Genomic DNA, 1030174 nt, shown 5'->3' on the forward strand with positions numbered 1-1030174 from the left:
GAAGTTTTTCGAAAAATCTTAGGTCCAAAATAGTCTCAAAATGACCAACAGATTTTCCAGTTGAGATCAAACCAGGAAATCTATAAAACCGTCGAAAAATTACGACGACGATCAGGAAAAGAAGACTGGTCTTCTATGGGCACGTTACAAGGATGAATCAAGAGAAGTTAGCCAACAAAATACTCCTCCTACAAGAAAAGTGGAAAAAAAAGCCTGGGTGGCTTACACGGGTCACACAGATCTAGCAGAAGTGGGTGTCAAGAAGGAAGAGATACAGGACAGAACATCATTTAGGGAGGAAAACGGTTGCAGGAGTGAGGGATGCACCCGAAAAGCCATTGGCCAAACCAACATCCATGCGGAAGAAAGAGAAGGGCATTAGTCCGCGTGACAGAAGGGCAGGTAGAATATGTAAACGTGCCCCACAGATGGCCGCATCGATGGATGGATGGATGAATGAATGAATGAATGAATGAATGAATGAATGAATGAATGAATGAATGAATGAATATTTTGTTGCATACTTTTCCTGTCACATTCAAATTTCGATACGAGTACCCAGCTTCTATTGATCGTGAACAAACTTAACTGAGGACGAAATTAAATGCCAACTGGCAACTTGTTATGTACATTAACAGTACGGTTTTAAATAGAACGCTCGGTCACAGACTTGTTAAAAGAACCCTGAACTTTCTGACAATCCTATAATGCATTACAGTAGTAGTAAAATAAAGCCTAAATTAAGTTAACGTGTCTATGGTGCGAGCACAGGTTCCAGATCAGCGTTGACTGGAAAAAGGATGAATGGACCTGAGCTTGGCTCACACACCTGCGCACACTAGTATGTCCCCACCATTACGGAACGTGCTTACAATCCATATTCCCAGCGCGTGTACAGTACCACCCGGCATTCAAAAACTTCAACCTAATAAACTCAGTTCGGAGACATGAGCGAAAACGCTAGAATCTTGCCACTCCCAGTAGGAACAAGGGTGCCATATCACTATGCACACTCAACCTCACAAAAATTGGCCGGCAGAGAAATATTGAATTTTATATATTCTCGAACGCAAGGACATTCGTAAACTGTGGTTAGCTGTAGCCGAAGAGGTGATATTTGGGATTCTACAGTATCACCTGCACAATATGTTCATCCTATTTCAAACAAGAGGATTTTGAAAGAAAATCATTTTGTGCGACGGCCATTTTTTGTGCGGGTGAGTGTACCATTAAGACATAGGAACTGTTGCGGCTACAGCCCCACAGAGAAGCAAGATTTGCTTTTCCATTATAAGCAGAGATGGGAAGTTATTGAGTAGAAGTAATCGAATCACATTCTCAGTCACTTTTACTTGAAATAGTTAATGTTTACAAAATGTAATTTTTACTTGTAGTTTACTTCTTGAAATACGATTGCAATCGTTACTTTCTGGTAATCATTACATTCTAGCATGCACGGAGGCAGAAACTGGTAAAAAAAAGTAAATGATGACAAAGATACATTTTTTCAGTTCTACTACAGCAAAGGCAGTTTTGGACGAGGTATTCTCTACCTCTCCAGTACCCCTTATACCAACGACGTTCTTAAAATTAAACACTGCCTTCACATGCCCCTATAGAGCGTCTTTCCAGTAAGTACAAGCATGTAATTTTCTCCAAAGGAACCCAGGCTTAGCGATGAGAATCTTACGAACCAATTAATTTACACTGACTGACAGAGCAAATGCAACACCAAGAAGGAGTGGTTCGAAAGGGATGAAAATTGGGGAAAAAACAGAGACGGCACGGACGAATAATTGATGTTTATTTCAAACCGATATGCAGGTTACACAATGCGCACGGCATCGACTCAGTAGGATGTAGGACCACCGCGAGCGGCGATGCACGCAGAAACACGTCGAGGTACAGAGTCAATAAGAGTGCGGATGGTGTCCTGAGGGATGGTTCTCCATTCTCTGTCAACCATTTGCCACAGTTGGTCGTCCGTACGAGGCTGGGGCAGAGTTTGCAAACGGCGTCCAATGAGATCCCACACGTGTTCGATTGGTGAGAGATCCGGAGAGTACGCTGGCCACGGAAGCATCTGTATACCTCGTAGAGCCTGTTGGGAGATGCGAGCAGTGTGTGGGCGGGCATTATCCTGCTGAAACAGAGCATTGGGCAGCCCCTGAAGGTACGGGAGTGCCACCGGCCGCAGCACATGCTGCACGTAGCGGTGGGCATTTAACGTGCCTTGAATACGCACTAGAGGTGACGTGGAATCATACGCAATAGCGCCGCAAACCATGATGCCGCGTTGTCTAGCGGTAGGGCGCTCCACAGTTACTGCCGGATTTGACCTTTCTCCACGCCGACGCCACACTCGTCTGCGGTGACTATCACTGACAGAACAGAAGCGTGACTCATCGAAGAACACGACGTTCCGCCATTCCCTCATCCAAGTCGCTCTAGCCCGGCACCATGCCAGGCGTGCACGTCTATGCTGTGGAGTCAATGGTAGTCTTCTGAGCGGGCGCCGGGAGTGCAGGCCTCCTTCAACCAATCGACGGGAAATTGTTCTGGTCGATATTGGAACAGCCAGGGTGTCTTGCACATGCTGAAGAATGGCGGTTGACGTGGCGTGCGGGGCTGCCACCGCTTGGCGGCGGATGCGCCGATCCTCGCGTGCTGACGTCACTCGGGCTGCGCCTGGACCCCTCGCACGTGCCACATGTCCCTGCGCCAACCATCTTCGCCACAGGCGCTGCACCGTGGACACATCCCTATGGGTATCGGCTGCGATTTGACGAAGCGACCAACCTGCCCTTCTCAGCCCGATCACCATACCCCTCGTAAAGTCGTCTGTCTACTGGAAATGCCTCCGTTGACGGCGGCCTGGCATTCTTAGCTATACACGTGTCCTGTGGCACACGACAACACGTTCTACAATGACTGTCGGCTGAGAAATCACGGTACGAAGTGGGCCATTCGCCAACGCCGTGTCCCATTTATCGTTCGCTACGTGCGCAGCACAGCGGCGCATTTCACATCATGAGCATACCTCAGTGACGTCAGTCTACCCTGCAATTGGCATAAAGTTCTGACCACTCCTTCTTGGTGTTGCATTTGCTCTGTCAGTCAGTGTATTTGCAGAGTAAACGGCAAATTATTTGAAATGCTGCCATTTACTAAAATAAAAATTATGAAAACAATCATTTCGAAAGTTCCAAGTTATCAATCATACTTAGTTTCACCTAGTGATGATATCCACTTAATATTTCGATGCTAATAATAAAGTAATACCTTTCCCTTGTAAACTTTGTATTATGCGGAAAAAATTTCAGTGATTTTGTGAAGACTAACATTCTGTAAATTAATTTCAATTTTATTGATTACTTGTTGAAAAAGTAATTTGTAATTTAGTAAAACATTTCTCAGGCAACTGTAATTTAGCCCAGATACGGTACTTTTTTGTATTCTCTTCTCAACACCAATCATAATAAACACCTTAGTTATACGGGGTGCCACTACGTCACTACTCATTAGGGACAAGAAATTGAGAGTTAACCAACAAATACACATTTATTTTAATTTTTGGATATTATTCTTCTGATTTTCTGTAAGTTACCTCAGAAGTGCAAAAGAAGAAATAAATGCCAATTCCCAGCAGTTCAATTTAGTAACAATCATTTAAATGTTGCATATACTGTGTGCTAAATCATGAATAACGAGGTAATCGAAAGTTTTAGTAGATATCTCCCCACAGTTTATATAGTACATTTCATTTTCACTTCTTCACGAATTAGTAGGTAATTATGTAAATCGAACCGTAGATATTACAAACTAAGCTATCTTCTTCAAATCCATCAACAATTGTCACAATAAACCGAAATGTAGCCAAACTCAATGCAACCAATAGTACACGTCAAACATGCATTTGTTCAAGTGCCAAAATATATATTTAGTCCATGTTGCAGATAAGCCACCCCATTCATCTACGAGTTGAAAAGATCCCATTTTATTCATCACAGGTAGTACACTCTGTAGATCACTGGTAGAGTGTCGGCTTGTGGATCACAAGATCGCGGGTTTCAAAACGGTGGAGGTATTCGGATTTTTGGAGGGCTAAAAGAAAAATAATCCATTCGAAACTTCCAGTCATACAATATCGGAATGTAAAAGATCTCAAGTGACACATCTTGTGTTTAACCGAAAAATTTATCCGGCCATAGAGAGCCCAGCAGAAATACGGTTTACTTTGCCATCTGGTAGAGTAAAACAGAACATCCAAATAGACGTGAAGGGCCGATGACCTTAGATGTTAGGCCCCTTTAAACAACAAGCATCATCAAATTGACGCGAAGCCAGGCCCAATGGCGTCAAATTGCAATACCTGCACACGGTAGCCGGGCCCAAACTACTACTACTACTACTAATAATAATAATAATAATAATAATAATAGTAGTAGTAACGACCGGGCGAGTTGGCCGTGCGCGTAGAGGCGCGCGGCTGTGAGCTTGCATCCGGGAGATAGTAGGTTCGAATCCCACTATCGGCAGCCCTGAAGGTGGTTTTCCGTGGTTTCCCATTTTCACACCAGGCAAATGCTGGGGCTGTACCTTAATTAAGGCCACGGCCGCTTCCTTCCAACTCCTAGGCCTTTCCTATCCCATCGTCGCCATAAGACCTATCTGTGTCGGTGCGACGTAAAGCCCCTAGCAAAAAAAAAATTGTAGTAGTAACGCTCTCACTGTACAATTTGACAATCTTCCTGGCCTTTTTTTCAATTATCTGGGGTCGGCACTAACATGGTTTATGCCAGTTTCAAGGCCGAATGCCCTTCCTGACGCCAACCCAATGTGCTTATTTCTGGGGCGGTTGGTAGAGTGATGTGTTGTATGTACAGTCAATGAAGATGTGTGCTAAGACTTCACGAGCACCATCCCACAAAGCTGGGGGAAATTAGCCAGACGCGGGTAAAATTCCCGGCTCGACTGGGAATCGAACACAGGGTCCTATGAAGTGAAAGCCACTACGATGGCCATTTAATCAAGGAGCCGGGCTCAATATGATCTACATCAGGGGGGAACAAATTCCTTCCAAAATATGTAACAGAGAAGAATAGGTAGATGAAGCATTCTAAAAAACAGTGATAAGGGTAAAGAAATGAGGTAAACACACTTACTCTTAACGAAGACATATTACGAACCTTCTCCACACCGCTACATTCCCTAGTTGGCCATTTGTATTTATCATGTTGGTATACACGCAAGTGAAACTCTTGCTTCCTTCAGAAGCAATATATTTTAATATAATGTCATATTCCCTAAACCAAAGTATGCGGTCACTGGGTTAAGCAGTAATCCCACACATTTACACTAAATAAACCAAATAACCCCTTCCTGCGCTTCGACATATTTAACTTTCTTTCCCTAGCTGTTTAATGTCGCTCTAACGTAGGCAAGTTTACGATGACGCCTGAATTGGAAAGGGCTCTAACTTGTAAAGTAAGGGTTATGACCTCCATTAAGGTAGAGCCCAGGTATTTTGCAGGAGTGTAAATGGGAATCCATTTTCGGGGCTGCCGATGGCAAAATTTGAACCCACCAACTCTGGAATATACAGTGACTCCAAGAAGTATTCATCTGTTAACCTAGGTAATGTTATGCGTTTAATTATGACGTCGAAATATATAATGCCTTACTGACGTAAAAATAATCGGTTGAGAATGTGCAGCTTTTATATTCATTAAGAACAAGCCAATGGGCAGCAATAATTATATCAGATATCAGCGATATCTACCCTCCAATATGTATTCGTCCGCATGCACTAATCCGAACATCGCAGGCTAGCTCGCAGTCAATCCAAGGCAGACACCGACGTCATATGGTGCAGTCAGTGTGTTATTGTTTGTGCAAGGCGTAGGGGAGAATTGGATAGAAAAACAAGGAACGCCGGATTGCCCGTACGCGAATTTAAAGCAGGTAAATCTTATAAAGACATTAGCGAACTTCTCTGCAGACCAATTACAACTGTACGAAGCAAAATATGCATGTTTACTAAAACACGAAAATACCAAAATGCTCCCCGAAAAGGCCGTCCACCTATCTTGACAGAGAAGGAAAAGCGGCTAGTGGTCCGTAAAGTTAAAAAGAATCAAAAATTGAGTGCCCCGAAACGAAAAGTTCAGGTCGCAAATGAATTAGGAAAGACTGTTTCAGAGAACACTGTAAGGAATGTCCTCTATGTAGCGGGCTTTCATGGACACAGTGAATCGAAAGAAGAGATGTACATTTGCAGAAACCAACAAAAATAATGACTTAATTCTGGGAAAGGGTCGTCTTCACAGATGAAAGTAAATTTAATATGTTCAATCAGATGGGAGAGTGGTGGTTTGGAGACAAAAGAACAGCCAGATGGAAGAACGGAACTTGACTGCTACTGTCAAACACATACAAGTACGGGGGTGCATGAGTGCGAGTGTTGTTGGGGACCTACATCCAACTGAAGATATCTTGGACCACCATAGATATATTCAGATTCTGAAGGACCATCTTTGTCAAAAGTGTAGAAGATATGGGCCTGCCAGGGGACTACATTTTCAGCTAGGACAACGACCCTAAACACACGGCTCTTAATACCAGGCTGTAGCCGCATTATAACACACTAGGTTATATGCAGACCCCACCTCAGTCACCGGACCTCAATCCTATTGAGCATTTGTGGAATGTTTCTGAACGAAACATGCGAAAAAGACCTATTTCCAACAAGAATGAGTTGCAGGCAGCATTGTTGGTCGAGTGGAAAAATATCACAAGAACCACAACTGAAAAGTTGGTGAAGTCCATGCCCTGAAGAATGGCAGAGGTTATTAAACTAAAAGGTGGCCCAACGAAGTACTGAACTCCAAAAGTAACGTCCAAATTGCCAGACGAAGGCACGGACGAGTACTTCTTGGAGACCACTTGACGAACTCTCCTGTTTTTGTCTGTTTTGTCAATTAACAGGGACTAATCTGCAATGTTTTGGTTTTCCTTGTGGCTATTATATTACATATAAGCAATGTATAGTTCATGGTCTGAATTTACAGTTTTATTTCAATAAATTTTCTTCCTACACGGTCTGTACCACGAAGCCATATCACTCGGTCGACATAGTTTTCGGTTCTTCTAATCATAACTTACAATTTGCTTCAGATCTACAGTAGTGAAAGAAGTTCCATCTATTCCCATGAAAGTGACGATAGGTTTTGCAACTGCTTTATTCTGAACGGCAAATATTAGAAGTCAAATATTATTTCAGAAACTTCACATGAAAAATTCATAGAAAACTTCATCGAAGGTCTGAATTTTTACACTGAAATTATCATTGATCCATTTTTGGAGACTTGGACATAGCTGTGAACAGCTCATATGAAGCCTGTCTGATAAATAATCGGTGTGGTCACATCGCCAGTTCTACTGTATATGATTGTAACTAACCGAGGTTTAGGACTGAAATGAAGCAGGCATCGCATGCATGTTCGGCATCATTCAGGCATTCGCCTGCAACATCAGAGCAAGTAATAAATCCTGAATTCAAATGAGCTACATAAAAAACTATTAATTTATTATTATTATGTCCCACTGATTACTTTTACGGTTTTCGGTGACGCCGACGCGCAGAAAAGTTGTCCTGCAGAAGTTCTTTCTCTATCGAGCCCCTTCAATACCACCGGACTGGACCGGGTCGGAACCGCTAAGCTGGGCTCACAAGGCCAGCGGTATGCCATCTGAACCACTCAGCTTGGCTATGACAATCCCAACCAACGTCTTTAAAATTCAAAGAATGGAAACACATCTCTTTCAGCATTTTTCCTGTCTCTTTACATTCCTCATTAGAATGGCAAAAGAGCATTTAGCAGTGCAAAACATATTTTGTTAAATGGGTCAATACAACATGGATGGAATTTATCACTTGTGACTGCTAAACTCTTGCAGGTTAAAAAATTAACATTTGCAGAAATCCCACAAATGTATTCAAAATTATATTTATAGCTCAAATCTCAATGCTGAAACCCCAAACAACTTAATAAATACAACCTATGAAACCTAACGTAAAGTAAAAAGATCGCAATGTATCACAGCTGGCTGCAGTTGCCACTAATTCCACTCCATTGTTCCACCAATTAGACAAGTGACCACTTCCTGTCTCCAATACCGACCAATTACCTCTCATCATGTGACACCACTGTCTTACACGTCTCGCTCCCTAAGCACTGCCACGATCTAATTCACTGCAGACGATAATATGCAGTGCACTGTTCCCCAGTACGCTATCCTTGGCAGGTCATTACTCTCTATGGCAGAAGGTGACTTTTCCTTTTTCCCATAGTAATCAATCCACTACTAGGCCCACTTAGAATCATCTCCGACAAATACCCTTCCCTGTTGAGCTGTACGTAATGGCATTTTTCCTCTTGCCAATAAACAGAGGGTCAATTTCCAGCACATTAGTACTAGGCACTACTTCGGTATGCCAATCTTAGTTCAGTAACATTCAATGAAATCGTATTGTCCAAGTGAGGTATAAGTCTATGGTAAAATCAAATCTGAAACAACACTGAAATCAAATACAAAGAAATCTTTCACGCCAACAGCTCTTCATTTCCTTCTTTTACTAATTAGTATACGTCAATTAGGAAAGTTTCAGCTATAACGTAGAAATCATATCTATTTACAGTTACTCACACAAATATGCGTACACATGAGATAGTAATCATCGTCCAATGTTAATAACAGTATTATGACCGTCAGATGTTTTATATTGGTAAAATATGAATGCGAAATATACAGTCAATAGCCCGTGTTTGGTACCTCGTGTACAGAAAACAGTTTTGCCCTGCAAAACATGAAGTAATGTAACTGAAACAATAACTTCACCTCACAAAAGTATTCGTACGCACCACACAAGTATTCGTACATACATCAAAAAGTATTGGCACACCTACCATAATATGTACATTCCATACAAATAAAGGTGATGCCCAGACACTATTATATTTATTAAAATGTACAGTAGTAAACATAAGGTTCATCAAGTATAATTGGTTTCTCACACCAAAAATAAGAGTTTACAAAACAAAAATGAGTTGCTCTACACATCAAAAAAGTATTGGCATACCTACACACAAATGAAGTTAAAGTCTCTGTAATTCACGTAACTGAAGTCTAGTAGTCTGTGTGCATACCGTTAGCATTAAAGACATCATGTAGACGTCTTAGCATGGAGTTGACCAAGCTGCGCGTAATCTCTCGTGAAATCTTCGTCTATTCCTCCAACAACACCGTCTGAAACTCCCGCTTCCCGGTAGAACGACGTTTTCGAAGTTTTTCTCCAAGTTAGTCCAAAGGTGCTCTAACTGGTTAAGATCAGGGCTCTGTAATGGAGTGAAAACCCTTCTTGTTGCATTATATAATAACCACTCCCGCGTTCGCAGTGCCGAGTGTTTCGGATCGTTGTCTTGTTGAAAGTAAAAGACGCCATCAAGACTCAGTTTCTGTGCACTGCTACGTAAGTGGCCCCACAACACATCGATATATTTACGACGATCTATCACACCTTCAATAATTACCAAGTCACCAACACCAGAAGCTGCCATGCATCCCCAAACCATTATGCTTCCTCCCCCATGTTTTACTGTAGGCAGGATATGTTGTGATTGGAGCTGTGTATTTGGTTTTCCCCACACTTTTACATTCCCGTCAAATCCAAACAAGTTAAACTTGGATTCGTTAGAAAATATCACAGAATTCCAAAATTCAATCGATTTATTGACAATCTTTGGCGACCTGCAAGCGTTTTCTTCGGTGAAGTTCCGAAATAAATGGTTTCTTTCAGGGATATCTCCTATGAATATCACCTGCTTTCAAAACATTCCTCACAGTTTGAGCACTGACCTGTTTGTTGGACGTTGACTGGATGTCCAATACAATCGATCCCGCACTTTTAAAGGACTCTTTTAGTGCAAGACGAACTATACTTCGATGCTCACTACATGTTAAGAACTCTTTGACGCCCAGATCTGCGTTTATTGTCTATTGTACCAGTCTCCTGAAACTTCTTGATGATTGTCCGCACCGTTGTATATAATTAACACAATGTTCTTTATCAATTTCACGGTAACTTTTACCCTGCAAATGCAAAAAAAAAAGCACCTTGTTGCGGAACGACACGGATTGCTCCTTTCCCTTCGGACTCACCGTGACAACGTTACTTTTTCCTATATAGTTTCCCTGTAGACACCCACTTCCTCTTTGTGCACCTGTGTAAGCTACCCACCCAGGTTGGTTTACATATTTCTTGCAGAAGGAATTTTCAGAGCAACCCTTCTTGGTTCATCCTCTTGATGCGTCCAGAAAAGCCGATGTCCTTTTCCAGTACTGAACAGGAAAAGATTTCGTTTTGATGTAATACGCGAAAGGGACACGTCCATGAGAAAAACATTCTCTATTGAGATCAATTCCAAACCAAGATGAGTGTCTGACTTTATGCCTTGTTTAGTGGCATGCCAAAACAGATTCTTACCGGAAAGTAAACTCGTTTGAAACAAAAAGGCAAATCTGAAAGAATCTTAGAGAATCTCGATATTACGACCGTTTCTCCTGTGCCACAACCAGTTAAAATAGTAGCTTCAATCAAAGAGATTCTCAAAGTTTCCACTACCACTCGCGTCCCATTGCGTAACTTCGGCGGGTGCAGATTACGTAACAATATACAGTAATAAGCTGATTTTGAAAACGGGTGTGCCTGTGTGGTGACAAGTCGGAAGGATGTAAAGAATTTGGAAATTCTGTAGGGTAATGAACATCATATTCATTATCGACTACTGTGTCAACTTAGCAATATACTTGAACCTGGGCAGCGAATTTGGAGAACACAAAGTCATTAACTTTCCCAACTTATTCGTTCGTCGGCGATATTATTGATCTTTCTTTAAACCATAAAAGGGACTTGTTAGATCGGGTGGACTTCAGGAGTGATTGTGAGTATTGTTTTTATAATATGGAGGATGATTGTCTAGTTTTACTTCCTCTGTAACGCTAGAGGGAAAAATGAAGGTATCGACCAAAGAAAGACAAGGGTCACGAAGGGCGTGAAAAAGAAAGAACCCCTCGGCCTCGAGTGCTCTAACACCGTTGGGGTCGGAAAAGAACAAGAGCTGACCTCGGGAGGTCGGATAGGATAGATGCAAGTGAGGAACCTTGCACAAGTAAGTTGAAGCAATGTTAGGACTCAGATAAGGTGCCCGTGGACACCAACCCACGCTCCAAAGTTCGGAGCCCCTGGGTCCCCTTTTAGTCGTCTCTTACGACTGGCAGGGGATACCGCGGGTGTTATTTTACCGCTCCCTTCCTGGAGTTCAGGATAAAGGCTATTAATATGTTGCTTACTAAAACATATACACCGAGCTCGATAGCTGCAGTCGCTTAAGTGCGGCCAGTATCCAGTATTCAGGAGATAGTAGGTTCGAACCCCACAGTCGGCAGCCCTGAAAATGGTTTTCCGTAGTTTCCCATTTTCACACCAGGCAAATGCTGGGGCTGTACCTCAATTAAGGCCACGGCCGTTTCCTTCCCATTCCTAGCCCTTTCCTGTCCCATCGTCGCCATAAGACCTACCTGTGTCGGTGCGACGTAAAGCAACTAGCAAAAAACACCATATACATAATTATTGAGGGTATTTTTTCCTTCAGTGTCCGATAATTCTCCATTTCCGACTCTAATTAGCCTGTCAGCAAACAGACTATTATCTTCAGATGTTAAGAGAACTCTCATGTTAGTTCTGAGTGTCAGTTTTGTTATCTCTGATCACATGTAAGATCTTTTTAATGAAGTGTTCATTTCGTCAGCTCTCGTTCCTCTCGTAAAAGATAAGATATGACAGTAATCTCCGGCGAACAAAACTGTGCAGCCAACGATTTTTATGTATATTCTTTAGATCACGCATGGTCTTGTCTAGAGCTTCAACGGAAGTTCTGTGCGACACTGTAGCCCCACCGCATACCACTAATGACAAATTTTGAATTAGATTTGAAATATTACATACGCTTGCATCATTACCGGTAACTATCAGAGGAAGTTTAAATATTGTATGAACTCTTCTCCCCCCTTCCAAAAGAGTGGCTGCAATTTCACATGATGCGACGGCAAGTGCAATACTACCACCAGACCTCACTTTTGCGATCATCATTAATCAAAAACGTTTTGCCTCTGCCTCCAGGGGCATCGAGGAAAACCACCTTACCTTCCTTGCTTGTGATGCTAGATATGATGGTGTATTAAGCTTTTTTCTTCTGATCGACGTTCTTGATAAATGGCTTGCAGGAGTCGAGAACGATCATATGGCGTCTCCCTGAAGTATTCATTATTGTTCGCCTATAAGTTATTGTTGTGTGGAAAAGGAAAACCACACTAATTCTCTGATAGATTTGCTTGGAAGTGATTGTACTATTCTCAGCCTTCAGTCAGCCCTTGATCGAACATATTTTGGTCATATTTTAAACCTTCCAATGCAAGCTCTCTCCATTTTCGGTTCAATGTGTCTTCTGACAAGCTCTCTCGGTGATTATTCCAAAGATTCAATAGATCAGGAAATTGGCAAATGACGATAATGATGAAAAACAAATATCGAAGAGATCTTGCCATTACGTAGAACAGCTTCTGATGTGTTCTCCCAGTGAGAATCATCTTCCAGCAATTCCTTGACTCCGCATGCTTCTTGAAATGTGTCTTGAATTATTCCTTCCACAGTTCTTATCGAAATGAAATAGGACCTTTAACCACATAAAGTAATATCCGTAGATGAAAACATTCACTGTTGTTGGGATGTACTACATACACTCAGCCAAGCGCATCTGTTATTTTAATGTCATTGTACCCATAAAATGGCTCGCCTTGTTCCAACCGTTAAAATTTTCTGCTAGTTTGATTTCAAGCATAAAAATTTGGAATTTTGTCATAAGGATCTTTGCAAAATCATCTACTGCACATAATTGAAAAAATGATGTTAGCATCGTATCATGATGATTGTTAGCATTATTTTCAGTGAAATAGACTCATTGCCCATTTTCTAAATGGGTCGCAAGGTGAATGATTGTACCTTAGGTGCTCGTCCATGTACACTGAACGATAAAATCCACCCCACTGCCTCGGAGCTGCAAATATATCTTCCAGATTTATATTGTTGATCCTCATTTGTAGATTGAATGCTGAAAGTAGCCTGATCGCTGCATTTATTTGTGTACTTGCAGAGATATTTAACACGTTGAAGACGATGTCACCCCTCGTGGGGTGACGGACGCTCATCCTCTCAACTTTAAGCTGTCGCACAAAACTAGCGCTACCATTCGCTGTTGTATTGCATTGCTTGATCACTTAAGGTGTCCATAGAGTGCAGCGCGGTGCCCATTCCTTTCTCACGACGCTGTGCATTGGGCGACACAGAGCACAGTGTTCCACAACAACAGCCCCGGGGGCTCTGAACTATGAAGCGTGGGTTGGCGACCACGGGGCCCTTAGCTGAGTCCTGGCATTCCTTCCACTTACTTGTGCCAGGCTCCTCACTTTCATCAATCCTATCCGACCTCCCTTGGTCAACTCTTGTTCTTTTCCGACCCCGATGCTATTAGGTTTGCGAGGGCTAGGGAGTCTTTCATTTTCACGCCCTTCGTGGCTTTTGTCTTCCTTTGTCTGATACTTTCATTTTTAGAAGTGTCGGACCCATTCCATTTTTTCTCTCTGATTAGTGTTATATAGAGGATGATTGCCCAGTTGTACTTCCTCTTAAAACAACAATCACCACCACCACCATCACAACAACAACACAGGTAAAACGTTTACGTGTTTTCAACTATTCCCACTAGCTCATCCAGCCGAACGATTCGAACTGAACCAGACTGCGCTATCGTTCTCAACGAGTTTCCAATCACCGATGCTGGAAAAGTAATGGAATTCACTATCAGTGAAGGAGAGGGCCAATCTAAGGACATTGCCGACGAAAATAATTTCAAAAATTAAATACTTAAGGGGCCACAGCAAGAATGCAGTGAACCTTTCAGGTGTTTTTCAAAGTTATACTCGTCTCCTGTAACCTCGGATTCCTCTTTCCGTTCATATTCAAGCAGGAAACGTTTCACATTAATACGGTTTACCCATATTTTGGCACTTCAGAGGGACTAGACAGCCACAAAAAAAAAAAAAAAAAAAAACTCCCTTACCTGCATCATCCAATGGCTGAAAATTCGCTCGAAACGACAGCTTCATCCGGTCCATTACAACGCGACTGGCTGAATAACAGGCGGAAGCAATATTTTATAATAATTCATGCCCTTCTATTGGCTATTAGCCGCTTGTTTTAGGTATTGGCACTTAAGAAGCAACGAGTTCCATATATGCATGTTTTCTCATGAATTACGCTAATTAACCGACTTAATACAATAGGTTGTAAATAGAAGATTAGCAAAATTCCACCACAATATTTTGGCTCCAAATCACAGCCCGTAAAGTACGCAAACTTGCAGTTCTACGTAACTGTTGATATCATGATCACAGCTAGGGGATCTCCAGATTTACGCGGAATCCGAGCTTTAAGGTGCAACTTAGTTCAAAAGTGTACTGGCCGAGATTTAAATGCGGCCGCCTTGGCAAGAAGCCAGTAACAACGCCACTCGGCTATCATGTCCCTTTTGATTCCTTCACATACCCCAGTCAAATTAAACACCACTACTACTACTACTACTACTACTACTACTACTACTACTACTACTACTACTAATAATAATAATAATAATAATAATAATAATAATAATAATTAGTAATAGTAGTAGTAGCAGTACCGGAGGTACACCCGCCCCGTGCATTTTAAACTAGCGCCTTCTAGAAGGCCATCTAGATCAGGAAATCAAACTCATTTTGGAAATAGTTTGAACATTTCTCAACAGATGTCGCTACTCTCAACTTATGTTGCGCCCTCTGGGGTGAAGATTAACTACTAATTTTCAGAGTAATTTTGTATGTGAAGGTTTCCTAAACTGAATTGTTTACTGATTATTTTTAATGTTCAAAACACTTCTATCTCTTCCCGCCAACCTTATTTTTCTACCAAGAAAATTTTGTGTACATTTCTTTATTCACCAATGATAAAATTTAGACATTTATTTGATTGCCCAATGAACATTGGGGGGGGGGGGGAGTGTTAGGGCCTTGGGCCAGAGTTTTCTGGAACCTCCCTCTCCGCTATAAAAGCTGGCCCATTTCAAGCCATGTTGTCCTTGTGTTCCCTCCAGTCTAGAGTGTGTTCGTAACGGAGGCGGGGGCTGCCTCTTCCATCTTCGGGAGGTCCACCAGCTCAATGTAATGGCAGATTCTGCTTAGCATGTGATAGTCTTTCAAAGCTAGCTCGAGGGGAAGGTTTCAAAAATTTAGTAATACAAATTTTTATTTTCTCAAATGTAAATTTCAAACAAGTCGAAATAACTTAACCGAAATCAGGGAATAGAGAGTAAGGTGCCCTCTTGTATTCCCTCTAATCTTGATATCGAGGCGACTATGATTTTGTAACCTTTAATATCTATCTAGTAATTTCTGTAATTTATATATATTTCTCCATCTAATCACCTCCGTAGTATACGCTTATCCTCTGTAACGTCGGACCATAAGCCCAAATAGGGTTTTATGTACATTTCAATGAGTGCAAGAATTCTCCTCCTTACCATTTTGATTTTCGGCCAGTAACTTTAACCTTTTGGTTTTACCAAAAGCCATGTAGAATGGGTACTTGTTACCCCTGTTGAACTCTATTTCATTCATTTCATGTTAAGGATATCAGACTGTTGAGTAGTTAAGACAGTGAGTACTGTTTAATTTTGTTGAATGTAGGTTGTGCCTTTGATAGGCCTGGAAAGGGTAAATTTGTAGAGCAAAGATGCTCTTCCTCTTGGTGTAAAAGAAATTGGGAGATCCGTCTCCGTGACTGTTGGTTGAAATGAGCAGTAGTGCTCATGTAAAATTTGTAATTAGGGAGCTTTAAGCTCATATTGTTAATTTACTGTTATCTGATTACCTCTGACCTCTTTAAATTGTTCCTCAAGTTAACGAGCTAGTTCTGTACCTGAATTGTAATTTGCTTAGCAAAGTGTAACCTTTAAAATTTGAAAAGAAAATAAAGAAGAGAAAGAAATATAGTTCCAATTTTAAATTAATCGTCTGACTCTTTTATATCCACCCATTCATGCCCGCGCCTTCTTTCACCTCAGTGAACCACGGTCTCCCCGGAACAACAATGATAATAATAATAACAATAATAAAAATAATAATTTTTAACGCCACTTCAATAACTACAGAATTTTAAGGAAACATCTTGGTATCAGGAGGTTGTACCGCTGCAGTTCTTTAATGTGACAGAAGCCAACGACACGGAGCTGTCGCATTTACACACCCTCAAAAGCCAATCGAACGCTACTCTTGGGTACAGAATGTAATGACTATCCACCTGGGCCACTGAAGTCGGCCAGGCATAGTGAGCACATTTCAATCTGTAAGTATCCTTTTAAGTCGTACCACGCGCATACTTGGACCAGAAGATTTCCCGATGGCCAATACAGTTAATGAAACGTCAACGTCACACTGACGCGGGTAGGTTTCCTGAGACGCTGGGACAGGGAACTGCTAGGACTGGTCTCAAGTGAAGTAGAGAAACAGCATCTGCCTGGTGTCGAAATGAAAAAGCAAAGGTAACCAACCACTTTCAGAGCATCCAATGTGTGACTCGAACCCAGTACCTCCGGAATACAAGCATCCAGCTACACACATATACTACGTAACCAACCCTCTCGATTGAAAAGAATGTAACTGGGAAAACTTAAACATTCCTCAGTTTATCCCAGTCTCTTCCGGAGTTGCAGGCGCACTCTCATTTTCTTCTTAGGTTGGTGTTTTAAAACCAGATTCCCCAGGAGAAAATTCCATCCTAGGATACACAGGGATTCAAATCTGGTAGTCTGGATGGAAAACTAGCAGCTAACCACAGCGCTTTTCTGGCCCGTAAAAGAGCACTTGATAGGAGAGGAATAACTGTTATGTCGACGACATCGAAGTTCTTCACTGGACACGATTGACATGGAATGTAAAATAAGTCTCAGAAACCCACATTAAGTAATGCTTATCAATACAGTAGCGGCTCGTAACTGTAGATAAGATGTTCTTTGTACATTAGTACGGCAAGGTTATGATATATTTACTGTGAGCATGTACGGCACATTGAACTACATGCGAAGCTACTGCTACCCCACTGAAACGAGCCGCCACTGGCGTTGTGCATGCAGTTTCTGCCGGAGGCTGATAACAGCTACATGAGCGTCTGGAGCGCAAAACCAACACCAAATGAATGACGAAAACCTGAAACAAAGAACATTAATCAGAGGTGAGGTCTGTAGTATTTGCTACGCTCAATTATTGTGCCAAAAACAATACCAAGCATTTCGCAAAGAGCATTGTAACAAATATAACAAAATAATAACCATCGTGGTTCCCTAACAAACAACGTTCAACTTCCGGGAAGTAAAGTATCCTCATCGAATAAAAGCTTGGATTACATTTATACTGTTCGTGAACTGCGCGACAACGTCTTCACAAAGGGTAGAGGTGAAACGAGAAGAGTGGAATCTCTTGCAAACTAACATGCCCAGTTAAATACTTTAAAATACATTTTGAAGAGTATGCAGATTTGCATATTTTAATAAATCCACTTCTCTAATTGTGATTTCAAATGTATGGGACACTATATTACTTCAATATTTTCAGAATTAAATTTCCCAACCCGGGATACCGAGCTATATGAAATCACCCAATTCGAATTATATAAAAAAAAGTTGGCGTAACATTTAGATTATATTGTCAGTATGTGAACTGCTCCATCCTATTTAGAATACAACACAGCCGAGCCGAATGGCTCAGTTGGTTGAGCGTTAGTTTTCCGCGCCCAAAATGGCGGGTTGGATCCCAGGTTAGTCCGGTGGTATTTGACTCAAATACGTCAGCCTCGTGTGTGTAGCTTTACCGACACGTAAAAGAACTCTTGCAGGACAAAATTATAGCACCTTTAAGTTTCCAAAAACTATAAAAATAGTTGATTGGGTTTAATAACTACTTCATTATTACAGAATAGAACAATATATCAAGAGGATCGATATGATTGCACCTGAAAGAAGTATGTAATCTTTAAAATACACTTCCATTTATATTAAATAACTCCGTAGCATACTCAGATTATCTGCAAGTACAAAAATCTCATCTTGTAACAAATGGAATCCTCCCAAAGTTTGTATCTGGCTCAAATTAAACAAACAGTAAAAAAGGTGCAGTAGAATTACTGTCTGTTTCAGTATCACATTAAACCAGCCTTTACGAAACTTGAAATGTAGTTTGAAGAAAAAAAAAGGATTCTAACTCAGACATTAAATTATCTGAGTATTCCAGGGGGGGGGGGGGGTCGATAGCTTAAAGTCTAAAACTGAATTCTCAAAGATTTCTGTGGGGGATGTTTTTTAGAGCAAACCCATCTCCGTATAAGTCTTTAGGCCCATGGAGGAATGGGAGGTTACTATTCGCAACCTCGGGATGCAATTGTTAACTCTATTCCCCCAACCGCTTTTGCTGCAAGGATTTTTTTTCTTTTTTTTTTTTGCTAGTTGCTTTACGTCGCACCGACTCAGATAGGTGTCTTATGGCGACGATGGGACAGGAAATGGCTAGGAGTGGGAAGGAATCGGCCGTGGCCTTACTTAAGGTACAGCCCCAGCATTTGCCTGGTGTGAAAATGGGAAACCACGGAAAACCATCTTCAGAGCTGCCGATAGTGGGGTTCGAACCTACTATCTCCCGAATACTGGACACTGGCCGCAATTAAGCGACGCTGCAAGGAATTAACATTATACTCATTCTGTTGAAGGCTGACAGAAACCCAGATCCACGTGCCACCTCAGAAGTGGAAGTTTTGTTTCTGATTTTTTTTTTTTTAACTTTCTAAAAGGGAAGCATCCCCACTTTCTTTCAGGTGAACCGAGCACGTTTTTACCGCATTGACTCAGCGTATTATGATCATGGTCGTGGATGTTAATATAATTACATTTTGGAGGTTCTTGCACGACAGAACGGTGTCATCCAAAGTATATAAGAAACTCCTAACCGAAGGGACTCCGGGATGTTGAATGGAATATATTCAAAAAGTTCATACACTTACACGATTACGCCAAATATACTGTGATCACAGTCCTGCGGTGACTGGTACTGTATTTGCAATTGATTCCACAATCTTACTTCCCTGACATAAGCCAGGACAAACTACAGTGAAACAACTCGACACGTTAGAAAATATCGAAAAGTGGTAAATAGCTAAATAACTTGATTAGGAAAAAATCCATTATGTCCTTACCGTACATCATTCATTATGAGAAGTCAATCTCAATTACCTTTAAACTTCAATTTCAAATAGCACCAAAATTTTCTACAGTTGTCGTGTATCTTCAAACTTACCAAAGATACCTAAACTTCATTAATTTTCATTGATTCCAGTATTTTGAAATACAGACAATTGGCTGATAATGCATAGTGAACATACTGTTAGGCTATCTGTTTCAGGAGTTATTCTTCCTCCTAGCCCGTCCCCTCGCTTCAAATAACATGGTCGATCACCCCAAGCATATAGGCCTATACCCATCCTCCACCTCCCTAAATACAGCGTAATACGAGAAATTGTGGAGGATACTATTACTCCGACCTGTAATCTGAACATTCAACACGAGGAGAAAGAAAATGAAAACACATACAGAGAAAAATAATTAGAAAGAGAAAGACTGATACCTAATATCGCGAAGGATTTCATTACTCTCCCTTAAAGGAAATGTAACAGAGAACATCAGCAATATCAACAACAGAATGTACAATAATGAAATACAAATTGAAATACTTGTAATATAATATGCTGTTCCTACAACTACTAACCACCTTGAAACGCGCAGAATAATCCCGATATTTCCCTGAAGGAGATCCTAAAACGTACCAGGAATTCTGATACGACCTCTTGCGTTCAACATTTATTCTGAATATTAACGGATTGTACTGAAGCTCTATCCCGAAAACATCCATCTAAAAGACAACCGCCTTAGTACTTGTCCACTGGTCACTTGAACATGATGACGACGAGGATAATTATTGCCTTAAGGGCTTAACAGTGAGGTCATCGCCCCGGTCATTTGAACTGTTCACTATTCTATTTTAACAAATATTCCTGAATAGTCACACTCATAATTATACTGTTGAAATGTTAACTACATGCAATGGAACCTACTACTCCAGTGGTAGTTAAATCAGAAGCCAAAGTCCATTGCTTATCACCAAATCGACCGCGATTCGAAGACCACCCAATGCATGAGAGGTTTTTTCAACTGCAAAGTGGTGGCTATGTAGTTGGGATTCTCAACAAAACTGGCCAGCTACGATCAAGGTATCAACAGTCACGTTGTCACAGTCGACATCCGTTAAAACTGAGTGCCCACAGGGCCTGCTACTTCCCACAATGTTGCGCTGAATTCGATTCCTGGTTTTGCCACGGATTTAAAAGTAGTTTCAGGGAACAGAAGACGAAGCAGCAAAACTAGGGGTCAGAAATCCCAATTTCAGCTATTCTGTAACTTGTTTTAATTAGTTTTCCTTGTTCAATTCAAAGCTAAACCCAGTACGGTACATAACATCTAGGCTTGCGATCGTAGCCCCAATAAAATACATACGCGTCTGTACTGGAACCTCAAGTCAAGACACGCTCTCAGACGAAACTTCACACACACACACACACACACACACACACACACACACACACACACACACACACACACACATTAAGCGCATGAAACTGTTATCCGGTATGTCCAAAGCTCCTTACAAGAAGCAACAACACATAGCTACAAAACAGCGTACAGGCTGTAGCAACATGCACGTTACATTGAAAACTTCTGCGGAATTTTGCGCCCGATTAAACGCACTCCAGTTCATATGTAGAAACATTTGCATGAATGACTCGTGTTCATACCATTGTGAGGAAAAAAAGTAACCTACAACTTACGAGAATATGTATTTCAGGCGACCAAAGTTTCCACCAACCACTTCACTAATTATATAAACATCATCTATCATCCTCTCCTATTACTGATTACAACGCAAGCTGACTTGACTTGCTCAACAAAGCGTATCGCAAGCTCAAGTAATGTCAGTTCTCTAGCAGAATATTAGAGTAACTTGGGTTTCGATATACCTACAAACAGCTTATTATAACTTAACAGACTCGCCTCAAGCATGCAAGGTAAGAAACCAAATTACGCTTTAACACAGTTACCTGATACAAGTGGATTATACGGAATGAGGCACGCGATGGAATAACGTCGGGCTGGATTAATCAAGGGAAGATGAGCCATCTGCAGCTAGAACAACAGGTAGTACAGAAATACGTTTCGCAACACAATAGGAGTTCGTGGATTGTATGTTCCATCTTATAGGTGAGGCTGTCTGTTGTAGAGGGTAATACGACCAACACCTTAGTACTACACGTATAGATTCTATACTCTTTACCTTAGAGGGACTTTGAGGGCCCTGGGACCGCTACGGTACCTCTGAAGGCTCTTCAGAAACTCTGAAACGCGGTGGCAAAAGAGGATCTGGTTAAGACGCAGCAGGTCGTTATGCTTGTTAGGTTCCAAAATGAGTAAAAAATAAAATAAATGCAATGTAAATTTTAATCTTATAGCAGTTGTATGGCGTTATTCGAAGTAATTCCACATACTGATAATCAGTATGTGGAATTACTTACAGACATAATCAACTCATAATGATCATGTCTGTAAGTAAAGAAGATATGAGTAGAATTTTGTAAATAACATAAATTTATAAAGTATGAGATGTATGTTTAATAGAAAAATTGTTAGTGTAAATTGTATAATACTGTTTTTTAGGAAAATATATTTTCTTGCTAATTTAAAATTTAATGCTTGATAATAACGTGTTTTTATGTGCCATGTGCCACCGAGTTAGACACCTCATTTGCAAATAAAGTGCTTTTGATTTGATTTTGATCGAATTTAGATTTATTCTTCTGAAGACGTGCAGTCGATTTCTTATACATATGTTACCAATAACGAAGTCGACATGCACAGAGACCTACATGACATCGAAGTGAGGATGGGAGAGGGGGGGGGGGGGTAACAAACAGTATTAAGTTTTTTCAATTTGCTTTACGTCGCGCCGACACGGAGAGGTCTTATGGCGACGATGGGACAGGAAATGGCTAGGAGTGGAAAGGAAGCGGCCGTGGCCTTAATTAAGGTACAGCCCCAGCAATTGCCTGGTGTGAAAATGGGAAACCACGGAAAACCATCTTCAGGGCTACCGACAGTGGGGTTCGAACCCATCCTGGATGCAAGCTCACGGCTGCGCGCCCCTAACCGCACGGCTAACTCATCAGGTGGCAGTATTAATCCAATTGGATCTAGCAAATCAGCTGATATATCACATCAAATCTGTTGCCACATAAAAGAAAGCTACAGGATTCTTGGAGATGACAATCTACATTACAGAGAAATATCAACATATACTTCAATTAAATTAAACTAACGAAGAAATTTAGATTTCTACTTAGACGACTAAAGTGCAACATTCCGTCAGTCTTACTTCGAGTAGGCCTACTTGAAACAGACTTCAACATAGGATAGTAAGCATGCCGAAGAGATATAAAGGAACAGAACAAAAATGGCCGACTGGACACCGACGGGAACCAAACTCACATAATGAATGGTGTACAGTGAGCTGAAACGTTTAATGTAGACCTTGTCCGTGACTGTGAATTAATTCGTTATGAAATAATTAATACTTCACCAATCACAAGTTGTATTGATTTGTATTCCACAACGCGTTTCAGAGCTTATACTCTATCGTCAAGTGGTGAAATGGTGACAAACTGTTTTCAAATATTTTCAAAGAATGTTATTTCAGTGAAGACTATGTGTTGAGGATCTATTAATTGATGTCCATACAATTCTAGATTTCCAAAAATATTTAATTTTATCTATTTTGTACGTGCGTGTAAAACGGTGAGGGAAGTTTGTATACTTGAGACTTCATGACCTGTGTCATGTAGATGCACGGTAACTGCTGATTTTTCATGCTTATGTAGCCAGTGTGCCGCCAGGTATTCTTGAAATCTGATTGCAAGTCCTCTTCCAGTATGTTCAATGTAAAAACATTAATAGTTTTCATAGGTGATTTTATATACACCGTGCCTTGAGTTCAAACCAGTGTAGCGGCGGGAGGCACCCTTCTGAACTATGAGACATCATCCCTTGGCCTCCTCTTTCCAGTATAGAGAAACATTATCTTAACAGGCATGACAAAATGCCCTGCGAGTGCGAAGTACAGACAAACTTTCTGAAAACGCACCTGAGCAAGAGGCAACCAAAATTGAAACACCTGACGTAACAACCTAACGATTCCTATTTCGTAAATTGCGCTTTATTCAATACGACGGGGTCATTATTTGACTACATTTTCTGGCCCGTCTGTAACTTAGTGCTATAACAGTGAACGCCCTCAGGAAACGCACACATTTAACTGTACTTCTAAAAAAACCTTGGCTTTACAACTTTTGATTCGGGGTACGTTAATTTCTTAATTACAACAGACTGAAGAGTCTACTGGGTGCTGCAATTGACAACCCGGCAGGGGACCAATATTTGCATATCGCGCAGAATACTAATAGCGCAAACCTGAGAGTGCTGCATCCTCATGGAGTATCGCGTTACAACCAGCTCCATAATCAATTTTCACTAGGGCAATAAAGCAGGTATAGTTATCACAACAACGACGACGACGACGACACGAAACTAAATTCTACGCCTGTACAGCGAGTGCATAAGATCTCCCCGCGACGTTATAAAAAGAAAAGTCTTCTATGCGACGATAAATTTATTACACATTTATAACTCTCAACAAGCAGAAACACAGTTTCTCGCCGGAATAATCTTACTACCACCATCCCCTGCTGGAAAATACAGCATAAATTTCTACGTGGAGGTATTCGTATATGTTAACTTAGAGAAATTATAATTTTGACATGCCGATTACTTAATCGGAATGGCACTTTGTATTGAAAATTACCAACTAATATCTTGGAACTTGAAATATGATGATTACGATATGAAATTCATCATTTCCTATACCCTTCTTCTTCGTTACCTTCTTAACGAAGACTGATGAACAAGAAGAGATAATATAGAGGAGGGTCCTAAAGTATTCCTTCCTCCTTGTCTTATTCGTTAACTTCGGTAATTAAAGTTATGACAGGAAAAAACTATGACGACTGAACGATAGGTAGAGATTAAAAATTTGGAGTAAGCGGGTCATTTCAAGTATTAATGTGTGTTTTTCAAAGACGACATTATTATTATTATTATTATTATTATTATTATTATTATTATTATTATTATTATTATTTGCTAGTTGCTTTACGTCGCACCGACACAGATAGGTCTTATGGCGACGATGGGACAGGAAAGGCCTAGGAATGGGAAGGAAGCGGCCGTGGCCTTAAGGTACAGTCCCAGCATTTGCCTGGTGTGAAAATGGGGAAACTACGGAAAACCATCTTCAGGGCTGCCGACAGTAGGATTCGAACCCACTATCTCCCGGATGCAAGCTCACAGCCGCGCGCGCCTAACCGCACGGCCAACTCGCCCGGTATTATATTATATTATATTATATTATATTATATTATATTATATTATATTATATTATATTATATTATATTATATTATATTATATTATATTATATTATATTATATTATATTATATTATTATTCTGCCGTCTTTATCGCACATGTTGGCGACCATCATTGCAATCTACGTTTTTGAAGTTGCTACACTGAACCATATTCATGCCGTACCAGCCGCTGAGGTTCATCAACCGCGAAGTTCTTCAAACAGGTCTACATCACTAGCTGTAAGAAAATATTCCGCATTACGTGTCCGAAATATTCTAGTTTCAGGTTCCTTTAACAGAAAATAATAATTTATCTTTTCTAGTTTATCCACCACCTCGGAAAATTTCTCTCTCCGTCCATGAGATTCGTAAAATTCGTCGGTAGACCTACATTTTGAAAGCGTCCAGTCTTTTCCATGGGGTTGGGGTTAGACCGCATCATTCAGACCAAAGTTTAGATTGAGATTACTTAGGAGTTCCTTCATTTTGAAGAAGGTCCTTCGTGCCTGTTCGGTTCTTATTATCTTTATGGCAGTACAATACAAGCATTAGATGCAGGATCAGAGGTAATATAGAAAGTTTATACTTGCGAATAACGGCATTTTTTTAAAAAGGAAGTGAGTCTGCGTACATCGTTCTGCGTCCTAACCGACTTCGCTGTATGGGAGCGAGAGCCGGGTGAATTTGGGATCTCTTATAATTCGAGGTAACGAACATAAAAGAAGCAAGCATGATTGGCGATTACAAACAGATGGTAACAATGTCAGGAATGTATTCATAATGAAGGTATAAATTCTAAGAATGAACACGCTGGAGAAAGCTCCACGTTCGGAACACATTTCGCTGATATGAGGTGAATGAGGGAGGGTAAATTACCAAGGAGGATAATGGACCGAACGAGATGACTACACAATATGAGCTGTGTATCATTAAGCTAGAAATCTGAGATGGCGGGTTCGAATCACATTGACGAAGGACATGAAGAGAGATCCCGAGGTTTTCCATTTTCATGCCACTCAAATGCTGTGACCATCATTTAGTTAAGACTATGGCTGCAACTTTCTTAGTCCTATCCATCGTCGTCAAAAACATGGTTCGTGCGGTGTTTAACACTTAGAGAAAGACTCTTCTAGCGAAGGTAACGGAAGCAATGTTATTGGTTTCACGTCCTACTAACAACCTCTTTACGGTTTTCGGAGACGCCGAGTTTCCTGAATTCTGTCCTGCAGGAATTACTGATAAACCTTCCGATACGCAGCTGATGAAAATTCGAGTACTGTACCTTTAAACACCAATGGACCAAGCCGGGATCGAACCCCCAATTTCTGCTCAAAAGACCTAGGCTTCTGCCGTCTGAATTAAAGAGAACAAGAAGAGTGACGGTATTATAACCTTCCAATGGATTCCGGATCGAAGATAAAGGAACCATTGAAGTTTATGATAATAAAGAAATTAACGGAAATCATGTGAAGGTATAAGTCCAGTCGTTTTACATCCAGACACATTAATAATTCGAGATAACTCACTCAATTGGGCGGTGGAAATGTATGACCGGAAATCGAAGAGAAAACGTTATTTGACGAACTGAAATTTCTAAATCACCTTCTTGGGCTCTTTTTTAGTATAATATATGTGATTCTAGTTGATTATGTGCGGTGCGTACTTGTTGGAGAAGAGTTTTCATATGTGTAAAAGTGATTTTCCCTATGATGTTACATTTATCGTGTTAAATTACCGCCGGACCGACTCCAATCCTCAGACCATAATATTAAAAAAAAAAAAAAACATGGCGGCCGAAGTAGCCGGATTGCTGGTATTGGCCAACACGAAAATACCACGTACATATTATATAAACGGCGATAATTTAACATGATAAATGTAACATCATAGGGAAAATCACTTTTTCACGTATGAAAACGCTTCGCCAACGAGTACGCACCACATATAATCAACTGGAATCACATGTATTCTACTAGAAAAGAGAGCAACAAGCTGATTATTCAGAAATTTCAATTAGTCAAGTAACGTTTTCTCTTAGATTTCACTTCTCTGGATAGATGAAAATGCATGATAAAACTGTGAAAATGATATTTATAAGATCATTTTGAATGTTTCAAAATAAATTAAGGAGCGAAATTCCTCAATTTATTCTCTCTCATGAGAATTATGAAACATTGCTGCCTTCGTTTTGAAGTGGTGGACATTCTTATATTCAGCACCCAATGAAAGGGAAGTACACCCGAAATAATGTTATTGGCTTTATGTCCCACTAACTAACTTTTTTACTGTTTTCGGAGACGTCGAAGTGCCGGAATTTAGTCCCGCAGTAGTTCTTTTGCGTGCCAGTAAATCTACCGACACGAGGCTGACGTATTTGAGCACCTTCAAATACCACCGGGCTGAGCCACGATAGAACCTGCCAACTTAGGGTCAGAAGGCCAGCGCCTTAACCGTCTGAGCCACTCAGTCCAAGTATACCAGAAACGATTACGTTAACCCAATAAACAGCCCTGGTACTGCTAACATAATGTTGACATATGGCATAGCAGCACTTCACACTATGATGGTAACCTTAGCAATGAAACGTTCCGAGACTAATGATATAATAGGTGTTTACCCAGTAAAGAACATGAGTACAAAAACTCTATTGACTCTAAACATTGATATTTAACCACATGGACGAGCTTCAATTCGGTGTAAACTGGTTGATAACAGATAATCACAGCATGAATCAGAAGGTGTTGGTAGTGTAAAACCTGGCGTTACAAATCGAGCTAATCCCTCCAAGTCACTATTTCTTCTGTGTAACAGTATACAGATTATTCCATCTGTCACACTTATAAGTTTCGTTATACTCCAATATCCAGCCAAACATTTCCGCAGACAAAGCATAGTTTATTGTAAAATACACTTGCATTTCAATCACTCGACACTTTGAAGCACACAGACACTGAGGGAATATCACAATATCCATTATATTATATCTACATTAATATTTTTTCGAGGAACACGAATAGGTTCAGTGTTTGGAATTAGAGAAAAGTCTTCCCTAACCTCAGACATTCTCAAAATGATGTATGCACACTACAGTTTTGTCAAGAACTTCAAAATAATCACGATGTAGCCTATATTCCTAATTCAATTCTCTCTTAAGAATAAGACACACATATATATAAGAATAGTAGTGTGAGAGGCACTGCTATAGTTAGACTAAAATCTGTTTCACAACACGATCAAAACAATCACATTCTCACATTACTGTGTATAATTACAGATCCTAAGTGTCCACTGACTCATATAAATACACTCGCACACTTATATTCTACAAAGAAACTAACATTTACAGTCAACTTTCATGAAATTACACAGACTACATACGATAACAACAAACCAAAACAATCCCACATTTCCAACATTTCCGGCTACTCGATTCGCCATCTTTGAACGATCGAGAGAAGCATTAAGGTCTGAGGATTGGAGTCGGTCTTCATATAGTTGTTACGGATATTTTAGAGTAATCGAAAAATCAGTTATGAAGCAATCGATTGGTACATAGTTGAAGACGACACGGATTGTTAAGCATGTTCCCTTATCTGAACTCCCGATTACGAGAGTGTCGTATGTCAAGGAGACTATTCCTCAATTGCCAAAAACATATGGAAAGGAAGTCATATGCCAATGATTTATTATGAATTAAAAAACGCGAGCCAACATATTATTGATATAATAGAATTGGGTTTTGTCTATTAAAAGAACAATGTAATTAAAAAGGAGATTGAACATCGCATAAGACAAATATACACGACAAGAAGGAAGCTAGTCATACGTTGTAGGAATATGAATAGTTGTCGTATAATAATATGAGAAGTAAATTATAAAATTACGAGATATAGCGTTTAATATAAAGATAATATATTCATCTTTAGCGTTTAATAGCATACTAATCCACTTGTACAAGTTTCAGGTATCATGATGCCTACCTATATGAAGGATTGTTATTCTGAGCCATCAACCAGCATGAATATGCAGGCCTAAGCCAGGTTGGAATCCTGAGATGATTTAAACTATGATGTTACAACAGCCGAAATGATGGAGCTGTGTCTGCAAGAATCCGTCAATGCGATAAGCATCCAACAGATTTCGTTTACTCTATTTTTACTCTATTACGTAGATGCATTATAGTAGTGTAGATTTCCTTTCACGTTATTAGAATGTGAAGTGTTCACAGGATACAACTTGAGTGATATGATATGATCGTCGCTAGGTATTGCAGGACATCCGTGGAGTGTCGTTAATCTTCTAAATAATGGCGTAATTGGAGTCAAAGTTTTCCATGCACTATTCAGCTGATGTCGAGCACGCAACTATAAAGTTTTATACGTATATACGAATATAGGAAGGATCGGTCAATTATGTTTCATGAGGTACCGTCTTCATCATTGATTTTTTTGCATGCCCGATATTGCACAGACAAATTCTCATCGGAGAAATCATAAAGCAATTGGCATGCGTCGAGATTGGAATCTTCCTATAAAGTAATGCTTATGTTATGCAAGTAAATCTTCGTAAGGGAAATATTTGGATTGAACCGCGATGACATAATGGTGGAATTCACACGTATTTGGGAATGAGATAATCTTCTTCGGTGATAATGTGGCTTGTATGTATCGAGTGAATCGTTAAAAGGAAGCATGATGCATATGCGTAATGATAGGAAATATTGAATGATAGGGTCGTCGATATAATAAAATATTATGCGCGATCATTATGGTATAATAGTTCGTTGGGAAATAAGCATTACGAGCAATATAATGTAGTCTTCGAGAATCCCAATGAGGTTAATGTTGAGGGAAATAAAATAGGTGTTCTTCATGCGAATATTCTGATTGATATTGATAAATGGACAAGCATTTAAATATCGACAGTTGTATTTTCTAAATATTTCCCGAATGACACTGGGATACTGAAGGTGTGAATGGACGTCAGAATATTAATCCGTGATACGGTAATGAAACGAATTTCATGCATTTGATAATTGCGGTTGGAAGATCTTCAACACCAAGTAATACCAATGAGAAATGCGAAATATCGTATAACTGGAAATAATATCAGTGTCGTATGATGCAATGCATAACTTAGTACTTCTCGTTGAGTAGTTGTTGATGTAGTACGCATGTCTTGTAGTTATTATTAGAACTTCAAATATTTACAGTAAAATCTACGGACTATTCCAGATGCTGTGGAACCATGATAACTCCAAATAATGATTATCTTTGATGATGTTGTGTAGCTAGATATTTGATTTATTTATGTGCAGCAATGTTAGAATTCCATGAGTATGTTGTCCCTGTTCTGCAATTTGGGTCATTATTTACTGCAGATGAGCTACGAGTTTCATTTTGGTGTCCATGATCATGTCGTTATTAGGTTTCACGACGTTGAATGCAGGTTACTGACGAACACTCAAGTTGTTATTTAGGTTTTCGCTAACTTGTGCGATGAATTTTTACGATATATTAAGAATACCGGAGGACAAGATTTTGGCCAACAAATGATAGAGATAAATAAATAAATAAATGTTTTCCTATCTCATTCTTGTCGGTGGACGGAACGAATAATGTAAATAATTAAATTAATAATCACATATTTTAAGCCTTCAGCAGATTGTCATGTTGGATTTAATGAATTGTTTGAGATACTAATTTAACGTTAAATTGATCAAAACATGTTTCTTTAATTGTACGATATTATAATGCCTTGTGTGCGAAGAACATAGCAGGCAATGAAAGCATACAGATATTTAACTGCGTTGTCATATTCAATTTCCTCCATTATCCGATCATGTTGTTATTTTCAATTATTATTGTTGTTAGTTATATTTCATTAAAAAGATAGTTTAATTAAATCGGAATATCCTTCGATACAAAAAATTCTCGATGTCCTTATTTATAGATTAAGAATTAGGATAGTCTCAAACATTTATAAGATACGTATTCTTGTGATGTCTATAAGAGCCTGATGGTAAGCGTTATAACATGTGACCGGTATTCAACGAACTTGCACACCAGCAAGTTGATCTTCATGGATCTCCGTTGACACCAGCCGTGGCATACCCATAATATTGTTCGAACCTTTTAGTCAGAACCATCCATGAACGGTCATACATTTCCACCGCCCAATGTAAGGTCACAGTATATATTCCTTCCTTTGAATGAGCTCGCAGTTAATTAATGAACAGCATGCATGCTGTCTTCATGTTCGCAGTCCATAACAAGCCGAGTAAAGTCTGAGTGACAAGAATTTCAGTAATGCGGACTTTAGTGAAACGGGCAGAGGTGTATATATCCATCTCAAGGAATACACTCCAGATTTCTACAGCGAATATACAATATTGGCATCACTGCAACGCACAGTACAGTACTTACTAAAGAGTCGATCGTGATCGCCAATGCCAGGAATCACAACAAAGGTCATCAAGGAGTAAGGACAGTTTTTTGAATAATTAACTGCAGGAAATCTACAAACTGCGTAGATCAAGTAAATGTGATAAAGTCCTGAATGCTGGTTCGTTACAAAAACGACAGGCCACCAGACAGACTAGTCTTACATCAATGAAGATCACCGCACGTCAAAATAACAATTAAGGCAACAAACCTCGGAACTGAACTCGAAACGCTGCAGGAGAAGAAACTTCCATTAAACAACGTTAGATGAGAATTGAACGATTTCAAAACTAAAAAACGCTTGAATTCTTCCAAGTGAGAAAATAAACATGACCAGAAAGGATCCCATGCCACAATGATATTAGAATAGAAACTCTGAGACATTTAAAAAATGTGCATACTAACGAATCAACAAAAATGACAACTCCCTTAACGAAATATGAATTATTACTTTATCGTAGTGACGGTTCACGTCTATATTACAGATACCCAATCAACCAGTCATTACAGCCATCAGTATCAGCCAGCCTTCAGTAGTCAACATGCTAATAGCTGATAACCTCCATGTTAGCGCAATAAAACATTATCGCTTAACCAATTCATTATACAGAATTCACACTATATCAACAGGTGTAAGACACAAGTGACTTTAAAAAAAGAATAAGCAAAAGAGGTACCTATGATTAATCATGGTGGCCCCTGTCTGCCGACAATGGTCCTAGGAGTTGAACACTAACAGTGTGCTGGGCAAAATGGACCATCCAAAATATGCAGTAAATGAAGGCATTCGTCTGGAACGAATAAATAAAGGTAACATGAATTTCAGGTTATTTTACGAAATGGAAATAATGTCCATTTGTCAATATGGAAGATACGAGGGGCGTCCCAAAAGAAAATTTACAATGCATTTTGAAATCTGTGTTCAACAGGATGATATTTCGAAGCCGAAAAGGAACTAAAGTCTCTTGGCGCTAGATCAGGACTAAGCTGTGGATTTTCTCAAATATTCCACCGAAATTCGGAACATCATTTTGTCACATACTGACGACTCATCACACTTTCGCCAAAGACTTACACCAACTATAACTCGCACATCTTTCACGATGAAAAGTCAAATAACAGCACAAACTTCTTGCTTTAGCGACTATTCCGGTCGACCCTCTATCTTTAGATGATAATGGTATCGTCTGTACGTACCACTAACTACTTTTTGATGGTTTTCGTTGACGCCGAGTTACCGGAATTTTGTCCCGCTGGGGTTCATATACGTGCCAGTATATCTACCAACACGAAGCTAACATATCTGAGCACCTTCAAATACCACCGAAATGAAATAGGATCGAACCTGCCAAGTTGGGGTCAGAAGACCAGCGCCTCAATCGTCTGAGCCACTCAGCTCGGCATTTTTAGATGAATTTTGTCATCAAGGTGGTAGTGCACAATGCTACTAACTGATACGAAAATACCACCTTAAATATTACAATGTTCCGCTACAACTGCAATCAGTCTAGTACCACGTTTACAGATGATAATAGTCTTGTTAACTTACTTTTGGGACACCCCTCGTAATTTAATGGATTTTTACTACTCTATGAACCAGGAAGGAAAGGGTACCTCAGTAGTTTCACTACGTTTCGCCAAACTGAATGATTGATTCAAGAAAATAAGACAGAGTTAAACTGTAAATGCTGATTTACAGTCCAAAATCATACATCCTGCGAGGTGTGTTGGAACAGATCTAACATTCTTCTCTCTTTAGTTGCAGAATCTACTACGGAAGGATTGGTACCTGTTACCGAATTGCATTTTCAGAGGTTACCTACTGCTGGGTATTGCCTCAATGGACTGGAGTCACTAGCGCGGCATGCATGCGAACAACATGAGGAGCGTGATAGCGTAGTGGCTTAGCTGCTGGCCTGTCACACAGATGGGCCAGGGTCGAATCCCGGCGACCGGTAGACAGGATTTTCACCTAAAAGATCATGTGGCATCCGGCCTTAAACCCCCGCCCAACACCCGAGTGAGCCAGGGTGGCTCCCGACGCCTCAGATAGAGCTGAGATATCTAGTAGAAGAAAACATGTATGGGAGGAACAGCACATCAAGTAAAGCCGTAAAATCTTTAACGAGTCAACATGATTTTGTCTGTAACTTCAGTCTCACTTCGTGTCTACAAAATGCAGCTAGGAACTGATCATTTCAGAGCAGTAAGTTTACATGTAACGTTCATCGAGTCAAGCTAAGTATTACTACTTGTTATCAGTTTTTAGGCAAATATATTTTAACATTATATGGCTCTTCTTTACCGACCTCGATATCTGGCCAATGTGTTTACTCTCAGCTCCCAATATTCCAAACAAGTATATTTTTATGATGTTTTAAAGTATGCACAGAAAAATAATTAATCTTCAATTTAAAATGTTCTTCCACTCGGAAAACATATTTTCGCTCTCGCAGGAGAATGTATTTCTGAAGTCTTTAATTAGCGCCACCTGCTCCTTACTAGTGCGCTCCATAACGGCAATATTCATTAAAATGAGAATTTTATGTGTCACTGAATTAATTGAGCAGGTCACAAGGTGAAATCATTTTAGAAAGCATGGCAGTTAAAATCAAAGGGAAATAATTTTAGAGAATATGTTTCATAATCGTGGCTGAAGTGTAACGGATAAGTCTTCAAATAAAGAATTGTTAATTAGGACCCAATGCAATAACAATGGCTACTATATCCGTATCATAACCTCCGATAAAGTCTAATAATTTATTTTTGGTTAGAGGTTTAAAGTCGCACCATAATTGGGTACAGCCCCAGAATTTTTCTGGTATGAAAATGAGAAAACTACGGAAAACCATCTTCAGGGCTGTCAATGGTGGGATTCGAACCTACAATCTCCCGAAAGCGAGCTGACAACGACTCACTCGGTCCTCGTAACATTTAAGAATGTCTTAGTTATCAACAAACAACAGCAACGACTGTAAGAACAATTATTAGTTTCACACTCTTCTTTGTGAACGTACTACTATGAAATTATCAGTTCCTAGTGGCAGAGTAATCACACTCAGCCCTACGAATCTATGTGCAAATGAAATAAATACTCGGCACCATTACTAACCACGCGAAAATTAAGAAGTGTCCATTAGCTACAGGAATAATATACAGTCACGTAAATAAAACTTCAATCCATGCGTTAAATGCTTAGGTAATGTAACTGGCTTAAGCACTGATTTAACGTAAACCGATGCTTGATGCGGTGGTCAGAGGACATAACATTATCTCGTTTTAACAACATGGCATAACGTGCCATGTCATGAACGCTGTGCATGCATACCAGTCTACTTAAGAATTGAAGTACAGTATGAATGTGCATATATCCACCATGTTAACATGTCAACTTCCGTCAAATTTTCTTTACACATCAACATAGCTGTTTGTATAAATTTACTGAATAACCGATATAGACCAAGCTGAAGTATGAAGCTCAAGTGGTGTTTTCATCGCAAGGAACCTTCCTAGATAATAGTTATGACTTTCGAAGCGCAAAACAGTGAAATTAACAGACCGAAATCTATATAACTTGATATATTAATGCATAATGTAGCCCTCCAATTTCAGAAGAAAATTGATATGTATTATAGTAGGTTCTAACTCGCTAACAGCGACAGTCAGAAGCCAAATATTGAATGGTTCGAATACAGCACAAGACAACTTGCGATAGCCATCTACCCATCTATCTCCTGGTTATTTTCGCTCTATTTATAAGAAATGTAACACATTATCAAATGACTTCAGAAAGAATGCTGTTGCAATAAAAATAATATAGTACTTCATACTGCTTGTACTCAGCAATTCGTATTTTTATGATGCTTAAGATCTAAGAACAACATCTGAAATCAGTCCTATCGACTTATGCGGCAGATAACATGCGTCAGTGTGTCCAAAACAGTAAGGATAACTACTTAATAGGACCTACGGATGAGATAATATACGCTTCCGACACAAAAGGTGATCGGCCGAAAAGTCTCCGAGTACAAGCAAGACAAAAGGACGGAGTACCAAATAGGTATTTCTTGGCTAGTTAATACACGGAGGTTTATCACCATTTTTCCAATAAAATAGTGCACTTCTATATATTTGGAACGAGAGTACATTAAAAAATCCGCCCCAACTGTCTTAAACGCTAACATAAAAGAAGAAAGCAAGTTTAACGACAGTGTATTATTAAAGAGTAAGATAATATTAATAGCATTTGTTTAACAGCCCTCAACAGCTACAGATCTTTCCGGGTTGTCGGATTTTTTCCCCGTGCTAGTTCCTTAACGAGTCAAACGTCAGAGTTGTCGCGTCTAAACACCCTGAAGTGCCACCAACCTCAGCTGGGATCGAACCTGAAGATTCGAGGACACAATATAAACGACTAGTAGACTGTGCCACTCACGTAGGCAAGTGCTCGGGAAAAGACTAATATTAGGACGTTTAGATAAGTTTTGTCATACATTTGCAAACTGCTGTGAATGTCGGAGGTTTGAGCAGAATAGCAAACGAGTAAAGGGAATTAGAATAATTAAGTACAAATCATGGCATCAAATTTGTTACGAGATGACACGGAAAGATAATGAACGCACATTAAAAATTGAATATTCTTTAACAGTACGCACTTAGTGCCAAGTATCCTCGTCTCCGTACACAATGTCTGTCGCTAGATTTCTGGGGATCGATATAGCTTTATGCCGTTCAGAATTTCAATGAACCTAGTTCAATACCGCACTTAGGGGATGCAATGTCGAACAGCTTAATCATGAGTAGAACCTTACCAAACACCTCTGCAATATGCATGATACATAGGATTTTTCTTATGGTTCATTAAGAAACAGTCTAATGGACATTTCAGCTAAAAATATTATTAGTTTTGTGAAGATCTTATGCCTAGGGAAATAATAAAAGAATGGAAGTTTGTTTATACCAATGTATGCTGAAACGAATTAAATCTCTCTCTCTCTCTCCAGATGAATATACAAGGTAAATTTAAGAACTTCGTTTTGAGGAGAATTCTGCCGTCCGCAATTTTAGATTTTAATAATCTTCATCATAAAAAAATGAATTTACAAATCTAGAGAAGAGCGTAACTGAATCTATAATTTTCGTGACTAAGCGTATCCGATACCCGATATTTTAACATTGCTAAACCGGCAAGAATATATTCCAAAATGCGAACCAAGCCGATCTTACTTTCTTCGAAGTAAGAATCAATGTTGTATCTGCACACATTCTGCCTTCTGACAAAACCTGCACTGGCGACCTAGTGTTGTTTTACGTCACACCGACACAGATAGGTCTTATGGTGACGCTGGGATGGGAAAGACCTAGGAGTGGGAAGGAAGCGGCCGTGTCTTAATTAAGGTACAGCCCCAGCATTTGCCAGGTGAAAAAATGGGAAACCACAGAAAACCATCTTCAGGACTGCCGACAGTGGGATTCGAACCCACTATCTCCCGGATGTAAGCTCACAGCTGCGCGCCCCTAACCACACGACCAACTCGCCCGGTGATCTAGTGTTTAACGTACCATCTGATTCTGCTTAAGATCGTGAGTTTTGTCTCGCCTGAAGTAAAGTCGCTTACGTCGGAATCCAAAGGAATCCTAATCAGCATGTTAGGTATCCATTCGGCAAAATTATCTTTATATTTAATCTATATTTTAGAGTGTTATTGGTATCTGTCTCCTTTCGGTTAGCTATCTGCAAGCTGTAAATCGCGCACATTTTCTTATTTTATAAGTAAAAGAAGTCGGATAAATATACGGGGTGTTTCCGTAAGAGCGTGCACAAATTTAACAGGACATGGATGCTCCACTGAACGATTTGAGGTAGGGAACCTGGGGTCGGAGAAGCCAGCTAAAGGAGATAATAGGTATTCAATCACAATACTGTGTACTTTTTTATTTACATCAGTTACAGTTAACTGCAAATACCATCATTGATACAATGAACGTACCTTAAAAAATGTGCTGAAACTGACGGCCACGATCAACCTCAATGCATGCGTGATTCATAGCACGTTCTGTCATGGGACAATGTAAATACGATAGAACATAGCCACCTTATGGACAGGTGAAGTAAGCAAAACCTGCATCATTACGACGTCCTTGTTTCCTTGCAGGAAATAATGAATGTGCATGTAAATAAACAGCACGGTACGTGTAAACTTGTACGCATGTTAGTTGTAAATAAGCTGGGAAACAGTAATGTGTGACAAAGTGGTAGACAAGTTTACTTCCATATCTCCTTAAGCCGAGTTCTCCGACCACCTCATATTGTTCAGTGGAGCATTCTCTATATACTGTTAAAGTTTTGCAAGCTCTTATGGAAACACCCTGCATAGTGATGGGAGTAACTGCTGGACGTACTATTTGGAACAAGTTCCCTACCTGTTCATTTACATACTGTACGTCTATGAAACGTTCTACGTACCTTTAATAAATACTCTGAGTGCAACACACTCACACTAACGTCACCAACCTCAGTTGACAGTTCGGCTCTTCAAAAGTGTTGTTATACAAGACAGCGAAAAGGTCAGGAAAATTAACATTAAGAGGGAAATGTTCAGGAAACGCGCTAACACGTCACTCCATCCAGGGATATGTATCAATTAAATACTGTCCAAGTTGTATTTCCATCAAACCACTCTAAATCGAAGAAATTGTAGGAGGTGCGATATCGGGATGAATAAGGGCATCGGCTGAATAATGGAAACGTTACGGAACGCAGGAAAATGAAGGACCCCTAACCATCGCAAACCTGCTATTTTGGAGTTAGATCAGAAAAGCATAGCCTGTCTCGACTCGGAGTGACCTGCTCGCACCGACCCTACTTCTGGAGCATTAATCCAATAGTTGAAATCCTCCCTGAAATCCCTGAAATGTAATGTTAGGTGTAACCGATAGTCTAACCGCATTTCTAACATTAAATACTAATCTCAAGAAACATATTCCCTCACATTTTGTGCAGACTTGGGAGTACACAAACACGCGATCTTACCCAATCGATCCCCCCGCCAGAGAGTTGGTGGAAAAGTACATTATACAGTATTACTAAGGTGTGTGCAAATTTCCAGCACCTAACAGCAAAAAATTTCAGAGAGGGGAAGAATTTCTTTACTAGTCCGGGTCAAATATGTGAATATTTAACATAATCATGTTAACTAGACAGAGTTTCGTATAAAAATAATAAACGCATAAGCCATATGCAGTTAATCACACTGAAAAGCAAGAAAATAACTGTTCGTAATATAGTTTTACATTTATATATTCACTACTCTACATATATACCACAACATAATTTCGTAAAAAGTGAAATCTACGTTCATATATTTTGGCATGAACACATCAAGGAAGTACTCTACAAGATGGAATTTTTCTTTCTTTTTTTTTTTTTTTTTTTTTTTTCAAATTGCTTTCTGTCGCACCGACACAGGTATTACTCGCACACTCTTTAGTGATATATTTTTGTAAGGAGTAAGGAGGGAGCTCTCCCGGTTCCGGTAATACTGCCAACTGAATGGAAATGAAATCTGAACTGAATCGATAATATGATCGATCGATATGAATTTTCTAAACCTTTATTATCTTAAGCCAACAACTGTCACACACACACACACACACACACACACACACACACACACACACACACACACACATTATATAACATTTCTCGATGCGAATCTTGTTCCTAGCATGAATTCTATAGTTTGGCTTTGCTGTGTAAACAACAACAGTACTAGTACGTAAAGTCTACGCCAGATGTCGCACAACGATGCATAAGCGATTCATAGTTTGTGTTCCAAAGGTTGCCAATACGAATCTCGAAGATAACCGAGGTCGACCGATTCAGCACTAAGGTGTCCATCTATGACTAAAAAGTGTGCGAGTAATAGGTCTTATGGCGACGACGGGAAAGGAAAGGGCTAGGAGTAGGAAGGGCGGCCGTAGCCTTACTAGGGTACAGCCCCAGGATCTGCCTGACGTCAAAATGGGAAACCACGGAAAACCATTTTCAGGGCTGCCAGCAGAGGGGTTCGAACCCACTATCTCCCGAATACTGGATGCTGGTCGCACTTCAGCGACTGTAGATATCGAGCACGGTGATGGAATTTCTTTCATACAACGTTAAGTATCACATTCTGCAAAATGATAATTTCCTGAAGTCACTAAATGATAATTTCCGTTTACAATGTAATAAACCCACAGAACCCTGCACCCCCACCCCCCAGCCCCCACCCCTGACGAAACCAGTCAAAATTTAACGAAACTAACTTCGACAGGTGACGATTCTGGCTGTTTGTTTACATCTGTGAACGGATTGGAGACGAGAAATACAACGCCTTTTAATAAGGTACTATTTCCGCATCACCTTAGAGAGGCAACACAATGAGTTGCTAGAAAACGCAATGGGGATTCGTGGCTCTCAACTTCACTTTGCTTAAGAAACTTGTAGTTTTAAGTGACTGCTGATATAGATATCGTTATCACAGCAAAGGGAACTCCAATTTGATGCGGAATCCTAAGCACAGAAAGCCAGCGATCTACCGCCTGAGCCACTCAGCCCAGCTCTTTCCTATTCCGCTGGTATTACATATCCAGACAGGTAACATCGGTCGAATGTAGCATAATTTAGCATAGGCAATATTTTAGGTCAGTATATTGTTATACCACAATCTGTTACAGTAGGTCCCCGTTCATTCGAGCTAACTGGGGCTGGAGCTGCCTCGAATTAAGAAAAAAACTCTGATTACACGGAAATAAGAGCAAATCGAAGAGTAGTGCGTGAATAAATGTTTAATGAATACAAAGAAGGAAACGACACGGCACATGCCTGTGTTAAATATTGTCTAACATTACCAAGTTTAAAAGGAGTCAAGAGTTTACATTTTAATTAAACTATCCAGTTTTAAAACAGAGCCTCATTTTTAAGCAGCAAGTCGCGCTATCACAGAGTCCGTCGGCGTAGCTTCCGCTGGTTGCTCGGCGTAACTGTCATACTCTCGGTGCGAGTCACATTTGTTTTTACAGTCCCTTCAGGGACTACTTCGTCGGCACTGTCTTCAGAGTCACTTCAACGACTGAAACATCGGTCAAGGTTAGAAGTAACGTACAGGAAAGCGACGACTGTTTGCAATAACAGTCACCCTGCCACCGATTTATTTTCAGTGATAGCCGTAGCTGGTGAGGGTTATTTTTCTTACAGCAAGTCATTAATATGACGAATTAGTAAAGAGATGAACAAAGAAACAACATGTGGACCCCTCAAAATTCATCCTAACGGTACCTGTCATTCTGCAGTATTGGTGTGAGGGCAGGGTCCTTTATAAGTATACATTGTAAACGGAAAACGTACCCGTGAGAAATGTATAAACGGGGTTTTACTATATTTTGTTAACATTTTTCTTAAGACCGGTTCGAATTACACGGAATCTCGAACTACCGGGGCTCATTTGTAGTCGAAATTTCGAAACACAGTGAAATCTCAAGATTGCTTACATAACTATTTGGCAACAACAACAATAAAAACTCTACTTCGGCACCCAGGTCATCTCTTCTTGTGCATCTTGAACACATCCGATAAATGAAGGCATGTCTGTCCCTGGACGTTGTGAGTCTGCGATAATATGTTAAATACACACGCGAAACTAAGATGCCACTTCATCGAGAACATTTACCCAGTAGCGTGCTGAACCTCATTTAGCCTTCAAAGAAACCTGAAATCATCTAAATATAGACTGAATAAAATGATGGAAACGTACGAAGATGGCTTTCCAGACAGACATGAGCATGTCACGCGATTCCGGAGTACAGACCTGCAGTGAACTGCCCTTTCCACCACATCCCTAAGATAGTCAAAATGATTGTAACCTATACACTGTGGAGATTAATGGAGCAGGTTAAAGTTATTGCCATGCCCCTCCCTCAGAAGAAAACTACGCGATTCGGGCGACGTTTCGGTAAGATACGCCAAGTGGATGCGAATCTGTGGATATTTATATCATCTGCCAGTTCTACGATCATAATATCGTAGCGAGCGCTACTGCAAATTTGGATAATAAAAGTAAACTAACAATAATGTTATTTGTTTTACGTCCTACTAACTACATATATTTTAATGGTTTTCGGAAACGCCGAGGTGCAGGAATTTTGTCCCGCATGAGTTCTCTTACGTGCCAGTAAATCTACTGACACGAGGCTGACGTATTTAAACATCTTCAAATACCTCCCGACTGAGCCAGGATCGAACCCGCCAAACTGGATCAGAAGGCCAGCGCCTCAACCGTCTGAGCCACTCAGCCCGGCAGACATTATTTTAAAAGTATCATTTGTCATGTTGTTCTTACAGGCGGTTATTTGTTTTAAAGTAGCGAAGTGGTCCAACGTTAAAATAAAGGAGTAGCAGAGAGAATATGTAACACTACACGTAGTAACAGTAATCCAAACAACGGTGTCTGTGAAACTTAAGTTTCAAGCCTCATATCGTTACAAGAACACGTTAATATCTCCGTGCAGTGGCTCAGAGAAAGGAACCCAAGTCGGGACAACGATGTGTCAAGGCATCCTTCCACGAACAGACAAGTAATCCTGAACTCATATACAGGCTACGAGAATACAAGCGAGCACCCTGTCTTGACAGCCCTGTGTGGGTTATTACATGTTACGAACAGGTGTAGTACTTATTTTATCTTGGCCTCAATCAACTTTCTTTTTCCAACTAAGAGTCCAACTGAGAAGTTAATCAATGACGTAAACATAGGTAAATCTATCTACCTAAGGTTCTATATTGATTATTTCTCTCTTTCCTTAACTGCTTACAGAGCTACAAAGAGTGCTTAACAGGAATTAACTACTTGGAACCGGATTTTGCGAACTGGATTCTAAGGTCGCTCGGCCAACCATCTTCACTCTTAGGACCTTGTCACAAAAACATTACTTTGGCTCAACAGGTTTAGAAATATATAATAAAGAGGAACTGAGCATTACCACAATTTAAATTTCCTTGAAAATTAGCCAGCCACTCTATCCACTGCATTCATTCAGAAGACGCACTGTAATAAATTCTGCTTGTATGATAGATACTGTACCATTACGCTATCCATATAGTGGAAATTTAATGAGATCGAAGGAAAATCCAAGTGCCGGCAGCGAAGTTAAACAGAGTAAATGAACTTATAACGTTACTTAAATCCAGATTGACGCGATAGCCGTGTAAATGACCACGAAATGGGATTTAGATTGTTGAGACAACAAAAGAAGAGAAAAAATAACTTTTTAATCAGCCATTACCAGAGACAGACGTACTTAATCCGAGAGGATAAAATATTGTAATAAAGCATCGCAACATAAGAAGGAAATTTAACCAGAAAAAGATTAATAATTTTTCATCAAATTGTCAATAGACAACGGAAAATAAGTGGAGAAAATTCGAGATTCCATATGAATTGCTTCGCAAGATCGGAAGAAAACCTGACCGCTATACGTACATTCAGTTAACACACCGAGAGAGGATGGAGATTCAAACTACGTATTGACATTCGTAATATCCAATAAAACAAATCCAATCTTCACAAATCTTAATATATACACTACACATACTTGGAAAAATAATTGTATTAAGTCTTAATGACCATCATCAATATGTATTGTTTGACACAAATTGTATGTTATTTCATGAATGAGCTTGTCGCCATGGAGTACTGCTAACAAGATGAGGGAATAAACTGAACAAGATACCTTAATCCAGCCCAAGATGATCGACCGAGACCAGAGATGACATCCGCAGAATCAGCTGCCAACCGCGAAGGTCGCATAGAGTAGCTGAGAAGAAGAAACCATCCCAAAAGGCGAAGGAAACAAGATAAGTTTGTTTTTCAAAATCTTTATAGATGATTTGGTAAAAAATAATTTAGTAGCTTACCTGCAAGTGAAATATAATCGATGTGCCAAACATGATCTTCGAGATTAACCTATTTCATGTGGAAAGTTCTGACGAATAACTTGTGTGCTAATCAATTTATAATAGAATAGGAAGTGACCTAGATATAAATGAATCTTAGTCTTCCCACAGATTTTATGCCATACGGGAGTGTGATACGAGAATGTATAGATCCCCAGATCATTAGTAAGGTTAATGTAGAGGTTATTTCATAGAGTATTGGAGAGGTTATACGCTGTATCGTTAAGCGTGGTTATGGAACATGCGTCATTGCACAGGACGACAACTCTGAACATATGAAAGAAGAAAGAGATCCTATGTTTCTTTTGCTAGTTGTTTCACGTTGCACCGACACAGATACAGACAGGTCTTATGGCGACGATAAGATAGGAAAGGCCTAGGTGTTGGAAGGAACCGGCCGTGGCCTTAATTAAGGTACAGTCCCAGCATTTGCCTGGTGTGAAAATGGGAAACCACGGAAAACCATCTTCAGGGCTGCCAACAGTGGGATTCGAACCCACTATCTCCCGGATGCAAGCTCACAGCTGCGTGCCCCTGACCGCATGGCCAACTCGCTCGGTAGATCGTATGTTGATTATGGATGAGAACTGAAGCTATAACGTCGAGGGAAGTTAATTCTGCGAAGAGTTAGAGGTATTAAGAAGATATGCGGTGTATTACATGATTTATGAAGTGATAGAGTTGTGTAAAGAATATAAGGACATGTGAAATATGTGGAAGTACTGTATATGTATATATCGTCGGTTATAAGAAGATATGGAATATTTTAGATGTTAGCTGATACCAGATGGGATCACGCTTGTCCGAGATGGCATAGTAATATGTTTGCCGTCGAGAAGATGTATACAGCTAAGATTGCATCATATTCAACCTTAAGCAGACCTATGATAATGAACTATAATCATCTGATAACCTCTATAGTAGAAATGAATGTCATGATTCAAGATTATGATCGGATCAATCGGCACACATAGAGCTATATTTTATTCAAGTCAGGATTTATGATGCATAATGATTCATTATTAGTGACTCACTAGAATACAATTAATTTCAGGTGATAGTGTATCATATATGGAAGTACGTTACTTATTGGCACATATCTGATTTCATAATTCCTAGTTAAATAAAATATATGATATGTATGACACCTTCAACATTGCTTACATGTACATATTCAAATGTTAGATGGAATATTATTTCGTACTGAACGGTAGGTTAGTAATAGCGAATGTTGGCTGCATACACAAGAAACTTATTGAGTATTCCGAAACCTGAATAAATAACAGAAGTCATAATAAAATCCAGTTAAAATTAAAATAAAATCAAGCTCAAGTTCATATAAAAATTCAGACGAATTCAAATAATTTCAGATTGATTAGTTTAAGGATGTAATAACTCAATTAGATGATAAAACTTGTGATGTTGAATGACGTAATCCCTTGTAAAATATGATATACGAAACTTCAATCTTCAGTTAATGGTATAGACCAAGAGTGCAGAAATCAGCTTAGAATAATATATATTGTCAATTGTAGATTGTATGTCAAGAACTTTCACTCATAAGAGGGTGTAAAGAGAAAATCTAGCCCATTTCAATTAATGATGAGGAACAAGTGAACAGTAAAGCAGGATCGTACCACATGGACATGACAAATCATCTGTTCAACAGTAACTCATCATTTTGGAACTCAAGTTGTAAATATTCGTGTTCTCGTCAATTCTTTGTATTCTCACTCATGTTTAATAAATAGTTATACGTTAAATGAATAAGTTGAGGTATTCCTCAACGGAATCTACAGCGGAGAAGTTGAACTTCGGAACGGTGGAGATCGCGGAAGAGGCAGACCAGTACTCAGGGAATAGTATGAGTACACTATTTATCAGCAGCGTTTGTCTCCCATGTTAGGGGCGGCTGCAAGGTGCTCGGTCAACGGTCTCGAAAGCGGAAGAGGAATCTTAACTCCCAACGGCAATGAGAGCAGAAGAACCTAGTGGAGTATACCACAAAAAATAATCATTTCGAACTAACAATCCGATCTTACTTTGGAAGCTAATTCCTTCCTTCACAAATCGCAACTTCATTCGCAAGATGGAAATGTCGCTGGAGTAAAGCACTATCCCAAGTGGCAGCTCGGCAGAGAAATCCACCATTGCACTATGCAACGCAGCGGGACCTAGGGTTACGGGGAGTCCCAACATCTGCGAGAAAGACGAATCGGAGCAACTTGTAACACTTCCAAACTCAAATTGAAGAAGAACTATTTCATTGGAACAATAAACGTCAACTAACTTACCAGAGTCGAAAAACAAAAAGAACTAGAAAAAGCTTTTGGACAAAAATCAAATCCAGATCCTAGCTGTACAAGAGACAAGATTCCTGGAAGAAAACATCATAGACATCAACCAATACAGAATATTCAAAGAAAAGCCGGCGATTAGAACCACCAACATGCCTCTGCTCAGAACCTGCGTCTACATAAACAAGAAGGTAGTATACAATGTCACAGACTTCACATCAAAATTTGAAAGATTGTCTCTACTAACTATTAAATGCAAGAATAAGAGATACACTCTCATCAAGTGGCACGCCCCGATCAACGAAGACAACAAGAAGAACCCACCGAAAGTTGATGACTTCTGGCATCTTCTGGAAACTGAAATCACCCGGATACCCAAGAGCAACGTAAAAATCCTGCTGGGAGATTTCAACGCACAGATTGGGAAGGAACGAAAGTACAGAGACGTCGTAGGGAAATATCCAGCACATAAGAGGACAAACAAAAATGGGGAAAGGCTCTTTGGACTCTGCAAAGATTTTCAGTTGAAACTTATATCAACACACTTCAAGAAACTCCCGAGAAAATCAAAGAGATGGGTATCTCCGAATCCCGAACTAGGGGAAATCCAACTGGATCACGTAGCGATAACAAGCAAAAACTCGAAGGAGGTGATGAACGTTAAACTGATTAGGAACGGTGAAATCCGTTTTCTCCCAGGAGGACAAAAGAGAGACCCACTTAAAATGATCCGTGGATCCGTGGTAGAGTGTCGGCCTCCGGATCCCAAGATAGCGGGTTCAAACCCGGCAGAGGTAGTCGGATTTTTGAAGGGCGGAAAAAAGTCCATTCGACACTCCATGTCGTACGATGTCGGCATGTAAAAGATCTCTGGTGATACATTTGGTATTTACCCGACAAAATTAATTAAATCTCAGCCATAGACGCCCAAGAGAGATCCGGTTTACTCTGTCTGCCATCTAGCGGACCTAGAGTAAAACGGAACGTCGAAATTGACGAGCAGACAGCCAGATGGCGTCAAATCGAAATGTCTGCACACGGTAGCTGAGGCCATACGATTATTATTATTATTATTATTATTATTATTATTATTATTATTATTATTATTATTATTATATTATTATTATTAATGATGAGATAAAACACAAACAAAATGAACCTCATTAAAGACATCATTAGAAACTTCAGGGACGAAATCCGGACCAGCAGGAAGGGGAACATGCAAAAACTATGCATGGGAACCAATGAAGCCGCAAAGAAAACACTCGGACAGGCTAAGAGGAAAAGATAAATATGGTGGAATGAAGAGTGAATACTCCAGAGAAAAGGAATACATGGAACAATTCAGGCAACAGAGGAAAGAAACATTCAGGATATTTCCAAGGACTAAACGATCATTTGAAAGAGCTCAACTTGAAGAGATCCAGACCAACTTTGTCAAGAACAATTCCAGAGACTTTTATCAGACCTTCAACAGTAAACTCAAAGGATACCAAGCGCCAAGTTTGAGCTTCAGAAACGAACAGGGTAAAATCGGAATGAACCAAGAAAACTGTGAAATATTAGCCAGATACTTTCACACTCTCTTGAATTGTCCTTCCCCAACCTCCAAACTAGAATTTCCAGACATATCAGAGAACTCAGAAGATGACGAACCACCACCAAAGGAAGAAGTCAAGGAAGCTCTTGAAAACCTCAAAAACAACAGTGCAAGTGGAGAGGACTCAGTAACGGCAGAAATGTTGAAATGGGCAGAACCGGAAATCTTAGATGATCTTCACCAAAACATTAAGGAAATCTGGAAGAAGGAGCACTTATCCATCCGCTGCATAAGAAAGGGGACAAACAGGATGTCAACAACTATAGAGGTGTGTACCTCCTCCCGTTCGTCTATACAATCCTCTCAAAACTGCTTCTTAATAGAATAAAGGCGAATCTCGACCAACAACTAGGGGAATACCAAGCAAGATTTAGGAAAGGCCGCTCCTGTACCGAACAAATATTCAACCTGAAGTCAATACTCCGCCACAGAATTCTGAGTGGTAAGAAAATTTTGGTGTCATTTATAGAATTCAAAAAAGCCTTCGATTCGGTGGACAGAGAGACTTTGGATAAGATCATTAGGAAATTTGGAGTCAAAAGCAAACTGGCAAATTATAATCAAAGAGACTTTAACAGGCACAACCTCCAATGTATACTTCTTCGAGCATCTCTCACAATCATTTTAAATCAAGACAGGCGTGAGGCAAGGAGATGGACTATCCCCACTCCTATTCAACTGTGTCCCAGAAAAGATACTGAGAATATGGAACTCAGAACTTGAACATCAAGGGATAATTCCGATCTGTCTAGAGAGAAAATCAGGAGGGATTAAAGTCAACTGCATGGCTTTTGCTGACGACTTTGCTATACTATCAGAAAGTCTAGAGATCGTAACCATCCAGATTAACCTCTTGGAAAGAATCGCCAGCCAAACAGGACTGAGGATCTCAGCAGAAAAGACCAAATTCATGAAGAACATCAAAGATGGGCCAGAATTCCTGGAAACAGAGATAGGACGGATAGAAAGGGTCAAGAAGTTCAAGTACCTTGGTGAGACGATACAAGAGAATTGACTAGAAAAACCTGCAGTGGAACATCGAGTCTCAAAAATGGAGAGAGCATACGGCTTGACAAAAACATCTACAGTAAGAAGTGCTTATCCTGGAATTCCAAATTAAAACATCACAACACCGTGGTCAAAACAGAATGCCTGTATGCCAGTGGATGCCTTCCATGAACTACAAGCTGGAGAAGCTAGAGGTCATGGAAAGAAGAATCCTCAGAACAATTATGGAAGCTGTCCAAAATGAAAGCGGATGGAAACTTCGGAGCAACAAAGAAGTTTACCAGAAGGTGGAAAGAATCTCAGAGACCATGAAGAAAAGGAGGCTGGTGTTTCTTGGACATCTGTACAGAATGAAAGCAAACAGACTTACCTAACAGATATTTGATTACTTCTGGAGAAAAAAGATCACTACAGCATGGATTAAGTAAACGAAGAAGGATATGGAAAGGTTCTTGGAAGACCAGCTGTTAGGAAATAATACGTTTAGGAACACACCGAAGAATTTGGAAGGTGTTCAAGCCGCAGAAAGAACGAAGAAGACCGGAAGAGCCTGGACAGATGAACAACGGAAGACGGGCCAGCGAACGCATGAAGGAGTATTGGACACAGAGAAAACTCCGCACGAAGAGAAAGAAATGAAATTGTAGCGTGATCCTCGGTAGCCCATTCGCTTGTAAAAGAAAGGTATTATTTATTAAATGGTAGTATAATAAGGAATGTTAGAAGTAAGATATTGCATTTTCGACTGAGTGTATCATTGCCTTGATGTGTCGGATGGAGACGTCCATCAGAAGATCGAAATAGATAAATGCGGTAATCGGCGAATCGTACCTCTTTTGGATCCAACGTAAAACTAATGTAAATTCGAGACACCCTGAGATGCCGGCTGGGAATCTTTTACGTTCACCGACCTGGACGCAGGAAGGGCGTAATACTAATTGTGAAAACATATAGAGTTACCTTTGTGAACACAATTTTCTTGTGGTCTCTTCTTTCATACTTCGTCTAAGGCATTGTCCGTAAACTCATCAAATGGAAGGAATTGCCTTCGTACAGGATTAGAATACGACGTTTGCGTTATGGTCGTTTCTTTCTTCATCCTATTTTAAAACTTCAATCCTTAGTCGCATAATTTACTGGTCTCGGACATTTCCTCCCAGTTTCACTTTTCTAAAGAAACTGATGTTATCAAACGACACTTTAAGATAATTCCTTAGGCGTTATAACATATGATGTAAACAAATATCTTTATAAATCCCTATCTTCTCAATTATTAGAAAATACTACTTTCTGTCCTCTTTCTTTCTTTCTTCTAATTAAAATATCTGCATTATAGCTAATATCAGTAACGGCGCCATATACCGATAAAATGACACCCAGTTCCGTTCGACTATTTCTAAAACGAACACATGCCTTTATAGGTTCTACTAAAATTGCGACAATTTAGATTATATTTAATAACGAGCCAAATTATGACATTATCCACTATAATAATAATAATAATAATAATAATAATAATAATAATAATAATAATAATGTCTCATCTACCATCTGCATACACAATGATATGCCGCCATTTGGGCTGCTTTCATGTCAATTCCGACGTTCCATTTTACTGTACAGGACGGTAATGTAACAGATTTGTTGGGCGATCTAAGACAGATTTTAATTAATTTTGTCATTAAACACCAAATGCTTCATTTTTACGTCTGATGTCGCCGCAAACTCTTTAAAAATCTGACTCTTTCCAGTTTGAAAGAGAGATCTTGGGATCAAGAAGAGGAAACTATAACACTGATCCAAAAAGACGGCTATTATAAGTATAGTGGAAATAAATCTGGAAGTTCCCGACTAAATGTTGACTCAGTGACAAATCGTGACTGTTATGGTTTACAGATAAATTCAAATTTTCGTCGTCAGTGAACTTTAAAACACTCACTGGGATTTATAGTACTGTGCCATTTCACCGTTCTATAGTTGCAGTATTAGGAACAAAAATGGCGCTCCAGCCATTAAAGAATTAAAATAAAAGCAATTAGCAGCGGTACGAGCTGAAGAGACAATAAATTCAACCGGCAATCACGAAAAGAACCACTTTTAGAAGGCGGTGCGAAAGAATGACGAGAGCGGATTATTTAAATCGATTATTGAAAAAAAAATCTTCCATTAGAACAAATCTCAATCCAGCACTGCATCGAAGAAAGGACGGAGTCGAGTAAAGAAACCAGCTACTTATCGGATTCTTTAATCAATTATTGAAGAAAAGATCAAATCTGCGATAACCCGCTTAACATCAGCTGTGGTTGACACATATACGTGAGATTATAGTCCAGCTGTTAGGAAACGTCAAGTTGGATCTGTACTACGTCACGGTTGGGCTCGGAACATTGTATTTGCCCGATACTGCACAACTTCAAGAGAGCTGAATTAAACGGAAAATAAAGTGCAATTCTAAAAGCACGTAAAATTCACACCGTTTCGGCGAGCAAGGCAGTTGAAATAGGACGATATTTAGAGCTGTTATAAGCAAATTAGACGGACCAAAATACATAATACTTTTCGCATTAGCACCACTAAGCAGATTACAGCATGTATAAATCAACTAATGCCTTGTGTTATTCTGTCCTTGACGCAATGAAGACCACTATGATGTTCTAAGAAGCTGAGGCAGAGACTACTCCGGCTATGGTGGCGCTTCACGAGATTGATGACCCAGGAGGGCGGTAATCAGCTGTGAGGACGAGATGGACCCGATTACCTAAGCCGAACCATGGAGCGAGGCCTACCATCCCATGACGATTAACAGCGGGATGGAAATCACTACCCAATAAGCAAAGTTAAGTCCCCATTTGAGTCGTGTCGTAAGTAGAAACCTTTATTTTTTTGGTTAATATATAATGTGCATTATGACATTGTGTGTGCGTAGTTAATATACGAGTGTACTTACAAGGAAATAGGTATTCATCTGAAGTTACCATAAATCCCAGACATAGGTGTAAAATACCAGTGAATGCCGTTCGTAAGTTTGTCAATATGGTATTGGAGAAGTGATTGATATTTTTCTTAAATCGTTGTCAGTGAAGTGTTAGAGTATTAAGAGGAAGCTAATATTTATATGCGTGATGGCTTTAACAAAATAACAAGCGTAAGATCGTATTTAGGGAATGTTTACAATAAAATATAGTGGCACAGTTTTAAAGGTTACGATGTGCTGTTCTTTGATACTATGACAGTAATGATAATGATTTATATATGTGTAGGTTATGCCACATATGTTGCGTATTTTGATGAAACGAGTGCTTTGATTATGAATGCTGCGCGATAATTGAAGTGTTAAATGGTGAATGTAATAAGCATATGAGTTGATAGTATATTTTGATGGTGATAGTTATTGTTATTTAGGAAGTTGGTCATAGTATTCTTCGAGAGATGGTAGTATGTGTAGGTTGCACATGCTAAGATATATGTATTGAAACGTACTGTTTCCGATCGCTATTTTATTCCCTAATATATATATATAGTACAGATTAGGATACGATCTCAATGCCATCAGTATAGAATTAATTGAGTAAGTAGGATCATCAGAAGAGCCGAGAGGACACCTACGTCAATATTTAGGCCTTCACTGACATATCTACGATTGTTTTCATGCATTCTCACATACGGCAACTTAACTTTTGATTTTATGAGAGCAGTTTAACACATCACTGGTAACTTAGTCTTTCATATGTGGATTTTAGATGAAGATAGAGTCTTCCTATGTGTCAATTTTTCCACCTATGGTATTATTCGTTGGAAGGTTAATTAATTACACTTGGTAATGCTATATTGAGTCATATACGCACTTTAATTGAATTTTAACCATGAATTAAAATAATAATTGAATGATTTAGCCACATAAGCCTTACGATGGAATTAATTTGAGATTACTTACGACTTAAAGTGGACTTAGATTTGCTTATATGGAGGTCAGTTAGTATGAAATATGAAACATACAAAAATTTGAAACCTCAACTGGAGAAAATCCCTAATGGACAGATATTATTTTCTCACACGATTTTCCTACTGTGCGTGGACATTGATGTGAAGTGTTCAGCCGAGTGATATGCATTTCTTTAATTGCATGTGAATTTAGGTTCAGACGATTGAATTTTGGTAATTTTAAGGAGCAATCCAGCTTAATATGGAAAGATTCCAGATCTTAATTAATTAATTAATTGATTGATTAATCATTGGCCACCTTATTTGCGTTTTCACATTTTCAATTGAAACCCAATTTGAACATTGTATATAGTAGGGAATATAGCTTGTTTTACTTAAACCATCTGGATGCATCCGATTATTATAATTATGTTGAATAATTTTACCTGATTATATAATTTATTTATTTTTCTTTTCATTTAATTTCCTTGGATACTACTTAATTATGATACAATTCTTTGACAGGCCAGGATTAAGACATAGATAAATGAGGCCTGATTTCATTTCTTTTTATGTTAGAGGTTTTTCTAAACCTGTTTCCTCCAATGCAACATAATTACGTCACTTAGAGATGCTGATTGCGTAGGAAACCAGCCACAGTGTATAAATAATTTTTCAAGATATTCTACCTTTATTTCAAATCATACTTAATTTATTAATAAAAGCTGAGTAGTGAAAACATTAAAATTCTTTCAATGTCTACTTAGAATAAGTATTAGATATAAGCTTTTAATGACTAATTCTGATTGCGATTATGATGATGACATGTATGGAGTGCTTGACAAGCCATGATAATCTGATTTTTACGATAAATTTCGGTATCATACAAGTACGGTATCCGACTGATAGCGTGTTGAAGACGTTCATCTACGTAGGTTGGGATTTACCGTAGGCCATCGGTGTATTTTCTCACGCGGAACTCACAACCCAGCAATATTTGGCAGATGGAATTGTTATTAAGAGCTAGTCTGGAACTCGTGTATCCCCACCTGGACGCGGGAGTGGTGCAGTACCGAGACATCAAAATCTAGTCAGATGAAAGGTCTCTACATCTATTTATCTGCATGTTTCCTAAATTCAAATAAAGCAACACCAACTTTTCACCGGATGATCAGAAAGAAAGCAGTTCAATAAATGACGTCCTATTTCTGAGCAAGAACTAACAACATTTTTCAACGAACTCCAGAAAATAGCGCGTCAAAGAAAAAACCCACTCACACGAGGTGGTGGTGTGGTGCAGTGTGGACAGAGTTCAGATAAATCTGACATTCCTTCCTCTTTTTCTAGATTCCTCGCTTTCATCTCTCCAATTCAATCTTTCTTTCTCTTCAAACTCAGACATTACGTTCGCGAATTCTAGGGAGTCTTATCTTTCCGTCAGAACGCCCTCCCTGTTCTTTAGCCGGTACTCTTACGATTTGAGATTTCAGAGCTATCCCTCATGTGGCCAATAAAACATATCCATTTACAAATTAAGTAAGCAATGCGTAATATGATAATATTGACCGTTTAATACTAAACTACGAGTACAGTATATTAAAATTCTCTCGAGCTGGGTTCCCACTTCACTGTTTAGGTGATTTCATATATTGATACCAACATCCGGTTCAACGTCGCAAAATCACTGACACTGAGATGGAAAGGGGCTAGGAGAGCTGAGGTGGAAAGGGGCTAGAAGAGAGAAGATAACATCCATGACCTTAATTAAGGCACATGCTTGATGTGAAAATGGAAAACCATGGGAAAACATGTTTTTTAAACTATCTTGACGGCTGCCAACCGAAGTCGAATCCACAAATCTCACGAAGGCAAGCTTACAGATGTACGACCTACAGATAACACAAAGCCACAGCGCTCGGTACGCTAGGCGAACAAACGTGGCCAATTCCTTTCTATTCTTCATCCATGGCCTGATCAAGGCTGCTATACGGAGCACCACAAACACTCTCCTGCGATGGAGAAATTACAGCACTATTTTCCCATCTAAATGCCTGTAAAATACTCAGCAGATGTAGCTGGCAAGTACGAAAATTGCTTCCATAGTTTATGCCAAAATCCTATGTTTTGCATTTTAATTCCCTCAAAAATCTCGTACGCATTACACGAGATTCGAACAATGACCGTCTTAGTGAAAAGAAACCGTCCATATCACTAAACTACCATGACTGATATACATGGCAAAGATGTTTAAAGACTTGAAACAAGGTACAGTAAAGAGTAAGTGTATTCTGGAAATTGTCACAACTGGAATCGAAATTAACTATGCTTCCAAGTTTCATACGGTACGTAAGTCGCATGTTTAAGCAGCAATTCAAACAATATATCTGAAGGAAAGTCGCACTAACAAGGCAACTCCGCGACTATTCAGGAAGTAGTTCGTTTGGAGTTCTATTTGGAAGGATTGAAAGGAAAACTGAACTCCTCCCAGTAGGTAAGCAAACTGAAAGCGCCTTTTGATTCAATGCAAGATAAAAATTACGTTTAAACATGATTTCAGATAAATTCCTATAGAAACATGCATCTTATTTGAACGTAATAATGAAAATAATAATTTACTGTACAACGGAAATTCAATGGAATGAGGGCACTTCATGGTAGTGCAGCTGTGGAAAACGATGCTCGATGCCCCAGGAACACATCATGTAAGGATTTTCATCAAAGTTGCTTCCTGATACATGAAAATTAATGACTAGAATACCCGAATATCGAACACAAGAAGAAAATTAAACCACCTGCTTTCGAGGTATAGTGAAGCATTGGTGCATATTTTGATGAACACGGTTGATTATAAATAAAAGTGCATTTTCACGTCGAAAATTCCGGCATGAAGATTTCGTTACGATGAAGTGCCTTCACCACATTAAATTTACGTTTTACAGATTAAGAAGAAGTATGAAACTGAGTAAGAAAAACTTACTGAAGCTTTAGAAAACGGAAAGTAGACAGCGGAGTAAAGAGCAACAGCGACAACAAGAAAAGCACGACTGGATCCGAGAATGTGACTACTTTGGAGAAAAGAATATTTCATCAGAGGTAACAGATAATCATCCGAGATTTAAGATTTCTGTTGTCTTACACGATAGGGAAGATTAGCGGGAGGAAACAAAAGCAATCTAAGAAGAGAAGGGAAAATAATATCATGAGCTTTCACTATTCACAAAATCCGATTGGTATTCATATGAAATTCTATACTGTGCAATGTCGAGGACGTACGGATCTTATCTACTGAGATAGTGGTCGAGTTAAGAGAAGGATAACGTGTAGATCACACAACACAATTTTACAACAAAATTTGGACCTTAACTATTTCACTCTGTATTCCTTTCCATTCTTGATTTTAACGAAAACGCGCTTTGATATAATCGAGCTCTTATTACTATGATCTCAACGTCCTAAAATCCTGAGAGTATGTAGAAAAGCTGCCTGAACTAAAGACTATGTTCAAGGCCCTGAATGAAGCAATATACAGCAGCATCGAGAACGTGCAGAAGAGTAGGGAGCAGCGATTATTGACCGCAATCAACAGTAGGCTATTAAGCATAGGCCTAAGCTATGGATTGACTGAATCGATCTATTACAAGATTAACAAACAACACGTCGTTAGCACCAGAGCGTGCGTCATTAGAGAATTTTGCACGCATGATAGGAGTTAATTCCTCTTTCTATCTGGATACTGAAAGGAAATCTTTGAACTTCCCCCAATAATTAGGACTCTGCTTTAGTGACCGTCTTAATACGCATCTTCGCTTACATACAACACATCATTCTACCAACTACAATGGAAGTATAAAACGGAGACTACTTCCTTCCACATAGGGTTAGCGTCAGGATTGTTACCCAGCCGTTAAAGTCAGTTTAATCCACGTTAGTGACGATCCCATATACTTCAGAAAAAGGACAGAAAAGAAGAAGTAGGAAAAGCCACATTAAAATAAAAGCTTATTGTTTTACACGACTGTAATATCGTGATCATGCATACACATACGACCTCCAGTTTTAAATATAATCCAAACCACAAGGACGTGAGATATAATTTCAAAAGTCCAACACGCACTGGCCAGAATTCGAACCACGCTCGCTGCCTTGGCGAGAAGTAAGATATTTAAATCCAAGCCATTTGTACTACACACACGGAAATAGACCAAAAAAAGCGCGTACAATTCCCATGTTAATACGCCGAACTGATTTGATAGTTGTCTACTGAAGCAGCAATGAATAACATCTATAACAGATCATTAGTCCCTTAAATGAAGACGGAAGTGCTCCATTTACTCGGGCCCGTGACAGAGGAAAGTACCATTAATCGCTTCAGATGTCTTAAAACTGTCGCATTCGGATGAGAACAAGAGTATGTGAATAATAATAATAATAATAATAATAATAATAATAATAATAATAATAATAATAATAATAATAATAATAATAATAATTTACATCCCGCTAACCACTTTTACGGTTTTCGGAGATGATACGAGCCGGAATTTTGTCTCGCAGGTGTTCTATTAGATCCATTAAAACTACCGATATGAAGCAGGCATATTTGAACACCTTCAAATACTACCGTACTGTGGTCTCCGAATCACTGGCCAAATTTATAATTTCGCACAATTATGTTTCACAGCAATACGGGTTGTAAGTTCTACAGTCGCCCGCGAACACAGCTGCCTAAAACTCATAGTATGTAACAACTATACCAACCTATACATGTGGAAGCAAAGAAGGATCAATTCATGAATAAGACACACTCCTGAAATAATGTTTATACGACCGGGGAGATCGGCTTATGACATAATGGGTTGACGGGCGAACGATGCATCCGGTCACGGAGGGGTAGGTAACCTATTCACCTCATTTAAAGATGAGGAGGACGGTCTGTTCAGTGGCCGGTAGTGTGGGAGGAACCCGGGGCGAGGTCAGGTAAGCACGGCTGGCTCGATCGATACGCGCTACGTTCGGCCACGCCGAGCCCGTGCCGGTCGTACTTCTAGGGATCTAGGGGAAGCTTTCTCAACTCCATCACGCATTCTTTTTCACAACAGTTTACTTCAAGGAAGCGGCCTAAAGGAGAACGCCGAGAACTGTCTCGCCGGCGTTTCATTTCCGTAAATGTCGTTAGGATTTACCTCAAAAGTGTACTTCTCAATATATTCGAAGTGCGGTTTCAGTTTTTTTTTTTTAATGGAATATCACTCTCCGTTACATACTAATTTGGCATTGACCATCCAGCTGCGAATGAAAGGCAGGCGAAAAACAAACCTTGTATAGTCGAATCACAGAAGGGTCCTGCATCTTACTTGATAAAAAAGGTAAATGATGAATGGTTATTCTAAATACTAGTTACTGTTCGGTGCCACTATTACTGTAAGGGAGAAAAGAACTGGCCTTCCTAAATTGTTTGGGTTGTTTGTTGCTATTTGTTTTAAGTCATGCCGACTCGAACAGGTCATATGGAGACCGTGACCGTAAATAAGATACAAGCTCCAACATTTGCCTGGTGTGAAAAATGGGAAACAACGGAAAATAATTTTTAGGGCTGTCGACAGTGGGGTTCGAACCCACTATCTCCCGAAAGCAAGCTCACACCTATGTGACCCAAAACACACAGCCACTCGCACGACAAATGGGAAACGTAATAGGAAATGTAATTATGAATGATCGTCCTGATAACACATCCAAAATATTCTAAAACTTAGTTTATGAAGCGTGTTCCACTTCCAATGCTAATAAATTCACAAAAATGGGAGCAGTATATCTGCTTCCATCTCTTACTACAGGCCAGACTAAAATGTAGCTTCCACTGAAATGTCAGTATCATGTATGACTTTGACAGTATCGAAGTTGCTGAGGTACGAATGGTACTTAGTAATAACACTGGAAAGGACTGGTGCTTCTGAATGTTACGAAATGTGCTACTGTACACATAGGGTCAGTCGCGCTGAAACAGTACTTTCTGGCCCAGTAAGGAAAGCACACTACCTCATTCCTCATTTTCCAGGTAAATCAAATGACAACGCCCCCATCGCTTTTTGCGGTTTCCTTATAACCAGTAGTACTCTTTGAGGACCCAACCAGCCATCGGGCTGATAACCGCCAACCAGCCAGCCTAGCCAGAGAGACAGAGAGAGCATACATATTATAAGGGACGACGGTGTTTCCAAATGTGTACAATGCTGTCATTGGAGATAGCTGAATAGGTTCGGCTACTGATTGGAACCTCCCACGGGAATACTTAACTCAAAAAGCAAAATATAGGCTAGGGTACACCGAATCTGCAAAATTTTACCAAACATATGTTAAAAGTTAGGTGACAGAGTGGTAGTGGATAATAATGGCTCCGTCAAAGAACTGACTGCAAGCCTTTAATAAAATGTACATGTATCGCACAATGTTCAAGATCCCTTGGGGTAGATCACGTCACCAAGGAGGAGCAGCAAATCATGTGCGAAGTCTTAGCCCTAGCAAAAGGCAGGAAATCAGCTTCTATCGGTCACACCTTGAGAAATGATACAACTAATCATAGCAGGCAAGAGAAAAGGGAAATGTTGAACCTCTGACAGTCGTTCGACATCCACGATACGGTAGCTCTGATAAGGGAAAAGACATAGGAAATAGAAAAGGTACTCGCCAATCTTCTGTAAGAAAGAGAATTAGAATTGTTTCGTTTGAGACACTTAGAAGAGAGTGCCAAACAACTATTTGGTGCACGTGATGCCTGCATGATACCCTGTCTGTATCAGCACGTGTGGGTTAGTAATTAACTGTCTAGTATTGAAAGGAAAGCGACAATAACATACATGAAATACCCGGGAAAAACCAATTTAATCGCTCTTCTCTTCACCTATTTGTGACAGGGAAGAACAATGCCGTTACCCTTTAAACAGAGGGTTTATAATCGTTACTATCTTACTATCTTTAAAGATGTGCACTACTGGCTGGAATTCCTTCATAGCTTACCAGGCAAGATTCCTTCCACGTTAACAGAGTTAACGGCAGACAGATAAATTTCAACACGGCTTGTATGTTAACGAACGGTAGGTAAGAGATTCAATTTCAGTATCTGACCGGAGAGAAGTCGTACTCATAGATTCAACAGAAAATGATCCACTCTTTCATAATGGAAGAACTGTTAAAGGTCAAGAAGTAAATATTTAATCTAATACCCATTTCTTTCGAGGATGAAAAATAAACAGTGGTTAACAAAATAACCAAATAATACAGAGACGCAGGTGAACAATTTACATGTTTATCTGGCATAAGGTCTAAGCGTAGAAGATGGTAATGTCAGGCAGTCGAATGTGGTAGAGAGAACAATGGGGCGGAACAGTCGAAGTCATCAGGTCACGGCTGAGATACCGTCAATTAAAGTTTCACTCGGCGAAAAACTCTCAAGGAACCAGTGTGTCAAACAGGTGGTTACCGATAACGTGAGAGGTCCACTAGTCACAATGAAAGAGTCAATAATTATTCCTGAGTACACGACAGTCAATGGTTACGATAAATCACAGTGGCAGACATCAAGGTTAAACTAGTATTTCCAGAAAGACGATGATGCCTGTTGGTTAAAGGAACCTAACAACTAGGTCATCGGCCCCTAATGGTACGAGATGAAACTAAACGTATAATAATTACAACTTTAAAATCCACCAACTGACTAGAATTTAAAATATGATGATGAATAAAGTGATTGTGAATTTAAAATAATTAGTGGAACTAATTCGCAATGCCTTATTTTCTTAAAATAATTTCAGAATAGATTAAAATGTATAACAATGGAGTAAGACATTGCCTTCTAAATTAAATGATACTTCCTTCAAATTAAATATTTAAAAACATTAAAAAACACACAGAGTAAAACAGAAAAGGAATAAAAAGAGCATTTAACAACAAGAAACATTAAAAACAATACGGAAAATTGGCTTTTAAATACTATAAAAGAAGTCACAATCCCTCTTAAAACGGATGAAAAGTTCTACGGACTGCTAGTCATCTCGCAGAATTAGAGGGATTGCACTGGGAAGTTTTAGACTACGGCGCAGATCGGCCAGGTCCGCGCTGTACTACAGAAAGATGACCGCCGCAACTACACACTGGGGAGGGGGGATTCTCCCTTCAGGAGTGCGTTGCAATACCATGGCCGATCCGCAATTTTTTTGCAACTGGCTTTACGTCGCACCGACACAGACAGGCCTTATGGCGACGACGGGATAGGAAAGGCCTAGTATTGGGAAAGAAACGGCCGTGGCCTTCATCATTAAGGTACAGCCCCAGCATTTGTCCGGTGTGAATGGCCGAACCGCAGACGCCATAATATCACTGCTTCTCTCCTCCGAGAAACCGGAAGGGAAGCCTTCCGTACCTTCGTAATTCCTTTAATCGTTCCCAGTTTATCTGAAAGAGGTGGCCATGTCGCTATCTCCATGGGGCATCAAACGTCTCAGCTGAGAATGAATATCACTGGCTAGAACCTTGTAAGGCAATGGGGGCAATGTGACAGCTTTTTTGGCAGCCCTATCAGCTAACTCGTTTCCAGTTACACCCATGAGACTTGGGAGCCACAAAAACGCGATTTTGGTTCTAGCCCTCCAACACCCGGCCAGCAGGTTCTGGATCCGCTGCATCAGAGGGTGTCGCAGAAAACATGCATCAATTGATGTAACGAGCTCAAGGAGTCCGTACACAGCAGAAGGTGCCGACGTTCACCGGACAGCGCGTACCGCAGAGCTTCAGAGATAGCATAGACTTCTGCTGTGTACACACTGCAGGTTTCCGGTAGAGAAAAACGAAACCCCTTATTATCAACAACGAACCCGCAGTCTACTTTCGCTTGTGCCCCCAAACCATCCGTGTAAGTAACTACTGAACCTGGATACCGGCTAACAACTGACAGGAAGATCCCCCGATAAATGGATCCCGTGTTCACTTTTAGACCGGTATGCATATCCGGGATAATTTCAGGTCGTCATATTAACCATGGGCGTCACTTACTTGGTCGTCTAACAAGACAAGGAACTGAAGGTACATCAAACAATTTGTAATTACTATTCAAGCGTATACCAACTGGCTGCGTTGCTCGTGGGTAAGCAGCCTTCAATCGATGGTTTTCATTGTGGAATACGCAGAGATAGCTGGGGTGAAGTGGCACCTGTCGCAAATTTGCAGCATAGACAATAGCTTCTGTTAGTGTCTCAGGTGAAGAGGAGGCGCACACCAGATTCAGCGAGCAGGCTAGCAATGGCTTGTACGGAATGCTCCCATTGCCAACCTAACCCGCTGTGGTGGATGCTGTTCAGTTTCAAGAGGATGCTTTACTTTTCTGATCCATACGCTACACTGCCGTAATCTAACTGGATAAAATATGTGCCCTATAAAATCGTAGGAGCACCATGCGGTCTGCTCCCACATAGTGTTGTTAAGAAATATTCGGTTTCTTAGAACATTTGACTTTCAACCAATGCACGTGTAGCTCCCACGATAATTCAGTGGCTTGGTTCTAAAAGGGCCAATGTCAAAAAACCCGTTTTTGAGCTATGAGCACTTGAAGTTTTGCTTATAGTTTTCCAACTATTTTTTTTTCAACAAATAACTTAAATAACTTTATACTTTCTTTGTGGAAGTCACCTGATTAAACGCTATTTTTTTTCTATCGTACTCTTTAAAAATTGCTAGGTCTTTAATCTTTATGGGTAATCTAACATTATTGGCAAGGGCTTATTTAATTAAACGTTAAGTGTTCGTTTAGTACTTATCAGAGACATTGGCCCTTTTAACATGTTGCAAGCCAAGATAAAAAGCGTTTGTATCAGTTAATATCTCAATTTCGATAAAATAAAATGACAATGGCCTTTTAGAACCAAGCCACAGAATTTACTACCGAAAAGGAGCCCCAGAAATCGGTATGTCAACCACCAAATACAGTTCAGGATGGAGGTGAAGAGTGCGCTTCCGGCAGAAGAGAACAACCGAGGTCTTTGCAGTTAAAAACCGATGGCCATGTTCTAAGGTCCAATATTCCATTTCTCCAATAGCTTGCTGTAATCATCGCTCTGCGACTGCGTTAGTTTGTGAACTATAATGCAGAATAAAATCGTCTAAATATACCGACGGTATTACTGCCGAACCAGCAGCAGCGACAATTCCGTTTATGGCAATCGCGAACTGAGTGACAGAGAATCAATCCCTATAGGACTCTATTTTCCTGAATGTGATATTGCGCATATGCTACCCTACTCGGATGTGGAACAGACGGAGTGACAAAACATTTAGCAATAAAAACCGACAAGTTACCTCGGAATTTCCACTGATGCAGGGTTGAAAGGCGGCCGTATCGCCATGTGGTGTCATAGGCCTTTCGAAATCGAAGAAAACACCCACCAAAGGCTGTTTTCAGAGAAACGCGTCCTGGATAGAGCTCTCCATGCGTACCTAGTGGTCAGTGGTGGGGCGGGAAGCTCAAAAACTGCATTGGTACTCGAACAAAAGTACTCTCTTCTCCATACACCAGACTAGTCGCCGATTCACCATCCTCTCGCATAGTTCTCAGACAGTTCGTGAGGCATATAGGTTTGTAACTTCTTGCATACTTCGGATTTTTGTCAGGCTTGGGGAGAGAAATTGCTATTCCCCTCTCGCCATTGAGACGGAAATTCATCCTCTATCCACATTCGGTTGAGCACCCGAAGAAGATATAAGAGGCTACCATCGCTGAGGTGTTTTAACATCTGGTTATAGACACTGTCCGGTCCGGAAGCTGTGTCCTTGCAAGGCGGCACGGCGCTGCAGAGTTCCCAGTCCGCAAAGGACACGTTATAGTGATCTGAAGCGTGAGTGGCAAAACATAGATGATGGCATTCTGTCTCTGCTTCAGAGCAAGGAAATTAGGATGGCAACTCCCCGAACCAGACACATCTGCGAAATGACTTGCTAGATGATCAGCAACCGAGAGTGGATCAGTGATATTGTCTGCAATGGAAATTCCCGGTACTAAGGACGGTCCCTGTATACCCGAAATGCGTCGAAGTTTAGTCCACACTTGAGATGACGGTGTATGTGGCGTCATGGACGACACATATCATTCCCATGAAACTTCCTCACTCTGTCGAATAAGAACTCACGCCTTAGCGCGGAGTTTTGTAAATGTTACCAAGTTGGCCATAATAGGCTGCCTACGATAGAGTTTATGGGCGCGACGACGTTGTTTTATAGCTGCTGCAATGTCTTCGTTCCACCAAGAAACGAGCTTACACCGAGGAGTCCCAGAAAAAGATGGAATGGACTCCCCAGCAGCAGCAAGAAAAACTTGTGCAATATAAGTTACATCATCGTCTACGCTCAGACCATTCGCATCGTTAAAGACAGCGGCCGTGGCCCTAATTAAGGTACGGCCCCATCATTTCCCCAGTGTGAAAATGGGAAACCACGGAAAAACATCTTAAGGGTGCCGACAATGAGATTCGAACCCACTACCTCCCGAATGCAAGCTCACAGCTGCACGACCGAAACCGCACGGTCAACTCACTCGGTTTTCCAGAGAGAACTGTAAATGACCCGGCAACTCATGAGAAAAAGCGTACAAAACAACCTTTTTCACTTTCCATTCGTATTCTACTTACCACCACCACGACCCCATGAAGAAGTCACTAACGTAACGAACTCGGACTCACCATTTTAAAATGTTGAAAAAACGTTTTTAGTTTAAGTCCTGTGATAACACAGACCAGCATCTTCGAACTGGAATCTCCATCACCAAAACTTGTACAGCACGTACAGTAATAACTCTTTACACTTAAGCTACTGATAAGATATACACCTGTTTGATTTGAAGCAAGAAAGGATTTTTTCTACTTCTTTAACGTCTCATTAACAAATCGAAGGTTTTCGACGACGGAGGGATGGGTAAGGTCTATGGTTGGGAAGGTAGCGGCCGTGGCCTGAAGGAAGGAAGGGAGGAAGGAAGGAAGGAAGGAAGGAAGGAAGGAAGGAAGGAAGGAAGATTGTAGCTTCACATGTTTTTTTAACTGTAAACATAGCTATGAAATCTCCAGTTTTCGTGGAATCCGAACGGCACGACATTTCACGACTCCCACACGCATTGGCGAGGGTTCGAAACGCAGCCACCTTGGTGGTGTCACGCTTCTATCACGCCATACATCCTTCGTTATGTGTGATGGAATGTCCAAATCAGCCCCATGAACAATTCTAAACCTGTGTCACTAAGATCATATAATAATAGATTTTAGGTCCCACAAATGACTTATACGATTTTATGAGACTCTAGGGTGACGACATTTTGGCCCATAGAAGTTTATACGATCCTGTAACTCTGCCGGCACGAGACTGACGTACTGGAGCACGTACAAATACCAACGGACTGAACAAGGTTCGAACCTGTTAACTTGGGCTCACAGAGCCAGCGATTCTACTATTAGCCACACGGCCTGACTGTAACTAGAGACCTAGAATCCTCTTCCTTTTCAGAATACTTAAAAATCATTCTAAACTTTAAACATGTTGTTTTAAAGTACAATCGTATCATGTTTAAATTTTCAAAACGATACATAAAAGAATCAGAAAATCGGAAGTAAATCCGAATGTTAGGTAATAAGTTGCTTCCCCCAATATAATACCAAGTACCAAGCCGTAAATTCCATACGGTTAGTGCTACATTCTCCGAGCAAAATCGTTACAGCAATTAGCTAGCCAATTACAGCCGTTAGGGCAGGATGGCGACAAGTTTAGCAACCCGTCTTTCCGGAACGGTAACTGTTTATTTAAAAAATGCATAAAGCATAATTCTAAGTCTCTAGAGCACAGTGGCACTGATCTCGAAACCACACGCTATAATCCATCTAAATAGATTCATGTCTCCACTCATATACTAATCCAATGTACAAGTGTATGTGCAGACACCTGCCACTTCATCACGGTCGTTTTGAATCCGTACAGTGGAAGACTTTTATTGAAGTACCGTAATGCGGAAATCTTACAAGCAGTACTTAGTATCCTTTGCAAACTTTCCTTCGATTTTCGGTTTCGAAGGAGTACCAAGTACCAAGTCTAGAATATGCACTAAAACATAAGACCTATGGACAGACTCACGCCTGATCTAAGCTCGGTCACTGCTTCATCAATGCAATAGTTCCTTAAATACGTATCGCTGCCCATTACCGGAGATGCACAGAAAATCGATGAATGACTGCTATTGACGAACCTCCAGCACCTGCGCGGGGGTGGCGTGCGCACGCGAACCAGTTGCAGTGGGAGGAGGATGCGGTGGTATGAGAAGAAGAGTTCTGTCTCACATCTGCACGAGACTAGGTCGAGGGCCACGTGTGCGACTAACAACCGCAAAGCGCTTCGAGAAACGTGGTCATTTTGCTAGCTGCCCTTTGGGTATCCAAACAGGCACCGTGCTTACTTGCATTTAGAAACTCGCTTCATACCGTCTACAGCGCTTTCTGTATGTCTTGCAGTACTGACCCATCAAGGGGAGGTGGAGTTCAATAAACGGTACATTTTTTGCATCAAGAATAGTTCAGATTACGGAAAAATGTTTAGGTACGAAATATTTACGAAGCAATATTTAAATTCACAATTTACACTGCCATACGTACACATTTCACTCTGCCACTTTTGCTGATTTAGAACCATAAATATTGGAAAATTTCATTTGGAAAGTCGTACACTTCGAAATGATTGCAAATATTTACTATAGAATGAAATATTTTCAATATTATATTGGAAATAAAGTGAACATTTTGACTATTTCCCGACGTCCGGGTTCCCTCAAGCAGCATACGGCTATACTGTAAAAGGCAAACCTTGGTGACATTACGTACTAACGAACTTCTTATACACAGAAGCAAACCAACACTGCGTGAACGTTTGTATGAACATCAATCGGTCTACTTACAGATTCATACGGCAAATCAAATGAGACAAATTTAGAAAATCCTTCGCTTGCTAGGACATGGTGGTGGTGGTAGTTATTGTTTTAAGAGGAAGTACAACTAGACAACCATCCTCTTAACCTGAGGGAGACTTAAAGACTTCGAAAAGAGAAGGTATCGGCCAAACAAAGATATGGGCCACGATGAGCGTAAAAATGAAAGATTCCCTAGGCCTCGAAAACCTAATAATGTCGGCGTCGGAAAAGAAAGAGAGTTGACTAACGAAGGTCGGATAGGATAGCTGAACACGAGGAGCCTGGTACAAGTAGAGCCAGACCAAGAGTCGCGTGGTCGTCAAGCTACGCTCCCAAGTTAAGAGCCCCTGAAGCCCCTCCAGTCGCCACTTACGACACGAAGGGGATGCTGTGGGTGTTATTCTACCACCCCCACCCACAGAGGGATGCTAGGAGGAGAAACGTCCGGAAAAAATCAGTAAGTGGGAAACGTCATCGCGATATATAAGCCATGTTCCATAACCATATCTTTCCGTCAATCTTCACACCACTTCCTATCAGTCACCCTCCTTTGCTGTTCCATTCATTTAAGGATTTTCATTCATAGTCATTTGGGCGTTGATCTTTGCGGTCTGTGTGTGATGAATGTAACACAGAAATCTGGGGAACATGATCATCTGTACGTATACATTATTTTCTTCAGCTTATCTCAGATGTTTAAGACATTTTTCTTATATAACATCTTATTCACAAATTAGAAGTAACAGACATGAAAGCAGCGACAATGATTGTTGATACAAACAGGTGGGGACAATGGCAGGAGAAATCTCTGAATGAAGAGATAAAGGCTAAGTTACGAATGAACTCGATGGATGAAACTGTACGCACCAATCATACCTCTACGCCCTCTCCAGCTGTGGGATGTATCAAGTATATAACTGTATATTTAAAAAAGGATCTACATAACAGTAGACTGTCATCGGAATCAATACATAATAATACACTATGCAACAAGCCTATAATGGCACCAATTAAGACACGAGTGTGTTTATAAAACGAGCGAAGCCGAGTTTTGTAATTTCCATACTAGAGTCTTAAGTACCATTATAGGCAAGTTGCATACGACTGTTCATGCTCGACGATAATTATAACTGTTTCTTAATTATTCATAAATTTCTGTCGAGATGTCGCTTGACAGTTGAGTTTACTGAAGAAAGCGCAGAGCGCATGCGCTCTGAGTTATTGATTTTCCGTGAGTGGGTCACAGACCTTGGCAATGTCATATGTTTTCAAATCTTTGATAGAAGGTTATAATAACCTAGTTTAATTTCAAATACAAATTGTTTATTGTACAGTTGGTGAAGTGAATTTGCGGGAATGTGCCGTGTGGTTGTGGAATATTGGAAGTAGAAGGTGCATTGATGTTAATGTGTGTGTCCGACATGTTTGATTTTGGAAACAAGTGCGAAGCTAGTGCGTTGAGCGCAGGTGCGATGCTATCCTTACCTAATTGGTCAAACAGTTGTATCATAATGAAAATTTGAACTATGATCCTCATTATGATTCAGTTTTCTGGCATATAATATTTATATTCCGGCACCGTCGAGTACCGTACAGTATATCAAAACTCAACAGCAAAACTTCTGGAATGGATTCCTCATACACAGAGAACAAAAAGTGTGCAACATAGATTGAGAAATGCATACCGGTAATTATAGAGTTATTTGACCTTTCAGTAACGTTAGCGCAATCGGACACTCTCAACACTTCTTTGACCACTTTTCACAGACTCCGATGGTGTTGCGGGTGCGAACAGTATCGCATATGTGGATCTGTCCGTAGTTTACGGCAAGATGCTCTTCCTGACGCCAAACGTTCAGGGAGATAGCATTCACCGCGGGTACTCCATACCCAAGTCCTCCCGTCGGATTGTCACAATTTATCATGTGATTCATCGCTCCAAATTACCTGATTCCACTGTTCTAGTGACACGTGGGGTCGCTCTTTACATCCCGCCAGACAGCGCTTTTTATGAAAAGGGGAAATAATTAGCTTATGGACAGCTGCTCGACCATGGAACTATTCTTTATAATTCTGAATGCACGGTCATGGGACTGAATGTACTTTGAATTTTCCCGGTCATTCATTGCACAAACAACCTCTTTAATGTTCGTTGGTCCCTGGGTGTCAGTATATGTGACTGTGCTATGGCTGTACATTCACATTTCCAATTTAAAAATGCATCACTGACAGTCAACTGTAAGGTTAAAAATATCCGAAACAGATTTCTTGCTTATGACAAACCAATGATTACCCCATGTTGAAAGTCACTAAGCTCGCCTGACCTACACATGTTGCTGTTCTATAGTCGCACTGAGTAATACAGACCTCCAGGCCTCTTCCAACACCGGTACGATGAGAGTAAACAAGAAAAAATATGAGCTTTGGTGCTACGGGCGATTTTTTTTTTTCAATAGGACGTATTCAGTTCAACATTTTGTCTGTCTGTCATACAACATTACGGGAGAATGAGTGGTTGGATTTTTATGAAACTTTGTATTTAAATTTACGATAAGGGGGAGTAGGATCTTAGTTATATACTATTCAAAATATTCAGCAGGAGAGGGGTTTCAGCGAGGAGTTTAAGCCATAAAATTCGACGTATATGTCTTACGGTTGGCTTTAAAGAAACATAGCTAGTTAAAAAAAGTTTTGTTCAATACCTTTTTCCGATACAACGAAACTTAAGTAAAATTTAGGTGACGGTCGAGTGAAAGTGTACGTCCAAGAGCCGATAGCTAAATCTATGGAGAGTTGCAAAGAAAATTATCCCGGCAACGTTTCAAACGCTTTATACATCTGTCCGTTTTTTGTTTAATATTATCCTGATATTTGATTTATACATTGGGATGTTGCGTCCCATGCGAAAGGGAATGAAGGCAAAGAAGAACCCCTGGACACAAAGAGAACCAAATGTGCGCCAGCGTCTCAGTTTAAAATATAATCTAAGCGTGAGTACTAATGCGGTAGAAAACGTTACTTTCCTCATTTATATATAAAACATTAATGGGCCTCGAGAGATACTTCCGAGACGGAAAGGAAGGGAGGAGTGGGTTTGGATATGGGTATTTCATTCAGCATACATATCAATAGAAACGTATCCTCGAATATCTGGATATTTCGAAGTCGCAGTTCTGTGTACAATCAATAAATGGTCAATAAAAATGTAATCATGCACACTGTAAGTGAATGTCCCGTCAACAACAGGTACAACAGCCAGTCGCAAAGCAAGCGGGAAGCACTAATAACACACACTCAATAGAAAAAAAAAATGCGCACCGTGAAGGTGTCATCACAGGGACAGGTAGGTAGATACAGGCAGAGGACATGATATTTCTGCCATCATCGAAAGAACCGAAACTGATGTAAACAAAGAACATCATGTATACTTCCGCGGTCTTCACGCTGATTGGAGAATGACCGGGCTACTTCCAAGCACATGGCAAGAGCCACGTGTGGTTGTCAAGGAACTTTCATTACCTCGCCTGATTACCACGATTACCTCAGTCAGACTGCTGCTGGATACTAATGATGTCAACATGTAGATGAAACGCAATGATGATGTGGATTACGAAGGGAATTATATTCACTGTCCGCGAACAACAAGCGAATGACATATCACACCTGGACTTTGAACATCTCAGAAAAGAAGTAAATTACGCAAGGTTGATGGATTTGAGGTCATGCCCAAAATGTGCATACGTAATAAATCCTTCACAGCAGCACACATAAGGAAAAAGTCTGAACTTTTAATATTTAATACTCTTTTGGAGGTTATTTCCTATTTGCTTTACGTCGCATCGACACAGATAGGTCTTATGGCGACGATAGGACAAGAAAGGCCTAGGAATGGGCCTTAATTAAGGTACAGGCCCAGCATTTGCCTGGTGTGAAAATGGGAAACCACGGAAAACCATCTTCAGGGCTGCCGACAGTGGGGTTCGAACCCGGATGCGAGCTCATAGCTGCGCGCCCCTAGCCGCACGGCCAACTCGTTCGGCATTTGATACTACAGTAAAATTAAATTCTAGAAGGAAAATGTAGTTTTGAAAAGACTATTAAAGAAAATTAAAATAAAGTACTTTACCTAATGATCTGATAGACGACAAACTCCTTCCAAGTCGAATTCATCTTACAGCTGTTAAATTTATCAGAGCCTCGTTGTTGTCCTGACTTCTACAAGTTGTATTATTACGCTCAACATATCCATTTACCACGCTCCCCGCCAACTCGATGCAGGCGAATGGAGGTAAAGTTTCCGCCCAGCCTTTGCGAACGATGTCATTGTGGTAAAAGATCCAATACGGCGCGAACGGACGATGTCATAGAGGGTAGAGATTCAACACGGCGGGTCATCCGTGAGGGCATGGGTCCCCGGCATTCTACAGATTGAACTGCATGCTTACACGTATTAATGCAATGAATCGGTTTTTGCATGTTATTCTGACTGCAAGTATTTGATAAATTATATTTTGGACATTGTGCATGTGTGCTCATGTTTACAGCATGGCTGGTTTTCTCGCTGACGGCGGTATAGTATAATATAAAAAATTGTTGTACCACACCAAGTATGTCTTTCAGGGTAACTAACACTTGCAGATGCACTTAGTACGGTTTTGGACCACCCGTAGCACCAAGACGACGGCGATAAAATCGGCATTGGAGTTATACAAACAGCCACAGCTGGCGCAACTGACCCTCCGAATCTGCCAAAGTTGCCGTCCAATCTGGTCCTAAACCTTATTGATGAGCGAGTGGTCAGGAGTGGCCACCGGAGTACGTTGACATCACGAAGGTAGGCCAGGTTGTGTACGGCCAGGCATTTTCGTGCTGGAAAATGAGGTTAGCGAACTGCACCAGGAAGGGAAGAGCACACCTTCGGGGGGAAAAAAAGAATCCTGGACGCAACGCCGTGCCGTGAGGGATCCTTCAGTCACCACCAGTGGGGAGGGAGAATCGTAGGGAATGGCACCCCACACCATGACACCTCTCGTTGGAACGGTATGTCGCTCTACAATGAAGCTTGGATCACTGCACTGACCAGGACGTCTCCGGACTCGAAATCGTCGGCCGTCCGTATCCAGACTGAAGTCATTCGTCACTGACTACCACTTGTCGCTAATCTGCAAGCTGCCACACGTGCTCGACGATGTTCAGATCGTAATGATATACGTCGTAGGGGGACGATGCGATGACAGATCCTGTTCTGCTAGACCTGGATATGGTACAGGTAGACACAAGCGTATTCTCAGCTGCCGTGCCATGTCTCTAAACGGTGAGCAGCGACGCCTGCAGAGTTCTTACAGCTTATCGGAAGATGAAATTGTTCTCCCCGTTGGTGGTCGGACGGGGTGAACCCAAGCCTTCTCAACGAGTATGTATCATCACCTTCCCATTGCGTACAACACAACTGCAGTGTAGTCTGAGCGGAGCTGGCGAGCAATATGTTGAAACGTCAAACCAGCATCTTTTAGTCCGACGATGCGGCCTCTTTCAAACTCATCCAGCTGGGCTAAGGCTTGTCGAATATGTCGGTGGGACATGCTGTAAGTTCATTCAACGTACTCTGTGGCATATACTGCTACTAAGGCTGTATTCGGTGTCTCGCGTATACGAATGAGGGAGGGATATGTACGGCCCCTGGTGGCAACTGCGCGCAAGCAACTAGCATTAAACGCAAATGGGACACGTCAGCCTATGATGATATTGTCTAGTAACCTTCAATGCAGTCACACGATCCGTTCATGATGTGCATTTGTTTTCAAATGAATGTAGACAAAAGAGGAACAATGAAATAAAGGCTTTAAAAAGTAGTTAAAGCATAGTTATGTTTAAGATTTTTTAAATTACTTTTTAGTTTAACGTAACTGTGTCCGGCCCCGCGGTGCAGGGGGCAACGCGTCCGCCTGTCACCTGGCGGCCCCGGGTTCGATTCCGGCTGGGTCAGGGATTTTTAATTGTAATGATTGACATCCCTGGCCTGGGGACCAGGTGTTTGTGACGTCCTTAATCTTCCTTTCCTCACTAACAACATTCCACACTACCACCATTCCAATTACACGCAGGTTCTTTTTGTTAGTTGTTTTACGTCGCACCGACACAGATAGGTCTTATGGCGACGATGGGACAGAGAAGGGCTAGGAGTGGGAAGGAAGCGGCCGTGGCCTTAATTAAGGTACTGGGAAACCACGGAAAACCATTTTCAGGGCTGCCGACAGCGGGGTTCGAACCTACTATCTCCCGAATACTGGACACTGGCCGCACTTAAGCGACTGCAGCTATCGAGCTCGGTTCACGCAGGTTCATACAATATGGTGCCAGTAGGGGCAAAAGATCCATATGGGTCGAAGCCCCGAAGAAATAGCATTTTTTTAAATTACGCTACAGTTGATATTGTGATCCTAGGCATGGGACATCCAGTTATACATGGAATCCGAACCACAATAAGGTTGAAATCGACAAAAAAATAATAATTTTCCCCCGTAACTGAGATAGCACTCGTACTAATGTAATGTGTGCCGCGAGTACACAGAACTAGTCATCTTTGATGTCCTCAGTATGCAAGCATTAAGCCTAAACTAATCCATGAGATGGCATTTCGGCCCCGTTGAAAAACGAGCTCGCATGGAGTAGAAGCGCTACTCTATACGAAGCACTGTACCGCTTAGCAGCGTCATATTGACGCTCATCGTCTTTGTGGCCAGACCCACACATGTGCACCTGTTTGAGGCTTAACTGTTCACCGATCTGTGTGTGTTAAAGCTTCAACCCAGCGTATTAACCGGGGGGCTCGCTGTAGGAAGGGCAGGTGAAATACCTGTAACCAGCCCATACCCAATGTTCTCGTTCACCCCTACTAGTTTGATCCATCAATTCAGAGAGAAGAGTTTTTTGCGTGTTTTTGTATAATCGGCACTATAGTTAGGAAAAGTAAGCTAGTAGTGTTATATGAGGCCTATTCTGCTCTCCGTTTTTTGTTTGTTTGGTTTTTTGTACACCTGACGGATGTGCACCGTGAAAGCTAGTGACAAAAGTCGAACCGATTCTTTCGAGATGTGGTGCGGGCGGGGAATGTTATGTATATCACGGACAGAAATAAGAATAAAATGCTTCTACTATAGACGAACTGAGCATCAAGAGAAACCAATCTTCCCATTCAAGTGAAAGTTGCAAGAGTTACTTAGCCACATTCTAAGGAGAGAAGAACAAAATGTGGAGACCACTTTGCAAGACGAAGTTAAAGGTAGTAAACCACGAGGAATAATAGCAAATAAATATAAGAACACGCGTAGATCACCTCATCAGATTATGTTAAAAAGAGCTTAAGACCGCTCTGGGGGCGACGTCTCGTGGGGGAACCAATATAAAATGATTTTAAATCAACAATAGCTTTGTTCACCAACACTAACTAAAAGGCCACTAGCAACAAGAAAAAACTAACACTCACTCAGACGTACCCCGACTGACTGACATTCGCTAACTTCACCGAAGAAATGAAGACAAAGTTTATGGAACGCACCAGTATAGTACGCGCATGACGTATACATCCTCTTCAGATCCAATGTCCAAATGCAACAGTAAATACACTTAAATCTCTGAATATCAATGTAATTCGTATTTCCTAACAATTTTATGTACGGTATGTTCTCAAACACAAGTTCCACCAACCTCAGCCAGGATCGAACTCGCTATTTTGGTAACAGGAGGACAGCGACTGCGCCACGAGAATACTGACGAATTATGATGAACATACAGTTGTGCGCAAGAACGTTTCCAAGGAACCCAGCAAGTACACTAAGGGAATAAGTTCACTATAATCAGAAATTACAAAGGCGATCGAGACGGCGCGCTCAGCCGGACGTGTGTAAATTCAATTACTGTACATTGGCATAGTGGTGATGGTAGTTCCAAGAGGGTGGGGGTGGGGGTGGGGGAAATGTCGAGATTATTCGGCACCTAGAGACGTAAAATGGTAATGATAGTTTAAAATCTGACTACACCTATTTCTTGATCTTTTTTAAAAAAAACGTGTTAAACGCCACATTAATTACATGTTTTAGTGACGAAACTTTTCCACTGGCTGATATGAAGATGTACAGCACAGAAAGTGTTATGATTTAAAATAAGAGGACAGACACAAGACCGAAGAACAGCTGAAATAGCCATCACCTGTTATACTAAACGAGAAGCCCAGCCATGCGGTCAATGAAAAATGACACTCCGACTGCGGAAATCGAAAATCGATGGAACAATCTTCTTGTCACTCTCTAACAAGACAAACAGTTGCCTCTAGCATGTCAAAGGCGCTTCACGCAACAGCGAACAGTCAAAGTGATGCTCAGCAACCTTTTCATGTCCACAACACATTATCGACATAATTGGAACAGGCGAGGCGAATGAAGTGTGGAAAGGTTCGAGAAAAAGCCGGTCTACTGTCAATGGGAAATTGTCGATTCGGATACCAATTCTCACGCTGCGTGTAATTCTCGGCTGTCACCAGTCTTCGATGAAGAATACGAACAATTCTTTTCTAGCACAGCACAAATAATGTAACAAAATATCAACAAGTGTATTCATATAAACTGTCACAGTCAAAGATGGGATCTGTTTGGACACCTTTGGAAGCCATGGGGCGCTGTTCGATCCCATGGCGCGGCGACATTAGGTGGAAGCATTGACTGTGATCATTCTTTCCCTCTCCCTTAGCATGATTTATATTCACAGGACATAAATGATTAAATATTACACACAAAGCCATCTATTTCTTAGAAAGCGAAGAGCTACCGATTAATCGGCAAATTTATAGGAGAATTCAATAGACAGCAAATCAAGATCCCGATTGTTCATCGTAAGAACAGAACAGAACAGTCCACATATCCAGCAGATTGGAGGGTGTGAAGTTAAAAGGCTCCTTACTCTCTAATTCTGGTGGTTCCAGAGATGAAATAAAGCGAAGGATCCAAATAGCGAAGGTAGCACTGATCCGTCTGCGGAAGATTTGCAAAGATATCAACATCAATATACAGGATGAACCGAAATTCACGCACTCGGGCGTCGCAGCGCGACTCCTCACATGCCAGCAATAAAAAATGTCTCTCACAAAAGTTCATCCTGCGAGAATATCCGGCAGAAAAAGCACGTTGAAGAGTGGCAATCTGGCAACACTGTAACCACACGTAGAGTAATTACCTCTGTCAGCACATAGCTTATTAGTCGTGCTGTACAGTTGGTGCAGTAGATAGAGTTTTGGGTAAGCATGCAGGAGGTCGAGGGGTCGATCCTGGGTTGAGGCGTATGGTTTTTATTTCGTAAATGCAGTCCAGGTGGAATGGTATCTGGCGTCATAACCGTCAACAGCGATTGCAGCGGGTCCTCCAGAAACCATTTGCTATACTACGATCCTAGAAATGGACGAACAATCGTTTTCATTGGTCAGCTTTGAAAGACGCCCTTTCCACGTCGTGGGCGTGAATTTATTCGCTGTTGACGATTAAGATGCCAGATACTATACCACCTGGACAACATTTACGAAATAAAAACATACGCCTCAACCCAGGTTCGACCCCACAACCTCCTGCATGCTAACCCAAAACTCTATCCACTGCACCAACTGTACAGCACGACTAATATGTGCTGACAGAGGTAGTTACCCTACATGTTGTAACGGTTCAAATCCCGTTACAAGATTATATCTGTATTATTATTATATTTAATTCAATTCTGTAATCTGATTTCGCTATGTAGTAATTGATTATCGCTTGCGTGATTGTAGTTAATTACTTATGTATATATATATGTGTGTGTGTGTAGATTAACATTGTTGTTGTTGTTGTTGTTTGAGTCATCAGTCCATAGACTGGTTTGATGCAGCTCTCCATGCCACCCTATCCTGTGCTAACCTTTTCATTTCTACGTAACTATTGCATCCTACATCTGCTCTAATCTGTTTATCATATTCATACCTTGGTCTACCCCTACCGTTCTTGCCACCTACACTTCCTTCAAAAACCAACTGAACAAGTCCTGGGTGTCTTAAGATGTGTCCTATCATTCTATCTCTTCTTCTCGTCAAATTTAGCCAAATCGATCTCCTCTCACCAATTCGATTCAGTATCTCTTCATTCGTGATTCGATCTATCCATCTCACCTTCAGCATTCTTAGAAATGTAAAGTAAGAGTTGCTGCCTAATATCAGATGTGGATATGTATGTTGTAATACTGCTAGCGTAACTGCCGAGTCATCGCTCTATCTTTGTATGCGTTTAGCGATGAGCTCATTTTTTGGGAGTTCCTAGATCGCCTTAGGCTTTTTCACAAGAACCTGCAACACTTTGAGTTGAGTAGGCGTTACGTCATTGCTATTTTTTGAGATTACATGTGGGTGTCAGCTAATGCCTATATAAGCTGACCGTATATTATAGCGTCAGTCATTTGGATGGACACACTTGCCAAGGAGTATGTAGTGAGATGGTAATGAGTGAGTCATTTGGATAGAGAGGCCACATATGGTCAGTAGAGTAGATGAATGGAGATACTTGCCATGAAATCAATTGGAAGGGGACTAACGAGGAGCAGTGATATGGGTACGTAATCGTCAGTGACTAAATGGATTATATGTTCGGAGTGCGTTACGTATATCTGTTCGGTTGATTTCTTGTGTCAGTTCGATGACAGCCGAATACTGACTCGTCGGCATTCAGACTAACAGTTATCAGTGAATTACTTGTAAAGTTGATTGGGAAGTGTAAATATAATTTCAAGCCTTACTATATCTCGTCTGTGAAACAAAAAGGATACATAGCCAAATTCGGCTTGATATACCTATAGCTGATACCAACTCAAAGGAATACGTCGTAATAACATTCGAAGTATTTGAGGTACTGTAAAGTAAACCAGTGAGAGATACATTTCTTGTACAACTTTTAAATGTCCGGTCAAGAGGAATTCAATTTTAATGCCTAGTTTCTTTCAGTTGTAATGTCATAATTTTGTATTCTCATCTGTTTTATCGCAGCAAGTCTTACTACTTTTAGACAAAATTTAAAGAATATATTTTGTTCAATATGAAATTAATTTATCGTTTTATTTCAATGGTAGAATTAGATAACGTCAAATTATTGGGGAAACAAAACGACAATCTCCGTTTCCTACAGCCTATATTTTATGCTGATTAAGTAAGCTTATTACCTCACACCCTAGAGATATTCAAGACTCTCATTCTATTATTGCTGCATTGGGTTGTATCTGGCGCCCATCAAATATTGTATGTGTACGTAATCAGGTAAAAACTTAAGTATGAGTACATAGTCCGACGAATATTTTATTTCATGAATATGTTAATATTTTTCACTTTAATTCAATTACATATTTTTAAATATATGAGTGAGGTGGTAGTCGCAATGTGGTTACAGTGTTGTCAGATTTTCACTCATCAACGTCCTTTTTCTGCCGGATGTACTCGCAGGACGAACTTTCGTGAGAGACAATTTTTTTTTATTGCTGGCATGCGAGGAGTCGCGCTGCGACGCCCGAGTGCGCGAATTTCGGTTCACCCTACACAAAAAAAATTTGAAAAACACTCTTGAATCTCTAGTCTTCTCAGCCTTCTTGCATGGCGCGCAGTCGTGGACCATCCTACAACGTGATCGTGCACAAATAAAAAGTTTCGAAATGTTTTGCTGGAAGGAAATGGTGACGATTCCTTGGACAGCTCATCGCACAAGCATGTCGATTCTGGACCAACTTCATATAAAAGTTGGTCTGTCGTGCAAAGTCTCTCAGAGGATCTTACGCTACTTTGGTCATACAATGAGCCGAGAAGGTAGTCTTCAAAAGTCGATTGTTGATGACGAAGTCCAAGGAACCAGAGGACGAGTACAAACACGATGTACCGACATTATGAATGGGCCCTTACAGAGTTCTCTCCGAGTAACCTCGCCAGAAGCTTTGGATAGAAAAGTACGGCGCCAGATGGCTGAGTTATGATAGTCACAACGCCTTAGATATAAGGCAAAACGAATACGGAAGGGAAGGAATTATAGAATAGTTGATCAAATTGTAATTGTGAACGGATCGTCGTGAGGAACTCTTTCAATTTAATGCACATACAATTTCCAACTGACAGCCTACATTTTTCCACATTTATCAAAGGTTGAAAAGTGAAGCTTCAATGAACCACTTCAAACATGCTCAAGAAAGGAGATTTGAAACTGTCTGTCGCTAGCCAACACTAACATGCAGAGCTATCCCTTGGTTAAGCAATGCCAACTGCGATCCACACACAGCATTAAATGATTACGGTAATCTATATAAATTAATTTGTTTGTCCGCTTCGGTGTCGACCAAGTCTGCCCTGGTGTTTTCCTTCTTATAACAGGAAAACTCAACATATTTGAACTTAACTTCATATTTAGACCCTAACGATTTAGAAATAGGTTAGAGGATAAACTAGGTGAGCACTGTCAACTATCTTAAAGAGGCGGAGATTTTTAATTTATTCATTCATTCAATAACATGTTAAAAAGGAACAAGAATGCATAAAAAACAGTACGGGCTGGAACAATATAACGACTAACATAATATACATACAGTGACTCAAAGAAAGAGAATGCAACGAAAAAAGATATTGACTTGTCTCAAATTCCTCAAATTGAGCATGATTTTATGTCAAGAATTCGAGATTAAATTTCTAGTTGCTCAACGCAAAAACAGGTAGAAAGTTTTCGGCGACAAGGATGGGAAGGGGCTAGGATAGGGAAGGTAGCGACTATCGTCTTGATTACGGTACAGCCACAGCATTTTCCTGGTGTGAAAATGGGGAGACAACAGAAAGCCATCTGCAAGATTTTTAGCGTCAACAATTCCATGCAGACAACGGTGACGATACGACTCTAAAACATTATTTGCATATGCAATTATCCAAGATAATTTCGCAATTACATCCTAGATCCCAAAGAAGTTATGTTAAGTGAAAACAGTTGTATCTGAAAGGGACCAACAACTCCATCGTGCTCTGTCCATGTCTTACCTGCACCACGCTTCTTCCTAGTTCAGCGCAGATAGCGATGACTTGTCTTATGAGACATAATATCTAGGTCATCGGGCCCCCTAGTCCAGCATTCAGTAAGACACATCTACTAATCCCCGTGTGTTCCCATTAAAGAACTAGATCACATTTACAGTTAAAATCTGTAAGAGTCATTCCGTGCCAAATCACTCTGGCCACTACCTTGCTAATTTGATCTCAATGAAATTTGGTACAAGTATAGATTTTATGGAAGTATTAACACCAAATTATATGTTCCTAGCAGTTACTCTTTGGCGGGGGGGGGGGGGGGGGGGGGTCGGCGGCACCCGGTACCGGTGGCCCCCTGGACGAAACCTGAACCCGTGAGTGACGTCACAGCGAGATGCAAGCTCACAGCGCGCTGCTAGCTAAAAGCGCGCCCTTAAACTTACATGATGTTACGCTGGCTAGGCTTGAACTCACAGACCACGGGTTCGACCCTAAGCTTAAGGGCGTTAACCTTACAGACCCAAATTTGATGCCAAAAAAGGCAAGCTGGACCAAATTGTTAACGTCATTATAGTTCCTGTTCGAGTCCAAGCTTAACCTCACAGGTCCTGGATTCGACCCTAGGCTTAAGGGAGTTAGCTTTACAGTCCCAAGTTTAAAACCCAACAATACAGCTTAACCGAACTGCCAACGTGATTATGGACAAGAGTGCCAGCTTAACCTAACAGGCATGTATTTGACGCCAGGCTTAACCTTACAAGGGCATTACAGTCTCAAGTTTCAGATTCGATCGCAGGCTTAACCTAACCGGACAAGATGAGCCGTGTTCCAGGGGCTTTTGGAGCTGAGTACTTCGATGCCGAGGCTAACAGCATAACAGTGTAGGCTTAACCTTACATGATGTTAATAGCTAAAAGTGCAGGCATAGCTTTATGCTGACCAGGCGTTAACGTAACAGGTTGCCCTTCCCTACATCCTGGAAAAGTCCAGGCTTAACGTTACGCTGACAAGGCGTCAGCCTAACAGGTTGCCATTCCCTACACCGTGACAAAAAGTGCAGGCATAGTCTTACGCTGACCAGGCGTTAACCTAACTTAACGTCCCAGAACTTGGAGCTGAACCCGGAGCAAGATGGTGGCTATAAGGCTTAATACGTATGCTTTATTCATAGGGGCTTAATGTCCGAAGGTGACTTTGGGGGCTTAGAGCCGATCTAGGAACAATATGGCGGCTGCATATGGGATTAGGAAAATGGTGCAAGGCTTAATACATGTACTTTATTCATATTTTTAGTGTCTGGAACTTGGACTTTGTCTGAAAACGGAGATCGAGTTTGGAACTCCCTTGAACTAAAAAAGAACTCCCACAGGGGCTAAATTCCAACACTTCGGCCACCTAAACCGTATGTGGTATGACGTAAAGCCAATATTATTAATATTTGACCCAAAACAAAGCTTGAGCCTGGCGGCACCCTCGAACAAAAGTAACATTTAGTCAAAATATCTGACCTACACAGAGATCGAATCTAGGACTCTCTTGAGCAGAAGAACGGATATCGAACTTGGAACTCTCTTAGACTGAAGCTTAACAGAACCAGGAAATCGAACACTAGATTTTTTCTTGAAACGGAAACCAGTGTAACCAAACAGCTCAATCCGCTACAGAAAAAAGGAATGCTGAAAAACTATTATGAAGCCAACAATGTCACGTCTCAGCACAACTGTTTTTGCAAGCAGCAAGGGTTACTAACCTAGCAAAAATTTGCGAATGTAGCTTTTTGTGCAGGTGTTCATACATGTCATTATCCGGTCTGCATGTGAAAAAATATGCATACGTTTGAACTTTGCCTGACTGCCCTTCCCTACACCAGCTTGGACATAACTTCACACCCTAGGCTGAACCACATGCTGAACATGCGTTAACCAAACCGGTGTAAGGTTTGATGCATGTGCTTTATTCATAGGGAGGTGTAACGCTGGAAGCTGAACTCGGAACAAGATGACTACACATGGCCCTAGGGAGATGGTGTGAGACCTTATACATCTGCTTTAATCATAGGGGCGTAAAGCTGAAAGGCGACCTTATGTCTTGGAGCTGAGCGACCGCATAAATGGGAAAAGAGCCAAAAGGGCTAAATGTCGAAAGGGCTAAACGGCTAATAGGTAAAGGGCCAAAGGGCTAAACGGCTAAACGATAAAGGGCAAAAGAGCTAAATGACAAAATGAATAAAGTGTAAAGGGGCAAAAGGGCAGAAAGGCGAAAGGGCAAAGGAGCGAAAGAGCAAAAGGGCAAAAACTATCTCGGGCTTAGAACTGAACTTGGAACAAGATGGTAACACGAGACTGGGAAGGTGATGTAAGATTATTTTTGCTATTTGCTTTACGTCACACCGACACAGATATGTCTTATGGCGACGATGGGATGGGAAAGGCCTAGGAATGGGAAGGAAGCGGCCGTGGCCTTACTTAAGGTACAGCTCCAGCATTTGCCTGGTGTGAAAATTGGAAACCATGGAAAACCACCTTAAGGGATGCCGACAGTGAGATTCGAACCCACTATCTCCCGATTACTGGATACTGGCCGCACTTAAGCGACTACAGCTATCGAGCTCGGTGATGTACGGTTTAATACATGTTCTTTATTCATAGGGACACAACTTTAGAAAGCAAAGCTTCTTCAAGTTCTTGAAGCTGAGCGGCTGCAGAGTCAAAGACGCTGGCAACTGAGCTGATGCGTAACGTGCTGTTGGATTTTAGTGCTTGGAACACAATTTTTTTATTTTAACATTTCGAGCTTGTAGACTTGAACTTTTTTTTTACAAGTTGCTTTACGTCGCACCGACATAGATAGGTCTTACGGCGACGAAGGGACAGAAAAGGGCTAGGAGTGGGAAGGAAGCGACTGTGGCCTTAATTAGGTACAGCCCCAGCATTTGCCTGACGTGAAAATGGGAAACCACGGAAAATCATGTTTAGGGCTGCCGACAGTGGAGTTCGAACCAACTATCTCCCGAATACTGGATACTGGCCGCACTTCAGTGACTACAGCTATCGAGCTCGGTAGACTTGAACTCTAGAGACTTATAGTAGCTTACAATATTGTTTACATTACTTAGGGATTAAAACTTTATGTTCAGAACCGAAAAAAATAGTTCGCGCTACATATGACAGGGAATGGAACCCGGGAATCTTCCCTTTGGACTGCTGAGTATCATGCTAAGTAAATGACTGCACATTGAATGCGTGCGCTTAATTCATGTGAACTTGTGTTCGAATTAGGATGTCTCTCCTCATTTATCCAGGCTTGAGACTGACTCTACAGCTAGAGGCGGAGTTAATACGCTGAAGGGTTGCTAAATAGTTGTAAGATTGTTGTTTACAATATGTTACGAAATGAAGGCTTAATTTTACAGGAAATTTGAGTAATATATAGGGAGATGTTTAGGTGCTGTACTGTAAAGAGAGATACCTTACAGGTGACGTCATCGCTTTGAAGATCTATTACTTAATTTCCGCAGGACGTAATTCTTGCTCTATTTCTGAAATGTGTTTTATACTGTGTGTAATCAGCATCGGGATAGACTCTTAGTAGTTGCAAACGTTTTACGAGTAGGTTGAGATCTTTACAGTATCTTACATCTACATAGTGTAACAGAGACTTATAGTCAACATTGCGTTTACATGCAGAGAGCTGATTTGTAGGAAACGGTAGAACTTGTTTAGAAGTAGTACGTGCTTCTGTGATGGCGTTTGTAGGCAAAAACTGGACATGGTTCGAAGACAAAGATGCGTTGAAATCTTCTTCATTATTATTATTATTATTATTATCATATTATCTTGATTCATTTCTTCTTCGTCTTCTTCTTCTTCTTCTTCTTCTTCGCCGTCTTCTTCTTCTTCTTCTTCTTCTAGATCATCGTCCTTGTGTTCTTCTTGATACGTTTGCACGGCGACAGAATGTGTAGTGGTCTTAGGAAATGAAGTAAAATTAAAATGCTTTGATGGTACAGAAACGTTGCGATCTTTATCATCATCACGGTCATTATCATTATCATCCTGCTTCTCTTTCTCTTCAGATGTGTGCATAGTAACAGAACTTGTAGCAGGCGAAGAGGTTGAATTAAAAATCTCTCGCAGAGGTGTACTTTTTCAAAATAAATCAGTATCTACATGAATACGTTTGAGTTCTTTGAATTTGTTTCTTGATGAAACTACACCACACGCGTTTTCATGACGTTCCCCGTTGTAAGCGTTCTTGAATTGTCTTCTACAGTGTTTGCACTGAATAATAGTCTTACACAACATCTCATGGCGCCTCTTGTGATGGCTCCGGAGAAACGTCTTTCCACATTCTTTGCAACAATAGATAGGAAACATTTGTTTCATGATAGACGAATTTCTACTAATAAAACAACTCTCACATTACTCAGAAGACGAATCTCTGCCTGAGGGCTCCTTCTCTTGGACTGCAGACTATCATGCTAACTAAATGATTGCAAAATAAAAGCTTGCATTTATTTCAAACGCCCGGCCTTCGAACTCGTAACGTCAGTTTTCTGCTGAGATGTGCACATTGTCAGGATACCGTTCCATAACACATGTCGTTTAATCGCGTTATTAGCTGTTCTATCGAAAAATACGACATAACAAATGCTGTAGAAAATTACATTTCTAATAATTTTGTCATGTTCATGTCTTTCCGTAGAAGTTATAATAAGAGAGATAATAATAAATGTAGGCTTTTGTTAAGTTGAGAGAATTATTTGAACAGAATGTAAATTTCACGCTACAGAGACAGATATATCGACTCGATGTGAAAATGAGAAATCACGTAAAACAATCTTCAGAGTGGGGGTTCGCACGCACTGTCTCTTGTGTAAAAGTTCACGGCCAATAGGATTTTTAAACTTAGGCTTCGAACTAGGGTCTTTACGGTTAACGCCTTTAGGCCTGTGGTCCAACCCGAGGTTTGTAACGTTAAGCTTCGACACGTAGCCAGCGTAAGGTTATGTTATGCGAGGTTAGGAGCAGTAAAGATAAGCCTGGACACGTAGCCAGCGTAAGGTTATGCCACGCGCTCTATTGGGCCTGGGGTCGAACCTGAAGTCTATAAGGTTAAGTCTGGACAAAGAGCCATCGTCATATGAGGTTAAGAACGCGCTCTTAATTTAGCCCTTTTGCCATTTATGCGGACGCTCAGCTCCAAGGCCTATGGTCGCCTTTCAGAATTACACCCCTATGAATAAATCATATGTATTAAGGCTTCCACCACCTCCCTAGTCCCATGTGTATCCACCAGCATGTTCCAAGTTCAGCTTCCAGCGTTACGCCCCCTATGAATAAAGCACATGCATCAAACCTTATGCCATCTCCCTAGTTCCCATGTGTAGCCACCATTTTGTTCCAAGCTCAGCTCCAAGCCCCCTGTGGATATCTTCCAACGTTACGCTCCTATGAATAACGCACAAGTATTAAGCCTTAGGCCATCTCCTTAGTCCTATCAGTACAATTTGTACAGCCGCCACCTTGTGTACAGCCATTATCATGTTCAAGATCCCAAGTTCAGCTCCAAGTCCCCCTGAGGCTACCTTCCAGCCGGGCTGAGTGGCTCAGACGGTTAAGGCGCTGGCCTTCTGACCCCAACTTGGCAGGTTCGATCCTGGCTCAGTCCGGTGGTATTTGAAGGTGCTCAAATACGACAGCCTCGTGTCTGTAGATTTATTGGCACGTAAAAAAACTCCTGCGGGACAAAATTCCGGTACCTCGGCGTCTCCAAAGGCCATAAAAGTAGTTAGTGGGACGTAAAGCAAATAACATTATTATTATTATTATTATTATTATTATTATTATTATTATTATTATTATTATTATTATTATTGAGGCGACCTTCCAACGTTACGTCCCTATGAATAAAGCATATGCATTACACATGATATTGTATAGGATTTTTGGGCATATGCCGCGTCAAGGAAATAAGATGAAATTCTTTACGTTACGCAGAGAACTGTGCTCTGCGTCATCAGAGAAAATCTCGACTGTCCACGAGAAAGGCTTCTTAAACAATGACTTTTTGAAATTAGACGTTATAAGAGAAGTGTAAATGGTACGTTTATTCGTCACCAGACGGCTCCCCAGACGTGGAACAGCGCTAGCGTTCGAAGCGGAAGCTGACCGAACCATCAGAACCGACTCCTTGGCTGAATGGTCAGCGATGAAACCTTCGGTTCAGAGGGTACCTGGTTCGATTCCCGGCCGGGACGGGGATTTTAATCACGTCTGATTAATTCTTCTGGCTCGGGAAATGGGTGTTTGTGTTTGTCCCAACACTTCCCTTTCCATATACAGACACATCACACTACCACCCACCACAGAAACATTCCTCATAGGGTTGGCGTCAGGAAGGGTATCCGGCCGTAAATGGGGGGAAATCCACATGTGCAACACAGTTCCCACCCGCGACCTCACAGATGTGGCAAAAGCGGTAGAAGAAGAATAAGAATTTTATATTAATAATGGAGTGTGCAATATAAACTATGTATGACAGTGAACTGCATAAGTAAAAGTAAGTAGGCTACACGGTCTTGGTTCCACCTTGTAAGAAAGAGATGATGATGATGATGATGATGATGATGATGATGATGATGATGATATAATAATTAAAACACTTTTCACATCGACCCATGTCTTAATAATGTAACTGGTGGCTGATACAATATTTATCTAAGAAATGTTACAAATTAATTCTGAGAATCGTATTCAATTAAAAAATATTAAAAGATATAAATATATTCATAATAACGATAAAGAGTGGTGGTAACTTTATATGAATCACGGTAAGGGCATATTTCTTGCTGAATTTTTCGTTAGTTAAACAGCGTGTTAACTAGTTATTAACAGAAGACAAAGAAATTGAGCAAAAAATCTATCGTAAACTCACTGAACCTATGTCTCTTCGAAGAAACATCACTATAGCTGAATGTGGTTTTAAACTTGTTTCAGATCTTTCATAAATTACAGACCGAAGTTTAGTAAAAACTGCAATGCGCTGAAAAAGGAAGATATTTCTATAGGAAATTGTGACGGAAAATAGGTTGGCTATAAATGAAAAGGTCTCGACCTGGTTATATACAGAACTTCCATTGATCGATTCATCCCAAAGTAAGTGAGGCGCTTGAACTGCCAGGACTGCCGTTACAGCTCTTCAAAAAGCTCGACTAGTGAATAAATGACACTATTTAATCAATGTCTCTGTTCTCTGTCAGGCGGGACTGTTTCATTTCTGGAACATCCTCATTCAACATTCAACAAGGAGCAGCAAGAATTAATTAATATCCGTAACACACAAGCCGTGTTTACTAATACACACTAAATATCCATGATCAAAAGTACGAAAATGTAAACGCTACGCCTTTAAGCAGTCTAAGTAACCACGATGATTAATCGGCGTGGCACGCGACTTGAGCATAAATAATGAATGGATTTATTCCTCAGAACTTGTACTCCCGACACTTCTTGCCACAATCTCGTCTCAAAGATCATTTCATGTCCTTTACAGACAAAGTATGGCATTATATGCTCACCTTTCTACGATTTGCCTACACAAGTTCGCTTCGCCATAGCCAGAATGATAAAAATAACAAGCCTGTCAGTTTGACTGTTTTTGTCATGACCAATAGCTAAGGAACCTCCAGTTTTTCTCGGAGTCCAAACCACAGAGAAGTGATTTTTTCTTAAAATCGCGTGGACACTGGCCGAAATTCGAACAGCACTACCTTGGTGAAAAGCCAGTAACGATGCCACTCAGCTATCATTCCCTCCACCAGAATTGTATGTAGTAGTTCAACGAAGGCAATCTCTCATGTCCACAACTCGGATTTTAATCAAACTGATAGCGAATATAACTGACCATAGAAGACAAGACAGAAGGGAAACGTGGATGTGGGAGGAGTATATCATGGATGCAGAACCTCCGACAGTGGTTTGACATTCGCGATGCGGCAAATAGATAGAAATAATTACACTAATCTTCTGTGCGGAAAAAGAGTCAAAAGAACTGATGACGATTTGTGTTAAGTGAATAACTGGTTCGTTTTCATTATGACCAAAAATGTATACGACAGTAGCCATGCTCTAACCTCATTTACGTAGTTTCCAAAATGTTCTACTCTGTGCGAAGTAGTATAAATGAGCGTTTATTATTTATTTTTATTCTCTTGTCAGAAATATCTTGTTCACAGCTGGATAGGAAATATGAAAGTAAGGAGTCGGGCATAGGGTGGCACCGTGGTGCCCTCAAAAGTAATCAATAAGAAAATAGGAAGAGTTTTGATCCCTCAAAGAATGAGGAAAATTACAACAGAAAGAAAGGTAAGAACAGTGAAAGGAAACAAAATGAAGGACGTCCTCGTAAACGTATTACAATTAGGAACGGAAGACAAGAGTTGACCAGAAGAGTTCGAATAGAAAAATACAAGTTTAGAAATAAGCTGAAGTAGACAAAGGCTCGCTATTTCGAGAGATGAGAGATCCGAGAATTCTGCATTCTAAATCAGAGGGCCATAACTTGTTATTTAGGCAATTCAGCAATTTGCCGATAGCTGACCTCCACGCTAACATGATTTCAAGATAATTGTTAATACTTATTCCTTAGATATCTAAATCCATGTTTTTGCCAGTAGGCGTGCTGTAGTTAAAACATCTGCAACCTCGTCCAATTTTATTTGTACAGTGCAAGAATGGTATGAGCGGCGGAGATAGCTCCTTCAACAGAGATTTTATACGCATCAAATTTGTTGAAATCTGCCCTCCTTCATCTTTAGTGTGTACAGCGAGAGTAATAGTTCTTGAAAACTTGATGTCTAAGGTCAGCCTTATATTCTCACGACCCCATCAGTTGCTGTTACTAAGTCATCTCTTGTTAAAGAAAAAAATCTTCATCCGTAAAAAACTTCGTCTTTTAGGTCTAACCTTCTTAGAGTCTGCTTCAGATTTTGCAAGTCCCATGGGAAATCATCGATCACACATTCATAGACTTCGCACCTAAAATTGCAACAGCTAACATTCTAGGCTTCTCCGAAGCAAGGAATAGAAACTCCAAGAAAAAGTAGAAGAAATACATTAAGATTTATATAAATGGTTATTTTCGGCAGACATAATATTTTGAGTTTATACCGGGTAAAAACAATAAACCGCATAGGAACATAGTAGAACAGTCGTGCTCGGTAGTGTTTCGCTTCTGACAAAGTGGCACGCAGTTTCCCTGCAGTCTGTCTCTTTCATACAGTTTAAACCTCCCCGAGGGTGCAGGCGGTAGAATAACATCCACAGTATCCCCTGGTTGTCGTAAGAGGCGACTAAAAGGGGAACTAGGAGCTCTCAACTTGGGAGCGTGGGTTGGCGCCACGGTTCCCCTACCTGAGTCCTGTATTGCTTCCACTTACTTGCACCAGGCTATTCGCTGTTACCTATCCAATCCAACCTCCCATGGTCAACTATTGTTATTTCCCGACCCCGACGGTATAACATTTTCTGGGCCGTTTTCCAGGACGTTTCCACGTCATTCGTGACCCTCCCCTTTCTTTTGCCGATACCTTCATTTATCGAAGTGTAGGATCTCTTCAACTTTCTTTCTGATTAGTGTTAATAGAGGATGGTTGCCCAGTTATACTTCCTCTCAAAACAAGCACCATCACTATCACCACAGGTTAAACTCAAACGAATACTGTCTTATCACTCTTGGCCATGAAAGCACTTACCTAAACATTATAGCATATACTGTAACTCAGGACAGGACAGTTTATAATATTTCTAACACTTTCGAAATTGTGTCCTTTGTGAAATTTGTAAAATAAAAATTCTGTGCTCAAATTCTGCGTAGAATGAAAGTCTTGTCACTTACGATGTAAAACTTCAAATTTCCTTGTTTTCTCCGTTCACGTTATAGGTATTCGTATTTCTTTTCTCCATATACTACGTGCGAACACCAGAACTTCTCCTTACTATGCCTCGTTATACTGTTTGTTCATTTTACAGAAATAATAATAATAATAATAATAATAATAATAATAATAATAATAATAATAATAATAATTTTTCCGACCCACGAACTATTATTTTTTAACAATTTTCGGAGTCGCTGAGGTACTCGTATTTTATCCTGCAGCAGTTCTTTGATTATCCTGTAAATCTACTGACACTGGGCTGACGTACTGTATTTGAGCACCTTCCAATACCACCGGACTGAATTGGGATGGAAGTCGTTAACTTGAGCTCAGAAGGTCAACGCTTTACTGTCTGTGTTACTCAGCTCGGATAAAGAAAATGAGGTAAGTACAATAAGTTGTATAGGAAAGGTAAAAACGAAAACCATGGCACTAGTAAATGGAAGCTATGCTATAAAGCTGCAACCCACCACCGCCAAGCTCAGGCACGTTTACAAGTTATGAGCCTCTATGGAGATAATCCTGTACTGACTACAAAGAAGAATACCGGGAGCGAGGCGGTCTCTCAAACGAAATTCTGTTGGAGTCAGGAAAAACAAGAATTAGCCACTATCGGACAGAATAAATTAAAGAAAGGAGCCTAACATAATTGAAACTAAGTGACTTGTACACGGACCTAATGCCGCAAACCTTTGGGCGGTGCAGGTGACCTCTCTAAATGGACTGACAGGTAACTACTATGAATATCTAACCCTACATGTAGTAAAATTCATTCAGATACAGAACCCAGCATGTGGATTGACATCAACACGCTCATGTACCTACACAATCTCATTACAAACCACTACACTTTTAACCCACCTGGTACAACTCCACCAATAAAGTAAGATTTCAGTTTGGACGCTAAACTCCGCCGTGTTGAACCTGTTGCCCGCTCCTTGCTTCTAAAACTTTCTCCAAAAACTTTACTTAAACGTAAAACGTTCATCAAACTCAACAGGCAGCCAACAGGATGATAGACCGAATAGTTTGCTGATGCAGTAAACGGTAGGCAATCGAGGAAAAGCAGAGAGAAAAGAGGGTTCTTCATAGAAATTCACGGGTGAGTGCTCTCGGCAAGTCTTAATTAAATATCAGGTTGGAGCATATAAATACGTAATTGCAGTCGTGCTGATATTAGATTATACATACTAGAGACTTGCCAGTTTCCACTACAGAGGACAAGGGTGGTATTGATTTACAGAGCGGAAAACTACCAGTAATATAACGAGTTGAACGAGAAGTCCGGAATGTGTCACATATGAAAGAAGAAATAAGGTATATACGGTACTAGCTGATGTACGTTCGTCTTGGAATTCTACGTTGTATACAGAATTTTAGGTGAAGTAGTGTAAACATTGTAAGATTTTATTCAATTGCATAGCTCCCAGCATTACTCACGAAACAGGATGGGAGGTCGTCATACGTCGTTTCTCATATGAAGACCGGGTTAGGGAGTTTTCAGTGTAATGGCATGTCCCTTGCCTACTTCCACTTACAATCGAGTTGGGCAGTTTTCATTATAATGGCAGGCACTCACTGTCCACTTGCCTTTTTAGATCATCAGAAAGACTGAGTAGGCCTATGCAGTTTTCCGAAAGTCTTACAGGATTTGCCAATGGACATAAAAACAACATGACAGCAATAGTAACGCAATACAGCTGTTTGATACGTATCTGCGTAAATACAAATGTCCTTTGAATTATTAATTATTAATATTAATGTTTTGAATAATAATGTTATTTGCTTTACGTTCCACTAACTACTTTCAATGGTTTTCGAAAACGCCGAGTTGCCAGAATTTAGTCCAGCAGGAGCTCTTTTACGTGCCAGTAAATCTACCGACACGAGGCTCACGTATTTGAACACCTTCAAATACCACGGGACAGAGCCAGGATCGAACCTGCCAAGTTAGGGTCAGAAGGCCAGCGCCTCAACCGTCTGAGCCACTGAGCCCGGCTATTACTGTTTTATTACTGAATATACACTCACCGACAACAAACAAACAGACAATCCAACAAAAAGGTGTAAGCACTAGCAAGGAATGGTTCGATGTCGACAAAATTTCGTACATGTGCATACCATCGGTGGGCATGTAAATGATTAGAGTTACAATGATCTGTGACAGCTAGAACGGCCACCAGAGTGCCTTAGTATTGTTACCATGTGACAGTGTTTTGATGGGTATATCAGGGGCGTGTGCAGCGTCAGTGAGCAAGCGATGATGATGATGATGATAATAATAATAATAATAATAATAATAATAATAATAATAATAATAATAATAATAATAATAACAGCACCAACACGCAGGGGCTTCGAGTATTAATATAGAATTGCCAGGGCATCAGGTCCAGGAAATACGAACTCGAAGCCTTCCTAGCCGCGAACTCCATACATGTAGCACTCCGAACAGAAACCTTCCTCCCACCGGGGAAGAAATTCACCATGAGAGGCTACAAAGTACATAGAAGCGACAAGGCTAATCGAGTCGGAGGGGTGGCAGTTCTGGCAAGGAAACACATCAAACATATGAAGCTAGACTTACCAGAGCTGGCCGAACTGGAGGCATGCGGAATTGCTATGTCAGTGCGAGGAACACTCATTAATGTCATATCAGCATACGCCAGACCGAAAAGCCTAAACACACAAAACATAGAAACAGTCCTAAGGCTAAACCTAAGCACAATACTAGGAGGAGACCTAAATTCGTAACATGCCAGCTGGGGATGCCTGAGACCTAATGCAGAAGGCACAAAGCTGTACAACGACATGTTATCCCAGGACTACACGGTAACAGCCCCCAGTGAGCCCATGTTCCTAGCACCAAAGGGACAGGTCTCTAACATATTAGATATAGCCCTACTGCGACATATTCCTCAAGGTCATAGCATAACAGTAATAAACACCTAACGTCGAGACACCAACCTGTGCTATTTACACTGAATGCGAACCCAGAGGAATATGAGAATAACCCCAAAGCGCCGCCTCAACTATAAAGCAGCCAAATGGGGTAAATTCGAAAGAAAACTGGACTCACATCTACAGGGAACTGAGAACACACACACAGAAAGCCCAGCCAAAATCGACGCCGCAGTAAGAACACTAGTAGACGCGATCCAAGCAGCCACAACAACGAGCATCCCGATACACAAACGTAATCGTAACACAGACATCGAGATACCGGCCCACATTAAAGACCCAATATACAAGTGCAATCAGCACAGGCGCAACTGGACCCGATACCACCGCGATGAAGACCGGGAAGTGAAAAACTACCTTAGAGCCGAAATCGAAACTTAACTACTGCAACACAGGTCGCGGGTCTGGAACCACAAACTGAGTACCTTTGATGCAAACACCAGACCGGTGTAGAACCTAGCGAGATATTGCACGCGAGAACCACACGTGATCCCAACAATTAAGGGATCAAACGGACCAGTATACGAGAATAATGGTAGAGCAGAGGTCAAACCAGACACTCTGGAAGCGGCTTTACACCCAACGAGGAACCGTCCGATCCCGCTTTCACTCGGCGAACAGAGGCTAAGGTAGCGGAATTCCTCGCAAACGCACGTAAGCCCGAGGTTAAGAGGCCTAATATACACGAAATTAAGTGGATAATAGATCATCTTAACCCGAAGAAAGCACCCGGCCCCGACGAGATCCAAAAAATAATCAAGAAATTAACTCAAAGAGCCCTCACTCTACTCGCCAAGATATATAATGCAATGTTACAATTGCAATATTATCCAGAGTAGTGGAAAAAGGTGAGGATCCTTGTGTTTGGTAAACCAGGCAAGGACAAATCTGACCCAAATAACTACCTACCGATCAGCCTCCTGCATTCTCTCAGGAAAGTATTCGAGAAAATACTGCTGAAAAGGCAAATAGCACATATCAAGGAAAAAGGAATCATCCGACACGAACAATTCGGTTTTAGAAACGGCCACTCCACCCCGCAACTGCTTACCCGGTTCATCGAACAAGAGACCATCGGACTAAACAAGCAGAGGGACACAGGCACGGTATTCCTTGATATCCATAAGGCATTCAATAAAGCGTGGCACGAAGGCCTGTTAGCGAAACTAACTAACTACACTAGCACTACGAACTCTCGAGCCATGGTTAACTAAATAGCGTATTAAGGTCAATGTTGACAACGGCCAAGCTACGTTGTTTACTAGGAAGAACAGACGCACACACAGGCCAGCCAACATCAAAACGCTTAAGCTATTTAATCAAGATATTGCATGGCACGACAAAGCCAAATACCCGGGAGTAGTCCTAGATAGGAAGCTAACCATGCTACATCACATTAAAACCATCCAGCAATAAACACACATACGACTAATACAACTCTATCGCATACTGAACACGAAATCCAGTATCAACACGAAAGTAGCAACTTACATGCACAAGGCCTTAATTAGGCCAATAATCACGTACAAAGCGCCCGCATGGGGGCCACACTGGTATGACGAACCTGGATAAGCTGGAACTAATACAAAATAAATGCATTCGAACAGCGGCTAGACTCTCAACTGACACACCAATACGCCACCTACGTAAAATTGCGAATGTCAACTCGATAAGACACCATATACGAAACCAAATACTCCGAATGTACATGAAGTCAATCCACTGGTCAGTGGAATAGGACGCTACGACGTCGATCTGTACATAAAATACCCCACTCCGAAACACATTCTGTTCAGCCACAGGGTTAGGAGGCAGGCGGTCCTAAAATACCCCCCTCCTAAGCTGACACCCACTTACTACTCCGCATTACACAATATTTCGCACACATCCCACACTGCAAAGACTTGTATATATGTACATGTCTATTATGTTACAGCTCTTACCACCACACGGATGCAAGCGAGGAAAGATCGAGAGAAGAAAAACAAATGACGAAGGCAACAGCCATATAATAAGAGACGATTCAATCCACCTCCACCCTCGTCAGTTACAAGGGAGTGGACAGAAAGCCCACCTCCAGAAGATACTAACCATTCTATTATGCACTTATTTCATTAATTGCAATGTTTCTCAGTTATACATTTCCAGTTATTGTTTACATTGTTCTACACTGTTTTACAGGACACGAGAGCGGAAGAGCATCCCGCACTCTATTGAAATTGAGAAGGGTATGAATGTATATAGTTACAGACTGCAATGACAAGTGTGTGCCACCAACACCGCAAGAACGGGACGTCATCAGGCGAAAAAGAAGAATCGCCTTACCTTAGTAAGGCTTGGCTCTATTTCCTTTCTCCTTACAGGAGACTTGGCACCAGGGACCGCTGGCTGCTGGACCAAGGAACTAACCTGTGGCCCAAAGCCCAGAAACTAGTGAACCCGAGCCGCACCAGGTAGTGACAAGGACTGATCCCCGTAATAACTGACACACGCAAGGAAAATGGTTATGACTGCATGACACATATTCCTAACACAACCTCTGGACTTTTCCAGCCCACAACGTTGCATGTGCTATCAAAAGATGTCGGGTTTTACATGTAGGCTCTTTATCTTTCTGCCTATGTGTTTTTTCCCTGACCCTTAATACCACGCCTTAACACCACTTTACCAACACAAACCTTGCCTGGTAATGTGTCTGACGTGCAAACAGGCAGGTACTCCTCCCTGCTCTCTCTTCTTAGAAACTAATAGCATGTCGGAGGCAATGTAGATTGAGCTGATTGCCACGCGGGAGGAGCGGGCTTCGCCACCCGCCAAAAAAAGTCGGTGAGCACTGTGAAGGGCACGGCAGTGGAGGAGAAAAGCCCCCGGGCGTTCCGAGGCTGCAACCCAGGCCACCCGGCCTGCGAGTACCTCCTCTAAGCGGACGTCACATTGTGCCCGACAGGACAGGGACCACACCAGGACACCTGCAGACGCCAACCAGGAATGACCACCAACTGCACGCGCTACCCACGGAATTCTCACTACCTGGGCGCAATACAGGACGACGCCGACATCAGTCAGGAGGGAGACGCCGGCAATTCCGCGAGACCACCCGCCAACCCACGGTCCCCAGGCCGGGAGGAGGGCCACCACCATGGAGAGAGACCTCCTCCCATGCCAAGAAAAGATCGCCAGCAAGAAGCAGACGTCGCCCCCGAACCAAGAAGACTACGCCGGCCCACCAGTGGGCCACACATCCACAACCCAGGACTACTCCCAGGAAGATAATCAAACGACGAGCCAATCACAGCTCTTGCAGTGTTTCCGCTGTACGAGATGAGCTGTGGGCTCCAAGTAGGGTGCAACCGCTGTGATGGTGATCATCACATGGCCTGCGCAGCAGTTAGAGGGGTGCCGGTATGCGCGAAATGCCACCCGGCCTCTCATCGCAGTTGCCCAGTTTACAGGACCATGGCCCGGGCAGAGAGGAGGGGGGCCCGGCGTCATGTGCCGGAACCTTCCAGCAAGCCCTCGCCTCGGCAGGCGTGGCCTCATTCTCCACGATCGAAGACTGGGCAACAGGGGCCCCAAGAGGATCTGGCGGCTCGGCAGGCCCTAGGATTTCTCGTCGCAAGGCTCGGCAACTAGAAAGGTCCGCGCTAGTCACAGCAGTGCCCACAAGGACTGATTCTCCGAATAACTGGACTGCCTTGCATCGGGAAAATGACTTCTGCACGATACCTGTTACCAACTAACACCATTCTTTTTTTTAATTTGCTTTATATCACACCGACACAAATAGGTCTTAACGGCGACGATGGGAAGGAAGCGACCGAGGCCTTAAGGCCTGGCGAGAAAGTGAGAAACCACGGAAAACGATCTTCAGGAATGCCGACAGTGGGGTTCGAACCCACTATCTCCCGGATGTAAGCTCACAGCTGTGAGCCCCTAACCGCACGGCGAACTCGTCCGGTGACTAACACTGTTACCTGGATCCTTCCAGAACCACATCCTTGCATGTGCTATTTACAATACATCAGGTTTTACATGTAGGCATTTTTTATTTTTGCCTAGGTGGTTTTGTCCTGGCCCTTATTAACCGAACACCGCTATAATACCTTATCACCACATCTGGCCTGGTAGCATGTTGAGCATGGGGAGAGACAGATACTTCCATAGTACCACATTTCCCAATCCTCCCCCCCCCCCGCCTCTTTCTTCTTAGAACTAACGGCATGTCAGAGGCGATGTAGATTAGCAGTCGATCGCCACGCGGTTTGGTGGGGGGGGGGGGGGGGAGAGGGGAGGAGGTCCGGGTTTCAGAGGCCCCCACGAAAACATGTTAGAGGGGTCAGTGAGCACTGTGAAGGATCACGGAGAATGCTGTATGCTCGTGTGAGACAACATTACCAGCATTTGACAGATTTTGAAAAGGGCCTCATTGTGGGTGCGTGTAGCCTGCTGGTCTAATCGTACTATATCCAGATATGTGAGGCATTCAGATGCGACCGTGACCAAGTCTGACTGCAACAGGAGAGGGTTGTCATATTGTGCGCCAAGCTCATCATAACCCCCTTTACGTCTGCGCCTGCCATCCGGGTGCACATAATGGTCTCGTTACAACAGCGCATGCCACCCCGTACCATTCGTCGAAGACCAGCAGCTGCCGGATTACTGAATCGCCGTCCCATACGAAGGCTGCCGTGAACACCACAACACATTCGACTGCGTCATGCCGTACCCTGGAAATATGGACTGCTGACGAGTGGCGTCCCATCCTTTTCAGCGATGAATCTCAGTTGTCTGTTACTTCAGATGACCATCGTCTGCGAGTATGGCGGCGCCAAGGGGAGATAGCACATTTTGCCAATGTGTCAGAGAGAAACGTCGATGTAACTGGCGTTTTGGTGTGGGGTTTATTGCGACAACATCAGCTCGTCTAAAAGATCATTTAGAGAATTCCCAGCGTACTTCTTCCTGGGTTTCCCATTCTAACAATCTCAAGGATGAGGCTAAAGCAATTCTCACTTTGTGATGTCTTGCGTTCACCATCAATTCACCTTTAGGGCATGAGCCCAGCAGGTGTCCAAGAGTTTCAATCTCACTACAGTCTGTAAAATGGCAGCGGGGTGTGCTGGAACATCGAAACGGTTTTGTGCGAACCGCTGTAATGGTGCATGACATCTTCAGAGAATGTGTCCATTCGGAGCATGAAATCCCCTTTCTACTGCTCACCCATGAATTAGTTTGAGGGACATCTGAGTACAGAACGACTCCCTTGCATATCAAGGTATGTCTTGTCCAGATCTAAAAGGTAACATTTCGAAGATCCTCACGTACGCGTCTACCAGTCCAATCAACGGCTTCGGTTGGCAAGTTGTTTAGGATAGATAATAGGGCTCAAGCATGTTCCACTGTAAGATTTCTCAGGCAGTGTAAATGAGCGTCATTGACGTGTAGCAATACCACGTCCATCGCCAATAACACCTTATACCACGCCGCAAAACACTATTCTTAAAAGAATAATTACAGATGAGAGGAATTGGTGGACTAACTAAGCCGAGCAATGATTCCACTTCTTTATTCTGCTAACTTGGTCAATTAGCACCTTTTCAGTAAGCCTACTATATATATCAAGATTTGGAGTCGCCGTAAATTTTCTTCCTGTTACTCTCGCTGTCCTTTACCCTATACGCTTATTCACTGAACTGCTTCATGGACGTATGGATCACCCCACACAAACAATAGATACGAGTACGTACAGTCGAACACGGAAGTAAATTCTTAATTTTCCGTAAGGGGATGAAACAGTGACCGTGTCATAGTGACTTTTTTTTTTGCTAGGGGCTTTACGTCGCACCGACACAGATAGGTCTTATGGCGACGATGGGATCGGAAAGGCTTAGGAGTTGGAAGGAAGCGGCCGTGGCCTTAATTAAGGTACAGCCCCAGCATTTGCCTGGTGTGAAAATGGGAAACCGCGGAAAACCACTTTCAGGGCTGCCGATGGTGGGATTCGAACCTACTATCTCCCGGATGCAAGCTCACAGCCGCGCGCCTCTACGCGCACGGCCAACTCGCCCGGTAGTGACTTATGTATCTTATCCTTATCTTAGTGTTACGAGGTCTTTCGATTGACGCCTTACAGGTGACCTATGTAAAACACACACACACGCGCGCGCGCGCGCGCGCGACAGAACCCACCAGTCATCAGAATTAACAAATGAAGGTTAAAATCTCTGACCCGGCGTGGAATCGAACCCGGGACCTCTTGGACCAAAGGCCAGCATCCTAACTATTTAGTCATGGAGCGGGACAACGCTGATTATGTTCCTGCTTGTTGTTTTAAGGGGCCTAACATCGAAGTAACTACGGAGTTCAAAACTATGTTAAGCACAACTTCGACTTCGCAGCGCAGAGAAACCCATTCCACATTAAACTGATAACATTCTAAGCAATTATGATATACATATAACTAAGAAAACTGATTAAGAACACTCAGGACTATGGCACATTACGAGTTTATTTTGATTGAAAGGCATCTTTTAATTTTAGTTTCAAATTCGAGGTTTGTTCGTAGAAGCCCAAAAATAGTATCTTTTAATCCGATTAAAATAGCTAAAGTACTGAACATACAAAGAAATATACCAACCTTCAACATAGAAAAAAGGTTAGCTATAATTTGTTGTGGTTAGGTTTGACAGTCCGCTAGTTCGTTTATCGACGTTTCAACTCGAGTATCCGTACTTTTGATTCCCACTGTAGTTTAGAGTGAGAATTGATATCGTGATCATAACCAGGGGATCTCCAGTTTTACGCGGAAACCAAACCACAAAGACATGAATTTTTATTTCAAAAATTCCATATGCACTGGCCGGGACTTCTCCCGACTAAGTATTACGATAATGATTTCTAAAATTATTTTTATTTTGCTAGCTGTTTAACGTCACACTAACACATCAAAGGTTTTCAGCGACGCAGAGATAAGAAAGGGTTGGGAAGGAGGCGGTCGTGACCTTAGTTAAGGTACACCCGGTGTGAAAATGGGAAAAACGGAAAACCATCTTCAGGCCTGCCAACAGTGGGATTCGAACAAAGCACCTTCCGAATGTAAGCTCACAGCTACGCGACCCTAACCACGCGGCCAATATTCAATTATAATGCTTCCCTTTTGAAATTGGGAAGAAATTTGCACACCGTACAAAGAAAGTATAATATGAAGAATTAGCGAATTATAGTGGTAAGCACGAAAGTTTAAGTTCGGTTGTTACAAATATTTACATCACAACATACCAATGAATACTTCATCCCCTGCTGGTATGACGACTATTTCAATTTCGGCGCAATGGTAACAGGCTTGCAGAAGTGTGAGCTTACGAACACTAAATGATTAATGTCTACCACATGTGTTTCTAACAATGAGCAGGCAGATGTGACACGCACTGTTCACAATAACTTCAAAACTGTTCAACCGTACCGCGCAGACGAAGGGGGATAGGATAAGGCAATTAATAATACACTCCCATCACACTTAATCCTCTAGATTCCAACATTAAGACCACGGCGGTAACATGAAATAAGTAATATTACAGAAGCTTTGTTATCATCCGTATTTATGTTATGGGTCTTCGAGAATATCAAAGATTACCTCAGAATCGTTTGTTGCTGGAAGTGATTAAAAAAGTTAGGATTAATAGGAGACTTATGAAACTACCTCGGTTGCTTTCGAACAGAACAAATCTACGTGACGACTATAAAATGACAAAGTAAATAATACATCTGACAAGTAGATCTTGCCAACTTGTTCCCACTAATTTTATTCACTTTCAACGTACATGCAGTCATAGCCATAACTTTCAAATTGTAAGGCGCAACTCCCGCCCACTACCGGGAAAATGGAATCTGAACGATGTATTTCGAGAGTTGCTTCACAAGACCAGCAACACGCGACATATCTCCACAACGAACATACAGCGCAATGAGCAATATTTCCACTCAGCAAGCTCAAGATCCACGGATCGATTCTCACCTCCGTTTAAGATATTCTTGAGAGCAGTAATTGAGAAGAAAAGTGGAGTTTTATTCAACACGTAATCTTGAGATACAAACCCACAGAAGCGATAGTTGAGCATACAATTTAAACCACGATGACGTTATAATTATTTCATTTCGAAAATATCATACGTATTGTACGAGATTTTTTTTTTCTTTTTTTCCTAGTTGCTTAACGTCGCACCGACACAGATAGGTCTTATGGCGACGATGGGACAGGGAAGGGCTAGGAGTGGGAAGGAAGCGGCCGTGGCCTTAATTAAGTTACAGCCCCAGCATTTGCCTGGTGTGAAAATGGGAAACCACGGAAAACCATTTTCAGGGCTGCCGACAGTGGGGTTCGAACCAACTATCTCCCGAATACTGGATACTGAGCGCACTTAAGCGACTGCAGCTATCGAGCTCGGTGTACGAGATTTAAACAATAAACATTGTGAGTTACCAACTCAGCATTTACAATAACGATGCGAGATGCAAAGTTTTGCCGTGCATTCTGAACAAGAGGAAAAACTCAGAAATTGTTCTCTAACTTCAGTATAGAGCAGTGATCAACTATTTGCAATACCAATGCGCGACATTTGTGTCCAGATGGCTAGTTCAGGAATTGTGATAGAGGACTGGAACGTTGTTCACTCAGCCTCGTGAGACGACTTGTACCATATGAGAGGCAGTGCGCCCGGTCACGATAGTCAGGCTACACTACTAAGGATGTCGTCACAGTTCTAGGAGTTTACTTGCTTTGTAGTTAACAAAGGCACTGTCCCAAATAAAACCCAACCGCTCTTGAGTACTTTCTGAGGATGTCCTTACTGTAATTTATTTCTCTCAGACTCACTGCATTGCGAATTACCACTGCCTTCCAGGACATTGTATGGTTAGCCTCTACACCTCGCGCATTGACGGAGAATCTGAATAGACTCACTGCACAACACAGTGCATAACATTTGTATGTAATCCTAGCAGTCACTCGACGTGTATGAGATTATCAGACCGACCTGTCGCACAGGTTACATTTTCATTCCAAACTACCGAGAACATGCTTGTGAGAAGAAAACTGACGGATAATGAAGCTGTCACAAGCACACAAACCAAAGCTGAAGTTTCAAAGTTAAATGTAGTAAGCACATCATCAGCCCCGCATATGTAAGTACGGCGCATATTTTTAGTTCCAAAACCGCTCCATTCGAATCTGCACCCACCTGAATTTGTCTAAACAGTAACGCACCAATCTCGCGCCCAATACCGATTCCAAGGAAGAGAGATCGTCTAATTGACAGATACGAAGTGTCTTTAAAGAGAAGAACTCATAGGGAGCGAAGATCAATAGAATTGCACAAATGTCGTAATGATTCTTTTTGTCTAATTTTTTTCTGTGCTAGTGATTTAACGCAGTACTCAAATAGGTTTTTCGGCGACGACAGACTAGGAAAGGGCTGAAGCTGGGAAAGAAACGAACTTAGCCTTAATTAAGGTACAGTCTCAGAATTTACCATGAATGAAAATCTGAAACTACGGAAAACCATCTTCGGCGCTGTCGACGATGGGTTCGAATCCACCACCTCCGGAATGCAAGTTTACAGCTACGCCGCACGTACCGGGTAGCTAACTCACTCGGACGAAAACAGAGACTGGCAAACATTATATTGCGTCAACAAGCATCGCCTAAATACGGTAATACTTCATATGTCCCACCAGTCCGGTTCCACGGACGGATGGTGAGCGTCTGAATTCGATTCCCAGTCGGATCGGGGATTCTTGCCGCGTCTGGTTAAATCTTGTATAGGGTATATGCGGGTCATTTCAATATATGTATCTGCTTATCCACATTAACACCACACTACCAATCACCACAGAAACACGCAATAAAATTGAGTAACTTACATCTCTCCGCAAAGGGTTAGCGCAAGAAGGGCGCCACAGTCGGACTCGTGAATCCATCAGGATGTAGGAAAAGGGGTGGAAGAAGAAGGTACCAACACTTCGCCGTGCCATTGGTTTAAAAATACCAATAAACATTACAGGTATTGGCCATAACATTTAAATAACTTGAGTGACCACATACCGTGAGGGAATGAATAAGTGAGAAGTGCAAGAATGAAGCGTTTTAAAGAACGCGCATATCGGACAAGGAAAGGAATGGACTTCGGAACAGAAAAATGAAGAACACGCTGGTCTTAGGAATCACTGAGAACAGATCGACAAAATTAAGAGTTGTTCATGGAAAAGTTCGATACAAAATAGGAGCCCGCCACAAACGAAACAATGCAAGCCGCTACGCAGCATCCGATGATCGTTATATAAGTAGTCAATTTCGTGGCCATATTCCAGAGCTTCTGAAACAGGTCTTCCTTAGATAATAATAATAATAATAATAATAATAATAATAATAATAATAATAATAATAGCTTTAAGTGTCATTAACTACTTTTATGGTTTTCGGAGACACCGAGGTGCCGGAATTTTGTCCCGCAGGAGTTCTTTTTCATGCACCGACACGAGGCTGCCGTATCTGAGCTTCAAATACCATCGAACTGAGCCAGGATCGAACCTGCCAAGTTGGGGTCAGAAGGCAGCGCCTCAACCGTCCGAGCCCCTCAGCCGGGAGTCTTCCTTAGCGAAGAGAGAAAGAAGAATTACTGAAAGCGTTGAGGATGGACACCACCACCACCATCACCACCACTACTACTAGGCCTACTACTAATAACAACAACAATAACAATAATAATAATTCGAAAATATCGCTTGTAGTGGGCAGGAATCGAAATTTAACCCCGTTCAAGAGATGTCAGTCTTGATGTCACAGCCCAACTCAAACATCCGTCGATCCAGATACTTATAAAACTTATCGAAGAGCATTTAATAAATCAAAACTACTCTGTAACTCAGGCTGCGAATGAGGTGCTAGGTCATCAGTTAACTATTCCTAAACAACCCTGGACTACCCAGAAAATGCTATCTAACTTTGAAGAAAGAGGGAAATTGAAGAATGTCGGTACAGACGAAGGGCGTTAGAAGCACAGAAAACTCCACAACGAAATTAATCGTAACTGCAGGAAAGTTAAAGAACAATGGCTAACTGATAAATGTGAAGAGATACAAAGTCTCGTAGGACAAGGAAAGACCTCTTTAGCTGTCAACTGTGTTAAAAAAACTGCTGCGTCCCCAAAGGAAATTTAACACCCGCTCTCCGTGATCATAACTTCCTGATTGTTGAAGAAGACATCAAAAATTACTGGGAAATGTATATTACAACCTTGTACAATGGAGATTCCCAGTATTCTCATATCAACATTAAGAACGATGTATTACCTAGGACTAATTCAATGAGGCACTAACTCAATGACCTTAAACAGCTATTCTACTATTTCATCGAAGCAATTTACCAGCATGGTGTCTGGCCCTGTAAATTTCGTAAATCGGTCACAATATCAATTCCGATGAAAGTAAATGCAACTAAATGCGAAATGGTCAAAACTATCAGCCTGGTCCCACATGTATCCAAGATCCCATTGAATATCATACATAAAAGATTGGAAGGGAAATTAAATGACTACCTTAATGAAACTGTTAGGTTTCCGTCGGGATGTGGTCATGAGAGATACTATCGGCTGCTTGAGAACCATAGCAAAACGCATGATTGACAGAAATATAACATAGTACATTTGTTTCATTGATTATGAAAAGGCTTTCGGTAGAGTATCCTGACATAAACCGTTCCCTCTACTCCACAAGATGTCTACGAAATACTACCCCCCCCCTCTCTCTCTCTCTCTCTCCCCCTCTCTCTCTCTCTCTCGCCCCCTCTCTCTCTCTCTCTCTCTCTCTCATTTGGGATTTGTACCACGGTCAAGAAGCTCTAGTATCTTTAAAGAATGGGCATTCGAATCCCGTACCCATCAAGAAGGGTGTAAGGCAGAGATGTCCCCTCTCACCAGTGCTGTTCAATGCTTTTGAAGAACTGATGATGAAAGAAGCACTAGAAGGATCAAATACGGGTATAAATCTAACACTGATCAGGATAATAAACTCTGCAGATGCCCAGGCCTCAGTAGCAGGTGTTCATCTTAAGTATAATCAATTTCTAGAATTGCATTCACAGTGGACAGGTACGGAAATAAGATAAACACAAAGACAAAATTCATGGTCAATCACAATCACCAAAACAACTCCACTTAATGACCCACAACGACAAGACCAAACAAGTCCAAACGTTTAACTATCTCGGCCAGAAAATAACTGAAAATGGAAGGAATGTGGCAGAGATAAAGAGCCGTATTGCTCAAGCTAAGACCACTGCAGAAGAAACTCAGTCTACTCCTTCGTATAAGAATCCTAAATGCATGCTTGGACTGTTAAATCGTACGCCTCAGAAACGTGGACAATAAACAAAAGTTGTATGGAGTATCTTGAGGCTTTCGAAATGTGGCGTTTACGTAGGACATTAAAGTTTGGTGGACAGAAAAGGTGACAAATACCGATGTACTGCAAAGAGTAAATCAGAAGAGATCTTTGACAGAACTGATTCCCAAAAGACGTCTTTCTTGGTGGGGCCACACCTTACGCCATTCTCAGCTGATAATTATTACAGAAGGATTCAACGGAAAGCGATCTCGAGGAAGAACCAGATACACGAATCTCAAGCAAATCAAGGAATAAACCGGAATGAGAAGCTACTTAGCAATGAAAAGGGCTGCAAACAACCGCAAAGCTCGGCATCATTTTGTGACAACGGACCTCTCTATGGATTGAATATTCGATTACTATGATCATCATCATCATCATAGGCCTACGTGGAATTGCAAAACACAAGACTCGTTTAAGAGTGGTCGACTTAAAAAAGCAGAAATTCTATTCAATGGGAAATTAAGCACACGCAGATTACGAATTTTAAAATGAAACTTATATTCGTTTCTGCAAAACTCCTCTGAAATATAAATTGATACAGTGAACTCAAAAACAATACCATTATTGTTTTATAATCTACTCAGTTTAGATCCTAGCCCGAGGAAACAAACTGAAACTTGCTCTTGTTCCAATAAAGTACGAACTTCCAAGGAAAGCTTCGCTACGAGAGGCAGCAAATGAAGCAGAAAAGAGTTAACATTTTCATACTTTTCCCCCCTCTCCAAGGGGTGCTCTGGGAAGGGAAGCAGTCTACCGATAAATTTCACTGATCACTGAACTGATGCATGTATCTCGCGCCCGAGCTGTATCGCTGCCTAACTCCCACACTACGGAGTCCGCCCACCTGCGTCATATGTGGAAAACGCACCAGTGAAAATTCACACCTCCATCGTAGTTAACAGAATCCAACATATCGGTCGAACTAAGGACTGAAAGACAAGCGATCACTGATTTTTAAGGTCCTTCCCAATCGGCATCTCAGAAATCGAAAAGAGCTTTGGTGGACAAGAAGTAGGTCTATAGTTATGCAAAATTTCATCTGCGTATGACGAATGTTTTCGGAGCACCAACCATGTTACGGACATAAAAGTATAATAAAATTTGTTTTATGGCATTTTGACGTACTAAATAATTGACTGGCAAAAGGTAATCTTTCTATTAACAACATAATTAATGTGCCACTTTCACCAAAGTACAATTTTCTAAACATTAAAAATCCGAATTAAATTATTAGGTATGAAGACTCCAATCAATAACATACCCTTCCAGGTAACATTTCATTGAAGTGATACAGATAACTTTAAAAATACTCTACATAGCAGACTTACAACAATGAAATATTAAAATCTAACCTATTAACCCACTGGACTAGTTTGATAATCACGTTCCTTTGCCCCGTTTACACTGAACGTTATCAACAAATGTTTGTAACTTCTTGTTACAAACACCTTTCAATAACAGATGAAATGAAAATCCACAGCCTATTTTCAGTCATTCGACCGGGTCAGGAATGAAGCCCCCATCTAGCGGCCAAGATAGGAAATGTGCCGGCTGCCGAAGCCTGTCACACCCTTCCGGGGCAATGATACATGACTGACAGAAAATGGAATGATAATGGAGTGTGTTGCTGGAATGAAAGATGACAGGGAAAACCGGAGTGCCCGGAGAAAAAACCTGTCCAGCCTCCGCTTTGTCCAGCACAAATCTCACATGGAGTGACCAGGATGTGAAACACGGTATCCAGCGATAAGAGGCAGGCGCGCTGCCGCCTAACCCAGGGAGGTTGCTACCTTTTAATAACAGATGCTGACAACAAAATAATGTTGGTAACAGAATATCAGTGTGACATACCTTCGATGTCAGCAACAGTCCCCCGTCCCCCCTCATAGCGCCAACACTCAACGCGATCACGGCATCGCCCGTCAGCGATATCCAACCAGCGAGTACAACAGAATTGTTTCCTGAAATGTGTGTTCGTAACATGCGGTGGGAAGGCAGCGTAACATATGTTGGTAACAAATGTTGCTAACATTCTTTTATCTTTACCGACTTCTTGTGGATAGCAAAATGCCTGTTGGCAACACGGAAACATGTTGCTAACATGAGATATTGATAAATTTAAAAGCGTTTTTCGAAATGTTGGCAACATTTGTTGGTAACATGAGTTTGCAACTCTGGTGTAAATGCTGTTTATTATGGAAGAGCAGGACGACTACACCCGTACTTCGTGTACATTCGTTGTGAATGGTGTATACAAAGGTTTTGTTTTCATCATTTCCTAAATTCACCGAACCAGAACTTTACTGAATGCAATATCTACATAGCTTGAATATAACGTTACTTGGGTGGGTACCTTATTGATTGAAGTCTTCATACCTAATTCTGTACTTTAATTCGAATTACTGAGCGAGTTGATCATGTGGTTAGGTGCACGCAGCTGTGAGCTTCCATTTCGGAGATAGTGAGTTCGAACCACACTATCGGTAGCCCTGAAGAATGTTTTCCCTGGTTTCCCATCAGGCTGTGCCTTAATTAAGGTCACGGCCGCTTCCTTCCCACTCCTAGCCCTTTCCTACCCCATCGTCGCCGTAAGACCTATCTGTGTCGGTGCGACGTAAAACAACTTGTAAGAAAAACCAAATTTCTGATGTTGCCAAATTTTACTTTGGTGAAAACAGTACTTATTATGGTCTAATATGACACTGAGTGGGTTTTCTTAAACTCATCAGCATTAAACTACGGAAAACCATCTTCACGGCTGCCGACAGTGGGGTTCGAACTACTATCACCCGGATGCAAGCTCACAGCTTCGCGTTCCTAACCGCACGGCCAACTCACCAGGTACACTGTGTTATCAAAATTGTTATGCTTTGCTAATCCAATATTCAATACACAGAAAGGACATAAAAATCATGAATTGCGTTACACTTATGTTTTTTTTATTTATTTCGGTGAAGTTGTTATTCCACTTGATGCTCCCAAATCCTTCCTCACACACAGCTGTAATTCTGTATGAAAATTGCGAATAAACTATTATTCTTGTCAACAAAGACTCATCTCGATATATGGAGAGTCAATTGTGAAGGGATCCTTGTTAAAGATTCTGTCGTTAAATTTGCATTTTAAGGATTTTCTTTAACTATTTAAATTCTTCAACTTATACACCACCTTTAGGATATATTAAATTGCTCTTAATGACGAATATCTAAAAGCTAATAGCTTTAGAACTGCAGTAGACGAGAGAAGCACATCACTTCCTGAAGGTTTGCACTTTGCAGTAGTCGATGTGTCAGTCTGTCCCAGTAAACACTTCCAGTAAGCTGTCAATTGGGATTATTTCTATTTTCTCTCCCATTACCTGAAGTCCGAAGACGAGATTGCGTTAAAATGTTCGCATTGTATCTTTTACAAATTCTATAAGATGGTCGCTGAGAAAATACAGCCATTTTCAATTACAGTAGGCTAGGCTGAATGGTTAAGGTAGTAGTGTGTAGACCTTATGAGCGATCTTATGAGCTGAATACTATTGATATCACGTTGATAGCCACGGGACTTCCAGTGTTAGGTGGTATCCAAACCAAAGAGACGTGAATTTTTATCCCAAAAAATCCACATAAATTGGCCGGGATTCAAACATCGGCGGTCTTAGTGAGAGGCCAGTGAATATGGTACTCGGCTATCACTGCCGCACCACCGGACAAAAATTGAAGTCTCAAATTACGGACATTTACATTTCTGGTGAACTATTTATTTTAACTAGAGATCGAAACACTGCTGAAAGTTTGTTTCCTAAATAACACGTCAACATTAATATTTCATGAATAAATACGCTTAGAACGGGCAATAATAATAATAATAATAATAATAATAATAATAATAATAATAATAATAATAATAATAATAATTGTTACGGAATTTTTCCGTGGTAGGTAGAGGTGAAAGAAGGTGCGGGTGTGAATAGGTCTCCAGCTACGAAAGCAAAATTAATTTAAAATTTAACAAGGTTATATTTTCTTTTTTAAAACAAAGAAATAACAAGCATGGCAGGTACAAAGTAGCAAATCAAAAAGGGTAGTTACAATATTTACAGGATTTGGGCTTCGCGCCCTGATTTTACACTGCTTGGGCAATCAGCTCAATTTTACCCCAAACACGAGTTTTAACAGAGGGGCAGAAAACCCCATTCATACCTAGGAGCCCTTGCTCCAAATTACACAGAAAAGCCTCCACGAGGCATACAACACCTTTTTTTTTAAAAGAGCCACTCGCTCTCAAAATTTAAGCCTCTCCCAGGCCACACCAAACTCCACCTTCAAGTTGTCCTCAACGGACGTAAACACAGGGGTAAAATACCCAATCTACTGAGGTCTATTAAATGAAAAGCCGGTTAATTAAATGACCTCTAAAATAACAATTTGAGAGGAGGCGAACTTGCACTCCTAATACACTTGTTTTTAAAAACCTAATCTGGCTCTAGGCCATTAATGCAAGGGCTAATCCCATACTACCGAGGTGACTTTAGAAAAGAGCAATTTGTTTTACATTAACGAAGAATAGGTTGAGAAAATAAGTTCACCTCAAGACAATGTGAGTGGGAGCTCGAGAGGGTTAGCACTCTCTATCCCAATATGCAGCTTAAAAGAGAATAGAAGAAAAGATCGTTACATTTTAGGAAAAGGTTACATGGAGGAACGCTTCGCACCCGCCCCGAGAGTTAAACTGCTGAGCTAGCAAGGAAAGAATTTATTAATCGGCCATTACCTTATTGATGACCGCTGCCGAGGAAAGAGGCGCTTCCCGCCTCCTGCTATGTACTTTCTACACTGAAAGATGGAACAGAAGTGGCCCGGAGACCCTAAAATCAGCAGTTTATATCCTCTCGCGGAAGGTTCTAGGCGTTAGGGGAATGAAAACACCCTCCCACAAACTTTTTATTGGCTCGGGTACAGAAACATATCCAAGTTGGGGGAAGATACATCGGATTGGTCGGAAATAACTCAAAGAAATTCAGGATTGGTTAAATGCAAAACAAGGGGAAAGAGAGGGGTATACAGCCAACTTAAACAATAACTGAAAAAAATTTAGCAAAGACAAACATTTGAAATAAAAATTTCTCCAACAAAATAGTTCTTTGACTTCGCACTAGGTTGCACTATTGTTGATCTTCAGTAGTGTCCTCTAGAAGAGAAAGTTCACACTTCTTACTTCAAGCGAAACAAAACCACATCAAAAATGACACAGTTCAAAAACTCAAAATTTTCCACGTGGTGACATCTTCTGAGAAAGTAGAGAATTAATAGCGTAGATAAAGTTCAGACTTCCTCCAGCAGAGGAGTTTCAACTGGCGCACATTTTAAATTAGTGGAGTGGAGGAGTACCGCCCGGTACAATAATAATAATAGTAATGCCAAGAACAAAAAACAAAATCACTTAAGGAAATTTATCCCAGTATAGTAGGCTATAAATTTAATGCTGTTACGTGGTCATGCGACTGTCAGCCCTGTTTTATCCCCCTTCGGTATTTCCTGGAAGAGATGAGCGAGTCAGGGCAAAGACCTCCCGGCCGGCCTGAGGACATCTCCTGGTTTTGTGCTTTTCATCTGGTGTTTCCGTGGATTTTCTGGAAGGCGAAACCAGAACGTTCGTACTCTGACCGCACCCCGAAGATACTAGAACTTCATTACTAGATATACAGGGTACATCACATTATGCGGACGATAGTTCACAGTACATGCCTGGTATCCCTTCCGAGGCTGGAATAAATGGCAGGAAACAGCTTGTATGTCAATACGTCCTTGGCCGACCGCACGCTGTCTGATGGGGCACGTAAAAGCCCAAATCCGGTTTTGATTGATATCTCAAAAAGTAACTGTCCGATTTTGAAAATACTTACTTATTTGTACCTGTACGCGGTTGAACTTTTAGGCAAGCTGTATGTATTCGTGCCGTTCCGTTTAAATATCTCGGTTATTAATCACCCCATGGGAATAAGTAGCACATTATTTTACAAGCCCCTGGGTATCATTTACGAATATGAAAACAGAATACCGATATCTTTAATGATTTAGAGGTTATTTCCGTGTAACATCTTAGGTGAATAACCCTGTATATATAAAATCAGACTCGCCGCAAACAGGTAGTTGTCCTTGAGGAGTGTTGACCAGAAGTAAGCAAAGAAAGTGTCTGCTTTCCCGCAGGAGTTCTTTTACGTGACGGTAAATCTACTGTATCTGCAAGAGGCAGGCGTTTTAGCGACCTTCAAATACCATCGGACTAAGCCGGGATCTAATCCGCCAACTTACGCTCATAATGTCTACAGTCTACACACTACCACTTTAACCACTCAGCCCAACCTACTGTAATTTTTAAAAATGGCTGTAATTTCCCAGCGACCATCTTATAGAATTTATAAAAGATTTAATACGAATATTTTAACGCAATCTTCACTTTGGACTTTATTCCATTCATTAAGGTATGTATAAAAACACACACATTCATGAAAATGATGAATCTCGAATTTAAAATGTTTAGAATACGTAAGGAAATTACAACACGAGCCTTGCACCACTGTATTCATTGAAAGGTCTCTTTCAAAAGGAACACCGCAACATTTGTAAAATCTATACGGAAACATACCCTGTTACGGGAGGTAAGTTTGCTAAAGAACATCTTATATCTATACGAACATATCCATGGAAACAAATATGCAACAAACCAAATTGACTGTGAGACGCTAACTTTCGAACAAATGCATCTGATAGATTCTAAATGTGAGTCTGTATGGAACTGAGAAGATGGTGTAGGGTACAACAAAAGAAAAATACCTGGGCGTCTAAGATATTGTAAAGGAAGATAAGGGGAGCCGTGCTTTAATGATATCGCCCCGCATTTGCTTTCAAGGTAAACTAAAACAAAAAGAAAGCAGGCTTAGAGACAAAATCCATTAGAACACGGGGTAAAAGAAGTCGGGCGGGAAGTCTACTTCAGGAATTACCACAGAATGTTCTACATTCAAACGAAAGGATCCCGAGGTTGTCTAGTTCAAACACAACGTAAATTTACTCAGATGATGGGAGAGCTTTCTATTTCCATGGCTGCCTTCTTACAGATAATCGGTTAGAATGGTTATGGTATGGGAGAACGACGCAAAGAATAATGTTCGCGCTGTCTTTAGGATCAGTTACAAACTTTTTACTTTTCCAGATTGCAACAACTCTGTGTACTCGAAAAATTACACCGGGAGATGACAAAAGGACACGTGCCTCATACATCGATGTCCAACGAAACTAGTAAGGTACATCAAAACAATCAAAATAAAAGTATGACAGGTACATCCAAACAATACAGGGGTTCCCTGACTTACAAGACTAAAAGTCTGGTGATCTTACATGGGACAACTACGAGATGGTGACTTTTCATTTCGTATCGATCTCGTAACTGTACAATGACCGCGTCACCCCGGTGAGAAAAGCGTAAAAGTAGGTATCACCGAGATATTACGTCCATTATCCTCCAATTATCTGGAACTCAGACTTATATTACCAGGAGGAACAGGTATTTCACATAAAACAATTTTCGGTACAGAACGAATGTGAATCTTCTTCTTCTTCTTCTTCTTCTTCTTCTTCTTCTTCTTCTTCTTCTTCTTCTTCTTCTTCTTCTTGTGCCTTATCCTCGGTGGACGTTGGCCGTCAATCTGATCTGATGCGGCCTCCCTAGTAACAGCTGCTCTAAATAAGCCAACTGCTGATGAATTGGACCACTGGCGCAGCAAATGCGTCGTCGCCCAGAACCTCTTATTTCTTTTACTTTTCCTTGAAGTATGAATATTGTTGGAGGCGGTATTTCTCGTTAAGCATAACGCGACCAAAGTATGCTATCTCCTTTTCTTTGATGGTCTTCGTTACTTCTAATTGTTCATTCATGCACTGCACAATTACGTCGTTCGTTGCTGACGCAACCAAGCTATTCTGAGCAAACGACGTTAGAACCAGAACTCAAAGGCATTTAACCGTTTAATCGACTGTTATTCATTAATCGGAAAATATAGTCCATTCGAGGGTAGCTGCCCGAAAATAGTAAACACCGAGCTGAACCAAATTCCAACTAAAATTCATGAAATGAACTTTTTTTTTATTGACTTCTTAGATTCGTCAGTAGGCTGAAACTTAGCGGTTTCCCCCCGTATTAGGGCAGCTTTTCATAGTGGAATTTCTCCCTCTTCTATTGAATTGAAATCACAGATATAACAAAATCTAACCAATATATATGTCCTTAATAAATATGGGTCATTCCCCATAAAATCAAACAAATTTAGACATACTCCGTCACACCGTCAGCAATTTTGAAAATATTTTACCTGGATATGAATTTCAGTAAAGTAACAGTAATATCAAATTCGTTGAAAAATATGAACAGATCTTTCAATACGATGCATTTTGAAATTGATTATTTCTTATAATTTGCCACAATTCCCTTACATTTTTCATTTTTTTTTTCTAGTGGTTTAACATCGCTAGTAGCAACATCGAAGATTTTCGGCGACGCATGGATTGGAAAGGGCTAGGATTGGGAAGGTACGGCCTCCACATTTGCCTGGTGTGAAACTGGGAAACCATGGAATTTACCTTTATCAAGACATTAATATACAGATTTTTTAGTATTCAAAAGTAACTTTTCCAAATAAACTTGTCCATCTTGCCATTCATTTTAAAAAATCAGCATGTGGCACTGCTTCTGTGATGTTGAAAATGTGAAATATTACACTTTCAGATGAATATGAAAAATTGAAGTAAACTGATAAAATACATAGATGGGAAAAATGGAACTGTTACCTCAGTTCAGTTTTGAATTACAATATACTTACTATAAAAAAAAAGGACAATGTTTGTACTATGCACCGATACCATTTTCAACTCTTAAAAACGTAATGCCACATGTATCTTTTAATTTTTATATCACCCTGTACAAATTCGCAAATATTTGGCAACATTAATAAATGTAGGAGTAGTTCATATCCAGTATTACTTGTAGTAAACAAAATGTACTTCTGTACTCATTTTCATCTCTCTGATATATTTAATAGGAAAATTGGCTTTCCTTTGCACAATTACTTATTTACTTGCTAGAGGCTTTATGTCGTACCGACACAGGTCTTATGGCGACGATGGGATAGGAAAGGCCTAGGAGTTGGAAGGAAGCGGCCGTGGCCTTAATTAAAGTACAGCCCCAGCATTTAAGTCCAGCCCCATCATTTGCCTGGTGTGAAAATGGGAAACCACGGGAAACATCTTCAGAGCTGCAGACAGTGGGATTCGAACCCACTATCTCCCGGATGCAAGCTCACGGCCGCGGGCCTCTAACCACACGGCCAACTCGCCCAATCTTATTTGAACACCATTCAAATAATAATAATAAGAAGAAGAAGAGTAATAGTAACCGTATGGCCTAAGCTTCAACTCGTATTTTTATGTACATAACATGACCTAACAGGTTTGAAAGTCGATTTCGATTACAATGCGATCGTGAAAATTCAATACTCATTAACAAAAAAAAACTATTTTAATTTACCGAGAATTGAGATAAATCTGTGAGTAAAATCTGAAGTATTCGTCGTTTTCTTCCTGATGTGATGTTTCCGTACTTTTACTGGGCTGCAGGTAAGTTGTACGAATGCCTACTCCCACTTTAAATGCAGTTAAGAACAGCACCTCCCCAATATGTTTCTTGTAATTACAGCTGCAGGGCTTGCATTCAACTGGGGATTAGATCCAGCTATCTCGGAACATCCAATAGAAATGGTAGTTTACACCCGGAAAGGGTATTGCGAGGCTGATAATAGTTTACTGTGAACTAACGTTCTCTCTAACTACTGATATTAAAAGGAGTTTTATACTTTGTGAAAACATATCGAGGAAAACACAGCTGTAGTTCACACTAGTTACAGAGTTGCACATTTATTAGCCACGAAAGAGAACCCATTTTCTGATGGTGGTAGTGGAGGGAGGGGGGGGGGGTTGTTGCGAAGAACTGTGTACTTTCTGTAATACAAGAAATGTGTCCTGAAAAGAAACAATTGATAAATTCAGTCAGCAGATCGCGGAGCACAATGACGAGAAGAACGGAACAACTCGCGGCTAATTTGTGCTCACAACTGCGCCAGAAATTAAAATCAGTCTAATGCTTTTCGTTGACTTTGGAAGAAAGTAATGACGTCCCTGGCAGAGCACAACTTGTAATTTTTATTCGTGGCGTTGAGAAAACGTGTGAAATTATTGAGGTGCATCCATGGAACTACAACAGGCGAGGATGTGTTTCTCCAATTGAGTGAAACACTGGTCTCGATTTAGGATGGGTGGATTGAAATCTACGCCGGCTCCGCGATCTAGGGGTAGAGTGCCTGCCTCTCACCCGGATGCCCCGGGTTCGATTCCCGACCAGGTCAAGGATTTTTACCTGGACCTGAGGGTTGGTTCGATGTCCATTCAGCCTACGTGATTAAAATTGACCATGCGCTACCTCGTAATCTACAGGCCTTCGAGCTGAGCAGCGGTAGCTTTGTAGGCCAAGGCTCGTCAGGGCTGTAGACTCACTGGGGTTTGGTTTTTGGAGTGGAATTCTATAACAAATGATGGAGCAAAGTATATGAGTGGTACAAAAGCCGGATTAACTGGGAGAATGAGAAACGAACTAACAGAAATACTGATATGAATCTACACTGACTGACAGAGCAAATGCAACACCAAGGAGGAGTGGTTCGAAAGGGATGAAAGTTGGGGAAAAAACAGAGACGGCACGGACGAATAATTGATGTTTATTTCAAACCGATATGCAGGTTACACAATGCGCACGGCATCGACTCAGTAGGATGTAGGACCACCGCGAGCGGCGATGCACGCAGAAACACGTCGAGGTACAGAGTCAATAAGAGTGCGGATGGTGTCCTGAGGGATGGTTCTCCATTCTCTGTCAACCATTTGCCACAGTTGGTCGTCCGTACGAGGCTGGGGCAGAGTTTGCAAACGGCGTCCAATGAGATCCCACACGTGTTCGATTGGTGAGAGATCCGGAGAGTACGCTAGCCACGGAAGCATATGCACACCTCGTAGAGCCTGTTGGGAGATGCGAGCAGTGTGTGGGCGGGCATTATCCTGCTGAAACAGAGCATTGGGCAGCCCCTGAAGGTACGGGAGTGCCACCGGCCGCAGCACATGCTGCACGTAGCGGTGGGCATTTAACGTGCCTTGAATACGCACTAGAGGTGACGTGGAGTCATACGCAATAGCGCCCCAAACCATGATGCCGCGTTGTCTAGCGGTAGGGCGCTCCACAGTTACGGCCGGATTTGACCTTTCTCCACGCCGACGCCACACGCGTCTGCGGTGACTATCACTGACAGAACAGAAGCGTGACTCATCGGAGAACACGACGTTCCGCCATTCCCTCATCCAAGTCGCTCTAGCCCGGCACCATGCCAGGCGTGCACGTTTATGCTGTGGAGTCAATGGTAGTCTTCTGAGCGGACGCCGGGAGTGTAGGCCTCCTTCAACCAATCGACGGGAAATTGTTCTGGTCGATATTGGAACAGCCAGGGTGTCTTGCACATGCTGAAGAATGGCGGTTGACGTGGCGTGCGGTTCTGCCACCGCTTGGCGGCGGATGTGCCGATCCTCGCGTGCTGACGTCACTCGGGCTGCGCCTGGACCCCTCGCACGTGCCACATGTCCCTGCGCCAACCATCTTCGCCACAGGCGCTGCACCATGGACACATCCCTATGGGTATCGGCTGCGATTTGACGAAGCGACCAACCTGCCCTTCTCAGCCCGATCACCATACCCCTCGTAAAGTCGTCTGTCTGCTGGAAATGCCTCCGTTGACGGCGGCCTGGCATTCTTAGCTATACACGTGTCCTGTGGCACACGACAACACGTTCTACAATGACTGTCGGCTGAGAAATCACGGTACGAAGTGGGCCATTCGCCAACGCCGTGTCCCATTTATCGTTCGCTACGTGCGCAGCACAGCGGCGCATTTCACATCATGAGCATACCTCAGTGACGTCAGTCTACCCTGCAATTGGCATAAAGTTCTGACCACTCCATCTTGGTGTTGCATTTGCTCTGTCGGTCAGTGTATCTCCAAACATTTCAACACCGTCGCTTCAAGTGAAATTGGTAGAAGAGTATTGTTTAAGTTTTCTCGGTTTTTATACTGTGTGCCAGGTATTGCCGAACAGCCGTGTGAGAGTTAGGTCGTTCGCTCGAATAAGGGGGTAGTGGGAAATACGACTTCACGATCTAAATACCCTGATTTAATAGAAATACCCCAATATCCTCGTCTAGAAAGCCCAGGGTTTCAGTGTGGAAGAATGGATGTGTGAAGAAAGCCGGACACGAAAAACCTCGGGGTGCGGGGTGGTGTGTGTGGATTGGGGGGGGGGGGAGGCGAAGGTCGCATACTCAATAAGGGAAGAACGGCATGTTTAGCTCGGGGATGCATTCTAAGATAAACAACATCTGATCCCCTGGAGTCGGCCGAGTGTGTCCATGTATCTGTGTGTTAGTAAGGAGGGATGGAGGAAGTGAAAGCAGGAATAATGTGTCCCACCATTCGTAAAAAAATCACCCATTCGGCCCGCAAATTAAGTTTATCACCCCTGGTCTGCATTATTCGGTATTGAGCACCGTGGTATAGGAATACCAGATTTGCTTGGCTTTACATCCCACCAACTACTTTTACGGTTTTTGTATTCCAGATTTGGTTCTTACCCGTAAGTTCTCTGGTTCGATTCCCGGTTCGTCTAAGATTTTAACTCTGGAATGAGGGCTGGAATGGGGTTTGTTTGACCTCGTGCGACTAACTGAACAAGTTCCTGTTATAAGAGACAGTGGCTCTGGTGAAGAAAACCAGACAGCTGAGGATGTCATCACGTCCATCAAGTGAAACTACAATATCTGTTGGACATTAGTCGTCTTGGCAAACCAGTGTTCTTTATGAGATGTATGTTGCACAGTGGGGATGAGTATGTAGGAGCATACGTAAAACTAGTCTGATATTCAGAAAGGAACAAACCAATAACATACAGAATTATGTAACTTAAAAACAAGCGTTAGCATCCAATTTGCTGTATATTCATACACTAGTAAAGGGCGTTTGGAATTTAACTAAGATCATAAACGCAAGAACAGGAAGTTCTCAAACTTCATTGTTGTCGAAATTTAGAACAAAATTATTAACCTTCAGGGAGAACAAGCACTTGCTGTATGAAGGACATCTTGTGAGAGGCTTAATTTGGGTGGCACCCACTTTATTACTTTGGACACACAACGGACTCTGCAACAGTGAAGCGGTGGTGGAAGCTTCGCTGCGCAAGGGTGAAAATCGATGGTGAAATGTTTAATTTATAGCTGATAACTTGAGCACATACCGTGAGTGCGGTTGGAGTTACCGTGAAGGTAATGTACCGTGTCAACGTGTAAGAAAAACTGAGCATTGCGGTGGCCCATGCACCAACAGTTGCCTTCCTTTCAGCAGAGCTCATTACAAGATAACCTACGATAAATTCGGTCTACTAAAGCACATGAACAAGGAACAAACTACAAAACAATCAAAATCATCACGGATTTCGGAATAAGTTGAAGTTACACAGATCACAGAAGAGTATAACATTTCAAAACAGAATACGTTCGTCTTCTCCTTGGCGTGTATCCCGTGATAATCCAGGGTTCGCCTGAAACAGAAGACAGTAGCCACTTTAAATACGGTCTGCGGCAAAACAAACCAGACAAATTATTGCTCATATGGTGTTCACGTTTTCTGAGACACATTTATTGCACTGTGAATTGATTTCTGCAAATATAGCAGTCACAATAGAGGAAGTGTTTGTCGTGAAACATTATGATGTCCGGTCATACGGAGTGAGGCGTCAGAATAGGTCCAGTTGTTTCGCGTAAAGAACAGTACGAGAAACGTTTTAATAAGGACTACCAAATAAGAGAACAATGTTAGCTGTCGCTGACAAGTTCTGTCATACGGGATTAGTTTTATGTCAAGGAAGGGGGATAACAGGGCGCTCAAAACTGGCACCACAATACCCCCTGTGGATGGGGACGCAGATGAAGAAAACACATACGGTATCCTCTACCTGTCGTAAGAAGCTACTAAAAAGGGCGACCAAGGGATGAAGGATCTTGAACCATGAGATTACCTGTGATTACTACTATCACGCGAGGAGCAGCATGTGTCGATTTTACTTGCAATTAGCACCTCTACATGAGGAACACCATAGGTCTGTGAGTAGTATCATCGTGGGCGGAACACTATGGGTTTACAGCACTCGTAATTAGTACCACTACATGCGGAACATCATGGGTCTGCGTTACCTATGAGTGGTGCCATTATGTAAGGAACCCCATAGGTCTGCGTTACCTGTGATTAGTACCACTATGTGAGGAACACCGTGAGTCGAAGTTACTTGTTATCGCTAAATGAGGAACACCATGGTTCTACTTTACCAGCGATTAGTACCATTATGAGGCGCCGGTAACCTGGAATTTGGACACTTTTAGACAACAACCATCATCGATTTAGGAGTTTGCTTTGGAAGCATTCTTTGAAGTTATTTTATGGGAAGGTGCGACATGGCGCGTCGGATCCACTGAAAGTTCATAATCATTGTTCATCGTCGTTTTTTAAATCCTAGTATTGGGTGTATTTTCGAATTAACTTTCAATATTGTGAATTGGATCCGCTGATTATTTGAAATTCATATTATTTTATTCATTCATTCTTCATCCTCATGTTTTGAATTCTGGTCAGTGGATGAATTTTGGAATCTTAACTGCCATTACATTCCGCCTCATCTCGTAACCATTAGCGGCCGATGACCTAGATGTTAGGCCCGTTTAAACAACAATCATGATGATGATCATCATCATCACAACAAACGGGAATCATGGACATCTCCAACAGGTGTTACAATTTCCAAAGCGTAGTCCTCGACGAACATTGTTGAAACACGGCTTGAGCGATAGGTCTCTTTGGCGGATGTTTAAAGAGCTGGGTGGATTTGCATACCGCAATCAAGTTGCACAGCGTCTGACAAAAAGAGATAAGGGAGCCCGATTATAGTATGTAGCCGAGTGTTCTCCATAACGTATGCGGATACATATTTTTTCTGCAACATATGGTTTTAAGATCTAAGCCATACTTCACCTTGATGGCTACACCAGCCGACAAAAAACTCGGGTTATTTTAGGATTTGAGAGGCCTGGTGTTATAAACAAACTACTCGGTACACGGGTTGCTATTTGGTGCACGTGTCCGGTCATGGTATACTGGGCCCTTATTTAATCGAGGATGCTGCAAAGAATCCAAAAACAGTGGACTAGGTAGTCTACAGAAAACTCATTCGTGCGGGATTTGCGCCTATTTTTGCCGTTCTAGAAATGTACTACTCCAAAAATGGACGCAGCAAGATGGACCTACAACGTCCACGGCGGGGGAGTCATTTGCCCTTCTGAAACGACGCTTTGGAGATCGCACCATTTTGAGCGCAACTCCATTCTCGTACCCTTCCTCCTCCGGGATCTCACGGCCCCAGAAGCCTGCATAGGAGGCACGTTGAAAGAACCAGTTTCCAAATACACGAGGTGACTTCACTTTTGTGTGTCCTTACAGCAACCTTTCTTCTCAACATATTCAATAATCTTAAGAAACATAATGAACAATGTGTGGTAAGTGATGCTACAAATTTTGAACATATGCTGTACCATCGCAATTAAATAACATTTCAGTGCCGTTTGTTTCACCGCGTACAGTACTGTGGTCATTGCTAATATTCTTCCGAAATATAATCGAAATTATAAAATACTACTCCTCATTTCAGTTTCTTCTACATTTGAACAATACTAAACAATACTAAAAACAAATTGCAATATACCGGTATGGATATAAGAGGGGCTGCCTAGACGAGGCAGTTAAAACGTGCTCGGTTCACCCAGCAGGACGTGGGTTCGGTTCCCTGTCAGGAAGTTGAAATATTTAAGAAACCAAGTTTTCTACTTCTAGAGCGACACACGTTCCTGTGGTTCTACCAACCTACACAAAAAAATAGTACCAGGTTGTAAATATATGTTAAACCATTACCACGAAGGAAAGATCTTAAAATATACAGTTTAGCACTTCATGCTCACATAGCGCCACCTTACAGCAGTCAGATCGAAATCAAGGACATGGGTTAGACTTACAGAAATTGTTAACAGACTGTTTAGTGGCTCGGTCTTAGCGAGTTTCTGTAGTCTGTTTTGACACCTGATGCCTCTTTCAGGTGATGCTGTTCTTAGTGGTAGAGCAGCACAGAAAGTGAGAATGACTAGCAAATTGAAGAATCTCGTTAATAAAGTTTCAGTGTGAATCTTTTCCATTGACACATTGAGGGAAAAGTGATTTTGTAGTGCTGAGAGAACACCCATTTTTCTTTATACTTGCTGGGTTAAAATACAAAATATATATTAAGCATTTACAAATACTGAAAACGGAAACAATATTTATAATGCCAGAACACTGTATAGGAAACGAAAGCCATTAAAAAAAACACAGCCGTCCGCTGTCATCATTCGTTAGCAGCCAATATTTCATAAATATAAAAACTTGGTCGCCTGTTTCAAATTCTTGGTCACCAATGACGACCTGGTGATCGAAAATTTCTCGCCCTTATTTACAGCATTACGGCATAAATGCGGACCTCCACATGAAAATATCCTGTTTAAATCACATAATCGAACGAAATGACCCAGGGACTCGAACTGGTACATGTGTACATTGGAAGAGGAACTACTTGTATTTCACATGAAGCGTTCCGACTAGTACGTTGGAAGCTTGGTCTTTATTTAACTACAACAGGTTCTTATTAAATTCATATGCAGCTAATTCTGTCCCACAGATGCACTCAAATAGTATGCCTACTGTTAACGAAAATGCAAGCAAATATATTTATGTATAATTCTACTCATAAAGCAACCTACAGTGACTCATGCCTTCTCTGTAATAGTAACATCGACGGGTATAATAAGAAGAGAAATCAACTACACCATTTTTCATATTAAATATATAATCCTTTATTTAGGAAACTGATCCTCAACGGGTTCGCCATAAGACACAGTATTCTTTCGAATATAATAAATGATTCCTTAAAAGAAGCACGGACCCACGCACAGCTGCCTCAGCAATAGTGCCTAGGGGAAAATCCTCTTCCACAACTCAGCCATCATCCCGGTATGATACCTCCTAAACCCACTAACAATCGGTAAACGATGACGGAGTTTACATGATATTTTTTCATGATGTAATTGGATACTGGAACGTAGATTGTCTACATCTCAGAGTGCACACACATCGTTCGGCTGTATTTCGCCTGATTCGAGACGTACTGTTGGGTCCAGTATTATAGAACGATCTCTGTTTATCGATGGCTAGCATATCTGCTCTTCTCGTGTTATTTTTAGCTAAGCAATTCATTTCTTCATATACTTCCCAATGTTATCGAGAGAGGCTTTTGCAATAAGGCCGCGAATTGTGTGATGGTGAGTATTCGTAAGCAATGTGCCGTATGGACAGTAGCCGAGAACACGCCCCAGTTTGTCTCACCGCAGGCACGCCTGCAGTGGTTGTTCTGGCTTCTACTCACACCATACAAGCTTCCTAACGGGAGCCACGTCTCTCATAATACATTACTTTATAAAACTTCCCATTAAACTATCGAGACTATACACTGTCGAGACTTTAATAGTAATCTAAATAGTCTATGTTAAACCATGAACTAAAACTTAGTCACATCATATATAATCCATAGGTGGGTGGTATTTAAAAGTGAAATTCAGAAATATTTTTCTCTGTTCACATATTTTTGGCATCAGTCCTGTGTATTTAGACTAGTTACTACGAATTCTAGCTTGTACTCAATGTACATTTTGGTTTATCCAAATTATTCTCTTCCCCCCATTTTTTTTTTTTTTTTTTTTTTTTTGCTAATTGCTTTACGTCGCACCGACACAGATAGGTCTTATGGCGACGATGGGACAGGAAAGGGCTAGGAGTGGGAAGGAAGTGGCCGTGGCCTTAATTAAGGTACAGCCCCAGCATTTGCCTGGTGTGAAAATGGGAAACCACGGAAAACCATCTTCAGGGCTGCCGACAGTGGGGTTCGAACCTACTATCTCCCGAATACTGGATACTGGCCGCAATTAAGCGACTGCAGCTATCGAGCTCGGTTCCCCCCATTTTTCTCTTAAGTCTGGCACATGAAGATAAGGAGAAGAAGAAGTTTTAAGTCCCTTAAAATGCTACCGATTGTAAGAGGGGTAGGAGATTTTTACTGTGCCAGCAACCAACGAAAGGAAATTGTAGCCTTTTAACGCCCTTAAATACCATCGACATCATGTCAGAATAAGCACGAATGTCGTATTTTTTTTTCACTTTGCTTTACGTCGCACCGACACAGGGGAAAGGCCTAGGAGTGGGAAGGAAGTGGCCGTGGCCTTAATTAGGTTACAGCCCCTGCATTTGCCCGGTGTGAAAATAGGGAAACCACGGAAAATCATCTTTAGGGCTGCCGACAGTGGAGTTCGCACCCACTCTTCCGAAAGCAAGATCACAGCTGCGCGCCCTAACCGCATGGCTAACTCGCCCGGTGAATGTCGTAAGGATATTGATAAACTACAGATGATTTGCCCCAATGGACACCTATTTAAAGGCCTCTCTCTGCAAGAAGAGTTATTTCAACCTTTCACTTTCACTTCACGTATGCAGAAACTCTCATTTAAAGGAAAAGCGGGCGTACCGAACAGTCCTTCCTCCTTTATAATTACGTGAATTTTTTACATGTTTAACAACGTCTGATGAAAAGAAACGTTTTACGAAGGTTTATCATTACTGATGTCCTTTTCTGAGATACTGAGAGGTTCATACTCAAAGTGGCCTCTCATCAAGCAAATTATCAGCAGCAAAGCATACAGCATAAACCTAATACCTGTTCATGTTAATACAGCTTAGGCGAAATTGGAAATGCGAACACCATGTCCTGTTGTTTGATGACAATGCCAAGCCGCACATAAGCACAGCAGGGCAGTTGCAATCTCTAAGCTCCAATGTTCTCTACAGCATCCAATAGATTATTCACCTGACCTCTCTCTCTCTCTCTCTCTCTCTCTCTCTCTCTCTCTCTCTCTCTCTCTCTCTCTCTCTCTCTCTCTCTCTCTCTCTCTCTCTCTCTCTCTCACCAGCAAAATGAAGATACTGTAACTCTCCATGGACGAAATGTTCAACATCTGAAGAATTTAAAATTTCTATCCACGCTTGTGCTCAAATTATCTGTAAATAATGATTTGTCGATGGCAATTGCAAACTTCATATCCCAGGCAAAGGTAGGCAGGTAGGTAAACAGGCGAAAGCTAAAGCAAGCACTCAATGTATATTTTGGTTTATCCAAAGTATTCACTTTCTCCCATGTAAGTCTGTCACATGAAGGTAAGGAGAAGAAGAAGTAGTTTCAAGTTCCTTAAAATGTTGTGTCTATGCCATACACCCGCCAATGTCATGTGTTACGCAAACACGTTATGTGAACCGCTTAGAGTTAGACTGATCACGGCCGACTGGATACCTCGCTGCGCTCCTTATACCGGCCTTGACAATCGCTTGTGAAGCCCAGCATAAACCTGTAATTGGAAAGTTTCACCATAATGCCGCTGGAGCGCTGGCCTACTACCCACTGACAGGAAGCGGTATACCGCAAATTGCCGCATTTCCAGTTTTATTTTTTGGTTTTGCTGTCGTAAATGTTGGCACTGTGTTCGCAATGAATTGCTTGTTGGCTTGATAATGAGAGCTGATAGTTAAGCGCTCATCAGTTTTTTTTTATTGTGTAGTGTGGTGATTATATTTTTTAAATTGTGTTTACAAATCTTGGAATTTGTGACATTCTTGTGCACCTTTTCGTACTTCGAGCAGAAATTTTATGGAAACAAGAACAAAGTGATTTCTCGCTCTAACTTCGTCCTGAACAAGGATTTTAATTTATATGCTAATTCGTTTTTTAACGGTGTTTTGATTTGCTTTTCTTTAACTGTGCTAGGAAATATTCGAGTATATATTGCTGTGTGCCTTTTCTGTATTTCGAACAGGAAAAAAAGCAAAGGGACACTATCATTTCACGAATTCTCTGTAGACCAGGACAAAACTACGGAGTGGCTAAAAGCAGGTAACACTCTCGTCTTAGTTTTCCGTTTCTATGTCGGGTATTTACTTTCGTTCTTTCTTTCTCTTTTCTTACTCTGTTTACCCCTCCAGCGTTGGCTTTTCTCTCAGATTCAGTGAGGGATCCCACTTCTACCACCTCAAGGGTAGTATCCTGAAGCGTGAGACTGCGGGTCGGGGGCCTTGTGTCGGGGATGGGAAGATTGGAAGGCATATCCAAGGAAGAGGGAAGGAAGTAGCCGTGGCCTTAAGTTAGTTACCATCCCGGCATTTTCTTGGAGGAGAATTGGGAAACTATAGAAAACCACTTCGAGGATGTCTGAGGTGGGAATCGATACCAGCCTCTACACAGTTGACCTCCCAAGGCTGAGTGGACCCCGTTCCAGCCTTCGTACCATTTTTGAAATTTCGTGGCAGGGCCAGGAATCGAACCCGGGCCTCCGTGAGTGGCCGCTAATCACGCTAATCAGGTATTTTTACCCATGAATTTTCTTTCATAGAATAATACTTTAGGCGGTCTCGTATTTGCCATATGACAGCAACACAACACATTTTTGTTCAAGATAATCTGAACTTTAACATTTAAACATTGACAAGTAAGAATCACTACTGCTATGACGGTAAGGCCAGCGTATGAAGTGTTGATACCTGAGCAATGGGGCCGATGACCTAGATGTATGTTAGGCCCCTTTAGACAACAAGCATCATCATCATCGAGCAGAGAACAGTTTACATTTTATTTACTCAAAATACTTTTCTCTCACTGAATTTTTATTTAAAATTCTTCTTTCGCTATTTGTTTTACGTCGCACCGACACAGATAGGTCTTATAACGCCGGTGCAATAGGAAAGGGCTAGCAGTGGGAAGGAATCGGCCGTGGCCTTAATTGAGGTACAGCCTGATGTGAAAATGGGAAACCACGGAAAACCATCTCCAGAGCTGCCGACAGTGGGGTTCGAACCCACTATCTCCCGGATGCAAGCTCACAGCTCCACAACGCGCGGCCAACTTGTTCCACTCTACTGCATTTCAAGTAAAATTTATTTTCTGAATTTAGCATGGCCAGCTTGCCCGGTATTTAATATTCTAGTGAAAGGTATGAATGAAACGTAGTCTGAAATTATATATATTGAAATTAACATTTAAACATGTTTGAGTCAAAATATGTATGTTCTGCACACAACGAATATGGAAAAAGTAAGACTTATGTTTTGTCCATCCCCCTTCTTCACAGCAGCACTTGAAGAATTTTAAAACTCTAATTGAACAATGACTCTTAATCTCAATATTAACACCAGAAGATAAAAGCATTGTGGTAAGTTCTGCTATGTATCTAAATGCCATGATAATAAAAAACGATTACTATTATTCCTCACAATTAAGGAACGTCAGTTGGACTACTCCATTCTCCGCAGTTTCATTTCACGACGTTATTTTGGCACACATCAATGAAAGTAGCCTTTAGGATTAATCATTTTAACAATATTAGTCAGTGTAACACACTATTTTATTCCACAAATTAAGATACATCGGCAATCAGAGTCAATATCAGAACGATAGCTGGACTAAGTCATCTCCCCGCAGTTTCATTTCACATCATTTTGGCAAATATAAACGAAAGTAACCTTTAAGATTAATCATTTTAACAGTATTAACCCATGCAATATTCTCCATAGCTCTAAATTACGATAAATCGGCAACCAAAGTCAATATATTTTCCATAAGGAAGTATGCATTTCTACCGAAAATAGGTCGGCCGCCAGCGCCACGTGTCGAGTTGTGTAACTACTGCGATTACAGTGCGTGGACCCGATTGTCAAGGCCGGTAAGGAGCTAGCTAGAGCGACGCATCAAGTCGGCCGTGGACTGATTGTGATGGTTCGGCCAGCTTCCGCTTCGAACGCTAGCGTTGCCACGTCCTGGGAGCCACCTGGTGGCGAATGAACGTACCATTTTCCACTTCTGTTATAACGTTCCAAATTTGTTTAAGAAGCCTTTCTCGTGGACAGTCGAGATTTCTTCTGAGGATGCAGGGCAAAGTTCCCTGCGAAACGTTAAGAATTTCACATTATTAAGAAGAAGTAGTTTCAAGTTCCTTAAAATGTTGTGTCTATGCCATACACCCGCCAATGTCATGTGTTACGCAAACACGTTATGTGAACCGCTTAGAGTTAGACTGATTGTGATGGTTCGGCCAGCTTCCGCTTCGAACGCTAGCGTTGCCACGTCCTGGGAGCCACCTGGTGGCGAATGAACGTACCATTTTCCACTTCTGTTATAACGTTCCAAATTTGTTTAAGAAGCCTTTCTCGTGGACAGTCGAGATTCTTCTGAGGATGCAGGGCAAAGTTCCCTGCGAAACGTTAAGAATTTCACGTTATTTTCTTGACACGGCATAAGCTCAAAAGCCTATACAGTATCATGTGTAAGTACGGGCCGTGAAAGCATTAATGACAAGACAGAAAACCATCTTCAGCGCTGCCGACAGTGGGATTCGAACCCACTATCTCCCGGTGAATATATTATTAAGAGTGGTAGATTTAACACGAGTATCAAGAAAACGAAAACCAAAACACTGGTAGTCAGTAGACATGATATGTAGCACAAATTGTGGAGAGTTGGGAAGCAAGATGACAGCAGATTGACGATCGTGTCACTCAGTCTTCAATAAAAATATAAAAAATAAAAACCAGGAACATGGAAGAACACGTCACGACCTAAGATGATCTTACGGAATGTGTAACTGTATGGAGATTAGACAAGAACACCTGGGGAAGCAAACAAGAAAAGGATAATGGCGTTTGAATTGTGGTGCGCCCGCCGGATGTTTGAAATTTCCTGGGTGGACTACGTGTCCGATACAGAAGTACTGCTTAGGACTGAGGAACAGTAGCTATGCCTGAAGGTTATAATAAAGAGAAGGAACGTCTGCACATTATACAACATCACACGCTTAAAGACGATTCTTGAAGGTGCTGAAAGTCCTGAAAAGCCTTGCTGAATATCTGGAAGCCAGGAAAGCTCCTGCCAATCATTCCTAGGACTACAAAACACAAAGGATGACAGCATTATCCTAAAGTTGATGCAAGGGGAGAACACAGTGGAAAATTCCACGTAGCCCAGCAGTCGTAACGAGGCTATGTAAACATCGTTCCAAACCGTATTATACTTGGGAATCAAACATAGGCTAATCGGGCGCAAAGCTAAAATGCTGACTCCTAGATCACGACGTTGTCAACACTACGTAATGAAACTCGAGGCATATCGCTCGGTTCCTTGATCAGCAAGAAATCAGGCTCCTTTACATTCTGTATCGTGAAATCTGTGGTCAGCACTCCAATAGAAACTGCCGTGGCCGTAAGCCAAAGAACGAGTCAGAGCGGGAAAGACCTTGGCAATGAAATGCCAGGCATGCAGTACCGCTCTCTTGCTCCTGGTGACCCCAGGCATAAGTCTGTTTCATTTCCATTTTAATGTGTCCTTTATTGATTATCGAGTCAGCCAGTCGCTGACGGCGCCGAAGCTACATCTGCATTAGTGTGACATTACACACTAGCCACCTTCCCCATCACTAATATACAAATCGTCAATTATAGATCTGTATCGTCCAGTATTTGTAGTTCGGACTAATTCACAATGCATCTCTAACGGTCTTTGACGGCCTTCCAAGAACATGCTACTAAATATGCCGAATAAGAGATTAAACCAACGAAACTCGTTGCTATTGTCATACGGGGAAGTATGACTAGTGGACACAGTTGCAAATCGAATACTATAGCTGGGCTAGCCGGGTGGAAAGCTAAAATGCTGACTCCTAGATCACGACGTTGTCAACACTACGTAATGAAACTCGAGGCATTTCGCTCGGTACGTTGATCAGCAAGAAATCAGGCTCCTTTACATTCTATACCGTGAAATCTGTGGTCAGCACTCCAGTAGAAATTCTCTATTGATTATTATTATTATTATTGTACCGGAGGTACACCCGCCCCGCGCATTTAAATTAAGCCCCTTGGATAATGCCATCTAAAATATAAAACTTGCAATAACTAGTGCAAGAAGTTTGAACATATTTCAACAGATGTCGTTACTACAAACTTAAGTCGTGCCCTCTGGGGTGAAGATGAACTATTAAAATTCTAGAGTAATTTTGTAGGCAAAGGTTTCCTAAACTGAAATGTTTATTCTTTTCGGTGTGCTAACGTTTTCAACACTTCTATCTCTTCCCGCCAACTTAGGATGTTGGCCAATGAAAAATTTTGTACATTTATATTTCTAACCAATCAAAATTTTCTGGTAATTATTTGATTATCCAATGAGAATTGGGGGTGGGGGTTGGTCATGCCCTTAGCCCAGAGTTTTCTGTAACTTTCCCCTCTACTATAAAGGGTGGCACTTTTGGATCCAAGTTGTCTTAGTGATCGCTCCAGTCTAGAGTGTGTTTATAAAGGGGGCGGCGGCGCCTCGTCCATCTTCGGGTGGTCTACCAGCTTAAGGTAATGGCAGATTCAGTATAACCATGTGATAGTCTTTGAAAACTAGCTCGAGGGGAAGGTTTCCTGTCTTAACAATGTAACTTTTCTTTTCTCCAGTGTAAATTTCAAAAAAATTCAAACTAGTCGAAAGGACTTAACCGAAATCGGAGAATAGAGAGTGAGGTACTCTCTAGAATTCCCTTTCAACTGGCTTTCGAGGTGACTATGATTTTCTAACATTTTCTATGTCGTAATTTCTGTTACCTCAGTAGTATAGGCTTAGCCTCTGTAACGTAGAGCCACAAACCTAACTAGGGTTTTATGCATTTAATGTAAATTTTTAGGAGAGCAAGAGATCGCCTCCTTTTTATTTTAACTTTTGGGCCAGTAAGTTAACCTTTCGTTTTTACCAAAGGCCTTGTTCGATGGGTACGTGCTCCCCCTGTTACCATCAATGTCATTCCTTTTCATATTAAAGATACCAGACTGTTGAGCAATTATGACAGTGAAATTTTGTTAAATGTAAGTCGTGCCTTTGATTGGACTGGAAAGTGTGAATTTTCAGAAATAGATTCCTAAGTGTAAAATTTTAGATCGAAGATGCTCTTCCTATTAATGTAAAGGTTGAATGATGCCTTTGGAAGGCTGTAATATCATAATGTTTGGAGATTAGTCTCCTAGATAAATTTGTAGAGTAAAGGCGCTCTTGTAAGAGATGTTACTGAATGGAGCAGTGGTCGCTCTTGTCACATTGACAAGCTCGTATTGTTAATTATTATTGAATTGTTCTATGAATTCATTATATTCCTACTCGAGCTCATTGTGGTATTCGCTTAGCGAATTGTTTTGTTAAAAGTTAACATTTAAAAAAAAAAGGGAAAGAAATAAAACTGCCAATTTTAAAGTTTTAAATCAATCTTTCTATTTTCGTATATCCACCCATTCATGCTTGCACCTTCCTTCACCTCTGCATTCCATACAATCCCTGGAATAATAATAATAATAATAATAATTATTATTATTATTATTATTATTGTACCGGGAGGTACACCTTTACGCCGCACATTTAAATCTTGCGCATAAAATAACTCCTCTACTAGAGGAATTGTGAACTTGAAACTAGACCTACTTAAACCTTTACTCAGAAGATGTCACTACAGAAATCTGATGAAATTTTGTTATTTTGAAGTTTCCTGAACTGACTGTATAGTTCTACTTGTTTTGTTTGCCATTCATCAAGAAGTTTGGACAGTCTGCCATAGATGACACTGCTACAAAAAAAAACTACGATCATGCACCCTGGTGCGAAGTGGAAGAACTTTTGATTTGAAGAAATGTTGTACTCATAAGGGTTTTTTTTTTTTTTTACTAATTGATGTTCATTTAATTTTGGGTTGGCAAGATTTATCTTTTCTTTCCGCCAGTTTTGAATTTAGCCACTTACGAATTTCTGTAATTAATTTTCCAGCTATCACTGGCTTCTTCTCCTATTCTGAGTGTCACTTTTGAACTCAACCAATAAAATTCTGTGGGTGTGTCTTGATTATTCATGAATGATCTCGAACCTTCCCTGAGGGTTTATAAACTGCGGATTTTCACGTCTCTTGGCCAATTCATCGTCAGCTTACTAAGTGTGTGTGTGTCAAGCAGGAGGCCTCTTTCACCAGGCAGCGGTTCTTCGACCAGGTAATGGCCACATAACATCTTTATTTCTTGCTAGCTCCGCAGTTTAACCCGAAGGAAAGGTTCGAATCATGAACTATGTAACCTACTTTTCTAAAAAGGTAATTCTCTGCCGGTTTATGTAATTAATTCATAAAATCTTTAATTGTAAATCGGGGATAGAGAGTGATTGGCCCTCTCGAGCTCCCCTTCATCTTGGTTTGAGGTGCCACGCTTTCGTTTCTGCAATGTGTTAAAGTTATTTCCATGCGTGCAACCTCAGTAGTTTGGGAATAGCCCCTGTTCCATCGACCTGGTGCCCTTTAGGTTTTAAGTATTCATATCTAGGAGTGCAAGTACACGCCTCCATTCAATTTGCGTTTCGGGCCATTTACTTAACCTGTTTCTTTCCGCAACGGCCCAGTAGGTTGGGTACAAGATACCCCTGTTCCAAATTTGTAAATAGTGCCTTGTAAGGCCTGTGATTAGTAGATTTTCATGTAATGTTGCCTTGAGTAAGCTTGGGAGAACTGAGAGCACGTTAGTTCTTTTCAAGTGTTGTAAAAGTGCCTCTTGGAGGCCTGATATTGGAATCGAGGAAGCCAGTGCTCCATGTATTAAGAGATTTCTGTCCTTGTATAAATTTGTGCTCTTTTGTAAATTTGAGCCAGGAGCTCAAGAATTGTAAAAGCGACGGGCTTGAAGCCCAGATTTTTAAAGTCACTAAATTTTGGATTTTCTTGTCTTGTCTAAAATTTGTCATCGTATCTGACGTTTCATTGTTATGAAAAGTTGTTAAATTAGTTGTTTTTTCAAAAATATAACCTTCAGTTACGTTTTTAAATTCTTTTCTTGACATTGTAGTTAGACCCATTCATCCCGGCACCTTCTTTCACCTCTGCGTTCCACGGGTAACCCCGTAACAATTTTATTATTATTATTATTATTATTATTATTATTATTATTATTATTATTATTGATATGGAAATACCGTGGTGCACAGAGGTGTAAGAAGGTACGGGCGTGAATGGGTCATTCCATAGGTTCGAGGCTTTCTTAAAATATTCTGAACGCGCTTTTAGCACTTTTCTTCAAATCAGGTATTATCGATTCAAGATGCTTTTAAATGAAGTATGCAATGAAATATATGTTTCGACACAAAATGCCCGTAATTATGTGCGTAGGCGAATACAACAGAAAAGGTCCCAACTCGATATGTTTAAGAATTAAAGAGTTCGCGGTTTCTCCACTTCTGGTGGATTTTTTTTTTTTTTTTAATTTTGCTTTACGTCGCACCGACACAGATATGTCTTACGGCGACGATGGGATAGGAAAGGCGTAGGAATTGGAAGGAAGCGGCCGTGGCCTTAATTAAGGTACAGCCCCGGCATTTGCCTGGTGTGAAAATAAAAAACCACGGAAAAACACCGTCAGGGTTGCCGACAGTGGGGCTCGAACCCTCTATCTCCCGATTACTAGATACTGGCCGCACTAAAGCGACTGCAGCTATCGAGCTCGGTCTGATGGATTTTTTCCGACAAACCCAACACTTTAAGACTATTTTTCTTAAACTCAAAGAGCTTTTGAATTACAAAAATTTGGCTAAAATCAGACCGCAGAAACCTAGAAACAAGCGCTAACGTATAAAGTGGCAGCCTTTTGTGTATACTGATGATGATGATGATGATGATGATGATGACGACGACGACGACTTATATAATAAGCTAATAACCATCGATTGCCACATGACAATATTTTCGGCACGGGCGCTCGCCAAAATTTGGTGGCGCAACTGAGAGCCGCGCCGCACACTTTGGAAACCTTTGGCTTTCGAGATAAACAATTCTAAAGTTGGGAACTTAAGACGATGATTTCTGCAATAAGGAATGTTAGAATAGGAGAGTAAAGTACAGTCGCCCAAAAAATTAATGAGCGCATGGCATTGTATTAGTTTATCGCAGGCAGGTGTACATTTGTCTCAAAAACAACTTATAAATCGAGTTTGTTATGGGTACCCATAGGGTTTGTATTTACATGGGAGGTGAATTATTATCGTTTATTGCGATATCACTTTTAAGGAAATGGAATGTCGTATGGCTTTTAGTGCTGGGATATCCCAGGACGGGTTCGGCTCGCCAGGTACAGGTCTTTCTATTTGACTCCTGTAGGCGACCTGCGCGTCGTGATGAGGATGAAATGATGATGAAGACAACACATACACCCAGCCCCCGTGCCATTGAAATTAACCAATTAAGGTTAAAATCCCCGACCCGGCCGGGAATCGAACCCGGGGACTTCTGAACCGAAGGCCAGTACGCTGATCGTTCAGCCAACGAGTCGGACATCGCTTTTAATGACTTACTGGATATAACAGCGAAATCTAACGGTCTCGTCTAAATCTTCTCTCCATACAAAAGGCACTGTCCTAACTGTCAATTATCTCCCAGGCAAAACTACTCGACATTAACAAATGAAATATTGGGAATATATTGCTATTACAGTGTAGACACCTACTAAGGAAGGGATTCAAAAAATTCCACCTCGAAGGGGATAAAACGGGGATGAAAACCCAGACAACCAATATATATATATATATATTACTCCGAAACCATTCATCGAACGAAATTGGAACGTCACTCACTGACTGTTCCTTAATGAACTTGATGTTAAATAACACAAGTTTAGAAACGAAAATTCGGCCCTTGTGAGCTGAGTAGGGGTCGATATTCGAAAACAAAAATATTCATTTCTCTCAATCCATTTGGCATACAAATTTGAAATTTCACATGGCGGTTGCTCCTATATGTCTTAGATTTTAAATAAAAAGTGGTCTTAAAACAATACACCGCTAAGGGGTCTGACCGGAAGGGTGAGGTCAAGAACATAAATATTCATGTATCTCCAACTGACTGACATATGAGGTTGAAACTGAGGCAGTTGAGTGAGAGAGTGGGCAATGCCAGAGTTAGATGGAACCAAGATATTTTGAGTTTTGTGTTTTCCCTAACAGAGAGAAAAATACACCTGTTAACATATTCTTTATTGTTTATCGTCTCAAAGTATACATTCCAAACTCTTTAGGAAAATTATTTACAGGACGTAATTCCATCATTTGACCGTCTACTTAAGCCCATTTCACATGTAAACAAAAATAACCTTGCATTACAATAGATTCATTTGCTTTTCTCGAACTAATTACGATATCACATGAAAAAAAAGCATAATTTCATCTTTCCGTCCGTCTATCCACTTTCCTATCAGTATAACTCAGTACTTACCCAAAAATCACATTCATTATCCTGTTACTATACATCTCTTGATATTTCACAAAAGGTATTTAGATCTTCAATTAAATCAAATATTGAACTAACGTCAAGGTAAACAAAATATTTCAGTACCTTCAGATATCGGGGTCTTCCTCGACATCCTCAGCTGTACTCGACTCATCCGGCTGCAGTGCATGGTACAGTACACAGCATCGTGATTCTGCGGTACATACTTTAGAAGAGACATCAACTCTTTACATTTAGCTTTATTAGTATTTCTTCCTCTAGGACGGGAATTTTTCACAGAATATGTTAAAAGATACGTGCCTTTTTCTTGAATTGTCATTAATTCTTTTCTACGAGTAAATACGACTGTATGCTTGCCGACTTATCAGATCAATAATTTATACATGATTTGTTGCTTCTGATGTCCGAATCATTGGCTGAATGGTCAGCGTTGAGGCCTTAGGTTCAGAGGGTCCTGGGTTCGATTACCGGCCGGGTCAGGAATTTTAATCTCGTGTGATTAATTCCTCTGGCTCGGGGACTGGATGTTTTTGTTTGTCCCAACACACTCCTCTCCATATTCAGACAACACATCACACTACCAACCACCACAGAAATACACAATAATGATTACATCCCTACAAATAGAGATGGCGACAGGAACGGCATCAGGTCGTAAAACAGGGCCAAATCCACATGTGCGACATAGTTCGCACCCGCGATCCCACAGAGGTGGAAAAGGCGGTAGAAAAAGATGATGTATTGCTTCTGATACGAATAAATAAATAAAATAAATCAGATAAAATAAAACACATTTTGTGTATTATGGTCACCAGTTCTTTTTTCTTTTACAAGTTGTTTTACGTCGCATCGACACAGATAGGTCTTATGGCGACGATGGGACAGGAGAGGGGTAGAACTGGGAAGGAAGCAGCCGTGGCCTTACTTAAGGTACAACCCCAGCATTTGCCTGGTGTGAAAATGGAAACCACGGAAAACCATCTTCAGGGCTGCTGGCAGTGGGGTTCGAACCCACTATCTCCCGAATACTGGATACTGACCGCACTTAAGCAACTGCAGTTATCGAGCTCGGTCACCAGTTTTCCAGAACACAATTTCAATTTATGTAAGTTCGTGGTATTTACACCAGCTCACATTAGCTGTCACTGATTGCACGTTGCACCTTGCTGCACTGCAGGAACCACCAGGGGTTTGAGTTGAGCGGGGTAGCTGATGACATAAATATTCAATTCTCTCAAAGTGTTTGACATACGAGCTTGACATTTCACATGATTGTACTATATGCCTTCGATTTTAAATAGCAAATTGTCTTAAGATAATACGCCCGTAAGGTGTTTTGAGCGGGAGGGTAAGGACTGAAAACAAATACTCGTATCTCTGAAACTGACTTACGAGGTTGAAATTTCACATGATGATTGCTCCTGTATGTCATACATTTTAAATATGAAGTCTTAAAACAACAAACCCTGAAGGGACTTTAACTAGGGGTGAATTCCGATTACCAATATTCATTTCTCTAAACTCGCTCGACATACGAGGTTAAAATTTCACGAGATGGTTGCTCGAATGGGTTTTAGACTTTACATAATAACATGTCTTACAACAATGCACCACCAAGGGATTTTGGCAGAGGAGTGAAGACATGACAAAATTATTCATTGCTCCAAGCCATTTGACGCAAGAATTTGTCGTTCTTTCGCAGATGTCAAATATGACATAATTCAGAATATTTCACGTATATAAGGATTGGGATCATGTAGCAATTGTTTACGTTCTAAAAATAAGTCTTCACAACAGCCAAGGTACTCGACAGTATTCCCGATTCCTTTTCTTTATTGCCGAAAAATGTATTTGTAGGACTCAGAGTTTAACCGAAATAATAGTAAACTTAGTACACGAATGGAGGAACTTCTTTGAGACTGTATACCGTCAATAGTACCTAAACATTCTTGCACACGTTGAATGCCTAATTTTTAAAGATGTAAACCTCTCAAATTACTAATCAAATTCCACAAGCTTAATACATATAAAAAGCCTGAAAATAACTGGTTTCATCTCGATTTTTATTCAGAGATCGGTGCGGCTCTCTATACACACAAAATTCGATGTCAGATTTTAAATAAAAAGTGGTCTTAAAACAGTACATCCCTAAGGGCTTTTTACTGGGCTGTGAGAAATGATGACAAAAATATTCAATTATATGAAACCGTTTGAATTACGAAGTTAAAAATTCAAATGATATCCTAGTTGTTAAACAATAGAGGGTTTAAAACAAATGCAATCCCTCAGAGAGTTAAATGGGGTGAGAATCCGAAAACAAATATATTCCTTCCTTCCTTCCTTCCTTCCTTCCTTCCTTCCTTCCTTCCTTCCTTCCTTCCTTCCTTCCTTCCTTCCGAAACCGTTTAACATACGAAGACAAAATTCTAAGTAGCGGTACATATTTTAAATCCTAGGTGTGTAATAGGTAATATTTTTAAACATTCCACCCCTAAAGTGTTAAATGGGGTTAGCCCCGGAAACGGTATTATACGAACTTAAAATTTTACATGAAGGGTGGTTCTTCTGTACCCAAATGTTAATGAATGTTTTTAAATATTCATTCACCCGTTACTGTTCGACGAAAAAAATCAACATTTCACAGGTTGGTCGGCTTTTACATTCTAGATGACAAATAATATAGATAGGGTTTTAAACATTCCAGTTCTTCTGTACGGGTTTCAAATGAGTGTAAGATCAGAAAATAATCGTTTCCCCAAAACCGTTTGACATACGAAATCAGGGTGTATTTTACAGGCTCAGCCGACAGTGGACTCTCCAAAATGTAAAACGTTGAATAACAACTTTCATTTTAAAACCGTAGGGAAACACTGATATCTTGCTAGTCCTACAAAAACACCGTTTTTAATAAATCGCTTAACAAGTCATCGCTTATTATGACATATCGTATAAAAAACGGCGTATTTTTGTCACATTTTCGGAGAAATGTATCGACTATAAAGTCCAATGTTGATTTTTGTTTGGGGGCCGATGACCTTAAATGTTAGGTCCCTTTAAACAACAAACAACATCATTTTTGTTTGCTACATAACTGATGATTACTGACAACAACGCAAAGCTTATTTCAAACTTTTGACTTCAGTAGATTGTAGATTTCAAATTAATCTGTCAAATAGTCAAGCCAAGCATCGCAGTGAAAATGTCGCAAAAGAAAGGGGAAGTGTTTAATATTGAATAAAAGTCACATAATACGGCGATTACGAAATGAGAAAACAAACGTCAGCATCACGAAGGAACTAGTTGTATCAAAATCAACGACTCGTACAATTTGGAAGGACGGAGACGGAGAGAATTCTCATTTATTAGCCAAGACCGTGTCCGACATTATTGATCAATTTACATTGTTGGTACTTCTTTGTTTAATTATTTTATATCTTGCTGCCATATTATTCCTGTACGTACTGTGTAAACATTAGAAGAAACATTCCTCTCAGTCCGAGTCCATGTAAGTGGTGGTGGTGGTGGTGGTGGTGGTGATTATTGTTTTAAGAGGAAGTACAATTAGGCAGCCATCCTCTATATAACACAAATCAGAGAGAAAAATGTAAGGGGTCCGACACTTCGAAAAATGAAGATATCGGCCAACGTAAGACAACGTAAGACTCCCTAGCCCTCGGAAACCTAACAGCGTCGGGGTCGGAAAAGAACAAGAGCTGACCAGGGAAGATCGGATAGGATAGATGAAAGTGAGGAGCCTGGCACGAGTAAGCGGAAGCAATACCAGAACTCAGCTAAGGGCCCCGTGGTCGCCAACTCACGCTCTAAAGTTCAGAGCCCCTGGAGCCCCTTTTAGTAGCCTCTTGACAGGGGATATTGTGGGTGTTATTCTACCGCCCCCACCCCCAGTAGGGTATAACCAAGTAAGTGCGTAGCCTAAAACAGATATGACATTTTAGCAACAACAAAAAAGACCGGTTTGTGCGACTATCGCCTATACCGGCCGTTATGTGGCGGTCCCTTCAGAGTCGTTATAACGGGTTCCGATAATAGTCTGATAATTAAAATTAGCTCTGATAAAATATTTTAAATGCGAGGAACATACAATACCACACTCTCCTCCTATTTTTCAACGATTAGACATTCAGAATCAACAATGAACCTCCTGAACAACAGCTCCTTCCTTTAGTTCTCCATCAATAACGATAGATATATCTGAAGAGATTTTGTTCCGTTATGACGTCAACATTCGTATAAACCCAAGAGCCGTAGTTTGCTTCTCTCAACTAATCAACATGAGGGCTGCTCAGGTCGAACAGGGCGTGGCTCTGCCCTCTGCGGCAACTTATCAGATTGTTCCACTCAATTACCTAATAACATAATGGCACTCAGACCAATGCAAAACATACTTAGAAGAGCCCCCAATGTTGCCACTCTTCATGTATCAGTTAGCAGTATCGCGACTTCAGCCCACACAGGAAAGGTCACAATCAGGGCCTGGATTTTTACTGTCTAATAAATGCCGAAAAATGACCAAAATTTCTAAAATATATACATTAAAATGTGCGAGAAAACCCAAAAATAAGGATATATTTGCACTGTCCACATTACCTTTTAAATGATAATGAATACACAAAGTGTCATCAATAATAATAATTTCATTATTACCTATTTCTTACAAAGTATTGTCCAAGGCGCTACTAAACATAGTAGAATAATATATAGGGGTCATCAAATAGGTGAATATCAAGGGGATCTTAGAAAGGGAAGATCCTGGGTGGAACAGATATTTAGTCTGAAAAGTATCCTGAGAATTAGAGCTATACGACAGAAAAGTACAGTGGTTGTGTTTGGAGACTTCAAAAAAGCTTATGATTCCGTCGACCGGCAGACACTCTTCAAGGTTTTGGAAGAATTTCGAATTGATGATAAAACAAGGGCAATTGTAACTCAAACACCAACACAAACAGTCTCCAAAGTTTAATTTCATTAGGATATCTCAGATCCTTGTGAGATTAAGACAGGAGTCAGGCAAGGAGACGCCTTATTACCGATTTTCGATTTTGTTTTACACTGTCTTGGAAAAAGTAAAGAGAACTTGGACAACCACAAATGAAGAAGGGATAAAAGGAATCTATTTAGGTACAAAGAAGCAAAATGGGAAGATGGATTGGTTAGCATTCATTGATGACGTGGCATTGTTAGCAGGAGATAAAAACGAAGCCCAAATAATACTTGAAAAATTACATTAAATCACAGAGAAAGCAAGAGTCCGGACCTCATATGAAAAGTACATAGAATGCAAACATAATAAAGAAAAGCATCTGGAAACAAAGTATGGGAATGTCAAGAGGTCAGATACATTTAAATATCCTGGGAATGGATCCATCCGAATAGGCTTGATAAAGAAGCAAATGAAGGAAGGGCCAGAAAGATGGAGTTAGCCTATAGAATAAATACAATAAAAGGACGTCTTACAGAGCAAGGATGAGGCAATATACCACGGTTATAAAGCCAGAGAGACTATAGAGTTCAGAACGGGGAAATGGATGAGCTAGAAGAAAGAAAGAAAGAAAGAAAGAAAGAAAGAAAGAAAGAAAGAAAGAATAAAACGAATTTAGAAACTACTACGAGAACAATATTTGAGTCCACTTTTATAAAATCTAGATCTTACAAAAATAACGAGCGTCTATACGTCGCGTCATTATTACCTAGGTAGAATTAAGCAATCTCTGCAACGGATATTCTGAACACCGCGTGTTTGTCGCGACCTGCTGTTGCTGAGTGGCAAATATTTTATCTGCTGCCCATTTCATTTCATACATTTCTCAGAAAGATAAAAAATCCTTAGAAAAAATATCCTCGCCAAATTTTTAATTACAGTAATATTCTTTCGATGGACAGCTGTGTATGGCTTGTTCTTTGGTATTCTAACAAATATTTGAAAATAAGCATTGTGTGAAAGGAAACTAACAAGAATGATGTTAGTACTCGGGGACAACAACCTGACTTAATTGTGAAGTTGTACCTATTGTATTACAGTGATAATACCTCCCCCTGTCATTGCAAACCCATCCACATTATATGAAGCAATGTCTCGTCGCTCTATACAGATTTGGATTTCGGATAAGAGTTGTAGAAGGTTAAGTTACGTTATTTCACAGTATCTGAACTGAGTACTGGACCTTCTGATGTTTGAGTACACCCATTCATGTCTGCTGAAAATTTGCTCTAGCGTATCTCAATGTAAGTCCGGTTTCCTCGTAGGCCACTGAATGGCGTCAATAATGTCGTGTGGCAGCTGGAATGCCGATTGATGATCATACTGCCACACTGGAGTGAAACACTGATAATTTCATGATTGAAAAAACGCCTAAAGAGCTTCAATATTTTCAATTTTTTAGATGTAGTAAAACCAATTGCAGATATTAAATTATAGCTACCTGCTGGAAACATTTTTAAAATGTTGAGTATTACTGCGTTGCAAAATGGCACTGGGCATTGTTAAAAGTAACAAAACTTTTTCTAATTTGCCTACGTCGCACCAACACAGGTAAGTATTATGGCGACGATGGGATAGGAAAGGGCTAGGAGTGGGAAGGGATCGACAATGGCCTTAAGATACAGTCCCAACATTAGCGTGGCGTGAAAATGGGAAACCACGGAAAACCATCCTCAGGGCTGCCGACAGCGGGGGTTCGAACCCACTATCTACCGCATGTAAGCTAACAGCTACGTGACCTAAACCGCAGAGCCACTTGCTCGGTAGGTGCCAATGTCCGTTGAAAGATACGAGTGCCACAATTCAAAGTGTGTGCGAAGGTGGTCTGTGTGGACTGTAGCGTTTTCAGGTCATGGTAGATCGTGCAAACCAAAGTAAGCAACAGGAGAAGTAGTTGTCGCCGAATGAAGCCACTCGTGCAGTTACAATATACAGTCATAGGAAAAAGTATTCGTACACTTAATACTGAAACAAAAAATACTTTATTTAGTGCACTTATTGCCATGTACGTTTTATAACATAAATAGGTTAGTTTTCTGTACACTATGTAAAGACATATACACCATAAAACATACAATTGATGGACGTCCCTGCCATTAATACATAAATAAATGAAAATACCTTGATTTCATACTCATAAAAAGTATTCGTACAGTCCGGTTTTACTTTCATTCCCCACTGATTTTAGTGCATATTTAGTATTTGTTGGCAATCCTTTTGATTTTACAATGGCCTCAAGCCGCCTAGGCATTGAATGAACTAGCTTGGGGGTGAAGATGGGGTCAATCTTACCCCATTCTTCCAAGAGAGCTATTTTCAAAGCTGGATTTGATGAAATATTAATTGTGCCCAGTCTCTCTTTACGATAATCCCGCACATCTTCAATCGGATTCGTATTCGGGGATTGGTGGGGGGGGGGGGGGGTGTTCCATATATGTGGGTGTGTTTTATAAAATCCACAGTCGTGTATCCAGGGCCGTATGGTTTGGATCATTATCCTGCATGACTACATAATCATCCATAAGTCCCATTTTTTCGGCACTAGATACTAGACGTTTCTTCAAAACTTCAATACAATGTTTACGGTCCACCTTTCCATCTGTGAATTCTAAGGAACCTACTTCAGCTGAGCTCATGCACCCCAAAACCATTAAACAACCTCCACCATGCTTCACTGAAGGAAGCGATTTTTTTTCTTCGAGTTCTGTGTTCTTTTTCCTCCGCTCCTTTTTGCAATGTTCTTGAAAAATAGTGAATTATTCTTTCATCCGTAAATATAACTGGATACCATAATTCTAGAGAAGCATGTTTGTAGTCTGTAGCATACTGTAGTCTTTTCTTCCCGTTTGCGGGGGTAATTAAAGGTTTTCGCCTGGCACTTCTACAATGATAGTCATTCGTATATAAAACATTTTGAATTATGGAAGCACAGATATGAAGTTTTAAATCATTTCCTAGTTCAGACCTCAATTTTGCAGCACTGATTCTAGGATTTTTCTTAAGTTTCCTGAAGTTTAGTCTTTCAGTTCGTTCGTCTAGTGTGCATGGACGTCCACATCTACGTGCATTTTTGAAAGATTTTCTCTCACCATATCTGTCAATAATTCCCTGAATTGTAGATCTTGGTCTCTTCACAAATTTAGATATTTCCGAGAGAGATTTACAGGAATTATGAGCCCGAATTATAATCATTCTCCATTCTTGTGTTCTTTCTTTCATTTCGCGGCCCATCTTACTGATAGACTGTATCACTTGTTGTTTACAACGATTGAAGCACAACTGACTTGGTAAAAGACGTGACTTTTACTGCTTACCTGCGTTGCAGGTGATGTCATCAAGGTTTTTGATCTGAAGATTTTCCACCTGTACGAATACTTTTTATGCATCTATATTTCGAAATTACTGGATGATATGCTTGTTAAAACAAATATTACCAAAGTACTATTGTTATTTCCGGTACATATTCATAGCCATGTTTCTTGAAATACCGAAATAGAGGAAAGTGGTGAAATTTCTAGCGGCCTATGGACAATGCGTCAATTACAAACGATAATATTGCTTAACGTTTAAGGTGTACGTATACTTTTTCCCATGACTGTACTTCAAGAAGGCTACTCGCCGAGGTACGTCGCCAGAATGCTAGAGATTGCTCAGAATACGATTTGGTATATGTGAAAAAGTTTCCAGGAGAATGGAAGTGTTGCCAGTCAAAGGAAAACAACCTCAGGGAAGGATCGTTCTGTGAGTCTACAAGCTATTCGAAACCGCCAAGTTACAGCACGAGCACTACAGGTGGACCTACGGCACGCTTCTGGAGTAAGAGTTAGTAACCAAACATTCGAAAATAGGTTTTGAAAGGACAATTTTAATATCTCGACGATCCGCTCAAATATCTGCACTGAACAGATGACATCGTGGCAGGAGACATTCGCAGTGGATTCTGAAGTGCACGACGGTACATTGACGAGACCTTAGTGCCACATGTGATTCCTCATGTAAGACACCTACGAGAAAACGCAGTATGCATGCATAATAAAGCTAAAGCACATGAGGCCACCATCGTTCGGAGATTCCTGCAAGGAATGGAGAGCCCATCGAGAAGTCCCAAACTGAATCGAAATGAACAAGTCTGGGACCAAATGGGGCAACGCATCCGAGAGAGAAATTCACCACCCCAATTACTAAAACGCCCTTGAAGTTGCCTTTTTTTTTTTTTTTTTAAGAGAGGGAACGTCTATCTCAACAGAACGTGAGATAATTCGTCAGAAGCATGCGAAGGTGATGTGAAGCTCTTATCCACACAAGGGGTGGCAACCCTCTCTATTAAGACGTTTAATTGCAGTGTAGACATTTTGATGCATGACAGAGACCGCTTTGTTTATGACACGTTACGCAATAACGTCGTGAATTGACTGGCCAAAGAATTCTTTTCTTTTCAACTCTAAACTGTTGCAAAGAAGGTTTGTTTTCATTGCGTGTCTATTTTCATTTCGATATGCGTATTACGGAGATAGGAACATATAAGAAGGTGAAATTACATTTCTGGGTAGTGTAGTAGAGTAGAACGGAATGTAGACATTGGCACGCAGGCGAGTTAAATAGCTTCAAATCAGAGTATCTCCACAGAGTAGTTGAGGTCAAGCGTTTATTATTATTATTATTATTATTATTATTATTATTATTATTATTATTATTATTATTATTACATATAAGCGGAAATGTTATACCAAGTAATATGAATTACCTTTCAGTAAAATACACTTTTGAGTTATTCAAAACAATATGCTCAACACCATTATCTTATCAGAAACGTAACAACTGTTATCCTGTAAAATGGTTGTACAGTTTGTCAACAAACCAGTTCTTTGTCCACGTTCAAATATTTACGATAACGACCCTACTACTAGTTTAAGTATTTGCTTAAACTGATAAAAGGTATATTAACATGGGCTTAGTGTGAATATATCAATGATGCATGTATCTTATCAGAAATCGCATTCTCTCTCCATGTATCTTGCTCGTGGATTAGATTTACAAGGTTATTCTCTATCCATACGACTAACAGGATTCGCGAGGAGCAGCAGCAGTTGCGAAAGGATTCAATACACAGAGCCTGGAGGAGCAATGGTAGGATGAGAGCAGGATGGACATCGAATGGGGACTCCGTGGTCATCAGTTTAATGCACTTCCCTCATGTCACTATGTTAATGTACTTGATCATGTTACATTAATTCATAGTTATCCGAGAGGTACGATTGATAACGCAGCCTTTACATTTGAATTACAATAATTTTTAAGCGTTTAATGTCACTGTAACAGAAAATGTGACGCCCAAATTTTGTCCTGAAAGAGGATCTTTCACGTGCCAGTTTAACGGCCAAAGGTAAATCTGGCGCATATAGAGAGAAGTGGATGTATACGGTTCTAAGCGCCGATTTCCGATTCTCGGGATGACAAAACGTGCAGTTTCCAAACAGTCTTACCACCTGATTTACAATTCTGAACGAATCCCAATTTATATCTGTGGTTGCTCGAGTCACCCTGACTCGTTTTGGGTTTTAGCCAGGTCTTTAAGGACTCTTTCATATGAAAATCTCCACTGCGCTAATAAAACACACGCTCCTCGAGAGGTATTATTTACTGCTTTAGGAAAGTAGCCACTCGATAAGAACTGAGTTATCTAATATTTCACTCATTTCTACGTGTTTCGCGATCGGAATATCAAGATGACGAGGATACTTGTTGTTTAAATGGGCCTAACATCTACGTCATAACCCCTAATGGTATGAGATGTGACGATATGTAATGACAATTAAAATTCCAAAATTCATCCCCTGATCAGAATTCAAAACAGGATATCATATAACACGTTCTTCATTTCATGCCTTTCATTCCTCTGATGATTCTGACATCACGAAGGGCATCCGATAGTAAAATTTCGCTGCAAAGATTCATCTCACCCCCAACCCGTAGAGAAACGGGATAAGGGTTGGACATACATACAAAATACAAAATGTTGGTCCACCTGTTCATGGAAATAGGAAACCCATCTAACAATGCTAGTTGGGTAGATATGATGCTGCTGGCTACCTACAGTCAGCAACGTAAAACGAGCCAATCTTGCACAGGAAAAACAACTATTATGCTATCTCGCGCCAAGATGAGAGAACCATTCCACAAACTTAATGTGTACTGAGTGTTGTTATAACAGAGGGTGAGTTTTCCTAAGCGATACAGCTCCACATGTAATAGCCGATCGGTTCTATCTGGTACCAGCGATGCAAGAGAGTCAGAAAGTTCACAGCTGCGAGTGTCGCTTAAGTTAGACTGCTACTATTACAGGTACTACTACCAACAACAACAACAACAACAATAATAATAATAAATATTTAAAACAAATAAAAGGTAAATTTACTCACCCTTTTCAGTAATTTTGTAGACGATCGAACAGAGGGATAGGAAATTTCAGTGGTATTGTAGGGGAACGCCCCAAAGTGCTGTATGTCGTTGTGTACACGTTTAAAAAAATTAAGAATACTTCCCGTTTCATAAAATATATTTACCAATCTGTAAATGAACTTCGACTTGGAAGCTGAATATCCGGAAACCTCTCTTGAAACCCCCTCCATACAACACGAGCCGATTTTGTACGTATATACGAATATGATTAAGCTATTTGGAACAACAGAGCTCGGGCCAACTGCGCGTGGAGCGGTCCCGAGAAGGATAAATCGCCCGGTACAACTACCGATCAAGTTAGTACGTTGTGCTAAGTGATCTGTTGTGAGAGAACATACATGAACACTATTAAACATGAATCAGAGGTACGACATGGATATTAAATGTTGAAGTGAAAGAGGCACGCATAAATAGCGCACTTCCTGCGAGTAAGGAGTGTCGTCATTGTGGATGATCAGTAAGGTACTATAAAAAAAACAGAGTCAACTCGAGACCTTAGCGGTCCCTTTGATGTTAGACTTCTGGTCGGTGGAAAGGCTTCTGCAGAGCCAAATAGTTCCCTAGGTTTGTTACTTGTTCCTGAAATCAGGAGCTTCCTTCAGTTTGGTTAGATATTCTGGTGAACTGACTTGACGAATTAAATATTTGTGCCCTGTATAAATATGGAAAATATATGTTATTCAGGTTCGTTACCAACTCTTATATTTCATACGTAGATGGCTATGAATACTTATTGTTCTCAGTGGTGTCTGTAGCAAAATAATAATTATTTAATATGATATATCTTATTGCAATGTGTACTTAATAAGCTTTGTTCGAGTTCATTCCATTGCTGATACGTTCGCATAATATGTGCGACGTTGAAGATGGATCCACGAAAACTGTTGGCAATACTGGCTGCAACAGCGTGTTCAGTATTCATAATGGCTGCCAGCTGTGAGCAAGACGTGTGTGATGCTGTGACGCTTGAGTCCCCTGTGAAATACTTTAAAGCCAACAAAAGTGGAGAAAAAATAAGTAGGAAATCTAAACCAAATAGTTTTAAACGTTTACAGTAGCCTACGAGATGAGAATCCGCTGTGGACTCTGGAAGACGTGGTGAAAAACACCGCGCAGCTGACCGGCGTTTCTGTGTACAGTGTTTACGCCGCTCGCGTGGAATTTAAACTCCACGGAAAATCCAAGTCTCCAGCAAAAGTTCGATGTGTCAGCTCAGCACTCGCCGTAAATTAAACAGGAAGGGCCTCAACACAGTATGAGAATAGGATCCTTGGCGTATTCGATAATAATAATAATAATAATAATAATAATAATAATAATAATAATAATATTTTTACTTTGCTTTATATTCGTAACCGCCCTCTACCTGCAGAAATGTTGTCATGAGGGGACCATGAGTTCGTTTTTACCTTCCGAATGACGAGACTATAATGTTTACAATATTCCTGGAAACACTGTATTTTGCAATCCCACTCACAGGTGTTTTTTTGTTTTTTCAGCTTTTTGAACTGTGAGAAACTGCCACTGACAGTCGTTGCACGAGAGCGGAATCGTATACTTATGTTGTAATTCCCTATGTGCCTCACACAAACTGCATTATGAAATAAAATTAAACATTGCTTCTCTTGCCTCTGTATTCGTCAGTAATCTGTAGGTTTTACATGGTCAGTAAAGGAATAAATAGGTATGGTATGTAATCACAGTACAGCTATGTGAAAAGATGTGATTTCGTTTGATGCTTCACTATTTCAGAATGAAGTACTTGTCAGATAGACGCACGGCGTTAATAATAAGCTGGTTGAGGGGGAGATGGAGAACGGAGACGGGAAGAGGGAACAGGGGACGTGCTCACGTGCGGAAGGATACTTTTCCTAAGCTCTGTAGTTGAATTTCAGTATAGTAACGTCTCAGACCCGTATCAAAGTAAACATTTTTACAGTATCCACAGCTTCGTTGCGCCGTGAGCGACGGGGTGCCTTCCTTGAGGCAATAACAAAGTACAGTATTAGGTTAAGCATGTTCGCTGCCTGAATTCCACAGCTACTAAAAAAGGTCACAATACAAAACTTATTCATTCACTCGTATCGTGGGAGCAAACAATTATATTTAATAGTATGTCGATATGTTACTGAACTATGGCGATACATGACAGAAGTCATTCCAGTCACTGCCTGTGTCAAAAGAGATTTTCTGAGAGTAGAACACCGACAGCCAATAACGTCTGGTCATAATGAAGAGCTGTTTTTGACGCTGTTCGGAATGCTCCTCATGTCTGTCTGTAAGGTCATCAGCCCAGAGGCTGGTTGGATCCTCAAATAGCACCACCAAAGGCTATCAGTTATAGGGAAACCGCAAAAACCAATGGCAGAGCCCAAATGAGGCGTACTAGGTAAGATGAGGAGTGAGGTAGTTTGCCATTGCTTTCCTCACTGGGCCAGCCGGTGCTACTGCAGCACGACTGATCCTATGACCAACACCTTCCATAACACTCAGACACTAGTTGTGCATATCGGTACGTAAGTACTTGCACATAAGACCAACATCACCCAGTCATCCGTTATGCGAGTATATTACATAGCAATAAATTTCATCCTCATAATCTGCAATTACATCAAAAGTTCCAGTGCCTGATTTGGATTTGCCACCTTGGTTAGGACAAGGCCTAGCAGACAGTAGAAAGATCACAGTCTAAACGTAGAGCCTTACACGAATGCGGATATCCGCGGATTTATCCGCGAAGTTAGTATCTAGGCGAATGCAAATTGTATAGTAGCGCGGATAATTTTACTGATAATTTCTAAATAATGGAGTGTATTGATTTTCAGTTAGGTACACTCTTATTTTGCTTGTGGTTAGGTGACCCTTGACAATGGTATGGGAGAATGGTGATATATAAAGAGCCTTGAGACCATAAAGCCGTAAATCTGACCTAAGCCTAACTGACCCCTGCCCGCAGTTAATGGAAGGAAGTAAGGTCAGTACGTCGGTAACTGTCGCAAGAGAAAATCCCTCACAAACCTGTGACGCTAGGGGTTCTCGAGCTACGTATCAGGCCTATTGTATTATGTTAACAGATCTGTCCGTTTCAATACCTTGTGTATAATATACTGAATATTTACAATATCCGCGGATATCCATTTGCGAATGAAGGAAGTGCAGATGCGGAGCGAATGCGGACAATATTTTGTATACACGCGCAGGGCTCTATCTATATGGTATCTGTTCACAGGCTCAATGTACGCCTCCTGTTGTAACGTGTTATTCGCAGCAGTGATCATTTCATGACTACCATCAGTCACAATCAACTTGGGGAGTTTTCATTATAATGGCACACACTCACTCTCCACCTGTCTTACATCCTCAGAAAGGCTGTCTTAGTGGTTTTTCCCAACTGAAATCAACACAGATCAGTACAATGACGCCAGTAGGAATGTCGCGATTAGAAGCAGTGCTATCATATGAAATACTCGAAAAAATGAAAAACCACGCATTTTCTCACTTGTAACGAACAGTACTGCACTGTCGATCTAACAGTCCAAATTTCCAGATCTGGAATGACCAGGCCGCACACAGCCGCGAGCCGTGAACACTCTAATTTCGGGGAGGCAGGGGTGGTGGGGTGAAGGCAGGGGAGGGGGGCGAATAGTGTAGAGTCCCAGGGCAAAAAATTATGCCCTCTTACTCACCTGTTTAATAGGAGTACCCGATGAATCGGAAAATTTCAATTCAGTACACTGGCGGCGGAAAAATCTGACTTGGAAGCAAATTTCTCCTCCAAGCCAGAGGAGAAACCTCCATCTTCACTGCTAATTTGGAATAAAATGAATGTAGAATTTAATAAAAGTGAAGAGGAAGAAGATTTTCTTAAGAAACGGCTCTTTTCAGAGTTGAATTTTGAGTTATTTAGTGAACTGTGATGCAATAATTTGGAATAGGCCTAAATTGTAATTCTGGACCAGGCCATACTACTACTATAAGTGAGCCTCTGCCTGAAGTGCGCTCACGCCTTATTCAAAAGAGCGCGTCAGAGTAGGGATCGAATAGCTGGAATACTACGATGAACCAGTGTGTTACGTACCAGCAGTATTAGAAAATGTACGAACCAGAGGAATAGCATGCTAAAGAAGAAAGTGTTCAAACTCCCCAGCAATTTCCCGCCAATATTGTCAGGCTTTCATACTTTGTACGCAGCAGTAATCCCATCTATCGGAGTTGAGTGGCAGCGTAAGAGACAAAGAATATCACAACAAACAATGGTCAATGCAATGTTATTGTTGATCAATCTTATGCGCTTTCGATATTGTAGGCCATCACATTTAGTTTCTTCCGACTCTGAAATACCACTCTTATCATAGTCGGTACGGTAAAACTGAATAAAACATAAATGATCGGAAATTGTATTCTCTATAACTTTTGTTATGTAGTACGTTTCAATAGGACCTATAACATAGGTATTTAAAAATTAAATTTTTGGTATCTTCCCCTAAACTACAATTTCATCTAGGTTGAATAAAAAGGTTTATAGCTTAGACTGTAGTTTCTTATTCCCCGACTCTATATACCGATTTTCATTAAATTCTGTTCACCCATTTTCTATTGGCTAGACGTTAATATGGACTTAGCAACAAAAATCGAAATTCATGAATATCTGTGTTATCATAGCCGGTACGGTAAAAATGTATAAGACATAAATGATCGTAAATTTAATTCTATGTAACTTTAATTATGTAGTATTTATCAATAGGACCACTAATAATGTAAATAATTCTCAAATATTTACTTTTAGGCCTTCCTCTAAACTACCATTTCACTCAGCGTGAATAAAATGATGTATAGCCTAGATCGTAGTGGCTCATCCCCCGACTTTACATACCGGTTCCATTAAATTGTCTTCAGCTGTTTTCCCGTGATCCGTGTACCTACATACATGCAGGCAGACATACATTCCGGAAAAGTAAAAAGTGCATTTCCTTGTTACTGTGGACATGACCGATACAGAAATACCATTCCTTTCAAATTCTGAGCAATGTACAGACAAAACTCTTATTATGTATATAACCCCATAGCACTACAGTCCTTGAAGGGCCTTGGCTTACCTAGCGACCGCTGCTCAGCCCGAAGGCCTGCAGATTGCGAGGCGTCGTGTGGTCAGCACCACGAATCCTCTTGGCCATTATTCTTGGCTGTATAGACCGGGGCCGCTATCTCACAGTCAGATAGTTCCTCAATTCTAATCACGTAGGCTGAGTGGACCTCGAACCAGCCCTCAGATCTAGGTAAAAATCCCTCACCTGGCCGGAAATCGAACCCGGGGCCGGCTCTTATTATGTATATAGATACACAAAAATCACTCTCCCATTAATTCTTGAAACTTACTTTCTCGTCCTCGATTTTTAGACATCACTATGCTACATATCCTGAATCCTGACGTGCAATTCACAATCCTGAAAGCAAGACCGACGGTAAAATTAAAATTATGCAGAAAATAACCATTTACTGTATTGCATAAATGTTTGTTCACTGCGATGTAACATCTGTGTCTGATATCCTTGCAGTAATGCCAATTCATGCAGTGGTACCAAAAACTTATTTTTCACAGAGGATAACGTAACGGAGGGAAACATGGGTACGACGAGCAAGCAATGTACCTGTATATTTTGTGTAAAGTAGTAAGTATGCCTGTAGGGAGGTGGACACTTCATCACAGTTTTAATCCAACCAGCGAGGTGAACGGACGTGTAGTGCTGAGTGAGAGACTAGAGTGCTATAGGGATGTAGCATTGTAGGATGAAAGTAATGTAATAGTTGTAATTTTAAAAAACTCATGGCACAACAGCTCCAAAGGGCCTTGGCCTACCAAGAGACCGCTGCTCAGCCCAAAGGCCTGCAGATTAGGTGGTGGTGTGTGGTCAGCACGACGAATCCTCTTGGCCTATATTCCTGGCTTTCTAGTTCGGGTTAAAAAATATCCACCTCCTGCCTCAGTACAGATCTCATCTCATCTTTCCACTGAGTTCTGAACACGTTCAAATTTGCCTGTTTGACAAGCAGCCACGGTATGCGCACGGAGTGTTGCTGCAACATCCACAGTCGTACCGGTAAGGAATTAATTCCTGAAGTTTTGTGTAGGGGTTTCGTTAGTGGGTATATAGTAATACCTTTCTTTTAATCGGTTTATCGTTGGACTGGCATATAGAGATATTACAGTCGGCGATGTTGCGATGGAAAAGCGGGATATCTGGAAAGTAATTGGCTATGGCCTAAATTAGGGTACAACTTAGCCATTTCCCTTGTATAAAAACACAATGGCACGGTAAACCATCTCCAGGGCTGCCGATCATAGTGTGTGAATCCTCTCTTTCTCCCGATTGCCTATCAAGTTTGGTCCAGCGGTCCCAGGTTCAATTCCCGGCCGGGTCGGGGATTTAAAACTTCACTGGTTAATTACGATGGATCGGGGGCAGGTGTGTGTGTGTGTGTGTGTGTGTGTGTGTGTGTGTGTGTGTGTGTGTGTGTGTGTGTGTGTGTGTGTGTGTGTGTGTGTGTGCGCCGTCTTCATTAAAATTTGTCATAGGTAGAGCCTCACAGACAAGCAGTTCGCCTATACGGTGTCAACTCGAAAGACCTGCACTAGGCAAAATTATTATTGACAAATATAGTCCCCTCATACTTCCCATGCCAACGAAATAACACACACTAACGCCCAAAAGTTTTACAACTCATCTGTTATTGGACTGAATTTCTGATTTCCTATATCTGCAACCGTTCCTGACTGAAATGTGATGCTAACACATTCTTAAGAACTCCACTTTTTACACAACCGCAATGAAACAAAGCAAGAAAATGAAGGGGTTTAAACGTTCGAACCCCGGTCGCTTCTGGGTTAAGATTTTCGTCTCAAAAAGCATGTGGCGTCACGGCAACCGGGCCTGCTACACCCAGCCAAAACCAAAATGAACCTGGATGGCCCCAGCGATCCCAGAAATAACTGGGATAAGCTGAAGTCAGTGTTAACGAATAACTTATGGTTCGACTTTTATTCTCTAATAGTACATCCCCTCGAAAGATGGGAATATATTTCCAATGTACTGGAAGAAGTCACTTCATAATAAAATACTAGATTTAGGAACGAAGTACACTATGTCTCTCGATAATCGACGAGTATACCTGCTTGTTTAATCAACTGCTACAGCAATACTATGACAACAAACCAAATATAAAGAAATGCGTGTACAATCCAAGTACCCAGTGTTGCCAACTAACACAAAAAGTAGCTAAATTGTATTAAAAATATATCTAAAAGTTGCTTAAGTTACACATAGAAATATATATTTTTAAAGGCTTAATGAACTCATTTAATTATAGAAAAATACTAGCAAATGTACCCGTGCTTCGCTACGGTATTCTACATTTTACACGGATATCGAAGTGAATACTGTACGTGCAGTGAATGGAATTGTTTCAAAATTGCATGACCCTTAGCGTTATCCGAGAAATAGCATGGGGAGGTCCCCATACGTTGTTTCCAATGTGGGGTGTGGGTTGCGGGGTTGTAATGATGACGGCAGGCTCACTTGTCTGCTGCCATTCACAATCGAGTTGGGAAAATTACATCGTAATTGAAGGCCCCATTGCCTACTCGCGGTCGCGGTCGATTTGGGAAGTTTTCGTTACAATTGCAGGCCTCCTTTCCTACTTCCAGGCAGAAAACAGTTGAGGAGCTTTTATTATAATGGCAGGCAACTTCCCTACAGCCAGTCAAAATTGAGTCGTGCAGGTATCGTTATAATGACAGGCCCATTTTCCTTCTGCCAGCCAGCTTACTACCAGTCACACAGAGTTGGTGAGTTTCCACTGAAGTAGCAGGCCACTATGCCTAGTGCTAGTCACATTTTGGATGGGTACATTTGTTTATAGTGGCGGGCACCCTGGCCTACAGCTAAGCACAGTCGGGTGGGGTAGTGTTGAACAAGGTTGCATCCTCCCTTGCCTTCTGCAAGTCGAATCGAGTAGTGAATTATTCATTACAACGGTAGGCCCTCCTTACTGGTGCCGGTTGCACCGGAGTTGGAGAGGGACCCCATTCCTACTGCCAGTCGGAGTCGGTGTGGGGAGCACTGATTACAATGGCAGACACACCCTTTCTCGATCGCTGCACATTGACATCAATGAATATATATCGATCGACATTCCGGTACGAAAGTATATGAATATTTACAATATTGCAGACCTTCATTTGCAGATTGACTTCTGCTAAACGGTACGTCATATCGACGAAGGATTGTACCATAAGACGCAGTATTTGGCGGCCTAAATGGCTGGTCTTATATTTTCTAGCATCTCGTCATTCTTTGGATTTCGAAGTTATTTTGTTTCACGTAGTTGAATATGTCAAAGTCGAATGAAGACCTCTCGGATAATTATATTGTGGTTATTAGGCAGTCCAACTCTGTCCAGTTTTGACTGAAGGATATTATTACTCCTAATGATCACGGCTATTGTATACGAACACAAGGAGACAAGAACATACGTCAGTGTATTTTTTTATGTGCTGCACATTCTACATTACATTCACATTTCCGGACATTATTGCTACACATTCTACATTACATTCACACTTCCGGACATATCTTCATGTTTTTATAAGGCTACACATTGTACATTACCTTCATATTTTATGATGCACGTAACACCTCGAGCTCCATCCGCGATGGTTAGCTGGTGTATTTCAGGGGGCCCCAACCACCCACCCTCCCACAGGGGGCCCCAACCACGCCCCCAACTCAGCGTGGCGATCAACCACAAGAAGAGATTCACCAACTAGTCGAGACATGCGACGCGCAATTCTGGCACGAGGCAATGAATTACCTCTCGAAGGAAGAGAGAATTCATGAAGTACAATATTGTACGCCATGATACTCCCCTCAGTCGAAGAGAACATCGCTGGCTCGTGTCAGAACGCGGATCGGTCTTCGGGCGAGAGCTCACCTCAACAGTTGCTAAGCAAAGCTCTGCACCTGAGGTCTCGCCTTGTTGATGAATCTCATTATCGCCTATTGGTTCTGCATCTTATATCTAGAGAGCGCGGACCGCACAGGGAACGAGTCTCCACCTGACAGCATCGTTCATTTAATATTTATATTTCTGGTACATCTTATCGAGTAGCATAACAGTGTCGGTAGGTCAAGGCCGGGGATAATCCTCAAGTTCCCAAAATCTTAGTTTCAATCGCAGATGAGAAGTTTCAATTGTAGATAAATGCTGAAATCGTTACGTTATACGCGTTAACTTGACAAACTCCCTGGTTTGTTTTGGTGTTCACTCGTGGGAAAGAAAACCAGGGTGCGATGTTTGATTATTTAAACCTAAGGCAATTAGTGGAAAGGAAGACCTCTTGCATACTTATATTGTGGTTAGGCAGTCCAAGCCTGTCCAGATTTTATTGAAGGTTATTATTACCTCTAATAATGATCACGATATTGTTGAATTGTTCCTAAGATACAGTTGGAATCTCGATCGCAATACTGTTTGGAAAATATACTCCATTTCAAACATTTTCAACAATAAATTACTTTAAGATTCTGCTTTGAATTCATAGCAGTGTTAACGTAAAGGCTAAAAAGCCTGAAAGTGAAACAGTTTGAATATGATGGTTCATATGACAAAGAGTGATATAATTTGACATATTCGTGGGAATGGGTGCTCATTTGTGCTTCCTAAACTCAGATTTGTCTGGAAGTGAGAGTGACAGGTGGTGCACTGAAGACTATCGTTGGCATTATAAGTGAAGGGATTGGAATAACTTACCAAGGAAGATGTTCAATAAATTTCCAATTTCTTTAAAATCATTTAAGAAAAGGCTAGGAAAACAACAGACAGGGAATCTGCCACATGGGCGACTGCCCTAAATGCAGATCAGTACTGACTGATTGATTGATAGCTATCTCATCGTCAGATAGCTCCCCAGTTGTAATCGCGTAGGTTGACTGTACCTCGATTCAGCCCTCAGATCCGGTAAAAATCCCTAAACCTGGCCGGGAATCGAATCCAGGGCAGGCTAAAAATTAATAATACAATGTTTTCACGTCCCACTAACTACTTTCTGACTGTTTTCGGAGACGCCGAGGAACCGGAATTCTGTCCCGCAGGAGTTATTTTACGTGCCAGTAGATCTACCGACATGGGCTAAAACTATAATGATATTTAGATTAAAGTTACTCAAATTAACAGTCACAAACTCTCACAAATTTTACACGCTTAATTTGGCTCTCAAACTGAGCAAATGTCATGGGATAGCGGAGCACTGATGCGCAGGTGTGTTGTCTGCGCACCACAAGCCCCCTGTGCCAGCGGCAGTTGTATAGGAGACCTTGTGAGCAGTGGTTGTGCATGTGACAGGTGTAACATGGAACGTCGTCGTGAGCTGACACCGTTCGAACGGGGTATGGTGGTCGGTGCCCGACGGATGGGAAATGCGATTTCGGAAGTGGTGCGGGAATTCGGCTTCACACGATCAACCGTGTCCAGGGTGTATCGTGAATGGCTGAACGCGGGTGTCACCGTCCACAACAGACGAACGACCGGCCGTCCAGCCACCCTCGATGACCGTGACCGGCGACATCTGAGACGGATTTTCAATAGTGACAGACGGGCAACCGTGCAACAAATCACGGCTTAATTCAACACAGGCCGTGCTAGACACGTCTCCCAGTGGACAATCCGCAGGAACATGGGTTAAGTAGGGTATGGGAGCCGCCGCCACACACGGGTGCCACTGTTAACCCAACGTCATCGGGCACAACGACCCGCATTTGTCGCCAGTCACCAGGGATGGACACTGGAACAATGGCGTAACGTGATATGGTCGGACGAATCACGATTTCAACTGCACCATGCCGATGGGAGGCACCGTGTATGGCGTAGACCACATGAAGGGATGGATCTCGCCTGCCTCGAAGGTGTGGTCCAGGGCGCTGGTGTCTCTGTTATGGTCTGGGGTGTATTTTCCTGGTATGGAATGGGCCCCCTAGTTGTTCTGGAAAAGACTTTGAATGGTACGCGGTATGTTGAGCTGCTCGGAGACCATCTCCACCCATTTTTGACCTTCCAGCGCCCAGACGGTTCTGCGGTGTTTCAAGATGATAACGCGCCACCACATCGCTCCCACGTCGCCCGGGAATGGTTCCAGGAACATGCAGCGGAGGTCCAACGACTGCCATGGCCACCCAGGAGCCCCGATATGAACCCTATCGAGCATATCTTGGATGTCCTGGAACGCAGGCTCCGTGCCATGGATCCTGCACCCACGAACAGACCAGCATTGGCGGCCGCTCTGCAAACGATTTGGTGTCAGCTGCGTCCAGAGGATTACCAGGGACTTGTCGACTCACTTTCACGGCGTCTCACTACAGTTCGCAGGGCCAGAGGAGGCCCCACACGCTATTAGGTGACTATCCTGTGACATTTGCTACGTGAGTGTACACAAGTTTGGTCACCTCTGGTATAGAATGATTTTGTTTTGCTTCTTATGACGGGCTCATAGGAAATATATATATATTGCTAGCTGAGTGGACCTCGAACCAACCCTCAGGTCCAGGTAAAAATCCTTGACCTGGTCGGGAATCGAACCCGGGGCATACGGGTGAGAGGCAGGCACTCTACCCCTAAATCGCAACCCGTATTTCTGCCGTTGAAGGAAGGTTAGAATACCTGATTTCGACTATCAAGGGAGATGTGCAGAATATAAGAGAAAGAATCCTTCACGCGATAGAAGCTATATTAACTCGAACAGGACCTATCGCCACGCCTCTAATCCCCTCAAACCTAACCGGCAATACAGGACACCTAGACCCGAAGGTGATCATAAAGAGCCTTCTGGAATACCATGGGCGACTGGAGGAGAACCCAACTAGCTTCATCGAGGGATCTTTCAGTCTACTGGGAAGGACTAATCTACCGGAGGTCATCTTCGTTCAACTCATCACACAGCGGCTGAAGGGGCAAGTCGCTACTTGGTGGAATAACTTGAAGGGGCTAAATTTAAACTGTACGGACTTCAAGAGGGAATCCCTTGCTAGATTTAATTCCGAACAACTCTGTTAAAATGAATGTAGTGACTGAGGCACAACCCACCGGGATGAGCGCTAGCGCGTTCGTTCTCCAAAAGTACCTATTGTTTTATGCCTGGGTTTTCACCTCTTCCTTGAGGTTCGAGATGTCCCCTTCCAGCTGGCTTACCGTACTATCGATCTGCTCAACCAGTCCCAGTTTTGACCTGATGTCCGATATCTGCTGTATTAATTGTTTGGTGACATCGCTAATTTGGGCTGAAATGTTATCATCTACGGTTGAAATTATCGATTCTAGGCCCTGTTCTACTTTGTAAACCTGCGTGAACACTTGTGATATTTGTCCGGTTAAAAGTGAATTAGCTTGAGAAATTTCCTCTGAAATTTTGTCTGAAAGTTTGTCATTTACTTTCGAAATTTGGTCTGAAAGTTTGTCATTCTGTTCCGTTAAGGTGGAATTAACTCGTGAATCAACGTCTGAGATTTTGTCACTGAGTGCCTGCATCATGGTCATTAAGTTAGAACACAATTTGGTAATATTTACCTCCTCTTCTGATGACTCCGGATCTTCGTCCACCTCGATAAAAAACTTTTCGGGATCTTCGCCTCTTTCGAAGAGATATTCTCATAACCGCGTCTTCAGTAATTTCTTCTTGTCCTTCGCCGAAAGATTTTTCCTTGCGAGTTCGTCTTAGAGTTGTACGGACATATTTTCTAGTATCACTTGCATTTTGTTCTATTTCGCACTTAAACTCGTATACACTCGAAAATTATTATTCTTACTGTCACGGTCGCCAGTTGATGTATTCATAAAGACGCACACAAAATGCTGTCAGCTGTGTATCCTATTTTATTCACAAATTATATACACACAGACAAATAAGCTGTTATCATAAAACAAAACACTACTACGACGAATAAAGATAAAGAGAGACTGTGACAGTTGCATGTCAACTACCAACCCAACAAAACCAATTCACATACTTGACTTCAAACACTCAGCTACCACGACTTCCACACAAGTCTTATTAGAACAACAACAACAATTCTCTCACTCACAAGACTGCCTCTTTATATGCGTAGCCTGGCCAGGCTTCTAGACGACTATGACAACATATTTTCTCGTAAATTCGAGAGTTTCCTATAGCCTAGTTACAATGTAAGAAATTTCCACACATTTCTGGTCGAACATAGCATTGTTCTGGACTTATTAGAGTGTGTTGCACAATGTTACATTGGATTATACATCGTATATATAGGTAATAATAAATTATATACTATTAATTACATGCTCTTACATTAAATAAATCCATATTGATATATATACAGCAGATGTTTCATGACAACCTAACAAATAATATGATCATGAGTATACCAATTAAGGTCCGTATACAACTACGTAAATAATAATAATAATAATAATAATAATAATAATAATAATAATAATAATAATAATAATAATAATTGCATTATTTACCCACGGATTAAAGAATATTGTTTCCAAGTAATATTAGTCTATTACAATTGCGTCATAATTCCATTCAGTTATGGTACGAGAATTCATAGTATTATGAATATAATTTACTTAGTAGAGGCGCGCGGCTGTGAGCTTGCATCCGGGAGATAGTAGGTTCGAATCCCACTATCGTCAGCCCTGAAGATGGTTTTCCGTGGTTTCCCATTTTCACACCAGGCAAATGCTGGGGCTGTACCTTAATTAAGGCCACGGCCGCTTCCTTCCAACTCCTAGGCCTTTCCCATCCCATCGTCGCCATAAGACCTATCTGAGTCGGTGCGACGTAAAGCCCCTAGCAAAAAAAAAAATTTACTTACGGTTAAATTGACGCGTAACGATAGAGCCAGTACATTTTTTTATGTTAAGTTAAAATTAACACCCAAGCGTGAGGCAGGTATTTAAGTACATTACAACTGTTACCCAACAATGGTACAATGGTTATTGTTTTATTACACGTCGAATCATGTCATTACATAGGTAAACAATATGCACATCCCTACGGAAGTAATGGTACCACTGCCTCGAAATTTTTACCATACCGTGCATAAAATATATTCGTAAATATATGAAAATCTAGACTGTTTAAATGCGATATTCTCTGTCACTGATTAATGAAAGTATACTCATAACATATTTGCAGAAATAGCACAACTCAGAAGTCACCTTAAAAATTGTGGAGTTTTAGGGTTACTGTACGTAGGTGGTTTGAAAAGTTCTCGGAATGTACTAGAATTAAGTATCTTATCTCGGTGGAACTGCTTTTATTTTTCAACATAGTCTCCCTGTCCCTGTCCCTGGTCCAGCGATGTTCCAATGCCTTGATCCCATCTCGAAAATGAGATTCCTCCAGGCCTGCAAAATACCTCTCCAATTCGGCTGTCAGTTCTTCCCTTGTAGAAAATCTCCGTCCACCGAGGAAAATTTTCAGCTTGGGGAATAGATGAAAGTCTGATGGTGCCAAATCAGGTGAATAAGGTGGATGTGGCAACAATTCGTACCCCAGTTCATGAAGTTTTGCCATGGCAATAACACTTGTGTGCGGCGGAGCGTTGTCCTGATGAAAGATGACCTTTTTCATTGCCAAACCAGGCCTTGTTTCACGTATCTTTTCCTGTAGTTGGTCTAGGAGGTTTGCATAGTATTGCCCCGTAATTGTTTGGCCAGTAAAAAGATAATCTATCAGCAGAATGCCTTTTGCATCCCAGAAAACTGAGGCCATGTTTCCGACCGAACGCACTGCCTTTGCTTTCTTTGGTGGTGGTGAATCAGCATGTTTCCACTGCTTTGACTGCTGTTTTGTCTCTGGGTTATAGTAGTGGACCCAAGTTTCATCTGTAGTCACAATCCGGCGCAAAAAATCTTGTTGGTTGCACTGAAAACGGGGCAGACTTTGTTCGGACATTTCCAATCTGGTGCGTTTATTGTCCAATGTCAAGAGCCGCGGCACCCATCTTGCGGATAATTTTTTCATACCCAATTCTTGGGTTAAAATATAATATACCCGTTCAGAAGACATCTCTACAGCTTCACCAATCTCCCACACTTTCAGTCGACGATCCTCCATGACCATTTTATGCATTTTTGCGATAAATTCTGGGGTCATAACACTTTTTGGCCGTCCACTACGCGGATCATCATCCAAGCTCACCCGACCAAATTTAAACTCGCTGGTCCACTTGGCAACAGTTGGAAATGAAGGAGCAGAGTCCCCCAGTGTGTTACGAAAGTCGGCATGAATTTCCTTTGCTTTCATACCTTTCTTTACAAAGTATTTAATCACTGCTCGAATCTCAGTTTTTCCATTGTCACAAATCACTACGCGGGAACAACAACAAAGAGTCGTCACTACCAAACTCCTGCAGCTACGAGCACTGACGCACCACGTGTTCACTCACAAAGGATGTGTGATTATTGCGCGGGAACCTCGTTGCTGTAGCACTGACATCTAGCGGTGATTCCGAGAACTTTTCAAACCGTCCTCGTATAATCATAAGCAGGACCCGGATTCCGATGACATGTCATCTTTTAAATAATAATAATAATAATAATAATAATAATAATAATAATAATAATAATAATAATGCTATTTGCTTTACGTCCCACTAACTTCTTTTACGGTTCACTACAAACATTGGTAACTTATATACAAATCCTGTTCATATTACAGAAATGATATTTATTAAATCATGTTCTCGTCATTTTCTAAGTTTTTATTTTATTTTATTTTAGGTCATTTTCTCGCTTTTCGCGTCATTATTATGTCATTTCATGGAATGTATTAGAATATTTTATAAGTTTTGATTCATTTTCTCACATTCTTGATAGTTTATGATGCATTTTTGCGTATGGTACTGGATATTAACTGAAAGTGAGGATGAATACGAAGACATGAGAATCTTCACAACTTTGTTCAACCCTTATTTCTTGGAATATCCACGTTCCAGGAGACATACACGCGCTTGCAGCTAATCCGGAAGCGATGTTGAAATTCGAGTGGGTAGGTATACTAACAACAGCAACTCCAGTACTGCCAGTCTGATTAAGTACCTCAAGTGCAACCATACGTGTACTAAGTGGATGTGTTATCGGACGCGGTTGTTTTTCAAGTGTATTTAAAATGCCGAAGTTAAAGCCATCTAGGGATGTTCATTTCAAACAAATAATTTCGGAATTCGGCGAGGATATTTTTTCCACTGATGGTGAAATTCTTTTCTGCAAAATATGTGAAGTGAAAGTGGCAGGAAATAGGAGATTTGTCGTTCAACAACATATCGATCGAGAGAAACACATGCGTAAAGTCCAAAATAGTAGCAAACTAAAAGTTTCTCAGCTGTTACTCTCACAGCAGTCATCCTCCGCTGGCGGTGCTTCCTCTCTTTTTTGTAAAGACTTGTGTGAAGCTTTAGTTTCTTCGAACATTCCATTCTGGAAATTGAACAATATTAAACTGAGAGATTTCTTAGAAAGGTATACAACACGCAAGACACGAACGTTCATGTGCATGAAGTGTTCCTACATATATATATTAGTTAGTTTTAACTAGAGATGTGTTTTATAAACTAATTTTAAGACCTAAAGCATATCATTATAGACATACAATTGCATTGTCACACATAGTGACATACACGCCAGTGCTCGTTTCGACATGCCCCATTTGGATGTGACCAAATGTTTATTATCATATGGCATTCCCTAGACAATGTAATCTTAATCATAGCTTCATGATATAGATGTTAATGTATTGTTCAGCTGAAGATGACCCTATGTAGGGGATCGAAACCGGTACTGTAGCACAATAAGTGCAATAAATAAGTATTGATAGGTAGAAATCCTTTCCTATTTCTAACCTCACAATTATCCGCAGGAGAGTTCATTACACTCGCGGTTCCGGTATATTACCTTTGAATTTATTCTTACTACAGTATTAAACTTTCTTATTCTGCCCATGTTCAGGATATATATGGATAAGAATAAAACTATAAACACAGAAAGATTGCTTTCTCAATTCAAGCTTCTACTTCAAATGACTACGAGTAAAACGTAAACAGAACACTGAAATGATCTTCAACTGTTACCTACACTCGTATAGCATCAGAGTAACCAACATGAAGAACATTGGTCAAAGAATAAAAGAGTGCAAAGTGAATGAAAGTCTGCTGCGACCGGGATAAACACACGTGAATGCACTACAGACGACAGAAGGTGGCGTGGCATAAGTATCATTGTTTAGAAAATGTTCCCTCCTTTCTATCAGTATGCAGCAAACATCCAAAAACCATTTGTGTTCAGGAAGGACTGGGGTATAACATAAAACAATATATTTTTTTTATATTTCGACGGATTTTCACTTCCTGGTTCCCTTGAAGTTCCACATAGCATGAAATGTTATTTTCCTTGAAGAAAAGAATACAGAACTTGGAGTGCCAAGCAATAGACTGAAATAATAACCAGTATGTGTGTGCAAATAATTCGCGTATGTCAAATAATAATTCAATTATATTAGGTACCTATTAAAATCATTAGTCTGCATTTTCTTTGTGATGAAATTATGTCAGTTTAATTCAAAATTTAGGTTTTTTAAGTTTTCGGGTCATTTTATGGGACATTTGCAGTCATTTTATAGGTCATTTTTTAAACATTTTAATAATAATAATAATAATAATAATAATAATTTTATTTGCTTTACGTCCCACTAACTACTTTTACGGTCTTCGGAGACGCCGAGGTGCCGGAATTTAGTCCCGCAGGAGTTCTTTTACGTGCCAGTAAATCTACTGACACGAGGCAGTCGTATTTGAGCACCTTCAAATACCACCGGACTGAGCCAGGATCGAACCTGCCAAGTTGAGGTCAGAAAGCCAGCGCCTTACCGTCTGAGTCACTCAGCTTGGCTTAAATGTTTTAGGTCATCAAAATCCCCTCTCTCATAAGTGAGGGTGCAAAATTGTATATCCCTAGATATAACTGTTCACATACTATGTGTACCTAGTAGCGAAAGAAATAAGTTTGCGTAAACTGTAATTAAATTTGTGTTACATTCAACCCTGTTTCAGAACGAGGCTTCATACTGATCTGAACATCTTGATAAATTAGCATGTAAATCACATTACATTTTATTATAGTTCAGGGAAGCGCACTTTTCAAATTAAGAGGGAAAAAAAGAACCAGAAACAAACATGGGTCTTATTCCCGACCACCTGCTCTTACTGGAGCTAAGGTTGGAGGAAAACTGATATTTCGTTGGTTACATTAAAGTCGGTTGCAGCTAAGCGACATTCTCGCGAAACGCCTTCCGACAGGAACGTGATATACGTCGAAAATGCAAGAAAAGGTAGGAAGCCAGCAAGCAAGCTAGCTTTTAGTTTCACGTGTTTCTTGATACCGTAATTGTAGCAACAGGACCTCCTGATTTATAAGAAATTTGACCCTTAACGACATTTGAACAATCCCACATGCAATGGTTGGATTATGAACCACAGCTACCTTGGTCAGATAGCAGGGACGATGCCAGTATTACACCCGTTGTTTAAAATGTCTTGCGCGACTGTCATTTCTACACTTCCAGGCAATGAAGTACAGCACGCCACCAGTATTCAGTTCAGTAAATGAAATTCAACAACAGTGTGTCTATATCACTTGACTGGTTGCTGATTGGCTTTTAAAAGCAGATATTTGTACTTGGCAGGAGGAGGATAAACTTTTCGAGACCAAATCTTAATTATCAATGCTCGGGACAAAAGAAACGCGCTGCAGCTGTTGTTACTTTGTTCTCAGAAGAATGCTAATTAGTAATTACTACATGAATTGTCATCCGCTCACTGGGGTACGGTATTCTGTTGCTTTGTATCGAGTAACACGATTAACGACGGATTTCGAAGAATATCCTGAAAGAATTAGTGTATGGCCCAAAAATGTTACGAGACATCAGCGAACAGAATTTGAAAAATAAATAATGTGTCCCAAATTCTATTTATTTTCCTTTTCCCTACTGATTTTACGTCGCACCGGCTCAGCCATGTCTTCAGAGGTCGATGCCATATGAAGGGGCAAGGACTAGGAAGGAAGCGACCGTGGCTTTAATTAAGGTACAGCCCCAGCATTTGCCTGGAGTAAAAACAGAAAACCACACAAAACCATCTTCAACGCAATGGACAGTGGGTTTTGGGACTCTGAATTCCATCATCAAACTTTTGTATGCGAATGTTCTATGATATGGAAGCTTGGCGATCAATGTCAATCGCGAGATAAAAATGGGGTTTCCTTATCAAAAGAGATACGAGGTATATGCCGTACTTTCTTGCGGCTTAACGCGATATGAGATTCAAGACAGCTGGGGCACGTGCCTCCAGCACATAGTCCGTCGAGAGCGCAGCAGACCGAAGATAGAAAAAGACTATGCATGGCTAGTCAATATTAGATGAGCTCGTGAGAAGTGTACACAATGGTCGGGCAACTTTCAGACACGTTCACACCATTTACAATGCTGATAAAACCTTAAATTATTCTCGGCCTTGGACAAGGCACAATCTGCTGGCTGCTCTATCGGGAACCTCCACAACAAACTTCGCATCTCGTGAGATTATTTGCGGAAACGAGAGTAATGTGTCTCAGAGAATACACAAGAAAAGTCAGTCCTGATTGTACGGCTGATAAGGCATCTTTCGTTATCTGCGAGGACAATATTACTCAAGTAAATCACAAAAATGAATATTATATTTTCTCCATAAGGGATTGATACTGTCATAAGCCACGTGAAAGTTAATTTATTAGGTGCACAACTGTTACTCAGCAAAGCTTCATCGTACAATTATTGTTTCAGTACGCAAATTTGTCTTCCAACACTGCCTTAATTCTCAATTCCCCGACTGATTCTAAGGAGTTGTGCTTAATGCACGTGCGATTATCGAAGAAAACTGCAATCGTACGTTCTTCTTTGAATTACATACTAAACTCGCTGTGCGGCATATTTTCAATGATTTTTTTGTTTTTATTTCATGGTTGTCTACGATCAGGAAAATGATCGGTGAAACGTTCCCTCGTTGCTTAACGGAGCCTACACACATGTATGCCTCAATTATTGCAATTAGTTCTTGCAATGAATACGCCACGTCGGTACTTCTGCTGCACCTGACATCAGCACCACACAACTGAGCATAGGTTTTCAAGGACATATGACAAACAAAGGTGATACGAAGAGTCAATCGACGAAGAAGGCGGCTTTTTCGTGCGCCATTGTATAGGGCCTAAGTACTAGTGGCATGTCGCAGCAATAGCTGAGAACAAAGACTAAAAATTAAACTGACGATAAAGGAAAGAAGCATGAGTAAAGTAACGGAAAATATACTGAACTCCGGAAGTCCATTTGAACAGTCATGAACCACTTTAATAAATTAGGCTAGAGTTCCCTGTAAATTATTGCATTTGACTGTCCTATTCATGGACTTTCATTGGAAACCATTTTTAATACCCTTCCGTTTCGGGGAACTGACCCTGATATGGTGTAGTTATATAAATATATTGGTTTACCATTTGCTTTACGTTGCACCAACACGACGATGGGATAGGAAAGGGATAGGAGTGAAAAGCGACCGTCGCCTTAAATTAGGTACCATCTCGGCATTTATCTGGAGAAGCGGAAAACCACTTCGAGGATGGCTGAGGTGGGAATCGAAGTCCCTCTAGTCAGCTGACCTCTCAATGCTGAATGACCCCATTCCAGCCATCGTACCACTTTCTAAATTTCGTGGCAGAGCCGGGAATCGAACCCGGGTCTCCGAGGGTGGCAGCTAATCACTACACCACTGAGACGGACTGGTGTAGTTATAATTTTGACATCCTTTGCAGCTGTAACTCTACTAAATGCCACATATAACTGACCCTGGCCAAAAAAACGCACCGAGATTCCTATTTTGTAAAAACTGCGACCATGTGCTTTCTTAATGGTCATTGCGAAAGCAAGACGTAACGGGAACTGCCTTCTTTTGAATTTGAAAGGCAGGTCACAGTCAGTAGACACCAAACCAATCATAGGTACATAGATTATCTCATTCTTGAAAGCACTTGTAATGACTTATAATTTTATAATTTCGTCATACGGAACAACAACTTACATTCTGGTGATAACTTTATTTCACATAGAAAGATCAGCGGAGACAACTTTCATAGGGCGATACAGTTAACTGCAGCGACCTAAGCGTCGTATCATTCGAATAAATTACTATTTAACGTAAATAAAGGACTTAATGAAAGAAATATTTCTCTAGTAATCCTGAAATGGAGACATTTCTTTTGACGTATAACATACAGGCGTTAGTATTGCGGTTTTCTCACAATTTTGTTTACACGTTCAAATTTTATATATACAGTATACCAGAAACAGAAAATCAAGACAAGGATAATCGACAGTGCGTTTTGAACTCTTCGAATTCCCGAGTCTATATGTAGCCAATAGCACTGTTTGTCCATTTCTTCCAATATCATAACATGGAATAAGGCAATAATAATAATAATAATAATAATAATAATAATAATAATAATAATAATAATAATAATAATAATAATAATAATAATTTCGTGTGGCTATTTCTAGCCGCATGCAGCCCTTGTAAGACAGACCCTCCGATGAGGGTAGGCGCCATCTGCCATGTGTGTAACTGCGTGTTATTGTGGTGGAGGAGAGTGTTGTGTGGTGTGAGTTGCAGGAATGTTGGGGACAGCACAAACACTCAGCCCCTGAGTCAGTGGAATTAACAAATGAAGATTAAAATCCCCGACCCGGCCGGGAATCGAACCCGAGACCCTCTGAACCGAAGGCCAGTACGCTGACCATTCAGCGAACAAGTCTGACATAATAATAATAATAATAATAATAATAATAATAATAATAATAAAAAAATAGTTTTCATCTGTAATCCGAATTTAGCATAGTTCGGCTGACAACTAATTTATATCATCAAGCGTTAATTAATACAGAATTAACATGTTTTTATTAACTAGTGTCTAGGTTTCCGGCGAAAATGAGAGAGGAAAGAACTAGAATTAAGACGGAAGTGACCGCTGACTTAATTAGACACAGCACCAGAATTTACTTCATGTGAAAATTGGAAATAATGGAAAACCACCTTCAGGGTTGTCGATAGTGGGGTTCAACCCACCATCTCGCGAATACAACAGCTACGTGGCCCGTACCGTGCAGCCAGCTCGCTAGGTGGTATGAATCTGTTAAATGCCCGATAAGTACATTTTTTCACTCATATTAGTACATACTTGGAAATTATTTTTGACAGTGCAGGCTCCAACCAAGCATGAAGAGAAGTGTACCTCAATAACAATCGCCTAGCGAACAGCGGGTATCCCAAATAGGCCTACAGCGCTACAACTCTTCGCTACTCGGCCCTTTGACTCGTGTGTTCTGCAACTGAGTAGTGTGAGCCTATTTGGTTTAACAGCCGTTACGTGAAAGACTGATCTGAATAACTCCATGCGTTTGATCACAGGAACTGTACAGAGCAACCCCTACCCAACCAGCCACCCATAGTGGCTCCCTATCATAACACACCACTGCCATCATCACCAACACATCTTCACAGATGCAGTGCTCTTATTCGAGAATATCATAAGACACTTCACAATAGACAACGGGCCACTTACCAAGATCTCAACGGCATACATGTGGGCAGACTAAGGCCCCCCTTCACTTCGACTGGCTGAAAACCTCACTGCCAGAAAATTCCACCTGAACAAACAATGGTCCCAGGAATGGCACACATTCTCATCTTCGGACTTCCGTGATGTGCTTTGCATTGTAGGAAGTGTTCCAGGGTTTATCAACCTAGGAGAGACCTTTACGGGCATTCGGACTAAACATGGAGAATGTGAGGAACTCCAGTTCAAATAGAAGGAAAAAATCTTCTCCAGCGTGTGAATCTGGGGCTGACTGACAGGCTGTTCAACAAATCACTAAGGAGTGTTCTATATATGATTACGCAGGACATCCGAAAGACTTCCTCTTTTTAACGCTTCCGAACTGAATATGTGCAAGAGTTTGATTTAAATCGTACTTATTTTATTCTACTACGTATGTAACATATTGAAATTCAAACGCTTACTAATAAGCACAAATTATTTATAATTATACAACGCCGTAATGGTAAACACTGCAAAAAAAAAAAAAAAAGTAAGTTAAATTTTCTCCGGACTGCCCTGGTCGTGGTGGTGCAGTAGCTGCCAGAATACACAAGCTAGTCGGTAAATGGGAAGGTGAGCAGAGATTTTAAATAAGAGATCATTCCATTATTTTGCAAAATCGGAGACTGAACAATCCCGCAAAGTACAGTCAGGATGCCTGACGATTGCCGCCGAGACAAGGATTCGAGCTGTGCTACTGAGGCCTTCTTGTGGCACATGGGACATGGGTCACTTGGCACGATTGTAACGATAGGATTATATTTACCCTCGGAATGATAGGGCTTCACAGAATTAGAAAGAAAAGATCGGTGTCATTATGTCCCCAGTATGACAGTACCCCTATTTGAATTTTCTACGCACTGAGCACTAATAGCACTAATTTGTAAAGAAGTGTTAACATACTGTTCTGAAATAAGGAGTGGCATTGAAACATGATTCCGAGAAATATTATTTTTATAATTTGCTTTATGTCGCACAGCCACAGATAGGTCTTATGGCGATGATGGGTTAGGAAAGGTCTAGGAGTGGGAAGGAAGCGACCGTGGCCTTAATTAAGGCGCCACCTCCACCCACAGGGCGGTCCCATGGTTATGAAGACGATATCTACAATCATGTAAAACTATAAGCTTACTTTTGCCATCTGAACTTTGATGATAGCATTACTCAGAAGTATTATTAACAGTAGGCCAATAGCAACTGTTAATACCATCGAGCAATTTGGCTGCACGGGACAGGCCGCATAGCTGTAAGCTTGCATTCGGGAGATTGTGGTTTCGATCCCCACCATCGGCAGCACTGAAGATGGTTTTCCGTAGTTTCCCATGTTTACACCCCACAAATACTGGTGCTGTACCGTCCCTTTCCTATCCCATCGTCGCAGAAAACGTATCGGAGTTTGAGTGGCGTTAAACCACTAGCAATTAATAATAATAATAATAATAATAATAATAATAATAATAATAATAATAATAATAATAATTGTACCGGCGGTACACCACCTCCGTCCCGTTGAACTGCGCGCCTTATAGAAGTCTATCTGTGCTGTGTATCCTGAATTAATGTAACTCAAGATACCTGGACCTTTAACATTTCGATCTTTAATATCGGCCTATGTGCCCCCTTTGGCGGGATTAAGGACAATTACCTTTTAAGTGAATTTTCAATTTTTGTAAACCTTAAGTGTTTGTAGATTTTTTTTTTTGCTTTGCTAAGGTTGTCAGCACTTCTACGGCTTTCGTATTCATTAGTTATTAACCAATCAGGAATTTTGTGTATATTTCTCTAGCTAATTAAAATTGGAGGTGTGTACAGGCATTCTCCCTGGCTCAAAGAGTTCTGGAACTTTCCCCTCTTAGATACTATAAAAGCTGAGCACTTTAGGGCCGTATTGTCGCCTTCATCGCGCCAGTCTAGTGTGTGGTCTAGGAGACAGCGGGGGGGGGGGGGGGGGAGGGTAAGCCCGCATTCGGAAGGCCCATCAACTATGGCCTGAGGTGTAAGGTATGATGTTCTGCTCTTTGTGACTGATGTAGCGCCTTACATAGTTAAAGCTGCCAATGCTATCAAAGAATTTTACTCAAACATGTGATAGATCCAGGCAGAGAACTTGGGGGGAAGGTTTCAAGCTCCTTTTCTTAATGTAAAGTTCTAAAATAACGATTTAAATGTAAATTTTTGGCAAGTCTGAGGACTTTGTTCACATCCCTACGGGGAAACATGTCATTTAAGGGAACAAAGAGTATTCACCCTGTTAATTCCTATTCAACTTGGTATGGGGGTGACTAAGATTTTCTAAACCTGTAAATTCTTAACATTACGTTCGTACTTAATATTTCGCATCTAGTCGCCCCTCTGTAATATAGGCTTAGCCTCTGCAACTTCGGGCCATAAGCCCATATAGGATTTTAAGTGTTTTTCAAAAGGAGTGGAAGTTTCGCCTCCTAGCATTTTGTTCAAGGCCGATCGTCTTAAACCTTTTATTTTGTACACTAAGGCCAGGTAGAATGGGCACTCATTGACCCTGTTTAAACTGTCATCATTTATAGACGAGTAACAGACTGGCGAGCAGAAATGACAGTAAATACAGTTTTTGAAGTTTATAAAGTCTAATGTTTGAACTTGTGCAGCGCAGTATCCTAGAATGAAAATGAGTGGAGCAAACATGCTCTAATAAGTGTACCTGTTTTGAGCTACATTGCTGAACACTTGCAAGTTATTGTGACAATTTTTTCTATTGTACCTGATTTCTGAAAAAGTCATTGTTATTGTGGGAGCTAATAAGCTCATTGTTACCTGTTATTTGTTGTTGCTTACACTCCGATCATTTCACTGACCACCCATTCACCCCAGCACCGTTTTACACCTCTGTGAACCATGGAAATCCCGTAACAATAATAATAATAATAATAATAATAATAATAATAATAATAATAATAATAATAATAATAGTCGGGCTGGGTAGCTCAGGTGGTAGAGCGCTGGCCTTCTGAGCTGAAGTTGAAGGGTTCGATCCCGTCTCAAGCCGGTGGTATATAAAGGTGCTCAAATACGTCAGCCTCGTGTCGGTAGATTTACCTTCACATAAATTAACTCCTGCGGGACCAAATTGCGGCACCTCGGGGTCGCTGAAAACCGTAAAAGTAGTCAGTGGAACGTAAAAACAATAATACTGTCATTTATTATTGTTTCTTTCGAATGCGGATACAAAGGTGATCGTTAAAAGGCGACATCCATCAGTTGTTCAGATTCTACGAAAAACTATAGGTCTTGTAGCCCATATTTAAAGTAGCGTCAACCTCCTTGCTTGTTATTAAAATTGGTGATACTAAGCGAGTTGGCCGTGCGGTTAGTGGCACGCAGCTGTGTGCCTGCATCCGGGAGACAGTGGGTTCGAACCCCACTGTCGGCTGTTTTCCGTACTTTCCCCATTTTCACACCAGGCATATGCTGGGGGGCTTTAACTTAAGGCTACGGGCGCTTCCTTCCCACTCCTATCCCATGGTAGCCATAAGACCTATATGTCGGTGCGACGTAAAGCAAATCGTAAAAAAAAAAAAAAAAAAAAAAAAAAAAGTGAATAGTTTTGTCCCTACCCGAAGGATGAATACATACAGCCTCTCCTGGTGTTATCACGATGACTGTAATTTGATTATAAAATATCACTTCCCATCTCTTGTTATATCTTCTCATTTCTAAATAGGGGTAGCAGTTACAGTAGCCTTCTACTTTTCAGCATCGCCACTTGTGTAACTGAACACCGCACGTAATTTACCCTAATGTTTATGTTGGCACCGATTTCCAATGTACTACGAGATATTGTACCGTAATCAGTGACATGGGCGCCCATATGACAGTTTCTAGAGGGGGGCCCAGACCTGGGGGTACGTAGTAATTTGAATATTTTGGAAGATAAATGGCGATTTGTATTCTGCACTAGAATAACCCACGGTATCCTCTGCCTGTTGGTGGTGGACGGTACTACCGCTTTAACGTAATACTGACTTAAAATCATTTTCTTGAAAGGAAAACACGTGACCACACTAGATTTTTGCCTTTCCCGGAGATCTAGAGGGGGGCCGTGGCCCCACCTTGCCCCCGGGTATGGGCGCCCTTGATCAGTGATCATGGTCGTGTACGTTAAATCTCACTCCACACTTGGACTAGAAGGAAATACTACACAAATTCGAATTCAGACTCTGTGAGCGGTTATGATGACTGATTTGATTAACCCCATGTTTCCTTAATTATCTGCAGACAAGTGTTGGTATTGCATATTAGTTTTAGTCTAGGGTGCCTTTCGCCATCCTCGTTCCAAATATTAATTTCAGTGACAGAGGCTGTCAGGTAATTACGCATTATATAAAATTAATGTTAAGTGCACAGAAAATTCAGATAGGAGTACTGTCATACTGAGAGAAAGCGACACGTAACAGAATTATATAACTCAATTAAAGAAATAAGAATAAACAAATAAGTTGCCGTAAATATAAAATTAATGAAGAAAGAAAGAAAAGTGCTTGTTTTTATCATATACTATTCACTAAGAAGAGTTATCACTATTGACTCGCATTGGCAAACTTGGAAAATCTTCGATTACTGGCCTTGTGAGTGCTCAACTTTACCCTTGATCTTAAAGGAATATATGGTATAGAGAATAGTTGATGGATTGCGAACCGTTTTGTGCATAGCTAAAGCACAGCACTAACAACCGAGTTGGGGTCAGAAGGCCAGCGCCTCAACCGTCTGAGTCACTCAACCCAACTTGAATGAAACTTGTCTGTTGATCCATGTTATTCTCCTCCTGCCGCAGTGGGTATAGGAGTGAAATAGGTGATCTGAGACATACAACAGAGTCCTGTTGTTATTGTTGCTGCTGCTCCTGCTGCTGTTGTATCATCAGTCGACATACTGGTTTGGTGCAGCTGTTCATGCCACCCAATTCGGATCTTTATTTCTAAATACTGCATTTTACATTCGCTCTAATCTCTTTGTCATATTAGTGTCTTGGCTTCCTCACACCGATCTTACTCCCTACACTTTCCTTCAAAACCAGCGAACTAGTACTGAGAGTCCCAAGATATCTCCTCTCTCTCTCTCTCTCTCTCTCTCTCTCTCTCTCTCTCTCTCTCTCTCTCTCTGTCCAATTTTACCAAATCATTCTTATTTCATGAATCTGATTCAGTAATACTTCATCTGTGATTTAACAATGTACTATCCCAGCATATTCTTGGGATAAGTACACGTAAACTCTAGGAAAACTCAAAATTCGTAGCAAATTGAACCACTCAATTTACTGGAGCAAGATCTTAGTAAATCAGTGTAAATCTCACAAACGTATCACGAACAAACCTCCGTGTACTAGTCTATAGAAACTACATATCTGAATTGTAAGTGGTTATGAATCACAACATACAGTTGATTAAGATAATCCAGTTAGGTTCAGTAGGTTCAGACAATAATTGTTCGGCAGAGTTTGTCACCACGTGTCACACTGGAAATAAATTAAATAAAATTAAATAAATAAGAAGAACTGACTGACTGTCAGCAATGCCAAATTACTTGTCCAATACAAAAACAGGAAGATGGTAGCGATGGGTCTTGCTTTACGGGAAAGCACAAATGGATAAGCATCCCCTTTTAACTCTTATTACAAGAATAGAAGAAACAGGACAGGCCCTTTAGAAAATAAATAAATAAATAAATAAATAAATAAAGATATCGACAAGGGGAAAGGAAGAGCGACAAAAAATTCCTCCGCCCTGGCAAACCTAATACCATCGGCCTAGGAAGAGAACATGAGCTGACAAGGGTGGTCAAACAGGAAATATGACGAACTTGGTAGAACTAAGGCTCTATAAGTCTTTAGAGAGCCCTAGGTAGAACTGGAAGCTTAGTCACATCAAACCAGGGACCCACGGCCGCCAGCTCTCGCTCCGAGTCGATAACGCCCGGTTTGGAAAAACTCGGGGTCTTTTACTATAGGGCTACGCCAGCGATCTATTCCTGCATCACATCCCAGTACAGAACCCTGCACCAGCGGGAAAACGCTAAGTTGAAGAAAAAGAAGATCTGAGTACAGAAAATACATTGTAGAGAACAAGGAATTTAAAAACAACACACTAATCTTGCTGCCACTGCACTCTCAAATGAATCCATGTGACTAGCAGTAGGGCCTACTGCATGCGTGAATTGTTAAGTCGTATCTCCGTCAACATTCTGTTCACTGCGCTTCGCCTGTAAACTCTCCTTTCATGGTTGATGGACACACAGAGGTCACATAACTTTTAAGCACTATGACTTATTTTATGTTCCTGTATACCATTCGTATCGTCTATAACGCTATGTCTATTAACTGAATTACTATGCTCTGCGTGTCTCATGAGTACCACTAGACTGGGTCCGAATCGAAAGAGGACATTATTATTATTATTATTATTATTATTATTATTATTATTATTATTATTATTATTATTATTATTATTATTATTATTATCATCATCGCCGAGTGAAGTGGTTGCACGTTTCGCGTGGTGGAGTTGTTAGTTTGTATTCACATTTATACCCATAAAACCTATCTGAGCTGATGTCACGTAAAACCGATAGGAAAATGACATTATTATTATTAGTAGTAGTAGTAGTAGTAGTAGTAGTAGTGGTTTAACGTCACTCAAAATCCAATACGTTTTCGGCGACGATGGGATAGGAAAGGGAAGGGAAGGTACAGCGCAGCATTTGCATGGTGTAAACATGGGAAACTACGGAAAACAATCTTCGGTGCTACCAATAGTGGAGATCGACACCACCATCTCCCGAATGTAAGTTTACAGTTACGCGACCCATTCCGTGCAGCCAAACTGCTCGCTTGTATTGACATTTCCTATACTATAAATACTTCAGAGTAACGTTATCATGGAAGTTCAAAGAGCAAAAGTAAGCTTATAGATTTACATGACTGTAGATACAGTCATCATAACCACGGGACCGCCCTGTGGGTGGTGGCGGTAGAATACATCCATGGTATCCCCTGCCTGTAGTAAGAGGCAACTAAAAGGGGGACCAACGGCTCTTATATTGGGAGCGTTGGTTGGCGACCACGATTCCCCTAGCTGAGTCACACATTGCTTCCACTTGTACCTTACTCCTCATTTTCATCTTCCCCCCCTTGCTCAACTCGTGTTCTCTTCCGACACCAATGGTGTTTAGTTTGCGCGGCCGAAGGAGTCTCTCATTTTCACGCCCTTCGCGGTCCTTGCCTTTCTTTTGCCGATACCTTCATTCTTCGAAGTGCCGGATCTCTTTAATTGCCCTTCTGATTATTGTTAAGAGAGGATGACTACCCAGCTGTACTTCATCTTCAAACAATAACCACCACCATCACCATCCTATAGTTTTTCGTCGAATCCGAAACACAAAGAAGTGATAACCTTCTGCTTCATCTAGTCTATATGAAATAGGGAGAGCTGGCCAAAGTTAATCCTACTGTGTATTTCCTCGTGTCCTTAATAGATTTTCATCCTAGAGTTCGAGTCATAAGCAAAAAACAATGCCGTTCTAGAAGCCGGTGTTAAAAATGCCAAGAAGCGTTTTTATTAGTTCGCTTTTATGGACAGATGAACTCGCCCATTCTCTAGCTCTCAAAACGTGCGGAACGAAAAATGTAGACATAAAAAACTCTCAGCTCGGTTCACTGTTGTTACTACGATGGGATTAGTTCAATACAAGCGTTCACTAACCGTTATCCTTCTTTTATATTCTCATAATTTGGAGAGGTCATGTGTTACAATAACAAACAGTACACTCTGTAGTAAGAGCTTGAATAATCCAAACTTGATAAACGATTGCTGATTATTCAGATTGGACTCATTATGTAAATGTCTTAATAATTAATATAAATAATACTGACACATTAGCTTAATAATTATTTGACCATATCCTGCGTTCAATAAGAAGAGATTAGAAGAAATGAATGACATTTGTTGCATAACTTATGTTCTCTAGCTTCATATTCAGCCAGTCTTATACTGAAGTTCCTGAGGTTTAGGTACAATCACTTTCACATCAGTTCTTGCCCCTACACATGTGCTATATAGCAAAAGTGTGTCTGACCTAACCATTTGTTATGCCATTCTCTGATAACATCTTGAACCTGTCATATTCATAATACACGAAGTAGACCTATGATACGAACCTCCGGAAATTTTCGCCGAATGTAAAAGTCTCTTACAATTCTATTCAGTGTGTCTTCGTTTAATACAAAGATGTTTCAAAACTTTAGTAGTTTAGCGAGACCCACCGTAACAACTCTCCAAGCAACAGTGCTATACCGCAGCATTAAGCTGCCTCTGTGAATCAGTGATCTGACATACTGCATGATCACACGTTCATGGGTTCGATCACGACTGAGGTGGACTGCTGTCGTATTTATATTTTTCTGCTAGTGATTTGATGATGATGCTTGTCGTTTTAAGGGGCCTAACATCTAGGTCATCGGCCCCTCGCTAGTGATTTAACGTCGCACTAACGCATCGAAGATTTACGGCGACGCTGAGCATGGGAAAGGGCTAGACTGTGAAGGCAGCTACCATGACTAAGGTATACCCCCAGCATTCACCTGGTGTGAAAATGGGAAACAACGGATAACCATTTTCAGGGCTACCGGCTGTTGGATTCTAATCCACCACCTCCCGAATGCAAGCTCACAGCTACGCGATCCTAATCGCACGGTCAACTCACTGGTTTGAAGGACGGTCAAAACTCTCGGTGCATCAAGGCATTTTTGTTGGTATGGTAAAAAAAAACTCCTAGAACATTCAGTCACTCGACATAATCTATACTAATATTATAAAGAGGAAAATTTTGTATGTTTGCAACGGATAGACTCAAAAACTACTGAACCGATTTTAAAAATGATTTCGCCTATAGAAAGCTATATTGCCAGTGAGTAACATGGGCTGCATTTTATTTTCAAAACAATTCGAGGTGGGGGGCACGGGGGGGGGGAGATATAAAAATAATAGGCTAATTTAGGCAAAATATATAATTTGTCGTATTAGGACGAGACAAAGCTAAATGTAATCCTCTTGGCGCAAAGAACAAAACTCAGTAAGCCCTACGGGCCCGAAAACTATGTTTTAAGGCCTGAAAACCAACCGTTACGGAGATATTGGCAGCACACTACCCCTGCTCTAGGAATCGGGATAAAAGAAATGAACTGCCGTATCCACGGCAACATCAGCTCCAGGATACTAGAGCAGCGAGATTTTGCATGTACGTTTGGGCATAGCTGCCAACCAAAATTGGTACACATAAGACTTACTATCTGGAAAAAATATACTGTTGTGTAAGGCACTCATAGGACTCCTTTGGTCGGGGATGGGAAGGGGGTAAAGTATAAAAGTCTTACTACTGCATATATAAAAATGGATGTATGTGTGTGTGTAAATGACATCTCCTAAACCACTGGAGCAATTTCAACCAAACTTGGTACACAAATTACTATCGGGACACGAGCACTGTGGGGGTAAACCATCCCTAGCGCCCTTAAGGGAGGGGATCGGGGGGGGGGGCGGTAGATAAAAAAATCAAGAATAGTGTCGAATTCACAGTTTTCGAGGTCGCTGATTTGAAAAGTAATACTCCAGAATTTTTTAAAGTCAAAGTTCACCCCCCCCTTTTCTACGTGGGGAGCGAAGGGGAGGTGGTGAGATATAGAAATATTTAAAAACAGTTTCGAATCCATAGATTTCAGGGTCTCTGAGATGAATAGTACTACTCCGGATTTTTACAAGTCCAAGTGGGGGGGGACGACGGGGGAGAGATATAAAAATAATCGAAAAACTATATATAAAAATCTTATTTTCATCCTCTTACTATATATAAAAATGGACGTATATGTGTGCGTGGGTGTGTGTGGGTGTGTAAATGACATCTCCTAACCCACTGGAGCAATTTCAACAAACTTGGTACACTTATCAGTATCAGGAGACAAACCGCGTGGGGGTAAGACACCCCTAGCACCCTTATGGGCAGGGGGCGGGAGGGGGGGTGGTATAAAAAAAATCCAGAACAGTATCGAATCCATAGTTTTCAAGGTCGCTGAAATGAATAGTGACACTCCGAATTTTTTAAAGTTCATGTTCAGCCCCCTTTGGGGTGAGGGTGAGGGGGGAGTGAGATATAAAAATAATCGAAAACAGTGTCGAATTTACAATTTTCGGGGTCACTGAGATGAATGGTGACAATCCAGATTGTTTAATCTCTTAGGGGTGGGTGGCGAGAGGGGGACAGTCTCATCGACAGTTGAAATCCTGTACATCGTATCTATAGTGCGACGGCTAAATACATATAGTTATCACTTTTTTCTTTTGCTATTTGCTTTACGTCGCACCGGCATAGATAAGTCTTATGGCGACGATGGGACAGGAAAGGGCTAGGAGTGGGAAGGAAGCGGCCGTGGCCTTAATTAAGGTACAGCTCCAGCATTTGCCTAGTGTGAAAATGGGAAACCACGGAAAACCATTTTAGGGCTGCCGACAGTGGGGTTCGAACCTACCATCTCCCGAATACTGGATACTGGCCGCAGTTAAGCGACTGCAGCTATCGAGCTCGGTAGTTATCACTTATTAATTTTTGACAGAAATACTTCCCAGTCGATTCGAGCTTCCATAAGGACGAAGTTTTACTCGAAAATTAAATAACCTGAAACTTGAAATCAAACATCTAAATAATTCTAAAACTACAAAATAGATCGTAACATATCAATTTGCAAGTCAAAGAGGAATTGCATAAAAATTCACTTCACACATAACTAACTGGTAATGCAAATCTTAAAAGGTAAATATTCAAAAACTATCCGGACAACGCCGGGTACCACAGCTAGTAAATTATATTTTGGTAACTGCATTTTATAAAATATACCAAAACTATACTTATTTCATGGAAGAATGATATTTCATGCCCTTAATGCTTATTTTATATAATTATGTTACTGGTTTAACGTCCCACTAACTAGATTTTTAGTTTTGGTAGACGCTGAGATGCCAGAATTTTGTCTTGCGGGAGTTCTTGTGCATGCCGGCGAATCTATCGACACGAGGCTGGTGTATCTTCAAATACTACCGGATTAAGCCGGGATCGAACTCGCCAACTTGGGCTTAGAAGACCAGCGCTCTAGCACCTGAGTCACTCAATCCAGCACTTAGTAGAGAATAGGAGACAATATACTCTGTGAATTTCTGACATTCGAGCCTGAACAGGAGTAGCGAAAAATGTCGAACACAAACCCGCGTGGTATAATTACACGGGATTCTCTGTAACGTACATTTTTCAACAAAAGAATACTCACAGGTATACTTCATCAACAGAAGACTGAAAGAATGGCAAGAACAACTCCTGCAAGTCATTAGCACCTAATCACCAAAAGCCGGTCGTCATTAAATTATTTCCATACCTACAGTTGGAATGATAATTCCATTTGGTAGGTCACGGGAAATAAAATAACAGATGTATGAATAGCAGGTATTGCAAGACACCACCATAACCGGAACGTCAATATACTACTTTCGTTACTAAACGTCATCTCTGAGAGTGTTCCTAACTCCTTTAGTAATTTTAAAGACATACAAATCTGAATTTATATTGAAAAATATGAAAATTAATATTCAATGAATAAAATACACAATCGTCGGACCTTGAACTCACACTTACTTCTTACCTACTTACTTACCCATACGTTATGTGAAGGGCGCCAGCTACAACTCAGTGCAGCAATAATAGAATGAGAATCTTGAATATCTCTAGGGTGTGGGGTAATAAGCCTACTTTTGACAACATACCATATAGGCTCTGGGAAAAGGAGATTGGCGTTCGGTTTCCCCATTAAATTTGAGGTTATCTAATTCTGTCATCAAAATAAAACGATAAATTGCTTTGATAGAACAAAATAGAAAAAATAGTAAGTCTTGCTGCGATAAAACAGATGAGAATATGAAATTATGACATTGCAACTGAAAGAAACTAGGCATGAATTTGAATTCTTCTTGACCGGACATTTAACAATTATACACGAAATTTATCCCTCACTGGTTCACTTGACTGTACCTTCAACACTTTGAGTGTAATTACGACGTATTCCTTTGAATTGGTATTTGCTGTAGATGTATCAAGCCTAATTTGGTGATGTATCCTTTTTGTTTCACTGACGACTAAGTATCCATGTGATGACTTCTTGGAAAGTCTATCCTTCTGTGACTTCGTGGTAAGCCTTCCCCTCCGTATCTTCAACTAAGTGACTGACCAATTGTGACCTCACTCTCTCAATGACCAATGACTAATGACTCACTGAGTCCTCTCCTTCCCGTAGACTCCCGTTGACATAATGACCGACTGAGGCCTCTCCATCTCGTTCACTCAATGACTGTTCACTTATCCATTTGACTTCTTCACTGTACATCTTCCGTTTAACTAAAGACGGACGCTACAATATACAGCCACCTTATATAGACCTTAGTTGACACACCTACGCAATATCTAGGAATAACTATGATCTACTCCCACCTCGCGACAAATGTTACACCCTATGGTGAAACCGCCGGCGGCACCCTGGGTATCTCAAAGAAACTGAGCTCACCGCTAAATGCACACGATGACGTAGCGATGACTCGGCAATAACTCCAGCAGTATTTCGCAATGTTACAATGTCACAAGTTATTGCACACGCTACATCCACATCTGATATACAGCAACTCTTACTGTACATGTTTTCAGTGTTAATCTACACACACGTATATATACATAACAATTTGACTACAATAACGCAAGCGACAAGCATTGCAGAATTGAACTGAACTATAATAATAATAATAATAATAATAATAATAATAATAATACAATAATAGTAATCTTACAGATAAAATAATAATACTGACATAATAATAATAATAATAATAATAATAATAATAATAATAATACAGGTATCACCTTGTAATGGGATTTGAACCGTTACATCTCTACGCGAATTAACCCATTCATATAGCTATAATGTTACATAATTCATTAAGTACCCTAAACGATGACAAACAGAACTCTAAATAAAAGTGGATGGGTTTTTTTTTTTTTGCTAGTGGCTTTACGTCGCACTGAAACAGATAGGTCTTAGCGACGATGGGATAGGAAAGACTTAGGAGTTAGAAGGAAGCGGCCGTGGCCTTAATTAGCATTTGCTTGGCGTGAAAATGGGAAAACACGGAAAACCATCTTCAGGGCTACCGACAGTGGGATTCAAACCAACTATCTCCCGGATGCAAGCTCACAACCGCGTGGCCAACTCGCCCGGTCTAAATAAAAAGCAGAACTGTCCTGAATATAATCACTGTTCGATCGTGGAAGAAAATCGTCACGTGACATTATTTTCAGAACATCCGAGATAACTGTATGGAGGAAATCGAAAGAGTATATACAACTATGTAAGCAAGCCTACTGATATACAACACGTGGATTGGGAAGTAGAATACGGCATCCCCCTACCTGTCGTACCAAGAGGCAACAATTGGGTAGCGTTGTTTGCCGACCACGGGCCCCCTCACCTATCGGCAGTATGGCACTGCTTTCCTTTGTGTCACGTTCCTCGCTTTCATCTTTCCAATCCGATCTTCCGTGGTCAACTGTTGCTCTCTTCCGATCCCGACGGTTTTACGTTTCCGAGATCAAGGGAGTCCTGAATGACTCCCCTCCCTCCGCCTTTCCCTTTCTTTTTCCAATAATTTCTTCCTTTTTCTCTTCTGATTAGCGTTAAGAGGTGTTACGATCTCCGCTACCGCTACGTATACATCCTACCTTCGTATGCTGGTTTTCGCCGATCACGCCACTACCACTTCATTCACTCTTCTGCTATGCTCACCTGTCGCCTGCCTACTCTGTTCATCACGTGATCCTGACGTCATCTTCTTCACCACGCACCGCCTCCTCTACCTGTGTGTGTACTTGCGCTAACCTCTATTGGACACGTGATTATGACGTTTCTGGAATATGCTGGTTTTCAACTTCTCTATTCTTCTCGATGTTTCTGTACGATTATATAATCTCACTCCACCGCTCAAAATATTGAGTCTGGCTTCGTTACGGAGTGGTGGAAGCAGCCATACTACTACTACTACGTTCGATATTCTCATTTACCATCTGGACTGTTATTTTCTTCAGGTTATCCGGTGAGCAAGTTTTATCATAATGTTATTTGGACATTAAATTCTTCATTGGGCCATCTGCCCCACTTGAACTTTACTTTGGCCAGCTTATTACGGCATCAAATATATATGCAAGACTTTATTTCGACTAAAACCTTTCAAACACGAACTGTACTACGGACAACGGAATTTTGAAATCACAATATCTGTTTCCTTGGACCATCGTTACCTTTTGGTATATGTTTATTTAACACATTCTGCAGCGTAACTTCACCCGGCGAAGAGAATCCCTTTCCCAGTTCAATCGCTACTTCATTTTTATCCTTTTTCCTTCCTTTCACTTCTTCTTTCATGTTGCTTCCTCTATATCGACTTATATTATTCTTCATTGTACCCTTTATACTTATACATACGGTTTTTGATGTTTTATATTGTAAATGTGGCACATTTTCCTTGTCTTTCAAGGTTTCCTCTATATATTTCAGTCTAGCAAACTCTTGTCTGCGATTTACTAAACTTGTTGAAAAATGTTTACTATTTTTATTATCTGTTAAATACATATCCTGTTTGCTTTGTTAAATTCGAGATTTTCTTGTTCCTGTCACTTTCTCTTGGTCCTATTCCTTCTCACTGCGCAAATTCTGCAGTAAATTTTTATTATTATTATTATTATTATTATTATTATTATATCGTGCTGCTTCTTCTACCACATCTATGCTTGAGCTATCAACTAATATTGTATACTATTTTTATCTCTGCTTCGTATGTACCTACGAAGATAGCTGAGGGTATCTATATTATTCCTGAACACCCTCACTACCACTATATTGATAATCGGACCCCTCAAAACAGTAAGATAACTGAGCAATCTCACCTCAGTATGATAGCAAACCACTCTCTTATCTCAGAGGAAATGTTCATCTAGCTGAACTTTCCCTTCAAGCAAAAATCACAACCACAATCACTGCTGATATGAATACAACCAAAGGTCATCCAGTTTACGTGCGAACAACAGGGACATTACTTTTTTTAAATCGTACGTGCACTGACCGAATTCGAATCGTGGCAGATTTGGTGAAAAGCTAGTAATAATGTGAGACTCTTATCACGCCATGGAAATTCTGGTACAACTACTGACGCGGATACCTCACTTCAAAGCTGTACTTTCCCTGGACTATGCTCCGAAAAACACAAGTTTGGACGAGTATTCCTCATCCTTTGGAAAACTTTAAAATACAGTAACAGTTTTAGATACACTAAACAGACAGGAAACTACACAGAACGAATCCTGTAAATAATAATTAGAGCCCAGATTTTTAGGCATTAATAGGTAAGAATGCAAACTTAATGAAGCAAGTAAGCCCGGACAACGGTTCTGCTACGACATGCGCATAAACATTAGGGGCCCGGCCTTTTACAACCCCTAAAAGTTATGTTACTCCCCGTTACAGTGCAGAAGAACGGGCTAGACTATACCCCCTACTCGGCAAATAAGTTTTCATTCTAACCTATTACTGCCTAAACATCCGGGCTCTAATAATAATAATAATAATAATAATGCATGGCCTCTGCTACCGTGTGCAGGTATTTTCATTTGACGTCTAAACTGCCTATGAGACGAATTCGACGTTCTGTTTTACCCAATGAGTAAATCAGATCTCAGTTGGGAGACCTATACATGAGTTTTCATTCATTTTGTCGGGTAAACTCCAAATGTGTCACCAGCAATCTTTTACATGCCGAGATCGTACTACATGCAGTGACGAATGGACTATTTTTCGCTTTTCAAAATTCCGATTACCTCTGCCGGGTTTGAACCAGTGATCTTGGATTAAGAGGCCGACATTCCATCGCTGATCCACAGAGGGAGCTGTAAAATGAAATTAATGAAGAAGGGTTAATCTACTAGTGCATTACTGGCCCAGAGTTGTAGAGAATTACGGTACTCCTACCTGCCGGGCTGAGTGGCTCAGACGGTTGAGGCGCTGGCCTTCTAACCCCAACTTGGCAGGTTCGATCCTGGCTCAGTCCGGTGGTATTTGAAGGTGCTCAAATACGACAGCCTCATGTCGGTAGATTTACTGGCACGTAAAAGAACTCCTGCGGGACTAAATTCCGGCACCTCGGCGTCTCCGAAAGCCGTAAAAAGTAGTTAGTGGGACGTAAAGCCAATATTATTATTATTAGTAGTAGTAGTAGTAGTAGTACTCCTACCTACAGGTCAACTGACTGCACCGGCATTCGATACCGAGCGATGCCTATTATGTTACAGAGCGAGCTACTATTAATTCGTTTTAAATAAACTGTGAACTATTATTGTTTCTCATGCACAGTAGGAAGTATCAGTTTGTTACGTTGTAGGATAGTTTAGGAAAGAGTAGGATACGATTCCACCTTACTTCAAGTCCTAACTATACATAAAAAATCTGCTCGTTTAAATTGTCATTGTAGATCACATTCGCCAATTAACTAGTGTTTCAAAAAGCTCTCGCAACAATCTTATCGTTCAACACATCCGGTGCATTTATGTCGAGAGCTAGCCAGGGCTGTAGGTCAAACGGGGATTAATACCGTGATCAGATCTATACTTCAAATTAACTATTCTATTCATTATGTACTCGTACTCTCTCCCGGCAACAATAAGCACATTATTATTATTGTTATTATTATACTGTATTTAAAAATATTCTCACAGTATTTTACGATGACGAACAGAACCTTGACAGTTCCCATGTAAAATGAGATTGTGGTATTCAGAAATCATACTTTTGAAAAGCATTGCAGTACAACGCCCATGGGCATGGTTCCTAAATATGAAAACAGAACCTTAGAGCACTGATAAGGCAGCTATGTTCATGAAGACTTAGTGAATCCAAAACGTTTACAAAAGTCAGAAAAAATGTTGGGGATGGAAGGAGTGAAGGGTATTTGAAGAATAACTATTTTAAGATCTAAGGTATACATTTCCACGTGCAATTTATGCTACCTTCTTGCTGTGAACTCGATAACTAAAGGAAGCAGTGGCGTATGCTGGGATCAAGACGTTGGCTACCACTAGACTTAGGTTACCCCTTTGCAATGATTGGTTTACTGCAGCCGGTAGCCTGCTGTGTTGTCAAGGCTGCTTCACAAGCTACTGCCCTGGCCTCTGCTACTGTCAATAATCCAACACCTGATCAGTGAAGACGGTAGCCTAAGGTTTAGCAAATAAAAGTCTTAAGCAAATTAAAGTCCGGATTTGTGTGTAATGGAGCGAACGTTTGCCCGATGGTCCTGGTTCAATTCTCAGAATCAACCCCCTCGTACTGTTAATTTCCCTGGCTTGGGGACTGGGTGCTTACGACGTCTTTGCCATTCATTTCATCCTCATTAGGTCACCACCAAGCCTACACAGATGCCATGCACCATTATTATTAAATAAAAATCCTATCGTTCACTGATGTATTAGTTATTAGCTTCCTCGGGCGATCAGTGGTGGTGTTCGACCCATGATCACGGGTTTGATTCCAACCAACAAAAGAGAAGACTAACCCTGAAAGGTTGCATTTCATTTTAGCAGATCTACCTATAAAAAGAAAAAAATATATTACTCCTATAACAGCAGCCCTGCAGTGTCTTCCTACAAGGATGTAGAAATAAATGGGAGTGAAATCACAGCACTTTGTTATCTACATAATTAAGCCAGAAGTATGAAGTGAGGAAGTATATACGATGAGTAACGCACGGTTGTTCGTTACCAGTGGCGATCTGACGGAACGAAGCCTAGCATGCCTATCCCCCTGGTCCCCGCACCTATCGTACATACAGCAGCAAGCCACACAAGGGGAGAGGGACTAGAGCCTGGACTGCAAGATCACTTTCCGATGGCTTGCTCTCGGAAATACGTGCGACGTTTTTTCTCATTGCTTTTAACTTTTGTAAATGGAACAATGTGTCAGATGCTTACAATATAATGTGCTTCAGATTTCCGTCGTTCTCATGTGAGGTTTAGGCTTCAAGGATAGCCTAAGTAGCCCTCAGTATACGCCACTGAAAGGGACACCTTTCTTTAATCTGTGGCTTTCCCAGCCCTCTAGGCCTGCCACAATTTCTGCTCGCCAGCCAAATAGCCAGAGTAGACGTGACATGCGATCAACCAAACGCCACTGGTTAAGAGGCACAAATATAACCTCTATGCTGCAGAGTTGGCCATTGTGATATTAATTTTCCCGGGTAGATAGTGGATACGCTTTCGGGCTTCAGTTACATACGGACCTTCCAAAAATGAGAATGTCTGGCGAGTACCGAACCCACTATTTTGGCGTAGCCTGTACTGACTCCTAATCCAACTGCTGATCAAGACTGCTGATTTTTAACAATATGTTTTTATCATTTCTGGAGAAATATTACTACAATCTCAAAGAAAAAACAAGCCCCGTGGAGTAGCGGTAGTGTGCATGTCTCTCATCCGTAAACGAGTTCGATTCCCGGCCAGTCCAGGCATTTTGCCATACCGGCCACATAGCACACCAGAATCTGTAGGCCATCTGCCTGGGTAGCAGTCACCTCCACAGATCCACTAATGAAGTACCATAATCTGTGCAACATAATCGTATTTAATTTGCTTCAAGGACAATTTTCTCTGACTGCGAACATACTGTAGACAGAATACTGAGGATGTTTAGGACACCTTTTATCCTTGTTATATTAATCTCTTATATAACGTATTTACTCGGATCGAATGTTGGATATCTGTGAACCGGGGCAGACACCAACTGTGGCTGATGTACACCCCACGCTTTATATCCTGTATATAAATTACAGCAATTTGTGTAAGTGCTTATCCATGTTTTATGGAAGTTGTGTGTGGATGTAAAAGTAGTGATGGCTGGGATATATTTATGTCATGTCTACTACCTTCATACCTACAGGTAACTGTAGATTTCTCGCAGTTTTAACAATTAACATACAGTTTCGAGTCGAGTCGAGCGAAAGCGTTTTATTACACTTCAAAATACAGTAAAGAGAAATTAAGAATCATTTACCTAAACAACCACCTCTGCGAAAGGCCAAGACCTAGTGGCTTTCATAATATATACACATATTACTATTATTCTTATTATTAATAGTATTATTATTATTATCTTTTCCCAATTTATTGGGGCCGGCATTTGTTGTGGATTTGGTCCAGTTTTAAGGCTGAATACACTTCTTGTCGCCAACCCTATGTGGAGGAATGTATTCTCCACAGTGTGTTTCTGTGGTGGTTGGTAGTGTGGTGAAGAGATGTGTTTTAAGGCTCACAAAAACACCCAGTTCCTGAGCAAGAGGAATACGCAATTAAAATCTTGCCGAAAATCGAACCTAGCGTTCTCTGAACTAAAGGCTTATAAACTAATCATTCCGCCAAGAAGGCGAAAAAAAAATTAACTGTCCTATTACCGTGCATAAATTAATTGCAGGAGCAACCTCTCACATTAATATCTACCTTTGCATACCCAAGATCTACAGCATATAAAGAACGATGTAACTGCATGTCAATCCTATATCCCCTTCTTGCTTTTTTTCTCTTTGTATTCTTTCAACTAGAAAATACAATATAGAACGATTTAGCTTTTCGTTCTCTATTTGCATCTGCTTAAGAAAGGGAATGTAACGTTGGAAATAATATTTCTAACTAGGTTTTTCCATAAAATAAACTGGCACGTCGTGGACAACATCCCCGACTATTTAGTGCCGTAGAAGTCTCTCTGATTACCTCCTGGTTTTGGTGAATGTACTGTTCCTTGTGGAACGTACTTAAATCTGGTTGTTAAGTTTGTGGAAAACATATTCTAGCGGTTCAATATCGCACTAACCTAGGTTCCCGGCGACGATGGTAGAGGAAACGATGAAACAAGGAAGGAAACGGGCGAGGCCGTAGTTATGTACTATCCCCAGCATGTGCCTAGTGTGAAAATGGGAAACCGCGGAAAATCATCTTCAGGGCTGTCGATAGTGTGGTTCGAATCCGTCTCACGAATGCAAGCTTATAGCTACCCGAACTGTAACATGCAGCCAACTCCCTCAGTAGGAAGGAAACTACCGAGCTCGATAGCTGCAGTCGCTTAAGTGCGGCCAGTATCCAGTAATCGGGAGATAGTGGGTTCGAGCCCCACTGTCGGCAGCCCTGAAGATGGTTTTCCGTGGTTTCTCATTTTCACACCAGGCAAATGCCGGGGCTGTACCTTAAGGCAACGGCCGCTTCCTGCCAATTCCTAGGCCTTTCTTCTCCCATCGTCGCCATAAAACATGTCTGTGTCGGTGAGACGTAAAGCAAATAGCAACAAAAAAAAAAAGAGAAGGAATCAGACACAGTCAATGCAATAGCAACCATCCAGTCACTTTATAATCTCGTATCTCTTCCTCGTTATCTCCCCTTACCCGAATATCACTTACTCCTAGCACATTCAGATGCATCCTCTTTGTTGACTCAGCCAGTTCTACGTTCATCCTTCCATAAGCCCCATTAACATTGATAGCTCCCCATCGAATTCCATTTCGTTCGCCAAGTTGTTTCCAAGGAGTCCCTCGCCTGTCAAATGGGAGTGAGACTCCGTTACTCCCATAGGTCCAAGGCTTGCTTAAAATGTTCTGAGCTCGGTAAATTCATGAAGCAGGATGCTACCCTACTTACACATAGTCCAAGTGAGGATCTCTCCTCTAACGTGTTATGGACCACCGGTGAACTGCATAGTCCTAGCTGCCTGAGCACAAGGAGGGCCATGACTCAGAATATGTCCGAGATACCCACTCCCATTCCGTAGCAATCGGTATCCCGACTCTGAGGACCGCTTACTAGGCCACTCAGCTGTTGCCCATGGTTCGCGAACTAGGACTTGACTACAGTAACCCACACCATGAGCCATCTACATATATTTCTAAAATAAATGTATTTCGACCAAGCTGCATAATACTATAGAGAAATAATTAATCAGCAGTATCTGAAATACAAAAGTACAGGCATTTTCAAAATTCAAGACATGCTCACAGGAAGAGGACCCAAGCTGACAAGATATAATCACAGTGATGAATGACAATGATCCACCATAATTCTTGTTTGACCAGGTCCGTCTTGAAAAAGATGTAGTGCTACCAGTGTACTACTGTAATGTCTTCTGGTATGGACTGGATGAAGTTTGTGACTTTCATGTATCAGACTCAATTTCATCCTTGGCTTCGACTATACGAAATTGAAGTATGAGCAATGCTAGTAATGCCATTCCCTCTGCATTCAGTCCCCGTGACGAATGGTATAAAAGTGTCATACATGAGGTTGGTTACTGTGTGAATTTCAGAGGACTTGGCAGACTGATAGTAACAGCCCTATTCGGTTCGGTGAGGAAAGCACGGGAAACTACCTCACTCATTTCCCCAGCACACCCCTTCATCGATGATTAGGTTATCTAGGAAAGCTGACGGTGGATATGCCTTCAGAATGATGACTCAACCTACCACATTATTCTGTGCACTAATCAATGTGTTTATCATTTGTCCACAAACCGTTTTAAACAATTGACAAATAAGAAAATGAAATGGTGTCCGAGGACTTCGGCTCACCAGGTACAGGTCTTTTGATTTGACACCTGTAGGTGACCTGCGCGTCGTGATGAGGATGAAATGATGACGACGATACATACACCTAGCCCCCGTGCCAGGGAAATTAACCAATTATGGTTAAAATTTCCGACCCTGCCGGGAATCGGACCCGGGACCCCCTGTGACCAAAGGCTAGCACGCTAACCATTTAGCCATGGAGCCGGACACAAATAAGAAAATAAGACATCGACCGAATCTATCACGATGCCTGCCCATGTAGGAACTTGAATGATATCATGATCGCAAAATTTGTGATTCAAAATGACACAAGCTCGACAAAAATGTGAACTTAGGCCAAGGCTGAACGCTGACCCAAATCTTCTGGCAGCGAGACATTGCAACAAGTTTGGCCAAATCAATAACAGGGAACAAAACATCACGCAGGCGGGCAGCGGGCTCTCCCTCTCGCACGTACTGTAGTACACTGTGGAGTACCGGCAAAGCTCACTGGCTGCTTGCCCTCAATCAACGGGCCCGAAGCATTCACTGTAGCTTTAATTCACACGGACACGCACCGTGCAAGTGGTGTCCTTACATGACAAGATCACAGAAGAGCCCAAGCGCTAAATTAGATAATTAGAATTGCGACTCGTGGTAGAAATGTCACAGAACATGTAGAACTACCCAAACAAGAGAAGTCACAACGGATCCACAACTGGTGGATAACGTCGTCATAATGTCAGCTTGTCATTCATTGTTTCCCCTTAATCGAGCAATATTATTTAGTTTTCTAATACTTAGGAACATAGATTTACGAATAAGAAAAGTGTTTCTGGGGTGCAACATTTTATGAAAATGAAGAGAGCGAATTGCTAAAAATTTTCCAGACGAGACGGATTAGGAACTCTTGAGATAATGAGTCTTTATTTATTTTTATTTTTTACTTAGATGGTTCAACAATAATGTAATTTTACTTGAAGCTTCTTCGATTGCTACATATTTTAAGACGTCGGGGTCCCATAGGAGTTCCTTAACGTACCGAAAGCTACCAACACGAAAGTTGCTGCATTCAAACACCCTCAAATGCCGTTTTCCTTTTTATATCACTGAAAATTCAGTAAATCAAAATTTGAAATTCCGGATCACGTGGTGTAAAGGCTACCTCTTCCACTTACCTGAAGGCCCCAGGTTTGATTCACAGCTTGTCGAATGATTTTAATCCTATTTCGGCAGACAACTACAAGGTGATACGCATAGAACCAGCCCGACAAAATGGGCTTATATAATATATACTGTATAGATAGTAACGTAATTTTTTCTAGATATACCATCGATTTCGTTAGGTTATTGGAATCAGAGTAGGCGTTGAAAGTGTGCGCCGTTTTCATCAAGGCACGCCGCTAACCGCCATTGCATATTCCTAGTGACTCGCCGCAAAATTTCTCCGATGACATACATTTCGACTACTGTAACATACAGAGTTTGTTTGTCCTTCAGCAAACTACACAAAAAGAAATCCGAGTTGCTGGGGTCGGGGGATCTTGGGGACCACAACCATTAAAAGATGACGTGGTTGGGGAAGAAGCTCCTAATCGACACCACAAGGCCCAATGAATAATATGTCACACTTGTGATCGTTTATGGACATCGAGCCGGTTCAAAATGAATCAAGCATTAGGAAGGGTTCAGTATGCCTCATAAATGCAATTACTAACGCTGTGCGTTTAACGTACCTTCATTTCTATCAATTTTGAGTACTCGTCTTGAAAGGAGGTTCTTTAACGTACCGGTAAATCTACATGATCTAGCACTTAACTACTGACTGCCGATCGAAAGTTGTATTACGTCGCACCGACACAGACACGTCTTATAGCGACGATGGGATATGAGAGAGTTACGAGTGGGAAGGAAGCAACCGTGGCCTTAATTAAGGTACAGCCCCGGCATTTGCCTGGTGTGAAAGTGGGGAAACCACGGAAAGCCACCTTCAGGGCGGGGGTTCGAACCCACTATTTCTCGAAAGAACAACTGCCTGATATGGGGGACAGCGAAGCCGGTCGCGAATAGCAAGCAATACGATGCCTGAGGGATAAGTCACGCTGACAATGTCACCCCAGCATACTCGCAGGGCAACAGTCATCATCACTGAATATAGCAATCACAATCACGAAGAATGTTAGGAAACCGCTAGAGGAAGTAATTGCCAGTAGCAGAACAAAATTTTAAAGGGGATATATTGTCGAATCAAGAATTTAAGAAAACTAATCCAAACGTTAACTTATGTAACCGATTTCGTTATTTATTTTGGTTTAAAATATGTTTCAAAAACATATACAAAAGAGCATGGAAATCACGAATTATTAAGGGATTAAATATTAAGAAGATTGCAGATGATGTTGAAGTACTTTTAAACAAAATATAGTGCATAAATCAATACAGAAGTAAATAACTGGCCAACACTGTTGTCATGTTGAAATACTGGATACCATAAGAGTTCCTCAGTTATTCGACGTTGAACGTACTGATCATTTGGAAAGGTAGCCCATGTAATGTGAATAAAGGAGAGGGAAGTAGATCGGTCACCTAACCGAAAGTAAGGTCTGGCTGACAGCGTCTGGTCAATTGCCCCCTAACCTAGCTAGAGCACTGTCGCCAACGTCTCGATTTTTGGATAAGGCTCTACATAAGGTTCGTCGACTATCTGGAGAACTAAGGCAGAACATGCGGATTACTCAGTTAATTTGGTAAAACGTGGATTCGATTCCGTACCCGGAAATAGTCTTGTAAGGTCTTCAGTCATTAACAGTAAGCAAGCTGTTATATGCGACAAATTTTCAGCCATTATAATGGGCGTTGAATTATTATTATTATTATTATTATTATTATTAGAAATGTGGTTGCATACCAGCATTCACTCGGACTTAACGGGACGGGGAAAAGAAATCCTTCCCCATCTCAGCACAGCAGCTATCTATTCCTGCATTTCAATCTCTGAATAGTTACAAACGCAACGAAGTTGATGTTTTGTGAAGGAAAAGGTGTATTAATTTTGCTACGATTCCATATCAGCTCAAAATTCATTATTTCAACATAAATTATGTTCCACTTCAATATTATTTTCTCAAAGATTTTACGTATTTACTTTTATTAAAATATGAAACTTCATCCATCCTACATGAATAAAGATATAGGGCTACCTGGAGTGAGTGCGTAAAAATACTAGTATCAGGGAGGCCGTTTCCCTAACCGGATTCAAATTTCAGACCTCTCGATCTCAGAACAGTGGTGTATGTCTTGTCATAGATTGAGAGTTCATGTGCTTGGCTACATTGGTAGGGCATTAAGTTCTAGTCTTCTAAAACCTCGCACACCAGTAACCAGAAATAGGTGTAGACTACTAACAACACACCTACTTTGAAAAACCCAACTCTAAGGTAAAAGAAATGCTGCAATGCATACTTGGCAATATAACTTGGAGCTGTTATTGCAGATCCTTGCTGATCTCTTCATTCACGGCCACTCAGCAGTACAACTATTCCACAAGTCTTCATTAAAAGGTGTCTGGTAAGAATGTAGACTGCAGGCAAGCTTAATTGCAGTAATGGCGAAGAGAGCTGGAGGCGAGAGAAAGAAGAAAGAGGAGTGTTTGTTCACGTTATTGTGCCATCCAACGCATGCAACCGACTTCATTAGAACCTGGACAAGTACCGAAAATACAACCAAGACTCCTCAAGTAAGACTGGCGAGCCTAAACAGCTTTTAATTACCATCGCCTAGTCGACAAAGTCGTTGGAGACATGCATCAAAAGCCGTCAAATATCCTTTAGTTGTGAAGTCGGTGCAACACACAACGCAATGGTCTTTAAAAACTCGTTATTGCATAAGATTTTATTATTCTACAATTTATTTGAAAGTAAAAAGCTAGCTGGATTATTTTAGTTCGATCCTAAAACTGAATTTAAATTTTGCACTGTGAAGGGAGATATTTACGCATAGCTATCTGATTCCCAAGGGACTCAACACTAACAGAAATGCAGTGGTGTTCACTATGGGACAGGGAGTAACTGGGTTTAACCCTTAAACATCTGAATTTCTCTTTTTATAGTTGACAAATAAAACAACAGACTATATAACTAAGGATTTATTAAACACGCTGTGTACAAACAACGGTTTCATGAAGATCCTCCCGCCTACGTAATACGCCAGTGAATTAGACGTTGCTAGACAGAACAGTATATGAGACTGTTGACATCGCTGTCCGCAGAGTGTGCAGAAGCACTGATACGATGTCTTGTGAAATCCTCTTTGGCCACAGATCCTGTAATTGAAACAGTGAGTCGCAGTCCTGATGAACACGTGCTGCATTGCAAAGTTACTGTAGGCTTCTTCCATTAGTTTGAATTAAGGTCGGGTGTTAGACGTGCTGATTAATGCTCGCTGCTTTCTTGCCCTTTCTCTGATGTGAGATACATATGCTGCTGTTGATCTGTACTAGCTCCCTGATAAAAAATAAGTCTGTGTCAATCATTCGATACACTAGTAGGATCAATGCTATTCTCGCTAAACAAACTACTCCTAAGTATGCAACTTTAACTGCCTCCAGTCTTTTCAAGTTTGCAGGTGTAAGATAGATCCGGACCTTACCAATTTTATAGCAGACAACTGGTACTAACTTATTACTTTAAAAGGCGTAAAGCTGTTCCTAGCGAGAGTTTCTCAATTTTCACTATACCAAAGATGGCTCTGACCGCAGGAGTGCATCTTTCTTGTATACGTTTGAAAACAGTTTACTCATCAATATAGTTCTGTTCCCAAGTACTTATAGGAGTTCAATTCCAGGTGATCATAGCCGCAAGAGAAGATATCTCCTTCTAATATGTTCCCTTCACGCCTAAATTTCATAATCTTTGTTATGCTGGTATTCATTTCTAATTCAGTATTTTGCGACCATATATACAAGCTGCCTAAACCTCCTTGTAAAACTAGTTCGCTTTTTAAGGCAGTAGGAACATATAATCCGCATATAGTAGCATTTGGATAACGTCGTAAATCAGCAGATGAAACAACACTGGGCTAAGACGATGATCTTGAAGAACGTAATTTGTTTGAGCTGTAACTCCAGGTTGTCCCACCCCATCGCTGACAGCAGGTTGAGCTCAGTATATTCCCTATTAGCTGTAGAAGAGGATTATTCTCTTTTTTTTTTTTTTACACAGTTCTGTTAACTACGTCGAACGCTTTGGCATAATCCACGAGGGCAGCGTCTCTCTTCCTATACGACAAATATTAGACTCATTACTTGAACCTCGTTAGTAGTTTCTCACATTCAAAGTAACAACTATGACTAGAAATAACAATAGCATCTTCTTCCTAGTAGTAGTAGTAGTAGTAGTAGTATCCAATGAACATTTATTCGGAATGGACTAATATGTAAGAAATATTCATTGTGATTTAATCATGTTGTCTTCATCACCCTCAGCGAGTTTCATACCATCAACAATTCAACTATTGTATTTTTAGTATATTCACTGGCGTGTTTCTGCCGTAGTAGTAGTAGTAGTAGTAGTAGTAAATATAATTAAATGCCGGTAAATTGCATTTGAGTAACAGGTCTTAAAAAACGACACACACACACACATACGTTGACGAAATGATGCGTATGCTACTGCAGAAACGCATCACTGTGTCTCCGGTCTCCGGGAATCGGTGTCCAATAGATTTCCTTTATTTATTCTGGACTCTTCTCGTTATGTTTTTCGTCTGAATATTCTAGTTCCGTCTTCCATCAAACCCGAAGCATCTTCGTATTCTGTAAATGTCCACATGGGTCAATTCAAGGAGATCGTGAAAATCAGACATGTGATGCACCCTAGCCTGTTCATTGAAAAGTAGAATTTGCAAAGTACTCAATCTTCTACCTCCTAATTGCCATCTGAAGCGCGCTGGCTGAGTTGGTAACAAGGGGATCAGAGGAGAAAGGCAGTCCTTTCGAAGGAAAGAGCTGTGAAAGCCGTAAAACCTACTCCCCACCACCACCACCGCAGTACCCTCATCGACAAAGAAGAGAATAAAAGTTGACCAAGAGAGTTCTGATAGAAAAGACAGCGAGGAGCCTGGCAAAAGTGGCTCCGTGAACGTCATTACTAGGGCTCGGATTCTTATATTCTAAACTATCTGTTCCTTCCTTCCACCTTAATTATAAAATGTCAACATAATTTTGTGTTTTATGTCCGTAAGATTCTAATGTGAGAATTGTATTGAACCTAAAAAGGTCTGAGACTTTAAAATCTTTAAATAAAGGCTAAAACGGCCCTTTCAAAATCCGATTAGTAAAACCTCGTTTTTAACACCTCGCCTGTTATTTCCATTTTTACACAGACTGAACATGTTATACAAAAGCCGTAGAACTGTTCAGAACACTTTTGGGAGCCGCTGGCAGAATACAAGGGAATCGAATGCAGTATTCTCCAAAAAGTGAAAGAAGTAGGTTAAGCCATTAACGTTGCCTCTACCAACAACATAATGAAAAGTGTATTTCACTCTTGGAGACTGGCTAACGTTTGACTTCCCATCACCAGTCAGAGTACAGTGAAGTTGCTTGGTCAGGATGTGCTCCTATTCAGTTCGTATTTTCTGCTAGTTCGGGTGGACTTTAACATATTCGGCATGCCATCATACAAGTCTTCAAACCCGACTGATATGGCAGTCGATAGAAAAGGCTAACTTCACTACTGATGGAAAAATATTTTGTTAAGCCTTCCAAAAAATGTAATTAAATCCAAATAACTCTGCTGGAGTGTTGCCCCTAGGACTTTATTTGCTAACTAACGGCAGCAGCATTATATATCTATTTGATTCTCTACATACAGCTTATAAAATTCTATAAAAGGTTAGCATAATTATGTTATGATCCTGTCGTCCTAATTCTTTTGTCTATACACGTCTCAGCTGTACATTTGTCAATTTCTATAGAAGGCAAAAACCACCTTTAAGGCTAGTATGAAGAATTAAAAGTTAAAACAGCTTTCATAATAACACTAAAAATCCGGGTCCTACCAGAGCGTGCTTGGTGGTTGGATCGTGTGTGTGTGTGTGTGTGTGTGTGACATTACTGTACCTGCTCCTGAGACAGATTCCAACAGCAACATGAGAGAGAGAAGCGAGTGAGAACTGCCTCACTTGCTATAAAAGCTGGCTATAAAAGCCATCCTGGCGATGGCGTGTTCGAGCCCCTCTGTTTGCAGTCCTGAAGATGATTTTTCCCGTGCTTCCCGTTCTCACAACAGACAAATACTTGGGTTGTACATTACTTGGAGCAATTCTGAAACAGTTATCGCTCAGCAATCGTTAGTTTGCGAATGTGTTGAGTAGGTACGCGTTGAGACCAACAAGTCGTCTGAATCAAATTTAGGAAAAGGTGTACGGAGACATAGCCATGGCGATCAATATCAAGAGTCGTACGCAGGGTTACAAGTAGTCCCAAGTCAGGTCGAAAGTTAAAGTACTTTTGACAATCATGTTTGACATCAACGGTGTTGTGCACCACGAATCCCTACCTGAGGGGCAAACGGTGAACCGAATTCTCGAATTCTTGAGACTTTTGAGAGAAAATATCAGGGATCAGACATTTCTGGAGTCTCCACTATAACAACGCCCGTTCACGCATCGCTCCTGATTCGTGAACTCTCGCTATCCCAACAGACTTTCCTCTATTCCCCAAACTGAAATTCACTCTAAAAGGACGATGATTTCAGTCAGCTGAATATATCAAACTGAAATCTCAGGAATTCTCCAAATCGCCTACTATGGCTACTTCCCAAAGGGCAAACGGCGTTGGAAGTGCTGTCTTTCGAAGTCTAAGGCTGCAGATAAACCCACTAAACAATTACTGTCTTGAACAGGCCTCGAAATTCCGAAATAGAAAGGTATTCTCATCCGTCTAGCAACACATTTAATAACTCTGGTTCGTATTATCACAACGGAAATCCTTTCTTATAAACTCTAAACTAAAATAGTCGTTAGTTGCCTTTGGACCACCAGAGCCTATATACAGTGCTGAAAAAGGTTTTCCAAATTAATGTTTAGTGCTGTTCTTATTTTGCTATGTGTATGTACTATACGCGCACTTTATCTTGAGCCCGGATCTCCATAGTAACGAATGGGAACTAGGGCTCAAGAAAAAGTGCGCGTACTATACATACATTTTACATTACGACGGGTATATACAAAGCAAAACAACATGTAGTCAGCTATGCAAAAGCAACAGAAACGCAATAAAAGCACAAAGTTAGTAACGCGGGATTTTGAAAACGAAATTATCGGTCATTGTACAAAAATCGATACCGTGTATAGCCACCTTGGGCCCTGAGTCACGATTCCACACGACGAGGCATACTCAGCACCAAATAATCTAATCTGTTTTGGGACAGATTATCCCACTCTTGGATAGCAGCTTCAGTTAGTTGCTGAATATTAGCAGGAGAATTAGGATGGCGGGCAGCTGCTCTCTTCAGTTCACCCCATGCATTTACAGCACAGTTAATATTCACAAAATATGCCGACCACGCCATCCGCTGTATGCCATACATCTAAAGGAATTGACTGAACAGTCTGGCTCGATGGACACAGGCATTATCATCCCCTACTAAAGCTCTCGCACCCAGTGACACCAAATTCTGTTACTACAAGTTGCAGAATGCTGTCTCTGTATAGCAGACCAATGGTTTTACCCTCAATAGGAATCAGTACGTCGACAAAACATAACCCCACACCCAAAGCAGGACGGAACCGCCTTGCTGCTGACGGCGCTCGAGGATGAAGGGATCGTTCCATCTGTCACCGGATCATCTCCAAGCTCTAATGCTAATACTCTATGGGTGCAAGGTTATTGTGACCTAATCAGAAAAGGGCATTAGCTTCCGCTTGTTCTTGATGCCATGGTCTGAGTTGTTGTCCACCTCTCCCGAGCTATGACGTATGCAATTCGATACAACTATCATTTACAAGTAAGTTAAATGAGTTTTCTCTTCTTACATTATTATTTAACTTGTTTTTCATCCACTCATAAATCCTTTTCGCATTACAGATGTTACACACGTTTTAATCCATGGTACTGACCGTCTCACTACACTGCTTAGCACAGTGTTTTCATTTTAACAGTCAGCAAGTTTTATTTGACAATCAAGAACGACCCATCAGACGAGAGGACTTTGGACCTCAATATGTTTTTAATTCATTAATCATGATCACTGTCATTTCACTTCATCAAGATTTTTAATTTGTTTGTGTTATGTAATAATTGTTCTGCTACTGAAGATGGCCTTGAGAATAGGCTGAAAGATGTATAGACTTTGTTCCATCTAACAGATGAGTTGATTTGTATTAATGAGGAGTTTATAAATCCTTTTATTTGTAAAGTGACAACCGTCAATACAGAATGAGATTTATAACTTGCAATGCTATGCCACCCATGTATCATATTTAATAGCTCGCTCTTGTTTATATACTATACGTGAATTTCATTAATTTACAACCTTCACTTATAGAAATATTTTTTTAAACACTGCGTAAAAATAATTTGTTTGTAATTTTCACAATGTTTTTATTTTGTAAAGTTACTTATAGCCAAAATATATTGCATTAACTACTATTAAAGTGTATAATTGTTGCATTTGGTTGATGTTGGTGGAATAGGGGGTCTATTCACATATTTGGACTCCTTTATATTATTTCCACTTCATTCTTTAAGTCTATTACAATTTTCTTTTCAAAATGTGTAGATGAGGACATGTTTATAAGCGCCAAATATTGTCTTTTGACAATGTTGTAAGCAAAATTTGTTCATACTAGTTAAGATTTTTAGAATAAATATGATCATTAATATGCACTTTTAAATGGGAAAGATTATACTTCCCGTTCGTATAGAAGAAACGTCGGTAAGAAAAGGTTAATATTTCATCAATCATGTACAGAAATAAATGTAGTACAATTATTAAGCAGCAAACTTAACTATTTCATTACGTCTACTTATATATTTTTATTTTATTTTATTAGCTTCCTAAAAATTACAAAGCATAACAGGAAAAATATGGTTATACAATTTACTGCTGATAAAAGATAGGAAAATAGAAAAGATTAAGGACAATAGCACATTATTATGCAGCATATAAGTTATTTCGTAAAATGGCGACAGATCCCTTAACTGCGGAGACTGCAATGTCTTTTATGGTATTACGCCTAGCATTTTGCAGGTCTTTACAAAAAGGCTCGGTATCGTTCCACGAGCACCCACCATCAATCTGATCACCTCAATAGATACAAGGTTGTACCAGCTGTATGCATAAATTCTTGCCGGTTTCAGTGGTAAAGAAAGCACGTAATTTTCAAGGGAAATGCATTTTTTGTTTATTCAAAATACTGGCCATCGGCTTCTACACACTTTGCCCATCTTTCAGGTAAGTTATGAATACCATGCAAGAAAAAAATGCTTGTCTTTTGCACCAAACCATTCGTCCAGCCATTTTCCAACTTCCTCGATATTGCTGAAGTGCTGCTCTGCGAGCGGGTGTCCCATTGATGCGAAGAGGTGACAGAAGGCGCCAGGTCGGGAGAGTACGGCGGGTGTGGAAGGATGCCCCATCAAAGCGATTTCAAGGTATCTTTCACTGGTTTTGCTGTGTGAGACGGTGCATTGTCGTGTAACAGAATCACTTTGCCATGTCTTCTGGCCCATTCCGGTCGTCTTTCGATCAATACGTGATTTAAATTAATCATTTGTTGGCGATGGCGTTGTACATTGACGGTTTCTCCGTGCTTCAAGAATTCCTAATACATAATACCGCTCTATTCCCACCAGACACAAAGCACCGTGGTCTTGCCGAAGCGATTTGGTCTTGGTGTTGAAGGACCGGTTTCGCTAGGTGACAGCCACGATTTCCTCCGCTTCGGCTTTTCAAAATAAATCCCTTTTTCGTCACCCGTCACAATTCGGTACAGAAATTATTTTCTTTCGTGGTGTTGAAGGGGCATTTCCTAAGTGACTTTGCGATTTTCCATTTGCCGTTCATTCAAATTGTGTAGGACCCATTTACCGAGTTTATTGATCTTTCCCACTGCTCGTAAACGTCTGATGATTGTTTCTTGTGACACGTTTAATGCTTGTGCCAATTGCTGTTGAGTTTGAGTTGTTGCTAGTTGATTACGTCACACCGACGCAGAATAGGTCTTATGGCGACGATGGGACAGGAAAGGGCTAGGAGTGGGAAGGAAGCGGTATGAAAATGGGAAACCACGGAAAACCCTTTTCAGGGTTGCCTACAGTGGGGTTCGAACGTACTATCTCCCGAATACTAGATACTGGCCGAACTTAAGCGATTGCAGCTATCGAGCTCGGTACCTTTATATTTACGATAGGTGTACATCAGTGAGTTAGATTTATCTACAGGCAGCAGAAAACTTCCGTTCTGCGCTCCTTTGATCATCTTGTCTGCGTCGATAAGGAATGCGCGGAGTATTTTTTCCATCTGTGTTGTTTGAAATACATGAATTAAAGAGGGACAAATTGATGAGTTGATTATACTAAACGTCTAGCCAGGATGTAACATAAGTGACGATGTCAACAGCTCTAATATAGTCTTGAGAGCAGGAAGAGCGGACTTTGGATCAAAAATGCAGGCATCAGCAAAGCCCACGATAGCGGACGTATTCATCAAGTGATATAGAATGTATAATGGTGTCATCAAAGATATTTAGATGGTCGTTCTGCAAATTTATTTTGGAGATGTTAATGGCGATGTATTTTTTAAAAAATTCTAGACCGACCTATTTAGAACTTAGGACTGCCGTTCTATTGAGCTCTATACCGGACCGACTGATTATCTTTAGCCACAATAACGGTGTCATCTGCTACGCCAAGAACTGTAATAGGCCTTAAACCTGGAATTAGATCGTAGCCGTATTTATCAGCGACTGGTTCTTCAGACAGTTCGTCCAGTGTATGATCTGTTGCAAGATTGAGAAGAGTGGGTGAAAGCGGAGAACCTAGAACCTTACATCACACCCCGTTTCAATTCAACTGGCTTGGTCGTTTTGTGATTCATCTCAATCTTAGTGAATTTATGTTCCTGAAGGTTTGATATTAGATCGGTTAACTTGCTTAAAATAGGCAGGGTTTGTAGAATCTTTCGACGAAGTGCATGTCCTACATTGTTCAATATTTTTCTTATATCCACGAATACTATCGTAGCGTTGGTCGTCTTCTCCTTCGTGTCACCTAGAATCGAACGAAGAAGTATTGCATAAAATCAGTTTAAAATATTCATCTTTACACTCCAATGACTATAACTTCACGCAAATAAATATAAATTAAAAAAGCGTTTATTGTATCAATTTATATAGTTTATACTATGTTTCCATAAAACTTGAGGGAATGTTGTAATGTTAGAATAAGTAACTCGCGAGATCACGATCAAACTATAACTATTACTTGGAATGATTTACTTCATTCCATTTCTCCACTTATTTACCCCAAAGGTAACTCTCTAGGTGGGGAAAGCAAAATTAACTAACATGCGTATGCCAGGAAAAAAGTATCCCACATCTGCTGGGTCTTCAGGCTACAGATTCCTTTTGCGAGAATTTATTTTGCTGCTTCTAAGTCGGCGATTGGCATTTTGATTCCCTTTACGAGAATTTATTTTTCTGCTTCTAAGTCAGCGATTGGCCTTTTGTTAATCGGGTGACACAAGTAAGAGTTTTAAAGAATGCAATTATTCTAATGAAAATTCAACATACTGAAATTGTTTAGTAACCACCACAAACTGTTTAAAAATAATTTTTATTTAAAAGTGTGAATGTGCGACAAATATTCTAGATGAAATCTACCATGACGCTGGAAATTTCGAGAATAAAAATTAAATATTTTCCTTTAAAAAAATTGGTTCTTTGAATTATTTGCTACAAATTATAGAAAATTCTTTGAAGAATGTTTATTTCAGCCCCTCAAGTAAATCTGAAAGTCAGCTCCCAGGATGAATTGAGAGGCTGAGATCAAAAGCGGGACTACTACATTTTGGCGGTATATGAGTTATTACTGTGGTTCTTGTCTTTATATGATTCCGCATCTGTTGAAACTAAAATGGAACTCGTTCAGCAACTCTTTCCCTGTCTAAACCAGAGTTGAAATTTTGTGTAATGCGAAAGTGAAGTTTGGGACAGTGATCAGGAGTGAAACCTGGCGTCCAAACCAAATATGACCATAGCTGACTAAATAACCTGGGATGTTTAGTAAGAAAATCCTTTTATTATCCTTCTCATATTACAAGTCAAGATACTGATAGGTTATTGACTTGTCTAAGCGTCAATTTTTATATGTAAATGTTTTTTTATATGACCCATGTTTGTAGACTTATTTAGAATGAGTATTAATATGCTTAACTGATTAAAAACACGTTTTGCTATAAAATTGTACGCAGTTTTGAGTGAAACTTCATTTTTGGTAAAATGAGTGTTGTTTAAAAAATCAATTTCCTAGTATGTGTCATTATATGATTACATATTTTAGTATATGATTTTAATCTTCCTAATGAACATGTAGAGTTAAATATAAGGTGTAGGAATATGATTATACAGAATTATATACAAACATTGATATATCTTAAAACTACTATTCAGTGAAATGCCTCGTTTTTTATCTAAACGCCTAAATTGTCAGCAAATTGCCGTAGGGCACAGGGTTCATTCTAAGGACAGGCCGAGGATATTAACCACGACTGGTTAATTCTTCTAGCTCGGAGACTGGGCGTTTTTCATAATCCTAATAGCCTACATTTTCCCCACATGCACAACATATCATATTATTACCACCACAGGAACATGCAATAAATAAATACTCCCCCCAACACACACACACATCGATTTGTCTTCAGGAAGGAATCTGGCATTCGTAAAACAGGGCTGAATCCACATTAGTGCCGATCCCAGATAAATGGGAAAAAGGCTAGGAAAGTAGAATAACCTCTTAACATGATCCACATGAACTGTTGATAAATGTGTCAAAAAGTGAATACCATAAAAAGTTTTAAATATGTAGGTATTTCAACACTTAAGAGTATTCAGACAATATGTTTTATGTTTCCAGTTTGATGTACTTACGCAAGAATAACTTTGTCTGGAACGTCAATAATTGAATGACGGTACAAAATGTATTAAAAGGAAAAAAACAAGCACACCAAAGTTAAAGTTTTCATTTGTTTTTCAGTAAATAATATGTTAACTACATTCATAGAGAAACCTTTAAAGACGGCACAGTTTTATAGGCTGAATTCGATTGTTTTATTTTCCAAAGTTTTGGTTTCAAACTAGCTTTTATTTAATGGGTTAATTTGGACTTGGGGAATAATTTATAAACTTCGCGATTTTTTTAAAACGTGTCACCTTCCCAAAACATTGGTGAATGTAGAAATGCTAAATGCTTTGGAGTAATCCATAAACACATCGAAAAACGACCTACATTTACTGAGGAATCACTGAAGATTGAATGTAACATGAATCCAAATTCTCCCATTTTAAATCAGTTTCAATATTGCAGATAACGTCAATCCATCGTTTAAATCGTTATCTGTTACGGCACTGTAGCCTTTAGGTAGCCCTCAAAACTGGGGAGTGGAAGATCTCCTAGACTTAAGTACAAAATATACAATCATGATGGATATAAGCTATGCCGAAGTTAATAATAATAATAATAATAATAATAATAATAATAATAATAATAATAATAGAAACTTCACTCAGTTGAAGGTCGCCACAATGGACAAAGCATAACGAGACAATTTCTGCTTACAAGGATAATTTTGCTGATCAGATTATTCTTATAACGTCGTTAAAGTTCAAGAGTTATAGCATAATAGCAATGATTTCTAAGCAATGAAACCTGAACCTCGTAAAGCTAAAAAAGATAGTTCTGGAGCGTCTAAGTTAAACTGCTTCAAAACGTCCGGCTCCATGGCTAAATGGTTAGCATGCTGGCCATTGGTCACAGGGGTCCCGGGTTCGATTTCCGGCAGGGCCGGAATTTTAACCATCATTGGTTAATTTCGCTGGCACAGGGGCTGGGTGTATGTGTCGTCTTCATCATCATTTCATCCTCATCACGACGCGCAGGTCGCCTATGGGTGTCAAATTGAAAGACCTGCACCTGGCGAACAGAACATGTTCCCGGACACTCCCGGCACTAAAAGCCACACGCCATTTCATTTCATGCTTCAAAACATTTACTATAAATCGAGGAATAGTCTCTCGAGCTCCTACCATTAACCCTGTCAATTTAATGTCCTGCAATCCAAATCTGTCTGTATAATAAGGTATGGTCGTTAACAGATCAGCTTCTTTTATCAAAGTCTTCTGACTGGTCTGTGACGGTTTTGAAACAAACTGTAGGGTCTATTACGGTATATATCCTTAACCGTCTGATTCCTTGTAGGCTACTGCCGTTATCGGCAAATCCGGATACTACTTCTGCGACCCTATGACATTTCTTTCTGAGGAAATTTGTTATTAAGGACCGAATATTGTTACGCATGGCGTTCCGCAGTACGTATCTCTCCACGAGGACAAGATCTCAAAACAAGAGGAAGGATTTCTCTCTCTCTCTCTCTCTCTTCGGCAATGCTGACAAAGGTTTCTGTTTCGACAAGGAGAGACCAGACCCTGCGTCCAACCGAATTCAGCGAGCTTCAATGTATCTGTTGGGGGACACTCCACAGTAACTTGCGTATAAGGGTTTAGGTCAAAACATTTTCGTTTTCTAAAAAATGAAGGTCAAATGTCACGATCTCCAAAATAAATAAATAAATAAATAAATAAATAAATAAATAAATAAATAAATAAATGCATGAATAACGACAAGATAAGGTTAGACGCGTACCACTAGATTCAGTTCACTTTGTACAAAATACTGCACAGAATGTTAGTGGTTTTCGGAGACGCCGAGGTGCCAGAATGTTACCCTGCAGTTGGTTTACGTGTCAATAAATCTGACACGAGGCTGACGTACTTGAGCATCTTCGAATACCAATGGACTGAACCGGGATCGAACCCGCCAACTTGGACTAAGGTAGCGCTCTATTGTCTGAGTCACTCAGCCTGGCCTTAAACTGTTTAAAGTTATCTCCAGTTGAATTAATTGGTTACCTCATCAACCCGCTCCTCCTTTCCATTTTGGTGGAAACTCTCACAATGTACTCCATTATTGTGTTGACTTTTCTGTAATAAGAACAATAATGTCACTGTGTGGGATTGCCAGGAGATCCTATGGATAGTCTGGCTGCCTGTATCGCTGTTTCTCATTTTGCACTACCCAGGAAGCATGTGTAGCTTAAGGAATGCTACGAACGCGAACAACTGTACCTATGTCTATGCTGGAGACTTATTTCAAAGTCTGGCGACTTCAACTCAGTGTGAACAAAACAGAGGTGTCTCGCTTTCATTTGAATAATAATTTGGCGAATAGAAACTGAACGTCATTTTCAGCGGCAGAGTTCTTAGTCATAATTCGAACCCAAACTATCTTGGTGTCATGTTGGACCGAACACCGTCCTTCCTTCATGTAACACTTTATAAACTTAGCTCAGAAACTGAGGACTGGTAACAACGTTCTCCATATATTATGTGGAACTACCTGGGAATCTTCAACAACCACTCTGCAATCTTCAGCCTTGGTTTTGGTGTACTGAAGTGCTGAGTATTGTCCACCTGCCTGAACCATACAAGACCTGTTGATACCTACCTGAACACCACCATGCGCGTAATCAAACCTACTCCAGTTCACTGGCTTCCACTACTGACGGGTATAATGCCACCTGATTTGCGCAGATCTACTGCCCTTGTCTGAGAACTGCCACAAGGTTTTAGAAATCCTAATCTACCCGTACATACCGGCCAGCCACTTTTATATCTTAAGAGGCTATAATCGCGTCATCCTGCTGATATGATTGCTAGGGGTTTTATACCTCTTGAAGAATAAAAAGGTCCATGGGAAGCAGCAACATAAGTGCACCTGCATAACATCTTCTCGGGTACTAAACTTGCAAGCGGATTTCAGTTAATGCGCAAGACCTGAACTGCCCTAACAGAATCAGTACGGGCCATAGCGGATCCAAAGATGCACTACAAAATGGAATAAGCTGCCTACTACAGACTGTGATTGAGGAGCTCCACGCCAAACCATTCACAATACTCAGCGACCAGCAGAATTCCACTTTCGAAAGAAAGATGCGGACCTATTGTAGCAGTGACGATTTCCTGCTGGCAACTCGAGAGACTGAACTCTGGATTGAGGGACTGGGCATTCAGCTGTGAAGCACATATAACCCTGCTAGTTCATTGTTTCTTAATTGAAAATATGTATATATTTGTATGCATTTATTGTTGCTAAAAGTGTGTATTAGCCATACGCTAAATAAATAAATCATAATAAACGTATGGTCTCAGTTACAGAGTGGTAGACCTTTTTAAGTGGTGTAATTCCAATAAATTGAGCTGCTGCCTAGCAACGACGAGGATGGGCGGCATCTACCGTGTATAGGAAACTGCATGTTACTGAGGTGGGGGATAATGATGTGTGTGGGGTTGAGTTGCATGGATGTTGGGGACAGAACAAATACCCAGCCCCCACGCCAAGGAAATTAATAATTTAAGATTAAAATCCCCGACCCAGCCGGGAATCAAACGCAGGTCCCTATGAACCAAAGGTCACTATGCTAACCATTCAAGCCAAGGAGCTGGACTGTACCATAATGAGAATGAAAAATTAAGTAAAATTTAAAATATAGTATGTTGATCCTTGCTGTTTTTAGAACTGTAAACCAAAGTACCTCAAAGATCACTTAACTAAAACCTTCTCCTTAAATTTATCATCCATAAAAATAGACAATTTTCTTAGAAATTTCATGAAGGAACTTATTTCGGTGATTCCATCAAATTTTCTACCTGAAACCTCAAATATTCCCTACTCTTTACCATAACATTCCATATATGATTTTTTTAAAAAGGAATATTACACTCGGGTCATACAGAGAGGAAAAATTTATATAGCAAGGAAATAAATAGTAATTACACTGTAATTACAAACCATCTGAAGTGGTGACATCTAGGTGCCCACCTACAAATATTGACACTGAGTCTACTGCTATTGAGCACCAAAGCAGAAAACTACTGGACAGATATACAGCTAAGTAATTTAATTTTGCCAGGTGATACTGAGTACACCACCAGAGACCTTGAAAATGTCAGCAAAGACACGGAGAGCCAAGATTTTTTTACTGTTGTTGAAAATTCAACTGTCTCAGCTGTGATCAAACCAATAAACTTGTGATCATGAGTTGAACATATCACCAGTGATCTATTGAGGCAGCTTATATAACAAGGAATTAGGGAGTAATCATCAGAATTACCCCCAAAACCTCAGAAGTAACATATCCTTCGGTTACAAGCAATGCTCTGCTCACACACGTATGTGAGTGGAGTATGAACTGCAGTACTCGCTGAGGTACATCAGAAGCTTGAGTAATAATTTCACTTGCTATAAACGTGTCCCCAACTAAGTACCGAGTCTTTATTATACACCCAAACCACTGAGCAAACAAATCTCCTTACCATGAAATCAGTTGTGATGGTGCTATAATATATGGTGGTTGCTTTTAAACATATAGCTATAAATTTTACTTCCTACCTTAAATAGGTAGTGCCTCGAGACTGACAGTTTCAAGTGAGTACAACTGAGAGAAGATTGTCTATTGTGTTCTATCATGTTTAATTATGAAGTAATAGCAACAACACTACTCAAAACTAACTGCTACAAAGGCTACAGTCAATGATACAGTAGGTGGTTTGCAACAAACTGCCACCAGGATATGCAGCACAATGGCTCTGGCCATGAGGTAGCTACTTGCATACATACAAAATCGAGTGAGAATTCCCACTGTTAACTACAACGTAGATCAACAAACATATCCCACTAGACTGAACCAATACAAAGTTGTATTGCTATCCACAGAGAATGCTCAAAAAGAACTACATGAAACAGAACTGAAGAAGTAACAATTCGATCTTGATTCAATTAAAATTACACAGTTAAGTAACCTTATAATTAGGAGTCTCCCAAGCTGATGTGGTAAAAGTGTGCTTAAGTCACCCTGGAAGGACGTGGGTTTGATTCTCCATTAGGAAGTTGAAAAATTTAGAGAAGAAGCACATGATTCTGGTGTTGACTCAGCCAACACTGAAAATGAATACCAGGTTAATACCTGGAAACAAAGGTGGCCTGGCATAGAGCTATAATCGCTCTATCTCGCTTAGTGTCGAGGTTACAGAGATTCCTCCAACCTGTACACCTGCATGGAGAAGGCTTAGATGATGAAAGTTATTAATGAAGATGCTGGTTTCACATTCCTGTAATCAGGGAAAGAATCACCACTGCATGATACGGGCATCTTCAGAGGCTTCATGTAACTACAGTACTGGTACTTACCCTACAATTTTTTCATTTGTTAATAGTCAGCTCCATTCAATTATCAGAAGTGGCATAAGTTATCTTGTCATTTAAGTTTGTAGATCTATTAAAGTTCTAAATACAATATATAGTATTTGACAAGCAAATAGGTTACTGCAGAGATCACTCAAAACTGTCCTAACTCAACAGCATTTTAAAAAACAATCATTCATGCACTACCGGTAGCGATAATGTTTGTAACAGATAAAAGCCATCCTTAAACAAGAGGTGTTGGTGGTGATGATCCTCTATTAACAATAATCAGACAGACAAAGCTGAAGGGGTCCAACACTTTGAAAAACGATGGTACTGGCCAAAGGAAGACAAGGGTCATGAAGGGCGTGAAAAGGCTCCCTACACCTCAAACCTAATACCATAGGGGGTCACATAAGAACAAAGAGTTGACTAAGGGAGGTTGGATAGGCTAGATGAAAGTGAGGAGCCTGGCACAAGCAAGTGGAAGCAATGCCAGGACTCAGTTACAGGCCCCATGATCGTCAACCCACGTTCCCAAGTTATGAGCCCCTGGAGCCTATATTCGTCACCTCTTATTACAGGCAGGGGATAACATGGATATTATTCTACTGCTGCCACCTACAAGGGGACCTAAACGAGACTCAACCATACAAAATTAGTGGCAGTAATGAGTGTTCACCAATGAAGACGTCTCCAGCGGTAGACGATCTCCATCTTCTGAGAAGAATGCTATTTCATTTCCAGCTAAGAGGATATAGCCTATAAACTTGAAATACTGCATACAACCCCTCCTTGACAGGAAACATGGTAAGGAGTAAAATGGAGCATTCAATAAAAACCCTGCTGAACCACATACAGATGCCACATTATCTAGTGTAATGTGAGAAGAGTTCAATAAAAGAGCTTTCAAGTGTTCGCCTGTGGCCCAGCCTTTCCCTTCAATTTAACAACATGCTATTAATATTCATCAGTACTTTAAAACAACAAAGTATCTTATTCTCATTTTCAGACAAATACAAGAAGTGAAAGATAACTGCAAGTCCTGCTGCCAAGCTTAGATGAGTAAGTAAAATCATACTCTCATTATAATAGAAACACATCATAATATTCACATACTGTTGGTTAGGCAACCCACTGATCAGACTTGTCATGCAGTTTACTCACCTTCCACTAATTTTTTTTTTTCACCCTTCTCACCCCCACCCCCATGCCGAGCTACCCATCAGAGTTCGTTCAAATCACTTCCTAAACCCTCCCAGGAGTAATAAGAACAAATTGTAAAACTTTCAGCCAGATCGCTCCAGTAGTTTTTGAGTCCATTCGAGGCATACACACAAACATTAATTCATTTTTATATATACAGATTCTTGGATAGCACCTATAACCATGTCCAGATGCACCTACCCAAATTCTGGTCCTAATTTTAGGCAAGTTTTGACAAACTTCAGTATACGAGGGCTCTACCTCTATGAAACACCCCTTCCTTTAATCATCAGATGTAATACATTATAACACAGAACCTACAAATAGCATTTGCAAGCACCTCATACTGAATGTATCTCAGGTTCCAACAATCACTTACTATTTTTTGCAATTCTTTGAACAACAACGTTACATGTACACAACATTTTATTTTTAACATAATAAATTATTACAGGTCCAGAAAAATTCAGAATGTACGTATTTTGCCCTAAAAACAGGTATGTTAACAATAGCCTAATGTAAATTTACAGACACAAAGTCTCTCACATTTACGCACTAGTACATGACAGCTGATTGGGCTGATTATGAATATACTGCTTGAGTTCTGTCCAATTAAGGTAAATACATAATTTGTTTTGTAAATCTTTATAGAATGTTTCCTTCACAGTAATTAAAGTGTGTAAAAAGTAAATGCACTTTTAACAAAATTTTGTCTTCCTAAGCCTGTATTTTTATGCATGTTTGTAGATATCAGGTTCCTGACACAACATATGCAACATTCCGAGCAATGGATTCAATCTGCTTAGTCTTTGGCACTGAAAAGCTTTTTTGTTGTACATGGGTCATTTTAGTCTTCAGTGCAGTACATTACTCACACTGACGTAAATATTTTACATAGTTACCATTACTGTACTATAAGTGAACAACTATTGATATTGTAATCATTGACACACTATCTCCAGTTTTAAATAGAATTCAAACCATAGGAATGTGAATTTTCATTGTTTAAATCCTATATGCATCAGCTTAGGATTCAAACTGTGGACACCCTGCTGAGAAATGAGGACAATTTTCCCCACTATCACTACTTTAATAAAAATATAAAGAAAAGGATTTTTAATTTCTTTGTATCTCAGAATGAAATGATCACAAAAGTTGGCTATTCCACCTAAGCATAGTAAACTAGACCAACTTATATCTAGGATTATCTAAATCAGTACAGTCAGTCACAAATATTTTTTCTTTAAACCAGTCATTGAAAACAAAACAAAAAGACAAAACCTGTCATATAAACGGACAGACTACGAGGGACTAAACTTGGTCATTTTGCATTCATTTGTCATAGGACCAATTCTATAAGGATTTTAACCTTAACAATGCTTTTTCATATTATTTAAGGCATTGACAGATATTCTAATTACAGCCACTTTGATGAAAAACTAAGAATGATGATGCTATCATGACCCAACTCGTGCAATAATAAATCCCTATGCCTACGGTGAAATTTCCGAACACCTCAGCTCATAATGTACACAAATGTGGGTCAAATATCTGTAGTTCTTTTTTACACCTCTTACCTACAAAGTACAGTATCACCTTCATATTAAATACAACAAAATATTTCTACCACTCACACCAGGAACTTCTCGGAGCTGAGAAAAATATGATCATTGCCTAAAAAGATGTATCTCAATTTGTTTTTGTCCAGATATTGCAGCATTCAGATGTTCGAGTCAGTATATGGGAGATAATGGTATAATAAATAGAGAAAAATATTCAAAAAAAAAAAAAGCAGCTGCCTCTCTAAGAAATCCCCGGCAGGTTGCAATACACTATTTAAAAATGTTTGACCATATAGCATACAGATACAGATACTTCTTGAGGTAAAATCCCAGTCAATTTATACAGAGAATAAAAAAGAAACATTCGTTAGAATTTTCAAAAGGATTATCAGCATTTATTATTATGAGAGACAAAATGATGCACTCATTCTGAAATCCCAAATCAAAACTGTAGGAAATCAATACAAAGTAGTATTTAACAGTCACCCACGAAGTTCACATTTCTCGAAAATTGTATCTAACATTCAATATACTGCCGTTCTTATACGAATGTTGATCACAAAACACACTAAAAGCAACTAACGAAAGAACTGTCAAAGTATCATTTCGATGTTGCATTCGTATTCAAGCATGCAAATCCTTCAGAGCAATAATACCACATCAGACGTTCCAACAGGTTATGTGAAACAAATTAACAGAATACAATTCAGTCAGTTCTTTCAATAATTTTAATAAAATTGCTCTTATATTCAGAGGGTGAGGCCTGCACTATACAGTCGACTACTGTCAGACCGCAATATTTACTTACATTTTCGCCCCCATAGAAGGTAGCCACACATTTTCTACTTCACAGTGACGGTCCAAATTGTAAATATGTTTATTTACTCACCCCATGATGTCCGTTCCCGTCGTCATTTACACAAGTTAGCACAAAAATTCACAATTTATCCCACTACCATTTTTATAGGGGAGACCACTTTGCCGGAAGTCCCAATACGTCCTTACGTCCCTCAACACAGGAAGTTGGAGAGGGATTTCTGGCATGGCCGTCAGATATCTGTATGCAGGTGTCCAGTAATTCGAATGTTGGTTTCCAACAATAGTAACTTTCTAGCTCTGAAGATAATGTCCATTATCGACTTACATAGTAACTAATTGAACTTCGACTTTATTATTATCATAGCTAACTCGCATGGTGGAGTATTAAAGGTTTTTATTAAGATGTAATTTTTATAAATAACCGGTAGGCCTACAGTACAGAACCCTGTTTCCATTAGATTAATATAGAAATATCAATACGGTAATAATTCTATAGCCCATCGTCCTTATACCACTGTTTTCTTGCAATAGATATTGCTCGTATATACCTTCCATGGAATTCTGATCTTGCGCTTTACAACGTTGGGTACCGTACGCTACATCGGCTGCATAATATGCGTTTACTATATGTTTATAGTGAATGAAATGATGTAACGAGGAGGATTAATATTACGGTTTTAGGAATAACCAGCCGAAGTAGATACCGTATTACAAGTGAGACTGTACCATTTATGGCGAGGGATATCATCGCTGGTTACTACAACAAAGATTAGCTCTCCTTGTCCCGTTTCTTCGTTTCCCAAGGTGAAGTTAGTTGTTGTAGGTAATGGCCAAAAACAATGCGATTTTCAGTCCCTTCCCAAGCTAATACTTGTACTAGCGAAATAGTTTAAAAGTGAGGATATCTGTTCCAGGTGAACATTGATTCTCACTTGGTTGTCATACGAGAGTTGCAAGAAACGCCATAATTTTCGAGAATGCAAGCACGTAATGAATCTAGGTAGCCTACCTGTAACTGTACTAAGTTACTTGATGCGTACCTTACTTACGGGGTATAACAATAAATAGGTTTTCGTTGTGAGACTGCTGGGTAACGCTTCCTACGCTCAAGGTTAGGGATCAAATCCCATCATAATCACATTGACATTATTTTACAGGCGAGAAACCCTGGTAGGCCTATATCTGAAGAAATACTGGTATATTATTACCATAAAACCTCTTTCAATGTAAAAATTGGGTACCCTGCTTTATATGACTGTTAATGATCAAGAGCTGTAGTTACATTATCAATGTCATTACTGATCTGCATTTAGGGCAGTCGCCCAGGTGGCAGATTCCCTATCTGTTGTTTTCCTAGCCTTTTCTTAAATGATTTCAAAGAAATTGGAAATTTATTGGTATCGGTAAGTTATTCCAATCCGTAACTCCCCTTCGTACAAATGAAAATTTGCCCCAATTTGTCCTCTTCAATTCCGAATTTATCTTCATATTGTGAACTTTCCTACTTTTAAAGACACCTCTCAAAATTATTCGTCTACTAATGTCATTTCACGCCATCTCTCCACTGACAGTTCGGAACATACCACTTAGTCAAGCAGCTCGTCATCTTTCTCCCAAGTCTTCCTAGCCCAAATTTTGCAACATTTTTGTAATGGTAGGTAGGTACTCTTTTGTCTGAAATAATCCAGAACAAATCAAGATGCTTTTCTTTGAATTTTGTCCAGTTCTTGAATCAAGTAATCCTGGTGAGCGTCCCATACATTAGAACCATAGTCTAATTGGGGTCTTACCACATACTTATATGCTCTCTCCTTTACATCCTTACTACAACCCCTAAATACCCTCATAACCATGTGCAGAGATCTGTACCTTTTATTTTATTTACAATCCCATTTATGTGATTACCCCAGTGAAGATCTTTCCTTATATTAACACCTAAGTACTTACAGTGACAAAAATGCAGAAAAATCTGCAGTTCTTGGATTGCCCTCTACAGTCACTTAAGATCTCACAAAAACTACGTTTTTCAGGAAGACAATCATACTCGCCAACGACGCATAGCCTATCACTTACAGTGATCCCCATAAGGAACATTCACCCCATCAACACAGTAATTAAAACTGAGAGGACATTTCCTATTTGTGAAACAACCTGAATTTTAACCCCGTTTATCAGGAGATCTCAAATTAGGAGTGGTGGTAAACTTGGGACCCCTTGATCCATTGCTTCCACTTACTCACGTCAGGCTCCTCACTTTCGTTTTCCTATCTGACCTCAGTGGTATTAGGTTTGCAAGGCGAAGGGAATCTTTTATTTTCACATGCTATGGCCTTTCCCTTTCTTTTGTTGATACCTTCATTTTTTTTACTTCTTCCTTTTGCATCGTAGCTCAGAGTTACAGGAAAGTTGCCTAGTTATAGAGGGTCTCTGTTATAAACCCAGACCGAGCGCACAGTGTTTGTACTCTGCGCTACCAGAGCTGCCTCAACCCAACTTAGGTCGCACGCAGCCGCTCTCTTTAAGCATGTATACAATCTTATATGAAATCTTACCTTATAAAGGATGCTGGAAATGTCATCCTTCATAATGAGGGACTTCATAAATACCATTAAGATTTTCTGCACACCAATAGCAAGTCATGACTGTTCACACGACCATTAAGATGAAACCAGACCTCATACAAAAAGAACACAAGCTGTGGGTTGAATAAATGATCATTCAGTGATGCAAGAAACCACTCACAATATCTCATACTTGTGGCTGGATCAGCAGGTTTTAAACAATGGGCCCTTGTAAACCTACACGGCTTGATATGTAACAGCTTTGTAGCTCTTTGTGCAGAAGGAACCGAAACCCCCTACTTGTTGTGCTAATTTTATGAGCGATTTATTCAGTGACTGTTCAAGATTCTCACCAATGTCATCTAGCTTCTTCTCTGTTAAAACTGTTCCTGCTCGTGCATATTTTTTATTCAGCACTGAGCCAATAGTTTCAAACAGTAGCGGCAATTGGGGATTAGAAGTGGGGGGGGCAAAAAAATATGCAGACAACAGAAAGTAGCCAGATTAAGGGATATAGCGTGCTGGGGGAGGTTATACACATCAAAACTGAACAAAAAAAGCTACAAAATGGTAAATTTTTGCTGGTCTTTGAGCGAATTTTGACAGAAAGGTAAAGGTTGTCAGTTTACTAACTAAAGTGCGGCAATAATAGTTCTTTTGAGATTTTCATTCAATACTATATTTTCACCAAAGACACAATATTGCGCACATATTACAATTAAATAGAAGTACGGCGTGATTATAAAATTTAAAAAAATCATTTAGTATTTGACTACACTCTAAGAAACTAACAGACAATATTAAAGAGACTGCCAGACTGACGAATGCACGCAGCAAGCAGGTGAATCAGACCTCAGTGTCCATGACCTTGGCAAAAAATATACCCCTGTTACCCTACCTCATAGCATTTGCGAAGTCTCCACTACTTGCTGTAGCGTTATACAAATCGGTTAGCCACGACAAACGACACGTTGTGCGTATTTTCAATAATAATTTTGTTAATAATTAAAAATTTGCACAAACTGTTTTTAATCATTCCTATAATTCCTAGTTTCAGCAGGCTAAAATGTAATTAAAACGTAATGTTTTCTCTCTCTCGCCCCCTTAGTCGCCACTACTGGTTTCAAATTTATTTACAATTACATGAATCTGTGTTCATGAAGGTGGCACTTCACTAGGAAATTGCTGAAAAAATACATCACGTCACCTTCGAGCCAACTCATACTTAAAATAACTTGTATATATGAAAATACGGTGTTTCAATAATAACTGTCTCACCATGTTAACAGCTGAGATTCAGACTGGCTAGTGATGCTAGGTCGAACACGTGCACGCCCCTTTCAAGGTCAAGAACTATGCGCGCGCCTCCCATACAGCTGCTTAGGTCTCGGAGAGTAGAAATGCTGCTAGACGGTCTGGGTTTATAAGAGAGACCCTGTACTTCCCTAAAACAATAATCACTACTACCTCCTTTAAGATAATTGCCATTTTCCTTCTTAATCTCTGCATTTTGAGGTCTTGCTACACATTCTCTATCCGTCTATCTCAGTCCTGATCTTGCTGCTTTTCTTCTTCCTTCGAGTTTGCTATCCAATACTCCAGTGGCGTATCCTGGAATCTCCATTGAGGCATGCAACTAGTAACCATGCAGTTAACACAATGTATTAAGTAAATTTCAATTCTACTCACCCTAATTACATGTAGGTGAACTCGAGCCAAACAGTTTTACTGTAAGTTTCTGGATTGAACGTGCGTACACAATTCTTGTTTTCTGTTTTTAAATTTACGAGCGTCCGCCTCTGTGGTGTAGTGGTTAGTGTGATTAGCTGCCACCCCCCGAAGGCCCGAGTTCGATTCCCGGCTCTGTCACGAAATTTGAAAAGTGGTACGAGGGCTGGAACGGGGTCCACTCAGCCTCGGGAGGTCAACTGAGTAGAGGTGGGTTCGATTCCCACCTCAGCCATCCTCGAAGGGGTTTCCGTGGTTTCCCACTACTCCTCCAGGCAAATGCCGGGATGGTACCTAACTTCAGGCCACGGCCACTTCCTTCCCTCTTCCTTATCTATCCCTTCCAATCTTTCCATCCCCCGCAAGGCCCCTGTTCAGCATAGCAGGTGAGGCAGCCTGGGTGAGGTACTGGTCATCCTCCCCAGTTGTATCCACCGACCCAGAGTCTGAAGCTCCAGTACACTGCCCTTGAGGCGGTAGAGGAAGGATCCCTCACTGAGTCTGAGGGAAAAGCCAACCCTGGAGGGTAAGCAGATTAAGAAGAAGAAGAAGAAATTTAAGAAATTTACGAGGGAAGGTAGAGGTCTCCCGGCTTTAACTATCTGAAACTTTTCATCAAACGAATGGCCAGTAAATGGCTTTTCAAACTGATTTACAATTATATCCGTTTCAGACTCATCCATCGTTAATACCACATGTGCGCAAAATATAATAAAACACCGAAAACACAATGAATTAACTCACTAGTTAGCCACAACTCAAGCATTGGAGGTAAGTCACCCCAGTGGCATTGGTCAGTTTCGTCACGTTGGATTCTCGCTGGGGGATAATCTGTGGGTCCCGTTCGCTGTAAAGATGCTGACTTTCTCCAAGTTGCTAACAGATGGCAGAGGGTAGCACGGGTATGGGGTGACAAATTCTGACCAAGTTTCAATTGCAGCGACATCGTTCGGAGGGTTTCAGAACTACGTCTGCCACCGAATGCAATTTTAAGATTGAAAGCCTTACATCCTTAACTCCTCCATTTGCTGTCTCTTTCTTCCTAGAGTGGAGTAGACGGCGAGACTACACCAGCACCACACGTAGTCAAGCAACGGAACTAGTACAGTTGCGCGGACCTTTTGAACTTCTGAGAGATGAAATCGTTAATATTTGACTTGAAACAACCTAAAATCGTACATTAGACAGTTCTTTGTGTTATCATAACGCATGCAATGAATGCATTGCATTCAAGGAGAATACGCCCCTACAATACTCCCTTCAGCAGTCTGTAGTCCATTCTTACTATATGGCTGAGCTGTTCTGTTTCCAATATCCACAACTATGACTTAATCTTTCTCTACGATTCACATCTCATTGATTCGTATTCTCTAAATTCCATTGTTCAGTACTGGTCCATAGATTCATCTCAACATCTTCCTTTTCCAGACAAGGCTATATTTAGGATTTGTAGACCCCTAGGCTGTCAGGAATGAGGAATCCAGAAATGCTTTGAATATCAACCTGCAAAAGTTCCATGTTAGAGCAATTTTCTAATAAAAGACCTAAAAAGAAACATTTAAAGTTGATTATGAAATTGTAGAAAATGTTATTAATTCCTCTCCTCGCCTAGGTGGAGGCTTCATTCTTTCCATTCCTAACCCGGTCTAATGACTGCAAACAGGCTGTGGATTTTCATTTTTCAATTAATACGAGAAATGTTCACAGTTGTGCATACAAGATTTACAAAGTTGGCTAATTGAGATTCTTCTCTTTGAGCACTTAATGGCATGGTACCTGAATTCATTGCATATCTCACACACACATTCACGACTTGGTTCATGGAATGTCTTAGTCCTACATAGTTTGTGATGATAGCCATGTACAGCTAAACCTGTGATCATTATATTGTAGTGGTTGGTTAGGTTGAATCCATGTTTGGCCCATCGTTGCACTTGTGGCGTAGAATTCCAGCCATATTTCTCCTCTCTTCTGTTTCCTTTCTTCCAGTAATTTTGACCAGTTTACTGTTGATGAGATTGGGATACAAATGGGAGGATGTACTGGATCAGAAGATGTATGAAGACAGAAGGAGATGGCGAGCGCTTGTACACCACACCCGGGAAACTGGAGTTGGGAAATGACGATGATGATGATGATGATGATGATGATGATGATGATGATGATGATGATGATGATGATGATGATGATGATGATGATGATGATGATGAGTTGTCTGTCCTCCGTTAGGAAGGTTACCCTTGCGAGTTCATATGTGAGCCTCGATGGGGCTGCTCCAAAATAGCGGAGGTATGAAGTGATCTATCTAAATGTGGCAAAAGTAAAGTGAATAAAGAGAGAATGAGAAAATGTTATTATTGGTATACAGTATTCAGAAGTTCATAAATTGATGACATAAAAATGAAAATCATTAAGGTATTCAACACAATTTTGTAACATCAATCAATCAATCAATACCGATCTGCATTTAGAGCAGTTGCCCAGGTGGCAGATTCCCTATCTGTTGTTTTCCTAACCTTTTCCTAAATGATTTCAAAGAAATTGGAAATTTATTGAACATCTCCTTTGGTAAGTTATTCCAATCCCTAACTCCCCTTTCTATAAATGAATATTTGCCCCAGTTTGTCCTCTTGAATTCCAACTTTATCTTCATATTGTGATCTTTCCTACTTTTATGAACGCCATTCAAACTTATTCGTCTACTAATGTCACTCCACGCCATCTCTCTGCTGACGGATCAGAACATACCACTTAGTCGAGCAGTTCTCCTTCTTTCTCTCAGTTCTTCCCAGCCCAAACTTTGCAACATTTTTGTAACACTACTCTTTTGTCGGAAATCACACAGAACAAATCGAGCTGCTTTTCTTTGGATTTTTTCCAGTTCTTGAATCAGGTAATCCTGGTGAGGGTCCCATACACTGGAACCATACTCTAGTTGGGGTCTTACCAGAGACTTACATGCTCTCTCCTTTAGATCCTTACTACAACCCCTAAACACCCTCACAACCATGTGCAGAGATCTGTATCCTATATTTACAATCCCATTTATGTGATTACCCCAATAAAGATCTTTCCTTATATTAACACCTAGATACTTACAATGATCCCCATAAGGAACTTTCACCCCATCAACGCAGTAATTAAAACTGAGAGGACTTTTCCTATTTGTGAAACTCACAACCTGATTTTTAACCCCGTTTATCAACATACCATTGCCTGCTGTCCATCTCACAACATTTTCGAGGTCACGTCGCAGTTGCTCACAATCTTGTAACTTATTTATTACTCTATAGAGAATAACATCAACTGCAAAAAGCCTTACTGATTCCACTCCTTTACTCATATCATCATATATATAAGAAAACATAAAGGTCCGATAATACTGCCTTGAGGAATTACCCTCTTAATTATTACAGGGTCAGATAAAGCTTCGCCTACTCTAATTCTTTGACATCTATTTTCTAGAAATATAGCAACCCATTCAGTCACTCTTTTATCTAGCCCAATTGCACTAATTTTTGCCAGTAGTCTCCCATGGTCCACCCTATCAAATGCTTTAGACAGGTCAATAGCGATACAGTCCATTTGACCTCCTGAATCCAAGATATCTGCTATATCTCGCTGGAACCTACAAGTTGAGCTTCAGTGGAATAACCTTTCCGAAAACCCAACTGCCTTCTATCGAACCAGTTATTTTTTTATTTTTTTTTTTGCTATGGGCTTTACGTCGCACCGACACAGATAGGTCTTATGGCGACGAGAACCAGTTATTAATTTCAAAAACATGTCTAATATAATCAGAAAGAATGCCTTCCCAAAGCTTAAACTGACTGGCCTGTAATTTTCAGCTTTATGTCTATCACCCTTTCCTTTATACGCAGGGGCTACTATAGCAATTCTCCATTCATCTGGTATAGCTCCTCCGACCAAACAATAATCAAATAAGTACTCCAGATATGGTACTATATCCCAACCCATTGTCTTTAGTATATCCCCAGAAATCTTATCAATACCAGCCGCTTTTCTAGTTTTCAACTTTTGCTATAAACAACTATATTTTTAAAAAGAACCACAAATTTGTTTGTGAAATGAATGTATTAGCAATGTGTTAAAGATGATACTATACTACAGTAAGTTAGGTACCGTAGTTTACTACAGTAGTGAATAGAGTACTGTAATATTACAGTACTGTACAATACTATGCCACTAATATGTATGAAAATGCTGTATGTACAATTTATGACTAATTGTAGTACATACATATAACTTGGAAATGGCTTAAATTAGTCGTTAATTGGTTTGTGCCTACACTTCATTGTAATGAAGCTACTTATAATATCTCATAACTTAGTTGTTTTAAAATATCACTTTCAAAGCCAAACAAGTTGAATCTGTCTTCTAAAAAGGAGGTTTGAAGCCTGCTCTTGATCAACTTCAATTTTGAAAATGACCTTTCTTTACTGCTCTTAGTGACCATAAGGTGACAGGTGAATTCTTAGAGCGCCCTCAATATTACAAGAACAATTCTTGATGTTTCATTCCAGGAGGAGTTTATACATCTGCCTAAGGACTTTTTCAGTTTCCTTGTCATCATTTTGAAACTCATGGTAAAATGGCTTGAACTGAATTAGTTCATTAACCAATTGATCATCTAAGTTATTGTTATATGTTTCCACCAAGTTTTGAGCTGCTGCAATTATCTCTTTATTAGCTTAATGAGAAACCCTAAACTGGTATCAGCTAGTGTGTATGCAGCAGGCCTCTGTCACAATGAAGATTCAAACTGATCTATGACAGGAATGAAACACTCTGGATTCAAATTTCTTTTGATAGAGTCAGCTTAACTTCTGGTGGTACTTGGATACAGTCAAGATGTGCCAAATGCATGTATATTTTGCAGTTGCACCATGTCTCTTTTTGCTATTTGCTTTATGTCGCACCGACACAGATAGGTCTTATGGCGACGATGGGATAGGAAAGGCCTAGGAATGGGAAGGAAGCAGCCATGGCCTTCAGTAAGGTACAGCCCCAGCATTTGCCTGATGTGAAAATGGGAAACCACAGAAAACCATCTTCAGGGCTGCCGACAGTGGGGTTCGAACCCACTATCTCCCAGATGCAAGCTCACAGCTGCGCACCCCTAACCGCACGGCCAACTCGCCCAGTGCACCATGTTTCATACCCATGCAGTCAGCTAACTAAGCAGCTTTCACCTCATATTTTTTTAAAGCTATCCCCTTTTGTTCCTATGTAGTTTGTTAGCGATATCAGTGCTGAGGTGGCTGTGTTCATTTCTAACCTAGGATTCTGCAGAGTTTTGATAGTTTTGTACTTATCCCAAGGTATCATCCCAAAATACTGTGTAGAACTCCATGTCCATCTTTGACATTTTGTTATGCATACTTTGAGCAGTAACACATGAATTTACTGAATCTTCTTTGTCATCTGGAATTTCAAAAAGTGTGTTTTTTATTTCTTTATACCCTCACAAGAGAGTCTATTTAGCATCTGTTCGACATGACCAATGTGTTGTTGTTATCATTTTTTGGCAAAAGGATGGGTTTTTCAGTTTCTGCTTTTTCCAAGCAGTTGGTTAGAACCCCATATCTGTCAGATAAGGCTGTAAAACACACATTAAATTCTTCCAAAAATGTAAAAGAAGCTGTCAGCACTATATATATATTTTTTGAACGAATCAACGACTTCCCACAATTACGGGTTGCCACAATGGACAAAGTAAAGCATATCAGGAAAGAGAAAGTTTTTATCACATAGAAATATAGTGATAATACGGATTTCTTAGATAATGGAGGTCCGAAGAGGTGAGATTTCAGGATTTTTGCAGATCCACGTATGGTGGTGGTAACTATTCTTTCAATGCTGTTCATAGGCAGGTCAAACTTTTTCCAGAATTCTACGAACAAGGCAGGTATTGTGCCACGAGCACCAATCATTAGGCCGATAATCTCTACTTCATTCAGCTGGTATTTATTTTTGTAGAACGGAATGGTGGGCGCGTAGATGTTCTGCTTTTCAAGATGAACTTCAGTAGACTGGCCGACATGGTGCTCGAATCGGATGGTCGGATCGATAATGAAGCCTTGCGTGTCGTTATCTTTAAAGGCAATTATGTCAATTCGTCTTGTGCTCCCTGTCGTAGACAAACCGTGGACTTCTTCATATACACGGAAGTTTTTGCTACGGAGTTCTTCTGCAATCAGTGATCTTATCTTGTGGTGATGTGAGTTTCTCAGTACTTCGCCGTACAGGCAAGAATCCAGGATGTGAGCCGGTGTTTCTTTCTCTCGGACGCATCTGCAACAGAGTGTTTCCGTCCTGAGTTCTGCCCGGGATAGTTCGTACTGCAGAAACATTCAATGTCATCTTGATTGCCTCTCACCATTCGCTACAAGAGAGTCCCTGGTGATGCCTAATCCAATTATTGGCCGGTGTGTACTCTTTATACAACTCTACACCGATCCCCTTCTGAGGCAAAGAACACCAAGTTGCCATTTCACGACTTCTTAGTTCTTTACATGTTCTGCTTTTCAAGATGAACTTCAGTAGACTGGCCGACATGGTGCTCGAATCGGATGGTCGGATCGATAATGAAGCCTTTCGTGTTGTTATCTTTAAAGGCAATTACGCCATTTTGTCGGCAGTTTTCAGGAAGCTAAGTGGTACTTGTCTAATTTCAGCGGTCTGAAAAGCATACACGAGAGTGGGACTGACTGCTTTGTTCAAAACAGTGAACTTTTGATCTGCCTTTAACAAAGGTGAGGCTGTAATAACTTAATGTTATTATTTCAATTCTTAGTTCTTGGTGGATTTTTCTTGGATTTGGAAGGTCACTGCCTTTATTGGAGAATCGGTTAATATCTGTGATGTTGAGGACCTGTGGACAATGCGTTGTTTCGGATGTCAGATCACGCATCTTTAAAACGTAGCTATTGCTGGTTCGGCGAAGAGCATTGCATGCGCTTATTTGTTGCAGGTATACTTCCCAGGTTGCTTTGAAAAGTCTGAGGCCTTTGAATCTTAAATCAGAATACAGAGAACTATCGGGTGTATCCGTGGGTAATTGCAAAATTTCCTTTAGGGAGCTCTTTACCATTTTGTCGGCGGTTTTCAGGAAGCTAAGTGGTACTTGTCTAATTTCAGCGGTCTGAAAAGCATACACGAGAGTGGGACTGACTGCTTTGTTCAAAACGGTGAACTTTTGATCTGCCTTTAACAAAGGTGAGGCTGTAAGAGCATCTAACTTCTTGTGCAAGGTTTTTAAAGAAGTGTTCGCATCAAAGGTGAGTGTTTCGTTAAAAGTGACACCAAGATATCTAATTTCTTCTCTTTCTTTAACAGTACTGACCTTAAAATTGTCGTGAATATCGTGCACTCCGTCCACTAGTTTCCCCTTTTCAATACATATGCCCACACATTTGTTGGCATTTATCTGTAGACCGATTTCCTGGAACAACGTGATAGCGATGCTTGTCAACTCAAGAGCCGCTTCCTTATTTTTGCCAACAATAACTGTGTCATCGGCAAAACCTATAATACTAAGAGGGGGCAATTCTGCAGAAACTGATTTGCCATATGCTTGTAGTAGGTTTTCTTCTGTTATCTCATCAAAAATGAAATCTGTGGCCAAGCTATACAATGCTGGCGATAATGGTGATCCCTGCATAAGTCCTCTCAACAAGCGAATTGGCTTCATTTTACCCTTAGTGGTTTCGATCTGTGTTGTATTGTCAGTCTGTAGATTAATGATTAGTTCCTTCAGTTTAGATGGAAGTGGCTCGGCATCTAGTGTTAGATTTAGGTGCTGATGTCTGATGTTGTCAAAGGCTTTTAATATGTCTAAAAAGATCACGGTAACATCTTGCTTATCTGTCTTTGCTGTCTTGAGGAGTCCTCTGAGAATGGAAGTATTTATAAGGCATCCTGGCTGGTCTTTAAAGCTTCTTTGGTGTTCGCTGAAAGTTACAAAGGAGCGCAAATGCTGATCTAATACCCTTTCAATAACACGTCTAATTACCGAACTGATCGTTACCGGTCTCCAGTTTGACAGACATTCGACATCGCCTTTCTTATGTAACAACACGGTTCTAGCACTCTTTAGACACTGGGGTATTTTGCCTGTTGAAAGCATTCTAGTCGCAATGATTGCTATGATTTCGCATACCGTGTCGTCCCTGATGACACGTACTAAGACACGGTCAGGACCAGGAGCGGTATCTACTGCAATTCAACGTGTTGCGGCGGAGATTTCTTCTTTTGTGATTCTGGGGCTGTACATTTCATCTAGCTCTACACGGTCTACGTCGCTGATTTTGGAGCAGTAATCATGCCTTATATTGGAATTTTCAATGGAAAATAAATCAGAGTAAGTGGCAGATATTTTGGAAATATCGACGTTGCAAGATTCCAATTTTGGATTAAGTACCCTCCGCACGGCTTTCCTTCACTGATTGTAGAACTGAAACTGAGTGAGCTGATAGTCATATTTACGTTTTCTTTCTTGGCGTTCTCTCTTGGTCGCACGTTGTGGATTTGAGGACTTGCTATATGTTTTACCTTGATGTCTGAGATGTTGTTTTCTCCTGGCTTTGTAATATTTCGTAGCGGGGTGTTTTGGACCAGGTAAGAGATGGATAGAGTTGCTCAGAAATTCCGACAACTCCCACACGAGTGTGTCGAACTCAGAATCGTTTTCACTGAAGAACTGAATGAATTTGTTCTTCCATTCCTTTAATTCTGACTGGAAAGTAGTCTCCTCTTGAACAGGATATTGATGCTCAATGGGAATAATATCATCTTCTGACTGAGATACGCGTTGACTGAAGTTGGTTAACAAGATAGTTCGATGTATTTGTGGATGAGAGCGACTAATGTGAATGTTTACACCTCTTGCTCCTTGAAAATATCCCCACAGTGAGAGCATTGGGTTCTTCGTGTATCGGAATTATCTTCCGGTCTGTTCACAGTATCCTCGTTTTGTTCATCTTGTACATCTTCACTTTCTGTCTCGGAGTCCGAATATTTATATTGTGGTCTAAAATTTCTTCCTAACGAAGACAATATTCCCGTGGAGCCCGTAGAAGTAGTAGGTCGTTCCGTCGGGGCGTAGTACTGATTCTCATTCTGGCATAACCTATCTTTATGCTTCTTTCCCATGTGGACAAGCAAGCCTTTATGAGAAAAGGTTTTATCACAGTGAAGGCATTTATTTCTTGTTTCTAAATCGATCTCCATTCTGAATGAGGACGGTGGTTAAGCGAAGTGCCAAAGTTTAATGGTATAACAATTCATGGCAGAGTACCAGCTTAACTAAAATCTAGCGCCTAGCTATCGCGGCGGAAGTATTATCAATTAACGGAGAGGTCAGACTGGACTCTTGCAAAGAGAGTTAACTAAGGACCATATTATCGCGGCCCCCTTCACCAGCCTCTATTGGCAGTTATTTGAGTTAAACGTAGTATAATGCGTGCGCTATTTTCAACGGATGGTTTGCTCGATAACATGCAATCTATGATTAACATAAGATCGATTAAAATGTCTACTATCGTTGGTACCAAAATCTATTAAAACCAAGTACAATAACTCACAAAAAGAGCCACAATTCTGCCAGATAATATCAGTGCACTAATAAAACCCACGAATGAACAGCACAAATTAGCGACGATGCCTTAAAAACCGACCAGGCACATATTTCTTACAGCGCAATGACAGAGCACTTTATCCGCACAGCCATCTATTAAGAAGTTAAAAAGATCAGCTGTAGGTAGTGGTGGATGAGAGATTCCTTGTTTCATGTATCCTATAACATTATAACATACTTGTAAAGAAACAACACACTATTACACAAAGAAGAACATGTTTTGTTCTTGAAAGGACATAGTCAGATTCTATTAAATCATACTATTTTAAAATAAATTGATAAAAATTGTTTATAGATTTAGAAACATTTATGTTTAAATTCTGTCTATACCTTTTAATGCTTGAAAATTAGAATTTATCTGATTGAAGTGCTCTGGTAGTGCTCCTCTCTCCTGTTAGTCCAACAATGAGTGTGAGATGGTGTAATGTTCTGTCACTGGCATGAGGCCAGCTGGCTAGTTTGTCCCTGACTTTCCATAACGCAGTGCTCAGGAGATGTCAGTGGCTAGTTTGAATTGTACTTTTAGATTTATTATCATATGAGGATGGTTCAAAAAAGAAACGAGTCAAAAGATCGCAATGCCATTGCCTGCAGAAGAAGGTGCAGTTCCTGTAAGAGCGCTGAGGTCCCAAACTCGCTGCTAGAGGAACACAGGCGCACACCCACATGATGACAAAGCAAACACGCATACGCATTGATCGTCCACTGCAATCAGTCGCAATGAAAACAGTGAAATGGAGGCTTCAAAAGAAGAGAAAAGGGGTGTAGTGCATTTCCTAACAGCGGAAGGAGTGCGGGGAATGGAAATTCATCAAAGAATGGCACTAGTGTACGGAGACCATTTCATGTCTATTCAGGAAAGGATGGATGTCCTTGGTCGATGATGTATGGTCTGAAACGCCACACCACATTACCAATGCCTTCATTATGCAAGACCAGGGAGTTACAGTAGCAGACATTGCCGCAGAAGTCAGAGTGAGCGTCGGAACTTTCACGCCCTCATTAAGGACAGATTAAAATTTCACCAAAAAAAAAAAAAAGGCACTCAATGGGTACCTCACAGTCTTCAACCAGGTCAGGAACCACATCAAATGGCACTCTCTCTTGAACAACTGCTGAGCTATGCCAAGAATGAGTTCCTGTCATGAGTGGTTGCTGAAGATGAGACAATGGTGTCAACACCCAAGTCAAAATGACAAAATCTCTAGTGGAAGCATGCACGGTTGCCGCGACCCAAAAAATCCAAGGGAAACTAAAGAAGGCTGTGAGAGGCAAATGATTCACCTCAGATGACTACATCAAGCAGTACATTCGGAAATGGTTCACAACGCAGCCCCAGGAATTTTTTACAATTCGGCCATTTGCCACCTTGTGCCACAGAGGGACAAGTGCCTCAAGAGTGCTGGTCAATACTTTTGAAATAATGGTACAGGTTTTGAGTTTGTAGCCTCCAGTTCATTTCTTCTAGAATGGCCCTCATATTGTAATTGTTTGGAAATCAAACAGGGGTTATTATGAGCAGGCTAGTTTACTGATAATTTTCCGTTACATCATTTTATGTTGATGCCAATGCCATTTGTGTACTGTGTTTGTACCTTTATTCTTTTCTTTTCAAAATCTTCTTCCACTTGAAGGCTGCCTGGGACAAAGAATACAATGAAACAACTTCATTAAAAAATTAATTAATTAAAAGTAAATTATAAGTCCATGTTCTCAGTCTGGTGAATACAAGTGGTGTCTGAGGATCAGAAGAGAACCCCTGAGTGCTTTAAGCCCCTAGTTAATGAATTCTTTTGTACTGATGTTGAAGGTATTTATCAGCTCTATCATCTTCTTAGGGACTTCCTCGTGCACCGATCATGAGATCCCTCACTTCTACGACATCCAGCTCATGTTTATTCATATAATGTGGCATTGTAAGCATGTAGATGGACTTCATTTTTCTGTCTACTAAGTCTGGTGGGTCTGAGTGCATTTCAAATCTTACTGTGAGGTCTAAATTTACTCCGATGTCATGAATATCCTGATGCACTTGGAATCATTTTCTCATAGAGCGATGGCGCTATGGATGACCTGATGCTGCATCTTCTGCAGTGGTTGCCATCAAGGGTCCTTTCCGGTACAGCTCTTACAAGCGCAATGTTACATGCCATTTTCAGCATGTTGTTCCACTCCGTGCTAGAAAGGCCATTGTGTTTACTAACCCACAAGGGAACTCTTTGTACAAACACACCCTCTGGTGTTTGCCTCTCATCTGACACCATTTATCAAATTCACGTTCTTGTGATTTTTTTCCCGAGCTTCTTGGTGTCATACTCACCATTTCTGTTTTTCATATGCTGAGTTTAATCATTTAAGTTTAGCTCAGTTAATCACCTGTTAATTTCTTCATCTAGATATCTTAGTAGCTTCAATATAATAGTTTGCCCTCCTGTTTAAAAATGTTGCAGCTGTTTATATGCTGAAGCGAGGCTTCCCAGCTTGCCCTTAAAGCACCTAACCCTTTATGTCATTTATTTAATCATATCATACAATCTGGAGTGTCACTAGGAAGGAATAAGATCTTCATAAATGTACTCTGAGTATATCAGCATCTTCCAAGAACCACTGTGGTATTTTTTCCTGCAGGAATGCATGGGAACTGATAAGTCAATGTAGGACAAACTGAATAATTTAGAATTGAACATTTCTGATCCGGATGAAGCCAGGGGCAGGATGATAACACAGGGAGTTTCAGCTCAAAGAGTGCCATTATTTTCTTGGAATCGACGAATATATTGTTACAAATAAAACTCCATCTGTTTCATTACTCTAATTTATTTCAGGATGACCTAATAAATGCACACACACACATTCAAACACAAACAATTCTAACCAGTTATTAATGGCCACACTTACTAATTACCCGTCTATTTTTATGGCACAGCAAGGGTCCAGCCCGTTCCTTTACCTGGGATACTAATCTTTACTTTCACTTTCACTTTCCCCCAAGTCCAGTCACCTCCTACAGCCACTGAGCTATACAACACACGACATCTGTTCGTCGGTTTGACTCCAATGATAGTCAAGTACTTCGCACAGTCCCATGCAGTAAACAACTGAACAGCTCAACAGTATTCAACAGCAGGACGATACAATGGCGAACATTAACACAGGTCCATTTATCCTCGCACTCACGATAGCGTGTTTCCTCGCTGGCACGGTGATTCTCAGTCCACAGATTTACCCGAACACACAGTACAGCCTACCATTCTGTCGCCTCCAGTTACACACTCAATGGTCTCTCCAACTCTACAACAACAACTCCTGGTTCAAACCTCGGTGGGACACTAGCGACAGCCAACACCTCTGTCGCCCTCGGCCCAGCCACCGAACCCCAACTCACTGAGTGTCACACTGGCTCCACCTCAGAGCCCAGCCGTCACTCACTCTAACACTGACTCCCACACGGAGTCCAACTCTGACTAACTGTCCGCTGCTAGCCTCTCTTTTTATAGCTCGTGTGATTTGATCCAGAAATTTCAGAATGTCACTACATGCAGAACATTCCCGTTGAATCTCCAAGGAACTTGCAGGTAAGCCAGCCGCCGAGAACAATACACGGAAAGGCCAGCCCCACCCCACAGGCCGGCTGGGAGATTCTAGGTTGTCTGAGTCACCATCCCCTTCCTAGAAGTACGGAAAGGAGCTACCACGGGTCTGGCATGTAACAATATAATCTACATAACTTACCCTTAATTAACTGATACATTCGTTCCTCAAAGCACATTTAATTTTCATGCCATCTTTGATGGTCATGAGCCCTTTACTTATTACTCATTTATTGATATTAATAATTTTATATTTTTCTGGGTTTACTGTTAGACCAAGTTTGCAAAATGTTAGTAAAGCTAGTTTAGTAAGTTCCACTTCTGAGTCTCGATTTTTCCCTACAATAAATGTGTCATCTGCGAAGTCTATTTGCAGGAGAAGAATAACCGTGCATGTCGCATTGTTCGATTTTTACTGATTTCTCAAAAAAATGTATAGTGTTTTGTGAGATTGTATAAAGCTGGTGAGAATGGAGATCCTTACATTACACCACAAATGAATTTAATGGGCTTAGTTTTCTTAAAATTGTTCTGGATTTGAGATGCATTATTCTCCTGAAGTTTGCAAATTACATTGCTCATCTCACTTGGTACACTTGATGTATCGGTAGAGAACATTTTTCTTAAATATGAATGATCCATAATGAAACAGTACAGTGTCCTGGACAGCTCATTGACAGCATCTGCATCTCACCATCCCATTAAAATCATTTCAGAAATTGTGTTATTTGTAGCAATTTGGGCAAAAGGAACATCCCTGGGACTTGATCGGCGTGTGGTCAGAACCAACCCATGAAAGATAGCCCAGCAAACAATGGAAAGTTGTGGCTGAGAACAAGCCCTTCGGAAAAAAGCTTTCTCAAGTGTAAGGCAGAGTAGGAGAAAAGACGCGATGCAATGACAGTCTATTACGCCCAGAGGTGCAGCCTATTTTACAGGGTTCCACACTAACAGAAGAAACCTCCTGTGTTTTTCTGCACGTTTCATGGGTGCCTATATCGAATATGTGAGGCACATCAATGAATAGAGCTGAATTTTCTGTGTATCCCAGACTGAAAATATGGAATACTTTATTCACAGGGCGAAATGAGGTCACCAGATGTCCAGCTGTAATTTACTGCTAACACATGTCAATGTAACGCATCTCCCCAGTCGAGAATTGTACCCCAAGTTAGCCCCTCCCTGGAAAGGTCACAAGTGATCTAATTAATGGCGGCAGCTTGATCACTTAAGAACTGCCTATCGGATTGCGATCACACTTGGCTCGAGTCAAAGAGGGAATCGAAGCTTACAATACACACCCTTTAAATGTCTTGAACTCCAGTTATTAACAGAGCCGATTTCCTTAATTCAGCATAATGGAGTCTCCCACCCCAAGGACCAGTGAGCTGACAATATAAGGCCTGTCTTGAGACTTGCTGAGCACAGTCTATTGACCACTTACAAAGATGAAGTGAGTGCCTGTCGTGACCGTAAACTTTATAACCTTTTGAACTGTGTGTTAGGAACTTGAACAATAGCCAATCGAGCCTAGGCAAGTGTCTCAGTGCTGTGCATAAATTAAGTAGGCCGCTAGAAACATTTGTATAGCTGAATCGCGGGAGTCGGCTATGAGCAACGCCGGCATAAATTAGTACGCCTTATCAGTAAATTAGTGGTATCCAGTTCATAGCAGTAACATTAGGAGATAGAACAGCGTCGACAGGGACAATCCACTATTCAGAGTCAGGGTTCCTCAAGCCTTATGAGTCACCCTATTCATTGTGTTAATGTGTGCTGCCCTTGATTAGAGTGACCTGCCCACATAAGGGAAACTCCTGTGTAAATTCTGTGTATGTGTCATTGTAGACAAAGGGAATGCGTGACGAGTGCTAGAGCTGATACCAATTGGATTACTTCAAGATTTGTAGCACGACTGAACAAACCGACCAGGATGACGGCTTGTCGCAGACCAGGTTCAAAGGCTGATACTCTTGTCTACAGCACCGAGAAGATGGACGAGTTGAACTCTACCATGAGTTTTCCATGGAAGGAAAAATTACCACCAAACAGATGAGTTGATGTCATTTTATTTCTTAGCATGATAAAGCATAACCGGAGTGATAGAATGTAGAATTTCCCTTTGTTAAATACAGTACATAAATGCTGAAAATAATGCATGTCGTAATATGGAATTTGAGTTTTCTTTTGTCATGTTAACATAAAATTAAGAGATTTAACTCACCAGACAAAACATTTCTTCCTTTTTGATAAATCTTTCGTGAGGAGTAGTTTATTGTTAGTAATTAGTAATATCCTAGCAAGTATGAGAAACAAGGATAGAATAGTATTTTGAGTTACCCTAAGGTGGGTTGGAAACAATAGTGAGTGATGAATGAGGGATACCATGTCCAAGAAGTTGCTACTAATGTTCAACATGGTTGTCGTAGAGAATAGCCGGGGAGCTCATGGGTCATTTAGATTTAGCTTTATTTAATCGTGTCAGAAACATACATTATAACTTACAATAATATCAGGACAATAACAAATTTGGTACTATAATCATTAATCATTTTTTATGATGGCAGGTAACAATGTGATTAAGCTCTACATAAATACAAATTTAATTAAATGTAGTGTGACCAATATGTGGCTTATTCACATGCTTCCTTGGTAGCGTCGATCACATTCTGGGGAGTGCAAGTAGTTGGACACAAGTTACAAACAAGAAGATGGCTAATTGTCTGTTCTGCACCACATTCACATAGAGTGGAGTCGCAGACAAAACCCCACTTTCTCATGTTGGTCTTTGTTCTTCCAATTCCTGAACGCAACCTGTTGAGCGTCTTCTGTGGTGACCAGCTTTCCTCATGGCCTGAAGGAAGTGTTTCAGAAGGCGTCATCCATCCTGTAAGGTGGCTGGATTTGGAATGCTATGAATTCACTCTGAAGTTCAATGGTGGTTCAGTGAGGCTTTCAGTTGTATGGAGAAAGCTTTTCCTTGACTTGAGTCATTGGATTGCTGGTTGGTACCCATATAAAGTATGTGTCATCAGGTTCAGTGCTTCAGATTTCTCCAGTCTGGATGCAAACTCACAGCAAATATCTGGAGGTGGGATTCCTGCTAGACAATAAACTTTATCAAGTGGTGTAGATTCCAACCATCCTGTAATGTGTCTGCAGGTCTCATTTAAGACGACATCCACTTGATTAGCATAACTAGATCTACACCAAAAAAGCAAAACGCAAACCAATGTGGAGATTACCGCACAATAAGCTTGATGAGTCATCTCTTGAAAGTGTTCTTGAGAGTGATACACAGAAGAATATACAGACTGTGTGAAGATCAGATAGCCCCTAATCAATTTGGGTTTATTAAAGCAGTAGGTACGAGAGAAGCCTTGTTCAGTGTGCAGGTCCTCTTTCAGAGATGTAGAGATGTAAATAAGAATGTATTTGCTTGTTTAATAGACTACCAGAAAGCCTTTGACTGTGTAAAACATGAAAAATTGATGGATATTTTGAGAAATATTGGAATGGAGGAAAGAGATCAGCGAATCATCAAGACGCTGTACTGGAATCAAACAGCGGTGTTGCGTGTTGAAGGAGAACACACTGAAGCAGTCAAAATCCTGAGAGGAGTGAGGCAAGGATGTATCTTGTCACCTATACTATTTAATTTGTATTCAGAATACATATTTAGAGAAGCCTTGGAAGATATAGAAGAAGGAATTTTGATAAATGGAGTGAGATTAAACAACATCCGGTATGCTGATGATACAATTGTATTTGCTGATACTATCCAAGTGCTACAATCACTAATGGATAGAATTGTAAGAGTCAGCAGCCAATACGGGCTTGAAATAAACACCGCAAAGACAAAACTCATGGTTATAAGTAAGGAAAATATTTCCGGAATAAATTTGGTTATAAATCAAAAGAGTATAGAAAGGGTAAAACAATATACATACCTTGGAACCATAATAAATGAAGACTGGGATTGCTCACAAGAAGTCAAGGTACGCATTGGAAAAGCAAGAAGTGTGTTCCAGAAAATGAGTAATGTGTTTAAAAGCCACAATCTAACTTTAGGGACTAAAATCAGACTTCTGCACTGTTATGTATTTTCTGTTCTTTTATATGGTGTAGAGACATGGACCTTAAATAAAAACACAGAGAAGAAGCTGGAGGCCTTTGAAACATGGCTTTATAGGCAGATCCTGAGAATATCTTGGACCCAGAGAATTACAAACGTGGAAGTAATGAGAAGGATGAACACAACACCTCAGTTGATCAAGATAGTGAAATGCCGAAAGCTGCAGTATCTGGAACATATAATGCGCAACACAGATAGATACAACCTACTCCAAAAAATACTCCAGGGGAAAATCAACAGCAAAAGAGGTCCTGGAAGAAGAAGAATATCTTGGCTTGACAATCTTAGAGGCTGGTGCAATATGTCATCAGTTGAACTGTTCCGCTCTGCCACAAACAAGACGAAAATAGCCATCATGATCGCCAACATCCGAAAAGGATAGGCACCGAAAGAAGAAGATCTACGCCAGACAGTGCAGGTGTATTCTGCTGCTGAATAACAGAGGGCTATTGCTGGAATTCTTAAAAGGAGAGGATGCATCCCTCAGGTTGAACCCGATAATTTCCAGATAATATTGTTCTTTGCAAATACCTTCCTTTTGGTGTTCAGACAGTGTGTTCTATAGGTTAGTGCCCAGTCAAGAGTTACTCCTAGATATTTGGGAGTGAATCAGTGTTCTAATATTTTACCTTCCTAAATCATTTTTGGGTGGAAAGCACAGACTTGTGTTTTTGATGGGTTTGGCTTTAGTTGGTTCTCTTGGTAATAACCACTTAGAATTTGTAGAGCATGGGAGAGCTTCTCTTCAGCAAGTTCAAACATTTCCCCTTGAGCTGCCAGAGCAACATCATCTGCATAAATAAAGCACTTTGTCCCTTGTGGGTGAGGCTGATCACTGGTGTAGATGTTGAAAAGTATAGGAGCTAGCACACTCCCTTGTCGAAGGCCATTCTTTAAGTTCCTCCATCTACTCCTCTGGCCTTGGAATTCAACAAAAAACCCTTCTGTTCTGTAGAAAGTACTCAATAATTTTGGTGAACTTATAGTCCTTAGTTATACTGTGCACTTTACAAATCAGTATATGGTGATTAACTGTGTCGTAGGCTGATGTAAAGTCAACAAAAACTGTTCCAGTGAATTTGTTGTTTTCATAGCCGTCTTCTATATATTGTGTGAGGTGCAGTACATGGGAAGTACAACTTCTCCCTGGTCGAAAGCTGGCTTGTTCTGGTGTGAGTAATGGGTCTATCATTTCAGATAGTCTGTCCAGAATCATTCTTTCTAAGATTTTGTATAAATGGCACAACAAAGAGATTGGTCGGTAGTTCTTCGGATCACTTGCGTTCTTGCCAGGTTTAAGTACTGCTGTAACTCTTGCTTTTCTCCACAGTTTAGGAATTTTGCAATATTTGATGCAGTTGTTGAATAAGTCGAAGAGCCATTGCTTACGGCCAGGACCAAATCTTTTGAGTTGCTCAATACAAATGTCATCAAGACCTGCCACCTTACCATTTTTGCATTTATTCAGCAATCTATGTAGATCGTCCATAGCAAATCGGTTAGAGAGAAATCTGTTTTCCTTATTGGTCACCTTTTCTTCTTTTTGTTTTGATCCTCTTCCAGCTTTATTTGATTTACCGCTCTCCACGAGCTGATTCATGCTTAGCTGATACATAAGATTAAGGCCTGAACATCAAGAGTGAAGAGTTCTGACTGAGAGAGATACAAAATTGTATTATTTAGGTAAATTATGTAGATTTTGTATAAATGGTACAACAAAAAGATTGGTCGGTAGTTCTTCAGATCATTTGCATTCTTGCCAGGTTTAAGTACTGCTATAACTCTTGCTTTTCTCCCCAGTTTAGGAATTTTGCAATATTAGATGCAGTTTGTTGAATAAGTCCAAGAGCCATAGCTTACTACCAGGCCCAGTTGCTCTATACAAATGTCATCAAGACCTGCCACCTTACCATTTTTGCATTTATTCAGCAATCTATGTAGATCGTCCATAGCAAATCGGTTAGAGAGAAATCTGTTTTCCTGATTGGTCACCTTTTCTTCTTTTTGTTTTGATCCTCTCCCAGCTTTATTTGATTTACCGCTCTCCACGAGCTGATTCATGCTCAGCTGATACCTACGATTAAGGCATGAACATCAAGAGTGAAGAGTTCTGACTGAAAGAGATACAAAATTGTGTTATTTAAGTAAATTAAGTAAGGGACAATGTGCAAATTTCCCTTGATTGTTGATTTTTACCAGAATCTGTCTGGAGTGTTCTTTTCTATTGTTAGACATGTCGGGAAAGTGTGTGGAGCAAAGGGTACCGGCGTAGAGTGTTATCCAGGAATTAAGTTAAGGCAGATGTTGAGGAAAGTAAGAGAAGGAGGAGGGAAAGGAGAAGGTGGTAGTGTTTCACGTTGGTACTAACAACGTAAGACAAGCAGGTATAAGTACCAACATATTTGGGGATGTGTGGGATCTGGTAAATGCAGCACGGGTGAAGTTTAAGGAAGCGGAGATTGTTATCAGTGGAATACTGTGCAGGAGGGATACCGACTGGAAGGTGACTGAGGATTTAAATGAGAATATGGAGTGGGTATGTGGGGAAACTGGGAGTGAAATTTCTAGATCCTAATGGGTGGGTAAGAGATAGGGATCTGCGCTCAGATGGCTTTCACTTAAACTGTAGTGGTATATATATGTTAGGAAATTTGTTTAGAAGGGTTATAGGGAGGTACATTCAGGGAAAAAGGGTGGCTTAGGGAGCGGTGTTAAGGAAACAGGGAACTGTAAATCAAGTAGGGATGACATAAAACTGTTAGTGCTCAACTGTAGAAGTATTGTAAAGAAAGGAATAGAATTAATATAACATATACCGTATATACTCACCAGATATTGTAATAGGAGTTGAATCATGGCTGAGAAATGATATAATGGATGCAGAAATTTTCTCGCAGAACTGGAGGGTGTATCATAGAGATAGGATAGGAATGGTAGGAGGAGGAGTATTCATTCTCGTGAAAGAAGAATTTGTAAGCTACGAAAAAGTTGACACACACGAAATTCTAGGGGTAAGGCTCATCTTTAAAGATAATAGGCAACTTGATGTCTTTGGAGTGTACAGACCAGGAAAGGGTAGCACAGATGCTGATTCAGAATTATTTGATAAGATAATCAGTTATCTGGGAAACGATAAGGAAAGGAACGTGATTGTAGCAGGTGATCTCAATTTACCAAATGTCAATTGGGAAGGTAATGCAAACAACAGGAAGCATGACCAACAAATGGCAAATAAGTTAATATGGGAAGGGCACCTGATTCAGAAAGTGATTGAACCGACTAGAGGGAAGAATATTCTGGATGTGTTGCTGGTAAAACCAGATGAGCTCTATAGAGAAACCGAAGTAATAGATGGTATTAGTGATCACGAAGCTGATTTTGTGGTAATTAAAAATAAATGTGAAAGAAAGGAAGAGATTAAAATTAGGACTGTTAGGCAGTATCATATGGCTGATAAAACAGGCATGAGGCAGTTTCTAAAAAGTAACTATGATCAGTGAAAAACGGTAAATAAAAATGTAAACAGACTATGGGATGAGTTTAAAGCAATTGTTGAGGAATTTGAAAATAGGTTTGTACCTTTAAAGGTGGTAAGGAATGGCAAAGATCCACTATATTATAACAGGGAAGTAAAGAGACTAAGAAGGAGGTGCAGGTTGGAAAGAAATAGAGTTAGAAATGGCTGTGGAAGTAAGGAGAAATTGAAGGAACTTTCTAGGAAATTGAATCTAGCAAAGAAGGCAGCTAAGGATAACATGATGGCAAGCATAATTGGTGGCCAATCTAATTTTCATGAAAAATGGAAGAGTATGTATAGGTGCTTTAAGGCAGCAAACAGGTTCCGAGAAGGACATTCCAGGAATCATTAATGAACAAGGGGAGTGTGTATGCGAGGATCTTCAAAAGGCAGAAGTATTCAGCCAGCAGTATGTAAAGATTGTTGGTTATAAGGATAATGTCCAGATAGAGGAGTTGACTAATACTAAAGAAGTATTAAAATTTACTTATGACAGCAATGACATTTACAGTAAGATACACAAGTTGAAAACTAGAAAAGCAGCTGGAATTGATAAGGTTTTGGGGGATATACTAAAGACAATGGGTTGGGATATAGTACCATATCTGAAATACTTATTTGATTATTGTTTGCATGAAGGAACTTTACCAAATGAATGGAGAGTTACTATAGTAGTCCCTGTATATAATGGAAAGGGGGATAGACATAAAGCTGAAAATTACAGGCCAGTCAGTTTGACATGCATTGTATGTAAGCTTTGGGAAAGCATTCTTTCTGATTATGTTAGACATGTTTGCAAAATTAATAACTGGTTTGATAGAAAGCAGTTTGGGTTTAGGAAAGGTTATTCCACTGAAGCCCAACTTGTAGGATTCCAGCAAGATATAGCAGATATCCTGGATTCAGGAGGTCAATTGGACTGTATCACGATTGACCTGTCTAAGGCATTTGATAGGGTAGATCATGGGAGACTACTGGCATAAATGAGTGCAATTGGACTTGACAAAAGAGTGACTGAATGGGTTGCTCTGTTATTAGAAAATAGAACTCAGAGAATTAAAGTAGGTGAAGTAGGTGAAGCTTTATCTGTCCCTGTAAAAATTAAGAGGGGAATTCCTCAAGGCAGTATTATTGGACCTTTATGTTTTCTTATATATATCAATGATATGTGTAAAGAAGTTGAATCAGAGATAAGGCTTTTCGCAGATGATGTTATTTTTTACAGGGTAATAAATACACTTAAGAAAATGGAAATTGCAACACCATGAAGGCATTGGTCGTTTGTGTTGATTTTCAAGATATGGAACGATGCCATGTAGGTATATAAACGATCAAAGTTTCAGACCCATTGGATTGTTGCTACAGGTCTCCGCACATGATTGGTCGCGGAGGAATCGACTCCAGTATACGGACTCTGGTGTAGCGTAGTTGACTTGCCGTCTGTGCAGTGAAGTGTTCCCCATCAAACATGCCTCGACAACAGAGAAGAGCACGCTATCAACAACTGTTGCTGTTTGAGAGGGCTCTGATAATTGGGCTGTGTGAGGCTGGATTATCGCTAAGGACTGTCGCTGCACGTCTTGGCCGACATGCATCTATGGTACAACGTGTATGGCAGCAGTGGTCAAATGAAGGTACCCACACTCGTAGACCTGGCACAGGCCTAGCGTGACAGTCAACTGTGAGAGAGGATCACCGTATCATTCGGATAGCCCGGATGGATCCCCATGCAACAGCAGCGCAAATTTGAGCAGCTGTGGCACCCCACGTTACACAACAAACAGTTGGTAATCGCCTGTGTGCAGCTGGCTTACGAGCCCGTGTCCCTGCAGAAGGTGTTCCATTGACCCCACAACAGTGACGTGTAAGGCTGGACGGTGTCGAGAAAGATCAAGGTGGGTCAACGAATGGCATAGGGTCGTTTTAATGATGAATCGCGCTTCTGTCTTGCCCGCAGTGATCGCCAGAATCGTGTGCGCTGACATACCGGGGAGAGGGGCCGCCCAGATCTTATTGTCAAGAGGCACACAGGGCCAACACGAAGCATTATGGTCTGGGGAGCTATTGGCTTTAATGTGAAATCACAATTAGTACTTGTTGAGGGCACTATGACTGCTCGACAGTACGTTGATACTGAATCCAGCGGTTGTCCCTATGATGGTGAACATTGCTAATGGGATGTTTCAGCAGGATAATGCCTGGGTTCACACTGCACGCATCTCCAGAGAAGCTGTCCATGACATCACAACCTTAGAATGGCCCGCCAGATCCCCGGACCTCAGTCCTATTGAGTATGTGTGGGACATGATGGGTCGACAACTGGCCAACCGTCCTCAGCCACCTGCAACTCTGGAACAACTGACCTGTGCAGTGCAGCAAGCATGGGCCTCAATTCCTCAGGAAGCGATTCAGGGCCTTATTGACTCCATGCCTTGATGAATTCATCAATGTATTGCAGCTCGTGGTGGGCACATCCTGTATTGATTGTTGTCCAAACTTGCGGTCAGAGGGACATGAAAGTGTAATCATCAAAGCACAACCGAACACTCGTCCTGCATGTTCAATTGCAGCAATGTAGCACCACTCCTTCTGGGTGTTGTAATTTCCATTATCTTCAGTGTAAGTTACAAGATTGTGAGCAACTGCAAAATGACCTCGATAATGTTGTGAGATGGACAGTAAGCAATGGTATGATGATAAACGGGGATAAAAGTCAGGTTGTGAGTTTCACAAATAGGAAAAGTCCTCTAAGTTTTAATTACTGCATTGATGGGGTGAAAGTTCCCTTTGGGGATCATTGTAAATACCTAGGTATTAATATAAGGAAAGATCTTCATTGGGGTAATCACATACTGTAAATGGAATTGTAAATAGAGAGTACAGATCTCTGCACATGGTTATGAGAGTATTTAGGGATTGTAGTAAGGATGTAAAGGAGAGAGCATATTTGTCTCTGGTGAGACCCCAACTAGAGTATGGTTCCAGTGTATGGGACCCTTACCAGGATTCCTTGATTCAGGAACTGGAAAAAATCCAAAGAAAAGCAGCTCGATTTGTTCTGGGTGATTTCCGACAAAAGAGTAGCGTTACAAAAATGTTGCAAAGTTTGGGCTGGGAAGACTTGGGAGAAAGGAGATGAGCTGCTCGACTAAGTGGTATGTTACACGTTATAATTCTCATGTTAGGTCCGTATTGAAATGTATGTAAATACAAAGTATGTTACAAGTGTTCTTTTTTTTTATATCCACCTATTCAATATAAAGAGATCATTTTTAGAAATTAAATATTATTATAAAATGTTAAGGGACATGTTTTGCCCATATTAAGGGCATCATCAGCCTCAAACTCAAACCTGAATGGTGAAAAATCAGGATCTTGATTGCTCTTACAATTCATAAAAAGAGGATATCAATGAAGGTGTCTGTCTAAACATAAAAACATAAATCGAAGGTATATCGACGCTGATAGAGCTCTTTGGTGTGAAGTCCTTTCGTCTGTAAAGATGTAAATCAGTTATGGAAAGGTTAGTTGAAGAAAAACAACTTTCGCTCCTTCAAGCAAGATAAATACGTTTATAGACAACCGAATGCTTTTTCCTTGCTCTCACAACTACTTAAGGAAGACTGTTATCGTATCGTAACGCATTCGACTTTCACTCCTTCAGTCAGTTAAATAGACTATAGGCAATTGAACAGCCACTTAAGAGGGCTGTTGTCTTACCACAACATATGAAATTGGCATCTGTAACAGTCTATCAGCTTTGCTTTTTCTTATCCTCTAACAGGAGTATTCAAGGAGGCATATTTCTGTTTCATTATAAAGATTGAGCTGTTTATTGCTCTACCCCCCCCCCCCCCCTCCCCCAACAAGTTTTTTTTTTTTTTTTTTTTTTTTTGGCCCATTTGACTCAACGCTCCGGAAAGTATAATCGTGTGAACTTTTGACATGCAGCTTGATACTGAGATTTTAGCCAAGGACATTCTAATAATGTTTATGTTTGGACAGACACCTTCATTGATATCCTCTTTTTATGACCTTTAAGAGCAATCAGGATCCTGATTTTTCACCATACAGGTTTGAGTTTGAGGCTGATGATGCCCTTAATATGGGCGAAACATGTCCCTTAACATTTTATAATAATATTTAATTTCTAAAAAAGATCTCTTTGTATTGAATAGGTTAGATATTTAAAAAATTTAAGTTGTATGTTCCGAGCTGTCAGTGGAGAGATGGCGTGGGTGGACATCAGTAAACAAATAAGTTCTGATGGTGTCTTTAAAAGTAGAAAAGTTCACAATATGAAGATATAGTTGGAATTCAAGAGGACAAATTGGGTGAAATATTCGTTTATAGGAAGGGGAGTTAGGGATTGGAATAACTTACCAAGGGAGATGTTCAATAAATTTCCAATTTCTTTGCAATCATTTAAAAAAAGGCTAGGAAAACAACAGATAGGGAATCTGCCACCTGGGCGACTGCCCTAAATGCAGATCAGTAGTGACTGAATTGATTGAAATGGATTGACTTTGTGTGAAACCAGTGTGAAGTTCTCTGATAAAGGGTGCTTGAAAGAGTGGTCAGAATGTTTACTGTGAGCAAAGAGAAATTTGAAGGATTGAGAAAGGATAATGATAGCCCTATGCCCATGGAACCAGGATACATGACATGAGAAAGAAATGAGAAGGCCAAATGCACAAAATAGTCTACAATGAGATGTGAAATGAGGAATTTGAATGTTATATTGCCCCAAGGTAATCGATATGAAGGATGAGAGAATGGTGAAAAAATTTAATACTATTCCTTGGGAATTCTGCGTTGATATGAAATAAATGAATTGCGGTGATAAGTGTATCCTTGGAGGAGAACTAGCCGCTGTAATTATGAAAGGACGTGGCCCATTGCAGCCAGTAAATAAGAGGGACCATCCCACTGACCTATTAGAGTACAATAGAAGAGAAACCCTTTCTATCGTTTTCTCTTCCCTATGTGCAGAGCGGTGTGCCATGTTATTGGTGTTAAAGCATTGGACCCTAGATTTCACACTGTGTTTTTTTTCAATGGTTCTGTTTAAGAACACTTGTGTTAAATGATATCATGATAATTTAGATGGTAGTTAATAGATAATTATATATCCCCCAATGTACCGTAGTATGAGGCAACAGGTAGCTAGGGATTTTTAAATGTGTATCTCTCAGTCCGAAGGAGCCTGGTTCGAACCCAGGCCAGAATGAGCCGGCTTGCGGAAGCTTGCTTTAAGCTTTCGCCGGGGGAAAAATAAAGTGATATCCATGTTTTCCTTACAGGTGATGATGATGATGATGCTTGTTGTTTAAAGGGGCCTAACATCGAAGGTCATCGGCCCCTTTCCTTACAGGAATGGCCCAATTTATACATAAAGTGTACATATGAATTTGTTCAGTGTATTGTTTTATTTCTTTGAGTTCATACAGAACCGATATTCATTGTTGTGTGTCTTGGTGTCAGAGCAACGGATAGTCTGGGGAGATTTTGCTCGTTGTTGAGTGTTTCTTTAATGTAAATATTTTTCGCATGTGTTAATTATGTAGGGTAGGAAGCGGTTAATTACGTGCCAAGAATAGAGTGTATTATGAAGTGACATCTAAAATTTCATGGGGGTGATCGACCAAAAGAAAGTAAATTAACGATGGAAAGATAAACGATGTTTAACTGTCAGACTTCGATTATACTTCATTGCCAAATGAAGCCTGTGCTGAGTGAGATCAGTGAAGCCCTTCAGGCGAGTCAATTTAATCTGTGTACTGATTGTTTCTTCTTTCCTCCGAGAGCAGAGATATTATTGTGATAGTCTCTTTTTTCTCCCTTATGTCACAATTCAGAAATAAATTGATATCTGTGACCCCATTACATTATTCTTGTCATTTCTAGCAGTGTTAAGCACTATGGACCTTAAAATGATATGTTTTAGAAAAATTAAAAGAAATATTAAAACATCCAAGCATATAGATATTAAGAAACTATTGGATCCCAAAGTAAGAACTAATGTTGGAACTGCACTGGAAAAGAAGATGGAATTAATAAGATACACTGAATCATCATAGGTAGAATACACATGGAACGCCATGAAAGATACTGTGATTGAAATCCAGGAAAATGAAATTGGACACTGCAACAACATCAAAAGACAGAGCTGGATGACAGGTGAAATTCTGGAACTTATGGATGAAAGGAGAAAGCACAAAAATACAGATCACATTCAATACAAAATTCTAAACAAAGCTGTACGCAGAAAGTGCAGGGAAGCCCGAGAATTATGGATGACAGACAGATGTAAAGAAATTGAGATCCTTCAAGAGAAGCACGACTATTTTAACTTGCATAAGAAAGTGAAAGAACTTGCTGGTTTGAAATGGAGACGATATGGTCAAATTTTGAGAGATGCCAATAATGAAATCATCTTGGGTGTGGAAGGGAAACTCAAACGATGGAAGGAATATATATAAAATCTCTTCAAAGATGACAGAAATGATCCTCCTTCACCTGACGAGAGAATAAATGAAAATAGCCCTGAAGTAACAAAAAGTGAAGTTGTACATGCTGTAAAACTTCAAAAGAATGGTAAAGCAACTGGACCTGATGGTGTGTACGCTGAAGTTCTCAAAGTAATAACAGAACAGGAATCTACCGGCCTCAATATCTTAACATCATTATTCAATCAAATATAAGTATCAGGAGAAATACCATCAGAATGGCTGAAATCAACCTTCATACCACTACCGAAGAAGCCTAACTCGTCTCAGTGCGATGATTATCGTATGATAAGTTTGACATCTCACGTGTTCAAAATATTCCTGCGAATCATTCACACTAGAATATACAAAAAATGTGAATCCCACATGGACCAGAATCAGTTTGGTTTCCGAAATGGCGTTGGTACACGTGAGGCACTCTTCTCATTAAATGTGTTGTTACAGAGGTGCAGAGATATGAATGTTGATGTCTATGCCTTTTTTATAGACTATAAAAAAGCTTTCGATTGTGTCAGGCACAATAAGCTGATAGAGATTCTGAGATGAACAGGTATTGACTCCGGTGTCTTATGTATAATCAGTAACCTGTACTGGAATCAGTTTGCAAATGTCAAAACTGATCAAGGAACTTCAGAAATTGCTTCGATCAGGAAGGGCGTCCGCCAGGGTTGTGTACTGTCACCTCTGTTGTTTAACATTTACTCAGAGGCAATCTTTAAAGAAACATTGGAAGACTATGGTGGGATCAAAATTAACAGGAAAATCATCAACAACATCAGATATGCAGATGATACTGTTGTCATAGCTGATGACATGCCTGCCCTTCAGTGCATGATAAACTCCTTAGTTCAGCACAGTGAAGAGTTTGGATTATATGTTAACCCCTCAAAAACGAAAATGATGGTGTTCTCTAAGAAGACAATTCAGACAAATCTCACAATAAAAGATAAAATAGTTGAGCAAGTGTCTTCTCTCAAATATCTGGGTACCATCTTGGGTGACCAATGTAACTCCAAACGGGAGATAATATCTAGAATTGAGCAGGACAGGAAACAATTCATTACTATGAAGAAATTCTTTGTGAGGTCAGATCTCAGTCTCCAACTACGAATTCGTATGATCTACTGCTATATATTTTCTGTTCTTCTATATGGATGTGAAAGCTGGACTCTGGATCCAATCATAGAAAAAAACGTCTTCATGCCTTCGAAATGTTCCTGTATCGCCATCTCTTGCGGATATCCTGGGTAATGAAAATCTCAAATGCCGAGGTCCTTCGTCGGATGAAAAAGCAAAAAGAACTACTGCTCACCATAAAACAGAGGAAAACGCAATACCTAGGACATATCATGAGAGGTGAGAGGTATCAGTTATTACAGCTTATTATCGAAGGGAAGATACAGGGGAAGAGATCTGTTGGGAGAAGAAGAAATTCATGGCTGAAGGACCTTCGAAGATGGCACTGCTGTACTTCATAAATGGCATTCCATTCTGCGCTGTCAAGATCAGAGCTAGTTACATGGATCGACAACCTCCGCTTGGAGACGGCGTCTTAAGAAGAAGAAGAAGCAGAAGCAGTATCCAGTAAATAGTTGAACCCAGAAATCCTACTTTTACTTTAGATAAAACTCCATCTTAAGTATTTTTCTTAACTTACTCTTTTTTGAATTTTACCACCCCCAAATTGCTCGAGTATGCCAAGGCTAGCACAGAAAGTAGGAGGAGGGCGGTTCGAAGCCTGCAATGACAATTTGGGCCGCTCTTTGATATAGTCTCATCCGTGGTTGTTCGTCAGGTTACGCTGACACATTATTATGCTTGGGTCTCCCATCAAAGCCCGTAAGGGTGTATATTGGCGCTGGACTTTGGGGCATTTTCAGTGATAGATAGGCCGCCCAATTCCATGTTGGACATTATATATTGACCCAACAATGTGAAGGGCAGTTTGTAATGATGGAGTAAAGCCTCCGTGTTCGTCCCAATTTATGATTATGGTCGGTATCGAACGGGTTAGCAGTTATTCGAATGGGAGTACCCACCATGTAACCAAACGGATGGAGACATTAAGAACATTTCCGAAGTGCTAAGACGTATAAGGATAGCTTGGATACTGCAGTAGTTTGTCAGATTGTGTCATACTTAACATGATTGTCAAAGTTATCGTACGGGTGTGCGGAAGTCACAACTCGAGATGTTAGTTCACACGAGATGAGCCATGAGAAGAAGCGACGTGAATAATTAATTTGATAGGAGATTGAAAAGAATATTAATATCATTTGTCCAGTTTAAGTGGAATGTCACATTAGTGTCGCTCATAAATTAAATTGATACCTGGAAAAGACTATGGAGCTGTCAGATCTTTGGGAGACAATGTTATGATTCTCTCAATGTGAGGTTAAAATGGTTGGTAAAATTCTTTAAATTTCGCCACTTACATGTATCGGCTAAAGATATTCTGCCAAGGTAACAAACTGGGGTAAAAGTAAATATCTCTTTCGAGAGGATTTTAAATACCAATGTAGTTAAGCATCTATATCAGGATTTTAAATACTGCAGACGAGAGAGGGTACCTCAACCCATGCTCTAATTTTTTGCAGTGACAGATGCGAAGTTCCCAGTTTGACATGGGCAATTGTCTGTTAACACCATCTTGCCAATCTCAAGGTGATGACATTCATTTGTGATTTGAGTATGCCATGTTTCTGGCATACGTAGGATCGAGCCCGCGGTACGTCGCGCACGAGACCGGCAAATTTATTACAGGTTGAGGGCTAACATATAGTCATTATTATTATTATTATTATTATTATTATTATTATTATTATTATTATTATTATTATTATTATCGGTTTGATTTGTTGAAATTTCAAGTAAATATAGGTCACGCCGGAATTGAGATCAAGACATGAATGTATCTATGCTTTCTGTCGATCATCGCTGGTCAAATTTCTGCCCACAGGAGACCCGCTTCAAGATAGAACCTACTAGGTAATATTGAACCCTTTTGGTCCATATTGAGGGTTACCTACCTTTCTTACCTATCAGCAAAGTTCATGAGATCTGTCTCTTGGGTCGTATCGGGTTCTTCGTCACTTGCTGAGGTAAAGGTAGGGTTCAGTAATTCTAATCTATCTACTCAAATGAAAGGTCTATTTAAAAGATTCCTATTTATTCATGAAATTCTGAAGCATCCTGATTTGTCAACGGTATCATTGAAATTAATCGTGTCCACTGGACGCCACAATCATTTTTATTACATAGAAGGTCAGAACACTGGTGTGAGCCTTTGACGTGTCTGCCTGACGGGCATTCTGACTAGAAACCATTGTCTCATTTTTTATTAAAGAAAGGAAAGTTTGGAAATCCTTAAATTCGGCCTCCATGTGAGACTGCATGTACCATCATAGTGATTCCTTATGGTCAAGCCCTCGTAACACGAACTTTGGACTCTGGGTAGAATTAAGGCAGTCCAATCGGTGTGTGCCACACAGTGGTGATACGGCATGGACCCTTAATTGAATCGATGTGACCTGCGTCTATGTCATGAGCCGACATCTAAACTTCTAAGTTACTTTAAAGTCATTGTGGATGATGACCGCAAGGAAAATGACGCTACAGTGGCATATGGCCCTAATCTAAGTCACTGAGGTTGATGACCCCAAGACCATCCAAGTTTCTAAGCTGAAGGCTGAACACAATTAAATTACATCGGTTGATGACCAAAGTTTCCATTTTACTATCCCCAGCATATTCACTGTTCAATCAATCAAAGTTACATAATACAACAATAGCAATGCTCACAATACTTTGTGGCAGTAAAATCCATTACCTTCGGATATGTCCCCTTTATCGTTACGTTAACATTTACACATTCCCCAGAAAACAAATCAAGATTTCCAGAATGCATCTCCAAGTTATTCGCTTGATTTAAAGTTATTTCAAAATGCGATTTCACTGAATTTAATAATTAAATAAATTTAAATGATTTAATGAAATCTTAACAACAAATTCTATCTCCGCGGACTAATGGTTCCTTCACAAATTCTACGCAGTTGTGACTACAATTTTTAATCCTGTGAGGTTTATCTGTTGATTCCTATGGCTGAAAAAGAACTATTATATCATTCATGTCCCGCTTATATCTTGTTTCAAGACCTCACACTTTAAATCTAATCTAACCCTAGCCATTATTAACACTTGGATAACCCTAATAATCTACGTACAAACCAAAAGCAACTCGCCATTTAATTACGATGTCATATCTCGTCATAACATTTTATAAAGTTTGCGCACCCCTCACAGACAATCATCACTACCATCGCTCTATATTTTGGACAACCCTGAATTTGGCTAGTCTTGATCATTATACTCTAAGTCTGTCGTATCAAATGCACATTACGTCCCCAATTAAACAAAATTACAGTGTCTAATAACACTCAGGTTATTCCCGGATGAAAATTTCAACTAAATCCAACATTTAACGTCATCCCTTGCCGAGAAATACAATCTCAATTCCACGCGTAACATACTTTGCGTGTCCCGTTATCTTGCGGTGAACCCGTATCAGCTGACGGCCTCTCGCCCAAGCCTGCTTGGCAGTGATATGATACATCTGTTCCGTTCCACCTGACTGGCTTCTCAGAATGCTACCTTTTAAACTCCGAAGACATAATTAAACAAATACGATATTCTAACCAACAAAATGCACATAGATTATACTTCAAAATGCCCACAATAATTATACACGTCGCGAATTAATACCGCCATGGATTCCTTACTTCTACTTTCCATCCCCAAACATTATACAAAACCTTCCACGGGCTTCCACAAATCCCAGCTTCATTGACAGGTCTTCAACCTGATTCACAAATCTCATTTCGACTCACACGGCAAAACTAACCTCTGTTTCCCAACTCACGACTATCACCGACAAAGGAACTTGAATAAAATCCTTACTAGAATCCACGACGTCTAATAACGCTCAGTGCTTTAATAATGAATAACTTCACATAAAATGATATCGTAATTTAATAACTGGATTTTCACGAAAATGACTGAAAAATTCTACTAGATCTTTTTATTGTCAGTCAGACACAGTTTAAATGGGCCTAGAAAAACGTTTCACTCCGTGACCAAATTCATCACTCTGTACTCTCACCGAGAGCGCGCTTCCACTCGATTGAAAGTGAGTAACCATAGATTTCTTATATTATTTACGTCAAAATTTCAGACAGAAAAATTTTACGTCGAATGAACATCTTAATTTTACATCATAAAATATAGGCAATAAACACACGGAAATGACGATCTACATTGGACGTGATATCACTTCGAAACCCTATTTAATAATTTTTTACATCATACGGCACTCGCAAGACTTCAAAAATTTATCCAAGTGGAAAATAAAACAAATGACCCTTTTTAGTCGTATTCTAACATTTACAAAAACCACATAGGGGTGACCAACTGTGTCGTATATACCCCATTCAAATACACATATTTAGAGATCATGAAACAAGATATAATAGGTAGTAAGAAGGTAAGTAACATACCTTATGTGGTCACGCCAGTATTCATCATAGGGCTCACCTGCGACCCTGGCATTTTTATTTAGCCATTTTTACATTTCTGGCTTTACAGATCATTTTATTCTTCCGGTTTCCTGGAAATAAAGCATAAAAAAAGAAAATGCCCTTCACTTGTTCTTGTTGAGCGCACACGATGGACTGTAATTATTTCCGCACACGAATTACTTTATTTATCACTTTTATTCAGTACTTTGACCGTCCTATCTGGTACAATTATTTCCACTCAAGAAAACTATCTCCACATGGCGTCAAGACCACAGCCATAATCACTGAAATATGTTGGTCGGACTTAGTCTACCTTTGTCGTTCGATTTCACAGAGCAGCTCAACCCTCTGTCGTCAGCTTCGTAACACAAAAATGCAGGGGCTTCGTCATGGCGTCAATTCTTATATATAGCAGCTACCCCCTCTCTCCGGGCATCTCCCTTTGCCGCCAAGAAAATTTCTATAACTTTTCTGACTTAACTAAACTGTAATTACAGGAGTTTTGAAGGGGACTACATACTCGCTACATTTCTGGCGGTAGTGTTCATGGACATTTAAAATTTAAACATGTTCAATTAGTTAGATAAATGACCTCATTTGATAGGCACTATATTTTCGACTTGGCTAGGGCACGCCATATACACGCGCTTTGAAATAGTTCACAAAAATGACTTAAGATTCTTCCGCCGTTGCCACATGCGAATGACGTCACGTATCCCAGAGCGTGGGACCGAAGGTAATCACCCCTTCGCCACGTGTCAATTCCTTGCTATCAAGAATCGAACTTCTTATCCCATTGACAATTTAATGCATAATATTCTTAGGGCACAAAGGTCATGGGTTCAATATGGATGTCCAGGCCGTGAGGGAAATGATGGCCCAATTGGTGGCAGAACAGGGGGAACTTTTAAAGCAACAATTCGATCAGCAGGCGGCGTGTTTGACAGACGTTAAGGTGCAGTTAGACAAGCAGGCAACCGACATTAAAGCACAGCTAGACAAGCAGACAACAGACGTTAAAGCACAGCTAGACAAGCAGCAAAGCTTTGCCAGGCTCAGGTAGCTAAGAATAAGTCTTCGTTGGATGAGCTCGCAGGGAACTTAAAATTAGGTCGTGAATGTAGCAACGAAACTGCCGTGAGATTGGAGGCAAAGATGACCGAGGCGCTAGAGCAAGACCAGCTACAATATAACAGACCTTAATGCAGCTATCAATATTAGCTAAAATGGCGTCGCGATCGGTTTGTTCAAATGTAAATATGAGCATGTGCAAAGCATCAGCTTAGTTCTTTGTGTTGGTTTGGTTTGATTAGGAAATGTTAGTGTAGTGATGTATTTCTTGAAATTTGGTTTTAAAACTATTTTGATATATTAGGATGTGTCGATCGTATTGTGTGCCTGGTACAGCGGATGCACTGACATTGAGATCAAGTGTACTTACAGTAATGCATTGTGATGATTTCTTAGTTACAAATCGTTTATTAGGGTGCATTAAACCTGGAATGGTATGATGTCGTGATTTTTACAAAACGTAACACAAATTTGATTGTAAAGAACAAGTTTCTGCGTGGACTGTACCGGCCCACTCACAAGGTCAGGGCACGCGCAACCGTCCTGGTGGTAGCTCTTGCTTTTGAGCTCTTGACGTCAGTTTGTGAATGTTACGATATCATACCAATGGTGTAAATATTTTATGTAGCGTTGTGTTCCAGTTTAATAGTTTTCTCAAATTTTCGTTGTTGTTGTTGTTGTTGTTGTTGACTTAGTGTTTTGAAAATTAGTGGCATAGGCTATATTAAGTATGTCATTTTCTTTCTTTTTTCAAGTTTTATGCTGTTGTTGCTAGACAACTAGTTTTTTTATAAAATGGCTTTGTCACCATAGGAGATTGACAAACTTTTTAATGATGATAGTTTTGATACCGATAAAGATGAAGGAGATTGCAGTAGTGAGTCAGAAAATAACATTTTAGCATACTCTCGGAGTGACAACTATATACCTTCAAACTCAGATGATGAATTTCATAAACAATTGAAGAGAAACGTTATGGTCATTCAACAAATGAAAAGGACTCAATATACACAACAGGAGTGGTTGACCAACACAGCGCTACTGCACAAGTTCTTGACACCCCTGGTTCCTATGGTAGTTGTGGGACAAAATCTGCTGAATCAAGACCTGATAGTAGTAATACTACTGCTACTACTACTGTTACTGGTCGTTCTTCAGTATTTGCAAGCTCGACTCCACAACGAACAACAAAAATAATCAAAGGAAAAAATGGTTATTCCTGGACGGAATATCCTCCAACCATAAGTACAAGAAATACTCCTAGAAATATTGTGAAGATCCGAAAATGGCCTTAAGGTAGAGGTAAAGATGTTCTAACCCCTTTAGATGCATTCAGTTGTTCTTTGCTGACACTATGGTAAACTCAATCGTTACTCATACAAATGGAGAAATAGTGAGAAAACAAGCCAACCACAAAACAATTCCGTTTTCAAACAGTCAAACCTCTTCCACAGAGATAAAAGCACTCTTGGGCATTTTAATATCCTCTGCTCTCCACAAGGACAATAGCCTAAATACAGCAATAATGTTTGATCCTTCTATAAGTGGTAATGTTTACAGAGTTTGCTTTAGTGAAAAGCGATTCCAGTTTTTATTAGATTGTCACAGATTCGATGACAAAACTACCCGAGCTGAGAGTGTAGCAACGGATCGCTTCGCACCTATAAGGGACCATTGGGAAGCTTTCATGAAATCATGCATGGACGACTACGAGGCTGGCCCGTATCTCACGACTGATGAGCAGCTGCTTGCATTTAGAGGCAGATGTCCATTAAAATGTATATGCCAAAAAAGCCACCTAATATGGGTTAAAAATTGTTATGGTTTGTGATGCTGGTTCTAAGTATATATTAGTTGCTGAGCCCTACTTAGGGAAACAAAACACAACTGTCAAAGGCCCTCTTTCCCACTACTATGTGAAAAAGATAACGGCTCCATTTCATGGAACGAACCGCAACATAACAATGGATAATTGATTCACAACCGTTCCGTTGGCTGATGAATTGCTCAAGGCTCCTTATATGCTGACACTTTCAGGAACAATCTGCCCAAACAAACCAGATATACCTTTGAGTATGAGGTCAACAAAGAACTGGGACATTGGTGATGCAAAATACCTTTGCAGCAACACGACAACATTTCTATCGCACAAGGCTAAGAAGAACAAGGTAGTTTGCCTTATTTCCACAATGCACCATGACAAGGGAGTGAATCAAGATGGCAAAGCAGTTATGATTGATCATTACAACCAGACCAAAGGAGGAGTGGATACTCTTGACCAAATGGTTTTAGTCAGATCTAGCACAAGGAAAACAAAAAGTTGGCCACTCTGTATTTTTTATGACTTGATCGACATTGTAGGTTTAACTCACTTATTATTTTGAACAGGGTCTTAAGTTCTAGAAAAGAACAAACCATGAAAGATCATCTTATTTGAATCAGTTATATCAGCAGTTGGTTTTTCCATGGCTAGAATAGCGTTTGACTATTCAGAATCTTCCGATGGAGCTAAGAAGTATGGTATTCAGTGTTCTTGGCCGAAAACAATCAGCAGATCCAGTTCTCGCTAGGATGGATAAAAAGAGAACAATTTGTAAGATATGCCCAGCTGAAAAGCGAAGAATGACAGCTGCGTTCTGCACGGAACACTGCGGAGATGTCTGCAAAAACAGCAGCGCTTGAATCAACTGCAGCATCATCAAGACATCATATCATTGCAAGTATGATTTTTTTAGCAATTATCAAAACGTTTTGATCATTTAGTCCTCTTTAACATACAATTCGTTTAAAAAAATTAGTAATTTCAATTATTTTTCTAATTTTTCAGACGGACCTAACTGCTAGGTGACATCGACGACTAAACAATAATTGACATTGTTCCCGTATGAACTTTTCTTTTATATTAAATGTATTTTCAGCTTTTAAAAGTATGTAAAATTAAAATATGTTCTATAACTTTTGATTTTCATTTCCATTTTACAAAAAAATTCTCGAGATAATGAAAAATATGACGTCATACCAATTATGTAAGTTTTAACTATCATACCATTCCAGGGTTAACATTCAAGCATAAATTTTTGAATAGAGAGGAAGTTTTCCCTGTACTTGATGAGCTATTTTTTCCGGATAAGGTCGAAACATCTCTTCTGGTGCCCATCCTAGTACATTTCTCAATTACTATACCTTTTGAGGTTTTCAAAAGTGAGGTTTAAAAAAGTGATAAAGCTACTTATTTGTGAATGAATATTATATTCTCTTTGTTAAATTAGAGGACAAGGTATCAACTGATATACTGTCATTTACAGTACGTATTAACGTTGCCAACAATTTGGGTGTTATAGTGCTTTATATGAAAATGCATTTGCCACCAGAAAATTTCAAATCGATTCTCCTATTGATTATCTAAAGTGAAAGGAATGTAGTACCGTATAGCAGTTTGGTAAATCATCATCAGAAACACTGCTATCAAAGAATTGAAATTTGTGACAAGGTTATGTTCCTAATAAATTTCTTGAACGAGGAAGGCTATTATATTTAAAACCATGGTAATAGAAAGGTCATTCAAATAAATGTATTTCTAAAACAAGTACGGTATTGATTCATAGGAAGAAGAATCATGGTCTGGAATAATTTACCAAGGGTGCCCCTACCATATCTACACCAGTTCGATACATTTCCAACTCCTTTGAAATCATTTAAGAAAATACTACGTAAACAATTGATATGTAATCTGCCACTTGGACTATACCCGACGATAGCCCTAAATTCAGATCGCTGGTGATTGATTGATTGATTTATTGATTGACAATTGAAACTGACACACTTTGAAACACATCAAATATTCCCCCAGGACTGTTATTTTAGAATGAAATCATATATTACCTGTTTCCTGGACCATACTAGTTTTCATAGGAACAAATTTTTCATATATTGCTTATCGAAATATAGGCTGGTTCTAGACAGTATTGGTCTATTGCCCAAAGTAAAGTATTCTGTTCGTTATTATTGACAATTTAAATTCAATACAATAATTAATCACAAGGTTATGTTTACGTATTACGGGCTTGTTCACATTCAACCGATGCGCCGGCCATATTGATTCTGTATTATGGTCTGATACTATTGTAGATGGTCTTGGCTAGAGGGGAAGTTACATGACATCATCCAGCAACTAAGGCAAGTGGAGATAAGGGTGACAAATTGGATCAACCTGACGAACACTAGGGTGAGTGCCGGGCTGAGTGGCTCAGATGGTTGAGGCATGAGGCACTGGCCTTCTGACCCCAACTTGGCAGGTTAGATCGTGGCTCAGCCCGGTGGTATCTGAAGGTGCTCAAATCTGTCAGCCTCGTGTCGGTAGATTTACTGGCATTTAAAATAACTACTGCGGGACTGAATTCCGTCACCTCAGAGGCTCCCAAAACCGTAAAAGTAGTTAGTGGGACGTACTATTAGGCAGTACCATATGACTGATAAATCAGGCATGAGGGAGTTTTTAAAAAGTAACTATGATCAATGGACAACGGTAAATAAAAATGCAAACAGACTCTGAGATGGGGTTAAAGCAATTGTTAAGGAATGTGAAAACAGGTTTGTACCTTTAAAGGTCCTAAGGAATGGTAAAGACCCACCTTATTATAATAGAGAAATAAAGAGACTAAGAAGGAGGTGCAGATTGGAAAAAAATAGAGTTAGAAATGGCTGTAGAAGTAAGGAGAAATTGAAGGAACTTACTACGAAACTGAATCTACCAAAGAAGTCAGCTAAGGATAACATGATGGCAAGCATAATTGGTGGCCAATCTAATTTTCGTGAAAAATGGAAGAGTATGTATAGGTGCTTTAAGGAAGAAACAGGTTCCAAAAAGGACAATCCAGGAATCATTAATGAACAAGGGGACTGTGTATATGAGGATCTTAAAACGTCAGAAGTACTCAGTCAGCAGTGTGTAAAGATTATTGGTTACAAGGATAATGTCCAGATAGAGGAGGAGACTAATGCTAACGATGTATTAAAATTTTCATATAATAACAATGACATTTACAATAAGATACAAAGGTGAAAACTAGAAAAGCGGCTGGAATTGATAAGATTTCTGGGGATATACAGAAGACAATACGTAGGGATATAGTACCATATCTGAAGTACTTATTTGATTATTATTTGCATGAAGGAGTTATACCGAATGAATGGAGAGCTGCTACAGTAGCCCCTGTGTATAAAGGCAAGGGCGGTAGACATAAAGCTGAAAATTACAGGCCAGTAACTTTGACATGCGTTGCATGTAAGCTTTGGGAAGGCATTCTTTCTGATTATATTAGACATGTTTTTGAAATTAATAACTGGTTCGATAGAAGGCAGTTCGTGTTTAGGAAAGGTTATTCCACTGAAGCTCAACTTGTAGGATTCCAGCAAGATATAGCAGATATCTTGGATTCAGGAGTTCAAATGGACTGTGTCGTGATTGACCTATCTGAAGTATTTGATAGCGTGGTTCATGGGAGACTACTGGCAAATATGAGTGCAATTGGACTAGGCAAAAGGGTGACTGAATAGGTTGCTATATTTCTAGAAAATAGATCTCGGAGAATTAGAGTAGGCGAAGCTTTATCTGACCCTGATATAATTAAGAGGGGAATTCCTCAAGGCAATATTATGGACCTTTATGTTTTCTTATATATATAAATGATATGAGTAAAGAAGTGGAAGCAGAGATAAGGCTTTTCGCTCATGATGTTATTCCGTATAGAGTAATAAATAAGTTACAAGATCGTGAGCAACTGCAAAATGATCTGAATAATGTTGTAAAATGGACAGCAGTCAATGGTATGATAATAAACGGTGTAAATGTCAGTTTGTTTCAGAAATAGGAAAAGTCCTCTCAGTTTTAATTACTGTGTTGATGGGGTGAAAGTTCCCCTCGGGGATCACTGTAAGTATCTAGGTGTTAATATAAGGAAAGATCTTCATTGGGGTAATCACATAAATGGGACTGTAAATAAAGGGTAGAGATCTCTGTACATGGTTATGAGGGTGTTTAGGGGTTGTAATAAAGATGTAAAGGAGAGGGCATATAAGTCCATAGTAAGACCCCAACTAGAGTATAGTTCCAGTGTATGGGACCCTTACCAGGATTACTTGATTCAAGAACTGGAGAACTTCCAAAGAACAGCTTGATTTGTTCTGGGTGATTTACGGCAAAATTGTAGCATTACAAAAATGTTGCAAAGTTTGGACTGGGAAGACTTGGGAGGAAGAAGACGAGCTGCTAATCTAAGTGGTATGTTCCAAGCTGTCAGTGGAGAGATGGCATGGACTGCCATTAGTTCACGAATAAGTTTGAGTGGTGTCTTTAAAAGTAGGAAAGATCGCAATATGAAAATACAGTTTGAATTCAAGAGGACAAATTGGGGAAAATATTCGTTTATAGGAAGGGGAGTTAGGAGTTAGAATAAATTACCAAGGGTGATGTTCAATAAATATAAATTTTCTATGAAATCATTTAAGAAAAGGCTAGGAAAACAACAGACAGGGAATCTGCCACCTGGGCGACTGTCGTAAATACAGATCAGTATTGATGGATTGACTGACTGTAAAGCAACTAACATTACTAGGGTGAGTACGTGCGAGGAAGGGATAGAGGTGAGCAGCCGCATAGCGGACATTGCGAAAGAGGTACTGAATGCCAAGGCGGAAGTTTGGGAACTAAGGACGCAGACCACGGAGGCCTTAGACAAAGGGGCGAAGGAGTTCAGTGACCGCCTAGCGAATCTACAGGAAACTGCGACCACCAAACTCAAGGAAGTCGAGACTCAGGCCCAAGGGGAAGTCATGGAGCTGTGGAACGAGGTGACTGAAGAGATGGAAGTAGGACAAGAAGAACTCCAAGGGAAGATCTAAGTTCTGAACCGGCAAGTAGAAGAATGGATCCACAAGACTCGAAGGCCGCCGTCAAGTAGATGTCCACACCGAGCTTATCAAGGAGATCCAAGAAGAGGTCCAGCTGTTAAAGTTCCAAGAAGCGAGAGGGTAGATCGTGATGCAATCGATCCTCAAGAAGCAGGAGAGTGTTGACCGAGGGAGTCCGCCCAGCAGTATTGGCCACGAGGTGAACGCTGATATTTCGCAGGGAAATGAAAATGGACCACTACCCAACACACCTCGAGGAACGTCGACCTCGCAAGAGAGCGGAGCACTTCCCGTATATAATCTCATCCGGATGATGAATGACGAGTTGAAGAAGTTCGGGTAAATATCCATCTCATCCCAAAAGGTTTCCTGGCTGAGGTAGATCAATACTTCATTGATCACCGAGTGCCAGCGGACAGGAAACTCAGAGTAGTCAAACGGAACCTAACGGACCAGCCTCTGGTGTAGTGCCGGGCGTTTATATACTGTATTGTTTCGATGGTTATAAGGAGTTCCGACGGTGCTTTCTCGAAAAATATTGGGAGATTAAGACGCAGCAGAACTTAAGACAAGAGCTGTGTTCGCGAAGGTACTCTGGGACAGGGCAGACCCGTTTCATTGAGGACTTCATTGGCCAGTTGTTAAAGTTCAAGGAGTTGGATAGTCATCCCTCAGAGCTGGAATATATTTCCGCCATCAGCAAACAGCTCCCACCAGAAGTGCAGAAGGTACTTATAGCAGTGAAGGTCCGAAATTTGGTCAATGCTGAGCAGATATTGAGGCAGCTCGATCAGATGAGCAGAGAACCGTCTCGACAGCGCCATAGAGAAGCGGTCCACACCGTCAACTTAACCCACGATGAAAGTCGTCCAAAGAGAAAGAGTCATGGGACCAATACCAGTGAGGTTAGGGATGTGTATCCAACGAGGCTCAGGAATGAGCGGGGACCTCAGACATGGAACGGACCGAGACGAGAATCCCATGGTGACTGGAACGCCCACGATTCAGGTCCCCAGGAACGAACGTATCAGGGGCCAAGACTCCGGTACCTCCGTATGGACAACGGAGGAGACCATACCAGATTTGGGAGCCAAGCGGACAACGGTCGATAGGGCAGCGACCAGGAAGGTGAGATGAATATATACGGGATCGCAAGAATGAGTCTCGACAGTACGTTGAACAACTGCGGAACGCGCCGCCCGAGATTGACAAGTGGCAGAAACCAATAGAACATATGGCTGCCATGGGATTATGAAAAGGGGCTGAGAGCCTACAACTGCAAGCCCAAAGAAAGGGAGGGCGTGGAAGAGAACTGAACCCCCAAGCTCCGTAGTATGCCAGTAGCTCCTGGGTGCAAAAAAATCCCTTAACCAGTGCATTTCGGTGGGCAACTATTCTCTAGAGTCGCAGTGGATGTCTGTTCTGTTACCATAGCTGCATGGGTGATTCAACCCTAGAATTTGATCAAAGACGCACAACGACAACGTAAGAAGATTATCGGGGTATTACTGGTCGTGTATATCAGAGCTCAGGGAGTGCGCGTGTGCTCACTTGTGGAAACTGGAGCCAGCGTAAGCATCTCCTCTCGAACGTTTATACGGGAAATACAATCAAGAGAGCAAATCACATTACGGTAAAGAAATAAATGTTTAACTGGATTAAAACCAATATATATTTATTTATTTAATGAAGCCTAGCTTTCAGCCAAATTGCATTGACCTTCATCAAGGCATGTGAAGTTCTGCCTCCGACAGTGAGCAAAGAAATTCGAAAGAACGTGGAAGACATGACCGTACTATCCACGGCCCCCCCACTAATTGGACTTAAGGATTGTCGCGCTGTATTGTGGTGGTTGGGAGGGAAGTTACTGATTCACCGCCCTCTATCGACAGTTTCTTGAGTGTGTCCTGCTGTGCCATGGTGGTGTTATGCATGCATTTCTGCAGTACAGGTATCCATGTATTTGATAACTTGAAGCCTTCTTCCCTGTTGATGTTATTTGGGCGCAGCTCTATCTCTGTGACATTCTTTACCGACCTGATGTTTCCTTTCACCCTGGTGCTAACAAGCCTTTTCGTCATGCCAATATATGAGCAAACACAACCACATGGAACTTCAAACACGCCTGGTGTTTCAAGAAGGGGTTTTTCTCTGAAGGGTCGAAGCAAGGATTTGAGCTTTCAATCTGTGGTGAAAACTGGAATTATATTGTACTTCCTAAGTATGCGCCCTATTCTGTCAGTTATAGCTGCCACGCAAGGAAGGAATACTTTCTTCTTTTTACTGTAGTTCTGGTTGGTATTATCCAAGTTAGGCTCCTTGATCTTCACAGCTCGTGCTATGTCTCCTGACGTATAGCAGTTTTGCTTCATGGATGTTGTCAGTTCTCTTAATGCACTTGAGCGGTTATCAGCGTCTGCACCCTAGTAAATAACGTTCGCATGAGAGCTGCTTTTTGGTAGGGGTGGTGATGTGAGGACTTACGAAGGTATCTTTCAGAATGTGTGGGTTTCTTGCACATTGCATGGCCTAGTGTACAAACATTCTTCTTGTACACTAACACATCAAGAAAAAGTAATTTACCCGCATTTTCTACTTCCATTGTGAACTGTTAATGGAATTTAGGTGCTCCAAAAATTACTTTAATGTGTCATCCCCGTAACGACCGAAGCACTTAGGTTTCAATGGCGCTGTAGTTTATGCAGCAGACTGAAAGTGTTCCATAAAAATATTATCAGCCGCTGGCGACAGAAGTGAACCCATTGATGCCCCTTCTGTCTGTTCGTAATAATCCCTTTGTAGTAGAAGTAAGTAGATTTTAAACAAACTGCTGCCAGATTAGTAATGTCCTCAGACAGGTATTGTCTGATGTAAGCAAGCGTTTCTTCTACTGGTATATTTGAAAAAAAGTGATGTAACATCAAAGCTTACCAGGATGTCACCGTCGTCCACCCGTAGCTCACGTAACTTCTGTAAGAAGTGTTTCGAATTTTTAACATGATGTTCTGTCTTTTATGTTTCTGGATGTAACAGTGATGAATATAGCGGGCTAACTCATTGGTCGCAGAACCAATGGCACTCACGACTGGTCTTAGTGGCACGTCATTCTTGTGTATTTTTGGGAGGCCATAAATGACTGGATGTACCAGGTCTGAATTTAGTAAGGTCTTCTGCAAGTGTTCTGGAAGTTTTTAGCTCTTCGCTAGTCGAGTGACTTGTGTATTAATTTTCTTAGTGGGATTCCTTACTTTCTTATACGTTTCTTCTTCTAGTAGGTTGTTCATTTTTGTTTCATAATCAGCTATATTCATGATGAATGAAACATTACGCTTGCCAGCCAGAATTACAATCATACTGTCGTCTTCGCGAAATTCATTAGCTTCTTTAAGTTCACCTTTGGTCAGGTTTTGACGTGCTGGCTTCGCTTTTTTTCAGCACGTAAGATACATCTTGACGAATATTTTCCGCTTTTTAATGGCAAATCTCTAATGGCACACTCTACTTGACTTGTGTATTAATATTGTTGCATCAGGCTTTGCTGTCAATACTGTCAGCCATTTGCTGGCAGTGCCACATGCTGGACAATAACAAATAAAAAAAACAGTGGAAGCGTGTAATGGGCGCTATGTTTTGATAAAGTGATGTGAGCTGTATAAAGAAATGTTTTTTAACATTAAATTCAGTGCAAACCAATTGTAAGACTTCCTTAAATGTGTTCCTGCGTGTAATGGTATTACACAAAATTTAGTGGCGACCGTGACAGGACATTTACGACTTGAAGAAGGAAGATATCACCGATAATGAGGAAAGTTTGGGGCCTATAGAAATACTTATTTGGGCGGGCGTGGCTGGCAAACTTTTAACAGGAAGAAGAGAAGTGCTGTCGTGTGGTTTAGTTGCAGTAGAGACATTGTTAGGCTGGACTTTGATGGGAAAGATTCATAATACCAAGAGAAGTGTAGAAAATGAAGGCTTGCTTGTAACTTCCATGTTTATTAAAGAGGCAAGTATTACTGATTTGTGGAGGTTGGATGTAATAGGCATTTCGGGCCCTGTCGAGAAAGTTACGAAGAAGGAACGAGAAATTGCAGTGAAAGATCATTTCCTCCAAAGTGTTCATCGCACAGAAGAAGGTCGATACCAAGTTCGGCTACCTTGGACTGAGGGGCATCCCGCCTTGCCATCAAACCTGAATCTTGCTGAAAGAAGACTGGGTTCGATGAGGAAGAAATTATCTGAAGAACTTTTTCATGATTACAATGAAGTGTTCGAAGATTGGGTGGCTGAGGGAATTATAGAAGAAGTGCCTGAATCTGAACGTGTTCATTGTTATCACTACTTACCGCATAGACCAGTTGTAAAGGAAAATAGAGCAACTACCAGAATCAGACCTGTTTTTGATGCTTCACAAAAACTAGGCAGTTCTCCATCTTTAAATCAATGTCTTGAAACTGGTCCGAATCTGAATGAACTCATCCCAAATGTTCTGTTAAGATTTAGAGAAAAGAAGATAGGAGTGGTTGCTGATATTAAACGTGCATTTTTACAGATTGGTATCCACCCTGAAGATAGGAACTTTCTATGTTTTTTATGGTGGAACTGTTGTGAAAAACTGGAGGTTAGGGTTTTCCGGCACGCAAGAGTGGTTTTTGGTGTAAAGTGTAGTCCTTTCCTCTTAGGATCTGTAATCGAACACCACTTATTGAGAGAAGAGGATTCAAATCATTCTCTTAAAGAAAAGTTACTGCACAGTTTTTATGTTGATAATGTTGTTTCTAGTGTGGACACTGAAGCTGAGCTCAATGCATTTATGTCAGAATCGGTCAAAGTCATGGCAAAGGCCAAATTCGAGCTTAGGGGTTGGGAATGGACAAGTGACAAGTGTCAGAGTGCTCATGATTACTCTTATTCTGCAGTACTGGGTTTGTTGTGGAATCGAGAAAGTGATGAACTCAAAGTTAACATGAGTTGGATTAGAGAATTTCTTCTTGACACCATTACCAAGAGAACAGTCCTGTCGATCTCTCACAAAGTGTTTGACCCTATAGGTTTTAGTTGCCCTGTTATGTTGTGTCCTAAATTGCTCCTGCAGAAAATGTGGAAGATGGAATTTGATTGGGATACAGAAGTTGACGATGCTATCAAGAAATAATTTCTCTCATGTTATGAAGAACTCCCTCAATTAGAAGAAATTGGCATCCCCCGATGGGTACAGAAACCTGTGTATATAGAGGAATGCACTTTACACGCCTTTTGTGATGCCAGTCAAAAGGCATATGCTGCAGTAGTTTTCCTCAGGGTAGAGACAAGCGACAACGTTCAGCTTCATCTGTTGGCGGCCAAGACACGAGTCTCTCCTATAAAGAAGATTTCTATGCCTCGTTTGGAGCTTATGGCTGCAACTATAGGAGCAAGGCTTGCGAAGTCTGTTCTGGACGGATTGGGATGGAAAAATGTGAAGACTTTGTTTTGGAGTAATTCTACTACAGTAATTGCATGAATTACCAGGGGAGACAAATGGACAGTCTTTGTCAGAAATCGAGTTGATGAAATAAGGAAAATCACTTGCTCTGAATCTTGGAAGTATGTCCCAGGGGTACTTAACCCTGCAGATTTACCTTCCAGGGGCTGCAAAGCTAAACAATTAGTTGCTTCTAGATGGTGGGAGGGACCTGCATGGTTGAAGGAATCACCAGGAAAGTGGTTTGCTTGCAATGATGATCCCAAAGGAGATGAGATCAACATGGAAAAGGTTAGATCCCCAGCTGTTGTGAATGTTAACTGTTTGGTTTCAGAGGACCAAAAGGACTGGTATTTCAAATACTTCTCTAATTTTACAAGAATTGTCCGCATGTTGGGGTGGTTGCTAAGGTTTATACGCAATAGCCGCTTACCTACAGATCTGCGTCAGAGAAGTGAATTAACTGTGGAAGAGTATGCCACTGCAGAAAGAAAAGTTGTTCGGTTTATTCAAGAGGACTCCTTTTCTGGGTTAAGGGACGACAGACTGCGAACGCTCAGAGTGTTTCAAGACCATGAAGGAATAATTAGGCTGAAAACTAAGATCACCTACCGAGATGACCATGAAGACTTTCGGCAGCCTGCAGTACTTCCATCACAACACGAGGTAGTGAAGAGGTTAATCATGACGGAACACAAGATACAAGGACATGTAGGATTGCAAATGCTGCTAAATAACCTCAGGGAACGCTATTGGATTTTAAACGGTCGGAAAGCTATCAGGTCAGTTTTGTCCAAGTGCGTCATATGCAAGAGACACAGTGAAAGACATCTTGAAGTTATTTCACCTCCACTTCCATCCAGTCGAGTACGGGATGCTGCCGTGTTCGAGATTGTTGGACTGGATTTAACCAGGCCCTTATATCTACAAGGTGGGATTAAAATGCGGGTGTACCTCTTTACTTGCGCAGTGTTTAGATCTGTCCATCTGGAATTGGTATCATCAATCTCGACAGAAGCATTCTTGCAAGCACTCCGTCGATTTGTGGCTCGCAGAGGAAGATGTTCTGTTATCTACAGTGACAAAGGGAGGAACTTCACTGGGGCTTCTAATTTGCTTCGAACTCTGAACTGGGAGGATATATCTGAGTACAGAACTGCTAGGTGTATTGAATGGCGTTTTAATCCCCCCAGTGCACCTTGGTGGGGTGCATGGTGGGAGCGCTTGATACGCCTCCTCAAAGATTTATTGAAGAGGATATTGGGTAGGTCATGTCTTACTTACGAGGAGATGATGTCTACATTATGTGATTGTGAGAGTTTGATGAATTCTCGACCTTTGACTTATATCATGGAAGAAGGTTCTGAGCTAGTGCCTCTCTCTCCTTCTTTATTACTGCAAGATATAAGGGAGATTGGTGTTCCTGATCTCGATACGATAGATACTCAGAGCCTCAAAAGGAGGTATAGGTACCGACAAACTTTGAAAAGGGATTTGAGGAAAAGATTCAGAAGTGAATATTTGGAGCAGTTAGTGTTACATCGTGAAAAAGAGGGCACCCGTACTGTAGCAGTGGGGGACGTTGTGTTGATTGGGTGTGACAATCTCAAGCGTATAGATTGGCCATTGCGATACATAGTTGAAGTTATACCAGGTAAGGATGGCGTCATCCGAACAGTGAAGCTCAGAACTGGTCAGAGCGAGTTTTTACGTCCAATACAAAGGATTTATCCCTTGGAAGTGTCTGCTGATGACCCTATTGTGCTCTCTAGAAACGGTGATACTTCAGGTGTACCAAAGGATGACAACAGTGCTGATCCAGTTGTTACTCGAAGTGGTCGAGCGGTGAGAGTTCCTGACAGACTTGATTTGTAAGCAGCAGGTTTGTATTTGTTGGTATTGTTGAGTAGCCTTCTGCTATTCAAGGTGGGAGTATGTTGCATCAGGCTTTGCTGTCAATACTGTCAGCCATTTGCTGGCAGTGCCACATGCTGGACAATAAAAAATTTAAAAAAACTGTGGAAGCGTGTAATGGGCGCTATGTTTTGGTAAAGTGATGTGAGCTGTATAAAGAAATGTTTTTTAACATTAAATTCGGTGCAAACCAATTGTAAGACTTCCTTAAATGTGTTCTTGCGTGTAATGGTATTACACAACAAATATTATACCTGAACTACATCGCGTTCATTAGCCGTACACTTCGGGCACATGAGTGCCAATATACCGTGACAGAGTTTAAAATGTTGGCAATCGTCACAGCTCTCAGCCACTGGAGGAAATACAGATACGGATTCCCAGTCGTGCTGCGAAGAGATCATAAATCTTTGACCTTTGCTTTGAAGTCAACGACGGCATTCGAGAGAGTAAATCGGTGGACGTTATTCATCCAACAATTCGACTTGGAGATCGAACACTGTGCAAGGAAGGACTACACGATTGTTGATGCTTTAAGCCGAAACCACAAACCGGAAGCCCAAGTTATTCACCACATCGAGCTGAGCGAATGTGACCGTGAAACGTTGGACAGGCTGAGACACATCGGCGAAGAACAAAAAATTGGCCCGCAACTAGACGGATGATCGATTTCTTCAAGAACAGGATACCAGCAGGAACACCTGAGTATCAGGAGGTTGAGAGGCAATCGTTAAAATATAATTATTTCAACGGGATACTTCACCAATTCGTAGACGAAGACCATACGAAATACCGCATTTTAGTTCCGCCGGTTTTTCGAGTGGAACTGATCTGGCTCGCGCATCATTCCATCTGTCATGCGGGGATCGATGAGGTACCTCAACACTCCAGGAGACTTTTGTGTGGCCTAAATGAGCATAATGTTTAGGACCATGTTGAAACATGTGACACCTGTCAACGGATTAAACCAAATACTTATCTCCTGCACAACCACTTAAACCACTGGGACCGGAAAAGCCACAATAATTCTTTGCGGTAGACTTTTATGGGCCCCTACCCAAGGCGATTAGAGCGTTACAATTCATGTTGGTCTGCGTGGACGTCTTCTCGGAACATATGATGCTGTGCCCAGTATAGAAGGCGAACACCAGATCGGTATTTACACAGATCCAAAATAAGTAATTTCTATAAACTGGGAAGCCAGACAAAATATTGAGTGGTCATGGGTCCCAATTTACGTCCGCCATGTTTACACGCGAGATCGAGCAACTTCATATCCAGCATATGTTTAGCTCTGTTAGGGATCCCGAGTCAAAACCGTCAGAAAGGATCATGCGTGAAAGTGCAAAATTTGCAAAATGTGCCAGGCAGCATTGGCGATGGGTTGATGTCCTCACAATTATCACTAAGTGCACCAATACCACGATTCATGAATCTACAGGGCAGATCCCTATAGTGGTACACTTTGACCAGAAACCCGAGAGACCGTGCACCGCGTGCTACAATGTCCCGAAGATCCAAGGCCTTCAGATGAACTTCGTGTTAGAATAGCTTTGGACCACCTCAAAACACAAGCAGAGAAGAGGCTGAGATGTCATAGGAACCAGGGATTTCACCGGCCACTCCGTGTGGGAGAACTAGTCCTAGTCAAGCGAAAAGCTATTTCCGACCCTTCGAGGAAGTACTACCACAAATTTGCAGAGAGTCATTGGACAAAAGAATAAAGACCACTAACAATGCTGCGAATCTCACGCTTTACCAGACCCAAGGACAGCACCCTGAAGAAGATCCGGAAGAAGAAGAACCCAGAGAAGCCGAAGGTGATGAGGACAACCCGGATCCGGCGGAAGAGTTGGAAGCTGAGGAAGGAGATGACGCCGTGAACTACGTTGCCATGGAGGATGCAGGCGCGTCCGTTGCATCAGCCTGTGAAGACTGTTCAGAATGCAATGAAAGGACAGAACTTAGGAACACCTTGATAAAACTGTTACCAGGCCGAGCTGGAACACACAGAGTTCAGTGAGAAGGTCAGGAAGTTGTGTGAACGCCACCAGCAACTACTCTCCGAGGCAGTAGAAAACGTAAAGAAAAATCCCTTGTTGGTGATTTTTCTTTGGGGAAGTGAGGGAAGTGATGAAACCGTACAGTGTCATGTACAGCTCATTAACAGCATCTGCATGTTTCCATCCCATTAAAATCCCTTCAGAAGTCGCGTTATTTGAAGCATGTTGGCAAAAGGAACATCCCCGAGAATCGATCGGCGTTCGGACAGAACCGGACCAGCGGTAGGTAGCCCTGCAAACAATGGAAAGGTGTGGCTGAGATTTAACCCCGCGAAAAAAGCGCTCTCAATTGTAAGACAAAGTAGGAGATAAGACGCGTCGCAACGACAGTCTAATACACCCAGAGGTGTGGCCTATTTTACAGGGTTCCACAATAACAGAAGAAACTTCCTGTGTATTTCTGAATGTTTTACGCGTGCCAACCTTGAATTTCGGTACGCAAAATTATGTGATATTTGATGCAGACATAGGAAAAATATGTGAGGGAAATCAATGAATTCAGCTGAATTTTCTCTGTATCCCGGACTGAAAATATGGAATACTTTATTCACGGGGCGAATTTAGATCACGAGACGTCCTGCTGTAATTTATTGCTAACACATGTCAATGCAACGCATCTGCCCACTCGAGAATTGCGCCCCAAGTTACACCCTCCCTGGAAAGGACGCACGTGATCCAATTAATGGCGGCAGCTTGATTACATAAGAACTGCCTATCGGATTGCGATCACACTTCACTCGAGTCAAAGAGGGAATCGAGGCCTACAATACACACCCTTTAATTGTCTTGAACTCCAGTTATTAATGGATCTGATTTCCTTAATTCAGCATGAAGAAGTCTCCCACCGCAAGGACCAGTGAGTTGACAATTTAAGCCGTGCCTTGACACTCGCTGAGCACAGTCTATTGACCACTTACAAAGACGAAGTGAGTGCCCGTCGTGACCGTAAACTGTATAACCTTGTGAACTGTGTGTTAGGAACTCGAACAATAGCTGATCGAGCCCAGGCAAGTGTCTCAGTGCTGCGTATAAATTAAGTAGGCCGCTAGAAACATTTGTATAACTGAATCGCAGCAGTCGGCTATGAACAATGCCGGCATATATTAGTACACGTTATCAGTAAATTAGTGGTATGCAGTTCGTAGCAGCAACATTCGGAGGTAAAATATCATCGACAGAGACAATCCGCTATTCGGAGTCAGGGCTCCTCAAGTCTTACGGGTCACCCTACTCATTGTGTTAATGTGTGCCGCCCTTGAATAGAGTGACTTGCCCACATAAGCGAAACTCCTGTGTAAATTCTGTGTATGTGTCGTTGTAGACAAAGGGTATGTATGACGAGTGTTGGAGCTGATACAATGTTTACTTCAGGATTTGTAGCACGATTGAACGAGCCGACAAGGAGGACGGACTGTCGCAGACCAGGTTCAAAGGCTGGTACTCTTGTCTATAGCGCCGGGAAAATGGACGAGTAGAACTTTGCAATTGGCTTCCCGTGGAAGGAAAAATGACCATTAAACATATGAGTTGATGTCATGTTATTTCTTAGCATGACAAAACATAACCAGAGTGATAGAATGTACGATTTTCCTTTGTTAAATACAGTACGTAAATGCTGAAAATAATGCATGTCCTAATATGGAATTTGAGTTTTCTTTTATCATGTTAACATACAATTAAGAGAGTTAATTCTCCAGACAAACCAGTTCTTTCTATTTGATACATCTTTTGTCAGTAGTTTATTGTTAGTAATTAGTAATATCCTAGCAAGTATGAGAAACAAGGATCGAATAGTATTTTGAGATTCCCTAAGGTGTGTTGGAAACAATAGTGAGTGATGAATGAGGGATACTGTGTCCAAGAAGTTGCTCTTAATGTTCAATAAAGATTGTCATAGAGAACAGTCGAGGAGCTCACGGATCATTTAGGCGATGCATGCTTAGCTGATACAAGGGATTAAGGCATAAACATCAAGAGTGAAGAGTTCTGACTGAGAGAGATACAAAATTGTGTTATTTAGGTAAATTATGTCAGGGACAATGTGCAAATTTCCCTGCATTGTTGATTTTTACCAGAATCTGTCTGGGTTGTTCTTTTTGTGCAAAACCAGTGTGAAGTGCTGTGGTACCGGGTGCTTGAAAGAGTGGTCAGAATGTTTATGGTGAGCAAAGAGAAATATGAAGGGTTGAGAAAAGATAATGATAGCTCTGTGCCCAAGGAACCAGGATACACGGCATGAGAAGTAATGAGAAGGCCGAACGCGCAAAATAGTCTACGATGAGATGTGAAATGAGGAATTCGAATGTTATATTGCCCCAAGGTAATAGACATGAAGGATGAGAGAATGGAGAAAAATGTAATATTATTCCTTGGGAATTCTGCGTTGATATGAAATAAATGAATTGTGGCGATAAGTGTATCTTTGGAGGAGAACTAGCCGCTGTAATTATGAAGGGACGTGGCCCATTGCAGCCAGTAAATAAGAGGGACCATCCCACTGACCTATTAGGGTACAAAAGAAGAGAAACCCTTTCTATCGTTTTCTCTTCCCTATGTGCAGAGCGGTGTGCCATGTTATTGGTGTTAAAGCATTGGATCCTGGATTTCACACTGTGGTCTTTTTCAACGGTTCGGTATAAGAACACTTGTGATAAATGATATCATGATAATTTATATGGTAGTTAATAGATAATTTAATTATATATCCCCCAATGTACCGTAGTATTAGGCAACAGGTAGCTAGGGATTTTCGGATGTGTATCTCTCAGTCGAAAGGAGCCCGGTTCGAAACCAGGCCAGAATGAGTCGGGTTGCGCAAGCTTGCTTTAAGCTTTCGCAAGGGGCAGAAGAAAGTGATATCCATGTTTTTCTTACCGGAATGGCCCCATGTATACATAAAGTGTGCATATGATTTTGCTCAGTGTATTGTTTTATTTCTTTGAGTTCAAACAGAACCGATGTTCATCGTTGTGTGTCTTGGTTTCAGGGCTACGGATTGTCCGGGAAGTCTTTGCTCATTGTTGTGTGTTTCTTTAATGTAATTATTTTTGGCACGTGTTAAGTATGTAGCGCAGGGACCGGTTATTTACGTGATAAGAATTATGTAAGGGGACATCTTCTCAAACTACATGGTGGTGATTGACCGAAAGAAATTAAATTGACAATGGAAAGATAGACAATGTTTAATTGCCAGACTTCGATTATACTTCATTGCCAAATGAAGCCTGTGCTGAGCGAGATCAGCGATCGCCCTTCAGGCAAGTAAATTTAATTTGCTTACTGTTTCGTTTCTTCTTTCCTTCGAGTGCAGAGATATTATTGTGATAGTGTATTATTCCCTTACGCCACAATTCAGAAATAAATTTATATTCGCGGCCCCATTACATGATTCTTGTCATGTAGAAGTGCAAAGCAGTATCCAGTAATTAGTTGAACCCAGGAATCCTACTTTCTTATTAGATAAGACTCCATCTTAAGTATTTTTCTTAACTTACTTTTTTCCGAATGTTATCGACCCTCAATTGCGGGAGTATGACGAGGCTAGCACAGAAAGTAGGAGAACGGTTCGAAGCCCATGTTGGCAATTCGGGCCGCTCTTCGATATGGTCTCATCCGTGGTTGTTCGTCAGATTACGCTGGCGCGTTATTATGCTTGGGCCCTCCATCAAAGCCTGTGTGTAATATTATCGAAAGCCTTGCAGATATCTAGGAAGACAAAGGTAACATCATGTTTGTTGTGTTTTGCTGAGTTTAACACAGATCTGAATAAAGGAGTGTTTAAGATGGTGCCAGGTGTATTGATAAATCCCCTTTTTGTTGATTAAACTGGATATAATGTCCGTCTTGTGTCAAAGACCTTCTCGATAACACAATGATTGGCCTCCAATCTGACAATTCTGTAGGATCTGTAGGATCTCCACTTTTAGGTAATTGTGTATGCCTTTGTTGAACAATGGTGGAACAATGGTGGAAAGTACCCATTCGTTAACATTATTGTAGCAATTTCAGCTATGATATTTGATACCATATCATCTTTGATTCCTCTGAATAGAACTCTGTCGGGTTCAGCTGGTTAGTCCAAGCCTTTTTTAATAGTTAGTATTACCTCATTATATCCTTAGAATCAAATAAACTAATATATTTATATATTATTTATATACTAGCAAGATACCAGTGCATCGCTACGGTATTATACTGAAATTTATAATTCAATGCTTAACATTTTATATATAATCCACCAAATTTCGCGATCTGACGGCAAAGCTTCTCCCATTTTTCAATCTGTCTTTCCAGCAATCGATTTCGTACTTACCGGCCGAGTTGGCCGTGCGGTTAGGGGCCCGCGGCTGTGAGCTTGCATCCGGGAGATAGTGGAGTCGAATCCCGCTGTCAGCAGCCCTGAAGGTGGTTTTCCGTGGTTTCCCATTTTCACACCAAGCAAATGCGGTGTATGTACCTTAATTAAGGCCATGGCCGCTTCCTTCCAACTCCTAAGCCTGTCCTATCCCATCATCGCCATAAGACCTATCTGCGTCGGTGCTACTGTGACTTTCTTATCTTGCTGACTAAATTTTACAAATATTATATCAAACTGCATTTAACTTGAAAATCTGAATATCTGCATTTAAAATGGAAATTATAAAAATTAACATTCATTAAATAAAATACACACACGTCGGACCTTGTACTCACACTTACTTGTTACCTGCTTACTTACACATACGTTATTTGAAGGGCGCCAGCTGCCACTCAGTGCAGCAATAATACAATGAGACTCTTGGCTATCTCTAGGGTGTGGGGTAATAAGCTTACTTTTGACAACATACCATATAAGTTCTGGGAAAAGGAGATTGGCGTTCGGTTTCCCCATTAATTTTGAGGTTAAGATATTTTACTTTCATTGAAATAAAACTATGAATTCGTTTGATAGAACAATATATATTCTTTAAATAATATATCAAAAAATAGTGAGTCTTGTTGCGATAAAACAGATGAGAATGTGAAATTATGACATTGCAACTGAAAGAAACTAGGCATGAATTTGAATTCTTCTTGACCGGACATTTAACAATTTATACGAAATATTTCCCTCACTGATTCACTTGACTGTACCTTCAACACTTTTAGTGTAATTACGACGTATTCCTTTGATCTGGCGTTTACTGTAGATGTGTCACGCCTAACTTGGTGATACATCCTTGTGACTGCTTCTTCTCCATCTCATCTGACTTCTTTGTAAGTCAATATGGTATTACCTCTTGGTAGGTCCTGGGTTGCCCTCTCTGACTTCATGGTAAGCCCTTGCGTCCGCGTCTTCCACTAAGTGACGGACCAACCATTTGGTCTCACTCTCTCAATGACCAATAATTAATGGCTCACTGAGTCTTCACCATATCTCGTTCACACTGGTTGACTGACCAACTAAGGCCTCTTGATCTAGTAGACTTCTTCACTGTACTGCATCCGTATAATCAATGACTGACACTACAATATGCACCCACCTTTTATAGACGTTGGTTGACACAGCTACGTAATCTCCAGAAATAACAATGACATACTCCCACCTACGCGACAGATATTACATACAGTGGTGAAATAGCCCTGGGGCGGCCGACTCTCTGAGCGCATATACTAAATAAATACGATGACGTAGCCAAGACTTGGCGATGACTTGGCAGAATCGCCAACAATATTGCACAATGCACCAACGTCACATCCAATCTCTGATATATACAACAATTCTCACTGTACAGGTATTGAGTGTTATTCTACACATACGTATATATGCATACATCTAAGTACAATCTTCCAAGCAACAGGCATTGCAAAATAGAATTGAATAAGACTGATAATTACAATAATAGTAATAATATCACAGATAAAATAATAATAATACTGATATAATAATAATAATAATAATAATAATAATAATAATAATAATAATAATAATAATAATAATAATAATAATAATAATACAGATAAAATAATAAAATACAGATATCATCTTGTAACGGGATTTGAACCGTTACACTACGTAAAGCTACTAAAGATTCGTACTTCCCGGGCTAGCTCCAGGTATTCCGCCCGGTCATTTGGGTCCCTAAATCTTTGCCATCTAATCAATCAATATCAATCAATCAATCAATCAATCAGTCAGTCAATCAATCAATCAATCAATCAATCAATCCTGATCTGCATTTAGGGCAGTCTCCCAGGGGGCAGATTCCCTATGTGTTCCTTTCCTAAATGATTTCAAAGAAACTGGAAATTTATCGAACATCTCACTTAGTAAGTTATTCCAATCCCTAACTCCCCTTCCTATAAATGAATATTTGCCCCAGTTTGTCCTCTTGAAGTCCAACTTTATCTTCATATTGTGATCTTTCCTACTTTTATAAACGCCACTCAAACTTATTCGTTTACTAATGTCTTTCCACGCCATCTCTCCGCTGACAGCTCGGAACAGACCACTTAGTCGAGCAGCTCTTCTTCCTTCTCCCAATTCTTCCCAGCCCAAACTTTGCAACATTTTTGAAACGCTACCCTTTTGTCGGAAACCACCCAGAACAAATCGAGCTGCTTTTCTTTGTATTTTTCCAGTTCTTGTATCACGTAATTCTGGTGAGGGCCTCATACACTGGAGCCGTACTCTAGTTGGGGGTCTTACCAGAGACTTATATGCCCTCTCCTTTACATCCTTACTACAACCCCTAAACACCCTCATAACCATGTGCAGAGGTATGTACTCTTTATTTACAATCCCATTTATGTGATTACCCCAATGAAGATCATTCCTTATATTAACACCAAGCTTTTTTAATATGAATCAAATCCTTGAGGAAATCCACCTTGGTGTCGTCTAGGGTGCCTTGGCGGTACTGAACCCGCGGCCGGACTGCATTCGTAGTCGTTACCCGGCCAGGACTCGTTTCCAGCGTGGTCCCCACAATTTTAAGACGGTCCAGAACATTATTATTATTATTATTATTATTATTATTATTATTATTATTATTATTATTATTATTATTATTATTGTGATGGATGACATTAGTTGAAGTTCTTCTTAAGACATCTCCAAACGGAGGTAGACGATCCACACGGCCAACTCCGATCTTGACGTTGCAGCCATGCCATGTGGATTTATTGGAATATCTCTCAGGATTTCTAATGCAGTTGTTTACCGTTGCCTTCGGCATCCTAATGCCGTTGACCAAACTGGTTCCTCCGCCTTTGGGAACAATTTCTTGTCCCCAGGACAATAGAATGCCCTTACCCATAACCGCTCATCCACTCTCAAAGAGACTGTTGGCACTTAGTATAGGGGATCACCTTATACCGGGAGATAATCGGTCCCTTCCTTCGTTAGCCGCCTGCCTATATGCAGTCGTTGTCCCCTCTTTACCACGGGGAGGTGAATGTCAGGATTTCACCATCACTGAAACAAGGACCAAATGGCATTTCCTTGTTTCTCTGGTTCTTTAGAGAGGTAGTTGAAGTTTGGTTATTATTATTATTATTATTATTATTATTATTATTATTATTATTATTATTATTATTATTATTATTATTATTATTATTATTATTATTATTATTATTATTATTATTATAGATGTTATGGACACCACAGCAAGATGCAAGACCGCTACTTCGCGGTAAATTACATCTCCTGCCTTTGTCATCGCTGTCAATGTGACCAGCACCATTGTCGCGAGTAGGCAATTGCACGGGATTTCTGGCGATACAAATGATATACTTCCGCACATTATTGACCTTATTATAGAGGTGAACAATTGCATAGTTAATATCATTCCTTTCGTTTATTTCAAATGTGTTTAAATTTTTATTCATATGCCAGGAGAATCTACTGTAATCTAACTTTAAGTTCTCCAAAGGAAAAGATGGCTCTTGAAAACGAAGCCAGGAGAGATTTAAAAAAAAGATCGGTTTTTGATCAGAATCAAGTACATTATGAACAGTAAAATAAATGGACTCAACTCCTTTTTTCACCCCACCGCCGTTAAGTTGATCCCCCCCACTCCCTCACTCCCCAAAGAAAAAAGAGGCTTGTTTATGTTTAAAGGAGATTGCGAATACCAATGTTCACATCTGTTACCTTCAGCTTTGAGATATAAGAATCCTCATAAAAACGAATTCATTTTTCACTTCATTTCACCCCCCCGCCCCCCCCCCCCTTAAGTGAATTTTCTGGAAAAAATACTTTTTTCTTTATTAGTAAAGCTTCCAAATACCAATTATTACGACTGTAATGTCTACGGATTTTGAGATATATGTCCTCATAAAAGGAATTCAACTCCTTTTCACCCCTGTCTCCCAAGATTATTTCCCCCAAAATGCGTTTTTCTTTGTTTTTAAAGGAGATCCAAATACCAGTTTTCACGTCAGTGACAATTTTAGTTTTTATTAGATGTAAGTATCCTCATACAATTAATTCAACTCATTTTTCAATTTTTTCACCCCACCTCACCCCACCCCGCCCCCATATATTGGATTTTCCGAAATCAAAGGAATAGGTGTTTTTTTACTTTTAAAGCAGATTACAAATACCAGTTTTCACGTCTGCAACATCTTCAGTTTTTGAGATATCAGTATCCTAACAAAAATAATTCAACCCCATTTTCAGTCATTTTACCCCCACCCAAGTGTTTTTCCCAAGAACAAAAATATATGCTTCTTTATTTTTAATAGAGATAAAAATACCATTTTCACTTCTGTAACATGTTAAGTTTTTGAGATATACTGTAGACATTCTCATTTTAAAATTTCACCCCCTTTTTAGTTCCCGTTAAGTGGAGTTTCCGAAAAGAAATCACCTATGTTTCTTTACTTTTACAGGAGATTCCAAATACCATTTTTTACGTGTGTAACATTTTACGTTTCTGACATACTGTAGATATAGTCTTTCTAAAAATTCACCCCATTTGTCACTCCTGTTTAACCCCCATTCATTGGATTTTCCAAAAACAAGAAATACATGTTTCTTTCTTTATTTTTAAAGGAGATTCCAAATACCAATTTTCAGATCTGTAATATCTTCACCTTCTGAGATGTAAGTATGCTCATTAAAGGCATTCAACCCATTTTTCACCCATCTTCACGCCTCCTAGTGGGATTTTCCAAAACAAAAAATGTGTTTCTTTATTTTTAAAGGGGATACTAAATATCAATTTTTACATCTGTTTTGAGACACAGATACATTCATTTTAAAAATTCACCCCCTTTTCACCCCCTTAGCAATGGATCAAAAATTCTCCCTTGCCGAGCATCTACATTGTAATATAAATGTATCCTCTAAATTTCATTTCTTTATGTCCAGTAGTTTTGGCTCGTCGATGATGAGTCAGTCAGTCAGTCAGTCAGTCAGTCAGTCAGTCAGTCAGTCAGGCAGTCAGTCAGTCAGGACATGTTCCTAGATTATATATTTATTGATGGTGAACAAAAAAATACAGCTAGATAAATTATTCAAGTTAGTGAACGAGTTAGATACGAATATGAAATTCACAATATGGTCAGAGAAAGGAAAACTCAAAAGTTATTTGGATATTACAATAGTTAGGAATAACAAAAGACTTCAGTACCAAATATTTAGAAAACTAATACAATTATTAGATATGATTATAATCATCCAGGAAAGCATAAAAAGCAACATTTTACAGCCTGATCAATAGACCGCTTAGGGTTCTATTAAAGAAAGTGGTTTACCAGGGGAGTTGGCAGTGCGGTTAAGGTCGCGCCGCTCTGGGCTTGCATCCGGGAGATAGTGGGTTCGGACCCCACTGTCGAAAGCCCTGAAAATGGTTTTCTGTGGTTTCCCATTTTCACACCAGGCAAATACTGGGGCTGAACCTTAATTAAGGCCACGCCAGCTTCCTTCCCATTCCTAGGCCTTTCCTATACCATCGTCGCCATAAGACCTCTCTGTGTCGGTGTGACGTAAAGCAAAAAAGAGGTTTTTAATAAGGAAATGAGAGTAATTTATAAAATTGCAGAGGAGTAATCATAACAAATATTTAATTTGCATTAAATTAATAGTGCCAATAAATAAAATAAATTGGGGGTTTACAGCTTAAAATGTCAGGAATGTGAAACATAGTACAGTAGAGTATTGACTATCCGACCCTAAACGGGATGTGGAATATGTTGGTACACCAAAAATATTGGATAATACAGAACAACTTGGAAAATGAACTAAAACAAATGGGCAGATTATACTGTATTACTAAAACAATAACTTGTTTTACGGTACTTGACCGTATTATTCAACATGGTGATCTGCATTTAGGGCAGTCGCCCAGATGGCAGATTCCCTATCTGTTGTTTCCTAGCCTTTTCTTAAATGATTGCAAAGAAATTGGAAAATTATTGAACATTTCCCTTGGTAAGTTATTCCAATCCCTGACTCCCCTTCCTATAAATGAATATTTGCCCCAATTTGTACTCTTGAATTCCAACTTTATCTTCATATTGTGATCTTTCCTACTTTTAAAGACACCACTCAAACATATAAATTCAATTGTACATGCAGGATTGAACGAAAACGTTCCAAATGTCTTAAGAAAAGAAACTTGTCAACAATGTCTGCGTGCCTGCCGATTCATATTTTCTTGCTGCGAATTCTCGCCAGCGACAGAAAACGAATACCTCCGTTGCCTTTGTCCCCAGCTATTGATCCACGTAGGTTAATGCCGTATCCAATTCACTGTGAGTCATTGTTTTCACCTTTTGTTCTGCAATGCCTCATTCTTCTTCATCATCATCTACATTTTCATTAGCATTCACGAAATCAATAATTTCAGGGCTAATTAGTTCAAACAACTGATCTTGTGAACATCACTTACATCTCGAGTCACAGCATCCTCACAGCCATGAATGTAATTCAATCAGGGAACAATTTCGTCCATGTCTTCTTGTACCACCTCCTCTTAAAGGCCCGGTTTCCTCAACACATGTTAAATATATACTAACAAGTAGTTAGTTAATACGGAGTTAACATTTTACCATCTTGTTAGGTTTCTTGCGTTTCATCAAACTTTTCTTGTGAAACGTTAAATAATCGACTGTTAACACTCCCAATATCGCGAACTGGTGCGAATCAGGGAGGCAGTGGTATGAACATGCTGTTTTACAGCGCACTCCGATGCGCTTTTGTTTGAGTGCAGCTGTAAAATATGGCGCGTGAAGTGAAACGGAATCCTTCGAAAAAATAGCTGTTAATTGAATTAGTTAGTAAATATATATATAAGTTATTGAGTGCAAGCGCACAGATGGCTTGACAATAAAAAAAAAGGACGAGGCGTGGGAGAAAGCCCGCGAGGGTTTCAATGGGGTTAACAGATACTTTTTTAGCGGGTATCCGCTGTCACTTAACAAAATCACTTCGTTAATTGTCCCACTTCAAACTGTGCTCCGATAAGGGAGTTATTAGATATTGTATTGTCGTGTGCAGAACCAGACCTCCTAGCAAGTATATCCCTGATTTGGAGGTTAGGCTCACTAATCACCTGAACATTAACATTAACAGGGAAATATTCCTTCCGATTACGATATATTTCGGTCCAATCTTCTCCAGGTGATTGTATTCTTACCTGTGTGCAAGAACAAACACCAGGAAAACGGCTTATTTCATAGAAGTCGCGGATAATTTGCTGACGCCCTTCTACTGAAGGGAATGTTATATACCTCCTTCTCATGGATGCTATTGCTGCAGACACTCGACAAACAACTCTACTAACAGTGGCTTTAGAAATTCCAGCATTGTCTCCGACCATTATGTGAAAATAACCAGTAGCAAAAAATCGTAATATTATCAGTACCTGCAACATTGGAGAAAGAGGTAAGTTTCCCTTCGTAGGATATTCCAACCTCACTTGAATTTCGTCAACAACCTTAGCAACGACTATTTTCAATAACCTGTATCTATGAAGAAATTCCGCATTCGTCAAATTTTCAAAGTCATTACGTCGCTGAACTCTTCTTCGATCAGGATTCTTCTGAAAAGAACTAAATAGAGCAATTGCGCATCGAAAGCGATATTCACAGCAGCCATTTTGAAACAGGTTGCTAAATGCTAATGTTAGCCATTTAAGGGGGCTCATACACCGCTCATAGCCATCTCTGTATTGTTACGATTCAAAACTCTCTATCTAGGTTGTTTTTCAATGTAACTGCATGAAATTTTGTAAACCAACAAAGGAGACCTTCTAATTGCGTTTACTGTCCATAAACTAAATTTTTGGGTAGTATGATGAAAATATTTACGAAGAAAAATTATCCAATTTTTTATGATAACATCTCACAAAAACACGATTTCAGCAAAACTACTCATGATATTCATTTTCATTTTGTTTTCTGAGTAGCAAACGACATATAGCCAGGGATAAACTAGTAAGAATGGTGTGGGACTATTACTAAAATTTCTGCATATTTTTAAGTTTCAGTTAGGTAAAAATTCTGATTTTTCTTTCATACATCTATCAATATTTCATTGATTTTCGGATTGTTTGTAATTATCTTAGCATGTCCTCTAGAATCTGTATAAGGTAATGTACTTGCAAAGGTTCATGGAATTTGAGCGGTAAATGTGACAGTTATCATGTCTTTTGTAACCAAATTAGCAACTTTCGGGGAATCAGCTTTAAAAGTAAAGCAAAAAAACCTGCTTTCATACTTCATTAAAATGCTCCAGCAGAGTATGTTGCGCCTTCCTTCTCGATGTTTTTGTTGAGCTGTTCGAGTCTCAGCCTTCTCCTTGTCCTGCTTGCCTCCTTAGTGGACTCACAAAGACGCTTTTCTGCTGACCTCACCCTTTCACAGTCAAGCTGACCCCGTGTACTCCTAGCAGATGCACTTTTAGGTGTTTCATAACTGTTGGGAGAATTTTCATCACCCTGACGTTTTGAATACCTATTACCGCGAAAAGTTCTTCTTTTACAACGAGCTACGTCCACTTTCTTAATCACAATTCACCAATATCGCACAGACAGAAAAAATCAAATCAACTTAGCCCTATGTGATGGTAAATCACAGAACACCAGTGGTAAATCAAAACAAATAATACCCAGTTGCCAAGGAGTAATTAACAAAGCAACCTTCTATTCCATGGTTAAAAGAACATCTCCGTGGTTACCAGAACACAGCAGCCATTGTTAGTCCAATAAGATTAAAAGGATGCACTGAAAAAATTACTGAAAAATAAATCTGCTTGTCATGCCACGCCCACTCAGCTGACAGAACAGCACACAGTATTATTAAACTGCGATAACTCAGCGAAATATGAATATTTTTCAATAAAACTTCATATATATGTTCAGAAAGAAAATGTCTTTCAGATGAGACCACAAACAAAAAATCGATAATTTTCTAATTAAGCGGTGTATGAGCCCCCTTAACATTGGAAATGGCTGATGTTGACTTTAATACGCAGTTTAACATTTGTTAATATTAACAGTTGTTGATGAAACGCAAATTTTCTTAAATCGTATGTTAAAATGATTTAACACCTTGTTAAGTACTAACATGTGTTGATGAAACCGGGCCTTTAATGCTCAACCTCACTCAACAATATGTTCCAAGACTTTGCTAATATCGTTGTTTCAACTGCTTCCCAAGCCTGCGCTATCCAGTCTCTCATGCTGATTTGTTTTAACTTTTCTATCAAGTCATTGCCATTGACCATTTTCTCTAACAGCGGTGAAAGGAGTTTCTGCTGATATTTTCTCTTCAATGTTTCCAGCACACCCTGGTCCATTGGGTTGCATAATGATTTCGCGTTAGGGGGGAAGACATGACTTTTATGTCGCCACTTCTAAGTTACTCTTCATTAGGTGTGATGGAGCTTAGTCCAGTAGAGCTTCTCTTGGGAGATCGTTTGAAGCTAGAAATTTTTCTACATCTGGAACAAACTTTGTAAAAAAAATTTTTTTTAAAGATGTCAGCAGACATCTAGACAGCCTTCCGACTCATGTAAAGGACTGGTAGAACATTAACAGAAATATTTTCAAATGCTTTATGCTTCTTTGCTTTAGCTATCAAAGTAATTTTGCTTTAAAGTTCCCAGTTACATTACTAGAGGCAAGAATGGTAATTCTTTCCTTACTAAGCCTACAGCCAGGAGCAAATGTCTCGGCTTGGGCTGTGAGAGTTTTAGACGGCGCATCATCTTGAATTTCAGCCCAGTCTCATTACTATTAAAATTATTCTTGAAATTCCTTTTTTAAATTTCACAGCGTCACAAGATTTAGCTGACAGTTTTTCTCCTCACATATAAAGCTGCCTAATGCCATACCGTTTCTTCCACAGAACAAGCCACCCAGCACTGGCAGTAAAATTAGGGTCCTCTTCATTAAACTCCTTCAGGAAACGCACAGCCTCTTCTTGCAGGATGGGACCAGATATTTACAGGCCCTTTTGCCAGCTTTAAGTGAAGATGCAGTACTTCACTTACCTTCTTGTACTCGCATTTCTTCATTGATTTTATAATCTTTAGGGCATCAAATGTTTTCAGTTTCGCCCCTCCATTTATTTTTTCCAGTTTCCCACTGTAACACGTCCAACACCATAATCTGAAGCCATTTTTTAAGAATTTCCCCCTTTTCCAGTCTCTTTAATGCACTCACCTTGTCTTCCATGGGAACAATAACTTTCTTCCATTAACTCGCCATACTCATACAAGATATGAAAGCGATAACATCCGCACTCAAGCTATGCAAGACTGAAGGCTTGCTGCACCTGTCCTAGAGCAAAAAATCAGTCCTACCACCAGCACTCAGTTCTAGGCTTGTCACATGGCCATACCTCCCGCACCAGGTGTCCCAGAATTTAGCCCCTACCGAAAGTTCAAATTATGTCTACCAGTGTCAGATAACAGAGAATTTTGGATAAGCGAAGGTCGGCTGAGCAAGACTCTACTGTATATTAGGTGATCAGGAAGGAGTTTTGAAACCTCTTACAGAGAACACATGAATGCGATAAAACATAGGAGATACTCGGCAATGTGTAAACATATGCATGAGAGTAATCATAAATTTATAGTTATAGAGAAAGACATGATAGTTCTACACATGGTTCAAAAGGGTATTTATGTATGGATATTTTAGAAAGGTTGATGATTTTTTTCAAAAACAAAATAATGAATTGAATTTAAATGAATTGTTGAATGAAGATAATTTATTGTTTAAATTTGGAACTTCATACTGAAACCATGACCTTTGTGCCCTAAGAACATTATGTATAAATTAACAATTAAACTAAAAGTTGGATTCTTGATAGCATGGATTTGACACGTGACGAGGGGGTGATTACCTTCGGTCCCACGCTCTGGGGTACGTGACGTCAGCAACACGTGTCAACGGCGGAAGAATCTCAAATCATTTTTGTGAACTATTTCAAAGCGCGTGTACATGGCGACCCAAGCCAAGTCAAAAAAATATAGTGCCTATCAAAGGAGGTCAATCATCTCACAAATCGAACCCGTATACATTTTAAATGTCCATGAACACTACCGCCAGAAATGTAGCAAGCATGTAGTCACTTTCAAAACTCTTGAAATTACAATTTAGGTAAGTCAGAAAATTTATAGAAATTTTCTTGGCGGCAAAGGGAGATATCCGAAGAGAGGGGGTAACTGCTATAAATATGAAGGGACGCCATGACGAAGTCTCCTTCTCCGGCATTTGTGATACAAAGCGGACGAAAATTTGTTGAGCTGCTCTGCGAAATCAAACCAACGAAAGTAGACTGAGTTCAACTGCAGATTTTAGCCATTGTGGCTAGGTCTTGTCTCCATGTGGAGATAGTTTTCTTGAGTGAAATAATTGTACCAGATAGGACGGTCAAAGTACTGAATAAATTCTAATGTGATTAAGTAATTCGTGTGCGGAAATAATTATAGTCTATCGTGTGCGCTCAACAGACAAGTGAAGGGTATTTACTTTATTTTTATGCTTTATTCCAGGAAACCTGAAGATATATAAAAATGGTTTGTAAAGCCATGAATGTAAAAATGGCTAAATAAAATGCCAGGATCGCAGGTGAGCCCTATGACTACATGAGGTAGGTGACTTTCCATCTTACTACCTCTTATATCTTGTCTCATGATCTCAAAAGGTGTATTTGAATGGGGATATACGACGCAGTGGTCACCCCTACTAAGTTTTGTAAATGTGAGAATACGACTAAAAGAGTCATTTGTTTTATTTTCCACTTGGATAAATTTTGAAGTCTTGCGAGTGTCGTATAATGTTTTAAAAGGTAATTGAATAGGGTTCCGAAGTGATATGACGTCCAATGTAGATCGTCATCCGTGTGAAGTGTACTTCCTATATTTTGTGATGCCAAATTAAGATTTTCAGTCGACGTAAAAATTTTCTGTCTGCAATTTGACGTCAATAATAATAATCCATGGTTACTCATTTTCAATCGAGTGGAAGCGCGCTGTCGGGTGAGAACCTAGGGTGATGAATTTGGTCTCGGAGAGAAACGTTTTTCTATGCCCATTTTAAACTGTGTCTGACTGACAGTAAAAAGATCTAGTAGAATGTTTCAGTAATTTTGTTCATAAAAATCAAGTTATTAAATACGATCTCATTTATGCGAAGTTATTCATGAGTAATGCATTGTGCCATATTAGACGTCGAGATTTCTAGTAAGGATTTTATTTCAGCTCTTTGTCGATGATAATTGTGGAGCTGGGAAACAGGGGTTAGTTTTGTTGTTATGAGATTTGTGAATCAGGTTGGACCTGTCATTGAAGCCGGGACACAGAAGCCCGAGGAATGTTTTATATGAGGTGAGATGAGATGTGCGAATCAGGTTAGAGTCCTGTCATTGAAGCCGGGACATGATAGCCCGAGGAATATTTTATAATGTTGAGAATGGAAATAAATTCATAGAAATCCATAGCGGTATTAATTGGCGACGCGTATAATTAGTGTGGGCATCTTGAAGCATAATCTGCGCATTTTGTTGGTTAGAATATCGTATTTGTTTAATTATGTCGGCGGAGTTTCAAGGGAGCATTTTGAGAAGTCAGTCAGGTACAACGAACCGGGTGTTTCATGTAACTGCCAAGCGAACTTGAGAGGCCTCAACTGTGATAACGGGACAGGCGTGGAATTGAGATTGTACTGTATTCTCGGCCAGGGAATACGTTAAAATGCTGGATTTAGTTGAAATTCATAGCCGGTAATGATCTGAGTATTGTGAAATACTGTAATTGGGGACATAATGAACATTTGAAATCACGAACTTTGAGTATATGGAACAGAGTAACCAAATTCAGGGTTGTCCAAAATATAGAGCGATGGTTGTGATGATCGGTTTGTCTGTGAGGAGTGTGCAAAATTCATAAATGGTAATGACGAGATATGACGTAGTAATTATATGGCGAGTTGTTTGGTTTGTACGTAGATTATTAGGATATCAAAGTGTTAATAACGGTTAGGACTAGATTAGATTTTAAAGTGCGAGATCACGAGACAAGATATATAACTGGACATGAATTATGTAACAATTCTTTTCCAGCCAGATAAACATCGCAATATTGAATTTACATCACAGCTGCGTAGGAATTTGTGAAGAAACCAGAGTCCGCGGAGATAAAATTTACTGATCTTTAACATTTCGTTAAATCATTTAAATTTATTTAATTATTAAATTCAGTGAAACCGCATTTCGAAATAACTTTAATCAAGCGAATAACTTGGAGATGCATTATGGAAATTTTAGTTTGTTTTTCTGGGGGAATATTAAAATATAAAGTAACGATTAAAGGGACATATCCGAAGGAAATGGATTTTACTGCCACAAAGTTTGTGAGCATTGCTATTGTTGTAATTATTGAACTTTGATTGATTGAGCAGTGAATGTGCTGGGGATAGTAAAGTGGAAACTTTGGTCATCAACCGAAGTAACTTAATTGTGTTTAGCCTTCAGCCTAGAAACTTGGATGGTCAGGGGGTCATCAACCTCAGTGACTTAGATTAGGGCCATATGCCATTGTAGCATCATTTCCTTGCGGTCATCATCCACAATGACTTTAAAGTAACTTAGAAGATTACATGTCGGTCCATGACATAGACGCAGGTCACATCGATTCAATTAAGGGTCCATGCCGTAGAACCACTGTGTGGCACACACCAATTGGACTGCCTTAATTATACCCAGAGTCCAGAGTTCGTGTTACGAGGGCTGGACCATAACGAATCACTATGATGGTACATGTGGTCTCACATGGAAGCCGAATTTAAGGATTTCCAGACTTTCCTTTCTTAATGATTAATAATTGAGACAATGGTTTCTAGTATGAATGCCCGTCAGGCAGTTATGTTATAGACTCACACCAGTGTTCTGACGTTTATGTAAAAATGATTGTGGTGTCCAGTGGACACAATTGACTTCTATGATACTGTTGACATACCAGAATGCTTCAGAATTTTCCTGAATAAATAGGAGTCTTTTAAATAGACCTTTCATTCCAGTAGATAGATTAGAATTACTGAACCCTACCTTTACCTCAGCAAGTGACGAAGAACCCGATACGACCCAAGAGACAGATCTCATGAACTTTGCTGATAGGTAAGAAAGGTAGGTATCCCTCAATATGGACCTAAAGGGTTCAATACATTGGTAAGAAACTAAAAACAATAAAGAAGGAATGTTTCATTCTACCCCCACAAACCCTTTTTTCAAGCCCTTCTCCAACTTATCTCCGCTGCCATGGTCAAGCCCATTTCCTACTCTTCTTTCCCCTTCGCTGCTAATACAGGTAGGTAACGCTGCATTTGTTTTGAATTACGCGTCAGCTGTTGTTTATCTAGTGGTTCAGGTTTGATAAGTAAACAAGTGGCCACACAGTAAGTCTGCCATAATATTTGATTTTAATTTTTTTTGCTAGTTGCTTTACGTCGCACCGACACAGATAGGTCTTATGGCGACGATGGGATAGGAAAAGCCTAGGAGTTGGAAGGAAGCGGCCGTGGCCTTAATTAAGGTACTGCCCCAGCATTTGCCTGGTGTGAAAATGGGAAACCACGGAAAACCATCTTCAGGGCTGCCGATAGTGGAATTCGAACCTACTATCTCCCGGATGCGAGCTCACAGCCGCGCGCCTCTACGCGCACGGCCAACTCGCCCGGTATATTTGATTTTAAAGTCTTAATAATAATGCTATGGGCTTTACATCCTACTAACTACTTTTATGGTTTTCCGAAACGCTGAAGAGCCGAAATTCAGTCCTGCAGGAGTTCTTTTACATGCCAGTAAATGCGCCGATATCAGGCTGAAGTATTCAAGTACCTACCAATACCATCGGACTGAGCCAAGATTGAACTTGCCAAGGTGGGATCAGAAGGCCAGCCCCTCAACCGCCTGAGCCACTCAGCTTTTTAAAGTTTTGTTTTCATTTTTAAAAAATTGTGTTTTTTTGGTTTATAGTGTACAGAGGCAGTTAACTGCAACAAATTGGTTTGCATTCTTTGAGAGAAGATCACATCGGTTCATAACTCACGGTCGGCTGTATGCGTCGATTCCTGATTCGTTTTCAAACAGCCACACAGTAAATTTATTTGTTCATTCAATTATTAATCTTTAATTTTAAGGTCTTATTTTCATTTAATTTTGCAAATCTAACTTGGGTTTTATATTTGGTTACAGTGAACTGGAAGTTTTGATCAAAACCTGACTTGCAAGTTATTTGGCATTTTAAATTTACCACACAAGCAATACAAATGGAGCTGTACTAGAAATTTGAGTTGTACGTTTTTGACACACGTTTATAAATTTTACTTTAAAGACAATATATGGAATATACAGCATATCTGCCAACTTTTAGAAACCAAAAAACGGAAGATTTTTAATTCTTGGATTTCATCATATATTTTCCACCATGTTCTAGGTAAAAAAGGTCAGGATAAAAGGCATACATATCTACAGTTACAATGCAAATTGACCATTAAATTTAAAATCTTAAACTAAGAAAACATAAAAATAAATGGTTACAAGAAAATATACCAAATCATTCTCATTTATGACACTTACATATGAATAATAATATTTATTTCACACCGACTCACGCAACAAAATGTATAATTCTGTATATTCACGCGTAATTTACACACTTTCCTGACGAAAAATACAGGCGAAAACTATTCACGGAATTCAGATATTTTCAAATTATTTACAATTCATTTATATTTAAAAGACAGATCAAATATAATATAAAAACAATTGGTTCAACTCATTTGCGGTTATCGCCATTTGGCGTAAAATTCGGGCGTGAGTTTTTTCTGAGAAGTCAAATAGGGTACATCAGGTAAGTTGGACCAAATACAGTAGAGACAATACGCGACACTCAGCGAGAAATCGAGGGACAGCTATTAGAGCTCTCTCTAGCGGATTGACCTGAGAACTACTGATTCTATCATAAGAGCACGTGTATTTGTGTGTGAAGTTTTTGGTGTTATTTATGCGTTTTAAGTGAGTTGACATAATTAAATAGTAGCGTGTGTCATTCCTTGATATCTCCTCTCAACATGAGAGGAAAGGTATATGCTGTGTTTGGCTGCAGTAACTATGAAGTAGAGAAGAATGCGCGGTCTTTCCTCCGTTCCCCTCGTGACAAGAAAATGTAAGTGATATTGTGTTTGCATATATTTTCTTCCAGTGACAAAGAGATTTTTATACTACTTCATAATCTTCTGACCTGCTCGACCCATATTTTAACTGGCTTAAAATATTGTACGCATATTTTAATGTATAGTGCAGCAGTTAACCTTCATTATCGATGTGGTATTGTAGGTGTGATCTGTGGTTTGATTTCATTCAGGAAAATACATATGCATATGAGTGTGGCTGGTCGTGTTCCAAGTTACCGCATTTGGAATGCCGAAATGCGTTGTCAAGCACCGAAGAAAATATGGGTGATTTAAGAAATGTACATATTTTGTTGAAACAATATGATGATGCAAATTTGCTTTACCCTAATGTAATGGTATTAGGGCAAGTATTGCTTATAGGGAAAGTTTGAATGTTTTTGAGGCTAAATTTATAGATTTTCCTTCTGTTAGTAGGCTTCAAGTTAAAAGGAAAATTGTCCAGCTCTTAAATGTAAATTTATTGAATCATGTGTGTAAGGAATGTGCCGATATTTTTGTTGACAAGTGTTTTAATATGATACAATGCTTTTAAATGAGAAGAAAGAAAAATCTAGCCGTGAACGTCCAGGCAGCAATTCTAAAGCTAAAAAAGTAATACATAAAAGAAAGATCAAGCCCTTTCACAGCAGTCCATTTCACATCTTGATTCATGTCTAATTTCAGTCTTTAAATAATAACCTGTTAAATAATTCTTCATTCATTTATCCAGAATTGCTTTAGCAACTTTGAAAAATATCCTGGATGTGGTGCTGATAAAACCAGATGAACTCTATAGAGAAACTGAAATAATAGATGGTATTAGTGATCATGAAGCTGTTTTTTGTCGTGGTTAAAAATAAATGTGATAGAAAGGAAGGACTTAAAAGTAGGACTTTTAGGCAGTAGCATATGGCTGATAAATCAGGCATGAGGCAGTTTCTAAAAAGTAACTATGATCGGTGGAAAACGGTAAATAATAATGTAAACAGATTCTGGAATGGGTTTAAAGAAATGGTTGAGGAGTGCGAAAACAGGTTTGTCCTTTTAAGGGAGGTCTTTCTGTCTGTCTGTCTGTCTGTCTGTCTGTCTGTCTGTCTGTCTGTCTGTCTGTCTGTCTGTCTGTCTGTCTGTCTGTTAGGTCATCAGCCCAGAGGCTGGTTGGATCCTCAAATAGCATCACCAAATAATATGCCGTTATAGGGAAACCACAAAAACCAATGGCAGTGAAAAAATGAGGCGTACTAGGCAAGATGAGGAGTGAAGTAGTTTGCCATTGCTTTCCTCACTGAGCCAGACAGTGCTATTGTAGCACAACTAACCCTATGAGCAACACCTTTCATGACACTCAGACACACTGGTTGTGCTCTGAATGTCATTAATCAGCACCACCCATACCCCAGCAGCTTCCATACTGTCACAGCCATGGATGAGACTGGGACTTCAGTGGAAGCTACACTTTGCTCTGGCCTGTGCCAAGAGATGGATGCAAAAGTACTGTAACCATCAAGAAATTACAGCAGGCAGCTTAAGGGAGGTAAGGAATGGTAAATACCCACCTTATTATAATAGAGAAATAAAGAGACTAAGAAGGAGGTGCAGACTGGAAAGAAATAGAGTTAGAAATGGCTGTGGAAGTAAGGACAAATTGAAGGAACTTACTAGAAAATTGAATCTAGCAAAGAAGGCAGCTAAGGATAACATGATGGCAAGCATAATTGGCAGTCATACAAATTTTAGTGAAAAATGGAAGGGTATGTATAGGTATTTTAAGGCAGAAACAGGTTCCAAAAAGGACATTCCAATAATAATTAATGAACAAGGGGAGTGTGTCTGTGAGGATCTTCAAAAGGCAGAAGTATTCAGTCGGCAGTATATAAAGTTTGTTGGTTACAAGGATAATATCCAGACAGAGGAGGAGACCAATACTAATGAAGTATTAAAAGTTACATATGATAACGATGACACAATAAGATACAAGAGTTGAAAACTAGAAAAGCGGCTGGAATTGATAAGAATTCTGGGGATATACTAAAGACAATGGGTTGGGATATAGTACCATGTCTGAAGTACTTATTTGATTATTGTTTGGTCGGAGGAGCTATGCCAGATGAACGGAGAGTTGCTGTAGTAGCCCCTGTGTATAAAGGAAAGGGTGATAGACATAAAGCTGAAAATTACAGGCCAGTCAGTTTGACATGCATTGTATGTAAGCTTTGGGAAGGCATTCTTTCTGATTATATTAGACATGTTTGTGAAACTAATAACTGGTTCGATAGAAGACAATTCGGTTTTAGGAAAGGTTATTCCACTGAAGCCCAATTTGTAGGATTCCAGCAAGATATAGCAGATATCTTGGATTCAGGAGATCAAATAGTCTGTGTCGTGATTGACCTGTCTAAAGTATTTGATTGGGTGGTTCATAGGAGACTACTGGCAAATATGAGTGCAATTGGACTAGGCAAAAGGTTGACTGAATAGGTTGCTATATTTCTAGAAAATAGATCTCAGAGAATTAGAGTAGGTGAAGCTTTATCTGACTCTGTAATAATTAAGAGGGGAATTCCTCAAGGCAGTATTATCGGGCCTTTATGTTTTCTTATATATATAAATGATATGAGTAAAGGAGTGGAATCAGAGGTAAGGCTTTTTGCGGTCGATGTTATTCTCTATAGAATAATAAATAAGTTACAAGATTGTGAGCAACTGCAACGTGACCTCGAAAATGTTGTGAGATGGACAGCAGGCAATGGTATGTTGATAAACGGGGTTAAAAGTCAGGTTGTGAGTTTCACAAATAGGAAACGTCCTCTCAGTTTTAATTACTGCGTTGATGGGGTGAAAGTTCCTTTTGGGGATCATTGTAAGTATCTAGGTGTTAATATAAGGAAAGATCTTCATTGGGGTAATCACATAAATGGGATTGTAAATAAAGGGTACAGATCTCTGCACATGATTATGAGAGTGTTTAGGGGTTGTAGTAAGGATGTAAAGGAGAGAGCATATAAGTTTCTGGTAAGACCCCAACTAGAGTATGGTTCCTGTGTATGGGACCCTCACCAGGATTACCCTGATTCAAGAACTGGAAAAAAATGTAAAGAAAAGCAGCTCGATTTGTTCTGGGTGATTTCCGACAAAAGAGTACCGTTACAAAAATGTTGCAAAGTTTGGACTGGGAAGAATTGAGAGAAAGAAGCTGCTCGACTAGTAGTATGTTCCGAGCTGTCAGCGGAGAGATGGCGTGGAATGACATTAGTAGACGAATGTTTGAGTGGCGTTTATAAAAGTAGGAAAGATCACAATATGAAGATAAAGTAGGAATTCAAGAGGACAAACTGGGGCAAATATTAATTTTTTAGGAAGGGGAGTTATGATTGGAATAACTTACCAAGTGAGATGTTCAATAAATTTCCAATTTCTTTGAAATCATTTACGAAAAGGCTAGGAAAACAATAGATAGGGAATCTGCCACCTGGGCGATTGCCCTAAATGCAGATCTGTATTGATTGATTGAAGTTAATATCTTAGTAACACTTTCTTTCTAGATGTAATTTATTTATCCATTTCCGTACGTACATTTTCATTGATATTTGAATTTAGCGCAAATTTTCAGGTCAAGCCACTAGGAGCGCCACTTGCGACTTGTCCCCCATTTTAACAAGGCTAAATCTGGAAGTGTCGCGTATTGTCTCTACTGTATTTAGTTAGACACGTGGGTTTGAAGTACCGACACTGGAAAATATTCTTCCTATTACTAGCTGATAACAAGTCCGGATGTGAAATAAACATGAACTATTGAATGTACAATTCATGTAATGTCATAACAATGACATACCGGCAGAAGAGAAAACTATCCAACACGAGAAGGGCCTGGCATCGAAGGAGGAACCCTGCTATATTACCCCAAACCGTTCGTATTCAATCTCGTAGGAGTGACGTGTCAATCTACCCTTTTTCTTGAATACGAGCGTGGATCACACGCGGAAATTTTGCTTTAGGCATTGTTTTTCGTTTTAGAACAATGTAAGGTGCAAGCTTTATGCCATCAGCTGTTACAGCAAACATTGCAGCACATCGTTGTTTTTTGTTTCCGGTAGCGCGTACGATAACACTGTATGATCCTTTCTTACCGATTGTTCGACTTTGTGTCATATGGAAACTGATTCACGTCTGTCCTGCGGATCCTATAAGGAAGATCAAATATTCTTTCACTTTACGCTTCTCAATCATAAAGCGGTAAAAATGGTTGAAATCATTCGTCATTTTTTTGGCATAATGTTGTTCTTTGTTGTTCCAATTCTCGTCATAAAGTTAATCAATCCTCGGCTAACCTTCAAATCCGAAACACTGATTCCATGTACAGCGGCTATTTCTCATTTTTAAAACACAGCATTTCGTGAGAAACGGCTTATCCAACGTTGCGTAACAAAATCATATATTTAAGCAGATCCTCCTCTACTTGCCGCTTTTTGGTCCGCGAAATGCTTTGCGAGACTTGATGGCCGCTTAAAGTGCACTACTGTTACCGCGGTAGGGCACATTTCATTCGGACACTGAATACTTGCTGCCCGTTGCCCTATTCCCCTATGTTTCGGCGTACCGTAACTGATCACCGCTAGTTCGTATGATGCAGTATTTCTCGAATACTGTGGACTGACAAACTATTTTGAGATCACAGAATGCATCGTACGGTACCCGAAACACCCGTAAAACTAGTGCAGTGGGATATCCTGCCGGCTAATAAAAGCAAATACAGTGCAGTACAGACAATACGGGACACTTTCGGACTTAGCCTTGTTAAAATGGGAGACAAGTCGCAAGTGGCGCTCCTTGTGGCTTGACATGACAATTCGCACTAAATTCAAATATCAATGGAAATGTGTATACGGAAATGGATAAATAAATTACGTCCAGAAAGAATGTGTTACTAAGATATTAACTTCAAAGTTGCTAAAGCAATCCTGTGTAAATTAATGAAGAATTATTTAACAGGTTATTATTTAAAGACTGAAATTAGACATATAATCAAGATGTGAAATAGACTGCTGTGAAAGGGCTTGATCTTTCATTTATGCATTACTTTTTTAGCTTTAGAATTCCTGCCTGAACGTTCACGGCTAGATTTTTCTTTCTTCTCATTTAAAAGCATTGTATCATATTAAAACACTTGTCAACAAAAATATCGGCACATTCCTTACACACATGATTCAATGAATTTACATTTAAGAGCTGGACAATTTTCCTTTTAACATGAAGCCTACTAACAGAAAGAAAATCTATAAATTTAGCCTCAAAAACATTCAAACTTTCCCTATAAGCAATACTTGCCATAATACCATTACATTAGGGTAAAGCAAATTTGCATCATCATATTGTTTCAACAAAATATGTACATTTCTTAAATCACCCATATTTTCTTCAGTGCTTGACAACGCATTACGGCATTTCAAATGCGGTAACTTGGAACACGACCAGCCACACTCATATGCATATGTATTTTCCTGAATGAAATCAAACCCACAGATCACACCTACAACAACACATCGATATTGAAGGTTAACTGCTGCACTATACAATAAAATATACGTATTATATTTTAAGTCAGTTAAAATATGGATCGAGCAGGTCAGAAGATTATGAAGTAGTATAAAAACTCTTTGTCACTGGAAGAACATATATGGTATGCAAACACAATATTACTTACATTTTCTTGTCACGAGGGAAACGGAAGAAAGACGGCGCATTCTTCTCTACGTCATAGTTACTGCAGCCAAACACAGCACATACCTTTCCCCTCATGTTGAGAGAAGATATCAAGGAATGACATACGCTACTATTTAATTATGTCAACTCACTGAAAACGCATAAATAACACCAAAAACTTCACACACAAATACACGTGCTCTTATGACAGGATCAGTAGTTCTCAGGTCTATCCGCTAGAGATCTCTAATAGCTGTCCCTCGATATCTCGCTGAGAGTCGCATATTGTCTCTACTGCATTTGATAAAAGCACGTTGCCCTGTATTTGGAATGCCCGCTTTCGCAATAGGAAGCCTGCTACTTTAGTAGTTGATATTTTTATTTCGAAACGCATCCGGACCTGCGTGATGTTCGAAGTTGTGGGTGCGTCAAATACGCGAACATTTCTTTTTCCCCTCTTTGGACCCAAAAATATTGGGATGCGTAAATTATGCAGGGGCGTTAATTACGAGAGAAAATCCGGTAGTTTCCTTTATCCATCGCCCTCTACTATAGCTGCGCTAATGCGCCTTCCCAATACAGCGATATGGGCCTAGTTCCCATTTTTACCGCCGAGCGCTGCTTCGCTGGCATTGAGACACGATTGTTCATTACAGCACACGTTACGTGTTTTGAACATTTCTGTTTAAATATATAGCCCATCACTCGATAAACATACCTGAATCACACCTTACACCTTAAAAAAGAAATCCAGTGAAGAACGTATCCATCCGAGCGAAAAAACCGTAGAAAATAATGTTAACGGTAGGTAGTAAACAATGTAGAAAATAAATAATTTCGCACACTTTTCTGTTTAAGTGTTTCGCGTTCTCATATTTCGGTCTTTCAAAGATCTCTGTTATTTATGTGGCTGTGTTATTTAAGAATACAGGAATAGCACACTCGCAAATAACTTCACTCAATAACTGAATGTCCGATTTTAGGACAACTCAAGTGAGGAAAATCACGCAGCACGGACATTAGTCAATCATAGACGCAACAGGATTTTTATGCACAAATGGTTGTACTTTCAGTACAAAATCATGAATAACTTTCAAAATCCACAGTGGCAAATCAGATGGGTACTGCAGCCTGCTGTTTTGATCTCTTATATAAATCAAGTCCATTAGCACTGTTGAACACCTTGTCAAAAGAATCGAACATTTTGTCCGGCTGCAGTGTTGCTACATTTGTGCACAAGAGTCTAGCTCCTGAGGGAGCAATAGTTTCATGTTTCGCCACATAGCGCTGTAAGAAAATAATCGGAGAACTTTGGGAAAGTTCGGGGAGTGAGCTTTAGTTTCAAGCTATGGCACGTAATGTTGCGAGCGCGCTGGTGAACCGGGAGCAGCTGAGAGACATGCTTGTACAACGTAAATAAACACAAACAGCTAATATTGATACGGAGTAGAGTTGGGCCAAGGCCAACTACAATTACATCAGACCGAAATCCAGAAAAAAACATGGCGGACATCGGTGGGCGATATGACAGTTTGAGGGGAAGGTTATACATGTTTATTCCGAGTCACCTAAAGAAAAATCACAAGTCGAACGTCATGAAATGCAACTCACTAACAAAAAATTTAAATAATTAAACACCAAAAGTAGCGTTATCGCGTACTGTAAGTCTAAATATAATTTCAGAGGGGAAAATAACAAAGGGAGAATTATTGTATCTACGTCAGGTTGAAACAGACACGGAGTATAAAAATATTTCACATATGAAACTCCGGTCAGCAAATAAGATAAATATAGATGTCAACAAAGAACATTATTAACCTTGCATGAAATACTATGCAACACCATTAACCACAGCCCATTATGTAAAACACGCAAACAAATTTCTCCAACAAAATTTCAACCCTCCAAAATCCACCTGTATTGTTGAGTAGGTGCAAGCGATATTTGTATGATACACTTGACCATCTAAAGAACTCATCACCTTAAAACTCACCAGAATTGATGGCACAATTGTATTATATATAAAAAAATCCTCACGTTCACTCACTGGAATTGGGGTTAGGTTTAGTTTACGCACTATCATTGTAAAACGTTGAAAATTAATTACACCATCCTTGCACCACCGTTTAAGATTAATTTAGTGTCTAAATCATAAATCTTGGTCATTATTTTCCGGATCTTTCCGGGACTGATTTAATTTTCTTTGTAGTGAAGTACGTTGGCTGATAGGGAAGTTTGAGTGGCACTCGAATTAGATCACCACCTTCTATGGGTATATAATATCTCCCCTAACAATACATTTGATTTCAGAAATGATAACATGATTAATGCATACAACATTATTAGGCCTATCATTCGGTTCGAAGTTTTCCTTACGGATGTTCTTAACCCAATTTAGCCTTAATACTAGGTCTTTTGGAAACGGGAACACTGAAGCTTGTGCCCTACCTCTTACTTACATCCAGGCACACAGCACACTATAAGCATATTGCATAGGTAACTAAAAATAAAAAAAAATACTTTCGGAGAAGAACACGAGAATCAACATTAACCTAATCACCACCGATATTGTTGGAATAAATAAGCTGTTTGTCAACAACACGACTTACACAAATCAAAACAAACGCATGCTAGCACTCCAGCTGCCGCCATTATGGACAGTTTCGATAGGTCGGCTAAGGTCTGAGGTATTGTAGTTGGTCTTGGTTGGGCATTACGATTCATTTTCAAGAATCGATTCGAACGATTCATTCATACATTACGAATCGATTCTCACGATTCGTTCACGATTCGTTCACGATTCTTTCCCAGTTCTTTCGCGACTCGTTCAAGCCGGACGGAGAACGATTCCAAAGATCCATAGATGCATGAAAGGTTTCTTCACTAGTCACTACTCTGTGTAAATACAAATATCACGAGCAACATTAAAGTAGACTGAATCTCTAATTGAAATTCAATTATTGTGTTTTGTCAAACAAAGTAATTCGTAATACTAGATTTCACCAAAAATTATAAATGAGTAGTTCATGTATTTTGAAGTTCGTGAGCATACGGATAGTAAATAGGCCTAAAACTGAGATGGAATGAAATCATCGACACGTGCCATAATGTTACATCATCAAAGTATATTCCAGTATTTCTATCATCATCGAGGGAACAGACAATGATGGAAACATACAACATCATGTATCCGCCCGCGGTCTCCACGTTGATTGGAGAATGACTGGGTTACTTCAGAACGTATGGCAAGGGCCTCCACGTGTTGATGTGTGGTTGTCTACCGTAGGGACTGTCATTACTTCGCCTGATTGCAGCCAGACTGTTTCCGGATGCCACTGATATCAACATGTAGATGAAATGCCATGCTGATATGGATTACGAAGCAAATTATATTCACTGTCTGCGAGGAATAAACAACAAGCGAATGACTTATCACATCTGGATTATTTGACATCTCATACATTTAAATAAATTACGGAAGGTTGATTGATTTGAGATTATGCCCAAAAGTTAAATACGTAATAAATCATTCACAGCAGCATTTAAAAGGAAAATTCACACTTTCAATATTTCAGTGAAAATTGAATTCTAGATGGGAAACATCGTTTTGAAAACCCAATATTTAAGAAAATAAAAAACTGATAAAGGAGAACTTCCAAGTAGGATTCCCATCTCTCCTCTTTTTTTGATCTTGTCTCCTTCCCCACTGTGGGTGGGGGCGGTAGAATAACACCCACGGAATTCCCTGCCTGTCGTAAGGGGCGACTGAAAGGGGCCCAAGGACTCTGAACTTTGGAGCGTGGGTTGGCAACCACGAGGCCCTTAGCTGAGTCCTGGCATTGAATCCACTTATTTATGCCCGGCTCCTCACTTTCATCTATCCTGTCCGACCTCTCTTGGTCAACACTTGTTCTTTTCCGACCCCGGCGCTATTAGGTTTGCGAGGGCTAGGGAGTCCTTCATTTTCACGCCCTTCGTGGCCCTTATCTTCCTTTGGCCGATACCTTCATTCTTTGAAGTGTCGGACCCCTTCCATTTTTTCTCTCTGATTAGTGTTATATAGAGGATGGTTGCCTAGTTGTACTTCCTCTTAAAACAATAATCACCACTACCACCATCTCTCCTCTTTTTCACTGCTGCTCGTATCATTGTGATTAATGGCGCGACTGTCGACAGTGATACCGCACATACAGTACCGACCGATCCGCCACCATGTGATGAACAAAGGCATGCATGCTACATTTCAGCTATTACACTTATCAGAGCTTTATTCATGTCCTGACGTCTAGGAGTTTTATTATTACGTCCAACACACCAGGCTCCACACAATCTCTATTGATGTGCAGCTTCCATTGAACCTTCACGAACGAATGGTGTCTTAGAGGTTACAGATACAACATGGCGGGTTAAGCATGAGGGCATGTGTCCCTGGTATTCTTCAATTTGAATTACTTACTTATATTAATTACAATGGATACAAATAGGTTCTTGCATATTTTTGACGTTTTGCATGTAAGATTGCTTATGCTATGAATTGGATAACGAACTACTTTGATGCCTCCGCGTAGGTGTTCTGCGACAGCATCAACCAACAAACGTTAACATGAGCACGTTGCTCATGATTACAACACGACTGGGTTTCTCGAGGTTTTATTGACCTGGATCGACATACTATCTTCTCAATTTTCTAAAGCCTAGAATCTCTAAGTGGTATTTTTTTTCTTGTCGCTAAACGTAGGATTAAAATAAGCTACATTTAGCGAGAAAAAGCTATGTTGGCAACACTGGTCACGTGATATCTTGACCAACTCAGTCCTCGGTGGTTTGCCTAGCTTTTGTGCGTGTTGTGTACGTGAGCAAAATGGATCGGAGTAATAGGAAAACAAGTTTTATTTGGAAATACTTTCTAGAGATAAGTCCCGGTCGTGCTAAGTGTGAAATATATTCCGGTGTTTATTCTTTTAAGGCTGGAACCACCTCAAATTTAACTAGACACTTAAAAACAAAGCATCCTACTGTTGCTATTAGGCCGGAAATGCCTCAGCCCAATACCGAAGAAGAAGGAGTTGTTGAGTATAGGTCATCTGTGCCTTCAACATCTGTTCTGGTGCCCTCAACATCTGCCATTGGACCTATACCCTCAACATCTACCGAAGAATCAAAGCAGCCACCAGCCAAAAGGCAAAAAACTGGACAGAGCAAAATGAGCGACTTTGTTTCCAGACCTCTTCCAGTGTCGAAAAGCAAAATGTTGGACAATATTGTGTTAAAACGTATTGTGAAACAATATCATTCGTTCAGAATAGTTGAACAGCCAGAGTTTAGGGAATTGCTGCATCATTTAAATCCAAATTATGTATTGCCTTCTCGAAAAACTTTATCGAATGTACTTCTCGATTCGACATATAATAATGTTAAAGACAAAATAAAGGCCAGCTCATCCCAGACTACAGCATGCTGCGTGACCACGGACAGTTGAACCTCAGGAGCGTCTGAAAGTTATGTTGCCTTAACTGTTCATTATTTGGATGGAAACTCCAAACTGTGTAGTGCCTTACTGGACTGTTTCGTGTACAACGAAAGCCACAGTGCAGAAAACATTGCCAATGAAATAAAGCGGGTATGCCAGGAATGGGAAATTGACAGTAAAATTGTTGCTGTTGTGTCTGACAGTGCACCAAATATGATTGCAGCAGCAAGAAACCTAGGATATCAACACACTCCGTGTTTTGCGCACACTTTAAATCTTATAGTGCAGAACGCTATAGGGGAAATTAAAGAGCTCAAAACCAAAGTGAAAGATGTGGTAGAATGTTTTAAGCGGAGTCCACGTGCTCTTTCTAAATTAAAAGGGATCCAGAAACAAATGGGACTTCCAGAGCAAACTCTTAAGCAGGAGGTGCCTACCAGATGGAATTCCACCTATGCTATGTTTCAAAGTGTGGTGAAAAATAGAGAAGCTGTTGTGTCAACTTTGGCGCTAGTGAATCCCGGGATCATTCTCTCCAGTGAAGATTTTGATGTTTTAGAAGAAATGTGCAAAATTCTCAAACCGTTTTTACAGATCACCGAGGATGTAAGCTCTGAGAAACAAGTGACTGTTTCCAAACTGATTTTATTTGCTCGGTGCTTAAATAATTATTTTGAGAAAATTGAAAATGTAAATAAGCCAAAAGAAATATCATCAGTGGTTGCAAACATTAAAACCGAACTTGATAAACGGTTCAAAGACATTCAAGACCGAACCATTTTAGCTGAAGCCACCTTGCTCGATCCCAGATTCAAGAAGCAAGCTTTTCTGTCTACTGCAGCGTACAATAAGGGGAAACAATCGCTTATCCAAAAAGCTGCATCTGTGAGAATTTCCTGCGATGAGGTAGTAAGGGAATCAAAGGAGCAACAACATGCAGAGGATTCAGATGAAGATTTATTGTGGGGAGAGTTCGACTCCAGTGTTAAACATTTCACAAACCCCGTTATGCCGCTGGCTGCCACGATAATAGAATATGATAAGTATATTGATGAACCATTGATGGCAAGGTAGGCGGATCCCTTTAGGTGGTGGCAAGAGAAAATAATTTATTACCCGAGGCTGTACCAGCTGATGTTAAGACGACTGTGTGTTGTTGGTAGTTCTGTTCCGTGTGAGCGTGTTTTTTCCAGAGCTGAAAATACTTTAACTGAGTCGAGAAGACGCCTTACGTCCACAAAATTATCGAAGATAGTGTTCCTCAATTATAATTTATAAACTCAAGTGAAATTCCAAGTATATGTTTTCCATCATGTGTCTACTAAATTTTCCAACATAAGGTATGTACTCATTGTTTTCATACATCATTGTTTCGATCTACTGTTATCCCTTCTACCTGTTCTTTGCTGTACCCTCTAACAGGCGATTCGTTCATCTCAGTCAAATATTATGTAGTTACATCAATATTTTATTTCTTTTACAGCGCAGTACGTTGTAGCCGTACAAAATGTTAGGAAATCGTACTTATTACCAGCTGTATTTATTAATGCTCATGTGGAACGATGACGAATAGTCGGCTATGAAACAGAAAATGTAAAACTGATGTTTCATCTCTGTGTTATACATACTGTAGGTGACTTGTACTGTAGGCCGGAAATGCCTTTCTTACAACAGCGTGAAGGCCAGGTCATAGGTGTTATAAACATACGTCCTCACCATTACCCTCATCTCACGCATCGCGAACTTCGGGACGGATCGGTAATAGTCGCTGCCAGCTTCGTGCGGAGTTGGCCACAACGACAGATAATCACCAAATTCAACGATTCACAACAAATCATTTGAACGACGATTCATTCTTACTCGGGCGACTCCAGATTCAACGATTCATTTGAACGACTACTCATTCATACCGCGAATCGATTCACACGATTGTTTATTTTGAGTCGTTCAAATGAACGATTCGTTCACGAATCGACCCAACTCTAATACGGAGTGCGACTCGGTCTTCTTTACTACATATAATACTAGGCCTATAAAATAACTACGTAAACGCATGTACCGAATGAAACTACAGCGAAGTCACCAAGTAAGGACTTTTGTCAACAAAACAAGAAGAAATTATAATAAAATATATATTACTCACCACTGACGACTAGCGTATGGAAGAACGGCGACTTGTCATTTTGTCACTTGTCGAAGCACATTACAAACGCGGGCACACTATAGGCAATCAAACACTTGTCAGCTGTCCGAAAATTAAGTTCGGGTAACTGTCAAATATGCATTACTAGGCTTACTAGATGCCCTAATGCTTCTGTACTACAAAATATTACTTCAGTGTGGTACCATAAAACAGTTTCTTAACCTATAAAATACTTTTTACTGAGGTGTATGTCTCAGTCAGTCTTAACTTAGATGTAGAATGGTTAATAATGCACTTGAATGAATTGATCTAATCATGAGCATTCAGAAACAGTAGGTACTGTTCATAGGGCATTTATTGGTTCCATGCAGAATGTTTGTCAACAGAACTGATGGAGATGGTTTGGTCACTGTACTATTTTTGTCGACCTTTTCTTCTTGGTTGAGATGAGTCCCAGTTGAGGTTCAATTTTTCTTTTCTGAGATGTGTTTGTTTGATTCTGTGGCATGTTAAAACTTTGAACTGCTGCTAATGTAGGCTTAATTGGTAACAATAACTTCTCTAAAGCCTCTGCTTCTTGAATGGTTGTAAAATTTTGCACCAATTCATTGATTTCATTTAAGTGAGATAATAATTTTTGTTTCCTGATATCTGACCACATTACGGGGTTTTGTAGTACTGGTGCTTTGAAAGGCTTCAGTAGAGATTTGTTTTAATAATACTTCTTTTTCAACAAATTGTAACTCTTTTTCAGAACATATTTGAAGGTGTTCTTGGCATTCTTTAGGCTGAACCACTACCTTTGAAATAATCTGGCATACGAGATGAATGTGTTTGCACATGTTGAATCGTATGACAGAATCAATGCACGTGTAAGAGTAGCTGTGAATGCATGACTTACAGTCATTACATACTAACTGGCACTCACAGTTTTGTTTCAGGGGGACAACTGTGTATATATCCGAACTGGATGTTGATGGAGTAGTCCATATGTTGCCTTCCTGTATAACTAAATCTTTTCTTAATGTCAGACTAGTTTTGTGTCTTTGCCTAAGGTCCCTCAGCTACCTTCTCACTTTACCTTTATGCATAGTGATGACCCTGTCAAACATTTTATCTTTGAGGAATCTCATTATTGCACAAATGGATTTGTCCAGGCGCTTTATTTTCTTTCCTTGCAAATATATATGTTTTATGCACTTGTGCAGGTTCTCAATGTGCATATTTGTGTTCAATCCACAGTGCATCCGATAGCTATATGCCCACTGTCTGGCTTTGGGAACATAATTTTCTAAAAACGATTTACCAAAATCATGGGTGTCAGAGTAATCCAATTAATATCTGAACAGCTGGCTCAGAGATAATACTGAATGTATTCACATCTCGCTCTTGAATAAGTGATCTTATAATTTTGTACACTTCTGCTTGTTTGTCTCTAGAATTGATTTTGCCAAGGTTCTTACGCCATGCCCGGTCAATGTGCCAGGAGCAATACAGTCTTTGATTTGGTTCCCCCATACCTTCAATCCAAGCATTAAAACATGAATCTGCCATATCTGACATAAAAATCTTTGGAGACAAATTGCCAAGCTGGTCTTTGATTTTTGAAAATAGAATCTTTAAGACTTCTTTGTCAGTTCTGTTTGTAAATAAAAATGAACATGGGAAACCCTGACTCATATCATCAATAATTATAAGAGTTATCAATTCAAAATCATACGCATTGAGTCCATGGGTACCATCAATGCATACAGCATCACCTCCATATTTCTCCAGCATAGAAGTTTGTGCATCATTCATTAATGCTAACACAAAGTCATTTTTAGCCAAGAAAGGATACTCTTCAGAAACCTTCCCCTGAGGTTTATAAAATAACACACAGTCCCCACTTCCTGCTCTCACCTCATTCACCCAGGCATCAACACTCACTGCATCATTAGAATGCTTCACAACTTCTGAGCTCAAATTATAAGACTTCTCAATGTTATGCAAGTCTTTTCTTGTGAGGAGATGAATTCTTTGCAGTTCTTCTTGGGTTTTCAGACTGCTTCGAATATCATCTAATATGACATCAAAAGGAATGTTTAATGCTATTTTAGCTGCCAAAGAACTCTTTTCATCCTGAGTTAAAAATAAATGCTCTAAATCATTTTCATGCCCCACATGAGTAGGTGAAAACACAGCCTCACACCTTTCCTCTTCAACTAAAGAAACTTTTATTGTCGAAGGGCAGAAACCATCAGTCTTTTTGGTGCCTTGGCTCTTTAAATGACGGGCACCCGACCTCTTTGATTCGAAGTGTCCTGAACGATGACAGTTGTAATCTACTGTCTCACTTTTTGCAATGTCCTCAGAGCCAAACATTAAAACATATTTCACAAGGTTCTTTGCTTCATAATTTCTCTTCCATTCCTTAAACTCTTCAAAACAATTAAACGACTTGCTTTCACTTATCACAACATTGTCATGAATATTGCGGAAATGTAACAATATATCTGACTTTTTAGAATATGTATGTAAACATACACTGCATGTAAATTTAATAAATATTAATAATAAATTTATTTGTTTTACGTCCCGCTAACTACTCTTTTACGGTTTTCGGAGACGCCAAGGTGCCGGAATTTAGTCCCGCAGGAGTTCTTTTACGTGCCAGTAAATCTACCGATACGAGGCTGACGTATATGAGCACCTTCAAATACCACCGGACTGAGCCAGGTTCGAACCTGCCAAGTTGGGGCCAGAAGGCCAGCGCCTTAACCGTCTGAGCCACTCAGCCCGGCACGCATGCAAATTTACTGGCTCTAGTAGCATTAGGGCCACTTGAGTTAATTTCTTTATGTGTACTATTAATGTGTCTATTTAAACATTGTCTATGCCTGTATAATAAACCACAGTCACTACACTTGAACATTGTAAAAATACACCTGAAATTATCCACATAAATGCATACACTTATAAAACAATAACACCCATCTATTTACATGTTACAGTGCTGGCTAACACGAGCACGGACAAACAGATAATCTATCGCCTGATGTATAATCACTTTAAATTAGACGCATTATAGGCACTTTCTAATTGTAACACATATTTACATGGTACTGAATGAAAACCTACAACCTGTTTTCCAGTCATTGACCGGGTCAGGGATGGAATGAATGAAGCAGATATAGGCTATTAGTACGATGGGGTCGCCACTCCCAAAGTGAATTATTAATGACTGATAGATGCTATGAAATGAGAATGGGAAAACCGGAGTACCCGAAGAAAAACCTGTCCCGCCTCCGCTTTGTCCAGCACAAATCTCACATGGAACGACCGGGATTTGAACCACGGTATCCAGCGGTGAGAGGCCGACGCGCTGCCGTCTGAGCCATGGAGGCTGTTACATGGTACTACTCTAGCTAATCCCCATGAGCGCGGACTAATGAAGAATGAAAATACTATTTAATGTGTCACCCGAATTTTCCTCCGGCGCTATGCGGTGTAACACGAAACTATGGCTCTCCCGAAGAATTATATTTATTTTCTTACGGCACTACGTGGGGGCAAATACACAGATTCTTTTCCATTCTGAGAAATTCAATCACCAACGGAACAAATGTATTTCGAAATGAATGAATTTGGGTTTGCAACTGCCCTTGAATGTCTCTTGCTTGTCATATAAACCTAGAGTTCAACTAGCAAATTCGATCGTTCATTTCCTTCAGGAAAGCAAAGGCTATGCCATATATGCAGATTCCAATAACGACCAAGAAGAAAAAGTAATTCGTTATGGGAATAAAGCGGTTAGGGGTGCACAGCTGTCAGCTTGCATTCGGGAGTTCCAATTCCACTGTCGGCAGCCCTGAAGATGGTTTTGCGTGGTTTCTCATTTACACACCAGGCAAATGCTATGGGGGCTTTAGAATAACACTGACGACCACGGGGCCTTGAGCTGAGTACTAGCATTGCTTCCTCTCACTTGTGCCAAGCTCCTCACTTTTATCTATCCTACCTGATCTCCCTTGGTCAACACGTGTTCTTTCCCGACCCCGACGGTATTAGAGCACTCGAGGCCTAGGGAGTCTTTCATTTTCATACCCTTCGTAGCCCTTATTTTCCTTTGGCCGATACCTTCATTTTTCGAAGTGTCGGATCCCTGATAAGTGTTATATAGAGGATGGTTGCCTAGCTGTATTTCCTCTTAAAGCAATTATCACCGCCACAACCTGGGGCTCCACCTTAATTAAGGCCACGGCCGCCCCCTCACTCCTAGCCCTTTCCTATCGCATCGTCACCATACGATCTATCTGTGTTGGTGCGACGTAAAGGCAATTGTAAATATATATATATATATACACTTGACTTTGCTTTCGACGGGTACCCATCCTTTTAACACAATTCCCTGGTTTAGAAATACCAAAGAAGACCTGCAAATGCTACATATCTCAGCTGAAGACGCCTTTAACAGAGATCTCTTCCGCAAGAAAATATTGACGAACGGGCTAAACCGAGACGAGCAACCGAAGAGAAGACACGGTGCCCCTTGGACAGAGGAGCGTAAGCAGGCCCACTCACAAAGAATGAGGGAAATTTGGGCTCTAAAGAAGGCCAAGTTCAGTGTCAAATGCAACAAGACTTAACGTGGTCCTTGATGGCCCCAGCGAATTATATATATACACTATGGAGTATTTTAATTTCTACTAGGACGTGAACTTTGCAGTCGCAACGACCTGACCCGTATGGGCTCTTCTTGAATTATTGTGTGATACATTTACTCTTCTTCATTAATCGTCACAGGAGTACCACTTTTCTATGTGCTTTTATGGGGAGTCCAGGATCTTGGAGGGAACCGAGACTTCGTCTCTACAGCAACACAGGCACTCAGAGTCGCCTGCATCTTCGAAGAATCCATTGAAATGATGGTAACAATGATGATGATGATAGAAAGGTGATGGAAAACATTTGCTTTTGTGTGCAAGTCATTCTCGTAATGACAATTGGAATCGTGCTGAGGAATGGAACGATAGCCGTAAATCAAGCGGCATTATTTTTTAACTGTTGCTCCTCTGTCAATTTAGTAGGCCTACTTGAAAAGTCCGCGCATGCAGAGGCCTTTATGTACGTATCTCGTACACAACGACCCGTTTCACAGCTGGTTCGCAAGATCCACTGCATCAGCGCGCTCCCGACCTAACGTGCCATAGCTTGAAACTAAAGCTCCCTTACGTAAGTTTCCGATGTCTTCCGATTATTTTCTTACAGCGCTATGCGGCAAAACACGAAACAATTGCTCCCTCAGGAGCTAGATTCTTGTCATTTGTGCTACTGACATGTATGTCGAATCATTTTTTGTATTGATAACATGTATTTGACAGTGGTACTTACATTAAAAAGTCGTGTATATCTGTATACGATTGGTCTTTTTAAATATTCTAGGGCTATTATTACTTCAGTCGCGAAAATATATTTCGCGCGCCGCACGTACATTTTCTTAAACTTAGATGGCTCGATGTTTTTGCGTGTAAGAAAAATGAACCGGTTTCACAGTTTCATTTGACTGCATCTGATACAGTTTATTGATAAAATCACCATTTATATCCTGGGAACCATCAAACATATATTTCTTGAGTAAAGAATTTCTTACTTCTTCAGAATGTGCGATTGGTCGAAAGCTAGAAGAGGCATTTCACTATCGACAGAATGACAGATATTCGGTTTAATGTATTTTGAAGAAGACAATCTTCTTATCATGCTAACATTAGTCTTATGACTGCGCAACACGAAAAACCCGCAAGCTTCGACTTCCTTTATTATTGTGAGTGTTAAAGTATGTAGCTCTGTACCTAAAAGCCTCTTGAAGAAGAAAAATGCTGTTGGTAACCTTTATGTTGTAGTCACAGCAGAAATTATAAAACTGAGAAGGTTATTGACCAGTGTAATTCGATTTCTACTTTCGCTTGCATGACAGTAATCTTGAGTAGTTTTTATTCGCTCAACATGGAACGAAGCGTCTTTCTGTTCAAAGGTGTCAAGTTTCTTGTCATATAACATTTGCTATTCGATGGACTACCAACAAACACAATCTCTCGCCTTCATTTAGGCGCTGACTTTCTGCTAAGAGGCGTTCCTTTACTAAAAGTGTTATTCCTGTCTCGCAGATTATATCTCCTACGTAGCGTGAAAGTGTGGATTTATTCGGTGTGGCAAACATATAGTTTCGATGACTTCAAATTGAAATTGAGAGAAATCCCCCCCCTTTTTTTTTTTGCTATTTGCTTTATGTCGCACGAACACAGATAGGTCTTATGGCGACGATGGGATAGGAAAGGCCTAGGAATGGGAAGGAAGCGGCCGTGGCCTTAATTAAGGTACAGTCCCAGCATTTTCCTGGTGTGAAAATGGGAAACCACGGAAAACCATCTTCAGGGCTGCCGACAGTGGGGTTCGAACCCACTATCTCCCGATTACTGGATACTGGCCGCACTTAAGCGACTGCAGCTATCGAGCTCGGTAGAAATTCTTTCTTGAAATAATATTTAGCCATTCATGACGTTGTTACTGATTGAAAGGAAATTCATGAAACGAAATTCCACTCCCCGGTCTGCTTTTCATCTTACATCAAGGCACACAGCAGTAAGCAATATTATGTACATAGACATTAAAACGGTTCACGACCAAGGAAACAAACCAAATAAGGAAAACAGATGCTCAAATTACACCAGCACTCTTAGCAATGATCACTGAGCGTATCTCTTCATGCAGACTAATGCCAGCTTTTCAGCGTTCCAAGCGCCTGAACTGGTAACTATGACGTGTTCGCGCGTTTACATTATGTGACCGGGCGAATGAGAAGGCGTATTAACGCAGTCATAGTAGAGAGCGATGCTTTGTTAGACGGTAAAATGAACGGAAATTTATAGGTCTCTCTGGACACTTGGAGATAACGTTTGTTATATTTTTTGGCCATAACGAGAAAAGAAAACACCAGAAACTGTCACCGACACAACCACCTTAAAAACATTCAACTCATTGAAATTATGCACTTAAATACGCGAAACTATCACATACAAAACAATTCAGTATGTCCCATACATGATTAACATGCGACTTTGACAGGGAGGGAAAGCACAGAAATGCAAGAAAAACACGAGGCCTAAAATTCCGACGAAACTTCCCACAGAAACGATGTTAAGAGCGCGCGAACACAATAACAAACTCATTCCTTCGTCCTGATTGAGTCTCTAGCTCACGCCAGCCTCCTCTCTTGCTTGCAGGACGATTGCCGCCCCCGAATCCCCAGCTACAAAAAGCTTACACGCTGCTGTGATGAGCCGTTGTCTACGAGAAGCACAAGGCCGGGAAATACAGCACACTAGACTCGTCCTCGAGATACTTCCGGCAATTGCCGCTAGAGTTCTCTTTACTGATCTGTCTCGCACGCTCATTGCAACACGTTCGAATATGAAAAACTATAAAAATTCATTAAAACTAGTAATTTCAGAAGGCAGCAAACAGATATGAGATCAAAGATAGACCAAGAGCAATTGTTTGACTTATTTTCTACAACGTATTTCTTACAATATGCTTAAACGAAATAAGTAATTCACGAAAGAAGCAGAGAAATCTGATAGCGAGTTTGTCACTTCTTACCGATTCCTTTAATTGTGCCTCAGAGTATCCGATAAGCGGATCGAGATTGCGGCCATAAATAACTTTGGGTTTAATCGCCCTTTCACCAATTATCAGCGATCCCATCTTTTCCTCCATACATCTGATATTTTGACATTCGTATTGAAGCCGCTGTCTGGTGAGCGATGTTATGCCCGTTACGCAAATATTTAGCGGCGTTTCACCGTATTTCTCTTTTTTCTTCCCGTAAAATTAAATTTGTGTTCGCCTCTGTGGTATAGTGGTTAGTCTGATTAGCTGTCACTCCCGGAGGTCCGGGTTCGATTCCCGGCCCTGCCACGAAATTTGAAAAGTGGTACGATGGTTGGAACGGGGTCCACTCAGCCTCGGGAGGTCAACTGAGTAGAGGTGGGTTCGATTCCCAGCTGGAAGTGTTTTTCCGTGGTTTCCCACTTCTCCTCCACGCAAATGCCGGGATAGTACCTAACTTAAGGCCACGGCCGCTTCCTTCCCTCTTCCCTGCCTGTCCTTTCCAATATTTCCATCCCTCCACAAGGCCCCTGTTCAGTATAGCACGTGAGGCTGCCTGGGCGAGGTACTGGTCATCTTCCCCAGCTGTATACCCCGACCCAAAGTCTGGTGCTCCAGAACACTACCCTTGAGGCGGTAGAGGTGGGATCCCTCGCTGACTCCGAGGGAAAACCGACCGTGGAGGGTAAACGGATGAAGAAAGAAGAAGAAAATTAAATTCGTTCTAACAGGAATAAACCTCCTAAATGACCAATGTTAGCATGCTTTTCAATTTTTTTGGGGGTCAAGTTCAGATACCGTATAACTTTTTTTTTCTGATTTCATTACCCGTATCCTACTTCTCAATTTACAGATTGCTTTTCTGTAATCTGGTATTTAATTTTCTCATTCGTGGATTTCTTTTTTAGATCTAACAGAGATACTCGTAGACTTTCCTTGATATAGAAACAAGACTTGTACTCCTTTTTCGTTTGTGGCTGACGTATGAAGAAATGACATGTTCATCATTATCTGCATCACAACATTTACTAAATTTTGATGAACTGGGCGATTTGGCCGTGCGGTTAGGGGCGCGCGGCTGTGAGCTTGCATCCGGGAGATAGTGGGTTCGAATCCCACTGTCGGCAGCCCTGAAGATAGTTTTCTTTGGTTTCCCATTTTCACACCAGGCAAATGCTGACGCTGTACCTTCATTAAGGCCGCGGCCGCTTCCTTACCACTCCTAGGCTTTTCCTATCCCATCGTTGCCATAAGACGGGGCGGGGCGACGTAAAGCCACTAGCAAAAAAAAAAAAAAAAAAAAAACTTTCCTCCTTTATAGTTCAGCTCTTGCTATGGCTCGTATCTTGCTGTTGTGTTTTAAAACAAGACAACAGAATGAAGTGAAAAAAGTCAGAAGCTTTTAGCTTAAAGAATCTTTGAATGAAAGGCCCGTTCTTGGAATACAGGAACATTTACTAGTTGATTTATTAAACGAGGAAGGAGATGGTTATAGAGACTTCTTAAGGATGGATTTTAGTACATTTGAAATGTTGCACCTTTTGGTAAGTGGACGAAATGACTTTTATAATACCGGTACCGATATGCTAAATACTGGCATATTATTAGTAATAATTCATTTTTTCCAGGTTGCTCCTCATATCTCCAAAGAAAAGTTGTATCAGTTCTCAGCTGCAACTGGCAGTGACTGAGATTTTTAGCTACTGGAGATAGCTCAAATCATTAGAATTCTTGACGCGTATATCAGCCTCAACTATTTCCTTGTTCATTCCAAAAGTTTAAAGCCGGCTTTACATTTACGAGTAACTCTTATACGAGTGGGCTATTCGGACTGACTCGGATAAGGAATCGTAAATGTAAACGATGACTCGTACGAACTCGTAGCCCGTATGCGAATAGCAATCAAAGTAAAGAGGCTTCCGACTTGCATCCGAGTTCGACTGTTTTAAAAATGGCGGAGACTAAATATTGCGTGATGTCTGGTGAAAATCTGGAGGAGTTCATTGATTGATACTACAGTGCGGAGTGCCTGTGGAACGTTAAGTGTTCTCAATATCGGAACATCAGTGCGAGAAATAAGGCCTATGAAGGTATAGCGGAAATGTTAAACATAACTACGGATCTAGTTTAAAAATCAACAACTTTTGGAATAAACAAGGAAATAGTTGAGGCTTATATACGCGTCAAGAATTCTAATGATTTGTAGCTATCTCCGGCAGCTAAAAGTCTCAGAGTCACTGCCAATTGCAGCTGAGAACTAATACAACTTCTTAACTGAGTATTTTCTTTGGAGATATGAGGAGCAATTTGGAAAACATGAATTACTAATAATATGCCAGTCTTTAGCATATCGGTACCGGTATTATAAAAGTCATTTCCTCCATTTACCAAAATTTACTAAAATCCATCCTTAAGAAGTTTCTATAACCATCTCCTCCCTCGTTTAATAAATAAACTGGTAAATGTTTCTGTATTCCAAAAACGGATCTTAAACCCAAACGCTTCTGACGTTTTTCGCTTCTTTCTGTTGTCTTGTTTTAAAACACAACAGCAAGATACCAGCCAGAGCAAGACGTTTTAGTCTGATTGGAGCCATATTGGAAACTGTACTCTTATACGAGTAAGCACCATACATGTAAACGCGTTTCCTACTCGGATACGAGTTACTCGTAAATGTAAAGCCGGTTTAATTGCTATTCGTATACGAGCTACGAGTACGTACGAGTCATCGTGTACATTTACGATTTCTTATCCGAGTCAGTCCGAATAACCTACTCGTAAATGTAAAGCCGGCTTAACACACACGTTCAGTTTTACACTGCGACTTTGGCTTGCGCATGCAAATCGTCAAGCAAAACGTAGCGTGTGTGGCCGCCTTAAGACGGTAAGGGTACAACCTTACTCATTCCCCCTGTTAATACTGAAGGTAGATATTTATAGTTATTTTCTAACTGTTGGGTTTGATTCGATGTCGCTAACCATGCGGTTTAGGGGCCCTACTTGCTGATAGGTTGTCTTACAGCAAATACAGTCTCTACTGTATTTGCTTGACTGTATTTGCTTACAGTTAATCAAGCACATTGGCACTATAGTCATGTTTTTTTTTCATGTCTTGCCACCGCTGTATTGTGAAAATTACGCATTGCATTTGTGGGTACAATTAAAACACATTTTCTTGTTCTTTAGGATTATAAATCTGGGTAATCTCAGGTAAGTAGAACTGTGACATGTTCGAATAATGCATTTAATAACGTAGTTGGTGTTAAACGATAAATACAGCATTTTAATAATACAGTCTTATTTCGTCCAATTCGTATGTCCAGAATGAAATTAGGATGATTAAAGAAGCAAGAAGAATCTGTAAGAACTCCCCCGAAAAGGAAAGCTGATGATGATGATTGTTAAAAGGGGCCTAACATGTAGGTCATCGGCCCCTAAAAAAAAGGAAAGCAACATTACGTCCTCTACAAAGATCATTTCAGTTGAAATGGATGGAAATTTCATTATCAACCTAACCTAAGCTTGTCTTGTCACGACATTATGGTTTGCAGACTTAACCTTTGTGTAGTCTTATCGACTTATGGCATATGTACATGTAACATATTTCCTTGTGTGTATTATTAAAATGTGGTTTCACGTAAGTCCAGCAAGTAATGGCAAAATTTCAAGAAGGGAGCTGAATTATTTACACTAGGCAAATATCAAAGAATACGGTTATAGTAATGCATGTATCAAAACCAACTTATTTTGTAATATTGTAGTTTTTTATTATTGTTATGTATTAAGAAGTGTAAAGAGATATTGTGCAAAATTAATTATGCTCCTGTATTGACCTATGCAGCTATCTGGTAAATGACAAGTAGGGAGGAGAGTAGAATTCAAGTCAGCTAAATGAAATACCTAAGAAGTATGATAGAAGTTCAAGAGAAAGAGAGCAAGAGGGAGACCTAGAACAAGGTGGGTCAATTTGATAAAGAGGAGTGCAAGAAGAAGAAGAAGAAACCTGAACTGGGATAAAATGACGGAAGAGGAATGGTGGAAGGAGAGAGAAAGTTGGAGAAGTGTCATAAATGCCTCGACCTGGCAGGAGCTGGATAAGGGGAAAGGAGGAGGAGGAGGAGGAGGAGGATGAGTGAGTAAATGAAGGTTAATGATTTTGGTGATATTGAATTAAAGTGTATCTTGTAGGCTAATGAAATGTCTAGCTAATACACGGTAATAATAATAATAATAATAATAATAATAATAATAATAATAATAATAATAATACAAATACACTTCCACGAATGGCGATGCCACTGGAAAATGAAGTAACGGTAAATTACCGGTAAACTAGCCAACCCATTAAATGCTCATTGAACAACCCCTATACAATTTCCAAAACAATTAAAATGCGATAATAACAATAATAATATTAACAATAATAAAGCTAAAAGTACAATTCAAAGTAGTCGTTGACATCATTGGAGCATGACGTAACTAGAAGTTACCGACAAACTAGCCAGCTGGCCTTATGCCAGCGACAGAGCATTACAGCACGCTCCACTCCTTGTTGGAAAAGCAAAGAGAGGGGAACCACTAATGAAGCACTTCATTAAGATAGCTTCTAACTTTCAAGTATTAAAGGGTATAAACAGAATTTAAACATAACTATTTCTACATTCCTAAACAATTTTCATTTTAAAAAATAGTGTGTTTCTTTTACAGATATGTTATAGTCTTAAAGGTATAATAATAATTAGTGTTTGACAGACTGATAAGCACTGGGCAAGTTGGCAGTGCGTTTGGGGGCGCACGACTGTGAGCTTGCATCCGGGAGATAGTGGGTTCGAATCCCACTGTCGGCAGCCCTGAAGGTAGCGCCCTACCCTAGGCACTCCAGTATATAACACACAACTTTGCGAAGAAATATATATGACTTGTACCTCAAAATCCTTTTAGAAGAGAGATGTGTTCATTACCACTGCCAGGGACCCACCAACCCTCCCAAAAATGTATGTTTACTTTTATAACAGAACGAAAGTTTTCACGCGCCATGCACCATTAGCCGGCCAGCAACGAGCACGGCCATTGGCCGATATGACGTCATTCCCATAATTCGTAACTGGCTGGTTCCGTTACCAACCCGTGCAGAATAAAAACGCAGCAAGAAACACACCAAGAAAAATATGTAATTTAGTAGCTGTAACCTATCTTTCCAAATCCAGGCCAAGCTCTGTCATGAGAACAGAAGGGGGCCACACTCCCTTCGAGAGGCTCTTAACTATCGCCGCGGCGCATACTGCCCGCTCGGCAGGAAAAGATGTAATTTAGTAGCTGTAACCTATCATTGCCAATCCAGGCCAAGTTCTGTCATGAGAAAAGTGGCCCCCTTCGGGGCCACACTCCCTTCGAGAGGCTCTTAACTATCGCCGCGGCGCATACAGCCCGCACGGCAAGAAAAAAAGTAATTTAGTGGTTGTAGCCTAAACCAAATTTTAGTAATTTAGTAGCTGTAACCTATCATTGCAAATCCAGGCCAAGCTCTGTCATGAGAACAGTGGCCCCCTCCGGGGGCCACACTCCTTTCGAGAGGCTCTTAACTATCGCCGCGGCGCATACTGCCCGCACGGCAAGAAAACAAATAATTTAGTGGTTATAACCTAAAACGAATTTCGCAACAGTCCGCTGGACATTTCCTTAATAGTTGGCAACAATTCGGAGATCGCTGACAGATCGTACAGGACGCTTCTATCGGCAATCCTGTGAACTAAAAATAAAAGAGCATCACCGGCCGCGGAGCTTCCGTGTACAGCAAGGATCATTTAAAAGAAATAGATCCGTTACTCCTGTATAATAAAGTTGGCTGAGAAAACAGGTCATGGAAGCTAGAGTGGCCACTTTCTCTCTGCCAACATAAGGAAATAAATCCCACGATAGTACCGCGTAGTAAACACGATGGTGATAGTTGTTACTTTGTTAAAATTTTAATTGTGATAGAGATAATGATTGTATTTCAGTAGGAAAGTTGTATCTAAAGCTTCACTCGTGTCTTTTACTTGAAAAGTAAATTGCAATTACCGTATTTGTATGTTGGCAATACTGTTATACCGCTAGCTTGTATCGTTGTTTCACCGTTCGCATTTTAATGTAAATTTCCATCTATTAACTGATAAATGCAACATTGATTACTGAAAATGTTAATGCAATTCATATAAAACCCCAAAACGCCCATACTTGCCTAAATCACGCTCTAACATAACCTCATTCTTTCGTTCGTTGAACCCTTCCCACGACTTTTAACTTATGTATGGGAATGGAAAACACGAGAAGGAAAGGATGAAAGTAAAACACAGCATAATGCACACAGTTTATATTTTGAATTTATTTATTCCAAACAGCAGGTAAGAAGCACAATCACACAGACGTTTACTCGCAACAGCTAGGTAGCTCAATGTGAAGTACGTTAATGATCATAATACTATTTCTTCACACTAAGAACGCGCATAATTATAATATCACACCATACTATCAAAAAACTCGTTCAATGCGAAAGAATCTCAACAAATTTTCGTCTAACAAGCACTACGGTATTACATACCGTATGACCAAGGTCCCTTCGCGCGCAACGATAACGGTGTTGTGTTTTGAATTTGTTGTACCACGCAACTGAATGTGTAATGCCAACCTCTGCCTTCTAAATTAACCCTCTAAAAGAGAATTTTAGTTTTCATTAGTTGGCGGAGATCGATTGGCCCATCTCAGAACTGCTTCGGACGCTCCCTATGAAGTGTCACCCCCCCTGGTGTAGCCTACAGCAAGCGGAGTGCCTACACTAGGGCTATGCCGCCACTTCCTTCCAACTCCTAGGCCTTTCCTGTCCTATCTTCGCCATAAGACCTATCTGTGTCGGTGTGACGTAAAGCCACTAGCAAAATTAAAAAAAAAAAAAAGTGAAAAGCTTGAAAGTTACATTACGATCATGAATAGTATAATTAGAAGAAACCTGGAATGGAACACAGTTAAGGAGGAACAGTGGTGGACGGATGGAGGAAGATGGAAAGGTATTTCATCAAGTAGGCCTATACTGCACCACGGTCTCGGTAAAAAGAGGACAAGATAAAAGGCATACATATCTATAGTTACAATGCAAACTGACCATTATATTTAAAATCTTGAACTAAGGAAACATAAAAATGATTACAAGAAAATGTACCTAATAATCATTCTCATTTATGACACATACATACGAATAGTAACATTTAGACGGATAAGTCAAGAACTGACTACAACTTACCAAATGGTGAAAAGTATTCACACGTAGGTGACAGAGACTGCTGTGTTTACTTGTTTAACACTGAACTGGCAGCTAACATTGCCCTCTTCAATAATGCACAGCCGTACTGCTGTTCATAACACTTTCTGCTTAGACTTGATTTGACCACTGATAGTTTACTGAGATTTTCTTCATACAAGGATGATCAGAATTGTGTCCTCGTCTTTTTTATCTAGCTGAACAATCTTTCACATTTGGCATTGCTGTGTGGGATTGTCAAAATTGAGAGCATTACTTTTGCGATTCTATCATATTTGAAACACACATCTCCACTTTGTATATCCCCTATAGCAGACCAAGAAAAATCTACTTTTTCTTCTTGTACAACAGATGGTCTTCACTTGGAGAGCACAAAACTGGCACTGTAATGCATCCATTGCTTCTTGGTCATCTTCACCATCTTTCACTGCAAATATAACAGGAAACTTGGAAACAAAATACTTTATGGCATTGAAGGAAGAAGTCTGCAAATAATTTATCTGAGCTACTTGAGCATTAACAAAAACATCACTATTCAAATTAAATTTATGAATAATATAATCACAAATGGCAATAAAATAGTTCCTGATGTGCAAATAAAAGTTTTTCTTCTCCTCAGGTGCCAGATTTACTACAAGACGAGATGTTGAGCAGCCGATTACTAAATCATCAGCTTTCTGATTCTCTCTCGTGTGATAGACCACTTCTAAAACTGTAGGATATTTTTTTATAACCACTGACTTAACAAACCTACACAGGATGTCCTTCCAACGTATCAGTCAGTTAGTTTTCTCAAAAGTAGGGATGATAAATGCCAAAAATGAGCAAAATGCTTTATTAGAGTTTGAAGACAGGAAAAAAAAAAAGAAGTCTCTCCTCTCGTGAAATACTGGCAGTGCAACTAGGCTCCTTTATTTTCTTCACAGATGAACCATGTTCCATTTCGGTATCTTCATGCGCCCTTAGCTTGGGAATCTGGAAATACTTAGGAGATATGTCTGTGCCATCACACCATTTTACCTTATCCTTAAAAAACTCTTCAGTGGCTCCCACTCTGAAATCAATCTTTCCAAACATTTCCCCAAGGGTAACCAGCATGTACACACATGCTTTAATATTTTTTTAACATCTGTTTACATTTTGAGATGATCTTTTCACTTCAAGCTTTTGTCTAAATAATAATAAATATCAATTAACTTAGCATCTCAAAAATTTTGACAGGGAGTATGCACCCTTCATGGCAGCCAAATTAATTTTATTTATTTATTTATTTTGTATGGCGTATAGAAGGTACAGAGAAACTATATATATATAATATACACTTGAAGTAGATAGAACAACAATTGGACAAAGGATCAATGGATATTAATATAACTTATAATTTAATGTCCCGAGAATTTAGCCAATTCACTGCCTCTTCACTTGCCGCATGAAGTTCGTGGTATCCTCCCTGGAAGCTCCGAAGTGGGCACATCATGACAACATAGGGGTCTGTCTGAGCCACATCACCGCAGTCGCAATGAGGGCTGGTAATTTTTGCCCACTTGTGGAGCCAGAAGTTGCATCTTCCAAGACCGGTATAAGCAAGGCAGTGAGTGATATACTTACAAGAGTGTTGAACGACAGCCAAATTAATCAAATGACATGGGCATCCGATAATAATATTGTTTTTGCACTGCTCTCTTAGTTTAGCAGGAACACCATTTTTTTCTTCCCATCATAACAGGAGCATTATGTGCGCTGAAAGCTCTACAGTTTGCCATTGGAATGTCATATCTTTTCAGAACATTCAGGAGCAAATTAGCAATATTAATACCAGTAGAGTTGCCTTCCAAATTTTCCATGTATAGCAAACGATTTTCAATCTTTTTCAATTCGTTGTTGAAAAACGAGATGATGATAGGATAGAGCTTACTATCTTTATCATTGCTGCCATCAGTTGAAATCACAAAAGGTTCAGTCTTTAAAGTTTGAATCACCTTACTATCTGCATCACGGGCCATTTCATTAATTATGGCAGATGTTTTTGTTCTAGCACACGCATATTTCAGATCATTTATGTCTTATACATTTTACCATACCGGCTATGATAACACAGATATTCATGAATTTGTATTTTTGTTGCCAAGACCATTTCAACGCCGAGCCACAAGAAAATGGGTCAACAGAATTTAATGAAAATCGGTATATAGAGTCGGGGAATAAGAAACTACAGTCTAAGCTATAAACAATTTTATTCACCCTGGATGAAATTGTAGTTTAGGGGAAAGCACCTAACATTAAATTTTTAAATACTGTACCTATGTTATTGGTCCTATCTAAAAGTACTACATAACAAAAATTATAGAGAATCCAATTTCTGATAATTTGTGTTTTATTCAGTTTTACCGTACCGACTATGAAAGGAGTGGTATTTCAGAGTTGGAAGAAAAGTAAACGTGAAGGCTACAAAATCGAAAGCGCATTGTTTGTTGTGATGTTCTTTGTCTCTTATGCTGCCACTCAACTCCGACAGATGGGATTACTGCTGCATACCGAGTAAACTGCTTGACTGAATGTTGGTGGGAAATAGCTGGGGAGTTAGAAAACCTTCTTCTTTAGCATGCCATTCCTCTGATTCATACTTTTTCTGATACTGCTGGTACGTAACACACTGGTTCATCATAGCATTCCAGCTATTTGATCCCTAATCTGATGCAGTTTTTTGAATGAGCAGTGTGCAAACTTAAGGCAGAGGTTCACTTAGTAGTAGTAGTAGTAGTAGTCGTCGTAGTCGTAGTAGTAGTAGTAGTAGTAGTAGTAGTAGTAGCAGTAGTAGTATGACCTGGTCTAGAATTACAATTTAGGCCTATTCCAAATTATAGCACCACAATTCACTAAATAACTCAAAATTCAACCCTGAAAAGAGCTGTTTCATATGAAAACCTTCTTCCTCTTCACTTTCACTAAATTCTACATTCATTTTATTGCAAATTAGCAGTGAAGAGGGGGTTTTTCCTCTGGCTTGGAGGAAAATTTGCTTCCAAGTCAGACAGTTTTTTTCCGCTGCCAGTGTAGTGAATTGAGATTTTCCAACACATCGGGTACTCCTAGGAAACAGATTAGTAAAAGGGCATAGTTTTTGCCCTGGGATTCTCCACTATTCGACCCCTGCTACCCACCCCCTGAAAAATGATGAAGAGTGTTCACAGATCACGGCTGTCTGCGGCTTGGTTATTCCTACTCTGGAACTTTGGCTGTTAGATCGGCAGCGTAGTACTGTATAATGTATATAACAAAATACTTACTTGTAATAGCATATAGTACTGTTCGTTAAAAGTGAGAAAATGTGTGGTTTTTCACTTGAATGAGTATTTCATATGAAAGCATTCCTTTTAATTGCGCTATTCCTACTGACGTCATTGTAATGACCTATGTTCATTTCAGTTGGGAAAACCAAGAAGACAGTCTTTCTGAGGATGTAAAAAGGCAGGTGGAGAGTGAGCGTCTGCCATTATAATGAAAAATCCCCAACCTGATTGTGACTGATGGTAGGCAAGCGGGCTTACCATTACAATGAAAATTCCCCAACCCAGTCTTCATATGAGAAAAGACTTCCCCATCGCGTTTCTAGGGTAACGTTAAGAGCTATGCAATATAATACAATCTTGCTCACAACGTGTACACTGTCTAACCTAGAATTCTGTATTCAATGTAGAATTCCATAACGAAGCACAAGTACATCAGCTAGTGTATAGAATAAACCAAGTTAATTATTATTCTAAAAATACAGTGTTTGGAGTGTAAATATGTAGGCTAAATTTAAAATTGTCAACATATATGTAGGCCTAAATATTCAGTAGAGTTTATGTATATATACAACTGAGGATGGAGGCACTTCCGTGTATGTGGGGCTTTCTCACTAAGTTTACAAAATGTTGTATGTTGGGTATTCAGCCCGAAGGCTGGTTGGATCCTCAACAGGTTCACCATTAGCTGTCATATATGGCCTAGGTGGCACTGAAGTGGTGTACTAGGGTAATGAGTGATGTAGTTTCCCGTTGCTTTCCTCACTGAGCCAGAAGTTGCTATTACACATCAATCTGCCAAGCCCACTGAAATGCGTGCACCAGCTGACCCTATGTGCGACATTTTCACACCATTCATAGCAGGGACTGGCTACATAAGGAATGGCATTACTAGCGTCACTTATACCTCGGCCACTTCCATATTGTCAAAGCCAAGTATAAGACTGAGACAGGTCAATGAAAGTAACAATTTTATTCTAGCCCATACCAGAAGACATAGTGCTCTGTGAACACTACATCTTGCCAGCAAAGGCATAAGTTTACAAAAGGAGTATTTTTATTACCCCACCTATTCAATCAAATTAATTCCACGATTATGTGGTTAAATAAACATAGAAATTACTAGATTTAAAGGGATATGTTTCGCCCTTCTTTTATTGGGCATCATCAGCCTTATTTAATCTTAAAACAAGCATTCGTCAGAGGACATTATCACTTATAACTCATAAAAATTGAACTGTGCATTTCTTGAAAGTAATGATACTGCGGAATAGTTGTTATAAAATAAAGATGTTGAGACATAACATATACAACACATGCTAAAATCACTTTAAACAATTTAAAATGTTTGTCTAAAAAGAAAATAATTTTGTGTCATTTTCTTTTTAGATATTCATGATTGATTTGTGTTTGTGATCAATATCTGGGCAAACTGAATTTCTACTTAATATTTTATACTGAAGTATTCCTTACAAATTATTCATTAAATGCTGTTTTATAATTTATGTCAGTAGAATCCAGATTTATTACACATTTTTTCAAATGGGCTAGTTCTTGTAGGGTTAATTTTTTTTTTACAAATTAGCTTTACGTTGCACCGACACAGATAGGTCTTATGGTGATGATGGGATAGCAAAGGCCTGGGAGTGGGAAGGAAGCGACCGTGGCCTTAATTAAGGTACAGCCCCAGCATTTGAAAATTGCGAACCATGGAAAACCACCTTCAGGGTTGCCGACAGTGGGGTTCGAACCCACTATCTTCCAAATGCAAGCTCACTAGTGCACCCTCCTAACCGCATGGCCAACTTGCTTGGTTTAAAGGGTTGATGAATGAAAATTGGAGAGACAGACACGCACAGAAACTAGCCTACAAGATATCTCACCATGTGATGATTTAATGGCTTTCACTTCTGCTGTGAGGAGATAAGATATTTTTTAACGAAGATGGGCTCGTGGTTGTCACACCGTCTCACAATAAAATGTTAGTAAAGAGCCTTTTTTTTTTTTTTTTTTGCTAGGGGCTTTACGTCGCACCGACACAGATAGGTCTTATGGCGACGATGGGATAGGAAAGGACTAGGAGTTGGAAGGAAGCGGCCGTGGCCTTAATTAAGGTACAGCCCCAGCATTTGCCTGGTGTGAAAATGGGAAACCACGGAAAACCATTTTCAGGGCTGCCGATAGTAGGATTCGAACCTACTATCTCCCGGATGCAAGCTCACAGCCGCGCGCCTCTACGCGCACGGCCAACTCGCCCGGTGAGCCTTTTTTTAAAGCATGTGGTGTGATACTTAAAAAAAAAATTGAAAAATATAGCTTTGTGTACAACAGGACTTCATTATTAGAAAGGTGTCAGTCCAGGCGTGCTTAGGTCAACAGCCTGAGCAGAGTGGTTAGTAGTTTAACATTGCAGTAACTCGCTGAAGGTTATCGGTGATGCTAGGATGGGAAAGGGCTAGAAATGGACAGAAGCAGCCGTGGTCTTAATTAAGGTCTAGCCCCAGCATTTGCCTGGTGTGAAAATGGAAAACCATGCTCAGGGCTGCTGACAGGATTTGAATTCTTACAGCCTTTTTGTATCTTTTCGTATGGATGAGTCTTTTCTTCCAACTATCATATTTCCTTCCATTTATAATTTTGAATTATATAAATACATCATACTATAAACCAAAATTCACATTGTTTCACATCCATGGCAGCATTCATACTGCACAGGGGATGAAAAATCGCCCCAAAACAAACAAAAAATACAAAATAGATTCTGATTTATTTTGTATAACACACATACAGTATGGATTTACCTAGAGTATGTGCCTAACGTATTACCAAATGTAGAAACTTTGCAGATGTTCTATTTTAAACGATACAATACGAAGGCATTCCTGATTTAAATACCATCTGTCAGCTGTACATGGTTGTTCTTGACTCAAAACCTATGAATTATTTTTACAGAATGATAGAAAATCTGAAATGCATGAATAAAGAGAACAGTCTTTCAGGAACAATTAATTTGTTTTTAAACTGCTAGTCACTTCTCTTCCATAAAAGACAGAAAGATAAAACACTGTATTGGTATAAGGTTTTACCAATCATTTTCTCGACCACTTAGCACCACAAATAGCTAGATTATAACGGGAGTGGCATAACTGATTTTGAAATCAGAATGAATTCTTTGTCAACAAATTGTATACAAATCAAAAATAGATCCATAATTTAAATTCATATGCCCTCTGAATATTCATTTATTTGTCTTTCAGTATTCTTTTGTTTTTTAGTGTACCTTCAGTTACCTTCAAAGCTTACTTTGAAAGCAATGAAACAGAGATGGACTGAAGTATAAATTTAATGCATTTGCTTTCTGATATAATACGGTAACTGTACTTAATAATGTCTCAGCATGGCAGTAAAAGTACTCCCTACGGAAAAAAATATATAAAACTTCTAAAGTAGTTGCCTATTCTCTGCAGTACCAATCAAACAAAAAATACAGCAAAACCTAATCACGCTTCGTTCATATTCAGATACAAATCATGTCACTGTACATTATATATTAATATTTTCACATATATATTAAGAACTCATATAAACTTTGCATTCAGTACAAGTCAATGGACACATTTTTACACACGGTCTTGATAAAAGAAAACGCAAATCTCATCCAACACCTTTTTACAACATTGTTCACAAAATGTAAACCAATTCTGGAAAGCACACTTGCACAAAACTGTACATTATTACACTGACAGTATATATACACGGAAGTTTCTCGTTTCATTCGATAAATTTCACGGATTCACTCTCGTATGTACAAACAAGTATGTTCAGGCAGTCAACTAATAACACTTCACTACTACGAGTTGGGAGGTGGAGGTCTTCGGTCATAGTCTCTGCGATAGTCCCTCTCTTTTCCACCACCTCGCCAGTCTGAATATCCTCCACCACTGGGACCTCCACCACCGCCACCACTACCACCCATAGGACCAGGAAACCTTTCCCTTCCAAAATGAGGAGGAATGTCATTTTGCGGGTATCCAGGTCCTGATCCAAATTGTGCAGGAGGTCCATAGTGTCCTCCATATCCAGAAGGTCCTCCTGGATGAAACCTGAAAAGAATTATCCAACATGAGTAACAAAGGAGTCAGAAACTATATAAATGCATTTTTTTACTTTCCTGAGAGTTACAGTAGAATATCTATATCAACATGTTTAAATGCTTTCACAGCCTATGATTATTGACATGATAAATAGCTCTTTTTGGGCTTCAGCCGCATCAGAAAAACCAGAGTTTGTAGAGAACTTTGCTCCACGTCTTCAGAAGAACATCTCGTCTCTTTACGAGGAAGACTTCTCCAATAACAACAGTTTGAATTTAAGTTTTTTTTTTTGGGCATACACTTGGTCTATTGTAAGTGATACTCTCGTGTTCATCACCACATGGCTCACTGTGCGCTAGCCCTCCGAATAGGAAGAGATGATGCAACCTTAGTTTCAATTAAGATGTTTTTTTTTGTTCAATACGAAAGGGCATTGTGAAATAAACAGCAAGGTCATCAGACAAAACAAAGACAAATGCAGTAGAAAAAATAAAATAAATTCATAAATTAAAAAATAAAGTGCAACGAAAAACTGGCAAGGATAGAAGAGAAGGTGGAAAGATAAGTGGTAAAAGTAAGACACAACACAGAGTGAACCATCTATTGATGAGGAAAGTACAAATTTTGAAAACACTGAAATGAAAACTTTGTTTAATAACAATAAAGAAAGGACAGGGAAGAGAACTAACTATGTAAATCCTTACTGGCTGGCAACCACGTATTAACTGATAGCCAGTGTCCCTGTTGAAAGTATTCGGATTCTTACAGATTTCCACTGCTTCCAGTATCATCCTAGAACTGTAGTGCTTGGTGTGGGTAAGAGTTCAAACATCTTAGAACACAACATCATGATACAGCGTGCTCAGCTATTGCCGACGTGTACAGCTGGTTTAAATCAATATTTCGTTGGTGTTCCTTGATGCGAGTATCAATGGATTGGCATGTTTGGTCAAAGTATACCTTGTCGCAAATGCAGGGAATTTTGTACACCCGACGGTGTAATAGTGAGGACAATTCGCCCTTGCTTTCACCTAAACTGCGAGCAAATTTTTTGACGGGGCCAAATACGGATTTTATATTGTGATTGTGGAGGACCATGGCAATTTGGTCTGCGTATTGTGGATAAAAGGAAGGTAGGTGGTTCCCTTCATATCATTCTGTGAGCTTTGCTTAAGTCATCCTTCTGGGATGTAGGGCTCTATAAATTTGTACATCGCTGTAACCATTACACTTGAACGTGAATTTGGGTGTGCCAACTCTTCCTGGATAGCTGATGGCTCACAAATTTGTTTCCCCTTCATGGTGAGCGTCATGAGAATACCCCGTTTTTGTGCTGGATGGCGGTGAGAATCTGCACAGAGATAGCGATTTGTGTGGAAAGGATTACGACAGATGGTGTGTCCTAAGGAGCCGCCCGGTCTCTTTCTGACTAGAACATCCAAGAAAGGAAGGCATCCATCCTATTCCATCTAGATAGTGAATTTAATTGAAGGATCCTGATGATTTAGATGGTTTAGAAACTGGTGAACTTTTTCCGGACCTTGTGTCCAGACCACAAATATACTGTCAACATACCTCCACCAAATCATCGATTTGATGGTCACCAAATAAATAGCCTCTTACTCAAAATGCCCCCATGAAGAAATTAACCTTTACTGTGAAAGTGGACTTTCCATAGCCACACAACATCCGTCTGTCTGTAAAAGTCTGTAAAATTTCCCATCTCACAACAAATAGCTGGAAATTAGGCAGTTGTGATAAAACTTACTAATGTCCTCGGGGAACAGATGCTCAATGAGAGACATGACCGAGCCAATCGGCATTTTAGTGAACAAGGACTCTACATCAAAACACACCACCAAGCAAGTTGGCTGTGCGGCTAGGAGCACGCAGCTGTGAGCTTGCATACAGGAGATAGTGGCAGTGTTCTCCCCAGAAATTTTTGTCAGCCGGGTGGCAGGAATAAGTAGCTGGGTGGGAGAATACTACTTCAAAAATGAATGATAAAATTTCAATCTATTCCCCTGTTATCACGACAAGACAAAATAAGATTTTTCTTTTTCTACCATTACAAAATTGAAATTTATTTTTAGCATGACCGATCAAGCACAACGCTATGTGATAGTCAAGCAAAACACTTAAACTTCAATGTAATTATGCTGACAATAATGAATATTTATTTAAATAAACAGTTTCACAGTATTTATATTTTAATTCGAAACAACCAATAACTCAAATATGTGTTAATATTATGTAACTAGCACACATCTAGGTTATGTTAGCTAGGCGGTCTGTAGAAACAGCCGGGCCCATTAAAAAGGTCCTCGGGAGAACACTGAGTGGGTTCAAACCCCACTGTCGGCAGCCCTGAAGATGGTTTTCTGTGATTTTCCCATTTTCACAGCAAGCCAATGCTGGGACTGTACCTTAATTAAGGCAATGACCGCTTCCTTCCCACTCCTAGCCTTTCCTATCCCATTGTTGCCATAAGACCTAACCGAGTCGGTGCAACGTAAAGAACTTGTAAAGAAAAAAACACCTCACCAAAAGTGCACTGGATTGAAGGGTATGGTTAACAACTTATTAATGAAATACAGCGAGATCCTAATGTATGATTCAGTATGTTCTATACTGGGTAAAAGCAATTTACTTACAGTAGATATCATATACAGTAATCCTGAATACCATCTGCCATTGAATAACACCTGCACACCTGAATTTCTAAGGACATTTGGAAGAAAAAGAAATCGCATAATTACAGTAGAACCTTGATAATTCGAAATCGGTTAATTCAAAATCCCACGTAATTCGAAGAAGCTCTCGTTCCCAGAAACATGAGATACAGTTTTGCATGTTATTTAAATTGTTTAATTCGAAATACGGATAATTTGTAATTCGAAGTACAATGTCAGCCCAATTACCAAAATTCAGACTTTTAATTCAAAACTACATTTACATTTTAAAACAATAGTATGTTAGAGTAATTTCAACTCGAAATGTATCCGCGTCATAATAGAACGCGTGTTCTGGAACGTGGAGGGGTAGCTTTCCGCACTTACACTCACTTCGGTGGGTCTACAGAGCGCTTCATGATTGCCAAGTTGAATGAAATCGGAATTCTTTTGTATTCAAACTTTTAAAGAACGCCGTAATATCACGCAACAGGCAGTGTGGAGGAAAACAGAATGCGCGAACACTGGTGATGCCGACAGTTGACGAAAAAGCGTGGCTCATATAGTAAATTCGTAGGCACCGAACAATACTGTCATTGCCGATGAAACTGCATTGATTTATTTTAATGCGAGCCCAAACGGTCTTATAGTTTTAAAGGAGAAAGTGCCTGCCGGGGAATCGTACAAGGGTGGGGGATGGGAACACTGTAGTTGCAATTGCAATTGCAATGCACATGGAAGCGAGAAACTTTATCTCCTCGTCATAGAAAAGTTCGATAAGCTACAATGTTTTAAGGGCGTCGGGCACTTTCCATGCCAGTACAAAGCAGCTAAAAATGCAAACAGTACAGATATCCAAAAAATAATGCATTTGTACAGGGGAACCAGCATAATTTATCCTCGTCTTTGAATTGCGATTTTTTTCTTTCGTTGGGTGAGGTTATGTTCGTCAGTGATTTATCCAAGTGTATTATTTGAACATTGTAAATGCACCTTGTTGGATACATTTTGGAAATAGTTTTTCCATGGCATTGGAAAGGTTTAAGCTGTGAATCGAGGTGATTGCATGTACTAATGGGTCTTAGAATACTTTGTGACGCGGCAAGTGTTTACATTTCTGGAGTACGAGAGAAGTGCCATGGCGGGAAATCGTACAAGGATAGAGTCATAGGAAAGTTTGATTTTAAGGGCATCGGGTACTTTCTGTGTAAATACAAAGCATCTAAAATGCATACAGTATAGGACTCCAATGAATAAAGCATTTGCACATGGGAGCCAGCATAGATTTCTCCTCGTCTTTGAATCGTGCTTTTTTTTCTTTCTTTCGTTGCGTGAGGTTATATTTGCCAGTGAGATATGCAAGTGCATTATTAGAATACTGTATATGCACCTTTTTGGATACATTTTGGAAATAGTTCTTTTTTCATGGCATTTGAAAGGTATAAACTGGGAATCAAGGTTAACTGCATGCAGTAACGGGCCTTAGAATATTTCGTAACGCGGCAAGGGTTGTTACTTCTGAATTGCGAATTGGCGGTTAATTTGAAATCACGTAATTCGAAGTCCGATTTTTGAGTCCCAACGACTTTGAATTAACGAGGTTTTACTGTACTTATCAACTTTTATTCATTTCTGCAAGTGTGTCACAAAATTATTAATTTCAAACACTTTACAAGTAATAAAAACACTAAAAGTACCACAATGTGAAAATACACTAGTTCAATGTAAAAATCCGTCACGATTCGTCATTAGAACTACCACCATCGGAAGTTTGATCACTATCACCTTTCCATACACAGTCATCCTCACTACCATCCATAGAATTTAAAATTCCACATTTCTTGAAACTTTCTCTCGCCAAGGCATTGGAGATGCGATCCCATGCAATCTTTATCCACTTGCATAGAAGTTCCACTTCAGGTCGTTTTGCTCGTCCAGTTGGAGTCAGTGCGTGATCTCCAGCAGATGCCATCCACTCGGTGTACAGCTGTTTCACTGCAGCTTTGAAAGGCCGGTTCATGCTGTAGCATAGAGGTCAGCCCTCCTGAAATTATTGCCAGGTCAGTTTTTCCTTTACTTATCTATTCTCTTACGGTGCCTATTGTATTCACGCGATAACTGTTGAGCACAAGCAGGCTCTTCTTCTGCAATAAAGCTTCAGGACAACGTTGCCAAACACACTTCAATCAGTTCTCAATCATAATAATATTTATTTATTTACACTGTTTACACCCTTATTGGAGCACAAAAATCAACCTTATACAATAAAATCTTCAAAAAATAAGTACAGAGGATGGCCAAATTACTAGACTCAACGTCAATTTTGCAACTCACCAGTCCTTATTTACATAAAATTACATACCGTATAATCTCGAATACCACCCGCCACCGAATAAGATCCGTACCCTTATTATGAAAGAAAAAATTTTTTAAAAAAAAGTGAAGACAAAATTATTTACAATCTTTACCAACACACATCAAATGATTAGAAAATAAAAATAAAAGTACCTGAACAAATATTTCCAGAATGATATCCAACGAGTTCCAGAGGGAGTTCTGAGATCTGACGTTAACACCAGCAGGTAGATTTTTAGGAAGCGTCTTTCACTTGAGAACAATGTACGGCGGCAATTTGGTTCCGTCGGCGAGAATACATAACATTACCGTACACCATTGTTTTTCATTACCACCTGTTCTAATGGTAATAATTTTCGCACCCTTAACATTTACAGTCCTGTCCACTGGCATTTCAAAGTAGACTGACGTCTGATCTGCATTGCCAATTTGGGAAAGCAAATATGCATTTTCCTTCCGCAACCGAATTATGTGACGCTGAAACGACAATAACTTCTCATTGTAGGCACTAGGAAGATGCTGTGAAACTCGGGTACACCTTCGTACGCTCAACCCATTTCTTTTATAAAAATTACAAACCCATCCTCGGCTTGCCTTAAACCCTTCCGATGAAAGTTCCTTTGAGATCTCTAATGCCTTTAGCTGACACATTTCGGTTGACACACCACGTCCCAATTTCCGCCTTTCTGTCACATATTTATAAAGTTTTCTTCATATTCTGGAAACTGTACACTCAGTTCACGAAAAGCTCTATGATCACTACTATATGTTAATAGCACATTTTTCTTCTTTCTCCAATCGCGAATATACGACTCGTCAATATCGCATTTTCTTACTGGTGGCACAATTTCCAATAATTTTGACTTCCCGAACTACTTTCAGTTTCTCATTCGCAGTAAAAGATCGCAAACGCTTTGTGGAATTCATGTTGGTACTCCGAGAACGTGTGTGAGACTGACGCCAAGCGCAGAAGTAGCGTATACTGAGAGCGGAGAGAGCATTGTTGCCAAGCCGCACCTGCAGTGATGCCAGATTTACGCGCATTCGGAAAGATAAATTTCCGAAAATTTTAAATAAGACTCGCACCCAATTTTCAGCGATATTTTCGAAAAAAACAGTGTGGATGGTATTCGAGATTATACGGTAATTAATTAATCAATCCTACACAATGATCAGTACTTGATAACAGACTGGAGTCTTTGAGGCATACTGTACTATTTACCAAATTTACACAGTTTGTTCTTATTTCTGGGTCGTGATGCCAGATCTCGGTAAGTCGCTCCATTAAGGCTTGCTTGGTAGTGATGTTACTCTTCTTCAGTTTCATCTTAATTATAGCCCAGAGATTTTCAATACGGTTAAGATCTGGTGAGTTCCCTGGGCAGGGGAAAACACTGATCCTTCTCAGCCAAATAATTCAACACTGACTTTGCCGTGTGATAGGGAGCTCCATCCTGCATCATGACGAATTCCCCATTTGGAAACAAACCATTTGCTTTTGGCAGAAGTACTTCTTGCAATACCCTAGGGTACTGATACTATTAGTTCCCTCTACAATATAAATATCTCCAGGACCCCACACTGACATCATTCCCCAAACCATCACACTGATTGGGTGTATAAAACTTTGCTGAACACAATCAATGTTGAAATCCTCGTTCGATCACCTCCTGATGTATTGAGAGGATTCATCGCAAATAGAGAAGATGGATTCATCTGTAAAGATCTCCTGTAAGGAAAACAGACCCCTTTTCAACATTCAGCTTATAAGTGACACTCAAAGAGAGTGGAAAACAGTTCCATACATAACAATAAAATGATCTTCCAAAAATTTACTCTAGCGTGCCTCCTCAAGTAATTAATCCTTCTAAATGAACTTTGATGTCTATTTATTGTAGAAATAAGTAAATAAAAGGATTTAACTTTTGTCAGTCTAATGTCCAGTGCTTGGGGCCTCTGGCCCACTTAAGGCGCTTCACAGCCATTGAAGGAGTGATCTTAGCATTTTTTTCAAGACCGGCAAGTTTGAAATCCTTCCCTACCGAGTGTTCTTTGCACTGTTCTTGGCGACACATCCACTCCATACTCATACATCTTAAGGGAGAGTTCCTTATTAGTTGATTTCCTGTTCTGTACGAGAAGATTTTAAAGTTTTCTCACGCCCCTGTCACTATGTTTTTGTTTACGTCCACATTTCCCACTACGATTCCGTTGGTATTCTTGCCTTTTACCGCACTGTTTTTTTTTTATTCTGCTGACAGATTTTTGCGATATATTCAGTTTTTGTTCTATGACCCTCTACGACTAAGTCTTTTCTTGTAAAAGAACATGTGCAACTGCTATTTTCCGAGGAGATAAATCGCTTGCCTTACCCATAACCTCACTTTTGATTCATGACACAACTTCACACTAAAATCTGAAAATACAATGTCTGTTTAGTGTTTCCTGTATATAAAACACAGAAGAGAATAATTCTCTAAATTCATAGAAGCATTTAACTTCCCAAAACACAATAATTCATTTAATATTTACGAATAAATACTTCACGCTAAAGAGGCTGATTTTTGTAATCCACAAGATGAAGCTGACTGCAGTGTTACAACAACAAACCAAATAACAGAAAAATTATTTCTAAATATACCCAAGATATTGTTAAGTGAATAATATTAGCATTAGATATGTTTAATGAAGAGTATTTTATTGAAGAACTGTACTTATTCACTTTTTTTCACCTTGAGTCTAATAATTTGACCACAGATAATAATAATAATAATAATAATAATAATAATAATAATAATAATAATAATAATAATAATAATAATAATAATAATAATGTTATTTGCTTTACGTCCCACTAACTACTTTCATGGTTTTTGGAGATGCTGAGGTGCTGGAAAGTTGTCCCGCAAGAATTCCTTTATTTGCCAGTAAATGTACTGATACAAGGATGACATTTGAGCACATTCAAATACCACCGGACCAAGCCAGGATCGAACCTGGCAAATTGTGGTCAAAAGGCCAGCGTCTCAACCGTCTGAGACACTCAGACCGACAGCCTTTAATTAGCTCACTGTCCATCCAGCTGGATTCTTGGGTTTGAACAAAACTACCAGACAGCAAATTTCCTTTTGGAAGTGTTTTTGTTTTCAGAACCACACATGGAGGAAATTTGGTTCCGTCAGGTAACATGCATAAAATTACCATGCAGCATTGCTTTTTGTTACCAGCTGCCCTGGCTGTAATGCTTTTAGAGTCCAAAGCGAAACTACTGTTTAGTAGCACTTCGAAATAAATGGGTGTCTGATCAGCATTCTCAATTTGAGAAAGCAAAGAAGAATTTTACTTCCACAAACTAATAACGTGGCAACAGGGGGATGTTGTGAAACAGATATACGTTTTTGCATACACAATCTGTTTCTTCGATAAAAGTTCCTTATCCACGCACGGCTGCAGTAAAACCCTCCTTTTTTAAGTTCCTTTGCAATGACTTTAGTTCATGCATTTCAGTCGATACACCATAACCTACTTCACGTCTTTCAGTCATGTATTTATAAAGCCGTTCTTCAATTTCAAGAACCGTGCAATCTGCCCTCAGAAAGCTCTATGATCACAGTTACTTTTTAATAACATTTCCTTCTTCTTCCTCCAATTGCGAATACATGATTCACCAATATCATAATTTCTGTCGGTGGCACAATTTCCGATACTTTCAGCTTCCGTTACAACTTTATGTTTCTCATTCACAGTAAATGATCACAAACGCTTTTTTGAATTCATCACTTGTTGCCACTGATGCTTCTTCACTCAGAACACAAAGTATTAATCAATTGCAAAACAACGTGGTTCCAGTAACGCGGAAGTGAGCGATGTAGCAAGATTTCAGCCGTTGCCAAGTCGCGTGGCATGAAACCGCTGTTGACATGTTTTCAGATCTTTATGAGACCACAATACAAAAGGCTTAAATATGACCAGCACCCGAATTTAAGGAGCAATGTTTTTGTAAAAAAAAAAAATGTGTATGATTATACGGTATTTTGCCAGAGCATACATAGGAGAACCTATTGCACTAACTAATGGTCTGAAGGGAACATTCTTTTTATGGATTTTTGGTAGTCCATATAATCCTGTCGGCACTGCATCTCCTGAAGTCAGATGTGTAAGCTCCTCTTTCGAAACTGAGGAATGCCTAACAGCTTCGCAGTGGCATTGGACACACGAGTGGTAGGGTTACGTGAGCTCAATCTGTAAACAGGCTCTCAATACCCAATAGCACCTGTGGACCAAAAGCCCTACTCTAGGGGTGTTTATAATGCTGGGACACCCCTCTACCCAAGGAGGGCCCAAGCTCAGGGTAAAGACTTCAAAGGCATCTACAGTAGAGACGATGGACTTTGATACAGCGTAGATGGCAGACGAGGCAACCTAGTATTTGACCTAATGAGAGTAAAAGGTGTCTGTTCTTTGGGGGCAGATATCAGTTTTCAATGGCAGTGTCTGATCTGGAGCAGACGGCCCGTGCCCACCAGCTAAAATCAAGCATGAACTTACATAACGAAAACACAAGTGAACATAACTATCTATGGTCCGAGCTGACTAGAGCAAAGGCAAACCTCGTCATTCAGATTCTGGGGGACAAAGACATCAGGCAGGGAAGAGTTGGACCTTACCAAAACTCCTCAAACCCAAAAAAACTATATTCACTGGCACACTCACAATACAGATGATAATCAGCTAAACTCAAGATACTGACAGATACTTGCAACAGACTTGGAATCCTCATACTTGTACAGGAAACAGGATTTAATGATTTGGATCACTTTGACTCTGATGGTTATTGCATCTACAAGGTGAAGCCTGCAATCAAACTAACAAATAGTAATTTACACGTGTTAGGAACTGCATTCGTAGTACATTTAAACCTAGGAATTTCATTTTTGTCCGTATTGAACTGAGAAAGGATGATAGGAAAAACTTAAAACGGTCCACCTTTTCAATACAAAAATGTTATAGTTTTTTATAACATGTATTTGTACTTGGAACTAGTTTCAACGCTGATTTGCGTCATCATCAGCAACTGTAACATTTTTGTATTGAAAAGGTGGACCGTTTTAAGTTTTTCCTATCATCCTTTCGTAGTACATGACAGTAACCAGAACTCGGCGCAAGAGTTCACATCACCTTGAAATGCCTCTCCCTAACCACTGCACTGCACTGCACTGCTTGACGAGAGGACCATTTAACTGCCACCAGAAGACTACCTTATCGTTGCCGATGATCTGAATGGACACAAGAAAGAAGATCACATAGCCCGTGGTAGACATGGATATGGAGAGAAGAACGATGACGGCCAACATATTCTCGATTATGAACAAACTCATGAGGTGCTGGTGGTGATTAGTTTTAAGAGGAAGTACAACTGGGCAACCATTCTCTATATAACACTAATCAGAGAGAAAAAAATGGAAGGAATCCTATACTTCAAAACATGAAGGTATTGGTCAAAGGAAGACAAGGGCCACGAAGGGCATGAAAATTAAAGACTCCCAAGGCCTTGAGTTGGAGTCAGAAAAGAACAAGAGTTGACCAAGGGAGGCCAGATAGGATAGATGAAAGTGAGGAGCCTGACATAAGCAAGTGGAAGCAATGCCAGAACTCAGCTGAGGGCCCCGTGGTCGCCAACCCACGCTCCTAAGATGAGAGCCCCTGGGGCCCACAAACTTATGATCTTATGAAGATGACCTGAGTAAAAGTTCGAAACCAGTACTGTGATAAAGAAATGTTTTAGACACCTTATATAATAAAAGTATTGATTAGGTGGAAGGTTCCCGTCTTTATATTTGTGTAACGACTTCTGCATCACTGTAGGAATCCACCAAGGCTCTGTCTTATCACCACTGCTGTCCATTGATGTGCTGGACACTGTTACATTAGACCTGCACAAGCCAATACATGGACACTTCTCTACGCTGATGATGTCATGCTGACTGCGCAGAATAAGCTTGATCTCCAGTGCCAAACAGAAGAGTGGAACAACCACCGACTAGCGCAATACGACCTGCGCCTCAACAAAAAAGAAGACAGAATACATGATATTAAATCCTTGAGAAGTTGGAACCATCCACATTGACGGTGAAGATTTGTCATGAGTAGAGAAATTCAAGTATTTTGCCCGACTTACTGACGAGGTCAACATACGGATACATGCAGCCTGGTTGAAGCAGTGAATGACAACAGGCGTGAACTGTGACCATCGGATGAAATCTAAGATCTACCGGGCTGTTATCTGTCCTTGTAGGATGATAAATAAATAAATAAATAAATAAATAAATAAATAAATAAATAAATAAATAAATTAATAAATAAATAAATAAATAAATAAATACATAAATAAATAAATAAATAAATAAATAAATAAATAAATAAATAAATAAATCTATCTGTCCTCCCGCTCTCTACGGCATCAAGTCAGTTACAAATGAGACAGAACACCAACTAAGTGTCATGAAGATGCTTAGGTGAACAGCTGGCATCACTAGACTGGTTCACATTTTTAATGATGTTACTAGGAAACGTTTTGGCATTATGCCAATCCAGAAGAAAATGCAGGAAAGCCGTCTATGCTGGCTTGGGCATGTGTTGCGTGTAGAAGACGATACATTTGTAAAGTCAGTATATACGTTGTAAGTCACTGGAAAGAGGCCCAAGGGACAACCAAGACAGCGATGGTCTGATGCAGTGCACAACGACCTGTAGGCTGTAAATCTCCACCCAGACATGGCCGATGACCAACCTCCAACTAATGTTCCCACATTTTACAAAACCGCCATGGAAAATGACCACCTGGAAATCACCAGAAAGTTATCTCCATAAATCATGAATGTGAGAGGATGCAAGGTTTACATAGAGTCCAACCATCTCTCACAAATTAAAATTCGCTTTAGACCCAATCGAAAATACTATCAAAAACGTTGGCGGTAGACTCACTATTGCAACGGCGGCAGGGTTTTGAGGGTTTCGATAACTTACTTATTAAATTTGCTATTCTAGACAACTGACCACAATGTATTCACGATGACAGCTAACCTCCAACTGAGAGTGCAAATCAACTCAGTTCCATCTTATAACAGAGTATGCGTGTGATGTCACATATTTAGCACAAATTTTGTCTTACTTTGAAGCACTATTTCATGAAAATTACGCTTCAGATTTTAATTTTTCTCTTTTTGCAACAGGTAGCCTTCTCTTTTATCTGTCAAGTGAGACATTAAACATAATCGTAAGTTAATCAACCCAAAGGATTTTACATACAAAAGTTTCTTCAGCCCAAACAGGAATCATCAAGAAAATTCGGCCAACCACCACAGAAAAGTAAACATACAGGGTGGACCTCAGAATACGACAGTGCCCTGGAATCCTGTATTTGAGCCCGAAAAATTTGCCGCAGCCACCAAACATCAGAGAACTGGAGGAACCTTTCAGATATAGAGAAGTGAACATACAAAACAATGAGGTGAATCAAACGCAAATACCACCTTAAAAGATTGGAGGAAATTGATGACTTCAAAAGGAAAAATATGGAAAATTTCTACAGGACCTTTAGGGAAGAAATAACTAATTACAAGCCACCCAGCTTTTGTTTCCAATGCCCCGACAGAACACTTGAGACATAAGTGAACTGTGACATCCTGAAGGAGTTCTTCGAGAAGCTACACAACTGTAAACCACCTACAGAGAAACGCCATTTCTACATATCCACCCTAAATCAGGACTCAGTTCCAAGGGCACATGATGAGAAAGGAAATATATTACTCCTAAAAAACAATAAAGCACCAGAGAAAGGCAGCATAATCGTTGAGAGGTACAAGATAGGAGGTGAAATCCTGGTTGACCGCTTACAAGCCATCAATGTGAATATATGGGAAAGTGGAATCATACTTGCATCTGGGAAAACAGCCACTTAAAAAAAAGGGCCACAAAACGTATCCAAACAATTACCGAGGCATTTCATTTTTTTTTTTTTACAAGTTGCTTTATATCACATCAACACGGATAGTTCTTAAGGCGACGATGGGGTAGGAAAGAACTAGAAGTGAGAAGGAAGGGGCCGTGGCCTTAATTATGGTGCAGCCCCAGCATTTGCCTGGTGTGAAAATCGGAGACCGCAGAAAACCACCTTCAAGGCTGCTGACAGTAGGATTGGGGTTTGAACCTACTATCTCCCGAATGCAAGTTCACAGCTGTGCGTCCCTTACAGCATGGCCAACTCAGTGGTGAGTAATGATGTGGAGTCCTTGTTCACTAAAGTGTGAACTGGCTCGGTCATATCTCTAATTGAGCATCTGTTCCCTGAGGACATTAGTAAGTTATTTCACCACTGCGTGATTTCCAGCTATTTCTTGTGGGATAGGCAATTTTACAAACAGAACTTTTTGAAATATGATGTGTTGTCTCCACTCCTGTTCAAGCTGTCATTATATAAGATCATTAAAACATGGGAGAAATAAATACCAGGAATAAATACGAGAACAAAAGGTACATGTATCAACCTAAAATACCTAGCCTCACTGACGATCTAGCAATAATTACCCTAACTCCTGAGGAAGCAAGACGCCATCGAAAAGCTTCGTGAGATTTCCATTAAAACTAGCCTCCAAATTTCTTAAGAGAAAACTCAGTATTCCAAGAACCCAAACCTGGGATGACCTGCAACCAAACACAGCAACATCATACAAGTTAATCACTTCAGGTACTTGCATGAAATTATTGGAAGACTTGGCACCGAAACAGTAACCAACAAAACCCGTGCAGAAGAATTACATAAAACCTACACAATCACCTGGAGTATCTACAGCAAGAAATCACATTCAACCAAAGCCATACTCTGTTGCTTCCATAGTTGTTTTTCCAGAAGCATCCTACTCGGACAAGACATAATCATTAACCATCAACATCAAAGATATCGAGGAAATCGAAGGCAGATAGTGAGGAAAACATTCAGACCAAAGGTCCAAGATGGTATCTGGATGCGCAAAAGCTCTTCAGTCACATGAAAATGACATATGAAATTCTATTAACATACAGCACAAATGGATGATTCGCAACTGACCACGAAAATTTTCCTAGTCATCAATGGAACCTGACAAACCAAAGTAGTAGAAAACCAAACGGATCTCACAAAAGTCCATATTGATCCAATGGCAACTACATGGACTTCATATACTGTAGAAAGAAAATCAACTCACACAAGTTCACACCTAAGGAAACGACAGCAAGAAATCTGAAAATAAAAAATTCATGGACACAAAAAAAGTGGACAGATAGCGAGAGGATGAGGAAATTTCGGGAAGATAAGTACAAGAAGACTAATGCTAACTAATGGTTCTGTGTGTTCCTGAGAGGGATGAACGCAACAACAACAACAACAACAACAACAACAACAACAACAATAATAATAATAAATAATAATAATAATAATAATAATAATAATAATAATAATAATAATAATAATAATAATAATAATAATGCATGACTCATTTCAACTGCTATAGATTTTACAAGATGCCAATGGTCAGAATTACATGTCATAACCCAATGAATGGAGTTGTCACACGTAAACAGTCTTAAAACCACACACCTCAGCTGGGATTGAACTTGCTATATTGGGAACATAAGGACAATACCTAACCAAATGAGCCATTGAGATATGCAGGAGTGGTAAAATGGTACGGGTTAAATAGGGAGAAATCGGATTTTCCTTGACCTGTATGCATCTGAAAAGGAGATATGATCATGATAACCACCTTAATCTGTACTTTTAAGTATATAATTTCTGTAATTCTCAACGTAATATCTATCTAAGAGGAGACCGAGATGTCATTAGTTTAGAAATGAAGTAGTTACCACAATGCACTAACACATATCAACTCTTAACCATACCTTCGCTTATCCATCATGCGATGATTTCTATCTCTGTCCCTGTGGTAACCCGAGCCACCAGACCCAGGACCTCGTTGGAAGTTGTCAAACCTCTCTCGTTTATGGTCTCCACCAAATCTATAATCAGAAAAACAATACACACATGCAATTAATGTGGCTACTAAGAAGAGAAATGCAGTTATACACAGATAGGAAAAAGATGGAGAACCGTGACTTGCCATCTTAGAATGTTTGGACAAAGAACACACAAAATAAAGACATGGGTTCAAGATTTTCTGCTGCAGCCTTCGTCAATGGAAGATAGAATAAGATACTTTGGGATAGGGGGGGAATGGACAACACAAGAGAAAGGAAAAAAGAAGACCTTATCTAATGTTTCCTTAGACCGGAGCATCAGCTGATGACCAACTTCGGAATCTATAAGGGCAAGAGGGTGAGAAGTTGGGGGTAAATGTTTAATGACTTCAAAACTATCATCAAATGTAGTTTGATAGTACCAGGTGTGAATGGCAAAACCAAGATCCACATTAAGGGTTTTGTAGGTAATGCAGAGGCTGCATGTTTGTTTGGCTGGAGTGTTGGTAATTAAGGCAATCTAGAAAGTAGGGCAGAAACTGCAATGAAACTGGAAGATGATGTTGGATGAAGTAAAGTCATCACAACCATATATGGGATAAGACTTAGTGATGCTAGTCGAGAAAGTGGTGCTGGGTATTTGTAGATGGTAGGTCTTACACTAGTTCTGTTCACATGGGAAAAGAACCACAAGCGGGTGGTGGGCTGTCGTTGTTCATATGGAAAGATAATGTTTGTCAGGTTAAGTGAGTGCCTGGATTTGACTGTGGAGCTGTAAGAAGTATTTCACGGATGCACGGTGAGGATGAGAAAATTAACACTTGTTTTAAAATGTGATTGATTTTGTGGAGACCAGGATGATATATGGTAGTGAAGGGTACTGGAGTTGTTAGGTTAGGGAGTCTGGGGCAGAGTCAGGGATTGGAGAATCTGGCAGTCAACCACCTGGATGGGGTAACCCCAAGCAGTAAAGGTCTTTTGCAGGTTGTCATTATAGGAGGCAGGATTTTAGGAGTTGAACAAATCCATTTGCCCTGAATAGTAGAGACTGCTTCATGCGATGTGAGTGAAAGCTGTAATAGCATACCTAGTAGGTATCGGTGATGGTTGGTAGGTTTGACCTGTAACAGATTAAAGGATGATTGAACATGCACGAAAAGGTTATGGCTCGATCATCGGCACAGACAAAATTTTCTGTTCCATCTGGTAACGGCTGATCGTTGGTGTAAATGTTTTCCACTCCTCAAAGGGCCTTCATGGCCTATACAGAGATAGGTTTTGCTTTTACGAACTGCAAGTGTAAATCGTTTCTGTACTGGGCATCAGAGAGGGGAAGGAGGAAAGTAAGGAGAAGATGGCAGTGTTTCACGTTGGTACCAACATAGTAAGGCAATCAAGAATAGGTATCAACATAGCTGGGGATGTCTGGGATCTGGTTATGGCAGTGTAGGAAAAATTTAAGGGAGCAGAGATTGTTATCAGTGACATAATGTGTCCAAGGGATACTGAATGAAGGATAATTGGAGATTTAAATGAGACTAATGGAATGGGATCCCCCTGTCAGTGGAAGCGATAGAATAAAACCCTCGGTATCCCCTGCCTGCCATAAGAGGTGACTAAAAGGGGGAATCAACTTGGGAGCGTGTGTTGGCGACCATGGGGCCCTTAGCTGAGTCCTGGCATTGCTTCCACTTACTTGTGGCAGGCTCCTCACTTTCATCTATCCTATCCAAACTCCCTTGGTCAACTCTTCTTCTTTTCAACCCCAACGGTATTAGGTTGTGAATCCTAAGAAGTCTTTCATTTTCACACCCTTCATGACCCTTGTCTTCCTCTGGCCGATATCTTCGTTTTTTGAAGTGTTGGATCTCTTCCATTTTTTTTCCTACGATTAATATTATATAGAGGATGGTTGCATAGTTGTACTTCCTCTTAAAACAATAATCACCACCACCACCACCACCACCATGGGATGGCTATGTGAGAAACTGGGAGCGAGATTTGTAGATCCTAATGGGTAATTAGAAAGGAGATAGGGACCTGTGCACAAATGGCCTTCACTTGACCTGCAGTGGTATATATAAGTAAGGGGGTTTGTTTAGAATGTGCATGATAGGTCAGTACACAGAACATGTTCAATATACCCACTTTCTCGGTGTACAACAGCTTTGAGATGCACCTGTATGTTTGTGACCACTCTACGACACGTCCTCACTCAAACCTTGGAAAAAAAAAGTCAGAATGGCCGCTTGCAATTGTGGTACATTTTCTGGTTTGTGTTGGTAGATTATTTCCTTCAAATATCTCCAAAAGAAAAAGCTGTAGGGGTTAAGATCGGGGCTATGTGGTGGCCAGATTGAGCTGCAGGGAAAACTTTTGGGATGGGATATCTATGACACATCACACGGATTCAGAATGTCCACGCTGGAAGTCCAAAACGTCATTTGCTGTGTGCAGACGAGCTACATCTTGCATGAACTGTCTCTATTGGTAATCTTGTTCCAGCTGAGACCTGGACAATGACAACTAAAGGGGAGAGCAGATTTCAAGCCAGTGAAATGCAATTCTAAGAAGTATGATAGGAAAGACAGATTGAGGAACAAGGATGTGAGAAAGGAGGCCAGAAGTGAGAGAATTAATAGGAGTAAACTAAGTTGGTTTGGACATGTAAAGAAGATGGAGGAGAAAAGAATACCAAAACAGATGATGGAGATGAAGTTCGAGAAAAAGAGAAGGAGACCTAGAACAAGATGGATCAATTTGATAAAAGAGAGGTGCAAGAACAAACTTGGACTGGGACAAAATGATGGAAGAAGAACGCTGTAAGGTGAGAGAAAGGTGGAGAAGTGCCATAAATGCCCTGACCCGGCAGGAGCTGGGTAAGGGAAATGGAGGCAGAGGATGACTAAAGGCAATGAGTTGGGTTTATAGTACAGGGTGGTGCACGAAATGTCATACATCAAAAAGGGTTTGTAAAATGTGTAAATCTGGGCTCAGAACCATGTCCTTTTGTAAACAGCACATGTCATGTATGCGTGTTGGCTTCCAATTATAGAGCACGGGAGATGACGGGAGGACGATGCATGAGCAGAAGGTGGAAACAGTGTTTTATGTGGAAACAAAGAGTGTAACTCGGACTCAGGAAAGGTTTTGTGTTCATTTCGGCACCCGTTGGGTTCACTGCGGGGCAAACAGTTTATAGACTGGCCAGCTGAACTGAAACCGAAGGCAATATCATGGAGAGAAATCAGCCCCGTTCCAAGCCGACAACAGAGTACAGTTAGAAAAAAGTTGCAAATTTTGGTCTGGGAAGACTTGAGAAAGAAAGGAGATGAGTTGCTCAACTAAGTGGTATGTTCCGAACTGCCAGTGGAGAGGTGGCATGGAATATAATTTTTATTTGTTGTTGTTTGAGTCATCAGTCCATAGACTGGTTTGATGCAGCCTTCCATGCCACCCTATCCTGTGCTAACCTTTTCATTTCTACGTAACTATTGCATCCTACATCTGCTCTAATCTGCTTGTCATATTCATACCTTGGTCTACCCCTACCGTTCTTACCACCTACACTTTTTTCAAAAACCAAATGAACAAGTCCTGGGTGTCTCAAGATGTGTCCTATCATTCTATCTCTTCTTCTTGTCAAATTTAGCCAAATCGATCTCCTCTCACCAATTTGATTCAGAATCTCTTCATTCGTGATTCGATCTATCCATCTCACCTTCAGCATTCTTCTGTAACACCACATTTCAAAAGCTTCTATTCTCTTTCTTTCTGAGCTAGTTATTGTCCATGTTTCACTTTCATACAATGCCACGCTCCACACCAAAGTCTTCAAAAACATCCTTCTAATTCCGATATCAATGTTTGAAGTGAGCAAATTTCTTTTCTTAAGAAAGCTCTTCCTTGCTTGTGCTAGTCTGCATTTTATGTCCTCCTTACTTCTGCCATCGTTAGTTATTTTACTACCCAAGTAACAATATTCATCTACTTCCTTTAAGACTTCATTTCCTAATCTAATATTTCCTACATCACCTGCCTTCGTTCGACTGCACTCCATTACTTTTATTTTGGACTTATTTATTTTCATCTTGTACTCCTTACCCAACACTTCATCCATACCAGTCAGCAACTTCTCGAGATCTTCTACAGTCTCAGATAAAATAACAATATCATCGGCAAATCTCAAGGTTTTGATTTCCTCTCCTTGGACTGTGATTCCCTTTCTAAATTTCTCTTTGATTTCCTTTACTGCCTGTTCTATGTAAACATTGAAAAGGAGAGGGGACAAACTGCAGCCTTGCCTCACTCCTTTCTGGATTCCTGCTTCTTTTTCAAAGCCCTCGTTTCTTATCACTGCAGACTGATTTTTATACAGATTGTAGATGATTCTTCGTTCTCTGTATCTGATCCCTATCATCTTCAGAATCATAAATAGCTTGGTCTAATCAACATTATCGAATGCCTTTTCTGGATCTACGAATGCCATGTACGTGGGCTTGTCCTTCTTGATTCGATCCTTTAAGATCAGACGTAAAGTCAGGATAAATAAAATAATTTTTCCATTTCTGTAGTTAATACCGTGCCAGTGTTGCTCAAGCTGGCCTGCTAACTAGTCCTTTATTGTACTGATTTAGTGTGGGGCCAAATACATAAAAGAAGTAATACAAATATTTTGGTGAATTCAGTATAACAACGGCTCTTGTAAAGAGACACGGATGATACAAGTAAAAATGTATTTTGAATACAACTAAAATTCACTGAGTTGTTGATGTAACCTTACAAATAAAGTAAATTCCAGTAGCATGGCACTCTTATAAACATTAGCAATTAAACCGATATTAAAAGCACAAGCAATAACTAAGCCTAGATTCTTATGTACCATACTCAGTTAATAATTGAAGGCCAATATAAAAGAAATCAAAATATGCATGGCAGATGTCATAACTCCTCCTTTCTTGGCCTTTTTTCCCCAACTCTCTGGAGTCAGCACTAATATGGATTAAGCGATTTTACGGCTGGATGCTCTTCCTGGTGCCAACCCTATGTCGAGGGATCTATTCACTATTGCATGTTTCTGTAGTGGTTGGTAGTGCAATATGTTGTATGTAAATGAAGATATGTATTAAGACGATCATAAACATCCAGCCCCCAAACTAGAGGAATTAACCAAAAGCGGTTAAAATCCCTGGCCCAATCAGGAATCAAACTTCAGGCTCTATGAAACAAGGGCCACTATGCTGACCATTCAGCCAAGGAGCCAGGCACAGCAACTATTCCATTAAGTATTAAGAAACTTCAACCAATGAACCATATTTAAACAAGCATATTGACTGGTGTACAAAGATACTGGTGCACAAGCAAAGCAAAGTCACCTCCGTACAGGCCATGAAGGCCTTTGGAGAAGTGGAAGGTAAAGGCTTCCACCATTGTTAACCTCGGCATGTGATGGGGTAGAGTGGTTAGCTCTATGCCCGGCCGCCTTTGCCCCCAGGAATTAACCTGGTACTCATTTTTGGTGTAGAATGAGTGAACCTCAGGGCCATATGCACCTCTGGAAGTGGAAATCTTGTTTCTTAAATTTTACGACTTCCTGATGGGGATTTGAACCCACGTCCTTCCGGGCAAACCGAGCACGCCTTTACCGGCTCGGCCAGGCAGCCCCTAGATACTGGTGCAGGCAATTCTAATTTACAACATCAGTGAAATATCAGGCAAATCTCTTTTGTACTTCTAAGACACTAAGAATTGATCTGACTCTCTCATGTTAAAATTTTTTTTACCATAATGGCATGAAATGAAAAGAAAAATATGAAAATGGGTTTAAAAAGGACAAAGCACAATTTTGCAGTCTAACACATATTATGGATGTATGTATTATATATATATATATATTTTTTTTTTCTTCTGGAAATTCTTATTTCTCTTTTAATTGGAAGTCAGCCAGTGACAACAAGATGAGGTCAAGCCAAGAATTAATCTATTAATTACTAACTCTAAATCTCAATATGCATGTAGGCTACAGACACATTTTTGTTGTTGAAATTTTTGTGTTCTTCACAAACTTTACCATTTAAAAAGCTTGTAACAAGAAATTTATTTCCCCAGACATACTTCTGAAGTATAACAAAAAAAGAAATGATGTACAGATATGAAATGAAATGTTTGGAATACTCGGAGGAGAAGTGATGATATCAAATACCAGTACATTTTTCAACTCATAATAATAATAATAATAATAATAATAATAATAATAATAATAATAATAATAATAATAATAATCTATGGTCTCAGCTACCATGCCTTCTGAAACGGTGTCGCCGAAGCAGCCTGCACAATAAATTTGACGTTGTAACTTGCTGTCATCCAATGAAGCAGGATCCTACTGGATGGTTCCTACAGTTGAGTTAATTTTGTAGGATATATGCAGAATGTACAACCTGAGGTCTTTATTATGCCATTTGTTATGACATGGAATGTCAAGGTTTTTGCCTTTGGGATCATACCTGCGAACCACCAAGCCAGCTTGTCAATTAATATACCATACCTATTTGATGGTGGAACAAATGATAATGTGTTCTGACAGCAGAGATAAAATAACTTAATTTTAAAAGTGACATTTGTAATCAAATGCACTTCATAATCATACTTTTGTTTTTATAATTCTGAGCTTTAAGTAATTTTACTTTTACCTATTTTCTTTCAGGTAAAATATAGAATCCTATAATGCTGATTAATATTTGTCCCTGTGTTTGGATAGTTAACCGCTCTTGAAAATGTCAGTTACAGAACAACATAAGAACATAAAATTTTGTGTTTAGTTACATAACTCTCCTTATGAATATTTTTTGTGGTAAACATAAGGGTACCTCTTGTACTGCACAGAAGGAAATTACGGTAAAATTGAATGCGAACAAATATTGAGCAAAGTGACCAACAAAATTAATATTTCAGGATATCAGTGGAAACAGAAATATCAGTTGGAAGGGTGTTCACCTTGATAGTGCAACAGATAGCGCTATTAGCTGCCATCCTTGGGGTCCCAAGTTCAAGTTGTGGGACAACCAGAAATTTTAAAAGGGCTGGTATGTGTTTAAAATGATATATGCAGCTCACCTCCATTGGGGGTGTGCCTGAATAGAGCTGCATGACCTCGGGATGAGGATACGAGTTTATTTTAGCTGGAGGGGTTCACAGTGTTCTTCATGAATTATTTGAACATGCAGTACTTACATCACATTCATATCCAAGGATGATAACTGCTGACCAGAAAGGAACATGAACGAGATTCTTCATGATGATTTAATCAAGATCTTTTAAAAAAAGCATTTATCAATGTACATGAAATTTGGTGCAACCTGAATAAAATCAAAACCCATTTCTTCAGATATGTTCACTGTCTCATCAATTATGTACTTATTCCAGGAGAGTGTAGGCTACTGTAAAACTTGGAAAACATGTGTCACTGTCAATGAGAATTACTTTGAAGCAAATGTGTAAATTATTTCTGTGTGATAAACTCCCACTCCACCTTGTAAAATATGAAGTAATGAATGACATTTTCAATATTTTAACAAGTCAATCACTTGACTGTATTCAAAAGTCTAATAAGATTCTTAATTCCATGTGCAATAAGCAAACTTCTTTCCGAATCATTTTCCTCATAGAAAGGGTGACAATATGGTAAGTTATGTCTAATCAATGTAAACAACTAAACCGAAAGGATGAAGTACTGTGTCCACCCTGAATACTTCAAGAGACTGTTAACTTATTTATGCCATGGAACAACTTAAATATTATGAACAGATGAACCCTCTTTATCTGCATTTCTATGATAATGTAAAAACTACTTTGTATTTAAAAAACCATACCTGTCCCTCCCAGGCGGGCCACCTTGCCATCGGTCACCACCTCCATCTACAGGCATTGAAGCATTATTAGGTCGCCCTCCATGAGGACTAGTTATTGTTCTTCCATCTCCTATTGGAGGAAATTCATGGCGACTTGAATATGGAGAAGGCTGGCCTCCAGTGCGCTGTGGAGAGGGTCCATTAATATCTCTATTTCGTTGATGAGTGGGTGTACCAGGCATGCTACTTCCGGTGCTATCTTTGCGAACACGACCAGCTTCTTTACTACGTTCTCGATCTCTGTCTCGTTCCTGTTCCCGCGAAGAAGTTCGATCTCGCTGTTCGCTACTTGCTTTCTTACTTCGCTCCCTTTCACTCCCTCTATCTTCCTTATCATGGACACGACTGTGAACATCAATTGAAAGGAAATTTAGTTTAGGGCAGAAAACTTTCTCCAATATCCTAAACACTCACATTTTTGCAACTGATAGAGAACTCTTCACATAGTTTGGATACAGTCTTCATTAAAACTCTTTTGATGCTTGTTCTATTCACAACCTAATTTCATATGAAATGTCAAAGTTGGAACCTAAATAAATAACGTATTTTAACATTCCTTAGAAGCTGTGGAAGCATTTGAATAGGAAGGAATTATGTACAGATTCTGAATGAAATAAGGTCCACAATTGAATATAACAGTATTTGATAGTTTGAAGCCCTTGAATTGTATGATAAATCATAGAGAGAACTTATAAATCAAAGTATGAATGACAACCTGCATTTATCTAATTTAGTAATGTACACTAATTTCCTTTCTATCACCAGTAACTTTTTTTTTCACTTTTCAAAATTCTATCATTCATAATGGTAATTTAAAATCCATTTCTATTCTGTGGTGAATAGTTTTACAACCAATTAACAACTAGGAGAGAAGCATTCATTCAAAAGGTTTTCTGTTAGTTAATGGATTAATTAGGTATAATAAACAGCATCTGGAGTCCATCCACTCTCTATATTAGATTTTTATACCCATTGATATTTTAGTGTTATACAGTCAATATACCCTATCGGTAGGGGCCGTATTTTTTGGTAATAACGATATGCACGAGTTTTTTTAAAATCTTCTTTCTTTTCTATATATGACTTCCCAGGTACTAAAAATGCCGTATTTTAGCAAAATGAACTCGCTAAATATGATTTATTGCGCGAATAATCACGAAATATACACCACTTCGTGCGAAAAATGCAAAATGGCACCAGAAAAGCTCTCCAATAAACGTTTAAATGCTTCTGAGAACTTGACTATCATAGTTTCCTGCTCATTTGCTTGATAGTGCTGTATATTCTCCACAAATACACACAAAGCGGTACGCACTGTGTATTGAAAGTATGTGTATTCAGTTCCGCGATCTCTAAGGCAATCGATAAAAATCAATATCTGTTACAGATTATAGCAAATAGTGTTGTGGTCGTAACAAGATACAAGACCAGTCGTAGATACAGCAGTGTGCAATGAAAGTTCGTTACTTACGAACATGTATCAGCAAAAGTACAACATTCAATTATAAAAATGCCGAAAACTGAAGTCACAACAGGTTTTTCGAGGGCCGAGGAATACAACAGTGAGGGGTTCTATGTATTTGATGCTGCAAGAAAGATTCTAATGTATCGATAGTGTACCGGTAATATTCATAAAGTTGAAACTTGCGATATATACTGCAGAGAATCAGAATTAAGCAAATGAAACATAATTCTAAGCAGCAAATAATAATCGGCGATACTTTACAGATTGTAAAGGTGTTGAAAAATTATAGAGAGCAATTTGTAATATACAAAAAAAGCATTCATGAAAGCCAACATTCCTCTAGAAAAATAGGATAATCCTGGCATAAGGAAGAGAATGAATATAAAAGGAAAGATAAGTAATACTGTATTGACTGTAAAATATGACGGTATTGGTAGGCCTATTGTAAATAATCTTGATTTACAAGTTTCATTTCCGTATTGATAGTTCACTAATATATAGATAAGAAAAGGTTCCACCTTATCAATGCAATTTTATTATTAACTACAGGACCGGTTTTGACCCTAAACAGTCATCATCATCAGCTGTACATTGATACCTTTACATATGTCAAATAATAGTTAATGTGCCTTTCTAAATGGTGAAGCCATGGGGAAGCATTATGTCCAAGCATCCAAATTGGGCATGTTTGAGAGTAAAATGGTTAATATAATACAATTCAGGTACTTAGGTGTGGAGTTATCTTTTAGGCCTAAAATTCGTTTGTGGAACTTAACTTAAACTTAATTCTAAATTACAAGTACATTAAACACTTTAAAATACATAGTGCTTGTTAAAATCACATATTAAAATACACAGTACATGTTAAAATCCTTTATAATAATGCCTATAAAACACTTTCGTTGAAATGAATTTATACGTCTTGCGTAAGTCAATGTTCTTGTTTTGAGTCCAATATAGCTGCAGAATAAATCAGTGCTTGCGTTCATAGGCAGTGCTCTGTTAGGATGTCCTATTTTGTGTTAAAATGTCTCCACTTGTTTGGGTGGTAAAATCCCCTATTATTAACAAATCCAGTATATAGACGGAGGTAAATATGTGCAGCTGTGATTGGTATTATCTTTAAGTATTGGAGTAAATTGTGGTCTAAGTTGTGCGTAAGTATTCTGATGCAGAGTGGTGGCTCCTTCCTCGTCTATAACTGTATGCTGATACATGTTGTCTGTAAAAGACGGAAAAGTGGTGTGAGTAGAGTTATAAACTGAAGGAATGCCTATTGTGTGTGTGTGTTATCGTGAATATGTACTTACTATTGCTGTCGTGGTTGGGTTGCGTTGGATTTGACTGCCTGGTGTGTACTGTATCGCGCTCTCTTTGGGCTTGTGCCCACTGCTATGAGGGGGATGGATGGATGGGTAGGGAGACTTGCTGTTGTGGGGGTAGGGGCGGAGCTGGGCATGTCATTCGTCAGCACTATGACGCGTGTTATGTTCTGTTTGTTGATTGTTTTGAGATAGTAATTTTTTAAAGCGGGGATGACTTTATTGAAAATGGTATTGGTTTTTTCTGTAGTTTCATTTATGTTGTAATTGGGATTGGCGTATTGGTCTAACAATATGTATAACTCTTCTGTTATATTGAGCAAGGGGCCTTTAGGGTTTATATTTAATATTTTCATGTCATTTGCGATGTTTGTGAAGCTGTGTTTGTATTCTTCGATCTGCTGGCCTATTGAGGAAAAAAATTATGTTTTACGCCATTTAAATGTTAATTATATTGGATTGTGAAGTTTCTACCAGTACGTCCAACATAGCTGGTCTCACAATTGTTGCATTTGATACGGTATACTCCTGATTTATAGTACTTGTTGTTACTATTGAAAACTATAGAACTATATAAATAATTCAATCCAATTTAAAAATCCACAGCAATTGAAGCAATCTAGAAATTGAAGAATTTATTAAATTACTTGAATTCACCACTAATAACAACTATTTTAGATTTTACAATACAATCTACCAACAACAAGGCCTACCAATGGGGTCTCCTGCTACTGGCATACTGGCCGAAATCTACATAGACTACTTAGAATACACATCCATTAGCAAAATAGACAATATAGGCTATTCTTTTGGTGCAGATTTGTTGACGACATTTTTGTCATCATTGACAATAGATTCACTAACGAAAATACCATACTGGAAATAGACCCCTGCATAAAATTTACAAAAGAAACTGAAAACAATCACACTTTAAACTATCTCGATATAACAATAACTAGACACGAAAACCACTTATCATACAAAATATATCAAAAACCCACACACACATCGAACACGATCAAAATAGACTCCATCCATCCCAATACTGATAAAAAACAGCTTATTACAGCATGATCTATAGAGCTTTCAACATACCGTTATCAGATGACGATTTAAAAGAAAAAATACGTCTAATTCACGAAATAGCTAAAAATAATGGATACAAGAAAGAAATTATCAATACAATTATTCATAAAATCAAATCTCAACCAAAAACCAGATTGACAAAAATAGACAAACCTAAAAAGGACTACATATTATTTACTTTCAAGAACACACACATATATCCCATAACTAACATCTTCATAAAACATAACTTAACAATAGCATTCAAGACCACGCACAATAGCACCAACATCTTACACAATACTAAAACAAACAATAGTAACAACAAGTACTATCAATCAGGAGCATACCGTATCAAATGCAACAATTGTGAGACCAGCTATGTTGGACAAACCGCTGGAAACTTCAAAATCCGATATAATGAACACATAAATGCCGTATTTTTCCGCAATAGGCCAGCACATCGAAGTATACAAACACAGCTTCACAAACATCACAAATGACATGAAAATATTAAATATAAACCCTAAAGGCCCCTTGCTCAATATAACAGAAGAGTTATACACATTGTTAGACCAATACGCCAATCCCAATTACAACATAAATGAAATTACAGAAAAAACCAATACCATTTTCAATAAAGTCATCCCCGCTTTAAAAAATTACTATCTCAAAACAATCAACAAACAGAACATAACACGCGTCATAGTGCTGACGAATGACATGCCCAGCTCCGCCCCTACCCCCACAACAGCAACTCTCCCTACCCATCCATCCATCCCCCTCATAGCAGTGGGCACAAGCCCAAAGAGAGCGCGATACAGTACACACCAGGCAGTCAAATCCAACGCAACCCAACCACGACAGCAATAGTAAGTACATATTCACGATAACACACACACACAATAGGCATTCCTTCAGTTTATAACTCTACTCACACCACTTTTCCGTCTTTTACAGACAACATGTATCAGCATACAGTTATAGACGAGGAAGGAGCCACCACTCTGCATCAGAATACTTACGCACAACTTAGACCACAATTTACTCCAATACTTAAAGATAATACCAATCACAGCTGCACATATTTACCACCGTCTATATACTGGATTTGTTAATAATAGGGGATTTTACCACCCAAACAAGTGGAGACATTTTAACACAAAATAGGACATCCTAACAGAGCACTGCCTATGAACGCAAGCACTGATTTATTCTGCAGCTATATTGGACTCAAAACAAGAACATTGACTTACGCAAGACGTATAAATTCATTTCAACGAAAGTGTTTTATAGGCATTATTATAAAGGATTTTAACATGTACTGTGTATTTTAATATGTGATTTTAACAAGCACTATGTATTTTAAAGTGTTTAATGTACTTGTAATTTAGAATTAAGTTTAAGTTAAGTTCCACAAACGAATTTTAGGCCTAAAAGATAACTCCACACCTAAGTACCTGAATTGTATTATATTAACCATTTTACTCTCAAACATGCCCAATTTGGATGCTTGGACATAATGCTTCCCCATGGCTTCACCATTTAGAAAGGCACATTAACTATTATTTGACATATGTAAAGGTATCAATGTACAGCTGATGATGATGACTGTTTAGGGTCAAAACCGGTCCTTTAGTTAATAATAAAATTGTATTGATAAGGTGGAACCTTTTCTTATCTATATACTATTGTAAATAAATCACCTGTTTGAGTAGTAATAATGTTATTGTTTTTATGACCCACTAACCACTTTTACGTTTTTCGGAGAAGCCGAGATACCGGAATGTTGTCCCGCAGGAGTTCTTTTACGTGCCAGTAAACTAGTGACACGAGGCTGACATATGTGAACTCCTCCAACTACCACTGGACTGAGCCAGGATCGAACTTGCCAAATTGGGGTTAGAAAGCCAGCGCTTTAACCATCTGAGCTACTCATCCCCGACCGGGGAGAAAGAGCATATCCATGAACGTCTTCCAGAACTATAAGACTTTGCAAAATGCAATGAAAGCACATCTGGTTGAGGAAGTGAAAGAAGACAGTGTTAGCATAATTTTCAGTTTTTTTTTATAAAAGACCACAGTGTATTTGAATCCAAGTGTTCGCAAGCATTATGGTTTCTGACGTCTAATGTGGTTAGCGAGAAGAGCTTCTCTGCTTACACAAAGACACTTTCTGACTGTCGCACAACTCTGCATTCTCATAATGTTGAAACCATGCTTAGTTTGTACTTGGGAGACAAGTCATTCAACGTCTAAAAATGTAAGCTATGTATAAATGAATATCACACAGCAGATCACCTAACTTGATTTCGAAGTATCAGTGTTTTATATATTTATTTGTATAACAATTTAAATATTTGGTTTTGCGAAGATTTAAAAACAATGATACATTACAAAAGTTTACTTTAAAACCCCGTAACACAAAGTTAGTTACTTTTACCCCATCGCTACTACAAGGAAGATTTTGCAGGAAACATCGATCAGTATAACAATTATTTCACGAAATACCTACCGAAATAGTGTCAGTTTTAATATCGAAATCAACAGTTTTATTTCACCAAAAATTAAGGCATATCGGGCTATCGCTCATTAATTTCAATACACCTAACAATTTACATCCAATTCCCTGTAGATACGGTATAATACCATGGTTATGCTTGAGTAAGCAAAGGAATAGTACAACACTTGAAAACATGTGAGGTTTATGTGTTAGTTTTCATCTAGATGTAGTATTACCCCAAAAGAATACAGTATTGTGTATATAAACAATAGATACCTGAACTGGTATGTTTGTTTACCTAGTTGATGACTGAAGGCCCATTCGATACAGCTCTGTTGTTCCCTGTAGCATTATGATTTCTGCAGTGTACTTCAAGCATTGCTAATATACATACTACTGGTACCTGGTTCCTGCATTTCAGTTCCTTAGTGACAGTTAACAGTATATTATGGCTCCAAGAGTGGAGATATCCATATAAAACATGCTGCAAATATAGCACTCAGACAAGCAGGTTCATCAATTTGCCAAACTGTGAAACAATGTAGCGTGTGTATAGGGGGAGTGCAATTAACCCTTCACCGCCAGACGAAAACAGGTAACAATAAGGGCAGACCACGATCAGGACAACCTCGCTAAATTAGATGATAAATTTATCAGAATTACTAGCAAGAGAAATAGGTTCGAAATAGCGCCACAAATTCAAACAGAATACGTAGAAATGACCACGAAACAAATATCTGTTGCAACATTAAAAAGGGGACTGAATGAAGCCAACTTGAAAGGATGTGTGGCAGTAAGGAAAACCCTTCTGAAGCTCACAAATAAAAAGAAGAGACTTGAATGGGCTAGAAAACATCGTAATTAGACACATGAAGAAAAGAAGAAAAGTGTTATTCACTAATGAATCGAAATTTGAGATTTTTGGAACCAGAAGAAGGATATTTGTTCACCGATGTGAAGGAGAAAAGGTAGCCCAGCACAGTGTTGTTCTTACAGTTAAACACAGTGGAGGTTCTGTTATATTTCAGGGTTGTTTGGAAGGAGATGGAAGTGGAGACATTGCTAAAATAGAAAGATGTATGGTTCAGAAGCACTACCACTGCATACTTCAGTATCATACAATACCACTCCCTGTGGGTGGGGGCGGTAGAATAACACCAACGTTATCCCCTGCCTGACGTAAGAGGTGAATAAAAGGGGCCCCATGTGCTCTGAACTTGGAGCATGGGTTGTGGACCATAGGGCCCTTAGCTCAGTCCTGGCATTGCTTCCACTTAATTATGCCAGGCTCCTCACTTTCAAATATCCTATCCAACCTCCCTTGATCAACTCGTTCTTTTCCGACCTTGACGGTATTAGAGTACTCGAGGCCTAGGGAGTCTTTCATTTTCACGCCCTTCGTGGCCCTTGTCTTTCTTTGGTTGATATCTTCATTTTTCGAAGCATCGTGTCCCTTCCATTTTTCCCCTCTGATTACTGATATACAGAGGATGGTTGCCTAGTTGTACTTCCCCTTAAAACAATAACCACCACCATCTCATACAATACTATGTGAATTGCGCTTAATAGTTTACGTAATAGTTTGCTCTTGAAAATCAAATCCCCTAAGGGTTACAGACATTGTTTGAAGCATGAGTTACTTCCTCTCCCTACCAAAGCTCATTTGAGATGACTATGCAAAGGGTTCAAATGTAATTATGGTATTAATGGGAATGCCGTAAAAGCAATTAAAGATTTTTATTTAAACGAGCAAGACAAAAACAAGCCGCTAGGTATAGTGATTTTTGATGAAGTGAAATTGAGAGAAGACATTAGATTTAATACAACTACAATGACAGTGGACGGATTTGTTGATTTAGGAGATGAAACTCCCTACGACATAAAGAACGTCCTTGCCAATCACACGCTTGTATTTATGTTTGTCCCTTTGTTGCACAGCTGGATCCAGCCTGCAGCTGCCAACGCTGCTTCCTAACTTGCCTTGCCTCGACTAAAGCAGGTTGACACAACGAAGACATGAAACTTATTCCACTTGCATGCATTGGTAGGACCAATAGTTGAGAAAAGTAGGCACAGTAGAGCTCTATTCAGCATTCTGATTTTGGTCCTTAGCGATACTGGTGCAGTAAATCATCCTCAACTGCAGGGACTATCTTAATTATAAGCTGTTAATATTGTTCTGTTTTGTTGAACACTGCTGACTGTCTTACTACAAGAATTGCTGTTTATCGTCAAAAATCTATTTAAGAAAAGATAAATCAAAACTCCCTTCAAGGGTGAGTTAAAACTTTTTGTATATGTCTTGGATAATGTGAAATGCATAATAGTTTCAACTATATCTCAATACTTTGTAAGTCATTTCAGAATTACTGATGTTCAAATCTTTTCAGAGGATAACATTAAGCCATTAAATTAGGGTGATTACCAGCTTCCTCTATTGAAATATTCCGGGACTGTACACACAGGCACATGAAAGGAAATAATTCAATGCTCATTCTGGCAACTGGAAGTCTTAGAGAATTTATCTCGTGCACGTTTTGTATAGTACAGTACAGTACAGTATAGTACAGTGCTGTTCACCCATAGCAGTCTGCCGCCACCGCCTATTAACTACGAGAGACCACTCACTTCCTCTTTCAATACTCTATGGTGGGGACAAAGGAGAACAAAAACAATGAGTAATAATAATTAATAATTTCGTGTGGCTATTTCTAGCCGAATGCAGCCCTTGTAAGGCAGACCCTCCGATGAGGGTGGGCGGCATCTGCCATTTATAGGTAACTGCGTGTTATTGTGGTGGAGGATAGTGTTGTGTGTGGTGTGAGAGTTGCATGGATGTTGGGGACAGCACAAACACCCAGGCCCCAGGCCATTGGAATTAACCAATTAAGGTTAAAATCCCCGACCCGGCCGGGAATCGAACCCGGGACCCTCTGAACCGAAGGCCAGTACGCTGACCATTCAGCCAACGAGTCGGACAAACTCGTGTCCTCATCCCGAGGTGGTGCAGCTCTTTTCAGGCACACCCCCATTGGAGGTGAGCTGCATGTACCACTTGAACCACATACCAGCCCTCCTGCCAGTTTTAAATTCCTGACAGTACCGGGAATCGAACCCGGGCCCCCGAGGACGGTAGCTAATAACACTAACTGTTACGCTACGAAGGCGGACAACTCGTGTCCTCGTCCCGAGGTGATGCAGCTCTTTTCAGGCACACCCCCATTGAAGGTGAGCTGCATGTATCATTTCAACCACATACCAGCCCTCCTGCCATTCTTAAATTTCTGGCAGTACCGGGAATCGAACCCGGGGCCCCGAGGACGGCAGCTAATAACACTAACCGTTACGCTACAGAGGCGGACAAACAATGAGTGATCTGATTTTAGTTGAGAGAGAGAGAAATGCAGACAACTGGAAGATGTGACAGCTATGCCAAGAGAAGATTTTGAAAGAGACCATAAAACTGGAGTATGGTAGCTAAATTAAGAGTTGGTAAAATAGTGAAATTAAAAGAGAAAACTAAAGGTATGGAAATCAAAGGAAAAGGGAAGAGAAGTTCCAAGAAGAACTGAAAAGAGAGAGAAAAAAAAAATCCTGAAGGAGAGGTTGGCAGTGTTGAAGAGGAATGAGTCAAGTTCAAACAAGGAATGGTGAAATGTGCATATGATACATGTGGTTGAGTATCAGGGTAAAAGAAGGAAAAGGTTGAATAAGAAGGTAAGAAATGCAGTGAACAAAAAACATGGAAGAACTGGATAGGAGACAGAAATATGGAAGTGCTAGAAAAACTTCATAGAAACATTGCAAAAGGATGTTACAGAAAATAAGAAAGTGTTGTATGGATTGGTTAAAAGCAAAGTAAACAGAAGAGAAGATAAAACAATTGTAAGGATAGATACAAGTAAAATTTTGATACAAAGGGAGGATATTCTCCAGCGATGGGGAGGAGTATTTTGCTAAATTACTTAATATCAAATTCAAAGAACTGGAGGAAGAGGAGGAACATGCAGAAGAAATGATGGAAGAAAACCAAAATGAAGATGTAACAATACTGGAAATAGAAGGAGCTAAAAAGAAGATGAAAATTGGCAAAGCAGCAGTGTGGGTGAGGTGACTACAGAGATGATAAAGGCAGCAGGACCAGTAGGGTTACATTGGATATACAGACTATTTTGAGTGATATGGAAGAAAAATGATTGGAGGAAGAGTCTGATAATCCCAATATTCATTTCACATATAGCAAAGATCTTTGAGAGGATATTACAGGGAAGACTGAGAATGAAAGTAGACAAGGAAATGGGGGAAGAACAATATGGATTTTGAAGAGACAGATCAACCTTTTGTAATTTTTGCATTAAGGAACATGATGGAGAAAAGATGGGAGTTCAGGAAGGAGTTAGTGATTGCAGATGTGTATTATTTTGAAATAGTTTCATTCCATTCATATATGATCAATGAGAATGTCCAATTTATGATGATTTTAACCCTTTCTACCCTGAGCCACACGATCGCTCGGATTGGGTTTTTATTTTATTAAAAGAAAACTAACCTGTTTCCCTGCACCACACCGGGCTGCAATGATCGTGTGAGTTCCGCGCTTCGTATTGCAGTTGTTTTTATTTCGATAGTTGGGCACAAGGAGGCAGCATAGTGTTTAAACTTTTGTAAACAAAACATACCATGCGGCCTCAAGTTAAATTGTACCTTTTAACTATCTTTTACATATTGATTTCATTGTGAATCTTTTTAAAACATCCTAGAATCATCATATAAGGTATACATATCCTCAACAATGCTACTTTTTGAACCTAGCGGTTATGATAAACTGTAACTAGCACGATGTTGCGGGTTAGGGTTTAATTTGAGGTAATGGTGTGTTTCTAACCTCAAAAGTGATCATTAGTATTCTGGGAAGATTTCTCTAATTAAGCATTAGTATACTTACGTGAATACAAAATACATGTATTTATATGAATTTTAGGGATATCAGATGAAGAAATAGCGAGGTTAACCTATGCATCTGATTGTGAGGATTTACTCAGTGAAGATGGTGATGATGAGTGGGTACCTGATCCTATATCTTCACATGTAGACAATGATTCTGATGATTCTCATCACGGTGGTGATATTGACGAAGAGGAAGAACACACAGGAGATAATGATTCTACTGATCATTCTCTAATCATTTATCTACACGTCAATCACCAAGTCCCCAAAAGGCATCGAACCAAAGACTACTTTTCAAAGAATATTCTACTTATATAAGTTCTATATTGATGTTTTATAACCTATTTTATTTCAAATATTTGATTCATTGTAAATAAAATCATCCACTTACAGAATTTCATATTCTTAACATGTGTCATTCAGAAAAGAAATGTGTTCAAATAAACCCTAACTAGCACGATCGTGCGGGTGGTTTTCCATGAGAACGGCAAAGAAAATAATTTTTTTCTATTTTTCCTGAAATCTAGGCTCAAAATTATGTACATTGAAGTAAGAAAAATATTCAAATTTCAAAGAAAATATCTCAGAGTGGAAAGGGTTAAACCAATGTGAAATAGATGTGTTCTTTAATACAGATGTTAAAAAAGTTAATTTTTTCACAAGAGGGAAGGAATATTATCATCCAATTTACAAAACTGTCACATTTCACCTCTTATAATGGCGTATCTGTGAGGTGCACTGGAGAAATTTATTTATTTATTTATTTATTTATTTATTTATATCGTGTCAGAAGCAGAGTTACTGGAGAAATAATATACTGGTGGAAAATGAAATCCCAACACCAAGAAGACATTAGTTTAGAGGAATGCAATTTAGGCTAACATTTATTTTATTGAAGTTTCGAGAAGATATGTGACATGGTGGTACATAAATAAACTCTGTAGTCACCACTATTTTGAATTCACGCAAACTTGCATGCACTGTATCGTACAGGTGCTGTATGTCATCTTGTGGCATGGAGTTCCACACCTATTGCACTTGGCCAGTCAGTCCACATACTGTATATCAGTTGACTATATTTGTAAGTAGTACAGGAGATATTATAAGTAGAATTTTGTAAACAATATAAATTTATTAAGGATGAGCTGGGTGTTTAATAGAAAACATTGTTAGCGTAAATTGTATAATACTGTATTATAGGAAAATTTTCTTCTCTTGTTAATTTAATATTAGTGCTTGACAATAATGTATTTTAGTGTACCATTTGCCACCGAGGTAGACACCTCATTTGCAAATAAAGAGATTTTGATTTGATTTGATTTGATTTTGAAATCAGCAATGGTTAATGCTGGTATTGGATGATGCTGGATTTGTTGTCCAATACGTGCTCAATTGGTAAAAAGTCTGGTGATCTTGCAGGCCAAGGCAACTGGTCAACACTCTGTAGAATATGCTCGGCGAAAGCAGCGGTATGAGAACGAATGGTATCCTGTTGGAAAACACTCCCTTGTTTGAATACTGCAAATGAATGGCAACACAACTGGTTCAGTCACCAATCAGACATAATAGAGCACTGTCAAGGTTCTTGGGATAATGTTAGTTCTCCTACTGTAAAAGGAAATCGCTCCCCAGACCAAAACTTCTTGTGCACGTCCAGTGTCGATGCTGCAGACAGCTTGGTTCCAAGCACTCACCTGGCAGCCTCCTTATCAAACTATGGCCACCACTGGCAAAGACAGAAACAGCTCTCATCATACAACACAACAGATCTCCACTCCACCCTCCATTGAGCTCTAGCTTGACACTACTGAAGTCCCAGATGGCAATGACTCGGAGTTAGTGGCATGAACTCTACAGGACGTCTTGTGCAAGCTGTCCCGTAAGTAATCGGTATGTATGGTTCGCTGTGTCATTGCCAACTGAAGGTCTAATGGCTGCTGCAGATGCAGTACGATCCACCACAGCCATGTGGCAAATACGGCAGTCTTCCCTTTCCGTAGAGGCCTGTGTGTGGCCGGATCACCATCTTCTTGAGAAAATGCCTTCCCCTAACCACTGGCGCAAACATCGATGCACTGTGGATACATCCCTGCCAAGTCTTTCAGCAATATCATGGAAAGAACATTACCTTCATGTAGCCCTAATACACGGTCTCATTCAAACTTACGAGGGATGTACCCCAGCTCGAACGGCTAAAACCGACTGGAAGTGCGCTTAACATATGAAGATATATCTGTTCTACTACCCATCAAGGGCATTTATCTGTAAAACCCCGCATTAGTGTACAATCAATGTTAGGAAGTTATGGCGTACGAAGTTTGCAGAAACACAATTCGCAGCAGAAACTACCGTGCAACAGGCAATTCGGACCATTATAGTAACAAAAAACAGATGTGGTGCAATATCATTTGGCAAAAGGTTGAACACGTGCTTGCAACAAGAACTCTTAACACATGCAGTACCGTGTTGACATAGTCATCTTTCCCACAATAGAAGATACTCTGTTGTCCTTTATTCGACGTCGAAGTGTAAATGTGGAGTTTCAATGAAGTGATTAAAACACAGCGGAATGGAAAAATATGCACACTTAACGAGGGCAATATGTAGACATACTACATTATTTACAATGTTCCCGCATTGCAATAGTCCAAACTCAAATGCCACGGTGATCACATTATCAAACGAAGCAACAGGAACATCCACATCATATCCTGTTCTTTGCCATGCGTATGTTAACATAGGTCTGCATCTTGGTGGAGATAGTCGGTTTTAGATGACGGAATGAAGATGGATGATGAAGTATCGATCATGTAAAGTGGCCTGCGTGGTATCTATTTGCAAACGTACACAATCAACAATGCGCCTGACATAGAGCTTTTATTGCCTAAAACATATACATTCAGAGGTTGACAGTATTTGGTTGTCTTTAGTGGCAAAATCTTTAATGTAATATCTTTATTTGGAAAACATTCTTCAATGGCACTGTAGTCTTTGCGTCCTGACCAGGAATCACAAAGTAATAGACATCTCTCACCAACATGTTCAGCGAGGACCGAATTAAAGAAAGCTTTTCATATGTGCTTTAGTCATTTTTCCACTTTTACTCGCTTCAACATGGATGTTCCCTGGACACATTGCTGTCAGACTCTTTGCAATCTGCGGACCAAATGTTCCATCCTTTTCCTGCAGACGAATGTAAAGCTTGTTCGCTAATTTGCCACTCATGGGCACAATTGTGTAACTATGCGTAGAACTATGCATAGACTGTATCAGACCAACCGTTGATTTTTCCCCTCTGTTTGAAAGTGAAAGTGTTGTAGAAGACGTTAGTTCATAAAAAAAATTGGCTCTGATCACTATTCCACACGCATTCCTTCATTATATTCCCGTCTTGAATAAACATGTTCACGTCTGCCACAAATGCCTCTGCTGTTTGTATAATGACATGCTCTTCTTCCATCTCTTTGCGAGACATAAACATAGTGATATGTCTGGACGAAATATTATATTCGTCTTTGAAGGCCCTAACAAAATGCAACGACGCTTCAAAATTGTCCAGAGAAACTGCTCAAGCGGCCTCCAGAGCCCACTCTTGAATGTGCCAGTAGTGGACCACTGATCCATTATCTCTAGCTCTGTCAAATTGTGCTTTTACAGACTCTTTTAAAGCCTTCAATTTTAATGCTTTGTTTCCCTTGAACAGACCTGGGTCTTGCCTTTTGCGCATCACATAATCTAAAATTGCAGTTTGATTTCGACCTAATGTAGCTATAACGCTTCATTAGTTTCTGATAAGAATTGTAACCGCGATTATAATAAACCTCATAAATGTTGTCCAATGTTCGGTCATGAATAGTCTGTATCACACTTGTTCCTACACATTTTGGGGGTGAAGTAGCAAAATCACTGTCACGTGTAGTTCCTTCCGTTGCTGGATTGTCGGTACGTTTGGAATCCTCATACTCATGTGCTGTTTCTTCTACGCCATCGGCCTCACAGTCACCATTACTCTCCAATGTGTCGGTATATAGTTCTGTTACAGATCCATTGTATTTCTGCGTTATGATATCATATAACATGCATGCAAGTGGCCCATCCTTCACTCCACTTACATCTTCACTATCCAGTGTGTAGCGTCGGCGTACCTTTTCGCACAGCAACTTCACAACATTCTCATCGTTTATTGGTTTCCACCTACTCATGTTGGATGTTTGTGTGTGCACTATACTACGGCACACTGCAACTGACTAACAGGCATTGCATGCACAGCTCTAATGCAGCGCGGCCTGTGCGCTGACAGTCAGATGGCGCTGACGACCGAACACGTACTTTTACAGATGAATGGCCTTGATAGCTATTGACATAGGTACAACTGTATACTTTAAGCCCACTTCCTATCGGTTTTAGCCGTTCGAGACGGGGTACTTCCCTTGTTAGTAAACTGCTGATAAAGGCATGTCTGACTCACCCTTAACCTCACAATGTTAACACCGGATAATGACTAACATTCACTACGTGTACAGCACGTATTTAAAGCAAACTTGCTTTGCAAGGTCATCATTGGCTGGCATGAAAATAGGAATCGGCGTCGCCTTTCAGATGTGCAAACATGCCTCCCAAATTTCTTTTATCTAGCACAACTCCTTCTTGGTGCTGGGATTTTGTTTTCCCAAATGTAGTGAGGTCTGAGTTCCTCCTTCCTATCTCTAGCCAGTCAAATTATAATAATCTAAAATTAATTTTGTAGGGTGCTATTCATGGTGATTCATTGGATGGATGGAGACATTAAGCTATGAATGGACCCTTTGATGTTATTCGACAGAAGTAAACTATGTGCCGACACTGGGTTTCACCCCCTCCCTACCTCAATATCATTTCAGATGTACAATGCACATGTTGCCTATGGGCATCAAATATAAAGACCTGCAACAGGCAGGCTGAACATGTCCTCAGACAATCCCTGCAGTAAAAGCCAAAATAAAAAAATAAAAATAAAAATAAAATAAATAAATAAATCAATCAATCAATCAATCAATCAATCAATCAATCAATCAATCAATCAATCAATCAATAAATAAATAAATAAATAAATAAATAAATAAATAATGCATGATCATTTTTTAAATGATATGAATTCAAAATTGAACCAAAAATAATTTATGCACATACTTTAAGGAACAGAGCAGAGTGGCCACACATTTTAATAGCTACAGAACCAAGCTCTGTGTTCGGTAGACTAGTGGGTTCGAACCCCACCATCGGCTGTCCTGAGAATGGTTTTCTGTGGTTTCCCATTTTCACTTTCAGGGAAATGCCAAGACAGCTCTAATTCCCAGGCCACAGCTTATTCCTTCCACCTCCTAACCCAATTTCAATCACTATAATTCATTTCATCTTTATTAGCTCCCCAATTGAGGTTGCGTCAGGAAGGGCATCCAGCTGTAAAAACATGCCATATAAATTCATCTCACCTCGTCCCTGACACCATAACAAGAACTTTAAGGAACTCAATGCGATTCAAGAAAATTATAACAAAGAATTCAACACAGTAAAACGTGCTTAAAGTGGAAACACAAGGGACCAAATTTTTTTTTTTTCCGAATTAGACAAGTTTACAACAATATATTATACTATTTCAGAACACTGGATATATGCTCTTTAAACTTATTACCATCATAAAAATCTATACAGTACTTCATAACACTAAGCTTTCTTCCACAATTAAACAAAGAAACTTGTTTTCTCTTCCTTCTAATTGTGTCTTTCTGAATGCAGTCCTGAGCTAAGTATATTACTTCAAGGAAAGTGGAAGAGTTAGATGTAATGGCAAATAGCTTTACGTCACAAAAGCACAGTGGGCCTGACCGTACGTTCGGATCTTGATTTGATCTTCACCTTCTTGCTCGTCTACTCCTTTTTCAGTCTCCTCCCCTTTCTCACTGCTAGAAGGGCTTTATCTGATTCAAAAATATGGTGTTGTAAGTTGCTCATCACTTCTAAAGAAGTCCTCTGCCTCGCAGAGAATGTTTCTTACTTGACACAAGTTGGATATTGCCAATGTGTTTTCAAGTACTTCATTAGTTCCACAATCCGTATCATCACTCTCTTCAAACACATACGTCAGTTTGTCCAAATAGTGACATTGATCATACCAGCACGAAAAATGCACAAATATGGTATGTAGGACTACAAAAGTTCCTAATATTTTCTTCACTGTTCAAGTAGATTTTAAAGCACTCTTTCATTTATTACTCCACGTTGAGGAGATTCCGCATTATACAAAAGTAAAAACATTATAACGCTATAAGCTTTGCTGGGACCAAGAAATTATTCCATAGTGGACAAGTTTCCACTTTATTCAAGTTCTGCTTTGAGCACGTTCTACTGTACAGTATATAGCAAACTAGTTATGTAGGTGGTTTACGTAAATGGAGAAGCGCAATCTGATTCCCAGGTGGAATGAAAGTATGAATAGGGCTGACTGTCCTTAATCTGAAAGTGAGTCAAAAGAACTGAAGAAAAGACATTTTTTTTAAAAAGAAGGCAAAAGCATGGGTCACATTAAACTCAAAAAGAGAATATGCGACAATGAAGATGTTCAATTCTTTTAGGAAAATTAATGTATCACCCAAGTGTTGAAGAATATAGAATGCCTGGTGAGTTCAACTTGTCTGACGTATCGTATACCTTGAACACCACCTGCCACCGAATAAGACCCGCACCCTTATTTTGAAAGAACAAAATTTTTTAAAAAAAAGAGGAAGTCAGAATTATTTACAATCTTTACTAAAACACATCAAATGATTAGAAAATACAAAAAAAACGAAACAAACATTTCCAGAACGATATCCAAAGAGCTCATTCATCATCATCACCAGTATCAACTTTGGAACTTTCATCACCATCACCTTCCCACAAAATGTCATCGCTGCCATCCTTAGCATTAGAAATGCTACATTTCCTGAAGCTCTTCCGTATGAGGTCTCCAGGGATATGATTCCATGCCGTCAAAATCCACGAACACACCAGCTGAACTTCTGGGCACTGAATGCGACCAGTTGGCGTCAGTGTATGATTATCAGCCGCCATCCACTCTGTACAGAGCTATTTCAAGGCTGCTTTAAATGGACGGTTCACGCACACATCCAGCGGCTGTAGCAGACGTCATCCCGCCTGGAATGACTGCTAGGTCGGTTTTCCCATCCTTGATATGTTTCTTCACAGCGTCTGTTGTGTGGCCGCGGTAACTGTCGAGAACAAGCAAGCTCTTTTGTCCCAATAATGAACCAGGGCGACGATGCCAGACACACTTTACCTAGTCTTCCACAAATGAACTATCCATCAAGCCGGAGTTCTGAGATCTGAAGATAACACCAGCAGGTAGGTTTTTAGGAAGCGTCTTTCGCTTGAGAACAATATACGGCAGCAATTTGGTTCTGTCGGCAAGAATACACAACATTACCGTACACCGTTGTTTTTCATTACCACCTGTTCTAATGGTTAACACTTTTCGCACCCTTAACATTCATAGTTCTGTCCACTGGCATTTCAAAGTAGACTGGCGTCTGATCTGCATTGCCAATTTGGGAAAGCAAATATGCATTTTCCTTCTGCAACCGAATTATGTGACGCTGAAATGACAATAACTTCTCATTGTAGGCACTAGGAAGATGCTGTGAAACTCGGGTACACCTTCGTACGCTCAACCCATTTCTTTTATAAAAATTACAAATCCATCCTCGGCTTGCCTTAAACCCTTCCGATGAAAGTTCCTTTGAGATCTCTAATGCCTTTAGCTGACACATTTTGGTTGACACACCACGTCCCAATTCCCGCCTTTCTGTCACATATTTATAAAGTTTTCTTCATATTCTGGAAACTGTACACCCAGTCCACGAAAAGCTCTATGATCACTACTATATGTTAATAGCACATTTTTCTTCTTTCTCCAATCGCGAATACACGACTCGTCAATATCGCATTTTCTTACTGGTGGTACAATTTCCAATAATTTTGGCTTCCCGAACTACTTTCAGTTTCTCACTCGCAGTAAAAGATCGCAAACGCTTTGTGGAATTCATGTTGGTACTCCGAGAACGTGCGTGAGACTGACACCAAGTGCGGAAGTAGCATACACTGAGAGCGGAGAGAGCAATGTTGCCAAGCCGCGCCGGCGGTGATGCCCGATTTACGCGCATTCAGAAATATAAATTTCCCAAAGTTATAAATAAGACCAGCACCCAATTTTGGAAGCGATATTTTCGAAAAAACAGTGCGGGTGGTACTCGAGTTTATACGGTATACGTGGCACAGTTAATTTATTTATGCCAGATGCTTTATCTATGAAAATTTGACTCTCTGAGAAATCAAGTACGGTAATGTATCTTCCCTGAGGCATACGTCAAAATATTTTCACAGGAAAAATTATGTTTTGGGACTGACTACTTAACATCAATTTCTGTTTGTCTGTATTAGGTTTATTTAGTGATATGTTTATGATACACACAAAACACTCAAGCACTAAAACGCACAATACTTTCATCAAGAAAATTAAATTACACTGCTAACAGAAGTATTGCAGTTCCTCCTGACATGGATAAATACTCCGAACTGAAGGACTGGTACTCTTGTCACTGTAAACAGAAATATCTGATAATTACATTAGAAGATGAGGTAGGATATATAATGAGTAACGATCACCGTTTACTGGGCGAGTTGGCCGTGCGGTTAGGGGCGCACAACTGTGAGCTTGCACCCAGGAGATAGTGGGTTTGAACCCCACTGTCGACAGCCCTGAAGATAGTTTTCCATGGTTTCCCATTTTCACACCAGGCTGTACCTTAATTAAGGCTATGGCCGCTTCCTTTCTGCTCCTAGAACTTTTCTGTCCCGTCGCTGCCATAAGACCTATCTGTGTCGGTGCGACGTAAAGCAAATAATGATAATAATAATAATAATAATAATAATAATAATAATAATAATAAAAAAGAATTAATCACCATTTATTAATAAATCTCTTAACACTGACTGGAGAAACATAACATGGGTGCTTTGTGAATATTTTATTCTTCATATTCAGTTATCTCCTGACTATAAGACTGTAAGTCAAAAACTACAGAAGATAAAAAATATTATTTCACCAGTCCCCTTGTACAACCATTCTCCATAATTGCAGCCATCAGTTCTTCTACTACCATTAATCCATCTGGGCAGGGATGATACTCATAATTACGCTTTACAGTGAGGCTCCGCTTTCCTTCCAACTGAGTAACAAAGCAAACTCCCAATTTGTGAATGCTGGTAGGAGTATCAAGGACAAAATGCTTAAGGTTTAATATCCACTTTAGGTGAGCAAAAGTAAAAGTAAAAGAGTAAAAGTGCACTACAAAATTTACTGACTGGTAACAGAATAGTAAGATGAGGAGGATGGAAGTATAACAAAATGAACTATAAAATATCACAGGAAATAGACCTAAAAGGAGTCTAAGAAGCATGTTAAGAAATGGATACTGTCTGACTTAGTCTTTTTGTATGTTCACGTTTATTCTTATCTCTCCTTCCTGTTACTCCCTCTGCCAACATTAGCCTGCCACTGTGTTTATCTTTTGTGTGAGTTCCTTTTCTGCTTCCTAGTCACTTGTCTTGAATATACATCTATGCAGCACACAATATTTAACAGATCTGTCTGTCTGTTAGGTTATCAGCCCAGAGGCTGGTTGGATCCTCAAATAGCACCATCAAAGGTTATGCAATTATAAGGAAACCACAAAAACCAATGGCAGCATCAAAATGAGGCGTACTAGGCAAGAAGAGGAGTGAGGTAGTTTGCCATTGCTTTCCTCACTGGGTCAGAAAGTACCACTGCAGCATGACTGACCCTATGAACAGCACCTTTCATAACACTTAGATGCACTAGACGTGCTCTGAATGATTTAACAGATATATTATACTATTAAACATTATATCATTGTCTTACTACACAGAAATATTCATCGAAGGGAGTCAACTGGTAGTGAATATTACATTATTTTATTTTTACAATTTGCTTTACATCACACCGACACAGATCTTATAGCGACGATGGTATAGAAAAGGCCTAAGAATGGAAAGGAAGCGGCCGTGGCCTTACCTGAGGTACAGCCCCAGCATTTGCTTGGTGTGAAAATGGGAAACTATGGAAAACCACCATCTTCAGGGTTGCCGACAGTGGCGTTCGAACCCACTATCTCCCGGATGCAAGTCCACAGCTGCGCGGCCCCAACTACATGGTCAACTCGCCTGGTAGCGAATATTACACTCGTGACTGTTGTCCAATAACATATTTTCCTTAATGGTTCCACTCATGTTCGGGAAGATATATATCTGAGGGGGACGGGGGGAAATGCATATGATTTTGAGTGGACTATGAGGATAATGAATTATCGAAAATGACAAGTTTCACAGACTCAAGGAAGGGATATTTGAAACTCATACTACAATATGTCATGTACTGAAAATTAAAAGGAATATTAATTTATTCAAAGTCTTTTAACACTTTCAGAGCTAAATAAATAATACAAATGAACATTAAATCATTTAAAACAACAACAACAACAACAACTTAGAAACTTACTTCTAGATAAATTACAAGAATAATTTTCCATTGCAGTTTCTCAAAATACAGTATTCCCAAAAAGAGCAAACTTGTAGCTTAATGTGGTTATTGAAATTGTGATCATAGCCATGGGAACTACAATTTTATGTGAAAAGTGAACCACATGGATTTGACTTTTCATTTCAACTGGGATTCGAATTGCAGCCCCCTCCCCCTGGTGAGGAGTCTTTCGCTGTGAGTCATCTAACTTTCTCGTTTTTCTTCCAAACAAAATTCGTTAAATCACAGCCATAGACGCCCAAGAGAGTTTCGGTTTACTTGGTCTGCCATCTAGCGGGCCTAGGGTAAAACGGAACGTTGAAATTGATGAGCAGACAACCAGATGGTGTCAAATTGAATGTCTGGACATGGTAGCTGAGGCCATACGATTATTATTATTATTATTATTATTATTATTATTATTATTATTATTATTATTATGCGTGAATAGTCCCTTTCGTTTGCGGAGGATCCAGGATGCTTTCATCTGTTGACTAAAGATCCTCTTCCTTTCTTCCATTCACTTGGTACCTGCTCTTTTTGGTACTTCATTCACTGGAGTAACTTCCCACTTGTCAATTTTCTTTCTATATATATTTTGATTCAAAATTTCTTCAGGTTAAATTTGTGCATTCTTCATGTCCGCTTGTGTTTGTTGTATCCAAGGAAAATTCTTCAGTTTATCAACTCTTTCAAGAACTTGGTGGGTTAGTCTGGTTTCTGGAAGCCTCTTAACATGTCCATAAAATTTTAGCCTTCTTTTCCTGAGGTCTGCCGTAATATTAGATAATTTTTCTGTGGATTTCTGGGTTTGGAGGCGGTACCCTTCTTCTATGTGTCTTGGTCCTAAAATTTTCCTCATGATTTTTCGCTCTTCTTTTAGGGTATTTTCCAGCTCGCCCTTTCTATGAAGCGTTAGAGTTTCCCCTGCATATAAAGCCTCAGGTTTGATTACAGTATTGTAATGTTTAATCTTAACGTGGAGAGACATATATTTTTTTGTTGTAGATTTCTCTTGTTCTCCCATATGCTCTTCTGAGTTTTTGGACACGGTTATTTTGGGCTATTTCCTCTTGTCCGGTTGGTTTGAGAATTTCGCCCAGGTATTTGAAGTGAGGGACTCTGTTGATTTGTCCGTATTTTGTATTGAGACTATGGATGTCTAGTTTTGCACAGAAAAATTCAGTTTTCTGGAAGGAGATATGAAGTCCGACCTTTCTGGCACATTCTTGGAGAATTTCAACTTGCTTTATTGCTGTAACTTCATCGCTGGACGAAAGGGCCAGCTCATCCGCGAAGGCTAAGCATGGAATTTCAAGCTTGTTTTTTTTTTTTTTTGTGTCCCAATGTTTACTGGGTTTCAGCTATTTTGTGCTTTCAGTTCTTTTTCCCATTCCCTCATCACCTTATCTAGGACGAGGTTGAAGAGGAGGGGTGACAGTCCGTCTCCTTGCCAGACACCAGTTTTTATCAGGAATTCGTCTGAGATTTCTCCCATGAATTTCACTCTTGACTTCATGTCAGTGAGGGTCTGCTTGGTCAAGTTTAGCGTTCTGGAGTCTTTCAGGATGCTGAATAGAGAATGATGATGATAACTCCATCCATTTTCTTAGTAACACCATTAGAATCTTTGTCACAGTCTGGAATTTTTTCCTTAAAGTTCACTAGGCTAGAATCTTAAATTTCCTCTTTGCTTCCTAGAAACTCGTTTTCTGGATGGTCAAGCAACTTTCTGTAAGAACAAAAAAGTTCACTGCAAGATCTGGAAAGTCATTCTCTAACGTGTCTTGATCATGCAATGACCTTTTTACATAGATAAAAGCAAAAGTGAAAAGGATGGAAAAAATAAGTTCGGTATGCTTATATCTTTTCTTCAGTGATTCTGAAACACCTGTGTCCACTGGCTGCAAGAACAAAGTAACTTTTGGAGGGTGGGAGGGCTAATAGTTTAACGTAGCACTGATTTAGATAGGTTTCATGGTGAACTATAGGAGAGGAAAGAACTAGGACTGGGAAAGAAGTGGCCATGGCCTAAATTAAGGTACAGCTCCTACATTTACCAGGTGAGAAAATAGGAAACCACGGAAAACTATCTTCAGGGCTACCGATACTGGAGTTCGAACCTACTATCTCTTAAACACAACCTAACAGCTACATGGCCCGAATTGCGCGGCCAACTCGTTTCAGAGAGAAAAAATTTAAAGCTGTTTAGCATGAGGCATGAGCAGACCCCATGCTGTTATTCAGTAGGAGTAGGCTACTTGCCAACACTGGGTTCCATCCTCTCCCTACCCCATTATCATCACCACACACCCAGACACAGAGGTCGCTCATGGCTGTCAACTAGAAAAGACCTGCACCAGAATTCTTCGACTGACACACAACATCACATCACATCAGCATAGGGGTGTGATGGGCAATGTCAAGGTGGTAATGCCTATTGCTCACGGTAACATGTTTCGTAAAATTTGTTGTACAATTCATTTTATAAAAATTTGGTGAAAACAAGTTGTGTTGCTCACGGTAAAATTATTTTATAAAATCCGTGGAAGCATCAGGATGGCCATCTATGAACTCACTTCTGAACTAAGATGTGTATGTGCTGCCATCTATCGATACACTTTTAAATCAAGAATCAGCTGTTCAACTTACATTGCTTTTGAGAGTATGGCTCCAACAAACAAAGCAAAACTTGCTGCTTTAGCTGCAATTATATGATGTACAGTGGGAAAAAGGAAGAAAAGAAATGCCACGAAATGCTGGACTCGGGATTGGATCAAAATAAGAGAAGAAGGTAGAGGATTGCTGTCTTTGGTCGAAATTTACTTGAGGTTAGAAGACCAGCATTCATATAGGAATTAGGCGATTGTGTTTTCTGCCTCTCTTCTTGCATTTCTGTTGTGGTAATGTGGCGTTTTAATTTCATGCAAACAAGGATATTTCTGGTATTCGTCCAGTAAAACGCTAACAGCTTCCTTAGTCCACCCGGATCCTGCCATTTTAGAAAGAAGTGTTTGTTTACCATCGAGCTTCACAATCTTCTCACGACGTAGCGCCAGCATCATCGTGATGTCAGCTTCACTGATTGGTTCGTTTCGTAAAATTAATTTTACGGAATAGAACGTCCTATTTTATGAAAAGTTTTATCAAAGTTTTTTACAAAACTTGAATTTGACCGTGAGCAACAGAAATTATATAAAATTAAATTATTGTACAATAAATTTGATAGAAAATTTTACCGTGAGCAACAGGCATAAGAGTTTTCTGAAAAAGATATTTCAGATTTAAAAATGTTCCCAACAAACAAACAGTTAAGTCATTCCTCAATAACTGTTCCAACTATCTATGTGACTACTGATTGGCTTCTGTAGCAAATAGGTACTTAATTTTTTTAAATATTAAAAGAGCCATTGTCATCTCTGCACTTCCCAACTTTTTAAATGAAGAGAATTTATTTCCTTCCGTGTAGGAAGAAGTTTCAACTAATGATTTACGATTGTGCTGGAGCATATCAGTATTGTAACTATTTCTTTCTTTCCTCTATTACTTAAAGCAAATTTTTCTTCCTTTGATGCAGATGTTCTTGAAGTTGGACCAAAATTTATAAGCAGAATCAAAATATTCTCTTCAATCAATTTGAAAAAAGAGAGAGAGAGAGAGAGGGGGGGAAAAATCCAATCCCACGTTAGCAAGAATTATTTCTCCTCAAATGCTCAGTTGCCTAATGCCAGTGCTTCTCCTACCTCTTGAACCAATCAGTATGAGAAGTAAATAACGTTTTTTTTTCCTTCTTCTTGTTGAATTTAAAGGCTCTGTTTAGCAAAATGGACTCTGTAATAGGTGTACCATTTTCTCTTTGCTCACTTTTTTTAAAAAAATCAACTTTGCTTCACAAATTATAAAGTAACTTGCCCACTTTCTCGTATTCACTTAATCTATCACCTCTTCAGCATCCTGCCTCCTATGGTCATTTATGTAACACCAAAATGTACTGTAATTTTATTCACTCCTACCATTTATCCAGTCTCTATCACACATTCAATTTAAATTCCTATCAACACATTGTGATTACTGTTTCCTTATTTTCTCATTAAACATTTATACTGATGTTTACACACACCACACATCAGTTAACTTAAAAACTAGCATTGCAAGTCGCTTGAACTCGATGTTTAACTAGGATGATATATCCTGAATTAGTTTTGACAGACCGAAGAACCTCACAGTTATAGATTAACTATGTCAAAACTGAAAAGAAATGGCTTCTATTATAACAAACTAAACAAAGAAACATAGGATCTCCCAAAAAAGCCAAGACTGTTAAAAATGGAAAGGAATATTATGACCTAATGACACCAAATACAAGACTTTCAGAAGCTATTACTAAAAATGGGGAATAATCTTCTTCTGTATAGGAGATTTCATTTACAAACAGTAGCACCTAACACTATGAGACCTTCGATGTTAGGCCCCTTAAAACAACCAGCATCATCAGCATCAACACTATGAGTTTTAAATAATTTTGTTCCATCACCTACGATCATTTCATATACTGTAATTTGAACCATGGGTATAGGATGAAAACGGAAAGCTATCAGATCCCTTAAATTTGTAATGTGAAAAACAAATGACAAAGTGGTGACATGTTTCAATAAGTATCGAGTTATCTAGTGTTCAGTTTCAGAATGGTTTACAGGAAACAGACATAAAATATCCATAGTAAGATTAAAAAATTATGATAAACTCTGATGTTACCTAGAATCAGCAGATTGATAGGGCTTCTTGTTGGGTGAACCTGCATGTCCGTCCTTTTCATGATCTCTCTCTTCTTCCAGGCGACGCTTATTTGGCCCTCGAGATCCTTCTTTTGAATCATTTTGACGAATTAACTACAAATAAGTAAAAGTTAATTTAAGAAGGTGCAAGAAAAAAAGAGAAAAAAGAAAAACTCAAAATCAAAGTATTTACCTCCTCCTTTTCCACCTTTTCTGTCTTAATTTTCTTATCTGGTACTTTTTCTTTTTTCTCAGAATCTTTCTTCACAGCATGTTTATACAATTTGAATAGCTTCTTGGCATCAAAAAGTGTAAATTTTGATACAAAATACCAAAGATTGCTGAAACAGAAAGAAAAATTAAAATTCAGAACAATAAAGAGATGCAACACGTTAAGCCTACTAGTTCCAATGACACCATTCTTGGATTCAAAAATTTATACACATTTGTCTCTGTCCTTTCTCAACATTTTTGTACAAAGCTGACAAATACCATACTGAAATTTGCAGTATTAAGACTCATGACTGAGAGGCCAAAGGCATGGTCTAAATAGACTACTGTAAACTATAGCTATCTGTCTTCAATCCTGACCTCCTGTAGGAGGCGCGTTGGTCAATGTGATATCATAGACCATTTTTTCCGTGATTCCCTGACACTTCCTCTTAAAAAACAACAATCACCACCACTACTCAAAGATCAGACAAAGGCAAACAACAGTGTTCCCAGGGAGAAGATAAGAGTAACCATAGTAAAAAAGAAACTGGGTACACAAACTGCAGAAATGGCGCAAGCAATGTACTGATTACTGTAACTGATTACTTTCTGGTGGAAAGGACAAATCACAGACAATTGATGAATGTAACAGCTTTACCAGGAGAAGCATTCGATGGAGATCAAGAGAGTTGTGACAGCAAAAATGAGAGTGGGGAAAATGGAAAAATAACGGAGATAAGAGATAGTAAAATAAAAGTGTGGAAATTAAAAGATAACAATGTACAGGAAGAATTTCTGAAGAGACTGACACAACAAATTCCAGTTACTAAAGTAGGACAGCCTCCCACAAGGCCAACCCCTTGTCCACGTCGTGGGAGGTGGGCAACGGTATGAAGTAGGGGATTGCCTGTAGTGGTGATGTACAGTGGGGACTATGTGTGCCCCATGACCGCTACGGTAGCTGAGGAACCCTGAAAAGTGATCGCTAACGGGGCTCTGGTGAAGACCTCAATGGCAGCAACAGCAGAGAAGGAGGCGAAGCTGGCGGAGGAGGCACCCATTCTTCTTGGGGATAAACAAAGAAGAAACCACTGCCTTGTGGTAAAGAGGGATCTTTAAAGGCTAAGAGAGATAACCCCCTACAGAAAAATCCTCCGGTCTAGCACAGACAGGAGGCAGCCCCTCCACTGGACTTAGGGTGCTGTGGGCTAATAACTCGCACACCTGAATTAAAGTCATTACAGAAACCAGACGAAATTTATGCCGGCCGGATTTTATGGAGACGACTTTTGCAATGAAATACAGGACACGAATTGGATTCTGGAATGTGAAAACTATGTATGAAACTGGCAGACTGAGAGAAGTAATGGCAGAAATGAAAAGGTATAAACTGGAGATACTTGGGTTGAGTGAAACAAGATGCACAGGCTACGGAGAGGTGAGGAGAAAAGAGGGTGGTGTCTTCATTTATTCTGGAAAAGAAGAAAATGAACAGCATTCAAGTGGAGTGGGTGTCTTACTCACAAAGAAAGCGAAAAATAGCATAATGGAATGGACCCCTGTGACCATAGTACAGTGTTATGCGCCAACAGAGGTAGCAGAAGAGGAAGAGAAGGAGGAGTTTTATGATAGGCTGACATCAACAGTGTCAGGGATAAAGAAGAAGGACATTGTGGTATTGATGGGAGATCTAAATGCAAAAATCGGTAGTGAAAATGAAGAAGAGAAATCATCATGGGTAATACGGAATAGAAGAAGGAAACAATAATGGCCAGAGATTCATAGACCTATGCAGTAATTTTGGATTGGTTATAGGTGGATTATTGTTTCCACATAAGAACTGCCACAAGATCTCGTGGGTGTCACCTGATTTCCGGACAAAAAACCAAACTGATCACTTGGCAATAAGTAAAAGATGGAGACATTCACTCCTGGATATGAGGAATAAACGTGGAGCATATGTAGGGAGCGACCATTACCTTATGATTGCTGATATTAGATTGAAGGTGGCAGCACCAGTAAAACAGGCAGCAGTATGAATAAAACGTTTCAACTCCGGGAAATTTGGGAAACTTGAGGTGCAAAATGAATTTAAGATACATTTGAATAACAGGTCTGAAGCCCTCGCCGAACAACCAGATGAAGAGGTAAATACTAAATGGAACACAGTCAAGGAACTCTTTTATGACACGTGTGAAGAGATAGTGGGCTGCAGAGAACCAGGAAGGAAAGAATGGATATCGGATGACACTTTGGAATCAATCCAAAAGCGAAGAGAGTGCAAGGCACTCGTCAACTCCAGTAGAACAAGAAACCAGAAAGCAGTGCCAATGAAAAAATACAGGGAGGCTAACAAGGAGGTTCAGAAGAAAGTGAGAAGAGATAAACAAGTGTTTAAAGACCAACTGGCAACACAAGCAGAAGAAGCAGCAAGAGTTGGCAACAGCAAAGAGGTATATGCCATTACGAGAAAGCTTTCTAGGAGGAACTTTTCAAGGCAGAAACCAGTCAAGAGATGCAAATGGAGTAGCCTTGACATCTGAGACACAACAATTGGAAAGATGGAGACATCACTTCATGGAAGTACCCAATAATCTTGGTGAGGAATCACGAACTGAGGAAGTTGAAACCATTTTGGAGGATCCAGACATCTCAGTAGAACCACCAACACGACAAGAGATTGCACAAGCAGAGAAACAAATGAAGAGTGGCAAAGCACCAGGTGTAGATAGCATTATCCCAGAAGCCCTAAAGATAGATCCAGATTTAACAGCGGAAATCATGGAGCCACTTCTAACACTAATATGGAATGAAAAACACCTCCCTCAGGAGTGGAAGAAGGGTGCCCTCATCAAGATACCGAAGAAGGGTGACCTCTCAGATTGCAATAACTGGAGGGGAATAATGTTGCTCTCATATGGGGGAAAAGTGATGTCAAGAGTCATACTGAACAGAATAAGCATAGCCGTTGACAGGAGACTATGTCAAGAACAGGCAGGTTTCAGAGAGGGTCGGTCTACTGTGGATAAGATTAACACACTAAAGCTGATCATTGAACAATTTCCTGAGTATCATACTTTTCACTGATTTTGAAAAGGCCTCTGACTCTGTTAACCGGAGGAAAATGTGGAAGGCTATGGAAAAGTTCAGAATTCCACGAAAGATAGTCCGTCTTATACAGGCAATGTATGATGGATATACTTGTCAAGTAGAACATAAAGGGAAGCTGTCTGAACCTTTTGCTGTAAAATCTGGAGTAAGACAAGGATGTCTATTGTCGCCAATCTTGTTAATCAAGACTGGATTGTATGCTGAGAGAGGCAACAAATAGAATGCGTTGCATTCAGTGGGGATTAAATAACCGATTGGAAGAACTGGATTATGCGGATGATCTCTGTCATCTTGCAGAATGTTTTTGGGACATGGAAATCAAACTGAATGACTTAAAAATAGAAGCTAAAGAAGTAGGCTTAAAGATTAATAACAAAAAGACTATGAAAATGCGCATAAACCATCATAACAATAGTAACTTGACTCTAGATGGAATGGATATAGAAAGGGTAAAGGAATTTTGTAACTTAGGAAGCATGGTAAGCAAGGATGGAGGTGCTTTTAGAGATGTGGTGAGTCGTATAAATAAAGCCAAAGGAGCTTTTGCACAGTTACGACCAATATGGAGATTTCCTCACATTCGTATAAAAACGAAGCTAAGGATTTTCAACTCAAATGTTAAATCTGTGTTACTGTATGGAAATGAGACCTGGAAAGTGACCAAAGACATTAGCACAAGGTTATGGACTTTTATAAATTGGTGTTTGTGGTACATTATGAGAATATGGTGGCCAAAGACCATCTCAAACAAAGGCCTTTAGGAGGACACAAGTCAATGTCCCATACAGGAACAGATGATGAGAAGAAAATGGAGATGGATTGGGCACACCCTGAGAAGACCACAAGAAAGTATCACAAGGCAGGCATTGAGTTGAAATCCACAAGGCAGTTGCAGGCAAGGCAGACCAAGGATTACCTGGAAGAGAACCATAGACAAGGAGATTGCTGGAGTTAACAAGACATGGAGGGAGGTGAAAGCATTGGCGGCAGATAGAACAAGCAGGAGAAATTTCGTCGAGGTCCTATGTTCCACCTGGAATTAAAGGAAATTAGTCAAGTCAAATAGGAAATGTGGAAAATGAATGGTCCAACTTCAAAAGGTAATTTGTGTGTGGGGCAGAGAGCGCCTGTGGTAGAACATCGGCAAGTGGAAATAAACAACAAAAAAATCATGACAAGAATGGAATAGATATAAAGAAGAAAGCATAAGCAAGCATCTTGATAATAAAAGGACATGTAAGAAATTGGTAAGAGAAGAAAAGTTGGGAAGAATTCAAGCCAGTGAACAGTGAAATTAAACACCTACGAAGGATGATAGGAAAGACAAGGAAAAAAAAGAATGAGAAACGATGTGAGAAAGGAAGTCGGAACGGAAAGCCTAAATGAGACAATTGATAGGAGTAAACTAGGTTTGGACATGTAAAGAGGATGGAGGAGGATAAATACCAATACAGATGATGGAGATGAAGGTCAACGGAAGGAGAGCGAGAGGGAGACCTAGAACAAGGTGGATCGGTTCGATAAAGAGGAGTGCAAGAAGAAGAAACATGGAATGGGACAAAATGATGGAAATGGTGAAAGGAGAGAGGAAGGTAGAGAAGTGCCATAAATGCTCCAACCTGGCAGAAGCTGGATAAGGGGAAAGGAGGAGGAGAATGATGATGATGATGATGATATCCAGTTGTTAATGGCCAGGAAGTCTATAACTCCAGTAACTGTTAGTGGATGTTTCCAGAAGAGTAGATACAATTATCAATGCAGGTCTTGAAATGTTCTTGCCCTTATCAATGTGTTTCTGCAAGTCCTGCTATTTCTTTGTTGTACTTCGCTATTTTCATTTTGACTACAGCCATTTTCCAGTCTGTCTTTGCATACCTTGCATGTTCCATGTACCCACAGTCAATATATATCTCAGCTGTAGGTTCTAAGTGCTTGGACCAGCAGCTTTGTTTCCCTTTGCAGCCTGGTTACAAACTGCCATGTGGTCAGTATCCAATTTCTCACTCCTTGACGTGGAATCAGGATAGTGCTGGATGTCACACGGATTGTGGATGCAGTGGATTCTCCTGCCATTCAGCATTGCAGTATCATAGCTAGTTTAACCATTACATGGTTGCGGCCCATGACTGTTTTCAAGCCTGCCATAACTGCTGCCCTATAACATGTCTATTGGTAGTAGCTCCAATGGAAGTCAAGATGCTACCTGAAGGATTCCAGTGGCATTTCCTCCACTGAGGGACCTTCACTCTCCTAATGGAGCTAATCTGCTCAGAGCTGTTGGCTTCCTTAGGGCGTCAGGTTATACTGCTGGCACCCAACCCTCAGCATTGAGACACTGGCTGTATGGCCTTTACTATAGCAGGGTATCCTGGTCAGACAAAACTGTTGCACCGTAGATAAAATATGCTGAGTTGCCTAAAACTGGGTGCAGGGATAGAAAATTCCAAAAGATCAGCAAATGTTAACTCTTTCTTCATGACCAGAACAAAGCTATCTGCTGCTTGCCTGGCTGCTGCCCCTCATGTTTGTTAATTTTCTATTTTCTATGTTGTGAGGTTCTAATTTGTACATGTTTATGGGTATGGCCTAAAAGTGCAAGTTGCCTATTTAGTTACTACACCCACAACAACTGACCACAAAACTGCTAGATAATTTATTTTGAAAAAAACTATGTAGTTTTATCATCACCTGGTAATCAAAGGCAAAAAACATCAGACACGAAGGTATATAATTTACAGTAAATTGTATTCTATCAATAGATTTTTAGTACACTCAACAATGAGGAAACCATCACTACATGGCTCCCAATCCAGAAAATTTCCAACCAAAATTTGAAATTAAGCTGTAACTTGTAATTCTATTCTAGCATATTAGATGCAATAAATAACATTTATATGTCAAGTTACCACAATGCTAACACTTCTTAATATATTTCATATTACAGCAATGAATGAATGAATGAATGAAGGAATGAATGAATAAAAATGCCTTCCAAAAAGGAGCGAACAACTGATAATGAGACTACAGAGGAATGAACAACCTAATTTCTAATAATGTGAAAATGAACTGTTTTCAAAAAAATAAAGTGAAACTCGACAAAAGCAGATCAATGATGACTGACTGACTGACATTGCCGAAGGGCCAAATGGTATAAAAACATAAACAAAGCTTTATTGCATAAATTACTATTACAAAAATATATAGGGTGTTTCTAAATTAGACTGACAAACAGATAGATAACCTTCGCTGTTTGTTTTAGGTCACACTGACGCAGGTCTTATGGTGATGATGGCTGGGATTGGGAAGGAAGCTTTTTTTTTATTTGCTTTATGTCACACCGACACAGATATGTCTTACAATGACGATGGGATAGGAAAGACCTAGGAATTGGAAGGAAGTGGCCGTGGCCTTAATTAAGGTACAGCCCCGGCATTTGCCTGGTGTGAAAATGGGAAACATGGAAACCATCTTCAGGGCTGCTGACAGTGGGGCTCGAACCCACTATCTCCCGATTACTGGATACTGGCCGCACTTAAGCGACTGTAGCTATCAAGCTCAGTAGGGAAGGAAGCAACCATGGCCTTAGTTAAGGTACAGCCTCAGCACTTGCCTGTTGTGAAAATGAGGAAACAAGGAAAACTATCATCAGGGTTACCGACAGTGGGGTTCGAACCCACCATCTTCTGTATACAAGCTGACAACCATATGACCCAAACCATGTAGCCAAGTTGCTTCTTCAAAAACCCAGAGCTGCAATCTTTCATTTCAGTATAAAAACGGTGTACGTCATTACATACAGTAGTTCAATCTTACGGGAAGGGACTGAAGTAATTATTTATGCAAGAATTGAATAGATTTCATTGTTCTCTAAGCAAGGAAGAATTAAATGGTATTGGAAGAAAGATACTAAGCACAGGAAGTCAACAGACAGGATGGAAGTTAACAAACTTGTGGACAGGTAATAATGAAGCATTGCAGCCCATGAGTTCCTTTACAAAAGAAAGTGCTCAAAAGGGGGTTACCTATTTGATCTCGAAAGTTTGTTGGTCTAATTTAGAAATTCCCAATATAAAACTTTAGGTACGGACTTTTACAGCATTCTTCCTTTTATTTTACTTACCTTCTCCATTCCTTCACTTTATCAGGTTCTTTGTACACTGCGAGACAGCGGTCAATTTGGCCACCAATCTGCAATAAGCACTGTCTCGTATGGTTGACCTGCTCATGCTCCGGGAGAGAAGTATCAGGATTATCAAGAGCAATCAGTGCCTTCTTCACTGGCCTCATTTTCTCCTTGCACTATAAGAGTTTTACAATATTGATCTCAGTATACTATACAGTGGAACCTTTAAAAATACTACTTTTGTAATTAAGTGCCTACGAAATTAACATATCTCTAATACAAAATGTTTATACGATGTCACTTTTGCAACAATCATATAATAATAAATAAAAATTTCAATAAATTCAATTTATTTCTTTGAAGGAAAGTGCTCCTTTTTGACACCTTTTTAGTAATTTATAGTGAAGTACTCCATCACTCATGTTTGAAAGAGCACTTGAAGAGAAGAGGCCAGGGTATTAGGTATGTAAGCATCTACCATAACAATTATTGCCATGTTCTTCCTTAATGAATACTAACCAGCCTCACCAGTCTGCTGGAACACACTAAAAATGGGCAGTGTATATAAATCAACAAGATTCTCCATATACACTTCCATTTTTCTTAGAGCAATAACATCAAATTAAAGCAAATTGTGTAAGGTTGTTTATCAATCCACATCATCAAAAAAGTCTATGTGATAAATAGAGGACTGTGACAGACACACACACACACAAAAAAAAGGCATATTTTGGAACTGTATTCAGTGAGTTAGATGAAGCTCTTGCACACTGTGAGGCCTGCAGAATATGCACAGAACTCATCAAGGGGAAAAACAACCTACCGACTCAGATCAAGTTTGTTTTTGGCGATTAATATGATTATTATCAGAAAGATCCAGGATATCGGATGGTATAGATTTGGCGTAACAGTGGCTATCACACGGATGAACAGAAGTCCTTCTTTTTGTGAGTAGTTTAACATCACACTAACACACAGGTTTTCAGCGATGCTCAGATGGAAAAGGGCTACGATTCGGATGGTGGCGGTCATGGCCATAATTTAGGTGCCTTGTGTGAAAATGGGGAAACCAAGAACAACCATCTTTGAGGCTGCAGACGGTGGAATTTGAACCCACCATCTCCTGAATGCAAGCTCACAGCTGCGCGACCCTAACCGCACAGCCAACTCGCTTGGTATGAACAGGAGTGGTGGTAGCGTCAAGTTCTGATGGATGTCAACTGTTATGTCAAAATTATAGAACACTACTGCAGTAGCTTGGATGAGTTTCTTGGCTCTGCACGAACCAGCCAGACCAAATCAACAAGGTATTTTGGAACACTACTCTTATAACAGAGAACAGGAATGAACTTAGGTTGCCCTCAAACAATGCACAGAGTATGGTAGGAAGACAAAATGGAGGGAAAGGACAGTGAAAAGCTGTGGAACACAGGAGGGCTAATGTTTTAAGGAGAAAGAAATTGAGGGCTAAGGGAACTGATGAGGGGGAGAATTCAGGAGAGATATCGGTGAGAAATTGGTATGAGCCACTGCTGGTACAAAAGCAGAGGGAAGATGGGGAACAGGGAAGTTTTACAATGAAGGAGAAAGGTAAGAGGAATGGGAAATGCAGAGTAGGTGATAAGAAGAGGGAGGTAATAATAATAATCGTATGGCCTCAGCTACCGTGTGCAGACATTTCAATTTGACGCCATCTGGCTGTCTGCTCGTCAATTTCGACGTTCCGTTTTTCTCTAGGCCCCCACTAGGTGGCAGATCGACGAGTAAACCGAAACTCTCTTGGGCGTCTATGGCTGAGATTTAATTAATTTTGTCGGGTAAACACCAAATGTGTCACCAGAGATCTTTTACATGCAGACATCGTACGACATGGAGTGTCGAATGGACTTTTTTCCGCCCTTCAAAACTCCGACTACCTCTGTCGGGTTTGAACCCGCTATCTTGGGATCCGGAGGCCGACACTCTACCGCTGATCCACAGAGGCAGCTGAAGAGGGAGGTGAAACAGGATCAAAAGGAAGAAAAGGGACGGGAATGCAGATTCTGCAGCCATTAGGGAAGATAAAGCAGACCAGGAGGGTAGGGGATCTAATGAGGTGGGTGGTTGAGGCTCTGTCCATGGGGGACTCTCTTTTCTAGGCACACGAGGAAGTGTGTGGAGGAAAGGGAACAGAGATAGAGTGTTATCCAATGTAGGGAAGGAGGAGGGTAAGGAGGTGGTAGTTTTTCATGTCAGTACAAACAACATAAGGCAAGCAAGAATAGGTACCAACGTAGTTGAGGATGCACGAGATCTGGTTACGGCAGCGTGGGAGAAGTTGAAGGGAATAGAGATAATTGTCAGTGAGATACTGTGTAGGAGGGATACTGAATGAATTGTGATCAAGGATTTATAACAGTAAAAGTAAACTCGTGTCCTCATCCCAAGGTGGTGCAGCTCTTTTCAGGCACACCCCCATTGGAGGTGAGCTGCATGTACCATTTCAATCACATACCAGCCCTCCTGCCATTCCTAAATTTCTGGCAGTACCGGGAATAGAACCCGGGCCCCCAAGGGCGGCAGCTAATAACACTAACAGTTATGCTACATAGGCGGACATTTATAACAGTAATATTAATGTTATTGTTTTTACGTCCCACTAACTACTCTTGGCAGTTTTCGGAGATGCTGAGTGGCCTGAATTTTGTCCCACAGGAGTTCTTTTACGTGCCAGTAAATTTATTGACACAAGGCTGATGCACTTGAGAACATTCAAATATTAGTGGACTGAGCCAGGATCGAACCTATCAAGTTGAGGCCAGAAGGCCAGCACCTAAACTGTCTGAGCCACTCAGCACGGCTGATCAGGGATTTAAATGAGACTATGGAGTGGATATGTAAGAAACTAGGAGTGAGATTTTCAAATTCTAATGTGCGGGTAAGAGATATGGATCTGCGCTCAAAGGACCTTCAATTGAACCGCAGTGATGAGTATTAGTTACGGAGGTTTCTTTAGAAGGGTTATACAGAGGAACATTCAGAGAAATAAGGTGGACTATGGAGCAGTGAAGAGTACAGGAAGCTGGAAGTCAAGCAAGGATTGACAAAACTGTAAAAGTAAAGTAAGGAAAGGAGTAGAATTAATGTAATATATACTAGATATTGTAACAGGGGTTGAATCAAGAAATTGAGAAATAACAATGGATTCAGAAATTTTCTCACAGTATTCTTACTGGTGAAAAAAGAATTTGTAAGCTATCAAAAAGTAAAAGATGAGAAACATGAAATTCTAGGTGTAAGGTTCATCTCTAAAGATAATAGGTAAAGTGAGATTTTTGGGATGTCAGGAGAGCGAGCTGGCCATAAACCTGCACTAATATTATTCTGTCCCCTAAAGCACAATGCACTGCATTAATTATATTATGAGTGGGAAGTGTGGGCCCAGTCTTGCTGGAAATATCTGAGCAACATTTCCGGTTCAGCCAGCTGAAGAAAAACTTGTTCAGTATTAATTCTGTTTCCGTCAGAAGTAACAGTATTGTTAAAAATGTTGGCCCTAAAATTCTTTTAAAACGAATAGTGCACCAAACTTCTATTTGAAGATCACGAAGAGGAGTTTCATGAATTATTCTTGGATTCCCAATACCAATACCAGTCATTTTGTAAATTTATACATCTATACAAATAAAACTATGCCTCATCACAAAACAGCATTAATTCAGGATATAATCTGCTACTGTTGATAGACTGAAGAAACAAATTGTAATAGTGTTTTCTTGTGACTTGATCCCTAGGGTTTGTACTTCTGCAACTTTGTAAAGCTTCAGTTCTAGTTTTCTTTCTGCCTACCAAAGAATTTGTTGAGCCAGTTTCCTTAAAGATTTTCAGGGTGATTGCCAAAGTCTTTCACGAATATTCTGATTAATTTTTTTGGTCAGCTAAGAAGGTCGATGGTTTAACTCATTTTTTTGATTAGCACTGAACCCACATTTTTGAATTTATTTACAATTTTCTTAATTCTGTAATGTGTTGGCAATTGTGCTCCAGGAAATTGTTTGCAGAATTCTCTTCTCACTCTCCCAGCAGATTTGTGCTTTAAAAAACTGCAGTAAACAAAATTTATTTATTTATTTTATTCACGATGTATGTTTCTGGTTTATGCCGTGTAATGGACTATATAAAAACACTCTCAACTTGTTTCAAAAGGAACCTTGCCTTTCTTCATCAGGAGAAATCAGAGAAATGAAACATGACGCATCAAAGGTTGCTAAGAGAAAGCAACAAGGAACTTAAAATGGTGCCCTAAGATGTAAAAGGGACGCCATTTTAGCCCCATGCTAGAGACAATGAATGGCAACAGTAAAGCATCATTTTCTAATGGTTCTGATAATAGGTAGCCATGATTCACCGAGGTTGTAGCCTGTATCACGGTTGAAACTATCTCGATGTTTACGTATTTCAACCACCTCCCTGATGATTCTAGGGCGATATTGTTTTATACGGGCAAGAACTTCCACTTCTTGAAACATGAGTGTTAAGGCATGATCAGCAACAGCTGATTTATCATGTTGGTTGAGTCTGATACAGCTGGTATGTTCTTTGATGCGAGAACATATTGTTCTCGAAGTCTGCCCAATATAAACCTTGCCACAAGTACAAGGAACTCTGTAGATGCCAGGTTGTTGCAATTTAGGTAAACTGTCTTAGTTGGTGGCAGGAGTTGCCTAATCTTAATTGATGTTTCAAAAACAGTTCGTACATGGTATCTATGTAAGATTTTAGCAATATAATCCGTCATGTTATGTCTGCAAGGTAAGCAGTTCCTTTTACATCATTTTTCTTAACAGACGTCCGATTATGCATTGATTTCAGAACCGTAGAGATCAAAGCTTTGCTGTAACCGTTGCTGTCAAAGGTGGTTCTCCAGGTATAAATTTCTTCTTGTAGAGCTGACACTTCACAAATCCTCTTGGCCCTGGTAGTCAGAGTTGTAAGTATACCATGTTTCTGAGCAGGGTGATGGTGAGAATCTGTGTGGAGATATCTATTGGTGTGTGTAGGCTTACGATAAATGCTGTGTCCTAAAGATCTGCCCTCTTTTTTGTGTGACAAGAACATCTAAAAATAGTATTTTGCCATCAGATTCGATTTCCATGGTGAAACAAATGGAAGGCAGCTGGCGATTAAGGTGATCCAGGAAATGACCAAGATTGTCTTCATTTCCGTCCAAGATCGACAAGATTGGGAGAATAAGGGAGTGTGTGGAAGAGCCTCCCAACTAAGCTCCTGGATAACAAATTAGTGGCATGTATTATCGTGCAACAGCAACACTTGATGTTGTCCCAGTTGGTTTTCTTGCATTGCGGCTGCAAGGCGTCTCAGCTGTTGACAATAACCATTAACAGGAAGCAACTCCCAGAACACGATATCCTCTGATAGTCTTCCTGAATGTAGTCAAAGAGTCACTCCGTTTTAAAACTATTAAACTATTTTCCTGCTGTGCTATCCCTGACAACATCATTCCCATACACAAAGCAAATAGTATGAGGTGCTTCGATTGCTTTTTGCTCTTCTGATAAACTTGAATAGAAGAATATATCAGAAATATTCCTTTTTTTGCCACTTAGCACTCCAGCTTAGACCTGTTTTTCTTAACACTTCACCTTCCTCAGAGCTGCACAATTCAAATTGTATCAACAAGCATAGCAATGACACTCCAAATGATAAACAAGCTATCTCAGTGGAGTCAAACATAACCAAACAATACGGACCTATGCATCAATCAAATACAATTTGCCAATAAAAGGGTTCATTTCCATACTTTTTGAATTATTGCATTTATTTACATACAGGCTCGCCATTTTTCTTCTTCTCAATTTTAACTTCCATAATTGGGGAAGGGTTCTATATGTATGAACTTCATAAAAATCCATCATTATGGGAGGGGGAGTTCAGAATAAACTATTTTACTTTGATGCTGAATAATATGAGACATTTAAGTAAAATAAACAAAGCTTAGATCTTTTAGCAACAATGTTCACCATCAACATCCTGCTTACTGATAAGTTCCAGGAAGACTGAAATTGTCATTGTAATGTGGTGGATGTGCATGGCCAATCAAACAAGGAGAGTATGCATTCCACAGAAGGTCATCTAATGACTATAATATTCCAGTCTTATTAAAACTCTTTCCAACAATTTTGAAGTGATCAATCCCCAAGCACACATAACCCAGTCTCAAACACACTGAAACAAAGGCCACTTGATTTTTCCAGCTTTTGTTGTATCCTGCATAACTTTTCCACCAAGCCAGAAGAGAAACCCCATCTTCATTGCTAGTTTGGAATAAATTGAATGTAGAATTTAATAAAAGTGAAGAGAAAGAAGCTTTTCTTAAGAAACGACTCTTTTCAGAATTGAATTTTGAGTTTAGTGAATATTGTGTTGCTATAATTTGGAAAAGGCCTAAATTGTTATTCGAGACCAGGCCATACCACCACCACCACCACCACCACCACCACCACCACTAAGTGAGGCTCTGCCTTAAGTATGCACACTGCTCATTCAAAACAGCACGTCAGAGTAGGGATTGAATAGCTCAAATACTATGATGATCCAGTGTGTAACGTACCAGCTGTATCAGAAAATGTATGAAACAGAGGAATGGCATTCTAAAGAAGAAAGTTTTCTAACTCCCCGGCTATTTCCCACCAATATTCAGTCAGGTTGTTATACTCATAATGCAGCAGTAATCCCATCTATCAGAATTGAGAGGCAGCATAAGAGACAAAGAACATCACAATAAACAATGATCAATGTAATGTTATTGTTGATCAATGTTATGCACTTTCGATATTATAGGCCTTCACATTTCGTTTTCTTCCGACTCTGAAATACCACTCTTATCATAGTCGGTATAGTAAAACTGAATAAAAGATAAATGATCGGAAATTGTATTCTCTATAACTTTTTTATATAGTACTTTAGATAGGACCAATAACATTGGTATTTAAAAATTACATTTTAGTCACCTTCCCCTAAACTACAAGTTCATCCAGGATGAATAAAATTGTTTACAGTTTAGACTGTAGTTTCTTATTCCCTGAATCTATAAACCGATTTTCATTAAATTTTGTTAACCCATTTTCTCGTGGCTTGGCGTTGATATGGACTTAACAACAAAAATACAAATTCATGAATATCTGTGTTATCATAGCCGGTATGGTAAAAATGTTTAAGACATAAATGGCCGGAAATTTAATTCTCTATAACTTTGGCTATGCAGTATTTATCGATACGACAACTATTAATATAAATATTTGAGAATTACATTTAGGCCTTCCCCTAAACTACCATTTCACTCAGCGTAAATAAAATTACTTATAGCTTAAGTTGTAGTGGCTCATTCTTCGATTTTGCATACCAATTTTCAGTGAAATAGGACCACTAATAACGTAAATGTTTAAAAATTAAATTTTAGGCCTTCCCTAAACTACCATTTCACTCAGTGTGAACAAAATTATTCATAGGCTCGATTGTAGCAACGTCTTCTTAGACTTTGCATACCAATTCTTATGAAGATAGGACTATTAAAAACATAAATATTTTAAAATTAAATTTTAGGCCTTCCCCTAAAGTACCATTTCCATCAGCGTGAATAAAATTATTTATGGCCTAGATTGTAGCGACTTATTCCCCGACTTTGCATACCGGTTTTCATTAAATTCTCTTTGGCCGTTTTCTAGTGATGCGTGTACATACATACATACATACATATATACATACATACATACATACATACATACATACATACATACATACAGACAGACAGACAGACAGACAGACAGACAGACAGACAGAAATTACGGAAAAGTAAAAAAGTGCATTTCCTGGTTACTGTGGACGTGACCGATACAGAAATACCATTCTTTTCAAATTCTGTGCAATGTACAGATGAAACTCTTATTTTATATATATAGATTTGGACCAATATTTAATAAGGAAAAAAACCTGAATGACGCGGTTGATATGAAAAGTCTGTTAATAGAGCAATTGCTAATATTGATACAAACTTTCAAATCAGATAATAGTCAATTCTTTAAGACATTTAATCTGAAAACTCCCACCACAAAAATAGACACAATTACTACTTCAATAACGCATAAAGATTCCCCTCAACACAACACGCCAAGGTCCAACGCCCCGCCTACCGTTTCCCCCCCTACCCCCACCTCAACAACAGATAAAGACTCCTCACCACATGATACTCCAATGCCTAACGCCCCGCCTAATATTTCTTCCCCTAAGTCCCCTACCCGCCCTTCACAACAGCTTTTCCATACGTATAACACCACGAAAGATAACAGTCACCGTAAGGTAACAAATACCACGAGGTTTTGTAGTAGCAGCCAAAGGGGTAAGTGAAACATACCATTAGATCACTGTAAAAACACAATAACACACAACATTATTCACGTTAATTTTCCTTTGTTACAGACGCACCATCATTCAAATATTGTGAAATAAGAAACAAATCAACACCTCAGGATTTTCGGATTGACGTCCCTTTTGACTAAACCCTCATAAAAACAAACTACTGCCAACGTAAAATTAGATCGTCAAAACAAGACTAGTTCAATGAAACTACCTAATTTAGCATTTTACTGTTCAAACTAATAAATTACAGTAGCATGCCTCAAAATTAATACCTGAAGCAGAATTCCAACGTATCCAAGATTTTAATCTTCAGACACCAATAAGTTTTAACAAAAATTATGACTCAAATTTTAACATAAGAAATCAATTTACAATTGTTTTTAATAAACGAGAACTTCCAAAAAAAAAAAAAAAAAAAAAAAAAAAAAAAAAAAAAAAAAGCCAAATTTTCAACATTATGTGTTTTGGACAAATTAACGGATATTCCAATTTTAGTATAGTCATTCATATTGTTAAACTATCAATGTGTTCACAAATTCCTATAACAATGACAGGTCTTAACCTTGAGATGATTACATAGGCTGAGGATGCTTGAAATCAAGCGAAACATGTCCCTATAAAATAGTGGTGTAGCATTATGAATTTCTAACAACATAAAATCAATTGTATTGAAAAGGTGGAATAAAAAAACCCAATATTGTAAGCATATTATAATGAAGTTCTCCTGAATAGACTGAAGTTGTTTTGACGCATAAATCACAGTCCAGCTTTAGCTCACCTTAAATTGTAAAGCTGTGATCCCCCCGCACAATCTTACGCACTTTGAATTGACCCCTATTTCTTGTTTGAACAATCCACTCTAACACTTTTCCATTGATTTCTGTGTACTTTCCTTCCCCCATTCCACAAAAAGCTTTGAAGTCCTTATTCACGAACTTCAGTTGGTAGTTCTGATTAAGGTAATTATTTTAGGCTGTTTGTCGAATTTGTGAGATGGCGCTCTTACAGAGGTGCCAACCTTTGAAGTGGATTTTCAGTAATCCCGTTTTTAACTCGTGCACCCTTAATCAGAAATACCAACTGAAGTTTTTGCTCCAATTACCAAGTCCTCATTGGCTTTCTGGTATTTCCTCCTCTTGAATTCAACACTCTCAAAAAGGAGGTAGATTCTGACTAAATAAAACGTGGCTGAACAAATCTGACCAATAGGTCAGTTAAAAGACCAGTAAGTTTCCTCCTAAGAAGATGAATGGCTGGAGCATCTTGTTGCAGAAATATATTCATTGAGTTAAAAGCAGGAAGTGTACTCTGAAGAAAGTAGCAAAGCAGTTTTGTGTGTGGGTCTTGTATGAAAGATTTCACAGTTTCAAACTGCTTGGTACTCTCATTTTTATGGTGGGTCTCACTACAAAACATGAGTGTCAAAGCTTCCCACTGCTCAAGAACTCTAGCAATAGACTGAAGAAGTGAGAGCCAACGGGTACTGACATATTTCAAAATTTTGTGACCCTTTGCCACAAACAGCCTGATAAAGTTTCAACGTGTTTAGCCTTTTAGAACTCTTATCAAGATAGTAATATAACTGAACCAGAAAGTTCTCTACATTGACTGGTAATTGGGCTGCTGCTTTTTGTGCACAGATGTGGAGATGACATGAACAACCCGCAACATAAACAGAAGAATGCCTGTCCTTCACAAATTTGGCAACACCTTCATTTGCCCCTATCACTGTGTATGCATTGATAGATGAAAAAGAAATGCAATTTTCCCACGAAATGGCTAAAGAAAACAATTCACTATTAATAACAGAGAAAATTCCCTCACCTGTATTGTCGGTAAAAAATGAAATGGCATATTGCTTTTAGTGCCGGGAGTGTCCGAGGACAAGTTTGGCTCGCCAGATGCAGGTCTTTTGATTTGACTCCCGTAGGCGACCTGCGCGTCGTGAGGATGAAATGATGATGAAGACAACACATACACCCATTATGGTTAAAATTGCCGACCCTGCTGGGAATCGAACCCGGGACCCCTGTGACCAAAGGCCATCACGCTAACCATGCTAGCAATGGAGCCGGACTGTATTGTCGGTATTCTCTAACAATGACAATAGAAGAGTTGACATTTGGCCTCTCTGAGCATTAAAGAAAGAGACAACTATAGGATAAAGTTTTACTGCTTTGAATCCGTACTACCATCAGTAGCCAAAGAAAAAGGCATTATTTGCAAAAGGTCACTATTTCTTTTTTCTTTTTTTGCCTCAGATGCTGTGTATTGAACTAAAGCAGAGGTTTTAGTTCTCGCACAACCACATTTCTGATATTTTGATATTTTAGAGTCGGGGAACATTGATCTAAACAAATTTCCAGCGTGGTCTGAAACTGATAACGTAATATTATGCTCCAAAAGAAATGATGTGAACAGCAATTTGGCATTTGTTACCGCAGTTTCATTACTTTTTACGAAGAACGATGAAACAGACTGGTTTTGTAATTTTGATTCATCGTATGTGTGATGTTTCTTGGATTCTTATGTGTCTTCTGCAATCATCTTGTCCACCGTGAGCCACAGAGAAATCACACAAACACACACTGCAGAACACATGGTTTTCACTAACACGTGAAGCAAGTAGGCATGGCCATTCCTTTGTGTAACCGTCTCGATATTTCTGTAACACTGCTGTCTTCTTAGAAGAAGATGCAATTTGAACTTTGCTCAACTTCATTTTACAAAACCAATCACTTCTTTTCGAATCAACGACTAGGATAATTAGAATTGAAACGCGCTAAATATACCATTCGTTCTACGTACACAAAAGACAGAGAGCCGAATGCGCGCACTGGAGAACAGCAGAGCAAGGAGTAGTAAGGAGTAGAGTCTACCTCACGGCCGACTCGATGAGTCATTTCCAGTGTTGCCAACTTATATTTTCAAGATCCACTAAATACTACAAAAAATCCGCTAAAATTCTGCCAAGAAATCTGATCTCAAATAATTAGCAATAAAAATTAGCAATAATAATAATAATAATAATAATAAATGTCTGCACTCACTTGATCTGTGAGTTTCACTGAGATCAACCCCCTGCCTGCGAGCCGGCGAGCTAAAACTTGTAGGCGTTTTGGTGCTGGGTGCAAACTAGGTGAATCCCCTACCTCAAGGGCACACACAAAAGAGGCCAGTTCATTAAACGGTCTTTCTTCATAGCATAATTATAAATGCTACTCTCTCACAGTTTCATTATATGTCGTCATTCGTCAACTAAGAGAAAATTACCCTTTCTTCACGCATTACAAATTTATGATACTATGATCTCATAACATCAAATCCAAATATTTTTCCCTCATGTGACTGCTAGTTCCTGACAAGAAATACGCAATAGCTTGGAGACAGACTGGAGTATAAATTTGAAAAAACAAACAAAAACAAAAACAAACCATAAAATGGATAAAACACTAAATTCTGCTATAATAAATCTAGAATTCCGCCAAAAAATCCGCTGTCCGCTAAATGATGTATTTCTCCGCTGGCAGGCTTCTAATTCCGCCAAATTTAGCGGAATATCCGCTAAGTTGGCAACACTGGTCATTTCCGTGTCATTCTAGCTAAGAGAGCAGCGTATATCTATGTAGCTGGCCGTGATTTCACAATGCTCACGGGAAACAAACGGATGAATAAATAACTGCCAAATATGTTTAGTTGCCAACTCACAAACATTGAAACGAGGAGGGTTGACCAGTAATGCTCTAAGGGATTGAACATTTTTTACTTCTTTCCTTTTTCTCGTAGAAATTAATTTTTATCGTGACAATGTTGCTGTTCTGTAATAATTTCCCCTTCGACCGTAATGCCATAATCGCAAAGTGAAATCCGTAATCATTACAGACAATCCGTAATAGTTGGCACCTCTGCTCTTATATAATTTTCAGTATCATTTAAAAGAGGCCGTAAAATTAATTCTACGATTATTGGTACTCGTCATCTAAGGTTTCAGAATACACATGTATAATAAAGACTGGACGTGAGAAGAAATGTAACGTCTGAGCCAATCAGCCGAACACGTGGGCAACTGTGGGGGACGGTGATGTGAAGTAAGTCTGGAGCCAAGGCCACAATCTCATAGGATCTCGCTATGTTAGAGCCAGGAAGGGATGGGTTTTATTGCTATCACCGCACCATGTGATTCTAGACAGACAACGTTGTTGGATTTAGCACAACAGTAGTGAGGAATTTGTCAATTTTCAGAAATTTTGTGTTTTGACTCTCAAAACTTAAAGGGCGTATTATAGGCAATGGAGACTTACAGCAGAGTGAATACAGTAGTTAAATGATAACATTATCTATAAATTGCCCTAAATGCTGTTTGTCACTTTCCTAGCATAATAGAACGATGCAAGATTGTTGGTAAAGTGTGTAATGGATAAATCAAATGCATATTAAAGAGCAAGACATGAAATACACTCACCGGCAAAAAAAAAAAAAAAAAAAAAAAGGTGAAACACTACGTATTTCAGACAAATAATGGTTACCGTATTTACTAATGTATTAGACCCCCCTGGCTTTTTGAGACAAAAAAAAAAAAACCTCTCACATACAAGATCCCCCAATGTAATACGTCAGAGAAGAACAACAATTCCGCTTCGAAGCGGGTACAAGCCTTACTGCAGTTCCGATGACATCACACAAACTTGTGTGCGTTAATAAAATATTGGACACAACAAACGTATGAAATTAAACATTATGATAATAAAACGCATTACCACCACACCTGTAGATATCCATAAATGTGGCAAGCTTTCCTGGTGTTTTAATTTTTATTCTTCCAGTTGTAAAACTTCTAGCACTATCCGGGTACTTGATAGCATACTTAACCTAAACAATGCGGTCTCTCTTATCTCAATTACAGCTGTTTAGGTAAATCCTGATGTACGACCCGCGCAATGCAAAGACGCGTCAAAGTCATGCGGGGCATCTGTGTTTCATAGTTAAGAAATGTCTGCCTCTGTAGCGTAGGCCTACTGCAGCTCTGATGATATCGCACAAATAGGTGAATTAGTTTCATGTCCGACCCACGCAATGCAAGCATGCATCAGTCAGGCTATAATGTCTGTTTCTTGTAGTTAACATTGTCCCCCAGCGTTATGGTTAGCAAAATCAGCTGCTGTTCTCGGGGCCTGAGTTCGATACCTGGTAACGAACTGCCAGAGATTTAAGAATGGCAGGAAGGTTGATATGCAGTAAAAATGGTGCATGTGGCTCCCCTCCATTGGGGGCATGCCTAAAAAGAGCTGCTGGTTAAGCAATATTCACAGGTGTTGCTATTAATATAGCAGGTGAGATTATTAACAAAGTAATCATTTAATATGTCATAACTCACGCCAACATATGTAATTTTTGGAGAGAAGTAAGTTTAAAATGTGATAAAAACAATCCATTCATAACAATTGTTTTACTCGGCAATGTACCTAACAAATAATATTGATTTTACGTTCCCACTAACCACTTTCACAATTTTCAGTAATACCAAATAAACATACCATGCGTTAATAAAATACTGGAGACAACAAACGTATGAAATTAAACATTATGATAATAAAACGCATTACCACCCCACCTGTAGATATCCATAAATGTGGCAAGCTTTCCTGGTGTTTTAATTTTTATTCTTCCAGTTGTGGAACTTCTAGCACTATCCGGGTACTTGATAGCATACTTAACCTAAACAATGTGGTCTCTCTTATCTCAATTACAGCTACTGTATTTATGTAAATCCTGATGTGATAAATGTAGAGAACAAGCATGAAATCATCATTATCTTGATTTCCCGTTTCCAGCTTCCCAAGTCGGGTAGTGAATCAAGGACCTCTATTGTTGTCTGTCTCTCCACCACTCTTCTCCTTTTTTAAGTACATCCTTCTCTATGCACTCCCACTTTGAATCTGTCCACCTCTTTCGGAGTCTTCCACGTGATCTTTCCTGTTAACTTCTCTAAAAAACCTTTTTTTGGCACTCTCTTTTCTCCCATTCTCATCATCTGCCCATACCACTTTAGCTTTGTTTCTATCCTGTCTTGAAGGTTCAAGATTCCTGTCCTTTTCCTTATCTCTTCATTTCGAATTCTATAATTTCTGGTCTTGCCCTTGATACCTCTTAGGAATTTCATCTCCGCTGCCTGTATTCTACTCTCCTCTCGTTTTGTTGTAGTCCATGATCAGTATGGGTTCATAATAGGTTGAATACCACAAAATACCCCTCAAACTCTGGTAGAAGATGTTTGCTTGTTGTATTCTTTTCTCAATTTCCTTGGTCATCTTTCTATCTTGTGATCACACTTCCCAAGTACTTGAAACTTTTAAGTACTTCCAGAATTTTACCATTCAGTTTTATCTTTCCTCTTCCTCCCTTCCCCTTGTCATCACTATTGTTTTATTTTTTCTCTGTGCTTACTTTCATCCCAAATTTTTCTATCTCTTGATTCCATATATCTACTTGTTTTTGCACTTCCATTTCATCCTCACCCCATATCACTATATCATCTGCAAACAAAAGTCTGGCTTTTAACAGCCGCAGTTGTCCAAAGAATGCTTCAAGTCAATGTGTATTACATTCGGAAGTACAACTTGCAACATATGCTAGTTATCAGCTGGTGTATCGGCACGCTTTCTACAGCATGACTTTTTTCGGAAGGGGCGGCTTCTGTACACATACACCTAATGGGAATAACAGACGCCGTCTCCAGAAACCATTTGCAAATAGATTCTCACTTTTTGGACTCTATAGTTGGGGAATGAAACTATTTTTAAAAGTTCCAAAAAGACAGGCTCCTGAATGCTCTTGATGGCAGTGCATGGCTGACGAGATGGCAGTGAAGACAAAATCATTTACAATGACAATATGCCGTTAGCAGGGAAGTTGGCGGCACAAGACGATAATTCAAATGAAAGCCATGATCAGGTTTACTGTGTAGTAGGCTTACTGATCAACTGACAGAGACAAATGACTGGCCAAGTTCTTTTAATTAATATTGCAAAATATGATAAGATACCCATATCCCTTTTCTCTTCGCGGTCGAATATGAAGCGAGAGAATCTTCGTAATGAGTTTTTACGACCGAATGTCTTTCCTGACATAAATCTCATCAGAAGAGTTAATGAGATGAAAACGAATGTCGTGATAAAAGAGTAACTAAAACTGACTATATTTACTTCATATGTAAGCCTAAAACTCATGTGTTTACCATTTATTGTCTTTTTAAATTTAGAAATAATGCCTTCCAATGAAAATACCCGGTAAAACACAGAATACATTCATAAGTTTGTTAAAGAAGAGTGTGGAATGATTACATGTATAATTTATAGCTCTTTATAGCCTAGAAGTTGTGTGTTCACTGTATAAAATTTGAGGCTATCGTATACTGAAACTTCCTTTATTTCTTTTGGATGTAAAAGTGGAAAAAAGACACACAAAAAAGGGGGGGGGGGGTCTAATACATGAGTAAATATGGTAGTCCATTTGAAACATGGTAAAAATCAAATATTATGACATTACAACAATATGGCAATATATGATATGTTAATTAGCCCATTTCAGAAGTTTCAGCACAATAATTGATTAAAATATTTGATCTTGACAAACCCAACAGTCCACCAACACGAATTTGGAAATGATGTAACCTGGAGCTCTGCATAGTTTCGCATGTGGTCCATTTGTTCATATGTTTTCAACACTTTTCCACTGCCATAGTAATGGGTATTACCACCTCCAGCCGTAATTACAGCTGTGATTCGATCAGGCATGCTTGGGATGCAATCTCGAATGTTCTCTTATGGTATGAGCTCCCATTCTGCCTGGAGCACAGCTCAAAGTTGACCCAGTGTGTCGTCAGAGGAATGACTCCTAGCACGTCTCCCAAGCACATCACAGACAGGCTCTATCGGGTTTAGGTTGGGACTACGAGCAGACCACACCATGTGCTCAATTCCGACTTCATCCAGGTACTCATGTACACTAACAGCAATGCGTGGGCAAGCGTTTTCATGCATCAAATTAAAGTTCTTGTTGATGGCAGGTGTAAAAGGCACCACGTGATCCACTAAAATCTCCTCGATGTATCAGTGGGCTGTCAGAATTTAATTCTCTCCATGTGCGCATCAGTGGTAATCGCAGCCCAGACCATCACAGAGCCTCGACTGAACAGCATCCTTGCAGAGAAAGTACAGGGTGAACAATGTTCCCCGGACCTTCTCATAGTGTCCACAGAAATGTTTTCTCAAGTTTCCCTGACTTTCCCTGACCTACTAAGAAAAATTTCCCTGACTCACGAAAACTGAGCGTCAAGTTAATTCGCCAGACAGCATGTTTTACAAGGAACAAAATGGAAATTCCAGCCTCCGCCATTCCCACAGCTGGCCTAATTCTCTATCCACTTCCTTTATTTCAATTATTTATGGAAAAACAATTATACTGATGGGCACTGTATATATATTGTTTAAAGGTAACATGTAGGCCTAACATATACCTTTATCATATCATTTCCAAGGAACAAAGTATTAAAGTAGTAATACAAATATGAAAATAAAATTATTTTACCACAGCAATCTAATACTATTTCATGTGGATTTAAAACACTCTTGAGATCAAAAGTAATTACTGTAACTTGTGTTTCTAATGTTGGTGAATATAATGAATTCCAATTACTCTAGGCCTATATTCAAAACAGTTTTCAAATTTGGAGACAAATCAATCATAGGCACCATAGGTTTTTGACTTTGAAATTTTCTGAGGAAAGGTTCAACATTTGGCGAACTACTTCCAAAGCACTTAATTTTGCCTTAAGTAGTGGATTCTTCACAGCTTCTCCAAGGTATTGAAAAGGTATTAAAGGTTTTTTTTCGTTATCAATGTACTCTTTCACAGATTTGTCAGTGTGATCATATATTTTAAGAGCTTGATTAATACAGCATCCATTTTCCAACCATCTTATTGCAATGAACTTGTAAGGAAATGCAGTTCTTGTTGTTATGCCTATATATTTAGCATGTCGAGCAGGGCTGTCTTTAAAAAAAGATTGTGCAGAGATCTGAAAAAATTAAAAAGGTCCCAGTCAATTTTCGAGATCCCAGTTTTCATGGTCAATTCACTGAATGCAAACTGCATATGCCTATATCAAGAAGAGATTTGGCCTCGGGGTTTAGCACTTGCAAATTATTTTCAAGTTTTTAAAATAAAACTGAATTTAACATTCAGCCCATCCAATGAGACTTGCAAAATATTGCCTAAAGCTAGGGACAGTCCATGTATAAACCCATCTAATACACGATCCACAGTTGCCCTGCCATAAAATACACTATTCCAATACCTTGTTGCAACTTTTGAAGATTTACATCCCTAAACCTTATGCACAAGTCCATTTGTCCTCTTTGGACAAATATGTCTAAAGATTCATCAAAACAAACAACATAGTCAGCATTGTTTTAAATCATTTTGCAAACTTTCTTTAAAATATGGGGCTAATCCATTATTTATAACATAGGAAGCCTTAGCCTTGCTCATAGTAAAGTTCTGAGCAATTTTACTGTCTGGGAACATTGTTTTGAATGCTGCGGAGGTTTCATCGCAAGAGTCGAGAAACACCTTTCCAGTGCCAAACTGGAGAGCCCATATGGCTTCAGCCGATATAACATCATCTTTATTCACATTGCAAGTCTTTAAACTCCTTTGACTCGTTCCTGGCACTGCTAATTCCTTTGTAGCTGTGGATATAGTGCTAACTCTTGGCTGTGTATCTTCAAGCGAAGATGGAGTAGAGGTTATCTTTTCAAAGAAAGACATTGTTGGCTGGAACACTTAGCTTTCATTTATTTTATACGATTAGGTCCTTTAGCATGAGAAGTGACTGCTTGTTTGCCCATATTACTAAGTTTGAATGATTTACAACACACTTTATAATGTGCTGAAGTTGCATCATTTACCAATATGTCCAACCCACCACTCAGTTCGGGAAACACTTTACTGTCTAGCCAAAGTTTATTAAATGTACACTGCTTGTAAGCCATTGTCACTAGTTTCAAGAAAGCATCCTAGAACTGAAATAAAAAAGAATAACATACAAATGGATGAAAGAAATGGCACTGGGGCACAACAAAAATTGTAGAATTGTTATGCACTCCTTGTGAAAAGATACCTGAAAAAGAAATGCTACAATAGCCTGGGTTACAACAGATTAGAGCCACAAATTTCCCCTCAAATCCATCACTGGGGAAGATTTCCCTGACTTTCCAGAATTTTTGTCTTTTTTCCTGACCAAATTTTTTCCCCCTGACTTTCCCTGAATTTCCAGAATGTGGACACTATGCTTCTCCATACTCTCTCCCTTCCATCTGGTGACCTCAAACAGAATCTGGATTCATCCATGAATTGGACTGAGCCCCATTGCTCCACAGTCCAGTTTCGATGGGCATTGGCAAATTGCATCAGAGAGGTGCGATGCTGATGTATAAGCAGAGGTCCTGTGGCGGGCCTCTTGGATACAACCTTCTTCTTACTGTCCTTTCGCTGAAGTTCATGCTCCGTACTTGCTGCAAATGATTTCTGGCCCCCACAGCTGTTGTGTGTCAATCACAAAGAACTTGCATTATGAGAAAGTGCTCATCTCCTACAACCAGAACCGGGCCTCTTGGTATATTGTCTTCTCGGTACCTTTTAACAGTTCTGTACATGTTAGAACAATGCTAATGCTACGGCCCTTGCTGCATTTTTAGGTGAAAGAGCCATTATGACCTGACTTAGAAGCAAGACTAACTGTTGCAGATAAGCCGTAATGTCCACAAAAATAAGTGGCATGAGAATTCACAACAATAAACCTTAAGAGAGCTGTTTGAGGTTATTCTTATCAAAAGGCAGGAAACGGCAGTATTGGTGGTGTGATTGTCACGATCAGTACAATGATTCTGCTGAAACTTCTCAAATGGGTTAATTAATTTACGATACATTGCCATATTGTTGTAATGTCATAACATTTAATGCATACAAGGTTTCAAATGGACTAACATTAAATTTTGTCTACAATATGTAGTGTTCCCCTTTTTTTGTTGGTGGGTGTATTTTATTATGAAACATCATAGCACAGGATGAGAAAAAATTTGATGCAGGTTCTTCCTTACAAGAGTTTGCTCAGTTGGGTTAGGAAATTGAAAGTTTAATGCTGATTCTTCCTTACAAGAGTTCACTCAGTAGTGTCAGGAAGTGAAATTGCAGTAAGCTTCATTCAAATTCCACTAAAATGAAATGAATTTATATGTTTTCCAAATACTTAATCATCTGAACACCTTAGTTACACACAACAGGATTTGAGCAAGTCAAACATATATATGAAAATTGAAATACTTCTTACCTCATTGAAAACAGCAGGATCAAGATCACCGATGATTTCCAAAGCACGTGGTTCACTGTTAGCGGTAAAATGCATAGGACCAGTAGTTTGTTTCTTTTTCTTCTTTGTATCCTTCTTTTCTTCCCGTTGTTTCTTTTTCTTCTTCTGTTCCTTTTTATCCTCTTTAGAAGTGTCTTCCTTTTCCTTTTCCTTCTCTTTATTCTCCTCCTCACTCTTTATCTCTTCGCCTTCAGATTTCACTTTAATGATCTTTTCGGGAGGCTTTTTAGGAGGTTTCCTAACTTGAATCAGTGAATTGCTGGCAGATGTATTGGTATTTTCATCATTAGAACTGGGGTCATCATCAATTATTTCTTTTGTTAATGCAGGCTTGCTATCCCGCATTTTCTTAATCCGTTTTTGCTTTGGGACTCCTGCTCGAGCATTGAGCTAAAATAAAGAAGGATTATTAGAGAATTCCTTAATATAAAATTATAACAATATAATTATATTTACTGAAGAGAGCTAAACTACCAATTATAATTCTTCAGTATGCTTTTTTTTAATATTTAGTTGGTTTTTCCACATTTGATAACCAAGGACCAATACATACACTTATATACACTTATACCCATCAAAAACAGTTAAGCATATCTGCAATTTACCCACCAATGTCTAATATTTATGTGGTTTTTTTTTTTTTGCTATTGGCTTTACGTCGTAGACACAGATAGGTCTTATGGCAACGATGGGACAGGAAAGGGCTAGGACTGGGAAGGAAGTGGCCGTTGCCTTAATTAACGTACAGCCCCAGCATTTGCCTGGTGTGAAAATGGGAAACCATCTTCAGGGCTGCCGACAGTGGGGTTCAAACCCACTATCTCCCGAATACTGGATACTGGCCGCACTTAAGCGACTGCAGCTACTGAGCTTGGTCATACTTATGTTTCATTTATGGTTAAATAATAAGTACATAGTTTAAATCATGACAACCCTGCCTTGTTCACAGCTAGGGGCACTCCACTCACGAATGGAAAACAAATCTAGTACTCTAGAGCTGAGGTGATATCCAAGTAAGTTTGTCAGTATGCCTCGTCATATGGTGTCTATGGCATACTGCATCAAAATAACCACTTTGATGCAACAAAAGATGAGATAAGTTGACGTTTCCAGCATTTTCCACGTGAATCAAAGTATTGTCTCAAAGTTGTTGAAAAAGTTCCACCCAGGCACTTGTTCAGTAGCAGATCATCATCACGAGGGCCATCTACACAAAACAGCAGCAGCTCACGACCGGTATATACATATATCCGAATGCAGACACCTTACATGCACAGTTACTACTCTACATCACAACCTTCCAGATGCCAAAAGAATTACAGTAAAATACCAGCATAACAAAATTTTGGGGACCTCAGAAATTAATTTGTTATAGTGAAATTTTTTATACTGAAATAATAATAATAATAATAATAATAATAATAATAATAATAATAATAATAATAATAATAATAATAATAATAATAATAATAATTGCGTATGGCCTCCGAAGAGGCCTGGTGCAGGTCTTTTTCTAGTAGACGGCCTATTAGGCGACCTGCATGTCTATGAAGATGAGGGCCCTACCTAGGATGATTTCTAATGTTGAATACGCCACACACACCCAGCCCCCGAGCCATTGGAATTAACCAATTAAGGTTAAAATCCCTGACCCAGCCGGGAATCAAACCCGGGACCCTCTGAACCGAAGGCCAGTACGCTGACCATTCAGCCAACGAGTCAGACTATAAGTTAATTCTTCAGAATTTACCCATTGCTAAACCTGTTGAAGAGTCTTTGTTATTTCAATATGAATTTACACATAAAAAACCTTAATACTGTATTTATTAGTTGCTAGTTGCTTTATGTTGCACCGACACAGACAGGTCTTATGGGGACGATGGGATAGGAAAGGCCTAGGAGTTGGAAGGAAGTGTCTGTGGCCTTAATTAAGGTACAGCCCCAGCATTTGCCTGGTGTGAAAATGGAAAACCACACAAAACCATCTTCAGGGCTGCCGACAGTGGGATTTGAACCCACTATCTCCCGGATGCAAGCTCACAGCCGCGTGCCCCTGACCGCATGATCAACTCACTAACTCGACTGGTATTTATTTACATATTTTACGCCCACATTGGAGCACTTAAATCAATACATTTGAGTTTCTTCTTTTTCTTCTCCCAGAACTTTCTCATCCTCTCCAACCTGGAAGCCCTTTGTGTATCCGATATAGTATATTGTTTCTGTTCAACTGTTTTTAGTTTGAGACTTATGCTTTTGTTCTTCAAAATCCTCTTCTCTTTTCTGTCTTTGATTTGTTGCCGAGTTATACCCAATTCTTCCAAATCATCCTGAACTTCTATGAACCAATTATTATTGATTTTATTTTTCAAAAAGTAATCAAATAGTTGTTTCAATATCCTGGTGTCTGGTAGTCTTGATATGTGACAGAAAAAGGAAATTATTCTTTTACGCATTGTAGATATTACCGATTCACATTCACGATAGACAATACTGTTAGGCAACAATCTCCACTGTCCATCAACTTGGTGTTGTTTATTAAGAATTGTTCTAAGAATTCTTCTATCAGTTTTCTGTAATTTGTCTGCTGTAGATTTTACATTTAATTTGAATAAAGTTTCACTAGCATATGTTGTCTCTGGTTTAACTATGGAATTATAGTGTTTCAGCTTAGCGTTTATCGAAAGAGATTTTTTTTTTTAATAGGCTGGCCAGGTAAGTCTACGTGCTTGTTTAAATTTAGTTGTTCTGTGTTCTATTGCTTCTTTTTCATTTGTGTTCCATGTTATTATTTCCCCAAGATATTTGAATTTCTGAACAATTTAAATCTCTTTATTACTGTTCAGTTGAATAACTGGTAAATCAACTTTAAAAGTTGGAATCATTTCTGTTTTTTCAAATGAAATTTGTAATCCCAGTTTTTTGCTATAATTTCTAGTTGTTCAATTTGAAATTTAGCCTACTGTATTTGCAAGTAATGCTAAATCGTCCGCAAAAGCAAGGCAGTTGAGGTTAATATTTCTACCGATCTTGATAGTTGGTTGGCATTTCTTGTTCCAATCACGCATAACCTTCTCCAATGCACAATTAAATAACAATGGTGAAAGTCCGTCTGCTTGTCGAAGTCCAGTTCTTATAGTGAATGATTCTGATAATTCACCTCTAAATTTAACTTTTGCCTTCGTATTTTTAAAAGTCATACTAATGAGGTTAACAAGTTTTTGGTGTAAGCCAAATTCTTTAAGGCTTTTTAATAATGATTCACGATGAATACAGTCGTATGCTTTTTTAAAAATCTACAAACGTGATGACTAGACCCTTACTTCAAACTCTTTGGTGCTTCATTATCCATTTTAAACTAATGATTTGATCTGGGCAGCTTCTACCTGGTCGAAATCCTCCCTGATGTTCTCCAAGTTCTTGAATTCTTGTGTATACAATCTTGGATAAAATCTTGCATGTAATATCAAGCAAGGATATCCCCCGATAATTATTTGGTTCAGAGCAATCACCTTTCTTATGCAGCGGGTGTATTATCGCTGTATTCCATTCCTCGGGAAGCTTCTCCGTGTTCCAAATATCAATGATGTATTTATGTAGGTTTTGAATAGACTGGTATTTATTAAATGAGAGGAAAATTAGGATACATATATTTACATGACGTAATGATATAAGTACAGGTACTTGCACAAAGTTTTCAGCATCTCAAATTTTACTCTGTACTCCTCGACTTTTATTTTTTGAAAAATTCGGCGATTTTTTCTGAACACTCCCAGACACAAACAAATATTCAAGGTAGTCAGCAACCACTGCACTTGAATTTAACACAGATTCTGGCACATCACTTTGTGACAGAAGAAAATCCTGAAGACTATGTGCCTGCACAAGAGTCAAACTCTGTCAAACACTTTGAGGCACATCTTCCTCTTCCGCCTCATCATCACATGGATTCCTATCATTCATAATATCTGCCACAATATCTTCTTCAGTGATTTCCTTTTCCACTAACACATCACACTCCACGTTGACATAATCAAAGATTGACACTTGTTAGGACATCCAACTTTTCACACAAAAATGCTTCCAGTTCTCCTCTGTTTCTGCATCCAACTCTTCAATTTCTGTGATGCTGTCTTCTCCATAACCCACTCCAGCTTTTCTACTTTGTAAAGCAGTTCCTGATTACCTCTTCTTTCAGTGATTTCCATGCAGCACTGAACATCTGCATTGCTTCAAATAAGTTGACATTAATGTCTCTCTCTGAGGCAATGTTACATAGCATACGCCCGACCACACGAGCTCGGTAATGCTACTTCACCAGGTGAATTATTCCCTGATCCAGTGGCGGCAGAACTGAGGTAGTATTTGGAGGCAAAATTAAAACTTTCACATTCTCCAAATGGCGAGGTACACAACTGTGAGAGGAGCAATTGTCTAAGATGAGAAGAATTCTCCTCTTTTCGGCCTTCATCTGACGTTCCAGGCACAACAATCACTTTTCGAAGATCACTGATGTCATCCAAAGTTCCCAATTTTGAGAGGCTTCAGTTTATCCATCCCTGTGGAGTTGGTGCACAAAAGAGCCGTTATCCATTCTTTTGAGCTTTTGCCCCCAGAACACTTATTTCCCTTGAATTCAAGGGATTGTTCGGCATTAATTTGTACAATAATGCAGTCTCGTCTGCATTATAAATATCAGCCAATGAATAGTCTTTCAAGGCAGCTGATGTCTTCATCTGCCATGAAGATGAAACTTCCTTTGGCACACTGTTTGCTTCAACATTTACAACCATGTCGGAAATGCCATACCCTTCCCGGAACCTATGAAGCCAACTAGTACTCCCCATAAATTCCAGAAATCCTTGCATAACAGTGGGCCATTGACAGGAATGTTTCTGGTCCACATTTCGACAAATCACGTATTAACAGCTTAGTCAACCTCCTCATAGTCTGCTGTCTTCATTTTCTTTTGTTGTGAGCCAAGGGCATCAATATCAATATTCTGCTCTAACTAACTTTTCTGTTTTAGAAAAGTAGATAGTGTTGAAGGGCTGATGCTATACTTCTTCGCTTTCTCCTTTCTTTCCCCCCTTTCTCTACTTCCCGACGTATTTCACATTGTTCTTTTAAAGAAAACTGCTTTCGCTTTGTGAGCTATCAAATATCCAGGTGGAGATGGACATGCTCAAAGTCGCGTTCAAGGGTAATGGTTACAGCGATTTGCAGATTCATAGAGCCCTGCATCCCAGAGAAACGACCAAGCAAACCTCACAGATGGAAGAAGTGAAGGGAACTGCCTACTTGCCTTACATTCATAACACCACAGATCGAATTGTCAAGGTCTACATGTTACAAATTTCATATTTGGTCCGTATTGAAATGTACATCAATTTAAGATATTACCAAAATTTATTAGGATCAACCTATTCAATACAATAGAAATTTCAAAGTTAGGACTTACATCCTATTAAACTAAAATTTGAAGGGACATGTTTCGCCCTTTAAAAGGGCATCATCAGCCTTTTTACACTCATACTCAAAATTAAAATCAGGATCCTGATTGTCATGGTAAAAATATAAAATGAGAATATAAGATTAGAGTGAAATTATACAATACATATACAGGCTCAAATGCACGCAATGTGAAAAAGCATACATCGGGCAAACAGGCCGGAGCTTCCTTACTAGATATCAGGAGCACTATAATGCCAATAGACATAACAAATTTTCAGCCATGAGCTCTCATATGAAAGATACAGGTCATCATTTCACAAGTATCGAACAGGACTTAACAATCATCAAAATAGTAGGCAAAGGAAAATTAATGAACGAATTAGAAAACATTTACATATATCTGGATCAACATTACAACAAAGACCTAAATCTCAATGATGCCGTCGAAATAAAAAATCCCTTATACGAGACTTTACCCAATTTATTACAATCTTTAAATCCAAATTTAAATAAAATCCTTAAAAATCTTAAACTAACTTCCAATAAAGATCCCAACTTCCCCTTAAAGGTAACTCCCTCCGTCCCCGTTCCTGCTAATCTTCCACAGCCAACAGCCCGTAAGCTCAACCCTCCGTCCACCTCCTCTTCTCCATTACACCCCTCTTCCTCAATTCCACATCTTCAACAGCCAATAGCACACAAGCTCAATGCTCCGCCGATTTCCTTTCCTCCATCACACCCCCCTCCCTCAGTTCCACACAGATACAACACACGACATTAAAATCTTACTCGTTCCAAGACCATACAGACAACCAGTCCATACCGCAAAAATCGAGAATGTAAGTAATTGAATATATATCATTTCGCCTAATTAACCGTTTTTTCCTCTAAACTTCATATCTTTTATTCTCTTTTCATTACAGATTCTTCACCATATATCCTTCAATAGTTAATCTATATTCAAAACTACAGCCAACAACAAGTAAGAATGTTCCCATTTAACTATCAGTATACGAGTTAACAAAGATCTATACGGCAACATTCAATTATGAACTCTTTATAACTCCTTTAACAAAATTACGGAGACCGCGAACCCACTGCGTAAATAACGAGATTAATGGATTAGTTGGATACAACTTTATAATCTACATAGCGCCATACTACAGTTAAATATTATGACTTTTCAACAAGAAAGTTTCAATGTCATCTCAAGTGGCTACTAAGTTCCATTAACCTTCTCTTCAACATGTAAATCAAGTTGCTTCCAGCCGAATTTCACTCGAACTTTGATACGGCAACTTTAGCCATAGACCTTCTTGTTATTATGTGGTTAAGGCCTAGTTTGTCTAATTTATAAAATCATTTCAAAATTACTAATGTAATATCATACCAACTTCAATTTTTTTTCGCAAACATTTTAAATGAAGTTTTAATTGTGAATTATTATTCAAGAACTCAAGAACACAATTTCTCACATTGTATAATTTCACTCTAATCTTATATTCTCATTTTATATTTTTACCATGACAATCAGGATCCTGATTTTTATCTTTGAGTATGAGTGTAAAAAGGGTGATGATGCCCTTTTAAAGGGCAAAACATGTCTGTTGTGTGTGTCCTCCGCATCGCAAGCTCTGCGCCTACAAGCTCCGCAACCCGCCGCAGCACCGAAGTTTCTAGCAGCTACGAGGTGTCTTGACTGTGCCATAGCACGCTCACCAATGATGTCAGCCAGCAATAGATAAGGAGCTTCGTTCCGAGCCTCTCCAGGACTACCCCAATGTTTGACGACCAGACCACACCGCAAGTCAGACACGGAGGCATGCCTCTTAAAAACGTGTTTTGAACAGGTGGACAAATTGCTGGCCGTGAGGTTTCACCTCAGCGACATTGCCTCATTATCCTGATCCCCGTAGCCACGTCGAGCCCCGAGTATAGCATTCTGCTACTCCCTTTAGTCCTCACCAGTGCTCCGACATCCACCTTAGCATTCTGCTATTTGAATTCCCTTCAGTCCTCACCAGTGCTCCGACATCCACCTTAGCATTCTGCTATTTGAATAAATTAATGCAAGTTCCTTGCAAGTATAAACCTAGTACCAGCATTCTGCCTCTCTCTACAAGTTACGCTTGTAATTTCACAGAAGATAGTTTTCGACTATCAGGACAATTTATTAGTAAAACAGACTATCTTTTCAAGATAGAACTAAGTGTATATAGAACTCTTGTATTGTACAATTGTACATATGCAACAGACATTCAATTTAAGATTTAATTTCAACATTAACTACGTGCATTCAAACAAATTTCAAGAAGAATTCAGTTTTATCTCTTATATATATTGTATCAAATCACTGAAACAATAAACTTTATGTTGTGTCACTGAATACCAAGTTCGTTGTATACAACACAACAAAATTGGCGACGAGGTAAAGTTACGTGTCAGTCCCGCCAATTTAACAAAATTGGCGACGAGGAAAACCGCATTATCTACTGCCAATTTTAACAAATTGGCGACGAGGAAAAGTTCTTAGTGCGTGTCGTCAACAAAATTGGCGACGAGGTACAAGTAGATGGCCATATCGCCAATTTAACAAAATTGGCAACAAGGTAAAGTGCAGTGTAAATCTCGACAATTTAACAAAATTAGCAACGAGGAAAAGTTACGTTCAGGTCCCGCCACTTCAACAAACTTGACAACGAGGAACACTTTATTCATGGTTTCGCCATATCACCAGTCTCGCAACGGGAAACAAGTTTGCTACGCCAGCATTTCGCATTTGTGCAGTACAATTCTTCCCAGTGTTCGCCCCGTTCGAACTACGGATAGCAGGCTATCATTTCACGCCTCACATATGAGCACCTGTCCCTACAGTGCATTCTCGCTGCGCCACGCTCTCTCTCACTCACAGGCGAGCGATTGAAGGTCAAGCTCCCAGCTGGTCTACTTACACGCTGTCTCGCAAGTTGTGCTCCCTATCTCATCTGTCATCATGGCTACTACAGAACAGTTAGCGGCCATACTGCAGGCTTTGCCACAACAACAGCAACAATTCATGCAGCAACAGCAGACAACACTGCTTACAGCAATCGAAGCCCTCTCTGCACCTACACAGCCCACCGCCGTTCCTCAATTTTCTACGTTCGACCCGGAAAAAGAAGAATGGTCAGTGTACTTAGCCAGACTTCAACAACACTTCATCTGCCACTCCATCACGGACGACAAGTGCCAACAAGCTCTTTTTCTCCGTTCCGTAGGAAATCCTACCTGCGAACTACTCTAGAAATTAAGCCCAGAAGAGCAGATATCAGAAGTTCCCTTTACACAGCTCCTCGCTCGTATCACTGAGCATTATGCTAAAGATCCTCATATCGTTTTTTCAATGCAGGATGAAACCGCAACAGACTCACACTGAATGGATTGCGGAATTACGAGGTCTCGCCAAGAGTTGTAAATTTACCAGTTCCCAGGATGGCTGTAACACGCCTTACACAGACTCACTCGTTAGGGACAGGGTTATTCTACATACTCCCCATGACAAGGTCCGTTTCGATGCTGTAAGTAGTAACCCTTCTTTGGAAGAAGTACAGCATATTGCCACAATCTATGAGATGACTACCAAGACTGCAGCCTTCTGCTCCTTCGAACCGCAAAGTCAGCCCGCTCCCTTCCAAGCATGCCCGATAGGTTCATTCTCGCTCTTCTATGAAGAAGCACAATTCTCACAACACTCCTCAGCTCCTGCCTTCCTGCAGAGGATGTTTTAAGCATCACGAACGTCGTGACTGCCGTTTCTTCAAAGCCACATGTGATCGATGTCACAAAGTAGGACACATCAAGACTGTCTGTAAAAGTACGTCCCGCCCTGCCAGTACTCTACCGGCAAAGAAACCTAGTACGAAGACATGACAAGACATGGAAGTGGATCAGATTAATCTTATTCTTCCTACTAGAAATTCTAGCAAGATCATTATTCCGATCTCTTTCCCCGATCACACTACTAATTTTCAATTAGATACTGGATCACCTGTCTCAATCATCAACCTTGCTACATACCACACCTTGGGATCGCCGTCTTTCTCTCCTGCTGATGTCCAACTTGTTACGTTTAACAAGAAGAAAATTGACATTAAGGGCCAAATCACTATTCCTGCTAGCTATAAGGATATTCATAAGGTCGTTACCTTACTCGTAGTCAATAACAACACTGTCTCTAATATTCTAGGCATGGATCTATTCAATTTATTCGGTTTCCAAATTCATGACAACGTCAATGTAGTCTCAGCCTTACAGCCTACCTCTGATGTCACCGATCTCCTAGAACAATTTCCAGAAGTCTTCGACTCTACATTACGCACAGCCAACGACTTCACAGCTCATATCCAGCTAAAATCAGGAGCCAAGCCTCACTTTTTCAAAGCGCGTCCAGTCCCACTTACACTTCAGGACCAAGTTACTCAAGAGTTACAGAGATGGATAGCAGACGGTATAGTAGTTCCCGTCAATTCCAGTAAATGGGCTACTCCACTAGTCGCAGTTAAGAAACCTAATGGCAAAATTCGCATTTGTGGTGATTTTCGCTCCACTATCAACGCTCAAGTTGAAACAGACGTTTTTCCAATTCCCCGTCCTGAGGACTTATTTCGCCGTTTAGCCGGTGGACAGTTCTTCTCCAAAGTGGATCTCAAAGAAGCCTATCTGCAGCTACTTTTAGACTAAGAATCCAAGCAGTGTCTCACGCTGAATACCCCTCTTGGACTTCTCCAGCTCTATTTAGCACAGCTTACCGCCTCCATTCCCGGTTGTGCTAACTATCTGGATGACATTCTTGTGACTGGCAAAGATAATAACCTGCATAATCTGCGCCTACTCCTTACCAAATCGAAGGAAAATGGCCTCCGAGCGAATCTCGCTAAATGTACATTCTTTCATCCTCAAGTTCACTACCTAGGTCATGTCCTTGATAAGAATGGCATTCGACCTAGCGAACGGAACGTCTCTGCCATTGTCAACATGCCCTCACCGCAGAACATCAAGCAGCTCCAATCCTTCATAGGCAAAGCGAACTATTATAGCAAGTTCATTCCACGCTTCGCTTCAGTAGCAGCTCCTCTGAACGCCTTACGCAAGAAAAATGCTAAATTTCATTGGTCTCAGCAATGTCAACATGCCTGGCAGACTATCAACAAGGCCCTTGTCCACGCTGTCAAGCTGACTCATTTTCAGCCCGGTAAGCTCCTCACTCTCGCCACGGACGCGTCTGATTATGGACTCGGCGCCGTTCTCTCCCAGAAGGATCGTCACAGACAAGAACGTCCTATAGCCTTCGCTTCGAAGACACTCAACGAGCATCAACGACACTACTCTCAAATCGAGAAAGAAGCTTTAGCTATTATATTTGGTATTCGCCATTTCAACGAGTATCTCTATGGCAACCATTTCCTCATCATTACTGATCACAAGCCTCTTGTTCACTTATTCCATCCTGGTAATAAGATCCCTGAACACTCTCTAAGGAAACTGCAAAGATGGTCCATATATCTGTCTGACTACTCCTATCACATTGTCTATCGTAGCACATCCCAGCATTGTAATGCTGATGCTCTCTCTCGCTTACCTGTAGGTCCTGATACTACATTTGATTCTCAAGAATCTGCATGTCTTCAGTTAGAAATAGAACTTGAAGACACAGTCTCCAGTTTTCCCATTGACGCTACTTGCATCACCAAGGTGACTCATTTTTTTTTTTTGCTGGTTGCTTTACGTCGCACCGACACAGATAGGTCTTATGGCGACGATGGGACAGGGAAGGACTAGGAGTGGAAGGAAACGGCCGTGGCCTTAATTAAGGTACAGCCCCAGCATTTACCTGGTGTGAAAATGGGAAACCACGGAAAACCATTTTCAGGGCTGCCGACAGTGGGGTTCGAACCTACTATCTCCCGAATACTGGACACTAGTCGCACTTAAGCGACTGCAGCTATCGAGCTCGGTCAAGGTGACTCATAAGGATAGTACACTAGCTACAGTACGTACTCATATCCGCAATGGTTGGCCTTTTCAAACCAAGCTTCCTACCAGCCTTGCACCTTATCATCGTCTACAGCATCGTCTCACGACTCGAGCTGGAGTAATACTATCGGAAACAGGAACCCTCTTCCGAGTGGTTATCTCACTTAGTCTACGCAGACAAGTTCTCGACTTATTACATGAAGGTCATTGGGGAATATCACGCACCAAGCAAAACGCCCGTCAACAATGCTATTGGCCCGGTATTGACGCCGACATTGAGCAACTCATCCGCCACTGTGACCCATATCAGATACATCAGAACGCACCGTCATCTGACCTAGCTCCATGGCCTCCTGCTACTTCTCCATGGGAACGAGTATATATAGACTTCGCTGGACCTTTGCTCAACTCTATGTGGCTCATAGTGATAGATTCTCTATCCAACTTTCCTTACGTCGTAGAAATACATTCTACTACTACAGAAGCTACCATTCGTGCACTTCAGAAGATTTTCACTACTGAAGGTTTACCTCAAGTGCTCATCTCCGACAATGGTCCCCAATTTACTGCCATTAACTTCCAGAACTTCTGTAAACATAATGGCATTCGGCATATTCTGGCACCGCCTTTTCACCCACAGTCTAATGGTGAAGCTGAACGTTCTGTACAAACATTCAAGAAAAGCATGAAGAAAGCTGTATCTTCAGGTTTAAGTAAAGATCAAGCATTACTCCAACTCCTAGGATGATATAGGACTATGCCTGGTTCTGACAACCTCACTCCAGCCCACAAGCTTCATAGACGCCCTCATCACACTTTGCTTTCTTTGTTACAGCCTCTTCCCCCCCAGCCGCAGTGCTCACAGCCTAAGTTCAACGCTCACGACAAGGTCTATGTCCGGACTTTCAAGTCCAATCCTCCCTGGATACCTGGTATCATCTGTCGTACCTTGGGCCATCGTCTCTACGACATCCAGACTGCAGAGAAACGCATCTGCCGCCACCAAGACCAGATCCGCCTCCACTATCGTCCATCTCCTTCTGTTGATTCACTTGTCCTGCCTAACAAATCTATTGCAGAACGAGCTCTGAACCATTTAATCACCATGGGTTCTTTTCAGGACAATTCTACGCTCCTTCGCCCAGGCCAGGCTCCGGATAACACAACTGACCCGGCCGACTCTCCAGCCCAGCATCGCTGCCGCCGCCAGCGCCGCTTCGCACCGTACCGGCGTAATTAGGAGGGGAGGGTGTTGTGTGTGTCCTCCGCATAGCAAGCTCTGCGCCTACAAGCTCCGCAACCCGCCGCAGGACCGAAGTTTCTAGCAGCTACGAGGTGTCTTCACTGCGCCATGGCACGCTCACCAATGACGTCAGCCAGCAATAGATAAGGAGCTTCGTTCCGAGCCTCTCCAGGACTACCCCAATGTTCGAAGACCAGGCCACACCGCAAGTCAGACACAGAGGCATGCCTCTTAAAAACGTGTTTTGAACAGGTGGACAAATTGCTGAACGCGAGGTTTCACCTCAGCGACATTGCCTCATTATCCTGATCCCCGTAGCCACGTCGAGCTCCGAGTATAGCATTCTGCTACTCCCTTTAGTCCTCACCAGTGCTCCGATATCCACCTTAGCATTCTGGTATTTGAATAAATTAATGCAAGTTCCTTGCAAGTATAAACCTAGTACCAGCATTCTGCCTCTCTCTACAAGTTACGCTTGTAATTTCACAGAAGATAGTTTTCGACTATCAGGACAATTTATTAGTGAAACAGACTATCTCCTCAAGATAGAACTAAGTGTATATAGAACTCTCGTGTTGTATAATTGTACATATGCAACAGACATTCAATTTAAGATTTAATTTCAACATTAACTACATGCATTCAAACAAGTTTCAAGAAGAATTCAGTTTTATCTCTTATATATATTGTATCAAATCATTGAAACAATAAACTTTATGTTGTGTTACTGCATACCAAGTTCCTTGTATACAACAATGTCCCTTCAAATTTTAGTTTAATAGGATGTAAGTCCTAACTTTGTAAATTCTATTGTATTGAATAGGTTGATCCTAATAAATTTTGGTAATATCTTAAATTGATTGTCAAGGTCTTCCGCAAACACAATATAAAAACTGTGTTTGGCAACACCACTAAAATGGCTCACAGTCTGAGTAAAACCAAGGCCAAATTGTCCCCACTTTTACATCCTGGGGTGTACGAAATTCCCTGTACTTGCGGTAAGGTATACATTGGCCAAACATGCCGGTCCATTGGTACCTGTATCAAAGAACATGAACGTAATATTCGTCTCAACCAACCAGACAAATCGGCAATAGCTGAGCACGCTCTATCGTTGGGTCATGACGTCATGTTCCAAGATGCTCGAGCTCTTACCCACACTAGACACTACAGGTCCAGGATTATACGGGAAGCTGTGGAAATACGTAGAAATCCTAACAATTTCAACAGGGACACCGGCTATCAATTAAGTAATACCTGGTTGCCAGCCATTAAGAATTTACGTAAGTAGTTCCCTTCCCTGTCCCTTCACTATTGTTATTTCCTCTTGGTGTTTTCCAAATTCATATGTTCCTCATCGTCAGATGTTTCATTCCAGGCTTGTGTCAATGTCATACAGCTGTCGATGTCATATGTTGCGTACACATGTTATGTGAACCTCTTAGACTGATTCTGATGGTTCGGTCATCTTTCGCTTCGAACGCTAGCGCTGTACCACGTCCTGGGAGCCATCTGGTGGCGAATGAACGTACCATTTCCACTTCTATTATAACGTCTAAATTTAAAGAGTCATTGTTTAAGAAGCCTTTCTCGTGGACAGTCGAGATTTCTTCTGATGACCCAGAGCACAGTTCTCTGTGAAGCTGTTTTCTTTCTACTGTAATTGGTAATTGTGCTATTATTAATTTTAAAAAATTCTGAATATCTTGTAAATAGTTTTAAAAAGGGTGCTGGTGTCTTATTGGTTCTGTTCTTAATGCTAATACCTCCTTCATAGATGTGTATTTTGTTTCTTGCAAATATCCTATTATTTAATATGTGCTGTTATAATGTCAATATATTTATTTAGTTACAAAGTGATCATCATGTGCATAGGTTATTGTTAATTTTAAAAAACCTCTTGACAATTCCTATAGTTGGCATATTTCATAACATGTAACTGTGCAGTCTATGGAAGCTAAATACATGAATGAATGAATGAATGAATGAATGAATGAATGAATGAATATGGCTAAGATCTAGTATGAGACATTTCTTGATACAGTAAAGGCATATGATAGTGTACTAGGAGGAAGGTATAGGAAACAATGGTAAGACAGAGAGTTGGCAAACAAACAATGGAAATTCTACATTCAATGTATGGCAAATGTTTTAGCTGTGTCCAGACCCCAGTTAGAGGACAGAATGGTTTACAGATGTTACTAGGCTGAGACAGGGAAGAATGCTGTCACCCCTACTATTTATAATGGTAATGTGAACGAATCAAAGTAAGCATTTGATGAAAGTAATGTGCTATTTGCCAATGATAATTGTAGTGTAGGGTACAGAACAACTGGGCATTATTAGTGACAAATTGTGAAATATAGTATGAGGCCAGTGAAATGAAACACCTAAAAAGTGCAATAGGAAAGACAGAGTGAGAAATGAAGATGTCAGGAAGGAAATGGTAAAAGGACTTATATCACCTACTGTCGGATTTTTTATTATGGACATTCGAGTTTAGGCTTTAATTACAAACGAACTAATAGGCCTACTGTAATGTGAGTTATACCAATATTTTCCTTGTTTAATTCTACATTAGTGTATATAAGTCACATTGTTTTCAACATTCATTAAATATTTTTTATTTGTGGTTGTAATAAATATTGCCCGGGTTTTTGGCTTCTTCTTTAGGAAGCGCTCGCTTAGGAGAATATACAAGGAAAACTAATTGTCTGATGGTAACGAAATTTTTATGTGTTATAACCACGTGTATTTGTAGTGTAATACTCAAGTTACAATTTTTTAACCACCCCGAAAAAAGTTCTTATCATTTTTCTAAAGCAGTGTTGCCGCGTTCAGTAGTAATCACGCGCACAACGAACACAGCTTTTTGTTTACTTTCCAGCTTTAATTTTATTTCCTTTTATAAATTTCACTTCCCATCATGTTTTCTCATAAGGGCTTAGGACTTCAATGGCAGGTTTAAAAATGGTTGACTTCTAATTTAGAAATATCACACTGTACAATTTTTACAAGAGTTATTTGCATTATTATTTACATATATTTACAATATTTAATTCTATCTATTTTCTTCATCTGAAAACTCACTGTGGTTCCGATGAATCGGTGCTGCTGTCATTCATGTTGATTATGAATGGCTCGAAATAAGGGACATTTTCAGACAGTCCATCTTTTTCCCGGTAGGGGTCTTCAATTTTCTTAGCGTGTTTAATACATTGTTTCCAGAGTTCAGGGGTCACGGTACGTAAGGCTTCTTGGCATGAAGCGTTAATTGCTTCCATACCTCTACCATTTTCTAATGTGTTAGCCATATTTGTTTTTGCTATTTTCCCTTTTACGGAAGCCCAAATGAGCTAGAGTGGATTAAGCTCGCAATGGGCCACTGGTAACCAAACAAGCTGTACATCTAGTCGAAGTCGTTTAGTCAGTTGTTCCAGCTTCTTTACCGGTGTTTAAAAATAAGGCCTGGCAAAGACAATCAGCTCTGATTTAGTGAATCTGTTATAATCGTCAACTCCAGGTGGTAGTGAAATATTCTTTGATGTAATCCAAGATATTATTTCAGGTTTCAACCATGACATGTTCAGGTTTTTAGATGAAGGATCGACCATCGTATGATATGGAGCTTGATCTATAACGACAGCCGACCTTCGAGGCAATAAACTCAGGACTTTCGTGAACCATTCTTCATAATGAGTCAAGTTCATCTCATTATGGTAATCACCACTTCCTTTCTTGCCAATAAAACAAAAGTTCTGCACCGTCAAGAAATCCTTCTTCACTTCCGATGTGTAAAATTATGATGCGTTTCCCAGCTCCAGGCGGTGTTTTTAACCCTCCACGCCATCCATAAATTTGCTGAATGTACCCTCTGTACAGATTATAGTTGTCAAAGTTGTTTTTTAAAGCTTCAACCACGTATCCTTGCCACCCATATTTCATAGTATGATTCTGTCTGCACCAGATTTTGTCTGCAAAGGTCTTGTAGCCCTGTGTTCTTAAGTCTCTAATTCGTCTAAGTTAGGTATGTCGGGATGCAGCAACTGAGGAAATTTATAAGAGGAAATAAAATTAAAGGTTGAAAGTAAACAAAAAGCTGCGTTTGTTGTGCGCGTGATTAATACTGAACGCGGCAACACTGCGCCCGATTTCACCACCCAGCCTGCTGTTAATCGCACCGTCCGGCGTACACAAAATCGTTCAACAATGATAAAGGTGTTTTAATTTATTCCACCTATTCAATACTTATATTATCACGTATAGTTGTTACATAATTAAATTCTTAGTTACATGGGACATGTTTCGCCCTCAATTAAGGGCATCTTCAGCCTAAATACAATAATCAAAAATACAACTAAATTAAAAGTGGACGTTAAATACAATCATCAAAAATACAACTAAAATAAAAAGTGGAAGTTAAAAGTTTAGTCTGTTCTTAAAATTCAGAACAATAAAATTGTGAAAAATGATAAAATAAAAAGATGCTAATGGAAAACTGTCTTATGATTAAACTATAATCTTGTCAGAGACTAAAACTTCTATTAAAATTCGAATTAAAACAGTTCATATAAAATATTGGAAAATCAAAGTGGTAGTAATAAAAAGCCAACGACATGAGGGCGTGTACACAAGCATAAACTTGATTGTCATGAATACAATCTTTTCAAGGCCGTTGATGAAATTCGTAGTAAGTAAGGCAGAAGCATCTATTGAAAAATTGTAAGAGGCCGTTAGCACCGGTAGGTAATAAAATGGCTGAATCCTTGCCAGAAAATGTCAACAGATGCAGAAATAAGTTTTATGTAAGTGTATGTTTTATGTAAGTTATAACACCAGACTTAGAGCCAACAGACGGGCAGCAACCAACTCAACAGTAGTTAAGAAATAACAACTTCCACTTACATAAAACTTATTTCTGCATCTGTTGACATTTTCTGGCAAGGATTCAGCCATTTTATTACCTACCGGTGCTAACGGCCTCTTACAATTTTTCAATAGATGCTTCTGCCTTACTTACTACGAATTTCATCAACGGCCTTGAAAAGATTGTATTCATGACAATCAAGTTTATGCTTGTGTACACGCCCTCATGTCGTTGGCTTTTTATTACTACCACTTTGATTTTCCAATATTTTATATGAACTGTTTTAATTCGAATTTTAATAGAAGTTTTAGTCTCTGACAAGATTATAGTTTAATCATAAGACAGTTTTCCATTAGCATCTTTTTATTTTATCATTTTTCACAATTTTATTGTTCTGAATTTTAAGAACAGACTAAACTTTTAACTTCCACTTTTTATTTTAGTTGTATTTTTGATGATTGTATTTAACGTCCACTTTTAATTTAGTTGTATTTTTGATTATTGTATTTAGGCTGAAGATGCCCTTAATTGAGGGCGAAACATGTCCCATGTAACTAAGAATTTAATTATGTAACAACTATACGTGATAATATAAGTATTGAATAGGTGGAATAAATTAAAACACCTTTATCATTGTTGAACTGTTAAATTTTCAATACGGACCTAAAATGAGGTTTATAACATGTAATAGTACACAAAATCTCCTTTCAATATTACTCTTCATAAATTTGGTACCACATTGTATGGTTACAATTGTTGTAGTTTCTGATAACCATGACTGAGTGCTTCAAAACAAGCTCAAGTATGCTGCTGTACGTTTGTCCTGGGCTGAGAAAGAGTTGCTTTAGAAAAATGATAAGAACTTTTTTCGGGGTGGTTGAAAAAAAATTGTAACTTAAGTATTACACTACAAATACATGTGGTTATAACACACAAAAGTTTTGTTACAATCAGACAAGCAGTTTTCCTTGTATATACTCCTAAGTGAGCGCTTCCAAGAGAAGAAGCCAAAAACCCGGGCAATATTTATTACAACCACAAATAAAAAATATATAATGAACGTCAAAAACAATGTGTCTTATATATGCTAATGTGGAATTAAACAAGGAAAATATTGGTATAACTCGCATTGCAATAGGCCCATTAGTTCGTTTGTAATTAAAGCCTAAACTCGAGTGTCCATAATAAAAAATCCGACACTAGACAATATTTCCGTCCATGGACTCATGATCGGAGCTCGAGGCACAATCCCTAAATTTCTAGTACAGGTATGGGGTTCTCTCGGTCTCAACCAGACATGACTTCACGACATCGCTATCGCCGCAATACGAGGTTCAGTAACCATACTCCGCAACCATCTATATAACACTTGAAGAACCATACATCATGCCACATTCCCAATTCGTTCCAAACTTATTCCTGAGCCTTGTGATGGGTATTTCTGTCTGGCAAATTAGCAAAATTAGAAGAAAAAATATTGTGTAGTGATGTACTTTATTCTTGTGGCAGCCTCCTCATGGAGGAAGTTGTATTAATAATTAATAATTAATAATCGTTTTTAAAAAACAGACAAAGATGTTCGTGTTAACAAGTGCTGTTGCATTCAAGATGGCGATCAAAGACATTCTCTCGCACACGGCCGAGTTTAACCGCCACATAATTCATTGTTGAAGTATGTGACAAGAAAACAATGTTTAATGCTCCACTGGTCCAAAATATAAGGCTTCAGCTAACATTTGTTTTAGAAATAATATGCTGATACTTTTATGGGCCCCAGTGCCAATGTTTTCATATTTGTGGTCTGGTGTTTCACACATCTTTTAATACACTGTTGTTATTTAATGAGCCCAACTGGAAAATGTTTTCTTATTTGTTCTCTCATTTTTTTCATGCCTTTTAATACTCTCACCTTTAGAAACAGTAGATAGCTTTTTACTTTTACTGTACCTGTACATACACAACATAAAATGCACGTATGCAAAAAAAAACAACATATTGTGTGTGTTTACATATCACTTTTGGATAGATTTTATGTGTGTATTCAATAGTACATTTTCTCGTATAGCATGTTCTCTTTCCTTATCCCCTGCAAAAATGTCTTAACGAGATTTTATTGTATATCAGAAGACATGTGAAGATGGTAAAAGATTTCTTAAGTATGGTTCAAGGTAGACAGGCAGGGTACAGCTCGAAAAATGGATAACTTGAATTCTAAAAAAAAAAAAAAAAAAAAAAAAAAAAAAAAAAAAAAAAAAAAAAAAAAAAAAAATTGCCAAGAGAACTTCTTGCCAATGGCTACAATGTTGCTAATTGTAAAACTTATTACTATATCTAACAAAACCACTACTGCATATGTCAAAATACAAAGTTATTAAAAAATTAATCAAAATTACATTTTTATGGCCTCTCACCACACCAGCGGCCATATCAAGTTGCTTTTGTAGAATTCGCAGCAGGTAGTCTGTGCGTGTTTGTAGGTGCTTGACCTGGGGTTTCTTGCCTTCATTAACCAAAATTTTGTCAGCAATACCCAAAGAAGGATCCATTTTAATAGCCTCCCATGAACCCATGCCATACTGATAGACACCCTGCAGCAACCTGGAGTCATCTTCTATTGTCCATTCAACATCAAAGCCAGATGGTTTCACCCTACAATGAGAAAGAATTTCATTACAATCAGTTTCAAAATTTTCGGATTCCCTTAAATATAAAGGAAAAGAAACATCTCTAAACAAATCATTACCATCAACATAAAGAGCACAAAATAAAGAGAGCATTTCTCATTGATGATAACCCTGATGCTTTACTATACAGTAGAACATCGATAATTCGAAATTGGTTAATTCAAAATCTTGTTTAATTCGAAGAAGCTCTCGTTCCTGGAAACATGAGGTACGGTTTTGCATGTTATTTAAATTGTTTAATTTGAAATAGGATAGTTCATAATTTGAAGAACAATGTCAGACCCATTATTGAAATTCAGACTTCTAATTTAAAACTGCCTTTATATTTAAAAAAAAAAAAGTCTTTTACAGAGTAATTTAAATTCAAAATTTCTCCGCGTCATGAAAGAACGCGCCTTCTGGAACGTGCAGGGGTAGCTTTCCGCACCTTTTTTTTTTGGAAGGGGAGTAAGAAAAGGCTGCTGTCTCTCCCCCATACTTTTTAACATGTATTTGGAAGAGATTATCCAGAAATCCATGAATGGAAAAAGAGGAGAGAAAGTTGGTGGCAGGAGAATAGAATGTATTAGATTTGCTGATGACATAGTCCTACTGGCAGAGAGTGAACGAGCTATGATGACGACGCTAACAGATCTAAATGCTGTCTGTGAAGAATTTGGAATGAGAATTAATAAGAAAAAGACAAAATGTATGGTGATAAGCACAAGGAAAGTGAAAACCACCATAAAGTTAGGCCAGGAAATAATAGAACAGGTGGATGCTTTCAAATACTTGGGAAGTGTAATAACAGAGAATATGAGGTGCAGTTGAGAGGTGAAAACTCGTATTGCGAATGCGAAGGAAGCATTTAATAAGAAGAGTAGACATTTTTGTGGGGGCATGGATAGAGACTTGAGAAAGCGATTTGTTAAGTGCTTTGTATGGAGTGTGGCAATGTATGGAGCTGAGACATGGACATTGAGAAAAGAAGACGAAAGAAGGCTGGACGCATTTGAGATGTGGATTTGGAGGAGAATGGAAAGTATACAATGGATAGAAAAAGTAAAGGATGAAGAAGTCTTGAGAAGAGTTTGGGAAGAGAGAAATATATTAAAAGTAATCAAGAAGAGAAAGCACAATTGGATTGGCCATTGGATGAGGAGAGATTGCTTGCTTATAGATGCTATAGAAGGAACGGTAAATGGGAAAAGACAAAGAGGATGGAGAAGATATCAGATGCTGGACAGTATCAGGATAGAATACAAGTATGAGGTAACAAAGAGGGTAGCAAGAGACAGGAGTGCGATGAAGCTATATTTCAAGGAGAATTAAGTACACATATGAGAGACATCGCTGGTAACACAACAAAGATAGATAGAAAAGTAATATATTGCAATAGGTAGAGTCTAGCATAAATGAACATGAAATACCTAAAGAAAGAGATATAAGGAAGACAAAGAAAGAAAGTCACTTTACAACACCGAAAAGTCACATTGAAATAAATAACTAACAGATAAATATATCGCAAGCAATATATTTAAATCGATGTGGGAGAAATCGATGTACCAATTCAGTGTCATAAAATGATAGTTGGAACTAAGATGGACGCAGTTGCCGTGGGAAGTATAGATACGGCACAGAAATTCAATCATCAATATCACAAAGTTAATAAATATAGTGTAATCGAGCCGAGAAATATCAAGGCGGCGCACAGTGGGTAATTTCTAGCATCCAGCTGGCCGAAAATAATATTTTCCACCCCTGTCTTTGGTGTGCATTTTCTGTGAGACGTGTTTATAAGACTCTTGGGTACAGTAATTAAGTACTGAAAGGTCGCGCCGTCTGGTTATCTTATCTCACCGAAGGCCTAAAGTGGCTCTTCTCCGTTAGGCAATAATATTCTGGCGAGACGAGCGCACAGTTATTTTTATGCGAGGGCTCAGTAAGGACGTCAAAACTAAATATTTCTTTAACGTGCAGTGTGATTATATTAGATGAAGGTATGTATTTTATATATTTTGTATCATATGCTGAAAATTACTATATTATTGTCCGGAATGTGCGCCTAAAATTCAGGTAAGGGTGTCCAAGCACTATCTAATTATAAAAACCTGAGCTGACTTTCAAAAGGGATTGCCTTCGATTTCTGTAATGAAAGTTTTTGGATGAGTTATCTATACTTTAATGAATAGAAAACTGTGATTTTTTGCTGCAACCAGGCGCGACCATGAGAGTAATTAATTTTTTTCAGAAGCCATGTACTCTGCAACCCGGAGGTTGGTTTTCGAGCTGTTGAGGAACAGCACAGAATATAAGCGGAACAATGATATTGTGAATATTGTAATTGTATATTTAGACCTTGAGGATTGTTCCGAGGATATATCCAAGCCAATATCGAAATCGGTCAGTATTTTGTGTGCTGAAATTCGATCACGCTGGACAAAATACAGTAGAAAACGGGACAAATTCTTGAAGTACAACAAAAGTTGGTTGGACCAGAAACTGAGCCTTGCAGGATGACATGCATCACAATGTCAGGATGAGCCTGCCAGTACTAGCACTCGAGGACGTCCACGTAACTGTTTGCAGAATTGAGTGAACGGTCTAAGAGAAGGAAAACTAGATCAGTTCTTGAAGAAAAATCACAAGAAAAGATAGTTTCTACCACTCAGAGATGAGTCTTCGAGCTTCTGGGAAAAAGGATGCCACTGATATTGTTGGTGAACTTTCATTTGCCTCTCCTCAACGTGCGACAAAAATGAAAAGGTCTTGCAATTTATTTTTGCAGGAACAACTGACAATGTCACCCGATCAGACTCTCGCTATAATAATTGATTTGCAATTGGCATCTAATCAGTACAAGGAACTGAGGGAAAATGCTAAAACATATAACTGTAACTTGTACCCTCCATATTATCTAGTGAGAAAAAGTAAATACGAATGTTACCCCAGTGATATTTTAATCACTGATTCATCTGCAGAGGTCCGATTACTGTACAAGCGATTCTTGACCATACAGTACACCGAATTTGCAAAATACACGGGAATATGTTGAATTTGGCAGATCAAGAATTTAAATATCACTATAAACTTGTAACGATGAGGGCTGTGATGGCAATTCAGATCAAAGTCGCTACAAACAGAGATTTTCACAGGGTCGATCATTAAGTGATGAGTCTCTGTTTTGTATTTCACTTGTGCCCCTTCAGCTTTTGTTTAGCCACCCAAACACCAGAAACCAGGATACAATTTGGCATAATCCTAGATCTTCATCATCTCGTTACTGCAGGCCCATTAAATTAGAGTTCCAGAAAGAAACAGCCGACTTAATGCGCGACAAGGTGCAATGTATCAGTGCCCAAGAAGAGAAGTTGTTGCCTACTACGGTAGTCCTGAATGATGAAAAAACAATAGTGGTTGAACATGAGCTACATTTCACTATGGTAGATGGAAAAGTCTGAAGTGCATTGTCTTCCTATCAGTCTTCCCAAAGGTGTTATATATGTGGCACATCCCCTAAAGAGATGAACAATATTCCTGAAGTGACTGAGAGAGTAATTAACCCAATAACACTTAAGTTTGGGTTATCACCACTTCATGCATGGATTCGATGTTTCGAATGCCTTTTATATATAGCGTACAGACTTGATGTAACAAAGTGGCAAATAAGAGATGCTGAGGAGAAGAAACTGATTGAAGTAAGAAAGAAAGAAGAATAATATACAGGTTCAGTTCAGGGAGGAAACGGGTCTATTGGTTGATACACTGAAGCAAAGTGCTGGCAATACTAATGATAGAAACACCGCTAGAAGATTCTTCAGGGAGGCTTCCACTTCTGCGGATATTACTGGAATAGATCTACATTTAATAAACCATCTACATGTCATCTTAGAAACTCATCGTGTGGGAATGCCATTGATGAAGTGGCATTTGGCATATACGCAAAGGAAACTACACAATTGTACTTACAAAAATACAAATGGTACTACATGCCTGTAACTTTGCACAAACTCTTGGTTCATGGAGAAGAAGTCATTGGGCACTGTATTATACCTATTGGACAACTCTCTGAGGAAGCCCAGGAGACCAGGAATAAAGATAATAGGCATTTCAGACAAGTATTCATCATGAAAACCTCCAGAAAGGACACAAATACTGACCTTTTCCATAGCCTGCTTATATCCTCGGACCCTTATATTACCAGCTTAGGGAAATCAAGGAAGAGGAAGTTGATACCTCTTTCACAATAAGTGCTCAACTTACTGTCCAAGCCTCCTGTATCTGGTTCTGCTCAAGGAGGTAATGACAGTGAAGCTAGCGATTCTGATGGAACTGCATCTAACGACTAAATTGTTTGGTAAGTACATGTATTCCTGCATCTGTTTTTAAACATTCTAAACAGCATGTCCCACTATTAACATCTATTTAATTTCTTAAAGCTATAACGAAAAACGATTCAAATGACTAAAATTACTATTTCTATTCTTGGCGTAATCATTTGTTTTTTTTTAAATGATTGACCACACCCTTAATTATCTCCAATTATAGCAGTTACATACTAAGTTTTATGTAAATTGGTCCATTAGTGTCAGAGATATGATTTTTGGCCGGCTAGATTCCTGAAATTACGCACTGTGCAGCAATGAGAAAACGAAAGGAATGATTGAGATTGTTACAGCATTATTATCACAACTTTACATAAAATACTCGAAGCAAAAGGAAGCATCGAATCTTCAAGGATAAAATATGCAAATATTTTGAGCAGATACCATTTATTTGGAGAGAAATAGTGAATCATTTGATTCTAGAAGGTTGATATTTCAAAATATTCCACTGGAACGCGTAAAAGAATCGCCAAGAAATTAAAATATTACATCAAGAAGGAGATAACGTAAGCACTACGTCACAAATCCCGAACGGCAGCAGCAGATAATATTTTAAGCTTGCCTGCAAAAGATATTAAAAATCACGGCAATTAGAGTCGATATATAAGAAAGAAATCAGAACAAATAAGTGAATTACAGGCAGACATATTGGTAATCTAAAGGAGAATATTCAGAATTGAATCTTAGAGATGTTTTACTTAACACAAATTCATATTAGAAGGCAGTGACAACCCAAAGATGACGAAACTGACCATGTATGTTTGTATTTCTGTTACATTTGCGCAAGACATGTCTGTCAACAAAAAGAGAGATGAAGTAAACACTCGATTTGTGAAGGATGAAGGCGGTATAATATTAACAAAGCCAGAAGAAATAAGAAATAATTGGCGAGAGTATTTGAGAAGTTGATGAACATGAGAACTAATGACAGTCATTCAATGGACCACCCGGAAAGGCAATTAGTTGATAAAGAAACGGATAAAGAAATTACAATGAATGAAATTGAAATAGCAGTAAGAAAGACGAAGAATGGAAAAACTGCTGGAATAGATGAAATTTCACTGGAGATGATAAAGGCAGCTGGAGCTGTAGGCCTGCAGTGGACATACCAAGTTCTCAGGATTGTCTGGGAGAATAAGTAGCTCCCTGAGGATTGACAAAAAGGAATAATCATCCTAATTTTCAAGAAAGGCTACAAGAAATTATTGAAGAACTAAAGTGGAATTACTCTGATATCCCATGTTGCTAAGATAATGGAGAGGATACTGGAAAGTAGGATAAGGTTGAGGATTGAAAATCAGATACAGGAAAATCAGTTTGGTTTCAGAAGTGGAATGTCAACAATAGAGCCCATTTTCATTATGAGACAACTAATGGAAAGCAATGGGAGTATGGGAATGATATGGTGATGGCATTCATTGACATTGGAAAGGCATATGACAGTGTCCCCAGGACTAAAGTTTGGGACAGTCTGGTGCAAAAAAGAACTGGGCAGGGATTAATAAAAATGATCATGGCAATGTACACGGAATGTTGTAGTTGCGTGCAAACAAAAGTTGGCAGGACAAGTTGGTTCAAAATCACTAGTGGGCTGAGACAGGTGAGTGTTCTATCACCAATACTGTTTACAACAGTAATGGATGACATAATGAGAACAGCAAAAGCAACATATGGAGGAAGAGAAATGAACATCATGTTACTGTATTTGCAGATGATATTGTGATTCGGGGAGAAGACGACATGAAGGTTCAAGAACAGTTGGATGTGGTGAATGGGAAGATTGAAGAATGTGGACTGAAAATAAGTGTGGAAAAGAGTAAAACTATTGTTATGACTAGAGGGGAGAAGGAAGGAAAAGGTCAGATTAGACTTGCAGACCAGCCCTGGAAGTAGTGGAGACTTTCAAATACCTGCAGAGTGAATTAATGGAGAATGCTCGACTGGATACTGAGATTAGTAAAAGGATTCAAGCTGGAGGTGGTGGTGATTATTGTTTTAAGAGGAACTACAACTAGGCAACCATCCTCTATATAACACTAATCAGAGAGAAAAAATGGAAGGGACCGACCCTTCGAAAAATGAAGATATTGGCCATAGGAAGACATGGGCCACGAAGGGCGTGAAAATGAAAGACTCCCTAGCCCTCGCAAACCTAATAGCGTCGGGGTCAGAAAAGAACAAGAGTTGACCAAGGGAGGTCGGATAGGATAGATGAAAGTGAGGAGCCTGGCACAAGTAAGTGGAAGCAATGCCAGGACTCAGCTAAAAAACCCGTGGTTGCCATCCCACGCTCCAAAGTTCAGAGCCCCTGGGGCCCCTTTTAGTCGCCTCTTACGACAGGCAGGGGATACCGTGGGTTATTCTACCGCCACCACCCACAGGATTCAAGCTGGAAGCTGTTTCTATTATAGTGTAAGAAACAGGTCATGGAACAAAGATGTGCCAATGGAAGCAAAGGGAACTATGTACAAGTTGTATTACGTACCCATAACAACTTACAGAGCAGAAACTTGGGCAATGACAAAGAAGGATGACAGTCGAATACAGGCAGCCGAAATGGTTTGAGGAGTATGATACAGAAGAGTAGAAGAGACAAAGTAAGGAATGAGAAAATCCAGGAAGAAAATGGAGTGGAAAAAATGAATGATAAAACAGGGATGAGCCGACTAAGATGGTTTGGGCACATACGAATGAAGGATGAAAGAATGCCAAAAAAGGTGATGGAAATGCAAATGCAAGGAAGGAGAGGCCGTGGACGACCGTGATTGGGATGTAAGGATAGAATCCAATGCAGTATTATAGAAAAGAAACTTGGACTGGGACACAGTGTTGGAGGAGGAGTGGTGGAACGACTGAAGAAAGTGGAGAGGGACCATATTTGCTCCTACCTGGCTACAGCTGGATAAATGGAAATGATGATGATGATGATGATGATGATTAGGGAAGTTTTACACACATTTACATTACAGAACAAATCTCCATCATCACATGAAATACATAAGAGATAATAATACGGTATATACACATCCACTTGCTATTTTCAAACAAACGCTGTCAGAAGATTTGGTTGAATACTGTGCCAACCCTTAAAACTAAAAACTATAACATTCCCTAAGAGGGGTGAAGTATCGTGCTGCAAAATGAAAGGATTGAATAAGACCTGCACCCAATTTTTGGAAGCAATATTTTTGAAAAAAAAAGTGCAGGTGGTATTCGGGATTACACGGTATTTATCGACTGACCAAAAACAAAACCCAACCCTTAATCTAAATGAAATCTCAGATAAAATCAACACCCTTTTGGAATGTTTTTTTCAATACAACTTCAAACCAAAAATACACAATCCTTAGCCAGTTTCATATCCCCTACCTTTCTAATTTTCTCAACTCCATCACCTGAGTTGGTCAAAGTTTTGTTGAATGCAAAATGGCAGGCAAAGTCAATCCTCGGATCGCACATGACTTGAGTGTAACCTCCAATTCATTGCTTAAGAGAGTGACCAGAAAATGTTGTTTAACAACCCATTGGTCCGAAGTAAGAGTGTGACCTGCAATAATACTTTTTACTGGCCCTGAGTAAATGTTTTCACATTTGTTGTCTAGTGTTTTTCAAACCTTTCAACACATGGTTGTTATTTTATAAGCCTCTGCAGAAAAGGTTTTTATATTTGTTTTCTCGTGTTTTTTACACGTTTCGATACTCTCCTCTCCTCAGAAATGCTAGAGATAGTTTTCACTGTATCCACAGACACGACGTAAAATACCCTTATTTAGGAAAAAATCATATCTAGTACCGTATCTTCTTGCATAATGCCCTTGCATAATTTACGCATTCCAATATTTCTGGGTCCAAAGTGGAGAAAAAGAAATCTTTACGTATTTGACACACCCACTTCTTCGAACATCCATCATGCAGCTCCAGATGCGTTTCGAAATCAAGATCTCAACTATTCAGGTAGCATCAGCCTTCCTATTGCGAAACCGGGCATTCCAAATACTTGGCAACGTGCTATTATCAGCCGGTAGGAAATACCACTGCACTAGTACAGTGAGAGAATCAGCGCATAAGTGAATAGTGACCCTCTATTCCAGTCTGGTACAAACGTATTTTACGAGTGTTTTGGAACGGGAGATGCATTTTGTGTGTTCTCAAAACTGTTTGTTAGTTCAGAGTGAGCAAGAATTCGAGTAATACTACACCATATAAACTCACGGTTTAAAGTCGTGCCGAAACATACGGGAATAGGGCAGCGGGCCGGAAGTATTCATTGTCCGAATGCAACACACGCTGCCGCGGTAACAGAGTAGTGCACTTCAAGTGACCAACAACTCTCGCAAAGCATTTCGCAGACCAAAACACGGCTAGTTTCTGAAAGTAGAGAAGGATCTACTTAAATATGTGATTTTGTTACGAACAACGTTGCTCTAAAACTAAAAATAATGCCCAAAGTAAAATTTCCGCGAGGGTTCTACGTTCGTATCCAAGAAAAAGGGTGGATGGACATGTCAATCTAATTAAGGGCATTTCACTTGAAACATGTATTTTCCAAGAAAACTATGCTAAGCAATTTATTTGGAACGGACAAATTCATGTAATTTCCCAAGACAATATCAACTGCCTCCTTCTACATAAATAAACAATCTACTGTATAATCTTAAATACCACCCGCACTGTTTTTACGAAAATATCACTTCCAGAATTGGGTGCAGGTCTTATTTAAAATTTTCGGAAATTTATCTTTCCGAATACGCGTTCCGAATGTGCGTAAATCGGGCATCACTGCCGGCGTGGCTTGGCAACAATGCTCTCTCCACTCTCAGTATACGCTACTTCCACACTTGGCGCCAGTCTCATGCACATTCTTGGAGTATCAACATGAATTCCACAAAGCGTTTGCGATCTTTTACTGCGAGTGAGAAACTGAAAGTAGTTCGGGAAGCCAAAATTATTAGAAATAGTGCCACCGGTAGGAAATACGATATTGACGAGTCGTATATTTGCAATTGGAGAAAGAAGAAAAATGTGCTATTAACATGTAGGGGTGATCGTAAGGCTTTTTGTAGACTGAGTGTACAGTTTCCAAAAACTGAAAAAAAAAAAAAAAAAAAAAAAAAAAAACACTTTATAAATATGTGACAGAAAGGCAGGAATTGGGATATGGTATGTCAACCGAAATGTGTCAGCTAAAGGCATTAGAGATTGCAAAGGAACTTTCATCGGAAGGGTTCAAGGCAAGCCGAAGATGGTTTAATAATTTTTATAAATGAAATGGGTTGAGCATACAAAGGCGTACTTCAATTTCACAGCGTCTCCTGGTGCCTACGATGAGAAGTTATTGTCGTTTCAGCATCACATAATTCAGTTGCAGAAGGAAAATGCACATTTGCTTTCCCAAATTGGCAATGCAGATCAGACGCCAGTCTACTTTGAAATGCCAGTGGACAGGACTGTGAATGTTAAGGGTGCGAAAAGTGTTACCATTAGAACAGGTGGTAATGAAAAACAACGGTGTACGGTAATATTGTGTATTCTCGCCGACAGGACCAAATTGACGCTGTATATTGTTCTCAAGCGAAAGACGCTTCCTAAAAATCTGCCCGCTGGTGTTATCGTCAGACCTCAGAACTCCAGCTGGATGGACAGTTCACTTGTGGAAGACTGGGTAAAGTGTGTCTGGCAACGTTGCCCTGGTGCATTATTGGGACAAAAGAGCTTGCTTGTTCTCGACAGTTACCGCAGCCACACGACAGACGCTGTGAAGAAACATATCAAGGATGGGAAAACCGAGCTAGCAGTCATTCCGGGCGGGATGACATCTATGCTACAGCCGCTGGATGTCTGCGTGAACCGTCCATTTAAAGCAGCCTTGGAACAGCTCTATACAGAATGGATGGCAGCTGATAATCACACACTGACGCCAACTGGTCACATTCAGCACCCGGAAGTTCAGCTGCTGTGTTCGTGGATTTTGACAGCATGGAATCGTATCCCTGGAGACCTCGTACGGAAGGGCTTCAGGAAATGTAGCATTTCTAATGCTATGGATGGCAGTGATGACGACATTTTGTGGGAAGGTGATGGTGATGAAAGTTCTGAAGTTGGTACTGATGATAATGATGATGACGAATGAACTCGTTGCATATCGTTCTGGAAATGTTTGTTTACTTTTATTTGTATTTTCTAATCATTTGATGTGTGTTAGTAAAGATTGTAAATAATTTTGACTTCACTTAAAAAAAAAAAAAAATTCTTTCAAAATAAGGGTGCGGGTCTTACTCGGTGGCGGGTGGTATTCAAGATTATACAGTATTTTTCAGAGTACCTTTTATTGCATGAAACTTTGTCTCCAGAGTTGTACAATGACCAGGGAACTTCCTGTCAGATTTTTATTATGGATGCTCGAGTATAGTCTTTAAATACAATGAACTGATAGGCCTATTGCAAAGTGAATTATATCAATATTTTCCTTCTTTAATTCTACATTAGGGTATATAAGACAATTTGATTTTGAAGTTCATTAATTACTTTTTTTGCGGTTGTAAAAAATGTTGTCCAGCATTTTGGTTTCTTCTCTAGGAATTGCTCAATTATGAATGTATACATTGAAAACTTCTTGTCTGATGGTAAATAAATTTTTATATGTTATAACCACATGTATTCTTAGTGTAATACTCACGTTACAATTTTATTTTTCAACCACCCAAAAAAAGTTCTCATAATTTTTCTAAAGCAACTATTTTTCAGCCCAGGAATGACGTGCAACAAGAAACTTAGGCTTGTTTTGTAGCACTTAGTTGTCGTTATCAGAAACCATACAGTGTGGTACTGAATTTATGAAGAGTAATATTGATGGGAGTTCATGTGTACGCCAGACTGTGCAACTGACAGAAGGCAGGGTGGTGTAACCGGGTGCTGTGTTGCCGTGTACACTTGCCAGGGGCAATTGTGAAATGGAATGGCCGTTACCTTGGTTTGCCCGCAATCTATTTTCAGTCTGCCTATGTTCTGCATGTTGGCCGCATCTCTTCAAGATGCCTCCAAGCCTGCCGTTGTCAGAGGGTGAACTTGCAATGGTTTTGAGTGCTATTCGTTTCTTTCAAAGTGAGGGGAGAACAGTAGGGGACAAGAAAGTGGTAGATTGTCTTGGATTATTGCTGTCATCAGTGAAGAGAGTAGGAGCCACCTCAAAAGAGAATGATGGAAATAAGTCATCCAGATCAATAAAGTAGTGTATGAGGTCCGGGTGTCGGAATCCTTCTCTATTTTTCTTTGGGGCCAATACGAAGCTATATACAAAAAGCCTCCGCATGAAACTGTTAGAAAATATGGCAAATCTTGAAGTAGCAGCTTTTGAAAGTACAGTAGAAGTCTGTTATATCAGATTTTTTGTAATAGTCAGGAAAACCCCCATACACATTAAAATCGATATAAAACTGCAATCAATTTGTTCAAAATGTGTTTTCGCGCATAATTTCCACACTACGACTTACTTGATTGTAATTTTTTGAAATCCGATAGTACGTGAAAGTGTGTGTTTAATGTCATTCTGAAAAAGTTGTAGTACCTTATTTCTCCTAATCCAAGATGACCTCCACATTTTCCTCCAAAAAAATTAAATCAGGCTTAAAAAGTGCTTTGTAAAATCACATGGAATGTCTTTCTTGTATAGTACGCATTTTAGACTATTTTTAGACGTCGAACATTGGCTTTAATTATGCCATATTTTTTGCAGGTGCACAATTATTCTCTATTTCCGTGGGTTTAATAAGCATTGACTTAAGACATAATATCGAAGAGAACCCGTTGAAAATATGCCGGCAAAACCTATTCCACGCACCTCTACAATTCGACAATCCACCAGGAAAATATTCTTGCTTACTATAAAACAGTTACTTTCACTCAGCGTCAGATATAACTCACCACAGCTGCACGCACATCTCGCTTGCCGGGTTCGGCCAACTTCAGCGGCTAGCTATGTATTGGCCTAATCGTGGCCCTTGAAGGTCAACAATTTTATTGCGCCGCGGTATGGCCATTCCGCCCTTGCGGATTTCGTGCACATACCTCACAATTTCATCTTCGACTTCTTTAAAGCATCCTTGCTGCACAGCACTGAATGCATTTTTTGTACAGTACGCATTTTTAGCTATCTTTGTCTTCATGCTAACGCCAAATATTGGCATTAGTTAGGCTATGCTGTATTTTCTTGCAGCTGCACAATTATTCTACACATTCGAGTGTTTGATAACCATGAACTTAAAATTGGCATCATAATATCGACGAGAACCCGTTAAAAATTTGCCAGCAATACCTGTTCCATGTATCTTTACAGTACGACGATCCATCACGAACACATTCTTGCTGTCTATGAAACTTAATTTTCACTTAGCGCCAGGTGCAGAAGACACATTATAAATCTGCTGTTGAGTAGCCATGGCCTTTCTAAGAATTCGGGGTTCGCATGTTTTGATGCCATTCTGCAGATTTGAGAAACATTTTTGTAGAAGCTAACAGAACGTCATTCTCTCTTCACTATTTCCCAAAATCCAGTGACGTTACACTTAGGCACTGTACAACCAGTTGCCGCGGCTAGCGATGTATAATAAAGCGGCAGTTGTTTATTGTCAATGAGTTTTGTGTGCGCTTGCGCGCGGGGGTGAAAAGAAGCAGCGTGGTTACTGCGGTACTTGACAGTGGTGTTGATTATTGTTAGGCCACAAATGCAAGATAACCCTTGCTTTTTCACATGAGATTCTGAGAATAAAACGTCGTCTTGGATTTGGAGAAATACGGTATCACTCCAGAGGCTTCTGTGGGAAACATTTCAGTATTCTAATCGAAATAGACTTTCAACCTATTAGGTCGTATTAAGGTGCGTCCACACCGAGATATTTTCATTAACTTTGTTAATAAACACTGTTTATGAACAATGTTCATGAACATTTTTGTATGTTAATAAACAAAATAGCGTGTTCATTAACTTTTCGAGCATGTTGATAAACAAAATTTCTTTAACTTTTGTGAATGAAACTTTTCATTAACTTTTTGTGTTTTCGTTAACATTTCGGTTCGCACATGAGCAAGGACGCAATTAGAGCACACAGATTTGCAGCGCAGCATACGATGATTTCTTATTTCTTCTAAAAATTGACTATCAAATCGCAAATGAAAGTTCTACTATACAGTAGCTTTAATTCTGTGTGATATTCTTTTAGCTGTGTTCTAATGTTGTTTCATTTCTAGCTTCGCTCCTTGCTGAATAACCTAACCTCCCATAATCGCTTATACATCATCAAAATAATATTATCGTAACTAGGTAGGTTAAATGAACATTTTCTTTATTTCGTATCTTTACCAATTCCTTGATATTGTTGTATAAAGCTTCAAACACCTCAGACACAATAACTGAAATTGTTTGTTTTGATACTCTAGACAAATAGGTATATAAGTGAAATGTCACCAGTTGCTAGGAATCTTTGAAGTTATAACCCAGGGATGGCGGACCTTTTCCAGGTAGTGTGCCAATTTAACTCTGGTTTATTATTCTTAACTGTTTACTGTGCCACTTGTTATTTTCTTTTAAGGAAAAGCTACAACCCCTTCCCCCCCCCCCCAACCCCACAACGACTTCCTTTCTTAATTCCCAATTATGTTTCATAATATGTTATTTATTCATTTAGTGATTTATTTATGTATTTAATTATTTATTTAATATGTATCTTATAAATACATTTTATTGCATGTTTCGTGGTTGTATTTTGCAAATACATAAAAAATACTTTTAAGTATGTATGTTTGGAGAATACCTAACATTACTTGTAAATATATATATAAAATAAGCTCCCATTGTAACATACTTTGTCATCAAATCTTATTAGATGTCTGTCTGAACAATTAAAAATACTAATATTGCAAATGGACTTTAAGTGAAATATCATTCTCACATTTAGTACCCATGTCCTTTATATTAGGTTCATAACTTCTTGTCTTCAATAACACACAAGAAGCACTTAGGTCTGAACCGAGACGGCTTCTAACTGTTGACTTCACAATGTTCATTATAGAAAATAGCTGTTCGTAGGCATATGATGACCCAAACAAATTGAGTAATGTTATAGCAAGTTTCTTCATCATCAAAAAATTTGTGGGAGGCTGTCCCATTTTTCACATATTAAGTTGTCTGGGTTCTGGAGAGAATATTCACCATTAACAGCACAGTCTATTTTCACCCATATACTGCTTTCTTCACATTCAATCAACTCCATTTCTAAATGGTCAGTAAAAATTGACCTTAATCTCACTCATTTGTGCAATATGAGGTTTTGTAATAAAGTGCAATGTGTTCTCCAAATCTCAAAATTGGGAAAATCGCTTGGAAATGATTTGTTGTGAATATTGTGAGACGTCAACATACTTCTTACAAATACCTTTTAGTGCGGCTGTTAGCTTGCATCCGGGAGATAGTAGGTTCGAATCCCACTATCGGCAGCCTTGAAAATGGTTTTCCGTGGTTTCCCATTTTCACACCAGGCAAATGCTGGGGCTGTACCTTAATTAAGGCCACGGCCGCTTCCTTCCAACTCCTAGGCCTTTCCTATCCCATCGTCGCCATAAGACCTATCTGTGTCGGCGCGACGTAAAGCCCCTAGCAAAAAAAAAAGTTAACTGATTTGCAAAACTTTGACATCAGTTCGAGTTGTACTTTAAGTGAAGGAAATTACTTAAAATTCCTTGTTTCAGCATCCCTGAAGAATACACGTTTTCTCTGGAATGATTTTATGATCTCAAACAATCTATTTGCAGTATGTCCCTTTCCTTGCAGTTCCTTATTCATAATATTGTATACTGCTATAAAATCACAGAGAAACATTCATTCGCAAAGCCAAATAGGGTCCGTGAGTTCTGGGAATTCTTCGTACTTTTCTATCATGAAGAAGTAAATTTCGTCCAAGAGTTCGACAAGCCTCTGGAGTACTAACCCATGACTCAGCCAGTGAATATTATTGTACATTAAAAGTACGCCATTGTGAGATTCCACTTCGTGTAACATTTTCAAGAACTGGCGATTATTTAGAGCATGTGCAGGTATGGAGTTCACAGTTTTAGTTACCACCGAGAGTACTCTTTCAAATGACTGCATACCTTCTTTCCTGGTGTAACATACGATGGAAGTATAAAATAGGGTGTTTAACTTTTTCTTTAAGAAATTTCACAAACCCATTATGAATACCCACCATACTTGAGGAAATATTCTGTAAATCAAACCCCATTTTTAATACAAGTTATTGCTTCACATCCTTCATTATATCTTTACCTATTGTCGTATTTCATAAACTCAAAATTTTAACTAAATCCTCCCCCATCACATTTCCATAAGGGAATCAGACAAAAACAGCAATCCTTTCTTGTAAGGTCACATCCGTGCTTTCATCAAGACATACTGAATACATCTGGGAGTTATCCAAATCAGCTTTCAATTGCTACGAAACATCTTCACACAATCTTATTATTCTAACCTTGACAGTACTTCGGCTGGCTGGCATTTCTTTTAATACTTTTAATTAGGCTCTTTGTTCTTTGTTAGGATAGCCTTCAGTTAATGTATCGGACATCAGTAAGAAAGTCTCTTTCAAAAACTCACCATCAGAAATCCCATGCTCTAATATGCAGTGAGACAGATGGAAAAAACCGCACTGATATTATTCCTTGTCCTGAAAGATAATACAAAACAACTAGCTTGTTTTGTGTATTGTCTTCTTTCTTCATTTGGCATGGAATGAACATTTAAATGATTCGTCTCGAAATGGCGCTTTACATTAAATGTGCAGGACATGACGGTTTTCAAGCACAAGCAACACAAAACCCTACTGTTTCTTTCTATCACTCCGAATTCCATTGTCCACTGTTCTTGAAGAATCCGGTCACTACCTTTGTGAAGTGTAAGTTTTTTACGGCACTGAAAACATGTTTGTGAGGTCTGTATACAAACAACATTCAATAAACAGTAAAACACAACGAATAATTACGCGCTACTGGCTACCACACACACTCACTCACTGACTGATGACCAGGTTTTCGATATTTATTTCTTACACATGAAACACTACGGTTGTTCGATCCACGGGATATGTATATTCTGTAGAACAAGATGTATATAAAATCTTTAATATACAGTAAAACCTCGGTAATTCAAAGTTGTTGGGACTCAAAAATCTTTGAATTACGTGATTTCGAATTAACCGCCAATTCGCAATTCAGAAGTACCAACTCTTGTCGCGTTACAAAATATCCTAAGGCCCATTACTGCATGCAGTTAACCTTGATTCACAATTCATACCTTTCAAATGCCATGAAAAAAGAACTATTTCCAAAATGTATCCAAGAAGGTGCACTTACAGTATTCAAATAATGCACTTGGATATCTCACTGGCAAACATAACCTCACGCATCGAAAAAAAAAAAAGAGCATGATTCAAAGACGAGGAGAAATCTATGCTGGCTCCCATGTGCAAATGCATTATTTTTTGGATTTCTGTACTGTTTGTATTTTTAGATGCTTTGTACTGACATGGAAAGTGCCCGACGCCCTTAAAACATTGTGGGTTATCGAACTTTCCTATGACGAGGCGCTAAAATTTCTCGCTTCCATGTGCATTGCAACGCACTACAATGACCCCCATCCCCCACCCTTGTACGATTCTCTGGATGGCACTTTCTCCTTTAACATCATAAGACCATTTGGGCTCTCATTAAAATAAAGCAATGCAGTTTCATCGGCAATGACAATATTACATGTTATAATTCTAATATTTTGGTCTGTATTGAAATGTCCAATGAAGTCAAATAAATAATAAAGTTTAATTATTCCACCTATTCAATACATAAAAAGAGATGTTAATAAAGAATTAAATCTGTAAATAAAATTATAGGGACATGTTTCGCCCTTTAATTAAGGGCATCTTCAGCCTAATCTCAATCTGAAAGTTAATTAATCAGGTACCTGATTGTAATTAAATTACATATGAATATGAAGATGATGTTGGAAATGTGTTTCAAATGGTGAGCGAAATGGTTGACAATAGTTTTGATATTCTTAAAATGAAACCTTAATAAAGTCTAATATACAAATAGTCGTAAATTTATGAACGCTTGTTTAAAAATTGGTAACAAATTGTATACTGGTAGTTTTTTTAAGAACGTAAATTTTGTAAAGAGACGTTTCCGTTGCTGACTTCAAGTGAGGTTTGAAATAAATTGTTACGTTGAAACAAGTAAAGCGGGGCCTTTTGATCGTTGAGGGTGTTAAGAGAAAATGTATTGGGTATTAAACAGTTCAAACGTCAGCATAAAAATTGTTGGACTGTTGAAACTTTCATGTGAAGAGATGACTATTCAACAGACTATTGAAAATAAATGAAATTACACACAACGTTTTTCTCTCCAACTCTTCTTTACGTCAACCAATTTCAACATTAATAAAGAGACTTCATATTTAACACAGCTACTTACCATCAAGCACTCTTCTTCACTCGTGTTCTAGAAGACTGCAGTTTCATCTCTTCACATGAGAGTTTCAACAGTCTAACAATTTTTATGCTGACGTTTGAACTGTTTAATACCCGATAAATTTTCTCTAACACCCTCAACCATCAAAAGGCCCCACTTTACTTGTTTCAACATAACAATTTTTTTCAAACCTTACTTGAAGTGAGCAACGGAAACGTCTCTTTACAAAATTTACGTTCTTAAAAAACTACCAGTATACAATTTGTTACCAATTTTTAAACAAGGGCATTCATACATTTACGACTATTTGTATATTAGACTTTATTAAGGTTTCATTTTAAGAATATCAAAACTATTGTCAACCATTTCGCTCACCATTTGAAACACATTTCCAACATCATCTTCATATTCATATGTAATTTAATTACAATCAGGTACCTGATTAATTAACTTTCAGATTGAGATTAGGCTGAAGATGCCCTTAATTAAAAGGCGAAACATGTCCCTATAATTTTATTTACAGATTTAATTCTTTATTAACATCTCTTTTTATGTATTGAATAGGTGGAATAATTAAACTTTATTATTTATTTGACTTCAATGACAATATTGTTCGGTGCCTAAATTTATTATATGAGCCACGTTTTTTCGTCAACTGTCGGCATCACCAGTGTTCACGGATTCTGTTTTTCCGCACACTGCCTGTTGCGTGATATTATGGCGTTCCTTGAAAGGTTGAATACAAAATAATTCCGATTTCTTTCAACTTAGCAATCATGAAGCGCAGTGTAGACCCACTGAAGTCAGTGCGGAAAGCTACCCCTCCACGCTCCGGAACATGCATTCTATTATGATGCCGATAAATTTTGAGTTGAAATTATTCCGTAACATACTATTGTTTTAAAATGTAAAGGCAGTTTCGAATTAAAACTCTGAATTTTGGTGATGGGGCCGACATTGTTCTTCGAATTACGAATTATCCGTGTTTCGAATTAAACAATTTAAATCACGTGCAAAACTGTATCTCATGTTTCCGGGAACGAGAGCTTCTTCGAATAGGCGGGATTTTGAATTATCGAGTTTCTACTGTATCCATGTGGCGTGCCATCGAAATCGTGTTCGCGTGTCACCTAATGACACGTGCGGCATAGGTTCGCCATCCCTGTTATAACCTATTTATATCTAAAAAGAAATAGCCTGTCATTAGTGGAGCCGGCTTTCTGATAATCTGTATTATTAACAATTTCAGACCCAATTACTGTCAACAAGAACTGAAAGTCATGTGGGGGCATTCTCAAGAGAATTTTGAAAGCCTGCTGCATCATGAATTAAAAGTTCAGACATAAGTGTTCTTTCCAAACTTAATTCTACTCTCCTTTCCAGTATTTTTCTTTGCCACACTTCGCGTCTGGGCTTTTCTCTAATTGTACTCACCAAAATAATGAAAGCTGCAGCTGTAAGTATTTTCTTCTTCCTGACCCTACAAATTGTAACCTTACAAACAGCTACTTTGGTGTGGAAGTTTGTTAACAAAAGTTTACTAACATGTGGAGAAATGTTTTCATTAACATTGTTTATTAACCTTGTTTCGTTACCATTGTTTATTAACTTTGGTGTGGACTAACCATTATGTACATTTAGTACGTGTTGAAGACATGCTAAGTACAGAACAAAAATGGCCAACCGGACACCAGTGGGATCTGAACCCACAACCTCCCGATTTCGCATCAGTTGCTCTACCAATTGAGCTATGGTGGCCTAGGCCATCTTTGTTCTGTTGGAAAGAATCTAAGCTACAGTTCTGGCACTACTGCCATCACACTGTAGAGTGCGTTTAAGTCACCTGTTGAGGGCTAAGTCAATGAATATTGAATTTTCATGACCGCATTACAATCAAAACAGACTTTCAACCTATTAGGTTGAGTTACGTACATTTAGTACGTGTTGAAGACATGTTAAGTACAGAACAAAGATAGCCAATCGGACACCAGTGGGATCGGAACCCACAATCTCCCGATTTAGCGTTCGTTTCTCTACCAATTGAACTATGGTGGCCTAGGCCATCTTTGTTCTGTTGGAAATGATCTAAGCTACAGGTCTGGCACTCTTGCCATCACACTGTAGAGTGCGTTTAAGTCGCCCACTGAGGGCCAAGTCAATGAATACAGAATTTTATCGACCGTATTGTAATCAAAACCGACTTTCAACCTATTAGGTCATGTTAGGTACATTTAGTACAGGTTGAAGACATGTTAAGTACAGAAGAAAAATGGCCAATCGGATACCAGTGGGATCCGAACCCACAACCTCCCGATTTAGCGTCGGTTGCTCTACCAATTGAGCTATGGTGGCCTAGGCCATCTTTGTTCTGTTAGAAAGGATCTACGCTACAGGTCTGGCACTACTGCCATCACACTGTAGAGTGCGTTTAAGTCACCCGTTGAGGGCAAAGTCAATGAATATTGAATTTTCACGACCGCATTATAATCGAAACTGACTTTCAACCTATTAGGTCGTGTCATGCACATTTAGTACATGTTGAAGACATGTTAAGTACAGAACAAAAATGGCCAACCAGACACCAGTGGGATCCGAACCCACAACCTCCCGATTTCGCAAATATGTATCATGAAAACACATTTCAAACGTCGAATGTAGAGAAAAGATAACCTCCTCACTAAAATTTTACATGGGAATAGCCTTTCCGAAATGTAACTAGACGCAAGAAAATACATTATATACGCATTTATTACAAAAACGTGTTACCCCCTTTCTTTTCGAATTTTTATTAGAGAACAGCAATTGACGGATATTACTAATCGACTCCAACATCGTCTTTGAATGTCGATGAGACAGCTTGCAAATGCACATAGGGAGAAAACTATACCGTACCAAAGATGATCGATCGCATTTTGTGGCAAACGTTTCAGTTTTCTTATTCAAACAGTGCCACCGATCCTAACCTAACTGAACTATACGTATGATGAAAACATACTTCAAGCGCCACTAGCTATAAATTTATATGATAATAGCCTTTCCGTAATTTAACAGACGTGAGAAAATATAAACTAATCTCTGAAATCAATGATGCCCTCTGCCATGTCTTGAGGTGTATACCATCCTTACTTCATTGCAGTATTTAGCATTAAAATTACCGGTAAGCGATCGTTTATTCAGCCTTCATTTTTAACGAGTTAACAACTGTCATCGGACACGTTATATACACATCTATTACAAAAGAAAGTTCTCTTTCATTTCAAATTTTCTTCACGGAACAGCAGTCGATGGGTATTACTAATCGACTCCAACATCACCTTCGAATTACAGACTATCACTATAATTTTTGTTCTGTATTGAAAACAGCGATCTCACTTAGTTTACAATAGAAGTATATTTATTACCCCACCTATTCAATACAATTAATACCACGTTAAATAAACATAGAAATTCTAAATTTTAAGGGGACATGTTTTACCCTTCTTTTATTGGGCATCATCAACCTTATTTGATCTTAAAACAAACATTATTTAGAGGACATCGACATTTATAATTGATAAAAATTGAACCGTGATTTCTTAAGGTTAAAAACACTAAGGAATAGTAGTTATAAAATATTATGTTGAGACATGACATATACAACACATGTTAAAATCATTGTAAACAATTTTAAAATCTTTGTCGAAAAGAAAATTCGACCATATGTTAGCTTGAGGCAATTGTCAATACAAGTCTTCAATAGAGTAGATTGGTTTAAATGTTGAGGTTGGATTTTGTTTATTTTGCGAACAGGAGCTAAAGAATATTAGCCAGGAGAAAAGGCGAATGTTTTAAATTATCTTATTAAGTTGGTTGATCCATAAATTATCGTAATATATCGTAATATAACCAATGCAAAAAATATGTTCATGTGCTGGTTGGTATTTGACAGGTATGTTTGACTGTCTCGTGGAAGTGTAGTCCCTCTAGATGTAGAACATCGTGCAAAAGGATGTGGTTATATCATTCGCCATAACTATGCCTATCTTAGTGTATTAGCAGAGTTGGTTGATTTTATTACAATATATAATGGTTATATTACGATATATTATGATAATTTATGGATCAACCAACTTAATAAGATAATTTAAAACATTCACCTTTTCTCCTGACCAATATTCTTTAGCTCCTGTTCGCAAAATAAACAAAATCCAACCTTAACGTTTCAACCAATCTAGTCAATTGAAGACTTGTATTGACAATTGCCTCAAGCTAACATATGCTCGAATTTTCTTATGAAGAAGATACACTTCAGTGGCAGACAAGAGTTGTTTTTAGAATTTTACATGACACAAATTTTCTTTTGGACAAAGATTTTAAAATTGTTTACAATGATTTTAACATGTGTTGTATATGTCATGTTTCAACATCATATTTTATAACTATTATTCCTTAGTGTTTTTAACCTTAAGAAATCACAGTTCAATTTTAATAAATTATATATGTATGTGTGTATGTTTAGTCCTCAGCCCGAAGGCTGGTTGGATCCTCAACAGCTCCGCCATCAGCTGTCATAAATGGCCTAGGCATCACTGAAGAGGCGTACTAGGGAAATGAGGAGTGAGGTAGTTTCCCGTTGCTTTCCTCACTGAGCCAGCCGTTGCTATTACATATCAGTCTGCCAAGCTCACTGAAATGCATGCACCAACTGACCCTATGAGCAACATTTTCACACCATTCATAGCAGGGACTGGCTGCATAAGGAATGGCATTACTAGCATCACTCATACCTCAGTCACTTTCATCTTGTCAAAGCCAAGGATAAAGCTGAGACAGATCAATGAAAGTAACAATATTGCTCTAGCCCATACCAGAAGACATAGTGCACCGTAAACACAACGTCCTGCCAGCAAAGGCATCAATTATATATATGTCCTCTAAATAAGGTTTGTTTTAAGATTAAATGCTGATGATGCCCAATAAAAGAAGGGTAAAACATGTCCCCTTAAAATTTAGAATTTCTATGTTTATTTAACCACATAACGTGGTATTAATTGTATTGAATAGGTGGGGTAATAAATATACTCCTTTTGTAAACTAAGTGAGATCACCTTTGAATGTTGACGAGAAAACTCGCTAGTGAACATAGCAAGGAAACGATACCAAAGGTGATCGATCACCACATGCAACATAATCGCTGGGAAGATAAATATCTGTAACAGAAGAGAAAAAAAAAAAAAACAGCGCGCGCTTCATCGTTCGTAATAACGGATGCGTCAGTGATAGGGCTCTAGCTGTAACCGAAGGGTAATACAGGGTTTAACATAGGAACTTTGAAAAGGACAGGCAAAAATTGTCATTATAACGGGGTACTCGTTATGTGCCATACTCGCTATAGCGGACTTCTACTCTAGTTAAAAGCTTGGGATTCAGATTCAGGAAACTAAACAGAAAACAAGAGCTAATGGAATTTGTGGCACTACTGCATCCTGGCATACCTACATTAGACGAATGAGATACAGTAAAACCTTGTTAAGACGTTTCTGCAGGGGGCAAGAAAAATGAACGTGTTAAGCGAGAATACGTACTACTGAATATACAAATAAAAACTATCCAACAGGGATATGGAAACACTACATACGTTTCTTTTTTTTTCCAACATGAGGGCATTTTACGTCGTGTATCCTCGAGTACAGTGAAAACTATATCTAGCATGTCTAAAAATGAGAGGAAAGTATTAAAAGGTGTGAAAAACAAGAGAGAACAACTATGAAAACATATGCACGGGGGCCAATAAAAATGTCCAAGTATTATTGCAGATCACACTCTTTCTAAAACAAATGTTAGTAGAAGCCTTTTATTTCAGAGCAGTGGGTTATTAAACATTATTTTTCGGTCACACTCTTAGACAATGACTTGGAAGTTACACTCATCCATGTGCGACCAGGAGGAATCAAGAGGAATGAGTTTGACCGCCATTCTGAAAAACTTCAACCTATAGTCGAATGATTGAGTTGAAACTCGAAGGTACAAGTTCAATATTCGCAACCTCTGCATGCTTAAAGATGCAGATGCCAGTCCACTTTCTGAAATATTTTAATTTTGTCTTCATTAGTAAGGAATTTCACGACTTTTTCCATATCCATAACTAGGCTATCTTAAGACTAATTTGCAGTACGCTAGTCAATTTCACGCGATTATGTTCCTAAACCAGATAAAGGCTACTGTATCATGCAACAAAATTTCACTGTACCATTCAAAACAAAATAAGTTTCTAACTTCTGAATGGAATGCGAAATACAAGCACAAATAGGCTCACTTTTTCCGTAATCACGTAACTATGGCGACAGCTCTTACCCGAGTTGTAAATCATGTTTCTTTCACAAGGGATGACAATAACACTTTCAGGGCTAGGAAAAATGTAATCGTACTCGTAATAAGCAGTAATAGCGAAAATTCATGACGCTATAGGTATGTTTATATGTTCCTAATCCAGACATAGGCTACCGAATTATGCGACAAATATTTGCTACACTTCACTGTAACACTCAACACAAAATAAATTTCTAACTTCTGAATGGAATGCGAAATACAAGACGAATAGACTCACTATGTTATTCACCAATCTTGCTGCTAACTGGCAAGCAAAATTGAACATTTCTGTGGCTAATGGCTTGCTCCCTGAACGTGCAAATTATCCTGTGAAGTTCACGAACGCACTTACGACGTTTCACTGTATTTATGAGCACAGGGCTACAAGATCTTCTTTACAGATGAGACCTGGTGCAGACAGAACCATACAATGAAATAAGGGCAGGAAAAAAATGTAGTTGATGCTTTAGAAAATGACTTTGACATCTATAAGCAATGCAGAGGGTACATCCAGCAAATTTATGGATTACGTGGAGGGTTCAAAACACCATCTGGAGCTGGGAAACACATCATAATTTTACACAACAGAAGTGAAGAAGGATTTCTTGACAGTGAAGAACTGTTTTATTGGCAAGAAAGGGAGTGGCGATGACCATAATAAGATGAACTCAAGTCATTATAAACAATGCTTCACAAAAGTCCCGAGTTTATTGTCTCAAAGGTCGGCTGATGTTATAGATCAACTAATGGTCGATCCTTCACCTAAAAACCTGAACATGTCATGGCTGGAACCCGAAATTTTACCTTCGAAAACATCAAAGAATATTTCACTATCACCTGCTGGATTTGAGGATTACAGTGAAACCTCGATTCTCCGTTTTTCGAGGGACCATGAAAATAAAACGTACAATACGGGAAAACGGAAAATCCGGGAATGAATGAAAACCATCAACAATTTGGCTAAACATCACAAAAATGAAATATGTATAATTATAATCTTACAAAACTCCTAAACCAAACCAAACTACAGCCCCAGTGGGACTTTGCCTGCCAAGCGACCGCTGCTCAGCCCGAAGGACTCCAGATTACGAGATGCGCATGGTCAGTGCGACGAATCCTCTCGGCCGATTTTCCTGGCTCTGTAGATTGGGGTCGCCATCTCACCATTAGATAGCTCCACAATTAAAGGTAATCACGTAGGCTGAGTGGACCTGGAACCAGACTTATATCCAGGTAAAATTGTCTGACCTGGTCACAATCGAACCCGGGCCTCTGGATGAGGCGGGCATGTTAGACCACGAAACCGCATTAATTACCGGTACGCGAGTTCAAAATCTCGATACTTTAAATTCAGTTTTACAGGGGAATCTTCGTCAGTTTCCCGTGAAAACTTCTTTCAGTTCAGCGACTTTGATTAGGCTAGCCAAACTCTTCGAAAAATCTAATAACGCCAAGCCAAATGACAATCGACCACAAGTACGGTAGTTTTTAATTCTCTCATCTAATAAAATAAAGCACATTAGATACGAAAGCACCCAAAATGAATGCGAAATCCGTTCATTTCTTAATCTTTCATTGTAATTTGGTCTCCGGTATACTGTTCGTAGTCAGTTTCTGGAAATCTTGTGCCGCGCAAATTAGGCCTACGTCGACTTTTAAAGGTTATGTTGAACTCGAAAACATGGTTTCGAATGTAAGTATCGATTCTTAAAAGTTCTCGAATGCCTTATATTCAATTCTGCGCGTCACAAATCCAATCAAATTGGAAAGATAAAAGAAATATCAAAACTTCAGAAATTACGGTTATTCGTGACCTTGAGGTCATCTGGAAAGCACCCTCGCTGCACATGTCAGTACGAGTTTGAAATTATACCAACTATTTAAAATGTAACGTGCGCAAATAAAACGACTGCGGTTTTTGGTATTTTAACACGAAAACGTAAAATTTCCTGTCTTACATCAGGACCTAAACAGTAATAGGCAATTCCAAGACCTCCCATGGCTTTCTTTTTTTTTTAAAATTACATTTAGGTGCAACATGTGTTTTGGTCTCGCTAACATAATCATGTACGATATCAAAAATACTGAATTTGGGTTAAGAAGCAGTTTCGATTCCTGCCTGAAAGCCCAGTTACTCTGCAGTGCCCTGAGCAAAGTGCCAAAAACCTCTTCGGCAGTACGATCGAAAAAAGTAAAAATATAAACATCTAACCCTGGACATAATATGGACGTTTTATAAGTGCGAACATTTGACGAAACTCGTTCCGTCTTCAAGCAGAGCTGTCGAAATGCTCCGTGTCTCCTTGCAATTGTTGTCGCCACTCTCTGCTTTATGATTTCCGAGATTCTCTAAACAATACCACCCGAATGCGATGCTAAGATGGTCCCTTATGCAAGTTCACCGCCGATCGCTTTTCCAGTACCGGTACAGTACTTGCTTTAATTAATTAACGCCAAGATCCATAAATATGCCATAGCCGTCCTTTTGTGAGATACAGTTTATTAAAAAACTATTGATCGAGGATTTAGCGTTGATGGGACTGGAATTTCTGGACGGTTGATCCGGGAAATCGTTTCTTCGAGGAACGGATAATGCGGGACTTTTACAACGTGATTTAATTATGATGCTCGTGGGACCACGTAATTTGAACGCATATTCCGGGAAAACGTATTTTCCGGGAACGGATAATCGAGGTTCCACTGTATAACTAACTAAATGAGAGCTGACTGTCCTTGCCAGGCCTTATTTTCAAACACCAATAGTATAGTCCGCACTGGACATGTGAGCGCCATCAGCTGCATGCTCGAATTGCCCCTTTAACGCACAAAAAAGCACAGTTTTCCGGAAAATCACTAGAGTGATGACAACATACACGAAAATTTTTACAGGAAATTTAATTCTAAATCTTGTATATACTGTATGTTCATTTTGTTTGTATGACTAATAGTCTGCCTGTTATGTTGGTTTTAATCGGTTAAAGCATGCACCAGAACACAGAAAAGCTTTTTCCCCCTCGAAAACTGTTTGGAACTAGGAATAAACAGCATATTAACTTTGTGTAGCAAATAGAATTCTTAAGTTCACACGGTAGGTTCCATTTTTAAGTAGGACTAACCGTTTAAGAAGCATATTCCCTTGTAAAGGTCCCAGGTATACAGTTTCCTCTGACCAATAAAGAAGTGGAACAACTAACCAAACAACTTCGAACAGATGTACAGCTTGTTTGGTTACTGTGGCCCAATGCAAGCTTAATCCAGTCGAGCTCATTTGGACTTACGTAAAAGGGAAAATAGCAAAAACAAATATGGCTAAAACAATAGAAAATGGCAGAGGTGTGGGAGCAATTAATGCTTTATGTCAAGAACCCTTACGTACCGTAACCACTGAACTCTGAAAACAATGTATTAAACACACTAAGATAATTGAAGACCACTATTGGGAGAAAGATGACTATCTGAAAATGTCCCTCATTTTGAGCCATTTGTAATCAATATGAATGACAGCAGTACTGATTCATTGGACAATAGCAATTTTTCAGATGAAGACAATTGACAGAGGTAAATATTGTATATGATATTGTAAATAACCCTTGTAAAAATTGTGCAGTGTGACATTTCTAAATTAGGAGGCCAACCATTTTTAAACCTGCCACTGAAGGTCCAAAACCCTTATGAGAAAAGGTGATTGAAATTAGAATTTGTACGAGGAAATAAAATTAAAATTTGAAAGTGAACAAAACACTGTGTTTGCTGGATGCGTAATTACTACTGAACGTGGCAACACTGCACTGGATTTCACCACCCCGCCTGCTGTTCATCACATGGTCCAGCGTACACAATACCTCCCAACATACATTCAAGTACCACACTGTATGGTTACAGTGGTTGTAGTTTCTGATAACCATGACTGAGTGCTTCAAGTTTCTTGTATGTTTATCTTGGGCTGAGAAAGAGTTGCTTTAGAAAATGATAAGAACTTTTCTTGGGGTGGTTAAAAAAATTGTAATTTGAGTATTACACTACGAATACATGTGATTATAACATATAAAAATTTCATTACCATCAGACAAGTAGTTTACCATGTATATATTCCTAAGTGAGCGGTTCCTAGAGAAGAAGCCGAAAACTGGACAATATTTACAACCGAAAATAAAAAATTATTAATGAACTTCAAAAAACCTAATGCAGAATTAAACAAGGAAAATAGTGGTATAACTCACTTTGCAATAGACCATAGGTTTGTTTATAATTAAAGCCTAAACTAGAGTGCCTATAATAAAAAATCCGACAGTAATATTGATCACACAGCCTAACACACAATAATCTATGTATTATCCACTTGACAACCTTTACTCCTTTTGTGTTTGTCCTGTATTCCTAAACTTTTACAACCTCTACTTAGCCTTGTTTACGTTTTATCCCTTTTCCTGCCCTTGTCAGGCTTTCTTGATATCCTGTATTTCCCACATCGAGACTGAAGATCTATGAGTGTTGATGCCTGTCCTCCTGATGAAGCCGGGATGCACAAGCTCATCAGGGTTGAGAAGAGATGGATGTTGTGTTTTCATGTTTGTCCTTGTCTCCTCATTCTCTTGCTCCCTCGTCACACACTGACCCACCTTTATGTTCTTGTTCCTCCTATTTACTTGTCTATGTATATGACTTGCATAATGATCCATTTTAACTTTAAAATATATAAAATCTTAAAATAAGGTAGGCATTTGCCCCGTTAAAATTATCTTTCCTGTTTAAACAAATAAAAGGAATAATCCAAGAGTAAATATAAAGGAAAATGGAAGAGCAATATTACCTTGCTTCCAAAACCCACTTCTTTCTCTCCTCTGGATCAGCAGGTAAAAGTTTGTCCAAAGGCTCCATTTCCTTTTCACAAGCTTGTACAGTCTTAGCATTGACAGACACTCCAGCTACTTTGAATGTTGGTGCTCGAGCTCGTTTCCTTTGAGGTGGACCTACAAACAATATTACAAGCACTGTAATGTAAAATTGTAAATATTTTAATTTCATAGAGAATAGAATGAATGACGAGCATAACAAGAAGAACTTGTATGAATTGATGTTCACCGATATTATCAATACTACTGAAAAAGTAATATGGGGAACCAAGATTGACCACTCTGCAAATTATCTGTAGTTTCTAGAAGTGTATGTACTTAAGATTTGCCAAATATTTCTTCTAGCGCTGTGAGTTTTCCATGATAATAATCCACCAATATGAAAATATGAACACCTGAAAGGCTGCTTTGTTACAGTGGTTCAGACAAGAGATGACAGAAGGCATTTCAATCAGTGGGCCAATGCATTGTGTAAAAGCTAATGAACTGGTGGTCTGGATAGAAGATTTCAGTGATTTTTCAGTCTGGCTAATCTAATTTAATACTAAGCACAAAATAAGGTTAGAAAACAACATGAATTGGTTACAGTATTATATATATATATATCAACAGAAAGGAAACTTAAAACTACTTCTCTGAAGTGTATGGGAAATCAAACAACTCATGCTGTTTTAAGAACAACTCTCCACAAAATACACAAATATAAAAAAAACTAACAATGCCTGAGGCTCCGTCTGTGAGAGATGCGGCCAAATTATAATTCTTATATTTCTTGGAATATTCAACTTACCAGAAAAACATTTTAGAAAATCTTAAGCACAGCTACACATAACCGTATATGCAACAGCTTGTTCATTTCAACCCCTTGATAACCACTGAAGGGCGTACGCCTCTCCAATCTATTTCCAATCCTTCCACAGCTTGATGTGAGGAGTGGTTGACCCTATGACATGTTGATAAATAGCAATAGCAAAACAGAAGTTTGTGGGGAACTGCTAACGCTTTACCCAGAATGTATAGCTATGTGGAATGAGAAGAATACATGGGATGGAATACATTCTCTTCAACTGCAGTCCGTCAATAAGGTCATATCTATCACATTTCTTTGTAGCGACTTCACCAGCAGAAGTGTCCGCTGCATAGCTTGGGAATCATTCAGGTTGCACAACAACTTTCAAAGTGAAAGAGAGACAGAAATTTGGGGGCATCCAAAGTTTTAAAACTCGATTGGGTGATGGGTTGTTTCATGTGATTGACAACTACATTGATGGGTCTCTGGGGTCTTGGACATACCCAAAATGGTGTTATTAATAGCAGCCGCCTGGTCATTCTTAGGCACGAGGATAGCTCGTTCGCAAAGCCAATCAGTTTCCTTTGCTCGACAGATGTGCTATGTCGAGGTACATTTGGATGATTAGTTCACTGACTTAGGGAAAGACATACACAAGCCTTGCGAGCAATAGGAGAGGACGTGGACTTATACGGAAGGATACTCGCTCCTAAGCTACTGCGTGCCTTTCCAGAAGACATCTGTCGCCGTTGGCTCATTCACGCCAAAAGACACAACACGTAAGAAGGGAATCTCTCGAGACTAATGGAATTCCTTAATCAAGAGGTCGAAGGAGCTATTAACGCAAAAAAACTACAGGAAGATCTTTTTCCTGCAGCATCTCACATATCTACAGCCACCGCTTTTCAGGTGAACACAAAAGCAAAATATGCTGCGAGAAGAAGCAAGCGAGAAACGGCACCATTTTGTGTGTATTGTGAATATGAAGGGCACTGGGGCCAAGACTGTCAACAAATACAAGACCCCAAGGTTAGAACTGATGAACTTAAGATGGTAAAATGTTGTTTCCTGTGTCTCAGGAAAGGTCACAATAAGGATAGGTGTTTCAAACGAGGAAAGGCATCCTGCAACCAGTGTAAGGGTCTCCATCACGTACCTATCGGCAGTAAAGCAGACACCCTGCCTTCTTCCGTTGGCAAAATAGAAGTCACTGCTTCTAACTTCACATACCTTCAGACTATTCGCACGTGGATCAAAGGACCGACAGGAAAACTGAAACTTATCCGTTGTGTCCTGGACACTGGTAGTCAGTCTAGCTTTATTCATCATTCTCTGATAGATTCATTGGAACTCAAAGTTAATCATAGCTAGACATTGGAGTTAACCACCTTTGAATCACCTTCTAGGACTTTAACTTCAAGAAGGAACGTCTCATTTGAAATGATGGGATTTTTGACTAATGCTCGTATTACATGTTATAATTCTCATATTTTGGTCCGTATTGAAATGTACAATGGTCAAATAAATAATAAAGTTTAATTATTCCACCTATTCAATACATAAAAAGAGATGTTAATAAAGAATTAAATCTGTAAATAAAACTATAGGGCCATGTTTCGCCCTTTAATTAAGGGCATCTTCAGCCTAATCTCAATCTGAAAGTTACCTGATTGTAATTAAATTACATATGAATATGAAGATGATGTTGGAAATGTGTTTCAAATAGTGAGCGAAATGGTTGACAATAGTTTTGATATTCTTAAAATGAAACCTTAATACCCGATAAATTTTCTCTAACACCCTCAACGATCAAAAGGCCCCGCTTTACTTGTTTCAACGTAACAATTTATTTCAAACCTCACTTGAAGTGAGCAACAGAAACGTCTCTTTACAAAATTTACGTTCTTAAAAAACTACCAGTATACAATTTGTTACCAATTTTTAAACAAGTACATTCATAAATTTACGACTATTTGTATATTAGACTTTATTAAGGTTTCATTTTAAGAATATCAAAACTATTGTCAACCATTTCGCTCACCATTTGAAACACATTTCCAAAATCATCTTCATATTCATATGTAATTTAATTACAATCAGGTACCTGATTAATTAACTTTCAGATTGAGATTAGGCTGAAGATGCCCTTAATTAAAGGGCGAAACATGTCCCTATAGTTTTATTTACAGATTTAATTTTTTATTAACATCTCTTTTTATGTATTGAATAGGTGGAATAATTAAACTTTATTATTTATTTGACTTTAATGCTTGTATTTCAGTTGGTGCTTTCGAAAGTCTCAACACCAATACACCACCGCATGACAACGGTCCTGGCTTCACTCAACAAACTCAAACTAGCAGATCCGCAAGACGAAAGAGAACTTCCGATAGAAGTTCTCATAGGCGCAGACCACTACTGGAAGATTGTGACTATGAAACAACCAATGAGAGTATCCCATTCTCTTGTTCTACTGCCTACTATATCTGGATACGTCGTTGGCAGAAACAGATCCGGCATTACAGTCAACCAGATAATGGTCCATCATATTTCATTTGCTGTAGATGAAATCTCCGATAACAGTGTACGTCAGTTTTGGGAGTTGGAAACCATCGGCTTTAAGGAACATCAAGGGCGAGGACTGTCACCCAAGGATCACGCCATTCTCCAAGATTTCCATAACACCTACCGTAAGGAAGATGGAAGGAGAGTTGTCTCGCTGCTTAGGAAAGAGGGCGTTCTCTTTTTGTCCAACTTCACCAAAGCAGAAAGGCGATTCTCATCATTAAAAAATAGACTACAAAGGAATGATGAGCTGAAGTCCATTTACCATAAACACATGCTAGATTATATATGGAGAGATCAAATAGAGGCTGTTCCTCACAACAACTGTTCTGGGGATGTGTTTGACATTGTGAAGAAATCCAACGTGAGTAGCACAAAATACTAAGTCTTCGATGCATCCTCCCACGAAACAGACTCTCCATTACTGAACGACGTGCTGGAAATGGGCTCTAACCCGTTACCGGAAATTCCTGGTACATTGTTAAGATTCAGAAAACACTCCAAGTCAATTGTATGCGACGGCCAACAAGCATTCCTACAATTAACACTCAATGAGGATGATAGAGATCTTACGAGATTTCTATGGTATCGTGTCGAGCGGAGGGAGGACGGAACCTGTGACACATCAAACGAGCTGATATCCTATCGCTTTAAGTGCTTGTCCTTTGGACTGACGTCTAGTCCATTCCTCCTGTCGGCCACTATAAGGGAAACTACCACACTGAATCGGGACAGATATAGAGTTGCATCAGAGCTAGCTGACAAATCTATGTTTATAGATGACTTCACTGCAAGTGCTAATGATGACTCAAACGTAATCGCTATATATCAGGAACTCACCGCGCTCCTACAACAGATTAAACTCCCACTCTCCAAGTGGGCAACTAACTCAGAACCACTAAAGACGTTATGGCGCAAGGTAAAGCTGGAGGAAAGAAGAGTGATGACCGTTCTGGGAGTAGACTGGAATACTGTTGAAGATTGTCTCTTCACCAACAAGGAGAAGATTACTATTGATCTTATGCACAAACCAGGAACCAAGAGAAACATTCTTCATGCCACCGCTCAGTTCTACGATCCTCTTAGACTTTTCGCACCAGTAGGAATTGTTGCTAAATTAATCTTTCAGGACACCTGGCTTACAGGTTTAACTTGGAAGGAGTTACTACCTGCGGATATAGCAAAGGACTGACATTCATGGATTAGCAAACTTCACTTCCTGTCATCTATAAACATCCCCAGATGGATCGGGATGGGGCAGACAAATCACGAATCACATATGCACGTATTCTGTGATGCCTCTGTGAGGGCATACGGAGCAGTTATTTATGTGACTTCAACACGGGACTATACTACACCCGCTTGCATAGTTTCCAGAAAAAACAGACTAGCACCAGTGAAGAAAGTGATGCTTCGAAGATTAAAGTTGCTTGCCACACTTATAGGCACTCACTTCCTGCGCTATTTTTGTGAGGAAACAGGTTTCGACCTCAACAGGGCCACTCTGTGGAGCGACTCTTCAGTGACGTTGGGATGGATAAAAAAAACGACCCAAATAAATGGAAGACCTTCGTTGCCAATCGTGTAACAGAGATAATTAGCCAATGGCGACACTGTCCTGGAGACCAAAACCCTGTTGATTATCTCATGCGAGGTATAGACGCAGACCAGCTACTATCCTTAGAAATGTGGTGGTGCGGTCCCTGCTGGCTTACTCACAGCGACATATGGCCACCTGACATAACAACGGAACACTTACCACTTCCAGAGATCAGAAAGCTGGCAAATGTGTTTGTAATCACCACTACTGAACCCGTCCTAGATGTAATAAGGTTCAGCGCTTACTGGAAACTACTACATGTCACAGCGTGGGTATTTCGATTCATCCAAGCTCTCAAAGATAAAACAATCCGTTCCAACGTATTGACAGCCGCAGAACTGCAATCCACCCGAACATACTGGATCAAAAACGTCCATCAAGAAAAATTTCCTGCCGAGATAAGCACACTGCAGCGAGGTGTACAGCTACCCAATACACCTAAGCTTGCACGCTTCAACCCCTTCATGGACCAAGGTGTAATTCGACTAGGTGGGAGACTCCAATGTGCAGAGTTGACCAACATGCAGAAACACCCAATTATACTGCATGGTGAACACCACTTCACAAAATTGCTAATTAGACACATCCATATATGACTGCACCACTTAGGAGTTTGCATCATATTAGGAGATCTATGACAAGAATACTGGATTCTCCAAGCTGGACGAACAATTAAGAAAGTACTCCATTCATGCCTACCATGCAAGATAGCTCGAAACACTCGCTTTAGCGAGATAGAGGCCCCCCCTACCACTTGATCGTGTACAACTTACAGAGCCATTTTCTGTAACAGGTGTGGACTTCGCTGGCCCCCTGTATGTTAAATGGGGCAGAGAAGTTAAAGAAATAGTACATAGTTCTGTTCACTGGTGCCTCCAGTTGCGCACTCCAAACTATCTACCGATATGTCAACAGAAAAATTCCTGATGGCTTTGCAAAGATTCATTAGCTGACGGGGTATACCCCACACCATATACTTGGACAACGCATGCACTTTCCCTGTAGCGAATATGGAACTCATGGCCCTCGAAGACGTCTTGGTAGACTCCAGTATGCATCACTACTGTGCTCACCAAGGAGTCCAATGGAAGTTCATCGCGCCATGGGCGGCTTGGTGGGGAGGATTCTGGGAGAGGATGGTCGGTTCTACCAAACGATGCCCGAGGAAGGTTCTAGGACGTTCACAGCAGGACGAGAAAGGCTTGTACACAACACTTGTCAGCGCAGAAGCCGCCCTTAACAGCAGACCGATCACCGAGGACACAAACACTGGCGATGTTCTGACCACATCTCACTTTCTAGTCGGAAAAAGGTTAACAGCCATCCCGTTTGGAGCAGAACCCACCATAGGGAAAAATTTGACATCGAAAATGAGGCAGCGAGTTCTTCAAGATTTTTGGAAACGTTGGAAAGCAGAGTATCTTCTCCAGCTGCGAAGCTACCACGAGGTGAAAATACCACACAATCAACAGGGTTCGCCAAGGATCGGAGACGTTGCCCTCCTCCAGGAGGACTCTAGGCCACGACACATATGGAAACGGGCGAGAATAGAGGAGCTTCTCCCAGGGAGAGATGGAAAGATCCGAACAATCATCCTACGCCAGTCAGACGGCTCAAGAATCAGTCGACCGGTGCAGCTGGTCGTTCCTCTGGAAATCGACCAGGGTGGGGAGGAGATGTGACGGACTCAAGGCGATACCGCACGCTATCTAGCGGTTGTTGTAACGTCTATGTATGTGTTTATGTAGAGTCTGAACCTGGGGGATTGTTAATAAAAGGAGACTAGCTTGTAATAAACACGGTGTTGTTACTCCACAGAAGGAAGGAAGGAAGGAGGGAAGGAAGGAAGGAAGGAAGAAGAAAGATAAAACTGAATGGACCAGGCGAGTTGGCTGTGCGGTCAGAGGCGCATGGCTGTGAGCTTGCATCCAGGAGATAGTGGGTTCGAATCCCAACAACAACAACAACAACAACTGAATGGTAAAATTCTGGAAGTGGTTAAAAGTTTCAAGTACTTCGGAAGTGTGATCATAGAAGACGGAAAGATAACCAAGGAAACTGGGAAAAGAATACAACAAGCAAGCAGCTTCTACCAGAGTGTAAGGGGTATTTTGTGGAACCAAAATGCCCCGAATAAATGTAAGAAAGTATTGTATTCAACCTATTATGAACCCATACTAACCATGGGTGCCCATACCCGGGGGCAAGGTGGGGACCCCCCCCCAGCTCTAAGGGAAAGGAAAATATCTAATATAGTCAGCTGTTTTTATTTCAAGAAAATGGTTTAAAAATTGGTATTACGTAGAAGTGGTAGGGGATAGCGTGTGTGGTATTCTACCATGGAATACAAGTCGACATTTATCTTCCAAAATATTAAAAATACTACATACCCCCAGGTCTAGCCCCTCCCTACAAACTATCCTATGGGCGCCCATGATACTAACCTATGCAGCTGGATCGTGGACTATAACAAAACGAGAGGAGAGTAGAATACAGGCAGCGGAGATGAAATTCCTAAAAGGTATCGAGGGCAAGACGAGAAAGAATAGAATTAGAAATGAAGAGATAAGGAAAAGGACAGGTATCTTGAAACTTCAAGACAGAACAGAAACAACAAAGCTAAAGTGGTATGGGCATATGATGAGAATGGGAGAAGAGAGAGTGCCGAAAAAAGCCTTTTCAGAGAAGTTAACAGGAAAGAGACCACGAGGAAGACCCTGAAAGAGGTAGATAGAATCAGTGTGGGAGTGCATAGAGAAGAGGGGAGGAAAACCAGAAGATGTACTTAAAAAAGGAGAAGAGTGGTGGAGAGCAGGCAGCGATGGAGGTCTTTGATTCACAACCCGACCCGGGAAGCTGGAAACGGGAAATGAAGATGACGATGATGATGAAGATTTTACAACAGGCCTCCTTCTTTCGATTGCCCACCCAATACCTCTTTGCTATCCGTCCCTTGTTAATGATGGTGACTGTTGTTTTTAAGTAGCAAAATAATGTGATCATCAAATATATTGCCTTTGCTCTCTCATCATTTTAACATGTCAACAGCAGCGAGTGTTGAATAGTTTCACTAAATACGTGGCATCCTTTTCCATGTTTCCTTAATTTACAATGTTTTTCTAATTTAACATGAAACATGAAGTTTTCTTTTCTTTAAATCCCTCCCACAGCATTTGCAGGTTAGAACCTTCCAGAAAAAATTATTCATATTAGGAATTTGATTAATCTTACCTGAAGCATTACTATCTTCATTTATAACATCATTCTCTTTGGTAGCTTGCATCTCTGCAAAAGCAGCTGCACATCTTTCTTTGATAAGCTCACCTAGGCGCAACAAATCAGGAAGGGGCTTCTCTTGAAGCTCTGCATCACATGCTATTGCTTCTAACCTCTTAAGAGGAGCTGGAAATTTCTTGAAGCTTCTAACAAATCTTCGAATCTACAGGCAGAGGAAGAAGATGAAAATAAATGAGAATAGAAGTTAATGGAAATACTCCACCAAATAACATTTATTTGGTTAATCACTGAACAGCTAGTCATATTTGCTTTACAAAAAACAAGTGGATTCTGGGATGCATCAGGAAGCACATAAATGAGGACTAGCAGGAGATCCTTTTCCTACCCCCACCAAAAAAAAAGTCTTAACAGTACAGCAGCTTATGGAACTAACGTTCACCTAATCAAATTTAGGTACCCCTGCAATAAAACTTGCACATAATACCATACCATACCTCAGCATCAGTGAATCCCTTGATGACCTCACGAGGAGTTGCTGGGGGCCTTCCCCTCTTTTTAGGACGTTCTTCATCACTTCCAGCTTCACTGGATTCAGAATCTTCGTGTCTCTTACGACGCTTCTTTCCACGCCCACCTTCTTCACCTGAAAAAGAGGAAGCCTCTATTATGGTGATTGCAGGAGCTGAAGTGGCAATATTTAAGTGAGAAGGTGAGTTACAAAGCAACTAATAGATATGTTCTTCACGTATCATAATATATTAACCTGACTACATTAGCCACATAACAAAAATGTACCCGTCCTTCACCAACATAATTCACATATTTCCCTAGCTACTTCTAAATGGTTTATTGAGTTTAAACAACAGATGAATTGTACTGGTTGAGCAGACTGGAAGAGGAGCCATTAAAGATATAATCCCTTATGACAATGGATGCAAGAGGTACAAAGCAACATAATTTCCTAAACACTCCTGAATAGAATAAGGTATGAATTAGAGTAAAATTCTGTCATGAGATTCACCTCTTGTTCTGGTTGACAAATGAAGAAGACTGAAGGGTTGCAGAGTCTGTTACTGAACTAACTAGGGTTGTGAAATACATGGAATGATTGATATATGCTCAAGATGAAAAGCTTAACTAAGAGGAAAATAATGCAAGTTTAATAAACGGACTGTTTTTAGCAGGTAAGCAAATAACTTTTAATACACATATCTACAATCTGCTGAATGCGTAATCAACATTCTACTGTATTATAAGCTGAAATACAACAGGAAAATAATGAAAACGAGATAAATTAAGTGCCATGTTTAAATAAGACAATTCTTCTTCTTTCTTCGATTTTGGCCATCCAAGGACTACGGAAAGTAACCCTATGCATTCATCTTAATACTTCTTTTTTTGACTTCCAATAGTTCTTCATACTTTCACTTTGCTGCTTCCTCCTCTCTTGTGCCCAGATATTATTACCTTTTCTCTTTTCCTTCTCCTGGAAACCCTTGAAATTTTGTATCAATCTTCTGAAAGTTGTTCTGTCTTGTATTATATTGTCAGTTATTCCAATATCTGTCATAATCTGTCTTCTGAAAGTTGTTCTGTCTTGTATTATATTGTCAGTTATTCCAATATCTGTCATAATGAAATTCATTTTATGCAATATCTTTTTTTACTCCTTGGATCCACTGGTTGTCATTCTTGCTCTTGTAAACATGGTTAAATAGTCGTTTTGTCAATCTACTGTTATCCATCCTCATTATGTGATTAAAAAATGTAATTCTCCGCTTTCTGATTGTAAAAATGTAATTCTCCTCTTTCTGATTGTGCCTGACAGCCTTTCATTTTCTTCATCCTTGTATAGATCTTTATTCCTCTTATGTCTAAACTCTCCTTCCTTCGTTTTCAATGGTCCCCAAATTTTCCTAAATATTTTCCTTTCTTCTCCATCTCTTCTACTGCACCAGTTTTCATAGAGACCATGCATCTTTTGGCATACAGACTCTCTGGTTTGATTCCTGTGTTGTAGTGTTTGATTTTAGTTTTCATTGCGAGATTCTTCTTATTGTAGGTATCTTTAGTGAGCTGGTATGCTAGTTCAAGTTTTCTTGCTCTAGATCTGTTTGCTTCCTAACAGAGTTGAACCTGAATTATTTCACCTAGGTATTTAAATTTAGTAACCTTGTTGATTTTCCTGTAATCTGTTTTTAGCACTGTGGGTGAATCCCTAATATTTGACATGAATTTAGTCTTCTCAAAAGATATCTGAAGTCCAACTTTTCCTGCTATTTCTTTCAGAAGGTTGATTTGCTTTACAGCAGTCTCTATACTTCCAGAGAGGATTGCTATGTCATCAGCAAAGGCCAAACAATTTACACCAACCCCTTTGTGGTATGAACCTAATCTTATCTTACGATGGAGTCCCCTTTCTTTAAATCTTTCTTCCCATACTCTTATTACCTTTTCCAGCGTGATATTGAAAAGAATCGGGGAAAGCCCATCTCACTGCCTGACACCAGTTTTAATTTCAAATTCAAGTGAGATCTCTCCCATAAATTTCACTCTGGACTTTGTTTCAGTCAGAGTTTGGCTAATGATACTGATTGATTTTGTGTCAACTCCAAATTCCTCTAAAATGCTTAGTAGCGAAATTCTGTCTACTGAATCGTACGTGTTTTTGAAGTCTACAAAAACTGTTCTTTGTAACCCTGTCTCGTATTATACTTTTCAGGTTTAGAATCTGTTCTGCACATGATCTGCCTTTTCTGAACCCATCTTGGTATTCTCCAATTTGTTTGTCTATTACTGGTTCAATTCTATTATGAAGACCTTTTATATGTAACGGCTACTAGGGAGATTCCTCTGTAATTGTTCACATCCATTTTGTCACCGTTCTTATATAATGGGCGTATCAGTGTGTTCTTCCAATCATCAGGGATTTTCTCTGTTTGCCAGATTTCTTATATTATGTTTGTCAGTTCCTGTCTTGCTTGATTGCCTGCTTCTTTCCACAATTCTGCAACAATCAAATCTTCCCCTGCAGCCTTATTGCTTTTCAGACTTCAGATTATGTAATTTATTTCTTTCTCATCTGGTGGTGTTTGTGGTTGACTGAATTCTGATCTTTCTATAGGTTCTTCGCAGTTCAGTAGTTTTCAAAATAATGTGCCAAAATTTCACAACTGTCCTTGTTGTTTAGTCCAATTTTTCCATTTTCGTCTTTAAAACAGATACTGGGTGGTTGATACTTTGTTGTTTCCTCTTTGAATGTTTTCTAAAAATTTCTTGTATTATGGTTAGTGAAATCTTCTTCAATTTGCAGGTAGCCAACTTCTTTCATATTTTCTCTTCACATTTCTTATAGTTTTAGAAGTTTGTTTCCGCACTGTCTTGAAAGTCTGAAAATTCCCAGCTGTTTTAGAGGAGTGTCACCTTTTCCAGGCTGTCAAGTTTCTCATTTATGGCCTCTTCACATTCTTCATTCCACCACCTATGCTTCTTTTCCCTCTTCCCTCTTCAGTGGGCATAGTTCCTGTGTAGCTTCAGTTATTTTTGTTCTCAGATCCTCCCAGTTCTTCGTACTGTCCTTTTCTAACTTCTCTTTGAATTTTTGGTTTACTTCAAAGATGTTTTACAAGATTTCAACATCAAATTCAGCTGTCCTGTTTGTTCTCTTGTTTTATGAATCTCATTTTTATGATCGTAAGGTAATGGTCACTTTCAATGTTGGCTCCTTTTTTTTTTTACCTTGACATTTTGGATCTCCTTTTTGCTCTTAGCAGAGATAGCTACATGGTCAATTTGGAATTCCGAAGTGTGGGTTTGGAGACTGCCAGGTTTTTTGTTTTCTACTCAGCTTTTTAAAGTAGGTAGACATTAGTTTGAGATTAAAAGCCTTGCATAGCTCTACAAGCCTTATTCCATTTCTATTGTTCTTTTGTGTGCCAGGAACTCTCCTATAATCTTCTTATAAATCCTTTCTCTCCCAACTTGTGCACTGAAGTCTCCAAGTAACACTGATGTGATTTGCTGGAATTTTGTGGATTTCGTTTTCCAAGAGTTCCCAGTACACTTCCACTTTGTCAGGATCTTTCCTGTTATCATCATTTATTGGAACATGAGCGTTATTTAATGTATAATTTTTATTTCCACATCTTATGGTCAAGAGAAACAGCCTTTCAGAGGGTGAATAGAAGTTTTGAACTGATTCAACTATGCTCTTGTGTACTATGAAAGCAGTTCCTAGGTGGGGGACATTCTTCATTATTCTCTTCCCGGTTTTCTTTGTATATTCTGTAATTTTCTGAGTCTAACATGTTACTGTCAGTATATCTGGTTTCCTGAAGAGCAAGTATTAAGATTTTCTGGACATCTAGAATTTTGATTAGTTCTTTTAGTTTTCCAACTTTCAGAAGTGTTATTTAGCGTGCCAAAGAAGTATTTTCGTTTTGGTCTCAGTTTGCTGTTAGTTGATGGGTCACCAGTAGAAGGCTCCAATTACTTCTTGCATGCTGTTCTGGGCTCTCCAGAATCCTTAGGCCCAGTTGCACGGTATACTGCCGGGGTGGATTGACGTTTCCAATTACCACCTGGAGTACTTATTCCGTAAGTTTGCATCATGCATAGGTTACTACACTTTTGTGGGGAACGGCTTGTTGACCATTCCAAGATTAAAACTACAGTTGTGAGCCACTCAGTTTATTTCTCAGCCGCACCTCACATGGTGTACAGACGCTGACCACAACACCGCTCGATGTGAGAACAGATGTGTGTGGATTTGTTTTAAAGGCAGTTCATCCACCTCCTTTGCCGTTAGGATTTGTTGTCCTTCTTCGCCACTGGAGCTGCTGACTCCTTCATTTGATGACACTTGAGGTCGGTCGGTCGGTCAGTACTGATCTGCATTTAGAGCAGTCGCCCAGGTGGCAGACTCCCTATCTGTTGTTTTCCTAGCCTTTTCTTAAATGATTGCAAAGAAATTGGAAATTTATTGAACCATAGCAGGGTATCCTGGCCAGACAGGAATAAGACAATTCATTGAACAGAAAATGAGTGTCCCAACATCTTGCCCTTTTGTCACACAGTTGTGGAGTTCACATTAGCGTAACCGATTCCTATGTTACTTGGAATATTATTTACAATACTCTGAACCGAGAACTAATCTTACATGCAGGAAAGATGAAAAAGTTATATCTCATTGTAAAAGAAACTACTAACTTATTTGGATCAATTTAATTCCTGAATAAGCATTACCTTCACTTTCAGATTCATTGATTTGTTGTAGAGTTTTACGACTGCGTGGTGGTAAATATAAATCATCCATTTCCTTTTGGCGTTCTTCTTCCTCTACTTTCTTGCGTATTGTCTCTGGTATTATTTCATCCTGTCAACAATACACAACAAACTAAAGTGCAAGGTTTTTTGACATTTTAACAAAATTAACATATAGAAAATAAGTTTATAATGTTGCACTGTGACATCTCTGTTCACATTTTAATCTGCCCAACCAAAATGAGTTTCCAACTGCTTAGTACGTACATGTTTATAGCAAGATAAGATACAATACAATCATGAGATCAAGGCTTCAGAAATTTTTGATTTGAATATATCTCTAAATTTGCTACAATACTAGGAGCACTTCAGAAAACCCAATGGTAACAAAATCAGGGAATACAGTTCTGTGCTACAGCTAAAAAACTATCATATTCACATCAAAAATTGAACTATACCACAAGGTAATCAAAGAATTGATTTCACCTAGTGGAGACTGCGATTTTGTACAGTACTGAGTGGGCCATGCTGCCATTTTCACACATATTCATCTATACCTTCGATCTAAGATAAGGGCGGTAATAAAAATGACATGCCACACTTTTTAACATATTGTGTTCAATGCTTATATTTTAGAAATTATACAACCTAAATCTAAGTGACTTACACCATAGTGTAAAGGACATAATTGTGGATATGAAAACATAACAAGCTCATCCAATGATCATATTCACAGCGGGGGAAAACAAAATGACTACCGGTTGTAGAACCATTTCGTTTTACTATCAGCTGTAACTTTGAAATGAGTGGACATATTTTGATGACTGAGGTGTCAGTTGAATGAGAATAAAGAGTTCTTTGAAGCTTAATAGACTGCATTATTATTTGAAAAAAGTGGATAGCGCACATGTAAAGTTAATTCCAAAATGTTGAAGTTTGTCCTTCGAAAAGTCAAAATAAATTGATGAAAGGGCATCAGGATGTAAGATGACATTGAAAAAAAAGAAAATACTGACATCTATATCACCAAAAATACGTTCACTGAGTACAAAGTTACAGCCGATACTAAAACGTACTGTAATGATGCAGCAATCAGCGCTATTTTGTTTTCCCTTGATGCACTGTGATGATGTCATCAGAGAGTGGGAGTGTTATGTTATCTCATGCATTTGTTTCTACATGATGGTATATTATTATTATTATTGTTATGTTTTATTAATTAATTGGACTAGTTTTGACCTCTATACTGTGAGGTCATCCTCAGCCATAACGTAAGACCATGATTAGAACAATATCAAAAGTATTTGAAGCACACACTCAAAGTTGAAACACTTGTATGTCCTGAGTTTATGTTGTCATGAAAGCAATAAACTGTGCATATATACATTGGATGATGATATTGATCAAGTGATTATTGCAAAGTTGAAATGAGGCTTATTGTGACGGGTGAGTCCCTCATTAAGAATTGATGGAGTTGACAATTAATAATACCATACATGAACATTGGAACAATAAAGCAAAAATGATGGAGAATTAAAAACTTGATTGCTGCCCAACATTCTGAAATTAAAATACTGTCCTCGCATGCTTGATTCTGATTCGAGATAATATCATTTAAACATCGCACTTATACAAAACGGCTCGAGTAGAAGCGAGTTCACTGATGAACATCTAACCAGAATTTATGTTTTTTAACATGGCTGAGGGAGACATCTACAACTTGGATCAGTGGACTATTTGATCCAGTGTAAAAATCTTTATAATTTTCAAATGGATCGAGTATGAAAAAGGGGTCTCCTGATAAGTAAGCCACAGTGTGGATATCATCTGCGGAAACGCAAGTTTCGAACAAGCTGATTGCCATTTCATACCAATTTTAATGTGTACTTTTACACAAAAGTCAGATATAATGACAAACCACTATAGCGAGTAAAGTTTTTGCTGTTATGCATTCTCGCTATAACAGACTTCTACTGTATGTGCATACAAAGGACGCTTTAAAGAAGTTGAAGATGAAATTGTGGGGTATATACGGGGGGGAAAGAGGAAGGAATAGACATAACATGATGAGATGCGATATGAATACAGGCTCACAAAGTCGCACAAAAAAAAAAGAGGAATTACCGGGAACTTTCAAAGGCAGCAATGAATGTTGCACAAGAATGAAGAGTCTTAATGCGCTAGTATTGTGGAATCGCACAACCTTCGCACAGCGTCTGCCAGGCACCTATGAAGAAAAACCTGCCGAGTTCCATCAATACATAATAGAGCTGCAAAAGCAACATTCATATTTGACTGGACATGTTGGCAATGCTGATAATACACTACTTTATTTTCACATGCCTTTTTACACAACAGTGGAAGACAACGGAGCAAAACGTGTATTGGTACGTACTACAGGAACTGAAAAATCATGCATCACAGTAATGTTGCATGCGCTTGCTAATGGAAGGAAGATACCACCATATGTCATTCTTATCTGCAAAAATATGCCAACAGAGCAGTTGATGCGTGGAATAATTTTTTGATGCTACGAAAAAGGATAGATGGTAAAAGAAATTTGTTGATTGAGTGTGAACAATGTGCAACAGAAGGCCCCTCTTAAAACAACATGGGATGTTGGTTCTAGGTGCATTTAAGGGCCATCTCAGTCAACATGAAAGAAGAAATCAAAAATCAAATACAGACCTTATTCTTAGCCTAGGAGGCATGACGTCACAACTGCACGTGCTGGATGGGGTGATGATTAAGCCATTCAAGAACCACGTGAAGCAGCAGTACACTGACTGGTTACTTGGTGGTGGTGGTGGTGGTGGTGTGGTGGTGGTGGGGGGGGGTCATCCCTCGATTCCTACAGGGAAGCTAAGGAAGCCATCAGTAGTTTACATGGGGAGTGGTTCCTCACAGCTGGAGGTCAGATCTCCAAAGATTCAACTATGGAGGGTTTTAAGAAGATGGGAGAAAGGATAACATTCTGCAGAAGGACGTTGAGACCAGTGGCAGTAATTCAGATGTCTCAAACGACAACTCCAGTGACAATGATTATAGGCACTAATAGGTTAGAAAGCAAATGTATTTCAGCAAGTTGCAAGCACCTAGCACGCACATGGTTCTGCAGTGGGATTTCAATAAATGTTAGGTATATGGACTATGAGAACCCCTAAAATTCATGCAACTCACTTACATAGTTGTTGAGCAGGCTAGATGATACTTGCAATTTGCTTAAATATGTTTGCTTTCTAACATTAGTGTATAAAAATTCGTACCCTAGTTATTCATTTCGTATAGCTCCTTCATGCAAACAATAATCATATAAGTACTTCAGATATGGTACCATATCCCAACCCATTGCCCTTAGTATATCCCAGAAATATTTTCAATTCCAGCTGCTTTTCTAGTTTTCAACTTTTGTATTTTATAGTAAATGTCAGTTATCATAGGTAAACTTTAATATTTCTTTAGTATTAGTCACCTCCTCTAACTGGACATTGTCCCTGCAACAAACAATCTTTAAATACTGCTGACTGAATACTTCTGCCTTTTGAAGATTCTCGCACACACACTCCCCTTGTTCATTAATGATTCCTGGAATGTCCTTCTTGGAACCTGTTTCTGCCTTAAAGTACCTACATTTGCCTGGTGTGAAAATGGAAACCACAGAAAGCCATCTTCAGGGCTGCCAACAGTAGGGTTCGAATCCACTATATCCCGGATGCAAGCTCACAGCCGCGCTCCCCTAACCGCTCGGCCAACTCGCCTGGTCATGTTATCGCTAGCTGATTTCTTTGACAGATTCAATTTCCTAGTAAGTTCCTTCAATTTCCCTTTACTTCCACAGCCATTTCTAACTCTAATCTGCATCTCCTTCTTAGTCTCTTTAATTCTCTCTTATAATATAGTGGGCCCTTACTATTCCTTACAACCCTTAAAAGTACAAACCTGTTTTCACATTCCTCAACAATTGCTCTAAACCCATCCCAGAGTCTGTTTACATTTTTATTTACCGTCTTCCACCGATCATAGTTACTTTTTAAAAGCTTCCTCATGCCTGTTTTATCAGCCATATGGTACTGCCTAAAAGTCCTACTTTTAAGACCTTACTTTTTATCACATTTATTTTTAACTACGATAAAAACAGCTTCGTGATTACTAATACCATACTGTATTTAGGCAAACTACCCTTACATTAAAAAAAAAAAAAAAAAAAAAAAAAAAAAAAAAAAAAAAAAAAAAAAAATGCACAAAATTGGGGTGAAGGGTTTTATTTGAGTCAATATTTGCATTTCTTTCTTTTTCTTTTCTTTTTTTTTTTCTTTTTCTTTTTCAAAATCAGCCTTCCTAAAGTTAGGGTGCGGCGATTATTCACACATACAGAATGTAAGATCACTGCTGTTATAGGAGTGTTGAAAAAATTACAGGACATAAGACAGCAGCTTTAGAAGCATTTATTTCTCACTTATTCATTTCTCTACTTTATATGAATGTAATATGGGATTTGTGCAGAAGAGAATAAATAAATGAACTTGAAATACTTTTTTTAAGGGGGGCATAAGATTAATTTATACATACAACTTTATATACAAGGACGCGAACATCTTACCTGTCAGAATGCATAACAAATACTCTGAAGCACTACTCATGTACAGATTTTAAAATGGTATGATCTCCTTTAACACAGAAATAATGTGCAGGAAAGACATTCGTAACTATTAAACTAGATCAGTAGATCAGATATACACTGGCCATGTATCTTCTTCAAGGTATGGAATAAAAACTACACCATATTCTGCCTCAGCATCATATAACAAATCACCAATTGAGATAAGGAGTATATTTTTCTTCTCTGTTTAGGAAGTCTGTTTTTAGATATCTATATATATAAAATAAGAGTTTTGTCTGTACATTGCTCAGAATTTGAAAATAATGGTATTTCTGTATCGGTCATGTCCATAGTAACAAGAAAATGCACTTTTTACTTTTCCGTAATTTCTGTCTGTCTGTCTGTCTGTCTGTATGTATGTACAAGCATCACGAGAAAATGGTTGAAGAGAATTTAATGAAAATCGGTATGTGAAGTCGGAGGATGAGTCTCTACAATCTAGGCTATAAATCATTTTACTCAGGCTGAGTGAAATGGTAGTTTAGGGGAAGGCCTAAAATTGAATTCTCAACTATTTATGTTATTAGTGGTCGTATATTAAAGAAAATGGGTATGCAAAGTTGGGGAATAATTTCCTACAATCTAGGCTATCAATAATTATATTCACGCTGAGAAAAATGGTAGTTTAGGGGAAGGCCTAAAATTTAATTCTCAAATATTGTTATTATTAGTAGTCCTATCTTGATGAAAATCGGTATGCAAAGTCAGGAAATAAGTCGCTATAGTCTAGGCTGTAAATTATTTTATTCACGCTGAGTGAAATGGTAGTTTAGGCGAAGGCCTAAAATGTAATTCTCAAATATTTCTTATTAGAGGTGTGATCGATGAATGCTACACAACTAAGGTTATATAGTATTAAATTTCCTATTATTCATGTCTTATACATTGTTACCGTACTGGCTATGATCACAAACATATTCATGAATTTGGATTTTTGTTACTAAGTCCATATCAGCGCCGAGTAACGAGAAAATGGGTAAACAGTATTTAATGAAAATCGCTATATTAGTCAGAGAATAAGAAACTACAGTTTACGGTATAAAATATTTTACAAATCACAGAGTCGAAAGAAAACTAAACGTGAAGGCCTACAATATAGAAAGCTCCTAACATTGAAAAATGAAATGGCGTATGGCTTTTAGTGCCGGGAGTGTCCGAGGACATGTTCGGCTCGCCAGTTGCAGGTCTTTTGATTTGACGCCTGTAGGCGACCTGCGCGTCGTGATGAGGATGAAATGATGATGAAGACGACACATACACCCAGCCCCAGTGCCAGGGAAATTAACCAATGATGGTTAAAATTCCCGACCCTGCCGGGAATCGAACCCGGGACGCCTGTGACCAAAGGCCAGCACGCTAACCATTTAGCCATGGAGCCGGACTCCTAACATTGATCAACAATACCATTACATTGGCCATTGTTTGTCGTGATGTGCTTTGTGTCTTCTGTTGCCCCTCATCTCCGGTAGATAGGACTACTGCTGTGTACAGAGTATTTTTTATTTGATTTACGTCGCACCGACATAGATAGGTTTTATGGCGACGATGGGATAGGAAAGGGCTAGGAGTGCCTTAGGTCTTAATTAAGGTACAGGCCCAGCATTTGATTGGTGTGAAAGTGGGAAACCACGGAATACCATCTTCAGCGCTGCCGACAATGGGGTTCGAATCCACTATCTCTCGGATGCAAGCTCACAGCTGCGCACCGCTAACCACACGGTCAACTTGCCCAGTCGTACAGAGTGTAACAGCCTGCCAGAATATTGATGGGAAGTAGCTGGGGAGTTAGATAACTTTCTTCTTTAGCATGCCATTCCCCTGGTTTATAAATTTTCTGATACTACTGGTATGTAACACACTGGATCATCATAGCATTCGGGCTATTCAATCCCTACTCTGAGGCACTGGTTGGAATGAACAGTGTGCATATTTAGCGGAATAATGGCAGATGAGTGTTCATGGCAATCTGTGGCCTGGTCATCCCAGCTCTGGAACTTTGGGCTATTAGATTGGCACCGCAATCTAACGGCAGCACTGTTCGTTAAAAGTGATAAAACGTGCGGCTTTCCATTTGATCCAGTATTTTATATGATAGCATTGCTTTTAATCGCTACATTCATACTTACGTTTTTGTAATGATGTATGTTGATTTCAGTTAAGAAAACCACAACGTCAGTCTTTCTGAGAAGTATGTTGATTTCAGTTAAGAAAACCACAACGTCAGCCTTTCTGAGAATCCCGTAGCGAAGCACGGGTACATCAGCTAGTTTATTACAAAAATACATACAGGTGTACTATTAATGCCACATTTAAATACAACTGCTAATTATTTCCAGTGTACTGCCACTATTGTAATGATCAACGTATATTATCTAACATTTTTACCATTAATTGTAAAGCCGCAACTGTAAAGGAAAGTCCCTGCCTTGAGCTAACAGCTCACTGGAACAATACACAGAATGAATGAATTAATTAATGTATAAATAAATAAATAAATAAATAAATAAATAAATAAATAAATAAATAAATAAATAAATAAATAAATAAATAAATAAATAAACAATATTATGACTTCACAAAGCAATTTTTAAGCCTCATTTAATATCTTTGAAGGAAAAAGAAGGGATCGTCTTGGGCCTACACCTTAGGAGTTGGAAGGAAGCGACTGTGGCCTTAATTAAGGTACAGCCCCAGCATTTGTCTGGTGTGAAAATGGGAAACCACGGAAAACCATCTTCAGGGCTGCCGACAGTGGAATTCAAACCCACTATTTCTCGGATGCATGCTCACATCTGTGCACCCCTAACTATGCCTCTTTACCCTCCTCATGGGCAGCATAAAAATTATCTTGCTGATTTTAGGAATAACAATCCTTTGCTGTGGTTTTTAATGTTGTTTTGTACAGTAATGAAAAGCTTAAACATTATTCAAGGTGTAAACTTACCCAGTCCTTACTCTCTTCATCCACATGCTGATCAGTGAGAAGTACTTCTTTATCCTCCTCGGGGGCAGCAAAACTTGCAACTTTGAAGGCAGACAATAACTCATCACCCACAGTTGCAGGAGCTTCATCACGAGTTTCTGCTCGCCTTAGTATTTCATCTATGTCGCACTGTTCAAAATAAAATCAGCGATAAGGAGCACAGAATCTTCCAAACATGCCTTGGAGGAACCTTCTTTACTGTAAAGCAAGAACCTCATTCACATGAAATGATTTCCACCGTTATTGATTCTAATGAATGCATTTCAACTGCAACAGAACATTTCCTTCTTATCTTCAGAACAAGAAACCATTCAATACATGTTTCAAAGCCACTACATTGCTCCAATATACTACAGTACGAAGTAACATGATTCCAATATCTATTCAGCTTTCTTTTATTAAGAGAAACTACTCCCATCTTCATCATCATCATCATCACGCATAGTTTCCAGTGTTGGGTATGCTGATTTATTAATACATGTATAATTAGTGCTTAAACAGGTCTAGAAACGTTCAATAATGTTTTTGACAATAAAATACATTGTGTTTACCAAATCTTGAAGTGGAATAGATGCCTTATTAACTCACTGGCATATACAGATGGGTCCAAAACATGTAATAGCACATGAGACACAACATACAGACACGGCTCCCAGTCATGTGGGAGAGGAGTGTGAGCTTGATCAGAATAAGATCTGAGCACCTCAGATCTTTTCAATCAATCAATCAATCAATCAATCAATCAATCAATCAATCAATCAATCAATCAATCAATCAATCAATCAATCACTCAATCAATCAATCAATCAATCAATCAATCAATCAATCACTATTGATTTGCATTTAGGGCAGTCGCCCAAGTGGCGGATTGCCTATTTGTTGTTTTCCTATCCTTTTCTTAAATGATCACAAAGAAATTGGAAATTTATTGAACATCTCCCTTGGTAAGTTATTCCAATCCCTAACTCCCCTACCTATAAACAAATATTTACCCCAATTTGTCCTCTTGAATTCCAGCTTTATCTTCATATTGTGATATTTCCTACTTTTACAGACATCACTCAAACATACTCGTCTAATGATGTTTTTCTGCTTTTCTGTGGACTTTTTCCAGTTCTTGAATCAAGTAATCCTGGTGAGGGTCCCACACACTGGAACCATACTCTAGTTGGGGTCTTACCTGAGACTTATATGCCCTCTTCTTTACATCCTTACTACAACTCCTAAATACCCTCATAAACATGTGCAGTGATCTGTACCCTTTATTAACAATCATATTTATGTGATCACCCCAATGAAGATCTTTTCTTATATATGAACACCTAGGTACTTACAATGATCCTCAAAAGGAACTTTCACCCCATCAACGCCGTAATTAAAACTAAGAGGACTTTTCATATTTGTGAAACTCACAACCTGACTTTTAACCCCGTTTATCATTATACCATTGCCTACTGCCCATCTCACAACATTATCAAGGTCATTTTGCAGTTGCACACTATCTTGTAACTTATTTATTACTATGTAGAGAATAACATCATCTGCAAACAGCCTTATCTCTGATTCCACTTCCTTACACATAACATTGGTATATAATTAAGAAAACATAAAGGTCCAATAATACTGCCCTGACGAATTCCCCTCTTAATTACTAGAGGGTCAGGTAAAGATTCGCCTACTCTAATTCTCCGAGTACTGTTTTCTAGAAATACAGCCTCTTATTTAGTCACTCTTTTATCTAGTCCGATTGCAATTTTTGCCAGTAGTCTCCCATGATCTACCCTATCAAATGCCTTAGATAGGTCAATCACAATACAGTCCATTTGATCTCCTGAATCCAGGGTATATGCTATATCTTGCTGGAATCCTACAAATTGAGCTTCAGTGGAATAACCTTTCCTAAACCCAAACTGCCTTCTGTCAAACCAGTTATTCATTTTGCAAACATCTCTAATATAATCAGAAAGAGTGCTTTCCCAAAGCTTACATGCAATGCATGCATGTCAAACTGACTGGCCTGTAATTTTCAGCTTTATGTCCATCACCCTTTCTTTTATACATAGGGGATACTATAGCAACTTTCCATTCATTTGGTAAAGCTCCTTCATGCAAACAATAATCAAATATGTACTTCAGATGTGGCACTATATGCACCCCCATTGCCTTTAGTATATACCCAGAAATCCTATCAATTCCAGCCGCTTTTCTAGTTTCCAACTTTTGTATCTTACTGTAAATGTCATTGTTATCATAGATAAATTTTAATACTTCTTTAATATTAGTCACCACCTCTATCTGTACATTATCCTTGTAACCAACAATCTTTACACACTGCTGACTGAATACTTCTGCCTTTCGAAGATCCTCGCATACACACTCCCCTTGTTCATTAATGATTCCTTGAATGCCAACATGTTATCCTTAGCTGATTTATTTGCTAGATTCAATTTCCTAGCGAGTTCCTTCAATTTCTCCTTACTTCCACAGCCATTTCTAACTCTTTCCAACCTGCACATCCTTCTTAGTCTCTTTACTTCTCTGTTATAATATGGTAGATCTTCACCATTTCTTACCACCTTTAAAAGTACAAACCTATTTTCACATTTCTCAAGAATTGCTTTAAAACCCATCCCAGAGCCTGTTTACATTTTTATTTCCCGTTTTCCACGGATCATAGTTACATTTTAAAAGCTTCCTCATGACTGTTTTATCAGCCATATGGTACTGCCTAAAAGTCCTAATTTTAATACCTTCCTTTCTTTCACATTTATTTTTAACTAAAACAGCTTCGTGATCACTAATACCGTCTATTACTTCAGTTTCTTCTCTATAGAGCTCCTCTGGTTTTCCCAGCACCAAATCCAAAATATTCTTCCCTCTAGTTGGTTCCATCACTTTCTGAATCAGCTGCCCTTCCCATATTAACTTATATGCCATTTGTTGTTCATGCTTCCCGTCGTTCGCATTACCTTCCCAATTGACATTTGGTAAATTGAGATCACCTGCTACTATCACATTCCTTTCCATATAGTTTCCAACATAGCTGATTATCTTATCAAATAATTCTGAATCAGCGTCAGCGCTACCCTTTCCTGGTCTCTTAACTCCAAAGGCATCTAGTTGCCCATTATCTTTACAGATGAGCCTTACACCTAGAATTTCATGTTTGTCATCTTTAACTTTTTCGTAGCTTACCAATTCTTCTTTCACCAGAATGAATACTCCTCCTCCTACCATTCCTATCCTATCTCTACGATACACACTCCAGTTCCGTGAGAATATTTCTGCATCCATTATATCCTTTCACAGCCATGATTCAACTCCTATTATAATATCTGGTAAGTTTATATCTATTAAATTACTTAATTCGATTGATTTCTTTACAATACTTCTACAGTTGACCACTAACATTTTTATGTCATCCCTACTTGACTTCGGTTTCCCTGTACCGTTATCACCGCTCCCTAGGCCACCCTGTTTCCCTAAATGTACCTGTCTATAACCCTTCTAAACAAATTTCCTAACTTATACGTACCACTGCAGTTTAAGTGAAGGGCACCTGAGCGCAGATCCCTGTCTCCTACCCACCCATTAGGATCTAGAAATCTCACTCCCAATTTCCCACATACCCACTCCATAGTCTCATTTAAATCCACAATCACCTTTGAGTCAGTATTCCTCCTACACATTATTCCACTGATAAGAATCTCCACTTCACCCGTGCTGCATTTACCAGATCCCACACACCTCCAACTATGTTGGTACTTATACCTACTTCTCTTACGTTGTTAGTACCAATGTGAAACAGTAGCACCTTCTCTCCTTTCCTTCTTTCCCTCTTCCTTCTCTTCTACTTTCCTCAACATCTGCTTCAACCTAATTCCTGGATAACACTCTACCCTGGTTCCCTTTCCTCAACACACTTTGCCCATATGTCTAACCATGGAATCCCCCATGACCAGAGCCTCAACCCTACCCACCTCATTTGATCCCCTCCTCTCCTGGTCAGCCCTATCTTCTATCACGGCTGCAGACGCTACTTCCCCCTCCCATGACCCTGTTCCACCTGTCTTTTCCTATCCACTACCGGTACTCTACATTTCCCTTTCCTACCTTTTCCCTTCCTCCTACTTCCACACATCTCAGCAACAGTTCCTGTTCCTCATTTTCCCTTGGATGTTCTACCTGCAGTGACTCGTATCGATTTCTCACAGACACCTGTCCTGAATTCTGATCCTGAATAGAGCCCTTAGCCTTCAATCTCCTTCCCCTTAAAACATTAGACCACCTGTCTTCTATAATTCCCCCCTTTTCTTCCCATCCCTCTTTTACACCTACCGTATCCTATACTTTTTTGAGGGAGGCCTACTTTCCTTCCTGTCCTCTAAGCGAATCCTAATTATCTCCCTCAAACTCTCCAACTCCTCCCTCATACTCTTTAATGCCTGGCCACACTCACAGTTCCTACACTTGCACTCCTTAGCAATTCTTTACGGAATGAGAAGAAAAGGAAAAATAAAATAACTTATCCTGTGCAGCAAAACAAAAATGAAAGGAAAGAAATATTGTCTAGGATATTTCACAAAGATCACACAACATCAAGGTAATTAATTAATATAAGCTACTACTGCACTACAATACTACTTAGTTGTACAAATTTTTTTTCTATAACACCCTAATAGAATGAAAGTTGCTCTTAATTATTGAAAACCAAAAGTAATACACAAGAATTAGGCCTACAAAACTCTAAACTGCAGTTAAGTCTACCCTCATTACTGCAACAGAATTCTAGGAAGAGAGTTAAAATACAGATACCACAGATACTATAGTACACAAATATTTCACAGCAATAGAATAAACACACTAATTTATAATAAGACACCTACTATAATATACTATAATAATTTTAAACTACGTTCAGACGTATCCGAATTACAACAGGTTATTGAAATGAAATGGCGTATGGCTTTTAGTGCTGGGAGTGTCCAAGGACAAGTTCGGCTCCCCAGATGCAGGTCTTTTGCTTTGACGCCTATAGGCGACCTGCACATCGTGATGAGGATGAAATGATGATGAAGACGGCATATACACCCAGCCCCCGTGCCAGCGAATTTAACCAATTAAGGTTAAAATTTCCGACCATGCCGGGGATCGAACCCGGGACCCCTGCAACCAAAGGCCAGCACGCTAACCATTTAGCCATGGAGCCGGACACAACAGGTTATTACTAAGCACAAACAGAAATGGAAATTACAATTAAAGTTTGAAATTTGCAAGACTACTCAAAATAATAGAATAAGCACTCTGATTTCTAATAAGATACTACAATACACTACAAAAGTTTATAAGCTACATCCAGACATATCCTAATTACAATAGGTTATTACTAAACTTAAATAGAAATGAAAATTGCAATTAGGCCTAAAGTTTGAAATTTGCAAGAACTACTGAAGGATTACCAACAAAGTTAAATGCATGGACAGCAGATTATTATTAGTACTACTTTATCCTACTATGCTCTATTAGAAATGAAACCTTGTGTTTGGTTAAATGCTAAGTATCGAAAGGGTTACCGTACACAAAGAAAAACACAAATATAACAGGCAAGACACTATATAATATAGCGTAACTTCACTACAATTCTCAACTGAAATGTGGTTATGTGATTATTACAGCTGATGGGTTACTATTATTTTCCCTACTTCATGGGACGGAGAATAAAGGTGTCCTTAATTACTGAAAAAATAATTTCTCAAAAATATTTCTGTCAAAACTACTCCTACTACTCCAGCGACTTGAATTGCAATTATTGGGATATAGGAACTTTATTATTATTAGCAAACTGCTCATAAATACTGAAAGATCGAGGGAGCGAAATATAAATTACGGATACTTTAACTACCTACTCAGAACTACAAATGATCGGAACCACAAACATTTGTTCACGACCGTAATCAACAATGCAATATTTGAATATGAAGTGCTACATTAATCAATAACAATACGACGACTGTTAACTATTTTGCCAGTGAAATACTGTATATTTCTGTTGAAATCCTTTCTTTAAACAAAATTTAAAACAGTATCGCATTATTTAAAGAAGTCATTACCTTTGTGATAGGTGGGACGGCTGAACTGCTATTTGAAATACCCTGTCAATTACCTGCACTAATATAACCACTGCCAAAGTTACGACTCTTTTTAATATCCCGTCTTTGTAAGTATTTTATCAACAAACATACTGATATTTTAATAATAATAATTTTTTTTTTTTTAAATTTCTTCTTTCATGCAGTCCTAAGTTACAGTTTGTAATCAAGCGAACACCTACAGAACTACCCAGTGTAAAAATTGTAAATAAATACCACTAATCTCAATTACTATTAACAAACACTAAACACCAATATTTGTGGAACTAAATGTATCACACACACACAAAATTTGCTGAATTTCTACAACTATTAACTACTTTATCACTAAGATAATACAGACCTAGTGCATCCAAGAGAGAGCACGATATGTTATATCCATTCAAAAGAGGAAGAACTGCTCGTCCTCATGAGGAAAAGTGCATAATGTCTAGCACAATGTCTATTAGACATCAAATGGAAAATTCTAAATTCCCATGGAGGGAATTAGATATTTTTCACCAACAGAGCATGTCAAAAACATATCAGATGTAAGGCTTTACAGGCGTTTGCTCTATTAACCAGCGTTTCGTCTTAGGTCTGACACTAGACTCGTCAGAGTGGGATGTGTCAGACCCTGACCGGTGTCTGTGTCTAGTGTCAGACCTAAGACGAAACGCTGGTTAATAGAGCAAACGCCTGAAAAGCCTTACATCTGATATATTAGACATCAATCAACAATCAATCAACACTGATCTGCATTTAAGGCAGTCGCCCAGGTGGCAGATTCCCTATCTTATTCAATGAGTGTGAGTATCTGTCACGCTTGCCTCACCCAACCCAATGCCGATTGCAATAATCCTATTGCATACAAGGCTGTTGTTACCAAACAGAGATATTACTGAAATTCTGAACAGAAACAAGAATGAAAGTGAGTCAGAAATGTGATATTGTGAAGAATGTTTAAGTAGTAGTGATGACAGTGACAGATCAAAAAATTCTGAAAGTGATGATGCACAGCCTAGCTCAAGTAATGAAAATCAGAGCAAATGAGGGGAAAAGGAAGCAAAAATGTCATTTTCAGGGACTTTTCCTTTTTTCAATTCTAAATAATGGAAAATGACATATCCTTTGAAACCACTCGTATTTCGTGGAAAATGGAGGTTATCGTTGTAATATCCACTTATAGAATTAATTTGCATTAAGAGAACTGACCTTAAAGTTCTTCAATCATTACAAGATGTAAAGAAAAGTGAAAAGAAATTGTTTGAAAATCATGCATTTTCTTTTCAACCCATTCATCGTGGTTACAATATTCTGTTGCCTCTATATATAGTGTGAGGTTTACATAAAGAAAAAATGCCTAAAATGAAGTGATCCATTGAAACTGTTGTCACATATCACCTAACATCCACAACAATGGCAAACTTGAAATAGTCTCAAAAAATAACTTGGCATGAAAAGAGTAATATGAGGTTAATAGGAAATATTTTATTATTTTGCTATTCCCCCGAATTTTTATGTTACCCGCATTCATTTTTTTCCCACATCAATCCCCCTTTTCCTCCCTCCCCCTCGACAAATAACACATCAAGGTTTTAATGTATTACAGTCAAAACTGATTAAGACGTCCCTCTCGAGCGCATTTCGCTGGTTATTACATAAAATCAGCTTCATGGTCCTTATCGCACTTAAACAGATTCACAACTAAGTATTTTTTTATTTTCCACCTTGACAATACACTAAATTGCTTAAGGCAACTTATTGGTTAAAAGTGGTACATCCTTCGTATATTATCAACATCTTAAGTTAACATATGTTCATTTTAAGGACACTTCCTCTAAAACATTGATACTTTGTCATTATATGAATGTTTCATCTATGTTATGTGGCTGAAGATGTTGATAATATACGAAACATGTACCACCTTTAACCAATAAGTTGCCTTAAGCAATTTAGTGTATCGACAAGGTGGAAAATAAAAAATAGTTGTGAATTTCCCTGGTTATTACATCATTATTCCAAAGTCCCAGTCCATATCCTATTAAATACATGTTAAAGAAACCTGGATAACACATTTACATCACTCGTTAGTACGTTCCTGACCATGTTGCATGCATGATACTCCAGCGGCGACTGGCCTGGATGAGGATTTGGTAGACAACTTAATTTTACAGCCAAAGCATGTCGGCCCCTGCAGCTGCAGGGAGCGTCGTTCTCAAGCCAGTCTTTGATGTGGGCGTGTTTGTTTGGATCGCACAACAGGAGCTCGTGTGACATATTGGTGCTTAATTTTATGATCGTAAGTGCATTGTGTAACAATGTACATACTGTACGTACCTATACAGCTGATGTGTTTGTGCTTAATTTATGTCCTATTAAACACCTGCGAAAGAAACCAGGATAGCACATTTATGTTGCTCTTTAGTAAGTTCGTAATATTCCCACCATAAAAAATTGAAATTAGTGTTATTGGCCACATTGCACACACAATGCACCAGCAACGACTGGCCTGGGTGAGGATTTGGTAGCGAACTCAATTTCACGGCGCTAGCGTGCTGGCATACAGCTGCAGCGAGCGTCAGTCAAGAATGAAGAGGTGGTGTATAACACAAATAAAACGACTGTGGGATCATCTAACAGGCAATATACTTAGACATGCTGGGTTATCGAAGAAAATAATAGACTGTTCCTTAGAGAAAAAAAATAATAGACGATGATCAAGATTAGAATACATGGCGCAAAAATTAGATGACACGAGATGTAATTAATTTTTGTAATTGTATTAATAATATGTATTAATTTGTACCGTCAACTACTAACCAGTTACCTGATTTTTTACCTTGAGGTGATATTTTGACTGATGATGCCCTCAATGAAGGGCGAAACATGTCTCAAGTGGAATCAACAATAAATTCCTAATTTATAAAATTTATATGTATTGAATAGGTGGAAAAAACTAACCTTTTAGCATCCTACATTCAGTATCTTCAATACGGATAGCAATGATTTTTATCACTTGCAAAAAACTATTTCCAAAATGTATCCAACAAGGTGCATTTACAGTATTCAAATTCACGATACAGTATTCACTTGGATAATTCACTGACAAAAGAAAACAAAAGCATGATTCAAAGACAAGGAGAAATCTAATCTGGTTCCCCTGAGCAAGTCCTTTATTCATTGGATTACTGAACTGAATGCATTTTAGATGTCCTGTATTTGCATGGAAAGTACCTGATGCTCGTAAAACATCGTGGTTTATCGAACTTTCCTATGACGAGGGGAGGAGGTCTCTCGCTTCCGTCTGCATTCGAACACAGTAGAGTGACTCACCTATCCTTGTACGATTTCCTGCCAAAGTACTTATCTCATAATTCAGAAATGCAAACCCTTGCGACGCCTCAAAGTATTCTAAGACGCATTCATGCACATAAACACCTTGATTCACAGTTTAAACCTTTCAAATGCCTTGGAAAAATATATTCCCAAAATGTATCCAATAAAGTGCATTTATATTATTCAAATAATGCACTTAAATAAATCACTGGCAAACATAACCTCACGCATCAAAAGAAAAAAAACCTGCACGAATCAAAGACGAGGACAAATTATGCTGGCTCCCTTATGCAAGTCCTTTATTCATTGGATTACTGTACTGAATGCATTTTAGATGTCCTGTACTTGCACGGAAAGTGCCCGACGTCCTTAAAACATTGTGGCCTATTGAACTTCCGTATGACGATGGGAAGAAGTCTCTCGCTTCCATGTGCATTGCAACACAGTGCAATAATCCCCCTTGTACGATTTCCCGGCTGGCACTTCCCTCCTATAAAACAGTAAGTCTGTTTGGGCTTGGCATTAAAAAAAAAAAAAAAAAAAAAAAAAAAAAAAAAAAAAAAAAAAAAAAAAAAAAAGCAGTTTCATCGGCATCGACAATATTCAGTGCGTACGAATTGATTATATGAGCCACGCTTTTTCGCCAACTGTCGGCATCGCCAGTGTTCACGAATTATGCTTCTCCACACACTGCCTCCTAAGTGATATTATGGTGTTCCTCAAAACGCCGAATACAAAAGAATTACGATTTTACTCGAACTTAGCAAATATTAAGCACACTGTAGACACACTGATGCGAGTGAAAATACTGAAATCTAGCCCAGCACTTTCCAGAAAACGCGTTCTATCATGACGCGAATAAATGTCAAATTTAAATTACGCTGAAAAAATAAACTACCTTTTTAATATAAAGGCAGTTTGAATTAAAAATCTGAATTTCGGTAATGGGACCGACATTATTCTTTGAATTACGAATTATCCATATTTCGAATTAAGTAATTTAAATAACATGCAAAACCGTACCTTATGTTTCCAGGAATGAGAGCTTCTTCGAATTAGGCGGGACTTTGAACCAATTTCGAATTATCAAGGTTCTACTGTATTGAACACATCAATTCACAATTCCCTATCATCTACAATGCATCCTGGAATGTGAAAAAGATCAGTCACCTCGATTACAGAATTCAGTTAGTGCAGAAACTCATTGAAATCCATGGAAAGACTGCAGATTCCTGTAAACCTGGTAGACCTTCCAAAACACCTCCCTCACAGAGACTTACTGCTCAACCGAGCTCGATAGCTGCAGTCGCTTACGTGCGGCCAGTATACAGTAATCGGGAGATAGTGGGTTCGAGCCCCACTGGCGGCAGCCCTGAAGATGGTTTTCCATGGTTTCCCATTTTCACACCAGGCAAATGCCAGGGCTGTACCTTAATTAAGGCCACAGCTGCTTCCTGCCACTTCCTAGGCCTTTCCTATCCCATCGTCGCCATAAGACCTATCTATGTCGGTGCGACGTAAAGCAATAGCCAAACTTACTGCTCGACATTTCATTGAAAGACTCCTTCCCACAGTGAAGAAAGCTAAACCTTACAAAAGGTGTGTGGTGTGGGTGCAAAAAACTGGAAAATGGAAGGAAACACAATTCTGATGCAAGGAATGTGGCGTTGGGCTCTGTGTAGATGGGTGTTTCAAAGTTTATCACACCAAAGCCAACTTTTAGGCAAGTTAAAGTTCTTTCTTTACTTTTTTGTAACAAAGTGTTTATTGTGGTGTGTATCTCCTCAAAATTTGAGTTATTTATATCGAAACATTGTCGAGATATAAATGTTTATTTGAAGTACTGTTACATAGCTGCTGCTTGGCCATTTAAATTGCCGCCAGTAGGCTCTGGCGAGAGAATTTTATTCCCGGCTTGAGGAGTTCAAATGTATTATTTCATTATTTACTTTATTAATTATAATTGTAAGCACTTGTTTCTTTGTTTTTATCATAATTATTTTAAAGTTCAAACCTAACCTTAAATTAAACAGCGTAATTTTTCTTACTTTTTAGCACATTCCCTCTTCAAGATGGTATTTTTTCTTTTTCGGTCGCCATGAAAACGTCCTAACCAGTTTTGACTGTATTCCTGGAGTTATACTAGCTAGGCTATGTATTACTACACTATTAAATCATTCTTATTGTTCATTTCCTCCTCCTCTATTCGTTAATCTATTCTGTTTTTGCTTAATGAATACTCACAGTGGGTTCTTCATCTCCATCTTCTTCATCCTTGAACAATTCTTCAGCTCCGAATTTCAGAATAGCAGTAAGTTCTTCTTTATTAAAAGGTGTAGTTGTACTACTAGACTTTTTGTCCAACACAGTACGGCCAGTAGTGTCCATTCTTTGAATTACAAGATGATCAAGAACCATCTTCTGTTTTGCCTTCTCGACTATCTCCTCTTCAACAGAACTACGAGTAACCAAACGGTAAATATTGACCTGGAACACATTAAAAAAAACTGTATCATTAAAAATGAAATGATACATTGAAACTGCTATCACATATAGCCTAACATTCACAAATGACAAACCAAAAATAGTCTGTAAAAAATTATAAATAACTTGGCATGAAAAGAGTAATACAAGATTATCATGCACACAAAATGAAGAGGAAATAACTGCCAAGAGATATACTCAACTCCTTTCTGTTCTCTTTGGTATCTGACAGCAGGTTATAGAGTGAAAGATGCATAACGAATAATCTTGCGGTATGACAAGAAATAAAGAATTTCTTGTGAGATAAAACAGTGAACAGAAGGTGATAAGCAATGCTACAAGGAATCATGCACTAATAAGTCTGTACACAACAGAGGGAAAAAAGTTTCTGTTTGCATACCACTATTTCATTATTTGAAATTTAAAGAGCCTCCCATTCAGAACACTTAAAATTGTGCAGTCAGAACAGTGCTTGTGTATGCCAAAATGCAAAAGATGACATGGTAATGTTTTGCCTCTGGACATTACTTGCTCATTTGCAATCATGGTGACACTGGAAAAGTGCCCAATTGTAATCTATATTTAGCACAACTCACAAAATGGTGAATGAAAAGCAGCAGCTCATGTACTATTAATACAGAGCTGCAGTAGTATTAAAAAAAACCCTCTCTTGTGAATTTTGTATGTTACTACTCAAATATTAAATTTTAGAAGGGAATGAACACAATCAGAAATGTCAAACACATGATAATTTTACAAAAGAGAATTAAAATGAAAACCACTTCTAAGTTCAGTTCATTTTCACAGATCATATGTTAATACACTAGAAACTCTACATGAAATTAAAAAAAGAAAAAAAATATTGCTTGAAGGAAGAAGCCCAAAAATCCTCACAATGTGTACCCTGACCATCTTTAGCAACAGAATACAATACAGTGCATTAAGATAAGAACAGTATACCATTGTCTTATGCGATAAAATCCCGAATACCACCCGCTACCGAATTTTGAATTTCTAATGGCAAAATTTGGAAAAGAATAAATCATGTTTTCTTGCTGTTATTTGAGTCATCAGTCCATAGACTGGTTTGATGCAGCCCTCCATATCACCCTATCCGGTGCTAACCTTTTCATTTCTACGTAACTGCTGAATCCTACATCTGCTCTAATCTGCTTGTCATGTTCATACCTTGGTCTACCCCTACCGTTCTTACTGCCTACTCTTCCCTCAAAACCCAACTGCACAAGTCCTGGGTGTGTTAAGATGTGTCCTATAATTTAATCTCTCCTGCTCAAATTTAACCAAATCGATCCAGTATCTCTTCATTCGTGATTCGATCTATCCATCTCACCTTCAGCATTCTTCTGTAACACCACACTGTGAAAGCTCCTATTCTTTTTCTTTCTGAGCTAGTTATGGTCCATGTTTCACTTCCATACAATGCCACACTCCAAACAAAAGTCTTCAAAAACATCTTTCTAATTCCTATATAAATGTCTGAAGTGAGCAAATTTCTTTTCTTAAGAAAGGCCTTCTATGTTTGTGCTAGTCTGCATTTTATGTCCTCCTTACTTCTGCCATCATTAGTTATTTTACTACCCAAATAACAATATTAACCTACTTCCTTTAAGACTTCATTTCCTAATTTAATATTACCTGCACCACCTGACTTCTTTTGACTGCATCCCATTACTTTTGTTTTGGATTTATTTTCATCTGGTACTCCTTACCCGAGATTCTGCCCATACCATTCAGCAATTTCTTCAGATCTTCTGCAGTCTCAGATAAAATAACAATATCTCAGCAAATCTCAGGGTTTTGATTTCCTCTCCTTGGATTGTGATTCCATTTGCAAATTCCTCTTTGATTTCCTTTAGTGCCTGTTCTATATAAACACTGAAAAGTAGGAAAGGGGGAGGATAAACTACAACCTTGCCTCACTTCTTTCTGGATTGCTGCTTCTTTTTCAAAGCCCTCGATTCTTATCACGGCAGACTGATTTTTATACACATTGTAGATAATTTTTCATTCTCGACATCTGCTCCCGGTCACCTTCAGAATTTCAAATAGCTCGGTCCAATCAACATTATCAAATGCCTTTTCAAGATCTACGAACACCATGTATGTGGGCTTGTCCTTCTTAATTCGATCCTTTAAGACATGACGTAAAGTCAGGATTGCTTCACGTTTTTACATTTCTTCTGAAGCCAAACTGACCTTCTCCCAAATCAGTTTCAACTTGTTTTTCCATTCTTCTGTAAATAATACGTGTTAAAATTTTGCAGGCATGAGATACTAAACTAATGGTGCGGTAGTTTTCACACTTGTCAGCACCGGCTTTCTTGTGAATAGGTATAAGAACATTTTGCCGAAAATCGGATGGCACGTCTCATACATCTTACACACTAAATGGAATAACCTTGCCATGCTGGTTTCTCCTAAGGCAGTCAGTAACCCAGACGGAATGTCATCAATTCCAGATGCCTTGTTCCTATTTAGGTCTCTCAAAGCTCTGTCAAATTCTGACATCAAAATTTGGTCTCCCATTTCATCAACATCAACAGCCTCTTCTTGTCCAGAACCATATCATCTACATCTTTACCTTGATACAACCATTGGATATGTTCCTGCCATCTGCCTGCCTTGTCTTCTTTCCCTAGAAGTGGTTTTTCATCTGGGCTCTTAATATTCATACACCTAGTTTTCCTATTTCCAACGGTTTCCTTGATTTTCCTGTATGCAGCATCTACCTTTCCTAGGGCCATACAACTTTCAACATGCTTGGTTTGCACTTCTCCTTCAGCCATTCTTCCTTAACTGACCTGCACTTTCTACCCACTTCATTCTTTAATTGCCTGTATTCCTTTTCGCCCTCTTCATTTTTTGCATTCTCGTACTTTTGTTGTCCATCAATCAGGTCTAGTATCTCCTGAGTTATCCACTGATTCTTAGGTGATCTTCCCTTTCTTCCTATAATTTCTTCAGCAGCCCTAGAGACCTCATTTTTCACAACTGTCCATTTTTTCTCTATTTTGTTTCCTTCGGCCTATTTAGTCCTTGTGCAACATGTTCCTTGAAACAGTCCCTCACACTCTTTTCTTTCAACTTGTCTAGATCCCATCTCCTTGCATTCCTTCCTTTCATCAATTTTTTCAACTTCAAGTGGCATTTAATGAAATGACCAACCAGTTGTGGTCAGTCCATGTCTGCTCCTGGGAAAGATTTGCAATCCAACACCTGGATTCTGAATCTAAGTCTATTTGATACCTCCCAGTGTCTCCAGGTCTCGTCCAGGTATACAGCCGTCTTTTGTGGTGTTTGAACCAAGTATTAGCAAGGATTAAATCATGATCGGTGCAGAATTCAACCAGCCGATTTCCTCTTTCATTCCTTTGTCCCAATCCAAATTCTTCTACTCTATTACCTTCTCTTCCTTGGCCTACCACTGCACTCCGGTCTCCCATCACAATTAGATTCTTGTCACCTTTTACATATTGTATTAAATCTTCTATCTCTTCATATATTCTTTCGATTTCTTAATCATCTGTTGAACTAGTAGGCATACAGACCTGCACTATTGTGACGGGCATTGCTTTGAGGTCTATCTTGACAACAATAATCCTTTCACCATGCTGGTCATAGTAGCTTACCCGATGCCCTATTTTCTTATTCATTATTAAACCAATTTCTGCATTTCCCCTGTTTGATTTTGAGTTGATAATTCTGTAGTCGTCTGACCAAGAACCCTGCTCTTCCTGCCAACGTACTTCACTTATAGCAACTACATCTAACTTTAGTCTATCCATCTCCCTTTTCAAATTCTCTAACCTCATGTTTTCTTACCAATTTTTGAAATTAGTGCAAATGTCACAAAATTGCTCATTTAAAACATTTTACAATTAATAAAAACACTAAAAACACAACAATGAGAAATAAAACTAGTTCAATGTACAAATCAGTCACAACTACCACAATCAGAACTTTGATCACTGTCACTTTCCCATACATTGTCATCCTCACTACCATCCACAGAATTTGAAATTCCACATTTCTTGAAACTTTTCCCCACCAAGTCGTTGGGGATGCAATCCTGTGGAGTCTTTATCCATTTACATAGAAGTTCTACTTTGGGTTGTTTCACTTGTGCAGTTGATGTCAGTGTGTGATTGCCAGCAGACGCCATCCACTCAGTATAGATTTGTTTCAATGCAGCTTAGAAAGGCTGTAGCATAGAGGTCAGCCCTCCTGGAATTATTACTAGACCAGCTTTTCCTTTACAGCCTCTGCAGTATACCTGCGATAACTGTCGAGCACAAGCCATAAAGCTCCCAGGTGACACTGCCAAACACACTTCACCCAGTCCTTAATTAGCTCATTGTCTATCCAGCCAGATTCTTGGTTTTGAACGAAAATACCAGACGGCAAATTTCCTTTCAGAAGTGTTTTTATTTTTAAGAACCACATACGGAGGAAGTTTGGTTACCCAGCTAATATCCAAACATTACCGTGCAGCACTGCTTTACCACCTGTCCGGATATAAACGCTATAGAGCCCTTAATGTGTACCGTACTGTCTAGTGGCATTCTGAAATGAACGGGCATCTGATCAGCATTCCCAATTTGAGAAAGCAAAGCTGTATTCTGCTTCCGCAAACAAATAATGTGGCGATGAAAGGCCGTCAACTTTTTTCGTGGGCAACAGGAAGGCGTGAAATAGATGTATGCCTGTATTCATTTCTTCGATAAAAGTTCTTTATCCACCCACGGCATGCAGTGAACACTCCTTTTCAAGTTCCTTTGCAATCTCTAATGATTTTAGTTGACATATTTCAGTTGATACACCATAACTCAATTCACATCTTTCAGTTACGTATTTATAAAGCCGTCCTTCAATTTCAGGAAACTGTGCATTCTGCCCTCGGAAAGCTTTGCAATCACCATTAGTTTTTACTAACATTTCCTCCTCCAATCACGAATATATGATTCATAAATATCATATTTTCTGCCGGCAGCATGATTTCCGATAGTTTCAACTTCCATTACAACTTTTAGTTCCTCAGTCAAAGTATATGATCGCAAACACTTTTTTGAATTTACCATTTGTTACTACTGATGCTACTTTACTCAAAATACAAAATATTGATCAACTGCCACACTATGTGGTCCCAGTAACGCTGACACGAGTGACGGAGTGAGATTTCAGCACGCCACGTAATATGTAACCGCGGTTGACGCGTATTCAGAACAATGAATTATGAAATCATGATACGAAAGGGTTAAGTATGACCTGCACCCAAATTTTCATTTGCCCTTGTCCAGCTGTTGCGAGGTCGAGGTGTTGATGTGTTGCCTCTCCTTCCACCACTCCTCTTCAGTAATTGTATTCCAGTCTAGTCTTCTCTTTCTTACACTGTTCTTGACAAAGTCCATCAATCTTGCTCCGGGCCTCCCTCTTGCCTTCTATCTTAGCCTCCAACAACTGTTTTTGTATCCTTCCCTCCTCCATCCTCATAACATCTCCATACCATCTCAATTTATTCTTCTCCATCCTATCACTGTTTTTCTACCCCTATCTCTTTTCTGACCTCCACATTTCTTACTCTGTCTCTCCTTGTCTTCCCTACCATACCCCTCAGAAACTTCATCTCACTGGCCTGAATTTTACTCTCATTTCTTGCTCTCAAAGTCCAAGTCTCTGATGCACACGATAATATAGGGGTATAGTGCATCTTGTACATTATCTCTTTGCATTTCATAGGAACATCTCTGTTCCACACCAGGTTTCTTATATTTTGGTAGAACGTAATTCCCGCTTGTACCCTTCTGCTGATCTCCTCATCCAACCTTGCATCTTGCATTATTTCACTTCCCAAATATTTGAAGTATTCAACAACCTCAAGGTTTTGTCCCCTGATACTAACGATTCCTTCTCCTTCTCCTCTTGTCATCACCACAGTTTTGCTCTTTTCCATACTGATTTTCATACCATATTTCTCTAGTTGGATTTGCACCTTCTGTATTGTTGACTCCCCAGATCGCTATGTCATCTACAAACAATATTTTCATCTCTCCTCCATATCTTGCTTTGTTTCCTTTAGAATTTCATCCATAACCATTGTACACATAAGTGGAAACAATGCACTTCCCTGCCTTACAAACGAGTTAGCATAACTTGCGATCGCAATTGCAAAAACTTGCTGGTTTGTATTTAAGTGTTTTACATGTAGATTACAAAAATGCGCACAATATGTGCCATCAACAATTACACTGCACTTTACAATCATGCGCATCTTCAGGCACCGAGTTCAAAATATGGGTTGCTGGTAGCTCTTGGCAAAAGATTATGAGGACGAGCATGTCCACACAGCATAAAGTGCCGAAAACAGAGTTGATTATCACAGGAGGAACACTTCATGAATGCTTGCAATAAGCAGTCTTCCTAGTCACACGGCTTTTGAACACCAAAAATAAGTTCGGGTGGTGATTGAAACCTCTCTGGCCTTAAGTCATCATTTCCAGCTACAGTTCAAGAGTACCGAACAAAGTCAGCGAAGACTGGAGAACAGAACTGATTGTGTAGAATGCACATCAGCAACGAAATGGAATCCCTCGACGAGGGTGTGAACTGATAGTCGTTAAGGATAATTGTGATCTTCAATCCGCTTCAGCACTGCCTTGAACTGTCGGAAGAATAGCACATCAAGCAGTTGAATGTAAAGTGTGCACCCAGGAAGGATGGTTTTGACTGTATACACCATATTTTAAGGTTGGATAGCATCGATATGCGTTCTGTCACGATAGTCCCAAGGGAATTAACCAGAAGAAGAGACTCCTGTGCTGCATATGGGAAGCAGACATCTTGAAAGAATTGCATCATGATTTGTTTCGTGATTAGGCTGGACTTTGAAGCAACTTGAACCAGATTTTGTGGTTTCAGCCAGTGTTGCGCTACTCGCACTGACCATTAGGTTCCTGGTAAATAACCAGCAACATGGGAAACAGGTATCCGAAGTAACGGGTTGGATGGTGTAAGAATGAGTGGTTGCGTGATTGATTACTCTGCAGAGTTCGCGATGAGTGAAGTTATTTTTGTATACCATTTTGATCGGTATTATAAATCTGTATACGTTCCATGGTATTCAATAAGGACATTACCTCTTTGCGAAACTCGTCACATTGTTCCTTCTCGTCACCATCTGTATTCCAGGTTTTAGTGGTTACACATTTTGTTATTGCCCGTGAACCAAGATGGTGTCTTTGTTAAAACCGTGCAATCCATCCATGGATAGATCCAGTGAATCGAGTCAGTCCTATTTCTCGAGCCTTTTCTAAACCCCAAGCACGAATATCCCTGTCATGAACATTAGCGCCTAGAACAGTTCTCGCCACCCTGAATATTTCAGCTATATAATCGCCAAGCAGGGGAAGTTTTGGGCACTGGCCTAGCTCCCCTTTTTCTACTACGTGACGTAAATATTGTACATAATGTACGTCTTGCACCATACAATATCGTTTCTGTACTGTATTGAAGCTTATCGTCTGGTTTTCCCAGAATCCTGGAATTAAATTATCTCCTTTGCCTTTTCAAAAGATACAGCACGCCACCTCTTCCTCTCCGGTGGGCTTGGCAGATACGCAGACGACTGACTTCCATAACTTTTTATTAGTGACTCCTCCTCACAGTCAGGTTCTGGATCGTCCATAATGTTTTCACACAATCAGATATGTCTTCCTCTGCGTATTCATATTTTTCAATATAGTCTATTGTATTTTCTTGAAGTATATTATTACCATTGTTTGCCACTGTTTCGTCTATCACACTGATTATAAATGCAGCTGCATTTCTCTCACTTACTGTAATTTCTCTGGATCTTCATGTGTGTTTGTAATGGCTAACAATTATACTCACTATATTGGGAGGACTCGCTACGAAATTGGAAACATCACAAACATAAGGAACTTTATGAACGGTTGAAGCAGATACAACACAGACGGAGGTCCCTATTACACTAGCTTCCTTGCTCTTATGCAGAATGTGTCTGGTTCCCAAAGATGTTGCATTGGCAACTTTGTCGGGTGACCTTGGACGCGGCGCAGCATGTGTCGACCATAGCATGCACGTAAAATAACTAAAGTGGCTAGAGGAAATGTTTACGGTGTCTAAAGTTACTGAAGCCACGATATCATGTTAGATATGGTCTACTTTGAGCAGAATAGCGAATCTTCGTAACTTACAGTGTAATTGGCGATGGCACTTAAGCTATACAGTGTTGCAATCAGCACCTCAAACATAGTCATACAAACCACAAATCACCTGCAATTGCGATCCTAAGTTGTGCTGACTCCCTTGTTAGTCCAGTTGGTTTCTAAACCAATCTGTTCTCCCCACTGGAGTCTAGACAAAACTGGAACAATTCTTATACATTGCTTTCACTAGTTCTCTTGATAGCCTTCCACATCCTTTTCTTTCCAAGGTTTCCCCACACTCTTTTTCTATTAACACCATCGTATGCCTTCTGTATATCAAGGAATACCATCACGAGATCTTTTCCATATTCCCACTGTTTTTTCATCAGTAATATCATGGTAAATACAGGGTCTATCATTGACCTGCCCTGCTGAAATCCATACAGCTCTTCTTCTAAAATTCTTTTCACCCTTCCTCATCCTCCTTTGTATTATTCTCTCCAATATTTTGGCTAATTGTGACAACAGTGTAATTCCTTAGTAATTGTAACATTCTTTCCAGTCCCACTCGAGATGACAATAGCTCGCACTTTCAGCGTTTCTATGATGACTGTACTGTGTTCCAGTATTGGAAAGCTATCTAGCAGTCTCAGAGAGAATACCTTTCCCTATTTACTATAGATTGCAGGAATTGTAACGACTTTGTAACTTCTGTTATTCTTGAATAATTATGACAGTTTACTGATGATATAGATTAAATGTAAACATGGCTTCTGCTTCATTTTTGCTCACGGAAATTGATATTTTAGAACAGTTAGGACAGTATTCATGCTCTCAACATCCAGAAACAATTCAACCTCAGTTATTGACAGAAAGAAGCGAAACTGTGTTGAACAATTAGAGAAACTAAATGTAATTGTTGACTACATATCAAAGCTGGAAGATTGAAGGCGCTGACTGCTCGGACCACTACAGATCATAGTATGCTTTTATAGTGAAAAGCTTGAAATGGTGATGGAAAGTGTACTTCTGGCTATTGCAAGTGGCTATAATTGACAGCTTTTAGCTCTATAAAGATTACTGCACTGCAAATCGCATGGACATTCCTTCACACAAAACCTTGCGAAAACAGGTGATCAATGGGTTGGTTGGCGAAGTACGCAACAAAGTTCAAAACCGAGGAAGACCATCTACTTCTGATGTTGAAGAACATTTTTTTTGCTAGGGGCTTTACGTCGCACCGACACAGATAGGTCTTATGGCGACGATGGGATAGGAAAGGCCTAGGAGTTGGAAGGAAGCGGCCATGGCCTTAATTAAGGTACAGCCCCAGCATTTGCCTGGTGTGAAAATGGGAAACCACGGAAAACCATTTTCAGGGCTGCCGATAGTGGGATTCGAACCTACTATCTCCCGGATGCAAGCTCACAGCCACGCGCCTCTACGCGCACGGCCAACTCGCCCAGTGAAGAACATTTGCATGGTAAACTGCATATCAACAACAACCTACCTGGAAAACAACATAAAGACTGCTGTCTGTTCAAATAGGAGCAAGTAACATGGTAGAAAGGAAACAGTTTACTACTGTAAAACGTGTTCAAGAAAACACAGTCTACACCCAGAAAACTATTTTGAAAAGTACCACACAATGAAAAACTACAAGGATTAATGTATTTTGTGTTCTAACTGCAAGTATGTAACATGTAACATAATTATATTTTGTATTAGATAGTTTTGCAGTGTTCACTTCCTGAGATGTTCATAGTGCAGACATTAATTCGGAGTGCAGCAGGAAGCATACGCTAAGGGTAATGGAGTTCAAAAGATTAAACATTGGTATTATTGCACTTCACACCAATCATCAGGTACTTGCTTTTTCCTCCATATACACTTTAGCAGCCAATATATAACCAATGTAGAACAATAGGTACTGCCGCCTTTATCATTTCCACACACATTTCATCCATCCCTACAGTTTTTCCTGTTTTCATTTGTGTAACAGCCATTTCCACCTCTGTCATTTGCTGGATCATCCTCATTTACCACTGCACTTTCTTCTGCATCATTTCTCACATTCACAAGTTTAGCGAAATAATCTTTCCACCTATTCTTTATCTCGTCTGGGTCTGTTGTTATATTTCCATTCCTTCCTTCACTTGTTTGTGTAATTTTTTTTATCAATCCATGTAACATACAACAAGGAGCAACATTTCTGTAAAAAAAAAAATTTTTTTTTTAAATGAGGGGGTGGTATTCAGGATTATACGGTATCTCCTTCATCGAAATACTGTAGCTTAATAACCCAAGGTACAAAGATAAGTTCCAAAATCATTTTAGGAGACCTGCTGTTGCATACTAAGCAACCTGTAACAAGTATTCCATTATAAAGTAATCAACAGATTACCAAATCCAGCTCTACCTCTCGTTCTGTCCCAAGATACTTAAAAATTATACTTCATTGTCAAGCCTCCTGTGGGTAGGAGCAACAGAATACATCCATAGTATTTCCTGCTAAGAGGCATCTAAAAGAGGAACCCAAGGGCACTGAATTTGGGAGAGTGGGTTGGCAACCAAGAGACTTGTACCTGTGTCTGGCATTGCTCTGCCTTACTAGAGCCAGTTCCATCCCACTTTCAACTTTTCTATCCAACCTACCTTGGTCAGCTCTTGTTCTCTTCTGGTCCCGATGGTATGAAGTTTGCGAGGCCTCGAGTCTTTTAACTTCACACTCTTCATGGCTCTTCACTTTCTTTTCCTGATACCTCCATTCTTCAAAGGGCCAGACCTCTTCCCCCATCCCCTATTAGTGTTAAGAGAGAGGATGGCTGTCCAGTTGTACTTTCTCTTAAGACAATAATCATCACCACCGCCTTCCTTTCTAAAGTTCAGAGTAGACCAAGAACAGAGTAATACACAGTTCCTCAGCCTCTCCTTTTATATCTTTCTGTTCATCACTACAACCTCTTCTCTCATTCATAGTGTGTGTCCAACCCTTGTCCCACTTCTTTACGGGGTCGAGTATGAAGTGAGATGAATCTTCATAATGACTTTTTACAACTGGTTGCCTTTCCTGATGTCAACCTCATCAGAGGAGTTAATGAGATGAAATGAATGATGTGACTTATGCTAGTAGGAGGGAGAGGGTGATACCCAGTGCCGACACATAGCCTACTCCTGTTGAACAGCACCAAGGTGATTGATCAGGGCTTAACATCTCCATCTGACCAATGAATCACCATCAAGAGCATTATACGCCCTTACTCCGTTTGAACACTGTTGAGAGGATTGGAATTGAATCCTGACTTATGGCATGCAGTCTAGTGATTATAAATTGTATACTACCATCTTCCCTACCTTGCTGCCCAACATTCTGATGGTGAAATTTTTTTCCACCAACAGGACTCGAACTAGCTAACCACGGTGTCAAACCATATAGACTTGATGCCTTAGCGATCATGGCCACCAGGCTTCTCCCATTTACAGTACATTATGATCAAACAATAATGTAACCATGATCTATTCAATTACTTTAATGATTTAGTTTGTAACATTGAGTTATCATCATAGCAGATACTGAAACTGGAGGGGTGAAGGGAATCATATTTTGATTATGATGGTCTGAATTACTGGGAGAAAAGAATTCTCATGCAACTACAATGAATATTCAATAAAAACACTTCTTATAACTAGGCAAAACCATACTTTTTTATTGTAATTTTAATGACACATTCTAACTAACATTCTGAATCAGAATAGGGACAGAAGCACTTGATTTGAGAAATGGAAAAGATCCATAGGAAAGCAGCATGATTTGTTCAGGGTAATTTCCAACGAACTAGTAGAGGTATGAAATGTTAACAATCTTAGGGTTGGGAAGAACTGGGAAGAAGACGAGCTGCTCAACTAAAAGGTATGTTCCAAGCTGTCAGTGGAGAGATGGTGTAGAATGATGTCAGTCAACAAATAAGCTTGAATTGAGTTTTGAAAGTAGGAAAGATCATAATATGAAGATAAATTTGGAATTAAAGAAGACAAATTAGGGCAAATATGCATTTATTGGAAGAGGAATTATTGATTGCAATAAGCTGCCAAGGAAGATGTTTGATAAATGTCCAACTTCTTTCAAATCTTTTAAGAAAAGATTAGCTGAACAACTGATGGTGAATCAGCAACCTGGGGAACAGCCCTATATGCAGATCAATGGTAAATGATGATATTGTTAATGATATACCTGGTTCTTCTGCCCAATTCTGTGTGCTCTTGCCTGAGCCTGCAGATCATTTTGTGGATTCCAATCAGAGTCGAAGATGATCACTGTGTCAGCAGTAGCTAAATTGATTCCAAGTCCACCTGCACGAGTTGACAGAAGGAAGCAGAAGTCCTGTGACAAAGATAAATATTAATGTTTCACTGTTATATACATCTAGACTTAAGACATGATCCCTGAGAAGATTTACAAATTTTTAATTGTTATTAAGTGAAACTCATTCTGTCTCTTATCTCTAATGAGGATAGCAGCAGGAAATGCTGAAAATGTTGTAACGATTTTCTATTTCTCAAAAAATGTGTCTACGTAATCCTCTTTATTAACCTATTTATCCCCAGCTCTAACTGATAAGTGATAATGCTGCTCACCAGGTCAGTTCTAGGTACCAGAAAATTTTACACCTTAAAGAATGAATATGACTTTAATGTAATTTAATGTATAATTTTAACCTAATGTGATCAAATACCAATTCACTAAAATATAGATATTACCATATTCCAAAGTTTCTAGAATATTTTTATGCTGATTCCTTCAATTTCACATGGAACCTATGAATAACCATTCAGAAAAGTGCTTGAAGATGTTTATGATAATATATACAAGAACAAAAAGACTTGGGAAAGCTTTAGATTTGAATCTTGACTGATGAAGGATATTCTTAGTGAATTTTTATTATGAGAGAGATATTTTGAATTAAAAGTTTCTCATCAAAGAAATATTCAGTAAATTTTGCAAATTCTGATCTTAACAAATCATCGGTTATGTATATTTTAATGTCAATTTAGTTAGCAAATTGACAACACCTTTCCTGTTTGGTGTATGAACTAGCTAGCATTTTAACATTTTTACTCCCAAGTATCTTTCCTGCTTATGCATGTCCCATCCCGGGTTATTTTGGATAATTTCACACTAGCTGAAATAAGCTAATATTTATTTTATATTTACAACTATTTACGAAGTTTTATGATCAAAAATGAAATTAAACATTATCCCTTCACACTTTCATCGAAACTTCACTACTGTGTGGTAAATTTCCATGCAGGGGTGTACACAAAGTGAAGCACTACACTTGACACATTCATATCTAGTTTCCTTCCTCTTATGGCTTGTCTTATTTGTCCTGGAACACACTACACATTCTCTGGTAGGCCCTTTCTTGCTCGCTGTAGCTGGTATAGGAGACAGGACGTGTCTTTCCACAAGTCTCATTGGTGGTGGACAGGATGATGGACGGCCTCCATTCCTGGTAGTTTACTGACGGCTGCCAAACTGCTCCAGCATTTGACGAATGAGGTTCAGTCTGAACTCCTTCAGGGACAAGTTTGATCCTGTTAACATCTTCATTATTATGCAGGTATTCCTAACAATAATGTCCAGAATATGAAAGAAAAGTTTTTTGTACCATTTGATACACTTTCTTCCAGACTTGATGAAGCTGAGCTGCATATCAGCAGAATCCACTGGTTCCATGTTTTCATTATAATCCACTATCAATTCGGGTTTTAAGGTCTGCTTATCACACGTTGTTACGGTCACCATTTCACTGTCATGCATTGCTGAAAGTGTATATTCTCTCTTGTCACACCAGCAAATAAATAACAATTTATCAGTATGATGAACTTCTGTCTCTCCTTTCTTGAGTTTCTTCTCAACTGGTCCTGGCAGGCCTTGTCTATTTCTTCTCACAGTTCCACATACATTTGTACATTTCTCATGGAGTTTCTGACAAAGAAATGGAGAAATATACCAATTATCAATGAAAAGCTTGTGTCCCTTGTCAAAATATGGCCTCATCAGTGTCAAAACAACCCTTCCTGATATTCCAGCCTCTTTCAATTCCTCGAAGTCAATTTCTGTATATTTACCAACATATATGATAAAATCCAGAATGTAACCAGTTTCACAGTCAGCTAACACAAAGAGTTTCAAACCAAACCTCGACCTCGACCTTTTTTGATGGTATGTACTGAAGGAATGACACACGGCCCTTGAAAAGCACTAAAGTTTCATCAATGGCAAGGTTTTCAAATGGCACTATCACTTTATTTGGATGCATCAGAGCTGTTATTACTGGTCTAATTTTATGCAGCCTATCTCCAGGTGTCATCGTACTGTTGTCATTGAAATGTAGCATTCTTAGAATCATCTGATATCTGTTGCGACACATGACGTTTCCAAATATTGGAGTATTTATGAGAGGATCTAGGCTCCAGTACTCTGCAACACTGGGCTTCTTTACATGACCCATCAACATGGTTAGAGAAAAAAAAAACAAAAAAACAATCAATTCAGCCTCATCTACATTGTGCCATGCGCTCATTTGCTGTTGTGAGACATTAGGAGTTGCCTGCACCTCGCAAAAATATTTATTTGTCTCTTTGATATGTGGGAAAACAAATCCTTTGTGAATAATGTAATGAACATTTCGTATTTGGTAGAATGTTTGTTGAGGTTAAGTTCGTCCCTAATGTCAGACTGGGTTGGGTCAAAATCATGTTTTATTGGTGTAAAATTAGCATCATTTATCCAAGTTCTACAAGAAACTGTATTTGGTGGCACTACCCTCGGTCGTTTCTGCACCACGTGATCAGGTTGGATTTCTAATTCCTCCTCCTCCCCACCTTCAGATAAATCACTCCTACTATCACTCTCCACAGAATCATTCACTAATATATCATCTTCACTATCCTCGTAATAGTCAGACTTGTCATCATTAACTAAAACATCTAAAATATCACTTTCCGTCAAACTTTGTTTATTAGTGCTTGTGAATGCAGCTATGTTGGGTGACTCAAGATAGCTGTCAAAGAATAGTATAGGGGTCGAGACTAAGTATACAGTGTTTGCGATGTATCGAGATAGTTGTGTTCTTCTCTGAGCATTGTCAGATGATGCCATCTCACGTTCAGCGACAGAACTGGAACATACAACTAAATTCGGCACCGGGAGAGAGCGGGGCATTTGAAATACGAGTTAACTCGTGGTTGGGACAGCGGAAGACACTCGGATGTCCGAGTTAACTTGGGCGTGGGAGTGAAAAGGTTAATGAGTTTAGACTGTGCAGACATCCATTTTTAACATGTTCATTTTATGGAATTATCTCACAAATTCAGAGTTGTGTCAATCGCTCTTCTTTATAGATGCATGCAATGCACGCAAATACACAGTTCATCGTCTTCTATATAAGGTGCTTCATTTCACTCACACTATTCCATTTTGGTTCTCTATCATATATGGTGAACCATGAAATTACCAGCACTAAATAATTTTATTGTTCATTCCAAGAATTTAGTTACGACATAAAAATACTCATTTATTGAGAGTCAAAATCATGTTTGTTTCTTCTGTATGGAAATGGAGTGTTGGTATGATTCTGAAGAGGCTTTCTAAGGAAAAAAGGGAAAAAGAGAACCTATATATATTTGCAATTTATGTGAGTTAACACAAATCATCAAGATCAAAAATAATTTCAAAAAATAATCCTTGGTATAAAAATTATAAACCTACAACAATCTAAGCATTAGTTGATAAATTTTGGGTAAGAGGATAGTATGCAGAAATAAAATTTGAGAAAAAGAGCATAGAATTTCCACTGAAGAAACTCACCCTGTGTGAAGAGAAGTAACATACTGGTAAGCCATGTTCTTTGGTGAACATCCTAATCAATAAGTATATCGTCGCTGCTGGGACAAAACCTCTTATGTGAAATATTTTAGCTTAGAACTTTTACCGGTAAGGTTCTGTCATCTAAGGTGCAATATTGTGTGAATATTGTCAAGGCATTCTCGCTCTTCATAATGTATGTGTTGCGGGTCAGTATATCTCCAAAAATATTTTCACATAGGAGGTTATGTTTCCTTCTACAATCAAGATGCAAATCTGAGTCCTCCTGCTTACCTAACACAACACTTTCAATATTTTTTAAAGAAAAGGAAGAAAGATATAAAGAGAAAATACCTGTGAATTTTCAGCATTGAAATGATCTAATGCCTGTTTACGAATTTCTCCTTTGATACTTCCATCCAATCTCTGAAATGGAAAGTGGCGTAACTGCAAGTATTCGCTCAGAATATCCAACATGCAGACCATCTGTGAGAAAATAAGAACACGATGCCCAGTCTCTCGCAGACGTATGAGTAATTTGTCCAGCAACACAAGTTTTCCAGAACCACGGATAATTTCCTGGAGGAAGGGGGGAGAAAAAAATGTTAAATGTGCAACAAAAATGAAGGCTGATACCGACAATAAAATGAATGATGTAAGATATTCACAAAATACCCGAATATATTCTTCCTGTGATGTTCTATGATCACTATCACCAGCCCTTATAAGAAAGGCATGATTGCAACACTTCTTCAATTCAATCACAATATTGACAAACGATGAAGCTGAGCCTTTAGCACCTTTTCGCAATGCATTATAATTTTTCGTAAGAATCCATTTATAGTATTGCTTCTGAAGGGATGTCATTTCAACCCGAAGGATTTGTTCCACCTGAAATCAAATTAAAACACATAAACACAGGTACAAATATTTTTTAAAAATTTAGTTAGTTTATAAAACATAAGCATATTTTTATAGTTAGAAATCAATTTACACAATATTCAAAGCACTCCTTAACATGTGGTTGGTCACAAGGTGAGCACTGTGCTTTACCTCCATTTTCAAGTATCCATGGAATCAATAGTTATACGGCTGGCAATCTGAACCCTCACCTACGTTCCTCTTGCAGTTTTACAGAGGAATAAACACACAAAGTGTGAAAAAACTGCCCACAGACTCCAGTCACAACCGTAGAGTGCATGCAATTTGCCTACTGTGGACCAATTCAATTCATATTGAACTTTCATGACCATATTGTACTTAAAGCTTAGATCATTTCCAACAGAACAAATATGACCAGTGCCATCATAGCTCAATAACTAAGAGTATCCAATGCAAAGTTGGTAGGTTGCGGGTTCAGATCCCACTGGAGTTCGCTTGGACATTTGTGTTCTATACTTAACATCCCTTTGGTATGTATTATATTTACTGAATACAATCTAATATGTTGAAAGGTTATTTTATCAAGAACTTTTTCTATTTGACTGAAACATACTCATATTGCAATATGTCTACAAAACAACGTTTCCCCAGTCTGTAAATGTAAATTTTATACAGCACATCTGTGCACTATATAGACATTTTTAAATAACTGCTTAATATTTATAAGATATTGTTATATTTATATACCGTATATATATCCATTTTCAGAAGAAAATGTTAAACAAATTATTATTATATCTTTTAAAAAATAACACAAAATAAAGCTCATTGAAAGCTGTATCTTATCTATTTTTATACAGTAATATTTCCTCACTTTACAGGTTGCCTAAAAGAAAGTACTGGGCAAGTTGGCCGTGCGGTTAGGGGCGCGCAGCTGTCAGCTTGCATCCCGGAGATAGTGGATTCGAGCAACAATGTTGGCAGCCCTGAAGATGGTTTTCTGTGGTTTCCCATTTTCACACCTGGCAAATGCTGGGGCTTAATTAACGCCATGACCACTTCCTTCCCACGCCTAGGCCTTTCCTATCACATCCTTGCCATAAGACCTATCTGTGTCGGTGCAACATAAAACAAAAGAAAAAGTATACTTAATACCACCTAAAATGCTAATGGTTGGGGCCAGGGAATTTCCTACAGGGATTGACTAGACCGGTAATGCAAGAGCAGAGTGCTTCTGCAGTTCAGTTGAGCTCCGATTGTGAATGTGAGTGGTCGGACATTAATTTTCGGTCCCTGTTCTTGTCATAGTTAAACTCCAGCGTTTGCCTGTAGATTAATGCTGCCATTGACATTACGATTATCTATTCAACTGAAAATATATATACATGAAAATGAAGATGTGCTTATTAGAAATGGGCTCTTGTTAATTCGTGTTGTGCATGAAAGATATTCCAGTGCGGATGATCATTTTCAAATGACACATCATTTGAAAACAGCACAATGGCTAAAAAATGTTTTACTAAAAAAAGTGATAAAACAGTGTTTGCTAAAAGTAAACATCCCAAATAAAGCAACTTACTCAACTTCAGGGCCCCCTTAAGAAGGACCTGTGTGAAACTCCGAGTAGTGATGACATTCCGTTACACAAATTAGAACATCCTAAATTATGCTCGATCCTAGAAACCCACATAAAACGGACCATACCACACAAGTCTCTATTCGCAAACATTGTACGTATATTGGGTATTCAGCCCACAGGCCGGCATTCTAGGGAAATGAGGTCATCTCCCGTTGCTTCCCTCACCAAGTCAGCAGTTACTATTACATATCAGTCTCCCAAGCCCATTGAAATGAATGCACCATCTGATCCTATGAGTGATATCTTCACACCATAACTGAGGAATGGATTACTAGCATCACTCATACCTCAGTAATTTTCATATTTTCAAAACCAAGGATGAGACTGAGACAGGTCAATGAAAATAACAAATTTATTCTAGCCCATTCCAGAAGAAAAAGTGCACTGTAAACATTAGGACTCACCAGAAAAGGCACTTTGCAAACATTATATTAATTTATGAAAAACAGTGTAAGAAATTCATGATCCTATTAAGATAATCTCAAATGGGTTCGTTTGGATAAAATTCGAGATGTGTGTAACTGATCTGTATGTAAAATGACTGTAGGTACACTTGGTCAAAATTAAATTTCAAAGGCTTATCTTCCAACAATGGAAGAAATAGCAGCGACAAATCATACAACATCGCAAGTGTTCAATAACGCAATGTTGTTATTGTGGTCAGAGGGAGTTAGGTATGAAAATTAAGTTTCGTTCTTATCTGATGCTATATGATAAGGCAGGAGGAGGGGATAAAAATTGTTTATTATAAAATTATTCATGTAACATGCTTGGTACACCTAAGTGAAACTGTGCGCTTAAATTTTCCTATTGTTAATTGGCTAATGTGTTCACATGTGTGTCTACCCCTTAAGTTTCATTTTTTAATACAGGGCTTGAGATGATGTGAGATGAAGTTATATGGCATGATTTTACAGCTGGATGTCTTTCCTCGTACCAAACTCAATCAAGGGCCTAATTCTTCTTCTTCTTCTTCTTCTTTGAGACCACATTGGATCACTTTAATCAACCCCCTGGTTTGTCAATTTCATGGTAGGAACTGTCTGAGCCTTGCAGTCCTCCCAGTACTTCTTCATGCGTGTTGATATTCTTGTCCTTCCTTATGTAGAGAATATTCTAGTGGGGATTTTCTTCTTTGCGAGTGTAAAGTCATATTTTTAAGTGTTGTGTTTACTTTTTTCTTATCCATAGCGTCATCGGGTGTAAGGCCAATTTCTTTCAAAACCCCCTGATTTCTTTTATCCATCTGCATCCACTTGTAGTATTTTTTTGAATCAAGACTGTACAACACTAGCTGTTTCAGAAGTCGCGAATCTGGCATTCTCAGGATGTGCCCAGAAAATGGTATCAGTAATGGGCTCTAATTTCTGATATACAATGTTGTTAGGTACTATTTGCCATTGCCCATCTTGTTGATAGCTTTTATTGATACAAGTTCTTTCAATTCATCATTCAATCTTCTGTAATCTGTTAGTTTTGGATTGTTCGTTTAGATGGAATAATGTTTCTGCGGCATATGTGGCTTCTGGCTTTATGACTGTATGGTAATGTTCGATTATTGCATTAATGGATAAGCATTATTTTATTTTTCTAAGTTTCCCATGTTATTTTTTAGGCCTTAAATAACGTGTTTGCCCTTATCTGAATTTAATTGTGATACAATTTTAATTTTAGTACCATTAATATGTATTTCTTTTAATGGTGTTGGTTTTTGGAACATAATTTCTATTTTCTCAAATAAAATTTTAAGGCCAATTTTATCTGCAATGGTGTGAAGCTGTGATATTTGAGTTTTTGCTTCATCTAAATCTTTGACCAGTAACGCCATGTTATCTCCAAAACCAAGGCAATTTGTTTGAATTTTCCTACCATTTTAATATTTGGAGGGCATTTCCTAAACCATTCTCGCATTACCATTTCTAGTGCACAATTATATAGTAATGATGATAAGCCATCACCCTGCCGTAACTCAGTAGTTACTTTGAATGGGTCAGATAATTCTTCTCAGAACTTCGTTTTTGATTTGATCTCAGCAAGACTTAATTTTATCATATTTACTAATTTAGGATGTAATCCCATGTGTCATAAAATTGATAATAAAGATTTCCTGTGAACACAATCACGTGCCTTCTTGAAGTCGATAAAAGTTATCACCATATCTCTATTTCTTTTTCTGTTGTAATCTATTATCAGTTTGAGGCTCATAATTTGGTCAGGGCAACTCCTCCAAGGCCTGAAACCTGCTTGATATCCTTCTAGTTCATTGTCAAGTTGTACAGAAAATTTTACAAGTAATGTCCAGGAGTGAAATCCCTCTGTAGTTATTAGGATCTGCTTTGTCCCCTTTTTTAAGTAGTGGATGGATGATGCCTGTTGTCCAATGTTCTGGGAATTTTACTGTAATCCAGATATTGACTAGCTGCTGATGAAGGGCAATTATTGCTGAACATCCAGCATATTTCCAAATTTCTGCAAAGGTCTGATCTTCTCCAGGTGCTCTAAAACTCTACATGTCATTCAATGCTGTGTAAACTTCTATTATTGTAGGAGGGTTTATATTCTCTGTTTGGGGTTATTATCGGTGTATTGACATTTGAGTGAAGGAATAGGGATATAGGCACGGAAAGTTCGTGCCAGATAGCACTCCTGTAGTACCGGGTAAGCGAAGGCGATTGTCTTATGTTTATCCCAGTCAGCTGCGAGTAATGCATAGAATGTTACCGAGTTTTGTGAGCTAAAGCCAACTGTATATTCTCTAATATTACTCCACGACTGTATTAATTAACTGTATAGGTATATCCCCTAGTATATTACGGACCATTTTCAGCATTTAAGCGTTAAACAGTTGCAAAGATATGCTAAAACTAGCAGGAGGAAGGAAGAATTAATACAGCGGTATTAGAAAATTCTAACACGCTTTATTATCCAAATAATGAGTAGGAGTCGGCATGCCTTTTCTAAAGATTACAATTACTTGAGTACTGTACACTGATAAATATATAAATATACCTCCACAAGACTTAAATCATAAATAGAGATTTAAATGCACACTTGCTCCCCTTCTTTATAGACTTCGATTCATGAATTTTTTAAGGTTGATGGCTTACGTGAAACTGCAGATACAGCCTACTCTACCACCAAAGGCATGTGAATTTCTTGAGTTTCCCAGTGCCAGTTCCTTTGAAGATTAGACCATCAGCCATAAGGTGAAGATCACTATCATAAATTTGCATCTGATGGATTACTTCGTATTTAGAAAATCGGAAATAGATGGAGCACTTGTTTCCAACTACAAATCATTGTATTATGCTGGATCCAGACTTTTCCGTGAAAAGTTTGTTTTGTTTATAAAAGGTTAATTTCAATCGGGTGAAATTCTAAAATGCAGTGCTGTGAAATCTGAGTACACAAAACGCAAGACCTATAATGTGAAGCTTATTTTAGGAGTACCTGGTGACATTATAAGAGGGGAATGTGAACGTTTTGCTGGAGCAGGCCCCAAGGCATGTTACAAGCATATCACTGCTGTAAGCTATGCATTAGAGCACTTCCCCAAGACTGGTATTATTCAGTGTTCAGAAACATGCAGCCAAAATTCATAAACTTTTCAACCAAACGGTTGAGGCCAGTTAGCCCTATGAAAGTGGAATGTTTGCCCTTGGAACAAGTTTTGCTATTATAATCTCAGTTGCAGCAATTATAACTCTAGTAGAGGGGTGTTTCTGTCTAAAAGTGAGGGGGCTGTTTTCAAGAACATTTTCTCTATCAGGCCAAATTTTCAACTCTTTAAATCGGCTGTACATGAAATTAATCCGAACATTAAATATTCTCCCAACAGTAGTTTTATGGATTCCGAAGTTAAGGTCTAGTTCCTTGTCAGATTTTTTGGTCCTTAGCTTCATAACTGTCAAGAAGAAACACAGTCTGGGTTCAAGAGGGAATATCTGTAAATTGTATCTGTTTTCTCCCAGAACAGTAAACACCAAATTACAATGTTGGACGTCTACAAATCCTGTTTTATTATTTATAAATTTCATTTTCCGTATTGACAGATTCAAAGTATAGATAAGAAATGTGTTTTTCCACCATTCAATACACAATTTATTTTAATAGATTAAACTAGTACCGGTTTCGGCTCTTTAACGGCCATCATCAGCTAGTACATGATTTGTTTTAGCCATTAGACAATTCACAAGTTGTTATTGTATTAGGCATCCGGATGTCTAATGGGGGATGGAAATGTATACAATAGCATATAATTAAAATATCAGTAGTCAGGGTAAAAAGTTACAAATTAGAACATGAGTATGTAAAACATATTAAAAACACACAGGCCACAATATATAACATTTAAAAAGTTTCAACACATTAAAATGGTACGTATAGGTAGACACTTGTTAAAATTTTCAATTCATGCTACATAGATTCCATTCTTCTGTCCTCTGTGCAACAAGCCTTCAAACACATCGGCACAAGACTTCCACAACAACTATAACTACAACAACAAACGTAGACGAGAGAGGTGTTGCCACCAACTACTTCTAAATACAAGCTCGAGACCTGCTGTGTGCTCCACTGAAACTTGCCATAGTATATCACAAGTTGGGATATATAACACAACAAAATTTCTTCATGACAAAGGCCCATATCAATAAGACGTACACCAGTTTCAGAATGTTCTCAAAGATCACCTTACGCAGCTAAAATCAACATAACTTAGAAGCAAAGGAACTGCACAGAGGACAGAAGAATGGAATCTATGTAGCATGAATTGAAAATTTTAACAAGTGTCTACCTATATGTACCATTTTAATGTGTTGAAACTTTTTAAATGTTATATATTGTGGCCTGTGTGTTTTTAATATGTTTTACATACTCATGTTCTAATTTGTAACTTTTTACCCTGACTACTGATATTTTACTTATATGCTATTGTATACATTTCCATCCCCCATTAGACATCCGGATGCCTAATACAATAACAACTTGTGAATTGTCTAATGGCTAAAACAAATCATGTACTAGCTGATGATGGCCGTTAAAGAGCCGAAACCGGTACTAGTTTAATCTATTAAAATAAATTGTGTATTGAATGGTGGAAAAACACATTTCTTACCTATACTACAAATCCTGTATAAAGCAATATGGCATCAGGATTACGCATTGTTTCCTCAACAACCAAATTACCTGTAGTATTTGTTTGAGTACTGATGTCTTTGAAAATGGGAGTCACAAATGTTACATTCACTTCTTCGGGTATGTTCATGATTCCTTCCCGTACTTCAAACGAGGTGATTTCGGTATATTCCGATATTGTAGGCTTATCGTGGTGCATAAACCTCTTCCTTGTTCGTGGTCCACGGAAAACGCAATGGAACAGCGCCCGGTTTCAATCTTGCTCTCTCACCTTTAAATACAAACGCATAAATTCGGTGGTTGTTATTGAAATGCCTAATCAGTTTATAGGTAGAAACTAGGAACTATTTCCCTTCGTAAATCGCACTTACCCAACAAAGTTTTCGTGAAATCACCGGGTTGAAAATAATGGAAACACAGTTTAATATTTTCTGTCAGATTCTTCTCACCAAAATTTGTCCTTCTAATAACATGTGACCATTTCTTACTCATTTCTTTATTTTGTGGAAACTGGCGAATCGAAAATGGGTTTCCCTGATTTTTGCAAAGAGGAACACTGCAATAGCTCAGCATAGTCATGCAAATAACATTTTAAACAACTTAAATTCATGGATATTTAGCAGCACGAGTACACAGGAGACAAATGAAGAACACATTGTGCTTACCCAGTACAACAGCAGTGCGCTCTATCGGTGCTAGTTCTATACATCCCTATTCTGATGGTTCTTCACAATTTAGGAGCATTTTGAAATATTTAGCCAGGATTTGTGCATTGTCGTGATTGTTGTGGGCTAGTTCACCATTTCCATCTTGTAATAATAAGGTTGGGGCTTCATACTTTGTCAAATGTTTTTTTTTTTTTTTTTTCCTTTCTTAATTTTGTAACAATTCTGTGAATGTGATATTTTGAATTCATCTTCAATTGGGTTCAGAGTTTCTTTAAGATACTGTCTTTTTATTCTTCTTAAGGTTTTAGTTGTACTTTCTGCTCTTTAACTAAATTTTGAAAAATGCTTCAGATTTTGCGGCTTACCTAATATGAAATGAATGATAGTGAAAGAAATTGGGTAAGAACTTGGAAGGAATTGGCGGTGGCCTATGAATAGGAACTGTTCCAGCATTTAGCTGGAAGTGAAAATGGGAAATCACAGAAAATCATTCTCAGAACAGCCGACAGTAGAGTTTGAACCTATTCACCACTTGAATGGAAATGCAGAGCTTGGCTGCATAGTCATAGTACATTAACACGTGCAGCTACTCCGCTCAGTAATTTTTCATCATCATGTGTAAAAAAAAAAAGGTTTTCCTTAAATCTCTGACTAGAATCAATTTGTTTAGACAGTTGGCTTTGGAAATTCTACTTCCTTCTGAACCAATCATTACGAAATGGAGGATCTGGTTAGAGGCTGCTATATATTATTGTAAAAATGTTTGACATTACTGAGAAACATACTAAAAGAATTAAGTGAAAATGAAGCAGAAAACATTGTTGAAGTAAAGGGAGCTATATGAAGGGAAGGAAGAAAGGAGGCTTTAATTTACATTAAGTCACATTTCAACTGCATTTCTACAGCCATCACAGAGCTCGAACAAAATGCCATACGATTTGTCACAAAAATAAATCTAACAGAAAATCTCTTACTAAGAGCTTAAATCTGCACCAGGTGAAACTGCAAAGAAAGTAGAAAAATTTAACTATGTACTACATAAAAGTATGGAGTACCACACATCATTACAGTATAATGGCAATACCTTCTCTAGTAAAACGGAGAAAAAATTGTCGGATATTAAATTGTTGCTGGAAGAAACAGCAAATGCACAATATGCACCTCTAACATCTGTTTTTCTCAATACAAATCAATTCTTGGAAGTAACAGAGAATTGTTTCTGTTTCCAAACATTAAAATGATTACTGTTAAATATTGCAATGGGAAGAATTATTTTCAATTCAACAGTATTTACCTATGTATTACATAAAAGTTATATTATTGAAGTATATTGGCAATATCTTGTCTGGCAAATCAGACAGCAAATTGTCCGATATTGAAGAAATATCTATAAGTTATGATTTTCATTTCCGTGTTGACGTGTAACTATAAAATGAGAATTAATTGAGGGATGTTCCACCATTCAACACAATGTACAAAACATGATATTTATTGAGCAAAAACTGGTTTCAATTCCCTTGGAATCATCATCAGTTCATGATAAATAATTAAAAAATCAAAGCATCCTAATAACAATCAACATGAAAACTGCCTTAAGTACATTTACAATGATTGACATAAAATACATATGACCATAAAACATATTAGTATTTACAGAAAGTTTTTGGAACAAGTCACAGATAACTGCAGATACATATGACAAAAAACACCACACACAACCGCACATTAATATTTACAGAAATTTCTTGGATTTGGGTCAAAGATAATTGCAGTGCGTTTGTGCACTGTTGAACAAAGCTTTAGGAAAATGGGTAAAAACTTGGGAGTTGCAGAATAACTGTGAGGTTCTTATTTATTACAGTGGATATAAAAGACATATGTTAAAACGTTCAGATATTCTTAGCTGAAACGTTGGTGGATGGTAAAAACATATACAGTGAACGCTGTTTAAAGCTCTGTTCAACAGTGTACAAATGCACTGCAATTATCTGTGGCCTAAATCCAAGAAGTTTCTATAAATAAATTTTTTTTTTTTTTTTGGTCATATATGTCTGCAGTTATCTGTGACCTGTTCCAAGAACTTTCTGTAAATACTAATATGTTTTATGGTCATATGTATTTTATATCAACCATTGTAAATGCATTTAAGGCAGTTTTCATGTTGATTGTTATTAGGATCCTTTGATTTTTTTATTTATTTATTGCAAAGTGATGATGATTCCAAGGGAATCAAAACCAGTTTTTGCTCAATAAATGTAATGTTTTATACATTGTGTTGAATGGTGAAACATCCCTCAGTTAATTCTCATTATATTGAAGAAATATTGTCACTGGAAGAAGTAGCAAACTTAAAATATGCGCCTATAACATCTGTTGCAGCTGAACGTTGATTTTTTTCAATACAAATCAATTCCTAGAATGAACAGAGAATCATTTCTGTTTCCAAACATTAAAATTATTACAGTTAAATACTGCAACAGAAAGAATTATTTTCAATTCAGCAGTAGTTCCAGTCCACAAATTTGTTGAGTTTTACAAGAACATTTTTATTGCTTTTATTGCTTTGGTAGATTATATGTTAGATTTTCAATGGATGAAAAGATGAAGTTTTTGATAGTAAATATTTTATGGTTTGTTAATGCATATTTTCCTGTTTTAAATTGCATAATCTGATACGTATTTTGCATTTTTTAAATTGCATAACTATCTGGGCCCTTCTCATAACCACACGAAGATATCTGTAACCTTTAATTACAATACTGTAATGAAGATCTTTCTTTATATTATCACCAAAGTACTTACAGTGGTTCTCATGAGGTACATTCACTCCAGTATGGTAATTATAATCAGCCAATCAAGTGGTAAACTTGAGCACAACCAACAATGGATTAGTAGTGGATAATTTTAAGCAAGTTTCATCCAAAACGATACATTACCAAACAGGCCACAAAAAACATTTATGACTATTACAAAGAGATTATTTCTAAAGATGTCTACTGTGACTTTTCCCTAAGCACTTGGCTGTTATCTAGCTTTTGAACCCAAGATCCTGAGTACTACATGCAGGACCATTAGTACTGGATGAAATTAACATATCTATGGGACAAGCTAAATATTGAACTAGTGATACATTACTGATTGAATTCTGAGTAATGCAGACTTCACATCTACATTATCAGCCCAAGTAATACAACACTGATGAGAACTAGTTTCCAAAATCATATTCCTCCTCCAAACTCAGCTGCTAATACAGCTAAGTTGGTGGGTAACAAGTTGACTTATCTTGTCGACCACAACTGCATTAATTACAAATGGAGTTAAACATTTGTGAACTTGTCTTGATAACTTATGGTGTCTGTGCTGGCATGTGCACTTATAATTAACTGGGGCTGGGATTGAAGAGAAGGTAGGTAGGTGTGACCTACATGCTAGGTACTATCCCTGCACGTCAAATCTCGAAGATAAAAACAAAGCTGAGAATAATGAGCGAGGTTTTAACTCATGCCTCTTTTGTCTTCTCCGAAAACTATAAAAAAAGGTAGTTAGTGGGATGTAAAAAACAAGTAATATTATTTTCTTTTATCTTCACATTGCAAATGCACCTCTTTATAAAATTAATCTTCTTAGTGCCGGCTCCCTTACTGCTGTGGTTGCTAAGATTGCCAGAGAGAAAATGCCTATTATGCAGCACCGAAGATAAAAGCATATCCTATCCTCACTTTTCAAGGTATCTCATTGTAGTTTACATTTTCTTGTAGCTAAGTGATCCCTCTCTAGCTGCCTCTGTGGATCAGTGGTAGTGTCGGCCTCCGGATCCCAAGCTAGAGGGTTCAAACCCGGCAGAGGTATATGGATTTTTGAAGGGCGGAAAAAAGTCCATTCGACACTCCATGTCGTACGATGTTGGCATGTAAAAGATCTCTGGTGACACATTTGGTGTTTACCCAACAAAATTCATTAAATCTCAGCCATAGACGCCCAAGAGAGTTTCGGTTTACTCGGTCTGCCCTCTAGTGGGTCTAGAGTAAAACGGAACGTCAAAATTGACGAGCAGACAGCCAGATGGCGTCAGATTGAAATGTCTGCACACGGTAGCTGAGGCTATACGATGATGATGATGATGATTATTATTATTATTATTATTATTATCCCTCTCTTCACTCATTATATTAACATCACAAAAATAATTCATACTGCCGAGTAAAAAATTTAATTTGTTCCTGCAATTCTTGAAAAAATTTAAAACTCAAATTCGGATCTCAGTACATTCTAGTATTTTGACTGTACTCACCTAAGTTTGGTATTCCTGTGCACATTGATGCATTGTTTACCAGTTTGTAAAATATCAATGTTTTAAGAATAATGGTTCATCTAAAAATATATTAAAATACTGACTTGGTCTAGCATCAGGAGGAGGTGCACGTTTGGGGCCAGGCGTCTCAAGGAATGCACGAGAGGGTTGAAATTGTACGTCGTGATCGGAATGAATTTTACGGAAATCGGGAATCTGGTCATCATCGTCATTACTGTCTCCACCAACTCCATCATTATTCCCGTCACTATCATTACCGTCTGAATCGGAAATTTCATTCATCACTGTCACACGAGTAAGTCGAATAACATCACCACTATCGTCATTGTTTGAAACATTACCGGCATTATTATTACTCTCAGTATCATCTGAATCATTGCGTGACTCGATATAATCACAGTCATCACTCAATTAATTAACATATTGTAGCAAATCGCCCTCAATTTCAAACACAATACGAGAACTAGTCGCCATTACTACGAACACATGGTCTACAGGTACATGCAAAACAGCTGAAATAGAAAAAAATCATAACATCAACACAACATGCCACACAGAGATTCTGGTGGTAGATTTAGAAACTACATAGTTTCTACTACAGAGTGATGCTGACTGGAGCTGCCATCTGTCAGATATGTTCAAACTGTTATTACGACTTACATAGACAGCTGCAACATGGAGCACGATGGCGCTCCTGGCACTTTTCGCTAGCCTACAGAGGAGAGCGATCGCGCTCCCCGGCACTCTAAGAGTTAATATGGCCTCATTTACAGTATTTTGATTTTACACCAGTTTGGCTGTTTGCATATTAATTTCAGTGCTTTATTCTATGCTACCAGATATGATAAACACAGCAGAATGTAACTACTAAGGAATTTATTATCAGCTACATCGACCTACCTTGGCGTCCTGGGAATTGGAGTGGCCAGGTATCTGAAACCTCAACAAGCTGAGAAGAATTAAGAAAAAAAAACTGCTGTGTAGCGGTCCACTTTCGGGCCTTCACAGAGAGAGGCTGAGGATAGGTCATGGAAGCTCTTAAAGGGTAAAGAAGCAGTTCCACACTTCAAGTTTACAGAGTATTATGTGGCTTAGCAAAACTCTTTAAAAAAAATTCATTTCCAAATTCCTTTGTTCAATAAATATTTTAAATTTTATTTTGGATTTTGTTTTCACTTAATTTGTTACCTAGTTCTAATTTTTCTTGAAACAGCAATCACCATCATCAGAACGCGGTTAACCTACCTCTTGCTGATTTTTTGCAGAGTTTTAATTAATGTTATTGGGGAAGTATGAATGTATTACCATAGATCTTTTACATGTCAACATCGTATGATATGGAGTGCCAAATGCAGTTTTTCTCCACCCTACAATCTTGCACTCCCAACTATATCACTAATCCACAGAGGCTATAGGAATAATAATGTTACTAGTTTCATGGCCCATTAACTACTTTTATTGTTTTCAGGGTTATAGGTTTAATGATTAGAACTAGAGGGGGAAAAACCATGAGATTTGTCCTTTCTGGAAAAAGTTTGGCCTGAGATATACAATACTCTGATTTAACGTGTTTTTAAAGGTTCTGAGAGTAGCCCTAGGAACCATTTTTATAGCTAATTTAGAATTCATATTCATTATAGTCTACAAATTCAATATCATTGATTATTTTAAATATTATTCTGGTATCACTGTTTCATCTAAATTAAGCTATTTTAAGCTTGTTAATTTTAGTTGAAAGTAACAGCTTCATAATTTTTACTGTGTTCCTTGTCAAATATTATTTTATATATTATCCAACTAAATTGTAAGCTTTCTCAGCCTGGGCAACCTCAATTAAGGAGAAAAGAGAATACAGTTCATTCAGAATAAAATATATACAGTATATATAAAGAAGAATTCACTGAACTTCATACCTTAGCAGGTAGTGACTTCTCAACATCTTTTTTGACTCTCCGAAGGATGAAGGGTTCTAGTTGTTTGTGTAACTTTGAGTAACCTTTCTGAGCTGAATTTGCATGATCCTTCTCAAAGTCTTCCCAAACATCAAACCTACAGGAAGAAAACAGTTAATGTTGCCAGCTAATGTACATAATGATGGAGAAAAATAACACTTAAGGCAACACTCCCGAGATAAAAATATATTTTTACCTAATGCATGGATTTTCACAAAACTTTGTGGGAATGTCACCTACATAAAAGTAGAGATATCATAAACATTTCATTCATATACAATTAATAATTTTTTCCCCAAAACGGTTTTAGATTTTTAAAAAAAAATTTAATTCCATCTTTTTTATGAAATTTACCGTATAATCCCGAATACCACCCACACTTTTTTCCCTAAAATATTGCTTACAAATCTTGGGTGCGGGACGTATTCAAGCCGTTCATTGTTGTAAATATCTACTATGTTTACATGGAGTATTGAAATAGATTTCAATACGGTTACTAAACTCAATATACTACATGTAAACGGGCATTCAGGTCTTATTGTGTTTTAGTTGCGTTCTGGGGATTTTAGTTTCTGTCATGTCATGATTGTTGGCTATAGGTGCAGGACTTACATGGCTTGAAGTCGATGCGACACTTTCCTGATGATTCGGCAACGATCTAGTGTCCAAAAGATTTAAGAAATGTGGGATTTCAAATTCAGTGGACGGTACTGAGGACGATTACTTGTGGAAAGATGCCAGTGACGAAAGTTCCTTGGGTCAAGTTTAGCAATCTTCGCTTAGCTAAGGCTGATTTACTGTATGTTTATGCATATTGTTTATTCCCTTGGATACAAGCAATCAATTATTACATCCCTCTGTCTTTCAATAATAACAGTATCTTGATATGAAACTACAAGACGTTACTTGCTCGCGTACTTCACAAAAGTAAACAAACTGGCTGCCACAGAACCCACAAAAAAGATTAAACATACAAGAATACCAAAACTTATAGCTGTCGGCACCATTGTAGTACCAGCAGGAATACCAATACAAGCATAAAATGTTGCTCAATGACAGTCGAGTACTGAAATATTAGTCCGTAACAGGCTTTATAAATTCATTCAGAAATATGGTAGATCTTACAGCTTGAGTCTGTATAAATATATCAGGAGGGGGGCTGTTGGCCCATCCCATGGATGCATAATTGTAAAGAACAGGCATATTTGATTGAATGGAAACACGACAATGACATCATTACCTAACAAAACAGTTCAGCAGATGCCACGCCCATTTCTGCTGTGTGCAGACTTGCAAATAAAGCATTATTAAAGTGATAAATTGTTTGATTTCAACACAATAATTTTGTGACAAGAAAGAAGAAACTCAATCCTTTCAATTTCAGTCATAAGAAAGAAAATGCCAAAATTACTAAAATATCGATTTTTATCTCTGGAGTGTTGCCTTAAGACTTACAATTGTGATTAGCAGCAAGACTTCAATACAATGGCCTACTAGAGAACTCCAACGCAGTACCAGCTTTTACCATGAACACATAGGTTACTAATTTATAAAAATGTTTCTAAAATAGTAAACTAACATTACTGATTTGAGTTAACCATTGATGTTATAACAGTTACCATATTGGCTAAAATATGCAATGGCCTCATTTGCAAGGTAATGCTGAAGGTTTGGAAGGTAATCACAAGAAATATTAAATACGAGTATAATTAATGAACGTAACCACAACATATTCAAGCTCTCCTATAACTAAGATAATTTAATAAGCCCTAAAGTAAATCTAAGAAAAAAGTTTTATTTTAATATAAAATATTGTGTACAACAACAAAGAAGATCTCGATCAAAGCAAAACTCAGGCACTACCAGACAGTGATCCACCCAGAGGCTTTATACAGTATGTAGCTGAATCTCTGCATCTGATAAAAACAGGATAAGCCAAGAAGTTGGAACTAGTGCACAGAAAGATTCTGTGGAAAATACTGGGACCTCAAAGAAAAAGAGGGATCATACAGAAAGAAAGGAAACCAAGAGTTATACCTCAAGATGGAAAAGATCTCGGATACCATATGGAAGAGGAGAGCCATGTTCTTTGGATATATCTACAGGATGAATCCAGGAAGACTAACCAATCAGATAATTTTTTTCTGAGACCAGGAAAGCTACGGTGCACTGGCATCAAGGGGTGAAGAAGAAGAATCTGGAAGAAATGGGAATATAAGGAACGGAAGGGAAGTCATAAACAGAGATGCTTATAAGTCAAGGACTTAAGCAGGGATGTAAATTATCACATTATCACCAATATTGTTCATATTTTTCATTAATGATGTATTATATAATCAAGGGAAGGATAGAACATGCCCATTTATGAATAATAAAGAAATTCCTCGCCTAGTTTTCTGCTCTCTCTAAGGCTAGGCAGTATGTGAAACAAGTCCTAATAAAACTGTTGAATGTTGCAGAATATGGAATCTGAAAATAAATATTAAGAAAATACAAGTAATAAAAGAAATTCCTCGCCTAGTTTTCTACTCTCTCTAAAGCTAGGCAGTATGTGAAACAAGTCCTAATAAAACTGTTGAATGTTGCAGAATATGGAATCTGAAAATAAATATTAAGAAAATACAAGTAATAATATGTAAAAAAAATAAGACGTGCTGAAATGAAACGGTTGGTCACTTTATCCAGCACAAGGTGTTTAGAGAGGAAGATGTGTAATAAATAATAAATTTTGCAAAATAATTATGTGGCTTCCAGATTGCATGGCCAACTATGGAGTTAGAAGACTATGTGAGGATATAAGCATTCAAGCAGATATAGCCATGAAAGTATTGGTTAAGATTAAGAAGGGGAGAAGGGAGGGTTATACTGAATTTAGCATGCAAACAACAGATGGAAAACTTAAATGATGATTACTGGCTAACGAAAGTGAAGATAATGTTCGACAGAATAGGAATGGGAAGCTAATGGGGCAAAGAGATTCAGTATAAAGATAAGGAATTCAGAAAGAACGTTTAAGAAGCCTTTCTCGTGGACAGTCGAGATTTTCTTCTGATGACGCAGAGCACAGTTCTCTGTGAAATGTAAAGAATTTCATCTTATTTTCTTGACACGGCATAAGCCCAAAAGCCTATACAGTATCATGTCTATGAGTATGGGCCGTGAAAGCATCAATGGCAAAAAGAACGTAATAGTCAGAGTTGAGAAACAGATGATTCTGGCAGAATGTGGAACTAAAGGGACACTGCTGGAATTTTGTAAAATTATACACAATATGGCAATAAGGAGAGAAAGGCTTCCTAACAGAAAAGTGAGAGGAATGGTGTGGTGGCTAATGAGAATTTATAAAAGTAAGGGTCAGAGAAAGAGAGAGAGAGAGAGAGAGAGAGAGAGAAATAACAAAAATCAATGTCTACTCTGTGGCGAAGAAATGGAAGAAGCACATGTATTAAGAGTCTGTAGGGCAACAGAAGCACTGAGAGTAAAATATCTGGGAAGTGAATATAAAATAAAAATAGAAAGAGAGGGAGAGGGAGAATTCTATACAATTACTAAACTATTAAATAAAGAGTGGATCGCACCAGGAAGAACAGCAATTTTTTTTTTCATTTTAAAAAGTATGTGAAAAAAGGAAATTTTACCTTCTATTCATAATTCAGCCATTAAATAAGGCATGTTGTTAATGGTACGATACTCCAAAAGACTTGTGACACAAAAGTAAGCATTCAATAAGCTAAGGAAAGGGAAGATACACGTTGTACTAGATGATATAGCATTGTTAACGACTAGGACAAAATAAATGATATTTAGTGTAGTAATAGTCAAATAATTATAAGAGGCAAATTTAATGCATGTATCAAACTTTAATGAATTGCAATAAAAGTGTGTCCTTTCCCAAGTTTCAGGCGATCCGGAACTAGGGGATGGGAGTGTTGTAGTATTCTAGTCTTGCAAGTTGAGGAACAAGACCACCAAGAGTTTTCAAAAAAAGTTAGATCTTGTACCCAAGCAGTGTGAACAGAAGAGAGGAGGAATTGCAGAGTGAAAGGATGAAGGAGTTCTGGACGAGGGAAGAACATTGTGGACTTTCCTCAGTTTTATTACATAAAGTTGATAAGCAACTAATTTATCGGCATAATCTGAGTATAGGTATTGTGCAATATTCGTGTGATGTCCTAAACACAACCCCAAACACTGCACCATTCACTTACACCATCCCAGGCTAGCCCTAAATTCAGTTACTGGAACATTTAACTCACAGGACACCTCTTAGTGCATTCATTCTCGTAAGTTTACAACTTACTTGATAATCCTAGTTTTGTTTCCCTAAAACAAATTCAAATAACATGTCATTAAATTTTCTTCTCTTTGATCTTCTTAACGCATTTCAAGATGTGCCAGCAATTTTTAACATTTCTTCCTCTTTCCGCCACAGCACATGACACTCAGGAAAAATAAATATATAAAATTTATCATTTATATGTCTCAGTAACTACTTTTACAGTTTGCGGAGGCACTGAGCTGCTGGAATTTAGTCCTGCAGGAGATTTTTAACGTGGCAGTAATCTACCGACACGAGGCTGGCGTATTTGAGCACCTTCACATACCACCGGACTGAGCCAGGATCGAACCTGCCATGTTTGGGTCAGAAGGCCAGTGGCTCAACCATCTGAGTCACTCAGCCTGGCAGAAAAAAACCACCAAAATTTTTCATAGCTAGTACATTGCTAAACACAGCCCCAAACGTTACACCATTCATTTATACACCATCCCAGGCTAGCCTTAAATTCAGTTACTCAAACATTTAACTCGCAGGCCACCTCTAGCGCCTTCATTCAAATCTTTCGTAAAAACCTGCAATTTGAAGTTCATATCATAACTTCTTTTATCTTATGTGACAAAATCATTCTCCTTTCCACATGATCATTCATGGCTGGAATAGTGACGAAAACAGAATGCACTAATGCAATGACACAAAGCCCAGCAACAATACAATACAAGCTACAGATTGGAAAAATCATCATTCCAGCTCTAAAAGCTCCTGACCTCAGCAGTGATACATGTGGTGACTCCCAATGTGCAAGCCAGTACGGTTGGTGAATGAAATAAACTGACTTTCATGAACGGGAGTCTCCTTAAATATTAGGCTGTGCATGTAAGACTACTACTTTTGTAAGTCCCCTAAATTTTAACAAAAAAAAAAAAAAGTCTTATATTTGGGCCAATAAAGCATTTGAAAAAAGATTGATTCTTGTTCACTTAGACAATTACCATATTTATCAGCTTATAACTCCCCACTACCCGCCCAACTTAATTATAGACTATTATTGGGAAGGGGGAAAATAATTGGAAAAAATGGAAACGGGATCAAAAATAATGGCAAAAAGTCTCTCAAGTGAACTGGCAGTAAGTACAACATTTCAGTTAACGGTAAAATCCATGCTTCCCACCAGATGCCAGATAACATGTTAGCTATTGTTATTGTTACATTTGGCCATTTGTTAACTGCAGTAACTTATCAGTACACTACCACAGTAACCAGACATCCTTCTCTCTGGCGTCTGGTAAGAAATTCCACCTATATATCAGCATTGGTTTTCTCTTGGCTACTCTCTCCCACTAGATTTCCTCAATGCTCTTCCAGTTTCCGATCTCTGCCTCCCACATGGCATCCAGTGATGCAGGAGTGAAAATGAACAAAATAACACATTTTATGGCATCCTTCAAGTTTAATGTGTTAGAATATGCTGCAGAAAATGGAGTGAGAGCAGTAAGTTGTAAATACGAAGTGCAGCCATGTATGATTTGTTATTGGCATAACCAGAGACAAATTATTGTGAGCAAAGAAAACATCTAGCCTTCCAAGGCATGAAGAAAATACGAAAATGTGGACATAAAAGTTCTGGAGTGGATTAGAGAAGCAAGAGACAATGGTAACGGTGTAAATTACAATATAATGCAATTTAAAGCATGTGAAATTGCACACTGGCACTGCAGGGAAAGATTTTGAAGCAAACAGAGGATGATCAAAATGCTTTAATCGCCAGAATGGACCAAGTTTTCAGAGAAGGAAATCTCTGTATCAGTGCCTTTCATCAGATTATATGACAAAGTAATCAAAATTCACAACTTTGTCGCAAGAATTTGGAAAGAGCATAAGTTTTTTTGTCTCAAACTGGCAACGCCATTGTTCTTTGATATGCTATCAAATACCACAATCAACGCAGTCAGTGCATCAAGCACCGGGCGAGCTGGCCGTGCGGTCAGGGGCACGCGGCTGTGAACTTGCATCCTGGAGACAGTGGGTTTGTTCCCACTGTCAGCAAGCCTGAAGATGGCTTTCCGTGGTTTCCCATTATCACACCAGGCAAATGCTGGGACTGTACCTTAATTAAGGGCCGCTTCTTTCCAAATGGCAGAAAGCTTCCACCATATTGCATGCTTAAAAAGGAGAATGCTGCCAAAAGAAGATCTTTTCCAAAGACATATTTGTCCGAGTACATGAGAAACGTTGGATGGAAGCTGAATTAATGAAGAACTGGTTGAAGACTGTGTAGGATCATACATCAGGAGACCTGCTGAACAATAAGTCTATGCTGGTAGTAGACAGCTTCCACAGTCACTAAGTGGATCCTTTGGAAAAAAAAACAGATGAACATGATGCAGACTTACCCACCCATCATCCCAGGAGGCCTTAGTTCAATTTTACAGTTGTTGGACATCTTAAATAAACCATTCAGAGATCATGTAAGGAGGTTCTACGCAAATTCGACAGAAAAGGATAAGCATGTGATGACAAAAGGTGGCAAAAGCAAGCAACCGTAATTTCCTGTAATCAGCGAGTGAGGACTAGTCACTCCAGATGTCATCAAAAAATGTTTTAAGAAAACAAGAATTTCATCTACTCCGGATGGATCTGAAGGCGATCTATTCTGGGAAGGAAAAAGTCCCAAGTGAGGATTCGGACCAGCCATGTGATTACGAAAGCAGTGACGATAGCGATGATCACACCGAGTGATTTGAAGAACACTTGCACAAAAGGCAAGGAGAAATACTTTTTAATATACATACATACTTCATTACAGACTGTTATGCCTTTCAGTACCCTCCTGCCACTGTTCCCACCTGTTTGTACCAGCAATCATTCTCACTATCTTTCATGTCTGTTACTTCTAACTTATGAATAAGATATCCCCAGTCCACTCAATGTTCACTTCCATAAAGAAAAGTTAATCTGACAATAGACCAACGTAAAAATCGTTTTATCCAGGAGCTGACTTCCTTCTTACAAAATACTGTCGATTGCAACGGCGAGCACACTTCCTTAGCTTTGTTGTGCCTTGATTCAATCTCACTTACTATACTACCATCCTAGGAGAAGACATCCTAAATACTTGAAATTATCTACCTGAAAAAGCTTTGTATCCTTAATCTGACACTGAATTCTCTTGGATTTCTTACTTATTGACATCAATTTAGTCTTGGAAAAGATACTTTTCATACCATACTCATTGCACCTATTTTCAAGTTCCAAGATGTTAGACTGCAGACTTTTAGCACTACCTGCCATTAACTCTTTCCGGTCTAACTGCAAGCATAGCTCGCAGCGGGGCTGAAATTACGCTCAGGCCGTGCTGTGAGCTGGTGGTTACATTGTGTTTCTTCATGTTTTAGTTACGAGAGTATTTAATCAGATGGCAGTATTATATGTCTAAGTCAGAGAATTTACGATATTTTCAATCAACATGCATCAGTAGATGTTGTCACTCAGTGAGCTCTAAGACATGGCTTCTTGCTGCAAACATGTGCTTGATGAAAGTGATATTTTCGATATTTTATGATATATTATAAGTGTATGCGCAAATGAACATATTATTGACGTATGAATTTGAAACAACTTCTTACATTTCATTATGATTGGAGTTCGTTTTACGGCCTAGCGGCGTTCCCGCGTATTTCATATTTGCGTGAATACGTAAGATTGTCTACATATTAGTAAAGTTGTCTGTTTAGAAGACTGTATTTTCTCTTTCTCAGGAGTCTTTTGTGGTAAATGGAACAATATTTTTGCATTTGAGTAACTTCTGACAAAATTGTACAAAATAAAATTTTATGAGAGCTCCCATTTTCATCATTGTAATTATTACTATTATTATTGAAAAATTATTTTTATATCGTACTCATTATTGCTGTTGTTTTGTAATTGCAATGCACATTTTATATTAGCAAAATAGGGTAAATATAACAGTATTTCAGAAAACTGTACTTGCTTAGTTATCCGTCAGACATTTTTACCATTTGCGAAAAAGGTATAATATATAAACAATTTTAAAATCTCAAGTGATAGTCGACATAATACAAACAGCGTTTTTCAAAACTAGATGCTCAAACAAGCACAAAGAAAAAATAATCATGCAAATATCTCCTACAGGTACAGAGATACACTGTTTTAAATATCCTTAAAAATGCCCAGTCCAGAACGTTTGTTAAGAGATATTAAGGCCCAGACTGGAATGGGTCTGCATAGACCAAATTGTTTACTACATTTTGACCTAAATGAATCCTTCCCTGCCACTTAATACCTTTCAGCAGATGATCCATGTACACTGTGCACAAGAAATATGAAAGATTACAGCCTTGTCCAACCCCTGTAAGTATCTTGAACCAAGAACTCATTCTAACATCAATTCTCACAGCAACTCAATTGTCAGCATAAATGCCTTTGATGGATTTTAATAATCTACCCTTAATCCCATAGTCCCCCAGTATGGCGAAAATCTTTTCTTTCCCTCAGTACTCTGTCATATGCCTTCTCTAAATGTACAAAACATACCCTTAACCATCTATCCCTCTCATAGCATTTTTTAATTACTTGGTGCATACTGAAAATCTGATCCTGACAGCCACACTGAAACCGCACTAGTTTTCATCCAGCTTACTCTCAACCACTGACTGCACCCTTCCTTCCAAAATGTCAGTGAACACACTGCCAGGTATATTGATTAATGAGACACCGCGATCGTTGTTGCAATCCTTCCTGTTCCTTTGGTTATAGATTGGCATGATTATTGCTTTTGTCCAATCAGACGGAACCTTACTAACACTCAATGTTAATGTTATTACTCTATGAAACCATTTCATCTCTGCCTTCCCACTATATTTCACCAGTTCAGCTCTAATTTCATCCATTCCCCAGCTTTATGACAATGGAATTTATTTACCATCCTTAGCAATTCCTCGAACATCATTGTTGTCCTCCTGATGAACTTAGTTGTTCGAGAAATCCCAAAGAAGATTTCCTTTTACATTGAGATTTTCAAAATTTTCCTCCTCCCGTCCAGTGATTCCCTGGGATTTATTATGAGATACCCTAAACACTATTCATTTCCTTTAACCCTCCCTTTCTAAGATTCTTTATTAGTGTCCAGAAAGGTTTCCCTGCTGCTTGACCTAGCCTTTTTAGGTTATTACCAAAATCTTCCCACAACTACTTCTTTGATTCAACAACTATTTGTTTTACTCCATTTCCTGCATCTAAGTACAAATACTGTCCACATCATTTCTCGTTTGGAGCCATTTCTTGATATACGTTCTTTTTACATTTACAGGCTGCTCTCACTTCATTACTGCACCAAGATGTTTGTGTTTTCCCATCTTTACATACAGTTGTTCCTAGGCATTCCCTTGCTGTTTCTACTACAGCATCCCAGCATTTGTAATAACTGCATTAAAATATTTTATAAAAGTTGGTCAGTAAACAAAATATTTAATACTGCCATTGATGCTTTCACGGCCCGTACTTATAGACATGATATAGGCTTTTGTGCTTATGCCGTGTCAAGACTTTAAGGTGAAATTCTTTACGCTTCGCAGAGAACTGTGCTCTGCGTCATCAGAAGAAACTCATAACTGTCCACGAGAAAGGCTTCTTAAACAATGAGCTTTGAGTTTAGACGTTATAATAGAAGTGGAAATGGTACGTTCATTCATCACCAGATGGCTCCCCGGACGCGGTACATAGTTGAATGATGCCCCCATTACCTCTTCCAATGTTGAACGCAGTTTCAACCAATATAAATCTGTCCTTAGAGATAATAGGAGTCACTTTCCAGCACTTAAAAGAACATTTTGCAATTCATTGTTTTGGTAACAGAGAATAAAAGATTATGTGTTCTTCAAATATATTAAAATGAGAAGTGCAACACTATGTTGCATGTAGATCTACTTTGCTTAGATTCTTTGAACTTTGATATTAAATAGAAATTAAATGTTATATGTGTAATTTATGACCATATAATATAATTCCATATTTCAATAATTATTAGTACATATAAATCTGTTCCCTGATGAGTATGGCTTTTAGTGCCGAGAGTGTCCAAGGACAAGTTCGGCTTGCCAGGTGCAGGTCTTTTGAATCGACATCTGTAGGCGACTTGAGAGTCGTGATGAGGATGAAATTATGATTAAGACAATACACACATCCAGCCCCCATGCCAGCAAAATTAACCAATTATGGTTAAAATTCCTGACCCTGCCGGGAATCAAGCCTGGGACCCCTGTAACCGAAGGCCAGCACACTAACCATTTAGCCATGGACCGGACATGATGATGATGATACAATATACCAAATTAATAACAATGTATAATGCTAAGTTGGACTTCCTATGAATTACTTAGAATTTCTTGATAATAGAAATAATTCAGGTATATATAACACAATTATAAGATCAGCAGAAAATGTATCCCTAGATGTTGTTAAAGTTAGTGTTGGGAATAAATAAAAAATGTTATTACTAAGAATATATCATACTGATAACAGAATAAAGGGCAAATTAAATAGGCAATAAAGTATAATAACTATTATAAAAATATCAGGTAATATAATTGTGGATTATAAAGTCAGATGATTCTCCCCCATTAAAAAAAAAAAAGAAAAAAAAGAAGTATGTGTAAAACATGTCCCAAGTATGCTACATTATTATAATAAATATTACTGGTTTTACATCCCATTAACAACATGCTAAGTGGTTGTTATTATAATTTTTAGAAAGATGTATTTAAAACCTTCTCTGCAACAAACAGGTACTCAATCTGGAAATTCTAAGGCAATATCTGGGAAGAAAAGTACATAAAAATTAAATTAAAGCATAATTTGACAAGTAAAATATATTTGGCGATCTCATCATTTTCATTCACCTCAGGAACAATTTTAATGAATGATCACTAACTTGTTTGGCATAATAAAGTGAAGGAGGCTCCACAATTCCTTCAGACTGTTCTGCAAAGGAGTTCCAGTTATCAGAAGGCGGTGGTTTGTATTGAAGTCCATTAAGGCTTTATACAAGAGAGAGTCATCATTCTTCAAACGATGAGCCTCATCCACTAATAATGCTGCCCAGCTTACGCTGCCTAGGAACACTTTATCCTTCAGAACAATTTCATACGTTGTGAGGATTGCATTAAATTTCAGTCTCTTTGAGCCTGCAAAGCACCATTCATACTGACGTATCTGTAAAAGAAAATTAGTTAACATATGATAGTAAAATCAAATACAATGTAGTCAAATCAAATACAATGAATTATATACTGATTACAAACTAAAAAGTATACTTTAAAATGTAACCTGTTACAGAGAGGACACTACATCATTAAGTCTCTTCTGTTAGTAATGTCTACCAGTTTTAATCAATAAAATGAAGGACACCTTCCGCACATTCCTTGAAAGGGCCTGCAGAGTGCATTTGTTAAAAGCAAGTTGATTATATAGGCAAATTTTAATAACACTGCTACTTGATGCTAGGACAGTGTAATAGTGATTTCTGCAAGATCAAAGTGTACCTATATGAAGATGAGGTTCAGGATCATCAGGCCTTATCACATGTGAAGAATGGCACGCAGGTTTGAAATAGGGATGTACTGAAACACAATCGACAGATGTCTCTAGAGTAGTAGATAATATATGCTTTTAGTTCATCATTTGTTAACCTGTTTTCTTGCTGGAAGTTTCTCTGTTGCTGTATTTATAATGCAAAATAACGACTAACAAAAATAAGGAAAAACTACTGTGTCTAAAGGTGTGTTCCAGTGAGTCAATGCAAACGTCAATTGCAGCCCATTCATACCACCAGTTCCCTAGAAAGAGGAATCCTAATGGAAACAGTGGTTGCATGTGATTCACATGTAGGGAATTCGATCCCGGCCCTTACTTCCAATCCCGGGATTTCGGGATTGAAAATTAAAAAATAAGATATTCTTACAGAAATCAGCTGTTTAATCAGCAAATCAAAATTTGGACAAAATCAACATTTTTTCGGTATACACCTAGCTAATCTAATCACTCTAACTAATCAGACTTAGAGTCAGACTAACCAGATTTAAAATCACTCAGTCTCTATGTTAAAATTATTCTCTTCCAAGAATCAGTGAGATCTCTATAAACTTACACAAATTTTTAAAAACCCTTATGTAACAAACTATGAAAATAAACTTTGAAAATTAACAACAATCTCTCTGAACATAGACTAAATAGACGACTTTCATGTAACAACATAATAAGTAGGTAGAAAGATTTTTTTTTTGCTAGGGGCTTTACGTCGCACCGACACAGATAGGTCTTATGGCGACGAGGTAGAAAGTTTCTTAGCAAAAAGTATTTAAAAAGTAACATTAATTCACATTTCTCGTAAATAAAAAAGAATTGAAATAATAACATTAAGTTATTTATTAGACCACCTAATCAATACAAAATCAATACGATTTTGTATTGATTAGGTGGTCTGATAAATAACTTAATGTTATTATTTCAATCTAATATCATCAATACGGACCAAAAATGATATTTATTACACGTAATAAAATAAAAAAGAAAACTAATTTAATAGGAACACTCTAATTTGATTTGTGAAAATATGATCTGAGAAATAACAACACGTCCAGTGTCTCATCACCAAGTCTGCTTCTTAATTTGTTGCACATATATGCAGCTGCTGAGAAAGCACGTTCAGGTTCGACGGAAGTTCGAGGAATCGTTAGTAAATACTTAAAGTCTGCTCTAGGTTATAGCTCCGAGTAGAATTTGAAGACTCGCATAGGTTCACTTCCTTCTTAACAATTCTAGAAAATTTATTTTCATTTAATGCTTCAGGAGACATAATTTTCCTGCTGTTTTCTATTTCTAGCTGAAGCTTTTCTTTGAGCATCAAATCACTTCTTTCTGTATTTGTAGGCTCAACTTGCATATTTTGTTCTTCCTCTTTGCCATATTTTTTACCATTTAATATCTCAATTAAAAAAACAATCTGGTTTTATTTATCAGGACTTCGCTCGTACTTGAAAATGTACGCTTTATTTCATCATCGAACGCCAATGCCACATTGTCACAGTGAGGAATATGTAGGTGGCATAATACGCCACTCAACTCATTTCTTCGGCGATCTTTCATGCACTTTCGTAAATGTGTCTTGAATTTAAAACGAACTCGGAGCTATTGACATTTAACTGCTTAAGAAGAAACTTAAGGGTAGCATCAGCTGTGCATAAATTCACATCAGTGTGACAGAGTGCTTCTACAGTTAATTTGACTGGAGCCAAAATTTCAATGATTTCATCGATGAGCTCGAAATCGGACTCTTCCAACTGCACTGGATTATTCAAATCTATAAGCGCCTTTTTGACGCTAAATTTCAAGAAGGCATTCACTCATCTCACTCACACGGGAGAGGAAATGTACTAATGCACGCACAGGGGATGAACAATAGTCATGCGCTAAACGAGAACAGGCATTTATACATTGAAAAGACGCATAAATAACGCACTGAGAGTTTCGCTTCACGCAGTCTATTTTGCAAATTTTTAAAAATGATGTCAATCCCGAAAATCCCGGGAACCCAAAAACTTAATCCCGAAAACTACGGAATTGAAAAGTATAGGAAATATTTGTAGTCAAATACCATTAACGGCTGTTTGTTTTAATATTTCTAATCTTGCGCTTTGTGGGATACCTTTTTTAGCTGGATTTATTCCAAGGATTTAATTTTAGAAATTGTTAGATTGTCTTATATTAATATATTTAGGTTTCTTTTTATATTTTTTCTCTACGGGTTTGACTGTATGTTATTCTTTATGATTAGTATATTATTCAATAACAGGTGAATTTAATTCCACATCATTTCATCCATTAAACGATAAAGGGTGAATTATGCTAAAGAGAATATTAGTGTTGGTTATAATAGCAATTTTAGGGGGGTGTATATTAAGTTGAGTTATATTTCCATCACCTTCTATGATTTGTTTACCAACCACTTTAAAATTGTTGGCTTTGATTGTGGTTGGGATCCCGATTTTCAGGATCCCGGGATCGAATCCTCTATTCACACGGTAGAACAGAGGAAAATTATGACCTGCAATATCACGGTCTGTTTGAACCCGATGATTCCTACAAAAATGCTGCATTGGTGTACATTGAACTTTTCTATCTCTCTCTTTTCATTCTCCCTTGTGAGGATACAACGGCATAATGTTGCTGCCTCGACTGTGATTCTTGTTTTGGGCAAGTAATAAGGCTTACTTAATGTAGGCTCAAGATCAGTCAGTGAGACCAGGTGATCCAACCATCGCATAGGTCTCCGTCCCCTCAGTCGTTTCCAATTTACTTCAAGTATCTTCTACTAATTCCGGAGGAAAGTCTATTTATGATTCACAGATGTTCTAAGATCAATGTGCTGGTATAAGGTTCTGTCCAAAATACTGTTACCATCCTCCTGAATACCCACATTTTGAAGGAGTTGACTTTCACCCAGTCACTTAATTTGAGCGGCATAGGTAGCTATTGGAAAAGTTACAGTCTGCATTAGCTTGAGTTTGGAGATGTAAGAGAGCACTGAATCTTTCCACATTTTGTTTAGCTTGATCACCAAGCTTCTGGCCATTGCCACAAGATGCTTTATTTCATCTTCACACCCAGCATTGTTACTAATTAGAAAACCAAAGAGAACAAAATTCACGATGACTTCATAGTCTCTAAGGCTGCAAGGGTACACTTGATTAGTTCTATCAACAATTATTACTTTGGTTTTATTCTTATTGAGATGCAAACCAAACTTTTGAACTGAACATTTTAGCATCTGCATTATTTCCTCAAAGTGTTCTTGAGAAGTAGCTCTGATGACAATATCAGTATACCCGAGACTGTTTATCTTTCAACTATCTTTTCTTTTTTTTTTTTGCTAGTTATTTTACGTTGCACCGACACAGATAGCACTTATGGCGACGATGGGATAGGAAAGGGCTAGGAGTGGGAAGGAAGCGGCCATGGCCTTAATTAAGGTACAGCCCCAGCATTTGCTTGGTGTGAAAATGGAAAACCATCTTCAGGGCTGCCGAAAGTGGGGTTCAAACCCACTATTTCCCAGAAACAAGCTGTGCGCCCCTAACCGCACGGCCAACCTGCCCGGTCTTTCAACTATTAAGGACGTCTCTCATTACATGCTCACTGTAGGTGTTGACGAGCAATGGTGACAGAAGGCAACCCCACCTCGACATGGAAATTACCTGAATACGCACCATAAAATCTTTTTGTTGCTGTTATCGTGCCCATTTCACACAATCAGATGTTTTGGAATAATCTACAATGCATAAATATTGAGTACCGTAACATTAAACTCTCCAGCCTTTTCAATTAGCTGCCATATATTCAATATTTGATCTCTCATATCCTTACTGGTTTTACTGTATGTAGTTGTAAGCTTCAACTAATTCAACTTTTCTTGAAACACGAGTGTTTTTCATCTTCCAACTGGTATTTGTTTGGTTGTGCTGTGAAGCTGTAACTTCACCTCTGTTTTCAGCCACATTATGCTCCTGTTCTGGAGGGTACGTTCTTTCAACATTGCTTTTCCAATGTAATTTTTAAATAATAAAATGTCTATTTGATTTTTGTATTTTCCATTAGCGCCCAAGTGGACAGTCATCTAGAATAGTGCTAGAAAGTAGCATTTGGAATCATGAAATTGTTATTAGAGTGGACTCTGGTTAATTCAACATTGGATAATTCAAAAATTGAATAATATAAAAGTTTATATCTGGATAACAGACACTTTACGAGCAGGATGGACATCAACATTAATACATCCACTACACAAAAAGGGGAATAAATCAGACCCTAACAACTATAGGGGAATTTCCCTTTTTCTAATTACATATAAGATTTTGTCCAAGACACTCAAAATAGAGCTGAAGAAATACTAGACCTACAATAAGGAGAGTACCAGGCAGGATTCAGAAAGGGAAGGTCATGTTCAGAACAAATTTGAAATCTAAAGAACATAATGAGGAGGATCAGAAACTCTAAATTTGTAATCACTTTTGTAGACTTTAAAAAGGCATACGATTCAATTGATAGAAATATTCTATTTGATATTTTAAAGGAATTTGGACTTGATAATAAAACAATTGAAATAATTAAAGCAACATTAACATACACAACATCCAAAGTAAAATATTTGGGAGAACTCTCAAAACAATTTGAAATAAGATCAGGTGTACGATAGGGAGATGGTTTGTCACCTCTACTCTTCAACTGTGCATTAGAGCAGGTAGTTCGAGAATGGAGGAAAGCCATCAATACTAAAGGTGTTCAACTATGAAGAAATCCAAATAATATCATTATAGATTGTATAGCTTTCACAGATGACATGGCGCTAATTACAGACACATTAGATAATACTCAAGAACAAATACGAGAATTACATAAACAAGCGGCCAATATAGGATTGCAAATATCATTTGAAAAAACAAAATTCATGACAAACATCATTAAAGCCCCTAAAAATATCACAATTAACAATAACATAATATCTTAGACAGATTGCTTTAAATACCTGGGAGAGTGGATAACAAACAACACAAAAGAAAAGGTAGCTATTGATATAACAGTAAACGAAATGGAAAGGATGTTTCATACGACAAAAAATATATACAATAAGGAATCTCTATCCTGGAACTTGCAATTAAGACATTATCAAGCAGTGGCCCGGCCAGAAATTTTATATGCGGCAGAAACTCTTAAACTTACAAGAACTGGGGATCTTGAAAAATTAGAAAAAGTTGAAAGAAGAATTTTGAGAAAAATACTAGGACCTGTACGAAACAACAGTGCTGAATTTAGACTACAATCGAACAGAGAACTATATTTAAAAGTTGAAAAACTGACAACTGTTATGAGGAAAAGACGACTCCAGATTTTTTGAAACACATTTATAGAATGAATAACAATAGACTAAACAAATCTTCAACTTATTGAACAGTTACAAATCCAAGCCAGTGTGGTTCACTGAAATTGAAAAGGATATGAAAAACGCTGGAATTAAAATAGATACAATTGAAAACAGAACACATTTCAGAGAAGTAACATGAAACACACGATTTCAGGAGAGAAAGAAATTAACAACTGGAAGAAAATGGACTCCAGAGGGAAAGGAACAACATTCTCAGAAAATTAAGGAAGTTTGGAAACGAAGAAAGTTAAATGCAAAGAAAAGTAACCAAAGTTTATTTATCATAGCCTAAAAGGGTTTATTCAAATAATAATAATAACAATAACAACAACAACAACAACAACAACAACAACAATAATAATAATAATAATAATAATAATAATAATAATAATAATAATAATAATAATAATAATAATAATAATATATTCCCCTTGAAATTCCTATTGTAATCAAAGCAAAAAGAAATGTATTTAATTCGAATTTTTGAAGCTTAAATTTGGATAATTTGAAGTCAGGATTTTATCGGAAGTTACTTTTGTAACTATTTCACAAACTGAAGCCTTCAAATAACTCCCAACAATTCTCTATTTTATTGTAGCTTCCTAGTTAGGGTCTGGGAGATGCTACTGTTAACAGACTTAACCTTTATCTCTGCGACTGTTAATGAGTGTAGGATCGGCATGGCCTTGACCATCGTTTGTCTACAGGCATTCGCTCTTGGCCACCATAAATCTTCTCTTTCCTCCGTATCGAAGTTGTCAACCTTGGAATGTGACCAAACAATTGCAAACTGTTTCTGTGAAGCAGGTTTCAAAAATAAAGAAACCAATGCAGAAATTGCCCCAGAACTAGAATTGCACATGCAAGAAATTATGAGTGATGTCAATTATTACGTGTATTTAGCTGTTAATACTGAAGTTGCAGTATGTGGAGGTCTGATAGGAGACAATATTATGCCACTACAAAATTCCAATCCATCCAGTGATGAAGAGGAGAGCAGTAATGACGTCATAGAAGAGCCCGTACAGACCACTTCTGAAGCCTTCAAAATGGTAGGAACTTTAAGAAGATTTGTTGAAGCTCAGTCAAATGTTTATGATGAGGCAATTCAAACTTTAAAAAAAATTGAGGATTTTGTCTATCATGTAAAACTAAACAAACCCAAACAAACAATCACTTACTTTTTTAAGTGAGCAATGGAATTAGTGTATTGTCATATGTGCTAAATTGTGTGTAAATATTGTAAATGCTGTTGTTTTAGTGGATATACAGTAGTATATTTTTGTGTGAAAGCTTTCATCCATAGTACAGGAGAACATGGCAGCTGTTAAGGTACGGTAGTATGCAAAATACTGTAATGATTATTCATGACAATAAATTATTTTAGCGGAATCTAACTGTCTAATTAAAACAACGCATTGCGATGGCCCAAGCGGGTGTTGGGGCAATGTGATTTCTGACCAGTGCTCTGAATGTCAATGAGAAGATTTTCAAGCAAGCGTGGGTAAATGGTGGAAATAACTATGACTCTCTCCTATAGGTCATAGAACTCAGGAAAGCTCGTCATTTGAGGTATCAGGCGTGTAAGTCCTAGTATCCGAGAAGAAGCGTACTTTATTTGCTCATTGCTTGAGACGTCGGGCATGTAAAGACCTATGATGTAGATGTTGATTCCCATAGGGAATCAGAAATAATTGTTCCGAATGAGTAAATTTATAATACCAATATAAATGGTCCGTTATTGGACAGTATAAATTTTCCAGCTAACTCATTCCTGGTTGCCAGCGTTTCGCCCCCGTGTGCTAGGCTGGGCTCATCAGTTGGTACCTAGCACACATACCAAGACGCTGGATAGTGCATACCGTGGAGGCCACTGTGTAGGCTTATTGTAGCCACCGGCAGTGCCAATGCACTATGAAAGATGTTGTCTCATTATCAAAAATTGATGCCTGCTTGGCCATCAGATGATGGAGATGTTGAATTTACTCATTCGGAACAATTATTTCTGATTCCCTATGGGAATCAACATCTACATCATCTGATGGCCAAGCAGGCATCAATTTTTGATAATAAGACAATGTCTCTCATAGTGCATTGGCACTGCCGGTGGCTACAATAAGCCTACGCAGTGGCCTCCACGGTATGCACTATCCAGCGTCTTGGTAGGTGTGCTAGGTACCAACTGATGAGCCCAGCCTAGCACACGGGGGCGAAACGCTGGCAACCAGGATTGAGTTAGCTGGAAAATTTATAATGTCCAATAACGGACCATTTATATTGGTATTATAAATTTACTCATTCGGAACAATTATTTCTGATTCCCTATGGGAATCAACATCTACATCATCTGATGGCCAAGCAGGCATCAATTTTTGATAATGAGACAATGTCTCTCATAGTGCATTGGCACTGCCGGTGGCTACAATAAGCCTACGCAGTGGCCTCCACGGTATGCACTATCCAGCGTCTTGGTAGGTGTGCTAGGTACCAACTGATGAGCCCAGCCTAGCACACGGGGGCGAAACGCTGGCAACCAGGATTGAGTTAGCTGGAAAATTTATAATGTCCAATAACGGACCATTTATATTGGTATTATAAATTTACTCATTCGGAACAATTATTTCTGATTCCCTATGGGAATCAACATCTGCATCATCTGATGGCCAAGCACGCATCAATTTTTGATAACGAGACAATGTCTCTCATAGTGCATTGGCACTGCCGGTGGCTACAATAAGCCTACGCAGTGGCCTCCACAGTATGCACTATCCAGCGTCTTGGTAGGTGTGCTAGGTACCAACTGATGAGCCCAGCCTAGCACACGGGGGCGAAACACTGGCAACCAGGAATGAGTTAGCTGGAAAATTTATAATGTCCAATAACGGACCATTTATATTTGTATTATAAATTTACTCATTCGGAACAATTATTTCTGATTCCCTATGAGAATCAACATCTACATCATCTGATGGCCAAGCACGCATCAATTTTTGATAATGAGACTATGTCTCTCATAGTGCATTGGCATTGCCGGTGGCTACAATAAGCCTACGCAGTGGCCTCCACGGTATATACTATCCAGCGTCTTAGTAGGTGTGCTAGGTACCAACTGATGAGCGCAGCCTAGCACACGGGGGCGAAACGCTGGCAACCAGGAATGAGTTAGCTGGAAAATTTGTAATGTCCAATAACGGACCATTTATATTGGTATTATAAATTTACTCATTCGGAACAATTATTTCTGATTCCCTATGGGAATCAACATCTACATCATCTGATGGCCAAGCAGGCATCAATTTTTGATAAGGAGACAATGTCTCTCATAGTGCATTGGCACTGCCGGTGGCTACAATAAGCCTACGCAGTGGCCTCCACGGTATGCACTATCCAGCGTCTTGGTAGGTGTGCTAGGTACCAACTGATGAGCCCAGCCTAGCAAACGGGGGGCGAAACGCTGGCAACCAGGAATGAGTTAGCTGGAAAATTTATAATGTCCAATAACGGACCATTTATATTGGTATTATAAATTTACTCATTCGGAACAACTATTTCTGATTCCCTATTGGGAATCAACATCTACATCATCTGATGGCCAAGCAGGCATCAATTTTTGATAATGAGACAATGTCTCTCATAGTGCATTGGCACTGCCGGTGGTTACAATAAGCCTACGCAGTGGCCTCCACGGTATGCACTATCCAGCGTCTTGGTAGGTGTGCTAGGTACCAACTGATGAGCCCAGCCTAGCACACGGGGGCGAAACGCTGGCAACCAGGAATGAGTTAGCTGGAAAATTTATAATGTCCAATAACGGACCATTTATATTGGTATTATAAATTTACTCATTCGGAACAACTATTTCTGATTCCCTATTGGGAATCAACATCTACATCATCTGATGGCCAAGCAGGCATCAATTTTTGATAATGAGACAATGTCTCTCATAGTGCATTGGCACTGCCGGTGGTTACAATAAGCCTACGCAGTGGCCTCCACGGTATGCACTATCCAGCGTCTTGGTAGGTGTGCTAGGTACCAACTGATGAGCCCAGCCTAGCACACGGGGGCGAAACGCTGGCAACCAGGAATGAGTTAGCTGGAAAATTTATAATGTCCAATAACGGACCATTTATATTGGTATTATAAATTTACTCATTCGGAACAATTATTTCTGATTCCCTATGGGAATCAACATCTACATCATCTGATGGCCAAGCAGGCATCAATTTTTGATAATGAGACAATGTCTCTCATAGTGCATTGGCACTGTCGGTGGCTACAATAAGCCTACGCAGTGGCCTCCACGGTATGCACTATCCAGCGTCTTGGTAGGTGTGCTAGGTACCAACTGATGAGCCCAGCCTAGCACACGGGGGCGAAACACTGGCAACCAGGAATGAGTTAGCTGGAAAATTTATAATGTCCAATAACGGACCATTTATATTGGTATTATAAATTTACTCATTCGGAACAATTATTTCTGATTCCCTATGGGAATCAACATCTACATCATCTGATGGCCAAGCACGCATCAATTTTTGATAATGAGACTATGTCTCTCATAGTGCATTGGCACTGCCGGTGGCTACAATAAGCCTACGCAGTGGCCTCCACGGTATGTACTATCCAGCGTCTTAGTAGGTGTGCTAGGTACCAACTGATGAGCGCAGCCTAGCACACGGGGGCGAAACGCTGGCAACCAGGAATGAGTTAGCTGGAAAATTTATAATGTCCAATAACGGACCATTTATATTGGTATTATAAATTTACTCATTCGGAACAATTATTTCTGATTCCCTATGGGAATCAACATCTACATCATCTGATGGCCAAGCAGGCATCAATTTTTGATAATGAGACAATGTCTCTCATAGTGCATTGGCACTGCCGGTGGCTACAATAAGCCTACGTAGTGGCCTCCACGGTATGCACTATCCAGCGTCTTGGTAGGTGTGCTAGGTACCAACTGATGAGCCCAGCCTAGCAAACGGGGGGCGAAACGCTGGCAACCAGGAATGAGTTAGCTGGAAAATTTATAATGTCCAATAACGGACCATTTATATTGGTATTATAAATTTACTCATTCGGAACAACTATTTCTGATTCCCTATTGGGAATCAACATCTACATCATCTGATGGCCAAGCAGGCATCAATTTTTGATAATGAGACAATGTCTCTCATAGTGCATTGGCACTGCCGGTGGCTACAATAAGCCTACGCAGTGGCCTCCACGGTATGCACTATCCAGCGTCTTGGTAGGTGTGCTAGGTACCAACTGATGAGCCCAGCCTAGCACACGGGCACGAAACGCTGGCAACCAGGAATGAGTTAGCTGGAAAATTTATAATGTCCAATAACAGACCATTTATATTGGTATGTAAGACCTATCCGAGACAAAGCCTCTGGGGCAGCTCGAGTATCTCCCCATTTACACCCTCAACCCGTGGGCAAAAGAGGAGGATACTGCATGGGCAGAATGGGCCCTGCCATAAGCCCAAGCCCTGCGTGCATCCAGCCCTTAAGCAAGGCCACCCGGGCGCAGAAGATATTCAATTCTTTGCTTGGGATGAACTAAACAGGAGGGTTTGATGCAGGCAGGTGACTAGTCCATGACTTGTCACAGGGGTTGGGCGACCTCCAACTCAACTGTTGATAAACTTAACCATAATAGGTATTAAGTTTGATCCTGTATTGACTTGTCCGAATCTATTAAAGAACTATTTAAAATAGTTTTTCCTTGAGTCTGCCTTGTCAATACACCTTATAATGATAGAAAACTATTTATTTTACCATACATGTTTCGGGAAAATCATCCATTCCCTTCATCAGTGATGTCAGTTCAAGGAATAAAACAATATAACACTATCTTTAATTTTTTCTTACAATTTCAAGAAGTATTGTAACCTAATTCACCATGAATAGATTAACGAGATTTATACATGCCAACTTTTAGAAATCAAAGATAGGAAGATTTTTCAATTCTTGGATTTCATCACGTATATTGCGCCACGGTCTCGATAAAAAAAAGGACAGGTACAATGCGAACTGACCACTAAATTTAAAATCTTAAATCAAGAAAACAAAAATGGTTACAAGAAAATGTACCTAATCGTTCTCACTTATGACACATACATACGAATGTATATCACAGCGACACACGGAACAAAATGCATAACAGTTTCCTTTATTAGATTGTAAAATGAATGGAAATTCAATTTTATAGGTATCTCTGAACACTTGGAAATAACGTTTGGTATGTTTTGTGGCCATAACGTGAACAGAAAATAACAGAAATGGTCACCGACACAACTCTCTGAAATACATTCAAGCCATTAAAATTATGAAGTAAGAATGAACACAAATGCACCGAAATACACCAAACTCCAACATACAAAACAGATCAATGTCTCGTACATTATTAACATACGACGTCAACAGAGGAAAAAGCACAGAACAGCAAGAAAAGACATGAGGCCGACAACTCCAACGAAAGTATGCACAGAATCAATTATAACAGGGTGTGAACCACACAATAACTAACTCATTCTTCTGCCCCGATTAACAGAGTCACCAGCCTCTCTTGCTAGTAGGATGATTGCCGTCCCAAATTCCCAGCTGTAAAGCATAGACACTGCTGTAGTGAGCGAGAAACATGATACACAAAGGCAATGAACAAAACGCTCGCCAAATAAAGCATCAAATAAATGAAGAGTGGAAATGCTAAAGGATCTAAGTGCCAAAAGTGAAATTTTTCAGGAAGCAAAGAAAACCGCACATCCTTGTGAGAAATGAATATTTATTTGTACTTAAACACAAATTAACTCTTTACATGATTATAAACATGTTGACAAAGGTTTGTTTAATTATCTTCAAACATGAAATAGTTATGTGGCCTTTCGAGCAGAAAAAGCTAACAGCTGTTGGAAAAAGTCCTTGTTCTTTTCATCCACATAATCATTAATGGTGGATATAACTTTCTGCTTGTTTGGTGCCAATGGAACCGTAGCTGGAAGTTTTTCCAATTCCTTTCATTGTCTTGACTTTCTTCAGTAGATGAAAATTCTCCCAGTCACACAGATCGGAAAAGGTTGTTTTGCAGGACACAATACCAGGCTGTTGTTTGCTGATTTTCAGCAAAGAAACCTGAGTGATAAAAAGTTTTTTTTTTTTGGTATCAATGCACTCAGAAGCCTTTTTCTCAAAGTCAAAGAAACTGTCATACGTGTTCAACACTCTGAAAGGTTTTGTAGGCCTAGCTTGCTTGATCACATTTTCAAGATTTTCCATTACTTACATTTTGGCTGTCTTACTGTGTTTCTCTATAAGAGCGAAATTGGGATCGGCAATTTGAAAACTGTGCCCAGACAATATGAATTTATGTTCTACTGACTTGAAAATACCCCGTTCGACTATGTACATGTACAAAAATATTAACATTCTTTTTTTTTTTTTTTTTTTTTTTTTTTTTTTTTTTTTTTTTTTTTTTTTTTTTTTGGCCTAAGCAATTGTCATTCCATACAACAAGATTTGTTCTTCTGTTTGGAAGTAAACCAGAGTTTAGAGCCTGCGAAATACAAGAGACCATCTTATTCCCTTCTCTACCTCTGTGCCCCTTCATGCCACAAGCATATTATGCCATCGTTCATATCGGCAATGTGAATGTTAAACTTATAGCAAGAGAGTTGACGCAAATAATACATGTTATTGTGTGTCAATTTAGGCAAAAGGAAAACTTTTTCTAAATCCACAACAATGGTGCAGTGTTGGCTGCGAGGTAATGTGGTGGATATTTTGTCATTTATCAATACAGAAAGGGCACTCTCAGTTTTCTATGGTGTAACTTGAGCGCGAGCTCAGCTAGCGGCAGACGGCTGTGGCACATAGATCCACTAGCACAGCAGGCCTGTCTGATCATAGGACTAGCGTATTCTGTTAGGAACTGTAGCTACTCAAAGGAGCAAATGAGGCACATAAATCCCTTAGCACAGCACTGGCGCAAAGACATACATTGGTTAGCAGTGAAAAACCCGAAAGTTAAAAAATGGCACTTGGATCCTTTAGGTTTTCCACTCCTCAAATATGCTTGCAAATGAGGTTGGGTAAATTACAAAAGCATATAAGAATTTATCCTAGGGAAGAGTATAGACTGTAATGAAGGTTATATGAGTCAAAAATAGGAAGAAATAAAAATAAATGGGAAAATTGGAAGACAAGTTAAAAAATGGAAAGTTTCTGGGTTAATTGGAAGGGTTGGCAGGTATGCTACTATCTATTAAGACCACCTCCAAGGGAACTGTCTTGGGAGAATTAACAGGGAAATAAGACCCTGCTGAGCTAGACTCTAGTCTAACATTGTAAGGAGTCAGGAAAGGTGTAGCATGTAGTATAAGTGGAAAATGGCAACATCGTCAGTGAAATACCACTACTTTAATCATTTCCTTACTTATTCGGTTGAGCGGAGCTAGTGCGTCACCGGCTTTCACCCCTGATGCCACAGTGTTCTCAAGCCAAGCGTGTAAAGGATGTATTGAGCTTGCAGAGCCCCATCCATTATGTCATCATCATGCATTTGCAATTCTTCGCTGCGCACCCAGTTGCAGTGGCATGACTATGGTGGCAAAAAAAAACTCCCTCATACGATCTGATTCAAGGACACTGCTAGGCAGGGGGAGTTTGTCTCAGGTGGTGCATCTGTCAAAGAATAACACAGGTGTCCTAAGGCCAGCTCAGCGAGGAGTTAAACCTCATATGGACCAAAAGGGAAAAAGCTGGCCTGTCAATGTTTTTGGCTCGGAGAGTTTCCACCAAGACGTGTCAGAAAAGTTACCACAGGTATAACTGGCTTGTGGCAGTCAAGCGTTCATAGTGACGTTGCATTTTTATCCTTCGATGTCGGCTCTTCCTATCATTATTATTTATAAATTTCATTTTCCGTATTGACAGATTCAAAGTATAGATAAGAAATGTGTTTTTCCACCATACACCGGTACTAGTTTAATCTATTAAAATAAATTGTGTATTGAATGGTGGAAAAAAACATTTCTTATCTATACTTTCTTCCTATCATTGCGAAGCAGAATTCAGCAAACGTTGGATTGTTCACCTACCAAGAGGGAACGTGAGCTGGGTTTAGATCATCATGAGGCAAGTTAGTTTAACCCTACTCATGACTGGTCACTGCGATACTAATCCTGCTCAGTACAAGAGGAACCACAGGTTCGGACATTTGGTTCACGCGCTCGGTCGACCAGCCAGTGGTGCAAAGCTACAGTACTGTATTATATTTTCCTTATTCCTTATAATAGTCATTCTTAGTTAATTTGAATTTTTAGACAATTCAATTTTTTTTGGATTCCCATGGAGTTTGAATTGAAACAGAATCCACTGTAATTGCAAACTGTATCTACTGCTCACCTCAGGAGTTCCTACTATCTAAACCATATTTAACAACTGTTTTTTAGATATGACTGTCTTGTGTTGAAATCAGAGATTATGACCAGTATAACTATTTTAAGGGTAGTGGAGATGGTTTCTTCTATCTTCTGGTATATTAATAACAATGACATGTGGGTTCCAAAGAGGCCTGATGCAGGTCTTTCTAGCTGACGCTGTATAGGCTACCTGCGCGTCATGAGGATGGGGTCCTACCTATGATGAAATCTAATGAAAGAAAAAAAAAAAAAAAAACCCCACACACACAGCCCCCCCCCCAATCAATTGGAATTAACCAATGAAGGTTAAAATCCCCGACCCGGTTGGAAATCGAACCCGGGACCCCCTGGACCAAAGGCCAACATGCTAACCATTTAGCCATGGCTTCACCTGTAGCATCTGTGGCTAATTATACACTGTACTTTTGAACAATACGCGGTCTTGATGGTAGAGAGTTAGAAGATACTTTTATAATCCAATCTGTGATGGACAAATTTTTTTTTTTTTCCTAGTTGCTTTACGTCGCACCAACACAGATAGGTCTTATGGCGACGATGCGACAGGAAAGGCCTAAGAATGGAAAGGAAGCGGCCGTGGCCTTGTGTAAGGTACAGCTCCAGCATTTGCTTGGTGTGAAAATGAGAAATCACAGAAAACCACCTTCAGGACTGCCGACAGTGGGATTCGAACCCACTATCTCCGGGATCAAATAATCTTTAACAAGCCATGCGATTGTGTTGATTACTACAACTACATACCATTCTGTGAGGTGTCTGAACATATGCAGACCACACTCTTGTTGGTCGTGCGTGTCCCACTCCCCTCCAATGTGTTTCCAATAGTCCACATATTAAGATGTTTCACGAGTTAATTCTCTCCCCAACAATAAGGATTTCCCTGACCTGGTTTAGTCCTCTAACATTCTAGGTTCCAGCATTTAACATTCATCCTAACTGGAGATTGCCAATGATATTTCCAGTCACATATTTCACACATGATGCCTGGTCATTTACATCATTACGCCTGATAGCCGATTTCACAATGGCCAGCCCAAAACCAGCACACAGTGTGTAATCTTTATAAGCTATTAATTTCATTTTTGTTCCGTACTGAAATGCAATAATAAGAAATAAATTGACAAGAGGGTCCACTTTTTTGATACAATACAGTGTGCAATCTTCCTGATCTAACTAGACAAAAACCATTTTTCAACTTCTTGACTTGAAATTTATTATTTTGACCATAATGGTCTATTTTGGTCTGTACTGACTTTAATCTAATAATCACAACAATGAAAAAACAGGTGATGTTATGTGTCCACTTTGTCCTTACTAATAAAAAATTATTCAATACATATCAATTTGTTTGGGATGTGATGTATCTGCAGTACTGATTTATAGCCACACCAGAACTTATTGACGTTTTGTAGTTGGCAATATACTCCCGCTGCATCTTGGAAGATTCAAGACAGCAGATGTGTTTCTCACACTGCTGAGATTGGTTGTATTCACTTGTAAATTATATGTACTTAACATGTTTAGTGCAAGTACTATTAAGGTGCAGCAATGTCAGTGAGTCTATGTTTTGTGTCTGTATGTAGGGGAGTCTGGTCCTCTATAAACATTTTATTTTCGTGCATATGCGCCTATGGAAATATTTGCTTGTATGTGCTCCGGTATGCTTGTTTCATCGGTAGCTATGTACAATTTTTTTGGTCCAATCATTCCAGATGAGAATCACTGAACTGTGAAATTTGAACGATACTAAATATTTTTAAACATACTGATGTATTGCTGCTTCAAACACCATTCAAACTTAAAACAGTCTTGGCATTGTGTACTACTGAACAGTTATTATATTGAATCTTCGATACAGATTTAGTGCCCAAACAAATCGCTATGGAACTGTTTTGAGATTGCACAAGCAACCTGTGAAATATTTCCCGTGTGCTAATGCATCAACCTTTGTGAACTGTTTATGCCAGTGCGTTTATCTGACACACTGATGTTTGAGATGATGAATGCTGCTTGGTTCCAGTAATGATACAGCACTACTACTGTAACTTTGTTCCATTTTGTCTTGCTGTTCCCATCTTGAAAAGTGTGGATATTCTGCCTTATTTCCTAACCCTACTGCTAGCTCTTACTACATTGAAAAATAATCAAGACTGGTTTTGATTTCTAATGGGTATTATAAATAAAGAAGTAACATTTTTATTGAGCCGCTGAGTGTGTTTCGCATATTTGGAAATTATGTGACTTAGATAAATTATTGCCATGCTTGTATGTACTTATTTACACTGTTGGGTCACTACAAATATTGCCAGTCATTTCAATAATGTAAGATTAACATACTGTACTTGGTATAGAGCTTATTGTTGGCACATTAGCCATAGCTTCAATACTGAATGATATGAATGAAAACCTACAACCTGTTTTCCAGTCAATGACCGGGTCAGGGATGGGATGAATGAAACCCCCAACTTGCGAGGATAGGAATTGTGCTGGCTGCCGAGGCCTGTCGCACTCCTCTGGGACAATAATTAATGACTGACAGATAAAATGAAATGATAGTGGAGAGTCTTGCTGGAATGAAAGAGGACAGGGAAAACCGGAGTACCCGGAGAAAAGTCTGTCCTGCCTCCGCTTTGTCTAGCACAAATCTCACATGGAGTGACCGGGATTTGAACGATGGTATCCAGCGGTGAGAAGCCACCTGAGCCATAGAGGCTCTTGCCATAGCTGCAATACTGATGTTTCTTATTATCCTGTCAATAATTATATACCACAACTGTTCATCATGGTATTCAAATCCAAAGCAAAGGCTCTTCTAAAATGTGGCTTGTTTAAAACGTCATAAACTTATCTTGAAAATAACATGAAGCAAGATAATATCTCTTAATACAATATGATTTCCAAGCAAAACAGGCTACCAGAAACTGTGAAGGAATTCAGGAATGTTAAGGAATATCTAGAATGCGAATTAGACTCAAAAGATAGTGAAGCTCACTTTGGAGTGCATGATGATTTTGAAAATAGATACCATGCAATTGTTCGTAGGATTCATTGTTCCTGATATCTCTTCATGATCCACTTAAAATGGAAAATTAAGATTAAAAAACTGAATGAACAATTATAGTCAATAATGTAACTATGATTAAAGCAGATAAAGGAAACGCAGCAGTTCAAATGGACAAGCAAGAATATATGGAGAAGGCAGAGGGTTTCATAATTAATGAGAAGTTTAAAATAGTCAAGAACAATCCCACAAGCCATTCAGAAAAAACTAAAAAGAATTTTTAATAACATAGGCATTTTACTTGAAACCAAAGATACTAAATGCTTCTTTAATATGAACCCAGATTTACCCACGTTGAGAGCATTATCAAAAATTCATAAACAAACCTATAAGACCAATACTAAATTTTAGAAACAGCCCAACATATCTGACTGCTAAATTCATACAAAAGTTTTTAAACAGGCATTTTTAATTTTCATCATCAACAATACTTAATAACACAATTGATTTTGTAATTAACAGATGATAACACAATTCATTGTTTTAATATTAAAGACATGTATTTCAACGGGCGTCAAATCAAAGACCTGCATCTGGCAAGCCGAACTTGCCCTCTGACACTCCAGGCCATAAAAGCCATACACCATTTCATTTCATAAAATCAATAGATATTATAAGAGAAAATCTGACAAAGCACAGTGAACTAAGTGAAGTAGAAATAGAGGAATTTATCTCAATATTAACTTTAACTTTTGACAACAATTATTTTATTTTCAATAATAAGATCTATGAACAAGATAATAATTTAGCTATGGAGTCTCCATCATTAGGCATTTTAGCTAACATCTACTACTTTGAATTTTTTTTTTACAATTCTCCGCTATTGGCTTTATGTCGCACTGATACAGATAGGTCTTATGGCAACGATGGGATAGGAAAGGCCTAGGAGTTGGAAGGAAGCGGCCGTGGCCTTAATTAAAGTACAGCCCCAGCATTTGCCTGGTGTGAAAATGGGATATCACAGAAAACCATCTTCAGGGCTGCCGACAGTGGGATTCAAACCCACTATCTCCTAGATACAAGTTCACAGCCGCACCCCTAACTGCACGGCCAACAAAATAAAAGTTTTGGAGATATGGTTAAGATATGTAGAGGATATTTTTGTTATTACTGATGAGCAAAAAATAGGGCTGGATAAACTTTCAGAGTTAGTAATGAGTTGGATGCAGATATTAAGTTCAGGATGGAATCTGAGAAAGGGAAAAAAAATCTAAATTATTTAGATAGTACGATAGATAGGAACAACACAATACTTGAATACCATATATTTAGAAAGGGAACACAAACTAACACAATTATTAGATGCGACACCAACCATCCAGGACAGCATTAAAAAAAAGCAACATTTTACTCTCTGAGCAAAAGAGCGCATTAGGTTCCGTTAAAGAAAGGAAATGAGAATAATTTTATGAAATTGCGAGGAGTAACGGATATTCCAAACATTATGCCATTACAATAAAGAATAAAGTAATTGAAAAACCCAAAACAAACCTAATTAAGGAGCAGAAAGAGAAAAAAAAGTCTGCAGTGCTCACCTGTAACAACAGACATTCATATGGATTATCAAAGATAATCGGGCGATTACAATCAAACATGTCAAGAATGTAAAAAGAAAACAGTACATTGGGCAATCGGGAACGAGTTTGGAAATCCATTAAAAAGAACACATGAACGCAGTAAAACAAAGGAGATACTCGGCAATGTGTGAACACATGAATGAGAGTGATCATAAATTTATGGACATAAAAAAAAAAAAAGACATGAGGGTTTTACACATACAGTAGAACCCTGCTTAATCAAATTTCGCTTAACCAAAATGCTCTGGCAAAATTGCATTTTAGTATTTTGTTTTTACCCTCGCGTTCTTAGCCGTCGATATTAGTAATTCTCTTGCTATATGTGCTGAGAGCTACTAGGCAAACCCTATTTTCGTATAATGACTTATGGCAGCATGCAAGTGTAGCATAAAACAAAACAGTTTCTCAACAGTTCGTTCCATGATACATTTTTCTTGAACAAGCGGGAATAATAATAATTATTATTATTACTGTATTATTCATCATGAAGATTATGTAGACTGTGGTTAACGTTGCTTCAGATGCAGGAGTTTCATTTTGTTTACTGCTCGGATTATACTGCAGCTTTTGTTAGGAAACCAGGGAAGTTCAGCGACCCTTCTTCATTCATATTTTTATTTCACCCTAGGTCGTTCCACTGGCCTTGCAGTTCTATACTGTAGTTCCAATGCTTTTCTTACCCCATTGCAATATGAACTACCTGCTCATAACAGTACTGTATCTTATCTTATTGTTATCTTACCAACGCTGTACCAAGCATCTGGACTGGGTTCTTTTGAAATACAGTAGCAAGGTACAGTACATAGTAATCAGCTGTGTTAAAAGTACAGTGGCATGTGCATGCTTATTGAGTGTCAACTAAACAAAAACACGTTGTTGTAAGCATCGGAAAAAAAAAAAATCGAAGTAGTGAGACAGGTGGAAAATGGTGCGATATTGCAAAATGTTGCTGCGGATTATGGAGATGATGTGTCAAGAGTGGCAGATTAGGTAAAGACAAAATCTAAATTAATTGAGCATTCCTCTACGATACCAAACCTCAAAACTATGAAAGAGAGTGGGTATGAAAAGTGGTATTTCTTTGGTTTACACAACAACGTGAAAAAGGAATATAGTTATCCGGTCCTCTAATTCAAGAGAAGGTTAAATTATTGGCTACAAAGTTAGGCGATGATGGAAAGGACACTTCAAGGCTACTTCAGGATGGCTAGATAGATTTAAAAATAGATATGGCATACGTCAATTACATCTAAGTGGCGAGAAGCTCTCCGCAGACTCACTGGCTGTTGATGTTTTTAAAACAGAATTTGAAGAGATCAGTGAAGGATTGACAAAAGATCAGGTCGCCTTCTGAAGCCAGCTATAAAACTTTTTCTGACCTTCGCAAACACTATAAACAGCTTCTAAAACGGGATTACGAGGACTACATAAACTCCGCCTGCCTAGAAGTTAGAAGTAATAGCAAGAGATTCTGGTCTCTGATAAACAACAGGAAAAATACAAAGCGATGACAGTGATGTTGATACTGCCGAATTAGACCGTGATGAGGCTGAAATGATACAGAAGAGACTGTAGTTTCCAACACTATTCGCGCTAGATGCGGTAGTGCTGCGTTAATTTTTATTGGGATGACGTGGATAATTACGTAAGAAATAAACATTTTGTAAGGGCTTCTCACCTCAAGGTTTAGCTCTCGTAAATGTCGTGCAACCAGTAAAGCCTTTCAAACGCCTTTTTTCACTTGAATTCATCCAGCTGAGTGTAACAGAAACAAATCACTATACTTAGCCATACATAAAGTCCCGAGGAATGTTATTTCCATTTCGATCTAGGGTGAATTGATTCCAGTCAACTAAAATGATACGTATGTTACCTTATCCCTCTTCATGTTGATGGGAATATTACAGAATCTAAATTTTAGGTACTCTCGAAAAATTGTACCAATGTCATGCCCTTATATGATTCATATATTTAGACAAATTTGAATCCATATGCAAATTACCTCACTTCAGCAGTGGCCTCCATGGTATGCACTAGCCATACGTCTTGGTGGGTGTGCTATTTATCAACTGATGCGCCCAACTTAGCACACTGAGGCAAAATGCTGACAACCAAGAATGAGTTAGCTGGAAAATTTATAGGGCCGATTGCAGAAACGATGACTAGTTTTAAGCCCTAGACAACGTCTACCTAAAGAACATCTAAATCGAGCATGATCTTCCATTGCATAAACAATGCTCAGCCGGAGTTTAACTAGACTTTCAAGTTTCAATATTGGTTTGAAAATGGAGATAAAAGTATCTTTCATGCAACTCTTTGCTTGTCGCAACCAATGAAATTCATCGGTGCTCGCACCGAATGCCAGTCAGCTGTTTGTCTTCCTACACGTTACTCAAATATGACTAAGCATGAGCATTACTTGGCCACAGATATGAATATCGCTTTCGGCAAAAAATAATCGACACTAAAGCGACACGCCACCGTACGGGGAAGTGAATCTTTGATTATAGTGTTGTTACGGTGAGCGTAATCTACTCGTAAATAGCTTTGACGAAGAGAAGATGAAACAATAGTAATGTGTAACAGAATGTGTTGTACGGGCCATATAGATAAGGAAAATACTAGGGCTGTTATTATGGCCACAGCCTTCTTCCCCAGTCCTCCTCTTTAACCAATAATCACCACCACTTGCTTTTCCCTATCTCATAGTTGCAGAAAAATCTGACTTAGTGCGAGGATTATAGGCCTATATAAAAACCACGTACAACCTACTTTTGAGTTTTCACTAATATGTGTGCTTACTTGGCAGTAAAAATAAGTGAATCCCTCCCGGCTGACGTATGTGACAGCCCTCTAACGATTGGGACAAGTAATTCTGACATGTATGTAGTCGATGTGACCTATAATTCCATGGAAATTACCCCATGTATAATTAAATATATCGGTTGCCAAGAATTGTATTCAAGTTGATAGTTACCGGACTGTCCCTTTGTCAGGCTCAAGACACACGTCTCTTGAAAAGCGAAATATTATTTTAAGCTGCACCCCCCCTGTACATTTCAAATGAATAGCTGCGATTTCTCAGCGGGCAACACACAGAGAGGCCGTCGGACTAACCTTTCTTCCCGGAATCGTCTCAACATAATAATACAAATTACATGTTTCATGGTGCATAACCTCTGATTGTGATTCGTTCCTCTCATTTGAGGTTAAACAGTGTTCTCGGCAGGTTTAAACACGGCCGGTCGAACATCGGTTTTAGACAGTGTCTAAGTGATAAATAAAGTCTCTGCAATGCAGCAGCCATATTTAGGCATTGTTTAACCGTAAACATTGTCTAAACACTGTTTCTACAATCGGCCCATAATGTCCTAAATACTGTGATTTATATTGGTATTATAAATTTACTCATTTGGGACAAGTATTTCAGGTTCCCTATGGGAATCAGCATCTATATCATCTGATGGCCAGGCAGGCATCAGTTTTTGGTAATGAGACGGGGTCTCTCATAGTGCACTGGCACTGCCGGTGGTTCCAGGTAGCCTACGCAGTGGCCTCCACGGTATGCACTAGCCATGCGCCTTGGTGGGTGTGCTATTTACCAACTGATGAGCCCAACTTAGCACATTGGGTCGAACGCTGGCAACCAGGAATGAGCTGGAAAATTTATAATGTCCAATAATGGACCATTTATACTGGTATTACCAATTATTGTACCACTCAACACAAAATAAACTTCTCACTTCTGAATGGAATGCAAAAAACAAGCAAAAAGAGACTCACTGTGTTATTCAGCTATCTCACTGCTAACTGGCAAGCAAAACTGAACATTTTAAACTGAACATTCCTAGGGCAAATGGCATGCTTCCCAAAGGTGAAACTTAACCTGTGAAGTACAGAATCAAGGGCTTTTCCCGTTATCAAGTAACTAGAGCGAGAGCTTTTACACGAGTTAGAAATCACATTCCTTCCACAAGGGATGACAAACAACATTTTCAGGGCTAGGAAAATAGTGATCTTACTAAGAGGTAATAGCGCAAATTCATGATGCGTTAAATAAGTTAGATTTAAAATTATGAGAACCAGGACTTCAAATTTAAAACATGCTAAGCAGGAAAATGTGTTACTGAGGAATGCACTAATGATGTTTCACTGTATTCATATTTCTCCTGCGATTCTTCCAACGCTTGAATTCAAGGATGCAAATGCCTTTAATGGCTAAGGAGACCAATCCTGGCATAAAACATACGACCGCAATGGTTGCACCTTATAGAATGTGGAGGTCGTGGTTTAGCCTGACGTGTATGCTGGATGTTTTTCTGCTTCCTGCCTATGATGTTCACGCTCCAATTGTGCAACAGCAGCTGCAGTAGTTGTGTACGAGTGCAGTCTTCTACAATGATATACCAGGTACTCTGATCAATCACAGTGCTCCTTATGGTCTTCTTAATCTAAATCTTTATAGCACTTCAGAGGCACCATGGGGTCCCCTGCAAATACTGATTTCACAATACAGAATTTTTCAAGAAAATCTGTCATCTTTCATGTGCTGGACATGTCCAATCCATCTGAGTTGGTGACCAACGATGGTACCCTCTATATTGTTCATCTTTGCCCTCTCTATAAATATTGTGTTTGGAATGCAGTTATCCCATTATGATCATAATTTACCTGAACTTCTGTGGATGGAAACATTTTAGTTTCTTCATATTGCGGCAATATAGAGTCCAGGTTGTTCACACCCACCGGAAGGCAACAAATATGTAAACAAAGCAATAAAACAACAAAATATCAATTTTATTCAAGAAAACTACTCTGTAAGTCCATACACTCGCAGAGGAATCATAAATATAACTACCACGAAGATATTCAAGAATGAATGGCTCCACAAACTAGCAAACAATATAAACCACAACAACGAATGACAATTGCCGATGGAGGGTTGACATGAGAGAGTTAAGAGTTGAGGCAGTTATCATGAGATGTCAGATCTCCAGACCTCTCCCTGTTTGAACACGTGTAGGACTGCATGGTATAATACATCATCTTTTGCTAGGTATCTAGGTATCTGCAGTAAATCCGACATACTGTGCATACACAAATACTCTGAGCATACTCTTCAAGAATTTTCTTCTTTTTTACAAGTTACTTTACATTGCACCGACACAGATAGGTTCTTATAGCGACAATGGGACAGGAAAGGGCTAGGAATGGAAGGGAATCAGCCATGGCCTTAATTAAGGTACAGCCCCAACATCTGCCTGGTGTGAAAATGGAAAACCACGGAAAACCATCTTCAGGGCTGCCGACAGTGGGGTTTGAACCCACTATCTCCCAAATACTGGCCGCACTTAAGTGACTGCAGCTAACGACCTCAGTTTTCTGGAATTTAGAGAAGAAAAAACATGAAATAAGGTTGGTACTGCTTCTCCTTTAACGATGGATCCCATTATACATTAAACATTTATGTGTATTTATGTTTAAATACTTATCAACGTGAAATCTGAAACTTATGTAAATGAAGCTCAAGACAGTTGAGACACTCAATATAGCCTACGGCACCAACATTTCCAACTACTATCATCTCAAAAGGAACCAGGCCATAAAAATAACAACTCTTCAAAATCTATAAGCAAATAAATGAAAATCAACATTTATTAACTGCAAGAACCAACGACCATTACCATTACTTAACTTTCCATAGAAATTTTTTTTCTAACAATATGCCATTTAACAACTAAATGGAATGTATTTTCTGATTTTTATCTTCATTGTAATATCTTTTATTATGTCATAATCCTTAAACAACTGCCATGTTTTAAGACTCCAATATTAACACTAATATTGTCAAATAACAGCATACTACATTTTATATTGTAATAGTTGTTTAACAATCTCCAATATATATTATACGACATAGTTTTTAACAGCATTCATAGATTATTTCCAATCAGGTACCTGATCTATTCTAAGGTGGAAAATATGGCTGATGATGCCCACTACTGATGGGCGAAACATGTACCATCTAATATACTAATTTCATGTCAACAATTTTAATAAGGACAATGTCCCAATTTAAAAAAAAATTGTATTGTATTGAATAGGTGGATGAATATTAAAACATACAAGTGTTATTTAATATCATAAAAGAACTCCCGTGGGACAAAATTCAGGCACCTCAGTGTCTCTGAAAACTGTCAAAGCAGTTAGTGGGACATAAAAACAATAACATTATTAATATTATAATTGTTATCTTAATGAAGTACTCTTTTGTCTCTATCCAAGCACAGAATGCTTGTATCTTTCTTCAACTAAAAACATCAGTGTGTATATATATTTCTAAATATTTGAGTGTGATATGATAGAATCTGGTGATGTTCTTTCCAGAACGAAACATATTCTATTTCAATTGTTTCTTTTTCAAGTATAATACTGTTACCATATGAAGGGTGCAGGGAAAGAAAGAGGTAAGTCTCATTTTTAAAATTTTGAGTAAATGGCATTTAAACATTTTAACTCTGCTTAGCAACTATATTTTCTAAAGTGAATATCAGTTATAGTTATTCCCTACCAACTACATAATTTTTAAACAATTTTAACTTATATCTGGTATAAAAACAACATTCTATGTTCAGAAAAATGAACTTTGCTCTCCTAACTACACAACAGAAGGGGAAAGAACGGGGCTATTCATACGGAGGGTATGTGGTAAACATGGTGCCCCACTAAATTATTTGACAATTTTTCAGTTTTATTTAAAGTAATTTATATACTGAATCATAATTATAATTGTTATGGAAATGATAATGAATGTGAATGGACAATCACATCGGCAAATAAACCAACACATTATTTCTACCATAATCAATACAAATTGCTTCTTTTACGCTTGAATGTTTACAACGTATCCGCGCTTTCCGTTTTCTGACGTAGAACATGTCAGCCCTTGTAAGATGGGCCCTATTTCCAACTGAAAGTCTTCTTACTTTATCAGACATTTGTGCATCTCTAGCAAAGTCCCCACAGTTTGCTTTTTCTTTCTCTAAAGTGGTGACCTTTGCTTTGTATTCATCGCAGGTAGAACAAGTGTCTGTTCATGGGTATCCAAAACTGATATTGAATTCATTGTAGAAAACTGAACGGTAAATTTCATACGAAAGCTGGATCGTAGGATACTTAGTTTTATACATACCATACATTCTCTTAATATTGAGCTCTTCAGCTAAGTATGCTTTTTGGGTGTCTCGTATACCGTAGTGACTGTTTCTTGAGGGAAATGATTTTATATGTTCACGAACAGCATCTAAACTTTCTTCCGGAATCTTCCACGGCCGATTGGAATGCTTTCCTCTCATGTTCTTTGGACTTGCACTGGTGATTTTAAGACCTCTTACCAGGCGCTCGACCCTCTTTTTACCGATGCTATGAATTGCAAGGAAAGCTTTATGGCATACATCGTAATCATTAGTTACACCGGCACATCCCCTCACTATGTACCTTGTCATTCTCTTTGGTACTTATATGTGACTTGTTTGGCAGTATTTGCTTGACCCTCCAAGTTTCTAGGCCATCGACGAACGACTAGTAAAACAGAAATGAGACCGCATAGGTATGAATCTTGGATGTCCCAGCTTAGCATGAGATTAAAATTCCTTAGAATGTTTTTCCTGTTTTCCTCACCAACCACATTAAAACATTTCATCTTACAATTGCATTTCTTAATTTGTGAAGGCTGAGACGTGGTAAGGGTGAAGTGATATATTTATTGTGATATTTGGAGTTGACGCTGATTGGTAAGTCTTACGATATGTCAGTAATTGTTATTCACTGTAAATTTATTAGGTTATGATGGTAATTATTTGTGAAGGCCGAAATGTGGCAATGGTGAAGTGGTATATTTATTGTTGATGTATATAAGAGAGAGGATAGCATGATAGTGTGGTATGAGATTGAGAGGTGGTATATGAAGCGATGTGTTGGTATTGAAGGGTAGCTGTATTAGCTTTTGGTTGGGTAGGAGGTTTATTTAATGCTAACTAAGTGAGTGTTAAGAGGGACAAGAGTTTTGGATGGTAGAGATTGGAATGTGGTGTTGGTGAAGAGATGGTATATGAGTGTTTGGTATTTTAAGGTGAAGATGGCCTGGTATCTAGATACGATTAAGGTAAGATGTGTCATATTGCTGAAATGAGGTGTTGGAGAAGTGGTGGTATAAAATGGTCGCAGTTATTGAGGACTATGGTTGAAATATGGTGAGAAGCGGTGTTAAGCGGTGTTATTTTGTAAATCTGAGATGTTGTAAATTTAGATTTAGTGGTGTATTGTGGAAGGTATATGAGGTGGATCTGGAATGGAAACGGTGGATAAGAGGTGGTATCGGAATCCGGGAGTTGGTATGTAGATGGTTTATTTATTGCTGAATTAGTTTAGATTTATCGAAGGAAAAAAAAAAAAAAAAAAAAAAAAAAAAAAAAAAAAAAAATGTGGTGTGGGAGAAGTGTTGGTATAGGCGAAGATGGTTTGGTAATGAGATGGTTTAATTTATTGCTGAAACTTTTGGAGTTGGAGAGATGATTGTATTAAGTGCGGGTTGGTAAATGTAGTGTATGATGGATTGAAGGGCAATTGCGGAATGTTGGTTGTTATGGTTTGGACAGAGAGTAAGTTAGAGGACAATGAAGATGACGTATGTGCTGAATCCACAAGGACACGGAATGAGTGGTGGTTGCGATAGCAAATGTAATGCTGAGCATGGCTTGGGTTTTAAAATGAGATCAAGCATGGCTAAATAATGGTCAAGTTGCAACATGAGAGGTAGTAATGCATTGAAATAAAAGTGGTATTTAAGGTAAGTGTGGAGGGAGACCAGTGTTGAAATTTGATTGTAAGTTATTATGATTTTCTGCTGGGTTAGGATTGTGTTATTTATTGTTGTGAACGTGGAGGACTTTTGTTTGTGTTATGGCTGGTTAGAATGTAAGTGCTGACTGTCGATGTTTTGGTATTGATCGGGAGTAGGTCAGGGAAAAGGAATGTGACGAAAGTTGCGGTAGGCATAAGGACAAGTGATGAGTTTGCTGGATCCTCGAGCCGAGGACTGCTACAGAATTGTTATCATTTTTGTTATTATTTATTCCTATTATCTCTATTTTCATTATTTTATTTTTATGTATTATATTATTATTATCATTATTTTATCATTATTTTTATTATTATTATTTTGTTTTATTATAATTATTAATATTGTGTCTTATTGCTTTGTGAACATGTAATGGGGCGGAAAGCCTGTTTGTTCATAAATAAATACTACTCTATTCAATAAAGGTACAATTGCATTTCTGCCCCATTACATGACTACTTAGGTTAAGTTTGGTCCTGACCTCTGACATTCTTCCATGACGTCTCCTTTTCTTAGTTACCTGGTGCTGATCATCCTAATTAATTGAAGAATCTGATAGTTCACTTAAGTCACACATATTGAAGCATTAATGAACAATTTCTTGCTGAATCATTCACAGAGCACTCCTAGAACAACATCTTACACATTAATTAACCTCCAAATGGTACAATGGAGGAAAATAATAATTAATATGACAGGGCTGGTAACTTAAAAGGTTCAAAACTAATGTTTAAGAGCCCATTTATTCCCTGACTTGCTGGACATGACCCCTTCTTTCCCAGTGCACTGTTTCTTGTTTCTTGTTTTTATTGTATTTGTGGACCTAGCTCCTTCTTTCCAAATCCACCTGAGGTATTCTTCAGGACCGGGAATAAACAACTCATTCACATAAAAAAACAAAAATGGACTTAGCCCTTTCTTTCCCTGCACACTTCATATGTTTTCTTTCTCAGGTAATTTATAAATTTATTACTCAAAATTAGTTTCAGCAGACTGAAGAACCCAACAGTTAAAAATTAACTGTCGAAACTGAAAATAAATTAATTCAGATATTTTTTGAACTTTTTTTTTATGGGTTTTAGGTCTTTGACCCACAGCCCATCTTAAATTAGACATTTAATTCAGAGATTTTGAGTAAACACTGTATTAATTTCAGATAAGAACTTCATAGCATAAATTTATCAGCATAATCAACAGCCAAAACTATATAAACCTAGAGTTTTCCCAAATATTGAATGAGATCTACATTTTTAATGACCAGCATGAATAAACAACACACTTTTTTTAAAGCTGAATACTTACTATGTCACGTGATACAACATCACCTAGATAGGTGACAACATTAATTTCAGGAGCCCACTGGGAAAACTCTCTTTGCCAAGATGTCATCGTTGATAATGGCACAACAATAAGAAATGGGCCATGGAGTTGATGTGTGTAGAACAAATAATAAAGTAAACAAATGGTCTGAAAAGAGAAAATGAAGAGAATAGACAAGCTTTCAATTACTGAAATCTGTTAATATATCCTTATATCATTGCTTGTTACCTGTATAGTCTTTCCCAAACCCATTTCATCAGCAAGAATCACAGAATTCTCTTTGCACCATGAATGAATAAGCCAATTGAGACCATCCATTTGGTAATCTCTCAAGACAAGGACCTGAAAAAAAAAAAAAAAAACCTTAATGTTGCAATTTCAAAAATTACCTAGTTAAACCAGAAAGATCGAAAACAAACAAGAAGTAACTTAAAATAAGACAACACATCACACACACATTGCATCTGGACATGAAAATGAATTAACAGAAGTTTAGCATAATGCTTCACCACCATGAGTGGAAAAAGAATCCAAGTGAGGAAAAGCAGCAGAGAAGCATCTGGCATGGAGAGCATGGGTAAAAACAGTCAGCAAAGGCACAATCATTGAAATCATTGAGAAGGCCAATGAAAGTACACCAAGGTTAAAAAAAATAAAGGCCTTGTAAAAAAAAAAAAAGAAGAAAAGAAGTGTAAAGACCAAGATAGGAGGACAAAATGGTTTGTGTGAAAATGTAACTTTGGCAGGGAAGTGTACTTTCCCCCATTCTCCTAATCACAGTCATGAATGAAACCGACATGTGTGTATAATAGATATATATCGTATGGTTGTACAAGTACACAAAAGTTTACAAATAATCAAATAGAAATATCCAAATTTGACAACCATTCAAGAGCACATGGTCTCACTTGGTCTCACTCTCAGACCACAGTCAAATGTACAAAGTGGGCACTCCTGAACAATGTGTTGTATGGTTTGGTCCTCCACTCCACAGTATAATAGATGATGGGAAGAAAGCAAAGGCAGGCATCGGTTTGCAGATGACATAGCTATATGGCGGGAAAGTGAAATGGATGTCTAAGAACAAGTTAATGGAAGGAAGGAAGGAAGGAAGGAAGGAAGGAAGGAAGGAAGGAAGGAAGGAAGGAAGGAGCGGGGAAGACAGAAGTAAACAGAAAACTAATAAAAACTGTGAAAAGTTTATTAAAATATTTGGAAAAGTGTAATCACAGAAATTAGGAAGATAACTGGGAAAATTCGAAAGACAGTATAACAAGAAAAACAGGCTTTTCCGAGGGTGTGAGAGAGATACTGCAGAACCAAGAATTTCCACGGAAATGCAAAGGAGGACTGTATTTGACCCTTATATACCAATATTGACATACGCAGCAGATTCGTGGTCAAAGCAGTTATCATGTGATGTCAGATGAAGATTGGCAGCTTGAAACCAAATGATGGTCACTCCTGTGAGAAATGGCGCGTGAAGCTCCAAAAAGTGCACCCTGCACCAGTGGGACAATGCTATGATGATGATGATGATGATGATGATGACGATGATGATGATACAGTCATAATGAGAATAGTGTTCAGGCAGCTGAGATTGGAAGGGAGTATAAAGAGAGGAGGAAAGAGAAATACTAGAAGCAGGAGATTAATGGTAGAAAGTGAGGCAACAATGCAGGTCCTTGATTCATAACCTAACCCAGGAGAGAAATGAAAACTGGAAAACAAGAAATACAGAGAGAATGGTAGCAACTCTTTGAGTGAAATTACAGGTACAAAGGCAAGAATCGAGGTTCCACTGTCTATGCAACATGATGACTCACCCAATTCCTTCTCACATATGCTCCTGCAGAACTCTTATGCTGAGAGTTTCACTGTTAGATTCATGAATGTAAACATTTATTGCCTATGTTGTTGAGTTTAGAATTTATTGTATAAGTCTGAGCGTTTACAGGCTGGAGTATATTTATTGTTTTATACTTTGTTGACTTCATTATCCCTACTGATGGGATTATTTAATGTTTATAGAATTTATGGTAATTTGGATTTAAGATTATTAATAAATGTAAATTTATTTAATGTTTTATTTTACTTGGTTTGGATTTTAGCCTTTTTAGTAGAAATTCCTATGTTTCTTGTTTGTTTATGATTACCCAAAACACATGTAGAAGTTCCTGTTTCCAGACCTATAATTTTAGGAGGTGTATTATTAAACTGTTCGTGTTTATTCAATAATAGTCTCGTTAGGCTTAAGGTATAATTACTTTTGGGTAGCGATTAGTTTAGTAGGTGGTGTGCTAGTTAGTTTAGTATGTTTATATCTGTTACGGAGATATCCGTGGTAGGTAGAGGTGAAAGAAGGTGCGGGTGTGAATGGGTTTCAAGCTACGAAATTAACGTGCAATGTAAAATTAATTTAAAATTTAACTAGGTTATATTTTCTTTTCAAAAACAAGAGATAACAATCATAACAGGTACAGAGTAGCAAAAAAGTAGGTACAATATTACTGGATTCGGGCTCAGTGCCCTTACTTCATAACTCTTGGGCAATCAGCCCCGCCTTACTCCAAAAAAAAAAAAAAAATTTTAGCCAAGGGGCAGAAAACCCCATTCATGCCCAGGAGCACTGGCTCCAAACATTACACATAAAGCCTGCACGAGGCATACAGAAACAAATTTCAAAGAGCGATCCGCTCTCAAAATTGTAAGCCTATCACAAGGCCACACCAAACTCTACCTTCAAGCTGTCCTCAAAGGACGTATTCACAGGGGTAAAATACCCAACCTACGGAGGTCTATTACATGAAAAGAAGGTTGATTACATGACCTCTAAAATAACAATTTGAGAGGAGGCGATCTTGCACTCCTAATACACTTTGTTTTTAAAACCTAATCTGGCTCTGGGCCGCTAACGCAAGGGCTAATCCCATACTACAGAGGTGACTTAGAGAAGAACACTTTACATTACATAAACGAAGAATAGTTTGAGAAAATAAGTTCACCTCAAAACAAATGTGAGTGGGAGCTCGAGAGGGTTAGCACTCTCTATCCCAATATGTAGCTTTACAAGAAAAAGATGAAAAGAGTAATTACATTTTGGGAAAAGGTTACATGATGGAAATGCTTCGAACCCGCCGCGAGTGTTAAACTGCCGACCTAGCAAGAAAAGAAGTTATTAATAGGCCATTACCTGGTGTTGAACGGCAGAAGGAGAAAGAGGCGCTTCCCGCCTCTTGCTATGTACTTAATACACTGAAAGATGGAACAGAAGTGGCCCGGAGACCCCAAAATCAGCAGTTTATATACTCTCGCGGAAGTTTCTAGGCGTTAGGGGAATGAAAACACCCGCCCACAATGTTTTTATTGGATAGGACCCCGCAACAGATACAAGTTGGGGGAAGATACACCAGATTGGTCAGAAATTACTAAAGGAAATTCGAGATTGGATAAATCTAAAACAAGGGGAAAAAGAGGGGTATACAGCCAACTTAAACAATAACAGAAAGAAATTTAACAAGAAACAAACTTTTGAAATAAAAATTTCTCCAACAAAATAGTTCTTTGACTCCGCACTAGGGTGCGCTATTGTTGATCTTCAGTAGTGTCCTCTAGAAGAGAAAGTTCACACTTCTTACTTCAAGCGAAACAAAAACACATCAAAAGTGACACAGTTCAAAAACTCAAAATTTTCCACGTGGTGACATCTTCTGAGAAAGTAGAGAATTAATAGAATAGATAAAGTTCAACCTTCCTCCAGAAGAGGAGTTTCAACTGGCGCAACTTTTAAATAAACGGTGTAGAGGTGTACCGCCCGGTACAGACCTCCCCCCCCAAAAGTTCCTCCAGGGGTGACACATGAAATCAGTTTGAAACAAAGTCCACGTAATGATGTTGATACGAAGATAGATAGCAGAAGCATTTACAAGATTTCTTAATTCAGTTTCAAAATGTTGTTGTTGCAGGTGAATGAAAGTCTTTATGTTTGTAGAATTTGAATTTCTGAAGATAAACTTTTAATACTTAAAGGTGAAGAAAAATTTTGCAATGTCCACCAAATATTGTTGTTGAATTCCCAAGTGTAGTTATTGCTTATGGTGACTGTCCATGTAGTTGATGTAGATTGAGTCGGATGGGCAGACCGGCCGTTGCAGCTTGCGTCCAACGGAGGCCGCTCGGACCCCTCAAGTACCCTGAGATACCGCTCGCCCGCACTATGAGGGGAGCAGAGGTGTTGAAGTACGCCGCGCCCGCGGTGAACAGATACAGGCTGCGGGCATGTAGCAGGTCGTGCGCCGCACATCAGCCTTGGCCGGGAGGAGAGCTCCGGCTCGCCGTGCACATGTCGTCCTCGCTGGAGAGGAGGGGGCCCATCCCCCTCCCCAGTCGCTGCACGGCGCTGCGCGGCTGCGGGGGCGCTGAAACATTAAAGCTAGGCGGCAGAATTGTGTTGGACTATCATCTTCTTTGAGGGTACAGGCTTGTGGAGAGGTTGAGGGGCCAGCGGCGTGTAGATATCCATGGCATTTACTATTATGAAGCCACAGTGTAAGGTGGAGCAGGAGACGGGAGCGTGGTAATGGCCGTGGCAAGAACAGGATGGCTGTTTAACGGGTCGGGGCAGGTTTTACACAAGGCTTACATCTAAAACCAAAATATTACAGAAGGGGCAGAATGCCTTAAAGGTGAAACTCAAAAAAAATATAACCTTCATATCCTTTCAAAATAATATGAAGCAAGTTAACACAGAAATTACACCGGTTTCACCTGGGACAGGTGAACTCTAAATATCCTCTCGGTGGCTGGATTACTTAGCAATAAGGTAACCGGCGTAAGAAAATCGAGAATGATACAAGGCCCATGAAATCTGGGGGCAAGCTTGCCCGCGGGAACAAAATTTTTGACCATAACCTGGTCACCTACCTTCAAAGTGGTGGGTCTCCGTCCACGATCATACCTTTCCCTAACCTTTTCATGAGACACTTTAAGATTGGCTTTAGCCTTCTTCCAAAGATCTTTAATGTTGTCCGGATCTATTGTCTCGGGCAGAATGTCATTCAGAGACCAGAGGTTAGAGAGCGGCGTGTTGGGAACGAACTTAAACATCAAAGAAGCTGGAGTAAATTTGTGTGATTCATGAACCGCCGAATTCAAAGCAAAAGCTAACCAATGCAGGGACGTGTCCCACCTAGAATGATCTTCATGATGATAGGCAATAAGTGCGGACCTGAGATTACGGTTAACCCGTTCAGCCAGAGATGGTTGAGGGTAATAAGCAGATGTAGTTACATGAGAGATGGACAAGTCAAAACAGAATTTACGAAACAGATTTGATGTAAAAGCTTTAGCATTATCAGATACAATGTATTGGCACGGACCAAAAGAAGCAAAAATAGAATTTAGGCAAGTAATGGTGGACTGAGCGGTAGCCAGCTTAGTCGGAAATAACCAAGAAAATCTAGTAAAGCCATCTACGCACACAAAGATGAACTTGTTAGCATTACCCTTTGACTGGGGGAAGGGTCCTACATAATCGATATACAGGCGTTCCATGGGGCGCGACGCTTGATGCGAAGACAAAAGGCCTACCTTGGTGGACATGGTGGGTTTACTAAGCAAACAAGATTTACAAGCTTTTACAAGTTCACGGATTTCACCGTCCATACCTTTCCAAATGAACATTTCACGAATTTTTTCACGGGTTTTAAAGATTCCAAGATGCCCTCCTAATGGGGTCTCATGATAATACTTGAAGATCATAGGCACAAGAACCGCTGGCACGACAACCTTCATCATCTTATCATGCCTCGATGGGCAACATAAAACACCATTCCTCAGAACATAAGGGACGACATGTTCCCCAGAAGAAAGGGTTTCCATTATCGGACCCAGCGTCGGATCTTCACGTTGGTATTTCTCGATATCCCTAAAGAGCATGGGAGCATCTGTTAGGATGGCATTAACCTCAGATAGTATGGACTCGGAAGGTGATGAACTGTCGACAGGTTCATGGGTCTCGACGTCGTTAGAAAACATACGGCTGAGTCCATCAGCAACAACATTTTCAGTACCTCTGATATGTCGTACATCGAATTGGAAGGCAGAAATACGGATGGCCCAACGGGCTATACGACCAGTACGACGCGGCCTACCTAAGACCCAGCTTAAGGCTTGATTATCTGTCTCCAAGTCGAATTTGACATGTTCCAGATAGAGACGGAACTTTTCTAAGGCAAATAAAACTGCCAAACCTTCAAGCTCATATATGGAGTACTTTGCTTCTTGAGCCGAGAGAGTCCTAGATGCATAGGCGATGGGGCGCCTCCCTAGTTCAGTCTCTTGAAGAAGGACTGCAGCTACCGCCGACGACGACGCGTCGGTTTGGACGATGAATTTCTTCGAGAAATCAGGCATAGCAAGTACAGGGGCATTACAGAGAGCTAATTTAAGGTCTTCAAAAGCGGCTTGTTGAGACGGTCCCCACTCGAATTTGATGCCTTTCCTACGGAGAAGGTTTAAGGGCGCCGCTCTATTAGCAAAATTAGGAATGAACTTCCTGAAGAAATTCACCATGCCAATGAACCTGGCGATACCTTTAATGTCCTTGGGAGGTTTAAAATCACGGATGGCCTGTGTTCTAGAATGATCGACTGCTACACCATCAGGTGACACAATATGCCCTAGGAATGACATAGAGGGCTTAGCAAAGGCAACCTTGGACAACTTAACAGTTAACCCAGCCTTACGAAGGCGATTGAGAACTTCTCGCAGATGATCTAGATGTTCTTCAAAGGTTTCGGAAAATACGACGACATCATCCAAGTAGTGATATATGTACTCAAATTTGATGTCGGAAAAGACCCTATCTAGTAGCCTAGTGAGCACAGCTGCCCCCGTGGGGAGCCCGAAAGGCACGCGGTTGTATTCATATAAATTCCAGTCCGTGGCAAACGCTGTAAGATGTTTAGACTCTTCGGCAAGGGGAATTTGGTTGTAGGCCTGATTCAAATCCAAGATCGTGAAGAACTTGGCCTTACGAAACCATGAAAAACAAGAATGAAGGTCGGGAAGGGGCACAGATTGCAACACCACCTTCCGATTGAGAGCCCTGTAATCAATGACAGGCCTGAAGCCTCCTTGGGGTTTCGGGACTAGAAAAATAGGCGAAGAATACGCTGACTTAGAGGGCCTAATAATACCATCCTTCAACATCTGATCGATGATTTCTTTCAGAGCCTTCATTTTAGGTGGAGATAGCCTATACGGTGGAAAACGGACAGGAATCGAATCCGTGACCTCGATTTTGTATTCAATAAGGTCAGTAACACCAAGAGTATCAGAGAACACCTCGGGAAACGACTGACACAGTTTCCGAATACTATCAGCCTGCTCCTCAGGTAGATGTCTAAGGTCTAACAACATCTCATCCTGGGTAGGCGAAATAGATGAACATGATACAGAATTACACTTTAACAAGGGAATTCTACAATTGGACGCAAATTTGAATGTGCACGACCTACTCTGGAGATCGAGCACAAGACCAGTGTGAGAAATGAAGTCCGCTCCCAATATGATGGGGCAAGACAAACGCTTGGCCACAAACAATTTGATCTTCCATGTAAATTTAAAAACCCGAATTTTGACATGTAAGGAACCTAGAATTTCTAATGGAGATGAATTAGCCGAAACATATTTAACAGGAGATGAGTCATAGTCAGGGAGTTTACAAACAGATTTCAATTTAGAATACCAATCAGCCGAAATAATGGAACAAACACTGCCTGAATCTAAGAGAGCTGTTATAGGCTCGTTATTTAACTCAATCTTAAGAAAAGGAACAGGTGCGGGGGTATCCGCCGCAATCCTAAGACACTCTTTAGGGCATTCAAAAGATGAATTTGAAGGCTGGTCGTTCTCTGCATTTACAACCTGTTTACTAGGGGCTAAGTCTCGGGAAGATGGATTAGTCGGCTCAGCCGACGCCACTAGTCACTTTTTATTATTGGCATAGCTGGAATTTGCACCAGAAGTTGAGCAGGAGGGGGTGCTATTTGAGTTTGGGCAATTCTTGGCGATATGTGAGAAGGCCCCACACTTAAAACAGCCTTGTGATGACCCTGCTCCATTCCTTGTCCCACTTGACTTGATCAGAGGACACTTATTCCGCAGATGGTCAGGCGACCCGCAAGCATAACATTTACGGGGATTGACTGGTCAGCGAGGTGGAGGCCGAGTGTTACTAAAGGAAGGCGGGGGTTCTTTCGCGACACGCAAAGAATCGGCGTATCTAACTCCTTCCGCTGAGACGGCCAATGCTTCAAGTTCAGAGAAGGTTTGCGGACACGCCGCGAAACACAAATATGACCTGTAGGATGGCGAAATACCTTCTACAATAGCCTGCACAATCTGATCTTCAGGAAAGTGCAGAGCAAACACCCTAGTGTAGAATTTGATATCTTGAATGAAATCAGCCAAGTTTTCATCCAAGCGCTGTACACGGTAATAGTACTTCTGAATCAGGGAGGACCTGGCCCTAGCCGGGATGAAGTTAGCTAGCAAATGGGCATGGAAATCCTCAATAGATGATTGCTCGGCAATGGCTCTTACGATTTTATCAGAGAGAATACCAATAGCATACGGATAGATAATTTGCAAAATTTGACATGGCGAAAGAGAAAAAACAAGAGCATGATCCTGAAATTCCACTAGAAATCTTAAAAATGAAATTACATCACTGGTGGTGTTGACGGAAAACTTAGAGATACCTCTAAGCAACATTGCCAATGGATGAGGCAAGCTACTGAACCCAGGTGACATAGTCGTTAAAGGTTTCAATGGCAAAGAAGTTAATTCAGAGCGGATGTTACCCAATGACGCACGGCGTTCAGATTCGTTGTTCGATGGGGCAGAGATAGTTTGAGCAGCAACGGTTATCCTATTGACTTCTCCCTGAGGAGGCTCTTCCTCGTTACCTACATTCACCGTGGCGGGTTGATCAGTTTTGAGAGGAACTTCGCCGGTTAGCAATTGAGTGACCTTATTAGACAATTCAGAAATAGTTTCAAGGAGCGTATTAGCGTCCTTCCTCTGAACGTCATTCACCTTTAGAGACAACAGATCATTAACTCTATTTGCAAAGTGATACAGCCTGCCTTGCACACGCTTAATTTGATTAGGAGACGGATCGTTTTCATCAAAAAAGCTGATTACAGATGCTAGCCCAGTAATATTCTCGACGATCGTGGAAAGAGAGTCATCAATTTCTTTCTCTCCCAAATTGGGGATGGAAATGGGCAAATCAAGGGACTCTCTAAGCTTGTTGGTGTCGATTGCAACCGTGCCTCCAGATTGCACATTTCTGATAGTTAACTCGTATATCAACTCCTCTTTGCGCAAGTAGTTAAGGAGGAGAACATCGCGAGGGCCGGGCATGATGACAGAACAATTTTGAAAAACTCAAAAAATTCCAGCAACTGAGAAAATTGTTAGAGTTCGAATCAAAGCAATGTTTAGCCGTCAAAAGGGGCTAAATTGAGACCCATTCAACCACGCTCTGCTACCACTTGTTACGGAGATATCCGTGGTAGGTAGAGGTGAAAGAAGGTGCGGGTGTGAATGGGTTTCAAGCTACGAAATTAACGTGCAATGTAAAATTAATTTAAAATTTAACTAGGTTATATTTTCTTTTCAAAAACAAGAGATAACAATCATAACAGGTACAGAGTAGCAAAAAAGTAGGTACAATATTACTGGATTCGGGCTCAGTGCCCTTACTTCATAACTCTTGGGCAATCAGCCCCGCCTTACTCCAAAAAAAAAAAAAAAATTTTAGCCAAGGGGCAGAAAACCCCATTCATGCCCAGGAGCACTGGCTCCAAACATTACACATAAAGCCTGCACGAGGCATACAGAAACAAATTTCAAAGAGCGATCCGCTCTCAAAATTGTAAGCCTATCACAAGGCCACACCAAACTCTACCTTCAAGCTGTCCTCAAAGGACGTATTCACAGGGGTAAAATACCCAACCTACGGAGGTCTATTACATGAAAAGAAGGTTGATTACATGACCTCTAAAATAACAATTTGAGAGGAGGCGATCTTGCACTCCTAATACACTTTGTTTTTAAAACCTAATCTGGCTCTGGGCCGCTAACGCAAGGGCTAATCCCATACTACAGAGGTGACTTAGAGAAGAACACTTTACATTACATAAACGAAGAATAGTTTGAGAAAATAAGTTCACCTCAAAACAAATGTGAGTGGGAGCTCGAGAGGGTTAGCACTTTACAAGAAAAAGATGAAAAGAGTAATTACATTTTGGGAAAAGGTTACATGATGGAAATGCTTCGAACCCGCCGCGAGTGTTAAACTGCCGACCTAGCAAGAAAAGAAGTTATTAATAGGCCATTACCTGGTGTTGAACGGCAGAAGAAGAAAGAGGCGCTTCCCGCCTCCTGCTATGTACTTAATACACTGAAAGATGGAACAGAAGTGGCCCGGAGACCCCAAAATCAGCAGTTTATATACTCTCGCGGAAGTTTCTAGGCGTTAGGGGAATGAAAACACCCGCCCACAATGTTTTTATTGGATAGGACCCCGCAACAGATACAAGTTGGGGGAAGATACACCAGATTGGTCAGAAATTACTAAAGGAAATTCGGGATTGGATAAATCTAAAACAAGGGGAAAAAGAGGGGTATACAGCCAACTTAAACAATAACAGAAAGAAATTTAACAAGAAACAAACTTTTGAAATAAAAATTTCTCCAACAAAATAGTTCTTTGACTCCGCACTAGGGTGCGCTATTGTTGATCTTCAGTAGTGTCCTCTAGAAGAGAAAGTTCACACTTCTTACTTCAAGCGAAACAAAAACACATCAAAAGTGACACAGTTCAAAAACTCAAAATTTTCCACGTGGTGACATCTTCTGAGAAAGTAGAGAATTAATAGAATATCAAAAGGACTTATAGGCTTTGATTGCTTACTCTTCCATTTCTCACACAGGAATTGTATGAGGGGGTTTGATAACATTGAGAATTTGAGATTTTAGAAGAAGTTACACCCTTGTAATTGCTCATGGATTATGTTCCTCCGGTTTATTTGCATTGGTTAATATTACATAAACGTCTTGGTAGTCAAAGTATACTTGTAAGAAAGGGTTTAATAAATTTTATACCTTCGATGGCTATCTGGTGATTTCTTCTCAGTTCTTCAAATATTTAATAGGTGAAATAGGATTATTTAATAAATTAGTTGCATGATCATGAATAACTATAGTTATGTATCATTTTTTAGAGCGGTGTATACATTATATTTATATGCTTATAGTCAATATGGCATGTTAGAAAATTCTTTATCTGACTCCATATGTATATTAAAACATGCTTTATTTTCTCTCATGAAAACTATATTGAAATTCACCTTCTACAATGATTATAAAGAAAAAACAAGAAGAACAATCACATTATTAGCATATTACCCCATGATAGTTACTTACTCCTAGGAACTCTCAATCAACAGTTCATAGAGATAACAAATTCAAAGAGTATAAACAAGTATTTATAACATCTCCCACCTTGGAATTGTGGGAACAATTCCAAAACTGTACTCTTATATGGGGTCCTCATTTCTTCTTTTAAAGGCTCGGAGTCCCCTCTGGAGCTCTTAAATTTTCCAGCTTGATTCAACATTGCCTTCGCCTTTGGGACGTTGGACCTACTGTGAGAGATATTCTTTCCTGAAGCGCTGTTTCAATTCTTGAATTGCATTCCCTTCTTGGATTATTTTTAATAATCCTAATTGCCACTGGTCTTTTCTTTGCTTTACACTATACAGCAAATGTAGACCTAGCTTTTTCTAGTAGCCCGTATTTGCCGTTCCTCGAAGAAACGATTTCCCGGATCAACCATCCAGAAATTTCAGTCCCATCAACGTTAAATCCTCGATCAAGCATTTTTCAATAAACTGTATCTCACAAAAGGTCAGCTATGGCATACTTATGGATCTTGGCGTTAACGCCCCGTCGTTGCAATAATTAGAGCAAGTACTGTATTGCAATAGCGATCGGCAGTGAACTTGCATAAGGGACCATCTTAGCATCACATTCGGGTGGTATAGTTTAGAGGATCTCTGAAATTATAAAGCGGAGAGTGGCCACAATACTTGTAAGTAGATACGGAGCATTTTGACAGCTCTGCTTGAAGACGGAACGAGTTTTGTCAAATATTCACACTTATAAAACGTCCACATTACGTCCAGGGTTAGAAGTTTTTATTTTTACTTTTTTCGATTGTATTTCCAAACAGGGTTTTGGCACTTTCCTCAGGACACTGTATAGTAACTGGACTTTGAGGCAGGAATCGAAACTGCTCCTCAACACAAATTTTGCATAAATCTAGTATGTGAATATTATCGTACACGATTATGTTATCGAGACCAGAACAGATGTTGCACCTTACATACAAAAAGCCATGGGAGGTCTTGGGATTGCGTATTACTAATATAAGACTGGAAACTTTTTTGTTTTTGTGTTAAAAGTAAAAAACCGAAGCCAATTCTGATGGATAGCACCCTCTTGATAGTAGGTCTGGATTATAAACTCCAGGTACATGCCTCCATTGTTGTGGTCAGTAAGTTGTCTTATTTCCTTGACTCGGTTGCCGACAAACGTATACCATGGTTCATTTCTTCTAATCCATGCAAGCGTTGTCGTGAAATCACTCCAAAAGTAACCTTTCACATTTTCTAAAGAAAGGGATGATCTGAGTAACGAAGCAAGACGACTTCCTACAAGACAACCTAACAATTCTAGTCGAGGAATAGTGACACTTCTGAGAAGTGCTATTTGAGCTTTTGCTAGTATAGTTGGGGACAAAACATGACGACCTCAGTTCTTGGAAGCGACCTGGAAGCCAGCTGGAAATCCCACCCTGAACCCTGCTGAGTTAATGAGCTCCATGTGATCCTTGCTTGGTATGGAGAGGTTGCCAAATCACTCTCTTCAGTCTTGACTCTTTCTTCATGCCGAGTGCAGTGCACTGACCTAGTGAGCATTATTAATAGTAAGATATGAAATAACTGATATTTGTAATAAACTTGTCAGTTTAGCGCAAGAGCAGTAATATGTCAGTATTATTCCGACCTTGGGTAAATCAAGAATCACGGGTAACGAAGCGGAATTAAATCAGCTGCCAGAACTTTCTTCTTCTTCTTCTTCTTCTTCTTCTTCTTCTTCTTCTTCTTCTTCTTCTTCTTCTTCTTCTTCTTCTTCTTCACCAAGAACTCCTAAACCCAATCAATCCTGGAATATATGATTGATAAAAATATTCCTGTCCCTCATCCTGTTCATATAATACAAGTACTCCTCGAAATTATTATGGAGAACACACCTATTGGAGAAAGAAAAAAGTAGTATGTTGTAGACCAATTGTTAGCCAGACACACAGTCTTGCACATACCACCATACCACTGCATTTTAATCCCATTGAGATGGTGTGGGCAGAGATAAAAAGGAGGACCGCATCACAAAATCTAAGAAAGAAACCATTGGAAGAAATTATTCAATCACTGAAGGAAGCCTGTATGCTCGTGACACCTGAAAAGGGGAAAAATTACATCAGCCCCGTAGAGAAAATAGAAAATAGCTACAAGAATATTCAGTCCATTTTTGACAATGAGAAGATTTATATACAACTAACAGATTCTTCTGGTTCTGAGGAGGAAGACGACGACGACGACGACGAGGATTAAGGTAAAATTTTAATATTTTAATAAGAGGAAATTTAATGGATTAATGGTTAATCTTTATGTACCGGTATATGATAATACTGGATTTAAAATGTTAAACTAGTAGTATTTCTTGTAATATTTTCTTTCCATGGAATTGCTTGTTGTACTCTTGTAGTAGTAGTAGTAGTAGTAGTAGTAGTAGTAGTAGTAGTAGTTGGGTAATTATATTTTAACTTTACTTTATTATCACACTAATGTAAGTGACCATTGCCACCTGTTCCCAGTTACGATGTATTTGTTAATAATAATAATAATAATAATAATAATAATAATAATAATAATAATAATAATTGTACCAGGAGGTACACATCCACGCCACGCGTTCAAAATGAGCGCCTAAAAATACTCCTCTGCTGGAGAAACCGTGAAATTGAAACTGGACCAACTTATAAATTACTCTGAAGATGTCGCCACTAAAATCTAATATAAATTTGTTATTGTGAAGTTCCATGTACTGTGTGAATTCCTACTTGTTTTGTTTGCCATTCATCAAGAAGTTTGGACTTTCTTCAACAGATGTCACTACAAAAAACCTATGATCATGCACCCTGGTGCAAAGTGAATGAACTATTGCTTTAAAGAAGTTTTGCATCCTTAAGTTCTTTCCTACTTGATGCTCATTTATTTTTGGGTTGGCAATATTAATCTTTTCTTTCTTCCAGTTTTGAATTTAGCCAATCCCAAATTTCTGTAATTAATTTTCAACCTATCACAGCCTTCTTCTTCTTCTTCTTCTTCTTCTTCTTCTTCGATTTTTAGTGTATCTTTCAAACTGACCAATAAATTGAGAGGGTGTGGCTGGTTTATTCGTGAAAGGTCTCGAACCTTCCCCGAGGGTTTATAAACTGCGGATTTTCTCATCTCTTGGCCAATTGATCATCATCTAACCTAGTGTGTGTGTCAAGCATGAGGCGGGAGGCGCATCTTTCATCAGGCAGCAGTACGCCGACAAGGTAATGGCCACTTAACATCTTTATTTGTTGCTAGCTCTGCAGTTTAACCCGAGGGAGAGGTCCAAAACCAAAACTATGTAACCTACTTTTCTGAAAATGCAACTTCAGACGGCTTACGTAATAACTTCATAAAATCTTTAACTGTGAATCGGGGATAGAGAGTGATGAACCCTCTCGAGCTCCCCTTCATATTGGTTTGAGGCGACAACGGTTGGTAACTGGTTTTCTTCCTTTCCGTAATGTCTTAATTTATTCTTATACGAGTCACCTCCAAAGTTTGGGAATAGCCCCTGTTTCATGGGCCTAGTGCCCTTTAGGTTTTAAGAATTCATATCTAGGAGTGCAAGTACACGCCTCCATTCAATTTGTGTTTCGGGCCATTCACCTAACCTGATTCTTTTCGCAACGGCCCAATAGGTTGGATAGTAGATACCCCTGTTTCAAATTTTGTAAGCTGTGCCTTGATGGTGAGTGATTGTAATTTTCTGATATGCCTTGAATAGGCTTGGAAAAACTGAGAGCACGTGAGCTCTTTTCTAGTGTTGTAAAAGTGCCTCTGGGAGGCTTGATATTGTGAGTTGGGAGCAAGTGCTCCATGTATTGAGGGATTTCTGCCCTTGTGTAAATTTGTGCTTTTTTGTAAATTTGAGTTAGGAGCTCAAGAGTTGTAAAGTGAGGGGCTTGAAGCCTAGTTTTTTTTAAAAAAGGTCACTAAATTTTGGATTTCTTGTCTTGTCTAGAACTCGTCAAGTGTACCTGATATTTCATTGTTATGAAAATTTTGTTATTTAAGAAAATTTGACCTTCAGTTTGAGTTTTAAATTTTTTTCTTGACATTGTGGTTAGACCCATTCACCCGAGCATCTTCTTTCACCTCTGCGTTCCACGGGTAACCCCGGAACAACAACAACAACAACAACAACAACAACAACAACAATAATAATAATAATAATAATAATAATAATAACAACAACAAGCTTTTCTGGGGACCCATATGTCAAATTAAATGTATTTTTTCCCTTTTACAAATATTTATGGACCCCCCATGGTACTACAGCCCTTGAAGGGCCTTGGCCTACCAAGCGACCGCTGCTCAGCCCGAAGGCCTGCAGATTATGAGGTGTCATGTGGTCAGCACGACGAATCCTCTCGGCCGTTATTCTTGGCTTTCTAGACCGGGGCCGCTTTTTTCTCACCGTCAGATAGATCCTCAATTGCCTCCGAGTGAGAGGCAGGCACGCCACCGCTACACAACGAGGCCGGCAAATATTTATAGATAATAAAGTAAAATAAAGTAAATAAATAACAATAATCCAACATATTTGAAACTTTTTATGGTTTGCAAAACACCCTAAAGTGGGAGTTAACGCCTTAAATGGTATTGAATTCTCTTAACTATCAGAGGCTACCGCCTGGGCCACGGAGGAGCCAATAATTATACTAATTATGAATACTTAATAATAAGTCAGTTGTCTCTTCATTCAGCATGAAAAATATATTATTTTCACTTTTAAAATTGTTTACATTACAAACTGCGCAGCCGATTGGTGGGATAAAATGAGGTAATTTGAACATTCATTTTGTTAACAATTATATGATAATAGCAACAACAACAGCAAGAAATTACATTATTATTTTGTACGACTCGTTGGCTGAACGGTCAGCGTACTGGCCTTCAGTTCAGAGGGTCCCGAGTTCGATTCCCGGCCGGGTCGGGAATGTTAACCTTAATTGGTTAATTCCAATGGCACGGGGGCTGAGTGTATGTGTTTTCATCATCATTTCATTATCATCATCATCATCATCATCACCACCACCACCACCACCACCACAACGCGCAGGTTGCCTACGGGAGTCAAATAGAAAGACCTGCACCTGGAGACCCAAACCCGTCCTGGGATATCCTGGCACTAAAAGCCATACAACATTTCATTTATTATTATTATTATTATTATTATTATTATTATTATTATTATTATTATTATTATTGTCTCTATTTCAGCCTTATAATGTTCCGGCATTTACGTGAAATGGACAACTACAGAAATTATTTCAAGAACAGCCGGTGGGATTTGAACACATGGTACCTCCCGACTTCGGGTAACTAGCCCGTCGCACTATCACTGAGTTAGTCCAGTTTATGGGTCATTTAAGTTTGCATTTAAATATTCTGGGGTCACCTTTCATTACCTCATAACCTTAGATCGCCTTAATACAATATTAACATTAATTTTTCATGTCTAAATTCCCGAGCTACAATAATAATAATAATAATAATAATAATAATAATAATAATAATAATAATAATAATAATAATAATAATAATAATAATAATAATAATAATAATAATAATAATTCAGTTTACATTGAAATGACAAATAGATTTCATAAACAGGTTTTATTTCTGCCCTGGCTCGTTTGGTGCTAATGAGGTAGACGATTGGGCAACTCTGACTATGGCAGACGTAGTAAATCCTATTAGCCCCTAATAGACACCGAGTTGCCGCTGGAGGGTAGTGGTGCGAGGCGAGGTCGTCATGCTTTGTCCCCAACTATACTACCTTAACTGACACAACCTTCTCATCCTCGGTTCTGAGATACACTACTGCTCTGTAGGCATGTTGACCGACATCAACAAAAGTATGCAATGACCAAAACTGTTTATCTATCTCTCCACCAGTTACCAGTCTTTGAATCTCTATTTCCTTTAAAGTGGCCAATTTCACGGTAACGCTGGTTGAACTCCTTCGACATTATATTAGCTAGAGGGGAGTCCCAATTTGACTTAAATCCTTTTTTACTTAATTTCTTTGAAGCTTCTATTTTCCATGACTCCTGTAGCAATAATTTGAATGGAAGAAGCGCAGTAGAGAGAAACCCAATGACGTCATAAATTTTCTGTATCGCTGAGAGTAGAATTCTCTTGGTAAGTATTTCTTTGGAGAATGGAAAGTGAGCAACAATATAAACCTCCAATGTATCCAATCTCTTGTTGCACTTCATGCCCAAAACCTTTGTGACATATCCATTGTTATTAACATGTTCATTGTTGCCTTCGATCTTCGAAAGTTAACAATTTCTTATTGTAGATTCCCAGCTTCTCAGCTCCATCTTGGCTTCAGCTAGAATCTTTGTACTTTCAGAACGAAACATACAGTATTCTTCTAGAGAAGCAACTGATGTTACACAGTTATCTACATACATAGATTTCATCAGTTTCCGTGCTATCAGTTCATCTTTATAATTAACAGTCAAAACATGATAATCCAGTACAGCAAACAATATAAATGGACTACACGTGGCTCCAAAAATAACTCTTGAATATCTATAAGTCTTCAGTTTCATATTTCTGAAATCATCCCACCACAAAAATCGGAGATAGTCACGATCTTCAGCTCATACTTTGATCATTTGGAATGCTTTTCTTATGTCTGCAATAACACCCAGCTCTTTCTCTCGAAACCTTAAAAGAATTTCAGGGATAATTTGAACATAATTAGGACCTTCTATTAAGTAATCGTTTGGTGAAAGCCCTTCGTTTGTTTTACATGAAGCATCAAAAACTGGTCAAACTGGAGTAGTCAGACTTTCAGGTTTGATTACAGGTCGGTGTGGAAGATAATGACAAGATTTCTCGATCTCTTCCTGTGGCACTTCTTCAATAAAACCTTCCGCTGTCCAGTCTTGATTCTATCGTACTGTGAGAGGAGACCTGTCTTTTGCAACTTCTGCGTAGTCGAATTAAGTCTTTTTCCTGCTATTTCTTTATTGGACTGGATTTCCAGATGACCCTCCTTCCAAGAAAGGCCAACTAGATAACGTCCACCTTCGTTTTGGGTTAAAGTATTAAGTAGAAACTGCTTCGCTTCTCGATCTTGTTCTTCAGCTAATTTTATTTCTACTGGATCCTGAATACCAATCGTTTCAAGATTCCACAAGTCCGTGATTGAACCATCTCTGTAAGCCATCGTGATTGTTGTATTTGCCATATTCACTTCAGGAGAGTTGTCAGTTAGTTCTCCACCCAAAGTCCATCCTAGCTTTGTTTCAATGGCTGTAAGACCATTCTTAAGTCAAACAATATTTCCAGTTAGAATTTTAGCATAGACATCCATTCCAATAAGAATCTAATCTGGACAGTTATCACCCACATCGCTGATCCATATTTTCTTCATTCTAAGTTCTTGAAAAAACGTAGAGCACGCTGAAACTCGACGGACTGACTGGCAAATACTGGCTGGTCCCTGACTTCGACCTCACAATCAACGTTACCACCTGGTTTTTGGAGCTTTATTGTGTATTCTTATGATTTATTTCCGAGGTCTTGCTTGCGCCGAACAGAACATGGGAAACCAATTCTTCAGCGTGTGATTTCAATCCGAGTTCTTCAGCTGTTTTCTTCAAGATGTAGGATCGTTGAGAGCCACAATCCAAGAAAGCACTCACTGTTTTTGTTTTGCCATTTCCGTGGACAGTAACCATCAGTGTTTGTAGTATTACTTGACGAACAGATGTATGACAAGCCATATTTGAAGTTGTGTGAAGTTGACTGGCTTCCTCTTCTTTCTTCGACTCATCCTTATCTTTCTGCAAAAGATCAGGACACATAACCGTGGCATGCTTCTTACAACAAACCAAGCACCTGATGTTTGATTTACAGTTCTTTGACAAATGATTAGGTCACAAACATGTGAAAAAACACTTTTTTTTCTCTAAACTTCAATCTTCTTTGCTTAACTGTCATGTTTATTGTTTTGAAATACTTCTCGCTGTCATAGGCCTTTTCACAGAAGATACATAAGTCTTCTGAAGTATTGGTAAGTACAGCCACTGTAGGTGAACTCATCTTATCTTTAACCCCATCGGCTTACGTATCTGAAGGAAGTCTCTTCCGCTGTATTTGAGTCATGTTTAGGGGATTAACTGCATAAATTGAAGATAGCATTGAGCTGATGTTATGGGTGTTCAGTGAGTAAACATGAGCATGCGTGAGGCTATTACCAAGCGAGAAGTTGTGGATGTTTTACTGAAAAGTGATTGTGAAGAAGATTATAATATATCGGAAAGTTCTACCTGTGAATCTAGTGATGTGAATACGTTATCTGTGCTTAGTGAAGTTAGTGATAGTAACAAAAGTTAATAAGCAGATGTAAATATTACGAACGTAAATGTTCCGCTGCACCATAAGAGTTACTAGGTGAGTTTATAGTGTACAGTTCATATTTTTCAATGTAATGTAGCACATTCCATTGAAATGATTATTTTTTAGTATTTCTATGAAAGTCTGACAATGTTTGTGCCAGTAGTTGCAGTGATATCATTTAAGCGCAGTCTTGCAGGGACCTTAACCCAGTAGCGCCTTGCGTTGCCATATGGCAACAATTTTTGCACCTTTCTCTTTTAATACTGTAGGCAACAAGAAATAATCTGGAAGATTGTAGTGTCATCTGAGAGAAGAGTTTGTAGAATCTAGTAATCACGTTTATTTAATTTTAAAATCTATTGTTGTGACACAAAGATTGGTGGGCTCTTGGTTATTTTAAGATTCCTGCAAAATGGCTGCCGGCTTCATGTAAGAAGGATTAAAGTTCTTTCATTGGATTATGTTTACAGTGGTGTTGTGCACACTTCATTATATATGTTGTAAGCATTTGAAACAGTACGGGCACACAATGCCGTAGTAGTGCTTGTTGAATCATTAGCGTTGTATTGTATTGAATAGGTGGATGAATAATAAAACATTCAAGTGTTATTTAATATAAATGATAACCAGCTGATCGAACATTTAGTTCGAGAGACTAAAATATATGCAGTGTTTTTAAATTGTATGGACCCACAAATAACTTCTGATGAAATTCGTTGCTTTATCACCATACTTCTCATTTCTGGATATAATAGGTTGCCCTCCAAGTGTTTTTATTGGGACATGCAGGATTATATGAAGACAGTGAAAGATTGTCATTCTCTATCTCTGTTGCTAACGCGCAAGTATTGAGGGTGGGCTTTTATATGCCTCCGAAAATATAGACTGCTGTAGTTACTCTATAGTTTGTAACAGGCAATGAACTCTACATATGTGTCTATGTACTGTAAACAAATATTTTCCCCTTTGTGCAATAATTTTTTTTTTTTTCTCTTTTTGCTGTGATGTGAATAAAAACTGATATTCCATATTCTTACAATAAATAATGATAAGATATTTCAACATTGTTATTGTATGAAAAAAAAAAAAAAAAAAAAAAAAACACTTTGCAACGTAAATTCCGACTTTCAAAACTTATTGTTTAAAAATAGGTAGTGCAAGCGCCTAGCATTGCTATATGGCAACATCAAATATCTTATGACCTAGCGATTCCAAAATTCTGAAACTTGTCTTATTAATTTATTTTGGTCTCAAACATGCGGCAAAACATAATAAGTAAGCAAATCTCAGAAAAAAATTAATTCAGGTGCTAATGGGTTTAAAAATTTAAATGGTAATTTAAAGATCTGGAACTGATGTTTATAAGGTAAGCAGATGCACTAATGTGCTTCCTATCTACTTTTGAATAAGATCCCTTCCTTTCAGTCTTTCCTTTCGCTTCTGTACTACCGAAACCTGACTGTGCCAACAGTATTTGCTGCTCATTTCGGACTTCAATCTTGACAAACTCCATTAAACAATCAAGTCGAGGCATTCTAGGTTCCATTTCATTTACACTCCGTTTAGAAAATTGACTCCTCTGCCATGCCCATAACGTTTCTTCTGGCAGACTCGACTCAACTAACCATGTACCTGGATCTGTGCCGGTCAGGTTTAAGGTACTGAGTGACCGTAAATGCAATTCTAATTTAATTGATAAAGTTGAAAGGGGACGTTTATCATTTTGAGTAGCATTTGAAATTACTAGTTTCAACAGTTCTCTTACATAGACTTGCATCAGAAGGTAATCCCTACCGAATCGTTCTTTTAACGCTTCAATGACTTTTGGATAATTTTCTGCCGTTTGCGGGTAACTAAGAACAATTGCCTCTGGTTCTGTGCCAGGTTTCATTGCCTGTAATAAATACTGAAACTTGTCATTGCTGTGCAAAGTATCATCTTCGTGTATCTTTCGGAACTGAGACCAAAACCGTAACCAGTCCTTAAGATCTCCATTAAATGTCTTCAGTTCAATTTTGGGTAACTTAAAGGACCTTCGTTTACTGTTATGATTGCCTACCTCATTTCCGAACATCTCGCTAGGTGGTGGAATAATCTTTCCTGCGAGGAAAAGTGTATTGTTTACTTGAACCTTAATAACCTCAAATTCATCACTATATTTCTCAATACTTTCTCTTTCAGCAAAAATAACATCATCATCCGCATGACTGTCTAATAAATGATCCATTATTTTCACGTCAATTTCATGAAGATCCTCCATTAAAGTTTCTAAACGGTTAAAATTTGATTGCAACAAGTCACGATTCTGCGAGGTAATTTCTGTTACAAGAAACTCTTTAATGCATTGAAACTTCTTTATTACACATTGCCTAATAGGCGTCCTACCTTTCTTTAGCCGTTCCATGTTGCTTCCTTCTCTTCTTGGATAGGAATAATTATTCACGATTACTCACAACATATATATTCCTCTCTCGCCTTGGACAGGAATATTCACAGTAATTTATATACGTCTCCGATCATGTCAGGGGTCACCAGATGTTAGAAAATTCTTTAACTGACTCTATTTTCTCTCGTGAAAACTATATTGAAATTCACTTTCTGTAATGTTTATAAAGAAAAAAAACAAGAACAACCACATTATTAGCATATTAGCCCATGATAGTTACTTACTCCCAGGAACTCTCAATCAACAGTTCATAGATAACAAATTCAAAGAGTATAAACAAAGTATTTATAACATGGCATATTATATTCATGATCTAGAGGATATAGTCGTGAATTTATTTTATTATTTATCCATTCATTACTATTACATATTTTAGTATTAAAGGGAGATTTGTGTATTTTGTGATTGTGTTTAAATAGTTTAATAAAAATTTTGGTTTGTGATTCCAAAGTTGTAGGAAGCTGCTTTAAACCTTTTATGGTCATTGTCTGTTTTTTGAGTTTTTTTTTTATTGTAACAATAATTTTAATTACAATAGGATTTTATTTTATTATACATGAACTAGTAATTTTCATTGAGTGAGAGGTGTTGAAATCCAGCCACAGGGAGAGCAATCCAGCTCAACTCTGTGTCGGTCCTAAGCCCGGGAAAATGGTGAGGGTGAATGGCTGGTTATTGAGTCCCAGTGGAGGTGCCTGTGCCAAGCAGGTGCCTCTGGAAAATACTGGGAAATGCTCTAGTTGGCAGCCTCACTTGCCTATGCAACCAGCAAATCCTACCCCGTATGGGGATGGGTGAAGGCGAATGCCCTGCGCCTTAAAACGGGGCCTTCTTGGCTAAGGTATGGTAACCTTAACAGAAGGTTCCCTGGTCCTCCAGGCTGGGGTTGGGCGTGGGGTTAACAGCCCCACCTCGTCAAAAAAGAAATTGTTACAAATCCTCAACAAACAGACGCCGGACGGACTGAATAAAGACGACCCTACAAGGATAAATGGCTAAGATTTGGAACATGGAATGTATGATCATTATATAGAACTGATGCCCTCCAAAATCTTGTGAGTAATATACAAAAATAAAATATAGATATACTAGCCCTACAAGAGATACAATGTCTTGGGAATGGAATTATGGAAAAGAAAGAATACAACATGTATTATAGCTGTCATGATAAAACACACCAGTTTGGTACTAGATTCATTGTGAACAAAAGTATGAAGCCCCTAGTCATTGATTTTCAACCTATCACACCAAGACTATGCAAATTGCGTATCAGAGGAAGGTTTAGAAACTATACTTTATTCAGTGCTCATGCACCAACAGAAGAAAAGAATGAAGAGGAAAAGGATTCCTTCTATGAACTCCTAAAAAAAGAATATGGAAAGTGCCCCAGACATGATGTTGTGCTGATGCTGGGGGATTTTAATTCCCAAGTGGGTCAAGAGGAACATCTAGCACCTATAATTGGCAAGTATAGTCTTCAAAGAGATAGTAATGAAAATGGCATGAGACTAGTTGATTTTGCAGCCTCAACTGACATGGTAATAAGAAGTACAATGTTCCAGCACAAAAACATTCATAAAGGAACACTGTTAAACCTGTGGAAAAAAACTAAAAAAAAAAACGATCTTATACATAATTTTATTAAACACATTGTGTACAAGGTATTAATTAATTAAACGAAATTAGCGTCATTTGCATAGTGTGACAAAGTCAATATCCTGTCTTTGCACTCAATGATATGATATGTGTTGCATGGTCCTTCACATATGGTGCACCGACATCTGTCGGTGGGGCTGTGGTATCTCTTAGTTGAAGATCAATACTTTTTGAGTGCAAATCAAATGTTATAATTAACTACAACCTTAATGTGCTCATCCTAAAACACCTTGATTTCATTCATGATTCAATCCTAGTAGTAAAATAAATAAGAAGAATGTACTAATAATTGATCATGATATAATATTTGATGTTTATAATGATGATAACTGGAAGAAGTAGAGCAATTTCTACATCAAAGATAAGAAAGATTACAGCAATTAAGAAAAATCATAAAGAGAAGGGGAGTCATGGTGAGCTTTTAAGATCAAATCCACATTCAAAAGTGGTTATGACGTCTTTAGACGTTCTCGCTCTGGCTTCTACAGGAGGTATGAAGACATTAGTTGATCATAAAATTTATCGCGTATTTATCTTGAGGGTCAAGACATATGGCTTTGCCATGGAATCTATCGCATTAGTCGATATGTTTTCCATGAGATCAGGCTGTGTATTGTTTTCAGAGCTAACGCAGCTTCGTGAAATGTATTTCTTTTGGCACCTTGCACAAAGTTCTCACGCAGCCATTTATGTCGCGAAGCATGGCTCCCAAATGTAAAGTAGATCGGCTTGATTGTGTGGGTACTTCGAGAGTTTTAGAAAAGGAGAGAGATGAGGAGGTATCTTTTTTATCTGATGATAATGAGTGGATTCATACTGATGAAGAGGACAGTGAAAGTGATCCTAAAAGTCAAAGTGAAGTTGTTCCAAATGAACCAGATGACGCGGACGATGTTCAAAATGTAACTCAGCCGGCTCACTTTGTTGCGAGTGGTGCCCCAAGACCAAGGTTTGCTTTTACAGGTGTAAATAAGATAAATACAGACTTTAGTGACTGGCACAATGTCGCAGAATACTTCAGCGCATTCGTGGGTGATTATTAGCTGAGTTATTAGCTGAAAACCCTAAACTAAAACCAGGATCCCGAGCAAGAAGCTGGAAAGACACAAATGCTGCTGAAATGAACACTCTCCTTGGACTTCTCCTTCTACAGAATGTCGTTCACAAACCAGAAAACGGTCTCTACTCCAAAAATCGTGAAAGTATTCTGTAGCTACTCTCTCTCTAAAATTATGTCCGAAAAAGGATTCCACCGGCTTTTGAAATTCCTTTACTTTATAGATAATTCCAAGTCTGATCCTCAGACCCACAATACGAAACTGTACAAAATATAGCCAATCCTCGATGATCTCCTAAACAAATTTTCCTCCTTCTATATTCCCGAACAAAATGTTTGCGTTGATAAATCCCTTCTCCTCTGGAGCGGACAACTAAGGGTACAGTTCATACCCTCGAAGCACAGCAGATTTGGCACAAAACTCTAAAAATTGTGTGAGTGTAGTTCTGGATATATTTGGAAATTTGCTATGTATACTTATAAGGATACTCTATATGGTCAGAACCATCCAGGAGAGAGTACAACTGCAAGAATAGTTCTTGAACTCAGTGAAGAGTTAATAGACAAGGGATATTGTTTGTACCTTGATAACTGGTATACTAGCCCGACATTGATAGATAAGCTTTGCGAAAGGAAAACTGACGTTGTAGGGACCATAAGGACTAATAGAAAGGAGTTTCCAGACTTCGTGAAGAAGGGAAAAATTACAGAAGGGCGAAAGAGTTTCCGGTTATCGAAAGAAACAGATGATAATGAAGTGGAAAGATAAGCGTGATGTCACTCTTGTAAGCACTTTCCATGATGATTCCATCGAGAATGTGAACTCGAGAAAGGGAATTATTGAGAAACCAGTGGTAGCCCTGGACTATACAGTAATAAGAATATAGGAGGGGTAGATAAAAATGGAATGCCTACATCCTCTACAAAAAACAAGGCGGGAAACTTCTGAGACTCGATTTCCAATTGACACTTGGTGAGATATTGTCATCATCTGGAGGGGTGTTGCAGCCAACAATGGGTCGACCTCCTATATCACCAAGGCCATATCGTTTCCTCAGCCGCTGCTTCCCGGAAGATATTCTCAGCACAGCGTCAAGGAAAAAACCTCTCCAAAGGTGTATTGTGTGTTGGTCCCAGGGAAGAGGAAGGAAACATTATACTGGTGTCCCGACTGTGAAAAGGCTTTGTGTGTAATACCTTGTTTCCGCCTATATCACACAGATAACAATCTACAAAACCTATAATCATCTGGATTCAGAACAATGTAAATAATGTTAGTAACCCATTTGGATTCATAACAATGTAAATAATGTACATAATGTTAGTATCCAATTACTGAAGAAGAATAATTACTATCGTATTAGATTAAACTAATTGTGTACACATTTATGAAGGAAATATTTAAATATCACAAAGTGGGGAAAAAGTACTCGGGGCATGTTATGCAAGTGGAGAATTTAGCACCCAGTTAAGAGGTTAATTACGATGCTCGCGGGCCATGTAATTTGAATGCATGATCCAGGAAAACGTAGGTTCCGGAAACGGATAATCGAGGTTCCACTGTAAATGCTTCTATGGTTGCTAATCAACATGGACAGGCACATACAGTACACAGTACCATGTAAATTAATCGGAACAAGGCACTGTTTTCCATAATTTTCCCAATGGTTGGCAAGTGTTCTACACATTGCTTTTTCTTAGGTTCCATGCTCTCTATGAATTCTTTGCACTGTTCTTCATGTTTTTAAAATCATGTGCGGCTATTGCTAGTCTGGTGCAGCCCTTTTAAGGCAGTCCCTTTGACGACTGTGGGCGGTATCTGCCGTGTACAGAAAACTGTGTGCTATTGTGGAGGATGGTATTATATTTGTGTTGCATAGGTGATGGGATTAGCAAAAAACATCCAGTCCCAGAGCCAAGGGAATAAACCATTCCAGGTTAAAAATCTTCAACCCGGCCAGAAATTGAACCCGGGCCCTCTGAACCGAAAGCCACTATGATGACCATTCAGCCAAGAAATCTGACATTGGTAATTAAACTGTATGATGACTGCTCTAGGTTAAACAAGTATTTATTTTAATATATGTCAATTTTGAGTTTTTCTTGTGTGATTAATAATACCTGTCTTCAATGACTACGATTCCCAGGACACACACAGCGACTGTACATTACCTCAGAATTCCACCATGACACACACAGAATTAACTACATACTAAATTTGGTATCAGTGTAGTCACTATAAGTAGAATTATTCAGCAGTACAAACAGACTGGCTCAATTTCACCAAAGAAAAAGAGACATTGCAGAAGGAAAACAACGCCAACTGATAATGCTTTTCTCTTCAGGAAAAGCAAATCAAACTCCAGGCTCACTGCCGTCTACTTTGCTTATGAATTGGGAGAAAGGGGAGTAAATCTGCAAGTTCCTAATGTTCGTTGTAGACTTCTAGCAGATGGAAGGAAAACCCACAGACCTGTAAAGAGGCACCCTTTAACAGGATAAATGTGCAGGAAATATCGCTTGTGGCCATTGGACAATGAAAAACTGGAAGAAAGTTCTTTTCTCTGATGGCTTTTAGTGCTGGGAGTGTCCGAGAACAAGTTCGGCTCACCAGATGCAGCTCTTTTGAATTGACTCCCATAGGCGACCTGCGTGTCGTGATGAGGATGAAATTATGATGAAGACGACACATACACCCAGCCCCTGTGTCAGCGAAATTAACCAATTATGATTAAAATTCCCGACCCCGCCGGGAATCGAACCCGGGACTCCTGTGGCCAAAGGCCAGCACACTAACCATTTACCCATGGAGCCGGACTTTTCTCTGATGAGAGTCACTTTGAAGTGCATGGACAGAGGGTTCAATATGTACGCCAAGCAAAGAATGACCCAACAACTTCAGCACGTTTGCATCGGACCGTGAAATACCCCGTAAAGAATATGTTTTATGGGTGTTTCATGCATGAAGGACTGGGATCCTTAGTATCACTAAACATGATCATGAAATCTGACAAATATATCAAAATAATGGAAAGGAGAGTTGTTAGCTGTAGAATTGGTTTCCAGATGCTGACGGAATATTTCAGCAAGCTCTGGCTCCTTGTCATACTCCAAAGAAAGGGAAGCAATTCTGCAGCGAGGACAATATTCGTGTCTTAAGAGTGGCTAGCGAACTCCTGACATTAATACTTTGTGGTGATTTTAACATAGATTTTGCTGAAGAAAACCTTCCGTCTACATCACAACTACTGCATGTTCTTCAAAGCTGTAATCTAAAACACTTAATTTTGACACCCACCCGGGTAACTGCCAGCTCAGCTACAACGAAAGACATTTGTATTAATTTCCATTGTTCTAAAATGCAAGTGTCCAATATAAATTTTGGATTATCAGATCATCATGCTTAAATTTTACAACTAGAAATTGAGAATGCTAACAAGCATTCAACCAAAATGAAGCAAGCACAATTAACTCATTTTTTTCTCTGCAGCTGCATGTGGCAGTTTCATTGAATGTCTTAAACTTCAGACCTGGGCTCCAATAACATTTGGTCATAGCATTGACCAAAAGTATAGAACCTTTTAGAGCAGTTTTTAATGCAATTTGAATTACATTTTCCAAAAAACACTTGCAGTAATTAATGAATCTTCAAAAAAGCCATGGATCACAAAGGGTATACAGATTTCAAGTCAAGTCAAATTAGTAAGTAGATTAGCACAGCAGAGTTGTGACCGGGTTTTTTGTAAGAATGTTAAAAACTACAAATCAGTCTATCAAAGAGTTCTTAGGGCAGCTAAGATAATGCACAATAACAAGAAAGTTAAAGAGTCGTGCAATAAATCACGAACCATATGGAATGTAATCAAGGGAGAAACCAACAGACACGCAGTTGGAAATAAAGTTGCTGCCATAAAAAAATATAAGGGAATACAAATGAATGACCCTCATCATTTGGCTAATTATATAAATGATTTCTTTCTAACCCTACCATACAAACTTGAAAATGCAAATAAATCAGATGTATTACCAGAACTCCAAACCTTTGTGCAAAACTCTATGCAATTAACTCCAGTAACAGAATTGGAAGTCCTTAAAATCATCCAGTCTTTGCAGAATAAAACTTCCACAGGTGTAGATGAAATTCCCACAAAACTCATTAAAAAATGTGTTCCTTATCTGGTACAGCCTTCAACTTATTTCATCAATGAATCATTTTCTAGTGGTCAGTTTCCTAATCTCTTAAAAATAGCTAAAGTTATCCCAGTCTTTAAAAGTCAAAACTTACACGATTTACATAATTACAAACCAATATCAATATTTACTGTTATTTCAAAAATATTTCAATGTGCTATGAAAGATCGGCTTACTAAATTTTTAATCAAATATGACTTGTTAAATAATGCACAACACGGGTTCAGAGCTGGCAGAAGTACTTTGTCTGCTTTATCACATTTTACACAGCTGGTCGTAAATGCACTGGAGTTAGAGGAACTGTTAACGACTGGTTTAGATCATACCTGGATAAACGATCGCAGTTTGTTGAAATTACACATTGTAACAGTAAAGGGCATAATGAGACATATCACTCTCAGGTAAAAAACATAGACTTAGGTATTCTGCAGAGTATTATTTTGGGGCCTGTTCTTTCCTTGATCTATGTGAATGATCTTCCTCGCAATAATCAAGTAGAAACTGCAGTTGTGTATGCTGATGATACAAACATGATTATTAACATATTCGCTGCTATTGTTACACAGTTGACATTATGCGCGAGTGCGTCACAAGTCACCGATGTCTCGTACCGTACTTCGCTGGTGTGCTTCACAAGGCACGTGTGACTCATCCTACGGAAGTAGTTCTGGGGGCTGCTGGTGGATGGCGAAAGAATATTTCTTTGAAATAATTATATTGACAGCTGCAAGTCATGTCAAGTTCTCACATTCCTCAGCAGGGGGATCCACCAGCGCTCGGTTTAGCGGCAATAATTATTAAAGTCCACGAGTCACCCGTGCCTCGCGTACACAGAACAGAGCGTTAACAACCATTTCTGCATGTCTGTAAAGGTTGATTTACATGAGCATAAATGCATTTTTACACACACAATAAATGAACATATTTATTTGCTTTATAATAAAGGCACGGTATATAAAATTTTAAATAATATATATTTTTAAAATAACACTGTTCTCTATTTGAACTCAATTGTCTGTTTCTTTTCACTGATCTTGAAATTCCCTAAACTATTTACACTCATGATCTCACTAATTTTGTTATTATACATCGACAGTTTTTATTTTGAACACAGTAAGTTCAATTTCAGCATTTATGAACCTTATTAAAACATCCAATGTACATGAATGGTTTGTTTAGGCATTCCTCACAGTACGTTGTCACCTGCTTTCTTTTCTTGTCAGCGTCTTTCGATGTGCCACATTCTCGCTGAGCTTTATAGCAAACCATGCATCGTCTTCGAACTTTTCTGGTTGGCCCTTCCATCTTTGAGAGAGTGTGCACACGTCTCCTCACAGGACTGATGATATATATATATTTTTTTTCTATTGGCTTTACGTCGCACCGACACAGATAGGTCTTATGGCGACGATGGGATAGGAAAGGGCTAGGACTGGGACGGAAGCAGCCGTGGCCTTAATTAAGGTACAGCCCCAGCATTTGCCTGGTGTGAAAATGGGAAACCACGGAAAACCATCTTCAGGGCTGCCGATAGTGGGGTTCGAACCCACTATCTCCCGAATACTGGATACTGGCTGCACTTAAGCGACTGCAGCTATCGAGCTCGGTAGGACTGATGATAGGTTCTGTCTGTGGTCCAACCAGATTTCTTGCGACCTTCTCTTGAAATTGCAGTAGTGGCATTTTTTTTTTTTTTTTTTCACAGACGTCATGGTGTGAAGTATCCAAGCATTAACCAAGGCCCTCCCAATGATAACGTCTAGGGCTACTTTCCTGTACCATTTTAAACCTTTCTGTAGACCTGAATAATAGGAAGACATCCGATTGCTGAAATTGACCCCCTTTTTAGCTCCATTGTAATCAAGAACAGAGAGAGGCTTCCTGACAGGTTCACTGTCTCTGTTTTTCTTTCCAGAGACTACCAGACAATTACTATGGCCCGGCAGTGTTGAAAGCATTAGAACAGGTCGCTTGTCAACCCACTTGATAACTCGAGTACCATTCTGACACATCTTACCCACCACCTCTCCCTTCTTCATTTTCTGTTTCATTATCATCGGTACTCCACGTCTATTACTATGAAGGATCCTACACACAAATGTTTCGTTCCTCAGAAGTTCTTCTGCCAGAGGCACACTGGTGTAGAAATTTTCAGCATAGAGGATACGTCCTTCATTTAAGAATCCAAATAGAAGCTCCATTACAACAGAATGTGGATGACCGACTCCACTTTCACTCTCACTGGATTTTCCAGCATAGATCTTAGTTCTAACAGTGTAGCCTTCTTTCATACAGAGTTTATAAACCTTAACTCCATATTTGTGAGTTTTGTTAGGAATATACGTTCTGAAAACTAAACGGCCTTTCCAACGAACCATAGTTTCATCTATAATCATTTCCTTCTCCATTGTCAAGGCATTCTCAAAATTTTGGTTTAATTTATCAAGGAGGGGTTGGATTCGATAAAGACGATCACCTGGTTGTTGGTTAGCTTCGTTGTCTGTGAAGTGCCAGAATCTCAAGAGGAGAAAGAAACAATCCCGTGGCATTGCCTGTCTAATAAGTCGCACATCATATAAGTCATTCTTAGACCACTATGAGTTAATAGTTGGGTAAGGAAGAAGACCCACACACATAATAATTTCTAGAAACTGTTTCATTTCCTCAACATTAGTTTCCTTCCATTTCAAACTTCTGGACTTACTTTTCTCATTATGACTGTTTAAATTGATTGGCATACCTGTTGGTTTCCTGAACCATCATTTCTAATAGGCTGTCATCCACGAAGTGAGAGCATATATCAATGGGCTGTCCCTCTTCTAACTGTAACTGAACCTTTGCTTCCCCAGAAAAAACAGTAAAGCCTAAAACATTCCTGGTTATATCACACCAACTGCAGTCTGATTTAACTGGTTGTGTTTTAACTTGTTTACTGTCACTTTCACTGTGGCTATCATGTACATCTGTGTCGGATCCAGAGGACACTGATGAAGATGATGAAACTGACTATGAAAACCTGGGATCCTCAATATCACTACATTGGATATCTTCATCTCCTAAAAGATCCTCAATATCCGACTCCTCTAATGGTTTCTCTAATCGAGATCTCCTGGCTCGTTGTGAAGAGTCCGAAACACTCTCTGGGTAGCTGAAAAAATCTGCTAATCTACATTTCATCTGAAACAATTCACACACATTCCTTAGCTTTCTATGCTCATAGTTGAGAAAAAGATGATGAAATCTGTATATAAGTAATGTTCTTACCGTGATGCTGCATAGAAAAGATGCCCAATTGTATATCCTGTAGTTACCTCACACGATGACTAGGGTATTCACACGCTGTCACAGCAAATTTCCGCCAGCCTACAATGATGTCTACAGCATGATAATACTCGATCAACAATGTATGGCCCCTAAACATTGAGCGGGACGTCTAGGAAAAATGCGAGGCACCGGTGACTTGTATAGCAAATCGTAAAAGCTGCATTACATCCATGCGTCATGAGTCACCCGTGCCTCATGGTGTAAGGTAGTTGTTAAACGTACACCTATGCCACAGAACAACATAGGTACAACCCGCGACTCGCTGTCGTACTGTTACGCAAAGTTATCACCGTAGCAGCATAGGAATAAAAAGTGAATTTTTGTCCAGCACCACATTTTTGTGCTGTACAAGTCACATGCGACTCGCAAAGCAGGGAACGTGTTAATAATCCCAACCCTATATCTATAGAAACTGAAGCAAATACAGTCCTGTCTAGGTTAGAATCATGGTTAAGGAAAAACAAATTAACATTGAACTTAAAAAAGACCCAATACATGGAATTCAAGGCATCTAACTACCATGACAAAACTGCAAAAAAAACATAACCTTATATTAAATGCAAATGCAATCGAAAATACATTGACCACAAAATTTTTAGGTGTCCATATAGATGAAATATTAAGATGAGATTGTCATATTAAAAAGGGAAGTCTCTGAGTTCTGTTTGTTTTGCCTTACAGATTTTGTCTAATAGTTGTAGTGAAGAATATGTTAGTATAGCATATTTTGGATATTTCCATTCAGTCATCACTTATGCTATTGGTCTCTGGAGCTGCTACAAATTAAATCTTGATGTTATTTTTCGAATACAAGAAACGAGCTATCAGAATTATATCGAGACATAACAGGTTAGATCATTACAGAACATTATTTAAGAGACTAAGGATACTCCCAGTACCAAGCATATACATCATGCAATGCATTCTACACTTGAAAAAAAAAAAATTGATCACTTCAGAAAGAATTTTGACAATCACAATTACCAGACGCGAACAAGAAATAATATTTTTATCAAGAACAAGAGTAAAACCATTGCCTTGAGACATGTAGACTCTGTTGGTATCAGATTGTATAATAAACTTCCAAATAAGATTAAAGATATTAGTCCCATCAGTTCATTTATCACAGCTTCAAAAAAATCTCCTGCTAAGTAGCTGCTTCTACAGTACAGAAGATTACATGATAAAGTGCTGATAATGATGCTATTACTTATTAACTTGTAAACGTTCTTAATATCTAGTATATAGCCTTAAAAATATGTTAATGTCACATTGATTATGTACATATTATTAACACCACATCAATAGATTTTAATTTTAATTTTGTCTTGTAAATATTGGTTATTAATATTATTGATTATTTAAAAAAATTAAGATGTGCTGTCCTAACGTTGAGGTATTTGGTGTTTCTGTTTTCTTCTTTTTCAAAATGTTCATTATTGTGCATATATTATTGTTAGTATTAGGAAATCACCTGACAACTCCTATACTGTTGGCATAATTCAAAATATGTAATTGTACAGTCTATGGAAGCTAAATACATGAATGAATGAATGAATGAATGAATCCCTTCAAAGAGACCTGAACGACGGACTGACTAAAGTGATCCTATGTGGTCATAAAAGAAGAAGAAGAAGAAGAAGAAGAAGAAGAAAACGTGGGCTAGTTGCAAAAGGAGACTCGCAGAACTTGACTGTTCAACAAAAATTTGCATGATAATCTCTAGTTACAGTGTGTTGTCAAGGTTGATGAGCTCAAAGCTTCTGGAATCAATGCCTAATAGTGAAAAGCAACTTATAAAATAGAAAGGAGGACATATTAGCTATCAGCATAGATTAAAGGTATGTACAGCCAAAACTGGTTAGGATGTTTTGTGGGGACCGAAAAAAAAAAAAAAAAAAAAAAAAAAAAAAAAAAAAAAAAAAAAAAAAGAGAGAGAGAGAGAAAGTGCTATAAAATGAAAAACAATTACGCTTTTAAATTTAAGGTTAGGTTTGAACGAAAAAATACTTACAAAGGAAACAAAGACACAAGTGTTTACAATTATAATTAATGATATAAATAAATAATACATTTTAAGAACACCAACATAGTAAAACATCCACGAAAACCGTTCTTAGACATGCAAACTATTATGTTTAAAGTTGTCATAGGAATGTCAAACATCTAGGTGATTTGCACAAGTTTCATGTGTGGATTAGCATCTGCTTCTCAATAAATAATTAATAATAAATAATTTTTCATTATTTGTAAACTGTCTAGCATTCTCCTTCTCCATAACTGAAAGTCCTTCAAACCACCATGCGTAAGTGTAGTAGGCCTAATTTATGTACGTTGTAACACAATTCACTTATGAACATAAAATTAAGCACCAACATGTAAGCTATATACATAAGTACAGTAGGCCTAATTTACGTACATTGTTACACAATTCACTTAAGAACGTAAAATTAAGCACCAACTCGTCACACGAGCTACTGTTGCACAGTTGACTTACAAACATAAAATTAAGCACCAACGCGTCACACGAGCTACTGTTCCGTGATCCAAAAAAACATATGCCCACATCAAAGACCGGCTTGAGACTGACACTCCCTGCAGCTGTACGCCGACAAACTAGGGCCATGAAATTAAGTTCTCTACCAAATCCTTACCCAGGTCAGTCATTGCAGACACATCGTGCGCTCAATGTGGTTGGGGACGCTAATTTACTTTTTTTTTTAATGGTGGGAGTTACGAACGTATTAAAGAGTGACGTGAATGTGCTATCCACATTTCTTTACTATGTATTTAATATGACATGGGACTTTGGGATGACTTAATAACCTAGGAAACATGCTAGAGGTGGACATCTTAACCAGTTTCAACTGTATTAGGGGAATAAGTGCAAAACAATATAAAATGTGTACATCGCTGTGTTCCAATTAATTTGCACAGGCCCATATAATGTAAGAGCAAGGTGAAAAGGTAGGACGTGTGTCCAGTTATTTTGTTCTTCCACCTTTTTTAGTCTGACATCGTTGTCCAATTTCTGCCTTTATTTGCTGGATAAAAAAAATAAAAAAAATAAAAAAACATGCAACTTTCTGTTACAAGTCAAATTCAAAAACTAAGTTGAAATAAAAGTCGTAACATAAGCACATACCTCATCTCCACCCATGTAAGAAGGCTGTGATTTCACAAGAATAAACTTCGGCCTATGTTTCAGAACTCGACAATGTTTCGATGGAGTTCTTTTTGAATCCTCTCTATCTCTGAATTCTTTGATTTTCTTAGGCCATTTTTTTATTATCAAAGAACCATCTTCCCAAGTAGCTTCAGAATATGGTAAACTTTCCCACTTCACATAATAGTCTGGATGAACACCTTCTGGCTTTTGATATTCCGCTAGAAAAGAAATTTTAGTCACAAATGTTAAATAATGACTAAAAAAATCTCTAAACACAATACTGCAAAACAATAATGTCTAATTTATACAATGCCAGTAGCTGGTATACCACTTGAACAGCAGGGGGGCACACAGCAACTGAAAAGACAGGTAGTTTATATTGTCTTTAACATAGTGCCAACAACAGCACACAGTTAAAGGTCTTGTCAAAATGTTCAAAGAGAGAAGAGCTTTACATTCAAAAGACAGTAAGATCCTTTGCTTTGGTGTAGTGTGATAAGTTACTGGAACTCTTGATTGAAGAGGGAAGGAGAAAACGATGAAAAATATGGATATGAAAGTGGATGTCTAAAAGAATTCTAAAAGCTTCAGCAGGAATCGTAAGAGAGCTATACCATCAAGATCATGAGTACAAAAGGTGAAGAGGCTTTCATTAACCCTATTTCAGGAACAATTACATTTAACAATGCCATTATTAGTGCTCTGATGGTAATTCTCAGTCCATGCCCTAGAGCGAACTTGTCGTCTGCACAAGGGAGCAGTGTAGAAGCTGATCCCAAAAACCAGCACAAATAGACCAAACAGGTCTTTCACATCAAGCATTCACAAACACTTAAACATTTTTTGGGATGATACTGACTATGATTAGCCCCCACACACTTACGATCCACTCGCAGATTACATGAAAGGATGGCCACTTGATTATGCTATGTTTTCATTTCCAATAGTTTTAACTAAAATGCTTTATGCACTGGCTGAACTGATTGTGGTGTCTGACCACTGCTGAGAATTTGAGACGAGAGAAACTGATGCCGTTTCCAAATTCTTGTGACAAAGCGATGAAATTTGATACTTAGTCTGAATAATCTGATGGAAGCTGCTGGCACAGTAATATCCTTCTCCGTGAACTTAGTCCATTTCAGCGTATAAAGCATTCTGGCCAACCTCTGCTTGCTTTAAAATCCTTCCCCGCAATACCCAAGATGATATGCAATTTCACACGCTTTAAATTGCACCATTTCGTGATGCTACTAATAAAATAATTATTCCTTTAAATGGAATTTTACATCAAAGCCAATCATACACGGCTGCACTTTGCATTTGCGACTTGCTACTCTCACTCCACTTTCTGCAGCATATTCTAACACATTCAACTTGAAGGATACTTGTTCTCTTGCTTATTTTCACTCCTGCCTGTGTACTAGACCCTTCAAAATGACACATTACATGTAGCCGTGTGGAACGTGGAGCCCGGAAGCTGGAAAGGCATTGCGAAATCTATGGTATGGGGACAGAGTGGCCAAGGCCAAGCAGAAGCACATGTTTAACTGTAAACAGAAATGCTGCACTTGTTGAAAGATTTTTTGCAATTATTATTATCCGATTACAGTAGAACCTTGATGCATCGTTCCCAGAACTATCATTTTCCTGTATTCACTGTTCAATTTATTCAGTCCCAAAAATGTTCCATATAAACCAGTGTTAAATTTCCCCACATCTGTTGTTTATTGAATTACCATTTTGTTGCATAGATCGTCAAAAAATATATGTCCTTGGCCACAATTTTCCCGGACTGATCATTTGTTCGTAAGAAAAATCGCAAAAGTATGTTTCAATTTAAAGCGACAACTTAATATTCTAGCATAGAATAGCGGTAACCTGTTAAACGAAAATGAAAGAGCGATTCCTAGTTGCTAGTTTTGAGTAAGGATCTTCTAGACTGGAGTGCAGGGTGCAGGTTATTCACGCACAACCATGCTTACCAGCCTTCTAGTGCCAACTCTTCTCCTCGAACCACTAACCGGCCGCTAGAAGTATTCTAGCCTTCTAGTGCCAACTCTTCTCCTCGAACCACTAAGCGACCGCTAGAAGTATTCTAACTTATCTAGAAGAATTAAAACAAAGGCACTGCAACTCAGATTTGCCACCATTTTTTTTGTGTTGCTATTGGCTGGTTAGGACTGCCACATTTGTTAATAAAAAAGAAAATTGTGCAATTTAAAATAGTCATGGCATGCACTGGGTACTTCTTAATAAGTCACAGGATAACTGAATGCGTCGTACCTTGTTGAGTGGGATGCTAAAGGCCTGTTGACCACTTTATAGCCCCCTGTCATGCCACAAGCTAGATGTAAACAATACAGACCAATAGTCTTTTCACTAGCCTGGTCTTGTAACTAGTGCCTAAGTTGACAGCCCCGCATCGCCCCATGTGATATCATCTGAAACGCGCCGTGTTGAATTTCTAACCCCTGTGACATCGTCCGAGCCATGCCGTGTTGGATCTCTAATCTATCTTCCGCGAAAGGTCTAAAGAATCTATATCAAAATGCAGGTTATCGCCATAATATCCACATATAGCATTAATTGGCAATGAGAGAACTGACTTTTAAAGGTTTTCAATTATTATGAGATGAAAAGTGAAAAGAAACATTTTAAAAGCACATTTTTTTATTTTCAACGTGATTACCGTGGTTGAAATATTTTGATGTGGTTATGTATAGTCCGGCTCCGTTGCTAAATGGTTCGAGTGCTGGCCTTTGTCCAAGGGGTTCCATGGTTAATTCCAATGGTTCAGGGACTGGTTGTATGTGCCGACATCAGCATTACAATTCGTCATAGGTGGAGCCGCATTTTCATAGACGTGCAGGTCGTCTATCAGGTCTTACGTCGTGTTCTGCCTACCATCATTTCTAGCTATACTTTACCTTGTCTTGTCCATGGTAGTAAATATCTGTTCTCCATCACGAATACAGGGTGTACTGTATTTTAAGTTAGATTTACTTTTACTAGAGCTCAAACTGAGCAAGCCTGCGATCCACTAACTACCTCGGGGAAAGATTACCGGCGTGGTATAAAAAAGGTGTATAGTACACAATGTGTCCAAGGTCACAAAATACCATAAATGTGTCCGCCTGCTTCACAGAAAGCCTACAGAAGAAATATTTGCCACAGCCCTAACATTTATTAGGCTGGATCAATAAATACAGCACTGACAGCACTTTCCTCACCCATCTTTCAAGGATAGTTTATAATGTGTTCGTGCAAGTTGAAAATGTAGTGAGACAAAAACTCTCCTGTGAACATGAACATGTTTGGACAGTTTAAACAGTCATCATCATTATCATAGAATCCCACCAGCATGCTGGGTACAGTGGTGTTGAACGAACCTTCACCATCGTTGTCTGTCAAGAAATGCCTTCTCTCTCACCACTGACTGTTCCCCCCCTCTTCTCTCCACATCGTCTACCAAATGGTGTAGCCATCTCTTCCTAGGTCTTCCAACTGGCCTTCTTCCTTCAACTGTTCTTTCTAGGTATGCACGTGATATTCTTGTGCCAGGCATTCGCTTTATATGTCCATATCATGTTAGTCTCTACTAGTCCACTTCCAAATCCATTCTGTTGTCATTGTTCCATACACAGTCCTTGCGTGCTTTTTGGAGAGCACGTTATAGAAATTTCACTTCACTATTAATTCAAAAGAATTAGGGTGCTGTGATGACCATGTTGTAGACATTATCCCTAAACTCGTATGAAGTGTTGATTTTATTTTGAAACAAGGCAGATGAGAAAGGAACTGAACTCTTATAAGACCACAAAGTATACCCGGAAGCTATTTAAACTATCTGACAACTGACTTCTGGAATGATAAGCAAAAGCATAATATTTTGCATTCAATGATTGTCTTCTATTCGTAGGCTGACTTGTAACCTCAAGCTCACTTACTACTGGAAGAGCCACCTAGTGGAGGAACCAATGAACTAGGGGAGAGATCACATTTTTACCTTCAAATCGCTATGGGTTTAGTAAGCCAGCAATTCAAAATAATTAAAAACTTCTGCTTTCAAAACAAACAATGGAAAGTTGCCAAGAGTTCTAGGTTTCTGAAAAAAAAAAAAAAAAAAAAGTACTGGCCTGTTCAATTCCGCAACTGACCTCAGGAGCTGAAATTCGCCAGCCTCGTGTCAGTACATTTACTGGGATGTAAAAGAACTCCTGTGGAACAAAATTCTGGCACCCTAGCATCTCAAAAAAATTATAAAATGCACTTAATGGGACGTAAAACCAATAACATCATTATTAAGAAAAGGGATTCTCACAAGCTTACACAATATTCGCGTAGCTGGGATGACAGAAATGGTACAGTGATTGACTGCATCCTAACAGACCAAGAGGTATGGAAACTCATACATGATGTAGAAGTCATTCCAAGCGAAATTTCTATGGAGAATACAGATTATCAGTAACTGATATGAGAAAGAAATTACCAAAACATTATCATCATTTCCCATTATCCAGCTGTAGCCAGGTAGGGGCAAATATGGTTCCTCTCCACTTTCTTCAGTCTTACCACCACTCCTCCTCCAACAAGTGTCCCAGTCCAGGTCTCTTTCTCTAATACTGCGTTGGATTGTGTCCTTCCATCTCAATTGTGGTCGTCCACGGCCTCTCCTTCCTTGCATTTCCATCACCTTTTTTGGCATTCTTTCATAATTCATTCGCTTTATGTGCCCAAACCATCTTAATCGGATCTTCTCTATTCTATCATTCATTCTTTCCCCACTCCAATTTCTTCCCGGATTTTCTCATTCCTTATTTTGTCTCTTCTACACTTCTGTATCATACTCCTCACGAACTTAATTTTGGCTGTCTGTATTAGACTCTTATCCTTCTTTGTCATTGTCCAAATTTCTGCTCCGTGACTTGTTACAGGTACGTTCTTCGCTTTCAGTAACGTCATTCACCAACAGATAGGTCTTCCCAGCGGGTCGCCAGCTTCAGGGATCCTTGCGGATATTTATATCGATCATTTAGAACATTATCACATCATTGGCAAGATTAACGGCATTCAACACTGGACACGCTTTGTCGATGATGACACGTTTGTTATTTTAGATTCCTGTGTTACTAACAGCAACGCAGTTCTTCAATTTGTCAACTAAACTGACCCGTACATAAAATTCACCAGAGTCAGAAAACAACAAAGCCCTCAATTACCTGGACATAACCATTATGCGCAACTGCAACAACACTTCATCCTTTAATATATACAGAAACCCACCCACACCATCCAACAAACTTCTGTGCACGCAGACATACAGAAGAAAGCAGCTTACCCGCATGATACTCAGAGCATTAACTGTCCCTTTATCCCAAAAGAATTACAAAAAAGAAATTAATACAATTTACATATTGTAGAATACGACGGTTTCAGTAGATCTTTCAGCAGAATCATCAATAAATATAAGAGCAGACCCAAAACTACCCTAGAAAAAGATTCCACTCCTAAAGAAAAGTTATCCACATTCACTTTCAATAATAGTAGCATTTACCAAATTTATAATATTAAAAAAAAAAAAAACACATCAAAATAGCGTGTAGAACCTCCCACACCAACTCCAAACTCATTTTCAATCCACACACTGTCAACAATAACAATAATAATAGATATTTGAACTCCGGAGTTTACAAATAAGAATGCCAATCCTGTAATTCCAGCTATGTAGGTCAAACAGGCCGCAATTTTGTCATAAGATACGCCGAACATTGCAACGCTCTTAAATATAAAAGTTTTTCAGCTATGAGTGAACATCATAAAGCAACCAGCCACAAATACACATCAATAGATAAAGATCTTAAGATCTTGCATAGTGAGCAAAAAGGCACCTTACTCAACGTTCTCGAGAGCATCCACATCAATTTAGATCAGTTTATGAACCCCTCTCACAATTTAAATGAAATCAATGAAAAAAGAATATTCTATAGGTGGGCCGGCGTAAGACTGCACATGACAGCTGCGTACAACGTTGGTCGCACTGCACGACACGTGAGTTTTCAAAAATATTGGAGAAATGCTTTTAATGTCATCGCAATAATACATAATACGAATTAAATCGGCCGGCAAAAATCGAACTTTCAACACACCGATTAAGTTTACAATAACATATTTCATCACACAAAATGATATAAGATACATATACTACTAAGTTCTTATTATGGTGATGTTAGAAAATACAGGAGAAATCGGCCGACAAGAATCTCACTTTAAATACACAACCTTGTTTCTTCCATTACAGACTGGAACTTCATTGATGGTTTCCACTATGGTCACTTACAGTTTATAATGCACCTGTAACTTCCTTAACGCAGATTTTCAATTTTGTCACTGCCCTCCCGACCATTTAAAATAAGGCAATACACCTAGCCAACATTGGGAAAAATCTTCAAGAACAGGACCGCTAAATTGAGAAGAAATTGAGAATGCTGCTATTCTAAAATTTTAAATTCATCAGGGTTTTTCCATCACTTATCACATACATTTCACCTGGCATGTTATCTCCTATCAAACTTGGTTTCTCAAGCTTCTCCAACCCCCTCCTAGCCATTCATGGTGACGGTGTTTCTACAAAGATAGACTGTCAGCCTGAATTTTCAACACAGTCATTTTGTCTTATTTTTTAATTGTTATCAAACTAAAATTTTTAGGTTAAGAGGTCAGCAACCTCAGCATTAGCACTTATTGTTTCGTTTCTGTCTGTATCATTTATTTTATTTTCTTAGTTTTAGCACACTTTTTAGATTCAATTATGTTTTATATTAACCTTTTTTCACTGAATTTGTCTCAGCGAGTTATTTATTGCTTCATCTGGTGATTTAAATATTGTATATCGTTATTGTTTTTATTTCCATCATATCTCTTTTGTTTTTTCGTTTGCTCCTTCATTATGTTTTTAGCACGTTTTTAGATTGTATTATGCACATTACTTTAACCACCCTTATTTCAATGAAGATGGCTCAAACAAGTCAAAACATGTTTGAATTTTATTGTTTTGTATTGAATTAGGAGGATACATTTAATTTTTCCTTTGTAAAGTAAAACGTATTACGAAGGGTAGCGGGTAGAGACCCTCTTTGAGTCAGCTCTACTTCAGGGAGTGGCGACTCTTCCCACGTGAGTCCCACAGCACACTGACCCAGTGTGTTACATCTGGTAAGGGTCCCAGCTCAGGGTGATGAGCAAAGACCTCAACTGCATTTACGGCAGAGAAGATGGACTTTGGTATGGGGTAAGTGGCAGAGGAGGCAGCCTAGTGCTTGGGATTAATGGAGTGCAGTTACCAAAACTACTCTGAGTGTCTGAACCATAATGGGCGGGTCAGAGTCAGCGTCTGATCTCCATGTTAGGAGTGGCTGTGAACCTAACTCCTCTGAGGCTAACAACCTCAGTTGTATCTCTTGTCGATGCCCAGGCATTGGCCCCAAGCCAAAATCATTTGACTCAGCATGATGAAAAAATCTAGCATAGGCACTACCCAAGGTGGCAAGCAATCCACCGTTGTCAAGAACAACGTCAGTGAGCCTTTGGATTCTGGGGAGCTCGCACCAGCATGTAAGAGAGTAACTCACTTTGCAACGTTCAACGTCAATTCACGCCTTAAAGTTGGAAAACTTACCAATCTGACCAATACCTTGGTCCAAACAAGACATCGTGATAACAGCATTACAGGAGACCAGATTCACAGGTAAGTCAGCTTTTGAATCACAAGGGTAAAGGATTCGGAAAGGAAAACCAGGCAAGAGAGTGATGAAAAGTGTCCCTCATTGGAAACAAGTTTTATAATCAATAAGCGAATCCTAGGAGTAATCATAGATTCACTTCCAGGAACGGCAGGATTTTCACCCTTTCCTTCAAAGGAGCAAATAAGCTCTACACGCTAGTCAACGCAAATGCACCTACAAATGAGAGCAACAAGAAAGACCCGGAGAAAGTAGAGGAATTCTAGGAAAACTTGGAGGAAACTATATCCAAGGTACCAACCAACAATGTGATTATACTCCTTGGGGATTTTAATACACAACTGGGGAAGAAAGGAGATTCAGAGCCATCATTGGAGACTATCCAGCCCACAAAAGGACTAATCAAAATGGAGAGCGATTGATAGAGTTATGTAGGAGCTTCAATCTGGTCATGAAATCTACAGCATTCAGACACTTCCCAAGAAAACAGAAAACATGGATATCTCCCAACCCCAACCTAGGAGAGTTCCAGATTGATCACGTAGCAATCTCAAAACATGCGAAAAAGGAGATCCAAAATGTCAAAGTCCTGAGGGGTGCAAATTTAGATTCAGATTACTTCGTCTCCAAGATCAAAGTCAAGATCATTCCAAGATCCCAGGAAAACAGAAACACAACTTGAACAACAAAGTTTGACAGAGAAAAATCTCGGAATGCATAAAGATTTTGCAACAGAATTAAACAAAAGACAGTACCAGGGATGGGAACAGTTAAACGAGGCTATGATTGATTCTGCAAGAGAAAAAGAGGAAACACGCATGGTGGTCATCTGAATGTGGGCCGAAAGGCGGTTTACCATTGAAAAATCTCGGAATGCACAAAGATTTTGCAACAGAATTAAACAAAAGACAGTACCAGGGATGGGAACAGTTAAACGAGGCTATGATTGATTCTGCAAGAGAAAAAGAGGAAACACGCATAGTGGTCATCTGAATGTGGGCCGAAAGGCGGTTTACCATTCTGCACCGATATTTGTTGCAGAAAGGGAACGAGATACGGAAGGATGATACATGGCTGGTTCGAGCACTACACATTTGAGGACTGGTTTTTCAACCATTTCCTTCCCCACGCCAAAGCTCTACAAGGACCAAAGGACAACCTTGCGTCTTACTTTGTCCCAAGCATTATTGAAGTCTTCATGAGAATAATATTAGTTTTGTGTGTTTAGTTCAAACTCTACACATATTTGTCAACCCCTGGATGTTGCAGTGTTTAGATCTGTTAAAGTGAAGTGGAGACAAATATTGGAGGAGTCGAAAGTGAAAAATTCGCATCTGAGAGGGTTCCCAAAGAATCTTTTTCTACCATTACTGAGAAAGCTTTTCGAGAACTTGTCAGAGAAACTCCAGAACTCAATGAGAAACAGATTTGCTGCTTGTGGGAAATTACCCGTAAGGTCCCCTTCTTCAACATCATCAGAACACAGCAGAGCTAGTCAAATCCTTTCAGATTCACTTCTGGAAATGCTGAAAAGTATGAGGTACAGGGAAGGAACATCTTAACAACCCGGCCGCCTGAGGATAAGCAGTGACCCTGGAAGAAGCATAACTGAAGCAGATTTTGAGAGCTGTGAAGGAAGTTCAAGAAATGCAGTGTCGAAGATAATCCAGTCCCAGAGGCGACTGCTGGGACTTTTATAATTGCCAGATTCCATGGTAAGAAGAGGTTCTACCATTCTGCATGTCAAGTTACATCACAACTCAATGAAGATGAATTTGAAGCAGTAGGGCTTAAGTGTGTAACAAGTGACAGAGATGTGTTTGTCAAAAATGCTGAAGACATATTTGAAAGATCTATGGATGTCATAATGACTGTTCTTCCAACCTCAAAAGTGGTTGGCACAAAAGACCAATGCAAATACAGTTTTCCGTCACCTCTTCAGGTGGATGGATAGATGGTAAACATGCCTTAGATGAGGATAAAAGAGTGATATAGTGTGTATGAGTGAACATTTTGTGTCCAACATTAACATTTCCAAGGCCAAGATTGGACTAACCAATTTTATTCACTGAAAATATGTAGGTGTCCCATGTTGCCCAGTTATAAGGTTCAACTGCAGACAGCATCGTTTTATTTAACTTTGAAGTGGTTTTATTAATTTTTTGTCAAAGTATGCTCAAAACATATTCATTACAATCTCATTAAAGATTACAAAATGAATGTTCTGTTGTAGCATTTATTATAGCAGTGTTATATACCTTTAAAATGTGAAACTGTCCAAAATAATATAACACCAAGGATAAAAATCTTTCTGAACCAACTGAAAGAGAAGAATTTAACAAGAAAATCTGTACGCTTCAAAAAGATGATATTTAATCCCCGTCAATGAAGAATGGAACACGTTCAAGAAGACAATGGTTGAGATGGTTGAGAAAGTCTGTGGGCGGCAGAGCTAATTCAGAAAATGTGAAGAGCTATCACTGACAGGAATCACATGAAATGAGCTCTGTACCGAGCGAGAATCCAAGGAAACCGAAGTGTAATAGAAGAGAAACTAATTGCTTACCAAGAGAGCAGGCTGCAGGTCAAAGGAATTGCGGAAACTGGAAAAGAGAATTGTAAGGATGCCTCTGCCATTTGTTTTACATTGCACCGACACAGATAGGTCTTATGGCGACGATAGGATAGGAAAGGCCTAGGAATGGGAAGGAAGCAGCCGTGGCCTTAATTAAGGTACAGCCCCAGCATTTGCTTGGTGTGAAAATGGGAAACCACGGAAAACCATCTCCAGGGCTGCCGACAGTGGGGTTCGAACCCACTATCTCCCGGATGCAAGCTCACAGCCGAACGTGCCCCTAACCGCACGGCCAACTCACCCGGTATTGTAAGGATGATTTGGCAAAGAAACTGGATCAAGAAGGAAATACCAAACTTTTGTATTGCATGATCAACAACCAGAGAAGTAATTCTGAAGCCACCAGAGCAAAAGAGCTCCTAAATAGAGTATGAGTAGGGGGCAGATGTTGTTAAAATGCCACCTTTTATCCCTTTGCATTAGGACATTGCTCAGTAGTACAAAAACTCATTCTGTGATACAACAAGCGATAACAACACGTTTCTATTTTGCATTTTTTATTTTTTTGGGATGATCAGTCATTATATCAACTTTCTAGAACAGGGCCTCTCAGGGTGCACTGCACAGCACAAGGTACAGGAGGCAACTTCACTAGGTTGACCAGAGTGCAAACCCCCACTCCTCTTTCCCTACATCTGCCTCACCCGTTCGGCTTGTCTGCACTTTCTTCACCTTCCCCACTGATTCTCCCCTCACTGTGAAATGTTTATGTGTGGTGAGTGGAGACACTGTTGCATGGGACAATGTTACAGGTGTTAAAAAACTCTTCTTTCACTTTGGTTTGAACTCACAATTTATCTTCTCTAGCTCTTCTTTTCCTTTTCCATTATAATAGTTCTGGAACAAGGGTTCAGCTGACAGAAATTCTGAGAGTGTTCTTGAAATTATAATCAGAAATACTCACACGCAGTCTAGTTTTTGTAGAAGTCAAAACAGGAAAAAAGCTTTCACATATGCACGTGGAACCAAACATACAGATAATCTTAGCTGCTTCTCGATGCAGCTTAGGAAAATCTTCCATCGACAAATTCTCGTATAATTCGAGCAAAGCCTTTGCATTGAAAGATATCTTTTTGAAGATCACGTAATTCTTGTCCCACAGATTAAGCATTTGGCTTTATCGTTACGACTGAGAAAAAATACGAAAGTTCCCAGTTCGACTGAAATGGATTTTCGGAAGCCTTTGCTTTCTTCGAAACTGGTTGCTCCATTATTATGTTGTTGTCTTGCGCTTATCTATTTCACTGATAAACAAGCTGTCTTATCACCCAACACTTCGTCGCTCTCAGCACACTACATCATCCGAGTCAAGCAGAGACAGACTGATGCACAGTGCACGGAGCCTCTGCGCCTCGGTTTGCACGCATGATATTTTGGGTGTTTGAGAGGCCCTCTTTTAGAAGGTATAAGGTCAATAAATAGCATTTTTAGATCATTTAATTTTTTATGCATGTATTTTTGTCAGACTGATAAAAGTCCACAGCAACAACATAAACAATTATAAAATTTTCTTACATATGGTGAAATTTGCTAAATATATTTCACAACCATGCAAGCTGACCAGCAGTTGTTTCTAGGTAAGAAACAGTAAGGAAAGGATTTATACCTGTGAATCTTGTTTCCAAGATATGTGCAGGAACACAATACAGAACTCTGATAATTAGGAGAAAGTGTTTCATAACAAGTCTCAAGCACAAGAGATGCAGCAGACCTGTTTTGACCAGTCAAAGAAAAATTACCTCTTGAAACTCTCGGCATGTTCCATGTCGTTGTGGTCGCTCATATATTGGCATGACAAAGTCCTGTTAGCAACACGGTAAAAGAACACATCAGATCAGTGAAGACTGTCACTCTTTCATCTACATAAAAAAATGCTGTAAGCCAGTCTGCCATAGCAGAACACTTATACAGTAGAGATAATCAAAACCTCATTGACGAGGCGAGGCCTGTATGCTCGTCTTACAAGGAAAGCCATAGACAGAGCTGTACCCAAATAACTTTAACGGGAAAGACAGTTCATGTTGCCAAATACATGGAGACCCCTACTACAGAAACAAATATGTAACACCACCACAGCACAGTACAACACACTCCAGAAACTGTCGGCAGAGGGCGCTGAGGCTGTTATGTCCCTCCCGACCACCACAGCACAGCACAATGATCCCTAAGTCCAGTTAGTAGGGGCAGGGAATGATGTGGTTGTGACTTTCATGTTCCTTGAAGAATTTCTATGCTCTCTGTCAACAGCAGAACTTAACATGCTTTGCCCTGACGAAAGCCAATGAAATTTGGCTGAAAGCTCAGCTTTCTTGTTAAAACTCGTTAATATAAACTGGCTTTTTTCCAGATTCATTCATTCATGTCATTTCGGTCAACTAAGGATCATGCCATTTCAACTGTCTCCTTCCCCGGGCTGTAACATTTGCCCAGTACTCCCGCATTCGTTGCCAGTGTTATTCCTTTTTTCCTTCGGTCCATGCCTTCCCTGTTTTCAGCTTCAGCTTTTCTTGGAAACTCTTGTGGTCTGAAGTTTCTTCTTAAGTGAGTTGCACTCCAGTATATCATCATGTATGATGCCCACCTCTTAAATATCTATCTACCTCACTGAACCAGGCCTCATTTGTCTTCTTATCTTGGAAGTAGGTGAAGATCTGCTTGGTTGACCTTGCAGGGCTCCTTGTCACGTGATTATAGAAGGCAATCTTCCTCTTCGACATCATCTTTAATCCAGATACAATATTTATTTACTTTAATAAACAACTTTGTTCGTCACTGTATACTTTAAGTATTGATAAGGCAGACACAATAAAGACCCCTTGTGTACTATAATGGTCATAGTCAATATGGACCATCTTGGACGAAGGAAATGGCCAAATTTGTCGATTACAGCTTAGTATGATCACATTCTTCATAGCCCTGAAAATGTTCTTCGTCATCCCTTGTGAAAGGAAAATGATTTCCACCTTAGGTAAGAGCCTTTGCCAAAGGCAGCAGATCTGGGATAGTTTGTGCGATAACTGGAAAAGGCCTTGAATTGCTGAATTTCACAGGGTAAATTGCTCCTTCACAGAGCAAGACATCAGCCTCATTAACGTTAAGTTTTGCCTGCCAGTTAACAGTGAGATTGCTGGATAACCCAGTGAGACATAGCTTTCACTGTACCTGTGAATACACAACATAATATCACAGTTAAAATTGAAATAATTGATAAAGAGATTCAACCTATTCAATACAAAAGAATAAGAAATGTAGTGAATTACATTCCCATTTAATAATTGGTAGAAATGGTACCGGTTTCGACCTTAGTCCAGGTCATCATCAGCCGATTAAGACGGAAAACAATGCATAGGATCAGTAGAAGAGGCGATATAAAAATGAAATGGGGGTAGACACTGTAAAGACACTGTAAAGAAGTAGAATGCAAATCACTCAAAAGAAAACAGGGCGCAATTCTCTGAGTGCTGCGTGTGCTATGCTACCTTCAATTCTTGATTAAGATTATCTAATTCTTGTCTTACACCCTCCTCTACGTCGGAAATAGTGGTGGTACTGTCCATATCCCGAATTTCCAATGTAGTTCTAGGCGTCAAAACCTTTACTTCGCCATCATGTCCAAGACCGCCTTAAAGTGAATTTATTAAATTTTCTCTATTCTCCTTTTCCGTGGCCTTATTATATTCAAGAAGAACCACTCCAGATATAGTTTTCCAGATCGATCTAATACCAGCGCCACTATCTTCCAGGTTCACCTTGCAACGGATATCCTTCACCACATCTGCGAAAGTCTTGCCATACATCGGTTTAATAAGTACGGCTTCTGGGCGGCTTCTTATAGTTGAACGTTTCCGTTGCTCGTTCTTTTTAACAGTTTCAGATACTGGTACTGGTTCAGGTTGAGTACCTTCATCTTCCTTCTTTTGCCTCTGTTCCCTCTTCTTCTTCTTCTTCTTCTTGGATAACGCTATTTCCCACTTATCCTGTTCTACGTTTCTGTTTGTGGTGCTCTGTTCTACTTTCTCCTGAACGGGCAAATCCTTTTGCATTAATGCTCTAGTTGCTTTCCAAGCTTTTCTGTACGTAGATCCCGCATCTAGGGCTTCCTCCAATTTCTTTAAACCTTGCTGAATTTCCATCTTCATATTTTTCTGCTGAATTGCAAGAATACTTTTCAACAGGCCCCTGGCGATTTCCAGTTGTTCTTCCTCTTTTAACACATCCCCCATAATTTGTTGAGTAATATCAAGCCTCAAATTCGTTTTTGCATTTGTTCAATACTACTATTGCATGCATCATGCGTGCGCCCCACGTCCGTGATATTGTGGCCATGTTCCATAGATGATGAATTCAAATCCACAGAGTCACACTGGATTCCAGCTCCAGGCATTGTGCCGTATAGGGAGTCCAGCTGGCTGTGACTCAGGTCGCAGAGAAATATCTATTCTCTGTTATTTTCTATGATGAAACTAGGTAACCTAAAAAACGCAATTTCACTAACACACAATATCAATGTCTTGAACTTTTCACCCACTACCGTAGTTTATCCTGTTAAATATTGAAAGCACGTATATTAAATATTACTCATACTCACTTTCCATATCAATATACGGGTGATTACCAACGAAAGCTTCAATCATTGCATGCACAACAGACTTACTGATCTTGTCAATAATAATAATAATAATAATAATAATAATAATAATAATAATAATAATAATAATAATAATAATAATAATAATAATAATAATACAAGAGATAACATTTCCTGAGAAAGAAAATGGGCTATTCACGGGAAAAACTAGGAAAAAATTACATTAAACATTAGTAATATTCTACTGAAAACTGAGTGCATCAAAAGTACCACTTCTATTCAGTAGCAGGCTTCAATTTTGCAACTGCACACAGAAACAGAACTGAATTAGTATTCAACATACCTACCTATTATTCTCTCTACATGGTTATAGCTTTTTAAAAGTTCATTCTGAAGCTCCTGTTGGCATTCATAATACTCTATATCCTCAGGGGATGCAAAATTTTTCCATTTTGCCAATTCTTGTTCACGTTTAATGAAGTTCTCTAGCTTTTTAATGCCTTTTACCTGTAAATAAATAAATATATAAATTTAAATATATTTTCTGGTAACAAACGAAAGAGAAATTACATCAGCATAAACAATGGAAAAGATTATCTGCAAACTTGCAAGCATACAGCTTTTTTTAAAAAATTTAGGATAATACAAACATGAAAATAATAAAATATTTTCATCACATTTCTTTTCTTCTGGATCATAACAAAAAGAATAACAATATTAAATTTTATTCTTTTTAAGACTCATTAACAACTTATTCAGTTTTTTGGAGAAGCCGAGGTACCAGAATTTTGTCCCGCAGGAGTTCTTTAATGTGCCAGTAAATCTACCGAAATGAAGCCGATGTATTTGAGCACCCTCAAATACCAGCAGACTAGAACAGGATCGAACATGAAAAATTGAGCTCAGAAGGCCAGTGCTCTACCGTCTGAGCTACTCAGCCAAGCATGTATAATAACAAAACAATTTCACATGATTATAACTCAAGTCATTTCTTACAAGCCCAACACCTAGTCCACGCCATGGGAGATGGGCAATGGCAACACGTAGCGGAATGCCGGTACAGTTAAGTATAGTGCTTATGTGCGACCCATGAAGTTAGATCACTATAGGCCCTTCAGGGCTGAAGGTTAAAATGATTAAATTAAGCACCTTCCCATTAAGATTTTTCCCTCTTAATATGTTGTAAATTTGAAGTTCCAATTCCAATCACATTAAATATATACATTTTCTTATGTGCCAGCCCTGTCCCAGGCCCCTTCAGTTTTCCTTGGAAGGAATGACTAAGTCAGACAGATGAACTCCCAGCCGGCCCGAGGACATACTGCGGCCTCTTCTCTAATTTTCCCTTTCTCTGGTTTCCCTATGCGCCTTGCTGAAGGTTCAACAAGAATAATTCGTCCCTACCCGAGCCCTGAACATCTGAGTAATCCACAATCAGAATGAAAAAGGAGGCTAGCTATGAACAGTCAGTCAGTAATGGGAGCAGTTGGACTGGGATGGCATAGTACCGGTCATCAGTGTCCCAGTGGAGTCAGAGTATTGCTGTATATTGAATGAAGTACTATGTAGAAAACTTGGTGTGAGTACGTGGAGCAGTGTTAATTGTTGCTGTTGTTGTTTTTAGGAATATTGTAGTGCAAGCTAGCATGTTGAGTTGGGTGGTATAGTTGTTAATGTTAATTAGTATACTGTGTGGCGCAGCCATGGGAATTGACTGTGTTAGCTGTGCGAGCTGCGAACTTACTCTGGAGGTCAGCCAAGGAACAGTGTCATGTGCTGTGGTAGTGAACAGCCTTGTGCTTTTATGTGTCTCCATGCAGCTGCTGTGCAAGGTGACCGAACTTGTGAGTAAAAGTGAAAGTAAGGAGAGCTGTCAATCAAGATTAATGCCTAGAATTAGCTCTCTGTAAGTGTAAGATTGGGAAGTCAGCAGGAATCGATGACCTTCGAATGGAACAAATTAAGAACTTTGATCCTACTGCGAAGTGCTAGTTGATAGACCTCATGAACAACTGCATTCAGTCTTCCATGATACCCAAAATATAGAGGAAGGCTAGGGTTACAGCCATTCTAAAATCAGGCAAAGATAAAAATGACCCTAGAAGCTACAGACCAATCTCCTTATTGTGTCATCTTCGTAAGATTCTGCAGAGACTAATCCTCAATAGGTTGACTGATAAAATCGAGCCACTTCTGATTCCACAGCAAGCTGGTTTCAGGAGAGGGAAAAGCTGCACATCGCAGGTGTTGAAATTAAGTCAACACATACAAGATGGTTTTGAAAGCCAGAAAATCACAGGAGCTGCATTTATAGATCTCTCGGCAGCATATGATACTGTTAATCACCGAATTCTTCTAGGAAAGGTATATAGCATGACAAAGGACTTTCATCTGACTTGTGCCATTAGAAACCTACTACAAAATCGAAGTTTCTTCGTTGAGTTCCAGGGAAAAAGAAGCAGGTGGAGGATACAGAAAAACAGACTACCTCAGGGAAGCGTGTTGGCACCAATGCTTTAGAATATTTACACAAATGATCAGCCTCTTCCTGCCGGGACGAATAGTTTCATCTATGCTGATGTTTGTGTCATCACTTCTCCGGGGGATAACTTCGAGGTAATTGAACAAACATTGTCCAAAGCTCTAGACACTCTTGCTGGCTATTACAAGAAGAATCAACTAACACCAAACCCAACTAAGACGCAAACCTGTGTTTTCCATCTAAACAACAGAGAAGCTTCCCGAACTCTGAAGGTCACTTGGCAAGGCATAGCATTACAACACAATCCTACTCCGAGGTACCTCGGAGTCACTCTGGATCGTGCCTTAACCTACAGGAAACATTGTTTGAACATCAAGCAGAAAGTGGCTGCTAGAAACAATATTGTGTGGAAGCTAACTGGAACATCTTGGGGAGCACATCCAGACACAGTGCGGACATCTGCCCTTTCGCTATGCTATTCCGCAGCTGAATACGCATGCCCGGTGTGGTACAAATCTTGCCATGCCAAAGCAGTTGATGTAGCACTCAACGAAACCTGCCGCATTATTACTGGATGTTTCAGACCTACACCTTTGGAAAAAGTGTATTGCCTTGCTGGGATAGCACCTCCCGATATCCGCCGTGAAGTGGCAGCCAAGGAAGAAAAGAGAAAGGTGTTGACATCGGAAGCCCACCCTTTGTTTGGATATGAGCCACCACGCCAGCGGCTTAAGTCTAGGAAAAGCTTCTTGAGAGTAACCGGAACACTTGCAGGAACAGCGCAGCAAGCAAGAATTCAAGAATGGCGCGTCAGGAGTCAACATACGAGGATGTCAATGGATGACCCCAAAAGAGGAACTCCCTCCTGGCCATGTCACAGATTGGGTGAATTGGAGAGCACTGAATAGACTGCGCTCTGGTGTTACGCGGTGCAGGGAAAACCAGAAGAAATGGGGTTTCAAAGTGGACAGTACCTTGTGCGTATGTGGAAAAGAGCAGACCACAGCCCATTTGCTGCAATGTAGTTCATGCCCATTCAGCTGCACAACAGAGGACCTGGTTAAAGCGAAGCCAAATGCACTTGACGTTGCAAGATTTTGGGCTCACATAGTTTAATGTGGCTCTTCGTCATTGAAGTATTTATATTGTTTTATGTTTTTTCCTTATATTTAATTTTAAACTTATGTATGCTTCTGATACGATATAAATAAATAATGCCTGTCCCAGGTAATACTAAGTTATATTTATCACTTGTAATACCAGTAAGCTGGACTACCACCCCTGAGGAGGACAGAGATTTTGTAAATAGACAGCCATTAGTGGAGTGTGGTCATTAATGGCTGAAGATAATTGTGTGTATATGTGTGTATTAATTGAGGCATTAAAGAATAAATTAGATTGATAAAAAAGACAGGTTTTTATTCGTAACAATATTTATCACGTCATGAATTTTCACTATTACATTTTCCACATCCCTGAAAATGTTCTTTGTTGTCCCCTTGTGAATGGATAATGATTTCCAAGACAGCAAGCAGGCCAGGAAAGCTTGCCCAAAGAAGGGGAAAAGGTCTTGAATTCCTGAACTTAACATGGTAAATTGCACCTTCAGGCAGCATGTTCTTAGCCTCAGGAAAGTTCAGTTTTGAGTGCCGGTTATGAGTGAGAATGCTGAATAACCCAGCCACCCTATTTGTGGTTGTATTCTGCATTCCAGTCAGAATAATGTAAAACAAAAGCTAAACGTTTCCACCTATTCAATACTACTTATTGTAACCTTAAAAAAGTTACATATATTTGATGAAAATAATTTCGGTCTTGCTAGAGACCATCATCACTCAAAATCAAGTTAAGGCAAGACATGAATTACAGATAAAATTTATGAAGCAAGCGTGTATTGTTAAAATTCAGTGCAAGTCAAGTAAAGATTTTGATTGTTAAAACACTCATCATAACCACAAGTCTTGTGTAAGTTCTCTCTTTTTTTTTTTTTTTTTTTTTTTTTTTTTTTTTTTTTTTTTTTTTTTTTTTTTCAATTTAAAGAATGCACTTCACAGAAGACTAGATGAAACATTTAAAATACTAGCACTTAAAGTATCTTCTAGAATTCAGTTCAGCTGAAACAAGTGTGAACAGAATAATGTTGATGGGAAAGTGTTGAGATTTTAATTTGTTTCCAATATGGATCATTGAAAACATTGAAAGAACAAAAGCAAAGAAATAGAACAGAGCTGAGTTGTAGATGTGAGGTACAATATGGCCTAAGGTGGGGCTGAGGGATGTTGAATGGTGGGTGATTGCTGAACGGAATTTGGAGAAAAATAAAGAAGGGGCCTTATAGTACTTAATTTATTTTTATTGAAAATAGTAATTAATAGATAGCCTCCTTCCAACTCCCAGGCCTTTCCTCTTCCATCGGTGCCATAAGTTCTGTCTGTGTTGGTGCGACGTAAAGCCAATTGTAAAGGGGGGGGGGAACCACAGTAATTAAAACTGAGAGTTAAGTTTCCTATCAGTCAAACTCACAACCTGAGTTTTAAATTCTTTATCAACATACGTCGGCCGTCCATCTCACAACAATGTCGAGGTCTTTTTGCAGTTGCTCGCAATCTTGTAATTTATTACTCTATACAGTATAACATCAACCGCAAAAGGTCTTATCTCAGATTCCAGTTCTTCATACCCGTTCATTTGTTTTAGAAAGAACATGACCTTCAACAATTTGTATGTATACAGTATACAGTAAAAACCCGATTATACGTTCCCCTATTATTCATTCAAATTACGTGGTCCTACGAGCAACCTAATTAAATCACGCTGTAAAAATCCCACATTATCCATTCCTCAAAGAAATTATTTCTCGGATCAACTGTCTAAAAAAATCAGTCCCATCAATGCTAAATCCTCGATCGAGCGTTTTTCAAGAGACTGTATGTTGCGAAAGAACGATTACAGCATATTTACTAAAATTGGTGTTAACGTCCCGTCATTGCAATAATCAGAGCAAGCACTGCACTGGAAAAGCGATCGGCAGTGAACTTGCATAAGGGAGAATCTTAGCATTGCATTCGGGTGGTATTATCTAGAGAATCCTTGGAAATCATAAAGCATAGTGTGGCCACAACAATTAGGAGACAGAGCGTATTTTGACAGCTCTACTTGAAGACGGAACGAGTTTCGCCAAATGTTCATACTTGCAAAACGTCTACATTATGTCCAGGGTTAGATGTTTGTTATTTTTTTACTTTTTTTCTATTGTATCAAAGAAACAGGTTTTCAGCACTTCCTTCAGTGCTTTATATAGTCACTATGCTTTCAGGCAGGAATCGAAAGTGCTCTTTCTTAACACAAATTTAGTATTTTAATATTATCATATACGATTATGTTATCGAGACCAGAACAGATATCGCACCTTACATAGGCTATATAAAGCCATGGGAGATCTTGGGATTGCCCATTACTGTTTTGGTCCTAATATAAGACTGAGAATTTCACCTTTATGTGTTAAAATGTTATAAAAACCGCAGTCGTTTTATCTTCGGACGTTAAATTTAATATTTTTGTATCATTTTGTACCCGTTCAGACTTTTACAGCGAACATGCTTTCCAGCTGAGCTCAAGGTCACGAATAACCGTAATTTCGGAAGTTCTGATGATATTTTTTCTCTTTCCAACTTGATTGTGGTCAGTGACGGGCAGAATTGAATATAATGCATTCGAGAACATCGAGAATCGATACTTCTATTCAAAACCATATTCTGCCGTTCAACATAACTGTTAAAGCTTAATGTAGACCTAATTTATGCAGTACAAGATTTCCATAAACTGACAACGAATTATATATCGGTGACCTAATTACAATGGAAGATTCGAAAAAGGAATTTCGTCTAACTTGCCTGTCTCTCACCTGGACGGCACAGGTTCGATTCCCGGCCAGGTCAGTCACTTTTACCTGGATATGAGGGCTGGTTCCAGTTCACTCATTCTACGGTTACCTTTAATTGAGGAGCTATCGAATGGTGAGATGGCGACCCCGGTCTAAGGAGCAAGGAATTATGGGCGAGAGTATTTGTTACACTGATCATGCGTCACCTCGTAATCTGCAGGCCTTTGGACTGAGCAGCAGTCACTTGGTAGGCGAAGGCCCATTGGGGCTGTAGTTTGATTTAGTTTACGAGTGTTTGTAAGATTATATTTATGCACATTTCATTTTTATGATGCTTAGGCGAAAATTTGATGGTTCATTCGTTCTTTTTTTTTTTTGCTAATTGCTTGACGTCGCACCGACACAGATAGGTTTTATGGCGACGATGGGACAGGGAAGGGCTAGGAGTGGGAAGGAAGCGGCCGTGGCCTTAATTAAGGTACAGCCCCAGCATTTGCCTGGTGTGAAAATGGGAAACCACGGAAAACCATTTTCAGGGCTGCCGACAGTGGGGTTCGAACCTACTATCCCCCCGAATACTGGACACACTTAAGCGTCTGCAGCTATCGAGCTCGGTATTTTCCGTTTTCCCGTGTTGTACAGTTTTTCTCAAGGTCCCTCCAAAAACGATGAATCGAGGTTCCACTGTACGTACATTTAAAGGCCCCAGTGCAATTGTTTTCATATTTGTTCTCTTGCGCTTTTCATGCCTTTTAATACTTCCCTACCACCTTCGGTAATGGTAGATACAACTTTCACTGTACCAATACATACCCAATATAAAACGCATGGATGTACAAGTAATAAATTTCACTGTTATGATTTATATTGAAAATTACTATACAACTTACAAATTCATTACTTGTAAAAATGAATCAACTGTTTCCAAATAGCTGTTGGATAGTTTTTATAAATTTATTTTTACGTCTCACTAACACAGATAGCTCTTATGGCAACGATGGAACAGGAGAGGGCTAGGAGTGCGAAGGAAGCAGCTGTGGTGTCCCGTAAGGTTCACGCCAAGTACTTGCCTGGTGTGAAAATGAGAAAGCACAGAAAACCATCTTCAGGACTGCCGACAGTGGGGTTCAAACCCACTATCTCCCAGATACCAGATACGGAACTTAAGCGACTGCAGAGCAATTGAGCTCAGTATAACTATATTCAATAGTAAGGTTCCTTGTTTAACACGTTGTCTTTCCTTTCCCCTGCAATAACGTCTTAAAGATGTATTACTATACAACTATAATTTATGCAAAATATTGCAAGAGGTGGTTTCCCAATCATCATAATCATAATTAACATCAATATAATTTTCTATTATCAAGCTGTAGTCCGGTATGGGCAAATATGGTTCACTCCACCTTCATCAGTCTTTCCACCACTCCTCCTCCAACTCTTGTGTCCTAATCCAGAATTGTTTCTCTAATACTGCGTTAGATAGCGTTAGATAGCGTCCTTCCATCCAAAATGTGGTCGTCCACGGCCTCTCCTTCCTTGCATTTGCATTTCCATCACCTTTTTTGGTATTCTTTCATCACTTACTCGCTTTATGTGCCCAAACCATCTTAGTCGTCTCTTCTCTATTCTCTATGTCCAATAATGGACCATTTATATTGGTATCTTCTCTATTCTACCGTTCATTTTTTCCACTCCAATTTCTTGACGGATTTTCTCATTCCATATTTTGTCTCTTCTACACTTCTGTATCATATTCTTTAAGAACTTCCATTTCGGCTGCCTGTATGCGACTCTCATCCTTCTTTGTCATTGTCCAAGTTTCTGCTCCATAAGTTGTTGTGGGTACGTAAGACATATTGTACATAGTTTCCTTTGCTTCCACTGGCACATCTTTGTACCATAACATGTTTCTTACACTACGATAGAAACATCTTCCAGCTTGAATCCTCTTACTAATATCAGCATCCAGTCGAGCATTCTCCATTAATTCACTCCCCAGGTATTTAAACATCTTCACTACTTCCAGGGGTTTGTCTGCAAGTCTGATCTGACCTTTCCCTTCCTTCTCCCCTATAGTCATAAAAAGAGTTTTACTCTTTTCTACACTTATTTTCGATCCACATTCCTCGATCCCATTAACCTCATACAACTGTTCTTGAACATTCATGTCCTCTTCTCCCAAATCATAATATCATCTGCAAATAACATGTTCATTTCTCTTCCTCTATATGCTGCTTTTGCTGTTCTCATGATGTCATCCATTACTATTGTAAACAGGATTGGCATAGAACACTTCCTTGTCTCAGCCCACTAGTGATTTTGAACCCACTTATCCTGCCAACTTGTGTTTGCACTCAGCTACAACATTCCTTGTACATTGTCATTACCATTTTTATTAATCCATGTCCAATTGCTTTTTGCACCAGACTGTCCTAAACATTAGTCCTGGGTACACTGTCATATGCCTTTTTAATGTCAATGAATGTCATCACCATATCATTCCCATACTCCCATTGCTTTTCCATTAGTTGTCTTATAAAGAAAATGGGCTCTATTGTTGACCTTCCACTTCTGAAACCAAACTGATTTTCCTGTATTTGATTTTCAACCCTCAACCTTATCCTACTTTCCAGTATCCCCTCCATTATCTTAGCAACATGGGATATCAGAGTAATTCATGTGTAGTTCTTCAATACATTCATCACCTTTCTTGAAAATTGATATGATTACTCCTTTTTGCCAATCCTCAGGGGCATCTTTATTCTCCGAGACAATCCTGAGAAATCGATATGTCCACTGCAGGCCTACAGCTTCAGCTGCCTTTATCATTTCCACTGAAATTTCACCTATTCCAGCAGTTTTTCCATTCATCTTTCTTACTGCCATTTCATTTACATTCATTGCAATTTCTTTATCCATTTCTTTATCAACTAGTTGCCTTTCCCAGTGGTCTGTTGAATGACTGTCATTATTTCTCATGTTCAGCAACTTCTGAAAATACCCTCTCCATCTATTTCTTATATCTTCTGGCTCTGTTAATATTATGCTGCCTTCATTCTTCACAAGTCTGGTGTTTACTTAACGTCTCTTTTGGTTTCTTAAGATACCATACAATAATTTCTTGCTGCCCAGCATATCATCTCTCAATTTCTGTGTGAATAAGGCCCAGCTTTTCCTCTTTTCTTCCTCCACTACTTTCTTGCCAAATTCTTCTCCTTCACTTTAATCTTTACCCTATCATTCCACCAATGTTTATCTTTGTCTTTCGCATGTCCCGAAGTTCTACCACATACCTTTTCTGCACATCCAACCAGTGCTTCCTTAAATCTTTTCCATTGATCTACAACATTTCCCCATCTACGTCCTGGGTACCAAGGGTATTATTTCCCTTTGAAATTCTTCTTGTATGCTTTCCTCCTACAACTTCTATACTTCAATTCTTTTCTCTCTTAATGGCGGATGTTCAAACTTTCCCACTTTCAGTTTTCCTAACACACCTCTATGATATCCACCAAAAGCTTCTTCAGGCATGGTGGTGACATCTAAAAGGTTCTTCTGGTGTTCTTTCTCTATAATTATAAAATCAATCATGGTCTTTGTTCGTCTATCACCCCAACTATACTTTGTAATCTTCTTCCTAACCAGGTGTTTCCAACAATCATTTGGTTCCTCATGCAAAAATCTACCAACAACTTGCCTTCTAGGTTTACATTTCCATATTCAAAGGGCCCTACAACATCTTCCTTCCTTGTCTTTCCAGTCCAACTTGCGCATTTAGATATCCCATCAATAGCACTTCCTCCTATCTGTCTCTCCACTTCCTCTAAAAAGTCCTCTAGACGTTGATCTATGCAACCCGTTTGAGGGGCAAACAACTAAAATAGATCTTTCATGCCATTTTCAAACTGGAGTCTCATAACCATCGTGCAAACATTGACGCGTTTTGTAGATTCCGTATCCCTTTCAGACCTGAAAGAAAACTGGAGGTGTGAATTTTTGTTTGTATGTCAAAAACTGACTAAAATGCTCCTCAATACACATATTGATAGTTTATTTTACAAAATAAAAACTAACATCCAAAATAAAGGACCCACACAATTGTGCGTATCAAAATTCAAAACCTCGTATCATATACGATGATGTATCTTCAAAATTTACGTTCACTAACCAATGTACACACTTCGTTGAATATATTCCGGTATTCAGTAAAGCTTCTAGATTAATATACACGCAATAAATAAATACTTACTTTCGGCACTACTGCTTCCCGCCATCTCGCCGATCAACTGTGCTTTTTAAACTCTTCTTCCTTCGCCCTGGCAGTCAAGCACATACTAAAAACAATTGAAATACACGCCTCATGTCCCGCACAATCACTGCAGTCTGGTCTAGCGCCGAAAAAACATCAAATACGGTCAGGAATAAATAAAATACGAACCCGCACAATTGTGCGTACACGGTCTGAAAGGGATATATTCTTGGATTTCTTTTCTAAGTATGATGGATACTCCATTTTTTTGCTTCAGGTCCTCTATTGTAATAAGCCTGTATCCTTCTTTCAGAGGAATCTCTCCCGTACCCCTCTTCTTGGTCTCATACAGTCCTAGTATGGCTATATCTTTTTCTTTCATGAAGTCAGTTCAATATCTTTCGTAAATTACCTTATCACTGGTTCTACACTTACACTTAGATGAATCTTCAACTTTTTACACTGAATTCTTGCAATGACTGAAGACAGCTATAGAAATTAAGAGGCAAAGGCAAATTTGCAATTTTATTAAGCCTGTCATTTTGTAAATATCTGTCAACAGGATTCCCAGTTTTACATGGAATCCAAACCACAGACAAGTAACTACTGGTTTCAAAAATACCACATGCATTGACTGACCAGTATTGCAACCACCTAGGTGAAAATCCAGTAATGATGACATTCAGATATAATGCCCCTTATTTTAGACATTAATGGAAACTAATTTCTACTAAAAGAATTCATAAATAATGAAAATGAACCGTATATTAATTCATTAAAAATCTCACCTTTTGATCCTTAAGAGATTGTTCTGACTCCCAAGTGTTATGTATGTGAGACCAGCCTTTCCATTTAATAAGATACTGTAATTCAGAACTTTCACTGTCATTAGGATCAAAATCTTTGTTTGGATCACCATTTTCCTCTACAGCATACACAGTGGTTTGATTGCCAGTCACTAAAATCAAAAGAAAGGAAATCTCTAACACAGTACATGAACTAATGCAACATTTTCCCTTCTGTCACATTTAAATCACAAAATTTATGCAAATGGTATGAAAAATCTTCAACAATAATTCTGAATGTCATAACTTCCAGTGAGAATTTGATACCCCAAAATAATGACAAATATTTATCAAAATATTACCTTGTTAATCTTGCAAATATCCTTAAAAATCAAAAGTGTTACCTAAAAAGTACAAGTAAAGAAGGTCTTACAAGATATTATGAAAAAATTAATAAAAACATTCCTTCACTGAGGCAGAATACTGGTGTTAACTTCTCTGCAAAAACGATTTCATAACTTTGCATTTCTGTTCAATCACATCACGGTCCTCCGCTGCAAACTATGTGACCTTCCCACTGCGGGGAGGCTTGTCGCCCCAGTCAAGTAGATAGCCGACCCACCGGTGTAACCATATCAGATAGGTCTGTCAAGAGACTAGACTAACGAATGGTTCCAAAGATGCAAACGTGGCAGTCTCTCATGACAGACTGATGTGGCCTTTAAATAATACTTAACATGGCTTAGCTGTGTCGATACTGCTACACGGCTGAAAGCAAAGGAAAACTACAGCTGTAACTAATTCCCGAGGACATGCAGCTCTCTCTGCATGAATGATGTACTGATGATGGCTTCCTCCTGGTTAAATAGGCCCCTTTGCGGATATCCAGGTGGGGACAACATAAGAGGGGGAAATCCATTACGAAGATGGATGCTGACATTCTGCAAGTCTTTTTTTGCTAGTTGTTTTATGTCGCACCGACACAGATATGTCTTATGGCGACGATGGGATAGGAAAGGCCTAGGAAGTGGAAGGAAGCAGCCGTGGCCTTGATTAAGGTACAGCCCCGGCATTTGCCTGGTGTGAAAATGGGAAACCACGGAAAACCATCTTCAGAGCTGCCGACAGTGGGGCTCGAACCCACTATCTCCCGACTACTGGATACTGGCCGCACTTAAGCGACTGCAGCTATCGAGCTCGAGTCAGTGCATTGAATGTTAGAAAGTTTGAGTCACTGTTGAAGGTTAGATAATCTGGAAAGGGAGATGGCAAGATCAAAATGAGATGCAGTTGGTATAGGTGAAGTAAGTTCACAGGAAGAGAAGGATTTTTGGTCAGGTGACAACAGAATTATCAACACAAAATTAAACAGGGGAAATGCAGAAATTGTTAAATAATAAATAAGAAAATTGGGCAGCAAGTAAGCTACTACGACCAGCATTGTGAAAGAATTATTTTTGTCAAGATAGGCACTAAACCAATGCCCACCACAATAGTGCGGGTCTGTATGCTTACTCATTCAGAGAATGATCAAGAAATTGAAAGAATATATGAAGAGATAGAAGATTTAATACAATATGTAGAAGGTGACAAGAATCTAATTGTGATGGGAGACTGAAATGTAGTGGTAGGCCAAGGAAAAGGTAACAAAGTAAGAGAATTCAAAGTGGAAGAAAGGAATGAAAGAGTAAGTCAGCTGATTGAATCCTGCACCGATCATAAATTAGTCCTTGCCAATACTTGGTTCAAACACCACACACAACAGCTGTATACATGGACGAGACCTGGAAACACTGGAAGGTATCAAATAGACTTCATTATGATTAGGCACAGATTCAGAAACCAGGTGCTGGACTGCAAGACTTCCTGGAGCAGACGTGGACTCTGACCACAACTTATTGGTCAAGAAATACCATCTGAAGTTGAAGAAATTGAAGAAAGGAATGCAAGGTAATGGGATCTAGACAAGTTGAAAGAAAAGAGTGTGAGGGATTGTTTCAAGGAACATGTTACACAAGGACTAAATGAAAAGGCTGAAGGAAACACAATAAGTCTCATGCCTGCAAAATTTTAACATGTATTACTTACAGAAAAATGGAAATAGAAGATGAAACTGACTTGGGAGAAAATCACATTGGCTCGGATGAAATTTAGGAACACATGAACAAATCTTGACTTTATGTCTGATCTTAGAGGACCGAATTAAAGACAAGCCCACGTACATGGCATTCATAGATCTAAAACAGGCATTCGATAATGCTGATCGGACCAAGCTATTTGACATTCTGAAGGTAATCAGGATCAGATACTGAAAGAAGAATTATCTACAATCTATATAAAAATAAGTCTGCAGTGATAAGAACAGGAGCAAAGGAGCAACAATCCAGGAAGGAGTGAAGCAAGCTACAGTTTGTTCCACCTCCTTCTGAATGTTTATATTGGACAAGCAGTAAAGGAAATCAAAGAGGAATTTGGAAAGGGAATCACAATTCAAGGAGTGGAAATTAAAACCCTGAGATATGATATTGTTATTTTATCTGAGTCTGCAGAAGATCTGGAGAAACTGCTGAATGATATAGACAGAGTCTTGGGAAAGGAATACAAGATGAAAATAAAGAACAACAAAACAAAGTAATGGAGTGCAGTAGAACGACGTCAGGTGATACATAATATATTAGATTAGGAAATTAAGTCTTAAAGGAAGTAGATGCATATTGTTACTTGGGTAGTAAAATAACTAACAATGGCAGAAGTAAGCAGGACATAAAATGCAGACTAGCATAAGCTAGAAAGACCTTTCTTAAGAAAAGAAATTTGCTTACTTAAACATTGATATAGGAATTAGAAAGATGTTTTTGAAGACTTTCCAATTCATATTTAGTATAGGGAGAGAAACATGTGACCTGATTTGACAGTCCTGTTTGTTCCTTTCCAATACCAATTCATATTTAGATGTATATTCCTTCTTATTCTTATTCATCTTCGTTTGTACCGCACTGTGGTGGGAACCGCTTTCCTGGCTTCATTTGTCTACTTGCACGATCATATGCCTGGTTGGCATGCTGAACTACAATCTTCAGGACATTATGGTGTCGAGCCATCACTGCTTTGGTCCTCCTGCTGATCGTTTTTCAGTACTTCCATTGTCAAACCTCTTCCTGCGACAGATGTGTTCTTGCTCGAAGCATGTGCCCATACCAATGTAGCTAGCTTTCGCTCATCTTGTCTATGACTGGTGCATTTCTATATCTATACATTTTATTTAATCTTGAAAATAATCATTCATATTCATCTACAAATGTTATATTTTATGCTCAATATTGTATTCCTAATCCTAAACTTCTTTTGACTTTTGAACTAACTAAATGTTTTATACATGTAAAATTCTCATGCAGTCATGAGTACCTTACTCCTCAGACAAAACAAATACTGTATTACACAAAACTAATAATACCATATTGGGCTGAATATAAGGTGGCCTCCTGAGGCATTATTCATTCTCAGTGGAATTTATTTTATATGTAGGAATCTATGTTACCTTTGTGGACTTTTAAACTTGAAACTGTCTACCTTATGCTTGTCATAATAAGAATTATTCATTCTCTGTATTTCCGATTTCAATGGGTCATTTGTTGTTTGTCCGACAATAGTGCTACACTGATTTTATCTGCCATCTTGTGTACTCGCATATACCGTATAATCCCGAACACCACCCTCACTTTTCCCCCAAAAAAATTGGTTGTAAATCTTGGGTGCGGATGGTACTCAAGCCGTTCGTTCTTGTAAATATTCATTACGTTTACACGGGGTATTGAAATAGATTTTAATACAGGTACCGTACTCAATATACCACATGTAAACGGGCATTCAGGTCCTATTGTGTTCTGTTGCATTCTGGAAAACAAGATCGACTTTTTCTCAATACGGTTAGTGGCATGTAAATGCAAAATGTAAGGTAATGAAATACAGTAAATCAAAGAATATGAGTAAATATGTGGTAAATATGAAAGCCCTGCTGCGGATGCTCTATCGTCATTTGTTCCACAAGTGTCGCTGGCGTGCTGGATGCGCGAATAGCTAATCTTGCGGGATATCGTACTTTGCGAGAGTCGAGACTGTTGGTTACGGAAGTCTACCTCGCTCACATTTGAGTTCCGTACCTGTCCTGTGAAAGTACTGTCTAGATAGTAAGCGATGGATTCAAAACAGCGTCTGTGGTCATTTACTGTGCGTGAGAAACTTAAAGTTGTAAGCGAAGCTAAAATATACAGAAATCGTTCCGTTGGCAGAAAGTACGATATTGATTAATCGTGCATTTGCAATTGGCAGAAGAAGGAAAAACTTCTAAAACGTAACGGCGATCGCTGAGCGTTCCGTGGGCGGAGTGCAGTGTTTCCTACAATTGAAGAACGACTCCACAAATTTGCGGTAGAACAACATGAGTTAGGATAAGGTTTTTCTACTGAAATGTGTCAATTGAAAGCACTAGAGATCTCAAAAGAACTCAAAACACAGGGTTTTACTGCAAGCCGCGGAGAAAGGGATTGTGCATTCCGAGACGTATGTCTATTTCACGTCCCCCTGCGGCACATGAAGAAAAATTAACGGTATTTCAGCGTCACATTATTAATTTGAGGAAGCAAAATTCTTATTTGCTGTTGCAAATTGGGAATGCTGACAGGACACCTGTCTATTTTGTAATGCTGTTGGAAAATACAGTGGATACAAAGGGTTCTAAAAGTGTAACCATCAGAACAGGTGGTAACAAAAAGGCACGATGCACGATAATGTTGTGCGTATTCGCAGATGGAACCAAACTCCCTGAAAAGGAAAACACTTCCGAAGGGAAACTTGCCGTCCGGTGTTACTGTTGGAACACGAGTCCGGCTGGATGGACAGTGTGTTAGTTGAGGACGGGGTGAAGTGCGTTTGGCAATGTCGCTCGGGAGCTTTGTTACAAAAACGAAACATGCTTGTGTTGGAAAGTTACCGAGGACAGGAAAGGAAAGGAAAAACCGATCTTGCGATAATTCCCGGAGGACTCACTTCTATTTCACAGCCGTTGGATATGTGTGTGAACCAGCCTTTCAAAACTGCAATGAAACAGTTGTACACTGAATGGATGCCCGATGATCACATTAAGAAATATGGGTAAGTGGTTCCACCTATTCAATACTACAAAGTTGTGAAGTTATTAATATGTCGTATATTTATTTGATCTCATTATTGGGACCAGTTTCAGCAACTATACTTGCCATCATCAGCCTAAGAAAATTGTCACAAGGCATTCTGAAAACTACACTAACATAATTTTAATATTTATGTATGTACAACTTGCTCTTAAACAAAGTTTTTCTATTGGGGGTACACCATAAAACTTGTATATTTGAAATACTAAGACTAGAATAATTCTTATGAGATACAATACAAGTCATAAATATTATACAATCTTTTGAATATAAAAATAGTAAATGACGTTGTCAAATTGTTTGTAGATGTTATAAAGGTTGATTACAGTATTGAGTTTTTACAAAAAAATTCTTCCTAAAATATATCTTAATTGGACATTAAAGGCATTCAATTGGCCTTATCGAATTATACAAATTTTTAAGATATTTAACATACAGTAAAATTGGCTGGTTAGAATATTAAAAGTCATTATACGTGAGAGAAGATCAGATTACAGCACCAATTGTTTGATAAAAACAGTTCCTCGTAGAATATATGTTAATGATCTGTGTAGAATGTTTGAGTTTGCCTTGATAGTATCTAGAGTAGAGTGACTAATATCTTGTGTGGATACATCATCACTGGCGCGACAGCCCTTTGTGGGCCTTGGACTTCTGAAAAGTTTTCTCCATTCTTTCCTGTTAAGTGCAGATCTCCTCCAATTCTTGATTTCAATTATCTTTACATCCTCTCTCACCCCTTCTTCCAATCTTAACTTTGGTCTGCCAACTTTCCTGATTCCTTCTGGCACAGTATTAAATATCTTCTTTATCATTCTATTATTAGCACGCAGCACATGTCCTGCCCACTCCAACAATGTTTGGTTTGTTATATAAATTATACACTTCATGATTATATCTTCTTCTCCAGACTTGTGTGGATACAGTCAATTAAATTATATTAGTATAGGTGTCACGTATTATCGAACTTATATTTCGGTAGCTGTATCCATAAACACGCGTAAATTTGAGAATTGTAGATTGATGGCCGAGATGTCTTGAAACAACGATATGTTCAGATGGATTCTTAGTGGATCTAGAAAGATCTCAAAACAAGACAGATCTAAAAGAAGACCAATAAATTGCGTATTAGCCTGACGGAAGTGGAGACAAGGAGAAATTCCTTTTTTAAATAGGAACTCACCTCGAGCACCAAGCTGACGAAAGTAAAGCTGAAGAGGAAATGCCTTGCAAAATGACAGACAACAGACCACAAGCCCAAGCAGAGAGGCTTGTTATGTTGGGGAAGGGGTGGTGACGGTAGCTGGAGGGCATTGGTCGGGAGGGCACGGATTACAGTGGGGGTAGTAGGCTAGCGTGTTACGTATTATTTTGTATACTGATTGATCTTTTGGTATTCTTAGATTATTAATTTCAGAAATAAGTGTATCAAATAAAATTGTAGGTTTTTCGGACAAGTATTGTAGTTAGGGGTATAATAATGATCTAGTAAAATGAAACATTGCTCCGTTAAGTCCAGTAAAAGGCCTTGTTTATTATTTCGATGTTGTCTGTATCATGATTAACATCGTGAAAGCTATGTTTGTAGTCATTTATATGCTGCCCTATTGCCGAAAATCTCCTGCACTTAATAGCATTGACATGCTCATTGTGTCTGATCTTAAAGGATCTTCCTGTCTGGCCAATATATGTGCTGGCACAATTATTACAGTGAAATCTGTATAGACCTGATTTATCGAAGGGGTTAAAAACATTAACTAGGTTAGATTTTTGAAATATGTCGAGAATTCTACTATTGATTCTAAAGGAGATATTGATATTTTTCTTCTTAAATTTGTTATTATGTAAATGTCAGGATTAAATGTAAAGGTTGAATAAGTTTTTGATCTAGTTGTTTCTTTTTTGCACATTCGATTTTGCTCGGTGCTTAAACTTATATATTATACGTTCTATAAAACTATGGTTGTATCCATTGTGGAGTGCAATGCTACATATAGTGTTAAGTTCTTTATTTATATCCGATTTTGACATGGGAACGTTAAGAGCAAGTTGTACATACATAAATTTTAAAATTATGTTAGTGTAGTTTTCAGAATGCCTTGTGACGATTTTCTTAAGCTGATGATGGCAAGTATAGTTGCCAAAAACTGGTCCCAATAATGAGATCAAATAAATATGTGACGTATTAATAACTTCACAACTTTGTAGTATTGAATAGGTGGAACCACTTACCCATATTTCTTAATGTAAATCTTGATTCAATACGGACCAAAAATGAAATTTTTGACATTGATGGTGATCATGCGTTTACACCAACTGGACAAGTGAAGAGGCCTGAAGTGGGACTAATGTGCAGCTGGATCAAGACCACAAGGGTGCACATTCCCAATGATCTAGTGTCCAAAAGCTTTAAGAAATGTGGAATTTCAAATTCAATTGACGGTAGTGAGGACGACTATTTGTGGAAGGATGCCAGCGAGGAAAGTTCCTATGGTGAAACTTCAGAAGACAATGTGAATTGTGAATGATCTGAGTATTGGACCAGTTTTATTTATGATTTTTGTGACGATTTCATTAATTGTAAGCTGTTTGAATTTATATTTGTGGTATATTTGAAGAATATTAAATAGGTATACAAGTTATTTGTTTTTTCCCGTATTTTGCTGTCTCAAATTTAGGGTGCGGGTCTTATTTGATGGCGGGTGATATTCGGGATTATACGGTAAGCTATAATTTATAACTGGGTAAAATTGCATGAAAACCAGGCCTTGAATTTCTGAACTTAACAAGGTAAATTTTAGGGAGCAAGCCCTTAACATGGAAGATATAAGACAAACCTGATTTTTTGGCAGGTATTGGATTGAGCATTAGATGATAAATCAAAAGGCTGTGGGTTCTGATCCCATTGGTTTCCAGTTGACCATGTTTGTTCAGCACTTAACATTTCTTCAATTATGCACTAAAACACTGGAAGTTTATCCCTAGTACAATGTGGTAATGAAAATTAAATAATCATTGATCAAGAAAATTAGATTAAAAAACAAAATTCATTCTCAAGAAGAGGATTTTACTCACCTCAAACATACGAAGGATGATCAAAAAGTAAGGTTACAAAGCCTGCAGTGAAACGTACATTTTATTTCATACAACCAATACAGCCAACTGATAGTACAGTAAAACCTCGTTAATTCGAAGTCATTGGGACTAAAAAATCGGACTTCGAATTACGTGATTTCTAATTAAGCGCCAATTCGCAATTCAGAAGTACCAACCCTTGCCGCGTTACAAAATATTCTAAGGCCCGTTACTGCACGCATTTAACCTTGATTTACAGTTTATACCTTTCAAATGCCATGAAAAAAGAACTATTTTAAAAATGTATCCAAGAAGGTGCATTTACAGTATTCAAATAATGCACTCTGATATCTCACTGGTAAACATAACCTCACCCAACGAAAGAAAGAAAAAAAAAAAGCACGATTCAAAGACGAGGAGAAATCTATGCTCACTCCCACGTGCAAGTGCTTTATTAACTGGATTACTACACCGTATGCATTTTAGATGCCTTGTATTTACACAGAAAGTACCCGATGCCCTTAAAATCGAACTTTCCTATGACCCTATCCTTGTACGATTTCCCGCCATGGCACTTCTCTCGTACTTCAGAAATGAAACACTTGCCGCGTCACGAAGTATTCTAAGACCCATTAATACAGGCTATTACCTCGATTCACAGTTTAAACCTTTCAAATGCCATGGAAAAAACTATTTCCGAAATGAATCCAACAAGGTGCATTTACAATGTTCAAATAATTCACTTGGATAAATCACTGACAAACATAACCTCATGCAATGAAAGAAAGAAAAAATCGCACAATTCAAAGACGAGGATAAATTATGCCGGTTACCCTGTGCAAATGCATTATTTTTTTGGATTTCTTTACTGTTTGCATTTTTATTATAGATGCTTTGTACTGGCATGGAAAGTGCCCGACGCTCTTAAAACATTGTGGCTTATCGAAGTTGCCTACGACGAGGGGATAAAGTATCTCGCTTCCATGCGACGCACTACTATGACCCACATCCCTCACACTGTACGATTTCCCGGCTGGCAATTTCTCCTTTAAAACCATAAGACCGTTTGGGCTCGCATTAAAATAAAGCAATGCAGTTTCACCGGCAATGTCAATATTGTTCGGTGCCTACGACTTTATTATATTTGCCACGTTTCTTCGTCAACTGTCCGCATCACCAGTGTTCGCAGATTCTGTTTTCCTGCACACTGCATGATATTACGGCGTTCCTTAAAAGGTTGAACAAAAGAATTCCGATTTCATTCAACTTAGCAATCATGAAGCGCACTGTAGACCCACTGAAGTGAGTGTAAATGTGGAAAGCTACCCCTCCGCGTTCCGGAACACGCGTTCTACTATGGCGTGGAGCGGATAAATTTCGAGTTGAAATTACTCTGTAACATACTACTGTTTTAAAATGTAAAGGCAGTTTCGAATTAAAAGTCTGAATTTGGGTAATGGTTCCGACATTGTATTTCGAATTACGAATTATCCGTATTTCGAATTAATGAGGTTCTACTGTATATACATAAGGTTATTTTTCGACAGTCTCCATATCGATTCAGGCACTTGTCGCTTCATGGGATAAGTTTGAATATTCTCTCCTAGCATATTCAGCCATATTGTCGCGAAGTGATTCACCTCCTCGTCTGAAGCAAATCGTCGGCCTCCTAGGTACTCCTTTAAGTGAAAAATGACATGAAAATCGATTGGAGCGAGGTCTGGACATTAGGTAGGTTGTTCGATGATGTACCAACAAAAATGCTCCAACAGCGTGGTGGTCTGCTGGGCTGTATGAGGTCGTGCATTGTTGTGAAGGAAGATGACGCCCCCAGAGCTAAGTCCTGGCAGTTTCCTCCTGACTACTTCACGCAATCGTGTCAAGATCTAGCGGTATGGGTCAGCGGACACTGTGCGCCCAATTTCCAATAACTCCAGGAATATGACACCCACGCTGTGTCAGAACATTGTGGCCAACACCTACCCAGCACATGGCATTACCTTAAACTTCTTTGTCTTTGGAGAGAAGGTGCGTTTACACACACTTTATGACTGCTTACTGGTGAGGGTGTAGTGGTGTAGTAATATTTCGTCACCTGTGACAATGTGGAGAACAAAACTGTTCCCTTCCGTGAAGAACCGTAGCAAAACTTGCAGACTTGCCCCCCATGCTCTTCTCCTTATATTGGTTGGACAGATTTCATGGAACCCATTGGGAACAAACATTCTGGCACTGCAGAATATTGCAACAAATCAGCTTTTTTCCCATATGAAATCTTATTTACATTAAATCAATAAAAGTAAGCTTCCATCTGTTTGACACTATATATTTGCTTGAAGCAAATTAATTATTTGTAGAGAATGTTTCATTTCTTCGGAACATCTTCAGCTACATAATATTGCTTAGGTGAAATTACAGAGAATTTTCTTCTTCTCAATAAAACATCTTAAAATAGTAGCTTTGTTATGCTTAAAACAAAACTGATTTTAAAAAGATATAAAAATAATTAAAATATGTCGGGAGGGTATATTAACCTAAGTTAAAACAATTTCCTATTCACTTAAATAGATGTTAAAAATTTGTTAATATACAACACTTTTGGTCATATGTGATGTGTATGTTTTTCTTAGTTATTCAGTTTTTAAAATTTTAAAAAAGTTATTGAAAATAACTTTTTCATGTCGATGTTCTGTCTTAATTAAAAAACTGTTCTCTTCTGCTGCTCATCTTTTAAGAATTGAGTATTGCCATTTGATTTAATTTGGTGAAAAAGGGTCTTTTGAATTTTTGTTTATTAAAGGATCCTCTGAAGCTGACTGCTGTCGTAATGATGTTATGAAAAAGCTTCTCCAAAGTCTTGTTGTGTAGGCAACTGTGTCCTTGGAGGAGTCTAGCAGCAACAAGAAGAAAATTCTATATACCTTCATCTAAGCAATGTTATGTAGCTGAAGATGTTCCTAAAGCATAAAACATGTTGTATAAACAATTAATTTGCTTAAGGGTCGGTTCTACCACCTACTGGTAAAGTAGCGCGTAATTTGCCCTCCGCGTAAAAGGATGTTTCCGTTCAACCACCCCCAGGTAGCGCTATCGGAAGCATAAATCGTAGTTACCCGGCGCGTAATTTATCGGCCACTTCGAGGGCCCGATAAGACTTTACCTGCCGGGCAAGTTTTGAGAGTTGAACATTATTAGCTGTATTTCTGGTGACATACAACTTAAATTAGCTTAGTATACTGAAAAAGCATGATACTGTAACAGTGGCCGATATTGTATTGCAGGATCTTGAACATTAATGCTTCCCTTGTGTTGCAACGGTCACACCAGACTCTTGCATCGGTAGCTTAGTAGGGAACACATTTTATAAGTCAAGCTTTCATAAAGAAACTTTAAAAGGATATAAAATCAAAATCTATTTGGAAATAATTTCAAATGGGCTTTAATTTTCTACTTTTTCAGTTTTCAGACACGAGATATAACTTAATGTATGTATCCTAAGGGCCCTTTCACACGATCCACTGCTTGCCATGCCACTCCACTCCACTCCACTCCACTCCACCAGAGGTGTGGTAAAAGGCCGGTAGCGTTCACACGAGACGCTTCGTGTGGCGCAACCTCCGTCCACTCTCGTCAACAGCAGGCTGCTGTCGACCGGCCTGAAGTGTCTTCCACACTGGGCGACCGGAAGCTCACTCATCACTGAATCAGATTAGCTCATTCAGACAGTCAACATACGAGCTACAAGTTCGAAGATTTCGTTTCAAAATGTTGGTTCCATTCATAGATACTGAAAAGTTAATAATAGAAATACAAAATCGGCCTTGTCAGTGGGATTAACGAACGACAGACTATTAAAATAACATAAAAGGCTTCAAATGTGGAATGAAGTTCCCATGAAGTGATTCCACTTTCTGCCGAACTGGACAATTCCAAAGAGAGAGAAGTTGATATCTACAGTAATAGGCTATATATGTTATATGTTAACAATTTTCGATATTACAATAACATGGGTCATTGAAAAATAATTAATCAAGGCTTTTTAGCAGTCTTCATTTCAAAAGAACGGCTTCCAATTAAATTACATAATAACATTTTCTTAGATTCACAATTAAGTATTTATTTATTTTCCACCTAGTCGATACAATGATTGCTTAAGGCAATTTTCAATGGTCAAAAGTGGTGTGAATCTATTGAAGTGCGATACGGACCATGAAGCTGATTTTATGTAACATTTTCTTATTCAAACCGAACACGATAGCCGCAGTCACTTATGTGCCGCCATTATCCAGTATTCGGGAGATAGTGGGTTCGAACCCAACTGTCGGCAGCCCTGAAGATGGTTTTCCGTGGTTTCCCATTTTCAAACCAGGCAAATGCTGGGGCTGTACCTTAATTAAGGCCACGGCTGCTTCCTTCCCACTCCTAGCCCTTTCCTGTCCCATCGTCGCCATAAACCTGTGTCGGTGCGACGTACAGCAACTTGTAAAAACAAAAACAAATCTTATTCGTGAGAACTACCAGTCTTATTTACAGAAGGTAGGTGTAGGTAGCAAGGCCATACTGGTAGCTCACTAAATCGGTCGTTCAAACGGTCAACATTGTGTGCGTCACAAGTTTGAAGTTTTTGTTTCAAAATATCGTCGGAATACATTTTCTCATGTTGGTGTCCTTACGCTGTAAACTTGCTTCAAGGATTGACAACAATTCAAACAAATTCCCACTCATACGAAAGTAATTAAGGAACATTTTTAGATCATTGGTACGTTCATCTAGAAGAACGATGAGTTCCTCGTTCTAGGAGATATGAATTCAATGGATGGACCCAGTGAACCTTAGTACTGTTCTTTCACCTCAACCTTCTTTTCGGAAGAATAAAAATCCCAAGGATAATGTGCGCGTCCATGGACCAGATTCAAACCGAGACGCAAATATGAGGTGGGGACGAGAAGTTGCTGGTAAGTTGACGGAAGTGGACGGCAAGTGTCTGAGAAGTGGAGTGGAGTGGAGTGGAGTGACGTGGCGTGGAAAGCAAGTGGACCGTGTGACAGGAGCCTAACTGTTCAAGTGTGCTCGTAGCGTAATGGCCAACACGCTCACCTTGTAATACGAGGTATGCAGGTTCGAGTCTTTATTATGACGAATCTTTTTTATTTCCATTAGTAGCGTTGTGTTAAACTGTTTGCCTCTTTTCATACGTTCTTTTGTTAATAATATATTTCATTGAAATATTTAATCACAATATTATGTCTACTAGGAAATTGCTTTATATGTATGTTACTTATAGAAAGTGATGTTATGATTAATAGCTCATAGGACTGTCGCCCAGGTAGCAGAGTCCCTATTAGTTGTTTAGATAGTCTTCTTGTAAATTATTTCGAAGAAATTGGAAACTATTCTATTCCCGAATTCCTCTTCCTATGAGATTATTTCTTTACATTTACAATACCTTCCAACTTTATCTTCATAAAGTTAAACATTAGAATGAAATGCTTTATCAATAAATGGAAGCATGTGGAATTAAACGAGGTCACAGAACTAGTTGCAAATAGAGCATTGTGGAGATACTTAATCAATTCACAGAAGCCTGCAGATAGAATGCTCAAAGGCAATCAGTCCGTAAAGAAGATGTGTGTATGTATATAGGCCTACGTATATGGAAGCGCGTAAAAGAGAGTTAGGAAGATAGGAAACTTAAAAGGGTCCTCCTTTTCAATACAAAATTGTTATAGTTTATTTACAACATATATTTACATTTGGAACTAGTTTCGACGCTGTTTGGCGTCATCTTCAGCCTTCCCTCTCCCCTCCTAATCCAACAATGGCCGCTCCCCAGACCTAAACTATCCAACACACCCTGCTCTTCATCTCGCACCATAGCTTTACCGCCTTATGTCCCGCAATAAACATCATAGAAACCTGCCCCCACCCTACACGTAACGCTGCAACAATACACCACAAATACTGGCACAGTCAACCTCCAAACTCTCAGAAAACGAATTCCTTAATACCAATTTTATATTCTTGTCGAGCTGAATACCGGACCTGTGAAGATTACAAGATTATTTTGTGCATCTACAGAAGGGTGGTGTTAATGAAGCTACGTAATATAGAGAGAGGCTTTCAAAGGTGATTAAATGAAGAAGTTATATCATGTTCAAGATCATGCTTTCACGTCTCTGCACAGTATTTAAAATACAATTTACCGTTGGTCTTTATAGCTATTGTTGAGAGTGAAGGAGTTTTTCCTGTTGTGTATGTTTATCAGGAACTCAAGGGAGACTTGATTAGTTAGTCCGAACATAAAGAAAATGATGAACTCTTCTCAGAAGAACTCTTAAGGTTTCACCTTACTTTTTCCTGCCTGCTGGCTCTTCAGAAGTGTGTACGCGTGCGTTTTGTATTCAGGAATCATTCAAGGCAAATATTTTCGCACTGCAAGATGTGTGGTTAAGGTTATTTTTAATATGTATAACTTTTGCTTTCTCAACGATTCATTTGTTTCTATATTCGTCCCTGTTTTTATCTCCTCGTAAGATGTGCATTGTTGAATGTAACACCTTGTGTAAAAAATTGGGTTAAATGAAGAAGTTATATCATGTTCAAGACCATGCCTTCACGTCTCTGTACAATATTTAAAATGAAATTTACCGTTGGTCTTTATAGCTATTGTTGAGAGTAAAGGAGAATTTCCTGTTGTGTGTATTTATCAGGAACTCAAGGGAAACTTAGTTAGTCGGAACACAGAAAAAATGATGAACTCTTCTCAGAAGAACTCTTAAGGTTTCACTTTACTTTTTCCTGCCTGCTGGCTCTTCAGAAATGTGTGCGCATGCGTTTGTATTCAGGAATCATTCAAGGAGAATATTTTCGCACTACAAGATGTGTGGTTAAGGTTATTTTTAATATGTATAACTTTTGCTTTCTCAACGATTCATTTGTTTCTATATTTGTCCCTGTTTTTATCTCCTTGCAAGATGTGTATTGTTTAATATAATGCCTTGTGTAATATAAATGTCTACATGCTAGCCTATTTCCCACATTTTGGCTGAAGATGACGCCAAACAGCGTCGAAACTAGTTCCAAATGTAAATATATGTTGTAAATAAACTATAACAATTTTGTATTGAAAAGGTGGACCCTTTTAAGTTTCCTATCTTCCATTCTCAGTTCAATACGGACAAAAATGAAATTCTTAGATTTAAATAAAAGAGAGTTAAGAACAATGGCAGGAAACAAAAATACATTTTAAAATGTAAATTAGAAATATGATGAAAACCTGCGTACCTTCTATTACGGAGCGAGCGACTTGATCAATCTACCACGAGAATACTTTTCAAAAACGCTGCCTTACATGACAGGTTATAACGGGCGTATGTTGGGTATTCAGCCCGAAGGCTCGTTTGATCCTCTGCAGCTCCGCCAACAGCTGTCATAAATAGCCTAGGCGTCACTGAAGAGGCGTACTAGGGAAATGAGGAGTGAGGTAGTTTCCCGTTGCTTTCCTCACCGAGCCAGTCGCTCCTATTACATATCAGTCTGCCAAGCCCACTGAAATGCAGGCACCAACTGACCCTATGAGCGATATCTTCACACCATTCATAACAGGGACTAGAAAATGTAATCTCGAGGATTTTAAACCCAATTAGGTAGTGATATTGAAGATCAAAGATTAAAATCACGAAAGCTTGACATAAATCGTTGTCCATAACTTTTAAGACTCCCCTTATTAGGCTTTTTGGTGATAATCAGCAAACGCAAGCACAGGGAAATAAGACAATCAAAATGAGTTTCATGCATCTGATGATAGATAGCATCACACTCAAAAGCGAGAAGTCGCTGAAAATCAGTCTAGCCAACTTCGTATATCGGTGTTTAGCTCCGGGTAGCTACCTAGCACTTGCATGGAGGTGGTTGGACGCAAGCCAAAGTACCAGCCGATTTACACCTCCAGGTAGTTTACCTCCCGGGCAGCTGCCAGCCACTTTGAACCAGCAGATGGAAGAACCAGCCCTAAAGCAAATATATAGTATCAAACAGGTAGAAGTTTACCTTTATTGATTTAATGTAAACCGCAGAATATGGCGAACAATGTGACGAACACTTCCGAACCACATTCCAAATTCTACATCATGCGATCCTTCTGTTGTCCTGAACGAGGTCGTCCACGCGAGCTGTGTTCAAAACTGTTTATGCCATGCTAGGACGACCACTGTGATGTTCGTCGGTGACTTTTTATCCTACAAGCAAAACTCGATCATTTCTTCCAACAAATGTTTCAACGGGGTTAATAACACCCACTTGACTGTCTTTTGGATCCAATTCATTAACGCACCAACATAATTACTGACATCAACTAGCTTTGACACAACATTTTATCAATAGCAACATCTCCACAAGAAGTCCCATTTTCTTTTCTACGACTTTCAGATATATCAACCGTACATATTTTAACATATCTGATACGTTTACACTTCTGTTTTAAATAACTGACAGTGATTTTACTACAGTAAAATACCAGTATAACAAAATTTTGGGGACCTCTGAAATTAATTTGTTATACTGAAATTTTGTTATACTGAAATAAGTCAATTCGTAAGAACTCACCTAGTATTATATCTGTTAGTTATTGTTGTTTTTAGGGGCTTAACTATGAGGTCATCTGCCCTGTTATATTAGCTGCAGGATCTATATAACTTCAAAATACCATTATAATAATAAGAGTTACAGTACTGACAGATGTTTTCAGAAAATCTATTTTGACATTGTACCAGCAAGTCTACACACTGTTCCAGAACATCATTTTTTGAAAAAGTTGTGATTTTCTTCTGAACAGATCCAGACACAAAAGCTCGTTCCAAATAGTCACCAACCACTGCACATGAATTTAAAACAGATTCTGGCACATCACTTCATGACACGAGAAAATCTTGAAGGCTACGTGCCATGTTCGTTGCCTGCTGAAGAGTCAAGCTCTGTCGATCACAATCATTTTGGGGGTTGTCTTCCTCTTCCTCCTCATCGCATGGATCTCTATCATTCATAATGTCCTCCACAATTTCCTCATTTGTGATTTCTTTGTGGACTATTACATCACTATCTACATTGATGTAGTCGGTAAGACGTACCGTAGATGGCACATCCAACGTTGTACACAAACGCTTCCAATTCTCCTCGGTTTCCACATCATCCAACACTTAACTTTCTGCGATGTCTTCTGTAAAAACCACTCCAGCTTTTCTAAAGCAGTTTGTGATGATGTCTGCATTCAGGGATTTCCATGCAGCATTAAACATCTGCATTGCTTCCAATATATTGATGTTAATGGCTCTATTCGTGGCAACGTTGCACAGCATTCGACGGACTACACGAGCTCGGTAATGCCGCTTTACTGCATGAATTATACCATGATCCAGCGGCTGCAGAATTGAAGTTGTATTTGGAGGCAAAAATTAAACTTTTACATGCTCCAAATGGCGAGGCACACAATTATGAGAAGAGCAATTGTCCAATAATAGAAGAATTCTCCTCTTTTCGCCCTTCATCCGACGTTCCAAGTCCAACAACCACTCTTTGAATAGCACAGATGTCATCCATGCCTTAGAATTGTGCCTGTATTCACAGGGCAGATGTTGCACCCCCTTGAAGCACCTTGGCTTCCCAAATTTCCCAATTATGAGAGGCTTCAGTTTGTCCGTCCCTGTGGAATTGGTGCACAAAAGAGCCGTGATACGTTCTTTTGAACGTTTGCCCCCAAAACACTTATTTCCCTTAAAATCAAGGGTTTTGTTCGGCATTAGTTTATAAAATAAAGCAGTTTCGTCTGCATTATAAATGTCTGCCGGCGAATATTCTTTCAAAGCATCCTTTAGAGTCTCCAGCCGCCATGAAGACGCAACTTCCTTCGGGGCATCGTTAGCTTCACCATTTATAATTTTGTGGGATATGCCATATCTCTCCTGGAACCTATGAAGCCAACCAGCACTACCCATAAACTCAGGTGACGCAAGCGAACGTGCGAAAGATCACGCACGCTCACATAACAGTGGGCCATTTATTGGAATGTTTTTACTCCGCATTTCCACAAACCACGTATAGACGGCTTGGTCCACCTCCTTGTAGTCGGCTGTCCTGATCTTCTTACGCTGTGGACCTAGGGCATCAGCATCAATGTTTTCCTCTATCTTTCTTTTCTGTTTTAAAAAACGTAGAAAGTGTTGACGGGCTAATGCCATACTTCTTCGCTACATCTCCTTTCTTTCCGCCTTTCTCTACTTCCGCAAGTATTTTACGTTTTTCACTCAAGGAAAACTGCTGTCGCTTCTGCTTATCCATTTGCGATGATATGTACGGCACTTATTTATTTAACGAAATGCACACGAACTTTGCAAGGTTAATGATATAACCTTAACAGCAAGAAGTAGTAGTTCTCCAAGAGAGAAAGAGAAAACAAGCAGAAATCAGCCTGGATTTTTATTCATCTGATTGACCGCAGCTAGACCGGTCCAAATAATGACATAAGTCAAAGAAAACGTGAAAAGTGCTTTGAATAGGCTTTGAGAATTAAATACGAAGAAGAAACATGCAATGCATCCGTCGCGTTCATTGGTGGATTACAAACATCGCGATCCTATTCAGCCAATAGTGTGACGTCTTACATCGTTTGATGGGCCAAGCCTATTGGTTGCGCAAAGCGTAGCGTTCATTGGTTGATTGCAAACTTGGCGCTCCTACTCAGCTAACAGTGACGTCTTACATTGGATGACGGGCGAAGCATATTTATTTATTTAATAGCGTACAAATGTGCATTAAAAGAAAAAAATACATTAATCTTTCGCATATTCTAGTGAAGATTTTGTTCTCTTGTTGCACTTGCTGAAATGATAGCGATCGCAATGTTTATCACACAATGTAGGGACGGTTCATGAAAGTCTGATTGCCGGCATAGACTATGGTGAAACCCATGTACCGCCAGCCTATTCAAAGCACTTCTCACGTCATTATTTGGACCGGTCCAGCTGCGGTCAATCATAGCATCAGCTGAATAAAAATCCAGGCTGATTTCTGCTTGTTTTCTCTTTCTCTCTTGGAGAACTACTTCTCGCTGCGTATGTGAAAGCTGCATTCTTATTTTCAAATCTTCCCGGAAAAAAGTTTCTTTGGATAATTCGTACGCAAGTCGTAATGTGACATCCTGGAGATGCCCAGTATTCGTTTCAGAAATCTGGCCTTTACATTTTCAATAGTTCGAAGGTCGGAGACCGTTAGTCTTTCCCAAATAAGTTCCATACCATATGTGAGAACTGGGCGAAACGTATTGGTTACACAAAAGCGATTGCCTTCTCGATCGCGTACGGTGCATATATGGAAAATGGCGATCATATCGTCTGAATAACAAAATAATTTAACAATAAAAATTTGGTCATAAAACAGGATGAATTTTGGTTTTAATTTGAGAAAATATGGTCAAACTGGTAAAGAAAAGAGCTCAATTTTAATTCATTAAACTGAAACTACGAAATTCGTTAAAATGAAATATTTTAACATACGACAAATAGGGAAAAAGGAAGGGACCAAAAAAATTATTCGTTATTCTGAAAATTTCGTTATACTGCTGTTCGTTACAGCGGAATTCTACTGTATCTTGAACTCATGCTATGGGAATGGAATAAACATATCCCTTGGATGATTGTGCTTTCACTCAAGGCCGTCACAGTCTTAACCATGTATAAGAAGAGGATCCATTTTGGTTTTAAGTGCTCAAATATTCATGATTAACCACATTTTAATCTTCAAAAACTGTTAATTCACAGGATTTTTAACATACTTTCTGTGCAATATCGTTATTTTAGACGTTATAGTAGGGGCCTATAATATTTTATGAAATCATTGTCCAACATTTTACTCTGTAGTTTGTAAGATTAGAAAGATTCCATATCCATTAATTTTTAAAATTGATATAGGCTGATTATGTATAAATTTTAACCACATGAAATAGTGGATTACATAGTATTGTATTGAACAGGTGGATCTATAAATATTATATTAATATTTGAGATATACGACTTTTTATCCACCAGTTGTAAACTTTCAACAGCATTTTGTGATATGCTCACAAGACATTACAGTCCTAAGTAAACCGCTACCAGCTCCCAGTGAATTTCAGGTGTGGTTGGTTACATGTTTCGCCCATAGAAATCAGATAACTGAACGGATTTCTTCGCAAGATCAGTTTTCCAAACAACTCGCCAAGTGTTTACGAGCGCTGTAGGTAGTGGGTGGCTGAAACTCTCCACAGTTGCCAACCGCACGTATTAGAATTACCGCACACTACTAATTTTTCTATAACAGATGGAACTCCTGGAATATTGGTCTTGTAATCTTAGTTTTTTACTATCACTTTTAGAACTGCATATTAGGAAGACGAGTCTGATGTCTTAAATGGAACTGTATGGAAGTAAAACACATAATAACTAAACCAGATTGAAAGAGAATAGAAACATGGTGCTACAGGGAAAAGTTAAGGTGAAATGGACAGATCATATCACAAATTAAAAGATACTATCGTGAATATAGAATTTTCACGACTGCATTGTAATCGAAAGCGACTTTCAACCTATTAGTTCGTTAATACGTGCTGAAGAGATGTCCGGTTGGCCATTTTTGTTCTGTACTCAACATCTCTTCAGCACGTATTAAAGGTACATAACACGACATAATAGGCTGAAAGTCGGTTTAGATACAACCATACTTACTCAATTTTAGTACTTTTTTTTTTAGAAAATATTGGCAAACAATCTGGCTGCCAAAATTACTGATATGCATAGAACGAAAGATGAATACACACAATAATTAGAAGAAAGACAAAATTATAGTTATCTGGCACAAAATAATGTGTCTGTTTTCTTCTCAGTGGCCACGATGAACACACTGGTTTGATGTAGCCAACGACTATCACAAACATATTCTTCAAATTGTGAGCTAAATATTACCTGAAGTAAAATACAAATTAGCCGAAGTACCTGTCACATCTGTATATAACAGCATACCAGAAAAAAGAACGTCCTTTCTTTTATATATTATTCGTAGTTGCTACTCCAAGAACTGCCGCTGCCATTAACACCTTAAATCATCTTCACTCCCGTCTAACATTTTCAAGATTCCAGTTTTCTTAAAACTGTTTGCAATTATCTCCAGAGAAATCAAGTCATTAGAAATGGCCTAACCATCATTACGCAACAATATCATGTATTCTATAAACAATATCATGTATTCTATAAGTTCTTCTCCTACTTGGAACACGGAAGGAGCCTCCCCGAAGAATGCTAGATAAGGAATTCGGGCGTTCCCTGGGCAACGGTGGTACACCGGCTGATTCTTCCACGAAGGTACTGCTATACAGCAACAAGCAGATGATAGCAAGTACTATGTCCACTAACAGTCCTTTTCAGGACCAACCAGAACACATGTCGATCAGACTTGGTAACAATCTCGGCATTTGTCACTTAAATATCGAATCCATATCACTACCAAAGAGTCAGAATCTGTCTACCCTTATGCTGGAGAACAACGTGGATTTGATAGCACTACAGGAAACACATACCAATGACAGTGAAGATCTCTACAGGAGAGGAAAAATAGGGGGTTACAATCTCACTGGGGCAATCAATGATGAACGTTATGGGATCGTAACTTACATCAGATCCCAGTTAACTGATTTTAAAGTTGTTTATGAAGACAACTCAACAGATATCTCTGTCCTGGCAGTGGAAAACTCAGGCATTACTGTTGTGAATATCTATAAACCACCAGGAGTCAGTTGGTCCAGCCGTTCATTAAAAGTTTTTGATCACCCTGTTTTGTACGACGGATATTTCAATAGTCACAGCCCAGCATGGGGATACGAATTCGAAGATGACAACGGGTCCAACCTAAATAACTGGATTGAAGCAAACTCCCTACAACTCATGCTACAACAATGCTAAACACCCTGGCACATTTCATTCTGGCAGATGGCTAAAGGATTATTCTCCTGACCGGTGCATAGTGTCACAGTCAACTCCTGAGAATCAACACATGGTACAACGAAAGGTCATCAGTTCCTTTCCTCACAGCCAACACAGACCAGTTATTATTTACTATGGCACTGAGATCCCTCCTGTGTCTTCAGTACCACAACCTCGTTGGAATTTTCAACTAGCAAAGTGGGATAAATTTGCAGAAGGGCTTGATAACACTGTACAGTGGATACAACCAGTTCCTGAAAATTACAATAGATTTGTCAACACCATAAAAGCTAATGCTAGGAAGTGCATTCCCCGGGGATATCGTAAGACGTATATACCAGGATGGTCAGAAGAGTGTAATCAGCTCTACACCAAATATCAGAACTCTCCTAGTAAAATAACAGCTGATGAGTTGCTAAGGGCTCTAAATAAATCTAGGAGAGAGAAGTGGCAAAGAACTACAGCAGAGATGGACTTCACACACTCTAGTCGTAAAGCCTGGAACCTCATAAGAAAACTTGGTAGGGACCCTACAATGAAACGCAGAAGTTTGCCAATGAATCCCAACACCACTGCCTCCAGACTGAAACAAATCTCTAGAGCGAAAATGGACAAGGTACACGCAAGGAGTGTTGAGAAGCAACTCAGAACGAGAAGATCACAGCTGACATCCCATCCAGAGTATTCCTGTGACTTCAGTACTGAAGAACTGGACAAGGCTCTATCCAAGATAAAGATAAATAAAGCTGCGGGTCTGGATGAAATCTATCCTGAGTTTCTGAAGGCCATAGGCCCTGGTACAGTACAATGGCTAGTCAACTTCTTCAATGAAATTCTATGAACTGGTAAATTACCTAAGTTGTTAAAACAAGCCAAAGTAATAGCAGTCTTGAAACCAGGAAAGGAAGGAACTGATGCTTCACATTATCGACCAATTTCACTCCTTAGCGTAATATACAAGATGCTCGAAAGAATGATACTGAACAGTATTCAGGAAGCAATAGAAAGAGTCATCCCAGTTGAGCAAAGGGGTTTCAGAAAGAATCGTAGTTGTTGTGATCAGGTGTTAACACTGACAACAGAGACTGAAGCAGGATTCCAGAAAAGACTGAAGACTGCTGCAGCTTTTGTCGACCTTACATCAGCCTATGACACGGTCTGAGGAGAGGTTCAAGTTTGTTCAAGTCATCCCTTGTCAGAAGCTAGCTTGCTTACTAAACAACATGTTATCCAACCGTCGACTTGCTGTATTTCTGAACGGTAAAAGAAGCAGGTGGAAATCTCTAACTAATAGTTTACCCCAAGGGTCAGTTTTACCTCCCATTCTATTCAATCTTTACATCCATGACCTGCCAAGAACAACTTCAAAGAAAATACAGTTTGCAGACGTACTAGCCTTATTACTCAGAGTACAGATTTGGCACACAGTGGGGATAAGGACCTAGCCACCATGTGTGACTATTTTCACAAATGGAGACTCCAACCAAATCCTATAATTTCATGTGGCTATTTCTAGCCCGGTGCAGCCCTTGTAAGGCAGCCCTACGATGAGGGTGGGTGGCATCTGCCATGTGCAGGTAACTGCATGTTGTTGTGGTGGAGGATAGTGTTATGTGTGGTGTGTGAGTTGCAGTGATGTTGGGGCAGCACAAACACCCAGCCCCCGAGCCATTGGAATTACCAATGAAGGTTAAAAACCCCGACCAGGCCGAGAATCGAACCCGGAACCCTCTGAACAAAAGGTTACAACGCTGACCATTCAGCCAACGAGTCGGACAACCAAATCCTAGTAAAACGGAAGTAACAGCATTCCACTTGCATAACATAGAAACTAATCGGAAGCTACATGTGTTTTTTAACGGAAGGAAGTCTCCCACAATTTCTTCCCAAAATATCTGGGTGTCACACTGAATCGATCCTTGTCGTTGAAACAACATTGCTCGAATCTGTCAAAGAAGCTGAGTACAAGAGTAAATCTACTGCATAAACTAGCGGGCAGCAACTGGGGTGCAGATGCAAACACTCTTCACACTGCTTCACTTTCTCTAGTATACTCGGCTGGTGAGTGCTGCGCTCCTGTGTGGGAAAACAGCGTACATTCGAGCAAGATTGATGTACAGCTCAATGAAACCATGAGAGTTGTTACTGGTACAGTGAGGTCCACTCCTACTCAGTGGCTGTCCGTTTTAGAACACATTGCTCTTCCAGATCTGAGGAGTAAATCAGCGAAAGTACAGTTGCTCAAGAAGACCTTTGCACACAGGAACTCACTTTTGCTCAATGCCTTACGAGATCCACCTGTGATGAGGTTAAAATACAGGAATTCACTCTGGACTGACCTACACTCCTATGAAAAATTCCGTGTAACATCAGAATGGAGACAGCGATGGGAACAATGTCCACCCACCAACGCCTTTCTGATTAAAGACCCAATGCCAGGTTTCGATCTTCCTCGACATGAGTGGTCAAAACTGAACCATTTCAGAACAGGTCATGGCAGGTGCCAATATATGATGAAAAAGTGGGGATATTGTAAAAGTGCTGCGTGTGAGTGTGGTGCTGAGAAGCAGACATTGCTTCATGTTCTTGAGAGCTGTCCACTGTCAGCATTTAAGGACGGTTTACGGACTCTGCATGAATTGACACCAAGTGCAGTGGACTGGTTGTCGAAGCTGGACATTCTAGTTTAATTACCACTATATTTTAATTTGTATGTTAACTGGATATTTTTACACATTATGCTTGTAAATGCAATAATAATAATAATAATAATAATAATAATAATAATAATAATAATAATAATAATAATAATAATAATAATAATAATAATAATAATAACAATAACAATAATAATAACAATAATAATAATAATAATAATAATAATAATAATAATAATAATAATAATAATAATAATAATAATAATAATAATAATAATTCTCCTACTTGTGGAAACGTAGTAAGTAGTTTTTGGACAGCAAAGAACTTTATGACATCTGTCAGTAGCCTGAAACATTTTCCTATTTCCACCAGTACTGCACATTTTATTCAGCTGGTGGAAACTAATGACCTAAAGCCCTACTATCAGGAATCTCAGCGTAACTGATCACTGTAGCCGAGTTCATCCGATGAAGTATTACTTTCATACCAGATCATTGTGGATTTAATAACTAACAGTTACGAGAGCAGAAAACACATGCGATGAGCCCACACAAAATATACTATGGTCCTAACTGTGTTAGGTCAGCGCTGACTTATACACCGAACTAGTCGAATGCTGCAATTTGGAATACCAAATTTCAAAAAAGAAATGTTGATATTTGCCACCTACATTTCTCAACATCCACAGAGATGTGCAGTAAATGCTTGAGCAAACAAGAGCATCAAATATGCAAGAAAAAACATTTTCAAACTTAAAAAAAAAAAAAAAAATCAGGCTGCATAAATTAAGTGATGGTGAGAATTATTGAATTAAATATGGTAATTAAATCGAAGAGAGAAGAATGATTTTGCAAAAGTTGAGAAGAAGGGGTATGACTGATAGGGCACATTTTGAGACAAGCAGGGCTTGTTTAGTTGGATTCGGGATGAAAGTATAGAGGATTTTAATAAATGGGGTGGTTGCCATGAACATGAATATAAGCAGATTACAGAAGATGTATGATGCAATAATAATGTAGAGATGGGGTTAACACACGACAGAATTGCATGGATTGATGTCCCCAACAACAACATGTGAATACCACAGTAATAATTTTTATGCCTAATTGATTTGAACTTGTGATCCAGGTTGTACCGGGAGTATAATTAAAGACTGCATAGCAGAGTACCGAGGCATAGGAGTGCAGAGAAGCGGTGATAGCGATCACAGTGCCCGCAATGGTGAGTGGACATAGTAGTCTCAAAGAATCGGAATGATTACACCTATTAAAACCAAACAAAATTGAACTCACCAGCTATATACATGCTCAAGACAAATAAATAAATATATAAATAAATTAATTAATTAATTAATTAAAAGGCAAACAAATAAACTAGTAAATGAAACTGAACGCACAAATATTTACAGAAGACGTTGAAAGTCCTTGAGCTGCGATGCAAGCTTCATGTCGTATGAGATTTCGAAACACACTCTACAGTTCATAAACACTGATGGAACACACAATGTCCTTAATTTTAATTTTAAATACTTCTGCAGTTCTAAAATTATTTCTGTAAACATTTCCTTGGAGAGTTCCCCATAGATAAAATTTGCATGTGCTCAAATCAGGCGAACAACGGGATTGTAGGCCTTTACTGATGATGGGGTCATTATCGAGCACTTCCTGCAACCGTCGCAAAGCGCTACATGCCGTAATGGCTGTCACACCATCCTGCTTTAAATAGCCGTACCTTCCTTTCTTCTTTAGTTAGTTCAGAAATAAAAATTTAAAAAAGGTCGAGAATGCTGTGAATGTAACAGTCGGAAGTAATCGTGACCTGAAAAAATAGATGACCGATAATTAGTCAGGCACTAGTATACCCACTTTCACATTGTGCAGAGGTCTTGGCTGTTAAATGTGTGGATTCTCTGTATCCCAGATCCTACTGTTTTGTGAATTGACATATCCACTCAAATGAAACCATGTCTCGTCATTTATGAAAAAGAAAGTTTGGATCCACGATACCATCATGGACACTAATCATTAAACAAAAACCCCATGGCACTACAGTTCCAATGTGCCTTGGCCTACCAAGCAATCGCTGCTCAGCCTGAAGGACTGCAGATAAAAATGTGATGCATGGTCAGTGTGACAAATCCTCCCAGTCGTTATTCTTGGTTTTCTAGACTGGGGTCGTCATCTCACCGCCAGATAGCTTCTCAATTGTAATCAGACAGGCTGAGTGGACTGCAAACCATCTCTTAGGACCAGGCAAAATTCCCTGACCAAGGATCGAACTGGGGTCTACGACTACATCTAGACCGCGGGGTCAGACACTATTCAATAGCCTCTTGCAAAAGCTTACTCTTGCAATGAAATCTGTAGGCTGTACGTGAGTGACTGAATGAGTCTGGTAAGATCGTCAATATAACTTTGTTGCATTACGTGCTGATGAATGTGAAATACCAGTTTGCTGAGCTACTCTTCGAAGCGACTGATTGGGACTGACTTGCAGTCTTTCCCATATATCTTCTAACCTCTCCTGTGTGAGAGCTGTTCTCCTTTGCTGTTTGTTCTTATTAGTTATGGAACCAGTACTACGCCACTTGTGAATGAGTTGACGCGCGTAACGTTTTGATGGTACTGTAGAACCGGAAACAGTCAATGGAATTTTCAAAGGCACCTTCTTGTGCAAATAACACTCAATCAAAAATATTCTCTGCGCTGTAGTGTACTTAACCATCGCGATAATAACCTTACAACACACATTAAAAATCTAATCATTACTAGGGAACTCGACAGAGCTAAGCATCTGCTGTCTCACCTGTCAACACTTAACAAGCCAAACTTGACACAAGCCATATGACACTTGCTTAGGGATTCCTGCAGTATGTGAGAACTGTGAAGTCTTAAACTATATTCCCTATATTAACATACAGTACATCCTCAGTGTTCTGCATGGATGATATCAAATGTACAAAATGTTGTGGACGACTTTAAGAAAACGAAATAATTAATGGAGGATTTACGACTACAGAGATAAGAAGGGGATGGGAATATAGAGGGTTTTCCATCACAAAGTTCACAACCTTGGTAAAACTTCACGACTGAGAAGCCTAAAGAGCTCAGATATTAATATATCGGCAATAGGTGAAATAATAATATTATGGTTCTCTACTGGCAACTTAATTTTGACTTAATTACATTTTTTAGAAGTATAATACCAAACCACAGAAAAAGTGAGGAACTAAGACCGAAAAGTTGTCACAAAAAATGGAGAGAAACAGAGAGAAATGGATTAGACACGATAAATGTATGAGTAAAAGTATGCCATAGCTAATTATGGAAATGAAAGGAAAGAGGGAGAGTAACACAAAAAAATAAAATAAAATAAAATAAAATATAAAAAAAACCACAGGTTAAAATAAATTAACATGGGTATGAACAGCATGAGATAATGTGGCCTGGACTGGAACATGGTCACAGATTAGATCTGGTGGAAAGACAAAGAGTAAAATTAATGATCATATCTGCCCCAATCCAATTGCAACTGGATAAGGGTAAATGATAAAAACAACATGGAACTGTAACGTTAATTAATACACAGATAAACTGAAAAGTCCCATTAACTTTTGACTATGGCTAGGCTACAATGAAGAACAAGGCTTTAATAGATTCCAATTAATGTCAGGTTAAGGAAGCATGCTAAATGAATGCTAAATGAATGAGATGTAGTGCAGTAACAATAAATAATTAAAATTCTTGCGGAGAAAGGATTCCAGAAAGGCAAAAAACCCATCAGTTTACCATGGTCAGTTCAAAATTTCACTGGTGAAATGAACTGGTTATGGGTAATTATATTATCATCTCAGCCATGAAAGGGTCAAAGCTAGGAAACCGAACTTCAGAAAATTTAATACAAAAAATATTTGAGTACAAACAACTTCCTTGAACTTACCTCCCTTTTTACCCACTCTTTGAGCAATAACTTTTTCAATTGTCTCTGAATTATCAGGTTCTACTGGGACAGCTTCACTCCAGTCAACTTCCACGAGGTCCTCAGAACCTGTCTTGTCCTCATCACTGGCTTCTTTGTAACTCACTCCAGCAGCTACTCTCCTATTCCCATGTCTTGTCCCACTAACACTTGAAACACAATAAAATAATTGAAGTATAAACATACTAGGATAATACAAAATGTGTATACAGTAAAACTCCATTAAGACATTTCTGCAGGAGACAAGGAAAGAGAACGTGTAGAATGGGAAAATGAAATACTGAATACAGTAAAACGTCATTAAGACGTTTCTGCGAGGGACAAGGAAAAAGAAAGTATTAAGCAACAAAACATATTACTGAATAAACAGGGATATAGATACACTAGATACAATTTTTTCTGACATGGCATTTTACTTTACAAAGGTGTGGTGTAGTGGTTAGTGTGATTCGCGCTGCCCCCCCCCCCCCCACTAGAGGCCCAGGTTTGAACTCCGGCTCTGCTACGAAATTTGAAAAGTGGTACGAGGGCTGGAATGGGGTCCACTCAGCCTCGGGAGGTCAACCGAGTAGAGGGGAATTCAATTCCCTCCTCAGCCACCCTCGAAGAATCGAAGTGGCTTTCCGTGGTTTCCCACTTCTCCTCCAGGCAAATGCCGGGAAGGTACCTAACTTAAGGCCACGGCCGCCTCCTTCCCTCTTCTTTGTCTATCCCTTCCCATCGACAAGGGCCCTGTTCAGCATTGCGGGTGAGGGCGCCTGGGCGAGGTACTGGTCATTCTCCCCAGTTGTACCCCCCGACCAAAAGTCTCATGCTAAATGACACTGCCCTTGAGGTGGTAGAAGTGGGATCCCTCACTGAGTCCGAGAGAAAAGCCAAACCTGGAGGGTAAACAGATTAAGTAAGTACATGTATTGTATATAATCACCACACGATTAAATAATTTTTTGTTATTATATGTATTATTATAATTATAATTATTCCTGGAACATTGTCTTTGTCTTTAAATTGACCTCTGCTTCCTCCAGCAAGTCAATACTTGTTCTACATCAGATATTACAGATTTACTTCTTTGCCTGAGGTCCTAACTCAACTTAAAAGATATCATATGACAAGAAGAACATAACATTACATGTTATAATTCTCATATTTTGGTCCATATTGAAATGTACAATGAAGTCAAATAAATAATAAAGTTTAATTATTCCACCTATTCAATACATAAAAAGAGGATGTTAATAAAGAATTAAATCTGTAAATAAAACTATAGGGACATGTTTCGCCCTTTAATTAAGGGCATCTTCAGCCTAATCTCAATCTGAAAGTTAATTAATCAGGTACCTGATTGTAATTAAAATACATATGAATATGAAGATGATGTTGGAAATGTGTTTCAAGTGGTGAGCGAAAGGGTTGACAATAGTTTTGATATTCTTAAAATGAAACCTTAATAAAGTCTAATATACAAATAGTCGTAAATTTATGAATATCCTTGTTTAAAAATTGGTAAAAAATTGTATACTGGTAGTTTTTTAAGAAAGTAAATTTTGTAAAGAGACGTTTCCGTTGCTGACTTCAAGTGAGGTTTGAAATAAATTGTTACGTTGAAACAAGTAAAGCGGGGCCTTTTGATGGTTGAGGGTGTTTATCGGGTATTAAACCGTTCGAACGTCAGCGTAAAATTTGTTAGCCTGTTGAAACTCTCATGTTTCCACGTTTTTCTCTCCAACTCTTCTTCACGTCAACCAATTTCAACATTAATAAAGAGACTTCATATTTAACACAGCTACTTACCATCAAGCACTCTTCTTCACTCGTGCTTCTAGAAGACTGCAGTTTCATCTCTTCACATGAGAGTTTCAACAGTCTAACAATTGAAGTCAGCAACGGAAATGTCTCTTTACAAAATTTACGTTCTTAAAAAACTACCAGTATACAATTTGTTACCAATTTTTAAACAAGGACATTCATAAATTTACGACTATTTGTATATTAGTATTAAGGTTTCATTTTAAGAATATCAAAACTATTGTCAACCTTTTCGCTCACCACTTGAAACACATTTCCAAATTCATCTTCATATTCATATGTATTTTAATTACAATCAGGTACCTGATTAATTAACCTTCAGACTTGAGATTAGGCTGAAGATGTCCTTAATTAAAAGGCGAAACATGTCCCTATAGTTTTATTTACAGATTTAATTCTTTATTAACATATCTTTTTATGTATTGAATAGGTGGAATAATTAAACTTTATTATTTATTTGACTTCAAGAAGAACATACCCATAATTTTTGTTATTATATATATTTTAAAGTTATAATTATTCCTGCAACATTGTCTGGTATACATATTGTGATGAGTTGGCAGGGTAATAAGGTAAATTAACACTAGACTGGTAGCTTCTATACTAAAATTTATTAACTAATGCTAATAAATTTACTTACACCTTCGTACACAGTCAGGATTCCCGACTACACACTTCTCTAGATTTTTTTCTTGACACTTTTTTTTTTTACCATCCACACGACACTTTCTACTGTTCTTTTTTTTCTTCTCTCTGTTTTTCCAACCACAGAGTCTAAGAGTAAACAGGCGGACCAGATGGTAACATCACCAGACACTCTCAGATTCCAACATGACGGACACGGAAACCATTACACTGCCCCCCTCCTTAAGGCTGCTCGTCCCGAGCTGCTCCACAATACGGTGCCAGGCGATCCAGGTGAAAAACCATCATCTTCCCTCGGGGAGACCGCTGGATCCGGTAGACAACATCGTTGATCCTGGTGACGATTGTATATGGGCCTTCCCATTGTGGCTGCAGTTTCAGTGACTTCCCATTTGTCCGCACCGGACAGTACAGCCACACACTATCACCTTCCTGGAAACCCGCAAAGTTTGCCAACATGCCGTAGCGGGCTTTTATCCGGTCGCTGGCTACAGATGATGTTGGGCATAATCATGTATGTTGTTGAGCCGATCGACCAACTCCCATACATGGTATGTCGCTGGCTGCTGCTGGTCTGGTGCCAACCCGAACATTAGATCGCCTGGCAGGCGAAGCTCCCTTCCTAAGACCATGTTGGCAGGTGTCATGCCCGTCATCTCATGGGTGGACGCTCGATAGGCCATCAAGAAGACTCTACCATGCCATCTGCTTGAGGGTGGAGAGGCGTCGTACAGGTCTTCTGCACTCCTAAGCGCTGCAGAACCTCTTGCATCAGCCTGGACTCAAAGCTTCTGCCTTGGTCACTATAAAGCTCCCTCGGGACACCGAATCGGCAGAAGTAGTTCTTGACCAAAACGTCGACCACTATCATTGCTTCATTGTTCGGGAAGGCGTAGACCTCTGGCCACTTTGTGAAGCAGTCCATGGCCAGGAGTAGGTAACGGTTCCCCGCGTCAGATTCGGGGAATGGTCCAGCAACATCAATGGCCCCTACTCTTGGTACGTGGGCCCCAGCTCGCTGCGCAGGTGTCACACAGCTGGTACATCCTCTCAACATCGTTCGTCAGGTGCACCCAGTAGCAATGCTGTCGGGCACGATCTAGGGTCTTATTCACTCCCAAGCGGCGGGCAGTAGTTCCCGCATGCAACTCAGTCAGCATTTCTTTTCTCATTCTTATGGAAATTATCAGTCGGGCAATGTGCTGCTTTCCGTCGATCGATTCCCACATGCGGGTAAGTATCCCGTGACTAACCAAGAGAGACGACCGCTGGGCCCAGTACACCTTATAAGTTGGACTGGGTCCAGCAATGTCTTTCCATTCCGGTCTCTGCCCCGACTCTACTTCCCGTAAGATCAGCCCGATGTCATCCTTCAGCTGCTCCCTCCTGACGGCATCCCAATCCCATCCTTCAGTGGTGGTGGCCCTCACGGCCCGGACGTCCGCGATGCTCGTCTTTCTCTCCACTTTCTGGCAATGTGCAAAATTTTCAAGGCACGATATTCTGGATAGAGAGTCGGCGTTGCAGTGCTTCCCTCTTTGTCGGTGATCGGTGGTGAAGTCGTACTCCTACGGCATTGTACCCAGCGAGCTGTCTGTCCTTCTAGGTTTCTGAAGCTTAGGAGCCAGGTCAATGCATGGTGGTCAGTGCGCAGATACTTGTGGAAGTGCTCCAAGCTCTTAACGATGGCCACCAATTCTCGACGCGTCACGCAGTAATTTCTCTCAGCTTTTGACAACGTCTTGCTGAAATAGGCGATCATCTTCTCCTGGCCGTCTTGCACTTGGGACAGCACCCCAACCAATTCCCACGTCGCTGGCGTCGGTGTCTAGGATGAACTTCTCCCCAGGCATGGGGAACCCTAAGATGGGTGCCGTACACAGGGGCTCCTTCAACGTCCAGAAGGCACCCTCAGCCACATTTGACCAATGGAAAGGCCTCCTATCTTCGGTGAGCCGCGTAAGGAGCCTTGAGATGTCTGTGTAGCCAACTATAAATCTGCGGTAGTACGTGCAAAGGCCAAGGAAACTCCTCAGTTCTCGCTTGTCCTTTAGCGCCAGCCAGTACCTGACAGGTCTTAACTTCTCCGGATCAGTGGCTACTTCCTCCGATGACACGTTGGGGCCTAGGTAACGCACCTCCTTCTGGAACAGGTGGCATTTTCTGGGATTTAACTTTAGGTGAGCCCACATAACCTCTTGAACACTATCCGCAGGTACTCAACGTGCTCTCTGAACGTGCGTCCCACAATAATTATATCATCCAGATACACGAGGCAGGCGTCGTGAGTTAGCCCCCTCAATACAGACTGCTACATAAGACTATGATACGAAATGGAATACCTTTTCTTCTTTGACAAGTTTTGTTGGCAGGGTCTGACGTACAAGTTTTTATTTGTTTTATTTTCCATGTCCTCAAAAGCCAGGAGATCTAATCACTAGTAACTACGGTAGTTTTAAAATTATTTTGAAGCCACTAGATCAGAACCATATATGACTTGCCTGTTGCAAAAGGCACAAAAGTAATATGCTACAGTGACTGTCCAATTGAAAGACATTCTTTGTTGCCATAATTCACTTCTGACTGGTATGGACTGGTTAACTTGCAACAGCATATCCCTCAGATGAAAAAATATAATACAGCCAAAACTGGCTGGGACACTTTTGTTGGGGACAGAAAAATATGTCACAAAAAGGAAACATGCTAAAAAATTAAAAGAATTACACTGTTAAACATAATGTTAGGTTTGAACGTAAAAATAATTATGTAGAATACAAAGAAACAAGTGTTTACAATTATAATTAATGAAATAATTAACCAAATAACACATTTTAACAACACCAACACAGTAAAATATCAAAGAATAATGTTCTTAGCGACGTGAACTATACATTTGTGACATAAATTCGTATACTGTAATTTTGATAAATACCACCTATTCAATACAATAATATTGGTAATAAATTTCATTTTTTGTCCGTATTGAAGATCTACTTGTGATACAAATTCTTATAATTTTGTTAAATACCACCTATTCAACACAATGATATGGTTATAAATTTCATTTTTTGTCCGTATTGAAGATCTACTTGTGATACAAACTCTTATAATTTTGTTAAAAGATCTTCGAAACGGACAAAAAATGAAAAGGAAACTATGCATGTCGCTTACAATTATGTTTAAAGTAATCGCAGGAATGTCCAACACCTGGGCGATATGCACACGACTGGCGTGTATTCTGAGAGGTTCAATAATGGATCTGACAAGCTGTGTGACAGGGAGGAAAGTAAAAGTGCAACAGATAAAGACATTCTGATTACATGGGCAGAAGTCGAGCGAGCCCTTCACAAACTGAGTCAGACGGAGTACATGAAATTACAGCTGATATGATTAAAGCCGCTGGTATACATGGGATACAATGTTTGTACAAAATCCTTAGAGCAATATGGTATGATAGCCAAGTGCTAGAAGATTGGACAAAAAGGGTGATAGTTCCAATCTTCAAGAAGGGGATAGGAGAAAAAGTAAAAATTACAGAGGTATAACTCTTTCGTCCCTTGGCCTTAAAACTATTAAGTTCGCTGAAGCCAGCGTGCAAGCAATTCTAAGAATCTATCTTAGAAGAGGAACAACACGGGTTTAGGGCTGGAAGGAGCACAACAGATTTTATATTTGTCTTGAGGATACTGGAAAGAGGAAAAGACCTATTTGTTGTGTTTATCCCTAGATCAGTCATCTGAAAGAGCTTCAAGAAACTTAGAAAACCTGAGTATAATATCAGCAAATTCAAATGTTGGATACCAACTGCATAAGTTGTGTCCGTATTGGAGAAGGATATTCTGAATTATTTGACACACACAACCAACAGAGAACAACAAGGAAGTGCCCTCTTACCTCTTCAATTTTGTAGCAACTTGCTTTACGTCGCACTGACACAGACAGGTCTTATGGCGATGATGGGATAGGAAAGGGCTAGGAGTGGGAATGAAGCGGCTGTGGCTTTAATTAAGGTACAGTCCCAGCATTTTCCTGCTGTGAAAACAGGAAACCATCTTCAGGGCTGCCATTAGTGGGTTTGAATCCATTATCTCCCGAATGCAAGCTCAAAGCTGTGCAACCCTAACCGCACGGCCAATTCACTCGGTTCATTTCTATTCATAGCAAGTATAAATACCATTCTGAAAGTCCTAAACAGAGAAGGAAATGGAGAACTATAGCCTTTAGTGTTTGTCGATGATGTAGCAGTATGGAACAAAACCGAGGAGGGAGTACAAAGGAAACTTAATTTGTGGAAAATTAACTTTGAAGAAGAATATGGCATGAAAGTGAGCACAATGAAAACTGAGGCAATGAAAATTAGCAGCGAGGATTCTGAATGCAACCTACAACTGCAAGACAGACAGGCTGAAATACTAAACCAATTCAAATATCTAGGAAGTATGATGGCCAGTAATGTCAGGATGGAGCCAAAAGTACTACAGTCTTATGCATAACTTACTATTGGACTGGAAGGTTCCTCAAAAAACAAAAATAACCCAATACATCTCATATCTCATTTCCATTCTTACGTATTACTTGGAAACATGCACACTAACATCAAAGAATATAAACAAGCTTCAAGCTTGTGAGATGAAGTTTCTTAGAACTGCCCTCCAAAATACATGACTTCATCATATAAAGAACAAAGAGATCCAAACAAACCTAGGATTAACCAGATCTATGGAGGAAAGCCTAAGGTCATTCAGACTTAAAAATTTTTGAACAATAAAAAAACGAATAGCACAAAAATAGAATGTGCTTATTTGGGAAGAAGGCTAACATGCAGAAGACCAGTTGGGAGACAATATATACCTTTTTTTATTTAAAAAAAAATGGATAGACCAACTGAGGGGATGTGTGAAGAGCAGACGACAGAGCTGAGAATTCGTCATGAACAAAATCTTTTTGGACAGACAGCATTGGAGAAGGCTCGTTTACAACCACCCTACCTGACATGGTGGAAGGGTTCAACGATTATGATGATGAAATTATTAGATAACGATAAGAAGGGCTTGAATATGATGTACACCAGATTTTCAGAAGCAATATCTTAGACAAAGAACATTTACGGATTGTATTCATGATTATAAGGTAGTTTCCACATTCTGTTTCGAATGCAGAGGTGATCAGTTGAGTGATATATATCGCAATATTAATTTTAGTTTTAAAATGGTAGTTATTCAATTGGACCAAATTCCATTATAGTCATCCTAAATTCTTCCTGCTGTAAGGTGAGTCTGTCTATATTTAAAACATGGGCAAGATCAACAGCTGTCAAATCTGCTCTTCAAATGACAAAGAAAGGTATTTTCGACTCTTTTACATTGTGTGTTATCGTAGTACCAAGAGGAAATATCTAAAGGGACTGGATAAACTAATTTAACAGAGTAATATTAACACTGAGATTGTGATCATTCCATCGAGATTTCATCATATGTCAAATCTTATGTATTAAATAAAAATTACAATATAAAGATATGTACCATACCTGTGAGAATCATCACTATTAAAGCTGGATTCATCAGAAGTTTCATATTTCCTACGAGAAGTTTTTCGAGTTTCTGTCCTCCGGCGAGTAGGTTTAGAAGATATTCCTTTCCTAGAAGGAGGTTTGCTTCGTGGTGGAGGAGCTCTTTCATCCTCGGACTCTGATGAATCAGAATTCCATGCACTGGAACAATCACAATATTTGAACAGGAATTTAATGCAATGAATTCTGTACCAGACTGATATTTATACTGGGGGAACAAACACAATCATAAATATGGAATGTACACTAATTAAAACAATGCAATAAACCTTGAACTACATAACTAAAATGGAAAAATTAAACATCAGCCAAACTACATCAGCCAAACTAATAAAAGCAACCCAAATCATCATGTTCAACAATTTCCAGCCTTTGACCAGTTCTGTTATTGTTTCTGGAACTAAGTTTTATGACCACATGTCCTTGAAGACTCTAACCCTCCATGAAATCTAAAGAGACTGAAAGTAACCCACAACTGTATGTAACTGGAACTTCAAAACATTCACTACTACCAACAAATCACCTCCTTCTCCTTCACAACTGACAAAATGATCTAGCAATTAGATTTAGAGCTTCTCATCCTTGCAACATGAAATCACAAATGAAACGATAGGCAAGTCCACAACTATGTTCCGGCATTAATTACAAGTACACCAAAATCAATCAACAGCATATAAAATGGAACCCGTACAGTAACAAAGATACAATATAGTATTTATTCATGTAATGGAAGCCACCGCACAATAGATGCACCCCAATTTTCTCCGTAAAATTTTGGAAAAATATTCCCAACTTCATGGATGTATTTCATTTTCAACATACTTGCCAGCCAAAAGTTTCTGGACAAGCATTGAACTGTAAAAGAATGGATTGAGATTAAAAGCAAACAACATACCTATGCTAGGAATTGACAATAATACAGTAGAAGTCTGTTATAGCGAGAAAAGTTTACTCGCTACAGCTGATTGTCGCTATATCCGATTTTCATATAAGTCGGAAAACACTCCGTATACATTAATAGCAGTATGAAACGGCAATCAGTTTGTTCAAAACTTGCGTTTATGTGGATGATATCCACACTACAGCTTACTTGTTTGTTATTTCAGATCAAAAATTGGATGTATGGCTTTTCAGGCGTTTGCTCTATTAACCAGCATTTCGTCTTAGGTCTGACACATCCCACTCTGACGAGTCTAGTGTCAGACCTAAGACGAAATGCTGGTTAATAGAGCAAACGCCTGAAAAGCCATACATCCAATTTTTGATCTGATTTTTGATATGCTCTATTGATGGAAAAATATCTAATTCCCTTCATGGGAATTTAGTATTACCATTTGTTTGTTATTTTTCGAAATATGATGCTGCGTGAAAATGTACATTTAATTTCATTACGAAAATTACAGTACAGTATTTCTCCGAATTCAAGACGACCCCCACTTTTTCCTTCATAAAATTTAAATCAGGCTCAAGAAGTGCTTTGTAAAATCATATGAATACCTTTGTTGTAGTGTACAGTACGCATTTTTAGACGTCGAATGTTGGCTTTCGTTATGCCGTATTTTTTGCGGCTGCACAATTAGTCTTTATTTCTGCAAGTTTAATGACCATTAACTTAAAACTGGCATCATAATACCGAAGAGAATCCGTTGAAAATTTGCCGGCAATACAGTACCTATTCTATGCGTCTCTACAATACGACGATCCATCAGGAAAATTTCTTGCTCTCTAAAAAACTGTTGCTTTTACTCAGCGTCAGATATAACTGGCTACCGCTACACGCACGTCTCGCTTGTCAGGTTCAGCCAACTTCAGCAGTTAGCGATTTATAGGCCTAATCGTGGATGTTGAAGGTAAACAAACAAGTTTATTGTGCACACCGCGGTGTGGCCATTCCGCCCTTGCGGTTATTGTGCACATACCTCACAATTTCATCTTCGAATCTTTTGAAGTGTCCTCCTTGCGCAGCACTGAATGCATTTTTTTTTTTGTACAGAACGCATTTTTAGCTATCTTTGTCTTCACGCTAACGCCAAATATTGTCATTAGTTAGGCCTATGCCGTATTTTCTTGCGGCTGCACAATTATTCTACACATTCGAGTGTTTAATAACCATTAACTTAAAATCGAGATCATAATATCGACGAGAACCCGCTGAAAATTTCCCGGCAATACCGCTTCCATGTATCTTTATAATACAACTAATCATCACGAAAATATTCCTGCTGTCTATAAAAATTTTACTAAGCGTCAGGTATAGTAGATGCGTTGTACTGTAACTCTGCCACTGAGTAGCAATGGCCTTCCTAAGAATTCGAAGGCTCGCATGTTTTGATCCCATTCTGTAGATTTGAGAAACGTTTTTGTAGAGGCTAATAGAACATCACTCTCTCTTCACTACATCCCGAGATCCAGTGACGTTACACACAGGCACTGCACAAGCAGTTGCCGCAGCTAGCGATGTATAATAAAGAGGCAGCCGTTTATTGTCAACGAGTTTAGTGTGTGCGTGCTTGTGCGGGGGTGAAAAGAATCAGCGTAGTTACCGCGGTAATTGCCAGTGGTATCCATTAACTTACTCTTCGGCCGTGAATACGAGACAACCCTCGATTTTTCAAATGAAATTCTGAAAAAAATAACGTCGTCTTGGGCGGAGAAATAACGGTATCACTCCAGAGGCTTCTGTGGCAAACACTTCAGTTTTCTTCTTCAAACGGCGTCGCCTAACCTAACCGTGTATGTATCATGAAAACATTTTTCAAACACATATAGAGAAATTAAAACCATCTCGCTAAAAATTTACATGGGAATAGCCTTTCCGAAATTTAACTAGACCGAGAAAATATCATCTAACCTCAGAAATCAGTGACGCGCTCTGCCATATCTTGAGATGTATCGCATTCTTACTTAATGTCAGTGTAAAGTATTAAAATTAAGTGAGGGTTTACTTAGCCTTTATTTCTAACGAGTTAACAACTGCTATCGGCCACGTTACTTACGTATTTATCACGAAAAGTGTTATTCTCTTTCATTTTGAATTTTCTTTCAGAGAACAGCAGTCGAAGGGTATTACTAATCAACTCCGACATCCCCTTCGAAGTAAAATGAAAATGTTAAAGGTCCACCTTTTCAATACCATCATATTTGTCCCCTTCGAAGGTCGAGATAACTCACTAGTGGACATAGTGAGGAACCGATACCAAAGGTAAATCATCGCATGCAACATAATCGCTGGGGTGCATAAATAACGGTAACGGAAATAATCGCGTGCACTTAATCACTCGTAATAATAGATGGATCCGTGATAGGACCCTCACTGTCACCGAAGGATAATACACAGTTTAACATAGGAATTTTGAAGGGACAGCAAAATATTGTCGTTATAACGGGGTTCTCGGTATATGCAGTACTCGCTATAGCGGACTTCTACTGTATTCTAAAACTAATATTTTACAAGAAAACTATGTTTTTACATTACATCTGAACAATAGGCAATATGTACACATTTACTCCCACAGATCACCAGAACACATCAAACTCTCTTCTCATCAAAGAAACCTCCCTCCGCTGCAAGCACACTTTTAACTATTCTCTGGATTCTCACAACAAGCTTTGCGAACACTGATGCAGGTATACTTTGCCAGGCATTCTGCAAGACATCCCACAGCTTTTCCGATGAAGGAGGACACTCTTTTCGGACGTGCCAATCCAAGTCCTCCCACAGCAGCTCTATTGGATTCAACTCCAAGGACTGGGTGGTGGTGAGGGGGAGGGAGGGGGGGGAGGGGGCATTTTCATAAAAAGAATTCCCCAGAATTCTGTTTGTTTCGCAGATAATTCATCCAATAGCGAGACGTGTGTTTGGGGTCATTTTCTTGTTGGAGGACAAACCTACGTAAAATAAGTTGCTGTCCGGACGGAGGAGCATAACGAGATAGGATGGAATGGTTTTTGTTTTTGTCCACTATTCCTTGAATTCAGTGCAGTATACCAACTCCACTGAATGTGAAACAACCACAAAGCATCACAGAGCCCCCTTCATGTTTCACTGTATATGTAATACGGTCAGAATGCATTTCTCCGACATTGAACATCGAACATAAACTTGTCACCGGTGCCCAAAAAACTTTGAAATGTTGTTACAGTAATATAATCTGTCATTAAACAATCATTAAACACATTCATGCCGGCAGTGTATATTGTCTTAGTAATATTTAAAATCTTAAATTTGGATGGATTGCTGTATGCAATTAAACTAGTAATAAACGAAGATTAATGACAGCAGACACAGTTGTGCAGATCATACATCACTTCTTGCAAAAGAAAGCAAATATTTCCACAACATGTGTAGAGGGATGACAAAATACAGTATTTATTGGCGACTAGCATTTGTAACCATTCTTCATACAGGAATATGCAGTGGATTACATGTTTCCATCAGGAATTTATGCGAAGTAATATGGCCTTATTCAAATGTTTAATGCAACATGTTAAAATGATACTTCTCCTACGAAATCGTGTGGTAGTAATGTGAAATATGATGAAAGATAAACAAAGTCGTGAGAGAATGAGGATGATTTCCGAATTTATTGTATGATAAATTCCTGCCCGATGTGCGAAATTCTCCATGGTTCTCAGGTTTCATATTGTATCTCTGACCACTGGCATGGCGCTCTGATGTTGAGGATACATCGCTTAATATCTGCCCTATCGAAAAGAGTAAAATAGCTCTTCAGTTTTTCACATTACCCACCTTGAAGTGACATGCACGACATATCCCATGGGACTTGGACTAAAAATCCAATTTTTCATAATCATCTCCGTTACTATCAGTCATACGATGAATTTTAACATGGCATAAAGGAACGAAAATAACATATTCTTAAATGTTTGTTATATACAGTCTTTTGATAGACCTAATGTTTACAAAGGTGAAAATGAGAGTATCCTCCTATTCAGTACAATAAATATTCCGTCATTAGACGGAGTAAACAAATTCAAACATGTTTCGGCTCGTTTGAGCCATCTTCAGTGAAAAATGAGGGGAGTTTGAAATAATTTACATAATATAAGTTGACAAAATGCTAAAAAACATAATGAGGGAGCAAATGAAAAAACAAACAAAAGAGAGCCTAGACGGAAACAAAATTAGCACAAATATACAATATTTACATCAATATGCGGAGCAAAAAAAAAACTCACTGCAACAAAATTCAGTGAAAAGGTGTTAATTTAAAATAATAATTGAAACTAAAAACTGTGTTAACCTAAGAAACAAAGGAATGAAAAAACAAATAATGCAGATGGAAATGAACAATAGTAGCACATGGTGAGGTTGTGGACCTCATAGTTTACAAAATATTGTTTAGTAACAATAACGAAACAGGTTGAAATCACTGTCGAAAATCATCCTTGTAGAAACCCATCACATTAAATTGGTCAGGAGGGGAGCAGGAGCAAACAATTTTGAGAAACCAAACCTGATATAACGTGCAGGTGAAAGGCCTGTGACAAGGAAAAAACACCAATGAAATTTAAAGCTTTAGAAACAGCAGCCTTGCTTTATTTGCAGCTTTTAGTTGACCTCACCCTGTCCATATTAGTTATATGTTCCCCATCAAATCCAGGGCGTATGTAATTTTAGGGGCAATTTTTTTTTTAAATTATTGTTCGAACTGAGCACCCCTGGGAGCGGCTGACTAGTCTGGGGCAAATTATCTTGATGGTAGAAACGGAGACAACAGGAATGACTATTTTTCAGAACACTCAAGTACCGAAGTGTGTGATTTGTCTTCTGTTCTAGTGAATCTGTAAGTGATCTCAGTGCTATCGCCATAGAAAATAAAAGTAATGAATTTTATTCACGGACTAACTTACCACACATTAACAAGTCCGAGTGCAGAATCTTCCGAAATTATTGCATCAAATTTTGTAACTGGTACTCCAGTCCATAGCATTGTAACTGCAACTTCAGACCCCGTTCCTACAATAACGTTAGGAGATGAATGTAACAGAATTGCCAGCTTATCAATGAAACAAACCAGTGATAATGCAGAATGCAATGACCAAAACTATCAATTTACTGGTAGAGCAAGGAAAGGACGGAAAAGAAAACATCCACATCAGAGTACAGAAGAACAAAGGGGAGACTTTCACTACCGATCAGAATGTTGTAAGAAAGTAAGTCTAGAAGACAGGAAAAGAGAGTTTTACCGTTTTTGGAACCTGCCATACGAAGGTAAAGTTCTATACATTGCCAAGAAAGTAATTGTAAACCAAGTGAAGAGGAAGAGGATAAAAGATGCAAGTAAAAGTTCGTTCACAAGAACTTACACACTGCGTAAACAGTGCTTTACCCAGACACTTAGAATATCAGGTGATCGCATTTATAACTGTCTTAAAAAAGCCAACAAACTGCAAGGAACAATAATTAAAGATAACAGAGGTAAATCAGGAGGTTCTAATAAATACCTGATCTTAAGATGGAAGAAATTCTTGAGCACATTAATAAATTCCCTAAGTACAAGTCACATTATTGCAGATCTGAAACAAGTACTCTCTTTCTCCCACCACATGTCACGCTTCCAATCATGTATCAACTACTGAATATAAAAAGGAATGATCTCATCCAGTTTCCCTCTCGTGTCATAAGCAAGTATTTTTATTCCAATTTTAATCTACGATGAAAACCACTCAAGAAAGACACTTGCAACTTCTGTGACTCTATAAACTCTCAAATAAACAATAGCAATAGTTATGCCGAAGCACTAAAGATGGAGTAGCTTGCTCATCAAGAGGATGCAGAAAATGCTCGGATTCTAATGAAAGGTGACTTTAAAAAAGCAAGCTACGCTATGACATGCAGAGAACACTACCCCTGCCAAGAATCCAACAAACATTATATTCTATAAACGTCAGTTATGGGTGTATACCTGTGGAATTCATGACCCTTCATTGAACAAAGGCTTCTGCTATCTGTGGTTGGAGAGTCAAGCTGGCCGTGAAGCCCAAGAAGTAGCTCCTGTCTAAGGAAATATATCAATGAACGCTTAGAAGACGGTAGAGAAAACTTGTGCTTTGGTCCAATTCCTGCGGAGGGCAGAATCGTAACATAAAAATGATCCTAATGCTGAAGTCTATCATGGAATCACATCCAACATTGAAGACCATAAAAATGAGATTTCCTATTTCCAGGCACATCTATTTGCCCAATGATGATGATTTTGGAGACAATGAAAGCACCCTTAACTTCCAGCAAAGATTATATTCACCGGCGGACTATATGGAATTTATGAGGAAATTCCGAAAGAAGAAGAAACTTGTCGTCGAAGAAATGAGAAAAGAGGGCACATCTTCTATTGAAAAACAGAAAGAAAGACACTAATGGCAATGTGGTAAGCTGGCTAAAAATGCAGCAAACATAAATAAGTAAGGAGAAGCCATGGTTGCTGACTTTGAAACAACCTTTCAATGACACAGAAGGTCAAGAAATTAATTTGAAGAGAAGCACACGCCAAGGTGACCAGTACAACTTTAGTTTTTGCCCTGATGATCTATGGCCGAAAGGAAAAGCTATATGGCAGCCAAAACTGCAGGACATTAAGAGTATCATGCATCTGATACCATCCGATGCCAAGGAGTTCTAAGAAGGTCATTATTCAGAAGGGAACAGTTTTGATGATATTGACGGTTTTGGTAGTGAACTTTATTTCTCGATAGAAGACGAATAGAAGATGAAACCTAAGGCAGTATCAGTTTCTTATTGGTTTAGCAATAGTTCATTTTGTATTCTTATTTTATTATTGATTTAAACATTATTAAGAAATATATCCAAATATATTTGAGCTTTGACTAAAATATTGAAAATAAAATTGCAATTTTTTTAAACAAAAGATTACTCAGTGTACACTTCAAGTTACTTGTCCAGGATCCTGAAATAGTCTAAATTAATGTACGAATAAAAAGAGAAAACTAAAAAAGGGGGGAGGGGGCTTAGCCGTTTTATGCAAAACTGTTGTGTTTGATAGAATAACATAATAAAAAGCTATGCACTGAAAATGACGCTTAGCAGTTTTATGCGTAACTAAACTCACAAATAAGATAAAACATCTAAGTGACAAATGCTCATAAGTCAATATCCTGCAGTATTTTTCTGATTTAAATGCAGGAACTGCACACAGTGCATACAAATAAGACTTTATGTGCTTTTTAAACTCAAATAAGGACAACAGGGAAGATTTAACAGTTGATTAAACATCCAAACATTCAATCGCATTTTTCTCAACTTCAGCAAATGGCGGATAGCTGTTTAATGCATAACACCGCCCAAATATGGAATAATCTATGCAATAAAGAAGAAAGTATATAATAATACGTAATCTATAATATAATGTATAATCTATGAATAATCTCTTACCTTCTTGATGATCGCTTTGGAGCAGTTCTTCGCTTTCCTCTCTCACTCGAGTCACTCTCAGCGGCATTTAGTCTCTCTGGCTCTCTCCGGGACCTCCCGGATCGTCGGATTCCATACACATCAGGGTTTTCTTCCCAGCACTATAATGTTATACGTCAATTACAACCTACGGTATATTCAACAGTTTTTCCCAAGAGAGCACTCAGGAACGTAAAATTAATACATGTACAGTCTTTAAAATTATATAACTCAACTACACTTCATCTTAAATTAAAGAGCACAAACACTGTTAATTGATGCGGGCACTATATTTATTTGTTAATTATGGTCAAACTTTAACTTTTTTTTTGCTAGGGGCTTTACGTCGCACCGACACAGATAGGTCTTATGGCGACGATGGGATAGGAAAGGCCTAGGAGTTGGAAGGAAGCGGCCGTGGCCTTAATTAAGGTACAGCCCCAGCATTTGCCTGGTGTGAAAATGGGAAACCACGGAAAACCATCTTCAGGGCTGCCGATAGTGGGATTCGAACCTACTATCTCCCGGATGCAAGCTCACAGCCGCGCGCCTCTACACGCACGGCCAACTCGCCCGGTTCTTTAACTATATATCTATCCTAAAAGATTTAGACATTGACAAATAAAAAATCAAAGGCAATACACATCTTACACAATACATTAAAACTATTAAACTTCTGGATATACTGACTTCTCAATATTATTATTGTAAGAAGAATAAAAACAACAACCAGCCCAAAGAATAAAATATAACATTAATTGCAAATGTTAAAACAACCACTCTGCAGCATCCTAATGGCTGATAAAGGAAGCTCCCATAGATATGGAGGACACATGCAAATCAGGTTTACCAAACAAGCTACAGTGGATCAACTTAGGAAACAGGCAATGATCGTCATCCCCACAATTAGGTGCCTCATCAGGCTGCAACTAGGGGAACTCTCCATATGAAGCAAGTACCGGTAAAAGAGGATACCTAGGAAAGACCAAAACAGCCGTACTCAAAGTGTCTCTTCTCCATGTGAGGGGTAATTTCAAATAATATCACTCTCCGGAGAAGTGACTGAATGACCAACCATTTACCTGGGCAGGCTGTAGTTATTAGAGGCAAGCAATGATGATGAAATGTTGTAAAGACAAACCTTGGGGGAAAAACGCTGCATACCATATGCCAGAGAAGCTCTGAAAACATAACTTAAAATGACAGCATGCAAACCAGTAGTGGTGGTACATTGTCAAGTTCGTAGACTGCCAATGGATCACTCAAAGTAGTTATAGTGCCAAAAGATGACACACAAAGCAGTACTCAAACTATACTGAATGTATTGCATGAAATAATATGAGCGCCTTTGTGCCTAGTACACCAACCATGTAGGAATGCCCAGAAAATGCACAAAATGGGAAAACCATATGAATAAATTCATCATGCAGGCATAGCTTCTTAAATTATAGGCTACAGAAAGAAATTACACAAGGTCTTTACAAATCAGTATTCTACTCTTAGTGTCAGATAAAAATGTGAAGAACAATCATTAAAAATAACATGATCCCTGTTCCTGTCCTTGATAGACTAAGGAAAAAAGCGTATGAAAAGAACTTGGAACATCTTCCGAAATCACAGAAAATGATCTAGACAAAAAGATAGACAATACTGACAAAATCATCTCACAGAATAAAAGCTAAGAAAATCTTGAAAACACTTTCCACAATTCAGCAGAGTTCAGCGAAGTGTTACGTGAATATTACGGAACAGTTCCCATTCAGTGACCCATTCTCCCTAGATGGCAACCATCATGGCAATCTGGAAATAACTGATGAGCTTAACAAGATTAACCTATCAACTCATCTACAAGAATGTCACTCTTCCAAGAAGCTCTATACTGCCATCGACTGTGTTGTGTTTGCTGCCGTTCCACTAAACTGAGGAAAGCACATTCCACCCAATATTTAAAAACCTACCCCGGGCACGGCACCTGAAGAACTGTATCTTTTCTTCTTTTTTTAACAAGTTGCTTTATGAGATTTTTTTTGCTAGTGGCTTTACGTTGCACCGACACAGATAGGTCTTATGGCGATGATGGGAGAGGAAAGGCCTAGGAGTTGGAAGGAAGTGGCCATGGCCTTAATTAAGGTACAGCCCAAACATTTCCTGATGTGAAAATGAGAAACAACTGAAAACCACATTCAGGGCTGCCGACAGCGGGATTCGAACCCACTATCTCCCGGATGCAAGCTTACAGCCTCGCGCCCCTAACTGCACGGACAACTCGCCCAGTAAACGAGTTTATTAACTTAACCATTGTGGTTTGATTTTTATAATGGTCCGTACTGACAACAATCTCTATTCCAATAAATATACCTTTGATAATTAACAGTCAGCCTTGTCAATGCTTAGAGTTGTTTAATTATTTTCTATCACCTCATACACTGTACATTTTTAGAGGACCAACTGTCCTCTTCCTCAGTGGTTTTTCCTCTCCCTACCAATTATCTCCTGGTCCTCTCAACTTGATATTACATATGAAACACCATGTCCCCACTCATTTCATATTTGCATGAATACATAAGAATATCTACATGTTAGTAAAGTTTTGTTTTTTCTAGATATGAGGGATCACGATTACATAAAATATCGAAAATATCACTTTCATCAAGCAATTGTTTGCTGCGAGAGGCCAGGTTTTAAAGCACGATGAGTGACATCTACTAATGCACACTAGTCAAAATATCGTAAATTCTCTGATTTAGACAGATAATACTGCCATCTGTTGAAATACTCTCATTGCTTATACATGAAGAAACACAATGTAGCCGCCAGAATGCGTATATGGCTTGTTCTCAATTTTTTGTGAACTGTCGGAACTAACTACAGGCTATGCTCGCAAGCATGGCATGAACATAATTTTGGCCACTATAGTTCGCAGTTAGACTGAAAAGAGTTAACACAGCACAGGTTCAAAGTTTGACAAAATAAGTATTTACCTATCTCAGTGCGTTTTCAGCCACAGTCAGATATATGTGGGATTTAGTAGAGGTAAGGCTGCGAGGGAAGTAAAAATTAAAATTATAACTACACCATATAAGGGTCTGTTCCCGGAAACTGAAAGGTGTTTCCCAAAAAACATAGTTTACAATGAAATGCTAAAATCAGTCAATGAACAGATAGTCAAATGCAATCACTTACAGTGAACTGTAGTCCATTTTATTAGAATGATTAAAACATGACTGTTACAATCATGCACAAGAAGATTATGCGATAAGGCTCAAAAGGTTTGAAAACTCCTTATGTATAGTCACAAGGAAGTATAAGTTTAAAAACAAATCAATGGACTTGCACAGTTCAGTTTATTTTCCGTGACTTTCCTCATGCTTCCTTTATCGTCTGTTTCATTATTAGACTTTGCTTGCAGCTATTGCTGCGACAAGCATCAAGTATTAATATAAACCAGCTCAACATCAGAATGAGACTATCATTAATATGTACACAGAGTTTTACGTCAAATACTTTGGGATGAAACATTTCCGTTAGCTTCGAAGATCTGCTTGTACAAAATCTATCTAGTACCTATGACGAATGGTCTGGAAGCAGCAACACTTACTGGACCAAGAAAGAGTCGTCTTCAGGCAACAGAAATTAAGTTCCTCCGTTCTTGTCTACAAAATATAAAAATGGATAAAATAAGGAATGTGGATATCCGACAACAGTTTGGATTGAAAAGAAGCTTGCTGGAGACTCCAGAAGTGAAGAGATTGCAATGGTATGGTCACATGAAAAGAATGAACCCTCACAGGACTCCTTGAACATACTTTGAACACAATGTTCCTGGGAAGAGACCAAGAGGAAGACCCCATGATGTTTGGAAAAACAGATAATGAAGGACCTTGAAATTAGAGATGTGAACTGGTGTAACATATATGAGCAGCACCCGTGGATGGATAGAACCTACTGGAGGAGGCTCGTACACAACCGCACCCAGCCTCTGGAGCGAAGAAATGATGATGATGATGATGATGATGATGATGATGATGATGATGATGATGATGATAAAGGACACACTATGCGATGTGGGAATGGCAGAACAGAAAAACTTATCATTCATGGAAATGTTCCTGGCAAGAGAGATCACAAGTTCCCACACAATGTTCAAACATCTTTATTACAGCACATCTGGCAGAGGACCCGCAAGATATGGAGACAACGGACCAATAGCCTCCTCAGAGATCATCCTCGGAATTAAGAGAACGATAAGAGAGATTAATCAAATCATTTTGTTTTCTTCACATATTCAAAGCAGCATGTATGGCCAGAAATAACAATAGCCTACTATAGAATAGTAGCAATAATAATAATAATAATAATAATAATAATAATAATAATAATAAGAATAATAATAATAATAATAAATACAATCTCCATCAAAACAAACAGTACTGGAATTATGAACATGCATTGAACATAAAGATATGTCACTACAGCATGTGTTCAAAACGTACACCCACACATCTTATGTATTGTTCACAATGGTTCTGTAGACTATTAAACATACTGATGAACATAAAAATGACTGTATCTTCTCCCCTACTTCTGGAATATTTCTAGGTGGCACACCTGACTGGAAAACTGATTCTTTCAGCATGCCCCATATGTAATCATCTGGAAGTGTGAGATTTGAGAAGTGGGGAGGATACAGGAAGGCAATCTCCAAACTTTTGTTGCAGCAGTACAAGTTACTCCCTTGCAGAAGCTCTATCTTGGTGCATCCACTGTCACTGCAGTGACAGGTTTCTGGAGATACTTATTACTATGTGATGTTCAGAGCATATATGTAATTTTAGTAGTGCTTGCTTTGCCACATACTGTAAATAAAATACCAGTAAATTGTATTTGAATTACCAGTCTTGAATACAAATCCACCTCCCCTCTCTGATGAGTATCTGTGTATGCTACACAAGTGTACAAAAGTCTCAACCTATACACTGATTGATGATGCTCCTCGTAATAAATAAACCATAAGAATTTATTTTATCATGAAATCATGGGACATTGATGATGATGATGATGATGATGATGATGATGATGATAGAATCCACATAACAGATGCATATCTAATTTCAACCTCACAAAGGAGATAAGAGAGAACATAGTGTTTTAATGCTCTTTTCCAATTTACAAGGAATCACTCTACCATTTACTTAAGAGACAAAATTAGAGAAGAGGTGGAGTGTGTAGAATGATTAACAAATTTTACATAGTCTTCCTCTTCTTCAATCAATCAATCAATCAATCAATCAATCAATCAATCAATCAATCAATCAATCAATCAATCAATCAATCAATGATCTGCATTTTGGGCTGTCACAAAGGTAGTATATTCCGTATCATTTAATTTCCTAGTTATTTCTTAAACAATATTAAAGAATTTGAAAATTTATCAAACATTTTCCTCGATAATTTATTCGAATCCCTTTCTCCTCGTCCTATAAATTAATATTTGCCCAAATTTGTCCTCCTGAATTCCAACTTTAACATCATATTATGATTTTTCCAACTTTTAAAAGCTCCGCTCAAGCTTATTAGTTACTTATGTCATTTCACACTAACTCTCCAATGATAGCTGGAAATATACTTCATGTACCGGTAGGTACACCTCTACGTCGCACATAAATAAAACCTCCTCTACTGGAGGAACAGTGAACTTGGAACTAGACCACCTTAAACTTTTACTCAGAAGAAATCACTACCTTAATTTTGTGATTGTGAAGTCTCCAGGACTGTGAAAATTTCAATGTGTTTTGGTTACCATTTATCAAGAAGTTTGGACTTTCTACAACAGATGTCACTACAAAAACTATGATCATACACCCTGGTGTGAAATGAACTTTTTTGAAGAAATTTTGTATCCATAATTTTTTTCTGTACTACATTTCGTTCATTCATTTGTGGGTTGGCTATACTTATCTTTTCTTTCTGCCAGTTTTGAGTCCAGCCAATCGCTAATTTTTGTAATTAATTCCAGACCTATCCTGGATTTCTTCTTCGACTTTGAGTGTAAATTTTGTACGGTCCAATAAAATTGAGAGGGTGTGGCTTGATTATTCAGGAAAGGTCTCGAACCTTCCCCGATGGTTTATAAACTGCGGATTTTCACGTCTCTTGGCCATTTGATCAACATCTAAGTGTGTGTATGTGAAGCAGGAGGCGGGAGGTGCCTCTTTCAGCAGGCAGCAGTTCTTCAGCAAGGTAATGGCCGTTTAACATCTTTATTTCTTGCTAGCTCCGCAGTTTAACCCGAGGGATAGGTCTGAAACTTTAATATGTAACCAACTTCTTTAAAATGTAAATTCTGCCGGCTAATGTGAAAATTTCATAAAATCTGTAGCTGTAATTCGGAGATAGAGAGTGATTTACCTTCTCGAGCTCCCCTTCACAATGGTTTGAGGTGACTATGTTTCGTAACTGGTTTTCTTCCTTTCCGTAATGTATTAAATTATTCTTATACGAGTCACCCCCACAGTTTGGGAATAGCCCCTGTTTCATCGGCCTAGTGCCTTTTAGGTTTTAAGAATGCATATTTAGGAGTGCAAGTACACGCCTCCATTCAATTTGGTGTTTCGGGCCATTTACTTAACCTGTTCCTTTCGGCTGAGGCCCAGTAGGTTGGGGACAATATACCCCTGTTTCTTTTTTGTAAGTTGTGCCTTGATGGCAAATAATTGTAAGTTTCTCGTATTGCCTTAAATAGGCTTGAAAAACTGAGAGCGTGTCAGCTCTTCTCTAGTGTGGTAACTGTCCCTCTGGGAGGCTTGATCTTCGAAGTAGGGAGCAAGTGCTCCAGGGATTAGGGGCTTTCTGCCCTTTGAACAATATGTGCTCAAGAAATCAACTTCATTTCCCGTACCAAATCTTGTATACATTAAATCAATAAAAGTAAATTTCCACCTTTTTGATACTTATATTTGCTTGAAGCAAATTTGGGAACATATTCAGCTCTGTTACATTGCATATGTGAAATTACAAATAATTTTTCTTCTCTCAAAAAACATTTTAAAAATACCTTGTTATGCTTAAAAACTATATGAATTTAAAAAAGATAAAACAAATTAAAATCTGAGAGGAAGGTTGAGTGGGACAGTGAAATTGGAAGGAAAAATGTATCTACCTATGCCCTAAGCTTATTTTAAAACAATGTTTATTCATTTGAACAGATATTTTAAAAAAATTGGTTCCAGCACTTTTCTTCACTGTGATGTGCCTGTTTCCTAGTCATGTATTATTAAAAAGGTTTTTGAAAATATTTTTTTTTCTTTTTGATGTTGCGTTTTTATTACAAAACTGTTGTCATCAGCTGCTCTTTTCCAAGATGAATATTGTTGTTTGATTTAGTTTTATAAAATTGAGTCTCTTCAATTCTGTTTATATAGTTTTATAAAAAAGAGTCTTTTGAATTCTGTTTATATAAACATTTTTATAAAACTAAATCAAACAACAATATTCACCTTGGAATGAGCAGCTGAAAGAACAGTTTTGTAATAAAAACTGAACACTGACAAGAAAAAATGATTTTTCAACAACTTTTTAAATAATAGATGACTAGGAAACATACACATCACAGCGAGCAAAAGTGCTGGAAACCAAAAACTTGTTAACATCTGTTCAAATTGTTCTAAAATAGCTTAGGACATAAGTAGATCCATTTTACCTTTCCATTACACTGCCCCACTCAACCCTATCTCACAGATTTTAATTATATCTTTTTTTTAAATTCATATAGTTTTTAAGCATAACATGGTACTTTTTAAGAGGTTTTTGAGAAGAAGAAAAATTCTTTGTAATTTCTCGTATGCAATGTAACATAGCTGAAGATGTTCCCAAGGAACAAAACGTGCACTATAAATAATCAATTTGCTTAACCCGATGACTGCTACGCCCGCCTATAGATGGGGTGAAGTATTTGGTCCAGCAGTGTTACGCCCGTCTATAGACGGTGCGCAAGAACTTCACTTTTTTAGTTTCCCAGTTCACTCTTGAATTTTGTTTTGCATGTTAATATTCCCATGTTTAGACCCGTATTGAAACTTGCTATAATTTGCATACAATTTTTTTGTTTTGCACCTATTCAATATATAATTGTTTTTTGTCGCTAGAAAATCATTTTACTATAATAATACATTAACAAGGACATGTTTCGCTTGACTTCCGAGCATCCTCAGCCTTTATAACTTTTCTCAGGGTTAAGACATAACATTATTAACTTTACTTAAGCTAATTTGTACTTAATTGTGTATGTATGTTCAGACTTCAGCCCTAGGGCTGGTTGGATCCTCAACAGCTCGGCCATCAGCTGTCATAGATGGCCTAGGCATCACTGAAGAGGCGTACTAGGGAAATGAGGAGTGAGGTAGTTTCCCGTTGCTTCCCTCTGTACTTAATTATAATCTTAATATCAGGTAATAAAATACATTAACAGAAAGACATTTGTGAACACAATGAACAGATTAACATTTAAAATAACAATGTTAAAATTGGAATAGACATGAATTCTATTAACACTGATGTCCAAAACATGGTAATTCCCAATGAAAATGAAAAATTTGGCTAAAATTCTCATCAATTTCTTCATTTTTTCTAAACTCAATTGTTAATGAGCTATTGTATTTTGCTGCTTAAAATTTGAGTCAAAAATCCTGTTAAAATTCAATAGTATCTGAGGCTTAAAAGTCTTAATGTTCATGTCGAAATAGTGAGAAATGTTCTACATCTCGTATTAATTTGATGCTTGCTGCAATAATCTATTGACTGTGAATGGCTAAATACATCTTGTTGGTTTTTTTCCCCCAAACTAGTCTTGAATTGACGAGTTGACATGTTGCTTGAGAGTTATTCGTTTTTTTTAGGAGCTTGTTCAAAAGGGACTTCAAATCTGAGAAACTGGATGATGATGTCTTATCCTTTATGACAACTTTTGTGTGTTGGTGCTGTAACAAAAGAATTTGTGTGAGAGTGTTGTTTGTTGTTATGCTGTCCGTTGATCATATTGATGTGCTTCACTTACCCCTTTAACTGCTACTATGATACCTCGCGGTGCTTGTTGCAGCACGGTAACTGCTTGCTTTCATGTTTCTGCTTCTTGTGTTATATGTATGAAGAAGCTGTTGTGGCAGGCGAGTAGGGGACGTAGGGGACGTAGGGGATGGAACAGTAGGCGGGGCGTTGGCGTTGTGTGTGGAGGGGAGTATTTATGCGTTGCCGAAGTAGGAGTTGTGTCTGTTTCCATGGTGGGAGATTTTAGATTAAATACCTTAACGAATTTACTTTTTTCTAATTTGAAAGTTTGTACTAATGTTGCTCTATTAACGGACTCTTTATTTCGATCTCATCATTCAGGTTTTTTTCTTTATTGAAATGTTGATCCAAATGGATATAAATATTCTCAAACTCATTCTTTAACTTCCCTTTTCCAATCCTTTTGATTATTTTGAGCTCTCTGTCTATTGTGGTATATTGATGGCCAGTTTCCTTCATGTGTTTGCTCATTGAGGAATATTTGTTGTGCTTTAAAGCATTAAAATGGTTCATGTATCTAGTAAGAAAGCTGCAGCCAGTTTGCCCAACATATGAAAAATTACAATGTGCGCATGATAGTCTATATATCCCAGATCCTTGATATTTATTATTATTGGAGTTTACTATATTGTGGTTAAAAGGTAAGTTTTTATTGGTGTTGTGTGTCTTGAAAGCTATTTGTATGTTTTGTTTTTTCAATGGGTTTGCGACTTGGTGGATAGCAGGATTGGTGTAAGTAAAGGTTGCGTATTTTGATTTTTTTTAAAGTCTTTTCCCGAGTAAGATTTGTGGCTAATTTCAGTTTTACTTTGTAAATGATTCAATTCACCATCTCGATTTTGTACCCATTAACTAGTGCCAGTTTTTATTTATTTATGAATTTGAGTTCCCTAGTTAAATTAATGAGTGATAAGGGTAGTTGGAAGGCTCTGTAAACCATACTAAAAAAAGGTTGCCCGTTTAAGGGATTTCGAGTGAAGTGAATCATTTCTTCTTGTTACTAAAGTGCGTATCAGTTTTCTGAAAATTTGAAATTAAAATGGTGAATCTGTGTGCGTTTCATTAATGCCCAAGAAGTTTAATGATCTATATCCATCTTCTTTAGTAAATTTTATGCAACGGTGTACATTATTTAAAAATTCTAAGATTTTTTCACTGTTATTTTTCCCGTTATCTATTATCACAAACGTGTCATCTACAAATCTTGGCCAAAGGCAGAGCCCTTCTATATTTGGTTTAATTCTATTATGTTCCATGTTATTCATGTAAATATCAGCCAATACACCTGAGCTAGCGTCTCCCATAGCCAAACTCAACTGGTGGTAGATTTTGTTATTGAAGGTGAAACAGTTGTTATTTAACACAAATTTAAGTAGTTTAATAAATTCATCTATCTTGAGTTTGCTTATGTTGCTGTGTTTGGAGAGGTTTGTTTTAATGATTTCAACAGTTTCATTAATAGGGATGTTTGAATACATATTAGTAATATCAAACAAGCTCATCCTATGGTGAGGTTGTAAGTTAAACTTTTTTAGTTTTTCGCAGAATTCTATTGAGTTTTGACTGAAGAAGTATTGTTAAACATATAGCGTTTTCTGAGAAACTGGTATAAAAATTTTGACGTTTTATAGATGGGCCGTTCCTACTGTTTATAACTGGTAGAATAGGTGTGTTACTTTTGTGTACCTTGGGCAGTGCCTTTGCTTTAGGTATTTTTGGGTTCGTATTAACCATTTTCTTTTTTTTGTTCTTGTTCATTAAATAAACAGGTTGAGTTTTTGAGGATTGTTTTTAAACTTCGTTGAATTCTAGGGACCGGGTCTTTATTCACTAGTGAGAAGAAATCTTCTGTTTTTTTGATGTAGTTGCTTTTATTTACTAGAACTATTGTTCACCTTCATCCGCCTTAGTTACAATCACACTGTTATCCCGTATTTTTCTTTTTAATTCCTTTATTTGCTTTAGAAGGGCCTGGTTAGAACTGGTTTTCATTTGTTTTACTAAATTTGGAAGTTTATTTTTTATTTCAAATTTAATATCATTTTGTATTTCTGTAGGTAATTTTCCTATGTTTAGTTCAGATTCCGCTATTGTAGTTGTTATATCCTCCGTATTTTGTGGATTGGACAAATTCAATTTTGCTCCTTTATTAAGTATACTCATTTCTTTGTCAGAAAAGTTGGTGTCCGATGGATTAATTATAGTGGGGGTGTTTTTCATTAATGAAATCGGGTCTTTTTCTTTTATTTCGTGTATTATCGACTTTTGTTTAGTTTCTTTTAGGTGTTCTAATTTATTTTCCAGAGTTTTTTGCTTCTTATCTAAGATGTTGACAAGTTTTTATTTGTGTACTGTTGAATGGATCTCCATTCTAATGGGGATGTTGCTTGGGACATACTTAAGTGAAGCTTGTAAAGTTGTAAGTTTAGTAATGATTTCTTTCTATATAGCAACTTTATTTTGTTTTTTAGCCAGATCTTATTTACTTTGTTTTGTGTTTCAAAAGATTTTGGACTTAATATGTTATTTCTTTGGGCAGACCTCAGTAACTTAGGTATTAAATTGCATTTTAACCATTCTTTTAGAAACTATTTATCTTCAGAAATTTTACTAACCTTAAGCTTGAGATTAATATATTTATTTGTTTCAGATTTTGCCTGGTTGGCTATCACATTGCACGTAACTATTCTCATGTTTAGACCCGTATTGAAACTTGCTATAATTTGCATATAATTTTTATTTTTGTTTTCAACCTGTTCAATACATAATTGTTTTCTGTCGCTACAAAATCATTTTACTACAATAGTACATTAACAGGGCCATGTTTCGCTCAACTTCCGAGCATCCTCAGCCTTTATAACTTTTCTCAGGGTTAAGACATAACATTATTAACTTTACTTATAACTAATTTGTACTTAATTATAATCTTAATGTTAGGTAGTAAAATACATTAACAGAAAGACATTTGTGAACACAATGAACAGATTAACATTTAAAATAACAGTGTTAAAATTGGAACAGACATTAACTCTATTAACATTGATGTCCAAAACATGGTAATTCCCATGTTTAGAAAATACAAAGAAATTTATGAGAATTTTAGCAAAATCTTTTCATTGTTGTTTGGAATTACCATGTTTTGGACATCAGTGTTAATAGAATTAATGTCTATTCCAATTTTAACACTGTTATTTTAAATGTTAATCTGTTCATTGTGTACATGAATGTGTTTCTGTTAATGTATTTTACTACCTAATGTTAATATTATAATTAAGTACAAATTAGTTATAAGTGAAGTTAATAATGTTATGTCTTAACCCTGAGAAAAGTTATAAAGGCTGAGGATGCTCGGAAGTCGAGCGAAACATGTCCCTGTTAATGTATTATTGTAGTAAAATGATTTTCTAGTGACAAAAAACAATTATGTGTAGAATAGGTGGAAAACAAAAATAAAACCTGTATGCAAATCACTCTTGAGTGTCGATTCGATCTCCGGCATGTCCTGCCATCTGTTCGGCATTATGTAGAAATAACTGATAGCAGCTTATAGGTTCATGAAGTTACTTACATAGCTTTTTGTAGATGTCTGCGGAGCTCAACTTTGATGTAAACAAGCACGGCGGAACATCAAGCTAGTTGCTCTCGCAGTGAGGATGTTATTTCGGATCGAAGAATCTTTCAGTTATTAAACAGAGTGGAAAGTGATGATAAGGATGATTGTTTTCATGAATTGTTAAGCGAGTGTGAAAGTGATACAGAGTGTGCTAAAAATATAGTAAGCGAAAAAGAAACAGAGCCTCATTCTAAGCAAAGGAAGAAAAACACGGCAAGTTCAAAAGCTATTTCATGATGACTTTTCTCCATCAGATTTTCCAAGTAACTGTGGAAGACTCTGGGAGCTAAGTAGTGTTTGATGACAACCCCAAAATCATTGATTTTTTATAACTATTCTGCCAGGAGTTGGTGCAGCTGGTAGTTGACAAAACAAATCGGTATCACTAACAACTGGTGGAAAACATTGAGCTGTCACCACATTCCAGGTTTAGAGAGTATTTTAAAATATCAACTTATGTACCTGTAAGGAGTTAGTTACATGTATTAGTTGCCTACAGATTTTAGGAAATAATTTTATTTTCGGCTCTTTACTTTGTATAAAGATGATATACGCATCGGCACAAAAAGATTAATTTTGTTTTCTCTCAAAATAATATTGAACATAAGTGTAGGATATTACATTTGCATTTAGATTTATAAAGAACCAACATTTATAATCATTTTAAGCTAACCACTCCACTTATAAGTTCAAAATTGAGGCTTCTACAATTTTTTTACATACGAATGACAAAACTCAGCACTGAAGTACCAAACAGTAACTGGTAACTCAGCACTTAAAAAGGTTAAAGCAAATATAAGTACCTAAAAGGTGGAAATTTACTTTTATTGATTTAATGTACAGAGCACATACTAATGAATCTCATCTCCTTGTTCCCAAGTCTTCGCAGCCCAAAGTTTGCAACATTTCCATTACACTACTCCTTTGTCAGAAATCACCAAGACCAAATCATGCTGCTTTCCTTTGAATTTTTCCTACTGTCGTATAAAGTAGTCCTGGTGAGACTCCCTTACACTGGAACCATACTCTAAATAACTGCGGTCTTACCACAAACTTATACTCCTCCTCCTTTACATTGTAACTACAACCCCTAAATAATCTCGTAACCATGTGGGAGATCTGTATCCTTTCTTAACAACCTTGATAATATGATTACCCAAATGAGGATGATACCTTATATTAACACCATTAGGTACCACTCCATTAACACAACAATCAAATCTGAGTGAATCTTACAACTTGACTTTTCATCCCATTTACATTTATACCATTGCCTACTGGCCACCTCACAACACTGCTTAAGGCTCCCTGCAGTAACTCACAATTCTGCAAACTCATTTGCTGCTCTATAGAGTATACATACCTGCCAACTTTATAAAACCAAAAATCAGGAGATTTTGATGTGAAAATCAGGAAAAAATCAGGAGATACAATTGGTCAAAACTGCTTATTCTACATGTCTTACGCAATACAGTACTATGATATATTTATAACACTTATTGTCTCAGAGCCCGACGAGGCTACAAGGCTAAAAATTACACATCCCTATTCCCTCACAGGAACTATGTGAGTGAGATGATCGGTATCTGATAAGCCTTCCAAAAATAGTATGAATTCATGCTCCACATGTGTGAATCAGTCATGCCATTACTTAGTAAATGCATAGATTAATATATTGCATCAAGCGCCCGTGCGATTATGGGAAGCGCAATGCTATTTGTATCAAATAAGTAGCTGATGTACCTGTGCTTCGCTACGGAATTCTAAGAAAGACTGTCCTTATAGTTTTCCCAACTAAAGTCAATAGTCAACATAAGTCATTACAATGACGTCAGTATGAATGTACCGATTAAAAGCAATGAAATAAGGAATCATATGAAATATTTGATAAAATGAAAAACAGCACATTTTCTAACTTTTAACGAAAAGTACTATGGTATTACAAACTATCCACTTCATTATCGATAAAGTAATCTAATCAATATAAGATAATATTTCCACCTAATCGATACCTTTCTTTTATTTTGCGTTTGGCAATTTATAAAATCATTAAGAATAACAGGACATGTTTTGATTGCTTTGTGATCATCAGCTGCATACACAAAAGCAAGGATAAAACAGCATAAAGCAATCACATAGTTAAATCTTTGTTGACTTTAAAAACTAATGTTAGAAAAGGACGTATGGGTTGGAAGGGGGGAGGTAGTGTGCGACGGGGGGGGTGGGACGGGGATGGTTGTCAAGGATGTTAAACTTTAAAATGAATTTAAAATGTTATCTATGAGCTAAAATGTCTTTGGTATCACTTTAGTTCCCAAAGGCTTAATAAAATCACTTGTTTTAAAAACTAAAAAATTGGTGTTGTGATCCTGAAGAAATGTTTTTTGGTGAAATATGCTTCTTCTTAACTTGACTTCTAATTTTCTTCCTCGTCACTTTGTACTATACTAAAAAGGCTGATCCTCTTGTTTATCCTTTTCTAAGTGTAAAGGGTGTATTAGCTGTTGGTTGAATTACGAATTGTATTCATAAACACATCAGGTTGGATAGCTTGTTGTACGATCTGTAACTGCCAGAAAGAAATATGCGTCTATTAGTTGAAATCGCCTGGGGAAGTGTTGTCTAAGGAAATAGTTTAGAATAATGGAAACTGACTGAGAAATTTCAAACTTACCCCTGTCCAATTCACTTCCTTTACTTCCCATAATTACGGGTGTGGGTCTGATTCTACTGTCCGCGACCTTGTGTAATAGCAGTGTGATGTGGTTTGAATGTTAGCTTGATTCGGAGGGGGGAGGGGAGCAAGGACGTGTTGTCATTTGTTGTTTCTCGTGAGGAGGTGGCTTCTGTCTGTGACGTACGGCCCTCGTGCTTCCTTGTTACAATTGCTTGGCATGTTTGATTCCTACCTAATGAATTAATGTATCTCAATATATGTTCGTATAAGGGATTTCTTTGTTCATTCATCTCATTTAAGTTCTTGTCCTTATTAATTAACTTATCCACAAAAATGTGAATATTTTCTTAACTATTCATCCGTCTACATTTACTTATTCTATTAATAATTACAAGGTCTTGTTTGATATCTGTAAATTTATGAAACGTCTCTTTCATAATATGTACTCCCATTGCGGAAAACCTTCAATATTTTTCTGCATTGACGTGTTCTTGATACCTTATTGCAAAGTTCCACCCAGATTGGCCTACATATGTGGCCTTGCACTGGTTGCAAATCAACTTATAAATTCCTGAATCCTGGAAACATTCTTCTTTGTTCTTATTAACCATGTTGTGGTTGAAAAACCTGTGCCTAAAGTTAATGCTTGTTGAAAATGCTACCTTGATGTCATATTTCTCAAATAAATTTGTAATTACGTAAATGTTAGGATTGTTAAAGGTGAACCTCACATACCTTTTTTGTTTTCTCTGACTGTTTTATTAAATTTGTTTGTGGGTTACATTTATGTTTCACGATTAACCCATTAATAATTGTAAGACTAAAGCCATTAATCAAGGCTTGTTGTCGGATGAAAGCAAGTTCTTTATTTCTCTCTTCGTTGGTTAACGGAATTTCGAAGGCCCTATTAATAAAGCTATAATACGCAGATTTTTTCTGTAAGTCGGGATGTAGAAAGTTATTATGAATCGTGGATTGGAGTAAATGTAGGCTTCCTATGTATTCCAAAGTAAAATTGGTTCCCTTTTCTACTTGTAACGTCTAAAAAGTTGATTGAACCATTTTTCTCTTCTTCAATAGTAAACTGTATATTAGGATCTAAGGTGTTCAGGATGTTCAAAATACTAAGACTATCATTGAGATCCTTATTAATTATAGCATATGTATCATCTACATAGCGCACCCGCAAATCAAGCCCTTTAATGTGGTCTACAATACGGGAATATTCCACGTGATCCAAGTATATATTAGCTAATATGCCTGAGGCTGCTGCTCCCATGGGGAGTATTTTTAATTCATTTTGAAGTTAAACATCCTTAACAACCTCTCCCTCCATCGCACAGTACCACCCCCCCCAACTTCAAAACCATACATCCTTTACTAACATTAGTATTTAAAGTCAACGAAGATTTAACTATGTGATTGCTTCATGCTGTTTTATCTAAGCTTTTGTGTATGCAGCTGATGATGATCACAAAGCAATCAAAACATGTCCTGTTATTCTTAATGATTTTATAAATTGCCAAAGGCAAAATAAAAGAAAAGGATCGATTACGTGGAAATATATTCTTATATTGATTAAAGTACTACGGTGTCGATCTAACAGTTCAATGTTCCAGAGCTAGAATGACCAGGCCACAAGCAAACCGCGAACACTTCTGTGTAATTATTCCATTTAGGTGTGCACACTGCTCATTCCAAACAGTGCCTCAGAATAGGGATCGATAGTTGGAATACTATGATGATCCAGTGTGTCAAGTACCAGTAGTATCAGAAAATTTATAACCCAGAGGAATGGTATGCTAAAGAAGAGAGATCTCTAACTCTCCAGCTACTTCCCGCCAATATTCAGGCAGGTTGTTATACTCGATACGCACCTACGCAGCAGTAATCCCATCTATCGGAGATAAATGGCAGCAAAATACACAAAGTACATCACAACAAACAATAGTCAATGTAATGTTATTGTTGATCAATTTTATGACCTTTCTATATTGCAGGCCTTCACATTTAGTTTACTTCTGACTTTGTGCTATTAGAGCATCTAATGTAAAATGCGTCGTCCATTTTTCATGACTCCCTCTTGTGCTATTATTCAAGCAATCGTTCCTTCATGACTTTTTTTTCATTCACAATTTAATCACCATCACCAATATTCTTATAGTCAGTATGGTAAAACTGAATAAGACATAAATAATTGGAAATTGTATTCTATATAACTTTTGTTATGTAGTACTTTTCGATATAGATATATATTTACCAGATATTGTAATAGGAGTTGGATCATGGCTGAGAAATGATATAATGGATGCAGAAATTTTCTCACGGCACTGGAGTGTGTATCGTAGAGATAGGATAGGAATGGTGGGAGGGGGAGTGTTCATTCTGGTGAAAGAAGAATTTGTAAGCTACGAAAAAGTTAAAGATGAGACTCGTGAAATTCTAGGTGTAAGGCTCATTTCTAAAGATAATAGGAAACTTGATATATTTGGAGTGTACAGATCGGGAAAGGGTAGCACTGACGCGGATTCGGAATTATTTGATAGGATAGTCAGCTATGTGGGAAACGACATGGAAAGAAATGTGATTGTAGCGGGAGATCTGAATTTGCCAGATGTCAATTGGGAAGGAAATGCGAACGACAGGAAGCATGACCAACAAATGGCAAATAAGTTAATATGGGAAGGACAGCTGATTCAGAAAGTGATGGAACCAACCAGAGGGAAAAATATCCTGGATGTGGTGCTGATAAAACCAGATGAGCTCTAGAGGGAAACTGAAGTAATATATGGTATTAGTGATCATGAAGCTGTTTTTGTGGTAGTTAAAAATAAATGTGATAGAAAAAAAGGTCTTAAAAGTAGGACTGTTAGGCAGTACCATATGGCTGATAAAGCAGGCATGAGGCAGTTTCTAAAAAGTAACTATGATCGGTGGAAAACGGTAAATAAAAATGTAAACAGACTCTGGGATGGGTTTAAAGAAATTGTTGAGGAATGCGAAAACAGGTTTGTACCTTTAAGGGTGGTAAGAAATGGTAAAGACCCACCTTATTATAATAGAGAAATAAAGAGACTAAGAAGGAGGTGCAGACTGGAAAGAAATAGAGTTAGAAATGGCTGTGGAAGTAAGGAGAAATTGAAGGAACTTACTAGAAAATTGAATCTAGCAAAGAAGGCAGCTAAGGATAACATGATGGCAAGCATAATTGGCAGTCATACAAATTTTAGTGAAAAATGGAAGGGTATGTATAGGTATTTTAAGGCAGAAACAGGTTCCAAGAAGGACATTCCAGGAATAATTAATGAACAAGGGGAGTGTGTATGTGAGGATCTTCAAAAGGCAGAAGTATTCAGTCAGCAGTATGTAAAGATTGTTGGTTTCAAGAATAATGTCGAGATAGAGGAGGAGACTAAGGCCAAAGAAGTAATAAAATTTACATATGATAACATTTACAATAAGATACAAAAGTTGAAAACTAGAAAAGCGGCTGGAATTGATCAGATTTCTGGGGATATACTAAAGACAATGGGTTGGGATATAGTACCATATCTGAAGTACTTATTTGATTATTGTTTGGTCGGATGAGCTATACCAGATGAATGGAGAGTTGCTATAGTAGCCCCTGTGTATAAAGGAAAGGGTGATAGACATAAAGCTGAAAATTACAGGCCAGTAAGTTTGACATGCATTGTATGTAAGCTTTGGGAAGGCATTCTTTCTGATTATATTAGACATGTTTGTGAAATTAATAACTGGTTCGATAGAAGGCAATTCGGTTTTAGGAAAGATTATTCCACTGAAGCTCAACTTGTAGGATTCCAGCAAGATATAGCAGATATCTTGGATTCTGGAGGTCAAATGGACTGTATCGCGATTGACCTGTCTAAAGCATTTGATAGGATGGATCATGGGAGACTACTGGCAAAAATGAGTGCAATTGGACTAGACAAAAGAGTGACTGAATGGGTTGCTATATTTCTAGAAAATAGATCTCAGAGAGTTAGAGTAGGTGAAGTTTTGTCTGACCCTGTAATAGTTGAGAGGGGAGTTCTTCAGGGCAGTGTTATCGGACCTTTATGTTTTCTTATATATATAAATGATATGAGTAAAGGAGTGGAATCGGAGGTAAGGCTTTTTGCGGATGATGTTATTCTCTATAGAGTGATAAATAAGTTACAAGATTGTGAGCAACTGCAACATGACCTCGAAAATGTTGTGAGATGGACAGCAGGCAATGGTATGTTGATAAACGGGGTTAAAAGTCAGGTTGTGAGTTTCACAAATAGGAAAAGTCCTCTCAGTTTTAATTACTGCGTTGATGGGGTGAAAGTTCCTTTTGGGGATCATTGTAAGTATCTAGGTGTTAATATAAGGAAAGATCTTCATTGGGGTAATCACATAAATGGGATTGTAAATAAAGGGTACCGATCTCTGCACATGGTTATGAGGGTGTTTAGGGGTTGTAGTAAGGATGTAAAGGAGAGGGCATATAAGTCTCTGGTAAGACCCCAACTAGAGTATGGTTCCAGTGTATGGGACCCTCACCAGGATTACCTGATTCAAGAACTGGAAAAAATCCAAAGAAAAGTAGCTCGATTTGTTCTGAGTGATTTCCGACAAAAGAGTTGTGTACCGTACCGTTACAAAAATGTTGCAATGTTTGGGTTGGGAAGAATTGAGAGAAAGAAGAAGAGCTGCTCGACTAAGTGGTATGTGATTGAAATAATAACAAAGTTATTTATTAGACCACCTAATCAATACAAAATCGTCTTGGATGATTTACATAAATTTGTTAGCTATTAGTGGTACATGTTTCGCCTTCCCTGAAGGCATCATCAGCCATAGTCCTAACCTTAAATTAAAAATAAGCGTCTAAATAACATGTAGTAATGAAATGAATTTTAAATTCTTGAAGAGATTTGAAGTAAAATAACATTAAAAATGACAATGATGGTTTGATAATACAATGTGATGAGATACAATAGTGGAAGTATTAACAATATTAACATTAGGAGGCTGCTAAAATAAGTACAATGGATAAAACAACAGATTGTTATACAACAAGTAGTAAGATTGCATAAAAGTAAAGTTGATAGTCTGGCGGTTATAATTAGACGATGACGAAAAATCGTATATAATCAAAGTAAAGAAGAGAGAATAAAAGTCAAAGTTAGTCGAGAGATCCGAAGTTAATCATGATCTTGAAGATAAAAGACGAAAGTCAGATGCATAAGGTGACGTTGTAGAACACGTTGAGGATATGAAGTTGGTGAATGGAAGTTGAAGAACAGTTTCAAATAGGATCACCATGGACCATCTCAAAATTTGAAGTGATGTTCAAATGTTGTAAATTGTGAGTTTGTAGATATTCTAGTTGAAAAAGCATATAAAAGTGGAATCTGTAAAAGGAAGCAAGAAACGTAGAGTTAATTGTGTGAAAAGATATTTGAAAATATTGAAGTAGAATCGTGTGCACTTACCATTTGACGGTGACAAAGATAGCTTGTAACATTATGAGTTAGAAGTATTTGCAACAGTAGACTTCTTGCTACGTGTGTTATAACTGAAGTTTTGTGCTGGAGGGGGATCTGTTTGCGTTGACGTAACTATTGGAGGGGGGCTGTTATTGGTGGGAGGGAAGGAAGAGAGTGTATTACTGCGCGTGTTGTAACGGTGTAAGGCTATTGGAGGGAGCGATGTTACGGTGGGTGTGGCTATGGGTTTATTGGTTGTATTTGAATTAGAGGTACTAGCGGCGGGGGGAAGGGAGGGGGGTATATTAGCTGTAGGGGAGGTGGGAACTCTAATTGATGTGAGGTTGAAGATTTTTAAGAATTTCTTGGTGAGGGAAGTTGATTCTCGTAATAAAATAAGAATCTGTTCATATAAGGGGCTTTTTTTATCAATAGTGTCATTTAGATTCTTATTTTTATTAAAATGTTGGTCGACGAAAATAAATAAGTTTTCATATTCTGTCATGAGTTTGCTTTTATCGACTCTTTTTAGGATATGGAGGTCTTGTTCTATTGTGGTGAATTTATGCCCGGTGTCCCTCATTTGGTTGGCCATTGCGGAGAATTTGTTGTGTCTTTGGGCATTGTAATGCTCGGCGTATCTGGTAGAGAAGCTGAGGCCAGTTTGGCCAACATAAGAAAATGATATTTATTACATGTAATAATAAGTGGTATGTTCCGAGCTGTCAGCGGAGAGATGGCGTGGAATGACATTAGTAGACGAATAAGTTTGAAAGGCGTTTATAAAAGTAGGAAAGATCACAATATGAAGATAAAGTTGGAATTCAAGAGGACAAACTGGGGCAAATATTCATTTATAGGAAGGGGAGTTAGGGATTGGAATAACTTACCAAGGGAGATATTCAATAAATTTCCAATTTCTTTGAAATCATTTCGGAAAAGGCTAGGAAAGCAACAGATAGGGAATCTGCCACCTGGGCGACTGCCCTAAATGCAGATCAGTATTGATTGATTGATGACTGATATTGCCAATAAGATACGGTAAGTAATTTAAAATTAAATTTTTGGCACCTTCCCCTAAACCACCATTTTGAACTCAAAGATATGAGTTTCATTGATATTTCTGTACTAAACTGAGATCACAGAGATGAGTTATTTATAACGTTCAAACCATTCAATACTAATTACGTGTCAAACTTATATAGATGTTATTCACAACATTTATTTAACATGGGACCGATTTCAAAATTTAAATGTCATCAGCCATAAAACAAATCACAAATAAATGAGTAAGGACATACAGTATTAAGTAAAACTGGTGTAGTTACACATTGAAATATGTAAATTAAAAGTATACGTCCATTCACACGGCTTGTTTGACATAATTTTCTCATTTCTCTCTTTATCAGCCATGTGGTACTGCCTAATAGTCCTACTTTTAAAACTTTCCTTTCCAACACATTTATGTTTAACTACAGTATAACAGAAACAGCTTCATGATCACTTATTACCATCTATAATGTTTCCCTGCAGAGCTTATGTGGTTTTTTCAGCACCATGTCTAGAATATTTTCTCCTCTAGTTCGTTCCATCACTTTCTAATTCAGCTGTGCTTCCCACAATATTTATTCACCATTTGTTGGTCATTCTTTCTGTCGTTCACATTCCTTTCTCAGTTAACATTCAGCACGTTCAGATCACCCACTACAATAATGTTCCTTTCTGTATTGTTCCCCATGTAGCTGATTATCTTACCAAATAATTCTGCATCAACATCAGCACCAGCCTTGCCAGGTCTATACAACCCCCAAAACATTAAGATGCCTACTTTCTTCAGAGATGAGTCTAGTACCTAGAATTTCATGTTCCTCATCCTTAACTTTTTCGTAGCTTACAAATTCTTCTTTCTTCAGTATAAATATTCCCTCTCCTATTGTTCCTAATCCATCTCAACGATAAACACTTCAGTTCCATGAAAAAATGTCTGCATCCATAAATCATGTCTCAGCCATTATTCAATTCCTATTAAATATCTGGTAAATATCTATCAAATTAAATAATTCTATGCCTTTCTTTAAAATACTTCTACAGCTTAACGTTAACAATTTTATGTCATCCTTACTGGATTTTATGCTTCCTCTACTGTCATCGCCGCTCCCTGGCCCACCCCGTTTCCCTGAATGGACCTCCCTACAACTCATCTAAACAAAATTTGGCATCAACTACTGGTAACATAATTACTTTGTGTATTAACAATATGAATCCATACAGGGAATAATCTTATTTTAAGCAACTGACAGTTATCTCTTTCTCTATCCAGTCCATCTCTATGAACTTCCCCTTATATTTTTTTAAAGTTTGCTTTACGTTGCACCAACACAGATAGGTCTTATGCTGACGATATGATAGGAAATGGCTAGGAGTGGGTAAGAAGCGACCGTGGCCTTCATTGAGGTACAGCCCCAGAATTTGCCTGGTGTAAAAATGAGAAACCATGGAAAACCATCTTCAGGGCTGCCGACAGTGGGATTCAAACCCACTATCTCCTGAATGCGAGCTCAAAGACATGCAACCCTAACCGGACAGAGAACTCATTCGGTGACACCTTCCTTTCTTGTGATTCCTCTGTGGCCCTGCAGTATGCTTCAGGGATATCTGTGCTCTGTAACTCGGCTTCACGTAGGCTCACTGGCCAGCTCTACCTTTCCCAAGTGCCTAATAGAATTGAGGGAACAATAACAGAAATGGATTCAACCTAATCTGAGACTGTGCATCTGTCACAATGACAGGTAATTAGTTGGGAAGCCATGAGTTCCCTAATAATTACAGAACTCAAAATGGAAAGCCCGGTGTAATCCTGTACCTTTTTATATAATAATGTCCTGTTATTCCCCTCAATGGTAGATTTCTGGATAAATAGTTTGTGATAATTTTAGTAGAAACAAATATGAGATCTATATTTTAAAGATCTTCTTCCCACCGTAACTCCACCGAACACAAGGCTTTCATGTCTGTTGAGGACTTCATGAAACAGATATCTATAGGGACATACAATAATTCAAATTCACTGTTTGATGTATGGCTTTCCACAACTGTTAAAACATGAACATATGTGATCCAATTTGCATATTGTACAAGAACCAGGCAAAGCCTGATAACTGTAAAGGACGTTCTATATTTCATGTAAATACTACTGTATACATATTTTAATTGTCCTTGTTCAGTATTTACTAACCTGTGGATAACAAGTAGTTCTTCCGTAAATGGTTAAAATAATACATTATTTCACCTTCCACATCACAACGGTTACATAAATAATCATTCAACCCAAAATAGCGACCACTGTATTATGAGCCTCATGGAAAGTTACATCAAAACTCATGCTTAACACAAGAAAAACACAGACACAAAACTGCTACACTGATCACACACATATATATATATATATATGAGCCCCCACAGAATGTTAGCTATGTTATAATTCAGGGATACTAAAAATGCACAAGCAATATTAAGCAGAACATAACTCAGCTTGTATTTCTCACAATCACACAGGATCTTTGCAAATAATTACAAGTAAAGTAAGGAGATTTGTTCTTCCCCACCCCTTAAATGAACACTCAATCTTAATTAGATGGCAATGTTACAGCTGTTTCTTACAGATATAACAAACAAAATTCCAAGGGAAAAAGGCAAGTGTGCAGTTTTACATGACTGTTGATACAGTATTGTGACAATAGCCATGGGGCATTCTATATTTAGTGGAATCCAAACCTCAGCGGCATCCGACATACACTGATCAGTAGGGGCCTTATTTTTTGGTGAAATAAAACTGTTGATTTCGGTGTTAAAACTGACACTATTTCGGTAGGTATTTCGTGAAATTAATTGTTAGACTGATTAATGTTTCCTGCAAAATCTTCCTTGTAGTAGCATATGGAGTAAATGTAACTAACTTTGTGATAAGGGGTTTTAAAGTAAACTCTTGTAATGTATCATTGTTATTAAATCTTAGAAAAACCAAATATGCAAACTATTATAGAAATAAATATATAAATCACTGATACTTCGAAATGAAGTTAGGTGATCTGCCCTGTGATATACATTTATACATAGCCTACATTTTTAGACGTTGAATTACTTGTCTCCAAAGTACAAACTAAGCATGGTTTCAAGATTATCAGGATGCAGAGTTGTGCAACAGTCAGAAAGTGTCTTTGTGTAAGCAGAGAAGCTCCTCTCGCTGACCACATTAGACGTCGGAAACCATAAAGCTTGCAAACACTTGGATGCAAATTCACTGTGGTCTTTTATAAAACCTCCTAAAACTTTGCTAACACTGTCTTCTTACACTTCCTCAACGAGATGTGCTTTCATTGCATTTTGCAAAGTCATATAGCTCTGGAAGATGTTCATGGATATACTCTTTTTCGACGGTCAAGGATGAGTAGGTCGGATGGTTAAAGCACTGGCTTTCTGACCCCAATTTGGCAGGTTCGATCCAGACTCAGTCCGGTGGTATTTGAAGGAGTTCAAATACGTCAGCCTCGTGTCACTAGTTTACTGGCATGTAAAAGAACTCCTGCGGGACAACATTCCGGTATCTTGGCGTCTCCGGAAAACGTAACAAGTGGTTAGTGGGACATAAAAACAATAACATTATTACTACTCAAACAGGCGATTTATTTACAATACGCCTACCAAACCATCATATTTTACAGTAAAGACAGTATTATTTATCTTTCCTTTTATATTCATTCTCTTCCTTATGCCAGGATTATCCTATTTTTCTAGAGGCATGTTGGCTTGCTCTCTATAATTTTTCAACCCACCTTTACGATCTGTAAAGTATCGCCGATTGTTATTTGCCACTTAGAATTATGTTCATTCGCTTAATTCTGATTCTCTGCAGTGTATACCACACGTTTCAAGTTTACGAATATTACTGGTACACTATTGATACATTAGAATATTTCTTGCAGCATCAAATACATAGAACCCCTCACTGTTGTATTCTTCGACCCACGAAAAACCTGTTGTGACTTAAGTTTTCGGCATTTTTATACTTAAACGTTGGACATTTGCCGATAAATGTTCGTATGTAACAAACTCTCATTGCACACTGCTGTATCTACGACCGGTCTTGTATCTTGTTACGACCACAACGGTATGTGCTGTAATTAATGACAGATATTTATTTTTATCGACTGCCTTAGAGATCGTGGAAATGATCACACATACTTTTGATACAAAGTGCGTACCGCTTTGTGTGCAGAATATACAGTGCTATCAGGCAAATGAGAAGGAAACTACGATAGTCCAGTTCTCAGAAGCATTTAAACTTTTATTGGAGAGCTCTTCCGGTGCCATTTCGCATTTTTTGCACCAAGTGGTATGTAATTAGCGATTATTTGCGCAATTCGCACAATAAATCAAATTTCGCGGTATTTTGCGAGTTCATTCTGCTAAAATACAGTATTTTTAGTACCTGGGAAGTCATATGTAGACAAGAAAGAAGATATCCAAAAAACTCGTGCATATCGTTATTACCAAAAAATACGGCCCCTACTGATCAGGATTTGAACATCGGCCACTTTGGAGATGCCAGTGGCTACGACACTTGGTTATCCTGTATTCAAAATTTAAATGCAGACCCTCAAAGTGATTGTTTATGTTTAGAAATGTATTCCAAAAATATGGCTAACAGAAATGAAATGTTACAATATGACAATTTCAGTCTAACTATTAAAGTAATTCAATAAACACAAAGTATCAGATTTCCATAAAGTTCTGGATTCTTGCAAAGGAATGAAACAATGCCCAGTTTTTAATTCAACATCTTTCTTCATCAATGCACTGTACATTCCTACTATTACTGCATTACAGTAGAACTCACAAGATATAAGAATGGATGGTTACCACTGAAACCATATTTTATACATACAAATATACACATTTATATTTCAAATCACATTACAGCACTAGTTTCAGCCTTTTTATGGGTCAACTTCATTAAACATATAATTATAATCCTAAGTTCTAAAATGGCACAGTTCACTGTTATTAAATGGCACTTAAAATATTTTTTGTAGTGAAAGAGCGTTGTTAAAAGACTTGTTGTGCACTTGTTGTATTCATATAAAATATATTGAATTGATACATAGAATAATGTTGTATTTGACAACCAACTTGCTGGTGTAATTGCAATACTATATACAATGACCAGCAACATTAATGGAGCACTTGAATTTTCAGAGGTAAAAGCATATTAAATTGTGAAACATTTGTTTTATTTTCATGAAAAAATGTTATAAATGGGAAAATAAATTGTGAAAGTATAGCAAATTTTTGATACAGCCGAAATAATTTTGATGTGATTAATGTGTCTTAGATCAGTCATTTATTTTTTACGATGGAATGCTAAGGGGTCAAGAGAAAGTATGAAAGGTGTTCAAAAAGAAACCAACCTTTTGCTGTAACATGTTTATAGTTTATTGTACAACATTTTAAGCACCGTCCCCATCAAAGTAGGCCCCTCTACTGGCAATACAGAGTTCCGATCATTTCTTCCATTTTTTCCTGAAACACACTTTCTGGAATGGCATGCAGGTCTCTTGTCACACTCTCCTGAATCTGCTCTGTGGTTTGGAAATGCCCTTTCAACGTGGTTTCAAGTTTGGGAAACAGGAAAAAGTTGACTGGGACTAATGGACAATGCCTTTGTAGTCAAAAAACATAACCAACATCACCTTGATCTTTGACCGATTCATGCATGCTTTTCAGGGACGAGGAGATCCTTGTCCAAGTTTTGCCAACTTTGTAGCAAAGTTTTTCACACACACACACATGCGTGCATGCGCTCTTCAAGCAATACAATTGTGTCGACTAGGTGGAAAATAAATAAATAATTGTGAATCTACTGAAGTGTGATACGGACCATGAAGCTATAAAACTAATGGTCAGAGCGAACTGTGCCGAAGGCAGTTCGTTGTCTAAACCTGCTGCTATGTGCACTCAGTAGCCACGCCTTCTGCTGGTTGGCACACTATTTTAAAAGTTTGGTTTCTCTTTGAACACATCTAGTATACCTTTGGTGGCGGAGATACATTTTTAATTTAATGGGAATACTTTTCAGACCAAATTCCTTGCAAAACGTAAAGAGTTTCACCATGTTTTTAAAAGCCCATATCATAATGTTCTCCCCAGAAATATTCGTTAGCTGGGTGGCAGGAACGAGTAGCTGGGCGAGGAATACAGCGTAAAAAATAAATATGAAAAAATTTCAACTTATTCCCCTCAGGCAATTAACAATAATATTAAAACAGGTAAACATTAACTGCAAAAATGAACTATTTTAGTGTTAGCACGAAGAAGACTTAACAGAGTAGCTAGAACTTCTAGTGTTATATTGCTCGTTCATAATCACTCGGTTGCTGTGGAGAAACAGACGCATACCTGCCAACTTCACAAAACCAAAAATGAAGAGATTTTGATAGGAAAATCAGGAAAAATGAGGAGGTACAATTGGCCAAAACCGCTTATTCTAGATGTCTTGCGCAATACAGTACTATGATATATTTATAACACTTATTGTCCACAATGCCCAAACTGTTTCTATATAAGGCTACAAGGCAAAAAATTGCACATCTCTATTCCCACAAGAAGTATGTGAGTAAGATAATTGGTCTAGGCCTATAAGCCTTCCAAAATTAGTATGAACTCATGCTCCACACGTGTGAACCAGTTATGCACTTAAATGCCATTACTTAGCAAATGCATATTGCAATTGCATTAAGCGCCCGCGCGATTATGCGAAGCACAATGCTATTTGTATCAAATAACTAGCTGATGTAGCCGTGCTTCGCTACGGAATTCTCAGAAAGACTGTCCTTATAGCTTTCCCAACTGAAGTCAACACAGGTCATTACAATGATGTCAGTACGAATGTCATGATTAAAAGCAATGCTGTCATACGAAGTATTCGATAAAATGAAAAACAGCACATTTTATCACTTTTGATGAAAAATACTATGATTATTATTGATTTAAGCCCACTAAGGAGCGCTGGTGACTAGTTCTTCCTCAATGCTCTTCTTTGTTCCCAATATCTCTTAAGCCCTGCTGATAATTTCTCCTTTCTCTCCTGTGAAAGGGGCATCCGACTTCTAGGAACTCTAGGTGGTGTGGTCCAAGAATGTACCATAGCACAAAATTTGGAACGATCTTCTATATCAATATCTGAAATCCCAGCCGAATCCAAGTCCTTCAGTACTTCATTAAGCCACAAGCTTCCAGTCTTGTAGCTTTTAACCAAAGAAAAGATCTTCTTGGTAAGCCTGTTGCTGTCCATTCGTTGTAGGTGTCCATAGAACTTAAGCCTCCTACGTCGCATGCTGGTATTGGCTGATTCTAACAGTTCAAAGTTTCATAGCTAGAATGACCAGGCGACAGACAGCCACGAAAACTCCCGTGTCATTATCCCGTTTAAGTGTGCACACTGCCTCACAGTAGGGATCGAATGCCTGGAATACTATGATAATCCAGTGTGTTACGTACCAGTAGTATCAGAAATTTATGAACTAGAGGAGAAGAATGCTAAAGAACAGAGAGATCCAACTCCACAGCTACTTCTCGCTAATATTGAGGCAGGCTGTTTACTCGGTACTACAGTGACTCTACATTTATAGTGAAGCCAAAGAGTGCTTCACTCTGATTGGCTCTGCCATGTTTTAGCCATGTGTCCTGTCAGCTGATTTAAACGTATGTATTCCGCACAGGGCAAGATCACATTCTAGGCAATTTCAGCGATGTACAGGCTACCTGTTTTAACCTTAATACAACTGACAATATATTTTTATTAAACACATAAGATTATTTAGTATTATTAGTTTTGATATGTGTGTAAATTTAGATATTTTTGAGGTCTGAGTTTTGAAGCAAATTACGCCAGGCTGTTACACTTATGGGTGCAGAAACAGATCCGGAAAGGGTTTTAAAATGAACTGAACAATGGCTCGTTTTCAGTTCAGAAAGTAGCACGTTATAAGATGGTCCCAGCAACAAGTCACAATAATACCAAAATGGATTAGTAATTTTATGGAGGCCAAGACAGTAAATGTCAGATTTCTCTGTATCGAAAACCTGTATATAACGAACGTTGTTTAGAATATAATTTCCTATCTTTTGTGTTTTTTGTGATTTTACCGTGTAAGGAAAAAAAAAAACCCAGATTTACACTATTCTATCACTTTTCACAAATTTCCAAATATCCCCGAAAATATGTGTTTTATCTAAAACCTGTACATAACAAAAGTTACAGGAAAGCTCACTCGATCATTTACTGCAAGTATCATTAATTTTCACCGTATGAGATATTATGTTTGATATATTCTCGAATTCGAACTTTTTTTTTTGCTAGTTGCTTTACGTCGCACTGACACATATAGGTCTTATGGCGATGATGGGATAGGGAAGGGCTGGGAGTGGGAAGGATGCGGCCGTGGCCTTAATTATGGTACAGCCCCAGCATTTGCCTGGTGTGAAAATGGGAAACCGAACCTGCTGCGCAGGCGCAGCAGGTGGGAGAGGTGATACTCCCGGATGGGGGGCGTCTTAACCGGCTTGCCGGCGGACTTGAGGGAAATAAAATACCTCTCGCGGACCAAACACACTACCCCCTGCGGGTGGGGGACGCACATGTAGAATACACCCGCGGTATCCCCTGCCTGTCGTAAGAGGCGACTACAAGGAGCGACCAAGGGATGATTGAATTAGAACCATGAAACTACTCTTGATTCGTACCATCATGCGGGGAACACCATGGGTTGCATGTACTTGCGAGTAGTATCACTAACCTGGTACTAAATAGGTTTGTGATTAGTTGCAGTAAAAAGCCTGGCCTGGTGGATTCCAGTACCCGTGCGTTGTACCCATGTGGACAACACCGCGGGTCTGGGCGTAGCCTGTGAGTTGTACCACTATATGAGCGACACCGTGGGTCTGCATTGCCTATGATTAGTACTCACTATGTGAGGAACACCACGGGGCCCTTGGGACCGGCACCCGTGACTAGTACACCTAGGTGAGGAAACTCATCGGTTTGCGCTGGCTGTAAGTGGCGCCATTGTGTGCGAAACGACATAGGTCTGCGTTACCTGTACGAAGTACAATACTTGTGAGTAGTACCACCGTGAGTCTTCGCTACTTTTGATGAGTACCCCAACATGACAAATACCATGGTTCTACTTTACTCGCGACATGTACCATTCTGTGGGGCCTTAGTCGTGGATTTTGCACCCCTATTGACATCAAGCATCATTTTGCTTTATAAGTGGTCCCTTGGTCAGTAATACTATTATTCACGATCTTTTTTTGTGTCTGATCCACTGTTTTTGTTTGTTTGTTTTTGTTTTTTTGTAGGGTTCATGTCCATCCATTCATTCTTCATGACATTTTTTATTTCATTTTGGTCAGTGGATGAATCTGAATTTTTTGTTATTTCATTTCGTACCATTAGGGGCCGATGACCTCGATGTTAGGCCCCTTTAAACAACAAGCATCATCATTATCATTACAAAATGGGAAACCATGGAAAACCATTTTCAGAGTTGCCGACAGTGGGGTTCGAACCTACTATCTCCTGAACTTTACTGGCTATTCATCTCTTAAAGGACGTGGTTATAAGGGCTGCCTAGCATCAATTTGAGTTTATCCATACATTATAATGATAAGAATAGTCCGACTCGGTTCAATGGTCAATGTACTGCCCTTCGGTTCAGAGTGTCCCGGGTTCGATTCCCGGCCGGGTGGAATATTTTAATAGACCAGGCTTGGGGACTGGGTGCTTGTGTTTTTCCCAACACTCTCCTCTTCATATTCATATAACATACCACACAATAAATCACCACAGAAACATGCAATAATGATTACACCGCATGGCACTACAGCCCTTCATCAAGGGCTTGGCCTACCAAGCGATCGCTGCTCAGATCGAAGGCCTGCAGATTACGACGTGTCATGTGGTCAGGAGGACGAATTCTCTCAGCCGTTATTCTTGGCTTTCTAGATCGGGGCCGGTATCTCACCGTCAGATAGCTCAACAATTCTAATCACGTAGGCTGAGTGGACCTCGAACCAGCCCTAAGGTCCAGTTAAAAATCCCTGACGGGAAGCTTAAGAAAAGTTGTTGTTAAATGAGCAGATTACTGGTATACATTAAGAGAAGTTAAAGCGTATGCAAATTGAGTGTAAAGAGAAGTTATGTGTTACGTACGCAGTAAATGAGTGCCAATAGTGTGAAATAACAATGAAATACTTAGAGCTGTACAAGGCGAAGCCATTACAAGGAAAGCAACGGGATACTTAAAAAAAAAAAAAATTGTTGGTATCTCGTAAACGGCTACGTATAATTGGAAGTATATGCATTGTTGGTTCAATAGTGATTGGGTGTGTACTGAATAATCTAATGTTAGCCTTTTTCAGGTGTGATCTGCATGAAAGTAAGATAACAATTCCAGAAAGGTACCCAGGAAACAAACAGAAGAGCATGGAGAGTTAAATAGGTAAAAGCGGGTCCAGCTGAGATGATGGCATGGTTACGAGGAAGGATAACATAGGCCGTGCGCCAACCAAGTCAGTAACCTTTACATTATTAATAATGTCTTTTTGCGATTTATTTTATGCAGCATTTATTTGCATTCCATTGCATTTATTAGTATCCACGATGTATATAGTACAGTAGAGTCTCGATTATCCGACTTAAACGGGACCTGGAGTACGTCGAATCACCGAAAATGTCGGATAATCCGGAATAACTTTGAAAATGAACTAAAACAAACAGGAAGGCTATACTGTATTATGTACTATGTTTTACGGGACTCTATTTATTGACTTATTAATTCAATTGTACAGTAGATGCAATACTCTTTTCTTACTACGTCTGTAGCCAGGTGCAGACATCTTGGCTTGGGCTGCAAGAGTTTTGATGTCAGCATCTTGAAATTCAGCCCAGTCTCATCACAATTAAAAATCTGATCACCGGATAATCCTTCAGAAAGAATTATTTCTTGAAATCGTCTTTTAAATTTCACAACCTCATCTGATTTAGCTGACAGTTTTTCTCCACAGATATTAAGCTGCCCAATGCCGTACCGTTTTTTCCACCGATCAAGCCACCCAGCACTGGCAGTAAAATTAGGGTCCCTTTATTAAACTCCTTCTGAATATACACTGCCATTTTTGCAGAATGGGGCCAGATATTGACAAGCCCTTTTCCTGGCTTTTAGTGAACCAAAGAAGTAGTGCTTCACTTACTTTTTCGTACTCACATTTTTCATTGTTTTTTTTCTAATTTTCAGTGCATCACTTGTTGCTCTGGTAGAGCACCACTTTTCAATTTATTCCCTCGTATGTTTCCAGTCTCCCACTGTAACATGTCCAACAGCATAATCTAAAGCCATTTTTTGGAGAGTTTCCCCTTTGTCCAGTCTCTTTAAGCCACTCTACTTGTCTTCCACAGAAACAATCACTTTCTTACGTTTACTCGCCATACTCACAGAGGATGCCTTTGCTGGCGGGACCTAGTGTTTACAGTGCACTATGTCTTCTGGTATGGGCTAGAGCAATCTTGTTACTTTCATTGATCTGTCTCAGCTTTAACCTTAGCTTTGACAAAATGAAAGTGACTGAGGTATGAGTGATGCTAGTAATGCCATTCCTTCTGCAGCCAGTCCCTGCTATGAATGGTGTGAAAATATTGCTCATAGGGTCAGTTGGTGCATGCATTTCAGTGGGCTTGGCAGACTGATATGTAATAGCAACTTCTGGCTCGGTGAGGAAAGCAACGGGAAACTACCTCGCCCCTCATTTCCCTAGTACGCCTCTTCAGTGATGCCTAGGCCATCTATGACAGCTGATGGCGGAGCTGTTGAGGATCCAACCAGCCTTCGGGCTGAGGACTAAACATACATACATACACACTCACAGAGGATATGAAAACTATAACATCCGCACCCAACCAGTACTACATTGAACAATCCTACCGCATGACTGCCAGTGCTTGTCCCACAGTCGCACCCTCCACACCCCGTGTCCCAGAATTGCATCCACCTAAAGTTCAAATTAAGACTACCAGTGTCGGATAACACGGAGTTTCGGATAAGCGAAGGTCGGTTGAGCGAGACTCTACTGTAGTGTAAATACAGTACATGTCCTGGAGTAGTTCGTTAAGACGTAAGAATAAGTGCACAATGAGCGACGTGATATTATGTTATTTCACCTGTATTAATTCATATATGCGTTTGACGACACGGTAAAAGAAATTCTATGGTATCTTGTGAGTGAACTATTAGTTATGATGGTAGGCGACTTCGGCATTGTTTACATTAAGCTGTGGTATCATGATTATTGGAAGGTACGAGCTTATGTGTGCATATGTAACATGCGTTAGTATAGAATCTGAGCATATTTATTGTGAAGTTAACACATGTGACGCAGGGAAACGGAGGCGTGATTTAATACGAGTAAGGAGACAGCGAACTTTGTAAATTTGAGGGCAAGTTATTCTTCGGATGATTATTTGCAGCATGTTTACAATAATTACGAGAATAGTTATGAAGCAACGGCATATCGAGGTATCAATGAAGATGTTATGCAGGTAAGTGATACAAATATAGTGAAGCTACAAGTGATAATAATAATAATGTGACTCGACGTGAAATAAATATAATGATGATGATGTGAGTGCCAAGTGTATTAAGTGCCTGCAATGGTGATAGTTATTGTGTTGATAAATAATATAGTGTAATGTGATATCGTGATATGCTATTGATGCGTGGGCGAGCTCAGATGAGGTTAAGTGATTCAGATAGTGAAAAGTGCTGCGCCATGAAAATTATGTAATAAGCTGAGACGTGATAGTGAAAATTCATCCTAAATTTGTTACGTAGAACGTACTATTTAACGGTGTTATGTTACTATGAAGTTAGATCATGTAAATGGAGGTGTGATGTTCATGTACAAGTTAATGCTGAGATTGTAATATCCACACATGAGTGAATGCTAAGACTGTAATGTTAATATATGTAAGTGTAAGCTAAGATGGTGATGTTGATGATTATTAATTGGGATGCGACGTCAGCCACGGTTATTCGATCGATTATCACGACACTACGGATGCCAAATTCGGAATTTACGTTCGGTTACTATGATTTTCAGTTGGTATGATAGCGATATGCTTGCGGCGTGTAGAAAGCTTATCACGTACACAGCTACAAGGACACATACCATGATATCGGTTAGGTTAGGTGTTTTACCTCATGGACATAGTAGGTAAGTTTAAGTAGTAGAGATATCATGTGATGCTTTGTTGACATATGAGTGTACATATTTCTTGTTCTTACATGTGTTGTTTCATATTATTATTCATTTCATGCAGTAGTAGTAACTTGATACGATCCTCGAAGGTACGTGTGAGGATGGGCGTGTAATTATTGTTGCGTCAAGACGAGCCCCATCAGGACAACATAAGTTAATTAGGATAGTGATGATTATTGATTTTAGTTAGGATAGGTAACACATGAAAAGGCATTATTGGCTGGACTCATTCGACGCAAATAAAATTAAACTTCTCATAATGTAAACCTTGTACGAAAGTAACAAAAGGGTACCCATAACAATGAAAGTAAACAAAGAGTATGATCAGGTAGGTGATATATTCAAACAGAACAGGTTAAAAACGAGATCTCGAAAATAATTATTAATTGCAAGGTCCATGTAGATTAATGAATAAGTGTAAACATGTGTTCGTAATTACGAATAACTCTTGGAAAATGATGATTGATTAACTCAAGATCAATGCATTATGTAGAAATAGGGCTAAATCAATTGAATAATTTCAGCAGTCATAGTGTCAATAGCAATGATTTCAGATATCTAAAATTACGATCACGCTTTGGTTTTGTCTTAGTTAGGTAGAATCACTTAAATGAATAAACTGAATCCAATCCAGAATATCTCCATCCTTTCATTATAAACTAGATGTAAACAACCTTACCTGTAAACTTGATTCAAACCTCAAGGTCATATTGAAATATGAGTAACTTTAACCAAAAACAAAGTCACAGGCGTTACATGCATGGTACAAGTCACAAAAATAGGTAATGCAAGCAGAACAGCAACGGACTGAAAACCTCAATGCATAGATTCAGAAACGAGGTCGCCCGATAGGATTCCAAACCCGATCTCCCACCACAGACGCGACTCATACTCATCTGAACCACCTTAGCTAGCTGCGGCACATATACATGCGACTCTCTGAAATAGCCCCACATCAAGAAGAACCTGTCAAGACCCTGAGTGTAGAGTGCTCCCAGTGCTAAGCGACGGGGCCAGACACATGTTGCACTACCCCTACGCCAGGGAGCCGGCAATAATTACATCCCTCCATATATGATTTGCGTCAGGAAGGGCATCCGGCCCTTAAACAAGACCAAATCCACATGTGTAATGCCGTTTCCACCCACAACCCCACAGTTGTGGAAAAAGTGGTAGAAAAAGAAGAAGGCAATGATAACAGTAATAACAATGTATTAGCAAAACCGATAGTAGCAAACAGAATGTTTAAAATACAGCGGATATCTGTCAGTACTAACCGAAACGGGGCGCAGAATCAGTAGAACATCACCATGGGTGGTTGGTAATTGAGTCATGAATACAAGTACTCCGGGACCAGGATAACTGCTTGTTTTCATCAAGCAACTGGTAGTATTTTCTCAAACTATAGGCCTGTTGTATAGTGATACTAATATTTAATTCCTCATAGCAGGGATCAAACCATAACCATCATTAAAGGAGCACTATACACAACCCAGGGAACATGGCAGTTGCTTGTTTCCACCAATAAAGAGTAGCAGGTTTTCGTTATTATTTCTGTTAGTACCACGAGTATAATTGTACAGTATTTTAACTTATATTATGTTAACATAAATATGGAGCTAGGTAATACAATTTTGTCTACCAGTCGGTTAACTAACCACATTATTTTCTATCTTCTGTGTGTGTTAAAATGATATACATAATGATAAGTCATAATATAAAAATGTACATTTCTATGTATAGTTTGATGACACTGCCCTTGTATATTATGATACGTAAAACCATGTAACCTGGAATATAGTAATGTTATTTTTAAAAATTTTAATGTAGGCTAACTTTGCACTAATCACATATATTGTTCAAGACAATGACTATACTATTTTATGCCACATGTATTATACATGAAATTATAGGCCCAGCTATCAACACAGAATTTGTAACCTCTTCAATAATTGACTTGTAGGCCTACAACATGTATAAATCTAAATTTTAAAGTCTTCAATCAGTCACTACTGATCTGCATTTAGAGCAGTGGCCCAGGTGGCAGATTCCCTATCTGTTGTTTTCCTAAGCTTTTCTTAAACAATTTCAAAGAAGTTGCAAATTTATTGAACATATCCCTTGGTTAGTTATTCCAATCCCTAACTCCCCTTCCTGTAAATGAATATTTGCCTCAATATGCCCTCTTGAATTCCAACTTAATCTTCATATCGTGATCTTTCCTATTTTTAAGGACACCACTCAAAATTATTCGTCTACTAATGTCATTCCACGCCATCTCTCCGCTGACAGCTCGGAACATACCACTTATAGATGTTGATTCCCATAGGGAACTTAAAATATTTGTCCTGAATGAGTAAATTTATAATACCAATATAATGGTCCGTTATATTTTCCATAAAATTTATAATGTCCAATGGGAATCAACATCTATATCATCTGATGGCCAGGAAGGCATCAATTTTTGGAAACGAGACATAGCTCTCATAGTGCATTGGCACTGCTGGTGGCTTCAAGTAGCCTATGCCGTGGCCTCCACGGTATGAACTAGCCTTGCGTCTTGGGAGGTGTGCTAAGTCCCAACTGACGAGCCCAACTTAGCACACGAGGGCGAAACGCAGGCAACCGAGAATGAGTTAGCTGGAAAATTTATAATGTCCAATAACGGACCATTTATATTGGTATTACATACCACTTACTCGAGCAGCTCGTCTTCTTTCTCCCAATTCTTCCCAGCCCAAACTTTGCAACATTTTTGTAACGCTACTCTGTTGTCGGAAATCACCCAGAACAAATCGAACTGCTTTTCTTTGGATTTTTTCAAGTTTTTGAATCAGGTAATCCGGGTGAGGGTCCCATACACTGGAACCATACTCTAGTGGGGGCTTACCAGAGACTTACATGCCCTCTTCTTTACATCATTACCACAACCCCTAATCACCTTCATAACCATGTGCAGAGATCTGAACCCTTTATTTAGAATCCCACTTACGTGATTACCCCAATGAAGATCTTACCTTACATTAACACCTAGATACTTAACAATGATCCCCAAAAGGAACTTTCACATCATCAACACAGTAATTAAAACTGAGAGGACTTTTCCTATTTATGAAACTCCTGAATTTTAACCCCGTTTATCAACATACCATTACCTGCTGTCCATCTCACAACATTATCGAGGTCACGTTGCAGTTACTCACAACCTTGTAACTTATTTATTACTCTATACAGAATAACATCATCCGCAAAAAGCCTTACCTCTCATTATACTTCTTTACTCATATCATTTATATATATAAGAAAACATAAAGATCCAATAATACTGCCTTGAGGAATTCCCCTCTTAATTATTACAGGGTCAGATAAAACTTCGCCTACTCTAATTCTCTGATATCTGTTTTCTAGAAATATAGCAACCCATTCAGTCACTCTTTTGTCTAGTCCAATTGCACTCATTTTTGCCAGTAGTCTTCCATGATCCACCCTATCAAATGCTTTAGACAGGTCAATCGCAATACAGTCCAATTGACCTCCTGAATCCAGGATATCTGCTATATCTTGCTGGAATCCTACAAGTTGATCTTCAGTGGAATAACCTTTCCTAAAACCGAACTGCCTTCTATCGAACCAGTTATTAATTTTGCAAACATGTCTAATGTAATCTGAAAGACTGCCTTCCCAAAGCTTACATGCAACGCATGTCAGACTTACTGGCCTGTAATTTTCAGCTTTATGTCTATCACCCTTTCCTTTATACATAGGGGCTACTATAGCAACTCTCCATTCATTTGGTATAGCTCCTTCAACTAAACAATAATCAAATAAGTACTTCAGATAGGGTACTATATCCCAACCAATTGTCTTTAGTATATCCCCAGAAATCTGATCAATTCCAGCCGCTTTTCTAGTTTTCAACTTTTGTATCTTATTGTAAATGTCATTGTTATTATATGCAAATTTTAATACTTCTTTAGCATTAGTCTCCTCCTCTACCTGGACATTATCCTTGTAACCAACAAACTTTACATACTGCTGACTGAATACTTCTGCCTTTTGAAGATCCTCACATGCACAATCCCCTTGTTCATTAATTATTGGAATGTCCTTCTTGGAACCTATTTCTGCCTTAAAATACCAATACATACCCTTCCATTTTTCACTAAAATTTGTATGACTGTCAATTATGCTTGCCATTGTGTTATCCTTAGCTGCCTTCTTTGCTAGATTCAATTTTCTGGTAAGTTCCTTCAATTTCTCCTTACTTCCACAGCCATTTCTAACTCTATTTTTTTCCAATCTGCACCTCCTTAATTTCTCTATTTCCCTATTACATTAAGGTGGGTCTTTACCATTCCTTACCACCTGTTTTCACATTCCTCAACAATTGCTTTAACTCATTGGGCCCGAGCCACAGAACCATTCAGTGCTTCGTCTCAGTGGACCAAATGCCGAACCACGGAACTGTTCCATTGTCTCATTTTACTACGTAATTCAACTTTTCCTCAAAAGATGGCAGAGTGGGTTGCATTTGTGATTTGTGTAGGGACTCTTTCTTTGCAATGTTATATGCTCTTTGCTAATATATATCGATAGTGTGCTTGGTAATATTACTTTGAAGTGGGCTATCTCTCGACTTTGAGATTCGCTTGTAAACAAGATGGCTGCCAGTATAGAATTGATATTTACGGATATATAACCCCTTTTAGGAAGTAATGATGATTAGGAATGTAATTTTTTCAGTGAAATTAGTATTAATATTAGTACGAGTGTGAGCAATGCTCCTGAAGAACAATAGATGTGGAAATCGAAGAGGAAATGCAAAAAGAAGGCTGTGTTATAGCTCAGCAGGCGGACTGAGTGCGGACCCGTGATGCTAATAAAATAAAATATTTTACTGTATTCCTTGTTCCGCAGTTTGCGGTATGAAAGCCCTTTGTTTTGTACGTATATTTAAATCTTAATGGTCTTGTAAGTAAGAAATTTCTCACGATATGAAGCGACACTATATTTCCTCCAAAATAATCCCAGCGCCAGTGCAGTTTCAATCCAACAAATATGCATGGCTCAATGGGTTAAACCGATTCCAGAGTCCGTTTACATTTTCATTTACCATTTTCTACCAGTCATAGTTACTTTTAAGAAACTGCCTCATGCCTGCTTTATCAGCCATATGGTACTGCCTGATAGTCCTACTTTCATACTTTTAAGACCTTCCTTTCTATCACATTTATTTTTAACTACGACAAAATCAGCTCTGTGTTACATTTTACTTTTAATTCAACACTTCAGTTAAAAACCCCTTGTTTCACAAAAACATTTCGGACATTTATTTTGTTTCTCAAGTGTACAAAGACAAGGCCCAACATCATTTATGTTAATTCTGAGTCATTTTAGGCAAGAAAATTGTGGGTTTTAATTGTCCTTTTTTGGCATTCTATAGCTTATAGGTTCTTATTAGCCTGCTTTTTAGGTCTGATCAGCTTTTTTTTTTTTTTTTTGCAACTTTGCCTTCTTTTGATTACATTTGTACTGCCCACTGTCATTTCGAATCATCATTAGTTCATCTTGTAAACATCGTTTCTCTAGTAAAAGAAGAAATGAAACAAAAATTAAGTGAAATGAAATATCTAAAGCTTGGAAAAAAAGAAAAAAAACAGGGGTTCAAATTATGAGCAAGATAAGTAGAATATTGAAAGGAGAAAATTTTGATGTGAATGCTTTTGAAAAAATCTCATTTGCTTTAAGTATGAATCGTTAACATCAGCTGATGAGGAGAAGTTTCTTTATGTTTTCTGAGCTAATGGCTTTACATTGCACCGACACAGATAGGTCTTATGGCGACAATGGTGTAGGAAAGGCCTCGGAGTTGGAAGGAAGTGGACGTGACCATAATTTAGGTACAGCACTTGCCTGGTGTGAAAATAGGAAACCACAGAAAACCATCCTCAGGGCTGCCGACAGTGGGATTCGAACCCACCATCCCCGGATGAAAGCTCACAGCCGCGCGCCTCTAACCGCATGGCCAACTCGCCAGGTCGTACATTTCTGAACACTTACGTCTTGCACTCATCAGTGTAGCCGCCTACAATTACATGAAAAGAGTCTGAAGAATAATATTTAAGATCTAGAAGCTACTCCCGCACTGGAGACAGCAATAAGTCACATCTGTGGGAAACTCTAACCTATTTTCAATCCTTTCTAGTATCTTGTTCATTATGGCTTTAGTACCATATCTATGTGAATAATCCACTCATATATTTTTAAAAAATTTGAGGTGCGAAATTAGGGTGCAGGTTTTATTTGCGCCAAGGTTGGCATTCCTTCACTACGGGGAAAGTAATGTTTTCAATGTTGGGTGTACAGTAATGCTTTGTGTAACTGGAGATGGAAGAAAAACAGTCCCCATATGTCACATTTAAACCAAAAACTCATCTGACTTTTAATTCGAAACTGCCTGTTATGTTTTTAAAAAAAGGTTTTAAAATTTTTTTATTTGAATGTTCTCGGCGTCACGATAGAACGCCTCTTCTAGAACATGCCGGGGCAGCTTTCCATCATTCACTCACTTCAGTGTGTCTACAGTGTGTCACATAGTTGTTAATTCTTAGTATACAGCGTTTTAAGGAACACCACTATATCATGTAGCAGGCAATGTGCGGAGAAACAGAGCCCGTAAACACTGGCGATGCCGACAGTTGGCGAAAAAGCGTGGCTCATAATTAAAATCAATTCACTCGCACTGAACAATATTGTCAATACCGATGATACTTCATCTTTTTTTAAATGCCGAGATCAAACGAACATAGTTTTAAAGGCGATGGGGTCACTGTACTGTGTTGCAATGCAGACGGAAGCAAAAGACTTCCCGCCTCGTCATGGGAAAGTTCGATAAGTCACAATGTTTCTGTGCAGGTATAATGCACCTAAAAATGCAAACAGTACAGTAATCCAAAAAATAAGGCCCTTGCACAGCGGAGCGAGCGTAATTTGTCCTCTTCTTTGAATCTTGATTTCTTTTTCTTTTGCTGCACATGAGGTTATGTTTGCCAGTGATGTACCAAGTGCTTTATTTGAATAATATAAATGCACCTTGTTGGATAAATTTCGGAAAAAGTTTTTCCATGGCATTTGAAAGATTTAAACTGTGAATCAAGGTGATTTGCATGCATTAATTGATGTTAGAATACTCTGTGATGCGCAAAGGGTTGACCGTACAAGGATAGAGTTACTGTCCTGTGTTGCAATGCAGACAGAAGTGAGACACTTCCTACTACCTCCCCTCATCATAGAAATGTTCAATAAGCCACGGTGCTTTAGGGCACTGGGTACTTTTCATGCAAGTAGGCCTACAAGGCACCTAAAATGCATAAAGTACAGTAATCCATTGAATAAAAAATTGCTCAGGGAAGCTAGCATATTTTTCTCCTTGTCTTTGAATCTCTTTTTCTTTCTTTTTCCTTTCATTGCGATATGTTATGTTTGCCAGTGAGTTATCCAAGTGCATTACCATATTTGAATATAGTATATGCACCTTGTTGGACACATTTCGGAAATGGTGTTTTTTCCGTGGCATTTGAAAGGTTTGAACTGTCAATCGATGTTAAATGCATGCAGTAACGGGTCTAGAATATTTTGTGACGAGGCAAGGATTGACATTTCTGAATTACAAGCTGGCGGTTGAATCGAAATCACGAAATTTGAAGTTACATTTTTGTGTCCCTACAACTTTGAATTAATGAGGCTTTACTGCATCGCAAAACTAACAAACGAGTTTGCAGGTGCGGCTCTTTCAAGTGTGTACATTACACGAAAAGAATTATCCACCACTGGTCGTGTTACTCTCCGAGTAAAAAGAGATTGTGTGTGAGAAGTGTTTTAGATGCGGAGTGTAACGAATTTGTAAGTAATTTAGGAGAGGATTCTAGTGATGCAAGAGACAAAGAATCTTCGGATCTACAGCGAATTGAGCCTATTGCAAGTTCACATTAATGAAATACCTGTCACTTAAGAAGGCCTACTGCCGGGCTGAGTGGCTCTGAGGGTTGAGGCACTGGCCTTCTGATCCCAACTTGGCAGGTTCGATCCTAGCTCAGTCCAGTGGTATTTGACAGTGTTCAAATACATCAGCTTTCTGTCAATAGATTTACTGGCACGTAAATGAACTCCTGCAGGACTAATTTTCAGCACCTCGGCGTCTCCGAAAACCGTAAAAGTAGTTAGTGGGACGTTAAGCCGAAAATATTATTATTAAGAAGGCCTACTTGCTAATTGTCATGGCAAATATATTTTATAGCAGTGATAATGCATTTTTATCAGCTCAAATATGTTTAGTCAAAGTAGCTATATCCGTCATGTTCATATTTGTGTAAAGACCACGTGGAACTCGAGGCGTGATATGAAATGTTTGTTTATGCCTACGTTACTCTTTCTCTGGAAGGAGTTTTAGTTCATTTCATTTCTTTTTTCTAAATTATCCTTCCTAAAATTAGGGTGAGGGTATTAATCGGCGGTGGGGATTATTCGCGTAAATACGGTAATTAGGTACCTATCTTCGTAGAAAACTTTCTTCAACAACTATAAAAAGGCAGTTTTTCCTAGTACGGGTCTTTCTTTGCCTTCTTCAGTTTATAAACTGTTTCCATACAGAAGTCTAGCTTCAAACTCATGTCTGCAAAATACTGCAATTTTGAAATATTAACACGTGTTAAGAGGTTTAACACAAGGCTGGTGTCATGTTAATTTAACCCAGGTATTAACAATTTGTTAGTGTTAACAATTTTTGATGAGACGGTCATTTAGTTAAATCATGTGTTAAATCTCCTTAACACTTTCAACACTGCCATATTGTAACATGGATCCTGGCTGTGAACTGGGTCTTTTTGCTAATTTTTAACACGTTATTATGGAACAGCGAAACATATTACATGCCTGATTTTTGTACCAAATGAAGGTATCAACCATCCAAAATGAAGATGTTAATCAACAAGTGAATATCTGAAGTAAATTAATTATACTAGTCCTATGAAAAACATGAAAAAATAGTACAGAAAATATTTTTTACATTGAGTTTATACCAATTATCATGCTCAAACAATAAAAAATAATCATTTAATGCGACTACTTATGCCACAAATAAACACAAATGCAGTGGAATAAAATATTTACCTATTTAGGAATAGTTTGTTTTCGTATGGTAGTCCTGAAAACATTGGACTATACACAGTCCTACTTTGCACTCCTTGCACCACCATCTACTCTCTTTTCTGACGCGCTTACCACTTTCCTTCTTGCCCCTGTCTGAGCATACCTTGCAATAACGAGTAGCATTCACTTTATTGTTCGTTGGAGGAACCTTTTCTGGAAAATGGCGAGCAAAAGTCCTTTCAACACTGGGGGAGGGAGTAGGTTCCAACCTTGAGATGTCTCCTCCTTTAGCTGCTAACCGCGAACTGATCATTCTCATGTAATCCACAAGAGATATCTTTGATTTCGAGATCTCTTTATATAGAATGAAACCATTCACAACAGACATAAGGAACAAATGGAAGAAGAGCTTTTTCCACCATTTCATTGTCTTCCGTGCAAATGGGTAATAACTGTTCAGTTGATCGGCTCTATCAACACCAGTTTTATTTATATTGTAATCGATGACTACGTCGGGCTTTAGTTTCTGTACGACACCACCTTTCGATCTACCAGAAACAAGTGTAGTGGAAGCCTTATGTTTTGTTGAAAGGCATAAAACATCCCGCTTGCTCTTCCACTTCACAGCAAGAAGGTGCCCTTTCCTCAAAAATATCATCTCGTCCTTCTTCAATTTCTTTGTCTTGAAAGTTGGTGGTAAACCCTTCCTGTTTTTCATGACAGTTCCAACAGCCAGGGTTTTCTTTTGCCACAGCATATTCAGTAGGGAGGGGCTAGTATAGTACCTGTCCATATAAATACAGTGGCCCTTACTGAGAAACGGTGAGCATAATCTTTCTACAAGAGCCTGAATGCTGTTGTCAACGTTCCCTGCGGATCCCGTATATATTTCACAATTCAGTACGTAGCCTGTTGCCGCATCGCAAAGTACATACATTTTCATACCGTACTTATTGGGCTTATTCTTCATATAAACCCTAAACCCTACTCGACCACGGAAGGGACATATAGCCTCATCTATTGTTAGGTTCTCATACGGCTGAAAACTGGCAATGCATTTGTGCACAAAAAAGTCAAAGAAAGGCCTGAGTTTATGTAGTGGGTCATGATTAGGTTCCCCCTTCTTGATGAAGGTGGCATTGTCATTTAGGTGCAACATAAATAAAATTCCGGAAAATCTATCACGACTCAACAATCGACTGGCAAATCCTGTCTGATAAAAGGGATCAGTAGACCAATAATCACTAAGTTTGGGTAGCTTCACCACACACATATGCAAAATTGTTGCCAAAAACCAATAAATTTCGTGAAGTTTTACTGCAGACCACCGGTGCCACATGGAATTTTCCTTCAGTTTGCCCTGACGTTTCATTGCCGCAATTGTCGTACCTGCATATCTGTTAGTTTCTGTTTTTATATTTTTGATCACATCGTCACTAAAAAAATTACTGAAACAATCCATTTCATCACTCCCCACCATAAACTGAGTAGAACCAGATGCCGACTGGAAGACAGGTAGCTGTGGTTGGTCATCTGTTTCTGACCATTCATCATCAGGTTCAGATGATCCGGCAGATGTTCCCGGCACAGATGAATCATCAGCCTGAGTCTCTTCATCTAAACGAAAAAAATAAACCCAAATTTCTGTAGGCGAAGTATTTCTATCGTTTGTATTCGGAGTAAAATAATACAGCTAAACACTTACGTTCCAAAGTGGCGTAATAAATAAAAATCTTACCTGAGCTATCGCTTGATACGTTATCTGGTTCGTAAGCAGGGTCGTCATCACTTTCATCCATCTCTGAACCCGCTTCTCCCGATAAAATATCCAAAATATCACTATCATTGAGCCGGCGTGAAGACATGTTTACACAGTAACACAGCTGACAGCGTGGCAGATTTGGCGCGCGCAGCACACGACACACAGAGCGCTTCGGAAGAGGTTACGGCAAGGAGAAAATACCATGTTTATCGTTTCAGTTCGAAATTCCCGATAACTGCTGCATTCTAGTGGTCACTAGATGAACTATTACCTTCAACCAAGGGACGGAAACCCTACGTGATACGTGCAGCTGGATATAAATACACGAGAAAATCGCGCCCGCATCACATACGGGCACCGTCCAGAAGCAGGAAAGCAGCGCGCCCGTATCCCGTACGGGCATAGTGTTGAAAGTGTTAACAGCACTGTTAACACTTAACATTCGTTGAAGAAAGTCGTCATCATCATCATAAACCATCTCCAGTTTCCCGGGTGTGGTATATGAGCCTCATCCATCTCATCCTGTCCTTGTACCATTCTTCCTCCACCAACTTGTCCCAATCATGACCTCTCAGCATTACATTGCTCTTAACTAAATCTATCCATTTCCTTCGTGGCCTTCCCACGGGTCGTCTTCCTTCTACCTTTCTGTCAAATTCCTTCCTTGCAGTTCTGTTTACTGGCATCCTCTTCATGTGACCAAACCACTTCAGTCTTGATATCTGAATCTTATTTAGCAGAGAATTGTCTATTCCTACTTCTTCTCTAATTTTCTCATTCCTAATCTTGTCTTTCCTGGTTTTCTGGATCATAGTGCGTAGGAATTTCATTTCAGCTGCCTGAAGTTTGGAATTATCTCTATTGGTCAGTGTTGTGGTTTCGAGACTGTATGTAAGAATTGGTGTATAATACGACTTGTACAATGTCATTTTTGTTGTCATGGGTATTTGCTCATCCCACAGCAGGTGTCTTACCTGGTGGTAAAATTGTGCTGCCTTATTGATTCGATTGTTCACCTCATGTTTTGCTAGGTTGTCATTTGATATAACGATACCCAAGTATTTGAAAACTGGAACGCTGTCCAGTTGAGCTTCATTTAACATGACTATTGGTTCTGCTCCTTCCCCATACACTTTCATCACCACCGTCTTGGTCTTGCTGATGTTTATACCATATTTCTTAAACTCCTCATTCCAGCTTTGTATTCTCTCTCCCAATTCATCTTCTGAGTCACTCCAGATCGCAACATCATCTGCAAATGTGAAGGCTTTGATTACTCCATGTTCTTTCCTTTTAATAGATTTCATTACTACATCCATTACAATAATAAATAGAAGTGGTGACAATGAGCTGCCCTGCTGCACTCCTCTCTTTGTTTCAAACCAGTCCGACAAACCACATCCTACTTAAATACAGTTTCTGTTCCCACTATAAAACATTTCCACTTTGTCTATGAGGCTGTCTCGCACTTGAAGTTCTTTCATGCATTGCCAAATTCTTTCCCTTGGTACACTATCGTATGCTTTCTCAATGTCCAAAAATATTAGGAATAAAGGCTTGTTCTTCTCCCAGTATTTTTCCATTAGCATCCCAATTGCAAATATAAGGTCTGTAGTTGACCTTCCTGGTCTGAAACCATACTGCTCTTCTTCCAAAATTGGTTCAACAATCTCTCTGATTCTGGTCTCTCTTATTTTTTCCAATATTTTCAAGACGAGACAGTAGTGTGATACCACGGTAATTAGTACATTTTCGTCGGCTTCCTTTCTTGAACAGAGGTACAATGATGCCCATCTTCCAGTCCTCAGGAATAGTATTTTCCTCCCATATCTTGTTGAGCAGTCTATAGAGCCATTGGATTCCTGGAACTCCCGCTGCTTTCAGCATATCTGCACTTAGTTCATCTACGCCCACTGCCTTTCCTTTCTTCATGCTCTTGAGCACATTTTCAACCTCAAGCCATGTAATTGGTGGTTCAGTTGTGGTTCCTCGGCTTGGCTCTCCTCTATCCGTTGTTTTTTCTGTATCTCCATTCAGCAGCTTTTTGAAATAGATCTTAAGTTCTTGTTTAATTTCTCCCTCTTCTTGTGCCAGAGTTCCATCATCACGTTCTATTGCTTTTATGGTCTCTTGATCCCTTCTCTTGTTTTTCACTACTCTGTATAGCAATTTCATATTTCCTCTACTGTCCTCTTCCAGTTTGTCTGCAAACTCATTCCATTTCTTCTCTTTTTCTTCCCTTACAATGTTCTTTACAGCAAGTTTCTTGTTCCTGTATACTCCTTGAAGTCTTTGTATTTCTTGTTCATTTCGTTCTTGTCCCTGTTTTTGTTTCTCCTTGTCCAGTGCCTTCTTTATTTGGTTTCTTTCTTTCACCGCTGTTTTCACTCTATCATTCCACCATGGTGTCTCCTTTTTTCTTGTGATAGAACTTGTAACTCCACATAGGTTTTTGGCTTCTCCCACAAAGGTGTCTTTGAAGGCCTTCCATTCTTCATTAACGCTGGTTACTTCACACTTCGGCAAACTTTGTTGAATCCTTAGTTTGTATTCTTCCTTTATTTGGACTTCTTGCAACTTCCAAGTTTTAATCCTTGGTTTTTTCGTAATAAGTTTCTGCGTTTCATTTGTCTTATATTTGAAGTCTACTACCAACAATCTGTGGTCACTGTCCATGCTTTCACTAGGGATGACCTTTACATCTGTGATGTACCTGCCACCATCTTTAGTTGTGATTACGTAGTCAATCAATGTTCTATACTGGCCATCCCAACTGTACCTTGTTATTCTGTGACTGTCTCTTTTTTTGAAGAAACTCGTCCTGAACTGGCTAATGTAACTGTGTTTCACTAAGAAATTCTACACAGTATACGGATTTAATAGTAGATTACCTTACATGTTATGAGTAAGTTTTTATTAAATTGCATGTCTCTTAGCGTTACCCAAGAAACACAAAGGGGAGCCACCAGTATATTGCTTCTCATGTAAAATCCGGGTAGGGTACTTTTGATTATAATGGCAGGCCCGCTTTCATACTGTCGGTAACAGTCAAGTTTGGAAGTTTTATTTATAGTGGCCTGGCCACTGTCTACTACCTTGTCTACTGCCATTCATTATCAAGTTGGGGAGTTTTCGCTATAATGGGAAGCTCAATTACCTATTGCCATTCACAATCTAGTTGGGGAGTTTTGATTATAATGGCAGACATCCTTGCCCACTGCCAGTCACAACAGATTTGGGATGTTCTCATCATAATGGCAGGCCCCTTGCCTACTAACAATCACAATCGATTTGGGGTGTTTACATTATAATTCCAGGCCACTTTGTCTACTGCCATTCAAAAATCAAGTTCAGGAATATTCATTATACTGGTAGGACCCCTTGCCTAATCCCAGTCAAAAACAAGCTGGGCTGTCTTCATTACAATGAGTGGCACCCTCTCCCACTGCCAGTTATAGTCAAGTAGGAGAATTCTCATTATAACGGCACATCATCTGTCCTGTTGCTGTCAAGTTGGGAAGTTTTTGTTATAATGGCAGGCCCCTTTGCCTACTGCCAGTCACAATCTATTTGGGAAGTATGATTATAATGGCAGGCACCCTTGCCTACTGACAGTCACAATCAGTATGTTCTCGGGTTTTGGCGTTAAAAGTTAATTTGAACTTTCAGGAAACATTTAAAGTGATGAAAACTATAGATCAATACTTTGGATAAATATATCTGAATGGGTGAAAGGAATGCTTACACTTTCATTCTAATGCTGAGTCCCAATTTTGAAACACCCACCCTGCCTGACCCGTTGATGCAATTTTGATTTTTAATTTTTCTAGGGATCCTGAGGGGATCAACTGCTCTGGTACCAAGTTTTACATTTTAGGATGCCTTGAAGTGCCTCAATTAATTCATGCCTAATTTGTTATACTTTTTACAGATCGCTTCACGTTGATTCACATTTATTACTATCCTTAATATCTCAAACATTTCCCTCAAAATTTTCTGGGGGTTTGATTGGACTTCCAGAAAACTTTTAAGCCCTTGAAAACTATAGGCAACTGCTTTGGAAAAATATATCCGACTAGGTGAATGCTCACACTTGCGTTCTTATGATGAGACCCAATTTTGATTCCTCCCCCACCAGGAAAACTGGCATTTTTTTTTATTTGCAAGTTTTAAGTTTCTAAGATGTCTGGAAGTACCTCATTAATTCACATCTATTTTCATTTTTATACATTTATTTATATATCCTGTTCCAAACTGACTTCCACTTATGTATACAGGGTGAAGCGTAATTCGCGCACTCGGGCGTCGCAGCGCGACTCCTCACATGCCAGCAATAAAAAAAGGTCTTTTACAAAATTTCGTCTTGCGAGTATATCCGGTAGAAAACGGACGTTAAAGAGTAGCAATCTGGCAACACTGTAACCATATGTAGGGTAACTACCACTGTCAGCACGTCGTCGTCGTGCTGTACAGTTGGTGCAGTGGTTAGAGTTTTTGGTTGGCATGCAGGAGGTCGATGGTTCGATCCTGGGTTGAGGCGCATTTTTATTTGATAATTTCCATCTGACATTACCTACTGTAAAACAGTAAGACATCGTTTCTGAGGTCACATGTATCCTACATTTACAACATAATAATAATAATAATAATAATAATAATAATAATAATAATAATAATAATAATAATAATACAACATTGAAATACGTACTAAACAGCATGCGGTTACCAGACGCAACACGCAATGTTGAAAGGCAGAATTATTGGGACCATGGTGATAACACATACAAATTGTAACCGAGTTTGGACATTATTCGCAGAGCACGTCGCTAGGTCTACTGGTAACGTAAGGCCCTAACGAAATGTAATGGACCCAATCAAGGCAAGAATAATAGTTGGTACTAATCTATGGGTCCGCCTCTGTGGTGTAGTGGTTAGCGTGATTAGCTGCCACCCCCGGAGGCCCGGGTTCGATTGAAAAGTGGTATGAGGGCTGGAACGGGGTCCACTCAGCCTCGGGAGGTCAACTGAGTAGAGGTGGGTTAGATTCCCACCTCAGCCATCCTGGAAGTGGTTTTCCGTGGTTTCCCACTTCTCCTCCAGGCAAATGCCGGGATGGTACCTAACATAAGGCCACGGCCGCTTCCTTCCCTATCTCTTCCAATCTTCCCATCCCTCCACAAGGCCCCTGTTCAGCATAGCAGGTGAGGCCGCCTGGGCGAGGTACTGGTCATTCTCCCCAGTTGTATCCCCGACCAAGAGTCTGAAGCTCCAGGACACTGCCCTTGAGGCAGCAGAGGTGGGATCCCTCGCTGTGTCCGAGGGAAAAGCCGACCCTGGAGGGTAAACAGATGATGATGATGATGATGATGATGACTAATCTATGGGACCATTGGAGGAGGGTACAAAGAAAACAGGTTTCACATCTAGTAGATGAAGTGGTGCGAATAAATTCACGCCCACAACGTGGAAAGGGCGCCTTTCAAAGCTGACCAATGAAAACGATTGTTCGTCCATTTCTAGGATCGTAGTATGTAAGTGCAAATGGTTTCTAGAGGACCTGGACTACATTTACGAAATAAAAAACATACGCCTCAACCCAGGATCGACCACTCGACCATCGCATTCTAACCCAAAACTCTATCCATTGCACCAACTGTACAATACGACTAACTACTGCTGACAGAGGTAGTTACCGTACATATGGTTACAGTGTTGCCAGATTGCTAATCTTCAACGTCGTTTTTCTGCCGGATATACTCGCAAGATGAAATTTTGTAAGAGACATTTTTTTATTGCTGGCATGTGAGGAGTCGCGCTGCGACGCCCGAGTGCGCGAATTATGCTTCACCCTGTATATATAAGTAGATGAAACCTCACTAAGTCTTCTATTACAGGCATGTCAGTTCATCTATTACATGATTTTCAACTCAAATGATATAATTTCTTACTTCACTGACTGCACCATTACCTCCACTGCTAATATTAACAAACGGTATTCTAATACAAGGCTAACACAGATGTTCCACCCACTTCAATATTCAAATAAAAAGTATAGGCCTACCCAAAATATGTAATTAAAAATAACCTAAATATTATAGCAGAAATTCCCAGAATATTTACTGAAAAGCATTAATAAGTATTGGCATTGGTTATAAAACATCTTGTCCTAAATTTCAGCCATTTTGATAACTTTCTTGAAACTGTGTGATAGTAGGAAGCACAAGTTTTATATCATGCAACACACTCCCTGGAACACAAGTCTGTAAAAGGGGGCTCCTACCTCAGATGACTGCCTGGAACGTGGGCTGCTCTTCTTTACCTGCTTAAGGTCCGAGGAAGACTCAGCCTTCTTAGGCTGACTTTTGGGGGGGCTCTGCTCACTTTTCTCAGGAGATGATTTTCTCTCTGATGCAGAACCACTTGCACTTCCAGAGCCAGACTTCGATGATTCTGAGGAGCTAAATGGATACACAGCTGTTATACTAAGCTTCATTTTTAACCAATCTTCTCAATAAAAAATAATACAAAAAGTCTTACATTAAAAAATCAAACAAAGAGGATTGAAAAATATTTAAAGAACTAATCTGAAGTAAGCTAAAACTAGTCTATGGTTAGAGCTCTGCACGGATGCGGATATCCGCGGATAAATCCGTGGATATCCGCAAAGTTAGTGACTTGGCGGATACAAACTGAATGGCAGTGTGGATAATTTTGCTGATGATTTCTAAATAATGACATTTATCGATTTTCACTCACGTATACTCTAGTCTTTGCTTGCGGTTAGGCAACCCTTGACATTGGTATGGGAGAATAGTCATATATGAAGAGCCTTGAAACCATAAAGCCGTAAATCTGACCTAAGCCTAACTGGTTCCTGCCCACAATTAATGGAAGGAAAGAACAAAGGTCAATATGTAGGTAGTTGTTGCAAGAGAAAATCCCTCATAAACTTGCGACTGTAGGGGTTCTGGTGCTAGGTATCAACCCTATTGTATTATGTTCACAGATCTATCCGTTGCAATACCTTGGGTGTAATATACTGTAGTTAAATATTTAAATTATCGGCGGTTAACCATTTTGCGGATGTGAACAACCATTCACGGATGTGGATGAAAGAAGTGCGAATGCGGATATTATTTTGTATATCCGCACAGGGCTCTATCTATGGTATGTATGTTGGGTAATCAGCCCGAAGGCTGGTTTGATCCTCTGCAGCTTCGCCAACAGCTGTCATAAATAGCCTAGGCGTCACTGAAGAGGTGTACTAGGGAAACGAGGAGTGAGGTAGTTTCCCGTTGCTTTCCTCACCGAGCCAGCAGTTGCTCTTACATATCAGTCTGCCAAGCCCACTGAAAGTATGCACCAACTGACCCTATGAGCGATATTTTCACACCATTCATAACAGGGACTGGCTGCATAAGGAATGGTATTACTAGCATCACTCATACCTCAGTCACTTTCATATTGTCAAAGCCAAGGATGAGACTGTGACAGGTCAATGAAAGTAACAAATTTGATATAGCCCATACCAGAAGACATAGTGCACTGTAAACACTACATCTCGCCAGCAAAGGCATCTATCTATGGTAATAAATGTTAAAATGAAGTTGATGGTGTTCATGGAACATTCAACATCATTACATAGTTCGTAACCTTTTTACAACTTGATTAACGTCCTACCGACACAGAGAGGTGTTATGGCAATTATGGGATAGGAAAGGGCTAGGAGAGGTGCCTCCAAAAAACGTAAAAGTAGTTAGTGGGACGTAAAGCAAATAGCAATATTATTATCATAAGGGCTAGGAGTCAGAAGGAAGCATCCATGGCCTTAATTACGGTACAGCCCCACCATATGCCTGGTAAGATAATGGGAAACCACTGAAAACCATCTTCAGAGCTGCCAACAGTGGATTTCGAACCCACTATCTACGGAATGCAAGGCGACAGGGACGTGACCAAAATCAAGCAACCACTTGCTCAGTCAATTCGTAACAATATGTTGTGGTATAATATTCTTCCCCAAAGCAGACAGGTTATTAGAATTTTAAAAATCATGAAAAGATACTGTTCTGTGCCAGCCATGCGGTAGCCCCTTTCAGTTCCCTGGAACGGATTAGTGCGTCACGCGACCAGGAAGATCCCAGCCGGCCTTTCCATTTCCCTGTGAATTCCTCAGAGATTAAATTAAATAAGTTTAATTATGATAGATCCGTAATGAACTGTGATTACAATAGAGTAATTTAAACTCTGCATATTTTGTATTGAAAAGGTGGACCTTAATAATACATTAGTATAACTCTATGGTAATTCCTCAGAGATGCAAAGAGAACGTTCCGTCTTTAGCCACATCGCGAATATTCCCATATACATGAACCGAGCTATAAAAAGGGGGCTAGATGCAAACAGTCTGTCAGTGTTGGACGCCACGGTGGAATCTGCGTTTAAGGCCAATGCGTGAGTTGGAGTCAGTGTTGGACTCTGTGTGTTGGCGTTCAGTGGCAGGCCTGAGGGCGACAGTGGTGTAGGCTGTCACTAGTGTCTCACCAGAGGCTGAACATGGAGTGGTTGTAGCATCGGAGTGTCTAGTGAGTAGCTGGACTGAAGACAGCTGTTAACCGCCGTCAAACCATCGTCAGGTACGGAGCGGAGTTGGTTGAATAGAATTGTGTGTGTATCTGTGTGTGTGCGCGCACATTTACTGGATCATCCTGAAATAACATACATACATTATCATTATAGACTCTCATGCCTTTCAACGTTCAGTCTGCAAGCCTCTGTGAATTTACTAAACGTCGCCAAAATCTGCAATTTGCAACTAGTGTTGTGGCCTCATTTAGTTCTATACCTCTTATCTTTAAATCGTTAGAAACCGAGTCTAACCATCGTCGTCTTGGTCTACCTCTACTTCTGTTACCCTCCATAGCTGAGTCCATTATTCTCCTAGGTAACCTATCCTCCTCCATTCGCCTCACATTACTCCACCACCGAAGCTGGTTTATGCGTACAGCTTCATCCATCGAGTTCATTCCTAAATTAGCCTTGAACTCCTCATTCCGAGTACCATCCTGCCATTGTTCCCACCTGTTTGTACCAGCAATTATTCTTGCTACTTTCATGTCTGTTACTTCTAACTTATGAATAAGATATCCTGAGTCCACCCAGCTTTCGCTCCCGCAAAGCAAAGGTGGTCTGAACACAGACCAATGTAAAGATAGTTTCGTCAGGGAGCTGACTTCCTTCTTACAGAATACTGTTGATCGCAACTGCGAGTTCACTGCATTAGCTTTACGACACCTTGATTCAATCTAACTTACTATATTACCAACCTGGGAGAACACACAACCTAAATACTTGAAATTATCGACCTGTTCTAGCTTTGTAACACCAATCTGACTTTCAATTCTGTTGAATTTCTTACCTACTGACATCAATTTAGTCTTCGAGAGGCTAATTTTTATACCATACTCATTGCACCTATTTTCAAGTTCCAAGATATTAGACTGCAGGCTTTCGGCACAATCTGCCATTAAGACCAAGTCATCAGCATAGGCCAGACTGCTTATTAGATTTCCACCTAACTGAATCCCTCCCTGCCATTTTATACCTTTCAGCAGATGATCCATGTAAACTACGAACAGCAAAGGTGAAAGATTACAGCCTTGTCTAACCCCTGTAAGTACCCCGAGCCAAGAACTCATTCTACCATCAATTCTCACTGAAGCCCAATTATCAACATAAATACCTTTGATTGATTTTAATAATCTACCTTTAACTCCATAGTCCCCCAGTATGGCGAACATCTTTTCCCTCGGTACCCTGTCATATGCTTTCTCTAGATCTATGAAACATGAACACAACTGCCTATTCCTCTCGTAGCATTTTTCAATTACCTGGCGCATACTGAAAATCTGATCCTGACAGCCTCTCTGTGGTCTGAAACCACACTGGGTTTCATCCAACTTCCTCTCAACTACTGATCGCACCCTCCCTTCCAAGATGCCAGTGAATACTTTGCCTGGTATACTAATCAATGAGATACCTTGATAGTTGTTGCAATCCTTCCTGTTCCCTTGCTTATAGATAGGTGCAATTACTGCTTTTGTTCAATCTGAAGGTACCTTACCAACACTCCATGCTAATTTTACCACTCTATGAAGCCATTTCATCCCCGCCTTCCCACTATACTTCACCATTTTATGTCTAATTTCATCTATTCCTGCTGCTTTATGACAATGGAGTTTAACATAAAGAGATAAATGAACTGGATTATTAAAGCCACTATATATATATATCGTCCCTGCTCTGGCAAACTAACGAATCTGAAAATTGTCAAAAGGTTAGGAGAGCTGAAAGAAGTTGTGATTACTCATGTCAAATCAATTTTTATATTTAATTACTGGTTTTATGTGTTAGGCATACAGAATGAGCTGCAAATGTGAGACTTTGTCAGAGGGTAGACAATATATAAATAACAAAATCTAGACCAGAACTTCAGAACTACAGATTCCTTAGTTTGTCAGTTTCGCTAGTTTGCCAGAGCAGGGACGATATATATTAATAATAAAGCCAAGCTTTCAGCCAAATTGCATTGGCCTTCATCAGGGCATGTGAAGTTTTGCCTCCAACAGTGAGCAAAGAAATTATCTGAAGGAACATGGAAGTCATACCCGTACTATCCACGGCCTACCCCACTAACTGGACTCAAGGATCGTGGCGCTGTGCTGTGGTGGTTGGGAGGGAAGTTACTGATGCACCGCCCTCTGTCGACAGTTTGAGTGCGTCCCGCTGTGCCATGGTGGTGTTATGCATGTATTTCTGCAGTACAGGTCTCCATGTATTTGATAACTTGAAGCAGTCTTCCCTGTTGATGTTATTTGGACGCAGCTCTATCTCTATGGCTTCCCTCACAAGACGAGCATAGAAGTCTTTTACAGGCGCGATGACCTTCGCCTGGTCAAAGAGGATTTCATGGTCTGTACTGTAGAAATGTTCTGCTATGGCAGACTGGCTTATAGCGTTCTCCGTGGAGGATGAAAGAGCGACATTCTTTACCGATCTGATGTGCTCTTTCACCCTGGTGCTAACAAGCCTTTTTGTCATGCCAACATATGAACAACCACAACCACATGGAATTCCATATACGCCCGGTGTTTCAAGACGTGGCTTCTCTTTGACTGGTCGAAACAGGGATTTACCATCCTTTCCACTTCCTCAAGCATAATTTCACCAACATCATTTTCTTCCTCCCCATGAGCTTGGCTGTTCGCAACACCACCAGGATGATTTCCTTTTACATTGAGTTCAAAATATTCCCTCCATCTCTCCAGTGATTTCCTGGGATTTATTATGAGTTCACCTGAATTACTCAAAACACTGTTCATTTCCTTTTTCCCTCCCTTCCTAAGATTCTTTATTACTGTCCAGAAAGGTTTCCCTGCTGCTTGACCTAGTCTTTCCAGGTTGTTACCAAAATCTTCCCATGACTTCTTTTTGGATTCAACAACTATTTGTTTTGCTCTGTTTCTTTCATCTACGTACGAATCCCTGTCTGTCTCAGCCCTTGTTTGGAGCCATTTCTGACAAGCCTTCTTTTTACGTTTACAAGCTGCTCTCACCTCATCATTCCACCAAGATATTCGCCCTTTCCCATCTTTACACACAGTTGTTCCTATTTGCTGTTTCTACTTCAGCATCCCTGTACGCCACCCATTCTCTTTCTATATCCTGAACCTGCTTACCGTCTACTGCTCGAAACTTCTCACTAATCATATCCATGTACTTCTGTCCAATTTCCTCGTCCTGGAGATTTTCTACCCTTATTCGTTTGCAAACAGATTTCACTTTCTCTACCCTAGGCCTAGAGATACTTAGTTCACTACAGATCAGGTAGTGGTCTGTATCATCGAAAAATCCCCGGAAAACTCTCACATTCCTAACAGATTTCCTGAATTCGAAGTCAGTTAAGATATAGTCTATTATGGATCTAGTACCCCTAGCCTCCCATGTGTAGCGGTGAATAGCCTTATGCTTGAAGAATGTATTCGTAACAGCTAAACCCATACTAACACAGAAGTCCAGCAAACGCTTCCCATTCCCATTAGCTTCCATATCTTCCCCACATTTCCCAATCACCCTTTCGTATCCTGCAGTTCTATTCCCAACTCTCGCATTGAAATCGCCCATTAGCACTATTCTATCCTTGCTGTTGACCCTGACCACGATGTCACTCAATGCTTCATAAAAGTTGTCAACTTCATCCTCATCTGCACCCTCACATGGTGAATACACGGACACAATTCTAGTCCTAATTCCTCTAACTGACAAATCTACCCACATCATTCGCTCATTTACGTGCCTGACAGAAACTATGTTCCGTGCAATGGTATTCCTGATAAAGAGCCCTACCCAGACTCAGCCCTTCCCTTTCTAACACCCGTCAAGTACACTTTATAATCTCCTATCTCTTCCTCGTTATCTCCCCTTACCCGAATATCACTTACTCCTAGCACATCCAAATGCATCCTCTTTGCTTACTCAGCCAGTTCTACTTTCTTTCTTCCATAAGCCCCATTAATATTGATAGCTCCCCATCGAATTCCATTTCGTTCGCAAAGTTGTTTCCAAGGAGTCCCTCGCCTGTCAAATGGGAGTGGGACTCCGTTACTCCCATAGGTCCGAGGCTTGCTTAACACTAGACCGGGCGCCAACCAGCGCTCTATTTTACGCCATAATTCCCAGAACTGTCAGTCTTTCACCACCTTGCAACTAATACCTTTGCTCTCACTCTTGACCTTCAGTTCAGTCGAATTACGACAACAGCGGAAGCGATACGTAATTATTTCGAGCGAAATCTTGGAACCCGAAGCTGGTTGACAAAGTCAACCACGCGCCTGGTCATGTAAGTAAAATTTATTTCTTTAAAATTTCCTTTCTTCTGTACTTTTCGGTTAATTAGCAAAAGTCAGGCGAAATTACATGTAGTATATTTCTATTTTAGGTCTCATTTTGTCAATGATGAAAACATATCTGACATTTTAAGCCAGCTGTCCGATGAAATAGAGGACTCTGCTTCGCATTTTTTTGAATGGGGAGGAGGAAATTGTAAACGTATTGGATCAGTGAGAAGACGATAACGAAAGGAAATTCATCTTCGTGAGAGATGGAGGAACAACGTGGTCCACGACGGACTTTACAAAACTTACAAGGATAAAAGCAAGGAATATTGTAAAAATACTGCCAGGACCGGAAGGGGAGGCGAGGAAGGCAACAGAAATTGACTGTTTCATGCAGTTGATATACGCTGAGATGGTTGATGAACTATTATACTGGACTAATTTGTTCATTTCTAGGAAGCGGGAGGAAGTGAATTACAGCTGTAAGGGTGATGCTAAATTTGCGAACCGCAGTGAAATTATGGTATTGCTTGGGGGATAAGGTGTGAAAGATTTCCTGGACATGGTAACAAAGTTTATTTTTCATCCAGTAATTTTTGGCTATTTTATCTGGTCATTTCATTGTATAATTGTGCAAATATTAAAATATGACCATTATTTTAATTTAATTACTATCGACTGCTTAACTCATTTTAAATAGTTAAAATTGAAATAATTGATAAAGAGATTCAACCTATTCAATACAAAAGAATAAGAAATGTAGTGAATTACATTCTTATTTAATAATAAGTAGAATTGGTACCGGTTTTGACCCTAGTCCAGGTCATCATCAGCCGATTAAAACATGAAAAACAATGAATAGGAAAAGGAGATAAAAAATCAAGTACACTCCGGATCAGTAGAAGAGGCGATAAAATGTAAGTCACTTAAAAGAAAACAGTGCATACTTTTCTGAGCGGCAGTATGGCACACGCAGTGTTAGGCAAAGTCTTATAATGTTTATGAATAGCGGAGAACGGTTAAACGAGCTAGTTTTTAAACACTGTCAGGCACAATGTCATATCATAATCAAACACATACAAAGATCCAGAAACGTGCAGGAGTTGAAGATGAGTAGATCTACTGAAGTGACTTGCCAGCTCCCGGTGTTCAGCACGATATATTTAACATCAGGCACTGTGGTCAACTGTTCTAAGAATTCTATAGGAGCACAATTACTTATCCAATTATATTGAATTACATTATATTTATCTATATACTCACTTACCCGCAACCGAAGAAAATTATTGGATCATCAAGCTATTCTCCATTTTACTTTGGCGTTTGAAACCACACTGCCTGATGTTAAATATATAGCGCTGATCACCGGGAGCTGGCAAGTCACTTCAATAGATCTACTCGTCTTCAACTCCTGCACGATTCTGGATCTTCGTATATGTTCGATTATGATATGACTTTGTGCCCGACAGTGTTTAAAAACCAGCTCATTTAACCGTTCTCCGCTATTCATAAACATTATAAGACTTTGCCTAACACTGCGTGTGCCATACTGCCGCTCAGAAAATCACACACTGTTTTCTTTTAAGTGACTTACATTTTATCGCCCCTTCTACTGATCCGGAGTGTACTTGATCTTTTATCTTCTTTTCCTATTCATTGTTTTGCATGTTTTAATCGGCTGATGATGACCTGGACTAGGGTCGAAACCGGTACCACTTCTACTTATTATTAAATAAGAATGTAATTCACTACATTTCTTATTCTTTTGTATTGAATAGGTTGAATCTCTTTATCAATTATTTCAATTTTAACTGTAATATTCTTCAATACGGAACAATGAAATTTTTAACTTTAAATCATTTTAAATAGGCGCAGTATTCATGTTCATATCAGAATTAGTTCACGTGCTCATGATTATCCGCTTTAACTACGTTCATATTAATCACTAATACAAGTTTTTGATTTCATTTGAAGAATAACATTGAAACAAAAGATAAAACGTCGTTAAATGAAATGTTTATGCGATTGGAAGCCTGTAAACTACTGAAAACTTAACTGGTTGACAAAGTCAACCGCGCATTCGGTAGTGTGAGAGAAATTGGCACGCCCGGTCTAAGATTAAAATGATCTGAGCTCGGTAAATTCATGAAGCAGGATGCTACCCTACTTGCACACAGTCCAAGTGAGGATCACTCCTCTAACGGGTTATGGACCACCGGTGAATTGTATAGTCCTAGCCGCCTGAGCACAAGGAGGGCCATGACTCAGTATATGTCCGAGATGCCCACTCCCATTCCATAGCAACTGGTATCCCGACTCTCAGGACCACTTACTAGGCCACTCAGCCGTTGCCCATCCACAAACTAGGGCGTGACTACAGTAACCCACAAACATGAACCATTCCTGAAATAAATTTGTGATAAAACACACAGTGTTTTGCTCGTAACAAGATGTAGCCCCCATCTTAGTCACCTCCATCCTACATTGTACTTGAGTATATTGCATTAAGTAAAAATGTGGTGAATGAAGAAACCCCACTGTCTCCTATAGCAGACAAGTCAGTTCCTGTTCATCCCTTACTCACACCGTTCAAGAGGGTTACTTAAAGGAGTATTCTTCTTATTATTATTATTAAATTCACAGACTGGTCAAACCAAATTAAAACACATATGTGTACTAGGTACAATCCTTATCTACCACGTATGAATGATATCTACATTTCTGCCAAGGTATGTCCACCTCATTCATCAACTAACTGTGCGAAACCATCATTGCTGACAATGAGGTTTGAATCTACTATCTCCAGAATGCAAGCTCACAGCTGCGCACCCGTTACCGCATGACCAAATTGCTCGAATGTTTCGTTCCCTTCCAGTCTAGCAATATTGAGGTATTTGAGGGCTAGGTTTTTAACCCTTTTTCTATGATTCCTCTTCGCCTCTTTCTTTGAGTGATCCCTCATGTTTCCTTTTTTTAAATTTCGATAATCATATTACTGATTAATAAGGGCCAATGACTATGCAGTTTTGGTGCTTATAAAACAATCAAAACAACAAGCACCACCATTGCCAGTTAATTTATAACCACGATGACAGGACAGTATTTCCAAGTCAGTGGTATATTTATAGCTCCTGTGGTAGAAATGTGTCGGATATTTAAGTTTGGCAATATATTGCCTAGCATTTGAATCATGTACACATCTGAGACAAAACTGATACTTCCGTAGATATTTAAACTTTTGCGAAAAATGTATTACTCATGAATATTTTATTGTCAATTCTTGTACTGATAATTATTTTAGAATCACTGTATCTATTTTCCAATGAATATTGTGAATACATTAGTGTATCTTAATGGTTTATGGCCTCTCTCAAGACATGATATGCAGGTTGTAGTATAACTGAAGAGTCTACATTGTGCAGTGCGTGTGCACGCGTGCACACATGCACAGAGCACTAGTGTTGGGTTTCATCATGCCTTTAAACAGATCTTTGAAAACCATGAACTGTGTCCACACTAAGCTATATGCTCAGAATGTCACAGTGACATACTGGTGACTTCTGGATGTGAGACTTGGACAGGTTACAGAAGACGCTTAACATGTCCGTTCTACTCTGTACTGGTGTCTTGTGTTGATTTTATTTTCTTCTACCACATTCATCCCTAATTCGTCTGATGTGCTCTCTAATACTTCTCAAGCATGCATGGTATGATAGAACATCTCATTTAGAGCTTAATGTAGTCGTCAGCTCCCGCTTGGAACGCTGTGCCAGCATTACAGCGAGCCACTTTGTGATGAACGAGCATACCACTACAATTCTCCAACGGTAAAATATTCTTAAATTCAAACCCTCGGCATTGTAGAAGACTTCCTCGTGAACTGTCGAGATTTTCTTCTGAAGACTCGGAGCAAAGTTCTCTGCGAAACGTAAGGGGTTTCACCTTGTGTTCTTGACACGGCATAAGCCCAAAAGCCCATATCATGTCTACAGGAAACAGGTATATATCATCAAAATACATCTCTAACATAGTTACTAAAGATAACAGTGGCTAGCCTCATCCCCCAAGCCAAACCTTTGAGACTTTTAACAGAAGATAAGAAAGAGTTATCCACTGAAGAAGAGTAGGATCAAAATATTCACCAGGAATTTATAAGTCGACAGAAACTAAATCTAGCAGTGAATACAAGCTAAAGCAATAAGAGTAAGTGCAAATTCTGTAAATGAAAAATGTCACACTAAAGCTATACTACATTGTGTGTTTTCTATAGTCTCAATACTTGGATACGAGTCCACTGGCCATGTTGATGGAAGAGTTGCTATCTTCCTCCATTTGTGCATGCTATCTTTGGTCACAGAGTTAGTTACTACTTGCCTCAGAGGTGAAGATCATTATGTGAGTGTATATGTTTCTATGAAATGTGTGCAGATGATGATAACAAGACAGGGAGATGATGAAATCTACTGTCAGCACATAATGTATTCATGTCATATATATAAACAGATAGGAGGAACAACAACAGGAACACAAAATAGAATGAACATAAAAGGCAGGTCAGCGCATGAAGAGGGAGCAACATAAAGAGGAGACATGGACAAACATGAAAATACAAAAGGACAAGGATATTCTCCGTATCTCCACACATAGTCATCAACAAATAGGTAGCTTCTCGCCTCAGCGCTGTCGAGCTCGTTTGTGCATCCTGGCTTCATCAGAAGGACAGATGTCAACACTCATCGAGGAGCCATCTTGCCAGTTCTTGAATCTTGATACATGAAGTGCAGGATAAGATGAAAGCAGGAAGAGAAAAGGAAATCAGATGAAGGAGGTTCAAACCTCACTGCCAAAAGCCCTCCAGAAGGTTTTCTGTAGTTTCCCATTTTCATATGTTGAGGCTGTACCTTAATTAAGGCCACAGTCATTTCTGTCCCAGTTTTAGCCCTATGCGATCCCATTGTCACAAGACCTATTAGATTTGGTGTGATATAAAACAAATAATAAACCAATGAGGGGTCTGCACGAGGTGTGATGTCCCATCCAATGGTCAAATCACCATAAACAGCGCCACATGCCCTCACTCTGCAAGAGCACTGCAGAGTGGTTTGGAATTAACCCCAGAATTTTGACAAGCAATCTGAATATTAGGAATTGTATATTATCACCCCTGCTACCCTGCCGGCCAACATTCTGACAGTGAAATATTTTTCCAATAATGGGACTCGTATCAGCTAAGTATGGTGTCAGACCACAGGGACTTCACGCCTAACAAGTAAGACCATACAAAACTAAAAGACTACCATTAAATTATTACCTGTCAGATCCAGAACCAGAGCCTGATCCTGAACCAGATTTTGATGAGGCACTGCTCTTGGAAGCATTGTCAGATGCAGATCCGGAGTTCTTCTCACATTCCGATCCTGACTCCTGACCATATTCCTCACCAGATGCTGCCTATACATTTTCATCGAAAATAATTAAAGAACAATAAGGAAGAACATTGAGCACTAAAATATCAGTTTTTAAAAAATTACAATTATTTATCAATCAAAACCAAATATCAATTTACCCACATACAAGGACAATACTACAATGATAAGAGTAAAGACATATGAGGTGCCTAATATCAAACATGAACATGCGCCACCTACATCAACATTGAGATAAGAATAGACAATTATAGTATTTTTAATGCTCTCTCTGAATTAGTGGCCCATGTCTTTCATAAATGAATATTTGTACTTTATTTTTAACAAATAAACATGGAGTTTCTTTCATAATCGGACACCTCCAAACAAAGTTTCTATAAAAACGGACATGATCGTTTCAGCCAATCAGATTGCTACAAGTGACATCAAAGTGGCATGGCGACCATTTGTTTACATTCTCTTGTCAGTGCATGCTTGGAAGTGTAGTGTTCATATTTTTTCAGTGTGTTACTTATAAGTATTTGGGAAAATATCTTCGTTTAATATGGAAGACAATGTTTCGGAGTGTCAACCTGAAATTGTGTATGTATAATGACGGTAGAGAAGTAGAATTGCAAGTAAAGGAAGCTTACTTTAGGCACATTTTTAATACCAGGTTAAATTTAGGGTTTTCTTCTCCAGGCACAGATGAGTGCACTACATGCTTGGAAGTAGAGCTATGTATTAAGTTTGAAAAGAATGAAGAGGAAAGAGCAACCTTAATTTTGAAGAGAACTATCCACAAAAAACAAGCAGAATTTTTATCAACATCTGAAGAAAAAGAGGAGGACTGTCTTTTAATGTCCTATGATTGCCAAAAGAACCTCGCTTTGCCAAAATTAAGTAATCAGTCGGCTTATTATTCCAGACAACTCTACTGTTACAAACTGTGCCCTGACAATGTGTCTGTTCATATGTGGCTGGAAAAGAGGGCAAAGAAATGAGAACTGGTTTCCAGTTATTGGACACTCATATTTGCTGTCAGATAGGATTTCTGGACTCATTGAGAAAGACCTGAAGAAGATGACGACCACAATAAGTCCAGATGAATATCATGAGGTGTTCAAAAGGTACAGCACAGTGAAAGTGATTGGACAAACCTGGGATCCACTGAATTTGAAAGAACAACCACAGATTTATCTGAAATTTGCTAGTGAACTTCATTTCAAGATTTCACAGTGTCAAAAAAAATTGCACTCAGTTGCACGAAAAGAGGCAATCTTGTAGTTATAACTGAGGTAGGGTACTATTTGGAAACAGGTATTGAGCGCACGATCACAAAGGCAGGACAGGCAAGTCTAAAGTTAATGAACCTTTACATATTGACATCGGCGTGAATGTAAACCCACAGAAACTTTAAGATTTAGAAAAATTACTAGGTAAGCGCTTTGGAAAAGAGTAGAAATTAAATGCCTCTCTTAAGTGGCATGTCGAAGTCATTAATAAGAACAGTAGTAGTGAAAATGAACAAGCTGTAAATGATTATGAAGGTGATTGGTTTGAAGACCCCTGTGATGAACTAAAGGCTTTTTGCCCAGAAATACAGTGAAGCAAGAACTGAAATGAATGTTAAAATTGTCAATAAAGTATAAGAATAAACTTATTTCTTTCATATTTTCATTATATTTCTTTTAAAACAGAAGTTTACTATCGTGCCATCCCGCAACTTTGTTTCAAAATACTTGGATAGTTTGTTTCAAAAGTGGACAATCACATGGATGTTTGTATCAAAATCGGACAAAAGTCAGCTTAGTTTCAAAAATGGACATCGTCATATTTGAACATGTTTTTCATTGCCTTAGAATGAAATTCTTAAATGTCGACCATGGTTTTCTTGTTCATAGGACTGGCAATATGGCACACAAAAATTTTCACACTCGTGTCGGGAGGTTAACATAGATAAACAAAAATGTGGCTTTACTGAAAAATTAACAAAATGGTTCTTGTCCGTATTCGATACTAGGCACCTCATATATTTATAATATTATATACAAGAACAGTAGTCATTCCTTTCTTGTATTGATCTTTCAGATTCATCACAACCAAGCATAAACATGACTATCGAGGAAGTGACTAGAATCAGGCACGCTTCACAGTACACAACGGCTACTCATTGTTGAAGAAGGCATATTTGGAGTGATGGTCTGCATTGGACACAAAAAGAGTAACACTAAATTCTGTGATTTTTGGAAATTTACTTGTTCTTCAAAACAATCTTGCACAAAAACAACCTGAATTGCTGCCAAAGAGATAGTTGAATAGGTTTTAAATATAAATCATTCCCCAAGTTTCAAACCAGTCAGCTGTCTATATATCAATAATCTGAAATAGAGTCCGGCTCCATGGCTAAATGGTTAGCGTGCTTGCCTTTGGTCGCAGGGGTCCCGGGTTTGCAGCAGGGTCGGGAATTTTAACCATCATTGGTTGATTTCTCTGGCATGGGGGCTGGGTGTATGTGTCGTCTTCATCATCATGTCATCCTAATCACGACGTGCAGGTCGCCAACGGCCGTCAACTTAAAGACTTGCACCTTTGCAACTAAGTATTCTTTATTTTCTACCTTGTCGATACATTTGTTGCTTATGGCAACTTATTGGTTAAATGTGGTACATGTTTCGTATATTATTAAGATCTTCAGCCACATAACACTGTTCAGATGAAAAATTCATATATTGACAAAGTATCAATGCTTTGAGGGAAAGTGTCCTTAAAAATAGTATATGAAAATTAAATGACAACATTAAAAACAAAATACTCATGAGAAAATATATAAATTCTTATTACAATTGAATTTTTCATCTAAACAGTGTTATGTGGCTGAAGATGTTAATAATATACAAAACATGTACCACTTTTAACCAATAAGTTGCCATAAGCAACAAATGTATCGACAAGGTGGAAAATAAAAAATACTTAGTTGTGAATCTGTAAATACGCGATACGGACCATGAAGCTAATTTTATGTAAGACCTGCACCTGTCAAGCCGAACATGTCCTCGGACACTCCTGGCACTAAAAGCCATACGCCACTTCATTTCATTTGAAACAGAATTTAAACCAGTGGCTCACTACATACCTATATCTCCCATTAACCGAAACTAATAATGATGTCATTGGTTTTTACGTCACACTTTTACAATTTTTGGAAACGCCAAGATGCCAGAATTTTGATCCAAAGGAGTCTGTTTATTTGCTGGTAAATATACTGACAAAGCCAGAAGGTCACAACTCTACCACCTGAGCTACTAAGACCGGTTTAACTGGAACTTCAATTCACTTCTGCTATAGTCAAAGTACCATAGTCCTTTAAAGAAAGCTATATAGGCCTACTAGATCTGCCCCAAATAGCATACACAATCCTTGCTTTGGTGAGGTGTCCAGCTTGTTTCATTGACCACTGCAAAACAACCTACTACATCCTTGTACTTACACTAGAACCACTACTGTAGATTCAAGAAGTTGTTATATATCAATACACCCCAATGGTAAAAATCACTAAACCAAAAAGAAAAAGTCATCCTACATTGGAGATGGGAAAAAGAATTACCAATCAGTATAATGCGTCGCTGGTATCAAGCTATGACACTGAATTTATACAGCTAGGAAAGTCACATGTATTAAATGCTGTATATTTCAGGTCTGTCAATAGAGGATACAAAATATCATAATGGACAACCTACAAAATCCAGCGGCAAAACTGACAAGCTATTTCATAATAATGGGGCAAAAGTTTGACAGCAGAGGATACATATAATATGCATAAACTAAGAACAAAAGGGTCCAATTTGCAGGCAATAAGGTACTCAATTGCTTGCACAAAATTTACAGCATTTTTTAAGGTTTACTCCATCACTCATCCATGGTTCTTCACAAGCAACACATAATACCAATAAAACTAAAATTAACTTTTACAAATGGTCAGACAAAGCAAAGAAATATTTTACCAAAAAAATGCATCCAATACACTACATGATATCAAGAATTTTTTTACATGGTAACCTATTCTTTTTTTTATTTTGCTCTGTACGGTACTTAACTTATTTTCTGCTGATGCATGCAAAAGTTCATTTGTATACAGAAGGTTTGGTTGCTATGGGAACATTTTGATTCTTGGCTTGTTTTATCAGCTTTCCCCACAATTTACACAACTACTGCAACAAAAGAATTTAAAATTATTAAATAAGGTGTTCTAAATGCTTGATTAGCTTTTGCAAAAATTTACACTAGAACAACAACTTAATTTCAAATTATTGAATGATGTATTCAAAATGTTCCCCATTTGCAATCTGACAATGGCTAAGTCAGTGTGAATTCTCTTTGAAAAATTTCAATTACTGCTGATGTTATACATCTGCATTTCTTCCAGATCCTCATTTTCAATTCTTCTATAGTAGCTGGCATCATAACAACGACTCTACATTTCAAATATCTCCATTAAAAGGTAATCAAATTGAGAGAGATCTGGTGATATTGCAGGCCACCCAATAAATCACTACATACCTATACTCCGCATGGCTTTACTTCTAAATTGAAGTTTCGCGAAAACAAATGAGCATCACCTTACTGCTGTTGCCGGCGCGCCACTGCAGCGAGAACAGCTAATGCAATACGACCGCGTTAAACAGCCCTTGTAAAATGTAATACCGTACTCAGAAAAACTAATGAATCTGGACTGAAAACAAATTCACAAAACACCACTTTCTAGCAACATCTGACAGTAACAAGAGAATATATATTAAGAATAAAAAGAATGAGGAAATAACACATCACTCACCACTAATGGCTGCCACAGGATGGAGGTTAAGACCTACAACGGGAACACCACTGATCTCAGAGTCACTTTTTTACCACTTGCTTTTTCCGAATTACACTCAGACATACTAAATACCCACGAAGTGTGCTAACCAATACACGGACGTAAATAAAACTACAGCTATATTCTGATACACTGAACTATTAAACCTGTATTGTACTAGCTTATGCTATGCTAAACTGTAAAATTACACTATACTGCACTATACTAGAAAGATAAAGACGAATATGAAAAATACAAATTACTGAAGAAAAATGCAAAAGATCGTGAACCATACCGAATACCATACACGCTGAGCGAGATACGTTACACACGTGTTGAACGTAAATTTAGAATCGGCAACTAGGCTTCAAAATAGCACTCTGCCAATATAAGTCGATACGAATGGTACCTTGGGATTAGTTGGATGTCCATGTTTCAGCGCATAACCGCCAGACAGAGCCAATATTGGTCAAAACTTCAATTTATTAGTAACGTCGTGCAGAGAATACCATATAATATCGACCACCCACTACCGAATAAGACCCGCACCCCAAATTTTAGACGGCAAAATGCGGGAAAAAATAAAAAATCAAATAACTTACATACCTATTTAATTTTATCAAATATACCACAAATATAAATTCAAACAGCTTAAATTAATAAAATCATCACAAAAATCGTAAATAAAATCAGTCCAATACTCAGATAATTCACAACTCACCGTCGTCGTCTTAAGTTTCACCATAGGAACTTTCGTTGCTGGCATCTTTCCACAAATAGTCATCCTCACTACAGTCCACTGAATTTGAAATTCCACATTTCTTGAAGCTTTTGGACACTATATCATTGGGAATGCACCCCCATTCGGTCTTGATCCAGCTGCATATTAGTCCCACTTCAGGCCTCTTCATTCGTCCGGTTGGTGTTATCCCGTGATCACCATCAGACATCCATTCGGTGTACAACTGTTTCATTGCAGTTTTGAAAGGCCAGTTCACTCACACATCCAACGGCTGTAGAATAGAAGCGAGTCCTCCGGGAATTATCGCAAGATCGGTTTTTCCTTCCTAATCATATCTCTTACGGCATCAGTTGTATGTCCTCGGTAGCTGTCCAACACAAGCATGTTTCATTTTTGTAACAAATCTCCCGGGCGATGTTGCCAAACGCACTTCACCCAGTCCTCAACTAACGCACTGTCCATCCAGGCGGACTCACGTTCTAACAATAACACCGGACGGCAAGTTTCCTTTCCTTTGGTTCCATCCGCTAATTCGCACAACATTACCGTGCATAGTTGCTTTTCGATTCCACCTGTTCTGACGGTTACACTTTTAGAACCATTCGTATCCACTTTATTTTTGAACGGCATTTCAAAATAGGCAGGGGTATGGTCAGCATTCCCAATTTGCGACAGCAAATAAGAATTCTGCTACCTCAAATAATAATGCGATGCTGAAAGGCCATTAATTTTTCTTCATACGCCCCAGGAAGACATTGTGAAATAGACTACGTCTCCGAACGCACAATCCCTTCTCCGATAAAAGTTATGGATCCATCTGCGGCTTGCAGTAAATCCCTGTGTTTTGAGTTCTTTTGAGATCTCTAGTGCTCTCAATTGACACATTTCACTAGAAACACCATATCCTAACTCACATTATCCTATCACAAATTTGTGGAGTCAATCTTCAATTTCTGGAAACACTGCATTCCATCCGCGGAGCGCTCTGTATCGCCGTTACTTTTTAGAAGTTTTTCCTTCTTCTTCTGCCAATCACGAATACACGATTCATCAATATTGTACTTTCTGCCAACGGCAGGATTTCCGTATATTTCAGCTTTGCTTACAACTTTAAGTTTCTCACGCACAGTTTATGACCACAGACGCCGTTTTGAATCCACCGCTCACTATCGAGACAGCACCTTCACGGAACAGATATGGAACTTGAATGTGAGCGAGGTAGACTTCCGTAACCAACAGTCTCAACTCTCGCAAAGTACAATATCCAGCTATTCGCGCACCCAGCAACACTTGTGAAACAAATGAGGATTGAGCATTCGCAGCAGCGGCTTTCATATTTAGTCACATTTTTTTAAACCGTATTTCAATACCTTACATTTCACGTTTACATGCTACTGTAACCGTATTGAGAAAAAATCAATATTGTTTTCTGGAAAGCAACTAAAACACGATAAGACCTGAATGCCTGTTTACATGTGGTATATTGAGTATGGTAACCATATTCAAATCTATTTTAAAACTCCATGTAAATGTAGTCAATATTTACGAGAATGAATGGCTTGAATACAGTCGCACCAAAGATTTAGAACAAATACTTTGGGGGAAAAGGTGTGGGTGGTATTTGGGATTATACAGTAAGTCTCCCACTAATAATAATGTTATTGGCTTTTACATCAAACTTTTAGTTTTTGGAAATGCCAAGATGCCAGAATTATGATCCAAAGGAGTTCTTTTATATGCTATTTTTAAAGTAATAGGAGTACTGGTTTAAATGTTAATATGAGTAAAAGACAAGGAACTTTGTTTAATTTTGGTATTAAGAAATATCATACTGAATGTGTCTGTAACGCAACAACTAGTGATACATTCACCTCACTTCAGCAGAGCAATTACAAGAACAAGCAAAAAGAGAGGAATACTACAAACATACAGAACAAAAAGTTAGTATTCACCTGTAATTGGACTTGACAAACGAGTGACTGAATGGGTAGCTATATTTCTAGAAAATAGAACTCAGAGAATTAGAGTAGGCGAAGCTTTATCTGTCCCTGTAATCATTAAGAGGGGAAATCCTCAAGGCAGTATTATTTGATCTTTATGTTTTCTTATATCAATGACATGTGTAAAGAAGTGGAATAAGAGATAAGGCTTTTTGCAGATGATGTTATTCTCTACAGAGTAATAAATAAGTTACAAGCTTGATGAGCAACTGCAAAATGACCTCGATACTGTTGTGAGATGGACAATAGGAAATGGTATGATGATAAACGGGGTTAAAAGTCAGGTTGTGAGTTGCGTTGGTGGGGTGAAAGTTCCTTTTGGCGATCATCGTAAGTACCTACTGTAGGTCTTAATATAAGGAAAGATCTTCATTGGGGTAATCACATAAGTATGACTGATAAATATGATTGTAAATAAAAGGTATGGATATGGTTATGAGGATATTTAGAGGTTGTAGTAAAGATGTAAAGGAGAGGGCATATAAGTCTCTGGTAAGACCCCAACTAGAGTATGGTTCCAGTGTATGGGACCCTCACCAGGATTACTTGATTCAAGAACTGGAAAGAATCCAAAGAAAAGCAGCTCAATTTGTTCTGGGTGATTTCCAACAAAAGAGTAGCGTTACAAAAATGTTGCAAAGTTTGGGCTGGGAAGGCTTGGGAGAAAAGAGACGAGCTGCTCGACTAAGTGGTATATTGCACAAGACCATTTTTTTTTATATCCACCTTATTCAATACATAAAAATGTTTATTGTCTCTAAAAGGACATTTACTACAATACAAACATTAAATGGGACATGTTTTGTTCGTTGTGTCAACCATCTTCAGCCATTTTGTACAATTACTGTACCTCAAGATTGAGTCATTATAATAAACATTATTACAATTATTTGTTCATTAAAATATTATTATGCAATAAAATATTGTTACTATTAAAAAAAGTAAACATAATACAGTTAATACAAATAAAGATGGATAAATATAGATTAAAATGCACACAGTGCTATTCTTCATATGTTGGTCAGACTGGGCATAGTTTTGTCACAAGATATTTGGAACACTATAACGCATTAACACATAATAAATATTCCGCAATGGTTAACCACATGAAAGAGACCGGCCATCAATATAGTACAATACATAGAGACCTCAAAAAAATAAGAAGAAATGAAAAAAGGACAGTTAATGACGATTATGAAAACATTTATATTCATTTAGATCAGTACTTCAATCGGGGGGGAACCTAAACGACGCAATCGAAATAAAAAGCCCATTAATGGAACAATTACCAAAATTGCTACAAGCTTTCATATCAGATAACAGTAAAATATTTAAAATTTTCGCCATAAATCTTCTAATACGTCAACAAATACAACTGCCAACTGAATACACATAGAGACCCCCATCCATCACACGGCGCATACCTCCTTCTCCTACGTCCCCTACTTGTCCTCCTCACCTTGTGCCAATACCCAACACTCCGCCCACAGTTCCTTCTCCTTCCCCACCTACTCGCCCTCCACCACACCCGCACTATACGTATAACACTAGAAGTAAGAACACAATGACAAAGAGTCTCTGTACTGCAACAAGTACAATTAGCCACTAAAGCGTGAAAAAAGGGGTAAGTGATGTTTCAACCTTAAGAATCTAAATTTAAAAAATTACAAATCATCACACTCATAACATTCTTTCGTTACAGACATATTCATCCATAACGTCGCAGTAAACAGCACACCACCGGGCGAGTTGGACGTGCGGTTAGGAGCGTGCAGCTGTGAGCTTGCATCCGGGAGATAGTGGGTTCGAGCCCCACTGTCAGCAGCCCTGAAGATGGTTTTCTGTGGTTTCCCATTTTCGCAAATGCTGGGGCTGTACCCTAATTAAGGCCATGGCCGCTTCCTTCCCATTCGTAGGCCTTTACTATCCCATCGTGGCCATAAGATCTATCTGTGTCGGTATGACATAAAGCAAAAGGGTAAAAAAAAAAAAAAGCACACCAACAATTAAGTAACAAACATTTGTGTCCCCTTTAACCAGGCTTTAATAACAAACACACCAGTAAAAATTGGCCGACTCAAATGAGTTGGGGATTGGTGAAGACTACAAGTATGACGCATACAACAGACTACAAACCTCCAATGATCCATCTTTTAATAATGGTGTGATTCTCATCTAACGAGAATAAATCACAAATTTAATCTTCTAATTCACTAATCTCCATATGAACATTTATACTTTGACTAGCTAATGTACCTGTGCTTCGCTACGGGATTCTAAGAAAGACTGACTTTGTGGTTTTCCTAACTGGAGTCAACATAGGTCATTACAAAAACGTCAGTAGGAATGTAGCTATCAAATGCAATGTTATCATATAAAATACTCGATCAAATGAAAAACCGCACATTTTCTCCCTTTTAACGAACAGTACTACGGTGTCAATCTAACAGTCCAAAGTTCCAGACCTGGAATGACCAGACCACCGACTGCCGCGAACACTCCTCTGCCACTATTCCGTTACGTATGCACACTGCTCATTCCAATCAGTGCCTCAGAGTAAGGATTGAATAGCTCGAATGCTATGATGAACCAGTGTGTTAGGTACCAGTAGTATCAAAAAATTTACGAACCAGAGGAATGGCATGCTAAAGACGAAAATTATCTAACTCCCCTGCTACTTCCCGTCAATATTTAGGCAGTCTCTTACACTCTGTACGACAGGGCGAGTTGGCCGTGTGGTTAGGGGTGTAAAGCTGTGAGCCTGGATCCGAACCCCACTGACGGTAGCGCTGAAGATGGTATTCCATGGTTTCCCACTTTCACACCAGGCAAATGCTGGGACTGTACCTTAATTAAGGCCAAGGCCGCTTCCTTCACACTCCTAGCCCTTTCCTATCCCATCGTCGCCGTAAGACCTATCTGTGTCGGTGCGACGTAAAGAAAGTAAAAAAATCCTCGGTACACAGCAGTAATCCTATCTACCAGAGATGAGTGGCAACAGAAGACACAAAAGAACATCACAACAAACAATGGTCAATGTAATGTTATTGTTGTTCAACGTTATGAGCTTTCTATTTTGTAGGCCTTCACATTTAGTTTTCTTTCAACTCTGTGATTTGTAAAATTATTTATAGCATAGACTGTAGTTCCTTATTCTCCGACTTTACATAGCGATTTTCATTCAATTCTGTTGACCCATTTTCTTGTGACTCAGCGCTGATATGGACTTAGCAACAAAAATCCAAATTCACGAATATCTTTGTGATCATACTCAATACGCTAACAATGGATAAGACATAAATGATCGGAAATTTAATATTATATAACATTAGTTATGAAGTATTTTCGATACAACATTTAATAACAAATATTTGATAATTAAATTTTAGGCCTTCCTCTAAACTACCATTTCACTCAGCATGAATAAAATTATTTATGGCCTAGATTATACCGACTTATTCCCCGACTTTGCATACCGATTTTCATTATGATAGGACCACTAATAACATAAATATATGAGAATTAAATTTTACACCTTCCCCTAAACTACCATTCACTCAGGGTGAATACAAATATGTATGGCCTAAATTGTAGCGTCTTATTCCTCGACTTTGCACACCGATTTTCATTAAATTCTCTTCAGCCATTTTCTCGTTATGTGTGCACATACATTTAGACAGACAAATAGACAAAATTCACAGAAAATTAAAAAGTGCATTTCCTCATTGCTGTGGACATAACTGATACATAAATGCCATCCTTTTTACATTCTGAGCAATGTACAGACAAAACTCTTGTTATTTATATATATATATATACATACACAGATAATAACTTAACAATAGCAGTGTTAGATAAAATGGGAATTTTTAGCCAAATCTTACAATTTAATTGGCGCATTACTATGACTTGGACATCAACTACCTGTGATTAACATCTACTTACTTCTTCCCGTTTATTTTATATAGTAACGATATTTTGTTGCGTAATAACATTTTAATGAACAAATAGTTTATTAATATGTTTTATTACAATGCCTCAACTTTGAGCTAATTGTACAAAATGGCTGCAAATGCTCGACACAACGAGCGAAACATCCATTTAATGTTTGTATTGTAGTAAATTTCCTTTTAGAGATAACAGAAAAATTTATGTTTTTAATAAGGTAGATATAAAAACATACACTTATTGTTACAAATTCTTATGTTCCGAGCAGTGGAGTTGTAGCGTGGAATGACATCAGTAGACAAATAATTTTGAGTGGTGTCTTTAAAAGTAGGAAAGATCACAATATGAAGATAAAGTTGGAATTCAAGAGGACGAATTGGGGCAAATATTTGTTTATAGGAAGGGGAGTTATAGACTGGAATAACTTACCAAGGGAACTGTTCAATAAATTTCCAATTTCTTTGCAATCATTTACGAAAAGGCTAGGAAAACAACAGATAAGGAATCTGCCAACTGGGCGACTGCCCTGAATGCAGGTCAGTAGTGATTGACTGATTGTAAGTACAAGGATAACTACTTAAGGAGGGAGCCATTTTTGCTGCTTTAAATAAGCTGACACTGACCAACTGCCACGACCTCAATGTGTCATTTGCACTATTATTCTGGGAAATTAAACTATGAAGTCACTGTGACTTCAGCATCTCAACACAACTTCTGACAGTATTCTATTTAATATCATTAAACATAGCCAAATGTTAAAAACCATTTTTCACTGGCAAAGAATTCCACAACCCTTAAAGCACAGACTCATGCGACCACTAAATGACATAGTATTTTGGGGACACCCGGTCATATTACAACTATTGTAGGCTTGACGAACAATCTCTCATGGATAGGATAGGCAATATTATCAGAAAACACAACATCAAAACCATCATGAAGCCTGATAACATCATAGGCAATTGCATAGAATCTGTTAAAGATCCTACTGGTTTAAACTGTCTAGAATGTATACGATTCCTTGTTCCTCAGGATCTGTTTATTGTTGGACTATAATTTGTGACAAAATATTACCAAGTGAGGAATAATGACTTGTATATAAATAACAATGGGTTTGAACCCAATTAAGCAATGGGGGCAAAAATATGAACACCAATGCATGATTTGTAAGTGTATTTTTTCCAGTGTTCTTGGACGTGTTCTCCAAATCATATGCTCTTCACGGTCACATAACAATAATATACAACTCTTATATTACAACTACAGATACCAACCCACAAACAGCGATGTTGCTGAATCTAGCAAACAAGTCACCGTAGTCCCTACACTGGCCAATAGTAGAGCTCACACTTTCTCCTCTACCCACGATGCTTTAAAGATCCTGAGTTTGGTACATTTCTGTGAAGTTGGATGCTACCCCGCTTCAACAGTCCACTTGAGTGTCTCCATTCTTAACAGATTTAAAGAGAATTGATGGACTGTATAGCCCCAGCCACCTGAGTACAAGTGGGGCTATGACTCAAAATACATCCCAAATATTCACACTTATTCCATAGCAACTGGTGTCCCAACTCTCAGGAACACTTATTAGGCATCTCAGCCGCTGACCATGGCATGACTAGGACATGACTACAGAAAACCAAACCATGAACCATTAAAGACAATATTTTTATTTCTTCTTTTTCATTACAACTAGACCAATCTACTCTACAGGCGCATCTAGAAGAACTTACATACACTATGTGATCAAAAGTATCCGGACACCCCCAAAACATATGATTTTCATCTTAGGTGCATTGTGCTGCCACCTACTCCATAGCAGCACCCTCAGTAGTCATTCAACATCGTGAGAGAGCAGAATGGGGCGCTCCACGGAACGCATGGACTTCAAACGTGGTCAGGTGATTGGGTGTCACTTGTGTCAGAAGTCTGTACGCGAGATTTCCACACCCCTGAACATCCCCAGGTCCACTGTTTCCGATGGGATAGTGAAGTGGAAACGTGAAGGTACACGTACAGCACGAAAACGTACAGGCCGACCTCGTCTGCTGACTGACAGAGACCGCCGACAACAGAAGAGGGTCGTCAAGCGTATTAGGCAGGCATCTACCCAGACCATCACACAAGAATTCCAAACTGCATCAGGATCCACTCCAAGTACTATGACAGTTCGGCAGGAGGTGAGAAAACTTGGATTTCATGGTCGAGCAACTGCCCATACGCCACAGATCACGCAGGTCAATGCCAAATGACGCCTCGCTTGGTGTAAGGAGCGTAAACATTGGATGATTGAACAGTGGAAAAACGTTGTATGGAGTGACGAATCACGGTACACAACGTGACGATCCGATGGCAGGGTGTGGGTATGGCAAATGCCCAGTGAACGTCATCTGCCAGCATGTGCAGTGCCAACAGAAAAATTCAAAGGCAGTGGTGTTATGGTGTGGTCATGCTGTTCATGGAGGGGGCTTGCACCCCTTGTTGTTCTGGGTGTTGTTTTGATGTTTTAAACACCTTCTTGCTTCCCACTGTTGAAAAGCACTTCAGGGATGGCGATTCCATCTTTCAACACGATCGAGCACCTGTTCATAGTGCACGGCCTGTGGCGGAGTGGTTACACGACAATAACATCCCTGTAATGGGCTGGCCTGCACAGAGTCCCGACCTGAATCCTATAGAACACCTTTGGGATGTTCTGGAACGCCGACTTCATGCCAGGCCTCACCGACCGACATCACTACCTCTCCTCAGTGCAGCACTCCGCAAAAAATGGGCTGCCATTCCCCAAGCAACCTTCCATCACCTGATTGAACGTATGTCTGTGAGAGTGGAAGCTGTCACCAAGGCTAAGGTTGGGCCAACACCATATCGAATTCCAGCATTACCGAAGGAGGGCGCCACGAACTTGTACGTCATGTTCAGCCAGGTGTCCAGGTACTTTTGATCACACAGTGTATGATATACTTACTGACAGTGATCAAGTGACATGAAGGAAGACTTTTGTTTCTAAATTACCAACTTTCACCACCAACAAAGAAAATTTGAAATCTATAAAGTGTATGGTATCAAATGGAAAAGTTGCATTGGAGTTTGTAGTGATGATGCTGCCTGTTTTACAGGTAGAAATTCAGGTTTAGTTACTAAAACTGAGAATTGGCAACAACTTACTGGCAATGTTTTGCTTCATTCATTCACAATCTTGCTTTGGCACGTAAGCTTAATAAAGTTTTGCCTCTATATCTTTAAATTAATAATTAGGCCCCTACAAAAACAGTGGATTATACAAGGTTGTTGCAAGTATTGTGTGATGAGCTCAGATCATCAAAATCTTCTTTTCCATTCAAAAGTTTGCAGACTGTTCTGTGGTGAAGTTCTGAAGTGGTTATTTGAACTCCAAAAGAAAATTCAGTAATTAAATAAAAATAGCCGTGCCAAGTGCAGCTTGCACAGGGGAGGAGCTCAGAACTGAGTATGGGCTTTTCTGTACTATGTGGAAGATGGATCTGGGCGGGGAAGTCCTCAGCCCCAACACGGCGCATCCCAATGGCTGATAGGGGCTCTCGACGAAAATGGTGCTTGCACCCACGGGTCAACTGAGGACATGATATAGTGGCAGGAGCTATATCATTATTGTTGATACAAAGACCGATCCGTCGAATTTGTATTGGCAAACAGTTGCATCATATCGTGGCATCCTTGGATGTTGGGATATGATGTGGTTACTGTGCATTGAGGAAGGCAATGGGAAACTACTGCAATTATTCTTCCCTAGTACATAAACAACCATGATACTGTCACAGCAAGATGTACAGTCTACTAATCATTAGCCGCGGAACCCAAGATCCAGCAGGGAAAGTAATGAGGCTTCTCAGGTCATCATCCAGCGAAATCCTCAAAAGAATGAATCGAAGAACATTGGAACGTGGAATGTAAAAACCTTACTAGAGGCAGGAAAACTGGAAGAAGCCAAAAATGTAATGAATGAGAAAGACATTCTCCCTGCAACTATTTATCGTCTCCATCGAGTTTTGTCTTTGAATGTTTTGTCTTCTACAGATTGGTTTTAACTTTAATTACTATAATAAAATATGGAACAAAGACTGTAATTCACTTTCGTTATTAAGGAACTGTTCTATAACCAATCGCTGCAACACATTTCAATCACTAAACAAAAAAGGAAAATAGCAATTACAAACATGATGATCAACAATAAAGATGATGCAGAGTTCCCAAATTCCTTTTATCTTTAAGTTCATCTTCTTGCTTAAATGTATGAATTTGAGCATCGCGTCTTTTGCCAGCACGCTACACCCGCGAGACATTCACGAACAATCCGAACCGAGAGCTTACTTAAAGAATAGGAATCCTTCAAAATTTCAAGTTTAAAAGTGAGCTTACCCATTTCATGTGCTGAAACTATTTCTCGTGAACAGTCAAGATTTTCTTCTGAAGACGCAGAGCAAAGTTCTCTACGAAACGTAAAGAATTTCTGCTCATTTTCTTGATACGGCATAAGCCCAAAAGCCTACATCATGGCTGTAAGTACAGGCCGTGAAAGCATCAATCGAAATAATTATAAGATTCATTTTCAGGATACTTCATGTGTTGATATTTATAAAATTATGTTGGAAAATGCCCGACTAATAAAAGATATACATTCATCTGCAAAATATAACAAACAAGAGATTTTGGAAAACCCCACGGTGAAACCTCCCATCCAGTTGGCAATCAGAAATAAATAACATTTGTAAATTGAAAATACTGATTGTCTACTCTAGTTTCAGACATCATTACAGTAACAATGATCTCATTATGTTTACATATGACAACAATAAAATATTTACTCAATTAGTAATGCAAGGGAAAATGTTACGTTGTTAAAACAATTGTTACATCATTCAATGTTTAAATGTCTGTTGATGTTCCTTTTAGTACGGATTTTAAAACACAGGTACAATGATGATCTAGTTGAAACATAACCCATGTATTTATGCTATTACATCATAACCTGCTTATTTTAACACAATAATAATTTAAATCTGCTATAAAAAGCTATATAGACATAGTAATAGCGAATGTTTACACAAAGTGTTGATTCATACCAACTTTTAATTTGTGTCCTGCATTTTTATTTTGGAACTCTGGTCACGCCTACATTAACCCATTAATGGAACACATTGTATGAATAGCAGCCCAGAACCAAAATTGAACTACTAGTCATGATTTTTCTCTTTGATCCTGTGTGTAAGAACGTAAGATTCTTTTATGCTTGAACAGAAATGAGATGTTTCAAGTGGATTTCCTATCACCACTTTCTTGTCAAATGGCACACTAAGACCACGTGAATTTGACTTGCTGTAGACATGTATAAAACAACACCTTTTTTATACTATTGAACTTTTGTTCTTCGCTAGGCTAAAGATATCCCCAACAGGGACGATACATGTACCTGTAACTTTGCTTTAAAGAATAAAAACCTTTGTAAATATTATAAAGATGGAACTTTTAATGTTAATATCCTTAAACTGTTCAAAGTCGACAATACGGCTAAACCTATCATATATTACTTATAACAATATAATAATTCAGAAGATGGGTTTGTAGGTAGTGTCCATGAAATGGCCTCAGATCCTTCGTCAGCAACTTTATTATTAAATGACAGTGACCTCATATGCTTCAAAATAGAAACAGGCGCAGACGGGTCGATATTACCAGCTGATATAAAGCAAAACAAAAATAAAATTTCTCTTCAGAAAAGCAACAAAAATCTCTTTGGTCCAGACAGATCTGAACTGCCACTGACCGGGATGGTTGCCGTTAACATCTATACATATAAAATGAGAGTATTGTCTGTACATTGCTCAGAATTTCAAAAGCATGGTTTTTCTGTATCGGTCGTGTCCACAGTAACAAGGAAATCCACTTTTTAATTTTCCGTAATTTCTGTCTGTATGTACACGCATCACGAGAAAACGGTTGAAGAGAATTTAAGGAAAATCGGTATGTAAAGTCCAGCAATAAGTCGCTACAATCTAGGCCATAAATAATCCTATTCACGCTGAAATGGTAGTTTAGGGGAAGGCCTAAAATTTAATTCTCAAATATTTGTTATTAGTGGTCCCACCTGTATGAAAATCGGTATCCGAAGTCAGAGAATAAGTTGCTACAATTTAGGTCATAAATAATGTTATTCGCGCAGAGAGAGATGGTAGTTTAGAGGAAGGTCAAAAATTAAATTCTCAAATATTTATTTAATCATTGTCCTATCTTAATGAAAATCGGTATGCAAAGTTGGGGAATAAGTCGCTACAATCTAGGCCATAAATCATTTTATTCACGCCGAGTGAAATGGTAGTTTAGGAGAAGGCCTAAAATTTAATTCTCACATATTTCTGTTATTAATTGTCCTATCGACAAATGCTACATAACTAAAGTTATATAGTATTAAATTTCCGACCATTTATGTCTTATACATTTTACCGCACCGACTACAACAGAGATATTCGTGAATTTGGATTTTTGTTGCCAAGTCCATATCAGTGCCGAGTCACGATGTAATAATCGTGGTCGCCACGACATTCACATAATTTGACTGCCCACCCGAATTAATTGTATATATATGTATCATGTATCATATGTAATTTTATTCATTATTAACGTCCATCATCATCATTTTTGTAATTGTACGTAAGAACGAGATATAATTTTTAACTGTAATATATTCGAATATTCCGTGGTAATGTCAATTCAGGTCTTGCGCTAACAGGCTACTTGTATCTCGCAATAGTCCAGGAAGGTTAATTTTGGATGGTTCTTGGAAACGTATGCAACAGCAAGATACCTAATTTCGTTGTTGCGACGCTAAATTACCCCATATCACATGCTCCTATCAGGAGGGCTTTTTCTGTCAAGGACAGACACTTCATCTATATACCGAAAGGGTAGTGACGTATTGTACCATTCTGTTAGTTATAAGAATGGATATTTAACGCTGATAAAATAATGTGCAGCAGGACGCTAACCGCAAAGGCGTGATGCTATACCAAGCGCGGGAACTGAAGGGGATTCCCGAGGAGAGGCGTGGTCATGTGTGACGAAGAAAGAATATGTGAGGAAGAAAGAAAGAGAGATGGGATTTTGTTTGGGGGAGAGACCTGCCATCTTAACAGAGATTTTCAGCGGGAACAGACAGGCTCACCACATTACGGAAAGTGAGTCGTAATTCCTATATTTGAAGGTTTCCCAGGAAAGTAAAAGAAGGGAAATCAGTGCCAGAATTTTACGAAGCCATAGGTACATCAAAGTCTATTAATATATAATCGAATAAATAACTACGTGGGAGGCCGACTACCGTGAGAAAATGTTTTGAGGCCACATGCCAATCTCAAGTTGTTTCCCGGGACTTCCCAGCATGTCGCGTGGGTTCCTGGATTCTATAAGAGCAGAGAAAGGTGGAAGGAGGTGTTCAGTCCATGATAAGATCGCTGTCCGTGCGCGTCGCGTCTCTGCTGATATTCGCGCCAGAAACCTTTGTTTAAGACAAAGATTGTGACTAATAAGTGTTGTGGCGATAATTTGATTCAGTAGCTTCGAGATTTGTAAAATTCCCGGTAGCAATTTAAGTAAATGACCATATGTGCAGTGTGACCGCGAGTGTTTTAGTATTTGACACAAAGAGTGCTACCTGGGTAGACTTTCATTATGAGGGGATGAGACAGGACTGGCGACGGGCGAAGGAACGCCAATAACAATAAGCTAGGATAGTTGGTATTATTTCCGGTCAGATGTAGAAGACTAGATTAGTGGAGCAGGAATAGTAAAGTCAGTTTCGAGATTCCAGATATCCAGGACTGATTCCCATGTCAGAGGGAATAAATAGATCGGGAGGTGGTGTGCTGTGAATAAACTGAGTCTTTCATTTTAGTGAAGAGCGGTGAGGTGTGCAGGAGACTGGTGTTACGAACTGCCGTCCACGACCCCAAGAAGACGGCCAACGGGCCACCCAGGCAGAAGAAGACGTCATGAACATGGAACACTGGAAGACTGGACCTCAGGGATCGATCTGGGACAACGCTGCCGCCATGACTGCTTAAGCATTCACAGTCAACCCGGACGGTGAGGAAGAGGTCTCCAAGATGATAGATAAGTGAACTATAATTAATATATATGTGTAGGGTCGGGGGGTTGTTATGCAGAAATACGGTGATTTGTAAATATAGTAGGGAATATGATTACGGCCCATTAGGCCATTTATTGAGGTATTTTCTTTATATATTTTAGGGTAAGGCATATACATTTTTATTTTATTTTTATAGAAAGCAAGGATTAAGGTAGTTTAAATGATTGTGTTGCTGTAAACATAGTCGTAGGGAAGCTTAATTACGAGCTTAGATCAATGTTTTTTAGTGCCCGGCATCTGACGATATCTGCTTGTAATTATGGGTTATTAATGATAGAGTACCATTATGTTGGGAAGGGAATCTGTCTGCATAATGTAGAGCACGCGTGCGGCCTGGATTTAATTGTTTACTTCGTGTTTGTATTGAGTTTGATTGACTGTGAGTGTAATGAAACTACACCGTAGGCTATGTCACGTATATTTGCGACCCCTCATACTCTGCCAAGTAAGGGATTGAACCCTAGACTTGAGGGTAGCTGGAACTCGTCGCATGGGTTGACGGCGAGGATGATGTGAATAACGGAATGTTATACTTCATATGTTATAACTGAGACACAGGGCGGTCTGCCACGGGTGTTGGACAGTTAGAAGAAAGTAGATGATTCCTCACTCATTTATATGGCTATTTTTCGTTATGTGTAGAAGATGTAGGAGCAGGGGCAAAGAGCTCTGCATGCTTGGAAACTAGGCTATGTTTCCTTTTTTTTTTGTTGTTGTTGTTGTGAGGGTGTGTTTCACGGCCGAGTCTTTGAGGTAGTTTCCACTGCCCGCACAGCAGGGAGCCTCGCCGCCATTTTTAAAAGGACGGTGGTGTGAGGAATTCTTTCTCGCAGGCGAGACAGGCATGCGACGGCGGTTTCATTCATTCATTCATTCTTTCTTTCTCTCTTACTTTCTTTATTTTGTTTGTTAACTGTATGTGTTAGTTAGTAACTGGGCACTAAGGAAACTAGCTTAATCAGTACATTTTGTAAATATAACGTTTGTTTTAATGGACCTTGGTTCATATCCATAAAATATATATTTCATGCGAGATTAGAAAGGATATGCCTGTAGTTGTAGGTTCAAACTTACTATTTTGTTGTGTGCATTTTCCCAAATATGAGTGGGGACCTTTTTTTTGTGGCTTTATTTCTGCAGGACAATTTCTCACCCTAGCATCATATACTCTATTTGTAGGTACAGCGATGCTGTTCCGTGTAAGGACACATTTGTTTCTTTGGTTCACTTATCGTCTCCCGCACGACATCAACCAGCTATTTTATATTTTTCGATGTTTATCTTTGGATTTATGATGGGAGCCTTTGGGGCATCCATTTTAGCACTATTGGTGCAATCAATTGTAAAATAAAAGAAAAGTAAATATTGGTTTAAGAATACACAACTTTGGCTCAAAATGTTAGTAAATGCGTTTGTGTTCCTCATTTCATAAGCATACGTATAGTACAATTATTTTTTTTTTACCTCCCTACTCTCGTTCACAAGAACCCTGTAAACGACCTTTTCCTGCCGACTGCAGTTGGGCTGGCGCATTCATCAAATGACAGGTAAGAAGGTAAGATCGACTATGCAGTGTTGTTTATGCTCTATAGGGTATAGTATATCGGCTCTCATTGGAACGAGATGTCATGTGACACCAAGGGAGGAAGTGGGAATCTGAAGAGGATTTATAAAGATCTACACGCCGTGGTGAAGATCATTTCTCTTCATTCTGTATTCTGCATCCGACTCTGCTATTTGGGTGCATCGCTTACGATGTGCTTATACTCAACATTTCTTATTGGCTCTGTGAGACTTACGCAGATTATTTAGAAAGACAAGTTCGGATAATATAGAAGGACTGGATGTTTTCCGTTCTCTCTATTCAATTAATTCTGATGTGGAATTTCACATTGTAAGGCTGGTACTATGTTTTGGTACTCAGCAAAATAGGGAGTGATAGATTCAGGGTGGAATCCATTCCATGAAGCAGATGACGAGGATGATGCTGTTGAAAGAGGGACGACAACGATCAACCACGAAAGCAGGCTACGAGAAGATCAACTCCGCTGAGCATTAGTAATCCCTGTTAACTCAAGTCCGCGCGTGTAGTAATGAATTGTAATCTCGGTCAGTAATTTTTAATTTTGGTAAAAACTCGGTTTTACGTAATTTCATCTTCTTTTTTAAATAAAACTTTTTTTCTTTTTACGTCGTTAAATAATTGACTTTTTAATAGGTTCCCTATGTTTTCCCACATGGTATTTAATTGTTAGTATCCCTATACCTTACGACCGAGATAGTCTCATTAAATTATGTTTAGTACTTTTTATATCTAAATTCGGTTTCAAATTACATTTAATTTCGAAGCCTGGCGTCCAGCGTGCAATTGTTTTTAATTATCTATATCGGGTGTTTGATCCGTTACGAGAAAATGGGAAAACAGAATTTAATGAAAATCGGTATGTAAAGTTGGGAAATGAGGAACTACAGTCTACGTTATAATTAATTTTATAATGACAATGAAAACCTACAACCTGTTTTCCAGTCATTGACCGGGTCAGGGATGTAATGAATGAAGCATATATATGCTATTAGTACAACGGGGTCGCCACTCCCAAAGTGATATATTAATGACTGATAGATGCTATGGAATCAGAATGGAGAGTGTTGCTGGAATGAAAGATGATAGGGAAAACCGGAGTACCCGGAAAAAAACCTGTCCAGCCCCCGCTTTGTCCAGCACAAATCTCACATGGAGTGACCGGGATTTGAACCACGGTATCCAGCGGTGAGAGGCCGACACGCTGCCGTCTGAGCCACGGAGGCTCTTAATTTTGTAATACGCCCTAATATTACAGAGTCGAAAGAAAGCTAAATGTGAAGGCCTACAATACAGAAAGTTCATAAAATTGATCAACATTAACATTTCATTGACCATTGTTTGTTGCGATGTGCTTTGTGTCTCTGTTGCCACTCATCTCTGATAGACCGGATTACTGCTGTATACCGATTTTTTAAAATATGCTTTACGTCGCACCGACACAGATGGGACACATGGCGACGATGGGATAGGAAATGGCTAGGAGTGGGAAGGAAGCAGCCTTGGCCTTAAGTACGGTACACCTGGTGTGAAAATGGGAGAACACGGAAAACTATCTCAGGGCTGTCGACAGTGAGGTTCGTACCCACTACCTCCCGGATGCAAGCTCTCAGCGGCCTGAATGCTGGCGGGAAGTAGCTGGGAGTTAGATAACTTTCTTCTTTAGCATGGCGTTCCTTTGGTTCATGAATTTTGATACTACTAGTACGAAACAAACTGGTTCCTCATAGCATTCGAGCTATTCAATCCCTACTCTGAGGCACTGATTGGAATGAGCAGTGTGCATATTTAACGGAATAATAGCAGAGGAGTGTTAACGGCTGTCTGTGGCCTGGTCATTCCAGCTCTGGAACTTCGGACTGTTAGATCGCCACTGTAGTACCGTTCGTTAAAAGTGAGAAAATGTTTAGTTTTTCATTTGATCGAGTATTTTATATGATAACATTGCTTTTAATCACTACTTTCCTACTGCCATTTTTGTTGACTTCAGTTAGGAAAACCACAGACAGTCATTCTGAGAATCCCGTAGCGAAGCATGGGTACATCAGCTAGTCAAGTTTATATCTAATACATGTGAAGAAGTATTTTACATTTCAGAAGACGTTCAAATTCTGCTGCTGGGTAGACCTGCTAGATCCAAACTGTGCATAGTGGCAAGAGTAATGGAAATCAATAATTTAGATTCTGAGCATTGGGAAAATAAATTTCCTGGCATTTTCAGCAGCCTAGGTTCTATGTCTAATTGTGGTAAAAAAAAAAGTCTAAAGATAATGCTAAACGTTTTGTTATTATGCCACAAAAAGTGCACTTACCTCTCTGGAGTCAAATAAAACAAAGATCAATCAAATGCATAGGAGTAATCAAACTTGTCATAAGGGCTTCTTGAGAGGTGCGTCCCTATCGTAGTTGTTATAAAAAAGAACTATAAAGTAAGAATCTGTATATACTACTACAGACTTAATGTGAGCGTAAAACAACCATATTACAATATAGAGTCCAGAAATATGATCCCCTTCTACCAAACAAGATGTCCTCAAGGCCATGGGAGCAGGCAGCAATCGGTCTCTTCAAAACGGATGGAAAATGGTACGTAACTGTCATGGCTTGCGACTCCCACTATTTTGAGATAGCACCACAGGAAAGTCTATGTGCTTCGGAAATTATAAAAAATGCAAATGCACATTTTACCAGTTTGACATACCAGAGTCGTCAGAACGGACAGTGGCTCAAAATTCAGCCTTGCAAACAACTCACAATTACAGCGATTTGCTAGAGATTGTCCTTTTACATCAAAGACTAACAGCCCATACAAATCATCAAAGTAACAGCTCTGCAGAAGCCACCATCAGAATATCAGAACAATTATTACAGAAAAATGATGACCCCTACCTGGCTCTTCTTGCCTACAGAAACACACCAACACAGAATGGATATGTTCCAGCCAGAATTACAATGGGTAGAAGACTGAGACATCATGCCCCAATAACGTGGCACACTGGATGACCGCCCGACCTATGCATAAGTTGAGGAGAAGGAAAAGTACTACAGAGCAAACAGTAAATTTGACTAAAACAGGAGACATGGTGAGATAAGCTTTCCACGTCTGAACATAGATGAGTCAGTCTGGGTTCAGAACATAAAGCGGCCTAGAAAATTGCTTTTAAAAAAAATGAAGAGCAACAGTCACACCTTATCAAGCCACAGAAAGGTGTGATTTGGCAGAACAGAAAGCATTTGCTGCCATACTCAGGAACTGTGAAGGTGGAATGATCTCCCATGCACCTTCTTATGATGCCCTTTAAACAAGAGCTCTTTGGACTACCACTATCCCTCCCTAGCGCAACCTTATCAAGCGGTGCAAAACCTCCAGCCGCCTCCTCAGATACATTCAGCCGCAGAGAGGAAAGATGCAAACAATCGGATTTCTGCTGCGGAGGCACCACCTCAGCCTCATGAGCCTGTACTCAAAAGAGCCGGATGTCAAGTGAGACCTCTCAGCCCCAAAGGCTTAACCTTTGAGGGGAGGATGTAGTAAGGTTGGCATTACTTCGATGCTCAACTGGCGGCTATGTATAACCTTTTGCAGTAATATAGATATTCTATCGCAGTTGGACCATCAGCTGGATTATTAGTGTTATTTAGGCTATTAGTTATTCTTGTTGTGAATATAGTGAAGCTGCAACTAAGATATGTTTATTATTATTGCAATAATCACTCACTAATTACGTGTAATACAACAGCGTTAATTATGTATAAAGAACTGTATTTTCAATTTTATACTGTAATACAGTCATTTTTTGTACAACAGTAACTGGAACAACGATTAGTTATTAATGGCTATTATACTACACACCACATACATCAAGTTTAAAACATTCTCAACATATTATCTAATTAGCCAAGACCGTGCACGATATTATTCAACACTTAACATTCTTGTTACTTCCTCCCATATTATAGGTTTCTATACTTCGCTTGCAAATTAATGGTGAACTTACTGTGTAAACATCAGATGAAAAATTCATCCCTGTCCCACTACTCAAATACTGCAATGTAAATACAGCACCTATTTCAGTTACTTTTTTTGGAAGCTTTAACAATGTAAGTGTGCAGCCCAAACCTTACAGGCAAGACATTTTTAGCAAACAAAAACATCTGTGTGACTATCGGCTATAATGACCGTTGACTGGCGGTCTCTTTGGAGTTATTGTAACCGATTTTGACTATATACTGGTGAAAATTAACCAGATTATTAGTTCTTCAGTAAAAATACGGGTTGTAGAAGAAAATCTGTTGTGCAATTACATTGGCAAGCTGGCTACTTGATTACAATCAATCAAGCACTTCTGATGTGCATTTAGGGCAATTGCCCAAATGGCTGATTCCCTGTTTCCGTAGCCTTCTCTTAAATGATTGCAAAGAAATTGGAAATTTATTGGACAATTCCCTTGGTACGTTATTCTAATCCCTAACTCCCCTTCCTATAAACGAATATTTCCCCCAATTTGACCTATTGAATTCCAGCTTTATCTTGATATTGTGATCTTTCCTACTTTTAAAGACACCACTCAAACTTAATCGTCCACTATTCTTTTAGCGTATGGCCCATACAATCAAGTTGAGTTCAGATATAAATTATATACATATTTACATAACAAGAAAACAATGAACAAGAAAATGCTCCCTACAACTGAATGTCAAGATCACTGATCCACTGTATTGCTTCTGGAGTTGCCATCAGGAAATCCACTTTGCTGCCTGTGTATGCCCGCGTTTCACACTCTCTGACAATATGATGTACGGTTTATCGTGCAGCTCCACAGTCACACGCGGGTATCGGCAACTTGTTCCATTTAAACAGCATGTCTCTGCATCTGCCATAGCCTGTTCTTATTCTGTTCAGAGCAGACCATGTTTTACGTGGTAGTTGGAATCCACTTGGAAGTTTGGCATTCGAGAACATACTGTGCAGGTGCGTCTCCGTTGCTGCTTCCCACCATCTTTTCCACTCTGTAGTTGGGTTGTAGCTTCTAGCAACCATGTCATTCCATGCCATCTCTCCACTGACAGCTCGGAATATACCACTTATGATATAATGTTGAATCCCATACGGAACCTGAAATATTTGTCCTGAATGAATAAATTTATAATACCAATATAATGGTCCATTATTAGATATTACAAAATTTTCAAGCTCACTCATTCTTGGTTGCCGGCATTTCGCCCCAGTGTGCTAAATTGGGCTCATCAGTTGGTAAAAAGCACTAGCCACTGCCACTGTATAGGCTACTTGGTCCTGGTGGCTCAAATGACTGTCTGCTTCGGTGTGACGTAAGGCCAACTGTAATCTACCATCAAAAAACAAGATTGTGTGAATAAATAGGAAGGTATCGACACCATCGTCAGCAGTGTGTGTTTAGAAACTATTGAAGATTATGGATAGTCAGGAAACGAGGAATGAGCTTGGAGAGAACAAAGCAGAAACTAACAGACAAATCAGTGATAACACCAAACAGAGCTGTAAATGAGACGTTTGTACGCTATGCGTCTTGGTAGGTGTGCTATTATATTGGTATTACATACCACTTTGTCGAGCAGCTCATCTCCTTTCTCCCAAGTCTTCCCAAACTTTGCAACATTTTTGTAACGCTACTCTATTGTCGGAAATCATCCACAACAAATCAAGCTACTTCTCTTTGGATTCTATCCAGTTCTTGAATCAAGAAATCCAGGTAAGGGTTCCATACACTGGAACCATACTCTAGTTGGAGTCCTACCAGAGACGTATATACCCTCTTCTTTACAATTTTACTACAACCTCTACATACCCTCATAACCATGTGCAGAGATCTGTACCATTTATTTACAATAATGTTTTTGTGATTACCCTAATGAAGATCTTTCCTTATATTAACACCTAGGTACTTACAATGATCCCCAAACGGAACTTTCATGCCATCAATGTAGTAATTAAAACTTAAGAGAACTTTTCCTATTTGTGAAACTCACAACCTAACTTTTAACACCGTTTATCGTCATACCATTGCATACTGTCCATCTCACAACATTGAGGTCTTTTTTGCAGTTGCTTACAATCTTGTAACTTATCCCTGATTCCACTTCTTTACTCTTATCATCGATATATATACAAGAAAACAAAAGGTCCAATAATGCTGCCTTGAGGTATTTCCCTCTTAATTATTACAAATAATAGTTGAAAAATATAGTGCCTAGAGTGCTCGCAAACATTATCTGTGCAGAGGAAATATAATTTGAAGCAGCATTATTAATTGAAGCACGAGGAAAGCCTGAAGAAATCTGAAGGTTCTGCCAGAACTGCCTTACTTGAAGACTACAAACAAATTACACAGCAAACAGGTACCAGTATGTTTACAAAAATTACAAAAACATAAGAATCCTACCTGAGTGTATCTTATATTGTAGCTCTTGATTTGGCTAAATCGAAAAACCATTCAGTGATGGCAAACCAGTTTAAAATATGTGCTGTAGGCATGGCTAAAACATTTAGCAACCCAGTTATGGCAGGAAAATTTCCGTTCATTTGTCCCATCAGACTGTTGCAAGAAGAGTGTCTTGACAGTGGGAAACATGCTTCGAATAACCTGCATGCAGTAACTGAGAAATGTAAAAAATTTTCATTATACCTTTATGAAAGTACCAGCCAAACTGATACTAGTCATCTGCTTATTCTTCTGTGCAACATAACCCGAAGTCATCACAAATGAAAAACTGATTGATTTATGTTCTCTACATGGGACAGCTGAAGGGGGTGTGTAGTATTTATGAGGTTAAGTTGCAGCAGAAAAGCTGGGTGGATTCCGTAATTGCCCATGTACTGTCACCGATGGTGTTAAAACTATGACTGGTGTCAACAATGGATTGTCTGGTATATTACATAAAAATTGTGTTAGCTGTTCTTTGATCCACTCCATTATACACCAGAGGAGTTGTGTAGAATCTATCAAACAGAATGAGGTGATGAAAGATGTGGTAAAAAGTACCAGTATAACTTGTGAAGGAAACAGATCACTCACACATCACATGTTTCAGGAACTACTGGAAGAGTTGGAATCTTTGCACAGTGGTGTATTATTACACTCATAATTATGGGAATCAAAATCAACATTACTGCACTCACATGTAAGATGGCTAAGTGCAGCAAAATGCTTACTTTCTTTTTTTGCCCTCAGAAGTGGAATTAAAATATTCCTACAACAGCTAGGAAGCGCGTAACAGTTGAGCTAGCTAATCCAAACTTCCTGAGTTAGCATACTTGACTCATAGGCTATAGCAGGATATTAAAAAAACTTAAAATTCCAGGGAAAAGATGAGGCAATCCATTACTATATAGCCATGTTAATAGATTGCAAAGGAAGCTTGAAATTACTAATGAAAGCCTGAAAAAAACAAAATTGTTTTGGCTCGTTTTTCCTCCCACTCAGAAATGGTCAAAGACAATTATGAAGTGTATAATTTTAACAACTTCAGCAAATGACAATGTAATTAATCAGGAATTTAATTTAATTAAAGACCTTGACAACCTTCAAGGGAGTGTTAAGCTATTCCAAAGTCCTACAAGTGTCAACATGGACGACAAAGATTGTACGTGACCTACAAACAGATCCTTTGCTCAACAAAAGAGGAGAAAGAGAGATCATATCTCTTTGCACTTTCACCTGAAACTCAATTCCCTCAACTCCGTGACTTTGGAAGTAGAATGTCTTACATATTTGTAAGTACTTACCTCTGTTAAAAATCCTTTTCAAACATGAAACTGATAAAACCACATTCCAGAAACCCTCCTGTTATTCACTCTTTGAAGCCTTTATTGAGGTGTGCCACAGCAAATGTCACTGCAAACATATGATCACTAGTAGCAGGGAAATGAGGGAGGATCAAATATAAACAGAATTGTTTATTCTTTTACTTAAAATTCATTTATTGAAAAACACAAGGCAATTACACTTTTTTTCATATAGTTTCCTGCTTTGGAAATGCATTTCTCCCGGCGTATGGGCAGCTTTTTCATTCCCTCATCGTAAAAAGAACAAGGTAGTGTCACCAGCCAGTTACGCACGAAGTCTTCCACACGCTCGTCATCTTCAAATCGTTGCCGGCCTAGAGCTTCTTTAAGCGGTCCGAACAAATGGAAATCGCAGCGCAATAAGTCCGGGCTGTAAGGAGGATGATCAAGTGTAGTCCAGTGCATTTCCCGTAGCTTGGAGACAGACCTGCACTATGAGCCCGCGCATTCTCTTGGAGGATGACCTGTCGAATCGGTTGGGCTCGTCTTTTGTGGCGATATGCAACCCTTGCCTTATTCAACAGTTCGCAGTAGTAAGCAGCATTGATTGTGCGTCACTCATGCAATAAAATCAATCAGCAAAATGCCTTGCCAATTCAAAAAAATGGCTGCAAGAACCTTGCCAGCTGACAGTCGAAGCTTGGCTTTCACTAGTGTTGCCTCCCCTTTCCTCCGCCACTCCTATTTGCTTTACGTCGCACCGACACAGATACGTCTTACGGCGACGATGCGATAGGAAAGGCCTAGGAATTGGAAGGAAGCGGCCGTGGCCTTAATTAAGGTACAGCCCCGGCATTTGCCTAGTGTGAAAATGGGAAACCACAGAAAAACATCTTCAGGGCTGCCGACAGTGGGGCTCAAACCCACTATCTCCCGATTACTGGATACTGGCCGCACTTAAGCAACAGCAGCTAATGAGCTCGGTCCTCCGCCACTCCTTACTGGCTTGTTTGGATTCGGGAGTGTAGTGGTGGACCCATGTTTTGTCACAGGCAAAGATCCGACTCAGGTGAGGGATTACATGTAATAAATATCATTTTTGGTCCGTATTGATGATATTTGATTGGAATAATAACAGTAAGTTATTTATTAAATAGACCACCTAATCAATACAAAGTCTAGTCTTGGATGATTGACAAAGATTTGTTAACTAATAGTGGTACATGTTTCGCCTCGTATGAAGGCATCATCAGCCATTGTCTTAACCTTAGATTGAAAATAAGCGTCTAATTAACATGTAATAATGAAATGAATTTTTAAAATCTTGAAGAGATTTGAAGTAAAATAACATTAAAAATAACAATGATGGTTTAAAAATATACAATGTGATGAGTTACAATGGTGGAAGTATTAACAAAATTAACATTAGGAGGCTGCTATAATAAGTACAATGGATAAAACAACAGACTGTTATGCAACAAGTAGTAAGATTGCTATGAAAATAAAGTTGACTGTCTGGCGGTTACAATTAGACGATGGCGAAAAATAGTATATATTCAAAATAAAGAAGAGAGAATAAAAGTCAAAGGTTGGTCGAGAGATCCGAAGTTAATCATAATCTTGAAGATAAAAGATGAAAGTTAGAGGCATATGGTGAAGCTGTAGAACACATTGAGGATATGAAGTTGTAGAATAGAAGTTGAAGAACAGTTTTAAATTGGATCTCTATGGACCATCTCAAGTTTGAAGCATTGCTCAAATGTTGCAAAAATGTGAGTTTGTTGAAATTCTAGTTGAAAAGGCATATAATAGTGGAATCTGTAAAAGGAAACAAGAAACGTAGAGTTAATTGTATGAAAAGATGTTGTAAAAAAATACTGAAGTAGAATCGTGTACACTTACCATTTGACGAGGACGAAGATAACTTGTAACGTTATGAGTTAGAAGTATTTGCAACAGTAGACTTTTTACTACATGTGTTATAGAAGATTTGTGTTGGAGGGGGATCCATTTGCGGTGATGTATGGCTTGTTGGTAGTACTTGGAGGGGGGCTGCTATTGGTGGGAGGGAAGGAGGAGAGTGTACTACTGTGCGTGTTGTATCGGTGTAAGGCCATTGGAGGGAGCGATGTTACACTGGGTGCGGCTATGGGTTTATTGGTTGCATTTGGATTAGAGGTACTAGGGGTGAGGGGATGGGAGGGGAGTGTGTTAGCTGTAGAGGAGATGGGAACGCTAATTGATGTGAGGTTGAAGATTTTTAAGAATACGTTGGTGAGGGGAGTTGATTCTCGTAATAGAATAAGAATCTGTTCATATAAGGGGCTTTTTTTTTTTTATCAATAGTGTCATTTAGGTTCTTATCTTTATTAAAATGCAGGTTGAGGAAAATGAATAAATTTTCATATTATGTCATAAGTTTACTTTTATTGACTCTTTTGAGGATATGGAGGTCTTGTTCTATTGTGGTGAATTTATGCCCTGTGTCCCTCATGTGGTTGGCCATTGCGGAGAATTTACTGTCTTTGGGCATTGTAATGCTCAGCGTATCTGGTGGAGAAGCTGCGGCCAGTTTAGCCAACATAAGATAAATTACATGTAGAGCATTTCAATCTGTATATTCCTGATCCAGAGTAACTATTGTCTGTGATGTTAATAGGGTTGTGATTAAAGAATAAATTACAATTAGTGTTTTTTGTTGTGTAGGCTATTTTTACTTCGTGCTTCATTAATTAATTGGTTATCCGATAAATACTATGGTTAGTGAACGTGAATTTAGTGAATTTTGGTTTGATGGGTTTCAATGGAGTTAAATTTGTAGCTAGTTTCAGTTTGGTTTTATTAATGATTTTATCAATCATACCCGTGTTAAATCCATTGAATTTAGCTATTTCTACGTAAATCATCCAAGACTAGACTTTGTATTGATTAGGTGGTCTATTTAATAAATAACTTACTGTTATTATTCCAATCAGGTGAGGGAACTATCTGGAACACACTTTATGCAACTGTAGGTCGTTTGTGATGATTGTTTGACAGCTCCCATAACTGATTCTGACTTGTTGTGCAATTTCTGATACTCTTAACCATTGATCATCATCAGTAATATCCTTAACAGCACGAATGTTTTCGTCTGTAATGCTGGTCCGAGGACGCCGATGGTGTTGCTGATTTTCCACATGTTCTCGTCCTTCCTTGAACTTTTTATGCCAGGCAAACACACGCGTCTTTGACAATGTTTGATCACCAAACTGTGCAAGAAATGTTATAATTACACATTGCGCAACGGAGGGGTGCACCTGTTGCTCCGACATCGTGAGCGTTACTAACGAAACAACGGGAAATATTTAACAGCACGCTCTCCCCACTCCTAACAGTCCCACCTAAGCATAGCAGAAGCATGGGGCCAGTCCTATCAACTGTTGATGTTCAGGAACAAAAATCCTGTTTATATTTGAATAATGATCATTTCTACGTGTCTCTACTACATTTAAGCCTACGTTCAATTTGTATCCTAAATATTCAAATCGATTACGGCTGTACGAAGAGCAATGATACATTCTGAATTAGGAAAAGTCAAAACAAATTAGTTTTTAAGGACTTCTTAGCTATGTAGCATTTCTAAAATAAAAATAAAAAATATTCTGGCACCTCAACGTCTCCAAAAACCATAAACGTAGTCAGTTACATGAAATAAATTCCATTACTTAGCTCGTATTGACAATGAATCCTTGTGTTTAATAAAATAGTGGGACGTAAGGTCAAAAACATTATCATCTGGACAGTAAAAAGCATGTATATACTCAGTTTCCTTGCCAGATTCAGGCAGTATTAGAAGGTCGAGTCAGGCCGCCCAAAATCTAAATCCACTGGAAGGCGCAGTAGCCTTCTAAACAGAGTCATTGCTGGTGTGCATCCCATTCCCTTGTGCATCGTAGACTGGAATGCTGAGAGGAATAGAAAAAGACGATGATCCCAGTAGCTCTCATCTTCGCTGACAATTATTTGCACACCACTGTCAATGGACCTGTTGAATAGTTCCACCATTCCCTCCAATTGGAGATGTGCAGACCGCTGACAAGTTCCATCCTCGGTCAGAATATAGCTCTAATATTCACAAAGGTTTTCACCAATTCGGTCAGGAGCACATACGCCTCCAGCCACTTTATGAAGTAGTCAACAACAGGGTGTATAACTATATCAATTTCTCACATCACTGGTACGGACTGGTCCTGCCACATGAATTTCTACTCATTTGAGGGGCACACCCACGTTACATTCAACCTGCCTACGGCTCTGTCGCTTGCTGGCTCTATACTCACCGAATTTCCTGCAGAAGACTTCCACCCCACTCAACATACTACACAGCAGAACCTCTCTCAGACTTTCTCCAGGGTTATTTTTATTTCAAGATGCCCTTCCGAAGCTCCACTATGAACTCCCTTCAAGGCTTCCAGCACCATACCAAGCGAGATAGCCAACTGCTCCCGGAATGGCTTCTTGTCAGCTTGTAGATCCTGTCCTCAGAATATGGGTACTCTTTAATTTGGCCAGCAGCCTGACGTCCTCGCCATCCCTCTGCACTTCCTACCAAGCGTCACAACTCAAATTCTATGGTGGTTCTTCTGCAGAGAACTTCATATCTGCCACCCGCATCCACCACGGACCTACGTGGGATGGTCAGGTCATCTAGGAGCTTCACCTGGTAAATCAATGTCTGCCTATGACAGTCACATAGCAATTTATTCATCTCCATGCCAAGAATGTTGGGACCTCATGACCACGGTGATTGTATGCTCATTCAGAAAATGAAGGCCGGTGATTTTCCCACATATGATGACTGTCGCAAGAACTAGAGGAGCACCGCCCCAACAGAAAATTCCAACATCGTCTCACCGTTGATGGGTATTACCCCTCTAGTGACAATCGCCAGGCTAAGGTTCACCTGCAAGCCGAATTATTCACTGCAGCGTAACCACTGGCTTGGTGATGGTTCTCCTTACTACGGTGCCGAACATGCTCTGTAAAATCTCACCGACAGTTCCATCTACCATCAGGCTGTTACCATCGGATTGTAGGTTCATACGAGCCTGGGCTTCAGGAGCTTGACAACTGTCCTGAGCCAACCTTTGTCATTTCCATGGCCAGAGGGTATTTTGGTCATCCAAACATCAACTGTAGGCTTTCAACTTTTAATGGTCTTCACAGCATTCTGTCTGGCTTAATAGAACCTTCCTGTAACTTCCAGGAAGTTGATCATGGACTTATCCTACAGTGGTCATCGAGTCTTGTCAACGTGGAGTGGAAGCACCCAAGACGCCCGTTTCGCAGTCATAACCGCAGCACAAGGCCAAGGAGCATCTCCGGGGATCTTGTGATACTGGGTATCAGGCTCTCATGGCAACCCGGATGTTCGAGGAGCTCTTCCGGTTCCGATGGGTAGGCAACGCAGATGAGATGGAAGACATCTTGTCTCGAATTCATGGAGAGTCTCCAAGTTTCCTCTGAAAACTTGTCCGAAACTGCACTTTGTAGGCCTCTTGGAGGTACCAATCTCAACATCGGGTGTCCATGTTTGCTAATAGCATCTAGTAGCATGGTATAGTTGCTCCGAGTCTCTTTTGGTATTGTCTGTAGAATATTAAAGGCTTCCTCTCCCAGAGCCACAATAAGAACTGTAGCTTTGCCCTTTCGCTACCCATAACCCCAGCACGAATGATATATTTTCCTTGGTATTGTGACATAGGCCTTCTCTAGATATACGAGACTGTTTATCCCTCTGTTCTAAGAGTCCAGAAAGGGTTCCCCTATTACCAAAACCTTCCCAAGATTATTCTTTGACTCTACGATTTGTTTACCTCTGTTTGTTATCTACCGTACATACAACTCCCTAATCACTTCTTGTTGATACAGAGAATTTTTCTTTAAAAAAATTGTATTAGTTAATATACACTGCAAATACTCTAGCCCGCCTGGTGGCCATGATCGTTAAGGCGCTGAAGTCTAAAAACGGTCTAACACCGAGGTTAGCCGGTTCGAGTCCCGTTGGTCGAAAAAATTTTCACCATCAGAATGTTGGCCGGCAGGGTAGGGGAGGTGGTGGTATACAATTTCTAATCACTAGATTGCGTGCCAAAAGCCTGGATTAAATTCCAAACCTCTCCGCAGTGCTCATATGGAGTGAGGGCATATGACGCTGTTGATGGTGATTCGTCCGTCGGATGGGGACGTTAAGCCTTGAGCAGACCCCTTGGTGCTATTCGACAGGAGTAGGCTATGTGCCGGCACCGGGTTTCACCCTCTCCCTACTATCATATATCACGTCATTCATTTCATCTCTCATTAACTCCTCTGATGAGGTTGACGTCAGGAAGGGCATCCGGTCATAAAAAAACCGCCACGACAAATTCATCTCACCTCATACCCGACCCCGTAGGGAAACGGGACAAGGGTTGGACAAACAAACACTGCAAATACTCTATCAGGGTCTCGCTTTTGAAAGACACACCCAGCAATACACACATTGCCTGTCACATTCCGAGATGTACCTTGAGAAGTACACAAGTCCATTTAGCTACGAACAGAATTATTCCCAGTTGTTCACTTGGACAAGGTATGGGTAATAATCATGCAGATTCTTCTATCCAATTAATAACAGAATACACAACTCCATCAGCTTAAGGTATCAGTTTGGTAATCTCCTGTTATAGGTTGACTTGACTTACCTACATAACCTTATTTCCAGTTAAACCTCCTCAGTCACAACACAAGAATGCCTGGACTTGGCACATTCAATACCCCCCCACCCCCCATTTAAGTGCATCAACATACAACTCGGCAGACATATTCGCCTTCCCAACATGTCTCCCTTCCGCTATATTTATACAAAAGTAAATCTTTTGAAAATCTGTAGCTAGTAATAGACTCTCAAACATGATAGCCTAACAAGCGAAATTGTAAGAATATAAAATTTCATTGAAATGTCAGTGAAATAGCCGTGATGTTTCTACAGGGGCAAATTGAGTCAACCTATAGTCTATTTGTCACAGATACAGCATGAACACAAATTTACAAACGCCGATGTAAACACGAATATTCTAGCTATTAATTAGGTTGCCTCGAAGAAAGTACAGTTAGGTAAATGAAAAAAATAACATTAGACAGAAAGCTATTATGCTATTAGGCTCTATTAGTAATTTGCTATTACCGAACGCTATTATAAAAGTGGAGGGGAAGCATTCATGGCCATCAAATGACCGTGCTGGATACGAATGATAATTCTTAGCATAACAATAAAGCTTTTAATCTATTAGGATGATGAATCCATGAATCCTGTCAATGTCTTTAAAAAGGGGCCGATGACCTAGACATTAGGCCCCTTTAAACAAGCATCATCTTTAGCAAGATAAGATGGGCCAAGGACACTACTTTTGATGCAGGCCTAGAAGGGTTAGAGTGGGAGCACCGCAACCTAATTTTGGTTAGCTAAATCGCTGTGCAGGCTACGGTCTTTAGTTTCAGGACGACATGCTCCTCAATTTTAATTTTAATAATTACAAGCAGCCACCTGTACCTAAGTCTGTTCTTCGGGTCACTTTCCTCAAACTCGTCATTCGTCACATCTCCCATCTTAAATTTTCGTAGATACGGTTGTTTCAATGGTTGGTAAGAACTATCAAAGTGTGCCATTTCTGTTTTACGGTAAAGAACCTATGCAAATATTCTGCTATTTTACTCATACAAAATATTGACATATCGGGTCAGGTTGCAGCTGATATTAAATCACAAAGATCACACGAGAAAATACATGTGCTCACATTCCGAATACAAAAATATAAAGCTATTAAGCTACGCGTTAGTAACTTACAGTTATCAAACACATAATTAAATTGCGGAGGCATTCATAAATCGATCTATCAAAACAAGCAGCATAACATTTCAGTTTTTATCCCCGTATGACACAGGACACGCGGCAATGAGGACCTATTTCAACAAAATGGCTGCCACGAAGGTCACTCATCCGCACCATCCAGCACTATCGTCAGTACCTAGTGGTATCAGTACGGGATATTTATTGATTCCTTTCCAACAAAAATAAAATATAACGCACCCACACAAATCTCACACCAAGGATGGCATAAAACTCCCCGAAGGAGTCGGTAATCAGCCCAAGGCCTAAAGCACATCTGCATGCCATCTACTTAATCATAAATACGTTCCTATCTGCTTTATTGAACAGACACAAAATATTAAAACTTAAAATGAATCCATTTGTTCTCTTTCACAATGCTAAAATTCTTTTGCTATGTAAGTTATATCTTAACTGAAGATGTATCTGCATTATTTAAAACTATTGTAAAGAAGAATTACAAAGTAACACCTGATTATTGTGATGTTTTTTACATGGAAAAAATTTTTAATAGGTAACCTACTTACAACCACACAAGTTACACACTAATCTAAAGGCAGTTTATACTGTTAACATTGCTCTTCTCCAGAACTATAAATGTAACCAGTTCCTCTTAAAACAAAATCTTTATCTTTCACAAAAGGTTTGCTGGGTACAATGAAATAATTCACTCCATTACCATGCAATCCAATTAAAGGGACATTTAGTACCCTATGCCACTGTGGATCACCAGTCACAAATCATTAGTAGGCCTGCATTGTAGTACATATGCATTAAGAAGACGTGTAATTATTAACAATTACGGACCTACACTGTGTGTACGCATGTAAAGGTAAATTGCCAGAGTTTATGTTCTGATCCTTATTGTCGTAATTTGTATCTGGAGGCATTTCTTCATAAGACTAACTTAAGATAGTTCTAGAGAAAACCAGTACTGCTACATCACAAATCTCCCCTAAATAGACTATGCTACTGGAATCTCCTCCTGATATCTAGATTAACTAATTGCAGCCACCTGACAATGAAAAGATTGCTGATATCTAGATTAACTAATTGCAGCCACCTGACAATGAAAAGATTGAAGTTTATAAACTAAAATTCCTTTCCACCTTCATTATCCCCTTAGAAAACACAAACCACACGTGAAAGAAACAAAACTGAAATTTGTACAATGGTAAAACATGTAAAGGCATCCGGCAAGGCTCTTACAACCAAATCAATGAAACTAACACTTACGATTCATTACATTCAGTATAAACTTCATCTAAGATCACACGTTGCTATACTGCAAAGATTGGCTGTCTTCAATCTATCCGCAAATCTACCGTCCGCTAACCAACTAAATATAATATATTCATTTAAACAAGTTAAACAGAACATGACCAATTAATGCCATATACCAGTGAATGCAGAGATTTTGCTAAGTGGCTGTCATGTGCACAAAAATTCAGAAACAATTATTGTAGGATTTTGAACAGTGGGCTCAATTTGACTGAATGGCCTTAGAAAGGCACTGATAGAAATGTTGACTTCACAAGCAGCTGTCTCACTGTTGGGACATGTATTAATCCAAAGAAAAATTAATCTAACGAGACTACAAGCTGCATTATTAATAATAAACTGGTTGAGACTGAAATTTTACACGAATGCTTGTGAAGTGGAAACTTAAAACCAGGCCTATCAACTTGACCTATCAACCTCACAAGATACACATGCAAATGTGTAATGAATGGAAGCAGGTGCATTTTTAAGTTACCCCTATGACCTAGATATAATAAATCCATTTATTTAAATAAATAACAGTAACTATAGAGTCCATGCATTTCATAGACGGCTTATAACCAAATGGAAAGAGTTAATTTTATCGCACCAAAAAGTGTGTTTTCAATACTACTGCTGCCAACTATATTAAGACAAATTTCACATATTTTTACAGCAAGAAATAAGGTTTCTGGATAAATAAAACAGTCAAAATACAATAGTACCAGAAAATCAACTAAAACTAAGGCAGATACATTCCTGCCAAGAGTGCACTGCCAGCATTCTTTAGACATCAACTTAAGTTTCCAACTCCAGTTTCCCAGGAGTGAAGTACAAGCGCTCACCATCTCTTCCCGTCTGCATACACCTCCAAGGCTTGTTTTAGTTTTGAAAGAAACATTCATTTACCACAGTGCAATCGGCTTGCTTAGTGGAACACTGCAGAGGGTTTTCTGTCAGGATAATCTCCCTTATTTGGCAGTCCCCAGCATTCTTAGTTGTAGCAAGAAGTATTGATTAAATTAGCAGCGTAAGGTGCATAAAAAGAATTTGAGTGTGTTTTGGTCAGATCCTAAAACCAGTATTTCAAACGCTTGCCGTAATTGACAGTTCTCTATCAAATAAAAATAGTAAGGTGAAGTGGAAGACAAAGATTATGGTGAGCTTATTTTAGTCATATCTGAATACTTCCATTTCAAATGCTTCCATTAATCAACCGTTCTCCATAGGAATGCCTCCTTAATTTGATCATAGACTGGCTCTTTTGACTTGTAGACAGGCTACAGCAGGTTATACATGACTGGTTATATCAGTCTATTTAAATCAAACCCACTCACTGTCTCTACTTAATGGACATAAGGAATGGTTGCTTAGTTCTACTCTCCCCTTAAATGTCATCAATCACCTAAACATCAGTCCTCAATGTTAATCTCAGAGAACAGTCTAGCATTTAATTTGTGCTTCAGAGCTGATTAGTGGCATTGCTGTTCCAATATATGGATTACTTTGACCATTACTTTCAGTGATGCAAGTTATACAATGAAATCCTCCTTTCAAACTTACTCCAAGTCCAACTACTCTACACGTCAACCTGTAGGAAAAGCCAGCAAATGTGTGTGCAGTGGTACAAGCTGCCCTTTATGTAAATTGCAGTAAAAGTATATTTTTGTTTGTTTCAGATCATATGAAGTAAACAATGGCTGATATATCCAATTACACTACTGAACATGTTATTGGGCATATGACAGAAACCAAGGCATAAGTAAGAGGTGGGTACAAACTTCCTGATGCAGTTTCAACGGGATCCTCCCCCAAACAAGCATTACTGAGACGATAACATAATAGACTTCTCCATACCTTATATAAAGGATAAGAAAAGAAGTGGCAAATCTTCCACCAGGGGAGAAGTATTACTCGCACACTTTTTAGTGATAGATTTGTGTACGGGGGCAAGGAGTAAGGAGGGAGTTTTCCCAGTTCCGGTAATACTGCTGACTAAATGGAAATGAAATCTGAACTGAATCGATAATATGAATTTTTTAAACCTTTATTATCTTAAGCCAACAACTGTCACACACACACACTATGTAACATTCCTCAATGCGAATCTTGTTCCTAGCATGAGTTTGGCTTTGCTGTGTAAACAACAACAGTACTAGTACATTAAGTGTATGCCAGATGTCTCACAGCGATGCACAAGCGATTCATAGTTTGTGTTCCAAAGGTTGCCAATACGAATCTCGAAGATTGCCGAGGTCGAACAATTCAGCACTAGGGTGTCTCTCTTATCATTAAAAAGTGTGCTAGTAATATGCAGATCCGTCGAGGAGTTCCTGGATTGTCAAAAAAAAGTTTAAAGTGTAAAGGAATCTGGTATACGTTCTACAACGTAAAAGCATATTAAACGAGATTTGACAAAACTTACATGTGCCCATATCAGCCTACACCTGTTTAAAAATAATCAGATTCTTACACTGATCAGATAGAGGTGGAATGCGAGAGACTGTTTCAGGTGTTCAATAGTACCAAAGAGACTTAAAATGATTCTTTCCAAAAAAGTGTGCCATATACCAGTTTTTCATTCCTGGATGTGGTTTTTTGGTCCAAGAGAAATCCCCACTTTTAAAAAGAGTTGGAAAAGAACCCCCTATCCTGGTCAAGAGACGCTTGAGCCACTCTCCTTTCGACAGTGTTGTCAATCAGGGTTAGTACATGGACACATTGAGGAATTAGTTTATTCTCCTTTTGGATGAGCACGGAACTGTAGGCACATCTTGGTTTTAGCAGGATGAGGCAGCTCTCCATTATATCACAGTAAAAAAGTAAATTAATGTTAAGTTTCCTGGGCACTGGATTGGTTGTGTCACCTGTGCTGCTGCTATTTGCCTGGCCACCACAAAGCCCCAATCTCGACATATGTGATCATTCACTACAGGGGTTCATAAGGAGTACTGCTTCACAGGAACATTTTGATACCATGGATGAACTGAAATATGCTGTGAATTTAAGATAATCCTCTTTAAGACATAAAACTCTTAATTATCTAAAGGATTAACCTGAGCACAATCATTCTCATGGCAAAGGATAATCTGCCGCAAGGTTCTGTGCGATTACAGATATTTGAGGTACATACTTTTGAAAAATTCAAGAAAAATACACAATTTGGTTCTTCAACACAACTCTAGTTAGCACTCAAAATACCCTACGAAAGAATAGGACTATTTTAATAAATTATTATCCCTCAATTCACAAGCAAAGTCGCACCACGAGCACAAATGAAAATATATAATGTAGGTTATTTTCTGCTACATAGAAATGTTTTGACAGTGAAAACTACTCTACATTCCTTATGTATCCAAGGGGACATACATTTTTAAAAATGATAAAAATAAACTATCCTATTCCCTATTTAACAAGGTGAAATCTTTATTACCTTTGGAACTCTATGCATGAAACTTAATACACTAGTTTGAAATAAAGTATATTTGACAACTTCTGTATCTATGGTGCACTTCTCTACCGTTATTCCCCACCTATTCATATGGCAGTAAAGTCGATATCCTCTCACTCGCCCAAGGTCAAAGCAAACTAGGACTCAATGTCAAAGCAGGCTACAAACTGGACTTCAATGGCTAGATTGCTCTTCCTAAACCCACCAACAGAGCCTAATCATCTATCTACAATTGGATGAACCCTAACTATTGCCACAGCAATTCATTAGTGGAAATCTTACAAATTGTAGTCCAAGTAATAAATTAAACCTCTCCCTCAGATCACACAACAAAATAATATCAAGTTGCCAGTCACTACACTACTTTCTTGAATAAGGTGCACAAAGCATTCGCTCTCCACTAAACAATGTATCTAATACATGTCACATTCAATGAATGATACCTTCACATGTATTAATTCAGGAATTACAACCCATTTTCAAATAGGAGACCTCCTTTGAGAAAAATAGTAATTTAGGACAACCTAATACCCAAGATCACCCTCAAAACAATCACGAAGGCTCTTATGAACGTCGTGGAAGTAAGATGGATGGACTTAACACAGCTGAGCTTCAATCCTGTGAAGAGATGTCTAAACTTTAAGCTTAATTTGTAAAAATGGGTCTATCTTAGAAATTCAAAGTTTCATGATCAAAGGATAGAGGCAAACCTACTACATCCAAATTCATTAAAATAACTGTGGAACACTCATTATTATTAGGGTTTGTATCGGATATTTTGATTGTAAACAAAGCAGCATGGCTGTTTATGACATATACACAAGCAGGTTATTTTCAAAAAAAATGGGTGAAGATCTCTTTGTAACAAGAAGGAAATTAAGTCCATTTAATACCACAAGGACCTTACTCATAAAAATGTTAAATTAGTGGATAATTTCGACGAATTTAATTAAAATTAGCTACCACAAAGAGGAAAATAAGAGCAGAGATGCTGGGGCAAACTACTTGTAATAGAACTACAAATTGTCAGTCAGCATGCAACTGGCAAGTCACGTATGTCCTACAGAAAGTTTATATAAAGGATAAAATCACACAGTATCAATAAATTCAGTTCATTCAGACAACTTACCTCCGGAGAATTCTTGGGTAAATCTTCGAACTCCATTACGTAAACGAACTATATTCCGCTCAATTTCCGATGTAGTAAGAAATCAAAGTTCATTATTGACTTCAAATCCTATAGTAAATACTCATGAATACTGAAATAAACTAATGTTAGACTCTTTAAACCCCCCAGATATCTTCACTTGATCACAGCAAGTTAGCTGCCATCTTGCAAGTTCGTAGAGCTAGGCACACGGCACAGATGAAGTTCCATTCCAACAAAGTATAGGAATAGTTATTAGACAACTATAATGCTTAGCGAAATATTAAATGTCAATCTGATGTTTCATTGCAACAGGAACTCGCCGTAATAAAAAAAGAGTACAAAACTAATTCGCGATCCCGTCCTCACAAAAGCAAAGCACTGCATTCCGCCATGTTGCCTTTTACTCAAAGACCTACCCAGAATGCTTTGCGAGCATTACGTGCCAGACTTGAATACCGTATACATCCGAAAATACGCTCATGCTCAGATAATTCAGACTGGAAGCTGTGGAAGGGTCTAGAAAGTAAAAGCATAAACCTATGGTGTCTATCCTCAATAAAAATTACAATTTGCATGCAAAACTCGCTTACAAAGTATAAAAATCAATGGTATTAGACTGGCTGCTTTTGCGAGAAAAATCTAACCTATCAGCAATGAATTCCAGTATTACTGAGTTATTTAACTTCCTCTAGATACGTATTTTATTCCTGGATTACCTGCAAATGGCCGCCTGTCCCATAAATTAATGTCAAGAAAATGAAAGCATACACATCATCAGAAGGAAGAAGGTAGATATAAATCCTAAAATAAAAACACCGAAAATATTTCAATGCATTATTTAATGTTAAGAAATAACAATACATAAAGATAGCATTGCTAAGTTGAATAATTCGAATTTCAGTCGTAGACATTCACATAACACTGCATAGTTTAAGGAACAGAACTTTTATAATCTTCGTTGCTTTCTTGCTCTAGGAGGATTCCACGACACCGGTGTATTATCAGTGACAGACACAATATTGAGTCCACCCATCTGTAGTCCTTTTATCGCTGACTGTAAAAGAAAAAGAGAACTCCGGTTAAAAATAAGTCTTCCATTACTGCTCCAACCAGCTATACAAATAACAATCAATGAATTGTGTATAACACAGGATAGCAATGTTAAACTAGAAAATTTTAAATATGATTTATCAGCATAATATATGATGTTTTATTGCAGCTAATGGCCATATATCAGCATAATAGAATGAAAATCACAATATATTAAGGACATATGAACATTAGGATAAATTATTGTATTCACAAATTCATATACAGTACAGTATGAGAAAGTATAATACATTCCTTGAATGTTCTATTTATGGTACTTTGTCAACTATCGCCAAACTTTCAAGAGCCCTTATTAAACAAGGCAGTTCAATTATCAGTAACCCTGAAGATAGACTTTGTGAAAAACTACACGCTCACCACAGACTAATAAATATTGAAATACAACATTCGTATTACTACACAAGGGATGGGGAGGGAAAAAAAACCAAATCCAACCAAGGAAAGAAGACAGCACTAAATTGTAGTCCTTAATCACGAATCAGTGGTATTGTACTGACCAAGTCCTTATCCATCCTCAGTAAAAAGACCATTGATTTTATAGAATGAATTACTTCAGCAACTTCTATGTTCGTAAAGGTGAAATTTAAAGAGATGACATTTTAACTAAATACTGTACCTGTAGAGAACAAGAACGCATACATAGTTTCAAGTCCACTAGCTAGACAACGAATTTTTTTTTTAATGCTACGTGTACACAAATAACGAGCGGAAAGTGGCAGGACGGTACTTATTCACTAAGACATTTTGCTTCACGAAGTTCAATAGCGTTTACAATAAGAAATCTATCAATTAAAATTCTTCACAACAGGAATCGTATATTTCTAATGACATAAATCTCAGAGGAATATACATAAGGTGGACATTAAACTGAAATTTAAAAAAAAATTACATCATCACACAGTATTGATTGGAAATTATTTAGCCCTTATGTCTTGTTTCACCATAACCACATCTTTATCTATTAACAACAGGCCATGTCTCAAAAATCTGAGTGGTACATAAACCAGCGAAGTATACTAATGAAACTAAGCAGGTATTTCAGAAAGAAGGGCAATAAAACAGTAGAGATGAAGTATCAAAGAACAGCAGTTGTTCATTAATAAAAAATACACAGTACGAGAGGCAGAAAAGGAACCGTGTGAACGAATTGTGAATGAATAATATGCATGAAGGAAACAAAACGTTTGTAAGGATAACATTTAATTTCTGAAAGTACATCGTTACCATCTCTCCACAATTAAGAGTACAATAGTATAAAAGAACAATTCAAATGAAAAAAATTCTGACTAGCACTTCTTGGGTACCTGAATTCTGGAGAACGGTTTAATAAAAAATATATGAACTGAAATTACACTAGAGATCTACACTCCTCCACACTTTCCTTAAACAAGAGAAACCCTTGTGGAGTCGTAATCTATTATACACATTTTATGGGACTCTACAAGATCTGTATCGCCATACTGATATCACTACTGTGGGAAGGGAGGGACTTCACATTAGCGCGGTGTTAATCTCAATACTTCCAAGACAGAAGTCTACTATGACAATCCAATACCATGCAACAAATTAAGCATTTGTTCCAGAAACAAACATCTTCCCATGTATAAAAATGCAAGAAAAGTACCTAATAAAACACCAGCAGTAGATTTTACTACAACAAACTTCCTTCAAAATTTTTACCGTGCCCAACAAACAAATTTGTAAAAATGTTCTCTGATTATAAAACTTCACAATGCTAAAAGGAGGAATATAGGGAAAAAAATTCCAAAATCAACCAAGATCATGTTGCAATTCATAAGTTACCGATGCCAAAGATGGCAAGGAGACGCTGCAGGACTGATCGAAAATTACGTCCCGCACGCCTTTTCATTTTACTGTTCCCTTGTTATAAAATGAACAGGCTACTGAGTGGTGAATACTTTAACAGGCGCAAACCTCAATGAACTATAAACGTTGACAAAACTGCCACATATCTAGTCCCGATTCGATTCCTACAAAATAAAATAATTTAAAATCAAAGATGAAAAGAGGTCTGTACTAAAACAAGGGTGTAGCAGATATTCAATTCAGCTATGCAAGTAAGAATCATACGGCATCACAATATCAAAATATCAGTATAAAAAATTAGCAACGAATGTAACAGCCATTCTTCGAACGACTGCTTCACGAGAAGTGAATATTAGTACTGGACTGAGGGTAAATATGGTCATCTATCTTTATTATGTATGGTATGAAAGGAATTAAATGCTTTTTCATGAAAATCAACTGCACTAAGAATTGATGCACCACATCAGTTTGAAATGATAACCATACAGATAATACTGCAACTTCAACGGTTGTTCATTAATTTACCATGAGGTAGTCACTGGACATAGTAATTCTATCAACTGGACATTATGAAGACTCACTAGTTAACGACTTGACTGTTAATGCACATGCACTGGATTGTTAAGGCAAGAGTGCCTTGAAAATCTGCAATGAAACAAGCTGGAACTTTTGATGCCTGAAATCTATTCTTTTATATTTGTTTTACGTCACACCAACACCAACAGGTCTTATGGCGACTAAGGTATAGGTAAGGGCTAGGACTCTGTAGGAAGCAACCATGGCCTTTTGTTGGTACAGCCTGGTGTGAAAAAGGGAAACCATGGATTATGATTATTATTACCTGCTTTAAGTGGCACTGCCAAAAATGGACCTCATTGATACAATACAAGAAGTAGGAACCAAGCGACCTTCATTAGTCCGATAACACTCAACACGAATAAATAACATCTTAGCAGCCTAAGGGACAGTGTACACACGCTTGGCATTCACACTATTCATCACAAATTACATGTCCCTTTTGCCCAACACGCTAGCATTCAGCATGCACCAACACCATTAAGGTCTATTCACATATATCCGTGACGTGTCAGTTCCGTGATGAATCATATGGTTCCCTTTGAATCTGACTGTCGGGTCCACACTTGTCCGGCGCAGTGCCGTATTTCCTTCGTCAGTATCAGTGAAGTATCCGTTCCGTGATATTGACTATTCACAATTAAGTATTTATTATTTTCCACCTAGTCGATACAATGATTGCTTAAGGCAATTTAATGGTTAAAAGTGGTACATGTTTCGTATTTTATCAACATCTTCAGCCACATAACACTGCTTAGATGAAAAATATATAAAATTGACAAAGTAATGCTTAAAATTAACATAAGATTGACAACATTAAAAAAAAAAAATACGAAACATGTACCACTTTTAACCATTAAATTGCCTTAAGCAATCATTGTATCGACTAGGTGGAAAATAATAAATACTTAATTGTGGATCTATTGAAGTGCGAAACGGACCATGAAACTGATGTCATATTGACTATTGTCGCCAACGATGTTTTTGCTGTTTCACGGACGTGTTCTGCTGTGAAGTTTGTATGCGCTAGTGAATATAAAATGAGCGACGTAAGTTCAATGTGTGTGGTTAAGTAAATATTTGTTTCTATGTATTTGTACTGTATTATTCACTTACCTCAAACTACTAACCATTCTCTCGGTATTATCGGCTTTCTCCAGCGGGTGTCTTGTCATTTTAAATGAACTTCCAGTTTACTTAGCAATATGTTAAAACAATTTTCAGACATTCTGAATTATTCAAAATATTTAGTTTAGTTATTAGTTCCTTATACAGGGTAGCGAATTCACCATCACGTTCTCTATTCTGCCATGCCTCATGTACCCACTTTCCATTTTTAAGCTGATGATTTTCCTCTTCACCTAGCATTATAACAATAGCCGCCAATTCTACATCCGTAAACTTTGACATCTCGGTAATCACTGAACTGAAACTGAAACAATACTGACAGGTGTGGATAGCCATCACTGAGACGTCACGTATGTCACGGCTATGTGTGAATAGACCTTTAAGCTGTGCTACTTACAACCTCACTTCACTACTAACAAGATTAATGAAGCCTTATTTTAAGTTAAGATACTCCAATCAAGTAGCGTTGGCTACTGAATGCATGATTCGAAGCAGTGTATCGATTCATTCAAGTGTCCGAGTGAATCGATTCACAGGAATAGTGAGCTCACGGCACACAATTCAGCTTACTCCCAGCAGACAGTGCTGAGCGGCGCACTCCCTAGACGTTGACGGGGAGCCGAGCTTCCGCTGCAGCGAGACAGTGAATCATGTCACATCAAAAGAATCGTGAACGGGCGCGGCTCAGTGAGACACAAGATACACACGGCTCCTTATCAGCTCACTGGACACGCTGAAAGCTGAACTTCCGCTGCAGCGAGACATACAGTCAGCCATGGTACATCGAAAGAATTGTCAACGAGCACGGCTCAGCGAGAGACAAGATACACACGGAGCCATGGTACACTGAAAGAATCGTATGCTATAATGGACTCTCGCGCTCAGCTCATTTGAAAATAATACACATTTGCATTCACTGTCCTCTTCTTACAGGGAGGTTTAAATAATAGATGGATTTATTTGCAGTGTTAAAAAGGTAGTCAAAACATAATTCTAAAGTAGCTAGTAAGTAGGTAGGCTATTAGGTTATACCATTTATTAGTTTAATGAATCTTAGTATTATAACTTAGTTGACATTTGACAATTAAACTCGACTCTAGCCTGCCCTATGACTATTGATTCATGCTCATTACCACTCAAAAGTACCTGTTTTATATTGGGAAGAACGGCTCAGTATTCTCTCAGTTCATATGTCACATCGTTGCACAAGACTTCAATCATATGTGGATAGACGCAATAACGTAACCAACAGTATGTTGAATCAGAAAACTAGCGGGCTACTGTACATCTCAGGTAGCCTATACAAAATATGACGTTTTAAAAAAAATCCTCAGCTAATAGAAAAATACATTATTTTCAAAAATGACTGAGCAAGTTGTCATGCGGTTAGTATCGCGTGGCTATGCGCTTGCATTTGGGGGATGGTGCGTACGAATTCCACCGTCGGCAGCCATTAAGATGGTTTTCCGTAGTTTCCCCATTTTCACACCAGGAAATGCTGGGACTGTACCTTAATTCGGGCCATGGCTGCTACCTTCCTAATCCTAAACTTTCCCATCCTGCGTCGTCGGAAACCTTCGATGTATTAGAGTGACTAGAATTTTTTTCTAAGAAAGGAGTTCATAGCATGAAGACCAGATGGCAGCTGCGAGCATTGAATGCTGTTGCTGCTGTCTTACCAGCACATACTAACTACACAGATGCAGTAGGAGCGGTGACTAATGTGCCGTGAATCGGATCACTGTATCGATTCAGTAAAATGAATCTAATGTCCCATCACTACAATCAAGTTGTTGTTTTACTTGAACATTTGATCTCTTCGCTACGGACTACGCCAAATATTAAATCATTAATTATTTCTACAAGGCAAATATTACGAGCCAAAGACTTCAACCCGTTTTTTTTTGGTTTTTTTTTCAATTTTACAGCATTATTTCCGAATAAGGTCTAATTTAACTATCGTAGGAATGTATTTCCTAGCATTCTGAAAAATGTAATATTAAAAAATTCAAAAGAGACCACTGTTACTGAGCCCTGTACTATGTACCCTTGACACAACTAGTTATCAACAGCTAACGGCTGTTGTTGTTGTTGTTCACAATAGTATCAAAAATTGTTTATTCAATCCTTTTTTCTGACTGCACCTATTTTAAGTTGTAAACAAGTTAAGATACTCCAATCAAGTTGTCGGTTTACGCCAAATGTTAAATCAATTACTTATTCCAAGCCAAAAATCTCAAACCTAAGACTTCAACCAGATAGTTTTTCAATTTTTACGACTTTACTTCTGAATAAAGTCTCAATTAACATTATCATACTGCTGGAATGTTTTTCCTAACATTCCGAAAAATTGCAATATTTAAAAATTCAAAACAGACCACTGCTACTAAGCACTGTACTATGTACCTTTGCCATAACTATTAATCAACAGCCAACGGCTGATATTGTTGTTATTCCCCATAATACCAAAAATTCTTATTAAATTTTCCAAGACTGCTCCTATTTTAAGTATGTTAATATTAAATCTAATAATTATATTTTAATTATAAATCAGGTGCCTGACTTAATCTTGAGGAGGTACAATGACCGCAGATTCCTTCAATGAAAGGCGAAACATGTCTCACATTTGATAAGGTAATAAGGATCAAATCCTACTTGTAAAAGACTATAATGTATTGACTAGGTGCTAAAATAAAAAATTAATTAGCATCCTACAAGTACAGATAGGTCTTATGGCAACCATGGGATAGGAAAGGCCAGGGAGTGGGAACAAAACAGCCGTGGCCTTAAGGTGAAAATGGAAATCTACGGAAAACCATCTTCAGGGCTGCTGACAGTAGGGTTTGAACCCACTATCTCCCGGATGCAAGCTCACAGCTACGCGACCCTAACCGCACGACCTATGAATGTGAGTATTTACATATTACCCCCATAGTGAAAATAGTCATTTCTCAGATGTAGTTTGCAAGTAAGTAGTTGCAGTAGTGCTGAATGATGTTTTTTAAGAGGCAAATGAAGATTATCCAGATCTCATAACATTAATCAAAGGTTGAAGAATTCCACCCAGTCAAAGAATGAGAGAATATGTAAAAGAATTACTAATGAAAAGTGGATAATGAGAAACTCCCAAGGGCTTGTACTATAGCACAGCTTGGAGTCCGCAGAGACTACAATTTGCTAGGCAAGAGAGAGGGCAGGAGAGATGACAACAAGTCGGTCACAAATTGGAATTAACACCACTCGGCTAGTGTTAGCGACTGCAAGTCTTGAAAAGGTAGTTACACGTATGTTCATAAAAACCTGAACACCTTGAAAGACTAGAGATAGGAAGTTCATATTCAGCAGACATATGCAATAGTACATTCTGAAGAAATGATGAGCATCTGAACCATGTCGGCCCTTCGGTTCAAGGTCCACATCGATATCTCAGCACACCACCTCTGACTGGTGAAATGTGCCTGCGGCTATCGTAACTATAAACCGAAGGTAATGGATCGGTGTGACTTGAGCAGACAGATGTGAGAACCGTACCGTCAAATGAGCGAGTTTGCAAGAGGGCACATTATTGGCATGAGAGAACATGATGCATCCATCCGGGAAATTGCTGCTCATGAGGAACGAAGCGTGTCGGCAGTACAATGGGTGTGTACAGAATGGTTCATAGAAGGCCGCAGAACATGAAGAAGATGGGTCTGGTCGCACCACCCAGGCCAACCCCCCCCCCCGAGAAGACTGACACCTCATCCGAATGGCATTGCAGGATAGATCTGCATCCTCCTCCGCTCTGGCACAACAGTGGAACAGTGTAACACATCGTACACTATCAGGAGCGACAGTTCATCGCCGTTTATTAGTCTGGGTTACCGGCGCGTCATCCATTTCTCCATCTACCTTTGACTAATGTGCATAAACATGCTACAATGCAATAAGGTATGGGATGACGTCACTGGGGACAGGAATGGCAGCAGATAGTGTTTTTGGACGAATCCCTGTTCTGTCTGTTTGAAAATGATGGCCTCATTTTGGTTCGCCGCAGACGGGGAGAGTCACCACATTGACTGCATTCGTACAACTCACGGCCTTATGGTGTGGAGTGCTATTGGGTACAACCACAAACCACAGTTGGTGTGCGACCAGGGCACTGTGACCAGTTTGACCTACGTGAATGACATCCTGCGACCCGTAGCCCTACCCTTTTTGCACGACACTCCAGACGCCATATTTCAGCATGAAGATGCACGACCACATGTTGCTGCATGGAACACATGCCTTCTTGTTGTCACAGGATGTCAGACTGTTGCCCTGACCCGCTCAATCACCGGACTTTTCGCCAATCAAAAATGCGTGGGATATGGTGAAATGATGGGTGCGGCACTGTGACCCAGTGCCAACAACCAAAGATGAACTATGGAAACAGGTGAATGCAGCATGGATAGCTATACCCCAGGACGCCTACACGCCTTATACGCGCCAATGCTATCACGCATGGAACAAGTTGTCAGTGCCCATGGAAGGCCCAGTGCCTACTAGGCAACAGGACACATGCTGAACCTAGGTGACAAATGCTAATCGTTTCTGCAGAACATACTAATGAACGTGTCCTGTGAATATGAACTTCCTATCTCTAGTCTTTCTAAGTGTCCTGTTTTTTATGAACATAAGTGTCTATGTCCCAAGGCAGGAGGAGACTGGTTGCAGGCCAGGATGTTACAGAATGCAAAACACACTATCATACAAAGGCAAAAGCAGAGTTATGTTTAGGACGTAACACATCAGTAAGCAGCGACACAGAAGAGAATTACAACAGGTGGTGGTTACTATGCTTTCCAATGGGACATGTGGAGGACATTTTAAAAAAAGGGGGGGGGGGGGGGGGGGAGGGGAAGTACAAGTAGGCAACCATCCTTCATTAATGCTAGTCAGAAAAGGAACATTAAGAGGTTCAATCTTTCGAAGGATGAAGGATGAAACAAGAAAAGTGCCATGCAGCACATTAAAACGAAAGACTCCCTATGCCTCCCAAACTTAATATCATCAGAGTCGAGCAGGAACAAAACTTGACCCAGACAGATCACATAGGATAAATTAAAACGCTCACTCCCAGCGACAGTCTATTCTATTACATTGCTGGCCTAGCAAATACTTTAAACAAGGATACTTCGATATGTACACACAACGATACTGTTAAACAGCTGCTGCGTTAGAGCACACATTTCTGAAAATGTATCTGCCACCAATTTCAGAATTGCTTTTGATTTTATAGAGCTCACTGGAAACAACTTTGTGCAAACTGCAGTCACTGAAACATAGAAACATCTGAAATGGATTTTGAGAGACATTACTGTTGGAAACATAGGGAAAATCTGCAGATTAGGTTTCCGATTGATCCCATTCATGAGCAACAATGCTATTTCCTTATTTATTTCATTGTAACAGGAATCCATGTTCTAAGTGTGCGTCTAAAAAGTACCACGAAAGGACCGATAACGGCAATGTGTAGTAACATTGCATGCATGCGCAAGTGAACAAGTGAATAGAGAAACATACTGAAAAGCACCATGTGGAAATTCTAAGTTCCCATGGAGGGAATTAGATTCTTTTCCACCAATAGAGCACCATGTAGCGTTGAACACTGGAGCTGAAGCATGCTAATCTGCTGAGGCCAGCTGAACGTAGTGCGTTTGAAGATGCGCATCATAGTGCAATGGAGCAATACATAAAACTCAAGAGTTGTTACAAATTGGGGAAAAAACAGGGACAGACATTGGTGCAAGTATGCAGAACAGAAGCCGTAAGCAGGAAATGTGTTTACGACTGCTTCAAACGCTTTCAGGATGGACAGGACACATGATGCACCACGTCCAGTATAGACTCAAGCAGAAGTGCAGAAATCACAGAAGTGAAACAGGTGCTGGCACAAAATCGGTAACCGTTGCCACAAAGCATATCAGAGGAATTAGGGATTACCAAGGACAGTGTAAACAAAATCATTCACAACTTCCCATTCCTAGGCCTTTCCTGTCCATCGTCGCCATAAGACCTATCTGTGTCGGTGCAACGTTAAACTAATAGAAAAACATCATTTTCTGCCCCGTTAAAAAATGTTGCCAAGTTAAATGAATAAATTACACGAAACTAAATTTATGTAAAGCAAACATTGATTCGGAAGTCCACAGGGGGGGGCAAACTTGGAAAAATAGAGCATGATCGCTAAGGCAGTGGAGGAAAAGAACATGATGATGCTTGTTTAAAGGGGCCTAACATCTAGGTTATTGGCCCCTAATGGTACAAAATGAGACAAAATGTAATGACGATTTTAAAATCCTAAATCATCCACTGACCAGAATTCAAAACGTGATGATGATGAATGAATGAATGAATGAATGGATGGATGAATATGAATTTAAAACAATCAGTGGATCTGATCCGCAATGCCCCACTTTCCCAGAACTATCTTGAATCAAAAATAGTATTGGCCGAGGGACTGCTTCCAAAGCACAATCCTGAATCGATGATGCTGCTTGTCTAAATGGGTCCAAAATTCAGGTCAATGGCCCCTTATAAGGGTACTTATGGCTAGCAAAGTAGAACCGTGGTGTTTCTCGTGTTGTGGTACTAATCAAAAGTAGCGTAGACTCACAGTGTTCCACACACTGTGGTACTACCCACAAGTATTGTACGTCGCGCAGGTAACGCAGACCTAAGGTGTTTCAAACAAAATAGCGCCGTCCACAGGCAATGCAAACCCATGGCATTCCTCACCTAGGTGTACTAATCACGGCCGCCGGTATTCCCGTGGTGTTCCTCATATAGCGAGTACTAATCATAGGCAACACAGACCCACGAAGTCACTCATATTGTGCTAGTAACCACAGGCAATGCCCAGACCCGTGGTGTTTCTCACATACTGGTACTAATCACGGGCAACGGAAGCCCGTGGTGTTCCGAATTTAGTGGTACTAATCACAGGTACTGGAAACCCACAGTGAACCACTCTCTGCTGCTACTAATCACAAAACTATAGAGTACCTAACATAGTGGTACTACTCGTAAGTAAAGGCCACCCATGGTGTTCCCCAACTGATGGTACTTATCACAAGTAGTTTCATGGATCTGATTCAATCATCCCCTGGTCGCCTCGTTTAGTCGCCTCTTACGACGGGCAGGGGATACCGCGGGTGTAGTCTACGTTCCCCACCCACAGGGGGTGGTGTGTTTGGTCTGCAAGAGGTATTTTATTTCCCTCAAGTCCGCCGGCAAGCCGGTTTAGGACCCCTCTACCCGCCACCTGGAGGCGCCACTTGGGAGTATCCCCTTTCCCCCTACCATGCCTGCGTAGTAGGTTCGTGGAGAAAGAACATGAAATACTAGGTATATTGTTTAAAAAACTAAAAATATATATTATCACAACTTGCTGCCAAAAAATAAATGGAGGACAAGGTCGTCAATTGCATCTAATCACAAGAAAGTGAAGTAAATATATGTACATATATATATATATATATATATATATATATATATATACATATATATATATACACACACACACACACAGTATATATATTCTTCAAATAAGAGAAGAAAATAGAAAGCACAGCAGAACATTGCATATTTATTATAAAGAAACAGTGTTCTTGCACAAAAGAAGAGAAAACTCAATAAACGAAGCAAGTTGTCAAACAAGGACCAAAGTAGCAATTACCGGCAGGGTATCAAGATTGTCGAGTGAATTACAGATGATAAATCCAGGAAGGGAGAAGAATAAAGAAAATAAAACGGCAGAAAACGAGCAGATTATCCAAATTCATCTTTCATAAGAATAGAAAGCAGTCTTATTGGAAATCAGAATAAGACGAGCAATTATATACTGTCAAATTACTAGAAATATTGATATGAACTCTCACATCTCATATTTCTATTCTGTTGAGCTAAGTTCAAGCATGACGATCGACATGATGTACAACTAGATCTGCAGTGGGCAGTCTTGGAGATGAATGTGACACGGAGGATCCAGCCTACTTGATGTGGAACGGGAGACCAGCTGATCTATGGTTTCCAATCGGCCGAGCGCAGCAGCCTTAGATTGGATGGCTGAGCAATCATCCTGAACTGGAGAATGATAAACTAAGTTTTCCTAAATTACAGTTCTTAATTAAATTGATGCAAAATAATACTCGGAAATTATAGCTTATTAAGGTATATACCTATAATATTAATATAATCAGTGAAGTGTAACCTCAAAATCTAGCTCTCATGGTTAAGAGGTGTGTGTGTGTGTGTGTGTGTGTGCGCGCGCGCGCGCGCGCGCATCCAGTTAGCAATATCTTCTGCTGCAGCTGAATCCCTGCCCAGAAATGTCAAATGTTTGGGGTCAGACTTATTCCTGGTTCACGAAGTAGCCTTTGCGACAAATATTATACGATCAATTCTACTATGCAATCAATGATGGTGCTTATTCCCTGAAAATTTATTTGCAAAGTAACAGAAGATGGCTGCCTATTCAAGTCTTAACAGATCGTTCCCTTTCCTATTGGCATGACTTAACAAGATCAAAGTAAATGTGTTCCATTGCTGAACTTCTGTAGAACATTTACAGTGACATCATTAACAAAGTTTTCCTGAAATAGAGAATGCATATTAGGAGTCCTATGAACATATTTCAGAAATTTATAATCAGTAATTGAATTATACAGATTTCTTAAATCTTGTGGTCTGATGACCTTTCTTTATAAAAGAGGTTTACACCTGGCGAGTTTCCATAAAGCTTTTTTCTTTTTTGTTCACAGAAAAATGTTGCAATATTGTAACAAAGTTCTTAGTCTCAGGATGGAGAACAGTAACTGGAAATGAGACGAACTCTTCCATGTCCTCCTCTAACAATAGTCTTCATTGTCATCTCCTCCTCTCAAGAGCTCGATAGCTGCAGTCGCTTAAGTACAGTCAGTATCCAGAATTTGGCAGATAGTGGGTTCGAACCCCACTGTCGGCAGCCCCGAAGATGGTTTTCCGTGGTTTCCAATTTTCACACCAGGCAAATGCTGGGGCTGTACCTTAATTACAGCCACGGCCGCTTCTTTCCCCCTCCTAGCACTTTCCTGCCCCATTGTCGCCGTAAGACCTTGTCGGTGCGATGTAAAGCAACTTGCAAGAAATCAATGAACGATAAAACATATAGTTGTATAGGTTCTGTACAAGAAAAAAATAATAAAATACTGCACTTCAGTATACAATAATGATGCAGTTGCACAAATGACCTCAAAACAAGAGTAGCATGCTGTTAATCGACAACACCTAGTGACTCTATGGTTATTTCATAAAAGTAGGGCTTCAGTCCGGATCAATGCCCTTCCTTTAAAAAACGCAAACTTTCCAATCACAATATCATATGAAGGAGAGGTTGGGCTGATCTCCTTTATGGCCATTCAAGATGAGACATTTGATGTTAATTTGAAAAAAAAAAAAAAAAAAAAAGTGACCTGACCTTTATGAACCAACTCATTTGGAAGAATGTCCGAAAATAACTAATTCCAATGAGCTCTGCAGACAAGTCTCAGATTTTAAAAATGACCTCCCTGTACTAAATCACTTCGCTACAAGTGTTATTGTTTCAGGGTGATCTGCTGACAGTAAATGTTAGCAAACATAAATCTTCCAAAATATATACGGAACTGATAAAAACAATGAACTCAGTAATGAAATTGAAAATAACTTTCAAAATAGATGGGAGTATTTCCTTATGTGCCTAGCTGCTGAGCTGCGATGTCAAACGCCCCACAACGTAGCAGTGTTATGGACAGGTTATTTGGTCGCACCAAAGGAGTGCGTAACTAAATTAGCCAATAATATCCTCACTAAGGGCTTCCGATATTCTGACAGCAGAACAAGAATTGATTTTGAATTGTTCAAATAATCGTCGAGTGGAAGAACTATAAAAAATACTGTAGAATTATTGAACGAAGTGCGGTTGTAAGAAGATGCAAGTGGTTTAAATCCTACCAAAGAAGTTTCTAATGCGGTTGTAAGAAGATGCAAGTGGTTTAAATCCTACCGAAGAAGTTTCTAAGCCCTTGCACTTACAGCGTTGCCTTGGTTCAATGATGATGTTGAAAGAGGTTCCAGCGAATTGAATTTTGTAAAAATCATTCCTGCTGAATCAGCAGTTTTTTAAATAGTGCCATCGCTTTTACTTTTTTTTTTTAAGTGCTATATGCTATTTTGCTTCACTTCGGAATTTAGCGAATTTTAAACTAAAATTAAGCATACAAAATATTTCTTAGTTGGCAACGCTGACTCAAAGGCCATGATTTGGTAGATAAGAATTCATTGTCGGCAGTAAGAGCTTTGGCTCCAAATGTACTATGGCAATTCAATAAATTATGCACATTTTTGTAGTTGCAACTACAAACCATGAAATTTCATTGTCATTGTCATGGTAAGAATAGTGGCTACTGTATAGTACGCGCACCTTTTCTTGAGCCCGAATCTCCATAGTAACAAATGGGAACCAGGGCTCAAGAAAAGGTGCGCGTACTATACACCTGGCATAACCCTGTGGAAGTGGTAGAATAACACCCACAGTATCCCCTGCCTGTCGTAAGAAGCGACTAAGAGGGGCCCCAGAAGTTTTGAACTTGGGAATATAAGTTGACGACCACGAGGGCCCTTACCTGTCATGTCTTGGCTTCGCTTGTGCCAGGCTCCTAACTTTCATCTATCCAATCCGACTTTCCTTGCTAAACTCCTGTTCCTTTCAAACTCCGACGGTATTAGAGCATTTAAGGCCTTATTTCACTTTCACGCCCTTTGTAGCCCTTGTCTTTTTATAGGCCGATTACCCTAATTTTTCGAAGTGTCGGACCCCTTTCAGTTTTTCCGAATAATTAATGTTAATAGAGAATTGTTTCCAAGTTGTACTTCCTCCTAAAACAATCGCCGCCACCACCACCACCACAACCTGGCAAAAACCACGTTCAAAACTCTGGCATCTCAGACTAAGATTTCGTTCGACACAGAGACGTGAAATGATGTTCACAAAATAAATATAAGGAGAAATCTCAAAGAAGTGATCTTCAAGGTTGCTTTAGTAGAATTGGGGGTGAGGGATGCAAAAAAGATCTGGAAGAAAACTGGATCAAGTTCACGGGATATTCTAAGCTGCAGTAGGCATGCTTGGGACGGGCAATCGAGTGTATATATATTACAATTGGCTTTACCCCGCACCGACACAGACAGGTCTTATGGCGACGATGGGATAGGAAAAGGCTAGGAGTGAGAAGAGGCCGTGGTCTTAAGGTAAGCCCCAGCATTTGCCTGGTGTGAAAATGAGAAATCAGGGCCGCCGATAGTAGGTAGGGTTCGAACCCACTATCTCCCGAATTTCTTAAAAAAATGATATTTGTTCGTGGCGTCGACCTTTGAAGATCTTTCGCCACTACTTGCACCGTATGATATGAACCTGCGTGTAATTGTAATTGCGGAAGTGTAGTGTGTTGAATGCGAGGAAAGGCACGTAAAGGACGACACAAACACCCAGTCCCCAGGCCAGGGATATTATTGAGTTACAACTAAAAAACCCTGACCCCGGCCGGGAATCGAACCCGGAGCCGACAGGTGACAGGCGGACGCGTTGCCCCCTACACCGCGGGTCGGACATCTCTCGAATACTGGATACTGGTCGCACTTTAGCGACTGCAGCCATCGAGCTGGTAATCAAGATTGGTTTGATAGCAACACCGATGTCCTAGTATCTCCAAAAGAAGAAATTCAAGAACTTCGTTAACCGGGCCACCTTTTGAGCAGACTAAAGCGGAAGTAACGTCACTGCCTAGTCACACTAGCTTTGGTTGCCAAATTAACCGGCGCGGCGCGAGATTGAAAGTTGTACTCCAAAACTAACACAGCACAGGTCACCGGTTGTTACTTGAGCATATTTGTAAGAATGCATTGACGTATTCGTATTAGTTGGGAGTCCCATACCGTCACTGCTGTAACCGCACCCACGTGGTCTAAAGCTCTACTGAATAAGTATGGAAGCTCAGCATTGGGTAGACCGTTGCCGTAATTCGTGCTGACAGCAAGCATGAAACAAGAGCCCCTCTTGCCCGTCGCCACTCATGTGACAACATCGTACGCGCAATCCCTCTCAGCTCCGTCTTCCCTTGGCCTATACGCTCTCTCCCGCTTTAGTCTGCTCGAAAGGTAGCCCGGAGAATTGGGGGGAAACCGTACCCCCGAGAGCTGACGAGCTTAGTATCACGAAGTAACAAAGCTGCAAACACTAAACGGAATCTAAAAAGTCAATGGTGGTTAGATGAGGCTAATGAGATCCAAACTCTGGCAGACCAGCATCACATTGGTGCATTCTATGAAACAGTTCGAAAAATGTATAGTCCACGATGGCTAAAAACAAAAGGCACCGCTTACATCACAAGGTTGTTTTATTATTATTATTATTATTTGGCGCCTGACTTACATAGAACAAAAACAATGGGGAATAAACAGAAGAAAAGTAAGTTCATAATGGACACTTTCCAGCAGCCCTAATCAATTAGCCCAAGTTCTTGAGCCATTCAACTATATCAATAAAATCTAGTCTCTCGCCTGGGTAACATCTGACAGGGCACTCAAAGGCGATTTGGAAGATTGCCATTCACACAGTCACAGGCAGCTGATCCGTTCCCAAACCCCATTTATACGCCAGGCTGCAGAGCGTCCATGATTAGCGCGTATTCGGTTTAATCGCGCCCATAACTGACGAGATAGCTGGAATCACGGAGTTTTTATTATGCTGTTTTAACTCGTAGCCATTGTGGAGGTTGCCTTGGTGGACCATTCTTCATTCCATTTCGGTTGTAGCTTGAAGTTGTTTACTGGGTGAATGGGCTTTTAGTGCTGGGAGTGTCCACGGACATGTTCGGCTGGCCAGGTGCAGGTCTTTTGATTTGACACACACAGGCGACCTGCGCGTGATGAGGATGAAATGATGAAGACGACACATACACCCAGCACCCGTGTCAGCGAAATTAACCAATCATTGTTAAAATTGTCGACCCCGCCGTGAATCGAACCCGGGACCCCTGTAGCCAAAGGCCAGCACGCTAACCATTTAGCCATGGAGCCGGACACTGAGTGAATCAATCCTTCTGACATTGGTGGATTTCCTAGAGCTAATCAGTGACGTAATATCACAGGATCTGAAATAGCATGATTGGTAACTGTTGGACAAAATTGTTTTTATGTTCTCCGATTAAGCTGTTTATTCGCCTAAGTTGTGGAGGAGCAATATCGCGTAGAGTTGGTAATCAGTAAACTGGGATGGATTTAATATTCCCAGATATCAGCCTCATAGTCTGTTTTAACTGGACGTCAAACTCAAGATGGCAGCTGAAACATTGCGGGTGACTTGAGCTTGAAGAAATGCTCGCTAGATACTCAGAACACTGCTCAGTCTTGCTTAATATGGACAGTGGTGCAGATCTCAACTATATTGCAAATTTGCCTAACCATGAAATACCATGGTATAGACGATCCGCCAATGATCTAGGAAGTAACAGCTGAAATACCGCGAGTTGTAGCAAGAAGGCTACCGAAGAAAACGGTATACCTGAAATCTGGTGGCCAAGCGCTCCGTATTAGCAGCAGACAAGCTTTCCGGCGTATGTGGTGGAAAGGGACATTACCAGCCGACTTCATATCTTTCCTCATATGTCCAATCTACAAGGAAAAGGGCGATGCGACGCCTAATGCGAAATATCACCACTGCTCAACTTACTGGAAGAATCTTTGCGAGAATACTGCTCAACCGGCTGGACATACTTCCTGAAACAATGCCTGCGTAAGAACCACAGTAATATTGATGCAATGTTCTCCCTGCGTCAGTTACAAGAGAAAAGCCTGAAGCAACAGCGTGATCTGTACTTCTGCAACGTGGATCTTGAGTAGGCTTTCGATCATGTACCTCGAAATGCCCTTTTCAAGGGGAAAAAAAAAAAAGGCTGTCCTCCAACAATCTTCTAGTTGGTCAAGAGCGATCATGAAGGGATGCAATTAAAATATCTGTGTCAACATTGTGCTTTCAGAAATGTTCGAAGTCAGTTGTGGAGAAACAAGGGCGCGTTCTTGCTCCAACACGGTTTTCCATTTACTTCGCAGCTGTGATAAGTGATGCACTGATAAATTCTAACAGTGTCCACTGGTGATATCGATGTGATGGAGAGACTCCCAAGCCAATAGGAAAGTATAGTCTGGAACTGTGAATGAATTAATGTTTGTTGATAATATGGCCACTGTCGCTGATACGAGGGAAGGACTTCAAAACAGTATAACCAGGTTTCATGAATCGTGGACCAATGGGCTCAAAACCAGTGTAAAAAAAAAAAGAAAAAAACTAAAGTAATGAATGACATGCGAGACTGACCTTTAAGTGCAGGTGCCACTATACATTAACACTGATGGTGTAACTCAATTTTGTGGCGAAATCGAAGTACGTGGGTGTCACATAACATCCAGAAATCATTTGAACGTGGAAATTAATTGTCGAATCGGAGCAGCAGCTACTTCTTTCAGGAAGTTAATTTTGTGTCCCTATCGACAGCGTATCAAGATGTTAGATCAATTTCACCTGAAATGTCTCAGATCAATCCTGCATGTCAAGTTGAATGATTACGCCAGGAATACTAACTTACTTCAAAAGACGAACCTAACAGGTACTGAGACATTGCTCACTCAAAATCTATTACGGTGGAGGGGACACTTTATCCGGATGCAAGCTATCTAAAAGAATGTTTTATGGTCAGTTACAGGATGGGAGAAGAAAGGCTGAAAGACAGAAACTTCGGTTCGAAGATGTCCTTTGGCTTGTGATCGTTCCAAATGGCGTCACATGATACTTCAGTGCCCCACCTGTCATCGTCTCTTCCAAGTCAAAACAGGGTTTAGTGGTCACGTTCGAGCTCATGCGAGAAACAGAAGATACCGTGCAGTAGTCGCTATGGGATACGGTTAGTAACAGACACAGCGGGCGCGCACGTGTGCAAAACAGAGCTCTGCATTTCTTTTTGTTGAACAGGAGAAAGTTGCAAACGTTCACACGTGCTTAAAAATGATCAGACAACGGATAGGAACACGGTCGTTGAGTGAACAGTTATCAGCGTCACGAAGAGGTAATTCGAGACAAACTTCAGCATTCGGGACGGCCGCATGCAGCTGTTGCGACCTTTCGACGCGCAGATGGACTGACTCGGTACGACAGGCGAATAAGGACAAAAGAAGTGTATACTCATATCTATGGGTAGTGCTAGCACAATTCACCGATTAGGCATTTGTTCCAAGTGGGTCCTTAGGTGCGTAACAGACGACAATACGGAACGAAAGAGTATCCTTTGTCGAGACGGATGATTTCATATCCAAAATGAACCTGAAGACCAAACGACAGTGCATTGATTGGTGTTACACGAATTCTCCTCGGAAGAAAATTTTCAAATCAGGACCCTTAGCCGGCAAGGTTATGGTCTCCTCTGGCATTCTGAAGGAATAATTCTGAATGGCGTGAGTTTACATCGAGAAACAAAGAAAAAAACTGAAGATACAATGTGTACATGTTCGTCCCCCACGGAGATGTGAACAAAATCCTCCTTCGACATGACAACGTACAGTCACACAGAAGAATGTTATTGATTTTACGTCCCACTAACTACTTTTACGTAGGCGCCGAAGTGCCAGAATATTGTACCGGTGCCAGTAAATCTGCAAGCACAAGGCTGACGTATTTTAGCAGCTTCAAATACAAGCGGAAGGTTCGAACCTGGCAAGTTGGGCTCAGAAGACCAGCACAATAAGCCCAGCCCACAAAGAAGACTGTTCCTCATCCACCGTACAGCCCAGATCTTGCCATTGCCTACGAGATATGCAAGGTCGGGTCATAGCTACTAATTTGCCGCTGAAAAGTTTCGTTTGGCCGTTAGATGTCAGGTTTCTGTTCTGTCTTGGCGGCCTTTAACATTGTGATGTACGAGTAATTTTAATTTTGTGTTGATTTTATGCAATTTATTGTGCGTATTGTTTCTGTCAGTGAGTGTCCGTAAGGTTGAAAAGCATGGTGCACTGTTGTGTACCTCTATACTTCGGATACCGCTAAAAAAGCAAGAAAATGTGACGTTCCATAATTTAGCTTCGGAGTTCGGTTTAAGAGAGAAATGCAGACAAGCTATTTGGAGGCACGAGAATGCAGCTTGCATTTTAATACATTAGATTTCAGCGTAAGCACATCAATCAAGCGAATTCTTTCCAACGAAGTTCCTCCTGCTTTAGTGTATATCCTGTTCACAACAGAAAAGTGTCAAACCCAGAAAGGCTCCAGCTCCAAGAAATGACGTATTGCCTTCAAAATTTAGTAAAATTTCTGATTCAGGTAACGATGAACATCCCCTATCTTCAGCATATAACTGATCTACGTCACCCACAAACAAAAATGAAGTACCTACAAGTCTCGTTTCTATGTCAAGGAAAGGCTACGAGTATCTGTTAAATCTAAATATATATTGAGATTTCAAGTGCCAGATTACGGAAAACAGTCTTTATATTGAGAAGTAGGGATACAGTAACGAAATCAGAAAAATGATTAAGGTATCTGAACTTGACCAAAAAGTAAACCAAATATAATAATAGTACAAATGATCATTTAGGAGCTTTATTCCTGTTAGAACAAACAGAATCTTACGGGAAGAAAAAGTGAAATACGGAGTAACGACGCTAAAAATTTGCGTCCTCTGGCATAGGAAAGCACCTACCGGCTACAGATTTGAGATCGTTGCACTGTCTAACTGTACCACATCAGAAGATGCCGAAAAATTATATAGAATTTTCTAATGGCGAAACGGGCATAACATCGCTCTCCAAACAGCGGCTTCAATACGAATGTCGCAACATCCGATGTGTGGAGGAAAAGGTAGGATAGCTGATAATTTATAAGATGGTGATTAATCCCAAAGTTATTTATGACCGCAATCTCGATCAGTTTATCGGATACACTGAGAAAGAATTAGAGAAAACAGGAAGAAGTGAAATAGACTTCTTCAGCTTCTTTCGTGAATTACTTATTTCGTTTAAGCAAAGTGTAAGAAATACGTTGTAAAAAGTAAGTCATACAACTGCTCATGGTCTATTTTTTTTATCTCACATCTGTTTGGTGTCTTCTGAAATTGCTAGTTTTAATGAATTTTTATAAGTTTTCATACTGGAACGTGTTGCAACGAGCAGGCGAGACAGCTCAGTAAAGAGAACTCTAGCGGCCCTTGTCGGAAGTATCTCGAGGCCAAGCCTAGTGTGCTGTATTTCCCGGCCTTATGTATCTCGTTGGCAACGAACTTGCACCATCTGACTGTTGTTTGGTCCTCTTATGGCCGGTTTGTGGAATGACATCTGTAGATGCGTAGTTATCAGCGACTTAACATGGTGATAAGTTTAAAATGAGTTTCCGAAACAACAGTTACAGGCTTCTTCACAGTTATCTGCGCAACGACTGGTATGTAGTTACCTCTATGTTAGAACAGATTCCAACAAATACCGCTATGATGTGCCACTCCATACCGTTTCGTACAAGGTCTTATATTAGTTTCGTAAACATTAGTAAGTGATAATGAACTGCTTATAATATATTTACAGTCATTCATAGTAGTTTTAACGCGCTTGGGTGTGCTGGAGTCGACAATATTTCGGTCAGTACGTTTACTTCCGTGTTATCACTGGCTTTAGTCACTGATTCCACTTGTATGGTGTGATCTGTCCCAGCTGTATAGGTTATAATCTCCTCGGAGCATGGCGCCTCTACTGTAGATACATTTTCCAATACGGGAAATGAATCGACAAAATAGAACTCGAATCAAACTATTTTCATCAGGCACAAATTGATCTTTCAATATATGTTAAGATCTCTTTCGTCGGGCTTAGCATCATGAGTCACACCAACAGTTAGTGAACACCCAATCTGAAATTATGGAGTATTTGCCATTAATATTTACATTTGTACTAAATAATAAATACCAATATGCATTTAATACAAACCTGCTGATTAATAAACATAGATTTTTCTTTGCTTTTTTATTTTTAATTAATGCTATTATATCCTTTAACCGGTGACGTGAGGTCTCAGACTCTCAATAAACATAAAACATTTGGACTTCTTTAATTAAGAATCTTGCAAGGAGCTGTAGTTTATGTTACCTTCTTATCTGTGTCACACTTCACACCCCGAGTCAGGGTTAGCTCGCTACGTCCGATTGAAATTCTCAAGTGGACTTTACGTCAGCAGTTACGAGAGTATTTTTGTCAACGCATGTGTAAGTAAAACATATCAAATTACTAGCCCGTTGCAGTTATTAAGAAATAGAAATTCTCACTTCGAAGAGTACATTCGAGTACTGAGAAATTTAGTGATATGGCTATTTTCTTTCGGCTATTGGCGACCGCAGTTTGTAATGCTTTCGTGTTCCAGTTGTGCCATGAAAGCCCGGAAAAAATTGAAATCTTGAAGGGTTTGGGCATCTGATCAAGTGAAATTACATGTCAAAGAAGTGTGATAAATGAGTGAGTTCCCAGGGAGATACGAGCAATAATAAGCAACATTTTGCACGTAAGACTCGGCGCCGAGATACAGAAGAAAAGCTGAAGAAACGGCAATCTTGCCGTTCATGTCCAGCATCCTTGAAGAGAAAAACAGCATATGCGTGTTTTAAGTAGGAGTTTTCGGTTTGTTTGCAGTCTACTAAAACAATCTGCAACAGTTGCAGCGAGAACAAATGGATATCGCACTAACAGTGCAGAACTTCGGTCCGGAATGATGGGTTCCAAATTGTGCTGCACGTTTTCATTCATGTGATTATTTTCGTTTACGCTTGTTGTGTTCTGGATCAGTGAAAAGTGATCTGTTTGGTAATTGCGGTGTATTCTTAGAATTTTACTGACGACAACGATCAAGACTATGTCTGCGTACTGTGAACAAGAAAGAAGGGGAAATATACCTAATGTTTGCATTATTAGATCGTACATATATTCATATTATGAGATTGATGATTACATGCTGAATCACATTGACATGACTGCGTACATATTTGCCAACCATTTTTCATTGTAGAAAACTTCTACTCGTAAAAGTAACTAGATATTATCAAAATAACCATAAAAACATGTACGTAGAGCCATCTATTGGAGGAAGAGAGATACCAAACATGTCAACCAGGGCTTATAAATCTGGACTGAAGTTTCCGGCAACTCATTAAAGTTAACAGCACAGTTAAAGTTACAAGAGCTTTTAGGTAACTCACAGGTAACTGTGGTGTACCAGAAGCCGGCTATTAATGATGCATTTAATTCACGGGAGGCGGTACGCCCTACACTAATAAGGAGGTAATAGGCGATGTACTGTAGCAGGACATGGGATCTACATGTCCGTCGAGAAAAGTTATAGATTCAAACGGAAACTATGTCGAATAAAAAGTACATAATGACCTTGGAAATAATATGGTATATTCCCTGTTGCAAATAAACCTCAAATGAGAAAAAAATTTGTGCATTTAGTTATTGAACAGTGTAGTACTATGATTGTTGCGCAGTCATATTTTTATCCTTCTAGCTCTTACCACTGTTCTTTATTAGATATATGTAAGTCGTTAGTTTCACAGTGAGATGTGTATGTACAAAGGCTTCATTATCCAAAGCACGAACTTCGTTATTTGTGACATGGTCATGAAGTTCCAGGCCAGATGTCCTCCTGACCATCAGTTTCCATGACAAGTCAATGTTCCACTTATTTTGAAGAGCGTCAGAATTCGGACCATTAAGGCAACCACGCAGACTACAGGACGGTATACAGTATTTTCGACCTGAGCCAAACTGGAATCCTCTTGGAACACAATGCCATTCAAGCCATGCACTGCTCAAACTGTTGGAGATAGCAAGCACCGACGGTTGCAATAGCAGTAATTACCAAGCAAAGGTACGTTTAAAGTCCTTGTCGCTGGTTGATCAGCACTGTTGATTTTGTTCGTTTCCAAACAATTTAAATCTGTACTCAGATAATCTGCTTTCTTTACGTCATCGGTAAGTGCAGAGTCTGCTTCGGCAGTAACTGTGGCCGAGGCTGGATCATCGCTCTGCAGCTCCACATTTCGACCGACGAAATGAGAAGAGCAGGTTGATTCGGCTTACGGGTGGTTAGGGCTCAAACTGTAGCGCTACACTGCGGAGAATGAGAGGGACTGGTTCCCACCGCGTCTGCCGTCTTGCGAATGGTTTTCCAGTCTCCTGTACAAAAGTTAATGCTGGGACAGTACTCAGTATAGTTCACGGCCGCCAACCCTCTCACCTGCTCCAAACATCACCTTCAGCGCTCCAAATCTCCTTGGCCTGCGAGAACGCGTCTCATAAGTTATCCCGCCATACTCCCTTAGAGCACGGAATGTAAACATTTTGTGGTAGTAGCAGCAGCAGCAGTAGTAGTAGTAGTAGTAGTAGTAGTAGTAGTAGTAGTACTTTGCGTTGAACCGTACAGGGACGTTTGCAAGACGGTCGTACCACGCTTGGACTTTATTATTGACGTGTTTCTGTATAATCAAATCAGCGGACCGGTAGGTAGAGGAAAGTATGCAAGTATTCGAAATTGTTGGTTTCGAAATAGAAAATATGTATGCTTTCCTGCCATCAGCCACGAGAGCTGAACTCTGCATTATGGGTAACCTGGATAAAGATAGGATGAACCAAGATCGGCAAATCAATTCACAATTAGTTATCGTTTGCACCACTGACACAAAAACCAATCATAATGAGGGTCGTCTAGACTTTCGTGAACTACGTTCATCCTTCGTCACAACATGATCGTGTTATAAGTTTTAGGACGACGCTACAAAAACTGCGATAATCTTTTTAACGAGGCTGCAGAAAGACCGTGTTCCTGCAAATCAACTGAGACTGAATCGACAGAAATTCTTGAAATTAATGAAGTAGAAATGAAATGTTACTACATTCAGCATTGTCATATTGCGTTAGACTATTGTTTGTTCCAGTTGGTGGGAGATGATTTGATAAACTTAACGCCAGAAACGTTCGTACACGACGATTTTCGCCTCGAAATCTCAGACCGTGGTAACGGTGCAAATTCTATGCTGACCGAGTACACAGGGTCGTCCAATTAACGCAAGACCGCAGCCAAGGAGACGCTGAGATTTCGGCCGGCATGCTATAGCTTCTCGCCAGCCGAGCACAAGACGAGTCCAAGCTAGAGCGACTGCCTGATGAATTCTAATGCACTTTACAAAGTAATCACCATGTCGCTAAAGAGGTATCTGATGATCGTATGACGTATGTAGAAATACAGTGGATGGCCCTTGAATAAGAATAAGGACTATTGTAATTATTGAAATTGGGCAAGTTTTGTATCTTACGATATAAGAATGAAAGAAAGGGAAGATTGCGGCACATCTGATTACTTGCGTTCTCGCCTCTCAAGAGTAATTAGCTTAGCATGGATGATTGTGGCTGACTGTATTTCTACATACGTCATAGATCAGATATTCCACCTAATTTTTAATAAGAAATTATCAACTTTGCACCAATTAGACGATCTTTATATCATCTCACTGGATTCCCTACACATGCTCGTCGATCGTCTTTTCTCTACTAGAAGTAACATAGTGCACCTAATTATCAGCTTTTACCGACGGACCTGAATACTGCATGTCAACAGCACCCTCAAGAAGAATTTTAAAACCAAGTTTTATTGTATCATCTCGTGCGTGTAATTTTAAGTTTGTTCATCAACAACTTTTGAATGTTTGTGCTCGGAACAATCTAGAAGAGCCTCACTATTTTAGATGACGTATTCGGCAACCCGATTTATTTCAATGTGTTGTTCTGTCCTCGTCTTTTTTGTACTTTTTCTTGAATATTTTACGGCTGATGATGGCTACAAGTTAGACGAAACATGTCCCGTCAAATTTTTGAATAATGTTGTTTAAATAATTAGACAAACTTTTGGTATTGTAAGGGTGGAATATTGACTTAACCTTAAAGTATGAGTTTTAATACATCGTCTGGTCTGCCTAGAAAAGATGCGTGTAATATCTGCACAAGATACAAAATAGACATTGATGCAGCTAAATCATCCAAAAATGATGGAACTGAAAAAAATCTGGTGAAGTGCTTGGAGGAGCACCAGAGAAATGCAGAAACTTTTTTTCAGCAACTCAGTTCTGCAAAAAACGATGACTCTAGATACTCTTACCATTTGCTTCGATTTCCAGAAGAATTTGCCCTTACCTGTCACAAATGTGCAAGATGAATATTATCGCCGTCAGTTGTGGATTCACATATTTGGAATTCATAATGTAAAGACAAACAAAGCCGTTATGTACATGTATGCAGAACATTTTGCTGCAAAGGGGCCTGATGAAGTAATAACCTGTCTTGAAGATTACATTAATGTTTACAAGCCAACAGAAAGGAATCTTGTTCTTTTTTGTAATAATGCATTCTCACAAAATAAGAATAGGTATCTCTTTTGTTATTTAGATCAGCTATGTGTCAAGAGGATTTTTGATAAAATAACAATAGTGTACCCTGTACCAGGACACAGTATGATGCCTATTGATTCAGATTTTGGAGCAATCGAGCGATATAATAAGTAGTAGTCTGAAACAGTTTATGGTCCTGAAAAGTATGTGAAAATGGTAAAGGAGTGTAAGAAGAACCCCTTTGATGTTGTGTTTGTGCAAAAATCCCTCACAGGTATTTCTGAAGATCCTAGGAAAGAGTAAAGAGTTATTCCTGTCCTACACTGTCAGGAAATGTACCGGGGCATATTAAAGCCCACTTTGCCAGGTATATTGAAATGTCGTCAGATCGTTTTCCAAGCAGGGGGAAAGATGCAATTATCTGAAGAGACCAGCAGAACAGGCTTTAAGGAGGTGTCACTGTATAGATATGGTGTATCTAAGAATAGCCTGCTGAATTCGAGACCCAAGCAGAAGTACAGAACGTACTTGCCATTGAAGGAGGGAAAAGTGAAGGACTTAAAACACATGCTCCAGTATGCGCCAGTAAGTGACAGATTGTTTTATAGCAGTGTGTTTCAAACTACCAACTCCAGTCTTGATAGTTCTGATGAAATGGGTGATGTGGACGAGTACGAGTGACATTTGAAGCCCAAAAATTAACAGGAAAACATTATACAAACAAAATCACAAGTCCATGAGTGTATTTTGCATTTTATAAACTATATTTCACTACTAATAAGAGCTTTTAGTTATTTTAAATAATAGTTTATATGTATATTTCCATATAACAGAAAATTGGATTACAGAAGTGAAAAATATAGATTTTGTGTAAGTTTGGAACTTTGTATTTCATTTCCTGAAAAGTTGAAAAAGAGGCTTAGGGATTTTATTTATTGGACCCTCCAATTATAGTCTCAAGAGAGAATTCATTGAAGGGCAGTTCTAGTAACGTACAAGACTACCTACATACCAAGTATGAAAGATACACACAATAAGGTAACCCTTATTTTCAGAGACCTTTGTTGGCTTTTAGGGTGGTTGTAAAAGCTATTTGTTTTCAATACTCTAAGAATGAGGAAGGAAGGAAATATCAGACAATGTAAGCAAGAAATTCCCTGCACCAATGAAACAGTATCAGACCTGCCAACTTTCAAAAGTAAAAATTCAAGAGAAATTTGGCAGTGAATTGCAACATATTACAACACAAGACTGATTGCAGAACATGTACTAATTCATTAAAATTATATATATTAACAACACTATTCGGTACTGTATAGGCTTTTGGGCTTATGCCGTATCAAAAATATAAGGTGAAATTATTTACGTTCCGCAGAGCACAGCTGAGGTCTTCCATGGTGCCAGTGAAAGCACGGAGTGGACATTCCTGCACTACATGTTTCATTGTTTGGCGAACCTCCCCAGTCACAGTATGGACAAACTGACCAGTCCCAGATGTGTAAGGTAGATGCTGTTCTACCTACTCCACATCCCATGCGATTTAGTCTACTCCGGATGCAGAGTGGTGGATCGAAGCCTGCCAGTTTTGTGGATGGATTATTAATATCCACTACTGCACAAGGTGGGGATAAAGACCACTCCGATGACCAAGCAGAGATGAAGAGAATAAGGTGTGCGCATTTCTGTCTGATACCCTCATGAACAGGTAGATGTTCATTCTTCAGCATTCTAGTCCATAGCTGAAAAAGGGCCTTCTGACTCCTGATATGTGGACGTACTATACTGCCGAGTACCGCTAACCATTGTATCGGTGTAGCACAAAGTGTACCAGTTATGAAATGAAATGGCATATGGCTTTTAGTGCCGGGAGTGTCCGAAGACAAGTTCAGCTTGCCAGATGCAGGTCTTTTGGCGCCCGTAGGCGACCTGCGCGTCGTGATGAGAATGAAATGATGATGAAGATGACACATACACCCAGCCCCCATGCCAGCGAAATTAACCAATTAAGATTGAAATTCCCAACCCTGCCTGGAATCGAACCCGGGACCCCTGTGACCAAAGGCCAGCATGCTAACCATTTAGCCATGGAGCTGGACTACGAGTTATGATCCGCATGGTTTGGCGAAGTTGTGAATCTACTAGCTGTGTGCGACCACTGTTATGCCAGAAACCAGAGCAGCATTCTGCTGCAGAATAGACCAAGTGTGTTGTCTGTAATGTGTTTCTATCCGCTTAAAAGAATGGTACAAAAACTTATAATGAAAATATGGTGCATTAGACCTTGGCATAAAAATCTATAAAAACCATGGGTGAAGAACAAGGTTGTTAAACCTATGTACACATGATTGGTAATCCTGCCTAAAGGATATAAGTCTTTAAAATGTTTATATCTTGTGCCTTGTTAAGAGGGAAGCGTAAAACATATCATCCATGTGAAGAATATATCATGTGGTATTCAACAGTGTAAATAGTTTATACGTTGTCGTTATTCATCATACGCCAAGTAAATAATAACTTATCATTGGCTATTGTATACCGCATAATCCTGAATACCACCCACACTTCTCCCCCAAAAATATTTGTTCAAAATCTTGGGGGCGGGTCGTATTCAAGCCGGTCATTCTCGTAAATATTTACTACGCTTACATGGAGTATTGAAACAGATTTGAATACAATTACCGTACTCAATATACCACATTTAAACAGGCATTCATGTCTTATTGTGTTTTAGTTGCGTTCTAGAAAACTTTTTTTGCAAGTTGATTTACGTTGCACCGACACAGATAGGTCTTATGGCAATGATGGGACAGGAAAGGGCTAGGAATGGGAAGAGCCAGCCGTAGCCTTAATTAAGGTACACTTGCCTGGTGTGAAAATGGGAAACCACGGAAAACCATATTCAGGGCTGCCGATAGTGGGGTTCGAACCCACTATCTCACGTGGATACTGGGCGCACTTAAGCGACTGCAGCTATCGAGCTTGATGTTCTAGAAAACAAGATAGATTTTTTTCTCAATACGGCTACAGTGGCATGTAAAAGCAAAATGTAAGGTAATGAAATACGGTAAATCAAAGAATATCGCTAAATATGCAGTAAATATAAAAACCGCTGCTGCAGATGCTCGATCGTCATTTGATACACAAGTGTTGCTGGCATGCTGCGTGCACGAATAGCTCGTCCCGCGGGATATCATACTTTGCAGGAGTCGAGACCTTTGGTTACGGAAGTCTACCTCGCTCACATTCGAGTTCCGTATCTGTCCCGTGAAAGTGCTGTCTCGATAGTAAGCGATTGTTTTAAAATGGCGCCTGCGGTCATTTACTGTGTGTGAGAAACTTCAGTTGTAAGCGAAGCTGAAATATACGTAAAGTACGTTATTTACAAGTTATAAATCTCATTTTTCAACCGTATTGGAGTTCAGAGTATCAAATTATAATAATTTGAAGTACGTTATTGACGAATCGTGTAAGAAGGAAAAACTTCTAAAAAGTAACTGCGATCACAGAGCATTCCGCGGGCCAAGCGCAGTGTTTCTGGAAATTGAAGGATTTTACTGCAACCTGCAAATGGATCCGAAACGTTTATCGGAGAAAGGGATTATGCATTTGGAGACGTACATCTATTTCACGTCTCCCTGGGGCGTATGAAGAAAAATTTTTTTTTTTTTTTTTTGCTAGGGGCTTTACGTCGCACCGACACAGATAGGTCTTATGGCGACGATGGGATAGGAAAGGCCTAGGAGTTGGAAGGAAGCGGCCGTGGCCTTAATTAAGGTACAGCCCCAGCATTTGCCTGGTGTGAAAATTGGAAACCACGGAAAACCATCTTCAGGGCTGCCGATAGTGGGATTCGAACCTACTATCTCCCGGATGCAAGCTCACAGCCGCGCGCCTCTACGCGCACGGCCAACTCGCCCGGTGAGAAGAAAAATTAACGGCCCTTCTGAGTCACATTATTCATCTAAGGAAACAAAATTCTTATTTGCAGTCGCAAATTGGGAATGCTGACCAGACACCTGTCTATTTTGAAATGCCTTTGGAAAATACAGTGGATACGAAGGGTTGAAAGTTTGATGTCTCATTTATTCCAACAATACACTAATCTTTGTTGTTTGCTTTTACAATGAAGCCTGTGTCTGTAGTCATTTTGATTTGGGACTTTGCAGCGAGAAGATGGGTCGATCTGTTGAATGAACGCCAGAAAAGAAAGCTGCTATACTTCATTATTCATCTGTTGGTCTCGGCACCACAGAGATAGCCTCTAAGACAGGTTTTATTCAGTCTACGATAAACAGGGAAAAAGGAAATGTTGATCATAAGAAAGGGAGAGGTTGAAAAAGGGTGTCTCCTGCAAAACAGGGCAGGGCATTGACAGGGCTTTCGTTCAAGGACCGTCGCTTCTCTTCAACTGAACTATAGCGAGACCAGGAAGAAATATGCGACATCTCAGTAACCAGTAGAACTGTACAGAATAGATTACTGGAAGCTGGACCCTCAGCCTGTTGTTCTACAAAGAAGCCTTTATTGACCAAGACAATGCGACAACAGCGGCTAAAATGGGCAAAAGCACATGCGACATGGACACGGAACAGAGTGATCTTTTCTGACGAGTCCAAATTGTATCTGCATGCCTCAGATGGAAAAGTGTTTATGCGCCGAAGGAAAGGTGAAGAATTTTTGCAATCATGTACAACACAAAGTCATCAAACACCCACAAGGACAGATGTCTGGGGGTGCATTTCCAGTTACGGAGTAGATCATCTGGACTTCATAAATGGCATTGTCAACATGGATGCCTACATAGGCATCCTTGAAAGGAAGTTTATGCCAACAATAAGAGACATTTCCACTTGCATTTTTCAGGATGACTCCACTCTATGCCACAGAGCTTTGAAGGTGAGTCCTATGATTAATATTGGTACCAAACACGAAACAGATGATGTTCCTGGTTAATTATAATGTATTTCTACCTTTCAGGTAATATCCCTCCTTGGAAAAACTGGGGTTCAAATGTTAGAGTAGCCTGACCTCAATCCTAATGAGAACTGCTGGAAGGTTATGGGAAATGGTGTCACCAAAAGCAAGCTATGGAATAAATGCGAACTGCTGGAGACCCTTGTGCGTGTGGTTTCATGAACTGAGTGAGGATTACATTAAAAATTTAATTCTTTCAATGCCTTCATGATGCCAAGAGGTGATTAAAATGCCTGAACAACAAAGAATTAAATGGCAACAGTGCATTCACGAGGCAAATGTGCATTTACAAACACTAAAATCAATCAGTGTTATGTTGCAACCCTTAATATGCATTATTTCAAAATTGGCATTCATATTTCAGAAGAGCAAACAGAATAGTTAACATATCCACTTACAGCCATTTTTCATGGAAGTGTTAAATAATTTTTATAAACTTTTTATAGAAACCAAAATTAAGAATCAAATGAGTTTGACAAAAATTGTGCGAATTCATTTCTGATAGAAAAAGAGAGATATCAGGCCGATTGAGCTCAGTTATTCAACGATTATAACAAAAAGTGTTGGTGATGCAACAAATATTTCCACCACTGTATCTTCGTTGTTGTGGACTGCAGGTTTACAAACAAAAACAACATACTTAAACAGCTAAACAAAATAGATCCACATACAAAATTTACGATGGAAACTGAGAAAGATCACACTCTCAATTATCTTGATTTATCCATCACTAAAACCGAAGACCACTTGACATACAAAATCTATAGAAAACCTACACAAACCTCCAATACTATAAAAGTAGATTCCACTCACCCTACTACACACAAAAAGGCGGAATACTACAGTATGATATACAGAGCTTTCAACATACCCGTCCCAGGAAGAATTGATTGAAGAACTAAACCTAATTCACGAAATAGCGGAGCACAACAGATACAACGGAAACATGGCGAAATACAAATCAAGTAGAAACAACACCCACATCCACCCCATAACTAATATTTTCAAAAGACACAATCTAGGAATAGCTTAAAGAACCACACGTAATAATGCTTCATTTTTACATAACACTAAATCTGTCAATGAAAACTACAAATACAGCCACTCAAGAGTATACCACATAAAATGCAACGATTGTGAAGCTAGCTATATTAGGCTCACTGGGAGATGTTTTTCTATTCGCTACAACGAACATATCAATGCCACATCCGTAGGGCAACATGTCAAGGAACACAAGCATAAGTTCACTAATATCGAGAATGACATGGAAATTTTAAATATGAACCCTACAGGCCCATTGCTGAATATAATGGAGCCATTCCCATTCTAAAAGACATATTTAAAAAGAATCAACAGACACAAACCCACACACAACCCAACCCAAAAGACACACCAGAGGCTGCTTCGCCCTCCCCACCACCTCTCAATCTGAACAATACGACAGCCAAACGATGTACATGCAACAGTGTCCAGCACACTCCTGACTATACTTAATGACACATCCAGCCCACACGCACACACTATAGCACACATACCATTTAGCAGGCACTCTGTATCAGTTCTAATTCCTACTTCCGTTTTCTTTCTCAGATTTTTTAATTTACTTGAGCGTAAATACAAGTATGAAGAGGGGAGCCCTATCAACGTAATTTCTTTAATTTCAATGTCATACGTAGCAGGATAAGGATCCTGAAAACTAGTATGTAAGTTATCAGCAACAACATAGAGTAAGAATGAACAGTACCTGTTAAACAAGCTACAGAACCTCAATCTACTGAGCGCAACGTTCCCCGCAAAATTGTGGCCCAACAATGCACCTTGATTCTATCTATACAACAGTTGGACATAATGATGGCATACTGCATAGATATTTGAACTTGACACCAAAACCTCAGTGACCCTTTATTCTCTAAGAACTATACCCTATTTTTAATCTCAGCTATACAATTTTTGGAATATGTGGCATTCATGGGACTCCAACATGCCAAAGCCCTTCATTGTAACATATGTATATATCTTGTTTAACGTAATGTTGGCAACAGCATAGATATGTGAATGGGACTCCAACAAGTCAAAGCCCTATAATGGTACCATATGTATATATCTTAACATTAGTATTATATTAGAATAAGGCATTCTTGTTTAATTAGTTTTCAGTAATGTTTTATTATGTACAATCGCTATTAAGCAGGTTCACCAACAGCTGATGATGACCTATTTACATTTTGTAAAATAAAGTATTGATTAGGTGGAAAGCTCATCCTTCATACTTGTTTATTTGTGGAAAGATGCCAGCAACAAAAGTTCCTATGGTGAAACTTTAGGTGAAGACTGAATTGTGAATGATCTGAGTATTGGTCCGATTTTATTTACGATTTTTGTGATTATTTTATTAATTGTAAGCTCTTTGAATTGATATTTGTGGTATATTTGAAGAGAATTAAATAGGTATATAGTTCTATTTTTTAATTTTCCCCCCGTATTTTGCCGTCTCAAATTTAGGGTGCGGGTCTTAATCGGTGGCGGGTGGCATTCAGGATTATAAGATATTTCTTGTCATGTGTTTTTATATTAATTTTGGGTATTTGTAATTTGCACCTTTGCATCATTGGCTGATGATGACACAGAATGAGTCGAAACCAGTACCATTCTTTTGTGAACAGCATGCGATATACTGTAATTCACATTAAAAACTATAATTGTATTGAAAAGGTGGATCCAAAATATATTTACTTCATTGTAATGCTTCACCTTTTCAAACAAGACATTCTTCAAAGTTTGCATCTGAGAATCCTTACAATTTTGCTCCTGAATAAAGTAGCCAAAGGGTCCCACAGCAGCAAAAAACAAAGATATGTCATATGGCGACGACGGGACAGGATGGGGCTAGGAGTGGGAAGGAAGCGGCCGTGCCCTTAATTAAGGTACAGCTCCCAGCATTTGCCTGGTATGAACATGGAAAACCATGCAAAACCATCTTCAGAGCTGCCGACACTGGGTTCGAAGCCACTATCTCACGAATACTGGATACTGGCCACACTTACATGACTGCAGCTATCAAGCTCCGTAAAATCCTATCTAAACACATCCTTAATGATACGCATCGAGTAGGCAAGTTTCAGAATTTCACCCATCTCTGTGTTTTGTAGAGTTCGAAATTCTCTGAACTTCTCTTTCCTCTTTGCACTCCTTTCCAGACAAAATATATCTATTATACTGGCATCTACATTTACAGGCAAACATGCTGCACCCTTCTCTGCAGCAAGAGTAATTAGGTGACAAGAGCTGCCTACGATGATTATGTTGCTGATTTCCCGCTTCCAACATCCAGCCACACTATTATTTAATCCTACCATTACTGGAGCATTATCAGCACCAAAAGCTAAGCAGTTTCTTAGTGGAATGCAAAGTCCTGAAAAAATGAAAGCAAAAGATTTGCAATGTTAACCCCAGTAGCACCCCCTTCCTAATTATGCACAGAGAGTAGACAACTGTGAATTTCATTGAGCTCAGGCCTAAATAACGTTACAAAATAAGATATATTTTTGAAGTCGCTCTTATTGTTGCCAGCAGTAGCAACAGGAAATGCATTCACCTGCAAGTGTGACAATTTTCTCCCTTTCTTCCATGTACACTTCTGTAACGATAACCACTGTTTTCGTTCCAGCACACCCATATCAGTTAGCAATTTCAAAATCAGGAAACATTTTGCGAAACAAAGCCCCTGCATGGTCAGCACAATTTACAGGCAGGTTTTGTTCTACGATAAATGACATAAATCAAGCCTCTGGATTCGTCATAGGATTTATGTCTCCATTTTTACATGAAAAGTTCAGTTTCTAGTTTCTTTCTACACACTGGACACTTGCCTTATGTTTCTTCGTTTGCACATTTGAGTATGTAGAACTTCCTGCCATGCGCAACTGAAAAAACATCACACCTACATACAGTACAAAATGCGAATATTGGTCCCTTACTGGACTCACTCACACACGGAAACTCTTCCCTACAAGCACCTGTAAGCACTGCACCATATTTCTTTTGACATTTTGGTAAAAATAAGACATACAACCAAGAAGCACTACTATGTGGCGTAACACGAGCACTGATGCAGGTCCTGCCCCGGGTAGACTTCTATGTTGTCACACTTCTTAGGTTAAGTTATTCGCTTGCGACTTCTACTTCATATTATTAAGCTACTTGACTGTATTATAGACCAAAAACGGGCACATGGCTGGCCACTCTCCCCGTACTGCCCTCCAGTTGTGGTTGTTAGAACTACTATAGACCAGTCATACTCAGCCACATATCGACAGAACGAGGAAACAGACGGGAGTTTAAAATAATACAAAAATTATTGAAACTACTCAAATTCAGGGGATCAGTCCCGGCGATCAGGAGGAACGATGAAAAATCGGGAGTGTCCTGCTTAAATAGGGAACGTCGGCACGCCTGCAGTATAGAAAAAGTGGACAACACTTAAGTTATCTAGATGAGACACTGGATAATGCTCGCCACAAAAATGGTCATCTCCCACCACCTGCTGCTTATTAGTCGGAATCTTTTATGCCCTTTGTGTTAAACAAGATTGTGATGGCAGGGTCTCCGAGATGATAATTTGGGGTAAATTGCCAAATTCAAACCTCAGGGAAACCTGTACCCACCATCAAGCTCATCCTCAGATGGCATGTAAAAGGGAGCTGTAGAGATAGCTAGGGTTTGTTCAAATACCCTCCGATGCCAGGGCAAGCTGGTAATACACATAGCAACACGTGGATCAAATGATACAATTCTAGTGGAGCATGTAATACACAAAGCAACACATAGATTAAAAGATACAATGAATATTATTGAATTATGCCCTAAGCAATAAGTGAAGGTCTCGGTGAAGAAAGCACTACCAGTTGAAGGAAAGCATAGCCAAAGAAGCAAGTAGACAAGATGAAGAAATTTTGAATTCAAGAGGACAAATTGGGGCAAATACTTGTTTATAGGAAGAGGAATTAGGGACTAGAATAATTTACAAAAGGGGATCTTTGATAAATTTTCAAATTCTGATACAACTGATTAAACAAACCATTAAGAACTGCCACTTTAAACACTCATACAGTAATAGCGCAAGTTGAAGAACAGACGGAAATTCTGAAATAATGTGTGGGTATCACCTGTCGCCACTAAACACGGTGGAAAGGTCTACCAAAATACCAACGCCAGGGGAGTTACTGCGATCTTTAGCATCAGCCCCCACAGTGAAGTTACAAAAATCCAGAGAGATTCTAACTACTAGATGGCGGTGGTCAGACAACTCAACCCAACAGCTACACACAATTTCCACTGATGCTCCACAGATAGGGTGTGACGAACTGACAAAGGATGAATTTTGGGCACAGCTTCAAGGCACCATTGCAAACTGTTCTTGAAGACCACTTTTACTATGAGGAAATCTAACTGGGTAAGCTGACAGCAAGCGAGATGGATATTTCTGTCATTGACTGAGAACCAGGAAGGTTGAATTCTTGGTTTTGTGTTACATATGGTAATATGTAACTTTTTTTTTTTCATGAAACCAGCCACTACCTTCCATCACATACACATGCAGTGGCAATTACCAGACTGATTTCATAACCACAAAGCAAGATTTCTCTTTCGTTTCTGACACCAATCATACCTTCGGAATGTCATGTGTTGTGGCATAAACTACTCCTTGCTGATAGGAAGGTCAGATATTCTAGCAGGAAACCTGGCATGACAGTACCAATAAAAATCAAACAAACACAGGATCAGGAACAGATTGTGTTAACATGATCTCTCTTCAATTAAATACCTGAAATTGTCTCCACCTGGTCATCTGTTCTTAGCTACTACAACCAATAATCTCACAGAACAGCCTGGATGTGCATAGATCAGGAATGCACTATGAAAGCATCTTGTAAGCAATGAAAGGTGGTTCAATCACCAGAAAGCCTTAACTAAAAGTTTACTAAGAAAGCAGTGAAGAGCTGTTGTCAAGACCAAAGAAGGCCACTGTAAGAATTTCAACTATCAGTGGGGCACACATGAAGGACAAGAGATTATATTCTGACTGCTGTGAACAGGTTCAAAGGTTACAACAAATATCCATTATTATGTATATGAGAAAATCTAGGTCAAAGGTTATGTAATAAGAGGAACTTGTGATTATAGCAAAACTATTTCAACAAAATATCTAACAGTGAATTTCCTCAATCATAAATCCTGCATGGACAAGAAATTCTTCGGCAAGTCCCACACATCACTTCAGCAGAAGGAATGAGTATCATGGATAGCATTAAGAGTGGAAAAGGTGCAGTGCCTGATGACCTACTAGCAGCTTGTGTCACTACTGACCAATTCTAGGTCATATCCTGAAAATCTTGAGAAAATCCGTGACCAACGTATTTGCAGCATCATCTATCTAATTAAATATCAATGTGGATTTGATAATTTCTTGCTTGTTGTTTAAACGGGCCTAACATATAGGTAATGGGCCCTTAATGATATGAAATGAGACTAAATGTAATGACAATTTAAAAGTCCAAAACTCATCCACTGACCAATCAGTGGATTTGACCTGTAATGCTCCTTTTAGCCGCCTCTTACGACAGGCAGGGGATACCAAGGGTGTATTCTTCACAGTTGTCCCCAGCCACAGGGGGCATGTGATTTCGGTACAACACTTGGATAGACTAGAGTCAAAATGCGAAAATACAAGTTTCAATATATGCACCACCATTGAAAGTTGCAGATGCCTGTCCATTTCCTGGATTTTAATTTAGTCTTCATCAGCAAGCAATTTCACGACCTTATCAGCATCCATAACTGGGCTACCACAAGACAAATATACATCACACTGATCAACTTCACACTATTTTTGTTAAACTCTACGTAGGCAATCAAGTGACAAATATTCACTACCCTCCACTGTATTACTCATCAGGATTTCTTAACTTCTGAATGAAATGCGAAATACGAACACAAACAGGCTTACTGAGTTATTCAGTAATATTACAAAAAACCAGTAAACAAAACTGATCTTCTCTGAGGGTAATGGCCTCCTCCCCAAAGGTGTAAGTTACCGTGTAAATTTGAGGAATTCAAGATCTTTTCCAGTTTCTGCGCAACTTTCCAGGATCTGCCTCGTGTGGTGAAGGCTCTTATCTGTGTTGGAAATCAATCTTTCACAAGGGACGACAAAGAACATTTTCAGTGCTATGAAATACATGATCCTGTACTTAGCAGATAAGCAAAAATGTGACTGAATAAGAGGTATTTTTGTATAGATCGGGACTTTGAATTTACAACATACTAAGCAACAAGTCTTAATGAGGTCACTGTACATGTTTATCCAAAATCAATATCTTGTCAAATAACTTAGAACCTATTCAAATTGAGAATTGTGGCATGCAAGCAATATCCCATACACTGAAGAAAAGGAAAGATAAAGTCCTCCAATATGAGGAAATTGCAAGTACAAATTTCACTTGTCTTTCCTATCTGACGTCCCGTGGACAACTTTCATTCTCTACCAACCCTATCCATATATATTTGCTCAGATTTGTGTACCCCATTTTCTCCTCTCGCATTGCCCCTCGACTTTCTTCTCCAAATATACCTTTCGTTCTTCGAAAAGGTAAGAGGGTAGTTTGTGTCTTGATGTTCCTAACATCACAGCAACCACTAACTTGCCATAACAGGTATAAGAAGGGCTGAGAGGAGCACATTCACATTATCAAGAACACACTAATACAATAAGGCCCAATATCACCGGTTAAAGGCCAAGGTCTTGGATTAACTAGATGATATGGGTGATTTGAATGTGTTACCATAATTTACTTGTCTAGAATAAAGGGTGGCACTTCTCTAGAATAAAGGGTGGCTAAGATAGCAAGACATATGATTCAATAATTGCTACAGCTGATTCTAATGTTATTAGAAGTATTTGGGGAATGAATAAATATATCAAGCTTTTAATCGACATGAGACTTTTTTGCAGACCAAAGAGTTTCAGATTGTAATGCCAAAATATACCAGAATTACTTCGAACACCGACTTAAGCAACTATCAGCTGTTTCTACTTCAGCAAATTATGAAGATAATTTTAACAACATTAAAGGTCAAGTCTAACCACCAAAACCTTGGCCACCCTCCGATTTTCTTACAAATAAAACACTAATGAAATTTCAGGAAGACAACATAATCCTGAACACAATTTTCCATGGATGTTTCTGACAAACACAATCATTTCTGAGAGAACATTTTGCTGCAATGAGAAGATTAAAATTGCAAGAAAATTACATAACTGACAATGCTGTATTAGATGTACTAAAGAATACTAGTAATGAACATTTTGTAGTAATGCCCAAAGAAATGAAAACGTGTACATGTTGTGAACCGACAGTCATTCCGCAAAAAACAATGAAGCAGCTAAAATCTATACTACAAGATTTTAAAAATCTATAGCTCGATCAACACTTAAATTTTATATTAAAAATCGCATTAAATGTCAAGCAAACTAAACCATCAAGCAAGAACTGCTGCAAACCAGATCCACGGGCCATAGATGATTTAAGTAGTGGACATCAATAACACAGGCATAACACCTCAAAAACAGGCCGCACAACTGTCTGTACATAGCTGCCAACTTTACAAAGCCAAAAATCAGGAGATTTAGACATGAAAATCAGGAAAAATCGGGAGGAATCAGGAGATACAATTGCTCAAAACTGCTTATTCTACATATCTTGCGCAATACAGCTATGGTACCGTATATTATAACACTTATTGTCTCAAAACACGACTGTTGTTATATGAGGCTCACAGGAAGTATGTGAGCGAGATAATCGGTCACTGATAAGCCTACCGAAAATAGTATGTACTCATGCTCCAGACGTGTGAATCAGTCATGCGCTTAGACGCCATTACTTAGAAAATGCATAGATTTATATACTGCATCTCGCGCCTGCACGATTATGAGAAGCGCAATATTATTTTTATCAAGTAATAAATTAAAACTCGCCAGAATTGTCTCCAAATGGCTCCTAAAATCATTAGGAAATTGTATCACTAAATTACTAAAACAGACTCCAAATCTAGTGACTAGTCTCTAGAATCGACTAGACTGATGTGAACGAACAGGAACATAACACGCGAGAACGAGAGATTGACAGTTGATATACGCGTCGCGATACACAGGTTTCAATAAACATCGCACATTTGTGCGCATTTCTCGTATTAATAAACGTCGATATTTTTCATTTCAAAGAGGCCGATGAGCAAAGGACTTTGGCCACTTGCGTACAAATCAGAAATGGTGGGATTTGAAAACAAATGTAAGTTCACTAAAATAAGTTAAAATCGGGAGAAATATTAGAATAATCGGGAGGCGGGAAAAAACTGTCGAAAATCGGGAGTCTCCCGCCTAAATCGGGAAAGTTGGCAGGTATGCTGTATAACATAGGTTGCCACCAGCGGTGTGACAGCACAAAATTTCCAACTCTGTAACAAATGCAGTGCCACACACTGTCTCGTGGAGAGTCAATATAGCCACTGACATGAGGTATTATTACATAAAATAAACTTCATTATAAAGCCCGTATTGTCGTGAGTATACACAATTTGAATGAAATTTCCGAAACTGCGAACGTAATTTTTGAGGCATTGCTCAATAGTTCTTATTTTGACAAACCCACTAACAAGCTTCCATGTGACGGCTTCCCGCCTACTGATCCTAACCTTCCCCTAATTTCCCCTCATGGCGGTTCCCTTCACACACGACCTCCATAGTTCGCTCTCAGTCAACCACAGGCTTCCACACTGAACTAGTCGCTGTCAGACAGGCGATAACGTAAGTAATCAGATGTGCCGCACTTCTCATTTTTCATTTTTTCATTACTTTACATCTCAAGACACAAAAACTTGCCTATTTTAACACTAACAACAGCTATTTTTCTTATTCTAGGGCCCTCTATTGCACATTCCACATTACGTCATCACGTTCAAATTTTCCACCTAACTTTTCAACAGGAAATGCCAACACTACACCAATAAGACGGCTTTAACATATGCTCGCTGGATTTCTTATACATCGTTATTATCCTATTAGAATGAACATTGTGCAATTCATTATCAAGCCTTCACGACATAACAGAATATTATATATTAACATATCACACAAAAAGGAAGAATTTTAACGCAAAGTTTTTACTGAATCATCCCATGTGGACAATTTTAATTTTAATGTCAACGGTATTCTTAAGTGCTGTGCTCAAAACAGTTCTGAATTCTTCACCATTTTAAATGACATATTCGGTTATCCGAATTATTTTAATGTGTTACTTTGTCCTTGTCCTTGTAGCTTTTTCTCAAAAGTTTTTATGGCTGATGATGTCTACAAGGTAGACGAAACATGTCCCGATATAATTAAAAATCATGTAAATATTTAGTTAATAAAGAATCTTAGTATTGTAAAGGTGGAACATTTGACCTAACCTTCAACGTATATGAGGTATTACAGACCGCTAGATAGCTCTGGATTTTTACATATAGTAAAATCCCTATCCAGCGTTCCAGTACCTGTTATTAGTACCACTAAATGCGGAACACCACGGGCTTACGTTGCCCATGATTAGTACCATTATGTGAGAAACACCACGGGTCTGGGTGTTGCCTGAGGTTAGTAGCACAATATGAGCGACATCGTGGGTCTGCGTTGCCTATGATTAGTACCCACTATATGAGGAACACCACGGAAAAAAACTGCGGCCGTGATTAGTACACCTAGGTGAGGAACATTATCAGTTTGCGTTGCCTATGAGTGGCGCCATTATGTGAGAAACACCATAGGCCTGCGTTACCTGTATGATGTACAATACTGGTCAGTAATACCATCATGTGTAGAACATCGCGAGTCTACGCTACTTTTGATTAGTACCCCAACATGACACTATACTAGCGACAAGTACCATTATGAGGGGCTGTTGACCTGGATTTTGGACCCCTTTAGACAACAAGCACCATTGTTTTTACAGGGACCTGATTTTTTAACCTCAAATTGAGGTTTACTTTTAAATGAGGTTTCAGTAGAAAGCACACCTTTTCCAGATATCTTTGCCTGTATTAACATGAATTGCACCATCACATTATTTACACAGTGACAGCAATAAAACAAGGAGATATCTACCCTACATACTATACGGTAGTTACAACCACCCTTTGTGCTGAAGATAGCATGTCCTCACCACATACACAGGGAAATGTGGTTCCTAGATGATAATCTCATACATAGAGTTAGTGTCTTGATTTTCAAATTTAGCATTTTGCAGCATCCAAATTTCTCAAATTTAGCATTTTGTAGCAAACTGGTTAAAAATAGGCATAATTTGCTAATTGAAACCGACTTTCAACCTATTAGGTCGTGTTACGTACATTTAGTACGTGCTGAAGAGATGTTAAGTACAGAACAAAAATGGCCAACCAGACACCAGTGGAATCCAAGCCTACAACCTTTGAATTCACTATAGAAAATAAGACCAACATCAACATAAGACTACAAGAAGTATTAACGCACACACACGAACATGCCTATTTACAAATTTACAAACACAATTTCAAAGTGAAAAATACTATTCTGAACGTATCTATTTATCACAGTACAACACACCTACAAGGAACAGGAATTTCAATGATGATTCAAGTACAACATGCCAATTGTTTAAACGGTGTCCTCCTCCATCGAGACCGCCTGTCAGTTACAACTGTCTTGTACTTGCTAAAAAAAAAATTATACATCTACACTGTTCATGGAGGCCCAAATGCACAGCAGTTCTGCCGAGGCAAAGGAAGGACTGCAAAACATGTTTTTCTTCAAGCCTTTGATTGCAAAGTCGGCACATCAATATAGACCTATCTGTACCGCTTACGTAAAAATGTCCCGATTTGTGCCTCTCGGCATGCTGTTTGATCGTCACTTCGCTTCTACCCATGGCTACCAGACAATAAAATAAATTGCTACCATACTTTAAAACAGAACTACTGCTCAACACCAATGTCAAGAACAACCGACTATGATCAAGGGTCAACACAAAGAGAATGAACGTGTGTGTGCTTGAATGTGTATTTGCTGTTTGATTGATTGTTCTTTGCAGTGCTCTTTGGCCAGTGAAAGATATTCCACACAATGAATGATTTAACCCTTTGGCCCACCATTACTTGTGCAGGGAAATATTTCCTTGCATACCATTTATGTATTTTTTCGTCACTTTAACATAAATTTGACTAATCACATACATAAGAACACACAGATCAAAGTGAGCGTTTAGCTCGTCTACAGTAACAGGAAACCAATGTTTTAGTTCGTAACTATTACTGGTTTCAATGGAAGCAGATAAATTAGCAAGAAATATAGAGGCATAGGCATTGGTTTCCTTGTTAACGTGATCCCAGAGCTGTGGGGTTAGAAATTCATTTCCTACCTCCATTTATTTCGGATTATTTCCCAACCCCCTCCTCACTCTAAGAGTGAATTTCAGAAACTGGTTTGCATATTATAGGAACAGGTTTATTGTCAACAAGATCATAATTCCAAGTATCATTTTACTAGAATTTTCACCCGCTCTTGTTGCATTCTGGTTTTGTCACGTAGTTTCAATTTGTATTATCATCACGGAACTGAAATCAGAATCACTTTCGTCACTGTCAGTTGAAGAAGAAGTATTTTTACTCTCCAGAGGATCATTTCTACTTTCAACATCACTATTTTCAAGCCAGTTACGAATAACCTCATCCATGCCGCCATGATTGTTTACAACGAGCGGCAAACTGAGGTGCTTTTTATTTTCCGTACTTCAGCTCAGAGTTACTATGTACACAGAGAAAATAGCTTCAGGTATCATCTGACATCAATCGGGTAGGCTGCAAAACAAACAGAATAAATTTCTTCTGACCAGCTAACTGCGATAATGAACATATAAATATTCCGTACTCCAGGACGGAAGTGTCCGTCAAAGTATGTTACCGCCTTACGATCGCATTGGGCGCCGTAATAATTCTTTCTCCCGAAATAAATAACATTGATATCTTATTTTTAAGAAAAATGCATCGTTTTTAAAAAGATATATGTTCATTTCGTATAAAACCGAGAGTTTCGCATCTATTTCGCATTTTATCGCTAATTCAAAATTACTAAAAACCACTCGTACGGATCATATAAGATGAAGGCGCATACACTGACAAAGTTTCGACGTATTTCGCATTTATCGCAAATGCTAAAAATAACTAACTCTACTCATACATCTTCATTGTACAATGTTTACGCCTTTTAGCATTCAGTCTGCAAGCCTCCACATATTAACTAAACGCTTCCACAATCCTCTATTTGTAATCTGCTCTGTAAACTCTTAGTTGCACACCTCTTAAACTTGGTCTCCCTCTACGTCTCTTACTTGGTTAGGAAATTGTTTTCAATGTTATTTAGGAATATGTTCACTATTATTCCCGATAATGGTGAGCTTGTAGTTAACCCTTCCTTTTGGCGGTAAATTTTTGTCTGCGAATGCAAAAGTGTTTTGGTTTAAGGTTGTTCTTATCAGGTTACCGGTACATACAATTTTCAGTAAGTCAGAAAAGATACTACACTCGCAAAAAAATACTACAAAAATAGATACGATATAGCAATCAGTTCAATTTAAAATTTTTGCGGATGTTTTCCAAACAGCAGCTTACTCATTAGCACAGCATTTTCTAATTCCGAGAGTTTTTGAACTTGCATATTCAGTTTCATTCATTGCAGAGGCTTCTATGGCAAAGGTTTCCATTTTCTTACTTCATACGGTGTCACCTAACATGGAAACAGCCTTTCTAAAAGATCAATGCCCCCCCCAAATATTGATTACAAGCACAAATGACAGTAGGTTTCTCTACAATTTCCTCGGCACCGTGGCGTCTTACTCTTTGCACAGGATGAGAGGAATTGTCATAGAAAGTGGACACCATAGCAATAATCCACTTTTCCTTTCAAACCAAGCATGAAGTATTATCTGTTCAGAGTGCAAATAATGTCATGCTTCATTCTCCTTGTTGCGGCTTTTCTCACTTGTAATGGCAGACCTTTCCTATTTACCATTACAGTGCCTGTAATATGGAATTTAAGTTTCAGCAGCTCAGCTGCAAGGTCGTAACCAGTATAGAACCAGTCCCTAAAGACATGAAATCCAGTTTCGTTGGTGGCTTGCAAAACTTTTGTAAACAAATGAATAACTATCCTGCAAGTGAAAGGTAAATCGGGCCAAATTCCAGAATATCTGTAGAAATCTGACACATCTTTGTATAACACCTGCTTATCCAACCAGTCTCCACTAAAATAATCCTGCACTTCTGCCTTACTGTTCATCTCCATGTTGATAATTACACCAATAAATGCCTTCAGCTCGTCTAAACTCACAGCTTTCCAAGAAAACCAGATCTCTTCTGATGTGGAGTATTTTGGTGTATTTTCATTTCAGCAAATAAGGTTAGCAACTGATCAGTAAATAATAGCTGCCAGTACTCTAGTTCTATTTTAGCTCTATTGCCACAACTTATGAATCCACTGACTAACCTGTAAGGAAATTTGGGTAATCCTGCATCACCCATTCTCCATAATCTCCAAGGTATGTTTGAAGTCAGCACTGTATGACTGGGACCGGGGCGAGTCATAGTATCGCCTTCTCCATGGTTTCTTGCGACGCTGATTTCAGTATCGTCACTTGAATAACTACCGGTAACGGATATATCACTTTCATTGCCAGATTCAAAATTTTCATTACTTCATGGTCACTATCATCAAAATCAGCCGAAACAGACGCAAGAATCTCAGCTTCGGTCAGACTGTGCGCCGCCATCTTGCTTCACCGCGACTGCTTTAATTGTTAAGGAAACAGAGCAATTTTGCGGAGCAAAGAGTAACAAAAACACTCCTATTTGGCTTCTTTCAATTTCTGGAAGGGACCAGCACTTACTAAACGATGTACAAAAGCCCTGGCATGCCAGGTAACTTAGCAACAAACGGCGAAATATTGTGTGGACCCAAGGTCGACACACGAGCTATAACGCTAAGCGATGGCTGTCGACCTCAAGTCAACATGAGTGGAAAGGGTTAATAAAAAGGAACGTTTGATCACTTTTTGTTTAACAAATCTGGAAAGCAGCTGGAAGCTCTTAGAATTTCTTAAGGAGCTCCTTCCTCTTAAAACTCTTTTCTAAATAATAGAAGATGTCGACTAACACTTCATCAACTTAAAACAGGCAAACTGCTTGTACCTTTCTCATCAGCCAAGTTAATCAAATGGCATAAGCAACCCAATACGAAGACAGATGACTGTTTCCCTGAAACAGCAATTTTCCAATCATGACTGGAACATTGTCGGATCAGAACGCTACACAATTTTGAATTGGTATTTTGTAACACTAACGGTGAAATTACCAAATGACCAATATTACGTCCTGCTGAATCACCCAACAAGGCTGGGAAAGAGAACACTGAGCTATCTTTTCCTGCTTTGCCACAAAACAGCCGACAACAATATGGTAAAGCTTAGCATTACTATTATTGCTCCCATCCGTAGCTAAGGAAAATGGTTCACGTTGCATGTAACGAATGAGTTCACTTCTTGAATCAATAACCATTTCTTTCAAAATCTGTGTGGTTTTCGTACGACCACAGCCATATTTTTTTGCAATTTCTGAACCTGGAAACATTTTCCTAAACAGACCACCAGCATGATCGGCAGCAGCTAACAGGATATTATGTTCAATTAAAAATGAAGAACAAGCAATCTGCTCTTACTTTATAAAGGTCAGCTCCAAAAGAGGAAAAAAACTAATTAATTTTTTGACTGCCGTCCTTACATTTTGTATTGGAGATGTGTTTAATAGATTTTAAATCTGTTCTTCCTCCGTAAGAAACGTTTATATCACACGAGCACATGGAACAATGCGAATGTTTTGACTTTTAGTGATCGTGTAAAACGAGGAAATTTAGCAGAATATGCCTCCCTAAAAGATTGATAATATAGTTTCGTAGTTGAACTCATTACGAACACCACTAAAGATACTAAATCCCTTACAAATTTGACACAGAATTCCACGAGTTTCAGAATTACCGCCGATGTTACACCCACACACACAAAAAAAAAGCCTTTCAGCTGCTACGAAGCACAATGCAGTTACTGAAGTTGTTATATATAAATTCACAGCCTGCTACTTTTCACTTATTTCTTTTATTCAAAATCACAGCCTGCAACTTGTTTGGGAACATCTCAGGGAATGAAGAAGCAGTTGAGGTCGAACAGGTGACAAAGGCACATTAATAATCAACAATGTGATTATCGATACGTTTATTGGTCGAATTTCAAACACTGCATCTCGTATTGCCAGCTACTATCGAAAGTCAAACAAATCCGATTCGACCACAGAACTGATGAAGGGAATGGTTGAGACTTCCCGAAACATGTTTGATTTAATAAATAGTTTCTCTTTCATTTAATGAGTGTACTGATCAAGGCAGATTCAAATAAACTATTTTAAATAGTTATATTATACATTCGACCACAGAAAGCGAAAACAAGTGCAGATATTACAAATCCATACAAAAACGTTCATCCGTACATTCTATGGAAAACCCGTAATACTTGGCATGTATGAATGCAGGTTTACACTAAATTGAGCCACTTTACACAGGTAAAAAATTGAGTGTATCCTCCTAATTCAATACATCATATAATTCTATCATTAGATGGAGTAATCAAATTCAAACATGTTTTGGCTCGTTTGAACCATCTTCAGTGAAAAAAAAAGGGGGGGGGGGAATAATTTACATAATACAAGCCTAAAAAATGCCAAAAAACATAATGAAGGAACAAATGGAAAAAAAGAGAGACACAACAGAAACATTTTTTTTGCTAGTTGCTTTACGTTGCACCAACACAGGTCTTATGGCGACGATGGGATAGGAAAGGCCTAGGAATGGGAAGGAATCGGCCTGGTGTGAAAATGGGAAACCATACAAAACCATTTTCAGGGCTGCCGACAGTGGGGTTCAAACCCACTATCTCCCAGATGCGAGCTCACAGCTGCGCGCTCCTAACCGCATGGCCAGCTCACCCGGTACATTACAGAAACAAAATTAGCACAATATGCAATATTTACATCATCATGTGGAGCATAAAACAACTCGCTGCGATAAAATACAGTGAAAACAGGGGTTAAAACAAAACATAACTAAAACTTGAAACTATGTTAACCTACGAGGAAAAGAAATGAAAACAAATGATACAGATGCAAATGAACAATAAGTGCACATAGTGAGGTTGCGGACCTCTTAGTTTACAAAATATTGGTTTTATAATAATTCAAAATAGGATGAAAATCACTGTGTCGAAAATTCAGGCTGAAAGTCTGTCTTTGTGGAAACATTTTCATATTGAATGGCTAGGAAGGGAGCAAGAGCAAAAAAATGTGAGAAACCGAGCCTGAGATAACGTGCAGGCGAAATGCCTGTCACAAGTGATGGAAAAGCGCCGATGAAATTTAAAACTTTGGAACAGCAGCATTCTCAATTCTTCTCAATCTAGCGGTCCCATTCTTGATTATTGTTTCATAATGTTGGCTGGTTAGTTTGTCTTATTATAAAAAATCGGAAGGACCGCGACATAAAATAGAGATGCTGTGTTAGATGAGATGACAGATGCTAATATCTTGTAATGTAAACTGAGCCATGCAATAACAGGGTTATACTGTATGCGAAGGAAGCAATCTAGTTTTCAGTTTAATTCATCTGAAAATGAGAAACTACTCAAAACTGATATGAGACTAGTGAAGTCAGTGGAAAAGCAAAGTGCTTTTAGCACTCCTAAGTAGGGAGCAGATGTTGATGCCCTAGAGAATCATTAAAAATAATCAAAAAATGACCTTTAATTTATAGGAAAATGGTATAAAATAATGACAAAATTTTGACCAAAATGAATTCTGGTGATTATTTAACAATAGGTTTATAAGTAATCAGAATACCCTAGCACTATTCACTACACAGCTGTTGTTTTTACAGAAATAATTATCTCTCATTTACTTGGAAGTGTACATAATCTGTTAGATGTAGTGCTAGCACTTGCCTCCGAAGAACCTGGGAACACTTTTTGTTCTTTTATTTTTGTCTTATGGCGACGATGGGACAGGAAAGGCCTAGGAATGGGAAAGAAGCGGCCATGATCTTAATTAAGGCATAGCCCCAGCATGTGCCTGGTATGAAAATGAGAAACCACGGAAAACCATCTTCAGGGCTGCCGACATAGGGGTTCAAACTCACTATATCCTGGATGCGAGCTCAAGGCTGCACGCTCCTAACCGCACAGCCGACTCGCCCGGTCATTTTGTTCTTTGCACTCTTGCAGCTTTCAGGCGTTTTCCTCATTTAATATGTTGTTGTACTTCCTTTCTGCACTTTAACACTGCACAATTGGCAAAATAAAACATGCCCATATATTGTAAACACATCGTCTCCAAATTCATTCACTAGCTCAATTAAAAATACACTTTGTAGTCGTTCCACTTTTGGCAATTTTCTCGAACAGAACTACTTGGGAGGATAATTCTGAGCTGTAACTGTTGTTTCCAATCTCTTCCTGTTCCCACTTGTTCTTGGCCTTGAGGTACGTGGCAGTCAATGACTGACTGGCAGCGGGTGCAAAGGCTGGGGCTTTAAACACATTTGGAAATACTTTATCCTCCTAATTAGAGTTCTGTATTGTGCTCCTGCACGTATCATGGAACCACTAGATTCACAATTATAAATCTAGTTGTCAACAATTGCTGGTCAGTTTGCCTGGTCATAATATATTTAGTAAATTTAACTATATGTAAGAAAAATTTGGAACTATTTATGTTGCTACTTGTGTACGTTTAGCAGTCTAACAAAGGATACATGCATATTTTTTTAAATCATCTAAAAATTCTTCAAAAATGTTATTTGACCTTCGTCTGCATCCCCCACCCACAGGGGTAGACAGAAGGAAAAAAAGAATGAGTAAACACTGCACTTTCGACAGTATGCAAGCTCGTAATAAAACCAGCATGTGACATTAATTTTTAATTTATTATTTCTAGCTAATTTGCAAGAGTATATCACAAAATTATATTGATCCTATATGTGTATGTACCATTGCATTTGCTTATAAAAGATAGATCAACTACGGAGAAATTAGGACACAAGGAGTGGTATAGAACGGGCTATCTCCAGTCACTATTCAATGCAAAAGAATTGGAGCAAGGCATAGGACCATTGCCTGTTAGGAAATATCATCCTCATCATTTCCCAACTCCAGTTTCCCGGGTGTGGTGTACAAACGCTCGCCAACTCCTCCCGTCTTCATACATCTTCTGATCCAGTACATCCTCCCATTTGTATCCTCCCTCCTCCACATCTAATCTTACAGTCTCTATCCAACGTTTTCTTGGTCTTCCCTGTGGTCTTCTTCCTACGAGATTAAGGTCGAAATATTTTCTGGCAGGTCTTTCCCTGTTCATTCTCATTACGTGCCCATACCACTGAAGTCTGCGTTTCTTTATGACACTGATAATAGAAACCTCAATACCAGCTACTTTCCTATTCACTTCATTTCTGATCTTGTCCTTTCTGGTTGTTTGGTTCATGAAATATGTAAGAGGAAAACCAATCTGAAGCGATCCTTGTGACTGCTCAACATATGAAATGCATAGAATCCAGATTTAGCAGTAAAAGAGGTACAGAAACCAAGTGCAGAGTTGTGTGGTTCCGTCCATAACATGCGCACACAGTTTAGAAAGACAGGCAAATTAAAAATGGCAGATAACCAAAAGATTGCATTTGACACACCATGCAAGATGACCAGATATGGCAGCTGGACAGCCCAAATGATGTTATGGAAAGGATTATCACTGATAGCAGCCACAACAATTCGATTCATTCCATAGCGACAGTAATGAGATTGGAAGGAATACATTGTGTGATATACAAGGAACTTAGTTTTTATACAAGTCGCTTTACATCTTGTATACCCCTACTGGAGATCCGAACGAGGAGAGGCACAAGAGATGTGGGTATGGAGCAGAATAGAACAAGTGAAATGGGAAGACCGAGTAAGGAATGAGGAGGTAATACGAAAAGTTGAAGAACGAAGTATGTTGCAAATCATTAGGAGAAAAATGACCTGGATCGGACATTGTTTGAGGAGGGACTGTTTACTGAAAGAAGGAATGGAAAAAAGGCAAACGAGGAAGAGGGAACAGATATAAAATGTTGGGACAATATCAAAGGAAAGAAATACTCGGACATGAAAAATATGGTGCAGGACAGGCAAAAGTGGAAGAGGTTCATCCCATGACAAGACCTGCCATAAGGCAGCATACCTGGATGACGATGCTTTAAGTCCCACCGACACAGATAGGTCTTATGACAATGATGGGACAGGAAAGGGCTAGGAGTGGGAAGGAAGCGGCTGTGGTCTCCAAGTACAGCCCCAGCACCTGCCTAGTATGAAAATAGAAAACCATGGAAAACTATCTTCAGAGCTGCCGACGGTGGGGTTTGAACCCACTGGCTGCACTTATATATTATATATAAATAAAGAACTGAGCCTCTTCAGGATGACTGAGGAAGGTAAGCATATGTTCACAGAATTCTTCCTTTTGTAATGACTAGAATTGCGGCTAGTATGTTCAATCATGATGTATCAGGAAAAGTAATCTCAAAGGTGATATAAATTTCAACTTAAAGTTAGGTATTTGGCTTATTGGTATTACAGTAGGTAGCAGTGTACCGAGGGGTGAGGGAGAATTACAGCCAAAAATAAATAAATAATGTAATCATTTCTCGTACTTCAACAGAAGATATCCCTGTAAACTCCTCAGTTTAGTTTTGAACAGCTCCAAAATTGAGCCTCGTCCACCTTGGGTATTGTGCACAAAAATGATTCAAATCTTCGCGGTGTTGATGTATACAATGCCCAGCACTACGCGTCCAAACACAAGATATTGGCGGGGTGGAGTTTGATGCTACTCGCTCATCAGATCAATTCCTTCTTTGCCAGATGCATACAGGTACCATGTTTATATCAGGATTAATCTCTTATGAAGAACAGCATATACCTCCCATTTCACATGCACTGGAAAATTATATTCTCTAGCCTGCAGCAAAATACTGATTTGGACTACACATTTGGGGAATAGGGGGGAAAGGGGATGGTATGGTTTATACACAGCTACATTCTCAGTATCAGCAGATTTAAGTTAAGTATATCCTTTCAGTGCGCCGGGCTGAGTGGCTCAGACTGTTGAGGCGCTAACCTTCTGACCCCAACTTGGCAGGTTCGATCCTGGCTCAGTGCGGTGGTATTTGAAGGTGCTTAAATACGTCAGCCTCGTGTCGGTAGATTTACTGCCACGTAAAAGAACTCCTGCGGGACAAAATTCCGGCACCTCGGCGTCTCCGAAAACCGTAAAACAGTAGTTAGTGGGACGTAAAACAAATAACATTATTATTATCCTTTCAGTGCTGACTGAACATTATACTGAGTATGCTCATCAGTACTTGCACTATGTTATATAGTGTATATAAAATACGAGTTTCACTGTACACTACTCAGAAATTAAAAAGAATGCTACTTATGTAACAGTTGTGTCTACAGTAGAAAGGAAATGCACTTTTTAATTTTCCATCATCTACGTACAGTTTGTATGTATGTATGTATGGGCATCACGAGAAAATGGCTGAAGAGAATTCAATGAAAATGGGCACATAAAGTAGGAGAATGAGGCACAACAATCGAGGCTATAAATATTCATGCACGTGAAATGGTAGTTTAGAGAAAGGCCTAAAATGTAATTCTCAAATATTTATGATATTAGCGGCCCCATCTATAAATACTACATAACTAAAGTTATATAGAATTAAATTTCTGATCATTTATATTTCATACAGTTATAATAGAGATATTCCGGAATTACGATTTTTGTTACGAATTCTATACCTACGCCGAACCATGAGAAAATGGGTGAACATAATATCGGTACATTAAGTTGGGGAGTAATGCCTATTGCTCACGGTAAAATGTTTCGTAAAATTTGTTGTACAATTAATTTTATAAAAAATTGATAAAAATAAGTTGCGTTGCTCACGGTAAAATTGTTTTATAAAATCCGTCGATGCATCAGGATGGCCATCTATGAATTCACTTCTGAACTAAGATGTGTATGTGCTGCCATCTATCGATAAACTTTCGAACCAAGAATCAGCTGTTCAATTTACAGTGTGTTTGAGAGTATGGCTCCAACAAACAAAGCAAAACTTGCTGCTTTAGCTGCAATTATATGTTGTACAGTGGTAAAAAGGAAGAATAGAAATGCCACCAAATGCTGGACTCGGTATTGGATCAAAAGAAGAGAAGAAGGTAGAGGATTGCAGTCCTTGGTCGAAAAGTAGTTGAGGTTAGAAGACTAGCATTCATATAGGAATTCGGCGATTGTGTTTACTGCCTCTCTTCTTGCATTTCTGTTGTGGTAAAGTGGTGTTTTAACTTCGTACAAACAAGGATATTTCTGGTATTCGTCAGTAAAACACTAACAGCTTCCTTAGTCCACCCGAATCATGCCATTTTAGAAAGAAGTGTTTGTTTACAGTGGAGCTTCACAATCTTCTCACAACGTAGCGCCAACATCATCATGATATCAGCTTCGCTGATTGGTTCGTTTCGTAAAATTAATTTTACGGAATAGAACATGTCCTATTTTATGAAAAGTTTTATCAAAAGGTTTTATAAAACTTGAATTTGACCGTGAGCAACAGAAATTTTATAAAATGAAATTATTTTACAATAAATTTGACAGAAAATGTTACCGTGAGCAACAGGCCTAAGGTACTACAGTCTAGGTTATAAATAATTATTCTTCACGTTGAATGGTAGTTTCGGGGAAGGTGCCTAAAATGTAATATATGTTCTTGGTCCGACTGAAAAGTACAGTATTACATAACAAAACTTATACAGAATAAAAGTTCTAATCATTTATGTCTTACACAATTTTACCACACCAACTAAGATAACAGAATTCATTAATTTAGACTTTTGGGCTTAGCCCATATCAACGCTGAGCATTGGTAATAAGGAAATATTGTTCAACGTTTGTCCCACAGGTTTATTTCATTTACAACTCGCACATTACAATAAATTAATCTTGGCGAATGATGTGCTGCTGAAGTCTCATATCTAATATATCTGTCACTTTTGTTGACTGTTTTGTTTCTTAACATACATACATTATCATTATAGACTGTTATGCCTTTCAGTGTTCAGTCTGCAAGCCTCTGAATTTACTAAACGTCGCCACAATCCTCGATTTGCAACTAATGCTGTGGCCTCATTTAGTTCTATACCTCTTATCTTTAAATCGTTAGAAACCGAGTCTAACAATAGTCATCTTGGTCTAACTCTACTTCTCTTACCCTCCATAGCAGAGTCCATTATTCTCCTAGGTAACCTATCCTCTTCCATTCGCCTCACTTGTCCCCACCACCGAAGCCAGTTTATGCGTACAGCTTCATCCATCGAGTTCATTCCTAAATTAGCCTTTATCTCATCATACCGAGTACCCTCCTGCCATTGTTCCCACCTGTTTGTACCAGCAATCATTCTTACTACTTTCATGTCTGTTACTTCTAACTTATGAATAAGATATCCTGTGTCCACCCAGCTTTCGCTCCCATAAAGCAAAGTTGGTCTGAAAACAGACCGATGTAAAGATAGTTTCGTCTGGGAGACGACTTCCTTCTTACAGAATACCGTCGATCGCAACGGCGAGCTCACTGCATTAGCTTAAAGACACCTTGATTCAATCTCGCTATATTACCATCCTGGGAGAACACACAACCTAAATACTTGAAATTATCGACCTGTTCTAGCTTTGTATCACCAATCTGACATTCAATTCTGTTTAATTTCTTACCTACCGACATCAATTTCGTCTTTGAGAGACTAATTTTTATACCATACTCATTGCACCTATTGTCAAGTTCCAAGATATTAGACTGCAGGCTTTCGGCACAATCTGCCATTAAGACCAAGTCGTCAGCATAGGCCAGACTGCTTACTACATTTCCACCTAACTGAATCCCTCCCTGCCATTTTCATACCTTTCAGCAGATGATACATGCAAACTACAAACAGCAACTATTTTAAAAGCAAATAAAGTTAAACATTATTCGATCTACTGGAAGTGATTAATTCTTGAGTCATTGTTCATTGCTGGAGCTAATCTTAACACTAAAGTTAATCGTTTTACAACTAATGGTCTTGTGAGAATATAAAATAGATTCTTAAGGGGAGACCCTACTGAGTTTTTCAGTCAAAAATGGTCCAGGAACCGAAAATGAAATTTTCCCATCAGATGATATTTCATTCCTTGCCGCGCATTGTGATGCAATTTTTTTTGCCTGTACGGCCATTTTTAAATGTTCTGCTGGGACGTTCAAATGACACGTGCACTTCAGTTTGAATGGACATGCCCACTTCCCTGCAGATAAAGTGACATAGTTCAAAGATTCTTTTGTGTTTCAACTTGATTCTCGAGCATGATGTTTAGAAATGGCCTAGTGTTGCCATCTGTTATCTTCTTTTTGATGATTTGTTGAAGAGATGTATTAGGGGAAAAACTCAAAATCCAAAGGAGAAAATGCTGTGGGGGAGTTTAGTACGGGTTCCCTAGCCTGTCAAAAGGTCAAAATGGCAACTGATGGCAGACAATTGAGTGAAACCACTTACAAAGTGGGTCATGAACGTGACAGAAACAGGAAGAAGAAAAATGCCATGAATAGTAAAGAAGACAAAATACTGTTTGGAAGAAGCAGAAGCTGTCAAAAGCAGTTGCTAAAGAGAGAAAAGGGGCTAAGGAATGAGAAACATATGGCGCTGGGATGTTCTGTTGAAGGTATTATTACTTGACAGATGGTTATTTATAAAACTATCTTTTGCTCAGAACTAACAATTTCAGATGTTTATAACGTTCCTTGTGCAAGAGTTTTTGTATGATTACCTTCAAACTTTGTCCACACACTCTACATTATAAGGTTCATGAAACTTGGAATCCGTTTTAAAATGTAATTATAATTTTCAGAGATATTGGGTGTGAAATCCAAAATTTTCATAAGTTTTAACATGGTTATGAGGTGTAGCGAGAAAAATGGAAATAATTGGATAATCAATTGATTGATTTTGAAATGAATACCAATTATTATTAAAATATGTGTTGTGACTGTTGTAAGAAAGTTTCAAGAAAATATTTCAAAAAATATTGTGCATGGGACATTTTGAAAATGATGCACTTCTTTCAAAAAATTGTTATAATTTGAAAAATATCCATTCAAATTCATTCAAATGTTATAATTAGCTTAAACTTACCTATCTCAATGCACTACCAAAATTTGGTGAAAATCAGATAAGAATTGCAGAAAAATTAAGACTCAGTAGGGTCTCCCATTAAAAGATGCAGAACAGTTGACGTAAAAAACAACTTTGAAGAGAAAAATGGTAAAAAGCGCAATATTGGAAACAAAAAACGCATATGCATAGCATGTTATTTCTTGAAGATTAGCATTCGGGTCGTACTTGAGGTAGCTTAAGGTAGCGTAAGGTATGAGTAAGGTAAAATTTGAATGTTGAAATGATCTGAACTGTAGGTGGTAATATATACAGTTGAACCTGACTTATACGTATATCAAGGGGAAGAGAAGAAACTACTTTTAACTCAGAATTACTTACAAATCAGACTTACACAATACATCACATATTTACTGAAAAACCAATGAATAGACCTACATGTGTAAATCCTTGCAAATAATAAATAAATTAAGACAGAAAATATTATTTTGAACTTGGTCCAGCCTTAAAGAAATCAGATAGTTTGGCTTGTTTCACTTTTCTTGCATTAAGAGTATAAATCTACTTTATCAAACTTAGTAATGAATTCAAAGCATTTTCACTACAACTCTTCGCACTGATGTAACGCCTACACACTTCTATTGCGCTTAACACTTCACTCAGTTTAGGAGTCAAGATTCAAGTGCCGCGTTGTTGGCATAGATCAGCAATAATCTCTTCATCCGGTTAGTTCTCCACATACAGCCAGATTATTATCGAAAACCACAAAAGTATCGAATTCTATACCCTTCGGTAGGGTTAGCTCAGTGTTAGACAAAACTTCGTCCCCATAATCATCATTAGAGGCAGCCTCTTCTGGTTGTGGAGGATGAGACCTGCTTCCAGGCAGCCGAAATAAAATCCATGGCTTGTAGCAAATTAATGGAGAGAGGTTCGTTTCCTGTATCACTCTGTGTTATTAAATGTTGAATCAGCATTTTTCTATAATGCCCTTTGATTTTTTTTTTTGCAAGTTGCTTTACGTCGCACCGACAATGATAGGTCTTATGACGACGATACTTTGAAATTTGCTGCTGTTCCCACGAAAGAAATTCTCATATTCAAACAAATTTACTGTATTTTATGTTGTTTCCGCACCAAAACCGCCCACTTTGCTTATCATGTATCTCAATCTTTAGCGGCGTGTCAAACACGACGAAGGTAGTGAGGGAGCGAATGGGACTCGCCTTTGTTAAGCCGCCAGTAAGTAAGGGTCAACAATGTCACTCGGCGAAACTCTGTGTTCTGTTTCAGCACCGAAACCCGATCGCTCTACTTCCACCTACGCCGGCAAAGAGGAAACTTCGTAAGTACAGTAGTTTCTTTTTAAGAAGTACATTCTCATTGCAATTACGCAAAATTCAGTTATATTTCACTGACACTTAATACGTATAACAGCGAATTACGTATAAACGGATTACGTATAAATAAGGTTTAATTAACACGCTTTTATATTATATTTTGCCGGGATCTAAAGGAAATTACGTACAAATACGAATTACGTAGAACAGAGTTACGTATAAAGCAGGTTCAACTGTATATACAGTTCAATTCGGAAAATAGATTATCCCCTCCGAGATAAAGAGGTGAATAGAAAAAATAGGATAAGGTAATAAAGGGGGAGGATTAGTAGATAAGAGAAGATAAAAAGAACTGAAAGTTAAAAGAAGATGGGAAAGGATGTGCCTGAGCTGTTTACTGCCCTACCCCAACAAGTTTTTCAACGCTCCGGAAAGTATATTCATGTGAACTTATGACATGCAGCTTGACACTGCAATTTTAGCCAAGGACATTCTAATATTTTGTATGTTTAGACTGACACCTATAATGATATCCTCTTTTTATGGCTTGTAAGAGCAATCAGGATCCTGATTTTTCACCATACAGGTTTGAATTTGAGACTGATGATGCCCTTAATATGGGCAAAACATGTCCCTTAACATTTTATAATAATATTTAATTTCTAAAAAGATCTCTTTGTATTGAATAGGTGGATATATAAATAAACACTTGTAACATACTTTGTATTTACGTACATTTCAATACGGACCTAACATGAGAATTATAACATGTAATAAGGATTAGGAAGTCGAAAAGAATATTGGGTTTTTCAGAAATGTTGTTTAAACCGAAATTAGGGTTGAAGTATTTAATTGTGATACAGTTCAATACAGAACATTATGAAATTTTTATCTTTAAAATTCATAAGGAACGGAACTGCTTCCAAGAATACCACGCCTAAAACTTCATTGTTGAGATGTCTAGTGAATGATCTGTACAGATATCGTGAATAATATATACAATACTAGCTGATGTGCCCGTGCTTTGCTACGGGATTCTCAGAAAGACTTACTTTGTGGTTTCCCTAACTGAAATCAACATAGGTCATTACAAAAACGTAAGTATGAATTTAGCGATTAAAAGCAATGCTATCATATAAAATACTTGATCAAATGGAAAGCCGCACATTTTATTACTTTTAACGAACAGTGCTGCAGTTAGATTGCGGTGCCAATCTAATAGTCCAAAGTTCCAGAGCTAGGATGACCAAGTCGCAGATTGCCATGAACACTCATCTGCCATTATTCCGCTAAATATGCACACTGTTCATTCCAATCAGTGCCTCAGAGTAGGGACTGAATAGCCCGAATACTATAATGATCCAGTGTGTTACGTACCAGTAGTATCAGAAAATTTATAAACCAGGGGAACTGGCATGCTAAAGAAGAAAGTTATCTAACTCCCCACCTACTTCCCATCAATATTCAGGCAGGCTGTTACACTCTGTACAACTGGGCGATTTGACTGTGTGGTTAGCGGTGCGCAGCTGTGAGCTTGCATCGGAGAGATAGTGGATTTGAACCCCACTGTTGGCAGCGCTGAAGATGGTATTCCGTGGTTTCCCACTTTCACACCAGTCAAATGCTGCGCCTGTACCTTAATTAAGGCCTAAGGCACGCCTAGCCCTTTTATATCCCATCGTCGCCATAAAACCTATCTATGTCGGTGCGACGTAAATCAAGTAAAAAATACTCTGTATGCAGCAGTAATCCTATCTACCGGAGATGAGGGGCAACAGAAGACACAAAGCACATCACGACAAACAATGGTCAATGTAATGTTATTGTTGATCAGTGTTATGAGCTTCCTATATTGTAGGCCTTCACAGTTAGTTTTCTTTCGACTTTGTAAAAATATGTTATACCGTAAAATATGTAATACCGTAAACTGTAGTTTCTTATTCTCCGACTTAACATACCGATTTTAATTAAATACTGTTTACCCATTTTCTCGTTACTCGGCACTGATATGGACTTAGTAACAAAAATCCAAATTCATGAATATCTTTGTGATCATAGCCAGTACGGTAACAATGTATAAGACATGCATAACAGGAAATTTAATACTATATAACCTTAGTTATGTAGCATTCATCGATTACACCTCTAATAAGAAATATTTGAGAATTACATTTTAGGCCTTCCTCTAAACTACCATTCACTCAGCGTGAATAAAATAATTTACGGCCTAGACTATAGCGATTTATTTCCTGACGTTGCATACCGATTTTCATCAAGATAGGACTACTAATAACAACAATATTTGAGAATTAAATTTTAGGAAGTACAACCACTAATAACATAAATAGTTGAGAATTCAATTTTAGGCCTTACCCTAAACTACCGTTTCACTCAGTGTGAGTAAAATGATTTATAGCCTAGATTATAGAGGCTCATCCCCCGACTTCACATACCGATTTTCATTAAATTCTCTTCAACCGTTTTCTCGTGATGCATGTACATACATACATACAGACAGACAGACAGAAATTACGGAAAAGTAAAAAGTGCATTTTCTTGTTACTATGAACATGGCCAATACAGAAATATCATTATTTTCAAATTCTGAGCAATGTACAGACAAAACTCTTATTTTATATATACAGATATACCCTTATATTAGCAGTTTCCTTTTCCTGAATTCCCGCTAGTTTGTTACCTTTAACGTACATAGGGACATAATGTCCTAATCATATTTTCGGAAACGGGTGTGTTTCCTTCAAAACAAATTATTTCATAAGTAATGTTTGTCCCAAATAGACAAGTATATCAAAATGCCATGAAGGTATGCAGCAGTTTCCCTGTGTACTTCAAAGGGTTAATCGTGCTAACTGGCAATGGAGTTTGTCACAATTGCCCTAAGGTGTAAACCCATGTGGTCATAGGTCCGTATGAACAACGAAAATTGTGAACATGATTATAAAAACGGAGAAAAAATCGTAAAGGAACGATCGCTTGAATACAAGAGCCCTGAAAGGAAGGAAAGGCTGCCTGTACATTAGATGCTGTAATAACCTACAGTCAGAAGAAAACTATCTGTGAATGCCTATAACATTGAAGGTCATAAAACTGATCAACAACATTACATTGACCATTGCTGTGATGTGATTAGTCACTTCTGCTGCCACTCATCTCCAAGAGATGGGATTACTGCTGAGTCCAAAATAAAATAGCATTGCTGAATATTGGCAGAAAGTAAAGCATTGCTGAATATTGGCAGAAAGTAACTGGGGAGTTTGATCCTCTACTTGGATACCCTACTATTTCAGTCGTTTAAAGTCCACATTTCTTTAAAGTACAACAATCTAAACCCTGCAGGGTGATTTCATTGCCTACTAACAATAATTATATTACAAAGTCTGGATTGAGACAGCTTGGGGGGGGGGGGAAAAAAAAAATATATATATTCCTCTATCAGAAATCTACAGGCCATAACCACACTAAGCTTTTCTTACGAAGCATGTGATGCATACAAGCCAACTTGGCATTGTTTTCTGTAGAACAGGAATCTAGAAACACAATCTCGCCCCTTAATATTGAGTCCAGCAAGGGAATTCCTAGGAATAACCGTGTGTATAGATGGAAAAAGGCAAACATCTTGGCGGAATGATGAATTGAGAGCAGCTTATAAACGTAAAAAGAAGGCTTATCAGAAATGGCTCCAAACAAGGACCGAGGCAGACAGGGATTTGAACGTAGATGAAAGAAACAGAGCGAAACAAATAGTTGTTGAATCCAAAAAGAAGTCTTGGGAAGATTTGGGTAATAACCTGGAAAGGCTAGGTCAAGCAGCAGGAAAACCTTTCTGGACAGTAATAAAAAATCTTAGGAAGGTAGGGAAAAAGGAAATTAACAGTGTTTTGAGTAATTCAGGTGAACTGATAATAGACCCCAGGGAATCACTGGAAAGGTGGAGGGAATATTTTGAACATCTTCTCAACGTAAAAGGAAATCATCATGGTGGTATTGCTAACAGCCAAGCTCATGGGGAGGAGGAAAATGATGGTGAAATTAAGCTTGAGGAAGTGGAAAGGATGGGAAATAAACTTTAATGTCATAAAGCAGCAGGAATAGATGAAATTAGACCTGAAATGGTGAAGTATAGTGGGAAGGCAGGGATGAAATAGCTTCATAGAATAATAAGATTAGCATGGAATGTTGGCAAGGTACCTTTAGATTGGACAAAAGCAGTAATTGCACCTATCTATAAGCAAGGGAACAGAAAGGATTACAACAACTATCGAAGTATCTCATTGATTAGTGTACCTGGCAAAGTATTCACTGGCAAAGGAGGGTGTGATCAGTTGTTGAGAGGAAGTTGGATGAAAACCAGTGTGGTTTCAGACCACAGACAGGCTGTCAGGTTCAGATTTTCAGTATGTGCCAGGTAAGTAAAAAATGCTACGATAGGAATAGACAGTTGTGTTTATGTTTCGTAGATCTAGAGAAAGCATATGACAGGGTACGGAGGGAAATGTTGTTCGCCATATTGGGGCACTATGGAATTAAAGGTACACTATTTAAATCAATCAAAGGCATTTATGTTGACAATTGGGCTTCAGTGAGAATAGATGGTAGAAGGAGTTCTTGTTTCAGGGTACCTACAGGGATTAGACAAGGCTGTAATCTTTCATCTTTGCTGTTCGTAGTCTACATGGATCATCTGCTAAAAGGTATAAAATAGCAGGGAGTGATTCAGTTGGGTGGAAATATAGTAAGCAGTCTGGCTTATGCTGACGACTTGGTCTTAATGTCGGATTGTGTCGAAAGGCTGCAGTCTAATATCTTGGAACTTAAAAATAGGTGCAATGAGTATGGTATGAAAGCCTTTCGAAGACTGAATTGATGTCAGTGGGTGAGAAATTCAACAGGTAAATAATTTGAAGTATTTAGGTTGTGTATTCTCCACGGATGGTAATATAGTAAGTGAGATTGAATCGAGGTGTAGTAAAGCTAATGCAGTGAGCTTGCAGTTATGATCAGCAGTATTCTGTAAGAAGGTCAGCTCCCAGATGAAATTATCTTTACATCGGTCTGTTTTCAGACCAACTTTGCTTTACGGGAGCAAAAGCTGGGTGGACTCAGGATATCTTATTCATAAGTTAGAAGTAACAGACATGAAAGTAGTAAGAATGATTGCTGGTACAAACAGGTGGGAACAATGGCAGGAGGGTACTCAGAATGAGGCGATAAAGGATAATTTAGGAATGAACTCCATGGATGAAGCTGTATCCATAAACCGGCTTCGGTAGTGGGGTCAAGTGAGGCGAATGGAGGAGGATAGGTTACTTAGGAGAATAATGGACCCTGTTATGGAGGGTAAGAGAAGTAGAGGGAAACCAAGACGACAATGGTTAGACTCAGTTTCTAACGACTTAAAGATAACAGGTATAGAACTAAATGAGGCTACAGCATTAGTTGCAAACAGAGGATTGTGGCGACGTTTAGGAAATTCACAGAGGCTTGCAGGTTGAACGCTGAAAGGCATTAACAGTCTATAATGATAATGTATTTATGTATGTATGTCAGTATTGTCCAAAACTCAATGTAGCTAAGAGTACAGCGTCTCTCATATAAACTAAGGCCGTCAAAGTGGCGTTTTTACTCTCCAATAACCTCCTGGGTTTCCAGGTATCATATGGTACTTGTGGTCTTTCATTCTTGTCACTGCTCTGAATGTGAAATTGTGGTTGGCAACTGTAGTATGATATACGATACGCCGCACAGATAACATTTTTAAACTGTTCGTAGTACCAACGTCCAAGTAGGAGGCAGGAGTGAGCAAGAATGGACTTCCCGGCTATTCCCGCTACCATGATGGAAATTAATGTAAATACTTATATCTACATGTCTGTTGCTTGTATTAGTGTTTTATAATTATACATTTAAGTCAACGCAACATGGGATTATGTACAAAACGACAATTTACAATGCAGGATATAAAAAAAATTATCTAGGTAAAACTACTATTTTGTCAGCTGAGCTACACTAAAATGGAAAATGTTGATATATAGTTGTTGTTTTTTTAATTCTGCAGTATCACCATTGATAAACTGATAAGACTAGTGGACTCAGTCTTAAGGAGTGAGACTGTGTTTCTAGATTCCTGCTCGACAGAACACACTCCCATATCAGCTGTAGCGTCTGTACTACAGAGGAGCGGCTACAAAAGGCGCCTGTTCTCCATGTTAAGAGCAGCCTACAACTTTCGGCTGGCAATAGCTCTATAATGCCTTTCAGAATGGCGAACCCATCGTAATAAAAGCCTATATGATACGTGTACTGAAGCCTTGGGAATAGTCACGGCGCTCCCCACAAGCGACGTGCAATTCTTGTGATGCTGGGAGAAATGTGAGAAATGGGCGACCAGCAACCAAATAACATCAAGATACCGACCATCAATGTAGTGACACCAATAGGGAAATGGAAGAAATTGTAAATTTCATGGTTGACAAAGATTGCTGGGAATCAGTGAGCCCAACTTCTGGTACTACGAACAGAAACGTCCAAGTAGGAGGCAGGAGTGAGCGAGAATTGATGAGAATAGTGTGACGGAGGATGGGAGAAAGAAGGATCGATTTTGGAAGGTGAGGCCCATGTTCGACGAAGACAATCATGCCTACAAACACCACGACCCGAGAACGCCGCAAGTATTGATGAACAGATGATACCATTTTATGGCCAGGTTAATATGCCTCAATATTAGAGGGAAACCCAATCCTATAGACATCAAAATTATTTGTAATGGCATAGGCATCAGGTCTTCCATTAGATTTTGTGATGTACCAGGGAAAGCAATATGGTTCCCATACCAGAGAAATTAGATGTTGGTGGTAAAGCTGTACTCGAATTGTGTGATACTCTTCCTCCAGGATCGTCTATTTTTATTGATAGGTACTTCACATCGGCACCTTTGCTGTATGAATTACATCATAGGAGTATCCGAGCATCAGGGACAATTATATCTAGCAGAATTCCTAGGAAAGTATCTTTTGTGAACGATTCTGCACTGCGAAAGGCCGGCTGCAGGAGCCATGACCAATTAGTACGTGAAGATGGCAGGGTAGCTTTGGTAAAATGGTACAATGAGAAAGGAGTTTACTTGGCATCTACTTAGTTTGGTGTTCAGCCTGAAGGCGAGTGCAAAAGATGGTCCAAAAAGGACAAATATATAATTATCAAGCACCCCAATCTTGTGTTTCAGTACAACACCTACATGGGTGGAGTAGACATACTGAACAGAGAGGTAACTGAATATCGTACGCAGACAAGAATAAAAATGTGGACCAAACAATTTTCCATTTCTTTGACTTTTGTCCAGAAGCAGCCTGGCTCCAACATCGAGCAGTTGCAATGAACCCTGCAAGTGGACTGCAGAAGGAAGACGTCTTAAGACTATTTCCATTTCCGGGTTGACGTGGCAGGAAATCTTATACATTTCAAGATAGGTCCTCCGATGAACAAGAAGAACCTGCCAATATCCCCACCATCAAACGACGGAAACCAGTCTCAATCCCACATCAAGTAGCAAGGCAATCAAAAAGAATGCACCTCCCAGTTGATATCTCTAAGAAGCAAAAATTCTGCTCTAAATGCAGATTGCCAGGCTGCATGTCACTTATCTTTGTGCAGTGTTCCACACGCAAAGTGTTTGTTTTAATAATGACAGAAATTGTTACATAGACTTTCATTTGTGAATTGAAATATAGTCATAAGGACCCAAAGTATCACATATGATACTTCCTTTTAGGCCCTTTGCAAGGAACAGATAGACTTTTTTACATGCTAGTATGTTTTCTGTAATCACTAAGGAATAAAAGACAAATTTCAACATTTCTTTAGTTTTCATTTTACCACGGCTCCAAGGAGGATAAGTAAGCCTGAGTATGGAAGGCGCACACAGGTCTTGACCTTGCAAACAGCCCGTACGTGTTCGACCTGGCAAGCATCAGTCACCAGTCTGAATCTCAGCTGTTAACATGGTGAAAATGATATGTCGTATGGCTTTTAGTGCCGGGATATCCCAGGACGGGTTCAACTCGCCAGGTGCAGGTCTTTCTATTTGACTCCCGTAGGCGACCTGCGCATCTTGATGAGGATGAAATGATGAAGACAACACATACACCCAGCCCCCGTGCCATTGGAATTAACCAATTAAGGTTAAAATCCCCGACTCGGCCGGGAATCAAACCCGGGACCCTCTGAACCGAAGGCCAGTACGCTGACCGTTCAGCCAACGAGTCGGGCGTTAACATGGTGAGACATCACTGTAACACTGTATTTTGTATGCAAAATTTCAGGTTTCATCTTAATGGTCATGTGAAGTCATAACTCTCGCTTCTGGTGTTTATGAAGTCCCTCGCTGCAACAGGAAGATTGGTGTTTGGTGTGCTGTTAGTGCAATTAAAAGATAAAAATTTCATTGTTCCGTATTGAAATTATTGATGTTAAAAATTAAATAACTGGAGGTTCAACCTATTCAATACTCAAAAGAAAGAAACGTAGCAGTCACATTTCTATTTAAACGGGACCGGTTTCGACCTTAGTCTAGGTCATCATCAGCCATAAAAAACATGTAAAATGTTTAAGAATGTTGGAGGTCAGTTTTTCACTGTTAGGCACAAAGACACGACATCACATTCTGTTCTGCACAAAGTCACAACATTAACAATCAACTTGTGAAGATCAAAAAGGCTTGAATTCGCAGACGAACAGATCTGTAGATGAAAGCCGCCAGCTCCCGGTGACTACGTGGCACACTCAAGGTCACGCACTGCGGCCAAACACCAAAGCAGAGTGGAGAACGTTTCGAAGGTCCAGAACCTGTCACGGCTGCGGGAAGCCAAGTACCCACTGCCAAAGCCCTCCCTAAAATTCACAAAACTAACATTCCTATCCGTCCAATTATCAATTACAGACCCAGTCCCCTATACAACACTTCTAAATTCATCCAAACATTTTTACTAAAAAATTATCGATTTTTATCCAACAAATCTATCAAAAACACTTCTGATCTAATCAACAAATTAAAAAATTTTGAAATCCAACCAAATTTTTCTCTCCATTCTTTTGACATTGTCAACATGTACCCTAGTATTCCAATTCCAAAATTATTCCCCATTATAAACAACAACCTAAACAAATTCAGTAACCTAAGTAAACTTGAAATTCAAGACTTCATGTCTATTTTAAAATTAGTTCTCAACAATAATTATTTTACCTTTGACAACACCATTTATCAACAAGATGGCTTGGCTATGGGCTCACCTGCTTCTGGCATTCTTGCTGAAATTTACCTCGACTTCTTAGAAAACACAAGAATTAATAATAATAATAATTTCTCCAACATCCTCTTTTGGGCGAGATATGTCGACGACACATTGGTAATATTAAATGAGGAATCAATCAACGCAACCTCTACACTTCTTCATCTCAACAACTTAGACTCTAACATTAAATTCACCCTCGAATCAGAACACAACCAAACTCTTAATTTTCTAGACCTAACTATTACTAGACATCCTTCTTCTTTATCTTACAAAATTTTCAGAAAACCAACCCAAACAGCAACTACAATAAGACAAGATTCTTCGCACCCCCAAGCTCATAAACGTGCTACTTATAACAGCTTAATTTTTCGTGCCTTCAACACCCCTATGTCCAAAAAAGATTTAAATAATGAATTAAACACCATCCGCAACATTGCTAAATTTAATGGCTTTAACAACTCCTTCATTAACCGCATTATCAACAAATTCAAACACCGTCCAAAAACCACTTTATCTAAAGACACAATAAAACCAACTGCTTTTTCCACCTTCACTTTTACTCAGGATGCTTATAAAATAACTAATATCTTTAAAAAACATAATATGAAAATTACTTTTAGAACTAACAATAGAAGTCTTGATATCTTACACAACTCTAAATCTCTAAATAAGTCTAATGCCTTTTCTAAATCTGGTGTATACAGATTTAAATGTAACAACTGCAGTTCCTCCTACGTCGGACAAACTGGCCGCAACTTCAATATCAGGTACTCTGAACATGTCAACGCCATTAAATACAACAGATTCTCTGCCATAGGACAGCACATACAAGACTCCAAACATAATTTCACCAGTATTGACAATGACATAAACATACTTAAAATCATTAACAAAGGCCCCCTCTTAAACATTACTGAAAATTGCTTTATCCACCTTGACCAGTACTTCAACCCTAATTTCAATTTAAACGACATTTCTGAAAAACCCAATATCCTTTTTGACTTCCTAATTCTTCTTCTCAAAAATTCCAAATTCCAAAACCCCAATTCTATTTTCCATGTCTTACATAGTTCCCACCCACATTTTCTACCTCCAATAACCCACCCTCCTAACCCACCTTAAACTACCCCTCCTTCATTTCCCTATCTTATCTTTCCTCATTACCATCTAACTTCAATTTCTTTTATTCTTTCTCTTATTTCACTATCACTCTTCCTCGTTTAATTTATTCTCCTCTTTCAAAAATTTTTGTCTTGCGCCAACTTCGACTACTTCAATCATAACCTAAAAAATTTTTTTTAAATAGCGCACTGTGCATATAAGTTTTCATTTGTTTTCCGATATTGCGCTTTTTACTACATTTTTTTCTTCTCTCTACAATTGTTTTTTCAAATCAACTGTTTACCAAGATCTTAGCTTGAGTACGAGTGCTCATTCGGTTATACTAATTGGCATCGTACATTTTTATATACGTACTTGGCTTCCCGCAGCCGTGACAGGTTCTGGACCTTCGAAACGTTCTCCACTCTGCTTTGGTGTTTGGCCGCAGTGCGTGACCTTGAGTGTGCCACGTAGTCACCGGGAGCTGGCGGCTTTCATCTACAGATCTGTTCGTCTGCGAATTCAAGCCTTTTTGATCTTCACAAGTTGATTGTTAATGTTGTGACTTTGTGCAGAACAGAATGTGATGTCGTGTCTTTGTGCCTAACAGTGAAAAACTGACCTCCAACATTCTTAAACATTTTACATGTTTTTTATGGCTGATGATGACCTAGACTAAGGTCGAAACCGGTCCCGTTTAAATAGAAATGTGACTGCTACGTTTCTTTCTTTTGAGTATTGAATAGGTTGAACCTCCAGTTATTTAATTTTTAACATTTTAACTGTTAGTGCAAGACGAATAATTGGGCCTACTTTTTTTTCGGGACGACAGTAAATGCAGAGAAGTACCAAGATGACATTTTGACACCATTCTCCATCAGTTAACAGAAAAAGAAAAGTTGTATAGGTGGTTTCAACAAGATTCAGTCCCTGCTCATACAGCAGAAGATTCCCTTCTTACAATCTCGGAAGTGTTTGCAAAAAGAGTGATCAGTGCTGGTCTATTTCCCCCTCGTTCTCAAGATCTAACAGTGTGCGATTTTTACTTGTAGAGTAAACTGAAAGGAGATATTACAGTAGAACCTCAATAATTCGAAATCAGTTAATTCAAAATCCCACCTAATTCGACGAAGCTCTCATTCCCGGAAACATGAGACACAGTTTTGCTTGTTATTTAAATTGTTTAATTCGAAATACGGATAATTCGTAATTCGAAGTACAATGACTGCCCCATTACCGAAATTCAGAGTTTTAATTCAAAACTGCCTTTACAGCTTAAAACAATAGTATGTTACAGAGTAATTTCAACTCTAAATTTATCCGCGTCATAATAGAACGCGTATTCCGGAACGTAGCTTTCCGCATTTACTTCGGTGGGTCTACAGTGCGCTTCATGATTGCTAAGTTGAATGAAATCGGAATTCTTTTGTATACAACCTTTTAAGGAACGCCATAATATCACGCAACAGGCAGTGTGCGGAAAAACAGAATCCGCGAACACTGGCAATGCCGACAGTTGACGAAAAAACGTGGCTCATATAATAAATTCGTAGGCACCGAACAATATTGTCATTGTGATACAATTCCTTTAGGTTTCCCAATTGCCACCTTTTCAATACAATAAAAATATATTGCAAACTTACATATTTATTATGATGTTTACATGGTACATGTTTCGCTCCTTTTCGTGAGCATCATCAGCCAAACTATCATCAATCTAAGATTGTGTAAGATCATAAAACAATTCTATTGGTTCAAGATTACTTTTATAAAACTAATTGACAATCTTATAACATTTTAAAAGTCATACAACAATAAAATTAAGTCTTAAGTTAACACTTTTTGTCTAAAATCTTCTTCAGTTCAAACATTTTATCACCGAAACTCATCCGGTGAACATCATTTAAAATTGTTTAAAAAATAAGAATAAAATAAAAAACTTTGAAATCTGGCTAGTTGTGTTGGTTCCCGTTGCTTAACTTGTAAAATTATCATTAAAACTTCATAACAGTATTGAATATTTTCTGCAGTTGATAATTGTCGTTATGGTCGATAGATTTGTTCTCGTTGCTGGAGTAACATTTATAAAATGTATTAATTTTAATGCGAGCCCAAACGGTCTTATGGTTTTAAAGGAGAAATTGCCAGCCGGGGAATCATACATGGGTCGGGGATGGGAGTCATTGTAGTGCGTTGCAATGCACATGGAACCAAAAAACGTTATCCCCTCGCCATAGGAAAGTTCGATAAACCACAATGTTTTAAGCGCGCCGGGCACTTTCCATGCCAGTACGAAGCATCTAAACATGCAAACAGTACAGAAATCCAAAAAATAATGCATTTGCACAGGGGAACCAACATAATTTATCCTCGTCTTCGAATTGTGTGATTTTTTCTTTCGTTGCGTGAGGTTATGTTTGTCAGTGATTTATCCAAGTGCATTATTTGAACATTGTAAATGCACCTTGTTGGATACATTTCGGAAATAATTCTTTCCATAGCATTCGAAAAGTTTAAACTGTGAATCGAGGTGATTGCATGTATTAATGGGTCTTAGAACACTTTGTGACGCGGCAAGTGTTTACATTTCTGAAATACGAGAGAAGGGCCATGGCGGGAAATCGTACAAGGATAGAGTCATAGGAAAGTTCGATTTTAAGGGCATCGGGTACTTTCTGTGTGAATACAAGCCATCTAAAATGCATACATTATAATCTAATGAATAAAGCACCTGCACATGGGAGCCAACATAGATTTCTCATCGTCTTTGAATCGTGCATTTTTTTTCTTTCTTTCATTGCGTGAGGTTATGTTTGCCAGTGAGATATCCAAGTGCATTATTTGAATACTGTAAATGCACCTTCTTGGAAACAGTCCTTTTTTCATGGCATTTGAAAGGTATAAACTGTGAATCAAGGTTAACTGCATGCGGTAACGGACCTTAGAACATTTTGTAACGTGGCAAGAGTTGGTACTTCTGAATTGCGAATTGGCGGTTAATTCGAAATCACGTAATTCGAAGTCCGATTTTTGAGTCCCAACGACTTCGAATTAACGAGGTTTTACTGTACAAATGAAATCAGAAACATTACAGTGGTAGAACTCACTCGCGTGAGCCAGAATGTGGTTACCAGATGCAATGCCTCTATAACCCAGAAAGGATAACACTTCTAGCATCAATTATAAGGATTGTATACCCGCTTAAAGCAGGGCAGCCGCGCCAGACCTAAGTTCAGGTGAGGCAGCCGCTACAGCACCGAGTACAAGCACCGTGCATTCGGTATTAGTTTATATGAGAGACACTGTATGTGATGATGCATAGCAAATTACATGTAAATAAGGAACACTTAACTTAGCAGAATTAGCAGACTGCTTGCAGTTTGGTGTCCCACTTAAAGCATAGTTTCCATATGGCAAACTTTGATTTCCAGAACAAATAGGGAAAAGGTAAATGACATTCCTAACAAGCCCAACACAGTATTTAAGAAGCACAAGACACTTACCATCCTTCCAGGTCCAAGGCCTTTCACGCAGACTCTTAGAGTTTTAAAGCCATGATCCAAAGCTCTCTGGAATAAGATAATGTTAAAATAACTAACAGTATAAATTACTAGATGCTATCTTACAGCCATACAGAAACAATGCAACTTACCAAACTGAAACTGATAGCAGTTGCCTGAGCAGCAATATTGGTCCCTTTGCGAGTATTTTTAAATCCTTCCATCCCACAAGACCGATGTAATTTTACATTTCCTGAAAAGGAAAGTACAATTACTACTATTCCATCATCAACAGTTTCCTTGTTGTACAGCAACATATCAAACTATGAAAAATACCTTTGTAGTCAGTAATATTCATTATGGTGTTATTACGGCTAACATGAATATTACATATGGGTAATTCACGAAATGGAATTCCATTGAAGAGTAAGTTAGGAGTTTGTTCATCTGGAAACACTCTCCCTTCCCTGAAACAAAGAAGAAAAAAAGTTTTCTTAGCTGCACTGCAGGACTCTCCGGTATATTGTCAAGAATGGAGACCTTAGACAGGTATCTAAAAATTTTCTATAATAAAACAGTCTACAAGGAAATAGAACCAGTAATGAGCACAATCAGGAAGAAACGCATTTCATTTTTTGGACATCTAATCAGGACACCAGAGAACAGGATCATCAGGAGAATAATAGAAAAATTAAGGAATAGTAAGTGCAACATTAAGTGGATTACAAAAATCAAGGAAGATATAGATGAACTACAAATTACAGTGGAAGACCTAAGACACAAAACCAACAAAATCAAGAAACTCACAAACAAACCAGACTGCAAATCAGAATCAACAGACAATAGGAAGGGTGATTTCCGATGAAGAAAGAAGGATAAGATCAGAGAGAATGAAAAAGTACTGGGCTGACAGGAAACTGAAAAATTCTTTGTATAAAGTTGCCTAGAGTGGCCCAATGAAGGCCATAAAATGTAAATAAATAATATTTTATTATTTTTTGTGACTATATGATACCTCTGAATCATTCTGTGCAGAACAGATTACAAAATACCCAAAGGAATTGCTTACAATGAACCAACACTGCCATCTCAGATCTCATATATACCTCAGAAGTACAAAATAAAAATCTTACAACAGAAATTAATTTTTTGTGCCTATCTATATGATCAAAGTGAATTCATAATTGCCACAATTCTATACACAGGTTAAGAGAAAAAAAAGGATTTGTTTCTTAATAACAGATAAGCAATACATTTACAGACTGAACACTTTCCACACTTCACTTTCGTCAGCCCTGGTGATGTGTCTCACAATACCCAGTTTTCCGGATCATCAGTAACCAAGATAGTAGTAATCTAAACTTTTATCAAATTATGTGGACTGTATTGAGAGGGTTGAGGAATACATCTGCTCAGCACAAGTCAACTCTCAGGAGAATTACACCTTTGTAACTTGACATGTGTATAAGGATTCCAAAATTCTGCCTCCCCTAATATAGATAGATCTCTCACTATTTCTAGTTTTTCAATCAGTATGCTATAAATCTACCACCATTCCTAGTTTTCTAATCAGCAACAATCCAAGCAAGTAGTGGCTTCCACTAAATAAGATTTCTTCAAACTGAGAACTAAGGCCCGGTTGTATAAAACATTTGATCTGAGTTTAACGAGGAAAAATGGCTGCCAGTCAAGTTGATTTTTCGTTGTATAAACGCTAATCTAAGATCATCTCGTCTCGATCTAAGTTCAGATTTGACTGGGGAATATTCGTCGGTTAACCTCCTTGAACCTAGATCATTATCATTAATATTAAACATTGAACTAGCCCTGAAGACTTGAAGTGTTTCCTTCTATCGTATCTGCGTAAGAATACCGCACCTTAATAATATCGAGATGAGTTATAAATATCTTGAATGCTAGTAGTTAAATAATATTGCTAAAGATCACTCGATTTTTTCAGAAGTGAGGTTATGTGAATATCATATAAACAATAGCCTACTGCCATACCAACACGTTGTTGTTACTTAGTTTTATGATACTGCTTCAATAATGAATTATTTTAAATTATGTTTCAAGTTTACAAAACAAAGCAACTGTGTAATACCGGTATATATTTTTTTTCTTTAGCAGGGATGTCTTATTCCGACTTTTCGTCTGATGAAGAGTTGATTTTACGATGAGTTCCTCGCGTCTTTCGGGGCAGAGGGAATCCGATGATTGAAATGAGTGATCAAATGTTCAAAATGAGATTTTGTTTCTCGAAAGATGTTGAGGAACAACTGGAACTGAAATTAAGGGACACACTACAAAAACCTACTCAAAGAAATTATCCCCTGTCACCCATGTGTATGTTTCATGCTACAAGGAGTTTTCAAATGGTTGTTGGAGATCTCTTCAAATTGACAAGTCAACGGCTTTCTCTTTCAACTTTGATGTCATCATATTGGTTCTTTTATTTTCTATTATATGTTTGTACATTGATAGTACAATATCCACCAGATCATCCTTTTATTTCGGTGTGAAATTCGCAGAACGCTCCTTTGAATTTCCTTCCATGTTTACTTCGCGAAATTTCAATATTATCTTCTTCTCCTTCTTCGACAGTCACGGCAGTTTCGTATTTCATTTGTTTACAGTCACGGCCAGGTCAATCACGCCATATATGTATTATCCAAAGGGCCGAGCTATTTTGTATTTCATTTGTTTTGCGGTGTTGCCACGTCCACTTTTTTGAACTCCGATTACATTTGAACTACACATGTGTAAACCGAGTTCAGTTTTATACAATGCGATGAAGTCGTAATCTCAGTTCATTTTCAGAACTAAGTTCTTAATTGATCTCCAGTCAGATGTCTTTATACAACCGGGCCTTAAAGGGATATATTCCAGAGTAAGTGAAATTATTACATTCTGGTTGTGCTGTGTGCATAACCCACAGGAGCCTCTGACAAGACGTTTAACAGAAGCGAACTACGCAACCGTTAATGCGTTGTATATGATTCCATGAAACTTTAGTTAAGAGTAATATGTTGATAAATGGTAGCACCAAAGTCAATTATGTGTAATATTTTACAATAGTTTTCATCTTAGAACATCTCCAACATTGGGAGTGCAATGTGGAGATGTATGCTAGGTATGATTGTAATTTTGTATTTTAGGCAATGATAGTGGTTTTCATTGTAAACAAGTTCCAAACTATTTAATAGGTACTTTTTCCTCTGCAACAAAAATATTTTCAACACCCATCAGCTGACTTCTTTTGTTGAATGAAAACATGGTCTTATTTTAAAAAAATAGAAAGTAATCGGGGCAAGCTGTGTCTGACATTTTTATACACTGGTACCAAATTAATGTAGAAGGCCAAAGCAACCAAATGCAAAAACAATATCACAAATTACTACAATACAGTTTGGTCCAAAATAATATACCCACTTACAAATTTTACTTAATGCACGTCAAAACAACAACAAAGAGGCGACATGTCATTGGTTTACTGAACTTTTTTTGTTTAAAAGTTAAATTAAGTTGTACAGAACATATTGCATCAAAATCAGCTTGCATTAATATTTTGTAATAATAATAATAACTTAAAGCAAAGATCTTTGCTTCAATACGGCTGATGATGACCCCTAGATGGGTCGAAACTAGTACCGTATAATTTTGTAAATTTGTGAATATATTGTATTGAAAAGGTGGAAACATTTAAGTTATTATTATTATTACTTATATATTGTTCAATACGGACCAAAAACATGAAATTCATAACCATCAATTAATATTTTGTGTCCACCTCATGCCTTTTTAAGGGCTTTAACTCGATGAGTCATTGACTCAAGTTTTCTGAAATGAAGTATACATCAGCTAGTTACAAAAATTGATATTAGATGGCACTTACATGCTTGGAAGTTTCATTTCACTCCACCGGTTGTCTGTAGTCTTCCCTCCAAGTTTCTGTCAGCAGTTGTTTGTTAAGCTGAATTGTGCGCATTTTATGAAGAATTGTGTGAAAACCTAATTCCGTAAGTATCCAGAGTTTTTATAATTATCTATTGTGCTATCTAACACCTTAAGTGCCACATATGCAGTAAAAAAAATTCCATCCAGGCCATTCTTTCTTTCTTCTTTTTTTTCTTTTTTTTTTTTACTACAGAGTATAAAATAGTGCATCTTATTACAGAAAAGTACCTTTTAGTCATCTTGGGCCAAAATTGTAGTCATAACATTGTGTTGAAATTATGGTGACACGATGGTCTTACGCTGCCACTGACACTACCTTCAAGCTGTATAGGCCGCGTGGGACCAATATGTCACCACGTATTCTAGCACAGTTCTTGCCTTCCTGACACGTCTGTCTCATTAGCTCATGAACTACTAAAGAATAAAACTATATTTGGAACACTGAAATCTAATCGGAAGTATATTCCAACCAAGGTTACTAAAAGGAAGTTAGCAAGAGAGACAAGAGTCCGCGAAAGTAACACTGGCGTGGTTGTTCAGAAATGGCATGATAAAAGAGACGTGTTAATTTTGACAACTAAACATACTGGTGAGATGGTCACTGTTCAGAGGAGGGATGGTGAAGTCCAAAAACCATGAGGAAGACTTCAGTCTAAGTTCAAATGACCAGCCTGTGAAAATTTCTTCTGTTTGGTCTGTTTCTTCAAAGTGCCCAGATATGTAGTGTGATTGTGAAACATAGCTTGAATCATATTTCTTCAGAAAGTCTCATTTGTTATACTTTAAATTCATATGCAAAAAGTGTACCAATTTGTGATGCGATTGCAAATGAGACAAAGTTACAAATTTTTTTCTAGAAACTTCATGTAATTTTTTTGTCCTATGTTTTCAATTCGTCTATAGACCCTGATAGGAGACAATGCACAATGAGTACACCATACAGTACAATCTTTTGTTATTTGTACACATGACACGATCAGAAAACAATAAATAATGTCATTATTTTATTACAGTGACGTACATTGGACTCGCAAATGGACAGGCCAAGAATAGATTCACGACGTACTGGCCACCTACTTCCACCTACTTTCATTTAACATACGTTTACATGTCAAGTGTGATGACAGAATGGCACCAGAGGTCCTGAGACTTTGAGAGTGCGCCTAAGTCCACAGCGGACTCACGCGGTCCAAATTGCATTAAGCTCTGTGAGTCAATGTTGGTCTCGCGTGGCACTCAAGGTGCTAAAGCATAAATAACAAGGACTGTGTGCTTCCATGGTTATTCATACAAATATTTGGTTCCACAGGTTATGGGAAAGAGAAAAGACCTTTCTCCTAGGAAATAAGGGATGGTTTTGGGACTCAAAGCAGAAGGATTCTCGAATAGGGAAGTTGCTAGGAAATTATCAACTGACCACAAACTGTGGGAAATATATGGAAGAAATAATCTGAAACTGGAAAGTCAAGTTTGAGGTACAAATGTGGTTGGAAGAAAATCTCCAGTCCCAAATTATGCAGGGCAATGAAAATTATGGCAAAGCAAGACAGAAAACTAAGTTCAAGGCAGATTGCTTTTAAGACTGAGCAGGAGTTTGTGACCTCAACTTCCATCAAACAGTGCCAAGACACCTTTCTGAACTCAACCTGAAGAAGAAAGAACCTGCAAAGAAAGCCCTCCTAACACAAAAGCATGTTGAAGAAAGATAAAGGTTTGTCGATCTGTATCAACACTGGACATCCAAGGACTGGAAAAGAGAGATTTTATCGGATGAGAAGAAATTTAATGTGCATGGCAATGACAGTGGTTTGAAACTGTGGATGGAGCCAGGAGAGGAATTAAAGAAAGAATGTGTAGTGGAAACGAAGAAGTTCAGTGAAAGGGAATGCTGTGGGGAGCAATTATTGCTGAAGGAGTGGGAAGAATTAATGTTTGCACGGGTTCAATTACAGGGTTAAAATACTGTGATATCCTTACAAATGAGGTATTAAATACAGCAAGGGATCATTTCAGTGGAGAAAATCTTGGGCCTCTCATTTTCCAAGACGACAATGCTAGCTGTCACCGTGACAGGTTTGTCCAGCTGTCACCGTGACAGGTTTGTCCAGGAGTGTTGCGCAGATCTGGGTATTGAGCGGTTATGGTGGGCCCCAAATTCTCCCGACATGGTCCCTAATGAGAATTTGTGGGCAATTATGTCTCAGAAACTAAGTAAATATTGTTGTACAAGTAGAGTGGAGTTAACTGAGAAAATTGTTCAAGTCTGGTACCATGAAATTCCACCTGGTACATGTGAAAAACTTAAATCAATGACACATCGAGTTCAGTCCCTTAAAAAGACACGAGGTGGACACACAAAATATTAATGTGAGCTGATTTTGATGTAATATGTTCTGTAGAACTCAATTTAACTTTTAACCTAAAAAAAAAGTTTAGTAAAGCAATGAAATATAAGCCCCTTTGTTGTTGTTTTGACATGCATTAAGTAAAATTTGTAGGTGGGGATATTTTTTTTGACGAACTGTAGTTGCAAAGAGAGAGAAAAAATTTAAGAACCTAAAAAGAAACAAGAAAGTGACTGCTGCAGAAGATGATGTTACGAAGACTGTTTAGAAACATTAAATGTGGTCTGGGTCTCTTCACAGATCTCACTATACCGAGTTTTGCACTTATGATGTACTTTCCATATACAGCAGTAACTGCCTCTACTAATTTACAAACAAGCTTCACATCAAGCTTCTAGGCAAACAGCAATACTTTTTTAGAAGACACCAAACCATGTGATGAACTTCCAACAGCCCAACCAGACAACCAACAAATGGTGATCCCTGCAACTTAAGACATATCCCAAGGTCTTCCAGTACCACGAGACAACCCTATCCTACTTCTAGCACAAGCCCTGAAAATTCAACAGACTGTACCTCCCTGGGTTGGAATCACAGCGACACACAACAACGATATGTCTATATCGTGATAAGGGGATGGGCCTATGTCATCCAGATGGACACAGCAACAGGAGACATAGTTGTAGAAATACCTCCCAGTTTCAAGTTCCAGCAGCCCATCAGGCTGGTAAGCCATGATGTCATCACCAAGAAAGAGACTGATGTTCGAGGAGCCAACATGGGACAAGTAGCAGTGCGCAGTCATACTCTTCCCCATATATGTACCCGAAGATAACTACCCTCTTCCAAACCAACAATGACATGGTCCAGTGTCACCAGGCACCGAACCAACAATGACATGGTAAAGTCCCACCAGACAGCAAGGAGGTACCCGGACCAAGTGAAGCAGCAACGTATTTTGTCATGAGTCTTGTTTTGTACAAACACATTCGCCTTGCTTATTGAATTTATGAATAAGCTATGTTCTATGTAGCCGTAAAGGGTAGGCTACAATAACCATATTTTAACTCTTTCCCGCCCACATTTTCACTTCCCTTATCCCCCCGGTTTCAATCTATTATTTAGAAAAAATTGAAGCAGATCACATTTTTTCAGAAAAATTAAAATATAATAAAAACTACTGATCACAATGTATTCAAATTTTCAACAATGTTAGGAAACATACCATCATATCCAGTTCTTTATTCATAGTCATAAGGTTATTGGTTCAAACCTCAACCCCCCCACTACTGGTGATACTCGACACAGATGAAGGCTGCATTTGTCACATTTTCATGTCTGAATCCCTCTAATCCAGTAATTACATGATTCTGAAAGTGGAATGATGCCCATGTATATAAGCTTTTATTTCCCCTGAGCAAGTGTTTTCCCATTCGGTGTCCACTTTATCGGAATGTGCCTGTTTTGAATCCTGCACTGATATACATGCAATTGGCTATGCAAACTTGCCAACCTTTGAAAACCAAAAATCGGGAGATTGTTGAAACATCACTTCTCTCGCCACGTGATGCCAAAAAGTCACCAGCAAACAGACAAATACAGAACATGAAAATTCTCTCGACTCACTAATACACAAGAACTGTTCACATTTTTTTCTTCAGAAAATCAGAATTATATTTCTTCGCCATAATAAAACAGCAAGCCTTGAAGGAGCACACCATGTCATACAGTAATTATAACCAATATGGTAAATTAAACTACCTCTTAAAAAAAAGTACATCCTCCCGCTCTATCACGTGAACGAAGACTTCAAAACACCTTCTCTAAACGAAACTGCATTAATAAATAATCATAAACGAATTCATTCAAGTCCTGAACATTACAATCATTACCCACAGCAAAAAAAAAGAACACAGTGTAACAAAAAGGAGAAAAATAACACCAGACTGAACATCACGATAAGCACTGTTCGTTTTAAAGCAGAGAGTTGGCACAAGACTTCAGCCACACGGCAGCTAAGAAAAGCATCTTGAACAGTTCATAACGTCCAGAAAGCGAAAGACTTTGTGCATTCATGGTGACCAATAACAGAAGGGCCTTCAACCTCTGAAGGAACATCCTAAAACGGCAAGAGTTTCAAAACATATCTCAAGTTCTGCGGTCATTTAAAATGGGGAGACAGAACTAACTGATCGGGAGGTCTGAAAGATATGTAAACAATGGGGAGTCTCCCGCGTAAATCGTGAGAGCTGGCAGGTCACTGAATAGTTTGTCACCGCCTAAAATATGTAAAACTAGCTGTTACACACTGCTTCGCTAATGAGGATTTGTTAACAGGCGATACCAATTTTCATGTCTGTAACATGTTAGGTTTTTTTGTGATATATTGTAGATAATCTCGCTGCTGTAAGAATACTGGAGCTAACGTTGCCATGCTTACGGCAGTTCATTTCTTTATCCGATTCCTAGAGCAGGGGTAGTGTGGTGCCAGTATCTCCATAACGGTTGATATTAGGGCCTTAAAACAGGGTTTTCAGGCCCATAGGGCTTACTGAGTACTGTTCTTTGCGTCAAGGGGCTTAAAACGAGCTTTGTCTAGTCTTTGTACGACAAATTTGATTTCGCCTATATTAGCCTACTATTTTTTATGTTTTTCATCCCCCCCCCGTCACCCCCTCACCGCCGAATTGTTTTGAAAATAAAATACAGCCCATGTTACTCACTGGCAATGTGGCTTTCTATAGGTGAAGTAATTTTTAAAATCGGTTCAGTAGTTTTTTAGTATCTGTTACAAATATACAAATTTTTCCTCTTTATAATATTACTATAGAAAAATAATATACTTCTCGTAATACTCTTTACAAATTATGGGCAGGTTCAATATCTCCATATAATAATTCGGAATAATGAAACAAAATGTTTGTGTTACCAGAATGATGCACGCGAGAATAGCTCGGAGACTGAAGGCAGTGAAAATGAATCGGGTAAGTATGTCAGTTGTCCCTTTTCAATATCCTAATGCAAATTTTACATTTTTTTCTTTCAGGAATACTATCTTTTGCACACAAATCCCCGCATATATCACGCACCGAAAATGTTCACACTTATTTTTTATCAAAAAGTGAGAAGTTATGTGCGAGCAAATACGGTGTTAGAAGTGGAAGTATCAGTAAAAGGCCTGTGTTTTGACCATGTTATAAGGCATGATGTGCAACACAGGTCAAAAGAAGAGTTGCTACTTGGTTTTGAAACATCCCTGATTAAAAAGAGATGCTCTTGTCACTAGCTCATAGGTTTGTGTAGTGGATCAAAAATATTTCACGCTGTGACTAGTACAAGTATTTTTATTGATGTTTAGCCATTTTGGTGTAATCTTCGTATTGTAATATACCTGGTTGATCTATCATTTCCAACTTAGTAATCAAATTTAAGTTTCACTGTTCCCGTTGGAAGTACTATTTCAATAATATCCAAAACCACAGGTAAGTAATAAAAGTAATTCTCCATTACAATGTGCAAATATCTGGAAAATTGCAAAATCAAGAACTGATCCCAGGATTACCTTACCAAACCTGCTAAAGAAAGCAGCAGTGAGGTGACTGCTGATGGAGAAGGGATAAATGGAAGACACTGAGACAAGTGAGAGAGTGCACCTGTTGCAGCCAATTACCTGCCTCCCTTCCCCCAGGTACTGCTTGAGCAGGGAGTATCCATGAAGATGGTCATTTTTCTTGACACCACGTTGCACCATATGAAGCCAGGAACAGGGTACCTGACATCGACAACTTGCCAATGCTCTAAAATTGCCTAATAACGTATTAGTCAAAGCTAAAAAAAATTAAAAATTAAAAAAATAAAATAAAGGGAGTGTTCATTTTTCCTCTAACATTACAAAAACCGATTTCTACTATACCAGTGAGTAGTGACTGTAGTTTATAAGAATTGATTTAAGTGCTCCAATGTGGGAGTAAACCATGTAAATAAATAAATAATAAATGAATAATACCAGTGAGTAATATTCTAAAGAGAAACTTCATCAACATCCACGCCTTTTAATGACAGTAAAAAAGAAATTTAATTCAGTATTTCAGACCCATGTTGTCAGCAGTGAATTACCTTAAATGCCTATACCACTTAAAACAAAGAAAAGAGGTTAAAAGAACACTGCATGAGACTACAAACTGATAATTTAAACAGGACACTGACCTACTTTTTCACTCATCCTCCAGGGCAGTGTGTTCTAACAGGATGCACGAGCCTACCTGCAAGAGAGACAGAAATCTTTCAGAGTTATTGTAATCCATATTTCTTATGTGTGCAACATATAGCCACACATGAAAACATTTGAAGTTGACAATAGTTCGAAATATACAGTGCCTGTAATAAAGACTGTATTTCCACATAATTAATACCTAACGAAAGCCTGAATTTGAGCTCTAATAAATTAAAATGCAATAACGTGTTTGTCAAACAAAGCTAAAAAATAATAAAATACAGGTAAAGTGTTCATTTTCCCTCTAACATTACATAAACTGATTTCTACTATACCAGTGAGTAATGTTCTAAAGAGAAATCTCTACAGGTGACAATTTTCCATGCTACAAGCATCCAACGGCAGTGTTCCTTTGCCTGCCAGGTGTATTCTAGCTCGCATAACGGTTCTGCAGCAAGATTTGCATATTGGGGATACAACCTATTAGAAACCCAATAATTTATGCAACTCCCCTATATAACAGTGCAGGAGGAAGGATACATCTGCTATTCACTTATGGTACGCACAGCCTTACTTCTAAATTGAAGTTTCGCAAAACAAAAGAGCATCGCCTTTCCTCTGTTGCCAGCGCGCTCCACCCTCGAGAACAGCTGATGCAATACCAGCGCGGTAAACAGCCCTTGTAAAATGTAATACCCTACTCAAAAAAACTAATGAATATAGATTGAAAACAAATTCACAAAAACTACACTTACTAACAACATCCGACACTAATAAGAGAATATATTATTAAGAATAAAAGAGAATGAGGAAATAAAACATCACTCACCACCAATGGCTGACACAGGAAGGAGGTTACTCAGTCACTAGAACCCTCCAGCAATATGAAAAACACACTAATCACTGAAGGATATTATATAGAATATTAAGAGTTGGCTACTAGGTTTCGAGATCACACTCTGCCGATGTCAGCCCACACGAATGGCAGCTTGGGATTGGTTGGATGTCTATGTTTCAGCGCATAAGCACCAGACAGAGCCAAAATCTGCCAAAACGTTTAGAAGTAAGGCAGTGCATAGTATATATCCTGCTAGATAATAAATCAAACACTCCTTTGCAAGACTGCGGCTTTCGCTGTTACTTAGATCTCAATTGTTCTCCCAGTCCGGTAAGAGGTCATCCATGTTCTCAGTGAAGTCTGGTGCTTGCCTTATTTTATTCTGTGCATTTTCTACAACAGCCTTATTTGTCTCTTCTGCCTTCTGAACCAGTGTTCTCATTTGATCGACAAGTGATGTCAAAGTTGGTTGAAGTTTGGGCTAAAAGGAAGTCATTATCATATCTCATCCCTTTCTTATTTCTTAGCCAACATTATTTTAGCATGGTGTCAATAATCACCTTTCGCTTTCTGCTTAATTTTGGCTCACTTAAATAATTCGACTGAAATTTGGAGTCAGTTGTTTTTCTAGCAACAAAATCTTAGCATTAGCTATTTTCGATTTATTACGGATAGTCATTATATTATGTCCCTGTCTCTTCAGTTTGTTTCTAAGTGAAATTATTGTCTTTTTAGCTGTGTTTGAACCTATTTCATTTCTTTTAGCACACTCAGAAAAATTTAATTTGCAGTGAGGCTTGTGTGATATGTTTCTTGAACCTTCCTCCATCTACCGAGGCTGTCTTTTACAGGGTGATTTTTGTTTGTTGAATTGTTTCGTGAGATATTGTGGCAAATTGGGGAATATACGAGGCATAGAGCCAGTTGTCAGATTCTATCTACCTCTAGGAATTTCTACCTCTTTGCCTTCTATTACTAATGAAACTGATTTAACAATAAATTGTTCAGAAAAATGTGAATCGCACACAACACTTATTAGAAAGTGTTTTGTCTTTTTTTGGGAATCGCCTTTTCCATTTTGAAAATTCTGCTTCATTTTTAGGTGGTCTGAGGAAGTGTTTTACCTTTTGTAGTTTTGTAGCCAGACTTACAGCCTGGAACAAAGCAAGTAGGCATTTATTTCCACCTTGGTATGCTTGTAAGTTTTATAAACTCAGCACTATATTTACATTAACTACATTAATACCATCACCAAATCACACGCTCTTCACTTTCACTTAACAATAATGCACGACACTAAGTTTTTGCCTTCATATTAACAACACTACTGAACATAACCATATTACAACTACAGATACCAACCCTCACATAGTAATGGTGCTGCCCCTGGTGGACGATTCATCTCAAACCCTATACCAGCCAACAGGGAACTACGTAAGATCTCACACTTTCTCTGCCACTCGTTATGCGTACAGGAAATGTTAATTAGATCACCGGCAACTAACGGAAATGTTCCAATACGAAACATTCGCAGTGCACACAACTGTAATTTGGGAGATACAACTGAATTCCTGTCTGAATTTTGTTGCAAGTGATCTCCAAGTAGATTTAGAAGTGAAGATTCCTTCCTAAGACCAAAATGTTCCTTCAACTCTCTCCCCACGTGGATATCATACGGACCTCGCATTTCACGCACTGTACACTCTGGTTGGTTTCTTTGTCGAGATAGTCAATATAATCTAAGTAAACCAAGAATATGTTTTGAAAAGTTTTCCTCTTGTATATGACACTGTATTCTAATTAGCCAGCAAGTCTAATCCTAGCTTACTCCATGCACAACTCAAATGTAAATTTTAACCTATATTTATTGCTTTATTTACTTTAGTAACGCACTACAAGATGGTGCTCTTCAACATTTTACTGTTGTAGTTATTTAGTCCAGGAGTATCTGAAAGAACTAAAATACTTCGGAAGTAATTTACGCTCATATAGAAGACGCCAAATGCTGACTTCAAAGCATTTCCACGCCAGCCTTTTGTCTTACACTTTCAACAATTTCGTGTGTGATATCTGTGTTCACTAAAGTTCTTTGCTTTCGTTTCATTGCTTCACTTGTCAATGACATCATTTCAAGAATTGTATCGCAGTATGCAATATTAAATAGGCGACAAAATGGTATGGCCAATGTACATAAGAAAAATTCAGTGGACTAGTGATTTATTGGTCCAGGGATCGAGCTACTTTCGTTCGAACAGAAATAAAAATATTTATTGGTCCAGGGATCATGCTATTTTTCTGTTGACCACCATTTTGCTGTTTGAACTGGCCGCTCTAGTCATATGGACAAAGATAATAAGAATCTACAGACATAGCACTCCTATTCCACGGTGCTAGCCATGGACCTGAAGAAAGTAACAAAAGACGGCATCAGCAGCGGAGTACGACATAAACCAGCCCTGTCTACAAGCTTTAAGTATGTTTTCATATTTCTCAAATAACGACGGTATTTCTTAATTTGCCGCAGATTTTTCACTTGGTATGTGTAAAAGCAATTATTATGTTCCATTTGTGACAAATTTTATAGTGATATTTGGGTGATACCAATGCGCATCATACCCAATGTTACACACTGTAATTGAATTATATACCTCACTATAGGTCATTCCACGTTAAGAAAACAGTATTGCTCTTATGGACCTACAAAGAGTGAACACCCCCCCCCCCCCCGAGACAACTATAATTCTTCGTGATGAATTAAGAGACATTATACTGTACTTTGTAATGTATTATGAAAGACAGACAAAAAGGATGAGGCATTTTTGTCTGTGGATTATTAAAATAACTATGTAACATTTTATTTTTCATAAATACATTTGTAGGGAGGAAGCACAATGGCAGGAACAGTAATCGCTTCGTTGTCTTCCTTCATTTTCCTTCTTCTGTGTTGCTCTGGCACAAGCCTCAACTAGTCCCTCACTCTGTTAACCACCGGCAGCTCACTTCTGTAGTGTAGTCATCTACAGTATTTATTTGTTGTGTGTATGTTTTTAGGCTTTAAATCAGTGCATAATTGTCTTGTGTTGAGTAGAGTTATACGATAAGCCTAAGTGTGTGATTTAATACTTTAACATTAATACTGTAATCTAACGTAGTCATCTACAGTATTTATTTGCTCGTCATTTCTCTAGCCTTTATTGCCTGGAGTAATTTAATAAACGCAATTATATGCATCCCTCACCCCTCTAGCCTATAAAAATTGTCTATTTTCTCCCCTAATTTGCCGAGATATTTTTTATGTGCCGTAGCTTATCTCTAATTCTGTACAAACCAAAAATAGCCCCTGTAAACCTCACATCCATTTTAGTTCATAAAAATAATTTGTAGCTTCTTTTCTTCCGCTTTTTGTCTTGAACATAAATACTGAATTTCACACATTTATGTGCCGCTGTTTTCCCGTGATGGTGTTGAGCAGAGCTGTTCAATATGGTAACCCTGTTGTCATAAGAGCAATACTGTTTTCTTAACATGGAATGAGCTAGAGTAGCTTGTAGCAATTCCTTTCGTCTTGACGACAGTGGTGATGCGGAATAGCAAGAATTCCGCAAGACACTGGAAGCGTTGTGGAGCAATACTGATCCACGACCGCTGCAAAGCCTCCCGTACCCACTTAGATTGGTCGGTGCTCGGTCGAGGGCATGTACATTCCTCAAAAGCTTCCCTGATGAGCTCAACGGGATTGAGATCAGGGACCCTCGAGGGCCAGGCAAGCAATCTTTACATCCGTTAAGTTCTCATCGAACCTGTCTCCCACAATTCCAAGAGCAGTGGGCAGGAGCATCATTTTGCTGTAGGAACAGATCGCCTGCAGGGTGCCAGAAGCAAACAATGGGGTGAACATGATCTGCCAGCAGGTTCGTATAGTGTTCAACGGAGAGGAACGTCTTCAGCTCCACCAGGGGTCGAATTTCATCCCATGTGAACTATCCCCAACACCGGCCTGATCTGAACCTGACTGTCAAGAGGGATCCATTGCCTAATGTAGTTGACGACCCACTTATACCCGGTCATCAGCGTGTACCAACTGCTACCTTGACTCATCTCTCCACGTGACCATTTTCCGTGTTTCAAGCATCCAATGGCGGCGTTTCTTTGCCCATTAGTCATCGCACCTTGTGACAGATGTCAGTATTTTTTTGATGCAGGGAAGGTCATTGACCCCTAGTCAATGAGGTCAGGCAAATGGCGTCATTGTGATGTCAAACCTTACATACATGAGCAGGCGCCTATTCCACGAACGAACTTTGCAACTTTTCACTTTGCACTTTCCAGTTCAGATTTTGTTCCACCATCGCTTTTCAGATTCAGCTTGCAAAGTGAAAAGTTAGAAATCTTTACACTTTTCAAGCCTGTTATGTTCCTCCATTGGTACAGAAATGCAAAGTGCTAAGAAATGAAGAGAAAAGTTTTCAGAAATCTTGCAAAGAGATGATTCCCTTTTCATATGTTAATTAACAAGTATATACATTAGTTTCTCGGCGTAGAATTTGGTTTAGTGATATAAACACATTACGACATGAGCTTTTGTTAGCATCAAGTGAGGACAGTGATGAAGAATCCAATAATAGAACGTACAAAGACAGGATTAATTTTCATAACCTCACTTCGACGTAATATCGCGAGTGATTTTGTATTATCCCAATAGAGGCTGACTATATTCTTGAAATGATCGGTCGTTTATTGAAACATAAAGAAGTAAATTCCTTTCCGAAAAAGAACAAATTCTTATATGTTTACATTTTTTTAGTAAATGGTGCCCAGCTGTACTGTGTAACAGCAATGCATCGGACATCAAAATCAATTATTTGCAGAACCGTTACCAAAGTCGTAATGTTATAGTAAATGTAATATTTCCTAACAGTACGTTGGCCTGATAATCCGCTTAATATAGCGACGGGATTTCTAATGAAGGGTGAATGTCCTTCTGTGTGTATATGTGTTGACGGTACTCTCGTTAACATTGATGATGTGTGTCATTTGAGAGGTTATCTTTAAAGTTGTCAAAAAAGGATGTCATGTTTCTCCTTGACAACTTCCAGCACAGCCAGCTTCTTGTAATAACATTTCTTTCCCATGATAAAAACAACGGTACGACAATTATACTGCCAAGTTCGCCGCGAAAAGTAAAGCATTAAAATCATAGCGTATTAGGCCTATACAGTTTGCTCATAGAATAAACTCGATCGGATCACTCATTCGCAAAGACTTTTCACTTTGCGAAGAAATTGAAAAGTACAGCCTAGTTCATGGTGGAACAGAAAGACTTTGCACTTTGCAAGAATTGAAAAGTGCAAAGTTGAAAAGTTGCAAAGTTCGTTCGTGGAACAGGCCCCAGGCCTGACCTCACGTAGGTAAGGTTATGACGTCACAATGACGTCTTAACCTAACCTGCAACCATGGGCGCTAATCTAACCTCATTGGGAAGTAGAGGTATCTTCGTTGAAGGTTTTGTTCTGCATCTTATGCAGAAATAGTTCTGGATGGAATGGCCACTCGCATATCGTTCATTTGATGAGCAATATGCTGCACTGGGGGCAGTCTGTCGTCAGCTTTTACGATCTGAGCTCGCCGACGGCACCCATCATCAATGCTTCACACACTACTATAGCCAACCCTGGTGGCGGTAGTTTTGCCAAAGTCCACGTACTCACAGTATACTAGATACGGTGACCCTTGGAGAGCGAAGTCCCTGCATAATTTAAGAGATGGGGTGACCCATACATCTGGCCGCGATCAAATGTGCCAAGGTCTCATGCCTTAACCATCTGTAGACAAATGTCGCTCCTATTATATTCGCCAAGCCAAGCACATCTCCATTTCCGTACTACGGCAGTTGCTGCTGCAATTGCACAAGACCCTGGTTTCGTATCTCAATTATGCACATCAAAGAGACTGAATAATGTGTCTGTTATGAAGGTTCTTATGAAGATTGAAGATTTTATTATGTTATTATGTTATGTAGATTGTTATGAAGGTTGCAAAGATGTGCAAATGAAGAGTCCCATGTAGACTGCAGCTCACTGATAGAAAAGGCAGTCGTGCATTGTTCGGTGCGATCACTGTGCCACAGTTCAAAAAATCGCTAACAGTTACAATGGTGATGAGCAGGCCAATATTTCCCAGCTCATGGTTCATGCTGTGCATGGGACTGTGGAGTCAACAACTAGAACACCAATTCTAAATGCAATCCACCAAAAACAGCAAGAGGTGGGCACAAAATTGCCATTGGACTGTAGACAATTGGAGAAAGGTCCAATGAATCCGGATTCCTGGTTCATTACATCGATAGCTGAATGTATGTACAGTAATTTCCATCAGAAACTATGGCACGCGGTTGCAGTCGGACAGACAGGTTAGTTGAGGAGGTGCAATGATCTGGGCGTTTTTTCATAGGACATACTGGAACTATTATTCTGTTACACCATCCCCACTATCCCTACTATTCAGTAAGGTATCTGGACATTGCTGCCAACCAAGTCCATCCATTCATGTCAACAGTGTTCCCTGATGATGGTCAATTCCAAAGGGACAATACACCATGCCACACTGCAGGATTATGAAGGACTGACTGTTGCAAGTTATGAATCTCATTCCGTATTGACGGTTATCACTTTACAAAAGAAAATATTTATAAAATCCTCCTATCAATACAATTCAAGTCATCTGTTAGATGAAGCAAAGTCTATACATGTTTCAGCCTAATCTCAAGGCCATCTTCAGTAGTAAAACAATGATTACATAATATACAAACAAATTTTTTAAAAAACGTAATGATGTGAAGTGACAGTGATCATGATTAGTGAGTTAAAAACACATTGAGGTGCAAAGTCCTCTCGTCTAATAGATCTTGCTGACTGTTAAATAAAACACTATGCTGAGGAGTGTAGTGAGACCGTCAATACTACGAATAAAACGTGTAAACATCTGTAACGAGAAAAAAGGAATATATGAGTGGATGAAGAACAAGTTAAAAATGATGTACGAAAAGAAAACTCATATGACTTACTTGTAACTAAAAGTTGTCGTCTCGAATGGAGATGACCTTGTCGCTCTCAAGTCACACTGACAACTAAGCCTGTGTGTGGCTTATTGTGTATCTGTGTCGATGTGGTGGGGAGGGGTAATGGAGGGGGAGGGGCAGGGAGGGAGGGACGTTGTGATTCGCGGAAGGAGGGTGTTGAGGGAAGGGCGGGTCTTGTTCTAGAATGTCGGTAGTGAAACTCTTTTTTATTAATGAACTGTTCGCAGATGAGCAGGACAAAGGTTTCCAATAAAATATTTTTCTTTTCGTTGATTTCATTTAAGTTATAGACGGGATTGTTATATTGGTCGATATCTATACATATATTCTCTAGTATATTAAGTAAGGGACCTTTCTGTTCGTAATGCAGGATCTTTAAATCTTGATCAATTGTTGTGTACTTTTGATTTTTCTCTCTAATGTTCGCTCATGGCTGAGTAGCGATTATACTTTAGGGCATTAAGATGTTCGGAGTATCTTACATTGAAACTGCGGCCTGTTTGCCCAATATACGTTGAAAGACATGATTGGCATTTTAATTTGTATATTCCAGTTAGAAAATTTTTTGCTGTTGACAGTATGAGAATTAAAAAACATTTTTGTATTGGTGTAAACGGTCTTGAAAGCTACTTTTAACTTGTGCTTTTTAAAGATGTTTGAAACAGGATATATATTATTATTATTATTATTATTATTATTATTATTATTATTATTATTATTATTATTATTATTAAAGGTAAATGTGGTGAACCTCTCTTTATGGGAAGATTGTTTTTCTAAGGTGGTCTTGGGTTTATTTCTAAATTTATTGAGAATTTTATTCACGAAAGCTTTACTGAAACCATTACCTTCGGCTATTGCATAAATGGTGTTGATTTCCTTTCTAAAATTCTTACGGGATAAAGGAACATTAAGAGCTCTGAAAATCATACTATTGTAAGCTCTCTTCTTCTGTGTCCCTGGGTGTAGAGAAGTTTGATGGATTGTGTTTACTGTGTGAGTGGGCTTCCTGTAAATATTAAAAGAAGCTTTTGGACACTAGATCGTTGGGAATGTGCGCCCATGCAGTCTTGATCCAGCTGCATATTAGGCCCACTTCAGGCCTCTTCACTCGTTCGGTTGGTGTTAAGGCGTGATCACCACCAGACATCCTGATCCAGCAGCATATTAGTCCCACTTCAGGCCTCTTCAGTTGTCCGGTTGGTGTTAACACGTGATCACCATCAGACATCCATTGGGTGTACAACTGTTTCATTGCAGTTTTGAAAGGCCGGTTAACGCACACATCCAACGGCTGTACAATAGAAGCGAGTCCTCCGGAAATTGTTGCAAGATCGGTTTTTCCTTCCTCATCATATCTTTTACGGTGTCAGTTGTATGTCCTCTAGCTGTTCAACACAAGCATGTTTTGTTTTCGTAACAAAGCTCCCGGACGATGTTGCCAAACACACTGTCCATCCAGCCGAACTCATGTGTTCCAACATTAACACTGGAAGGCAAGTTTCCTTTGGGAAGTGTTTTCCTTTTCAGAACCACATATGGAGGGAGTTTGGTTCCATCCGCTAATAAGCACAATATTACCGAGCATCGTTGCTTTTCGTTACTACCTATTATGATCGTTACACTTTTAGAACCCTTTGTATCCACTATATTTTTCAACGGAATTTCAAAATAGACAGGTGTCTGGTCAGCATTCCCAATTTGACAGCAAAAAAGAATTTTGCTTCCTCAAATTAATAAGGTGAAGTTTAAAGGCCATTAATTTTTCTTCATACGCCCCAGGGAGACGTTGTGAAATAGGCGTACGTCTGCGAATGCACAATCCCTATCTCCGATAAACATTTTGGATCCATCTGCGGCTTGGAGTAAAACCCTGTGTTTTGAGTTCTTTTGAGATCTCTAATGCTTTCAATTGACACATTTCACTAGAAACACCATATCTTTAACTCACGTTTTTTAATCATAAATTTGTGGAGTCATTCTTCAATTTCCGGAAACACTGCACTCAGCCCGCGGAATGCTCTGCGAACGCCGTTACTTTTTAGAAGTTTTTCCTTCTTCCGTCAATCACGAATACAAGATTCATCAGTCACAGGTCGCTGAAACGGCAACTATTTTTTGAGCTATAGTGAAAACGTGCCCGTAAATTCTTCGAGCTTCGTCAGCAGCAATGAAATAGCATGCCGGTAGTTTCTACGAGCGGCTTCTCTAATGTGTTAAACAGAGTGAAGTTAGGTCGCAAGTTTCACCAAGAAGTCCCTTCAATTTTAATTACTTTATTAACGGAGTGTGCCGGGCTGAGTGGCTCAAGAGAGTTAAGGTGCTGCTGGTCTTCTGACCCCAACTTGGCAGGTTCGATCCTGGCTCAGTGTGATGGTATTTGAAGGAGCTCAAATATGCCAGCCTCGTGTCGGTAGATTTACTAGCACGTAAAAGAACTCCTACGGGACTAAATTCCAGCACCTCGGCATCCCCAAAAACATTAGTTGGCATAAAGCAAATAACATTTTTAACTGAGTGAAGTACCTCAAGAGGACTGTTCGATGTATTATCGGCACAATTTATCTTGGTGCATTTACACCTTGTGCTGAATCGGTCGACCTTTGCAATCTTCGAGATTCGTACTGGCAACCTTTGAAACACGAACTATGAATCGCTTAACCATCGTTGTGCGACATCTGGCGTACACTTTACGTACTAGTACTGTTGCTGTCTACACAGCAAAGCCAAACTATAGAATTCATGCTAGGAACAAGATTCACATCGAGAAATGTTATATGTGTATTGGCTTAAGACAATAACGTTTTAAAAACTTCATATCGATCGAGGTCATATTCTCGATTCAATTCAGATTTCATTTTCATTCAGCTGGCAGCACTACCGAAACCGGGACAGCTCCCTCCTTACTTCTCACCCCCGTACGCAAATGCACCAAGGTAAAGTGTGCCGATAAAACCTAGGTGTTAATATAAGGAAAGATCTTCATTGGGGCAATCACAGCAACAGGACTGTAAATAATGGTTACATATCTCCTCATATGGTTATGACGGTATTTAGGTGTTCTACAGTAGTAAGGATGTGAAAAAGGTATACGTCATTAGTAAGATCCCAATTAGAGTATGGTTCCAGTGTAATGGTACGTCACCAGGATTATTTGATTTGAGAACTGGAAAATAATACAAAGTACTATCTGCGCACTTTTTAGCGATAGATTTACACCTTAGTGCTGAATCGGTCGACTTTGGTTATCTTCGAGATTCGTATTGGCAACCTATGAAACACAAACTAAGAATCGCTTATCATCGCTGTGCGACATCTGGCGTACACTTGACGTACTCGTACTGTTATTGTTTACAGAGCAAAGCCAAACTATAGAATTCATGCTAGGAACACGTTTCGCATCGGAACATATTATATAGTATTATATATTGAGTGTGTGACACAGTTGTTGGCGTTAAGATAATAAAGGTTTAGAAAATTCATATCGATCGATCATATTATCGATTCAATTGAGATTTCATTTCCATTAAGTTGGCAGTATTTACCGGAACCGGCAGTACTCCCTTCTTACTCCTCACCGAGTACAAAAATCTATCACTAAAAAGTGCGCGTACAGTACAGTGAGCATGATTTAATCTGGGCTTTTGACACAAAAGAATAGCATTAAGAAATTTCTGCAAAAAATTTAAGGTAGGAAGCCTTGAGAGGTAAATGAGCTGCTTGCATAAGTGGTAGGTTCCAAGCTGTCAGCAGAGATGGCGAGGAATGACATTAGTAGACAAATAAGATTGGATGGAGTTTTTTCAAGTAGAAAGGATCACAACATGAAGATACAGTTGGAATTCAAGAGGTTGAATTGGGGCAAGTAAGCTATTCGTTTATAAATAGAGTAATTAAGTATAGTACCGGTAATAATTTACCAAGGGTAATGTTCGATAAATTTCCAACCTCCTTGAAATCGTTGAAGAATAGGTAAACTACCAATAGGGTACCAGTATCTGCCACCTGAGCGACAGATCTAAATGCAGATCAGTGGGGATTGAAGAAAAGTGTAATCTTTACCAATAAAAGCTAGGCTTAAATACTCTAGCCCATGCCTCTGGGGGAACCCTGCAGGCAAATCCAATATACTAATTCATTACTTTGGAATTTATTACGCAGTTGGACTGTATAACAATATATGACGGTAATTACTCTTCTACACCTTAGCGGAACATAATAGTCGAGTTTTTCTCTACAAGCCCATTATAGCCCGAGTAACAGAAGTTCACAAGGTACAATCTACAAAAAAATATATATATATAATTTTAAAATGTCCGAATTTGCCCAAACGCAAAAAAAAAAAACTTCTCACAAAACAATAAAAACAGGCACATTAACGAACTGCCACCAAGAAACTACAAAATTACATCAAACGCAAGGTCAATTGATAAAATCGCCATTTTGAGCCTAGAATCCAACTCGGAGCCAAAAAACTGGTCCTACTAAGCCAACGAAAAGAAGTATTTCTTACCTTTGAATCAAAGTATCAACATCTATGGATTTTTCACCATCTGTTCCCTCATCTTTTACAGGCATCGACGCAAGCATTTCACGTCTATCTTCTCTACTACTACGTGGCACACTGGTATGGAAGCCTCTCGAAGCCTTTAGCCCTAGGACTCCATTATAAAACAAACGAAAAGGAAGTCTGAAATTCTTCGTAAGTGATAGAGATGTCATGTTTCCGTGAAATCTTCGTCTACACCACCAAATAATGCATAAGGTAATCTTATAAATATGGTTGTTTATATAGAAATATCCACAAATAATTCAAGAAAAATTTCCACTACAACACAATACAACTACGCAGTGCCCTCCGCCCAAGTGCAAGAGGAACAAGAACAGCTCGCGTCAGCGCAATAACAACGACCAACGAGCTGGTCGGTTTTGTCATCTGTTCCCCCACCAACGAAATTCTTTCATAATAATGTTTATTTAGAAGCCCAAAAAAATATATAACAAAAAATTATAAACAATGTACCACTTGGGACTGTCTGCACTATTACTTCTGATTTAATTACATAGCTTCATATATGAAATATTATTGATTACTTGCTAGTTTCCTTTTTGCTCGTGACACGTAGATCTTAGAGATCTTACCGAAGGGTACCCAGGGATCATTTAAGAAGGCAAAGAGATAGAATAAACGAATGGACTATATTGCCGACACTGAAATATCATTTCATCAGAGCGGATATAATGGGAAGATTTGATAAATCACTCGCTCGTACAGTACGAGTTGCATCATACTTCTCCCCTGAGAGAATAAAATGAATACCGTACTTTATCCCTCTGAGTCATAAAGAAAAAAAAAAGAAGGATTAAGCTACATCATTCGGAGGAATGTTAATCCAAACCGCACCGTGTAACGTAAATAAGGGTTATGGAAGAACATCAAGAATAAGATATACATAAAATCTTAAGAATGAGTGTAGGTCAATGTATATGATCAGGTAACATAAGTATCTTTTTCAAACCGGGACACATTTTGAAATAACAAATCTGGAGAAGTAAATCATCGGCAAGTACAGTATTTTATATAAAGTTAATTTTCTTTATGAAATTTGATGTTATGTTATTTTGTAAACAAAGGCACTGTGTGCAGTGTAGCCGATTTAGATGTACCTAATCATATGCAAATACAAATTATATTTATTCTATACCTTCAAAAGCCCAAAAAAGCATCACCAACAACAACAACAACAATTCTATACCTTTTAGTGTAGAACAAACAAAGAACAAACATACTTACTGCTGTAACTTAGTTCTGTGACTGAAAATGTAAATACTTGCTACTGTACTGGCGTAGGCCACTTTTTATAAATAATGTATCATTCGTAGTTGGAGCAAAGTTCAGTATTTAATTTACAGGTCATATTTAACTGTTGAAGCAGCCATTCTATCTCTCTCTTCACACCATACATTGTTCAGCAGAAGCCGAAGAGCCAAGTAGGCAGAAAATGTAATTTTTCAACAGTTAGGCCTACATTGAGGTAGATACAGAAATAATTTCATCCTCCACATATCAGAATAGTTGAATCAAATTTACTTAACAATTTAGTTTATAAGTTTTCCACTTGAAGCAATTTGATGACCTATGTGCTTTGGCAAACATTACGTCAACAATACATCCATGACTATTGTCGGTTTTCCATGGGTTTGAATAATTTGTTAGGACTAAGCTGATGTTATAACTTCTGACTAAGTAAGACCGTTGTTGCTTATTCACGTAAATGATTCTGATCCACAAGAACTATATTCGCAGAGCTCAATGTAGGAAAAGCTTTGGGCATAAAAATTGATAAATGCTTTCACTATTATAATGAAATTTAATGGCAACATTGGACCATCTGAGCCATTCCCTGTTCAATTTCTCTTTGAAGTTTGTATTGTATAGCTCTCATGATCTGCCCAGTATCTTTTCATTTGTTCCGATCGTAATTCTCTCAATTAGTCTGAAATCATTTCTGCTGACAATTTGTGAGTCTTAAGAAGGTCGGTAATTTCAATTTTGCACCTGCTATCTCGAGTCCATCTGCTTTGAGATCTTGCTGAATTCCGTGGATCCATTGTCCTGTTATCTTTCCAAGATTTCTCACCATTAGTTGTCCTAAGAAGTGCGTTAATTATAGTAACCAAATTAATATTGTCATTCTCCTCAAGTCTCTAAAACAATTTATTAGCTTCTTGGGGTAAAAGTTTATAATCGTGCCCATTTTTAAGTTTGTATTACAAATTTTTCAAGTTCGATCATATCAGTCCCACAACCTTTCGTTTTGGGCATAGCCAAGAATGTTTTGTTTAAAAGACAAGTAACAAGTACAATTCACTATGTATTTATTTGGCATAGGTCTGTACAGAGTTCTCCTCCATATTCAACACACACTATGCATAAGACGACATGAATGCATGAATGAGTTCATTAATGAATGATTTCATGATTGAATTGTCATGCATGCGTGAATGAATAAACACTTCTCTCCCAGTCACGGATAACCACCAACTGAGGAGAGAGCATTCCATCAGTCGATGGGGGATTTATGAATGAATGCATGAATAACTCGCCCTTTCTCCTGAGGCCCAAATAGAAGAACCCCACCTACTCAAGCAGCTGTCAAACACTAATTTCTCACCATTCCATATTTCAGCAGTGCACATGTAAGCGGAAATCCTGCTCCCAATGTACCCCCTCCCTCTCTTCTATCTCGACATTTTCCCTGATGTATTTGCTGACACTTCAATTCACTACAATAGTACTCAAAGAAGTGAGTAACAATGCAACAGGATTGACAAAGCGGGGCGAGTGTTAGTTTAAACATTAAATATTTATATTTCACCTATGTAGTATCTATTTCATAGATTTTCCTTTGCCTTTCGTTTGAAAGTTATTAAAGTAGGGGCAATTTTTACGTCAGCAGGAAGTTTGTTGTATGCTTGAATTGCTGAGAATTTACAAATGTCCTTCCCATATTTTGAAGAGTGGATGTGATACAAGGCCAAGTCATCTGCATGTCTAGTTTGATACCTGTGGTTGTCTGAATTGGTTATTAAGGTAGTGTTGTGAAATACAATGTTTCTTTTTATTTTATACATTAGTAAGACAGAATTAAGCTCTGTAATTATGCGGACAGGTGGAATTTTGGTCTGAGTGTATAGGTCTTTTACTAATAATAAAAATGTTATTTGTTTTACGTCCCACTAACTACTTTTTAAGGTTTTCGGAGACGCCGAGGTGCCGGAATTTAGTCCCGCAGGAGTTCTTTTACGTGCCAGTAAATCTACCGACACGGGGCTGTCGTATTTGAGCACCTTCAAATACCACCGGACTGAGCCAGGATCGAACCTGCCAAGTTGGGGTAAGAAGGCCAGCGCCTTAACCGCCTGAGCCACTCAGCCCGGCAGGTCTTTTACTGGGGTGTATAATGGTAAGTTAAATATGTTCCTTATTGCCCTGTTCTGTGTCACCATTAGTTCATTCAGGGAAGACTTTATACAATGTGACCAAATTACACATAAGTACTGCAAGTGGCTATGTACTAGTGCATAATAAATTTGTAGGAGGAGGTGTTTAGGGATTAAATATCTAAGTCTTTTTAGTAACCCAGCAACTGTGGCGATTTTCTTAGTTATGTATTCAACATGGTCATTCCAGGTCAGGTTCTCATCAATAATTAATCCAAGATATTTCACTTTATTTACTTTTTCTATTTCCGTATCATTTATGAGTAATTTATCACTATTTGAGTGAAGGATTTTGTGTTTTGAAATAAGTATGTATTTAGTTTTCTGCAGATTCACTGTCAATTTGTTGCACTGGTACCAGTGTAAGAGAGTGAGTATGTCCTGCCGCATGTTTTCTAAAACTGTGAACTTACTTTTGCCCGTATAGAAGATATTGGTGTCATCGGCGTATAATGTGATATAGCCATTTAGATTACATAAAGAAATATCATTTATATAAATGAGAAATAAAATAGAACCTAGTATGGAACCTTGTGGGAAACCATGGGTTACATACTTGGCAGAGCTCGAGTAATTATTCACGGTAACAAGTTGCTTTCGTCCTGTTGAGTAATTTCGAAAACAATTCAGCGCAAGGCCACGAATTCCAGCCTTTTCTAATTTTCTTAAAAGAATACTATGATCAACAGTATCAAAAGCTTTGGCAAGATCAATAAATAAGCCTGCTGCAATGTTGTTGTTATCTACGGTGGACTGTAACATTGTAATGAGATCAACAGTACCGGTAGCTACTTCGGTACTAGACCTCTCCCTGAATCCATATTGCCTCTTATAGAAGACATTCTTTTTGTTTAGAAGAGCCAAAAGTCTTTTCTTCACAACAGTTTCCATAATTTTGGAAACAATTGATAAAATCAAGATTGGCCTATAATTACTCGGATTTAGTCTATTCCCTCCCTTAAACACAGGGATCACTTTAGCTATCTTTATTTTATTGGGTATTATACCGGTAGACAGGGACTCGTTAATGATCTCTACGAGTAATCCTATTATAGGGTCCTTTGCTTTTTCTAATAGTGAGGTAGTAATGTCATCTATTCCGCAGCTATTTATACTTTAAGGTTAGATATGATTGACTTTACTTCTGCTATATCTGTTGGGTATAGGTAAAGGGATTCAAGACGAGCAAATTCACTGAAAGCCACGGTATTATGTTCAGGAATACTTAGAGCTAGGTTTTTGGCAATGTCTACAAAAAGGACTTGAATGAGTCACACAGAACCTGTTTATCAGTTATTACTTTGCCTTCAATTTCAAGTGTGGTACACGAGACATTCGTTACTCTTTTATTGTGAATGATTTCGTTCATTAATTTCCATGTCTGTTTTGGATTGTTATTATGAGATTTGAAAAGGTTTGAGTAGTAGTCATGTTTGAGTCTTCTTTTTAAGTTAGTTACTGTATTTCTACACCTGCAGTATTCTTGTCTCAGAAGCATGTTATTCTTTTGAGTAGGATGTTTGAGTTTTGCATGCAAGCAGTCTCGTCTCTTTATAAGGGTAAGAAGATAATTAGTAACCCACGGAATTTTCTTAGGTTTGTTTATGCCTGTTGTATTGTATTTATTAGGACAGCTCGTATAATTGTCCTTTTGTCGTATTTGGTTAATGAATGAATCATACAGTATATCTATCTGGCAACTGTTCGCATGATATGTATCTGACATCTGTAGGTCTATACCAGTGTTCATGTAGGTATTGCTCAATTCATTCTCCTTACACCTACTAGGTATTGCAGAAATATTAGAGGGAGGGGATGTTAGGTGAGTGTTTTGGTTTGGCCATAGCATGTCAAAAACTAAAATATTATAGTCACTTAAGTCATTATTAATATTTGATACTGTACCATTACGTTACAGTCGAGATGATCGCTGACATGGTGGCGCGGATTAGCTTCAAACAGCGCGAACATCTATGAGATGAATCCAAGATGAGAATCGACCGTAATTAGAAGGCGTAGACTTATGAAGACCGACGAGAAAAGAGGTTCTTTGATGAAACAACTATGGTCCAAAAAATAGTTGAATTCATGCTCTTCTTAACTACTTTGTAAGTGAAGATCGAGTCTGAAAAAGATAGTAAAATTGTACTGCAAATCAAGAAGAGTCGAGTCAGCGTACGGAAGGAAAACCGAGAGATAATATTCATCTTAGCGCTGGATTTAGTCACTTACGCGTGCAGGATAAACCGAGAATAAGGAAATACGCATACATCGGATTTTAAGATAGGAGACAGAAAAAGATACGATCCAATGTAAAGCTGAGAAAATAAGCGGCATAATACCATCAAGAACAACAGAAATATTAGTTAGGAGCATTAGTCAACACTCAGCTGACAATATATTTTATGAGAAAAAGCCTTATTGGATATATATTTAGAGAACATTTCTGAAGCATTAAGGAATACCAATGACCATTCATATATGTTAGAAGACTTATAACGGAAGATCTAACTGTTTATTTCGCCAAACTAATATTACCTTACCTTCTTATTGCATGGAAACCGGCGATATGATGATGTACGCTTAAAATGGTAGAGGAAGGCCACCCGGGATGCCGTAGCTCAAGCCGAGATGCCCAGACCATTGCCAAGCTATGAAGTAGGCGGAGATGGGAGCTGATTGCGCAGAGATGGCGTGAAACCAGCAAAAGCAAGCAGATGACACAATCGGGTCGAGATAAGTAGTAAGATTCCCAGATTTTCATACTAAATTATTTGTAGTTGATAAACAAATATTAGGAGTGTGAAATTGCCTACAGATAAAGTGTATGTGCCATTATGTTATTCACAATGCTAGATTTTGAGAAGTTAACCGCAAACGTGTGCCAGTTTGAATGATAGTTATATCCCTAATGTGAATTTAGGTTATTGTAAGCTTGAACGGAATGTGTATATTGATGGTAATGTATCAATCTACTCGGAAAGGTCATTAGCGTTGAACTAGGTGAGATTAGCATCGGAATAATTGCATTGCGGAGTAAAACCTACATATTGACGAGACCAGATCGGCAGATAAGGTAATTATCACTGTACTGTAAGGAGAAATGGATTGTATTTTGGGAATTCGCAATTAAATAAGAAGAATATTACGTCGATGGATTTGAATACCGTAACAGAGATGTTATTTTAGAAGGAATTAGTTGAGAATTATGAATGCGAATGAAGTTATAAGAAGAGATATAGGCTAATAGAAATGTGAAATAATGTTGATATGGGAAGATATTATATTTTATTGTGTGCGTAATGGCAGGAAGTAGTTGTTACGGATTCATATGTCAATTATGGATGTTGTATGGTATATAAGGCGCTAGCTGCAAGGTTAAGATATGTTTATATGAGTATGTAGGTACAGTCCAAATGAATTAATGTCGAATGGTAGTATGTCATGAAAGTTTACGAAAGCTTAAATGAGTCTCACATATTTAACGGAGTAGATGTAGGGATAGTAAGAGACATCGCCGTACTGAATGATTGTTTTCCAATGAGAAGGTAGATTGGTGAATTGAATTACAAAATGATAGTAGCACATGAATATGTGAATATACAACACAGATTGCATAAATTATACTGATTGATAATTCTATGAATGGCACTTAATGATAAAATATTTGATTTTCACAGGCGTAAATATATAAATATGACTATATTTGCTTGGTATTACTACGAATATAATAATTTAATGTGGAAGGTCAGTTGATACCACATAAAAGGGAACTTATTAACTATCTCGTATTCCGAAAAGCTAACACAACAATCCAACAAAAATAAATATGAAGAATACCCTATCTATAAAGAATCAAACCTAATTTACCCCCTTGAACTTCTTTTGTGTAATAATGATGGATTGTAATGAGTTAACAAGTTATTAACGGAAAGTTGTGGATTAAAGATGAAAGAAACCCTAACTTCAATTATGTTAATTGAGAAAATATTGTATTTAAAACGAAATATGTAACATAATATGTTTTCTTTTCTCTACGATTTCCAAGTCAAGATAATTTTGTTTAATACTGCATTAGCACGCTAATAAACTAGTATTAGGGCAATTCCTGCGTTTTCTTTCGGAAAGTAGGTAATGATATGTAGTATTAAAATAGGATATATGATTATAGTAATAATTTATGAGATGATATGAGAGATATTGGATTATCTGCTATCATTTGGGAGTTAGATTGGCTTACAAGCGATTATGCTCACTCTTCAGCGGAACCTACGGATACTTTAAACCGTATTCATGAACGAAATTGTCATATTCACCCTGAGAACCTAAATTTAACCACCCAACCGACGGGTGTAATACTGTATAGCATAATTCAGAATTATTCACTGATAAGTGGTCAGGTAAGGTGCTAGCAGAGTCACTTATTCGAGTTGGATATGTTCTATTCCACAGAGCAAAACCATGGCAAGTTAGAAGATTGAGATACTTCCTTTTTTATTGGTCACTGGATAAAACATCAATATTGAAATCACCTAGGAACAAACACAGCTTGTTAGGACTATTAGGCTGACTGAGAAATTGTTCAAGAGAAATCAGGAATGGAGCGGCATTATTCCGGTTAGGATTGTATCCAGCAATAATGTTAATGTGATTGCAACCTTTCCTTTTGAACTGATATATGTAATTCTCAATCCAAATCAAGCTATGATTCAACTCGCACTTTGATATCAAGTTTACTTTCCAAATATGCGATGCGTAAATACCCACTCCACCTCCCTCTCTACCATCTCTGTGGGCAGATATTGCAGCATCGGCTGTTATCTACCCTGGGGCCCCAATCAAGAAGGTATTGGAAAACACGGAACAGGCAGAAAGAAATCTCGGAAGTCGTGATGCAGTAGTGATCATCGGCGGGACGAACGACGTAGCTCACAACGACGCTAAGAATGTCATTTCTAAACTTAAATGTACACTAGGTAAGCTGACTCACACTAATATCTTTGTAGTGAACGTGCCCCGCAGGCATGATTTGATTAGAGACTCGTGTGTGAACATTGAAGTGGGCAAAGTTAATACAGAGATGGTTAAAATTTGTAAACATTTTCGTAATACACAGGTAATTGATAGCAGCGGTTTCGAGAGACATACCATAAAGGGTATAAGGACTGGGGGAGTTCCCTAAGGGATTATGTGGGCAAATAATGGGTTGTATGATTGATTCATCCTTATAATATGAAAGATAGTCATAGGGGCAGTGATAATGTGAATGTCAATACTAAATGGCTAGAACTTGTGAAAATATAAGGGAATAAACCTAGAAAATTATTAAATAAAATAAGTGAGAATAATGAGATAAAGATGAAGCATGGCCTTCGTCTAAACAATTCAGGTAAACAAAAGGTAGCAAATATTGTTCTAGATTTTGTTAATCTTAAGATATGTACTGTAAAAAAGGGAACTCCATTGAGTTATACTACTGACCAGGAAAACTAGTAGAAAGAGCCATCTGTGCTACAAGCTGGCTCAGTCAACTAAAAAATGAAAATCAGGAAAGTAAGGAATTTCAAGTTACCCAATTGCAACAGTCAAGTTTGAGGGAGGAAGGGGGTATGAGATTGCTCTAGGTAAACTGTCAGAGTGTAGTAAATAAACAATTAAAATTTGGTACATTGATGGAATCCTATGAGACTGATGCGGTGCTAGGAGTGGAATCGTGGTTGAGAGAAGGGGTGGGTAATAGAGAAGTATTTCCAGAAGGGGTACACAGTCTATCGTAGAGACCGAGAAGATAAAAAGGGAGGGGGTGTTTATTCTGGTGAAGGAAACTTATTGTTCACATGAATGGTTTACCGATGAAAGGGATGAAATATTAGGAATAAAATTAGTTCGTGTTAATATGAAGGAGGTGGGAATTGTAGGAACATACAGGCCTGGAAGAGAGGAAAGTGACATGGAAATATTTGAGAAAGTAATAGATTATACTCATAAAAACAATAATAATGATAAGGTAATAATTGGGGGAGATCTAAACTTGCCTGAAGTTGAATGGAATGGAGCTGCAAGTGAAGCCCATGAACAGAAACTGGCAAATAAGTTAATTTTGGAGGGAGGATTTACACAAGTAGTAAAAGAACCGACTCGTCTCAGAAATTTACTAGATGTATTCTTGGTTAAACCATGGGAAATTGTTGATAAAACTGCGGTAATTGAAGGAATAGGTGAACATAAGGCTGTAATAATGGATGTAGGACTGGTACCAAAAAGGTTTAATAAGAGGGTCACACAAGACAAGAAATTGTACAGAAAAACTAAAGTTGATGAATTTGGGACTTACCTTAAATCACAATTCAGTTGTTTGATCAGTAAAGGGAGTAATGTGGATACACTTTGGGCTAAATTTAAATGAATCATTTGGGAAGGAGAGGAGAGATTTGTACCTGTTAAGAAGGGTAAAATGACCTCATATCCTGTTTATTATACAAGGGAAATAAGAAAATTAAAAAAGAAAATGTAGAATAGTAAACAGGAAAATCAAGGAGGGTAGGGAGAGTGGCGAAACTAGAAAACAGCTAATGAGGGAAATGAATAGAGTGAAAAAGGAAGCAAAAGAGAATTATATGAATGCCATACTTCAAGAGGGCAATGACCACAAAGGCAAATGGAAAAAGATGTATTCATATATCAGGAATCAAAAAGGAAAGGAATTCAAATTCCTACAATGGTGGGAGAAGGGGGTGAACACTATTTAACAGATACTGAGAAAGCAAACCTACTTAGTAGGGAATTCAGAGATTCAGTAGATGATTGTCAGGAGTTGGAAACCGAAAGAGAAGATAGAGAGGGAGAGACACAGGGGGAAACAAGAAGCTTCTCATTTACAAATGAAGATATTTTCAGAGAAATCCAACTGCTTCATCATGGAAAAGCAGCAGAAAGTGATCAGTTTACTGGGGAGGTGTTAAAGACAATGGGGTGGTACATATTGCCTTATTTAAAATTTCTCTTTGACTATGTCATAAATAATAGTGTAATACCAAAGGAATGGAAGGAATCTATAATAATACCAATTTATGAAGGAAAGGGTGATAAAAAAAGGAAACCAGAGAACTACAGACCAATCAGCCTGACCAGTATAGTTTGTAAAATACTGGAGAGTTTAATATCAAGTACATCAGAGGGATATGTGATGATAGAAATTGGTTCATCAGGAGCCAGTATGGAATTAGAAAAAAAATTCTTGTGAGGCACAACTGGTGGGATTTCAGCAGGACATATCAGATCAATTGGATTCGGGAGGCCAGTTAGATTGCATAGATCTTTCCAAAGCATTTGATAGAGTGGAACATGGAATAATATTAAAAAAATTGGAGGTAATAAGATTGGACGTAAGGGTTACACGTTGGACAAAAACATTTCTAAATTGAAGGGTTCAGAAAGTCAAAGTAGGAAATAATCTATCACAGGAAGAGAAAGTTTGGAAGGGAATTTCACAGGGTAGTATAATCGGTCCGTTACTTTTCTTAATATACGTAAATGATTTAGGGAACCATATAACGTCAAAAATAAGTTTGTATGCAGATGACATAATTGTTTATAGGGAAATAAATAATACTGGGGATTGTTCAGAATTACAAAGGGACCTTGAGAGTATCGAGCAATGGGTTGAAGAGAATAATATGAAGGTTAATGGAGGCAAATCAACTGTTACAACATTTACAAACAGGAGTTTTAAAACTGAATTTGAGTATAATGTGGATGAGGTAGTTATCCCAAAAGATGGCATGTGCAAATACTTAGGTGTGAGATTTGAAAGTAATTTGCACCGGAAGGGTCGTGTGTATGACATTGTTGGGAAAGCATACAGATTGTTACATGTCATAATGAGGCGACTTAAAGGATGCAACAAAGAATTAAAAGAGAAAAGTTACTGAAGTGTGGTTCGTCCATTATTGGAATATGCAAACAGTGTTTGGGATTATAACCAAGAATACCTAATAAAAGAAATAGATAGTGTGCAGAGGAAAGCAGCAAGATTTGTAACAGGGGATTTCAGGAGAAAGAGTAGTATATCAGAAATATTAAAGGAACTTGGGTGCGAAACTTTAAGTAAGAGAAGGGAGAAAACTAGATTTATAGGATTATATAGAGCCTATACAAGAGAAGAAGCATGGGGAGATATCTGTGAGAGGCTTCAGTTGGAAAATAATTATATCGGATTATAAGGAATTTTAGCAGAAGCGATTGGGGTAAATTTTCATTCATTGGGAAGGGTGTGAAGGAGTGGAACAGTTTACCAGGGGTAGTGTTTGATTCTTTTCCAAAATCTGTACAGATATTCAAGAAGAGAATAAACAGCAACAGAGAAAATAAATGAAATGTTAGATGGCATTCGACCAGTGCAGCTTAATGTAAATAAAAATTTGCGTGAATAAATTAATTCCATCTCCTGGTCTAAGGAGTTTGGACAGCCAAAGAAGGGGACTGCCTGTAGGGGTGAAGTACAGTGGGGAATTCGAGGGCCCTGGGACCGCTACAGTAGCTGTGAAGGCCCTTCAGGAACTCTGAAAAGTGGTGGCAAAATGGGCTCTGGTTAAGACGCAGCAGGTCGTTATGCTACTTAGGTTCCAGAATAGGTAAAAAAATAAGTAAATAAATGCAATGTAAATTTTAATCTTATACCAGTTGTATAGTATCATTTGAAGTAATTCCACATACTGTATATCAGTTGACTATATTTGTAAGTAGTACAGGAGATAATATAAGTAGAATTTTGTAAACAATATAAATTTATTAAGGATGAGCTGTGTGTTTAATAGATAAAATTGTTAGCATAAATTGTATAATATTGTATTTTGGGAAAATTTTCTTCTCTTGTTAATTTAATATCTAGTGCTTGACAATAATGTATTTTAGTGTACCATTTGCCACCGAGGTAGACACCTCATTTGCAAATAAAGAGATTTTTTATTATTTTTTTAAATACACAATCATAATTCCTTAGATTATAGAATTTAGCTTCGTCGCTAGTTATCCAAACTTCAGACACAACCTCAATAACCACTTCACCAATGAGGAATAACAACTCAATAACGTCAAACTTATTTCTGATACTTCTGGTGTTAAGGTACGAGATCCTAACCTCACTAAGTAAATTAAATGAAATTGAACTATGACATGAGTTCGCGGTAATATCCAAGGGTTTCTGCTGAGTGAAATCGTCCAAACAGTTGAATTTGACTTCATAGAAACCTAGAGCAAGTTTTGGGTATCCTGTTATAAGATTATTTAAAGTAGTCCTATCACTGGTCATTTTGAGGTTGAATAATGTGCCTGGATGGCATAGACTTGGTAATAACTTCTCCTTGAAGGCGTTTAATGTCTTAGGTGTTCTGAATACGGATTGATCGGTGATTCTCCGATTTCCTTACGTAAAATTTGCAATTTTTTAATCCACACAAATTTATAACCATGCCCCTTCAGGTCCCTCGTCAGTTTATGTAGGTATTTATTGGCCGGTGTCAGGTGTTCATTTATGTAAACAGTTCTAGGGGCAGCCTGAATGCCTACCTCACTTGACTTGATGTTTTTCATCTTCTTGGCCGAAAGAAATTCTTCTTTCTTGAGGCGGCTACAAAATTTCACAAGGAGATTTGGTGGGAATTCAGGCTTTCTGGAGGGTAGTCTATGACACGTACCGATATCACGATCGGCCACTTCGACATCGAGTGCTTTGAAAGTGGATTTTCATTCTGAACTTGTGGCAGGCCATGGATTTCCAAATTATTTCCTCGAACATATTGTTGTAATTCTTGGTTTTCTGGCTTTAGTTTTACCACCTCTGCTTGTGTTATTTCACGTTTTTTCTCAAGATCATTTAGCTTGCATTTTAACATTGTGATTTCAGACATCGCCATCTTGAAATCTTCCGTAATTCTTCGAAGAGAATCTTTTACCTCGTCGAACGAGTCCGCACAAAATGACACAGCCTTTTGAATCTCGCCCTGCTCCGTTTCTATTGCCTCAAGTTTTGAAAGACTTTTATGAATATCTCTAATCACGTCATCTATTTCACTAACGTTAGACACACACTCAGTCTCATTACTAAGACATGCCGTATCGTCACACCTACCACAGTACCACTTTTTCGACTTATCATCAATCAGTTTCCTGAAATCTTTCTTATTGATTTTTACACACACTCTATGATGCTTTCTACGACACTTTCCGTCACATATTATGTACTCATCTTCTGATTTTATGCTAGAGATTTTATGCTAGAGTTGCACAAGCCACACACACACACGACTGAATTGGATCCGCCATCTTGATCTTCAATCGAATATGCACATTGCTTACTGCTTCACGTTTAATGCCTCCAAAATTGGTTTCCCTGGCTCTTAACATGAGGCGTAGATTGGCAATCACTGGTCCCTTAACTGAGTCCTGTCATAATTTCTTCTTTCTTTCGCCAGGCTACTCACCTTCATCAATCCTATCAGACGTTTTTGGTCAAATCTTGTTCCTTGACGAATTCGACGGCATTAGATCATTTGAGGCCTAGGGAGTCTTTCATTTTCATGACCTTCATGGTCAAGTAGTGATAATTTTAAATGTATAAAAAGAATAAGAATCGCCACATGGAATGTGCGAAAGCTATATATGGCTGGGAAACTTGCAAACGTTGAATCAGAAATTCAACGCTTGGAAATCAAGAATTTCGGCCTTAGTGAAGTTCGATAGCCTGGGTCAGGAACACAACAAAATAACCATATGATTCTGTATTACTCTGGTGTAACGATCCTCAATATCAATATGGAGTGGCAGTGCTCCTCTCATATGATCTGGTGAAGTCTGTCATCGATTTCACTCCCTTCGGAGAGCGTGTCATGTTTCTTAAACTGCAAACTTCCCATCGTCCCATGAATATTATCCAGGCTTATGCTCCAACCGGCGATAAGGAAGGCGAATTAGTCGAATAATTGTATTCCATTCTAGAGGAGGCAATGTCTCTTACAAAGAAAATGGATGTAACTCTTGTCCTTGGTGATTTCAATGCTAAGATAGGTCTCGGTGCGGAGGATGAAATTGTTGGACAATATAGTCTTGGTGAGAGAAATACCAGATGTGGTCGTCTAGTTCAGTTTTGTTCAGATCAACAGCTTTCTGTTATTAATACCTTTTTCAAGCTACATCCCCGGCGCTTGTATACAAGGACGTCTCCTGCATATTGTGAAGGTCATATTGTCAAAAATCAGATAGACTTCATTCTCATCAAAAGTCATCTGAAAAGATACGTGAAAGCTGTCAAAACCTACCCTGGGGCGGATGTTAACAGCGACCACAATCCCGTTGTCTAGGAATTAACACTTCATCGTTTCGTCAAGAACATACGCTCTGACAGACCTAAGCGCATCGATGCAAAGAGCCTTGACAACCCCGTATTTCGAGCTCAAACAACCTTGAAGCTCGAAGAACGTATGAGAACAATATACAACTTGGAAACAGAGGATATTGAATCACAATGGAGTACACTAAAGAACATACTCACTGATAATCAAGAGAATGACATAGGACACCCGAGCAGTTCATAAAACTGCCATGGATGACAGAAGGCAGCTAAACAAGCCCAAATATAACCCAAGGGGAAGTACTGTATGCAATCAAACTTCAGAAGAATGGAAAAGCGGTAGGTCCGGACAAGATTCATGCAGAAACTCTCAAACTCATTGCTGAAGGCCATGGCAGAGGAATAGAGCTGCTAACTACATTATTCAACGCAATATATTAATTTGGTAGAATTCCTTCTGACTGGCTAATACCTACTTTTGTCACCATACCTAAAAAGGCTATTGCATCACATTGTGATGATTGTCGTATGATCAGCCTAATGCCCCATGCTAAAGGTATTTCTGCGTATCATCCACACTCGAATCTACCTCAAACGCGAACGTCAAGTTGGACATACTCAGTTTGGCTTCAGGATTTGACTGGGTTCTTGCGAAACTTATTTTTCCTTGAATGTTTTGAAACAGAGTTGCCTAGATATGAATGTAGTTGTGCACGCTCGCTCCATCGACTACCGAAAAACTTTCGACTGCGTATCTCATGCTAAACTTGTTGAGATCTTAAAATCTACTGGTGTAGATGTTGGTGATCTTCGTATCATTACCCATTTGTACTGGAATCAAACGGCAAAGGTCAAAATAAAAGGAACTACTATTGAGGACATAGATATACCGTACGAAGAGGTGCCCACCAGGGATGTGTCTTGTCCCCACTCCTTTTCAACATCTACTCTGAAGCTGTGTTTAGAGAGGATGTGGAAGATGTTAATCAAGGTATCAAGATCAATGGCTATGTCATTAATAACACCAGATTTGCTGATTACATGATTGTATTAGCCAGCAACCATAGTGATATACAATTCATTATAAACAACATCGTGAGGACCAGTGAAACCTACGGTTTATCCTTGAATATTAACAAGAATAAGCTGATTGTATTCTCGAAAACACCAAAATAGGCCTCCCTTTACATCAACAAACATCGTCTAACAAGTATCTTCCATCAAATATCTTTGAACTCTAGTGAACGAGCATTGTGATTCAAAATGTGAAATCTTATCCAGGATTGGACAAGCAAAAAATATGTTCAATACCATGAGGACCTTATTCACCAGCCGAGAACTCAACCTCCATCTCAGAGTACGAATGCTACGTTTTTATGTCTTTCCTGTCCTCCTGTATGGTTTCGAATGGTAGACGCTCTGCCCTTTATTGGAGAAGCGGATTGAACCTTTGGAAATGTACGTATACAGAAGAATACTCCGAATATCTTGGGTAGAAAAGAAGACAAATGAATAAGTCCTCAACATCTTGAACAAGAAGAAAGCGCTTCTCATAACCATCAAGGAGCGTAAGCTCATCTATCTCGGGCACATCGTCAGAAGTGAACGATATGAACTTTTCCGGCTGATCATTAAAGGGATGTTTGATGGGAAAAGATCTGTGGGAAGACGGAGAAATTCCTGCCTGAAAGACTAGCGGGGTGGTATGGACATACGTCGATAGAAATCTTCCGTGCTACCGTTTCGCGTGTAATCATGATCAATTGGATCGCCAACCTTCGGAGGGAGACGGCGTCATATGAAGAAGTTGGCCATTTTCTTTCTTTGGTCGATAACTTCATTTCTCGAAGTGCCGGATCCTATCCATTTTTCCCTCTAAAAGTGTTAATATTGAATTATACTTTCCCTTAACGCAATAATCACCACCAGCTCCAAAATTGCTTGTGCAGTTGTCGGTACAGAACCGGTCCAATTTCAACATGATCACCTTCATCATCGAACCCATACAGCGTGCCGTATAGGGTAGTGCTGAATGAGGCTTCACTACCGCTGTCCGCAAGAAATTAATTCTCACACCACTGACACTCAACTTCCTTCTGAACACAGAACGTCTCTTTATTACCCACCCTAGTTTACACCATCGGCTTACAGGCAATAAAGACAGAGCGAAACAAAAAACAAAAAGCAAAAAACAATATCTACTATATCTCCCTTAAAACTACTTAACTACATACTCTAATTTAGTGGCGCCCCGCACGTGCGGAATACCAGACACCATGCACTGCACCACCCTTCACTAAACCTACTGAGCTGCCTCTAACATGGGCGGATATCCTAACCGCATGTTACGGCACCCCCCTAAATCAACTGTAACGTGCTAACTGTTTATTTTACTACCTACAACTAATTAACAGAAAAACAGGCTGGTCGCGGTATCGCCCTGGTAAGGAAACAGCCCGTCCAGCCCGTAATACCACTGCCAGCCACATACCGTGGGTCAGATGTCTGCCCCCAACTACACCTAGTTGGCACTGTGTTTCCCTCCCATCCTTTGCGTGGCGAATCACATGAGGCGGAAACCAATCCATCGTGCGACCCGTCACGCTCTTATCTACTGTCCCGCCTACTGCATCCAAGTCGCCTTTCTTACACATTGCCTGCAGCCATCTTTGACTCTCTTGTTCCACCAGGTGCGGTCATGCTTATTCTTTTCACCCTGGGATGGGTCAGTCCCACCTCAACCTTCCACCTCTTAAACCTATCTCATATCTTTAAATCTCTCTTTCTCGCTTACACCCTCTTTCATCTGCCTTATTTGTAACCTATCCTCTGCAGTTTACACACTGCTTGCTCATTTTCTTCCACTATGTCCTATTTCACAACACCGAACTTGCCAACAATTCAACAGTTTCCTTATATCTCACAGTTCTTCCATCTTATTTGCGTCTCTTAGTCTAAAAACCACTCACAATTGTACATTTCTTTACATTATCAACTCAATTATTATACCATCTCTTTACAGGTCCTCTCTCAACTTATTTTCACCTATCTAATTTCTTTATAACAATGTTTTCCTACCTCATCCTTATCTAGCAATCACCTACTCATCTCTTGATAGAATCTTTTACAAATATTTACAGGCTTCTTCTTATTGTGGCTGACTGACTGACTGACTGACTGATTCATCATCGCCGAGCCAAAACTACTGGACATAAAGAGATGAAATTGTGGGGATATATTCATATTAAGACATAGGTGCTTGCTAAGAGAGGATTTTTGGATATTCCTTCGCTAAGGGGGTGAAAACGGGGGTGAAATTTTAAAATGAGTTGCTCTATATCTCAAAACTTTAAAAGTTTACAGATGTAAAAATTGGTATTTAGAATCTTCCTTAAAAATAAGGAAACGCGTATTTTTTGTTTTCAGAAAATCCCAATAGGAGGGGTGAAAAAGGGTGAAAATGGGGAAAAATGGGTTCAATGCCTTTAATCAGGATACCGGTACCTATATCTCAGAAACTGAAGATATTACAGACCTGAAAATTGGTACTTTTGATCTCTTTTAAAAATGAAGAAACACGTAATTTTTTGTTTTTGAAAAATCCAATTAATGGAAGGGTGAAAAGGGGGTGAATTTTTAAAATGAGTGAATCTATATCTCCAAACTTTAAAAGTTTGCAGATGTAAAAATTGGTATTTAGAACCTTCATTAAAAATAAAGGAACACGTATTTTTTGTTTTCGGAAAATCTCAATAGGAGGAGTGAAAAGGGGCTAAAAAGTGGTTGAATGAGGCTACTTCTATATCAGAAACTGAAGATATTACAGACCTAAAAATTGGTGTTTGGGATCTCCGTTAAAAATAAAGAAACACGTATTTTTTTGTTTCTGGAAAATCCAATTTAGGGGGGGTGAAAAGGGAGTAATATTTTAAAATGAGTGTATCTATCTCAAAATTTTTAAAGGTTATATATGTGAAAATTGGTATTTAGAATCTCCTTTAAAAATAAATAAACACACGTATTTTTTCGTTTTTGGAAAATCCAAATATTGGGGGGTAAAAAGGGGGGAGGGTAAATTTTTTAAAATGAATGTGTATACATCTTAAAACTTTAAAATTTACAGATGTAAAAATTGGTAGTTAGAATCTCCTCTAAAAATAAAGGAAAACGTATTTTTTGTTTCCTGTAAATCCCAGTAGGAGGGGTGTAAAAGGGTGAAAAATGGGTTGAATGCCTTTAATGAGGATACATATATCTCAGAAACGAAAGATATTACAGAACTGAAAATTTGTATATGGGATCTCCTTTAAAAATAAAGAAACACGTATTTTTTAGTTTTGGAAAATCCAATTAATGGCGGTTACACACGAGTGACAAATTGGGTGAATTTTTGAAAGACTATATCTACAGAAAATCTTGGAAACGTAAAATGTTACAGACGTATTGTAATCTCCTGTAAATCTAAAGAAACATAGGTGATTTGTGTTTGGAAACTCCACTTAAGGGGAACTCAAAAGGGGTGAAATTTTAAAATGAGAATTTTTACAGTTTATCTCAAAAAACTTAATATGTTACAGAAGTGAAAAATGGTATTTTTATCTCTATTAAACATAGAGAAACGTGTATTTTTAGCTTTCGGAAATACCACTTGGGTGGAGGGGGGGTAAAAGTGACTGAAAATGGTGTTGAATTCTTTTAATTAGGCTACTGATATCTCAAAAATGAAGATGTTACAGACATGAAATTTGATATTTGCAATCTGCTTTAAAAATAAAGAAACACGTATTCTCGGAAAATCCAATGAAGAGGGGGGGTGAAAGAATTGAAAAATTAATTGAATTAATTGAATGAGAATACATACATCTAATAGAAACTAAAGTTGTTACAGACGTGAAAATTTGTGTTTGGATCTCCTTTAAAAACAAAGAAAAATGCGTTTTGGGGGAAACCATCTTGGAGGGCGGGAGTGTAAAGGAGTTGAATTCCTTTCGTGAGGACACATAAATCAAAAAGTGAAGAAGTTAGAGTCGTGATAATTGGTATTTAGAAGATCCTTTACTATTAAAGAAACAAGTATTTTTTGCGGGAAAATTCACTTGGGGGGGGAGTAGTGTGAAATGAAGTGAAAAAAAAATTATTTTTATGGGGATACTTATATCTCAAAACTGAAGGTAATAGACGTGAACATTGGTGTTTGAAATCTTCTTTAAACATAAGAAACAAGCCTTCTTTTAATTTTTTTGGGGGGGGTGCCCGTAAATAAACTTAACGGCGGTGGGGAGTAGAAGGAGGTGAGACCAATTGATTTTACTGTTCTTAATGTACTTATAAGGATCCTCGGCAGCGCGCCGGCCTCTCACAGCTGGGTTCCGTGGTTCAAATCCCGTTCACTCCATGTGACATTCGTGCTGGACAAAACGGATGCGGGACAGGTTTCCTCCGGATACTCCGGTTTTCCTGTCATCATCCATTCCAGCAACACATAATAATAATAATAATAATAATAATAATAATAATAATAATAATAATAATAATAATAATAATAATAATAATAATAATAATGTTCCGGACCGTTGTCAAATGTGACACCACGCTGGATCTCCTGAAGGATTTTATCCATATTAAAAATGATTATAGGAAAAGATGGCAAAGATTTACGGACCCAACTGACCGGGAGGAAAACCTGAGCCTAGCCCGGAAGTACGAAATCGATTGCTGGAAAAGAAGATTGAAAATGGGAGGAAACATGCCGTAATCTAATAGAAAACGAGTCAGATCGGGAATTTTGGTGGGTTCTCGCAGAAAACGAGTCAGACCGCGAATTTCGGCGGATTATATATCTAAAACAATAAGCATTCAATTATAAATTTCAGTATAATACCGTAGCGAAGCACGGGTATCTTGCTAGTCTATAATATAACGCACTTATCAACTCATCCTCATCCCTATCTAGCTATTACCAACTCGTTTCTTAATACCAATATCTACCATTTTCTTCTTTTGTCTAAATCATCCTCATCCTTATATAGCTACTATCAACTCGTCTCTTAATGCAAATATCTACAATCTCTTCTTATTGTCACGACATTCACTGTACATAAAACATTCGACAACATCTTATTTACCCCTATCTTGATATTACCTATTCTTTTCTTAATACAATCTTCTACCAATATCTACGATTTTTTTCAATACATTATTTTCCAGTATATACAGATCTCTTCTTATTATATTTACATTATATATAATCTAACAGTTTCGTCTACATCTTACTTCCCATTTCTCTGGAACACCATTCTACCTGTTATTCCCTTAATTTCTTTTAAAATCTAGCTCTAACCACATTTAAATATTTTGATATATTTGTTCGTCTTTCCCACTCTCTACACAGCCATGATGTCATATTATAACCCTTTTCTACTTTTCCTATCTCTTTCTTGTTCAACACTGTCCTTTTAATCCCTTCTAACGCACTACACTGGTTAAATATATGCAGGTCCGACCATCCCTCCCCTCATAAAATACATCTATCCTTATTTTCTCGACCTACCCGTCCCCTATTTTTCGGAACTCCCATTACCCACCAGTGCAAACCTCTGTTACCCCTTCTGCACTCAAATACGTTCCTCGGGTTCGTTGTTTCCACCAATTTGTTTAATACTGATAGCGATTCTCTTTCTCTACATTCCATTATTAAACTGTGTCTTTCTATATCTTCCACTCTCCCTTTTACCCCTTTCCATACCCATTCTTCCCTCTCTCCCCATCCCGCACACGTAACCTTCGTTCTCCATATTTTGCTGGAACCTATACACATCTTGTATTAAACCCCCTCCCTTCCCTTCTTCCAATCTTATCCAATACTTCATCACCCTCTTAGCTATTGTAATTTCTACCGATTCTTTACATACTAATCTAGCCCCCATATTTGCAGTACAGTCTGGAACCCCCATCATAATCTTACTAAATTTCGCCACCACATGGTTTAGTTCCTTCCTACCCTCCTCCAATCCCCAATTCCTTTAACCAGTAATTGGAACACCATTCTCTGAATTTTATACTTTATATCCGGGAATTTATTTTCTAATACACCTACTGCTGCAAGTGCTCCTTTCCCCTTAAATTTGGCCCTTCTGCCCTGATCTTTCCAAGATCCGTTATTACTAATTATTACACCTAAATACTCAATTTCTTTTCCTGGACTGATTTCTTCCTGCTCTACTAACCAAAATTTATTTTCTTTCCTGGCTTTCCCTTTCCTGCATACCATTATCTGCGTCTTCCGTACATTTACTCTAAGTGCCTATCTTCTAGTATATTCCACAACCTCTTCTAACCCTCTTTGCAATCCACTTGTTGTCAGTGTCAAGAACAACAAATCGTCTGCAAATAGCAGGCCCGGTATCTCCCGCTTCCCTATCCAAGGACATTGCCATCTCTCTCCTCCATGTCTGTCTAACATATTATTTATAAACAGAAAAAATAATATCGGTGACAGCTTACAACCTTGTTTCACACGCCTCTTCGACTCAATACACTTACTCAACCTTCCCCCTGTAATCTAACCATCACCATTACTTTCTCATTATATTCCTTCTATTGCCATCCTCATTTTCTTCGGTAACCCGAAATTCCTTAATCTAGTAAATATCACCTCGATATTCACTGCATCAAAGGCTTTCTCTAAATCCATTGCTGCTACATATAATCTCATCCCTGCTATCTTCACATACTTCGTAATTAAGGTATCCAAAATCCACACATTATCCAGCGTGTTTCTCTCTTTTCTAAACCCATTTTGATACTCTGATACCCTTCCATACTTCTCTGCCCAATTTTAATCCTATTGGCTATAATTCCTGTATATACCTTTGACAACGAGTCAAGGAGTGCTATTCCTCTATAATTATTAGGGTCACTTCGATTCCCTTTATATATATATATATTGGATATAATACCCCCTTTCTCCACTCGCTAGAAATTTCGCCGCTTCCCATACTTTGTTAAAAAATTTAACCATCACCTTCAACATCGGTTCATTTGTCCATACTTCCTTCATTACCCTGTTTGAAATACGGTTCTCTCCACCCGCTGCATTAGTTTTTGCCTTACTTAACACCATAATTACTTCCTATTTTGTTATCTCCTCATCTAGTATCTGTAACCCTGCTTGTAATTCTCTTACAATATAAGTCTTGCCCATTTCCCCACGCCAGTCTCCCCTCCCACCCAAAAGACCTGTAAAATATCCTACCCACTCATTTTCCCCTATATTTGTTCCCTTCCACGTAGGCCTAGTTCTCTTTATCTTATTTATAGCTTCCCAAATCATCTCAAAACTTTTCTCCTTGCAATATCCGTGTACACTTTCAGCTTCCGCCTCTTTCTAGCAATTCTATTTCTCGTTCAGTAACTTCTTGTAATCTCTTCTTAATTCGCAATATTCCTCCCTTTTTTCTTGTTTCTCTCCCTTCTTAAATTCTGCTAGAGCTGTCATTACAACTTCTCGTTTCCTCTTACAGCCTTCATCAAACCACCCCATGCCTCTGTTTTTGTCTCTCTCTTCTCATTCCTTCACTTTCTTTCGCACCTTCCATACTGGGAGTTCTATTAATTTTAAAACTATCCATATTATCTTCCAGCGCCCTTTCAATTTCTACCCTTATACTATCTCCCCTCTCTTTTAATTCTAGTATCAATTTCTCACTCGTAGTATCATGCCAGATATACTTCCATCCCTCCTTATACTTCACCCTTTTTCCTACCCCTCTCTTCACTTCACCATCATAATCTGTTAGTTTTATCTTAATGGGCATGTGTTCTGTTGTCCCACATTCTGCCACCTCAAAATTTATTATTTTACTTAACGCTTTTTTCATACTTACTCCTATATCTACTACACTCCCTCCCTTCGATGTGATGTATGTCAATTCCCCCCTTAGTGTCTCCCTTCATCCATCAGTTTAAAATATATAATTTTTCTATGGCACATAACTCTAACAACCTTACTCCATAGCTATTTATACCTTTGTTTTTACTACTTCTTCTATACCCTCTCACTTCGGTAACCTCCATCCCATAATCTGGTACCCTATTACTCACTCTTGCATTCCAGTCCCCATTAATATCATTCCATCTTCCACATACAGGCCTTTAATTTTTTTATTTCTTCATTCAGTTCTACAAAAAATTTATTCGCATAAACTCAATCCTTAGGATGATTATATAATAGAGCCAGACAAATTGCCTCCTTCGCATCACTTCGCATTTTAATTCTAAACCGCACCACCCCTTCTACCTCATTCTGTATCCTTTCTACCCGCCCCGCTATCTCATTTTAATAAAACTGTTATCCCACCAGGCTTTCTTCCCATCTTCCCCATTTTTCCTTATCACGTTGACTACTCTATACCCATCCCATTCAATTTCTATCCCTTTCCCTAACCAAGTCTCCACTAGGGCAATGATCTCAAATTCCTTTTTCTAATTTATCAATTTCTTTGTTCCCTAACTTCCCCATCAACCCCTCAATATTACACAACCCTATCGTCATACCTAGTTATTTATTCCCTCCCCCTCTTTGCTTCTGTGCTTTTCCACTTCCACCCCTCCTCCTTGTCACTCTTCTTTGCAAGTCTTCTCTATCTCTCTTCCTTTTCTACGCATTTTTTCCTTCCCCATAAATGTTTCAAAATAATCTTTCCTTATTTAGCTTCTGTCTCCTCTCTATTTTACTTTCTGCGGTCCTTTCTCTCGGTGAGGATGAATCATTACCCTGTCTCTTATTACCTTCATTCACCCCTTTCACTTCACTCGGCACCACTCGTGTCACATTACTTCCTTCAACCACCTCTGCGTTTGGATTTTTCCAGTTCCTGAATCAAGTAATCCTGGGAAGGGTCCCATACACTGGAACCGTACTCAAGTTGAGGTCTCACCAGAGACAAATATGCTCTCTCCTTTACATCCTTACTACAACCCCTAAATACTCTCATAACCGTGTGCAGAGATCTGTACCCTTTATTTACAATTATATTTATGTGATTACCCCAATGAAGATCTTTCCTTATATTTATACCTAGGTATTTACAATGATCCCCAAAGGGAACTTTCACCCCATCAACGCAGTAATTAAAACTGAAAGGACTTTTCGTATTTGTGAAACTCACAACCTGACTTTTATCCCCATTTATCATCATACCACAGCCTACTGTCCATCTCACAACATTATCGAGGTCATTTTGCAGTTGCTCACAATCTTGTAACTTATTTATTACTCTGTACAGAATAACATCATCTGCGAAAACCTTATCTCTGATTCGACTTCTTTAGAACAAGCCCCAGAAATTCTCAAAAAACATAAACAAAAGCCCTTTGCTCGACGTTACAGAAAACCGTGTTATTCATTTAGACCAATTTTTCAATCTCAATCTAAACCTCAACGAAATCAGAAAAATCTAATATTCCTTTCGACTTCCTAATCGAAGTCCTCAGAGGCACAAAATCCACGAAGAATAAAACGATCTTTCACGCTCCGCACAACACTCTCCCACGTCGCACACCATCAACACTTCATCCCCCTGACCTGCCCCAAACTACCCCTGCCATCCCTTTCCCTCCCCCCCCTCCATCACCCACCCAACTCACCCACATAAGCATAACCCAACCAATTCTTCTCCGAACACGTAAGAGGCACTTAAGCTCTTCCCGTGATCCCGACTGGCCCAACTATCTTTCCGAGAAACCCCTATCCACACCCAACCTACCCCAAATAGCTAGATATAACCACTGATCAACTCCTCACCTTTTGGCCTCATTTCCTCGCCCTCAAGTCCAAATCCAACCGCAAGGCCCGTCTGTTTCGCAGACTAGCTGGACTCTTTGGAGACTTAACTCCCACCTCCTCCTGCTCACCTATATAAACTTCATCAGAACATTTTCCTCTATCCACACATCTCCCAACAGCACACACTTTCTGGTGAGATTAAGTGCATAACCCTTTAGCTGGCCCACCTCATTTCCTCAGGGTGAGGAATGAAAACTGTTCAACAACAACACACTGATAGGTAAAAATATTAATCCTAAAATAAGTATTTTTGGAATGACCTTGCATTCTGGCTATAGTGAGCATAGAAGCTGAACAACTAAATTATTGATGCTGTGGGATACGTTGTGGAGCATTAAACGAGCTGCCATCAAATACACTATAGGCAATGCTAGACACTTCCGTATTCTCCCGTACTAAACTGAGAGACATGTTGTCAGTGGCGCAACTGTCGGCCTGCCCTTAAACATCAGGTGGTAAGATTTAAACTACAAATGTTACATGTTAAAATTGATAGAAAAATGGAACTAAATAATGACTGTATTTCTGCTTTGTTCAACTGCGAAATATGAATGTTTATATTGATAGAAATAATGAAACTCAATAATGATTTAGTTTTGTCCGCAATGCCAAAATCAATAGATCATCAGCGAATAGCAATCCCGGAACCTCCATCTTCCCTATCCGAAGATATTGCCAACTCTCTCTTCCAAGTCTCTCTGAAATATTATTAATAAATAATAGAAATAACATCGGGCGTAGCTTACAACCTTGTTTCACCCCACTTTTCGCTTCAAAACACTTACTCATCCTTCCACCCTGTAATTTAACCGTCAGAAACACTTTCTCATATATTATTTCTATTGCCCTCCATCATTTTCTTCGACATCCCAACCTCCCTTAATCTCATAAATAGCGCCTTCCTGCTCACCGTATCAAAGGCATTTTCTAAGTCGATCGTACATTTATTTTTAATAATTGGGCATAATACCCTCTTCCTACACTCCGTCGGAAATTTCACCGTTTCTAAACAACCTATTAAAAAATTTACCATCCCCTCAACATCAGATCATTTGCCAGCCTCATTCCACACACTATTAGTAAAACCGTCCACACCTCCTACTGCCTTGGGTCTTGCATTATTTAATAACCTAGTTACTTCCTGCCCTGTTATCTCCTCATCTAGTATCTGAATTCCTACTTCTAATTCTCTTCTGATATATGTCTTGCCCATGACTCTATACCAGTTCCCCACTCCTTCTAAAAGCCCTTTGAAATGACTAAACCACTTCTTTTCTCCTATTTTTATTTCCTTCCTCGCCGGTCTCGCTCTCCTAATCTTATTTATAGACCCCCCAAATCTTCTCAAATTTCTTCTCTCTACAATTTCAATTCATTTTTTCAGCCTTCACTTCCTTCCATCCTCTTTTCTTCTCATTCAATTCCTCCTTGTATTCTCTTCTTAATTTACAACATTCCTCCCTTTTCTCTTGTTCCTCCTCCTTCTTAAAGGCCGGTAGACCTCTCATTACAACCTCTCGTTTCTTCCTACAGTCTTCATCAAACCACCCATTTCCTGTGTTTTTATTTCCCTCTTCCCTTCTCGTCTCCTTTATACCCACACTCCATACTGGGAGTTCTATCAATTCTAACTCCCTATTCATGTCATCTCTTTCCAACGCCCTTTCAAATACTACCCTTAATATTTCTCCCCTCTCTTTAAGCTCCAATCTCAGTTTCTAACTCGTAGTATCATTTCACACATACTTCAATCCCTCAACCTTGTGTCCCTCCCTACTTTTCTTCAGCTCTCCCCTCTCATCAACTTCCTCACTTCTCAATTTTATTTTGATAGGCATATCTTCTGCTAACCCACATTCTAACACCTCGAAACATATTGTTCTCTTTAACGCTATCGCCGGATTTATTCCTATATCCACTACACTCCCTCCATTCGTTGTAATGTACGTCAAATCTCCCTTACTGTCCCCTTCATACACCCACTTAAAATATATAAATTTTCTATAGCACATAACTCTAATAACCTTTCCCCATGACTATATACACCATTAGCTTTACTCTTTCTTCGCAACCCCCTGCTTTCGTTATCTCTTTTCCCGTAATCCGGTACTCTATTTCTCACTCTTGCAATCCAATTACCCATTAAAATAATCCCACCTTCTACATATATCCTTTAAACGTGTTTATTTCTTCAATCAATTCCGCAAATAAATATTAAATTTGCATAAACTGAATATCTAGGATGGTCATAAAGTAGGGCCAGACAAATAGCCTTCAGTGCCCCCTTTCCCTCTTTTATTCTAAACCACAATACCCCATCTACCCTCCTCGGTATCCTCTCCAACCTCTCGGTTACCTCATTTCTTATTAGAACTACTATACCCCATGGTTTTTTCCAACATTCCCTATTTTTTCTTATCACGTTTACTACTCTATATCCGTCCCATTCAATTTATGCCCCTTTCCCTAACCACGACTCCACTAGAGCAATTATCTCAAAATCTTGGGCTAAATCCACAATTTCTCTATTCCCTAGCTTCCATATCAACCCCTCAATATTCAACACCCCTATCGACATATCTAGTTATTTATTTCTTCCCCCTCCCCCTCTTCGCTTCTTCGTTCCACCACTTCCGATTTACTTACTTCTCGTCATTCTTACTTATGGCACCTCTCCATCCCTCTCCACTTCCTTCTCTTCCTTATCACCCTTCTCCTTTCATTCTCCATGCCATGCCCTCCCCATAATTCTTTTAAACTTATCGATGTACACTTATTTAAAGCCTGGCTATTCTTCACATTCCTTTCTGCATTCCCCTTACTCGGGAAGGTTGATTCACTACCCTGAATCCTGTTCCCTCCACTCTCCTCTTTACCACCGGGTCTCACTTCACTTTGGTCCAATGTCATAAATCTTGTTTCATTCATATCTGCATTGTACTGACTCACCAAGGTCTCTGCTATCGCCACCAAGTGACCGTTGACACCACTGTCACGTCTTCTATCTTCCTTCTCTCCACTGATCACGTCTTGCGCTCGATACCTGCAGCTCATTATCTCCTCGCCTTTTTCCATCCTCGGCAGTTCCTTCTGAGTCCACAATCGGGTCCATTTCCTGCCTGATGTGACTAAGCACCTCCTTACTATCTTGGCTCGCAGTCCCTGCGATCTTACCCTCCACATGTGGTGCTTTAAAATCTCCAACAGCACCCTGTCATCTTTTTCTGACTCAGCCTTTAAATAAATGTTTGATCCTTTCAAATTCCCAGTATTTCTCGGCCATTAGGGTTGAGATAAATCTTTACCAGTCTATACCCCTATTCCTACCTACTCTGTCTAATTCATCGATATCCACTTCTGAGGAGTCCATCTTCGTTTTATTTGAAACTACATCCAACACCTTCAACAGTAACTACACTTTCGATTCTATTGCTTCGACCGGTACACCATACTCGAACACATTCTTCCTCGATGATTCCTTCCTCGCCGGCCTTACTTCTCTATTCATTGCTGTCAGTTCCTATTCTATGCATCAACCTTCTTTCTCAAACTCCTTACTTCATCTTCTAGATCCACTCTTACCATTTACCTCTCCAATTTCATCTTTTATAAACCTTTTTAGGTCCTTCATCTCCTTCATTTTGGTTGGCCTGTGCTCCTGCATCATCCCCTTAATTTTATCCCATTTACTCGATTCCTTCACCACTCCCATGATTTCTTCAAGTTTCACCCTCCCGTATGGTCCCTGATTAGGACTCGGGTACTTTTCTACACCTCCTAACACCACCAGCGTCACAATAATCATCGCGCACATCATAATTTCCAGTAGCCATTTACAGCAGCTATTCTCTCTACCTCCTTCTGCTTTAGCTTTCTTCCAACACCACTTTGCACCATGCCAATGCACAATTCTTAACCTGTATAACTGTAGCGTTACTCCCATCACTCACTCCTCAGCTCTACTCACCAGTCCGCACTGCACGCTGTCTCGCTCGTGACTCGATCTTGCCCATTAGCTATTGCGCCGGCTCTCTCCCTCTTTCCTTTTACTCTGACTAAAGTAAGTTTAGGATAATTAAAAATCATTTCTTTTTATTGTACACTTATTTATTTTAACTATAGCTGTACATAATTTATAATTTTTAGTATTTTATATACATTTTTTGTTTTGTATATATTTTTAATCTTCTCCTCTCGGTTTTCCAGCACTGCACAACAGCAGAGGAGAGAAGTAATTAGTTGATAGCAGAATGAAATAGAAAAAGAAAGCATGAAAAAATGAAACCACTATTTATTTTCTTCGCCTTAATAATTGTTGAATTACTAGTTGACATCAGGCTCAGACGTTAGTTGTTGTTTTTGGCTCGTGAATCCTGATAGGGATAGGGTAAATTTACTTTAAGGTTGTCTGACAGATACTTCCAGAGCGCATTTAACTGATGATATTCGTGAATACTCAGGATGTTTTTAGGGAAGAAAGCCCACTGAAATTTATTGAATCTTCTCACTCCCTCTTTCTTGAATTTGCTAATTACTGAACACACTATTCTCATTAACCATCTGATAATTATAAACAACTATGAACAACGTGAACGTTGAACATAGCGCAGCTGCCTGAACGTCTTGCAACATATGGTAAATGACGCGGACATCCAAGAGTTTAACACCCGTTACCGGTACGCATTGTCTTTAAATCGGGTACACCATCTATAGTGCTAAATTCAATTATGCATGAACGAGTATACTCTCGCAGTGCCATTAGACGTAATTCTTTGACACAGTTGCACACAATCAAATATTGGTGTTGTTGATCACTAAGAAGATTGAAGAACGAGGTAATCGTGAAATCTAAATTAGGTACACCCACACCTAATAATGCTTTAGATAAAACATTATTGGACGTATCTGTATTACAACAAGCTATCTCGTAACATCCACTGGGACATTTTTGAATGTCATCAATCAATCCTCTAGTTTTCGTACTCATTCAATCATTCACTATTGATCTGCATTTAGGGCAGTCGCCCAGGTGGCAGATTACCTATCTGTTGTTTTCCCAGCCTTTTCTTAAATGATTGCAAAGAAATTGGAAATTTATTGAACATCTCCCTTGGTAAGTTATTCCAATCCCTAACTCCCCTTCCTAAAAGCTAATATTTGCCCCAATTTGTCCTCTTGAATTATAATTTTATCTTCATATTGTGATCTTTCCTACTTTTAAAGACACCATCCAAACTTATTCGTCTACAAATGTCATTCCACGTCATATCTGCACTGACAGCTCGGAACATACCACTTAGTCGAGCAGCTCGTCTCCTTTCTCCCAAATCTTCCCAGTCGAAACTTTGCACATTTTTGTAACGGTACTCTTTTGTCGGAAATCGCCCAGAACAAATCGAGCTGCTCTTCTTTGGATTTTTTCCAGCTCCTGAATCAAGTACTCCTGCTAAGGGTCCCATACACTGGAACCATACTCTAGTTGGGGTCTCACCAGAGACAAATATGCTCTCTCCTTTACATCCTTACTACAACCCCTAAATACTCTCATAACCATGTGCAGAGATCTGTACCCTGTTTTTACAATTCCATTTATGTGATTACCCCGATGAAGATCATTCCTTATATTAATACCCAGGTATTTACAATGATCCCCTAAGGGAACTTTCACCCCATCAATGCAGTAATTAAAACTGAGAGGACTTTTCCTATTTGTGAAACTCAGAACCTGACTTTTATCCCCGTTTAACAACATACCGTTGCCTACTGTCCATATCACAACATTATCGAGGTAATTTTGCTGTTGTTGACAATCTTGTAACTCATTTATTACTCTGTACAGAATTACATCATCTGCGAAAAGCCTTATCTCTGATTCAAATTCTTTACACATGTCATTGATAATAATAAGAAAAAATAAAGGTCCAATAATACTGCCTTGAGGAATTCCCCTCTTAATTTTTACAGGGACAGATAATGTTTCACCTACTCTAATTGTCTGAGTTCTATTTTCTAGAAACAGAGCAACCCATTCAGTCACTCTTTTGTCAAGTTCAGTTGCACTCATTTTTGCCAGTAGTCTCCCATCATCTACCCTATCAAATGCCTTAGACAGGTCAATCGCAATACAGTCCATTTGACCTCCTGAATCCAGGATATCTGCTATATCTTGCTGGAATCCTACAAGTTGAGTTTCAGTGGAATAACCTTTCCTAAACCCAAACTGCCTTCTATCAAACCAGTTATTAATTTTGCAAACATGTCTAATATAATCAGAAAGAATGCTTTTCCAAAACTTAAATACAATGCATGTCAAACTGACTGGCATGTAATTTTCAGCTTTATGTCTATCACTCTTTCCTTTATATACCGGGGCTACTATGGCAACTCTCCATTCATTTAGTAAAGTTTCTTCATGCAAACAATAACCAAATAAGTATTTCAGATATGGTACTATATCCCAACCCATTGTCTTTAGTATATCCCCAGAAACCTTATCAATTCCAGCTGCTTTTCTCGTTTTCTACTCTTGTATCTTACTGTAAATGTCATTGCTGTCATAGGTAAATTTTAATACTTCTTTAGTATTAGTCACCCCCTCTAGCTGGACATTATCCGTGTAACCAACAATACATACTGCTGGCTGAATACTTCTGCCTTTTGAAGATCCTCACATACACACTCCCCTTGTTCATTAATGATTCCTGGTATGTCCTTCTTGGAACCTGTTTCTGCCTCAAAGTATCTATACATAATCTTCCATTTTTCTCTAAAATTAGTGTGGCCACCAATTATGTTTGCCATCATGTTATCCTTAGCTGACTTCCTTGCTAGATTCTATTTCCAAGAAAAATTCCTTCAATTTATCCTTACTTCCACAGCCATTTCTAACTCTATTTCTTTCCAACCTGCACATTCTTCTTAGTATCTTACTTCCCTGTTATAATATAGTGGATCTTTACCATTCCTTACCACCTTAAAATGTACAAACCTATTTTCACATTCCTCAACAATTGCTTTATACCCATCCCACAGTCTGTTTACATTTTTATTTACCGTTTTCCACCGATCATAGTTACTTATTAAATACTCCCTCATGCCTGTTTTATCAGCCATATGGTACTGGCTAACCGTCCTAATTTTAATCTCTTCCTTTCTTTCACATTTATTTTTAATTACCACAAAAACAGCTTCGTGATCACTAATACCAACTCTTACTTCGGTTTCTCTATAGAGCTCATCTGGTTTTACCAACACCACATCCAGAATATTCTTCCCTCTAGTTGGTTCCATCACTTTCTGAATCAGCTACAATCACAGTCCTTTCCTTATCGTTTCCCACATAGCTGATTATCTAATCAAATAATTCTGAATCAGCATCTGTGCTACACTTTCCTGGACTGTACACTTCAAAGACATCAAGTTGCCTATTATCTATAGAGATGAGCCTTACCCCTAGAATTTCGTGTTTGTCATCTTTAACATTTTCGTAGCTTACAAATTCTTCTTTCACGAGAATGAATACTCCCCACCCTTCCCTTCCTATCTCTACAATATACCTTCCAGTTCCGTGAGAACATTTCTGCATCCATTATATCATTTCTCAGCCATGATTAAACTCCTATTACAATATCTGGTAAATATATATCTATTAAATTAATTAATTCTATTCCTTTCTTTACAATACTTCTACAGTTGAGCACTAACAGTTTTATGTTATCCCTACTTGATTTACAGTTCCCTGTTCCCTTAACACCGCTCCTTAGGCATTCCTGTTTCCCTGGATGTCCCTCCTTATAACACTTCTAAACAAATTTCCTAACTTTTATGTGACCGATATCGAAGAACAGAAGCTGAGAATCCTCTCTCTTGTTTATATATGCAGTGCGGAAAAGAAAAAGGAAGCAAAACGCATGCAAGATTATTGCAAGAAAAATACTTCATTTGTTAGAGGTTTATAAATTTATTTTGCGATCATGAGTAATGATGCAGTGCAGAGTAGTATTTGCTGGAATAGTCTCGTGTGTTACAGTTTCAATTCGAACAAACACAGAAGAAGATTTTGTCGATTCTAGCTGTTCCATGCAATTGCTAATGACAATAGGACAATGCGATTGAAATTCATTTCGTGATATAATTGGTTCAGAACGATTATCTTCAATCTGATATTACGCATTACAAACTAGATGAGCATATCATGCAATTCACGGCAATCTCCACTTATAAAATTAGCTAAAGCATTTTCATATGGATAAAAGTTTGAACTTAGGAATACGGCAACGGACTGAATAATGCAGTGGTCGAACTCAGAAGCAGCAGCATTAATTTTCTTTCTGTCGGTTTGGAAACAAATTAAAAACTCAGTTTTTCCATTTGTTACGTAGTCATAACTGCCCATTTAATTTTCATTGAATTTGGAATAGAGGCAATGCATGATAACTCTACGATCGAAATCGTACAGGAATAGCAGTATTTTTGTATCACCTTTATGCGTTTAACTTCTTCCTCGTCGAACAGTATTACAGATGGTAGTTTTATGTCTATTTTTTAAATTTACTCATAGATGGATCTCCCGCGTAGGATGAAAACAATGCTATTTGTCATCTCTAAAACGACTAAAGATAAATTCGAGTTTGCAGTTTATATTTGCTTTCCTGTAGTCCTCCGCTGGTGTGGAAATGTTTTTATTTGCTTGAGCAATATTCGCCTCGTTTGGTTGCTGTAGAAATTGAGGGAGAGCAATCGGCATTATGAAGTGCTAGCATTTCATCTTTTGAATAAGAAGCCAAAGTATTTACAGCACTAGTCGTAGCAACACCTCGAGTTCTTTCAATTTCCTTCCCATTTAATAAAATACGAATTTCATCGAAGAGATTTGCTGCAAAGATTTGATTGGGTACGAGTGAAGTTGAAGGTGTATAATCTGTGTTTATCAATATCACCTTCTATGTGAACATCGACTTCAGTAGGTAAAAGGACATACTCTTGGTTGTGTACAGGAACTCGAATTTCATCGTCGTTTTCATAATTCTTTCCCGCATATGGATGATAGCTCCTTACGTCCTGTTATCAAATACAACTTTGTTACGTTAAACATAATTATTCTTGAGGTTACCATGATTATGCACGAAAGGAGGCTAAACTAGTTTATAAAGGAGAAACAGAATTTATAAAACTTATAGTAGTCGTTAGAGTTGTAATCGAGCTAGCGAAGCGAGAGGTTGTATTGTATTGTATTATGAGTGCTGAGTAGGAAGAATGAATATTGCTGTACAGCAGTATCGTGCGGCCATAGGGCGATGGCACGGGCGAGTGAACTGTGTGTGTATGGCAAGTGGTAAGTTGCATCTTTGACAATTTGGGCTCGAGGTAACTATGATGATGGCAGCAGTAGTGGCAATTCTTCTGATAATAGAAGGCGTAGAAGTGAACCCTGGATCAACGGGATCAGGACATGGAAAAGATTAGGGAAATAGTCAGAGAAGCTTGCCAGATTGAATAAACGAGGGAACTAATTCATGAGCTTAGAACTGATATGGTAGAAATTAAAGACTGTATAAAAGAAGAGATAAGAATAATGTCAGAAATGGTGGAAGAAAAATCTAGGAAAATAGAAATATTGAAGGCGAAAATGAAGGGGATTGAAGGTGAATTAGAGAAATTCAAGTGGTAACAGAAAATGACTATTCAGGACGCTAAGAAGAAAAATATTTTCATATACGGTATATCGGAGAATGAAAAGGAGGGTTTTTACGATTTAACTAGTAAAGTGTTGGATATTATAAATAATCATATAAAGATAAATTGTAAAGAATTCATTGATGAAATTCATAAGCTGGGGAGACTCAAAGGGAAAAATCTTATTAAAGTTAAGTTTATCTCGGCTCTGAAGGCGAACAAAATCATCCTCAAGGCGAAGAACCTAAAAGGATAAAGGATTTGGGTGAGAAGATACGTGGATAAGGAGACTGTCATGGAACAGAGATTCTTGCGATTTCATCAAGTAAGAGCACTAAAAGTATACATAAGAGGCAAACGTCTTATACCGGTAGTATGTGACAGTAAGTGGTCGCGTATTTGGTCAATTGCACAGCTACGGGAAATGGATATGCAGTTGAGTTCATCGCCTCAGGAAATGGAACTGTCTGTAGAGAAAGGAATTTGCCAGTCAACCGCCTGTACGTGGATGACAACGTGCAATCTGATGACAACAGCGATCTTCATACTCTACAGAAGAACAGAAGACAGCATAGTGACGAACGCACAGTAGAGGTGGATGGACAATCAGCTAACTGTCGAGTCGACACGAATCCAGGGAGCAGCTGCCCGCGTGATGACAGAAACAAGACGTTGGCAGGAAGAGGTAAATCCTTGAGTTTAATGGAATTGTGGGCTAAGAAGGGCAATTGACAGAAAGACAATATTGACAAAGAAATTATTATTTCACCAGAGGGTAGTATTCTAGAACTGGAGAAAAAGATAGTGACTAGAAGTAAGACAAGTAATTCATCTGAGGGTAAAAGTAAGAAATAGCTAGAATTGAGTATTGGTACGGTCAATATAGAAGGATTTTTGAACAAGTTAAGAAATGAACAGGTGAAATTATTGACCCATTTGTGCTCCTAATTACGATACATATTTTTAAAAATTGTTTCATCCTTTCTGGTTTATAATGATCCTAGTAAGAAGTAAGAATTGAACATTCAAAGAAATATAATCACTGAGTAGTCATTTTTGACTGGCAACTTAATTTGCCGGGGAGCACATACATAGTTAAAATCAGAAGGAAACTATAACTTACTACACTCATATTTACAGTTCACATTTTATTCCAAATATGTGCCGAAGAGCATACATAATCAAAGGCAGAAGGAAACAATAACTTTTTACAATCATAATTCATATCTTATTTCCAATTTGTAGAAATGTCATTGTCAGTTCACTGTTGAGGAAAACCTTGAAGTATTCGTTTGGATGCAGAGATGCATCGCACTTTCTACAGAAATGTTTTATGCGATTTCTGCATAATCTGCACTTGGATGTTCCCTTCTCAATGGTGTGATCCATTCGGTATCGTCTCACATCACCTAATACTGATGAGAACTCTAATGTTGGTCGGATGCTTGGAGATTGCTGTGGCGTCCCAAAAGACTTCAGAAGACATACAGCACATTGACGACGAAATTCCAACAAAGCCATATCGTGCCCAAATCTTTGGAACAGAAGCCATGCTTGCACACAGGAAACGTAAACGGCCCAAGCGAAGAATGCTCACCACCATTTCTTTGCCCTAATATTGCAGCGGTATGTAGCTACGAACTGGTCATTGATATCTACACCACCCATGTGTTTATTATACTGGGTGATGAGACGAGGAACATCCACCTATATTATTGTCATCTCTGTACGTGAATATCTGTAGCAGTTTTTCTTTGGTTCAATGCTGTCACAACAATTTTGTCATCTCACCTTACCAGAAAAAGGTCCTTAGTAGACGATACTGCCGTTGCAAATCGGGGCTTTTTTCCACGTTTTCTTGTCTGGCATGTACATGCTTGAGATCTGTTTTCTCGGAGAGTCCCAGTGAGTCCTAATCTCCTCCTTGATAGCTCCTGCAGGAGAGGCGCGGAGTGAGCAAGTTATCAAAATACACCTTAATACCAGGCACAGGATCTGCATAGTCCATAAAACCTAGAACAACATCACCACCCTGGCCTAAGATTGTGGTTGGAATCTGAGTAGACGCACCACAGGAAGGTTCCACGTGAAATATATAACCAGAAGGATCGGCAGCAACCCACAATTTGTACCCGAATCTTATCGGCTTGCCGCAAATAAATTGTCGCACCCATGCTTTCCATGGTATTGTATAATACTGTCATCAATACTGATAGTACTACCGGGGCATAAAATCTTGAATGAATTATTCAAGAGAGTGAAATTTTGACGAACGTTGAATATGCGATCTTCTACCTGTATATTCGTCATTGTTGGACAGATGGAGGTGTCGTAAAATTTCCTCGAATCCCTTCGCCGTATAGCTTCGGTAACTAGAAGTATGTGAACGTCTGGTTCATTTCTCCAGTAAAGTACTTTTGATGGATTTGTGTGATAACCTGTGAATAGCATTACGCCAATAAGGTTGAGTATTTCATCTGTTTTACATCCTAAATCATGCACTATGTGCTGAGCAGCATACCTGTTAGTCTCTTTTCTATATGATCGATAAGGTCACTAGTGAGGTATAGCTTAAGTGCACCTAGAGGACGTATAACTGTCTCTCGTAACATGTAGTGATATGACGAGCAGGATATTTTAACTCGTTTAACTATAGTCAAGCATGAATTCGAGTCAACTCGAGTGATTTTCCGTTGTAACTCGAGTAAAGAAATCGACGGATATCGACATGAACCATGGCCGACTGCGATAAAACCTTCTTTTTCTTTCTTTCTTCTTGATAGGTTTGATTGGGTTTGAGTCGTACTGTTACCCAGTCACTATACGCACTTTTATCTTCTCCTAAATGGTAAATGAGACTTGATATACACACGCATCACTCACTCTGGGGTTTTTAATAACACGTAGATTTGTGATATTGTTGGTAACGTCAAGTTATCTCGCCATTGTATTTAACACCAAAAGAATGTAGAAGTGCAATTCCCATGCAAGTTGCGAAAAAACAATGGAATATCGTTTGTTTACAACCTTAATTTGATATGGTGAAGAAATTGGTTTACTAGTGAAATAATACGTGGTGAAGGTTCAAATAATAAGGAATGAATGTTTGTAGGCAGAGGTATATGAAATTTCATTAAGGTAAGGGTTATACTGCCCGAAGGCAGGTCCGAACCTCCGCAGAGGTGTTCCTGAGCCGGAGTTTACGTGCGGTAGGGTGGCCAGTTCCTTTCCGCTCTTCCATTCCCTTACCCCTACCAACAGCGCGTGGCAACCCAGCCAATTGCTTAACTTCGGAGATCTCACGGGATCCGGTGTTTCAACACGGCTACGGCCGTTGGCTAAATTTTATTAATTGCTTAATTAAAAGACGTTGACTATACGCATATTGCGGACATTGAAAAATATATGATTGCTATCTCCGTTTGGCTGTCCACATATACAGTTTGGGAGGTGCAAAAAAACCTCACTCGTTGACTCGATCCCGAGTCGCCCGAGTCGCCCGAATCAACCCGAGTGAGATCGAGTGCTTTCTGTTCCTGACTGGTCGATTTTTAATATATGCCGGGAAGAGAACACGAATTCAATTTCGAGTAATCATTCCATGATAATAGTAATGGTTGTTTACTTTTACTTGTTGATGTGTTGGTGTGTATATAGTTGAATGTTTTTACCTGATGCCTCGAGAAAATAAGAAATCTGTTGTGTGGGATTTTTTAAAAAAGACGGGGGATAATAGAGTGTAGTGTGACTTGTGTTCGTGTTCCTATAAGCATTTCGGAGACATAATTAACTTGATATCACATTTGAAAAGGAAGCATCCAATCCAGTTTTTAGAGAGTTCAGATCCTGTAGTGTCTTATACTAACAGAACAAATAAAGCAGTGCAGCCTATACTAGACGGACAATCCAGAATCGCAGTAAGTAGGCCTACTAGTACTTGTACTACGACTGGGATTCAGTTAAATGAACACTACTTTTCCACATCGCAAGAGGAAAATACATCGCGGCAAGATAATGCAGAAACTCGTCCAAAACGTCAGAGACAAATGCGATTAATTCCTCGTACAAAAGTGAATCAAAAAGTTATTGACGAAGCGTTATTAGATATGATAGTTTTAGATTATCATCCCCTACAAATTGTAGAAAATATGTGTTTCAAGAGGTACACTCAGAAACTCAAACGTGACTATACGCTACCAACTTGAAAAGTATTGTCAGATAAAATGCTCGATGACAAATACAATATACGTTCATAAGCTCTCGGGCAAAAACTACAAATGGTGGAAAATGTAGCAGTAACAACTGATATTTGGACGTCTGATAACAACAAATTCTATATATCCCTAACAGCTCATTTCATCCACGACTGTAAATTGAACTCGTCGGTTTTGTCTACTACGGAATTGCCTTCACAACACACGTCTTTTAACATAGCCGACACTATACGAACAATTGCAGGCGAGTGGCAAACATATGGTAAATTGTAGCTATTGTTACAGATAATGTCAGCAGCATGAAAAAGGCAGTAAATGACTACTTGCGCAAACGTAACCATTATCGTGTTGCCCATACGTTAAATCTCGCTGTTAAAGATTGCATATCCAGTAATCGGGAGATAGTGGGTTCGAGCCCCACTGTCGGCAGCCCTGAATATGTTTTTCCTTGGTTTCCCATTTTCACACCAGGCAAATGCCGGGGCTTTACCTTAATTAAGGCCACGGCCGCTTCCTTCCACTTCCTAGGCCTTTCCTCTCCCATCGTCGCCATAAGACATATCTGTGTCGGTGCGACGTAAAGCAACTAGCAAAAAAAAGATTGCATAACAAAAGGCAGTGACGAAAATAATCATTTAAAAATGACCAGTTGATTAAACTTACCACAAAATGTCGGTCTACAGTTTCACATTTCAAGCACAGCAGTAAATCATCCTGCAAATTAAAAGAGATTCAAAAGCAAATGGGTCTTGAAGAACTTAAACTTAAACAGATCGTGCCCACAAGATGGAATGCAATTATATATATTGTACCAGGAAAAGTTGTGGGCAAAGGGCATGAGTAGGACCTCAGGGAGTGGAACTGGGTTTTGGAGCCGATACAGAGAAGGATAGTCTCGCAGAGCGAATAATAGATGGTAAATAATTTTTTTTCAAAACAATTTATTAATTTCTCACCCTGCGGTATGATTGTTGACTCAAAATTTATATTGAAATTAAATGTTGAAAATAATCTTCTTGAAAAAAAATGGCATAAATATCATTGGTTTCAAAGTCTTTCATATGTGTGAATTTCCACCTAAAGTCTTTTTAAACCTAAGCACACTTTTATAATGGTAAATGGATATGAGAAATTATTAAAAGTTTTCAGTTCTCAGTTCGTCAATCTCGTTATACAGCACACTTGAAATCCTACAGTCTTTCTACGAGAAATGAAATTGAAATTAAATTTATCACTTTTGAGAAATTATGGAAATTGTTCACACGCGACACTGAAGTTTCACTGTTCAAAATAAATGAAAAAGTTTAGTCAGTTTGTTACTCACTTATGACAAGAACTGTTGTTACCAAATGTCGAAAGATGAACATCTGGAATGTTCCATGTAGAAGCAGGATCGGCGATGTTGACGTTCCCGATGAGGTGATGACAGCTGGAACTGTTGAGTTTCGCACACGAAAATTCATTTAGTGCGACTGGTTATCACTTACACTGTTGAACACTATTTATGGCGTATGAAGAATCACAGTCCTTTCTGTACTAAATACTATTTACAGTCGTTATTGAAACGTTCTTAATCACACAGTTCACACTTGAAGAAGAAAAAAAAAGAAAGCAAGTCGATAAGCACAGTCTGTGAACACAGTCATTAAGTTAGATTTTCTGCTAATCCTGTTATATTAACTCAGAAAAGTTCTTACTTTTTCATTCAAAATATTGATGTGACGTGAATAAAGAAATATAATGCAATACTCGAGAAAAAAAAATAAGTTCTGGTGATTCTTAAGTATTAGGCTCTGTAGAAGTTTAATGTTACTTGACGTTGCCTAAGTCCACACGTAATGAAATAGTTAATATTTGTACTCCAATTAGTTCACTCGTGTTACAGTCTTAAATGTCTTTTTAGGATTATTTTGTAATCGCGACGCGACATACTAACTGCAGTGCGACGTCCTTTATCGGCGATAGAATTTCGCGTTCTGGAGATACGACGAAAGTACTTCTACCGTGACTGCGCGAACATACTGTACGCGGGCCGGTCTCTTCACTATCTCACTCACACAGTTGTCTGCTTGTCCTTGTACGGTACTGTACTGTACTGCACTGGTTTGCGGGCTATCTGGCCTTGACATATATAGATACCAGCGCAGGGAGGGGTGGCAGCTCTCTCTCGGCCATGTGACCGTAATTACGTAATTTCGTTGAGACTTTAAATTGTTATAACTCAACAACCGTTTGATGAATTAATTTGAAATTTACAGGGATTAACTTTTATGATGTTTGCTATAATTCAGCGTTTGTCCCGTTGAAATTGGTTAAGGTGTTAAAAAGCTGTTAAAAGAAAAATTCTTTCGAGAAATATCTCTAGGGGAGGTGAGCTTCGAGCGACAGGTGACGTCACTTGACTCCGCCTAGCGTACTCGTAGGGTCTGGCACATACTGGAACATTCTTTACATGGATGTTCGTACGTCGGTCGGATCTTTAATGCTGGAAATAACATTTCTTTCAATTAATATGGACCAGGACCTAGGCCTTCCTGGTACATCTTCCCCTTGGTTGGACGAAAAGAAAATACGCAGGATTTTCTTTTCCAGGCTTTACTCTTCCTGTGGTACATATTGTTTTAAATTGGCTGAGTTATAAATACCCTCGAAAGTGCCGTCCAATCTTACAATTTCATAAGCCCCGTTTCTCAATACAGTGCGGATACGGTAAGGACCTACGAATAGTGGACAGAACTTAGCGTAAATCCTTCTCTCAGGGTTGGAAGTAGCTGGTCTCCGTATTAAAATAAGGTCTCCGGGATTCAATGGTCTTCTGAACTTCCTATTACGCTGGCGTCGTTCTCTGATGGCGGCTGCATGTCTTAACCTGGTCAGCGCGTCGTTGATCTTGACTTGCTGCGGCACAATAGCATTTGGTAGGGCTGGTAATATTCTGTCCCAAGGTCGCTCTGGTTTTGACCCGTGATGTAGGCTGAGAGGAATGTCATTAGTAGATTCATGCACAATAGAGTTCATAATTTTTTGCATTACTGGCAAGACCTCGATCCACTTCCAGTGATGTTCACTGCAATAAATCCGACAGAATTTAGCGAGTTCTCTCATTATTCTTTCAGCAGGGTTAGCTTCCGGATGCCTAATAGAATTCATGATATGTCAAATGTTGAGTTCTTCCAAAGCCTGTTGGAATTCTACGGAAGTGAATTGCGTTCCGTGATCCGTTAGTAGGTATTCAGGCTTTCCCATCTCAGGGATGATGTTCCTTTTCAGCCTCCTTAAGATGTTACCGGCGTTAGCTTTCTGGATAGGCAATAGCATAGTATATTTGGAAAAGACATCCACAACTACAATGACATGTCTGTTCCCCCTGGTCGCCTTTGGCAAAGGGCCGTACAGATCGATTGCCATTATTTCTCCGGGCTTTTCCGGGATCAGCGGTTTGGGAAATTCCTTGAGGAGATAATTATTCGGTTTGATCCGCTGGCATAAATCACAGGACCGTAAAATTCTCCTAATGTCTCGCCTAAGATATTCCCATGTAAACCTCTCTTTAATAAGGTTGAGAACTTTATCCGTACCAGCATGGCCTGAAATTGAGTGACAATGCCATATGATAGCCTTCCTGATTTTAACAGGTGCATAAATCCTGCATTGCGTCTTGGCTAAGTCAATGTATTTCATAAGAATTCCATCCCTTAAACAGAAGTTTGAAGAAAGTCGTTGGAGACGTGGGAATTCATCATCATCGGCGGGAATCGAACCTGATAAAAATCGAATTAATTCCCTACAATTGGCGTCTCTTCGTTGCATCTGGGTAAGGTAACGAAGTTTGCGAAGACATTCTTCGTCATCATCAGTCATGATGTTAACTTCGTGAACTTCGATAACTTCAGCAGGGTTGCGGCTGAGGGCATCTGCTAGAGCATTCTTCCGACCAGGCCTATGTATTACAGTGAGGTCAAACTGTTGAATAAAAAGAGCCCATCGGGAAACTCTCTCATTTGTCATGTCGGATGACAGTATGAATGTCAGAGCTTTATGGTCTGTGTAAATCGTAATGGGATAGCCGTAGATGATTTTTTTCCAATACTGGAGAGAAAAAACAACAGCCAAAGCTTCGAGTTCAGTTATAGTATAAGACTTTTCGTGAGGTCGTAGTTTTCTACTTAGAAACGAGATGAAAAGTCTGTAATCGGGATTTTCAGGTCTCGCTTGATATAGCACTGCGCCTATTCCTACAGAGCTGGCATCACACTCTATGAAGAATGGAAGAGAAAAATCCGGATAAACTAGTTTAACAGAGTTTTTCAACATGTCCTTGGTGGCAAGGAAAGCTCGCTCACATTCTTCAGTCCACTTCCATTTGTTATTCTTAAGTAGTAGTTGTTGAAGAGGAGCTACCGTCTCAGTGTAGTCTGGACAGTGTTGAGAAAAGAACTGACAAAGTCCTAGGAACTGTCTCACGTTTCTAATGCGCTGAGGTCTAGGAAAGTCAATGATACTCTTAATCTTGGCAGGGTTGGGTTGAATTCCATCACCACTAATTACATGTCCTAAGAATAATACTGATGTTTGGAAAAGTTGACTTTTCTGGGCATTTATCTTGAAATTCTTCTTCTCCAATTCCTGCAGGACCAGATTGACATCTCTCACGTGCTCTTCGAAAGTTCTCGAGGCAATCAAAATGTCGTCAACATAAATCGTAGTTATGTCCTTTACATCATCTGATAAGTGTTTTTCCAAGGCTCTGATCAAAACAGCTCCCGAGTTCTTAATTCCAAAGGGCATTTTGTTAAAAACATAGGTCCTATTTTCAAATAAGAAGCCTGTGAATAGCCTACTTTCAGCATCCAATTTTATGTGATAGTATGAAGAAGTTCCGTCAAGGCAACTAAAGAAATTCATGCCGTGGAATCTTCTGATAATATCCTTAAGTAGTGGAGGATGGTCATATTCTAAGGTCAGTCGGTCATTTAGGACCCTTGCGTCGAGGCAAATTCTAATACTACCGTTAGGCTTACGTACTATGGCCAATGGATTCAAGTACTTAGTTACGCAAGGCGAAATTATCCCATCATCTGTCATTTTATGAATTAAGTTACGAACTTCTTCTCGATATTTCTCGGGTACGGGATATGGTTTCTTCTGATAAGGAGACAAGTCATTTACATCAAGATGATATTCATAGTCAGCTATCTCTCCAGGCTTATCATCGAATACACATGCAAATTTCTGTAGAACGTCATTTTTAGCCTCCTCCAATTTTAATTTAATTTCCGGGTCTTCAACCACACTGGCTATTGACATTATATAATCCGGACCTATAATGGAGTTCTCATTGAATATGGACTCTGCATCGTCCTCACTTTGGTCACCCTTTCTACTTTCTGCTACGGCTGGCGCAACCTCGCTCACAGCGGGCTTAATAATGTCACCACCGGCTGCTTCAAAACGGGCTCCCTTCTTTTGAACTTCCAGGTCACCTCGTCCTACCAGCTGTAGTTCTACGGAATTATTCTGTAATCTTACGAGGTTGGCATCATAGTCAATGGTTCCTTTGTATTTGATCATAAAATCTGATCCAAGTATTAAGTTGAAGTTAAGACGTGATACTACCAAAAATATGTGTTCGAACATCTGACTGTTAATTTCAAACTCTAAAAATGCCTGGGATTTACATTTAACAATCTTATCAGGAACTATCCCTCTTACTTTAATTTGAGCTGCAGGTAATAACAAAACATTGTTCTGATCTTTAAGCGAGTCTACAAGCTTATCAGAAATTAAAGAAGCTTGCGCTCCAGAATCGATGAGCGTAATCACCTGTAGGTTGCCTGTGCGTACTGTTATGACAGGTAATGAACGTGTAATAATTGGCCTTAGTGTTTGTGCGTCTTCGAATAGTAATTCGGAATCGTCAATATGCCAGTAATTGATAACAGCAGTACAATAATTTGACGTTTCGACCTCACCGTGTTCTGTAGTCAATCTCCCTATTGCGAGATCGGCGTTTTTTTTTATAGCGCCTGTTGGGTCAGGATCAGGTGATCTTTGTTCTCTTGGTCCGAATTGACGTTGATATTCCAGGGATGTAGCTCCAGGCTCATCAGGATTACGGTTTCTCTCCCTGATGTATTCCCGTGTGTCCTTCCATCTACTTTCGAGTTCTCGTCGTCTGGCCTCACGGTTTCCTTCAGGAGTGCTTTCGCGCTGTCTCCATGTATTCCTAGGTTGGTAAGGGTGTCTATCCTGATTCCTCTGACGTCTAAAATTCCGGAATCTGGTTGGGTTAGTAGGGCTTAATCTGCCTTCTTCACGTGTCCTGGGTTCCTCTCTCTCCGGCGGTTTTATTTCCGCAGAATTCGTATTTACTTCTCGACTCCTGTTAGTTTTCGGACTAGATTGGGTATTAGCCGTATCTAACCTACGCAAAGTAGCGTCAAAATGCTCCAATGTTTTAATGTTGGCAGCGACTAGTATTTCTTGCACATGAGGCGGATATTGAAGTGTCAGGATCTGAACAAGTTCAATATCTGGCAAAGGTGGATCTAAAAACTGGAGCTTCTTTAATTGCATTAGGCAGTAATCTGAATATCGGGAAGTATTGACTGAAGTATTGTATTTGCTAGAGTATAGTTGCATCTTTACAAGGTGCTGTCTTTCTGAATCCCAAAAGCGTTTAAGAAGTGCCTGTTTAAAGTCGTCATAGTTTTTAAAGTTGCTCTTAAAAGCTATGAACCATGATAAGGCTCGTCCTTCTAGAAGTTTGGATACTACTCGAAGTTTCCTATCGTCCTCTACCCTATTTTCCTCCAGGTAATCGTCGACATTTAACAAAAATTCTCGAGCAGTGTATTCATCACGTCCTGAAAATTTGACTGGTTTGTCATCTGGTACTTTAATAAGGGTTGTTGTATTGTGTATTTCCCTCGACGAACCAGGAATTGTGACGTCAGTTGTATGTTCTTTAAGTTTAATTTGATTCATTTCTTCGGACAAATTTTTAATTTTAGAATTAATTGAGGTGTCTAAACTTTTTATTTCATTTCTCAAGTCAGTTTTAATGACTTGTACGTCTTTACAGAAAGCAGCTATCTGGGTATGCGTGCTATCTAGCTGTCCTGTAATACGCTTGTCGAGTTCTCCTTGCGTGCTCTTAATTAATCCTATCTCGCTTCGTAATTTACCCACGTCGCTCTTTAATGCATCTCGCAAGGTTTCCTGCACCTGAGCTAACTTTGCTTGAGTTTGTGAGATGTTACCATGGGATTCTTGAAATTCAGTTCGTAAATCTTTGAGTTCAGTAGAAAATGCTTGAACGGAAGGAAGAACATTTCTAAGATCTTTGTCTAAAGACTTGACGACCTCTGTCTTTATTTCTTCCTTAATAGACTCTAAGTTTTCAACAAACTGATCCCGCATGTTTTTCAATGTAGCTTCGACTTGTGCACTAGTATCAGTAAGTTTCTTTTCAAGGCGAGTTCCAGCTTCACGGAATCGTTGCTCGATAAGGGCACTAGATTCAGTGAGTCTTTTGTTAATGACTTTATCCGCTTCAGCAAACTTAGTATCCAAGGTCCTGTCAATTTTAGAAGTTAAGTCTTCAACCTTACTATTTGACTCAGTTAACTGCGCTTGTAGTTGAGTATTTTGTGCCTGTATTTGTTGTTGAAGTTGAGCCTGTAATTGGGAATTAGACTCTACCATTTGAACCTGCATTTGTTGTTGAAGTTGAGCCTGTAATTGGGAATTAGACTCTACCATTTGAGCCTGCAATTGGTTATTAGACTCTACCATTTGAGCCTGTATTTGAGCTATCTGGTTATTAGACCTATCAATCTTAGCATTCTGATCATTAATGCTAAGCCTAAGAGCTTCGATTGCTGCAAGTAAGTTATCCATGTTTCCGGAATATTCGAATAAGTCAAATACAACAAGTTCTTTGCAGTCGAATCCTGTGCTCAAGATATAATGACTTGAATCGAACCCTGAATGTTGCGACTATTACAAGTGCATCATTTATTATTATAGCACGGCTTCAAAATCGAGTCCTTGAAATTGCGATGTCATCTATTATTATAGTATGGCTCCAAAATCGTGCCCTTGAAGTTGCGGCGCCATCTATTATTATACTATCCTCTCTGTACCAGGAAAAGTTGTGGGCAAAGGGCATGAGTAGGACCTCAGGGAGTGGAACTGGGTTTTGGAGCCGATACAGAGAAGGATAGTCTCGCAGAGCGAATAATAGATGGTAAATAATTTTTTTTCAAAACAATTTATTAATTTCTCACCCTGCGGTATGATTGTTGACTCAAAATTTATATTGAAATTAAATGTTGAAAATAATCTTCTTGAAAAAAAATGGCATAAATATCATTGGTTTCAAAGTCTTTCATATGTGTGAATTTCCACCTAAAGTCTTTTTAAACCTAAGCACACTTTTATAATGGTAAATGGATATGAGAAATTATTAAAAGTTTTCAGTTCTCAGTTCGTCAATCTCGTTATACAGCACACTTGAAATCCTACAGTCTTTCTACGAGAAATGAAATTGAAATTAAATTTATCACTTTTGAGAAATTATGGAAATTGTTCACACGCGACACTGAAGTTTCACTGTTCAAAATAAATGAAAAAGTTTAGTCAGTTTGTTACTCACTTATGACAAGAACTGTTGTTACCAAATGTCGAAAGATGAACATCTGGAATGTTCCATGTAGAAGCAGGATCGGCGATGTTGACGTTCCCGATGAGGTGATGACAGCTGGAACTGTTGAGTTTCGCACACGAAAATTCATTTAGTGCGACTGGTTATCACTTACACTGTTGAACACTATTTATGGCGTATGAAGAATCACAGTCCTTTCTGTACTAAATACTATTTACAGTCGTTATTGAAACGTTCTTAATCACACAGTTCACACTTGAAGAAGAAAAAAAAAGAAAGCAAGTCGATAAGCACAGTCTGTGAACACAGTCATTAAGTTAGATTTTCTGCTAATCCTGTTATATTAACTCAGAAAAGTTCTTACTTTTTCATTCAAAATATTGATGTGACGTGAATAAAGAAATATAATGCAATACTCGAGAAAAAAAATAAGTTCTGGTGATTCTTAAGTATTAGGCTCTGTAGAAGTTTAATGTTACTTGACGTTGCCTAAGTCCACACGTAATGAAATAGTTAATATTTGTACTCCAATAAGTTCACTCGTGTTACAGTCTTAAATGTCTTTTTAGGATTATTTTGTAATCGCGACGCGACATACTAACTGCAGTGCGACGTCCTTTATCGGCGATAGAATTTCGCGTTCTGGAGATACGACGAAAGTACTTCTACCGTGACTGCGCGAACATACTGTACGCGGGCCGGTCTCTTCACTATCTCACTCACACAGTTGTCTGCTTGTCCTTGTACGGTACTGTACTGTACTGCACTGGTTTGCGGGCTATCTGGCCTTGACATATATAGATACCAGCGCAGGGAGGGGTGGCAGCTCTCTCTCGGCCATGTGACCGTAATTACGTAATTTCGTTGAGACTTTAAATTGTTATAACTCAACAACCGTTTGATGAATTAATTTGAAATTTACAGGGATTAACTTTTATGATGTTTGCTATAATTCAGCGTTTGTCCCGTTGAAATTGGTTAAGGTGTTAAAAAGCTGTTAAAAGAAAAATTCTTTCGAGAAATATCTCTAGGGGAGGTGAGCTTCGAGCGACAGGTGACGTCACTTGACTCCGCCTAGCGTACTCGTAGGGTCTGGCACATACTGGAACATTCTTTACATGGATGTTCGTACGTCGGTCGGATCTTTAATGCTGGAAATAACATTTCTTTCAATTAATATGGACCAGGACCTAGGCCTTCCTGGTACAATATGTTGGAAAAATTGTTAAAAGTAAAGGTTCCTTTGCCAGCAACATTACCACGCATACAGTCACCAGTGTCTTAGATTTTTCCGAATGGCTTATACTCGAAGATATATCTGCTCTCTCAAGTCCTGTGGAAAAGATGACTGTAATTCTATGTGGAGAATCTTATCCGACTTTATCTTGTGTGATCCCACTAATAAGGGGACTGCAAAACACGGTAAACAAAAATAAACCTCCAACAGATGCAGGAAGACATTTACAAAAATCATTCGTTGAGGTGCTCGACAAACGGCTAAATGTCTGCTAAAACAACAGAACGACGTCGAAATCAACCTCCCTTGATCCTCCGTTCAAGAAAAAAGGCTTTGGCTTGGACTCGAACGCAAATAATGACAGAAGTGGGTGATCGAAGAACTTGTGGCAGATAATCAACTCACAGCCACGCACACACAGCAGGTGCAATTTTTATCAACAGAATCTACACCACCAGAAAACGAGGAAGATGACCTTTGGGAAACATTGGACAAAGAGATTAAGGAATTGACAACTCAACAAACTCCAGCTTCTTCAGCTACAATAATGGTGAAACAATACTTGGAATTACAATATTTAGACAGGAAAGATAATCCTTTACAGTTTTGGGACGACAGAAAAAAATTTCCTTCCCTTTAGAAATTGGTCAATAAGTACTTGTGTATACCTGCGACATCGATCCCATCCGAAAGATTATTTTCCAAGGCTGGTATGGTCACAAATGAGCTACGAAACAGACTGTCTCCAGAGAAGTTGGACAAAATTTTATTTCTCAATAGTTGGTGTGCTGCAGCCTACAAATCATAAGTAGGGGAACATATTATGATACAAAAAATATTACCGTTGATTTTTTAGGAAGTGTGCGTAATGATATTGAATTTCTTCGCTTTTTGCTTAATTATTTAGAGTTTTCCTGTAGTTTTAGTATTATTAGTGTTATCAATTAGTTTTTAAATCAGAGGGTTGAGACTATATTTTGCCTCTATTTTAAGAATAATTCAGAGCTTTTCTCCTTGATTTTATCAAATCATTTTTATTCAGCTACTGACCAGTGTTAGTCTAAAATGTACCCTATATTATTATCTGGTGTAAAATTCGTTATTACTATTTGAATAAGTTAGAACGACTGCGTTTACGTTAATTTTTCGTACCTCAATTGGGCATCCTAGTTTATATTCAGTCATAACATGGACTCGAGTGAACTCTGTGAATAAAAAAAGTATTCCTGTTCCCTTACACCCTTTGCCTAGTTGGAATATCTATAGCACATCCCATCTCATTCACAAGACATAGCGATTGTCACCGAATTGAGTTGGCAGTGTTTCCGAATAGCCCCGATTTCGGCCGAGTGCTTTCTGTTCTTTGATCGATTCCTAACCTAAAGGCCCGTCTCCACTGATTAACATTTAACAGCAACATGTTAAATTTAACATGTTACAATTGACATGTATATTGTGATTGTGTCTTCCAATTGACTTTGCATGTTAACTCAGAATGTTGAGGTTAACACTTTTAACATGTTGGCGTGTTTTCCGCTCCAGGTAGAAAACATGTCAAGTCAATTCGTTGTTCGTGAGACGTTGGCACAGCATCGGCAATTCCTTGCCGTTTCCATGTCAAGAGATAGCCAAACAACTCAAACGACGTGCTTCTCGTGAAGTAGGATTATAGTTACAACACTCCGCAACACTCATTCTCTTTGTTATAAGCTACAAATACAGTATCGCTACCGGTACGCGTACGCGTGTCGTTCTCTCTGCACTATACTAAAATTTATAGTCAGAAATGGAGTGCAGCAAGATTACTTTGGACTTAATTAATGACGTAAGAGAAAGGCCTTATTTGTGGGATATCTCATCAAAGGAATACAGAGATAAAGCGAAGAAAGTCTACAGTTTCCAGGAACTCTAAATTATCTATAATTATTCCCGCGAGTGCATAAAACAACCCTAGCGTCCCTCCGCTCCCAGTACAGTCGAGTATTGCAGAAAAATCAGAAAAGTCGGAAGTCGTGGGGAGGGAGCGGACGAAGTTTATACTTCAAAGAGGTTTGCTTTTGAAGCAATGAGCAGGATGAGAAGAGGAAATGTGTCAAATAAAACTGCATTTCTAAATCATAACAAGAAGCAACAGTGGCAATAACAAAGGCGAAATCCCCTTCATCTGATTCCATTGTCCTTGTTTGAAATTACCAGACACCACCTAATGTATTACCGCAAATTGATATGGTGAACTACCTATACATAAACAAAGAAAGTCAAGTTTAACATGTTTATTAAGTGTGGACACAATGTTAAATGAAACAGTATTCAACATTTAACATTTAACATGTTGATGGTATCACCAGTTAACATATAACACTTTTAACATTTAACATGTTGTTGTTAAATGCTAATCAATGGAGACCGGCCTTAAGCAAGAAACCAGATGCAGTATTAACGTTATGTTTACAAATGATTAAGCCTTTTCTCCTTTAGCGTTGGTACAATGTGTTATAGAATTAGTTTTCTACACAAAGGGTTGAGACTATTATTTGGTTTACATTTGGGAAGAACTCAGTATTTCTGTTTCCATATTTATTAAAATTGGTTTCTTTAGCTGCCAGACAGTGTTAATTTAACAAGTATGTACTTTCTGGTAGGAAATGCATTTCTCGATTACTATACTATTAAGAATACACTTGCTTCGTTTTGATGCCTGAAATGTGCAACCTGTATATTCAGTCATAACATAGACTTGAGTAAACTCAGCGCACACAGAAAGCCTCGGCGTCTTGACTCGCTCTCCCTGCCCGACTCGTCAACTCGAGTTCCATTTACTCGCTTCTTTCAGGAGTTAATGCATTTGTCTCGCTCCCCTGTCCTAAACGGTCGACCCCTCAACTCGAGTCCAAACTATAGCTCACAGGATTTCCGAATACGAGCGACCCGAGTTCACGAAGTATTCGACTCGTCACATCGCTAGTACATGTCCGCAGTCGTAGGTTTATAGACAGGAGTTAGTTCAGGAATACTGAAAGAAGTAGACGTTTGGTGCAATTTCCATGAAAAAGATTGCGACTGTTGCCTGACTCGTTTACGAGAGTAGTATAATTGGACAGTTCTGCGGCCGCCACCGCCACCGGGCTCCCAGGGGCCTCCTCCACCACCGCCACCCGGGAGGCCTTCCCAGGGGCCCGTGCCTCCTCCTCCTCCCGGGAGCCTTCCCAGGGGCCTGCTCCTCCTCCCGCGGGAAATTTGAATTGGTAAAAAAAGCCATGTGATTTTTGACAGCTATCATCGACAACGACGAATCGTTAACCTCACTGCTGCCATCTTGACGGGCCTAAACCTCAAGAGTACCAACTTAACCTAACTAGCGCGAGATTTGAATCGGTAAACAAATCCACGTGCTTTTTGACAGACAACAACGTATCGCTAACCTCAGTGCTGCCATCTTGATGGACCTAAACCTTAGTGCTGCCAACTAACCTAACTAGCGCGAGATTTGAATCGGTAAACAAAGCCACGTGCAGCTGTCACCCGTCATTTTTAATCAAGAGAGCGCCGTGCTGCCCTCTTTCGTCAGCTGTCATCCGCCATCTTTAGTCTACAGAGCACCGTGCTGCCCTCTTTAGCTAGATACCTTTGAAATGTGGTGGCGGCAGATTCTACATTCTCTTGTTTGGAAACAAACCCATGCGCTTTTTCGACAGCTATCATCCGCCATCTTTAATCCAGAGAGCACCGTGCTGCCCTCTTTAGCTAGATACCTTTGAAATGTAGTGGCGGCAAATTCCACGTGCTCTTGTTAGTTGAAATGTGTTGGCAGCAAATTCCACATGCTCTTGTTTGGGAACAAATCCATGTGCTTTTCTGACAGCTGTCATCCACCATCTTTAATCCAGAGAGAACAGTGATGCACTCTTTAGTTGAAATGTGCTGGCCGCAAATTCCACGTGCTCGTGTTTGGAAACAAATCAACGTGCTTTTTTGACAGCTGTCATCCACCATCTTTAATCAACAGTGCACTCTTTAGTTGAAATGTGGTGGCGGCAAATTCCACGTGCTCTTGTTTGGAAACAAATTCTACGTGCTCTTCAACTGTCATCCACCATCTTTAATCAAGAGAGCACCGTGCTGCCATCTTTAGTTGAAATGTGGTGGCGGATAATTTGAATAGTCCTTTTTGACAAGCAGCCATCTTTAATCAACAGAGCATCGTGCTGCCCTCTTTAGCTACTTACCTTTGAGGCGGTTAATTTGAAAAAATTCTATTTGACAAGCTGCCATCTTTAATGAAGAGAGCATCGTGCTGCTATCTTGCGGGTAATTTTTACGTCACAGCTCTCATCCACCATCTTGCGTTGCTAACCTTAGTGCTGCCCTCTTTAGCTACTTACCTTTGTGGCGGACTATTTGAAAAAGATCTATTTGACAAGCTGTCATCCACCATCTTGCATCGCAAACTTCAGTGCTGCACTCTTTGGTTGAAATGTGGTAGCAGATAATTTGAAAAATTCTTTTTGACAAGCTGCCATCTTTAAACTACAGAACACCGTGTTGCTATCTTGCGGGTAATTCCACCCGCTGTCATCCACCATCTTTAATCAACAGAACACCGTGCTCCTATCTTTATCGTAGTAGCGAGCAATTTAAAATCTAGATGCTTTTCTAACAGCTGTCATCCGCCATCTTGCATCACAAACTTCAGCGCTGCACACTTTAGTTTAAATGTGGTGGCGGATAATTTGAAAAATTCTTTTTGACAAGCAGCCATCTTTAATCAACAGAGCACCGTGCTGCCATCTTTAGCTACCGCCATCTTACATCGCTTACCTCGGTGCTGCACTCTATAGTTGAAATGTGGTGGCGGTAAATTCGAACAAGTTTAATCATACATCGGGGGAGCTAGAGTATGCACGTGCTGCAGTGATGACGTCATCATGCATGGTTAGACTTGTTCGTTTTCTTAAGAGTAAGTCGGTGTAAAGTAATGTGGTGGCGGCAAATTCGAACAAGTTTAAATATGCAACGGGAAAGCTAGAGTAAGCACGTGCTGCAGTGATGACGTCATTGTGCATGTTTAGACCTGATCGTTTTCTTAAGATTAAGTCGGTGTAAAGGAATGCAATAAGTACAACATATTCAATGCGATAAAATATTTATTTACAAATGTACTACAACAGTGTTCGTTTTTGCTGCTGACAAGGTTGGTATGCTTCTTAACAACGTTTTGCAGTATGCCTCCTGCAACATTGTAATTAAACGAAAACATTTAGAAATATATTATACTAAGTATGTTATGCTTTACAGAGAAGACCATACACTTCTTACCTTGTTGTTATTCCTTTTCGGAATCATCATCATCATCATCATCATCATGAGGTACTAGAGAAAGTTCATTCATACACTGTGTACAGTGTTCAATCCTCGAATTTGGTCCATCCCAATCATCATCGCCATTTTCTCCTCGATGCTTGTAATGTCGTTGACAAGTTCTGCATAAAGCTACTTCGATCGACATCTCACTGTGTAGAGGAAGGATGTCCCAAACATTGTGTACGTAAGAGGCAGCGCACGTAGATAAAAATCCTGGTGGTAAGTATTGAATAAGATGTTTCGGCATCGAAAATCTATGTTTATAGATCATCTTAATAGCCTCACTCACTCGTGTAAGATAAATAAGATGTTGCGTATGAGCATGCAAACAGCATGCACGTTTACAGTTCTGTTCCATAGCGTACGATGTCGAAGCACACACTAATGAAAATGATAAAGAGCTATTCTTTCTTATAGTCTCGTAACAATATTCGTTAGCGGATGGTAAGTAACATCATTCATATGAATAATAAGACAATAGGCTGCTGTGTTAGCAGGAATGTTTTCAGATGTTTCAAATTCTAAACGAATATAAACTGGAGATTCTTTTATAGATTCTTCATGATAAGAGCAGTCTATAACTACAATCGGTGCTTTATTTTTAAATTCTTGAGGTGTAAATAGCGGACGATTTTCTTTCTGATAATACGATGATTGAAATTTACAAAACATGTCATAGAGCATCCCAAACTTATTTTTCTCAAAGTTAATGTCTATGTTTTCGTAGGGATACGTAATTCCGTTGAGATATAGTCTAACGTGTCTTAATCTACAGTGATCAAACAGTGAGCTATCTTTTTCGTGATTGAATTTACGATTAGTTTGAAATCCAAAAATAATGTACAATGGCTTCTCAGTAAAACGTGATGTTTTAACAGCCCAGCTATGCTTGTTTGTAGGTGGTAACACTGGATATTCATGCAGTTCCCAACTTCTAAAACGTATAGGTAATGGTGTATCATTTTCTACAATCTTGAGCAATCGAAGTTTTTCACGATCAGATAACGTTACATGTGGAATCCTCCACAGTATACGATGAAGTGTAATTTTCGATTCTACTGGTGTTTCTACTGTTTTAAGAGAATTGTAATCACTTCGATCACGGATTAGAATAAGCTCTTGTTTTGCGTTGATTATAATACGTGTAAAGTCTTCTGCGAATCCAAAAATATGTATCAGTTATAACATACCCGTAAAAGTTCCATCCTCATTAATCATCCAGTTGTTTGCAGCTTTTGGACACCATCCAGCCATCCGCAAAAGATTACTTTCTTCATCACAGAAAGAAGGGTAGAGTTTCATTGCACTTGTCATACCAACATTCTTAGTTCGATCTATTTCAATATTATTTACTTCATATCGCGCTTCAGAAAAGAGAAAAGCTAGAGCATGGTTGTTTAGTTGTGAAGTGCTAGGTCCACTTCCATCCGACTTTTCTAGTCGTCCTTCAATAAAGATGTAGCTTTCGTGTGGTAAGTTGTATACATCTTGCTGATTAATAATAAAATGAATTTCATCATTGTTATTTAATCCAAACGTAAAAGGTTGATAGGAATGAAGCTCACTTCGTACTACACCTTCACGAGTTTCTACTGTATTCGTAATGTCTAGCATTTCTTCCATTCTGTTGTAGTAGTGTATATCCTAAATCTTGGAGTATCTGCTTATGGGTATCTGTTAACTCGATGAGTTTCTGCACACATGTAGTATGTCTTCGGAATGTACACCGTGTTTTATAGATGTTTTTCATACTGGTTTAAGATGTAGTTTGTAAGCTACGTACGCGTGAAAATCTAGATGAATAAGCTGATTATGTTTATTTACAAGTCTAAGAGTAATGTTGCTAATGTGTTTTACAGACACAGGATGATAAAGAACTACTGCTGGTTTCTCACAAATAGTATATCCACGTTCCTCTGTAACAATAAAGTCGTGCAGGCCGTGAGAAGGTTGTAGATTACTGTTCAAGTCTGTAATAATATTACAAGTAATGTTCACATGATAATCATCGAAGCGTGTTATAGGTTGATCAGACTCGCAACGTACGTTCGGTAGGAGCTCCCTCGATGAAAATCCAAGCAATGGTCCAATCGAATCAGGTTGTGATTTGAAGTCAATCTTAAAAGATGATTCAAAAACACATTTATGTGTAATGTTGTTTATAGTGATTGAGAACTTGTAATTATGATTAATAAAACTATCTTCTCCAAACGGTTCATTTAACGTACTTTCAATATAGTCATGAATATCGTCTACTGAATAACTACCTGAGGGTAGTGTTAGCACATACTCATCGTAATAGAACTTGTTTACACTATCACGCACATTATAGATTTTATTGTAGCTTTCAAACGATACTAGTCCAAGACTATGCGGCTGATAGCCAAGTACAATTGGTGGATTAAAATAGACGGTTGTTTCAGGTCCTTCTGCACGTGCAGCAAACGTTCTTTCACTGTTCGTCATCACGTAGACACTAATGCTCTTTCTCTACTGTCTGGGTTTGATATAAGAACATAAGACATAATCGTCCGCACATGCGTGTATTAAAGTTTTGCACACGGTTTTTATTGTAAACAATGTCTGTACTGCTTCCGAAATAACGTATGAGCTCAAAAGGAGGATGTAAGTCTCCATAGCTATCAAAATACTATACTTTAGATTTACGTTTTACATAAGCAATGTAATGAAGGCCAGGTCCACGACTGTCGTCCAAGTTAATTACGGCAATTTCACGTTCACGTGGGCGCGCTGGTAGTTGATCGCGCATATACACTCCTCGAAAATTATGAATTCCTAGTTGTTTAGCAAAACGTAAAAACATCATGCGTTAGAGCTCGATGTGGCAGTGCATTCAGTAGACGTTTTTTGGTGAAATGTAGGTACCAAGCCCTTTCTTGTACGGCGCTAGCTTCATGTTCACAACTTTTCCTCGTAACGCAATTGCCTCCATCGTCTTGTTATGACGTTCACCTCTTTCAACTGTTGTTTCGCTTGTTCTACAGCTTTGACAGTTCTCGCTACAGCACTAGCACCACCTAGCAATGACCCTAAAGCTGCTAGACCAGCAAACAGCGCAGGAAGAAATCCTCCTCCTTTTGGTACAGGAATAATTCGTGCACGTTTACTAAATATTGCTCTGCACTTTGAGAAATTCTCGCTCTTGCTGCGCGTAATGCCTTAGTAATAGTTACACGAGGATTGTATTCCCCTCGAATAGCATTTTGCGCGGCCTTTATAACATCTTTCCATCCAACAGTTTTTACTTTCTTCTTCTTGTTCTTCATGTCGTTTGGATATCGTTGTTTCACCATGCTGTACACGACTTTACTAGTCAAGAGCAAATCATAAACTAACCGTTGCCTCTTGTTTCGTTTAATATATATATATTACTATTACGTACTTTATGATTCAGTTATCATGAAGATTATAAAGCAGCAAGACACACTACCTGTTACCGACATTGTACCACATCTCTTACCTAGTTCTAGTACGACTAGAAGAAAACGTCATGGAACGTTGTTTCCTTTTACTGTTCGATGTATTATATCAGGCCCGTCGGGATGCGGGAAAACAAATCTTTTACTTACACTTATTACTTCTGTAAATGGTGTACGCTTCGAGAATATTTACGTTTTTGCAAAGTCACTCTATCAACCGCGATATACTATTCCACAAACTGTAATACACGATCTAGTTAAGGATAGAATAAGATATTTTAAATTTAATTCGCATGAGCAAGTACCATCACCAGACGATGTGCTTCCTAATTCTCTTATGACCTTTGATGATGTCGCAACAGAACAGCAAAACGTTATTCGTGCATTCTTTAGTATGCGTCGGCATAAATATGTTGATTGCGTCTATTTGTGTCAAACCTATTCTCGTGTGCCTAAGCAGTTGATACGCGACAACGCAAATGTGATTGTGCTTTATCGGCAAGATGAGCGCAACATGCGACATGTGTATAACGATCATGTTAACACTGATATGACATTCGATGACTTTAAACGTATGTGTGCTAAATGTTGGTCATTACACCGTTACAGCTTTTTAGTTATTGATAAAGAAAGTGATGTTCAGCATGGACGATATCGCATGGGTTTCGAATAATTTATATGCATTAACACAGATTTACAGTAACTACTTGATTAAAAACCATCATCATGTTAACATCTAGCAAGGAGATTACAAAACATATCATCCAAGCTCGAAACAATATTCGACGGAAATTTAAAGAGCTTAAACGTATTCAAGCAGACACGGATTTATTTTTAAAAACACAACTAAGTACAGCACTCAAAGAAATTTTTAATTCTACTTCATTACCGCAATCTACTTCAGGTTTTGCTTCTATGCAAACATCATATCATAAAGAGAAGCATGAAGAAGAAGAAAAGCATGAACAAGATAAGGAAGAGAAGAAGCAAGATGTAGATCAAGAAGAGGAAGAGGAAGATAAGGAAGAAGAAGAAATTAATGATACATCACCACCTAAGCGTGTTGAGTTTTTAACTACAGATGTTATTGCTGAAACACCTACTACATCGACGCAAAATCTACCATATTTGTCTGAGGTTATGATAACACCAGAGTATCGCAATCAGTTTAGAACTTTTATTCAAAAAACCTGTGGATCTCTCTTTGCACCTTATATAGAAAAACTTTTTACAGGACAAACTGACACTACCTACGTTATTCGCTACGAAGATGATTGTTTCTGGATAGGAAATTCAAATGTTAAGATTAATAACAACAAACTCATTGTAAAAGGTGTTACCTATAAACCTACGAAAGGACTCTTAGAACTTCTTTTCTCACGAATACCTGACAAGGATATAATTTTACAAGATGATCTTAAAAAATATAAAGCAATATTTTTGCTACTGACGCAACACGACGTAATTACAAGAGAACAGAAGCTGTAAATGCAAATAAGAGTCACAAGTATCGTGAGTTTATTTCTAAGCTGTTTCCGACTGCACGTACTCTTGATGTTATCTACAAGCCTTTGTTACCGTATGTGGATGTAAGATACTGGAATGATCCAAACTTACTCGTTGAACTATTAAAACTTTTAAGAGTATCGCAAGAGGCTGGTCACACAGGTCACGGATCAGAAATTCTAGAAATAGAAAGAGAACTGTGTTATGCCGGTATTATTTTGTAATGGCTCGTCAAGAGAAGATCTCACCTGTAAAGGTAAACATCGCACATGAGTTACATAAACCAGCACGTCGCACCTACTGCAGCAGACGCGTTATTACACGAGTAAAAGATGATCTCTGGCAAGCAGACTTAGTAGAAATGATTCCATATGCCTCTAGTAATAAGGGGTATAAGTGTATTCTTACTGTTATCGATGTGTACTCGAAGTTTGCTTTTGCACAACCCGTGCGTTCTAAAACAGCAGCTCAATTTAAAGAAGCATTTAAACATATTGTTGAAGAATCAAAACGCTGCCCAAGGCTTCTTCAAACTGATCAAGGTAAAGAGTTTTACAAGGACTTTTCTTCCTACCTCTAGTTCCTTGGCATTCAACAGTACTCTACGTTCAGCAATCTCAAGGCAAGTGTTGTAGTACGCTTTAATCGTACACTCAAAACAATGATGTGGCGAGAATTTACAGCACAAGGTTCATATCGTTGGATTGATCTGCTACCTAGACTTTTATCTACCTACAACGATACACCTCATCGCACTATCGGAACAAAGCCACGTCTTGTTACAAAGAATACACCTCGTATAGATGCTATTCATCTTGTAATTAAAACAGCTGTTCCACGTCGCCATCGCTTTAAAGAAAGTGATTTTGTTCGCATCAGCAAACACAAGTCTATCTTTGCAAAAGGATACACACCTAACTGGAGCACTGAATTTCTTCAAATCAGAAGAGTTAAGCTTACAAATCCAGTTACGTATTAACTTCGCGATCTCAGAGGACAGCCTATTGAAGGAGGATTCTACATCGAAGAACTGCAGAAAACAGAATATCCTGATCACTATTCAGTTGAACGTGTTATTCGATGTCGTGGGAACAAACTGTATGTTAAATATCTTGGTTTTAATAACAGCTTTGTGATAGTACATATATCACACCCCCGAATTATATGTAGAAGGTAGAGATATTATTGTCAGTATTCGATTTATTATTATTATTATTATTATCATCGGTATTTCATTTGTATGTTTTGTCATTTATATTTATAAGCTGGAAGATATCCACATATGTAGGTATGAGTAATTTGTTTTGCATGAGTGGGAAAACATTGCTTTAATAACTCTGGTAATTTGAATGAGTCATATGGCTGCCCCAGTGCTTGTTGTGATGTACTTGTGTCGGGAAATTCATGAGTCATGTATATATCCCAGCCTGATGAAATGAGCTTGTTGTTGTATTAGGAAAATTTGGTGATTCATGAAAAACTCCCGAGTGTTTGTTATTGTCTTGGGAGGAAGAAGTAGTTCAGGGCTTGGTCTTGACAAGAGGTTCACTCATGATTGGTGGGCAAGCACCAATCCAGACGTCTCATCTGAGAGGAGGGGGATGTTGATGTCTATAAAGGTTGAAGATACGGCGGCAACCAAGAACATTGTAAAGGAAGATTGTATAGGACATTGTGAGAGTGATTGTAAAGGAACGAGAAGGAACTACTACAACTACAAGCAGTAACACTGTATGAAGGAACGACAACTGACACACTGTACGAGAAGGAAGTAGTGCTGATACACGGTACTGGAGTGACACGGCAGCAATGGACTGGACTTCAAACGTTCGTGGAGCGTAGTCTTGTTCTGTTCGTGGAAAGTGGCTGATTGTGGAGAGTGCTTGCGCATTAAGTATTGTAGCCCTTGTGGCGGCCTAGCATTATATGTTGGTGAAAGCTATCTCAGACTTTCCATAAATTTATGTTGAGGATCGACAGACGTGTGTATAAATCTTTACAACAAGTGTTAAAATATGTGAACACAGTAGTACAAGGTACAGTATCTGTGTGATGTGATAACTGCCGATTATGAGAATCGGTAAGACGAATTGATATAGAGACAGTGAAGGGTATTTATCTTCATACATGTACATTGTTCATCGTACTATCTACAAATGGTAGCTTCGTTCTCGCTTTCGTTTTCCCACGATTTTCATTATTATTGTTGTTGTAAATATGGAGTCTTCCAGCAATATTTTATGTGTGTATTATATGTATAATGTTGTATGTTGATGAGGTGCTCATGCACGGAATTTGTTCAGAATATAGTTAGCTATTTTAGAATCAGTGTTATTGATGAACCTAGGTGCAGTTCCTACCTAAGTAGTCGTTTTCGGGAGGTTAGGTAAGGCCTGCAGGAGATGTACCAGTACGCAGCATTATGTACACGCCCTGGGATATAAAGTTTATCATGCTCTTATCTAAATTCGAGGGATCCATTATGGTGAACTCTGGCGCCCATACTACGGACATTTCGGTTAATTATGCTTATTAATTTTATTAAGTTTTTGAGTAATTTTATTTATATATTTTTATTTTATGATTTTATTTATCAGTAGTCATCAACATATTACAGCTTTAATTCACGGATTAATAAAGGGGATGTACTTTAAATCTTATGTGTGTTTTCTTCTAATCCTCTACCTCTCCTTTCTTCTAAGTCGCTAGGATTTGCTGTAGGATTAAACAATACCTGTAATATGTTTTGACAATTCATATTTATTTTAGAATATATATACATTTCTGTCCTTTGTTTATTTTACAGTCTTTGTCACTCAGTTTTCATTTTATTGCACCAACAACGACAGTTGCTGCTATCTTCTTCTGAGTGAGCAGCTGAAGCACTAGGTAATAACGCACACACATACCGCATAACTTTACGAAGCAGATTTTAACAGCTACACGACATACTCTGTGCAGGCAGCATGTAACTACGTGTGAGGCGAACGTGTTCTAGGGCCGCAGGGGAGATGAAGCACAAAGAAAAGGAGATCAATCACTTTATTGATGAGTCCACGCCCAACATGCTTCTTCATCTTTTTTCCAGCACGTTTCGTCATCTTTTCCTTGTTTACTCTCTCAACAGCCATGATAAGTGTTTATGAGCGAAGACAACTCGTTAGTTTTAGGTCCGTGATACAGTTTAATTAGTTGACATGTACGGCACTGTCTCACAGAAGGTCTTCTACCTAAACACACGTGTTCATGATGTAAACTACACGTTTGGAGCTCTGACAAAACAGGATCTTGGGTCCACTCGCGAGGCACCTTATCCCAAAACTTCTTTACAGCATTCGCAGCTACATTAACCAAAAATGCCTTTGGTAATGCATTTAACTTTTCTTCAGTAAAAGTGTTTAGTTTTTTTTGCATGCATAAAACTTTACGATCACCTTTTCAACTGCATTACACTTAGTATCTGTTAGAAATGACATGATGTTTTTACTCTACAAATGTTTCTTTTACACTAAGGTTGTTTCGACACTGAAGTTTACATATGTTGTTCACTTCCCGGCATGCACTGCAACACAACCAATCAAAGAGCATGCATACATGTTGTAAGGACTGTTTACTTGTTTCTCTACTATGCTCTTTCGGAAGAGTTTTAAATGATGGACACCCTAATTCAAGCATGTCGATAATTTCACACGATGGTTGTAGATAATCACGCAACCATTCTTTCTTTTCACAACCCTTTAAAAGAACAAGATCTGCTCTTAACAAATGTGCATTCATCATTAAAGGCAGAAAACGATAAGGTATTCCTTTTTCTTCCCACTTCAAACCTAAATAGTTTTCAATCCATTGAGTCTGCTTTTTATCTTCATCTGTTTGCAAACAGTAAGGGAACGGTGGGCTAAATACTAAACTAACAAGTTTTGGAGCCCACAACACACTGCAATCTAACACAGCCACCTCTTTGCTGCCGTTTACTTTAAAGCCTTGCACGTCAACTATTAATGTTTTCGTCATGTTTGCACTCCACTCTCTATCACTGTTTCTCGAAGACTAAAGCTTTTAGTCAACGAACGGGTTTAAACATGCACAACTACAATAACGTCATCGCTGCAACACGCGCACACTCTTGCTCTTATGATGCATACTTACTGCATTCCTTTACACCGACTTACTCTTAAGAAAACGAACAAGTCTAAACATGCATGATGACGTCATCACTGCAGCACGTGCTTACTCTAGCTCCCCCGATGTATGATTAAACTTGTTCGAATTTAGCGCCACCATATTTCAACTATAGAGTGCAGCACCGAGGTAAGCGATGTAAGATGGCGGTAGCTAAAGATGGCAGCACGGTGCTCTGTTGATTAAAGATGGCTGCTTGTCAAAAAGAATTTTTCAAATTATCCGCCACCACATTTAAACTAAAGAGTGCAGCGCTGAGGTTTGCGATGCAAGATGGCGGATGACAGCTGTTAGAAAAGCATCTAGATTTTAAATTGCTCGCTACTACGATAAAGATAGGAGCACGGTGTTCTGTTGATTAAAGATGGTGGATGACAGCGGGTGGAATTACCCGCAAGATAGCAGCACGGTGTTCTGTAGTTTAAAGATGGCTGCTTGTCAAAAATAATTTTTCAAATTATCTGCTACCACATTTCAACCAAAGAGTGCAGCACTGAAATTTGCGATGCAAGATGGTGGATGACAGCTTGTCAAATAGATCTTTTTTCAAATAGTCCGCCACAAAGGTAAGTAGCTAAAGAGGGCAGCACTAAGGTTAGGAATGCAAGATGGTGGATGACAGCTGTGACGTAAAAATTACCCGCAAGATAGCAGCACGATGCTCTCTTCATTAAAGATGGCAGCTTGTCAAATAGAATTTTTTCAAATTAACCGCCTCAAAGGTAAGTAGCTAAAGAGGGCAGCACGATGCTCTGTTGATTAAAGATGGCTGCTTGTCAAAAAGAACTTTTCAAATTATCCGCCACCACATTTCAACTAAAAATGGCAGCACGGTGCTCTCTTGATTAAAGATGGTGGATGACAGCTGAAGAGCACGTAAAATTTGTTTCCAAACAAGAGCACGTGGAATTTTCTGCCGCCACATTTCAACTAAAGAGTGCACTGTTGATTAAAGATGGCGGATGACAGCTGTCAGAAAAGCACATGGGTTTGTTTCCAAACAAGCGCATGTGGAATTTGCCGCCATCACATTTCAACAAACAAGAGCACGTGGAATTTGCTGCCACTACATTTCAAAGTTATCAAGCTAAAGAGGGCAGCACGGTGCTCTCTGGATTAAAGATGACGGATGACAGCTGCACGTGGCTTTGTTTACCGATTCAAATCTCGCGCTAGTTACGTTAAATTGGCAGCACTAAGGTTTAGGCCCGTCACGATGGCAGCAATGAGGTTAGCGATACGTTGTTTTCTGTCAAAAAGCACGTGGTTTTGTTTATCAATTCAAATTTTCCGCGGGAGGAGGAGCATGCCCCTGGGAAGGCTCCCGGGAGGAGGAGGAGGCACGGGCCCCTGGGAAGGCCTCCCGGGTAGGGATGGTGGAGGAGGCCCCTGGGACCCCGGTGGCGGACGAAGAACTGTCCAATTATACTACTTACGAGGAACGCTGGCACGAGCTGATGATGTGCTTGGTTGTGGCTCTTCCTACTCTTCTATATAAGATCTACCATTGTCAATGTTGTAAGTTAGCAACACTTCAGACTGTAGAACACGAGATGGAAGATGATCAAAATACCCCGTCACCTCTGCATTAGACTTATCGGTATCCTCGTAGCTGTCAGCTGCTGGATTTTCTATGGGCGGTCAAACCGCAGTAGTATTGGACAGTTCCCATCTTCCTCATTTCCTTTAGGAAATTCCTCGAGAATTTGATCTAAATTTTAGGTCTAGCCCCTTTCTATAAGAGCCTCTTGATGACCTGTAAAATGCACGTTGATTGAAGGATTGTGTTTTCTAAACATCTAACCATTGTTAGTATATCAAAAAAACATTTAGTGTTCTAAAAGTTTCTAATATTTTATGTTATTTTTCCCTAACTGTCCTGAGTACGTCTTGTCATGTTATATAAATCTACCCATTTTTAGAATTTTGCTTGTTCGATCGCCGCATACACATACTCTCTCTGTCTCTCTCTCTAATGAACGCACAGAAAAAGGTCTGTACTGAAATACAATTCCTTTTTTATAGCCTTGCTTGTATATTACTAACTGTGGCACGCTGATATTCCAAGTGCTCCTCGCAACTTTAGTTGCCACTAATATGAAACTGTATCTGTACAACATGATAATCCTCATAAGTGCTTGATCATCAATTATTTCACTTGTATACACTTTCATCTAAGCTAGTAATAATGTTGAACATAGTCAAATTATTGAGTATATGAAAATTACTTACATGTTTGAAGTTCTGTAAGAGCAAGCAAATGGCAGCTCTGTAGTGTAGTTGAATAACTGTTCATTTAGGAAACAATCTCGTCTAGAACAACTATGAAGCCTCTGTTGAGGTTGTAGGAGACTCCATTGATACTGTTAAGATCAATTCTAGGGATGTCAGTTGTTTTCATATATCACCTGAGCATGAAATATGGCATGGCAACTTAAGTTGCTGGGGAGCACTAATGGGTTAACGGCAGAAATACATATCATTACCTTTGTTGAGAGTTGGATAGCACCGGGATATGAATTAAATATTGAAGGTTTTAAAACGTATAGCAAGCCAAGGTGCAGGAATGCTCGTAAAGGTAGACGACCCGGTGGTATACTAATCTATGTCTCGGTTTTGTATACAATCATCCTAAGGGCTCGACATTGGCAATCAAGGTATTTTTCACAGGGTTAGCATTAGAAATAGATAGATTAAAGAATATACATTAGGACATAGGTATTGTAATAATGGGGGAATTCAATGCGAGGATTGCTGACTTAAAACCAGTTTAAGGTAAAGAAGGCCGCAGTAATGAATGCACTAGACACATTCAGAAAAATAGATGGGCATTAATCAAGAACTGCATCCTATAGCAAAAGAAAGGAGTACAAAGACTTATTGGTAATAACTAAAGATTTGTGGCAGAAGAAAAACTGATAACTTAAATAGAGATGCTAAGAATAACGATGATAAGAAAGTATGGTATAGAAGAAAAAATTTGTAGAGACAGAAAAATATAACAGAGGTAAATATAAGTCATGGAGTACGGATAGAATACTTTAAGTTGTGAGGATCGTTAGAAACAGGATGTAGAGGACACGGGAGTCTCGGGAGGACTGGTGTGCACCCTACCTAACTTAGATAAGGAAATTTTAACTGACGAAGTAAAAGAATTATCATAGAAAGCGCGGAAGGGGAAATCAGAAACAATTTCAGGTATAAGCAATGAATTCTGGAAGGAAGCAAGCAAAAGCAGCTTTATCCTTGCAAGTATAGTAAAAATATTTAACAAGATTTTAAGGGAGAAAGATTACCTAAATCATGTATATAAGAAACGCGGAGAAAGATCTATCCCATGTAATCATAGAGGGATAGCGTTGCTAGATTCTTTAAGCGAGATATACACAGGGATATTGGCAAAAAGATTACTGAATTATGTGGAGGAGTGCTCGATGCTGTCTAGATTTCAAGCAGGATTCAGAAAGGGAATGAGGACAAGTGACAATACAATGGTAGTTAGAACAATAATGGACAAATATATTAATAAGAAAAGAAACAAGTTGTACATTACTGTAATCGATTTAGAGATAGCGTTCGATTCGCTGAGTAGAAGAGCTGTCGTTCCCAAGTTGGGGCAGATCTGAGAATCAGCGAAAATTATAGGAGCAATTGATAACATATATTCGGAATTTAAATGTAGGCTGCTGTCAAAATTAAAAATGGTGTAGTAGCGTGGGAGATAACATCAAAATTGGGTCTTAAACAATGGTTTAAACTGCCTCCTATATTATTTTTTATTGTTTATTAATGATATTTTCCACTCGAAAGGATTTGAGGAAGGAGTTTCTCCATGTTTTAAGTATCAAGATATTCCAGGCGTAATCTTTGCAGCGATATAATTCTACTCGCGTTACCACCCAACAAGAAGCAAAATAGTATTATTGAGATAGAAAGCTACTGTAATGAATGAAATTTAAAAGTTAATCCACAGACAAACAGAGTAAAAGTGGTGTCAAGCGTTCTAACAATGGACAGTGGTGGATGGGTAAGTCAAAGTTAGAAGTGGTTAAAAAATCGAATACTTATGGATGATTGTAAACAGCAATGGTAGATGGACAGATCAAATCAAAAGAGCAAAAATGATGGGAATAAGTACTTGTGCTAGTATCAATATATTGGATAAAAGGATGCCTAACATAGAATACAAAGTTTAGGAAAACGTATTTAATTCAGTAGTCAAAGCTAAGGTATTGTATGGATTAGAAATTCGGGGAATAGATCATGGAATTGTAGCCTTAGAGGAGCCTTAGTAAATTTTCCAAAATAATTATGGGATTGTCAAACTGTTTTGCAAATAGTGGAGTAAGAAAGATGTGTGAAGGGGTGAGTATACGGCCTGATATTACGAAACGAATGGTCAAGCATTGGTTGAGATTAAAAACGGGGGAGGTTGTGAAATTTTAGGCATAGCTTATCAGCACCAAATGAAACACCTATTTATTTATTTATCGTGTCAGAAGTAGAAAGTAAGAGAGACAAAAGTTAAACAAAGAAATTTTAAACATTGGTTGACCAAAAATTGGCCACGACAAGCGCATTTGGAGTTGCCCTCATTAGATCTTTAATGGTACAAGTGGCTGGAGAAGATGGACACAGTAGAAGAAATACCTAAAGGAAGGCTACTGGGTGGATGGGGTGAAGAAGCTTCTACAATACATCAGAATGGGATCTTACTGGGAAAGCAATGCATCAAGGGATGACAGGAGATTGTATAAGAAGGTCGTACAAAGAGTGAAAGATAGAGAGAGACATATAATAAAGTCAGAATAAAACAACAAGAGAACATTAATAGAATTTTGTAAAAAAATATGACTATAAGGGCACAAATGTTAACAAAAATGGAAATGAGAGGAATAAACTGGTGGTTGATGGGAGTTTATAAAAATAAAGCTTTAAGAGAAAAAATGACGAAAATAAATGTATTTTATGTAATTAACATATGGAAGAGGCACATCTGATTAAGGACTCTAAATAAACGAGAAATATTAGAGAAAAAATAAATAATTGGGAGAGAGTTGGATAAAATCCTAAATCAACATGAACTTTACACACTAACTGAGCTATTAAACAGAGAATGGGAGAAACCTGGAAAAATTATTTAATATTATTAGAGGTATTTTGGAAAAGAAATGTAAGGAAAGCAGAGATTACAACATGTATTTACGGTAAAGGTATCCTGGACTGTACAACTTGGTTAGTAAGAGGACGGGATAGGACATACCTATCCCAGATGTATGCAGACAGTCTGGAAAAGAATTACAGAGACATATGTCGAGAGAGGAGTGAGGGATGCGAGGCACTTGAGGAGATGGATTTCCGCCACATGTGGCCGGCCACAAAGGGAATGGTATAAAATTTGCTCTGTCAGCTGGTAGGGGATTTTGGGATCTTCACGTTGGGCCCCAAGGGTAGGGCTGGGCGTATCATCCTCGGGAGGGCGGCTCCTTTCCTCACCATGGGGGGTGACACGGCCGGACAGTAGTTGTAGGAATGGCGCCCTGCACGTGAACTCCTTTCTCGCCCGTGTAGGATACCAACAAATTAATTGTTGAATTATAGGTTTAATTTAGATGTAGGGGGTGCCCTAACATGTGGACTGGTCATCCGCCCATGTTAGTGGCGGATTAGTAGACTTAGTTTAAGGGTGGTGCGTTGCACGGAGACTGGTATCCCGCCCGTGTGGGGACCGCCAAGGTTAGTGGTAAGATTATAGGGTTGTAGGGTTGGCTATTATGTGTGGACGTCATCCGCCAATGTAAGAGGCCGCTTGAAAGATCTAGTTGGTGTGCTTTTAGTTCTATTTGTAGTTGTTCAGTTTCGTTGTTTTAATGTTTCTTTCTGTTTTATGTAATTTGGCTTTGTGAATATATATCTGTGCGATAAGCCTGTAATGTTCAATGTTCAATGTTTAATAAATTATAGTAGTCGGTATTCTAGCGACTGTAAAATAATCTTCATTATTTGCAGTTAATGCTTTCTTGTGGCGTACACGATGGTTTTTTATCTGGGCGATAAATTTTACTACTCTTTCTGCATTTTAATTCTCCCTTTATTAGCTGGTAGTTATAAATTACTACCATGATTTTGTTGCTCAACTGTTTCTTACTCGAATGATAAAACATAAATTACGCTTTTTTAGTTCCGTTTGGGCCTGCTATGGACCACGTGGTTCTTATCTCTAGCAGCTTTCTTCTTTGACCAGTACTCCTTCATTCTTGCACTGTGAATGTCTTTTCGCTCCTGAGTCCATTTCACACATCCTCCCGGACGTACTGTCTTTTCTGTTAGTGACTGGAGAGAGTTTGATGTTCTGATCAACGTTCTGTACCTATTCCTGTCATAAATTTCACTGGGAGCAATGCCCAATTCTTGAAGGTCTTTTCTGACGAGTCTTGCCCACTTGGCATCAGTCGCTTTCCCTCTAGAGATGGTGTGGAAGATTCTGGAGGTGAGCCTATGATTGTCCATTCTCATAACATGACCGTAGAAGTTCAATCTCCTCTTCCTCATAGACGTTGTTATGCTCTCCAATTGTTGGTACAGTCCGTTGTTGTGCCTGATTCTGTACTTGCCTTCTTCTATAATAGGGCCCATGATTTTTCTCAGGATCTTCCTTTCCTTCAGCTCCAGTTTTCTAAGTTGCCCTTTTCTTGATTTTTGTATTGCACTGGAAGAGTTATTAACTCTAGTTTTACATTCTCATTTTGTAAGCCTGTTGGGATTTCGAACTGTTCTTCGAGTACGATAGATATATGTTGAATAACACTAGTGTTTCCCGGTAAGAATTTTTATAGTTGACGGTTGAACCATAGTAGGATAGCCTGCTGGAACAAGCGGTTTAAAATTGTATAACGAATGTGTTTTTGTCGTTGCGATAGGAACCTGAACCTAACACGAGACTGCAACATACACGAACCGAGTTTACGTTATTCATTTTAATAACCTCCCATGAAATATTCAAAATATAAGCTTCATATTTTTGACATGAAAATCCTAACAAATCTGCAATTGAGTTGGAAGCATCAAAGTTTACGTCTGGGTTTGAAGACATTTTACAGCGAAGATAGATCTTTGGATAAGTAATAGAAATACGTTTAGTATCTCCCTTTATAGGTTTATTTGCCTCTTCGAGAATAGGGAAGTTGTTAATTATTACTTCCTGAACTAGAGCTCCTATTTCTGAAAAAGTGTAACTACCTTCAGGTAATTTCATTACAGTTGTTTTGTTTCCGTTTATTTTAATACCAATCTGGTTGTTTGTGTCACTAACGCCCACGTTACCTGTTTCATCCACCTGAGGTTCATGGTTAGTATTTTTGTTATATACATTTAACAGGTAATCTAAGCTAGTACCAATATTGTTAGGTATATTAAAATCAATGCAAACGGAGAATGCATAGTTGGTTTGTTGTTAATAGTTGAGATAAAAATCTTTTTGGAGTATACTCTTATAGAAATAGTTTCACATTTTTAATAATTAGAAAATTTTCTATTTTTTGCAACAAGATCTTCAAATTCATAAATAGATTCTGCTACACTCTAACTAATTTTCTTCTTATTATTATAGAAATAGATATATGTAACAAATTTATTATTTTTAATAGTAACGTTTCGAATATTGTTAGATGTAATTAGTGCGGCAAGTTCTATTTCATAGAAAGAAGCTCTATTATTTGAATTAGGTTTTCTAATGATACATCAATCTTCGAGCCTTTACCTGCGAGTGTGATCCGTCTTTCATAAGGCATCGTGAACAATGAAAATATATCTTATGCGCGTGTTTTACTTAAGTTACATAGTATAAGCATAGTAAACACATATGTCCAAAAATTGATGAATTAAATGTTTGATTGGAATGAAAATTATACCAAATGTAACAGTTTTTAAATATTCTAACACCTATCGAAATAGTAAACATATTGTACCTGGAAATAGTTATGGGGCCAGAGCATCAGAAGGATCTCAGGTAGTGTGCGGTTGCGATTGGAGTCGGTACAGAGAAGGATGATTTCGCAGGGCAAGCAATAGATGGTAATTGAAATTTTTGACAATATATATTGATAATCTCAAGCAAATCACCCTGCTTCTCCTTCATCAAAAGTAAATTTCCAGTTGATCTCTTCAGAATGCAATGAGGTACATGAAATATATACGCTGTTATAATCCTATTCATCCACTCGATGTTAATAATGTCCAGAGTAAATACCAGTTTCCTAAGATCTCAATACACCGTAAAGTTCATCTAGAATCTCTCATATAAACTCAATATCCAAAATAACACTCTGATCATAGAACTTCATTCAACCACTTGTTGATTTACCAACATTTTTAAATTGCAAATTAACTCCATCACTTGTGGTGAATCCTAAAGTCTTTCTAAAATTATTAAACATAATATTAACTGACACTTGTCTTAACAGTCCTATAGTTCATATTAAATATTTCAATCACTTGCCGAAGAAATCCTACAGTTCATCTAAACCAATTATACAAGATTGTTAAATAGTGCACTTGTTATATGACAATCCCGAAAGTTCATCTAGTTACTGCGAAATGATTTCAGATTACACAACTTCGAAGAGAAACCTAAAGTTCATTGAAATATGACTTGAAGTCTCCTACAATTTCTAGAAGCAGAATTCACACTATTAAAAATTACGGAGCACTTTTCATTTGATCAACGTAGCACTGTTTAGCGAGTGGGTGCATTATTAAAAGGTCAGAGGTCAGTTATTGTCGAAGTGTAATTACTCGCTTAAGAAAAGGTAAAATACACTTATATAACCTGTGTTCTGCTCATAAGAATTGATGAAGTACAGCCCTGCAGCTTTGTGACTGGATCTCTCGCAGCGAACAGCCTGAGCTCTAACTCAGCACCAGCAGCGTACCACGTTTCATCCCATCCCACGACGACACGTTTAATCACTCGTCGATACCACGATTAATCCCTCGAAGACACCACGCTGGATATGACGTTCTACGTAGTGTGATATTACGACACACTGCCAAGATTTTCGGTGTTTTAAAAAGGAACGTTGAAACACGGGAATGTTCAATTGTCACTACACAGCGAGTAGTAGTACTATTAATTATCATTAATGAGTGGTATTTCACACTGAAATAAGTCCTAAGGCACAGTTTATACTTGCACTTTTGTGCTATAGCATTAAATACTTGACTTGGAATAACACAGTCTATGTCACAGTTCGAGCTATAAGTCAAGTTATTATAGAAATAAAATGATATCGCTTCTGCAGTCGGAGCACAGTCTTTCACCACACAGTTTATAAAATATGAAATGAGACACTATCAGGACTGGCGGTGTCTAGAGGTAAGCTAATGTTCGATACTACATCGAATATGCATTGAAAATGTTTACTTGTTTACTTGTGAGCAAAAAACTAGAATGCCTTCTGTTACAGGAGCATTGTTCCAAGGACATAGTGGCTTCCAAGATAAAACTTGGAAATTGGGAAGGTCCCAGAGAAATAACAATAGGCTCTGCTTACCTCCCATATGTTTCAACTAAATTGCGCCCATCAGAAGAAGTTGAAAACCTAATTTCCTAGCCTTTGGAGCAGATTCAAATTCAGCAGCACGAACTGCAATGCAAGAGGTGAGTCTTTACTAAAGTTTATTATTGAAACTAAGTTGACGATACTAAACCTAGGAAACAAGCCTACATTTATAAATAAAAATCGTAGGGAGGTAATAGACATTACACTAAGCACTACGCATATTGCAAACTTTATCAAAAACTGAAGATGCTGGAGGAACCATCATCGGCAGGCCACCAGCACATCCAATTTGCAATAGATGCGAGACTATGTGGGACTGAGATGTACAGAGACCCAAAAAACTAACTGGGATAGATACAGAGAAGTTCTAGGCAGGGCTGTACAAAAAATTCCAACTAACGTGAGAGGAGAGAAATAACTGGATGAGGCAGTGGAACTATTAGAAGAGGCCATTGTAGACTCATTTCATGACAACTGTCCTCTCAAGGAAAAGAAAAACAACAAAAAAGTAAGGTGGTGAAACAACAATCTAGCCAAAATGAAAAGAGAGATTAGGATGTTGTATAGAATATCATCTAGAAACGGTATGTGGGACGTATGTCATAGGAAAATCACTGAGTATAACCTAGAGATACCGAAAGCAAAAAGAAAACCTTGGAGACTGTTGTGTGAGAAAGCGGATTCACAAACTGAAACAGCAAGGCTCCAGAAGTTTCTTAAAGCAACCCATATAAATCAGGTGGGCACACTGGAGAACCCAGATGGATCGTTTACTCAGGCGGGGAAGAACACGCTAGAGATGCTAATGGCGTAGCACTTTCCTGAGGCTGAGGAGATGTCAGAAGAAGAAACGGTTGGAACAAAGACAGTAGCTCGAAAAGCAGACTGGAACCGACGAACCTCTTCAAGGCTAGTCTAGCTTTAGGGTACGAACCGAAATCATGGTCTGAAGCTAAGGCAGTAGTCATACCTAAACCTGGAAGGGCAAACTATTCCCAAGCAAAGCATACAGACCATTATGTTTAACCTCCTTCATGCTGAAAGCAATGGAGACAATTCTGGATAAATATATCAGAAGAACGGTGCAACTGCACTCAACGTTGCATGAAAATCAGTTTGCATATAGACCTGGCAGATCCACTGAAGTAGCACTCCACCAGTTGGTTTGTAAACTAGAGGAAACCTTGAATATAAGGAAATTGCACTGGCGGCATTTCTGGATATAGAAGGAGCCTTCAGGAATACAACCTACGACTCTGTCATCAAAGCAATGGAAAAGAGCAAGGTGAGTAAAACCGCCGTCAAATGGATTAAATCCATGTTAAACGGAAGGAAGATAAAAGCAACCCTGTTTGTAGAAACGCTGACGGTTAGGAGAACCCTAGGCTGTGCTCAGGGAGAAGATCTTTCGCCTCTGCTGTGCAACCTCGCGGTAAAGAAAATCATAGTTATGCTCAACGAACAGGGTTTCCATACACGAAGATACGCAGATGACCTAGTGATTGTGGTACGATGTAAGGTGATGAGGACCTGATGCAAAAATCACTAAACCTTGTGAAGAACTGGTGTCGGGAAGAACAATTATCAGTCATCCCGAACAAGATAACTCTGGTCCCTTTTACAAGAAGGAGAAAATTAGAGGGAAAGAGATCACTGAAGCTCTTTGGGCAAGAGGTATATATGAAAGAACAGGCACTGCACCTAGGTGTAATGTTAGATAAATATCTAACCTGGAATCCACATATAGAAAGGAACATGACCCGGGCCATGAACTTGATGTATGCATACAAAAGAGACGTTGGGAAGACATGGGGCCTAAGACCATTAATGGTAATGTGGATATACACCATGATCATTTGACCGTTGATGGCCTATGCTGCAATCATCTGGTGGTAGAAAGTGTCAAGGAAAAGTCGGCAGTAGAATGGATAGCCTACAGAGAATGGCATGCATAGCCATAACTTGCGCTATGAGAACTACGCCTACAGAAGCCTTGAATACTTTACTAGAACTTCCATCATTATGCAATTACATAAAAGGACAGGCTAGAATGTGTTCATATAGACTGGCACAATCAGAGTGCTAGAACGCACAAAGACCCAAGAGGACACTGTAAAATTAACCGAGTAATAACAGAGGAAGTTCTACACATGCCTTCTGATCATTTGATACCAAAGTACAACTTTGAAAAACCGTTTGAGACCCAGATGATTAAAAAAGAAGATTGGGATGTCAATAAATGGAATACTGAAAAAGAAGATGTAGTGTGGTGGACAGATGGTCCAAAGACTGTCAATGGCACAGGAGGAGGGATCAACGGGGGAAGACCTGAGAGATCAAGCTGAAATGATAGCTATCACAACATGTCTTGAAGAAAATCTGAAAATGAACTATAGGAATAAGAACATTTTCATTTTTATGGACAGCCAAGCGGCCACAAGGGCTTTAGAGGCTGTCGGGATAATATCCAGAAATGTCTGGTATAGACACGCACTTCTCCTAAAGCTATAAAAATGCAACATTGCCAAATAATATGGGTACCAGGGCATGCAGGTATAGAAGGAAGTGAAAAGGCAGACAAACTGCCAGGAAAGGACCAGAAACATATTTTGTAGGCCCAGAACCTGTATACGAGATTTCCTACGAACACGCCCGATACTACATAGGAAAATGGGTACAAAAGAAACAAATGGAAAACTGGAAGAATACTCCAGGATGCAGGCTTGCAAAGGAACTCATAAAAGGACCAAACGAGAAGCATACTAGAGAACTTTTGAAACCCAGCAGAGAAAATATAAGATGGATAGTAAGACTGTTGACAGGACACTGCCATCCGAAAAAATCACCCACATAGAATTGGAGTAATAAGAGACAATATATGTAGGAAATGCAATGAAGCAGAGGAATCACCTGAACCCATACATTTTGAATGTGAGTCTCTGGGTAGAATCAGACTCTCCACTATAAGATTAAATGGTGAAGAGAGAGAATATATCCAAGAAGACCCAATAAGAACAACCTGCAGCTTAGTGAAGGGAGCAGGTATGTTTAATTGGGAATGAAGGAAAAACATGGTAGCAAATGATCTTAGAGGTCGACGCTAATTAGGAAATAATATTTAGAGGCCCCATTAAGAAAAGGAGAAGCAGAAGAATATTTTTGTGGGTTCCAGATCATATTGAAAATACGGGCAAAGTACAAGCTGATAAAGTTGCCAGTGAAGCTGCTAATGGACTTGGCTTAGCATACCATTTAAATTTATGGGAAGAAGTGGTGGAACAGTTATGGAAAATCTGGATTGAAAACAGGAAAATGTGAGTCTCAGTATAAAAGCAAATATTTATTTGATATTTTGCAGACTATCCCCAAACATCCATGGTTTTCTACAGGGTCCTACACAAGACGACATATAACCATAATAATAAAATTAAGACAATTTGAGTTAATCATGCCCGTACCCCTGTACAATTATTTATAACTAGCTGTTACCCACGGCTTCGCCCACGATGATTTCGTAATTTGATAAAAATTCATTTTTCCTCGGTACTACACGAAGGCATTATCTGAAAATCCCTAAAGTATAAAAACTCGCCGACAAATTTCATTTCATTTACACCAGAACCTCTTTGTAAACCACGTTTTTGACATTGCCTTTGGGGCTAAGTTGACCAAGCTTCTGGCAGAGTTAAATATGGAACATGTGACATGGAACTCTACATGTGAGAAACAGTCCTCTATTAATTCGAAAAAAGAAAGGGTTTCTTTATTTCTAAAGGAGATCCCAAATACCAATTTTCACGTCTGTAACATGTTAAGTTTATGAGATATACTGTAGATATACTCATTTTAAAAACTGCCCCACTCCTTGGCCAAGTGGTCAGCGTTGAGGCGTTAGGTTCACTGGGTTCTGGGTTCGATTTCGGGCTGAGTAGGGGAATGAAATCGCGTGTGATTAATTCTTTTCGCTCGGGGACAGGTTGTTTGTGTTTATCTCAACATTCTTCCCTTCATATTCACTCAACACACCACTTTACCAGCCACAACAGGAACACGTAATAGTAATTACAGTACATCCCTAGAAGAGAGGGAGGAGGGGAAGGAGAAGGTCGTAGTGTTTCACGTTGATACCAACAACGTAGGGCAATCTGATATAAGCACCAACATAGTTGGGGATGTGTGGGATCTGGTAAATGCAGCACTGATATAGTTTAAGGCAGCGGGGATTGTTATCAGTGGCATAGTCTGTAGGAGAGATACTGACTGGAAGGTGACTGGAGATTTAAATGAGACTATATAGTGGGTATGTGGGAAACTGAGAGAGAGATTTCTATATCCTAATGGGTGGGTAGGAGACAGGGATCTGCGCCCAGATGGCCTTCACTTAAACCGTAGTGGTACATATAAATTAGGAAACATGTTTAGAAGGGTTATAGGCAGGTATTCAGGGAAACGGCGTGGCCTAGGGAGCGGTGTTAAGCGAACAGGGAACTGGAAATCAAGTAGGGATGACATAAAAATGTTAGTGCTCAACAGTAGAAACACTGTAAACAAAGGAATCGAATTAATTTAATAGATATATACTTACCAGATATTGTACTAGGAGTTGAATCATGGCTGAGAAATGATATAATAGATGCAGAAATTTTCTCACGGAACTGGAGTGCGTATCGTAGAGATAGGATAGGAATGGTAGGAGGGGGAGTATTCATTCTGGTGAAAGAAGAATTTGTAAGCTACGAAAAAGTTGAGGATGAAAAACATGAAATTCTGGGTGTAAGGCTCTTCTCTAAAGATAAAAGGCAACTTGATGTCTTTGGAGTGTACAGACCGGGAAAGGGTAGCGCTGGCGCTGATTCAGAATTAGTTGATAAGATAATCAGCCATGTTGAAAATGATATGGAAAGGAATGTGATAGTAGCAGGTGATCTCATTTACCAAATGACAATTGGGTAGATAATACGAACGACAGGAAGCATGACCAACAAATGGCAAATAAGTTAATATGGAAAGGGCACCTGATTCAGAAAGTGATGGGACCAACTAGAGGGAAGAATATTTTGGATGTGGTGCTGATAAAAACAGGTGAGCTCTATTGAAAAACCGAAGTAATAGATTGAATTAGTGATCACGAAGCAGTTTTTGTCGTAGTTAAAAATAAATGTGAAAGAAAGGTAGGTATTAAAATTAGGACTATTAGGCAGTACCCTATGGATGATAAAACAGGCATGAGGGAGTTTTTAAAAAGTAACTATGATCGGTGGAAAACGGTAAATAAAAATGTAAACAGACCCTGGGATGGGTTTAAAGCAATTGTTGTGGAATGTGAAAATAGGTTTGTTCCTTTAAAGGTGGTAAGGAATGGTAAGGATCCACTATATTATAACAGAGAAGAGACTTCGAAGGAGGTGCAGACTGGAAAGAAGAAATGGTTATGGAAGTAAGGAGAAATTGAAGGAACTTATTAGGAAATTGAATCTAGCAAAGAAGTCAGCTAAGGATAACATAATGGCAAGCATAATTGGTGGTCATACACATTTTGGTGATAAATGGAAGTGTGTAATAGGTACTTTAAGGCAGAATCAGGTTCCAAGAAGGACATTCCAGGAATCATTAATGAACGAGGGGAGTGTGTATGCGAGGATCTTCAAAAGGCAGAAGTATTCAGCCAGCAGTATGTAAAGATTTTTGGTTACAAGGATAATGTCCAGATGGAGGATGTGAGTAACACTAAAGAAGTATTAAAAATTAGCTTTCATAACAATGACATTTACAGTAAGATACAAAAGTTGAAAACTAGAAAAGCAGCTGGAATTGAGAAGATTTCAGGGGATATACTAAAGGCAATGGGTTGGGGTATAGTACCATATCTGAAATACTTATTTGATTATTGATTGGTTGAAGGAGCTATACCAAATGAATGGAGAGTTGCTATAGTAGCCCCTGTGTATAAAGGAAAGGGTGATAGACATAAAGCTGAAAATTACAGGCCAGTCAGTTTGACATGCATTGTATGTAAGCTATGGGAAAGCATTCTTTCTGATTATATTAGACATGTTTGCGAAATTAATAACTGGTTTGACAGAAGGCAGTTTGGGTTTAGGAAAGGTTATTCGACTAAAGTTCAGCTTGTAGGATTTCAGCAAGGTATAGCAAATATCCTGGATTCAGGAGGCCAAATTGACTGCATTGCGATTGACCTATCTAAGGCATTTGATAGGGTAGATCATGGAAGACTACTGGCAAAGATGAGTGCAACTTGACTAGAGAAAAGAGTGACTGAATGGGTGGCTACATTTCTAGAAAATAGAACTGAGAGAATTAGAGTAACCGAAGCTTTATCTGACCCTGTAATAACTAAGGGGGGAATTCCTCGAGGCAGTATTATTGGACCTTTATGTTTTCATATAAATATCAATGATATGTGTAAAGAAGTGGAATCACAGATAAGGCTGTTTGCAGATGATATTATTCTGTACAGAGTAATAAATAAGTTACAAGATTGTGAGCGGCTGCAGGGTGACCTCGATAGTGTTGTGAGATGGACGGTGGAAAATGGTATGGTCATATAAGGGGTTAAAAGTCAGGATGTGCGTTTCACAAATAGGAAAAATCCTCTCAAATTTAATTACTGCGTTGATGGCGTGAAAGTTCCTTTTGGGGATCATTGTAAGTACCTGGGTGTTAATATAAATATACCGGGCGGTACACCTCTACGACGCAAGTTCAAATCTTGCGCCAATTGAAACTTCTCTACTGGAGAAACCCGGAACTTTAACTACTGAACTAACTCTACGGTTTATCAGAAGATGTCACTGAGTGTTTTTTATTTACTTTTGTTTTTCAAGTGATCAAGAAGTGTGGACATTCTCTAACAGATGTCTCTACCAAAAACGATGGTAATACACTCTATTGCAATGGAATGAACTCCCTTGAAGAAATGTTGTATTCATAAGTTTTGTCCTTACTGAATTTTGTTCTGTGGTTTGAGGGTTGGCAACATTAATCCTTTCTTTCCGCCTGTTTTGAATTTAGCCAATCCGTAATTTCTGTCATTAATTTTCCTACAATCATTACTTTCTTCTTCGAATTTCCATGTGTAATTATTAGTGAACCAATAAAATTGAGGGGGTGTGTCTACTCATTCCTGAAAGGTCTCGAATTTTCCACGAGGTTATAAAAACTGCTGATTTTTTTTGTCTCCGCGCCACTAGTATAACATCTGACTCAGTGTGTGTGAATATGTAGCAGGGGCGGGAAGCGCCTCTTTCTTCGGACAGCAGTTCTTCAACAAGGTAATGGCCTTTTAACATATTTATTTCTTGCTAGCTGAGCAGTTTAACTCTCGGGGAGGGTGAGAAACCTTTAATATGTAAACTATTAAACATGTAATCCCTTTTCCTGGTAAACTTCAGTTTTTTCAACTTTAATTCGGGGATAGAGAGTGCTTTAACCTCTCGAGCTCCCCTTCATTTGAAATTGAGGTGACTACGTTTTTGTAACCGTTTCTTCTCTTCCTTAACGTATTAAAGTTTTCTCATACGAGTCACCTCCCTAGCTTGGGATTACCCCCAGTGTATCGGCCTAGAGCCACTTAGGTTTTAAAATGTAGATTTAGGAGTGCAAATTCACGCCTCCATCCTTTTTGTTTTGGGCCATTTAAATTAACCTAGTTTTGCACACTAAGGCCCAGTAGACTGGGTAGGAGATACCCCTGTTTCTTTATTATGCCTTAATAGCAGTTTGTGTAAAAGTCTGTTATTGCCTTTATAGGCTTGAAAGATCGAGAGCGGGTCAGCTCTTTATGGTGTTGTGGTAAAAGTGTCTTAGAGAGGCTTGATATGTAAATTCGGGAGCTAATGCTCCATGTAATTAAGGGATTTCTGCCCTTTGGTATTTTGTGATTGTGAGCTGAGAGCTCAGAAATTATACTTGGGGCTCGAAGCCCAGATCTTGTAATAACCCCCTAAATCTTGTGATTTCTTTGTACCTGATTTTGGCTTGTTGTTGACTTGTTAAGTTTTCAAATCTATGTTAACTTTTGTTAACTCTTGTTGTCTATTGAAAATATAACCTTTATTTAAATTTTAAATTCATCTTTCGGACTTGTAGTTAGACCCATTCCAGCGCGCACCTTCTTTTACCTCTGACTTCCACGGATAACTCCGTAACAAGTGGTTGCAGAGCGTTGTTGAATGGGTCTCAATTTAGCCCCTTTTGACGGCTAAACTCTGCTTCTGTTTCGAACACTAACAATTTTCACAGTCGCTGGAAATTTGGATTTTTCTAAATTTTTCTGTCATCATGCCCGGCTCTCGCGATGTCCTCCATCCCGGCTATTTGCGCAAGGAGGAATTAATCTATTAATTAACAATTAGAAATGTTCAATCTGGAGGCACGGTTGCGGCCGATATCACTAAGCTTAGAGATTCTCTTGATTTGCCGATTACCACCCCAACTTTGGGAGAAAAAGAGATTGACGACTCTTTCTCCACGGTCACCGACAATACTACTGAGCTAGCATCTGTGGTTAGTTTTTGAAGGGGGTGATCCATCACCTAATCAACTCAAAAGAGTACAGGCTAGATTGTACCATTTTTCTAATAGTGTTAATGATCTGTTATCTCTAAAGTTGAATGACATTCAAGGGAAGGAGGCTAGTGGTCTTCTCGAAAACATTGCTAAACTGTCCAAAAAGGTTACCCTATTGTTAACTGGGGCAGTCCCTCCCAAAACCGACCAACCTTCTATGGTAAACGTAGTTAGCGAGGAAGAGTCTTCGAAAGGAGAAGAAAGTAGGAAATCAGTAGGAGCCCAACAAACTTCTGCTCCATTAGACAACGAATCTGAACGTCGTAACTCGTTGATTAACGCACTTTCTGAATCGGCTTCTCCGCCACTTAGGCCTCTACCTACTATGTCACCTGGCTTCAGCAGTTTGCCCCATCCTTTAGCTATGTTGCCCAGAGGTATTTCTAAGTTTTCTGTTAACTCTACCAGTGATGTTATTGCCTTTCTAAGATTTTTTGTTGAGTTTCAGGATCATGCTCTTGTTTTTTCTCTTTCCTCGTGTCAAATTCTGCGGATTACTTACCCCTATTCAATTGGTGTTCTATCTGACAAAATAGTTAGGGAAATTGCCGAACAATCAACTATTGAAGAGTTTCATGCACACCTTCTGGCAAATTTTATCCCCGCTCGAGCTAGCTCATCGCTTATTCAAAAGTACTACTACCGAGTACAGCGTCTGGATGAAAACTTTGCCGACTTTATTCAAGATATCAAATTCTATACTAGAGTTTCTGCCCTCCATTTCCCGAAGACCAAATTGTTCAGGTTATTGTGGAAGGAATTTCACCATCTTACAGGTCCTACTTGTGTTTTGCGTCGCGTCCGCAAACTTTTGCCGAATTAGAGGCTATGGCTGTCTCAGCGGAAGGAGTTAGATACGCCGACACCTTACGTGTCGCGAAAGAACCTCCTCCATCCTTTAGTAATTTTCGGCCTCCACCTCGCCGACCCGTCACACCCCGTAAATAGTACGCTTGCGGATCGCCTGACCATCTTAGGAACAAGTGTCCATTAACTAAATCTTGCGGGACAAGGAATGGAGCAGGGTCATCTCAAGGCTGATTTTGGCTTGTTGTTGACTTGTTAAGTTTTCAAATTCTATGTAAACTTTTGTTAACTCTTCTTGTCTATTGAAAATATAACCTTTATTTAAATTTTAAATTCATATTTCGGATTTGTAGTTAGACCCATTCCAGTCTGCACCTTCTTTCACATCTGACTTCCACGGATAACTCCGTAACAATAAGAAAAGGCCTTCTTTGGGGTAATCACATATATATGATTGTTAATAAAGGGTATAGATCACTGCACATCGTTAAGAGGGTATTCAGGGGTTGTAGTAAGGATGTAAAGGAGAGGGCATATAAGTCTCTGGTAAGACCCCAACTAGAGTAAGGTTCCAGTGTATGGGACACTCTCCAGGATTACTTGATTTAAAAACTGCAAGAAAATCCAAAGAAAAGCAGCTCGATTTGTTCTGGGTGATTTCCGACAAAAGAGTAGCGTTACAAAAATGTTGCAAAGTTTGGGCTGGGAAAATTTGGGAGAAAGGATACGAGCTGCTCGATTAAATGGTATGTTCCGAGTTGTCAGAAGGGAGATGGCCTTTGAGGACATCAGTAGACGAATAAGTTTGTGCGATGTCTTTAAAAGTAGGAAAGATCACAATATGTATCTAAAGTTGGAATTCAAGAGGACAAATTGGGGCAAATATTCGTTTATCGGAAGTGGAGTTAGGGAATGGAATAACTTAACAAGGGAAATGTTCAATAATTTTCCAATTTCTTTGCGATCATTTAAGAAAAGGCTAGAAAAACAACAGATAGGGAATCTGCCACCTGGGCGACTGCCCTAAATGCAGATCAGTAGTGATTTTGATATTTTGTTAAACAGGGTCAAATCCACATTTGCGACACAGTTCGCACCCTCGACCCCACAGGTGTGGGGATAGCGGTAGAAGTAGAAGATATTCATTTTAAACATTAACCCGATTTTTATTATTTCACCCCTTTATGTTGATTTTCCAAATAAGTGTGTTTATTTTTAAAGGAGATACCAAGTACCAATTTTAACGTCTGTAACATCTTCATTTTCTGATATATATATATCTTCATATAAATAATTCAAATCTTTCCCCACTTCTTTTCACCCCCCAATCAGCCCTCAAATGGATTTTCTGAAAACAATCATTTGTGTTATTTTATTTTTAAAAGATTCTAGATACCCGTTTTCATGTCTGTATCATGTTAGGTTTTTGTGACATATTGTAGATAATCTCGCTGCTGTAGAATCTTGGAGCTGACGTTGCCATGGTGACGGCAATTCGTTTCGTTATCCAATTCCTAGAGCAGGTGTATTTTGGTGCCAATATCTCTGTAACGGTTGGTTTTAGGGCCTTGAAACATGGTATTCGGGCCCGTAGTAATAACCGAGTTTTGTTCTTTGCACCAAGGGGCTTAAAATGAGCCTTGTCTCGTCCTTGTACGACAAATTCGATTTCGCCTATATTAGCCTATTATTTTTATATTTTTATATCTCCCCCGTTAACCCCCTCAAATCGAATTGTTTTGAAAATAAAATGCAGCCCATGTTACACACTGGGAATGTAGCTTTCTATAGGTGAAGTATTTTTTAGAATCGGTTCAGTAGTTTTTGAGTCTATCCGTTACAACTAAATGTACACATTTTTCCTCTTTATAATATTAGTATCGATAAAGGTATGGATTCGAAATATGTGAATGTGGTAAAGTAGTCTGTACTACAAATCACATTTTGTTCCAAGGTGAGAAATTCTATCATCAAAGGAACAATATTCTTCAGAATATAATGAAATTGGATTTTCAACAGCCCTTGAATGTCTCTTTCCTATTATACAGCCCTACAGTTCAACTGGCAGAGTCACTTGAGCATTTCCTTCAGGAAAGAAAAATCATAGTATAATTGTACTAATATGTCCAACACCCTCCTTTATATGAGATTCGGTCTTGTTTGTTTGTTAGTGTATCATTACGTTGCAATCTAGATGCTAATAAGAGAGTAAAAGGGACAGACAAAATGGCGCACGGCAATTTCAGGCAGTATAAATATATGAGAAATGTCGCGGAAACTCAGATCAATCTCAGTTTAGAATGCGCAGAATTATAAAGGCCCTGTATAAGAACGTTGAGGTGGAACAGGTATTGTTTTAAAAATAATTGGGACCCAATTCATTCTTTACTGGAAGAAAAGATATTGCATCAAGTAAGACATCGGAGAAGAAGAAGACGAAATCTGTAGTCGTTACGGAACGAATGAGTAATTTAACTAGAAGATTGAACAAAATTGCGAGCTATATAGCAGAGAACAGCAATCGAAATACGGAAAAGATCTGAGATCTTTTAATTTAAATACCGGCGAAAGGTGATATTGGGACCGCTGCAGAGAGGGGGCGAAATGTCAAAACTCCGTACTTAAGGCAATATAGTAAATTGAGGAATGAATAAAGTAGCAATTGGAATCAATAATTAGCCTGAGAAAAATATATCTATTAACAAGAAACCATATGCACATAGGCATAGAGACGCAATTTTACGTAGAAACAATAATATATATTAAGAGGCTAAAATAATATTTTAAGTATGTACCGTATTCTACCAATCCAATGTCCATTTCTACTTTCAAGAGCAACTGTGACATCATGGAATCCGCATAAGCTGAGGGAGATGATTACCTAGGATGCCATAACGAAGCAGAGCAACAGCAATGCACTGGGGCCAGAAATGACGTCTGGAGAGGCGGTAACCGGCCGCATGGAGCACGTGTAACATCGGAGGGAAATGAACAGATCCCAAGGGAGTGATGAGATATGAGATAAGTTTCTTGTTTAAAGGTATTTGTATCATTAGATAGCAATAATTTCCTTCAATTAAATATTCAGTTCATATTTATACTATGTGCCAAATTCTAACCATCAGCGACAGATCCTAGTCATAGAAACAATGAATATTGATTATTTTAATTGATATGTATACTGACATGTGAAATGATTGGGTTATGTTGATGCTTTTAATGAGTGTATCGATATATCATACCAGTTTGCTTGGAAAGGCTATTCAGATATGAATTTGAAAACATTGGGAAGATTGCATGTTTTATAAGACGTAGATGAGCTCTAGGATGCAATTGTATTGAATAACATGACCGCACCTATACGAATAAATTAAGAGATGATTCCTACTTGAATTATATGAGTATTGCAGAATTAATATCGCCGAGAGAGAATCTTATCGTAATAAAAAAGATGTTATAAGGAGGAATAATGAAATGAGAAGAATTATGGCTAAGGAGATATAGATTTTGAATTGTGTATTAGTTCAGATGTTGAGAGTTAAATGTTTATATTTTGAGAGGTTATTTGTAAGAAGCAAATGTTACGAAGTTATATGATACATATCGATAGAGAATTGTATATTATAGGGTTATGTTCATGTTGAGAATGTATTAGCAAGAGACCAGTTGATTTTGTCAAATTAAGGCACATAGTGAAATACTATGCGTAGTTATTAGCCTCCGTATGGATAATGGTGAAAATATATAGATATATGACAAGAGTAATCGACATATTTAGGATCTTTCTTTCCAAAGCGAACTGTAGGTCGAGATATCGGGCTAATTCAAATGAATGACACAGAGGAATACGAAATGAGGTTAGACTATGATTGATGGTAGAATAATATTTGAATGTTTGGCACATCCTTTCGTTTACTATAATAGTGGTTGATTAATGAAGGGTATATTTATCTTGTTTATGTTTGCTAATATCGCAGATGAGTTTTTAATAGGAGAAATAGATAAATATTTCATTTCTAACAACATTTTTGGTGGTATGGCAACAATATTTAGCCATATTAAAGAAACTGGTCAAATATCACGTATCTCATACATAAATCAAGGTCATAAGAAAACCATTGTGAAATTTTGCAAATAATAAGGAGAATAAGGATGAAGGTCTTGTGTAGGGACGCCAAGTATATTACATGTAAATTAAGTTAGCTGGAAACCAACTAACCTGCGTGAATTATATTTTCAGCAGGGCATATTCATATCATTAGACTTAATTTTTTTCGACAGAGGAGTCGAAGTGTGATTTAGATGTTTCAAGATGGAATTAAACAATCCAATATTATGAAGTTCAGTATTGAATGGATGAGTTATTATCAAGAGGAAGATCCCCTTTCAATTAAGATTCACTGCCAGACAGAAATGTAAAATATGTTTTATTTTTATATAAAAGAACATCGTTTTTTCTCGTGTTAACAGAATTCATTTTATTGTGTTCTTCAGATTAGCATGCAAATAAATTAGTACAATGATGAGCTGGATTTATTATTTATGAAAATTAGGATAAGATACGTGGAGATAAGGTCACATACTTTTTGCGTTAAGAATTATTCATAATAAATGTCGAATGGAGACGTCCACCGACGGATTTGGTTTATTGAACGATATTTAGAGGACTGGAAGGTGATCATTCTCAGAACCAACGGTGAATACGTAGAATATTGGTGAAATAAAGGTTTTTCCCTGATATGCTACCGGGATTATCCACACTCCGACTTGGACCCAGGTGACGTAGATAAAGAATTGGCGCCTATCGTTGGAGCAAGAGGAGGGCGGCAAGAAAAATAGAGACAATATTGACGTACAGTATGAAAAGGAGAAAAAGTTGGCAAGAGAAATAAAGATGAAATTGGTTCCCAACATTAAGGCAAGAGAAAGATGGCGAGAAGATATTGATATAGAACGTCAAGAGAAAGGAATTAAAGGAAAGAAGAATACATTGTATATATTTAGGTTGTCTGATACAACTTGAATACATTAATGATGGTAGTAGGATAGGATAATATGATTATTAGCACGATTCAAAATGAAATATGAACGTTAATTCTACAGGTAGTGAACATAACTGAGATTGGTTTCGAGTTGGTTTTTAAAAAATGGTTCTTCTTATGACTTTAAAATGAGCTGATACGGCTGAGTTATGTAATTCTGGGAAATCATACCCAGTTGAAACACACCGTAAAGAGAAAAGGCAAATAAATTTAAAATATTAAATTAAGTATAGAATTAAGGTTAGTATATAAGTTGATAGTAAAATTTAGTGACTTGATTATTGGAGACTGTAGGAAATTAAGTGAACTAGAGATTATTTATCGCAATTAACTGAATAGAGATCACCATAAAAATGTCAAACTTAAGTCAATTAAGAACACAATTCTAGGAATATCAGAAAGAGATTGAGGAGGAATAACTGAAGAGGGATGAAGCAATACGAATTAACCAAGAAGAAATACAGAAAACGAAGGAAGAGCAAAGAGGAGTCTTGGAGATATTGAAACAGGTGATGGAGGAAACAAAAAAGAGAAAGGAAGGAAGAAATAAGAAGGCAGAATGAGAAGTAGCAGGAGATAATTGAAGTAACAAGAAGGCAGAGTGAGAAGCAGCAGGAAATCATTGAATAAACAAGGATCAGAATAAGGAAGCGAAGAGAGAAAGTCGAGAGGAACAGGGAAGGCAACAACGAGCGATGGAGGAATTTCAACACATGAAGATGGAAGGACAACAAAGACAAATTGAAGAAATGAGAATGTTGGAGGAAAGGCAGAGAGAAGTTATGAAGACGGAAATTGAGTAGATCAGCATTGAAATAGTATAAATCAAACCGACATCGTAAACTTACGTACTGAAATGAAGGGAGTTATGGAAAATAAGATCAGGGAAGTTTACGAAGTGATAAATAAGGTCGGTGAGGAACTGTCAGAGAACAGAAAAGTTATCCAGAATTTAAAGGAAGAAGAAATAAAGAAATTGACAGAAAACCTAGAGAGGTTGAGAGTAAATTCGATGGAGAAATAGAGACAGTGCCAAGAAAGGATGAATCAATTAAATGAGGGAATCGAAGTTACAAATAGATCGATGGAAGTATATTTCATTTTGGCCAGAGATCAAATAGCAGATAAACTGGGTATAATAAAAGAAGAAGTAGAGCATATCAAGAGCAAAACTAAAATGAGAATTGGCAAAGCGGAAGGAAAACTTCGAATAATGCGTAAGGAAATACAAGAGTTAAATGCAGAAAATCAGGCAACGAAATCCAGTCTACTAAGAACGATGGAAATTCAATCAATGTAACTACTGAAACGAACCAAATTACCAATGACATCACGATAGAAAATGGCAGTAATAAAAATGGAAATCCTGCGGTAAGAAATATCATTAAAACTTTTGAGGATAGGTCCAAGCATTTTAATAATACTGCGAGTATATCTCCGAAGCAATTCTTGAGGGAGATGATGGACCACCTTAGAGAATTCCTGAAGAGAAAAGATTGCGAGTAATTGAAAAACATCTTGATTCCTATCCTAACGTATGATATCAAGCGTTTAAGTATAGCTCTCATGATTATGAAGAGTTTAAGACCGTATTTTTAAGAAAGTATTTGAATTCTGAAGTGCAATAACAACTTAGGATGGAGTTATATTCACGAAAATATGCTTCCACGGGACAGACGAAGTTTAGCGACTATTTCGCATACCAATTTAGTAGTATAAGTGGACATTCCGCCGTCTCCTCCTCCTACGGCCCTCCTCAGAGGCCTCCACCTCCACCTCACGCTCTCGGAAGAGGCCTCCACCGCCTCGTCATGCTCTCGGGAGAGCCCTCCTCCTCTACCACCGCCACACGCTCTCTGGAGCAGCCTCCTCCTAACGCTGGCTAGGAGCGCAACCCTAACGTCACATCCGCCATCTTGGAGGGGCTTAACCTAACTTTTATGCGTAAGAGAGCTAACCTTACCACATGGAAGGGACTAACTTCAGCTTTACGGCCGGCTGCCCTTCCTGACGCCTAAGAGAGTGAGCTTAACGTTATATCTGCTATCTTGGAGGAGCCTAAACTAACCAAGACAGCAAGCCTAACTTCAAGCAAGGGCCTAGCCTATTTTTTCGGCTGAATGCCCTTCCCGACGACAATTGCACAAGATGGCTGTTATACATGGCTCTTTATGAGACACCGCCTAACCTCACGTCCGCCATCTTAGAATGGCTTAACCTAACACAAAACAGCAAGCCTAACCTCATGGAAAGGCTTAACCTTAGTTTTACTACCGGTTGCCCTTCCCCACGTCAATTTCACAAGATGGCAGCTATACATGACTCCTTATGAGACGCCTTAAGGGTGCTTGCGCAAGAACTTTTGACATGCAAGACAGCAAGCCTAAACTTACAGAAGGACCTAACCGCAGTTTTACGGCCGGTTGCCCTTCGCGACGTCTATTGTACAAGATGGCAGCTATACATGACTCCTTATGAGAGGCATTAAGGGTGCTTGCGCAAAATGGTGGCTGCAAGATGGCTGCTATACATAGGCACTTATGAGACTCCCTTGGGATGCTTGCGCAAGATGGCGGCTGTACATGGCTCCTTATGAGACGCGTTAAGGGCGCTTGCGCATGATGGCGACTGCTCTTATGAGACGTTTTAAGGGTGCTTGCACAAGATGGCTTGAGACGCCCTAAGGTTGCTTGCGCAAGATGGTGGGCACAAGATGGCGGCTATACACGGCTCCTTATGAGACACCTTGGAAACATATCACTTGGTTACGTAATTCCTCGGATGCGCATATTAAAATTCTCAAATTGGTTACGAGACGATCATGGGGTGCAGATCCATGTACAGTTCAGTTGTTATATTCGGCTACTATTCGCTCTAGACTCGACTACTATGCGCATGTTATCGATACAAGTCTGATTCTTCTCTTAACCACTTAAATACGATTCAATTTAAAGCCTTGAGATTTGTGTTGGAGCCTTGTTGTCCATCCCTACTAATGCTCTTCTTGTTGAGACCGGTGAGCTCCCTCTTCCAATTCGTCGTAACATGATGGCATTTAAATATTGATTTAAATACCTTGCTGTAGGTCAAAACACGTTGCTTCCCAAATTACAGACATTAGATGACTACTCCCTTCTCTCGCAAGCTTGTCGTTGCAAGATGCCTACTTTGTTGTATGTCTACCAAGTTCTTCTCTCCTATAAACATTCTATCTTACGCATTCTTGCTCCTCCGTTTTATTCAGTTAAATTTGACTGTTTATTTTTCGTACCTTCTATCATTGTCTCCCCGGCATCACGTTTTTCTTCCCTTATTTGGGGTTTTTCGTTGCATGGCCCTCCTCTTAAAAACTATGTGTTTCTCTTAGTGGTCTTGGCCTCAATATATATATATACAGACGGTGCAAAAACTCTTTCGGTGTTGGTGCGGCTTTCTATATTGCCTATACGTATGTTGCTGAACTACATCGTTTACCTAGTGAATTTTCTATTTACACTGCGGAACTCTTTTCTATTCTCCAGGCACTCCTGTATATTAAGCATCATTCTATACCTCAAGATGCTATTCACACTTATTCTCTCAGCGCCCTCCAATCGTTAATGTCCTAACATTTCTATTTCAATTGGTATTTGTATCATATTAAAAGTCTTATTTATACTCTGCATAACTCTGGGATTGTTCTCACCTTTGTTTGGGTCCCTAACCATACTGGTATCTATGGGAATGAACAAGCTGATTTGTTTGCTAAGTGAGCTGCTCGTGAAGGGAATTCCCAACTTCAACTCTGCCAGATTTTTACCCTCTACTTAAAAATTCTGCCTATCGTCAGTGGCAAGAGGTCTGGAACCATTCTGCCTCTTATAAAGATCGCTTTTACTACAATATTCAGCCATTTCTTCCTCGCCATCCTTGCTATCTTTAGGGCAATTATTCTCACCGTCATATTACAAACATTATTCGCATTCGCTTTAATCATGCCCTCACTCCTCTGTATAAACATCGATTTCATCTCTCCACCCTTTCATCCTGTATATGTGGTACACCGACTGCTGATGCAAATCATTTATTCTTTCACTGCCCTGTGTTTGATCCTTTTATTCCGGCTTTTATTTCTCGTCTTGTCAGTCTCCATAAACCTCTCCCCAACAATGTCTCCTGTTTGCTTGCTGGTTTGTCTCCTGCCATAATACACGTTATCAATCAATATCTGGGTGATGCTCATAATTCTTTGTAAACTTCCGTATATTTCATCTTGGCACGGTTACTCTACATACTCTACATTCTCCTGCTTCCACTGTGTTCGATTCTGCGCACTTCCTCGGTTTGTCTTTTGTCGCTTACGCTGTGTGACTAGAAAAGGTGTTCAACTCTGTTCTCGTGCACTTCGTCGTGTAGATAACTGCGTGTGATTGTGCATTATCAGTGTTATTTCACGATTATACATCTTGTGACGGAGTGAAATAATCGGCCGGGCTGAGTGGCTCAGGCGGTTGAGGCGCTGGCCTTCTGACCCCAAATTTCAGGTGCTCAAATACGTCAGACTCGTGTCAGTAGATTTACTGGCACGTACAAGAACTCCTGAGGGACTAAATTCCGGCACCTCGGCGTCTCCGAAAACCGTAAAAGAGTAGTTAGTGGGACGTAAAGCAAATAGCATTAATTATTAATTATGAAATAATCGAGCCCATAACTTTAACACCAACAACAACAACAAACATTTAGTTGTAGAAGCAGAGGAAAAAGAAGAAAGTTCTGCGCTCGCCGTGAAGCACGAAGGTTGTTTGTGTGTGACGTCGTGAACAGCGAGTTAGTTACTTGTGTCCTTTCGTTGTGTACGGTGTGTTACGAATGATTGATGGCCGCCTCCAGTGGGGGGAGACAGGCTACTTACGGGTGAACAGTTAGTAGTAGGTAAAGAGTTTGAGGTTCCTATGGATGAAGAATTTATGGATAACTCTTCTCCAGAATATTCTAATAAGAATCAACCCCAATTACCACAGAGTGATCAAATTGGTCAAACACCTACGAATAGGGAACTTCCACCAGATCAAAAAAAGTGCTCTTCTTGGTAAAGTGGCTCGGGCTACAATCGTGCAGGAGTATTACAATAAGTTTCATTATGGCCCATAAATAGTGTTTGTAGAATCTTCAAATTACAAAAATATCGGTCAGTTGCATCCTATGGCATTAGGACGGCATTTCTACGAGTATGATTTAAGTGTAAAATCCCTGCAGCGTAAGGGAAGAAATCGTATTCAAGTGACTTTTCAATCAGCAGCACAGGTAAATGCCTTCCTGCGCAATCCTATTCTTGAAACTCTTAAGGGAAAACTTGTACTCCATCCTCCAACGTCTTACGTGTAGACCTCATACGGGGAGTGGTTAAGAATTTACAAGATGAAGAAATACTCCAATAACTCGAATCAACTGTCCCGATTAAGGCACTTCAAAGGCTAAATCGAAAAGTCGTACAAAATGATAAAATATCGAATATCTACCCACTGGCTCTTTCAAAGTAATTTTTCGTGCGCAGAATTTTCCGCAACAAGTGTCCTTGTATAAAGTTTATTTAGATGTTGAGCATTTTATTTTTGCCCCTAGTATGTGTCGGAAATGCCAGAGGTACTGTAATACCGAAAGGCATTGCAAAGCACAGGTTTACAGATGTGGTAAATGTTCTCAACAACATGCTATTAACCAATGTACTGAACATTTAAAAAAATGCGTTCATTGCAACGGGTCCATTTGACTGGCTCTAACGAGTTTCCAGAGCACAAATATAATTTACAATTGAAAAAAGTGGTAATGAATATATCTCTTTTGAGGAAACGAAATGTAAAGTAGCACTTCCTGTATATTATCCACAACAAAACCCACAACATTTCCCCACATTATCCCAAGAACATACCCCTCCTCCTCCTGAAAATCTCAGGAAGAGGAAATTCACACAAGTTTTCATGCAATCCCCTAAGCCTTCTCCTGCCCCAGGTTACGATAGAGAGGGGTATATGACCCTATTTCGCAATGAAAACATTCCTCTAGAACGACCCGTTTACCTGCCAGCTACTGTATATGCTTCTCAACACCACAACTTTCTGCATCTACTACGCCAAATATGTGTAATAGGGATATGTCGGCACATCAGAAACACCCGCTACAAAGTAAGAAGTATCGCCTTCAAAAGTAAATTCATCAAATTTTACTATTGTTAATACAAACGCTCGGCATTGAGCCACAATTTACTTATGTCGTTTGTCGATTACGAGACCGTATAGCTAATATCCTTTAAGACCTACTCCCATAGATAAACTCCACTGTCTCGCTGGTATAGCACCACCTGAAATCCAACGTGAGATTGCTGCTAGGTATGAGAAAACCTGGGCTATGACTATGCCTGTCAACCAGCACATCCTAGGCTGAAATCAAGAAAGAGCTTCTTGACAACCACTGAAGCTCCTAAAAGAACACGACAACAAGCAAAAATCTCAATGTGGCGGGAAAAATGTCAACATTTGAGATAATGGAAGGTTCCAAAGGAAGAAGTTCCTCCTCAACATTCTGAAAAGTGGACAACATGGAAGGTTCTCAATCGATTACGCTCCAGTACCACGAGATGCAAGAACAACCTACAGAAATGGGGAATTCCTGTGGAGACAGTTTACTGCAAGTGTGGTACTAAGCAGACTAACGAGCATCTTCTAATGTGTCCTTCTTCTCCAGCCACTTGTACCATTAAACACCTAATGAGGCCAACTTCAAATGCGCTTGTCGTGGCCAATTTTTGGTCAAACAATGTTTAAAATTACCTCTGTTTATGTTTTGTCTCGTTTGCTTTGTAATTCTGACACGATAAATAAATACATAAATAGCTAATATCCTTGATTTTTATGATAAATATCCTAGAATGGAATGCTAGGTGTGTAATTCCATAAAATATGAACTACAAATACTTCTTATTCTTCAAGAAACGTGGTTTACCGCTCAATCCACAATTTCTCTTCCGGGATATAATATTGAACGACAAGATGGCCATGGCTGTGCTGGCGTATCGATAGCGATATGTATACACAATTCATTCTCATATCTACCCTTTCCCAATCTTATTCAGATCCCTCAAACATACGTCGTTGGCATCACACATAATAGTTTACATTTAGTTGACATATACTGTCCCCCTGATATATATATATTGTGCCCTTTTGAAGGCAGACGTTGCGTTATTCTTCTTGCTTGATTGTTGCGCCGGCTGCTCCTGTAAATAAAGAGATCAAATAATACCTACCACTCACATGGACTCTTATCTTCTTGGGTGTGGTTACGTCCTTCATTTTCCTCGGAGTTGTCCGGCCACATGATCAGGGTTGAGGGAGTGAAAGACGGGGCCAACTAACTACCAAATAACGGTACCCACGAGACTGAATTAAACTGAAATAAGTAAAATAATTTATTAACAAAATCTGCAAAATAAGTAATGAAATTGAATATTAAAATGAAGTGAAGTTAAAATAAAATGAAATAAAATTATTGGAAATACACTGACTGACAGAGCAAATGCAACACCAAGAAGGAGTGGTTCGAAAGGGATGAAAGTTGGGGAAAAAACAGAGACGGCACGGACTAATAATTGATGTTTATTTCAAACCGATATGCAGGTTACACAATGCGCACGGCATCGACTCGGTAGGATGTAGGACCACCGCGAGCGGCGATGCACGCAGAAACACGTCGAGGTACAGAGTCAATAAGAGTGCGGATGGTGTCCTGAGGGATGGTTCTCCATTCTCTGTCAACCATTTGCCACAGTTGGTCGTCCGTACGAGGCTGGGGCAGAGTTTGCAAACGGCGTCCAATGAGATCCCACACGTGTTCGATTGGTGAGAGATCCGGAGAGTACGCTGGCCACGGAAGCATCTGTACACCTCGTAGAGCCTGTTGGGAGATGCGAGCAGTGTGTGGGCGGGAATTATCCTGCTGAAACAGAGCATTGGGCAGCCCCTGAAGGTACGGGTGTGCCACCGGCCGCAGCACATGCTGCACGTAGCGGTGGGCATTTAACGTGCCTTGAATACGCACTAGAGATGACGTGGAATCATACGCAATAGCGCCCCAAACCATGATGCCGCGTTGTCTAGCGGTAGGGCGCTCCACAGTTACTGCCGGATTTGACCTTTCTCCACGCCGACGCCACACTCGTCTGCGGTGACTATCACTGACAGAACAGAAGCGTGACTCATCGGATAACACGACGTTCCGCCATTCCCTCATCCAAGTCGCTCTAGCCCGGCACCATGCCAGGCGTGCACGTCTATGCTGTGGAGTCAATGGTAGTCTTCTGAGCGGACGCCGGGAGTGCAGGCCTCCTTCAACCAATCGACGGGAAATTGTTCTGGTCGATATTGGAACAGCCAGGGTGTCTTGCACATGCTGAAGAATGGCGGTTGACGTGGCGTGCGGGGCTGCCACCGCTTGGCGGCGGATGCGCCGATCCTCGCGTGCTGACGTCACTCGGGCTGCGCCTGGACCCCTCGCACGTGCCACATGTCCCTGCGCCAACCATCTTCGCCACAGGCGCTGCACCGTGGACACATCCCTATGGGTATCGGCTGCGATTTGACGAAGCGACCAACCTGCCCTTCTCAGCCCGATCACCATACCCCTCGTAAAGTCGTCTGTCTGCTGGAAATGCCTCCGTTGACGGCGGCCTGGCATTCTTAGCTATACAGGTGTCCTGTGGCACACGACAACACGTTCTACAATGACTGTCGGCTGAGAAATCACGGTACGAAGTGGGCCATTCGCCAACGCCGTGTCCCATTTATCGTTCGCTACGTGCGCAGCACAGCGACGCATTTCACATCATGAGCATACCTCAGTGACGTCAGTCTACCCTGCAATTGGCATAAAGTTTTGACCACTCCTTCTTGGTGTTGCATTTGCTCTGTGAGTCAGTGTAAAACAATTCGAGTCTTCTTAACAAAATTCAAACATCTGCCTTAGTGAACCTGACTTAAGGTCAACAAAAATTAAATAATGAGCATTACCAATTGAACTCGTGTCTTCAATGTCCATGACACAACAACAACAGACAGAGATTAACCAAGATTCAGCGTTCATGAATAACACCTCTTGAATTACATTTAAACCGTCATTTTAAATAAACTTGACTTGCATAAATTATTAATTAATTGATTAATTAATTACACTGATTTCATTTATGGGTATGCTAAGTTTTTTGATTCCAAGTACCTGTTAATTTGACTACTACCCAATTGTAAAACCACAATTATGTAAAATAAACATGGATGACAATAAAGAAAAATTCCATGAACACGGTATCTCATTAATATTCGTATAACTTCGCCATCACATAAATAACTGGTGGCTGAACAAAGAAAATTTACCACATCAAACACTGATTATGAACACTCAGTTATTTTGTCAATTTACTCATTATTAGCTGTGATAGTCTGGACTCTTAAAATAAATAAATTAGGCCAAGTGCGTCAGTTTTATTTTTATCCAATGAACTCGACCCTTTTACAACATTCATTAATTTTAGCTTGCTTGCCGCTGTCTGCATTTGAAATAAGAATAACCAAAATTGCATGATAGCATTTTTGATGGAGGCAGGTTCCATCTTATTTACTTAAATTTGCGGCACTTATCACATAACTTCTTATTAAAGGTCGGTTCATCTCCCTAATTAAATTGTAGTGGAGTCCAAAATCTTAGTGATTACGATGCCTTTGAGCATAAATATTTAATTTGATTCTGACTAATGAATAAACCCTGGTCTTACTAACCAAACACTTGAAATTAGTACTTACAAAACATATACGGTACTGGAGAAGCAACTGTCCTCCCAAGGATATAATTCAAAAATGACCTAACTACACCTATATTATTAAAATCATGTAACCACAACAATATTCATGTACCTTCAGTCTCACTACTTTAAAAAAACACAGTGACAAAAATATCCCAAAAGGAAATGAAAAGAACAGGAAAGAAAATCTCGAAATAAGCGTGATCACTGCCTATCAAAAATTAAATAAAACACGCGAAATCAAAAATGCATAACATCGCTGTCAAACTGAATTTCAAGTACCAACTGAGGTTGATTTGGCGCCAATCTCTTGCCAACAGACGTAAATGTCTGGACATTATATTTCCCAACTTTTATGAATAATGACTAAGAAAATGACATATCATCATGATCACAAATGACTTTCAAATTTACATATTGCTGGCTCGCTCTGTTCCATGTCTTAACTCGGCCTCTGATTTGCATATTTCCGAGCGTTACGTCGTCCCTGGAAAATATTTGAATATATAAGCCTTCCGCCTAAAATTATCATATATGTCGTCGTAGATTTAACTCTATTAGTTAAACTGATCATCTTTCAATCCTCACATTCACCTCATTATTCTCAACGTAGCATTTACTTGTCAACGTAGCCTTGCCCATTTCCACACGGGCCAATATTTTATTAATTCATTTTGTCGTTTACATTTTCATAAATACGACACCGTTATACGACATCAAGGTAGATAGAGTATATTAGGTAGGCCATTCCTGCTCACAACGCTCTCATTGGTTGATCGCGCGTGACGTAGCCGGGAGGGCTAGAAGCGCGCGCCTGCATTGCCTGCAAGCAACATAAACCTCGATAATAAGGGAAAATAAGTTTAATGTCTTATAAATAGTTAAAAGGTTGGCCTTATTATAATACGGTGGCACTTTACATACCACCAGAAATCAGTGATATAATACTGTTGATAGAAAATAGAAGAAACTCTGGGTAATTACATCTTAATAGCCGGCTGCAAGAATAATACATACATAGAAACACTGTAATAGCTATTGGTTTAATTGTACTTAAAACTCACGTTTTGATTACTTAGGAAGTTATTGAAGAAGCTGAAGCTGCCCATAGTCGACTCTTTTTCGCTGAATACTTCTTCATAATATCTATATGATGTTTTATCTTGAGGTGACGTACTCTAATGAAAGTCCTAGTTCTGACGTAGAGCGATATAATATTCTCGTCAAAGTTCTGGAAATTATCATTTTATTATAGAAGTCAAAGTCTGCATTACTCATTAACATTAGAAATATCAATCTCGCAATAATTACCAAACTGCATAACATTTTGATACCACTTTGGATTCAAATGATTGATAACCAGCCGTGGGGCACCTCCTGTGGCAAGGCGAACATTTCACCTTTATCACCCAAGCTGTCATCAACAGAGCGACACTTGAATGCCAAGTAGCCTGCAAGGTATTTAATTACAACCTGGTTTACGCCTTCAGTTTCGAAGTCCTGGCTCAAGTCTTCTATCCTTAACAACTCCAACGTTTCTTTCTGTTCATCTACGGGTACAGGTGTTAACGGCCCATCAAAAACATCTTTACATAGTTCATTGCTTACGAAGCTCAAGAAATCTTCGGCATTATCAGAACCAGAATGAAAAATACCCATATCACTCGGCGATGAATTATTTTCAGCTTCCACTGACACATTACAGGAGAGAGGGATTTCAATAGAGTCGAATTCTGTTACGAACTTCCAAAGGGAAAGGATTGCTATTGAAAAAAACTCCTAGGCCATGGACACGTTAAAAAAAATTCTCCAAGCAGTCTTGGTTTAATCTGGCAGTTAAAATATAAGACATATTTTCATGTTTCATGTCTTCAAAAAGTCCTAAGAGAGAGTTTATATATTTTACGAACCCCTTCTGAAACGCAAGTGAAATTTTCCGTTTATCAAATCTTCACTTGTGTTATCACCTCTAGAAAGCGCTTCAGAATATTTTCCTGTCTCCTTAAGTTTAAGCCGTATCCAATCCTAAGGGGAGTCTTTTCATCTTTAGGCGCCCTGGAGTTCAACACGTCGAAGGTGTCATTTTAGCTCGATGAAGTTGCTTTCAGCGTCTTTGTTTAAAGTACTGTATACCGCATTGCCAGTGCTGTGCGTCTGGAAAATAACTGCGCAGCCACTCTCAGATTCTGACGGGATCTGTCTGTTACACTCAGATGAGACTCATTAATATGATGTGTAGTTGATAGGTCTTCTGTTTGGGTTTGTAACAGGTGTTCTATTGTCTTCTTATGAAATTCTGAACCATCAGCTAACGTCAAACATTCATCTAAGTAATGGTTTCTCAATAATTTCAAGAGGTGGGGGTACGTCACAGAACACCCACACCTTCCTTCCTTTTCTCATCCACTGGAATGGCAAAAAAACTCTTGTCCTTGTGTACGTTTACTTCCTTCCACACTTTGGTACTTTTGTCCCCCATGTCACAAGTTACTGCGACAATATGAATGTCACAAGCCTCAAGTTTACTAATTATGTTTCTTAAATACTCTGACGTCGTTGTCTCGTCGAAATCATAAAAAATGTGTTGCTTCCATGCAGCAAAGAGCCCTCGAACAACCGCTACCTGGACGTTGCTATGAGGCCCTAGTATGCGGTCATCAGATGAATCGTACGAAATACGTCCGTCTATATTCATTTCATCAACTGTCAAAACCGCGATCTTTTCAGACTCCTTGTAATTTATTGCGCTCCTCACGTTTAGGAAATCTGTGGTACAAGACACCAGTTGTTTCCGATCCCCGAATTAGTACATTGTGCCATAGCACAATTAACTTTATATTTAGAAACCTTACTCATCTTTAACACAACAATCAACACAATACGGAAAATGTTACAAGACTGCGTAGCGCGAAAAATACCTATACTGAAAGCGAGTTCCTTATCGTTCACCGCAACAGCTGCCGACAGGAGACCTCCACGTGACGTCAGCATGAGGCGATGTCACGCTGGAAGCAAAGCGCGGGAGTCAGGAATGAGCCCCCCTGATACGACATGGCTCTCCAGCCTCTATTCTCCATTTCGTTGATTATTATCATCAGGGAGATTATTACCTCTTTGTTCACATACTTTGATCTTTCATCTCATATTCACATGCTGCCATGAATTATCAGAGCTTCTTCTTCTTCTTCTTCTTCTTCTTCTTCTTCTTCTTCTTGGTTAGTTGTTGGACATCGTCGTAAGACGCTACGTCCACTCACTGGTTTGCGGATTAATTATTGTCTGGGAGAGGTGCCAACGGTGGAAGAAATTAGTACATTACGAAAGAGTAGTGTTAGCTATATAATGAAGCTAAATACATCAGGTAATAATGGAACGTAGGAAAATACCAATTGCATTTAGGTTAACCTATCAGGGCATAACACAAAAACACTGGGACACAAGGTTCTAATTCTTCACGTCTGTGTGGTCCATCACGAAGTCTTACTACAAACAAACAAACAAGACCGGACCACAAATAAGGGTTAGGATATGCAAGTCCGTACCTAGAGGAAAGGGAAAGGTTACAACTGGATGTTACATGTAACTAAAAAATTGATTATTAAGTCTACAACGCGAAAAGTCGGTTAGAACACTACACGAAACATTTAACGGCAGTTGGTAACCCGCATGAAAAAGCTTACCTATGAATTCGCGACGTTGATTTTCATATGTCTGACAGTGAAAAAAGATGTGATTTACAGTACTGACTGCTCGGGCGCATGGACATAAGTTACTTTCAATAAGATTAAGGCGATAGAGATGTGCAGGCGTACAGACATGATTTAGGCGGAGCCGTATGAGTGTAGAATGCTCCTACAATTTTATTGCAATAACCGCATGTTTTACTTGGAAGGAGTGGAGTGTCCTAATAAAAGAAGAATCTCATCCTGTAATGACTTTAACAGATGCTTCAATTGGACGTTTTGTCCCATGTGTTCTATTAAATCTTCAAATTTCTTAGAAACGTTTCGACATTTGTCAGTAGAAGTAACATTTGAATTACATTGTAAAGCCGTGACAGAGGGAGATGCTGATAGTTGTGCGTGGGGATCCGAAAGTTGCCTTGGTGACTTGACTTCCGTGATGTAGATGCAGGCTCGTTAGGAGTATCAAACGCACTACTGGAGTGCCAGAATGTTCTGGAACCGTCTTCAGATTACTTATCAAATTCAGATATGATGCCCTGTCATAACCTGGTTTAACGGGTGGGCGGGGAGGGTTACTAACCACCATAGTAAATTTACGCTTTCGAGGGAGAGTTTCTTCCGATTGGGAAGGTCTATTGGGTAAAGGAGGGAAATGTTGTGACATCATAAGGGTGTTGGATATGGACTCTAATGGGGCAAAATAGTTTTTCACTTCTAAATATGATTTGTTTTCAACACTCATAATGCGTTTGATTTCTTTCTGTTGTTTGTGGATTTCACAACGTTCAGCCCCCGCAGGATGATTTTCTGCACAATTAGCGCATTTAACTAGTTGGTGAGTGCAATCTTCGGTAGATTGATTAAGGGAACATTTTCCACATCTCGGCTCCCTGGAACGACAATTAGTAGCGGTATGTCCATACCGCTGACATCGTTTGCATAATAAAGGAGAGTATATAAATGCCTGAACCTCTAAAATGACCTTAAAAATGGACACACTTTTCGGAAGTTGTTGACTTTCAAATACAACCTTCACAGTACCTGTAGGGATATATTCAGTTTTTCCCTCTTTGGATGATCGTCTATTTAGACGCTGTACTTTCACTACAGGATATGGCGATATTAAATAGGTGAGAATGTCGGATTCGGAAATAGTATTGTCTACTCCCCGTACTACCCCTACTCGATGAATATTCGAGGACGGAATAAAAGCTTTCAATTTCTTTTCCATAAGAATGGGATGAGAAAGAAAGGCGTTTGCAGCCTTACTAGACATGAAAGTAATTTGGATCCTATTTCTTCCCTTCCTGTGGACGGCCTTGACTTCACCAATTTGCCTCTCATAGAAAATCCGACCCAGAGTCATAGGGTGAATATGTCCTATTTTATTTTGAGATTCGGTCGATTATACATATACTATGTAGGGGCCAAGATGAGTGTTAGAATATGTAGATACAGGAACGTGCTGGCGCTGATCCATGTCACGTATTGTATCTTGAAAACTGTCTCGATGGGTATCAGTATTACTAGCGTCCATGTGTAAGTCCTCACTCGTGGCATCATTGCCAATATCAGGAGGTCTTCCTAAAGGGCCACCACCACTATCTATAGACATAGTACTCTGAAAGGTGATTACACTATATTAGCACCGAAACAACTACAAGAGAAGAATTACTAGGATACAAACACAAACACAAACATAAAACACTCTACTTATCTACAGACGTGAAAAAGCCGCTGCACCAGTGACCGGAGAGAGACGTGTGCACTGCACAACAGCCGAACACCGAATGAATTATCAGAGCTGACCGGCAATGTTTCCCTCATCAGTTATGACGGTAACAACAAGACTGCCTGTCAAATACACGACTACTGAAAACACGAATCGCGTACTCCGAAAGAAAATAAAATCGCGTATTAAACGCTACACCACCAAAAATGAGGATATGAAACCCAAAGAAATCGGTCATCAAAAATGTGATCACTGAATAAATAAAATTGGATGTGCCGTAATCGTGTCTAGTTAAATAAAAATAGCTCGGCAGCGTCCACGAGAATCAAAATATCACCATTACACATATTATTATTATTATTATTATTATTATTATTATTATTATTATTATTACATTAAAATCTGAAATTTACACTTGGCATGAAATATCTACAGAAAATTAGGATTCAATATTACGTCAAAAACAAATAAACTCATGTCAAAATGATCCAGATAAAATGTGCGAGAAAAAATCAAGAGAAAATACGAATATTATCAGATTATTATTATTATTATTATTATTATTATTATTATTATTATTATTATTATTATTATTATTATTCTTTGTCGTTTAGGCCTACTGAGGACCACGGGGCTCGTATCTACTCTTGGGTAAAGCTGTTGCTTTCTTCTTCTTCTTCCAATACTCCTTCATTTGCTGACTATGAGCCAGCTTTCTCTCCTCGGTCCACTTAGTTCCTGTAGTCTTCTTACTTGTAAGGGACGTTGGGAAAACTCCGTGTCGGATGGCTTGACGGAACAGTAGTCGGTCATGAGTTTGTCCCGGTGGGATATTATTATTATTATTATTATTATTATTATTATTATTATTATTATTGTGATATTTATGATTGTTATTATTATATTGACACCATGACATTTACATCCCGAGTCGTCAGATGTAATTGTCCTGGTATCCCTCCTAACTTTTACTGCAAAACGACGGCTAAAACATAACTACACCATCCAGTACGTGAAATTTTTATATACAAGAATACATGAATTTACAGACCTAAAGTTGACCACGAATTGTTCATGTCCTCCTCAATTACATATTACAAAATTATAACATGCTCATTACCTTGGTGTTGGGAGGCAGGTTGGATCCTCCTTAGCCCCCGTTCCATTAATCTAATCCATCTTCCACATCTTGTTGAGAATATTTTACACTTCGTGCACACGATTAGGATCCACGTTTAATATTTGCGTATCACACGCAAGATTTATCGCAACACGCGCACTCTTAGCAATTATATAAAATATAAATTACACAGCATATGAATTAGCACTCGTTGAGTTGTTGTTCATAGTCAGGAACAAAACTACCTGGCCTGGTATCCTTCACGACGTGTCTCCCAAGCTTGCCCCTTACAGTTTCTTTATACAAGGGATTTAGCAGTCATTCACCTCACTCGGACGTGGAAAGTGGACGTACAGTCCTGGTCCCGTTATATCCCAGTAGTAAACAAGTTTCTCCTTGTACTTAACACAAGTACTGCTCGGGCCCAATGTCTCCAATGAAACAGTAATTTTCATGTACTGCGGAAATTTTATTGCGATGCTCCCATGTAAGTCACAGAGAAATTTTATGCAAATAAAGCCCTCCTAGAATAATAATTTCTCCACCCAAATACGAGTGCATAAGTTACGTGCGAGCTAAGGAAATGTTGTACAACTACATTGTTCTGACATGTCCCATTGTTCATTTGCGTTCTCCGCCGTGCTCACCACGTTAAGTGTTTATTTAGGAAGTATTTTACAAAAATAATCATCATCGTCATTATTACTGTAATAAAGTGTTTGAATGTTTCCTATGACCTGATGTTATTATAAAAGTTCTCCCCAACTGTACATTGTCTGAACAAAGACTTTACTCACTCCAAGCTATGGCCGTCACTTAGCGCTGCACCTTCTGAAGAGTCGCCTGTATACACAGAAATTTCAACTAGGACTGGGGTATCGGCACACTGTCGCTGCCGGTTTTGTAAATTCACACACCCCCGCCTCAAGGTAGTCCCACTGGAGGGGATGTGGCGTAGTGATATTGCACCTTGGATCACTTTTCCACTTGTCCGTAGGTTAAATGTTGTGAAAATGCGCTCCAGATATTCCAAAATTTGGTTTGATTCGCATGTCACACTGCGCTATCAGAAATGGTCGTAGATTATTTTATGAATTGAAATGCGTCATAGGGCCTACTTACACTCGCAGCACGGCACCTTCCCGCCATGACACTCAGCTTCCCGGACGAAACCACTCTTCCACACAATGTTGAAAAATTATTTATGGAATTGCTAATCACGTATTCGAGTAAATAATTCCTTAAATATTATTTGCAGATCAGGACGCAGTATTTCTCTACTTCTTCCGACACCAAATCGCGAAATACTGTATAAATATTCCCGCTGGTGTAGGACAGTTTAATTTCGGAATTTCTGATTGGCTAAAATTTTACCGCCACACATTGGCGTGGGTGAAACCATTTTTGCCAAGGGGTGACAGGTATTCGTTCTGTCCTTGTCACACAATTTAGGTGCGCCGCATTCCTTGCTGCGGTTTCCCGTGAGAAAACTTGTAGAAAGTTCGATATTCGGCGGTATCATAAACAATTATTGGAGAAAGCTTTTAGCCACCCTATTTCCTGTACGTGACTTAAAGTGGTTTTCAGCCAGTGTGGTGCCTGCGTAGTGCTTTGTGAAACTGCCAGCTCTTCTCTGCTTTCTGCAGTATTCACATATGTGAATTTCAATAATTTAATTAATGCGTCCATTAGGCCAATAAGCTTGTGTGTGCAATATATATATATTTCGACAACACAATGGTCACATTTTTTCACAATTTAATTCCTTATCACATGTTAATTGTTAGATTATCTAAATTGCCACCATACTGCATGAGGAATTATAAATGATACACCGAAATGTTCGCATCTCCTTTTCGCTTCACAACAGCATAATTTTACGATCCTTAATGATGGATCCCCCACAGGACTCTCCCCTCCTGGATCTCCTCTCAGCGCTGTGTATTTAACTTTGTGTCGTGCATACATGGTCCTCATGATTACATTGAATACCTTATCAGACACTTATTCTAGCCACCACTACCCAATTATCATTACATACGGTATTGGCAGTCCATGTACTTCTATGCAATTAGCTGAACAAGCCGGTAACATACGATCTCTTAGAAACTTTGATAACGATACTTACGTTGCATACCTACATAATTATTTTAATAGTCTACACGGACGTACATTTTAGATGCTTCTTACAATCCTCAATAATTATATAATTACTACTTTCCATTCATATAAACCAATAATCTTATCTTCTCCCCGGCCCTTTGAAATTATACATTGGTGGGACAAAGAGTGTCATGAACAGTTTAGACATCGTAAATTTTATTTAAAACTTATCGTCAATCATTAACGCAAGCGAACTATTTGAATATAAAGCGTCACATCGCTCGACCTAAAATTATAATTAGTAATTAATGAAGAGCTGCTTGGAGATCATTCATATCGTCCTTAACTACTCATATCCCGGCGTCCCATTTTTGGAATGCGGTACGAATGCTTACAAGAGCCTCACAAAATCAAAAAGAACAACCTATATCTCGAGATGTACTCTGTGCCTTTCTCAATCCCCTTAGTCCTGATTATACAATACCACAACTCTCGTTTGCCTCCTACATGACTCAACCCGAAATTTCTACTTTACTAAAACCTATACAATTAGCTGAATTAAGAGCTGTATTGTCTACTGCTAACAGTTCCTCCCCCGGTCCGGATTCAATAACGTACACAATGCTTCTGTTACCCCATTTCCTACTTCAGCGAATAAGAAAATCAAAATTTCTTCAATTGACGGTGACGTCAACATCTATACTGACGGATCGAAATCTCATAGAGGTGTGGTCGCGGCCTTCTTCGTTTCCAATAAGCTCACAACCGAGCAGTTTCATTTAGCGAACAGTTTGTTAATCTTTTCAGCAGAAATCTTTGCAATTAGGCAAGCGCTGTTATATGTTCAACAACATTCCTTAAAAAATGAAAACATTTTCACTGATTCCCAAAGCGTTTTACAAGCTCTCAGTTCTAACATACAGTCGTATAATGGGTATTTATATAATTTCAAATATCTCCTTTATCAACTTGAAAGTGCGGGTGTTTATTTAACTTTAATATGGATAAAAGGACATTCCGTAAATCCAGGAAATGACAAAGCTGATCTTGCAGCTAAAGAAGCTAGTAATTCCCCCTCTGAGCCACTTACGGTAGCTATCCCTCTTCCAGATTATTATCCTCTTATTAAAATGCCGCTTTTCAATCTTGGCAGGAAATATGGCCACGTTCTGCACGTACGAAAGGTCAATTCTATTACCAGCTACAGCCATATATTCCATAAAAAACTTGGTACCTTAAAGGCTCATATACACGGCGGCATATTATCAACATTGCCCGTATAATAAAGCTTTATTGCAGCCAATGGCCATATATAAATTTTTCTACTCCTCACTATATTCATGTAAGGTCTTTTCTCTTTTGCTACACTTATTGAAGTGGTATCGTTCACATATTTTCCCACATAATTTGCACACGCATTCGTCGCTTGGTTCGCTTTGTTCGTGATATATCTCTTTTACACACAGCTCATGATGAAATCCGTGTACAGCCAGCCTGTTGATCAAATCAAATCAAAATCTCTTTATTTGCAAATGAGGTGTCTACCTCGGTGGCAAATGGTACACTAAAATACATTATTAAGCACTAAATTTTAAATTAAAAAGAAGATTTTTTCTAGAATACAATAATATACAATTTGTGCTAACAATTTTTTCTATTAAACAAACAGATCATCCTTAATAAATTTATATTGTTTACAAAATTCTACTTATAATATCTCCTATACTTACAAACATAGTCAACTCATATACAGTATGTGGAATTACTTCAAATAATACTATTCAACTGGTATAAGATTAAAATTTACATTGCATTTATTTACTTTTTTACCCAATTTGGAACCTAAGTAGCATAACGACCTGCTGTGTCTTAACCAGAGCCCCCGTTTGCCACCACTTTTCAGAGTTCCTGAAGGGCCTTCACAGCTACCGTAGCGGTCCCAGGGCCCTCGAAGTCCCCACTGTACTTCACCCCTACAGGCAGTCCCCTACATTGGCTGTCCAAACTCCATGGACCAGGGGATGGAATTAATTTTTTAACACACATTTTTATTTACAATAGCCTGCACTGGTCAAATGCCCTCTAACAATTCATTTATTTTCCCTGTTGCTGTTTATTCTCTTCTTGAATACCTGTACAGATTTTGGAAAACGATCAAACACTACCCGTGGTAAACTGTTCCACTCCTTCACGCCCTTCCCAATGAATGAAAATTTACCCCAGTCGCTTCTGCTAAAATTCCTCTAATTTTATACTTGTGGTCAGTTCTGCCAATATAATTATTTTCCAACTGAAGCCTCTCACGGATTTCTCCCCGTGCTTCTTCTCCTGTATAGGCTCTATATAATCCTATAAGTCTAGTTTTCTCCCTTCTCTTACTTTAAGTTTCCCACCCAAGTTCCTCTAACATTTCTGATACACTACTGTTTCTCCTGAAATCCCCTGTTACAAATCTTGCTGCTTTCCTCTGCACACTATCTATTTCTTTTATTAGGTATTCTTGGTAGCACTAGGCATGTTCTTATTTGGACCCATCCAGTCTCTACTTGTCATAGCATCCGTCATGGCACGTAAAACTCCGGCCAGATTTCTTCTCTTTTGATTAACCTCAGATTTAGGTGAGCAATGGCTTGAGGTGTCGATGGTAGAGAAAGATATCTAATATCCTCGATAACGAACGACTCCTGAGCTAACTCATAAGCTAGTCTAGATGGAGATGTCTTAGAAATACCTAATATTCTTTTCAGAAACGTAGTTTTCACTTTTTCGAGGGTAGTTAGGTCTGACGTTGATAATTTTCCCCAGATTAAATCTCTGCCGTATGTCAGAATGGGTAGTTTATTTGCATGAAAAAGTTTCATTGCCGAGCCTATTGATATTTTGGTTGGGTCTTGTATATCGTAAATTCCTCTTATTGCTGCTGCTGCTCTTTGCCTCACATGTATTTTGAACGAAGAACCTGAGGTTTGTAAAGTGATGCTGAGGTAGCGAAACTTATTTACTGTAGTCAAGTCTACCCCTGCATATTAAATTCTCTCTGTCGCTGCTATTCTTGCTCCTTTTCTGACAACCATACAGACCGTATTGTCCTTGTTAACCTGGAAGTCGTATTTTTCGGCCAGTTTCTGTAATCTATCTACCGCGATCTGAAGGTCTTCTCTGATTCTCGATCCTATTACCCGTATCATGTCATCTGCATAGGCATAAAGCACTGTCGATAGATTATCTGTTAATTCTTGCGATGTCTGTTTGAGTGATGGGAGAAGAGAGTAATAGCCCATCATCTATTCTCACCCTATTTTAGGCTAGTAGATTATTTCTTACAATCTTAAGTTCATTGTCTGCTCTATACGTGTTTTCATCATCAGGCTCTCCTTTTCCCTTATATAAGATTTGTACGTAGGACATCCTCCAGCTGTCCGGAATTTCCCCGTTTCAAAGCATTTATTGAATAATTTGGTCCAATAAGGTGCTAGCAACTGTAAAGTGTCTTTTAGTTTCTCGTTATAAATTCCATCAGGACCGGCTGCTTTGTGTTTTTTAGTGTTTTGAATTGTTCTCGTCACTTCATCGATTGTTATTTCTAGATTTTTTGTCGAACTACACTTTAAGACATCTAGTGCTTATGTTCTTCCTCCTGTGTTTAATACATTATTAAAGTGGTTTTCCCATTTATTCATATTTATTTGATTCGATAGATTCACACTTGGGTGTACTGGTAACCTTGTTGTTAGCTGCAGTAATAGCAACCTTATTGGAAATAGGTGGAGTGGACCTAAACCCGGGGCCTGGACCAGTTGGTGCAATCGGATGGGAAGAATACGAAATGATTAAGGAAGTGATTAAAGAAGCATGTCAGCACGAACAAGCAAGAGACCTAATTAGAGAACAAGCGAAGGAAATAAATAAAGAAATACAAGAGTTAAAACAGTGTGTTAAAGAGGAGATGAATGTGATAAAAGAGAGAGTGGCTCATAACTCGGAAAAAGTAGAAAGACTGTAGAGCAAAGTCAGGGATTTAGAGGAGGAACTGAGGCAAGAAAAGTGGTCTGAAAACAGGACAAACCAAGAGCTCAGAGGAAGAACCTTTTTATTTATGGTGTGCTGGAAGGAGACAACGAAAGCAAGGTGGAAATAGTATTTAAAAGTGGTAGAAGTGATACAAAGTAAAATGAAGATAAACTTTAGTGAGGTGGACATAGACGATGCATATAGAGTGGGGAAAGTGAAGGGTAGGAGACTGAACAAGGTTAAGTTAATATCAACCCTGATGGTGGAAATAGTGTTGAGGAATACGAGCAACTTAAAAAGTGAGAACATTTGGGTGAGAAGGTACATGGACAATGGCGTCATCAAGGAACAAACTAGTTTACGCAGGCACCTAGGCAAAGCAAAATTTCAAGGCCTAAAGGCCTACATTAAAGAGCAGCGTTTGATCGTTGGAGACGGTCGCTGGTGGCGCACGTGGGCAACAGCTCAGCCACAGGAAATAGACGAAAAACACCAACATCAGCAGAGTGTAACGTGTGAGGAAGGAGCATAAGCGAGCAAGGTAACGCTGATTACGGTCACCCGGTCTCAGCTTATCCCCAAGCTACGACTTTTACATTCTTATTATTCTCCCAAATCTCCCCGTGGAAACCGTGTCTCTGCTTTATATACCGCATTTCGTTCTCTTATACCAAGAGAATTTGAGCTCCTCCGTTTACCCACATTGCCTTTATACTCTATCCCTTATGACAGTCAGTCCTTTTGGCCTCAAGTAATTATATCTTCTTCTGAGTCATTTTCTTGTCTAACACATTCTACTCCTCTTTCCCCTCTTGCAACTAAACGTATTTGACTTTCCCTCTACACAAGGGAAGTAAGTATTTATACTGACGGATCAAAATCAGCACACGGCGTTGGAGCAGCCTTTTATATCCCCCAACCGTATACTCTCTCTGAGTTTTCCCTCCCTTCTGCCTTTTCTGTTTTTACCGCCGAATTGTTTGCTATTCGACAAGCCCTCATTACCATCAGGTCACATGCTTATGATAAGGTTACGATTTTCACGGATGCACAAAATGTTCTGCATGCCTTATGCTCGCCTCTCTCTTCCACTATTTGGTACTTATATAGCGTTAAGTATCTCTTATATATCCTTACTCGTTCTGGTGTTTATATAACTCTAGTTTGGGTTCCCAGTCACTCTGGTATCATGGGGAATGAGACTGCTGATCAGGCAGCTAAACGAGCATCACAACAATCCCCGCTCTTTTTCTTGCGATCCCCCCTTCTGATCTCATTCATGAAGTGCGGGATATAGCATATCGACATTGGCAGTCCGATTGGAATGAAACGTCACGAGAAAAGGGACGTTTTTATCATCAATTACAACCTGTTATTCCTCTTAAACCGTGGTTTTATTATGGTACGTACTCTCGGCGCCATATCACATCTATTATACGTCTACGTTTTAATCATGCCCTTACTCCCCAATATAAAATTCGTTTTCATTTTCCTCCCCCAAATTCCTGTGCTTGTGGCTTGTCTGATACTGACAGTAATCACCTTCTGTTACAATGTCCTGCTTTTGATGTTCCACGCCAGCGCTCCCTATCTTCTTTGCTTAACATGGGCATCCCCTTCCCCACAAGTAGTTCGTGTTTATTATCCTCTCTAACTCCTACTCTTGTGAACAGCATAAATCAGTTTCTTGATGATGCACATATTATATTATAATCCTCTGACAGTCTCTTTATGCTCACTCTTCCATTGCAAAATGTTTATCATAATTTTGGTAGGATATAAATATCTTTACCCTCTGTCTATATGTCATCATCGTTTCTTGTGTGACTCCTATGGTATGTTTTTTCTATCAATTACATTTTAAAGTACAATACGAGTGATACATGTGTCAGTGTTAAAGTAATTAATGTTTTCGTGACTGGACGATAACACATGAGTCCAACCCACCTGTCAAGAAGAAGAAGAAGAAGAAGAAGAAGAAGAAGAAGAAGGTAACGCTGACGGAAGTCAGTGATGACGTAGGTGGGAGCGATACGGCAGAAGGAAGAGGAGCGGATACATGAGCCGATCAGTCAGCGGCGCAAGAGGGAGCGGAGGGCAATGCACTGGAAGACAGCCCTATCGAGCAACGCTCAGGGGCCAGCAAAGGGATTGAAGAAAGAATACGAGAGACAATGGTAAAGGGTAAAAACCTAAGTCTAAAAGATTTATGGGCAAAGAGAAATAAGTTACAGACTGATAAGGGGGGGAAGAGAATGGCAAAACGCCTAAAACTCCAGAAGAGAACACGGTAGAAATAGAACAAATTGAAATATTTAGAATGACCAGAAGTAAATCAGGGAATTTAGAATGTAAAAGTAAAAAATAACTAGAGTTAAAGGTATCATGTGTTAATATCGAAGGAATATGGAAATATATATCCTTGGACTTTTAGAAACTTGGGATAATTACAAGAAAGACTTATTAAAGATAGAAGGGTGTATTGTATGGAGTCAATATGGATCAAGGAAATCCAATAGAGGAAGGATATCGGGAGGAATTTCGGTGGTAATCAAAAACAACTTAAAAGATAGGATAGAGCTCTTAGAATCTGAGTTTAAGGAATTAATCTGGATAAGAATATTAGATAGGGTCAATAGGAGTAAAGAAAGTATGTATAGTTTTTGTATATAATCCACCTTTGAGCTCCCCATTTTCGCAGAATACGTTTTTTGAGAATTTAGCGACAGAAATCAGACGAATGAGAAGTACGTATGATCAGCCAAGCATTATTATTATGGGTGATCTTAACGCGAGAATAGGGGACAAGAAGCCAGTTTATAGTCAATATGAGGATGAGGTATTAGTAGTTAATAGCCAAGATAAGGAATGTAACAGAAATGGAGAAAAACTACTGAAATTATGCGCGGTGGAAGAGCTTTATATATTGAACGGATGGTGGTTAGGTGATGAGAGAGGAGACTAACCTATATAGTAGAAAATGGGGACAGTACAATTGACTTAGTTGTAGGCTCTAGTGATAGTTTGCAAGTTATCAAAGAGATATGCGTTAGGGATTGGGTGGAGGCAAACCATATACCAGTATCTCTAAAATTAATGATTCAAGATATAAGAGTGCAGGTGAGAGTTTACGATAGCGTAAAGGAAAGGAAAATACCCAGGTATCGTTGGAGAGAAGAATTAGGAAATGAATTTAGAGAGTACTTCAATGGAGAGAATTTTGAGATCTGGAAAATAGGTATTGTAAATCTGATAGAAGAGAATAGAGTTGAAGAAGCCCTAACCAGGATAGAAAATGTAATTGAAATGGCAGGAAAATGGTATGAGGCAAAATCCAGGTAGAACGCAGATAAAATGTGGATGGTATAATACAGAATGTGCTAAGAAAAAGTAACTGGTTATGAATGAACTTACGAGATTCAGGGAGGATGGTGGTCAAGTAGCTAGAAACGAACTTTGTAGAAAAAGTAAAGAATACAGAGAATTGTTAAGAATGTCGAAGTCGGAATGGCAACAAAAGATGACTGCAGACATAAATAAAAAGTGTAAGGAAAATGACAGTAGGAAAGTATGGGATAAAATAAATCAGATGACCAAGAAAAAAACAGGTTCACTGGGGACCAATATAAGTCATAGTGCATGGGTCCAGTATTTTGAGAATTTTTTAAATAAAGAAGATCAATGGAGAGCGCATCATGAGGGGATTATTGTCTGGAGGGCTTGAGTGGCACTCTGCCTGAATTGGATGAGGCTATTTCGACTCAGGAAATAATGAACCAGTTGCAAGGAGCTGAGAAGGGGAAATCAGGAGCTATTTCGGGTATCACATATGAATTTTGGAAAAAGGTGGGAGAGCGAAACGGCATGTGGGAAATTTTGACAAGGATATTCAGTAAAATCTTCGAGAAAGGGGTATTCCCGAAAGCTTGGAAAGAGAGGATAATATGCCCTACATAAAAAATAAAGGGGATAAATCGAATCCTGGAAACTATAGGGGAATTACATTGTTGGATACATTGGGGAAAGTATATACTGGTATACTAGCAAATAGACTAAGGAACTGGGCGGAGAGACATTCACTCCTGTCGAGATTTCAAAGTGGATTCCTAAAAGAGAGAAGAACACTAGATAATGTTTTTATAGTGAGAACGCTTATTGACAAATATGTAAAGAAAAAAGGAGGTAAGCTCTATATTACATCAATAGATTTAGAATAAGCAATGAATATTGAATTTTCACGACCGCATTGTAATCGAAACCGACTTTCAACCTATTAGGTCGTGTTACGTACATTTAGTACGTATTGAAGAGATGTTAAGTACAGAACAAAAATGGCCAACCAGACACCAGTGGGATCCGAACCCACAACCTCCCGACTTCGCGTCGGTTGCTCTAGCAATTGAGCTATGGTGGCCTAGGCCATCCTTGTTCTGTTGGAAAGGATCTGTGAACAGGGGGGCAGTCGTTACTAGATTGAGACAGGTTGGAGTGTCATGTAAAATGATAAGAGCTATAGAAAAGATTTATGCTGAAGTAAAGTGTACTGTGATAGTGGAAGAAGGTGTAGTAGTAAGAAAGATTATCTCCAAAATGGGTCTAAAACAAGGGTGTAAATTTTCACCTACTTTATTCTTATTGTTCATTAACGATTTGAAGCTGAGGAAGATTTGCATTGCCATGTTTAGAAAATCAGGATATTCCTGGTCTTGTCTTTGCTGACGACATACTCCTGTTTACACTAACGCCAGTTGCAATGAAAAAAGTATTGGTGGTATCGAGAAGTACTGTAAAGAATGGAATATGAAAATTAACGCACAGAAAACTAGAGTAATGGTGTGCAAAAAAGGGAACAAATTAGCAAAAATGAAAATGGTATTTGGAAGGAGTAAAACTAGAAGTAGTTAACAAGTTAGAATATTTAGGAATTATAATATCAGGAAATAACAATTAGTCTGAACACATCAGAGAGCAAAAATGATTGGTGCAGCAGCCCTAGCTAGCGTCCGAATATTAGATAACAGGATGCCTAATACTGATTTTAGGGTACTAAGAAATGTATTAAATGCTGTGATCGAATCTAAAATGTTACACGGTGCAGAAGTGTGGGGCACAGAAAAGAAAAATCGCAATAATGGATTCAGTTACTAGTAGATTTATTAAAATAATTACAGGTTTACCAATATGTACAGCGAATAGTGGAGTTAGATTACTGTGTACAGACATTAATATAAAGGTGGATATAATTAAGAGAGTAATAAAATATTGGTTTAGGTTAAAAAGGGGAGTAGGGGAAGAAATTCTAGATTTAGCTTACCTGCACAAAATGAGATACCAGAATGGGTACTGGGCGGGCAACTTAAAGAACGTACTAGAAGAAATTGGGATGGGGAACTATTGGGACAAAGATTTAGAAGAAAGAAAAGCTTGTAGAGAAGTGGCACAGAGGGTAGCAGATATAGAAATACAAATGCTAAGAGCTGAGGGTAATAATAGGAAAACTCTGGAGGAATTCATGAATATATATCCAGGTATGAAAATAATACATGATAAATTAACCAAAAGAGAATACAGGGGATTGATTTTGTGGATGATGGGAGTTTATAAAAATAAGGCTTTTACTGAAGTGGCAAATACATATTTATTGTGTGAGAAGGAGTTAGTAAATGCACATTTCTTGAGACAGTGTGAAAGTATAAGAGCATTACGGGTTAAATACTTGGAAGCGGGAGAGATAAATAAGATGGAAAGAGATTCTGACTATTATAATCTCGTCAAATTAATGAACAGGGAATGGAGAAGGCCAGGGAAACTTTCGAAATTATTGACAATTGTAAAAAGACTGTGGGAGAAAAAATAAAAAATTGGTGAATTAGGGAAGGGTAAATGCTGATGAAAGTGATGAAAGAGGGATACACAGATATGGAACATTACAGAGTTCAAGTCAGTATTATTAAGGGCGACAATAATTATAATTTTAGTACTATGTCCCGTTTATATATATGTTCAGGTTTGTTCCCTTGCTCCTTACGTATTGTATATTTTATAATTAGTAATATTTAGTTCATTGATAAGTAAGTCGTATTGTATTCCTTTTAATCAAGTTGTTTGTGGTTGTAGTATGTCGTTTTGTCTGTCTGTTGGTTTTTTCCTTCTGTTAGATACGGTAGTTCTTGGCTGGTGACGTAGAGATGAAGAGGGGGAAATAGGCCTGACCTATCTCAAGCTAAGTGCTGATTTAGTACGTCTGCACGCGTAGAGTAGAGTAAGGTAGGGAGTAGTATTATGTTAGAGGAAGTAAGTTGTCAATGAGACAGCGAAAGATGAGCCGAGTCATACCACCGCCTCGGCAGAAGAATACAGACGTGACGGCCTACATGTGGAGCTGGCATCCGCTCACTTCTGGGCAGTTACATGAAGGAGTGGTGAGGAATAACGTTGACAACTTAAGGGGTCGGTGAGGTTTCGGTTTCCAAGCCTCATGAGACATCTGTGGTCGTGACATCCCAGGGAAGTGTGGTTTAATTTCCTCACCAGGGGTTGTCACGGCCAGACAGATTTAAGATAGAATTAGTACAGATTTAATGTAGTAAGTAGTTAGTTATAGGCTTAATTTAGATGTAGGGGGTGCATGTGAGCTGGTCATCCGTCCATGTTAGAGGCAGCTTAGTAGATTTAGTTAGGGGTGTCGCCTTACATAGTGTCCGGTATTCCGTCTGTGTGTGTGGGGGGGGCACCAATTTAGTTGTAAGATTAGAGCGTTGTAGGGTTGGCCATTACATGTGGACTGGTCATCCGCCTGTGTAAGAGGACACTTAGTAATTCAATTGGTGTATTTTTAGTTGTCTATAATTGTTCAGTTTCATTGGCTTTAAGGGTTGTTTGTTTTATGTAATTTAATTCTGAACATGTATCTGGGCTAAATGCCTCCAAAGTTCAATAAATGTTCATTCATTCATTCATACTATAGTCATTTCTTTTGCTTTCAAGATTACTAAGTTTTCATCTATTATTTTATCTCTAAGTCTTCCCGTTTTGTTGTTGTACATGCAGGTGACTCCTCCTTCTGGGCTTCCTCGATCCTTATGAATTGATAATGCGTATTTGCTGTAGTAGCCTTGCGTATCCATCCCCTCTGTCAGCATTGTTTCTGTGATTACAATTATATCATGTCCTGCCCAAGGATTTTCTGGAGTTGTTGAAAGCAAGTCTCTTATTCCTTCTACATGTCATAAAATCAAGTCAAGTGTGACATTTTCTGAATCAAAGTTATCTTTGTTTGATTAATGTGTTCATTAATCTATTGAAATTTTGCGCCTTCTTGCCTTCTGTTTCGAAAACGAAACTGTCTTATTAGAACTCCGGCTGGTCAGATATATGGTTCCATGGCTCGTTCTTTTTCCGCAAGCAGAATGGGACATTATACGTCTACGGTTCAATCATGCTCTCACTCCTCTATATAAATATGGTTTTAATATTACTAACCTCCCTCACTGTATATGTGGAAATCCAGAAGACGATAGTAATCATCTGCACTTCCAATGTCCTGAGTATTCTCACTCGTGACGTACATTATAAAAGCAACTGGTATTATTATTATTATTATTATTATTATTATTATTATTATTATTATTATTATTATTATTATTATTATTATTATTACAACTTCCCCCATGCGGAGGCTGCCACAAGGACAAAGTATGTCGACTACACAGTATTTTGTCTTCTAAGTTACTGTTGACTTTGCTAGTGTGCCAGGTAGGAGATTCACCAAAAGGCTGTTTCTCGTTTATTATTCGAACTTTCTTCCAACATCCTTAAACTTATAAACCAGTTTCTTGATGACTCTAAATTAATTTTGTAAACAAATGATCTTTTGTTTCACAAAGTTTTCGCACTGCTACGTTCCATTGTTATACGAACACAACATCTCTTCAATTTGATACATAGCTTTCGCTCAATAACGCGTGTATCACATAGTGTTTTTGTGAATAAGTGCTTCGTTATTATTGTGTGTTTTTAATGTAGAGTCTTCCTATAAAAACAGTAAAGTTATACTCCTGATTTGTGACTGGGTAATATTAAGAGAAACCAACCCCCCATCCTCCATCATCGAGAACGAGAACGATGCCTAAGTTATAATACAAGGCCTGGAAATAGAGCCTGTAAAACGCTATCGAAGTAGTCACACTGAAGTTCAAAGCCAGGCCGCTAGGATCGCTTTCTTGCCCCCTGTCTACCAGGTTCGCGCCTTTAAACATGTTTATTAACTGAGCTGGTTGTGAATATATTATGTATTCGTCTGATGTTAAGCATTCACAGTTCCAGTCATGGTTTATTCACGAGAAATTAAAGGTAGTGGAATTTCGTTTCACAAGTTTCCAGTGAATGTTCAATGTTCGAAACATTATACAGAGGAAGTATTGCGCATGAGATACGACTTCAAGCTGATGCAATTAGGCCACTGTTCCTAAGTTTTGATCCGAGTTACGTCATAAGAATCGGGCGATCCCAAAATTTGTCACTGGACTTTTTTGTAAACAATGCTACCGTGACCGCCGAACATATGAGAGGCCTCTTCAAACTCAGAAATCTTAAATTTGGAAACCCACCAGAAAAATAATTTGCCCGACAAATTTGTAGAAAATGAATGTAGCAAGTGCTAAAAACATTGTATTTTCCCCTGAAACAATCTCTGGTTTGAAAAGTATGGAGGTGGTTTGTCCCGAGAGCATTAAATAGAGTTTAATATAAACCACTTGTTTTATGGAGTATTTTATGACATTGTTCGATGCGCAAGACGTCTGCAACACCAAACCGAACCCCACGGCACTTGAAACCCTTAAAAGGGCTTTGGCTTGCCCAGCGACCGCTGCTCAGCCCGAAGGCCTGCAGATTACGAGGAGCCGTGTGGTCAGCACGACGCATCCTCTCTTCCGTTATTCTGGGCTTTCGAGACCGGGGCCGCCAACTCACTGTCAGATAGCTCCTCAATTCTAATCACGTAGGTTGAGTGGACCTCGAACCACCCTCAGGTCGAGAGACAAAAACCTGACCTGACGCGGAATCGAACCCGGGGCCTCCGGGCGAGAGGCAGGAACGCTATCCCTACGCCACGAGGCCGGCCTGCAACGCCTCAAATGGGACACATTCCAGAAATGAGAACAAAATAGCATCTTTTAGTACTGAAGATGAACGCCTCAGTTGGTTAATTAATGATTTCCTGTCATATATTAAGAAAATTCAAATGCATTCAGTAAGTAAAAAAAAGATTCATGATGGAAATGTATCAGGAATAGATCTTGACTACCCAATCCACTGTGGCCTGCGTGAAATACCTCATAATTATACATTTGCATTATGCATCGACGAAGGACCTAACAAGCGATGACATCGAGCTCTTCTTCAGCTACCTAAGACGCCAAGCGGAATAAAATGACATGATTCGTGTGGCAAAAGAATAGACAGACTGTAAAGGCAGTTTAGAACATCTCTTCTCCAGCTACTCAAAGTCCAACATTGTGTCTTATTCGTTTTCAAGATCGAGGAGCCCTCAGGTACCAAAAATCATCGTCTGTGGCACTTCTGCAAAGAACGACGGAATTTGTCATCTCCGCTACGCAGTAGTTGCCCCGAAGAGAGTTGCTAAAAGGTGTACTTTTTTAAAAACGTGTTCGACAGTGAAATTAAGTGTAGAAAGTGTAAAGACGACAAACCACCTCTTTTTCTGAAAATTTCTGAGACCTATATTAGACAACATTGCTTCGAGCCACTCAAGTAGAAGAGAGAAAGTTTCAAACTTGATAAGAAGCCCCTCAAAAGGAAAGTTTTGAAACTTCGATGACATATCCAAGCCAATTAATTGAAGGAACAAGAGTCCACCTGATCGATACTTTCACTTTTATTTAGCCTTAGGCTATTTCAATAGACATTAATTAAAAGTTCAGAACATGTTTCGAATGCGTTGCATTCATCACCAGCTGCTTACATTTGGCAAAAGTAAAAATTAGCTAAAAACAGTCTCATAATTTTCTTAAAACCTTAAAAACCTTAAAAACAAGTGTTAGTAGTGCGTGTGTGAATGGATGTGGGGGGTGAGGGGGGGAATGCATACAATGCCAATAGCCTAAGGCTAAATAAAAGTGAAAGTATCGATCAGGTGGACTCTTGTTCCTTCAATTAATTGGATCTTATAGTCGATACGGATATGAAGTGGATAGTATGTAACATATCCAAGCCAATGAAGCACCGCTCTATAAATAATGTACTGCGAATACTCACTAAAACATTAAGTTCTTTTTCTTTAGGATATAATTTACTCATTGTCATATAAGGCCATGCGAATACAAGGGGGCAAGAACGCGATCCTAGCGGCTGAATGGTAAACTAGGATGCCACCCGTTTCCATGAGTGCATTTCAAGGCCTTGTATTATAGCAAGACCGACTCCAATCCTCAGAACTTAATGCTACTCTCGATAGTTCAAAGACGGCGAATCGAGTAGCCGGAATTGTTGGAAATCTGGCTTTGTTCTGGTTTGTTGTTATGGTATGTAGTCTGTGTAATTTTATGAAAGTTGACGATAAATATTAGTTTCTTTGTAGAATATAAGTGTGCGAGTGTATTCATATGAGTCTGTGGACATATACGATCTGTAATTATACGCGGTAATGTCAGAATATGCTTGTTTTGATCGTGTGGTGCACTAGATGGACCAGGTTTTAGTCTAACTATGGCAATGCCACTTATACAAATATTCTTAAGTTTCGTACGGAATAGAACATTAAGATAGAAATGGATTAGGAATATACATCGTGATTATTTTGAAGTCCATGACAAAACTGTAGCGTGCACACATCATTTCGAGAATAAATCCGAGGTTCGGGTATCCATTTCTCTACATCCAAACCATTGATGTTCCTCGAAAATATCAATTTAGATTATATATAACTGATATTGTGTTATTCCGTCAGTGTTTATGTGCTTCAAAGTGTCGAGTGATTTAGATGCAAGTTTATTTTACAATAATCTGTGCTTTGAATGCGGAAATGTTTGGCTGGATCTTGGAGTACAACAAAACTTATAAGTGTTACAGTTGGTGCAATCTGTATACTGTTACATAGAAGAAATAGTGACTTAGAGGGATTAGCTGTGTTTGTAACGTAGTGTTTTACAATGCCAACACCTTCAGATTCATGCTGTGGTTATCTGTTATCAAGCAGACTGCGCCGAACTGAAGCTTGTCCATGTGGTTAAATATCAATGTTTAGGGAATAGAGTTTTTGTACTCATGTTCTTTAATTGGTAAAAACCTATTATATCTTTAGTGTCTGAACGTTTCATGACTAAGGTTACTCTCATTGTTTGAATTGCTGTTATGCCATATGTCAACATTATGTTAACATTACCAGGGCCCTTCACTGGGTTAACATTATCATTTCGGGTGTACTTGGGCTGACTGACTCAGACGGTTAAGGCGCTGGCCTACTGATCCCAAGTTGGCAGATTCGATCCTGGCTCAGTCCGTTGGTATTTGAAGGTGCTCATATACGTCAGTCTCGTGTCGGTAAATTTACTGGAACTACTGCAGGACTAAGTTTCGGCACTTAGACGTCTCCGAAAACCGTAACAAATGTAGTTAGTGGGATGCAAAGCCAATAACATTATTATTTCGGGTGTACTTCCTATTCGTTGGGTGCTGAATTTAAGAAATTGTCCACCACTTCAAAACTAAGGCAACAAATTGTGTTTAACAGTTCTCATGAGAGCCAATAAATCGAGGAATTTCGTACCTTAATTTATTTTGAAACATTCAAAATGATATTAGAGGTATCATTTTAATAGTTTTATCATGTATTTTCATCTATCCAGCGAAGTGAAATCTAAGAAAAAGCGTTATTTGACGAATTGAAATTTCTAAATAATCAGCTTGTTGGCCTGGTTTCTAGTAGAATGTATGTGATTCTTGTTGGCGAAGCGTTTTCTTGCGTGTAAAATTACGTTTCCCTATGATGTTACATTTATCATGTTAATTTACCGCCGGTTATATAATATGTACATGCTATTTTCGTGTTAGCCAATACCAGCAATCCGGCTACTTCGGCCACCATGTTTTTTATATTACGGTCTGAGGATTGGAGTCGGTCTTGATTATAGTGTATTCAACAGCCTACACCTTCACTTGTTCTTGCTATTCAAGAATTTTTGGATAATTTTAACATTAAACTCTAAATTCTTTTGAGTAGTGAGTCTTACGAGCTTCTTAACTCGCATCCTCCTCTACATAACTGTAACTCAATCTCTTTGCTGTAACCAATGATGACGTCACGTTCTCGACCTGTAACCAAATACTTTAATATGACAATATGGGACAGCTTGCTGTTTTCAGCGAGAAAGTCGATAGTGCTGCTACCTAAACAGCTTGGTGTGACCAACTCTTCAATAACATATTGCTATCTGCATGATTCTTGACGCACTGCCGTGTTGTTTATAATGTATCAGTGTTTGTCACTAAATAACCTTACATTGCAGTTATATTCCAAGAAAAGTGTTATGCGCTGAACAAATTACCTAGCAAGATAATTGGCAAGGGATCTGATAAGGACCGCAAGTATTAAAAAAAGTAATGACCTCGCATCTGTGTTGAGGTTACATTCTATGCTCCTTATATTAAGAAAATCAATCAAATACTCTACTGAAATGTTAGTGGGACCTAAAACCAATAATCTTAACAAATATGGAACTCTAATATACTCAAACTTGAGGGTCCACATTATTAAACAGTACCATAAATTTCACAATCGGAAACTTCTGGGCCTGTAGCGTAATGGTTATCGTGGTAGTCTTGAAACTGAAAATTGAAGGAAATGAGTTTCGAATCCAGTCACCTTTTTTTACTGTAAGAAAATAATAATATATTTTTTACATCCCAATAAGTACTTTTACGGAGACGCAGAGGTGCCGGAATATAGTCCCGCAGGAATTCTGTGTTGGACCTCTTCCATTTCCCTTCTGATTAGTGTTAATAGAGGATGGCTGGCCAGTTGTACTTCCTCTTAAAATAATCACCACGGAATGGTCAGCGTACTGGCCTTCGGTTCAGAGGGCGCTGGTACAATTCCCAGCTGAGTCGGAGATTTTAATCGCGTCTGTTAATTCCTGTAGATCGAGGGCTAAGGGTTTGTGTTCGTATTCATACGCATCTTCAAGTATATACAACACATCATACAGAAAACAACCACAAAAACACGCGATAGTGAGTACGGTATATATCTCTCCACATATGATTGCTGTTAGGAAAGGCATCCGGCCGGAAAACTAGGCTAAGTCCATACAAAATCCTACGCTAGGTAATTGAGAAAAGGCTGAAAAGAAGAGGAGAGAGTAGTTGTTAAATATTTCCCCCAGAGGCTGGGTGGATCCTCAAATAATTTCTGCTTTATAATTTTTAAGACAGCGAAAGGCACGGCTAACATAATGCTCGTTTGGAGGTTTATGAAGGAGGCATTTCATATATTAAAATTTCATTATTATTATTATTATTATTATTATTATTATTATTATTATTATTATTATTATTATTATTATTATTATTATTATTATTATTATTATTATTATTCAATTATTTTAACAAAAACATGTCCAATGAGTGTAGTGCATTCCTCTCCCGTTGGTCTTGACTGTAGCATAGTCTCACCGCTCACCACCCTCTAGGACCCCGGCACCACAGAGGGGTGATGAGGTGAATAACCTTACCCACCAGGGTGAGAGAAGAAAAGAGAGGAAGAGAACAGAGAGAGGAAGAGGGAGAGGGAGAGAGAGAGAGAGAAAAAGAGAGAGAGAGAGAGACCCTGGTGAGAAGGTTGTTAGCGTGTCCGCCCCAAAAAGGGAGTTATAGCGAACACGAGGGAGAAGATGGGCACAAGAAGAGCAACAACAAAGTACAGTCACAAAATTAAAAAACCAGAAACCATGGAAAAACTTACCGGAAACAGCGTAGGAAGACGACTTAAGGCCGTGGACGTTAATGCACAAGAAAAACGGTGGCAGTGCTCCACCAAACGTGGCGAATGAAAACCGACACTTCAATTAAGTTGAAAAAGAAGAAAAAAAAAATTAATGGAAGGGCAAAAGGTAGGTAACAAACCAAGTCATTAAGATGATAAAGCCTAAGTTTATTTTAAAACGTAATGCCAAAATGTAAATAAAATCAACGTAAGGTTGAAAAATGGAAAAGGAAATTAACAATAAGTAAAATAAATTAGAATATACCCAGGTGGGGTTTAAAAGAAAATTAATTCATTACTAAATAACAATTAATGAAAAATAAATACTCTTTAACAGATAATAAATAGAGAACTTAATGAAAACAACAAGAAAGAAAGGGTGACCTCCGTACCTAATTAAATGTGATCAGAAAACAACGGAAAACCAATAGACTTTCTTACATAAATGTTACCTTTAAATTAAATGTGATCGATCACGGATAGTTAAATAAATTTAAAAAAGTATTAAGTTAACAATTATTCCATAAAATGGATCTTCAACGCGGTCGCTTCCCATAATTACCAAATTTGAAATCGTTCAGTTTCCACCAAGGACAGTTTCCAAGACAAACAGAATTTTACGTTAAAATACCTCCTCACGCGGGGCAAGGAAATGGTAACACAACATAAAAGGAGGAGAAAATAAATTAAATAATTTAAACAGTAAACGATACACTCAACCCCGAACTATATATAATTCAAGATCCACACAGGCTCAACACGCCAGACAACTCATAACCCGACAACAAAACACACACGAACCGTTGACAAGGAAACCAGAAAACAAAAGCAACGCCACCAAAAACACGGAGGAAAACAGGCTAGAAAAAAATAATTTAATTCACCCAAAAACCCCAGAAGGGGGAGGGGAGAAGAAAACATACCAGACAAATTAGAAAACAAAACACAGGGAAGCAAACAGAAAGCCGAAAAGGTAAAGCTCGGTACCTTGGAGACTGTACCTTGGTTTACAAAGAAGGTTACAATTTGGAAGTGCCAAAAGTAGATCAGTAAAATTTTAGATTAATAATTCCAATTTAGTTCATGGTGAACCTTCCACATTACTGTGATTAGCTGCCGAAACTGTTTTTCGGATATTCGATACCACACACGCAAACAGGAATTAAATTAACGGCGAAGTCCAAATATTTATTATTATTATTATTTTTACTTTTCCAGAAATCTCCGAAAGTACCAAAATTCTCTTCTGGTCGACGTTTAGAATGATTTCAAACACTGGTACATACCTTTGGTGATGAAGAAAAGAAAGGAATTTTAACCTGACATTGTTGACGAAAAAAAATACAGTCACACCACTGGCATCCAGACCTCGTTGTGAAGTATCCAGACGAACAATAAAACCAAAACAAGATCAGAAGGAATGGCAGGAGGTCTCCAATTAGTTCATCTGGGGCAAATCCCCGTTATCGTGGAGATTACGGTGGTTTCCAGCTACTCCACGACTCCATGACGCCGGACACAAAACCACACGAGCTCGCTATCATGGCTGACTCCAGCGAACTGCCCTCGCGTCGGCAAGCAAGCAGCAGGCAAGTTTTGCCTGGTAGCAGGTCTGCGCATGCGCAACCAAACAGAGCTAGGAGATACTGCGCGCGGCCTACATTAGTTTAAAACGGTATGTCGAGCACTCCATTGACACAGATATTCTAGGGCTCACAGGCCAGTTCAAAATGTTTACAAGGGGGAGGCTCACATTATTTAATACTGTCTCAATAGACAAGCATGCAGTTCACACCAACACGCTAGATGTCACCACCGTCGCTGTTCGCACTCCACTCAATGCTGTTGAGATAGAGCTGTCCGGTATTGGTGTATTAAAGTATTTGCTGCAACCCTGGTTTTTCTACAACTGTTGAACAACTCTCTTTTTACTAGTGAGTATTATGAGCTTCTTAACTCGCATCCTCCTCTACATAACTGTAAACCAATCTCTTTGCTGTACCAATAATGACGTCACGTTCTCGACCTGTAACCCTGGTGTTTCTACACGTGTTGAACAACTCTATCCATCATAAGTAAAACTCAGTGTGCTTCTCTTGAAGATTTGTGACAATAAGTGTTGTGACTGGGTAATGGCTATTCAGCAGCGCCCAAGAAAAGCCTAAGCAGAAGAAGGAGGAGAAGAAGAAGAACAACTCTATCCATCATAAGTTAAACCACTGCCTGCTCGATCTGCATCCGATGGCTGCCTATACTTCCTGCTCATTACAACATTTTAACATGGCACGAAATGAAACTCTACGTTTACAAATACACGCAGCAGGTGGCAGCACCAACCGGCTCCAGACCTGTCGGAATAAAATAGCGGGAAATAGGGTAGTACCGGTACTGTACTTATTTTCAGTGAAAATGGTGTACTGCTGCGTGCCTTTCTGCAAATCAAAGAAAGGGAAAACAGAATGCCGTGAAAATACCTTCAAGTACAGAATTGCGTCGAAAGAGGTTGAGTATTATATCCAGGGGAGGAAACAGCACAGGAAGTAAATGGATTCCTGTCTGACTATTACGTGGTTTGCAGTCTACATTTCGTAAATGACGATTTCAAAGTGACCAGCAAAACGCGAAAATTAAAAACAGGATTTGTACTCGGCCTTTTCCCTGATTATACAGCTTATAAACAACCGCTAATTTCAGCGAAGAGGAAGAGAAGGGATTCAAGCACAGAGACGTCTAACAAGAGCTCTTCAAACGTCATTGCAGAAAATGGTAAGCGTTATAATAATTTTTGAAGTATTACATACTAAGTAATATAATTTCTGGGGACAATTGTACTGTTAATTTGAAGGTGCAACATAGAATAATATGCTGTCACAGATTCCATTACGAAACTTTTGTTAGTAGTATAAAACCGTGTCGATATAATATGATTATTATTATTATTATTATTATTATTATTATTATTATTATTATTATTATTATTATTATTATTATTATTATTATTACGCAAGTAGGGCCTCTTTTTTGTTTCAGTTTTACAGTTATATCGAAACTAATGTCAGGTTCTCTATCTTTCTTTTTTCACTTGACTCTCCGTTTACGGATACAGAGGTAGGCCTAAATACTAGTAACAACGAACCGTGTGACGTTGGTTGTCAAGTTGATATGTTGGATGAGAGCAGCATGGAATGTCTAAAAAGAACAAATAAAAGGCTTCGTGTTGCGCTATTCAGAATGAAGAAGAAAATAGTACATCTGGAAGAAAAAAATACACCGATCAGGTAAACTGCTTGAATTGTAATGCTCAACTCAAACCACTGAACATTATAAAGAAATTGTTGATGGTGAGGGTGTGGAAAAGGCCATTTAACTTCAAGATCAAGTGAATAACTTTCAGAAACTGCGTCCAGTATGTTCTGAAAAAACTATACGGCATTGTATTTGTTCGCGGGTTGCTCTACTTATTAAGGTAGGGAAGTACCATACAGACAAAGTTTCCAGGTTTTCTTGTTCGTCGAAATCTCTTTCTCGAAAAGTCCTGGAGCTATAACCCTCTAGAGCACCACTTTATACGAAAAATTCTTTAATTTTTCTGTTACTTTCAGATTTTAAATTATGCCTGTATGCTTATCTAGTTGTATTCACGCAATAACTGGGTACGTCTGGTGCTGCCATCTAGTGGCAGATTGTTTGTGAATCATGTTACACGTTTGAATGTAGAATGAGAAGGCAGTACAAGCAGCCATCGGATGCAGATCGAGCAGGCAGTTGTAAAACTCAGTGTGTTTCTCTTGAAGATTTGTGACAATAAGTGTTGTGACTCGCTAGTGACATTCGCTTGCTCTTGTCAGTCGTGTTCATTCGCCGTGCGGTTCGATAGCTCGCGTGTGCGTCTCAATTGAGTACGGCGTTTTGTGACTAGTTTTTTTAAGCGTGTGTAGAGACTGGACGGTAGGCCATGGCTGCCTCCAGTGAGGAGCCTCCACCGGTATCAGTTGATAATATATTAGTGGAGAGTGAAATTGAAGTTCAAATGGAGGAAGAACCCATCACTGATGAATCTTCAGATTCCGAGCAAGCACCGTTACTCAATTTAACCAATAGTGATCAACGAAGTACATCCGTTCTACTGATAACCACCACAATCAGCGATCAACAGTACAGCAAGTGGATAATACACCTGAGTATTATACCAAATTTCATTACGGTCCATATATAGTTTTCGTAGAATCCACTGTAGATAAGAACGTCGATCGGTTGCACCCTATTGCCCTTGGACGACGTTTTTACGAACAGGGCTTACACGTTAAATCAATTCAAAGAAAGGGTAGAAACAAAATCCAAGTGACTTTTCATACTGCCACACAAGCTAATGCGTATTTGCGAAACCCTATACTGGAATCATTGAAAATTAAGGCGTATATTCCCTCATCACAAAGTATTTCGAGTGGGTATAATACGTGGTGTGGATAAGAACCTTTCCCATGAGGAAATTCTCAATCATTTGGACACTCCAATACCTGTTAAGTCGGTTCAACGGCTTAATCGTAAAGTCGTACAGGATGGTGTTACAGAGTATCTCCCTACCGGATCTGTTAAGGTTATCTTTCTTTCACAAACCCTTCCTCAACAAGTAGTATTGTATAAAGTATACATGGATGTAGAATCTTTTATTTTTTCACCAATTCGTTGCAGAACGTGTCGGCGATATTGTCACACCGAAAAGCAATGTCAAGCAAAAAGCTACAGATGTGGTAAATACTCACAGTTACATGCAACAAATCAGTGTACTGAACAATTTATTCAATGTGCCTATTGCAAAAAGGACCATCTCACGGTATCATTTGAATGCCCCGAATAAAAATACCAAGTTCAAATTAAAAAACTCATGAGTACGGAATACATATCATTTCCTGAGACAAAAGCTAGAGTAGCTTTTTCGGTGTACTATCCGGATCAACAACCTAATCAGTTTCCCCCATTATCTCACGAAAGTAGGTCACCTCCAGCTGAAAATCCTCGGAAACGGATATTCACCCAAGTAGTTATGTAATCTCAGCCCCCAGCACCTGAACCAGGTTATGATATACAGGGTTATTTAGCCATTCTCCGTAACGAAAATGTTCCTTCAGATCGACTAACTCCATATCCAACTACATCATTAGCAACTGAACCAGTGTTGCCTACTCAGCCTTCTCCACAACACCGGGTACAGAGAAATATTTCCGCCTCTCAGGCCCAAAATTCTTATACAACGAAGGAGTACCTTCACCAAGAAATACAACGCATCATTGTAATGTTAATACAGCTTTTGGGACATGAACCCAAAATCAGTAAAGCTCATGATCAGAATTCTTCAATGGAACAGTAGGAGTGTCATTTCCAAACGACACGAACTACAATTACTAATACAAGTGTCTCAGGCTAATCTCATATTTTTACAAGAAACTTGGTTTAAACCTCGCTCTCGTTTTCGAATATCTAGTTATCATATAATAAGGCAGGATGGTGATGGATATGATGGGGTAGCCACATGTATCCAGAATTCTTTAAGTTATACTACGTTATCTTTTCAATATCTTATACCGAACACTTATGCAGTAGGACTCATTTACAATAATATTTGTTTTCTAAATGTATACTGTCCTCCACATATGTCTATTACGCAAGACCAATGGTCGCAATTTTTTGCTCAATTTCATCAGTTTCAACACATCTTCGTTTGCGAAGACTTCAATTGTCATCATTCTGAATGGGGAAGTGCAACAGATACAGCAAAAGGATCAAATTTATTATTAATGTCCAATAGACACGATTTTTCAATTCTAAATGACGGTTCTCCAACTCGTCTTTCACCTCCAGGTTCCCCACCTAGTGCGGTCGATTTAACACTTTGCCATACGAGCATGGTTCCAGTCACCACATGGCATACTCTGGCAGATACTCATACTAGCGATCATTTTCCCATCCTCATCACATATGGTCTTACTAAATGCGTCACGACATCATTTTCACGGAAAAATTTAGTAACACATGCTCATATAAAAATTTTAATCCCCAAGCTTATTGCGAATACGTCAATCATTTTTTACAACGTGACCGTAGTAATAGCATAACTTTTCCGTCCTTATATACCTTTTTGACTCACTATTTAAACACCTATCATCCTTGCAGACCCATCAGGACATCTAGCCCTCTCCCAGTTCCCTCAATTAAATGGTGGTATAAGGACTGTCACGACCTTATTTCTCGGCGCAAAATGTTATTCAAATTATATCGTCAGTCTATGACTCAATACAACTATTTGCAATTACGGAAGCATATTGCTAAAACGAAACTCATTTTTAATTCCAAGAAACGTCAGGCATGTAAATCATTTCTCTTCTCATTAACCTCGCACCTACCTTCTATACAATTATGGAATGCAATTCGCATGATTACAAGAACCTTCCAGCACCAAACTCAATATTCTTTTTCACAAACGGTATTAGAAGAATTTCTACAATTGATCACCCCAGCTTCAGCAGTACCCCCATTTATATCTCCATTAACTCATGATCATCGTCATTTCTCTACATTACTACAACCGATAACCTATCACGAACTTCAAATAGTGATATCCATTGCAAATAGTTCATCGCCTGGACCGGATGTCATTACATACAATATGATTAGGCTACTCCCTTCTCAGGCTCAGTTTTTATTATTGCAGTATTATAACGATATCTTCAATTCAGATCAAGTACCAGTGCAATGGAACAATTTTTTTGTAACTCCAATACTTAAAACTCATAAACGCTCAAACGTTCCAGAGCACTTCCGAGGAATAGTTTTAGGTTCGTGCACCCGCAAAACATTTTTGCAAAATTTTACTTAGAAGACTTACGTGGACGTTAGACTACTATAATATTTTTCCTAAGTATCAATTTGCATTTATGCGAGGACGCAGTACACAAGGTCCAATCATATTATTTATCCTCGATCTTTTATTAGCGCGATGGAGGAAGCAAACTACTATCGCTATATTCCTGGACATAAAGGGTGCCTACGATTCTGTCTTATTACATATTTTATGGGAAAAATTATCTAGTCATGGTTTTCCCATTAATTTTATATCTATCTTGTACCAATTATTTACTAACCGTACAATAACACTAAAATCTTCTCAGTACCACATTCCCAGTCGTCAAACATCACATTGCTTACCACAGGGATCCATATTGAGTGGAGTATTATTCGCCTTATATATGGAAGAATTGGAATCTATCGTAACTCCTTATGCCCGTATATTAGTCTTTGCCGATGACTACGTAATTTATTTTTCCCATGCCAACATTGAAGAATGCAGGAAGACGATATCACAAGTTATGCACCTTGTTTTTCAGTGGTTAACTTCACATGGCCTGCACCTTTTGCTTCCTAAGTGTGCAGCCATGATTTTTACTTCCAAGCGAGTGTTTGATAAAAGTCAAATCAGTTTTGACGGCTATAGCATCCCTTTTCCCCTCAACATTCGTATTTAGGTATCTGTTTGGATCAAAATCTGAATAGGAATTTCCAGCTTCAGATGTTATATCGAAAGTCTGAAGGGTATCTTAACATTCTAAAAACGGTAACTAGGCGTCATTGGGGAGCTGACCCTTCCTCCGCTTTACAGCTGTACCGAGCCACAATTCGTTCTGCATTGGATTACAGTGCGCATATAATCGACCTGGCACCTAAACAAACTCTCTTAAAATTAGACAGAATACAATATTCCGCACTACGCATAAGTATTGGTGCTCTTAAAACAACAACCACCAATGCTCTGTTAGTTGAGGCCAATGAACCACCTCTCCATATTCGTAGGTTAATGTTAGCAAAAAAATTTATTCTCAAACATATCGCTCGATCGAACTCCATTATTCTCCTTAAAATGAAGTTATTGTATGAACACTATCAACAACGTCCACCAAAAAGTGGAGGATACCCAGCGATATATATGGCGTTCGTTGAAATGCAGAATATTCAAGACTTGGTCCTGCGAACACCTCGCTTAATCATGCATTCATACAATTATGATACTCTCACTTTCAAACCGCAAATAATAATACCTTCCTCCTCCTTATCAGCCCAGCCTTCCCAAAGGACAGAATCTATTAGACCAATTCATATAAAATTTAAAGTATTATTAAACCAACACGACTTAAATATTTTCACTGATGGCGCAAAATCCCCAAATGGAGTAGGAGCAGCATTATTTGACTCTCATACACATACAAGTTTTAAGTATCCGCTACCGAATACTATAACTATCTTCACAGCAGAACTATATGCGATCTATCAAGCACTATTACTATACGCGCACTTTTTCTTGAGCCCGATTTTTACGGGGTGTGGAGCAAGGAGGGAGTGCTGCCAGTTCCGGTTATACTGCCAACTGGATGGAAAAGAAATCTGAATTGAATCGATAATATGATCGATCGATATGAATTTTCTAAACATTTATTATCTTACGTCAACAATTGTGTTACACGTACGTTATTTAACATTTTATAACATTTCTCAATGCGAATCTTGTTACTAGCATGAATTATATAGTTTGGCTTTTCTGTGTAAACAACAACAGTACTAGTTTGCAAAGTGTACGCCAGATGTCGCACAGCGATGAATAAGCGATTCATAGTTTGTGTTTCAAAGGTTGCCGATATGGATCTCGAAGATAACCGAGGTCTACTGATTCAGCACTAGGGAGCTCCGGGCTCAAGAAGAAGTGCGCGTATAGTATATGTCCAACGTTCCGGTTTCCGGAAAGTAAATATCTTTACAGATTCTCAAAGTGTTGTGAACGCTTTACAGACACTTCCGCAATCATATAATATGTATTTATACGAGGTTAATCACTTGATCTATCAACTTGATAAGTCAGGCGTATATATTACGTTGATATGGATAAAAGGGCATATTAATCACTTCGGTAATGATCAAGCGGATTCTGCAGCCAAGGAGGCAAGTCACACTACCTCAAACCTACTACAAAAATACATCGATACAGTAATTTGGATAGTCGTAAATTGTATTGAATAATAGTGAATTTAAGTGAAGTTTCAGGTATTGTATAAGATCAATTACATCAAAATCTATACAACAAGTGCTACAAGTGTTATCCTTTAGCTAATTTATGTGTATGGTCAGGATAATCGTGTAACAAATTTCCGCATACGAGTGAAAACAAGAAACCAGAATCGTGCATTCAAAGAAGTTATAGCTTAGATAGTACGAAAGTGATGGCCACATCAGGGTGCAGCGTTAAAGTGTTAACTTGCGGAACTTGCAACAAAAGAGTGAGAGGAAGATATATCTATACAGACTGACGGGATTTGCGAAAGATGGCATCACAAGGAGTGCACTTTAATGGCCTCAGGTGAATTTGAAACGTTGAAACGTCAAAACTGCAAATTATTATGGATGTGTGAAAAGTGCAAGCATGAGATAATTAACAAAAAGCAAGTGGCAGGTGACAAAATTGAGAGCCTGGCTCAGAGACTGGACATGATACCGAACAAATCGGAAATTAAAGGTGAAATAGCAGATGTTAAATCTTCTATTGATGCCCTAAATAAGACATTACTAACGAAACTAGCACAAATATTTGAGGTACAAGTGAAACAGTCTGAAACTCTAGCCGACCATCTCAAAAACACTGAAAGTGCGAGTTGGCCCTCACTGCCAAACAAGAGAAAACAGAAAGAAATTCGAAATCCTGCAACTCCAAAAATAGATGAAAATTCTGCACACAATCGGGATCAACTACAATACTGTAGTCAAGGTGAAACACAACTCTCACAAAGCAGCATGGGCCAACAAACCAAATCTCCCATTTCCCAAGTACCAAGCACTACAATGCACGGGAAGCCACGATTACAGGTACCAGGTGATAACACGATAATCGAGGACCACTCTCATAATCATAAACGAGGTACTCAGGAAGATTGCAGCAAGAATTCCCTTGACAACTGTAACGAAAATATGACAGAAAATACTAATATGGCAGAAAAAACAAACGATGATGCCAATCAGGGCAATACTGGACCATGGATTTCCCATCAAAGAAGAAGACCAACAACATTACGGAATAGATTTGGGCATGCAAAAGGGGGCACAATAATCGGAACTAAACCAAATTTAGGACAGCTACAGGCAGCTCCCAAGAAAGCGTGGATGTATATGGGGAGGCTCCACAAAGAAACAGAGTCGGAATCTATAATAAACTTCCTCCGAACAAATGGTATCCTTGGAGATATCGAATGCGAGTCATTACAAACAAAAGGATCAAACAAGGCATTCAAAATAGGAGTGGATTTGAGATACCTTGATTCATTACAGGACGAAAACTTCTGGCCTCAGGGAATCTTAGTTCGGCCTTTTCGTCTCTCAAAAGGAAGAGCCGGTGTACAGTTGTAAATCTAAAATAAGATCACACGACAAGACTAAGGCACTAAATTTGGACATTATTCTTTGGAATGTGGAAGGTTTAAAATCTCTTTGTTCTTCCCTTCCGGATAATTTCTGGCAACAGTTTGATATAGCCATACTTACTGAGACTTTTCTACTGGAACACCTAAGTTTTCCACAGTTTTACAGCAGACATGTTCCAGCCACGCCAAAGGAGCGAGGAAGGCCCGAAGGAGGAGTTAGTATATTGTATGGAGAAGGCATAGGCACACCAAGGGAAGTCCATAAAGACGAAAATATGCTAATAATTGAGACGGAAAAAATAACCATCATCGGTATCTACATTAGCCCAGCTAGACCAGCAGACGATGCAATGGAACATATAGTTAAGGCAATAACAGCGGTAAAAGATGACAGAAATGTGATTCTGGGGGGCGACATTAACTGTCGTTTAGACAAACCTCATCATAAAACTAACATTATTCTTGATTACCTACAAGATGAAGGCTATAAACTGGTAAATAAAGCAGAAGAAGTAACCTACATGGCTACAAATGGTAAAAGTACTGTTGATCTTTTTTTGTCAAAGGACGTTGCCTAACAATTCTTGATCGAGAGGTTATGGCCTCACATCCGACAGCAGTTCTTAGGAAGCACATACCTGTCGCTATTAAAGTTGAGCTAGGAAATCAAAATCCAGTAACCAAGAAGAGTCCTAATCTATGCATTACAAGGAATGTGTGTATGTCTATCATAGAGGATGGAAAAGAAGACTTGGAAAGAGTATCTCAGATGATAAATGAAGGAATGATTGACGCTGCTCTGGATAGTGTTCTGGACCTCATAAAGAAAGCACAAATCAAGAAGACTCCGAGGATCGCCAAGCCATGGTTCGACAAGGAGTGCTTCACGGCCAGACAAGATACTTTGGACCTTTTACACAAGGCACGGAAAACAGGTGGGGAATCCACATATGCTGAGTATGCAGTGAAAAGGAAAACATATAAGGATCTACTGAAACAAAATAAGGCGCAATACCTAGAAAAAAAAGGCTAAATTGCAAACCCAAGATTCTATGAAAGACCCTTACATTGCTCTCAAACAACGAGCTACGTGCCCTTCTCCCGAATTCCCAATGGCTACATGGGAGAAACATTTCACGGAGATCATTAATCAGCAAAATCTTGACATAGCTCTCCCACTTCGAGAAAATCTATATTGTACAGCAAGACCTATAGATCAGGAGGAAGTCAAAACTGCTAACCAGTCCATGAAAAATAAGAAGGCAGTTGGCCCAGATGGAGTTTTCAATGAAAATCTGAAAGACACCTGTGACATTCTGCTTCATACATGGATCACTCTGTTCAACGCGTGTTTGACTACAGGAAAAATACCTGAAGGTTGGAGACAGTCGCATATCAAAATTCTCTTCAAAGGCAAAGGAGACAGGGATGACCCTGATTCGTATAGAGGTATTGCCCTCGAAAATAACATTTATAAGGCCTATGCCAAGATCCTAGAATACAGACTAATTGCAGAAACAGGAACTATGATCCCCGAACTGCAATTTGGTTTCATGAAAGGAAGAAGGACATTACATGCAGTCAAGAATCTCTTGGACAATATACGTGAATCAATGAGGTGGTCAAAGGGGAACTTTTATGTAATCTTTGTGGATTTTAAGAAGGCTTTTGACCTCTTAAACAGAGAAATACTCCTTAGAAAACTAGCGAATATGATTGAAGCAGACAACCCACTACCCATAGCCATAAATAACATACTTGCTTACAACAGGGTCACGATACAAGATGGCAAAGCATCCTCAGCAGCCATTATACAAAGCAACGGGGTATTGCAATGGGACCCCCTTATTCCGATACTATTTAACATAGCCTTAGCAGATATCACAAATATCAACCACAAAACATCAGTTGTGATGTACCAGTATGCAGATGACATAGCAATAGGATCGAACAACAGAGATGACCTACGAGCTGTAATGGATAAGCTCGATGAGTATGCCGACATGAACAGTCTCATAATCAACAGAAAGAAAACAGTCCAAATGATTTTCCGGAAAGGAGGGAGAATAGCAGCAAATGACAGGATAACAAGTAGTGAAACAGCCCTGGAAGTTGTGAATTCATTCAAATACTTGGGGATTACGCTCCAGCCCTCTTCTACTTCTTTTAGAATTCATGTAAGAGAAAGGTCATTGGCAGCCATCAGAAATACGTATGATATGAAGGAACCCACTAAACTGTCTCTAAATAGAGCCATGACGCTGTTCTATGCAAAGGTTATACTTGCCCTGACATACGGTTTGGAGCTAATTTGGGAACATCTAACTCTATCTGACCTTCGAGTTATTGAGAATGTCAAGGCAAGATTCTTGAAAAGAATTTTAGGTATTTCCAAAATGTCACAATCAAGACTTGCTTATGAGCTAGCCAGAGAAACCTTCCTTATGGAAGACATAAGATTGAGACTACAATTACCTTCCACACGACAAGAACAAGAACTACTTCATATTAGACTAAGAAAACGAGCGGAAATTGACTTGGAATTCTACCGGGCGGACGCAATGATTAATCGAACCTGGACTGGGCCGAACAACGAACTGAGGAGTGCTCTGAACAGTTTGGCCATACATGGTTTCCATCACAAACTGTGCGTACGACCTGGCTTTCATGACCCATCTGTGCAGTGCGTGTGCGTGTTATGTAACAAACGATGTGATCGATACCATTTTAGTGAATGCAGTAAAAGAACAGTTTCCTTATTGGATTACTCTAATGTAATGCACATTTGTGCGCAATTTATTCTTATAATTAAAATTCCGATTTCTGTCTTTTTTTCTCTCATTAAACAAGACGCTAAACAAGCTTGGCAAACACTATGGCGACCTTTTGCTGGTAAGAAGGGAAAATACTAATATCAAGTACAACGCACTATCCCTTTACAACCATGGTATTTCAAAAGTACGTATACGCGCTGGCACATTATCAATATAATACGTTTACGTTTCAATCATGCCTAAACACCGGAGTATAAATATCGTTTTCAAATTTCTAATCTTCCATATTGTACATGTGGACACAGAAATGGAGATAGTGATCATCTATTTTTCCAATGTTCTCAATACGCCTCACAACAACGATTTTTAATTCAGAAATTAGTAAGTCTACACGTACCTCTGCCAACAAGTATTTCCGTTTTGTTATTTGAACCATCACCACATATAATAACTCTCGTCAACCAATTTCTTGATTCAACTCAAATACGGTTGTGAACATTCCTCGTTCATTTGTGTTTTCGCTAAATACATGGAAATGGCACTACTACGTGGTTTTTCAAAGTGCTTAGCTTAGCATATTTTCTGGTGTTAATAGCAGTGAAGTGATCCCTAGTATTTAAACATTACCCACATGGTTATTCGTGTGCGAATAGTTTTTTTAATATTGATGCGTGTACATAGCAAATTATATAATATACTTAGATGAAATACTACGTATGACTTGAGACTGGGAAAAAGGACGCCTCAATCCCAAACAAACTCCTCAAGAAAGAAAGAAGAAGTGTTGTGACTGGGCATCGCCCTCTACTATGACTGCGCTAATACGCCTTCCCAATACAGCAATATGGGCCTAGTTCCCATTTCTACCACGGAGCGCTTCTTCGCAGGTATTAAAATACGATTGTTCATACAGCACACGTTAAGTGTTTTACATATTTCTGTTCAGATATATAGTCAGTCACTCAAATATATTTGAATCACACCTTACACCTTAATACAGAAATTCACTGAATAACGTACCCCTCTGCAGCGGAGAAATCGTACAAAATAATGTTAAAGGTAAGTAGTAGCCTAAATCATTTCACACACTTTTCTGTTTAAGTGTTTCGCGTTCTCGCGTTTAAATCTTTCAACGACCTGTGTTATTTATGTGGCTATGTTATTTAAGAATACAGGAAAAGCACACGCGCAAATAACTTCACTCAATAAATATGAATGTCTGATTTTAGGACAACTGAAGTGAGGAAAACCACGCAACACAGGCACTAGTCACTCATAGACGCAACAAGATTTTTATGCACAAATGGTTGTGCTTTCAATAGAAAAGCATGAATAACTTTCAAAATCCAAAGTGGCAAATCAGATGGGTGCTGCAGCCTGCTGTTTTAATCTCTTTTATAAGTTCATTAGCACTGTTGAACACCTTGGTCTTGACAAAAGAATCAAGCATCTTGTCCGACTGAAATGTTGCTACATTTGTGCTACTGACATGTATGTCGAATCAAGACCAACTACAATACTCAGACCACAATACAGAAAAAAACATGGCTGCCGTACAAGGCCAAACCTGACGTGGCGAGGAGTAACCTAATAATGGTCGTGAGAATATTGCAGTAAGAAAATATTTATTGAAGGATTTAAAAAAACAGCATTTGATACGTAAAAGAGAAATAGTAATTTTACGTGCTCTTTATCTAGAGGATTTTTTTCTTGTTTAACGTCCACTATCACATCGAAAGGTTTTGGCGATGGATGGAAGGAAAGGGCTACGAGTGGGAAGGTATCGGCCGCGGCCTTAATTAAGGTACAGCCCCGGCATTTGCCTTGTTTGAAAATGTGAAACCACTGAAAACCATATTCAGGGCTGCGCGGTCAGGGTTGTATAGCCGTGATCTTGTATTCGGAAGATGGGAGGGGTTCGAATCCCATCGTTGTACCCCTGAAGATGGTGTCCCGTGGCTTCGCATTTTCACACCAGGCGAATGCTGAGGCTGTACTTTAATTAAGACCACGACCGCTTCCTTCCCACTCCTACCTCTTTCCTATCCTTCCGTCACCGAGAACTTTTGATGTGTTAGTGTGGCGTTGAATAACTGGCAACAGAAAAAGCATTACAATAAACAACAAGTTATCAACGCCTAACAAATGTCTCTTCGTTTAAAACACGAATACGGACTTAGTTGACTAAAACTAGCACTACACACATCCTACAACTCCACTTTTGAAGTTTCTTGGCAATTTTTCATTTGAGATCGTATAATTGTTGATAAAATTACTGGCCAGAATTTTTACACAGTCCTTTATAATTTTTGACGAAGAAACAACACACTTCCACACATAACTTGAACAATTAATGTTACTTTCAAAGGTTAACACAAGGCTAAAACAAGGGCTCTATTTTCAGAAAGTTCCCCAAAATAAAGATGATGTCACTCATTTCAATACTACTCTCTCTGTAATTACCAAGGTGACTTACCAGAATTTCACATTGTCTCTATCTCTCGCAATTGAGGTTGCCTTGCCCGTAACATCCTAATAACAACTTTAATTTTTCTGCTAGTAAAGCAATAATTTTAAAATACACTTGCACTTCTAGGTCACTCGTCACTTTCATATTGATGGAATATCTACTGTAGGTCTTGAGAACATTATAATATTTCGCAATCACGTTGCATGGACTCATATTTTTGTCTTAAAAGGCTGAAAATATCTGTATCATCTTCACACCGATGTTTAAATGCTACTTCGTCTCTCAGTGGCAGTTGCTGTTCATGCTTTTTAGGGCACCTTCTTCCTCGAGGTAAATAAATGTTATGCGAGAGACAGGTCTCAGTGGACAATTTAAGATATTTCCTAGGGAAGCGAATAGGTTCACTATTCTCAACGGGAAATATAATAACTTTGCGGACAATGAACTTAGAGTAAAATATTTGATGCACACGACAAGTTCATTTTTTACAGCAAAATTTTCCCTATCAATGCACCGAATCCATTTCTCTCGAAATGGAGAGGGCAGACATACGCGAAGAATTTCCGTAATTTGACCTGCAGAGAGGTACACAATACAGCAACCTACATTCTAAGTAAACGCCAATAATTGTAACACCACCTCGCAAACACAATGATAGACAAACACATAACCTGTACGGTAGCACGTTGAAACACGAAATAATTAACCTACAGGGATATTAAGCTTCCACGTAAAAGCGACTGGAGACACAAATACTTCCGTATCAGTATTGAAAATCACGAAGTACGGTCATATGTCCACTCGAAATACCTATTTCACAATTATTGCTTTAAACTCGTATCCACAATCACATTTAACCTACGCCTGGCCCGCACCCACGGCCATATTGCCATTAATCGAAACCTGCCTTGAGGTCTGAGGATTGTAGCAAGACCGACTCCAATCCTCAGACCGTAATATTAAAAAAACATGGCGGCTGAAGTAGCCGGATTGCTGGTATAGGCTAACACGAAAATATCACGTACATATTATATAAACGGCGGCAATTTAACATGGTAAATGTAACATCATAGGGAAAATCACTTTTACACGTATGAAAACGCTTCGCCAAGTACGCACCACATATAATCAATTAGAATCACATATACTCTACCAAAAAAGAGACCAACAAGCTGATTATTTAGAAATTTCAGTTCGTCAAATAACGTTTTTACTTCGCTGGATAGATAAAAATACATGATAAAACTGTTAAAATGATATTTCTAACATCATTTTGGATGTTTCAAAACAAATTAAGGTGCTAAATTCCTCGATTTATTAGCTCTCATGAGAACTGTGAGACATAATTTGTTGCCTTAGTTTTGAATTGGTGGACAATTTCTTAAATTCAGCACCCAACGAAAGGGAAGTACACCCTAAATAATAATGTTATTGGATTTCCGTCCCACTAACTACATTTGTTACGGTTTTTGGAGACGTCGAAGTGTCGAAACTTAGTCCTGCAGTAGTTATTTTATGTGCCAGTAAATCTACCGACATCAGGCTGACGTATTTGAGCACCTTCAAGTACCACCGGACTGAGCTAGTATCGACTCTGCCAACTTGGGGTCAGAAGGACAGTGCCTTAACCGTCTGTGTCACTCAGCCCAAGTACACCCGAAATTATTATGTTAACCCAATGAACGGCCCTGCTAATATTAACATAATGCTGACATATGGCATAATAGCACTTCATACAATGATAGTAACCTTAGTAATGAAACGTTCGGACTTTAAAGATATAATAGGTTTTTACCCATTAAAGAACACGAGTGCAAAAACTCTATTGACTATACATTGATATTTAACTAAGTGGACGTGCTTCAGTTCGACGCAGTCTGCTTGATAACAGATAACCACAGCATGCATCAGGTGTTAGTAGATTAAAACCCTGCGTTACAAACACAGCTAATCCCTCTAAGTCACGATTTCTTCTGTGTAACAGTATACAGATTGCTCCAACTGTCACACTTATAAGTTTTATTATACTCCAAGATCCAGCCAAACATTTCCGCAGGCAAAGCACAGATTATTGTAAAATACACTTGGATCTAAATCACTCGACGCTTTGAAGCACATAGACACTGACGGAATAACACAATATCACTTATACTCTATCTAAATTAATATTTTTCGAGGAACACGAATCGTTTGGAAGTAGAAAAAAGGCTTACCTAACCTCAGACTTATTCTCAAAATGATGTATGCACGCTACAGTTTTGTCATGGACTTCAAAATATTCGCGATGTATATTCCTAATCCATTTCTATCTTAATGTTATATTCCGTAGGGAACTTAAGAATAGTTGTATGAGAGGCATTGCCATAGTTAGACTAAAACCTGGTCCACCTAGTGCACTCATGTTCTTTAATGGGTAAAAACACGATCAAAACAAGCACATTCTCACAATACTGTGTATAATTACAAATCATGTGTGTCCACTGACTCATATAAATACACTCGCACACTTATATTCTACAAAGGAACTAACATTTATCGTCAACTTTCATAAAATTACACAAACTATATACGATAACAACAAACCAAACCTAGATTTCCAACAATTTCAGCTACTCGATTCGCCATTTTTGAACGATCGAGAGTAGCATTAAGGTCTGAGGATTGGTGTCGGTCTTGATTGTAGTTGGTCTTAGTCGAATCAACTTTTTATCGATAACATGTACTTGACAGTGGTACCTGCATTAAAAAATCGAGCATATCTGTATACGAATGGTCTATTAAATATTCTAGGGCTGTTATTACTTCAGACTCGAAAATATCTTTCTCGCGCCGGACATTCATTTTCCTAAACTTAGACGCCTCGATGTTTTTGCATGTAAGAAAAATGAACCGGTTTCACGGTTTCATTTGATTGCATCTGATACAGTTTCTTGATAAAATCACCATTTATATCCTGGTGACTATCAAGGATAGATTTTTGAGTAAAGAATTTCTTACTTTTCAGAATGTGCCATTTGTCAAAGCAAGAAGAGGCATTTTACTATCAACAGGATGCCAAATCTTCGGTTTAGTGTGTTTTGAGGAAGACATTCTTATGCTGCTAACATCAATGAGCAACACGAAAAACCTCAAGCTTCGACTTCCTTTATTGTTTTGAGTATTGAATTATGTAGCTCTGTACCTAAAAGCCTCTTAAAGAAGAAAAATGCTGCTGTAACCTTCATTTTGTAGTCACAGGATAAATTATAAAACAGAGAATGTTATTCCCAAGGGTCATTCGATTTCTACTTTCGTTTGCATGACGCTCATCTTGAGTAGATTTTATTCGCTCAACATGGAATGAAGCCTCTTTCTGTTCAAACAAGGTGTCGAGTTTCTTATCATATAACATCTGCTGTTCGATGGACTACCAACAATCACAATCTCTCTGCTTCATTTAGGCACTGACTTTCTGCTAAGAGGCGCTCATTTACTAAGAGTGTTATTCCAGTCTCGCAGTTTTTATCTCCTACGTAGCGTGAAAGTGTGGATTTATTCGGCGTGGCAAACATATAGTTTCGATGACCTCGAATTGCAATTCGGAGAGAAATCCTTTCTTGAAATAACATTTAGCCAGTTATGACGTTGTTGCTCGTTGAGAGGAAATTCATGAAATGAAATCCCACTTCCCGGTCTGATTTTCATCTTATATTAAGGCACATAGCAATAAACAATATTATGTACATAGACATTAAGACTGTTCACGACCAAAGAAACAATCCAAACAAGGTAAACACAGGCTCAAATTACACCAGCACTCTTAGCAATGATCACCGAGCGTGTCTCGTCAAGCAGATTAAGCCAGCTTCTCAGCGCTGGAAGCGCCTGAACTGGCAACTACGCCGTGTCCGCTCGTTTAACTTGTGTCTAGGGAATGTCGAAGTGCAGCCATCATCGGTTTTGCTCGGGACAGCTCGAGAAATCTCGGTATTTAGGACCTCCTACCTATCATGGCGATTTCACGCCACGTGTGGAGCAGGAGGAGGAGGAGAAGAAGAAGAAGCTTTGTTTTGCTGTCGAGGGAATTCGAGGTGCAGCCATAAAGCCACGGGTGGCCCAGATTAGCTGCGCAGTAGGTGTTGGTTTTCTCTCGTTCTGCTCGTGACGTCATCACAGGAGCACCGTGACTGTGTACCATACAACGATACAACAGCACGTGCATCTTATTTCATTGTTTATCGCTGCCTGTCTTATAAATAAAGGATTTCCACGTAATATCTATACGTAGTTTCTTTCCGTATATTGCTATTGGTTTATATAGTGGCCTACTGTATTTTGCGTAGTGTGTGTGTGTGTGTGTGTCGTAGTTCGTTTCTGTGAGATCTCTGTTAAGTTGCAGTGTTTCGTGCAGTGAGGTGGTACACTTATTTTCTTTTCGTTAGTTGCGTGACGTGTGTAATAGTAGCTGGAATTTAATTTCTGTGTTCACAGCATCATTGCAGTGAATATATTTCTTTCTTCTTTCTTAATCTGGTTACCCTCCAGGGTTGGTTTTTCTCTGGGACTCAGCGAGGGATCCCACATCCACCGCCTCAAGGGCAGTGTCCTGGAGCTTCAGACTCTGGGTCGAGGGATACAACTGGGCAGGATGACCAGTACCTCACCCAGGCGGCCTCACCTGCTATGCTGAACAAAACGTCGTGTGGACGTATGGGAAGAGCGGAAGGGATAGACAAGGAAGAGGGAAGGAAGCGGCCGTGGCCTTAAGTTAGGTACCATCCCAGCATTTGCCTGGAGGAGAAGTGGGGAAACCACAGAAAACCACTTCCGGGATGGCTGAGGTGGGAATCGAACCCACCTCTACTCAGTTTATCTCCCGATGCTGAGTTGACCCCGTTCCAGCCCTCGTGCCACTTGCGTGTCATTTTGCGAAATTTTGAGTGTGAATAAAATTTCTTAAATTTGTTAGGCTAAAGCAGATGATGTCCATTCGAAATAACTGACAACAATGGCTGGATGTGCAGTAACTGACTGTCTGTCATACAGCAGAAAGACGAAACTAACATATATCGTGTATCATTCATTTCCTAAAGCTTCAGACATGCAAAAATTTTGATACAAAAATATAAAAGGAAGGATTTTTTCAATGTAACTACTTCTACTGTGTGCTCGTGGCATTTTACTGACGCCAGTTACGTTCCCGATTTAACAGCAGAATTACTGCATTTACCTCCAAGAATATCTTGAAAAAAGATGCAGTACCTACAGAGAACCTTCTCGGTAGCATTTACAGTAGTAGCCCAGTAAGTGCACAATTATTCCTGAGAAATTCGTCAGTTCCACAGTGTTCGGAGCAAAAAAATGGAGAAGAACAGACCACGGACACTCACGGACGTGCTGAACTGTCACGCATACCTAATATTATACGCAAAGTGTTTCAAATAATTAGCAGTAAATTCCCCGCTGTACCACCAGAAATAGTAAAAATGTATGTTAGAACGAGAACATTTATACGTATACAACAAATGAACATTCGGGCAAGGACTGAAAGATCCATAGCAGCTCATCGGCGAAAGGCACGGCAGTGGATGTTATCTTCAAAAGCAACCACTTCATGACATCTGATCTCACAGGTAGGACTGTGTTCTAATTAAGTGTTTTTCCTGTTCTTTCTTATTCTTTAATTTTAAAAAGTAGGAATATCTATGCATGGTTTCGAATATGAACTTACTTCTGCTGCTGTTATAATATGTGTTAAGCTTTAAACTCGATACCTGCGGAAATGAGTCAGTATATCGCATGTTAACATACGGTAGTTCAATTACGGAAGTTCTGCTATCAACATTTAATATTACAAGCATTTCATATCTCTAAATATTTATGTTGACAGATTTGAGAGAACCCTCCTCAAACTAAATAGAGGAACTTGGATTTGTTAATACATTTCAAGCGTTGGTCAGTGTGCCGTCTCGTTACATTTACGCCTTATTCGTTATAGAAATAATGAAAACTTACTATGCTGTACTCTCTTTCAATCTTATTACAGCAGTAAACTTTGTCTGGTCTTCAGTTAGTTCTGGGAAACTGTAATGTTTGCTGGTATTACGAGATTCCTACTGATCTGCGCGCTCTGGGCTCGGCTGCTTTGCTCCTACTGTGACGTCATTTCGTTAACCAATAGCAGCTCGTCTCGCGTTGGGACCAACCTTTAGTAGTGTTTAAGAACCTTGCCATAAAGCATGTCCGCCTGTTTCCGCGAGGTGCAAAGGAGCAGCTGACTGTCGTAGCGAGAGGTCGTACGTGCCTGTCGCTCCACTTTCTCTCTCCTTGCCAGGCGCTCAGTACTTTCAAGTGCTAACCAGGCAGCTGTACTTATTAGTACGACTTCGAAAGAGCTTTTGTCTGAGCTGAGCACTTCTCAGTACTCGCTTATTCTTATTCTCTTTCAGGAGGACCAGGATGAAGAAGACGGACGTGTGGCGATCGTCGGACTACTGCTGGGCAGCGGAGGACTTCGAGTCGACTGCACCCGAGCCGGAGCCGCAGCAGGGGGAGCCGGATATCGAGGTGGAGACGGAGCCGTACAGGGACGGGTGCAACCCCCCTGATGGCTTTTTCTTCTCCAAAGGCCACACCGATCCGGAGTACGAGGCGCTGCTCGTATACTCCAGGCCGGGGCGCCCTGTAACTTCTGAACGGGGCCTCGTCCTGGACAGAATGCGGCGCCCTCGCCGAGGAGGCAGGATCATCTCGACAACCATGGCCATCGAGAGCTTCCTATCAGGAGGCCTCATTATCAGGCATCACGACCAGGAGTGGATGCGCGACGCAGAGAAGGAGCTTTCTACTCTGTTCCAGGTCATCCGTCTACCAGGGAGGGACGGCGTGCCAGGGATGAACACAGGCGCAGTCAAGGCCGCGACGGAGACCAGGGAGACGCCGAGGAGGCTAAGGAATAGGGCGGTTAATACCGACCTAGTCCTGGCCACCCAGCCGGCGACCAGCGACGCCATCACGGAGGTGGGGCATGACGCCCCCTGGCGCCGCGACTGTGCGACTTCAGTGGAGGAGGACGCCCCCTGGCGTACTGTGGCTGCTGTCCAGGCCCAGCCTGACAGCACGTCTGTCGAGCTGCAGACCTCGATGTGCGCCCCACAGGACAGGGAATGCACTCAGGCGTTAGCACCGACCGACGCGGCCGCCGCCGCCAGCCAGGAGAAGGAAGAAGACGGCGACGCAGCGGAGCCATCAGCTACCCTGGGGTCACCAGGCCGGGAGGAGGGCCACCAGGACGAGGCCTTTTCCCCCGCCGAGAAGTAACCCCCGGGACCGACCGACGCCGCCGCTGCCGCCAGCCAGGCGAAAGAAGAAGATGGCGACGCAGCGCAGCCACCAGCTACCCCGGGGTCACCAGGCCTGGAGGAGGGCCACCAGGACGAGGCCTCTTCCCCCGCCGAGAAGCAACCCCCGGGAAGAAGAAGAAGGCGACGGCGCACCAGGAAGCAGAAGGCGTCGCTGGCTCACCAAGAGAGTACCGCCAAGCCGCAACCCAGGACTGCTCCCAGGACAGCAGTCAACCGAGGAGCCAATCAGGAGAGGACCTCAGTGGGTAGCGGCAGTCAGGTGAGAGTAAAACGTCCCCCTCAGCAGCTCTTGCAGTGTTTCCGCTGCCTGAGGTGGGGCCACCGTCAGGTCAGCTGTGGGCTCGAGGTGAGGTGCAAACGTTGTGGTGGTGATCACCACTACACGGCCTGCGCAGCACTTAGAGATGCGCCGGTGTGCGCCAACTGCTCGGGGGGCCACCCAGCCTCCCATCGCAGCTGCCCTGTCTACCGGGCCATGGCGCGGGCAGAGAGGAAGGAGGCCCGGCGCCATGACCCACCCCCTTCCAGGAGGCCCCCGCCTCGGCGGGCTTGGCCTCACTCTCCGGGATCGGAGACTGGGTACGAGGTACCCCAAGGAGGTGGAGTCGTGCGACAGGCCCTAGTGGTACTCGACGCATGGCTCCGCAGCCGGCAAGGACCGTGCTAGTCACAGCAGTGCCCAGACGGACTGATCCCCAGACGATGGAATGGCGAGGAATTGGTTTATGTTTTGTGCATGTTACCTGTTCCTAACTAACATAACCTCTGGTCTTTTTCCAGCCCACATCCTTGCATGTGCTATCAAAAGATGTCAGGTTTTACATGTAGGCTCTTTCTTCTTTCTGCCTATGTGGTTTTTCCCTGACCCTTCAATACCAAACTTCAACACCATATACCTAATACAATATCGCCTGGTAGCGTGTTTGACATGGAAACAGTCAGATACTCCTTGTATCACTTCCCACTCTTCCCTGCCATCTCTTTCTTCTTCTTAGAAATAATAGCATGTCGGAGGCCATGTAGATTGAGTCGTTGGTCACGCGGGGGGAGCGGGCTTCGGCACCCCCCCCCCCGAAAAAAAAACCGCGAGGTGCAGCCGATGCAGTTTTCGTGAAGCCAGCACTGTGTCTCGTGAGCGCAGCGCGTGGAGTCGCTCCCACCTTTTAAAGTATGAATTTCCTTCATTCTTAAGCAATAGTACAAATAAAATCTGTCTCTCCAGACGACGTACATGTTTGTATAACTTTAAAGCCTAGAGTTTTAACTACGGTACTAAACTATATTTTTAAAGCGTTTTCAAGTGCCTGAAAAATAATCAGGCGGCAAGATTGAACAACGAACGTTACGTGTTTAAAAATGATAGAAATAATGAAACTAAATAATGATTTTGGCTTCTTTCTATTTCGATAGTTGAATGTTGATACTGATAGTAATAATAAAACTCAATGAGGATTTCAGTTTGTTCGAATCCTTGGCTGAATGGCCAGCGTTGTGGCCGTCGTTTCGGAAGGTCCCGGATTTGATTCTCATCCAGATCAGAGATTTTAATCCCGTCTAATTACTTCTGGCTCAGAGATTGGGTGTTAGTGTTTGTTCCACCACTTTTCTCTTAATATTCAGACAACACACTGAGCTCCATGTCTCAGACAGCAACGCGTCGGCCTCTCACCGCTGGATAACGTGGTTCAAATCCCGGTCACTCCACGAGGGATTTGTGCTGGACAAAGCGGAGACGGGACAGGTTTTTCTCTGGGTACTCCCGGTTTTTTCCTGTTATCTTTAATTCCAGCAACACTCTCCATTCTCATTTCATAGTATCTATCAATTATTAATAAATCACCTTGGGAGTGGCGATCTCATCGCACTAATAGCCTAAATATGCTTCATTCATTTCATCCTTGACCCGGTCAAGGAAAACAGGAGGTAGGTTTTTTAAATTCAGACAACATACTGCACTCCCAACCACCGCAGAAACATCCAATAGTGATTACTAGACTTCAGGTGTTAAAAGGTCATTCATTTTAGCTGCCTAAAAGACTGTCAAGTAGTTTGTAAAATACTTTTAGGCAGTTTCAATTGTACGTATTTTGATAGGCATAAATTAAAATACCATACTTATTTTGCTAAATTGATAATCAATCAATCAGTCACTACTGATCTGCATTTAGAACAGTCGCCCAGGTGCCAGATTCCCTACCTGTTGTTTTCCTAGCCTTTTGTTAAAGGATTGCATAGAAATTGGAAATTTATTGAACATCTCCCTTGGTAAGTTATTCCAATCCCTAACTCCCCTTCCTATAAACGAATATTTGCCCCAATTTGTCCTCTTGAATTCCAACTTTAGATACATATTGTGATCTTTCCTACTTTTAAACACACCACTCAAACTTATTCGTCTACTGATGTCCTCCAACGCCATCTCTCCCCTGACAGCTCGGAACATACCACTTAATATGCTTACAATATAGTGTAGCATTATGATTTAACAACATAAAACCAATTGTATTGAAAAGGTGGAATAAAAAATCACAATATATTATAGAATATTATAGCAAATTCAATATGGGTTCAATTTGTCCAGCACAAATCCCTCGTGGAGTGACCGGGATTTGAACCACGTTATCCAGCGGTGAGAGGCCGACGCGCTGCCGTCTGAGACACGGAGGCTCAGAGTTTTGTCTGAATATTAAGAGAAAAGTGGTGGAACAAACACTAACACCCAGTCTCCAAGCCAGAAGTAATTAGACGAGATTAGAATCTCCGATCCGGATGGGAACCAAATCCGGGACCTTCTGAAACGATGGCCACAACGCTGGCCATTCAGCCAAGGACTCGAACAAACTGAAATCCTCATTGAGTTTTATTATTACTATCAGTATTAACATTCAACTATCGTAATAGAAAGAAGACAAAATCATTATTTAGTTTCATTATTTCTATCATTTTTAAACACGTAACGTTCGTTGTTCAATCTTGCCGCCTGATTATTTTTCAGGTTCTTGAAAACGCTTTAAAAATATAGTTAAGTACCGTAAAGTTATACAAACATGTACGGTGTCTGGAGAGACAGATTTTATTTGTACTATTGCTTAAGAATGAAGGAAATTCATACTTAAAACGAGGGAGCGGCTCCATGCCCTGCGCTCACGAGAGACAGTGCTGGCTTCACGAAAACTGCATCGGCTGCACCTCGCGAAAACAGGCGGACATGCTTTATGGCTGCATCTCGACATTCCCTTATTGAAATTATACGGCAAACTCGGCGTAATGACTCGTACAGTAAACTATCACAAACCAAGCAATACTGAAATAGACTTTCGAGACACAGCGTTGGCACTTGTGTTAAAATAAATCTCATTACCCGTGAAATTAAACGGCAAACTAACCACGATTTATATAAAAAAAAGACTCATTACCGGTGAAATTATACGGCAAACTCGGCGTAATGACTTGTACAGTAAACTATCACAAACCAAGCAAAACTGAAATAGACTTTCGAGACACAGCGTTGGCTTCGCGAAAAGCTGCATCGGCTGCACCTCGCGTAAATGCTTTATGGCTGCACCTCGACAGCAAAACAAAACAAAGCTTCTTCTTCTTCTTGCCCCACACGTGGCGCGCAATCGCTAGGTAGGCGGTACTAAACGCCGAGATGACTCGAGCAGGCACGAACATAGCCGATTATTGGCTGCACCTCGACATTCCCTAGACTCAAGTATCGTTTATACTTATTCTCTTTGCTCGTTTACACGTGAGACTGGGCGAATGAGAAGACGTATTAGCGCAGTCATAGTAGAGGGCGATGGACTGGGTAATGGCTATTCACTATTCAGCAGCGCGCAAGAAAATCTTAAGAGAAGAAGAAGAACATCAAGTTTGGAAAAGAAGAAGAAGAAGAGTATGTCTGTTATAGATGTCTGCCGTATGTCTGTGGCGCAGTCCTGATTTAGTGATGGGCTAGCGACGGAATCGAGTAGAATCGAGTAATGTGCCCTTAGAATCGGTATACTCGAGTCCAAGCATACTAGTGTCGCTACCTGTGGACGTGTCTTAGAACTATAATCTATTGTACTGGATTGCACGGCATTCAGGGTCACCCACAGAATACTTTTGTGATGTGGATTGCAATATGTCTGCTCAGTCACGCAGTGATAGTGGTACGGTACACTACTCTACTTGTGCGAGTCAGTGGTGCGCGGTAGTGGTAATCACTTGTGTTTTAGTTCAAGTGTGGTGCGGGAGTGACAAGCAATGGAGACCGACAGTGGAGGAACGTCGGCGGTAACCGGGAATTCCTTACGAGTGGAGCGTGAAATTGTCGTACCTATGGAAGAGGAACCCATAACTAATTCATCTAGTAATACGACACGACAGCAAGGTTCTCAGACAACTGAGTCTGATGTACAGAGGCGTAATACGGAAGTGGTAGACCGTTCTAATTACGAACAATCTAACAATCAATCCGAGGCGTCCCAAGCGGCTTCTACCCCGGAATATTATAATCGCTTTCATCATGGACCTTTCTTTGTATTTGTTGAATCTATAAACGAGCAAAACATCGGCAATTTACACCCTATGGCACTTGGTCGCCGATTTTATGAAACTAAACTCAATGTCAAATCGATCCAACGTAAAGGACGTAATCGACTACAAGTTACTTTCCAAACGGCTTCTCAAGCAAACGCATTTTTGAGTAATCCTATGCTTGAAACCCTCAAAATTAAAGCTTACATACCATCCTCACAAGTGTTAAGAGTAGGCATTATTCGTGGAGTTGAAAAAGGTTTATCGAATGATGACATATTACAGTACCTGGAATCCGAGGCACCAGTTAAAAGCGTGCAACGACTTAATCGCCGTGCAATTCAAGATGGAGAAACCCAATACCTTCCTACGGGTTCAGTAAAAATTGTTTTCAGATCACAAACATTACCCTCCCATGTCGCCTTATATAAGGTGTACATGGAAGTTGAACCTTACATCTTTTCACCCATTCGCTGTCGCAAATGCCAGCGCTATGGGCATACAATTCAGCAATGTCAAGCGAAAAACGCTCGTTGTGGGAAATGTGCACAACAACATGAAACCCAGGCGTGTACTGAGCAATTTACACAATGTGCGTACTGTAAGAAAAACCATGTCACAGGTTCCTCAATTTGTCCTGAACATAAGTATCAGGTCACCATTAAAAAATTAATGAGTACTGAACACATATCTTTTCCCGAAGCTAAAGCCCGAATCGCCCTTCCAATTTATCATTCCGAGCAACAAGAACTTCAGTTCCCTCCTCCCTTCAGCCCAACTTGGCAGGTTCGATACTGGTTTAGTCCGGTGGTATTTGAAGGTGCTCAGATACGTCAGCCTCGTGTCGGTAGAATTTCTGGCACACGAAAGAACTCCTGGGCGACTAAATTCCGGCACCTCGGCATCTCCGAAAACCATAAAAATGTACGTAGTTGGACGTAAAACTCATAACATTATTATTATTATTATTATTATTATTATTATTATTATTATTATTATTATTATTATTATTATTATTATTATTATTATTATTATTATTATTATTTAAAATCACCGTCACGGTGTCCGGATCCATGGCTAAATGGTTAGAGTGTTGGCCTTTGGGGACAGGTGAGTAGTTTATACTTACGTCATACTTTCTGCCGCACAACTATGGCCCCTGTCACCACCTGGCATACATTATCTGATGCTCACACTAGTGGCCACTTCCCAATTCTCATCACATATGGTATTCACCCAACACATTCCCAGTTTAAGACACCCTCCTGTATAAGTAACGTCCGATCTTATAAAAATTTTAATGTTTCTAACTATCAATCATACCTCAATTATATTTTGCAGCAGAAACACAAGTCCCCTCTTTCCTTTTCCCTCTTACTCCCTTATTTAACCCAATATTTAAACATGTTTCACCCGTGTCGACCATTAAACGTGACGACCCATCCACAGGAATATGAACTAAAATGGTGGGATAAAGAATGTCACGATCTTATTCATAAGCGCAAACAATTATTCAAACAATATCGCCAATCAATGACGCAGCAGCATTATTTTCAATTGCGAAATCATATTGCGAAAACAAAGCTCGTCTTTAATGCAAAAAACGAAAAACTTGGCAATCTTTTATTTCTCAATTAACTCCACAACTTCCAGCAACGAAATTTTGGAAAGCGATCCGCATGATCACGAAAACTTTCCAATACCAAACTTCTTCTGCTTATCCGCGACAAGTTCTAGAAGATTTTTTATACACCCTTGCCCCTGTTGCAGTAAATCCATTCTTTCTACCCACTTCACAGAATAATTCTTGTTCTTTTATTTCCCTTTTGAATCCAATTACATATAATGAATTACACTCTGTGTTATGTACCGTTAATAGCTCATCACCAGGACCTGATGCAATTACTTATCAAATGCTCAAGGCCTTACCCCCCCATGTCCAAATTTATTTACTCAAATATTATAATAGTATTTTCGAGACATTACATGTACCAGCATCATGGAACGAGTTTTTCATCACACCCATTTTGAAACCAACAAAACGACCTACCGAACCTGAAAATTTCCGGGGCATAGTTCTGGGATCGTGTATACGCAAAGTCTTTTGTAAAATCCTTATGAAACGAATGGCGTGGGTATTGGAATATCACTCGCTATTACCCAAGTATCAGTTGGCCTTTCGACGTGGTAATAGTACACAAGACCCTATCATTGTTTTCTTACTCGATATCTTATTAGCAAAATGGCGGAAACAATCTATCGTGGCATTTTTTTTTTTTTTGGATATTAAAGGTGCCTATGATGCTGTGTCATTGCATATCCTCTGGGAGAAATTATTTAGTGCTGGATTCCCCATCCAATGCCTTTCTATTTTAAATCAACTATTTACTAACCGCCGGTTAACTATTAAATCTCCCCAACACACAATTGATAGCCGTTACACATCACAAGGTTTACCACAGGGTTCGATACTCAGTGGAATTTTGTTTGCCCTTTACATGAAAGAGCTCGAATCTCTCGTGATTCCACACGCTCGAATTCTAGCTTACGCGGATGATTATGTTATTTATTGTTCTGACTCCCACATTGAGCTTTGTAGAGCCACAATATTTCGGGTTTTAAGTTTAGTCTTTCAGTGGCTAACGGCCCATGGACTTTCACTTTCTATACCTAAATGTGCAGCGATGATCTTTACACATAAACGAACCTTTGATAAAAGGCCTATTAACTTTGACACTTATGGCATTCCCTTGGTTTCACAACACTTATATTTAGGAATATATATCGATCAAAAACTCACATGGCAAACTCATATACGGCATCTTATTAGGAAATCTGATCGTTATATCACCATCTTACGAACGGTAACGAAACGTGCATGGGGTGCTGACCCCTTGTCAGCACTACAGCTATATCATTCAACCATTCGGTCCATATTTGATTATAGCGCCCACATTATTGATTTAACCTCTAAACATAGTTTATTAGCTTTGGATCGTCTCCAATTTTCAGCACTACGTATCAATGTGGGTGCCCTCCGCACAACACCAACTAACGCTTTATTAGTAGAAACTACGGACGAACCACTGTATATTCGCAGGATAAAACTTTCCAAAAAATTCCTCCTTAAACATATTAGTAGAACGAACTCCCTTATTGTCCCTAAATAACAATTATTATATGAATATTATCAACAGCGTCCTCCTCCCAATCATCGGTATCCCGCCATATATATATATGGCTTATGCTGAAATCCACCATCTTACTGAGACTATACTTCGTACACCACGCGTTAATACGTATTCATACCACTATGATATTCAAACATTCCGTCCTTCTATTATCATTGCCCCTTCTGATGCATCAAACCAATCAATGTCTGCACCTTATCCCACATTATACGCTCATAAGAAATTTAAAAGTCCCATAACCTCATCAGATTACCACCTATTTACCGATGGGTCAAAATCAAATACTGGAGTCGGAGCAGCATTTTACGATCCACAACTACACACTAGCTTTAAATATCCGTTACCTAATAATTTAACTATCTTTACAGCAGAATTATATGCCATATACCAAGCCCTCGTATATGTTCAACAGTTGCAATCCAACAAAATAAATATATTCAGCGATTCTCAAAGTGTTTTACAAGTTCTGCATTCACTCGCCCCTCATACATATACATATGTCTACGAAGTTAAGTCTCTTCTATTTCGACTTGAAACATCCGGTTTTGTTATAACGCTAATATGGATTAACGGGCATAATCGGCACGTAGGCAACGATATGGCCGATATAGCAGCGAAAGACGCCAGTGCAGATACCGCGAATATATTACAAATCAAAATTCCGATTCCCGACTTCTTTCCACATATCAAAACTGCAGCTCACCACACATGGTGCACACAATGGCGATTATCTGCTCGTACGAAAGGCCAACATTACTATCAAATTCAACCGAGTATTCCCAAACTGCCGTGGTTTGCAAATGGTACGTATACACGACGTCACATTACCAATATCATTCGACTACGTTTTAATCATGCCTTAACCCCAGTATATTTAACTCGATTTCACATTACGAACGACCCAACTTGTTCCTGCGGAGAATCTCACTTGTTTTTTCATTGCCCCCAATATACACATCACCAGGCCATTTTAATGCAGAAATTACTTGAAGTTCACGTACCTTTCCCTACACGACTTTCAGTTTTGTTGCACCAACCTTCGCCTATGATCATTACTATTTTAAACGAATACCTTGATAACACTCACATCAAATTGTAATTATGATCTAGTTTTTCAGTTGTTTTGTTCCGACATGTTTGTGAGGTGGCATTTCTGTATGTTCCTGGTGAGTGGATGCTGTATCAAGGTTTTTATTACTTTCCGATCTTGTACAGTGTAACACATTACTCCTATTCCAGCTTACTAAGTTATTTGTGTCTCTGCTCAGTACCGAATGTAATACTTCCATGAACCTACTTATACCCGATATAATATTGCTTCTTTAAGTGCATCTATCTACGTGTGATCATGCTAAAATCGAGCATTAGTGATGTAATCGTGTGCTTTTGTGATATAAGTGTGATATATTAATGGTCTCGTGACTGGGAAAGAATTTATTGAATCCCAAATAAATATCCGCAAGACAAGACAAGATAATATGTTTGCTGCTGATGATTGGTTTTATTGAGTCATCGGTCGTCAATAATTTGATTATTACGATAATTATTATCATCATAGGCAAAATATTTATGACTTACTAACAAACCGTCAACTTGAAAGATAGACACGTAGGACCGAAGATGAGCGTGGGATGGGGACAATTTCCACACTGTGGTGGGGACCTTTTCTAATGTCGATAACGGCAGCGTTCTATTATTACTGTTATTACTATTATTATTACTTTTATTACTGTGCAGCCTGGAAGTAGCCACCAAGGATTTGTTGATAGCTATGAAATATTATTCCCGCGACGTCCTTGTAGGAAAACGTGTAATAATATTGTGCGAAATAATGACAATATTACTGCCAGAGAATTTATTGCAAAGATACATGTGTAGGGCGTTCAGGAACATACATGTGCTGTAGTGTCACTTGTTGTTATTATCCAACTCGTTGGCTGAATGGTCATAGTACTGGCCTTCGGATCAGCGGATCCCGGGTTCGATTTCCGGCCGGTTCGGGGATTTTAATCGCTTCTGATTAATTCTCCTGGCTCGGGGACTGGGTGTTTGTGTCCGTCCCAACACTCTCCTCTTCATATTCACACAACACACTACACTACAAATCACCACAGAAACACGCAGTTCGATTAGGGGCGCGCGGCTGTGAGCTTGCATCCGGGAGATAGTGGATTCGAATCCCACTGTCGGCAGCTTTGAAGATGGCTTTCCGTGTGTTCCCATTTTCACACCAGGCAAATGCCGGGGATGTATCTTAATTAAGGCCACAGCCGCTTCCTTCCACTTCCTAGGCCTTTCCTATCCCGTCGTCGCCGTAAGACCTATCTATGTCGGTACGGTACTGCTTACATCCCGCCGCTATTCTTCGACCTTCGCTCAACTTCTAAAGACTACACTCGGTTTTGTTCCTTTGCACAGTTATGTGTTGCAATGATAAACGTCAAAACGGAGGGGATATTTTGTTCATTGTTTTTTTTTGTTTTTGTTTTTTTGCTAGGGGCTTTACGTCGCACCGACACAGATTGGTCTTACGGCGACGATGGGATAGGAAAGGCCTAGGAGTTGGAAGGAAGCGGCCATGGCCTTACTTAAGGTACCGTCCCAGCATTTGCCTGGTGTGAAAATGGGAAACCACGAAAAACCATCTTCAGGGCTGCCGACAGTGGGATTCGAACCCACTATCTCCCGGATGCGAGCTCACAGCCGCGCGCCTCTACGCCCACGGCCAACTCGCCCGGTGCGTTCATTGTTTAGCTAGAACAGAATGACGTTCTGTCTGATGATTTGCTTCGTGTACATACATCACATTCTGGACGCCTAATCTTATTACCCTACATTACATCTGCAGAAAGTATGACGTAAGTATAAACTACTCACCTGTCCCCTCGGACGATTGTAGGCATACCGTGACAGTGAAAAAAATGAAATGGCGTATGGCTTTTAGTGCCGGGAGATCCCAAGACGGGTTCGGCTCGCCAGGTGCAGGTATTTTGATTTGACTCTCGTAGGTGACCTGCGCGTCGTGATGAGGATGAAATGATGATGAAGCAACACATACACCCAGCCCCCGTGCCAGGGAAATTAACCAATGATGGTTAAAATTCCCGACCCTGTCGGGAATCGAACCCGGGCCCCTGTGACCAAAGGCCAACACTCTAACCATTTAGCCATGGATCCGGACACCGTGACGGTGATTTTAAATAATAATAATAATAATAATAATAATAATAATAATAATAATAATAATAATAATAATAATAATAATGTTATGAGTTTTACGTCCAACTACGTACATTTTTATGGTTTTCGGAGATGCCGAGGTGCCGGAATTTAGTCACCCAGGAGTTCTTTCGTGTGCCAGCAATTCTACCGACACGAGGCTGACGTATCTGAGCACCTTCAAATACCACCGGACTAAACCAGTATCGAACCTGCCAAGTTGGGCTGAAGGCCAGATAAGCTATGCTATCATTATTAGAATATAGGGCATATTCAGTGGAATGGGTGAGAGACGCCATGAACGGATATTTTCATACTTTATTATGCGTATATAGTTGTATTCGCAAGTCATCATCAAATTCAGATTATTTATTTTGCTCACTCATTAAGAATATTTATATCGTACCGGTCTATCGCAATCCCATTAAACCTAAGCGACCACTTGTACATATGCTCCATCCAAGAGCGGGCAAGAGAGCGAACGTGTGACGTCATGCTGTCATCGAGTCTTCGCAAGCGAAACGAGCCCGCCCGAGACACAAGTGCCCGAGCCCCAGCCTGGACTCGAAAGAGTCGAGTACCGCGATTCGGAGTTCGCGCTGGTTCCCGGTGGCGAGTGGACGTGACTCTCGGTGCTAGCGTATTAATCGGTATAGTGTGCGAGTAGGTTCGGTGTTGGTAAGGTGTTCAAGTTTCTTCGCTTCCTTGGGAGTGGTGTGGGAGTCTTGTGAGTAACTATATGTATTAATTTCTCAACTCGCTCCGAACCTCATGGCGGAGTCGAGTGGGGGACAGCGTATGGAGGAGGAGTCAATTGAGGTAGATAGTCGTGAGTTCTCTTTGGATAACACCCTCGTGTTAAATGACCCACCCCCACCTGATAGTAACCGTGCTCCCTCTCCTAAAGTTGATGTGTATTCGCTGAAACCTGACACACAGACATATGATGAGACACATACGGGACCCTACGTCGTATTTGTGGAGGCCCTTGCTGACGGTAAGAAATTGGGCAGCATCCATCCCATGGCTTTGGGAAAAATTTTTTATGATCGTAAATTTGAGGGTGTTACTCAAATTGCTCGGCGAGGTCGCCATAGGATCCAAATTGAGTTTAATTCACGAACCAAAGCTAACGATTTTCTCACCAACCCTATTTTAAAGGAAAAAAACCTTAAAGCGTTTATTCCTTCTGCGTCAATCTATAAGATAGGCGTTATTCGAGGGGTTGATAAAGATTTATCGGTCGAGGAACTTTGTAAGGTTGCTGAATCAACTGCCCCATTAGTCGAAGCACAGAGAATGAACCGACGCTCCTTTCAGGATGGCCGCGTCAGTTACATTCCCACTGGTACCATTAGACTCACGTTTCGCAGTCAGACTCTCCCTGCTTTCATTTCCGTCTACCGAGTTCGTACCCAGGTCGAACCATTTGTTTTCCAGCCGACGATTTGCCGGCGATGCCAACGATACGGCCACACCAGAAAAAACTGTAGGGCTCAACACCCTCGATGCGCTAATTGCGCACATGAACATGAAACTACAGAATGTAAGAATTCTACCCGCCGTTGTCTCAATTGTTCCGGAGAACATTCCGTAGGTTCACTTCAATGCCCAGAACAAAAACGGCAACAGGAACTGAAAAAACAGCAGGCGTTGGCCGTCCCTCAGTTATCCTCAGAGTCCTTTTTTACTCCGACAGCCAATAGATTCAATCCCCTTTTGACCTTACACAACTTTCCTCCGCTTCCGAGCACTTCGTCGTTTCCTCAACCCCAGCAGCCGAGAAAGCGAAAATTTACGGCGGTTGTTTCATCGCCTCCACCTAGTCCGGATCGTTCGCCAGGTTACGATGTCAAGGGATATCGTGCTCTTCTCAAACAGCCTCCCTCTGTCACCACTGCTATTCATCCTATACCCTCCATATCGGGGACGAACCTCCCGGCCACTTCCCGGCATGTAGATTCTACTGTATACTCAAAGCAAGACAGTTCCCGGGCCTCGAACCCGGTATCGGCTACCATTACAGCTATTTCAAACAAACTCTCTGCCTATGCCCGGGCGGCTGAAAACGATGCTAAATGGTCTAAAATGCTCCTCCCCATGCAAGAGGAAGTTCAGTCACTACTCCATTCATTAGTATCAATTATATCGTTACATGATCATTCTTCAGTGGAATGCACGGAGCGTAGTTCACAAGAGACATGAAGTATTCTTACTTATTGATTCTTACAAACCTCATATCATTTTCCTTAGTGAAACTTGGTTGGCTCCGGCCAAACATTTTCATATACCCCATTATACTGTTATTCGTCATGACAATTATGGTTTTGACGGGGCGTGTATTTTGGTCCATAACAGCCTATCATACTCGTCGGTATCATTAACGTATAAAATACCTGGTACACAGGCGGTCGCCATTGTGATCAACAACATCCATTTTATTTCCATCTATTGCCCCCCGAGAATTCAAGGCACTTATGCTGATTGGGCGACCTTTTTCTCACACCTGCCGCACCCCTTTCTTCTGGGGGGCGATTTAAACGGGCACCATCGGAGTTGGGGATGTGACGTTTCGTGCCCTAAGGGCAATAAAATAGCTAAATTAGCGGCATCACATCATTTACGGATTTTGAATGATGGGTCACCTACTCGCGTTACGCCCCCTTCTACAAATAAAAGTGCTGTGGACTTAACTATCTGTTCGAGTAATCTGGCGCACCGTGTGGAATGGGAGGTCGTCAAGGACACCCATTCCAGTGACCATTTCCCTATTTTTATTGGGTTGGCTGACGGTCTCCCCGCCGCTCAACCCCCGGTTAAAGTAAGCAGACGAATGAGCAACTTCAATTCTTCTCAGTTTCAACATTTTTTAGCCCACAAGTTTGCAGCCTTAGGAGGTCAACCGGTGTCCTACAGTTCCTTCACAGCTATTATCACTGAATATCTCGATCTCTACCATCCACTACAACCATATTTCCCACCTAAATCTATCGTTTATGCTCGCTGGTGGGACGCGGAATGCACCGCCTTAATATCACGCCGGAACGCAGCATTGCGCTCTTTTCGACGTTTGGGTACGTTCCAATCTTATTTACATTATAAAGTCATAGTAGCACAATCGAAAAAGGTTTTTAATGATAAACGCCGCCGAGCTTGGAAAACATTCATTGCCTCGTTAAATAGACAGACACCGTCCAAACATATATGGAGAGCAATCGCTGGTCTATCGAACCGCCTCCTTAATCCACCGTCTACTATACATTTCAATATGGATGCTTTGATTACCTTTTTTCATCACCTCACGCCAGATTCGGTAGACCCTCAGTATGGTTTCGTTATCCCTCCTAGTTCCAATACTTTTTCGTCGCTCATGAGCCCAATTGACATAGACGAATTGAATCTGGTTATCAATACTTCCAACAATTCGACACCTGGACGGGATGCGATTTCGTATTCCGTATTAAAGCAACTCCCCCTTCTAGCTAGGCAACATTTACTACACATTTTCAATCATTGCCTTGAGACGGCTCGAACCCCTTCCACATGGAATGACTTTTATCTCGTACCCCTGTTGAAACCAGGTAAAAATCCTCTCCTCACTGATAGTTACCGGGGTATCTACCTGGGCCAATGCCTTAGGAAACTTTTCCAAAAAATTCTTCTGGAACGCCTCAAATGGTCTCTCGATTTTTATAACCTGTTACCAAAATATCAATTTGCCTTCCTCCCGGGTCGTTCTGCCTCTGATGCCATTCATCTTTTGGTTACAGATATCAGTTTAGCACGCTGTCGGAAGGGACCTTTGTTGGCAATTTTCTTTGACTTACGGGGAGCATATGATCATGTTGACCTAAAAATTTTACTCCAAAAATTGCTAAATTATAAGTTTCCGCCGCTCTTTATTAATCTCCTTTTGAATATGCTCAGGCACAGATCACTTCAACTCAAACACTTCCCACAAATCTCCGCACGCCTGACCTCTACGGGGCTCCCTCAGGGGGATATCTTAAGTCCTATTCTTTTCTCAATTTATTCGATGTCCCTCGAGAACATTATTACACGCAGAGCACGTATGATTCAATTTGCTGACGATCTCGTGATATATCTCAGTCTTCCACAACTTGACGAGGTTTATAAGTCATTACATCTGACGTTACTGGATTTTGGAAAGTGGCTCCATGATCATAACTTAGAGGTATCTTTTGCCAAATGTCGTGCGATGATTTTCTCTTGGGCTCGGCGTACAGATCACCCGCCTATTCGCTTCCAAGGGTTTTCGATCCCGATAGTCCAGTCTACTAAATATCTTGGTATTTACCTTGACCGGAAATTACTATGGCACTCTCACATCAAATACCTGGTGGATAAGTCCTTTCCAAAAAAATCACTCTTTGTTGCCCTACGACATAGATCTTGGGGATCCGATCCTAGTACGATGCTTCTGTTATATCGTAACATTCTTCGATCGTCTTTGGATTATGGCTCGGGGTTTATCGACACGGCGGCCAAGACCAAACTTAATCACTTGGATTCACTGCAAGTACAGTTTGTTAAACTTTGTCTTGGGGCTCTACCATCTTCCCCCAACAATGCCACCCTGGTTGAAGCTGCAGAATTCCCCTTAAATCTGCGGCGAAAATTGCTAGCAACCAAGTTTCTTCTAAGGACTTTATCTCTAAACTCTCACCCTCTCATCCCTAAATTATCTTTACTCGTTCGCTATTATCACGATATGGGTACTCCGTTACACAGATTCCCCGCGTTGGCTTGGGCTTATTGGAAATTTAGCTATCTTCGCAACTCTATTCTGCGTAACCCGTCCACAGCTAACTACATCTTTCCCTTTCAGGCAAACTACTATGTCCCTGACATGATACTCCCCACGTCAGGGGAGGTCCCATCTTTTGGCCCGGCCCGGACACAAAGTGCTCGGAAATATGTCCATCACATTTTGGCACAGGATGTTCACACATTAGCACCAGTCTTCTATACGGATGGGTCCAAAATTGGTACCCCCCCAGGTGTGGGGGCGGCCTTTTTCTCCCCAGATCTTGTCCTAGGTAAACAATTCTCCCTCCCGTCGGAGACTTCTATCTTTACGGCTGAAGCTTTCGCCATCCGTCAAGCCCTCTTATACGTTAAGTACTCCCGCCTCGAAACTGCTACTATTGCTTCTGATTCCTTGAGTGTACTTCAGGCTTTACACAATCCCACTCACCGCTCTCATTGGTACATTCAGAATCTCAGAAAAATTTGTTTCGATCTTCATCAACGAGGTAAACAGATTAAATTTCTCTGGGTTCCGGGTCATTCCCATATCAATGGTAATGAACAGGCTGATCGCTTAGCCCAGGCTGCTGCGCATGGTCAGGGTGTGGCGTTTTATTTGATGTTGCCCTATATGGAATTTTGGAGCGGCTGTTGCGAGACCCTACGACAGATTTGGCAGACTGAGTGGAGTAACCCCGCGTGTCGAAAAGGACGGAACTTATTCACAATTCTCCCGAATGTCCCACGTTCTCCGTGGTTTACAAAACATCCTTATACTCGACGTCATATTACGAA

At 39.2% G+C, this 1030174-nt stretch overlaps 2 protein-coding genes across 4 annotated transcripts; both read right to left on the bottom strand.

Annotated features, from left to right (window-relative positions):
• Positions 1–322834: 322834 nt before the first annotated feature.
• On the bottom strand, positions 322835–770821 carry Chd1 (chromodomain-helicase-DNA-binding protein 1). 3 transcript variants are annotated; one of them, XM_067135606.2, is made up of 30 exons: positions 770408–770821; positions 727494–727633; positions 715609–715747; positions 663160–663299; positions 654705–654887; positions 646685–646872; positions 617824–617993; positions 606769–606928; positions 591436–591677; positions 555959–556072; positions 555713–555877; positions 525378–525658; positions 514114–514249; positions 500239–500454; positions 499918–500142; positions 495925–496074; positions 483268–483510; positions 471518–471685; positions 463896–464025; positions 459146–459294; positions 458646–458853; positions 450417–450576; positions 421098–421353; positions 401090–401518; positions 381283–381461; positions 374032–374179; positions 373819–373952; positions 347090–347473; positions 339144–339260; positions 322835–324189 (listed from the first exon to the last, which is right to left on the bottom strand). In XM_067135606.2, the coding sequence occupies exons 1-30, from the start codon at positions 770441–770443 to the stop codon at positions 323937–323939; spliced, it is 5643 nt and encodes a 1880-aa protein (XP_066991707.2). In that variant the 5' UTR covers positions 770444–770821; the 3' UTR covers positions 322835–323936. The 3 variants fall into 3 exon arrangements, with proteins under 3 accessions (XP_066991707.2, XP_066991706.2, XP_066991709.2); XM_067135605.2 differs by having other exon boundaries at positions 715570–715747; XM_067135608.2 differs by lacking the exon at positions 347090–347473 and having other exon boundaries at positions 715570–715747.
• A 427-nt stretch (positions 770822–771248) lies between these two features.
• Positions 771249–866593, bottom strand: mRpS11 (mitochondrial ribosomal protein S11). Its single transcript, XM_067135609.2, has 5 exons — positions 866190–866593; positions 843582–843712; positions 843398–843498; positions 843249–843314; positions 771249–771482 (listed from the first exon to the last, which is right to left on the bottom strand). Exons 1-5 carry the CDS (start codon positions 866396–866398, stop codon positions 771375–771377), a joined length of 615 nt encoding a protein of 204 aa, XP_066991710.2. The 5' UTR covers positions 866399–866593; the 3' UTR covers positions 771249–771374.
• Positions 866594–1030174: the final 163581 nt, after the last annotated feature.

This window comes from Anabrus simplex, chromosome 1 (assembly GCF_040414725.1).
Source record: "Anabrus simplex isolate iqAnaSimp1 chromosome 1, ASM4041472v1, whole genome shotgun sequence".
In the NCBI taxonomy this organism is placed as follows: domain Eukaryota; kingdom Metazoa; phylum Arthropoda; class Insecta; order Orthoptera; family Tettigoniidae; genus Anabrus; species Anabrus simplex.

Excerpts from the sequence above, each read along its gene's own strand:
- Chd1 (XM_067135605.2), bottom strand. The coding sequence starts at position 770,443 with ATGGAGTTCGAAGATTTACCCAAGAATTCTCCGGAG. Across the intron at positions 646,873-654,704 it reads AATAGTGATGATTCTCACAG|TGTTAGTGGGACAAGACATG; the intron begins GTATGGTACATA and ends TTGTGTTTCAAG. Across the intron at positions 591,678-606,768 it reads CCATGTAGAGAGAATAATAG|CGGAATATCAAAAGCCAGAA; the intron begins GTAGGTATGTTG and ends TTTCTTTTCTAG.
- mRpS11 (XM_067135609.2), bottom strand. The coding sequence starts at position 866,398 with ATGACATCTCTATCACTTACGAAGAATTTCAGACTTCCTTTTCGTTTG. Across the intron at positions 843,315-843,397 it reads CTGCTATCAGTTTCAGTTTG|AGAGCTTTGGATCATGGCTT; the intron begins GTAAGTTGCATT and ends ATCTTATTCCAG. Across the intron at positions 771,483-843,248 it reads GCCTTGGACCTGGAAGGATG|TCAGCGATAAAAGGACTACA; the intron begins GTAAGTGTCTTG and ends TTTCTTTTACAG.